General features: G+C 42.2%; 2 protein-coding genes, 1 long non-coding RNA gene and 2 pseudogenes across 7 annotated transcripts; 3 read left to right on the top strand and 2 right to left on the bottom strand.

Moving 5' to 3' along the window:
• Nucleotides 1–71,487: 71,487 nt before the first annotated feature.
• On the bottom strand, nt 71,488–78,618 carry LOC110742560 (annotated as a pseudogene).
• A 37,575-nt stretch (nt 78,619–116,193) lies between these two features.
• Nucleotides 116,194–125,770, top strand: LOC110742559. The gene is made up of 2 exons (XR_002520369.2): nt 116,194–117,590; nt 125,430–125,770. It is a non-coding gene; the product is annotated as an uncharacterized LOC110742559 (long non-coding RNA).
• Nucleotides 125,771–154,065: 28,295 nt separating this feature from the next.
• On the top strand, nt 154,066–1,082,641 carry CACNA2D3 (calcium voltage-gated channel auxiliary subunit alpha2delta 3). Of its 5 annotated transcripts, none has more exons than XM_003894282.2 (38): nt 154,066–154,359; nt 155,032–155,113; nt 350,767–350,883; nt 418,104–418,163; nt 522,739–522,901; nt 582,476–582,607; nt 592,180–592,240; nt 592,334–592,484; nt 604,306–604,380; nt 648,316–648,405; nt 654,232–654,345; nt 771,738–771,816; nt 783,287–783,420; nt 830,227–830,244; nt 851,101–851,172; nt 852,513–852,593; nt 859,755–859,829; nt 884,891–884,974; nt 892,341–892,412; nt 892,672–892,733; nt 894,117–894,184; nt 898,635–898,680; nt 898,843–898,940; nt 901,328–901,421; nt 904,706–904,801; nt 910,306–910,427; nt 914,107–914,187; nt 984,749–984,810; nt 986,114–986,158; nt 999,370–999,432; nt 1,002,454–1,002,524; nt 1,018,635–1,018,710; nt 1,021,639–1,021,691; nt 1,023,200–1,023,255; nt 1,032,027–1,032,138; nt 1,081,549–1,081,661; nt 1,081,880–1,081,962; nt 1,082,226–1,082,641. In XM_003894282.2, exons 1-38 carry the CDS (start codon nt 154,238–154,240, stop codon nt 1,082,316–1,082,318), a joined length of 3,276 nt encoding a protein of 1,091 aa, XP_003894331.1. In that variant the 5' UTR covers nt 154,066–154,237; the 3' UTR covers nt 1,082,319–1,082,641. The 5 variants fall into 5 exon arrangements, 3 of the variants coding, with proteins under 3 accessions (XP_003894331.1, XP_009198806.1, XP_009198808.1); XR_643716.2 differs by having other exon boundaries at nt 154,108–154,359; nt 1,081,884–1,081,962; XR_643717.2 differs by lacking the exon at nt 1,081,549–1,081,661 and having other exon boundaries at nt 154,108–154,359; nt 1,081,680–1,081,962; nt 1,082,226–1,082,315.
• Nucleotides 718,149–722,262, top strand: LOC103882047 (annotated as a pseudogene).
• On the bottom strand, nt 932,408–939,366 carry LRTM1 (leucine rich repeats and transmembrane domains 1; the record flags this gene model as incomplete). The annotated part of the gene is made up of 2 exons (XM_017954447.3): nt 932,408–933,048; nt 938,760–939,366. Coding segments are annotated over 2 exons (1,041 nt in total), but the record flags the coding sequence as incomplete, so codon positions are not given.
• Nucleotides 1,082,642–1,125,742: the final 43,101 nt, after the last annotated feature.

Raw genomic sequence — 1,125,742 nt, 5'->3', positions numbered from 1 at the left:
CGCATGTTCTCACTCACAGGTGGGAACTGAACAATGAGATCACTTGGACTCAGGAAGGGGAACATCACACACCCGGGCCTATCATGGGGAGGGGGGAGGGGGGAGGGATTGCATTGGGAGTTATACCTGATGTAAATGACGAGTTGATGGGTGCAGCAGACCAACATGGCACAAGTATACATATGTAACAAACCTGCATGTTATGCACATGTACCCTACAACTTAAAGTATAATAATAATAAATAAATTAAAAAAAACAAAAACAAACAAACAAAAAAACAAATTTGGAGTTTTAATATTCCATCTCAAATAAAACCCTGCTGCACAGTATAGGTGTGAAGCTCAGGGTTGTTACACAGGGAACTAGCTGGGTTAGGCGAGGATGTCATTGAGCCCATTTTAGGAAGATTAGGCCCCAAGGGCAGGCCGTTTTGAGCCATTCTCACTTTGAAGTCGCCATGGCCCAGATGCTGCTACCTTTAGCTCTGTTCACTCTAGCGGTGCTGAAAACTGCTCCCTACATCTCAGTGTCATTCAGGAAATCAGGAGCCTAAGGGACTGGAGTATACATTGGTAGTCCTTTCCCAGAATCCATTTTCCCTTTTTATTCTGAGGCACATCTGCTTTAAGGACTCCAAATGTCCATCCAGTATCTGTTCTTCCTTTCATCCTTAGTAACACAATCCTGATTTTTATCTGAGTGCTTTGCCTTTGGGACAAAGACTATATTTTTCTAGCTTCCTTTGCAGCTAGGCAAGGCCATGTGACTAAGTTTTGGTTAACGTGATATAAGCTGATGTATTGTGTGACACTCCAGAAGGACAACCTAAAGAAGCTGACTCAGCTGAAAAGTCAACTTCTCTTCACTCTTTCCACTTCATCTTTCTGCCTGGAGTACAGATGTGATGGCTGGAGCTCTAGCAGCTATTTTGGATGGAAAACACCTACTGGTTTACTAGAACAGGAAGCTTAAGGGTCTTTGTTTCCCTTATGACTGAACCATTAAAGCTGTCATACCAGCCTTGGACTTTCTACCTTTGCAGTTGTCTTAAACGAAAGAAAAATAAACTTTTGTTTATTCACTGTTATTTGGGGTTTTCTGACATATGCAGCTAATCCTATCCTAACTGTTATTGTCCCCTTCATGTGCTCTCAGTGGAGCTGAGACTGTGTGGCTGGAACCTGGGACTTAGGCCTGAGTTAATGAGAGCAATGCACTCCACTGGCCATAAGTATATTTCAGGAGTGGGCATATGATCAGTCAGAAGGAATCCTGGACTCACTCATGGGAGGTTGTGAAGCTGGAGCTGTTGGCAGCCATCTGGAGGGGACAGTTTGTCCTGGTGACCTTATGATATGGTTTACTGTGTCCCCACCCAAATTTCATCTTGAATTGTAGCTCCCATAATTCCCATGTGTTGTGGGAGGGACCTGGTGGGAGGCAATTGAATCATGCAGGCAAGTCTTTCCTGTGCTGTTCTCATAATAGTGAATAAGTCTAATGGGATCTGATGGTTTTATAAAGGGGAGTTCCCCTGCACATTCTTTCTTGCCTGCCACCACGTAAGACATGACTTTGCTCCTCATTCACCTTCCGCCATAATTGTGAGGCCTCCTAGCCATGTGGAACCGTGAGTCAATTAAACCTCTTTCCTTTATAAATTACCCAGTCTTGGGTATGTCTTTATTAGCAATGTGAGAACAGACTAATACACCTTACTTGAATCCTGGATTAAGCTTTGCTTGAAATTAGACCTATCACTAGACTTTTCATATAAGTGGGTCAATATAGTCTCTTTTTGTTTAAATCAATTTAAGTTTTTGGTTGCTTGTCTCCAAAAGAGTCAAGTCTGACTCTGGTCTTTCTATTTGGTTTAATTAGTCTTAGTGCTTAATTGGTCTTTCTATTTCCACACTTGCCCTGACTGGTGTTGTCTTGGTAACCCTCAATGCTTTAACAAATGGACCCCAGATTTCTTGGGATCACTTCTGCTCATATTATATTGGCAAGACAGGTTAAAAGGCCACACCTAACTTTGAAGGAGTTTGGGAAATGTAGTCTAACTGCACATGCAGAAGGAAGAGGAGAGCCAGGACCCAGCAGCACCATTAGCCCTCCCTGCCATCCCACCCTCTAATCCCTCCTATCTCCTGCAGCCAGAGTGGCCCTCTTGATACGTGAATTGGCACATGTCATTCCCCTGGATGAGTCTTGTCAGCAGCTTCCTGGGAACTCAGATTCTCCTCCATGGCCCATGACGCCCTGCCCGATATGGCTCCTGCCAGGTCTCTAACCCCATCTCAATCCCAGGTGTGCCCTGGATCCTTTCCCATCAGCCATGTTGGCCTCGGGTTAGCTTCTATGGCTTGCTGGGCCTTTCCGGCCTCAGGACTTTCTCCTGCTGGAATGCCTTTCCCCCAGTTTTTCATAAGCCTGGCTCCTTCTCACCCTCCAGGAATCCTCCTGAATGTGACTTCCTCAGAGAGGCCTTTCTGGAACACCCTACCCAATAAAGGTCTTCCCTTTTATTCTTTTTTTTTTTTTTTTGAGATGGAGTTTTTCTTTTGTTGCCCAGGCTGGAGTGCAATGGTGCAATCTTGACTCACTGCAACCTCTGCCTCCTGAGTTCAAGTGATTCTCCTGCTTCAGCCTCCCGAGTAACTGGGGTTATAGGGGCCCACCAACCACACCTGGCTAATTTTTGTATTTTTAGTAGAGAAGAGGTTTCATCATTTTGGCCAGGCTGGTCTCGAACTCCCAGCCTTAGGTGATTTGCCTGCCTCAGCCTCCCAAAGTGCTGGGATTACAGGCATGAACCACTGTGCCCAACTTCCTTCTTATTCTTTATCATAGGACTAAATTAAGTAATGGTTTATTTGCTTCCTATTTTTAGTCTGCCTTCCACTCTAGAATATAAGGTCCAGGATGGGGTGACTGTGTCTGTCTGTTCCATTCCATTTGCAGAACACCACCTTGCAGAGGCTGGTACACAGCAGGTGCTCAAAGAGTTTTACTGAAAGAGTGGATGGATGGATGCATGGATGGATGCATGGATGGATGGATGGATGGATGGATGGATGGATGAATGGATGGATGAATAGATGGATGGATGGATGGATGGGTAGATGTATGCATGCATGGATGGATGGATGGATGGATGGATGGATGGATGAATAGATGGATGGGTGGGATGGATGAATAGGTGGATGGATGGATGGATGGATGGATGGATGGATGGATAGATGGATGGGTGAATGGATGGGTGGATGGATGGATGAATAGATGGATGGATGAATAGCTGGATGGATGGATGGATGGATAGATGTATGCATGGATGGATGGATAGATGGATGGGTGAATGGATGGGTGGATGGATGAATAGGTGGATGGATGAATGGATGGATGGATGAATAGGTGGATGGATGAATGGATGCATGGATGGATGGATGGATGGATAGATGTATGCATGGATGGATGGATAGATGGATGGGTGAATGGATGGGTGGATGGATGAATAGGTGGATGGATGAATGGATGGATGGATGATGGATGGATGGATGGATGGATGGATGATGGACAGATGGATAGATGTATGCATGAGATGGATGGATGGATGGATGGATGGATGGATGGATGGATGGATGGATAGATGGATGGGTGGCAAGGAGTGGGATAGGTGGAATGGATGGGCAAAATTAGGTGGATGGATAGATGGATGGATGGATGGATAGATGGATGGAATGGATGAATGGAGATGGATGAGTTGGGTGGATGGATGAATAGCTGGATGGATGGATGAATGGATGGATGAATGGATGGATGGATGGATAGATGGATGGATGGGTGGATGGATGGAGTGTCTTTCATGCCAGTCTGTGGATGCTGGAAAGTTAAACTGTACCTTCTATTTCTAATGCTACCTAGCATTAAAGAAGTTTGCCACAGCCTGCTCTAAAATGTCTGCCAGAAGGAAGGGAGGGAATGGAAGTCATTCATATTCCGCCACAGAGTCCCTGAGTTTATTGTACATTAGAGGAGGGCTTTGCTTTTGCTTTATTTCTTATGCTCTGCATACCAGTGGAATGAAGCCCAGGGCACCTGGCAGTGGAAATGTGAGCACCTGCTCCAAAAGGCACTGCATCAAACCAGGCACTAGGAGTTGCTCTCCTCACTCTGCCCAGTTGTCACACATTTGTTTAGCATAGTTGCTGCCTCAGCATCCATTTTTAGGCCTAGTCTAAGTTATTTGAAACCTGATGTATCCTGTCACCTTTGGCCTTGTTACAACTTCTCCTCCCTTTGTGGTTGTTTTCCATATAGTCTGCTCATTCTTCATCTTACTGACCCAAAACTCAACACAGCTCACAGCTGCTCACCACGATCAAACCTAAGGGTCAACACCAGTCGTGTAAATACGTTTCCCCCTTTGTGCATGTTTTCTTTACACTAGCCAATCCACAATCCCCAAGGGAAAACCTAAAGAATATGCTCATGAATCTTAATAAAGTACCACAGGTCCTCTCCCCTCTGCCCCCCATGGTTGAGCGCCATGCCATCTCTGGACTTCTGTCAGCATCCCTAACCTTTCTGGGACCTGTGAGTAATAAATTTCTTCTGTTCATGCATTTTGGTCTCACTTTCTGATGTTATCTCACACGGTAAACACACCCAAACCTAACTCCCTCCCATCTGGGCTCTCTTAGAGAGCAGCTGTCTTGACTCATAGCCACTCCTACCAGGAGGAATCCTACCAGTAGTCTCTTATCTGAACTAGGAGCACAGCTTCCTTGCTTGTGTTTGGCCCCCAGAGCTTACATCTCAGGGGCAACTTGCCTCCAGTCCTGTTCTTTTCTCCTCTGAAATGTTCCAGTGAGATTTAAAATGTCAGAAGTCTGGACACTAAGACCATTGGCATTTTGGCCACTGGGCCTTAAGATGCCAGGAAGGGTCTCACCTGCTCTTGAAAACAGTTTTTGAATTTTAGTTCTACCTGGAAGGTGTAATGGGAGCACTCCCTGTGCTTTTGGAGCTCACTCACAGGCATTGAGGTATTCCTAGCAGCCGAGGGAAGGAGGGAGATGTCAGGCAAGTGCTTTGCCCAAGGTGACTTAATGAGTCAGAGCTGGAGTGGGCATCATGAGGGCAAGCACTGAGCCTGCAGACTGGGTCCTACCCTTCACACACACACACACACACACACACACACACACACACACACGCCTCTTCTAATGGGATATAATAAAATACAGATAAAGAAGCTCCAGAAGGAAAATTCCTCCTGTTAAAAGTTTACTGTGTTCCTCCCACACGGCCATTCTGACTCCTCAGAATGTAATACAATTGCGATCTTCTTTTCACAAAAAAGATTATTCTATTTATGTGTCAAATTTACAAAAGAATTAAATTAGGAATTGATTTAAAAAAGAATCATCACAACGGTTCTTTAAACAGAGAGGTACCTTGGAGGCATTTCAAATGATTCAATTTATAAACACTTAATTTGCACACAAGCTTTCAGATAAATATAATGTGCAGGGAGGAAGGTAGATGGATGTGATTTGTGTGGGTGCAATGTACCTGCTGCTTCTAAACCTTGTATGTATTTCTGTGATTCAATCTATCATATTCTATGTGTTGTGATCATTTGTTTTCATGTCTGTTTTTACCATTACAGTGTGAGTTTCATCCTGGCAGTGAGTAGTATATGTTGATCACCTTTGTCTCTTCAATACCCAGCAGGGTCATTGACAGCAGGATTTGTGTCTTATTTTCTTTCTACCCTTACCACCTACCTTAGGAACTGTCATTCAGGAAAACTAAGAAAATGTTTTTTGAATTGAAATAGGTAAGTATAATTTTTCCTCTTAGAGAGTAGTGTAGATTTTTGTACTTGTAGAAGCCTTTTTATTGGGATAGACCATTAAAACTATTATTTAATGTTCCCAGTCATAGGCCATCTGTAGGAACTCTGGCTTTCTGCTGAGGGGTTCATTTATTGAATGCCTGTCATATGTCAAGCGCTGAGCTATAGCTGGAGATATGGTGAGTGACGCAATCGGATTTCTGTACCTGTGAAGCTTGCAGCGAAGGGGCATGGCAGAGAAATAAGAAATAGACAACAATGGTGGGTAAGAGTGGGGAGGGGGTGCACAGGCAGAGGGGAAATGATGTTTACTGAAGGACAAAGAGGAGTTGGTCATACAGTAGGAATGGCAAAGAGATTCCATGTACAAAGAATAGAAGGCAATGTGGCATAGCTAGAGCACAGAGAGGAAGGCTCTGAGAGGGAAGAGACAAGTGGTGGAGGTTGGCCAGGGCAGGTTGGGAGAGGCCGTGTTGCCTGTATGGAAGAGTGTGAAGTGGATCCTGAGGGAAGGTGAGGGAAAGCATGCATGGTGGCTCTGGCAGCAGTATGGAGGATGTATTGGAGAGACTAACACTTGGAATTTGGATTTTTAATGTCCAAGGAAGCATTTTCTTGTGGAAAAAAACAAAAAGACCAACCAAATGAGAACGAGCAAAGGCTGTTTAATCAGTTTGCTCTAGCAAGGGACTCAATCTCTGTCCTTTGGGTTTTGGCAGAGACTCAAAGGCAGGCAGGGGAGTGGGGAAGTTTTAGAGTGGAAAAAGGGAAGGCTTCAGTTATGCTCTGACTGGAGGCTGTTGGCCTGAGGAAGCTGCAGGTGAGCTAACTGGAAGCGGGCGTCCTATGGTGTTGCTTAGGGGAGCACATTTGGTTTACTGTGATTGGTTCTGAGTTGGAAGCAGAGACAAAAACTAGGAAAGCTGTCAGTTATTCATCAAGTCCTGGCCATTTTGGGTTAATTGTCACAGAAGTTATCGTTTGGCTTATTGACTAGACTAGATACAGCAGCCTGACTTCCTCTAAGTCTGACCTACAGCAGGTTGGCTTCCTGGGCTGGTTATTGTGGATAAGGGGTTGGTTTCCTGGGCAGGCTGCTGCTGCAGGTGTGGACCAGAGTTCTGTGTTTATATAGGATCTGGCCATCGTTTATCTGGATATTCAGGTTCTCATTATCATTAAGGAGAATTATTTATTTATAGTTGCAGATATTTAAATTAGTGTTACAAATAAGAGCAATTACTTTCATTAATGCATATTAAATATCCCTAAAAATTATTCCTAATCATTAAGGTAACCAATTAAATTATCTTAAATATATTGTACTGCATTTATTTATCCACTTATTATATTTGGCTTTTTTCAAATACTCCATGTGCCTGACTGGGAAGATTTACAACCCTAAAAGGCAACAGCTTTCTAAGCATTGAAATATTTCTTGTAACTATAATAAATTAAAAAAAATTTTTTTTTGAGATGGAATCTTGCTCTGTTGCCCAGGCTGGAGTGCAGTGGTGCGATCTTGGCTCACAGCAACCTCCACCTCCTGGGTTCAAGTGTAAATCAAAATTTTAGATGTTTCAAAGCATATTATTTTAAACATTACAAAAACCTTTACCACCCCAATCAAATTTTAGTATATCTTTAACAACTTAAAAAAATCCTAAATCTGAAAATCACATAGATTTACCAATATGCCTTATTAATCACTTAATCGCTGCATTTTTTTTGAGACAGGGTCTCACTAATAAGAATTAGAATAATAATTAGCTCATTTAATCTTCACATGTATTCTATTATTATTATTTTTAGATAGGGTCATATGGTTTGGCTGTGCCCTGACCCAAACCTCATCTTGAATCGTAAGCCCCATAATCCTCCCGTGTTGAGGGAGGAGCCTGGTAGGAGGTGATTGGAACTTGGGGGTGGGAAATCATGCTGTTCTCCTGATAGGGAGTGAGTTCTCATGAGATCTGATGTTTTACAAATGGCAGTTTTCCCTGGGCTTTTCTGTCTCTCCTGCTGCCTTGTGAACAAGGTGTCTGTTTCCCCTTCTGCCACAATTGTAAGTTTTCTGAGGCCTCCTCAGCCATACAGAACTGAGTCAATTAAGCTTCTTTCGTTTATAAATTACCTAATCACAGGTATTTCTTTATAGCAGTGAGAAAATGGACTAATAAACAGGGTCTCATTCCTGTCACCCGGACTGGAGTACAGTGGTGCAATCTCAGCTCACTGCAGCCTCTACTTCCTTGGCTGAAGTGATCTTCTCAGCCTCCTGAGTAGCTGGGACTACAGGCACATGCCACGCCTAGCTAAGTTATTTATTTATTTATTTACTTATTTTGTAAAAAGGAGGTCTCACTATGTTGCCCAGGCTGGTCTTGAACTCCTGGGCTCAAGCGATCCTCCCACCTCGGCCTCCCAAAGTGCTGGGATTATAGGCATGAGCCACCATGCCTGACCTGATGACTGCATTTTAAATAACAGTGGTACACAGATTGTCCTGAAGATTACAAATCCTAGTCCTCTAGTTAGTGGTATTAAATTATAGATCTAAAAAATAAATAAATTATAGGTTTAGTGTATTCATTTTTAAACCTGTTCTTAAAGTCACTTATCCAAGTAAAAGGAGCAGTTTTTGCACCTCAGGCAAGGTTATTGAGTCATAAAATTAGAACCCCAATATTATTACTTTACAGTCAGATATTTGAGACTGTGACCTTGGGTGGGACCTGGTACTACATACTTCCTGGATGATTCTACTCAAGTCCCTGGAGAACTCTGGTCCCTTTTCTCTCTTCCCTTCCCTTCCCTCCCCTCCCCCCTCCCTTCTCTTCTTTTTCCTTCCCTTCTCTTCTCTCTCTCTGTCTCCCTCTCTTTAAAAAAAATAAAGACGGGGTCTTGCTCTGTTGCCTAGGCTGGTCTTGAACTCCTGGACTCAAGTGATCCTCCCGCCTTGGCTTCCCAAAGTGCTGAAATTACAGACATGAGCCACTCTGGACTTGGGTCTTTTTCTAGAGCCAGGTTCTGCCTTCCATTGTCAATGGGTAACCTCCATCTTCATACCTTCCACTGGGGTTTACTGGAGCTCAGTGCATTCCATTTCTTTTGGGAGTCTTTCACCATTAACCATTGTTTCCCTTAACTTGTTTCAGCTCTCACCTGTGTCGTGGCTAATTCCATCACCACTTGATTGGATTACATGAATCTCTTTACCATCTAATTGAATTCTGAATTCCTCACATATTTTGCTGTGCAACCTGTCTAAGGAGTCAGGGTAGGAGGCTGTTATGGTCAAAGGCAGATGTGGTGGTCACCTGGCTGTGGGGGTGGAGATGACCCCAGAGCTTCTTAGGGCAGGGATCAAATAAGATTTAGTGACTGATTAGATGCTGGAGAAGAGGATGTTGAGGGAAGAAGAAAGAGTCAGAGAAGCTGCCCAGATTTCTGCATTAGACAACTGGGTAGAAATATGTTTTACATAAAAATCACTGACCTTTTATTGAAAACTAAGTACTTACATGAGACTGATTTAATTAGCCAAACAAGTGGTAATTTGTAAACAGACAGATGCAGCCTACTAGAGGCAATAGGGTCAAGAGACCAAGGATTGGGAGTCAGGGAACGTTTCCCAGCTTTGCCACTGACTTTCTAGTTGGCCCTTGAGACAAATCCTGTGTGCTGTGTGGGCTTCCCTCTCTTGTAAATAAAAACATCTGCCTAAAGCCTGAGTTCTGTTAACTCTAAAATGCATAAATCTGTCAAATGGGAGGGTTGGATTAAGCAAAGGTGCACAAGCTTCTTTGATAATTTGATGAACACCAAGCACCCTCTCCCTGGGAAAATGCAGGGAATATTTACTTACTCTTTCTCTGGGTTCATTCCTTCCTCCTCTCACCCCCAACACTCATGGATTAGATGGCCTTCAAAGCTCTTTCATGTTCTTCTATGCCCTCTTCAGCATTTAAATCTCCTTACCTCTTCCAAAGAAACAACATAAAAATGATGATGCCTTTGTTAGTTGCTGTGTTCTTTCTTTTCCCTTTGAATTACCCCCCCCCCCCGCTATCTATTTAAAGAGGAGTCCCTCAGGGCAAAGGCTGTCTCTGTCCTTGTTTCAGTGGCTAGAATGCAGTTGGATGCTTAACAACACCCAATTATAATAATATGGATTAGAGTATAATGCCATCTGTAAACCTTGATAAGCTTAGGATAGATAAATAATACTTTAACAATCTGTACAAAACAGTAGATGGACATCATTGAAGGGAGTATAAAAGGGAACTTTTGCTTCTATGGTACAATACAGGATTAATTAAACACCCCCCAGGAGTTTATCTCTGAGAATCCATGTCTTACAGTGAATATATATATATATATATTTTTTCAAGATTTATTCAAAGTTATCAAGATGAATCACTAGATCTTCTGTTATTAAAACCCTTTATTTAGAACAGTAACCTGATCTTCAAGGTTAGCTTTCTCTATACTACCTGGAACCCTGATGGAAAGACTTGGTTTGGTGAGAGATGTTTTCTGGTTGGCTGAGGATTTACCCCTTAAACAAAATCTTTTCTTTTTTCTTTAACCATTTTGGAGAAAGAAATTTCTGAAATGTGCTGTATACTTCACTGCCCTCTGAAACAGATGATCTGGAACATAACATTCCTTTGTGGGCATTGATTATTACATTGTGGTATGTGGTAGTCTTTAACAACTTTTAGTGCTAGGTAATCTTATTCCTATTGAAGTAGATGCAGAATTGTTTGCTTCAACACTACTTAGCCCCAGTCTACAGATTTTGACTTTCGTTGGAGTTATCCAGGCGCATAGTTCAAAGAGACAACCAGGTCTTGTGGGTTTGTTAAAAAAAAAACAAGTCCCAGGCTGCCTTGCATCTATTTCCCTTTCCCTACAGGGAACCACATATATATATATATATATATGGCTGATTAAAAATTGCCTTCCATGTCTTAAATCCCATGGTTGTGTTGCTACTTTTTTACTTTTCTCTTTTAGGCTCTATCTATTGACTTCCCACTATGGAAGATGAGGATTTAACTCTTGCCTTATCCCATCCCTACCATGCATACTCACTTCCAATCCTCCCAAGATAATTTATTATAATAATAATTATTATTATTTGAGACAGAGTCTTGTACTGTTGCCTGGGCTGGAGTGCAGGGATGCAATCTCGGCTCACTGCAGCCTCCACCTCCAGGGTTCAAGCGATTCTCCTGCCTCAGCCTCCTGAGTAGCTGGGACTACAGGTGCCTGCCACCACACCCAGCTAATTTTTGTTTGTTTGTTTGTTTTTGTAGAGATGGGGTTTCAGAATGTTGGCCAGGCTGGTCTCGAACTCCTGACCTCGTAATTCACCCGCCTCAGCCCCTAAAGTGCTGGGATTACAGGCATGAGTCACCGTGCCAGGTCACCCAATTTATCTTTTTAGTTAAATCAACATCCAGCGTTTACATTATTATGACTCTATATACTAGTGAGAGATCAGCCATGTAGAAAACTATAATTACTTTTTTTCCTGCATAATTTTTTGGGTTTTTTTCTCAAGTTAATAATTGTTTTGTTTGTTAGATTATTTTTTCAATTTGCTTTAATGTTCTGTGTATTTATTTCTGATTCAACCAATTGTCTAAATCAGTGCTTCTCAGACTATCTGTGATAAAGAACTCGTTTTTAAAATTGCTACTTTGTTATAGGCAGATACTTTTATAAAATACAGTAAAAACATACCTCTAGAACAAACTGTTCACAGCACCAGTTGGCTGGCCACACTTCGTGTAGCCCTGTTCAAGTCTTCTTTCAATACATCGAAACACACTGGGTGTTCTCTCAGTTTTGTCTTTTTGCGGAAGCCTCTTTGGAGCCTTTTGATGTGACAATATGGATTGGTTGCCTTCAATAAACCAAGTACACGGCTGTTTCATGGGTCAGATTCTCCTTTTTCTTCAACCTTAGACTTCTCTTTGCTTTCCTCTTATTCTGGTTCCTCGATCCTATGCCTTCCTTATTCACGAGTTAGCCCTTCTTTTACATTGTCACATCCTCCAGTGGCTTCCTAGAAAAGTGTGTGTGGAAAATAAATGTTTTGAATGTCAAAAAAGTGAAAATATTTTTATTTTACTCTCTCGTCTGCTTATTTGCCTGAGTATAGAATTCTTGGTTGGAACTAACTTTTCTTCAGAATGTTTGATTGTCTTCTGGCTTCCAGTGTTGCTGTTGAGAAGTCAAAAACCATTCTAGTTCCAGAACTTATTTTTATTTTTGGAATCTTACAAGGTTTTTCCTTTGACGTTGGTATTCTATGTTTCACATCATGTGGATTTCTTTTTCATTCTTTATTTTCGGCACTTTTAATTCTCAGAAATGTTCTTAAATAATTTTCTTCATTCTCAGTCTTTCATTTTCTCTTCCTGAAAGTACTATTGTTTACAAGTTGACCTGCTGGATTGGTCTCTCATGTAAGGGTCCTCTGAGTCAATGGATTTGGTTCTCTGCTTTCCCCCCTGCTGACTTAGAAATCAGCATTTTCCAGGCTGCTAAATCATCTGCCCTTGTAACTACCAAAATTATGCGTGATTGCCTCTTCTCCCATCCTAGTGGATTTATGCCTTTTTATGGTAATTTTAGTGGGGTTTCAGGAGGGAACAAAATTAAATAGATGTCAGTCTGCCATTGTCCCCCAGTACCCCAGACACCCACCAGTGTCTGCTTCCTATTGTTCTCAGATTGCCAACTGTACATTCCCTTCAACCAGGTAACATAATAGTTGAGGGTGTAGCTGTTGGATTCCAGCCCCACTGACGTCCCTTGCCAGCTGTTTGACCTTGGACAAATTACATCACCTCTCAGAAATTCAGTTTGTTCATCTCTCTAACGAGGAGAATAACAATACCTACCCCATGTGATTGTGGTGAGCACTAAAAGATCATATAGTGAATACACCATCACTATTCCGTATGTGGTAGCTATTATTGCCACTCCTGCTAGAGGCTTGACCTTTCCTCCTCTTCTCTATCAAAAATAGTCAATGAACTAGAAAATTGCATTGCCATGCAAGTTAGACTGAAGTAAGACTCCCCAGGAGCTCTCCTAAGGTATAATGGATAAACATTATTGCATAGACTTTATGGCATCTTTAATAGTTTGACTGCCCAGAAACTTAGATTTTAGTTTTAGCTATTCTCCCCAGAATGGTCAAGGTACTCTCTCCAAAATGCTGATCTTGTCAGTGAATCTCCTGAGTCTTCACGATGAAGGCCAAGTCCCTAGCAAAGTGTCAAGGTGTCTTCCTGTATCTCTGGCCTTGTGTGCCACTCACTGTGGCCCACAGGACTTGAGGTCCTACTTATATCCTTCTCTCTCAAGTTTTCCCAGCCCAAAATGTTATATTTTTTTATAGAACTTCAGTGTTCAACGCCTGCCCGAATAGCAATATTTACTTGGCATTGTACTTAAAAGCCTATTTGGGTAGGGACATTATGATCAAGGTGCTGGAAATACTCCAGTCCTCTTCTTCATGCTTACCAGCTGCCTGGTGTATCTAGCATGAGAGCGATCACCACGTAATAATGTCCTAAGCAGACTGATACGATTTGGGTCTGTGTCCCCCTCCCAAATCTCATGTCAAATTGTAATCCCCAATGTTGGTGCATGGGCTTCGTGGGAGGCGATTGGATCATGGGGCCGGATTTCCAGCTTGGTACTGCTCTGGTGATAGTGAGTGAGTTTTCATGACTTCTGGTCATTTAAAAGTGTGTGGCACCTCCCCTTTCTCTCTCTTGGTCCTGTGTCTGCGATGTAAGATGTCTGCTCCCACTTTGTCTTCCACCATGAGTCAAAGCTCCCTGAGGCCTCCCCAGAAGCAGGTGCTGCCATGTATCTTGTATAGCCTGAAGAACCATGAGCCAAATGAACCTCTTTTTAAGATAACTTATCCAGTCTCAAGTATTTCTTTATAGCAATGTAAGCATGAACTAATACACAGACACAGGCAGCAGCTCTGTAACTTGTCTAAGAAGCCCAGCAATAACATTTCAGTCACTTTCGTGGGTGCTCATTGCCCTTCCTAAAATACAAACACTCTGCATGCTGTTTCCAGCCAAATTAAGACAGGGTGAGCTTTACATGTCTAATGAAGGAACAGCTCAAAAGATTAGGAACAAAGCATTTCCGTCACACGAACATGTGCTTCAGACATGTGAGGGCAGGGACTCCCGTTCATTCACCAATAGGTTCTGTCAGCTTCAACTTTTATCCTACTTGCTCCTGAAGGAATCTGGATTAACGTAATGAGGGTGCTCATGAACCAGCTCATTATCATTTTAGAAAACTTCAGGGCCGAATAAAACACCAGACTTTATGTTCAAGCTGTACTACCGACAGACATTTATTTAATGAACTATTTTCTGCTTACAGATGGAGGTGGAAGTTGTATTCACAAGCTCTAAATGTCAGCCTTCATCTTTAGACCTAGTGGAAAGCAGAAAAGACAAAACGTGATGCAATGAACCTTGTTATGGTACCCAAAATATGGGGATCCAGCTTCTGTTAGCATGCCTGCATCCCTGTCTTGGCCCCACTGATGAGGAGCAGGCAAGATAGGGATTCTGAGTATGGAGGAAGTTACTGAAGCAATTAACAATCAGAGTGTCTGATTAGTGCTATAATTTCAAATGTAAACAGCAACAAAAAACCCTCTAGATTTCAGGTGAGAATTGCACTCTTCAAAGATGGTTCCTCTCTGTGGCTTGTGGCTGTAATTAGTGTAGTGAATTGGATATTCTTGGACTAAGTCAATTTTATATCCCAAGTATATTTTTCTTTTCTTTTTCTTTTTCTTCTTCTTCTTCTTCTTTTTTTTTTTTTTGAGATGGAGTTTCGTTCTTGTTTCCCAGGCTAGGGTATGCAATGGCACGTTCTCGGCTCACTGCGACCTCCGCCTCCCAGGTTCAAGTGATTCTCCTGCCTCAGCCGCCCAAGTAGCTGGGATTACAGGCATGTGCCACCATGCCCGGCTAATTTTTTGTATTTTTAGTAGAGACAGGCTTTCTCCATGTTGGTCAGGCTGGTCTTGAACTCCTAACCTCAGGTGATCCGCCCGCCTCAGCCTCCCAAAGTGCTGGGATTACAGGCATGAGCCACCGTGTCTGGCCCCAATTATATTTTTTCACCTCTCAATATGCATTCATGTTTTACCAAAAGAAAGTGAAGACTTGGCTGGGTGCGGTGGCTCACGCCTGTAATCCCAACACTTTGGGAGGCCGAGGCAGGTAGATCACAAAGTCAGGAGACTGAGACCATCCTGGCCAATAATGGTGAAACCCCACATCTACTAAAAATACAAAAATTAGCTGGGCGTGGTGGTGTGTACCTGTAATCCCAGCTACTCAGGAGGCTGAGGCAGGAGAACCGCTTGAACCCGGGAGGCAGAGGTTGCAGTGAGCTGAGATTGCGCCACTGCTCTGTAGCCTGGGAGAAAGAGCGAGACTCTGTCTCAAAAAAAAAAAAAAAAAAAAAACCAAAAAAAAAAAAAAACAGTGAAGACCCATCCATAGCAGCCTTTCTTCCAGGAAGTTCAAAAGACTCTGCCAAAGCAAGATCAAAATTACAAAATTGACATTGAGGAACAAGTGATGGTATTAAGCAGCCTTATCATTATTGAAAGCTATTACATGCATATGAGCCCAAAGCAAAATCGATCAGAAGAGTTAATTGCCCTCATCAAGTCACATTTCTTGAAGTGCCCTCTGGGTGCAAGTTATCACTGCTTTTGGATGCTGCCTGTTCGTCTCTTCAAGGGCAACAGACTCAGAATAGGAAACCGCTCAGGACTTTGGTTGGGACTGAAGGGAGAGAAGGAAAGAGAAGAGGGATCCTTGGATCCATGGATTCCACTTACTCCATTTATGTTGCTCAAGACATCAGTGGCTCCACTGACTCCAACCAGTTTGGACCCACAGATATATTAAAAAATAATTTCTGTATCGAAGGGCTTTTATTCTCATCTGGGAGATGTAGCATGTCCTTGTGTTCCAGGCAAATTGAATTTAATTGTTTAGTGCTTTGAGCCATGTGCAGTCAGGGAGCTTTATTGGATAACCAGTTTATTGATTTATAGTTCCTTGGCTGTAGAAAAGGCACAAGGGAGAGCTAATGATGGTCCGAGTGTGTATCTTCCACTCATCAAGCCCTGGGCAGAGACCGGTGGGCTATGGGTCTCCCTCTCCCAGAGGCCTCTAAAGTCCCCAGACTTGTCCTGACATGGCTTTGCTTTTGCTCATCACCTGGGAATTGGGCCCAAGGAGGCATTATGTTTTACACATCAAAAATACAGGCATCTCCTTCTGTTTCCTAAAACTGAGGGAAGCAGTTACTATTGATCCATTGTCCATTCTGGCCAGGCATGTGCTAGCAGTGATTTTACCCATTTGAACTCAAATCTTCACATCCTCATGGCAGATTTTATTATTTCCATCTTACATATGAGAGGTGAAGTGACTTGCCCACCACTATTTAAATGCTACAGCCAGGGTTTAAACCTAGGTCTGTCTGATTCATTCTCCTTTTGCTCTGAATCAAAAGAGACTGGTGCGTGTGTGTGTGTGTGTGTGTGTGTGCGCGCGTGTGTGTGTGAGAGAGAGAGGTCTGTATTTATATCTGCATGAAATTGGGACCATACTTTATATATGGAGAAAGTCTGGGTTCCATAAAAGTTAAACATAGAATTACCATATGATGCACCAATTTCTCTCCTAGGTATATACCCCAAAGATTTCAAAACAGGGACTCAGATACTTGTACACCAATGTTCATTGCAGCATTATTCACAGTGGCCAAAGGGGGAAACATCCCAAGCGTCTATCAACTGATGAATGGATAAACAAAGTGTGACATATGTATGCAATGGAGTATTATAGCCATAAAAAAGAATGAAGTTCTGATTTATGCTACCACATGGATGAACTTTGCAAACATTATGCTCAGTGAAAGAATCCAGACACAAAAAGACAAATACTGCATGATTTCACTTATGTGAGGTACCTAGAATAGGCAAATTCATAGAGACACAAAATAGAATAGAGGTTACCAGGGGTTGGGGGAGGGGAAATAGGGAAGTTTCTGTCTTGGATGATGAAAAACTTTTGGGAATAGATAGTGGTAATGGTTACACAGTGTTATGAAGGTCAATGCCATTAGATTGTACATTTAAAAATGGTTGAAATGGTGAACTTTGTGTTGTATATATTTTACCACAATTTATTTAAAAGCCTGGCATGATGCAAAGAGTCAAACACACCTGGTTGTAACTCCTACCACCTGTATAAGTTGGGCAAGTAACTTAGCATCTCTTAATCTGTTTTCTCATGTTTAAAATGGAGATGATGATGCCTAGTTCACTCAGTTGCTGTAGGGCACAAATTGTCTAGTCAGTACTGAGCACAAAATGTAAGCACTCACTATATGGTGCTGGTGGTGGAGGTGTTAGTAGTGGTAGTAAATTACTATTCTTGTTAGTTTTGAAAGCCCATACCAGGAAGGTTTAAACACACAGAGAGTGAGTATGACTCCTCACACACATTGATGACTGCTTAAACAATAACTGAGATTTTGCTCTTGTTTTGGAAGAACTTTTTTCAACGGAATGCCAATGAAGAACCAGGTGTTTGAAAAATGTGGCTGTGTTAAGTTAAATGAGCCTTTTTTGGACTCCAGATGGGAGCATAAAGCTGTTTGAAACCCCAACGGTCTTTTCTTGTTGATTTTCACATGACTGAAAAATGATTTGACCACATTACAGAGGAGCTGTGATGCGTTCTTGCTGCCAGTTCATTGCTACTATTTGGGAAAAGAAGAGATATTACAGCAAAAACTCATAAGCCTTGAAAATAGGAGGCTTGTAATAGAAGCCTCCTTAGAGCCTTTAATTATGGCATTGCTGAGGTGACACGCTAATTACAGGGCTCTTGGACAATTCCCTTCAGCTGAGTAGAGTCATCCATTGCTTCGTGTATCAGGAAGTGGAGTTCTATGTTAAAAGAATTGGAAGATATCTACCAAGTTTCAAAAGACCCACAGAAGACATTTAAATACATCTAGTAGCCTGTTTGATTTCTGTGCTCCATAGAGTGGATAATCAACTCTCCCACCCGATGTATATTAAATCTGCTTTCAACACACGTGAATATTTTCTCAAATAAGCTATGCCAAATTCTTATGGGCTTTGGCTGCAGCCCCCTAATAAAGCACAGCTGTAGACCTGGAAACTTGTCCTTTGAACATTTGGAAGCATCTCTGCAGGCTTCTTCCGTTGCTTGAGGCACATCTGGCCACTGAAAAACAATGTGACTTCTTTGTATTTAACCCTCCGGTCTTTAAAGAAACCATTTAGTGGAGCTTAGCTTTAATTTATTTAGTGGTTCCCCCATGAACTGTAAGAGTGAATACACCTCTAAAAGTAAGCCTTACCTCCTCCTGTACCCTGTGTGTCATGGGAAAGTACTGCCTTGAATAGTGGCTAAATTTTCCTTTTCTTAATTTCCTGTGGAACTGGAAGTAAATGGGTTTTCAGGTGTTACTCAGTGTCTCATACATATAATATACATCATACTTGCTGAAAATAATTAGATGCTTTGTATGAGAAAGCAGACTAATCATGGGAGTCCAACCATTCACAGATAATTGTTGTTATATTTTGGCATAGAACTCTTCAGACTTATTTCAACATGTGAATATCAATTTTCTTTTTTTTTGTAAAAATGGGATCATATGGTATATTGTTTTAAAACTTGCCTTTATTGGCCAGGCACGGTGGCTCACACCTGTAATCCCAGTACTTTGGGAGGCCGAGGTGGGTGGATCACAAGGTCAGGAGATCGAGACCATCCTGGCTAACACGGTGAAACCCTGTCGTGGGTGCCCGTAGTCCCAGCTGCTCCGGAGGCTGAGGCAGGAGAATGACATGAACCCAGGAGGTGGAGCTTGCAGTCAGCCGAGATCACACCACTGCACTCCAGCCTGGGCAATGGAGCAAGACTCCGTCTCAAAAACAAAAAACAAAACAGAAAAACTTGCCTTTATCAAATACCAATATACTGTGAACATCATTCCATATAATACGTTAAATGGCTGCTGAGGACTTACCATCTGGATTCCAAATAATTTATAATATTCAACTAGTTTGCTATTGTTTGTTTTTTTAATTTTATTTTATATTTTTATTTATTTATTTTTTTGAGACGAAGTTTTGCTATTGTAACCCAGGCTGGAGTACAACGGAGCAATCTTGGCTCACGGCAACCTCCGCCTCCCAGGTTCAAGCAATTCTCTTGCCTCAGCCTCCTGAGTAGCTGGGATTACAGGCACCTGCCACCACGCCCAGCTACTTTTTGTATTTTTAGTAGAGAGTGGGTTTCACCCTGCTGAAGGCTGGTCTTGAACTCCTGACCTCAGGTAATCCGCCCACCTCAGCCTCCCAAAGTGCTGAATTACAGGCATGAGCCACTGCGCCTGGCTTTCTTTTATTTTTTGAGACAGCATCCCACTCTGTCATCCAGGCTGTAGTGCAGTGGCCCAATCTCAGCTCACTGCAACTCCACCTCCCAGATTGAAGCAATTCTCACGCCTCAGCCTCCTGAGTAGTTGGGATTTTAGGCATGTGCCACCATGCCTGGCTACTTTTTGTGTTTTTAGTAATTTGGGATTGTGTTTCGCCATGTTGGCCAGGCTGGCCTCTACTGTTTAACTTTTAGATTGTTGACCTGATGACTTATCAGCTAGAATTAGGTTCAGCTTTATTCATAGAAAACTCCAAAGAATAGTGGCTTAAACAACATGAATATTTATTTCCCTTGAACATAAGATGGCCCAGAGGTGGGCAGTCTAGGGTTGCTGTGGCAGCCATCAAAGACTCAGGATTCTTCTACCTTTTTGTTCCAGAACCTTTTTCTGGATAGCTTCTGTCTTAGTTTGCTTTGTGTTGTTGTAACAGTATATCTGAGGTTGGGTAGTTTATAAAGAAAAGAGGTTTATTTGACTCGTGATTCTGGTGGCTGGCAGGTTCAAGTCTGGGCAGGTGCATCTGGTGAGGTCCTCAAGCTGCTTCAACTCATGGCAGAAAGTGGAAGAGGAGTGGATGTGTATAAACAGATCACATGGTGAGAAAGGAATCAAGAGAGGGAAACCAAGGAAGCCAGAGTCTTCATAACAACATACTCTCCTGAGAATGAATTTATTCCCATGAGAGTGAGAACTTGCCTACCCCTGAGGGAGGGCATTAATCTACTAATGATGGATCCATTCTCAAGACCCAGACATCTCCCACTATGCTGCACCTCCCAACACTGCCACATTGGGGATCAAATTTTAGTATGAGTTTTGCTGGGGACTAAACAAATCATGGCAGCTTCAATCCCCAGGGTCACTTCTTGGCTCAAAATAGATGGACATCATATCCAAGTTCCAGATAATGCAGAGGAGAAAGTAATAAAGGGTCCAAAGGGTTCCTCCCCAGCCAAATCAGCTGCTTTTAAGTAGCTTCCCTGGAAGTCCCATGCAACACTTCTGCTTACCTATAGTTGGTCAAACTCAGATGCAAAGGAGGTTAAAAGGAGTGTCAAAAGAGTTCTATTGCTAAGGAAAAAAAAAAAAAAAGAAAAAGAATGGCTCTTGTGTAGCAACTAGTGGTTTCTGCCACACCAATCTTTCCCCTTATAATCAATGCTATCATGTATCTCTTCTAGCTAAATCTTTTTACACATTCATGATTATTTCCTTATGATTTATGCTGAGGCAGTAAATTGTGCCAGGTCAAGGGTGAGAACACCTAAAATATTATCTATTTTTTGTTATTGAAAAAGCAACGTATGCTTATTGAAAACAATTCAAACATAGCAGACCTATAAACTTGAAAAATACATTTTGCCACTCTGAAATGTTGTGCCAATTCATGTTATTCAGTAGTGCACAAAGGTGTCAATTATACTATATTCTTACCATTCCCTTTTGCTCTGTTGCCTTATTAACCAGTCTGATAAGTAAAAAAAATTAATTAATTTTTATTTCTTTGAATACTCACTAGTTGTCTGTTGAGGTCCTTTCCCCATTTTTCTATTGGGGTACTTTAAAAACAATTATATATATATATATATATATATTTAATTCTTTTCTTTTGAAAAACCTCACTCTGTCGCCCAGGCTGGAATGCAGTGGCACAGTCTCAGCTCACTGCAACCCCCAACTCCTGGGCTCAGGAGATTTTCCCGCCTCAGCCTCCCAAATAGCTGGGATAACAGACCTCAAGTGATCCATCTGCCTCGGCTTCCCAAAGTGCTGGAATTACAGGTGTGAGCCTCTGTACCTGGCCTATATTTTATATTTACCTGATGACTGCCATATGTTCTAATATTTTTTCAAGCTTACACTTTCCTTTTTACAGTGTTTTTGTCATGCAAAAATTTTAAACTTTATGCACTCAAATCTATCTTTTCCTTTCAAGGCTTCCCCTTTGGTGTAAATGCTAACACTTAAAAGAAAAAAATTTATATTTTTATTTTCTAGATGAAAATTTAAAAGTTCTGTGTTGGCTTTGGAATTAAAGTCTTAGTGCTGAGAGCCAGCTGTAGTGAAACAGGCAGTTTGCTGAAGTAATCTCCCTTTTTGTCTTATAGCACAAAGCTGTGTGCTGATTAGCTGAGGGGATAAAATCAGCATGTTTCAACAATAAAACAGGACAGGTGAGCATCATTTTCTGCAACAGGTTTCTGACAACTGGTATGGAAATGAAGTATTTGTTTTACTCGAATTCTATTTTCTTGTCATTATTATCTTTTTTATTATTTTATTTATTTTTTGTAGAGATGAGATCTTGCTATGTTGACCAGGCTGGTCTCAAATTCCTGGCCTCAAGCAATCCTCCTGCCTTGGCCTCCCAGAGCATTGAAACTACAGGTGTGAGCCACTGCACAAAGCCCGGGATCCTGTTTTCCTTTCATTTACATTATGTCTAACTTTAGGAAGATTTTTCACAAGCTAAACTCCAAAATATTTATTAATTCAAATTGCGCTTCCCTGTCTCTGAGGAGCAATGTGGAATCATGAGACAAACATGAGTCTTGAGGTGAAAAAACCTGAGTTAAACCCTACCAACATGTATCACTTATGGGACTTTAGGTCACCTATATGGCCTGGATGGGCCTCAGTTTGTCTGGTTGATTTGCAGGATTAAAGAAGATAATAATCATGAAAGCACCTAGCACCATAATTAGCTCATGGAGATGGAGGCAACCAGCAGATGTTTCTCCAATCTGCCCAGAAACAAGAGTTTAAGTGCATGGTGTCCAATATTTTCTTTTGTATTAAGAATCCCTTTTCAATGCAAATAATCACTCCCTACTTTTTCTGTTTGGTAGTTACATGTTCAAATATTAGGGTAGTAAATAGGACAGGGCCCCCTTGGCCATCTTTGCTCCTACCCTTCAGCATGGAGGCCAGTGTTACATGTTGTAGAATACTCTCTCTCCACCCTCAAAATAAACTCCAAAACCATTGATAGATTTTGTTTAAACTGAAATTTTTCAGTTAATGTGAGGAGAGGGGGCATGGGGGAGCTTGGCTAATAGGTGCTACTGACACAGCCATATAGCTACAAGTCCTGGAACCAGCAAGCAGCCCCACACTGTTCGATTCCTTCTCTTGCCTTTTAGGAACCTAGAATTTGTTCAGCTGTCTTAGACTGTATAGCATCTTGAGATCCTTGTGGAGGGGAGGGTGAGGAGTTTTCATTTATGCTTATGCTGGACCTGGAGAAAGAAACTAAGGCCTGAAGAAAGAAAGAAAGAAAGGACTTGGGTAAAATAGTGCAGTCAGTGGTCGAGCTGAAACCGGGGTGGCTGCTCCAGGCTCCCCAGCCTGCCCTCCAAGTCCGTCAGAGCTGATGACCCGATATGGTTAGTTGCTCACAAACTTGAGCATTAGAGGTCAAGATGATCATTAGTTGTGGCCTGGAGAAGAGCCATTTTATATCCAAGGGAATAATATGCCAGATGAATAGGAACATTAGCGATTTTCATTTGCTATGTGCTAATTTGTCTTGCAAAAGGTGATCTGACTTCTTTAAGCCTCAAGCTGGCAGATTTCATTGTGTGCTATTTCTGAGGTCTTGGCAGCAGAGCTCACTCTCCATCCCAGATCTCTGAGAACTCCAAAGAATCTGGTGCAGGGTGTTCCTGTGAATTAAGATTTTGACAAGCATCAACAGAATCTGGGTGATGCCGAGTGGAACAGGAACGCGTGGTGAGCGGCTCAGACCCCAACGTGCCCTTCGGCTTTCAAGCAAATGGGCTGTTCAATAGCTGTGGGACTCAGGAAAACCTTTCACAGGGCTCTTACTGAAGAGATGAGCATGGAGGGAGCATGGAAGTGAGACCTGCTAGGAGCAGGTGACTCACCACGTGCTAGCCATGTTCCCTCAGCTGTGGAGGGTATTGCTTATAAACATCAATTATCAATTATCCATCTGGGCCTGGCAGGTTCCATGACTTTACAAGCCACATAACTTTAATAATTTCATCTCTTGGGTTCACTGATCTAGCACTTTTGTTTACTCTCCAGGAAGTTCATATAATACACATTTGTGTGTCAAGTGGGTATAGGTTGTGGCACATGCTGGGAAACAGAGATTTGACCCCAAAATTTATCAACAAATTTAGAATAAACAAAACTTATTTTGGCATTGGCCAAATTTGCTCTGGCTTCTTTATCTCTTTGGAATGCCCAAGGAGTTTAGTTTGTTCAGTTCATCTTGACTCTAAGCCCTCTGCTATGATTGGAATGTTTGTGTCTCCTCAAAATTTGTAACTTGAAACCTAATTCCAATGTGATGGTACTAACAGGTAGGGCCCTTGGGGTGACGAGGTTATGAAAGTAGAGCCCTCATGAATAGGATTAGTGCCCGTCCAAAAGAGGCCGCAGAGATGCCTTGCCCCTTCCACCATGGGAAGACATAGCGAGAAGGCGTCATCTGTAATAAAAACCAAAAAGTGGCCCCCTCACTAAATCTGCTGGTGCCTAGATCTTGGACTTCCCAGTGTCTAGACCTGTGAGAAATAAATTTCTGTTGTTTATAAGCCAACCAGTCTATGATATTTGATATAGCAGCCCAGATGGACTAAGACACTCTGTCCCTAGCCCCTCTAGCTTTGGGATATAGAAAGTAAACAGCTCTTAGAAACAGCCCAGAGTTCAACTTCACGCTGCATTTCAGAGAGGGGTCTCTGAAACACTCTCCCCTCAGTTAACGTTGATGGTTGTTAACTGAGAATTGGAAGTCCCAGGCTGGGCCTGTGGATGGGATTCTGACAGTTCAGGGTGTGTCTGTTGAGTTAGTGGTGACAGTGTCTGGCTTGTGTCTCTCTGCAGGAGGTAATTTACATGAGGAAGTGAGCTTTGCTCCAAGAGGAAGTTGTGCACCCAGGAAGACATGCAGACAGGGGGCAACAGGAAAATACCATGTCGTGTTCTTCAACTGTGAGCCCTCCCAGCAGGTCCTTGGAATTCATCTAAATCCCTTGGAGAGGGCTGCAAGCCCAAGCTGACAGTAGTTTTCATCAGGACTGTGGCCTGTGGCAGTGCAGGCAGTGCCCCAGGGCCTAGGAGACTCAGGGCAGCAGAGGTGGACAGAGGAGTGCCTCAGAGAGCTACACTGATGCAGGGAGACTCCAGGGAACCTAGCCCTGCCTTGCTACCCAGAAGAGTATCTCCCTAGGAATGTATGTAGCCAACACCCCAGGTGTGGCCACAGCATTCCCATGGAAGTTGCCAGGGCTAGGGATGAGTCCCAGTCCTCACTGGACTTTGTAGAGTTGACATCAACTAGGGGTCTGAGTACGAGAGCAGTTTGTGATGCAAGTAAGCCACCCCAGGGTCCCTTAGCAGTGACTGGGTAGGACTTTCAGCGGAACAAGAGCCAGTGAATTTGGGGTCCTATTAATATCACTTGCAGAGTGCCTGGGGGAGCAGGGGTTATTTGGAATTCTCTTCCTTCCTCAACTCAGGGAAGAGCAACCAAAAATATGGGGGACAGTGGCAATGGTAGCAGTCTCTGGCTTTGAGTCTCAGCCACTGTCATCTTTGGAATCCAATACCCTCAAGCTCTGCCCTTCCCTGCCCTTCTTTTCCCTTCCCTCCCCTCCCCTTCCTGGGGCTCTTAAATTCTCTCCGATTGTCATTAAACTTTCCTGCCTGCCCTTCCAGGGCTACTCTGTCTTTCTCACTGCGGTTCCCCTGCCTTCTACACTGTTTGATGTTGCTGTTAAGATTCTACTATCTCCTTTTCCACTGGCACCAACTCCAATTTCTCACCCTGACGTTAGTGCTTCTCTTATCATTGTAGATCTTGGTGCCCAACCCACCCTGCCAAGGTAGGGTGCCCTCTTTCCATCAGAGTTAAACTTTTCTTTGGTTCCTTAAAATATCTTTTGCTCCCTAATCTTCTTTCCACCTTCCCACTTAAACAACTTAAGGACAAGTTACTGCCAAGGAGGGTTGCATGTGAACGGCTTCACAAAGTGTGTCATGAAAAAGTTCTCTTCCCACTGACAATTAAAGAGGGTCCTCTCAAATTCCTCCAGCTATGGGACAATTTCCTACTGCATATCCCTCTGCTTGGTGTTCATTTTTCACATCCACTTAAACATTTCATTTCCTATCTTTAGCATCTCTCTTTCCAGACTGGAATTCCACAAAACAATCTGACACTCCCTTTCAGAAGACTTTCCTTATGAAATATCTGGCAGTTACTTCTGTTTGTTTAAACTTGAAAAAAAAAATCAATGATTTCAAATTGCAAATTCAGTTAAAATTTACTTTGCGATAATGTTGTAGGATAATACTGCCAGAGTTTGGAAGCAGAAAGCAAATGAGGCGGGAAAACAAGATAATCGAGAGGATAGTAGAAAAGGATCTCTGATTAGTGAAGCACAATTGCACGGAATAAATACAATATCGATTCTTGTGTAAAAATCACCTACAGATGAGGGAAAAAAAGATGATGCTTTGTCATCTCTCCTTTCCATTTCTAGTTTTCAGGCTATTTTCAAGTTCTCTTGTATTCATTTGCTTTTGTTTTTAATACATTTCTGATTTAGAAGATTGATAATTCTTTAAATGCCTTTCAATTCCTAGTATTTCCTTTTTAAAAACGTATTCCATCTGAACCCCTGTAGCTCCATGTCAGGTTTATTCTTTGGCCATTCCTCACTTACTACATGATGTTATTGGTATTTGCGTCCATATCTTCACTCCCCTGCTTGGTTGTGAATTTACTGAGAGTAGAGAAGAGACACATACTTACATATGCTTTACCAACAGTGAATTCCCCAGTGGCACGAGTAGGTGGAATTCTTATTTTAAGAATATGATTTTTAAAACAGAGTTTTAAAATAATTTTATAATGAGAATTTTCACACAGACTACATGTTTTGGTGACTCTGAGATGGAGAATACAGGTTCATCTATAGCTTCAATCATTTGTAGAAGGAAAAGATGGATGTTTTATCCGTGAAATGATTTTCTTAGTTCGTTAGATTTGTTTACTGTTCCTGGGGCATATGTAAAATTTAAAGACACACACACACACACACACACACACACACACCCTTGAAAGGAGTACGGGGTCATCCCACTGTGCCCCTGTGGGAGGTGAACAGATGTGTCTCCAGTTCCAGCACTGAGTCAAAGGTTTGCAATTCCCAGAGGGCTGGGGATTATGGCTCTTAGGGGATGAGCTTGGTGGCAGGGGCCTGCTGGTGCTTAGAGGCTGGAACCACCTTGGAGAAGGAAGGTTCAGCTGTGGCCTTCGTTAACCCGCGGGACCTTCCTGATGCACTTCTGGAAATGGGAGCTCAAGGGAATACAGAGATGGTCCCTATTTCCTTTCTGGTTTTTTTTTTTTTTTTTTTTTTGGTATTAGATGAATTTGAATTAGTCTGAGGACTCTTCAAGTTGGTTTTTAGCTTAGCCCTTTTTGACCCAAATAGTCTCTGAACATTTTATTTTGTATGTGACTTTACATAGAGAATTCTTGGTATTTCACTGGCATTTCATGGAAGACCATTGCTGCAGAAGAGATACGTAACTTTCTTGAAGTTGCACATTGCGTTTTGTCAATTCCTTAGACAGGGGGCATAGAGAGCACAGGTCAGCTGCTCAGGGCCTGGAGCCAGACCAGTTTTGGAGTAGGGCCCTGTCACATACTAGCTGTGGGAGAGGCCAGTTTCCCATGAAGCTGATGACAATTAAACTCCAGGGTTTCTCCCTTCATAGGCTCCTTCCAAGGCCGTGGGAGGGACCCTAGCCATGTGACCAATGCAGTCAACCAGTTGAGACTGCTGTCTCTTTCTACTCTGACTTCTTCTTGGTCTCTCTCTGCCTTGTGTAGGGTAGCACTGGAATGCCCAAGGGCATTTTGGGGATCTGGCTAGAGAGCAGTTGAGTGGGGAATATGTGGCTTTAACTGCAATTCGGAAAGTCGTTTTGAAATGTGTCAATCAAACAAGTGAAAACATTACAGCTTCTGATTTGAACATAGGTGAATGGTACATTTTTAATGGTCGTCTTTAAACTTACTAAAGAACTGCAAGAAAATTCATATAAAGACAGAAACATGAAATAGAAATGACAGAGGTGAGCAATAAAATCACTAGACACTGAGGAGGCTTATAACAAACACTTTTCAGATCATATCAAACTCACTCATTCATTAACAGAAAGGTAAATTTTTATTCATTCATTTACAGCAAGAGAAAATAGTGACTAAAAATGATGAAGAAGCTCTTGGAGTTTTAATAATCCAGCTGGTGATGAGGAGTGAATCACATGAACACATTGGGAAAAAAACAAATTTCTTGCTTATTTGACACAGAATGAAAGTAACATGAAATTCATATTAAGTCATTATAATGAGGAGGTCTGTTCACAACAAACAGCTTAATGAATGTTGTCAACTCAGTAATGTTGATTTAAGGTTCATCATTGACAGGCAAACTTGAAATGTCCTGAAATATTGCAGCTCAGCTACGAAGGAAACTTGATAGAGCTTTCCCCAAATTTGACAACAACCCTAAAGATTTATCTACTGTCATCAGTAATGAGTCATGAAGCTGAAAATAATAAAGACAAATTTTGATCAATCACACTACGGGAAAGAAATTCTTATTCTGTTTTCTTTATAGAAAAAGTATGCAGCCAACAAATGTAAGAAAAAGTATGATAGATATATGTCAGGTAGATGATGAAAATCACTGTTATCACTGTCATTTTTCTGGATTTTATGATATTTGTAATACTTTTACAGTTGTAATTTGTTGCAATTTCTTTCCTCACTGTAAATATTCACTTACATACCTACATTTGTACTTGTAGTTTTATATTCTTTTCCTTAAAGCCGGCATCCTGAAATTGTATGTTTTAAGCCCCACAAAACCTGGATCTGCCCTGCAGCTACGTGACCCTGAAGAAGTGATGTGCATGTTCTGAATGTCAGTTTCCTCGTGGCAGACTGGGCTTGGTACAGATTTCTGATTATTAGTTAAGGAGTTTAAATGAGAGAATGAAGAGGAAGTGTTTAGCACAGAAGATGTGGGGAACACTCCCTGTTAGTATCATCCATTCATTAACTCAGTAGGCATGGATTAAGCACCAAAACTTTCAGGCATTGCAGCTTCAGCAAAGAACAAGATGGAGAAAGTCCCTGCCCTTGAGAAGCTTATGTTCTGGTTTATTCTAATTATTATGGTTGTTTAGCACTCTCACTTCAGGCTATCTTTGTGCTCCTACTGCTCCTAAAAGTGCTGCTGGCTCCTTGCCTTTTTCAAATTGAATGAGCAAAATTAATTGGTTTTGAAAATTCTGTGCCACCTTTTGGATGTGTGGTCATCCCTGTAGTGTTGCAAAGCCAGAGCTGGAAACTGATGGCTCAATGTCCACTTGAGTCCTGCAGTAGAGTGAGGTTGGCATTCACAGTTTGTAATTTGGCATTCTGAGCGGTCGGTGGCACAGGTGGAGCAGCTCAGCATGGAGCTCATCACAGGACCTTGAAAGGGGCCTGTCGAGTGGCCCTGGGAACCTCAGAATAGCAGAGACCTTGTGGAACCAGGACACAGAGATTACTCACTTCTCTATGGGGTTACCTATCCTCATAGGTGCTGGGGTAACCCATCAGTTTGGAAATATCATTTTCTGCATGAATAGCTTCTCAAAGCGTAGCTTTCTTAAAGCTGGAGAGGAGTCAGGAAGGGAGAGTGCACACATGATTCTGAGGACCAGTGGGTTGCTTTTCCATTTAGACCCTCTGAGTCCAAGCATCTGCTGAAATTTATTTATAGGTTTACAGAAAGGGTCTTGGTTATGCTATAGCAGAAGCCCAGTGTGCTGGCTTTGGTCCAGTTTTGGAAAGCTGATATATTTGACTCTTTTTGTTTTATTTTAGGAGCGTGCTGTACTGGTAGAATCAAATAAGGAAGGAGTGATTTGTGAGCACAGTGCTATTTTTTAATTTTTAATTTTTTTGAGTGTGGGTAACTTGGTTGGAGGTCTGATAATCGCTTGGTCATTTAGAACAGCTACATTCAGTTATTGAAATCTCAGATCTAGAGAATCTACTTATTATCTTCTTGGGCTGTGAATCTGTTTTTGACACGTAAATAGATTGTAAGTTCTGGAATGACTTGTCCTAAAGAACTCCAGATATAGACTGTGAGCCCCTTTAGGCCAGAGACCTCATCTGCTAAGTCCTAGGAATCAGCACAGTGCCTGGCACTTAGTAGGTGCTCAATAAATATTTATTGAATGAATGAATGAATGAATGAATAAAAGATAAGTGAATGAAGGAAGGAAGGATCATATAAGATTAACAGCATTTCCAAGGTGAAGAAGGAGGCCTCTTCTACTGAAATAAATTCATATGGTATTCATTTAAGGCAAGCTAAAGAAGACTCAGTTAAATAAAGTTTACTTCAAAAATAAATGTTGTGCTTTGAGAATAAACCTTTTCCTGTATTGAGACAGAATAAAGTGATTTGCAACTCTAGATGCATAACTCAAAAAGGAAAACATTTAAATATGTGTCAAGGTAACTAAGCTGTTTGCTAGGAGTCATCATAGACCCATGACTTATCCCACGGGATTTAAGTCAGAGACCCTGGGCTCCAACCCAGCTCTGGCACACACTGGCTGAGTGGTCTGGGCTAAGAAATGGGAGCTCTCTGAGTTTTCTCATCTATATAATGGGAATAACAATAATGACTTCTTCACAGAGTTGTTGGAAAGATTGAATAAGATAATGCTTGGCACAAAGTGAGTGCTCAATACGGATTTCTCCTCCCCACCTTCTTCCCTTCCTTTCCTTCCTGTTCCTCCTCTTTTTCCCTTCTGCTAATTAATCTGGGAATTGGCAATTACTCTTGCTCATTTCCACAGCTGATCTCCAGGAAGCAAATTAGAGTCTGGGAATGACTGGGGAACTTTCTGTAGGCCACTGTTCAGCTCAACCTGGCAGTAACATCTTTGCATGCCTTTGACTGTTCAGAAAAGAAATACATAAAGATTCTTGTCTTGTGATTTTACAAGAGTCTGGTACTTACAATTTTGCTCATTTAATTAATGACTATCCCCCTCCTATACCCACTCTCACCCTAAGTTGAATTTCACCAGCATTTCAAGTCCTCTAGGATTGCTCTGTGCTCCTTTTACTTCTTGGCATGCAAACCACTTTTGTTTTCCTTTTAAGAGATTTTACTGGGCTGGGTGAGAAATTGACGTCGAAGACAGTTTCCTATGGACTTGGGCCTTGAAGGTGACTGATGTTTTAAAAGCTATTAGTGACGTAGAGAAGCCAAGCAGAACTCGCCCTTCTGGAGAGGCCCCCACGACTCTCTAAAGCACTCCTATCTCCTAGCTCCTCCATGAGAATTCAAGGTCGAGCTCATCCGTGGTGGTGGCTCGACTTTGCTCATTTTGTACATTATTTATGTAATATGCGGGTTGTGAGGGAGTGTGGATGTGGATGATTCATAGGCAGGAGCGGTTAGAAACAGATTGCAGAAGCCCAGCTCCTTTTACTTGGGTGTCCCCCACCACCCCCAAGCTGCTTCATCTGCTGCCCCCTGCATGCCCTCCGGCGGCAGCTACTGGGGCTAAATGTGGCCCTCAGGACTCCCCCAGGCAGCAACCCTGTGGAGCAGCAGGGCACATGGGCCCTTTAGAGGCCCTCCACCTGCAACAGATCCTGGGGACACACCCACCTCCCAAGATGTAACTCTCATAAAAAAAACCTAAACTATAAAATAGCATAAGGGATTCTAAAAAAGTTATGATGACTACTTCAAGGCTTATTTTTTGAAATACCAAGTTTTTAAAAAAGTTTCTCATTTTTGTGTTGCTGTTCCTGCTTTTCTAGGATATGCCTGGCACCTGTGTTTAGCCTATTTAATGGGTAGCCCAGTGACCAGCAGGCAGGCTGTTTTCTCATGGCTAAACTGTAGAGGAAGCTTTTCTCAACTTTTTATAAGTGTCATCCCAATCAGGAGACCTGCCTTCAGGTGACACCCAAGACCCTCTGCTGTATTGGGAAGAGCCCTGGCTGTGGAGTTAAACAGGCTTGGTTAGGAGAAGCATTAGTTCTGTGTATCAGTTATCTATTGTGAACATGATACCATGGAATAACACTCGGCAGCACCTCCATGGCATACAAAGCATTCGTTATTCACACTTCAGGGGTGGCTAGGCAGCGCTGTTGATCTTGAGTGAGCTTCCTCACATATCTAGGGGGTGATAGGGTGTCTGGACTCTGGGCTTAACATAGCTCATCCTCCAGCAGGCTAGCCTGAGCATGCTCTCATGTAATGGCAGAACTAAGAGTGAATATAGGTCCAGCCACGTAAGCAATTTTTAAGCCTGTTTGCAGCACATTTGCTAACATCCCAGTGACCAAACCAAGTCACATGGCCAAACTCAGAGTTGGAGAGGATGTACACATTTCATGAGAAAGAGCTTGGAACCATGGAGAGGTGAAGAATTGGGGTCATTTTTGTAATCTATTATACTGTGTGGGCTTGGGAAAGTTAACTGACCCCTTTGAGCTCCACCTTTCCCTCCTCTTGGAAAAGGTCTCCTGATCTCTAGCCATCAAGTGTGTGTGAGGATCAAATAAGAGAATTTGATTAGACGGGTATGATTCATGGTTGTTTAAGCTTACAAAAGTGCTGTGAAACTGGTATTAACCATGTTTCCAGGCTAAGGGAGGTAAATGAATACCCCTTTGATTGGTTTCTTCATTCGAAGATTAGATACTGTATTAGGGTTCTCCAGGGAAACAGAATCAACAGGGTGTATATCTGTCTAGATAAATTTATTTTAAGGAATTGGCTCATGTGATTGGTGGGTCCAAAGTCCCATGGGGGCAGGCCAGCAGGCGACTCAGGAAGAGTTGCAATTCAAGTTCAGAAGCAGAATTCCTGGCTGAATTCCTTCTTGCTTAGTAGAGGTCAATCTTCATTAACTGATTGGATGAGGCCCACTCACATTATGAAGGGCAATCTGCTTTACTCAGAATTGACCTATTTAAATATTAATTTCATCCAACACCCTCACACAAACATCCAGAATAATGTTTGATCAAATATCTGGGCACCGTGGCCCAGCCAAGTTGATGCACAAAATTAATCAACACAAGTACTATGGGCTCAGCTCTATGATTAATTATGAATTCAACAAATATTTATTGAGTGCCTACTTGTACCTGGCACTATGTTTATCCATCAGAGTACAGCAGTTAATGCAGTGTCAACCCTGCCTTCAAAGCACTTACGTTCTAGTAAGAGATAATGAAACAGTTAACAACAAAGCCTGCCAAATGCTGCGAGAGCTGCCACTTGTGGTGTGTACTTCCTGAACGAAGTTTCCTGCGTACATCACCTCACTTAATGCCCACAAACAAACCATTAGGTAGGCATTGTTATCCCTGCTTTGCAAATGAGGTTTGGAGAGATTAAGTGAGCTCTCTGGAGGTCAAATAGCTCACAAGTGGCAGAGCCAAGACTGAGTTCACATCTGCCTAATGCCCAGGCCCAGGCTGTTGGTAGCTCCACTGTCACTCACACCCTTGCTCTGTGGCCTTTCACAGACAGAAGAGCAGAGAAGCCAGAGGATTGTGGGAGCCTGAAGTCAACCTAATGGTGGACCATCAGAAGCTGGGGAGGGCATCTCTGCTGCTCTCTGCAAGAGGCACGTGCCCTTCTGCCCCTGCTGGCTGGTTTGCTTTGCTACTTTGAGCCCCTGGGATGTGGGTGGCAAAGAGACCACCAACATTGTTGTGGAGTCTGAAAGTCCATCTTGGGAAACAACCTCTCAGTATTCTCATCTTTGAAAGGGACAAATGAGTGTGTGTCTGTGTGTAGGTAGCGAGAGGGAGGATTTGAGTCCTTTCCAGGAAAGTCACCTCTTCATTCATTCTGCCCAGAGACATGCTCTGGGTGAGTGTGTGTAAAGACACACATATGTAATGTTTTCAGACTTTATCATACTTCCAAGCACCTCACAGTGGCGGTGCAGATGGAACTGTATGCTAATGGGTGTCAGCGAAGCGTGCTACCCACATAAGGATTGCTCCTAGGTATGTTTAAAGCAAGCTATCCGCTAAGGGGCTTCTCTCCTTAGCAGTTAGCTCTGGGAAGAACACGGCTATGCACACATTCGCCGTTGGCCTGGTGTACGCTGGCCAAAAAGCATGGCCTGGCCCATAGATGAGGAACCTGTGGAGGCGGGGGAGAGGGGGGCGCTTTATGTAAGTGGTTTTTAGACAGATGGAGGATTCATTTTAATTGCATAAAAGGCAGTCTTTCTTGAGTGGAGATGTAGGTCCTTTTGCAAACCTGTGCTAGACAAATCTTTGCTGCTGCTGCTTTTCTAAACACCCCTCTATTTCCATGAGAATTCCTCCTCAGTGTGTTGAGTTCTATCTGGGCCATTTGCTGCTCAACCTTCCCCTCACTCAGGGTAAGTTCATCCCAGTCCTGATGCTGCCATCTGAAGAGTTGGCTTTTTTTTTTTTTTTGAGATGGAGCCTAGCTGTGTCGCCCAGGCTGGAGTGCGGTGGCATGATCTCAGCTCACTGCAACCTCCGCCTCCCAGATTCAAGCAATTCTCCTGTCTCAGCCTTCTGGGAGAAGGCCCAAGTTCTCCCAGAGTAAACACCCTTGAGACTTTCAGGAGCCTGGTGTCCAGCATCTCCCTCTTCAGAGCCCATGCTGCAACCACCATTAGTGGCCCGTAGCTCAGGGACCTGGGTGTGCCAGGAGGCTAGCTTCCTGGATATGCGTTGGGTTGAAGACGCTGAGTGTAACAAGAAAAACATCAGGTTGGATCACTGGTTTCTGTGCAGCTATAATCAAGGTGAAATTACTTATCCTGTTTATTTTATCAGTGACAAGTGAGTAAAACCTGATCTTCTCCAGCAGGAAGCTGGAGCTCCAGTAATGCAAGCTCGTTGCTCTGCAGGATGAGCTTTTCCCAAGAAAGAACAAGAGTTTGCTGCACAGTTCAGGGAGACCCTTTGCCAAGGTTGTTCTGAGCTAGTGGAAGGAAGTTCAGCTCAGGTATTAGTTCTTGTAAGCACCGTGCCAATTTTGTTAATCTCTGTATAGCTGGTGTTCTTTATTGAGAAGCACACAATCGATGTTTGTTAGCTGAATGAATGACTGTATTGAGACCAGCCAGAGTGGAGGCACCCTCGACCAAAAGAATCCTCACCCACTGTAAACCATATAGTACATGAAACCCAGCTCTCATGCAGGTTGCTGAGGACAGCTCTCTCGGGGAACAAGGAGGGATGCAGGATCTTCTCAGCCTTTGTCTCTCCACACTGCAGGCCATAGAGATCTGAAGAGCAGAGATTTCCTTCTCTGGCCTGTCCATCTTCACCCTTTACCATGTATCTCTCTTCCTCGGCACTTTTGTCTTCTCCCATGAGTAGCATGTTCTTTTATCATCTCTGTGCCTTTGCATGTGTCATCACCCCTGCCTGGAACGCCTGCCCACTCATCTGGTGGAGTCTCACTTGGCCTACAGGCAGAGATCTCACGCTTCCAGACAGACAGTCCTGTGTGGAGCCGGACTCTCAGCCTCAGGGGCTAGCCTGCCTGGATTTCCATCTTGAGGCATTTAGGACTTATCATTTGGGACTGTGGCAAGTTGCCCAAGTCACCTAATAATTCCGGACCTTGAGTTTTTCATCTGGCAAACAGGAATGACAAGTAGGACCCAAATCAGAGGACTGTTCTAAGGGCTGAATTAGTGAATATGCACAAAGTACATGAAACGGAGCCTGGAACACAGCCCTTAGGACTCACCAGCCACCTCTACATTGCAATTCCCTTCTCTTCTGCACCCCTGTCAGAGCTGTTTTCACCTTCGTCTCCCTGAACCACTTTGCTCTCATCTCTTTCCAACTCAGCACCTTGGCTGCTCCCCTCCCCGATTCAACAACTGCCAGGGGTTTCCCCATTCTCACACAATTACATTCATGCTTCTTCGCAGAATTCAAGGTTTTCCATTTTGCAGGCCAAATTTGGCAACATATTTTCCCTGCTACTTCCCTAACCACAGCTGATGTTCCTGCCTGAATGCACTCTGTCTGTGCCCTCTCATCTCCTGGCTCTCTCTGGCCCTGGTCATTCCGTGACTCTGTCCTTCCCCAACCTCTGCCTTCTCAGGCTTCTGCCCCTAGGGGAGGGAAGCGCATGCAGCCTGGGTGGGCCTTCCTCCACAGGCAGGCTTCTAATACTCTCAGCTGAGCTCTGAAGGTCAGTCTCTGCACTCACATTCAGAAAGATAGCACAGTCCTGGGATCAGATTCCAAGCTACATTGTACGTTGTAGCAAAATGAAACCCATTAGCTTATAGCAGGTTAATGTTCCATTGCCACCCAAAGTGCCCTGATTTGCTTGCCTCTTTCTGACACTGGTTTTCTTACACTGAATTTGGTTTCTTCAGGGACCAACCTCAGTCATCTTGAGGAATTCTAATTTAGAAAATATGAAGGCAACTGTGAATGCTATAGAGAGGGTCACTGCATCTTATTGTCCCTAAACATGCATAGCTTTTAAAAACCATCAGTTAATGTTTCCTATGTAGCAGAAAATGTGTATCACATAATGTTAGAGGAAAAAAAATCAGAATGCAAAATTGCATTTACGATATGACAATAACTAGGTAGGAAGCATGTGGCTCAGGATAGAATAGCTATAGACTAATGAAAATAGCTTTATTTGTTGGAGAAATGGGATTATAGACAACTTTATTCTTCCTTTTACTATCGTTACGTTAATGTCACTGCTATTATGTAAAATACAAACATCAATTATATTAGTAGTTATCATGTATGGTATCATATTAATAATATGATAAGCACATGCTCATTCTGAGTCACTGATCTCTGCATTATCTCGTTTAATCTTCCAGCATGACTGTGAGGTGGGGACGTTTACCTCTGGTTATGGATGAGAGAGTAGAGTAGTCACCCAAAGTGTCACAGCCACTAGGGGCCTTCCACAACACCAAGATTCCTCCCCTCTAAACCTATACTCAACTATTGCTGCTTGGTTATTAAAATAAAACCAGGCTGGGTGCAGTGGCTCACACCTGTAATCCCAGCACTTTGGGAGGCTGAGGCGGGTGGATCGCCTGAAACCAGGAGTTCGAGACCAGCCTGGACAAATGGGGGAAACCATGTCTCCACTAAAAATACAAAACCTAGCTGCACTTGGTGGCGTGCACCTGTAGTCTGTAGTCCCAGGTACTCGGGAGACTGAAGCAGGAGAATTGCTGGAACCCAGGTGATGGAGGTCACAGTGAGCCGAGATCGCGCCACTGCACTCCAGCCTGGGTGATAAAACAAGACTCTGTCTGAAAAAAAAAATTAAATAAACAAAACAAAACAGCTTTTCATGAACCAACAATCTAAGAGTAAGAAAAAATAGAGACTGCTGAGAAGGAAAAACCTTTAAAATAAAAAATAGCCCATAATATTCACCCCCCAGACAAACCACTGTCAACCCTTTGGACATGTCTTCCAGAATGTTACATGTCTTCTAAGGCATTTTCTCTCACTTGATTCTGCTTTTTTTTTTTTTTTTTTGAGGCAGAGCCTTGTTCTGTCGCCTAGGCTGGAGTGCAGTGGCATGATCTCGGCTCACTGCAACCTCTTTCTCCTGGGTTTGAGTGATTCTCCTGCCTCTGCCTCCTGAAGTAGCTGCATGCCATCATGCCTGGCTCATTTTTGTATTTTTAGTTGAGATGGAGTTTCACCATGTTGGCCAGGCTGGTCTTGAACTCCTGACCTTAAGTGATCCACCCGCCTCATCCTCCCAAAGTACTGGGAAACAGGTGTGAGCCACCACACCTGGCCAACTCCACTTATTCTTAAGCCTTAATCTTGAGTCTAGAGCCTAGAAAAGTCATGGAATTACTGTTGGGTGGAATAGTTTTCTCTTGTCAAACCTGAGATAAGAATGACAGGAATTGGAGTTTTGAATGGAATGCACTGATCCCACCGACAGAATTAGGCAGGCTAAAGGGAAACTTTGTGCCCTAGTGGCTGTTCTAATTCTCACACTTCAATGGCTTTGGAGAGTTGATGTATTCCAAGAACACTTGAAAATCACCTTTAACTAAAAAATTGAGTTTCAAACACCTTATGCGTATCTGGAACAAAAAATAAAGACCGTGTCATCATAAAAGCTCCATAAAATTATAAAACAATTCGGTAGTATTCAAAGACTTATGGTTTTCTTAAATTGACAGTGGTATCAGGAGATAATCCAGACATTCCTAATATTTTCATTTGGTTCAAATATTTAATGAAGTTTATTTAAAAAGAATGTCCTTATTAGTATAGGAGTGACTGCAGTCTTCCTTGGGCATTGAGTTCTGTTATACAGACTTAACTTTATGAAGGGCTTGTGTGATGTGAATGCAACTGAGCCGGTAGTGGTTTATCCTTTATTCATTCAGGTATTCATTTATTTATTAATTCATCCAGTAAATATTTATTGAAAAACAATCATATGAAAATCTTTCTATGTGCGTTTGTTATAAAACCACAGTCAAGGACATTGCCTATTATGTATATCAATGTTCTATGTATAAAGTCCGTGTGAAAAATTTATTTTAGAATTAAGTTCCATAAAAATGCCTTAGCTCACTTGAGTTACAACAAGCCCTCTGCTTTCTGATAATAGCCACTTATTCTTGTGTTTCCCATTTTGCCCTGACTGGCAGGAAACTCAGGGATACACTTTATACTCAATCATAAGCATCATTTTAAACTCATGGTTGGTTTATTTGTCTCTTTCTCCTTTTATGGCCCTGATTTTCTGCTTTACAACCTTAGTTTGTATCTATTCCTCTGACAGCCTGCCTCAATAATTTTTGGAAAAAGGTCATGGGGAGGGTGGCAAAAATTCAAGGCACAGCCCTGGGCATCCTCATCAAACACTTATCAATTGAAACTAGATAGTGGGGGGCCAGGGAGGGTGCACAATATTTTGAATGTACTAAATGCCACACTTTAAAATGGCTAATTTTAAGTAAGGTTAATTTTATTTCAACACACAGTTTTGAAAACAAAGCCTATCAGTGATCAACTGACTTTGATGATGATGACTGATATGGTTTGGCTCTGTCCCCACCCAAATCTCATCTCGAATTGTAGCTCCCATAATTCCTACGTGTTGTGGGAGAGATCCGGTCGGAGACAATTGAATCATGGGTGTGGGCCCCCCATACTGTTCTCATGGTAGTGAATAAGTGTCATGGGATCTGATGGTTTTATAAGGGGAAAGCTCTTTCGCTTGGCTCTTATTCTTTCTTGTCTGCCACCATGTAAGACGTGCCTTTCACATTCCACCATGATTGTGAGGCCTTGCCAGCCACATGGAACTATGAGTCCATTAAACCTCTTTTTCTTTATAAATTACTAATGCAATGAGATAGTAATGACTAGGCTCTAGTAGAAGACAGAGTGCTTTCTGTGATTGCCAATAGGGACCATGGGAAAGTCCTCCAGGAAATCAGCCTCACTGCTATCTAAGAGCAATGATCAACATTGGCAAGGTTTACAAGGCAGTCACACAGCTGGCTTCAAGAACTCCCTTCCCCATCTCCATCCTCTCTTCAGTCATCTTAAAAAAGAAAACAACAAAAGCTTTATTATTTTTAATTACATAGGCAGAAATGTTCATTGTGGAAGAATCAGCAACATGGTAATAATAACAAAACCATAAAAATCACCCATGTTTCTAATAACCAACTCGAATCACTGTTGACATTTTGTGCTTGCCTTCTAGACTTCTGTATTGCTCCATCAAGGTATGCATTCAGTCATCTACTTATCTGTCTTTTCTAAAGTGTGGTCCCCAGGACACTGGTCCCAGGGTTAAGTAAGTTTAGAAATGAGTCACCCTAGCACCTCCTCTGGAGATTCATGGTGTACACTGGCATATTAAAATATTTGAGAAATTTAAGAGACAAGAAGCTCGTTTCACTCTTATTAATCTAGAGTTTTCCCAATGTACTTTAGCATTAAATTCTTATTTTTTATTTTCTTTCCTCTTTTTTTTTTTTTTTGAGATAGGGTTCTTCTCTGTCACCCAGGTTGGAGTGCAGTGGTGTGATCACAGCTGACCACAGCCCTCTAGATCTCCTAGGACTAAGGATTCCTGTATACCTCAGCCTCCCAAGTAGCTGGGACTATAAGTGCATGCCACCATGCCCAGATAATTTTTTTATTCTTTGTAGAGATGGGGTCTTGCTATATTGCCCTGGGTCTTGAACTCCTGGCCCCAAGTGATCCTCCCTCCTTGGCCTCCCAAAGTGTTGGGATTACAGTTGTGAGCCACTGTACCCAGCACCTTATTTTCTATAACTCCAGGAAGTAATGCAATGTTTCATGGAAGCTGACTGAATTTTAAGTCCTAGGTCATATGTACGCTACATAGCCATACTAGATTACTTGAATTACTTCTATTGTGTAAATATCTATGTCAGTTACATTTTTCCTGAAACGTAATGACTGCATAGAATTTTATTGTATTGGTATTCCATGGCTTGTGAAACCAAAACCCTGTTGCTGGGAGTCTGGATTTTTTCCATATTTGGGTCTCGTAATGGGCATTGTTATAGCGGAGGCATTGTCCACCCCCTAAAACATCTCATCATATGAAGCTTGGTTTTCCTCGGGAGTAGCATATGCATAGATTCCCCATGAGTCGTTTTTGTTTATTTGTTTTTGTTTTCCTTTTTTCCCCTCTAATTTAAGGGACCTGTTAGGAACACTATGAAAAGAAGGAAAGGCAATCACTTAGTAAGATTAGAAGGGAAGAAAGGAGGGATGGGCTGGGTGCGGTGGCTCATGCCTGTCATCTGTGGGAACAGAGACCCTTACAGGAGGCCAACCCCCAACTTTAGGTCACAGTGAGCCTTCCACTCATCATAAGGTAAGTTACTCAGAACAGGAAGAAATAACACTTGGAAGCAATAAATATAAATGAATTCAATGAAAAACAGTTTGGCCAATGATACTATCTGGGAGTTAGAGAAATATTTCTGCTTTCCCCTCTGGTAGCTGAGAGAGCAAATAGCCCTAATAGAGACCAGCAAATAACAGCAATAAAAACTAAAGCCAGTATGCAAGACTGAAGAGAGATGTCAGCTCCGAGAAGGGAAAGAGAAAGAACTGGAAGTGGAGCGAAGCAAAGAAATGTAGGTTTAAGCCTATGAGGCACAGGTGGGATTTTTACATTAAGCAAGTGAGAGACTACAGGGAAAAAGCAGATCAGCTTTATTTTTTTTATGACAGAATCAACAGAATCTAATCAAGTTTTGAATGCAATCAGGGTAAGATGAGAAATACCAAGTAGGTCCTCGTAGGTAGTAACTAGAACATAATGGTGTCCGGAAGGGATTACCAGAGTGATGTTCCACATTTCCCTCCAAACCTGGCTGGGGAGGGAGACTCTGAAATTAAGGAAGGGTGATCTGGTGGTTTCAGATTCGTGTCCCCAGAGTTTCGATGCCCTGTTTTGTGATGATTTTTTCTTCTCTGTAGCACTCCCTTGGGACTAGGCTTTTGGCTAAAAAAGGAAAGGAAAGAGAGCTGTCCTTCTGGAGGAAGTAGTGAGGAACATCACAGGCCACTTCTGGGAGGCAAGGGATCAGATTAAGAGGTGCTCTTCTGGGAGGTGATGAGGACTGGGGGCTCTAAAGAGGTTGGGGGTTAAACTCATTTATAATTGCCATGCACACCCTGCCCAAATAATCCAAGCAAAAACAGACTGCTTGCCATGCAAATACAGCTTCAAGTCCCCAAACAGACATGCCGGTACAATCTCTGTAGACTTTAAACAGGTGCCCCTCTTTTTTTTGTTGTTTTTTTGCTTTTTCCTTTAGAGATGGAGTCTTGCTCTGTTGCCCAGGCTAAAGCAAAGGTGATATGACCATAGCTCACTGCAGCCTCAACCTCATGGGCTCAAGTGATCCTCCTACTTCAGCCTCCCAAGTAACTGGGACTACAGGCGTGTACCACCACTCCCAGCTAATTAAAAACAACTTTTTTTTTTAAGTGACAAGGTCTTGCTATATTGCCCAGGCTAGTCTCAAACCCCTGGCCTCAAGAAATCCTTAGGCCTTGGCCTCCCAAAGTGCTGGGATTATAGGCATGAGCCACCTCGCCTGGCCCTGGGCACCCCTCTTAAGCATTCCCATGTAGGGATTCTGGAGCCACAGCTGGGAGGTGATTATGATTTGAGTTCATTGATTGTACAAAGAACATGAGAAGGCGTGCAGTACCACTTATAGACACTGGCGATGTGCCTGATTTGGTGCCAGATCCTGGGGCGACCACGTGGGTTGGAAGACAATTCTTACCCTTGGGGAACCCACTCAGAGTCTAAGTGAGTGACCCAGACACATAGTCAATAATGCAACACAGTCAAATCAGCTGCGAAGGGAGGCTGGGGCCATGAGAGTCATAGGAGGCTGTTATGAACTTTGACTGGGGCGTGGGTCAGGGAAAGGAAGTAGAGATAGCAAGTGATTATGATTTCTACATTGATTTCAACCTGACACTGGTCTCAGGTCACACAGCCCCCTGAGGGAGGTATTGTGACTTCAGGCACATAGTAATCACTCAAGAAACTTTTGTGAATGTTTGGGTGAATGAATAAATGAATGTCTCCAGTGAAGAAACTGGGACGCAGAGAAGAAATAATTTGCTGAGGTCAAGGAACTCAGCAAAGCTAAACTTGAGACCTAAAAGCCTTATTCTCTTTCTATCACACACAGTATTTGCTGGATGGTGGAGTGGGAAGAGCTAGAAACAGACAGCTAAGAGGACAGTGTAATAGAAACCAACCAAGAAGAGAGAATCAGATGTCTGTTTCCTTCTCATACGCGCAAATTCATATTAGCCAGTAAGCACACAGATAATTTCTAATAATATCAGTCTTTAAAAACAAAACCAAAAAACTATGGTGCTCTCTCTTCATTCTCCAGTATCTCAACGGGTAGTTCTGGTGCTACAGTCTAAATTAGCTCCTTAAAAATATTCTCTTTTCAGCCCACCTTGTTTGGACATTTGATTTAGAAACAACTAATGAAGTCCATTTGCCATATGGGTAAGTGAACTTTTTTTAAAGTAGGTGTTTTGCATCCCTGTAACTCTAGGAGCTGTTGTCATAGTAACATTTTCCTCCTCGAGTTGCAGAATGAACAGTCCATGGAACCAATGACAATGTAGGTCACGAGTGAAAAGGGGTCTGGTGGCTTTGCTTCAGTGCCCACTTTGGCATAGCTGGGATTATTAATACTGCCGGCTCCAGAGGGGATCACACTCCTTGGTTAGAATGTTCTGTTCTAGGACTGAGTCCAAAGAGGAGATGTGTGGGCAGGGGAGGGGAGAAAGGGGAAAGCAGAAGGTAAGAAAACAGTGAGGGGAGATTGGCAGGAGCTGTCCTGCATGAAGATTCAGAATGGCCTGTCCCCGCTTGTGGCTCTGCGGAGGTAGGTGTGGAGTGCTGGAGCTCAACATCGTTCCTGCTGCATGATGGGAATTGGCACCCTCTGCAGTCCAGAATCCATTTGGAGTTGATTTGGGAAGGCCCACATCAATTATTAATCTAAAAGTTTTGAGTACTGGAAACCTCACCATTATAAATAGCCTGGAAATGTGTTTTAAAAGTTTCATTCATTCATTCATTCATGTAGCACACATTTACCAGCTCCTCCTCCGCACTAGGTGCTGTGCTGGCCATGGCTGGCTTCATTGGGTGCAACCCATGGGCATGCACATCCCCTATGCTCAGAAGGATCTTGCTCTTGGTTTAATGCTCTGCTGTTGCGATCTTGTACTTGTTCTTGAACCAGGAGCCCCACATTTTCATGTTGCACTGGGTCTTTCACTAAAGGCACAATGTTCAGCAAAGCCAGACCCAGTCCCTGCTTTCCTGAATCTTATGGTGCAATGGGAGAGACAGACAGAAACCCAAGCATGACTCAAATAAATGTAGAATTACAACTGTGATCTGTACCATAAGGAGAAGTAGAGGTACGTACTGCCAGGAGAGAAGATAGGCCATCATTTTACAGCTCTATGGCTTGACATAACTATATTCAGAAGAGTGGAAGTGGAGTGAGATTATAGTAAAAGGGATTTAAGTTATTGTGGGCATTCATTATCAAAAGTTAGTACCATGGGAGACTAAGGCAGGTTTCTGAGAGAGAATGGCAAAATTTCCCGCTCAAGGTTGTAAAGAATGGGATATCCACCTGTCAAGGAAAGTGCTTTGGTGCAAATCTTTCTCTCTCTCCCTTCCTTCCTCCGAGTTTTTCCTTTTAACTTTGGTAACTGCAGACTTACAGAAAAGTTGAAAGAATATTCCCACATACCCTTTATCCAGATTTCTCGGATGTAACATTTTACCATGTTATCCTATGTGTATCTGTGTATCTATCTACCTACCTACCTACCGTTTGGTCTTAATTGCAGACATGATATAATGCCCCTTTACTGCTGCTATGAACTGAACATTTGTGCCCCTCCCCCGCCCATTCCTATGTTGAAATCCTAACCCTGAATGTGATTTAATAAGATGTGGATCTTTATGGGCAAAGATTTCGTGATGAAAATGCCAAAAGCAATTGTGACAAAAGCAAAAATTGACAAATGAGATCTAATTAAAGAGCTTCTGCACAGCAAAAGAAACTATCATCAGAGTGAACAGACAACCTACAGAATGGGAGAAAATTTCTGTAGTCTATCCATCTGACAAAGGTCTAATATCCAGAGCCTCTAAGGAACTTAAATTCACAAGAAAGATTTACAATAAAAGTTGTACAAGAAAATTTACAAGAAAAAAAAAACCCATTAAAAAGCGGGCAAAGGACATGAACACATACTTCTCAGAAGAAGACATTTATGTGGCTAATAAACATCAAAAAAAGCTCAACATCACTGATCATTAGAGATATGCAAATCAAAACCACAATGAAATATTATCTCATGCCAGTCAGAATGGCTATTACTAAAAAGTCAAAAAACAACAGATGCTGGTGAGGTTGTGGAGGAAAAAAACAAAAAAAAAAAACAACAGCAAAAAATGCTTTTACATTGTTAGTTGCAGTGTAAATTAGTTCAACCACTGTGGAAGACAGTGTGGCAATTCCTCAAAGACCTAGAGGGAGAAATACCATTTGATCCAGCAATCTCATTACTGGGTATATACCCAAAGGAATGTAAATCATTCTATTATTAAGATTATGTTCATTGCAGCACTGTTCACAATAGCAAAAACATGGAATCAACCTAAATGCCCATCAGTCATAGATTGGACAAAGAAAATGTGGTACATACACACCATGGAATATTATGCAGTCATAAAAAGGAAGAAGATCATGTCCTTTGCAGGGGCATGGATGGAGCTGGAAGCACTTATCCTCAGCAAACTAATTCAGGAACAGAAAACCAAACACTACATGTTCTTGTTTATAAGTGGGAGCTGAACAATGAGAACACATGGACACATGCGAGGCAAACCACACACACTGGGGCCTTTGGGGGTGGGAGCGGGAGTGGGGAGAGCATCAGGAAGAATAGCTAATGGATGCCTGGCTTAATACCTAGGTGATGGGATGATCTGTGTGGAAAACCACCATGGCACACATTTATCTATGTAACAAACCTGCACATCCTGCACATGTACCCCTTGTATTAGTCTGTTTTCATACTGCTATGAAGAAATACTAAGACTGGGTAATTTATAAAGAAAAAGAGGTTTAATGGACTCACAGTTCCACAGGGCTGGAGAGGCCTCACAATCATGTCAGAAGGCAAAGGAGGAGCAAAGGCATGTCTCACATGGAGGCAGGCAAGAGCATGTGTGCAGGGGAGCTGCCCTTTATAAAACCATCAGATCTTGTGAGACTTATTCACAATCATGAGAACAGCACTGGAAAAACCCGTTCCCACAATTCAATTACCTCCCACTGGGTCCCTCTCACAATACATGGGCATTATGGGAGCCACAATTCAAGGTTAGATTTGGGTGGGGACACAACAAAACCATATTACCCCTGAACTTAAAATAAAAATTGAAGAAAAAAAAAAAGTGTAGCTTTTAGGAGGTAATTAGGTCATGTGGGTGGGGCCCTCATGAATGGAATTAGTGCCCTTGTAAAAAGACATGGGAGAGCTTGCTTCCTCTTTGTTAGCTGTCACGTGAGGATACAAGGAGAAGATGGCCCTCTGTGAACCAGGAAGAGGGCCCTAACCAGACCCAACCATGCTGGCATCCTGACCTTGGACTTTCAGGCTCCAGACTGTGAGAAATAAATTTCTATTGTTTAATCCAGTCTACAATATTTTTGTTATAGCAGCCCAAACTGACTAAGTTATTAAATACTTGAGTCTATTTCCCAAAAACAAGATCATTGTCTTACATAACCATAGTAGAGTCATCAAAATCAGAAAATTAACATTTATGTATTATTGTCTAATCTACAAATCTTTTTCAGATTTTCCCCATTATTTCAATAATTTCTTTATAGCAAAAAGAAAATCTTGTATCACATGTTGCATTCACTTGTTTTGTCTATTTAGTGTCCTTTAATTTGGAACAGTTCTTAGCCTTTCTTTGTTTTCCATGAAGTTGATATTTTTGAAGGATGCAGGCCAATTTTTTTTTTTTTTTAAATCAGATGTATTGAGGTATAATCCACATTCAGTAAAATTCATCCTATTTAGATGTACAGTTGTCTGGCCAGTTATCTTATAGAATGGCCCCACTTTGATTGTCTGCTCTTTCCACATGGTTAGAGTCAGTCTGTGATTCTTTAGTACAAATATACAGGAGGGATGTTGCATTTTTCTCAGTGCATCATAGCAGGAAATACACACTATTTAATTGTCCCCTTACCAATGATATTAACTTTGATCTCTTTGTTTTTTTTCCCACTGTAACATTTCTCTTTTATTCCTTTGTAATTTATATACATCCTATGGGGAGATGTTTGGAGACCGTGTAGCTATTCTTTCAGTCCTCAAGCTTTTCTCCCTCTAGTGTTTTTATCCATTGTGATTCTTGCCCAAAAGTTATAGATCTGGTGATTGCCCAGTGGTGATTTTCTAACTCTGTCTTTCCTTTTACATTCATTGTCTCTCTTTCTGCTGCAAGAAAGACAACTTCTCCTCTAATTAATTAACTAATTAATTGAGTATAGGCTTATTCATTCCTATTTGACTCTATAGGTTATACTATTTTAGTATCATTATTTATTTTGATGTTAAATTGTCTCAGATTTGGCCCCTTTAAACCTACCCCAAATTTGACATGCCCCCATCATTCTGTGAGTGTTTTCTTATCTTCCGGCACATCAAGATGTTCCAAGTTCATCTTGTACTTTCTGTGCCCCAGCCCTGGAGTCAGCCATTTCTCCCAAGGAGGGTGCAATTTTCTGAAGATGCACATGTTGCCTGAAGTCATCTCAATCTTGAGATTCTTTCCAAATTCATGGAGTAGAACCAGAAATTGGAGGCTTCCGATGTAAAATTTTATTCGGGATACTTATTAGGTTCTTTTTTTTCTCCTTCAGTTGAATTTGAAGCAACATATCAAAATAATTTATACAGTAAAATTTATAAAATAAGGGTTTTCAAAGAGGAAAAAAAATGGTGACTAAGTGGAGGAAAACAGACATGCCAGCCACAAAAGTTGCCGGCTTGCCCAGAAAAACTTGGCATTCAGCATTCTGGCAGCCAAATTAAAGGAGGGGCTGTGTGGGGAGAAGATGCTCGACAGATCACCTTCAGGGACTCTGACCTGCTGGCAAAGTCAGGCAAGCAGCAAGGAGATGGGCTCGCATGGCATTGTGGGAATAAAGAGCCTTTCCAGGATGGCCTTCCAACCAGCCACAAGGGCTGAGCTGCAGAGAGGAAGCAGTGGGGCCAGGATTTTTTTCTTGAAAGCACTTTGGGGTGTTTTCTATCTTGTGGACCAGCATTCATCTGGGACCCCACAGTTAGAAGGGAATTGCCAGTGAGTGCCACACAATTATTTCTGCACGCATGCACTCACTGTCTCGCTCAGTGATCTTTGTGGAATACTTTCTAGAAGTGCAGCTACCAGGCCCAGAGGAGGCAAGACCACTAGGATCCAGACTTGGCCACCAGTCCAGCAGCCAAGGAAGCAAGGCTGTGCATGATGTCACACCGGATTAAACACTCAATATACTTTGAGACATGCTATAGGAATTGGGAGACAACTGTGAAGCATCTCTTCTACCCAGAGGAGTGTTTCATGAAAGGGCTACTGTTTTATAAAAACATGGAACTTCACATCACAAAAGGGCATTTAAGGGAATCCCAGCCAGTGGCCCCTGGAGATGCTTGACTTTCTTCTACCACTGGACTTCGTGGTGAAGCAGGGGTCAAGTAAAATATGCAAATGAAGGGAGTGCCATATGTGAATAGGCATTTCATAGTTCCTTCATTTATTTGGTGAGTATTTATCGAGGCCCCATTGTGTACTTGGCTCTGTGGGAGATCTTGGGTGAGCAAAAATGCCCTCAGTTTCTGCCCTTTGAGCACTTGAAATATAATGGCAAAGACAGACATTAGTCAGATTAATTTTAAAAGTGTGTTATAGACCGGGAGTGGTGGCTCATTCCTGTAATCCCAGCACTTTGGGAAGCCAAGGTAGGTGGATCACATGAAGTCAGGAGTTCGAGACCAGCCTGACCGAGATGGTGAAACCCCATCTCTACTAAAAATACAAAATTAGTGGGGCATGGAGGTGCATACCTGTAATCCCAGCTACTTGGGAGACTGAGGCAAGAGAATCGCTTGAACTCGGGAGGCGGAGGTTGCAGTGAGCAAGATCATGCCATTGCACTCCAGCCTGGGCAACAAGAGTAAAACTCTGCCTCCAAAAAACAAAAACAAAAAACAAAAAAAAAAACTATAAAAAAGGTGTGTTATTGGCCAGCTATGGTGGCTGATGCCTGTAACCCCAGCACTTTGGGAGGCCAAGGCAGGGAGACTACCTGGAGGTCAGGAGTTTGAGATCAGCCTGGTCAACATGGCAAAACTCTGTCTCTACTAAAAATACAAAAAATTAGCCGGGCGCGTTGGTGCACACTTGTAATTCCAGCTACTCAGAGGCAGAGGCACGAGAATCGCTTGAACCCAGGAGGCAGAGGTTGTAGTGAGTTGAGATGGCGCCATTTTACTCCAGCCTGGGTGACAGAGCAAAACTCCATCTAAAAAAAATTTTTTTTAAAGTGTGTTATAAGAACTACTCTATATGCTGTCATGAAGATACTCAGCACTTCCAGAGCAGGATGTTAGGGATGGCTGCCTTGGGAAAGTGACAATGAAGCTGAGAACAGAAGGAAAAGTCAGGGTCACTAGACGGGGCAGGATAGACAGAGGGAAAAGGGAGTGCAATGCTTTGGAGGAGTCAGGGTACATCTGAAGAGAGGCCCATGTGGCTAAAGAGCAGAATTCAGGTGGCGCATGAAGAAGCATGACGAGGCTGGAGAGGTGGGAAGGTCCATGGTGAGGGATCCTCCCTCCATGGAGGAGAGGCAGGGAGGTGGGGGAGAGCTGAGCAGATTGGATCACAAAGCAGGGGGTAGAAGTGTGAGCCTAGAGCAATAACTCTAAGAGATAAAGGAGGGGTAGGAGATGAAATTATGAAATGATAGGAATGCTGGTGTATTAGTCCATTCTCACATAAAGAACTACCAGAGACTGGGTAATTTATAATGAAAACAGATTCAATTGGCTCATGGTTCTACGGGCTGTACAGGCTTCCACTTCTGGGGAGGCCTCAGGAAACTTACAATCATGGTGGAAGGCAAAGGGGAAGCAAGCACATCTTCACATGGGCAGCAGAAGACAGAGAGAAGGGAGAAGTGCTACACACTTTTAAACAAATAGCACTAGGGGCATGGTGCTAAACCATTAGAAACTGCCCCCATGATTCAATCACCTCCCACAGGCTCCTCCTCCAACACTGGGGATTATGATTTGACATGAGATTTAGGTGGGGACACACAGCCAAACCATATCAGCTGGTAGCAACAATAAAAAATAGCATCTCCCGTTTGTTGAGTGCCCCATTTGACTGAGATATTACTGATAGAAGACAGGGCAAAGGAGAGACAGGGTGAGGGTTAGGATCTATTCAAACAGCACCAAAAATAACTTAGGGCTTAACAATTCAATTTCTTACTATCTACACTATAGAATTACTTTCATTCATGAGGTGATCCATCCAAAGATGTTCATTGCAGCAATAATTGTAGTCTGAAAATTGGGAACAACATCAATGTCCATCATTATGAGAATGAGTAAATAATCTATGTCACACCCTTTCCATGACACATGAGTGGCAATGGAGGAACAGAATTGTTTCATTGCTCTGTGTGCTGACATGGAAGCTCTCCAAGACATATGGCTGGGCAGAAAACATGAGGCAGGATAATACGTCAGGATGATATCATTGCTGTAAATGGAAAAAAAGCTGTCCTCAAAAAAATACTATCCCTCACCCCTTGTGAGTACATATATAACACTTAAATGCCCAGAGAAATGTGTAGAAGGCTTCAGAGCAAACTGAAAGCAGTGGTTACCTGGTGAGAGGAAAGAGTCCTGGGGTTAAGATGGTGTCAAGGGGGATTCAGCTTTATCTGTAATGTCTTAATGAGATGACGGAAACTTCCAAACGCACAAAAATAGGACACTGTAATAAACCCCCAAGTACTGTCACCCACACATTCCCTCCTCCTGGATTATTTTTAAGCACATCCCAGACATTGTATTCCATTCATAAATATTTCAGTAAGTCTCACTAACAGATAAGGAAACTTTAAGAAAAACATTATCACAATACCATGAAAACAACTAAAAATATTTAAAATTCCTTAGGATTTCAAACACTCAATCAGTGTTCATATTTCTGTGTCTTAAAATTTCATTTTGTTTGTTCAAATTTGGATTCAAATAAGGTCCATGCATTGTAATTGATTGATATGCCTCTTATGTCTTTTGTGCATTTTTGCCTGTGTATCTCTGTTGGGTTGAAGGACTTTGAGTGACTTTGTTGGGTTGAAGGATAAGGGCATGTGTAATTTTGCTAGATGCTATCACATTTCCCTCCACAGGTTCCTCATTCCCATTGGCAGTGGGTGAGAGTGCCCATTTCCCCACAGCTTCACCAACAGACTATGTTGTCAAATTTTTGGATTTTTGCCCATCTGATGGATGAGAAGGGGTATCTCATTTTCATTTCTTTAAATCAAATTTCAAAAGAAAATAGACTCAGGGAGAATTCTGAGTCTGTAGAGGAAAAGAACAATTTGCGTAGAAATAATAATATTGCCAATTACCATTCAGAACATATATTATCAAGGAATGTAGTGTCATATCACCTTTTCACTTTTTTATTTTTTATTTTTTTTTTTGAGACAGGGTCTCTGTCACCCAGGCTGAAGTGAAGTGGTGCAATCACGGTTCACTGAAGCCTCAACCTCCTGGGCTCAGGTGATCCTCCCACCTCAGCCTCCCAAGTATCTGGGACCACAGGCATGCACCACCATGCCTGGCTCATTTTTGTATTTTTTGTAGAGATGAGGTTTCACCATGTTGCCCAGGCTGGTGCTGAACTCCTACGCTGTGAGTATTTCCTAGATCCCTTCCTTCTTTCCTACTTGGAGTCAATTTCTTGAACTCCTGGCAATGCCGATCATCTGTCTTAGTAGTTTGCAGGGCAAAGGGAGGGACATCCAAGGCCTTTCCCTGCAGGAGGGCTTGGGCCAAGGAGTACGGGCTAGATTTTGCCTGAATATATGGCGAAATTCACCTGCATATAGAGCTAGTGCCCTATTTTTATAATATTAGAAAAACATCATTTTCCTTCCTTTCGTTTTCTTTGAGAAAGAGAAGAAAATACGATATAAGAATGGACTTTAGAAAAAAGGAACCAACTCAGAAACACAAACCTGTCAAATCCAGACTTCCAAATGAATGTCCTTCTGTCAAACACCTTTTGATTACTGAGATATTGCTTTGTACCTTTTATTATCCACAAAAAAGATCAGGTTTTAGCCTTACAACATTACTCTAAGGAGTGTGACAACTATCATTCTAGCCATTCCTCAGAGGAGGAAACTGAGTCATGGGCCATCTCAAGAGGCTCTCCAAGGCCCCATGCCTCCCAACGAAGAGGTCCAGACCAAGACTGCAGCTGGTCCAGTCCCTTTAGGGAAGGTTAGTCAGGATCCTCTACAAGATGGACTTGGTCAAACTTGAATATCAGAGGAAAAAAGCCTGTTACTTGCTTTCCTTAGCACCCTGAGAGTAGCACCTCCAATTTTTTCATCTCTGTCTTCTTCGCTCCTCAGCCCTGGTCTGGCTACTCGGGATCTCATAGGGATTAATGCACAGGGCTGGCCCTCAAGGTGCTGAGGAAGGGGGAGAAGGAGTCATGTGACTAAGCTCCCTCCTGTCAACTTGTTCGTGTGCACATGCATGCCCAGGCTGCACAATGCGAACATGTTGGGCCGGGCCTCAGAGAAGGTAGGTGTGAGCTCCGGCATCATCACTGGATAGCTGTGTGGAGTGGGACAGGTCACTTTCTCCCCTGAAGTCTCAGTCATCTCCTCTGAAAAATGGGGCCAATGATCCTGTTATGGGATGCTGTGATGATTACATGGCATGAGCGCAGAAGGGTGTGATGACATGGTCAGTGCAGTGCCTGGCACACAGTAGGTGCCCAGGACACGTGGATTGACCCTGACCCAGTAAACTCCATGGAGTGCTAGGAATTGAAAGTGTCACCGAGCAATCAATGGGCTCACTGCCTGATGTGCATGGAAGCCAATACCATGGCACCAGCTTTTGAGAAAAGAAAAGCTTTATTGTGATTGACTGGCAAGAAGACAGGAGAAAACATTCAAATCTCTCTCCCTGAACTGGGGTTTGGGTCAGGTTTTATAAACACGGGATAATGAGGTGTGATCAGATTGGATCTTGCAACGAGGTGATGCCAGGGTGCATGATCTGATTGGATCCTGCCATGGGGTGATGCCAGAGTTCGATCTGATTGGACCCTGGATCCTGCTGTGCAGTATCCACTTCTTAATTTAGTCCCTGCTCCTCAGTCCAAGCACTTAGGTTCCCCCTGTGGTTGCATGCCTGGTTCACCCGGGCGTGCTCAGATTATGTGACTTTTAACATGGGGGTCCATGGCAACTGAAAAACAGCTCGCTATTTGTTAGATAAAAGTTGAACCAGATTGGTGTGATGCAGTTACAAAGGGACCTTGGAGGTCAGTATTCATTCTTTTCATCATCTGTGGGAGAAGCTGGTGGGGAGGAGGGCCTTGCTCTGATTTGGGGCAGGGCTGGTCCTGGAACCTAGCCTCTGGACACCTGGTTCAGGCCCTCACTGCCACGCCGGGCCAGGCCAGCGCTCAGCCCCACAAACACACCTGGGCTTCTGTACTTGTACGTTCTCAGTTCGCTCCCATTTCCTTTCCACAAGTACCCAGCCCCTTATACATAACCCCTTTTGAAAACCGAACAAGTAACTGCTTCTGTGCCTTTGTCTTTGAAATATGTTTTGAATCGATTGCTTTTCTTTACTAGGTGGGTTTTTGGCGTTTTGTCTACCTCCTACTTCCCATCAATCATAAACGCCTGCAAAAATTCAGCACAGGGCTGTAGAGAGAGGTCAGTTGGTAGCAAATCCTCAATCCCTCCATGTACTTCTTTCCCTACAAGAACTCAACGACAACAACAACCATCCTCTCTCCCTCAATCTAAAAGCCTGGCCTCTTCTCTTTCCAAGGGCTCTGGGAGAAAGAGCTGGAGAATTACTCTGGGCTTTGGCAAGACTTCAGATTTTTTTTTCTTTTTTCCAGTAGAAGCTCAATAATTCTTGAGATCCAAATTTAGAAGCTTGTATGGAGAGCCCTGAGAAATCAGTAGTACGACAGCCAGACTTTCTTTTCTCCCCCTAAGCAATCTAATAAAGCTATTGCACAGTCATTTCCCAAGGTCAATTTTCAGCTTTTAATAGTTTTAATGAGCTGTTTTAAGGGCTCCTCAACTTGTGCCCATCCAAGCTTGCATATGTTGTGTGTTTGGGTACAGAGAAGAAAGGAAAGGAAGAAGAGATGAGGATGAGGAGTAGATGGGAGAGGTGGGATCAGTTCTGCTAACTGGGACACAGGCAAGGGACCAGCCTAAGGGCCAGCTCCACTCCAGAATGCCCCAGGGGTGCTAATGGGAGTGAGGTTCTATCCTTGAGATCAGATCTAAATAACCACAGGACCTGAGAGGCTGTCCTCACTTCTACATCCAAGCAGGACCCATGGGTGCCGCCAAACCTGGGACATCTGTAGGGAGATGAAGAAGAAGGTATGATAGAGAGACATGATAAAGACAGTGGGAGAGATGAGAGAGATGGGCCTTGAGTGTTTAATGAATAAATGAACTTGTTGACGGAGTTGAAGAGAAGGAAGGAGAGAAAAGAAAAAGGAGGCAGCATCACAAGAGATTCTCCAAACACAAATAGGGCCTGTATATTAGATGGCCTTGTGCTAACAATCACCCAAATCATGGTAATGCTGATGACACCCAGTCCTATTTGGCACTCTGTTACTGTGCACCAGGCTCTATGCTAAGCATGTGGTAGGCCTTCACTCCCGTGATTCTCACAACTGCCCAGGAAGGTAGGTTCTAGTATTGTTCCCATGACACAGAAGAGGAAAACAAAGGCTCAGCAAGGAAGAGTCGTCAGTCCAAGGTCACCTAGTTAGTAAGACTGATTTGCATCTAGCAGTCTGACTCCAGAACTCATGACTATAGCCACAACTATTATTTTGTACATCTCCTGAGGGCAACATGAAAACTTCAGAAAAAATCCAGATATCTATGTAAAGAAGAAAATAAAAATACCCACAAGCCTGCCTCATAGTTACAGACTTGAGCATTTTGGTGTGCAGTGCAGAGACCTCAGGCTGTTGAACAACAGTCACTCTTCTTCCTTCCACAGAAATAGAGTTATAGTCAGGCTATGCACATCCAGCTAAGCAGCCTGTCCCAGGCTCCCTGGCAGCTAGGTGTAAACAGGTGATGTGGTTCTCACCCGTGGAACCTGAGAGGAGTCAATATAGATGCTATAGGCCTGGGTTGGGGACAGTGGAGGTGAGTCCTCTGAACTCTCTTTCCCCTCATTGCTGGCTGGAATCTGTATGCACCACCACCCAGTTTCAGCCATGCTTGTGATGGAAGGAAAAACTGCACCGGGAAGAGGCACCCACCTCCAGGGCCACTCACTTACACTGTTATGTGAGAGAGAAAGACAAGTCTTTTTTTCCCCAAAGTATTGGTGCATCCTTTTGTTTCAGTAGCTTTCCCCAACTATTGCAGTATATTTTCTTCTAGTTTTCTTCCTTACGAATATGTGTACAGTCATTTTTCACACATTACCCCCTTAGGTGCAAATGCTCCTTGACTTAATATGGGGTTACAGCCAGATAAGCCCATCATAAGTTGAAAATATCATAAATCAAAAATGCATTTACTACACCTAACATACGGAACATCATAGCTTAGCCTAGCCTATGGTAAATGTGCTCAGAACACTGATGTTAGCCTACAGTTGGGCAAAATCACCTCCCAACACAGCGCACTGCATAGCGCTGGTTGTTGACCCTCGTGGTCACATGGCTGACTGGGAGCTGCCACTTACTGCCACTCTCCTGCATAGAGAGCACTGGACTGCATATTGCTAGCCTGGGAAGAGATCAAAATTCAAAATTCAAAGTATGGTTTCTATTCACTGCATGCCACTTATGAACCATCATAAATTTGAAAAATCCTAAGTTGGAGACCATTTATATTTGTGCTTTCCCTCATATTTCATGACTCTCTTTCAGGATAGGTGAGTCCGGACTCACCATCTAATTCCAGAACAATATCAATTGAAAACGATGATCAAACTACAAACCAGCCATTCCATCCCTCTACTTTGATTTCAGAAGACCTTAGATCTCAGGCACTCAGTGGGAAGAACCCAGTTCCCACAGTACCAGCAGGTATGTCTGAGGAAAGACTGTTGAGTAATGCAGCTGTCTCTCTCTATGTCTAGGCCTGACACCTTGCCCTTGTGTCTTCTTGTGATGGGCAAGGCCCAGCCATCCCAGTTGCTTCATTTTGAGCCTTCTACACATGTCCTGAGGCCCTGTATTTCCATTTAGAGATTTGGACACTGAGGTTTGAGAGGATCTGGTTTTCCAGGCTCCACACCTGGTGAAGGATCTGCACCTGGTCAAAGATGGACCGTGAGGCATGGTGAGGGCCAGAGCTTGTGTTCAATTCCTTCCATTCTAAGACCTCTAAATTTTTAAAAACAGTTTTTATTTTTTCTTATGTTTATAAAAGTAATATTTGTTCCCCATATACGATATCTCAACAAAGTAGTCAGAACAAGCCTTTTAAAACATGTCATGCCAGGCATGGTGGCTCCTCATGTCTGTAATCCCAGCATTTAGGGAGACAGAGGCAGAAGGATTGCTTGAGCCCAGGTGTTTGCGACCAGCCTGGAGAACATAGCAAGACCTCATCTCCACAAAAAAGAAAAAAAAAAAGTCAGAAAAAGACAAAGAAACCAAGTTTTTAAATGGGCAAGGGTTTGAATCGACATTTCTTCAGAGAAGACATGGAAATGGCTAATAAGCATATGAAAAGATGCTTAGCATTATTAGTCATTAGAAAACTGTAAATTTGACCCTCGTAGTCAAATCTGGTTGAGTTCACCATCCATACCACTACTTCCTACCCACTAGGATGACTGTAATAAAAATGCAGGCAATACAAGCATTGCTGTGAAGAAAACAGAACCCTCAGACACCACTAGAGGGAATGTCAAATGGTACAGCCATCGTGGATAACCGTTTGGCAATTTCTCAAAATGAATTGAGAATATACATCTACACAAAATCTTGTATATAACACTTATAGCAGCATGACTCATAGTAGCCCCAAAGTGGAAATAACCCAAATATCCATCAACTGACAAATAGATAAACAAAATGCGGTACGTGCATACGATGGAATACTATTTAACAATAAAAAGGAATGAAGTACTGATACATGCCACAAGATGGATGAGCCTTGAGAACACTCTGCTAAGTGAAAGAAACCAGTCACGAAAGACCATATAGTGTATAATCCAATTTATATAAAATGTCCAGAATAGATAAATCCATAGATGGAAAGCCCATTAGTGGTTGCCCAGGGACTGGGGTGGGGAAGTGGGGAGTGGCTAAGGGGTGAGTGTGCTTTCTGTCGGGAAGGGGGCTAAAACTGTTCTAAAACTAGACTGTGGCGATGGTTGCACACCACTGTTAATATACTAAAGCCCATTGACTTGTACGCTGTATTTTACGTATTTTTTTGAGACAAGGTCTTGCTCTATCACCCAGGCTGGAGTGCTGTGGCCCAGTCTTGGCTCTCCGCAACCTCCACCTCCTGGGCTTAAGTGATCCTTCCACCTCAGCCTCCTGAGTAGCTGGGACCGCAGGCACATGCCACCACACCAGGCTAATTGTTGCATTTTTTGTAGAGACAGGGTTTTGCCATGTTGCCCAGGTTGGTCTCAAACTCCTGACCTCAAGCGATCCTCCTGCCTTGACCTCCCAAAGTGCTGGGATTACAGGTGTGAGCCACTGTGCACGGCTGCGTTGTATACTTTAAATGGGTGAATTGTGTGGTAGGTTAATTATATCTCAATAAAGCTACTTAAAAAATAGAAGTTAAATCCTGTCATTCTTTTGTTCTCAACCCTCCAGTGGCTCCTCAATTTTCTTAGAGTGAGATTCAAATCCTCATGATGCCCTACCAGGCCCCAGGCCATCTGGCCTCCAGTTCCATCCCTGACAATATGCACATCTGCCCTAGCCACAATGGCTTCCCCACTGTGCCATAGGTGCACCAGGCACATTCCCGTTACTGGGCTTTTGCCCTGCCTGCTTCCACTGCTGGAGAAGCTCCTTCCTTAGACACCCTCCTGCCGGCTCCCTTCTGCCTGACAAGTCACCCCCTCATGGGCCTTCCCCTGCCACTCTATTTAGAATTACAATCCTGGCTCCACCAGGCATTCCTGACCACATTGCCCCTGTATTGCTTTACCCATAGCCCTCCTTGCTGCCTGGTATACCATATGATTTACTATTTTATAACATGTATTGTGCAGCTACCTCCAGTAGACATGAATAGACATATCTAGAATGTAACACTATGAGAGCCAGGATTTTCTGTCTTCATCACTGCTATATCACTTTACTCAGAATAGGGCCTGGCATATAGCATATACTCAGTAAATATTTGCTGAAGACACGATTGAGACTCTATGGGGCAAACACTGTTAATTATTCCCAGCTCCTTCCTTCTGTCCTCACCTGCCATGATAGAGACTGAAAAACCTAGGCCCTCATTTTCCCAGTTTACCTTCAGCCACAGCCCTTAGGACAGTTCAGGAAAAGGCTGCCAGGGAGTTTCTGGTACAATGTTTACTTTCCTGATAAAGGAAAGAAGCCTAGGAGGAGAGAGAACCTCTCTCTTAGTGTCTTGTCTCTATCTACCCAGTGCTTCCCACCTTTGAATGCTGATGTCTTTCCAGGACTTTTTTCTTTTCATGTACACACCATTTGATAAAATTAAAATGGGATTGTCCTCTCTATATACTGTTTGATACCTAGTTTTTTCCACTTAATGTGCCATGGACCACTTGACTTATCTGTCCTTCTTAGTCTCCCATGGGGAGTGCTCACTTTGCCAGTCTCTAATCGTTTATTCTGCACTTGTTTCCTGGGCACCTACTGTAATGACAATTGGCAAGACAGATCAAAAACTGTGCTGTAGGCTGGGAATGGTGGCTCACACCTGTAATCCCAGCACTTTGGGAGGCCAAGGCAGGAAGATTGCTTGAGCCCAGGAGTTTGAGATCAGCTTGGGCAACATAGTGAGACCCCATCTCTAAAAAAAAAAAAAAAAAATTAGCTGGTGTGGTGACATGTGCCTATAGTCCCAGCTACTTGGGAGGCTGTGGTAGTAGGATCGGTTGAATTCAGGAGGTCGAGGCTGCAGCAAGCCATGATGGTGCCACTGCACTCTAGCCTGGGCAACAGGGCAAGAAGCTCTCTCAAAAAAACAAAAAACCAAAAAACCAAAAAAATGATGATGTGTCCTAGGCCCCGGGGGGCTGGGACAAGGGATGATGGATGGCTGGATCCGGCATGGAGGGGCTCCATGGATTCTCACTGGGGAAGAGGCAGGAAGGGATTTCAGGAAATGGGCCCAAGTTGCAGAGGTGGCTTGGTGATCATGAGTCTGTGGAGGCAGGCAGAGACCCTTTCTGTTCAAACCCTCACTGTTTTGACTGCAGACACTGGGTCTAGGTCTGCCTCCCCCAGGAGCTGTCTTGCTGGCAACAGTATATACCTCTGAATCTGGGAAGAAAAAGCCGTGGGGTGGTTCCATTCCTGTGCTTTCTGCATAATGTAAATGTAATTAATCATGTCTAGGGTGGTTATAATTTAGCATTTTTTTTTCATTTTTAGCAGTCTAATTAAATTCATTTAAGCTTTATAAGTAGTTATTTTAGAATTTTTCTTTTTACCCCTACTGGTATAGTGCTGAAAACTCACAATAAATATATGTCTCAAGGTGGCTACTGCTGTTTTCAAAATGTATCTTAGAGACTATTCAAGTGAAAAGTATTATTGTGTTACTACAACTTAAATTAGTCATAGAAAAAACTGGAGAAATATTTCTTGTGTCTTTTCAAAAACTTTTCAGTGCTTTAAAGAATTATGATGGGAACTCAGGTTAGCTGGGAAAAAGCTGCTTGACAGGACGGGCAGGTGACTGTGGGAGTCAGTGCCTAGGACATGGCTCTGCCTGGGTTTTCAGCTCCCTGATTTAGAAAAGAAGCCATATACACCCTTCTCTGTCTCTCAGACAGAGGCCTATTTGCTGACATGTTGTGCAGAGCTCATTTTAATGGTGTAGTAATTCAGTTAGAAAACTGGGGTGCTTAACCCTTCTTCAAATGCTCTCCTCACCGAATTTACAAATCCTCTGTTAAAGTCAGAAAAGCATTACGTAAAATATGGATTTTTAAAAACTCTATTAATAATCAAAGAAGTGCAAATTAAGGCAACAACAAGATGCCATTTCTCTCCTACCAAATTGTCTAAGATGTATATCAATGATTAATAGTGTTGTCAGTAGTGCTGGCAGAAGTTTGCATTGGTATAATCTCTATGGAGAATAATTGAACAGTTAGTGAAAAGAATGTCTTTTGGATAACTTTTTCTTTTTTATTAAAGGGCATTTTTTTTCTATGATCTTTGAACCAGAAACCTAGGAGTTACAAACCTAGGAGGAGTGTATCTTAAGGAAGTATGGATTTTTTTGTTGTCGTTGTTTGTTTTGAGATGGAGTCTCACTCTGTCGCCCAGGCTGGAGTGCAGTGGTGTGATCTCGGCTAACTGCAACCCCCACCTCCCAGGCTCAAGCGATTCTCCTGCCTCAGCCTCCTGAGTAGCTGGGATTACAGGCGCACACCACCAAGCCTGGCTATTTTTCGTATTTTTAGTAGAGACTGGATTTCACCGTGTTGGTCAGGATGGTCTCGAACTCCTGACCTCGTGATCTGCCCGACTCGGCCTCCCAAACTGCTGGGATTACAGGCGTGAGCCACCGCATCCGACTGGATCTATCTCTCTCTATATATAGTAACGTGTATTATATGCAGATATATTAAATGTACTCAGCATTCCAGATTATATAATGTGATGTACACACCCACACACCCCAGATAGCACTGGAAAGTTGATCAGAATTGACCCTGTTGTTCATTCAGCTGCTCTGTGAAACATCTCTTGTGGCCAGTCCTCCATCCTTTCAGGTCTCTTGAGTTCTAGGCTGAGAAGAAAAGTGGCCTCCTGTCCAGTTTCGCCTTCTGGAGCCTCAGGAGGAACCAGGACTGCTGGAAAGCTGTGCGGGGGCGGGTCCAGGAAGCCCTGGCAACGGAGATCTTCCCAGACGCGACGGAGCCACCGTTACTTCCCGGGCTGCAGGGACAAAAGTGGCTGGTCTTCTGAGAGCACCAAGCTCAGCAAAGTCACCCGCTGCTCACAGGACCCACGCGTTCATTCCTACTCTTCTTTTGGTCTCACATGAGCCACACTGCCCTTGGAATGGGCGTCAAGTCACAGCTCGGCGCTTTCCGTTAGTCTTTCTCCATCTCTGCCTACTTTTCGGCCATTTTCATCTGAAGTGTGGATCTGAAGCAAATAACCTAGAGAAGAGAATTTTCCTTCATCTGGTCATTATTATTTGTTGAATTTTTAAAAAGAAACTTTTTAATACATTGTTCTTTGCTACGTTGTTCTATATGTAGTAATTCATTTTAATTCCCTCAAAGGAACCACATAGGAAATGCCAGATAAGCCCCTTTAAGAAGAATGATGTGGGGTACAATGTTAGGTTGCCCTTGGCATCAGATAGCCTGGGTTCCGGGCCCAGTGCCCCCACTTAGTAGCTACTATGTGACCTAGAACGAGACTGGGCCAGTCTCCTTCATATACGTCCTTCTAATTTATTCCTGAAATTACCTCATTTGTTTTCTTGTTCACTTTCTGTCTCCCCACCCTAAAAACGTCAGCTTCTCAAGAGTGGGGAGACTCCTTCAGGGCTGTTTGCTGTGTTTATAGAGCACAGACGATTGACTCCCCGACCTTGCCGGGCCTCAGTTTCCTCAAACACAAATAGGCATAATAACGATCCCTACCCATCTCATGTTAAATGGGCTTAATACATGCAGAATGCTCAGAACAGTGTCTGTCATGTGGTAAGTCCTCAAGGAACAATGAATAAGGATTAAATTCTGCATCCTCCCACATGACTGAGAAAAGCCTGGTAGGAAATCAGGTTAATGGAGAGAAAAGACAGAGGGATGAGAGCAGCTCGAAGGAGATGATCATTTCAGCAGACATAGAATCCGAGTTGCCGTGTGAAATGGTGAGAGGTGGTTCCTTGGTCCGGAAGTCCCAATAAAGAGTCACTGGCTGTTGGGGGAGGTGAAGTTGGCTAACCCACCTTCGGCAGTGAACCTGGGCAGCAGGCTGGAAGCTGGCTCTCCCTGCTGGCTGAATCCCGCTTCCGTGGGAGCCAGGAAGGTGGGTGGTTTCCTCTCTCTGACAGTCCACCAATGACTCAGGTCTTCTAGAAACCTAGGCCCATTAACATTTTAGTTCAAATAGAATGAGTAGTTTAGGTAAAGACTATGTGAAGTCATCAGTGTCCAATGAGAGTGGCACTGAAGCCTTCACCAACATTGTGTAGAAGGAATTTTTCCCCCTCAGAGTGCATGTTGGGGCCTGAATAAGGAAGGCCACTGCTTGAGACAAAATTTGACTTTTTCACTTGACTTCTGTGATATAAGCAGTAAAGTCCACTAGGTTAGACCTTGACATTGATGCCCAATGGAGAGAGGAGGGGTAGTTGGCAGCTAGTTTGGCCTTCCTTTGGGGCAAAAGACCTCAGAGAGTTCATCAGCTCCCCATCGGCAGAGCAGGATGCCAAGGCCACGAAGGATGGTGGCTTATCCAAGGTGTTTGGCTGGTGTGGCCAGGTTCTCAGACACCAAGCTAGAGTCGCACCAAGTCCGGCTCCCTGTCTTGTGGTTGAGAGAATGAAAGCAGGAGAAGTAGCCCATCCATGCAGCAAGAGCCCTTGCCCAAGAGGAGCAGCTAGATCTGGGGTGTTCCCTGGGCAAGTACCTCAGTGCCAGGCTTCACCCACTGTGTCCCTGCTGCTGGAAAGGCCAGTTTACCGAAATGCCTGCCTACACTCAATTTTCTCATCATTTAAAAATGTGTTTCTAGTTGTATCTGAGACTAATAAACATTTATTTTGATTTTAGATTCAAGCAGTGTCAAAAATTAACAGCAAGACCCTGAGCATTACACATAATGTTGATGTTAATTCATATTAAGGTCTTCCTTTTTCTTCTGTGAGTAACTGTGCAAGGGCCTGATGACACACAGGGGTGAAAAAAACACTCAAAAACGACTGGGCATGGTGGCTCACGCCTGTCATCCCAGCATTTTGGGAGGCCGAGGCAGGCGGATCACAAGGTCAAGAGATTGAGATCATCCTGGCTAACCTGGTGAAACCCCAGTCTCTACTAAAAATATAAAAATTAGCTGGGAGTTGTGGCATGCGCCTGTAGTCCCAGCTACTCGGAGGCTGAGGCAGGAGAATCTCTTCAACCCGGGAGGCAGAGGTTGCAGTGAGCTGAGATGGTGCCACTCCAGCCTGGTGACAGAGCGAGACTTAGTCTCAAAAAACAAACAAACGAACAAAAAACACTCAAAAATAGGCCTCATCTTCAGGGAGCTTCATGCTAGTTGGGGAAGACAGACATTAAACAAGTAAATGAAAAACAACTTCAAAATATCAAGTGAGTGCCATGAAGGAAATGAAGCTTTCTGACTATCTTTGAGTCAGAAGATACCTAACTCAAGACATCTATCTTTTTTATTATTATTATTTTATTTTATTTTTTATTATTATACTTTAAGTTGTAAGGTACAGGTGCACAATGTGCAGGTTTGTTACATATGTATACATGTGCCATGTTGGTGTGCTGCACTGTTAACTTGTCATTTACATTAGGTATATCTCCTAATGCTATCCCTCCCCTCTCCACCCACCCCATGACAGGCCCCAGTGTGTGATGTTCCCCACCCTGTGTCCAAGTGTTCTCATTGTTCAATTCCCACCTATGAGTGAGAACATGCGATGTTTGGTTTTCTGTCCTTGTGATAGTTTGTTCAGAATGATGGTTTCCAGCTTCATCCATGTCCCTACAAAGAACATGAACTCATCCTTTTTTATGGCTGCATAGTATCCCACAGTGTATATGTGCCACATTTTCTTAATCCAGTCTGTCACTGATGGACATTTGGGTTAGTTCCAAGTCTTTGCTATTGTGAATAGTGCCACAATAAACATACGTGTGCATCTGTCTTTATAGCAGCATGATTTATAATCCTTTGGGTATATGCCCAGTAATGGGATGGCTGGGTCAAATGGATATTTCTAGTTCTAGATCCTTGAGGAATCGCCACACTGTCTTCCACAATGGTTGAACTAGTTTACAGTCCCACCAACAGTGTAAAAGTGTTCCTATTTCTCTACATCCTCTGCAGCACCTGCTGTTTCCTGCGTTTTTAATGATCACCATTCTAACTGGCATGAGATGGTATCTCGTTGTGGTTTTGATTTGCATTTCTCTGATGGCCAGTGATGATGAGCATGTTTTCATGTGTCTGTTGGCTGCATAAATGTCTTCTTTTGAGAAGTGTCTGTTCATATCCTTCGCCCACTTTTTGATGTGGTTGTTTGATTTTTTCTTGTAAATTTGTTTAAGTTCTTTCTAGATTCTGGATATTAGCCCTTTGTCAGATGGGTAGATTGTAAAAATTTTTTCCCGTTCTGTAGGTTGCCTGTTCACTCTGATGGTAGTTTCTTTTGCTGTGCAGAAGCTCTTTAGTTTAATTAGATCCCATTTGTCAATTTTGGCTTTTGTTGCAATCATTGCTTTTGGTGTTTTAGTTATGAAGTCCTTGCCCATGCCTATGGCCTGAATGGTATAGCCTAGGTTTTCTTCTAGGGTTTTTATGGTTTTAGGTCTAACATTTAAGTCTTTGATCCCTCTCGAACTCAATTTTTGTATAAGGTGTAACGAAGGGGTCCAGTTTCAGCTTTCTATATATGGCTAGCCAGTTTTCCCAGAACCAGTTATTAAATAGGGAATCCTTTCCCCATTTCTTGTGTTTGTCAGGTTTGTCAAAGATCAAATGGTTGTAGATGTGTGGTTTTATTTCCAAGGGCTCTATTCTGTTCCATTGGTCTATATCTCTGTTTTGGTACCAGTACCATGCTGTTTTGGTTACTGTAGCCTTGTAGTATAGTTTGAAGTCAGGTAGTGTGATTCCTCCAGCTTTGTTCTTTTGGCTTGGGATTTTCTTGGCAATGCAGGCTGTTTTTTGGTTCCATATGAACTTTAAAGTAGTTTTTCCCAATTATGTGAAGAAAGTCATTGGTAGCTTGATGGGGATGGCATTGAATCTGTAAATTACCTTGGGCAGTATGGCCGTTTTCACAGTATTGATTCTTCCTATCCGTGGGCATGGAATGTTCTTCCATTTGTTTGTGTCCTCTTTTATTTCATTGAACAGTGGTTAGTAGTTCTCCTTGAAGAGGTCTTTCGCATCCCTTATAAGTTGGATTCCTAGGTATTTTATTCTCTTTGAAGCAATTGTGAATGGGAGTTCACTCATGATTTGGCTGTCTGTTTGTCTGGTATTGGTGTATAGGAATGCTTGTGATTTTTGCACACTGATTTTGTATCCTGAGACTTTGCTGAAGTTGCTTATCAGCTTAAGGAGATTTGAGGCTGAGACGATGGGGTTTTCTAAATATTCAATCATGTTATCTGCAAACAGGGACAATTTGACTTCCTCTTTTCCTAATTGAATACCCTTTATTTCTTTCTCCTGTCTGATTGCCCTGGCCAGAACTTCCAACACTATGTTGAATAGGAGTGGTGAGAGAGGGCATCCCTGTCTTGTGCCAGTTTTCAAAGGGAATGCTTCCAGTTTTTGCCCATTCAGTATGGTATTAGCTGTGGGTTTGTCATAAATAGTTCTTATTATTTTGAGATACGTCCCATCAATACCTAGTTTATTGAGAGTTTTTAGCATGAAGGGCTGTTGAATTTTCTGTTGAATGGCGGGTGCCCCTCCCCCAGCCTCACTGCTGCCTTGCAGTTCGATCTCAGACTGCTGTGCTAGCAGTGAGCGGGGCTCTGTGGGCGTGGGACCCCCCAAGCCAGGCACAGGATATAATCTCCTGGTTTGCCGTTTGCTAAGGCTGTTGGAAAAGCACAGTATTAGGGTGGGAGTGTCCCGATTTTCCAGGTAGCGTCTGTCACATCTTCCCTTTGCTAGGAAAGGGAATTCCCAGACCCCTTGTGCTTTCCCAGGTGAATTGATGCCCCACCCTGCTCCATGGGCTGCACCCACTGTCTGACAAGCCCCAGTGAGATGAACCAGGTACTTCAGTTGGAAATGCAGAAATCAGCCATCTTCTGCATCGCTCATGCTGGGAGCTGCAGACTGGAGCTGTTCCTATTTGGCCATCTTGGAACCTCCCCCCTAGGACATCTATCTTTGACCTAGATGGCCCTATAACCTCAGACTATTCACTCAAAAATCAAACTTCTTTCTCCCATTCTGACTTTTCCTTCTGACTTCCAGGTCTTTTAATAATAAGGTTAGCACTGAAAAGTGACTCTTAATGTTTTTAGGGAAAGGGACCCCTTTGAGAACATACTAAAAGTTATGAGTGTTCTTTGCTGAGACACACCCTTTTCTGCCTACAGTTTTAGAGGACTTCATGGTTTCTGATTAAGAGCTCTGATCCTAGGCTGGGCACAGTGGCTTGTGTCTGTAATCCCAGCACTTTGGAAAGCCATGGTAAGAAGATTGCTTGAGGCCAGAAGTTCAAGACCAGCCTGAGCAACATAGTGAGACCCTGTCTCTACAGAAAAATAATTTAAAAATTAGCTGGGCGTGATGGTGTATGTCTGTAGTCCCAGCTACTTGGGAGGCTGAGGTGGGAGCATCTCTTGAGCCTGGGAGTTCAAGACTGCAGTGAGCTATGATTGCACCACTGCACTCCAGCCTAGACAACAGAGTGAGACCCTATCTCTAAGAAACATACACACACACACATACACACAGAGAGAGAGAGAGAGAGAGAGAGAGAGAGAGAGACTCTGATCCTAGAGGAATAAAGAGACATGGAGAAATGAATGTTCCAGCTCAGCTGCAGCTGTGTGTCCTGGAGGTGGAGACCAAATGCTTAGACTGACTTACCCCTACAGCACTTTTTGTATTTCTTTTGACTTTTTATATTTTTGGTTGACCTTAAGAGCAGATGTAATATAATATTAATTCTTCCAGTCATTCAACTTGTTTATTGATCTGAGATACAAAGAAGTAAAGTGACTTGCCCAAAGTCACCAGCTAATTGGTAGAGTCAGAACTATAGCCCAGGTCTCCTTTCCTCTAGATACCTGGAGCAATGCTCAGAGAAGATAAGTTTTGTTGTGGGGTTGGTGGTTCAGTGGAGTGGTGGTGTTGTTGACAGCAGTGGTAATAATGATGGTGTTATTATTGGTAATAGTGATATTGTTGATGTGTGGTTGGTGATGGTGATATGGTTGGTGGTGATGATGTTGTTGGCAGTAGTGGCTATAACGTAGTAATTGTAGTCTTTTGTAGTCATGGTATTAATGGTGGTGATTGTGGCAGTGGTGGGTGTCAGGCCTCTGAGCCCAAGCCAAGCCATCGCATCCCCTGTGACTTGCACGTATAGATATATATATACGCCCAGATGGCCTGAAGTAACTGAAGAATCATAAAAGAAGTGAAAATGCCCTGCCTCGCCTTAACTGATGACATTCCACCACAAAAGAAGTGAAAATGGCCGGTCCTTGCCTTAAGGGATGACATTACCTTGTGAAATTCCTTTTCCTGGCTCATCCCGGCTCAAAAAGCTCCCCGACTGAGCACCTTGTGACTCCCACTCCTGCCCGCCAGAGAACAAACCCCCTTTGACTGTAATTTTCCTTTACCTACCCAAATCCTATAAAACGGCCCCACCCTTATCTCCCTTCGCTGACTCTCTTTTCGGACTCAGCCCGCCTGCACCCAGGTGATTAAAAAGCTTTATTGCTCACACAAAGCCTGTTTGGTGGTCTCTTCACACGGACGTGCATGACAGTGGGGTACTTGGTGGTAGTAGTGGCACAGATAGAATTTTTGGTGGTGGGAGTAGTAGCAATAGAGGGGTTGGTAGTGGTGGTAATAGTGCCAGTGTGGAAGAGTGGTGAATGTTGGAGATGAACTGGAAATGGTAGGTAAGATCAAAATCCAGATTTTGGGAAATGCAAAGCAGTTATTCTGGTTACTTTTCTGGCATTTATTTTTCTTTTCCTTGGTTATTTTTTTTCTCTGTCTTTGTCCCCTACATTTTTGATATCACAGATACCTGCTTTCATCCAGGAGTTCTCTTTCCTTTGGATCTGCTTATTGTGTTTAGAATAAAAATGTATATTATTAGAATGGCAGGCCATACATCTTTGTTTTGCTTTATAAATCATGAGTATATTCTATTGTTATGGAACAAATACCTTTATTCTATAAAAATGCAGCCTTTTCAGAGCAAGGCTCTTAAATCTCCAGGAGTTCTTTTCAACTTATGTGTTGCTGCACATGACCTGACAAGCTGCAGTAATAGGATACCCAGAATGGAGAGACTGATAATAGCTATAATAATGACCCATGGGATGTGTTGACCTCCCTTCACCATTCTGTCCTCAGCATTTTAGCTCCTGTGGGATGAATCTTGCCTTCATCTTCTGCTGGCATTAATACCAGAAAAACTTCAATCCAAATGTGTCAAGTGGTGTATTTTTGGAGACACTGGTAGGGCTGTTATCATTGTCAGGCCAACTGCTAGTATTGTGTTGCGTTTCATCTCTGGCTGCTGTCTTATTCAGTTTTTAACACTTTTAAATTTTATTTATTATTTTTTTTTAGCTGTGTGGGTGAGCACATGGATGGCATACTGATCACATTTCCAGGCCACCATGGGGCAGAAGTAGAGCTAATAGACTGGATGAGAGAAGAGTGAGCCAGAGCAATGCCAACAGTCTGCAAAGCCAGGTCAAGTCAAGCAACCTTGAGCCTAACAGAGAAATACAAAGTCCAGCCCTTGGGTCCAGACAATAAGTTGCACAAGGATGGCAGGTAAGGGCCTCAGACTGAGTCTGGGAGAGAGATTCAGGCGGTGAGGTAAACTACAGCCTTGAGGTGGGAGATGGCTGCCAAGAATGTGAAATTTGGGGTGGTGTTAGAGCTCTGTTGTGGTAGCTTTCACTAGGGGCTTGTGTTGAGTTTTCTTCACCACATTTGGCAAACAGGGATTGAATTGAGGAGAGAGGTCAGAAAGGTGGGGCTGAGGTAGGGTCTTGAAATGTCGCATGAATCTTAGAGTGGGAGGCTAGACATCCGCAGCTCTGGTGAACTGTCATTGGCTAAAACATGATTTATTACAATTTACAGAGAGCTCAACTAGCAGTGGTTAGGTGATAAAAACCTGATTAGCTCATAAAACAAGATGTCTGGAGGTAAGCAGAAGGTTTGTTTATGATGTTTCAGAAGCAAAATTTGGGCAAATGTGCCAATTGGTAGGTTACAAGGAAGCCAATTTTTGGTTCCACTATAGTCAAGATTTCCCGATAACCATAGCTATCCAGAAATGGAGGTGTGAAGCAGAATTAGCACCCACCTGGCAGGGACGTTGTAAAAGGAATTCCTGTACCTGCTGGGGAGTAGGGGAGACAGGGGAGAGAACAGGCTTTTACTGACCTGTGAGTTTCCTTCCAACCAGGAGAGCCCATGATTCTAGTAGTTTTTCCTCTTTGAATGTTCATTAGATAATTATGCTAATTGAGATAAGTTTCTACTATCTCATTATAGTAGTACTTATCTCATTATAAGTGAGGTGTAATTTCAAGTTGAACAGTATTTTTTATCTTTAGCATCATTGTATGAGATGCAGAGTTTCCTGCGGACGTGGGCCTATACTGTATTTTGTTTATAACTGTGATTTTTACAAGGACAGAGTGAGGAGGAACACATTCTTCCCTGAGGCAGGTTATGGGTGACATGCATATGGCCCACTAACTGGTATATTAAGTACCGATTTCAGGGGTCCCATGAATGTTCTTAGGCTTGCCACACTGAGACAGAGTATCAGCTAGGCAGAACCTCCTCTTACACCCATGATGTTTCGTGCCCAGTAGGATAGCAGCAACCCCGTGTGGATCAGGGTATCAGGGAGAGAAGGGTGAATCCAGCTGATTAAAAGAAATTGCTCAGTTTCTCTTCAAATGAGAAATTTCTCATGGGTTCTAGTGTTCATGGCAAATATGATCTCTCTTCTAAAGTCTCTGAAAGCTTATTGGACAAAATTCTTAATTTCCTACTGTCACTTCATAAAAAGAAGGACAGGACTTGGAACAGACACTGGCCATTCCCTTTCCTCTCCTCTTTCTATACTGCTACTGCCTGTGTAGTCACAGCAGTTCAGTTTGTATTAGAAAACCCTATGCCCTACCCACAGTGATTGCAGTGGGACCAGGAGTGTTCATCTGACCCATCAGATTCTTTCCTCAAGGAATTTGGAGTTGGGACATGGAGGAGCTGATCAGTTTCTGCTGGACGTCTGGTCATTCTAAACAGTGTGGGTTGCCACCTTCTACCATGGGCTCAGAGAAACCTAAAGGAGAGGTGCAAAAAGAGACCATGTGGCCAAAGAGAGAGCCAAAGGCCATGTCCACCTGGATCCAGCCACGCTCTCAGTCCCTGGGCCCAGCTTCCTCCAAGACCCCTGAACATTTCCTAACTTTCTATTTTGTGCCATACCTCAGAGTCCACCCTGCAAGGCCATCCCCATTTTGTTTAAGCTGGCTTGCATGGAATTTTGTTTTTTTATAGGAACTTGGTAGAGATTTCATCCTTATAAGGGTCTAACAGGAAGTTAATATGAATTTTTAAAAGAACTTTATCATTTTTTCCACATATAAAATAATAAAAAAGCTCATTGCTACAAAAAAAAAGAGCATAAAATGTGTGTCTTAGAATGTGAAAATTGCCACAATAATCCTCCTTAGAGAAAATAGCTCTCGATAGTTTAGGAGTGAGAGCAAGGAGTGAACACACACAGGCATGAACCAGCCTTTCCTGGGCTGTGACGAGGGGCCACACATTGTTCGAAGCACTCTAGCAGAATTAACTTTTTTTTATCCTTATCATCAGGCCATGGCGTGGAACGAGTACCACACTCCATCTAAGGATAAGGAAACTTAAACACAAAGAGGTTGAAGGGGGAGGCAGGATTTGAATCCAAGCAGTCAGGCTCTAAGCCTGGGCTCTTAACCACCGTGCTATACGAACTCTCATTTTATTAGGCTGGTGCAAAAGTAATTGCAGTTTTTGCCATTGAAAGTAATGGCAAGTAATGCTCTCTTGTTTGTTGCCTATTGCTATGTAACAAATTACCATGAACTTACTGACAAACTCATACACATCTATTATCTTACAGGGGTCAGACACTACTGAGCTGCATCCTTTGCCTCAGGGTATTTCATAGGTCAGTAATCAAGGAATCACCCAAGGCTGGAGACTCATCTGAGACCCCATTGAGGAAGGATTCACTTCGCACAGTTGTTGGTGGGATTTGGTTTCTTGTGGGCTCTTAGACTGGAGACCTCCGTTCCTTATGACTGTCAGCTAGAGGCCGCCCTCCATTTCATATTATGTGGGCAACTTCATAGGGCAGCTCTGCACACAGTAACTTGCTTTCTCCCAGCCAGCTAGGTTCAGAGTGTGCCAGCGAGATGCAAACTTTGTCTGAAGGAACCAATCACACTGTGCTATCCTACCACTTTGCCATGTTCTGTAGGTTAAAAGCAAGTCACTAGGCCAGCCCACAGTCAGCGGAGGAAATTACACACGAATGGGCCAGGGCAATTGAACATCATTCTTGGGATCTGTTCGCCACACCCCTACTCATCCTTTTAAATTTTATGCCTTTTAGAGACAGGGTCTCACTCTGTTGCCCAGGCTGGAGTGCAGTTGCACCATAAGAGCTCACTGCAACCTCAAACTCCTGGGCTCAAACAGTCCTCCTGCACTGACCTCCTAAAGTGCTGGGATTATGGGCATGAACCATTGCATCCAGCTAATCCATTTTATCTTTTGTAGAGACCGGGGTCTTTCTATGTTGCCCAGGCTGGTCTTGAATTCCTGGCCTCAAGAAATGCTCCTGCCTCAGATTCCCAGAGGGCTGGGATTACAGGTGTGAACCATTGCACCAACCCAGCTTTTATGTTTTTGACAGCTCTCTGGTAAGGGGATGGCCACATGGCACCTTGAACTGGAGACAGCCAGGCTCACAGGGCACAGTTGGCCTGACCCACCCACCGTGATGTCAGAGGAGAAGCTGGGCCTGAGGGAGAAAGCATGGGTCTGCTCACTTCCTCTTGCCTACTTCCCTGCTGGAGACGAGAAGCCCAGGAAAGGGACTGAGAGATGGTGTGAGCCCCTGCTATGCCTAGAATAGGCAATGTGAGACCTAGGAGGCCTCGTGCACTTCCCCCACCTCCCTGCGCTCTAAGACACATGGTGCAGGGCATGGCCAGCTCTCCTGGGGAGGCTGAGTCAGGAGTGGAAGGAGATGTGAGGCTTTGCTGCAGGTCTCCTCCTGGAGAGGAGGGAGGCACAGTTCTCCCTGACCCTTACCCTACAGACAGTTTTGCACCTTACTTCTGTCTACATATTTGGACATCATTCTGTGTCAGAGCATAGGGATCCCATTGATTCTGTTTAGTAGCCGCTTACTACTCCACTGCTCGGGTGGTCTGATGGATCCTGATCTCTAAGCACCCTGAGGTCCACCCACTGCTTTTGCAGTGCATCAGTTCTGGTGGGCCCTCAGAATTGCCCCATCGTGCTGGGTCATTGTGGAAGTGTGTGCTCTAAACATAAACCTACTAAAAATAGTCTTTCTGAGTTTGGTGCTTGTGTATCTCTCAGTGAATCTCTGCCAACTGGGGCCACGAGGCTTCCATTAACAAGGATCTCTGAGCAGGTCCTGGGGCCTCCGAAGGAGGTGGAGTCAAGCCTCTGCCACTCCTTCCAGGGCTGAGGAGTGCTCTGCATTTGAAAAGGCAGGTGTGTGACACCCTGGATGACATCCCTGTGTGAGCTCATCTTCCAGGAATGAAAAGGAGGTGTTCTTTCCCTTCAGGCAGGTGAGCCTTTTGCCCCCTACGCTTGCTTCTATTGCACGCTCAGGTGGCTCTTTCACTGTGGACACTACAATTAGTGAAGTCTGTTTCGTGCCTGTCACTCCAGGAACAGGCTTTAGACAGTCTTTCATGCCCCCTTTGCTTCATTCAGGGTTTTCATAAATAATCTTTCTTCTCGCTTACCCTTTCTTTTCACCTACAACATCTGACACCATGTAGAGCGTCGCCTGCATGCAGCTCAGTATCTTGCATGGTCCCCTGTGTAGTTAAAGTGGTTATAGTTTTAGCTAATTTATTAGTAAGTAGTTGTAATTTACTGAGGTGTTGGCGTGCATCAGGCCTTACGCGACGTGCTTTGTTGGAGAAAGCTCCTGGAAGCGTCCCCACAGACTGCTCTTTGAGATATTTTTGTCAGCCCTGTTTTACAGAGGAGGAAACCAAAGCTGAGGAAGTGACACACTCAAGGTCATTGAGCTAGAACGTGGTTGCATCTGAATCTATGCCAGCTTAGGAAACCTCCGTTGTTAAGCCCTCTGCCATGCAGAATTGTTGCCCCACCCCCGCTGTAGGTTCACTGTGGGTCCCAGTAAGAACAAGGTTATTCAGCTTCCCAGGAGGACAAGGAGAAATTGGAGAGCCTCCAGGAAAGGCCCTGGAAAGTGATTAAGAGGATAAGAGTAAGGCTGGTGAGAAAGATTAGAGGAATAAGAGAAATTTAATCTGGAGAAATAAATCCTAGGGGCGATATTAATGGCATTCTACTGATGTCTTCATGAAAATCAATGGAAATATTTTTAAAAACAGGAGCCAGTCTACTAGTCTTATTACACGATAGAAAAGGAATGACTTGACTATAATTTATTTAATTAGTTTAGCAAATACATAGTATATAGCCACCATAGCCAGACTACAGAGTGAACAAGACAGGTAGGGACCCTCCTCTGGCAGAACTTACATTTTGGTGGCAGGAGTGGAAGAAGGAGGGAACAGACGTACACAAGATAAATGAGGAAAGGTTATTCAAATGGGATCATTCCAGTCAGTGATATGTGCTGTGACAACACCAGGGCAGGAAGACGGGCAAGCCAGTAACTGCAGAAGGGCTTCTCCCAGAAGGGAGCCTTTGAATGGAGACCTTAAAGCCATGTGAAGCTCTGGGGGCAGAGGGACCTTGAAGTAGGAACAAGTTTGGCAAATACAAGAAACAGAAAGCAGAAGGATGAGGCTGGGTGTAATCTGGTGGGAGATCAAGCCAGAGCCTCACCTTGAAGGGCCATAGAAAGCCACCGGGCAGAGTAGCTCTCCAGCTCTGGGGGCAGGGAGAATCCACTGATGGGCTGTAGGAGATCAGAGGGAGAGGTGTCTGTGTGACAGATGCTGTGGCAGCATGGATGGGGGTGCCTGGGCCTTTGGATCTGTCTTGTGTCATTAGCACAGTGGGGAAATCGAGGTGGATTAGATGTTGGGGTGGGCAGAGGTAAGAGTAAAAACACTCAAGGATGACCATCAGGTTTTTGAAAAGAAGAATCAATTATTTTGTTGTCATTTTACTAGAGAAGGTTTTAAGAATACCTTCCTTGAGGGTTATTAAGCTAATACTCCCAAGCCGTCAATTTATGTGACATTTGGGTCCCTGCATGTTTTCTTAGGGAGAGGATCCAACCTCTCTTCTGTTTCTTGGAAGGGAAAACCTCCCCCACACCACCTCCCAGCAACAGAAAGGTTGAGTTTGACCTAGACCAAACTCTCCCCACTCCACCTCATTTTGCAAGAGAGGAAATTGAGGCTGTGACAGTAGGTTGCAGAAAGTCACACCACATCTTGTTCTTGGCAGAGTCCTAGGTCTCCTGACTCCCCAGCCAGGGCTGTCTCTGCTGTATGAGCTGTCTCACGGTGCAGGGAGGCAGAGCGTTGAACAGACATTGATTCCATCCCTCCTAGCCTGGATGAAAACAAGGACTCTTTCTATTTAGAGGTCAGTTCTCTGAGTTAGTGGCCTCAGCTCTCAGTGCCTTGTCTGCCTAATAGAAATTTAAGCAGGTCTGTTACTAAGAAAGGTCCCCAGTATTTGAGTGCTTATGAAATGCAAGTAAGATCCAGGTGTGACTGGAACTGAAATGAGGCAGGAGTGAGGTATGTGTGCTGATCTATTTTGGGGTGCAAATCATCAAGGTTTAGGGCCCGTGGGAGGGTGGCGAGCTCCTCCAGGAAGTGTTCCCTTAACTGTTTTCTCAGTAAGCCCTGAATTATAGCCTATCAGACAGGATCCTGAACAGAAATCTCTGTCATCCCCGTAATACCACGACGTACCTTTTAAAAGCAGGAGTCAGTCGTAGAGTAACTAACCCAAAGTGGAATGAATATGTTTCTTTCTCAGTTTTCACTTTCCACACTTCAGGCACACTTTTGTGGTTTGGTCTCTGAAGGCCAGCAAAAGGAAACAGAAGGAAATAAAGGCACGCCTTTTAAAAAGCTGGTATTATGAAGAGGAAACCATAATGTTCCCAAAAGTGTGGATAGACACAATGCAGACCTCCTCTAAGAAACATCCAAACGAAATTTAAGAAACTTTATAATGACCTTTTGTGTAGCCTGGCAAGCAAATGCAAAATATGATGAATGTGTTACGATTATAATGCCCCCTGCCCAGAAGCTTAATTCAATGTGGAGAGAATTCAGACAGTGTCTGTGGCCATGTTCCTTGAGGAATCACTGAATGCCTCAAGACCTGAGGTCAATTTTTGTGATATAGCATACTTTTAGACAAAGCTAAACTGATAGAATTCCCAAGACAGAGAAATGCCTTCTCAACCAAACTTACTTTTCAGATGTACTTTTCTGGGGTTGAAGCAGGTGGTTTGTCTCAAAGAGGCCTCTGTTTAAAGGAACGTTTGATCTTTGGGAAATGCTATCACTGGCAGCCTTGAATCACATTATCAAGTTGGTTGGCTGATTGAGAGCTTGGCAAAGATCAGAGGGAATGAGCCATGCAACAAAGTTAAGTCTTGATGAGTTAAGGAAGGGAAGGACCATCCTGAGTTTGGGGAGCTGTCTAGGGTGGGGGAGCCTCTGCTGTGCACAGCCCTGGGGTGGCTATTGGTGTTGGAAACAAAGCTAGTCTCCTGGTCTGGTCCTACTGAGACTGGTCAAGGCCTTGACTTTGCAAACAGCTTGGTTTCCTTAGAAAGGACCTGGAAACATGGAGTCAGACAGTTTGTTTAATGCTTTAGTCATGGTGTGCACTTTTGGCCTGAGGAGTGAGAGTCAGGGTCTGTTCAAACGGCAAGTTGAGGTCTCCTGCTAGATGGTAGTCTACCAGGCACAGACTCGCAAAGGATCTAGAATTTGGTCACCTCCAAGAATGGAGCCACTTCCTCCTACGAAGAAGTGATTATTCTTGTTTAAGACCTGGAGAGAAGCTAGTATATCTCCATTTTCAGCTTAGCTAGCCAAGTTCTAGCAGGAACCGTGATAATTGAATCAGCAAAGTACATTCTGGGAGTAAAATGTTTACTATACAAAGGTTAATTCACCTCTACAAAGAGATACTTCCTCACCCTCAGAGCTTCTACAGATTTCTGTGGAAGTATTTTTGGGTTTAGTGCCCTGACGATAAAAAAGTTGGGAAAAAGATATTATACTCTTGGGCCCAAGAGTAACTATCAGTCACTCCTGGAAAATGCTAGGAATCACTGGTGTTACCGTAGGAAATAAGAAGAAGAGAGTACGAATTGAATGCTTGTGGAATATTGTGGTTGAGCAGATGAGTAAATTGAGGCTCAGAGAGCTTAACTCTTTGTTCAGTCTAGAAGGAGATAGAACTAGGATTTGAATTCAGGGCTATCTGGCTATAAAACCCACCACATTTCTACTATCTCATTCTTGATAAGAGCAAGATTCTGTAAGTTGGTAGTTGGAAGGCGTTTCTGGCATCTGCAGAGAGGGAATGCCTCTTTATTCCTTTTTGAGACATTTAGTTAAATCCATGTGCTTTACATCAGTGTCTAGTGATCTGGGAAAGGCCCTTTTTTTCTTACTTTTCCATCTGTTCAATTAGAGAGTGGAACCAGATCACCTCTCAGGACGCTGCTGGCCCTGACTCAATGTTTGACCAGAGTAGAGCCAGTGGGCAGTTCTGGCTGTGTATTTGAAATGGATTGTGTTTGCCTTTGTATCAAAGATAAGCCAGGTGGCCACAAATCTGTTTCCTCTTCCTAGGCACGTGGCTAAATTGTATTTCCCAGCCCCCTTGCATCTGTGTGGGCCACGTGACTAAGTTCTCACCAGTGAATGCAAGGGCAGATTGCTGGGTCATTTCAAGGCCAAGGCAGCTGAGAGCAGTTATGCTTCATCCAGTTCACTTTGCCCCTTCGACAACAACCTTGGAGACTATGTGATGTGGGTAGCAGCATGCCCAAGATGGAAGAGGCTTGGTTTCCTGAGTCAGTGCTGGTGGAGAGCTGCCAAGGGAGCTGCCCAACCAGAACATCTCTGCATTTGACTTTGCACGAGTGAAAAATACAACTGATTGTTGAGCCACGCCATGGATATGTGGGATTGCTTGTTATGGCAGCTAATGTTAAGGGCCCTAATACAGGCATCCAGTGTCCATTCCCTCATTCCCTTTTCTGAAAGAAACAGCGTCATTTTCAGTCCATCTGCTCCAGAGGATTTACAGTCGTCTCTCAGTATCCATAGGGGATTTGTTCCAGGACCCCCACAAATGCCAAAATCCGTGGGTGCTCAAGTCCCTGATATAACCTGGTGTAGTATTTGCACATAACCTACGCACATCCTCCCATATACTTTAAATCATTTCTAGATTATTTATAATACCTAACACAATGCCTACACATCACTTCATGTGTGTGGATTCATCCTAGTACTTGTTGCGCGGCAAATTCAAGTTTTGCTTTCCAAACCTTTGTGGAATATATATTTTTTTATACTGTATGAAGTTTATTGATATGTTACTCTTGGTGGCAGACTCCTCCCTGAACGTTTGTTGACCCAAACAGTGTCATTTCCGGATGAGTTTTAAGTTTCTGCTTTGCGAACTTTGTGAGCAGGAGTCACATTTATCTCCCAAGCAATACTATAACTTCCAAAGGGAGCACAGTTGTCACCAGATCCTGAACTTTTTAAAGCTACACTTTCTACTGAGAGAGCAACAGAAGGAAAACAAGGCTCTCTGGCCTGGGGACATCTTGTCCACTTGTAGCAAGACGAGCATTCTGGGGACTTAAGCTATGTTTCTGGAATTTCTTATCTGCAGGAACAGCAATGGGCACTTATGCTGCAGCATAACTCTTCAAGACTTCTGACTTTGGAACAACAGCATGTCCAGGAAGAGGTTTCCATTCCTGTGCTTTCTGAGCATTTGAACCTACTAAGATAAAAGGTGGGGCACTGGTCTTACTATCTTCAATCATCTTGTAAGTTGGAGAAGTGACTTTTGTTGGATGCTGCAGAAACTGTGGATCCTTAGGATTAGATAGACAGAGAGTTGCTTGGGGAAAAGGCCCAGGTGCAGGTGGCAGTGATGGGTGATTTTGTTGATTCTTATCAGTTAGACAATAAGGGGTCCACATGTTAAAATATGGTGGTGGTTGTCCTGCTTCACTTGCTGCCATTGCTAATATCTGAGAAGCAAACTGAGCTGTGTCAGCTGGGACATAGGCAAACTCTGGTGAAACAGCTGTTGGAGATGGTTATGAGGGTGGGGTAGTAGTCTTAGGGGTGGCTGGTTTGGAAGAAGGAACACAAACTGCTTCAGTTTTCTCAGTGCCTAGCTCAGCATAAATTGATGGAAACTGTGTGGTTTTGTCACTATATCCTCTTCCAGTTACATTGTCCTTGTCTTTGTCTGTAGATTTTTCCATGTGTGTGGGTACTTTAGATTCTGTTCCCTCTGACCACTTCATCCAGAGAAGTATTCCCTTCTCTATACCTAATAAGTTCTTTAAAATAAAGTGCTGCAAACTGGGTCATGTTTGATGGGTTGGTTTTGAGAATGGCTCTGCTAATTTCCCTGAGCAGAGTCTTGAGGTTACAGGGTATGGCAAGTCTGGGCTTTGAAGAAATTATTTTGGCATGAAGAAATTATTTTGGCGGGATGTCTGTAACTCAGCTTCTTTCCAGCTGTGCTCTTAAGAACTTCCTTGTTGCCCCCTTGCTGGAATATTTTTTAAACAAATATTTTAGATCTGCGGTTGATTGAATCCATGTATGCAGAACCGCGGATATGGAGGGCTGACTGTGTGAATACTATTAGCCTGGCCAGTCAGAGCATTGCATGTCCCCCACCCTTAGCCACAGAGATTGGCTTAGCAATGGGCGTTAGAGCCAAGCAGAGCCTTTGGGGAAGGTTCTGTTCTACTGGCTTTGAAGCTGTGATGAGAATGCAGCTGCTGAGCACCACCACATGAAGAGAGCCTGCCTGAGAGTGGCCGCAGAAGAGAACAGACAAGAGACAGAAAGTGAGAATGGGAGAATCAGCTGGCACTGTAGAAACCCCTAGGTTCAATCACACTGGAAGCCAGATCTACCTCGGATATTTCGGTCACCAGAGCAAATAAATTCTCTGTTACTTTTGATTAAGTCATTTTGGATATTTCGGTCACCAGAGCAAATAAATTCTCTGTTACTTTTGATTAAGTCATTTTGGGTTGTTTTTTTTCTTTTGTCACTTGTTGCCGAAAGTGTATTAACTTACATAGGCAGTAAAAATGAGGAAGGGTTGAATAAAAACAAAACAAAAATAGCTGCAGGTTCAATGGCATGCTCAGTATCACGAGCTCCTTTTGGAGTCAATTTTCTAGTTTTTACAGGTCATCAATTTTTGTCCACCAAATTTCAGAATGAGTGAACGAATAAAGGCCTGAAGGCCGGTGCCATGAGGAGAGTGAGCTGTGCTTCAGCCAAAGTACAAGAGTAGTTGGTGAAAGGTCTCTGGGGTACAACATCACCTGATCTAGAGTTACATGTTATTTTTCTATATAATATTTGAAAACATGATGTATTAGAATAAATTATTATAACTCTAACTTACATAATGAGTATGTATCACAGTACAGGATGTACAAATAAATACAATACTCATAAAGCACTTGATGGATTTCTTTGACAATCAGCAGTGGTCTAGCTTGAATTCTTCCAGAACACTGAGGCTCAATTATCATTGCAGGAACCATTGTGCTACTATAGGTAGGCTCAGTTTGGAAGCTTTAGTAATTGTAAGAGAAGAAAAGCAATCTTCATAAAGCAGAAAATAGTATGTGCATTTCCATATTGAGTTTTTAGTATTGAGTTTTCCTTGGTACATACAAATTGGCATCCTTCTTTACTGAGCCAAATTCAGAATGAATGATTGAATGAATAAATGAATGAATAACAAAGTAACGTGATTTACAACTGAAAACTGAATTCTAGTTGGTTGAACAATAAGAGAGTAATAGCCCATAAAGTTGAGAAGTCCAGAAGACCAGCAGTCAGATCCAGATAGTGAGATGAGGTCCTCCAAGACCCTCAGATTTTCTTCATGGAGCAGGCTTCACACAGTCCTGGCAGACCAGCTTATCTTTAGCAGCAGCAAGATGGCTGCAGAATTCCAGGCTGTAACATCAATGCAGTACATTCTCCAGGTTTAGAGAGAGGGTCTTCTTGCACTAGTTTTTGCAGAGGATGAGAAATCTTTCCTTGCTGGAAGGATTCAGTGATGCCCCCTCATCCCCTCGTGTGTCACTGGCCGATCCCTAGAGCCAGAGGGTCGGGAGATATTGGTTGGCTAAAGCAGATCAGGGCCTACACATTGTTGGGGGTTTCAACCTCACCTAAATCACATGGTTAGGTAGGGAGGAGGGATGGTTTCCCAAAGGAAATACAGGGAGATTGTTCCCAGGAAGAGGGTGAATCAATGATGGGCAGCAGATAACAGATGTCTTCTACAAACAGGAAGTGTATTTGCTGCAGTAACCTTGAATATATTTCCATAGCACCTCTTTGAAGAGCCATTTGCTTCATTTTGATACATTGAATGGTCTCTAAGGGTCATAGAAAATCTGCAGTAAATGTTACTGAAAGGAAGAAAGGTAAAGAAAGAAAGACTGTTAGTAAAAGTAACCCTAGTTTCACTAGTAGGTTCTCATATTTCAGTGGTTTAACACAACAGAAGTTTAATTCTGTTCTCCTCTCACATGGTGGTCTGTCAGGTTTTTCACACTCTGATTCTGAGACTCGAGTTTCTTCTGTCTTGTGCCTTAGCCAAAGGCCCCATAATATTTCACTTTCCAGGCCATAGATGGGGAAAAAGAGGGGAACATAACTTTTAGGAGGTTTTGGGAGGCCATACATAGAACTGATAAACATCACTTCTGCTTACCTTCTATTGGGCAGAACTCAGTCACAGGGTTACTTGTGACTTAACTGCAAGGGAATCTGGGAAATGCAGTCCAGCTGAGTGTTCAGGATTTAAAAAAAAAAAAAACTATGAGAAAGGAACATAATCAGCCAGGCGCGGTGGCTCCTGCCTGTAATCCCAGCACTTTGGGAGGCTGAGGCGGGCAGATCACCTGATGTTGGAAGTTCAAGACCAGCCTGGCTAACATGGTCAAACCCTGTCTCTGTTAAAAATACAAAATTAGCTGGGCATGGTGGCACACGCTTATAATCCCAGCTACTCAGGAGGCTGAGGCAGGAGAATCACTTGAACCTGGGAGGCTGAAGTTGCAGTGAGCAGGGATTGAGCAACCACACAGAGTGAGACTCTGTCTCAAAAAATAAAATAAAATAAAATAAAATAAAATAAATACGTAAAATGAAATTTAAAAAGAAAAAGAAAGGAACACAATTGAAGAAATTCCATTCCCCTGATGCATTTGCTGGCAAAGAAAATGTTTTTCTAAATCAAAATGTATTACTAAGACAATAGGTGAGAATAGCTGCAGATTACATTGCACAAGTGGGTTAACACTATTTAAAACTTACAAAAAGGTCAGGTACAGTGGCTCATGCCTGTAATTCCAGCACTTTGGGAAGCCAAGGCAGGTGTATCACTTGAGGCCAGGAGTTCGAGTCCAGCCTGGCCAATATGGTGAAACCCCGTCTCTACTAAAAAAACAAAAATTAGCCGGGCGTGGTGGCGCAAACCTATAATCCCAGAGCTGCAGTGAGCTGAGATTACTCCACTGCACTCCATCCTGGGTTCTGTCTCAAAAACAAACAAAATACTTAAAAGAAATCTGTATGGAACTGACAGACATACACAAATGGCAATCTCACATAGTTTGACTTAATAACAATTTGACATAAAATCTAGGAAATGGTGAAGCTGAAAACATATTGGGAACATCTCCTATTGAATTTCTGGGATCTTTATTTTGAAAAAACTTTCTGAGGTCTAATTTACATATGAGAAAAAGCTGGCATTTTAGGTGTATATTTTGATAGGTTTTAGCAATCTTACTCAAGTTTTGATAGGGAAAATGTACAGGGAAGTAGGTCTATACTACCACTATACAAAAGGGATTGTTGAAGGAATGCCTGAAAAAGTCTCTAAAACAATTTCTCTTTCTTTGAGCTAATTAACAGTGAAAAAAGAATTTTGTCGAAGTCAGATTATTGCTTCAGTTTGCTTAACCAGGACAGATGTGACTTCAGCCTATGAATAGAATGAATATACATAACGGGTTTCTGATAAACCACATTTGCAGTGGTCAAGAGTTTGGGCTTTGGCATCATATTGATCTGGGTTGGGTTCTTTCTCTGTCACTTGGGCATTCTGAGGTTCAGTTTTCTCTTCCACAAATTGGGATTGATAGCATGCTAGCACTTGACAGGGTTCATATAAAGATTAAAAGAGATAGTACATGAAAACAGTACAATGACTAGCTCATAGTAAGTGTTCAATACACATTAGCTGCTTTTATTATTATCACCCATTAGAAAAATACCCATTCTTTGAGAAACTCTGGTTTTGTACAGTATATGCCACTGAACGGCTCCTGAAGACATCATGCTCAGCTTGACTTCTTTATCTTTTTTTACTCACCATCCCATTATTTTCTTTTTTTTTTTTTTTTCTTTTTTTTTTTTTTTTTTGAGACGGAGTCTCGCTCTGTCACCCAGGCTGGAGTGCAGTGGCGCGATCTCGGCTCACTGCAAGCTCCGCCTCCCGGGTTCACGCCATTCTCCCGCCTCAGCCTCCGAGTAGCTGGGACTACAGGCGCCCGCCACCACGCCCGGCTAGTTTTTTGTGTTTTTAGTAGAGACGGGGTTTCACCATGTTAGCCAGGATGGTCTCGATCTCCTGACCTCGTGATCCACCCGCCTCGGCCTCCCAAAGTGCTGGGATTACAGGCTTGAGCCACCGCGCCCAGCCATCCCATTATTTTCTATAAGGTATTTTGAATTCCCTGTGGAAGCAAGAACCATAGTAACAAGCTTTCAGCATCATTTTGCTTTTGAGATAATCATTAATGGAATTATTTTGATACTTTTTTTTAAAACAAGACAGCCTTGAGCTGTCACTACAAATGCCTTTTCAAAATCCCCTGATTTATTTTTCTGTTCATCCGAACTCTTGTATCTTCATTTTCATATGTTCTTGATGAATGGATAATGTTGTCTTTAGATGTTCTCAACCATCCTGGGCACATTAAAACCCACCCAATGGCCCTCATCAAGTGGAAAAGAAGAAGGGGAAATCCGAGCAAAAAGATATTGCAGACTCGTCTTCCTGAGACACGTGCACCTGCTAAGGGAGGCGTATTAAGGAAATCTACAAAGTCAGCCTCTGATTATCAAGGTTCTTCCTTAAGGAGAAAGGAAAAAAGCAAAAACAAAATAACACATTTACTTCAAAGAACTCCTGTCTGATTGAGCGAAGGAAAAGTAGCCTCATTGCTTTGATCCTTTCACTGAGCAAAACAACATGAAAAGCGAAAACAAGGCTCAAGATATGCGCTTTTGTTGAGCGCATCATTAGGAGTGTTTATTGGCTGCTGCAAACACACATCCCAGCTCTGGAGCATGCAGTAAGGTTTGCTTAGTGACAGCATGAGAGCAAGCCTCAGTAGCTTCCCCAGGGAAGGCAGGGCCATTGATTCTGAGTCTCACTCCTTTTCCAAGAGAGGGAGGAGGGACCTTAAGTTTCAAACCTCCTTGGCTCCTGGTGAGTTCAGGCTTAAGAAATACTCTTGGATTTTTATTTAAGGCCTTGGTTTGTTTACCCTTGATAAACACTGTCTGATTCTTTTCTTCCCTTTGAAGAGAAAAGCTCTTGAATAAGCTGATGAAAAAGGCTTTCTGCATATGAGCTTCTTCAAAACAATGCTGTAATAAGTGCAAACAAATCAGGATCAGATGAATTACATTTCCTCTTTAAAATACAGAGTTTAATGGATTTAAGGTGATGGGGAAGTGTTTTTGTGACAGTGCTCTTCAAATCCAGAATCCTGGGAGGCAGTCAGTACACTAAGAGTGTGGACTGAATTTGCCTTCCTATATTTCAGGACAGTATTTCTCAATTGGTGTGTGTGGCCTCAGTCCTTCAGAGGTGACCTGTCACATTTTGGGGAATGCATAAACTTAATTTGTTTTACAGTGAGGAAATTCCCAACACAGCACTGAGCAGACAGAATGTGATGCTGAGTGGCACTGTCACCGGCTGCTACAAGGAGGTAAAAGGCATCATTTAATAGTAAGCTGGCACCAAAGAAAGATTTCATAATTTGAGGAATGTGCGAACACTTTGCTTCATGAGCACATAAAAGAGTGCGGCCAGGTAGGAAGCAAGCCCATACGGCAGCTCTGCTGGAAACTCCACGAAGGTGGAAGCCCAGGGTTTCTCGTAGCACTGGGAGTCCATTGCCCCACCTGGGGCTAGACAACAACAAATTGTTGTCCCATAAATGAATGAATGAATGAACCTGTCGCATAGTGGCAAAGGGTGACCAAGGGGCTAGACTCTGTGGATGAAATCTACTGTCAAACTAGACCAGAAAATCAAAGGTTAAGAACCTTTGTTTTGAGCAGGAGAAAACCCTGTCTTTTCAACAGTCTTTTCTTATGTTGTATGTATTTTCTTGCTTTGCCTCCCGTCCTGGCCTGGAAGCTCACTGAGGGCAGAGTGCTCATCTTAACCATTTTTTTTTTTTTTTTTTTTTTGAGACAGAGTCTTGCTCTGTTGCCCAGGCTTGAGTGCAGTGGTGTAATTGTAATCTCAGCTCACTGCAACCTCTGCCTCCCAGGTTGAAGCGATTCTCCTGCCTCAGCCCCCCACGTAGCTGGGATTACAGACGTGTGCCATCACGCCTGACTAATTTTTGTATTTTAGTAGAGACAAGGTTTCACCATGTTGGTCAGGCTGCTCTCGAACTCTTGACCTCAGGTGATCCACCTGCCTCGGCTTCACAAAGTGTTGGGATTACAGGCATGAGACACTGCGCCCAGCTACTTGTATTAACTCTTTTGGTCTTTTTTCTTATTTTAGAGGGCCTTGTGCATGGCATGAGATGCTAAATGATGCTGAAAGAATCCAGACTGTCATCTTCATCACCATCATTATCACCATCATCTTCACCTTTGTCATCATCTTTATCATTTTCCTTCATCATCAACCTTCATTATCTTCATCATCTTTTTCTTCCCCTTTGTTGATTTCGTTTTCCCTCGGGATAGTGTTGTGCTGATTTCTAAGTGCTTTCACGGGCGTGATTCTGCGGCGGTATACACTTGTGCTCTCCGGCTGACCCGGTTAGGATTTTCCTTGTGGTCAGCATCAGCATCAGCCCCTCTTCTTGGGCACCTGCTATTGGTTCTGCTTGTTCTCCTGATTCTCCAGGCACAGCTTGAGGAATGAGCGGCTTTAGGTGCAGTGAGGAAACATAAGCTAGTGTTTATTATAGTAAAAGAGAAATTTGTTAAATCACTAGGCAAAAATCAATAATTCAAACAAAGAAAAAGAGACTAAAAGCAAAGTTGCGTTGCTTTCAGTAATGTAAAATACTCTGCTGTGACCCTTATTTTGGGCAGTGTTCTCAGTGAAGAATGCGCCAATTCTTAAATATCACATGACTTCCTTATTAGTCTTAACAAAATAACAAAGAACTGTGCATATGAGAATGGTTAGAGCAGCCTTTTCATCCTACTGATATCAATACAAATAAAGAGATATTTTGCCGCAACCGGTCCTGGCTTCAAAAAGAGCCATAAATGCCTAGTGGTTTTTTTTTTTTTTTTTTTTAATCATTTCTGACTTTTGGTTTTCAGAGCATTTGATCTCTCTTCCTTCTGTCTCTGGCATCCTCTATCACAAGCATGAAGTGGAGATTCGTGGAGCCCTCAGGCTAGTTCTTTGGTTTTCAGGTAAGTCTTTTAGATAAACTTGAATGAATAAATTCATATAACTTGACAATTTACTCATTGAAAGAGACAGAGCTACTTTGAGACTTGTCTAAAATGAACAATGTTTGGGGCATTTTAAAAGAAAAATCATTCCAGAACCACACCCTGCCACCACCAACGTGTGGACTTCTGCCATTTGAACCACACCCTGCCACCACCAACGTGTGGACTTCTGCCATTTGAATGATAATATTACTGAAACGCATATTGCAGAAAAGTGGATATAAATTTCTAATGTTTGTAGTTCTTATAAAACCATAAAACAGAAAACTGATTTATAGGTTAAAGTCAAACAATAAAACAAATACAATTAAAGTTAACTGCATTAACTTTAGAAAGTTATGGTTTGTGAAAGATACAGTTTTTTGGAAGTAGATCACTGCTTGAAACAAGGTGCTGGCCATCTTGGCTTTTTGTGAACTCCTTTGGTACAAATGCAGTATGTTAGAGTTATGGCCAACTCAGTTCTTCACTCACTAGTCTTTGACAAAGTAGTACCATTGGTACCAACATAAAGTAAACACAAATGCAAACTTCGGCTTTGCCTTGTATAGGTTGGCCATCCAGGTGGTACAGAATATGCTTACATCAAGTTATTTTATCATCAACATGAAAACGTCAAATTAAAAACTCTCCTTAGAGAGCTCACAGGTACCTGTAAACTCATCCCAGTAACATAGTAAATATGGATTTAGAGTGAAACCATTGAACTCAAGCTTATTATGAAAATGTTTTGATTATAACATAGTGACCTTTACATGTTGTAAGGATGATTTTGTACTTTTTTCTAAGGAGTCCATTTAACTTAGTTATAATTTACCAAATGGAATGGGTGTATCAACAGGAATATAAAAGGCTTTGAAGGAATTTAAAATCTCCTTTCCCTTTTTTTCTTCTATACAATCAGTATGGCCTTGGTTACACTGCAGTAACAAATAACCCTTGAATCCTAGTGTCTTAACCTAACAAAAGTGTATTTCTGCACTGCTGGTTGGGACAGGGCCTCTGCTCCTGTGGTCACCTGAGGACTCAAGCTGATGGAAGCCTTGACATGTGCTCCCACCATCTCCCTGGCAAGTGAACAAGGTGTGATGACTCATGGCTTGGCTCTCTAAAGTTCAACCTTCTATACACAAACCATTGGCCACAGACAGTTATATGGCCACCCTAATTTCAAAAGAGAGAAGTACAGTCCCCCCGTGTGCTCACAGAGGCGAGAACTGTAAGTATTTGTGAAGAGCCCTAGTGCCTACCAGCCCTTCCTTAATCCTCCTTCACTTGGTACAATGGCAGGACCCTCAGGGAGAAGTACTGCCTCTGATGTCTCTTTTGGGTTGTCTGCCTGCCTTATCTCTCTAAAAATACTCCTGCCATCTTAGAGAGCAAATGGGTAATACAAAATAAGAAGGTCTATTTATTACTTTTAGAAAACAAAAGGAAGAAGTATGTAGTTGAGCAAAGGTTGAATAAAAATTGCAAATTTTGTGTTTAGAGGTAATTAATAAGAATAATATCATCTTCTTTCCTGGAGTAAAATTCATCTGAAATGGCCCTGACAGCAAAAAGGTTAGCTCTGGAGTTTGAATTCCATAGTGGACATTGGTTAGCAAACAGGGCCCCCAAACCTTTTAGGGGTATTTGGTAATTATTACTCTTTTGGTGACTGTAGTTATTGAGGAAAAAATCCTCCATGAGTATCTTGTATTTTCACTTTCATATTTTAAGTGGCAGTGGGATTAAGGATAATTATGCATGTAGTTTGTATTTAAATAAGGCATGTGAGTGGAAATATCACTGAATTTGCCTCTCAGAAATCCGTCCTCAATCACGATGGTGAAATGTGCATTAAAAGTACCTCATGCTATGATAATTAAATGTTATGTTTTCCAAAGATGCTAGATGACATCTCCTGAGGGTCTCAATGTTTGCAAGTACCTCTATTTTACATGACAGAACTTTAAAAAATGAGCAATAGTAACTTTTATAAATTGAGGATTTAAAATGAAAATTAGACATACCATTCTCTAAAGATATTTTATTCTGCTATATGACCAATGATAAATCTTTAAGTCTCTGGATACAGTACATAAAAACTGGAAATGTTTTTCTTTCACCAATAGGTAGCACCAAATATGCTACTTTTTCGTTTTCATTTGGCCATTAGGTTTTTAAAAAGTCAAAGTGACTTCTTTTGTGATAGGTAGTATACATTTAGATAGAAAACAATTACTGACTTTGATGTCTATTAAAAAAGTAAAGCATGTTCACTGTAGGAAAATCAGGAAGTACCGAAGAACATAAAGAACCAAACCAAATAAAGCAGAGGTTAAAAAATAATGATTGGTAATAATCTTACTACCTAAGAACAATCACTGAACATAGTGTTTTTCTTACTAGTCTTTTTAAAGATGTGTGTGTGCATGTGTGTGTGTGTGTGTGTACAGTTGGGATCATACGTAGGGAATTTCATTTTCTACATTTTTCATTTAACATTAGAATATTTTGGGTGGTGGTGGTAATGAGGAATGTACCAGGCCCTGTTTTATAACCTTTTTCTTAGAATTATGCAACTTTCTCCCAAATTTCAGAACACTGTTCTTCTTGGGATAAAAGCAACAACAACCCTTACCCACAAGGATGTGCCCCATGGGATGCTATTGGAAGCAAGTATCATAAAACCTGACTCAAATTAAACAATAAGGACATTTATTATTCCACGTTATTAGGCATCCAGAGGTAATTCAGGCTTCAGCGGTTGCTTGATATAGTGGCACAATATCTTCAAGGACCAAGGTTCTTCCAGACTGCCTCTCTGCTGTCCACCCAATTGGCTTTGTCCCTGGGATAATGGCGGCAATTAGGTCAATGGGCTTCCTTATGTATGCCTAGAGGGAGACAGAAAGATATCTCCCTCAAGTACAGCATGAAAGTCCTCCTGTCACTTGGGGGTCCCACTGGTCCAGTTTAGGTTACATTCCTGCCTGGGCACCATTAGCAGTTGTCTTGTACAGTGCTTAAACCTGGGATCCAAAAGGACTAGCTTTGATCTATTGGAACCCTCCCTGGAGCTGAGGGTGGCGCCATCTTTTCATGCATCACAAAGCTGTATGGGGAAGGGCTGACCGCCTCCACAAAGTTGGAATTGTTTTGGTGGGAATGAATGTGATGCTGAATGGGTATCCAACATCATCCAGTAAAAGGGCCCCTTACAATGTCTCTCCTGCCTACCCTCTCCACTTCTCCAGTCTCACCTTGCACTGTGGTCCCCCACCTCTTTGGCTCCTGCTTCTACAGGTCATGTTCTCAACCTCAGGGCCTCTTGTCCATGCTGCTCCCTCTTCCTGGGATGCTCTTGCCTCCTCTCCTCTCATTTCCTAGTTAATTCCTACCCATCCTTCAAATGTCAGCTGAGCTCCCCTGTTCCCTGATGAGGTCAAATCCCTTATTCCTCTCCCTTTCTGGAACTTGGTAGTGTTCAGTCTTTACTTAATTGTGTCTTTCTTGACAAAGGTTTCTTTGTTTCCCACTAATTCTAGCCTCCCTTAGGGTGGAGATTACCTCACTGTTTTATTTCCTGTGCCTAACACAGTGCCTGAAATATGTAAGGTGCACAACAAATAATTTGTGAATAATATATGACTGAAATTAATTTTAAGCAAAAGTTAGCCGCCAGCATATAAGGATGAAATGTAATGTTCAAAATCTAAATTTAGTATTTACTCTTGTTTATTTCAAATATTATCCTCTATGGGAACAGGGATGGCATTTCAAAGCTGACTATACTAGGGAGGCCCTGAGAATGTGGAGGCCAGGGGAGAAGAGTATGTGGTAATTGTAAGTTTGCCATACCATGTGGTTAAGTGGTAACTTACCACCCTATTGTGCCAGATCTCATGGGATTGCTTGTGTATAGGGACAAATAATAGCCTGGTGCCCCCTCCTTTTCTTATTTTGTCACCTTAAGAAGGTGAATCCCCTGTTCTCAATGAGAAAAGGGTAATTTTGGATGTGAATTATAATGAGAAATGAGAATATAGTCAAGGTGTGAAGTTTCTCCTGGGTAATATTTTTGTTTCATTTAATGAGAAAACATAGACATTCTGTTAAGAAATCACATAGTTTATACATTTTAAACCTTCCATATTTTGAAGATTTATTGAAGAATATTGTTAAAATGCTAATAACTCATGAGGCTTCACAGAATTGATATTAAACTTCTACCAATAAAGATACTAATACAGGCCAGGGACAGTGGCTCACACCTGTAATCCTAGCATTTTGGGAGGCCGAGGCAGGCAGATCACGTAAGGTCAGAAGTTCGAGACCAGCCTTGCCAATATGGTGAAACCTCATCTCTACTAAAAATACAAAAATTAGCCGGGCGTGGTAGCACGTGCCTGTAATCCCAGCTACTTAGGAGACTGAGGCAGGAGAATCACTTGAACCCAGCAGGCACAGGTTGCAGTGAGCAGATTGCACCACTGCACTCCAGTCTGTGTGACAAGACTCTGTCAAAAAAAAAAAAAAAAAAAAAAAAAGATACTAATACAAATGGTCATGGAGGGGGAATATAGAGAAGATCCATTTTGTACAGAAAAACCATTGGTTAGTATTTTCTTTTTTTTTTTTTCTTTTGGATTTTTTTAAATTTATTATTATTATACTTCAAGTTCTAGGGTACATGTACACAATGTGCAGGTTTGTTACATATGTATACATGTGCCATGTTGGTGTGCTGCACCCGTTAACTTGTCATTTACAATAGGTATATATTTTCTATACCCTTAAGCCTGAGGATGTAGAAAACAGTCTTTGTTTATATTATGTTAATGTCTGCCTACTATCTCATTGTCTGAACATGCAGTGTCTAACCTGAAATTGACATTTCATTCTCCCCACCTCTTGCTACTATGAATAATGCTTAGATGACCATCTCACACATAAATCTCAGCATAAATCTTCATTCCAGGTTATGTCCTCCAGACAGATTTCCAGAAATAGGATTACTGGGATGTCCACTTTTAACGTCCAGCTTCAGAAGCCTTCTGTGCACTCAGTATTTGAAATATGTATTGGCTTACTGCGATTCTGAAATTGGAGATTAGGCAGAGGAGATGAGGTGTCCCGCTCAGAGTATTGCACTGGCTCACCCGCGATAAGGGGCACTCTGCAGGTGTGCCAGGGATGCAGGCATTGTGATCTTCTCAGATATGCAGATTGTTAGAGAGATGGCTGCATTCATTGGCCAGTTTCTTGCTCAGACCCCAGAGTGTGAGAACCCTGAGAGGAACCCAGGTGAAGTCCATGTCAGCAGCTCACCTTTAAATATTAGATTTGGAATGTGATCAATCAGCAAGCCACAAGGGAGGAAGTATAAATAAAACATGTGCCTTGCAAAGAGGGCAAAGCTGCAATTTGCCAAGTGCACTATAATTGCTTCTGGTTAATTATCTCAGTGGTGAGCTGGGAGCACCAAAGGCAAACACTTACATCCACATTGTGGATAAAAATAATGCCACTTCTTGGATGATCCTAATTTCAGCTGTCAAGATGTAGACAATGCGCATCCAGTTCCTTTGGATAGTAAGAGATAGATAATGACTTCAGATAGCTCCAGTTTTTGGATCATCAATTTTTATCATCATTATAATTACTTATAATAATAAAGTAATATAATTCTTAATAATAACCACTAATAATTACAGTAATACTTACTGAATGCAGTCATTGGGCTAAGCACCTCCCATGCATTAGCTCACTGGATGCCCACAATGACTCTAAGAGGTAGTATTACTTTTGTGATTTTCTTTTTCGTTTTTTTGGGGTGTTTTTTTTGAGACGGAGTCTTACTCTGTCCCCCAGGCTGGAGTGCAATGGTGCGATCTTGGCTCACTGCAACCTCCACCTCTTGGGTTCAAGCGATTCTCCTGCCTCAGCCTCCCCAGTAGCTGGGATTACAGGAGTCTGTGCCACCACGCCTGGCTAATTTTTTTATTTTTAGTAGAGATGGGATTTCACCATGTTGGCCAGGCTGGTGTCCTGACCTCAAATGACCCGCCCACTTCGGCCTCCGAAAGTGCTGGGATTACTGCCGTGAGCCACTGTGCCCGGCTGTACTTTCATGATTTTTAGATTTGGGAACTGAAGCTTAGAGAGATTAAGTGACTTGTCCAAGGTCACACAGCTGATATTGATTCCCAGTTGTTATGTTAGGATCCAGAGATTTCTCTTAGCCACTGTAGCAAACACTGCTGGTGCTCCACCTAGATAGCAGATCTAGGAAGGACCCCTTTTACCATTCAGCGTGCCCATCCCCCAACTGCTAGAGGTGTTGCTGTTAATAGCTCACAGCTGAAACCTTTGCTGTTGCCCTTCAGAGATTAGAGCAACTTTACCTGGAAGTGCCTAGGGGTAATTGTCAACCTCTATCCTGGAGCAGCACATAGCTAATAAACAGATGGTGCAGAAGCATAAAACCCTAGCTCCCTTGTTTAAGGTGGCTCAAGTTCTGTGATATAGTGTGGTTCTAGAGCTCCCTGCAGGATCACACTGTGGCCACATGTCACCTAAACTACATCCTTGCTTAATTTCTTTTTCCCTAGCCTACTTTCCCCCTCCCATACCATTTCCCCTGAGATCAGTCCCTTAATAAGTGACAAATCCCCTCTCCTGCTCTACTTCTAGTGAGCCTGACCGAAGATAACCACTATGCCAAGTTAATTCCTGGTATGTTGTCTGATTTGCTGAAGAAATCCTTCCCACCGAAGCAGTGTTGCCTTTGCCTTGCCTCTATGACTTTGGATACATTTTACAGCCTTATATGCCTTCTCTGCAAGATGAGAGAGCTAGATTGGATGGTCCTTAGGCTTCTAGTCCTGGAAGCTGCTGAAGTTTCCACTCTCTAAAATCCATAGTTTTGTGGCTGTGCCAGAAAAGGGACATCTGGCTTGGCAGTGTGCCTGTGGCAGGAAGGCTCCCAGAGAGTGTGAACTTCCTTTTCTCCCCTCTCTCCATCCCTACTACAGGGGACTCCTGCAGGAGCTTGTGTGTATGAGCGTGTGTGACTCAATGGCTGGAATATTCCATTAATTCTGCAGTGTCTTTAGGAGAAAAAGGCATTCCTAAGGTTAGACAGTGAGGGCGGCATCCTCCAGTACAGGAAAGTTACTGCTTGGGGTGGGGTAGGGGTAGGCATTCCGTGTCTAGAACAGGTCGGATGAGTGGAGCTAATGGATCTTCGGATTTATGAAGGGGGAGATCACTGGTGACTTTGACAAGAGTGGATTCAATGGAATTCACTCTGACTGGAATGCGTTAATTAGAGAATAATGGCAGTGAGGTCTCACAGTTGGCAGCAGTCCTGGAGACTTTCTGACCATGGTGACTCTCTGATCGTGGTAGTGGTTGCATGGCTTTGAGGTCAACAGTTATAATGCAAGTTTCCAGATCAGGCAGTGCTTCCTTGTCATAGGAGAGGCAGCAGTCTTTTGGTGGTCCATTTGTGCCGTTCCAGAAAATTTAAGGTAGAGTCATTTTCTTCAAGTCTCTGTAATAAGCCCCTTCTGCTTAAAGTTTTTAGAGTATATTCTATAGTTTACAACTGAACTCTTATGGGCCTACTTCAGATAGTGGAAGTGCAGACACCCTATAAACACAAAACAGTACCCTCAGCATAAGCCTCTGGTTGACTAGGCCGGGTGCGATGGCTCACGCCTGTAATCCCAGCACTTTGGGAGGCCAAGGCGGGCGGATCATGAGGTCAAGAGATTGAGACCATCCTGGCCAACGTAGTGAAACCCTGTCTCTACTAAAAATACAAAAATTAGCTGGGCGTGGTGGTGCATGCCTGTGGTCCCAGCTACTTGGGAAGCTGAGGTAGGAGAATCACTTGAATCTGGGAGATGGAGGTTGCAGTGAGCTGAGATCGCACCACTGCACTCCAGCCTGGCAACAGAGTGAGACTCCATCTAAAAAAAAAAAAAAAAAAGAATATTCCAAGAGCAGCTCTTCTTAAGTACCCACTTTGTACCAGGCATTGTCTCAAGTCCTTACATACAGAGTAGCCATGATCGTCTCCACTGCATAGACAAGGAAATTACAGCACAGAGAAGCTGTTTCTTTTTTAAGAGCTTCCACATACCTGGAAAGCAGCAGAACCAGGTTTTGAACCAGGTCTGTTAGATGGTCAGTCTACCATGCTGCCTCACTGGGTAGGGACTGCTCTATCCAGGACACAAGGTCTGAACAAGTTCCTAAGTACAGAAAAGTGTTCGTGTGTGTGTGTGTGTGTGTGTGTGTGTGCGCGCGCTAAGAAATATTTCTGGGGATAGTTCTCCCTCTTAAAACTTTAGTGAAATTGGAGTAACTTTAGTACATGAAAGGTTAGACATGCTTCTGTTTTGACCATCATAACAAATCACAAAGATTCCTAAATGGTAAGGATTTAAAGGCAAGAGGAGAAGGGCTGTTGGAATCCTAAGCTCCCAATGATACAGATAAAAAGAGAGGGTCATTTTAGCAAAAGAGAGAAAGGCTTGGGAGCTGCCATCAAAGGGGCTAAGCTTGGATATACTGAGGGGTGATGTGATGCATCCTCAGATGAGGATATAAGTCAGAGGCAGAAAAAGAACAAAGGAATCGTGGCTAAGCAAAGAAGTGAGAGATGGAAGGACAGAAGAGCCTCATCCCTAGGAAGGTACACTACACAAGAGGCCACCATCCTAGCACAGAAGCAAGGAGAGTCCAACAGATCTCAGGACCTGCTGTGGCATTAGTGGGAGAGGAGGAGAGAAGCCAGCGGAGAGGCTATAAGGAAAGGTAAGCAAAATAACGAAAGAGAGAGAGATACCATTGGCTCCTCTCAGCCTTTCTTCTGTCAGGCAAACATGTGATTCTGACCCATCTGTTTTGGTGCCACAGCCTTTTGCTCTTCAACTATCCCTGGATCTGATTGTTATCAGCCTAATCCTAACATAGCCTCCAGGCCCTGTGCAGTCCTTGCAGGCAGAACTTCCACATTGCTCAGCTCTGGCTCTTGGGTTTCATTAGCCGCTAATAGCGCATGGACTTGGGCTAGGGATTATTGAGGCTGGACCAGCCTTGCAACCTTGGAAGAGTTACCCAACCTCTCTGAACCTCAGTTTTGCCACTAATAAAATGAGAATGATGATAATACCTGTTGAATAGCTTAAATGAGATAATATGCAAGAAAGGCCCAGAAAAGGGCTTGGCACACAGAAAATTCTCAATTCAGTAAATGCTAACTCTTATTATCATTCTTTGGCACCTTATACTTTCTCTCTTGTACTCTTTTTTTTTTTTTCTGAGATGGAGTCTCGCTCTGTCACCCAGGCTGGAGTGCAGTGGCGCGATCTCGGCTCACTGCAAGCTCCGCCTCCCAGGTTCACGCCATTCTCCTGCCTCAGCCTCCCGTGTAGCTGGGACTACAGGCGCCCGCCACCACGGCCGGCTAATTTTTTGTATTTTTAGTAGAAATGGGGTTTCACAGTGTTAGCCAGGATGGTCTCGATCTCCTGACCTCGTGATCCACCTGTCTCAGCCTCCCAAAGTGCTGGGATTACAGGCGTGAGCCACCGCGCCCAGCCCTCTCTTGTACTCTTACCTGGTGAGAGAGAAAATATTAAGACTTGAAGAACCTGGATTCCTCTTTGGCTCCACCACTTACTTGATGTGTGATTTGGGAAAATCCCTAGACCTCTCGAGGCCTCAGTTTTCTCATCTCTACAACGGTTGAACAGACGAAGTGGTTGAAATTAATGAGGTCTGTCCATGACAGGACTGTGTAATTTATATTCTGTCAGGGATATTCCTGGAAGGTGAGAGTTTACCATTTCCTTCCATTCAGGTTGAAGCAGTCTTCAGGTTGGGCTTTGCAGTGACCTAGTTGAGTTTCATAATTTATTCACTGAGGGCCTCTTTGTGCCACGCATGGGGTCAGAAGCTGAGGGTGAGTGTGCCTGGTGAGTGTGACAAGCCAAACCCCTGTCTCTGAGGGACGACTCATGTCTAGTGAGAAAATAGGAAGAAACACAAAGCCTATTACAACCTTCTGGGGTGCATGCACAAGTTAGAGATCAGAAGATGGACTGATTTGCTGGCTGTGGGGGTCGGATAAGCCTTCATGGAGAAAATGATGGGCGCTCTCTTCCATGTTCATAAAATTAATACATGTTCGGTGGAAGAAATATGCAACATGTTGAAATATTTCAACAAATCACTTGAAATATTTCAAGTGCATAGAAAAAAATCCCACTTTGATGCATGTGTGTTCTTCTCGTCCTACATATGGTATGTGTGAGTACATGCCCAATATTGAAATCTTGGTTCGCACAGTGTGTTGTCACTTGTTTTCGAACTTTAGCAAAGTACCCTGAAAGAGAATAGGAGTCTGTGGAGGCAAGCAGGGAAAGGAGGAGAGATGGAGAGGGCAACATTCCAAGCAGCAGTGACAGCATGAGAAGTAGCAGCTTTAGCTTTCTACTTGAAAGATGGTACATTTCTTTCCTAAACACAGCAGCATAGTGACTGGAAACAGTCACTACTGTTCATATAATGAATATGGAGGTGAAACAGCATATTCGCTTCCATGTGTCTTGAGCTTCAAGGTGTAGTCTGTCTAGCAGCAACTGGCCTGCAATTTACTCAGCAATAAAGAAGGACTTAGTTCTGAAAGCAAATAAACCAGAATCCTTCAATGGCCCCATAGCTCTTCCCAAGGGGGATGAAATGAAGGAGCCTCACTGCAGAAAGGATTTGTGATGCTCCAAGGGCCTGCCATGCACACAGCACGTTCTGAGGAAAGGGGCCCCAAGAGGCTCTCTCTGCTTCCAAGTGTTAGCACTCAGGCTGTGTGCATACCTGGGGACCCACCCTGTGATTCCAGGCATGATCTATCGGACCAGTGACTGTGGCCCGATCTGTGAGCATCTGATGCAGGCTGGTCCTGCGGGAGGCCAGCTTATCCCTGAGGTGTCTTGTTGCACAGCTTTCCAACATGGGTGACCTTTGATGTCGAGGTGCGGAGCTGGGCTATGAGAGCTCAGGTTGTCCCCACAACCATGCCAAGCTGATTGCTGCAATCCTGCACCAGGCCTGATGGCGCCAGAAACCCCAACAAGCCTGTAGCTGATGAGGTTGTGTCTGGGGCACCCTCACTTCCTAGCACATCATTCTGCTAAACTCCCATCACCAGGATCATCCACGTCTGACTCATTTTTTAAATCGTAACAACTCAAATACAATAGCCTTTCCTGACCAGTTAGTGATGAGTCAGACTGGCTTGCACTGGCTCACAGGTACTAATTCTGCGGAGGGTGGTTGTTAAGAACAGCCATTACTATACATTAAATTTTATATATATATATATATATATGCCTGCAATTAAGTAAATTATATTAAAAACAAATGTAGTGAATACTTGAGAGCTTGTTTGGAGGTTCTAGCAGCTTCAGAAAGGACACTGAGTGGTGAGGGAAGAAAGGGACACCCACCTTGCCAGCAAGGTCAGCTGAATCAACCCTGGTGATCGATGAGGTGACACATGTCACAGCCAGATCACCCTCACATCCAAAGGTAGTAAATACTTGAAACTCATCTCCTCTTAGTTATTTTATACATTTTACTCTTCTCTATGCTTTGGCGATTATTTACATCTATTTTATGTATATAATGCTGTGCTAGAAGCCTTAGTGACTTCATGTAGATAGCTCTGAATCAGGCATGGTAGGAGTATTTACATCTCAGAAATCAGCCAATGTTACAAACCAAGGCCTTCCCTTCCCTCTGAAAACTGGTGATTACACATTTACCAGCACACCCCTGCCCTTAGGCACTGGGGGAAGCCGGGCTTCCTGCATGTGCGTTTTGGAGAACAGCATGCCTTGCTCAATTCCACCAGCAAGTCAGCATGGCTAAAGGCTGGAAACTGTTCTGTATTTGTCACCCATTTATTAATATAATTTCCTCACAGCAAAGGTTTCCCAGCCTGTTCCTTGAGAGGCAGATACTCTTGATCCACCACCCACAGGCCTATTATGATCACTGGATTCTCATTTGACTCTGCAATGTAATGAATACAGAGCAGCCAGGATACTCCTTCCTCCCTCTCTTCTGACTTGCCTGTGGCACTGTCTAGGCAGAGTCTAGAGAAGTCTTCAGTGCCCGGGCCACTTGCTGCTAAGTGCAGGTGGCACATGGACCAAACTGGGCTTTGTGGGGAAGCAATTCTACGCTTCTTTTCACCTCACTGAGAAGACAGTGCCTAGGTCCCTTCTCTGTGCTACCAACTGTGAAGTGGAGGGGCAGCAGGATTCCACCTGCTGCCCCCTCTGCCCAGAGGGAGTGGATGGAATTATGCCCCAAGTCCTGGGGGATGTTAAGGAGCTGGCCTATTCCAATCTCCCAGATGCTTACCTGTGCTGCAGAGTGAGTAGAGAGAGCAAAGTGTCCAGCAGCTTTAAAATACAATGCCGGTTGTCATTGCAGACCCTTATATCTCATGAGGAATGGACAAGGGGAGCCTCAGAATGCGCTGCTGGTCCATGGCCCTGAGCTGGGTCAGCTGACCTGGGTCAGGGAAAGAGGCAGACATGGCTTGGACTTAAGAGCTGGGAATGACATGAGATACATGGGGATCTTCCTGATGCAGTGGGAAAGAGTTTGCTTTTATTTCTGAAATAAACCCTCAAGTGACCTTGAGGCTTGAGTGTGCCTTTTGGAAATGATCTGTGATACAAAAGTCCTGGCCCAAATGGGAGGTGCTCCAGTGTGCAGGTGACATCAAGGGCATGGGCTTTGGGGCCTGACGGTGGAGCTGGCATCCCAGCTCTGTCTTTAATGTCTCACCCTGCCTAAATTCCATCATCTTAAACAGGGGCTAATAACAATAACACTTGTCACATAGAGTCGTTTTGAGAATTACATGAAGAATGTAAAAAGTTTAGCACAGGGCCTGGCATCTAGCAAACACTCAATAAATCCTGGAGCTCTGGGACAGGAATGGGAGACAGACATTTCTCTCTAAGCTTTGTTATACTGCTTGACATTTTATTTTATTTATTTTATTATTATTATTTTCAGAATCTCACTTTATAGCTCAGCCTGGAATGCGATGGCACATTCATGACTCACTGCAGCCTTGACCTCTCTGGCACAAGTGATCCTCCCACCTCAGCCTCCTGAGTAGCTGGGACTACAGGCGTGCACCACCATATCCAGGTAATTAAAATATTTTTTTTCTTAGGGACAAGGTCTCTCTATGTTGCCAGGGCTGGTCTTGGACTCCTGGGCTCAAGTGGTCTTCCCAAGTTGGCCTTTGAAAGTGCTGGGATTACAGGCATAGGCCACCACACCCAGCTTGAAATTTGTAGATAAAGTGTCTCTATCACCTATTCTAAAAATTTTTATTTAAAAAGTCAGTACCTTTTTAACTGACAAATAATAATTGTACCTATTCATGGGGTACACAGTGATGTTTTCATACATATAATGTATGGTGATCAGATGAGGGTCATTAGCACATTCATCATCTCAAACATGCATCTTTCTTTGGGTTGGGAACATTTAATATCCTCCTTCTAGCTGTTTGAAACCATTAGTATATAATATTGTTAACCAGTCATCCTATAGTGTATAGAGCACTAGAATTTACCCTCCTATCTACCTGTCATTTTGTATCCTTTAACAAATCTCTCCCCACCCCCACCTCCCTTCCCAGTCTCTAGTATCCTTGGCTCTCCTTTTTACTTCTTTTCTTTTGCGACCTCTGTCTCCCGGGTTCAAGTGATTCTCCTGCCTCAGTCTCCTGAGTAGCTGGAATTACAAGCACCTGCCACCTTGCCCAGCTAATTTTTTTTTTTTTGTATTTTTAGTAGAGACAGGGTTTCGCTATGTTGGCCAGGCTGGTCTCAAACTCCTGAGCTCAAACGATCCACCCACCTCAGTCTTCCAAAGTGCTGGAATTACAGGCATAAGCCACCATGTCTGAGCTTCTACTTTTTACTTCTATGAGATCAAGTTTTTTTGCTTTCATGTATGAGTGAGAACATGCAATGTTTAACTTTCTACCTATTTTTTTAAAGGTGAGAACGATAACAATGTTTCACAGACAGAGTTTTAATGGATTGGGAAAAGGACAAGAAAAGTCCACAAATCTTCCTTCTAAGTATCATGTCTTCTTTTATAAAATTGGATAATAATGGCACCAACATCCTGAGGTGTTTGTGAGGATAAGGGCTCAGCCCCGTGCCGGGCGTATGTGGTCATTGCTCTGAAGTGCCCCTCAATGGTGACAAGCTCACAATCTTGAGGCCCTGCATAGAGCCTGCTATTCTAGCCTTAGATTTGCGTTTCTCAAACCCAGTACTAAGGGGGATTTCTACAGTCCTCAGCAGGGGAACCCCTGCAAGTGGTCCTGATAGGAACCTCTGGACTTGGTGCTGAATCTGAGCCCTTTGGCAGGATGGCCAATGCCTCCAGTGCTCTCAGTTCCTGGAAGGTGGTCAGCAGGCAAGTTCTAGAGCTGCAGAAGGTTCTGACTCTGGTTACCTGCAGTCAAGCATGCAGGACTATAGGAGAACAAAAGGGAGCTCTAGGAGTTCTGTGCAGCAGGAAAGTTTGAAGCACAGATAAAGTGTGGGAGGGCAGGCTTAGACAGGTAAAAGGCTTTCCATTGCAAGTTACAGCAAATCCTTCTCAACCTGCCTGAAGCATAAATGGGCTGTTATTGCCTTACTTATGTTGTTAAGAACAAATAGTTCCTCTTCAAAGGGTTTCAGTTCCTGGTGCTTTGTTCTATTCTAAAATGTAATCATACCCATTCATCTATCAGCCCTCCCTCTCTCTGCTGTGCTCAGACACCCCAAGATGTACCTTACCTGTCCTTCCCATCAAACGTCCACCCTCGCCTCGTTGATGATGTCAACTGTAGCCAATGAGAATTAGCCTAGATTGTGTGGTCTGACCCTAGCCCTCAGGGTAAGGACACAGGAACAGGGCCTGCTTTAGGGATAAAATACACCTGCTCTCCTTTGTTTTGCATAGTCTCCCTTGCCTCTGCCTTGCATACAGGAAGTGCCTTTCTATAGAAGTAAATTGCCTTGCTGAAAAAACTTTTGCCTGAGGGCTGGGTTCACTTTGTGACACTGAAAATTTGTTTCTAACAATTTGGGGGCTCATCCAGGAGTCCCATTCTCCTCTGAGAAAGGGGTCTCTGGTCATCTCCCGGGGAGAGACGTGTCCCACTGCCTCATTGTGGTGGCCTCAGGGGCTAGAGATCAAGACCCCACCCACTGTGCTGAATAAACCCATACTGTCAGCAATGTTGGAAGGAAAGACTTGCCTACAAACACCACAGCGACCAGGTAACTTTGTGCACAGACCAAGGTAAGAAAAGCCATGGGGGCAGCAAAGTATTTCCTTGGTGGTAGGGATATCCTGGTTGAAAGTGTGTGTGAATAATCACAAGCACTACTGCTTGTGGTGCTGCTTGTGTGAATAGTGATAAGCACTACTGCTGTGTGGAGTGAGTGGGTCCTATCTGTGGTTCTATGGTCAACTCATATGGCTTAGAACAGATCCTGCCATGGGGCTTATACTGGCATGCCAATGCTAAAAGGGACCTAATTTCCCATGAGGGAAGTGGCCAGATAGGACAAAGCAAATGGAAAGGAGTGCAAGAAACCTCCAGTAAGGTGGGTTGAGCCTCTAGATAAAAGGGAAGGCTTTAATAAGAGAGGTTGGGCCACACACACACACTCAAGGGAGCATCCGAAACCTCCAAGGTGGGAAACACTCCTAGTACAACAGGGAAAGGTAAGGACGGGGATAGTCAGATCCCCTCTGATAGTGTTTTAGGTCTCATGCTACAATTATTAGAAGGAAAATAAGAGGACCAGACACTAAAAAAAGCAACAGATGATAAAATATTGTTTTATTTGGGCCAAGAAACCCATCCTCAAACCTGAGATCTTCTGGCCAAAATATGGATCAGATGAGGATTGGGTCTGTCATCTTTTAATTCAGCATGTGAGTGACAAAGTCTGGTCTTGCAGAAAGAAATAGACTATGCTCTCTGCTGGAGAAAAAGACCTGTTATCCTTTTTCCCCTAAAAAATGCAGGGGAAGGATCAGATTTCACACTTACCACCACCCCATGAGTCAGCCTAAGTATCCTTCCCTAAAAGGACTCAAAATCTTCCTTTCCCCTCTACCTCTAAGGAATCAGCTCCAACTCTCTTCCTTTTGAGAGAGGTGCCCCAGGGAGGAAGAGAATGTCCATCCCGCATATCCTCTTCTCAGGGAAGAAAGGGGGATGATTTGCAGGGCTGCCATGACAATTTGGGAACGTGAACATCCTTTCAGCCAAAACGTTCCTGCAGCAGGCCAGAAATTCCCAGCTCAAGATCCTCAATGGGATAATAACAACACAGTCCACTGGGAAAACATGATATGAAGCCATTCTATTAAAAAAAAAAAATGTTGTCAGGTGTGTTGGCCTGTAATCCCAGCACTTTGGGAGGCTGAGGCGGGCAGATCACGAGGTCAGGAGATCGAGACCATCCTGGCTAACACAGTGAAACCCCGTGATCCGAGATCACATCACTGCACTCCAGGCTGGGCGACAGAGTGAGACTCCGTCTCAAAAACAAACAAACAAAGAAACAAACAAACAAACAAAAAAAGATGCACCACTGACAATGCCCTTAACCTTACTGCTTTCCTAACTAGGAATCCAAACCCCAAAGATAAAGATCTTAGGGAAATGATAAAGGAATTTGGGAGTCAGTGCCCCACACTCAGAATCTTTCCTGAGCATTTGACGTACAACAGGAAGATGAAGGCCCCCATGAAATTTCTAAAAAGACCAAGGGAACAAACAAGAAAATATGCAGATTTAGATCCAGAAGACTCTCTCTGGCAAGAAATGTTAAAGCTACATTTTGTCACAAACAGCTGGCCAGACATAACAAAGAAGTTGCAAAAACTAGAAAACTGGAAAAACTGGTCCATAGAGAAACTCCTAGAAGCCCAAACATTATATGTGAGGAGAGATGAAAAAAAGCAAAAACGAAAAACAAAACTTACGTTATCCACCTTCCAACAGATGGCATCCAGCCCATAGGCTACTAAACAGAGGCTTCAGGGGGCCAGGAATTATAAAGGGTCTAAACCCCTGTTTAGAGGACCCAAGCCTCCAACTTAGGGACCCAGACCCTCAGCTACCAGGCCCTCTAAAGAGTATAGGGGAGCAAGTTCAAAGAATCCTAGAACTGAGGGAGAGAAAGGACAGGATAGGTGCTTCAAATGTAAAAGAGCAGGCCACTTCAAAAGAAAATGCCCCAGTAGGGGAAGAAAAAAGAAATTGTTCTATCTTTGAAAGCTGCGGAAATAACCTTGCTGATAAAATCGCAAAGCAAGCTGCCATCTCTCAGAAAGCACCTATTTTCCACCTGACTCCCTGTCTCTCTCCTCCAGTTGCAATCCCTATCTTCCCTCCCACTGAAAAAGAAAAGTTAGAGAAACTTAGGGCCTCAGGAAAACTCAAAAGGGAAGTGGGTGTTACCAGACCAAAGGGAAATGCTTTCCAAACCACTTACGAGAGAAATCCTGTCCCAACTACATCAAGGGACTTAATGGGGACCTTAAGCTATGTGTGATGCAGTTCTCAGAGTCTATGGATGTATAAGAATTTATACCTTAGCAAAACAAGTTGTGGACAGCAGCCTAATATGTAAGAAAACTAATAAAGAGGCCCTAATAATTTGTGAGGAGAAACCCAAGATTAAGGCCATTTCAAAGCGTTCAAGTGGCCATACTAAAATACCCCCACTAGATCACCTTGAATACCTAATAGTAATAGTAGACCACCTCACTCATTGAGTTGAAGCCATTCCTCTCCCCAGTGCAACAGCTCATAATGTGGTTAAAGTATTACTAGAGAACATAATACCTTGTTTGGGCTGGTAGAAAACATTGACTCAGACAATGGGACTCATTTTACTATAACTATCATTAAAGGACTTACTCAAGCTTTAGGAATCAAATGGGAGTATCATACCCCCTGGCATCTATCCTCATCAGGAAGAATAGAAAGGATGAATCAGACTTTTAAAAAAATCATCTAACTAAGTTAATTTTTAAAACTCAATTACCCTGGACTAAGTGTCTCCCCAATGCTCTACTCAGAATCTGCCCCTCGAAAAGACGTTGGCCTATCTCCTTATGAAATGTTCTGTGGGTTACCATACTTAAATTCCACTAGTGACATTCCCACTTTTGAGACTGAAGATCAATTCCTTAGGAGCTATATATACTTGGTCTGTCTTCTACCTTATCTTCCCTTAGGACTAAAGGTCTCTTAGCACAAACCCCGCCTCTTGAGTTTCCAGTCCATCACCACCAGCCTGGAGACTACATCCTCATTAAGAGCTAAAAAAAAAGAGAAAGTTGAACCATCCTGTCAGGGACCATATCTAGTGCTCCTAACAACTGAAACTGCAGTCTGAACCACTAAAAAAGGATGGACCCATCATACCCAAGTCAAAAAAGCGCTGCCCCCTCCAGTGTCATGGGCCGTAGTCCCAGGGGAAAATCCTACCAAACTAAAGCTAAGGGAAGTTTAACTCTCTTTCATCTATTCTATTACTCCTTTTTCTTTCCTTGTTCTGTTACTGGCCACCTCATTATTAATGTAACTAGATCAGACTCACCCCAGACCATTACCTTTGATGCTTGTTTAGTTATGCCTTGTGAAGATCTCCAAAGCCAGAGACAGCTTACAGCAGCAGAAAACTATCTCTGCCCCTCCATAGCAGATGCTTGTAAATTGTTTAGGTACCCGTTTTGTCATACTTAAAACTATGTGTTTTGGACCACTCAACGTCAAGACTAGGTCCCCTCAGAAGATTTCCCGCTAACCGTTCTAAAGCCCTATATCCATTTTACCTCTCAATTGTCAGGTGCCCCTCTCAATTGTCAATATAACCAATGTAACCCGGTGCAAATTTCCATCACCATCCCGACTCTCCAAGATTACTCCCCAACCCTAAACTGTTTCTATGATATGAGAGCAAACGTAACAGAAAAAGACCTCTAAGACTCTTTGAGTTGCACCTCATCACATCCTCATCCCTCACATCTCCACCTCTATCCTCTTCTAAACCTGCTGACCAGACCACTGTCTCTTCTCCACCTACTGACAAAACCAAAGTAGCTATTGTAGAGGTTAAAAATTTAAAACAAACACAGGCAATTAAAACAGGATGCCAAGATGCAAATGCCTAGATGGACTCTAAACAAAAGTGACTGTTAGGCTTGTGTGCATAGTAGGCCAGAGGCCCAGGTCATCCCTTTTCACTTGGATGGTCTTTTGACCAACCGGACATGAGCTGTACGGTGGCTGTTTTCCAAGACCCCCCAGCTTGGGGTAATGAATTATGTCGAATTCTATCTCTGCTATTTCCTGAGGTTCAACACCCTGTGGATCAGCCCCTGAGGGCCATCTAGCCTCCATCTCCAGAAGTGAATTTTACTTTGTGTCTCTCATGACAGGGAGAAATTTTGGCATTTCTTGGAGACCTAAAGGGATGCAGTGAGCTTAAGTCTTTCCAAGAACTTACCAATCAGTCTGCCCTTGTTCATCCCCCAGCTGATGTGTGGTGGTATTGTGGTGGACCTCTACTGGACACTCTGCCAAGTCACTGGAGTGGTACTTGTGCTGTAACTCAATTGGCCATCCCTTTCGCCATGGCATTTCATCAACTGAAAAAAGGGAAACCACAACACCATAAAACAAGAGAGGCCCCTCATGGATCCTTCAACTCTCATGTCTATATAGATGCAGTTGGAGTTCCACGGGGGGTACCTGATAGATTCAAAGCCTGAGACCAAATAGCTGCAAGATTCGTATCATTATTTCCATGGGTAACTATTAATAAAAATGTAGATTAGATAAATTACATCTATTATAACCAGCAGCGATTTATTAATTACAGTAGGGATGCTGTTAAAGAAATAGCCGAACAATTCAGGCCTACTAGCCAAATGGCTTAAGAAAACAGAATGGCCCTAGATATGATATTAGCAGAAAAGGGTGAAGTTTGTGTTATGATAGGAACCCAATGCTGCAACTTCATTCCCAACAATACAGCCCCTGATAAAACAATTACAAAAGCTTTATAAAGTCTTACCTCCTTATCGAATGAATTAGCCACAAATTCTGGGATAAGCAACCCTTTCACAGGATGGTTAGAGAAATGGTTTGGTAAATAGAAAGGACTCATGACCTCTATTGTTACTTCTCTCGCAATCGCAATTGTTGTGCTTATTCTTGTTAGATGCTGCATCATGCTCTCTACATTTGTGGCCTAGTCCAAAAACTTATAAAAACAGCTGTTACCAAAACCTTCCCTAGTTCTTTCCAATCCTATACTAATAAATTCTTTCTCCTAGAAGAACAACGAAGCTGAATCATGTTAGATAAGTTTGAAAAAGAAAATGTATAAATTCAAGAGGGGGAAATTGTTATTAAGAACCAACAGTTCCAGCCGGGCGTGGTGGCTCACGCCTGTAATCCCAGCACTTTGGGAGGCCGAGGCGGGCAGATCATGAGGTCAGGAGATCGAGACCATCCTGGTTAACACGGTAAAACCCTGTCTCTACTAAATATATAAAAAAAATTAGCCGGGCGTGGTGGCGGGTGCCTGTTGTCCCAGCTACTCGGGAGGCTGAGGCAGGAGAATGGTGTGAACCTGGGAGGCGGAGCTTGCAGTGAGCTGAGATTGCACCACTGCACTCCAGCCTGGGCGACAGAGTGAGACTCCGTCTCAAAAAAAAAAAAAAGAATCAACAGTTCCTCTTCAAAGGGTTTCAGTTCCTGGTTCTTTGTTCTATTATAAAAGGTAATTATAGCCATTCATCAATCAGCCCTCCCTCTCTCTGCTGTGCCCAAATACCCCAAGATGTACCATACCTGTCCTTCCTGGCAAACACCCACCCTCGCCTCCTTTGACAATGTCAACAGTAGCCGATCAGAATTAGCCTAGATTGTGTGGTCCTACCCCAGCCCACAGGGGGAGGACACAGGGGACACAGGAACAGGGTCTGCATTAGGGACAAAAAACTCCTGCTCTCCTTTGTTTTGTATGCTCCCTCTTGCCTCTGCCTTGCACACAGAAAGCGCCCTTCTATAAAAGTAAATTGCCTTGCTGAAAAAACTTTTGCCTGAGTGCTGGGTTCATTTTGCAACACCAAAAATTTGTTTCTAACACACAGGTAATGAAAAATCCAGACACATGCTGATTTCAGGCTCACTTGAATGCAGGGGCTCAATCACTGTCACCAATTCTCAGTTCTGTTACGTGGGTTAGTTTCCTTCTCAGGGAAGATGACTGATGGCCCACGGCTCCAGGGCTACACCCTGGTAGGTTCAAGCCCAGTGGGAAAGAAGGGCCCATTTCCCTCTCTCTCTTTTTTTTCTTTCTTTTTGAGACAGAATCTCACTTTGTTGCCCTGGCAAGATTGCAGTGGCACTATCTCAGCTCACTGCAGCCTCTGCCTCCAGGGTTCAGGTGATTCTCCTGTATCAGCCTCCCAAGCAGCTGCAATTACAGGTGTGTGCCACCACACCTGGCTAGTTTTTGTATTATTAGTAGAGATGGGGTTTCACCATGTTGGCCAGGCTGATCTCAAACTCCTGACCTCAAGTGATCTGCCCGCTTTGGCCTCCCAAAGTGCCAGGATTACAGACGTGAGCCACCATGCTTGGCCAGCCCACCCACCACATCTCTTTGCCTTGATCAGGTCCCAAGCTCATTCCTGCACCAATCATCCCTCCAAGGAGAATTTGATGCCAGGCTTGCCTGATCAGTGGTTGACTGAACTCCACCCAAAACCATGTGGGCTGCAGTGGGAGAGGGGAGAGTTTCCAGAGGGAAACTGAGGTACTACTAGCAGTAGAAGGATAAACAGGTGAAAACACGGCAGCATCCACTGCACAGGCCAGTCAAGAAAGTCAGGAGTTAACTGTGTGTGGTGCCTGTTGTCTCTCATCAATTCCCAGAGCCTCCTAGGCTTTCCATCTGTTGCTCTTTGATCAGGGCACTTTGGTTTGGCTTTTGGCTTCAGGGTTGGCCCCAGGCATAAGCACTACCTTTGTCCACCCTGCCTAGGCAGCCAGGAATCTCCCCCTTCTCCTGGCATCTCAAGAATAGTGTCCTTGTTATTCTTTGTTATGTGTCAGTGTGGACTTGTGCCCTGTTTCCTCAGGGACACATTGGAGATGGCAGAGCTGCAGCAGGCAGTGGCTGTGCAGTGTTCCTGAAGGCTTTGCCAGGTGTACTAGCTAACCATACAGGCAAGCCTTGGTGCCACTGCTTACCAGCTGGGCAGTGACTTGCCCTCCCTGTACCTTGTTGTGTCTCCTGAATCAAACAGAAATGGCAGCAGCACCCACCTTAGAAGGCATGGGGAACGTTAACTCTGGGGGTTGCCGCAGGACACTCAACAGTGCTTGGAACACTGAACACTTTCCTTACACTCGTGTTTTCTTCTCTACTTTCTCTATAATGTTTCTTGATTGTGGGACCCTGTGCTGCTCCAGGTCTTCCAAGAAACAGATGCTGAGATGGGATTTTATCAGGGAAAACACCAGTGAGAAAACATGGGCAGGGAAGTGGGGTAGGCTGGGAGACACATCAGAGCACAATGCCAGTGAAAGAGAGGGAAGAAAGGTTGGAAGCCCTTAGACCCCGATGCCGTAGGAGAGACTTCAAGTCAATACAGGCCATCACAGGAGGATCGCTTGAGGCCAGCCTGGGCAACACAGGGAGACCGTGCCTTTTAAACAACAACAGCAATAGCAACAGAGGACTCCCAGGGTTTCCTTGGAATGGGCCTGCATTAACAATACCCCTGTTGGACTGAGTTGGCTGGTGCTGCTTGCAGGAGTGAACTCAGTGCAAACGCCAGGATGGGTTTCCTGAGTCCTTTACTCTTTCTGTAGTTGAGGGTCTGTGAGGTGTATCCCATGGCCTCATAGACCCCTCCAGACTTTGAGATCCCACAGGACTTTGGCTCATCCCCTGCTGTAATCCCTGAGCCCAGCCTGCGTGTGACCCACACAAGCATCCCTCAATGTTTGTGGGATGAATGAGCAGACCGGAGTCTGCAGTCCTGATGTGGATGGTTTTGAAGCTGGTTTCCTTACACGGGAGAGTGCTCCAGTGTATTCTTCTCAATCTCCTTTCTTTCTGGAAATTAACGAAATGACTTCTTGTGAGCTCAGCTGACTGGTCTGCACTTTCTCTTTGAGGGGAAACTCCTTTCATGTGTAAACTGCCCCAAGTGCCTTCTCAACTTGGCCCCTGCCACCATCTGAGCCATGTTCTCTACAATCGCTCCCTTGCCAATAACGCCGCCAAAGCTACAACTGAAAATCAAAGAACATTTTTAATGAAAAAGGCCCTTTATATCTCTTTTTTCCTGCAAATCTACTGCAATAATTTTGAGACTGTTAGTGACATTTAAACCCTTCTAGATATCCCTATCCTAGGGGGAGGCTATTCTTGCAACACAGTTTTAAATAGTAAAATCTCTTTACATTTCACCTGTGACCTTTTTTTTCATATAATGTCAACAATATAGAAAACAAATGTTTGAAGTTTCTGAGATAGGTTTTGGTGCTTGGGTAACCACCATTCTCGCCATTATTCACATTCATTATTCAGGCAGTGTCTTTAGAGAACCTTTTTAATAAGGTTAATTTGCATATGCATGTCTCTTTTGTACTTCATGCTATCCAAGCATAGCACACACTAACATTTTAAAAAATATTCTTTCACATTATGAAAATATTAAGAGGAATTTCTTAATTTAAGTAACCTGACAAACTGTTCTTCCTTGGTGAAGCGTGAAATGAGTGACTGGCATTTGAAAAACAAGTTAGCCAAGAACAAAGCAAGCTTTGCTTCTGCAGGGAGAAGTGATAGATGCCTCTTGGCAATCATGTTTGGAACCTGCATCTATGAATCTTTAAGCACCTACTGGGACCAGAATTTTGCCTCCTTTATCTCTAATCCTCATAGCATCCCCGCAACCTAGAGGGTATCACTTCCATTTCATAGACAGGAAAGTGAGTCTCTGTGAGACAGTTAACTTGCCCACTGTTGTAGGGTTAATAGCTGGCAGATCACAGTCCTGCTCTCAGCACTTTCTGAATGCAAAACAAGGTTGTGTCCCCCTTGCTGTTCCACATTCACAGCAGAGGTGATTGTGTGACCTGGGGTGTCCTACCTAGACTGCCATTTGAATAAGAATGGGGGAGGCACACCCAGGCATCTACTTTTAAAATGCCCTCTTCCTTCCAAATGATCTCCGTGTGCAGCTGGGGTTAGTGGAGAATGACTTCCCTGGGAGATGCAAACACACATCCGTGGGCCACACTTGGCTAAAGTTGAGGAGGCTTATTTGAGACAGTTCTACCTTCCCCACACGGACTAGGGTGCAGTTCTGCTGTTTAGGTCGGGGGAGAAACAAAGATGTTTATGCTTAAAGGGAATTGGTTGAGTTTTAGCTCAAGAAACTTAGGCAAGATGTGCTTTCTGTCAGGGAAATGACTGTTCAGGGAAGCTCAATATCCCCGGATTCCCACTCTCTCTCTGGTAACAGCACACTGATTGTGTCTGGGGCAGCCAGCCTTCTCTCCTCCCTCACTATGAGTGCATCAGCTGCTGCAGACTTAGGCACATAACTCAACTCTGGCCAGTCAGGACACAGTATCTCCCGGCTCTGTGATTGGTTCAGGATGCTCACAAAACCCACGCCAAGCAGTCAGGTCCAATTTGCCAATCTGGGGAATGTTACTTGGATTTCAAAAGAGATGCACTCCACTCCTTCTTCTCTCCTTCACTTCCCCTTGCTAGACCTGGGTCTGTGAAAGCCCCGAGCTGTGATGAGCCATCTTAGTTTCACAAGGAAAGAGCCTGAGAATGGAGCCAGCACAGGGAAGTCAAGCAGAGAGAGAGAGAGAGAGAGAGAGAGAGAGAGAGAGAGTGAGAGACTAAGTCCTGCATTGTTTAAGCCCCTGGATCCCGTTGAAGCTTGCTCATAAACTTCATAGTTATGGAAGACAGTAAATCTTCTTTTATGCTTAAGATGGTTAAGGTCGCATTTTGTGTCACTTACATCTGAAAAGAGTTCTAACTGACGCAAGATATCAGACATCACACTCACGTCAATCTACATAAAGGAAACATGCTTCTCTGGTAGTAATTACATTTAGCCAGTCATTCCATAAATATTTATTGAGCTTCTGCTGGTTACCACTCATTCTGCCTCATGCTGTGGGAGATTCTGAGGCAGCCCTCAAGGCACAGATGGCCTGGTGTAAGAGGACTGGAAGTAGAAGACAAAGGTGAAACAAGGTGGAAAGGAAAGGTGCCCAAAAGATGCCAATCATAGGCTAAGGGATTCTGGGGCAGTGCTCACTCTGAGAGAAGGCTTGGGAAAGGCTTGTCTTCTGCTTGTGGGACTGTGTCTTCCTGTCCTCCAAATCCCAGGTGCTCAGCTTAGCACCTGGCACAGGATGAGTGCTCAAAGAATCCTTAAAGGGCAAATGGCTTTGTGGAAGATGTGACACTGAGGAACAGGACAGCTGAACCCCTGAGCTGGGCCTCCAGGCAAAAGTTAAGCAGTCACAGATCCTTGCCCATAATTCTTTCCGCCACACGATCTGTTGGAAGAAGGAAGGCTTCACCGTTTGAATAGAGCAGTAAAGTCAGTTCCAACTAGATGTTCAGGAGTGATCTGATTTCTATCCATTTGGTTAAATGAGAACCTCCTAGGAGCTGTCTTTGTCTTTGAGTTTCTTGATAAGTAGTCCTTTTTGAAGAAACAGAAATATGATTGTTAATTTTTTTCTGATTATAATTTTTCTATGCGTACCCAATTTTCATGGAATGCATTCAAGTATAAAGAAGAAACAAACTCTCATAATCATATTACCAAGAAATAACCACTTCTAAGGAGCTTGCACACACACAACACACACATACATGCATACACAAAAATGAAAGAATTCTGATGTTTAAGTTAATCCACTTTAACATTATGTCATGTCTTTCCATGTCAACAAATAGAGATGTACATTATTGTTTTAATGAGTGCTGAATATACTATTGTAGTGATGAACTAAAATTAATGGAACCAATTTTCTGTTGTTGGGCATTTAGGGTTATTCCAGTTTTATGCTATTATAAAACCACTGCTGTGAACGAACATCCTTACAGCTAAAATTGTCCACATTCTAAATCATTTCCTTCAGATAAATTCCTAGAAGTGCAATTGCTGGGTCAAATGAGATGCACGCTTGTAAAGCTCTGTGGCTCATGTGGCCAGACTGACTTTTGCTATTTACTTTCCCCAATACTGGGTGTTATCTTTTTTTTTTTTCTTTTTGCCATCTGAAGGATGGGGACATATAGACTTGTATAAGAGTGTCCGGTGAGGTGTCATGTTGGTTTCTCCTGTTCCTTTCCCAGAGAGACTCCCTGACAAAGAAACCTTTCTCCTGGACATGGATCAGAGCAGAGTAGCAGGTACCCCCTCTATGAACCTATCCTCTAAGTTTGGAGGGGCTAGGAACATCACTTTGCCAGTCTCATGTTTCAGGACAATTACCTCCTTTTCCCTTTAGTCCCAGGCCAGTGTTCTCTGAGTGCTTAGGATGCTGGGTTCTTGACATAGTGAAGAAACAGAGAGAGAATCAAACTGCAGATCCTGTCAGCTGACTTAGGAAAGGAGTGGGAGCTCCTAAGTCTCTCAGTGATAGTAGGGTCATTTCATCATGCCACAGTCCTAGGTAATCATGGATGATACTGGCAGGGGTGTTGTTAGAAAAAAGCCTAGTTTTATTCTTGCCACAATTACTATTCTTCCCTCTTTCTCCACATTAAAGTTTAATGCTACACTCTCAGCAAGGATGCTTTTCCTTAATTGATGGGCACTTCCTCAACTGAACCATCACAGGGGATGCAGAATGATAACCAAGAGAAGACCTAGTGAGAGGAACAAGCTACCTCAACCTGGAGTGCTGCTCCTGAAAGTCTCTGCGGAAGAATCCAGAACCAGTATCCCTCGTTCATTCAACACCTAATTACCGAGGTCCTTCTCTGAGACAGGCCCTGGGTTAGCTCAGAGATAGTTCGTGAAGACCATTGCTCATGGTCTTTCTTCTAAGGGGATGTTCCTAAAATTCCAGGAGCTCAGTCATATTGAAATTCTGTGGTGGATGAAAAATCACAGGCCTTGCAATCATGGGGACCTGGGCTCCATTATTGTTTGAATGCTGCTAACCCATCATTTCTCTTCTCAGGCTCAATTTCTTCCTCGGTGAAACAGCATGGCAATAGTAACTTTACATAGAACTGCGAGGATTCAGCAGGGTGACCATGAAAAGTGCTTCACATAGAGCTTGATGCGTAGTGAGCACTCAATACATTTTAGCTCTGTGATGATGATAATCTGTAAAATGAAGAGAATAATGCTAATCATATAAAGCTGTTATAAAGATTAAATGAAATAAGGTTTGTTATGTAGCTGGTACCTAGAAAGCGCTCATAAAATGGTAGTTTTAGGGCTATTTCTTTATGTTAGAAGTATCAGCCAGGTGTGGTGGCTCATGCCTGTCATCCCAGTACTTTGTGAGGTCAAAGCAGGAGGATAGCTTGAGCCCAGGAGTTCAAGACCAGCCTGGGCAACATAGTGAGATCCCATCTCTACCAAAAAAAAATTACTTAGGTATGGTGGTGCATACCTGTAGTCCCAGCTACTTGGGAGGCTAGGGTGGGAGGATCACTTGAGCCCAGGAGGTCGAGATTGCAGTGAGCTATGATCGCACCACTGCACTTCAGCCTGGGCGAGAGGCAGGAAGACTCTGAGGTCTAAGGACATGAATTTCTGAACAAATAGTAGTTTTGACTTTTAAAGTCAGGCTCTTCTTCTTCTATTTATTTATTTATTTATTTATTTATTTTTTGAGACAGAGTCTCACTCTGTTGCCCAGACTGGAGTGCAGTGGCACAATCTTGGCTCACTACAAACTCATCTCCTAGGTTCAAGCGATTCTCCTGCCTCAGCCTCCCAAGTAGCTGGGATTACAGACACCCACCACTACGCCTGGCTAATTTTTTTGTATTTTTAGTAGAGACAGGGTTTCACCATGTTGGCCAGGCTGGTCTTGACCAGGCTGGTCTCGAAATCCTGACCTCAAGTGATCTGCCCACCTCAGCCTCCCAAAGTCCTGGGATTATAGGCATGAGCCACAGTGCCCAGCTGACAGGCTCTTCTTGAAGCATCTCTAGTAAATGTGCAACAGGGAAGAAACAATTATTTCTGCTATTTGAGAATATAAAATGTCTATCATTGCTTAGTAAATTATAGGAGAATAGCAGAATTGATCCGGACAACAAGAGAGAGGAAGAAAAGCTCTCGGAAATGGAGAGAAATAGGGCTGGTGACCCAAGGGGCCAAGGAAACTACAACAGTAACTCTTGGTCAGAGGATAGGTAATGAATTTTCAGTAACTATTCGTGTCAAGCTTTAAGTTTGAAGTTTCGACTCCCAGTCCTGAGCTGTAATTACTCTCTGTTCACTCCAGATTTAGTAAAGGTCTTTTATACACAGAACCTTGGATTGGTGGTGCTTGGGAAAGGAAATGGGGGAGGCTTTGCTCATGCTTAAGGAGAAAGGGTTGGAGACGAGCTCTGAGCACAAACTCAGAGCAAAGAGGGAATAGGAGCTTGCATCTTTACCTCTTGGGAACAACTGTGGTACAATGAGGTGAGTCATTTTAGTTGGGTATTGAAGCAGAGGGTGACTGTCCCAGAAGGCTGAGGAGTGCAAATAAACAAATTGAAATAAACCCTCAGGATGATTTGCTTATTAATTAGGTTTCTAGGAAGGTCTCTTCGTATCCAAACTACTTGAAAACAAAACAAAACAAAATACAACATATGCATGAGTGTCTGGAGAGTTAAGAATGCCAATTTTTTTTTTCAGAAGCCAAGACTAGTGCTGATTCTGCCACAGTAGAGATATGAGCTTTGATGACTCAAAATTATATGTACATCAGCCTCAAGCATGGTTTCTAAAATGCTTTTCCAGTCCCAGAGGGACCAATTTGGCACTCAGGGCACGCATTTGCCATGTGCCACCTCAAGCTTTGGCATCATAATCAATGAAGAGGAGCTTAATGATGAATTAGAATACTCTCTTTGGGTAAAAATTACCTGCCATTTAAAGCAGAAAGTCCTCCTCACTTTGTTAGTTGGTTGTGTAAATGCCCACCAGCCCTGTGCAGATTTGATCCACCCTAGAGTGAATGGATTAAGATTTAAGATGCAAGAGTGTCCTTGTTTTTTTTTCCCCCCCTTAGTGATCTGGCTGGATGATTTCTCCCTTCTCTTTGGTATTGCAAGGAATTGTTAAATACAGTATATGGCAAAATGGGAAGAAAGAACAGGGAAGAACATGGAAGGAAGAGAAAAACCTGATTAATCCATGACTTTTAAATAAGGGAAAGGACAGTGGGAGAAACAGGTGCAACATTTAGTTAGAGGGTAGGGCAAGAAATAGAAAGTGGGAGACATTAATAAAGACTTGTGACAATAATGCAGAAATAGCCACTGTCTAATGAGAACTTACCATGTACTAGTGCTAGGCTAGCAAGTATGCCAAGTACAACCAGTAAAAGCAGGCTTGGTCCTTGTTCTTGTGGAGCTTACCCTCTGTGGTCTACACAACTAGACTAGGTTTCTGAGGCAAAGGCCACATTCACTGATAGGCTGGGACCTCTCCAAACTCACCTTGCACCACTCTGTTCTCTGTATTTTCTCATCAGTCATTCTGTAATCTTTTCAGTTCTTCCAACCTGCCAGGCTCTCCTGCTGCCCACATATTCCCACATACTCTTCATTGCCTGAGAGCTCTTTGCCCCTTTGCTATGGTTGAGATAGGGTCTTGCTCTGTCACCCAGGCTGGAGTGCAGTGGCATGATCATGGCTCACTGCAGCTTTGACCTCCCAGGGTTCAGGTGATCCTCCCACCTTAGCCTCCTGAGTAGCTGGGACCACAGGTGTACAGCACCATGCCCAGCTGATTTTGTATTTTTTGTAGAGATGGTGTTTTGCCATGTTGCTCAGGCTGGTCTCGAGCTCCTGGGCTCCAGTGATCCTCCCACCTCAGCCTCCTAAAGTGCTGGAATTATAGGTGTGAGCCACTGTACCCAGCAGTTTGGTTTGAATGGTTGTCCCCTCCAAAACTCATGTTAAAATTTAATCCCCAAGGTGGCAGTATTTTGGGGGTAGGACCTTTAAGAGGTGATTGGTTTATAAGGGCTGGGCCCTCATAAATGAATTAATCCACTCATAATGAATGGATTAATGGGTTAGTGGATTAATGAGTTATCCTGAGAGTAGGACTAGTGGCTTTATAAGAGGAGGAAAAGATACTTCAGCTAGCACAGTTAGCTCCCTCACCATGTGATGCCCTGCACTGCCTCGAGACGCTGCGGAGAGTCTCCGCCAGCAAGAAGACCCTCACCAGATGCAGCCCCTGTACCTAGGACTTCTCAGGCTTTATAACTGTGAGCAATAAATTCCTTTTCTTTATAAGTTACTCAGTTTCAGGCATTCTGTTATAAGCAACATAAACCAGACTAAAACAGTCGTCCTAACTGGCAATCTCCTTTTCAACTCAGCAAAGACCGTCTTCCTTCCGGAAACTTCCCTGACCCCAGACTAGCTTAGAGCCTCCTGTTACATGTCCTCACAGTTCTCTGTAGGGATTAATTAATACCTTGTAACTATTGGCTTCAGGCCTGTCTTCCCCACTACTCTGTGATTTGTGAAGTCACAGACAGTGGTTTGTTCACCAGTGCCTAGCACAGGGCCTGGCATGTGAGAAATGCTTGTTAAACATTGGGGAGGTGAAAGTTCTGTTCCTTACAGCCTAGAAGTTATGGGTCTTAATTTAATTTAATTTTTAACCTTGGATTGTCAGTCCTTTTTTTTTTTTTCTTGCTTCTATGACACCTTGGTATTTCTTTATTAGTACATTTCGTTTTTACACACACCATCAAGGCAAAACAAAGGAGAGAGGTGACTGAAGAAATAAACACATTTTTTTTTCTGACATAATAAGCAGGTCTTGGGAGAATGGAACATTTTCTTCAAGGGGAAGACTGGAGCATTGGTAAAGATGTTGCTGTAAATTCACTTGGACAGAGCGCTCCAGTTTAAACCCTATAGTATTAATCTATGATTATGGCTTTTCTCATTTCTCACATTTGAAAAGGAAATATACATTTTCATTGTGACTTTAGCTTACTATGCCCTATGAAGGCTTTAAACCCAAGGACATTGAAAAGGAGAAAATTCGCACTAGAAAATACAGGCAAGGAAACATGCTTTTATGATGCTAAAAGCAGTGTGATGTCAGGGTGGACAGATGCATTTCTATGGAAAGTTGCACCCCCTTGAGTGCCAGAGAGCACCCAGATTTATTAGTCTGAGGAAAATATACCAGTGCCATAGCGTCTACCACAGAGAGCCAACTAAATGAAGCATGATTCTTACAGCGGCCTTTCGGAAACTGTAAGTGCCTACAAGCGGCCTATAAAGGGTGAATGATTAACACAGCCCCTGAGTGAAAACCACAGACGCTCTGTAGCTGATTTCACTAAATCCAGCAGTGCCTGAAATAGTTGATAACCCAGTGAGAATCTTATGTGGCACAGGAAGAGGTATAAGAACATTTAGAGACCCATAGACCAGGATTCCAGACCTAACTCTACAGCTTACAAAGGAGGGGGCCTTGGGAGAATCACTGGTCCCCATGAGCTTCCCTTCCCTTCCTGTAAAATGGGTTTAATAGTCCATAGGCACAGGATGGCTTTGTAGAACGCTCAGCCCGGGCTCAGTGCCCGCAGCCGGTTTCCGCCTTTGTTCTCTCTGCTACCAGTCGTTGAGGGCCCAGTTTCCAGGCCTGGGCGGCACAGCTGTCAGCCAGACAGTCCAAGTGGGGCCCTCTAGTTGAGGCTAATTATAAAGAAGGTTGGCAGGGTGAGAAAACTGTTTTCTTCCACTTTGGAGGTTTGATTTATTAGAAGCAGAGCCCTGAGGGGATTCGTAGGGCTAATAGGAAGTTCAAATACTGTCTTGGGTACAATGCAGTGATTTCTGCGGGTCAATTTTTCCTCTGACTAAAAGCACTTAAGAGAGCGGTGGGGGCAGAGGTAAAGGAGGCTACAATGAGGAAAACATTGAAAAGAAAGGGAAAAAGAGTTGTGCACCAGGCTGACCAGCTCCAGATTGCTGAGTTCTTAAAAAATAGAAAAGAGCCAGATCCGCAGCCGCTTTGCCCGTGACCTCCTAGCAGGCAGCTCAAAGAGGCGCTTCTTAGCAGCCCAGAGTCAGTGTGTCCGCGTGCGGCTCCCAGTCCTCGGGACGTGGGGCTAGGGTCCTGGGATCGCGGGACGGGCGGCACACCCTACTGGCAGCACGCTGAGGGTGGGTGGCCCCACGCAGCTCCCGCCGCCTCAGGAGCCCCTCCCATCACAGGCCCGCCGCTAATTGACCTGCTGTTTTCTTCATTTCCTGGTTGATAGCTTTTCTTCCCGAGCCATCTGGGACCCCGCGGGAGAGAGTCCCGCCCCTCCCCGAGGCCACCGCCCGGCTCTCTCTGCCATCCTGGCCAGCCAGCAGAGCCTGGCATGTTCAGATGCGTTGGGGAGCGGGCACCGGCCAGGCTGCCGCCCTCCTGAGCTCGCCCGAGGTCGGAGGAGACCTGACGCACCCAGACCCCTGGGCGGCAGCATGGAGCCTTCCTTTGAGCGTCCCCAAGGCTACCCCCACGTCGGGGGCTTCCGCCAGGGGACCTCAGGCAGCTTCAAACTAACTATTCTTGCCTTCTGGAACAGAACGCATTCTTCCCAAGCACAGACAGCGCGCCAGGCTCAGGGTTGCGGAGCTCTCACTCTGTGCTGGCCTTGGAGTGCGGACTTGAAGGCGTCTCGTGGAGTCCTCACCAAATCTCTTAGAGGTGAGGGCATCGCCCCCTGGGGTCACAGTGAAGAGGCCGAGGCTCAGGAGGTCAAGAGTAGCCCCGGTCGCACACCTAGTGTTGTGGGGTGCTTGTCGCTTCCCCAGAGATCATCCCTTGGATTTTTCCCTGGGGACGTTGCTTCCCTTACTCCAAGCCATGCAGTTTGGGTGGGAGGACCTCATTCTGATGGTGGCTGCATGGTGATTGCATGGTGAGCTGAGTTTCTCTAACCTGCCTTACTCAGCCGAGGACTGCTGGAGGTGTTGCATGGTTCTCTCCCTGAGAGGAAGGTGGGACAGCTGTCAGTTGGCTGGTCTTTCAGCATAAGAGTTATTGCCAGCTGCCTTGCCAGGCCAGCTGCCTGGGGTGCTTGACTAGATTGTTCCCTTGTTGGGCCAGTCTGGAAACAACTGAGGAGTCAGCCTGGCTCCCACCTGCCCTGCCCCAGTGTACTCTTGCTCCCACCAGGGCTCACAGGACAAAGGGCTGGCCCTGGAGCACAGAGTGGACTCCTTTGGCATCGTAGGAAGAGGGCTGTGTGGGTGAGTGGAGAGCGCTCAGTGAAATCACGTACCTTCCTGTAGCTTGGTTATCACTTGTAAATAACATATGTGGGCTTCCATCTGCACTCTTGGTCTATACCCATACATTTAGGGGTAGACTTAGTCACCACCATTCCCGTATCTTTCCCTCCCCGCAATGAAATCTAGTAGGCCTATTGTGCTGGTGGTGGGGTACAGTCTTAAGGTAGAAGAGACAAAGAGGTGGCACTTCCACTGCGTATTTATCATACCTATGTCCAGTGGCCTGACTCCGCACCAGCTCCTGGACTCCATAAGCTCCGCGGTACCCAACTGCTTAGACAGTTGACTGGATTAGCATATTGTCAACCTAAATAACAAACAGAGAGACTCTCTAAAAGCCCCTCTATTCCCAAATACCTGTTCTTGAATAAATATAATTTTCTTTTAGAGAGCCTCTCTCTGTTATTTAGGTTGACAGTTCATTTGTTCATTCATTCATTCAACCTAGAGATTTTCAGGCCCTGGGCCAGGCATTGACCTTTTCCAACTCATAACACTAAACTGATTTATCTCAAGTATTCAGAACAAAATTTTATGTTCCATGGGGAATTTTTAAGGATTTAGAAATTCAGATTAGTACTATTGCTACTTTTTAAACTTATAAATTCCCACTCCCTTTGAGGGAAATCACATTAATTAATTTTCATTTTCATGTATCTAGAAAAATCTCTTACTGATTTAAAACAAAAATGTTTCTCTGATTCAGTCAGAATCACAGCTAAGATATTTACTGAAAGAATAAGTAACAACTACATACATGACAACTGAATCAACAAGGAGAGAAATCTCTTTAAATAAGATAATGTAGGTTGATTCACCTAACCACATTATGGTTATTTCATTAACTCTCCAATCGAAATTCCAAAGCCTCATTCTGTTTGCTGAGGTAAATTTGTTTAACATGAAGCCCTGACACCCTTTAAAATAATTACGCTTCTAAATGAAAGTTTAATTTTTAATCATTTGCTTTGCTAAAATAGAAGCAAATGAGAGGGTAATATGACAATTTAAAGGATTTGCAGTAGATCCCCTAGAGCTGGAGGAGACATGATTTTTTTCTGAGTATTGCTGACTAGTGTAGGAATTTTAAGTATGGTAATAGAACTACTTCCTCACAATGTTTGCTTCTTTGATGAAAATGAAACTAGACGGAATTAGAAGCCCACAGAGGTGAGGCAGGTCAATGCTACCTGATCAATCGCCAAACTTAATGGAGACTGTGATCTTCTCTCCACCATAACAGGTCCTCTAGTGGATTTCTGGACTTGAGATTCAGGGCACTGCAATGCAAGTCTCATTATAAAAATGAGCCAATTCTCAGTGAAACAGAGTTAAAACAATTTTCATCTTAGAAGAGGTAGATGCTCTTGTGTATTTGCAAATAATGAAATCTACACAATAGGAGGGACAGCTTAGTTCATCTCCTCTTTTGGCTAAAAGCTGTGATTTTTGGTTTGTTTGCTTTTTAAGTCACTTTCCAGCAGTTAAATATGATATCTGCCCAGTTCAGGTTTAGAATGTGCATTCTTTTCAGAGATATTTTTAATCAGAATTACCAGATGATGAGCGAAAAACAAAGCCCCTTTTAATTGATAACTCTCTAGATAATAGGCTTGATTAAGGAGTTTTTAGTCTCTCTTCATTGGGACACACTCTTGCAAATAACCACTTTTTTCTCTTTCCAGGAATTGTGAATTGCTGCAATTCTCTTTACCTTTTCACATTCCTCATTGCTTCAGGTGGCGGAGGATACAATTTTCAATACCACATGTGCTTATTTACTTAAGATAAAATGAAAACAGCATAGAAGGAAAATGTACTTGTAATTCTCTTTTGTAGGGCTGCTTCAAGAACTGAGCTCTGAGGTTGAGGGCTCATTTTACAGTGGCCTTGACTTGTAATCTATATTTTGTTTGATTAACTGTCCCTGGTCCTTTTAAAACTGGTGAGAGTGCAATGACATTCACAGTAGTCGGAGTCTTTAGGAGTTCACAGATGACTTTTCTGAAGCTTACTACCATTATTATTTATTGCACAAACAACCATAAGGCACTATTAATATAAATCAAAGTGAAAGAGAAAGTTCATCCACAATCTTAATCAAATTGTTTTCATTTTTTAACTTTCCTCCCAAATCTTGTTTATGGACAGAAGAATTTTTTACACAGTTGTAATTGTAGGATAGATAAGATTTTGTATTTTCCTTTTAAATGTAAGGTATCATACACATTTTTCAGTATTACATTATAGTCTTCACAATTAAAATGCTTATTTCATTAAATGGTGAGACTCTAACCATTTTTCATTTATGAACATTTAGATTAAAAACATAGTATACAGGCCGGGCGCAGTGGCTTATGCCTGTAATGGCAGCACTTTGGGAGGCCGAGGCGGGTCGATCACGATATCAGGAGATCGAGACCATCCTGGCTAACACGGTGAAACCCCATCTCTACTAAAAAAAATACAAAAAATTAGCTGGGTGTGGTGGTGGACGCCTGTAGTCCCAGCTACTTGGGAGGCTGAGGCAGGAGAATGGTGTGAACCTGGGAGGTGGAGTTTGCAGTGAGCCAAGATCGCACCACTGCATTCCAGCCTGGGCGACAGAGCAAGACTCTGTCTCAAACAAACAAACAAAACAACAACAACAACAACAACAAAACACGGTATATAAATGTTGCTGCAAAGTGTATTTTTATTGCATAATTCAAAAAATTATTTTGGGTTATCTCCTTGGTATAATGTCCTCAAAGTGAGGTCAAAGGGTATGAATATTTTTATTCTTTTTAGCGTATTACAAAATTGTATTCTTAATGAGTTGTACTCATTTACACTGCAATTTTTGACAACATCAGTTTTATCTGATAGCATGGGGAATTCTCATTTAAATTTTTTTCTTCTTGAACTGCTAGAAAGTGGCTATGTTTTGACTTCATTATATCATTGTCAGTAGACCAATGAATGTTATCTCTTGCTCTCTTGAGAAAGAATGCGATGGCACTTCTTTAGATCCTTAACTCATCGTTTCATAAACTAATGATTAGGATACAACCAAAGGAAATATTATTTAGAAATCTTAGCATGATTTAATTTCTATTTTCTTATCTTGTCACTTTCTTTTATCTGCTTTTAGTTGGGATGTTAGAAGCAGAAGGGGTCCCAGCTGGGATTAAAGGGGGATTCGGTGTTACTGTTCCCCAAATTGTTCACCCAATGCCCTGTCATTCCCTATGTCTTTGCTTATGTACTCCATTTAGCCTGGAAAATCCTTTCCTTTTGTCCCCATTTTAATGACTGTGGTAGGCAGAATTCTAAAACCAAGATTCCAAGCTCTACTCCCTAGAATTCATTGATTGATAAGCTATCACTCCCATGATTATGTTTTGTTATATGGCATAGTTGACTTTAAGATAGGCTTAGGCGGGGCGCAATGACTCACGCCTGTAATCCCAGCAATTTGGGAGGCCGAGGCAGGCGGATCACAAGGTCAAGAGATCGAGACCATCCTTGCCAACATGGTGAAACCCCATCTCTACTAAAAATACAAAAATTAACTGGGCGTGGTGGTGCGCATCTATAGTCCCAGTTACTCAGGAGGCTGAGGCAGGAGAATTGCTTGAACCTGGAGTGCAGTGGCACAATCTCAGCTCACTGCAACCTCCGCCTCCCAGGTTCAAGATAGACCAATAGCAGGCTCTGAAATTGAGGCAACAATTAATAGCCTACTAACCAAAAAAAGTCCAGGACCAGATGATTCACAGCTGAATTCTTACCAGAGGGTGGGATAAGGGAGGAGTTGGTACCCCATTCCCTTCTGGAAACTATTCCAATCAATATATAAATCCTCCCAACTCATTTTATGAGGCCAACATCATCCTGATACCGTGCCTGGCAGAGATACAACAAAAAGAGAATTTTAAAATCACCCTTGATGAACATCGTATGCAAAAATCCTCAATAAAAATACTGGCAAACCGGATTCAGCGCAACACATCAAAAGCTTATCCACCATGATCAAGTGGGCTTCATCCCTGATGCAAGGCTGGTTCAACATTCGCAAATCAACAAACATAATCCAGCATATAAACAGAACCAAAGACAAGAAACTACATGATTATCTCAATAGATGCAGAAAAGGCTTTGACAAAATTCAACAGCCCTTTCATGCTAAAAACGCCAATAAATTCGGGTATTGATGGAACGTAACTTTCAAAATAATAAGAGCTATTTATGACAAAACCCACAGCCAGCCATCATACTGAATGGGCAAAAACTGGAAAATTCCTCAAAACTGGCACGTTGATTGTGATGCCCTTCTCTCACCACTCCTATTCAACATATAGTGTTGGAAGTTCTGGCTAGGGCAATTAGGCAAGAGAAAGAAATCAGGGGTATTCAGTTAGAAAAGAAGAAGTCAAATTGTCCCTGTTTGCAGATGACATGATTGTATATTTAGAAACCCCATTGTCTCAGCCCAAAATCTCCTTAAGCTGATAAGCAACTTCAGCAAAGTCTCACAGATACAAAATTAATGTGCAAAAATCACAAGCATTCTTATACACCAGTAACAGACAAACAGAGAGCCAAAATCATGAATGAACCTCCATTCACAATTGCTTCCAAAGAGAACGCTCACCAGGAATCCAACTTACAAGGGATGTAAAGGACCTCTTCAAGGAGAACTTACAAACCACTGCTCACTGAAATAAAAGAGGACACAAACAAATGGAACATACCATGTCATGATAGGAAGAATCAATATCGCGGAAAATGGCCATACCGCTGTAATGAGTAGGATTCAATGCCATCCCCATCAAGCTACCAATTACTTCTTCACAGAATGGAAAAACTGCTTTAAAGTTCATATGGAACCAAAAAGAGCCCGCGATCTCCAAGACAAACCTGTAAGTCAAAGAACAAAGCTGGAGGCATCACGCTACCTGACTTCAAACTATACTACAAGGCTACAGTAACCAAAACAGCATGGTAATTGTACCAAAACAGAGATATAGACCAATGGAACAGAACAGAGTCCCTGTGAAAATAATACCACATCTACAGCCATCTGATTTTGACAAACCCAGGAAAAAACAAGAATGGGGAAAGGATTCCTATTTAATAAATGGTGCTGGGAAAATCACAGCCATAAGTAGAAAGCTGAAACTGATCCTTTCCTTTACCCTTATAATGAAAATTAATTCAAGATGGATTAGAGACTTAAATGTTAGACCTAATACCATAAAAATCCTAGAGGAAAACCTAGGTAGTACCATTCTGTGACATAGGCATGGGCAAAGACTTGCGTCTAAACACCAAAAGCAACGGGCAGCAAAGCCAAAATTGACAAAATGGGATCTCATTAAACTAAAGAGCTTCTGCACAGCAAAAGAAACTACCATCAGGAGTGAACAGGCAACCTACAGAATGGGAGAAAATTTTGCACCCACTATCTGACAAAGGCTAATTATCCAGAACCTACAAAGAACTCCAAACAAATTTACAAGAAAAACAAACAACCCCATCAAAAAGTGGGCAAAGGATATGAATAAAAATACAAAAATTAACTGGGCTGGTGGTTTTATCTATAGTCCCCCCAGTTAATGCAGGAGGCTGAGGCAGGAGAATTGCTTGAACCTGAGGCTGGAGGCTGCAGTGAGGCCGAGATTGTGCCACTGCACTCCAGCCTGGCGACAGAGCAAGACTCTGTCTCAAAAAAAAAAAAAAAAAAGATAGGCTTATCTGGGTGGGCTTGACCTAATCATATGAGTTCTTTTAAAAGCTGAGAGTTTTCTTTTCTGTTTGCAGAGGGAAAGTCATAGATTTGAAGCCCCTGTAGGAATTTGGCATGCCACTGCTGGCTCGAAGATGGAGGCAGTCACACGCCAAGGACTGTGGGCCTCCTTCAGGAACTGCGAGTAGCCCCACCTGACAGCCAGCAAGAAAACAGTGCCCTCACACCTACAGCTGCAATCAGTCAACAACCTGAATGAGCGTGGAAGCAGATCCTTCCCTGGAGCTTTCAGATAAGAGCTGAGATGGCCAACATTTTGTCTTAGGCCTTGTGAGACCTTATGCAGAGAACCCAGCTGAGAACACCTGGACTTCTGACCCACACAGCTGTGAAGTAAATGAGGATGTTGTCTTAAGCTGCTAAATTGGTGGTAATTTGTTAGAGCAACAACAGAAAACAGATACAATGACATAGAAAGAGCTTTGTCTTACATAATAAACATTAATTTTAGCCAAGTTGCTGGACTTGAGAGAGTTCACATGTAACAGTTGCTGACTGAAGCCCATGGCAGCCTGAATGCTTTGGTTGCCAGGGACTCGTACTCCTGTCCTCTCTGCTTTGGTGGGCTGAGTCGTATGCTCCCAAACCTGCTGGTGCTAATTCTATTGCTTATTATAATTTTCTATTTATATGTATTTTGGTACTATATCAACAGGGGACATAAGACAGTGAACATGAAGATAGCTGATCTTTCTACCAAAAGCTGAACGCTTTGGAAACACTGGATGAACAGTAATCATGAAAATGCCATGGAATTAGGTGGGTGAGGCAATTAAAGAACAGAAAAGAACTGTAAAGGTTTAGAAGGTTTTTGGAGTCACATTACTCTGCTAGCCTCTCAATTCTTCCTTTATGTTAAAGACTTCAAAACTAAACTTTACACAGTGCATGTGGAAGATGGCTTACTCAAGACTGCTGCCAGGACAGCCCCCAAGCAGTGCTGTGCCCGGAGAAAAGGTGCTGGCCCGAAAGCAGAAGAGTGGTAAATGAAGGCACAGGGCTTTGCTTTAAATTAAGATAAGATATTTCAGGTGTTGGTTTTCATCCTATCTGATGATTCCTTGCATTGACTGAATTTTTTTTTACTGACCTAGTGCATCCAGTTCTATCAGATAAGAGAGCTTCTGTTATAATATTAGATATGCGCATGCACACTCATACACACATGCATGCTGAGTGAAGTCTAATCATGAAATATGAACAAATTTTTGTAAAAAGTGCATATTGCTAGAAAAAATTGGGAATATCAATAGTAGTTATATTTGCATAGGGATCTTATGTATATTTTCTATAATACAAATATATCGCTTTTTAAATAAGGCAACAAAAGAAAGTAATCATCATCATCATCATAAAAGAATAATTGCTAGCTATCCTTCAAGGTCAGCGTCCAAAAATTTCCTCCCTGAAGTTTTTCTCAATTCACATGAAGTTTCATAAATCACTTATTTTTTTATGCTCCCATAGGTTCTTATTTGTGCTTAATTAGTTCTGATATTTAGCATGGCCAATTGTGTCTTTCCCTTTCATTTGAGAGCAGGGACCATGACTTATAAATATTCATATTTCATAACACCAAGCACAGTTCCCACCATTTAGGAGGTAATTGTCAAAAGAATGAATAAATTGTGTTCTGGTGTAGTCACAAATATATCAGATAGGTTTTTTTTTTTTTTAAAGACTCTTTCTTCATGTCCTTTGGTAAGCAGTTTAAAAAATCATACTTTGGCCTATGTGATCCAGATCATGTGTTTTTGCTTCTTATGTAATCTGAAAGCAAAGGCCATACACCTAGCCCTCAAGCAGAATCTTTCTGGGCAAAATGAGAACAGCTTTCTGAAAAACAAACTTGGTACCAAGTGTGTAGGCACCACACAGATGTTGGCCAGGCCCTAGAAGAATCTGCATAGCGGAGTTCCCTTGGCACTCCTGTCCTGTTCTGCATCTGCACTACCTGTGAGCAAGCTTCCTCATTGTGTAGGGGAGCATTTGTGAAGTGTTTGCAAGTATTTTTTCATCTCCTGCAAGCAGACTGGGCTATGTCCTGATTTTGTTGGTATGATTGCTGAAAATAGAGTGGTCTATTAAAAAGTAGTGGTCACTGTCTGACGGATTTGCTTCTTGCAACATTAGTGTCATGGTGATGGATTAGGAGACTCTCCAGAGTGGAAAGGCATGTTTCCACAAATAATTTTGTATAAACATAAATTCACTTGCCAACATGACTTATTTCCCTTTTATTTTTTAATGTATTATCCATAATATTTGCCATGCATCTTTTAGCACACATGTGGCCCTCTCTGGAAGGCTCTGATAGGTGATTCTAGCAGGGTCAGAGGAAAATTGGTGTTGTCTTGTGCTCATATTTACAAAGCTTTCCCTCTGTTTCTGAGCTGCTTGCAGGATGGGAGGGGAAGGCAAGAACCATAAGGCAGGACCAAGCAACCTCGCTGGGCTAGGAAAGCCCTGAGAGGAATCTCTTTTTACTAGAAAGGTGGATCTGCTTAGTGATTTGAAAACTCTCTGCCTTCATTTCATCTTTCACTGAAAAATTAAAGGATTGTGGTTTTTTTTTGTTTTTTTCTTGTTTTTTTTTTTTTTTTTTTTTTTGAGACGGAGTCTTGCTCTGTCACCCAGGCTGGAGTGCAGTGGCCAGATCTCGGCTCACTGCAAGCTCCGCCTCCCGGTTTTACGCCATTCTCCTGCCTCAGCCTCCCAAGTAGCTGGGACTACAGGCGCCCGCCACCTCGCCCGGCTAGTTTTTTGTATTTTTTAGTAGAGACGGGGTTTCACCGGGTTAGCCAGGATGGTCTCGATCTCCTGACCTCATGATCCACCCGTCTCGGCCTCCCAAAGTGCTGGGATTACAGGCTTGAGCCACCGCGCCCGGCCAGGATTGTTTTTTATGTTGCCTTTTGACATCTAGAAGAACCAAATCAAGAAATGCACGATTTCTCCCACTAAGGCTGGACTCAACAGCTGACATAGCTGAACTGTGATGTGTTTTCAGGGATTGGGGCTAAAAATCTCTTTCCATTAAGGTCATTCCATTAAGTACTTCAGAAAAATGCATTTAGTTGGAGACAAGGCTTTCCTGCACAAGAGAAGAAATATATTAGGAAGCTTGCCCGATAGGGCAACAAACCCAAGGGACCCAGAGACCTGAGAGACTGGGATACCATTGGGGAAGGACCAAAGCTAGTAAAAAGCATGAGTGACCCAGACATTCTAATAGACAGAAGAGACACACACTCATGGCCCCTTTTCTACATTTCTGATTTCACTTAACTCTGGCTCTATGGATGCCCATCTATCTATTGGTTTTGCTGCCCAGGATTCATTCCCCCTTCTGCTGGTAGCTGCTTTTGATTTTCCTTGGGGAAGGCTTTGTTCATGACTCTTAGATTTAGGTTTGGATGATGTTGACTTCGCCTCTGACCTTAAGAGTGGGAATGTGGCCCGAACCTGCCAACGGAAGCCTCATCCTTTCTAGACCCCACTGACCAGTATAGAAATGGATCAGCAGCTGACCCAGTTGGCAGATGCTCAATTATTGCATGTTGGATGATTTCAGAAATTTTCCTTCTATACATGAAGGACTTTCTTGGTTCCATCTTATAAAAATCTCCCCAGCAACATTCCTTCCATTAGGCTTGATGTTTCTCCCTTTTGTTATTATTTTTCAATGTCAGAGAATTTGCAATGTAGTCAAATTAACATACACACAATATTGTAGCAGCCTGGGGGGGTTAAAGATAGTTAACCAACTGGGAGAATCATTCATTGTCTAGCATAATACTCAGATAAATGTGAAGGTGGGGTGCTTTTGGTTGAGCATTCTAAGATAAATGAATCTTCTAAGAAATGAGACTTGCAAACTGGAGTTCAGTGGATTGCTTCAGCCAGATCTGGTTAGCAGTAAATGTCATTAGCTTAAAATGTTTTCTCTTACCTCTGTTGTCTGTGATAAGATGAGTCTCCTAAAAGGGAAAATGCTGTTCTTTCACATTTTAACTCCTCCTGGGGGTGTTAAAGCCAGCTGAAGTCAGGCTTCCTGCAAGCTACATTAAGCTTGTGTTTCTCCAGGCCAGAAGGGAAATTGTGATGTCTCTTCCAGGTTGAGAGGCTCCAAAGGGAAGGCAGCTTTCTAAAATCAGGGCCCGTCTGTCTGTCTGTCTTCCTTCCTTCCTTCCTTCCTTCCTTCCTCCTTCCTTCCCTCTTCCTCCGTTTCTTTCTTTCTTTCTTTCCTTCCTTCCTTCCTTTCTTTCTCTTTCTTTCTTTTTCTCTCTCCTTCCTTCCCTCCCTCCCTCCCTCTCTTTTTCTTTCTTTCTTTCTTTCTTTCTTTCTTTCTTTCTTTCTTTCTTTCTCTTTCTTTCTTTCTTTCTTTCTTTCCTTTCTTCTTTCTTTCTCTTCCTTTCTTTCTTTTCCTTCTTTTCTTTTCTTTCTTTCTTTCTCTTTCTTTCTCTCTCTCTCTTTCTCTCTTTCTCTCTTTCTTTCTTTTTCTTTCTTTCTTTCTTTCTTTCTTTCTTTCTTTCTTTCTTTCTTTCTTTCTTTCTTTCTTTCTTTCTCTTTCTTTCTTTCTTTCTTTCTTCCTTTCTTCCTTTCTTCCTTTCTTCCTTTCTTCCTTTCTTCCTTCCTTTCTTCCTTTCTTCCTTTCTTTCCTTTCTTTCCTTTCTTTCCTCTTTTCTTTCTTTCAACGGGGTCACCCTCTGTCACCCAGGCTGGAGTGCAGTGGTATAATCATAGCTCGCTGCAGCCTCTAACTCCTGGGTTCAAGTGATTTTCTTGCCTCAGCCTCCAGAGGAGCTGGGAATACAGGCATGAGCCACTGCACCCAGCTCTTAAAATATGCTAGTTTGATGGAATTTTTCTAATATTCCTGCTTGCCCCGCCCCTCCACACTATAGTATTGATGTTCAAGACGAAGATTTGCAAGATTTTGATATTGAAAAATGAGTCTGATTTTCTCTTTTGAGATTATTATTTTTACAATGAGTTCTATGGTGGTGTTGTCAAATCATTCTTTAAATTTTCAGGAAACACTTTATGAAACAGTTAATCAAGTACAAGTCAATAACATTAAAAAACAAAAGAAGAAGAAGAAAGAAAAAAGTAGTGGTGATGATGGAAACTATTTTAGATTTTGAAAAGACTAGATTTTAGAAATGAAATGGTCAGTCAGACTTTATATGGATCCTAGTTCAAACAAATAACTATAAAATACATTTTGGGCAGAAATGGGAGAAATTTGAATATTGTCTAAGAATTAGGTGATATTAAGAAATTGTTGTTAATTTTGTTAGGTGTAAAAATGGTTTTGTGGCTCTAAGATGTCCTTATATTTTCGAAATGCTTGCTAAAGTATTTAGGGATGAAATGTTATAATCTGTATTTTTTTTTTTAAAGACTAAGCAAATATGGCAAAATGTAAGTCTACATGATGGTTATACAGAATTAAATAGACAATCTTCTCTTTGTATGCACATTTGAAGATTTTATAATACAAAGGCTTTTTGAGAAGGACACATAAATTGCCAATGGATTTCTTTACGATATCTGTTTACTTTTTGGTTTTATTATTATTATTATTTTTTAGAGGCAGAGCCTTGCTATGTTGTCCAGGCTGAACTTGAACTCCTGGGCTCAAGCAGTCCTCCTACCTTAGCCGCTGAAGTAACTGGGATTACAGGCATGCACCACCTCCCCAGCTTCTACATCTATTTTAAGGAACCAATATGGGCACCATCTCTGATGAAAACTGTGGAAGAAAACTCCAATTATAAGTTAGGTAGATTTAAATGAGCTTTAAAAAATATTATCAGCTACTAGAATATAAAATGATGCAGCATTTATATGTAAAAAGTTCATGAAGCTTTCTTAATTCATTTATCCCCACCCATGTGGGGATAAAATAATAATAAAAGCATTGCCTGTTGAAGGAATAAAATTTTGTCTCTTAAATTGAACTTCATGAAAATTATTTAAAGTACTTCTAGATATAATAGGTTCACCAGAAATAGTTCTCATTTGCATGAGAGCATTTCCTATAAATGAGCAGAAGGTAATGTGTCCATTGTAAAAAAAAATACAGATAATCCATTAGAAGAAAAAAAGTCCCATAATTCCACCCCGTTATTAATATGTTTGTATAGTTCTATCCAGTACTTTCTTTGAGCATAGGTATGTATCTGTATTTTTTTCCTTCCTTTCTCCCTTCTCCCTTTTTTCACACCACCATTAAATGTGAAAATAAAACCAGAAATAGGAAAAAGTGGCTACACCTAAGAGTGAAATCCACTTGCGATGAAAGCACTCCATTCCCAGAGTAAAGCAGTCTTTGCTTTGGTAATTTATGTTTTCTTTTAACAGTCCTATGACTTTCATTTTTATTTTTTTACTTATGATTGACACAAAATAATTGTACAAATTTATGGGGTACAATGTGATGTTTTGATATATGTATAATTGTGTAATGATGACAGTTTAATTAACATATCTATTGTCTTAAACATGTAGTATTTCTTTGTGATAAGAACATTCAAAAACCTCTCTTCTAGCTATTTTGAAATACACAATACAATGTTTTTAACTCTAGTGATCTTTCTATGCAACAGACCACCAGAACTTATTCCACCTGTGTAACTATAGCTTTGTACCCATTGACCAATCTCTCACCTTCCCCCGCTTCTCCCCATCCTCCCATCCTCTGCTAACCACTATTCTGCTTTCTACTTCTATAAGAACAACTTTTTAGACTCCACATATAAGTGAGACCTTGTGGGACTTATTTTTGTATGCCTAGCTTACTTAGTTTAAAAACATTTTCCAGGTTCATCCATTGCCACAAATGACAGGATTTCACTTTGTTATTATAGCTGAATAGTATTCCATTGTGTGTGTGTGTGTGTGTGTGTGTGTATGTGTGTGTAAACTATAATATGTATATATACGTACTATAGTTTCTTTATCTATTCTTCTGTTGATGGACATTTAAGTAGATTCCATATCTCAGCTACTGTGAATAGTGCTGCAGTGAACAAAGGAGTTCAGATATCTCTTGAACATACTGATTTAATTTCCTTTGGATAAATACCCTGTAGTGGGATTGGTGGATCATATGGTAGTTCTATTTTTAATTTTTTTTTTCTTAGAAACATAGTCTTACTCTGTCACCCAGGCTGGAGTGCAGTGGCTATTCACAGGCACTATCATGGTACACTACAGCTTTGAACTCCTAGGCTCAAGCTATCCTCCTGCCTCAGCTGCCTGAGTAGCTAGAATTACAGGCCCATGCCACTGTGCCCTGCTGTTAGTTTTAATTTTTTGAGGAATCACCATACTGCTTTCTTCCTCATTTGTTGAGAGTTTTTATCATGAAGGGATGTTGAATTTATAGTATTTTAAAGATATTTTTAAGAATTCTTATATGTGAGGGTTATTAGCCCTTTGAGGGCTGAGTTGCAAATATTTTCCCCAGTCTGCCAGTTATTATTTTAAATCTTTCACAACTTTATTATTGTACTTGGTCACATTTATGAAGACTTCATATAATTACAAATAGTTATAATAAGGCAATTATCACAATGCAAAGGAATCTATCAGCATCTCTTGAAAATGATATTATTATTGCTGGGCACAAATATATAGAGATAAATCTAGTAACCATAATTTTTAAAAATCAAGGCATAATTTGCACATAATAAAATGCACAAGTCTAAAGTACTCAGTTTTTAAAATTTTGGCAGTGGTATTCACTTGTGCAAAAACCACCTAAACCAAAATTTGGAATATTTGTATAACCCCAGAAAATGCCGTTTCTAGGCAATTATCCAATGCCTCCCAACTGAGCAAGCATTTTCTAATTTCCCACCATTAGTTTTTGTTTGTTTCTGGACCTCACATATTTTAGAATCATTATAGTATATACTGTTTTGTACCCAGCTTCTTTCATTCAAGCATAATGTTTTTGAGATTCATTCATGTTGTTCGTTGGATTCATTCATGTGTTAACAGTTCATTTTTAGTGCTAAATAGTATTCCATTACATGAATATACCACTATTTGTTTATCCAAAGACTTGTTAATGGACAGTTGGATTGTTTTCATTTAGGGACTAGGAGCATTTATGTATAACTTGTAGGCATGTGTTTTCATTTTTTCTGAGTAAATACCTAGGAATTTCTGGATTATAGGGTAGGTATATAAGAAATTGCTCTAGTGTTCCTCAAGATGGTTGTACTCTTTTACACTCCCATTGGTGATACATAAGAGTTCTAATTGCTCCACATCCTCGCAACACTTGATATTGTCCACCTTTTTAATTTTAACTATTCTAGGGGTGTGTAGTGATAACTCATTGTGAATTTAAATTCATATTTTCCTCTTAAGTAATGATGATGAGCATCATTTCATGCACTTTTGTTTTTTGCCATAGATCTTCACTTGTGAAGTGTTTGTTCAAATCTTTTGTCCATTTGTAAATTGTGTATTTTGTATTTTCTTACTATTGAGTTGTAGGAGTTCTTTATATGTTCTAGATATGTCTTTTATTAAATATTGTTTTAGTTTTCTATTTTTCTTTTCCTTCTTTTTTTTGAGACAGAGTCTTGCTCTGTCGCCCAGGCTGGAGTGCAGTGGCGTGACCTTGGCTTACTGCAAGCTCTGCCTCCCGGATTCACGCCAGCCTCCTGCCTCAGCCTCCTGAGTAGCTGGGACTACAGGTGCACACCGCCACGCCCGGCTAATTTTTTTTGTGCTTTTAGTAGAGATAGGGTTTCGCCGTGTTAGCCAGGATGGTCTCTATCTCCTGACCTTGTGATCTGCCCACCTTGGCCTCCCAAAGTGCTGGGATTACAGGCATGAGCCACCGTGCCCGGCCTATTTTTATTTTCTTACAGTGTTTTTCAAAGAACAGATGCTTTTAATTTTGATGAAGTTCAAATTATCAGTACCTTCTTTTTTGGTTAGTTTTTAATTGTATCTAGTCTGAGAAATCTTTGCCTATACTAGGGTGATGAAGTTATTTCTCTTATGTTTTCTTCTAAAAGTTTTATAGTTTTAGCTTTTAAGCTAATATCTACAATCCATTTCATTTACTTTCTGTGGACAGTGTCATGCAAGGGTTGACGTTCATTTTTTTTTTTTAACACAGATATACAATTGTACAAAAACTATTCTTTCTCCATTGAATTACCTTGGACTCTTTGTTCAAAATCAATTGACCAGGTAAGTATGAGGGTCTGTTTCTGGGATCTCTATTCATTTTATTTACCTTTATGTCTATGCCTAAATCAATACATTGTCTTGATGATTGTAGTTTATAATATGTTTTAGAGTTGAATCATGTAAGTCTTCCAACTTTGTTCTTTTTCAAGATCATTTTGTCTACTTTAGGTTCTTTATATTTCCCTATGCATTTTAGAATCACCTTGTCAACTTACACAAAAATGACTCCTGGGATTTTGCTTGGGCTTAGGGTGAATTAAATTGGGAAAATGGACATCTTAACAATATTGATGATATCTCTCTGTTTATTAGGTCTTATTTAATTTATCTCAAGAATGTTTTGTTGTTTTCAGTATAGAAGTTTTGTATATCTTAGATTTATTTATTCCTACCTGTTTGGTGTCTGTTGCTAATATTATGCTATTTTTAAATTTCACTTTTTAATATGATTTGGATTTGTATCTATGTCCAAAACTCATGTTGAATTGTAATCCCCAGTATTGGAGGAAGGGTTGGGCGGGAGGTGACTGGATCATGGGGGTGGATTTCCCCCTCGCTGTTCTCGTGATAGTGAATGAATTCTCATGAGATCTGGTTATTTAAAAGTGTGTAGCACCTCCCCTTTTGCTGTTCTCTGCCTTCTCTGGCCACGTAAGACATGTCTGCTTCCCTTTTGCCCTCTGCCATGATTGTAAGTTTCTTGAGACCTTCCTAGCTATGCTTCCTGTGTATCCTGCAGAACTGTGGGTCAATTAAATCTCTTTTCTTTATAAATTACCCAGTTTCAGGTAGCTTTTTATAGCAATGTGAGAACAGACTAATACACTTTTGTTTGTTACAAATATATAGAAGTTCAGTTGCTTTTTACATATTGGCTTTGTATCTGTGACCTTGCTAAGTTCACTTATTAGTTCTAGTAGATTTTTAAAAATCTATATTTTTGTAGATTCTACAAGGTTTTCTATGTACACAATCATGTCATCTGCAAATAATAAAAATTGTACTTCTTCTTTTCCAATCTTTTCCTTGCCATATTGAACTGGTTAAGATTTCCAGTCCAAAGTTAAATACAAGTGGGAAGCCTTATTCCCAGTTGTAGGGGGAAATTATTCAATGTTTCACCATTAATATGATGCTATCTGTAGGTGCTTTTGGCAGATGATCTTTATCAAACTGAGGACATTCGCTTCTATTCCTAGTTTTAAGCTATTTTTAAAAATCTTAAATTTGCATTGAAATTTTCAATTTTATTTTGCATATATTAAGAGGAGCACACCCCCCTCCCCGCCCTTATTCTGTTAATGTGGTGAATTGCATTGATTTTTCACAGGATGAAACAATTTATGTTTCTATTATTTTTCAAAAGATAAAACCACTCTTGGTCATCATGTATTACCATTTTTTATATATTGCTGATTCAACTTGCTAATATTTTGTTCAGAGTTTTTGCATTTATGTTCATAAGGGATATTGATCTGAAATTTTTTTCTTGTAATAATCTTGTGAGGTTTTTGTATCAGTTATGCTCATCTCATCAAATGAGGCTGGAATTGTTCCTTCCTCCTGTATTTTCTTAAAGTGTTTGTGTCTATAATTATTTATTTCTTCAATCTTTGATAGAATTTACTGTGAAACTACATGAACCTAGAGGTTTTTATTTGTCTTATTAAAATTTAATTAATTTTATAGATACAGGGTTTTTATATTTTCTTTCTCTTCTTGTTTCTATTTTGTATGAAGTTGTGTTTTTCTTTTCTTTTTTTTTTTTTTAAGATGGAGTCTCACTTTGTTGCCTAGGCTGGAGTGCAGTGGCGCAATCTCCGCTCACTGCAACCTCTGCCTCCCAGGTTCAAGCAATTTTTCTGCCTTAGCCTCTTGAGTAGCTGGGATTACAGGCGCACACCACCACGGCTGGCTAATTTTTGTATTTTTAATAGAGATGGGGTTTCACCATGTTAGTCAGGCTGGTCTCGAACTCTTGACCTCGTGATCTGCCTGCCTCAGCCTCCCAAAGTGCTGAGATTACAGGCATAAGCCACTGTGCCTGGCCGAAGTTGTGTTTTTCAAGGAATTTGTTCATTTAATTTACGTTGTTGGCCGGGCGCGGTGTCTCACGCCTGTAATCCCAGCACTTTGGGAGGCTGAGATGGGCGGATCACAAGGTCAGGAGATCGAGACCATCCTGGCTAAGACGGTGAAACCCCGTCTCTACTAAAAATACAAAAAATTAGCCGGACCTGGTGGTGTGCACCTGTAGTCCCAGCTGCTGGGGAGGCTGAGGCAGGAGAATGGCGTGAACCTGGGAGGCGGAGCTTGCAGTGAGCGCCACTGCAGTCCAGCCTGGGCAACAGAGCGAGACTCTGTCTCAATAAATAAATAAATAAATGAAAATTTACATTGTTGAATTTGGATTTGGTGGCATAAAGTTTTTCATAACATCCACTTACCATTCTTTTTTTTTTTTTTTTTTTGAGACAGAGTCTGGCACTGTCGCCTGGGATGGTGTGCAGTGGCATGATCTCAGTTCACTGCAACCTCTGCCTCCCAGGTTCAAGTGATTCTCCTGCCTCAATCTCCCAAGTAGCTAGAATTACAGGCACCCACCACCACGCTGGGCTAATTTTTTTTTTTTTTTTAGTAGAGACGGGGTTTCACTATGTTGGCCGGGCTGATCTTGAACTCCTGACCTAGTGATCTGCCTGCCTTGGCCTCCCAAAGTGCTGGGATTACAGGTGTGAGCTACTGCATCCGGCCCACTTATCGTTCTTTTAATGTCTATAGGCTTCATAGGGATTTCTCTCAGCTCTCTCAGACCTTCTACCCTAACCTTAGACTTAGGAGAGTAGTTACATTTTCATGATGAATGCCTGGAGTCCTTTAAAGTAGGGGTCTCCAACCCCTAGGCCATGGACTGGTCCTGGTCCATGGCCTGTTAGGAACCAGGCCATACAGCAGGAGGTGAGTGGCAGGCGGGAGAGCATTACGGACTCAGCTCCACCTCCTGTCAGATCAGTGGTGGCATTAGATTCTCATAGGAGTGTGAGGCCTATTGTGAACCGCACATGCGAGGGATCTAGGTTGTGTGCTCCTTATGAGAATCCAGTTAATGCCTGATGATCTGAGGTGGAAAAGATTCATCCCCAAACCACTCCACCACCCACAGGTCTGTGAAAAATTGTCTTTCATGAAACCGGTCCCTGGTGCCAAAAAGATTGGGGGCCGCTGCTTTAAAGGTGTTTCTCAGAGTTATCTGCCCTGACACCAGCCTTTGGCAGACTGCTGCCTTGTAGTTGGGGAAAGTCTCTGCCTTGCAAATAGAGGAAGACCCTGTTTGCAATGGAGGGATGTTTGTCAACAACTTTGCCTTATCCCCAGCCTTTAGTACACCACCACCACGTGCTCAGTGCAGACTGTGGGAGAGACTCAGCAGGTGAGCGGAGACTTGCTTTATTGCTCTATGAATGGGTGTGCTCAGAATTCTAATCTATCATGCCAGTTCTCATGCAGCCATCAAAAGTTCAGATAGTTTCCTTTTATCTCCATCTAAGATGAATGGATTTCTTTTGTACCTGCTTCTCCACCAAAGGTTTTGTAAGTTTCCAACTTGTTCTCTCTCTCTCTCTCTCTTTTATGAAACAGAGTCTTCTCTGTTGCCCAGGCTGGAGTGTAGTGGTATGATCACAGTTCACTGCAGCCTTCACCTCCCAGGCTCAAGCCATCTTCCCATCTCAGCCTTCCAAGTAGCCAGAACCACAAGCATGTGCCACCACACATGGCTAATTTTTATTTTTATTTTTTGTAGAGACATGATCTCCCTATGTGGCCCAGGTTGGCCTTGAACTCCTGGGCTCGAGTGATCCTCCTGTCTCAGCCTCCCAAAAGTGCTGGGGTTACTGATGTGAGCCATCACACCTGCCTGTTCCCATTTTTTATTGTGACAGTGATGGTCTTTTGAAATGATAACTGGAAGTCTGTTATTTGTCATTTGACTTTGCTTAAAATATTTTTCAGTAACCATACTTTATGTGATTTAAACTTCTCTATGTAATTTAACTTTTTTTATGACTTCTAGATTTGAGGTCACAGTTAGATAGGTGTTTCTCATTCCAAGTTTTAAAAGGAATTCTCTCATGTTTTCTTCTAGTATATTTTTGGTGTTTGTATTAGGGAAAGGGAATTGTTTCTTTATATTCAAATCTTATATCCAAATGAAATTTTCCCTGATGTGGGTGTGGTATAAACCAAAATTTAACTTTTCCAGATAGATATCTAATCGTCTCAACACCAAGTACAGTTCTTTTCCATTTTCACTGAGATTCTCCTTTAATCATATATTAAAGGCCTGTATAGTATTTATTGGGTTTATTTCAGGATTTTCTGTGCTGTTTTTGGTTATCGGTTTGTTTTTTGCTCTAATAATCTGTTCATTTTCCAGTATCACAAGGTTTAATTATTGATGCTTTATATTTTAATATTTGTTAGGTGTGCTGTCAAGTCAAATCCATGGCTGTAGTCACCCTAAAAGCAGCAGCAAGGGAATTCCTATGAGGGACTGCCTGAGATGGGGCCAGTTGGGATTTCAAAGAAAGAAGCACTGAATACTAGGATGATCAGTCCAGAGCATTCATTAGGGGAACTTGCATATAGAGGAGTCTGCTGCAGATCCTCGAGTCAGACAGTGAGACAAGGGATGTTCTACCTAGGTGTGTATGCCTTGAGGGGGTCGGGTTATGGGGTTTTATATGAGAGTTTAAGGAATCTGGTTCAGGATGGGGGCTAGTATCTACATGTTTCGAAAAGGGTTATGTTTTCAGTGTTTTTGAGCAACAACCAGAGCAGCTTTATCAGTGCCCGAGAATGTTCCAGGCCCCTGGATGGGTTCAAGCCTGCAGGGAACATGCAGTCGGCCAGGTCACAGAGTGGTCAAGGCACTCTGTTTCCAGATCAGGACACAGAAGGAAAGTGTGTGTGTGCCGCAGGGAGCTGTGTGGGGTTCACTGGGGAACCTATAGTAGGCAGTAGGCCTAGTCTTCCATTGTTACATTTCTTTTTCAGGATTTTCCCAAGTATGTTAGTTGTTTTTTCCATGTGAACTTTAGAGTCGTGTGTTCTAAAGCAAAGTTATTGATCATTTTTATTAAATCATTTTAAATGTAATTTAGAGATCACTGATATTATGTATATATTATCTAAGATAATGATGTATTTCCTTTCATTCAGGGCATCTTTTCTGTCCTCTAATGGTATTTAAAATTTTTCGTACACATTTCTTTTAAGTTTGCCTCTAGGCATTTTGTCTTTCTTGTTACTACTACAGTATATGAGGTATTTTTTTCCCATTATATCTTCTAACTAGTTGTGGTATATATATATATACATGAAAGCTATTAACTTCCACATATTCAGTTCGCACCACAATATCTGTTTAAATTCTCACACTGGTTTTTCAGTTGATTCTTTTTGATTTTCTAGGTGCACAATTAGACAATCTTCAAATAATGATAGTTTTATCTCCTCTTTCCAATTTTGTGACTTTAGTTTTCTTTATTTTTTCCTGCTATCAAATTACATAGACTAGTACCTTAAGTAGGTACATCAAGTAAGCACGTTATTTTATGTGAAATGATGAAGAGCTAGTTGGCATCCTTATATTGCGCTAGTTTTGATCAGAATGCTTCTGGAGTTTCCTCATTAAGCATTTCAAGCTGAGATACATTTATGCTATTACATTAAGGAAGTATTTTTTTGAATCCTATATTACCATGTATTTTTTTGATTCAAGAATAGTTGCTGTCTGGTTAAAGGGAATATGACATACCTTAAGGGACTGATGAGAATCCAAGCTCTCCTTGCTGGGCCACAAATCATAATTGAGAGTTATGCCTTGGGAAGGTAATATAGATTACTTTCCTTATAACTATGATTTTACATTTGTTGAAGCTTATTTAATCTTTAACTGCCCATCCACTTAGCCTCATAAGACCTTTCTTTTTTATAATAATTATTGTTTTAAAATTTAGACATTGTACTGTTTATTTTTATAACATAATAAGTTGCATTGTTTAATTTACAATGGGTTATATTCTGTTAAGATATAATGAGAAAATAGTGGTGGTTAATAAAGAAGATGTGATAGATGTTGTCATTCAGTGTGCCATTTAAGATTAATGTGCATCACCATATGAATTATAGATATGCAATTCCAATGTATAATTTCAGTTGTGTTGTATATTCTGGGTTGTAATCATCACATAACTCAGTGTATCTATATATATTTATAAGTTTATATGCAAAAATATAAACTTGCAAAAGCAAAAACCAAACAATAAAAAAATTTTTAAAAGAATAGTTGCTGAATTTTGACAACTGTCTCTTCAGCATTTATGGAGATAATCTTATTAGTTTTCTTTGTTAATTATTAATATTATTTCAGGATGAATTATATTAAAAGATTTCTTACTATTGAACCATTCTTGAATTTTTGAATCAATCTTACTTTGTCATGATAAATTATTCTTTCAATGTGTTGCTAGATTCTATTTGCTAATATATAATTTGGGGATTTGTAGCAACGTAAGTGAGATGGGTCTATAGTTTTTGTTTTGTCTGTAGGCATATGTGTGCTTCCTTTATAATTTTTTATAATGTTTCTAATCATTAGTTTCTGCCTTTAACTTCACCTAGTCCTTCATTAAGCTTTCCTATAGTGCCCTTTTTCTAAATTTTGGGGTCAAATGTCTATTCATTGGTTGTCTTTTATCATTTTTATTGCTATAAACATTTAAAGATATGAATTTTCCTCTGAGTACTGCCTTAGCTGCATAACTTTTTATTTAGTCCTTAAAATATTTTTATTCCCTAGGAAACTTGCAATTTTTGTTTTGCATTATGATCAGAAAATATTGTCTATAGTGTTCATTTTTGGAGCTTTATTAAAATTTCTTTATAGTCAATTTCTGTGTTACACAAGCATTTGAAAAGAATAAATGTTCTCCATTTTTGGGGCAGAGTATTAAAAATATATCAATCAGATCTATCTCATTAATTGTGTTATTTAGAACTTCCATATTATATTTTTTGGTCCACTGGGTCTAACATGGTGAGTTCGTCTTTCCCAGTAATAGCATTTCTATTTCTCTAGTTTTTATGTCTGTTGTTCTACGGTATTTGATAAATAAATATTTATAAATATTATATCTTCATTGTAAACTCCATCATTTTAGTTTATTATTTTCCTAACCTAAGCTTATCTAGGTTTCAGCCACCATTTTAGTGTCATAAAATGTTTTACTTTGTCTTTTTAAATGCTTTTTGGCAGTAACTTTACCTTGTTTCTTATTTAAAATTACAATTCCTGCTTTCTTTTTGTTTGCATTTTTTTGGCTTTTCTTTGCCCTTTCTTTTTCCTCTGTGAATGATCTTGTTGAAAGTATGCTCTTTGTAACAGAACATAGAATAAGGCTTTACTTTTTGGTATTCAATTTGAAATTCTTTGTAAAAAGGAGAATTAAGTGAGACTCTGTTTCTACAAAATAAAAAATAAAATAATTAGGCATGGTGGTGTGCACCTATGCTACTCAGCTGGGTGCACCCACCTGAGTGCACCCAGCTACTCAGGAGGGTGAGGTGAAAAGATCGCTTGAGCCCTGGGAAGTCAAGGCTGCAGTGAGCTGTGATCTCACCACTGCACTCCAGCCTGGGCGACACAGCGAGACTGTCACAAAACAAAACAAGAAGAATTAAACCCATCAAAAAATTTTAATCTTTTTGGTCTATGTGGTATTTTTTTTGGAATAAATCTTTCAGTATATGGGCTATTTTTGTTTTGTTTTGTTTTTTGCTTTTTTTCCTCTCTGTAATTCTTTCGATGTTTAGGAAGGTATGGATTTTTGTTCTGATAGTTTTAATTTCTATGATACTCTTAATTCTTTATTTCTTTGAGCAGTATCTATTTAACAATATATAATGAGCTATGATAAGATTAAAATTCTCTCTCTCTCCCTCCGTTTTTCCATCCCACACCTAACTTTAGACAACAATGCCATCTTTTTTAGTGTTTAACATTGTGCCGTGAAATAATAAACTTTATAGAATTTAAATGATATCTTTTTTTTTTTTTTTTTTTTTTTGAGACGGAGACTCGCTCTGTCACCCGGGCTGGAGTGCAGTGGCCGGATCTCAGCTCACTGCAAGCTCCGCCTCCCGGGTTTATGCTGCCTCAGCCTCCGGAGTAGCTGGGACTACAGGCGCCCGCCTAATTTTTTCTATTTTTTTTGGAGAGATGGGGTTTCACCGTGTTAGCCAGGATGGTCTCGATCTGCTGACCTCATGATCTGCCCATCTCGGCCTCCCAAAGTGCTGGGATTATAGGCTTGAGCCACTGCGCCCGGCCTAAATGATATCTTTTGACACTTAGCTACTTCAGATGTGACAATCAACAACTTATCTTGCTCCTACCTTCTTTTCCTCTTTTACTTTTCCATATTTTAGATACCTTACCTCTCTGCATTGTCTAAGTAATAGTTACATTCTATTGTGTTCCCATAATCCACATTTGTTTGGTCTTAATTTTATACTGAAATACATTCATCACTCACCTACAGTTCTTTTGCTGTTGTTCTCCAGGCATCTCTTGTTGAGCTAAAATTTGTGTTTTTATAGCCTTTGCAAGAAGATCTCATGTATAGAGCATTATCTGAGATTTTCCTTGTTACCACTATTTGTTTGAAGCCTTTACAGTAGAAAGTTAGTTTGATTGGATATAAAATACTTACGTCACACTTTTTTTTCCCTTAAGAATACTGTAGGAATTACTCCATTATCTTTTGGCCTTCAATGTTGTTATGCAGACTTCTGAAAGCCAGCCTGATCTTCCACTTATAAGCAACTTGGTACTTTTGCTAAGCTATTCAAAGGATTCTTTCTTTATCTTTAAATTCCAATTTCTTTCTCAAGGCTAACCATTCAGGATAAGCTTTCCCTAATACACAGCATGTCATTTCTCTATGTAGAGTCATGTTTTCTTATATTTCCATGAAATTTTCTTGAGTTATATCTTCAAATATTTTCTATATTCTCATTATCTTGGTTTCCTTCTTTGAAGACAACCATGCATATATCAAATGGCTTTGGCCTGTCCTCAATGTCTCATTTTCTAGCTATTATTTTAACTCTTCCGTTATTTCCATTTTATTTTGTTTGCTTTTATAGTTTCTATTCTCTACTTCCCTTAGTTGTTTTTTTTTTTTTTCTGGTAGTTATTCTCCATTTCATCCTTTCCAATTTTATCTTTATTTCTTTGCTGATTTCATCAGTTTTGTGTAATTCTTCCCAGATTCCACCAGCTTCTGTGTCATCCCCTCCTGTGCTGTCATCTTTGAGTTCCTGCATTTCTGTGTTGTGATCTTTCATCAGTGAGGAGGATTGCTTCTTATGCTCTTAAAGTTGGTGAAATCAATGGTTACAATTTTTGTCTGCTCCATAGTAACATTTTTTTTCTGATGAGTGTTCTTTGTTCTTTGGTAAGTGTTGCTATTCTTTTTATTTTATTTATTTTTTATTTTTTTAATTATACTTTAAGTTCTAGGGTACATGTGCATAACATGCAGGTTTGTTACATATGTATACTTGTGCCATGTTGGTGTGCTGCACCCATCAACTCGTCAGCACCCATCAACTCGTCAGCAGCTATTCTTTTCACATTAAAAATATTTACTGTACTGATGCTGGGCCAGTTGTTTCTCTTCTTCCTCCTCTTCCTTTTTCTCCTCTTTTTTTCCTCATCTTCCTCCTCTTTCTTCTTTTCCTCCTTCCTCTTCCTCCCCTTCCCTGTTCTCACTCATTATTGAACTTCTTGATTTCCTAGGTTACTAACTTTGCAGGAGCTTTAAGTATGTGCATATGGATAGGACACAGTACAGGGGAACAAGCTGAGCTAGCCTTCCTTCATAACCCACAGACTTCCTCCTTTTCTGCTGTCATGACAGTCTCTTCAATGATTCTCCCACCTCAGCCTCCTAAGTAGCTGGGACTACAGGCGTACACAACCCCGGCTAATTTTTGTATTTTTTTGGAGACAGGGTTTCACCGTGTTGCCCAGGCTGTTCTCCAACTTCTGGGCTCAAGCAATCCTCCCACCTTGGCCCCCTAAATTGCTGGAACTACAAACATGAGCCAGTACACCTGGCCAAAATTCAGCATTTAAAAAATAGTTGTTATCAGTGAAAACAACTCAATGAAGGGAAGGCTGCAAATGCATGCATTGTAAGGAGGTCAGGAGCCACTGCCTGGGCCATACCACCTGGTTTGGGCCTGCTAATGTGGTCATGTTTCTCAGTTTAAGAGACATGTATCACTTCCTGCTGATGGGACATCCACTCCAGCCCTAAAGAGTGACCTCTTCCCCTGCCTTGCTCTTTAGCTTCCATAGGTCTTCCTTTCCTACCAGGTTATGATTTTAGAAACAGGTGATCACATGCAAACCATCCTTTTGAAACATCTGCATTGTTTGAATGTTTCACATATTAATACCTCCTGACATACCATCTTCCACCCTACATGCTTTTTGTAAAGATTCCTCTGACAGCTTCAAAAACAGCGTTTGATGTGGCATTGTTATAGTGTCTTCCTTTTCCCTGCTTCTCCTCTTCCTTCAACCGGCATCCTCCCACAGGGATGTAACTGAGGATTCTCTTCAAAGAAACAGTTTCCCAGGTTCTCTTTTTCTTGGCAAATCAAGTGCTTTTGTAAAGGGTCTGTGTCTAGGGTAAGCCATAGCCTAGGAAGAATGGGAAGAGGCAGGACCTGAGCAGAAAAGAATTCCAATCTGCTAACCTCCCACTCTTCACCCCTTCATGCAGTTGATGCTTATTGAGCTTCCACAACATTTAAGGCTTTGCTAACCCATTATGGTCATGTGATGAAGAAGGTGGACACATCCCATCCAGTGGGGGAGACAGTGTAAACAAATAACAAATAAATCAGTAGTGATAACTGTAAGGAAGAAAAACGAAGTAAGGTAACAGTTCAGAGGAGTGTGTGTGTGTGTGCTTCTTTTTCACCTGGGGTGTTCAGGAAAGTTTTCCCCACACAGGGGACTTCTGAGCAGGAATCTGAACTCAGTGAGAAACAATGTGGAGGAAGAGCAATCCGGGCAGAGGGCACAACACAAGCAAAGACCCGAGGTGGGAACAAGCTTGGCTTGTTCTGGAAACTCCAAGGAGAAGGAGGCTGGAGCATAGCAGGCAAGTGAGAGAGGGAGGGACAGGGAAGCTGCAGGGGTAGCCAAGGATCTTGGGTGCTCTGGTAAGGAGTCTGCATTTGAATTTGAAACAGAAGCCATTGGAGGATTTTGAGCAGGGAATTCTCAGGATCTGATTTTAGTTTTTGAAAAGATGGCTCTGGTTACTGCGGGAAGAAAGATGTATTTGAAGGGGAAAAAGGAGGAGGGATGACCCAGTAGGAGTCAGTCACACAAGTATAGGGATAAAATGATAAAGGTCTGGGCCAGGCCACAGTGGTAGGGGTATGGAGGGAAGGGTTCCCTGTGGCTTTGGCACGCCCAGGCAGAGTGAGAGCCAGAGCGGTAACTGGGTGCTGAAACGCTTTCTGTGTTTGCAGGATGAAGGCAATAAATAATACCTTTTGAATACTTAGCTGCATTATCCCATTTCATCCTCCTTAGGTTCGTGTGGTGTCAGTTCCTTGTTATCTATCCTTTGCAGTTGAGAAAAGGGTGTTCAGAGAAGTTAGTTAACTTCACCAACATCACACAGGTAGGATGAAGGTAAGCCACAATTTGAACTTAGATTTGTGTGACCCCAGTCCATACTTCTGTAGGCTCTACACCTGTAAGAGAAAGCTTGTGCTTACAAAAAGTCCTCCATGGCTATGGGCATGAGAATCCTCCTAGAAGCTGATTAGAAATGTAGATGTCCCTCTGCCTCATGCCCCAACTTGGACTTCCTGAATCAGGACCTCTCAGGGTTTGAGAAACACTTCTGTAGGGGATCAAGGATTTTAAATGTCCTTCACATTTCACTCTAATGTCCACTCCCTCCACTCTAGCCCACGCCCCACTAGCTAAACTGTTACAAACACTATGAAAAGCTGTATTCTTATTGCTTTGAATAAGTAATATATTCACATAGCTCAAAAAATCAAAATGAGGCCGGGCATGGTGGTTCATGCCTGTAATCCCAGCACTTTGGGAGGCCGAGGCGGGCAGATCACAAGGTCAGGAGTTCGAGGTCAGCCTGACCAACATGGTGAAACCCCCTCTCTACTAAAAATAGAAAAATTAGTCAGGCGTGGTGGCTCGCGCCTATAATCCCAGTTACTCAGGAGGCTGAGGCAGGAGAATCGCTTGAACCCAGGAGGCGGAAGGTTGCAGTGAGCTGAGATCACACCACTGCACTCCAGCCTGGTTGACACAGCAAGACTGCATCTGAAAAAAACAAAACAAAACAAAACAAAAAAAATTACAATGATATACATTGTAAACTGTCACTCTTACTCCTGTCTCTATCTCCTTTGTTCTCTCAATCTCTCAACATGGAATAACTATTAGCAGTTTCTTGTATATCTTCCATTGTTTCTTTAAGCAAATACAAAAATGTCTTCTTATTTTTTCCCCTTCTGACAAAAAAGTAGCATGCCATATACACTGTTATGTACTCTGCTTCTAAAACAATTAATATATCCTAGTGATGTTTTCATCTCTGTATGTAGAAAGCCTCCTCACTTTTCAAAAACAGCTGCATAATATTGTATTGTGTAGATGTATCAGTTTCTTTAACCAATCATATACTGATAGTCAGCTGGGTTGTTTCCAGTCTTCTGCTCTTGAGGATAGTGCAGTGATGAGTAACTGTATATGCATGTCATTCAGTAACTGGTATCACCCAGATCTCACCTTGAATTGTAATAATCTCCATGTGTCAAGGGAGGGACCAGATGGAGGTAATCAGATCATGGGGGCAGTTTCCCCCATGCTGTTCTCATGATAATGAGTCTCACAAGATCTGCTGGTTTTGTAAGTATCTGGCATTTCCCCTGCTTGCACTCATTCTCTCTCCTACCACCCTGTGAAGAAATGACTTCTGCTGTGATTGTAAGTTCCCTGAGGCCTTCCTAGTCATGTGGAACTGTAAGTCAATTAAACCTCTTTTCTTTATAAATTACCCAGTCTTGGGTATTTCTTCATAGCAGTGTGAAAACAGACTAATACAGTAAATTGGTACCAGGAGTGGGGTGCTACTATAAGGATACCCAAAAATGTGAAAGTAACTTTGGAACAGGCAGAGGTTGGAACAGTTCAGAGGGCTCATAAGAAGACAGGAAAATGTAGGAAAGTTTGGAACTGCCTAGAGACTTGTTGAATGGTTTTGACCAAAATTTTGATAATGATATGGACAATGAAGTCTAGGCTGAGGTGGTCTCAGATGGAGATGAGGAACTTGTTTGGAACTGGATTAAAGGTCACCCTTGCTATGCTTTTGCAAAGAGACTGGCAGCATTGTGCCCCCAACCTAGATCTCTATTGAACTTTGAACTTGAGAGACATGATTGAGGGTATCTGGCAGAATAAATTTCTAAGTGACAAAGCATTTAAGAGGAAGCAGAGCATAAAGTTTGGAAAATTTGCAGCCTGACAATGTGATAGAAAAAAAACCCCCAATTTTCTGAGGACAAATTCAAGTCAGCTGCAGAAATTTGTATAAGTAACAAAGAGCTGAATGTTGATAGCCAAGACAATGGGGAAATATCTCCAGGGCATGTCACAGACCTTCACAGCAGCCCCTCTCATCACAGTCCCAGAGGCCAAGGAGGGAAAAATTGTTTTGTGGGCCAGGCCCAGAGACTCCCTGCTCTATGCAATCTCAGGACATAATGCCCTGTGTCCCAGCTGCTTCAGCTCCAGCCATGGCTAAAAAGGGCCAACATACAGCTTAGGGCCGTTGCTTCAGAGGGTTCAAGCCCCAACCCTTGCTGCAGAGGGTTCAAGCAGTTTACATGTGGTGTTCGGTCTGTGGGTCCACAGGAGTCAATAATTGAAATTTGGGAACCTCTGCCTAGATTTCAGAGGATGTATGGAAATACCTGGATGTCCAGGCAGAAGTTTGCTGCAGGGGCAGAGCCCTCATACAGAACCTCTGCTAGGGCAGTGTGGTAGAGAAATGTAGGATGGGAGTCCCCACACAGAGTCCCCACTGGGGCACTGCCTAGTGGAGTTGTCAGAAGAGGGCCACTGTCCTCCAGACTGCAGAATGGTAGATCCACTGACAGCTTGCACTGCGCACCTTGAAAAGCTGCAGACATTCAATGGCAGCCCATGAAAGCAGACAGGAGCAGGGTTATACCCTGCAAAACCACAGGGGTTGAGCTGCTCATGGCTGTGGGATCCCCACCTCTTGCATTAGCAAGATCTGGTTGTAAGATATGGAGTCAAAGGAGATCATTTTGGAACTTTAAAGTTTAATGACTACTCTACTGGATTTCAAACTTGCATGGGGCCTGTTACCCCTTTATTTTGGGCAAGTTCTCTCATTTGGAATTCATGTATTTACTCAATGCCTGTACCCCTACTGTATCTAGGAAGTAACTAACTTGCTTTTGATTTTACAGGTTCATAGGCAGAAGGGACTTACTTTGTCTCAGATGAGACTTTGGACTTGAACTTTTGGGTTCATGCTGGAATGAATTAAGACTTTGGGGGAATGTTGGAAAGCCATGACTGCATTTTGAAATGTGAAGACATGTGATTTTGGAGGGGCCAGGGGCAGAATGATATTGTTTGGCTCTTATGTCCCCACTCAAATCTCACTTTGAATTGTAATAATCCCCACCTGTCAAGGACAGGACCAGGTGGAGGTAATTAGATTATGGGGGTGGTTCCCCCATGCTGTTCTCGTAATAATGAGTGAGTCCCACAAGATCTGGCAATTCACCTGCTTGCACACATTCTCTCTCCTGATGCCCTGTGAAGAGGTACCTTTTGCTATGATTGTAAGTTTCCTGAGGTCTCCCCAGCCATGTGGAACTGTGAGTCAATTAAACCTCTTTTCTTTACAAATTAACCAGTCTTGGGTATTTCTTCATAGTAGTGTGAGAACAGACTAATACAGTAACTGTAAGATAAATTTCCAGAAGAGGAATTGCTGGGTTAAATGTGAAAGCATTTGCCATTTTCCTCCTTTTGAGTGAACCATTTTGCTTCCTCATCAGCAACATCTCAGCCTTTTAGCTGGTATTCCTTTCACAGTAGATATTTACCCAGATAGACCCAACACCCCCTTTACTATCCTGACATGAAATTCTGAGACAATATAACCTAATTAAAGTCAGAGTTTTAAAAAGACAATATGATGCCTTATTTGGTAATAGCAAAGAGAAGTAAAATAAAAGTAATTTATAATAAAATAAGGAGTATTTATGTGAAATGCTTGCACAAGATTTAGCTACAAGATCTAATGACGTTATTAGCTGTTTGTGCTTGTGTGCAGACTAAGTGTGAATGCCACACCCCAAATGCAGACTGATTCAGGTGTGTGTGTTGGTAACTCAGGATCTGTGAGCACAGTTGCTGTTGGAGATTTTCCAAAATGAGAAATGGCAACAACAATAAATCAAACAAACCTCAAGCAACCAAACAACTTCTTGGTAAGGTTCTGAACAAAAGAGAAGACAACCATGCCTCTATTTATAATGTAATTGCATTCCTGGAAAATTTATTAAAGCCATGCAAAAACTCCTCTTATGTACAAAATAGCTTTTAGTGCTAGATTCAGATGGTTATAAATGGGGTTTTTCTCTTACCTGAATGTTCAGTGGGGTACTTGAAAGTCCCTGTATGGGTCTGTTCTGCCCCTATCCACTAAATGCCAGTAGCACCCCAAGTCATTATGACAAACAGAGAAAATCCCAACTAGCCCAGGCATAGTGGCTCACACCTGTAATCCCCGCACTTTGGGAGGCTGAGGTAGGCACATCACTTGAAGTCAGGAGTTCAACAACAGCCTGGCCAACATGGTGAAACCCTATTTCTACTAAAAGTACAAAAATTAGCCAGGCATGGTGGCAGGCCCCTGTAATCCCAGCTACTTGGGAGGCTGAGGCATGAGAGTCACTTGAACCTAAGAGGTGGAGGTTGCAGTGAGCTGAGATTGTGCCACTGCACTTCAGCCTGGGCAACAAAGCAAGACTCTATCTCCAAAAAAAAAAAAAAAAAAAGTCCCAGCTGTTCAAAATGCCCCCAAGGGCAATGCCCTCTTGCGCACCGAGAACCACTGCTCTAGGGGCTCCTCCAGAATCCCTTTCATATGCCAGGATTAAGTGAATGCCTCTAGAACATTCACTTCTGTGTCATCATCTTTCACTTCTGTTCAAACACCTCCAGCAGCTCCTCATTGTTGCAGGACAAAGTGCGACATCCTCGGCTAGGTGGGACGGAGTGCATAGGTCTACCAATGAAAGTTTTATTTCTCTGGATTCCATGCTTCAACTAAGAGTTGGGTGTTGAAATGTAAGCTTTTGGGTGAAAATGGCAAGTAGCACCCAATGCCCTGGTACCGCATATGGCTTACTGGAAGGTGCTCCTAGTTCCTTATTCTCATGTAGCTGCAGGAACTCCCTGGTTCAAAGTGAGGAGATTCTCTTTAAGGGGTGTCTGTCTTTGGACAAGTGGCTAAATCCTTCTGGGCCTCAGTTTTCCTCTCCGTTAAAATAAGACTGCAAGACTAGATCGCTTACAGATCCCTTTCAGCACTGATTTTTGTGATTCTGGAAAGAATATTACAGTGTGTAAGTGGTAAGACCCCAAATCTTTGGACACTTTGAGTTCTGAGTGTATTAGTATTAGATAAATATTTTTTATTTTTGATATACTAGGAAATGGTTAGCAGGATCCATCTTAAACGTAATGTGCATAATGTTCTCCCTAAGATAGCCTGTGTTACAAATGCTCAAAACACTGTCCTCCCGGGACTGGGACTTCCTGTGCCTGGCCTCTCATGCCTACTCTCTAGTTGCCCTGAAACAACGGCGAAATTCACCTGTGTCAGGTTGGCAATGCACAGTGACTTTATTATGAAATGTCTTCATGACCTTGGTGCCCAAGTGGTCTTCAGTATATAGTCCAGCAGTCAAGCGGTTGCTTAAATATGACTAAGCTGTATGATTTTGCCATGCCTCGATGTTCTCATCAGTTAATAGGCATAACAATAGTATGGGTGTCACAGGTACTTTTTCTTCATACACAGTATTTTTTTCCCCTTGTCAAAGTGTATAATTGTACACTTACCATTATGGTTTTTGTAGTAAAGCCTGTCCTCCTTGTAGTGTATAAACTCGGTGAGGGCAGGTCACCTGATTTGTTCACTACTGGCTTCCCAGCATGTCCTACTGTACCTAGCAATAGAAGCTGATTGACAGTTATTGACTGCATGAATGAGTGAAGGCATGAAGGGCTGTCATCATATAGAAAACACGTAGGCAACGGATGGTCTTACTAAGAGCATGCACTCACTCTTAGTTCATTCACTATGCTTTCATTTAGGAAGAACGATCCCGCTTTCTGACAGGAAAACACTTTTTCTCCTAACCCCCAATTTGAGGGTCCAACTCCTGGGACCCCTTGCCTCGGGGGTCAGGCCGCGCTTGGCTCGGTTTGGAAACGGTTGGCATGCTTCCTCAGGTGGAGGGTATGCACAGAAGCGGAGAGTTCATTATAACCGGTTAGTCATCCAGAGCGGCTGTAGACACTGCCGTGGGCGGGGCGCACCTGGCGCTCCTGGAGTGGGGCCTGTTCCCTGCGTCGCCCCCCAATGTGGGAGCGAGACCTGCTAGAGCCCAGGGGAGGTCGAGTCTGCCCGCACTCGGGAAAAGCACCAAGAGCCTCTCGGTAACAGTCCTTCTCCCTTGCTGCCAACTCTGAGATCAAACCCAACATCTGCAGGGGTAACTTTTTCCAGGGAGAACTGGAAAGGAGAGCCGGCCTGGATCCTAGCCGGACACCACCTGGCGGAAGCTGGAGCCCGCCCTTACTCACTTCCCTGCAACCTGAGGGTGCTGAGGCCGAGGGCGGGTGACGGGGCAGAAAGCAAAGCCTCGGCTGCAGAAAGGCATGCAAATAAGAACCCAGGCGTCTGATGCGCTGGGAGCCCCGGCGACGTTAGGAGCGCGCTCCTTGCTAGGGTCACCCGAGTTGCGCTTGGCCCGGCAAGGATGACTCAGCCTCACTCAGGTCGGTCTTTACCGCCAGCCCGCGCGAGGGCTCCACAAAGTTCCCAATCACACCCCAGACCACGCACGGGGGAGAGGGGTTTGGCAAGCTAGGTCCCGGGGTGGGGGCAGCGGCGAGAGAGGCGGGGGAAAGCCTGGTTCTCCGGACGCGCAGGGGTTTCCCCGGCTTCCTTTCTCCTCGCCCCTGCCTCTGCGGGCGGCGAGAAGGCGCCTCCTCCGGCGCTCACTGCCTCCTGCCCAGTGCGGTGGGCGCCGGAGTGGGGAGCAGGCAATCCCCCAGGCTCGGAGAAATCTTTTATCCCGAAATTCAGGGTGTCCCCCGGTCAGGATTAACTCGGCGTCGCGATGGCTTCCTCCCAGCCCTGACATCCCGGTCCCGCCAGTCGCCGCAGCCAGGCAGACTCCCAGGGCAGCAGCTGCTAGTGAGCTCCGGGGCCTGGGTCGGGCACGCAGGGGGGCGGCTGCGCTGCGGCCAGGTGCCGGGAGCCCCACGCTGGTAGCACCGCCCTCCGCACCTTCCTCTGTTCCGCGCCGGGGCCGAAGGAGCCCTAGCCAGAGCCCCAAGCTCCCACCCAGTCCCATCCTCGGCCCGCTCCGCCCCAAGTGCGATCCCGCCTTCCGCCGCGAGCCCGTGCTCCTTCCTCAGATTTCTGCTTTTTCCCCAGGTCCCTCCCCGCAGGAAAATCGCGCGGGCGGGCGGAGGGCGCGCCCCCTCTAGGCTCCGCTTCCCCCGACCCCGCCCGGCCCAGGGGCGGACTGGGCGCGCAACGCCCGCTCGTAGCAGCCGCCCGCAAAGTGCGGAGCGCCGCGCCTTGCCCTTGGCCTCCCTCCCGCGCCCCCAACCCCCACCCCGGCTAGGGTCGCCCCGGCCCGGGGCCAGCCCGAGAGTCGCGCCCGCGGTGGCGGGCTGCGGAGTTGTAAAGAACTCAGCGGCCGCAGTGGCCCGGGCGGGGCAGGGCGCGCTCACCGCGGCCAAGGACACCGGAGTTTGCAAGTCCCCGCCCGCGCGGCGCCTCCCGCCCCGCCGCCCTCCCGCCGCGGCCCGCCGGACTCCCCGGGGCCGCTGAGGCGGGGCCGGGCGGCCGCCGCTGCTAGAGGCGCGTCTCGCTGCCTCCTCCCCCGCCCGCCTCCCTCCCCTCCTCTCCGCCCTCCCTCCTCCTCTCCGCCCTCCCCGCCCCCCCACCCGCTCCTTTTTCTGCTCCCCAAGTGAGCCCGGCGCGCGAGAGGCAGGCGGGGCGGCGCGGCGCGGCGCGGAGCGGAGCAGGCAGCCCCGCGCGCTCGCCCACCGCCCGCTCCGCGCAGCTCCCCGCGGCCGCTCTCGTCGCCGCCGCAGCGGGCGCGTCGGAGGGAGCCCAGCATGGCCGGGCCGGGCTCGCCGCGCCGCGCGTCCCGGGGGGCCTCGGCGCTTCTCGCCGCCGCGCTTCTCTACGCCGCGCTGGGGGACGTGGTGCGCTCGGAGCAGCAGATACCGCTCTCCGTGTAAGTGCCGGCTCCTGCGCCGCCCGGGGAGGGGACCCTTCCGCCTGCGACCCACTGTGCCCAAGTTTGGGCGCCCGCAGGTGCGGCTGGGCAGGACCCGCCGCGGGCGTCGGCCTCGCCGCTCGCACCTGCCTTTCGGGACCCGCGTCGGGCGGCGAGGCCGGGTGGGATGCTCTGGCCCCTGCCCGCAGGTTGGCGAGTGAGATCTGGAGATGCTCACCTCAAGTGACGGCACCAACTTTGGAGCCTGGTTACCGAATCCAACTTCCATGGGCCGCTGAATTTCCCCCCTTTGCTCTCCTGCCGCCCCACTTCTTTTATGGGAGGGGGGATGGGTGGATTTCTTCTGACTGCTATTTGCCAGGTGATGCCCAGTTTAGGGAGTCGAGTCCTCGGGCAATGATTCAAATGAAACTCAGTGGTCTTTTTAGAGAGCCTGGGAGACTTTGTGCATTCTTAACTCCGCGACCCCCCTTGGGCCCCCTCCCGCGCTGCGCTTTGCAGTTTGGTGCTGGCAGTTTCTACCAAGGCGCTTTTTTATCTTTTCTTCTTTTAAAAAATGTTACATCGCCCTGCTCCTTCAGCCATAGCCCCATGTGTGCGTGTGCGTGTGCGTGCGTGTTGACTGTGACACGGGTGTTACATTTCTTCCTGTGCCCCTTCTCCCTGTAGAGTGAAGCTCTGGGCCTCGGCTTTTGGTGGGGAGATAAAATCCATTGCTGCTAAGTACTCCGGTTCCCAGCTTCTGCAAAAGGTAAGGTTTCTGTGGTGGCAGGAAGCGATGATTTTTCCGGCACAGAAAATGGAGGCAGATTTAGTTTTCCAAACAAACGTGAGCCCCGAGCAGCATCAGTTATCAGAGGAGTCTCTGATCCCCGGGTTTCTTGGCATTGTACTGTACAGTGATTTCTTCCTACCAACCGGTTATTTTTAGATGACACTTGATTCTAAACACAAAGAAAAGCAGGATACTCACTCGCACTGTCCTGGCTGGGGCTCGGAAACTGAGTGTTTTTGCATGGCTCTCGTCTCCGTGTCGGTATTGCTGTTTCAGTGCCAGAGCAGATGCTCCTCGGGCCAAAAAATGCTAACTTCATCCAAGGGGCAGACTCAGTGCCTATTTTGTGATGCCTTTCACCTTGCATTGGAGGCGTGGGGTTCAGTGTATCAGAGAAAGACGCTGCACTATTGTTTGTCATCCCTGCAGTTGTACAATCCCATTATTCCCCAATCATCTAGACCCAGGGCTGGGATGCATTACATCATTACAGATAAGGAGAATGAATGTGGTTATCTTTCCACTCAGCTGCACTGCCGGGTAATAACCTATGAGAGTAGTCCACAAACTTAAGAAATGGGTCTGCATCCATGTAATTCTGGAGAGTAATGAGAATGGAGAATTGATTATTAGGTTCTTATCAGAAGCTGCATCAATTTTAATTCAAACAGGCAGCATTTTAAGCATAAGCTTAAAATTACATTGTGAGATATATGGTCCTTCGTTCTCCCCTTCAGAAAAAAAAAAAAAAAAAAAAAAGGGGCCGGGGAGGAGAGATTAGAGGAGTTCAAAGAATTTCAAGTTTGCAGATCAACAGGATTAATCAAAATATTCTCTTGATGATAGAAAATAAAATTGGCCTTTAGGGAATAATTCTCTGAAAATGGGTACAAATAGCTTAAATTGTTAACTTTTAAACATTTTAAAATATGATTTTTGGGCCAATGTACCATATGTGTTATGCATGCTGCCTGGTAACCAAGTACGTATTTTATTTATGGCATTCCCCTTCAGAGAGTAGCATTTTTGGGGACAGCGTATGAAACAGTTTGCCACATGAAATCCAAATATCGTAATAAAGCGTTGGCCCACCATGGAATGACAAAAGTTTTTCTGGTTTAAAAATCACCAATAGCCTTATTCATTGAAACCTTATTCATTGAAAGATTGTTTGCTCAACTCTGTTGTTTGGGAAGGTGTTCTTGAATTATAGGCAGTTGGTAAACAGTTGAGGCTATGAAATGCCCTTCTGGAAGATGAGAATTTACATACCTGTGGCCCATCTCAGCACTTACAGGAATTGCATAGGAATTGCCTCTTTCCCTAGTACCCTTTTAATCTGGACAAGTCTGTCTTCTGTTTTGGCATTTTGCCCACTTGTCAGATGTTTGATGTGATGAATTCTGGACTGTAGCATTGCCTGTATATTTTTCTTATGCTTTTAAAGAAGATAACATTTTGTATAACTTTAAAGAAATATTTCTCATCTGCATGTTGTAGTTGTAGCAATTCTAAAAGAATCCCTTCAGAGCCTGTTAATATTTTTGGTTTGTGCTTTCGTATCTTTTATCTCAAATTTTCTAGGAACACACAAAATATGTTTTTTTCTTTCTCTTTGAAGTTACACACACACACACACACACACACACACACACACACACACACTGCACAAAACTCCATCAACCCTATTATTTGGTACTGTATAACAGCAAATTGGAAAAAGCTGAAATGCTTCTCTTACCTTCTCATCAGCATCCTTTCTGATATTGAATTCACTAGCCTTGCTTTGCTTTTGTCATGTTTGCAGCTTGACAATTGTGTAATTATTTCCAGCTGTTTATGGCTTTGTTATCATTTCTTGCTGCTGCCTGGCATTTTGTAATCTGATGCGAGGGAAAGGTGAGGTGTTGCTTGGCATTGCGTTCCGGGGTGGGTGTCTACCCTAGTCCTTGGTTTGGAATCTGCTCTGGGGGTCCTGAAATACTCACGGCTTTGGGTTACTTGGCAGGGACTTTCCATAAGTGATGGGGGAGCATGGTAGACACCTCGGGGAGCATTTTTCAGCTATCTTTGGGCTGTTTTGGTCCACTATCCCCCGCAAATGTTTCTGTATTTTTAAAATTAGCAAAGAACATTGGTTTAGAGAGTTCAGAGTATGAATGGGAATAGATCTGAGTGCTCAGAGTGTAGGAGACATAACATCGTTTGGAAAAACAAGGGGATAATTGCTTCTCTTTTGCTAATTCTCAAGTTTCTGGCCATTTGCATGAGGAATTACTCCTCAAAGTCAGAACTCGGTGCACGCTGCCATCATATCACTGTGTCCTTAACAATTAAGATGCTTTCAAAATGAGTTAGAAAATTTGGCTGGAAAATACATTAACACTGTATTAAGGGGACTCAAAGATGGCAATACTATGTTGTATAATAGAGTGTAATTGCTCTTTTAAGGCATGGATGTTTAAACTTGATTTTCAGTTAAGTAAGGTGTACTGTATACCACCATATAATTTTATGTATTTTGTGTAGTTTCACTAACTGACACTTCATGTTGTGAATCAATGTATGTTAGTTTTTAGAATGGAAGTTTAGTCATTTTTGCACTAAGGCATACACTTTACAAAATAGTTATTGTGAATATAAGTTAAATAATAATTGGCCATGCATCTATTTTAAGGTGTTCAGAGACTGGGAAAACTGCCATTTTGGTAACATGTTTTTATTAGGTGATCTAAGTTGAGGTAGCAGTATTGTTACTGACTTCATCAATGTAAACACAAACATTTAGCAATGTACCTTGTCATGGCTTCAGAAATAAGAGTATTTTATCAGTTGTTTCTGTATTTAATACCATGGCTTTTGCCACTTTAGTCTATTATAATATATTAGGTATTCAATGCCAGATATCCCCTATATTTTTTTCTTCTGTCTTTACTGAGCACAGGAGTAGCAACCTGTTAGGTCCTTAGAAATAGGATAGTTTTGATTTTATAAAACGCAGTAAGCCATCTTTTAGGAAATTTGTTTTCAGTACAGAGTGGAAGACTGTGGGACTTGTCTATGGGTGCTGGAGTTCATCTTCAGGGGTTTTAGATGGTGTGAGAGAATAGCAGGCCCCTGGAGGACCGTGCTGGTGTGCTGCTGTGTGCCTGCGTGCTGCCTTGCTAAGCTGGCAGATACTGCAGGGGTTTCCATTCACTTCAACTTTTAATTAAGTTTCCGATTTGACATATCCATGCCAGTCGGTATTCAGCTGCCTCTATCTTACTTCATTTTCCCCAAAGAATGGACTTTGTTTGGTTCTTTTGGGGAGGCATAGTTTCATTACCGCTGTATTTTGGGATTCAGTGAGAAGCATTCTAGTAGGTCTGGGAACCTAGGCTGTTAAACTCAGTCTCCACACCTCTAACAATCACAATCAAAGGCATTAAACTGGCTGATTCTCATTTCATCCTCCTCAGGGATAATTGGATAGGAGCTGGGTTTTTCATTCTATTTAGACCTGCATTCAGGGAACCAATGTTCACAGGAATGAAGGGTTCCAGTTACATTTTCCAGAATCATGATGATAAATACACAATGGAAATACAGGTAATGTGTGTCTCTGCCAGTAACGCTGGAAAAGAATTGACATTTACCTTGGACGCCTCTTGGAGCCCTTACCAAACACGCACGTCTTGGAATGCGCAGTTCGTTTTTTGCATTATCAACTATTTATTGAGACGGCGGCTTTAATATATGAAGTTGATATCTCTTTCCACAGGACAGAGTCAGCAAAGTAAAAGGTTGGTGCTTTAAGCCATTTTTATAATTATGACTTTTCATCAATGTGGAAATCAATGGACTTTTAAATAATTGAATAGGTGTATTCACTTATCAGGAATTAGGTAGCAGTGCTGCTCGTGGGAAGCCCAGCACTCTTCAGCTTGCTCTTGTGGGGGAGGCGCTGTTTTGCTAACATTTTTTGTTGAATAAACACAGTTACTTGCCGTCCTGAATGATAAACGCATTCAACCTATGCTGCTGATGCTGTAATTCATAGCGTTACTTCAAATACTGGACTTTTCCTTAGCAGGTTATGTTTAAAAGTCTTGAAATCTCTGAAATGACAGTTTTTAATTGTTCAGGGCAGTTTATTGGTCTCACTAACACAATCACTCAGACAGTAGCAGAGCAGGGCAAACCAATGAGCATTCAGTTTCTGCCTCTTATGCATATATCTCATTGCATTTGTAGAGTTACTTATGGCCACTTGCTAACTGTCTAAGCCTCTTTTGCTCATTTTTTTTTCTTTTTCTTTCCTTGTTTTTTTCTCCTTAAAAGTTCTTTTCTGCCAGATACATTTCTACTTTGCCTTTGCTCCCATTAGGAACTGCTGCGGCCTGTGTTACTCAGGAGATTGACAGATGCTACTCAAAATTAAGGGAAAATGAAAATACAGGCATGGTTTTCTGGTCAGAGGCAAACATCAGCTTTTTATTCCCATGTGGTTATAATTTTGATTGATTAGCATGGTGATCTCATGCTGATTTTAATTAATTAATTGTAACACTAGTGTAATTTTTAGGCAAATACATGAATACCAAACCACCTGATAATTCTGAAATCCATTGGGCCTGAGCCGACAGTTACTGTTTCCAGTTTTTGATGAAGACATAGCCATATGTCAGCATGAGCAAAAGTAAAAGAAATGCGAAACCATCACCCCTGGCACCTGTGGCCCTTCCAGGTGTTTCATTGCCCTAAAGTTTGACGCACATATTCTTGGAGGTGCAGGTTTGGGATTCTAGCCTTCATCAGCCTTGGATTGATCTCCACTTGGTGTTTAGTGTTCCGACTTACACTGATCAGTCCATGGTTTGGTGCGTTGGGCCTACCTAAAGAAGTGTACATTTTCACAAAGGAGTCTATTTCAGGCCTGTCGTGAATCCTGATTTACCATCGTAGATGCTGTGATGCCAACAAATGGGTTTTTTCTTCACCCCAGCACATCTCCCCTGTCAGATGTGAGCAGCAGCTCTTTCAGGGGTCCCTCCATCTTTTTTTAGTCACAGTGCTTGTTGGCACAGTCTTCGGGTTGAGACCACAGCATCTTCTACACAGGGAGTATTAGCAGATTGTGTGTTCGCTGGGACACTGTGATTTGACTTAGAGGTTTGCTGTGACCAAAACTGAGAAAAAAATAAAACAGATGTTATAAAATGCCAACCTATGAATTAGCATATGAGATTTTTTTCCCCTTTAAATGTAATTTTTATACAAGAGACATCACGGCCTAGGTTTCATCTCGAGTGATTGCAGTGAAGCTTTTGTGTATCATTCAATGAACGGAAAAGTTCCTAATGTCAGGCTTCTGGTAAAACTGACAGAATCCTTATCAGCCCTTTTTGGTCCATTAAACAAAATTTTGCTTCTCCTTTAAAGGAAGAAAATGATATGAGAAAGAGGAGGATGCTTGTTTTTTTTTTTGTTTTTTTTTTTTTTTTTTTTTTTTTTGTGATTTTACTAAGTATTTAGTGACCAACAGACTCTGTCTGAGGTGGTTGTTCTGTAATGTAAAGCTGGACTCTAAGGCCCCTCGACAGCCCAGCACTTTGGCCTGTGCTTACAACTCACCCTTGGCAGATTAGGCATTTGTATAACTGACGTGTTTTAGGGGATTTCTGTGTGCATAGCCAGCATGTCTACTTTTCAGAAGGGAATTGTTTTTTACAAATACATATTTGAAAAGAGTCCAGTTCATTTCTAATAAATGGTAAACACTTCAACTTCCATTTGCTTTGAACAGCACTCATTGGGTGCTCATTCCAAGGCTGCTTAAGGCATTAAATTTATAAGGTGTATTAAATTTATATGTTGTATAGCTTTCCAGTTTCCCCAAATCAACATTATGAAAATAAACAACTCAGAAACCAAACTACTAGTGCACATTTCAAGGCCATATTGGAAAGGAAAGCATTATCTTTTCACAAGAAATGGATGGCTGTTCCTTCACTTTGTGCACTTCAGAGTGTTTATCTTGGCACCTGTTATTGGAAAACAGTACCCTCCCAAGGTTAAAAGGGCTGTTATGCATGTAAATGATCTGGACAGGCAAGATGGGCAAGGCTGTAAATGCTGTGGGTTCACAAAACAGACCTTGAGTTTTCCATTTTAGGTGAAACAACTGCCAGTCGATATTCGGGGCCTGCACATGCCATTACCATAATACTTATTAAGTGTGTGTATGTGCGCGTGCCCGTGTGAATAAAAATGGATGCTGTTCATCACAGAACGTGCCAGATAATGCTTGCTGATGGGGAAGACTGTTCTTGTCCTCTTGGGTGTTAGAGAGGCTGACTTGAGAGAATGAACCAGGGCAGTAGGACAGAACTGAGTCACTCAGTCCAACAGGCATGGATTTGTTCAGCGTCTGGGATTTTGTAGGCAGTTGGAATCTGAGGACTTGCTGAGATCAGAACTGGCTACGTAATTTGTGGTCCCCAGTGCAAAATGCAGAATCCCTTGTTAAAAAATTATTTAAGAATTCCAGGATGTGGCAGCAGAGCCTCAGACGAAGTGCGGGGTCCTGGCTAAGCCTCCTGTGCGACAGGCTGTCCTTGTTTTGGCTTTCTCTTTTTCCTGCTGGATAGCTCACCCTCTCAGCTGTATTCATTCTAGGAGGCTTCCTTTGCCCACCTTTGTTCCATCTCCAATGAAATCATTTTCTCATTTTATGAGTAACAGGTCGAGAGCTTGGAGCATTTTCAAAGATTCACATCTTTGGAGATGCTGTGTTGTTAAAGGAAGGGTCATTGGCCTTAAGCGGTGGCATCTCTCTTTTTGTCTTTTCTGTGTGCATTTCCAATGTGGCCCTGGGCAAATTGCTTAATCTAATAGTAAAAACAGGTAGCACTCACGCTGTAGTTTCTGCATTCCAGGTACTGTGATAAGCCCTTTACATATGACATCCCATTAAATTCTCCCAGTAACCTAATGAGGCAGGGACTACCATTCACCCTGTTTTACAGATTGAGAAGCCGAGGCTTGCAGAACTGAAGCAGCCTCTCCAAGGTGACTGAGCTGGGCTTCCAGGGTCTACACATCTGGCCACAGTGCTGTACTTTCTTGTCTTCGTGTGATCCTTTTTGACCTCAGTTCCTATTTGAAAAGAATGTGCATAATACCTGTGTTTTCGATCTCACAGGTGTTTGGAAGGATTAAATGAGAAACATCTGGGATATTAATTCAGAAACAATTAAAGCGTGGGTTAACAGCTGAGACGGCATAGCCTTGGAGTCAGATGGGCTTGGATTTGAGTCCCAGATCTGACATTTCCTCTTCTGCATTGCCTTGTAGTTTAACATTTCTGAACCTATACCCTTAAATGAGAAAGGAGACCAGACCAGTACCTTCTATCGTATAGGCTGTGATGAAGGTTAAATGAAATAAAATATGCGGAGCACTTAGCACCGTGCCTGGCACATTGCCTCCTGCCAGTGAGTTGTTGTTGTCATTCCTAGTTGCAATATACAAATACAAGCTCTTCAGATAATCTTCATTGAGCTTCTGTGGGGCCTGGCTGCATACATACCTGTGGACTTGGTGAATGAGCAAGTGCGTGAATGGGTGCCAGGCATTGGCATGTAGGCAGGTGATCCCCAGCTGACCCCTGATGAGAGTACTTCAGAGCAGGAGGAGGGCTGCAGTGGCGGTGGCCTCTGTCAAGATATGCACCCTTCCCCTCGAGATCAGCTCCCTTCTCCCTGAGCATGGGGGGAGATGTCCAGAGAAAGCCCATCACCCAAGGAATTGGGGTTGCCACGTCTGCTCCACAGCCCAGAGTGAGGTCCTTATGCCAAGGGAGATCCCAGTATACCCAGCCATTTCCCCTGCTGTGGGAGCATGTTCAGAAGCCAGCTGCAGATGACCTCTAATCCCGATGCCCCCTTGGGCAGCATTTCAGTTATTTAGGACGATGTGTGGCACATGGGAAGCCTTGGTTCTCAGGCTATCCTCTCATTCATACTGTCCCACTTCGTTATTAATGAACAAGAGAGACTTGGAATTTTTGTCACTTTGATCCCCTAATTAGTTCATAAAATTAAGGCACATTTAATGTGGCAGGGGCACAATGACAAATGCATTTATTATGTCCCCAGGGAGGTGGATTTTTTTTTTGCTTTCTTTCCCAAATCCTCCTAATCTTGTCCCTTGCACAGCAGAAGTGGGCAGCTGTAAGATTAAAATTTGCTGTTGCTGTAACATTGTGCTATAATTTGTGAAGCAAGGTGAAAGTTGGAAATATAGGGCAGGCGTTTGACTCTTTGTACATGTGCCATCCATAACGCCTTTTCCATTGTATTGTTTGAGGCAGAGGTGGAACAATATTGTAAAAAGAACAATAGATGTGGGAGACAGTAAATTCGCTGGATGCAGGTAATCTTCAGGCACGAGTCATAACATCCAGCTTTACTCTCAGCCTCCTACTGGTTTTCATTATTAGTGAAATGTCTATTAGTGCAACATGACCGCGTCATGTACAAACAGCTCAATGGGCATAGGCTTTTGCCCCACTGACATAATAATAGTCATTTGACTTCTGGAATGGTAATGCCAAGTTTGGATATTCTTTCCTCTTGGCTTTGGCCTGGGCCCCTGTTGGAATGCTATTGTCATCTGCTTTTATAATACAGAATTCACACACCAGCTCAGACAACACACTTCAGACAAATCATTATCTGGCAAGCAATAAAGGGTGTTTGTGTGCGTGCGTATGTGTGTTTTATATACATGGGTTATTTCCCTTTGTTAGTAAATACTGGTAACTAATTAAAAATCCCAGAGTGTGTGGCCAAGTTCGAGTATTTCAGAACATCAGGAGCCACCTGGTCGCCCTGGAGTAAGATGTAATCCTCTCAGGAGAGGGCTCACAGCTCACTAATCTTTTGAAAAAGCCAACAGTACACATTTCCCAGAACGGGAATTTCAGAATTATAGAGCCATAGCTGGATTTTCTACTTGAACAGCGAGGTTTTCAGTTCTTTGCTTGAAACAAATGCTTTATGAATGATAGGTAAAATATATATAGACTTAGAAAGAAAGCAGAGGATTGACTTTTAAAAATCTACTTTTAAGGGAGGTGGCTGGTCTTGGGAAGGCAGAACTGTGTAGAGTTGAGGGTCTGAATCTGAGTGACGACAATCTGGGTTTGAATCGAGATGCTGCTGCTGACTGGTCATATGACCCTGACAGGTCAGTTGCTGAGCCTCAGTGTTCACATCTCTCAAATGGGCACAATGGTACTAACTTCTAGGGTGAGTTAGATGCATGCAGGACGCTTGGCAATAAGTGACTCATGGGAAGTGTATAGAAGAGGTAGACTCTTGTTGTTGTTACTATTCTCGAGGAGTTGCTTCTGCATACCAGCAAGTGTTGGTTGCTCAAGACAGTAGTTTGTCCACTTTGGGGGTTGTTAATGCCAAGCCATCTGGAGGCCTTGTTTTGAGACCTCCATCAAAGCTGCCTGTGACTCAGCTCTACAAGGGATTTTAGGCAGTAATAATAATAATAATAATAACAATGATGCAGGTGTTTTATTTGTGTTTTATGATGTGTGCTTTATGACATATCATTTAATTTCTCATAGCAACCCCTGAGGTTGGATCTGTTATCATCTGCATCGGTTTTAGAGATGCAGAAACGTCTTTAACATGTAAGACAGGGGATGTCACTTTGCCCAAGTCTACATGGCTCCACGAGGCAAAGGCAGACTGAGTCCGCAGCGTGTGAATCCCAGTTCAGGTGCCTGGGTTGTTGTGGGGTCAGAGGAAAGGTATTTGGGGGATTTCTAGGACCAACCATTTATCCTTTGCATTGGCCTTAGTGTGGTATTGGCTCATCAGAGCATTTGGTGGAAACTTCTCCCCTGCCCTTAAAATTGTCCCCGTTGGAATTCGTAGTCTTGTTGCTTGGTCCTTGTCATTTGCTTTCATAATGCAGAACTTAAAAGAGGCAAGAACTGGACCCTTAAAACTGGGCAAAAGGAGGGCTGGTGAGCCCTCTAGCTTTCTATACTTCTCCCTTTTTGTCATAATAATCTGATGCTGCTTATCTTTTAGTTGCCCTTGAGGGTCAGCCCTCCCCTCCTGTGTTCTGACTCCTAAGATGCCTTTCTGAGAATCTGATTGAATTTGGTTAAGTTTTCCTTTGTGTATTCCCCATTATGGTAATTGATGATGGTATAGGAAAGCCAGTGTGGGCTCTGAAACTCTGAGACCAGATGGATCTGGCTTTGAGATCTGGCTGGATTCTTAGTGTTCAGGTCCTCAAGTTCCTTACCTGTAAAATGGGGTCATGGCAGGGAGGATTAGGTACGGAGGCATGTGACGGTCTTAGCACAGAACTGTACACCCAGGAAGTGCCCAGTAAATTTTAGCTCCTCTGTTTTTGTTATTCCTGTTCTTTGTCTGTCTTTCCTAAATGTTTATGGGTGCTTATTTTTTTTTCTCTTGAGGAAGCCACAGTTCTGTTTTTCTGTACAATCGACAGTTAGCTTGAAAGCCACAGCCCTGGACTCACTAGGGTCAATTTTATTTTGCTTGGAATGAGTCTTGCAGGGCCTTCTGTGCCTCTGGCAGGTCTGGGGTTCTGGGTTGTGTGATATCCTGTGAACCCCTTATCTCCTTTGGTGGTGAGTGGGAACGGGTGAGGAGAAGGCTGATAAATTAGACCTTAAATTCCCCCAGGGCATGTTTGCTCTTTCTGACCTGGAGAGGGTCCCCCTGCGGCACTTAGCACAGAGCTGTCTATGGGGTAGTCTTCAGGGGTTGTTTGTATGTGGCCAGCACGAAGGTACGGATAAACAAAGGGAGGAATAGCTGCCCAGCCTTTTCCCTGTCCTTGCACGCTAGTGATGGAAATCAGAGCACTGTAGAGCACAGGCAGATCACCAGGTCCTTCACAGCTCTTTCCCTATTTACTCTCCAACGCCAGGGTTTTATGAGTCCCAGCATCAGGCATGGATGCTGCAAAAAGCGGGGACTGCCTTCCAGCTACAACAATCCAGCCCCAAAGCCCTGCAGGCAGGTCCCTTGCCCACAACCCTTGCAGTGCCAGCAGGGACTGCCAGACAACAGAACAAGCTGGTCCTCGGTTCTTTTAGCTGGCCGACCCCCTCCTTGCCCCTGGGAGCATCCCTGCCCATCTGGGTCACTATGCTGGAGGCATGGTAGAGTCTCCCCCAGAAGCATCCAGTTGGGCTGAGGGGTCCAGGCGCCTCTGCAGTACCAAGCTGAGCAGCTGCTGCGGGAGCACCGCAGTGCTGGGCGGGTGCACGAGGAGCACCAAGCGAGACTGATGGGGCCGCCGCAGCCGCCACCATCAACCTGGGGGAGGCAACTCGGCAAAGGCAATTAGGAAGCTGCTGCAGCTAATTCCATAAAGCGCTCGAGCACCACATTTCCACTGATATTAGGGAGAAATGTGAATTTTAATTTCTGTTCCCTTCGCCTTCACATGGGGTTGAGGCCCTGCAAGCATCAGGATGTGTGCGTGGTGTTTGCTGTGATCTCACCTTCTCAGGGAGGTGCTTCTTTAATTTGTTTGTTTATTTGTCGTTTACATCACCGGGGCTGAATTTCTGAGTCTGTGCTTTGGAGGTTACTGGGAGCTGCATAATCTGCCCACTGCAAAATACCTGCATCATCCACAGAACGTTGCTTGGGTGATCTCACTGCTTCACCCTGCGTGGGGCCTGTCAGGCACCTTCACGCAGGAGGAAATCTTTAAGAGTGGCCATCAAGTGAGTTTGGGTTGTTTTTATTTGCATTTGCATTTGCATCCTGCTACAGGCACAGTGGTCTGCTCTCTTCCCCAGGCCCAGCCCTTGGATGTGCTAAGAACCTGCAGCAATGCACCCCTTGAGATGAGGGGAGACAGCTGCTGGGAAGTGGGAATTATATGGATTTAATGGGGATCAGTTTTGCCAAAAGTCATTTCACTTCAGCCTCTGCCACCTTGAGATATCAGGACCGAATAGAATATTGTGTTGTGAGGCTTTCGGAAGAGTCTTGCCTCCAGCGCCTCCCTGGGATGTGACTCCTTCGTGGAGCTGTGACTTCTGCTAAGCAGAGCATTTTGTGCCCTGAGTGAGCAGGATCTGATGCCCACCTTGCACCTTCCTCCTGAGCCTGACCTACTCATTTAGAAGGGGATGAGAGGACTTCGGAGAGGGGCAGGTCTTGGGAAACGGCCCCTTCCTCTGTGAGTGTGTGTCGGGGCTCAGTGGCCTGCCCCTGGTCTCACAGTGAATCAGAAATGGGCCGGATCTCGAACGCTGAAGTCCTGACTACCAGGCTTGGGTCCAGGCCAGTGTATTGAGGCCACCGATGGAAGAAGGGTTTCACGTCCCACAGTGGGCTTCTTGGAGGACAGGGGAAGGCAGCCCTGAGCCCCATGGCTTGTCTGCTCCCTGTCCCATGCCTTTCAAAGCTACCCAGCTGGTCTCCACTGGAAATCTGTTCTAGTTTATGCAAAAAGGTGTGTTTGTGAACTCTCCTCAGATTCAATTGCATTTGAGCCTGAATTTCACCTAGAGAAAATGTTCCTCCAATGCATCTATTTTTAACAGCCAAAATATTTTGTCCCAGTGTGTCATCAGGGCACATTCCCCTTATTAACATTATCTGTATAAGTGAAGCCGAAAGGAGACAGAACAATTAGTCAAGCGTTTACTGAACACTAATAACCTCTCTGGAAACCTGAAGCCTCCAACCTTCTTCTTTTCCTCAGTTGAGGTTCAGATCATCAAATGCTTTCTTTTGGGTAGAATATCATGGTTTTAGGGGAATCTGTAGCAATCTTAACAGACTTCCAAGCATACATTTGCTTTTGTCTAAATGTTGGACATCCTTTTCTTTCTTCCTTCTCTCACTTCTTTCCTTCCTGCTTCAACAAACATCCATTGAATACTCAATGAGGTGTGCAGAGCTATGTTGGGCACCCAAATCCCTTTGCCGCTGCGTCCACCTTTCCCATCCTCACCCTGAGTGCTTCAGTGACAGCACACTGCTTGAGTTCCCTGCACACATCCGGCTGTGTCACGCCTCTGTGCCCATGCCCGTGCCGTTGTCCTGTTACACTGCCAACACTGCTGTCCTTGTCTGGCTTCTAAGCCTCAATTCTACAGGACGTCAGGCTGTAGAAATGTTACCTGGGGAGCTTGTTAAGATGCAGTATTTCAGGAGCCTGCTCCAAGAGACCCTGGCCCAGTAAGCTTGGCCCGGAGCCCCAGAACCTGCACGTGAACAGACATCTCAAGTGACTCTCATTTGGTGGTCCGTGGACAACGCTTTGAGAGACATTGTCTACATGTTGTCTCTGGGAAGGCTTCTGGCTTTCCCTAAAGAGACTCAGTCATTCCCTCCCTTCCATTCTGGCCTATGCACATCTTGATTGCTGGCCTGTGCACCTCTTCCCTCTGTGATTTCGTACAAATCCGTGTGCTTGGAGGCTGTGTTATCCTGGGCCAGAGGCTGGAGCTGCTCTTCCCCTGAGCCAGGTCTGAAGCATAGGCTGGCACAGGGTATAGCCTTCCTCAATGTGGGTGGCATGAATGGAGATTTTCCCTGCCATAGTAGTGAGGGCTTTGGAGCAAGCCATACATTTTATCTTTAAAGTCCAAAGGTACCCAGATACACGTCTGCTTGTTGAAGCAGTTTATTTAGAAATCACTGAGCACAGTTGAGTGGCCATTCTCCAATTTGTGAGATGGAGAGAAATTTGTTGACCTGTCACCGATGGCTTTTCTTCTTACCAAATAGGTTACCGGGACCTGTGGTTACTAGCCCTTTAACAGAAAATTGTTTAGTGAACATCAGTTTGAAAGACGCCATCTGCTTCCTATAAAAGACTGCTCCTAATCTCCCTGGTGCAAGAATTGCTCCCTCTGGGGCCTTTTGGGCACAAAACTGTGTTTTTTTTCTAAGTCAGTGCCTTTCAAACTTCTTAAACTGTGGCCCGCGGTAAAGAATACATGTTACATTGCAACCCGTTACAACCTCACATGTGAAACATGTTTCATGAAACATCACTTAGCCTTATTCTTTGCAGTGCAGACTGGTATTTTGTACTTTATTCTATTATATTCTATTCAACGCAAGTCGACTAGACTGGACTCTGTTGTACTCTATTCTACACTATTCTACTCTACTCTGTTTTCTATTCTGTTTATTTTAGAAGGCTGACTCTGACCTATAAATTGATTTCGCAACATAATAAATGTGTTAGAAAAACCCATGCTCTAAATGTTACCAGGGTAAATTATAAGTCAGTTCAGTGATTGTGGGAGGTGCAGCATTGATCTTTGAGACCCGAGCTATGTTGTCCCCAGTAATAATGATCAGTGGTGATAGCTAATGCTTATCAGCCAGTCACAGTGCTATGCTGTCTGTATAAATTTCATTTCACCTCTGCAACAATCCCATGGGACAGGTGCTCTGATGGCATCATTTTCCAGAGGAAGATACGAGTTCACGGAGGTGATGTGACTTGCCCAAGGCAACACAACTAGTAAGTGGTGGCATTGATTTGTGAATCCAGGGCTGTCTGAACATGAAGCCTGGACTCTCAACTGCATTTGCATTTGCCTCTTCCTTTGCCAGCAGCCACTTTAATTGGTTCCAAGTGTTAGCACTGGGCTGTGCAATGTGGAAGGCCAGAAAGAGGAAATTTGGAGATGGCATGCTGGGGAGCAATGGGGAGGAAATGTGAGACAAAGCGGGGAGAGTGGAAGAGGGCAGTCTGTGAAGCCTGGGGTGAGCGGTGGTCCTCAGAGCATCTGGTATTTTGTCTCTAGCACCTAGAGAACCTGCAGTGTTTTTGCATCTCTGTTATAGTGGCTGCCTCCTCCCTAAAGCACCCACTGCATCTGGTGTTTGTCACTGTACTTGCTGGACAAATATTTGTTTTCACATCTCCTTCTCTGACCAGGGGTCATCGTTTTGAGGCCAGAAATGATGGCTTGTACTTCTTGGGATGCCAGGACCTGGCCCAAGGAGATGTCACCAGGGTTTGGTGACTGAGTGAGTGTATGAGGACATCCTTTAAGTTAATCCTCATAACTAGCCCATGAGTCATATTCCATCTTCATTCTGCATTTGGGGAAATTGAGCCCAAGATCATGAAGTTAGTGATGGGAGAGCCAGGTGAAGGATCACCATCCCAGGTGAAAAGGTGACTATTATATTTGCATGTGTTTGTTTTTTGTTTTCTGAAGATTAATTTTGTCTTCTTCCACCTCCTCCTGAGGATTTCTCCTCTTACCATCTGGATCTGGTTTTCTGTATTTGATCCCTTTTCTTTTTGTTGTTTGGGCAGGATGTGGCTGGATCAGAGAGTCACTGGGCTGGAGAGGGCAGGAGTCTGGCCTGGCGTCTGGCCGTCCAGGTTCTAGCTCTGGCCTGACTCTGCTGAGCTGGGGGATCTGGGGCAGCTCGTTGCCTCTCCCTGGGCTTGCCTGCAGTAGAGCTCAAAGGTCAGCACAGTTCCAGAGGACAGCAGATCCAACCTCATTTCCCAGTGTGTTCCACCATGAGATGGGTGGCACTTGGTTCTGGCTTTCTTCTTTTCACTTTGTCCCAGTGTGCCCCCATCCCACCCACACCTGTTGCCCTGCAGCTGTCTGCATCAGGTGTCTCTGTGAGTAGAGGGAGGCATGCACGGGCTGCTGTCCCCACCTTGGGGTGCTGTCCAGCAGGCGCAGCAGACTCACACCTGCCCACGCTGTGCAGACAAGGCAGACTTAGCTGAATGGCCAAGAGAAGACTAAAGTCACATTCATGTCAGAGCAGGGAGACATGACATAGCATTTTGGCAAATTCTTCTCTGCATTTTTGCTGACATTATCTCCCAGGAGCCCTTGTACCATAGCCTCATTCTTAGAGTTGTGTATGGGTATGGAGTCATCCTTGAATGTAAAAGGCAAAAATAAAAGGGACTAAAATGTTTGACATATGATGAAGTTCTACGGTATTTTAGACAGTGAGTAAATTGGTATTTATGTAACCTGGTATATTCATTTCCCCTGATCCACCCTCCCTTGAATGTTGACTTAATAACATGCCTGACTAAATGACGTTAATTGCTTTAAACTGCCAAATTAAAAAAAAAGCCAGCATTCATTCAACAAGTGTGGTGTGTTCACAGCCCAGACTGGAGGCAGGGAGGAGAACTGAGTTCTTTCTGGGGAGGGAAGGCTGAGATGTAACCTGAGAGGCTTAGGAGAGGGGAAATGCACATTTCAGGAACACTGGCTGCTTAGGCCAGACATAAGCAATGGAGCTGAGGGGTGAGGTTCCTGAGACTGAAGCTGGTCGTGGGTTGGAATCCTGGCTTCACCAGTGGCTTTAAAGCAATTTCTTAGCTTCTCTACTTCCCATTTTCCTCTTCCTTAAATGATTCCTATTTCATTGGATTGTCACGAGGATTAAATTGGATCATGAATATAGACTTTATCTCGGTGTCTGGCTACCGTAGGAATTCAATGAATGGCAGCAACTATTATTTTAATTCTTGGCATCAAAGGTGAGACATCTCCTTGGGCCGGGTCCTGGCATGCCATCATTCCTGGCCTCAAAAAGTGACCCCTGGTCAGAGAAGGAGATGTGAAAACAAGTATTTGTCCCGCAGGTACAAAAACAAATACCAGATGCAGTGGGTGCTCTAAGGAGGAGGCAGCCACTATATCAGAGATGCAAAAACACTGTAGGTTCTCCAGTGCTCAGCAAAATACCAGGTGTTCTGAAGACCACTGCTCTCCCTGGGCTTCACAGACTGCCCTCTTCCACTCACCCCACTTTCTCTCACATTTGCTCTCCATTGCTGCCCAGCATGCCACTCCCAAATTTCCTCTATCTGGGCACATTGCATTGCCCAGTGCTAACACTTGGTACCAATTAAAGTGACTGCTAGCAAAGGAAGAGGCAAATGCAAGTGCAGTTGAGAGTCCAGGTTTCATGTTCAGACAGCCCTGGATTCACAAATCAGTGCCACCACTTATTAGCTGTGTGGCCTTAGGCAAGTCACGTCACCTCCCTGAGTTGCACACCCACCCTCTGATGTCAGTGGTACTGCCTCATCCAGAGAATGTTGGTTCCCTAGAGGAAGACCTGTGTTTGGTTGGTCCTGGGCTCTCAGTTGCTACTGCCTTCGGAGTTTTGGCTCCTGTAATAGTCTCTGTCAGAAAATATTTGTGGAATAAATGAATGAGTGAGTGTGAAGAATGAATGAACACTTTACCAGCTGAGAAAACTGAGGCTCAAGAGAGGTCACTGAGATCAAAAGAGACAAAACAAAGGTCTGCCTGGTCCTCAGCTAGTGGGGGCTCATTGGCGCCTCTCTGTGGTGCTATCTAAATTTCCAAGAGAAACACTGTCTGTGATCTGCAGGTGAAACCTGTGTGTGTGTGCGCACGCGCGCGCACGTGCATGCCTGAGAAGATGTGTCATATTAGATGTAGACTCATGGTTGTTGAGATGATCAGTTCTCATTCTTGGGTGAAATGGCATACTGGTAACCCTTCTCTCTTTGGGGGAAAATGTTCCCTAAAAGCTCTTATGTGCTGAATTAACCAGAGTCCCTCTAGGATGTCGAAACAGCCCATACCCAAGGCTCCATTCAGAGTGCTTTTTCTGGGACTTAGTAAGGGAAAGTGTTCTCCATTGAGCTCCCTGTGTGTGTATCATCTTTGCTTTGTTTATTGCAATAGTGACTTTAGCCTCCCAGCCAACCTGTCCAAAACCTTCTTTTTCCGAAGGCTATGAAACTTTGCTGCTCATCTGCTTTCTCAGGTCCTGTTTTGTGGGCAAGAATGCTGGGTTAAGAGAGGAAGAGAAGGAGAGGCAGAGGGGCTGAAGTGTGAAGAAGAGCACTTTGTGTTCTTTTTTAAAAAGTCCTTGAACTCAGTCCTTGAATAGTGCAGTATAAATTTGAGAGATGATGGCTGTTAATACTTTGCTTCTTGTGTAGCAGCTTTTAATCCAGGATGTCAAAATACATCAATAACACATTCTTTTTCCATTTCTCCACTTCATTTGTAGGGAGGAACTGGAGAGCATCTCCAGAGAGAATGTTACTGCCTTGGTCCCCGGCAGAAGCACGAGAAAACAACCTGCATTTGATAATTTTATCCATTCATTCATTGGTTTATTCAGCAGACATTTTTGCATCTTGCTACTCTGTCCAGGTATCATGCCAGCTCTTGGATTACAAGGACAAGCAAAATAAGATGGCACCCTTGTGGAGATTACAATCTCATGTGGGAATCAGACATATCTCAAAGAATTAGACTAATGCATGCAAGTCTCCTTGCAGTTCCATGAAGGAATGCTGATAGCTCATGACCTGAAGACCTGCTCTGGTCTGGGTTCAGAGGAGGCTTGCCAAGAGCATGATCCTCTACTGAGACCAGAGGGATGAGGAATTACTGTGACAGAAAGGTGGAAGAGGGGTCCCTGGACCCTTTGTGGTCCTGTGACCCTTTCCTGTCCTGGCCCAGCCTCACTCTCACTGCTCCTCCTTGTGTGAGTTCAGGGACTTATCCTGTACTTTCTTCTTGGCCCTTCGTTCTCTTGTTTCTACTGCCCCAGACTCCCTCCCTTGCCCCTATAGCAGCTTGTTAAATTCTCAGTCTTGCTAGCCTGATTCTTTATTTCAGCAAAGAACTTTTCAGTTCCTGCTATGCCATGGGCTCAGTGCTGGGCTCTCAGTTGCTACTACCTTCAGGAAGCCTTTTCCAACCTCTTCCTCTTTGTACCTCACTTTATTGATTGTAGATGACCTTGATTTTCTAGTTACTGTTGTACTATCCTTGGGCCCTTTCCTCAGCTCCACAAGTGTTTCAAGGCCCTTTTCTCATCTTTATTTTCCTTGTGGCTCCTTAGGGCAAAACCTGATGATGGTGATGATGATGATGATGATGATAATGATGATGATACACTACTACTTGTTGAACATTTAAAGTAAGCCCAGATGGCATTCAGAATACCTAAGACATATTACCTCACTAAATCCTCACAACCCTGTGAGCACGCTACTCTATTACCATCCATATTTAACTGATGAAGAAGCTGAGGCATGGAGTATGTTAATTAGCTTTCCCAAAGCTACTTGGCTAGGAAGCGATAGAGCCACGATTCCACACTGGGCATTTTGACCCCAGTGTCTGTGTCTGTAACCACTATACTATACTTCCTTTCTCTCATGGCCTGCATCTGTGGAGTTGTATCTGTGAAAATGATTGTGCTAGTTAGGAACAGATATAAGCCATCCCTCTCCCTGAGTGTGCACAAGTACAACAACCGTGAGTGATAAGGAGTAACTAGCTAACACTGGTCCTCCAAGTACAGTGAAAAGCAGGTTGTGACTAGGTTTCTTTGCTCCAGAATTTGTTCCCATCACAGGAAGTAGGTAGCAAGGCTGAGGCACACACCAATTATACCAGCAACAACTGCTTGGTTCTGGCCAAATTCTTTTGTCCTAGTTGCTTTTCTTTCCAGGATTGAATAAGCTCCCAGGCCAGTTGTCATGTAAGTGACTTCCCCTCAACACAAATGCTGAGTTCATTATTGCAGGTGGGGATTCTTTGTGTGATGGCACGGGCTTCAGAAGTGCTAGAGACAAGAATTTCTTTGTGTTCATGTATAAATGCTGGATGACCGCTGGGAAGAAATAATAACTATGATCAACTTGAAGGTTTTAAAATTATAAAGCATTGCCTATTCACTATGGAAAATTTTGGAAATAATGGATAAATAAAAAAGCAAGTAACAACAAACTGCTATTCCATTATTCTGGCCTTGTCATTGTTAATTTTTATTATTTTTATTTTTATATTTTTGAGACGGAATCTTGCTCTGTCGCCCAGGCTGGAGTGCACTGGCGCAATCTCGGCTCACTGCAAGCTCTGCCTTCCGGGTTCACACCATTTTCCTGCCTTAGCCTTCCAAGTAGCTGGGACTACAGGCGCCCGCCATCACGCCTAGCTAATTTTTTGTATTTTTAGTAGAGATAGGGTTTCACCGTGTTAGCCAGGATAATCTCGATCTCCTGACCTTGTGATCCACCCGCTTTGGCCTCCCAAAGTGCTGGGATTACAGGCATGAGCCACACAGTGCCTGGCCGATTGTTAATATTTTGATACATTTCTGTGAGTCTTTTTTCCTTTGCTTATGTATGTGTGTATTTGCATATATGTATATGTACTTTGCATAAATGGGATCATGTTGTATCAGCTATATTATAATGGCAAGATATTTTAAAGCAGATTCAGGCAGTACTGTAGGGATCACATAAAATACTTCTTTTTCATGTGATAGAAAAAATTCATCCTCTTCTTTGAAAAATTGGAATGTACCAGATGATACAAAAAGAAAAAACTTTCCAAATCTGAAGATGCAAGAATATTCACATTAAAATTTTGCAGCATTTCTTTTAGGCTGCTGAAAACTGAAATCAGATTGTCAACATAAAGTTATTTTGCATTTTCCCTCAACTTTATCTTATGAGCATATCCCCTATCACTATTTTCCAAAATGGTTTGTGTTCTGGCTGCAAAACATTTCCCCCTGGGCATGTTGTGTGGCTGTGTCCCCTTGCCCCAGTGTGGAGCATGAAGGCTGTTGCCCAGGTTTCCCCCGGTGTAAACAGCGCTCTGATGAACATCTTTTCTGTCTCTGTCAGTTTGATTCCTGATTATGCCCCTCAGAGCATCCTCATAAGGGGGTTCACTGTGCCAAAGGTGTGAACTTCATCAGCGCTCTCCATTCTTGCTGCCCTTTGTGTGTGTGCATTGCATGTGCATATGTGAAATTCTCCTCTTTGTTTCTCCCATAGTATCCAGTTCTGTGCCTGGCACAGGCTTGCCTGGGAGACCAGACAGATTTGGTTGGATCAAATGGCCTTTAACTCTTCCTTATATATACAAGATAATCAACATAAGGTGCAAAGCCAGGCTCTGGGGCCATACCTGGGATCAAATGCTGGCTTTGCTGCTTACTAGCTGTGTGGATTTGAGCAAAGTACTCAACTTATTTGAGTTTTAGTTTGCTAAGGGAGAAATAATATGCACTTATGGAGTTAGGATTAAGTGAAATAATATATGTCAAGTGCTTAGCAGATAATTGAACACACAGGGCTCAATAATGCCAAATGTTTTTTTTTTTATTCTTACTGTTTATTCCAACCTTCAGGCTTTAGGACTATAGGAATCCTATTCATTTAAAAAAACTACTGCTGTTTTTAACAAACAGAATTTTAAAATATTCTAGAGATTAGTTGTGTGTTTAACTGCTCGCTGTGGTTTAGAGAGAGGTGTTAGGGTGTCAGGCTTCACTTTAAATATCGCTTTATAGGATCCCTGAAAGACTTTTAGATTTTAGATTGGCTCCTACCCTAGAAGACTGGCATGAAAAAGATAGACCAAGATCTCAGTGTTGGCTGGGACAGAGCAAGCTGTCTCCTTAAGCTCCGAAATGCAGTTGTTTTAGCAGTCTCATAAATTAAGGGTAACAGTAATAATAGGAATTAACAACAGCTAATTCAAATGCGGTAAGTTGCCAATTATGTAACGATGTCTAAACCCTGGCGTACATGGAGATATTTGAAGAGGCGAGGTTGCACTGCGCAGTGTTAGGGGACCAGAGTGTTTTGATATCGGAAGCACCCTGGATGCGTGTGTGTGGATGTTGGGAGCCTGGTTGCCAAACCGCAAGCTGTTTGCTGCTAGCTTGAAAAATGGAGAGCTCTAGACACTGTAAAGAATTGTAGTTTTTTTCTTTTAGGGAAGTGTCCCTCTCAGCCATTTAATATCACTAAGATGTCTAAGAAAGAAGAAGGATTTCAGGTACTTTCTGAATGGCAAGCTTGTTGTACATAGCAGAGCCTAGCCCTGCATGGCATATCCCCACATCCTGGGGGCTCCAGGATCTAGGTTTCTCCAGGCTGAGTCTGCCCTGTGCCCGTCTCTGGCACTGGTCATCCTCAGTACCCAGTGCAGGGCGCAGCTTCCAGAGACTGCATGAAGTCGACAAGTGAAGTAGACCAACAGGCAACTTTTTGATAGGGAGACCCCTGTCTGCTTTCAATTATGGAAGAGTCTCCACTTTTATCTTTTTCAGTATTGCTTCATCATTCCCTCTCTTCTCTCCTGGATGGATGTTGGGGCTTTTCATTTTAGCCTCCATGTCTCTTAACATCGCTTTCATATTTTCTCTTTATCTTTCTGCACTGCATTTTGAGGGGTTTCATCAATTTGCCTTTTTTCACCTAATTTTTCTTCAGGTGGGCGTAATCTCACTATTTTTACTTGTTTCTATATTTTTTAAAACCTCTATTATATTTTTCACTTCTATAATTTCTATTATGGTTGTCATTGTGTTATTTAAATAGGCCTTTTTTCTTGGTTCTCTGTTCAGGGTGGGACAGCCCTCTTCCCTGCTATCCTCATTCCTGCAGCCTTGACTTCTGCCCTTGACCTGGTGTTGAACCCTAGCCCTAGGCTTTGTATCCAGTACTGCTACTCCTGGGACTTTCTGAAAGGCGCTGGTCCCTGGGTGTAACTGTGTTATGAATTTGTTGGCTAACTTCCTTCCAGTCTGTGACCTCCACTACACTCTAGGTGACCTTGGCCTCTAGTTCCCAAGCACAGGGCCTGATGCTGAGACTGGCTTGGTACATCCAGGGATAGTGGGGACAAAGGCAGGCCTTCTGGGAACAATGCTGTTCTCTTTGCCACTGCCAGGAGAGCAGGATGCTTAGTTGCAGCTGATCAGCTGGGTCTGCCCAGCCCTGCCCATACAAGCTCACTGGCAGGGGAGCAGTGTTTGTGTCCAGTCTCTCCCTCTTCCTCTGTAGAGGTTGGTGCATGTTTCCATTCCATGGGCTGATATAGAAATGTGGGGAAGAGGAGGGTGGCCTACTGTGTCTCTTTGGTGAGTGAGCTCCACAAAGTTCCCCACACATCCAGCTGGGCCCATGGAAGCTACAAGGGAGTGTGGTCTTTCTGAGCCGCATGTGCACAGAATGTCTTAGGGGTAGACCCTGAGGCAGTCTGCGGGGTGTCAGTGTTAGGGCCCCTCTATCCCCACCGGCTCCTGGGCCCTGTTTCCCGCCTGCTATTGCCACACTTTGTCACAGGGTGGCAGCAAGAGGCAGACGCGGAGGCTGCACAGGGCTCTGTCACAACTGTGGCCACTGCCAGGCTGCATGCCCGGCCCTCCTGGAGCTGTGGACAGATGTCCCGGCCAAGGCTGCGGCTGAAGGCCTTTTCTTACCTGCATGAATGGTTCAGCAAAGAGGGAAAATTTCCCCTTCCAGTGAATGAGGCTGATAGTATCCCTTGGTTTCCAGTTAGCCTTTTCTGCATCAGAAACCATACCTTTTTCAGAGGAACAGTGCACGCCTACCAAAAAAGATGAAAAGTAAATGTCAGAATGAGAGCTGGGGGTGAGGGGACAGCTGGGAATTCCCTCTGCACTGCCTGCTGGCTGTCACTTGGGCATGTGGATTTGCTCTTCTGGGCCTTAGTGTCCCCATCTGTAAAATGAGGAGACCAGTCACATCCAAGTCGTGAGGCTGACGTGCGAAGTAAAGACCTTGAGTGTCTAAGGCCATCAGCTTGGCACAGAGGAAGTGGTGGCTTTTCTGACTTTAAAAACCAGTATTTGGCATATATGGAATTAGCAGACGAAAGGAATCAGAGGAGCCCTTGCTTGGAGAATTTCCCACTAATCTCTGGTAAAGGAGGGACCAAAACAGACCGCTTTCTTCTTCTCTCCTTTCCTTCCTTCATTCCTTCTTTGCTGTTGTCAGTGGTATCCCATGGTAGAAATGATGACAGACTTTGGCTCTAAATGACCTGGGTCAGAGTCTGACTCTTCCATACTCTGTGTGACATTGGGCAAGTTATGTAACCTCTCTATGCCTCTGTTTCCTCCTCTGTAAAATGGGGATGCTTGTGAGATTTTGGTGAGGATTACAGTGTTAGTGTAGATAAAACCTGGAACATGGTAAGCACTGTAGTACTATTTGCTTTTATTGTCCTGCTTGACTCTCTGTTTGAGAGCCAAGGTGGGCTTTTCCAAAGGCTTCAGAAATAGTTATGATGGGAAGGTTTTTTTTTTTTTCTTTTTGAGACAGAGTCTCACTCTATTGCCCAGCTGGAGTGCAGTGGTGCCATCTCGGCTCACCACAACCTCCGCCTCCTGGGTTCAAGTGATTCTCCTGTCTCAGCCCCCTGAGTAGCTGGGACTACAGGCGTGCGCCACCACACCCAGCTAATTTTTGTATTTTCAGTAGAGCAGGGTTTCAGCATGCTGGCCAGGCTGGTTTTGAACTCCTGACCTCGTGATCCACCCGCCTCGGCCTCCCAAAGTGCTGGGATTACAGGCGTGAGCCACTGTGACTAGCTGATGGAAAGGTTTTTATGCCACTGGCTTCCATGATGGCCCAAACATGCTCCTTGAGATGCCCACAGGCTCTTAGCTCCAGATGTCTCCTTCATTCTTGCTACCCTTCCATATGCTACACACAGTGCTGGGATGCAGAGACCCAGCTGCGGTCCCTCCCTTGAAGGGCTCACAATGTGGAGGGATAGACGCAGAATCAGACTTCAGAATGGTCAGAAACGCCTCCCAGTACAGGCTGCAGACCTAGGAAGAGGAGCCACTTGGTTAAATTTTGGGAGGCATCAGGGTGCAGGAGACCTCAAAAAGGAGGTGACTATGGAATCAGAACTTGGCGCTGGAATGGGCTTGCCAAGTGAAGAACGTGTTCCCCACTGGAAGGCAGCTTGGACAATAGCATGTGGCGGGGGGTGGGGGTTTGCAGGCTCACAGAGTCAGTGTGGCCTGAGCCCTCATACAGGTGCAGTGAAAAAGGAGATGGAGTTGGCCAGCAGGGCAGGAACCAGTGGACCACAGGTGGCTGTGTTTCCATGTCAGATAAGAAGCTTTCACCATGGACTGGGTGGAGGATAAAGGTAGGATCTGACCAGTTTTGTGCCTTAAGAAGACAACTCAGGCCGGGCGCACTGGCTCATACCTGTATTCCCAGCATTTTGGGAGGCCGAGGCAGGTAGATCACTTGAGGTCAGGAGTTTGAGACCAGCCTGACCAACATGGTGAAACCCTGTCTCTACTAAAAATACAAAAATTAGCTGGGTGTGGTGATGGGCACCTGTAATCCCAGCTACTCAGGAGACTGAGGCAGGAAGATCACTTGAACCTGGGAGGCAGAGGTTGCAATGAGTCAAGATCACGCCATTGTACTCCACCCTGGCTGACAGAGCAAGACTCCATCTTAAATTAAAAAAAAAAAAAAAAAAAAAAAGACAGCTCAAGCACCAACCAGTACAGATCACAGAGAGAAGTGAGGGATCCTTAGGGGAGCCAGACAGTCCAGTGGTGAAGGTTTTATACCAGAACAGTGAGAACTGGCAGAATGGGCACTGGGGAGATGTTCTGGAGGTAGAATTCATACTTGTCCCTGATATTTGTGGCCTCAGGGAGGGAGCAAAATCGAGATGTCATCAACCTGTGGCCCAACCCCTTTCTTGGCCATCCTCCTGGCCCTAATCACTATAGCAAGGGGTCCCATGTACACACACACATACACACACACACACACACACACACACACATGTGCGTACGTGTGGAGCCCTCAGCCTGCATATATCTATGCTACCACCACAAGCCACCTCTTGGCTACCTTGGTCCTAAGGTTGCACACATAGGCAGTGTTGTCTGCTCTCAGGAGGACCACCTGGGAAAGGGGCCTGCACAAGTCCTAGAAGCAAGCTCAAGGCAAACATTTGGTTAGGGACTTTCAGGATCCCTGAAAGTACTCGGAGTGAGGTATAGATGGGGAAGAGTGTGGGTTTCGGGTTGGCATGTCCCCTTGGCCCACAGATTCCTCCTCTCTTTGAGAGGATGTGGCTGGAGGAAGGAGACAGGAAGACCCTCTGATGCCTGGAGCACAGGGCAGGGCCTTCAGTGGCTGGGTGGTCTCATCAGCCAAACAAGGAACACATGCTGAGGAGTAGCTTGTAGGGCGAGGACAGCAAGCTTGGTCCCCAACGTGATGTGTTTTGGGTACCCACAGCTGTGTACCTCCAGGTTCTCTGGGATTTAAAGAAGTTTGGTTAGCGGGAAGATGGACAGTGTCTGGCTCTTGAATGAGTGCTGCACTGTGTACCATTTTAGTAGCAGAGAGGGCTCTCCTGAAGGATCTCTCTCTCTCTCTCTGTCTCCCTCTCCCTTCCTCCCTCCCCTCCCGCTCTGTTTATCTCTATCTCTTTGTCTCTCTTTCTGTCTCATATGAAAACATATGCAAGCACACACAAGGACTGGTAACAGATTTGACCTTCTCTGGGAAAGTTCAGTTTTGGGGATTTGCTTCCCTCCATAGAAGAAAAAAAAAAAACCCAAAACTTCTGGTGGTCTCTAGGGAGACAAAACAAAATAAAAAAGATGAAAAGCCCCTAGAACTCCAGTTTTAGGATGCAGTTTGCCTGCTGGGAACTGAATTTGTCATTTTCTAGTTTTTCCTTTTCAGTTTCTACTTTAGATGTTAAAGGTCTAAGTAAACTTCAGGAAATACTTTGGGGATTTTGAAGGAGAAATATATGAAAATGAAAGGCACAATGGAATCTTTTCATTCCAGGGGCAGGAGTATGGAAATGAATGAAACCCAAGTGGCTCTCCTCAGCCCCCTTCCCTCTCCTGAGAAGGGCAGGGGCTCCACAGGCCTGGACACCTCATTCCTGTCTTGATTCTTCACCAGTGTACCTATGCAGTCTAAGCTTGGGGACATACTGGTATCTCTGGGAGCCATTATGAGGGCTCACCAAATAACTTGGGATATGGTAAATCCTCAATAAATGGTAATGTCATTATTATTTCTATTATTATAATTACTATAATTTAATTCCTTTAAATGGTAGAGCCATGGTCAAATTACCCTGGGAGAGGCATAAGTCATACATGAAAACAAAAAGACTGCAGAGGAATAAACAAAATGATAATTACAATTGAGCCAGGAGGATTGGGATGTATTCTAAGAGGAGGTAACTCTTGGTGTAGCTGTAGAATTGGTGTTAATACATGGTGGATGGATGGATGAGTGGGTGGATGAGATGGATGAATGAAGGGACAGAGAGATGAGTGAATGGGTGAATGGATGGATGGGTGAGATGGATGGGTGGGTGGATAGAGTAGAGGAATGAATGGATGTAGGGATGGATTAATGGATGGATGGGTGAGTGAATAGATGAATGAATGGATGTAGGGGTGGATAATGGATGGATGGGTGACTGGATGGGTGGGTGGATAAATAGATGAATGAATGGATGTAGGGATGGATTAATGGATGGGAAGATGGATGGGTGGATGGATAGATAGATGAATGGATGAATGTAGAGATGGATTAATGGATGGATAGTTGGGTGAATGAATGGAATGGATAGGCGGATGAGTAGATGGATGAGTAGGTAGAGGGATTGATGGTTGGGGGAGGGAGGAAGAAAGGGATGGGTGAATGAATTTCCAAATGGAGATACTTCAAATAACTGTGTTTTTCTGCTCTCAGGAGCCTTGGAAAATTATTGGCTGTTCTCCTGGGCAGTTGTTCTACCTCCTCACCTAAGTCCGTATATCTACTTGCTTTACCAGTGCTGGGTCAGCGAGCAAGGTCACCAGGGTACCTGGGGGCAGTGTGACCCCCATTAAGAGGGATGTTTTGTTGGAACAGTGCTGAGAGAATGATGTGTCCATGGACCCAGGAACATACTTGCCCCAGTACTTGGCATACTTATTCTTCTGTGATCCGTACTGTGCTGCCTGCTCCTTAAGCCCTTCCTGTGTAGTCATACACAAAGCTACCTTCAGCCACCTTTTCTGGACTCTATCTCCATCCCTCTGCCTTTATCTCTCCCTGCCCCCAGGGAGAAACCCTGTTTTCTCAGCTATCCTCTTTCCTGCCTCTTCATTGTTGCCCATACTGTTCCCTGCTAAATCCTTGCAGAGCTGTTACTATTTCAAGCACCTTTGCAGGTCCTGGTCAAATGCCACCTCTTCTATGAAGCCTTTGCTAAGCTCCTTGAAGGGGTTAGGAATAGAAACATGTTTATGCTACTGTGATCCTGGTGTACACCATTCCCACAGGCTCTCCAGAATGTTGATCCAAGATTGACTTGTGTTTGGTTATCTGTGCCCTTTGGTCTCTCTTGGGACACTGAGCTCCTTCCTAGAGGTCAGGGACTCTCTGCTTCAGCTCTGTCTCCCATGTAGCCTGGCATCAACATGTAGTGGTTAATATCCCAGAACATTCTCATCTCAGAAGCGGGGACATTGTGCTGTGGCTGAGTTTATACTACATGCCACACCTGTGGATTTCGATCGTTGGGTGTGTGCCTGTTTCTTTAAAAGCTGCATTTCTATTGGCAGATCTTCTTATTTGATAGGGCTTTAAAATGATGCTCACTTAAAAAAAAATCCATGAGTGACTTTGTCTTCTCTTCAAAATCTTTGATTCAATGCATGTGAGCCCGTCTTGCACAGTCAAGCAAATAGTAGGTGCCTCAGATATTTCTAAAGGAATAAATGGATTTTTCTCAGAAGCCGTTCATTTGTCCAGCTCATGGTCCAGGGAGCAGTGGGCTGGGAGATGGACGCACTGAGTGATAAGTGAATCAATCGAGGCCCCAGAGAAGGAGAGGCAAAGGCAAAATGAAACCACAGAATGCAATTGTCCTATCTTCCCTTCTTAATTTTTAATAGTGTTTATGGGACAGTAACACATGGGGAAATATTTTAGAGACATTTATACATATTTTAAAGTATGACTTATGATTGATCTTTTTAATACCAGAAGAATTTGTATTTAAGTGTGAGAAAAAAACTTTGTGGCTGTGTGACTCAGGGCTTATTCTTTGTGAGAAGATTTCCAGGGCAGCCCCTCTTCTTTTTGAACTTCTGAAAAGCAAGAGAGGTCCCCTGGGAAGGAGCTTTCTCTAAGTTGGATGCATACAGGTGACACTGTGATGTGGGCAGGAATCCAGGGCTTGGGAGAGCTTTATCACACTCGCTTCCTCATTGTATTGTGTAAATGACGAGCCACAGGCCCACTGAGACCCCAGTCTCTTTTTGGAGAAGAATGCAGACAGATTCTTCTATATTGAGGACCCATGGTGCAGAACATGCAGGGGCACAGGGTATCAGGTTATAGAGACGGTTGGTAGCTCTGTGACCTTGGGCGGGTTAAGTCACTGTTCTGGGCCTGAGTGTCCACGTTTGCAAAACACCTGACAGTGATCTCCTGGGGAAAGGTAAGATCATATGTGAAAGCTCTGACCACAGCAATTGTTAGAGGAAAAAGTCAATGTCAGCAGTCTGCCTGAATCCTTTACTTGAAGACAGTGAAAGGAGACAGTTAGGAAAGGAGAAATGCACTTATATTTATTTTGCAGCAAAAATAAATAAATAACTGAGAAATGGGTGACCCCTGGGCTTGTGGGCTTGTGGAATAACTCAAACCTTATTTATTCGAATAGTCAACATTTGTTGAGTATCTGCCATGTGTTAGGTACCGTGCTTATGTTATTGTTTATGAATGTTGAAGAAGACAAATACGGCCTCAAGGAATTGAGTTTGGGAGGAGGACTGGATGGATAGATGCTAAAGAAATAATACAACAAATGTATGGCTGATGAAGAGAAACCTTAAAGGAGCTGTGGCCCATCTCATGAACTTTTAAACATGACTCACAAGAAGTATATTTGCGTAGAAAATTGGTGTGTGTGTGTGCATGTGTGTAGCAATGGTTTTTCCTTGTATGGGCATTGCACTGGTATTTTTATTTTACTATTTTTTAAATGGAAGTTCTAACCCACTTTATTATTTTTTAAATGGAAGTTCTATTGCCTACTATTGGGTTGCCACTTGCAGTCTAAAAGCTTCTGAAGAACAATTCTTTTTTTTTTTTTTTTGAGACAGGTTCTTACTCTGTCACCTGGGCTGGAGTGCAGTGGCGAGATCTTGGTTCACTGCAAGCTCCGCCTCCTGGGTTCACGCCATTCTTCTGCCACAGCCTCCTGGGTAGCTTGGACTACAGGTGCCTGCCACTACGCCTGGCTAATTTTTTGTATTTTTAGCAGAGACGGGGTTTCACCGTGTTAGCCAGGATGGTCTCGATCTCCTGACCTCGTGATCTGCCCGCCTCGGCCTCCCAAAGTGTTGGGATTACAGGCATGAGCCACCGCGCCTAGCCCTGAAGAACAATTCTTAACCTTTCCTGCCGCAGTTCCGTTGGTGCACTTCTGATAAAGTGAAATGCAATATAAAATCCTTCAGAGCTTCCATTTTGGGTAGCATTCACTCCCTGAAGAATTAGAGTCTGAATAAGGTGGTAGACTATAATCAATAATTGAATTCTAGACCTAGTCCTCGCTTTTTAGCTGCAAAATATAGGCATTTGTATTGGCACGATTGCTAGGATTTATATGCATATTTTTAACTCCCAATAATAAGTGGACAAAATGACTCTCTCTAGCTAATTTTAATGCTCTTTTACATCCAGATACTTATTTTCTTTCTTTCAAACTCAAACACCTTTTACTAAGGTCCTACTATGTGTCAAGTCTTTTTAAAAAAGAGAAAAAACATAGCCAATGCTTGTCTAGTATTTGTTATGTTCAAGGTACTAATCTCAGCACTTAAATGTAATAACTCGTTAAATACTCACAATAACCTGATTAGGGAGGTTCTCTTATTATTTCCATTTTACAAATGAGAACCAAGGTTCATGGAGGTTAATTAATGGGCCCAAGGTCAAGTGATGGAGTTACATTTGAATCTAGAGGTCTCGGGCTTAGGAACCTGTGTTTTTAAATTGTGGGCTTTGCTAGCACATAGGTTAAAACAGTCTTTTCCATGCCGCAAATGCCCCTTACTCTTTTCCCCCCCTCGAATGATTATTGTTTCCCCAATTATAGCCATAATATGCCTGTTTAATTTTTTCTTTTGTAGGTAGCTTGTCCCAAGGACAGGCATCAGTGTCTGAGCACCTCTGCTTTGATCCATCCTCTGGGCGGATTTACCCAGTCTGCCCTTGTAGAGTCTGGCCAAGTGAGGTTTTGTCCAACCAGATTGTGAGATAACATGGTGTGATGTTGTACAGCCACCTTTAAAAAATCCGTGATCTTGTTGCAGATGTACAATTCTGTTCCGTCAAACAAACAAAAAACCTGCCAGCTGCAATTGCCTCTTTCTCCTTCTGTGAAGTCAGTGTCATGTTTCCTACGTTTCAGTCATTCGGTTTTACCTTCATGGTTTTACCTGATACTTATTATTTTTCTATAAATTGACTTACTTAAAAAAAAAAACTTCAATAAAATTATTTAAATGAAAACCTTGAATCAGTACTATAAATAAATGACATAACCATTATCACCTTCCATGGTAGAAGTAATTGCTATGAAAACAAAATGAGAACATTAAATCCTAGCTGGTTTTGTTTGCCTGCTGATAGCCATTAGCTCGAGGTCTGTCCTCTCTCTGTAAAATGGAATGTTGGAGAGGTGGTTATAGTGGTCTGGGTTTAGTGGTCCATGGTTTAGTGGTCAGTATGCTAGGCTATGCTGCAGTAATAAGTACGACATTGAAATCTTGTGACTTACCCCAGCAAAGCTTTACCTATGGGTCACACAAAGCCTGCCGGGCTCAGAGTACTCTCCAGGGTCGTGTGCATCCTGAATCTCCACTTAAGGCTGCAGGCTATATTCATTCTGGCTCCATCACCACATCATACAGCTTGTCTGGTGGCTGCAGAAAGGGAGGAGAGGGTGAGAATGCACCATCTTTACCTGCCTCGGCTCAGAAGGGACCACCTAACTTCTGCTCACGTCTATATGGCGTAGGTCTAATGTGAAGGGACAACGCTGGGAAATAAAGAACACGTGAGTATTTTGTTAAAGGTAACCTTAAATACTACATCGAGATTTTGTTTTATTTTGTTTTTTTTTTTTTTTTTTTTTGTATTTTTCTCAACATAAGCAAAAGCATTGAAAACAAGTTATAAAGAGGAAAACTCTCTCATGGTGTAGATGTATGTTATTTAGTGTTGGGCCTGAGAACTATTTGCCATCAGCTCTCATGTTCAATCTGCAGGAATCTGTGCTTTAGCAGGTGCCAGCACCAAACCTGTGACCATGGGGCCATTGAGGACGGTCATTCAGGAGCAGGGCAACTTCCTGGAACAAAACTTCAACCTGAACAAATTTTGTTTGTTTTGGAAAGGGATTCCTCCCAGAACTTTGATTTACCATGGTTTAAAGATGCATAGAATGTCACTTTTATTGTTTTCATGTGATCTTGGCCTTGCCAACTGAGGTTTTACCAAACACGTTATTCTCTTTAGGAACATGCTAATTTTGTTTTTTGAGGCTATAGCCTGGTTTATGTGCACATGTTAGATCTCCCCAGCTAGAAGAAAGCTTCATGAGTATAGGAAACCCTTCAGCCTTCAAATTGCCCAGGGGTTCAATCACCAGCAGTAGATCCTGAATTGGTGATCTGGGTGCAAATAGTTTATTTACAAGGCGAACCCACGAAACACCAGCAGGGAAGTGGGGAAGTGAGACAGGGACAAGAAGGACATCCATAAAGCATATGCTATCAAGCCAGTTATTGTTGTGGACAACTGGAATTGTCATTTTCTAGGGAACTCTGGGAGCCCCTGTAGCATATACACCATGGAATTATCCCACCTACGGAGAAGGGAGCTGGGGCCTTCATACACTAATGCCACCAGTCACTGGATGAGAGCTGCTCCTGGGAGGATGTTCCTCAGAACTTCCTGCCCAGCTGGAAGGTAAGCGGATATGGAGTGGAGCACCAGTTGCATCTGCTACACCCGTAGTGCCTGTAGGTCAGTTTTTTTGACTCCCTGGGAGCCAGACTCCATGATCGCCCTCATTCTCTCCTGGTCTTCATGTTCTTGTATTGTCCTCTCCCACTCTGAATCAGGGCTGGTCCTTCCTGGCAGAAATGATGATGTGTGACTTCTCAGTCTTTGTCTTTGCCTTCGTGGAGCCAGCCACCATGTCATGAGAGGCTCATGTGGTTAGAAGCTGAGGCCCTAGCCAACTGTCAGCACTAACTGCTAGCCACATGAGGGAGCCACTTTGGAAGTAGATCCTCCAACCTCATTTAGCCTTTAGTTGATGGTGCGCCTAGCTGAGGCAACCACATGAGATACCCAATGCAAGAACTGCTCAGCTGAGCCCTTCCCCAATTCCTGACCCACAGAAACCATGTGAGATGAGAAATGATCATTATTTTTTTAAGCTACTAGTTTTTGGAGTGACTTGTTGTACAGTAATAGATAGTACATTAACTGTATTAGTCTGCCAGAACTGCTATAACAAAATGCCATAGACTGGGTGGCTTAATAAGCAAATAGAAATTTATTCTGTCACAGTTCTGGAGGCTGGAAGTCCAAGGTCAAGGTGCCCTCAGGATTGGTTTCTGGTGAGGGCTCACTTTCTGGCCTGCAGACAGCCACCACCTTTTTGTGTCCTCACATGGTCTTTCCTATGTTTGCAGGTAGAAAGAGAACTCTCTGGTGTCTCTTCTTGTTCTTATAAGACACCAGTACCAGTAGACAGCTTAGGGCCCCAACTTTATGACTCCATTTAAACTTAATAACCTTCTCAAAGGCCCCACCTCCATTACCACTGGGGGTTAGGGCTTCAGTGTATGAATTTTGGAGTGTGTATAGGGGGACACAATATATCCCATAATGCTCACCGAAGTCTTGCATGTTTTGGAAGTCAACAGAGGTCTCCAGCCCCTGTGCTTGGGTGACTTCCTCTTTAAGTGAGGGGTAACAAGTCAAACAAAAATGTGACTTTGGTGGGAACATAAAGAAGAAACGGGCCGGGCGCAGTGGCTCATGCCTGTAATCACAGCACTTTGGGAGGACTAAGTGGGCAGATCCTTGAGGTCGGGAGTTCGAGACCAGCCTGACCAACATGGAGAATCTCCATCTCTACTAAAAAAATACAAAATTAGCAGAGCATGGTGGTGCATGCCTGTAATCCTCGCTACTTGGGAGGCTGAGGCAGGAGGATCGTTTGAACCCGGGAGGTGGAGGTTGGGTGAGCCAAGATGGCGCCATTGCACTCCAGCCTGGGCAACAAGAGCAAAAACTCCATCTAAAAAAAAACGAAACAAAACAAACCAAAACAAAAGAAGAAACAGAGATAAATTATCTGTGCAAAGACTCTTTTAGTGAGCAGCTTCCTTGTGATGATTACATGCAGAAGTTCTTTGGGGGAGGTAGGAGAAGCAAGAAACAAGATACAATTTTAAAAGGAGCTGCACTGTTTCAGAAGGAAATTGCCACCTAAGGTGGGAGGCATTGCAGCTTCCTGGTGCTGGAAGCACTGAAGATTGCCCTGTCTCCTGTGTTGCCTGTAATCTCTGGCCTTAGTTCCTTCAGTCTGGCTACTTAGAGCTTTGTGTTTCTTTAGCAGGGGTGGGAGGCATTAGGAGCCCCTGGCCCTGTATTGCTGTGGCATTTTATTTGTCCTCTCTAGGGGGTGTATTTTCGAGCAGCAACTATGAGGTCACCCTGGGTGCAGCCAGATCCCCATACCTGCTAATTTAGCTCCTTTGTGAGCTATTTTATTTCAGATGCCTTCTGTGGAAATTTTGTTCCAGACTGACTTGAAAATGTTTTCAGTATCGATTCTCTCTTTGAACAATATAACCAGGGTTTGCCACTTGTTGGGGAAAAAGGAGCTCATCTTGAGCTTTAAGAACGATATGAGGTGAGCTTCCTGTGTCCAGCCCACCCCGGTCAGAACAGTATGAGGTGAGCTTCCTGTGTCCAGCCCACCCCGGTCAGAACAGTATGAGGTGAGCTTCCTGTGTCCAGCCCACAGTCAGAACAATTAGAATTGGGCTTCCTGTCCGTACAGTCAAGACAGGTATGAGGTGGGCTTCTGTATCCAGCCCACCCGGTCAAGGACAGTGAGATTGAGCTTCCTGTGTCCAGCCCACCTGGTCAGATTATGCTAATAATGTCTTCTCTCCAGGATAAAACCGGCTTTTCCCGTTGAAATCTGAATCATAAATAGTAACAAAGAATACCGTAGATACTGAACTGGCCTCTCAGGACTAGATGGACACCCTTAGTTTTTCATGGCTAATAACTGTTTTTTTCCATGGTCATGTTCCCACGTGGACTTCACCCACAGTGCTTGTTTCTGTATTGTTTGAGGTAGTGGGGAGGAGCACTTCCTCTTGGGAAAATGATTTTCAGTTGTTCACTTAGCAAGCACTTTTGATCCTGTTTTGCTTGAAACTTTGTATGCCCATCTGCATACATGCAAAAGAAATAGGCTCTCTGGGTCCTTCTTCTGTGATGATCATAAGTTTACAAATATTTCATTTGTCCTACCTCTGTGCCCATGAAATTGACCTCCCTGCCCTGCTGAAATTAAGTATTGTCGTATGACTTACTTTGGCCAGTGGAATATGAGTGGGGGTGATCTGTTTTATCTCCTGGAAGAAGCCTCTAAGAGTCACGTGTCTGTTCACACTGCCCAGCAATTGTTTTGTTTCAAATGCTAGAAGCTTTACCTCCCCTCCAGTTTCAATCATCCTTTTGAATCCAACCCTCTTTAAATTATTATTGTTTGCCTGTATCATTTATTTTCTGTTGGGATTTTGATTGATTCAGTCATCATAAAAACAGAACATGATCATTCAAGATAATTTAGAAAGTGGGGATGTAGAAATAAGTTTAAGAAAAAAAAATCCATAGTTTTATACCCAAACATCACTGATACTGACATGTGGTCATTTTTTTTTCCTTCTTGACTTTTCCTTGCTCAATACATTGTGCTTTAATTTGGTTGCAATCATTTGGTATGTACAATTTTAGGTGCTTTCTCATGAACATTATATTTTACATGGTGTTATTACACATAAGGGTCCGTTTTAATAACTGTATAATAAATGATGCAGTTTAAGGAAAAGAATTCTAAACTTTAATATCATAAAAATTATATTCTGCATAGCTGAAATATATCCTGTGGTATAGGAGGGGGTAAATAAAGAAAAACAAATTCAATGAACCTTTCTCCAGTGCCTCCCGTGTGCCAGGCTTGTGTTGGGTGCAAGATACAGAAGCAATTATGACAGAACCACCAAGGTCCCTTGGGCTTAACACTGGTAAATGTTGATTTTGTATCTAATCCTCTTGGATTTGGTTGGATTTGTTAGCCACACAATTTTTTAAAAATCTAATTTGACCAATGAAATTTTCCTCTTTTGAAAACTAATACACAAAAGATTGCTCTTTTCCCTGGAGAGGATTCAAGCTTTTGCAATTTGGGGGAGATAAACTTTATTACAAAAGAAGGCAAAATTATGAATAGGAAAGAAATCACAACACATTATTTAATCTAAAAGATAAAAGTATCATTTATATAGCAAACATACTACAAACATCCAGAAAATAGCATACAATTATTATTATTTTATAAATTGTTTTAATTAACTGCCTGGCAAGCTCTATAATCTTGTTTATTTCTTCTAGTTTTTGGCTGAATGCTTGTTGATCTACTCTTCATATGATGATGATTTTGTAATATCGTTTTCTATGGAGAGAATAGGAAGATGATTCATTCTCTTCTGGCAGTGGTTTTCCACATGGTTTGCACAGGAGAATATTTTGGGAACTTTTAAGAATCCTAATGTTCAGATGCTCCCTAGGCCCATTAAATCAGAATTGCTGGGGCTGGGTGCAGTGGCTCATGCCTGTAATCCCAGCACTTTGGGAGGCCGAGGTGGGTGGATCACCTGAGGTCAGGAGTTCGAGACCAGCCATGGTCAACATGGTCAACATGGCAAAACCCCGTCACTACTAAAAATATAAAAAATTAGCCAAACGTGGTGGCGGGCGCCTGTAATTCCAGCTACTCGGGGGGCTGAGGCAGAAGAATTGCTTGATCCCAGGAGGCAGAGGCTGCAGTGAGCCAAGATCGTGCCACTGTACTCCAGCCTGGGCAACAGAGGGTAACTCTGTCTCAAAAAAAAAAAAAAAAAAGGAATTGCTGAGACCCTAACATCAGTCAGAACCCCAGCTCTAGAATGGGTGATGGAAGTTTGATTTTTATTATTGGTGGTTTAGAAAAGTTTCTTTTAGCTTCACTACTTGTTACTGGCTTGTCAAATCTGGGAAAACCTCTCTCCAATTTCTTTCAGAAGTAAGCTGTGAGACTTTACATTGTTTCAAGTTTTCTGTGCAGTAACTAATCTTAAATGTTCTTTGAATGGAAGACACTCATTAACCAATTTGTAATGTGTTCTCATTTTCTTGGTATTTTATGAGTTTTATGTTATTTTTCATTGAGATCAGTATTTTGTGTCAAAGGAGTAAGAAATTAAATTTCCTGAAGAAATGGGATTGGATGAGACCATTTTGCTGAAAGAAGAACGTGAACAAAGGCGAAGTCCAGCAGGCGAGTCCAGTGTGGGGAGGCAGCCAGGTGCCAGGTTTGCAGCTGCGGGAATGCCATCGAAAGGGGAGAACTGTGTGCAGGTGGGAAAGGGCCGTGTGCTGGCAAGTGTTTAGTAAGGGAGCAGTATGTTCATGAAAGACAGTGTCATGCCATGTTGAGATTATTCCCTTCACACACGTAAGAGCTGTGTGAATCCCACCTCTGCCAATATTACTAACCAGCAATGACCATACGGGGAGGTAAATCGTACAGATAGCCCTCTGCACCCAAACCCAACCCATCTCCACTGAGCTTCTCCTTTGCAAGATCCTTACACTGCTATGGCCACACTAGTGCCACCTGCTCAAAAGAGAAGCATGACGGGCAAGTTGGGGTAAAGGAGACAGCAGTCTTAGCCAGTTGAGATTAAAATATCTTACTTTTGTTAATTTTACAAAAACATAGGCCTGTGAACACATGTTAGGTCCCCTTGGAGGGGCACCTACCAGGGAGGATCCCTGAACTGTGAGTGTTTTTAGTGTCACAGTTAACCCACCTTTGCTTCTGCGTATGAATTAGTAACTGAATGACATAGTGTGCTGGCAAAGCTCAGGCTTAAGTGACAACAAGAGAGTTGCTGATGACAAAGTTCTAGCCCAAGAACCTTAAAAAGCAGTACAAACTTGTGTGCCCTTCTCAGCATGCTCATTGTATTTGAAATGACTGTTGCTTTTTTAGGTAGCAGCTTCACAACCTGTTCAATATCATGATATGAAAAGCATCACTCTTAGGTTGCCATCCTCTTTCCGTTGTATACCTTGACAAGAGAGCCCTTTAGGAAATACAGCAAAAGCTGAACAGAAGCCGGCCTAGTTACGGGTTCTGAGTCTCCTCATTTTCTGACACAAAACAGCAATGATTGCTCCTTGGGGAATGACCACTGTGTGCATTTATGCCTTCCCAGCCATATGTGCCAAGGTTTAGCAGCTCATAATCTGGTTTCACATTCCTGGTCTTTGCCATTTCTGAGATGTATGGAGCCCCATGAATCCTAGAGGGGCTTGGGTCATGGGCAGTGCTCTTCCCCACGACTTGTTTGAGACAAGGCAAGAGATGGAATTTAGCCTCAGCCTGAAGGCAAGGACACTGGGCCGGAGCCTGTCCTTCACTCAAGGATATTTGAGTGCCTGCTCTGTGCCAGGTTTGGGTTGTGTGTTGGGGATAGATATGTTTCAGTCACTCTTGCTGAGTAACAACATGCCCCCAAACTTCATTGTGAAGAACAACCATTTTGTTGTGCTCATGGATTCTGGGGTCAGGAATTTGGACACAGGAGGGGTGGCCTGTGTCTGCTGGGACCTCATCTGGGATGATGAAGGCTGAGGATGACTTGATGGCTGGGGATTGGAATCATCTAGAGACAGCTCTGCTCACATGCGTATACTGGAACCTCAGCTGGGCTGTTGGCTGGAACCCTACGTGGGGCCTTTCCATATAGTCTCTGTCTAGTATGGTTTGGGGTTCCTCATAATGTGATGGGTGGGATCCAAGAGTAAGCATCCCTAGAGAACAAGGAAGAAGAGCTCGCTTCAAAAATCACTTGGCATCACTTCTGCCGTCCTGGTTGAGTCTGTAGAATTCCACCTAAATTCAAGGTAGGGAAGTGGTATGAGTTTAAAACTAACATGTAGAATGGGAAATATTGCGTCCATTTAGGAAAAAAATGGAATCTCAAAGCATCCCATATTCTGTCCTTATGGAACTAATAACCTAGTAGGGAAGACAGTCCTGCCCCAGATCACTCAACAGGTATCTATTGAGCACCTGTAATGTGCCAGATTCTGTCCTAAGGATTCAGAGATACATAAGACAGATGGAATCCCTGACGATGGAGCTTGCCTGCTGGTACAGAAATGGATGAGGAGTAATGAAATTAATATATAATGTAATTTCAGGTAGTAAGTGGTATGAAGAACAATAAATAGGGTAAGGGGATAGAGAATGGTAGGAGGTGCTGCCTCAGATAGCGCAGTTAGAGAAGCCTCACTGATTGGTTACATTCTAGGCAAAGGGAAAAGCAAGTGCAAGGTCCAGAAACAGAAATATTCTTGGCATATTTGAGAAATGGTCAGAAGACCAGTGTGGCTGGAGCAGAGCCAGTGAGGAGGAGTGATTGAAAATGAGGTTGGAGAAGCATCAAGGGGTCAGATGATGTAGGGCTGTGCAGGTTGTGGTGATGACTTTGGATTTGACACTAAGTGCTTATAAGAGCCAGCTTTTGCTGAGTTATACTGCAGTAATGACCAAATCTCAGTGTCCGACAACAGCTAATTGTGATAAGTACTGTGAAGGAAAATCTCAAGGGAAACCTTAAGGAATGGCTACCTACAGTCCACCTTTTAACCAAGACCCACATGGTTGCATGACCTTCATGAGTTGGCCATGGCTCTTTTCCACGTCCCTTTCGTCCCAGGACTCTGGCTGAAGGCCATGCCATTCTCTGGGAGACCGCTGTCCTTGTAGCAGAAGGAAAGGGTGATGGTGGAATCCATAATGGCTTCTAAAGTTGCGGTTTTGAAGTGCGTGTTTTACTTCCTGCTCGCATTTCATTGGTGAAAATAAGTCCGCTGCCTGATAGCAGCGGAGTGGGGGCGATTAATTCTCTCACAGGGAGGGGTAGAAATCAGTTAGGTGCAAGCAACAGCCTCTACCTGTGAGCCAGTGGAGGCTTTTGAGTGGGTAATGACATAACCTAGTTTGCATTTGCAGAATATCCCATGCAGAAAACAAATGTCACACTGCAGCTGAAAGGACAGTGAGGAGGGAGAGGGCCATGGTGCCTTGGTCCCCAGAGTGATGGCATGCAGAGGCGTCAATGCATCTACCTCCAGCACCCCAGGCATGATGTCAGGTGCTGCAGGAGGTGCACCCCTTCTCACACAGACCACATGGTCTTGTCAGGCACAAGACCTAGGGAACGACTCATTTCAGTACAGTGTGGTTGGTTCCTAGAGAGGGAGAGGGATCAGCCCAGGGGCCAAGCAGCCCACAGAGGGTACCTAACGCAGTCAGGAAGGTCAGGGAAGGAGATGGCCAGCCCTTTGGTGGAGATTGAACATCAAGTAGCAGGTAGCCAGGTGAAGAGGAGATGCTGGGGAGACAGGGGGAGGCCACTCCTGGCTGAGTGACCTGTACCTGCAAAGACTCTCAGGGGAGAACTGCTTTCTGTCACTGTTTCTGTGCGTGGGGGAAATCAGAGGGTAGGCCCAGCTGTCCCCTGACTTTCCTGTGGGGCCTGGCTGCATGTACCCCCTCTCCCCAAACCCTCCAGGAGTTCTCAGTCTCTCCCTGGATCTTGATTCCACTGGCATGAAATCTGTGAGTCTCACCTTGAGAATCCTCCCTCTGCTGCTGCAGGGTGGGACCAACAGTTCCCTGCAGTGGCAAGGGAGCTGTTCACACACTGAGTGAGCGGTCACAGCTGCCCTGAGCTCCACATTCTCCTCCTCAGGGGACTCCCTTGGAATTACCTTTGTCGTTTTATTTTCTCAACCCCTGTGTTTCCTCTGATCTTACTTATCTCTGGTCTTTTTGTCCAGACAGCTCTTAAGCCTTGGGAGGAAGCTTTTCCTCTGATCCCTTTTTAGGCCATTATCAAGTTCAGGGTGGGAGGGTACAGTCACTGTTTTTCCAGGCCTTGCTGCATCCCTTAAAGGCCTTTGGAGGGGACGCTTTGTGACCAGCGGGGATGGGGGAAGGATGGCTTGGTGCATCTGTCCTCACCCACTACCCTCTGCCCGCTCCTGCCTGCTCTTCCTCTGTGTGGCATATACAGTACTGCCCCCCTGAGCAGGACACTCCTCAGTGAGAGCCCCAGGCCTGACACTTCCAGGCTGTGTGGCCTTGATCAAGTTAGTTTCCCTTTTGTGATTTAGATTCCTCTCAGGCTCCTTGTGCAAACTCAACGGAAGAAAGTCTGCAAAGCTCTTAACCCAGGGCCTGGGCCATGCTAGGGGATCAGTAAGCAGTTTCTGCCACCTCTGTTACTGCTGCTTTCGCCTTTCCTTGTGAAAAAGAGAGAAGGAGCCAGAAAACTTGGGTTTTAGCCCCAGCTCTGCCTTAAGTAGCTAAGTAAACGTGGGCAGGATGCTTGACTTCTCTGAATCTCATTTTTTTTTTCTGTCAAACAAGATGAATGAACGGGATTGTTCTTTTTTTAATGGAGACTTGAATGGTGTGTAGGGGGACAGTTCTTTGTGTGGGACTGTGCACACTAAATGCCAGTTATCCCCCACCCATTGTTACAACCCAAAGGACCCTCCACCAAGTATTTCTCCATGTCCCTATGGGTTGGTGGTGGAACTGTCCCTGACTGAGGACCACTGAACTAGCTTACCCTAAACTTCACTCCTGCTGTGATGTCCTGTGTGGGGGGAAGAGTGAGGACGCAGTGGAGCAGGTAGACAGGGATGAGTTCAACAGGGCCCTCTGCTCCTGTGATGTTGGGACAGCTTCACTTCCTCTGAATTAGAAGCTTCTTGACCTCCACATATTGAGGAAGGAAGGGGTTTCTAACAAATGAAGAAACAGGCTGGGCACAGGCTTATGCCTGTAGTCCCCCTTTGGAAAACCCAGTTGGGAGGATTGCTTGAGGCCAGGAGCTTAAGACCAGCCAGGCAACATAGTAAGACCCCATCTCTAAAACAAAAAAAAAGAAAAAAAGATTAGCCAGGTGTGGTGGTGCACACCTGGGGTCCCAGCTACTCTGGAGGCTGAGGTGGGAGGATTGCTTGAGCCTAGGAGTTTGAGGCTGCAGTGAGCCATGAGCATGCTACTGCACTCCAGCTTGGGAAACAGAGTGAGACTTTGTCTCTAAAAACAACAACAGCAACAGCAAATGAAGAAACAAAGCTGATCTTGTGCTCCGGATCCCTCTTTGTCCCCTAGTCACATCTTATCGTTAATATATGATACCATGGGATGGTGTAGAGGCGACCATATGGTCACCAGAAATACACATTTGACCTCCAGTGATGTAACCTGAAGTGTGCCATCCAGAGAAAGGAGTCTCAAAGGGAGGTGCCTTAGGCATGCCAATAAGAGAGGAGCCCAGACATGGGGAGAGTACAGCTGTGTGCCTGAAATACTTGTTGCCCTGTGTGCCAGGAACCCATGAGGTAGGTGGGGGCTTTGTTGAGATGGTTGGGCTTCGCTGCGAATATCCATGTAGAGCTGGCTGTGTTTCCTTTCATACTGTTTCAGTATTTCAAAGAGGAAATCCAAGGTTGGAGATGCAACTCTTGGGGACTTTTCTTTTCCAGTGGATGCTCTGTGGTCCTGAAGACCACTGGCAACCTAAGTCCATCATGTTCCTTTCCCATTTATTCTCCCGAGGCTGACAGCTCTAAATTATAATGCTCCTTGCTGAATACCATTAATCTTAAGCAAGCAACTTACTGCAAGTTATTAGCTGCTCACCTTGAAATCCTTTGAATAAAGAAGAAAATTACCCTCCTGTCCAGAGCCCCTTGTTAATTGAATATGTGGTAGAAGAATACAGAGAGTGTCATTAACTTCAAGATATAAGGGTTTGTTGCCCCCTTTTTATTTTTATTTTATCCTTGGATGTTCATTTAATGAAATAAATTTGGTAATGTGGGGAAGATAATGTGGGGGAAGATTTTCTTTTCTTCCCCAGTAACTTTAATCACAGTCATCTTAGGTAAAAAGGTGTTAGTGATGCTATTGCCTGTGTGGTGCTTAATTTATAGGAGATGCATTTTGAAGAGTTTGTTGCACTTACCAGATAATTTTGTGAACCTTTTGGAACACTTTAAATGAGTTTTTATGAGACTTCCATAACAATATTCGGCGTATCTCTTTGATGTGGAGAGATGAAGATTGCAGACTTCATGGTCTGAAAAATTATGACATCTTTATTTACATTGGACTGATGACAGATTTCAGGTCATTTTTCCTATCAAAGATATCCTGATGAAAGTTAATATTTTGGGGAAGATTTTATGAGTTATAATATTACCTGGATTACAGTTTTCTTGAATTACATAAAAAAGTCCCTTGAGATTGTTTTAGGGAAAAGGATTCCACTTGTCTTCAGGTCTTGGGGGAAGCATCTTACTCCCTTTGTGGAATAAGAATTTCTATATACAGAGTGTCCTGCTGATTCCTCTGCTTGCACTTAATTCCCTCAATCTTGCATTCTTACTGAGTTACTGAGTTATTCTGTCGAGTTATTGAGACAGCTGTGTTCCCCACTAGGTCATAAGCTCTCCTGGGGTGTTTAGATATTCCCCAACCAGGTATACAGTTGACCCACAGTAAATTGTTGTCAGTCAAGCTGTGTTCAATGGAAATATGTATGATTTTGCTAGCCCTGCAAAGGCACTGATTGGACCTGATACCCTCCGACTCTGATTAATGCCTCCCCAGCCTTCTGCTTCTCTCTCCAAGACATAGCATCTTCCAGCAGGTTCCTTACACCCCTCTACCATTTGTCATTGCCATACACTGCAGAACCTGGGAATTTGTAATGACTAAGCTCAGGCTTCGGAGATAATGTGTTCAACTTCACCAGCTCCCGTGCAGTCTTGCTGAGGTCAAGGAGAACCACATTTGGATTTTTGGGTCTTTGATTTAGTGCAAAGCCAACTTTTAGAATCAGAGAGTAGGAGAGGAGGGGTTGGGGTCTAGAGGTCATCTTGTTTATCACCTTCATTACTTGGGGTACAGAGGAATGGATACCCAATGTAGTTAAGATGGACAGAGCTGCCTGGTGGGAAGGTGAGGTCCCTGTCACTGGAGAGGCTCCGGCAGAAGTGGAATGGAAGTCAATTTTGTGGTGACTGTTGTAGGAGGCTTTAAGTCTTGGGACAAGGCAGACTTAAGGGAGCATTAGAGCAGAAGACCTTAAAGGGCTCCCTATAGATTCTTATTTTGTCTAATTCAAGGGTGAGTGCAGTGTTTACAGATTCTTCTTAGCTTTTCCTTTTTTCTCCATAAATGACAGTCCCTTCCTTGTCATTTTTTCCCCATAGGTTCCGCTTCTTCAGTCCACTGTCTTCTCATTTTTGCCCTAAGCACTTTCCTTCACTCCTTTCTGCTCTATTTTTGTCTACATTTTTCTTTCTTTCCTTTCCTATATTTGACTTGTTAGTGAGCCCTTCAGTAGAGCCAGCACAGGGCTGTTCTATTTGACTCCTTGTGATTGAAGGAAGAGATCTTGAGAAGAGGAACAGTAAAGTGACTGGTGGAAATGAGGTCAGTGGGAGCCTCTGCACAGAATCTGGGACACTAGGTTCTCCAGAAATGCTTATGGAATGAATGAGTTTGTAACTTCCATTCGCTTGGGCTAACATGATTTCATATTTGCATAATGGTGAGTAGGTTGTGTTTGGTAATTCCTGCAAAAATATCATTGGAATTTTCTACCTGATTGGAGTGCTTATCTTTTAAAATGCAAAGATAAGTGAACAGCCCCACAGTGATGTTGAATAAGTTAGGGTGATTTTGGGGTGGGGGTTGTTCGCAATTTTAAATGGGGAGCCCAGATTTGGAATTCACTTCCCATGATGCTGTGGGTACTGAGGAGCCACCTTAGGAGACCTGGATTAATTCTATTTATAGTCCAAATGAGATTCCCAGAGTGTTTGCCAAGGTCAGCCGACTTCTCAGCATTCCTGCCAGTGTTAGTGTGGCTGGCCTAGGAGCATGGGACCAGGCCACACCATTAGGGCAGGCTTGTTGACTCTCTGAAGTTTGTTTATGCAAATGAATTCACGATTGATGCAAATGGGAGAGATGGAAGGCCTCTTTAGGTGGTCCGGACCAGCATTCCACGGAGTCCAAAGGCTCAGCCGAACCAATTTGCAGGGTCTCATCTGTTTCAACACTCAGTGCCGGGAAAGCTGATCTGTAGTTGCCGCATCCCAAAGGTTCTGCTCTGAACTTTCACTGTCCTACGTGGAAGAACTTCTGTGCACGGGCCTGAAATTCCCTTGCTGCACCATTTTATCTTTCTCGGTTTTATTCTGCATTACATGGTGCTCAAAACGGTGAGATTGAAATGGATGTTTGAGGACACTGAGAATATGAAATGTGCCGTCAAAACTGGCAGGGGAATGTTGCTTATCCTGCGTCTGCCTGTGAGCTGTGTTAGTTGTGACACGAGAGACCCCAAGGGTCACTGGTTTTAAAAGTACAAAACTGAAAAACTACAGAAGAAAACAAACAAACAAGCAGCTTTTCAAATTTCTTCAAAAGTATCAAGACTGAAATAGGTTCAGTGTCTGGTCTTGAACCCGCAAAGAAAGTAACAGCCTGTGTGAGTCGGGTCCGTGCCTACCACAGGGCTGTGGCCTGTGCCCACAGACCCACTCAGCTCATGTAAAGGGATTTTTTTTGGATATAGTCCTTTTTTTTTGGGCTCCAGAGATTTGAAAATAAAGCTTCATGGTCCATGGAAAGGGATTGGGAACCGAGTTACATTTTGCTCGATGGGCCATAGACTGTTCGTTTTGTTTCTGTTTCATGCATTTATTTTACAATTTATTACTGCAGTTCAACTGCACACAGACAATTGCCCTCATGGAGCTCATAGTCTAGTAGGAAAAACAGAAAGTAAATAAATAAATAAATAAATAAATATTAAATGGTGACTCATGCAATAAAGACAACAGAGAACAGTGATAGAGAGTAGTGTGCATGCGTGCAAACATGCGTGTGTGTGCTTGTACATGTATGTGTGTGTGCATGTGTGTGTATGCAAGTATGCGTGTGTGTGTGCAAGTGGGCGTGCGTGTGTGTGTGCAAGTGGGCGCACGTGTGTGTGTGTGTAGGTGGTGATGATGGATCAGGGAAACACTTCCTATATAAGGTGGAGAAGAAAGGCGTCTCTCTGAAGAGGACACATTTCAGCCAAAATCTGAATGATAATGATTTTTCCAGGTCAAGAGTGAGGGGGAAATGGTTGAGCGTGGTGGCTCACGCCTGTAATCTCCGCACTTTGGGAGGCCGAGGTGGGCAGATCACCTGAGGTCCCCATCCTACTAAAAATACAAAAATTAGCCAGGTGTGGTGGTGGGTGTCTGTAATCCCAACTACTTGGGAGGCTGAGGCAGGAGAATCACTTGAATCTGGAAGGCACGGAGGTTGCAGTGAGCCGAGATTGTGCAGTTGCACTCCAGAGGGTGAGCCTCTGTCTCAAAAAAAAAAAAAAAAAAGGTGAAGAGGAAAGGATTGCCTAGGAATAGGCCATTCTAGTGATAGGTACCCAGGCGGCTCTGCCAAGAGACCCAGAGAAGACCAGGATAATTCGCCCTTGGGGCCAGTTGACCTTCAGAGAGAGGCTTCCACATCAGACCCAATAGGAGCAGAAGTTTGTGGATTCCCAGTACAAAATAAATTACTGAGTAAATGTCAACATATAATTAACAATCAGTGTATATAATAAACATATTCTTGATTCAGACGAGTCTTAATGGCCACATTTAGGGCCACTCGGAAGCACGGTTTGGAATGCCAAAATATTGCTGCTGTGGACCTCCTCTGTGTCGAACATTTTGCCCTTACGAGGGCCAAGAGATCTCCCTTCCTCCCTTACTGCCTCCCTCCCTCCCTCCCTCCCTTCCTCCCTCCCTCCCTCCCTCCCTTCCTCCCTCCCTTCCTCCCTTCTTCCTTCCTTCTTCCTTTCAGTTCAGCAATATCATCCAAGGGCAGATCAGTGAGTAAACCCTTCTTCTATTGGAATCAGTTTTGTTCAGTAAAAGCTTTTTATATGAAGTCTGGCAAGTGTGCATTTTAAAGCTTCTATTCTGTTTAAGAAACCAAATTTTCATCAAACTTGAACTCAGCTGGAAAGATGAGTAGATTTTATTATTTTGCCATGTCAATAGATTCCAGTCATTCACTAGGCTTTGTCAGATGTTTTAAACTAAAAAAAAAAGACAGATGGAGTAATTTTTGTGAACCTTACACTGAATCATCAGAGGCCTTATGTACTGATGGAGAGAGCCTAGACAGGGGCCTGACCGTCTAACTGGGGGAGGAGAAAGCATGTGGACCAAATGTTCCTGAAGGACCTTACACATCTGGAACTTTGAAGATTCCCTATTTTAGGTACTTTCACGGAAGTTTCATGGGCCTTCTATTTACATTTTAAAGATGATGACTTTTTTTTTTTTTTTTTTAAAGGAATAGCTAGATGATCAGGAAAGTTGCTTACTGAGGCTTTGTCATGAGACATCAGTTACTTTGCTGTGCCAAAGTGATCTTGATGGGTTACTGTGAGAGGAGCCCAAGGAAGAGCTTTGATGATTCTTAAACCGAATACGCGAGTGCTGTCAGGTACATTCTGGCAGGCCCTGCAGTCTTTGTGGTTGCAGTTTTCTTGGGTGGCAGGGCTGACCTCTGGTGGTGGTATGATTCACTCTGGAATGCATTCAGAGCCATTGGAGGTCATGCTGCCCTAAGTAAATCACTGTCACCGAGGAAGGGCAGTTTGTTTACGAACACCCAGATTCCAAATATGAAATGTTTTATCTCAAACACTATTAGAAAAAATTATAATCTAAAATGATGATTAATTAAAACAACTCAGATGTCTCTTGACACTGAGAAGCACAGATGATTAGGTAAGGTGGGACTCACAAAAAACTTAAAGGCTTAAACCGTTCAAGCTACCAGCCAGAGTGTGAGCCGCAGAGTTCTGGCTCAGTTCAGAATGTTTAGCTAGCCAGAGGTCTGCTTCTCCAGGACCATGGTCTGTGGCTCAAATGGCATGCCACTTCCATGGGATATCTTCCCACTGAACTTTGGATTATTCGAGGCTGAATTCCTTGATCCCTGTCTCTCCCCATGTCTGTCTGCCTGCTCCTTCTGGCCATTTTCCTCTATCTTCTGTCCTTCTGTCTGTCTGCCTCTCCAACATTCATTCCTGTCTCTGGATATCCTTCTTTCCTCACCTGGAGCCTACGAAGGTCTCACTCTCTCCTTCCTTTTCTTCCAATCTCTGGCCATCTCCTCTAAATGGCCAAAGAGAAAGCTCTCATTTCCATGGATGGCCTGACCATGGAGCTGTCGAGCATTTTCCTTGCCAGCGCTGCTTTGCACAGCCGAGCAGTCCTTTGTAATGTTTGCCCTGCAGGTCTGCCCTGCCAGTGCCTCCTTCAGGCATTCACCACTCCATTCTCCCCTTCCAAACCCAACAATGCTGTTTACTCTCCATGGGCTGCCAATGTAAATCCACATTGAAAGGTGTTCATTTGATTTGGCAGAAAATGTGTTATTCATATTAGGCCTGTGCACTTGTTTTCGGTTGAGCCTTTGACATGTAGTCTTTGGCAAGCCCTGGTTGCTACACACAGCACTGCTGCAAGCTGCTTGGATGTGACAGTATTTTGGGCTTTTCCCCCCTCTGGAAATGTAGACTCTCCCTAAATCTAAAGACTCCCTCTCCCTTTGTTGTACGTTAAAAGGTGGTCTCACTTCCTGAATGGCCCACTACTTGTAGGTGGGGATGATATAAACCCAGCTGAGCAAGTGCAGGCCTAGAACCCAACACTAAGTACGTGGAGAAGGTGACTACTAATTCTATATAACATATTTTGTAGAGTAAAACCTTAGTTCTAGAATAAAAGTATGTGAATTAGATTGAAACATGAAACTCTTGATATTTGGTCATTTTTGACTTAACAAAACTGACCCTTTCATATGATTCAACCTACTAGTATTGAATGACTAGAATGCAGGGCGGACATTGTTTATAATAACTCTTTGCTTTCTGTTTTATTGATTCATTTGTTCAAAGTACATCTGTTGATCATATTTTCTATGCTGAACATTTTAGTAGGTATTGGGATTACAAAGATAAATCAAGTTTCTTTCCTTCTCTCTAGCCAGGAAGACCAACACTCAACCAAATCCAAAACATGTCAGGTGCTTCAAGAAGGGCCTCTCTGAGAGTGCTGAGGGCAGGATGGGGTGACCAGCTATCCTGGTTTGCCCAGAACTGTCCCAGTTTTAACACTGAAAGTCCTGGGCACTAAAAGAACTGGGACCAGTTCACACTAAGGGATGGGGGCATTTATGGCTTTTTGTAAAAATAACAGCTCTGTGACCTGAAATGAAGCCCATTCCTCCTCCTTGGGAGAGGCAAGAAGTACATCAGCAATATAAAAGCTCTGTGAAGTCTCAGAGTGGAGAAAACTGTTTAATTTGTTTAACCAGAATTTCTCTGACTTATTTGATCTTGGAACTTTTTTTGTGCTTAACATCTTGTGAACATCTTTGGGTCCTCCCCTCTTTGTCCTTTGGGGAAAAATTACATCACTCTCTATCCTAAAGTGCACATTATTACCTTGTATTATTAGCCTTATCCATGACTTGGGCAACAATTAGTATTAAAATAGCCCATCACAAGAAATTTAATAATAATGCAATTTTAAAAGGTCAGAAGGTTGCTAATGTGCTGTGGAGGGTTATGAGTTCCCACAAGGCTGCTTTTTTTCTGGCTGACACACACAGAACCAGGCTGGTTGCTCACTCTTTCTGCAAGTGCATTTTTTGCACCAAAGGCAGAAGCAAGTTGTTATGGAAACGGAAACAGTCACCCCATCTGAGAACAGCACCTTGCTAATAATTAGAGAACATGGCTGAGCAAACTTCAGTGGTAATGGTTAATCTTTGCAAAGCACAGGTACATCTAAAAGACTGAACAGGTGTTGTTTGACCTTTGCACTTTCCAGCCCCAGAAAATTTTAATTTAGAAATTGCTGAAGAAGGTCAGGCTTTGAGTCTTTACTTACTTTACAAAAGGAAGTCATCCTTTAATATAATGGTAATTGCCTAATTTAAAATTTTAAAGATGTCTCCTAAGCTTATAGCATGTCAGCGTGGTTTGTCAACCCCTGTGAGCTTGTTAAAATGCAGATTCCTGGGCCTCTCTTTGGACCCACTGGGGGATGGTTTTGGAATTTGATTGCTTAACAAACTGTCCAAATGCGTTTGATGCTAGCTAATTGGGGCTGGTCCTTGCTCTAGGTTAGGTATCGGTAAACATTTTCTGTAAAGAGATGGGTGATAAATAGTTTAGGCTTTGCAACTCTGTATCTTTGTAGCACAACAGCAGCCAGAGACAGTACATAAAGGCAGGGACATTCCTGTGTTCCAGTACAACTTCATGTGCAAAAACAGGCAATTGTAGGAAACTATGGCCCAATGGAGGAATTTGGCCATAGTTTGCTGATCCCTGCTGTAGGATGTGCTAAGTGCTGCCGAGTTGTTGGGACTTCCATTTTCACAAGTATTTGTGTTAAAAGCCAGCCACCCACACAGACTCCCCCTTCAGTCCTACCCAATGACAAGCAAAAAGAGAAGATGCCTTTGCTGGGTGAGGGGAGGCAGTTTCGAACGATTGTGTGGCAAACCATTCTGATAACCACAGTTGCTGAGATGAGTTTTAAGTGGGTTGGGATCTTCTTGCCACCTTTCTTAGTTGTGGATGAGGTGATTTCCTGGTTTGGGGTTATTACAAAAGTAGAATGATGAACTTGAATTATCTTTTTTTTTTTTTTTTTTTTTGAGACGGAGTCTTGCTCTGTCGCCCAGGCTGGAGTGCAGTGGCGCGATCTCCGCTCACTGCAAGCTCCGCCTCCCAGGCTCATGCCATTCTCCTGTCTCAGCCTCCCAAGTAGCTGGGACTACAGGCGCCCGCCACCATGCCCGGCTAATTTTTTGTATTTTTAGTAGAGATTGGGTTTCACCATGTTAGCCAGGATGGTCTTGATCTCCTGACCTCATGCCTTGGCCTCCCAAAGTGCTGGGATTAGAGGCGTGAGCCACCGCGCCCAGCCTGAACTTGAACTATTTTGAAGACAAATCTCAGGTTTTTCTGAAAGGAGGAGATGGACATTTGGTAGTGGCAGTGTTGGTGGAGGCATTGATTTTCGAGGTATTGTTCCCTTGGTTTCTGCCTCATTTGCTGCTATGGGACTTTTGGTTGAGCTTCTGCTGTGTCTGGGGCTGGGGGTGTTGAGGTGAGGCACGCCCAGCTCCATCCGCACAGTTGGATTTGTATCTATCCTCTGACTTCCCAGGACATTGGAAGTCTTCTTTGAGAGTTCAGACAATTCAGTGACTTAAGTTTTCCTTGCCATTTTCAAGTGCCAACGTAGCACTGACTGTGTCATACACATTGTAGCTGGTTTTTCATTGCTTTTAAAATGCTTTTGAAGTGAAAGAGGGCCCCGTTGTGTAAGTGTTCATAGTTAGCATTAGCAAATGGACTTGGAGGGGCCACGGGGGATGTTTCCTCTGGCCCTCTGAAGATTTGCTGAGAAATCAACTCTCAAGAGGCAGATTAAGGGCCGGCGCAGTGGCTCACGCCTGTAATCCCAGCACTTTGGGAGACTGAGACAGGCGGATCATGAGGTCAGGAGGTTGAGACCATCCTGGCTAACACGGTGAAACTCTGTCTCTACTAAAAATAAAAAAAAAAATAAAAATAAAATTAGCGGGACGTAGTGGCGGGCACCTGTAGTCCCAGCTACTTGGGAGGCTGAGGCAGAATGGTGTGAACCCAGGAGGCGGAGCTTGCAGTGAGCCGAGATCGTGCCACTGCACTCCAGCCTGGGTGACAGAGTGAGACTCCGTCAAAAAAAAAAAAAAAAAAAAAAAAAGAAAAAGAGGCAGATTAATTGGAGAAAGTGCATACACATTTATTTCATTATTGTTTTTTGTTATACAGGAGCCCTCAGAATGAAGACCCAGCCCCCAGTGGGGCGCAGAAGCTGATATACCATCTTGAGGTTACAGAAAAGATAGAGGCTTGGCAAAACAGGTCATTGGAGGCGAAGAAGAGGAAATTTGTTGTGCAGTAAATGATTACTAGGGAGAAGTCAGTGGGCTTGAAAAGCGCACAATGTCTGGGACAAAGTCTTTTGGGCCCAAAGAGTGGACTGTTGTTTGATATAGAAGTCTGTCCAGGTATGTTGGCAGACTGTAGTTTTCCTTCCTGAGATATGGGTTCAGTTAATGAAAACTCAAGGAAGGAACTGGAGGGAGTTGTTTTCTTCTTTGGTATATCCAGACTTTAGGCCGATAAGGAACCTCAGAGAATGCTGTGCATTGCCTATATTTGGGGGTCCTTTTCAGTTCAGCTTGCACAAAGCACGGTATTTTGGGGTGTCCGTTTCTGAACCCCAACACACTTTTTCGTGTTCTATGGTGTTACAATGGCCGTGGAGTTCATTTGTCCTAAGTGTGAACATCCAACCAGATTATTGGCTTTTCTTCTTGCCTTGCTCCAGGATTCTGTTTTTCCAAATGGTTTGCTTAGTTTCAGATTTCCCTTTTATGTGTTTAAGGAACAAACGGTTCTCCTGGACCACAGCCATGAATGCCCTGACTCATTCTGCCTTCCATGTGTTTCTTTTCACATCCTTGAAGCTTCTTTTTGTGTGGCAGCAATTCCTTGCTGTTATCTTATTTTCTGATTTCTTTTGAAGGGATAATGATGGTGGCCAATTTGTGCATTTTATAATGTTTTAATTCACGTGTGCTCCTACTAAAGCTGATGCTGGAAACAAATGGTATGCACACCTGAGTTGTTCTGATTTAGCCTTAAAATCTGTTTCCCGCACGAGTCTGTATATTGTGGTGTCATTAGCTTGTGTAGCTTTTTGATGTCATTGTCATCTCACTGTTAGCAATACAAAAACATTTTCTTTTGGCATATTTATATCCAGTTTTAAAACTACCCGGTATTTATTCATTACCAGGTAATTTATAGTCTTCCTTTGTTGATTTTTTTTTTAAACCTTGGCTTTTAGCAGTACATGAACTTTGCCTAACCTGCCGCCAAAAAGTGTTGCTTTCTCCTTTGGTTGAGGTTGGGGGAGTGCTCTGGAGGTGTTGGTGGTGATTATTTCAGGCAGTCCAGTGTGGGATTAGGGAGCTGGAGTCAAAAGTTAGAAGGGCCGGGGTTTCCAGTATAGCCCCAGACATCCTGGCTGGGTGGCCCAGAATCTCAGGCTCCTTCTCTGCAACTTGCAGATGATAGTAGGTTACTGGGAGGCAGCTGTATCAAATGCGTGTGAAATGTTGAGCTTATGCCTTCCAAAGAGTGAGTCCCCCATAAATGGTAGCTGTTAACATGATGCCAAGGAAAAGGTGGGTAAATCCATTGTATCTGCTCCACAGCATGAGTCTCTCCCTACTAACTCCACCTCTCCCAGCTCCTTAAGCATAAATACCATCTATCTAACTATGCCAGTTTTCATGAGCTCAAGCTATTTTTGACCTAAAATGCTGTGACTCGTTACAATTTCAGCCTTCAAATTCAGGGTTTTTTATCTGTGGCTCATTATTTTGGGTCTTGGACCGACGTTATTTTACAAGAAAAATTTGGCAGGACGTCTTCGGTTTCCTCAGTTTCACTCCTAGTAACAGAAGTGGTAGGTGGAACAGTCACATTTCAGGACTAGGTTGCTCCCCATCCAGGAGGGGTTTTATCCTCTCAAAAAGCCAACTCCTCGGGCTTTTTTAATGGAGTAGTTCACTTTGGAAGACTGTTGGCTTTGGTGAAGTATCCTGCCCCCACACTTGTATCCTGCTGTTATGAAGCTTCCTTACGAGTTTCATTTTTAGGAAACGTCTTCTTTAGTGAAAACCATCATATATGGTGATGATGCTGTTTCAAAAGTTGATCAAGGGCCTGAAACAAATGCTGTGTGATGGGTGCGGAGTGCTCTACTTCACGCTCTTCTGATTGCTGCTGAGGCGACGTTTTCTTAATTTCACTGGTTTCTGTGTGGTTGGATTCCTACTTCTTTGTCCCCTATATTTATCTTTAACCTCAAGTGAATGTTGCTGCCTTTGTTGTTCATGAGCAATGTACACTCTTGAATTCCAGCTCTGTGAAATCGGTACAAAATGAGGTAAGGATAATTTTTTAAAAAGGATTACCTTGTTCAAAAATATTACCTTATTTCCACGGATCTGTCATCTGTTTCCATGGAAATAGAATTAGGAGATGACTTCTGACGATCATTTTCAAGGCTGGCTCCTGATCCCCACTCCAGTTTCCATAGAGATGGAAGCAAAACTAGCAGAAGACAAGGTAAAAAGGAGTCTGTAAAGTAGTAAGCTGGAGAGCTGCCCTGCAGAGAGGAGCTGTCCAGACCCTTCTCTGGAGGTTACTGTATGGTCCGTTTGGTCATGAACCCTCAGTGATGCTAATTCTTGCTGAAAGCTCAGGGGTTAGTACTCAGAAAATAGCCTTTGCCTTAAGATGAGAAGCTCTGCTGTTCTCCACTCTTTTTTTTTGTCTTTTAGAGTTGGCTTTAGATACGGCTTTACCCCTCCTGGGTACCTGCCCTGGCCTCCTTTCTGGAGTTGTCTCCAAGGCAGTTGAGACAATCAGGTATTGATTGCCTAGTGATTTTGGTAACTCTGGTCTCCCAAGGTGGACAGGAAGATGGAAGCCAGCTTTTGCCTACCCAGAGAGTCAGTCTCCCCGAGTCTCCACACTGGCAGAAGCCTTTGGATTTTCTGTCTGCTTTAGTAAGCAGATACACGAAGACAAAGGCAAAGTTGAGTGGCATCATCACCAACTGAACTGTGCTTTGCTGTTTCTGAGGGCTGTCTTGGTTGTTTGCCTGGAAATTACGAAATTGGCTTTATGCTTTTACTTAAATCCAGCCAGTCTACATCTTTAACAGAACAGTTGGTCAGATGCTGGCTAATTGATACCATTAACAGAAATAATCTGTCAAAATAAAAACTGATGTCCTTTGAAGAAAGCAGTTTTAAAATAAATAATGATGGAATGGGATGGATGAATGGGATTTTCCTCCTTTGGATCCAGGGCTTTTGGTTCTGGGCTACAGAAGGGCAGAGTCTGGGACACAAACAGATGAGGCCGCCTAGTGAGGAGTTGGTTTTCGGATCTGTGGAAAGCCTCTGTTTGGAAGGCACTATAGGTGACAGCCTTGAAGCTTCATTTGCATAGCAAACACGTTTCTTTAAATTTAGCATCTATATTGATTTGAGTTGGTGGCTGACAGTACCCAGCACTGCCTCTGCCCACACCGTCAACCTTTTTGGGAGGAGAGGGTTTAGTAGTGGCTTGAAGCCCTACCTTAAGAGACTGTACATAGCTCATCCTGAGAAGGTCCTGTGACCCTTATCAGAGGCCCGGTACCTTTTTGATTTTGAAAGAGGAAAAATGGGAAAGAGAAACAGCCATGACTTTGCTGAAGATTAAACTATTTGACTCAAAGTAGTAATGTGACCACTTGCATTGTCTGTCAATACCTCAGAAGTTGCCTGTGGGTTACTGACATGCAGAAAGATCTGGAAGGCTGGGCCTTTGGGCAGTCTTGCTCTCTTCTGGCTCTCCCAGAAGAAGCTGCTTCTGCAGGAACTCTGTTGCTACTCTTGGGAAACCTTTCTCCCGTGACCCAGCTAGATTCTTGGGTCTCTTGGTGTTTGGCTGAGATGTTCTAAGGCAGCTGTCTATATCCTCATGCCTCCTGCCCAGTGGTAGAGGAAACACATAATTGGGGGAATTTTGCTGGGATTCCCTGCAAGGGACTGAATGTTTATGTTCCTTCAAAATTCATATGTTGAAGCTTAATTCATATTTATATGTTGCAACCAAATTTGTATTCATATGTTAAAGCCTAATCCTCAATGTGATGGTAGTTGGAGATGAAGCCTTTGGGAGCTAATTAGGTCAGGAAGGTGGAGACTTCCTGGTGGGATTAGTGCCCTTATAAGAAGAGAGGTCTGTGAGGACACAATGAGACGGTGGCTGTCTACAAACCCGGAAGTGAGCCCTCACCAGGAACAGAACTGACCAGCGACTTGATCTTGGACTTTGAGCCTCCAGAACTGAGAAGTATATGTCTGTTTTTAAGCCACCTAGTCTATGGTATTTTGTGATGGCAGCAGAAACTGACTAAGACATCTCCGAAAATTCTTCAGCAGGGTCTGTGGGTTGAACCCCTTTGTGTCCAGGGCTATCAGTGTCTATGCCTTGGAATTTCTTAGCCTTCACTTCTGAGAAGGTTTCTTTTTTTCTTCTTTTTTTTAGTTTTGCATTTTATGTCTTAGCTACTGTTCTTTTTTTGGTTTTCTTTTGTCTTTTGCCTTTTTTGTTAAATCTTATTTGGAAAGAAAAGGAAAATATTCGAGAAATGTGAGTGTAATATGATGAATGACCTTAGCTTGATGTAGTGACTCTACATTTCTGAAACCCTTGCCCAACAGTGCCAGGAGGTGAGTGGAGTACGTGAGGCTCTCAGTTGACCAGGTGGGAACCATGCTCAGGCCCATCTGCTGTGCACTTGCTGTGTGCCATGTGTGACACCAAGTGCATGACCTTGCTTTGTCCTTACAACAACCTGAGGAGGGAGACAGAGTGGGCACACAACAAAGATCTGTTGACTGAATAAATGAGTGCTACCATCTGCATTTCACAGATAGGAATCTGAGGCTCATGACTGATGTCAGCCCAGCTCTATGAACCCCAAATCCCATACCCAACATCACTGAGATACATGAACCTACTGCTGAAGCTAAAGTCCCACCTGGACTTGGAGGCCCAGGCCACAGAGCTGGGATTAGTCACTTCTCCCAACTGCCAGCCACTGCCCCCAACCCCAATCATTGTTAGTAGCTATATGTGTAGTTTCTGTCTTGTCTTCCTTGGAGGCCCAGGTCATATGTTGCCTCTTCTTCTGAATCTTCTAAGAACCATACCTCTCTTCTGCCCTAACAGGCCTGGCTGTTGTCCTGCTGATGTCCTGGGATGTACTTGGTCAGTGACCCTAGAGTTGGGCATATTGCGTGCACTAAGCCTGTACTTGCCTGCTCAACCTTCCACCCTGGGCAGCTTTTGAGGGTAAGGGCTATGTCTTGCTCTCTACATCCAGTGGGTGCTCAGTAAACATTTGCAGAAGGAGGCTACCTGATAAATGTTAATTTTCAGTAGATGTCTTTGAGCTGGTCGACCATCTGGTTGGCCTTGTCATGATGAATAACAAAGGCTTCTTAGGGTTCCTGCCCCCCACCATATATAACAGGAGGCTTCTCTCTTCTCTGTGACTGGTGGATGGTTCTAGCCTGAGTGGAAACAGCTGACACTGAGAGTATTCACCCTTCACTTATTGTGAAAAAGGGTTTGGTTGCAGGGTCATTAATCAAGCTGTCAGGTAGAACATGAAGGTCTTATTTATTATATAAGGAGGTACTTTATAAAGAAATTGAGCTATGGTGATGAATAGATATTGGACACTAATTATGTTGCTGCTATTAATCAAGATATTCATATTTAGCAGTAACAACAACCGTGAGGGGTTGTAAAAGTAAATAAACTTTCCCAAGGGTGAATTGTACTATTCAGTGATTAACCTCTCATTATGAACATTGGCTACTTACAAATTAGACTTGTAGAAAAGTTAGTAATAACCCTGCATTCAGACAATAGTTATGGGTAGGCATAATATAAGGAGACATTACTAATTATTTTCAATTAATTCCAAATATATTCTTGGGTTTAAAATGTATGTGACTATTAAAATCTGTCCTAATGTAGACCTCCATTAGAAAATTTAAAGATTTTTTTAAGAACTCAGAGAGTTATGTGACTTGCTTCATTTTCACAGCTGACAGGGGCAGCCAGGATTTGAGCCCATCACCTATACTTACAATTTTTTTTGAGGTGCTTTAACATAAATTATTTCATTTACTTTTTAAACAATTCTTGTGAGCTGGCCAGATTGCACATGCTTCTTATTGAAGAAATAATGGGTCACTGTTTGACATAGGCTTTGGAGTTGATTCCCTGTTTTGGTCCAGTTTTCTTGTGATAGGACCCCCTCATGGCATGATTGTAAGGGAGAAATGAAACCATGGGTGTCCTGGGAGAGCCTGACACATAATAAGCTGTCAGAACACATGAGCTGTTTTTAAAATTATATTCATAATGGTTTGAAGCAAATACCTAAATTTGGAAACTGGTTTTGATACTTTTAATAATCCAGTGGGCTTGAAATGTCGATAAATACACCCTTCTGGAAATGTATTTACAGGCAACAATATTTATCAAAGTTAGGTTTTAGATTGCCCTGGAGCTGAAGTTACAGAGTAATTTTAATGCAAAGACTTGTGTTGTCTATGCTAGGACTCATGAAAAATGACAGTGTTTTGGGTAAGCCACTTAGCAGTGCAACCTTGTCCAGCACTCAGTGAGAACTCATCAGCATTCAGGAATCCTGTCAGAATGGAAAAATCCTTTGGCTTTAAATGAGATTTTGCTTGATTGGTATTTTTATTTTGGAAATCCAATTTGAGCTTTTTGTCTCACTTGATAATGAGTTTTTTGATAAATATCGTCACCCTTTATTGTAAGCATAAAGAAGAGATAACAAATGGCTTTCTGCAGTGTGATACTGTAATAAATAAAATCAGATGCCGGGAGTCCACTTGTCACTGGCATAAATAAATGCTTTCTTCCTTATTGGGCAGACGGGAACAGGATATTGATTCTAAGTTTGTAAAACTTTGATTTCCATTCCTTCGAAATATCCAACGAATGGCTTTATTTTCACATCTACTATTTCTTCTGTAGTTTGAAACAAATGTTACTACGTTATTTGATTTAGAGTGACTACATTAGATAACTCTACCAGTTAATTTGGTTGGGTTTTACTTTGCTATGGCTGAGTGCTCTACACTTGCTGTGGTTAGTGGTTGGGAAAGTGGGCCCTGGGCGATCACTTCCTCTCTGTGGGTTTCCACTGGGATGGCAGAAACTGCTTATCATGCCACAGGCTGGAAAATAAATCCTAGAAGCGCCATATAGCTCAAGTGACAATTTGAAAATAACAATCAGAGCCATGAATAGAAGCCGATGCACAAATTCAGTTAACAAGCAGAGGAACTAATCTATCAGGCATTGGGTGGAAAGTCTATTTCTGAGTTTATTTCACAGCGCATTATGACAACATTTCTTTAAATCACAACTCGTCCCCATGTAAAAGATATAATCTACATATTCCTGTGGAAAATAATCAGAGACAAGGCTTTACTGTATTTGTCATCTCTGAAGTTGACCACGTTCTCCCCCCACCAAATATTTTTCATGCTGTGAAATGTAATTTACTTGACCCCAACAAAATTGGAATAAAACCCATCACAATTACCAGTGGGTAAGAAAGTGGAATTCAGTTTGGGAGAATCGGGGCATAAAGAAAATCTTCTTTTTGAATTTTTTTATTTTTTGCTATTCAGAAAATATATTGAAAGAAATGCAGAGAGACTTTGAAATTCCATAGTAGTTTGCACCTAATTTTGGTTGATAGGGTTTTAGCATTTGGAGTGGTAGGCAGCTGTAGGGTTTGTGGTGGCCTGCCCCCTTGCAGGCTGAGTGGGAACTGGGGCCTGTGAAGAAGAGGTGACCTGTTTAGTGTCACATAGCTGATTGGTGGCAGGGTAAGATCTGCATCCTGGCCCATATACTTGGGTGCTTTTTGCCAGTGTGCCTTTTTCCTCTGTAAAACTTTTGCTTTCAGGAAGCCCATAGATTAAAAAAAAAAAATCTGTGTATTGTGTTCTCTCAATTTCTAGGTTCACATTTGCCTGGGTTTAAGAAGAGCCTGGCCGGGTACGGTGGCTCAAGCTTGTAATCCCAGCACTTTGGGAGGCTGAGGCGGGCAGATCACCTGAGGTCAGTAGTTCGAGACCAGTCTGGCCAACATGGTGAAACCCTGTCTCTATTAAAAATACAAAAATTAGCTGAACATAGTGGCGCATGCCTGTAATCCCAGCTACTTGGGAGGCCAAGGCAGGAGAATCACTTGAACCTGGGAGGCAGAGTTTGCAGTGAGCCGAGATTGTGCCACTGCACTCCTGCCTCAGCAACAAAAGCGAAACTCTTGTCAAAAAAAAAAAAAAAAAAAAAAGAAGAGCCTTACTTTCTTTCATTTGAAGGAAAGTGGAATTGCCTCGACTGTGGAATCAAAAAGCAGGAATCACCTGCTTTTTCCAGGGCACACATTCCTGTGCATTTGTGATGGTCTTTTTGAATGAGACACAGCTGTCCCAGGTCAAGCTTGAAGGCAGGGTAATTGTCATGAGCACAAGAACATGTTGTTTTCTATCTCTTTGAGTGCAGGAAATAAGTACTCTTACAGAGCTGGGAAAACAGAGTGATCAGAGATTCAGGTTGATTGGGGAAAGCTGGAGCCCTGCGGATTCAGTCTGAACATTTGGCGCACACTTGACAAACCCTTCAGGGTGTGCACTGCCTCTGGTCATTGCTGCAGCCCCAGACTACAGGTAGGCAATGTTTATATAATTGAGTGAATAGTAACCACTTCCTATGTTTGTTCACTTACTCTGTGCTGAGGACTTAAGCCCTCCCCCGTCCTCCCATCACCAATTTTAGAGGCATAGAAATGAAGTGTTAGAGAGCCTGGGTCACTTGCCCAAGATCATGAGCTTAGAGTCCTGAAGTCTGGGTCTGAACCCAGGCTGTGCTTAGCATTGGCTATAGGAGAAAAGGACATTTGTCTCACCCACCCCCAGAGCATACATAGGCCTTGGTGCCGTCCCCACCTAATCTTTCCCTTGCCTTCATGGCTGGCTGACACGTGAAATGGGCCGTCCCATGGGGAAGTACTTTATGGTTTATGTGAGTTATTATCATACTTGATGGCATTGAATCCATTTGGGGACATGAGCTTCTTGAGTTCTCATCTCTTGTTGGTTTGCATTTCTTTGTTTTTTCTTTGATTCAGAGTAGTGAATGTGGGTGAAATGGAGGGAGTTTTCCTCTGGAACTGAAATTCTGGAGTTTTCTGGAGCGAACAGTGGAATGTTGCAATGTTTATCTCGGTCAGCAACATTCTGAGGTGAGAACCCCAACCATTTCTAGTATTAGCGAGAGTAATGGCTTCTCAGTGATCAGGGACGTAGGCTAGGTAAGGAAGCCCTTATGGGAGGATTCATTTGGCGTTGTGTGACTACCCCAAAGGTCTGAGCCAAAGGTCCTGTGCCTTAGAAGTGGGAGGGGTTTGTGTATGTTTCCTGTAAGTTCTGTTCATAAATGCTGAATTTCTTCTGTTGACAGGACAGTAATGACCCCATTGGTTAGAAGGTAAAGTAATGGAAAAACCTGTTTCAATACCATAAGTTGTGACTGTTGTACTTTTCAGATTGCAGTTCTTCTAAATGGCTTATAGAAGTTTCCAAGCTCTGCTTTGCCCTGACACATAAGCTCTTTAGGGTACAAAAAGAAGTACTTACATCAGAATAGAACTTTTTTTTTTCTGGCAGAAGAGGAGGTTTTGGAGCACAAAAAGTTTTTGGAGCAAAGAATTTTGAGAAATTCTACTTTAATTTTTTCCCAAGTATTTGCATATTAAGGGCTCTTAGAAGTCCTTAAAAAGAAGCCTGCTTAATTTTACCGTGGCATCTCCCAAACTTATTTAATATCTAAAATTTTAATTTGTCTGCAGCACACTTCTAGAATGGGGCTTTAGATTTTTAGAGGTCAGTAACATGATATCTAAAGGTTAAATTATGTTTATTCATGAACATATTATTCTATAGATTCAACAGTAAATCCTGTAGACCAAGGGATCAACACACTTTTTCATTAAAGGGCCAGGTAGTAAATATTTTGGGTTCTGTGGGTCACAAAGTCTCTGTTGCAAATACCTAACTCTGCTGTTGTTGTGTGAAAGCAGCCATAGACAATACTAAATGATGGACATGGCTGTGTTCTAATAAAACTTTATTTACAAAAACAAGCAGCAGTTGGATATGGCTTGCAGGTCATAGTTTGCCAGTCCTGTGTTAGATCTGATGACTTGGTCTGCTGATCACACTGCTGCATATTCCATGCTGTTCCTCTGGATGTAATGCACACCTCCTCTTTGATTCAATAACCCTTACTCAGCCTCCTTAAGTTGCCTCAAGCATCCCTCCCTCAGAGGTCTTCTTGCATTCCAGGACAGAATGTGGTTTGCTCTCCTGTCCTCCCCCAGGTCTCTATTGTATCCCCTGTTCCGACCCTAAGCAACTGTGCTTCCATCAGTCCTTTCCTTACTAGTGCTGGCACCAGCTTTGAGCTCTTGGAGGGCAGAGACCTTATTACTAGTCTGTATCTCCAACCCTGATGATGGGCATGAGGGTGAGGATGGTGTACCCAGCAAGTCGCAGATATTCACTGTGAGCTTGGCGAATGAATATGATGTTGCAATAACTTGACACAGTGTTGTGTTTTGTTTGGATGAAATTTTAGAGTTAGTAGCAAGTATAGCAGGAGGAAGTGTTCTTTTCAAATAGTAATTTCAAGTATCCCCAAAGACACAGATCGGTTGGGGGTGAATCTAGGGATGAATTCCACATCCTCCCAAGATATATGCATCTTGGGTGAAGAAAGGAAGAAATGAGGATACTGTGCACTGTGGTAAATTATGCATGTAAAACAGAAAAGCTGGGTGAAAATGATAATTTAGGGGGCATTGGGGAAGTATTTGAAAGATCTGAAGGCGTATTTTTCTCCTTTCTTTATGTATTAGAGATTAAATGATGTAGACCTTTTTCTCTTTTCACCCAGGCCTTTAAAATATTTTTTTCTGGTAATTTCTCTTCATACTACATGACTGCTCTAATTACATGTCTAGTTTTAAGATAATAGAACTGCATTTTTAATGTGCTCTCTGCTGTATCTGGATTTATGATATCTCTCCTTCCTTATGTCTTCTGAAAAAAAAATTAACTGAGTTAATATTAAAATAAAGTAGGTGAATTAGAAGGGAATGAGCCTTTAAAATCTCAGATCCAACCCAGATGCTCACCAACGGCAGTACTCTCCATCTCTGAAGCCAGGACAGCCTTGCTCTTGCCTTCCTCCCTGATGGGAAGCCCTGCCAAGCTCTAGGTGTGGCCATGACCCTGAGTTGGCCTAGTGAGGAGGGAAAGGAAAGCCTGGCCTGATGTTCCCAGAGGTCTCAATGCCATTCATCTACAAGAGACACTGTGACCACTTTTTCTGAGTCTGCTGCTGGGAATCGGATAATCTCTCAGCATTTTGGGCTCCTGCTGCTGCTGTCCCTGGGAGTGCTGCAGGACGTGGTGACTTTTAGAGTCTTGCGGGGAGAGCAGGTCCTATGTTGATGCCATTGCTGATGAATTGGAATGACCTTGGAAGAGTCACCTGACATCTTGGCCTTCAGCCTTCAGATGACTCTTTCTGTGTCTGGAGGGATTGATAGGCCTCCTGGGCTCTCTTAGATGTTAGCAAATAAAACTTCATATACTCAGTTGAATACCACCATGTCTGTCTCTTGCTTTGATCTTATAGCAACTGGGTAGACAGAAACTACAGAGATTTTAAAGGCTTGACAATTGAAATAATTGAACACCACACTTGTGTTCTTAATTTTGTTAAAATACAGGCCCTTTCTTCAAGGAGAGTACATCTGAATAAAGGAAGTAGACACACAAACCTAAAACTGCAGGGCTGGAGGGTAACGGGATCTATGAATCACTGTGGAGTGTGGAGGAAGGCATCACTAATTGTCTGTCTTGAATGGGGACTGGCAGTCAGGAAGGGCTTCCCGGGTGAGGTAATGATTGACTAGGGCAGCAGTCTCCAACCTTTTTGGCACCAGGGACCAGTGTTGTGGAGGACAAATTTTCCATGGATAGAAGGAGTGCAGGGATGGTTTCAGGATGAAACTGTTCCATCTCAGATCATCAGGCATTAGTTAGATTCTCATAAGGAGCTTGCAACCTGGATCCCTCACACGCACAGTTCACAATAGGGCTCATGCTCCTGTGAGAATCTAATGCTGCCGCTGATGTGACAGAGGTGGAGCTCAGGTGGTAATGCTCGCTTGCCCTTGCTCTGTGGCCTGGTTCTTAACAGGCCACAGACCAGTACTGGTCCATGGTCTGGGGGTTGGATGTTTAAGGATGACCCGATGTTTATCATACAGGGATGGAGGGTGCCAGGAACTCTGATCAAAGGGAGTTGAACTCCCAAATAACTGTCAGGTCCCCAGACAGAGCATCAGGGGATCAACATGGGTATGTACTCCCCCAATCAGCTGCTCAAAACACTCCAATCTAGCTGTGGAACATACGTATACAGAACTCATTGTATAGACTGTTAAGCATAGGTCATGGTTGTGCTTTTTCCATCTTTTCTATTGTAACTCACTGTCAATTTAGAAACTTAAAAAAATAATAATAAAAAATAAAAACAACCGAGTAGCAGGAGAGGCTGTGCAGGAATTACCCTGTAAGGAGAGCACAGCCGAGGAGAGCTGTAATGATTCAGCACCAAGGACAGCGACACGCAACCTGTCCAGCGTCAGGACCTGGTAAATCCTTCCTTGGTGGTTCATGGGTGCTGAATGTGGTAAGAATGGCGTTGTCGGCAGAGTCTGTGTTCATGATGTCCTTAGGACTACACCCATGCCACGCTTGACCAGCCTAGGCTACGATGCCTCTTGACTAGTGGCCAAGTGCCTCAGAGTCCATGTATTCCTGTGATAGACCACTTGGAGTTGGAATCCAACCGTAGGGTTGCTCCTGCTGCTGGAGCAAATGGGAGGCCATATTTGCTGGGTTTCCTGACAGAGAGTTGCCTCATGGCTGTAGTTTACTCTCAGCTCTTTTAGGAGAGATTTTCATGCATTTTTCAAGTCAAAGATAATGAACACAGGACCCCTTCTCTAATAGATCCACAAACCCCAAACTTCCAAATGGATATACATATTTTGCTTATCATTAGAATGGCATTAGTGGTGATACCAGCTGCCAAATTCTGTGGAATATAGAGCGTCACTCATTTAGTACTTGGCAGACCCCTCTGATACCATTTGTGGTGTTTGTCCCCAGCATCTCAGGATAATGAATTCGGCCTTTGACTGACTTTGACAAGTTCATGGAATTTTCCCCACCTCACTCCTGCAATGCATCCAGCCTGAGTCAAAAGTGAAGCCATGGGATCTAAGCCTCAGGCACAACTCTGCATATTTTATTACAAGCATCAGCTAAAGTAACCCCTGCTTGAGGGAAATGAGGGCTAGAATTTATTGAAGCAATTCTTGGACTTTGTGGTTATAAATCCCAATCTTTTCATTTCTACTTGGCCAGGGTATTGACCAGCAAGCTTTTATGTAAGAACTCAGTTCCTAGCGGGACCCAGTGTGGGGAGCCGTATTTGCTTGGATAGTCACAGCTGAAAGGATTTAAGAAGAGGCTTCCTATGAAACCAGCCCGCTGATACTGTGTGTGGCATCTCCGATTGTGAAAGGGCTTGGGTGCTCCATCCATTAATTAAGGTGCATAACTCTCCTCCATGGTAGATAGTCTTAAGACCATTTAGGGACAGGACCAAAGTCAAACACAAAGGCGGAAAGTGGTCTTGTGGCTCTCCAGACAAGTTTATTCCTTGCTATACCGTCCTTCCTTGTCCTTTGAGATCTAGAGCCCAGGAGATAGGATGGTGGGGTCATCACCGTGTGGTGCTAGATGAATATGCTGCGTGAGGTGGGACAGACTGGCAGGCTGGGCTTCTCGGGATATAGGATTGGCAAATTGCTGGGATGAGGGATGCTTGTTGCCTAGCTTCCAGAGAAAGTTGTCTGGAGTTCTGATAGTTTGGAGAGGTCTGCTGGGAGTTCCTTCCCACTGGATTGGGCACCATTCACCAGAGGCCTGGTCTCAGCAGTCAAATCCCACACACAGGCCTGTCTTCCCCATCAGCTATCATTCAAACTTGTTGTGCCTTCACCTTAGATTGTTTACAAAATGAATTTTTTTCTTATGTCATTAAAGGTAGTGAGTGCACATAATTTTCTACTTTAAAAATTTTAAGCATCACAACCCATCCTCATAAATGCTGTTTGCCCAGTTGTCTTAGTCTATTTGGGCTGCTGTAACAAAATGCCACAGACTGAGTAGCTTATAAAGAACAGAAATTTATTTGTCCCAGTTCTGAAAGTCCAAGATCAAGGGAGGACCTGTTTCCTAGTTCATTGATGGAGCTTTCTAGTTGTGTCCTCACACTGTGAAAGGAATGAGCTGGCTCTTCGGGGCCTCTTTTATGAGGGCACTGATTTTATTCCTATGGGTGGAGCCCTCATGATCTAATCATCCTCTAAAGGCCCTGCTTCTCAATACCATCACCTTGGGAGTAAGGAATTTGACATGAATTTTGGGGGCACACAGACATTTAGGCCATGCTACAGTATTCCTTACTGGAAGCAGGGTTATTAGAATGTGTCAATGGCAGGTGAGGTGAGGTACCCAGAAAGGGTGAATGTTTCTTAAACCTGCTTTCCTCTATAGAGGGGAGAGATAATGGAAGAACACAAGTTTAGGACCTACTGATGGTGGCTAAAAGGTTGTGCTCTAGGTGAGTGGTGTCTCACCCTGCCACCAGCACACACACCACTTTCCACCTTCCCCAAATTGAGAGTTTTAAAACCTTACATCATTGTACCTTTGATTTTTAGCCCCAGCTGAAATCTGTAGGCATGCCACTATCAGAGTTTCTGTCTATAGAGACCTTTGAACATGAGTCTTAAAGTACTCCTGCTGTTGTGCCTTCCCATCTCTTTCACAGTGACGCCATTGGTAGTGAGCCATTTTGCTTCCAGAGAAAGTAAATATCTTTTTTCAATCTCTCTTTATAAGATTATAAGTAAAATACTCTAGATACATTTTACAACCATTAGTTGCAACTGCAGAAGTGTTGAGATCTACTGGACAGAACACAGGGTTGGGGTCTGTAGAGCTGAATTCTAATTCTGACTCTGCTCCCTAGTGACCATATGATCTTGGACCAAACCTCTTTGGGCCTCTGTTTTCTCATCTGTAAAATGGGGATATCTGTCAGGAAACAAAAAAAGAAAGGACCCCCCCCACCCCCAAGAACTGTCATAAAAATCAAGTGGGATAATACCGGGACCTGCCGTCATATATGGTGTTGAGTTGCTGCTTGATCAATGTAGGCGGAAGCAAAAAAAAAAAAAAAAAAAAAAAAAAGTGCCGTTCTTGAGTTGGATTTGTTTTAATCAGTCATGCACGATGAACCCACTCAAAGTTTTGAAGAACTCGTATGAGGCCAAAACACATTCCTGCTCTAGGGAAATGGAGATTAACCCTGAAGCTTAGATGCAGCAGCCTTTTCCATTTACTAAAAGAGAAGCAGAACTGGAGTGGCCTCAACAAGCAGGGACAATGTTCTGGGACAAGCATGTAATCTTCAGTGACTTTTTGTGATGGCAGATCACATCAGAATAATGATTTTAAAATGAGTATGTTTCTGCCTTTTGGCCATATTTAATGTTCTAATGCCTTTTCTTTTAAAACATCATCAACAGCATCATCATCATCATCATCATCATCATCATCATCATCATCATATCTAATTCAGTGTTTTCAGTTTCATACCCATGCTGAGCAGTCCAAACCCCTAAATGGATTTGTAATCTAGTACCCAGGGAGTGCCTTGGAATGCCATGGGCTGTTTTTTGTCTGTGTTTTCAAGTTGAACCAACCGAGTACATGGAAATCAGTGATACGGTCTCTTCTCATGTGTGTGCCTGGTGCTGGGAGTGGCACATTCAGCCTCCCTCATGGACAGTTTGGCTTTGAAGAGCTGAGCTTGGTGTTAGGCAGGGCTGGGTTTGGGTGTCAGGGCTGTGCAATTGGGGTGAGTTCTGTAGCTTCTTCTGGCCCTTCTTTGCTAATATTTGGGAATAATGACAGATAATGAGCCCTACCTCCACAGGGCTGCTGTGAAGAGAGAATGTACACAGAACCCAGATCTGGTAGTCAATGAAGGGCCCCGAAAGTGTTAACTGTTGCTGTTGTTGATTGTATTGCATAACAACACCAAATCCACCATGTCTCCCCTGAACCGGGAAGTGGGTGGGGGGTTCTGAGGATGCCTTGGCATTGAGGTGGTTTGTTTGGAGGGGGTTTGGGTTTATTTGGGACCTGCCAGCTGCCTTCTAGCACATTCATGGTCTCCCTGCAAGTTTTCTTTAGAATGTCTTGTGCCATCAATAATGAGGAAACCTGGGATGCAGTGCTTTTTTTTTTTTTTTTCTTTTTAATTCCCTGTCAGTCAGCAGTGCCAACTGAATCAAGAGTGGGTGGCCCTTCATCCTCCCACTTCCAGAAAGTTCTTTTAATGACTGCTTGGGGGTGGAGGAGAAGACTTTTATTTTTAGCACAAGTGATGTGTTTTGACAAGAATATATCACTGTGGAGAGTTTATGCTAAAGGGGAAGTGCTTGCAGTTACAAATGGAGCTTGCCTTTCTTTCTGCAAACAGGGCATTGATACTTGAGTTTCACCATGCAACATGCAGGTGACAACATATAATTGAGGCAGGAGTGGTGTGACATGCACAGTATTCTGTGGTATAAACGTGGAAACCATAGAAGTAGCCAAACAGACTCTTGGGTTATTGAAAACTCAGACACCTAAGGGAGAAGGTAGTTGTCCACAGAGAGTATATGCTGTAGAGCACTGGAGGTTCAGGGTCTTGGTTGGAGCAGGGAATGAGCACAAGAACCATGAAGCAGTCTTAACTCCCTACATGCTTTTCCCATATGTGGTGTGTGTATGTGTGTGTGTGTTTGTATTCATGCCATGCTGGCTGTAGATTGTTCTCTGGGCACAATCGATGCTGCTCTCCAGGTGATTCAGCCCAGCAAACGAACCAGGGGTTACTAATGGCACTGCAGGTGGTGCAAGGGAAAGCGACTTCAAATGCAGCAGGTGTCATGGAGCTAGCAGAGCTGCTCATTCCTCAGGGACAATCAGATCATGTAGGAGACCCATGACAGGGAAGAAGAATTTAAGAATTACGACGGCAGTGAAATAATGTTAACTGCAGCCCTATTCGACTGCACAGGCTATCCTTCAAATGTCTTTTCCCCCATGCCTGGGATGAGGAGGCTGTTCATGATTATAGTTTTTCAGCATGTAACCTTGGCCAGACACTCTGCTAAATGATTCACTTAATCCTCACAAGAACCCTTGGAGAAGGGAACTTTTGTTATTGAACCCCTTTTACAGGTGAAGGCACGAGGCTCTCATGGTGAAGTGACACTCCCCGGTTATGTGGTGAGTTGGAACCTGGTTTCAGCCCAGGTGGTGGGACTTTATGTCCCTATTCCTTACAGTCCATGATTATGGCTGTGGGACGATTGAGGCTGCTTCAGGTGACCCAGCGGCAGAGTCATGCTGTGACCAATTATTCAGTGAGCAAAAGCAGGCAGAAGGGCTTTTTGCTCATTTTCTTGCAAATTGCATGTTGTAGCCAGTTCTTTTCCCAGGGTTCAGTTTTTCTGGAATTAGTTAGGGCTTCTCCTCTGTCTCTGACAGTGGCATTGGATACTATGATAATAGTAAATATTGGAATCCTAATTTCCAGGTGCTTGCTAAAATATTTTCAAATATTATCTCCTTTAATCTTCATAACTGCCCTATTAAGCAGGCACTATGATTATTCCTAGTTAAAGGGGTTACTTGCCTGAGGTCTTGGGACCAGTGGGTGGCTGTCTAACCTGGGCAGCCTATCCCTAGAGCACTCACCGATGACCACTAGGCTGTGCCAGTCTCAGGAGGGATGAGCTTGAATGAGCTTGTTGCAGGAAGAATATTCTCCTTCGAGGCTAAATTACGACGTGTTGTTGAGAGTGTCAGCTCCACGGCCTGAGAGACCTAGGTTCTAATTCATTTCCTTAACTTATGGACCTTGTGGCAGTGGGCAAGTCATTGCTTCTCTGTGCCTCAATTTTCTCACCTGCAAAATGGGGAGAACGCTATCTACCCCGCTGGGATGTTGAGAGCTCAGGGTCTGGCCCATAGTTGGATCTCAAACATGGAAGCTGTCAGAAAAACAAATAATGCATGTTCTCAGTCATATATGGAAGCTAAAAAAAATTGACCTCGTGGAGGTAGAGAGTAGAATGGTAGATACTAGGGGCAGGAAGGGTGTGTGAGTGGTGGTGGGGGATAAAGAGAGGTTAGTTAATGGGTACAAACATACAGTTAAAAGGAATATGTTCTAATGTTAGGAGAGTAGGGTGACTATAGTTAACAACAATGTGTTGTATATTTCAGAATAGCTAGAAGATAGGGCTTGAAATGTTCCCAACACATAGAAATAATAAATATGCAAGATGATGGATACCCCTAATACCCTGACCTGATCCTTACACATTCTATGCATGGAACAAAATATCACATTTATCCCATAAAATGTGTAAATATGATGTATCAATTAAAAATAGTAAAAAAAGAGTCATAATTGAGAAGCAGGGACATGATGATGGGACCATTTCCTTATGGCCAAAGTCAGAAACCAGCCCCAGATCTCCCTCCTGCCTGTCTCCCACCTCCTTGTCTTTCCAAAATTCTCTCTGGAATCTTCCTCCTGGCTCTTCCTTCCTCTCCTCTTGATTGCCATGTGGATGGGGCCTGTCTTAGTCTGGCTCTGCTGCTATAACAAAATGCCTGAGTCTGGGTAATTTATAAAGAACAGAAATTTATTTTCTCATAGTTCTGGAGGCTGGGAAGTCCAAGATTAAGGCACTGGCAGATTTGGTTTCTCGTGAAGATGCATTCCTCATAGATGGCACTGACTGGGTGTCCTCACATGGTGGAAATGTGGAAGAAAGTGAACCCACTCCCTCAAGCCCTTTTATAAGGGCTCTCATCCCATCCTATGAGGGCAAAACCCTCATGATTTAATCACCTCCTAAAGTGTCCACCTCTTAATACTATCACAATGGCCATTACATTCCAATACATGGATTTAGGGGGACACATTTAGATCATAGTAGAACCCTCAACACTTATGTCTTCTGTGAAAGGGCCTCCTGCCTGGCTTTTCTCTCACTGGTTGTACCTACTCTGATCTTTCTCATATGGCCACCCATCCAACTTGGTCACTCCCATGCTAAGTCTTACATGATACCCTGTCAATTACAGCCAGCCCTTGAACCTCGGAGGACATCCAAATTGTTTGAGGGAAGTTTCCTAATATGCACATTCTGGAGTCCCACCTCCCAGAGGTCCAAATCATTTGGTCTTGGTTAGGCCCAGGAATCAGCTATCTGGCCGTTGTCCCAGGGCATTCTGATGTGTGTGATCTGGAGCAAAACTCTTGACTCCTGAGAATCAAGTCAAGTTCCTTAACATGCCTCCCCACCCTGGCTTATTTCTGTGTCTGTGCCTTTGCTAGACCACCAGCTCTGTCCTAAGCTCACTCCCACCTATCTCTGCTTTCCTTTACACCTGGCTTCTCTGCGTTAAGCTTTAGCTCAGAGAGAGCCTGACACAGAGATGCAATGATAGACACAAACATCATATTATCTAATATTTACTGAAGGTATAGGTGTGGTGGTCAAAACTTTTACAAGTATTAAGGCACTACCTTCTCATAGCCCTGTGAAGTTGATACAGTTATAGTCCCCACTTTTGTAACTGTGGAAAGTGGGGTACAAGGAGGTTGAGTAAGTTGCCCAAGGTCCTATGGGGCTAGTGAGCTGAAGAAGCTGCTCAGGTAGTCCACGTCTAGGGAGAGGTGGGGATGCTGGTGGTGGCAACCTTTCTTTGGACTTTTGTGGTGCAGCCTTGGGTTTTCACAGGTTTGGTGCACACTGTTGGTGTTTAGTGTCCAGACTTAGGGATGCCAAGCATCCTTCAGTGTGTACAGCAGCCCTGCTTGTGGAGAATTGTCCTACACCCCTCATGAGTAGCAGAGATCCTGCTGGACATTTACGCAAGTGAAAACCCTGTTCATAATTATTTGAACCCAGAACCTAATCTAAACACACATTTTAGAATTTCATATTTTTAATAAACACTGAATTTTCCAAGAGCACAGCTGCCATTGATCATTGAGCTAGTGTGTTGGAGGAGTCACATCACCGAGGACAATGTTGGTGGCCATCAAGATAGGCTTGTGTGATTTGCATTTGTAGCTATTGAATTTTCCTGATGCTCTGTAGAGGTAGGAGCATCTGACTGTTTCGCCATGGCTTTCAGTATTGTTATGTCTAAGCATTTGTCTACTGAAATACCTATTACTTTATTATAAACCATTTGCCTTTGATTCTCTTTTATATAAAGGTTGGACATACTATTGATTAAAAAAATATTATATGTTGATATTATCTTTCATTTCAGGATAGTAAAGAAGATGTCACAAAGTGATTGGTTAAAAAGGCAGTCTTCATCAGATGAAGAACCACTCTGTACAAAATAAGGCCTCTTAAGGGGCAGGAGGGCAGTGAGTTCTGGGAAAGACACCTGATGGATGGATCTTCACAGGGGAGCTGTTAAGTTAAAACTTGAGTCTGGAATGCCTTTGCTAGACCCCAGCTTGCCTCCTGCCCGCATGTCACAGCCCTCCCATTTCTCTTTGAGATGTTAATTTGTTGCTATGAAAATTATCTTGTCACTGACAAACGGAATCTGGAAGAATCAGCTCTTCTTATAAAGTGGTTCCTATGGTATCTGCAGGGCTTTGTCAGTTTGCAAGTTATGAATATTTATGTTTCAGAAAAAAATCCTCATTTAAATTGCGTTTTCTGTAATTTCCCACTTAATTTCACACAGAAAATAATGATATTTCCAGCCTTTGCCTAGGTGAATGTCTTTGGAGATGGCAGTTTTTGCACATGGGCTCAAGGGGCATTGGAATTTGCTGAATTCCAAACGCAGATGTGGTTCTGCTGCCCTGCAATTGCTTCTATGTAAAATACTGCATGCGTCCAATACATTATCGATGGAAGATAAATGCCAGACATGATTATGGTAAATTAGACCTTTTGCATTATTTATGAGATCCGATGTAAAACGTGTTTTACTTTCCCCCACTAATGTTTATATAAAAGCTATAATAGGACTTTTACTAAACAATTTTAAAATTTATTACACAAAGGGACAAAGTTTTTCTTAAATTTTATCTTCAAAATTTAAAAAGAGATGGCATCTCCCTTTGTTGCCCAGGCTGGTTTTGAGCTCCTGAGCCCAAGTAATGCAATGCTCCTGCCTCATCCTCCAGAGCAGGAAAGGGCCAAGTTTTAAAAGACTGTTCTAGTCTCAGTTGTCCCTATCTCCTTTCATCAGCTCTTCAAGCGGAAAAGCGGAACTACGGAAAATGTCATGGGACACGTATTGGGTGGGCCTGAGAAGGGCCTTGGAGAAGTCGAGGCTTGGCGGGTGGCAGGAAATGTCTTCCTCGTGATCTCAAGTCTGCTGCCATAATATTTAAGCATCTGAAGGAAGATGTTGATGACCTGCTTCAAGTCCTCCTCTCCTTTCAGTTCTCAGGAAACTGTACTGCCTGACTTCAGTGTGGGTCCACCTCTGGCATCTTTATAGTAGCAAAACTTATCTGAAGTGTGTTTTGATTTTTGTTTTTGGTACCATCTTCTTTCTCTGGTTTGTTACTGATCTCTTGAGGGAAGCTGGGAGGATGTACTTGCAGGTAAAATTCCTTCCCTGAGCTGTGTGTGTTGGTTTCTCACAGCCAGTCATCATAATATCTCACACTTGTTTAGGAACTTGGCACCTTTTGGGAACTACTTCTGTGTGTGAGTGCCTTTGATCTGCAGGCAGCTGGGAGCTGCTGTCCTGTGAGCTGTTACAGGCTGTGAGGGGAACTGAGTGGAACAGTCGCCGATCCTTTCCATATTCTTCTCTCCATTTTTTGGTTTTCTGCACATCCTTTGAAGGCTACGTCTGAAATTCCTCCTTCCCCATTTCCTATCTCCAACCTGAAGTTAAAAGTTTCTAGCCTTTGGGTGTTAGAGACCACTTGGGGGCTGCTTTCTCTGTGAGGTGAAGCATCTCTGCTGGGGCTTTGATTAGGAAGGTGATGTTGTATGTGTCTTTGGATGTGATGAAAGTAAAAACAGCATGCGTGAAGTTCCAAGGAAAGTGAGAGTCAGAGGCCAGATTGCTGCCTCGTTCTTATCAGACTTTGCTTTTTTTACCTTAAAAGAGCCAAAAGGCTGGTTCTGTTCCGTTCTTGTGTATAACAAGGATGGGAGCAAACCACTGTCTGTGTGTGTCTTGTCTTTGTAATACCTAAAAGGGCCCCCATCCTCTAATAGGCTCCTTGTGGCTCTGCCAATCTGAGGACAAGGCCTGACGCAGTGAACCCACCATTGCCTGCAAGGCCTGACTCCTGTGTGCCAACTTGAGCTTTCTAAGGGCAGTTTCATGGATCTTGAACCTTCTTCCTAGGAGCCACCTAGGGACAACAGCCTGATGTGAGGCCAGAGTTTCTGGCTTCTTGTGGCCCCGAATATTTCCGTAAACCGGCTGGAATCTTTTGGCCAGGCTACCTCAACAGAGTATTGATGGGCCAGCCGCTCTGTGGGGCTCTGTTAATTTATGCCATTTGCCCACTTTTTATGCTTCAGTTCCTGTATGTTTGGACAATGAAATTAAATTGGTCAATTTTTAGCACATTAAACGGCTTTGTTCTCCTGCTTTGGCACTGAGCCTCATGTGGAATTGTTTAAAAGGAAGACACTCAGCTTGGGAGCACTGTGGGATTCAAGGTTTCCTATCTGTGGATTCTAGGCCATGCCACTGCCCCTCAGGGCCCAGGGGGGTACTGCCTCTCTGGGTTTGCCTGGTTGCGTCCTTGCAGCCCCAGGCTTTAGCTGGACCTCCCTGCAGCTAGACGCTGAGTGCACAGGTCTGGTTGGCACAGGTCATTCTCAGAAACCTTTGTTCTTCCACGGATTTTTCTGGACTGAGTGATGGCTGTGGCCGGGAGTTCCTCGATATCTTGCTCCTTACATTTGTTGTGAAAAAGAAGGCTGCTGGCCTGAGGACATTTATTCCATTTGTTTTCTTCCTGTCCCTGTCTCTTTTCTTTTCTCATAATTTCTTCCTTGTAAACCCCTTATTTCTGGCCTTCACTTCTTGTTTTCCTTCTTCACCTTCTCCTTGACTCTCCTTCTCCCAAGGCTAATGATTGTATGCCCTATTTCAGTATAATTTTTGTTTCAACCATTTTTATTATATCTTCAAACATATACAAAATATAGACCAATAAAACACCCAAATTCAATAGTTACTAACTCTTTGGCAAATCTGGTTCCATCTGTATCCCTACTGCCCTCCTACCCTGTCCCTGTATAGTTTTGAAGCAGTTGTAAGGCATCTTGTCATCTTATCTTTCAATACTTCAGTCTACCTCTCTAAAAGAGGACTCTTTCTTGTTTTCTCTTTTTAAAATTTTTATTTATTTATTTTTGAGACAGGGTCTTACTGTCACCCAGACTGGAGTGCAGTGGCATGGTCTTGGATCACTGCAACCCCCACCAGGCTCAAGTGATCCCTAGCCTCCTGAGTAGCCGAGACCACAGGCGTGTGCTTCCCGCCCCCTTAGCCTCCCCCTACTAATTTTTAAAAATTTTTTTTGTAGAGACAGGATTTTGTCCTGTTCCCCAGGCTGGCCTAGAATTCCTGTTTTCTTCTTTTTTAGATGAGAGAATCTTAAGGGAGAACATCCTAGAGCCTTTGTTCTTCAGAGGCCCTTAATGGTCATTGAAAGAACATTTATCCAAGTGCAGCACATGAGGTAATAGCATGCAATAGTTAAAAATAGTATTTTGTATTTGTTTCCCTGAATACACTCGATTTTATGGCAAATTGTGTTGCTATTCCATATATGATATAAAGGTAAAGATAGGTAAAGAAAGGGAATCAATTTTAAAATAAAAATATTTGATAAATACAATATTTGCCAGGGTCAGAAAACTGTGATCTCAGGGTCAAATCCAGCCCACTGCCTCTGTTTTAGTAAATAAAGTTTTATTGGAACACAGCCTGTCATTTGTGTGTGAACTGTGTATGACTGCTTTTGTGCTATCCTGGCAGAGTTGAGCAGTGGGATGGAGATTGGCCTACAAAGTGGAAACTATTTACTGTCTGGCCCTTTACAGGAAAAGGTTTACCTATGGCATAGGAGGTCTGTGGACAGAGCAGGTATCATGACCTTGGCACATCAGTGGCTGAAGTCTGGAAAATTCCAGTCAGACCCAGCCTCTTGCTTTGTAGCTGATGTAGCTGAGATAGCTGAGATCCAGGCAAAGGAGGAGGTTGCCCCTGGTTACACAGCCCGTGGGTGGCTGGGTCCATCCTGAAGTCCCTAGTGCCATGCCCCAGGCTCTGTGCTAACATCTCTGAGTGTTGCAGATTGGGTTTAGATTTCATGCTGGGTAGCTGTTCCAGAGCAGAAACAATTTGTGGTTTTCAGTAATTTCTCACAAAATGCTCTGTATTAAGTTTCTGTTGCCCCAGCCCCTTAAATTATTACACCAACTAGGAGAAAAGTAATTTCAAAGAAAAGGAGGATATTTGTGAAGTGGAATAATTTACCATCAAATAAAATACACTGAGCGCTTCCTAACATGGAATGCTGAGCTGATTTTTCTCTGTGGTATCAATTCTATCTCCAGCTTTAGTAGTGGATATCCAGCTGGGAGGAAAGCATCTAGGTAAAATAAAATGCAAACGATCTCTAGCATATATTTGTGATTTTCTCATTTCAGTATCCATTCCTGCCGTAATTGCCAGAGTAGAAACAAAGCTGCAGGGAGAACTGTTCTAGGGTATTTCGTTTCATAGCATTTGATTACTTAGGATTGAATAGCTTTGAGATTATATTGACCCTGTAGACTTGTCTCCTGTTTCCCTATTTTCTAAACATTTTAGACAAGTGCTTGGGGAAAATAGGAACTTTTTTGTTGTTGAGATTTTAAGACGAAAATGTTTCTTTATTTATGGTTCAAAATTGTTATTATTATATTTTGTGGGAGAAGCAACTTGCTAAAATGATTCCGTGGCTTACTTAGAACTACATTGTCCAATGCAATAGCCACAGAGCCACACATAATGCTACTGAGCCTCCAAAGTGTGTGTGGCTGCTCTGAAATGAGACGCTCTGTAAATGTTAAATGAACCCTGGGTTTTGGTGACATAGTACAGCAAAATGAATGTGAAATCTTTCATAATTTTGGAATATTGATTATATGTTAAAATGATCACATTGGATTAAACCACATGTATCATTGGAATTATTTGCACCTGTTTCCTTTTACCTTTTAAAGCAGCTACCAGAAAATTTAAAATTGCACATTATAGTTAGCATTTATATATACTTTGAAAAGTGCTGAATATTGAGATGAGATAATTAAAGAAATTTTAAACGATTAGAGCCATGATGGGAAAGCTTGGCTTATTTGAATAAGAATATTGCTCTAATGTTGGAAGTTACGGTAACAAAAGAAACATAGCATTAACTCAAGAACTGTTGACTGATGGAAAGAACATTTCGTGTAGACTCCAACCCTTACGGGTCGTATTCAGTAAATGTTTACACCTTGAGGTGTCCTCAAATCACTTACAGGGAATTGTAAGATTATTTAGTAAATAGTCTACAACTGACTGTTTGGTAGAAGATTTGAGTTTGAGCCTCATTTTATATTATACCCCAAATAAATTCTAGATAGATTAAGAAAATAAATGTAAGGAATGAAATTATTGAAAGACTGTATCATCATCTAGCCAAATGTGTATTTGATTTTCAATTTACAAGCAACAGAAGAAATTATAAAAGAAAACATTGAATTGACAACAGAGAAATCAAGTTTTATTCTTGAAAAGAAATTTGATAAAATAAGTTGGACAAAGGTATAAAAGCAGAGAACTCGTCCCAGCGATTCCTGACCCTTGACCATATACAGTTCAGAAAATGACATTTAATGTACATCAGAACTCTGTGAATTCAAATGAACTTATTCCTGCCAGTTTTCTGTTCATTAATGGGGTTGCCAGATTAAACACATTAAACTATGGGGCACTCAGTTACATTTGAATTTCAGATAAACAACAAATCATTTTGGATATAAACATGTGTCATGCAATATTTGGGACATACTCTTACTAGAAAATACTATTGTGTATATGAAATTCACATGTAATTGGGCTCCTGTGTTTTATCTGGCACCCTTAGCCTGGGAATCCACCCTACAATGTGCAGAATGGGAAGGGAAGCGTGGGAGTTGAGTAGTCATGTGACTGTACTTGGTGCAGAAGGGACCTGGGACCAGCTGCCCTGAAAAATAGGCTTTCAACCAATTGTCCCCTTTGACCCTGCAACTCACTACTGGCTTCTGAAATGTGGGGCACCTCTGTGTCCTAAGCCTGTTCAGGATTCTGTGAGGTCATCTGGCTCTCTCATGCTGCAGGCAATTAGACTGGAAGAATCCAGCCCCAAGTCCCAGTTACCATGTCTTCTTCATGCCATCTTCTAAAATGCATGCATCTCGTTTGTTGCAGTTGCTTCCCCATTCCTTATACTGTGAGTTGATATACCCACTTTCTTCCTTCACTGTTTTCTAAAATGTCATTTTAGGGAGAGGAGAAAAGTGCTTGTGGTCTATTTACTATGATTAATAGAAAGGCAGCCTTAATCAGGACACATATTTTAATTATCCAGTTAATGCATGGATTCATTTTGGTTGAAAGAGAAACAATATATACAAAGTGAGAGTTCTGTTGATTCCTCAGTTGCTGGCAAAAAAACTCAGGAAACTGGGGATAATAGACATAGGTAAGAAGACTATATATGTCCCAGGAGAGTCCCAGTTTATGTCTGATGTCCTGAAAGTTATTAATAGTTATTAATTGTAATTATCAGTAGTGTCCCTCCTCTCCCCACTACTTGACTCTCCAAAGAGTCCATGTTTGGACAGGAAATTCTGCTGTCAGCGAGGCTTAGGGGAGCATGGATATTAAGTGCAGAAAGTGAACTCGCTGGGTCAGGGTTGGGAGGATTTTTCTTTGGAGAAAGCGACTGCGTCTGGGGATCATGGCTGCTGACACACATGTAGAGCTTCTAGTCAACTTTGGCTGCTGTGATGGCCAATGCTGCATGTCGACCATGTGGTACCCAGATAAGCGTGTGTCTTTATTTTATTTATGTTATATTTATGTTTATTTCTGCATGTGTCTTTGACAGGGTTTTTGGATGAGATTAGCATTTGAATCAGTGAACTCAGTAAAGTAGGTGGCTCTCCCCAATGTAGGTGGGCACCATCCAATCCTTTGTATGCCTGAACAGAACAAAATGAAATGGGAAAGATCCCCTTGTCCCCCTCACAGGGCGTTTGATGGGGGTGTGGCTCGCTTCTTCAGTGCCCCGCTGCTCAAACCACTAGGGGAGCATACAGACAGGCAGGCTGTAGGGTTCCGACCTCACGTTAGTATCTAGGGGTGAATGTTTACAGCCGAAGCCCCGGTGGGCATGTGTTACAGGGTGCTCCTTTAGTTTACCATCTATAGGCAGCTTGTGTTAGCTCAGTTAGACCCCCTACCTTGTCACAAGGACAAAGGGCTTTCTTTATCCCGGGTTCTTGCCTTGGTGTACTGGAAGAGTCTGATCATACATGGACTTGGAGAATGAGAGCAAAGTTTTATTGAGTGAATGTAGCTCTCCACTGATGGGGCAGCCAGAAGGGAGATGGTTTTCCCCTGGAGTTGGGCCACTGGGTGGGTCCAGTTCTCCTTCAACTGCCCCGGCCAACTCCGCCTCATCCCACTGGTCAATGGCCTGCCGGTGTGCTGGCATCTGTCGGTGTGCTGTTCTGCCGACTTACTTCCTTGATGTCCTCTCGCTGTCTAGCTGCTTGCGTCGTCTTCTGCTGATGTGCCTCTCGATGTCTGGCCGCCTGCGTGTCTGCTTGCTAGGGTCTCAGATTTTTGTAGGCCCATGATGGGGGTATGGCGGGCCAGGGTCGTCTTAGAAAATGCAATATTTGAACGTGAAAGCCGGAGTGCCTATCCTCACCTAGGTCCGTGGGGGTAGCCAGGGACCCGCCCTTCTCTCCTCTGCACTTGCCTGTACGCTCCCGTATCAAAAAGGCAGAATAAGGAGGAACTCACCCCTTTTTTCTTGCCTCACTGTTTGAGCGGAGACATCTCATATCATTTTCTTTGGCCTGTGGATTGGGATTTCTACCATAGGGCCCTCTGGTTCTCAGGCCTCCAGACTTGGTCTGAATTACCCCACCAGGTTTTCTGGGACTCTGCTTTATAGATGGCAGATTGTGGGACTTCTCAGCCTCCATTATCACATGAGCCAATCCCTCATAGTAAATCTCTCTCTCTCTCTATATATATATACAAACACACACACACACATATATACACACACATATACACATACACACACGTTCACATATGTATGGAAATATTATATGTGGTGTGTATATACCATATATATCACCATATGTATATGGCTCTGTTTCTGTTTTCTGGGGAACCTTGGCTAATGTAGGTGCCCAGTCCTATGTGCACAAACATCAAGGATAGCCAGACCTTGAGGAAAGCCACCAATGTGAAAGAGAGAGGTCAGAACAACCAGAAATAAGGAATTCCAGAGAAATGGAGACATGGGGCTGGGCACGGTGGCTCACGCCTATAATCCCAGAACTTTGGGAGGCCACGGTGGGCGGATCACGAGGTCAGGAGTTCGAGACCAGCCTGGCCAATATGGTGAAATCCTGTCTCTACTAAAAATACAAAAAATTAGCTGGGTGTGATGGCACACGCCTGTAATCCCAGATACTTGGGAGGCTGAGGCAGGAGAATCACTTGAACCCAGGAGGTGGAGGTTGCAGTGAGCCGAGATTGCACCATTGCACTCCAGCCTGGGTGACAGACCAAGACGCTGTCTTGGAAAAAAAAAAAAAAAAAAAGAAGAAAGAAAAAATAAAACAAAAGAAATGGAGACTTGGAAAAGAAAAAATTGGAAAAACCAGCTCCTCAAAGATGAAAGAATGTATTGCAGGTAAAAAACAAGAACAGAAAGCTATTAAAAAAAAAAAAACCATAGAGAATAAGAAAAAGGACTTGGAAATGAAAAGTGACCGCTATATTATAAAAAATCCAATAGATGGTCTGGAGATAAAGTTAAGAACATTCCCCATAAGTAGAATAAAATAACGAAGACATGGAATTAGGTAAAAGATGAATAGGAAGCCAGGAGATTGATCTAGGTGGCATGACACCTGAGTAACCACGGCTACATGAGGACAACAATAGAGGGGGGAAAGTTATCACAGATAGAAAAAACAGCCTTCCAGAACTGATGGAATGTCAAGATGGGGAGGACTTACCTAGTGTAATGGGGGATGGGATTGTGTGGGTAGCTCCTATATTTAGTAGTGAGATTCAGAACACCAGGGATAGGAAGACAATCTTGAAACTTGCAGATAAAGAATCAGGAACTGGATTGGCATTAAAGGTTTTTACAGTATGCTGGAGCTAAGAGAAAATCTAGGAGGGTATTGTCCAATCTAGACTTCTGCATCCTGAGACTCTCAGTCAAGAGCAGGGGAAGAGTAATGAGCCAACTGGAGCGTGGGATCCTTCTCCTTTTTCTTTTTATTGAGTGAAGGACATTGGATCTAGGACACAGATAATCCACTGTATGCCCTGGGAAGTCCCCAGAAAGAGAGCTGGGCAGTAGACCCTATTCTGGGTAGAACAGGAGGAAGGAAGTGAAGTCTCCAGGAAAAAGGAAATGTAGCTGGTAGATCGTCTGATATATTTGGGCAGTGATATTTCTAGGTTTTAAATAGATTTGTTACAGAAGAATTAGTGATAAGAACATAATTTAGCAAGTGAAAAAATATAAATATAGATACAAATTTTTTTTTTGAGATGGAGTCTTGTTCTGTCACCCAGGCTGGAGTGCAGTGGCGTGATCTTGGCTCACTGCAGCCTCTGCCTCCCAGGTTCAAGCAATTCTCCTGCCTCAGCTTCCCAAGTGCCTGGCATTACAGGTGTGTACCACCACGCCGGCTACTTTTTTGTATCTTTAGTAGAGATGGGGTTTCGCCATGTTGGCCAGGTTGGTCTCGAACTCCTGACCTCAGGTGATCCACCCGCCTTGGCCTCCCAAAATGCTGGGATTACAGGTGTGAGCCACTGCACCCAGATGCAAGTGAAAATATAAAGCAACTCATAACACTAGGAAAAACAAAGTTGTACAAGAAAGGAAATGTAACTATGGCATACTCCCCGGCTTAGCAATGAAACTGTGTTTCTGGCCAGTGTTTACATCATTGGATGTTTTGAAAATTATGATAACTCTGTTGGGGAGATGGCGGGAGAGGAAGTAGGACGTTGTTGTGAGAGCTAAACCTTCATTTACCACAACAGGCATTACTTGATAATGCCTATAATTGATGATATGCCATATTAATATTTATGATATTTAGCAACTTGGAGGCAAACACCAAGGTAAGGAGCTGAAAGAGTTGAAAGTAGTCCCTCTGGGGCTGGAATGGAGTGATGCTGAGTCGGGGGAGGAGGGCACAGAAAGGGAGGTAAGAAAGGGCTGGGGTGGAGGATGTCAACGTAGTTATGTTAGGGTTGCCAGGTAAGATGTAGGATGACCAGTTAAGTTTGAACTTCAGATAAACAGTGAATATTTTTAAAATTTAAGTATGCTCATTTGATATTTGAGATGTACTTACATTAAAAATATATCTGGTGTTTATTTGAAGTTTAAATGTAACTGGGCACCCTGTATTAGTTGCTTAATCAATTTGGCAAGCCTGTGTTATATGTATGTATTACCTTGGTGAAAATAAATAGAATATATAATTATTTATACATAGAAAAGGCTCGAAGATGATGTATCTTAGTTGTGGGCACTTCTGGGGTATTTCATTGGGAAAGAGGAGTGGTCTCAAATTCTCTTTTCACATTTCTGGAAATGTTCTGCGCCAAGCATATATTAATGTAAAAGTAAAGAAAGAGTCCTAGAAATTCTGAACAATGATAGTGCTGGCTGGGGGTGCTGAGGCCATGAGACATTGAGAAATGGTGGCTCTCTCTGTATGCTGGGGGGTGAGGTCAAACAGGTTTAACCCAGGGGAAAATTTTGAGCTAAGCTCAGATTACTGTAAGGTTAGAAGATAAAACTCTATTGAGATGGTGTTTAAAAGAGTACTAGAGACTCTGTGTCCTGGGAGGAAGGTCTGATTACTCCTGGCTTTTCCAAATTATAATGGTTCTCTCCCTACACGCATTCTCCTGAGACATATTGATCAGCCTTAAAAACTCAAGCAGTGAAACCCTGCCATGACCCAGCCTTCAGAGGGTGAGGCTAATGCTAAGTTATGTAGCAGCCTTGTTGCACTAAGCTATACCAGTAAGCTTAGTTTAGTATACCAGTAAGTTATACTAGTAGGCTTACTTTTATGTCAGTAAGCTATACCAGTAAGCTTGGGGTTTTTATTTCCTTCCTACATTTCCTTTTCCTTTTTCCTTTATTTAGGGGTTTGGCTACTTCTGATAAAAGAAGATTCATATAATAGCTGAATTAGTCTGGGTAACTAACTCTGATTGTTGAAACAAGTAACCCCTAAATTTCAGGAACTTAACATAATACAAATTTATTTCTTGCTCATGACCATCTGATACAGTTCTCTTCCAAGGAGCGACTTGGGGACCTGGGCCCCTCTCATCTGTAGGCTCCATTCTTCCCTAGGGACTTCCTATAGTCCCTGACAGGGTATACTCTGCCAGTCAGCCATGAACAGTGACTAGACACTGGGTAGGTGACAATGTGGTAGGAGCCAGGCCTGCTTCTGCTGCCACTCACTGGCCAGAATCCCTTCATTTGGCTTTAACTTCACTGCAAAGGAGGTTGGGAAATGTAGTCTTCTTGGGTGCTCAGATAGAATGGGCCATCTAGGCAGTGTCTGCCACAAGAGCTAATATGTGCTGAGTGCTCATTGTATGCATGGCAACAAACTGGTTTACATGTACAGTCTCATTAATGCTGGGAGACGCATGCTAGGGTCTTCATCTTCCTCATCAGAAAAGTGAAGCTCAGAGATATTGCCACTTGCCAAGGTCACACAGCTAGCAAGTGGCAGAGCTGGGCTTGCCCGTGACCTGGAACCACTGTGTGCTCTGTGTGATTTGACACCTCTGTAACCTGGGTGGATACATTATGCTTTTAAGAGCATTTAAGACCAAGTTGAAAATCTCTCTTGGACCTATTGGTAGATTTTTTTTTTCATCTTGTATCTGAGGTTTGGAGCGATACATTTCCCTCCCTTGCACAAATCTGCTGCTAACCTTCCTGGATGAATGGATGTTGGTGTAAGATTCCTGGTAGCAGTCTTCCAAGCCAGCAGAGAGGAGAAACGTGCGTTTGTCTGAGTTACCTCAGGAATGTCAGGGACTGGGCTCTCTGCACATTCTACCATATGGGGTACGGGCCATGGAGCGTGGTCACTAGGGAGTGAGGGGGGTGCTTATGGCAGGAGGGGAAAGTGATGAATCTCTTTTCTCTGTCACTTCATCATGGGAGCCGTAAGATAGGGCCACTTGTCAGCAAGCATTTCCACAAGATTACTTTGGATTAGCTTTCTCGATGCATCTGTTCTCATGATACTTATCCATTATCCGGAAAAGTGATCTACAGCCCAGCTGGCTGAGTGACTGCCTCGGTGTGAATCCTACTTCCTATATCCCCTGCCACTCGAGTCCAGTGATTCATGGCCCCTTTGGAAGTTTGAACAGCTCAGTGTTGTTGATTTGATTTTGTGATACGTTTCTTACTTTCTTCTAAAATGGGTGAGTAGTGAGTGTGTTCTGGTGCTCTGTTTGTTGTTTGATCTTGTTTATGGAACTGCCTTTTTTTTTTTTTTTTTTTTTCTTTTTGAGATGGAGTTTTGCTCTTGTTTCTCAGACTGGAGTGCAGTGGTATGATCTCAGCTCACTGCAACCTTTGTCTTCTGGGTTCAAGTGATTCTCCTGCCTCAGCCTCCTGAGTAGCTGGGATTATAGGGTCCTGCCACCATGCCTGGCTAATTTTTTTGTATTTTTAGTAGAGATGAGGTTTCCCCATATTGGTAAGGCTGGTGTTGAACTCCTGACCTCAAGTGATCCGCCTACCTCGGCCTCCCAAAGTGCCAAGATTACAGGTGTGAGCCACCACACCCAGCCAGAGCTGCGTTTCAAGATGTGGGTTTGCTTCAGGTACCTCCCTGGTAGAGCTAATTTCCAGTAGCCCTGGGCTAGAGGGCACTTATGGTATGGAATTGTCGGTCTCTGAGTGGCTTCTGCCTTGGCCCTGGAGAGCCTGCAATTCTGACAAGAGACTAGGGAGGCACTTCTCCCACTCCCCACCCCATTTTCACCAGGTAGTGGGTGTCCAGGCCTAGTCCCTATGTAGCCTTGCTGGTGCCAGCCCCTTATCACTCTCAGGTGTCTCTCTTCTTGATGGAGTATAGCCATGCTGCTTTTGTTTTGGACAGGCACATCCAGTTCTTGTCTATATGGGTCTGCTTTCCTTGTTTTAGAGCATCACTGTGTAGGTGGTCATTAAAAAACTTTTTTTTTCAATTATCACAATATATTTGGTGTTGAGAATGTGGTGAGTAGGTATATTAGTCAGTTTTCATGCTGCGATAAAGACATACCTGAGACTGGGTAATTTATAAAGAAAAAGAGGTTTAATGGACTCACAGTTCCTTGTGCCTGGGGAGAACTCACAAACATGGTGGAAGGCGAAAGGCACATCTTACATGGTGGCAGACAAGAAAGAATGAGAACCAGATGAAAAGGGTTTCCCCTTATAAAACCATCAGATCGTGTGAGACTTACTCACTACCGTGACAACAGTATGGGGGGAGCCACCCCCATGATTCAGTTATCTCCCACAGGGTCCCTCCCACAACATGGGGGAATTATGGGAGCTACAGTTTAAAATGAGATTTGGGTGGGGACCCAGCCAAACCATCTCAGAAGGGAAGTCTCAGAATGTGATCAGTTCGCTGGAACCAAGGACTCACATGATTTTTACAAGATTTCAAGATATGCGTTGAAATAATTGAAGACCCCAGAGGATGAAACAAAACAAGATTGGGAGGTCATTTGTGTCCTTAGAAGAGTTTTTCAATAAAGTCAGTTGTCCAGCCAGCCTCACCCTCCTGGCGCTTTGTGTCTGATAATCTTGCTGCAGACTCACACTCTAACTGGGGCTGGGTCTCATAGATGTGAGAAAACTTTCCACAGAACTTTTAGCTAATGAAAATAGAGGTCAAAAGTAATTATCCCTGTACTGATTCTGTACGGAGTGAGGCTGAAAGGAGTTCACGCATTCACGCATTAAATTACATTTTCAGTGTTCTGTTCCAAACGTATGCTCCTTTACAACTTTATTTAAAGAAAAGCATAATGTGAAAGGCTTTTAACTCTGATGGAAGACAGACAGGAGCGGTAGTCAGTAATGGTGGAATCTCTCATCTCATTGTCTGCTCCAAGAACAAAGATTTTTCAAAACCTGGACTCAAGCAGTTCCCTTGGATTACATTAATGGAACATAACCTTAATAGCCTCCTCCAGAGGGTGTTCTAAAGTATACGTTGGCTCTCTCGAAACGTCTTTGATCTTAAACTTTTTATTATTTTGCTGTGTAAATTTTCTGTGCTCTTTTTGCCACCACCATGTCATCAGATATCTAAGCAGTTTGTTTAGAAATCAGAATTCCTTTAGAGACGAGTGTTGCATGTGTATCTCTTTTAGTTTATGGGGATTTTAGAGAATGGATTTGGGGTAGATTTTACACATATTTATAGGGCATCTACTATATACTGTTCCAGGGCTTCAGGATCTCTCAGAGAACAGAAAAGAAGATCCATACCTTGGCGGGGCTTATATTCAGTGAGGGGAAGGCAAGAAGCATGATAAGTAAGAAAACACAGCGTTTGTTAGAAGGTGATAAGTGATAGGGAAAAAGGTAGAGCAGTAAGGAGGACGTGGGGTGGTGGCGAGAGGGGTGTATGAGCCCAGAGGTGGCACCTGTGGCCCAGCCTGTGAGCTGCGACTTTCTATCATGTCAAACTAGGATGATGAGAAATTACATCTAAGGTTTGGGAACAATGAGGTGGCCTTCTTTAAAAAAAAAAAAAAAAAAACTGTCCAGTAAGTTTAACCAAACAGTTCTTAGTTAATAAGATTGCCTAGTGTACGTCCTTGTAGGAAATTAGCAAATCTACTTTAAAAATCTATACACTGTGCAAAGTTGTGTGTGTGTGTGTGTGTGTGTGTGTGTGTGTGTATGCATGTCTGTAAGATAGTTCATACTGGTGTAAGAAAAAATATGTTTAAAAATCTGGGATTATGTGTGAACTTGGTAAGGCCACCAGACTTCTGCAGACTTAGTTTCCTCATGTGTCAGACAAGGATTGGGTGCTGGAAGAGTAGATGAGGTAATGGACTTGGAAAGACAGTGAAATGCGGGTCATCACGTCCTGGAGGGAAGTGTCCTGGGATTGGCAATAATTCTCACAAGCCCTTGGGAGAGTTTAGTAAGTGTGTGGAGATTTGGTCTCCTCAGCCTTCTGTTGTTCATTGCTCCCCTGAAGGGTCTGCCATCCAGGTTTACTCTTGTGCCTCCCTGACCTGTGCTGAGACTGAGTCAGGCAGAGAGAGGTGGTGAGTTCTGGTAGTCCTTGGTAATGTGTAAAACACTCCAGGCTGCATCCTGAGAAGGGGGACTGGGTATGCATGTTTTAATGGAGGGATATGTTAACTGGACTGGATATATAATGACAGGGTGTACATGAATATTATTTAACTTTTAAAAGAGGTAGTATATATATGTTTTAAGCATCAAACAGTTAGGAAAAGGAACATAGAAAGCTCATCTCTCACCTCTTTTCCCTTTGTGCAAGTCTCGTTCTCTATCCAGATAGGTAATAATTGATATTAGTTTATTTATCCTTCTGGATATATGTATATGCAAAGACAAGCCACTACTAATATATATTCTTATTTCCCCCCAGCACACTATACATGTTGCTACAAGCTTTGCTTTTTTTCCATTTAAGAATACATTTGGAAGTCTTCCAGTATCAAAGCAAACACTTCCTTGGTTCTTTTTATAGCTGCACAGTAGGACATTGTGTGAATGGTTGTTATAATTTTAACCAGGTCCCTTTGAGAGTCCTGTCTTGTGCTGTAATCCACAGTGCTGCCATGAATACCCTGCACATACATCATTTCACCTGTGGGCACTTTTATTTTAGGATAGATTCCTGGAAGTGGAAATGTAGGGATAAAGGCTGTGTGTGTTGGTAATTTTGATAGATCCTGCTAAACTGACTCTTAGAGGGGTTGCACCAGTTCATACCCCTACTTTGGAACCTTACCCCTGAATGACACCATTACCTGCTCCTTAACTACGTGTATTTTTTAATGCAGAACTTAGACTCATATTTTTTATAAACTGAATACTTTCTTCCTACTATTCTTAATTACTGTCCTTAGTTGACAAGGACTCAATACTTTCATTTTATTGTTCTCTGTTGTTGGCTACTTTACCAGTGTACATAGACATCTATGAATTAATGCTTTGTGAAAGGGAAACTGTTATTTAAAGATATGTAAGAGTCATATTATAAAAATATAGTATAAAATGTAACTTTCACTTTCCTTAGTTTTTTATATTTTAGGTTTTTAGGTATTAGAATTGTTTAAAAAATAGAGAGCAAGGTGCACAATGAAGCAAAGGCACAATTGAAACAAGATGAGTTTATTTAGCTAGTAAGACTGCAGGAAGGTACAGAAATCTCAACTTTACCCACCTCTCTCTTGCCAAGAAACCCTGAGACACCTTGAGGAACTTAAGGCTCACGAAATGGAAGAAAAATCTTGACCAATAACTAGACTAGTTTAGAATTGTGAACCCAAAAGTATCTGAGACAGGTCTGAGTCAATTTAGAACATTTATTTTGCCAAGGATAGGGACACACCTGTGACACAGCCTCAGGAGGTCCTGATGACATATGCCCAAGGTGGTCGGGGTACAGCTTGCTTCTACACTTTTTAGGGAGACATAATACATCAGTCAATACCTGTAAGATGTACATTGGTTCTATCTGGAAGAGCAAGGCAACTCGAAGTGGTGGGACAACTTGAAGTGGTGTGGGGAGGGAGCTTCCAGGTTATAGGTAGATTTAAACATTTTCTGATTGGCAGTTGGTTTAAAGAGTTGTTATTATCTAAAGGCCTGGAATCAACAGAAAGGATTGTCTGGGTTATAATGATAAGAAATTGTGGAGACCAAAGTTTTACCATGCAGATGAAGCCTCCAAGTAGGCTTCAGAGAGAATATGTTGTAAATGTTTCTTATCAGACTTAAAGTCTCTGTTGATGTTAATGCTGGTTGGCTTTTCCTGAATTCCAACAGGTAGGAGGGTATAATGAGGTGTGTCCGACCCCCACTTCCCATCAGGGCCTGAATTAGTTTTTCAGGTTAACTTTGGAATACCCTTGGCTGAGAGGGGAGGGATCCATTTAGATGGTTGGAGGTGGGGACACCTTAGAATTTTATTTTTGATTTACAGATTAGGAATGTCTGTCCTGTACTCAGAGCTGATAGAGGGAAAGGAGGGTTCAACTTCTGCCTTCAGGCTTCAGTTTCCTCAAGTGTGAACTGGGGATGCTGACAAGACTTGCCCCACAGGACATTTTAGAGGATTAATGAGATGATGCTGGCATGTGGTGGGTACATTCCTGGCCTCTGGAGGCCCTTCAGGGCTCCTAATTGCCCTTCTCTGTATGTGAGCTCATATATTTCCATGGTTCCTCACAAGTAGCCTTTAATCTGTGCACATCAGGTGGGCTCCTGAGCTGATGAGCCAAGGTCAGAATCTCCACTGTCAATTGTTTGTTGTGACCAATAAACCAGATGACCCCCCTTCAGTGACTGGGAAGGGGCCTGGAGCTAACGAACGCTTCCACAAATGGCTCTTGATCACTGAAACTGGGTCAAATTTCTTTTCTTTTGGAAAATGCCCAGGTAATTTGCTTCCTGAAAACCTAGTTTATTTTTTTTAACCTTTTTTGAAAGGCGTGTTAATGGGATAGTTTAAATAGAAATAAGAAAACCTCTTTTCTCCAGGCCTTCTCTGGTTGTTTTAATTAGTATATTTCTATAATGTTAATGTGGCTATTCACCAGTATGACTTTGAGCCATTAAAGGCCACCCCTCCTGCCTCAACCCCCAGGGAACATCGATAATACAGGAACAATTGCTCCCTGAATATTCTTCTTGGTTGCAGTTCATCATCCTTTACTGGATGTTTCCATCAGTGATAACAGTTCCTTCTTTTTTTTTTTTTTTTTTCCTGTGGTCCTCACCCAAGGAGCATGCATTTCCTTGCATTGCTCAAGGGATGGTGGCTGAATTAAGGAATTCCTTGTGGCCTGCCACCTTCAGGTTGGTGAATGCAGGGATGAGATGTGGAGCCACTGGTCTCATTTGACATCACAGGGTACAGAGTAAAATAGCATATTGTGCAATTGTCAGGTTTTCTTCTAAGAATGGGAAAAGATAAATATGGGGATTCATAATGCAGAACGACGGGGATGGAAGTAAAAATGAATCAAATGAGGGAGATTATTTATGTTCACTTAGATTGTTGGGGAGAAAGCTTATGGCATTGATACCTCTGGCCTGGAGTCCCTCTTGAACACCTTGCTGATAGAGCCCATTCAGTAGGAAAATACGGGGAGGAGAGAGGCCCAGGAGTCAGTTGAGTGGCTGGTCCACCACTGGGTTAACCCTACCATAGTGGGAATGCCCTGAACCTTGGCATTTTAAGTGGAAATATGGGGATGAAGGCACTTGCTGAGATCCCTTAGATGCTGGAGGTCAGGTCTTGTTGGCATGGGGCCTTCAGAGCATCTCCTGAGGACTCATAAAGACCAGAGACCCCTCTGACAGGAACAAAGCTGGCAAATTCTCATATTCCAGACGACTCTCACTGAATTAATCAGTTTATTAGATCTACCACTGACCATGCCTCAATATCCAGCATTTACATTTTGTCAGTTACAAGTGTTTCCACATACCACGTTCTTAATATTTTCAAGACCTTTCTTTTGATTGGTAAATACACAGAGGAGCTCTAAAATTGATCTTTGCATCACAACCTTTGAGGGAGACAAGCAGAGGCCCCTTCTCCCTGGCCCCTAAGGGACAAGATCTAGAGCCAAAGGGCAGGACCTGGTTAGTACACAGTGGGCTGTCCCACTCAAAAAAGTGGGCTGTCCACCTTTAAAGGTAGGTTGAAGAAGTGAATAGATTTTGTCTCCTGTGGCCCCCATCACTGGTGATTCAGTGCTTTTTGCTGCAGGTCACGTGAGGAACTGACAGCGAGGTGTGGTTGGTGCTCCTGTTGTTTTAAACAGCTCAGTTAGGTGCTGAGGCATCCTGCCAGGGTGTGGAGAGGATGCCCCAGCACAGCCAGGAAGAGGCAGCTTTGAAATATCACTGTCCCATGCCAGTGTCTAGAAGTGACAACGTCAGACCAAAATGGCAACACTGATGTTTTTGTCTCGTCACACCAAAATACTGGTAGTAAGGGCAGAGTGAGAAGTGCTCACCATGGTTCTTCCCATTTGGAGCTCAGAGGTTGAGAGCAGCAAGGGCTGAGATACAACACCCAGGCCCTTTGCCCTTTGGCTGGAGTCTTTCCAGTAAGCCTAATAGGGGAAGACAGTCTTGAATAAAGCAGAATACCCCGGAGTAGGGGTCCTCGGATGTGACAGCTTCCAGGCATCAGTCAGCTGAGATGTGGCTGTGACCTACCTCATCCTGTCCTCTCCCAGGCCCTATTGTCCACACTCTCCAAGTTGATGTCAGCTTCTCAGGAGAGTAGCCATGGGAGCCTAGGGCCTCTTAGGTTGAGGAGACAGAGAAAAGTTCTGTCCCCATTTTATCTTCATTCAAATATCCTACCCCCCGGCTTTATTAAGGTATAATTGACAAAATTGTGTATATTTATGGTACACAATGTGATGTTTTGATTAATCTGTATATACATTATGAAATGATTAAAGCAAGCTCATTAACATCTCCATCACCTCACGTACTTCTCATTTTTTTTGTGGTGAAAACATTTAAGATCTACTGTTATAGCGTTTTTAAAGCATACAATACAGTATTATTAACTATAGTAGCTATTCTGTGCAATAGATTTCCAGAATTTGTTCGTCTTAACTGAAACTTTGAATCTTTTGACTGTGTACCAGTCCCCTCATTACCTATTAAAGTTATTATGCACATGTGGGTTTGGCCTTTTGATTTTAGAAGCCAAGATCTGGCTTGTCTTTGTTGGCTGGGTTTGCCATGCATTGCCCAGGAAATGTCCTCTTTTCCAAGTGAACGGAGCTGGTGAGGCTGGGAGGTGGGGCCATGCATCCTTTACTTTTTCATCTGTCACTCAGCCTCAGTACTTAGAACAGGCTTTCACATGGAATTTCCAAAGTCACCGGCTCACAAAATCACCCTAGTACTCCGGGTGTGAAATTTATTTCCTCTGTTCTCAGTTGCTGGAAGAGAAGTAAGGATAATGCAGGGAGGCATTCATGCCTGGAAACATATCCCATTCAAAGGCTAAGCTCTTTATTCTGAGCTTTTTTTTTTGTGACTTCAGATATCCTTTCTCTTATAGAACGATCATGATTGTGGAAGGTATGCGTGTGTATGTGTATATGTGTGTCCTCTTTAATGTTCTTACTTTGTTAAATAAAAACCCAACAGTCCTGTGTTGCTCCCCCAAATTAGGTGATCACTGCTCTTGAATGGCTGAGCCCTTTGAGAGCTGTGTGTTCTGTTCCTATGTATCCTCTGACACTCAGCCTGCAATTGTAGTTGAATGTGTGTGGGGGGTGGGGAGCGACCAGGCAGAAGCACAGCTTGAGAAGCCTGACACCCACTCTTTGCAGAGGGTATTTTACAACTAAGGAAGCACAGGCTTTGAGAGATGGAATCTTTGTATTCTGAACTACCAAGTTTTTTGGTATTAGTCTTGCAATAATATACTTCACGTTTCAGTGATGTTTAAAAGTGCATGTTTTGATGATCTTTAAGTATTCCAGGTATATGTGTGCTTTCTATAATAATAAACAAAAGCCAATACTTGCATACTGGTTGAAATCTGGTGCTTTTTAAAGTTTGCATGGACGGGTTGTCATCCAGTTGCCATCCAGCTGTCCACCAGGTGTGTTAGGGATGGGCTGTGAGCACCAAAGTGCGAGGCCTGTGGTGGAACTGATAGAGCAATATTCACATTTTAAACTAATTAGATGAGGAAAAAGCATTTCAAAGAAGGCGTGATGGCTTCTTGCCCTCCAGCTGGAAGGTGGCACAGCATAATTGGAGTTAGAAAGCTTTTTACTGTCAGTGATTTAACTGAGCACACTTGAAGGACACCCAGGAGTAATGCATTAACTGTTTTGTTTTTGTCAAAAATAAGCCCAGGTGGAAGACAGGCCTCCTCAGCCAGAACATAAACCATCCTAGTAAGGAGAAATCAGGAAAGAAACCGTCTAACTCTTATTTTTTAGAGCACCTGCTTGTGTGTGCTTTGAGGATGCTGTGGGGCCAAGTTCAGCCAGGGCCCCTTGTTTTGTGGAGCTTCTGTTTGGTGAAGGGAGAGAAAGAAGAACTAAGTAGAACTCAAAGAGTAATTCCAGGTGGTGACAAGTGCAAGGAGAAGGTAAACTGAGGCAGTGAGTGCTGTTAGATGGTGCGGGGCGGTGAGAGGCAGCCCCCTGACTGAGGAAGGCCCACGGGAACTGAGAGACAGGAGCAGCCCAGGTGAGCAGTGAGCAAGGCACAGTGTGCAGTGAGCAAGGGAGGGGACTGCAGATAGGGCCTGGGAGGGAGGCAGGAGTGCATGTCTGGTGTGATGGCGAAGCAGCCAGAGGTGTGTTCAGCAGAGCAGTGACCTTATGGGGACAGGCAGGGTGTCTGGGCCCAGGGGGGCTGGCTTGGGAGCCTCTCCTGCCTCCTCCTTCCTGCAGCCTCAGCCAGGGGCAGTGTCCCTTCCACTGGGTTCTGTCTGAGCTGCCTCCCACCTTGCCCTGGGCTAGGGAGATGATGGACACTGTAGTAGGCTGGACATGACCACCTGGAGATACCACGTCCTAATCCCTGGGATTTGTAAAGGTTATCTTATTTAGAAAAAGTGTCTTTGCAGGTGTTATTAAATATCGTGAGATGAGGAGATGACCCTGGATTATTTAGATGGGCCCTAAATGCTCTCACAAGTATCCTTGTAAAAGAGAGGCAGAGGGAGATGCAGACACACGGAGAAGAAAGGGATGTGAAGACAGAGGCCGAGATCGGAGTGAAGTGACTCCAGCCGAGGAGCGGCAGGGATGCCAGCAGCCACCAGAAGCTGGAAGGGGCGAGGAATGGATGCTCCTTTGGAGGGAGCCTTTGGAAGGAATGTGGCCCTGCTGACATGTTGATCTAAGATGCATGGCCCTCAGAATGGGGAGATAAGAAGTTTCTGTTGTTTTATGTCAACAGTTTGTGGTAATTTGTTACAGCAGCCCTAGGAAATTAATATACGCCCAAGACAGAGAGAGAGAGAGAGAGAGAGAGAGGTGTTAGAGAGGGAGAGAGGTGTGTTAGAGAGAAAGAGATGTGTTAGAGAGAGAGGTCTGTTAGAGAGAGAAGTGTGTTGGGGGGTGTTTTAGAGAGAGGGATGTTAGAGAGCTGTGTTCGGGGGAGAGAGAGAGGTGTGGTAGAGAGAGAGGTGCATTAGAGAGAGAGGTACGTTAGAAAGAGAGGTTTGACTCCCCAAACTCCTGGAAAGCCCAAGGGTGATGGAGACCACCCTCCCACTTTGTGGGAGATCTCCCCTCTTTATGCTCCAACCAAGCCTGGCTTACAGCGGGGATCTCCCACTGTCACATCTGAGGGACTAGACTGGCCACCTCTTGTGGGTGAGGGTGGTGCAGGTCCAATTTGACCCTAGGGTGAGGTGAAGCGTTCTGTTTTGTAACTTCTGTCTTACAGTTTTTATTTCTCCTAGATGTTAGCCTATTAACCCCCACCCCCAACACATTTGTATGACTTGGAACAGGATTTTAGTCAGTGTGTTAGTTTCTTTTTGCTGCTGTAACAAATACCACAAACCTAGTGGCTTGAAGCAACATAAATTTATTATTTAGTAGTTCTAAAGGTGAGAAGTCCAAAATTGATTTTATATAAGGACTAAAATCAAAATGTCAGCAGATCTCTATTCCTTCTGGAAGCTCTAGGGAAAAATATATTCCTTGCTTTTTCTAGCTTCTAGAGGCTGTCCTTGGCTTGTGGCCTCTTCCAACAGTGGCATTACACCAGCCTCTGCTTCTCTCTCCTTCACTGTCATCTCCCTCTCTCTTATAAGGACCTTGTGACTACATTGAGCCTACCCAGATAATCCAGGATAATCTCCCTATCCTGGGATCCTTAATCCCATTTGCAAAGTCTGTTTTTTCATGTAATATTACTTACATATTCACCAGTTCTGGGGGTTAGGACATGGACATCTTTGGGGGTATATGGTTCTCTCCACAGTTAGTGACCCATGTTTTCCTGTAGATCTCATGCCCTGCATATGAAAACCTCTTATGGCAGCCCTGTCTCCCTCTTACCCACTTCAGTGGGTGCTGGAGCTGCCTCGTACCAGCTCTCAAGAGCTGAGTGTGCTTATCTTTTCCCAATTTTGCATGCAGTGAAGTGACTTCATGTCAGTAGCTTGAAGGTGGCCAGAGGGAAACTCTTTACACCTCGGAAATCAGCAAATGCTATGGTTCAGGGCTTCCTACCCCTCCCCCAGCTCTTTAACCTGGAAGAGCTGGACGCCATTGACTTGCACCTATTCATTTGGGCTGGGATTCCTGCCTTTTGGGATATCTGCTCTGTTTTTCTAGGGACTGCCATCTCATGTTTGGAGAGATGAATGTGGGTGTCTTAGAAGCATTATGGATGCCTCCTTTTGGAGACCTTTATTGACATCTGCCTGAATTCTGTAGGTTTGGATAGTGAACCATGTACCCCTTGGGTTTCCCTTCCTTCAAAGGAAGCTGGGGGATTTTTGCTCATTTCTACTTGGCATTACAATCTTTTTTTATTTTTCTTGTACAAGGGAAGCGTTACTTATGTACTGGCTTTCAGCAAATGACCTCCCTGCATAAGCATTTGGGGCTTATTTCCTGTAATATTTCAATGTTAGGAGACCTTCCGTATCCCTCTCCGTGTTTTGACGTGGATAGATGCGTGTTGGTGCATTTGTGTGGTGGATGTAGTCCTGTTGAAAGCTTGGTGGTTGTGCTCACTCATCATCTCCAGAGCCTGGTAGAATAGGGTATATCTTGAAACATGCTAACAAGGTGGTGGCAATTAATTAAGAATTCTTCTTAATTAAAAAAAAAAACCACTATCTTTCCTTACTAACCGAGAGATACTTGTAGAATAAATCTTCAATGAAAACCTCAAGCCTGTTTTTGCACTTGGCATTTTATTGTGCCAACTGTGCCTTTTGAATCTCTAAAATTGTGTTTGCTCTTCTGTTTCTTAATGGAATTTCAAGCAACGTTTTGATTGAGAACTTCCATACAAAGGACTATTTAAAATATGAAAAAATCGCAGTTTTTCCTTTTATGTCAATAATTGGTTAATTGTTTCTTGGTGCGTGCTAAGAAGGTGTCTTCCAACTTCATTTCAGTAGGGCCGCTCTCATAGGACCAGTATTTTTCTCGCATGGATGCAAGCGTGTTTGAGACATAATTGCTCTTATCAGTTAGGTTTTCAGTCGAGTCTTATTAATTGTGTGATTATTATCTAACATTCCCTGTATAGAGAAAGTTTGTTAAAATAAGTTTTTAAAAAATGAAAATTGACCAACATATGACTGAATTTACAAAAGCTCAGATGCTAATGTAGCACTAAAAGAATGACAGATGATCAGCCTAGAAAATGAAGCCACACTCCAATGTGACAGCTGGGTCCAAAAGGGCTCTTTAGTTGGAGGACTAGCAGGGCTCAGCATGTGGACTTCTGCCTTAGTGCTTTTCCCACCATCCCAGCAGCCTCTTCCAGGCTGGGCGGCCTGGAGCCTCAGCAGCCACACACATGCTGCTTCCTCTGCATGAGGCCCTTCCTCTAGCTGCAGGTCTCAGCCCCCGTCGTCCCTGTCCCAGGAAACCTTCCCTGGCCACTCAACCACTTGTCTCCTCCTGTAGCTCTGGTTACAACCATGACACGTTTGGGCTGTCACCTATTCTTCCCTGTCTTTTCTCCAGAGCCGGGGCTGAGGGTGTCCTGCTCAGCTGTGCTGTTGAACCCAGCACAGTGCTTAGCCCAGAGTAGGTTCTTAGGGATCATTCATAGAGTGCGTGACTGAGTGACTTCCTGCCTTTCCTGCTGCTGACCCTAGGCTCATCTAAAATGCTGAGGTATTGTGCTGAATTTGCCTATGAGGCCTTGGGTGGGAATGGAGGGAGTGAGAAAGTGGGTGGCTGGCTGGACGTGAGGAAGAGTTTGCTGTTCAACCAGCAGACATTTATCCTGTCTCCTCCATGCCAGGCACAGGCAAAGCGCTTTGAGTGCATTTCCGCATTTCATTTTCACAACCACCCCAACAGGTAACCTTTAATTTATGCTGTAGATATTAGCATCTCCCTGTGGCAGGCGTTTTGTTGAGTGCTGGAGATACAGTAATTAAAATCCATGAGTCCTTGACTTCACGCAGCACATGCTCTAAAACGTTCAAATGTTAGAGGTGAGAAGGTGGGATTGTGAGAATGGTACCACCATGACTAAGAATTCCAATTATTTAGTTTCCACTTCAGATTACCAGCATATTTTATGATTATAGTTTATTCTACTTTGGATGTTTAAAGTTGGTTAATTCAGCCTCTTTCACAATTATTTTCACTAGGTACTGTCATAATTTTGAATATCTAACTTGGTAGCTTGCCTTTAACGAGAACCATTTGCGCTTGTTCCAAATGTGAACATTACATCTCTGAGAGAGTTAATCCAAATTGAAATCTGCTGAAATGCATTAATTATTAAATTAACATATTATAGATTAGGTCATTGTTTTGGGGAAGTTTTGCTAGCGAGATTTTTGTAATTTTTAAATTCCCATGCCAATACCCAAATTCACAGATGCTAAAGTCTTTCATACAAATTGGTGTTATATTTGTATATAACGTATGTACCTTGTCCCATATACTTTTTTTTTCTTTTTTATTTTTATTATACTTTATGTTCTAGGGTACATGTGCACAACGTGCAGGTTTGTTACATATGTATATATGTGCCATGTTGGTGTGCTGTACCCATTAACTCGTCATTGACATTAGGTGTATCTCCTAATGCTATCCCTCCCCCCTCCACCCACCCCACAACAGGCCCCGGTGTGTGATGTTCCCCTTCCTGTGTCCAAGTGATCTCATTGTTCAGTTCCCACCTATGAGTGAGAACGTGCGGTGTTTGGTTTTCTGTTCTTGCAATAGTTTGCTGAGAATGATGGTTTCCAGCTGCATCCATGTCCCTACAAAGGACACGAACTCATCCTTTTTTATGGCTGCATGGCATTTCATGGTGTATATATGCCACATTTTGTTAATCCAGTCTGTCACTGATGGACATTTGGGTTGGTTCCAAATCTTTGATATTGTGAATAGTGCTGCAATAAACATACGTGTGCATGTGTCTTTATAGCAGCATGATTTATAATCCTTTGGGAATATACCCAGTAATGGGATGGCTGGGTCAAATGGTACTTCTAATTCTAGATCCTTGAGGAATCGCCACACTGTTTTCCACAATGGTTGAACTAGTTTACAGTCCCACCAATAGTGTAAAAGCATTCCTATTTCTCCACATCCTCTCCAGCACCTGTTGTTTCCTGACTTTTTAACGATTGCCATTCTAACTGGTGTGAGATGGTATCTCATTGTGGTTTTGATTTGCATTTCTGTGATGGCTAGTGATGATGAGCATTTTTTCATGTGTCTGTTGGCTGCATAAATGTCTTCTTTTGAGAAATGTCTGTTCATATCCTTTGCCCACTTTTTGATGGGGTTGTTTGTTTTTTTCTTGTAAATTTGTTTGAGTTCTTTGTAGGTTCTAGATATTAGCCGTTTGTCAGATGAGTAGATTGCAAAAATTTTCTCCCATTCTGTAGGTTACCTGTTCACTCTGATGGTAGTTCCTTTTGCTGTGCAGAAGCTCTTTAGTTGAATTAGATCCCATTTGTCAATTTTGGCTTTTGTTGCCATTGCTTTTGGTGTTTTAGACATGAAGTCCTTGCCCATGCCTATGTCCTGAATGGTATTACCTAGGTTTTCTTCTAGGGTTTTTATGGTTTTAGGTCTAATATTTAAGTCTCTAATCCATCTTGAATTAATTTTTGTATAAAATAAGGAAGAGATCCAGTTTCAGTTTTCTACTTATGGCTAGCAAGTTTTCCCAGCACTAGCCAGTTTTCCCAGCACCATTTATTACATAGGGAATCCTTTCCCCATTTCTCGTTTTTGTCAGGTTTGTCAAAGATCAGATGGTTGTAGATGTGTGGTATTATTTCTGAGGGCTCTGTTCTGTTCCATTGGTCTAGATCTCTGTTTTGGTACCAGTACCATGCTGTTTTGGTTACTGTAGCCTTGTAGTATAGTTTGAAGTCAGGTAGCGTGATGCCTCCAGCTTTATTCTTTTGACTTAGGATTGTCTTGGCAATGCGGGCTCTTTTTTGGTTCCGTATGAACTTTAAAGTAGTTTTTTCGAATTCTGTGAAGAAAGTCATTGGTAGCTTAATGGGGATGGCATTGAATCTATAAATTACCTTGGGCACTATGGCCATTTTCACAATATTGATTCTTCCTATCCATGAGCATGGAATGTTCTTCCATTTGTTTGTGTTCTCTTTTATTTCATTGAACAGTGGTTAGTAGTTCTCCTTGAACAGGTCCTTCACATCCCTTGTAAGTTGCATTCCTAGGTATTTTACTCTCTTTGAAGCATTTGTGAATAGGAGTTCATTCATGATTTGGCACTGTGTTTGTCTGTTATTGGTGTATAAGAATGCTTGTGATTTTTGCACATTGATTTTGTATCCTGAGACTTTGCTGAGGTTGTTTATGAGCTTGAGGAGATTTTGGGCTGAGACGATGGGGTTTTCTAAATAGACAGTCATGTCATCTGCAAACAGGGACAATTTGACGACTTCTTTTCCTAATTCAATACCCTTTATTTCTTTCTCTTGCCTGATTGCACTGGCCAGAACTTCCAACACTATGTTGACTAGGAGTGGTGAGAGAGGGCATCCCTGTCTTGTGCCAGTTTTTAAGGGGAATGCTTCCAATTTTTGCCCATTCAGTATGATAATTGTCTGTGGGTTTGTCATAAATAGCTCTTATTATTTTGAGATGTGTTCCATCAATATTGAATTTATTGAGAGTTTTTAGCATGAAGGGCTGTTGAATTTTGTCAAAGGCCTTTTCTGCATATATTGAGTTAATCATGTGGTTTTTGTCTTTGGTTCTGTTTATATGCTGCATTACGTTTATTGATTTGCGTATGTTGAACCAGCCTTGCATCCCAGGGATGAAGCCCACTTGATCATTGTGGATAAGATTTTTGATGTGCTGCTGGATTCGGTTTGCCAGTATTTTATTGAGGATTTTTACATCGATGTTCATCAGGGATATTCGTCTGAAATTCTCTTTTTTTGTTGTGTCTCTGCCAGACTTTGGTATCAGCGTAATGTTGGCCTCATAAAATCACCATATACTTTTAAAGTCATTTCTAGATTACTTATAATAACTAATGGAATGTAAATACTGTGCAAATAGTTGATACATTATATTTTTTAGCTTGTTTTTAAAATTATTATACTATTACTTTTTATTTTTTTTTTTGAAAAAAATACAGTTTTTTTGAGATGAGGCATTCTTCTGTCATCCAGGCTGGAGTGCAGTGGTGCAATCATAGTTCACTGCAGCCTTGAACTCCTAAGCTCAAGTTATCCTCTTGCCTCAGCCTCCCAAAGTGTTGGGATAACAGGCGTTAACCACTGTACCTGGCCCTCAATATTTTTTATCAGTAGTTGGTTGAACTCACGGATGCCAAGCTTGCAGATACAGAGGGCTGATTGTATTATACTTACTTATTATTTAGTTAAAAATTTGTATTTGTGAGAGTTTTTCAGATAAGCAGAACCAATATAAGGAATGGGCTTGTGCAGTTATGGACGCTGAGAAGTTCCAAGATCTGCAGTAAGGAAGCTGGGGATCCAGGATAGCTGATGGTGTAGTTCCAGTCTGAGTCTGAAGGCCCCAGAACTAGGAGAGCTGGTGATGTATTTCTTTCTGAATACTGGTAGGCTTGAGACCCAGGAAGAGTTGATGTTTCAGTTCAAGTGTGAAGGCAGGAATAAGCCAGTGTCCTGAAGGCAGGAATAAACCAGTGTCCCAGCTCAAGGCCGTCAGGCAGGAGGAGTTTTCTCTTATTCAGCCTTTTTGTTCTATTGAGGCCTTCAACTGATTGGATGAGGCCTATGTACATTAGGGAGGGCAATCTTCTTTACTGAGTCTACTGAGTCAAATGTTAATTTCATCTAGAAACCCTCACAGACACACTGATAATGATGTTTGATCAAATATCTGGGTACCCTGTGTCCCAGTCAAGTTGACATATAAAACTAACTATCACAAAATTATTTCTAATCCCACTGCAATGTCTTTATTGACCTTAGGGTCGTTTATAACACTCAGTTTCTAAACATTTGGGGAATTTTCTGGTTGCTACCTTAATATCACTCTGATCAAAATTTATTCTGGTTTCAATCCTTTGAACTTTGTGAAATTATGATATAAATGAATAGCTTAGTGACAACTTTTCTGAGTCCCTATGTTTATGTTTTTTATTTTAAGCAGTACATGGTTAAGTGTTGATTTTTAAGAAATCGATAATATTTTTAACTTTTAGAGAATTTAATGTACTTATATTTAATGGAATTACTGATATGTTTGAGTTTAAATGTCATATTATTGTTTTTCATATGTCCCATATGTTCTATGTTGCTTTTTCCTCTCCATTCTTGCTTTGTTTTGAATTAATTAAGCATTACATTTTTCAGATTTGTTTACCTTTACCACCTTGTTAATTAAATCTTCTTATTTTATTCTTTTGATGCTTACCCTAGATATTACAGAGTGCATATTTAACTAGTTTAAGGTACTTTTACCACTGTATTCATATGTTGTTCAACAATGGGCATATGTTCTGAGAATTGTGTCGTTAGGTGATTTTGTCATTGTGCAAACATTATAGAGTGTACTAAACCTAGACGGTAGAACCTGCTGCACAGTAGGCTATAGTCTATTGCTCCTTGGCGACAAACTTGTATAGCACGTTGCTGTATTGAATATTGTAGGCAGTTGTAACACAATGATAAGTATTTGAATATCTGAACATATCTAAATGTAGAAAAGGTACTATAAAATATGGCATAAAAGGCAAAGATGGTACATATGTATAGGAAAATTATAAATGGAGCTTGCAGGGCTGGAACAAGGCAGTGGGGTGAGGAGTGAGTGAATGTGAATGCCTAGGACATTACTGCATACTACTGTAGACTTTATAAATACCGTACATTTTATACAAAATTATTTTTCGCCCAGGTGCGATAATCCTAGCACTGTAATCCCAGCACTTTGGGAGGCCAAGGCGGGTCAGGAGTTCGAGACCAGCCTGACCAACATGGTGAAACCTCGTCTCTACTAAAAATACAAAAATTTGCCAGGCATAATGACATGTGCTGTAATTCCAGCTACTCAGGAGGCTAAGGCAGGAGAATTGCTTGAACCTGGGAGGCGGAGGTTGCAGTGAGCCAAAGTCAAACCACTGCACTCCAGCCTGGGTGACACAGCGATACTCTGTCTCAAAAAAAAAAAAATCTTTCTACCTTTAATAATAAATTAGCCTTAGCTTACTGTAACCTCTTAAAAGCTTAAATGTTTAAAGCTTTTTGACTCTTGTAATAACAGCTTAAAACACAAACCTATTGTACAGCTGTAAAAAATATTTTCCTTTTTATATCCTTACTGTATATGCTTTTTTCTATTAATTTTTTTTTTTACTTAAAACATTTTTTGGTTTAAAAACTAACATAAACACACACATTGGCCTAAGTCAACATGGAGTCAGGATCATCAAGATCACTGTCTTTCACCTCCACACCTTATCCCACTGGAAGGCCTTCACGGGCAGTAACACCTGGACGGCTGTCCTCTCCTGTGGTGATGATGCCTTCTTGTGGATACCTCCTGAAGGACGTGCCTGAAGATGTTTTCCATTTAACTTGTTTTTGTTTTAAACTAAGTAGAAGAAGTACACTCTAAAATAACATTAAAATTGTATTGTAAATACATAAACCACTAACATCATTATTTATTACCATTATCAAGTATTATGTACTGTACGTAGCTGTATGTGCTGTACTTCTATGTGATTGGCAGTGCAATAGCTTTGTTTACACCAGCTTGACCACAGACAGGTGAGAAATGAATTGCACTACAATGTTACAACACCTGGGACGTCACTAACTGATAGGAATATTCCAGCTCCATTATAATCTTATGAGACCACCATTGTATATACCATCTCTTGTTGACTAAAACGTTGTTATGCAGGGCATGACTGTATATGAATATGTCAAGAACCTTGGAACACTTTCACTTCTTTTGCCTCTCTCTTGTCTTTTGTGTTGTTGTCATGTATGTCAGGTCTCTCTTGTTTTAAATTCCTATTAGATATTAAACTTTAAGATATAATTGTTCTTATTTCATACAAAGTGTGTTTAGATTCACCTACACATATACCTTTTTGATTGCTCTTTATTCTTTCTTATGTTTCAGATTTTCATAAGGGATAATTTTCTGCAAATTTCTATGGTGGTACTTATGTCAGTTAAAAAAAAATCTGCCCTGCTTAGATTCCCGAAGCTTCCTGAATTTGTGACTGAATGTCTTTTATCACCTTTTGAAATTTCTTAACCACTGTGGTTTTAAAAAGTGCTTCCTACCGGTTCTCTTTCTCGTTTTCCCTCGTGGGACTCCATGAAGTTAAACCTTTTCACAACATCCTCTGTATCTGTTTTGCGGTTTTCTATATGTTTTCCGTATGTTATTTTTATTGTGTGTTAATCTGAATATTTCCTGTTGACTTATCTTTTAGTGCACTGACATTCTTTAACATTGTATCTGATTTACTGTTAAACACATCTGTTGTGTTTGAAACCTCTTAATTTCTCCGTTCCAGAATATATTTGGTTTTTCTTACAGACAACAATTATTTGGTGAAATTTACAATCTTATTTTTTTGAACCTATTAATTATAGTTATTTTAAAGTCTGTGTCTGATGACCTCAAACCTGTATCACTGGGGTTCTGTTTCTATTATGCTTTTTTTTTTTTTTTCCTCTTGGCCCTGTGTATTGATATGCTCAGCAATTTCAGACTGAATGGTGGACATTGTACTTGTAGAGGCCAGGGTCTCTGCACTGATATTTCTCCAGAGATTATTTTCTTTAACTTCCGGAAAGCACTTGGAGTAGGAGCAGTGAGTTCACCTTCACCGGACTGGGGACTGAACTGACAGGAGCCTGGGTGTCAGTCTTTGTATGGCTGGTCTGTTTCTGATTTGCCCTTACCGGTAGGGTGTAATTCTTCAGTAGTCCAGACTGAAAGCCTGGAGCATTTACCAGCATTTCTCAGTGTTATTGGCACTGAACTCCATTGTTTTTCTCCCCGGCATCGTGAGACTGATGATAGGTCTGTTTCAGTTTTCTGCCTCTTGATAGCTACTCTCAGTTAAGCTGTGCTGCCTCTCTAACCATGATACTTGTCCCCGGTAAGTATCAAATCCCAGGAAGAGGGAAATGGCTCAGACTGTGAGGTTATCCTCTCTGCAATTTCCCGTCTCCTGCCTGCTGATGCTTTTTTTTTTTGAGACAGTTGCCCTGTTACCCAGGCTGGAATGCAGTGGCGTTATCACAACTCTGCAACCTCCCTGGTTCAAGCAGTTCTCCCACCACAGCCTCCGGAGTAGCTGGGACCATTGGCATGTGCCACCGTGTCCAGCTAATTTTTTATTTTTTGTTGAGACAAGGGTCTTGATATGTTGCTGAAGCTGGTCTCAAACTCCTGGCCTCAAACAGTCCTGCCACTTCTGCCACCCAAAGTGTTGGGATTACAGGCGTGAGCCACCGTGCCTGGCCTGCAGTTCTCTTCTTTTTAGGATATTTGCCCCTTGATTCCTGGCTGCCTTGGTAGCTCTGAACTCCAATTCCCATCTTCCAACCCTGCTAGTCCTGTAACACTGCTGAAAGCTCTGTTCAGCTTCTCAGCCTTCAGCCACGTGGCTTTTGATTTATCCAGTGCCTCAAAGAGGAGAACAGTGTAGAATGTTGGGTTCACCTCAGGAAATTTCTGTTTTTTTTTTTTTTTTTTTCCAGAAATTTGGCCTCTCAACTCCTGGCTGCCTTGATAGGTCTACAGTTCCTCCAAATACATATTATCTGTACTTGATCTAGCATTTCTAATTATTCTCAGTAGGAGTGTTTGTCTGCTGCAATCTAGTCCATCATTGCAGTAAGCAAAATTCAGGGATAGCTTTTACTTTTAGTAGGAAGCAGCTACGTTTTGTAGAGAGAGCTCTGAGCTCAAGTTAAACAGAATGAATCTCTTTTGTCCTGGCAGACCTGCAGGGTCATTGTGAAGATGGCAGAACATGATGATGTGTAAAATCTGCCAGCAACATGAATAGAACAGTACAAATGTTACGGAACTCACAGTTGAAAATTAACCAAGGTCTTGGGGTTAACAGTATGTTGCTGTGTAGGGGCTGTGTTTTCACATTCGGGATCCGGGTGTTTGGAACCGGGAGAAATGTCCGGCACCGGGATTTTGCTACGTGCTAGGCCCCTTTTTGTGTGCTTCCTGGGGATAAGCTATTAGGCCACATTTAGTAGCCTCCTAAAGTTCACTAGTTTACCCAGCTCACAGTGTTTCATTTGTCCATGAAGTTGTTCACTTAGGGACAGAAGGAAAAATGACAAATTTTTAGTCTTTTAAAAGATTAAAATTTTGTTTTTTGGTGTTCCTCGGGAGAGTGAAGAATGGAGAAATTTTGCAAGGGGACAAGACAGAGCCAAGCATTTCCGCTATTATCCATGGCTTTTTTTGGGGCGGGGGGTGCAGAGTCTTGCTGTGTCACCTAGGCTGGAGTGCAGTGGTGTTATCTTGGCTCACTGCAACCTCCGCTTCCTGGGTTCAAGCAGTTCTTATTAACGCAGCCTCCTGAGTAGCTGGGATTACAGGTGTGCACCACCACACCTGGCTAAGTTTTGTATTTTAATGGAGACAGGGTTTCACCATATTGGCCAGGATAGTCTCGATCTCCTGACCTCATGATCTACCCTCCTCGGCCTCCCAAAGTGCTGGGATTATAGGTGTGAGCCACCACACCCAGCCTGTCCACGTCTCTTTTGGTCACCTCCCTGCTCCCTTTCACCAAGCTTGACAGAAGCTGTTCTTCTGAGCTACCCAAGCTCATCTAAAGCGGAACTGACTTGCATTAGAAAGCAAGTGGAACTCCTTTCTTGGTTGAGTACTTTGTCCTACCATGTTCTTTGCATGGTCTCGGTCCAGCAGAGTTCTGTGGATCCTCTTCTATTTCAGTTTAACGTTTATGTGTTTAAGGGATGTTGTGTGACCCTTTCCAAGACCAAATTTCTGCCTTGTAGCTTAGACACTAGGGACAGTAGAATAGTGGACTTTCAGAACTGCCAGAGACTTGGTCCATTCTCCTGATTTTATAGATTAGAAAACAGGCCTGTTCAAAGGTTCAGTTTGGCTGCCTTCACAGGATGGTATAGCAGAAACCTGGAATCAGATCCTGAATGTGCCACTTAACTGTGTGCAATCTTATAGAGACGTCTAGCCTCCGAGTGAGTTTTGATTGTATGGCCTGTACAAGAATAATGAGAAGGATGAGAATGATACCTGCCTGTCAATGAGAATTACACAGAATGCATATGAATCACCTAGGCTGGGCACCACTAACTGGTGCTAAAAAGATTAAACAAATGTTTATTGACTTGCCAGACTGGGGTGGGAACATGGGCCCTGTCTTTGAGGAGGTGGCCACAGTCTAGCAGTCATCTCTTTAGCAAGTTCTTGGGGATTCTAGTCTTTTATTTCACACATGAAATTCAGACCTTGAAGTCAGAACCCTGAGAACAAGGACTTGTGACCGATTTTATCTGCAGCTTTATTCTTTCTCCCATTATTGCTCTCAGCAGGCCCCTCCTGATCTCCACCAAGGTGTGCACTATGGAAACTGGATAATAGCCTCAGTCTGAATTGGGAGATGACAGAATCACTGTTTCACAGAGGAGCGTTACCGCCTATATTGTCAAGCATGGAGTCTGGGTTTTCAATTTGGGCTTCAGACGTGCCAGAGCAACACAGTGCCCTGCCGCTCTTCTCTGCACGAGCAGCTCACATTTGTTTTCATGGAAGACCCTGAGATCTTTCCCGAGGCCAGTTGTACCAGCGCATTTGTGTGTCTTAGATACCTCCAGGGCGCTGTGTGTCTCCTGTGGAGTCAGAGCTTCCTTTATGCTGTGTGGAAGATTCAGGAATGAATGCAGATGTTTCCTAAACCAACAACACTGCTGGCATCCAGTCTGGGAAGGCTTGACTTTCTTTCTTTCTTGTTTGGGTGCTTTGTTCTACAATGGTGATTCTATTTTCCCTGATCTTTATAAGGCCTCTAGGGCTCCTGGTTTCTATGAACTTGAATGTATTTCAGCTAATTAAATTTTTTATTTTTTATTTTTAGTAGAGACAGGGTCTTGCCATGTTGCCTAGGCTGGCCTCAAGTGATCCTCTCACCTAGGCCTCCCAAAGCACTGGGATTATAGGCATGAATCACCACACCCAGCCGAAAGTTTCTGATAAGTTAAGAAACCTGTATGGAATTTGCTATTTGGTCCCCCTTTTTTTCTTCTCTTACTCTGTTTTGCTCACACGGCAGTTCCCCAGTTATAAAAATGCCAGTTTCCCCCTAGAGTATCTGTTGTCCTGGCAAGCTTTTTATGTAATGCACCTAATTTACTGTTCTGGGGCCTGTTTTGTTATATCTTGTTCAGACCACTCATTTCAGTAGAAAGGGAAATTTTAGTATTTGGACACCTGCAGGTTACAGAGGTCTTCCTTCCCTTCTTATCTTCTTGTAACTTCTTGTCATCTGTGTTTTTGCCACCGCAACATACGATGCTTCTAAATCACCCAGGGCAGGAGAAGGATCAGCCGTGGGAAAATGTTATGCAAGTAGGAAGCGTTGCCAAAGGTAATTTTAAGTTTAAGCAAAAAAGGAAAAAAAGTAAAACAAAAAGAAAAAAATAGACTTACGCACAGTGCTATTAAGTCATTTAATTGTTTTTTTTTTTTTCCCTTCTGTGTTTTAAGTATTTTAAAGCCATTAGCATTCCTAGTTTCTGGTTCTAAAAGCAGACATGAATTTAAAAGGCAGCATGGTTTTATTACAGGGCAATTACGCCAGATTTCGTTTTTTTCTTTGTTCTTGCCGGCAGAGTATTTCCTAGCTTCTTATTTAAGCTTCCTAAAGATGAAGATTTGAAGTTTGTGTAATTCTTCTTCTCAACTTACCTTACCCGTATCCGAGAAGATGTTTCGCAAACCTCATAAGAATTATGTAAGGTAATACATGTTTGAATTGGTAAATTGTGAGGGTCATTAATTTCTGAAAAGGCATAATAATTTCTGTAGATAATTTCGAAGAGAATATGATCTATGAATAAAAGGCTCATCTCAGCACGTGCATAGTTTCTGAGCCAGAGTTAGACACAGGGGATTCTAAAGGCAAACTCTGTTGGACTCTGTGGGAGACAGGTTGCAAATGTTGAGCTTCATTAAGCATGTTATACTTACAGCTCAAGAAATGCAGTAATTTGTGTGAGAGATTATTCAGGCCACATGTCACCTCCACAGTCTTATAAAATTCCTTTTATTTTGCTAAGGAATCTAGATTTGACATTTTTATTTCAACAATATTTTATGTAGGTAGATGTAGATAAATCTCTTTACAAAAGGAGGAATTACAAATGCTAATTTATTAAATTGAGCTGTAAACATTTTCTCTGCTGCTCAATAGGACAAAATACATAAAGATTAATTAAATTATCAAAAATTTCCAAGCTTCTTTTTAATTGTGTAAATGGGGTCTATTGCCAAAAGATATCCAGCCCTGGTAAACATGATAGTTGATGATGGGGACACACAGTGACTCGGATGGACTCCATTTCCAGGTTGTGCCTGAGTGTGTTGGCCGCAGGCTGTGGTTTACAAAAAATATCCTCTCTGCTAACATGTGAGCCAGGGTGTGTGGTTGTCAGCAGTTTGCTGCCATGTCTTTAGGGTGCTCCAGGGAGAGGATGAGGGCGGTGCTTTGGGGCTGGGGATAGGATCTCTAGGAAGTGGGTGGCTCAAATGTTATTACTGCCACATGTCTGAGTGTTTCTGTTTGGTGAAATCCAGGGGAGCACCTTGGCTGGGTAGAAGTTCTTAAGCAGGAGTTACAAAGCCTGCCTTCTGGTCCTCACTCTGCCAGCTAATTGCATGGAAGCACAGATCCACCGTATCTGCAAGACGGGGCAGTGTTACTTATTTCTCTCTTTCAGGGTAAATGTGAGGTGCTCTTTGAAGTGATGATTGTTAGAGTTCCTTGAAAAACCTAAAGCAATGTATTAGTTAATATGTCGGTAAATTCATCAGATACTCTGAGCATCTGCCAAAGAAACAGGCCCTGTCCTGGGCCAGCCTTATGAGCATTAGGCTCACACACGTACATAACCATGTTTAGTCATGCCATAAGAATGCTTTGAGGTGCTGCTAGAATGCCACCTTGGAGCTGAAAGGGATTTTTGCCCAGTTTGTTCACCCATATATTTCTAGTGTGTAATAAACTATTATTAGGTAATTTTATAAAAATTTGTTGAATGAATGAATGAATGGTTTTCACAAGTATTACAATAAATAACACATGGTCTTGTCAAGGCCAAGGTTACTGATTTCATGTTTGTCATATTCCACTCTGTGGAGGGAGACAGCTGCTTACTGTCCAGCAGCTGCATGGTGAATGGAAGGGGTGGTCCTGCGGCAGGGTGGGAGGGGAGTTCACAGGAACCCAGGCAGCAGGGCCAAGGCTATTGCACTGGCCCTTGGCGCAGCTGCCATTGCTTGTTCCCACATGGTATGGCTAAGCTCAGCCCCCGACTCTGGAGTCCTTTGTCTCGTTATTTAAGCACAGGCATGTTTCACAGGAATGACCTCCTCTGTGGCCTTGGGGGCAGCCCCAGCTGTGTAAACACATGTGTATGTGTGCATATACTTTATATATATGATACACAGGTGTGCTGTGTGTGTGTCTGTCTAACATGAAGAGCTCAGCTGCAGATTTTCCCATGCTGGATCAGTCACTATTGCTGGCTTTATGCTCTCGGAATAGTTAATGAATCCCTTGAAGCTTGGAGGTTTTCAGCTACAGGGAGGTGATGATAGTACCTGGTTTATAGGGTTATTGTGAGCATTAAATGGGTTGTGCTCACAACGGTTCAGAGTGGGTTGGGTGGTAGTATTTGTAAGAGTGTGAGTGTCAGTTGTCACTGCTCTTATGTCAATACCACTTATTGTAGGATTACTATACTGGGCCCTGGGCTAAGAACCTCATGTGCATAATACTAATTTTAATAACACAACTATGAAGTGAGTTTTTAAACTCAAAAGGAAACATGTGACTCGCATGAGGGTTTTTGTTGCCTTGTTTTGGTTGAAAGAGCGTCCTGAGCCACACCCCTACTTTGAACACATTCCCCAACTCCACCATGCTTCCAGGGTCTGCTCCTTTTTTACCAGTTTAGGTTTTTCCCTGTGTGGCTCTTTGTAAGTCTTTTCCTAATATTGGATAGCCCATTCCTTGAATTGCAGCTGTAGAACACATGAACATTTTGATTTATGGTGGCACAGGAATCTATAACAAAGTTACAGACTTTAAATTATGTAATTAGAGTAGAAAGCCATATTGTAAACTATGCCCTTATTGTTTGCAAAATCTCACGCCCATCAATTGCCTTGGAGTTTGATTGATCTCCACTGGGTGCTGGCTGTCTGCAAAATGTTGTACTGGCATGATTAGTTTAACCCATCTCTACTCCCAAGGAGTTGTCAGTCTACTGTGGAGACAGCTAGCCAGACGAATAGTTATACACAATAAGGTGAATGCTCTGACAGTATCCGAAAGACAAATATGGTGGGCTAAGGAGAGGAAGAGTGGTTGGATGTGTTCAGGAAGGTCCCTCTGAGAGGGAGGCATTTGAGTAGAAACTGGGTGTTCTTTCTTCATTCACTCCACTTTTCTTCTTAGCACTTAATACCATCTGATACTTTTATCTTCCACTCCCTTCCATCCCCAGAATATCAATTCTGTGCAAACAGGGGCTTAGTCTGTTATCATTTACTCTCATATCACCAGGGCCTGGGTCAGGCTGGCATGATGTGGAATGAATGAATGATAGATGGAGCCATTAACTGGGAGCCACAGAACAGTCACCCACAGACTGTGGGCTGCATAGAAAGGGTTACCAGTTAAGCAAGGGTGAGCACCACACAGAGGTCACAGAGAGCCAGTGAATGCCACAGGGACAGTTCATCCGAACGCATAGAGCCTCCAGGCACCATAAGTGGATGCGTTCCGAGCACATATTTTTAAAGGCTGCCTTGCCTTCTTGGCTTCTATGTCCTTCCACACCATTGGAAACACATCCAAGGACATAGCACTGGTGAAGTGGCACAGTGACTCTTTGTGCCTCACTTTCTGAAGGAGTATGGGAACATTCATTCTTTGGGACTAAACTCTTATAGCATTAGGGAAATGAGCAATCTGAACTACTTGGCATTCTAATCCAAGGAGGAGTTGCCTGCAAGCAAGAAATCTGAATCCCTTCACAGGTCAAAGAGAAGTTGGGGATCCTTAAGCATGGAAGCTTTAAAGTTTCTATTTGGTCATCATACAGTTTGTTTTCAATTGTCTTGTAGGGCTGCATTAGGAATGATTTTATCTAGAAGACAAAGGATACTGACTGTTGGTCAACAGTAAAACCAAATAAGTTTTCATGAACATTAAAAAAATATAACCTGGAAGACAGCCTGGGCATTCATCCTGGATATAGGAATGGACAAAGATTTCATGACAAAGACAGCAATAGCAAAAATTGAGAAGTAGGATCTAATTAAACTTAAGAACTTCTGCACAGCAAAATAAACTATCAAAAGAGTAAACAGACAACCTGCAGAATAGAAGAAAATATTTACAAGCTTTGCATCTGACAGACGTCTAATATCCAGCATCTCTAAGGATCTTAAATTTACAAGAAAAAAACAACCCCATTAACAAGGTGTGAACAGACACTTCTCAAAAGAAGACATACATGCAACCAACAAACATGAAAAATAGCTCAGTATCGCTGCTCATTAGAGAAATGCAAATCAAAACCACAGATACCACCTTACACCAGTCAGAAGAGCTATTATTAAAAAGCCAAAAAACAAAAAACAAACAAAAAGAAACAGATGCTGGCGAGGTTTTGGAGAAAAGGAAACACTTATAGACTGTTGATGGGAGTGTAAATTAGTTCAACTCTTGTGGAAAGTAGTATGGCAATTCCCCAAAGAGCTAAAAACAGAACAGCCATTCGACCCAGCAGTCCCATTTACTGAGTATCCAGAGGAATATAAATTATTCTGCCATAAAGACACATGCATGCAAATGTTCATTGCAGCGCTATTCATAATAGCAAAGACATGGAATTAACCTGCATGCCCATCAATGACAGATTGGATAAAAAAAATGTGGTACATATACACCATGGAATACTAGGCAGCCACATAAAAGAATGAGATCATGTCCTTTGCAGGAACATGAGTGGAGCAGGAGGTTATTAGTCTTAGCAAACTAACACAGGAACAGAAAACCAAATACCACATGTTCTCACTTGTAAGTTGGAGCTGAATGATGAGAACCTACTTACACAAAGAAGAGAACAACAGACCCTGGAACCTACTTGAGTGGGGAGGGTGACAGGAGGAAGAGGAGCAGCAAAGATAACTATTGGGCACTGGACTTCATACCTGGGTGATGAAATAATATGTACAACAAACCCCCATGACATATGTTTGCCTGTGTAACAAACCTTCACTTGTACCCCTAAACCTAAAAGTTAAAAAAATTCTGGTCTTCCAGATCTTGGTTTCTAATACCATTTTCCAATAAAAGGAACGAGGACTACTGGGAGAAATGGCTGATTCTAGGATGATGGCAGGGAATTTATGAGTCTGGGACATTCATAGTGTCCTAAAGTAAAAATGTGCTCAGCAAACCAGGCAAACACAATGATTAGTGTGTACTAGAGGGACAGAGGAGTCGACTGAGAAGGATCCTGTATTAGTCCATTTTCACATTGCTATAAAGAGATACCTGAGACTGGATACTTTATAAAAAAAGATTTTATTGGCTCACAGTTCCACACGTTGTGCAGGAAGAATGATGCTGCATCTGTTCAGCCTCTGGGGAGGCCTCAGGAAACTTACAATCACAGCAGAAGGCAAAGGGGGAGCCAGCACTTCACGTGGTGGGAGCAGGAGCAAAAGAGAGAGATGGGGGAGGTGCCATGCACTTTTAAACAAGCAGACCTTGTGAGCACTCACTCACTATCACAAGAACAGCACCAAGGGGATGGTACTAAACCATTCATTAGAAATCCTCACGCCTGTAATCCCAGCACTTTGGGAGGCCGAGGCGAGCAGATCACAAGGTCAGGAGATCGAGACCATTCTGGCTAACACAGTGAAACCCCATCTCTACTAAAAATGCAAAAAATTAGCCGGGCGTGGTGGCGGGCGCCTGTGGTCCCAGCTACTTGGGAGGCTGAGGCAGGAGAATGGCGTGAATCCAGGAGGCGGAGCTTACAGTGAGCTGAGATCGCGCCACTGCAGCCCAGCCTGGGTGACTGAGCGAGACTCTGTCTCAAAAAAACAGAAAGAAATCCACCCCTGTGATCCAATACCCTCCCCTCAGGCCCCATCTCCAATACTGGGGATTAGAATTCAACATGAGATTTGGTGGGTACAGAGATACAAACCATGTCAGCTCCCAGTGGTCAAAGCTGGAACAGTTTGAGCAACAAAATTAAGTGGTATTAGATTGTAACCCAAATTATAAAATAAATACTCATGATATGTATAAATAGGGGGACAGCAGACAAGGAATTGCAAATAATTTAAGTAGATGCCCTGGCCTCGAGGAGGTGGAGTATAACTCCCACTCCTCAAGTGTTGGCTGTGCACAGTGACTTTCTTCCAAAGAGTGCAGCATGGAAAGGAAGGGGGAAAAGAGTGACTTGACAGTGGAGAAACATGACAACCACCACCTCAGCCAGGTGATCAGAGTTAACATTTATAGTGAGAAGTCATGTTTATAGCATGCACCCTTGATAAGATGTGATAAGAGTGACACTTTACCTCTGTGGTCTTCCTCCCCAAAAGCCGTAACCTCAGTCTCATGAGAAAACCATCAGACCGTTCCCATTTGAGAAATACTCCACAAAATACCTGACCAGTACTTCTCAAAACAGTACTGCTCAAAGCAAGCAAAGTCTCATAGAAACTGTCACAGACAACAGGAGGCTAAGGAGACATGACAATTAAGTGTAATGTGATATCCTATATGTGATCCTGGAACAGAAAAATGACGTTAGGAAAAAATGAAGGCTATCTGAATACAGCATGAGCTTTAATTAATAGTCATGTATTAATATTGATTCATTAGTTTTGTGACAAATGTACCAATAAATGTAAGTGGATAATCACAGAGGAAACTGGGTATGGGATATATGGAACCACCCTGTACAGTCCTAGCAATTATTCTGTAAATCTAAAACTATTCTAAGATAAAAAAAGTTTATTGAAAAATACATACTGAACTAAACTCTGGAATTATCGTCACTTTTGACTTAACAGCAGGACTCCAAGTCAACATGCCAATATGTGTTCTATGGATGAAGATTGAGGCATGGGTTAAAAAATCTTAGCTCAACATATAACAACTCTGTGCATAGATGTTGTCAAAGATGTAGAAGATTCTTGCCGGGATCATCGGGTGACTCTTCAAATAATGCAAAGCTCATTTGAAATACCACTGTTCCAAGGGGGCCAAACCAAACAGGCCACACAACATAGTGGTCAAGCCGTGCTGCCCTGGGTTCATTCCAGCCCTGCGCCGTAACTGCCAAGAGATTTTTGTACAAGTAGTTTACACCCTGAACTTCAGTTTCCTCATTGATAACATGAATATCGTAGTAGATCATGCCATTGGCAGTGTCAAGGTTAAAATGAGGGTGATAGTGTCTGTAGAGCACTCAGCACAGTAGTTGGTACTCATTAGCTGTTCCCTAAAGGGCAGCGTTGTTGTCGCCCGAAACGTCTTTTTTTTTTTTTTTTAACATGCAAAACACATTCCATTAAGACAAGTCTAATGACTCTGCTTAATGGCAGTAGATGATGCCAGTGGCTACCTTGGTTTAATTTCAAGGGTAGGAGGACATTCTTCCCCTACAAAGTGTCTGTTATTAACACCTCTTGCAGTTCCCCCTTGAAGAATTAACTGTGCTAAATAATTTGTGTTAAATATGACCATGTCTCTTTCAAGTTGCTCATGTCCCTAGAAGGAATAGCACATCCAGTGTGAAGCGGCTTATACGGTTTGCCGTGCAGGGGAGCCTTGAAACAGGTATGGCAGAGGCTTGGAGAGGAAGAAAGGGGCTCAGAGGAGAGGGTCAAACTTAGTTTACTTCCCAGACCCGCCTAGATCTACCTGAGGATGGCCCTGTTGCTCTTTATCTAAGAAAAATTAGTATTGTATATTTCCTGCTAAGCTAAGTATCCACGCAGTTTGGATTTATCTGTATTGTACAGATGAAATACAGGTCCAAAGCAGTTTTATAGATTTACATGGTAAAAATGAATCTTGACCCAAGCAGCTGGATCCCTGGGACTTGGCTTTTATGAAGAGGAATGTTAGCTGACCCACCAAGACTTCGTTTAATGTGCTCAACTTTTTAATTGCCTTTTTTCTGCATCTCAGGAATTATTACATCAATTTCATTTACCCAGATTGAAAATCCAGGTGCTTGTGTTGTCAGCATGTGCTGCACCTCTGCATGCTGACTCAGGCTCAATTTCCCCTTGGCTGCAGTTTTCATCTTTTTGCTTTTCTGTTGCAGGATTTCTTCAAAGTTATGTGAGTTCTACAAGTTCCATGGGTAGAGAAGTTTGGGGGAAAAAATGGTTCTGTGGGTAAATAAGTTTAGGAAATGTGAAACCAAGTTAAGCAGGCTTCTTTACTGCAGGATTTTTCAGAGCCTTGGTTTTGCTGACGTGCTTTGAGTCTCTGGGAGTGGTGTGGTATGGCTCATCTCCCAATTCCATGAAACCTGTTTTCTTGCAGCAGCCCTTGATGAAGAGGAATTAGTGTTCTGAGGTGCATACTTGAAAAACACTGCTCCATACATTTTTCCAATTTCTTCACATTCATCAGACTTGCCTTTCTATGTCCCCACATTGTCTGCAGCATAATTTACATGTTATTAAATTTTTTCTCCATATCATTTTTCCTTACTGCCTCAGCATATGTTTGTAACTTTTTTAATAGCATGGCTGCGCCTCTGTGGAACCTTGGGTTTTATTTTAGTCACATAATCTCCTATATTGGCATTGAGTTATTAGTGAGTTGTCAATCACCTGTGCATATTAAGGAGGCAGAAGCAAATTGTGGCTGAACCCCGAGGTAGAGCAAATCACCTCAATGATTATGCAAAAACACATCCAATTTGGCTCCTATAATTGCTTTCTATGGCAGTCCCACTATGTGGGCTTATTTTAATAGAAAAACTTGAGAGATTAATGCACTTGCTAAGGTATTTTCCTTCTGTCATCACAGAGCTTCTTATGACTGGGGATAAAGCAGTAAATCTGAAGTTATCTCGTTTTTAGGTTGTCAGTTTTTATATGTGACAGTACCTGGCAGAGAAGTGGATACAATTAAGCAAATATACCCTGTTTTTCCTGAGAAAAGGACAAATGACACAAAAGGTCATTTCAAATTTAAGTCTAAATAATGTAAAAGAGAGGCTTTGCAAGAGCTGCTATGAAGACCCCTAAGCAGAAGGCAGTTATCTCCCTAATGCAGTTTAAAGTGCCCGTGATGGGGCCAACTGAGACATGGTACAGTGATTCACATCCTCTCTCTTTCCTCCTGTGGGTCAAGGAAATTAATTTGCTCCTGCCTCCAAAAGTGCTGTTGACCAAAACCATAAGCCATAGCACTAATAAACTCATTTGAGGTCTTCAGATTGTTTTGAATATTTTATTTGTTAGCAACATATAAACCAACAGATGTGTTTATTGTTGTAAAATGTAACCATACTCTGGAAGTGATGTCCATAAATGTATCGTTCTTCCTAATGATTGTCAAAATATTATTATTTCATATGTAAAAAGAAGTGGGTGTCTGGCCCTGTGGCTAGAATATAGGACATAAGGCAGTATTGTGTCAACTAAGTCCCAGCTCTGGGGTAGGACTTGGCTTGAAGTATTGCCAGGGCCTTTCAAAGGCTCTTGAAGAACAGGAAAAATTAGGCATTGAATTTTTGAGTTGCTTTGCTTTCAACTCTATAAACAAGAATGCAGTTATTGTATTGGTTAAATGTGGAAATAAATCAGTAAATATTTATAAGGTTAACCACTATCCCAAAGGGAGGGTATAGAGCGATGAGCCTAATCTTTTTAGCCTTTAGAAATTTTATAATTCAGGTGGAGAGACAAGATGTAAATTCATGGACAAAGTTTAATGTCAATTTGAGAATCAGGGAATGCTGAAGCAGCTCAAGATTTTCAGTAACTGTATTTGAAAAGCTCTGTTGTATCTGTTGTGACCCTTGTTGCCACGTGAGGTATCCAAGCCAAAAGTGTTGGGTCAGAAGAAGGGAGATCATTGTGTGCTGAGGGGGTTCAGGAGGAACAAATGTGGTTCTACTGGGTGCCATGGTTCAGAATCATCACTTCACTTCCTAAAAAGCAGACAATCTGAGTTTGGCTCAAAAATATACTAGCATGGGAGATAATAAGAGTGTAGTGGGTAAATATCATGGCTTCACACAAGTCAATCTTATGTGGGATTTTGGGCAAGTTATTTATCTTAGTTTCTAATCTTCTCTTTACTCATCATTAAAATAGTTACGGTTAAAAAATAAAATGACTACAATAACTATCAACCTAGTTTCTATGAGAATAAAATCAGATAATAATTTTAAAATAAAATCACTTTACACTAGGCTAGACACTTGGTAAAGTCTTGCTAAGTATCAGCCGCTGTAATAATCACTGCAAATGACACCTGTGGAATCTTATTTCAGGCCAGGAATAAAGTTTGCATAGGGAATAGAAGAATATAGTTACATAACTTAATTTCTAATGTGAAATATCATTTTGGCATTTATGACAACAGCATCTGGGGTGGTCCAAAGTGTTAAAGGGGCCCTCTACGTAAGAGGGAGTTAGGAATGGTTAACCCATCAAGACAGGAGAAAAGAATTAATTGGTGATGGTCATATTAGGTGTATTTTTGTTGTTGTTGTTGTTGTTGTTGTTGAAGTGAAAACATCCCAGATAGGAGCCACCAAAGGGGCTGGCAGATCCCACTGGTTGGTTTTTGGAGGTCAGAATCCCAGCATTTGGGTTGAAAGATCAGGGATGAAAAGCAAGTCTGTTTCCTTCCAACCTACCCAAGAGAACAGTAATTACTAGATATAATAATGCTTGTCAAAGGCGGTTACTGAAAACCCTCTGCTGCTTCAGCATAATCAGAGAGACAGAAGTTGCAGGATGATTTTCCTTGTGAGAGGCACCTACTTGGAATGCTAACTAGGCAAAGTAAAAGGGATGTGGATCAGCATCCAACATCGCCTGCATTTTCCCCTAGTAAGTGAGGATGAGAGGAAGGAGGAGGAGGAAGAATTTATTTGACTTGTCTGTTTATGGTTCATGATGTGATTCCCCAAATTGATTTCAGGCTCTTCTTAATTCTTGTCGTCCGCTGGTTTTGTAAAGAGATGCTTGGAGGGACCACAGCAAAGTGAAGGCTGGCTTTTCCCAAGAGGGAAAGTTAATATTTCAAGAAATTTTGGAGATGTTGTCATGCAGGTACTTGGAAATATCTTGGTTAAAAAAATATTTACCAAGGCAAAACATACCTTAGGACCCAGTGCCAGTGGGATCAAAGTAAAATATGTTATCATCCAATTCACTGAAAAAACTATCTAAAAATAAAGTTTGGAGTTTTGTTTTGTTTTGTTTTGTTGTTTTGAGACAGGGTCCCCCTCTGCCTCCCAGTGTGGAGTGCAGTGGTGTGATCTCGGCTCACTGCCATTTCCACCTCCCAGGTTTAAGTGATTCTCCTGTCAGCCTCCTGAGTAACTGGGATTACATGCCTGGCTAATTTTTGTATTTTTAGTAGAGACGGGTTTCACCATGTTGGCCAGGCTGGACTTGAACTCCTGACCTCAAGTGATCCACTCACCTCAGCCTCTGAAAATGCTGGGATTACAGGCGTGAGCCACTGCGCCTGGCTAGAGTCTTCATACTTTTGTCTACTTTTGCTTTCTTTTGGGTGCCCTCAAAATAGAACTTGAATCCAGTGGCAAATTGGCCCAATAGCCAAGAGCCCTCTTGGGGTCAGTCTGTATCTTTGCTTTTATTTGCTGCCAAACATTCAGTTTCTAAGAGAAATATAAACACTTATCTAGAAAAATCTCAGTGCTGGCCGGGCACAGTGGCTCAAGCCTGTAATCCCAGCACTTCGGGAGGCTGAAGTGGGCGTATCACGAGGTCAGGAGATTGAGACCATCCTGGCTAACACGGTGAAACCCCGTCTCTACTAAAAATACAAAAAAAAATTAGCTGGGCGTTGTGGCGTGCGCCTGTAGTCCCAGCTGCTGGGAAGGCTAAGGCAGGAGAATGGCGGGAACCCGGAGCCGAGATTGCACCACTACAGTCCAGCCTGGGTGACAGAGTAAGACTCTGTCTCAAAAAAAAAAAAAAAAAAAAAAGGGAAAATCTCAGTACTGGCCTGCACATGACTGGGCTCCCTGTCTGTTGGGCGCTGTTGTAAGCACTTCCTGAGCAGAGCTGTATATAATCCTCATAGCCTACAGAGCGGTAGGTTCTATTAGTATCATGAGTACCTCTGTTAAAGAAGAGAAAAGCTAGCACAGTGAGCTGGGCGGAGCTGGGATTCATACCCAGGCCATCTGGCTGCCTCCGGAGTCCACAGTCTAAGAAAGCGTATTAATCAGCAAAGGGACTCTCTGGTAACTTTGAGATGAAGACACAGCCTTCGGAGCAGAATCTCTGCAAACCGGGTCTTCTGGAGACCAATTCGGGTATGCCCAACTCAAATTGCACACAAGAGACTATTGACTGGTATGTGGCCTGCATGCTGGCTCACGTGGCTGTAGTCACATGGAGGTGGGAAGTGGAGGGGTGGATGCCAGACTGGCAATATCAGGGAAGCTCCTGTGGCATAGGTTGCCAGTGGAGGATAGGGATTAAGAGCTTGGCCTCTAGGGCCATAGTCACCAGTCACCCAGCTTCCAGTGCTGAGTGTGTTGGTGGTGGTAACTGGTACATAGTTCCAACACAGTTGCTTTCTGTGTGATCTTGGGTAAGTTACTTCAACTTCCTAAGCCTCAGTTTTTCCATCTAAAATATGATGATGATAAGATCTGTGACATAGGGCTGCTGTGAGGATTCAGTGAGAGTTTGTATAGTAGTCCCTCTTTATCCAAAGGGAATACTTTGTTCCAGGACCCCCAGTGGATTCCTGAAAACTGGATAGTACCAAAACCTATATACACTGTGTTTTCCTGTACATACATACATACTCGTGATAAAGTTGAATTTATAAATTAGGCACAATAAGAGACTGACAATAACTAATAATAAAATAGAACATGCTGGGCACCGTGGCTCACACCTGTAATCCCAGCACATTGGGAGGCTAAGAAAGGTAGATCACCTGAGGTCAGGAGTTCCAGACCAGCTTGGCCTACATGGTGAAATCCCAGCTCTATTAAAAATACAAAAAAAAAAAAAAAAAAAGACAGGCGTGGTGCTGTGCGTCTGTAATCCCAGCTACTCGGGAGGCTGAGGCAGGATAATCACTTGAACCTGGGAGGTGGAGGTTGTGGCAAGCTGAGATCACACCACTGCACTCCAGCCTGGGGGACAGAGTGAGACTCAGTCTAAGATAAGATAAGATAAAAGTCAGCACCACTACTCTCGCACTTTGGGGCCATTATGAAGTAAAATAAGGGTTACTTGAACTCAGGCACGGCGACATCTCAATAGTCAATCTGCTTGCCCAGGCAGCTACTGAGTGACAAATGGGCAGGTAGCATATACGGTGTGACTACACCGGACAAAGGGACAATTCAGGTCCTGGGTGGGATTTCCTCATGCAACTCAGAATAGTGCACAATTTAAAATGTATGAATTGTTTATTTTGGAATTTCCCGTGTAATATTTTTGGTCTGAGGTTGACTGCAGGTTGAAACCACAGAAAGCAAAACCATGGATAAGGGGGACTACTAAGAAGATATTAGCACAAGGCTTGGAACATGGTCAGTTGGATGGTGGAGGTGGTTGCTTTTGTTTTGCTGTTGCTGCTCAGGCAAGCAGGGAATTTTGAAGATGACTGACAGTAAAGTACCTTTAACTACTTGTGAAAATATGGAAGAGTTCTGTAGAAATTACTCTTCTCAATAGCAGAGATACAGGAGGAGTTTTGGGTCCGGGTGAATTGCACAGTCAGCCTCAATAGTTAGCCTCAATCTCAATTTCAGATCATAAACCATGTGTCCCTTGATTCCAGATCTCCTCCAAGATTATACCCTCTGTTCTCCCTCCCTAGCTCCCATGTGCCTTTTGCTTCATCCTGTGTTCTTGTGGAGTCCTGGAAACCCAAGGCTGGAAACTACCCAGAAAGACAAGGGGTGTTATGGGAGACCCGCGATTGCGTGGGCTGTCAAATGTTTGCCAAACGGCAGCGGATGCCAGAAGAATCGGCCAAAAATGGAATGGGTGCCCTTGATTATATTTAGTGTGTAGTCTTCTGTAAATTCACATGTTTCCAAATTATTTTCAGCACTCTTTTGTTTTGTTTCGTTTTTGGTCCTTAGCTATTCATGACTTTCCTGATCTCCAAGCCCAGTTAGTGACCCACCTCCACAGCTTGGAAACCATGTGGGTTCAGCTATTGTTCATGTGTCTTTAACTTTGCAGCACACATGAGAATATTCCCTTTGTTACACTCATTCTTAAGGCCCGTGAAGCATTTGATAGTTCTTACTAAAACAGATTAGTAGTTAAGAATCAAAAGAGGAAAATCAAACAAACGAACAAAAACAAAACAAAACAAAATAACCCCTCCCTGCTATACATACAGCGCCTCGGAGGAGGCTGGCCAATTACCTGGCTCCAGGCTCCAGACTTAAAACAACTGAGCAAAAAAGCACCCGTGCTCTGACCCAGCCCTGCCAATTGCTAGCAGTGTGACTTCAGACACGCCACGGATCCCTCTGAGCCTCATTCCCCTTAGCTGGGAGTGGGTAGTGACACCAGCCTGCTTTCCTCACTGGATGAATATGGAGATGGAAATTAGAATGCACCTGCAGGCCCTTTCTGAATTGCAGAATGCTAGTCTGTAGGGGATACAGATACACGGGGAGTTTCCTGGCAGATACAGGATTCCTGCTCCCCCGTCCTCTGCTGGAAACAGACCTGACCACTTGATGATAGCACCTTCTCCCTCAGAGCCTAGTAATGCCCCCTAGTCCTTCTCAACATAGAGCGACGTTGGGAGGAATTGGAGAAGTCCCAGTATCCAAGTACCACAGCAGTGAGGCCTTAGAGCGCCCAGCCTTGACAGTCTCCTCCCACTTTCTTTTGGTAGAAGTGGCCCCATGGCTATAGATGAGCAAAACTAGTCTGGGGTGGTGTGAGGAAGTGCCCCGAATCTGTGGCCTGGGAAGAGCAGCTGAGGAACTGCAAGCAGCTGGGGTTGGAGGTGATCTTGAAAAAGGACCTTTCCCCCTAGACTTTAATAGCAATTAGTTGAATGAGACTGCATATGTGCAAACTGTCATCTATGAAACACAGTAATATTTGTTGTTATTAAATCAAAATGTCAAATGCCTTATTAGCTTTAAAAATGACATCATTCATGCTGCAGACTCGCTGGCTGAGGAGTTCCCTGTGGCAGGAGCCAGGGTTCCCACTGTGGCCCCTTGGCGTTGGATAATGCCTGGCTCATAGGTATGGGCTCAGGGTTTGTTGACTGATTGGCTGAAGGAAAACAAAAAAGGAAGTGTGCATTGAATATGCCAGTGATTTTCAAAAGTAAGTGTCCACATCCAATATCCAGTCTTGTGTGTATGAGATCACGTGTAGAGGTGTTTACCAAACATTTTAGTATTTAAATCAGCCAGCAATTTGCAAGACTTTAGCTTCATTGTAAGCAATAATATATTTGGAACCTGTGTTTACAGTACTATCTATACATAGGTTTAAGCCTCATATAAATATTTAACAATACAATTAAAAGGTCATGCTTGTCCATGTAACTTCTAAAATCCTCTTGTTCATACCCTCTGGGATCTACTGAAGTTCTAGTAATTATATACTTTTGCCTTTTATGTGGAGGCCAGAACAAGAACTCAAGAAAAATTTAGATGACATTTGAGCAGCTTAAAATGTGTTGGGTGGGTTATAGCTAGGGTACTCTTTTGTTCTGATTTACCCAGGACAGTGCCAGTTTATACCTGTTGTCATAATTATTAATGTCACTCCCTTCCAATCTCAACGGTGTCTTTGGACAATATATTATATGGTCATTGTCATGGCCCACAAGTACATGGTCATAGCTTACAAGTATTAATAGCTGGATTGGAATAGCACATAGTCTTTTAATCTTTTTAAATTTTTTTAAAAATTTAATGTTAAGTTCTAGGATGTCTTTTTATTTTTATTTTTTAACATTGTATGCAATTGTGTATGTGTATGGGGGTGTGTATGGGTGTGTGTGTGTGTGTGTGTGAGAGAGAGAGAGAGAGAGAGAGATTGAGAGAGAGCGAGAGAGAATGAGAATTATTCCCTGGGGGACTCCCTGCTTGGACCCATCAAAAAGTGGCTTTTCCTGGACAGAGAAAACAGTCCTGGCTCTCACGGTGGCTCATGTTCAAGGGTTGAGGCTTTTGACCTGAGGCCAGGCCTGCTCTCCCACCATCCATCCAGAGTTTGGTGTTCTGGACTGCCTTCCACTTCACAGACTTGGCACTGGCACTGAAAGCACCTTGTGCTAGAGCATGGGTTCCATCAGTCAACTTTGGACCCTTGACATAGTACAGTTGTTGCTTGGTATAATGCGGGGTTCAAGAAACACAGCGTCTGTTCAGAAGGCCTGCCTTTGGGAAGGTCACACAATCTCTCCCAGTCTCTCACCAGTGTCATCATGAATGAATACTGATTATGGAAAATAGGCTCATCTAAACATTAAAAATTGTCACCAGTGCCCCCACCCCTTGTCTCATCTTCAAATGAAAATGCAATGCAAGAATGATTATTTTTAAAAGAATGTATTGTCAAGATTAATTTGGAGTTTGCTTCTCTATCATCATTATCATCTGGTATTCCCTGGAGTTCCAAGCAGTCTGCCCACTTAGGCCTCCCTAAGTGCTGGGGTTACAGGCGTGAGCCCCTGCCTATCTACATTATGAGAGCATGTAGCTATTACATACTATACTCTCCCTTATAATCCTCATTTAGTCTTAATGTTACAAACATCTATATATTTGTTGATCACCACCAGACATAACCTCTGTTGTTCAGCAATTTTGGTTGTTTTGAAGCTTACTCTCTAGTATATTTCTCAGAAATGGCTTGAAGGAACAATATTCCCTGAGTTCTTATATGTTGCCTGTGTCCTTTATTCTTGAAATTAATTAAAAAGTCCATGGCTCATATTTTCTTTCCTTGAGGATCTTAGATAGATTCCTCTATTTTCTTTTTGCTTACATTATTTTTTAAAGTCTGATTATAATATTTTTTCCCTTATAAGTCACATGTTCTTTTTGCCTAGATGCTCAAACAATTTTTCCTTCTCTTTAAGGTTTAGTAATAAAAGTGGACATGTGGGCCGGGTGTTCACGCCTGTAATCCCAGCACTTTGGGAGGCCGAGGAGGGTGGATCACCTGAGGTCAGGGGTCGAGACCAGCCTGGCCGTCTTGGTGAAACTCCATCTCTACTAAAAATATAAAAATTAGCCGGGCATGGTGGCGGGTGCCTGTAATCCCAGCCACTTGAGAGGCTGAGGCAGGATAATTGCTTGAACCTGGGAGGTGGAGGTTGTAGTGAGCTGAGATTGCGCCATTGCACTCCAGCCTGGGCAACAAGAAACAAACTCTGTCTCAAAAAAAAAAAAAAAAGAAGAAAAAAGAAAGAGAGCCAGGATATCTCAGAAAGCAACTCTCATAAATTTTTTAACACTACATGAGAACAACAGAAGAGGGAGCTCTGAAGTGAGAAAAGCTGCTGTGAACCAGCCTTGTTCCTAAATGTTTAGGAAAATTAATTTCACATAACAACAAAGTGTATAAAGGAATGGAGGTGTGAAACACCACACAAAGACAAAGTAAGTTGGAAGGAAGAATGAGCAGACTAACCTCTCTACATCAGCACAACAAAGAGACATACCCACAGAACAGATTAAAACCATACCCTGCTCCGGGTGTGGTGGTTCACGCCTGTAGTTCCAGCACTTTGGGAGGCCCAGGTGGGTGGATCACCTGAGGTCAGGAGTTCAAGATCAGCGTGGCCAACATGGTGAAACCTGGTCTTTACTAAAAATATAAAAATTAGCTGGACATGGTGGCGCATGCCTGTAATCCCAGTTACTTGGGAGGCTGAGGCAGGATAATTGCTTGAACCCTGGAGGCGGAGGTTGCAGTGAGCCAAGATCATACCATTGCACTCCTGCCTGGGCAACAGAGCAAGACTCCATCTCATACAAATAAAAAATAAAAATAAAACCATATCCCACTATTGTCAAAATGAACTAAAACGTTAAGAAAGTGATACAAGATATGAGAGAACAATATAAATCAAAACAGAAGAATCTCAGAAATGAGGTGACAGAAGTGAGGAAAGCATTGGAAATAAAATATTTTTAGATATAAAGATTAAACTAGAAGGAACACAAGAGCAAATAAACACAACAGATAATGCCTTAAAATAAATAGAAGGTAAACATTAGGAACATTGTAAATATAAAAAATAGACAAAGAATTCAAGAGAAAGGGACATGCTATTGAAGACAGGCAGAGGAGAGCTTGACATATGACTACGCATATGTCAGGTACTAGGCACCCCTGAAAAAGAAAACTAAAGCAGGAAACCACAAGTAGTACTTGATCTGCAGTTCAAGAGAAATCGCCTGGAATGGAAAGGAGTTGAAATTCCACATTGGGATGTCACATCTGAGAATAGTGACCCACAATGCCCAGCACCCAAGTTGTACTCCAGCCTTGTTTCATTTGATCACTGTTTATATCTGCCGTGCCTAGTACCATGCGTGGTGCATGGTGGATGCTCAAACTACTGACCAAATATATTAATATTTGGCAAACAAAAGATTCTTGAAAACACCTAAGAAATGTAACAGTCTTTCCTTATGTAACAATAGTTAATTTTCCTTAACTGTGGCTGTTACCCTGGATAAGAATGGGAATGTTATTTCAAGCTGTTACGGACTCAGCTGTGTCCTCCCACCTCCAAAATGTGTAGGTTGAAGCTGTAATTCCCAATGGGGGAATTAGACTTATATGGTGGTAGGGTCTTTTAGAAGGTAATTAAGGTAAAGTTATGGGTTTGGTGGCTCACACCACTCATTCCTGTAATCCCAGCACTTTGGGAGGCTGAGGCGGGGTGGATCTCTTGAGGTCAGCAGTTCAAGACCAGCCTAATGAAACCCAATCTCTACTAAAAATACAAAAATTAGCCAGGCGTGGTGGCGTGCTCCTGTAATCCCAGCAACTCGGGAGGCTGAGGCAGGAGAATCCCTTGAACCTGGGAGGCAGAGGTTGCAACGAGTTGAGATCGTGCCACTGCACTCCAGCCCGGGTGACGGGCGAAACTCCATCTCAAAAAAAAAAAAAAAAAAAAAAAAAAAAACTAGTGAGGCCCTAATCCTAATCCAATAGGACCAATGTCCTTATAAGAAGGGGAAGAAATACCAGAAATCCACAGGTGCAGGGAAAAGACCATGTGAGGACACAGCAACAAGGCAGCAAGCCAAGGAGAGAGGCCATCAGAAACCAACTCTGCTGGCATCTTGATGTTGGACTTCTCAGTCTCCAGAACTGTGGGAAAATGTATTTCTGTTGTTTAAGCCCCCCAGTCTGTGGTACCTTGTTATGGCAGACCTAACTGACTAATACAGATTTTAAGGTTTGGGTCACTCTAGCAGATAAAGAACTATGACTAGTTGAGGTGCTTGCTGAAGGCAAGGGGAATACAGAATGGGTAGTGGAAGAAGGTAGTTGTTACTAACTGTGACCACGTGATCAGTTACAGAAATGAGGACTGTAATTGTCATGAATATTTTCATATTTGGTTATGAATATGTATGTGTGCAAGGCAAATATCTTTGGTTTCCTCCCTCTGTTATCCTCTTGTCATGTAATGTAAGATGTATTAAGTTTATATCATAGTATTTAAGTTACGGGATATCAAGGAGAAGAATAAACAGCATGCAAAGACTTTGCATCCCTTTCTGGTGTTGTTTTTGGTTCTACACAGGTTAGTTTTTATCATACTAGGAAGAACTATGACCTTGTTGTTGTTTCCGTTTGGAGATTAAGCATGGTTTACAGAGATGCGTGTGGGTGCCAGGTTGACAAGGACTTGTGATGGTTAACTTTATATGCCAAATTACAGGACGTTCTTGGATGAGATTAATATTTAAATTGGTGAACACTGAGTAAACAGATCACCCCCTATAATGTGGTGGGTCTTGTCTAATCCATTAAAGGCCTGAGTAGAATAAAAAATCTGGCATCCCAGAGTGAGAAGGACTTCTCCAGCAGACTGTCTTTGAACTTTGTCCACATCAGTGGCTCTCCTGGGTCTCCAGGCTGCCAGGCCACATTTAGACTTGCCAGTCTCAGTAGTCGTGAGAGCCAGTTCCTTAGAATAAATCTCTCTGTTTACGTATACACACACACACACACACACACACACACACACACAGCCCTCATCCTATTGGTTCTGGTTTAACCCTAATACACAATATTCAACATTCTATACCAAAATTCTATTTTTTTTTTTTTTTTTGGTGTGAGTGGGACTATTTCCTTTTTTGCCTTTTAGTAATATCAAAGTGGTTCATTATGACCCTCAATAACTATAGACAACTCTTTAGTTACCTTTTTGTTTGAAAACAATTATGCCATGATGAAACTTTTGCTATCATGGTCTCCCCTGTGCTTTCAGTGGGTGGTAGAGCAGCCAAGAGTCCTCTGAAAATGTAGTGGGCAAATTCATTTGGTAGGGTTCTCCAGAGAACACTGTTTTTCTTTGAATCATTATGTGCTTTTGGGATACACTATTCGTGTGAAGTCTGATAGACTTGATGGAAAGTAGCTGTGATCAACTAGCCCAGTTAGTGTCATTGCCACAGTTTTCTCTCCTCCTTGATTTCAGGGCTGGTTGACTTTGTTCTAATGTATATGCTGGGATTTCCAGGCAAAATCCTGATTTTGTGGTCAGTGGTGAACATGTGGTTGATAAGTGACAAACACAGAACAATAAATCTGGCAATGTATTATCTACTGGACAATTGATGAGAGAGTAGATTTTAAGTGTTTTCACCACAAAAAAGTGATGATTATGTGAGGTAATGTCTGTTAATTATATAGTCTAATTATATATATCTTTATCAAAACACCATGTTATACCCCATAAATGTATACAATTTTTTACTTAAAAATTAAATACTTTTTTTTTTTAAGGAGCAAGGACTTGCTTTGTCACCCAGACTGGAGTGGAGTGACATGATTATAGCTCACTGTAGCCTCAAACTCCTGGGCTCAAGCAATCCTCTCACCTCACCCTCCCGTGTAGCTGGGACTACAGGTGCATGCCAGCATACTCGGCTAATTTTTGAATTTTTTTGTAGAGATAGAGTCTAGACTTGTTGCCCTGGCTGGTCTCAAACTTCTGGGCTCAAGCAGTCTTCCCTCCATGGTTGCCCAAAGTGCTGGGCTTACCTAAAGTAAATAATTTTAAAAAAGAACAATAAATTCATTGTATTTACAAAGGTGATAAGCCTGCAACTCCTAGGGGGCTTACAATCTAGGAGAGGAAAGACAAGAAGCAAATGAACAAGAAAATATCAGACAGTGGTAAGAGCTGGGCAGAGAAAGAGGCAATATGCCAGACAGCAGCTGGGTAGTGACTTGGTTTGAGTGTTCAGCGAAGGTGGCATTTAATCTGAAGGCCAATGACAGGAAGGAGTAAAGATCTGAGTAAAGAGCATTCTTGGTAGGAGAAGCAGATGGTGCAAAGGCCTCGCAGTAGCACTAGCCTACAGGCTATGAGCACTGATAATCTCAGCCATAGACTCTCAGGGGAGAGTGGTCAGGGGTTATGCAAGTGACTTAGGCAGGGTCAGATCAAGTAGGGAGGTCAGGAGGAAGTTCAGCTTGGTTTAGTGCCTGCTTGACACTGATCTTGCTCCAGTGTTTTGAAAAGAGGGATGGGGTGAGATGGGGTGAGAGAGGGAAGCAGGAGAGCAGTGAAGCGTCTTCTGCAAGAGTCTTCCGCAAGAGTAGACTAAGGCCATGTTGCTGGAGGTGGGAGAAACAGAGTCAGTCTCTATCATAGTTGCAGGGTACCTCCAACTCTTTTATTAAAGTCTATATATTTGTATTTTAAAGTTAACAGATATAAGTATATCTGTATAACTGTTTTAATTTGAAGCTGTAGATGATTTTGTTTTGAAGAAGATGACAAACCCAGGATTCCTTTTGGAAACATTATTACTGTCATCTGCCACTGTTTTTTGAGGATCTGCAGACTGTGGCATTGTAGTGAGTGAGAATGAGTGGGAATCTGAAATGTCAACCTATTTTGGTCAAAAGGGCTCTAGGAGCCTTCTCCTCTATACCAGTTCCATCTCGTCTAGCTCTTACGGTAATTTCACAAATGGTGTAACTTCATTGCCTTCCTAAACAGTGTTTACTTCTGGCCCTTGACATCTGTATCTTCTCACTTGAATCTAAATAAATATTGTTACCCTGAAACAAGAGTAAGAACTGACATAGAGCAGCATTAGTAATAACTGACCTGGTTCCCAGGGGCTAGTTAGATAAATATCAAAATGATACTGTCATAAAACGATTTCACTTAAAAGACAGAGTGATAGTGTGAAACTTGAAGACCTGCTGGGTTATAGCGAGGTCCTGGTGTTTTACTGTTCCAGCTTGCCTGTTGAAATCTGCTTGGTTCTAGTATTTATATGTTTATGTAATTTTTTATTCATGCAGTCATCTTTTTTTAGAAATTCTCCTTAATTGAGCTCCCAAGATACCACTATGTTAAGTATCTGGATCCCAGTGGTTCCAATTTCTCTTTTTGCAGAGCTCCTTTTTTTTTTTTTTTTTTTTTTTGGTGCAATACTCTCTCTGTCTCTCCCATTCCGTTTGTAGTGGTTTGCTGAAACACAGGTAGATCCTTGAAGGAAAAATCTTTGTTTTCTTGCAGGATGGACTGGTGATGAGATTGTCAGAAGTCTAGTCCTAGATTTAGGTTGGGCTTTTTGTACTGGATTTCACGCCAGAAATTATTTATAGTAATTTAGTCATACTATTAATATACATGGACTTACTAGTAGAAAACAGCAGCCCTACTCATTACAGAAATGTCATGGGAGCATGGGATCAGTTGTGTCTCATTTCTGTGGCCAAGGAAAGTAGGCTGGTGTCTTAGCTCACGTCCAGTAGGTTTTATTTTTACTCATTCTTTCCTTTGTTTTAGAAGTGTTTAGAGACTTCTGTAAAGACTTTAACTGGTCAGTGATTATGTCACTAGGACTCAGTTGCAGTCCCTTAAAATTAGACTTGTGCACACTCTGTGTGAGGACTTCGGTTGTCTCTCTCCTTTCTCTGGTCTCTGCAGGCTGCCTGCCCTGGTGCATGGAAGTGCCTTTGTGTGCTCTCTGCTCTGTTCTCCCCAGGGACCAGCCATATGCTATACCTCCCCTGCCGTCTCCCTGTGTCCCCCCAGGTTGTTTGTGGTTGGGCATCGGGTGAAAGCCCGCAGCATGCTTCCTGTGCTCCTACCATCCTAGAACCTGCGATTGACCAAGGGCACCGTGAGGGGGTGTTGAGGTTGGGAAGTACAGAGGTAGCAGAAAGAGAAGTGCAGCAGGAGGATTAAGCCCCCAGGAAACATAAGCCATCTTTGCTTTCATCAGTCTTGGTCTTCATCTTAAATCATTTCCTGGCTTTAGCAACCTGCCCATACTTTCAGAGACTTTGCTGGTCTTTTTTTATTTTTTTATTTTTTTATTTATTATTATTATTATACTTTAAGTTCTAGGGTACATGTGCATAACGTGCAGGTTTGTTACATATGTATACTTGTGCCATGTTGGTGTACTGCACCCATCAACTCGTCAGCACCCATCAACTCGTCATTTACATCAGGTATAACTCCCAGTGCAATCCCTCCCCCCTCCCCCCTCCCCATGATAGGCCCCGGTGTGTGATGTTCCCCTTCCTGTGTCCAAGTGATCTCATTGTTCAGTTCCCACCTATGAGTGAGAACATGCGGTGTTTGGTTTTCTGTTCTTATGATAGTTTGCTAAGAATGATGGTTTCCAGCTGCATCCATGTCCCTACAAAGGACACAAACTCATCCTTTTTTATGGCTGCATAGTATTCCATGGTGTATATGTGCCACATTTTCTTAATCCAGTCTGTCACTGATGGACATTTGGGTTGATTCCAAGTCTTTGCTATTGTGAATAGTGCTGCAATAAACATACGTGTGCATGTGTCTTTATAGCAGCATGATTTATAATCCTTTGGGAATATACCCAGTAATGGGATGGCTGGGTCATATGGTACATCTAGTTCTAGATCCTTGAGGAATCGCCATACTGTTTTCCATAATGGTTGAACTAGTTTACAATCGCACCAACAGTGTAAAAGTGTTCCTATTTCTCCACATCCTCTCCAGCACCTGTTGTTTCCTGACTTTTTAACGATTGCCATTCTAACTGGTGTGAGATGGTATCTCATTGTGGTTTTGATTTGCATTTCTCTGATGGCCAGTGATGATGAGCATTTTTTCATGTGTCTGTTGGCTGTATGAATGTCTTCTTTTGAGAAGTGTCTGTCCATATCCTTTGCCCACTTTTTGATGGGGTTGTTTGTTTTTTTCTTGTAAATTTGTTTGAGTTCTTTGTAGGTTCTGGATATTAACCCTTTGTCAGATGAGAAGATTGCAAAAATTTTCTCCCATTCTGTAGGTTGCCTGTTCACTCTGATGGTAGTTTCTTTTGACTTTGCTGGTCTTTTAAGGTCAGTGTTTGATTTAGTATTCTTACTGAATCATTCTGTGGCCATTTTGTTTACATGTGGCTCTGAAATTGGCCCTTTAGTATTAAAGATTCAAAACTGCCCTGAGTTTAACCAACTCTTTCTTTTGCTCAGATCATCTTCATTTTAAAATACTATAAGGACACTGTATTTTTAATTAATGAGTCTTGTGGTGTTAATTCTTTCTGAGAGCAAGAGAGTATGGGTGGGTCTCTATTAGTGTGTTCTCACCTTGCTATAAAGAAATACCTGAGACTGGGTCATTTATTAAAAAAAGAGGTTTAATCGGCTTTTGCATCTGTAGGTTTTACAGGAAGCATAGCGGATTCTGCTTGGCTTCTGGGGAGGCCTCAGGAAATTTACAGTCATAGCGGAAGGCAAAAGGGGAGCGGGCAGGTCACATGGCTGGAGCAGCAGCAAGAAAGAGAGTGAAGGGGGAGGTGCCACACACTTTCAAATGACCAGAGCTCATAAGAACTCACTATTGCGAGAACACCACCAAAGGAATGGTACTAAACCATTCATGAGAAATCCACCCCCGTGATCCAATCACCTTCCACCGGGGCCCACCTCCAACATTGGGGATGAAAACTGGACGTGAGATTTCGGTGGGACACAGATCCAAGCTATATCAATGTCTATTCCTGTTATATATGTTTTGATTTGGAGGAAGTGTTTGTGAGTTTGTGTATACATGTGTGTCTTTTGGAAGACTTCATGGGTAGTGAAATTAGAATAATCTACCCTCTAATCCAAGGACTATGTCATTCCCTGTTTTTTTTTTTTTTTTTTTTGGAGACAGAGTCTCACTCTATTGCCCAGGCTGGAGTGCAGTGGTGCCATCTTGGCTCACTGCAACCTCTGCCGCCTCGGTTCAAGTGATTCTCCTGCCTCAGCCGCCTGAGTAGCTGAGATTATAGGGGCCCACCACCATGCCTGGCTAATGTTTGTATTTTCAGTAGAGACGGGGTTTCGTTGGCCAGGCTGGTTTTGAACTCCTGACCTCGTGATCCATCTGTGTTGGCCTCCCAAAGTGCTGGGATTACAGGCGTGAGCCACTGCGCCCGACTGATTTCCTGTGTTTCTTACAGTGAGCAGCTGGTTTAGGTGTTGGATGGGCTCAAAAATATGTATTTTTTCCATTTCCCTAGAGAATGTTGATGCTCATAGAGACCACTTGAGAAGCACTGCTTTGGGGAGGGATGTTCTCCCATCAGATGGCAGCTTTGGGTTTGCCAGTGGTGTGTTTGATCTCTGGAGGATCATCTTCCGTTTCCAGATAGGGTACTGAAGACAGAGTGGTTCATTATCTCACAATCCAGCGCTTCCTCCCTACCCGTCCATTTCCCTTTCAAGGGGGCTGGCCTAGGGACCAGTGAGAACTCAGTCAATTAGCTTCTGATAAATTGTTGTTTCTTTTTAGAACAATACATTATATTAACTCTGTAGGAGTGCAATGAGGTATCCACCAAATGCAATCTTCCGGTAGCTTCTTTGTGGTTATGTTTGTGTGCCTGTCTGTATTGATGGGTGAAGCTAGGGACATGGACAAATTACCGAACCTTTCTGAGCTTCAGTTTCCAAGTATGAAGATGAAGATAATAATGCCTAATACATAGGGTTCTTCCAAGGATTAAATGCTAAATGCTAAGAATAACACTTAGCATGTCGTAAGTGCTATATGAGAGCTAGTTGTTATGAGTATTATTGTTGTTTTTATTATTGTTATCAACCTATTTGAATCAAAGTAAAACTCTTCCTTACCAGAAATTCATAGGAATCAACAAGGAAGATATGGGAAAATGCTGTTCACAGCAGCGTGTACACACTAAGGGAGTCGGTGCAATTTCTGGGATGAGCGCAGTCCTTATCTGCAATGTGGAGGCTTTATCAGTGGAATCTACTGTGAAGAGCATTAATAGGACATCTTCCTGTCCTCCAGCCCCAGCTCAAAGGTGCTGTCAAATGCAGATAAAAGCACTGGAGTAACCTCAGTTGACTATTGTCTACCTCCTTAATCTCACCATCAGTGAAATTAATATTTGGTTGCTGAGGGGAGAGACAAACATCTGTAACATTTCCCGTGTGGATTGGCTGTTTGGTTTCTATTGCACACGTTTTTCTCTCAGGTTAAAAACTGTTGAAACCCGATTTCCCTCTTTTAAAAATGGAATCATGTTTGATTTTACGGCAATGTTTATAGAGCTAAGGAGAGTTAAGAGTAATTCTGGCGTTAAAACTGTCTAAGCCTTTAAATAAATATATTGTTGTTATCTTGAAACTTTCTAAACTGAACTTGGAATTCACTCAGGCATCTTATAGAGCTTTGATACATCACAGGGGGACAGTAATGATCCTGTAAATTCCTAACAACATGGGACCACTCTTGCAGCTTGCAAAGAACAGAATGAAATGCGGCATAAAGATTTGCACTGGCAAATGTCCACACAAGTATTAATCTACTTGCTACTTGAAGTAAGGTCCCAGTTACAGAAGATTTATTTTGAAAGAATTTTGTGTATCATCATCCTCTCTCCTCTGAATGATTGCATTCACCTCCTAACTGGTTCATCTTTCACAATTCCTGGGCTACCTTTCCTAAAACTGTTCCCATCAGCTCAGTCCTTTGCTTACAAGTCCAGCATGAGACTCCCATTGCTGATAACAAAAGTTCAATCTCTGGGCCTTTGTATTCCAGGTCCTTCCCTGTCTGCTTCCCACCCAACTTTATTGTTCTCCCCATATTCCCTGCTTCAGGCCTTTGCTTATGTTATTTACTCTACCTAAGAGCCTCTTCTTCACCTCTGCTGCCACGTACTCTGGGAATCTCTCAAATCATCTCAAATGTCTTCCAGTAAAGTCTTTTCTAAACACCTTACTTCCAGAATTAATTATTTTACCCCCTTGTATAGAAATGGATACATGAGGTTAATGAAGTTAAGTAACTTATCCAAGGTCACAATCCAGTAAGTGTCAGAGTTGGGGTGGGCAATGAGACACATAATGAAAAAAAAATGCAAAAGCATAGTTGGAAAAAGGATGTCATTGTTAAATTTAGGGACAAAAAATTGGCTTTGTGAGAAATGAACCACTGGACTATAACCTGAGAAAAGGTTTTATACACAGGATCTTGGAAAGGGAAGGTCCTTGAACCTGAAATTGGTGACACTTTTTCTGGGGGACCTGAAATCTTGTCACTAGGAAGGTGTGTGGTGTGGTCAAAAGTGCTATGTGAAGTCTTGTTGTGCCTGGAAGAGGAAGTCCTCAGGATTGAATGCCTCCCCCTTCTCTGACTGCTGATTAATATGCCTAGCGTTCCATTATTGGAACGCTAAGCATGCAGGAATTATTTCCATCCTACTGCTCAAGGTCATCACCAAGATCTGATTTTCAGAATTCAAAAAATTGCAACCTCAGGCATAAATGGGCTAGGGCCATGTGATGAGGAATATGGGCGGCTTTTGTGATCTCATGATGTGTAGGGGCTGTCCTGGATATGGCAGACCCTAATTATAAATCAGTAGGCATTTGAGTGAGGTAAAAAGAAAGCAAGTTTATTTGGGTCGTGTACTATTGTAGGTCTCCCCAAGTTTATGCTGCTTCGCAGAGAGTCCAGATTTTTCTGTACACACTAGAATATGATGAACGACACGCACCCGAGAAGTTCACATTAATGGCATTGTGTTCTCTGTTACTGACACCATCAGCACTGAAATAAAGAATGTTCTTCTGTTGTCAAGACCATTGTAAGGAGCTAGGCTCCGTCTCAAAAAAAAAAAAAAAAACCAAGAAAACCAAAAACGACCACTGTAATTTACAGAACAGCCTCTACAAAATAAGCTGTCTTCTTTCCAGTGCACTTTCTTATCCAGAGGGTCTATGGAAAAAAATAAGGAGCCTCTCTGATTAACAGGACACAATAAAAGTATGGAGGGTAGTTTTCCACATTATTTTTCCCACTTTTTGGGTCAGTGTTGGCACTTTATAAATCTGCGTTTGGCCCTTCTTTCATCCACTTGGGCTGACTTTCAGGGTACAGTAAGCAGGGTCTAGTTATGACCAGTGAAGCAGAAATGCAGATTCAATGAGTAATTATTAAGAACTTTCCAGAATATTAGCTGTTTCACTTGCTGCAGTGACTAGTGATGGAATAGTCCATTAGACATTTCTGTTCCTAGCAACTCCTGAGAATTGATTCCAATCTGAAGCAGCCAACCGCTTTGATCAATACCATAATTACTCTTATTGATGGATTGTTTTACAATGGTAGCCATCAGAGCAGTCCGTCAGCTCAGAAGGCACCAGAACTGTCCCCTGCAAGCTGTAATGTACGGCAAATATCTGATTCAAATCAACTTACTATTGAGGCCAGGATGACAAGCGTGAAATTAATTGTTCCACTTCATGTAAGACCTGCATTCTTCTTTTGAGAGAGTAATTGGTTGCTGCATGTAGCGTGAGAGCTGGGGGAGCTTTGCCTCTCTGCAATGTTTATGGACTTATTTTTTCCCCCACCAGCTATTTTTTTTCCCTACGCTTTTAGGTGTCAGCAGTGTTGCACAGCTGCTGTTCCTGCCATTGTTGTTTTTTTGTACGTCTTGTCATGTCAGAGAGGATGGTTTTCTTCTAGAAAGGTTGATTGCAGACAGAGTAAATTTTTTTCATCTGAAAAGCTTATTTGTGAAAGAGGGAGTTTGCTGGCCAACATTAAAGCAAGAAAACCTTAAGAGTGTTTCAATGAGTATAAAAAAATAACTGGGCAAAGGGCAGTGGGCCCCCTGTTCTTCCATGGTTGCAATAGGCTAAGTTAGAAGGTGTGATCGTCTTGCTGAGCATCTTCCGAATACAGTTGCCTTCAGAAGCTTGTTGATGGAGAAATAATGAGGGAAATCCAGGTAGGAAGTCAAGAGGGACAATCGAAGAAATTAGAAAATGGGGATAGTCCAATAGTTCCTGGTCATTGACCATTACGTTGGATAAAATCAAGATCCCAATAGAACTTGAGAGAAGTGTTTTAAGGTATTTTTATAAGTAAATACAAGTTCATAGCTGGTGCTGGAAGATAAAAGGGCTGTGGAAACAGAGGAGCATCAAAGCATAGTAACCATCATGGCCTCAGGGCTTTCTGAAACCCTGGGTTAGATGGCTATCCTAGTGGAGGCGGGGCTTTCCAGCACACCAGTACTTCTAGGAATGCTAATACTTTTTGTTTTAATATTTATTTATTATAGCATTTCGAAGCTGGGCCCTGTGAGAATTGATAATGGAAAAAGGGATTCTGTGGACAGTAAATTCCATATCCAGCCAGTATTTATTGAGTGCTTGCTGTGTGTAAGCACTGTTTAGGTCCTGGGGGTGACCCAAGTAAATGAGACTCTGAACCCTGAAGTTTACCTTCTCATGAAAAGCTTGAGAAGACAAACAATAACTGTATACTCAAATCTGTAAGGCAGTGTCAGATAGCGTTAGGGATGGTGGATGGCAGAGGATGGCAACCTTGTCTGATGTTGGAGAATGAAGTTCAAGTAAGGGTAAGGAAGGTAGATTTGACTTCAACCCAGCTCATAAGCCTGAAGCCATCTTTACCATTAAACTTAGGTTGTCTTTGAGATGTTCTATCAGCAGAGCTCTCCTTTACACTTTGGAAGGAAGAGATTTGATGCTATCAGCCTTCAGTGCAGGAAAAAGATCCAGCATAAAATACCTCGCTGAGAATGGTGGGGATGGTTTTAGAGGTAAGTGATTCTATTTCTACTTGGTCATGTAAGTGTTTGAAAGTATTGATTGAACACTTTCATAACACCTGAAGGGATCAGAAGTGATTAATAATAAATAACCTATGATAGCAAAACTCAGAGAATTTTAAAGCCCCAGACAGTGCTGACTAGGGAGGAAGATTCTGTATTACTCAGTTGCACGTGATTAGATACAGCACATAACCTTGTTAACTCATGTCTCTGCCATGCTGGACTGAGGTAGCTGAAGTATTAACCTGATCATCATAATTTCCTATCTCCCATTTTCCGGTTTCTTTGGGGGAAACTTTTTCTCCTTCCATTTGATGCTGGAGTCCCATAAGCTTCAGCCACAATATGGGCAGGGGCTCAAGCTTGGCCCACCAATGTCTGACGTTACCCTGGAGATAGAGTTGGCTAAAAAATGGGCTTGTGACTCAGGCTAGGCCAATCAGAGCCTTCCCTGACTTCCCTCCAGGAGCTAGTAGGAAAGATGTTATTTCCACCAGGTTGGCTAAGCTGATAGGATGAGAGTCTGGCATGGTGACATGGACCTAACTGGCTTCTGGGATGGCTGCTGATGAAAGGAAGTCAAGCAGAGCTGAGAGTTTTGATAAAGAGAAAAACAAACACAGCAGGTGCAGCTCTGATCCACAGTTGTGAGTTCTTAATTCTTTAGGTTTGCTTGTTTAAACAAGTATACAGATTTAATAGGAAAAAAAAAAAACCCTCAAAAAAAGAAAATTTGAGATGTACTTCCACTTAATTAAGCCACACTGGTGAGATTTCATTTCTGCTGGATGGAGAGCCAGATAGAAATGCTTTTACCATGCAGTGGGATTGAAAAGAACTCTTCCAGAAGGGTACAGCTGAGCCAAAAACCAAGCCGCTTGTTCCTAGGACTCATGAGGCTCATACCATCATTTCTGGAAGCACACTTATCATGACTGGAAGATCCCCTTAAGTAACTTTTATGATGACAGCATTGTAAATATATATCATAAAGACTTTCCGTGTAGGAAACATACAAAATTAAACGTCCATTTAGTTGAAACAGAAGCCTGCCAATACATTTATGTGGCTGCAAAATAGGGATTTCTGAGAAGAGTGACAAAATTTGCAGCTGCTGAAGCAAAGCCCTGCATTCTAGCCGTTGGCTTTTGCAATGCTCAGGAATTTTCAGGCGTGTTTATGGACCAGCTGCTCTACTAAGATTCCATAATGTATGGGCAGAGGAAACTTGAATAAATATGTTTCCTCCTCCTCCTCCTCCTTGAGAATTCAGAATCTTTAGCCCTAACTTCTAAGAATTAAACCAAACAATGTTTGATGTTTATAGACGTGGAGTCAGCTATTTACTTAGCCACTTGAACCATTTGTCAAATGGAACAAGATGTGACAAATTTGTCTACTTTCTAAACAGAAACTGTATATATTTTATTGTGCAGAGATGTCATGCTTTGGAGCCTCTTCTACTGATCTCTTTTTTCTCTAGGAACTAAACCCCTAGAATTGACTGGCTCAAATTCTTACCTTGGTTTTCAAGGCCCCAAGGATGTGTCTCTGTCTTAATCTGTTTTCTGTTGCTATAAACAGAATACATGAGACTGGGTAATTTATAAAGAAAATAAACTTATTTTTTACAGTTTTGGAGGCTGGGAAGTCCAAGGTCAAAGGGCTGCACCTGGCAAGGGCCTTCTGACTGTGTCCTAACATGGCAGAAGGCAGCATGCGGCAAGACAGAGTGAGCACATCAGTTCAGGTCTCTCTTCCTTTTCTTGTAAAGCCACCAGTCGTATCATGAAGGTCCCGTCTTGATGACCTTATCTAATCCTAATTACTTCTCAAAAGTTTCACCTCCAAATACTAGCAACATATGAACTTGTAGATTACATTTCCAACACGTGAGCTTCGGGGGACACATTTAAATCATAGCAGTCTCCTTCCCCTCATGTCTCCTACTGTTCTCCCTAGTGCTCAGCAAGGCTGCGGCCATGCTGGTGTTTTTTTTTTTTTCACCCTTAAACATGCCAACCCCTTTCTGCTCAGGAGCTTGAATCTCACAATCCCTCTGCCTTGAGTGCTCCTTCCCTACTTCTTTGCACACCTGGCTCATCACTCCGGTTTCAGCTCAGATATCATCTCCATTAGAGGAGCTTGCCGCAACCAGGTAATCTAAAGTCTTCTGCCCGGTAACTGTATCATGTGACTCTGCCTTATTTCCTCCAGATCAGCTTGTCTGAACTCTGAATTCATTTCCTGTTTGTACCCTCTTTCTTCCCACTAGAATATAAACATCATAAGAATGAGGGAATAGTCTGTGTTATTTCCTGCTGTATCTTTGACACCTATGTCCTGGCGCGTAGTAGATGCTCAGTTTTATTTCTATTAAGAATAAATGTCTAAAGAGCCTACGCATTCCTCAGAGCCATGGCACCATTTAAGTAAGTTAAGCAATTTATTTTAGCGTCTCTCTTCATCTTCTCTATTATACAGGGTAAGTGGAATGGAATATTCACATGGATGCTTTGATTCTTATTTCATCCTTACAAAACCTTTGGGAACTGAGGATACTCAAGCCCATCTTCTCTCCACATCTGGTGTCCAGTTTTATTTTCTGGCACCCAGATTCCTTCTTGTCACCTGTTACCATGGGGAGGAACTAAATTTGTAATTATGTATTGACTATCTTCTTCCTCTACCAGACACTTAGTCTTGGTCCTAGGACGGCTTTTATTAACTGCTGAATGCTTCCAGCCTGGCAGAGTGCTTGGCATGCAGTGGGTGCTCAAGGTGTTGGGGATAATCCTGAGGGCGGAACCCCTTATTGTGCCTGGTCTGGGCATGGGATTTTGGAGCCACAGAATCTCGCTATCTGAACAAATATATGCTTCCCCATGGCTGGAAGAACACTAAAATTCTTCATTCACGTGTGCCATTGAAGGGACAGAAGGAGACATAAAGTCTTTCACACCCTTAGCACTGGCAGCTCAAGTTCAGAAAGATCTCTGGTCTTGTGTGTTCAGGGATACAAAGTCATTCTACCTCTTATTACCCTTGGTGTATCGAGGGGAAAGTTAGGATTATGATCCAAAACATACAGTTGTACTTTGAAGGACAATATGCTAGAGTGTTTGAAATCAGGTCAGTCCTGGAAAACGTGGGATGCGTGGTCCCCATACCTCCCCCACTGGAATTGCACAGATTCCCCCATGGTGCCTGACTATGTCCCATCCTAATAAGCCAGTGAAGGCAGGAGGCTCTTTGCAGCCCCACGTGTGTCTCCTGGGGGCTGTGAATGCAGTTGGGGATAGGGGGTTTGGGGGAGGGAGCAGGAGTTTTGATTTTTTGCTGCTGCTCTCTAAGGCATTCTTCCATATTTCACTTTAGCACATTCCCAGAACCCATGACAGGCTGCATAATTGCTGGACCGACATAAATCTATAGCAAGGATGGGTAGATTTTTGCTGATGTGTTTGCTTTGGCGGCAGGGCTTGGTAGACCATGTCTGCATATCGTATCACAAACTCAGGCTGTGGTGGGACAGGGCAAGGAAAGCTATTTATTGTGTCTCCAAGGTCGTGATGTGAGATGGAGGAGTCGTAAAAGAAACACCATTGAGGCAGAGAGAGTTCCCAAAGTGGGGAAAGTGGAAAGATGAAAGAAAACATTTCCTCCCATGATGGACCCACAAGAGGAAAGCTCAAGGTCGAAGGCAGGCATTTATTCCTCTGCATCACAAATATCTTTAATTTAAACATGCTGGTTAAAACTCGGACTTTGGGAGTTTTTCCCTATCGTTTCAAAGTTATGTAATTAAATATGCTCAGTGTTTCAAAAGAGATACAGAAAAATGAAAGACCTTACCAAATTGCTTAAAGAATTTTGATTTTTTTTTTAAAATCCGTTCATTCAATCTGCAGACATTTGCTGAGCGTTCGTCGTGTGATTAGCACTATGATTGGAGCTGGGGGACACCGGGGTAGTGAAAAGGCAGATGGTTCCTGGCCAAGCGGAACCTGTGGTCCAGCCAAGGAGAAGCCATTACTCAAGTAATTATGGTTTTCTCCTTCCAGCAGCCGCACGGCAAGCCACCTCCCAGTGCTGGCAGTGGAGACGATGTCTCTTTTTTCATTTCCTTTTTGTTTTTATTTTCGGTATACCTTTTACAAGTTTGCTTTAAATTTTTAATAATTATTGAAGTAAATAATTCAGGAATCTGCTTGCTGATAATTAGAACTTTACAGATCAGGATTCGGCTCTTGTTGATTCCCCTCACCCCAGGTAATCTCTGTGATGGATTTATAGTGTGACTTTGCAGAGAAATTTTGTTATACTTCTACGTGTATGTGTGTGTGTACCCATAGACAGCTTCTACCACTGTTCTAATACAAATGAAGCACATGCTATGCATCTATTATTGTGCAACTTGCTTATTTTATTGCCTAGTACCTTTTTATATTAGTTTTTGTTGATACCTATTAAGGTAGTTGGTTAACTTTTAATTACTGAAAGTTGTGCTTATTCACAGTCCTATTTGGAAGCTTTTATGGTGGCTACTGTGTAGAGACTTGGAATAGTAAAAATTAATAGATAGAAATAGTGTACATGTATTAAGTGCTTACTGTTTACCAGACAGTATTCTCTCACATGGATTGTATCATTTAATTATGAAAGCATCTCAGTGGAGCAAAGGCTATTTTTATTATGATTTTACAGAAGAGGGAGTCTGAGGCATGAAAAGATAAAGTAACTTGCCCAGGGTCACACAGTGAGGAAGTGATGCCAAGATTTGCAGTGAGGTGGTGCAGTGCCAGAGCCCAAGATCTGTTGGTTCTCTTAACACCTACGATTTCTGGGATTTTAGATGGTAAATTCAATATATGAAGCAGTGTGTGACACGATGGTATGTGATTCACTGAGGGGCCACCGCGGCTGGTTTGTGGGTTTCTCGGTTTACTGATACAGCAAACACGTGTTGCGTACCTTTGGTGTGATGGAGTCTCTGCTAGTCCTCAGCAACACAGCAGTGACATGGAACACACAGCCTTGCCTCATGAAACTCACAGTGAATGATGATAATGCTGAATACCATCTACATAAGGCACACATGATGTCTGTACCTGGCAGGGCTGGAATCTCGTCCCCTGTGGCCTTATATAGTCTTTGGCCTATGTTTTGTTTCCTTTTTTTTTTCCTTGCATTTTAAGTGGCATTTGTTAAACTGCATTATTAATAGGGGTCCGTTGGCATAGTTGGAGGAAAATACGCCATCTCGTAGTGACAATGTTGCCTTCTATGTTATGTCTAAACAGGCAGAAGGAAGAGACCCAGCAGCATGTCTTGAATGCCAGTGTTTTATCCCCACTTGCTGCCCAGCCACAATATGGCAAATTTGCTATTCATCCAGCCCAATCAAAATTAGCATAATCGGCTCTGGTGCCCACCCAGATGTGGTGGGTGGTGTCCTTGGCTGATTACAAAGATTGCAGCCCAGCATTTTGGGTAACTGCTCTTACTTCCTGTCCTTGTATCACTTCTGTGGGCTGATTTTTCTGCTCTTGTGTTGAAAAACGAAGTCATGGAAAGGTTCTCTTATATTTAATGTGTCTTGTGTAATGATGAAAGTGAAGCACAGTGTCTGTGATTTTTTTCTTTCAAAATCAGGAGACTGGTTAAGGACAGAAGGAAGTGTAAGTCACTCGGCTTTGAACTCTAAGCTGCATTCGTTTTGCTGAAGGCTCAGATCAAGGGAGCGTGCTCATCTCTTCTTCTTCTTTGGACCTAGAATAATCTTCCAGCTTAGCACTGGAAGAGGTTTAATGTCTCATTCGTTTCTTTTTCTTTAATTTTTTTCTTGGCTATTAACAGTAAAATAGAAAGGGAGACATCGATGATGTTGGCCAGACTTTTTATCCACTATTTCGGTTTGTAATAGACTCAGTGCAGCTGGTGGCTTTATATTAGCTGCTGCGAGAGGTACAGGGTTCTTATTTATGTATTATTTATTTTGGAAACACTTAGGTAAATTACATTACAGCCTTTTACTTTTTAGTCAGTTGAACCAAACACTACCAAGTTTTCTTTCATTGCCAGAAAAACCACATTTTAAGAGATGCATTTGGTTTTTCTGTTCTTGTGATAGTTTGCTGAGAATGATGGTTTCCAGCTTCATTCATGTCCCTGCAAAGGACATGCACTCATCCTTTTCTACGGCTGCATAGCATTCCATGGTGTGTATGTGCCACATTTTCTTTATCCATTCTATCATTGATGGACATTTGGATTGGTTACAAGTCTTTGCTATTGTGAATAGTGCTGCAATAAACATATGTATGCATGTGTCTTTATAGTAGAATGATTTATAATCCTTTGGGTATATACCCAGTAATGGGATTGCTGGGTCAAATGATATTTCTGGTTCTAGATCCTTGAGGAATTGCCACAATGTCTTCTACAGTGTTGAACTAATTTACACTCCCACCAACAGTGTGAAAGCATTCCTGTTTCTCCACATCCTCTCCAGCATCTGTTGTTTCCTGGCTTTTTAATGATCACTATTCTAACACAGGAACAGAAAACCAAACATTGCATGTTCTCACTCATAAGTGGAAGTTGAACAATGAGAACACATGGACACAGGGAGGGGAACATCACACACCGGGGCCTGTTGGGGTTGGGGTATAGGGGAGGGAGAGCATTAGGGAAATACCTAATGTAGATGACGGGTTGGTGGGTGCAGCAAACCACCTTGGCATGTGTATACCTATGTAACAAACCTGCACATTCTGCACATGTACCCCAGAACTCTCTCTCTCTCTCTCTATATATATATATATATATAGAGAGAGAGAGAGAGAGAGAGAGAGATGCATTGTCCTTTTAAATAACACTTTTACATTTTGGTATGCATATGAAGGCAAACAAACAAACAAAAGGAAACAAAGTATATCTTTTTCTTTCGAGTTAGAACCCACTACTTGAAGGAGTTTTAAATTTCAGACGGACTTAAAGCCTTTTGAGGTTCAAGTTTAGTGTGCCACAAGCAGAACAGGCAGTTTCCTAGTTCAAAGAGGGAGGAACATTTTAAGACTTATAAAATGCTCAAAAGCCTACTTGGGTATCAAATAGCTTTCAAAGAAAGCATTTGATGGATGAAGGACACAAGGATTAGAAAAATATGGGCCAATTTTTTCTTTATATAATCACATTTAAAAGCAGTGGAAACAGTTCTTAGGTCTAGGGACTTAAATCAGTGACTTGGAAGTTTTTGGTTGTTGCTAAACCCAGAAAATGCCTGGTTTGGCCTGAAGAAGTGAGAAGTCCTTTACCAATCTCTACTGTGCATGAAACTAACATGAGGGATGTTGGAACATGAGATCTTAGTGATGCTTCTTAGAATTGGAATTGGGTAGTGTGCTACCTGCCGTCCATAATAAATTTACAGATATTTTTCTAGTTGTTATCTCAGATAACTGAAATGGAAAATAAGGTTAAGAGAAATATGATGGGGCATCAAGGAATCATTTAAGAACTCTGATTTTCTGAGTTCATGTGTTTTGGATTTTGGAGTTTTGGGTTGCCTGAAGTGAACTCTGCCCTGTGGAAAGAGAAAGGTGTTGGGTTATGGTTGTGGAGAACACAGGGCCCTCTTGTTGCACGGGTATCTTAGGAACACAGGCCCCGACCTGGCTTACATTAGGGTGTCCATGTTTACACCAAGGTCTTTCACGTATTCATATTTGCTGATGAGTGAGTGGGTGACTAAATGAATGAATGATTTCAGTAGCAGCCTAGTTCATGCAGAAGGAGAGAATTCAAGGCTGGAGGGAGTGATCTCAGCAGGTGGTGTATGCCCTTTCTTACTTTAGATTCCAATTTGGGAAGGGCCCTGCTGGCAGAAGGGCAAGGTGCTGACACTGGGTGTCAGCATCTGCCAGGTCTCTGCCAGCTCTTGGTTGCTAGAGACTGGCTCACTCCACCATCACTCAGGTGGCCCTTGGCACCCAGTCGGCAGAAGCTCGGGCACATGTCAGTGGTTTACAGGAGCAGGCAAAGCAGGCCCTCTTAGGGAGAGCATGGAGAGGACAGTGGCTTTTTTTTTTTTTTAAACAACACTTCCCTGTCTTTTGTTGACTTTACCTTGGTGTGCCCTGAGCGTGGAGCTCGGCAGTTTGTATACATTTTACTGTGAAACGGGGGGAGGGTATAACTAGCATAACCAGGATGGTATTTTAGTCACTGGGGCTAAAGGATGAGGCAGTGAGAAGAAATATGAGTTTTATTAAAAAGCAAATATTGCAGATGGTGTTTAGACATTTCCAAGTGTTACAGTGGGACTCAAATAATAGAAGTTTGAGAAACACTACTTTTGTGTACTCATTTGTACTCAGTGTGTTTCTACCTTTTACAATTGACAGATTGTGTCTTGCAATGTGATATTTGAGGTATGGAAAACGTACTCAGCCTCCTTAAGTAACCCTTTATAAATGCTCTTTAGTGAAAGTGACTTGCTGAAGTTGCAAAGGAGGCTGTGACAAACCAGAACCTCCTGTTCTGGGTAACTCGTTACAATTTAAATACATGGGTTTAGACAGATAATAAGTTCTCCATTGGAGGTGCAGGCTAGATTCTCTCTTCCAGTCACTGAGATGGGTGCTCATCAAGTTTCAGAAACGTGGTTACTGTGTAGTAGATACCCAGTACTTCATCTTTTTCTTTTAAGAGAGTGAAAAGTATCCTTTCTGAACCAGACGGAAGTTAGTCATTGTTTTTCAGAACCTCAGAGTTGGATGTAAGTCTAAATTCGTTTGATGCTTTTCATACTGCAGGCTGATGTTAAGGTAAGAGAACACCCAATCCCTGGCTGTTTTAAGCTTTTCTTGTGCTATATATGACTGAAAACTTAGAAGATATTTCCTAAGTGAAATATAGAAGATGAGGTACCTGTGATGTTTTGGTGGCTGTGGGACAGGATATTCTAAGTGATTTTTCCAGAGCCCACTGCTGAGTTATTTTTTCCATCCTAAACACTTAACGATTTTTCAGGGATTTGCAATTCATCCATATAACGATTTCTGGGCTTAAGCTAATGGCACTAAAACATTTCAGCCCGGGAGCAAGTGATGTTTTGGGGGTGTTTTTTTGTAATGTTTAAAATATGAATCTCTTTGGTTGCTCTGAGTTAGAATTGATGAAAAAATAAAGAAGGAAAAGCAAAGAAGTTAATGGTCTGAAACCTATGGTTGGTATGTGGTTCATATTCAGAATCAGAACAGCGTGCTGGTTTTGGCAATTGGGAATATTAATATTCTGAGCTGTGGCGTGGAAATTTGAAAAAGAGGTTTAAAGAAGCAGCTCATATGACACATTTTTAATGGGAAAGAAGCCGCTGCCCACGTGAAAGAACTGCTTGTCTGTTCTGGGTCATACAGCCTTCGTGTGATGGCCATTCAGGAGTCATTCCAGCTCTGCCGACAGCATGTCCACTGGCCGCCATTGTGCGCTGTTACCACCCGCTGGCCACTGCCCTGAGGTGTGGACCCAATCTCATTTTGCCCTCACTGAGGCTCTGTGAATTAGGGGCAATTATTCTTCACCATTTTATTTATTTTTTATTTATTGAGACAGAGTTTCACTCTTGTCGCTCAGGCTGGAGTGCAGTGGCGCAATGTTGGCTCACTGCAACCTCCGCCTCCTGGGTTCAAGCTATTCTCCTGCCTCAGCCTCCTGTGTAGCTGGGATTATAGGCGCCCACCACCACACCTGGCTAATTTCTGTATTTTTAGTAGATATGGGGTTTCATCATGTTGGCCAGGGTGGTCTTGAACTCCTGACCTCAGGTGTTCTACCCGCTTGGCCTCCCAAAGTGCTGGGATTACAGGTGTGAGCCACTGTGCCCAGCTGCCACTATTGTAGATATGAGAAAACTGAGGCCTGGAGAAGGAAAGGGACTTGTTCAAGGTCACCCAGCTAGTAAGTGGCAGAGGCGGAACTTGAACCCAGCCCTCCCCTTGTCTTCTAACCATTATGTCATAGGAAATAGGAAGCAGAGCACTTGGGAACAGTCACCTTGAAGGCAGACTAAGTTTGGTTCTGAAACTTAGTGGTGTGAGAATCTTCTGGAAGTTTGCGGCTTCAGAAGGGAAAGCAGTGGATGGAGAATCCCATGGAATGGGATTAGGTTGCTCTCCTTGTTGTTTTTGGGCCAGGAGGACCTGACCTGGAGAGAAGAGTTCCTGTTGCTTGGTTTGGTTCTTTGCCTTTGGGATCCACTGACCCCATGCTCTGCTCAGCAAGGAAAACAGAGCGGTGACCGGAGCAGCCAAACCACAATTTGAGTTTGAATGATCGGTACAGGCACAGGTGAAAGAGGCCCCACCTGGATTTGAATTCCACTAGTGGAACCTTTTCTATTTCAGGGCTGCCATCCCATCTTGGAATTCTGTGGATGTCAGAGGGGAGGAAATGTTGCTGGATCTCCATGTGTGTGGGCCCCTCTTTTATGATTTAGCATTTCTCCATCTCTTGCAGCCTTTTCCTAATTTATTTTGTTCTGGTGTGAGTTTTCTCTTTCTTCCATCCCTTTGTTGCATGCCTGTCTTCTGTGTTTTAATGAGGAGTAAAATAAAGAAAAGAGCACCTACTATGTGCTGCATACTAGGAGCTGGGGATGCAAAGCTAAACATTGTGGACCCCACCTTTGGGACTGCACATTCCGAAAGTGAGGCAGATGTGCCCACACGTGATTGGTGTGCTGTGATGGCAAGAGTACCAGCCACCATCATTGTGTAAGGCATGTAAAGAAAATCGTGCAAGGAGTAGAGGAGCCTGGGCACCTAGGCTGGAGATGCAGACAGTGACTAGGGAAGGTGTGGGGAAGGAGGTGCTGTCTGGTCCAGGTGTCCAGAGATGAATGGGAGTTATCTTGGCAAAAAGGAGATGGATGAGTTTTTTAAAGCAGCTTTATGGAACAGTGTTAGGGATGGAAATCACTTGTTATTTGTTGTTTGTTTCATGAATTTGATTGATCAAAGACACTTAAAAATACATAAAATACCTAAAGTGTCTGACACTTGAGGAAAAACCTTAATACATGGTCTCTGTTGTGTTGTCATTATTTAGCAGTAATTATAATAACATTTAGCAGATTTTGGCCCTGGGCAGCAGACAAATAAAAGCTTTCCTTGACTTGTTGTACCGGAAGCTGAAGCAGCTAGTCTGGGTTTGAGCATGGGCAAAGCCATACACGAACACCATCTCATTCAGATCTTGTGATGCTTGAGCGTGAAAGCATTTCTTAAATTCTTCTCATGTTCAGCATTTTCCTCAATTGTTAAATTGTTAAAGCAGCCTTTAGCAAACATCTATATGTTGAATTTGTAAATATAAAAGAGAAAAAGTTTCTTTTCTCTGTTTTAACAGACAACACTGTTTCATAATTTCATTTTGGAGATTATTTAGCTTTGGCTATTGTTTTAGTCTTACAAGCCTCGCCTTATATAAATATAGAACAGAAATACTATATAGCGAGTGTTGCAGGAATTAATTGACCTGGTTTACCCATTTGCTTGACACTGCTCTTGAATGTACCCCACAAGTTGGCTTCCACCATTGCCACCATTCAACAAGATGTTGACAGTCTTCATTCTTGAACCATAGCTTTGTCAGCCATCCATAGGAGACCCATTTCAGCTGCTGATGGTATTTCTACTCCTGCATAACAATTTAGGAGAAATCGAGTGGCTTTAAACATCTGCCATTTATTATCTTACAGTTCCACAGATTGGAAACCTGGGTGGGCTCTGCTGAATTCTATGATCATCATTAGCACAAGGCTGAAATCAAGGTGTCATCTAGGTTAGCTCTTATCTGCATGCTCTGGGAAGAATACTCTTCCATGTTCATTCAAGTTGTTGGCTGATCTCAGTTCCTTGCAGCTGTAGGACTGAGGTTTCTATTTCTTTGTTGGCACTCAGTCCAGGGCATCTTGCAGCTCCTTCACGCTGCCCTCGTTCCTTTTGACACAGCCCCCATCCATCTTCAAAACAGTGCATTGAGTCCCTCTCAAGCTTCAGCTTTCTCTGATTTCCCTTTTTGTCACCCGTTGGAGAAAGCTCTCTGTTTTTCAGAGATTTGTTTTATGTATTATTTTTATATAAAATCAGGAACAGTAAGTTTCCAAGAGATGTTGGAAAGAGGCAGGAGGGCTGCATCTCATTTACATTTTTAGAAGGAATTATTTCTAAGTGACAGCTGGTGGTAACAGAATGACAGTGAACTGGAATTGAGAGATGAAGGTTCAAGCCCTGATTTTGGGACCATGTGTCTGGAGAGCAGTGGGCACATTTTCTGGGCCTTGATTTCACCACCTATAGAATGAGACAGCTGGACTCTTAGGGTCATACTGTTTTTCTTTTCTTTTCTTTCTTTTTTTTTTCTCTTGTTCATGTGCTCTCACTCTGCCTTCCCCTCAGAGACCTTGCTCATCAACCGTCCTCTGTTCCCTGCTGAGCCTGGATGCGGTCCTAGAATCCTTTTGACATGGCCCTCCGGGAAGTCACCACCAACCCACTGGAGTTGGCACAGGAGATGAAACCTGTGTGTCATCCCAAGGCTCGAAGGGCCTGTTTCATCCTAAATGCTGTGATTCTCGAAATGAGAAATTATCATCTTCTTTGGCCAAAAAGACATCTATAGAAGAGCCAGTTGGCCTTTCCTTTGCTTGTCATACAGACATCTGGGGAGTGGGTTCAGTTTTCAAGCCACAAATTGAGGTGTGCAGAAAAAGTCACTTTCTTCTAATCGAACTTAATTTCTAGTTTGAGCCCTTGTTCTGCCAAGTTGTTGAAGTGAAATCCATGGATTTGTGGTGCTCTCTCTGGCTCTCCCTGGAGTTGTATGCAGTTCCGAGGACGCACGTAGAGCCAAGGCATGGTGGTGGAGGGCCCCTGGTGCTCTGCTGTCACCTGTCAGTGATGGCGTCTATGGAGACACTCTTGCTCCCAGTCACCTTTGATTTTGTCTAGGAGAAACTGGGCTGTGCTAAGTAACAAATTCACCCCAAAAGCTCTGTAGCAAATATAAAAGTTACTTTGTTGCTTAGGCAAAGTCCCCAGTGGCTGGGGCAATTCTCCTGGGAGTTGTTTATAGAGATAGTGATCAGGGAGCTCGCTGTTTTCATCTTGTTTCAGTGTGAGGCTTCTAGACACCCAGACAGGGAAGAGAGGACTGGAAGTTTCTTGAGTGGCTCTTAGGTGCTGCGTCTGGATGAGACACTTACCTTCCCACATCCGTGGACTACAGCTGGACATGGGCCCCCCACCCCCTGGCCACAAGGAAGCCGGTGTGTTGGGAGTGACACATTAGGTGGGCATTACCAGTCACTTCCACAGTTGATTCATTTTGAGCCACTTTGTTTTCTTCTACATTTCACCTCACCTACCTCAAGGCTGGAGCAGGTTTGCTAGCTCTGTGTGCTTCATTCCAACTGCCTGCAGCCAATGAGAGAAGCTTTCCATTCTTCCTGGACCTTCTGGGCTTGGGAAAGCTGTGGGGCCATCTATGGCTCTTTAGGCCACCTATTCCACATGCATGTCTTTAGCATCAAATGTGCTGGTTGTGGGAGGACCATGGGACCTTACTGGCTTCCTACCCTGCTTGGAGAACAGAAGGTACAGGTGATCCCTGTTTTCAGGTTCGTTAAACCTATCATGGGGTTCTCCTGTTGCCCTCCCAGGGATGGGTGATGAGGATGCAGGGCTCCTTCCCACAGATGCTTGTCTCAGACACAGCTGGGTCTGGCTCCTTGGCTTCCCCCGAGAACTCTTCCCGAGCCATGTGCTTATGACATTGCTTCACTTTTGTGATATTGCTTCATTTTTGCAACATTGCTTCACTTCTGTCATATTTTATTCATCAGAAAGAAGGCGCCAGGTCTAACCCACACTCCTGAAAAGGGGATTGCACAGAGGCACAAAGACCTCTGGTGTTTCCAGTCTGGGTAGACTGTCTCTCACCACTGGGGCACTGGTGGGCACCTGTGAGCTGATGAGTGGGACCGAATGGCTCTGGCCACCTTGGACCCTATTCTTCCGAGGCTTTGTCTCTCCGCGAGCCCTGCGCTTGACATTAGAAGCCATGCCTTGGACCCCCTTGTTCTGAGTCCTGTCATGGGCTGTGAGGACAGGTTGTCACTGTTCCTGGTGAGCAGATTGTCACTCGGCTCCAGCTGCACGTCCAGCTCTTCCCCTGTTTTCCTCATGGTAAATGCATCACTGGAGAAGGGAAGGCGGATTTATGCAGTTCCACGTGCCCGGTGCAAGGATATCGTTTGGTGAGGAAACTTGTTGGGAAATGTGTGAAAGCCCTGAATTTGTTCTTTCCTCTCATCCAGCTGTGCTTACTGGCTGGAGAGAAGGGTTTGGATTCGTCTCCTTACTCTTGGCTGCTGGGCCCTTCTTCCTTTGTCGGCTGTTCAGAAGTGGGAAAATATATATATTTTTCTCCCTCTCCTTCGCTTTCTCTTTGTCTCTGTCTGTCTCTCATGCACACACCCTCCATCCTCTGATCCCATTCTAGCTTCTCTGCTTTATTTCCCACTGATTGCTTTAATGCACCAATCACAGATAAACTAAATCATTTTCTGTTCCTTGCATTCTGGCTCTTGGGTGGTCCTAGTTAACCAGCTTTCATAGGGCGACATTTCGCCTTTGGTGTGATTCACATTAAAGGTGAGACTTAGACACTGTCTGAAGTGCAGGCAGTTTACTCTGGCAGCACTCTCACAACACGGACAGCAGGAACAGGCTGGTGGCCAAACCCAGGGGCCAGATGACCACCCGACTGGGAGGGTCTCCATCTGGCGACCATTCTCGGAGTTTGAGGGATTCTTCCTCCTTTCTTACACCTGTACTCAGTCCAGGTCAGTTCCCAGGTATTTCTTTCATGGTGGGGCTTTAAGCTACTCTGGTAAGGGTGAGCGTTGTTTTAAGGTTTCTGAAAGTTGCATCTGTGCTAGATGGCCTTATTTCTAGGGCAACTAGGATTTTGGGGTCCAGTTGTCATAGAGACCCAGTAATCCCTGGGGGAGGGCTGGAAATCCCAGGTCAGGTTGCGTCATACTGCTAAGTGTGTAGGTCCTGTGAGATGTTTGAGTGGGTGTATGACTGTCATTAATCTTATAGCCATGGTATCTCTCATAGTATACTATAGTGTCTTTGTGTTAGTCTACTGGAAATGACCTTCTCTTATGACTCTAACATTTACCCCATTCTTTAAAAAAAAGTCTGCTATAAAGCAATATTTACAAACGGAAAACCTGCAAAATATACAAATATATATTTATCCATTTGTAGAATGATTTCTATGCATATAGATATGTATAAGGAATACGGAAATGTATAAAGTAGAAAGCAAAACCCCATAACTTTATTACCTGGCTGTAATCATTCTGATTCATTCTCATAGCTTATTTTTCTTTCTTTCATTTTCTTTTCTTTCTTGCAACTCTCTGATATGATGAGAGATCCTTGAGACCCACTTCAAGTGAAAGTCTCCTCAGACACCTTTTAATATAATTATTCCTAGCCAAAAGAGATGGTGTCTTTCTCAGTACCCCTAGAATGTTAGTGCTCCTGCTCATCACTGTGCGTTTGGGGTCACTGTATTAGTTATCTATTGTATTGCAAATTACCCCCAAAATTATCTGTTGTTGTATTGCAAAAGTTACTATTGCAAAATAGTGGCGTAAAACAGCAGCCATTTACTATCACACAGTTTCTCTGGGTCAGGAGTCTGTATCCAGCTTTACTAGGTCCTCTGTCCAGGATCTCTCACAGGCTGCACTCAAGGTGTCAGCAGACTGCAGTCTCACCTGAAGGCTTGGCTAGGAGGGGAACTGCATGCAGGCTCACGCATGGGCTGAGGGCTTCCAGGCCTTACTGGCTCCCTCAGACCTTTGCCACATGGTCCTCTCTGTTGAGCAACTCACTGCATGGCAGCTGGCTTCCAGCAGAGTGACCAGGGGAGACAGCAAGAGAACCTTTTTGTAATCTGATCTTGGAGGTGACATTGCTTCACTTCTGTCGTATTTTATTCATTCGGAAGAAGTCAGCAGGTCTAACCCACACTCATGGGAAGGGGGTTGCACAAAAGCATAAAGACCAGGAGGCAGGGATCACCGGGGTCCATCCAAGAAGTTGCCTGCCACAGACAATCCTGCTTATGAGCCTGCAGTGGACTGCATGCCATCTTGGGCAGAGCCCTGCCTTGTCTTTACATGTCTAATGAGATCGTGTATCTTGTGCCTGATGGGCACTCAGAAACCCACTTTGCTGTTCCCTCTTTGTCTCCCATAGCATGCACCCTCCACTTGGCAGCCTCTGCCCCCGCCCACCTCTGTGCCTTTGCTGGATAAGTCATTTCACGCCTTCAGGTCTCAGGGTGTGCACCCCTCCCCTAGGCAGGGAGTACTTCTTGACTTCTTTTATGCCATCAACCACTTTGACAGTCTAAAACTTAGATTTCTTTCTTAGAAAAAAAATTCAAGTTCAAAAAAAAATTCAAAAAAAATTTAAAAGGCATAGAATTATAAGGAAACTCGATTATAATGAAATACAATTATCAAAATATAAAAAACCCAGATTTGTGGTATAATAATATACGTGCTTCTTTAGTAACACCTTAAATAGCAAGATATGCAGCAGTCTTAATTTCAAAATAGTGATGAGGATGAATGCTGTTTTGAGATACTGACAGGCACTAAAAAGTGATAGGAAAGTATCTGATTTCTTTTATTTTGAGATGAAGTCTCACTCTGTCACCCAGGCTGGAGTACAGTGGCATGATCTCGGCTCACTGCAACCTCCGCCTCCCGTGTTCAAGCAGTTCTTCTGCCTCAGCCTCCCAAGTAGCTGGGATTATAGGCGCCTGGCTAATTTTTATGTTTTTAATAGAGATGAGGTTTCACCATGTTGGCCAGACTGGTCTTGAAATCCTGACCTCAGGTGATCTGCCTGCCTCGGCCTCCCAAAGTGCTGGGACTATAGGTGTGAGCCACTGCGCCCAACTGGAAAGTATCTGATTTCTACTGGGGATAAAGTTGCAGGTTCTTTTAATACTAATTTTATTTAAAGTTGCAGGTTCTTTTAATACTGATTTTGTTTTTAAAAACTCAAAGTTCAAGGAAATACAACAATTCAGTGAAAGGTTATTAAAAATCAAGGTTGGGTTCTTTCTCTGACATCCTGAACCCCTGATTGAATGCCCCTGCCTGCAGGGATGGGTTGGCTGCCCACTGTACCCCTGAGCCCTCTACTCTCCCCAAATGAATGTGCCCTGGGCCCTCTCCCACCGCCCCCTTGTTGAGGAGTGAACCGTCAGCAGGGTTCACACTGGAAAGATGAAGATGGGATGAGAGAGAAGAAAGAGCAGTTTGATAAGAAAATGAAGAAAGAGGCCAGATGCAGTGGCTCATGCCTGTAATCCCAGCCCTTTGAGAGGCTGAGACAGGCAGATCAGTGGAGACCAGGAGTTCAACACCAGCCTGGCCACCATGGCGAAACCCTGTCTCTACTAAAAAAACCCACAAAAACTAGCTGGGCATCGTGGCACATGCCTGTAATCTCAGCTACTTGGGAGACTCAGGCAAGAGAATCGCTTGAACTTGGGAGGTGGGGGTTACAGTGAGCCAAGATCATACCACTGCACTCCAGCCTGGGCGAGAGAGCAAGACTCCATCTCAAAAAAAAAAAAAAAAAGGAAAAAAAAGAAAGAAAATGAAGAAAGAGAGAGCCATTAGAGAGAGTCCATGCTGATTGTGCAAGAGAAGTTTGGTATTTTGAGGCAGAAAAAGGAGGAATTGGGGAGGGGATGAGAGGAAGAAGCAGAGTGGCAGGGCTGGTGTGGGAGAGAGGATGGTAAAGAAGTTTTCCTGTGTGCGTTTCTTCCGGTTTAAGGTAAAGATCCAACTTGTTTATTTTCTGGCTACTCAACTGTTGTCTAAACCCATCTCTAGTCTAGAGCTACACCCTGAGGCAGCTTTCCTTGATCTAATTGCCCACCGATGACCAATGACGGATGACTGATGACTGTACACTGTGGTTGTTTATGTAGATGGGGGTTGATGAGCTATGGCCCACCGCAGGCATGCTGCTTCTTGTTGTACATCTCCAGTTTTCAAATTCAGGGCCTATCCTCCTTCAGATGCTTTATTACTGGGCCCTGGTCCATGGCATGGAGGTGGCACATAATGACACAGACCCAGTGTACCATCCTATCCTTCAGGCCTGGGCCAGAGAGGCCCCCACACGCTGCCCTGCAGGACTGGGCTGCTGCCATTCGCATGAACGTCTGCCCTTTCCTCCCTTTTTAAAATCCTCGCAGTGCCTATGTCCTGAATGATATTGCCTAGGTTTTCTTCTAGGGTTTTTGTGGTTTTAGGTCTTATGTTTAAGTCTTTAATCCATATTGAGTTAATTTTTGTATATGGTATAAGGAAGGGGTCCAGTTTCAATTTTCTGCATATGGCTAACCAGTTTTCCCAATACCATTTATTAAATAGGGAATCCTTTCCCGGTTGCTTGTTTTTGTCAGGTTTATAAAAGATTAGATGGTTGTAGATGTGTGGTGTTATTTCTGAGGCCTCTGTTCTGTTCCATTGGTCTATATATCTGTTTTGGTACCAGTACCATGCTGTTTTGGTTTCTGTAGCCTTGTAGTATAGTTTGAAGTCAGGAAGTGTGATGCCTCCAGCTTTGTTCTTTTTGCTTAGGATTGCCTTGGCTCTACAGGCTTTTTTTGGTTCCATATGAAATTTAAAGTAGTTTTTTTCTAATTCTGTGAAGAAAGTCAATGGTAACTTGATGGGGATAGCATTGAATGTATAAATTACTTTGAGCAGTGTGGCCATTTTCACAATATTGATTCTTCCTATCCATGAGCATGGAATGTTTTTCCATTTGTTTGTGTCCCTTCTTATTTTCTTGAGCAGTGGTTTGTAGTTCTCCTTGAAGAGGTCCTTCACATCCCTTGTAAGTTGTATTCCTAGGTATTTTATTCTCTTTGTAGCAATTGTGAATGGGAGTTCACTCATGATTTGGCTGTCTATTATTGGTGTATAGGAATGCTTAAAACACCAAAAGCAATGGCAATAAAAGCCAAAATTGACAAAGGATCTAATTAAACTAAAGGAGCTGTTGCACAGCAAGAGAAACTGCCATCAGAGTGAACAGGCAACATACAGAACGGGAGAAAAATTTTGCATTCTATCCATCTGACAAAGGGTAATATGTAGAATCTACAAGGAAGTTAAACAAATTTACAAGAAAAAAAAACCATCAAGTGGACAAAGGATATGAACAGACATTTCTCAAAAGAAGACATTTATGCAGCGCTAACAAACATATGAAAAAAAGCTCATCATCACTGTTCATTAGAGAAATGCAAGTCAAAACCACAATGTGATACCATCTCACACCAGTTAGAATGGTGATCATTAAAAAGTGAGGAAACAACAGGTGCTGGAGAGGATGTGGAGAAATAGGAATGCTTTTACACTGCTGGTGGGAGTGTAAATTAGTTCAACCATTGTGGAAGACAGTGTGGTGATTCCTCAAGGATCTAGAACCAGAAATACCATTTGACCCAGCCATCCCATTACTGGGTATGTACCCAAAGGATTATAAATCATGCTGCTATAAAGACATGTGCACACGTATGTTTATTGCAGCATAATTTACAATAGCAAAGACTTGGAACCAACCCAAATGTTCATCAGTAATAGACTGGATAAAAAAAAATGTGGCACATATATACCGTGGAATACTATGCAGCCATAAAAAAGGATGAGTTCATGTCCTTTGCAGGGACATGGAGGAAGCTAGAAACCACCATTCTCAGCAAACTAACGCAGGAACTGAAAACCAAACACCGCATGTTCTTACTCATAAGTGAGAGTTGAACAATGAGAACACATGGATATAGGGAGGGGAACATCACACACTGGGGCCTGTTGGGGGGTAGGAGGCAAGGGGAGGGAGAGCATTAGGAGAAATACCTAATGTAGATGATGGGTTGATGGGTGCAGCAAACCACCATGGCACGTGTATACCTATGTAACAAACCTGCATGTTCTGCACATGTATTCCAGAACTTAAAGTGTATACACACACACATACACACACACATATATGTACATACACCACACACACAAAAATGCCAGTATTGATAGCCCAGCTACAGAACTGACAAGAATCAAATTAGCATTCTTTAATGTACACGGATCCTGCGACGATACCTAATCACTGCTATAAATGGACTTGTTTCCTCAATTCCCCAAAGCTTTGCTGCGCCTTTGTGAGGCTCCAGTGATGGAGAGATTGGCTGTGTCACTTTGATGACTCATTTAATTCCCAGTTGCATGAGTGGAATACACAAGTCCAAGCAGGGGTGAGGTGCGGATTCTGACTAACGGATGGAAAGAATCGAAACATTGTGAGTGAATTCAGTGACACCTTTCTGCCACTCATGGCTGCAGGCAGGTGGGCAGGAGTGACCTTCACTGTGTGTGTGGGAGTGAGGACCAAATGGGATGGCCCCACTAGAATGGATGCCCAAGGAGAGCTGAGTAATTTCCCTAGGGACTGAGGATTTATTAACTACTGGAATCCTGGCAAGCTCCCTGTCTGTCTCTCTCTGGTACTATGCTCTTCCCAGAGATGACCTTGGTTACGCTGAGACTGCACTTAGCTTGCACTTTGAAAATGGAGCTTTCACTGAAATGCCTTGTCTGCCTGTGGCACAGGAAGATTGGATTTTCAAGAACTTTCCATCTCTGTCTCCCTGTCTGTTACTGGAGAGCAGTATATAGTGCCAGCAGCCCTGGACCTACAGACATGAGTGTCTGAGCAGAGCTCTGGGTCAGTCCTGATAATTGAAACCAGTTTGAGTTCTAGCATCTTGTGCACAGAGCTCTCTCTGTCCTCAAAACGAGAATGGAGGGCCTTGTCTTGAGGGTTCGGGCTTTGAGTAGCCGCCTCAACCCCATGTGGTTGGTAGACTGTGATCGGTATAGGACATGAGGTGTTGGTTTCATTGTTGGTTTTGGTGTAGCCTGCATCATTTTTACATGAAGTAAAGGTTCCCTAAACTGCATTTTATACCCTGAGTTTTCAGCGGTAGAGGCAAGCCTAGGCTGGTTCCACCTGTGGGGAATTCCAGCAGTGATTTCTTTGATACAACTAGGCATAAGTGAAACCAACAAGGATGACTTGTTCATTCATTTAATACGTATTTATTAAGCACCTATGAGTCTTAGACCCAAGCTCTTTGCTGGTGGGGAGTAGGCAGAAACCCAAAAAAGTTCCTGTGTTCATTAAAGTTCTAATATAGTGTAGAGGGGACAGAAGTATGAAGGGCTAAACACTGTACTAAAAGAGGGAGAGTAAAGGAGTGTAGTCAGGGCAGGCCTCAGGAAGGAGGTGACACAAAAGCCTAGACTTGATTCTCCGCCACGGTTTGGAGCATGCCTGCCACGCAGCCTCATACAGTTTCCCCCTCGAGTTTAGCAATAACTACCCTCCCAGACCCTGTTCTGTCTTGTGCACTTTGATCTCTTGCCTTTGAGCCTTTGCATTGCTGTTCCCTCAGCATCGTTCATTCCCTCTTGCCATCACCTTTCTTAGCTAACGATTCCTCCTCCTTTTTGGGTCTCAGTTTAGGCATCCCTTCCTCTGGGAAATGCCTTTAATGCTCAAGTCTAGGATGGAGCCCACTCCTGGAAACTGCCCACACACTCTATACTTCCCTTGCTGTGCTGTTGAGCACGCTACTTTCTTGCTTTCTTCCTCTATGAGGCTGTGAACTCCCAGAGACCGAGGACTGTGGCTATTTTGTTCATTCCTCTGTCTCCAGCATCCACCCTAGAGGCTGGCACACTGGTTTGTGTTTATTGAATGGTTTCATGTGCAAATCAGTGCTGGCGGAGGCCCTGGCTCCTAAATAACCTGGAGTGGGGAGGAGGAGGGTAGCGCCATAGGGAAGTGTGGGAAGCGGACAGTGTCCACAGGTGATTCACTCATCTCCATTAGGCATAAGGCCATGTTGAGCAAAACAGTATCAGGAACAGGGCTCCTGCCCTCCCTTGCCACTTGGAAGCCATGATTTATGACACAGGAAGTCATCACTCTATTTTTATGTAGATTCTTGCTCATTTTATGACTCACTGTCTCTTCTACTGTGTATCCACATTGCCAAAAAACACAAGGCTACCTGCCTGTGTCAGAGCAGGTGGGAGCTGGGCATAGAGGCCTGGTAAACCCTCCTGGTGGCATAGCGGATCATGAGGGGAGGAGGTGATGGGCTCTGAGGGGTGCAGGCAGACTCCAGAGCACACTCAAACATGGCAGCTCTGTAATGAGGTGATCCTTCATTCCTTAAACCGCTGAGCGAGAACTGTGCGAACAGATGTGTGCCCACCATGGTCACGTGGAACACCTCGGAGAGCCACAGAACGGCCAGTTGGTGCGGTTATGTTTTATTGATGTCTTCCTGCCTCTGCACATTCTTGCTGCGAATAAATAAATTATATTTTATTGTATAGAATTAAAGCTGAAAATGATACAGCTTAAACTCTGTATTCATGCAGAATGTTAGGAGGTGAGCTGGATCTGAATCAGTGGCATTTCCTAGCAGTTACGAATGGATGTTCAGTCTCTGTGGGTTTGATGTGACCAGTTGACAGGAGGTTCTACTGCATTGTACTGACAGGAGTTAACACTGCTCAGCAAATAGCACAGAGTGGAGGCTTCCTTATGTGTGTTAAAGCAAACTGTTCATTGCTCCCTCTCTCCCAACGTTTATAATATTAAAAAGGGAGTTTATTGCTTAAGTGGTCTCAGCAAATCAAAGCATGACCAACCAGAGCAGTGATGACCACAAAGTATATACTGACATAGAAGGCTTTTCATCACATAATTTGTAAAAGGCACTTCTTCATAAAATGGTAAACATATGACAGAATTCCAATTTATTAAAATATATGTTCAACGTTGAGAAAAAAATATTAAGCTGGGGGTTTTGCGGGGTAGGTGGGAATGGAGAGTTGGTGGAATTGTCACTGAATTTTCTATTTCAAATATCTGTAACGTTTTTCAATGAATATTAAGTTTTGTAATAAATTAACATAGGTATATAGATGCTTTGGAATTGAATAAATATAAGCTTATGATGCCACTTTATAAGACTAAGTTGACATGCTAACAGGCCCTTGGATAGTAGCCATTAGCTAAACAACAAACCATTAGATGTGAAGAAAGATGTGTCAAGGTAGGGACACCAGAGTACTATGTGGATCATTCTGGCTCTCCAGCACCCTCATGAGTGGTTACATGTGCTTGTGGAGTTGAGGAATGGAAACTTAGAAGTCTTCATGTTACTATCATGTACATTTCTAGACATCTAGCCTGATCTAGGAAAAGAAGAGACTGTACTGAGTGATGTTACTGTCCTTGTGATTCTGAAGTCACCAGTCTATGTGCTGGGCTCTGGGTATGCAGTGAGCTTCATGAATTTACAGTGTGGTAAGACGACATTAAAGCAGATAAATATATTAAGTGTTTTACAAGTTGTGGTAAGTATTATGAGAAAGAGCACAGGTTTCAATGTGAGAGAATAAAATATGTCACTTTGTCTAGGAATTAGCCCTCTAAGAAGAACATAAACTTTTAGTTTTGGCTTTTTTTTTTTTTTTTGGTCATCAAATACAGTCATTATTATTTGAATCACAAACCCTATCATAGTAGTTAGCATTGTTTGTGCTTGTGAATAATAAAAGTCTGTTATCAATAGGAAGAAATACATGAGAAATAGGTCTTTATTCTTGAAGGTACATTTCATTTTTGATGAAGCAGTTTCGTGCTTTACATGATCCTAAAAGAATTTTTACTTTAAAAACAAGAAAGAGAGATTAATTTGAGTTTTGAGCTAGCAGGACTTTGAAATGTGATTATAATTATAGGCTACAAATTGCAGAATTTTAGTGAGAAGTAATGTTGTCCAAAGAGAATTGATAGGGAAGGTGGTGTCAGTGAAGCAGAAAAGATGCCAGTCCTATTGTACCAAGTTCTACTTTCTGATCCTGGCAGGGACGCCAGCTGTGGACTGCCCTGGGGTAAAATCCCTCCCCTCTCTAGGGTCAGAACTCTTTTTCTAAATAGGAAGAAAGAGACTTTAAGGGTCCTCCCTCCATGGATATCTCATGATGCTGTGAAATGTTTTTGGTCACAGAATATAATGTGAAGTTGCATTTCTGTGCTCTTTTATCAAAATATTAAACATCAGAACAAGATATTTAATGGGCAAATGTTTTGCACTTAGATACCTAACAGTAAAAGCAGATAAAATTCTTCAGAAGTATTAACAACAAGAGGAGGAAATTGTTTTAGAGGCTTACTCTGTGTTTCTGGCTTTCATTGTAGAGTGATATTCTGGGGATGTGATGTAATCGGTGAGGTCAGAAAGCAAGTGCAATGTGTGTGTATGTGTGTAATTGCACAAGTTGGGATATATCACTGGTGAATCACATTCCCTTTGTCCACTCGAAACCTGATAATGACAGTGTTGTTCATGGCCTTCTGACACCAAAGGTGTTTCTCTGTGTAGACAGAGGAAGAGGCTGCTGATTTTTTAAAAACTACTACTCTGTCCCAGCACTTTGGAAGGCCAAGGAAGGTGAATCACTTGAGGTCAGGAGTTCGAGACCATCCTGGTCAACATGGTGAAACCCCATCTCTACTAAAAATACAAAAATTAGCCGAGTGTGTAGCATGTGCCTGTAGTCCCAGTTACTCAGGAGGCTGAGACAGGAGAATTGTTTGAACCCGGGAGGAGGTTGCATTGAGCCGAGAATACACCACTGCACTCCAGCCTGGGTGACACAGTGAGACTCCATCTCAAAAAACAAAAAACAAAAAATAAAAACAAAACAAAACTACTACTCTGATATATGTACTTACATATTAAAACATTTTTCCCTCTTAAATGGTTAAAATATTTAAAATGGTACAATTAAGTTTTGTACTGATGTTAATCTTTTAGTTTTGTAGCTTAGTTTTAATTGTATATTTGTTATATTGTTAGTTTTGTATTTGTTACATTGACAAATACACCACAGTAACATACAATGTTAACTTTAGGAGAAGTTGGGTGAAGGGTATATGGGAACTCTATTCCCTTTGCAGCTTTTCTGTCAATCTGGAATTATTTCAAAATATATCTACTGAAGGAAAAATTTTATTAAAATGTCTTAATTTTAAGGATGATATCTAATGTACTCTGAGCAGTAAACATCTCTGTCTTGATGAACAGTGTGAGAATAAATGGTAAAAAATGAATTTTGTTGAAAGAGAGCTCCTTCGGTACCAGTACTTCTTAATAACAATAGTCATCAGATTACCTGCTGCAATAATTTTCTTAAAATCGGGGTCAGAGTAGGATATTCATTGCAGCATTGTTTACAGGAATAAAAGATATTCTAAAATAAGGGATTGGCTACATAAATGACACCCCTTCAGTGTCCTGGAATGCTGTAAAGCAATAACAATGATGGTGTCCAATATATTTGACATCCATAGTGCTTTCGATATGTGGAAACGTATGTCATAAAGGAGTATATAAATATGTAGCTACATACACAGGATGGATGGAAAACATCGTGGCAGGTTGCATACCAGAATACAAATTGTTGCTTGTAACTAGCTTGTGGGTTATGAGTGATCCTTATTTATGTTTTGCTTATGTCGGTTTCCTACTTTACCTATCATGAACAGGTATTACTTATTTAATAAAGAAAAAAATAAAAATTAGCATCCCCACCATCACCACACACATTTAAAAAGCAGTTACAGAAATCATTAATATCCTTTTTCTCAGATAGGCAATTAATATGGTATGTCCATATGTAAATATTGTCTAAATTTTTTCCCTTAAAAGTAACCCTTAAGGTTAGTTTTTCTTGAAATGCATCATCTTTTTACCTGCTCCTTTGATTTTCATTCATATTGCTGAAAGTGCAAATCACAGTTCTTCAGAACCTGTTGTCATTTTTGCTGTTGATGTTTTGTGGTACTGAGTTATCTGAGTCTGTAATCTTTTAAAAGAAAAGGTAAATGTTAATTACTATGGATTAGGAAAAAGTGTGCCTCTTTCCAGCAACACAGAACAGAGCCTGGCGGGAGCAGTTGGTTTTCTGAAACTTTTATTCATAATGTATGCTATCTATTTGATAAGGTTTAGTGATAGGCTTCTGACGTTGCCTAGAACCCAAACTGTGATCTTGGAGCAGGGGATGTCTGGTGGAGATAGTTACTCTGGGAATGAGAATGCTGAACAGATTCAAAGTGAAGTCTAGGGAAGGAACATTTACATTGATTCGCTCATTCATTCATTTATTCAACTATTGAGTAAATTTCTGTTAGGTGCTGGACACTGCTAAACATTGTGAAATGTAACACTTACAATCCAGTAAAGGAGATAGCATGCAGATATTTAATGGTAAGTAATTATTGACCAAAAAAATAAAGTTTAAAAACAGCATTAGTTTGATGGAAAGCCCAGAAACAAACCCTCACAAATCCAGTCAATTGATTTCCAGCAAGTGTGCCAAGACCTTTCGGTGGGGGAAAGAAAAATCTTTGTGACAAATGGTGTAGGGACAAATGCATAGCCACAGGCGAAAGAATGAAGTTGGACCCCTACCTCATACCATGCACAGAAATGAGTCAGAAAACTTAAATGTTAGACCAAAGGCCTAAATTTAAGGGCTAAAACTATAAAGCTCTTAGAAGAAAACATAGATGTCATATTTCATGACCTTGGATTTGGCAGTGGATTCTTAGATATGATGGCAAAAGTATGAGGAATGAAATAAAAAATACATTGGACTTTATCAAAATTAAATTCTTTTGTGCTTTCAAGAACACTATCAAGAAAGTGAAAGGTAACCTAGAGAAAGGGAGAAAATCTTTTTAAATTATGTCTGATAAAAGACTTGTTTCTAGAATATACAAAAAACTCTTACAGCTCAATGATAAAAAGACAACACAATTTAAACATGAACAAAGGTTCTAAATAAACATATATCTTCAAAGAAGATATACAATTGGCCAATAAGTGCATGAAAAAGTTCCTGAAATAATTTGCCTCAGGGACAGGTCAATTAAAGCCACAATGAGATAATAACACTTCACATCCGCTAGGATGACTGTAACCAAAAAGTCAGATACTAAGTGTTGGCAAGGATGTGGAGGAATCAGAACCCTCGTATGTTGTTGGTGTGAATGTAAAATGGTACAGCTGCTGTGGGAAACAGTTCAGTAGTTCTACAAAAAGTTAAATATAGAGTTACCGTCTGACCCAGCAATTTCATTCCTAGGTATGCACCCCAAAAGAACAGAAAGAGGAGACTCAAATAGAGACTGGCACAACAATGTTCCTAGCACGATTATTCACAATAGCCAAAGGTGGAAACAGCCCAAATGTCCATCCACAGACAAGGGAAGAAACAAAATGTGATATATGTATACAATGGAATTTTCAACCTTAAAAAGGAATGAATTTTTGATACATGCTATAACATGGATAAGCCTTGAAAACATAATGCAAAGTGAAATAAATCAGACACAAAAGGACAAACATTGTGTGATTCTACTTATATGAAGTACCTGGAATAGGCAAATTCATAGAGACAGAAAGTAGAATAGAGGTTACCAGGAACTGAGTGGAGGGGAGAATGGGGTATTATTTTTTTACTTTATTTTTTATTTCAGTAGGTTTTTGGGGAGCAGGTGATGGTTGGTTACATGAATAATTTCTTTTCTTTTTTTCTTTTCTTTCTTTCTTTTTTTTTTTTTTGAGACGGAGCCTCGCTGTGTCTCCCAGACTGGAGTGCAGTGGCGTGATCTCGGTTCACTGCAAGCTCCACCTCCCGGGTTCATGCCATTCTCCTGCCTCAGCCTCCCATGTAGCTGGGGCTACAGGTGCCTGCCACCACACCTGGCTAATTTTTTGTATTTTTAGTAGAGATAGGGTTTCACCGTGTTAGCCAAGATGGTCTCGATCTCCTGACCTCGTGATCCGCCCACCTCGGCCTCCCAAAGTGCTGGGATTACAGGCGTGAGCCACCATGCCCAGCCAAATAATTTCTTTAGTGGTAATTTCTGAGAATTTGATGCACCCATCACCTGAACAGTATACACTGTACCCGATGTGTAGTCTTTTATCCCTCACCTACCTTACACCCGTTCCCCGGAGTCCCCATAGTCCATTATATCATTCTTACGCCTTTGTGTCCTCATAACTTAGCTCCCATTTATGAGTGAGAACATACCAAGTTTGGTTTTCTATTCCTGAGTTACTTCACTTAGAATAATGGTCTCCAGTTCCATCCAGGTTGCTGCGAATGCCGTTACTTCATTCCTTTTCATGGCTGAGTAGTAGTCCATTATATATATCACATCCATGCAGTGGAATACTATTCAGTAATAAAAAGGAACAAGCTAGAGGCATACACAACACCACAGATGAATCGTGAATGCATCATACCAAGTGAAAGAAGCCAGGCTCAAAGGGCCACGTTTATTTTTATTTATACGACATTCTGGAAGAGGCAGAGCTGTTAGGACAGAGAAAAGATCTGTGGTTGCCAGAGGTTGGGGTTGGGGAATGATTGATTGCAAAGGGGCTCCTTGAGGGAATTTTCTGGAGTGATGAAATGGTTCTGCATCTTGATTGTGGTGGTGGTTACACAACTCTGCATTTATCAAAACACATAAAATTGCACACCCCAAAGACTGCATGCCTAAAACATTTAAATGCATGCTTAGGGGTAGAGGAAGGCCCCCAGAAAGGAGGGGGAGAAGGAGAAATTTTTATTTTAAAAATTAGATGTTTTGAAAACTTGTTTGCATTATGATAAAGCTGATCCCGTAATTTGGAAGCAGTATGAAATGGCAGAATAAAGAAACTGGGTTTTTGTACTTTCTAACAAGGGAAACCCTGATATTCGCCAGTGCTTTGGGAAATGATGAGTAAGAAAAACCAAGTAACAGCTGCCCCACAGTGACCATCTCTGCCACCCTGAGCTGTCATTTTAGACACTGTCTTTTTGGGGGCCCATTTGCACCTAGTCTTGTCCAAGGATCAAGGAAAGTATTTCTGCCGCTTTCCAAAGAAGCCTCGCGTAACAAATGGGTATGCAACAAGGCATTTTGAGGGAACAGGTTCAGTTTAGGCCCGCTGGTGACGAGAAGACGTCTGTGCTGTCCCCATGAGCTGTCCTCCTGCCCACCAGCTCTCTGCTTGTCCTCTCCTTTGAGTGGTTGCTCATTCTTCCCTTTCATTTGCTGCTGGAGCCACTGTGGGAGGAAAAAGAATAGACAAGGAAAAATGCCAGGAGAAACCTTGCCTTTGTGCATGAAGCTGGTGGTGTGGGGAGTGCGGGGACTTGTTCCCATGCTTTGCATGAAGTCTGTGATCAAACCTAAAAACAACACACATGTGAGGTTCCAGGCTTTGGTCATTTTATAGATTTTCTGTCACCCTAGCGTTCTCTCCCTCACCTCACCTTGACAGGCATTTCCCGTGCAGGGTGGTGCTAGCTTAGGGAAAAAACAAATAAATCCACGCAGTAGATAGAGCTGGAGATTACCTGGACTCCTGCTGTGGAGCATGGTGATCATTGGCTCTTGCCCAGTGGCTGGTGGCCTTTGTGGCTTCTCTTGCTTTAGAGAAGTCAGGGGTTTGAAATGTGGGGAGAGACTGCATGTGGCTTTGTCTCCTACTTTGAGTGAAGCTACACCAGATCATTGCCTTGCTTCCACCTCTTTTTTCCTGTTTGTCTACCTATTCATTCTCCTCCACCTATTCACTCGGCAAGTCTTTTGAAGAAATAAATCCATTTTGTACCAGTCAAAGGCTGCATGGATGATGAAGGGGAATGAGGAACAGAATGAGACACATCTTCAGTACAGACACACAGAGAAGAGGAGATTAGAAAACCCTGGAAGTGTGGCGAGAGCTATGCTGAGAAGAGTTGGGGATGCCAAAAGTGCATGGAGGTGGTGAGGTGCGGTCTTCGAGGCTGGGGGTTCAAGAGGGTAGACCTGACTTGTAGGAGACAGGTAGGAGATGAGGGACTGTGGAGCATGGAGAGCTCTCCAGATGCCATGAACTCTGTGGGGCCTCTGTAAACCAAAGGTATCTGAAACAGGTCTCAGTCAATTTAGAAAGTTTATTTTGCCAAGGTTAAGGACGTGCCCATGACACAGCCTCAGAAGGTCCTGACGACGTGTGCCCAAGGTAGTCGGGGGCACAGCTTGATTTTATACATTTTAGGGAGACATGAAAGATCAGTCAAATATATGTAAGATGTACCTTGGTTCATTCTGGAAAGGCGGGACAATTCGAAGTGGGGAGGAGGCTTCCAGGTCATAGGTAGGTAAGAGACAAACGGTTGCATTCTTTTGAGTTTCTGATTAGCCTTTCACTGAATGCACAATTTACAGGAATAGTCACTTGTGTTTTAGGTAGTCTAGCTTAGTGGAATAGTAAGCAAAGGAAGCAATCAGATATGCATTTGCCTCATGGGAGCAGAGGGATGACTTTGAGTTGTGCCTGTCCTTTGTCCACAAAGAATTTCCTTGTGAGAAAACTGTGAGGGATCTGTAGCTTTCTATAAATTTTTGTAGTTATCTTATTTCGGAATAGAATGGGAGACAGGTGTGCCCAATGCAGCTCGCAGCTTCACTTTTCCCTTTGGCTTAGTGATTCCGGGGTCCTAAGATTTATTTTCCTTTCATACCTCCCTTCCCAAGTTCAACGAATGACTGGGCTTTGACAAAAGGGGAGGGAGTCCAGGGTGCCTGGAGCATGGGGAGAGGTTGGCAGGGTTCAGTTGGAGGATGTCCCTCGGGCTGTGTCCGCCTTTGGCCAGCCTTGGAAGGGGATGAACTTTTGGGTGCACGCCCCAGTGGCTTTATGGAGTGAAAACTGGACATGGCAAGGCTGGGATGACATTTGGAAGACGCCTGGGCACTGGGGTAAGAGATAGATGTGAATTGAATTTGGCAGTCGGAATGGTCAGAGGTCAGTAGATTTCAGTGAAATCCAGTGGGAGAACCAACCAGGCCTTTTCCAGAGGATGATTTTTGCTTTCTTCCTCTCCCTTCTCCTCCTTTTCTCTCTCCCAGCCACCCTGATGTGTTGGTTATGTAGGAAGGTACAATTGGACTTGTTGCTTTCTCATTTCTCACCCTTGGCTCCCATCACATAGACCTCGGTCTGTTGGAGAGGTAAACTTACTAACCTAAGATGAATGAGTTTGGCCACAAGGAGTTCTGCATTTCCCAGGATAACATTTGTCTTTATTTTAAATCGTCAAAACAGCATTTAAGCGAGAACAGGGATCCGTGCTCGCTTTTATTCACTGTGTTTTCCAATTGCTCACATTATCCTCTAATAACGGGATGTGTACACGATATGATATAGAGGCCACTGGGCTGCAGAGTAGTCATTAGCTTTCCCTCAAAAATAAAAAGAGAGGCTGCCATTTGAATAATGATCCCTGGCTGTTTTCTTTGTACACGGGCCATTTCCTTAATTAGGTTTCAAGCTTCATCTCTCTTGTTTTTAGCTAAAAAGCCAACTGAGAGAAGGAGACAAATTGTATTGTGGGAAAAAAGAGAGAAATGTGTTCATGCGAAGTAAGGGGCAAATGAATAAAACGGGAGATTAGTGGACACCCTGATGTTCAAGCTGAGTTTGGCAGAGCTGGGCTTATGTCTGATTGCGCTCAGCATCTTTGGAGGTCAGGGGGACCTTTCTGTATACCTCAGGGAATACCTCCTCCACTTCCTACCTAGCGCTTTTCATCCAGGTCTCAGAATTTGTCTCTAGGGTCACCTTTCCCTTCACTTTACCTTGAAATGACCTTGGCAGCATATCTTTTAAACATGCACTCTTAGGAGTCAGACAGCCTGGATTTAAATCTTTCCCTTCTGCAAGCCAGCTCTGTGACCTTGGGCAAAGCCTGCCATTCCCTGTAGCCCCAGGTTGTCCTTTGGTGAAATGGAGCCGATAATAGTAGCTACTTCACAGGGTTGTTGTGGGACTAAACTACTTCATTTTTACGGGACGGGCTTGGGACAGTTCATGGGTTAGGGTGAATGCTCACTTAAGCTTAGGGCTGCTGTAGCTGCTGTGGCTGTTATCCTTCTTATTATGATTAGCCCCTGAAGGAGAGTCCTGGTGGGGAGTGTAGGACAGATGCAGGATTGTTACTTCATAACCCAACCCGCAGTTAGGAAAAGCAAGTCAGCATGCAGGGGCCATAAATTACAGAGAACATTGACAACCTCGTCTATATTTCCCCAGAATGCCATGTTTTCTCACCTGTTTTTAACTTCTGAGCTCCATGAGATCCTGGAGATGGTTCCTATTTTGAGTCTGCTGAATATAGTGGCAAATAGCTTTGAATTTAGACTGAGACCTTGGTTCATAACCTGTTCCACCTTCTCAAATCAGGGTGCTTTGTGTTTTAATGTTGGTTCCCCCCCCACCAAAAAAAAAAAAAAAAGGCTGAAGAAATGGTAACACCACTAAGCAGCTTTCCTGACCTCCCTAGGCAGGAATTCTTCTTCCTCACTCTCTCAGTGAGTGTCCCCTTACCCCCATTTCCAGCTGCCTGGTGCATGGGGGATATGGAGATGAGACCCACAAGTCTTTCCTTTTAAACTCAAATTGTGGTCCATGGACCACTAGCATTAGTATCACACAGAAGTTGTTAGAAATGCCAAATCCCCAACACCACCCCAGATCTGGATCAGAATCCAAATTTTAACAAAGCCCCTCAGGAGATTCATATGCATATTAAAACTTGCCAAACTCTAGGATATCTCACTCCCGTTGGGAAGATGAACCAGTGTAAGCCAAAGAGTATATACCAGTGAGGTAGACCAAAGTGTCGCCTCGGGCAGTGACCCTTGATCTGGGTATTGATGGATGAGTGGGAGTTGACTAGGAAGAGGGGAGAGTGAGGGCAAATAGAAAGATGGACTTCTACACGAAAGAGTTGGAGGTACAAAGCCAGTGGTGGCAAAATAATGTGACCTGCTTTTACTTTTCTCAGCTTAGTATTTATGGCTTCCAGGATCCTTTCCAGCACTCACACAGGACATGTGCCGCGTTATGAGAAATAATTTTGAACAATGCAGAAGTGCTTTGTTTCCAAAATTCTTATATGTGAACTGCAGATTCATAAAACTGACAGACAATAGTTATTAGTACTTTGCAATGAGTTTGCTCAACTTTCAGATTAATTCCTTAGGATTAAGAAGGAAAGAGTAGGCCAGGTGCAGTGGCTCATGCCTATAATCCCAGCATTTTGGGAGGCTGAGGTGGGTGGATCATTTGAGCCCAGAAGTTCAAGACCAGCCTGGGTAACATGGCAAAACCTTGTCTCTACAAAAAAAGTACAAAAATTAGCCAGGCGTGGTGGTGCATGCCTGTAGTTCCAGCTACAGCTACCCAGGAGGCTGAGGTGGGGGGATCACCCAAGCCCAGGAAGGTTGAGGCTGCAGTGAGCCATGATCATGCCACTGCACTCTGGCCTAGAAGGAAAGTGGAGGCCAGGTGCAGTGGTTCAAACCCGCTACTCAGGAGACTAGGTGGGAGGATTGCTTGAATCCAGAAGGTCGAGGCTGCAGTGAGCTGATTGCACCGCTGCACTCTAGCCTGAGCGACAGAGCAAGACTCTGTTTCTTTAAAAAAAGGGAAAAAAAAGAGGAAAGAGTATGGATGGCCTTTGAAATCTTCCATCTGAGTCTGAATCCACAGTCTGCCATTTGCAAGAAGAAACGTGGGCCAGTTCGTCGCCTCTGCAATCTCTAAGTTTTCATTTGTGAGATGTACCTTTTGATACCTCACTGGCTTGTTGTGAGAACTTGCTTGGTTTGTAGTGGGAGTCATGAAATTCATGCATCTTGAACTTCAGATGTGTGGTTCCAGTATTTTTAAAAAACCAGTGGTTTGTAGCCTAATTGAAACACAGCAGAGGCAGGGAGGAGGGTACAGGGCCCCACACCATGCTCCTGGTCCAGGACTGTGTACCGTGGCACTACAGGGCCCCACACCACACTCCTGGTCCAGGACTGTGTACCGTGGCACTGGGACTCCTCAGAGAGTGCCAGTCCCGCTCCCCTGGCCTAGCCTCTCTCTCTTCTCTTGGCAAGGAGAGTGTTTGCCCAAGTCAACGTGCTTCTTCAGCTGGCCTGTACATCACATTTTCAAAGTTAATTTTCACTTTTGGTGTTTGGTTGATGTTCCAGGTTTTTCCTTTTGCTTTCCTTTTTTTCTGGTTAACCTTTTGTAGCCCATCACGGTGTTTTATGAAAGATGAATGGATTAAAGGAAGCGTAATGATAACAAGGAAATGGAACAGCTAGAAAAGCATTCAATTAACGAGAGAGCCCACGGAACACAAAATGAATGCAAGAAAAGGCAGATAAATTCTGGGCTCCTTTATTAAGTAGAATTCACCTTGAATTCAGAAAAGGGAACTTTTTCAGTAAAGGATTAGTGACAAGATTTGAAAAGCATCCCCCAGGGAAAAAGGATTAACAAAAGGAGACATTATAGAATGAAATAGAAGTGAATTAACAAATCGATTTTCTGTAAGGGTTAGGGGACACAAGATTTATTTGGAAGATAAATATTTGGTAACTGAAACCTCTAAGCGTTTTGTTGCTGGTTTTTACCCAGTGAATCTGTGCCTGTGTAGTGAAAATCTTATGGCTGATTAACGTGGAATGGTGTAGACCCCATAACAATGCTGTCAGACCTCCTTCTCTCTCAGCATTTGCTGCTCAGATGAATTTTTCCCCTTCTTTAGTAATTCAAAGGACTTTCTCTCTAATCAAAGAGGTTAGTTTAAAAGTTAAATGAGAATTTGGAACCAGAAGATAAAATCATTATTTTTAAACAGGGGAAGTTCTTTCTTTTAATAAGGCCTTATATTAGATATTTCTTTGTTTAACTTTTTAGCTTCCTGCGCTTCACCTGAGTTCCATGAAAGCATTTTTGTTGTTCACAGAGGAGTGTTTTGGGACTTGTCTTGTTGGTTGACAGCAGCACATGGCAGTTTACCTGGTGGAGGTTTCATAGGATGTGATGCCCTGTCACCAGGTGATGGACTTGATGTAGGAAGTGCCACCAGCAGTCTCTGCCACGTGGCCTCTTCTCCCAAATGGCCCCTTGCCATTCCAGAGGGTGTTGGGTTTCATTGTTTGACTCATTAATTTACAAAGGATTATTGATTTTCTAATGCACTATAGCTTCTTCACCTTCAGGATGTAGGCTGTGCTGCTGAACGGAGAGGGGTGGAGCTTGTTAGCCCGTGACTTAATTCTAATCCGGTCCACTATTCGTCTTCATTCATGCCTTTTTCTCCCTGTTTCCTTCTGTTAATATGGGAAGTGGATATCTGATTATATGTTTGACTTTTGACTATGCTGCTTTCAGAGCATAAGTATGACCAATAATGTCATTGTCACCAATTCTGATTTTGGATGATCCATTGGGTCAGTGGGGTCTTTTTATTTTATTTTATTTATTTATTTTTGAGAAGAAGTCTTGCTCTGTTGCCTAGGCTGGAGTGCAGTGGTGTGATCTCTGCTCACTGCAAGCTCCGCCTCCTGGGTTCACGCCATTCTCCTGCTTCAGCCTCCTGAGTACCTGGGACTACAGGCGCCTGCCACCACGCCCGGCTAATTTTTTGTATTTTTAGTAGAGACGGGGTTTCACCGTACTAGCCAGGATGGTCTCTATCTCCTGATCTCGTGATTCCCCCGCCTTGGCCTCCCAAAGTGCTGGGGTTATAGGCGTGAGCCACCGCTCCCGGCCCATCAGTGGGGTCTTTTTAAAGTAACTTAACCATGCTGGGTGTGGTGGCTAACATCTGTAATCCCAGCACTTTGGGAGACTGAGGTAAGAGGAGCACTTGAGGCCAGTCATTCGAGACCAGGCTGGGCAGCAAAGCGAGACCCCATTTCTACCAAAAATTTGTTTTAAAAAATTAACTGGGCATGGTGGTATACATCCATAGTCCCAGCTCCTCAGGAAGTTGAGACCAGACGATCATTTGAGCCCAGGAGTTTGAGGTTGCAGTGAGCTGTTATTGTGCCACTACACTCTAGCCTTAGTGACAGAGTGAGAACTCTGTCCCTTAAAAAAAAAAAAGAAAGAAAAAGAAAAAAGAAACGGTAAGTTAAGCCTGAGTGACATAGTGAGATCTTCTCTCTATCAAAAGAAAAAAAAAAAATTAACCAGGCATGGTGGTGCAGACCTGTAGTCCCAGCTACTGAGGAGGCTGAGGTAGGAGGCTCACTTGAGCCCAGGAGTTCGATGTTACGGTGAGTTATGACTGAGCCACTGCATTTCAGCTTGGTCAATAGAGCGAGATCCTGTCTCAAAACAAATGAAAAAACAACAAAAAACAAACAAACAACAACAACAACAACAACAACAAAAACAAGCCAGGGATGGCGGCTCACACCTGTAGTCCCAGCACTTTGGGAGGCCAAGGCAGGCGGATCACTTGAGCTGAGGAGTTTGAGATGACAGTGACCTATGATCATGACACTGACCTCCAGCCCGGGTGACAAAGTGAGACCCTGTCTCAAAAAAGTAAGTACAATAAATTACAATGATTTCATTCAGGGATAGGGAAAAGAAAAAGGAAACATATTTAACACACATGTAGGTAATAATTTTCATAGGAAATCATTTAATATTATGAAAGTTGCAATTAGTAGTTGGATTTTCCAAAGAAAATGTAGTTATCCTACCTATTGAAATAGTCCATGATTTCCTGTACTGGTTCTAGTTTTCCTTGTTCCCAGATTGTATCCTATCCCATGAAACATAGCAGGCACATGTGCACACATGGACACACACACACACACAACACACACTTGTCCCAGATTTCTTTGCGAGGGAGGAGGAAGAGAGTAGATGATTCCCTTGAAACGGTGTTGCTTTTAAATTAACCAGTGTTTGGAAAAGTGACACCTGTGACTCAGGCAGATACATGTCTCCCACCTGACCGTTGTTTAAGATACCTTATGTAGGTCTGATGTACATTATAGAATATATAATTTAAGAGAGGGAAAATAAAGTACTTCTCTAAAATTGAACTACAAAAGCCTGTCAGACAATTATACAGGAAACTTTAAACAGTTCTTGCCTCACTTGGTCACTTTTCTGATTCCTGATCTAGCATCTGCAAGTTAGCATTGGTGTGTAACAGCACCAAGCTGAGATGTACTGAAAACCCTGAGTATTGTTTTCAGTTTTGCACCAAAGCTAGGTACTTTAGTGACACATTCTCCTCTCACTGGTAAAATCTTGCAGTCAAGGCTTCTTGCTTTACAATTTCTCCACCAGAATAATTCCAGCATCTCTCAGGTACAGTAAAATTGATGTGTGGCCTCTAGGATTGTTAAGTCTCTGTGTGATTGCTAAGGATTGAAGATTTGGAAGTGGTTGGTGTTGCTCAGGGGTCTGTATTTAAAATACCCTTTGTTTGTGGAGGGGACTTTCTATCTTATCTTTCAGGTATTTGGAAGGTAGTGTTTTTCAGGTGAATGAGTTACTGAGCTTCCATGGAAAAATTCAGCAAGGTCCCAAGTATAAGATGGAAAGAGCGCTTGGTGGATCTTCTTCTAATTCTTGATCTGGAGTTTGGTTTTCCAGACTGTTTGCTGAAAGCATCACTGCAGCTGAGCATGCATTCCTTCTCCACGTACTCTCACCTCCTAATTGCCTGTGGATAATTGTAAACAGTGAAAATGAGACTGCCTTTCCCAAAGTCTGATTAGCAATGAGGAAACCATGCCCACGTCCCAGTGAGCTTCAAGATGGGTTGACGTTTATTGCCCATCCCTGTGACCTCACCCTCTCCTGTCTGTCCACTCCTCCTTCATCTGTTTCTCTCTTCTTCCTCCTCCATCCAGTTGTACATGGAGGCATCTGCTTGGGGCTTTGGTCCTGGGACCTGTGATCTCTCCTCCCTGCTCTCATCTCCTCTTTCCGCCTGTTGCCCTCTGTTATTGAGGGTGATCTTATTCCTTTTCATGCTACTTTTACTCCAGGATCCTCCGAGTGTAAGGTGTGGGCACATGACATTTTCCATGCCTGGGAGTCTCTTGTCTCTGGTCTTTCCCTCTCCTATGACCTCATCCTTTCAGTCGTGGTAACAGCAGTTCCTCAGAGAGGCCTTTGCTCTCCATCTAACTTGATTTTTGTTAGAATCACAGGACTTGATGTTATTTGTCATGGTGTATAATGACATGTGTATTCTGTGCTTTTATTTAGTTGACATCTCCCCAGTAGATTCTAAGCTCTGGGTGGATGGACAGCACATTGTTTTTCTTCTCTGGAGTAGTCCTACCACTCAGCATAGTATCTGGCACATAGTAGGTACTTAGGAATTATTTATTGAGTAAGACGTCAGTGGTTGACTTGATTCTATAGTCTTTTCTGACAACGTCAGGGCATTGTTGAAAGTGAAAATTTTCTTCTAATTGTATTTAATTTCGTGATGGAAATTGTTTTGCTGGTTTGTTTACTAAGAAGAAATTAATTCAGAAGAGTTTCTTGTTCAACTGGATGAGTGCGTATATCAGATCTCTTACTGGAGCCATCTTCAAAAGCCTATTTTTTCCAGCAGAGTGTGTTTGCACATATGCACTGTGCTATGAAATCTACGACTGGAGTCTGTGAGTTTGGTGGCCTTTCCGAAGTTTCAAAGCATGTTACCTCACCGAGGGTGTTAGCTCTGCGAGCCTCAGTTTTCTCATCTCTCAGGAGTTGTGCCTGTCTCAGGAGCCGTTGTGAGAAGGCTATGAGGCGTGAAAACACTTAGGGGAGACCTGGCTCACAGGACATGCCCAGCTGTTATTAGCTGCTATCATGATCGATTAGAAGATGGATTTGGTGTGCATCTGCTGTCAGCCTCGTCAGTGACTTTTTTTCTTTTCTTTTCTTTTTTTTTCTATTGCTCAGTCAGTGCTGCTCAGCGGGAGGGATCGCCTTGTGGGGCTGCAAGAACCTCTCCATGGAAGAGCCCAGGGGCCACTGTTTGACATGCCTGGGACAGAATTTCAGCTTCCGGAGGGACACTGGGCTTGAGTCATCAGGGCTTGTGTTATATGCATTCAGTATAAAATGATTCTCCAGCCCAGATTTTCTCAACCTCTGGACTCTTGACGTGTTTGGCCAGATAATCCTTTGTGGCGGGGCCTGCTCTGTGCTTTGCAGATATTTAGCAGCATCTCTGACCTCTGTCCACTGGATTCAGTAGCAAGTCCCTTTCTTCTCCTGAGTTGTGAAAACCAAAAATGTCTGCAGACAGTGCCAAGAGTCCCTGCAGGACAGAATGGTCCTGGTTGAAGGCTGTTGCTTTAAATGAACTTCCCCTCTTCCTGGAGAAGCCCATTGCTTTATTGTCTTCACTCCACCCACCCCATGGGTCTCAGCGTGTTTGTATGAGGGCCCTGGGTTGTCGGAGCCTTGCACGTTGCCGTTTGTATTTTGGTGGGCTGAAGGATGAGCTGTTTTGTGCTTAAACTTCCTAGGGAAATAATTTGAAAATAGATCCCTCAGACATGTATAGGATGACCTCACTTTGATTGTAAAGAAACAATTACACTTATATCTTACGTTTAAAAAAAGATCTGTAAAGATATAAATTGAGGAGTAAACTGTGGTATTTGGGAGAACGAGGATTAACATTTTTTCCCCTTCTATTTGATTACATCTACCATCTGATTGTTTTCCCTACAGTGAGTACATTTTGCTTTAGTAAGAAGAAAAAAGTCTCATTTTACCTCCCAATGTCTTAGGGGAGTTATCAGGGAGGTCAGGACATGGGCTATCGAATGAGCCTGCCTGGATTTGAATCACATCCTTACTTTTCTATTTTTCTCCATCTTAGGCTTTATGTTTCCCAATTTAAAAGCAATGTCACATAACAAATTTAGAAAACTGGAAAAAGTCATCCAAAATTCTGCCACCATACACAGGCGCGATTGGAATTTTGTTGTGGTTCCTCCAAGCATCTTTTGCTGTTTTGTTTTTTTTTTTTTGAACATGGCTTTAATTATAAACACAACACACTTGTATAATTTGCATCTTTACTTAGCATTATTTCATGAGCAGATTTCTGTGACAGTACATAGTTGCATAGACATTGATTAAAATATTTATTTTGACATGGTAATATAGCAGCTGTGGACAAAGGCCAGGCTTGTTTGATGGGTTGTTTAATTCATGTCTTGAACATAAACGTGAGTCAGTTATACTCCTCTTTGCACATTACGAGACAAGACACTTATTATATTTTTATAACAGTGATTACTAAATTTCTTTGAACTTGACACTTTATATATTTTTAATCACACAAATAATACATGAACCTATGTTCTTTGTGAAGAATTTTAATAACCTAGTGGTACATAGGGAAAAAAATTATAGTTCCCATTAATTCTACTCTGTGACCTGTGGCCTGAAATAAAATTGCTTCCAGCTTAGTGTTTACCTTTCCTCAGTCCATTTGAGAAATCATCATTTATTGACACAACACCCAGAGAAACTCATACACTATAATTTATGCTTAGAGAACAGAACTGTCTAGTGGCATTGTTTCAGGAAATGTCCAAAATTTTATGTATATGTTTAACGTGCAGAAACTTTAAATCCCATGATGAATGTATGCTAATAATCAGACAGTACACACGACTTAGTGACATAGACCAGCATTCGTCCATAGGCGTTACCTGTCCCGACACTGTGTAGGAGGCAGTGGCAGATCACTGTTCACACACTGAAGGACTTTTTCCAGCACCTCTTGGAAGTGCACAGAGGTGCTTAACCTGTATCTATGGCCTTGGGAGAATTCAGGGGACTATAAATATAGATGAGAAAAAAATGACATCTTTTACTTTCACTAACCTCTAACCAAAATTTATGACTTTCTTAACTTACAAATGTAGATGACAAACCACAGCAGCGCCTGTGACTTTGTCACCAGCAGAAATCACAGATCTTTTCCTGTGATGTCATGGTTGATGTGGATATCTCCTTGCTGTTGCTCATCCTGGACACTGGACACCTGTGTTTCTGCATCACAAATGCACGTTTTAAACACTTTTGAAAACTGAGTTTTAATATAATGAGTTTCTTTCCTATATGTCTTCTTTTTCGCATTAAGAAAAGTCATTCTGAGGAAGGGCCCATGGGCTTCACTGGATACCAGAGTAGCCTGAGGCCTACCCCACCCCCCACCCAAAGCTCCAAAAATCCCCATTAAAGGCACATTGCAGCATAATAATCAGGAAGATGTGGATGAATTGATCAATTTTCTTATATTTTCCTAAATAGATGTTAGGAGAAAAAAATATTGGTAGCAAAGTGATTTTATGTGTGTGTATATGAGAGAGAGAGAGAGAGAGAGAGAGAGAGAGAAGTATTAGTTAAATTTCTTAGTATTCTAGGATTCTTCAAACCACCATAGAAATGTCCTTATCTTGAGAATAACGTGTGGACTTCCATTAACTTCCTCAACTCCAGGTTTCCATTTCCATGACTACCAACCTAAAATGTATGAGGGATCAAGTGCTTTTGGTCACACTTGGGGTCTGTAGGGAAAAGCAGCTTTGAGTTCCAAGCCCTTGCGTGGCTAAGGAACTGTGAGTGGAGAGAAGGACCTTGGCTCTGCTTCAGCTGGCTAGCATCTTGGTGAGCCAGGTGGGCATCTGTTCCTTATTGGCTCTGGCTGGCCACTGCCCTCTCAGGGCCTCAGGCTCATCCTCACACCTCACGAGGGAGATCGTGGTGGTGCCTGATTGGAGGCTGAGTGCGTGGTGCCTGGAAGCAGCCTGGTCGCTGCCCAGCACATCAGCAGTTTCTGGGAGATGCGAGGCTGTGTTACTGTGTAAGTTAATTTCTTCAGGAGAAGGAGGATATTTAGAGACATTTTGTATCTAAGCCCCAGCATGTTCAAAGAACTGGACTCAGTGGGAGATTTCATATAAAAACACAGATTTCTGGCTTCTCGTCACAAACGGAAGATCGGGTAGCCGTGGCGTGCCCCCCGCTCCGCCGACACAAAGATTAAAGAAACCAAGAAGTGGCTGACTTCTTAGGGTGCGACGGAAGCTCTGCCGTTTGATGCCAACTCTAGACTGGCTCAGTTCCCTCACCTGTTATGACCTGTCTGGCCTCTGAAGGTGTTTAAGTTAGTGGTGTCTGAAATGGATTATTTCTGGGTTCTTTTGTATTTGAACACCCTGATTTTAAAGATGTTGGGAGAAAGTGCTGGTGCGGGGCTTGGTGAAATATGTCAGAAAAATCATTTGATTCTGAAGTTGGTGACACTGAAATTTTTAGAGGGTTATGATGGTGTTTTTGCATCTCAGTATAGGGATGGCTCTGATGTATAATAATACCCTCATTTTTAGTACTGTTTATGGTGATTCAAATTGGAAGGTCACCTGCTGCAATCTCCTGGAGGACCCGTGGGCTGCTGTGGGCAAATGGGAGGCAACGAGGTGTTTCCATAAAGGATGCTGATGCTGCAGGTCATTTTTCTTAGCCTCTGATATCGGCAGTAGGGAATTCTATGTCAGAATCTCCCCATATTTTCACAGAGGAAGCTTTGCAACGTGGGAAGGAAGACTCAGCCATCACCTCTTCCCCAGTGAAAAGCTAGGGTCCAGCTGTGCCGTAAACCAGCAACTCTGTATTCAGTTTGGAGGTGATAGAGTTAAAGATTCATTCAGATGCAGGTTCCTGACTCTCATTCTGACTTTTGGCTCTGTAACTACAAAAACCACTTGAGCAGCTGCAAATAGTATTAGCTTTAAGCTTGTTACGGATCTTGGAGACTCATTCATTGATGGCCTTCGATTTCCAGGACATCTTGGATATAGAATTTAAAAGACTTTAGTTAAGCCAATTAACTTTTGTGGCGCCTGGGCAACTAATATTGTGTGCTAGAGAAGGTCATTGGTGTTATTCAAATAGCAGTTTTATTTGAGCTGGGATTAAGGAAGTCAGACAAAAGGTCTAAGAATTGTTTATAATGTATTCCTTTCTGTGTTGCAGTATCTTGGCCTTTAACATCTGATTCTGACCATAATTACGCATACAAGTGCTTGGGTTATGTTATTCTTTCTGTAGATTGTGACTTGATTGCCCCAGCTCTCAAGTATCCATCTTGCATATTGTTCCCAGCCAAGTTTTAATCTGAAGTTTCATCTGGCTGTGGTTTATCAAGCTTTTAAACCAAGGTGTGGTGGTTAAGAGCATGAACTCTGAGGCTGCGCTGCCTGGGTTTAAATCCTGGCTCCCCTGGTGATTTAAGCTGCTGTTTCCATAGTGTTGACTTGGAGCCATGGGTTCTATTCCTCAGGCCCCCCTTCGTCTGATTGGACTGTGTGTCTAATTACTGCCAGTGGACCATGAGCAGAGCTGATAAGGGTCACGTCCAGGCTAAGGAGTCAAGAAGCAGGCACACCTTCTCCACTCCCTCTCCCACTATCTGCTGGCTGAATGCGGAAGACTCCAAGGCCTGAGAGGAGAACAGAGCTGTTGGATGGGAGGATCCTGGGTCCCTGAGTCACTATGTGGAAGGCTACCTGATGAAAAGAACTTCCTCATGGATGGTTACATGAGCAAGAAATAAACCTTTATTGTGTGAAGCCACTGAGATTTGGGGGTTATTCTTATTATAATGGCTAGTATCCCCTTAACTAATAAACTCCTTGCTAGTGGTATAACTTTGGATAAGTTGCTTGATCTCTCTATACCTTAGTTCCCTAACCTATAAAGTGGGGGAAATAGTGTCTCCCCGACCCAAAGTGAATGCTCAGTAAATGCTGGCTGCTCTTACTAATAATACATTATTGTAATTGTGGTCATTCCTTCTGATTTTCTGGGAGCAGGAAAGGTGAATTATTTTCAGTTGGAACATCAGAAAAATGTGTTTGAAAAAAGTAGGCTGCAGAAAGCAATCCATATCAAGTAGTGTAGGCTTTGTACAGTAACATTTTATTATTTGCATTTGGGCTGTAGTTAAATTTGTTTGTGTTCATAAAAGGCACTCATAAATGCATACAAAGAGATATTTCTTGTCTAGCATACATGGACTTGTAATTATTGTTTTGGCTTGTGGGGTTGTGAGGATGTATGTATAGCATAAACATTCTCATTTCAGAGCCTCAGATGCCCATGCAGGGATCTAGAGAATACTCAGGAATTGGAGTTTTTAAAATAAGCATTGAGACTGTTGGATTTTGTTTAATAGACAGATTAATTCCCCAGTTTTAAAGCATTATGTGATGCCTCCATACGAGGGCAAGGATGGTTGTATCAATAGCTGGTATAGTAACTTGCCTCTGACTTAATTTCCTTTATCTAAAACAGGAATGTAATGCAGTATTCACACTCAGTTTTATACCATACAGCTGCAGTTTATCAGAGGCATTTGTCCAGTTGACTGTGTTGAACAGGAAAAGCTTATGACACCTATCAAGATTTTTTGCGTATAGACAGTAAAACAGGAGAGGAGAGATAGCCATCTTTTAATTCAGAACCTGACAATCTGGAAGTAGTGGAAATCTGTCAGAGACCCCCCATGGCAGAACCAGCTGCTCTGGGGGACAGCCTCCCTGGAGCTCTGGGATTTAGTCAGGCACTCTAAAGAGCTAGTTGGGAGCGTGGGCTCTGGGGTCACTGGGGCTGGGACCCCCGATCATTCTACTGACAGTGCTCTCCTGAGCGGGTGCCAGAAGGCACCATGGAAAGTCATTTAGACCGCACCATTCCTCTCGTCTAGCTGGAAGTTCTTAAAAGCACGCTGAGGAAACCGTTGCCTTCAGTGTTGGTTCATTTCCATGCTTCTCACCTCACCAAGGAGGCGCTGCTTACAGATCGCGTTCTGAATTCCTCAAGCTGGATCCATTTGCCACGTTGAGCCCTGCAGAAGTAGGGGCTGAGCCGCTCCCTGCGTCCTCTCTGCTTCCTCTCTGCTTGCTCTTCGGGTTGCAGTTCAGTGCCCTGTCCTCTTCTCTCTCTTCATCATTTCTAAAACAGTCTTTTGTTCAGATTCAAATTGTCTCTTGTTCCTGTGGCTTTGACAGAAAAAATTGCATTCCTCAAGGATTGTTCTCAAACTTCACTAGATCTGGAAGAGTGCAGCATTAACAATGGGCGTTTTTGACCTTGGGGACACTTGATTGGAATACCTGTGTGAAACAGAATTATTCATACAATGGGGCACTTTCCATTTCAACTAGAAAAGTGTTCTTCGGTGGCTGAGAGTTCCATGAAGTCAGTTTTGTTTTTGTGATGGTTAAGAAGAAGTGGTCCTAACTTCAGTTTAAAGGATTTGGATGTGTATTTACTTGAAAACATAATTGCTTTGGAGTATTGTGTTTTGAAGTGACACCTTTGTATGCAATAATTGGGTTGAGAGGAATACTAAGTACATTTATGTCATAATGAGAAAACGACACTGTCTATAAGGAGAGACTGCAAAATTATACATTAGTTTTTATTGCAACACCTTTAGTAACATATCTAAAAATTGTCTTCCCTCTGCCCCCTCAATGCACACATACATATATGGACTTCTAGCAACCAATTTCTGCCAGAATAGAGTCCTCACCAAATAATTATTATTGAAGAGCCCTTGGAACCTTGTGAATGTATTAGAAAAATGCCATCGCCCAGAGCAACATAGGGAGCTAGTTGGTCTGTTAGGTTATAAATGTTGGTTGCATGTTTCTTCTTATTGTTGAGGCAAAAGAATGACCTTTTCCAGAAATTTTAGAACAGATATTGATTCCAGAAATTTTAGAACAGATATTGAGATTTATTACCTTCTTCCATCGCCATCATCATTTGTGAGTATTTTACTCTGTGTTCAGCACTCTGCTGCGTACTTTACACACTTCACATCATTTGATCAGCTCCAGAGCAGTGTGAGGGAGGTCTGGTCTCATCCACCTTGCTGTCAAGGAAAGGACCCTGGTGGAGGCTGATCATCTTGTTACGTGGCTAGTACATGGTAACATTAGGACTTGAACATGGAACATCTGGATAGAGAGTCCCTGGTCCTAGGCACCATGACAAACTTTAAGCTGGTGTTAGGACTGCTTGCCCCTAGCAAGTGCACCTTGGTGATTCTACTGTGATTTGAACCCCGGCCAGTAATTCTAAGCCAAGCGGGATGCTGCTACCAGTCTCCAAGTCAGTAGCACAGCAGCAATACTGACACAAATTCTTTCCACTGGACCCATTGTGGTCAGCTATCTTCACTAGGAGTAAGTTGAGGGAGACAAAGTAGGAACTACATCACTCTATCCCCACTGGAGGGACATAGGATGAGCTTACAGCTTACATGTAACCTAAAGAGACTGTTCCCTGTTTCTCTTCTCCCCTCCGCACCTCTCCTTGCTGCCCCTTTCTATCAAGCCTTGGTCCCAGATGTCCTACCTCATAATGACTTATGACCATCTCATTACATTACTAGGGTCCTTCATAGACTACGTCTTCCAGGAAGCAGGGAATCATATATGCTGCATAGGCATCCCCTTTTCTGGGAACTTTGACTAATCCATCATTTTACAACCCTTCCTGTGATCCTCTTTCTCCCTGGTGACTGTGATGGCCGGTCCTTCCTGTCCCTGGCCAGAGCACCCTTGCACATCTGGCAGAAGTAACATACCTGCACTGCAGACCAGAGGAGGCACACAGACCAGCTGTGCAGGATATGAGGATGCAAGTTTACATAGAAATGATCCATGCAGCTCTGCGTCAACTTATTTTTAAATAAAATGAACCAAAATAAGCCTCCTTTTACCCCAAGGGAACCACATGTGTTTGTCAACACATTCCCCCCATCTCCCTACAGCCTGGCACATGGTAAATGATTTGTAAATATTTGTTGAATGAAAGAAAATAGCAACATTTTCAGTTTAAGTTTCTTTTTTGTATTGGCATAATCCCATCTTAAATGATTGGGTTGATGAATTTATCTCTTGCACTGTGGCTATTTCAGAGCTTGAAGGAATAAAAAGACAAAAAAAAAAAAAAAAAACAAAACCCAAAAACAAACAAAAAACCTTAGGGTGGGAACGTGAGGCTTCTTTCACTCTTACATAACAAAGCGACTTAAAGGGCTTGGACTATCTCTGGGTTGCTATCCCAGTGTCAGGGTTATTGGGGGATCTGGATTCGAGGATTTTAAGGGAAGTGCCAGAGGCTTGGGAGAGGGACAGAGAAGCAGCCCATTGGTTTCAGGTCGCAGACTTCCAGGCAAATGCTCTACATTTTCACTTGGGGATGGGCAGGTCCTTGCTGTGTCATCTCCCACCAGGGCCTTCTGTTAATCCTCATGCAGTGATTTAATTATGCCGACTCTAGAGGTGTAATTTCAGTTTTTGATGAGAAAATTTAGCCAAGAGACCGTGTTAACATGCACCCACTCTTTGGCTAATGCTGCTTCCTGCATTTGTCCTCTGCAGAGGGTATTTTTTTCCTGGTGCCAAGTGCACCCAGAGCCCCTCTTCCATGTTTGGCTTTTATCCTAATTAATTCTGATTGGCCAGAAGTCTCCTGACTGGAGCTCCCTTTCTGGGGGCTGTTCTAGGCGACTCACTTTTAGATACACAGTTCTCACATAGGAAAAAAAAGACCCAAATGTATGAACAACATTAAGTGTTCTGACAGTGAAGTAGTGCTTTTCTCTTCGTGGTGTTTGTGTGAAATGATCTGGCAAAATAGATGCTGCAGAAATAATGCATTTCTGTGTCTCCCTTCTCAAATGATAAATGTTCTTGGCTCACCACAGGATTTCTTGCCAAATGCTGATTCTGCTAACAGAAGGGATAGAAGCTTCAGAGGCTCTTTTGTGACAGAGAGAATACAAAGTTTCTCAGGCTTGCCTTTCTTCCACGTCACAAATGTGACACAGAATGTGTTTTGCCTAGACCCTGGGCCTGGCTAAATCCACAGGCTGCCTTGCTGGGGCATCTCTGGCTACTGCACCAAGCCAGGGTTAGGCCCAGCGAAGACACCAACATCATCCACCACCCTGTCGGCATTTGTCTGTTACATCGAGAGCTTCAGTTTAGGAATATGAAAACACAATGCTTGCTAGAATCCTCTGTAGCCAGAAATGTCAAGAGGGAAAAATAAGGCAGCACTAGGCTTGGGGGTAGTTCATTATGTGCAGGCACTGTGCTGGGGGCTTTGACCGACGTCATCCTGGTAAGACTGCAGGGCAGCCCTGGATGACGGACATCATCATCTCTCGAGTTCTGGATGAGGAACCTGAGGCTCAGGAGGTTAATGGCTTCCTTAAAGTGACCCAGCCAGCTGGCACAGAGTTGCTGTTGTCTGGCCCCCAGAGCCCTTCATGTCTCTCGAGGAGCCCTGCCTCTCATTCCTCTGCCTCTTGTGGCCTCTCCCCATTGCCGTCTTTCGAGTCCTGGCCACTGCAGCCTCTGACTTCTTTGTCTCCATCCAGTTTTGCCCCCTTTCTGTCTATTCTGCACACTGAGGTTATTCAAAAGCACATACCTGATCACTGATGTGATGTGTTCTACCCTCAACCCCAATGGTGGCTCCAGTTGTTGCCTGTCCCCACAGCCCCACCCACCTCCCCACATCAGGATGGGGTCCAAACTCTTACTCCTAGCGCACCACCCTTGATGACCTGGCCTCTGCCCACTTCACTGGCCTCATCTCTTACCAAAGTCATCCGCCGTGGCCATCGATGCCCCAGTGCGGTGGGACAGTGAGCACTTCCTTGAGCCCCGGGAATCTCTCCTCTGGACTTTCCTCCTTGCTGCTCCCTCTTCCTGGCGTCCTCATCCCCTGTTGCACTTCCCACCCCACCCCCAGCCTTGTCGTCCTCAAAGAGTTCTACAAGATGGGAGTCACTGCCCTGACTACCCTCACCAGACTTTCCTTGATGCTGCATCTTCCTTGCCTGTTTCCTCCTCAGAATATCCTAGCCATTAGCAAAGAAAGCAAAGCTTTCTTTAAATTTTTTTTTTTTTAAAATTTTCACATGTTTTTGGAGAACAGGTAGTGTTTGGTTACATGAGTATGTTCTTTAGTGGTGATTTGTGAGATTTTGGTGCATCCATCACCCAAGCAGTATACACTGAATCCAATTTGCAGTCTTTTATCCCTCACCTCCTCCCCACCCTTACTCCTTTTCTCCCTGAATCCCAAAAGTCCATTGTTTCATTCTTATGTCTTTGCATCCTCATAGTTTAGCTCCCACTTACGAGTGAGAACATATGATGTTTGATTTTCCATTCCTGAGTTACTGCACTTAGAAAAATGGTCTCCAATTCCTTCCAGATTGATGTGAATGCCATTAATTTATTCCTGTTTAAGGCTGAATAGTATTCCATCGTATATCTGTACCACAGTTTCTTTATCCACTCATTGATTGACGGGTATTTGGGTTGGTTCCACATTTTTGCAATCATGAATTGTGCCACTATAAACGTGTGTGCAAGTATCTTTTTCATAATGACTTCTTTTCCTCTGCATAGATACCCAGTAGTGGAATTGCTGGATCAAATGGTAGTTCTACTTTTAGATCCTTAGGGAATCTCCACACTGTTTTCTATAGCAGTTGTACTAGTTTACGTTCTCACCAGTAGTGTAGAAGTGTTCCCTTTTTACCACATCTACACCAATATCTTTTTTTTTTTTAATTTTTTTGATTATGGCCATTCTTGTAGGAGTAAGGTGGTATTGCATTGTGGTTTTGATTTGCATTTTTCTGATCATTAGTGATGTTGAGCACTTTTTCATGTTTCTTGGCTATTTGTATATCTTCTTTTGAGAATTTAGACCGCAGGCTTTCTTAAACATCACTTTACTCGTTATTATGTGCTTGGTGTCTAGCACCCTGCCTGGCATGCCAGAGACACCAAGTGTAGTTTGCAGAACAAATAAATGGAGTGCTGGAGACAGGATGCAAGGCCAGCCTGGCTCAAACCTTTCACGTGGTGCCATAGTCATTGCTTCCATTTTTGTTTTCCTCTCCGCCTTCCTTTTGTGTTTACAGGGACCTGTAATACTTTCTTAACTCCTTTTCCCAGTTGAAGGATGACTGCTTTTACATGAAACAAAAGTAGTTTATAGTGGCATCCTTGAAGCTATAGAAAATAAAAAGCCCCATTGCCTGCACAGCTGTGTGGAGAGGCAAACCCCAGGAGGAGAAGGGAGAATTTTCGGTATTTTTCCTCCAGGTCTTTCTTGGTACCTTAGGGAGCAGAAGCCAGTTGGTAGCCTGTATGTGGCCATGGAGTAATTTCTAATTGAGGTTCCAGGGCCGCCTTCAGAATGGGCTTGCTTTTCCCTCTCCAGGTATTTTTGTTGTTGACAGCTGTGTCTGCTCCTTGGGGGAAGGCTCCAAGCTCACCCCACAGAGGCCCTGTGGAGGAACCATCAACTCTCGTGACTTCAAATGTGCCCTGGTGGCCTGGAGCAGCTGTTAAACCGCTGTGGCCCCGATTAACTGCCGATGTCTCCAGATTTTGGTATTTGCCTCTCTTGCCAAGTTCAAGTGACTGTTGGCTACAAAATCAACAAAACAAGTGCTTTTATGGTAGCAAAATGGGTCCTCTTAAACAAGTTTGCAAATTTTTAGACCCTCAGTCACCTACTCCTCCACTCCCCTTCCCCACAAGGTCAAAAGATGGGCAGTTAGAAGAAAGACCCTGCTAGGTTTAAACCCTCCAACGAGTTGACCTTCAATGCTGGGTGACCCTCTCTGTGCCTCAGCTCTCCACCTGCAACATGGGGGGTTGTGACGATTAGACAAATTAATAGGTGAAAAGCTTCTGGCGCCCTCCTGGGCCTGTGATACACATAGGACTCATTTTACTGACTTTCTTAGACTCTGGTAATGAAGACATGTCACTTAACTACAAATAGTCTAATTGGGACCACATTCCCTTAAAGGAATCTGTTTATTAGGTGCCCGTCTTCTGTTCTAAATGTAACTACAACTTATATATATATTTGAATGTAAAATAGTTATTGAAAAATTAGAAAATACAGGTAAGCAAAAGAAGAAAAGAAATCATTTGTGATTATACAGCTGGCTGTGAACACTTGGTGTATGTCCTCTTAGCTGTGTGTGTGTGTGTGTGTGTGTGCGCGCGCGCGCGCGCATGTGTGTGTGAGATTAGTGATTTAAAACAAAAAGTAAGCAGTTACTGTCATATATTGTGACACTGTTTCCTGTATTCTTTGACACAGTTTGGGATGGCTATATAGAATTCTGTTTTACTGGAGTAGCTCCCGTCCAGTTACTGGAGGTCAAATTGCTTGGTTTTCTACTGTAGGTACCTTTTCAATGATTTTGATATATATCAACATTTTAAGTTACTAAGGGCTTTTGATTGATTAATGACTATCACTGGGTCTCTGTTCTTCAAAATCTTTTGTTTCCAGCAAAGTGAAAATTTCCTGGAAAGCGTAAGGCATTATATTATTCTGACCTGATTCCAGCGGGCATTAACATGTCTTGGAAGGTCAGAGTGCTTTTTGCTTATGAGATAACTTCCCCAGGATGATAAGAAAGTAGTATATTCTTGGCTCATTTGCAGGGAACACCTGTTGGTATGTGGCCTGAAGGGTGGGTACTCAGACTAGAAGAGGAATGGAACCATGAAACTGCTCAGCTTATCCCACATCTGGAATCCACAGCTTGGCAAAGAGCTTTGTGCTCAGATTAGTTAGTGATGTTACAGGCACCAGTAGTCCTGGGAGACTGACAACCTGCCATAAAGCCAGGGGCTTCTGTTCACAGAGCAGACTCAGAGGAAGTGGGATTTAAGAAGATCTCATTTTAAACTTGGTGGAAAGTCAGAGTTAAATAAATCGATTCCCTTCTAGAAGCCTATTGGGAGAGAAACACATGCAAGTAACAGATATGGGCCAGAATGTTGGGGCCTGGTTTAAAACCAAAAACTTCAGATAAAGATGAATTTTGAAATCCATTTTATTTTTCTTTATCTTAAGTCTCTAGATTACCTTAATTACAGAATTTAGACATTCATTTCACTGACTATAAATGTTAGACTGCATTAGTTTCATTTGTTTTACTCAGTCTTGAACTTTGCATTTTTGGTGGTAAATCAGCCTTGGGTATAAGCTGGATTTCAATGTTGGTTTTTGGAGCACATCTGGCAGGCAGCAAAGATCTCCTGGGAATTTTAGCTCCAAAGATATTGGCTTCCATTTGAACTTAGGATAGTCTCAGTGATTGTCATTGAAGTTTTATTCACATACCAGAGCACGCTGTTAGCTTGAGCCAGGGTTGGGCTGGCCAGAGCCCTACCTCCCAGGTCAATCCAATCAACCTCCCAAGGTAGGGATAGGTAAAGTCACTCTTTGCCTTACTGTGTTTGGTGTTGCTCTAATAGAATACCATAGATTGAGTAATTTACAAGAAAAGAGATCTATTTCTTCCAGTTCTGGAGGCTAGGAAGTCCAAGGTCAGGGGGCCTGAATCTGGCAAGGGCCTTCTTGCTTCATCATCCTGTGGCTGGTGGTAGAAGGGCAAGGGGAGTGAGAGAGCAAGAGGGGGCTAAACTTGCTTTTTTTTTTTTTTTTATTGGGAGAACCCACCCCTGATGGTTAATATGGGTTCTTTTCTATTCCCTAAGCATCTCAGCTGGTTTGAGAAATAAAGGGAAAGAGTACAAGAGAGAGAAATTTAAAGCTGGGTGTCTGGGGGAGGCATCACATGTCGGCAGGTTCCATGGTGCTCCCTGAGCCATAAAACCAGCAAGTTTTTATTAGCGATTTTCAAAAGGGGAGGGAGTGCACAAATAGGACGTGGGTCACAGAGATCACAAACTTCACAAGGTAATAGAGTATCACAAAGCAAGTGGAGGCAGGGTGAGGTCACAGGACCGCAGGATGGGGCGAAATTAAAATTGCTAATGAAGTTTCAGGCACGCATTGTCATTGATAACATCTTATCAGGAGACAGGATTTGAGAGCAGACAACCTGTCTGACCAAAATTTATTAGGCGGAAATTTCCTTGTCCTAATAAGCCTGGGAGCCCTACGGGAGACTGGGCCTTATTTCATCCCTTTGGCTTCGACTGTAAAAGGCGGCCACCTCTAGGGGGCATCTATAGACCTACCCTCAGGGCACATTCTCTTTCTCAGGGATGTTCCTTGCTGAGAAAAATAATTCAGCAATATTTCTCCTATTTGCTTTTGAAAGAAGAGAAATATGGCTCTGTTTCGTCCGGCTCACTGGCAGTCAGACTCCAAGTCTTAGCTCCCTTGTTCCCTGAAGATTGCTGTTATCCTGTTCTTTTTTCAAGGTGCCCACATTTCATATCGTTCAAACACACATGCTCTACAAACAATTTGTAGAGGGTCCTGAGGCAACATTCATCCTCCTCAGTTTACAAAGATGATGAGATTAAGAGATTAAAGACAGGCATAGGAAGTCACAAGGGTATTGATTGGGGAAGTGATAAGTGTCCATGAAATCTTCACAATTTATGTTCAGAGATTGCAGTAAAGACAGGCGTAAGAAATTATAAAAGTATTAATTTGGGGAACTAATAAATGTCCATGAAATCTTCACAATTTATGTTCTTCTGCTGCGGCTTCAGCCGGTCCCTCTCTTCGGGGTCCTTGACTTACCACAACATTTTTTTTTTTTGAGATGGATTTTCACTCTTGTTGCCCAGGCTGGAGTGCAGTGGTGCAACCTCAGCTCACCGCAACCTCCGCCTTCCAGGTTCAAGTGATTCTCCTGCCTCAGCCTCCCCAGTAGCTGGAATTACAGGTGCCCACCACCACACATTACTAATTTTTTGTATTTTTAGTAGAGACAGAGTTTCACCATGTTGGCCAGGCTGGTCTCGAACTCCTGACCTCAGATAATCCACCCATTTTGGCCTCCCAAAGTTCTGGGATTACAGGCATGAGCCACTGCACCCGGCCCCAGACTCGCTTTTATAACAAACGCAGTTTCTCCATAACGTACCTACTCCTGCGATAACAACATTAATCCATTCATGAGGGCAGAGCCTTCATAACCTCATCACCTCTTAGGCCCCATTTCCCAGTACTGCTGTATTGGGGATTAAGTTTCTAACACATGAACTTTGGGGGACACATTCAAACCATAGCAGCCTTATAGAACCATAGGAAAATGCAGCTGTGTCCTTCCTTGCATCTCCCTTGCATTGTAAAATTGCAATTACTGGGCAATAGGCTTCATCCAGAGAAGTCTTTTGTGTCTGCTGTGGGCCGTGGGAGCAACCACAAGGACCTGTCCTTGCTTCCAGGGCCACACAGTCTATGATGCCAGGAGAGAAGAGCACAGATGGTTTTGGGGGCTGGGGTGGAGCATGAAGCCTTTGTGTGTTGGAGAACAGGACAGCTTTGGTGGGGAGAGAGGAAAGTCTAGATTAAAGGAGTAAATGGTTTTTCAAGTGATGTGCAAGAGAAACTCGTAAGATTTCTATGGATGTTTTCAGAGAGTGGGGGGAAACCTGGAACTACAGTTGTAGGACCATGTAAAGCGGTTCAAAACATCTAATAAGCAGTGTAGCAGATGTCAATCTTGGTCTAGACTCACATGGCCCAGAAATACAACTTCTTAATTTTTCCAGGATCAACTTAATGCTGAGAAACTCCAAGCTCTTGGGTCTAATATTCAGGTCAGAGGCTCTGGTGCCCATTTTGAGGATCTCTTCCCACTTGCCCTCTGCCAGTGAATAGGGGGGTGCTGGGGAGTCCATGTCTAGGTTCTTACCTGCCTGTAAGGGTAAGAGGAGTATCTTTGTTTTTTTTTTTTTTTACTGAGACAAGGCCTTACTGTGTCACCCAGGCTGGAGTACAGTGGGATAATCATAGCTTACTGAAGCCTCAACTTCCCAGGCTCAAACAATCCTTCCACTTCAGCTCACCAAGTAGTGGGACTGTAGGCATGTGCCACCATACCTAGCTAATTAAAAAAAAAACAAAAATATCTGTACAGACTGGGTCTCACTAGGTTGCCCAGGATGAGAGAGGGGTATCTTGCTGCTCCTAGAACACATGGCCAGATGCCTCCAGCCTCATCTCCAGGCTCTAAGGATTTTGTTTTAGTTTAAGGATCTGAGGAATTCTCTCTTTATATTCGTTGCTTTCCTTAGAGTTCCTCCCTTTGTCCTCAAACAGTAATCTCATTTCAGGATACCCAGTATTACTGCCTCAAAAGACTTGGACATTTGAGCAAGGAAGGGAAGTGTTTTGTGACACACACACACACACACCCACACCCACACCTATCCTTGAGTCAAGGAGAAACTGAGCCTTCCTGTTTACATTTTGAAGGTATAGGATGGGAGGAATGAATGGAGAGAAAATATAAATTTATATCTCAAAAATTATTCTGCCATTAAAATGTAACACATTTTCGTTTTCACAACTAACTCTTAAGGTCCCTAAAGCCGAGATAAGATGTGGAGCCCCTTAATTTCCCTGGGTAAGAGCTTGGGGTGAGAAATTAGTAAACTGATTCAGAGTTTCCCCACAAATAAGAGTAAATATATCTTCCCCAGCATCTTTAATTCTCCAGCTCTTTGATAACCAAGTAAATGTCATGCATTCATGTTGACATTAAAAGTGTTATAAACTTCATTTGGAAGGTTCCTATTAATAAACAATATTTGCTTCCACTAGGAGCAAAATTAAATATTTAGTTAAACCAATTTTTGGGTCTCAGGACCCCTTTACACTCTTATAGAGTCCTGAGGACCCCCTGAGAGCTTCTGTTTATGTGGATTACTTATATCTATTGATGTTTACCATATTAGAAATTAAAACCAAGAAATTCAAAAAGTGATTAATACAAGGATAAAAAAACTCATTACATGCTAACGTATATATTATTATATATTTTATGGAAAATAACAATACTTTCCAGAATAAAAAAATTAGAGGAGTGGCTGTTTTTCGTTTTGCAAATCTCTTTAATATTTGACTTAAGAGGAAATAAGTGTATTCCCTTATCTGCTTCTGTGTTCAATCTCTTGTGATTGGTTGCTGAAGAAAATCTGGCTTCACGTAGACATGCTGTTGGAAAAATGAGGTCTTCTTGGACCCTGAAAGGGTCTGAGGGACCCACAGGGATCACTTTGAGAACTGCACATTTAAACAGATAAACTACCAGGGTATGTGATGGGTTTTAAATGAAAAATTGTCTTTATTGAGAATTTGAGTCAACCATGGGTGAAATCACAGGTGTGTTTTACGTCACGTGTCTTGAACGTTGCCCTCTCTTCTTACAGAAATACAAAGAGTATGAGAAAGACGTTGCCATAGAAGAAATTGATGGCCTCCAACTGGTAAAGAAGCTGGCAAAGAACATGGAAGAGATGTTTCACAAGAAGTCTGAGGCAGTCAGGGTAAGTGCCTCTGGTTTGTGCCCTGTATCGCCTGAAGACACAAAGGCAGCTTCAGGGGGTGGCATTGATGAACCAATCTCTCAAAGATAAAAGTTGACTCACTCATCTATTACGTAAATACTTTTATTTTTACAGTCTGGTTAGCCAGAAAAAGCAGTCACTAGGGGCAAAAACTGCCCTTTTCATAGAGAGTTCCTGTGCCAGTTTTATTCTGACAAATTTATGCCTTTAGCCAAGTTGCCACTAATTGTACAGCCGTACAGCATGGGCCTATAACTGTATGATGCATGCACTAATGACCAAAAACCATTCAGAGGTACACTAGGGTTCAACTAAGCTCTAGTCTGAGCGTTTTCTTGTGTCACTGTGTTTAGTGATTTTCTCAAATGGTTGCATAACATTTCAATCTATGAGTGTGTCATAATTGGTATAACTGTTCCTATATATTTGGATGTTTGAGTTATTTGAAAGTTTTTATTGGCCGGGCGCGGTGGCTCACGTGTGTAATCCCAGCACTTTGGGAGGCCGAGGCAGGCAGATCATCTGAAGTCAGGAGTTCATGACCAGCCTGGCCAACATAGTGAAACCCAGTCTCTACCAAAAATATAAAAATTAGCCAGGTGTGTTGGTGGGTGCCTGTAATCCCAGCTACTTGGGAGGCTGAGGCAGGAGAATTGCTTGAACCCAGGAGGCGGAGGTTGCAGTGAGCCAAGATCACGCCACTGCACTCCAGCCTGGGTGACAGCGTGAGACTCTGGCTCAAAAAAAAAAAAAAAGTTTTTATTTAAGGGATGTGGTCTTGCTATGTTGCACAGGCTGTTCTCAAACTCCTGGACTCTAGTGATCCTCCCACCTCAGTCTCCTGAGTAGCTGGGGCTACAGGTATGTACCACCAGCTCTGGCTTGCTTGCACGTTTTGACGTAAATAATGCTGCAGTGAATCTTCTTGTATATTCACAATGGACCAACCAACCGAGCACCTACTACGTGTGAACTGTTCCTTTAAGGACTATATATGTACTCACTTATATTATCCTTGTAACACCTCCATGATGGGTATTACTGTTATCCCCATTTTACAAAAGAGGAGTCTGAGAGGAAGACGTTGAGTAGCTTCTCCGAGGTCACGTGAGGAGTGAGAGAGAGCTCCAGCCATAATAACCCCAGAGTTCACATTCTTTTCTGCCTCCTTGCCTTCAGTATCCTGGAGTGTATGTGTATTCCTTAATGTGAATTCCAGAACACAGAAGACTGTTCAGAGGCTCAGAAGCAATCTTCAAGGTTCTTTATGCATATGAAAGCATTTCTGTCCAGATAAGGTTGTGCCAATTCACAGCTGCTCCAGCGGGAGTGGTGTGCAAGTGCTTATTTTCTGAAATCCTTGAAAAAAAAAAAAAATACTGGTAACAGCATTGTCAATTTGAGAGGGGGACATATTGTTTTAGCTTGCATTTCTTTGTGAATCATAGAATTTTAGAGGAGAAAAAGGCATAAATATCTTTAGGTTCTGCTTCCACAATTGACAAAGTAGCCCTGGTGTCTGGAATTAGGGGAGCATTGGGAGGGGCGGGGGGAGGGGGCCATGCAGCATACTGCCATGACACAGAGGTCCGGCCAGCACCAGAACCTAGACCTTACCTCCTTGAGGCAGTGGGCCCACGTGGTCAGTGAGACATGGGCTCTGGAAGTAGTGGAACTGTCCCGAATCTCAGTTCTGCCCCAAGGTGGGAGACCAGTGAGCAAAGCTGAGTAACCCCTGTGAATCTCTTTTTCCTCATTTATCAGCCTGGCGGCATTAGGAGAAGTCAATGATGTAATAAATACATGCTTACGTTTATTGAGTTCAGATGCACCAGCCCCTGTGCTAATCACTTTATGTGTATCATCTCATTCTTGCATCAACACTAGGAGTGAGACACTGTTGTTATCGTTGTCTTAGAAATGACCAAACAGGCTTGACAGGATGAAGTCATTTGCCCAGGTCACTTGGGCAAGGCTCAGCAGAGTTAATTTTTACACCTAGGTGGTGGGGTTGCAGCACCTCTGTATTCATGTAAGGTGTTTATTTAGCTCAGTGTCTGGCAAACAGCAAATGTTCTGTAAATGTTTGCTGTTACAGCTGGTTAAAGGGCCTTCCAACCTGTGAACATCTGATAGGAGGTAGTCTTGGAGCTTCAGGAAGCACCTGGATGATGACAGGAGGGAACATGAACTGGGTTTAGCGTCTTCGTATTGCCTAATTTTAAAACCTTTTTGTGTTAAATTAGTGAAGTTAAAAAAAAAAAAAAAGACGATTTGATATGGTGGGTGTAGTTCCTTTGAGAAGAAAAAATAAGTTGCTCTGTTTAAATTGAAATGTTCCCAGAATAAAGGCAGCCAGATTCCTTGCAATGCGTATTCTGTGTATTTTAAAATAAATACACAGGCCTTCTGTAATCACGCTTGATGCTCAAGCCTGTAACATCTTGGTTAATTGGTCCAGTGTTACGTGGATTTCCCCATGCCCGTCTTTAAAGAGAGTTTGTACGTCACATAGGGGTTTAGTCTGGGGACAGTAGAGATGGGCCTGGTCCTCACTGTGAGCCATGTGGCTCTCTTGTTAACAGTCAAGACCCATATGCCATTTGGAATGAGATATCCCTTTGGAGGCCAGGGGAGCAGTGAGTGTGACTTTTTTCATATTTTAATGATACCTTGATTCTCCATTAGGAAAAGTTGCTGTTTGCCTGTGAGATTTGTGAACATTTGAAGAGCAAAGACCTCAGGTCCAAATTTGCCCATGGGTTTGCAGGGGAGTCATTATTTGTAGCCTTGCACTGGAATGCACCACTGTGAAACAAGGTGAGGTCCTTTCCCATGCCACCCACCTGACAGTGACTCCACCCCCCTCTTTTCTTTTTTCTTTTTCTTTTCAATTTCTTTTTTTTTGAGACAGAGTCTTGCTCTGTCACCCAGGCTGGAGTGCAGTGGTGCGATCTCAGCTTACTGCAAGCTCTGCCTCCCGGATTCATGCCATTCTCCTGCCTCAGCCTCCCAAGTCACTGGGACTACAGGCACCACCACCACGCCTGGCTAATTTTTTGTATTTTTGGTTTCACTGTGTTAACCAGGATGGTCTCTATCTCCTGACCTTGTGATCCGCCCGCCTCAGCCTCCCAAAGTGCTGGGATTACAGGCGTGAACCACCGTGCTGGGCCCCCACCCCCCTCTTTTCTAATCGCTCAGGAACAGAACAGATTTTGGGTTTGGCCCTATCACTCTGATGCTCCACACCTAGGAATCTTCCATTTCCAAGCCCCCCTCCCACTTCCCAAGCAGTTGGAGTTGGGTCCCAGGTTCAGGTGCCCCACCTTGTATTTCCTAGTGTGAATCAGTGGTGACTTGAGGGACGTGTGTAAGAGAAACCTGGTTCACAAACAACCCTGATTTATTAACATTTCCATTGATGTATATAAAATATTTATGAGTCTGGCAGTAGCAATTTAGGAAACTGCAATAAGAACACCTGTAGTCTGTGAAAGTAGGTTCAGTTAGTACTGGGGGGGAAGAAATGGAGTACTACAATAACCCCATCCTTTGATGTAGCCTGTCATCTCCTGCCTGTTAAACAATGTTGATCTCTTTCTCTGTCTCTTCTGGCTTGATTTCATCATTTTCCTCCATCACTTTTCCCAGTGATTAGTTGAATCAGAGTGATTTTATCATCCTCATCTCCTATTTGAATTACTCTCCACTATGCAATTATCCTATCACAGAAAGTCCTATTTTCTCCCCGTCAGATGTCTGAAGTAAATGTGAAACCTAAAGTGGCCTGCCCATTACATAACCCCTGTCATCTCATTGGTAATGGACTATATGTAACTTTTTTTCAGGCTAGCAAATTATAAATAACCTTAGCTTCAGTAATTTCCATTAACATAATGGTGCCATCATTGTGGTAGCATTTCTTAACTAATATTTTCTAGCTCTTTTTAATGCCATTGGTGGTTTAAGTAATTTTTTCACACCCACGCAGGTTATTTGATATGGCCATGCTCCTGCTTGCTTTTGTGTATAGCAGTTGTGTCCTAGGCACCATCTCTCACCTTCATTGTTCAGACATATTTATGCTACCAAGCCCTCAATTAATATTGCTAAGCAATTTGTCAAGTTTTAAGTCCCTATGGATGGACAAGAAATGGAGTCCATTTGCTTTTAGTTCATCAGCATTTCAAGGGAGAGATCTCACATGTTGGACGTGGAGGGAAGGGTATGGACCAGTCCTCTGCCAACTGTGGATTCCCATCAGCCCATTCCTAAGTGACACCTGGAAATGCTTGTCTGTGTCACAAGTCAGAGCTCATCTTTGATATTGATGGAAGGCAAAGGGGAGACACCACTCCCCTTTCTCCTGAGTTGCTGTTGTTGAGAAATGGACCCTGATTTGAGGGGAGGGAGAAGGCAGAAGGGTTATATTGCATGACCTTGGTTATATGGACAGGCTGCCCCCAGCCTTTCCTTTGTCTTTAAAATCCGGCCCTTCATGGGGAGTATCACAAACTGGAAGCATCATTTGGGGCTCCAGGGAACTCTGAGCAGGCACAGCCAAATGGGAAGAGAATCTGTAGGAAGTAACTGCGTAGCCACGGATATCTCTGATTGTAAGGATATACTTTGAGGACCAATTCCATCACAGCCAGGGGGATGTCATGATCCTGTAATTTTGGTGCGGTTTGTATCACTGAGATGAGCAGCACAAGAGAAAAGCAAGTAAACCAGGAAATAAGAAAAAGGACTTTGGTGAATTTATAATTTTATACTAGTATTCTCCAGGATGGTTTTCTAAAGGTGAATTCCTCTGAGTGGATTTTGCCTTTGGTTGCACCGAACAGCTCTGGGGTGGGCACTGCCTTCATCACACTGATTTGAGCTGGACTTAGGACATCCTCCTGTTTTCCCAGGTGTTCCTGGTTTCAGGGCCAGACGCTGATTCAGAGGACCTTAGATGTCAGGCTATGCAGACTTCAGACCTCCACAAACTTCAACAGGTTTCAGAGAGGGAAGGGGCACTGGGGGGATTATAGGATAGTATCTGTTGTGGTAGCATTTCAAGCAAAACGTTACAATTAATTAGACGTGTCTAAAAGAATGAACTCTTCTGGGGAATGTGAAGAGATATAAAACACAAGTTGTAGCTAGACCCACTCCATGATGAGCCAATTGTTTTCAAACCTTGGGTAAGATATTTAATAAATTTTGAAAGCACCCAGAAACTCACACCTATAAATAAACTTAATCTTGTTTCACTTATTTTTTTGATTTACATTGATAAAATGATAAATCAGGCCCTCGAAAAGAGTGTTTTGCTTAAAAATAAATACCTTTGCTTGTTGGGAAGAGCTAAAGGAGACTAGATTTTATATTAAATTTTCCCCCTTTCCTATAGTTACCTGCTGTTCATTGTGGAACTGATTCCCATTATAGCTGTACTGTGGAAAGTAATTGCTGTTGTACAGTAATTCAATTTCAGTGCATTCACGCATCAGTTCACCGATAGGGGTTTATCTGGAGAAACCTGGGACTTGAAAGCTTTTTATCGAGAAATTCCACATGCAGCAAGACATTTTTCCTAGGAAACGAATATCAGTATTTGCATTTAATAAACATTTACCTTCTCAGAAAAATGGATTTTTCTCTCTGCTGAAGAGATTTACGCCAATCTTCCAAAAAGCTAGAGGGTACTATTAAAGCAACTTTCTTGAGATGTTTTTTGACTGGCGCCTGTCTACGTACGTATGACTATAACATACATCAGTTTTATGGAAATATATACAGTGAGGCATGAAAACCAGGATGCACCCAAGTAAAGCGTACTCCATCCCCAAAATATAAGCTGTATAAGGAATTAATATCTATAGGGACTATATGAATACTTCTGGTTTAAAAACTCATCTGATCTATAGACATTGTGAAAATTGTGTTTGAGGCATACTTTCAAAAGGATTACATTGGAAATGAAATAATTGATTCTGTTTATCCATTTCAAAGTTAAGGAAAGGTTCTTAAGACAGAACTGATTCTTTTCTTTACATGTTAAGTCAAAAACAAGTTGTGGAGGTTTTAGGAACTGAATATAGCCTAACAGTGCCAGGATCACTTTAAGTTCTCAGGCAGTGGAGGTATATATGGCTGTATAGATCTAAAATATTTTTGTTTTCTGTCTTGTTTTCATTTCTGATCTCATCTCAGAATTTCAAGGCTTGTACTTTGAAAGAGCAGTACATTTGTTTCAGAAAAAAATAATGTTTTCTATTTTGAGTCACAGATAGAGGGAGGAGACTATTAATTTTTTATGTTGATGTATCTTGTGGTCTATTTGTTCCCTTTTTTTGGTAAACTGGGTTGCTTGCAAAATCATACGTATATATGTAAGGAAATTTAGAGCAGAAACCTCAAACCAGAAGAATCTTAAAAAAGAGCAACAGTCTGCATTCACCGGTTTTGATGAGGTCAGCGAACCATCTTTGGTTAATGGCTGAGAACAAAACCACATGGAACTGCGTGGTCTTCGTGGGTTTCACCCCAAAGGGGCCTGGGGTTTCCGCTAACATGTTTCAGTTTGAGCCAACCTGAGCCTCACAGCTAGGCCCAGAAGACTGCTCTCCCTCCCACGTTGAGAGGAAGCAACTTGTCCACCCCCTTGGGGGTATACGCTTACCAGTATATAAGCGTATATAAGGGAAGGAAGGGGAACTGCTGGACAACTTGTATGTGCAGTTTCATGTCTTCTCTTCTCAAGCTCTCAGTTTTCCATCAGCCTCACATTTTCAAAGTTGGCTTGACTTGGTGGACCGTATCGTGACTTTCCTGCTTATTCTGGGGGTGTTGGCCTGTAGAAAGCATTCTCCTTTGCGGGTAGAACCGTTGCATCAAACCCTCCTCAACTTCATGGTAATTTATTTCTTTCCCAAATAATTGGACTAAACGCTTTCCATTTGTAGAGCTTTATGGAAGTCTTAGTTTTGTGTTTTCTATGTCTACCATAGAAGCACCCATGTGTTTTTTAATACTTTTTGTTCTTTCTTGTTATAAAAGTAATACATATTCATCATAAAAGAAAAAAGAGTGTGCAGAAAATGAAAAGGGGGAAAGAAAAGATCACAGCATGAAGAAGTAAGTATCAGATGGTACTTAATGTCTCTCAATACCTTTGTTTTTCAGCATCTTAGTCTCTGTCCCTACAGGTTTTTTTTTCTATTTGTGCATGAGTATATAGATATATGTGGGTATATATAAACTTTTAAAATACCGGATTATTCTTTCTTGTAACAAGCTTTTTAAAAAATTACATGTTGGGAACATGTCAATGAATATAGATTTCTATTATTTTTCACAACTGCTTTCTGGATGTTCCAATCAAACAGTTCTCTCTTAGTGAACATTGATGGCATCTGTAGTGCTTCACTGTTATAAGCAATAATTTGATAAACTCTCTTGCAAAGAAACTTTTGTCCATTTATTTGATGCATTTATTAGGATGTATTCCTAGAAGTGAAATTAAGACTTTGGGTGTATCTTGCCAGATTGTCCTACAGACAGTGCTATGCCTGCCTATGTTCCCACCTGTGCGGTTGGAGGGGAACTAGTTCCACATTGTCCTCCCTAGTATTTGACTATTATTAGTCTTTTGGCCAACTATTGTATCTCAAGTTTTTTTTTGTTGTTGTTTGTTTGTTTGTTTTGAGATGCAGTTTCACTCTTGTTGCCCAGGCTAGAGTGCAGTGGCCCAATCTTGGCTCACTGCAACCTCCGCCTACCGGGTTCAAGCAACTCTCCTGCCTCAGCCTCCTGAGTAGCTGGGATTACGGGCAACTGCCACCACCCCTGGCTAATTTTTGTATTTTTAGTACAGATGGGATTTCACCATGTTTGCCGGGCCGCTCTCGAACTCCTGACCTCAGGTGATCTGCCCACCTCAGCCTCCCAAAGTGCTGGGATTACAGGCATGAGCCACCATGCCTGGCCTCAAGTTGTTTTTTCTTTAATTACTCACTGTTTGACACAGTGGGTCCCTCTGGCTCCTCATCTGCCCTGCACCAGGGTTTGAGGAAATTACACCATGTCACACAGAACATGGGCTTGCCAAAACAGAGAGATGGCCCAGGTGCTGATCGCCATCCTCCCACAGAGAGGAATGTGGGTGGAGGCACTCTGCTGGACGTGCTCGGAGGGGCCCTTCCTTTCCCCTCCCTTTCTGGACTGTATGATAGGAACAGTCCTGGGGAGGAGGGATAGGCTAACTAGCACTACGCTGCCTGGCTTTGGGGTGCCAGCTGTTTGGAGGAATCGGCTAGGAGCATTGGTGGTTCAGTACCCGGGGACTGTGGTGCGCAGGGTGTTTCAGTTACTGAGGGAGAAAGTCAGGAGTTGCAAGAGAATTGGAGCTTGGTGCAGCCCCTCTCACTGGGAAAGGGCCCTGTTCCCAGCTGGCTCATTGTCTGAGCACCCAGATTGAGCACCAGGGTCACTTTGATTGACTTTTCTGAAAGGTACTATGTAGTTAAGTTGACCATCTTTTTACATGTGTATTAGCCATTTCTTCTTCATTTCTATTTTTTATTTTCGTACACTGCCTGGTAATACCCTTTCCCCTTGTTTAACTGTACTATTTCTTTTCTTGTCCCAACTTGCCTTTACTCTGGCCCCAGTGCCTACTACAGTGCTTCATACTATAGTTATGTGCTCAGTAAATGTTTGTGGATTGACTCACAGGCCTTTGTCCTGGGGTCAGGATACCTTAAAGTGAGAGTGATATGGGTGGTATGGGCTACACCGCTTCCCTTTGGCCAGAGAACTCCTGAGTGATAAAGGTGAAAAGCCAAGTATTCGAGCCCAACTGCAAAGCAATTGTGGGATTCATGGACTTTCCAGAATCCTCCACTGTTGGCTTCAAGCGAATGAACCTGGCACAGCATGTGGCACCAAGATGTTGGTCCCAGTTCTGATTTTTCAGAGTGTTATGTTGTTGGTGTTCTACACCAGGCCAGGTAGAAAACAATGCCACTTAATTTATACTCAGACCAGGCAAAAGCAATCTTAAAAGGTTTGTGGGTGGGAGGAAATTACGGTGGGTGAATTACTGATGCGTCACCATCAATAGATCCAAATGATAGAAGAAAGCCATAATAATAATAATAATGATAATAGAAGACCACTGTCTGTAATTTTATAAATTACCAGCAACAAATTAAAGGGTTTCAGAAATATTTTGAATGCATATTTAGTCTGTTTAACTAGGGATGTGTTGGTGGGATTGGTTGTACTTTTTTGGTCTTTACTCAGTTTCCCATATGGAGGTGAGGAGCAGCTGGTCCTGCAAACAGAGTGAGATTATTTACATTTTCTAAATTAGGTTATGAGGGGAAAATGAAAAGATAGTTGGGAATTCATTGGCGTTTCATTGACACTGCATTTAGTGGAGAGATGACAGCGCTTGCGAGTAATCAGAATCTTTGTTAAAAATCAGCTGGGGTATCATTTATTGCACATCCCAGGCTTACTGGCAGCCTGAATAGATGAACATGCAATGCTTTGTACTATCAGGGGTAAATGTGGATTTTTTGTTCTTGTGTGCTTTTTAATTGATTTGTGTGTGTGTGTGTGTGTGTGTGTGTGTGTGTGTGTGTGTGTGTGTGTATGGTGTCACTTGGGAAGGAAAATCAGATCCTTGGGAATATACTTAGAGAGCCTCCCCTCACTGCACCCAGTGACTCTGGAGCATTTCGTGAGGCTGTAAGGCTGTTTGATGGGATTTATAGAGAGGAACTTCTCTAGGATCTCTGCAAAGCCCATGATGGATGTCGAAAGCAGACTCCTCATCCAGGTCACAGTTGGGAGTTGCTCATAGACAGCCGCACTCCAGCCAACCTCAAGCAGGTGTCTCTGCAGACACTCAAAGACTGCTAACCCTAGCCCAGGTTGCGACCCTGATTTGACTAATGCAGGAATTGCCTTAGTGAAAACTCCAGGCTGGGCAAAGATTCTGGCTCTTAGCACTTTTACCTAGCCATGAATAGATGGATACCAGCTGCATAGAGATGATGGCAGCAGCTCCAGTCTGACTGGAGCACAGTCAGACTCATAGGGGAGTGGAGCCCTCCAGGCAGCCTCTTGGCCAGCCAGTGGGTGGCCTCTGTTAGGATGCCTTTTGAGCCAGGCAGCCTGTCTGCAAGAGGACTTCCCTTCAGAGGGCTCAGTGGATCCATTCCCTTGGTGTGCTGGGAGTCTGTCATTGCAGTCACTGTGGCCATGGTCTGGGGACAGTGCATCAGGCTTGCTGTGGTCCACATGGGGGAATTAGGGTTGGCCTCTGAGACCAGATGTGGTAGAGATGATTTTATTCTAGGGAAGTATGTTGGGTACACATGTGTTTGTAATGGAGGGGGTGGGCAGGAGTGTGGGGGTTGGAGGTTGACATGTGAGCATTCATTCTCATGGGAATTTCGTCATTGGAGATGGGGAAATAAAAAAGAATTAATCACATCAGAATTGTAAACCTGTGTCCCCCAGGTCAATCCTGGTTGTAGATACCTTTTACTTGGTCTGTGTGGGCTTTAACGGGGAAAAATGAAATCACGTATAAACATATGTAGTGATATTAAAATATCCAGATTTAAAGCTTGGAAAATGGAGACGTGTAGCCATCCTGGGCCCCCATGTCCATAGAACAGCAATCAGCATCAGCATGAATGTCTCTGTTGGTTGATTTCCATGCAGCTCCCTAGTCGTTTATTTGCTACTCCGGCCCTGAGGAACATTGAGTTTGCAACCCCTGCATTCGTCAGATTAGGGTTAGCAGAGTCTTTGTGTATGTGAAGTAGGCAGCATACTTATAGCTTTCATAATTCCCCCACAGAAAGCCAGCTGGAGTCGTTGCCATTGTTTTCATCATTGATATCATCTCTGTTGTCATCATGATCATCACATTACTGAGTGCTTCTTGCTTGCCAAACCACTTTGCTATGCTTTGCATATATTATCTCATTTAAGTGATACTTGTGAAATTGGATTTTAAAAATTCTTGGCTGGGTGCAGGGGAAAGACCATTTAAAGGATTTAAGGTAAGAGTATGCATTATAAGGGGATGTGGAATCTTTCTTTTTTAAAGTTCCTGAACTATCAAATGAGACTGAGATTTTCTTCACCTTTAACATTTGAGGATGTTTAGCTCTTGTTCAGCCCTCACCTATAAAAAGTTCTATTTGTTTTGTTGTATGTTTTCTCCCAATCTCAAAAAGGTTTGATTCATGTAAATAATTCCCAGTCTGGTCCCATTCATAGAATCGACAAACAAAAATCAGAGCTATCCCCTCCCTCCCTCAATCCGCCCTGGTCGCCAGCATACACTTTCCTGTAGCATGGACTGAGACAGTATTGGTCACGTGGAGAAGGGGATGAAAAATGCTCAAAGTGGCTACATTTGAATATGTGGCACTTATCTCTTTGCGCAGGCACCTTATAGAAAAAATAATTCATTAAACTTCGTTCTAGAAAAAAGAGCATTAAGCCTTCATCAACAACCACACAAAGAGCTCACCATGGCAGGAATGGGACAATAAAGGAGTTATTTTAGCAGAATTAACAGGAAGAAATTAGCCCCATGTATCCTTCCTTTTTATCACAGTGTGGTGCATTTACATATTTTGAAATTTCACATTTGCATAGTCAATGATTTTAAATTAGATTCTCACATCTCCTCTCTGATGTTTGTCATGTGTACAACTTGTCTTAATAACTGAGTTGTTAGCATTTAAAAAGCAGTTATCTTATTATTGGCACAACCTTGAAACATGGCATCCAGCTACCCTTGCAATTTTTAAGCAGCTTTACTGAGATATAATTCACATATGTAGAGGACACGTGAGCATGCATGTGTATTTACTTATATGCCACTTTGAAACACATCCAATGTGTAAATCAAGTTCAGGTTCTCTGATTTATCTGGTAACCACAGCTGGGAATTGGATGGGGGAGTTATGCTTTGAACTAATGCCTGTCGGGAGTGGGATGAAGTGCTTATTTCTTTGAGAATTCCTGTCATTTCAAAGAGGAGAAATAAAAGCTTGAGAGTAGGGGTGCAATTTATGTGTCTTCTCTTCCTGTCCTGAGCTACCTTCATTCGTCCAAGGCCAGTGTGTGGGTGGGGAAGCATGCTCCCCTCACCTGCCCTGTCTTTCCTTGACCACCTGTCTGCTTTGTGGGCTGTAAGTTGTATCAGCCTGGGGTCTCCGGGTTGGCTACTGTTAAGATCTAGATTTACAGCTGGCTCCCTCCCCACATGAAGTTTATATGCTATTAAGGGAGACAGGAAGGCTTTGAAATCGGGAGTCCTGGCCATGCCACCCAGAGAACCCAGGGAGTGAAGCCAAACCAGGTCCTGAGAGGTGGAAGAAGCAGAAGGAACAGCACGTGTGAAGCTGGAGAGGAAGTAGAATGTGGGACCGGTTGAAGGCATTGAGAGGAGGATGGAGTGGAGAGAGGGTTTGGAGAGGAGAGAGCAAGACAAGGGGTTCCCCCCGACTATGCTGTGAGGGCCCTGTGGTGTGGTGGGATAGAGGCGATCAATTTCATGTGTTTATTTGAATGTCTTCCTCACCACTTCCCAGGCCAGTGGTTGGTCCATTTAACTCTGCTCCCCAAGTTTCCCCGAGCAGTTCACATACCTGACTTGGTGGGTGCTGGGCGTTCACTGGAAGAGTTCGGGTGTCATTTTAAGAATACAGGAAGCTGTGGCAGGGTTTGCATTTCTGTGTCTACACTGCTCATTGGCCGCCTCCCTTTCCCTTTGTGTCTGGGGAAAAGCTGCCATGTTCCCCACTTTTCTCTGGGTATTGATTTATATGCACCTGCCCACCCTTAGAAAGTATGTCGCCTTCTCAGTGATCATAGGCTGCGGTGCCCTGTGATGGCTCCTTTGTTGCCTGTTCCTCTCTTCCAGCCAAATGCGCTCTGGAGACTGGAGAGCACAAATCTTTTGTACAGCCCACTGAGAGTGAAGCCCCTGGGCAGCACTCAGGAGGAGGGTGCTGGGAAGTGCAGCCACCTCTATTGTGCTGGGAGAAAGCTGGAGAAGCCTGTGTTTAATGGAAGCAAAGAGCCTGCTTTTTAATTTTCAGCTACATTTAGCAGATGGACCAGTTCAGGATTGTCCTGTTTAGGGAATCTCCCCTGACATTTGGACACTTCGTGGGTGGAGGGGACCTCCTAGGAGCCAGCCCAAGGGGGACAGTCACCTGTTAATTCTCCGAGCTTGTGTTCCATTGGGTCTCACCTCTCTGAAGGTAGTTATAAGGAGACAGTGCATAATTTTGCTTACTTTCAGCAATGGTGGTGACCTCCAAGCACGCTCCCTTAGCCTGCTTCATTGGCCCCAGCAATTTAAGAAGGCCAGCCATGGGAATTACTTCCTCTTGTAGAAGTGGAAGTGCAGGGACTTTGGCCATGCCGTTTGTTTTATATGTAGACTTTTTAAAAATTATTTTTATTTTTTTTAAGACAGAGTCTCACTCTGCTACCCAGGCTGGAGTGCAGTGGTGTGATCTCGGTTCACTGCAACCTCCAACTCCTAGGTTCAAGTGATTCTCATGCCTCAGCCTCCCAAGTAGCTGTAATTACAGGTGCTTGCCACCATGCCCAGCTAATTTTTGTGTTTCCAGTAGAAACGGGGTTTCACCATGTTGGCCAGGCTAGTCTTGACTCCTGACCTCAAGTGATCCGCCCACCTTGGCCACTCAAAGTGCTGGGATTACAGGCTATTTTGTGTGCAGACTTTGATGCCCTTAGATGTTCAGTCATCTCTTGGGAAACAGGTTCACTTTGGAAGGGAGTGAACTGGGCTTTGGAGCTAGTAAGACCGGAGGTTAGCCATTATCCACTGACGGTGAGACCTGAAGCTCCTTGAGTCTCGGTTTTCTTGTCTGTGAAATGGACGTGTTCTCATGTTGCAGGGATTGTGACTCTCTGGATACGGCAGGAATGGATTTGAGGCTGGCTGCCTCAGACTAGCCCTGAGCCCAGGTCACACGATCCCTCCTTGAGATGGAAGCAGTCATACAAGTGACCTCAAAACTAACGTGAGGATCAAATGAGCACACATGGGCCTGGCTTGAGCCCACACGTTACATGGCAAACACTTTGTAAATGGTCATTTATTTTTATTTGTGTATGTAAATAGTACCTTTTACAACCAGCATAGTAGAAATAGGCTCTGGTTCGGGCACCAAACTCACTCAGCTCAGATCCTGTCCCAGTCATTTAATAGCTGAATAATCTTGCCCAATTTACGTAAACTCCCTAAGCTTTAGGAACCTTAACTCTAAGATTAAAGGGTTAGAATACCTACTTAATGGAGTTATTTTGAGGGTCAAATGAGAATATTGATGTAAAGTGTTTTAGCCCAGTGCCTGGCAAATAGTTCTACTTCCTAAAGACTAGTTACTATTATTGTGGTCTCATTATTAATATAATCATACAGAAAGTATGGATATGATAGAACACTTAATAGGAATATTTGAAGAGGTTTTAAAAATTCAGCTCTGGCAAATACTACTATTACAGGACAGGGGTCCCGATCCAGACCCCAAGAGAGGGTTCTTGGATCTCGCTCAGGAAAGAATTCAGGGTTAGTCCATAAAGTAAAGTGAAAGCAAGTTTATTAAGAACGTAAAGGAATAAAAGAATGGCTACTCCATAGTCAGAGCAGCCCCAAGTACTGCTGGTTGCTCATTTTTTGGTTATTTCTTGATGATATGCTAAACAAGAGGTGGATTATTCATTCTTCCCCTTTTTAGAGCATATAGGGTAACTTCCTGACATTGCCATGGCATTTGTAAACTGTCATGCTGCTGGTGGGATTGTAGCAGTGAAGACGACCAGAGGTCACTCTCATGGCCATTTTGGCTTTCATGGGTTTTGGCCAGCTTCTTTATTGCACCCTGTTTTATCAGCAAGGTCTTTATGACCTGTATCTTGTGCCAACCTCCTGTCTCATCCTGTGACTTAGAATGCCTGACTGTCTGGAAATGCAGCCCAGTAGGTCTCAGCCTTGTTTTACCCAGCCCCTATTTAAGATGGAGTTGTGGCCAGGCATGGTGGCTCACACCTGTAATCCCAGCACTTTGGGAGGCCGAGGCAGGTGGATCGTGAGGTCAGGAGATCTAGACCATCCTGACCAACATGGTGAAACCCTGTCTCTACTAAAATACAAAAAATTAACCAGCTGCGGTGGTGCAGGCTTGTAGTCTCAGCTACTCAGGAGGCTGAGGCAGGGGAATCGCTTGAACCTAGGAGACTGAGTTTGCAGTGAGCCGAGATCGTGCCCCTGCACTACAGCCTGGCGACAGGGCAAGACTCTGTCTCAAAAAAAGAAAAAAATGCTTCTGACACTACTATCTCAGGGAGGTAACCTAGAAGAAACTCTGCCTCCTTGGAATCGCAGGAGACTTGTCTGCAGGGCAGCCCCAGTGGGTTATGGAGAGCTCCCATCTGTGTAGTCTTCTTGGGCATGGATGCCCTCCTGCTCTGCACAGGCTGACTTCCTCATCTGGGCTGACATTGGCTGGGCAGGGTCCCTGAGATGGATGAGGAGAGGAAAGTGAGGGTGGAACAGGCCCTGGATTGCAGTGTCTTCCTTGGGTACAGAGGAGGGGCTCCAAGGCTCTGCTTGGTCCTCTCACTGCCCTTGCTTGTTTGAGAGAAGGAAAAGCTGCAGGTTAAATGAATGTTTAGAGAGGAAAACTAGATTGGTAGCCTGAGCTCATTGGCCCCAGCCTGTCAGTGGAATGCAGGATGGTGTCCAGTGTGAGTGAGCTTCAGGCCGGTCCTTAATGGAGTGATGTCCCTGTGGGAGCCCAGGGGTCACACACTCATAGCTGTCTGACAATTTTAACAGTTACGTGTAATTTACATTAGAACAAATATAACTTCCCTTTAAAGCAAATGCATTTATGATATAAGCTGATTCAAAGAAACATAGTAAGTAAAGGTGAGGTGAGGAGGCCAGTTGCAGCCTGGTTTTGGAAGGCAGCTAGAGACTCCCTAGAATCCATCCTTAGGGAAAGGGACAGTTCAGATGTGCTGGATGTGGTTACAAAAGCAGTGATCACATGGCAACCCACACTGATCTTGAGCGAAACAATGCATAAGAAATAGCATAAGATTTATAGTACAGTAGCATCTGTATAAATTAAAAGCATATGAAACAGCTATATCCATTTTCTACAAACACATGCGCTGTTAAGGAGTCCATTGAATCCATTAGAGTGGGTGCAAGTGGGGGAGGGGAATAAGAGTAGAGGTCAGGGCTGAAGGAGAAAATATAAATCAAGATGGGGCCTTGCATGGACCAGTGATGATGATGTGCTAAGAGTATGAATAGCTCAAGTTTTTGTATACACACAGACATGGAACAAGACATAGATAGACAGACAGAAATCCACACACACGGTGGTAGGCAGATATGGCAAATGGTGATGGTGTTATGCTGATGTTTGAGGTTGGAACAGTAGTGTACAGGTGGAAAGATAACATTTACAGTGAACTTTTCTTAACTGCTTTCCTTGTACCTGGCTCCCCACCTTGTGCCTAAGACACATCTTTGCATTCCATTTTCTCAACAACCTGGTGAGGTAGATGGTATTATTACCTCCTTTTGACAGATGAGGAAACTGAGCAGGTCCAGCATCACAGAGGGAAAGCTTGGCAGAGCAGATGCAGGTCCAGTCTGTCCAGCTCCAGAGTCTAGATCCATCAGTGACATGGCTGCACAGCCTTCTTTGTCTTAGAATTCCTTTAAAATGGATGTACTTTTAACACCCTTTTTAATACTTGCATTGCTTAAGTTCTGCTGTCTCTACATTAGTGGAAAACTGAGTTGTCCTACAGTAGTTGTAGGCCCCGTTGAGAAGACTAGACTGGTCGTTTTCCAGTGGAGGGGGATTTATTGATGCCACCCCTTTGCCACTCCTGATACTTGATTTTGTGCCTCTAAAGTTCCACGTCTTTTCGCTTCGTTTCTTTCTTTGTGTCTTTCGCTGCATTACCCCTATGTCGTTCCCTCCTCCTCCCCATTAATGAGCCAGCTGGTCAAATAGCCTCATTTCAAACAGCATCTTCACCCTCCCTTTTTACAATAGGTGGTTATATAACATTGGCATTCCATGTATGTATCTTCAAAGTGATTTATCGGAAAGATGCACAACTCCACAGGAGGGGGCTGAGTTACCTGGAATGCTTTATAGTTTATTTCATTGTCCACAGGGGTAGATCAAGTCATGGACGCCCCCTTTTTGGTTATTAAGACACAGGCTAGCACTTGCCTCCAAAACATTTGAGTGCCTTAAGTGAGCGCCTCACTTGTCTGGCTCAATGGCTGTTGGCAGGGCTGTGTGAGTGCTCCCCGAGGACAGACAACACCAGTAAATCTTAATCACTATGGAGCACTATAGAAGAAGTAAACAGTTCTGAAACTGTGCTATAAATTGTCATCCAGTGATGATTCTGTTTTATTATGGAGGTTAAATTACAGCAATCACTGGCGCACAAAGGCGCTGCAGTAAGAAAACATTTGGGAACAATGTTTTTCTCCTATGGCTTGGGTGATGGGTGCACAGGAATAAAATACCATAACTTGTTTACCATGGGCCACAAAGGAAAATATGAACTGTAACCCACTGCCACATGTGTGCTCTTTTTCTTTTTTGAACCAAGCAGGTTGTGAGCATGTTGCTGTTGCCACAGGAAAAGGTGATAGATACACTTGACTTGAAAACAACTTTTAGCTATGTTTTTCTTCTTTTTATAGCTTCTCTTCATCTCCCCTCCCTGTGTATGTCTGTGTGTCTATTTGGGTTAGGATGGGCTAGGAGAAGATGAGCCAGAGAATGACACCTGTCTTGAGCAATCAGTCGCTTACAGATATTGTCTTTCTGGCATTCCCCAGCGTGCCGTCCAAAGGGCTTGTTGCTTATGGGCCACTTGATTCATTGGTGAAGAAAATGGGCTGTGGGACCTCCTGGATCCAGGTTCCAGTCCTGACTCTGCCTCTTGATCTCTGTGTGACTTAGGGAAGGTCATTTCTCTCTCTGAGCCTCCAGATTGTCTGCTGTAAGATGAGAGCATCGACTGCCCTGGCTCATGGGGCTTGAGGAAGGAATGGCCTGTAAAACATGTGTCCCAATTCTGAACACACACCAAAGCTCATTAATTCTTTTCTCTGGTTATCATTGTGCAGCCACAACAGCTATTAGCAGCATCACCACAGATATTCCAGCATCCCATTAGCCAGGTTATTTTCTCTAACCCTGGGATTATTTTGCAGTCTATGGAATGTATACATCAAAGCAACCGGTATTAATTCTGGAAATTTGGTTTGTTATTGCAGAGAGCTTATCATCCTCCATGATATCTGACTTTATTTACAATGAAATCAAAATTCATTGGCAAGGCCATTGAATGGTCCTAGCCACACCTGCCTCTCCCAGCCCCTCTTCTGCTGAGTTCCCCCGGGGACCTCCCTCAAGCTCCATGAACGTGCCAGCCTATTCTCTCTTCTAGAGTGCCCTTGCATGCACTGTTCTCTCTGAGTGGAATTTTCTTCACCAAAATCTGGTTCCTCCTTGGTATTCAGGGTTCCCCTTGGATTCTTCTCTTTGGGGCAAATTTCATTCCTTGGCCCTCTTGCCTAAGGTAGAACCCCTTTCACCCTACCCCAAATACCCCCTTCACTCCCCTAACACCTCTTGCAACGGCCACTGTTCCCCTATCATTTTCTCTCATGTTGTCTTGTTTATATCTTTTCATCATAGAACTTATCTAAAATTACCTTTTAAGATATCTGGCTCTCATTTCCTCTCCCACTAGAACTTTAGCCCAGTGAGGAGAAGGACCGTGTGTGTTTAGTCCACCCAGGATAGTACCTCCTGTAGTGCAGACACCCAGGAAGTTCATGGAATGAGTGAACGATCAGTTTTTCTGATGTGCCAGAGACCTGATCAGAATATTTTACCTACAACAGCATTGGAAACTCGAGTAACTTAAATAAGTTTTCTTTAATTAATAGCCTTTTAAAATATTAGGCAACAGCACTATTCTTTGTGAGTGAGTTACAGGATGCACTCTAGTGGGTAGAATTAAAACTGCTAATGGTACCGCTCACCTCCTGTTAATTACAGGGTGGAAAGTCATAGGAGGTTTAATCATCAGACCCTAATTTTCTTGTGACTTTAAAGAGTAAATATTTATTGAATAACTAATTATGAATTTTACATACATTGATTTAAAGATGCTGGAGAGTTATTTCTTGGAGAAAAGATTTCTCCAAAGGTGATGAGTCATAGTGGTTATCTCACTTTTCAGGATGACAAAGGACAAAGAAAAGCGACAGTACTCAAAGAGAAATTATTTTAGAAAACGTAGGTTATGGGCAAGTTTATTCTATTGTTTTTGAAAGAAATACTTAGAAAAATATTGCTTCTACCAATGCCATTTTTCAGGTTTGTGCTGATAATGTTTCCTACCCACAACATTTTATTATGAAAATATCCAAACATGCAACACAAGTGAAACAATTTTGCCACACAAACACCCATATACCCACCATTCATTTCTGCCATTGATATTAAGTGTCCTCATTTTCTCACTTATCTGTCCATCTCTCTATCCTTCTAGCCATCCATTAATATATCTTATTTCTGGTGCATTTCAAAGTAAGTTGCAGACTTGTTATAGTATTTTTAACAATCCATTTGTCCGTGAAAAGGAAACATATTTTGTAAAGGTCAGGCTGATATAAAAGCCTAATATATTTGAAAAGAAATAAATACAAAATAAAACAGAAAAAGTACCTTCTTCCAGTAGTTCAAAAGAATGGGAAGCAGAAAGGTCCATGGTGCTGTCCTGCCAAGTGGTGTTCCATGGTATGGATGTACTGCAGTGTATTTATCCATTCACCAGCTAATGGACATTTAATGTAATGTGACTGGTGAAGTGGAGCTTGTTCCAAATGAAGTGAGCTTTTGGATTTCTGTGTTTCTCTGGTAATAGATCCTGTCCTTTATATACAGCATTCACTGTTCACTGTTTTCCGTGGAGATCTGTCCCTTCCTGATCCCCAGTCCACAAAACTTGGATGGGCAGATCCAGGTGTGGGCATGAGGCTGAGGCTTGTCTAATCAGAGGGTCCCCATACTCCTCACCACAGGGGTATGGGGCCAGAGCCGCTCTGGTCTCGTCACTGACCTGATCTTGTCTCTTTTCATTTTCTCGTTTACTCACTGCTCCCCACTTCCCTGCTCTGAAGCTTTGCACCTGCCGTCCCCTCACCTAGACTGCTCTTCCTCCAGATGGCCGTGTGGCTTGCCCTGGACTTCGTTCTAGTCTCTGTTCAAATGTCAGTTCTCAAAGACACTTTCCATGGTCACCTTCGCTAAGATAACTCTCTGACCCTTTTCGTCACATGAGCTAATACTTCTATGTTGCTTAAGCACTTTGAGTTCCATTAAAGAAGTCCGGGTGAAAATGCTGCATTTGTTCAAACTGCCTTCAGTGTTTGTTCTCTTTATTTTCCAAGTTTCTCAACCCTTAGACTCTACCAGTGGCTGATCAGTCATCCTGATAGTAGAGCCTCCCAGGGTAGATCCTCTGAGCCAGTTCCTAGGTTCCAAGCTTTAGTGCCCATCTACTCCCAACTAGGTAACTTGGTGGAGATTTACTGAGAAGCTGTGCCCAGAGACTGTGTGACCTGGAGGTTTGGCATAGAGACAAACTCAAAATTGTAGCACTCCAGCGTTTCCTCTGACCTGAAGGGGTCAGGAAGGTTGGTTCACCCTGGCATCTGGTATACATAGGATGGCATTACACAGAGAATTTAAAGCCTGGGAGCGTGAGTTTGGCATTATTACTGCTCCTAGCATCCCCTTCTTTCGGAGCTCAAAACCCTGAGAGGTTGTCAAGTGTTAGTAGCATCTCCAGCAATTGATAGCTACTAGGTATTTAGAACCTTCCCCACTTCATCCGTCTGCTGACTCTTACAGTAGATCCAAATCTTTGTATTATCTTAGCTCCTGCTATGATACTTCCATAGTGTATGTAACTAACTGCACTCCTTCAAGCTAGAGTGAGGTTTTTTTGTATTTTTGCATTCTAAGTACTGCCTGGGTCAATAATGATAGTGCCTGGGTCAATAATGATAGTACTTGTTGAATTAGTAGAATAATATAACGTTTATTAAGTGTTTCCAATAACCAGGCATGGTTCAGATTTTGTTACATGTACAAGTTTATTTAATCTTCACAACATTAAGGGGTAGATGTTACTGTCTCTCCATCTCGTAGGTGAGGAAACTGATTCACAGAGTTATTAAGTTATTTGCCAAAGATTACACAGCTGGCAAGTGGGTGAGCTTGGACTTGAGCCCATCAGTATCTATTTAATATTTATTTTAATCATATGTAAAAGTACTATAGCAGTAGTATAATGTTACTGTCTCACCTAAACATATATTAGAATGTTTATAATAGAACACCATAGGCCACTTATCGACTGGACATTTATTGGACCATGCTTGCATGTAAATATAGGCATTAGAGGGATTTAAAGATGAGTAAGGCAGCTTCAGGATCAGAGAAACCCCTACTATTGAGTTAGTAATAGAAATCGACACAAAAAGCAGTCCTACGAGGCAGTGGATCTGAGTATGATTCTAAAGGCATAAGATTCCGTTGAAGTGGTGGAGATTGATGCTGGTGTGTGTGCATGGAGAGGGCAGGTGCAGGCTGGTTGGTAATGTCAGGAAGGATACAGTGGGGTGGGTAGGAGTAGGGGAGATCACCTCAGGTACAGAGTGATTGCTGACTTAGGAGCGGAACATCTTCCTGTGTGAAGCTGATGCTTCAGAGCTTGGAGTCTTGTGTTCCCCTCCAAACCAGTAGATTAGGTGACAAATCATTGATAAGAATGGCACTGCACAAATTACCGACTGGTTTAAACTTTGAAAACACCTCCTGAGTTTCAGGAGATAAAACTGACATCAATAACAAGAGTGTCTAAGGTGGTCAACAGCAACTGGTTTGAAGGTGATGAGATGTGTGATTTACCACTTGCAGAGGTGGCGAGATGCTTCCCGAAGCCTGATCTGGGCTGTAGCCACCCAGCCATAGCTCTCGGGCTGTGCGGGACTTGGCAGGCAGCCTTCTCTGAGCAGGAAGCACCAGCCTCAGAGGAGCATGGGGCCCGGGGAGGCCTGCCCTGGGTAGTTGCACAGAGTTTGCACGTTTGTGCCAAGACCCCTCATTTGCATCACAGGCCAGTGTGTGGGCAGACACCCTCACACACTGAAAACAGTTTACTGTCCTTGCTGCCCAAAGTGACTTTTCTTGAACAGTGAGCAGTTGAAACAGATTTATTGCATTAAGCAAGTTTTTAAACGTTTTTTTCCCTCTTGGGAAAATGTGTTTAACCTAGAGAAGTGCTTCTGGGCCTTCAGTGTGTTTAAGGCTTCCCCCGGAGGAGATTATTAAATGTAGATTCCTGGGCCCTACCCTAGAGAGTTGATTCAGTAAACTTAGAGGAAGGCTGGAGAGTTGGAATTTTTTTTAAAATTTATTTTGTTAAGAGACAGGGTCTAGATCTGACACCCAGGCTAGAGTATAGTGGCACCATTATAGCTCACTGCAGGCTTGACCTCCTGGTTTCAAGGGATCCTCTCACCACAGCCTCCCAAGTAGTTGGGACTACAGGCATGTACCCCCACGCCCAGCTAATTTTTTGTATTTTTTGTAGAGATGGGATTTCACCATGTGGCCCAGGCTGGTCTCGAACTCCTGAGCTCAAGCCACTCTCCTGTCTTAGCCTCCTACAGTGCTGGGACTACAGGCATGCACCATCACACCAAGCTAATTTCTTCATTTTTTTTTGTCTTACTATGTTGTGCAGCCTGGTCTTGAACTTCTGGGTTCAAGAGATCCTCTTGCCTCATCCTCTCAAAGTGCTAGGATTACAGGTATGAGCCACCATGCCCCATGGAGAATTGGAATTTTAAATCCCCCATCCCCTATAGCCCAAGAGGTCATGGGATCTCATTTAGAGAGGCCTCGAGCCAGAGTAGTGATTTCTTTTTTTTTTTTTTGAGACGGAATATTGCTCTGTTGCCCGGGCTGGAGTGCAGTGGCCGGATCTCAGCTCACTGCAAGCTCCGCCTCCCGGGTTCACGCCATTCTCCTGCCTCAGCCTCCCGAGTAGCTGGGACTACAGGCGCCCGCCGCCTCGCCCGGCTAGTTTTTTGTATTTTTTAGTAGAGACGGGGTTTCACCGTGTTAGCCAGGATGGTCTCGATCTCCTGACCTCGTGATCCGCCCGTCTCGGCCTCCCAAAGTGCTGGGATTACAGGCTTGAGCCACCGCGCCCGGCCCAGAGTAGTGATTTCTAAAGAAGGACATAGGATACATCTCTGCACTGCAGGGAGTAAATATTGAAATATCTCTTTTAAAATGCCTATTTTTGTTTAAGTTTAGAGTATACATGATAGAGCAGTAGTGTATTATGATAATGTCCATAATCATGATATTTATACAGTATAATATTGTACATAAATATATCTTATTTGTAGGCATATGCTGACTTTTTTTGCTGATAGAAATATGCATTTTTAAAAATTCAGAGACAGTTTAAAGGAAGTTTTTACGAGTTATTTTGCTGCAAATTATCTCACCATGTCACAGATAATTAGAGGAAGTAGTGATAGAGTATTACAGTCTGCTTATTATTAGGGACTAACAAGCATCATTATTAAAGGGCACTGCTGAGTTAGGTTCCCACAGCCTCTCTCTCACCTCTCCCATAGGCTCCCTCCTCTGTTCCAGGGCACCCTGCAGTTACAGCGAGGAGTGCTTCATCACCTGGTGTCTGGACTTCTGACTTGATTAGGAGTTCTTTGAAGGCAGAGCAGTATGTCTTTGTGCCGTTGGTGTCTCTGCTCCCACCTCAGTGCCTGGTTTCCCAGATGTTTGGTGATTGAATGAGGGAGGGAGGGAGAAAGGGAGACCTATCCATTGCTTTCTAACATTGTCCTTGGCATGCTGGAAACCATAAAGTAAAGCAAATTGTGTTCTGGCAATGAGAAATCATTTATCCCCATACAATTCTTTTCTGCCTCATATGCCATCTAAGCAGAAGGTTTATATTCCTCAGGCAACTTTTCTCTGGATGGAGACAGACTCAGAGGACCTGGCTTGAGTTCCAGTTTGGCTGCTTATTAGCTCTGTGACGTCTGTGTAGAAATTGATTCTCCTCTTGGGTGGGGGAAAGGGAGTGTCTCAGTTTCCCCACCAGTACAGTAAATGAGTTGGAGTGACCCAACTGTCAGAGGTGTGTGAACCAGAGCAACTCCATCTTAGGAGCTCTGTAAAATAAGGCTGAAACCTAAGGGCTGTCTTCCTAGACAGTTAAGGCATTCTCAGTCACAGGATGAGATAGGAGGTCAGCACAAAATACAGGTCATAAAGACCTCGCTGATAAAACAGGTTACAGTAAAGGAACTGGCCAAAACCCACCAAAACCAAAATGGCTACAAGAGTGACCTCTGGTCATCCTCACTGCTGCTTTCCTACCAGCGCCATGACAGTTTACAAATGCCGTGGCAACATCAGGAAGTTATCCTATATGGTCTAAAAAGGGGGGACATGAATAATCCACCCCTTGTTTAGCATGTAATCAAGATATAACCATAAAAATGCGCAACCGGCAGCCCTCGGGGCTGCTCTGTCTATGGAGTAGCCATTCTTTTATTCCTTTACTTTCTTAATAAACTTGTTTTCACTTTGCACTGCAGACTCACCCTGAATTTTTTCTTGAGTGAGATCCAAGAAGCCTCTCCTGGGGTGTGGATCAGGACCCCTTTCCTGTAACACAACCTCCAGCTGTGTCTGTTTTTCCTTCATCATTTTGCCTTATCTGAGTAGTACCTGTAGAAATGTTTAACAGAATGTTTTTCTTTACGTTTTCTTCTTTTATTCAATTTATTTTTTAAAGCAGGCTTTAAAACACTACTGTTGAAGGGAAACCAGCTGGTCATAGAAGAAGATACCTAAGAGGGAGAGTAAATCCAAAGAGCCTTGCTCAATTTTGACTCTTTGCCATGGCCTGCAAGGCTTTCATCGGAGACCTGTGGTGAGAGGGCAGAGGAGCTGGGATCGGAGTTCCTGAGAGGCTGAGACATTGTTTTTCCTTGTCTCAATTAAGAGGCATCAAGGAGAACAGGAAAAGGAAGACCTTTTTTCTCTGTGAGGCTCAGTGTCACTTAATGGGGTGTCTAGCGACTACCGCTTGTCACTCCCCAAAGCACCTCTAAGCCTAACATCATCTCCACTGGCCTCTGCCTTTGCCATGGAAGATTCTAAGTCTTTGCAGTCTTGGACAGGACATGATTAGTTCCAGGTCTCTCTTGATGCTTTTTCTTTCTTTCTTTCTTTTTTTTTTTTAAATTGCGTGTGTAGAATCGGAATCAAAGTTTTGAGGGAAATCAGGTGTCGTTTTCTGTTAAATACAGGGAGCTGGAAATATCCCACTTGTGTCATGACATCTGTCCTCCCATGCCAGGATTTATAGGATGCTGCCCCTGAACCTCGGGACTGACTGGACCTTGCGTGGGGGCTGGGGGTAAGGGAGGAGGGTTGAAAAAAAGTTCCCATCCTCAAGCAGGAGGAAGCCATATCCTGGCTCAAGGTATTTGATGTCCCTGCCTTGAAGTTGGGGTGTTGTTAGTTCACACCTGATTCTTGGTGATTCATTTGTAAGTGTCACTTCTTGAGATGACCGTAAAACATGGCATGGAGGTGACGAGATGGATGATAGGATACAGAAGTCTCCGCCAGAGCAACCTGGCCCGCCGCTGTCATCCAGTGTCTGGTCCAACTCAGCACCAGGGAGCACAGCTGTCTGAAGAGATCCTTTTGGGCTGTTGGAATAGCCAGCATCCACGAGAATGACATGGAATTGATTACTCCTTTCGAAATGCCTTTGCCATAGTTACCTGTCTCCTCTTCATGATATGTAGATGTTAATTGTATTTGGGATCTCTGTGAATTTGTTTGACATGGCATAATTGTTACCTGTTATTCTTCTCATGTGGTCTTAAAAATTAATATTGTTTCTTGGGGAAACAGTTTTAGGTTTACAGAAAAATTAAGCAGAAAGTACAGAGAATCCCCATTTACTTCTTTCCTGACCCCTCCCATTTCTCGCATTATTAATATCTTACATTAACCTGGTACATTTGTTGCAATCAAACAAATACTGATACAATACTATTAACCAAAGTTTATAATTTCCTTTAGGGCTCATTCTTTGTGTTGTTTAGTTCTAAGGGTTTTAACAAATGTGTAATGTCCTGTATCTGTCAATTACAGTATCATACAGAATAGTTTGACTGCCCTAAAAATCTGCTGTGCTCTTGGCAACCTTTGATCCTTTTACTGTCTCTATAGTTTTGCTTTATCCCTATAATTTTAAATAATTGGGATAAAATGTATACAACAAAGTTTACCATTTTAACCATATTCAGTTTTTGAGTATACAATTTTAAGCATACGGTTTCAAATGCACATGTATTTTTAATGGATTTAGATTTGGGCAAGTGGCTAACTGTGAAGGTTACAAACGTGATGAAGAAAATGACAAAGCCAGACATATTGTTCATGGCGGGGCCAATTGCAGTGTTGATGGAGTCTTGACCACAGGCAGCACTGTGCTGCATATTTTATATGCAAGGGCCCTGTTGGCACCTTATGCCTGCTGGACAGGCAGATGTTGTTATTACCCCCTTCACCCCTCACACATAGGAAGGAGCTGCAGGGCGGGAGTGGCTGAGGCCATCAATGAGAAAGCTTTGATTAAACCCCCATCTGCCCAACCCAAAATTTCTGTCTCTTCACCTGTGCACTTTCCTGCTGGCATGGAGACTTGAAGAAGTGTTTTAAATGCCCTTTGGGGGTGTAGGGGAGCTGTAATATGAATTCCCTTTCATTTTGGAGACCAGCTGAAGTGGGGATCTTTACTCTGCCTTATTAATAAGTTCTTTAGATGGCAACTTAAGATGATGCCTCAGCTTTCTGCTGCTCATGTTTCTATCAGATTTGATGGATGCCTTGTAATGAACACCCTAAATGCAGAATCTACTTATTTCTATATGAAACATCAGATGTCTGTGGGATACAGAGAAAAGAATGAGATTGTGCTGTGTCAGGACCAAAATAACTTATGTTGGTTGACTTAAAAAAAAAAAAGAAAAAACCACCATGGGCTCCTTCTTCATAGAAGGCTCCTTTAGAGTCCAATTGCCAGGTGACCCCGTGGATCTGGTGAGATGATTCCAGGCTCCTGTCAGTCCTATCCCCAACAGAAATGGTGCTTCCTTGCCTGGGACCCACCGTGCATGTACAAATGACCTCAGTTTCCTTCCATTTGCTGACCTATTTGTGGTCCCTAGAAGGCAGGACCCTCCCATGGGGCTTGGTACACCATAGGCTGTTCATAAATGTTTATTTAATAAATGCAATTGTATAGGGCTATCTGATTTCAAAGCAGGCCCATATACAGAAAGCCACATCATACATTTATTTGACTCCTATGTATTTATGTGAATACAAAGAAGTTAATGTTTCTTAAAAAAATTCTAAGATTATTCTGCTCTTGGGTTCATTGGAGTGATGAGTTGATTGCATCATAGGTTTAATCCAGAACACCCAAGGTGTCAGAGAGGAAATAAATGTCCACTTCTTGACGGTAATCCAGTTTTCTAACCACAGACCTCTTTGCTGCCTTTTGAATGGATTCAACATAGTCAATTATCATTCCTTTTGGAATTTGGCCCTTGTTGCTCTCAGCCTGAGTAAGTATTGATACGTTTTGGTGGAGTTCTTTTTGATTTCACTGGCTGGTATTGTAGCTGAAAGAGCTGTGATCCATGATTTATTGAAGCATTTTAACTGCAAGATAAAATATTTTTTAATTGACAGAATCTCCATACTCAAGTCAAAGTGGGTAATTTTCTTATAATGTTATTGCTGATGTTCTGGTGTCTACAATATTGTGTTTCAAGTTAGAAAATGCATGATACTGTGAACTCAGCGGAGACAGCTATTTCTTTTTAAATGGAAATTCGAAGCACACTAGCAGGACTCTCTCATTCACAGAAGAAACACTGCTGTTTCTTTGGCCGTAACTCACGTTTTTCTTATTCTGGGGATTATTGCAAATGGCACTAAAATTATTTGCTCATCTTTCTTTTCTGTCAAGAAGAGAGACGCTGTGTCAGAAACACACATAATTGCGACTGCTGCTTTTTTATTTTTATTTTTTGAGACGGAGTCTTGCTCTGTCACCCAGGCTGGAGTGCTATGGCACGATCTCCACTCACTGCAGCCTCCGCCTCCCAGTTCAAGTGAGTCTCGTGCCTCAGTCTACCCAGTAGCTTGGATTACAGGTACATACCACCGTGCCTGATTTTTGTATTTTTAGTAGAGACGGGGTTTCATTATGTTGGTCAGGCTGGTCTTGAACTCCTGATCTTAAGTGATTCTCCCACCTTGGCCTCCCAAAGTGCTGGGATGATGGGCGTGAGCCACTGCGCCTGGTTGACTGTTATTTTTTTGATTATTAGTATCCTGCAGTAGGAAGTGAGAGACTCTTGGCTGTGTCCCAGGGAGGGAGAGAGAAAATGGGTCTGGGGTGGTGGAAAACTAAAGAAAGGTATTTTGGGGACGGGGTGCTGAGTTTCTGAGCTGTTCTTGCAATTGCAGCTCTCAACTCCATAGTCACACTGTGGGATTCAAGAACAGGGACTTAAGAGGGTGGCATGAAGCAGAGCAAGAGGTGCCCACACACCCCGAGCCTGCTGAGACTGGGGATTGCATGCATCCTGGCCTGGCCTCCTGCAACCATTCGTTCTGAACGTTGCGCTTTCTCATTAGGAATCTCTCATTATGAGACATTCCTGAGAGGCGGCTCTTTTTAGGAATTCCGAAGCAAAGACTTCATCGAGCCCATCAGCAATACCAGCCCCATCTGTCACACCTCCTCACCACAGCCCTTAATGGCTCCCCTGACTCTGAGCCAAGCTGTTTGCTCCTTATCTTTTTGGAGCATTGCTGTGTTTATCTTTATTTCACTATGCTCCTTTAATTTTTGTCTGTCTAACTTTTCATTATTTGCTTCCTTATCTATACAATCTCCCACAAGCTTCTTTTTTCTTTTTAATTAGGTTTAAGCCTCATTGTACACAAAGCTTCCTGAAAAATCACTACCCCCTCCGCCAGGCATCCATCACGTCTTCCCATGAGAGCAGGCCCATCTTGGCTTTCTTGGGATATATCTGATCATGACTTCTTCAAGTTCTTAACTCAGTGTTTAACCTCAGTCCTCTTTCCTGTACCTGAGCATCAGGAATCTGGGTTCTTGTTCTCATTGTTCAGAGTGGTTGCTCACCTTCTATGTGTCTGGGTATGCTGGCTGCCATGACGTAAATTCTCTTAAACACATTCCTTGGACAGAGAGCCCATTGGTTCAGACACTGGTCATGCATTTGTCTTGTGTTTTGGCTACTGGTGCCTCTTTTGACATTTTATGTCCAAAGTAGGTAAATTCAATTATGCCTTCAACTCTGGCTGCTGATCATGGAAGACATCACTTACCTCCCAGTGGGCAGTGTTTCCTTCCCTCTTCCAGTTCAAATTCTGTTCTTTCAGAACTTGTATTGTGAGGGCATTTGAATGGGGAGTGTCTCCTCCTCTTTTTTTTTTTTTTTAATTAAAAGCTGTTAAAATAACTGTATTTTCTTGCTGAGAACTCCAAATGGGTTTCTAGTTACACAGTGTTACTTTAGTTCTTATGTGTTTATTTAAATGGATATTTCAGATAAGTATAATATATTTTCTAATGGAAATTAATCACTTTTTCATTTTTTTAAAATATGAAGCATCTATTGCATTTTAGGTTCTATGCCAGGTCCCAAGATAGAGAGGTGAAGAAGACAGATAATGGCCTTTCTCTCTCTGGGCTTAAAGTCTGAGTGTCAGTGGGAGTGGAGAGGTACTACTGACTACTTTAGGATTAGCTTTCAGAGGCTTTACTGACAAAAGCGTAGGCTATTTTAGGTTCTTCTAAGCTAACTGCAAAACAGTTTACACTTTCACATTTTGTACATGCTTTATTGGAGCGTAGTTAGAAACATCTAGAAGTTTCAAGATGATGGGCTCAACTGTTCTATTATCAACACCAGGCACATTGTATCCTCTTGCTCACAACCCAGGCAAATGCTCCACAAGAGTGAGCTTTCCAGATACTCGAAGCATCAACCTTGTAAAATATTGTGAATTTTGTGGGACATATGTCTTCAATGTGTTCTCTACCTGTCTGCTTACCTGAATGGTATTATAACTTATCATTTCTTTTGTGGCTCTGTCTCATGGCTTTTAACACTCATTGTGACACAGTCACTTGGTAAGGGCATACAGAGGCTGTTTGCTTCTGGGTCAGATGTTTCCAGGCTGCTTGGATTTTGGGATCTTGAGTCTGATTTTTTTTTTTTTTTTTTTTTGAGATGGAGTCTCACTGTGCTGCCCAGGCTGGAGGCGCGATCTCAGCTCACTGCAACCTCCACCTCCTGGGCTCAAGCAATTCTCCTGCCTCAGCTTCTCAAGTAGCTGGGATTACAGGTACCCACCACCATGCCCGGTTAATTTTTGTATTTTTAGTAGAGTGGTGGTTACCCCATGTTGGCCAGGCTGGTCTCGAACTCCTGACCTCAAGTGATCCGCCTGCCTCGACCTCCCAAAGTGCTGGGATTACAGGTGTGAGCCTCTGTGCCCAGCCTTGAGTCTGATTGTTACACATTTTTCTGTCTCTTTTTTCCTTGTCAGCCATTGGTGGCTTCCTGCTGCTGCTTGCTGCCATTTTAAATTTTGCTGCATCTAAATATGTTGTGACTTGGGAAGTCATATAAACAAGATTGTTGGAATGGTGTTCAAACTAATAGTCAAAGTGTTTGTGTTCTCTGCTCAAAGCCCTTCATATAACTCTTGTTGTCAGCTTTGTCTCCATGTTTGAAGGTTCTGAGTAACTAAGGGTAGTTGTGTTGTAATAACTTTAAAGCATGCTTCACTCAGTTCAGCAGTTTATATGGTTCCACTTTGTGTTTATAAGGTGAGAAGCTCCCTTTCTACAAGCCAGTTGGTAACCTCCTCTTTAGACTCACTGCACTACCAAGCGCATTACTCTTTGCTAAGACAGTTCTTGGAACCCCTGCACTGGCCTCTCTGCCTGCCACCCCATATAATAGCAGGGCTGTGCCCTGTTGCCAGGTAACTTTTATAAAGCACATCCTACTTTTATCAGTCCTTGCTCAGCTGTCTCTCGGCCTCCTGGTGCCTTATGCAATAAAATGCATATGCCTAATCATAGCATTCAAAGATCTCTGCAGAATAGTCCGAAGCTACTCATCAGATTCATTTAAACCCAAGTTGGATACTTCCTCTGCAGAATCTGATTTCTCCTTTGTAGCACTTCTCTCAGAGTCTGCAGCAAATTCTCCCTCCTGGTCTTCATGACTCTTGGCGCTTTGCTTTTGACGACCTGTACTGCATGGATACATGGATACATTTGCTTGTGTTATTTCCCCAGGTGATGATAGGCCAGGGCATTCTTATTTGTTCTTATAATCCACTTGGACTTGGTGCAATGGAAAGTCAGACAGCAAAGGGGTCAGAGCATAGCAGGTGTACCTGATTTCTAGTCCTGAGTCTGCCTCTCTGTCCATCACTGTGCAAGCTAACTTTATTCCTGGGGGCCTCTACTGAGTTGTTTATAAAATAAAGGTGGTAGTAGCACCTGCTTCATAGGATTTGTGTGAGGACAAGAGTCCTAGGGTACTGGTACAATTAAAGACAGTGGTGTGGTGTTGATGGTTGTGTATTATTAGTCCTCCTTGGAGTAGTAGTATTATTACCCCTGCAAGATATTCAATAAATGCTTGCTAAAGTGAACTGAACCTTAACAGTTTGCTCTGTGCCGATCACAGACATCAACCTGGGAAAAGTCAGTTGTAACTCAAGAGGTCACAACAAGTAAATCCGTGTGTGAAAAAGTCACAGACGTAACAACGGCAGCTCTTGAGGTTTGGAAAGGCCCTTCCCAGTCGGATCAGGCACTTCTGGTCCCCCAGGGAGCAGTGGAGCCCACGCTGGATGGCACAAAGCCCCGGCAGTTTGGGGTGCTTCCACAAATTGCAGCATGCTCCCAAATGTCACCTTCAACTATGAGTAGACAGGCAGTGGTGCTTACTTTATTCAAGGAAAATATATACCAATGTTAGTGACAATTAACTTCCAGAAGTTTTGGGATACAGTCGTGGTCATAAATCTTGGTAAGTTCTGACCAATAAATTTGGTGGTTTTCTTAAACAATTTTTTTAAAATTTTAATTCTTGTGGGTACGTAGTAGGTGTAAATATTTATGAAGCACACGAGATGTTGTCATACAGGCATGCAGTGTGAAATAGGACATCATGAAGAATGGGGTATCCATCCCTGCAAACATTTATCCTTTGAGCTGCAGACAATTCATTTATACTCTTTAAGTTGTTTTAAAATGTATAATCATTATTGACCATAGTCAGCCTGATGTGCTGTCAAATAATAGATCTTACCCATTCTCTCTGTTTTCTTTTTTTGTACCCATTAACCATCCCGGCTTCCCCCACTAGCCAATTTGGTGGTTTTCTTGTCACCTTATGTAAGTCGTGCAGTCTTACTGGTAGAGCTATTCCCTCAAAGTCAGAAATAGCAGGATAGTTAGGGAAGCAGAATTTCTTCGTAGCTCTGAAAGAAATGCAGAGATGGAAACGTGAAATCCTTGGGACTGGTTGATGTCTTCTTATGGTTTGTAACCAGCAGCTGAGTGCAGAATCTCTGAGCCGGATTAACATGGGTTTGAATCTCACCTTAGCCCCCAACCAGCAGTGTAACCCTGGTTCAGCAGGTTTTGGTATAAGAAGGTCCAGGAATAGGACCTTTTTTTTAATAAAAGTATTTTTTATACTTTTTATCGCTGTATTTTCCAGGTGGTTTTGATTATCATTGGAGTTTGGGAACCACATCTCTAAAGCAAGGCGTTCTGCTGAGTTATCTAGCAGTTCCCACCCACCCCCTACTCTTTCCCAGTCATGCAGTAGCACAGAGGGATGTTTGAAAATGCCAGCCTCAGCCCTGCATCCTGAAATGACCTTGTGGAAACATTCCCTTGTCTCCTGGTGGGCTTTAGGGAAGGCAGTAGAGTAGGGAGATGAAATGCCAGAGAAATTGGCCAAACCACCTCCCTGCAGACTTGGGCTTCTTGCCACCTGGTCCTGGTCTGAAAGTTAGGCCAGTCAGCCTTGCTCCAGGAGAGGTGCAGAAGCCTCAGGAAAGGCCCCTCAGGGTGATGCTTGGTCCTGTACTGAGGAGAACTATTCTTCCATCTAGAAGTTCTTCCTGGCAGGACAGCTTTTTATCATGTTTGCCCAAGATTCCCATTACTCTTAATTGCCTTCTGCGTATAGCTTTGGCCATTATTTTCTTTCCCCTTTAGTGTTTACTCTGTCAAATATTTAAGGGCAGTTATCATGTCTCTTTAGCCAAGCTATACACATTCAAGGTCCTTTCAACTTCGCACATAAATCTCAGCCTTCCAGCCCCTCAACACCTACCCATACGTGCTGTGCAGTGTTTGCTTTGGATCAGATCTTGGAAGTGGAGGAATTTTTCTCCTTAGAGTTATTGGCATCAGTGTGCACTTTATGAGTCTGCTGCAAACACCCTCACACAGGGAATTAAGGAGACACGATCCAGTTTGCTATTGTTTTAAGGACAGCCCAGGACCTTTTTGCCCTTCTGATGATATCTCTTTAAATTGAATTTGAGATATGGGCAAAAGTCAACAAGGACTAGTGTTTCAGTTACTTTAAAGCTTATAAAGTATGAGGGATTTTTTAAGGCCTAAAACCAAAAAAGGAAAAAAAATGCAAATATAATTTAAAAAATGACCAACAGTGCTGTGGTGAGCTGCAAGTCAAATGAGGTTCTGGTGGTTTTCATCCAAGGGCCCCTCCTGAGTGTCTCTGGGTCTCTTTCTTGTGCAGTCAGTTTTCTGTCAGTGCTCTCACTTCTAAGCAAAGCCAATTAAATGAATGCAAAATTAGCCAAAAGCAAAAAAAAAAAAAACAGGCAAAATGATTTAAGTATTCAATTTAATTCCTCTTGTCATTCTACCTTGAGGCTGAAGTGTGGAATCTAAGACCATGTCTGATGGACCCCTTGGGCTACTTGGTTCTCATGTGTCTCTCCCTGGGCTTGAGTGGGATTCTAGCATTTACTGATACATATATTTTGTACAGCATAGTCTCTAAATGTAAGCCAATGACTGTAGCTTTTGCTGAACAACAATAATAAAAACAAAAACCTTTTGCAACACCAGAGAGGAAAATGACTGTGTTGGATGTATTGAAGGATGGCTTATGCATTTTCATTCCTTCAACAAAATATTTATTGTGGATTTTCTCTGTCCTGTTTATATATCTTGGCACTTGAGATACCATTGTAAACAAACTTTATAGTTACGGCATGTGTGTGTATGGAAAATGGTAAGTATGCTTCAGAGAATGGAAATGATATAAGAGAGTGATTGGGGTAGCCTCTTCAGAGTGGGAGATCAGGGGCCGTCTGTCTGCAGATGTGACAGTTTGACAGTGGGATCTGAATGGCCTGAAGGACGAGGCTGAGGAGATGGACAGGGCTGGATTATGTACAGCTTTGAGGCTAAGGTTGGGAATGTAGATTGTACTTGAAGTGCAACTGGAGGCCACTGAAGTGTTTCCAGCAGGAGGAGATGTGATCTGATTTCCGATCTGGGCACTCCGGCTGCTGTGTAGAGACCAGTCTGCAGGAGCTAGGGTGGAAATAAAGGCCAGCGAAGGGGCTCTGGCACTCATCAGTGAAGTGATCTGAAAATGGGGTTGCATCAGTAGAGATGGAGAGAGGTATGGTCAGGATATATTTGAAGTTAGAGTCATCAGGATTTGTTCATAGGTTGGCCATGGGGAAGCATGTGTGGGAAAGAGAGAAACAAATGATGCTCCTAAACATTGCTCTACAGCCTTCAGTTCTGCTCTGGCCATGTTACGTTCGAGATGTCTATTACACATGTACCTGGAGATGTAAAAGATGCCATTGGATCTGTGAGGCCTAAGCCCGGGGCAGGAGTCAAGGCAGGACATGGAGGCCTTGGAGGATTGACGTAGGGATGATATATTAAGTCATGTGTCTAGGAAGAGGCTCCAAACAGGAAGAGAGAAGAAGAGCCCATTTGGACTGCATGCCCAGTTCACAGCATCAACTCGAGTTAGTCTGGAGACTCCAAAGTGCAAGTGCATGTGTAGCCGAGCTCTTCACTGCTGATTTCACTGATTGCTCTGAAGGCTGGTTATGGGGCCAGTGACCACGGAACTGCTAAGTCCTTGGTCAGTAGGGTATTTGGAGGTCCCCAGGACTGTCTGGACCAACCACATCCTGGATTGATTTTCTTGCGAATTGCAGACTTCCTGGCTGACGTAATCTGTGATGACAATCCCGCAATGTTCTGATTGGTGGGGGGCGGGGAGAGTGGGGGCGGCTCCCACAGTGAAATTTGGACAGCTTTTGACGGAGCCAGGGTCAACAATGTAGGTTAGTTCTCATTCACCAAAGAGAGAACTTACGGAAGAAAACTGAGTTGAACTTATAGGGTGGTGTTTCAAAATTATCCTTTTTGGCCCTCTCTGTGTGGGCTGCTATTGTCCATCTGAAACACATCGTTGTTGTGTTATATATGAATTAAAAACTGTTTTTCAGCGTTGCTTTTTCTCTTTGCTGAGAACTTCCAGAGTTCTGTGCCAACAGGAGGCCTCAGGTCACTGCAAAGACACTGCTGACTCAGTTTTTTGTACCTAATGAATCTTTATTGGCACCGAGGTCTAACCTTGACACAGTGTGGTGAGTTATGCCTTGGCAGCCACTGTTAGGCACTGCATTCCTGTCCCTGTGAAACTCTTTATAAATAATAGGGGCTGGCTCACAGATGCTGCCAGCACACAGAGCCTTCGAGTAGTCTTAAAAAATGGGAAGTAGATGGGATGGTGGCCTTAAAATATAGGGAGTGTTCGGCGTTAAGTGTTGATGAATATCACTCTAAAAATACTGAACAATTTTTGTCAGTGCGGTTTATTGAAAATGGGCCATATGAGTCTATAAAGTCTGTAACAGTGGTATTAATTTTAAAAACTTGCATTCCTCCGTCATCAGTGTTTTTTAAAAAGCACTTTCAGGACTGATAAACATTCTTGATTCAGACTCTCTACCAGCACTTCCTCGTTTTAGCTTCTATGTCACTCTTCTCCCTGGGTTTTCTGGCAGGGAAAATTCTTCCTGGTACTTTGCAAAAATACAGTTGTATGAAGCTTACTTAGGGCCTTTGTTTTGCCATTTTGGAGACATATGTAGGATCCCCTCCTTGTGGGCTGCCATGACTGGGGGCTCACCATGAAAGGTGACCACACATGGCTCCTCCCTTAGCTTTGGTTCCTCTTAGGGTGATGTGATCGTGGTTGTTGACACCCTAGTCTGTGCCACACTGTGAGCTCTGCAAGTGCATCTTGTTCGCCACTCCGTTCTCCGTGGCACCTTGTTGCCCAAAGCATAGGAGGGACTTAATGCGTATCTGTTAAATGAATGAGACATGGTCAGTGAGTACAGTTAGCTCTGTAAAAACTTAGAATAAACAAGTCATTATTATGTGGACTCGAGCATATTGAATATCAAATCTTGCCTTTTGAAACACAAGTGCATTCCCAAAAAGCTATCATAAATTGATGTGATCACATTCACATCTTTTATTGAAATATAAAGTGCTCAACACCAGTTGCTGGTGAGGATGTGAAGCAATAAGAGCTCTTGTTCATTGCTGGCAGAAATGCAAAACGGTAACAGCCACTTTGGAAGACGACTTGGCAGTTTCTTATAGGACTACACATATTCTTACCATATGATCCAGCAATTGAGCTCTTTTGTATTTACCCAAATGAGTTGAAAACGTATGTCCAAAACCTGCAAGCAAATGTTTATAGCAGACTTATTCACAATTGCCAAAACTTGGAAGCAACCAAAATATGATTTAATAGGTGAATGGATAGGCAAACTGTGGTACTCCAGACAATGGAATATTATTCAGCGATAAAAAGAAATGGCCTATCAAACTATGAGAAGACATGGAGGAAATTTGAATACATACTGCTAAGTAAAAGAAGCCAGTGTGAAAAGGCTACATGCTGCATGATTCCAACTATATGCCATTCTGGAGAAAGAAAACTGTGGAGACAGAAAAAAGATCAATGGTTTCCAGGGGTAGGGGAGAAGCAGAGAGGAATAGATAGAGCACAGGGAAGTTTTAGGGCCATGAAACTACTTTGAATGGTACTGTAATGTTGGACACATGTCAAAACCCATAGAAAGTACAACACCAAGAGATAGCCCTAATGTAAACTATGGGCTTTAATGAATAATGATGGCTCATCAGTTGTAACATATGTGCTACATTAATGCAAGATGTGAAGAACAGGGGAAATTGTGTGTGTGAGGTGCAGGTGGGTGAGACGAGGTGGTATATGGGAGTTCTGTTTTCTTCTCAATTTTTCTGTAAATTTAAAATCTCTCCAAAATATAAAATTAATTAAAAAGTGCTTTAGAAACAGCCTGTTTTGTTTTAACCACTAGGTTTATTTAAAAAGTATTATTTGTCTCTTAATTGAGAATTCATCCAGTTGTTGCTTTGTGAAGAAGAATATACAATTTTGTTTAAGGAAAGGACACCTCCTCCCTCTGACTGCAAGGAGGTCCGGTTGTGACATTTTGGCATTAACATTCAGCATTCAAGTGAATCAAATCACTGGGTTCAAATGAACCACTCGATGTCTGCATGCCCAGGTTTCATCATCTGTAAAATTAGGATGATAATGCCTGAGGATACTTAAAATCAGAGTCCTGTGGAGGGAGAACTGGGACGCCTCAAGGCCCTTGAGCAATCTGCCAGGCTGAGAGACGTCCTAGTGGGAGCTGCCTGGGCGAGGCATCTCCCTGCTGGCCATGGTTTCTTATCTGAAAAATGATCATGTTGTTTTCTCCAGCCCTGGAGCTTTGTAATTCCTATTCTGGTACTTAGCTTGGGAAATTGTCTATGAATCAAAAACACAGCAACTTGAGTATCAACCAGATGCAAACTAGAAGGCCAGTATTCAGTTATTAAAAGTCAAAACGTAGAGGGAAAAGTCCAGGAAGCAAATAGGATAATTAATTTTAATGGTTTATACTTGATATTTGTTGGCTGTGTTCTAGGACAATTTTTTTTTCCTTCCACCCTCCTTTGCTTCCTCCCATAAACACTTCCCACGTCTTCCACTCAACCACCCTTTTATGTTGCAGGATATGTGAAAGGATATTATTATTATTATTATTATTTTTGAGACGGAGTCTCGCTCTGTCGCCCAGGCTGGGGTGCAATGGCCGGATCTCAGCTCACTGCAAGCTCCGCCTCCTGGGTTTAGGCCATTCTCCTGCCTCAGCCTCCCGAGTAGCTGGGACTACAGGCACCCACCACCTCGCCCAGCTAGTTTTTTGGATTTTTTAGTAGAGACGGGGTTTCACCATGTTAGTCAGGATGGTCTCGATCTCCTAACCTCGTGATCCACCCGTCTCGGCCTCCCAAAGTGCTGGGATTACAGACTTCAGCCACCACGCCCGGCCGAAAGGATATTATTTACTGGATCTCCAGTAAATAATATAAGGTGCGGGGAGAGATGACGTAGTATATTTAGTATTTCATAACTATGCATTATGGGAGAAATGGCCTTTTATTAAACAAATGTATTACACTAGCTTAGAGAAACAAATAGAACATGGCTTCAGGGTCTATCCTCAAAATAGGTCTGTGCAAGCTCCCAAGTTCAAATGGGAAGTAACACTTCCCCTAGGATCATGTTGCTCACCTTCAAGTAGGAATAAATTAAACTCTAGAAGATAATTGAATTATTATTTCAAATATTCCCTGAAAACAAAGGTCTGGGAGATAAACTTTTGGGAGAGCCTGCTTAAATGTTGAACTGGCCCCTGCAGTATGAATTTGTCAGGCATGGGTGGAGGTCAGAGTGTGTGTTTTGGCAGAGATAGAAAAGTCCCTGGCATGTTGACAATGTGATGACCAGGTCAAGTGAGTGAGCTGGCAGGTCCTAGACTGACACTAGGAACCCCACATAGCTTAGGCCTGGATGACAAAGGGTAATTTACATCATGCAAGAAACCAATGTATCATATGGGAGTTCTCCAAGATATTTCCTCTGGAACACAAGTTCCAGGCGATACTCAGTGGAAATCAAGGGTTCCATGGTCAAACATATTTGAGAAGTGATTCTTGCTCCTTCATTATAGTTGTGTGACATCGATTAGTGTATAATTCTCAGATGTCTTGCAGTGAAGGAATCTGCTTAACTTTGTTGAAGCTGAAGCTGGCACTTCCCAAGCACTTAGTATTAGAAGATAGTATATATACCTTTCGTTTCACTTAAATCACCCATGATTTTCCAGACTAGCGAATTTCCCTGAAGAGATTTTGGGGCACTTCTCCACGCCATGGGGCCATCTAAGGTTTGGCAAAGGGGGTCATGCTCAGACCTCTGTTGTAGAGTTTCTGTTGGCAGGTGGAGGATATAGTAGGTGAATGACATGTATCAGGATGCCATTATAAGAACAAAAGGCAATGGCAACAAATTATGAGGATGCCAGGTGTGTTTTCAGCATCCTAGGCCAGGAGTTAGCAAACTATGGCCCATGGGCCAAATGTGGTTGGTCCCCCACCTATTTTTGTAAATAATGTTTATTGGCATGCAGCCATACCTTTTCTTTTATGTATCATCTTTGCACTGAAACTGCAGAGTTGGCCGGCAAAGCCAAAAATATTTACCATTTGGCTTTTTATAGAAATATTTGCTGACCCCTGCTCCAGGTAGTTGGTTGGATTGATTTCAGTCAGGCCAGAGTAAGAGAATTTTCTGTGTTATTCAGTTCTAGTTTCTTCAGACAGATGAATGAAAAACTATGTATGCCAACAAAATCGCAAATACTAAATTCTAGGAATCAGTTCTGACTTGAATTTTTAATAAAAGTGACAGAGACTGGGATTGTCAATCTGCCTTTTCAGCTCTAAACATTGCAGAGAACTGAAGACCTGTTTTCATTCCTGGTAGGCTCTGTTATCCCTCTTGTGGCAGGACTCAGGCTGCAGGGGTATCGAGAGGCCACCTTGTCCTGAGTTTTGGTCACTTAAGCTATCAGTCTTTACCTTTGGCCTGACCCTGGGCTATGTCACGACCCAGTAGGAATCTGGCTGCGGTTCTTGGCTTCTCTGTGCTCAGTTTCCTCTAGACATGTTGATACTGGCAGATGGTGCCTGCCCTGTCCCTTGGAGAGTAACTTTCTACACATATTTCTTGGGGCACATGTATTTATATACCATTCATAATGTAAAGTCTTGTGATGATAAAATATGTGGTTGCCCTGAAAAGTAGAGAGGGGCCGTTCAACTCCATCACTCCCAGAAGACAGATTTATATGGTCCAATCAAGATCTTGGCTGCCTAACACCCGGAATGTGTTTTATTTGGTTTTTCTATGTCTCATCCATATGGCTTTAAAAAATTCGAAAATGTAGCGTTTCAATGGTGTTAGAGTGTTTGAGTCTATAAAGTAAAAATTTCAAAAAAGAAGACCTTAAGAATGGTTAATATTTGTTACTGCACTTGTGGTAGCAAGTGTAAAAAAATTCCATATTTTCAGATAGCTGCACACAAAACATAAAAATGTAATATTTCTTAGCTGTGAAACATGCCAGTGAAAATGTTTACCATCTAATCATGAGTTGACTGTTGTTTTTATGGAAGGTTAAGTACCAAGGGAAGAATTCCACAGCATACCAAATAGGTGGTCATAAATGAAGTGGGCAGGTTGGTGTGGAACCTGTCAAGTGGGTTGAAGATACTGCATACCTGACTAAGGAGCTCTGGGTATCATGCCCAGGTCAAACAAAGCAGGGTAGCCTGGTGGACTGTGTGTCCTAACATCCCCAGCATGATCTGTCTGGTTTTTGATACTCATTGCAAAGGAAGTATCTAAGAATGATGAATTTTAGGCCCAGTTCAGCCTCTCAGATTTTGCTTATGAGCATATTCACTTTATTTTTTTTTTTGTTTGAGGCTCAGAAAATACCATTTACTTTGTGATTTCATGATGGGCAGAGACCTGCATTACAATCAGCGACATCCATGATGTTTGCAAAATTTGATTTTTTTAAACAGTATGAGGCACCTGTTGTAGCTAAAGAAAGCTTTGCATTTAAAAATGAGGCAGCTGTAGATGATGTTTAAAGACTAGGCTTGTGGTTGACTGTGAACTGACAGGTTTGGTGACCTTGGGTGGGGTCTAAGCCTCAGGTTTTTTGTCTGATATAATGAGAATGATAGTAGCTGCCTTACCAGCCTTCTAGGCTTGTGAAAGTTATCCAAAGAGAGAGACAGGAGAGGATCTAAGAGATGCAAGCTAGTGTTTGAAGTGACAGACAGCTCCCTCTCTGCAGGAAGACTCATGAAGTCTGGTGGAATTTTATGCGTGTGTGTGTGTGTGTGTGTGTGTGTGTGTGTGTTTGTACATGCATACATTTTACTCAGCATGCAGATAGGCCTGTGTGGGTTATGAAAACTAACCACCAACATGAGCGTAACAGCTCCTGGGAGCTGAGTGATTACGATATGCTCAGCACTTCCCATAACTGATTTCTCATCTTTGCAGCAACACCACAGTTAGTAGGCATGGCACCCACCATAACAAATCACCACGCGTGTAGCAGCATAAGTCAATGCTGGTTTATCATCATCATCTCTAGTTCAGAGGTCCAGGCACAGCAGAGCTGGTTTTCCTGCTCTGTGTCTCACAAAGCAGAAGTCACAGTGTCGGCGAGGACAAAGATGTTGTCTGAGGCTCAGGGTCTTCTTCCAAGCTCCTTCAGGTTGTTGGCAGAATTCATTCCGTTGAGGTGATAGGACTGGGGTCCCCATTTTCTTACTGGCTATTGGCCAGGGTTTTGTCTCAGCCCTCAGAGGCTGTCTTCAAGTCCTAGTCATGAGGCTCTCTCACCGTATGGCAGGGAATCAATGGCTCCCATTTCTGCTTATATAACATCTTATATCACCTAATTGAGGGAGTGGCTATCCCATCATATTCACGGGCCCTGCCCACACTCCTTGGGAGGGGTGGCACATATTGACCAGGGGCATGGGGATCTTGGCAGACCGTGTAAGAGAATTCTGCCTACCATACATCCTCGTTCTGCTTATGGGGGAAAATTTGGAGAGGTTATATTCCTAGCCTAGAGTCACAAAGCCAGTGCCGACAAAGCAGGGATTTGATTACTACTAGCCTTCCAGGCACGGTGCACCCCCATTTTATAGTATTGAAAGCATTGAGTGGAGACAGCTGAACAGCGGTGTGTGTCAAGCCTTGAGTCAACTGCAGCAGAGACCAGAACTTCTCAAAGTGTAGGCCATGTACAAGTGTCAGTTCAGGAACTGTTGATATCACAATGAGATAGGAACAGAAATTGAGTATAAGTGTTAAATATTTATAACAATATGACAATGTGCAGCTGGGTGCAGTGGCTCATGCCTGTAATCGCAACATTTTGGGAGGCCGAGGCAGGTGGATCACAGGGTCAGGAGATCGAGACCATCCTGGCCAACATGGTGAAACCTCATATCTACTAACATACAAAAAATTAGCCGGGCATGGTGGCGGGCACCTGTAGTCCCAGCTACTTGGGAGGCTGAGGCAGGGGAATTGCTTGAACCTGGGAGGCGGAGCTTGCAGTGAGCCAAGATCATGCCACTGCCCTCCAGCCCGGGCGACAGAGCGAGACTCCATCTAAAAAAAAAAAAATGACAATGTGCGACATCAATCACTTTTGCATTTTATGGAAGTATTGGACTACAGAGCGTTGGAAAACACACATACACGATGGGACAAAACAGAACAGAAAAAAACAAAAGCTGGCCCTTAACCACTTACAGTGCAAGCTGTCCTGGTGTCAAGAAGTTTTTCAATGCCACCGTCATCGTATGGGGCGCCAGTTCCTTGCACTCTAGAGTGAGTATATGATCCACCTGGGGAATATTAGAATATTGTCACAGTGGCCTCCTGGGTTAAAATAATAGCTGAGGTCTTTAATAACTTTTTCTGGTCAGTTGATCTTGCACATTTTTTTCTTGTTAGGCCAAGCTTGAGAACATCCAACCTAATTTTCCCAGGACTTTGAGCACCCTCTGAATCTGAATATTCAGAAAGCCCCAATGAGCATGACTGTGTCATTGTTTATTGAGTTTATGAAGAAGCTGTCTTACTGGCCTGCCAAGCAGTCACATTTGCTTGGCAAAGTTGTCTCAAGGTTGTTTGGGTGGCAGGTCACCAAAACCCACAGGAAGCAGCATTATGACAATGAGGATTTGATGGTGAAGTAACAGAGGTGTGTGATGGAGCCTGATGAAGTGAGGTTGGGTCCAGGGAGTGACCAGGATCTGAGGAAGTGGCCCTGCCCACTGGGTTCCTTCTCTTAGCACACTGGCTTTCTCTGGGCCTCTGCATACCACCATCACCGATGGCTGCCACTGTCTCCTGTTACCGATGGCTGCCCTTACTTCAGATATCCCACAGAGACTGATAGACATCTCTAACCTCCAATTCCAGTTAGGAAAGAGTATCTGAAGAGACCGGCTCGGTTAGATGTCCACTTTTGAGAACATGATTGGTTAGGACATTATGGAGCCTGAGCCCCTGCAGGTGGGTTTTTAGCCAGCTCTCATAGAGGGGTTGATATGTGCTGGGCAGACCCCAGAATGTCCATTAAACCAACCGATGTGCAGAGGACACATTAATATTCTCTCCATGTAGGGTGTGTTGATGAGCTTCATAAGAAAAATAATTAGTAAAGACCTTTTTGACACTTTTGTAGCTCAAACATTGTCTGAAACATGGCGCTGTTTTCGTTAAGACCAAATATCAAAACAACAGGGACATATAATTTTATCTCTTTGCAAAATCTCTCCCTTCAGAATAGAAAGACCTTGAGCAGTATCTAATTATTCTTGTACCTCTTAATTTGATAGTTTGAAAAATGTTTTGTAGGCTTTAAGAACATTTATGGAAATTTCCTGTCCCTGCCACATATCAAGTTGTTTAAATGATGGACGGCAATTTTATATCGAGCTATGATAATAGTATCTCATTTACTGCTGCTTAAGTGATTTCCTTTCCTCTTAACACATGTAGGTCAAGTTACTCCTTCAGCCTAAAAAAACTGTGAACAAAAAAGGATGGCAAATGGAAGAAAGCCAATTATACAACAATTTTAGACTTTTGAAGTAAGACCATTGCATTTCCCATATTGATTACTTTTCACTTGATTATACTGACTCTCTTCAGCTGTTTATTACAATATAGACCATAACTCACAGACTACACTTGTTCCAAACTAAATATAAGTACAAAGAAGCGGAAAGAGGAAGGAGGTGAATGAAAAGTAGCATTTTTGACATCAATGAATAACCATCAAGTAAATAATCATATTTAGCTTTTCGAAGCATTATATTTGACTAATAACATTTTGAACTCCTCTTGTCAGAGAAACTCAGATTTCTTAGTATGTACCATCTCATGCATTCTCTTTATTTTCCGTGGTAGATTGAAGACAAATTTTATGCTATTTCTGTCAGATAGGAGATAAATGGGGAAATGAAATGGTTGGCAGCAATCGCTGAGTTTTGTCATCTGAAATTGGATAGTAAAACTTGTGTTTCCTCAAACCTGGCTCAATTCACCAGTTCACTTTGTTGAACCATTGACATGACTCACAAATTAGACCTTTTGCTTCAAATGAAGTGGGGACCACTTCAAACATCCTGCAGTCCTGTCATCTTTGCTGAATCTTTAGTCAACAGACATTTCAGTGACTTCCGGGCTCAAGACGCTCCACTCTGTGGCCTAGACAAACAAGTTCTGGACTTCAGATGGCTTCTATTCCAGCAGATAAGATGTGTCTATAAACCTCTCAAACTCAAGGTAGAAAATGTGTCGTGACATGAGGAATACACAGGTAAAGAAGTCATGAGGAGGAAGCCATTAATTCAACAAATGTGTTGAATGTGTGATGGAGATGGGGAACCACTGGCTTTTTCCTTTCCTCCTTCCCATTCTTCCCTCCCTCTTTCTCTTCTACATTCCTCCTATTTTCACTGAGTAATGACTGTATGCCAGGGGTTGGAGAAACCCAGGTGGATAATACAGTTTATCCAGCCAGGCACAGTGGCTCATGCCTGTAATCTCAACACTTTGGGAGGCCAGGGCGGGCGGATCACCTGAGATTGGGAGTTTAAGACCAGCCTGACCAACATGGAGAAACCCTGTTTCTACTAAAAATACAAAATTAGCTGGGCGTGGTCACACATGCCTGTAATCCCAGCTACTCGGGAGGCTGAGGCAGGAGAATCGCTTGAACTGGGAGGCGGAGATTGCAATGAGCCAAGATCACGCCACTGCACTCCAGCCTGATGACAGAGCGAGACTCCGTCTCAAAAATAAGATAAGATAAGATAAAATACAGCTTATCCTCCCAGAGTTCAGCACAATAAGAGAGGGATATACCATGGAAAGATAGGAAGATGCATTCATTGTTGAGCAGACACTGATGGAGCACCAGTATGCATGCAGTACTCACCTAAGCCCAAGGTATCCAGGGATAGAAGGAGGGAAGGGTCTGCTTTGCAGCTGATGTTTGCAATATAATACAGATGAAGCATCTCTCTGAGCTCAATACAGATTTGTCAAATGTTGCAATGCAAGAGGTCCAGAACCCCAGAGTAAAGAGGCATTTTTCTGCTTTGGAGTATTCAGCAAAGTTTTCATGGGGCAGGGGATATTTGATTAGGGTGTTGAAGGAGGAGTAGGAGCTGGCCAGGCAGGGATGAAATGAGTCTAGTCAGAGACACCACATGTGGAAAAGACATACGTGCTTATTGTGGGTTTGAATAACATGCAGTGTTCAATGATGATGGCATGGGACTGACTTTTCCCACTACTCTACACTTCATCTAGAAAACCTCTTGAAATGAAAGAGAAGTTAGGCTTTCTTTTTGAGAATTAATGTCCCTAGGGCTAGAAAATAGTTTGCTCTGAAACTTGGAAAGCAAACGTAAAATACATTTTTTTCTCTGATCAGAAAATGTTTAAACCCATTAGGATGCAAAGATTAGGAGCTTAAATTGGATTCGCAGGAGATGTGCCAGCTCCACATACGTACTAGATTATTTTTTTTGAAATGATGTAGGCACTTTGCCCGTAAACTAGAGTAGGGTTTCTTTATACAACTGAAAAACCAGGAGAGAAATCTTTGAGAAGAGCCTATGCATTTCAGTTTGGAAATCACTGGCTTAAATATTCAGTAGACCTGGTTCCTGGACTTTGAAATCAGTTTTTCTTTACTTTTCTCTTTTTCCTTCTTTGCCCAGATGCTTCTTGATGAGAAAAAGGCAACTGTTTGCTTAACTCCATGTATATTTGCGTTATCCCAAATGGTTCTGCAATAATGGTTAAAATTTTTAGAAATGGCTACAACTTTCATAAAGAGAAAAGCAACCTTGAATGGGAAAGGTGTTCCACATTCAAAGCAGAGAGCAAAGAAAACAAGGGAGACAAAGCAAACACATTTTGCACATAAATGTTGTGGCGGGAATCCAGGCACCTGCCAGGTGGAAGTTGTTAGGAGTGATAAAGTGATTATTGACTTCAAATCTGTCCATCGTTGCCTGCTCACATTTGATAAACTGCCAACTCTAATTCTTTTAGTACTGACTTACCTTTTCTAATAATTTTCCACTCCCAACAGCTTTCCAATCATGTTTCTTAGAGTTTTTTTTTTTTAAACTACAGGATTAACCAATATTTCTGTGTGCTAAATTTTGTTCACTGGACTCACTTGATCCTCCACTAAGGAAGAGTTTTCTTTTCAGTTAAATTACAAAAAGGCAGACCACTCCTGTGAATGGCAGCTCTGCCCCTAGCCCCCTTAGGGGTATGGGGATCCTCTGGCCATCGTCACTTAAATGTCCCTGTCTTGTTTCAGGTGCCCTCCACCTTATGGGATGAGGGAAGAAAGCCAGCATTTAGAGAAAGGGAAACTGAAGGGTCTAGGTCTGACCACCCATTATTTAATCACAAGAAGTGGTTGTCAGATGTCCCTAGTTCAAAGGGAGTGCAGGGCTCATGAGGAATGAAACCCATCAGAGTGGTAAAAACGCCATGGGGGAGTTAAGGCAAGAGGGAAGCATAGGCTTACAGGGTCTTGAAAGAGCCCTGACCACAAACTCTGCCCCTTAATTGAGTGCCCAGTAGAGCTCATCCCAGATTTTTGGTAGTCCTTGCCTTCTCACATGAACTTATTTTAAACTGGGACAGGACCTTGCTGCACCATCATGTTTTCCCAGAGTTTTTTGCGTTATATTCCTTCCTCCTGCCCCTTTGGATTTTTTAACACTCCTTTGCTCTTTCCTGGCCCCTGACCTTGTGAAACGTTACCTGCCATCTGCATGGCCTAGAGCCTTGCCCACCTTGACCTCTTGTATTTTGTGTATCTGTCCTGTGATTCACCGTCACTGTCTGCCTGTGGCTTATAATATTAGTTATCGCAAAGGGAAATGTGCTGTTGGTGGCTTTCGTTGAGTAGCTGCACCTTAGCAGCTGTGACTTATTAGCATAGATTAGGCGGTTTGTCTTAATGAAGTATTGGTAAATGAGGGTAATTGTATAAGGAACAAGATATTATGGGAATGTATAGCTGCAAGTTGGTATTCTGGATTTGACCTATTTTTTAAAAACAGTTATTATTTTAATGCTTATTTAAATCTACATCTGAGTTACCTGTAACATTCATCATACCAAGTATGCCTGTAATCCCAGCACTTTGGAAGGCCGAGGTGGGAGGATCGCTTGAGCCCAGGAGTTCAAGACCAGCCTAGGCAATATAGGGACTTGTCTCTACAAAAACAAGCAAACAAACAAAACTCAAAAACAAATAGTAGTTATTTGATTACCTATTTGTCTCCTTTACTATTTTGTGCAGTCTTCAAAGGGAGATCTTACTAGTCTTTGCTTAATAAATAATATTTGAACTTAACTACCATGTGAGAGAAAGAAAGACAGAGAAGGGGAGAGGGGAAAAGGGGGAGAGAGAGAAAGGAGGAGGAGGAGAGAGAGAGAGAGAGAGAGCGAGAGAGAGAGAGAGAGCAAGAGTCTGAGCACAGAACAGAGACACAGAGGGAGGGAGAGAAAACCCAGGTAAGTCACTGATCTTTTCTGCTTCATGCAAACTTGAATTTCTATTATATAACTGGCATATATAGTGTAATCAGTTTAATAATCAGCATATCTCCTGCCCCAAGGTAATATTTGGAAGTAGGGTTCTCTTATAGCTATCCTTCTTGCTATGTTAATCACCTTGCTTACAATCCCCCCAAATAGTGAAAACTTAATTCATATAATTGAAGTAATCACAATAAGTATGCATATATTAGTGTCTCAGGGATCTGACAGGTCACTGTAAGAGTTGTTGAGTTTCGTTTGTTTCAGGCTTGAGACCTTATGAAGGAGCATTGTCTTCTTAAAAAAAAAACCTGTAAAATAATTTAATGACACAAACCTATAAAAAACAAAATAAAACAAAACAGTGGTATAGAAGAGAACTAAGTTCATTCTTCTGGTGGGTGGGATTTGCCTTGACAGTGATAGGGAGCTGTGGCTGTGCAGGCAAGCCACCTGCATGTGCTCAGTGGTGTGGACACTGCTGTAAGTGACCGCTGGCGGGCCTGAGGAACTGGATAAGTCAGGGCCTTGACTTCTTCATAATCTCTTTCCCATTGTCCAGCTGCTGTCCCCACTGGACCCCAGCCTCTGACCACCCTGGGTCACCTTTCCTCTGACACCTCTTTTATTTAGGATGAATCTCAGCCCTTAGACTGATGGTCCAGGCTGGTCCCAGCTCTCCTCTCCACCCTTATCTCATTCTCTGCCCAGACAGGTATGCCCTCCATTCCCCGAGGGCATGTTAGCCTTTCCCACCTAGGACATCTGCCTTCTTTCCTCCGAACCTGCATCTGAAAGTTCATTCAGATTCTGTCTCTTCTGTGGTCTTCCTGGCCTCAGTAGTGGAAAGTCATCACTTTCTTGTTCAACCCTTATACCCCTAATAACTCGGACCTCTTATTTGAAGTCTGGCAAATAGCATTAGGCATAGTTATTATATTCATTATTATTAGATGTGACAACAAATTCCTATAGTACGGACTGTGATAAGTAATTTATAGCTCCCTTCTCTGTGTGGCCATGTTTCTTCCGCATAGTAGATGCTTAATAAATATTTTCTGACTAATTAGCTTCATGCCCCTTAAGATTAGATGTTCTTAATTAAACATATCTTCATGTAGCGTATGAGCAATGGAAAATGGTTTTTGGAATGAGGTGGGCTATAAACAGTAATAAATTATTATAAGCCTTTCAAAATGTTGCAAATCTATGATCTTTTTCTCCATTTGGTATTTACTTACCCTAGCAGTGAGAACTCTTTTAATTAGCAGTATTCACATTTTAGCTTTGGATTGACCTAGAATTCTGCTAGATGCCATCAGACTTACAATTCTTAGATGCCAGTAGTTGAATATTCACAATGTAACACACTTCTAAGGATTTAAAAATTATGTTTAACTTACTTTTATCTCAATAATATTTATTTGGCGTTTCTTGTTCACAGTTATTGCAAATGACAGTAATTCAGCTAGTTAATCTGAAATGGGTCGTTGTGCTAAAGACACATAAAAGATGCTAATTAAGAATCCAATCCATATATAAGGAATGCTTAAAGGAGATTTCAGTCTCTCCACAGATTTACCTAATCTTCTAGTGAGCAGATGAGAACTTTTCTTCTGTTCGTGTTGACTGGCTGTCACAGTGGCACATTCTGTGGAGGTGGATTGTACCCACTAAGTTATTGGTGGCCAAGGACTCATTGTACCCATTAAGGAACACCAAACAACATTCTACTCTAATATACTAAAGACACTTTTTTGGTAACAGTTTTATTGAAATATTCACATACCATACAATTTTCCCATTTAGAGTATATAATTCAGTGGGGTTTTTTTTTTTTTTTTTTTTTGGTGTATTCACAGTTGTACAACCATTACCACAATCAGTTCTAGAATATTTTCCTCACCCCTGACAAAAAAAAAAAAAAAAAAAGAAAACCAATAAATACACTTTAACATTTATCCTTCAATCTCAGCATTCCTCCCAGCCCTAGGCATCCACAAATCTTTCTGTTTCTATGGATTTGCCTTTTTTGGACATTTCATGTAAATTAAATAATACAATACATGGTCTTTTATGTTCTTTGATTTCTTTCACTGAGCCTATGGTTTTCAGGAGTCACCTGCACTGTAGCACATCTCAGTACTCCACTCCTTTTCATTGCTGAATGATAGTCCATTGTATGGATACATTCCATTTTGTTGATCCCTTCATCAGTTCTTGGACATTTGGGTTTTTTCCACCTTTTGGCCATAATGATTGATGCTACTTTGAACATTAGTGTATATATTTTTGTGTGGACATAGGTTCTCATTTTCCTAGGAGTTGAATTGCTGGGTCATATACTAACTCTTGTATTTAACCTTTTGAATAAGTTTCCAAAGTGACCATACCATTTTACATTATTAGGAACACTTTACTATGAGAAAATAGGATAATATTGTACATAAGTGGGTTTCTACATTTGAAAACTACTATATTAAGTCACATTTCTGAATGTCTTCCATTGATTTTTTTTTCTAACAACTTTATTGAGGTATGTAGTTTATATATAATACAATTTGCTTATTTTAAGTATACAATTCATTGATTTTAGTAAATTTACCAAATTATATATGATTTTAGTAAATTTACCAAGTTGTTCCACACTGTGGTCATGGATGCACATCACATTGCATGCGTTTTCCTCTCTCCAATTTTCATCACTCCAGTGAGATCTCTCCTCCTTTTGACATTTATTTGATCTATTCATACTCATTTAAATTTGTGATTTTTTAGCCCCAGTAGAAGCTGAGCCAAAGGACTCAGAAAACTTTGTGGTCATCAAACACAAAATCAAGAAACTTCTATCACTTTATTTTTTGTTCAAGTATTGGGAGGTTCACACTCTGATATCTTCAATTTTGAAATCAAGAAAGCTCCAAGAAATTGAAAGGTTTTTAATAACATGTTTGGTGGAAAAACCTGGCCTGAACTGACATGTGGATATGTGTAATATTTATTTATTATATTTAATATGAATAATTATTTGTCTACTATAGAAATGTTAATATTTGATTATAGGGTGCTGGCCCCAACCTCTCTGGGGATGAGTTGTAACAAATGCGTGTCATTTTACCTTTCTAAAATCCAAATAATCCTGACCTAGAGTAGCATGCCTGGCCCTAAGGGTTTCAGAGATGGGCTTGTGGGCGTGGGTTTGGTTTTCTTAGCCAGCACCTCAGAGCGAACAAGCCATCAGCTCCTTTGGACTGTTAAGGGGAAACTTAAAAACTTAAAAGCCGCTAAAGTTCAAATCTATTTTATGAATTAACTCCAGCTATGTGGAATTGCTGATATTCAACTGTTTTAACTCACAAAGTGGCATTTTTGTTGGGTTTACCATTTCTCTGTGTGTCTTTTTCACAGTGAAAGAAGAGGGTGGGTGGCAGAGAGGGGAGCATGGAGTATTGTGCTGGAACCAAGACTCCACTCTGGTCATGTCAGAGCCTTGGAGAGTTGCCAGAGTCCCCACTGCAGGATGTAGGGTGAGGAGGGGAAAATACAAGCAAAACACGATGGGCCTCCAGAGCCATGCACGGGGTGCAGATGAGCATTGTATAGACACCAGAGAATTTCAGTTTCTACTGTCAGCTTACTTCTGTGTAAAATGGGTTTAGTCCTTCTTCATTAGCTCTGTCTTTTCTTTAAAAAAAAAAATCCTCAAATGTTTTATCACTCACATGTTTTCATACATCTGCTTATTTCTTTGTGATTTTGAAATAAAGTTATAATTAGGGTTGACAAAGGAGAAAGAATTGAAGCTCAGAGAGTCAAGTGTATGAATAACGTTCCATAAAAATTCAAACCCTGTGTGTAATTTCAGTTCATTACCTGGGCATTAAAAATGGGAGAGCCAGCTTATCCTTTAAGCTAGCTTCTCATCCTTGGAAATTTAAAATGCTAAGTTTGGTTCCAGAGGGTGAAAATGTCATTCCTTGAATTCAAGAGGAATGTATGAGATTTAGAATGGAAAAATAACAAAAGTGAGTTTCAGGCACATACATTTCATTCATAACACAGGCCCTTGTTTGACTCAGCCCCCTGGGGCTCAGAAGTTCATGTGCGCCCTATCATGCCAGTGTTGATTCCCTTGTTGCCCCATGTTTCAAGTTGGAACAGTCATCTTTTGAAAGTGTTGGGCAAAGTTTAGAGTCTTGGCCTCAGGATTTTATTTCTGCACTGGGGGAGGAAGGCTTCTTCTGAGGACCCTGAAGCTACCAGTGTCGTATTAATAGAAACCAGGGACTTGCGTAAAATGTTCAGGGACCTAAGTCAGGGGAATAGTCTTATTTTTCATTATTTGTTCTTGATTTCATTTGGAATAAGCTTCACATGTAAGTGCATGTGGTTGACTTTCCCTTGGAGAAGTAAAAGCCTGCTTGGTCCTGTTACACAGGGTCCTTCAGAAATCAGGTGACTCAGGTCATTTGGATTTTATTTTCAAGGCCCCTGGTATGTTATGAATGAACAAATGACAAAACAGTTGAAAACTGTGGTTTTTTTTTTTATACTTTAAGTTCTATGCACAACGTGCAGGTTTGTTACATACGTACACATGTGCCATGTTGGTATGCTGCACTCATTAACTCTTCATTTACATTAGGTATATCTCCTAATGCTATCCCTCCCCCCACCACACCCCACAACAGGCCCCAGTGTGTGATGTTCCCCATCCTGTGTCCGAGTGATCTCATTGTTCAATTCCCACCTATGAGTGAGAACATGCGGTGTTTGGTTTTCTGTTCTTGCAATAGTTTGCTGAGAATGATCGTTTCCAGCTTCATCCATGCCCCTACAAAGGACATGAACTCATCCTTTTTTATGGCTGCATAGTATTTCATGGTGTGTATGTGCCACATTTTCTTAATCCAGTCTATCATTGATGGACATTTGGGTTGGTTCCAAGTATTTGCTATTGTGAAGAGTGCCACAATAAACATATGTGTGCATGTGTCTTTATAGCAGCATGATTTATAATCCTTTGGGTATATACCCTGTAATGGGATGGCTGGGTCAAGTGGTATTTCTAGTTCTCAATCCTTGAGGAATCCCCACACTGTCTTCCACAATGGTTGAACTAGTTTACAGTCCCACCAACAGTGTAAAAGTGTTCCTATTTCTCCACATCCTCTCCAGCACCTGTTGTTTCCTGACTTTTTAGTGATCACTATTCTTACTGGTGTGAGATGATATCTCATTGTGGTTTTGATTTGCATTTCTCTGATGACCAGTGATGATGAGCTTTTTTTCATGTGTCTGTTGGCTGCATAAATGTCTTCTTTTGAGAAATGTCTGTTCATATCCTTTGCCCACTTTTTGATGGGGTTGTTTGTTTTTTTCTTGTAAATTTGTATAAGTTCGTTGTAGATTCTGGATATTAGCCCTTTGTCAGATGGGTAGATTGCAAAAATTTTCTCCCATTCTGTTGGTTTCCTGTTCACTCTGATGGTAGTTTCTTTTGCTGTGCAGAAGCTCTTTAGTTTAATTAGATCCCATTTGTCAATTTTGGCTTTTGTTGAAAACTGTGGTATGTTTTAAATATATACATTTCACAAATTTCTGCTTTTTAACAAAGCATGCCTATATTATATATGTAATTGGTCTCTTCCTAAGCAAATTAAAGATACAGTAGAAAGAAATTATAATGCACTGTAGGCTGTGTGGTCCAGGAAAGGGATGCAACTTTAAACAACTTTTCCTTCCAGTGCCGTGGTATCTTTATGACTATATCTGTAATGCCTTCAGGAAATAATGTGAAAAGTCTAAGTTTAAGGTCCTTTGAATTGGAGGCTTGGGCTCAAAGGCTTTCGGATCCCTAGGAAGGATCCTGGAGTTGCCCTGAGCTGGGTCTTCTGGAAGCTTCCCAGGGCAGTTCTTATTACTACCTTCACTGCTATGAGCATGTTTTCATCTTAAAGCCTTCCTTCACCTTGCATTTTCTTCCTGCTATGGCCCAAATCGGTTTCTCAATGTAAGAATCTGGATATTTTGTCCCAAACTTCCATCCGTCCCACTGTCACTGCTCTCTGCACTTTGGCCCCCGCCCCGTGCTCTGAAGTGGTTCTTACACAGGTACCCTGTGGATCACTCAGTCATGTTTGATTAGAAAACAAAAACCCTTTAGGTTTTACTTTTTAAGGAATATCTTTAGGCATTTCAAGTAGGCAGGGGTTTAATAAAGGGAATTAAAGGCTTATTTGATAGAAAAACTGAGGGATGAGGGTCAGGGACCTGCTGTATGAGTTGACAGATCTAGGAAGTGCTGCGGTCGCAGGAAGCCACCACCAACGATCTCTGGTGTCTGCAGCACGAGTGGGTAATTCGTGGGAGCGTGTCTGAATGACTGACCAAAGATGCCTGCCATCTGCAGATGCCCACGTACATGCCCATCACTTCCGCTGGAGAATATTGGTTTCTTCTCTTTCAGTTTGCAGCCCTCTCAAGAATCTGACCTGGAGCCCTGCTGGCAAGGGAGTCAAGAGCATGTGGTGGTAGGCCTCCAGCGCTACCGTAGAAGGCACAGCTTAGATGGTACTAAGAGTCGGCAGGCACTCTCCAACACACACCCTCAGTCACAAGATTGAATGGACTTCACTTTTAAAAACATTCGATGCTTGTATTGCCTGGTCTTACTATGAGATTTTATCATACCTGCTAGCCCTTCTTTCATTTAGTGTTCCTCCTGAGCTCAGCTCCTTCTCTGACTGTTGCTAGACACCCCCGGGAGGCAGTACCAGGTAGTGAGTAAGGACAGCAAACTATAGGTTGGTGCAAAAGTAATGACCTTTGCACCCACCTAATAGTTCCGTCACTCTGCCTTTTCCCTTATTCTCTATATCCTACTGGCCTCCAAGTCCTGTAGATTCCTCTTCCTAAATAACTTTCAGATGCTTTGTCTTCAATCTTTCTCCTTATTGTCTTGGATCACCTTTTGCTCATTTGAGAACATCTAGATAACATCAATAATCAATAATATTTTACTGCTTAAAACTCTCCAGCCTCCTTTCTCACTAGCTCCCCAGCCCCGACACAGGCTCCCCTCCACATAACCTTCATACACCGAGCCACTCGTAATTACCTGAACATGTCATGCCCTCTTTTGCCTTCTTTTGCCACTGCACTTGCAGTTCCCTCATCCTGGAAGGCCCTTCCTTTGTTTCCTGGGCTGGCTCTTGTCTTTCAGGTTTCAGTGTAGATGAGAAGCCTTCTTGTACCATCCGTGAGGAGCCTCCTTGTGCCCCGTAAGCCTGGTCTAATTTCTCCCTTGGTGTTCTGTAGAATTCCTTGCTTCCTCCTGTTAGAACCTTTATCATGTTGTGTTGCAGTTGCCTGCTCGTTTCTTTCCCACCCTGGACTCTAATGTGCTTGAGGGCAACAGCTGTGTCTTATAAACCTTATATTCCCAGACAAACACAGTGCCTGGCACCCAGTAGGGTGAGTAATAGATACTTTTTTAATTTGTCCAACTGCATTTTGAGCACTAGCCATATGCTCAATGCTGCTTCGAGCACAAAGTGTGTCAATGTTTTGTTAGGGGATGGGGGTGACATCCTTGAGGAGGAGTCATTTGAGCTGCAGAGTGACCAATGAGGGGCAGCCAAACATACAAGGATCTAGGACAAGAGTATCCTTGGTCAAGAGAACAGCAGGATGACAGAGACAAGTTGATAGTGGTCTGGGGCCAGAAAGATGGCTGGGAGTTAGGATCTGAGGGTACTGGGCCAAATCAAAGGACCTTATGGGTCATAGTCATAATTAGTGGGAAGTCACTGGTGGGTTTCAAACAGGGAGCACTGCCATCAGAATTGTTTTTAAAAGGCTTTTTCTGGCAACCATGTGGAGAATGGGATCCAGGGCACTGAGTGCAAACTGGACACTTGTTAGGATGCTGAGGGTTTCCAGGGAAGAGATGGCTGTGGCTTTACTAGGAATATAACAGGGGAGAGGATGACAAAAGTAGTGAAGCATGGGGTGTATTTTGGAGGGAGAGCCCACAGGAATTGCTCATGGATTAAGGTATTTGTGGAATAAATGGCGTTAAAGCAAGTGGTCTCTCTGCCTCCGTCTCTGTTTCAGGTTTATCCTCTTCTAAGTTTTTTCAGCACTGCTACCAGATTACTTTTGAAGATGAATTAAAGTTCAGGTTTGATCACGTGGGTCCTATGCCCCATGAGACTTCCCGCTGCATGCAGGCCACACACAGTACTCCTTAGCCTAGCTCAACACCCTTGCTTATCTGAGCCCCACTTGCCTGCCCTTTTGCACTCTCCCCCCTTCCCATTCCACACCTGCAGCTCTGCAGACAGGAGAGACTAGGCAGAGGAGGCTCCCACCCTGGAGCCTTTGCTGCTCCTTCACCGTCACCTCTCTCGGTCACCTGGCTGACTTCCACTCATCCTTTAACCCCAGCTCACTGTTGCATCATTTATGAGCATTCCTGCACTGGTGCTCTATGCCCTTGGTTTTCACAGCGCTATAACCTCTCTTCCCTTTGGTTTCCCTTTGGTGTAAAGTTAGGATGGCATCTGTGCTTTGTTTTATAGAGCGGTTGTGAGGATTCACAGGATTCGATGACTAAAGCATGTAGGACAGCTTGACACATAGTCCAGGGAGTGTGAAGCTCAATACTTGCTCTTATCATCTTGTGTGGTCCTGCTAGCCCACGCCACGTTATCTAATTATTTGCCTCCCCTCCCAACTAAACTGTGTGAGAATGCCATTATCTTCATAGCGTCATCCCCCTAGCGTAATACTTCCCACATAATTAATCATCATCAGCAGCAGCAATAAGAGATAACATTAGTGGACATTTACTCTGTGCCAAGAACGTTGACTCAGAGAGGTATTATAAAGTTGCTGGAGGCAGGATTTGAATTCAGGTTGTCAGACCTTGGGGCTGTTGCCTGGACCAACACAATATGTTCCTTCCCAAACCGAAGTTGCCTGGTAAGCATTTGGATGGATAGTTGGAAGGAAAGAACAACAAGGGAATTGGAACAGATTTTTCTCTGCTTCAAATTTATATAAAAATCCATCTTGAGAAGGTAAAGTCTGAATGGACATGGAAATTGTTAGTGTTATTTCGTTTTCAAGGAGAAAGAAAAATTTTCTTCCCTGGCCATAGTTGGGGCCTGGGGTCCAGGAGCTGCCTGCCACACTCACCATCCTGTCCAGTGTCTCACAGGTGCCATCTGTCAAAGGAGCTTGCTTTGGCAAACAGTTTAATTTCTGTGTTTGTGCCATTCTGAGGACATCAGTCAAACCCTTCCATAAAGGCCTTTGCCTCATTCCATTTTCAGCCTCACTGATCACAGATTTTACCTCTGGAGCTGAAAAAGAGAGTGGTGAATTCTGAAAACCTGCCCTTAAGGAGCAGATGCATAGCCTTGTGTTTTCGAACACAAGATTTGGAGTCCTTTTCTTGGCAGCAGAATTAACTTTCACATAACCTCCATGTAACTGTGAACTTGGGGAGCTGTTCCAAGTTCTCTGCATATGAGAGCCAACCGTGGGAGGCAGTGACTCTGTGAAGTTTCCTTGTTTCAATCAAGCTGTTTTATGCTGGAAAATCTTGTCTCTTCCTCTACCCTGTCTTAATAATATTTTACACTTGTGTGGAATCCTTTTGGAAATTTTTGTATATATGTTCTTAGCAGATTCACACACTGAGGTACAGACTAAAGGTTATATTATTTGTGTCCATCAGATTAGAAAACCCAGGACTCAGTTAAGACTTACCCAGAGTCGGTGAGTAGGAAGACCTGGATTCAAATTCTTGTCCTTGATTTCTGAGACCTGTTCTGACTCTACTGTAACAAAATGTACCCCAAACTTAAACTTCTTGAGGCCTAAGACTCAGTTATGTAGTTATTGGGGTTCCGTTCTTGGTGATGTTCTTGTTACCTAATAAGTTCTCAACAAGTACTTGCTGAATTAAACAGAAGTGATAGAAAAGTGATACAACCAGGAATGGGAACTCTCTGTAGGACAGACTTCCTTACTAGCACCAACACCTTGTCATGTTGGGTGTGACTTATCTGGGGCAGATGTCCCTGTCTTCCTTGGCTAGTTGGGCAGTACCTTCAATACTCTGCCATTGTGAGTTCTAGTCAACACCTTCTGAGTAAGCCCCGGAAAGGTATAATTAAGGGCTGAAACAGAATTTTATTCACCGCAATCAGAGGCCTCGGTGATAGGAAAGTTTCTTTCATTTTGGAGAACAAATGTTCATCCTTCAGGTCAGCGGTCCCCAACCTTTTTGGCATCAGGGATTGGTTTCATGAAAGACAGTTTTTCCATGGGGGAGTGAGGGATGGCTTTGGGATGAAGCTGTTCCACCTCAGATAATCAGGCATTAGTTAGATTCTCTTAAGGAGCGGAGCGTGCAGCCTGGATCCCTTGCATGCGCCGTTCACAATAGGGTTCGTGCTCCTATGAGAGTCTAATGCTGCTGATCTGACAGGAGGCTTAGCTCAGGCAGTGATGCTCGCAGACCCTCCACTCACCTCCTGCTGTGCGGCCCAGTTCCTAACAGGCCACCGACCAGTACTGGTCCGTGCTGGGTTTGTGGGCTCATGCCTCAGATGACATAATGTCATAGTCCCCGTTCATTGTGGACTATCCCCTTGAGAAGTTAAAGATAGTTCCATTGTCCACAAAGGAAATAGTGCAGTTACCTCAGAGCTGAAGGGTCCTGAGGGGACTTTTTAAGTTTCATGGTTAAATAGCCTTCATTTTGATAATCAACTCTAAAACATTCCCAGGAGAGCTAAGTAAGCAGAAGAACGTTATTTAAAACACTGGGTCATTTGGAAAAATTACTTGGGCTGAAATCAAAGGTTGTCCCTTCTTCCTACCTCTCCCTGAGCTGCCTTGGCCCTCGGGCAGCCCTTTGAATAAAATTTGGCTGTTTCCATCTTCAGCAGCTCTGCAAATGTTGCACTTTGGCAAATGCAGGCTTAGATGTAGAATGTGATGGCTTTGGTTTGGAAATTGGCCATCCACACTGATAACGGGTATTAATTTAATCAGCCTCAAATTGATAACAGGTATCTCTTGTGGAAACAAAGATAATTTGTTATTGATTGTGATCGTGTCTTCTGATGTAAACTCCAGGCTTATTTTGTCTTGTAAGGCCAGTGTAGCCTTATACAATCTGAAGGAGACAGGAAAGGGGAGGAGTGAAGGAAGGGAAGAAAGCTCCCCACATACACACACGATGTGTTTTCTCTATTGTTCTGGTACCTGCTTTCTCTAGAAACTTTATAGATTCGCTTTTATAATCCACTTTGAAATGTTTGCCATTTTTAAAGCAGAAGCAATTTTTGCAGCTTTCAGGCAGAAGGTCATTTTATACAAAATGTTCATTCATGTGCAACAAAGCTTATTTCTTCTACAGGAACAAAGAAATAATGAAGCCTCCTTAAAAGCTGTGTTTCTCCAAAGAAATGATCATCTTGATAGTTGGTGATTTATATGTGCCATTTCTATTGGAATCGAAAATAAAAACATTTGTATCAATAGGATTACTGAATATTATTAAGGTTTCAGCTATGACTCTAACTGCAGTTGCAGCATTGCAGGGTGGCAGGGAAAGGTGTGTTGGCTTTCTTCTTGTCTAACTGTGTCCATTTCTGCAGGTTTTTCATTTTGCCTTGGTTTATTACCTGATGATGGTCATCCAGTCATTGATGTAGCCTCTGTGTAGGTCCCGGAGCACTAGCTGTTTCCAGAATATTTCTCTTAATTGCTGTTTCCAGAACATTTTCATACCTCCAAAACTTTGTGTGAAATGTTCCTATTGGCTTGAATGTTCTTTCAGCACTTCTCTTTCTCCTGTATCCTTCCTGTTCTCCTTCAGAGCTCAGCTTAAATGTCATGTCTTCTGGGAAGCTTCCTTGGCTTCCTGACAGCATTCTTTGTCACTTGTCCCTTCTCATTGAAATAGCTATTTTCCTTGTGTGTCCCTCAACATTCTGTAAACCATCTTACGTTTTTTTCATGGATCACTGTTGGTACCCATCCGACACTTCAGGAAATATTCATCCAATTGCTCTAGCTACAAAGCAGCAAAGATTAATCTGCATTGTTACAGAGTGATAAAAAAAGCTCTATCCCAAGGACAGAGGGAAAGGAATCTCAACACCAGAAGGAATGAAAATGTAAATCTGAACAACTTAATTTCTCCAACGTAACAGTTCTTAAATGGATGATTTCTGACCCTTGGTACAAGACAAGAGTTTGAAATAAGTCTGGGAAACAAATCAATCTCATTTTGCCAGGGTTCCTGGAAACATCTTTTGATGTGCTAAGTGCCCTTAATGAGGGTAGAGATTTTTCATTTTAATCCGTGATTGATTGAGTTTGAAATCTGTGACTGTGGAGAGGACTTAGATCTCCTCTGTCTTCACTTCTGTAGACTGTCAGCACGTCAAGTTCAAGCCCTGCTGTGTAACACGCTGCTGGGATAGCATTAGTCCCAGGTACACACTGATGGACAAATGGTGTAACTCTTTCTCCATCAAACTCTTGCCCTTAAAGCAAAAGCCACTGAATCTAGGGTAACAGTTTAACCATGCCGCTCTGGGTATGGTTGTGATAGTAATTACTACTATTTCTTGACTGCTGTGGCCATTTTTCTACACATTGAACTCTTGTTGATTCAAAGGAAGAGTCATGTGATCTCTAACTCTGGTATTAATGACAATTCAATAACTAACTACAAGATAACCCTTTGTGTAGCCCAAATCCATGTTCATGATTATAGATTGGAGTTCCCCCCATTTGAGCTTAAACCTTAATTGAGAAAGAATTATGTATTCATTCCAGAAAAAAGGCAGTAAAAAGCCTGGTATGAGTATTCAGTGTGTTGTTGCAAAACATTAAATGAAAACCACTAGATGTATTAAGTGCTCTGAAATCTTTATTAAATTCCAACAGCCCATTATAACAGCATTTTATAACCCAAAGCTTTTTAGCTTTAACATAAGAAATAAAAATAACTTTTTACATTGCGATTCCATATGGTTTTTATATTTCTGTTTTGTTTTGAGGATTTTCATTCATAATTGTCCCTTCCCCCCATTTTAGGGATTTTTATTTGAAATTTTCTTTATTTGTACACAACTTGTTCATTGTGATGAAATCAGGAGTCCAGCAGTTAAGTTACTTTGGTAGTATAGTACCATTTTCCATTACCTTCCCACCTCTCACTGCGTATTTCTTTCTCTCCTTTCTCCACTTGTTAAGCCAAAATGGCCAGGAACAAAAACATAAAATACATGAGGACAAAAGAATCATTTTTTTCTTCTGATCCAGTTTTTACTTAGACATAGTGTCCGGTTTTCCCCTTCTGGCCCATGATGGAAAGTTTGACCTCTACCATGTCTTTAACGCTAGTCCTGATTTAAGTGTTGTGGGGAGGAAAGGGGACACTGTGCATTCTGTAATGTTGTGTGGATATATATAGGGTCATTGTAACAAGAAATAAGATGTGATTTTAAATGAAATGCTTTAATATCCCTGCTATTCCCCTTGGCAGCTTCGCCTTCACCAAAGCTATAAATACTATCCGTGGTCTATGGCTTCTAGCATTGTCTATTTATAAAGATGGCTCTTGTTTGTATTTATTTCACTAAAAGGCATGAGTTATATAGAAATATAAAAAGCCAGTGAAATGTGCATCAACTCATGAATTACGACCTTTTACCTTATAGGTGCTTTGTTCCAAGTCCAGGATGTATATTCCAGTGTAGTGTTATCATTTTTATTGAGTAAGGAAAAGCTTTGGCATTAAACAAGGGACAAAAGATTTGTGGACAATACTGCCGTTTTCTCTTACCTCAAAGCTCAGTTCCGAAGGCTGGAGTCTTCAAAGCCATTTTTGTTTCCAGTGTTCACGTTTAATTAAAAACCACATTCACAATTGTATAATCCCATCTGTGGACCTAAAAAAGGAATTCATATAAAAGAAAATTAACATTATTATTAAAAGTATACTGCCTTTATAACAGGTATAATAGAGTAACAGTTTTCCCCAGGCTCACTGGTAGTTTCTTATATAATAACTAAAATATTAGCAAATTTAATGGATTTTTCTTACCTGCAAATTTGTTTTAAAAACATATTTCATTGGATTTAGATGATTATAATGACATTTGCTAAGGAAAGAGATGTCAATAATAGGCTGTTACTTTCTATTAGCAAGCATCAGAAATTGAAGTTTTATGGTCTTGACTTTGTTAGATGATGAATCAATGTATTTTAATTTTATTAACTGGAGAAACTTGGCCAGGCACAGTGACTCACGGGTGTAATCCCAGCACTTTGGGAGGCCCAGGTGGGCAGATCACCTGAGGTCAGGAGTTCGAGACCAGCCTAGCCAACATGGTGAAATGCCATCTCTGCTAAAAAATACAAAAATTAGCTGGGGGTGATGGCGCGTGCCTGTAATCCCAGCTACTCAGGAGGCTGAGGCAGGAGAATGGTGTGAACCTGGGAGGCGTGAGCTGAGATCACGCCATTGCACTCCAGCCTGGGCAACAGAGTGAGACTCCGAGACTCCGTCTCAAAACCAAAACAAAACAAAACAAAACAAAACAAACAACAGTAGAAACTTCTGTCCCCATGAATCTGTTTTCGTTTTTTTTTTTTTTTTCTGAGATAGGGTCTCGTTCTGTTGCCCAGGCTGGAGTGCAGTAGTGTAGTCTTGGCTCACTGCAGCCTCTGCCTCCTGGGCTCAAGTGATGCTCCCACCTGAGTTTCACCGCTAGCTGGGACTACAGGTGGGTGCCACCATGCCTGGCTAATTTTTGTATTTTTTGTAGAGATGGGGATTTGCCATGTTGCCCTGGCTGATTTTGAAGTCCTGGGCTCATGCGATCCGCCTGCCTCAGCCTCCCAAAGTGCTGGGATTACACCACACCCAGCCTGTCTTAGGTAAATCTATGGAAGATGGTTTCCTACTTAAATAACATTTCTTTTAATTTGTTTAGCTTTGTGAGAGTGCTTTCAGAGGAAAGATTACTGTCCTTTGTTCTTTCCACAAGATACATAGTTCTTGATGTGCCATTTTTCCTGACTGTCTTACACAACAGCTGAGCCTGTTTGGGGAGGGCATCCCCTGAGTTCACCCAGAAAATGTAGGCCTGTCTCCCGTTGGCATCAGAGGGCAGGTTGGGACAACCTGGTGGGTGCTGTGTACAGGGCGTATCCATTCGAAGAGTGCTTTTCTGGGATACCCATTTGCTTCGTAAGAAACAACCATTACGTGTAGCTGCTGGTTGATTATCATTTCTTGAATCATGTTTCCTAAAGCTTTCTAGTGAGAATGATGGAAAAAATATCTTCATGGATCAAGAAAGAAATATGTGGGGTAAATTAAGTTTTAAAAAAGGCATGCAGTGCTTGCTTCAGCAGCACATATACTAAAATGAGAGCAATCCAGAGGAGATTAGCAAGGATGACATGCAAATTCGTGAAGAGTTCCCTATTAGGAAAAAAAAAATAAAAAGGCATGCGGCAAATTTAACTTGAACATGAACATAAAAACTTGCTAGCCGGTCAAATTCTCATGTATTTACTTCACTCAGCACAGAATGCAGTGTTCTGGTTGCTCTTAGTAGTTACTTCAATATTATCAGATGCTTTCCAGTGTTACCATCTTATATTGTTACCTACTTTGTATTGCAGTGTTCATTGTTGAAATATACTTTGTTTTGTTATATAGGAATAGGTTACATAGTTTGCATGACTGTGCAGTATACATATACATACATGTACACACATATGTAAATACAATATATATGAAATACATTTCATGCATACTGTTTTGTGATGATTTCAGCTTGCCTATTATTTTCATCCTGTTCTCTTTTTTGTTGGTCCTACACGACTTTATTATTATTTTTACCTTTCCAATTCTTTACTTTTTTCAGTATTATTTGTCTTGATAATTGTGTAGTTTTACTTTATCTTTTGATCATTTAAACATTTTATCAACTTTTTTTCTCTAGATTCTCAGTGTGTAGACACCATTAAAAATCTACTTTTGTGTGTTGAAATAAATAAATGCTCAAAATGCATGACTTGTTTTGATAATGTAAGTATTCAGACATGCATAATATTTATACACATTCTGTAAAGCTCAATATATAACTGATTTCATGATACATGCATAGAAATTCCAAATCTATTACAAAGATTGAGAGAATATGCTCTCAGAAACACATAGTTTTCCTTCATTTTATCTATCACTGCCTGTCACTCATCTGTCAGGATCCACAATATTTTTGCAGATTGTGCCATGTGATCCCAGAAGGCTGACAAGCTTCATTGACTAGGGTGATTCTAGGAAGACGGTGACCCAATGAACGCGTGGGGCCCACTTACCTGATCTTTGTAGATTGTTCCTCTTCTTACTTTTCTGTTTCTCATCCCTTCCATCTTATGTCTTTTTTTCTGTAAAGAATTTTATGTCTTAAAGTGACAGTATTTTAGGTAGGAATACATAAGTTTTGTTTTTTGTTTTTGAGACAGAGTCTCACTCTGTCGCCCAGGCTGGAGTGCAGTGGTGTGATCTCGGCTCACTGCAGCCTCTGCCTCCTGGGTTCAAGTGATTCTCCTGCCTCAGCCTTCTGAGTAGCTGAGACTACAGGCATGTGCCACCACGCCTGGCTAATTTTTATGTGTTTTGTAGAGATGGGTTTTTGCCATGTCGTCCAGGCTTGTCTCTAATTCCTGACCTCAGGTGATCTGCCCACCTGTGCCTCCCAAGGTGCTGGGATTACCGGTACGAACCCCACCATGCCTGGCACATAGATTTTACAAAGTTAAATAAGAGTTGAGAAACCTTGGAGGTTTAATCAAGCGTCAGGAGTGAGGTGAGGAATGGGATGAATGTTATTTTTATTTTATTTATTTATTATTTATTTTTTATTATTATTTATTTTGAGAACCAGTGGTTCTCAAACTTTAGTGACATCAGAACTACCTGCAGGGCTTGTTAGACCAGATTGCTGGTCCCCACCTCCAGAACTTTTGCTTCGGTTCTGAATCAGAAAAACCCAGAAAAAAAATGGGATGGGCATTTCTACAAGTTCCCAGGTGAAACTGATCCTGCCAATGTGGGACAGCACTTTGAGAAGCACTGCTCTGGGGTCACCACTTTTTGTATTTTCAGGTGAGGAAACTGAGTCTCAGAGGAAGGGTCCTGCTCCAGATTTCACACCTGTAGTGAGTTAGCATCCAGAAGAGAATGAGGACCAGGTCTCCTGGCTCTAGCTTCTGGTGTTCTCTGGGGATTGTTCTTTGACCAGTAAAGGAAAAGCCCTTCCTGACCTTCTGATCAACTGAAGATAGTGTGGGAAATCACATTTCCACCCTTCCCAAATTCCTGTCTGTGGGCAGCGCTGTCTCTCGCTCGCCTGTCTCTTCCTTTGTGTGTCCTGTGGAGAAAGTGGGCTTTGGTGCTCTATACTGCTGCTTAAAGTTACCTGAATATATTTCAGCCTCTTCACTTCCGTATCCAATTTAATAATTATTCATGGGACATTTGTCTGTCAATTTGTGACCATTTAGAGATTAATATTAATGCCATCGTTTTTCACACGTGGCCTATTAAACTCAGGCCTACATTATGTCAAGAGAAAGCAAGTTAGAGACAGCATAGGATACAAGAGTGACCATGGGAAGATAGAAATGGTCAAATTTTTGCTTGGATCTAAGATTTTCCTTTTACTTTGTTGTAATTTCAGTGAAATATTATTTCACCACATGAGTTTTGTGCAATATCCACTAGCCTGTATTTTCAAGGTGGGAAATATCTTCTTGTTGGCAAATTCAAATTAAAGTAAAAATGATTTTGATTGTTGAGTAATTATCTAAATGAAGGCATCATGAAATGGGTTTCATAAGACTATTAATGTGTTGAACTTCGCTGGCTGAGAAGAATAACAAGAATTGTGTTCTTGTGGGTGCTGAGTATTCGTTTAATTTAAGTGATTGCTTTTTTGAGTTGCAGATTGTCACAGTGGCATTGATGGACCATAAAATGCACATAACTGTCACCTGATAATTACATATTAGAACTGGGTACAGAAAGAATTGACCTTGAACGTTTGAGGGAATTAAAATAAGTACTCTTTTCCAAATGTTGGGGAAGAAAGCTAGCCCACTTAAAGTTAGACTCAATTCAAGGCAATAAATCTTGACTAAGGGCCTTCTGTACCTAAGAATGCACTATTCTAGGTGGGTTTTGGATCTGCATTGGGCCTTAAGGGCCAGTATCTGAATTGTTATGTAAATGGATGCAGAATACGTGTGCATTTATAAATGTGTACATAACAATAAATATTTATTGGAAGAATTATTGATTGAATGATGAAGGCAGAAACCGAATGTTGACACTGATGTGATTATTTTCAGTTTCATGGGAGCAAAGGCATCAGGTCACAATGTATGAACCATGATATAATCTGTCACTTTTGGTCAATGGAGAGATGGGGTTCAGGCCACAATTCTGATCCTTAATGCTGTCTTCTGTTTTTTGTTTTTTTTTTTTGTTTTTTTGTTTTTTTTTTTTTAGCGTCTGGTGGAGGCTGCAGAAGAAGCACACCTGAAACATGAATTTGATGCAGACTTACAGGTAACTGATTATAGTTTGAGTTCAATTGTTTTGTGTGTTTCATGCGAAAGGAGAAGTACCAGGTATACCAGGGACACTGATTTTTCAGTGATTGGGAGGGAAAGGCTTTTGTGAGGATGGTGTAGAGTTCAGTAAATGTGCCTATCTTTGACAGGATTCTTAAGCAATTGTCAACCACTTTCTAACAATGACAATTATAATGGGTGATGCCAAACACTCACATGTGTGTGATCAGATTTCAATAAACTGTTCCCCAATTTAGGGGGAGTTAACTTGGTCAACTGACAATAATCACCAGATCTCTCAATGGTAAATTGATAAGATAGCAGAATATATCCAAACCCCACTTGGCTGGCTGCATTTTGGAATGCAAGTGACTGAAAGCAATACTGTGATGGATCTATCCTTGAATTGATTGGTAATAAAATTTAGAAATTAAATCATTCACTGATGTGAGATTCAAACATCCATCTCATTAATTTCTTGCAGTAGATCTTGCACCTGATCATGACATAACTATGTCTGATTGAGAAGGATTTTGATGTTGATGTGTATAGAAAACATAGTAAAGGGCAACAAGTGAATTAAATAATACTTGGAGGTTCCAGCTGGGTGTGGTGGCTCACGCTTGTAATCCCACCACTTTGGGAGGCTGAGGCAGGTGGATTGCTTGAGGCCAGGAGTTTGAGACCAGCCTGGCCAACATGGTGAAATGCCATCTCTACTAAAAATACAAAAATTAGCTGGGCATGGTGGTGGACGCCTGTAATCCCAGCTACTTGGGAGACTGAGGCAGGAGAATTGCTTGAACCTGGGCAGCAGACGTTGCAGTGAGCTGAGATGGAGCCACTGCACTCCAACCTGGGTGACAGAGTGAGAGTCTGTCTCCAATAAATAAAGAAACAAATAAATAAGTAAGTAAGTAAAACTTGGAGATTCCTTTGGGTCTCCCTGAATGAACTTTTATCTAAATTGGCACTTTGAGTTTTGTGACCTTTCCTCACCACTAGGAAAACAGAAGGAGCAAATCTTAAAGTTTGAACTTTGCTAGACGTATTTCTTTTAATGGCATGTGGTCACAGTTAGGAAATAGTGTTTACTTTCCTATGTTTCCATTTATATGGGAAATATAAAGGCAGACATAAATCATTAAGCACAAAAGAGATGGCAATACCAAAGCCGGCCGCCGGCTGCATGTCTCTCTTGAAGATGTGTCCTTATCATCACCCTCATCTGTGTCTTTTGCTTTGTGAATAAAACAATGCATATTCGAGTGAGGTGATCAAGGGAAAGTTTAATTAAGGAAATATTTTCAAAGGTGTAGTCGGGGTTAAGTGAAACCAACATACAATGGTGTTCAAATAAACCAACAGGCAGTGGTGGCATACCCCAGAGCTAGCCGTACTTCTGGCCTGACGAGAGGAAAACTGGGGTTTCCAGAACTCAGGGAAGATGGCTACATGGAAAAATGATTTGATAGAGGAGTATGGCCACCCATGGTGAGCTGGAAAGGGTGAAATTTGGGATAATGATACCCCAGTACTCTCTTGCTTTCTTATTTCTTGCCAGTACTCACTGTTGGCTGAATCCAGCTGTTGGTATGGTTGATGTAGTTCAGTTCAGAGATTGAGCTGGGTGAGGAAGGTTGAAGATGGTTCTGGAGGGGCAAACAAAAAACATCAAGTCCATCATCCACAGTCTTTTTAGGCATAATACCCAGCATTTGAAACAAATAGAGCCAGAGGTATAGCTAAGCATAAGAGGGAAATGAGGAGAAGCTCTGGGGATGGTTGGAACCATTGGGAGAGGAGTGGGCAGCTGGCCCAGCTCTTTGAGCAGAGCTGCTGAGAAGGGACAGAAGATAGTGAGAAGAACCTTGAATATAGCAAGAAGTACCTCACCTTCCTAAAGCCATACTCACTTCTCACACGATTGCTCCACAAAGATCTAGGGGCCATTTACTGGCCACATTTGTCTTCATTGAGCCTGATTTTCAGAGAGTTTAGACTTGTAGAGTGGGCCAGAAGGGATTTAATGGCAGCATCAGAAAGCACTTTGGCAGGTATGAAGATTATAAGGACCTCTTGAGTGCATTGCCCCGAGAAACTGTCTCACTTTTCTCAGAAGTTCCTGAAGGCTTTTCAGGAATATTCTGATTTTAAGTGACAGAAACTCAACTCATATCAACTTAGCGTGTAATAATGAATAAAATAAGAATCCATGAGTCTACCTGATAATAAATAAACAGATAGATAGATTAAAAACTAGACAAATGGGCCAGGCTGGTGGCTTCCACCTGTAATCCCAGCACTTTGGTAGGCCAAGGCGGGCAGATCAGGACTTTGAGACCAGCCTGGCCAACATGGTGAAACCCTGTCTCTGCTAAAAATACAAAAATTAGCCAGGCATGGTGGCAGGTGCCTGTAATCCCAGCTACTCAGGAGGCTGAGACAGGAGAATTGCTTGAAGCCGGGAGGTGGATGTTGGAGTGAGCCGAGATCACGCCAGTGCACTCCAGCCTGGGCTACAGAGAGCGAAACTCCATCTTAAGAAAAAAATAGACAAATGAGGAGGAACGTCTTAGAAGGCAACTAATGCATATAGAAGAAATGATTGAGTTAGAAAATTATGGTAATTAACTGAGGCAAGAATCTTAAGTGGATGCTAAAACTAGTTGGCAAAATTTTGGTGAAGAACAGGACACTTCGGTCTCAAACTATTTGCCCACAAGTTACTCATCAATTACAAAGGGAAAAATAGCAATTTTATTGTGGAGAAACCTGATAGACACCACCTTAAATAAGTAATCGAAATTAATGTCACCAATAATGAGACAAAGTGACATCAAGTGCCTCCAGATGTGATGACCCAGAAAAATATAACACACTTATGTACAATTCTTGCCCCAAATGTATAGCCTGACTGTAATCATGATGAAACATCAGACAAATCTAGATGGAGGAACATTCTACAAAGTAACTGGCTGGACTCATCTTCAAAAATGCCAAGATCAAGAAGGAGAAAGAAATGTTGAGGATTTGCTCCTAATTCAAAGAGGACACATAACTACTACATGTAATGTGTGATCCTGAACTAGAAAACAAAGTTTTAACATGGAGGGTTCATTAGAAAACAATGATGTATTAATGTTGGATTGTTGGATTTTCATCCCTGTACTGTGATTATGTTAAGGAATGTCCTCATTCTTTGATTTTTTTTCTGGCTTCATTGGTTCAACAGGAAGGAGTGAGGGTGTAGGAGAGAGTGAGAAACATTCGAAGTGATGACTGTTTTGTAAAATCTGTTATTTATGGCTCATGTGGTCAGTTTCACTGAGAGATAAGGGTTGGTGGGATGGGCCATGGGAAGGGATGATGTGGTTGACTTTTGGGGATTACTTATCCTTCAGTCGATGAAAAATGTTTTGTAGTTTTAGTTCAGCTAACACAGAGACATTCTTTTTTTGTCCATCTGAAGCTATTGTTATTTTCCAAGAGTGTTCTGATTTCCTGTTACGGCAGTTTTACAGTAAAATTCTGGTGTAGCACAAGTGATTCCCTCTGTCAAAGGGGGTGCTGTGATTGTGAAGGCAGCATTGGCATCTCTCTTGAAAAAATGAGGCACCAAGAAAATAAGTCTCTAGTTTTTGTTCTCTTGGGAACAAGGAAAGGGAGCTAAAGTTTTCCTCCCCAGTCACCTGTTCTGTACATGTACAACAAAAGCATCCGAGGGTACCATTGTGGTCTGAACAGAAGAGTAGATGTTGAAATCCTCTGTTGATATGACAGTGCCATTCACACTGGTGCTCCGACCTCAGTGAACTCTTCTATGGGTCAAAGTAAACCACATGCACTTTGGTGGAGACCTGTGAAAGACAGACCTTTGATAAAGTAGATGTGCATGGAAGAATTTGTCTTGGCTTAGATGAAGGTTTTGAAGCTACTGAAGCTTCTCTGCTATTAAGTGCACATCTGTTAACAGCGTGGGTGTCAGCCCCGTTGCCATTACTGAGGTAGCAGGTCTGTGTACTGGCTCTGAATTTATTACTATCATGGTCCATTAGAGCTGATCAATTGTTAATCAGGGTTCTGCTGACCTCTCAGTAACCCCTGGCAGATGATTGTTTTTATCAAAAAAATCTCAGACTGCCATCTGCTCACTGTGAAATAACGCTGAGAAGGAACCTACCCTGTTAGCTCAGGAGGAGTACGAGCTGGAAGTCTGTTTTCATACAGGAAGAAAAAAAGAGATTTTGCAAAATTTCCTAACCTGTGTAGTTTTAACTCACATTTTTCTTAGCTTCCTTCTTCCCAAAACAGAAAAGAGATGAGGGATCTGCCCCTTCTCTCACTTTAGACTAGAGACGTTGCATCATTGCAACATTCATGTGCTTCAAAGTGAAGAATTTGCTTTTCATTGGTAAAATAATCAGAAGTTACAAAAAGTTATACCTCCTTTATTATCACGATTTTATTTTCCATTTAAATTTCCCCTTGCAGTCTCTTCAGAGGTTTAACTTTTCCCCCATGACCTTATGGCTTTGACATCTACAGCCCCGTCTGTAAAGTCCTTAATACGGCATTAGATTGTTAGTTCTTAACAAAAACTGTATTGGGGCAGAGGCAAAATGTAGCTTCTGAAGGATAGGATGTGTGAACAAATCAAAATGCAGACTCCTCCATAGAAAACAGATGTGCTTGGCCTTCATTGGCGGGGTAGCTTGCTTGCTTGCTTTTTTTTTTTTTTTTTGAGACAGAGTCTTAATCTGTCACCCAGACTGGACTGGAGTGCAGTGGTGCGATCTCAGCTCACTACAACCTCCACCTCCCAGCTTCAGGTGATTCTCGTGCCTCAGCCTCCTGAGTAGCTGGAATTACAGGTGTGCACCATGACACCCAGCTACTTCTTGTATTTTTTGTGGATACAGGGTTTCACCATGTTGGCCAGGCTGGTCTCGAACTCCTGGGCTCAAGTGACCTGCCTGCCTTGGCCTCACAAAGTGCTGGGATTACAGGTATGAGCCACCGTGCCCAGCCTGGCAGGCTAACTTTCTTGTGGACACTGGTGCCAGTTCTGCTGTCTGGTCCCTCTTTCTGGTGGCCTGTGGGTTCTAGATTGGCCTTCTGTTGGTGTAGTTCTTTATTCTCTGATATCTTCATTGGGTCAATTTTCAGTCATAATTGATAACAGAGGCCTTGTTATAACAGCATCTCTCTCCTTTTTTACTTTATGCTGTGAATTAACATAGGCTTTTATTGAAAGATTGGTAGTTCCAATGAGAACAGAGTTTAAAAAAATACCTTTTGTCTCAGTTATTACATGTGATTATTTTGGTCTCACCCTTATTATTTTGATGGCAACACCCAATTCCAGGTGGAGGAGCAGGAGACCCTAGCTTTGAATACCCAGCCATTGATGAATTTCCAGAAAATTAAGTCTATATATGTTCTAGTATAATTCAGAATGCCTTCCCCCTCGTACATACTCTTTCTGTTTGAGTTTTTCCACTGGCAGTAAAGAAGAAAAAAAAAGTCCTTTTGACAGTTTACTAAAAACCTGCTTATCTTTGAACCACAAACATATTTTCTTTGAAAGCTGTCTCAAATAAGTGCCAATTGCACAGAGCGGGTGCACAGAGAGAAAAAAATATATGGTTTTGAATTGTGTATCCTGCAGAAGCTTTTTCTATTACAAAGTTTTCTATAATAGTTTCTCTTTGTTGTTTTGTAAGTAATAGGGAAAAAGAAAAGTGTGGTGACATTCAGGGGGATAACAAGTATGGGAAGGGAAAGGAGCTGGCAGCATGCTTCCTCCTGGTCCTCACCAAGCTGGAAGAGCCTACCTTGCAAATGTAGTGGCCTGATTTCAAAGTTGGGGTGGGGGCTTTGGAGTTGAGGTGGTATAAAGACTGCTTGTGGGAAACCTCTGAGATAAGATGACTTCTGATACTTCCTAGAGCAGCTTACTCTACCTCCTTACCTGTTAAAATGGGAGCTTTGTGTTGAAGGAAACCCAGGAAAGGAGAGAAAGGGCAGCTCAGGAGCCCCAGCACTCAATGTAGAACTTCTTTCACCATCCACTAGGAAAAGAAAGCCTTTCTAGGAAAAAGGATTAGCAAGGACAATGAGAGAGTGATGTCAACAAGATGACTGGCTAGAAGCGCTTAATGCTTGTCCTCCGCTGCCCTGCAAAGACAGCCACAACAATGAATAAACTGCTCAATTTTGATGAAAATAACTAAACAGGGCTGAAGTGCATCAAAGGAGTAACAGGCACCCTTTAGACCACAGAAACCTGGATGGACACATAGAGAAGGGAAGTGCCTCGCTTCTGCTACCCCATCCCCAAGGTAGGATCAGTTCAAAACCAAGGAGTTGCTTCTCTCTGTGGGAAAAAAGTGAGCAAGAAGACTCCCGGAAGCACACATCATCGATGTGGACACTTGTAGTGCTCTCTACTGGGGACTCCTGCCGAGAGGCTCAGGTCAGCTGAGGGAGCTGGTTGGTGTCCACCCGGCTGCACTTTCTCCAGAGAAGCAACTGACACTGTGTCCTGTGCCCTGTGACCCATATGGGTACTGCACTGCACCATCTTTGAACCTGAACCACTGCTGGAGTGTGTCTGGCTCTGGTGTAGTTAGCCACAGCACCCTTTCATCCCTGAGGCTTTGTTGCCACCGAACCACCATTACCTGCTGGCTCACCATCCCTAAGCTGAGCTGCTGCTACACCCTACCCCAGGGGCCAAGCTGGTGTGGAGCTGCTCTACCTGCCCCTCCCAGTCACTATTGTGTTTCGCCCCTCAGAGCCTAAGCTGAAGCAGCACCCTGCATCCTGGGGAATCGGTGCCTTGTCTGCCCAGAGCAGTAAGGCTCTCTGTGCCTGAGCTAAAGAGGTACATCAGCTTCTGGGGAAATGGAGCCTTAGCCAGACTGAGCAGCTGCACATCCCTGGGCTGAACTGACATGGTATCCCACATCCCAGGGAAACAGGGTGTTGGTTGAGCTGGGACACCTTGCCCTGCTGGTTGAAGAACTGTAATACCCTGCTTCCCTAGAACTGGACTAGCCTTGCAGGGTATGAGACACCCCTCTTCTTGGGAAGTGTAGTCATCACTGTGCTGTTCCCTGCCTTCCAGGATGCAAGCAGCAGCAAGGCTTTGCCATTTTGGGTACCTTGTTGCTGCTGCATGTGTCCATACAGGGTCTGGGATGCTTCTGTCTCTCACCATATGGCGGTCTAGAGTTACCACTATGAGGTAGGCACCTCATTCACTGGGGCCTGAATTGCCACTGTGGCTGTTGGCACTGGTTCCCAAATTGCAGCTTTACCTTGCTCTCTGGGCTCAAATCGTCAAAGCACCCCTTCTTCCTCAGGGAAAGGCCAGTTCTGTGTTCTGTCCCCCGGGGTCAGAGTCACAACTACAACCCAGCTCCCGGGGCCTGCCTCAGCTGCTTGGTTGTGCCTCAGAATCACAGATCCTGGTGTGTAGGCAATCTGCCTCCAACCCTGCCTTGGAGAATGAACCTTCATCTCAGAACCCAGGTGCCAGAACAAGCTCATGAAACCCTGAACCCAGGACTCCTGCTCCATGGATATTCTGAGAACCTGTACCCTGGAACTCAGTACTGCTGCAGCTGCTTGAGGGCTATGTCAGACCTGACATCAAGAGAGATCTCATCTAAGACTCACTGTTGTATGGAAGGAAAGAACAGAAGGACATCAAAAGCCCTTGTCACCAAGGACCCTGACAACCTTTGCTACCACCACCACTGCCCCAAACTCCTACATCCTAGTCTACTCGGACACCCACAGTCATTGCTGACATTGATCACAGCTGAAGAAGATTCACAGAGGATTTACGACTGCTTCTACTAGGAACTTAGAGTCACCATGCCCTACCCAATTGGCACAGTAAGACCCATCTGCAAGTGAAAATCTTTCCCTGTAAAAGCCACTCTGTAAAGTTTGGAAGAGGTGATTGTTTCACCAGATGTGCAGACATCAATGCAAGGACACAAGAAACATGAAAAAGCAAGGAAACAGGACATTGCCCAATTAACACAATAATTCTCTAGTAACTTACTCCAAGAAAAGAAAATTTATGAATTTTCTAAAAAGGAATTCAAAATAATGATTGTGAGGAAACTCTGTGAGATTTGAGATAAGATAGATAGGCAATTCAGTGAAATCAGAAAAAAATTCATGATCTGAATGATAACCTCAACAGAGATAAATATCATTAAAAAGAACCAAATAAAGGTGAAAGATTTATTCGATCTGAAGAGAAACATGGATGTAGCTGGAAACCATCATTCTCAGTAAACTATCGCAAGAACAGAAAACCAAACACCACATGTTCTCACTCATAGGTGGGAATTAAACAATGAGATCACTTGGACACAGTAAGGGGAACATCACACACCGGGGCCTATTGTGGGGAGCGGGGAGGGGGGAAGGATAGCATTAGGAGATATACCTAATGTAAATGACGAGTTAATGGGTACAGCACACCAACATGGCACATGTATACATATGTAACAAACCTGCATGTTGTGCACATGTACCCTAGAACTTAAGGTATAATAATAAAAAAAATAAATAAAATAGAAGAATGTTACTTAGCATTGTTATTAATAAAGTATTATTCTCTTCTTAATAATTTTCTTATAGACAAACCACACCAATAGAACTAAAGAAGATACGTTCTTTCACCCACATACTTGTTCATTCAATGTACATTTGTTCCAAATAATCTTTAAAAAAAAAGTTCTCACACATCTTTGGATATGTAAAAAGTAGGGAAAGTAATTGAAAAAAAAAAAAAAGAACCAAATAAAAATCTTGGAGTTGAAGAATTCAGTGAATGAAATAAAAACTATAATAGAAAACTTCAATGGCAGACTAGATCAAGCAGAAGAAAATCTCTGAACTTGATGATAGGTCTTTTTAAATTACCTAGTCAGAGGGAAAAAAAAGAAAAATAAACGAAGGAGTGAAGTCTGCAGAACTTATGAAATGCCATCAAGTGAACAAAGATTCATATTAGGAGAGTTGCAGAAGGATAAGGGACAAAGGTAGGAAGAGAAAGCTTATGAAATAATGAAATAATTGCAGAAAACTTCCAGATTCTTGGAAGAGATTTGGACATCCAGATCTGTGAAACTCAAAAGTCCCCAAACAGATTCAACCCAAAGTCATTCTCTCTGAGGTACATTATAATTAAACTATCAAAAGTCAATGACAAAGAGAGAATTTAAAAAGAACAAGAGAAAAGTGTCAAGTTACATATAAGGGAAATCATCATTAGAATGTCAGTGAATTTCTTAAGAGAAACGTTACAAGCCAGGAGAGAATGGGATGAAAATTTTAAACTGCCGAAAGGAAAAAGAACATCAGCCAAGAATACTATACCCATTAAAGCTGTCCTTCAGGAATAAAGGAGAAACAAAAGTCTTTTCTAGGCCAGCAAAAGTTGAGAGAATTTATCACCACTAAACCTACCTAACAAGAAATACTTAAGAGAGTTCTTTGAGTAGAAACAAAAGGTTGTGAATTACTAATATAACAACATATGAAAGTACAAAATTCAGTGGTAAAGGTCAAGTCCATAATACTTCATTATTGATATGATACTCTGTAAATCATGTATATCTTTAAGGGTCAAAAGTCGAAACAGTCAAAAATAATGATAGCTACCATTAATTAAGAAATACTTAATATAAAAAGATGTAAATTGTTACATCAAAAATATAAATTGTTGGGAGAGGGCAAAAGTCAAGAGTTTTTATATGAGAATGAAGTTAAGTTGTTATCAGCATAAAATATCCTATTATAGCTGTATGATGTTTTGCATAAACCTTATGGTAACTACAAAGCAAAACCTATAGCATGTATACCAATGATAAAGAGAAAAGAATAAAAATTTAGCACTACAGAAACTTACCAGATTACAAAGATAGAAAACAAGAGAGGGAGAAGGGAACAAAGGATTTATGAAACAACCAGAATACAATTAATAAAATGGCAATAATAATTCCTTACCTGTCAATAATTATAATGAATATAAATGGATTAAACTATCCAATCAAAAGACATAGACTGGTTAAATTGATTAAAAAAATAAGGTCTAACTATATGCTACCCACAAGAGACCCATTTTAGCCTTAAGGACACACATAGGCTGAAAGTAAAGGAATGGAAGAAGATATTCCATGCAAATGGTAACCAAAAAAAGAGCAGGGGTGGCTATACTTATACTGATAAAATAGATTTTAAGTATGAAACTGTCACAAAAGACAAACAAGGTCACTAATGATAAAGGGCTCAATTAATCAAGAGGACATAACATCTGTAAATATATATGCACCCAATCTGAGAGCACCTAAGACAAATATTAATTGACATTAAGGGAGAAATAGATAGCAATACACTAATAGTAAGGAACTTTAGTATCCCACTTTCACAGATCAAACAGATGAAAATTAATAAGGAAATACTGTAATTGAACTGCACTTGAGAAAAAAATGGACCTAACAAATATATACAGAACTTTCCATCCAATAACAGCAGAATATACATTCTTCTCCAGTGCACATGGAACATTCTCCAGGACAGACCATATGGTAAGCCACAAAATAAGTCTTAACAAACTTAAGAAGATTGGAATCATGTCAAATATTGTTTATGACCACAATTATATGACACTACGAATCAACAACAGGAATATTTTTGGAAAAGTCAATAATATGTGGAAATTAAACAACATGCTCCTGAACAACCCAGTGGGTCAAAGAAGAAATCGAAAGGGAAATTTAACAATATCTTGGCCAGGCACAGTGGCTCACACCTATAATCCCAGCACTTTGGGAGATGGAGGTGGACAGATCACTTGAGGAGTTGGCAACCAGCGTGGGCAATAAGTGAGACTATATCTGCAGAAAATAAAACATATTAGCTGAGCTTGGTGGCGCGCGCCTGTAGTTCCAGCTAATCAGAAGGCTGAGGTGGAAGGGTGGCTTAAGCCTGGGAGGCAGAGGTTTCAGTGAGCCAAGATTGTGCCACTGGACTCCAGCCTGGGTGATAGAGCCAGACCCTATCTCAAACACACACACACACACACACATGCAGACACACACACACACACACAATAAAATAAAATAAATAAATAAAAATATCTTGAGATGAAAGATAGTGAAGACATAACATACCAAAACCTATGATGCAACAAAAGTGGTTCTGGGAGGGAAGTTCAGTCAAGTGAAGACATAACATACCAAAACCTATGATGCAACAAAAGTGGTTCTGGGAGGGAAGTTCATATGATAATAAGAAAGATTTCAAATAAGTAGCCTTCCACCTCAGATAAGTAGCCCAACATTACACCTCAAGGAACTAGAAAAAGAAGAACAAGTTAAACCCAAAGTTAACAGAAGGAAGGAAATAATAAAAATCAGAACAGAAATAAATCAAATGGGGATAGAAAAACCATAGAAAAAATTAACTGAGTTTTTTTTTTTTGAAAACATAAACAAAATTAACAAACTCTTAGACTAAGAAAAAAAGAGAAGACTCAAATATATGAAATCAGAACTGAAAGTGGAGACATTATAACAGAAACCTCAGAAATAAAAAGCTTCATAAGGAGCTATTGTGAACAATTATATGCCAAGAAATTTGATAACCTAGAGGAAATGGATAAATTCTTTGTAAAACCAAGGTTTTGCCAAGGTTGAATCAGGAAGAAATAGAAAGTCCGCACAGAGCAATAACAAAGAGATTGAAGTAGTATTTAAAAACCTCCTAAAAAAAAAAGCCCAGGACCAGATGGCTTTACGGCTGAATTAAACTACATTTTCAAAGAAGAATTACTACCAAAACTTCTTAAACTCATCCAAAAAATAGAGCTGGAGGGAATACTTCCTAACATGTTTTCTGAAGCCAGCATCACCTTGGTACCTAAACCAAAGACACCACAGTAAAGAAAACTACAGGTCAGTATCAGTATCTCTGATGAATATTGATGTAAAAATCATCAATAATATTTTAGCAACTCAAATTCAGCAACAAATCAAGAAGATTATGATCACAATGAAGTGAGCTATATCCCTGGCCATGCAAGACTAGTTTAGCATATGCAAATTAACCAATGTGATACTTGCATTAACATACAAAACCACACGATCATATAAACTGATGCAGAAAAAGCTTTCAGCAAAGTTCAACATCCTTTCTTGATGAAAACTCTTAACGGTTTAGGTATAGATGGAAGGTTTCTCAGCATAATAAAGTTCAGTTATGAAAAACCCACAGCTAGCATCATAATCAATGAGGAGAAACTGAAAGCTTTTCTTTTAAGATCTGCTGTAGGGTAAGAATGCCCACACTTGCCATTTCTATTCAACGTAGTACTGGAAGTATTAGCAAGAGCAATCAGACAAAAAAGAAATAAAAAGCATTCAAGTTGGAACAAAATAAGTAAAATTTTCACTAATTATGGACGACATGATCCTTTATGTAGAAAACCCCAAAGACTCCACCAAAAAGCTGTTAGATCTCAATAAAGTCACAAGATGTAAAATAAAGATACAAAAATCTCTTGTATTTCTATACACAAATAACAACCTAGATGAAAAATTCAAGAAAAAATTTCATTTCTAATAGCATCAAAAATAAAACCAGATGAAATACTTAAGAATAAATTTTACCAAGGAAGTAGAAGACATACACTGAAAACTATAAAACATTGATGAAAGAAATTGAAGAGTACACTGAAAACTATAAAATGTTAATGAAAGAAATTGAAGAGGACACAAATAGATATTTCATGCTCATGAATTGTAAGAATTAATATTGTTAAAATGTCTATACTACCTAAGTCAATATGTATAGATCCAATGCAATCCCTATCAAAATCCCAATGGCAATCTTCACAGAAATGTAAAAAAAAAAAAAAAAACAACCTAAAATTTATGTGGAACCACATTAAACCCTGAATAGCCAAAGTACTACTCAGTAAAAAAACAAAACAAAACAAAAAACAAACAAACAAAAAAACAGTTGGAGGCATCACATTTCCTGATTTAAAATTATATTATGAAGCTATAATAATCAAAACAACATGGTCCTGGAAAAAAGCAGACACATAGACTTGTGGAATAGGATAGAGAGCCCAGAAATAAATCCAAACATAGGTGGTCAACTAGTTTTTGAGAAGGGCAGCAAAAATACACAATGGGGAAAAGAATAGTCTCTTTAATAAATGGTGCTGGGAAAACTGGATTTCCATGTGCAAAAGAATGAAATTGGACCCTTATATACAAAAATCAACTCAAAATGGATAAAAGACCTAAATGTAAAACCTGAAACCATAAAAGTCCTAGAAGAAAATATAGGGGGTAAACTCCTTGACAGTGACCTTGACAGTGATTTCTTGGATGTCACACCAAAAGCTCAGTCTACAAAAGCAAAAATAAATAAATGGGACTACATCAAACTAAAAAGCTTCTGCACAGCAATGGAAACAATTAACAAACATATTGGGAAAAATATTCACAAATCATGCATCTGCTAAGGGTTAATATCCAAAATTTATGAAGAACTCATACAACTCAATAGCAAAAAAACATGTAACCCAATTAGCAATGTGCAAGGGACATTAGTATACATTTCTCCAAAGATGACATAAAAATGGCCCACAAGTACACAGAAAGGGGCTCAGCATCACTAATCATCAGAGAAATACACATTAAAACTACTGCGCAATATCACTTCACACCTGTTAGGATAACTGTTGTCAAAAAGACAAAAAGATAAGTGTTGGTGAGGGTGTGGAGAAAAGGAAACTCCCGTACGCTGTTGGTGGGAATATAGATTGGTGTAGCCGTTATGAAAAACAGTATGGAGGTTAGTAAACAAATTGAAAATAGAACTACTGTATAATCCAGAAATTGCTCTTCTGGATATATACTCAAAGGAAATGAAATCACCACCTCATTAAGATACCTGCAGTCACATGTTCATTGTACCATTTTTCGCAATAGCCAAGATAGAGAAACAACATAGGTGCCTGTCAGTGGACTAATGGATAAAGACACTGTGTGCATATATATATGTATATAGTGTGTATGTGTGTGTATATATATGTACACTATATGTATTTCAGATTGAAGAATACTCCATTGTGTATATACACACACACATTGTACAATGTGTGTACACATATATGCAATGGAATATTATTCAACCTTAAAAAAGGAGGAGGTCTTAACATTTGCTACAACATGGATAAATAGGGAGGAATTATGCTAAGTGAAATAAGCCAGACACAGAAAGAAAAATATTTCATGATCTCATTTATGTGTGGAATATAAAAAAACAAAAAAAGGTTAGATATATATAGAGAATAAAACATTCATTACCATGTTCACGATGGGAGAAAGGAAATGGGAGTTGTAGGTCAAAGAATACAAAGTAGCAAATATGTAGGATGTGCAAGTTGATCTAATGTGCAACATGAGAACTATAGTTAATAATAGTGTATTGTATTCAGGACTTTCACTAAGTGAGTAGACAGATTATAGCTACTTTTGTCACTGGGAAGGGGGATAGGTAACTATGTGAGCTGATGGATATATTAATGTGTTCCACTATAGTAACCATTTTACTGTGTGTATGTGTGTGTGTGTGTGTGTGTGTGTATGTATATATAAAATACTTTAAATATACACAATAACATTTATGTTTTTAAAAAGAAAGGACAATGGAACAGCGAACTGCAGAGCAGAACTATCACCTACCTATACAGCATTTTTCTGCTGGAAAGTAGGGCTTTTGCCTTGGGGAAAACTGTATATTGTAAACAAGAGCAATGGAAGGGTTTAGCAGAACTACTTCCTGAGTGGAGGAAATGACTCTTCTCACTGGGGGTTTTCCTGAGTTCTTACCGAGCTCCAATCTGTCAGTCTCCACTTTGAGCAAGGTGTTGAGCTCCTAGCTGCGGGGCGATGGGAAAATGCAAGGAAAATCCAGGCCCAGAACTGGAATTGGTGTTTTTCACAGAGATAGGGAATTGGCTTTTGTGCAGTACACAAAATAGGGGTCACATCTGTAGGAGAAATAAATGAAAAGAGAAGGAACTTTCACATTTTTATGTTAAAATAACCACCCCCACAATCATCTAACTGATGAAAGCATGCCTATTGCTTTTGTTTTTTAATGCGTATCAGCTTGGCAGGTGGTCACAGTGTCTTCTTCATCTTAAGATCTTAGATTAGATGTTTCTTAGACTTGCCACATGTCATTTATTCGTAAGACTAATGTATGAATAGTTTCCAAGGAATCTTTAAGCGTGATGATTTAAAAATCAAAGCTACTTCTCAGTTGTTACACACACACATCTGATCCAAACACACACTATCATTTCATTTGAGTAGGCGTTATAACTTGTTAATAAGGCCAGTGTTATGACTTTGAGCTTTGTGTTAACCAGTTATTTGGTGGTCACATGTTATGCTCATGACCTTGACTATTGGTCAAATGAGAGTGGAAGAAGGGGCAGTGGGTGGAACCTCAGCTTGATCCAATAGGGAGAGCCTTGGCCTGGAGGTTAAGAAATTTAGGATCTAGTAGTTTCAATCCCAGCTGGACCATTTACATGCTCAAGGATCTGCTGCTGTGGCTTCTTTTCTCATCCGTAAAAGGATGCACTTATAATATCTAGGTGATTTCTTAAGATCTCATCCATCCCTCACATACTACAATTCATTCAGCCAATAGTTATTAATGGCCTCCTGTGTATCAGGCACTGTACTATGAATATAGCCCTGAGCTGGACAGAGAGATGCTGTCTTTCTTTTCCTAGAACTTACCGTCTAATGAGAGAGACAGATATTAAAGACATGATGATGTAAGTAATCATTTAAATAATTTAAATCAAATTTCAATTGTGATAAGTGACATGAAAGAGAAGTACAGGGTATTTTCACAGTGCATGACAAGGAGACCTCACCTGGTTTGGGAGTTCAGGGTACCTTGGAGAAAATCCCCAAAGGGCAAGTCTGGATTGAGTGGAACTTCTGAGAGCTCCACTCAATATCTCCAAGCACAGAGAACACATAATATCTTAATTTTCCACAAATGCAAAATTAAAATTGCCTAACAGACCAGGCAAAACCAAAATGGAGTCAGCCATGCTAAATGCCACATAATCAAACGGAAACTTTAAGGAATCAGACAGATACCCTGAAAGACTAGTTTTTTCCCTGAAAACAGAACATTCCAGTCTACCTGAGTTAGCAAAAATAGGAAGACCCCTCTGCTTTAACTTTTACCGAAAATGTAACCTGTAGTAACCTGATGTTAACCAGTTGCCTTTTTTTTCTATTGTTCTGTCTCCTTTTTCTCATCTTACAAAATTTATTGTTCTTCCATTGCCCAGTGAGAGCTCTCATGCTATTTTGTAGAGTGGAGACTAGCCTGATCCATGAATTATTAATAAATGCCAAGTCAATCTATAACCAAATTTGTTGTAATTTTGTCTTTTGACAACTCTAATTACACTTTATTTTTGCTTCTTTAATGATGCTTATTGCTTCCTATCTTGTTAATTTTATTCACCTAAGTGTCCGTTTGTTGCTTAATTTAACATTTATTCAGAACTAAGTCCAGTTATAGGTTATGGGACTCCCACAAACTGAGAGGGGACCCTGCCTCTCCAGGAAAGTTCTGTCTATTAGATAGGCATGTAAGCAAATGGCTGTAATATAACATGAACAGGAGCTAACCAATTAAAAGCATCATGTGAGCTACATGAGGGTAGGACTGATTGTTCCGCAACCTTTATTCATTTATGTATTCTTTCAATAAATACAGATATGCTTCATTTTATTGTGCTTCGCTCTATTGCCCATCACAGATGCTGTGTTTTTACAAGTTAAAGCTTTATGGCAACCCTGAGTTGAACAAGTTTACTGGTGCCATTTTTTCGAACAGCACATGCTCTCATCATGTCTTTGTGCCACACTTTGGTAATTCTCACAATATTTCCAACTTTTTCGCTATTGCTATATGTGTTATGGTGGCCTGTGACCAGTGATCTTTGGATGTTCCTATTGTAATTATTTTGGGGCATCATGAACCACACCCATATAAGATGGCAAACTTAATTGATAAATATTGCATGTGTTGGACTGTCCCACCAACCAGTCATTCCCTCATCTCTCTCCCTCTCTTCAGACCTATTTCCTGAGACACAAGAACATTGAAATTAGGCCAATTAATTAGGCCTACAGTGGCCTCTAAGTGTTCAAGTGAAAGGGAGAGTCACATGTCTCTCACTTTTAATCAAAAGCTAGAAGTGATCAAGCTTAGTGAATGATTAAGCTTAGGAGGAAGACCCGTTGAAAGCAGAGATGAGCCAAAAGCTAGGCCTCTTGCACCAAGCAGTTAGCTAAGTTGTGAATGCAAAGGAAAAGTCTTGAAGGAAATTACAAGTGCTCCTGCAGTGAACACAGCCTTATTGCTGATATGGAGAAATTTTAGTGGTCTACATAGATCAGACCTGTCACAATACTTCCTTAAGCCAAAGCCTAATTTGGAGCAAGGCCATTACTCTTTTCAGTTCTGTGAAGGCTGAGAGAAGTGAGAAAGCTACTGAAGAAAAGCTTGAAGCTAGCAGAGTTGGTTCATGAGGTTTAAGGAAGGAAGCCATCTCTATAACATAAAAGTGCAAGGTGAAGCAGCAAGTGCTGATGTAGAAAGTATAGCAAGTTATTCAGAAGGTTTAAGATCTAAGATAATTGATGAAGGTGGCTATAGAAAACATGTAAGGCTGGTGCAACAGCCTTATATTTGAAGAAGATACTATCTAGGACTCTCCTAGTTAAAGAGGATAAGTCGGCTGGGCGTGGTGGCTCATACCTGTAATCCTAGCACTTTGGGAGGCCAAGGCAGATAGATCAAAAGGTCAGGAGTTTGAGACCAGCCTGGCCAACATGGTGAAACCCTATCTCTATAAAAATACAAAAAAAAAAAAAAAAAAAGCCAGACGTGGTGGCTTGCACCTGTAATCCCAGTTACTCAGGAGGCTGAGGCAGGAGAATTGCTTGAAACTGGGAGGCAGAGGTTGCGGTGAGCCGAGATCGCACCACTGTACTCCAGCCTGGGCAACAGAGCAAGACTCTGTCTCAGGAAAAAGAAAAAAAAAAGAGAGAGGAGAAGTCAGTGCCTGGCTTCAGAGCTTCAAAGGTCGGGCTGACTCTCTTATTAGGGGCTAATGCAACTGGTGACCTTAAGTTGAAGCCAATGCTTACTTACCATTCTTAAGTTCTTAAGAACCCTAGGGCCCTTAAGAACTATGCTAAATCTACTCTACCTGTGCTCTGTAAATGGAACAACAAAGCCTGGATGACTGCACATCTGTTTGCCGCATGGTTTACCGAATATTTTAAGCCTACTGTTGAGACACACTGCTCAGAAAAAGGATTCCTTTCAAAATGTTGCATCTCATTAACAATGCACACCTAAGTGCTTTGTTGGAGATGTACAAGGAGATTAATGTTGTTTTCATGCCTGGTAACGCAACATCCATTCTGCAGTCCATGGATCAGGGAATAATTTCAACTTTCAAGTCTTATTATTTAAGAAATGCAGTTAGTAAGGCTGTAGCCACCATAAATAGTGATCCCTCTGGTCTGGGCAAAGTAAATTGAAAACCTTTTGGAAAGGATTCACCACTCTAGATGCCACTAAGAATACTTCTGATTCATGAAAGGGAGTAAAAATATCAGCATTAACAAGAATTTGTCAGAGTTCTAAGCCTCATGGATGTCTTTGAGGGGTTCAAGACTTTGGTGAAGGAAGTTACAGTAGATGTGGTAGAAATAGCAAGAGGACTAGGATTAGAAATGGAACCTGAACATGTGATTGATTTGCTGCAATCTCATGATAAAACTTTAATGAATGAGAAGTTGATCCTTATGGATGAACAAAGTGGCTTATTGAGGTGGAAACTACTCCCAGTGAAGATGCTGTAAACATTGTTGAAATGACAAGGAGGAATTTAGAATGTTTCACAAAGGTTCTAAAGGATAAGGCAGCAGCAGTGTTTAAAAGGATTGACTCCAGTTTTCAAAGTTCTACTGTGGGTAAAGTGCTATCAAACAACATTGCATGCTCCTGAGAAATCTTTTGTGAAAGGAGGAGTGAATTGATGAAGCAAACTTCATTGTTGTCTTATTTGAAGATATTGCCACAGTCACTCCAACCTTTAGCAACCATCACCCTGATCAGTCATCAACCATCAACATGGAGGCAAGACCCTCCACCAGCAGAAAGATTATAATTCACTAAAGACTCAGATGATCTTTAGCATTTTGTATCAATAAAGTATTTTAAAATTAAGGTATGCACATTTTTTAGACATAATGCTATTGCACACTGAATAGACTATGGTATAGTATAAACATAACTTTTATGTGTACTGAGAAACAAAAAAATTCATATGATTTGCTTTATTGCAATATTTGCTTTATCGTGGTATTTTGGAACTACACCTGCAATATCTCTGAGGTATGCCCATATTCACTGAATACCTGTTACAATCCAGACATTGTGCTAAACAAAGGCAATAGAAAGATCCAAGTGAAACAAAAAACAGAAAAGAGCCAGGATATCACCTGTTTGATGTACAGTTACACAAACTGCTGCTTAGCTACAGTTGTGATGAGTGTTGCTTTTTATTTTATTTTGTAAAATTTGCATACAGTACAATGTGTAGGTCTGAAAACTTGAAGTTTGACTTGATAAGGAGAGTTCCTTTCTGCCCTCTTTGCTTTCAGCTTCCTTCTGTCCTCCACAGTAAACCATTCTTGTGATTTCTCACATCATAAATTAGTTTGATATATTCTTGAACTTTATAAAAAATATAATAGTATAGTACATAGTCGTTTGTGTCTGGTTTCTTTTATTGATCATGATGTCTGAAATTCATCCACAGTGTTGGATGAATTCCTCCTTCTTTTCTGATGTAAACATTGGGTGCTGTACATTTCCTTCTAAACAGTGCTTTCACTGTATTCTCCTTTCTCTCATTTTAATATATCCTGTTTTCATTGTCTTTCAGTTCAAAATATTTTCTAATTTTCTTTGTTAATGCTCCTTTTTAACCTGTGGTATTAAAGTCTTCAAATATGATTCTGGATTCATTTATTTGTTTAGTTCTAATGGATTTTCATTCATGTATTTTGAAACTCTTTTTATTAGGTGTTACACATTTAGGATTGCTTTGTCTTCTGGTTAATGCTATAATTTTATCTTTTAGATTTTATCTTTTATCATTAAGAAATATTCTTATTAGTGTGGATATTCCTGGTTTTGCAGCACTAGCTTTTATATGCTGTATCTTTTTTCGGTACCTTTACTTATAACCTGTCTGCAATTCTGGTCTTGTTCTTTTTTTTTTCTTTGTTTTTTTTTCAAGTCTGAGAACCTCTGCCTTTTAGTTGGATGGTTTAGTCATTTACACTTTATGTAATTATTGATATAATTGGATTTGCCTTCTTATTTACTTTCTCTCTGTTTTTTTTTTGTTGTTGTTGTTCATTTCTTTTCCTGTCTTCTTTTGAGTTAATTGAATGTGCTTTAGCACATCATTTATTTTCGCTATTGGCTTTAAATCTACCTTAATTTTTGGTATTATGTATCTTTTATATATGTTATAAATCTCATAATGTAACATTATTTTTGTTTTGCTTTTGATTTTGCTTTAAATGGCTGTCTTCTAAAGAAATTAATGTAAAGACATAGTAATATATTTACCTACATATTTACCATTTCTGACACTCTTCATTCCTTCATATTGAGTTGAGTTTCCATTTGTTATTTCTCTTCAGCTTAAAGAACCCCTTTCAGCAATTTTTAATTTTTGCTTTGCAAGTCTGGTAGCAATACCACTCAGCTTTTGTTTAGCTAAAAATATCTTCATTTTACCCTTATTTTGGAAGGATAATTTTGCTGGAGATAGAATTGTGAGTTGACAGCTAAGTTTTTTTTTTCTTTTAGCATTTTAAGGATGTAATTCCATTCTCTTCTGATCTTTAGGGTTTTTGATGATGTATCCACCAACATTTGTATCTTTGTTCTCCTGTATTCAGTGAATCATTTTTTTCTTCTGCTTTCAAGCATTTCCTCATTATGTTTGATTTTCAGTGTACTACACAGTGTGATAAGGATGTTTCTAGATGCATATATCTATCTATCTATCTATCTATCTATCTATCTATCTATCTATCTATATAGGTGCTTGTTCTGCTTGGAGTTTGCTGACATTTTAAAATATTCTAACTATATTTGGAAATTTTAAAATAATTATTTCTTCAAAATTTTACTTGCCCTTTTCTCTTTATATTTTCTTCTGGAACTTAAATGACATATATGTTAGATTGCTTAATATCCTCACTGTGGCTCTTTTTATTTGTTTCCAATCTATAATTTATCTATAAGTTTATTAACTTTTTCTTCTTTAGTCTCCAATCTTCCATTAAAATTATTAAATTATTTAGTGACTGTTTTATTTCATATATTGTATTTTTAGTTCCTGGATTTTCATTAAATCTTTTTTTTTTTTTTTTTTTTTTTTTTTTTTTTTTTTTTTTTTTTTTTTAGTTTCCATTTCTTTGCTGAAATTCTCCATCTATACACTGATTTTTTTAAGTCTTTGAACATACTGACAATAACTGTTTTAAATTCCTTCTCTGGTAATTTCACCATCTGGTTCCTTTCTGTTTCTTTTGACTGCTTTTTTCTTTTTAAGTCACTTTTTTTTTTTTTTTTGCCTCTTCACTTGTCTAGTAATTTCTTGTAGTATACTAGACGTTGTGTTACATGTTTTACTGATTTGTATACATTTAGTTATAAGTTTCATCCATGTAATGTAAGTTTAAATCAATTAAATTTATACTAGGAAATAGTTTAAATCAATTAAATTTATACTAGGAAACAATTATTAAAGAGATGAAAAGGAGAGAATGATATACTACATAGCAGGGCAGCCTCCAGTGGTTTGATCTTGTACATTCTAACATTATATCAGCAGTGAGAACAGCATTGACTTATTCATTCCAAAAGAACTACACAAGGTCATCTTCTAGCTAAATGAGAGAGAAAAATGCATTTCTGTTACAGAATCTCAAAATGTAAACATTGTTTCTCAAAACCTTGTAACTTTGACAACTTAATTGTATTAGTGCCATCCCCTGTTCTAAATCTGTATTAAGGTATTGATATTAACAAGTTTAAAGACAAAAAGTGCAACTTTACAGCAATGATAATTGATAAGGTTTTGTTTGAACTGTCATTTTATTTTACAATTTAGAGGGAGAAAATACCATTATTTGCTTCTTCCAAAGTTGTCTTTTATTTGCCTGTGCAAAGTTTCCACATGAGTGACCTTCTTTTTTTCTTTGCTGCTTATGTGTTTAGAAACTCTGGTCTTTTTATTTCTAATTGCATGAATAATGAACAACTTGGAAAAACTCCTATATGTTTTCCCCATTGCCCTAATTTTTCTTGTTCCAACATTTTTTTTTCTGTTGTGACTATAGGTCTTAATTTGTGGGTAATGGTGGCTACAGAAGTCTGAATTGTTCGTTTAGAAAGTGAATTCTTTCCTACCAAAGTCTTTGGCTCTTTTATGATTCTTTTAACTTTTTTTTTTTTCCAAACTGGGCTTTCTCAAAGCCTGGGGATATTTATTTTAAATAAATAGTTGTTTCAAACACATTTGTTTTAAATAATTCATTTTAAAAACAATATGTCAACAATTTCAATTTTATTAAATATTTCAACGAACAATTACTTCTAAAGTTTCGTTTTATTGTTTTTACATGCGCAACGTGATTGTGGTGTTTCAGACGTCAGATATTTTGTAAAGGGGGCATCTGGGGACACCAGAGCGTTCTTGGCATATCCAAAATTTTGGTAGATAAACCCTTCATGGTTCTGTTAATTATAATATTCAGAGTCCCACAGTACATTTCCATAAAACTTAGTGTTTCTTTCATTAAGATGGCTGACTGCAGAAATCATTGGCAGACCCCAGAAATTACCTCAGCATGTTTCTCCAGAAAATTCTGTGGCAGTAAGGGGAATGCCCTTAGATTGTTGATTATTCACTAAGAATCTTGTGATCCAGGGATTTTCCAACTACTATTTAATTTTTAAATTAAACCTTGAATCTGATGGCAATCCAGAAAGTAAACAACTCACCGTAAATTTTCCACTCTTATTTATGTCTGTTAATTTACCTGATAGGAATTAGAATTAATTATTTTCTACTTTCAGGTTATTTTGTGATGTAGATTTTTATAATATACATATCTCCAAGCATATGCCTGTGGCATGGTAATCCTAATTTCTTCCAATTAAAAATTATTTTATGACTAACAACTTTAGGATATTTCTCTTTGTTGGTTAATAATACTAACAGATTATAGTAACAATGATAAGAGTAATAGACACCATTATTGATAATGTATTAAGTACAGGCAGTGGTATAAGTCCTTCACAGACATTATTTCATTTATTCTTCTCCATATAATCCTATGGGGTAGGTACTATTTTACATATGGAGAAACTAAAGATTGAGAGGCCAAGTGATGGACCCAAGGTAAGACAACAGTGGATGGACGAATCACACCCAAGTCTTGCTGGCTTCAAAGACCAGTAAGCCATATTGCCTCTCAGGACCATAGATTGTAACACTGACCTTACTTTTCACCGGACAAAATCTTGTGAAGAAATAAATTGAAGATGAAATTTAGGGATTATTTGAAAGGTATGTCAAATAATTCAAAAATAAATTTTCTAGAATGGTAAATTCTGACCCAGAAACACATGAAACAAACAAACAAACAAACAAACAAACCCTCTAAACTAGATATAATAATTTAGTAAAAATGATTAAGCATTGCTTTATTATTATTACAAATGTATACTTAAGGGAAACAATTTCTCATTTGGCAATTGGATCTATTCTCCACATAGCACGTGTGATCTTTTAAAACACAAATATGGTCAAGCACTTAGTTGTTGACACTTGCATGTTGCTTACACTTAGAATAAAATATTAACTCCCAGGTCACTTGCAAAGCTCTGCACACTTGCCCAAGATTATGCAGTGGATTGGCAGCTACCTCCAATGTTTTCTTGTGGTGTCTGCTCTGCTCCTGTCTCATTCCCTACCATTTCTGGAGCCCCCGATAGGATTTTTTTTTGTTCCTTTTCTGTCTCCTCCAGCAAAATATAAGCTCTGTGAGAGTAGGCACCTGACTTCTAGTAGCATGTCCACAAATGTTTGTTAGAATCTGTTACATCCATAATGGTGACACAGTTAAAAGCCATCCATAATGGTGACACAGTTAAAAGCCACAGGTGATTGGTTATCATCAGAGTTGTGAATTGTTAGTAATTCATGAAATTGTCATCTGTTTATTTCAATTAGAAAAAAAACCTGATTCTTTCTTTAAAAAAATACTTATAGCTTAATCATGAGATTCAATTATTGCTGTGAAATTCAAACACATTTTCATATACTGACAGGAGATCATTAGTAAAACAGTTGGCTTTTGTTGTTACTGATAATAAATTAATGAGTTTGCTGGTTTTCTTCATCTAGATGATATTTTTCTGCCACTTTATATGCAATTATAAATATATAACTATACCAATTAATTATGAACAAGGTAATTGATTATATTTAATGGCTATTAAATTAATATTTACCAGGTTATTTTATTAAACAGATCTATGCTTATAAAGAAAACATTTTTTAAATTGGAAACAAAAATTGCAAGGGAAATATACTCATACAACTCAAGTTTCCACTGTCAGGCAGGTGTCCACCCATCTCCACAGTCCCATACTCAGAGCTATAGACATAGTATGTCTTTGGCAGGCCGTCTCTTTAAAAATACAGGTAGGAATTCAGAGGGAGGCATAATCGGCTTCTAAGGATGAGTACTTCATAGCAAAAATTGTGTATGTGTTGAGGTCGTGCCTGAATATTTGTGTCAACCAGAAGGTATACTTCTAACATTATCCTCTTGGAATACCTTTAAAAGCCTTGAGAGTCGGTCTTTCATGGAAAATCCTAGATCTGACATTTCACTTGTTTACAGCAAAATAAAGCAACAACAGCACAAACAATTGGGAACACAAAGCAACACAAAACGGACTTTCCTATGCTGGTAGTTATTAATGGAGGGTAAAATAATAATTTTCTTTTTTGGAGTATTTTCTTTAGTAGCCAGAGATTCTGAAGTTTTACTAATCAACTCTGTGAACTTGGGCAAGTCATATGTTCTTTCAGACTATGAACTGGGACTGGTTTATTTTCTTTCCTGATCTAGAATTATCAAGTCTTTAAGATTCTGATCTTTTACATGGAAAGGATAGCAACTGTTTTTCTGTAGGTTGTGTGCTCATTCTCTTAGGAAATCTAGCAACTTCTACAGATATAACATTATCCTAAGGGAAATAATGTCTGAGAATAAGATTATCTATTCTCTCCCCACCCCCTCAAATAAACATAAACTTTCTACTTTAAAATCGAAACAGGTAAATTCCAAGGAAAGGTTGATTGGATCATTCACACACAGATCCTGCAAATAATTTTATTATTTTAGATGACAGGGGTTCGTGTTTGGTGTGTGTGGTGTGTGTGTGTGTGTGTGTGTGTGTGTGTGTGTGTGTCAAGGTTTTACTCCTGTCACCCAGGCTGGAGTGCAGTGGTGTGATCATGGCTCACTACAGCCCGGACCTCCCAGGCTCAGGCAATCCTCCCATCTCAGCCTCCTGAATAGCTGGGACTATAGGCACATGCCACCACACCCAGGTAATTTTTATATTTGTAATAGGAGACATGGTTTTGCCCTGTTGCCCAGGCTGATCTTGAGATTCTCAGCTCAAGTGATCCATCCACCTCGGCCTCCCAAAGTTCTGAAATTACAGGCATGAGCCACTGCACCCAGCCGAGGGTTCTTTTGATTAATATAAAAGTATATTTTTTTTGGTAATTTTAAGAACTTAACTTTCAAACTGCAATGTCTGTTTTACTCCAGATGTTAGTTTGCTGTCTAGTTGAAGATATTAATATTCAGAGCCAGATTAAACCTTTGCTTTGACTTACTTGGAAGTAATTCTGTCCTGCATATCAATGTATTCATAATCTCTCCTTCTTCCTCAAAAGTTTCAGTTTCACCATGAAATGTTTTTGTGTGTGTATTTTAAAGCCGTTTGTCTTCTTGTTCTGTTTGAGATTGGCTGAAATGTAGAGGTCACTCTGATTAAGAGGAGGAAGCCTGGGCCAGAGGAAAGGGAGGAATTATAGCTTAAAGGCAGTATTTTTTGAAATCCAGGTCAAGAAGAATGATGAGCCACAACACAGCTCTTGTCTGGTCAGAATGCCTCTTCGATTACAAGGAAATGAAAGAGGATTCCTTATGTCTGCCTCTGCTGTTTGCTGATTAATGTTCTGGATGAGGTAGATATTCACTGTTGAGAAAATGTCTTCTGAAGACAGAAAGACACAGATTTGAAACCTGGCTTTTTTTCTCACTAGTGGTGAGACTGGGCATATTTCTTATATGCCCTGTTTGTATAGCTAGGAAGAGGATACCCTCCCTACAAGGTGTCAGGCCCCCACAGGCCAGTTGATCTACATGAAGTATTAATATTTAGTACACTCTTTGGTAGAGAAGATGATCCCGATTTGGGTAACCTTTATCATTATTGTGGTCATTATTTTGACCCATACCCTTGAAATACAAAGATGTTGATTATAATTGCATATTTAACCTCTACCTCCTTTGTGGACTGTGGCCTCCAGGGACCACATCTGCTTTCAGCCCTGTCAGCAGAGCTTAAGTACACAGCTGGCGCTCAATAACTATTTGAAGGACTGAATGGTGCAACGAAAAAGTGAAGGATCATCTCAAGAGTTAGATACGCAGTAGGATGAGAGTTAAAATACCATCTGCCAAAGAGAAAAAGTGACAATACTGCCAGCAGAATTGGGAGTCACTTCTGCAGTAGGAAGGCTGTTCGGTCTTGGAACTTGAGCCATGTCAAGCCTCTTTGGACCCTTTTGGCCCACAGGATAGGGTATCCTGTGTCCACAGAGGGGCTGTGCTCAAACCCTTGGTCACACCTATACCCTCCTGGTTGTGGGTGGCAGATAGAAGCCCCCATCTTACTAGTCAGAGAGAACAAAAGACCTGGAACAGTTTCCCTGTACGGTCAGCCAGTTTTGGAGCACTAGGCTAGCTGACTGCTCAGTTTCATTTTCTTGTTGTTTTACACAAGTACCTTTATATATGAGTAGAGAAACACAAACAAGAGACTGCTGCTAGGACACCTTTTATACAGTTCTTCCAATTTCATTAATGGCCTTGAAGGATATCCCTCTTATAATTGCCACAAGTATCCTGCTTTTATTATTAAATACCAGTTATTATATTCTATACTTCTTTTTGACTCTGTGTGCCAGTTTTTTCTGGGACCTTCTGAATTAAAAGTGACATTTAACTGTAGGGCAGATAGTCTGGGAACATGCTGTCCCACCGAAGTTTCCAGGAGCACCTCCATGCTCTTAGACATATCTTAGCAATTACAGATGTCTGGAATCTGGGGCTTTATTCATTCAGCTCTTATTTTTTATTTTTTTGAGATGGAGTCTTGCTCTTTTGCCCAGGCTGGAGTGCAGTGGCACAATCTCGGCTCACTGCAGTCTCTCCCTCCTGGGTTTAAGCAATTCTCCTGTCTCAGCCTTCCGAGTAGCTGGGACTACAGGTGCATGCCACCATGCCTGGCTAATTTTTGTATTTTTAGTAGAGACGGGGTTTCACCATATTGGTCAAGCTGGTCTCAAACGCCTGACCTCAGGTGATCCACCCGCCAAGGCCTCCCAAAGTGCTGGGATTACAGGCATGAGCTACTGCATCTGGCCTAATCAGCTTTTTTCTCTTCTCTCTTCTCTTCTCTTCTTTTTTGTTTTCTTTTCTTTTTTTGAGATGGAGTCTTTCTCTGTCGCCTAGGCTGGAGTGCAGTGGTGCAGTCTCAGCTCACAGCACCCTCCGCCTCCTGAGTTCAAGTGATTCTCCTGCCTCAGCCTCCCAAGTAGCTGGGACTAGAGGCACATGCCACTACACCCAGCTAATTTTTGTATTTTTAGTAGAGATGGGGTTTCCCCATGTTGGCCAGGATGGTCTTGATCTCTTGACCTCGTGATCCACCCATCTTGGCCTTCCAAAGTGCTGGGAGTACAAGTGTGAGCCACCACACCCGGCCCCTATTCAGCTTTTAAAGACAACATTACTGTCAGATTAAAATCAGCAAAATTCTCTTTGGTTTACTGTCGTCTATATTGGACTTCATATGCCCCAACTTCAGCTGCAGGTTTTGACCTTGAATCTCAGTGACATCCCTGCCAGGTCCACTTCCAGTCTCAGGTTATCATTTGAGAGGAGTTACAGAATCTTGGCTCAGAATCACAAGGTGTGCCTTACACTTTAGACTGTTAGGCAGCATTCAGGGGTTATGACGATCAAATTTAATCCTCAGACCAATCTCAGGGGAGGAGACATACTATTATTGCTCTTACTTCATAAGTGACCAAACTGACACCCAGAGAAGTTAAATAAATTACCAAAGTCACAGGGGAGGAAGTGCTGGACCTGGGATGCAAAATTAGCTGAGTTTGTTGTTGTTTTTTCTTGTGACCAGTGGGTAAACATTAGGCTTTCTGGAAAGCAGCTTTTGTTGATGAATATTTGCCACATTTTTCTTTGATCTGGTAGTGATGGGAAGTTATAATAAATTTGGAAAACAGACTATCAAAGGTACGGGTTGAATTGAGTCAGGTAGGCGGCATTTCTGTTTTCTTGCTCTATGGGGTTACAGCATGGTGTCCCGTAGTATTCAATGCTATTGCTCCTGTGTTTCCTGGTCACCCTCTAAATGTGCATGATGCTCTTTCCTGGAAGTTTTGCTCTGAGATGAAGCAAGAGGCACCTGTGGTCAGATGCTGGGGCAGTGAATGTGTTTGTCGTGTGTGAGAACATATCTATAATTGGCAGCATTTCTATACCAAGGGCCTTGTGTGCTTCTTACTGTAGAAGACAAATCTTTCCTTGGGTGAATATCTTTGTTTGTTTATTGTTTTCTTGGATGTACTTGCAAAAGAAAGGTTCTAGAATATTTTCCCTGAGGAGGAAAGATTCTAGAATATTTTTCCTGAGACTTGGACAGTTGGAGGTGCCTTGATACAGTCAATCAGACACACTGTGTTCTTGTGTTTGCTTTTGCTTCCTCTGCCCTTTTTTCTATTATCTTTCATCTTAATAGACTAAAGAGGGGGAAAAGGCAGAGCAGGTGACACCTGCTCCTGGGCCAGGAGGGCCTCAGGGGTCCCTTGGGAGTGTCTGCGGATGGGATTCTGTATATCCTTCCAGCGTGGCAGCAACCAGCTCTGGATTTGAAAAGTTGACCTGGACTCCACAGAGGGGTGGGGCAGCGGTTGTTGGCATGTTTGCTTTTTCTGGGAGAGGTAACTGTTTCCTGCTGCACGGTTATCCTGTTGAGGGTTGGGAAGCAGGGCACGTTGACGATAAGAATTTAATGAATACATATGAGAAGAGGAGATTCAAGCCACTGAGCAGTGTATTGCCCTAGGCGACTGCACATTTCAGGATGGTGAGATATTTAAGGGAGTATATTTCAGATCATCATGGAAGAAAAGATGTGCAAGAAGTGTTGGGATAAGAGCCCTTGTCCTTCCCTGTGTTTCTAACAGCAGGTGGGCGGTCCACCACACCGAGAGCCTTATGAATCACCTCTCAGTTTTGTCCATTGTCCTTGTTTTTATAATTCATTTGTAGCTTTAAAAAATATGATTAGGTCTGCCCTTGTGCTCATTATTCCACGTGGCAGAGAGGACGTGTTTTAATTTATTCTTTGCGTCTAATTGTAGTGTCTGCATGTCAGGGTTCACTGGTTAGAGAGAGAACGAGCCCTGCTTTTGTAAAGCAGTTAATTGAACCTGGTAATGATGATTGCCTGCAGTCCCCTGGGGTGGTTCTGGTCCCTGGGCTTTACCCCTCATGGTGGTTTCCAGCAGCTAATGTGCTGTGACTCTGAAGATTTTTCTAAAGGTAACAGCAATAGCAAATTGGAGTTTGTGTACTACAGACCCTAATTGCAGTAATGTTAGTAACCTTTTCTGAGTTTGTATGCATCTTTGGTGCTAGGGACATTTGAAGAGCATGTTTCCAATTTTGAAATGTTTAAGAAAATGTTTGGAATACTGGAAACAGACAAAGGACCAGTATGAAGGATATAGAAAGAACCCCTTCCATATCAATAACAATGTCAAAATAAAAACTCATCAATATCAATCTGCTGCAAAGAAACAGTAGAAAAATAGGTAACAGATACGAAGAGTGAGTTGACAGGAGTGGAATTATATGGACAAAGAAAAGATGCTCAATGTCACTAGTAATCAGGGAAAAGTAAATTAAGGCAGCACCATTTTATCAATCAGTTGACAAAATAATGAAGATGATGATGATGATGATGATGATGATGATATCAAATGTTGGTAAGGGCCTGGGGAAATGGGGTTCTTGCTGGTACAGCCACACTGCAGATCTGTTTTGCAGAAGCTTTTAAAACTAAAAATGCACAGACCCTACGCACCAGCAACTCCACGCCTTGCAATCTGCCTGCAGAAACACTAACACATGTGCACCAGAATGCAGTGTTGTTTGATTTAGCAAAAATTGACTAACTGCCTAAATGTTTGCCTGTGTGGGAAAAGCTAAAGCAACTGCGGCCTATCCATGGAATGGGACAGCAGGCAGAAACGTTATTCCTTCTAGAATGAAGCAATTCTACAGGTAATGGCTGGGATAATGCCCAGAGAATATTGTTAACTTTAACAGGCAGAGGCAGGATTCAGAATTATTTGTACAATATGATATAATGCAAATTAGAAGGGAAACTGATCTTATATATTTTGCATGAATAGCTGTATACGTCTATCATGAGAGAGGAAAAAGTCTGTTGATGATATCTGGGAAGGGCCTGGAGTTAGCAGTGGGGCCAAAGGGGATATGTGCCTTATCTGGATGCTTAGATTTGTGTAAGGAAATTATTTGGGGGTAATCAAAATTGAATTTAAAACATTTTTAAGATAAAAAGAAGAAATGAATTAGAGGGTAAACATTCATTGGTGTCTACAACTTGTTTACAATAGTTTGCAACCTGGCATTTTTTTATTTAGGCCTCAGGATCCTGCCTGGGGTTTTGGGGAAAGTCAACTGAGACCTGTGTGCCTCCCTGTCCTTTGCACCCTCAGCCCCTAGTACCATGCCTGGCACAGAGCTGGTACTGATTCACTATGCTCTGAATTTGTATTGAGCTTGGAGAGCAATGCTTGTGTGGAGTGCTTTGTTGACTGTGGGCTGCAGGCATGTGTCAGTGATCAGTTATCATCATCTGCCTTATAGTCAGAAGAGTGCCCCTGGCTTCTGATTCTGGAGAGTGGACTCTGTACATAGGCTCTGGTTTTAAACAAGGCTCCCTTGTTTTCCTGAGTAAAAAGTGCCTTAGCCTGTGTCACAGTGGGGATTCCATCCTTTCTAGCTTGATGCTTTTCTCTCTGACCTGCCTGGAGCGTTAGGAACTAGGCCCACTTCATGGGCCTGTGACATGCCTGGGAGCACAGGCCCCATATTCAGGAGGGTGCCATACTGGGTTTAATGCTCTTCTGTTGCCATCTTGAAATTCTTTTTTTTTTTTTTGAGACAGGGTCTCACTCTGTCACTCAGGCTGGAGTGCAGTGGCATGGTCACGGCTCACTGCAGCCTCAAATCCCTGTGCTCAAGGGAGCCTTGTAGCTCAGCCTTCCCAATAGCTGGTACTATAGCTGCACACCACCATGACAAGCTAATGTTTTCTGGGTTTTTGTTTGTTTGTTGGGGTGTGTGTGTGTGTGTGCGTGTGTCTGTGTGTGTGTTTGTAGAGACAGGGTCTCACTTTGTTGCTCAGGCAGGTTTAATAATTTTTGAACAAGGGGCCCTGTAATTTCATTTTGTACTCGGCCTATAGATTATGTAACCAGTCTTGGTTAGAGTGAGCTATGGGACCTCCCCACAGCCAGGCTGCGAAAGGAGGCAGGAGCTCCTGGGGTGCAGGTGCAGCTGTGAGGAGAAGCTCCTAGCTCCTGGCTCTATGAAAAGCAAAACGTGCTAATGTTGATTGAGGTAGGAAAGAAGCTCTTTATGACAGCATGGACTTTCATGTTTTTCAAAGGAGGCCACGGAATCTGTTGGTGTTTTTGCCCTGAGGACAAGAACCACTTCCTCCTTTTGTGCCTGGATGTACATTAGCCGATCACATTTCCTGATGGGCCTGAGCCTCTCTGAAGGAAAGCTTTACTACGTGACTTCTGGAGATGACGAGGCTTTTATCCTCTAATGAATGACTGTTTTGCATTCCAGTCAGCTTCTGAGCTGTAGATGGAGCCAGGACCTGGGGTGGGCTCTGCACTCTGGGGACGGAGCAAGTGACCAGGAGGCAGCACTTGGTCTACTGTGGTCCACTGCACGTAGATTTCTCTGCACTGCCTCTGCTTATCCTTGCCATTCTCTCCCTGCATCCCTGCATCCTCCCATCCCCACATCATATATCTCCCATATCTGCGTCTCTCACATCCTCTTCATCTCTGCATCCCCACATTCCTGCATTCTCCACATTCCAGCATCGTATGCATACCTGCCTCCCCAGATCTTTCTGATGCCCGCGTTTCTGCATCCCTGTGTCTCCGCATCCCGTCTGCTTTGCTCACAGAGCTGGACCTGGGGGTACAGAAAAAGAGAAGAAGGACCCCCGACCTGTTCTGTCTCCTCCTTGAAGCAGCTTCAGCTAATGAAGGAACATGGATTTAGAAGTCAGAAAGGACTGGGTGTGGTGGCTCATGCCTGTAATCCCAGCACTTTGGGAGGCTGAGGTGGGCATATCACCTGAGGTCAGGAGTTCGACACTAGCCTGGCCAACATGGTGAACCCCACCTCTACTAAAAATACAAAAAAAATAGCCAGGCGTGGTGGCAGGCACCTGTAATCCCAGCTACTCAGGAGACTTAGGCAGGAGAACCGCTTGAACCAGGAGGTGGCAGTTGCAGTGAGCCAAGATAGCACCATTGCACTCCAGCCTGGGTGACAAGAGTGAGACTCCATCTCAAAAAGAAAAAAAAAGTCAGAAAGATTTAATGTTAAAGACCAGGTGGCCATTTAATAGCCACACAAATTCTTAGGCAAGTTACTAACTCCTCTGATACACAGGTTAAGGATAAAATGAGAAAGGAATCTAAAGGCTTAAAGTTGTTTAAGCATCTTCCTACTCTGCTGTTCATCTCCTTTTCTGGAATTTTCCACGGTATCCCCATTGTCCCCTCTCCAACCCTCATCTCTACCCCACCTGAACACCTGAGGATGCCAGAAATGGCCAAGGCAGAGTGGGTTCGGATTTTCTTCTGAAATGTAGATAAATCAATGAACTCACCTTTCTCTCGTGATCACTTTTCGGGGAGCTCAGGTCTTGCTTGTGTCAGTGAACCAGCACTGAGTTCCAGACTCCTCTGAAGCACCGGGCCCTGGCTCAGGCCCTAAGACTAGAGAAGGGATGAGTCCCCTGCCCCGGAGCATCCCACTGCTCTGCCTTCTGACCAACAGAGTAAAGCTTTTGGAGGTCTGGCTCAATGAGTGATCTTGTTGCCCTTCCACAGACCTAGAGGGGATGTACACAGATGGGCTCTTTGGTAGCCCAGATTTCATCAGGGCAGTTAAAATCTGCATACTCATAGCCTCAGAGACATTAGCCACCTGTATGGTGCATTGGAAGTTGGTTGGTTTAGATAAGAGTTGAGTTGTTCCTCCTGGTCAGACAGTTCAATTTCATAACTATAACTCAGGCGTGTGTCCTGGAGAATTTTTCAGATAGGTGTCATCTCTGGCTTGTATAGTGGTCAAGAGAAGAGGGGCGGGGCCCTCCTGTATCATAGATTCGCTGGTTGGAGAGAGCTGGTAGACACATTATTATTTTATTCTGAAGGTACAGGATATTTGCAAAGTTTACTTCAGGCACCAAACGCTAATTTGAAATATATACATATGTTTAAGAATGCCATAAAATAGCAATAATTTTTATAGCTCTAAATTATGTTGTTGTTCTTTAGCCTTCCATCTTTGTTATAAACTGCACTTTAGAGATGTGTCATAATATTTGCCTTTCCACTCCTTTTAATGGGTGGGGATATTTTGGAATCAATTACACAGTGCTTTTGTTTCTCACATTAAATTTACCACCAGTTATTCCCTTAAATATTTTGAATACTGAAAATAATTTCTTAGGTGACATTAATTATGATGCACCTCCCTACTGAGCTATTCTTCCCTGGCAATATTAATGATAGTGTTTCAGCATTCCTGACTGGCTCTGTCATTAATCCATCATAAATACCAGCCCGAATTAGTGTGCACAAGTGAACTCAGTTGAGCAGTGAAATGTGTGTGCCACAAATAGAGGATAGATGCTGTGTCTGTCCCCTGAGGAACAACTGAACTTGTCAGCTGTCAAATCTGAATTCTTAATAGTTTTGTGTAAAAATGCATTCTTTGATTTTTTTTTCATTTTACAAAGTAATTTGTAACCACAGTTGGTGGTGATGTCTGTTTATAAAGTCTTATCCTTTGATTTCTTTCCATTCTGTTAAATCAGAAAATCCTTTCTAGATTCAAAGGTAATATGCTGTTGATGTGTCTGCTTGTACTGTTTCTCCCTTTGTGTCTTCCTTGACCCTTGCTTCTTTTTCTTTTCTCTCTCCTTCTCTCTTCCTTTCCTTCTTCCTCCTTCCCTCCCTCTCTGTTTTCTACCCACAGTTCTTTCTTTGTGTTCTGCCTACCCTTTCTGTGTTTTGGACTGCATTACCAGAAGGCAAGAACGAGACTGTTTACTTGAGTATATGTTTACTTGAGCATGAGCTGGGATGCTCTCTGCCTGGTCATTTGGTGTTGTAGAGTGCCAGAAAGCCCTGCACGTGTAGGTTATCTATACTTATCTGTTGATGGATAACATTTTTCATAAAACACAATTTTCGAAATGTGTTAACAGAGAGCAGAATTTAAATTAGCAAACATCTCGGACACACAGGCTTCTTCTCCTTGGGTCTCCCATCCAGAAAATGGCCGTTCATTTGGTTAAGATGTGCCGGGAGGGCCTCCTATATGCTTGACATCATGCTTGGGGTGCATTCCCAGTTAGGGATCCAGGATTATTTATTTTCAAATTAAGATACTTTTAAAAATGAAAGAGGAGCTATTGATGATTATTCTTGGACAAGAGTTAGAAGCCAGAACTACCCTAGGCAAATGGTAGGATCGCCAGATACAATATAGGACACACAGTTAAATCTTAAATGTAAATTTAACTGTGCCTCCTGTATTTTTATTTGCTGAATCTGGCAACCTTATTTGCAGTCATAAACACATGAGCCATGCTCCCTGCCAGTGCGGAGTGTATAGTCTAGTAAGCATAACCCCCTCAGGCTCTATGCTGATTATCTAACATGTCACAACAGGATTCACAGGTTAATAACATCCCCAACGTCAGACAGGTAGGACATGGTATGGGGAACAAGGGTTCAGGACCTGGACCAGAAATCCAGCTGCCTACAAAGCCCTTGTTCTCTCTGTGATACCCTCCTCCCTGACCAGCACTGTGGTAGCAAGGAGCATCTTTTGCAGGCTTTTAAGAGATTCTGCAGGGAAGTTAAGAGCCCTCAACATGATTTCTCCACTGCTAGATTTTCCAGGCAGCAGGAGGCCACCAGCTGTTTTCACTGTATCAAACCCAAAACATGTCAGGCAGAAAAAATGTCAAGTCATTTTGAAAAATGTCTGAAGCATAATGTGCTTGACAGGGGTGAAATAGCATTGGCCATAGTCACGTAATTACTACCTCAGTGTTTGTTTACCATGCAGCCCTTTCTTCTTCCACTCGAATTAAATCAATCTGAGCAACAATGTGTCTTTATAAAACCCAGGTCTCAGCGGCACACAACAGTTAGACTTTCTCAGGTTCTTCTTAAGCGTGAAACTTGCCAGGTTGACTAAGCAACTTAACAGTTTCTTCCATGTTCATATCTTTAGACTAAACTCAGACAGACTTACTGAATTAAAGCAAATGAAGGTCACCTATTTTTTTTCTGCAAACAATAAATGTTAAGATAGGATGAGGCACTGAGGTCCGAGATCTGATTTGAATTTAAGCTACAGCCAGACACCATAACATGACCATCCACTAGATGTCGCTGATGATTCGCACCAGTGCAGCTGTGAGTCCACTTATGGATGTTAAAAAAGTCTTTAAAAATGTTGGACCAGAGTTAAAAAATCTGGAACTTCGATATATTTCTTCTTCTTTTTTTCACCTTTTACTTTTAAATATATTCTTTGTGCCCATCCAAATGAGCCTTATTTCTGCTATCAACGATCTCTTTCTACCTTTCAAAATTTAGCACAAAACAAATTAAAGAGGGTAACAAAAGTCTGCCTTATTTAAACCCTCTCACTCTTTGTGTCTGTTGCCTTTCTTCCGATATTTTTGTGACACGCCTCAGATGTCATTTCCTTGATGCGTTTGGTTACTCTGTATTAACATAATTTATCTAGTTACTGTAGAGTTCCTATATCCAATGAAGTTGATTTTCCTTTTTACAGATTTATACTTGATTTATTGTGAGGAAGGAAAAATCTGTCTTACTGTTGGGACTTTGCCCTTGACACTAGGAGAGATCAGATGCCTGTTGTAGCCCAAGGAAGGTGAATCTTTGGTCAGCCATCATGGCTTAAAGACCCAAGCTGGTGCGACGTACCTGGAGGAAGATGTGATGGTTTGGGTTGGGGGTTATAAAGCCAGCACTCTCTGGTATATGGAATAAATTCTCAGTTGGGCAACAACAAAAGCAGAAAGACTGGCAGCTGCTATAGATTTCCACTCTTAATGAGCTACATTTTTTCCCCTAGAGCATGGCTAATATGGGATAGGATCCTCAAATTTAAAAAAGGAATGTTAAAAGGGAGCAAGATTAGCTTTAATCAACTAAAAAAAAAATCATAAAACTAATTTGCAGAAAAACTTGAGACCCATGGAAAGTTCTCTTGTAAATATTATAATGGCAAGCAGTTTTTCCCTTTCCTTTCCATTTCTTTTCTCCTCGTTTCCTTCTTTTCTTTCTTTTATTCCCTCCTAATTTTCAAATGGCAAACCTCCTGATTTGGCGAGGAGGGACTGGGTAGGTGAATGTCTCTGTATTTGATTGTGAATTTGGGCTAGATCCTGTTTTCACAGGAGAATGCTGGTATTTGTAGCACCCTCTTTAAGAGTGGTCTTAAGCTTCTCAGCTGTGGCTGAGGTTTCAGTGAGAGTTGAAAAGACTGGTAGATTTCCTAGGGGTTATATCATGATGGTGCTCTACAGACAACTGGATTGTGAATGGCACTTCGCCAGACTCTACTCAAGTCCCATGCCTACCCTTGGTACCCAGCAATATGAAGCCCCTAAAATGTGAAGTACTTGTCTTTTGCCACAGATTTTTCTCAGATGTTGGAATAGCATTCACTTGAGATAATTTCTGTTTTATTTTTATTTTTGAGGTAATTTTTAAATAGTCTTCTATGGATTTCATTATACTGCAGAAAATTTAACATCCATGAAATAAGAATAACGTAATCGTAAGAGGTTAGATTTCCCAGTCATTGGGGGAAAAAAGGCTCCAATTCCCTGATTATAATCTGACAATCTGTTTAGAACAACAGGGAATGAATGCCCTATAAATGTGTACTTGACTATATTGGAGGTGGAAATTGGAGAAAATGCCGCATCAAAACACAAAACACTTTCTGAGTTCCACCATAGTATGAATTAATTATATTTAATACGAATTATGTCCTTGCTGCGCAACAACTTTCTATGTAAATTGTGGGAAAAATGTGAAAACATTTCCAAGCCCCAAGCAAGTTTTACAATAAGCTGATATATGCAGATTTGTTATTATTTGCTAGGTGTCTCTTTCAATACAAATTATTCTGTGCAGATTTATTAAAATGTTGTATTGCTATTTTTTACTTTCAAAAATGTTCCTGATATGTTCCCTCCCATGCAATCAAAGTGTTAAAAATATTGAGGTTGGGTCAGTAATACAGCTTTCATTGAGTTGTTGGGCTTGTTCAGAATTTTCTGTGCGGATATTATGAAGATTGCCAGTGGATTATTTGGCTTTTGTAATTTATAACTCTTTGTCTCCAGAACTGACATTTGGAATTGATACCATCAAGTAACCAGTTTCATATCTTTGATTAAAGTTTCCAACTCAACGTATGCAGAAGTTGGCTTAATCCCAGATGTGATTTGGTTGCTTGATGGGTTTTGAGTATTCTGGATCCTTTGGATATGTCTAGGGTCTGCCCTGCACTAAGCTCCAAACCATGTGTATCCATGAGTCTCCTCCAGACCTGCAATGACTTTGACTTTTAGACTATAGTTAGTGCCTTAAATATATGAAGATTTTGTCATTAGAGGGTTTCTCTACATTTATTTGATTATTATTGTGGAAATTTGCTTGATAACGAATTCTTTAGTGCAGTAACTGATAACAGTTGACCCTTAAACAACATAGGGGGTTAGGGGCACTGACTCCTGCACAGTAAATAATTTGAGTATAATTTTTGACTCCCCAAAAACTTTACTACTACTAGTCTCCTGTTGACTAGAAGCCTTACCAATAAACAGTCGATTAACACATATTTTGTGTGTTATACATAGTATATACTATATTCTTAGAATAGATTAGCTAGAGAAAAGATAATGTACTAAGAAAAATCATAAGGGGCCGGGCACGGTGGCTCACGCCTGTAATCTCAGCACTTTGGGAGGCCAAGGTGGGTAGATCACAAGGTCAGGAGATCGAGACCATCCTGACTAACACGGTGAAATCCCGTCTCTACTAAAAACACAAAAATTAGCCAGGCGTGATGGCAGGCACCTGTAATCCCAGTTACTCGGGAGGCTGAGGCAGGAGAATCGCTTGAACCTGGGTGGCAGAGGTTGCAGTGAGCCGAGATTGTGCCACTGCACTACGGCCTGGGCAACAGAGTGAGACTCTGGCTCAAAAAAAGAAAAAAAAAACAATCATAAGGAAGATAAAATATATTTGCTATTAAATGAAAGTGGATCATCATAAAGGTTTTCATTTTCATTGTCCTCACATTTAGTAGGCTGATCAGGAGGAAGAAGGCGGCTTGATCTTGCTGTCTTGGGGATGGCAGATGTGGAAGAAAATCCACGTATAAGTGGACCTGCTCAGTTCAAACCCATGTTGTTTAAGGGTCAACTGTATATATGTATATTTATAAAAATTTATGGTTGTGAAAATGTGGCTTTATTTTTATTTATTTATTTTAGACAGTCTCGCTGTGTTGCCCAGGCTGGAGTGCAGTGGCGTGATCTTGGCTCACTGCAACCTCCGTCTCCTGGGGGGATTCTTGTGCCTTAGCCTCCAGAGTAGCTGGGCTTATAAGCAGTGCCATCATGCCTGGCTAATTGTTGTATTTTTAGTAGAGATGGGGTTTCAGCTATGTTGGCCAGGCTAGGTCTTGAACTCCTGTCCTCAAGTGAACCACCGGCCTCAGCCTCCCAAAGTGCTGGGATTACAGGCATGAGCCACCGCACCCGGCCAACTTTATAGCTATATTAAAATATAAATTTCTAGCTTTATCAAAATATGAACTTATAAAATACATTGATAAAATTGGTTGTTTAAACCTAATGTCCATTCACAGAGGCTCCTTAGATAAATTTCAGCCATAAAAACTGTAAGGGTCTATCTGTGGTTGTAATGGTGGAAAAAATATACATGCTATGTTTTCAGGCAACATGAAAACAATCAAAACTGCAAAATGCTTTGTATTTTTGTGGTCTCATTTTCATTAATGTGTGTGTTCATAGATATATGTCTAAAAGCCTATAAATCACCAGAATAGTAGGATTATAGCTATTTCAACATTTTTGATCCTTCTGAACCTTCTATTTTTTATATTATTTTTATTATCAGAAAATAAATAAACTCTTTTCTCTCTGGGATAAACAAAGGTCTTGTTATTACTATTATTTCAGATCTCTCAACTCACTGTGTGTTTTCAGATGCTGTTATCAATATATAAGTAGAGCAAAAAATGATTTTATAATGAGGTGAATTCTAGAATACAGTGTTTTTCTCCAAAATATTATAATTCATTTTAAAGAAAGAGGAAACGAAAAACATGCTCTTTCCCTAATTATCTGTGATTTTTTTTCCCTTGAAAGCAAAAGTACTGACATCGCATTCTAAGTGTTCAGTGCCAGCAGACCCATTTGATGTGTTTCTCCCCACTCAGGCTTGGTTAGGATTCTGTTAAAGGTTTTATTGAAACACTACAAACACATTAAGAATGGGAGGCTTTCAGCATATGCATATTGCTGCTGCTCTGTATATATATATATATATTTTTTTCTTTTCTAAATCCCTGCAGGCATTAATTTTAAGAAAGCCTACTGGATTCAATTTATTTTAATTAAAATATAAAATGAATATGGAGTAAAGGTTGACACTTTGGACAGTTTCCCTAACATGCTGTCTGCATTGTATCTTCTGAGTTCCAATCTCCATGTGTTTAAGTGAAGACCCAGGATGACTGGGTCTTGCTTTGATGTCATAGCCTTTTTCACCATGCCTTTTGGACTTCGGTAAAAAAAAATTAAGTGGTGAAATTCTTTTTTTAAAAAGTTCAAAAGTTTTAAATTTGGGTAGGCTAATAATTTTAATCAGAATATTATGGAGATGATATGATTCCAAGCAAAAAATGAACACACATCTACTTGCCAAATGAATAATAAAATGACTCTCTGTTGAGCTCAACATTCCAACACTGGAGGTTGGAAGAGGAAGGAGCACAGGTAGCTCATTTGGGACCATGACTGTTGCTTATTGCAGTTATGACTAGCAGGGGATTTATGTACTTGTCCAATGTCTAGGTCTGTTTCCAGGATAGATTCTATCAGGATGGAGACAGCATCTGTTGTCTTCTTAGTTGATGTAACTACAGGGACAAGCCAGTATCTGCAGCTAAATAGACATTTGATAAATAAATAAATATTGAATACATGAATGTATTCTGGAAATAGAGCTTTCATCTTCAGATATGTCTGTCAAGAATTAGCTTTCCTTTGATCAAATATTCTTTTGGCTTTTGTAAAATTGAAATTTGAATTGTACAGAGTAACACTTGAATCCATCCTCCTTGAAAACCGTTAGAACATGACTGATATTTCTAGTTCCAGCGAAGGAGGAGTATCTCCATTACCCCTTGCTTCTCCCTCTTGTAACTAAAAACATTGAGACATAACATAACAAATGAGCATGGGAAGACTTTGAAAGATGGGAGAAGACCGATGGCCTGCGGACCTTTGCACATGAGGGAACAGCATGGCCGTGGGTCCTCTGAGTTTCCTTGTTACTTCTTACACATTATGAACAGAGTGCTCCAGAAGCCTGCCACCTGGGCCTCTAATGGGTGCAGACTGCAAGAAAAGCCTGTTCCTCCTAGACAAAGGACCAGGAAAAGTGTAGCCTAATAGCATAAAATATTTTCGGTGATATTCACCCAATAGCAGCCAAGTATCAATGGAAGTACTAATTCACCAACCCCGTGAAATGATCTTCGCATGCTCCTAACTAGCAGAAGCAAGCAGCATTGCTTCCATTCCCCCACCTGGTGGTGTCAGCGGAATTGAGCAAGGAGCTAATCTGTTCCCTGCCTGATGGAAGCAGACAGTGCTCAGGTTCTCCCACTGGGTGGTATCTGCATGGCTGAGCAGGAACCCAGTCTTTCATTTCCTGCTTGGTGGAAGTAGGCAGCGCTCCTGTTCCCCTGTCAGAGTACTGTCAGTGGAGGCCACTAGTGAAACGAGCCTCCACCCCTGCCTGGCATCAGCAAGACTGAACAAGGCAATGCAAGTTGGGGGTAGTCAGCTTTCTATTTTCTTCCACTCTAGTGGTCAGCTGAGCTTACATTCCCACCCAGCATCAACAAGACTGAATATGGCAATGAAAGTTTGGGCTATCAACTTTCTTTCTCCTACTCCAGTGAGGAGCTGGACCTCCACACACACCCAGCAGCAGTGAGACTAAATGGGATGTTGTAAAGCAGAGGTAGTTATCATTTTGATTTTGGCCCACTTCCAGTCCTCCACCAGTGTTAGTGGGGACCCATCTGGCATCAGTGAGACTAATCAAGGTTGTCTTGTTCAGGGCTCTTGGGTGGTCCTAGTTAACCAGCCTCCCCAAGGACGACATTTCTTCCTTGGTTGATTTGCATCAGAGGTGAGTCTTAGGTGCTGCCGTCTGATGCGCAGGCAGCTTATTCTCACAGTGCTCTGACAACATGCTCAGCAGTAGCAGGCTGGTGGCCTGGGCCAGACAGAGTCAGGGGTCAGGCCCGCCCAACCAGGAGGGTCTCCATCTGGAGACCATTCTCAGAGTTTAGTGGATTCCTCCCCCTTTCTTGTATTTGTATTCAGTCCAGGTCAGTTACCAGGTGTTTCTTTCATAAAGAAAGTTTAAGCTATTCTAGTAAGGGTAAGCCTCGTTTTAAGGTTTATGAAAGTTGCATCTGTGCTAGGTGGCCTTATCTTTAGGGTAACCAGGACTTATAAGTCCAGTTGTCCCAGAGACCCACTAATCCCTGGCTAGGTTGGAAATCCCCAGGCCAGGTTTCATCATATTCTAATGGACATGTAGTGTAAGCCCAGCAGGATGTTTGATTAGGCCTATGGCTGTCATTAATCCTATAACCACACTGTGCCTTTTATAGTATACTACAAAGTTGATGGGAGGTAGGGCTACTCAGTCTCCCTAGCCCCCATGTGAGTGGGACCCACTGGGTTTCCGCTCTACCTGGCATCAATGAAGTGGAACAAGGTAGTGGGAAACAAACAGTCAGCACTCCACTCCCTTGCCCTTTGGGGTCGGTAACTCACAATGGTCTTAGTTCTGCAGGGAGAGAAGGAACTTCCATATGTATTCTGCACCAACAAAGACTGTGTCATCTCCCCAGTCCTGCATACCTCTGGTGTCAGTGGAGTCCCATGGGGAGCTGAGCTTTTACCTGAACTCAGCTCTAATGGAGAGTTGAGCTTATACCCCTGCAACTCAGAGAATGTGAATTGTAGCCCCACGTTCACTGGGAAGATGTTAGCAGGGCTGAGGGGAGAGCTGAACTTCTACCCCATTTAAATGGAATAAGACAGTGTGACCCAGTGCTGCACTTTTGCTAAGGTAGTGTTGACAGGCCCCAGTGGGAAGCTAACATACACTCCCACCCAGCCCTTCTGCTACACCTTGGCAGGGGGAATGCCTGCAAAATGAAGAGATCAAATAGAATTCGAGTCCCATAATGTAATATCCAAAATGTCCAGGATATAATAAAAATCACTCACCATGCCAGGAATCCAGAGAAATCATAACTTTAATAAGAAAAGACAATCCACATGAATCAGTAATGAATCAGATGTTGGAATTATCTAACAAGAATTTTAAAGAAGCTATTATATAAACACTTCAAGAAGCAATTACAAATTCTCTGCAAACAAATGAAAATTAGAAAATCTTAGCCAAAAATAAAAGTAATTTTAAAGAGAACCAAGTAGAAATTATAGAAATGAAAAAATACAATCACCAAAATTAACAAAAAACCTCACAGGATAGACTCATTAGTAGAGTGGAAATGACGGAGGATAGAATCAGTGAAATTGAGAACAGATCAACAGAAATTATCCTAGAATTTACTCAGTTTGAAAAACAGAGAGACCTAAGGGATCTTTGGAATAATAACAAAAGAACTAGATTCACATCATCTGAGATCCAGAAGGAGAGAAGAGAATGCGACCAAAAAGTATGCAAAAACATAATGGCTAAACAGACATACGAAAAAAACTCATCATCACTGGTCATTAGAAAAATGCAAATCAAAACCACAATGAGATACCATCTTACGCCAGCTAGAATGGCAATTATTAAAAAGTCAGGAAACAACAGATGCTGGTGAGGCTATGGAGAAATAGGAACGTTTTTACACTGTTGGTGTGAGTGTAAATTAGTTCAACCATTGTGGAAGACAGTATGGTGATTCCTCAAGGATCTAGAACCAGAAATACCATTTGACTGAGGAATCCCATTACTGGGTATATACCCAAAGGATTGTAAATCATTCTACTATAAAAACACATGCACACATATGTTTATTGCAGCACTATTTACAATAGCAAAGACTTGGAACCAACCCAGATGCTCATCAATGATAGACTGATTAAAGAAAATGTGGCACATATACACCATGGAATCCTATGCAACCATAAAAAAGAATGAGTCCATGTCCTTTGCAGGGACATGGTTGAAGCTGGAAGCCATCATTCTCAGCAAACTATCACAAGAACAGAAAACCAAACACTGCATGTTCTCACTCATAAGTGGGAGTTTAACAATGAGATCACATAGACAGAGGGAGGGGAACATCACACCCTGGGGCTTGTCAGGGGTGGGGAGCAAGGGGAGGGAGAGCATTAGGACAAATATGTAAGGCATATGAGGCTTAAAACCTAGATGATGGTTTTATTGATAGGTGCAGCAAACCACCATGACACATGTATACCTATGAAAGGTATACATATCAGAAGAAACAAGACAATTATACTTAAAAAGTGGAGAGATTTAAGGGACCTAAATGCAAGTAAGGCTTCTGCACTTCATTAGAAGTGGTAGAACATCTGTAACAGTAGGCTCCAATGAATTATGCATACATATTGTCATACCTAGAGCAACCACTATTTCAAATTGGTAATTCTCTTTTTTGGCATTTTTCAAATCATGGTAATACACTTGTATTCCTTCCAAAATGGGTAGTATTGGCTTGTGAGGATTTTACCTAAATGGTTACATACTCTACGTGGCATTCTGCAATTTGCTTTTTTATTCAATAGTTTTTTCAATGAGCCCTCGTAACGACTGTGTTTGCTACGAATGCACCACTTTATTTTTCTGTCCCTTTATTGAGAGACCCTTTCAAGACATTTTCCCATACTTAAGCCATTACAGGCAGTGCACAGTGGGCATGCTTGTTGAAGGCTCCTTGATTCCATGTGTGTGTTTTTGTTTTTGAATTTTTCTAATTAAAGTAAAACCCCCTGGGTATTTTCCCCTGTGTTGTTTCCTTGGCTCATTCTGGCCCATCTGTTAAGTCAGATTCTTACAGCTCCCGTTTAGCAGGAATAGCTTTTCTGGAAATGTGAGCTCTAAGAGATTCAGATGCATTCCTGCATCATGGTAGGCCTTCAGCCAAGGGGTCCCGATATTGCCAGTCATTCCTCCTAGACTTCAAGGGTGTTAGAGAAATCTTTTCATAATGTCCAAGGAGCCCTGATTACCTACTGATCCATGTCCTTGAGGATGCCTGGGGCCACAAGGAAATTCGCTTTTTTACTCTCTTCCTTTCTTTACTCTCTGTATTCATTGCAGCATGGTTGAACATGAACTCTTGCACTTCTCTGGTCAACCATGATGGTTAGGAAACCAAGTGGATGGTGACCAGAAGTGCCAACACTGCAGTCAGGTAACAAGGAAGACAGACACTCATTGACTGAGAGTGTTTGCAGTTGGTGCACCGTCACGTGGCTGGGGGTGGGCAGGCAGTATGGATGCTTAGCAGTTCATTAATGAGGTAGGGGGATGATGCATAGATAGAGATATTTACACAGTGTATATATGAGTTCTGTAGAGGCTTGTTTTAATGCAAATATTAGAAACAACTAGAGTCATAAACAATGAGTAATGATTGAATGGCTCACTACAGTTTCTCTGAAGATGAAGGCTTGTTAACTCCATGAGAAGGGTTATAGAAGTGGGGAAGAGTCACTCCTTTATTATTACTATAATACTCTTTGCATGAGGAAAATTGGTTTGTTTCTTTTTTTTTTTTTTTTTTTTTTTTTTGAGCCAGAGTCTGGCTCTGTCGCTCAGGCTGGAGTGCAGTGGCGGGATCTCGTCTGCAAGCTCCGCCTCCTGGGTTTACGCCATTCTCCAACCTCAGCCTCCGGAGTAGCTGGGACTACAGGCGCCCGCCACCTCACCTGGCTAGTTTTTTTGTATTTTTTAGTAGAGATGAGGTTTCACCGGGTTAGCCAGGATGGTCTCGATCTCCTGACCTCGTGATCCGCCCGTCTTGGCCTCCCAAAGTGCTGGGATTACAGGCTTGAGCCACCGCGCCCGGCCAAAATTGGTTGGTTTCTAAGTGAATCTTTCTTATAGCTCCCTTGTGGGCTACTTCCTACGTATGAAATAATTCATTTTAAAATGATATGTAAAGTATGTAAAATAATTGTAATAGAATTACATAGTGAAATAATTTAGAAGCTGATGTGTAAGGGGTTTTAGTTACTAATTTGTATTTCATGATATGCGTTAGGATGGGTGATTTACCTTTACCGACCCAAATAAGGACCACGAAGACTTTTACAAATAATTGTCAGTTCCAGAAACCTTTCTGCAAAAGTATTGCTTTGGGAAATCAAGATGACCTCTTATGGCAGATTTCAGAGCAACTCCCTGGGAGATGGAAAAGCTCTTTGAGAAATCAAAGTGTAATTAATGCACATTTCTTTGTTTAAAGGAATGACTGAATTGAATTATTATTAAAAGCACATAAGGTGGCCTGTCTTTTGTAGCAAGGGCATTTAGGTGACTAAATTATGATAAAGGGAGTATTGTATTTGTCAGCTATTATCACTCTAAATTTGCATAAAAGTAATCATAATAGTGAGAGACATTAAGTGCATTAATTATCCATTAAAAGGGTAATTTAGCAATCATTAAGAGAGGCACTGATAGATTGGTGATTATCTTTACAAATGATGTACTTGATCTAAGCTGTATATAACACCAAAAAGATTAATCTGCCATTTTTACTTTGGTAGAATATGCATTTTGTGTTAGTTTTCTGGAGGCTTCTGGTAAGAATTGAAGATTGGAATGAATGAGCAAGCATCCATTTTGTCCCTCCTGTAACTTTGCAGAAGATATGTGGGAGTACAAGTGCCCAATCAGTGGACCAGGTGTGGATTGATCCCCTTGGCTGGATGGGTCCACATTTCCACTTGCCATGTTGAGAAGTCTTGCCATTGTCTGAAGATCAGCAGCTATAAAAGCAGCCTCACTGCCCTCCTTAGTGTCCCTATCCCACTGATCCTATGGCAGTTGGGGGTGCCCACCTCCCATCTTCAGGATATCACAGCTAGCAGCCTAGAGCCACGTTTGTCCAGCTTGTCTCATGTCTTCTTTTGAAATGTTTTTGTCTCCTTTGAGGTTACTGTGCTTACAAATTAAGGAAACCCACTCAAGCTAGCCTACATAGAGGAGGGTGTGTATGTGTGTGTGTGTGTGTGTATGTGTGTATGTGTGTAGATAGAGAGTTAGCTCATGGATCTCAAGGGCAGCAGAATAATCAGGCCTCCTGAGGACTTTGGGCAGGGAAGAGGAGAGTTCTTAGCAACCAAGGCAGTCTCTCTCACCCACGAGCACCTGTGGCTTTCCTTTCAGCCTCTTTGCAGACCTGGTTTCTCTGCCGTGCCAGGAATGTGACCCCCACCCCCTGAATTTCTGTGCCTTTTTGAGGCCAGTGCTGGCAGCCCGTGGGCTGGAGGGTTTGAGTCCCACTCCCAGATTTTTAGGAGAGAGAAACAGTGGCTGACTGTGTTTTCGTCGTGCTACCACCCCTGGTTCAAGCAGCCATGGCCGGGGACAGGCTTGTGTTATAAAACGTGCCTTGGGGGAGGCAGTCACAGAGGAGGCCTGCCGGTGACCTCTGGGAAATACCCTCTCCTCCTGATGGGAGACTGAGTCCTTCCCACACATTAGGAAAGGAGGAACCAGCCCTCACTGTTTTCCTTCCATCCCGTCTACCCTCTCTCCTCTTCCCTGCCCCACAACTGTCTGAAGTGCTTCTCCAATGGAACATTTATATTGTGTCACCATCACATTTAATAAGCTGCGGTTGTTCTGATACTCTGATACCCACAAATCCTAATGTCCTGCTTGCATTCGGATGTTTCTCTGACCTTGCCTGGCCAACCTCACATTCAGTCCCCTCTGGACCATCACAGCACCCAGCAGGGCTGGCTTGTTGTGCCCTCACCCTTTCCTTACCCACACACTTACCCATTCCTTGACTGGGATGCCCTGATCTCTCTCCTATCTCGTAAAGGAGATCCAGCCAAGCCCAGCGGACCTGGGGTTAGCCCCGTAATGTAGGAATGGTTATACCTACCTTAAAGGATTAGTATAAACGCCACCAAGCTCTGACCTTCCTCCTGTGGGCTGACAGCTGTGTTAGGAAGGATATAAGCAGTGCTAGTTGTTTTTCTTTAAGGCTCAGATGAAACTCACCCACCCGAGGAAGCCCACCCTAACCATGTTCTTCTTTTCTATCTTCAAACTGCTTTTATTACCAAACAGCTATTCTGTAAGATGTACTGGTTGTCCTGAGCTCCCTTTCTGAATTGCAAACTTTTCAAGGGTAGGAATGGTGTCTTCTATTTCTTTTAACTCACTGCACTCCACACTCATTTCTTCATCATTAGACAAATGTGATCTAGTTCAATTCAAAAAACATTTCTAAGTGCCTTTTATGTGCCAGATATCGTTCATTGAAAAGATTATCCATTACCCAACAAGGGCCCATGGGCTGAATGAATAACGAAGAATGATATATTTGATTGGCATGGAAATGGCACAGAAACTGTTACTTTCAAGTCTCTACTTATGCATGGTTTTATACTGGCTCTTGAACAAAGAAAACCACAAAGACCTGTTCCCTTTGCTCAAATATGCTTAAATAATTTCAAACTTTTTTTTAGAGATGGGGGTCTTACGACTATGTTGCCCAGGCTGCTCTGGAACTCCTGGGATCAAGCAATCCTCCTGCCTCTGCCTCCTGAGTAGTAAGGACTATAGATGTGCACCACCATGTCTAACTCATATGCTTAAATTATTGATATGGACTTAAGTGGTGGCCACACCTAGTGATCTCTGTAGGATAATTCACAGTACCCATTCCAACCCCCTTCTCCCTTGCCTCCTTCCCCTTGATCTCTCAGCCTCCCTTGCATCTCTGAATGCTCACTTGGCCTAGTTCTGGCCAATGAGACGTTGGCAGAAGCTTCTAGAGAATGCTTCTTCCATCACATAAAAGCATACATTTCATAAAGAGGGCTCTTTACTCCTTCTCCCTTCTTTTGGACTGGAGCACAGACGCTGTGCTTGCATATGTAGCAGCCATCTGCTACTATGAAGATGAAAGCCACAGACTAAAGATGCTGGACTAGGAAGATGGAAGCTGGTACCTCAATGATGTTCTTCAACAGCTCCGCCTTCCCTTAACTGCCCACTTCTGAACATCATTATCCATGAGAAAAACAACAGTCTTACTTGTTTAAGGCATGGTGGGGTGGCTTTTGTGCTCCTTGCAGCTGAATGCGCCGTCAATGGACTGACGTTCACATAGCAGCATCAGATCTTTAGCTGAAGAGTGATAAGAATTCATGATGTGTGGTTCATGTAGCTTAATTCAGTTGCTCCCTAAGTTAGCCTTTACTCATTCGTTAATCCAATCAACCATCCATGTGTCCATTCAATATGTGTGAACAGGCCAAGGGTCCTCCCTATGTACAGCACTCAGCAAGGTCTTCTGAGCAACAGAGGGGTCCTGTCGTACCTGTCGCCAGCCTCTTCACGAGTTGCTATTGAGATGAGGGTCAGAGACAACATGCGGACAAAACTCAAGATTTTGATCGCTTATGAAACCCATTCCACCATTTGTAGCCTCTTCGGAATTTATGCCCCACATCTCTCTGGGTCTGCCTTGTCTGTAGAAATGGCTGTTAATACCTACCTATAAGAGAGGGCTAAATGGAACATGTAGAGGTGTGATATACAGCAAACTCCTGGCTCACAGTAGGTGCTGAGTAAAGTTAATGGAGAAAGTAGCAAAGGGAAAGTCTTGCAGAACAACACCCTGAATAAACTTCTCTTATTTTATTGGTGAAAGAGACAACATATAGTCGGGGAATAAGAAGCAGCCTCTGGGGAATTCAGGCTGGACCTGGAATTCTTCCATACAGTCAGCCATTTGCCTTTTCCTGTGGTTGTTTAGTTTTGTCATATGAAGTGTATGCATGTCTGTGTGTGGTGGGGTGGTGGGTGGGTGGGCACAGTAATGAGGCAAAATTCCCTTTAGGCGGCGTCTTAGATTGTGGTACATTTGTTGTAAAACTCATGATTGGCAGGCTGCAGTTTCTGTATTTGGATCCCCACATAAGTTGCTCCTTGCCCATAGCTGTTGATTCTTTTGGGTTTCTTCACTAGGAAGAATTAGGGAGATGGGAGGGGGACAGGACCTCCTGGATTGGGGATGCTTTCTTCCTCTCACCTGACATGTCCGCCGAGTATTTTCCTGGAGGAGCAGAGACAGATCCTTGGCCGACCAGCCTGGCTTCGTGCTCTGCTTCCCATCTGCAGACATGCCGGCGGGGATTTGGCATTCGTTCCTCACCGGGTCGGCTACATTGTGTTCAGCCTTCACATTCGTCTCTTGCCATGTCTTGTCTTGAATGCAGATAGAAAAACTTGGGAAGGAAAACAACGTTCACAGTTTCTTCCTTTGATTTGAGTCATTGGTCATAGATCAAAGTGACCACAAAGTCATCTTTGCTTTATAGAGTGCTATTGCAAAACATGCTGCTGTTTTGTTTTGTTGGGAAGAGCAGGGGGAGGATTTGGCTTTTATTTACTCTGATTCTCTTTGCTTCTGGACTTCCTCATTGTGTTGCTCAACATTTGCAGCGAACTTGAAAGCACCAGGGGATGGCCGCCATATCCCGGCAAGGCAAGGAAGGAGTGGAGACCCAGGCCACATTTAGTTTATCAAAGGCAAAGGGTATGACACTGCATTTCCCCCTTATCTATTTCCTTCTTCCTTTGAGCACTTGTCACTAAATTTCCTTGGTTGAAAATATTAACCAAGGTGCCCAGCTTTCTCCTAGCCAGAGAGGCCCTGTGATCCAAACCCGGCCTGTTAGACTCTCCCAGGACTTTAATTTGAGGAAAATGTCCCAGACACCTTTTTTCTAGCATCTTCCTTACCACATTAATGAACAATTCCTGCTTACTTGGAAATTCAGGGTGGCCCTAGTCCCTTATTTCTCAAGTCTTGGTTCTCCAGCTTTGTTGATTCTGTGAGGTCCCCTGTGTGTTTTTAAAACATTCCCTCTTAGTTTAAGTTGCCATAATTAGTGTCTTTTGCTTGCAACCAAAGAACCCTGGTGATGCAGTGGGCCTTTTCATAAACCAGTCTGTTTTTGGTTTCTTGTACTTTTCTCTCATTTCGCCCATCGATGACTACCTCCTGATGTGATAAAGAAATCAAGGAGACCACATAACATGCGTTAGGGCCATATCATGCCTAACCTCTCCTCTCTAGAGGCACACTCAGAGCTGCCAGCAGCATGTAGTTCTCACTTTTCTCAGTTTTAAGTTAATGGTTGGTCTGAATTTTGAGGCCCTCAGAGCTGTCTACTTCCGAATAACAAGACTGTAGGAGCTTATGAGTCTTTACTCAGAACTTGGCTCATCACTCAGTACTACTTTTAGAATTTCCTTATTAGAAAACCAAATTCCTTTTACTATTGCTTTAGAGATAAACATCCTCTTTCTTGGAGAAGGCTCTACCTTTCCAAGTGCAGCTAAAATTCTACACCCTCCATGAGGCCATCTTCTCCTCATTTCTACCCTCTCCTAACCCCCTTAAATAGAGTGAACCTCTGCCTGCCATGAGGGAGTCTCAGTCTGAACTAAATGTACCAGAGAATGCAAACTCCAAAGCCCGCCTGTAATGGACAGGTAGCAGATGCAGGTCAAGTCAACCAGGTGTCCAATGACAAATGGTAGTGACTATGAGCCTCGACTCAGGGATATAGGCAGGGGATGGGGCTGAGACAACCCCCCTCCAAGGTGGGCCACCATGGCTCTGCTTTAGCCATTGCCGTCCTGTGGAAAGCTAGGTCCACTGTTGCCACAGCTGGAAACCCAGATTTGGAAACAAACCATCTCATTTCTTTAAAAAATGTTGACAGTGAATTGAAAGTTAAAACACCATGCATGCAAACTTCACTACTCAGGCCAAGCAAACCATTCCTGCAACCTGAGTTCAGCCTGGAGTCTCAAGAATTCTTGACCTTGAATACTCTTGGGAAACCAGTTCTGAGCTGTATTAATTCATAGATAAAAGCAACTTGTAAGAGAGCATTCATAGAATAAATAAATATGTTTATGTACATATGTATATACATGTTCATACACTTATTCTATGTATACTCTTTATTTCTGTGTATACATATCTACACACACACACGCACACACTCATATGATGTGAAGAAGGAGAAAATGGAGCATTCATATCTTTATTGCTAGTGATTATATCTAGGAGGGGAGGAGGTAGGGAGTGTTGGGGACTTCCAGTTTTTGCATCACATTTCTATAATGTGTGAGCTTTTAGTTATAGACATACCTTATTTTGGTAGTCAGGAAAAACAGGATCCATCCAACAAAAACAGAAAGGAGGGGATGGGCCAGCAGTTCTGTGCTTATGTGGTTACTTCCAGCCACTCCCTTGTTCTAGGAGGGTAGATGTTTATAAGAACTCTCATGAACTTGTCTCAGAGCTCCCTGAAAGAGGAACTGCTTTATTCCTGTGGTCTCTCCAGTGATTGTCCTAAAAGATGCCCTAGCATATAGGTGACTGTTGGAGTGTGGGCTGAGTGGCCTGAAAGAATGGATGAAGCAGGTGTACGTAGCTTTGGCAATGAGGAATCCAGGAGCAGGTTGGACTGCCCGTGGGTTGCATCCACACATGTTCATAGAAGAGGAGAACTTGTGTTCGGGAAGATGTCTTTTCGTGTTTTGCTGGAAGATGTCTTTCCTAACCTGTACTTTTACAAGAGGCTTCAATTTCAACAACCTTCATGTCTCCTGACTGATATGCTGTCTTCCTTTAACATCCATATGTGATCAGAATCAGTGCCTTTATGTGTTCAGGTTCTCAGTTTTCAAATGTTGGCCAATTTGGTCAAGAACTTTCATGGGGGAAAATCCACAGAGCACAGAGAGGGAGGACCTCTCTCTGCACAGATGGGTCTACTGAAGCCTCCCAAGGGATTTGCTTAGCTAAGGACCCACAGGTGGTGAGGGGCAGAGGGAAGAAAAGAAGTGAGGTATCTGGCACTACGCTGCTGCCTTTTCTTTAAAAACTTTCAGAAAAGAACAACGAATAATATAACAAACATCAAGATTACCACCCAGAATTAATGGGTATTCACCTTTTATCATTTTTGCTTTTTTTGTATCCTTTTGTTCCCTTAAGGAGTACTGTCTCTTTTTGACCAAATCATATTTGGTGTATAGTGCTAATGATGGGATTCCTAAATGACATCTAAGGAAGCCTCATGACCATGGTGTCTAATCCCTCTCAGAATCTAGCCTGAGGATGGCGTTTTCATCTCCCTACAGCGCTGGCAGTGCATGATATCTGACGTATCTGCCCCAGCATGCCCTTCCCTGGCCTCCCCCTGCTCCCCACTGAATTCTCCGCACCTCTGACTCTCCTGGAATTTCTGAGGCAGTTGGTAAATGGGCACCAGGTGAGTGTCTGTGAACTCTCCAACTCTCTGACAAGGCCTTTTCCATATTGCATGTCTTCAAGGTGGGATCCCGGAGGAGGGTACCCTAGAAGGAGCATTTTTTAAGTGAAGCATTGACATCTTGTTAGCTACATCATAGGCACTTTTTTCAGCCAAGGAAACTGTCCGTGTTTTCAAATGTTGTGGACCAGGCATTATGAGCTCAGCTTCCTTTGATCAGTGTTACACAACTTTTCTGAGTGCTAATCTGTTTCAATTCAAAATAGATGAAAACTGCTACATGCATGGCAGCTGCAGGTTTTTGCTTTTCTTAAAAATTATCTATTTTAAGTAAAGAAAATCTGAGAAATTATATTGTGATGGATGAAAGTATTAACGATGAATTTGTTGCCAAGAAGATTAAAATTGGGAATGTACGAAAAGAAAAAAGAAGAAAAATCCTGGAAAAGCAAGTTGTCTGAGGCAAACATCAGGAGTTTCAAGGCTATTTCAGGACTGGTTCAAGTCTAAGAACCTCAAATGTCTGTGAGAGGAAGTTTCCAGAAACTAAACTATTTCCAGTGTTTTGTTTTTGTGTCAGTCAAACGTAGTATACACAGGGCTTGGAGGCCAGACCACAGAAGTGGTCTCATGTGGTGTGGCAGGGCCTCTGTGGCCTCAGAGCCAGGCAGAGCTTTTGTTTATTTAGATTTTTGTTGGCCTCGAGTGATGGCAGGAGGACAGTCATCTGTTGCTCCTGCTGACATTCAGGCAGGGACCACTGGTTCTGTTAGGCCACAGTTACACGTCAAAGCAAATACAGGCCAGAGAGCCTGACTTTCCTGTTCTTTTGAAAGTGATGCTTTGGCAGTGGGGGAAGAAAGCTACAAGGATTAGTCTTGTCTTGACATGTATTGCTGTGAGCCAACCTTTGGGCTTTTTTAGATGACATTTCTGGCCATTCCAGGATGGTAATTTTAATCTTGTCCTTGGAGTCTTGGTAATGGATTTATGTTCTTCAATAATACTTTTTGGAGAGAGTTCCAGAAAGAACTAACAATAGAAAAACCCTTATTTAGTGATAATATCAGTGGGAAGTGACAGAAAACTCCACACGAAGTAGCACAACCACAAGGGAATTTACAAAAAGGTTCAAGGAGACATCTGGCTTCAGTTAAGGATGAATCCAGGGGCTCAGATGACACCAGAATGCTGCTTTTCTGCATCCATAGTTCACTCCCATCTTCCTGGGCTGGTCCATTCTCAAGCAGGCTGAGGTGTTGCAGTGCCAGCCTCACATCCTTCCAGATCCAAGCCCGGTGGGAAAGAAGAATCTGCCTCCCTGGCAGCTTCACACAAGGGTCTCCAAACTGAGGCTCATTGCCTCTGAATGGCCTGAAAAAGTATCTAAGACATATGTGAAGCTCAGAGCTAATGGGAGTGAGTAGGTGAGTACTGGCTGCTGAGGCCTGTATCAAGAGCAGGAGGGGGAGCCATCTCCTCTAGTCCTGTGTTTTAGACCCTGTTTGATCCAGGAATCCAAACAACGTCATCAGGACCTGAGCACTCTCTCTCTGTCTCTGTTTCTTCCTCCCCTGGGTTTCAGATAAGTTATGTTCCCATCAGTTCCCCAAATGAAGGTAGGAGAGATCTGGTTTCACCCAAAACACTGGAGGATAAAACAGAGGTAGGGTGAGGGATGCCAGAAAACCCAAATCTGTAAGTGTCCCTTACAAAAAAGTGTCAATGTACTAACAAGTGGAAAAACGAGTAAGTAGAGCTTCATGTTTTCACCAGTGTCCTCTGTCTCCCCCTCTGTGGGCACCAATACCCCATAATTAAACCACTCCAGGCCTCTATTGTGCTTGTGAACCCAGTGGACCCAGCTGTCTCTGTTGTCCAGAACTCTGGTCTTTGTGACAGGTGCTCCACTTATGCATTATTTTATCATTACAGCGTCTCATTTTCACAACTGCAAGGCACATTGCGGAAGAACATTTGGCAGGAGAGCCATACATCGTTTGTGCAGAGATAGGGTCATATGTTATTTTGTGTCTCTTCATGTCTTGGATTGACTCAAGATGAATCCAAAAATGGAACCATATAAGACTTTGTCTTGAATTTATTTATTTTAGAATGGTCAATGTCGTTCAATCAACCCTCCATGAAAGACAAGAAATCCAAACTCCTTTTTGATGTCATCATTGAACTGTAGTTTTAAATCTTCAGTTCTATAGGCTAGGTTGCAATAATATGGAGTAAAGAAGCTGGATCCAAGAATCAACATGTGTTCTGCCACTAATCACACTCCATTAATACCTCTTATAGAGTGAATGGACAAACCACCAGAGAGAGAGAGAGAGAGCTCTGGCTTCATTTGATACAAACAGCATAAAAGGAAGAGAACTGCTCTTGTTGACTAATATTGAAGAATTGGCTAAATACAGGAATTTATCTCTATGTGTAGCTGAATATTTAGGGTTAAGACAAGTTTACTCCATTTAAGAATATGGTGTGTTCACTTCATGTTTTCAATGAAAAATATTTGCTAATTTGGTGTTTTAAGTTTTGTTTCAAATGCGGTTTTCTTTACGTTAATTAAAATATAACCTCATTTGCAAATTTTAAGTCATTCTGTGATATGGGTTGGATCTGTGGTCCCACCCAAATCTCATATTCAATCATAATCCCCAATGTTGGAAATGGGGCGTGGTGGGAGGTGATTGGATCCTGGGGGAGGTTTTTCATGGTTTAACACCATCCCCCTTGGTGCTATCGTTGAGATAGTTCTCATGGGATCTGGTTGTTTACAAGTATGCGTCACCTCCACCTACCTTCTTGTTCCTGCTGTGCCATGTAAGATGCCTCACTCCCCTTTTGCCTTCCACCATGATTGTAAGTTTCCCAAGGCCTCTCCAGAAGCAGAAGCTGGAAGGATAAAAAAAAAGTCCACTATGCTTCCTGTACAGCCTGTAGAGAAGCAAGGACCATTTAAATCTCTTTTCTTATAACTTACCCAGTGTCAGGTATTTATAGCAATGTGAGAATAGACTAATACCCTTTGTTTCTAAATAAATATATGTCCACAAGCTCTACTATTTGTCCTCTCTTTTGGGCATTTTTTATATAAATGTAATAATTGGAAACACCAGTTGTTTTTGGAAGAAATAATTATAATATTTAACCAATGTAATCCTTTTCTCACCCTTTGTAAGCTAAGTCAATCTACAAATCAGGTTCATGGTTCACAGTTTGCCACTGATTGGCTCTGGGGAACTAGGTGAGTCTCTGCCTATTATTAGCTTCCTAGGGTCTTCATAACAAAGTGCCACAGACTCAGTGGCTTAAAAACAACAGGGATTTATTATTTCATGGTTCTAAAGGATAGAATTCACATTCACAGATACCTAGGGTTAAGACTTCCACATATCTTTTTGAGGGGACACAATTTAGCCTACAACATATTGCCTTTTGGCCTCCCAAAATTCATTTCCTTCCTATGTGCAAAGCACATTCAATCCCAACATCTCTTCAAATCTTAACCCATTCTAGCATTGACTCTTAAGTCCAAAGTCTCTGCTCTAGTTTGAATGTCTGTCCCCTATGAATCTCATATTGAAATTTGATCCCCAATGTTGGACGTGGGGCCTAATGGGAGGTGTTGGGGCCATAGGAGAGGATCCCTTATGAATAGATTAATGCCCTCCCTGGTTCAGGGGAGGGGATGAGTTCTCATTATTAGTTCTGGTGAGTACTGGTTGTTAAAAAGCACCTGGCACCTCCCCAACCCTCTCTCTCTTGCTTCTTCTCTCAGCATGTGGTCGCTGCACACGCTGGCTCCCCTTCACCTTCCACCATAGTAGAAGGAGCCTGAGGAACCTCTTCTTTATAAATTACCCAGCCTCGGGTATTCCTTTATAGCAACAGTAAGTAGACTAAGACAATCTCATGTAATTATAATCAACTCAAAAGGTCCCACATCTCATCTTCTAAGTCGTTTATTCACGTGTTAGGGAGACTCAGTGTGGTGCATCCTGGGACAAAATTCCTCTCCATTTGTGGATCTGAGAAACAAGTTATCTGCTTTTGAAATACAATGGTGGAACTGGCATAGGATAGACATTCCTACTCCAAATGGGAGGAATTGGAAGGAATAAAAGAGTCATGGATACCAAGTATGTTCACAACCCAGTAGAACAAGCTCTACTAGGTTTTAAGGCCTGAGAATAATTCTCTGTGGTCAAGGCTCCACCTTTTGGGTACCAGGCGCCAACCTCAACCTCTTGGCTCTGCCTTCTCTGGCTTCTGAATCTGTGCCCCTGACTTCAGAGTCATTCTTCCTTCATTTTATCCTGTCTCTGTCCCTTTCAGTCTGGGCTGACAGCATTTCTGCTGATATAATAATCTCTTCTTTTTTTTTTTTTTTTGGAGATGGAGTCTTGCTCTGTCGCCAGGCTGGAGTGCAGTGGCGCGATCTCGGCTCACTGCAACCTCCACCTCCTGGGTTCAAGAGATTTTCCTGCCTGAGCTTCCCAGGTAGCTGGGACTACAGGCACGTACCACCACACTCAGCTAATTTTTGTATTTTTAAAACCTTGTCAGTCTTCTACAAATGTCGAGTGGATTCATACCATTAGACAGAAAGATTCTTCACAGATTTTTCCTGGATAATCCCATCTCTATTCCTGGCTTCTCTTTAGGTGATTGATTGGGTCCACGAGTCACATGCCTAATCTCTCCAGAGGAAGTGTGTACAGTCACACTCTTGGTATTCTCTCCAGAGTATGCTGTCGCATTTTTTGCTAACTGGATAGGCTGAAAGTTTTCAAAATCACCAAGTGTGGATTTCTTTTTGATTAGCAATGCCATCCTCCATTTATCACTTCCCTCTCACATGTCACTATAAGCAACAAGGAAAAACTAGGCCATACCTTTGGCACTTGGCTTTCAAATCTCCTTCAAGTTCATCACTTGTAAGTTCTACTTTCTACCCAGTGGTAGAACATAACTCAGCCAAGTTTTCTACCAGTTTGATACCAAGGCCAATTTTATGCCACTCTGTATCTCAATAAATACATACACACAAGCTCTAGGATTACCTCCAGTGCCCTTTCCTTGTGCATCCTCCAGTGTCTAACAACCTTTCCTCCAGTGTCCAATAACATGTTCATAATTTCCTTTTAAGGCTTCATTAGAAGTACCTTTAAACTTCCTTTTTCTAGCAGCATTCTGTTCATGAAAATATATTGTATTAGTCTGTTCTCATGCTGCCAATAAAGACATACCCGAGACTGGTAATTTATAAAGGAAAGAGGTTTAATGGAATCACAGTTCAGCATGACTGGAGAGGCCTCACAATCATGGTGGAAGGCAAAGGAGAAACAAAGGCACATCTTATATGGCGGCGGGCAAGAGAGCTTGTGCAGGGGAACTCCCGTTTATAAAACCATCAGATCTCATGAGACTTATTCACTGCCATAGGAACAGTGTGGGGGAAATTGCCCCCATGGTTGAATTATCTCCACCTGGCTCTGCCCTTGACACATGGGGATTATTACAAGTCAAGGTGAGATTTGGGTGGGGACACAGCCAAACCATATCATATGTGTCTTCTTTAAGATGATAGTAGCTCTTTCTACAGTTTTCTTTCTGCTCACACTGGAATTTTCTTTAATGTCTGTATTTCTCCCAGCAGTCTCTTTAAAGCAACCTAGGCTTTTTCTGTCTTGCATCTCAAAATTATTCCATTACTCAATCCAAAGCCACTACCACATGTTTAGGTACTTGTCACAGCAGCACTTCACTTCCTAGTACCAAAATCTGTATTAATTTTCCAGGGCTTCTGTAACAAAGGACCACAAAGTTGTGGCTTAAAATAACAGGAATTTATTTCATGGTTCTGGAGGCTAGATGTCTGAAATTGAGATGTCAGCAGGGTGATGCTCCCTCTGAAGTTCTTGGGAAAAATTATCCCTTGCCTCTTCTGGCTTCTGGTGGTTGCTGGCTGTCCTTGGCATGCCTTGGCTTCCTGCTGCATTACTCTCATTTCTACCTCCCTCTCCATGTGGTCATCTTCCCTCTGTTTTTGTCTGTGTCTCTGTGTCTTCTTCTTTTTTCTTTCTTTTTCTCTCTTTTTCTTTCCCTCTCTCTTTTTCCTTCTCTCTTTCTCCTTTCTTTCTGACAGGGTCTCTCTCTGTCACCGAGGCTGGAGTGCAGTGGCATGATCATGGCTGTCTGTAGCCTCAACCTCCTGGGCTTAAGCAGTCTTCCTACCTCAGCTTCCCAAGTTGCCGGGAGCATAAGTATGCACCACCACACCCAGCTAATTTTTTGTATTTTTTCTACAGATGGAGCCTTTCTATGTTGTCCATGCTGGCCTTGAATTTCTGGGCTCAAGTTAATCTGCCTGCCCTCTTTAACCTCGCCAAGTGCTGGGATTATAGGCATGAACCCCTGCCCCCAACCTCCTTTTCTTGTAAGGACAGCAGTTATATTGGATTTAGGGCTCACCATAATCCACTATTACCTTTAATTGACTTTTTGCATCTGCAAAGACCCAGTTTCCAAATAAGATCACAATCACAGGTACCTGCGGTTAGGACTTCAACATATCTTTTGAGGGGACTTAATTCAACCTAAACCACCATCCCTCTGAGGACTTTCCATGTCCACATTCATGCAAACAGTTATCTTTTTGATTGTGATTGACAGAAACACAACTCAAACTAGCTTAGGCAAAACGAGCCTGTTTGGCTCTCATAACTGAAATATTCATGGGTAGTTCAGATTTCAGGCATGACCCAGTCCAAGGATTCAAATAATGTCTTGCTCTTGCTCTCTCTTACTCTCTCAATTCCTTCTTCCTCTGTCTTGACTTTACTCTTATGTTAGTTGTGTCCATGTGGTTGTCCCCACTAGTTTCTCAACTGCTTATATGCCAGAGGAAAGGACCTGTGTTTTGATAATATTTGCACAAAAGTCCTGGGCCCTCCTGTTATTAGCTCCAGCTATGCAAAGTACCTGTCCCCTCTTGTTGGGGAGATCAATTTTATTGTGTGGTTTGTGCATAAGTCACATGTTCTCTACTCGATCCAGAGGTGCAGTCAGTGATACCCAAACCACATGAGCTGAAATCATGGAAATTAGGGTATAGTTAGTGAAAGAAGGGGGAGAGCCTGCTGGGCAGGCTAGCACAGATGTCCTTCTAAATTCTTAGGTTAGAAGGGTTGAACTAGCAGGTCTGTAATATGGGTTCTAACAGTGCTGTGAATCTGCAGGCACCCTCCACTGATTCTTGGCCAAGTAATTGTATATAGTAGCCTTAACTGATCAGTGAAACACTATTTCATAAGATGTTTCTTTTTAAATTTATTTTTTGAGGACTCAACTTTAGTAAAGTATACTTTGCATGAATAAAATTCATACACTTTAAATGTACAATTTGATGAGTTTTGACAGATGCATTCCTTTATTTAGCCAACACCAAAATCGTTACAAAGGACATTTCCCTCCCTCACCCACAGAAGTTCTCTTGTACCCCTGTGTAGTCAGTCTTCTCACCCCACTGCCTCACTCCTGGCAACCACTGATTGGCTTTTATTATAGCTTTGCATATGGTATTTCAAAAATTATCATTTATAATTGACACATAATAATTGTACATATTTAGGGGGCACCATGTGATATTTCAATACATGTGTACAATGTGCAATGATTAAATCTGGATAATCAGCACATCCATCACCTCAAACATGTGTCATTTGTTCATGTTGGAAACATTCAAAATCCTCTCTTCCAGCTATTCAAAAATACACAATAAATTGTTAATTATAGACACCTTACAGTGCTATGGAACATTGGAACTTATTCCTCCTATATGGTTGTATGTTTGTATCCATTAACCAACCTTTGGCTATCCACCTCCCTCTTTCCCCACCTCTAGTAACCATTATTCTACCCTTTGCTTATATGAGATCAACTTTTTTAGCTTCTACATATGGATGAGCATACACAGCATTTGTCTTTCTGTGCCTGGCTTATTTCATTTAACATAATGTCCTTCAAGCTCATCCATGTTTCAGCAAGTGACAGAATTTCGTTCTTTTTTAAGGCTGACTTGTATATAAATGTGTATACATTCCACATTTTCTCTATTCATTCATCTGTTGGTGAACACGGGTTGCTTCCCTATCTTGGCTATTGTGAATAGTGCTGCCATAAACATGGGAGTGCAGATATCTCTTCAACATACTGACTTCCTTTCCTTTGGATATATACCCAGCAGGGGGATTGCTGGATCATATGGTAGCTCTATTTTGAGTTTTTTTGAGGAGCCTCCGTATTGTTTTCCATAATGGCTGTACTAATTTATATTCCCACCAACAGTGTATGAGAGTTCCCCTTTCTCTGCCTCCTCATTTGTTATTTTTTGTCTTTTTGATGATAACCATCCTGAAGTGAGATGATATTATGGTTTGGATTTGTATTTTCCTGTTGATTAGTGACGTTGAGCATTTTTTTTAACACACTGACCATTTGTATGTCTTCTTTTGAGAGATGTCCACTCAGATCATTTGCCCATTTTTAATGAGATTATTTGTGTTTCTAATGTCTGAGTTTTTTGTATATTCTGAATGTTCATCCATTTTTAGATGAGTAGTTTGCAGATATTATTTTTTCCATTCTGGAGGTTGTCTCTTCACTCTATTGATTGTTTCCTTTGCTGTGCAGAAGTATTTTAGTTTGATATAATTCCATTTGTCTATTTTTGCTTCTGTTGTCTGTGCTTTTAAGGTCTTTGCCATAAAATCTTTGCCAGATCAATGTCCTGAAGCATTTCTCCTGTTTTCTTCTACTTATTTCATAGTTTCATGTTTAAGATTTAAGTCTTTAATTCATTTTGAGTTGATTTTTTCTATGTGGTGAGAGATATGGGCTTAGTTTCATTCTTCTACAAATGTATATCCAGTATTTCCAGCACCATTTATTAAAGAGACTGTCCTTTCCCTAGTGAATGTTTTTGGCACCTTTGTGGGAAATCAGTTGGCTTCATATAGTTGGATTTATTTCTGGGATCTCTGTTCTAATCCATTGGTCTATGTGTCTGTTTTTATGCCAGTACTGTGCTATATTTTGAAGTCAGAGAGTGTGATGCCTCCAGCTTTGTTCTTTTTGCTCAGGATTGCTTTGGATATTCAGACTCTCATATGGTTCTATCCAAATTGTAGGATTTTTTTTTCTGTTTCTGTGAAGAATGTCGTTAGTATTTTGATAGAGATTGCATTGAATATGTAGATTGTTTTGGGTAATATGGTCATTTCAACCAAGTAATTCTTCAGCATATTCACGAGCCTAGGATGTCTTTCCATTTTTGTGTGTGTGTCTTCTTGATTTCTTTCATCAGTGTTCATAGCCTTCCTTGTGGAGATCTTTTGTTTCCTTGGTTAAATTTATTCTTAAATATCTTATTTATTTTTGGTACCTATTGTAAATAGGATTGCTTTCTTGATTTTTTAGTTAGTTTGTTGTTGGTGTGTAGAAATACTACTGATTTTTGTATTAATATATTGATTTTGTATCCTGCAACTTTACCAAAATTGTTTGTCAGTTCTAAGAGTTTTGGTGGAGTCTTTAGGTGGTTTTTCTATATATAAGATCATCTGCAAACAGATTCTTTTGAAAAGTTTTGCATTTGTATTCATTAGGGATATTGGCCTATGGTTTTCTTTTTGTTGTTGTTGTGTCCTTGTCTGGTATTGGTAACAGGGGCTTATAGAGTGAGTTTGGAAGTGTTCCCTCCTCTTCATTTCTTGGAAATAATTTGAGAAGAATTGGTGTTAGTTTTTCTTTAAAAGTTGAGCAGTGAAGCCACTCGGTCCCAGGCTTTTCTTTATTGGGAGGTTTTTAACTACAGCTTTAACCTCTTTGTTTGTTATTGGTCTGTTTGAGTTTTCTACTTCTTCTTGGCTCAATCTTGATAGGTTGTATGTGTCCAGGAATTTACCCATTTCCTCTAGTTTTTTTCCAGTTTTTTGGCCTGTAGTTGCTTATAGTGGTCTGTAATGATTGTTTGTATTTCTGTAGTATCAGCCATAATTCTTTTTTTTGTTTCTCATTTTGCTTACTTGGGTCTTTTTAAAAAAATTAGTCTACCTATTGGTTTATTAGTTTTGTTTATCTTTTTGAAAAGCCAACTTTTCATTTCGTTGATTTTTTGTTCTGTTGGTCTCAATTTTATTTATTTCTTTCCTTGTCCTAATTTGGGGTTTGGTTTGTTTTTCTAGTTCATTGAGGTGTATAATTAGGTTGTTTATTTGAAATCTTTCTAGTTTTTTTGATGTATGCATTTATTGTTATAAACTTCCCTCTTAATACTGCCTTTGCTGTATCTTATAGGTTTTGGTATATCGTGTTTCTGTTTTCATTTGTTTCAATAAATTTTTAAATTTCCTTCTTAATTTCTTTGTTGACCCATTTGTTGTTCAAGAGCATGTTGTTTAATTTACATGCATTTGTATAGTTCTGAAAGTTCTTCTTGTTACTGATTTCTAGTTTTACTACATTGTCATTAGAAAATATACTTGATATGATTTTGATTTTTAAAAATTTGTTGAGACTTGTTTTATGATCTAACATATGGTCAGCCCTGGAGAGTGTCATATGTGCTGATGGAAATAATGTGTCTTCTGCAGCTGTTGGGTGAAATGTTCTGTAAATGTCTATAGGTGTACTTGGTCTATAGCACAGCTTATATTGGGTGGTTCTTTATTGATTTTCTATATAGATCTGTCCAGTGCTGAGAGTGGAGTTTTGAAGTCCCCAAATTTTATTGTATTAGAATCTATATATCCTTTGAGATCTAATAATATTTGCTTTACACATAAATATATATGCACACAACCATATATACATGTGCTCTGGTGTTGGATACATACATATTTACAGTTTTTATATCTTCTCACTTAGTGATCCCTTTGTCATTATATAATGACTTTCTTGTCTCTTCTTACAGCCTTTGACTTAAAGGTCTTTTTAAAAATATATAAGTATAGTTACTCCTGCTCACTTTTAGTTTCTATTTGTATGGATATCATTTTTTCTATTCCTTTAAATCTGTGGGTCTTTACATGCAAAGTAAATTTCCTGTGGGCAGCATATAGTTGGGTTGTATTTTGTATCCATTCTGCCAGCCTGTATCTTTTAATTGGGAAATTTAATTCATTTACATTCAAAGTTATTATTTGTAGGTGAGAACTTACTCCTGTCATTTTGTTAATTGGTTTTTGATAAGTTTTTTATATCCTTAGTTCCTTTCTTTCTCTCATTGCTTATCATTGCAGTTTGGTAGTTTTCTGTAGTGATAATGTTTGATTCTTTTCTCTTTCTTCTATGTGTATTTGCTCCACCAGTGAATTTTGTACTTTCATGTGTTTTCATTATGATAGTTATTGACATTTCACTTCCATGTGTAGCACTCCTGTAAACATTGTTTTGTAAGATTGGTCTAGTGATGATGAATTTCCTCAGGTTTTGGTTGTCTGAGAAAACTTTATCTTTCATTTCTGAAATATAGCTTTTGGGTATAGTATTCTTCGCTAGCAGTTTTTTTTTTCCTTTTACTACTTTGAATATATCATCCAATTCTTTCCTGGCCTGTAAGGTTTCTGCTGAGAAATCTACTGTTAGTCTAATAAGGGTTCCTTTATATGTGATTTGATGTTATTCTCTTGCTGTGTTTAGAATTCTCTCTTTGTCTGTGACTTTTGACAAATTGACTATAGTGTGCCTCAGAGAGGACCTTCTTAGTTGAATCTGTTGGAGGTTTTTGAGCTTCCTGGATCTGGATGTTTATCTCTCTCCCAAGATTTGGGATGTTTTAAACTGTTATTTCCTTAAATATATTTTCTATGCCTTTTCCCATCTCTTCTCCTTTTTGAACTTCCCTAATGTGAACATTTGTTCACTTTATGGTATCCCATAAGTCCTGTAGGCTTTCTTCATTCTTTAATTTTTTTTTCTTTTCTTCTTCTCCTTTTTTATGGTCTGCCTGGGTTATTTCAAAAGATCTGTCTACACATTCAGATGTTGTTTTTCCACTTCATCTAGTCTGTCATTAAATTCAATTGCAATTTTTGTTTCATTCATTGAGTTCTTCATTTCCAAGATTTTTTAAATGAAATCTAAGTCACGGTTGAATGCTTCCTTCAGATCGTGAATTGTTTTCCTGATTGTATAGAATTCCCTGTTTGATTATTTTATATCTCACTGAGTTTCCTTAAGATCATTATTTTTGAATTAGAGAAACTTAACAAGCAAACACATTCACATTACTTTATTACAGTAATCACTATAATTGTTCTTTTTATTAGTTATTGTTAATCTCTTAGTGTGCCTAATATATAAATTAAACCTTATTATATGTATGTATGTGTAGGAAAAACATAGTGTATACAGGGTTCAGTACCCTTGTGGTTTCAGGCATCCGCTGGGAGTCTTGGAACGTATCTCTGTGGATAAGAGTGGTCTACTGTACTCTTAGTTTATGTTCTGGGAGGTAAACTGCTCAGTTATGACCACATCCAAGTGCATACACTCCATTTTGGAACCCTCTAACACAATGCAAAAGTAATTGCCATTGAAAGAAATGGCCAAAACTGCAATTACTTTTGCATCAACCTAGAGATGTACTACTTTTCTATTGTTACATAACTCGTCAAGTAGTTTCAGGCAACACTGATTCATTGTTTCACAATTCTGTAAGTCAGAAGTCTGGGTGGGCTTGGCTGATTTTTCTGCTCTGGATCTCACAAGGCTGAAGGTAAGGTGCTGGCTGGGCTCTTAATCTGGAGATCTGGAAAGATTCACTTCCTAGTTCACTGAGGCTGTTGAAAGAATTCAGCTTCATATGGTTATGGGACTGAGGTCCCCCTTGCCTTGCTGGTTGTCCTTGTCCCTTGCTTGTCCCCTCCACCTTCAAAACCATCAATCGTGTGTTGAGTCCTTCTTGTGTTTTGAATCTCTCTGACTTTCTTTTCTGCCGACAGCCAGGGAAAACTCTGCTTTTGAATTGGGTTCACATCTCCGCATTTTAAGGTCAACTGACTCAAGACTTTAATTTCATCTGCAAAATACCCCTAGATTAGTGTTTAAATAATCAAGGGATAGGAATCTTGGATGGGGTCATTTTCAAGAATTCTGACTACCACAGTGGGTGTTGTATAACTTTTTTTTTTTTTTTGGTGTTGAATCAAGGAGAGAATTGGAAAAAAGATACTGAAAGAAGTCTCAAATTAATTGAGTTTTACACTGTTAAATTCAGGATTCTTTCTATATGATATCACTGTTATGCTGGTTATACCACCCATTGTTGTAAAGAAACCCACAAGCTAACAGAGAAAAGGAAAACAAAACAGTAATTATGCTGATGTTGTTGCCTTTTTTATTTTTGGAAGGAAGGAAAATTTGCTGATCTGAGCCAAGATTTTCCCCTCGATGACTGGCGCTGCTCAGTAACATTACAAGTGTTATTCATATATCGTGTTTATTTCTTTCGGGGGCCTGGGCAACAAAGTTTTCTTACTTTTTAAAAAAGAAAAATGGACTTAAACATGTGGAAAAGTTTAAAAGAAGAAGCTTAGTATAACTGATACAAAAGAGTTGTAAAAAGCGACCAATCTCATTATAATGTTGTGATTTCTAGGCTGCGTTGATTTTTGTTAGTTGCCTAACACTGTATAATTATAAGTATAGCTAGAAAAGTGGGTGTCCTTCAAAAGTTTGGTACAGTTGGTTGGGATTTTGTAGGCAATCCAGTGTTGAAAGGTTTGCTTCATCATTTTGTGGTGTTATCTTTGGGTTGAAAAACAAAGATCATTTAAAAAGAAAAGTTCAGACGGTCCTGCTGAGTTCTGCTGTACTGTGGCTTGTAGCCTACTTGCTGTAAGTACCATTCAGTTCTCAGTAGTAATAATCAACTTTAAGTTACTTTTAAACTTAAAAGTAAATTTTTTTTGGTATGTTGTCTTTGAGTGAGAAGACCAGGATGGGATTTTTTCCATATCAAATAAACAACAATAGGGGTCCTGGCTGGCAAAAGGATATATATCATTGCCTCAGTTGATCTATCTCCAGGAAAATAAGTTCAAAGCAAAGCATCAAATTGTCTGAATGTGGGTCTAACCAACTGGGACTGGCAAGAGGCACCAACTCTGTGGGCTACCCTTGACAGCCCACATGGGCTCCCTTCTGTGCTGTGAACTGTAAAGTGTGACCAGGGAACTGGGAAGAGTCTTGAAAATACATTAGTGCTGCCTGAACCCACTTAGGCTTGTGGAAGTGGAAAGGACACAGTAAAGGAGAAAGAGAAGCTCAGGGATTGCCAGGTAACAGATAGGGAATCAGCAATGATGGGTCTCAAGTCTTAGCTTGAATGAGACTTGGGCAAGCCATTGTGAGACTTGGGGCAAGTTGCCTCATCTCTGTGAGTCTGGTGTCCTCATCTGCAAAATAGAGATAATATCCTGTCATTTACAGCAACATGGGTGAATCCAGAGGACATTATATTAAGTGAAATAAGCCAGGCACATAAGGAAAAATACTGCATGATTTCAGTCATATGTGGAATGTAAAAAGTTGTTCTCATAGAAGTAGAGAGGAAAATAGTGGTTACCAGAGGATGGGGAGGGTACAGGGGAAGGAGGAGTGGGAAGAGATTGGTTGATAGGTACAAACTACAGTTAGGAAGAATAAATGCTTATGTTCTATTGCATAGTAGGATGATTAGAATTGAGAATAATGTATTCTATATTTCAAAGTAGCTAGAAGAGAGGTTTTGAAAGTTCTTATCACAAAGAAATGATGAATGTTTGAGGTGATGGATATGCTAATTATGCTGATTTGATCATTACACAATGTATGCATGTATCAAAACATCACATTCTATTGTGTAAATATGTACAATTATTATGTGTCAATTGTACATTTAAAAAAAATGAGACAAAAAATGGAGATTTTGATAATAGAAGTACTGCCTAGGCCTTTGGATGTTTCTATGAAGTGATACATAAAAAGCATGTAGCAGGTTCTCTTGGAGGTGGCTGGCAAGATGGCCGAATAGGAACAACTCCAGTCTGCAGCCCCCAACGAGATCAACACAGAAGGCTGGTGATTTCTGCTTTTCCAACTGAGGTACCAGCTCATCTCATTGGGACTGGTTGGACAGTGGGTGCAGCCCATCGAGGGTGAGCTGAAGCAGGGTAGGGCGTCACCTTACCCGGAAGTGCAAGAGGTTGGGGAACTCCCTCCGCTAGCCAAGGCAAGCCGTGAGGAACTGTGCTGTGAGGAACGGTGCATTCCAGCCAGATACTATGCTTTTCCCACAGTCTTTACAACCTGCATACCAGGAGATTCCCTTGGGTGCCTAGGCCACCAGGGCCCTGGGTTTCAAGCACAAAATGGGGCGGCTGTTTGGGCAGACACCAGGCTAGCTGCAGGAGTTTTTTTTCATACCCAGTAGCACCTGGAATGCCAGCAAGACAGAACCGTTTATTCCCCTGGAAAGGGGCTGAAGTCAGGAAGCCAAGTGGTCTAGCTCAGCAGATTCCACCCCCATGGAGTCCAGCAGGCTAAGATCCACTGGCTTGAAATTCTTGCTGCCAGCCCAGCAGTCTGAAGTCTACCTGGGATGCTCAAGCTTGGTGGGGGGAGGGGTGTCTGCTATTACTGAGTAGGCGGTTTTCCGCTCACAGTATAAACAAAGCTGCTGGGAAGTTCGAACTGAGTGGAGCCCACTGCAGCTCGGCAAAGCCAGACTGCCTCTCTAGATGCCTCGTCTCTGGGCAGGGCATCTCTGAAAGAAAGGCAGCAGCCCCAGTCAGGGGCTTATAGATCAAACTCCCGTCTCCCTGGGAAAGAACACCTTAGGGAATGGGTTGGCTGTGGGTGTAGCTTCAGCAGACGTTCCCGCCTGCTGGCTCTGAAGAGAACAGCAGATCTCCCAGCACAGTGCTCAAGCTCTGCTAAGGGACAGACTGCCTCCTCAAGTGGGTCCCTGAACCCTGTGACCCCTGACTGGGAGACACCTCCCAGCAGGGGTCAACAGCCACCTCATACAGGAGAGCTCTGGCTGGCATCTGGTGGGTGCCCCTCTGGGACAAAGCTTCCAGAGGAAGGAATAGGCAGCAATCTTTGCTGTTCTGCAGCCTCTGCTGGTGATACCCAGGCAAACAGGGTCTGGAGTAGACCTCCAGCAAACTCCAGCAGACCTGCAGCAGAGGGACCTGACCGTTAGAAGGAAAACTAACAAACAGAAAGGAATAGCATTAACATCAACAAAAAGGATGTCCACACAAAAACACCATCCGAATGTCACCAACCTCAAAGACCAAAGGTTGATAAATCCACAAAGATGAAGAAAAACTAGCACAAAAAGGCTGAAAATTCCCAAAACCAGAATGCCTCTTCTTCTCCAAAGGATCACAACTCCTTGCCAGCAAGGGAACAAAACTGGATGGAGAATGAGTTTGACGAAATTGACAGAAGTGGGTTTCAGAAGGTGGGTAATAACAAACTCCTCTGAGCTAAAGGAGCATGTTCTAACCCAATATAAGGAAGCTAAGACCCTTGACAAAAAGTTAGAGGAACTGCTAACTACAGTAACTAGTTTAGAGAAGAACATAAATGACCTGATGGAGCTGAAAAACACAGCACGAGAAGTTCGTGAAGCATACACGTGTATCAATAGCCAAGTTGATCAAGTGGAAGAAAGGATATCAGAGATTGAAGATCAACTTAATGAAATAAAGCATGAAGACAAGATTAGAGAAAAAAGAATGAAAAAGAAGGGACAAAACCTCCAAGAAAAATGGGACTATGTGAAAAGACCAAACCTACATTTGACTGATGTACCTGAAAGTGATGCAGAGAATGGAGCCCAGTTGGAAAACACTCTTCAGGATATTATCCAGGAGAATTTTCCTAACCTAGCAAGACAGGCCAATACTCAAATTTAGGAAATACAGAGAACATCACAAAGATACTTCTCGAGAAGAGCAACCCCAAGGCACACAATTGTCAAATTCACCAAGGTTGAAATGAAGGAAAAAATGTTAAGGGCAGCCAGAGAGAAAGGTCGGGTTACCCACAAAGGGAAGCCCATCAGACTAACAGCAGATCTGTCTGCAGAAACCCTAAAAGCCAGAATAGAGTAGGAGCCAATATTCAACATTCTTAAAGAAAAGAATTTTCAACAGAGAATTTCATATCCAGCCAAACTAAGCTTCATAAGTGAAGGAGAAATAAAATCCTTTACAGACAAGCAAATGGTGAGAGATTCTGTCACCACCAGGCCTGCCTTCCAAGAGCTCCTGAAGGAAGCACTAAATATGGAAAGGAAAAACTGGTACCAACCACTGGAAAGACACACTAAGTTGTAAAGAATATCAACACTATGAAGAAACTGCATCAATTAATGGGCAAAATAACCAGCTAGAATCATAATGACAGGATCAAATTCACACATAACAATAATAACCTTAAATGTAAATGGGCTAAATGCCCCAATTAAAAGATACAGACTGGTAAATTGGATAAAGAGTCAAGATCCATCAGTGTGCTGTATTCAAAGGCACACATAGGCTCAAAATAAAGGGATGGAGGAATATTTACCAAGCAAATGGAAAGCAAAAAAAAAAAAAAAAAAGTTGCAATCCTAGTCTCTGATAAAACAGACTTTAAACCAGCAAAGATTAAAAAAGACAAATAAGGGCATTACATAATGGTAAAGGGATCAATGCAACAGGAAGAGCTAACTATCCTAAATATATGTGCACCCAATCTAGGAGCATCTAGATTCATAAAGCAAGTTCTTAGAGACCTACAAAGAGACTTAGACTGCCACACAATAATAATGGGAGACTTTAACATGCCACTGTCAATATTAGACAGATCAATGCGGCAGAAAATTAACAAGGATATTCAGGACTTGAACTCAGCTCTGGAACAAGCAGTCCTAATAGACATCTACAGAAATCTCCACCCCAAATAAACAGAATATACATTCTTCTCAGCACCACTTCACCCTTATTCTAAAATTGACTACATAATTGGAAGTAAAACACTCCTCAGCAAATGCAAAAGAACAGAAATCATAACAGTTTCTCAGACCACAGTGCAATCAAATTAGAATTCAGGATTAAGAAGCTCACTCAAAACCACACAACTACATGGAAACTGAACAACCTGCTCCTGAATGACTACTGGGTAAATAACGAAATTAAGGCAGAAATAAATAAGTTGTTTGAAACCAATGAGAACAAAGACACAACATACTAGAATCTCTTGGACACATTTAAAGCAGTGTGTAGAGGGAAAGTTATAGCACTAAATGCCCACAGGAGAAAGCAGGAAAGATCTAAACTCAACACCCTAACATCACAATTAAAAGAACTAGAGAAGCAAGAGCAAACACATTCAAAAGCTGGCAGAAGACAAGAAATAAGTAAGATTGGAGCAGAACTGAAGGAGATAGAAACAGGAAAACCCTTCAAAAAATTAATGAATCCAGGAGCTGTTTTTTTTTTTTTTTTTTTTTTTGCGAAGATTAACAAAATAGCTAGACCACTAGCCAGACTAATAAATAAGAAAAAAGAAGAATCGAGTAGACACAATAAAAAATGATAAAGGGGATATCACCACTGATCCCACAGAAATACAAACTACCATCAGATAATACTAGAAACATCTCTATACAAATAAACTAGAGAATCTAGAAGAAATGGATAAATTCCTGGACACATTCACCTTCCCAAGACTAAACCAGAAAGAAGTTGAATCCCTGAATAGACCAGTATTCTGAAATAGAGTTTCAGAATACTGAAGTTCTGAAATTGAGGCAGTAATTAATAGTCCACCAACCAAAAAAAGTCCAGGATCAGATGAATTCACAGCCGAATTCTACCAGAGGTACAAAGAGGAGCTGGTACCATTCCTTCTGAAAGTATTCCAAACAATAGAAAAAGAGGGACTTCTCCCTAACTCATTCTATGAGGCCAGCATCATCCTGATACCAAAACCTGGCAGAGACACAAGAAAAAAAAGAAAATTTCAGGCCAATATCCCTGATGATCATCAATGAAAAAATCCTCAATAAAATACTGGCAAACCAAATCCAGCAGCACATCAAAAAGCTTATCCAACACGATCAAGTCAGCTTCATCCCTGGAATGCAAGGCTGGTTCAACATACACAAATCAATAAATGTAATCCATCACATAAACAGAACCAATGACAAAAACCACGTGATTATCTCAATAGATGCAGAAAAGACCTCCGATAAAATTCAACACCCCTTCATGCTAAAAACTTTCAATAAACTAGGTATTGATGGAATGTATCTCAAAATAATAAGAGCTATTTATGATAAACCTACAGCCAATATCATACTGAATGGGCAAAAGCTGGAAGCATTCCCTTTGAAAACCAGCACAAGACAAGGATGCCCTCTCTCACCACTCCTATTCAACATACTATTGGAAGTTCTGGCTAGGGCAATCAGGCAAGAGAAAGAAATAAAGGGTATTCAAATAGGAAGAGAGTAAGTCAAATTGTCTCTGTTTGCAGATGACATGAGTGTATATTTAGAAAACCCCACCGTCTCAGCCCAAAATCTCCTTAAGCTGATAAGCAACTTCAGCAAAGTCTCAGGATACAAAATGAATGTGCAAAAATCACAACCATTCCTGTACACCAATAATAGATAAACAGAGAGCCAAATAATGAGTGAATTCCCATTCACAATTGCTACAAAGAGAATAAAACACCTACGTATACAACTTACAAGGGATATGAAGGACCTCTTCAAGGAGAACTACAAACCGCTGCTGAAGGAAATCAAAGAGGACACAAACAAATAGAAAAACATTTCATGCTCATGGATAGGAAGAATCAATATTGTGAAAATGGCCATACTGCCCAAAGTAATTTATAGATTCAATGCCATCCCCATCAAGCTACCATTGACTTTCTTCACAGAATTAGAAAAAACTACTTTAAATTTTGTGTGGAACCAAAAAGAGCCTGTATAGCCAAGTCAATCCTAAGCCAAAAGAAAACTGCAGGCCTCACGCTACCTTAACTTTACTACAAGGCTACAGTAACCAAAACAGCATGGGACTGGTACCAAAACAGAGATATAGACCAATGGAACAGAACTGAGGCCTCAGAAATAATGCCACACATCTATAACCATCTGATCTTTGACAAACCTGACAAAAATAAGCAATGGGGAAAGGATTCCCTATTTTGGTGTTGGGGAAACTGGCTAGCCATATGCAGAAAACTGAAACTGGACCCCTTCCTTACACCTTATACAAAAGTTAACTCAAGATGGATTGAGGACTTAAACATAAGACCTACAACCACAAAAACCCTAGAAGAAATCCTAGGCAATACCATTCAGGACATAGGCATGGGCAAAGACTTCATGACTAAAACACCAGAAGCAATGGCAACAAAAGCCAAAATTGATAGATGGGATCTAATTAAACTGAAGAGTTTCTGCACAGAAAAAGAAAGTATCTTCGGAGTGAACAGGCAACCTACAGTATGGGAGAAAATTTTTTGCAGTGTATCCATCTGACAAACGACCAATATCCAGAATCTACAAAGAACTTAAACAAATTTACCAGAAAAAAAAAAATTCAAAAAGTGAGTCAAGGAAATGAACAGATACTTCTCAAAAGAAGACATTTATGCAGTCAAGAAACATGTGAAAAAATGCTCATCGTCACTGGTCATTAGAGAAACGCAAATCAAAACCACAATGAGATACCATCTCACCGCAGTTAGAATGGCGATTATTAAAAAGTTAGGAAACAACAGATGCTGGAGAGGATGTGGAGAAATAGGAAAGCTTTTACACTGTTGGTGGGAGTGTAAAATAGTTCAACCATTGTGGAAGACAGTGTGGTGATTCCTCAAGGATCTAGAACCAGAAATACCGTTTGGCCCAGCCATCCCATTACTGGGTATATACCCAAAGGATTATAAATCATTCTCCTATACAGACATATGCACACGTATGTTTATTACAGCACTATTCCACAATAGCAAAGACTTGGAGCCAACCCAAATGCCCATCAATGATGGACTGGATAAAGAGAATGTGGCACATATACACCATGGAATACTATGCAGTCATAAAAAAGGATGAGTTCATGTCCTTTGCAGGGACATGGATGAAGCTGGAAACCATCAGTCTCAGCAAACTAAAACAGGAACCGAAAGCCAAATACCACATGTTTTCACTCATAAGTGGGAGTTGAACAATGAGAACACCTGTGCACAGCTGGGGGAACATCACACACCAGGGCCTGTTGGTGGGGGGGTGCCTAGGGGAGCGATTTCATTAGGAGAAATACCTAGTGTAGATGATGGGTTGATGGGTGCAGCAAACCACTGTGGCACGTGTATACCTATGTAACAAACCTGCATGTTCTGCACATGTATTCCAGAACTTAAAGTATAATAATAACTTTAAAAAGCATGTAGTAGACCACTTGGCATGCAAGTACTTAGCAAATGTTGGCTATAATTGAAGAAGGAGCTTCATTAAAAAAGGAAGAAGGAAAGATTAAGAGAGAAATAAGAGAAAGAAGGGGAAGAGGGAAAATGAGACCATCAGGAGCAAACAGAAGAAGGAGGCGGGGTCTAGGTCACCAGGATTCAGTGCGCTTGGAAAAATAAATCAAGTTTGAATCGAACTTTTTCATTGTTCAAGTGAAGTTGAGTTATCGGATATACACTCTCTGTTGCATACTTCCCTCTGTGATGCTGAGTTTTTATATCATTTGGTTGCAGCTTTGGATATTGGGCAAAAGTAGCTTCCAGAATGCCTCTGTAATCCAGTGGTGATATTAGTGAGGCCTAGGAAATCATTTTGTAGCCACTAGTCTTTTTATTTGTAAATTTATTCTACACTGAAGGTGTTAGCATCAAACTTTTCACCCTGACTGAGCACAGACTCTTGGGAGAACTGAAATCTAAGTAAGAGATTATCTTGCACAGTGGGGCAAATCAGGGATGAATGAAGCAACTTAGGCAACAGAAATTATCCTGGTGGAGCCTGAAACCTGAGACTAAAGGCTGAGAGTGTGCTTCTGTCTCACCACTGAGCTTTGCTGGTGAATTCTCTACCACCATAGCTGTCCCTTGTGTGAGCTGCAAAGGAAAGAACATTCTCTGTGTGCAACAAAGAGTCCTGATTTAATCCGGGGCAGAAAATCTCCTAGCTTTGCCAGTGATCTGCTTGTTGGAGAATAAAATAATTGAATTATCTCCCTGGGCAAAATTGCAAATGGCATGGAAAATCTCAATTGCAGCAAGAGGAAAAACAAGAATAAGGGACTGTTTTGCTTTGTTCTGTGTTGAGTTTTTGGTACTGAATTCCATTTATTTAGAACAAATGAAGAAATCTTCTTTTAAGAAAGTTAGTCAACATAATTGGGAGGTCCCATCAGTTTCTTTGTGCTCTTCATGGGATCATGGGAGAGCTGCTGAAGTTCCCTTCCCCCAAGATCAACTATTAGTCTCTGCCTATAACACTGTCTACAATCAACCTTGCCCTAAGAGTCAAACCAAAGTTTTTAGTTAGGGCTTTATTGTTTACAATTAAACTGTTTGCCAAGTTATGCTTCCCTCTCCCAGCTTTATTGAGACATAATTGACAAATAAAAATTGTATATATTTAAGGTATACAAAGTGATGTTTTGATATACATTACAAATAATGTACCCATCTTCTCACATGGTTACTCTGTGTGTGTGTGTGTGTGTGTGTGTGTGTGTGTGTGTGTGTGACAGAGAGAGGAAAACACTGAAGAGCTCAACACATTTCAAGTATTCAGTGCGTTATTATTAACTATTATCTCCATGCTGTAAATTAGTTCTGCAGAACTTATTAATCATAACTGGAAGTGTGTATCCTTTGACCAACATCTCCCCCTTTTCTCCACTCTCAGTCCCTGGCAACCATCATTCTGTGTTCCCGCAAGTTTGATTTTTTTTTTTTTTTAGATTTCACATATAAGTGAGATCATGCAGTATTTGTCTTTCTGTGCCTGGCTTGTGAAACTTAGCATAATGTCCTCCTGGTCCATCCATGTTATCTCAAATGGTAGCGTTTCCTTCTTTTTAAAGGCTGAATAATGTTCATATATATGAATATTATTATATTAATTGTATTATTATATAATATTCCTGTGTATGTGTATATATATCACATTTTCTTTATCCATTCACCTGCCAGTGCACACTTAGGTTATTTCCATATCTTGGCTACTGTGAATAATGCTGCAGTGATCATGGGTGTGCAGCTATCTCTTTGAGACAGTGATTTATTTCCTTTTGATATACACCCAGAAGTGAGATTGTGGGATCATATGGTAGTTCCAGTTCTGTGTTTTTGAGGAACCACCACACTGTTTTCCATAATGGCTGTACTAACTTACATTCCCACCAACAGTATACAAGGGTCCCTTTTCTTCCCCTCCTCACCAACACTTGTTACCTTTTGACTTTTTGATACTAATCATTCTAACAAGTATGAGATGTTATCTCTTTGTGGTTTTGATTTGCATTTCCCTGGTGATTAGTGATGTTGATCACCTTTCCATATACCTGATGGCCATTTATATGTCTTCTATGGACACATGTCTGTTCAGGTCGTTTGCCCATTTTTTAACTAGGTTATTTGTTTTGCTATTGAGTTGATATGAGTTTCTTGTATATCTTGGGTGTTAACTCCTTATTGAATATATGATTTACAAATAATTTTGTGTGGATTTGAGGGCAGTTTCACAAATTTCTGAGACATCAATAACTTTATTTTCTGTTAAAGATCCAAGTCCCTAGTGTGATAGACCGTGGACCCCTGTTTCATAGCTGGTTGTAAAGAAGCAGTAGATACCATGGTAGTTGCATGGCTGGATACCCTCATCAGTGGGTAGAGAGAGGAGGCTTGGGCTTTCTAGGGAAGGTCAGCAGAGACTAGCCTAAGGCATGACTCATACTAGTCACTGTGGAGATACTTGTTGACCAGTAAATACTATCAAGATAACTTGGGCTTGTAGGAATGATACCAATAGATAATTCTCATGGGGTATTAGCTCATTTGTAAAGTGATGAGATGGGTATCTGGCATAGAGTACCTACAACCTAAGAGGAAAGAACTATCCTTATTTTTTTCAGATGGGGTAAATGAGGCACGTAATAAATTAGCAGCTTGGCCAAGGTCGTTGTGGGAAAACTTAGTAAGTGGCCAAGCAGTGATTGGAAGCCATGCAATGTGAATCTAGGGCCTGGATATTTGTCCTCCAGAGCAGACTGCCTCCCATTAAGTGTATTTAAAACTTAACAGTCATCGCTTCCTCCACCCTAGCCTGCTTCTCTTCTTGTGTTTCTCCTCTCTAAGAACAGCCCGAGCCCCACTCACTGACACAAACCAGAAACTTGGGGAGTGTCTTTGATTTGCCATCTCCCTGGGTCTCCATATTAATCATTCCCCGAGTTTTGTCCATTGTTACATCCCCATTGTCTCTCTCATCCATCCATTTCTCTCCACCTCCAAGTCCACTATCTTGATTTAAGTCATCATCATCTCCTCCATGAATCTCTGCCTCCCTCTCCTGGCTTGTCCGGCTTGTCCTCTGACTCCAGGTGTCTCGTCTTCCAACCTGATGTTCACATGGAGATCAGATTTCTCCTAGAGAAATTTTTAGACTTCACACCTGACCCTCACTGAGGTTAAAACTCCTGGTGGATCCTCCATCCATGGCTGGAGCAGTTTTTCCCATGGTATACCCTCTTGTATTTGATCATTTCATGGGTGGTAGAGAGGAGTTTGGGCAGGATATTCACTTGGGATATTGAACTAACAGTTACTGTCTTTCAATTAAACCCTCTGACAACCTCAGGAGGAAAGTCTTAATTCACTGTTAATATATCTTCAACATTTTTCTCATTTTTGCTTATCTCCATTTTTAACCAAGACAGAGCAGGCAGCTATAGTTAGCTAAAATTTAATGTCACTGATTATTTTTATTCTAGTTTTATGATTTCTTTTTACTTTACGGCGCATAATACGAGTTTTCCATTTTCTGGGAATGCTACAAAGTTATCTTTTAAAAGGAGTATATTTAAGTTTAAAAATAACAGCATAATAAAAATTTTAAATTAATGAATAGAGCAAGTGATATAATACGGTAACCCTCTTTGTATCTGCAGTCTCCGTTATCTGAGGTCAACCATGGTCTGAAAATATTACATGGCAAATTCCAGAAATAATTCATAAGTTTAAAACTGCGGCCAGGTGCGGTGGCTCACGCATGTAATTCCAGCACTTTGGGAGGCCAAGGCAGGCAGATCACGAGGTCAGGAGATTGAGACCATCCTGGCTAACACAGTGAAACCCTGTCTCTACTAAAAATACAAAAAATTAGCCGGGCGTGGTGGCGGGCACCTGTAGTCCCAGCTACTCGGGAGGCTGAGGCAGGAGAATGGTGTGAACCCGGGAGGCAGAGCTTGCAGTGAGCCAAGATCGTACCACTGTACTCCAGCTTGGGTGACAGAGCGAGACTCCGTCTCAAGGAAAAAAAAATATATCTATCTATGTATATATATCTATATCTATATATATTTCATGTCATTCTAGGCAGTGTGATGAATCTCACATTGTCCAATGTGAATCTTCACTTTGTCAGGTGTACCCACGCTGTCTACACTACTCACCCATTAGTCAGTAGGCAGCTCAGTTATCAGATGTGCTGTTGTGGTATGGCAGTGCTTATGTTCAAATAACTTATTTTACTTAATAATGCTTTACTAATAATTACTTAATTATTACTTATTGTTGTTAATCTTTTACATTGCCTAATTTAAAAATTAAACTTTATCATTGGTATGTGTATATTAAAAACCCATCATATGATGGGTGATATGGTTTGGCTATATCCCCACCCAAATCTCATCTTGAATTGTAGTTACCGTAATCCCCATGTGTTTTGGGAGGGACCCAATGGGAGGCAACTGAATCATGGAATGATTAACTCCATGCTGTTCTCATGATAGTGAGTTCTCATGAGATCTGATGGTTTTATAAGAAGCTTTTACCCCTTTGCTCAGCACTTCTCCTTCCTGCAGCCATGTGAAGAAGGACATGTTTGCTTCCCCTTCCACCATGAGTGTAAGTTTCCTGAGGCCTCTCCACCCAAGCTGAACTGCGAGTCAATTAAACCTCTTTCCTTTATAAATTACCCGGTCTCAAGTATGTCTTATTTTGCAGCATGAGAATGAACTAATACAATACAACTAATACTAATGGTAATAAAATAGGGTTTAGTACTGTCTGTGATTTCAGGCATTTGCTGGGAATCTTGCAACATATCCCCTGAGGATAATGGAAGACTACCTCACAGCAAAAATTGATCATAGCAGAAGAAATACTGAAGTTTTGGAAACTCTAATTATAGGCCTTTCTGGAACCTGCTTCCTGCTTGTGTTGCCAACCTTAACTCTTCCATATTTCCCTTATTTTAAATTGCTACTGAAAACGATGAAGTCCTGAGCTTGGCAGTGGCTCCCACCTTTTTCTCCCTCCCTTCTTGGAGACATAAGAAACCAGTAAGAGAGAAGGCTAAACATTAGTCTGTGTGTCCTGCAGCCATAGAAATATCGTGACAGACACAATTTTGCTATACAGTTTCATGGAAAGAAGTTATTTAAGCAGTTATCACATACGTGGCCAAACACTTGAAAGCAAATGATTAAATGATGTATTTAAATGTCTTATAGTAATGCATGCTCAGTGGGCAGCTATTAGTCAAATTTTTATAGGTATTCATTTAATCAAAATCATACCATCTTTTGAATCTGGGAAATCCCGCTCAACTTAGCAGCCTGTTTTATCCTTTTGGAGTTGATTCTGTAAAAATCCAGGAGAATTTCTTCTCCTCTCAATCTTTAGCTAAAATATGAGAATTGTGGGAAATTGCTTATCCCCAAAGTCCATGTACCTGCACAGGCTTACACAAGTCGAGTCTGTAATAGGACTTAAAACTCTCCTGTTGCAGCACTTTGGGAATCCGAGGCAGGAGGATCACTTGAGCCCAGGAGTTTGAGACCAGCCTGGGCAACATAGTGAGACCCTGTCTCTCTGAAAACAAAAAGAAAAAGAAAAAGAAACAAAGAGAGAGAGAGAGAGAGAGAGAGAGAAAGAAAGAAGAGAGAGAGAGAGAGAAAGAAAGAAAGACAGACAGAAAGAAAACTTTCTCCTGAATGCTAAAGATATGCTACAGGTGTTCCTCCTCAAATAACGGCACTGAAATCACTGACCCTCAGGATGTATTTCTTTGATTTTTCATCGTGCCTTTTCCTGGGGTCTGGAGGGAACATACCATTGCTGAGATGGTTCCTTGGTACAGAGCCATATGGAGCTGCAGCCCCTCACCATACACCCCACAGTCACAAGTTCTCTACTTCTTAGATCACTTCATTGTGTTTTCTTACTGCCTTGGGTCATCACCAACGTGATTTTTAGTTTCAGTTACTGAAATGACGGTCTTGTAATGAGAAAAATCATAAAAGCAGGGGTCACAAACAATTTAAAGAATATAAAATATGTATGAAGTTTTTAATTGAAACACGGGCCTTTCCACAATGTAATGATAGTGGCTGGCCAACTTGGGCTGCCTCCTGATTTTTAGAGATATTTCTATTTCATCTCCATTTGGGGTTCTTTTGGTGTAACACATGGGTTTGTATTTCCATTTACCACTGTACTGGATGGTGTTAAATTCCTGGAAAGCCTGGGAACAGACTCCAGAATCTGAAATGTCTAAAAGCTGAGACGGAACCCCTGGGGTCATCTGGTGGAAATTCCTTTTTGACAGGTGGGGAAACAGAGGTCTAGAAAGTTGAAGATTCACTCAGAAAAAGAAAACAATCCATAGAAGAATGTCCAAGCCTTCTCACTAATAGGCCTGAGGTTATTCCTCTCTATGATGACCACAGGAGTCCCTGGGTCCTGGGACACTTTATAATTCTATATGTCTTTGTCTCTGTTGGGGAGAACCAGCAAGGTTTGGAGATTCCTGCTTCCTGAGGGCCCTGAATTCCATGGAGATGGACTGACTACACTTCTGCTAGTGCTTCTAGGAAGGGGAATGTAGAGGTCAAATATGAAACAGTGGCCTGTGGCTAGGCTGCCTCTAGGTAATGAAACAGGAAGAACGTTTGATGAGAAGCCACACATGTATTTTGTCTTCCAAAGCTTTGGGACACTCACCAGCTTCCCTCAAACCTTCACTCCCCTCTGATGTTTCATTTGCACAGTCAAAGTGGAGTTGTGTTTCCAGTGTGTTCCTGGGATGCCCTCAGGATTTCTTGGAAACCTCAAGCAAATGGTTAATTTGTGTGATCTCCATTTCTAGTCTCTGGAAAACCTGTGGCGAATATTCCACAATGGCCCTGGAATTTGGGGTGACTTCTCAGTGACCTGGCTTCCGTGGCTTCTCTGGCAAAGATCAAAGACTTCAAAACAGTTGGAGTGTGTGAAATGATTGGTAACTGTGCTCAGTTCTTCCATAGCTATTTGTTCTTGCAAGCCCAGGCTTTACATCTTTTTCCAAAAAGTGTACACGGCCTTCATTTCTCCAGAGCGGTTGAAAAGCTAATAGACATTCTCATTTTATTCCACCCCTGACTACAGGCAACTCTATTGCTAGATGAGTTTGTCTGAATTCCATTTGCTTAGGCCTTATGAAGTGAATAAATTTGAATTAATGTGGAGCTTTCTGAGGAGGGGGAAGATATGCTTTGAGAGGTTAAGCAATGTCTGTGTTAGTTTATATAAATGAATCTTTATGGGTGCAAATGTACTCACACCACGTTACCATATTGGCTTTATTAGTTTATACAAAAATTTCATTAAGTGATGTGAAAATATACATATGGGGATTTCTACAATGATTTTTCCTTTTGAACAGCCAGATATTTATGTTCCTTTGGGTTTCATTGGCACACAAATATATTTTCCTTCTTAAATGTAACACTTGGAAGAAATATGCATCAAGAAGTATGTATATAACAACTCAAATTCCCAACAAATTACATTTGCTGTATTTGGTAACTCTCTAACAGTGTTTCTTCCATAGTAATTAGAGAAGAATTGAGATGTCATAACTGAAACTGATACTGCAGATGTAGTTGTTTCTTGGGAGTGGATGAGGGGCAGTGAGAAGCATTTAGCTTTTCTGTAAGTTGAAATTTTTGTTATTGTATTTTTATCTGTAAATGATTAGGAATGGAACTGTGGTGAGTAAACTCATGAATGTTAATATGACTATAGCTTCCGCTTCCATAACACTTAGTTATTCTATCCTTTATTACACTCTTACAGACTTTGATAGTTCAACAATTGGAGCTTTTAAACTAATGGAAGGCTTTCAACCAAGTAGAATGCCTTCATTACTAGCAAGCAGGGAGATCTGAATGTGAATTGAGGTGGTTTAAACCAATTTAAGGAAACATTTTTATAAAAGACTAATACCCATAATTTATGTTTATTTTCAGTTTTCTTTGATTTGAATACATTAGGGCAGGGATTTATATTATTTGTCTTCTTTTCACATGCCTCACCCAGTGCCCAACTGCATTAGTCACGATAGCTCTGATAACAAACAAACCAGAAACCTCAGGGGATTCACACATAGAAGTTTATTTCTTGCTTATGTAAATGCCACTGGGTCTGGGAGCTCTCCAGGCAGTTCCTTTCCAATGAGTGACTCAGGGACCTAGGCACCTTTCATCCTATAGTCATGTCATTTAGAAAATGTAGCTTCTGGAATTACTACAAGGGGAAGAGAGAATGTGGGAGACTCATAGCCCCCTCTCATGTACTTTAGATGGGAAGTGACACACATCACTTCTGCTCACAACCCATTGGCCAAACCAGTCACGTGCCCAACACCAATTACAAGGGATGCTGGGAAATGTAGCAGAGTGCATGGGACACTCTGTGAGCATTACTGTTCCCACCACCTTAACATGTCATAGGGGCCTAGCAAATGCTAATTGGGAGAATGAATGAATGAATGAATGATGAATCCTTTTAAATGGCTTGGCATTGAGAGCATGCTATTGCTATTTTAAATTACTTGAAAAAGGATTGAAAATTGCTGGAGGAATATTAACCTTGAGGGCTTTTTGCATAAGTTTGCACTTTTTGTATGCATTTGCTGTAAGAGCTTGTTGCGTAAGTCTAAATGCCACACAATGATTTTTTTTTTTTGAGGTCCTGATGCACAGAGCCTAAAAAATTTTTGTTTTTGATCCTAAAGGCTTATAAAGCAAATAGCATCTTGCAGTTGATTAGGTGGAAGTGTTTCTTAACCTTCACAGGGTGCATGGTGGGAACGGACCTTGTTAAGGTTACATAGAAGGTTAACCTCCATTGACAAGACAAAATTGAAGTTGTTTTCTCTTGCCACAGAGCAGTTCCCCGATCCGTATTGTCAGCACAGATGAGTTTATTCATTTTTTCCAGAGCATTATCTCAAATGAAGTGTCAAGGCACTAAATGGATTTACCTTCTTGTATTATTTTTTATTTTGATGTTTAATTTTTTATCCTATTTATTTATTGTCATATGAAGTTAAAACAACAACCACAAAAATAAATAGGGAAGTCTGAGAGAGAAAAATATCACAGTCTCACCATCTTTCACCTTGTTTCTTAGTAGTTGTTGAAAAACCCCTAAGGAATGTCATTGCATTGTAATTTCTAATTTTTGTTTCCTTGACTTATGACATCTCATTTTTGTAACTTATTATAATTCAGATAATAGGTCAACTCATTCAAACATATTCAGAACACCTACTAAATACAAGACAATGTATGCTATAGGTATATTGTAATAAATGACTGCTTTTCTATAAGATATTGTTAAGTTGAAGTTCTGGAAAGTAGCCCAGAGCAACCCACCTAGAGTAAGCACTGAAATTGTTCACATCAGATTTCAAGCATAGATTCTGTCACCTACTAGCTGTAGGACCTTCAGATGGTTATGTAATCACGTTGTGCTGCAGTTTCCTTATGGGGTGAGATGGGTAGGAGGGTTTGAGTAAGACCTCAAGAGACCCTAAGCAAAGAAACACTATGGTACTCCCAGAATATCACCCTTAATGTAACTTTAAATAACATGGCCATTTAAAAAAAAATGACACAGGGACTACATAACACATTTTTTTTCTGATTTTGGAAAACTCTGAATATGTCTAGAACAAATTTTCTTTCTGTTCCATTCTTCTTCCTATTCTCCATGACCCCCTCCCTGCAAACTGCATCAGGTATAGCCTGTTGGAAATCCAGCACTGTACATTAGGCACACCAGTAGTAAGTTTACTTGTTGAGTTATCACTTTTTTTTCCCTTTAATCAGAGAGGCAGCTCTGTGTTGAAGATGCTAGGTAGTGACTGGAAAAGATATTAGGAAAATGTGTTACCTTGGTCACCAGGGATGGGCATCATGACCTTTTGTGATATGCATGCTGTGACCTTGGTAGTCTCTTGCCCTAATTAACATCCTGTGAGAAATGTGAGAGTACATCACCGGGGCAACTGGACCACTGTGATATTAAGTGTGAGAACATTCTAAATGGCAATAATAATCATGATAATGAGGCTACATATTCTATGTCTATCTTTTAATTGCTCCTTAACTCTTCTAAGTGGAAATGGTGAAGTTATTATGATGTGGAAACTAGGAAGTGATTTATCTCTTACTTAAATTGGACTTTGTGCAGAAACCCTTTTTAGTCTGTTGTGAATTATAAAAGTGTGAGAGTTCCTTTAAAGAAGAACCATTTAGGTAGATAATTTGTTTTTGTTGTTGTTGTTGTTTTTTTTTTTTTTGAGATGGAGTCTCACTCTGTCGCCTGGGCTAGAGTGCAGTGGTACGATGTCAGCTCACTGTAATCTCCGCCTTCTGAGTTCAAGCAGTTCTCCTGCCTCAGCCTCTCCAATAGCTGGGATTATAGGCGCCTGCCACTACACCCAGCTAATTTTTGTAATTTTAGTAGAGATGGGCTTTCACCATGTTGGCCGGGCTTGTCTCGAACTCCTGACCTCATGATTTGCCCGCCTCGGCCTCCCAAAGTACTGGGATTACAGGCATGAGCCACCATGCCCAGCCCACTTAGATAATTGATTTTAAATACAATTTACTGCTACTAATAGGCAACACCAAAAATATGGATTTGGCTTAGAGTCAGGGGTTATCATTATGCATGAAGTATAATGCTCTAAAACACAAGTACCCAGGTTGAGCCCTGTTCTTTCACATTTTGCCACTCAGTTTTGGATTCAGATTCATAGGAGAATTTTTTAACTTGAACCAAGGAAGTCTAGTTATCGGACACTAAAGGAACTCACTATAGGATGGTTGGTCTTGTAAGCTGGCTTTCTGGTTTGGACCTGCAAGCCACATGTTCAGATTCAACTTATGGTTCTTGAGTGTGAGCCATGTAGCAATTAATGTCATTTACACTGATGATATTATATATGATATGTTAACTCAGAAAGTCCTTATGAAAACCCTCTATAGCATGGTAAAATAGACACTTTTATTTATTTATGTATTTATTTTTTTGAGACAGGGTCGCCCTGTCTCCCAGGCTGGACTGCAGTGGTGCGATCTCGGCTCACTGCAACCTCTGTCTCCTGGGTTCAAGCGATTCTTCTGCCTCAGCCTCCTGAGTAGCTGGGACTACAGATGTGCACCACCACGCTCAGCCAAGTTTTATATTTTTAGTAGAAACGGGGTTTCACCATGTTGGCCAGGCTGGTCTTGAACTCCTGACCTCAATTGATCTACCTGCCTCGGCCTCCCAAAGTTCTGGGATTACAGGTGTGAGTGCCCGGCCAATATACACCTTTTAAAGTCTTTGACAGACTAACAGTGACCCCCCAACAGCCCCTTCATTCATGAGGGTGGGCCCCAATAACTATGTATGACTTGACTCCATTGCTTCCTGTCCTGTCCGTGCCACCTGCATTCCTTTCCTAAGATTTGGGAATTGCACAAAAAATTTCAGCCTATTCTGGGCTACTCTCTGAGCAGAAAGACATAGACAGGGAGAAGCTGTGAGTGAGTAGTTCTCTTTTGTTCTATAAACGAATGGGCTAAGTAAGCCAGTCTATAAAGAGAAGACTAGTGCAAACATCTGGAGAGAAGTAGAAAGAAGAGGTGAGAGAACTTTGCTGAGGAGTTGGATGGCTTTTTTGATTCTGGTTCCAGGCCCTTCCTGACAGCTGGTTGCATGTAGTCCTTTGAATTCTATCAAGCACTTCCATATCTTTAAGATAAATTCCATCACTTCCAAAGAAATGTCTTAACTAAAATGAGTAGATGTTGTTGATGCTTTTTCTTATGGGAGGAAAACTGAGATTCAGGGAAGCCAACGTAATTGCAAGTGTTCACTGCAGTGGTGCTGAACACTTTGTCAGGACTCCAGCAACCCAAGTTCAATTAGAATAAAAAACAAAAAGAGAATTGATTGACTCACTTATCTAGGCGTTCTAAGATGTGACTGCCTTTCAGTATGACTTGTCAAGGATTTCACCAGAATCATTTGATCAAACTTCAGTCTTCCTTGCCAGCTCATGACTCTGTTTCTGTTAGGCCTTGTTCTCAGAAGAATGATCTCTATGTGGGGCAAGATGGCCACTGGCAGCCCAAAGCAGCAGCAGCACCACATCTTGTGACCCTTGACACAGGGTGCAGGGACCTCAGTCTCCCAGCATCCCCAGCATTCCCTGGAAAAGGACTGTAACGGGCCAGCCTGGGTCATGTGCTCTTGAGTGGAGTGTGGCTGACAGGGCCGTCTTGATTGATAGTCCCTCCTGTAGTGGAGAATGGGGATTCTGGTTCTGAAACAAGGGAGAAGAGATGCTGAGCAGGCCAGAGCAACCTATTCACAGCATTTGCCTATTTTTCTACCTGATTAAAGAGAGAAATGCTGCTTAGATGAGTGACGCACTTCCACGTGCTGTTTTTCTCCTTAGGTATTAGTCACCTCCTTTTCCTCCTACTCTAGAAAATAAGTCTTGATACAGATGACTGGGGATGAACTTATTATTCACATAACCTTATACCCACTATGATTCAAAAGGACAGTCCTGCACTTTGAGAGGCCAAAGTGGGAGAGCCCAGGAGTTTGAGACCAGCCTAGGCGACATAGCAAGACCCCATCTTTACAAAAAATGAACAAAATTAGCTGGGAATGGTGGCATGCACCTGTAGTCCTAGCTACTTTGGAGGCTGAGTTGGGAGGATCGCTTGAGCCCAGGAGGTTGAGGCTGCGGTGGACTGAAATTGTGCCACTGCACTCCTGCTTGGGTGACAGAACGAGACCCTGTATCAAAGAGGGAAAAAAAAAGACAGTCCTTTGCAAATGTACTTCTGTCATTAGTAGCAACAAGCATGGCACATCTTACTGTTGCTGGGGACAAGTCCTGGAGTGGAGACCTCTGCTCTTGGATCCATATTATTAGGATAAGTATGTTGACACAGTTTTTGACACAAGCCTACTTATTCAGATCACATTTGAGGGTCTCCCAACAGCCAGGCCCTAGAGTTCCAACTATGAACAAGATAAAAAAATTTCTCTTCATAGGGAGCTCAAGTTTCTAATGGAGGAGATGGACAGAAAGCTTAGGAACAATTTTTAGCACTTTAGGTATTGAATGCCATAAAGAAAAAAAAATGGGGTCATGGGCCTGTTGTTCAGTGTGGTAGCCACAAGCCATGGGTGGCTATTTAAAGTAAAAGTAATTAAAATGAAATAAAAGTAAAAAATCAGTTCTTCAGTCTGGTGACCTTTCACATGCTCAGGGACCACACGTGGCTGGTGGCTGTTGTATCAGACAGTGCAGGTGCAGAACATGCCCATCATCATACAAAGTACTGTCGGATGGGGCTGGGCTTGGCAGTGCAGGAAAGGTACAGGAGGGTGTGTTTAGGAAAGGTCTTCCTGTGGAGCCAGCATTTGTGCGAAGACCTGAAGCCACTTGTACCAAGGTCTTGGGGAAATAGGCTTCCAGGCAGGATGAACAGTAAAGGCAAACACTCTGAAATGATAATGAGCTTTGTCTATTTGAAGATCCAGAGACGGCCTGTGCATCTGAATGAGTAGGAGAGGCAGGAAAGAGCTAGATCAAGCATGACCTTGGTTATTCCATACCAATGGGATGGGTTGCTTAAGCAAGGTAGTTTTATTTCATTTTAAAAGGATCATTCTGGCTGCTACGGGGCAGAGGGAAGCAAGGGTAGAAGGAGCACATAGGAGGACTTCAGAAACCAACTGATGAATGAAAGAACTGATGAAAGGCCCTGCCAGGCTGGGATGTCCATTAGTCTGATGTCTTCTTATGAGGGCTTTTTGGGTCATGATGGAACCCTCAGGGGGTTCCTAGCTACCTTATGAAACCCCCGCCGCATCATGGCATTAGACTGACCAGCAGCCTGACTAGCCTCACAAGAGCCCAGGCCCTTGGACTCTACACAGTTCCCCTAACAGTTTGTCCTGACTCTCTAGGTCATAGCTTGGCTTATTAATGGCTGCCCTTAGCCCCTGTGAGCTCCTGCTATGTCCTCAGGCCACTGTAGGACATTGCTAAGCTGAGACTCTCCCTTCTCTCTTTCTTCACATTCCTTCAACAGTCTCTACTGAGTATCTGTTCTGTACTGTGTATTGTATTAGATACTGAGATTACAGTGGCACAGGAAGAAACGGCTATGATTCCTGCAAACATGTATCTCACACTGTAGAGTAGAGGCCCTATCAAATGAGTAATCACTCAGATAAGTGTGTGATGACCCCTAGGATAAGTACTATATGGGACAGGCTCGTGAGGCTCCAAGATCCCGAGTCAAGGAGTTCAGAGGCAGCTGCCGTGGGCACATGATAACTGAGCTGAATCCAAAGAGGAACCAGGATTGTGTGAGCAGAAGGTGGAGCAGGTGTCCTGGGCAGGGAGACCAGCATGGACAGAGACCACATGCATAGAGAATTATGGTGCATTGGAGCTACCAGCAGAGACCAGGGAGGCTGAATGGAGGGGACAGAGGGGAGGTGATGCTGGTGTGGCTGGCCAGGAGGGTAGAGGCCAGAGTGGGCAGGGCCTCGTCTGCCATGCTAAGGATCTTGTCTTGTGTCCTAAGAGCAGTGAAAAGTCCCTGAAGGATTGCATGCAGGGAGATGGCCCACTCAGGTTGGTATTTCTGGAAGCTCACTCTGCCATAAGGAGATGATATTGAGGGGCTCAAAGTGGGTGCGGAGGGATCAGATGTGGGAGATGACTGTGTCTTCACCCTGCCTTTCAGCATTTCCCTCTGTCCTCTGCCTGTCAGCCAGCTCCACTGCAATAGTGACTGCTGCCATTTGTTGGAACCCTTGTAGGTAGGACCACATGAACTTGCTGGTATTCAACACTTTTTAACCCACAGAAGGGTAGTTTTATACAGTTCAATCTAATATTGTGTGCCAGGCACCGAACTGAGTGCTTTTGACTCTTTCTCCATTTATTCCTCTAGGAAACTTGACTATAATATGGGTGGTTATAAACCCATTTGATGGATGCGGAGCTGAGAGGCTGTAGATAAGGAGCAGAGCTGGGGTTGGAACTCAGTGTACTGGTGTTAAACACTTCACTCCGTGGCCTTTAGAGTGAAATGCCCAGTGGCTGGCTAGGCCTGCAGAAAGCTGCACTGGAAGGCCTTCGTAAGTGGCTTGTTAAGTAGGCCATTAATACTTGCATTTGAATTTTCTCAGGCTGGAGATTCCAGATGGCTGGGAGAGGGATATTCATTATCTATTTTTTTTTAAAGGAATTATGACACTTGAGGGATTATAAATGAGTTAATGCAGTGTTAATACTTAGAAATATTCTGGAACAGATCATTAAAAAAATCAATTTTCATGTATGAGGAGAAAATGAGATTATTGAGTAGTAACCAGACGACACTAAACCTTTGGAGAGGGGCATGACTTAGTAGTAATGTATGTCACTTCCCCAGAGGACACATGCACTGGGAGCTGGGTGTTTGCTTGGCTCATGTAGAACTAGTATTCCTACTAATTTTTATTTTTTTATCTAAGTTGTAAAAAGTTGGCTATCATCCCAGAGCCAGGAAGAAGAAAACAATAAGGAAAAAAGGAGAAAACCAAAACACATTAGGAACCTGCTGCAGGCACTGTGTGCTGACTTTTGTACATTGTATCCCATTCGATCACAGAAAGACCTAAGGAGGTCCCACTTCACAGAAAGAGAAACAGTCCAAGACTCGGAAGTAAGCACGGTTCCATCCCTGCGCAATAGGTTCCCATGCCCAGGTTCTCCGGGCCACACCAGGCGGGTTCCCACTTCATGAATGGAATGCAGGATTGAATCCAGGCAGAGGAAGGTGTCAACAGAATCAGGAAGTCCACCTAATTCTTCCCCTGGCTTGATCTAACTTGCCAGGGAGAGAGTGAGAAGGCTCTTCCTAGCTGGAGGTAAAACACAAAAATGTTTCCCTAAATGGTACAGACAAAGACAGCTATGTCTGTTCACTCATCCTCACGCCTTTCACTGAGGACCTCCGAGCACTGTGCCTGGTGCCAGGACTGTGGAGGTGAGAAAGGCTCCTCCACAGATGCTGGGAAGGACAGATGCTCCAGGAAACCAGGGATGCATAGGTGGCTGCCTGTCCTTAGGGAGCTCACCAGTGGAGTGAATACCATGAAGGAAAGGTCCAAAGAATCCACCAATTTCCCTCATGGGGAGAAGAGTTCAGAGGAAGTGGGGTTGCTGGGAAGGGGGAAGGCATCAGGGAGAGTGGGAGACCCTTGAGCCCTGCAGGTGTGATGGACCCCATCACTATGGATTCCTGGTACTGAGTTCTTACTTCTTTTCCCTCTGCTGGATTCTGTGATAGGAGCTGGGCATACAGCTGTGAAGGAGTTCACAGTTACTCCACTTTACAGATGAGGAGACTGAGGCATGTATAAGGAATATATACATATCTCATTATCCTATCTATATTCTATTTTCTCTCTCTCTCTCTCTCTCTCTCCCCAATATTGGTTCTGTTTCTTTGGAGAACCTTGACTAATAGTCACTTATTGAGTGGGCACTGGCTTTGCTGATGATCATGTATTCTAGATCTATCTGCCAGGCTGGATTTTAGGAGTAGGACTTGTTCTTCGGTTCAGTGGCGCATCACTGTGAGAGAAGCTCAGGTGCACCTCTTAGGGAGTTTGCAGCCAGTTGGCTCTACAGCATGCATACAGGAAACAATGCGAGAAGCTGCAGGAAGAATTTAATTTCCATGTCAAAATGTGTGGAGCAGACTGCTTGCCTAGGAAACAAGCCCTTTGCAGTGGCACCTTGCATTTTTGTTATGCAACTTACCCTGCAGGAAAGGGAAGGAGAAGCTACCCTTGAAAACACGGTGTCTCAGCCTGGGCTGCACATTGAACTCACTTGGGGAGACTGAAAGAATCCTGCTGCTTGGACCCCCGTCCAGGGATTCAGAGTTCGTTGTTCTGAAATTTGGCCAGAGTTGAGAAGCACTGTCTTAGGACACCGACTTCTGAGATTAGGTGCTCTCACCTGGAAAGAGGGAACCGGAGCAGGGTTCAGAAAATGAGGGCTTGCAGGCCATATCCTGGTAGCTGCCTGTTTTTATAAATAAAGTTTTATTGGAACACAGCTACACCCATTTTTAAAATGTATTACATTTGGCTGTTTTTACTAAAACAGCAAAATTGAATGTTGCAACAGAGACTGTCTGGCCTGTAAAACCTAAAATATTTACTATCTGGGTGGTTCTTTGCAGAAAAAGTTTGCCAGCCTCTAAACTGGAGAGTAATGTGTTTCGGAGGATGTAGGTGGTGTAGGAGAGGCTGGGCCACCAGTGAGAAGGTAACACCCTTTCCTCTGGTTGAGATACAGACTCAGAAACTTTCTCAACACACACAGGCAGTCACTGCCAGCCCACCAGGGAGGACACTCAAACGGAGCCTTTTTGCTGTCTAGGAGTTCTTCCTGTAGAATCTGAAGCTTTGCTCTACATGGTGACAGGAGCCTAGATGAACTGGTGATTAGGTCAGAGCAGCTGGATTCTACAGGGGCAGAGGGCTGGAGCAGTGGATTCCTTTCTCCGGTGGCACCTCTATCAGAACTGAAAATTACCACTTTCTGTGACAGTGGCCTTAAAGGAGAGAAACTCTGTAGGAAAGAGGGATGCCCAGGTGGCCCTTAGGGAAGCTGCAGAACTGTCAAGGTATCACAAAGGCAGGAACCTTGTTCTCTTCTTCTATAGTGATGGCACAGACTACCAATTCTGGACATTTCTGGAGTTACCTTTACCCTACTACTCTGGACTGACTCCTCTGTCCAAATTTGTGACAGAGGTCGTGCAACGATAGGACCATGGCCTCCTACAGCTTTCCCTTACCCCAGGCTATAGGAGCCATTACTTACAGCGTGAGCTTCCTCACCTCTGAGCAGCTTTCCTGGGCCTCACCCGGCCTGAAGAGTTGATTGTGGAGGCAGTTCTGTGGAGTGCAGGTCTTGTGAGAGGCCTGTGGATCAAATGGATTTTGACACTTTCATTTGGTCAGTCCACCAACAACTGATTACCAGTTGTCACCGCACCAGGGACTGGGAATACAGCAGTGAGCAAACACAGACATGGTTCCTGAAGTTGTAAAACTTGTGTCATGGGGCAGTTGTGTATGGATAAAGGAATCACACAAGTACCGGTAAAGTGAGCCTCATGTTGCTGAAATGGATAGCTACATGCTACATTTTGGGAGTGCTCCATGTGACCCCAAACCCCAAATATTCGAAGTGTACATCATACATTCTCAGAAAGAGTTAAAGACTCTGATAAGTCCTTCAATGAATAAACCTCTTTGCCTTTCCTTAAACTCAGCTCTCCCTGTGTTTGCCAAACTTTGTTCATTGAAAAAGAAAAAAACCTGTTTCCTTGTGAGTATGCTGTAGAACGACTTCCTGTTGTACAGCTCATTCTCTGGGCTTGCTGCACCTGGGGCTGCATGGAGGGGGCCCAGAGAGAATGAAATGCCCAGAGAGAATATGTTACTTTAATTTCCATTTACATTTAATGTCATTTTTGTAGTTTCTTTTAATAAGACAATGGCAGGTGGTACCTATGAGTTATAAATAAATATGTATGTGGGAGATAATTACTCAAAACTGTTTGTTTGTTTGTTTGTTTGTTTTTTTGGAGACGGAGTCTGGCTCTGTCACCCAGGCTGGAGTGCAGTGGCACTATCTTGGCTCACTGCAACCTCCGCTTCCCGGGTTCAAGCAAATCTCCTGCCTCAACCTCCGGAGTAGGCAGGGACTACAGGTGCATGCTGCCATGCCCGGCTAATTTTTGTATTTTAGTAGAGACAGGGTTTCACCATGTTGCCCAGGCTGGTCTTGAACTCCAGAGCTCAGGCAATCCACCCCTCTCGACCTCCCAAAGTGTTAGGATTTCAGGCGTGAGCCACCGTGCATGGCCTCAAGAACCTTTTAGCGAAAGGAATGCTTGATCAAAAATGTTTGGAATCCCTGGTCCAGAAAACAATGTCCAGGTGCTTATTCTAGTATTGAGGACCTTCTCTGCCCTGGCCTCCACCTATTTTTGTCTCTGAACTCCCCATTACCACCCTCTCATTCAGACAATCAGAGATACGTCCTATTCCCTTCCCTAGTTACCAGCTCCTGTGCCTTAACTTCTCTTGTCTCCCTTCTTATCTTGGCATGTCCCAGTCCTCCAATTTTCAAGGCCCAGCCTCGTGCATGTTTGCTGAAAATCCCTTCCAGTCAGAGAAGGTTTTAATAATTTCTGTCCCTTGAATATCTCACAGCATCCCGCTGCCTGGATCGACCAACTACAGCCTGAAGGCCAAATCATTTTTGCAACTTTGTAATTTTCTGGTAAATGACTGGAGCACAGCCAGGCCTGTTTGCTTATGTATTATCTATGGCAGCTGTCATGCCACAACAGTACAGGTGAAGAGCTGCAACAAAGACTCTGAAGCCCAAAATATTTACTGTCTGACCCTTGACAGAAAAAGTTTGCAGCCCCTGCCCTATTTGAATTACTTTTGAATACTTACTCATTGAACCACCTTCTGAGCCTGGGCCTGGGCCAGTATCTGGTGAACAGCATACCCAGTACTTTGTCTCTAGTATTTTATATGTCACATTTTGTGCCCCTGGATTAGTTCTGTTGTGCCCCCATCACACTTAGTAGGTCATCAGACACACCCACAAAGAATTAAATTTACTCCGATGCCATGGAGAGCAAGGATTCAGAAATACTGAGGTGACTTGGACTAAACACGTCTTTTCCTGCATTGATCATATGGACAAAACCACTGAGCCTCATAATTAGAGCAATGCATTCCAAGAACTGAGAAATGATTCTTCTTGTTTGTACTGAATCAGCCTTTTCAAAATCAATACAGAACAGACAAATGGGTTTGGGGAGGAGAAGCAGAACACACAATCGTCCCTGGTAAATGATGAGCGCCATTGAGCAAAATCATGCTTAGGCTTTCATCCCTATTTCATTTGCATTCTGGGCAGCGCAGATTATTCAATTAAATGGCAGTTTTGAGGCTGCTTTCAGAGAGCCTGTGCGTGAATCATTATTGCATTGTTCTTTGTCAAGCAGGCTGAGGCTTCATTTTGCTATTTTAAATAACTTCCAGTTCTATGAAATGATGGAGTGAAGGCTTGAGTTTGGAAAAGGTAGATAATCTGTGAAGCGCCTGGGTCTATGGAAGTTTAAGACTTCCTTTAACAGGGTGCTGGATTAGTTCATTTTCACACTGCTATAAAGAATACCTGAGGCTGGGTAATTTATAAAGGAAAGAGGTTTAATTGACTCACAGTTCCGCATGGCTGGGGAGGCCTCAGGAAACTTACAATCATGGCAGAAGGGGAAGCAGGCCCATCTTACATGGTGGCAGGCGAGAGGGAGAGGGAGACAGAGAGCAAGCATGAAGGGGCACACTTATCAAACATCCAGATCTCATGAGAATTCACTCACTGTCATGAGAACAGCAGGGAAAACTGCCCCCATGATCCAATCGCCTCCCACCAGGTCCCTCCCTCGACACCTGTGAATTACAATTTGGATTACAATTCAAGATGAGATTTGGGTGGGGACATAGAGCCAAACCGTATCAGGTGCTGTGGGAAGAAGTGCTGCTGATATGTTTCCTAGAAAGCAGACTACTTAAAAGAAGGGGTCCTTCCCATTGGCATCGAGCGGTTCATGGGCTGGTTAAGGTATTTCTGCACAGTAAGGAGTGCCATTGATTGGTCTTTCAGCAGAAAAGTTTGATTTCTTTTGTTTCTGGGTGACATCTTGCAGTGAATTTTGCTTTAAAAAATGGTTAGGGATGGAATTTATTAACTTGTGTTCTGTTTCTACAAACTTTTTGAATTAATCAAAAAGAATTGAAAGGTCTTTTTTGACTTTAATTTTTTTTATTGAGGCATGAATTTCTATATGGAAAAATGCACAATTCTTTAGCATGCAATTCAATGAGTACTGACAAATGAATACACCTGAGGAACCCATGCATCACTGAGATTGGGAAATTTGGCCAGGTGCAGTGGCTCACACCTGTAATCCCAGCACTTTGGGAGGCCGAGGAGGGCAGATCACTTGAGGCCAAGAATTCAAAATCAGCCTAGCCAACATGGTGAAACCCCATCTCTCCTAAAAATACAAAAATTAGCAGGGCATGGTGGTGCACACTTGTAATCCCAGCCACTTGGGAGGGTAAGGCAGGAGAATCACTTGAACCCAGGAGGCAGAGGATTCAGTGAGCCAAGATCAGGCCACTGCATTCCAGCCTGGGTGACAGAGTGACACTCCATCTCAAAACAAACAGACAAACAAACAACCAGATAGGGAAATTTCCAGGACGACAGGAAGCTCTCTTGTGTACCTCTCTAGTTGACTCTCACTCTCCCTCCCAGAAGCAACTCCTGAGTGCCATCACTATTGAATGATAATTTTGCCTGTATTAGAACTTCATATGTATGGAATCATGCATATGTATTCTTTTGTCTCTGGTTTATTTTACTCAGAGTGTTTGTGAGATTCATTTATCTTTTGAATGTATCAGTAAGTGGTTGTTAAGTAGTAATCCATTACATGAATATATCACAGATTTGTTAATTCTTTTACCTGTTAATGGATATTTGGGTTATTTCTAGTTTGGGGCTATTATGAATGGGGTTTCCATGAATATTCCCACAAATATTTTTGTGGGCATATGTTCTCATTTCCCTTAGGTAAATACCTAGGAGTGGAATTGCTGGGTCGTATGGTAGATATATGTTTAACTTTATAAGAAGCTGCAAAATGTTTTTCCAAAGTGTTCATACCATTTTATATTTCCACAAGCAATATATGAGATTTTTGGTTGCTCCAGATCCTTGGCAATGTTTAATATTACCAGAATTTTTAATGTTAGCACTTCTAGTGGGTATAAAATGGCATCTGATTGGAATTTTATTTTGTACTTCCCTGATGACTAATGACATTGAACACATGTTGGTCTGCAAATTGACCATTCACATACTTTCCTTTGTAAAGTGTCTGTTCAAATCTTTTGCCCATATTGTGATTAATATTTTCAGTTGAATTACAGGAGTTTTTTACATATTTTGGGCACTGGTCATTTTTCAGGTGTATATATTATGAATACTTTTTCCTGAACAGTGGCTTTCATTTTTGTTTTATTACTGGTGAATTTGATGACCAGAAGTTTTGAGTTTTCATAAATTCCAAATTATCTATTTTTAAAATGGTAAGTACCTTCTATGTAGCCTAAGAAATCAGTGCCTTCCTGGAGGCCATAAAAGTATACTTTCCTTTTGTTCTAGAAATATTACAGATTTAGTTTTTACATTTAAGTCGATCATCCATCTCAAATTCATATGTGTATGATGTGAGTTAGAGAATGTAGTTTTTAGTCATTTGTTTCAGCACAGTTTGTTGAAAATACTGTCCCCACTGAATTACCTAAGCACATTCATTGGATATCAATTGACTGTATATGTGCAGCTTTATTTCTGGACTCTCCTTTGTTTCAGTGATCTGTTTGTCTATTCTAATGCTAATACCATACTACTTTGATTAATTTGATTTAGAGGAAGGCCTAAAATCAGAAAATGTGAGTCCTTGGGCTTTTTTCTTCTTTTTAAAAATTCTTTTGAAAATCTAGGTTTGTTTTATTTATATGTAAAATTTAAAATCAGCTTTTCAATTTCTATTAAAAAGTCTTATATATATTTTGATTGGGATTTCATTGAATTTAAAGATCACTTTGGGAAGAACTTGCATCATAAAATAGAATTCTCCAATTTTTGAGCAAGCTATCTCTCTCCATTTATATAAGTCTTCTCTAAGTTCAAACAGAAATATTTTGTGGTTTTTAGTACTTTGTAGTATACAGGCATTGCGCATAGTTTAATATACACCTATTGTAGTTTAACTTATACCTATGTTATTCTATGCTATCATAAATGCTATTATTTTCAACTTCAACTTCCAACTGTTTTATGTTAGTATGTTGAAATAAAATGGATTTTGTGTATTTATTTTGTATACTGTGAACTTGTTAACTCACTTTTAAGTTATATTATGTGAATTCCTTAGGATTTTCTATATAGACAAAATCTATATGGAAAAGTAAAGATAGGTTTTTTTCCATTTTCAATACCTATGGCTTTTATTTATTTATTTGTCTTACAGTATTTGCCAGACCACCATTACAGTATTGAATAGAAGTAGTAAGACAACCTTGCCTTGCTCTGGATCTTAGGGAGAAAACATTCAGTGCCTCATTATCAGTATAATGTCAGATACAGGTTTTTTTGTAAATGCTTTTCATTAGGTTGAAGATATTTTTCCTTATTTCAAATTTCCTGAGGGTTTTTATGATTAACAAAAATTGAATTCTATCACATGCTTTTTCCTTATCTATTTGATGATATGATTTTTCTTCTTTGTTCTGTTGATGTGGTGAACTATGTTGATTAATCAAATATTAAACCAACCTGGAATTCCTGGGATTAATACCATGTGGTCATGATGTATTATCCTTTTATTTATAGGTGGATTTGATTTAAAATTTTGTTAAGATTTTTGTATCTAGGCTTATGAGGGATATTGGTGTATAGTTTTTTGCTTTTTGTTTTAATGTTCTTCTTTGGTTTGGTGTCAAGTTTAGGCTACCCTCATTAAATTAGATGGGAAGTATTCTCTCCTCTAATTTTCCAAAAGAGTCTATATAAAGATTGTTTTTATTTTTTTCTCATATATTTGATAGAATCCATCAGTTAAGGCATGTGAACCTAGCTAGAGTTATTTGTTTGTTTTATCATGGCTATTAATAGTGAAATATTTCTAGGACCAGTTATATTTTGTATTTCTTCTTCTGTCTGTTTTAATAATTTCTGTTTCCCAAGGAGTTTGACACTTAACCTACGATATTGAACTTATTGGCATAAAGTTGTTTGTAATATTCCTTTATCCTTTCATTGTCTGCAAGATCTAGAGTAATGTTTCCTCTTTCATCCCAGATACTGGTATTTTCTGCTTTCTTACTTTTCTTCTTAATCAGTCTAACTAGACTTTCATAATTTTGTTAATTATTTTAAAGAACCAAATTTTGGCATTATTTATTTTTTCCTGTTATTTGTTTTGTTTTAAATTTCTGTACTTACCTCTATTATTTTATTCCTTCTTTTAACATTGAGTTTCATTTATTCGTCTTTTTAATACCTTGTTAAGGTAGAATCTTAAGGTAGACTATCTTGAAATTTTTTTCTTTTTATATTATAAGCTTTTAAATGTGTAACTTTTTCTCTAAGCTCTGCTTTAGCTGCATCTCACAAATATTGTATGTTGTTTTCATTATGATTAATTTCAAAACATTTTCCAATTTCCCATGTCATTTTTTTCCTTGACATATGTATTATTAATAAGCATTCTGTTTAATATCGACATCTTTAGACCATTTCCAGGTATCATCTTTTAATAAAATCTAGATATCAGTGATATTTTTCATATCAATATCATACATTGATTTCTAAATTTAGCCCATTATTATCAGAGAACATAATATGTGGATTTCAGTCATTTTAAAGTTATTGAGACTTATTTGATGGCCCAATATATGATCTAGAAAAGAATGTGTGCTCTGCAGTTGTTAGGTATGGAATTCTATAATTGTTAACTAGGTTAAGTTTGAAAGTAGTATTGCTACAGGACCAACCCCCAGTAAAATCCTGAGTGCTGAGTCTCTGTTAGATACCACTTCCAATGTTTTATTACAACTCATTACTAGAAGAATTAAGTATAATCTGTGTGATTGCACTGGGGCAGAACTCTTGGAAGCTTGCACCTGAATTCCTTAGGACTTTGCTGTACCCCTTCCCTTTGTTAATTTTTATTTGGATCGTTGTACTATAATAATCTTTAAAAAGAACAAACTTTTGGTTTCATTGATTCTACTGATTTTCTGTTTTTAATTTCATTGGTTTCTGCTTTGCAAAATAAAAAATATACATTTTTCTGCTTTCTTTAGATTTGATATGCTCTTCTTTTTCTAGTTTCCTAAAGTAGAAGCTTAGATGATCGCTTCTAGATCTTCTTTTTTCTTCTGATACATGTGTTCAGTGCTATAAATTTACCTGTGAGCTTTGCTTTTGCTACATCCCACACCTTTTGATAGGCTGTATTTTCATTTTAATTTTTAGAAAAATATCTTGAGAATTCTTTTGAAAGTATGTTGTCTAATCTCCAAATATTGTGGTATTTTTTTTCAGCTATCTTTTTTTTGTTATTGATTTCTAGTTTAATTTCATTGTAGTCTGAGAGCAGACATTGTATGATTTCCATTAAGTTTGTGAAGATGTGTTTTAGGGCCCCTAATGTGGTCTATCTTGAATGTTCCAAGCAAGCATCTTTACATGCTTAAGAAGAATGTGTATTCTGCTCTTGCTGGATGAAGTATTCTGTAAATGTAAATTAGATCCAATTGATGGTGTTGTTCATTTCAACTATATTCTTACCAATGTTTTGTCTCCTGAGTCTGTCAATTACTGATACAGGGGCATATAAATCTTTAACTATGATAGCTAGTTCATCTGTTTCTCCTTGCAGTTATATCAGTCTTTGTTTCATGTATTTTAACACTCTGCTGTTAGATGCATACTACATTAAGGATTGCTTTGTCTTCTTAGAGAATTGACCTCTTTATCATTAAGTAATGCCTGCCCATCTTATTCCTTGATGATTTTCCCTGCTCTGAAGTCTTTTTTGTCTGAAATTAAACCAACTACCCTCACTTTCTTTTGATTAATGTTAGCATGGTATATCTTTCTTCATCTCTTTACTTTTAATATGTCTGTGTCTTTATGTTTAAAGTGGGCTTCTTATGGAAAAAATATAGTTAGATCTTGTATTTTAATCTACTCTGACAGCCTCTGTCTTTTGATTGACGTATTTATACCATGCACATTCAAGGTGATTATTGATGTAGTTGGATTTATATGTACCATATTTGTAACAGTTTTCTATTCACTACCCCAGGTCGCTAGCTCATGCGCTGTCCCTGCCTCCCTCCCTCCCTCCCTCCCTGCCTTCCTTCCTTCCTTCCTTCCCTCTCTTACTTTTCTTTCTTCTACTCTTTTTCTGCCTTCTCTAGTTTTAATTGAACATATTATGTGACTTAATTTTCTCTCCTCTCTTAGCATGTAAATTATGCTTCCTTTTACAGTTATTTTAGTAGTTGCCTTAAAGTTTGCAGTATGCATTTACAACTTATTTAAGTTCACTTCAAATAACTGTACACTACTTCATGTGTAGTGCGGGTATCTTATAACTGAGTGTCTTGGCCCATTTGTGCTGCTACAACAGAATACCTGAGACTTTATAAATTCTTCTTAATTTATAAAGAAAAGAAATTTATTTTCTCACAGTTCTGGAGGCTGGAAAGCCCAAAATCAAGGTGCTGGCGTGTTTGGTGTCTGGTGTGGGCTGCTCTGCTTCCAATATGGTGCACTCATACTGTATCCTCTTGAAGGGAAGAGTGTTGTTTCCTCACCTGGTAGAAGACAGAATGGCAAAAGGGACAGACCTTCTGTCTCAATCCCTTTTATAAGGACATCTAATCCTATTCATGAGGGAGGAGCCCTCATGGCCTATTCGTCTCTTAATGACCACACCACTTACTATGGTCACATTGGAACACCTGAATTTTGGAGGGAACACATTCAAATCATAGTACAGAGTATTCCTCCCTCCAGTTTCTTATAACACTGCTATTACTCATTTCACTTGTCCATAGACAGTAATGTATTGAACAAGCTGTTATATGTTAGATTAGTTAAGAATAGCAAAATATCTACCTTCATTTATTCCTGCTCTAACACTTTTTTTTTTTTTTAATAAGACACGTCTCACTCTGTCACCCAGGCTAGAGGGCATTGGCACAACAATCATGACTCAGGCTCTAGTGATCTTCCTGGTTCAGCCTGCTAAGTAGCTGGGACTACAGGCGGGTGCCACCACGCCCGACTAATTTGCCCGACTAATTTTTTTTTTTGTTGAGACAGAGTTTTACCATGTTGCCCAGGCTGTTCTCGAACTCCTGGGCTCAAGCAATCCTCCTGCCTTGGTTTCCCAAAGTTCTGGGATTACAAGTGTGAGCCAGTGTGCCTGGCCAAACACTTCCTTTCTTATTGCAGATGACAATTTCTAAACTATATCATTTTGTTTCCTTCTTAAGAACCTTTAATAATTCTTGCAAGGCAAGTCTACTGGCAACAGATTCCTTCATTTTTGTTTGCCTGAGAAGGTCTTTATTTCTCCTTTACTTGTGAAGGGTAATTTCATGGGATACAGAATTCTAGGTCGATGGTTCTTTCTTTGAACACTTTTTAAGTGTTTCACTCCATTCTCTTCTTGCCTGCATGGCTTCTGAAGAGAAGGCTGATGTAATCATTATCCCTGTTCCCCTACAGGTAAGACTATCCCACCCTCTGTCTGGTTTCTTTCAAGATTTTCTCTTTTTCTTTGATTTTATACAGTTGGAATATGATATGTGTAGATGTAAATCTTTGTAATATTAATTGCGTTCAGTATTCTCTGAACTTCCTTGATCTGTAGCTTGATTTTTGTCATTAATTTTGGAAAATACTCAGCCATTATTATTTCAAATATTTCAGTTTCTATTCTTCTCAGTCTGGTATCCCATTACACATATGTTACACCTTTTGTGATTGTCTCACAATTCTTGGATATTCTGTTCCCTTTGTATTTTCTCTTCTTTTTGCGTTTCTTTTTGGGGAGTTTCTTTTGACACATCTTCATCCTCTGTGATTATTTCCTTCATTGTGTCCAGTCTACTAATGAATCAGCAAAGGTATTCTTCATTTCTGTTATAACGTTTTTGATTTCTAGCGTTTCACATTGATTCTTTCATAGAATATCCACCTCCCTGCTTATATTACCCATCTGTTCTTGCATGTTATCCACTTTTTCCATTAGCCTCTGGAGCATATTAATTGTAGTTATTTTAAGGTTCTGCTCTGTTAATTCCACCCACACCTGCCATCGGCCATCTCATGCAGTAGATTTAAGCACAGACTCAAGATAGATTACCTGTATTTGAATTCTGGCTCTCCTTATCAGCTGTGTAATTTTTTTGCAGGATGCATAAATTCTCTATTCCTAAGCGTCCTCATTTGTGAAGTAGGTATACTCATAAAATCCACCTCATAACATTGTTAGGTGAATCAAATGAATTAACACATGAAAAGCACTTAGAGTAATTTCTGACACAAAGTAAGCCTTCTGTATATGTGAGATGATGATCATATAGCCTTTTGTAAATCATGCCAGCACACTCCCATTTGAGGGCTTTCTCCTTGCTGTTCTTTCTTGGATGCTTCCCTGATGCTCACACCACTGGATTTCTCCCCTCGTTTAATCTCTATGTGAGTGTTGCCGTTGCGGCGAGACCTTCCCAAATGCCATGTATAAACACACAGTCCTTCTGAAGCTGCTAATCCCCTTACCCTGCTGTATTATTTTTCCAAAGCAAGCGTGATGATCTGACATATATTTACCTGTTATTTTTTTTGTTGTTGATTTTCAGCCTCCTTCAACTTGATATAGGCTGCATAAAGTCAGGGTCTCTCTTCAAAATTTAAAGAATTAAAACGTTTTTAGGGCAGTTTTCTCTATATGCACATAAGGAAGTACTGTGTTGCCCCTTGACATTTATGTTTTCTAGGAATATTTAGTGACATTGGAAAATATTTATATAATGCTATCTCACCTATGCAAAAGCAGCCGTGGACAGTACATAAGACATAAAAAGATTATGTGAGCAGGTCAGGGTCCACAGTGTAGGGGATGGCACATGGCCTGTGCCCAGGTCTAAGTGAGTTCACAGCCCTCTTCCCTAAGCCACATGTAATGTTTGTTGACTTTGTCTTTCAGTATGAATACTTCAATGCTGTGCTGATAAATGAAAGGGACAAAGACGGGAATTTTTTGGAGCTGGGAAAGGAATTCATCTTAGCCCCAAATGACCATTTTAATAATTTGCCTGTGAACATCAGTCTAAGTGACGTCCAAGTACCAACGAACATGTACAACAAAGGTAAGACTCCCAGCCGCTGCTCCTTTTAGAAGGTGAAGAGTCAGGGGGTTGAGAAGCAGGGGCTGACTGGTTTGGGATATAGTTTTGTTTTGTTTCGTTTTTTTTGAAAAGCACAGTTATAAGCTGAGTGTGTCAGGTATCAACTGGAGAGGTGAAGCATGTACCTGTTCTGCCTGGAACTTCTGGGCTTGCTGTTTCTCTGGCTGGTTGTTTACATCAGGCTCTCTAACATGTAGTCCAGGGGTTGGCAGTTTCTATAAAGGACCAGATAGTAAATATCTTAGGCTTTACCAGCCATAGAGTCTGTGTTGCAACTACTCAGCTCTGCTGTTCAGGCACAAAAGCAGCCAAATGTAAATCGTGGGCATGACTGTGTTCCAGTAAAATTTATCTACAAAAATAGATGGCTGGATGTAACCTGCAGGCTGTAGTCTGCTGACCCCTGATGTGGTGCCTTTGTTTTCTTCTTCCAATTTGTGGAATGGCATTTAAGGACTGGAGAGCTCCTAGGGGTGCAATGCAAACAGCTGCGGTCTTTTCTCAGAGTATAAAGCAACATGGACCTTAAGAGAATTCCTTATTTCCAGGCTTGTGTGCCTCAAATCCAGTCTTCACATAAACTCTAGAGTTTATTTTTCCCGAAGTTCCCGTCTGCTGATTCCAGTTGGGATTATAGTGGCCAAGGACAGGGCTCTGACATCGGATGGACTCTGGTCAGACAGTGTGTTCTACTTTCTGACTGTGACCTTGGGCATATCACCCCATCTTTTTAGGTCTGAATTTTCTCATCTTACGATGTGAATAATAATCATATCTACCTCATGGGGGTGGTTGTGAGGGCTGAATGGGATGACGTTTATAAAGGGTTTAAGTTGTTTTCAGCATCTTTATCCTATTGTTATTGAGTAGTAGTTTGCTCTGCTTGGTCATACCTAAAAACCTTCTAAACAAAGAACTATCCTCCTAGAAAAATAAGCCAGAAAGTCATGGGATCTTCAAAGTAAAAAATGTGCCACATTGTTTCCCATCAAGATTTCAAAGATACCAGGGGCCAGTTTCTGTCACAGCATCCAGTTTCCAGATCATACACAAGAGCTCAGTAGTCAAGAGCAAGGACTATGGGTTTAAGTCCTGTTCTTCCTCTTGTAGGCTGTGTGATCTTAAGCAAGCAACTTTGCCTTTCTGAACCTCAGTTTCCCTATTTGTGAAATAGGGATAATGATACAGCCTCCCTCAGAGGGTTAGTGAGAGGATATGAAATGATGTATGTATAGCCCTTAATACAGCAGTACCATACAGAAAGTGCACAGTGCATTTTAGCTGTCGTTGTTTTTATTGGAAAATAACATGAATACCAATTGCACTTCTGAAATGTTCTAAGTCACTATTTAAGGAGCTGGTCAGTGATTAAAGAGATTCCAACTAACTGTCTCTGAAACGTTTTTCCTATGTGTGTTCTTTGTGGTTGGATACCTAATGTCTCCTTTCCCTGGTTTACCTGTTATCCATCCTCATGAGTCAGTGGAGGCAGTACCCCATTCATTAACTGTTCTGATAGTTACTGGGGATACTGAGGTGAATCAGATGCAACCCCTCCCTCAAGGGGTTCACAGTTCATTTGGGGAACAGACAAATAATGAGATAATTAGAACACAGTGTATCACATATTGGCCATAGTGTGGACAGCTAGGGGGCAGTGGGAGTGCCAAGGATGGGACCTGTCTACTTGTTCACATGGGCAGGACCACAGTTCATCTTTTTTTCTTTTTTCCTCTTAGAGAAAGTGATGCCAATCTAAATAAATCCCAGAGGGCTCTGGACTGGGCCATATCCTCTACCCTACTCTTTACTTTGGACTCTTCCTTAGAAACAAATGGAACCAAGACGTAGAGGGCTGAGCTCAGCTTCATTCAGTGGAGTTTAGTTCTCCAGAATGATCCTGTCAGCAGATGAAATCCTAAATGAAACTGTCCCTTTTTGTGCAATGTGGCCAGAAGAAAGCCATCTTCTTGGCATTAAATATATTCCCAATTGAAGATGAAAAATTAACACGATTTTACAGAGCAATTTCAGACATAAAACAATTCAGAATGATCTTTTAGAATATGACAGCTGCTTCAAGGTTGCTTGAGCCATTAACACCATTATAGAGATTGAATTGCACCTCTAGCTTTCAAGGCTTAATTGTGCCTTTAATGGTAGTAACACGTAAGGGACCTGCACCACCACTGATCACACAGGCTATAGAATCATGCTTATAATGATCCCTAGACAGAATCTTCAGAGATAGTCAGATTTCTTGAGCCATGGGAGATAGATAATGATATTCAAAGTCATCCTCAGCAGCCCTCCTGGAATCTGCCCATCACCTCTGCCTAGTCCATTGTCACCCAGCCAGGCTGCAGGGCATGGACCAGGCCAGGTGTTCTCTCTTGTCTCAGCCAGGCAGTGAATCACTGCCCAAGGGCAGAGGAGAGGCAGGGATTTCAGGCAAATTCCTGTCTCCACTCTACCTAATTCAAACCACCTCCTAACAGCCTTTTCTTTCTTTTCAAGCTGCAGAAATATATTTTATGTTTAGAAGGCCCTCCAGCTCAGATCTAGTTATTGATGACATGTACTCAAAACAAATGCTCAGAGATTGGTCACTGGCTGTGCTGTTTTTAGGTTAGAAATCTTACCCCCAACAAAGAAAACCAATACGAGGTCATTCTCTCCTTGCTGCTTGGACTTCTGTGGGCATATACAAAGTGGTTTGATACTTGCCTAGAAGCTTCTGTGATCTATGTTCTGGGGTATCATTTTTAGTCCTAGATGAAGCTAGCTGGTAAACTCTGTTTTCTACACTCTGCTTTCTGCCTCCGTGGACGGGCCTGGCAACTAGGCAGCTCAGCCAGGTTCGTGCTTTCCTCTTTGGCTGAGGTGCCTTTCTCTTGAGCACTGAAAGAGACTGCAGCTTCGAAGTTGGTGATGTGGGCAAGCTGTGCCCATGGGAACTCAAAGAGGCATATTCATAGAGTCTTTAGAAATGCATCTCAGGGCCCTCAGGGTGCCTGATGCAGCAGCTTTTTTTATGAAACTGCTTCAGCAGATGTTTGCTGAGTGGCTGCTCTGGCATCCCCAGCCTGTGAGTCTTACTATTTCAGAGACTTTGAAGATGAATGGCTGATACCTTTAGAGCCGTAAATGACTGTATATCCTCTATGAGTAAAGCAAGAGGCAGGATGCTTTTGTGAGAACTGCTGATGATCTGGCAGAGAATTCAGATAAAGCTGAACTCTTTTAAGGACTTTCTCGACCAAAGTGCTGTAAATTTTATATATATATACACGCACACATTATATACACACACACACACACACACACACACACACGTACAAGTACATATACACATACACCTCATATGTATGTGCATGTTTCTCTATATGGGCAGGTCTATGCATGTGTGTTTGTAAATATGTGAATATGTGTGAAAGAAAATGCTGTGCTCTCAACCTATTCCTTCATTTCCACTTTCCACCTCTGTCCACCCAGGTGGGACCCCGCTTTTGTTCACTGAACACACCTTCTTCTTTCTTCCATTGTATTTTATTTCACTGTTTTTATTCCTATTATCCCTGTCCCTCCTTTCCTGCTTGTCCTAATGCCCATTCTTAGAAACCAGCTCAAATATAACCTCCTTAATTCCTTTTGTCCTGTGTGATGGAAGTGACTTTTGTTTATTCCTCTGCTCTAGCATGGCACTGTTCTGTGAACGCAGAACATGCAGTCTTTCCTTCTCTACTTCAGGTTCTCTGAGGGCAGAGGACCCTGCAAATGCAGCCTTGGGCCCCCTTTATCCCTGCCCTTACTCTTTACAGATGAGTTTTTCCCAGATGTTTGTTGGCGTGGAGACCGCTGGCGCCTGTGCCTCCTGAGCTAGGAGACGTCATCCAGGACTGGGGTGTTTTCATGGTTCTTATAAGCAACAGAAACAGAACCTGGCTGGTGTAAATAGCAAAGAAACTTTTTGAGAGGAGACTGGGTGGCCCACAGACTCTTCAGGAAAGCTAGAGAATAAGGCCTGGAAACGTCTGGGAATGGAGGGAGACTGGAGCTAGAGTCACACCCAGATCCAACCTGACAAGCACCCACTGCCCCCAGGGTTGCCCCACTCTCACATCTGTGACTGCATACAATACCTGTGCCTCATTTGCCTCATGCATAAGCTGGAGATGACAATCATAGTGAGTTGCCTCGGGGGTTGTGCTGAGGATTAAACACTTAGAGGGGTGCATGGCACATGGTGTCCATCCAGGACTCAAGTGCTGTGATCTGAATGTTTGTGTCCTTCCAAAATTTGTATGTTAAAACCTAATCACCCAGGTAATGGCGTTAGAAAGGGGGCCATTAGCAGGTGAGTAGGTACTGTAACTCCAAGACTGAGGGAACTTGTTGTCCAAGTGGGCTGTGGAGCGGGGCAAGTTGGGCAGATCCCAGCTGAAGTGGCAGCAGCAGTGGGAACAACTGCTCCTTTGTGGAAGTCAGAAAGGCAGTTATGGAGTCTGGGAGGGCTGGCCAGGTGGTGAGAGGCTGAGAGGCTGTGAAAGCCATCAGGTGGTCATGAACATGACAGTGACAGGTAAAATATGGCTGACAGCTTTGCCAGGAAGAGAGCCACTGAAGAATACTGTTTCCCAGTCACACTGAAGAAGAGGGAGAGGGAGGAGGCATCCAGGGCCTGGTTTGGAGAAAATCCAGAGAAGAATGGCACACGGGCCAAGACTGGATGGCTAACGTGAGAGTCCTTGGGCCTGGGGCCCTAGAGAGCAAGCTCCAGTGAGCATATCAGCCCCATGAAGGTGGGAACACCAGCATGATACCCAGCACGTGGTAGATGCTCCATAAATGCTTGTTGCAAGGTAAGGTAATGAATATAGATTACAATTGAAACACTCTTTTCACTTTATTCTTGCACAGAGGAAGAAAAGACATAGGAAGTAACCCAATCTCAATTCCTCTTCTTCCCCCAGTAACGGAGGACATCCGGGAGAAGTAGGCTGAAGTGGCAGAGGTGAAGAGTAGATGTGAATTACAGGACACAGGCTAGACCACTCCTTCATCCTTTAGACTACCCCAGCAGGGCACCCAGTCAGGCTGGGAAAACTGGGCTGCACAGCTACACTGTGCTCAGGGTCCAGCCCCTGAAAATATAAAGAGCTCCAGGAAAGGGAAGACCTGTAACCACCACTGCAGAGCATGAGAAATCAATCTGTCTGTTACAATCCAGTAGGTTCTTCTAAAAAGCCCAAGAAAAGAGCAAAAGTCTGATGAGATGGGATTGGGTCCCCTGCTTAGGAGCAGAGTATACAGGCTGCTGGAGGGATGGGCAGGGTTGCTGAATTTGGATTTGTCAGATGTCTCAACCTATTTTTCAAATGTTGAGCTTGATAAAACACAAAATGCATTTTGCCAAGCACTTTTCCCCTTAATTACATGTGTATATTTTAAGGGAAATTTAATCCATATGTTTCTGATTCGTTTACACGGAAATCATTAAAATGTTGTTTTCCAAGAGCTATTTGATGTGCAAGAAGGCTCACAAACCTTATAAAAAGCTGTTTAAAATTTTTTCCTTTCCCTTTGTTTCTTTTCCCTTCACGTGTGTGTGTGTGTGTGTGTGTGTGTGTGTGTGTGTTTGAGAGAGAGGGAGAGAGAGAGCACACGCATATAAGTGAACAAGACTGACTGACCCCAGGATGTCAGAAACAAATTCCAACTCGAAATGGATTTTCTTCTTGGGATTCTGAACTGAAGCATTTGGATTAGGCTCCAATCGTGCTTCCTCGTTGTCTCCCAGCCCTAATGGAATGTGATGGTAATGTGGCCATAACTTGGTATTGGGAGTCAAGATCAGAGGAATTACGCCAGAGCACATTGCTCCGGACCTGGAGAAATAACACTCAAGAACCTCCTCCTGCATGGTTTGTTGGTACCTACAGTCCTCAGCAAGGCCCCGGAAACTTTCCCAAGATGTAGTTTGGATTCCAGGAACCCCTGTTACAGCATATGATCATAATGGGACTAAGGCATTTGGTAAGAAACATACAGGATAGTGCCACTGAAGTAACTCCACCGCTGTCATCCCAAACTACTCATAGTTTTTCTCTTCTAGTTTGGAAATTATATTTTTATATTGCAAAATAACTATCCCTCACTTAAAATTCACAAGTTAAGTGGCTGAGTTCAAATTCTATTGGCAATGCCTCCATACTTCTGCATGTGAATGTGGCACACATGCACATAAACATAGGTCTGCAGAGATGTATATGTGTGTATGCATAGTTTTGTGTCTGTATTTTCTCAGAAGTTGTGTTAGTAGAAGGAAGGTGTGATGTGGCCCTTTGTGGCCCCTCAGTCCTACACTTAGGCTTATGTTTAGCCTGGAAGTTGCGCTTGATGAATGAGTAGGTGGATGGATGGATGGATAAATGGATGGATGGATGAATAGATGGATGGATACATGAATAGGTAGATGGATGGATGGATGGATGGATGGATGAATGGATGGATGAGTGGATGAGGGGTGGATGGGTGAGTAGATGGATGGATGGATGGATGGTTAGATGAGTGGATTACTTACCAATAACCATGCTCTGTAGTGAGGACTTTCAGTGCATTATCTCGTTGACAGTGACCCCATGTGTTATAGGCAGCAGTGGAGACCACCATTCTCCAAGGCAATTCTTCCACAGCCTCTATTCTAGAGTCAGGTCCAGGGAAGTTACCTGGGGCAAAGCTCAAAGGCATCACTTTAGGTACAGGTGATTCTTTCCCAAAATCCAAGTGAGAAAAGAGTTGATGCTTCCTGCCTAAGGCTCTCTGAAACACTGTTCCTGTCTCCTGGTCCCCTTTTCACCTGGGCCACTGTCCTGTGCCATCCCTATCATCTCTGTTCTTGTCTACCATGGAGCTCTTTCAAGATCTATCAAGGAGTCTTTGGAGAGTGACAGGCCTGCACTTGCATCCAATGCTATGAGTATCAACGTGGTGGACTAGAAAGAGCATTTCACACTTGGGGCCTCTGTTTCTTCGTCTGTAAGATGTAAATTGTCATTTTGAGCATTAAAGAAAGTGAAGGTGCGGCATCCACCAGAACACCTGGCACACGGAGGCATTTGATACATATTGATTCCTCACACAGACTCAGCTCCCAGCAAACCAGATGGATTACCCTCACTGCCCTGCCAAAAACATGCAGGGGATGCTCATCCCCAAGCCCAGACCCCTTCCCTTCAGCCCTGTTTGTAGAATGAAGTGCAAACACGCTTGCAAACCAGCTCTGGTTTACTGCTCTCTTGTCCTGGCTACCCTGTTCCCCCTCTTCCTGGTCATGCTAGACCCCAAGACTCCAGACTCTCTGAAGACCTTTGCTTAGGCTCTGACCTCCTGCTGAGGGTACTGTCCTTTCTCCATTCTGGAAAGATCTGTGCTTTCCCGAGAGCCCAGCTCCACAGCTACTGTGCCTTTCCCTCTGGCCCTAGACCTCCTCTCCAGAACCGTCCTCTGCCCCTTCATTTATGCCCCAATGTGAGGGTGTTGCCTCTCCTTCTGTTAGATTATTCATCACATTGTTCAGCAGTTTCTTTTTCACTGCACTCTCCTGCCTTGAACTTGGGGGCAGGGGCTGTGTTTTTTTCATTCCCTTGGGACCATAGCAGAGAACCTGGAATAGAAAAGTGCTTCCAAGGATGTCGTTGAATTGAGCTGAATCCTCTTACTACAGGCCATCACAAATGGTTGTTTTAGCTGCATGTTGGTTCTGTCAGCTCTTCTTGTATTTAAATTTTGATTCTTGTTTGTTTCTGAAGACAGTAATTTTAGATGTATACCTGATGAAGTAATTACTTTCAGGATCTTCTAATGTGTTTGTATTTTTAATCTCTTTTTTCAAAGAAATGGGAATCCAGATGGAGTCTTGCAGTTGGATAGGAGCTGCACCTAGGCTAGAGAAATTCTGAAAGGTGGTGCCAGGAGCAGTAAAGGACAATGGGAGAGCAGGAATGATTACTAATAGTGTTTTATTTCACCCTGGTGCCCCGACATTTGTGAAAGGTCACAGTAGTTGTAGGGAGCTGGAGTTTGTAGGTGATTTATTTTTTAAAAAATGGCTTAGAGAGGTTTCAAGGTCATTTCTATGATAACTTTACGATCAAGCACTTGCTTTCTGTGTTTTGTCTGGGAAGGAGAAGGGTGGAGCCACCTTCAGCACCTTGAAAATTGCAGCAGCAAGTGTTGCAGCCTGTGGTGGCAGTCAAGTGTGTTCCAGTGGGTGAAAGAGATTAAGAGCCACTGTCCCTGGGCTGACTCAGTTAGTTATATATGCCACAGGTCCTCCTGTTTGAGAAAGGGATTGCCTTGCTGAGGGAAATGCAGGCTAGACTTCCAGGATTTAAGAAGCACAGTAGAGACCAGTAAATGGTCTCAGGTGGCTCCCAGGCCTCCTCAGGAATGCTAGCCAGGTGCCCTGGCCAGCCATTGGGCTTGCTCGGGGTGTGTGGTATGAGTGTGAATATAATATATCCTTGCTGTCTCCATGCTGACCTTACTCCCACAAAAGGCTCAGACCATGCTTCTTGCTTATCTGTGCAAAGATAATGATAGCACCTATCTCGTGGGGGCTTTGTGAAGATAAAATGAAACAATGGCTGTTAAGCATTTCAGACTACTATGTAACAAAAGTTTACTGAGAGCCTCAATTGTTAGTATTGTTATAAGAATGATGATAGTGACACTGGGTCCCTCACAGTGGCATGGCTTATGCCTGGGAATATCTCTGATCCTGAGCCAGGTAGCCTTCCTTTTTCTCCTGCACCTTGGAAACCCTTTTATTCACGGCAGTTGTACATCAAGAAATTCAGTGAAGAGAGGACAATGTGGAGGTAGAGTTACGGGGTCAGAGGCGGACAAGCACCCTGGCGGGTGGCTCAGTCTTTGATACCTGTACCTGCTCTCCACCCACCTGCTCATCATGCACAGATGTGGTGAACCTCTGTGTGTCCATGTCCTACTTCTTGGGTGACTTTGCTCCCAGGAAGCTTGGTGTCTGTGTCAATGAAAGGCTGTAGGGCTTTGTATTAGTCCATTTTCACACTGCTGATAAAGACATACCTGAGACTGGGAAGAAAAAGAGATTTAATGGACTTATAGTTCCCCATGGCTAGGGAGGCCTCACAATCATGGCGGAAGGCAAGGAGGAGCAAGTCACATCTTACATGGATGGCAGCAGGCAAAGAGAGAGCTTGTGCAGGGAAACTCCTCCTTATAAAACTGTCAGATCTCATGAGAGTTATTCACTATCACGAGTACAGCATGGGAAAAACCTGCCCCATGATTCACTTACCTCCCTCGAGGTCCCTCCCACAACATGTGGGAATTCAAGATGAGATTTGGGTGGGGACGCAGCTAAACCATATCAAACTTCAAGTAATGCTGTGCTTTCCTTTTGTTGGGGACTCTTAGAAGGACCTGGGGGCCCTCAGCTGTTTCGAAGCAATAGCTTCCAGGGACATAAAGACAATCTTTTCATTTTTTACACTCTTTTATTCTTCCCAAATCCAAGCTGACGGAAACTTCTGTCCAGAACACACTATCTACTCATTGACCTTAGAGACACTCACCTGTGTGTTAGTCAACTGATGCCTCCATCAGTTTCTTTTCCTTCAGGTAACATTTTTATGGTGCTTACTATGTTCTAGGCACAATATGATCTCATACAATGCAATCCTACCCACAACTCATTGAAGCAGGAACCATTATTAATTCTCACTTTAGAGGTGAGAAAACTGAGGCTTAGGGACTTGCTCAGAATCACTTGGCTAGCAAAGTGGGCAATCAGCATGCAAACCCAATGCTTTGGCTTTAGAACCACCCAGGCTCCACACTGCCTTTCTATACTGTGCATCTCCACCATCCTGATGGCTGAGTTTTCAGCTAGCTATGTCATGCCTGTTTTTTGTTTTGTTTTGTTTTTTGTTTGTTTGTTTTGAGATACAGTCTTGCTCTGTCACCTATGCTGGAGTGCAGTGGTGCAATCTCAGGTCATTGCAACCTCTGCCTCCCAGGTTCAAGCTATTCTACTGCCTCAGCCTCCAAAGTAGCTGGGTTTACAGGTGCGTATCACCACGCCCAGCTAAATTTTGTATTTTTAGTAGAGACACCATGTTGGCCAGGCTGGTCTCGAACTCCTGACCTCAAGTGATCCACCCGCCTTGGACTCCCAAAGTGCTGAGATTACAGGCGTGAGCCACCACACCCGGCCATCATGCCTGTTTATATGCACACTTTATATGTGCGGCAAGTGGAAGGCCCTGTTTTTGTCAAATTGTGCTATTTTCATCTAAGCATATGAAAATCCATCATAAATGAAAACTAGTCTTATTTTACATAAACACTTCCAATTTCTTCCCTTTATGAAAATAATGTTGCAGCAAAGAGTCGTTTTAAAAATGGGAGGCAAATTCTGCATCAGAATGCCAATGGATACCAACTGCTCACACATAGGGGATATTTCTGTTGGGAATGAGACAGTTCCACATTTAATCCTGCAAACTTGCCATACCAAAATATGTCTAAGAGAAGTGAGTAAGGAGGTGATGATGATTCAGAATGCAAAAAGGCTCTTCTCCTTGCCAGAAAGTTCACTGCAGCATGTTTAGGAGAAGTGAGTTCCTCCACTGTAGCAACTGGAATGGCGTTTGCAAAGCTGGGTTCTGTGGGACCCTGCCACCTTCTATTGATTTAATAAATATTGGTGGAGCACCTCTAGCATGCCAGACGCTGCATGGGTGTGAGCAGGTGTGGTGAGAGATGAGCAGACTCTGCCCATGCTCTGTTGGAGGTTATTGGTCAGTGGGAAGGCTGGCAGGAAGTCAGCACACAGCTGGGCATATGATGTACCCGGAGAAAATGCTGTGGAGGAAAGGGTTGTGGTACAGTAAGAGTGTATCCCACAGCAGCTCAGCCTGGGCTGAACTGGGAAGGTGGAGGTGGCCATGGGCAGAGGACATTTGGCTCTGCTGCCATCTGAAGGATGGGTAGGAAATAATTTAGCTAGGAGCTGGGGTGGGGTGAGAGGTGGAGAATATTGCAATGGGAGAGAACACACCACACAAGCTATTGGTAAGTAGTCCTTCACAAAATGTTTTGGGATGAAATAAGGGAGGGTGATGCCTTGAAGAATCTACCACTCGTGGCATTCCACTATGTGCCTGAGATGTTCAAGGAATATGAATTTCCACTGTAGAAAAAGCCGTTCATTTGGATGCATCAGCTTTTCGCTCTTATTTGATTATGGCATCCTTTTTATCATGGAACGTCTCAGAAGGTATGGGTGTTTCCTGGGACCAAGAGATTCTGCTGAGCTGGAACTCCCTGTACTCAAGAGAAAGGTACCAAAGGTGCCCAGAAAGTGACAAAGATGCAGAAGAAAATGCATAGTAAAATCCGTGTGAGTGTGTGTGTGTGTGTGTGTGTGAGAGAGAGAGAGAGAGAGAGGATATAAGTGGTTGTATATGCAGAAGATTTCTGGAGAGATGTTCAGGAAATTAATAGTGCTGACTTTCCACTTTCTACCCTTCTGTTCAGTTTGAATATTTTATGAGGAACATGTGCTGCTTTTTTAGTAGTTGAAAATGAAAGAGCTAAAGAAGTTGAGTTACAGAGCTACCCATCTGCAGGTTAATTGTTCAGAGGACACAGCTATCTGATAAAAGGAAATACACCTGCGTGTATATTGTTACTGGTTTCCCAGGTGCTAGCTTTATCTGCTTTGTGGTGAAAATGGCCAACAGTGGTTTTGTTAGAGGTAGGAGAACGCCCAAGTAAGTTGTTTCTGGCAGTCAGTGCAGATGCTACCTTTGCAGGAGATTGTGTTAAGTATCATACTGTGTCCTTATGGTGGCAGTAGTTATTTTAAGATGAATGATGTTGGCCTGGGAAAAGAGAAATAGTTTCCCTCTAAAATGATTCTGTGATACTCTAATCATCCGCTGATGGGTGCCACAGACATGGGAATGCCCTGCCTCAAATATGAAGAACATTTTGCACTTGGGAAAAAGATATGTCAGTGCTTCCAAGGGTCACACTGGAAACTGGGATTAGAAGTGAGATTTTCTTGTCTCAGGAAGTGACTGTGTAGTCCCATTTGTTCTCTCACTGACATAACAGAGAACTTTCAAGAGGACTTTGTGAAGCGCCTGTCCCTGGACCTCAGTGGACCCTTGAGACAGGAGAGAGGGGCTTGATGGAGACCCAGGGCTAAGTTGCTAAGAAGAGCGCAGCAGCCAGTTTCCTCTGCTTAGTCCCATTGTTGAAGGCCACATCCTGGAGCCTGACTTGCATCAGGGACATGCATCATTGGGGGTCTCGGCCAGGGGTTCTTTGTAGGCCATCTTCACTACCTGATGAATGCCTGGCAACAGCACAGGTGGACTTTGGGGGTAAGGCACCCTCTCTTAGGGATGTTCTCTGCGCAGGACCACCAGTTCCTTAAGATGACATTTGAAAGTTCACACCTCAGATAGGTGGGTTTCTAGTATAAATGACTTGATGGCCTTTCTTATTTCTGAAGACATCACAGGCTGCCCTGTGTGGCAGTGCCATTTCATCATCTCCAAAGTGCCACCGTCTGAACTCTCCCTTCATTCTTAAGTGACAGAGGTATTTCTGTACATTTCTGATGTTTTTCTTTTTTCCACCCTCACTTCATGGTGGTAGTTGAGTAGTTTCTACTTCAACAACTGCTGTCGTGCTGTTTCATGCCCACACATGTAGATATTTGCATGTCTCCGCAGGCATAGAGATGCAACACGCTGTCACTTTACCGTCTGGCAGGTGGACTAATCCACATCTTAGAGATCAGTAAAATGGCCTAGAGAGATTGAGGGTGCATAACTCTCAGACTAGAGGTAAAAGTCTCTGGGTTCCAAGTCTGGTTGCCCATTAGTGCTTTGAAGCAGAGCCACAGCGGTTGAATCCATGTGGCCACATCTTCACCCGTGTCTACTTTATTCAAGTCCCAGGCTGGATGTGGGGAAATTGGATCAAACCTGAGTTTCAGAGACTTTTCTGGGGTAGGGTAGGTTTTCATGTTCTCTACTCACTGCTATCAAAGGCAGAATGAGAGGAGGGGAATTAGCAGAACAAAGTGCCCCTGAAACCCAGATGAAGAGATGCTGAAGGGCTGTCTGTTGGGGCTCCAGGCTCAGGACCAGTCGGGGCACCTGTGATAGACCGGCACTAGCGAGATAGTGGAAGGTTCCCCCTGCAGGAGTGGGAGCCCCAGAAAAGGCGGAATTGGGTGGTGGTGATTTGCTTTTTCACAAACCACTTTACAGGAGTCCCTTCTAAGGATCACACGGAATTGGGTGGTGGTGATTTGCTTTTCCACAAACCACCTTACAGATGAGAAGACTGAGGCTCAACAAGGTTAGTTACTTCTCCAAGTGTGAATTTGGATCCAGGTCTGCCTGTCTGTTGTCCTAGCTGCTTTGCTTAATGAGCAAGAAGAGACTCCCCTTGAGCAGTTGCTTGGCAGAAGCCCAGCCCCGAGGCTGTTCCTCACTGATGAAGAGGAAAGGTTTTCTTGGATCCGCCTGGTCAAAGCCAGATTAGAGTGTAGCCATGGCTAGTTCTTAATGACAGTTCCTGCAGCCCCGGCTGACCTCAGCCAGGAAGCATTGGTGTGGGTATGCTAGTGGTTCAGATATTGAAACAATGTGTGTGATTGGTAAATGACATAGCTCCAAGACCCTCTCCCCAGTGCCTCTTGTCCACCCCAGCCCCTCCCCACAACCGAGGAGTCAGCATCGCAGATCACAGGCTGTGCCCACCTGCCGCACAGGCATAAACGCTGAGTATCACCCACGTGTACAGCTGTTGCATTCCTTCAGCTACAACATAATGTGGCTTACTGACAGTAAGCTCAGCAGTAGGTAAATGTGCGTCTTCTCTTCATGCCCTGCAGGGGTTCTGCCTCTTCTCTGAGGGGACTCCTGAGCCTCACAGGGCATCCAGGCCTCAGCTCATGTCTCCTGATGCCCCCATGGCTGCCTTGCCTTGGGCTCACCTTCCTGTTGCTCCAGCCCTGCCTCCCTGCTTGGTCTGCGTGCCCTTGGAAGCTGGCTGACCAGGCTTCCGGGGCTGTCTCATAGCCAGTGGACCAGGACCCCACTGGGATGAGGAATGAGCCTAAAGTTGCCCTGGGCATCGTAGCACAAGAGGTCAGCCATCTGCTTCAGCTTCGCAGCCCTCAGAACCCCTGGTGCTTGGGGGAGTCATTCTGGGGCTGGGCTTTCCTGATGTCTTTCTAACAAAGCACGGTGGGCTCCCATAAGTATCGTGAATGGAGTATTTTCAGGGACTGACCACATCTGCAGAGGCTTCTTTATATTAAAACAGGTTTGGGGATGGGGGTGGAATTTTCGCCTGCTAAATGCAGAGCCGGGACTCACACTGTGTGTCAGGGTGGTTACGTGTGAGGGTTTGGGTCCCATCCCCGCTCCTCCCTTTCCTGGCTGTCAGACTGGAGAAGTTAGCCAACTCCTGTAAGAGTTCTGTAAGGCCTGAGAGCCCTATAGCATGATGGGGAGGAGTTACCTGAGAGAAAGAATGATGAGGAATGGTAGAGAGAGGGTGGGGGAAGTGAGGGATGAGGAAGCGGGGGAGAGAGAGAGAGGGAGAGCAAGAGCGAGCACCTGGGGTTCCCCCATGTCTGAGAAGTGCCCTCTGAGAAGCACCGAGATGAGGTCACACAGTGTCCTGGAGTCTTCCTCATGCACCTGGTACCCATGTGACCTGGGCCACTCATCTGGGACCAGCTATAGGCTCCTCTCGGCCTCAGCCACCTGACTCGTTTTTGTGCCTGATATTCTTGATAACCTGATTCCAGAAATGCTCTCTGCTTATCCTGACACATTTTATTCTAGAGTTTTGGGTTTCTTTTCCTCTGTAGCTCATTCTAAGGAGTTCGACGAAGGAGATACTACCAGAAGTTGTTTCAACTGTCAAGATATGAAATATCTTTTGACATTTTTCAACCATTTTCCCCCTCCCAGGTGTCACTCAAGTTAATAAAACAGGAAAGAAGACTTGGGATTTGGTGGTCATTTGCTTTACTTATACAGGAAAAGCCATCTTCAGCCTATAAATGTGGATTCTGTATAGAATATTTGAAAATGACATTTAGTGGCTAATGTGAGGAGTTAACAAATGTATGTCCCTTGAGAAAGTGAGGGGAAAAAAGGGACTCAAGGAATGAGGGTGGAAACCTAAGAACCTCACAGGGTGTGGGGGCCCGAGTGCCACCTGCACACGGAAGGCGTGGTGATGAACATGCTCTGTGCATGTCTGCCTGCAGGGAGGGGCCTCTAGGTGCCAACTGTCATGCCACCTGCACACGGAAGGCGTGGTGATGAACATGCTCTGTACATGTCTGCCTGCAGGGAGGGGCCTCTAGGTGCCAACTGTCATCAGTTGACAGATGGGTGCCATTTGAGGAGACATGAAATGCCTACACATGTGAAGTCTGCTGAGTGTTGTGAAAGCCAGCCATTCAACACCTGTGGAGTTCAGCACTGAGAAAGGGGCTCCTCAGGGACCTGTTTCTAAGATGAGAGGTCAGTGTCCTGGTGTTAACAGTAATGACTCTTAGCAAGGCAGGGGCTGTAAGAAAGCGGGGTTTACAGAGATATGAGTAGGCCCGAACTGCCTTCCAGCCCAAATGCAGTCTGGGGGCCACTCTGATCCCATTCACCCTCCACCATCTCACAGTGCTCTGGATGACACCAGCGTTTGAGAGGCAGGGATGACTCTTTTCATATAATCAAAATCTATAGACTAACAGCCTCACTCCAGAGTGAATTGGAGATGAAGAAGTCAGACCTTTCAACAGTGTGGTAGGGAGTATTTTCTGAGCCTTGCCTCCTTTTCAGGCAACACAGCGGCAATGATAATATCTTTTCCTATTCTAAGCAGTGCCTTTCCCTAATAAATAGCTTAGTCGTAGGAGATATGTAATATACTTTCAAGTTGTGCCAGAAAGAGCCTTATCTCCCATTTCCAGGCCTGTGGCATATATTTCTGTATAATGGATGGCCAACTTAGGAGGAATCATTTCATACTCTGTGTGTGAAGGGATGTGGTTTATACTAGCTCAGCTGACAGAAATCTAAGTCAGATGTCCGGTTGACAAAGGATGGAGACCAAGATCTGATTTTAAATGGGCAGCAAGTATTAACTTGGTTGGTTGAAAAGTACAACATTATGCTGGCCCTGAATGGCTACGTTAAGGCCACTGGGGCCAGAGCAGTGCCAGCCAAGAAGTGAAGCGAAGAGTTTGAACACACCTATTATGTCAAGTGTCTGCATTAAGAATAAAACCTCTTAAGATGGCAGATTGCATATTGTGGAAACTAAAGTGGCCAGTGGAGACAAAGCTGGTCTTACAAAAGTACAAGTTACGCCTAGTGGTTCCAGTATCCTTCTGTATAGATACTTCGGACTGAAGTTCATTACATGTGCAAAGACTGATATTTAGTGAGTGTCCTAGTGCAGTTCTTCCTGGCCTTTCTCACATTATAACACTCCGGGGAACCAAGATGAGGCAACTCTGTCAGAAGTACTGGACCAGCACCATCTCCTTTCCTGAGAGCCAAAGGAAGAGTGTCTTGGCCCCGCAGTGGGAGGCTGGCTTTAGTGTTTAATCTGAGAAGCAGATGAAGCTGGGTCATCACGCAACTAATTTCTGGATGATACTCAATGTATTTGTCCCAAACAAAACAGCAGTTCTCAAAACCTAGAACTGACTCAGTCCACGGACAGCATCAGGAAGGAGTAACCTTTTGTGCTGTAGAGAGACAACCTGGGGAGCCTCTGGACACCGGAGATTGAAGCAGAAGCTCTCATCTCAGTCACTTACTGATCAAAATCACTCAGAGAACTGCTGTAATTTTTCCTAACCCCTTTATTGAGATACAATTCACATAGCATACAATTTGCCTGTTTCAAGTGTACAATTCAGTGGTTTTAGAGTATTCACAGACACTTGCAGCCATCAATCACCACTAAATTTTAGAGCATTTTCATCACCACACAAAGAAACCCTGTACTCTTTGGCTATCGTTCCCTTGTCCCAACATTCACCCACCCCTAAGCAACAACTGATCTTTCTGTCCCTATAGCTTTACCTTTTCTGGATATTTTAGATAAAAGTAATCATATTATATGTGAGCTTTCATGACTGGCTTATTTCACTTAGCACAATGTGTTCAAGATTTTTCCATTTGTATCATATATCAGTATTCATTTCTTTTTATGGCAGAATAATATTCCATTGTACATAAATACTATGTTTGGTTTATCCATTCATCTGTTGATGGACACTTGGGTTGCTTCTGACTTTTTGCCTATTACGAATAATGCTGCTAAGAACACTCACATTTTTGTGTGGATACGTGTTTTCATTTCTCTTGGGTGTATACCTAGAAATGGAATTGCTGGATCAAATTGTAACTCTGCGTTTTACTGTTTGAAAAACTATCAAAGTGGCTGCATCGTTTTTGACTCTCACCAGTAATGTATGTAGGTTCTGATTTCTTATCTGACTTTTTGTTGGAAGGGTGAGAAGTGGTTTTGATTTGTATTTCTGTGATGATTAATGATTTCAAGCTTCTTTTTATGTGCTTATTGGCCATTTGAATATTTGGAGAAATGTCTCTTTAGATCCTTTGTTCATCTTTAATGGGGTTGTCTTTTCATTATGGTGTTGTAAGAGTTTTTTATATATTCCAGATACAAGTCCCTTATCAAGATATATGATTTGCAAATATTTTCTCCCATTCTGTGGGTTGTCTTTTTACTTTCTGGATGATGCTCTTTGAAGAACAAAAGGTTTTAATTTTGATGAAGTCCCATTTACCTATTTTTAAATTTTGTTACTCATACTTTTGGTGTCATATCTAAGAATCTATTGCCAAAGCTAAGGTCATGAAAATGTATTCCTGTGTTTTCTTGTAAGAGTTGTATAGTTTTAGCTCTTACATTTAGGCTTGTGCTCTATTTGAGTTTTTTGTATAATGTGAGGTAAGAGTCCAACTTCATTCTTTTGCATGTGTTGTCTCCAGTTGTCTCCGCATGGTTTGTTAAAAAGACTGTTCTTTCCCCCACTGAAGCGAGTCACAATTCCCTTGCAGAAAATCAGTTTACCATGGATACACAGCCTTATTTCTGGACTCTCATATCTATTTATTTGATCTATTTTTATGCTAGTCCTGATTGTTATTATTTTGTAGTAAAATTTGACATCAGCAAGTATGAGTCCTCCAATTTTGTTCCTATTTTTCTTTTTTTTTTTGAGACGGAGTCTCACTCTGTTCCACAGGCTGGAGTGCAGTGGCGTGATCTCGGCTCACTGCAAGCTCCGCCTCCCGGGATCATGCCATTCTCCTGCCTCAGCCTCCTGAGTAGCTGGGACTACAGGCACCCGCCACCGCGCCCGGCTAATTTTTTTTGTATTTTTAGTAGAGACGAGGTTTCACCGTGCTCTCGATCTCCTGACCTTGTGATCCGCCCGCCTCGGCCTCCCAAAGTGCTGGGATTATAGGCGTGAGCCACCGTGCCTGGCCTGTTCCTATTTTTCAAGAGTGTTTTGACTATTCCAGGTCCCTTGCAATTCTACATGTATTTTAGAATCAGTTTGTCAATTTCTACAAAGAGGTCACCTGGGATTCTGATAGAGATTGAATTGAATCTGTAGCTTTTTTTTTTGGAGAGTATTGCCATTTTAACAATGTTAAGGTTTTAAATCCATGAACATGAGATATATATTTTTTTCATTTTACTTGGATCTTTAATTTTTCTCCAGTTTTGTAGTTTTCAAACTCTTTGTTAAATTTATTAAATTATTTCAAAATGTTTATTCTTTTTAATGATGTTATAAATGAAATTGTTTTCTTAATTTCATTGTTGGGTTGTTTATGGCAAGTGTATAGAAATACAGTTGATTTTTATGTATTTGTATTCTGCAATCTTGCTGACTTGTTTATTAGTTGTAATAGTTTTCTAGTGGGTTTCTTGGAATTTCTATGTACAAACTTATGTAATTTGTGAATAGAGATAATTTTACTTCTTTCTTTCAAATCCAAATGCCATTGCCTTAATCTATTTTATGTTGCTATAACAGAATACCACAGAGTGAGTAATTTATATTGAACAGAAATTTATTTGGCTCATAGTTTCAGAGACTGGGAAGTCCAAGATGATGTCATTGGCATGCAACAAGGGACTTTGTGCTGCATCATCTCATGGCAGGAGGCTAAAGGGCAAGGGAGGGTGAAAGTGAGAAAGGGAGGGAGCTAAGCTTATTTCTGTTTTCAGGAACTCACTCCTGTAGCAAACCACTATTTTGATAATGGCATTAATCCATTCATGAGGGCAGAGCCCTCATGACCTAGTCCACTCTTACAGGTCTCATGTCTCAACACTGTTGTATTGGGGACTAAGTTTCCAACACATGAACTTTGGGGGACACATTCAAACCAAAGCACCATTTATTTATTTATTTGTTTGTTTATTTATTTATTTACTTACTTACTGACCTACCTATTGTTCTGGCTAGAACTACCAGTATAGTGACAGTTTTGTTCTTTGACACTTTGAATATGTTATTTCATTGTTTTGATGGCCTTTGTTGTTTCTAGTAAAAGTTTTAAGAGCAGGTACTTCTTTTCTTCTTCCTGCTCTTAGAGAAAGCATTTAATATTTCACCATTAAGTGGGATGTTATTGTTATTATTATTACTATTTTGGAGATATCCTTTATAAAGTTGAGGAAGTCACCTTCTATTCCTAGTTTATTGAGGGTTTTTTAAAATCATGAAAGGGTTTGGATTTTGTCAAATGCTTTTGCTGCATCTGCTTAGATGATCATGTGGCTTTTGTTTTTTATTCTATTGATTTGGTGTATTACATTAATTGATTTCCAGATGTTAAAACAACCTTGCATTCTAGGGATAAATCTTATTTGGTTATGGTGTATAATTCTTCTTAAGTGTTGCTGGATTTGGTTTGTTGGTATGAGATTTTTACAGTCGTATTTATACAAGATAGCTCTATAGTTTTCTTGTGATGTCTTTGACGTTTTGGTATCAGAGTATTATTGGGCTTATAGAAGGTATTGGGAATTGTTCTCCTTTTTTATAATTTTGGAAAAGTTTGTGAAGAATTGGTATTTCTTAAATGTTTGATAGAATTTGCCAGTGGCCCTGGCTTTTCTTTTTGGATAGCTTTTTAAAGTTAATAATTCAATCTCTTTACTCTTTGTTTTCAGATTATCTATTTCTTTTTGGGTCGGTTGTCGTGGTTTGTGTCTTTGTAGGAATTGGTCCATTTCATCTAAGTTATTTATTTTATTGGCATACAGTTGTTTATAGCATTCCTTTATAATCCTTTTTTATTTCTGTAAAGTTGTTAGTAATGTGCCCTCTTTCATTTCAGATTCTGGTAATTTGAATTTTTCTTTCTTTTTGTTGTTTAATCTAGCTAAAGTTTTGTCAATTTTCTTATCTTCTTAGTGAATCATGTTTTGGTTTCATTGATTTTCTCAAATATTTTTTTCTATTCTCAATTTTACTAATTTTCATTCTAGTCTTTATTATTTCTTTCCTTCTTGCTTTAGCTTTACTTTGTTGTTCTTTTTCCAGTGTATTAGGGTGGAAGCTTAGACTATTGCTTTGAGCTTTTTCTTCTTTCTTAATAGAGGCATTTGCAGCTATAAATTTTTCTCTAAGCACTGCTGTAACTGCACTACATAAGTTTTGCTCTCTTGTATGTTTGTTTTCATTTATCTCAAAATATTTTGTTATTTCTCATTTGATTTCTTCTTTGATGCACTGGTTATTTAGGAGTGTGTTGCTTACTTTCACGTAGTTGTGAATTCCCCAAATTTCTTCCTATTACTGATTTCTAATTGTATTGCATTGTGGTCAGAACATACAGTTTTGATTATTTCCACCCTTTAAAATTTATTGAGGTTTGTTTTATTGCTTATCCTATGGTCTGTCCTAGAGAATGTCCCACATGCATGTGAGACGAATGTGTAATGTAATGTTGGGTGGAGTGTCTGTTGGGTCTAGGTGGTTTATAGTGTTTTGGAGTCTTTTATTTCCATATTAATCTTCTGCCTAGTTGTTCTACTCTGTATTCAAAGTGAGATATTGAAGTCCTCACCAGTCATTGTTTTATTGCCTATTTCTTTTTTCATCTCTGTCAGTTTTTGCTGCATGAAATTTGGTGCTCTATGTGTAGATGTGTATACATATATAATTGTTATACCTCCCAATAGATTTACTCTTTTATCATTATAAAATGTTTCTCTTTATCTCCAGTAACTTTTTTTTTTTGTTTTAAAATCTGTTTGTCTCATATTATTGTAACCATTCCAGCTTTCTTGTTAATAGAACAAGAAATGTTGCTGTTTCCATAATACACTTCTTTTCATTTTGCTTTTAGCCTGTTTGTATCTTTGAATCTAAAGTGTTTCTCCTATAGATAACATATAATTGGTGCATTTTGTAAAAATCTAGTCTGAAAAATCTCTGCCTCTTGGATTATTTAATTCATTCACATTTATTATTAAGTATGATGTTAGCATAGCATATATTCATATAGCTATAGCACATATGTGATATAGTCTATAGTATATTAAAGAAATATGTAGTATATCATATATATATATAATGGCATATATGTTTTAGTTCATAAGGTATATATTTATAGCTTCATTATATTAACCTTATTTAAAAACATATTTCTGAATATTTTTACTTATTCCTGTGGATTTCAGTTACCATCTGGATTTCTTAGCCGCATGTGTCTCTGCACCCAACCACTTCCTTCATGCTGTTTTTGGCAAATATATTACATCTCTGTATGTTATAGACCCAACCATACATTGCATAATATCGCCTTATACAGTTGTTATTTAATCAATTAAGAAAGGCGAAGACATGTGCATTCATTTTGTTTTTCATGGTTACATATTCACCTTTTTGGTGATCTTGATTTTTGTCTTGTGACTTTGAATTACTATCTTGGGTTATTTGCTCTCAGCATGCAAAACTTCTTTTAGTATTTCTTGTAAGCCAGGTCTGCTAGCACTAAATTCTCTCAGTTTTTCTTTTTGTGTTAATATCTTTATTCTATATTCATTTTTTTAAATAGCTATGCTGGATATAGGATTTTTGGTTGACAGTTTTGTTTTTTGACACTTTGAATATGTTATTTCATTGTTTTGATGACCTTTATTGTTTCTACTAAGAATTCAGCTTTTAATGTTATGCAGTTTCACTTGTAATATTCTTGTGATGCGTCATTGTTTTCTTGTCTGCTTTCAATATTTTTTCCTTGTCTTTGGACTTCAGCTTTTTTTTCTATGATGTGTCTTTTTGTGTATCTATTTGCATTTATATGAATTGGAGTTCATTGAGCTTCCTGGATGTACAGGTTATTATTTTTCAATAATTTTAGAAAGTTTATATTCATTCAATATCCTTCAATATCTTTTTCTGTTTCTTCTCTTTGTTCTCTGCTTCTTGTATTCCCATCACCCTATGTTGGTGAATGTAAGAGTGTCTCACATCTGAGGCTCTGTTCATTTTTTCCGTTTTTTTAAATTGCATGATCTCTGTTAATCTATCTTCAAGTGTGTTAATTCTTCCTCCAGTTCAAATATGCTGTTGCGTCCCTCTAAAGAATTTTTTATTTCAATTATTATGTTTTTAAGCCCAGAATTTCCGTTTGGTTCTTTTTATAATTTCTATCTTTTTATTTAATTCTCTATTTGATGTGATGTCATAATATCCATCTTTACCTCTTTAATTATGGTTTTCTTTAATTCTTTGAACATATTTATAATAGCTACTTTGAAGCCTTTGTCTATTAAACAAAGAATAATTTCTGGTCACTCTCACAGGCAGTTTCTGTTGCCTGCTTGTTTTTTTCTTTGTGTATGTGTCATGTTTTCCTATTTTTTGCATGTCTTAGAATTTTTATTAGAAACTGGACATTTTAGATAATATATTTTAGCAACCCTGGGTACTGGTTTCATCCTCTGGGGTTCGTTATTGTTATTTGTTTTCAGTGACTGGCTGGATTATTTTAGTGAAGTTTATTCCCTTCTCTGCCCACCTTCCCAGTATGAAGCCCCGGATGCTGCTTTTGCTTTTCAGAGGGTAATGCCTTGAGTGGAGCACAGTCAACATGAGCTTGGTCTTTTTCCCTGGCCACACTAACCCTTAGGTACCCACAATTGTTTGTTTTTGTTTTTTTGAGATGGAGTCTTGCTCTGTTGCCCAGGCTGGAGTTCAGTAGCACGATCTTGGCTCACTGCAAACTCCACCTACTGGGTTCAAGCAATTCTCCTGCATCAACCTCCCAAGTAGCTGGAATTACAAGTACCATCACCATGCCTAGCTAATTTTTGTATTTTTAGTAGAGACAGGGTTTCGCCATGTTGGTTAGGCTGGTCTTGAACTCCTAAATCAGCCTCCTAAAGAGCTGGGATTACAGGCGTGAGTCACCGCCCGGGACCAGGCACCCCCAATTGTTGACTGTTCTTTCTTTTTTTTTAAACAATGCCCTGGGGTATAAATTGCTCCACAGTCTGCTTTAATCAAATCCTTGCTCTTCTGAAGGGATATTTCTCAAGGCCAGTATTTGAGATATGTCCTCCTCCCAGCTGTCTCTTCCTCTAGATCTCTCCAGCAAACTTACCAGCCTACAGTTTAGATTATATCTCCAATGAATCTATCTGTCCCTTCCCAATTGTTTTCCACTACAACCTCCACTGTTTTCCAGAGTGTCCTTAGGCTTGAACTTATCCACACTCAGTTGCAGCTGAAGTCAGTTCATTTGGGAAGAAATTTCGAACTATCTGTTTTATGGCCTGCTTTCTCCCAGGCTCCCGTGGGCACAATCTCTGAGCCACAGTTTTGGAGCTGGGGGTGGGGAGGATGGCATGATTCTCTCTTAGTGACATGTATGTTTAGAAGTTGAGTACTTAGCTCAGTGAAGGGGAGTAGTACCTCAAGTCTTCTCAACTTGCCTCTCCTAGTGTGGAGCGTTCGCCCTTCAAGTTTGGGCAAGAGCAATCAGGGTCCCAGTCTTCTCAGAAAGTCATGCCCAAAATAAAGCCTTTGAGTTCAGGCGTTAGGGATGAAGAGAGCCCCCACCTCTCAGCTGTACTTGCCCAGAACTTAGCCTCAGCAACAGGCAGCTGGTGGCAGGATGAGAAATGCCGATGCCCTGTCCCTCCTGGGGTGAATGCCCTCCAGCTGTGAACTTTGGGGAGAGAGAGCCCTGTGTTCTTGGCTGTATCAGCCTAGAGTGGAGTTTGTGTCTTGCCAAACTTGGATGAGAGAGGGAGGGAGCAGGTCTTTGTTCCAACACCGTAGTGTCTTGCTGTTCTGACTGAGTTTTAGTAGGTTTTCTTGAATAAATGTTTCTTCATTTGCTATATGCCCTTAGGACCAATTTCAGATACTATAAATTGTTGTGTTTTTTAAATAACTTTCACCAGTTTCACTATGGAACAGGTCTGTGGAGCTCCTCACATTGTTGTGCCAGAAATGTTTAAGTTCTCAAGAAGCTTCTTAAACATGCACTTGCCCTTCCCCACTGTGGAGAGTCAGAAAATTTAAGATGTGGATAAGGCTTGGAAAAACCTAGGAGATGTTGGTGTGCAGCCAGGGTTACGGTTACTACTGTAACATGAGTGAAAGCATAGGCTTTGTATATGAGTCACAGCCCTGATACTTAACAGTTTGCAATATTGGGCACAGAATCAATTACAGATAAAAAGACAAAAAAAATGGGTATGAGAATAGTTTCTACTCCAGAAGGTTGTTGTGAGGATTAAGTGAGCTAACACTTAAAGAAGAAAATATTAAATATTACAATATATAACAATGTGTCACATAATGCTAATAAAATGATGATGATTATGTAGATGTAGTCTTTATATATTGGGTTATTCTTCAATTCTAACCACAACTCGGATGTTCTGGTGTCCTTTAGTATCACATAAAAGCCCAGAGGAAATGCCCCTCTTGTATCTGTATTTATCCTGCCCCATATTTTCCTTTATGATTGAAACACCAAACCTTACTTATTTCTTTTGATTTGTCCCAGAATGAACCTTACTTATTTCTTTTTTGGAAGGGTCAGTGGGGCTGGGCGAACACACATTTTTTTATGCCAAATATGTGTGAACCTTTCCTCTAATTATTCCTCTCCAGGAATTTGTGAGATTATCAAGCAGGTATCAGCTTGTGGGCTAACATTTCTGTCCTTGTGTAATTGCCCCTTAAACATGCAAATTCAGATGGAGCAACCCGTAGCTCGGAGCCCTAATGAAGAAAGATGTGACTTACTAAAAGGCTTTTACGCCATTGTAGCTCAAAGTCATATTAATGGATATTAGTGTGGGGACTTAAATGGCATGATCCCATGTGGCCATGCTGGTGGGAGGGAGTCTTGCTTGTGTCGGGGAGAGCAAGCCTAGAATCACCAACCTGATTAGAAAAGGAAAAACATCTTTAACCCCCCACTGATTCATACCTTTTGTGGTTTCATTATACCAGGGCAGCAAAAGTTCCAGAAGGAAAGTTCAGTGAGCCAGCACAGTGATGGAACTCAGTCCTCTGAAATGACAGCACTGGGGTGCCCCCACCATGATGTGTCACCTGCCCAGCTACCTCTAGTGTTTTCTTATTTATAGATGTCCCTCCACACTTTTTTTTTTGTATAACAGTGGGCTCGTGTGGTATGCATGCCCTTTTCTTAACAGTAGGTGTTCGTATTCGTGGCCTTCAACTTGTCATTCTCTCTGTGCCCTGCCAAATAGAGGCAAGGGTGCCAGTCTTGGGTGCAGGCAGGTTCCAGGTGGGGTTCTGTACCTGTCACCCACAACCTGTATGCCTTGGACAAGTCATTCGGGGTCCCTGAGCTATGGGGGCCAGGACCAGGAGGCACTGTGCTACAGCCATTACAAATCTGGCTTTGAAGCCCCCAAAGACCTGGATTCGACCCCTGAGCAGGCTGCCATCAGCTGAGTGGACGTGGAAGATTCATCCCACCTGTCTGGCCTTCGGTTTCCTTACCTGTGAAGTGGGGATGACGTTCCTCGCATGTTGCTGTGAGCATTCAGGTTGTTCTGGAGAGGCTCCTCCCTGGCAGAGGTTTACAGGTGGACTGCTCTGAGGCTGGCCCAGTATAGAGTACAACTGGTCTTTGAATTTGGTAAATGTTGGGCTTAAAGAAAAACAAATGGCCGTATTCTTGTCATTAATTATCTTTCTTTATAATTCTTATTATTTTTATTGTTTTTTATCCATTTTGGGATGTTCAGTGATATAATTTTTTTATTGCTTTACTTTGGATATTTTAGATTTTGCAAGTGGCTGTCAGGAATTTTAGGAGTGTGTATTTGGGCAGGTGTATTTAGGGTAGGGGTGGGCAAGCAGACAGCTTCTGTGGCTGTAGGAATCTGTGTTGGAAATGGAGGGAGCTTGCTGCCAGGCTCCGTTTGCAGTCCATTGTAGACCCAGTCTTTCAGTATTGGGTGAGGTCCTAGATTCTAAGCAGCTTGCAGGGAAAAGCTGACAGTGCCCAGGGCAACGTCGTGGGGGATGTGAACATCTTAGGCCAGTGGTCCCTCCTGGAAGCCTTCACTTCTTGGGATTCCTTAGCACAGTTCAGTTTCTTTGTTGCTTCCTTCAGTGACACTGATGAGACTATGGGTGCCATCCATGCTACCTCCAGTGCCCTGTTCTTGCATGCACTGTACCATATGTTGTCACTGCTGGGACAGCTCTGCCCGCACTGCTGGTGGAGCTCTCCTGGCCCGGCACTTGGTGGGTGCTCCATAGTTGCTGGTTGAAAGATGCAAGTAGATTTGATGAGCCCCTTGGAGCCGGAGAAGCTGACACTATGTACCTGTGATTAAGTTGAGAGGGAATGGGAAAGGACTGTGTTTTTCCCGCTCTGAAGGGCACTGAGCACATTTGTGTATAGAGCTAATCAGAAGCAAACCTGGGGAAATTTTTCCTTCACTTCCTCACAAGACCAGCCCAGACTTGGCACCACATATCTTCAAAGTAAGATAGGAAAATTGGACTCAACTAATGTAACATTACTATTTTTGAAGGACTCATTATACACCAGGCACTGGGCTAAGTGCTTTAAATATATTATCTCCTTCAGTTCTCACAGCAGCCCTCTGAAGATCAGCTCTGTTTCATCCCGCCTCATTTTATAAATGAAGAAGGGAACTCAGAGACGTTGTGTAACTGGCTGAGGGTCACACAGCTCATTTGTATGCTCAACCATATGCAATATTGCCTGAATGTGAAATCCTTTGTAGGAAATGAATATCTGGGAGATTGTGCTTTGTTGGCAGAGCTGAGAAAAGCTGTGTCCTGTTGAGGTCTCTCCCTGAGTCATACACACCGGCACCACTGAGACTGGCCCAGACGTCTCTCAGGGCTCAGGTGGGCTGAGCAGACCAGGGAATACTTTCCTCCCATGCTATGGTTTTGAGGAGATGAATCTTCTTTTGGTTTAAACAACACAGAGTTCAGGACACCCGGAATAAGCCCTTTAAGAGCCTGCAGAAACTTGGGCTGGCAACTGCCATGGCTTTTAAGATGTGATGGTTTGCTCTGTCTTGTGTGTGGTCAAGGATGGATTATCCGAAGCTGTGGGAACAGCTGACATGCTCTAGCAATTTGTTGGAATCTTGTTTCTGCATTCCCTGCTTACAGAAGAGGATTTTTACATACCTACTGATTGTAGATTATCATGTCTGCACACCTGTTGGGGATAAACTTGGGCTGGGACTTCCAGTGCTTCAGAATTGCGAGTAGTCCTGGCCCAGCTGCCTCTTGGAGGAAGTTGATAGGGAAGTATGACGGAAGGATATTCATAGCTCCCTTTAAGTGGCAAATTGAAAAAACCCACTTAATCAAAAAAATGGCTGAGGTTCATCATGTTTCAATCTCGTTTTGAGCTGCCTCTATACCCTCAGAAGATTTTTTCCCCTTCTGCAAGCAGAACTTTTGATTTCTGTCTGCATTTATCAGCTTGCAGTGAATAAGCTTGTCTCTGAGCCTGGCAATGAGAGCCTGGCTATGGAAATGTCATTCTGGTGAGGGCTGCATCTCTTGCTGTGTGGCAGAGTCCAGGAGAAGCAAAGTTAATTATGTTTCTGTGACGTCCCAAGTTCGGAACCTCAGAAGTCATCATTCCAAGTCAGAGGGATTGCCTAGTTCCTGAGAAACTTGAATTGCTTGGGTGGAACCCTGACCAAGAGGACTTTGAGGCAGAGGAGATAATTTTAGAAATTTTCAACATTGGCAGAAATAAGAAAGGGATTTTTGTCTGTTCATTTGCCATGTTGTCACTGCACCAGTCAGGTCAGTCTTCCTGTTCTAAACATAAAATTCCCGCTGGGGATGGTCAGAGTGCCTGGAGCAAGCAGAGCCTTTGTGCCTGGAGCAAGTTGCCTTTCTCATTTCACCCTTGGCCTGGCAGTCGGTGTCTTCACTCTCCATGTGCCCACCCTGCCTCTCTGGCCTCATTTTCTATCACTTGCCATCAAGTCTCCACAGTAGAGGGCGGCTTTCTGCCTGACCCCGTGGATGCCCTGCCCATTTGCTTTTTTTATTTGTATCAATGTAGGGGGTAAAAGTGTGGGGAAAAGAGAGATCAGATTGTTACTGTGTCTATGTAGAAAAAGGAAGACATAAGAAACTCCATTTTGATCTGAACAAAGAAAAATTGTTCTGCTTTGAGATGCTGTTAATCTGTAACTTTAGCCCCAATCCTGTGCTCACAGAAGCGTGTGCTGCATTGAATGAAGGTGTAAGGGATTTAGGACTGTGCAGGATGTGCCTTGTTAACAATATGTTAACAAGTACAGTTTTGCCGCGTAGATACATGGAGTAGTGAAGTCTGGGCTTGTAGTATAACCATCAGCTGAATAGTGTACATTATACCCAATAAGGAATTTCCATCCCTCCCCACACTCCAATGTTTCCAGTGTCTATTATTTCATTCTCTATGTCCATGTGTATGCATCATGTAGCTATCATTTGTAAATGAGGACATGCACTATTTCACTTTCTGTTTCTGAGTTATTCCACTGAAGGTAATCGCCTCTAGTTCCATCCGTGTTGCTGCAAAAGACATGATTTCATTCTTTTTATGGCTGAGTAATATTCCATGGCATACATACCACATTTTCTTTATCCTGTCATCCATTGATGGACACTTAGGTTGATTCCATATCTTTGCTATTACAAATAGTGCTGCCATAAACATTTGGATGCACGTATCTTTTTGGTATACTGACTTCTTTTGCTTTGGGTGTATACCCAGCAGTGGGATTGTTGGATTGAATGATAGCTCTATTTTCAGGTCTTTGAGAAATTTCCCTACTGTTTTCCATAGAGGTTGTACTAGTTTACATTCCCACCAGGAGTGGAATAAGCCCTTTTCTCTGCATCTTCACCATCATCTTTTATTTATTTATTTATTTTTACTTCTTTTTTTTTTTTTTTTTTTTTTTTTTGAGAGCTCTGCCTCCCGGGTTCACGCCATTCTCCTGCCTCAGCCTACGGAGTAGCTGGGACTACAGGCGCCCGCCACTACGCCCAGCTAATCCTGACCTCCTTTTTTTGATGTTTTGATAATGGCCATTCTTACTAGTGTAAGATGGTGTCACGTTGTGGCTTTAATTTGCATTTCTCTGATGATGAGTGGCCATGCCCATTTCCTCCTCGGGGTTTCAGCAGACTTGCCCTCCTCCCTGCCTGACATCCCATCTGTCCTTTCTCCTGTCTGTCTAAACCCTGTCTGCTTTCAAAGCCACCTAGCCTCATTCCTGAAAGCTTCTGAAATCCTGTCAACCTTAGAGCTCTTACACAAATTGGTGGTGGAATGATGCAGTCTGTGCTTTACTGACTTTCTTGCATTGTTCTGAGTGTGCTGGTTCCTAGCTAGGTTGTACCATGGGCTAACATATTTTCTTTTTTTGAGACAGAGTCTCATTCTGTCCCTCAGACTGGAGTGCAGTGGCACGATCCAGGCTCACTGCAACCTCCATCTCCCAGGTTCAAGCGATTCTCCTGCGTCAGCCTTCCGAGTAGCTGGGATTACAGGCGCATGCTACCACACCTGGCTAATTTTTGTATTTTTAATAGAGATGGGGTTTTGCCATGTTGGCCAGGCTACTCTCGAACTCCTGACCTCAGGTGATCTGCCTGACTCAGCTTCCCAAACTGCTGGGATTACGGGTGTGAGCCACAGCACCCGACCATCTGATGTGTTTTCTGTCAAGCATCGTGCTCACTCAAAAGAGGCACTGCATAAATACAACAGGATGTACCAGGCTTGGTGCTCTGAGGTCTTTAGGGAGGAAGGGTCATGGTGTGTACAGTTTGTCTTCCAGTGGTTTGAAATGGAAAATTGTGTGTGTGTGTGTTTGTTAATAGGGAGGGTGTGTAAATGTTGAAGCAAGTGGGATAAAGTGTTGAAAATAGGACAATCTAGGAGAAAAATACAGAAGTATTCTTTGTGCTGTTTTTATTCTTGAAGATTTTCTGTGCATTTGTGAATGTTTCCAAATAAAAATGTATTTATTAACCACTGTGGTCATCCTGGAGCCCTCTCTTGCACAGACCCACATCCTGTCCCACCAGAAGTCTGTCAGCTCCCTCTGCAGGACAGCTTCCATTGCCACCCTCCTTGCACGCTCTCCTGGTGACCACTGTCTTCTCTCACCTGGCTGGCTCTGATTGCCTCTTGAGTGACAGTTCTTCTTGCTTGCATCTCTGTTTCTGGACAGTCTTTTCTCCACATCTCAAAATAGCCAGGGTAGTCTTTTTTGGTTGCAGAATTATGGGTAGTTTTTAATTCTTCTTTTGTTAAAAATGTTAAAATTGGTAAATAATAATTGTGTATAGTTCAAGGTGGTCTTTTTAAAACATGCATCAGATTGCATCACGTCTCCACTCACAACTGTGACCTTCTGATAGAAGAGCTTCCCTGCCCTCCTGCCTTCTCAGAGCTCATTTCCTCCCATGCTGACTCTGTGCTGTTCTTCAACATGTGAAGCTCATCACCACATGGGGATCTTCCCATGCAATGCTCCATCTGCCTGGAAGCCTTTCCTGCTATAATGGTATATGGCCTCTCTCTCTTCATTCATCCACTCCATTTGTTGAGATGCTACCTCCTCAGAAATGCTATCTCTGACCAACTTCTTAAAAGAAAAAAAAAAAAAAAAAAAGATTCTGGCTGGGCACGGTGGCTCACGCTTATAATCTCAACACTGTGGGAGGCCAAGGCTAGAGGATCGCTTGAGCCCAGGACTTAAAGAGCAGCCTGGGCAACATGACAAAACATTGTCTGTACCAAAAATAGAAAAATTAGCTAGGTATGGTGGTAGACCCCTGTAGTCCCAGCTACTCAAGAGGCTGTGGTGGGAGAATCGCTTGAGCTAGGGAAGTTGAGGCTGCATGAGCTGAGATTGCACCACCGCGCTCCAGCCTGGGTGACAGAGCCAGACCCTGTATCAAAAATTAATAATATAAATAAAATAAATGATTCTTCTCTTCTCTATCATTCTCAATTCTTCTCTGACTTTATTTTTTTGTGGTAGAAATGACCCATTTGCCACTACTGACATTGTTTTATGCTTGCCATCATTCCAGCAGAATGCAAGCTCCACAGGGGAAGGGCTTTGATTTGTTCTCTGCTGTATTTTTATAGCCTGGAACAGTGGCTCGCATATTGTGGCCCCAGAACAACAGCATCAGTCTCATCTGGGAACTTGTTAGAAATGAGAATTTCTGGGTCCTACCCCAGATCTACTGAATCAACTACTCTGAAGAGAGTGCCCAGCAATCTCTTTTTTTTTACAAGTCCTCCAGTAGATTCTGATGCATTTTAAAATTTGGGACTCACCGCTTTAAAATAGTGCCTCAAATAAAGTAAGTTCTAGGAAATATTTAAATGAATAAGCAAATATTCAGTGTCCTTTTGTGTCACATTGTCTACTTTTTTGTTGTTTTCTTGATTCATAAACTTATTTTATTCTATAAAAGCATAAGTTTTTCATTATAACAATGTTCATGTGTCAGTTTTAGACTTTGTGAGGATTCAAGGTTAAAATATGACTTCTATTTTTATTCTCTCTGTGCCTACCATCTCCTTTGTTTTATGTGGATGTTAAGCTGTTATATCCTTGATTTACATTTCTAATAATGGCTGTAATTGAGAAAACAGAATATTGAGAACTCTAAATTATTAATAATTATAGAGGTATCACTTCATGCTGTTGAATATTTATTAAGAGAATATATGATAGCAGACTGTGTCCTGAGCTGGCAAACTGGCCCAAGCTGGAGTTCATATCAGGACACATTGTCCAGCTAAAAGTAGAAGCTGCAAGACGGACAGGTCACCTGTCAGGAGGCTGAATAATGTCTGATGTGACTAGAGCCTGTGCTGGTCAATTTGTCAGTGTCAGCTCTGAACTCATTCTTGTCTGGAAAACAGATGAAGTGGCCACCAGGTAGAATGACCCAAAATAAAAGAGGCTAAAAGGTTATTTGTTGGAAAATTAGAAGTTTCAACTTACAGAGGATCTCTTGGAGATTTCACTGCTAAGAGCTGTTTAGACGTGACTGTTTGTGGTTGTGCTGCATATATTCTATCTAAAAATGTGGGCTTTCCACTTGAATCACCCTAAAGCAGCAAAAAGTTATTAAAAACATCCAGTGTTCAGCCTTGACCTCTAATCCTATGATAGAGAGCTAGTGAAAAACTGCTAGGATGATATTGGCATGCCTCATACACGAAACAGGTCATTATATGTAGGGGGTAGGGGTGGTAAAATAGACTGGCATTTATCAATGTGAAGGTGGTCGTCCTGGGTCATTGGATTATAGGTTGCCCTTTTCCTTCTCTCTTCCTGCACTTTCTGGATTTTATGCTGTGAACATTTTTGTGGATGTGTTTGGAATATTCATGGTTAGGTTGGAACACTTTCCATTTGTTTATGAATTGAGATTTGCAGAGAGGGAGCAGGACAATCTCAAGGACGATGGGGACCCACCCCACAAGGGATTGTCCATGCTTCTCTGATGGGAACTCCTCCAGAAACCAGCCAGGCCAGCAGCCCAGTAATGGGCAAATGTGGCCTCCACAGGGTGGCCGCATGTCCCCATGTCACTCTTACTTCCATGGCTCACTTTTCTGCTGCTCTGTGAGCCAGCTCTGGGTAGGTGGCCAGTGAACAGACTGGCCCTGGGCCATAACCAGCAGGCCCCAAAAGCAGAGAATGCCATGTGCTGGGGGAGCGATCCTAGCCAAGAATGGGGTGAGATGAGGACCCTAGGCATTTCTGAAAAGGATCTTTCCTCTGTCTCTTTCCCTCATTCTCTTCTCTCACTCTGATAGAATAGCTGAAGCCTATTCTCTTGTTATTATTAGAGCAGCTGCCACGCATCAGGTGTTCATGGGTGCCCAGCGCTGTGTCACCTTTGGAGAAGTCCCTTCCCCTCTCCCACTCGTGAAATGTGGCCGTCCCCACCTCACCTCGGTAGGGGAGATGCAGTGCCAGGCGCCAGGCAGACTGTTGCACATGAATAAATGCTCGATAAATGGCTGTCACTCCTGTCAATAACAGTGACTCTGTCTCAGTCCCATCAGGTAAGTATTGTTATCCTCATTTTACAGATAAGGAAACTGAGGCAGAGAGGGAGAGGGAGATGGAAGAAGGGAGGGACAGACAGGAACAGAGACACACAGAGGAGAGGATGCAGGCATGTTGATCATCTCACGAAGAGCTCCTCTTTGGCCATGTGTGCGATTAGGGTTAACTTGTCCTGGAACTTGCACACTGACTCTGAGGGCAGAGGCACATTGTGTGGTGGTGAAGCAAGTGGGCTCTGGACTAGAGGGCATGGTGAAATTCTTGCCCTCACCTCTTCATGCTGTAGGACCTTGGAGGACATGTTTCAAACACACATACCCCATCCTTGCTTGCCTCTCTGTGAAATAGGGGTGTAATAGCACTCCCTCATTGGAATCACTTATTTAACAAACATTCAGTGAACACTTACTATGGGCCATGCCCTTGCAGGGAAACAGCCCCACCATGGTTGTATTCAAACAGAATCATGGCAGCAATTATGTTTTGAGTGCCTACTGGAGCCAGGCCCTATGCTGAGCACCATTTCTACTAAGTTACCCTGATGCTCAGGTCACAGTGGGAAGAAGACATGGGATGCACCATTTTACAGGGACTTGGGGGGTTCCTACCTGCTCATGGCCACTGGGGCATCGTCAAGCAGGGATTTGAACCTGGCTGTTTGCTTGCCTTGAGGTCCTCACTCCCTGCGGTTAGGCAGCACCTACACAAACTATGTGAGACAATGCTTAGGAGGAATACTAGCGGCTCACTCCGGACCTGAGCTGGGCACCATGTCTGTGGGAGAGCTACACCTTTGCCTTTGTTTCTGGCCCAGACTAGTACCTGGCTGAGACATCCCTGTTGGTTGCTGTCATCCTCCATGCAGACATCTGAGTGGGCTCTTGGCCCCTCTCTGTGACCCACACTGGGACCCTGGCTGTGTGCTCTTCATTCACTAAGATTTTTCACCCAGGAGTGCTCCACCCTGCAGAGTCACGTGAGTGTCCACCTGGGGAGTAGAACTCAGGAGGTGATCTGGGCTCTGGTATCAAACCTGCTGAGAACCAGCTTCGGACAAGTCACATCACCTCCTCAGGCCTTTTAGATTATTCAAGGATCTGCCAACCCTGCCACTGTCCACCCCATGGGCTGCTCCCTAGCACCCTGAGGTTGCTTGACTGAGAGCAATTTTGGCAAGTTAAATGATGTGGATGTTAATCAAATGTCATCATACTATCAGCTGATGAATCCCACACCAGCCTGCTATGAATGCCTTCCCAGGACACTGGACAGCTCTGTTGTGTTGTGTTCTGTTGTGTTGTGTTGTGTTGTATTCTGTTTCTCAGTCTCTCTTTCCTCCCTCTCCTCCAGTGTCCCTTGGGGGAGTCCTCATCCATTCATGAAGGAAGCTGTGTTAGGCATGGCCTCATGGCTAAGAGAAGAGAGAGAGCACCCGGGCCCCTTCACAGCCTCGTCCCCTGGCCTTGTGGGCTGTAATGCTCCTCTGACAACGCAAGGGGGATTTGAGGATTCAGGGAAGCAGGGAGAGAGGATGCCAAGCTTCTGGGCATTCACGGGGGCTACTTCAAGGGAAGGCCAGCTTTCTCCTAGCAGACTTAGCCCGTGTTCTGAGGGATTCACTGTCCTCCCATGCTGCCTTGTCTTCATTGCCTTTGGCCCTGGTGCAAAGGTGCAGAGAATTCTGGGGGTGCTCCATTGGGTTCTGTACAAGGTGCATCCATGTGCATGAGAGATCCCAGGCCCACCTCTCTTAAGGGAGCGGGACCAGAAGAGTCCATACTGTATGTATGAATTTGTCTTAGTTTTGAACTTTGGAAATGTGGCCCCAATAATTTACTTATTCTCTCTTTACATTGGTTTTTGTCAATAAAATGTGGTCAAGAGGACTTATCTCGTGACTCTGCTGCTAACTGTGTGACCTTGGACATGTTACCTGGTGGCTTATGTTCAGTTTCCCCATCTGTAAAATGACAATTACATTAGTACTCACCCTAGAGTTGTTTTGATTAAATGTTAACATCCATAGCTGTCTTAGGATAGCCCCTTGACACATCCTGAATGCTCAGTCGTGTTGGCCGTGTTCATGTTCCACTAGCTTCTAGTGGTGTCACCTTGGGCAAATTACTTAAGCCTTCTATGGCCTCAGTTTCCTCACTTGTAAGTGTGCATAATAGGACCTTTATCATAGAGACTTAAGTGAGCCACAGCATGAAAGTGCTTAGCTGGGCAAATGGAAAGTGTTGCATACATGACCAGTGTTATTTTTTAGGGAGATTTGTTATTGAAAGTGCCCCTATTTTTCCTTCTCCTGTGTTATTTCTTAATTCAAATGCAGCCTAGTGAATAGTTAATGGTGCCTTGCCTAGAACCATCAGTATTCTGTTGCATTTTGAAGGGGTGTGTGTGTGTGTGTGCGCGTGCGCGTGCGCGCGCATGTATGCTAAATGTTTACTTTTGCTTTGGGACATTTGTATGGTGTGTACCCTATTTCCATGTGAAAGGCTGCATCTCTTTGCTTTCCTCTACTTTAGCCTTCCTGACCAAAGTCATGTCAATCTCAGTTGACCAGGTCCTTGTGGACACACACATGCCAGTGCTCACAGAAGTTAAGGGTGAAAATATGTTCTAAATAGTCATCTCTGTTTTCAAAACGTTATGTTTTCAAAGTTGGGAAGCTCAAAGGCTGGGGCAGGCAGCTCACAAATGGTGAGTGTGAGGGGCTCCTCCGCTTGATTAAAGAAATTTCTGAAGAAATGTGTTTAACTGGGAGACTGGTGAGATGTGTCAGAAAGTATTCTCCGAGCTAGTCAGTTTGTGGCCGGGTATTTTTGGACCAGTTTTGCAAAGCTGCTGATGAGCAGGCCCTGCTCCTGGGGTGGAAGAGAGGAATCGCCGTCCGTTCTCCCTAAAAGGAGAAAAATAGGTGAGCCTGGAAAGTCTATAGGTAGGAGCGAAATAATCACCAGCTCAGTTTGCAGCTGTCTTGGAAGAGACAAGCTGTTGTTTCTCCCCAAGTGAATTTCTGCAAAGAGCAAATCCTACCAAGTGAGCCTCATCTCCTCTAATCAAGTGGTGGCCGGGCTATTGAATGTGATGATGGTCCTCAGCGTCCCTATCACTTGGCCTGTGAGGCAGAGCTGGAGTCTTGGCAGTTCATGGAAATTATGATCTCCTACAAGAACTTCCAATTCAGCGGCATCCTCAAACCCAGATGCCTCCCTGGATAACACAGTTTCTCCCCTGGCTAACAGACTGATGACTGATAAATGTTCACCTCAAGTAAGAAACAATAGTGAACTGCGAGGCTGCTGCTAAGCTTTTCTTAAATAATTGACGTACCAAATATAAAGTTAAATATAATTTGCCATTGTCTTCCCCAAGATACCATGGGCATTTTGAATTTGATATTATTTTTCAGAAATAATCATTTTCATCTGCTAATGTTGTGTCATGTTAAGGTAACATGAGAAATCATCAAACAGGACTCATAAGCCAGTCACTGTTCCATAGTATGCATTGGTCGGGCGTATGTATAATGGTCAGGTAAGTATGTAGTGGTTGGGTTCTGGTAGGGCTCTTTTCCTAGTTTACAGATGGCTGTTTTCTTCCTGTGTCCTCAGACGGCGGTAAACAAGCAGACAGGAAGCAAGCTCTCTTATGTCTCTTTTTTTAAAGGCACTAATTTCATCATGAGTGTTCTACTCTTATGATTTAATTACCACCCAAAGACCCCATCTCCTAGTACTATCACATTGGGGATTGGGGATTATTGTACGTATCCCCACAATCTATGAATCCTGTGGGGACATAAACATTCATTCCATAGCATAGTGAGCTTATATGAAAAAAGTGCCTTTGCAGAAGTAACTAGTTAAGGATCTTGAGATGAAGTCATACTGGATTTAGATTGGGTCCCAAATGTAATAACAGGTGTCCTTTTAAGAAAAGGGAGGCCGGGCATGGTGACTCACGCCTGTAATCCCAGCACTTTGGGAGGCCGAGGCGCGCAGATCACGAGGTCAGGAGATTGAGACCCTCCTGGCTAACACAGTGAAACCCCATCTCTACTAAAAATACAAAAAAAATTAGCCGGGCGTGGTGGTGGGCGCCTGTAGTCCCAGCTACTCAGGAGGCTGAAGCAGGAGAATGGTGTGAACCTGGGAGCTGGAGCTTGCAGTGAGCCGAGATCGCACCATTGCACTCCAGCCTGGGCAACAGATTGAGACTGTGTCTCAAAAAAAAAAAAGGGAAAGACACACAGAGGCACATAGAGAAGATGGTCATATAAAGATGGAGGCAGAAATGGGAGTCATGCATTTACAAACCAAGCAACCAGGGCTGCCAGCAACCATGAGAAACTAGGAGAGGGTATTAGGACAGTTTCTCCTTGACAGCCTCCAAAAGGAACCAGCTCTGCAAACAGCTTGACTCCAGGCTTCTGGCCTCCAGAACTGAGGAGTAAGTTTGTGTTGTTCTAAGCCACCCTGATGGTGGTAGCTTTGTTATGGCAGCCCTTAGACACTGATTCAGACATGCTACAAAATAACTAGCCAGGGCTCTTCTGAGTCTTGTTAGGCAGTTTCTCAAGTTATCATCACACGGTACTGCCGGAATCACACGGTACTGCCGGAGGAAGTGGTAAGCATCAAGAAAGATCATGAAGGATGAAGAAAGACTGAGGATCTGTCCTGAATTAGAGACTAGAGAGGCAGGCAATGTGTAGTCCTGGATTGAACGTAGGCCCAGACTAAGGACATTGATGAAATTTAAATAAGATCTGTAGATTTAGGTGATGGTTTCATAGCAGTGGCAATGTTGTGGTTTTGATTCCTGGCTGTGGTTAAGTAAGAGGTTAACATTTAGGAAAGGGTGTGTGTGGGTTTTGGTTTTTTGGTTTGTTTGTTTTGTTTTGTTTTATAATTTTTGCAACTTTTTTGATGTTGAAATGTGTATTAGTCAGGGTTCTCTAGAGGGACAGAACTAATAGGATGTAGGTGTATGTGAACGAGAGGTTTTTTTGGTGGTGGTGGTGGTGGTTGTTTTTTGAGACAGAGTCTCTCTCTGTCTCCAGGCTGGAGTGCAGTGGCACAATCTCGGCTCACTGCAACCTCCAACTCCCTGGTTCAAGCGATTCTCCTGCCTCAGCCCCCCGAGTAGCTGGGATTACAGGCATGCACCACCACACCCAGCTAATTTTTGTATTTTTAGTAGACATGGGGTTTTACCATATTGACCAGGATTGTGTCAATCTCCTGACCTTGTGATCCGCCCACCTTGGCCTCCCAAAGTGCTGGGATTACAGGTGTGAGCCACCGCGCCTGGCCTGAAAGGGAGTTTATTGAGGAGAATTAACTCACACAATCACAAGGTAAAGTCCCACAACAGACCATCTGCAAGTTGAGGAGCAAGGAAGCCAGTGGTGGATCAGTCCGAGTCCCAAAACCTCAAAAGTAGGGAAGCCAACAAGCGCAGTCTTCAGTCTGTAGCCAAAGGCCGGAGAGCCCCTGGAAAACCATTGGTGTAAGCCCAATAATCCAAAAACTGAAAACCATGGAGTCTGAGGTTGGAGGGCAGGAAGCATCCAGCACAGGAGAAAAATGAAGGCCGGCGGACTCAGCAAGTCCACTTTTCCACCTTCTCCTGCCTGGTTTATTTTAGTCGCACTGGCAGCTGATTAGATGGTGCCACCCAGATGGAGGGTGGGTCTGCCTCTCCCAGCCCACTAACTCAAAATGTTCATCTTCTTCTTTGCCAGCACCCTCACAGTCACACCCAGGAACAAGACTTTGCATCCTTCAGTTCAATCAAGTTGACACTGAATGTTAACTATCACAAAATTATTTCCTAATGAAAATTTAAAACAGTATTTCTATTTGTTTATAGGAAAAAGACAAGAGAGAATGAGGTTTTGGGGAATTATCTTGGTTATATTCATTGGAATTACCTTGAGAAGCTAACACCTCGTGTGTCCACTTTTATAGTGAAGACACAGGCTTCACCTGTCCGTTCCAGCCCTTTTCTCTTTACATTTGTGAGGAAGTTACATTTATTCTGATTAATACAGTTCCCTTCAAATACTCTGGGTACTAAAAATCTCAGTCAGGAAAACAGACCCTTCTACTTCTCCCTACTTGAAATGGAATGCCGTACTGCTGCGACAGATCAGAGAGATAGGCACATGGCTTGGGAAATTGATAAATGGAACAAAAAGGTCAGAGGGTGGTGTTAGGTTGTAATAATCCCATCTTAGTACAAACAAAATGTCTTTCCATCAATAGAGGAGGAAGTAAGCTGTTTTACATCAGGACTTTAACAGTGGTTCTCAATTGCATAGGGTGACTTTAATTTTCTTTCTGATCATTTGATTTTTTTAACAGTGGATATTTTTGTTAACCAATTAAGAATTTATCTTTTAAGGGAAAGAATGAAACTATTTTTAAAGGGTGATTTCTACTTCCTGCCCCTCCAAAAAGAGCTCTATGTCTGGTTTAAGATAAAAAGCACTACGTGAAGACTTACTGCAGAATTCTTTTATTATTCCATTCTCCTGCCATTTCGGGGCTGAGGCTTGGCCTCTGTCCCTGTTCTTGGAGGTGGCCAGTGTGACAGCACAGCTTGTGTTTTGGTGGTCCTGTCAGGCTAGAGGACCCCACTGAGGAATAGTCCTTGGCTCAGGACCTCAGTATTTTTAAAAATACTCTTTGCATTTTCTTTATCAAAAGGTCTGTCTTGTCTTTCTCTTTGGCACAATTAAACAGATTTTAGAATTTGCAGTTGTGGGTCCTTAACATATTCACCCCAAGATGCCTTTGTGCATCTGTTATATATTTCCATATTGTTTTTGCTAATAGTTTTGGAGAGATTTAAAACATTTGAACCTTTTTTTTTTCTTGCTTTAAAGACAATGTCTGGAGAAAGTTAAGGACCTAGAAAGTTATTAATTTTTTTTGTTCCCCTCATTGTACTGTGTAGTTAGCTGCTTTCAAAACAAAAGGTCTTGTTTTTCTTTGTCCTTCTTTTCTTTATAAATAGGCTTTGGGTTATTCAAGAGGATTGAATTGACCCTCTGGTATGAATTTTTACTGATCCCATATGCTAATTAACTATGTCTTATCTATAATTCAATTGAAAGAGATAATATCTCCATATATAAATGGTAAGTACATAATACATTTTGGAGAGCAAATATTGAATAACTTAATATTGAATTAAATATCTGTTTTAAGTGACATGTTTGCTCTTAAATAATTCTACCTTTTATGGTGGGCTATTATTTTGAAACAGGCTTTATTATTCTATCTTTACATCTTTTGTTATTGTTGTTCATTCCTCCAATCTTCTGATCTCACAGTGACCAAACTAGCCTTTTTGGTTTTTTATGTTTTTAAAGGTACAGATTCTTATTCTGTTACCAAGACTGGCATTGATTCTTATTCTGTTACCAAGAGTGACATGATCATAGCTCACTGCAACCTCCAACTCTTGAGCTCAAGGGATCCTCCCGCTTTAGCCTCCCAAGTAGCTAGGAGTATAGGTGTGCACCACTGTGCCTAGCCAAGTTTCTAAATTTTTGTAGAGGTGGGGGTCTCACTATATTGCCCAGACTGGTCTCAAACTCCTGGCTTCAAGCAATCCTCTCATCTCAGCCTCTCAAAGCATTGGGATTACAGGCATGAGCCACTATGCCTGGCCTCAAGCTAGCTTTTTAAATTTTTACTTTGAAACCCTTGACCTGGCATCATGGATGGTCCTTGCTTTGAGACATTCCATGAGTAACAGAGTTTTCAGTTATTAAAAAAATTATTATATTTTAATTATGTAAATGCTATTGAAATAGCAACTTTAAATTGGCATGCCCATTAATTCATATACAAAATAAAACCAAGCTATTTAAAAATAATCATCAAATAGATCAAATGGTAAAACTGTGGAGGATTAAACACAAAAGGTGAATTGGATATTTGCTGCATAGATAGCATGTCTTGTTTCTAGTTACCTGCTGTAATAAAATTAGTCATCAAATGTGTTTGGACTCTGAAATGTTACCAAGGTTTGGTGTGCTGTGTACTTATGGCCGTTTAAAATATGTTCCAACTAACAAACTGATAAAATAGAACATCATGATATACAAGTTTTGGCGCCTGTATTGCTAGAAGATCTTTCTGAATTAGTTTATTTTTTCAAATTTGAAAATAATAAAGTTTGAACTACTCAAAATTTTAAAAAATATTTCCAACTCTTGACTTTAAAGCATGTTCTTTTTAAAACAATTTCAGCTAAAATGTCTAAGTAGTTCTGTCCTTGAAGGTTCTTGAAGCTCAACTTCCATTTCTGAAGGCCTATCCTTGTCATATATCATTTTTGTAGCAGCTGGCTTATTCCACTCTTGGTGTACTTCCTGTTAAATATGTATGGCTTGCTGGGTTTTATTTTAGCAGCAGTAACATTTTCCTCTTTTTCATTGTTATTTGTAGCATGTAATCTGCTGGACTTGCAACATTATTTCCCACGAAGTACTTCTTTCTTTGTTTTTGTTTCTTTGCATCCCAAGAGATCTGTGTCTTGCATTAAACTTTCCTTGCTGGTGACTGATACAGTTCCTTTTATCTGCCATGTAGTTTTAGAATGCTAACAAATTTCTTGTACACCAATATGGTATGGAAGTGCTTCACGTGGGGAATGATCCTGACCAATTTAAATCCCTTAACTGAATTAGTGGCTTGGTTAAGTCCTAGGTCCCTTGGGTTGTATGACCTCTGAGATGACTCTTTGGGTGTTTGTGACATGGAAACTTGAAAGAGTTGTTTATGTTTGTTGACCTTATCTTATTCTTCCCTGCGGTCTTTATTCTGGCACCCTGAATTTCTTTCAGGAACCCATCTTTCAGGGCTGCTGGGCTTGCATTCAGATCCAAGGCTCAATAGGTTTAAGCAGGTCGGCATGCCCCATCACCCTCCTGTGCTGACTAGTTCAGGGATGGGCATACAGTGGTCACAGTCCATGCAGTCAGAAGACATCTGAAGATCCCCTATTCTGCCTCGATAGAGTTAGGAAAAGATGTGATGAGTGTAAGTGCTGTGGCAATTTTGTGGTCCTATAAGGGGAAAGGCTGGAGATGCTGGACAACAGGGGTGGGGTGAAGGGCCTGGATGTGTGAAAGGAAGAACCTGAGCGTGGAGGCAGCCCTGCAGGATGCAGAAAAGAAATAAAGACAGAAACCAGGTCTCCGGTGAAGCCATGGGCAATCTCTGGATCATTTTCCCCACAAAGCCATTTTTACCCTTCATTTTTGTAGTTCCTTGGGCTAATATTTTTAAAGGTATTTCGAGTAGGGTGTGTTTGGTTGCTGACATTGGGAAGACCCCTAACTTGAAGAAGTAGAGAGCACTGACATAATTACAGTAGAAACGCCTAAGTAGCCTCCACCTAAGCAACTTAGTAGATTAATTAATGTTCTTCCTTTCTTCTCCCATTGATAAAACACTTTGGAGGGCTGGTGTCTAGAATGTCTAGACACCATTGCAGACAATCCATGCCGAATGCCTGCAGCTGGTAAACCTCCCCCAAGACTCAAAAGGTCATGATCGTGCATGTGAAGGCTGGCTAATTATTAAAAGAAGGTGTTTAATGTTTTTTGAAAATGACTCCTTGCTATAATCTTTTTTGGTTAACCAACCAAGATCAACACATGCACACACACACACACACACACACACACAGAGTCAACCAGTTCCATTCTTTATGGAGTGGAGTGGATTATAAATGGAATGCCCATTCATCTTGGTTTGCTCAGGATAAGCCTAGTTTGTACTCTTTGTTTCTATGTGTTAATTAAAAGACTCCCACTTATTCTCAAAAGTGGTCCAGTTTGGATGATCAAACAGTCATCCTGGTTGTAAGTAGCTTAATAGAATTAAATTCGTACTCTTTGATTATTTTTAATGAGCCATTTATATGACAAGAGGAGGGGATCTTCAAGCACTTGTCCTTGCCACTCAGAAGTTAGGAGTTAGTATACAGGAGCTACACAGGTCCATAAACTGAGTCGTTTGGTCTCATTTAATTTGGCTCCACTGCTGTTGTTCAACAAGCCAAAGAAATAGTTGATAAAAGAATTTATAGGGTGAATGAGGTCCAGCACAAAGATGGCTGGAGTTTCCTTGTTAATAGTTCTTGGCTAACATTACTGGAAGTTGGCATAATTCCTAGCGTGTACCATACCCTTTGGAAGCAGTTTAAACTTCCAGTGGTATAGTTCAGGGAGGTTTACAACCTGTAGATCTTCGCATGAAATTGGGCATGTACTTACAATGTTCTAGCCTTGAGAACCCGGGTCCCTGGCACCATGGCCATCAAAACCACCTCGGCACAAAATCGGCTTCCTCCCTGGAACTCCGGGAGGGGCCGGATCTCGTGTGAGGTTTGCTCGCGTATGATATCGCCCACTTCTTGGAACATCTTTCTGAACTTTCTCAGGCCCATTTCTGACTCCTGCTTACACTCTCCCGTGGGTAGAGAGCTAGAAATGCCCTTTGTTACGTGGCCACATCTACAGTTTTATGTTTTGGGGGCTGAGTGGATTCAGCAATTTGTCAATTGCAGAGCAGGAAGACATAAAGGATGTATTTATACTTTAAAGAAGAACCTCCCCCAACCCTTTTTTTTTTTTTTTTTCCAGAGAGACAGAGTCTTGCCTTTCTGCCCAGACTGAAGTGTAGTGGCACAAGCATGGCTCACTGCAACCTCAAACCCCTGGGCTCAAGCAGTCCTCCCACCTCAGCCTCCATAGTAGCTAGGACTGCAGGGATCCATCACTGCACCCAGCTAGTTTTCTAAAAAATAGTAATAAATGTAGAGATGGGGCCGGGCGCAGTGGCTCAAGCCTGTAATCCCAGCACTTTGGGAGGCCGAGGTGGGTGGATCACGAGGTCAGGAGATCGAGACCATCCTGGCTAACACGGTGAAACACCGTCTCTACTAAAAGTACAAAAAACTAGCTGGGCGTGGTGGCGGGCGCCTGTGGTCCCAGCTACTCAGAGGCTGAGGCGGGAGAATGGCGTGAACCCGGGAGGCGGAGCTTGCAGTGAGCTGAGATCGCGCCATTGCACTCCAGCCTGGGTGACAGAGCGAGACTCCGTCTCAAAAAATAAAAAATAAAAATAAATGTAGAGATGGAGTCTTGGCTATATTACGCAGGCTGGTCTCAAACTCCTGACCTCAAATGATTCTCCTGCCTTGACCTTCCAAAGCACTTGGATTACAGGCATAAGCCACTGCACCCAGCCTAAAACCTCATTTTCTTCATACAAGCAATGTGTTCATATGCCACCTGCCCCCCCACACATTATTCTGGACACTGTTAAGGCCTTGGTGTGGAGTGACTGGGGAGGGGAACTGGGAGGAGCTGAGAAGCTTTGCTGCTCTGAACCATGGGAACTGTATTTCCCCAGTCCCAGCAGGTCATGGACTACACTCAGGACATCGCCAGTCCTGCCCAACACCTGAGTGATTAAGCTTTTCTCTAAGTGACTTACTCTTTATTTTCATCTAAATAAATGTAGCCACATTAGGAGCAAGGGATGTTGAGTATTACAAGTTAGATGTATTGGTGAAAATTTCTCCAACATCAAGAAATGCATAACTACTAAAATCTTTAAAAGGTCCTGTGTTCTACCGGAAATCACTGACACAGGAGGGAGGAGCCTTTTTCCACCCCTGGTTCAAGCAAGAGATCAAGATTTCTTTATTCTACTACCCCATGGCTATTTGAAGCTCAGACCTCTAGCAGCAGCTCCTTTCCTAGGCATTTAAAAGCAAATTAAGGGACAGATGCCTCTACTACCAGACCTGGCCATTCTGATCCCCAAACCCAGTATGTTCAATAGACACCACCTTCTTCCTCACCCCACCTCTTCCAGTTATAAAAACCAAGGCTCCCCAGCATTTCAAAGGATGACAGGGGATCCTGATCCAGGGAAAAGACTGTGTCTACACCATGTCACCATGACTATCTCCATTCCTACTACCACTACCACCATGGTGCCTGTTAAACCAGTGACAGCAGACCTGTGGGCAGGACTTGAAAGTGCAGCACGGCACAAAGGCATTCCTTTACCCTCCTCAAGGCCCACCTCAAATTCCTGCTGTGTTGGACCTGGCCCTGCAGTGATCTGTCTTCTCTTCTTCCTCACTCAGAGCTGACTTCTCCTCCTAATTCATCTGGTGTTCCTCACCCCAAGCCAGGTTTTCAGGCTGGTGACACTGTGACAGATGTTAAAAGCAGCACATAATGCAAATTCCAGCTATACCTCAGTAAAGCTGTTTAACAAACAGAGAAAATTCCTTTTCCCTGCCCCCTTGGCTCCCCATCCAGACCTTCCTCAGAAGCGGGCTCACGGTTGCATATTGTCTCTCCAATATAAATCTCATATTAGAGGCAGGAGAGTCAGCGCTTGGCCTTTTGCTGTTAAAAACAAACAACAAACCTGAACTTGCCCCTGTTCCCTTTTTCAAATGTCCATAATTCCCTTATCTCCCTGGGTGCGGTGTCTGGGCCCACAGCAGCTCTGACTATGTAGTGACATGTGATGCTGCTCCCCGTTCCTTTCCCACAGCCCTCTGCTGCCCACGTGCCCCCAGCTGCAGCCCCAGCCTTTCTTTGTCCAGTCTGCGGCTTCTATGTCTTCGCTCCAGCAATATCCCTGACAGCTCCTTAATTGCTACACGCATTTGTACCATTCCCTGGCAATTATATTTCAGACCCTGTCAGGGTATCTGCTAGCCTCGGGGCTGTGTTTATATTAAATATCAATAAAAAGCTGATAGCATCAGCCTAGATGGCAGGCTCACAAAATCATATTTTACTGGGAGCCAGGCCTGTCTGGAAGATGGAAGGAAGGAATGTTTAAATTTCTTTCTCTCTTCTGAAAGGTTAAAATGAGAAGAGACTTTCCCCAGTGACTATCAGGAATGGGTTCTTGCTAAATGATGACAGCTGTGTACTCTCTAACTGGATGTTGTCCTTTATTGTAAATGACTTGTCATCTGTCAGTTCTATCCAGAATTGTTTCTTTTGTCCCCCCACCCCCACAGAGCATAGGACAAGACTTCAATTCCCATAGTTCTGGGTGATGGAATGGCTAAGAGTTTATTTGGCTTTACTTTATGAGGAGGGTTTAGGACAGAGGCCAAGGGTTAAGTGACTCTGAGCCCACCCCGTCTTGCATCCCCCGTCCCCTGCATCCCCTCTGCTGAGGGAGCCATGAGAGCGGAACCCATGTTCCTCACTGGCTGTGTGGTGTTCGCTTGCTGAGCCTCGGTTCCCTCATCCTCCAGAAATAGTCTGGGCCTTCCCTGGAGCGGTGAGCGTGATGGAGCGTGAGGGGGCAGAGCAGCTGGCACCGTGTGGCGCAGTGGCTCCTGCCAAGAAAGCCCCCCCTGGAGGTTTCACACCCCTAAATGTGGGTGGTCAAGAATACCACTTCCCTGTGGTTTCCACTCTTTCACACTGCTGATGATATAGTTCTGTCTATTGGAGACAGACGGGAAGAATGGCTTGAAGGGATTGCATTTTGAGGACAGTTTCAACAGGGAAATCATAGTCCAGTCCGCAAATCTATGACAAGACAGCTTTTTGGGGACACGTTTCCCTGTTGCAGTCAACAGAATTTCCCATTTGTGTGTGATCTAAGGGGCATGCCCCTCCCCTTGGCTCATTTCCCATGGTGTAGTGATTCTGCAGCATGGTTGTCCTGGCTTCCTTCTGTGTGGGATTCCCCACATGGATGCTGGGACAGTGCAGAAGAGAGCTTCAACAGCTGGCACAGCACCTGCCTTCAGTGCAAAACCTGGACCAACACGTGTTTACTAAGCACATCCTCTCTGTGTCCCACTGGCTTCTCTCCCTCTACCACCCTCATAGAGGCGCCCTCATGTACCCCATGGATGACTGCAGGAACCTCTAAACCCTCCCCTCCACCCTTCCAGCCTGCACCACCCCCTCCCTGCTCCACCGCTTGGTTGCTCTCTAAATGGCAAAGGAGGCCTCTACTGCTCTTGAGATTGAAGACAGACTGTAGACCCAGGTCTACAAAGCCCTACTTGGTTCCCCCTGTCCCCATTTCCCACCCCAGCTTCCTTTTTAGTTCCTGCATTCCAGGCACTTAGACTTCCTTTGGCTCTGCCAGGACCACTCTACAACCCGCCCACCCCATGCCTGTGCATTCTACAGATTCCATTTTGCAGATTCCATCTTCCCCTACCGGGCTGTGCACTCCACTAGGTCAAAGGCCATGTCTGGTTTTGCCTACTGCTTTGTCTCCAAATCCTAGCAGGTGCCTGGCACACAGTAGGCATTCAGTAAATATTTTCTGAATGAATGAATAAATAAATGCATACTATATCCAGTATGCGTGCTAAATGCTTTGGGGGATATTAGAAAATATTACATGATTTAATACCCTTTGGGTGGGTTGTTTAATAGTTGTAACAGTTACCATAAAGGGAACAATCAGACAGTGTGAAAGAGAAAGCCTCAGCGAGCTTGACCAGTGCAGATGTGGGTGTATGTTGGGAGCTGGAGGGAAAGTGGATTTGTTTTCAAAAGGGGTCCTGGGCCAGATCAGAATGGTGTGAATCCTCAGGCAGTGGGATTAATCTCCCTGTGATGAGTTTTCAAAAACTACTGATGCTTCTGGAGCAGGGTGGGTGCTCTGGCCGTGGTGTTCAGTACAGATTTTCAAGCAAAATGCTTGAGTTCCAAAGAGCTGCTGTGACAGTTTTGCAGCACTGGCATTGTTCTAGTATTTGCTGGTGGGAAAAGGGGGATTCTGTGCTCACCCCATTTCTGAACCTTTCCAAAATGAGCTTTATTTCCTTTCCAGCCAGAGCCAAACCTCAGGAAGGAGTGGGTTCCTCAGCATTTTGTTAGAATGAAAAGGTGACGTAGTGATGGGGAAGTATCATGTATCAAAGGAGGTGTTTTAAATTAGTGAATATTAGCTTAACTACAGTCAATCAAATGCCATTTTAGAAATGGAAGCCTCTTGGAATGTGCTTAGGTTCACTCTACAGTATTTTAGCCAAGATTTTCTGCCTTATAAATGCCCCCTCTACCAGCAGACCTCAAGTCCAAATGCTGGTAGTGATGCAGTAGTCTCACTGGCCTGCTTTGCAGCAGAGAACCTGGGGTGGATGCATCCAGGAACTCTTGGAGGGGGACTCCAGATTGGTACCCAGTACTACTCTATCTTCATCCATCCTGTCCTCTTTAATGTATGCATATATCCCAAGTATTAAGTACTAAGATGCCCTGTCAGGGCCCCAAGAAAGCCTGAGGGAGCCCCCTCTTCTAGGGGTCACCTACTTATTTGATGATGGCTAGGGGAAGGCAGCCTCCTCTCCCTGCCCTTGCTTTCCCCCACCCTTGTGTACTGTCTGGTAGCCAGTAAATAAAATTCAAGTCTTCTGTTATCTAGGAGTTTTTACAGGAATTTAGCTCACTTTCACCTTGAACAAGGTAATGTACTACAGCAGTGCACTTCAAAGCTTTGGGGATAGATTTCCTCATCTGTAAAATGTGGCTAGGAAAAGTAGTTCTTGACTGCCTGGACCATACATAGTGTGTGGCACATTGTAAGTGCCCCCTAAGTGGTCATCTCTGCCACTATCATTATCAGCATCATCATGATTTCTGTGATACAATTTTCTTCTTAATATTTCTAAAAGAGACTTGTGAATGGTTTATTCCAGGAGAATGAGGAAGAAGAAATGCAAGTTTCTCCACAAAATTTAAAATATATGAAGGGAGAAAGACTATTTAAAGTTGATATATTTATGGCAAAACAAAATTCTAATCATTCACACAAACTCTCACCGGGGAATGAAGCCTGACGTGTAGCATACCTGAGGCAACAGGCTGAGGGAGACTAGAGCATTCTCTGGCATTTGCCAAGCCGTTTGCTTCCCAGCTCCATCCGGAGTGGTTCAGCACTGGGCCATGAATCCTCCTTGTCCCTCTGGTCCCAGGGCTGCCAGAAATTGGCTCCAGCTTTGTGAAGAGCAACCTGCATTTCATGTCTAGCATATCACTAAGTTTAGAGGAAGGATAAATGTTTGGCAAATAAAACTATTTTATAATTCAGCACATATTAAGGACTATTTTCCAATAGATATAAAGTGCTTGATAATTAGCATCAAAACTGTTCATTATTTAATCTATGATCTACTTAGAATGAATGGGAGAGATGTCATTTACTTGCTGAAATGGGAGACATGAAAACTATCCAACCATTCTCATCTTGAATTTGGTCCAACACACCACACAGAAGAAAACTCCTGCATGGGCTTAATCCCCAGACTCCCCTGCCTGCTATAATTTCATAGCTGGGAGGTGCACAGCTTTGAAGGCATTTAGGAAAGACAGAGATGCTTCCTCCAGCCTTGTTCAAGGCAGGCATCTGCACAAGGGCCACACTTTAAAAATCCTGTTGATTCTGAGCTGAGTCCCTTCCCTTCCATCAGTGGTTTTGGGTAAATATAGTTTGTCTCTAATTCTGTGTTAGCTTATAATTGTTCGTCCTCACTCAGATTCCCTAGAAGTTGACCCATATTTTCTGGTAGAAAATGGCAAGTTTAAATTAATACAGTTCTGCTAATAAATGGCATTGGGGGAAAAATCAAGTGTATATCAGATGACTGAGGTCTGGAGAGGAAACTCAAGCACTAAGACATCCATGAAGTTTCTGATTGCCTGTCCTGGGAAGAGGAAGTAGGCCATACTTGCTACAGATTTTGGAAAATAAATTTGATTTTGGAGCCATGAATGAGGGCATGATGGACCTTGGCATGAATGGAACACAGATTATGTCTGCTACAAAATGCATTCTTGGCAGGAAACTAGCATATCTGCTAAAATCCTTGCCACGGCCTCCCCACCTCTCCAGCCTTATCCAGTACCTTTCCCCAAAACACCAGATTCTTCCTGACTCAGGGTTTTTTATCTTGCTTATTCACTCTGTGTACAAAGCTCTTGCTAGCCTAGGCATTTGGGAGCTGGTGCCATCTCAGCATTCAGGTCATCTATATGACCTCTGGGAGGTCATCTTTGACCACCCAATTTGGGTAACCCGCTGCCCCACTTTCCACAGCCAGTGACTCTCTGGCTTATCCCATTTTATTTTCATTACACCTATTTCTACTTGAAATTCTCATTTATTTGCCATTGTTTCTCTCCTCCTCAGACTGAAATGTCAACTTCATTGTCTGGTATACTGTTGAATGTCTGATATAGTAGGTACTCAATCAATATTTGTTGAGTAAACAAATGAATGAAAACGTCATCACAGTACCTTGCCCTGATAATTTAAGGAAGAGAGAAAGAGACTTGCCTAAAGTCTGTCCTGGATACTCTCAGGACAGCTGAACTGCTGCGGGTGGGGAGTTGGGGGCTTCCACTGTTCTGGGACTAGTGATGGGCGCTGGTGGTGTATGCAGTCCTCCCACCACATAGCAAGTTCTGTGCCTTGTCTTAGACGCCTTTGAGGAAGAGCCACTCTCATCTGGCTTCTACAGATGAAGGCACTGGGGCTGAGGAACATTAAGTCACAAGCCCAAGGCCATTAGCTAACCAGTGATAAGTGAGATCTCAGACCTGGGACGCAAGCTCCAAGGCCCGAGTCCTGACTGCCATGCTGCTGTTGAGGTGCTGCCCAGCAACCCTGATGTGGAGAACATGGTGAAAGTTGGGAGCTCCTCTTGAGACCTTATTTATTTCTTTATTTATTTTCTTTTCTCTCTCTCTCTCTTTTTTTTTTTTTTTTTTTTTCGAGACAAGGTCTCACTCTGTCACTCAGTCTGGAGCCCAGTAGTGCAATCTTGGTTCATTGCAGCCTTGACCTCCCAGTTTCAAGCGATCCTTTCACCTCGGCTTCTTGAGTAGCTGGGATTACAGGCGCCACCACCATGCCTGTCTACTGTTTTGTATTTTCTGTAGAGATGCAGTTTTGCCATGTTGGCCAGACTGGTCTCAAACTTCTGAGCTCAAGTTATCCCTCCGCCTTGACCTCCCAAAGTGTTGAGATTATAGGTGTGAGCCAGCGGGCCCAGCCAAGACCTTATTTATTTATTTCCTAATGAATGGAGTAAATAACAACCAGTATTTATGAAGCATTTTGTATGTGCCAGTTGCTGTGCCAAGTGCTTTACATCCATTAATTTGCTTGGATCCATGCGGGCTGACCATCTCAGGCACTGCTCAGGATGGAACGTATAACTAAAATACAGTAATAAGAGGGAGCACCTTATTCAAAGATGCAAAACCAATCTGGAAAGGTATGCGAGAGTGTGTAGGTGTGTGCAGAGAGAACGTTAGCCACGTGCCACACAAGAAGACCCTATGTAGCACCGTGCACACCACAGGTCAGAGCAGTTATCTGGGTGAAAATGAAAAAAGAAAACTACAAAAGGAGTTTGCTGTTAGGTTATATGATGCATTACAAACACAAATCAGGGTTGTGGGAGGTGCTCTTCAAATACAAATTATAAATTTATCTCAAAGGTGGTGTGGAACTCTTACTCCCCAAACATCTGCTAGTAGTCTGTTTTAGTAAAAGCTGAACATCTGATAGATTCTTGACTGGCACTGGGGGTAATTTCATGTCTCAGAAGGTAGAGGAAACAGAACTGCTATTCCTGGATTATATATTGACCAACATGAATAATAAGTTAATGTGGATTGGATAGGAATGTTCGAGAAAATGACCATGTTATCCTGGAATTCACTTTCTTGAGCAGAGTTCTGGGCATTGATACATATAGTAGACATTCAGGAAAGTGATTTTAATCCAACTTAGGGCATTACAGGTAGGACCCATTGACAGAGGTCAGGAAGAATGGTTCGCTTAGGAAAATATAATATGGACATGAAAATCTGAATTGTTCCCACAAGAAGAAAAGGGTGAAGGCCTTGAAATATCCTTCGCTGGGTAGAAGCCCTGCTTTTATTAAACTCAGATTTTTAAAAGAATACATACAAACCATATTGTGTAGGATAATTCAGAAAGTACTGGGTTGAACAGTGGTCCCCAAAAGATACGTTCACGTTCTGATCTCCAGTACCTGCAAATGTGGTTTTATTTGAAAATAGGGTCTTTGCAGACATAATTAATTTAAGGATCTTGAGATGAGACCATCCTGAATTTAGGGTGGTGCCTAAACCCAATGACCAGTCCTTCTGAGACAAAGTAGAGAGAGAGATTTGACATAGACACACAGAGGGGAAGGCCATGTGAAGATGGAGGTAAAGCGGAAATAATGAGGCTACAAGCCAAGGAGTATCAAGGATGGCAGGTGAGCACCTGAGATCAGGAGAGGGGCATGGAACAGACTCTCTTAGAACCTCCAGAAGGAAGCAACCCTGCTGGCAGCTTGGTTTTTAACTTCTTCTATCCCGAATTGTGAGAGAATCAATCTCTGTTGTCTTTAAGCCATCCAGTTGGCAGTATTTTGCTGCAGCTGCCACAGAAAGCTAATTCAGTACCTTAAACCTCTAAAAAGATGAAAGGTGGAGGTACAAGTTGAGGCTCAGATAAAAGTGATGCCTGAAGAACCCTAAGTGAAGCAAAGGGGTCTTTTAAACAGAATTTGAAACAAAACACAAACAAGGAAAATGGTTCGTCTGCTACTCCACAGGTTGCTGTCATTTTCACAAGTGACCATAAGAAAACAAATCAGCTCAGCCACCATCGAGGGAACATGAGGCTGAGCTCTGGTCCACACCCCAGCATGACACTTGCCTGCTCCCCATGGGACGGTGGAAGGACCAGGGGACCTGGGTATATGTGGGGCATAGGTAGCGTTGACTGTCCCGTGGGTTACTTCATTTCCACTCTCTGTCAGTGATGTTGGGAAAATCATATTTAACTTGTCTATATATTTTTTTTAAACTTAAATACTCAGATGAAGGCTCCGTCTATTTTTTCTGTTTTTTCTTTCCCTATCTTTTAAATGACTGTCACAATAGACAGCTATTTAAGATTTCCCCTTCTCTTAACATTGCTTGCTAAGCAAGCTTGTGAAATCGATATACTGTGATTATGTTACAAGCCAAGATAAGTGTTATTTCAAATATTTGATCAAATGGGTGTGTACAACACAGCCCCCATTTTAGGTAGATTATATTTTTTAGTGGTTCTATTTCCAGTTATTCACCATGCCCTTGGAAAAATCGAAGCCCCCTCTTCTTGCAGAGGCATAATTTTAGAGCAAGATTTGGTGTCCAAATGAAGTGAATGAAACATCCTTAGTTTGCTTTGTATTTCTGAAGATGCTCACAGTTCCTCAGGGGGCAATCTTAGATTTCTAGGACCACCTGGAGGTCTGGGCACCAAAGAAACTACACTTAAGAAAAAAGAATTGTCAAAACTGGGCAAATCCCAATTGCCACACTTAAGAAAAAATAATTGTCTAACTGGAAACTGTTTGACTCCTTAACATGTTGAGACAGTGAGCTAAGGAAATGGAATTTTCGCTTCTTTTTGTGGAAGGTTTTTATGACACCGACATAATTGAGGCCATTGATGGAGGCAAGAACCATGGATTTTTCAGTGTCATTATTGTATTTGCATCTTTGTGGATTAATTTAAGTGGGTTTTGCCGCTAGGGGTGAGTCACAGTAATTGTTATCAAGCTTAGACAGGAAAAAGAAAGAGCTCCATTTTCCAGGATTGTGAGGATAAAGTCCTCCTAAGATTACTTTGTGGTAAAAGACTGATTGGGTCATTTTCACACCCCCAGGCTATGATGGGGTTTATTACAGTTTACCAGAGTTACAGCATTTGCCCTTGAGATGGAATTCAGAACCCCAGTTACCTCAGTGATCTGAATGAATAAGGCAGGGCAGAGGTGCCACAACAAGCCAGGACATCGTGTCTGCCCACTGGCCCTGGTGCCATTTTGTGGACTCTAGAGCTGTGCAGATGGATGTCCTGGGGCTGCCGCTGGAAAGGGGTAGGCAGCTGTGGAGGAGGGGAGGTGCGCTGGGGCCATTCCTGAGTGTCCTCGTAAGTGGACCTGACTTATATGACCATTTCTAGCATCATGTTGCTTATTGTTTCCTCTGCAACTTGACGACTGGAGTAACCTCATCCATCCTCACCCTTCCTGTCTGTATGGTATTGATGAATCTCTGGAATGAGGATGTCACAGTGGGATTGCATGACTAGGCGTCCAGCAGGGAACTCTGGTGAGGGTACAGGGCTCTAGGCCAAGGGAACAGCCCCATTGATGGCTGCGTGAGTGCCTCTGGCCATTAGCTGTTTTCTGTTGATTTGTTTAACTTTCTAAACAGGTCTCTAGGGTGGGTATTTTTTTTTCTTTCCGTCTTTTATTTTAGGTTCAGGAGGTACATGTGCAGGTTTGTTATATGGGTAAATTGCATGTCACAGGGAGTTAGCGTACAGATTATCACCCAGGTAATAAGCATAGTACTCAATTGGTAATTTTTTGATCCTCACCCTCGTCCCACCCTCCACCCTCAAGTAGGCCCCAGTGTCTGTTGTTCCCTTCTTTGTGTCCATGTGTACTCAATGTTTATCTCCCACTTATAAGTGAGAACATAGGCTGTTTAGTTTCCTGTTCCTGCATTAATTCACTCAGGATAATGACCTCTGGCTCCATCCATGTCACTGCAAAGTATACAATCTCATTCTTTTTTGGGACCATGTATTATTCCATGGTGCATATGTATAGGGTGGGTATTATTTTGCCATTTTACAAATAAGGAAACCTCAGATCAGAGGCTTTGGCCCTTAGTAGCTGGATGTTTTTAGGAAAGTACCTTGTTTCCTGGTGCTGTAGTTTCCACTGCTAGAGAGTGGAGGAGAATAAGGGATCCAACCTGCCTTGGAGGGCTGGGCTGCTGAGGGGGGATAGGAGATAAAGTAAGCACCATGCCTATACCCCAGGAAGGACTCAGTGAAAGTTTCTCCTCCTCCTCCTCCTCTTCCTCATCATTAATAACTCATGTAATCATTCTCAAACTTTTCATCCTGACACTTGACAACTATTTCTCCTCTAAGAATGGAATGTTGCTTAATGTGGCATCATTTTGAAACAGGGTCTTCAGAGGTTAAAAAAGAAAAAGTGAACCATCACAGAGCATCCTCAGTGACCCATATGGCTTCAGCCAGTGTACAGAAAATACTTGTTTATTCTCCTTCTTTGTCTTCACTCTTATTTTTTTTCCAACTTTTATTTTATTTTATTTTTTTGAGACGGAGTCTTGCTCTGTTGCCCAGGCTGTAGTGCAGTGGTGCAGTCTTGGCTCACTGCAACCTCTGCCTCCCAGATTCAAGCTGTTTTCCTGTCTCAGCCTCCCGAATAGCTGGGACTACAGACGCCTGCCGCCACACCTGGCTAGTTTTTCTATTTTTAGTAGAGATAGGCTTTCACCATGTTGGCCAGGCTGGCCTTGAACTCCTGACCTGAAATGATCCACCTGCCTCAGCCTCCCAAAGTGCTGGCATTACAGGTGTGAGCCACCACGCCTGACTTCAACTTTTAAGTTCAGGGGTACATGTGCAGGTTTGTTATATAGACACACTTGTGTCATGGGAGTTTGTTGTACAGATTATTTCATCACGTAGGTATTAAGCCTAGTACATATTATTTTTTTTTCCTAATCCCCTCCCTCCTCCAAACCTTCACCCTCTGAAAGGCCCAGCGTGTGTTGTTCCCCTTTCTGTGTCCATGTGTTCTCATCATTTAGCTCCCACTTATAAGTGAAAACATGCAGTATTTGGTTTTCTGTTCCTGTGTTAGTTTGCTAAGGATAATGGCTTGCAGTTCCATCCATGTCCCTGCAAAGGACATGATCTCGTTGTTCTTTATGGCTGCATAGTATTCCATGGTATATATGTACCACATTTTCTTTATCCAGTCTATCATTGATGGACATTTAGGTTGATTCCATGTCTTTACTATTGTGAATAGTGCAGCACTGAGCATATGCATGGGTGTATCTTTATAATAGACTGATTTATACTCCTTTGAGTGTATGCCCAGTAATGGGATTGCTGAGTGTAATGGTATTTCCGTCTTTAGGTCTTTGAGGAGTTGCTACACTGTCTTCCACAATGGTTGAACTAATTTACACCCCCACCAACAGTATACAAGTGTTCCTTTTTCTACACAACCTCACCAGCATCTGTTACTTTTTGAGTTTTTAATAACAGCCATTCTGACTGGTATGAGATGGTATCTCACTGTGGTTTTGATTTGCATTTCTCTAATGATCAGTGATGTTGAGCTTTTTAAAATATGATTGTTGGCTGCATGTATGCCATCTTTTGAGAAATGTCTGTTCATGTCCTTTGTCCACTTTTTAATGGGGTTGTTTTTCTTGCAAATTTGTTTAAGTTCCTTATAGATGCTAGATATTAGACCTTTGCCAGATGCATAATTTGCAAAAATTTTCTCCTATTCTGTAGGTTGTCTATTTACTCTGTTGATAGTTTCTTTTGCTATGTGGAAGCTCTCTGGTTTAATTAGATCCCATTTGTCAATTTTTGCTTTTGTTGCAATTGCTTTTGGTGTCTTCATCATGAAATATTTGCCTGTGCCTATGTCCTGAATGGTATTGTTTAGGTTGTATTCCAGTGTTTTTATAGTTTTGGGTTTTACATTTATGTCTTTAAACCATCTTGTGTTAATTTTTGTATACAGTATAAGGAAGAGGTCCAGTTTTAATATCCTGCATGTGGCTAGCCAGATATTCTAGCATCATTTATTGAATAGGGAATTCTTTCCCCATTGCTTGTTTTTGTCAGGTTTGTCAAAGATAAGATAGTTGTAGGCATGCAGTCTTATTTCTTTGCTCTCTATTTGGTACCGTTGGTCTATGTGTCTGTTCTCATACCAGTACCATGCTGTTTTGGTTACTGTAGCCCTGTAATATAGTTTGAAGACAGGTACTGTGATGCCTCCAGCTTTGTTCATTTTGCTTAGGGTTGCCTTGGCTATTCAGGCTCTTTTTTAGTTCCATGTGAATTTTAAAATAGTTTTTTCTGGTTCTGTGAAGAATCTCAACAGTAGTTTATTAGGAATAGCATTGAATCTATGAATTGCTTTGGGCAATATGACCATTTTAACAATATTGATTCTTCTTATCCATGAGCATGCAACATCTTCCATTTGTTTCTGTCATCTCTGATTGCTTGGAGCAGTGGTTTGAAGTTCTCTTTATAGAGATCTTTCACCTCCCTAGTTAGCTATATTTCTAGGTACTTTTTTCTTTTTGTGGCAATTGTGAATGGGAATTCATTCATGATTTGGCTTTCAGCTTCACTGTTGTTGGTGTATAGGAATACTAGTGATATTTTGCACATTGATTTTGTATCCTGAGACTTTGCTGAAGTTGTTTATGAGCTTAAGAAGCTTTTGGGCTGGGACTATGGGGTTTTCTAGGTATAGGATCATGTCTTCTGTAAACAGGGATAATTTGACTTCCTTTATTCCTATTCGAATGCCCTTTATTCCTTTCTCTTGCCTGATTGCCCTGGCCAGGACTTCCAATATTGTGTTGAATAGGAATTCACGGTTATTTTTTAAAATCTCTGAACTGAAGGCAAGGAGTTATCTTTGGGCTACTGTAGGTGAGGAAAAGAGATTTGCTCATGGGATTCCATGGCAAAAGAGTAAATGATTGCCTGGTATCTGGAGAACAATCTTTGTGTTGTCCTTCTGTATTAGCCTGTTCCCATGCTGGTAATAAAGACGTACCTAAGACTTGATAATTTATAAAGGAAAGAGGTTTAATTGACTCACAGTTCCACATGGTTGGGGAGGCCTCACAATCATGGCAGAAGGCAAAGGAGGAGCAAAGGCACATCTTACATGGCAACAGGCAAGAGAGCATATGTAGGGGAGTACCTCTTTATAAAATTCCTTCAAAAAAAGTCTCAGATCTTGTGAGACTTATTCACTATCATGAGAACAGCACAAGAAAGACCTGCCTCACCCTAATGATTCAATTATCTCCCACCAGGAATTATGGGAGCTACAATTTAAGATGAGATTTGGGTGGGGACATAGCCAAATCATATCACCATCCATCCATCCTTCCCTCTATTCCTCTACAAGAGTTTTGGAGCTTCTGCCATGTGCTGGTCAAAGGGTACAGCAAAAGACCACAAGAGGTAGTCTGTGCTTTCACAGAGCTCACATTCTGCTGAATAGCAGAATTAGAGAGATTTAGTTATGTAATTTCAATTTATTTATTTTTTTAAAAAAAGCAAACTTCTAAGTCAGGGCAAAGAGAAATAGAATAGGGCTATGTTGGTGGCTGAGGTGATTACAGTGAGAGAAAATACAGTTTTCCTATTTTTAATACCGAGTTCTGGCTCAGTAGGGGGAAAAGCAGGAAAATAATACTAATAAGGTCTCTCTCTGCTTTCTTAAAGAGGATTATGTGATTTTCTCTATGGGATATGTGACACTGAAAGGTACAAATAAAAGGAAGTGTCTTTTAAGTAAGGAATCATAGTTAGAGGCTCCTGGGAGACTAGGAGAGCTCAGGCAGGAGGGGAATCCCCAGCATCTGGAATCCCCAGGAGCTAAATGTTTTTGAGGCTATAACTTTCTTCATAGCCTCCTGCAAGATGGAGTACCTCGTGCCAATATCTGCCAAGCGGTGTGGGAAATAAAAGGAATTTTATTTCACTTTGTTTTCTAACACACCCCTCTCTTTCTCTTTCTTTTTTACAGACCCTGCAATTGTCAATGGGGTTTATTGGTCTGAATCCCTAAACAAAGTTTTTGTAGATAACTTTGACCGTGACCCGTCTCTCATATGGCAGTACTTCGGAAGTGCAAAGGGCTTTTTTAGGCAGTATCCGGGTGAGTATCCCTGCATTGACAATTATGACTCAGATTAATGATAACTGGTAATGAGATATTTTTCTTTAGGGTTTGAGGTTAAAACTTTTCTGCCTTCTCTTAGAAGAAAATGAAAGATGAAGTGCAAACCTGTTGTCAGGGTGCAGGACGGGAGTGGCAAGGTGGCATCCACATGGGCATGCACACACATAGGACGTGATCACAGAACTCTCTGGGTCTGTACCTTTCTCAGTAGAATAATTCACAGAGCTGTCACCACATGTGAAGAACTGTGGTGTGAAATGTACCTTATTTAATACTTCTGAACAAGAGTTTGGCCTTATTACTAATACCTGCTATTACTGCTGTAATTATTATTATTGGGGGAAAAGAGCAATTCATACTTGGGCAATTGAATTCTCACTAACAGGCATAAGAAATAGAGAATTTGAACGGGATTTGTCCACCCCAGAGCCGACTCCCCTTGCAGGAAGATGTTGAAATGGCCCACGCATCGCTGATGGCAACAACCCTCCGCAGAGGGCGCCCGCAGCAGCCCCAGCACCCCAGGCACCCCCAGTGGTGCGTATCTCAGAGGCTGTCCCTCATGCCTTTGGAACAGGTGTTCCTTCTGGAGCCTTCTCAGGCCTCTGCTTTGTGATAGGATTTTAATTCTGGCTTGGTTTGAATTCTAATTAAAAAGGGAAGTTTTAATTTTGCTTACAAGTTGTGAAAACAGGACTCGGGGCTGCAATTGTGCCAACATCACAGCTGCAGAAATTAACAAGCTCAACCTAAAAGAAGGGGGAAAAAAACCACCCTGCATAATCTTGGAGCAATTAAGTGAAGCCTTTTATGTTTTCATTAAGTAAGACTAGGCACCTGATGGCTTCCCACTTTGAGGCACAGAGACTGCCGGCCTCCGCCTTGTGGAGTTGTTTGCCCCGTGCACAGCATCTGTCCCCCGAGAATTGCCTGCTGGGTCTCTGCTTCACCGGATTACAGAACATTTCCCAAGAGTCATGTTCAGCATAGCACGTGTGCTTCCTCCCAGAGCTCACAGAAATGTAAACAATAAGCATCCTATTAAAGATAACGCCATAATAAACAGTGGGCGATTAAAGTTCCAGTGCCACCAAATTGCAATCTGCCTTGATACACTCAACAGAGAGCAAATCTGATGCAGATATTGCTGAAATCAGAGCCTGGCAGAGAGGTTGCTCTGCTTGGGAAGCCCCTGGATGTCCACCCCTCTCACTATGTGGCATTGTGAAGAGGGCAAGACAGATAAGTAGAAACCACAAATCACCTGTTGTCTCCGTCAACAGGGAGTCCTTAATCTGTGGTCACTAGGACGTTTGAAAATAAAGGGAATCCTCATAAAAGGTTTGTGTAATAGGGGAGATTAATTTACATACAAGGTTTTTATCAGTCAGAACAATTGGTTCAGCCATGCTTACTGTTCTTTTAGGACATTTTGGGCAGGATGTGGCTCTGTAAAATGCCTGCATAATTTCTATGTTAGTGAAGACATGGGCCGCAGTCTACCAAGGTGTTTCAATGCCTTGATAAATGTCATGTGGCCACTCAACTCTGTGCTTGGTTCTAAACACAGAGCATGCCTCTTGCCTCCTGGACATATGACTCAGAGAGTGATCATGAGCATTTTGCCAGGATGTTTTTCTTTTCAGGATGCTTCTTTCCATTGTTAGAGTGGTGTGAGTCAGTGGTAAGTGTGCCTGTTCTTAAGCAGAGGGAGTCTTTCTTCAGTCTTACTGAGTTCTGGCTTTGTACCAGACCCTGTATGAGGCCCTGAGGATAAAATCATGAACTAGACAGAAGATGTCTCTGCCCTCATCCAGCTCCCTCTTGTGGGGACATGCGTTTGTCGTGGATTTTGGTTGCAAGTGACAGAAACACAATTCCAACTACCTCCAGCAAGAAGCACACTTACTGGCTCATGTAATTTGAAATCTAGGGAGTGTGCCATTTGGGCGACAGCTGGATTTCAGTACTCAGCAATGAGAGACTGGAGCAAAGTCATTTGGAATTTGAATCCTTCCTTTCAGCTCTCATTTCTGTCTTCTTCCATTCTAACCTTGTCTCACTGGCAGGTGATCTCCTCATAATGGGGAACAGGCCTGGCAGGATTTCTCAGTGGGTGTTCCAGGGGAGCAGAGGGCATATGCCCCAGAAGCTTGGATGAAAGTCCAAGAATTAGCCTGCTCTGAGTCGCATGCCCACCCACCACTGATGCCTGAAGACCGGTGGGTAAGGTCAGCCATCTAAAACCCTGGGGACTAGTCAGGATTATTGTGGCTTTGCCTAGACTGGAGTCCCCAAAGAAGGGGGCATCAGTGACCACCACAGGGAGGTAGACAGGCAAACAGATCATCATGGTACAGTGTGTTTCATGCTAAGCTAAGGGAAATAGAAGAGGCTGGGTGATCACTGAGAAGGATCACCAACTCCAACTCCTGGGATGAGAGGAAAGTCCTGAGAAGGAGAATTTTGATAAGCGTTAGCCTGAAGGCCTTGGTGTGGTGATGATGTCCATTTCTGCATAGCTTCACACATAGGCCTTCACCAATTCAATGTGTGTCCTAAGGGCATGTGGTAACTCTCTTGTGTCTCTCAAAAGGACTTTATGAGGTGGTGGAAATGTTCTATATCCTATCTAATATCACTAATGTCACTGGCCACACAGGGGTAGTGAGCACTTGAAGTGTGCCTAGTGAGGCTGAGGAACTGAAATTTAAATGTTATTTAAAAATAAAATAATTAAATAGCCACACATGGTTGGTAGTCACCATGTTGAATAACATAATGCTGTAGGAAGAGACTTTTGAGTCTGATACCCAGTTTCCAAGGGACCAGCCTTAACTCTCAAGGCTTATATTTCGAAAAGGTCTTACTGAACAGAACTTCGTTAGGCTCTATAGTTCTTCTTTATAAAATGGGAACTCTACCCTGAAATCTTGAACCATCAGGCTTTCAATCCCTATCTCCTCTACTAGAATATTTGCCCCTAAGAGGACAGAGTCATTTGTTTTGTCCATTACTCTGTCACCAGCAGCAAGAATAACACATAGTGGGTGCTCAATATGTGTTTGTTGAATGAATGAATCACCTGTTAGATCAAACTCCACCAGATCTGTTGTCTCCCATCACACCAGTGGCAGCTGCCCTGTCTTTTCAGACAGAATAGAGCTATTGCCTCTTTGGGGAGCTGGTCCCCAGCTGCAGTCTGGTAGAGACTTGATGACTCAGCAAGGAACTGGCATAAATGCGGTACAGAGCCATAGTCCCTTTATGTTCTCATTGATCCCTCTCCTCCAAGTCTTCCTAGTACCTGCCCTTTCCACCCCACTACCACCATGTCCTGGACACTGGACATGCCCATCTGTTGGCTATTTCTTCCTGAAGCTTTATGACCATCTCATCCAGTGAGTAGTGTTCTCCAGGCTCCCCATCTCCCAGGAGGCAGAGAATCAAAGGGCTGTACAGTCATCCCTTTTCCTGTGAGCCTTGACCAGTTCATCTTTTTCAGCCCTCTGTGGGACCCGTTTTCTACCTGGTTATTGGCTGAGGCCACCAGTAACTGATCTGTTCTTCCTGTTCTGGCCAGTTCTTGGCTTTATTTAAAATGATATGGCTGGCTGACAGTACCTACCCATGTACTCTTACCTACATAAAGAAAACTGTGTCTATACATCACAGACAGGTCACTGTCTAATCAAACACAGGACATCAATTAGGTTCATGCACGATTATAAGAAGCCCCAGTCCCTTCCCCAACATCAGACTGTCACCTTTCTATAGCCATACACAGGGCAGTTTATTCCTGTAGAAGGCTTGGTAATTACAAAGGGCAGTGATTGTCTTATCTTCGCACCATGATTTGGCTGCCATAGGAAGGTGAAAGCTGGTTCGTAGCTACAGCCACGATGAGGGAGCTGGACAGCTAAGTAAAGAGCTCTCCTTAAGTTTGGACTCATCCATGCTGTTTGCCAGTATCAAGTTTAGGTTCTGTGCACAGCATTACTTTTTGTTTCTTCCCTTGGATGCCTTCCTCACCAGGCTCAGGTTTAGCAATGGGGAGAGTGTGATTGATATTAGGGTTCTCTTCCTTGGCTAGCTCAACAGGACTGCCCCAATAAAGATGATCATAGAGTACCATAATTTACAATTTTCATAGTAATTGTCTTGCTACTTCCTCATTTTTATGGTGCGTAATCTCTCAAGAGACATGGCATCTGGTTGAATAAAGGAGCTCTTTTTAGAGAAATGCATAGGCAGCTTCTCAGAAGACATTTTAAAGCCAAATTTGACTGCAGCTTGACTCACATTAGAAGCCAGCATGTATTTTTGACCAGATATTTTAGATCTAAAGTTAACTGGAAGGTATGTGTTTCAACTTTAAATTATGGGCCAAGTACTAAATATTTTTTTGAGGAAGGAATTGGGCAGAACTTAGGGATAAACCAATATCTTCCACCTCTTGATTTTCCTTCTTTCCACATCTTTCTGGACTTTTTGCTTTCAAATAGGGAAGACAAATGCCATGTTTCAGTAAGATAGGCAGTATCTGTTCAGGTGGAGATAGTTTTTTTGTTTGTTTGTTTGTTTTTGTTTTTTTGTTTTTTCGAGAAGGAGTCTTACTCTGTCACCCAGGCTGGAGTGCAGTGGCACAATCTTGGCTCACTGCAACCTCTGCTGCCCAAGTTCAAGCAATTCTCCTGCCTCAGCCTGCCAAGCAGCTGGGATTACAGGCGCCTGCCAGCACACCTGGCTAATTTTTGTGGTTTTAGTAGAGATGTGACTTCACCATCTTGGCCAGGCTAGTCTTGAACTCCTCACCTCGTGATCCACCCACCTCAGCCTCCCAGAGTGCTGGGATTACAGGTGTAATCCCAGCTGGAGATGGTTTGAATGTCGTTGGCAGTGCCACTGATGTTTTATGGAAAACACTGTGCTTTAAAGACAAGGGAAGCAATGGATGAAGATGCCTTTTCTTGAAGTGGAGAGAAAAGGAGAACATGGAGCAGAAATAAAATGACAGGGCAAAAAGATATTCAGATTTTTATTGTGCTATTTGTTGTAGTCCTTAATAGTTCCATTACACAGTCTCAAACCTCACTGCCACACAGAATTACGTTGGGAACATGCGGCTTGACCTTCAGTCTTGTATTAGTCTCTGTTCTCTTGGCCCTACTGTTTATTTTCACAAGCTAAAAGAGAACAGGAAGTCATAGGTTGTCTTAAATGAAATGAATTTTCCTCCAGTGTTAGTTTGTAATGCCTGTGGGAGAGAAACCGTGGGATATAGCAGTGTTGCACAATGATTCAAATTCACTCAAATTTGAGCGTTTGAATCTGTAGCAGAGATTTTGACATTATTTTCAGTTTCACATAGGGATTTGTGTACATGCTGAGGACCTTGTCCTCTGAAAGCTGAGGAAGACTGGCTGGCAATCACTGATGCTGACGATGAAGCTGAGAAAGCCCTTCTGGAGCAGGCGGAGTGGCAGTCTCCTCTGCCCCCGAACTGCAGCATTCCTCTTGTCTCGGGTTTCACACCCCATCCTACCTGAGCGGGATTCCAGAAGGCATACTGGCACTTCGCGAAATGATGTGGCTCGTGGGGGTGCTTCTTGCTTAAGTGATAATTCCTTGGATCTCACAGATTTAAGATGAGCCAACTGTTATTCCTCTGAGTTTAGAAGTTACCTGACTATTTTCAAAATATCTGTGTGGACCAACAATGACATACTAAAAAGGTGATACATCCTAGGGGAGACAGTGCCACCTGGGGCAGGGTTTTCTCAAGTTCATTTTTTAAAACATTTTCCTGTGAGATTTTTGGAGGAGGAAGGACTCCATAGTTAAATCATCTTGGTAAATGCTACCACTGGGGTCTCTGTCATAGACATTCAAGATGCACTTGAGCAGGTTAAAGGCCCTTAGCTGTTCCTTACATCATGTAGAAACCAGTTTTGCTTTGATTCACTGAACGCTTGTTAGCATCCTGTAGAACTCCTCACAAAACACACTATGGAAATGCTTTTGCAAGGAAGAGAACGATGGCTTGAGAATTGGGAGAGCCCATGTTAGTCCTAACAGGACATCTCAGGAAAATCTGAAGATTTTGGCCCAAATGTCGGATTTGGGCAAAATGACACCCTGCTCCCCTGCCACAGACTCATTCAGCCCTAACTCTGAGTCAAAGTATGATGTTCATTGTTACCTGCAGGGCAGCTATGCCTGGAACTGCCTTGAGGTACTGTCTTCATCTCTGCCCAATGCGTATCTCATATCCTGAGCACAAAGGGCGCAGAACTTACCGTTCCTGCTGCCACCCAGGCTCCTTGCCTCTGGCGGGGACATCTCCTACACATGGCCAAACCAACCTTCCTTCAATTCCTTGAACAGGACATGTCTTCTCAGCCTCAGGGCCTTTGCACACATTGTTCTCTCTGCCTGGGATGTTCTTCTCTACCTTGTCACCTGCTTTTGTTTAACCCCTGCTTTTGTTTAACAAATCCTACCCATATATAGTGGGTTCAATAGTGTCCTCTCAAAATTCATGTCCACCAGGAGCCTGAGAATGTGACCTTACTTGGCTATAGGGCCTTTGCAGATGTAAGTAGGTAAGTTGAGATGAGGTTCTTATACTGGTTTAGGGTGACCCTAAATCTAATAGGATGGATGCCCTTACATAAGAAAGAGAGGATACACAGACACAGAGGGAAGGCAGCCATGGGAAGATGGAGGCAGAGGTTGGAGTGACACAGCTCTAAATTGACAAACACCAGGCATTACCGGGAGCTACCAGAAGCTAGGAAGAGGCTAGCAAAGAGTGTCCCTTAGAACTTTTAGATGGAGCTTGGCTCTGCTGACACCTTGAGTTTGAACTTCTAGCCTCCAAAACTATGAGAGAATACCTTTCTATTCTGCCACTTACTTTGTAGTTCATTTGGTCCTCCATACCCGTGGATTCTGCATCTATGGATTCAATCAACCGTGAATGGAAAATATTCAAGAAAAAAATTACAACAATAAAAAATAATACAAATAAAAGCAATACAGTATAACAACTGTTGATGTGTGTTAGGTGTTGTAAGAAATCTAGAGATGATTTAAAGTATATGGGAAGATGCACATAGGTTATATGCAAATATTATACCACTTTGTATCAGGGACATGAGCATCCACAGACCGAGGGTGGGGGTTCTGGAGCAAATGCCCCATGGCCACCAAGGGACAAAGGTAATTTGTTACAGCAGCCCAAGCACAGCAGTGCATCATCATTCTCACGCTCAGCTTGAAGATGTCTTTGTGACGTTAGGGATTAGGGTCGCCTTTATCTACTAACATGCATCAGGTATTTCTCCTCTATGACATCTCCAATACCTGCGACTTCTCATCCAGTGTCTGCTTCCTTACTAGCTATGAGGCTTCCTGAGGGCAGGCAGGAGCCAAGTCCCTCTTTCTCCATCACTGCTGTATGTCCACTGACTGGCAGAGGGCTTGCCAGTTGGATGAAAATTGTGATTAGTAGACAAGATGCTCTGAGGTTGTCCCGTCCGATCCACTTTCATACTGGAATTGTATTCTTTGTTGGTTTTCCCAGCAGACTAATTTCATGTCAGCTTTTCAAAAAGCACCGAGTGGCTGAGCGTGGTGGCTTGCGCCTGTAATTTTAGCACTTTGAGAGGCTGAGGTGAGCCCAAAAGTTTGAGATCAGCCTGGGCAACATGGTGAAACCCCATCTCTACTAAAAATTTAAAAAAATTAAAAATAGCCAAGTGTGGTGATGGGTGCCTGTAATCGCAGCTACTCAGGAGGCTAAGGCAGGAGAGTCACTTGAACTGGTGAGGCTGAGGATGCAGTGAGCCAAGATCACACCACTGCCCTCCAGCCAACAGAGTGAAACTCCATCCTGGGGGCAGGGGGAAGCACCAAGCTTCAGCGTGCCTGGAATGAGAAACAAGCCCATATGCAAGGAAATGGTTTCGGCCTAAGTGTTGGGGCAGTCAAAGATAATAAAATACTTTCTGCTCCCCGTGGAGCACACAGTGATAGGGCTGTAATCTGGGGAAGGATGCCAGAGCCGGAAAATGTTGGTGGACGATCAGAGTATCGGCAGGGATGACCGTGGTCTCAGGTCACTCTCCGCAGTTCAGTTCAAGAAACGTCCACTGAACACCTCCCATGGGTCAACACATTTAAAAAACAAAAAATAAAAATTTCTCTTTATATCACATTCAAACCAGTTATTTGTGGAATTATAAATTGGAGCATTGCCTAGCCTCACCAGGCATATAACTTCACTGTTTATCAAGACTGTGCCATCCTAATGGTACCTGGCTTTATACAAAGCAGTGTGTCAGATTTTTTTTTTAATTAATTGCATTCATGTCCCTTAGTGTACAACATCATGTTAGTTGCATTTTATCTTTATTACCTAATGACCTCCAATTTGGCAGTAGCTTCTTACACTTCTGTTTTCTGATTTCTTATGGGGAGTGTTTTTAAATTAGACACATGTGCAATGGGAAATGTAGGTACAAGAAGGACAGAACCCAATATCTCTTTGGATTACAGACTACTGTCTCAAGGTTATCTGTGTGATAATTTGGGGATGTTATCTTCAGCAGATGCCTATTATTAGCCCAGTGTGGTCCTTTAGAAAGCTGGCCATTGTTAATCGGAAAAAAGAATCTTAATGCCACCAGCTGAGTCAGGATTCTCTCCTGTGAAAATGATATCTCTGTTTTTATTTTCCTATCTCCAAAGTCTCTGTTGCAAATCCTCCATCCCTGAGCAGAACTGGTGGTTGAAAACAGTGATTTTCTGTCTTATTTTTAAGCAGCCAATGCCTTTCTTTTCAAATGATATTTTATTCTTAAAAGCTAAGTGGGATATATCCTGACTAGGCTGCAAACCACAAGACTAAGGATGTTGGATCTGATTTTACACATGGGGAAAACTCCCCAGGCTTCAGGAGCTGAAATTCAAACTTTATTATGCAGCATAATGAGAGCCATTTTATTTCATTTCATTGTGGAAAGCCAGGCCAAAATTTCTGATTTTAAAAACAGGAGTGAGGATGCAACAGACCTGTGTATATCCTTAGTTGGAAACATTGTATCTATGCTTTCAACCCCCCTGCTATAGACATTACATCACCTGGTCCAGGGATGGGGCCAGACTCTGCCCAGAGATCTATGGATGATCCCCCCAGGTCCAACAACTTTCTGGACAGTAAGAAATGACCTTCGCTACCTTGATCCCTAGCCAAGGGAAGGAGCTGGAGTCGCATACTCTCTGGATGGACAGCACAGTCCTAAAAACATCTCCACTCTCTGCAGGCCTTTGGAGCAGCTGAGCTAGCGCTGTGTTTGCTATAGGGTTATGATCCGAAAGCTCCTGCCTGGATTTGGCGATGGAGCATGTGATGAGCCCCGGAGTTGGTCTTTGCATGTGATTTTTCACCCTGTCCATTCAATCAGCAAAGTAGAGCAGCCTTGAAATGCTATGAATAAATATTTGAAGTTTCTGGGTTTCTCATAACCCCATTTTTCTTCTAGGGATTAAATGGGAACCAGATGAGAATGGAGTCATTGCCTTTGACTGCAGGAACCGAAAATGGTAGGCAGTGGTCAGACCTCTTCGTTATTTCTCAAAGAGATACCTTGAAGAGAAGTCAGGATTCATTTTTACTTAATTTTTCCCTTGACCTAGGTACATCCAGGCAGCAACTTCTCCGAAAGACGTGGTCATTTTAGTTGACGTCAGTGGCAGCATGAAAGGACTCCGCCTGACTATCGCGAAGCAAACAGTCTCATCCATTTTGGATACACTTGGGGATGATGACTTCTTCAACATAATTGCTGTGAGTGCAGCTGTTTTGTGCCTTCTTTGCACTTGGGTTCATTTGATCTTTTGGCAGTGACTGGTTAACATTGCTCTGACTGTTAGATCCAGAGCACCTAGATGCCAGAATGTGAGACCTGTTTAGTCTCATGAAAGTTCACAGAGTCATGGACAGTGGAAGGGCTTTTGGAAATGCAGTTGAACACGTTGCCTGTCTTAACCTACCACATAGCCACACCATCTGAGAGAATGGCACACCAGATGTATTCCTGGGGAGCTGACATTTTCAGATTCTTGGAAAATAGACTTAGCAAGATTTTCACCAAACCACTAGAATTTCTCACATGGAAATTAACTTCCAGCTAGGTTAGCCTGATATTGATGATGATAATAATTAATAATAATAACAATGGCAATGAAGCAACTAAAATATGGAGAGTGGTTTATGGCTCATAGAACACTTTATTTCAACTTCTGGAAAAAAAGGCAGCATTTATTAAATGCCTGCTTTTAATAAATGCCTTACTCTTCGTATTTTTATTATCTTGGTTTTTCACAGCAACTCTAGGAGGCAGGGGGTGGTTTGGGCACATTCTCAAATGAAGGTGCTGAGATTAGAAGAGTGTCAGTAACTTGTCGAGGTCACAAAGCTGACAAGTGGCAGATGAGGGAACCAAGCCTGAGACAGGGCAGTCGTGTAGCCTGGAAATGACCACTTATTCAGGTCTCTATCTTGTCAATGAAAAGAGTCAAACTCTGCAAAATATTTGAAGAGATTTATTCTGAGCCAAATATGAGTGACCATGGCCTGTTGACACAGCCCTCAGGAGGTCCTAACATGCGCCCAAGGTGGTTGGGCACCTGTTCAGCTTGGTTCACCAGTGCAGCTTGGTTTTCTACATTTTAGGGAGACATGAGCCTTCAGTCGAACATTGGTTTGGTCCAGAAAGGCAGGACAACTCAAAGCAGGGGCTTCCAGCTTATAGGCAGATTTTAAAATTTTCTGGTTGACAATTGGTTGAGTTTCTGTAAAGAGCTGAGGTGAATAGAAAGGAATGTCTGGGTTAAGATAAAGGTTAGTGGATGCCCAAGTTCTTATTTGCAGAGGAAGCCGTCATGTCCTAGGCTTCGGAGAGAATAGGTTGTAAAATGTTTCTTATTGGACTTAAAGTCCGTATTGATGTTCATGCCAGAGAGGTGTAAGGAGGCATGTTCGCCCCCTGTTTCCCATCACGGCCTGAAACAGTCTCTCAGATTAAATTTTAAAAGAGCCCCTGTCTCCTATGTAGAGGAGGAAGTCCATTCACATGGGTGGGTGGTGGTCTTAGAATTTTATTTTTAGTTTACATTCTCCAGTTCTTTTTCTTCTTCCCACTGATTATTTGGTATGATTTTCATCATGCCCCTTACGTTCCTCCTGCTCTCTTTCCAAAGGCTCATCACAGTGAGCCTGATTTCTGAGTCCTTGAGCACTTAGCCAAGTGCGTGTGTGTGGCGGACACTTGTTCTTTTGCATGAAAATAACACACATCGCATCTATTTGGGAGGTGGAGTAGTTGCTATGGGCAGTGGAGGCAGCATGGTGACGGGGGCGGAGCCAGGGTTTTGGAGTTGGGCTGTTTTGAATCGCATTCACACACATATGCTGTGTGTCTTGGGGCTAATTACTTTAGTCTGGACATCAGCCCTCTCAACTGTGAAGTGGGTGTACTCACCTTGCCCACAGGGTTGCTGCTGGGATCATCTGAGTTGATGCACCAGAGTCAAGCTGGTGCACAGGGCTCCTCAGCCAGTGGTGGGATACAAAAGAAGAGGGTGCTCTGAGAATGCTTACTGTGGTCTGCATGGCTCCCCTAAACCCCTGAGGAGAGTATATTGTCAATGGAGGCTTATGACTGGGCTGCCTTCTGCATGGGCATGACACCCACTTGTGTTCTCCAGGCAGAGGGCCTGGGCCTCTAAGTGACATGAAGATGGCCGAGGGGATTGCCTGAACTAGTAACCTGTCTATACAGGCCTCTTCTGATCAGACTCTCAGAACAAAAGTTTCTGATTTTAAGAAATCCTAAAGACGAAAGGGAAAAGAAAGAGAACACTAAATACCTTGGGAGCAGGGGTTAGTCCTGTTCATTCATGCGTGTATCCCCAGCACCTAGGCAGTACTTGGCAAATAGCAGGAGTTTAAATATTTGTTGAATGAATAATCACCACAACTGCCTCCCATAGAGTGCTCACTGTGTACAAGTCAGTTGCTAAGTGTCCTGTGTGGATTATCTCATTGAACCCTCACCCCAGCCCTGTGCCATGTAGCATGGAGACAGAGGCATGAAGCCGCATTGAGTTACACAGCCAGAAAAGGTGGCATGGTAAAGACTCAGACATGGTCCGGCTTCACCTTGCACTGTTTTCTGAGCAGAAGTGAAGAGGATGTAGTTGATCCACTCAGCCATCTTATCATGAAATTATGTGGCCTTGAGGCATAGTTCTTTGGAAGACAACTTTCAGATAGTTAGAACTTTGGGTTTGCTGCCAAGTTACTATAGTTGCCAGCCTAGTGGTGAGAATGCAAATGTGGCTTGATCCCCACACATCCTGAAGCATTTACAGATAAGAAGCAGCTAATTTGAGACTATCTTTCTTATTAATCTTTAATTACTCATTACAGAAGAATCAGAAATTCACATAATAAGAAGAGCTAACTAATTACATCCTGCATTCTTTATCAGTCAGGATTTATTGTTCTGTTAACAAAACCAATCGATTGAAATAATCTATGTAAGTTCATTAAGATATACAAACAGTGTCAACTCAATAAAGAAGAGAGGGTGATTAAGATAATTAAAAGTAGACATGCCAGTTATTATAGAACAGTTAAGAAAAAAAATTTTTGCCCCAAATTGTCCCTTTATATAAAGAAACCCATTAAAGATCCCATTAACCCTCACTGTACATCTGTTTGTTAATTTTCAACATAAATAATCAGCTTCAACACTATTTACATAATTATTTCAACAACTAGAAAGGCACTCTGAACTTCTTTATTTGAAGCCTTTATAGTAAAATCATGCACTTTGTTCCTCTAATGGATAAGAGAATGTATCAGATATGTTAGTGAGTTTATATTAGAAGGCCAAGGTCATAAAAGAACCATTAATTAACAGTAATATTTATAGATTCGTTGCTTTTTAATGCAGGCAACATATGTAATAATTTTAAACAATTCAGTAATGTTCTCATTTCTCTTTCATTTGGCACATATCCTAAATGTTTCTGTGTATATGAGCACACTGTCTTTTCACAAAAATAGATTCATATTTTAAAGAATATTTAGCAACGCTTATTTCAATCAAATGTATTTGAATAACAGAGCATTCCATCACATTTTTTACTCAGAAGTGCTACAGTGAGGGCAGCGCATGCAATGCACTGAATGGAATGCATATATTTTTGCAAGGTCGGGTGTGCTTCTATTGAATAAAACCTAGAAGTGAAATTCCTGCACCAAAGGGTATGCATACAGGCACCTACCAGAATGTCTACCAAGCAGGGCATAATGTTTACACACTTACCAACAGTTCGAGGCTTCTAATTAATAGGAGATTCATAGCTGGCAAATTTTCATTTGCATTCCCTTGAATTGTCTCTCCCAATCCTAAGTGTGTTCTGCGAATTTTGCCTTGTTGAATTCTTTTTCTTTTTCTTCCTCCATCACCTCCTCCTGTTTCTGCCCTGACATAATTGCTGTAGTAGTATGGTGGAGGTTTTCCCTCAGTCTGTTTAAAATGGTCACTTGTCTCCTGTGTAAAGGGCGACCTGACTGCAGGTTCTTAAAGTGCAGGGGGATGAGGTATTTGAAACGCCATCCAGAATGCCCTGCAAATCTGTGTGAGTGTATTGTTATCGTCGGCTGGATTCCATTTACGAAAGAGGACATTATCATTTCACCCTCCATTACATCGTCAGCCTTCCTTTGCTTGCCAGGTAGACGTTTGTGGAGATAGCTCAGTGTTTTAGAGGAAAAGTAAAGAATACAATATTTTCAGTGCTGGAAGCCCTCGTGTACTGTAGGTTTTTGTTTGTGCAAATCTAATTCATCATTGCCACTTGATTTTTCAGTGCCATAACGGAGGACGGAGGAAAGAGATTTAAATAGTGGGAAAGACTTCCCTTTGGCCACTTAAGTTCGTCTTTTGGTTTTGCATGTTTTATTAAGTTCATTGTGAACTGCATGTTTAATATTATACTGAAAAGTTTCTGATCTTGATCTATCCAGAGTATAAACGTAAAAAGATAATGTTAAAACTTGTTTTAGCTTTCATGGGCAAGGTATTGCAAGATCTATCTAAAATGGACAAACTAACTGATTGAATTATGAAAGAATAGTTGAAATATGAGAGTAATTTTGTGCAGTTGAAGTTAAAATTTTAAGGTCAAACCTCTGGTGCGTGAAGAGAGATGTCTCTGACAAGAGAAAGGGCATATTTTTCTGATTCACTTTGAAGTCTAACTTCAAGCCATGCATTAAATTAGCAATATTATCATAAAAATGAGGGTGCTAATTCTGTCCGATGTTGAAATTTGAAAAATGACTTTACAGAAGCTCAAGCCATGCCTTAAATGAGCACAGTATTAACTGGGCAGATTTTGTTAAATCAATTTAAATGCCTCCTGTAGCCCATATTTGTGCAGACTTGAATTAAGAAGAGCATCATTTGTTAGTTCAAGCAAGAACTTTCTGATGCCCTGGTTTTAATTTGCAGATTTTCTTTAGAACGGTTTCTCCAATGCTTTGTCTGCTGTGGATTTGCTTTTTAAAGTAATCGATTCCGTATTAAAAGTATGAGGATAGTATTTTCTTTCAGTGCTCATTTGTTCTGTACTACTAATTGTGTCCAGTTGTGTTTCAAATTACATAAGATGCTTTTGTAATGCAAAAGATCCCTAGGATGGCTTGTGTTGGTGAAAATGTTGTGTTTTCATCTGCTTTATTACATAATCCCTACACGTTTTCATTCAAAGGTTATTTAATCAAAAGTGCACCAGTAAAACTATAAAAATATTTAATGGAGTCCCAGCAATTCTGCATCAGTTTCTTGCATTACATGAGCATGGCAGCATTTAATTCTATGGGTTTTTTTTTTTGGCCAAACTTTGGATTTTTAAAAACATAGCCACTTACTTCCTTTACTTTTTGTTTATTTACCTGTTTTTTGAAAGGGATAGAGATTCTCATCTTATTTTTTGTTTCTGTGCCAATTTTTTTTTTTTTTTTTTTTTTTTTTCTGGCTTTGTTCCTAGTCCTTTCCATCAGGCATTCTTACTTTTCTTAGTAAAAGAGTATGTTCATTCCATCTGAACATAAGGTCTCTTTTTCCTTTTGTTTGTGTGTTTTTGAGATGGGGGTCTCATTCAGGTATCACCCAGGCTGGAGTGCAGTGGTGTGATCACAGCTCACTGCAGCCTCCACCTTCCAGGGTCAAGCAATCCTCCTGACTCAGCATCCCAAAGATCTCGGACCACAGGCACATGCCACCACGTCCAAAAGGCAGAATCTCAGCAATTTCGCCTTTTTGTTTCTTTGTTCTATTGATTCATTCAACAAATAGTACTGAGTGCTTTGCATTAAGCATTGGGGCTGACTTCAGACAAGGTGTCTGCTCTCAGAGATTTAGGTTTTCTGTATGTGATCCTTGTGTGGGGGCTACTGGGAAGCAGGTCTCACAACCCAGTGTGGCCAGTGCAGTCTTGGAGAGGGAGTAGTTGGGGGACTGGGTGTCTAGAGCTGGGGTATATGCTGCCTGGGGCTCTGTGGTGGCTTATCAGAAGAAGTAGTGACTGAGTGGACACTTGAAGTTAAGTAGGCTAGCCAGACATAGGCAAACGTGGTGGAACAGAGCAGGGAGAAAAGGAGGAAGGAGTCAGTAACTGAGAAAGTGCCATTTGCGGGTGTAAGACCCCATCCCAGCCCCCAAGAAGGAGCTCTTGGTGTGTCTGGATCACATGGGAGTGCAGGTGAATGTGGAGGTGAGTGGATCTGGTGAGTGATGGTGAAATGAATGAGACTGGATGGAGAGAGGCAAGCCAGATCGAACCAGTCTGGTGGTTCAGCCAGGTGGAGGAATTGGGACAACCCATGGAGGCAGTGGAGAGACACAAAAATGAGTCTCAGCTTCAGGGCAGGGTATTGAGATGCTCCCTAAAGCCACTCCCTGCTTAGGGAGGTTCTTTCCTCATCTTCTCTAGGTGACTGATAACCTTCTGTTAGACCTGAAAGCGAAATTGGTTTCATCTGTCAAGTTCAGTTTCTGACATTAGGTGGATTCCTCATTATTATCCAGAGCCCAAAGTCAGTTGTCCTTGGCTCTTTGGCTTTTGGGCCGTGATTCACCTGAGCCAATGTATGCTGGAATTCTACACTAATTTGGAAGCTCCTATGAACCTTGGTGAGAGAGTCTAGCCCATTTGCATTGCTTTTAAATCCTTTTGCAAAATGTTCTGGCTCTTCATTTAATGAAAGTTGCCTTTCCTATTTTAGATCATCATTAAGATTCTCATTGATCACTTTGCTGTGTCTGTAAAAGGGGAGATGTAGGGAATGCGCACAGACACTGGGCAAAAGGAAAGAAGAGGCATGTAATGTGTCCCTTGCCTTCAGAGTGGAGAGTTTGGAGGTTGAATGGAGACAGAGGGACAGTTTCCTTAGCAAGAGTTGTGGGATGTAGTCTAATACCTGAGGAAGATTGTGGGTTTGTCTCAAGCCTGTTGTTATTTTTGGAGGGACTGTTGCAGCATCACAGATAAGCACTATTTATCATAAAAAGGAAAGCCAAGGCCAGGTGCAGTGGCTCATGCCTGTAATCCTAGTACTTTGGGAGGCTGAGACAGGAGGATTGCTTGAGCCCAGGAGTTCGAGACCAGCCTGGGCAACATAGGGAGACCTTCTCTCTGCAAATAATAATAAAAAAAACTAGCTGGATGTGGTGGCATGTGCCCGTGGTCCGAGCTATTTGGGAGGCTGAGTCAGGAGGATTGCTTGACCCTGGGAGGTGGAGGCTGCAGTGAGCTGTGATCACACCACTGCAGTCCAGCCTGGGTGATACCTGAATGAGACCCCCATCTCAAAAACAAACAAACAAAAACAAAAGGAAAAACAGACCTTATGTTCTGATGGAATGAACATACTCTTTTACTAAGAAAAGTAAGAAAAAAAATGGTTGTCACTTTACAATGATCATCATGAGCAAACTTAGCCAGTGTTTTATGTCCCCAGCACACAGTAGGTGCTTAGGGTAAATTCAGTGAGCAAATAAAGACGTGAAGAGTTCTGTGGCAGATGCCTTCCTACATGGGAATTTGCCAGTAAGCTGGCTGCACCATCTTGGCTCCCTGTCTGCCAAAGACCCCAGTCCCTGGGAGGATTCAGAGGGTGGCTTAGAGTGGGACAATGTGTGGCCAGACATCATGGGCTTGTTTTGGGTATGTAGACAGTGACATGTGCCTGATGACATGGCATCTTATCCCCAACAAATGCAGATCCCTGCTCTCCAGAGAAGGCCAAGGACACATGCCCCTGTTCCAAAGAAGGGGTCACTTTGCATCACTGACATCACCTTCTTCCTTCATAGCAAGCTCCAGCTCTGGGTGCAGGGTGTTATCTGTTGGCCTTTCCCTCTATGTAGCACACATCACACTCACACATATATTCTCTTTCTTTTTTGTGCATTTGTGCCTATGCGCCTAGATGCCTTTCTCATTCTTATGTGCCAGGTTCTGTGTTGACTGTTATTTCATCCTCACAGTGAGCTCATGAGAGAGGTGCAGTTAGAATACCTGTTTCCCCAACACAAAAGCTGGGACCAAGGTCACTCAGCAAGCATGTGGCAGAGTCAGGATTTGAACCCAGGCCTGCCTGCCTCAGTTGCTTTAGCTCTACTGTTCTACCCTTGTGAGAATCAGAAAAGGAAAGCCAACCAGGAAGGAAGCAGGGAGAAGAAGGCCTACAGCGCCCGAGTCCCTGTGTGCTACGTGGCAGCTTCTAAGCTCTTTAAAGGGTGAAAGCCGTGTGTCCATTTCCTCACCATGTGGTTGGTGGGCTGGACTGGACCCATTTCCAGGGCAGCCTGGGCCCACTCCTCTCTCCCTAAGAGACTCTTCCCATTTCCCAGAAATTTGCAAGAAGGACTAACCACTTGGGCAGGAAGGGCAAAGGTTAAGTACTTCTTTAGGGTTCAATCCTGGTAGTGCAGGGGAGTAAAAACAAATTGTAGAAGGAAATTGCATCTAACTGGTGATGATGTACATAGTATCGTTTTCTTCCTTAGACTATTGATATCAGATTATTTCATTAGGGATCAAGGAGAGCTATTTATAAGGCTGTTGTGTCTCAGGGCAAGAGGTGACCAAATCTTGAGTTGTAAATATATATGGCCCTTCCACATCATCATTTCACAAAATAGAAATCTAGAGAACATACATAAAAATGCAGAAGCTGAAGGATTTCCAAATAAAGGACTGCGAGGAGTCTGGAAGCAGTTCCGTGTACAGGGCATCCTTGGGGTCCCCCTTGGGAGGAGCTGTTTGGTAGTGAGAGGAGCATGCACAGCTAGCAGGCCTCCTTGGTACAGCTGCCTGGTGTGCAGTTCCCTTACACACATGGCTGAGCCCGGGTCCCTCTGGTGATACAGACCAGATTGCTCGGCATAGCTTTATCCTGATGCAGTCAAGGGAAATTAGTCAACTGCAAGCTTGGATGATGCCACTAACAAGCTGGCTGGGATTCAGAAGAGTGGATTCCTCCACTGAGGCCATAGCACACACAGTCATGGCAAGCATGGTTTTGATTACTGCACATGTACCTCCCTGATGAGGTCAAGAACTCCTTGGTCTTCTTGACTTTTAAATCCCTTCTGGAGCCCCCACAAGTATAGACTTTTATATTAGCAAGGCAGTTTCAGGTCTGTTGCCTCACTCAGTTTCTGCAGGGGCCCCCAGAGGGAGACTAGAAGGTGAATTAGTATCTTCTTATGCATAAGATTCTGGGATCAGAGTGGCTTAGCAACTTCCCCAAGGCCACACAGTGAGTACATGGTAGAGACAGGACTTGGACCCAAGTGACCTGACTCCCAGCTCAAACTGTACAACCCCAGGAATCAACTTTGAGAGTGTGTATTAGGTAGCATGTCAATGAAGTGATTCAGTTTACCTGCAAAATGGAAGAATGAGAGGAAGTAAAACCACGGTGGGAACCTCAGGAAAGTTTTGGGCTCTAGGTTACAGAACAGGTGAGGAAAGGTTGGTTCAGCATACAAACATCTGATAATGGCATGTAAGAAACCTGGAGGAGGGTGGCTGCAGCTTTTGCACAGTAGCTCAATGTTGTCTTCGGGGGCCCACACTGGCTCCATCTTCCTGCTCTGTCTTCCTTGGGCTTTGCATTCCATTCTTTGTCTTGTAACCTCATAGTTGCAAAATGGCTGCAGCACCTCCACAATAGCATCCCAAGCAGGAAGAAAAGAGTGGGTATAGATGAGTTTTCCCTTAATGGCAGGAAAACATTTCATTGAATCTGCCCATCAAACTTTTCCTTATGTCATGATCATTTGCCCCTAACTGCAAGGCAGGCTATGAGAGGTTGTGTCCAACAGAGGGGAACTGGATGTCTGTGGCTGGCTAAGACCCTTTGTGGTTCAGGCCTTAGAAATCAGTGTACTGTCACCCTAAACCAAATGAGTCAGCAAGGGAAGTGAAGGAGAAGGGAATGGCTGTTTTCTCAGCAACTTCCAGGGTCAGTCCAACAGAGATTGAGAGCTTTGGAGGAGTTTTCCTTCATATTGAACTGTGCAGTTGCTTCTTGGATCCTGAGATGATGTTCTGTTTGTTGACTAAAAGTCATACTTCCATTTCTTAATGGCTAATGTCATAAATATATTTTTTTCTCCATGCCTCGTTAGAGGATATTTAAGCCCTCAAACCATTGGGATATTTTTTCAAACGCTTTTTATATGACTAAAAGCAAAGATGAAAGGGCACAAGGCTGACTGATGGGGAGATCTGGAGGTTTGGGGGCCAGGGAGGATGAGTTGGGGGCATTGAGGTCCTGTTGTCAGTGGCTGTGAGGTCAGACTGCCTGGATTTGAATCTGGACTCCACCACCCTCATTTACTCTCTGGTGTCTTTGGGCAAGTCGATCATTTTTGCCGTGCCTCAGTTTCCCCATCTGTAAAGGGAGAGTGATTGGAGGTGCTTGCCAAATGATGCTAAGATAACCTGCAGATGAAGTTTACCTGCTGCCTGGATGCAGTAAGTGCTCAATAACAGTTAATTGCCAAGGTCAGTATGATCACCACTCCTGCTTGCTTAGTGAGGCTCTCTCCATGGGAAACCTGATGCATCCCAGTTGTTCTTGAGCAGCTTTAGGTCTAGCCCCTCTTTGACCTGTCCCTGCAGTGTATCCAGAGGGATTTCTCAAGCTCATCTCTTTATTTCACTCACTCCCTTGCTCATAGCCCTGCATGGTCCTCGCTGACTTTAGTTTTAAAGCGCAAACTCCCTAGGCCAACTTTGCACAAGAGTTAGCTGGGTCTGGGAGAGATGGTTCTGTTCTCTTCCCTCAGGAGCTCCGGGCCTCTCTGACTGCTAAAGTAGATATACCATGACACTGTCATCAATCAAATGGTCCTCAAGCACCTACTGTGGGTCCAGCCCTGTGCTTGTTGCAGAAAATACACTGAAGGACCAGGCATGGGCCCTAATGGTGTCATTCCACTTTGTGGTGGGGAATCTGGCCAACAGATAATTAGAATTTACAGGGATTATATAGAAGAGGGACCTAACCCGGTGCCTATCCTGCACCAGAGGCTGCTTCCCAGAGGAGGTGGGAATAATCTGACCTAGGAGGTGAACAGGAGTCAGCCAGAGAGAAGAGGTGCCAGAGTGAGAGCTCAAAGCAAGGGTCCCAGCATTGGAGGGCCTGAAGGAAAAGAGGAGACATGTCAGAGGACAGCAGGGAATAATGGCTGGCCAGGACAAGTTTTAGGGGAAGGCTGATGAGTAAAGATGCTAGAGTGTCAGCAGGACCAAGGGTCCAGAGCCTTGTAAAGCCCTGGGAACATTCATCTGCACAGCAATGGGAGCTGTAAATGGGATTGACAGGAGGCAACATGATCAGATGTGTAAGGACCAGCCTCCCTGCAGGGCAGAGAAGCAGGCTTGCTGAGAGAAATTAAGATGAGACTACTCACATTTTTGCTACCTGGTTGTGAGTTTTGGGCAAAAAAAAAAGGTGGGGAGGTCCTATTCTGGATATTCTGGGATTGAAGTGATGGGAGTGCTGGTGTTGACAATGTATGGGAAATTGTGCATGGACAGTGCCCTGATCAGCACCCACATACCCTTGCAGAGTGACCAGGGAACATCAAGGCTTATTCTGTCCCCACTCATGTGTAAGCCACACATGTGTCCCTTGGTTCCATGAACCCAAAGACAGTAGCTGGAGCTGTACCCACGCAACTCTGGGATGCTCTTCAGCTCCCACCAGGACCATGGGCTGTTAACCATGCTCAGGGAACTGCCAGTGTTTGGAGGCAACCCTAAAGAATGGTCAGTTAAAAGGGTGCACCCTGAACCCTGCCATCTACCAGCATGTGCTCTAGAAGTTTCTCCTTCAGTCTGTAGCACATAATCATAGTTGTCTAGAGGGACACCCATGGGAGAGTTCACCTTCTGTGAATAAATGGAGCCTGTGATTGTGCTGCTTTTTGGGTGCGTATCTCCTTAAATTATTAAGAAGTACCCTTCAATTCCTTAATTAAGTGTTCCTTCTTGATTCTTTTCCTTTGCAGTATAATGAGGAGCTTCACTATGTGGAACCTTGCCTGAATGGAACTTTGGTGCAAGCCGACAGGACAAACAAAGAGGTAGGGGCAGCTGCGGGGAGCATTCCAGTCATGGTACACCCCTGTCTCCCTCATAGTGATTGTTTTACAATAAATCTGTCTTATTGAATGCACTGCCTTTTCATTGAGGCCCTTGGAGCCCCCATGTGTAGAATATTTATGAAGAGGCACAAAGAAAATCATGGCACTAAAATAATTACATTGAATTCAGAGGCTTACTAGTTCTGAAACAATTGCATCCACTTTTTGTCCTTGTACTCTAATAAACACAATGCTATGGTGTGCTTGATGCTTACTTTGACACTCTTAAAAGAATATGGCTCTTGCTGAGATTTCAAAGAAAATTGAACCCACTTGTTATTTCCCTTGTCCTTCTCACAGTTGATTAAATGGTCATTGGTATAACTGTTGGGGTAACTTGCCTGCTATTAAAGGTAAGCCTTACAAGGATAGGAATGCCGTCTGCTCCCTACTGTATCCTCAATGTGCCGAGCATTGCCTGTTCCATCAATATTGTGGAACAAAAGGAAGATATGTTAAAGGAGAATCTTACACAGTGGGATAGAGGTTTTCCCCTCCAGTTTTGGAGTATCCTAGGAAAATTTCTAAAGTAGACTTCTGTAAAATAAATCCTGTTTCCCTTTAGCTACCTTTAAATTTGTCGGTACAGCTACCGCAACCACCACTATACCACCACTGCAGGGCCAGTTGAAAATTTCACTTGAAGGTATAGCTGTGGCTGCAGCCATGTCACAGCTTCTGGGACTCACAGCTGCCATTGCCATGTTGATTTTCTGTACCTGACACACAGAGCTGCTCTTCCCCTGGACAGCAGACCTGCATGAGGTAGCTGGGGGCAATGGCCAGGGTAGGCTTTTGTGAGGCACATTCTGTGTGCTGGAGAAAATCCCCTCGCTCGTACTGTATTGATGCTATCTTAGATGCAAGTAGTAGAAGCACTTAACTTGGGTATCTTTGAGGAAGTGAACAACAGAGGATTGGGAGAAATTCATTCCAGTTGGAACACAAAGTATAAAGTAAAAAATATATTAGAGTTAATAGCTGGGCTTCAGTTTGAGGGGAAAGAAGCACCATGATAAGCTTCATATTTAGGAGGGAGGAACCAAGTACACTGAAGTTCAAAGAACAAGTATAACCTGACAATGCTCATTCATGGTATTGTCTAGGCTAAGGTAAGAAAAGTGACTTAAGTCTATAGCCACATTTTTCTAGAGAATTTCCCGTTGTTTGGCCATTGTGTAGGTGAAGTTCTCATCCCTATTCCAATATTGTAATATTGTAATATCCTCCAGAGCCTCAAATAGGTGTTCAATCCTGGTGCTTGCAATGTTAAACAGAACAGACACTTAAATGATCAAAGCCTTCCTTCAGATTGCTTCCCAGAGGAACAAAGGACAGTATGATCTTTGGAAATAGGAAGTTTTATGAATGAAAAAAAATCATTAGAGGAAATGGGCTAATTTTAAATTGTCCTTGAATGTATGGATATTGAAGACTGGAATACTTTTGAATTTAAAAACTAATCTGGACTTCTTATTCTGCCAATATGGAGTAACCATATTCCAATGAGGTCCTCACCTTTATAACTAAGAAGCCCTAGACATAACACAACAAACAAGTATAGGTTGAGTATTCCTTATCTAAAATGGTTGGGACTAGAAGTGTTTCTGATTTTTCAGATTTTGGAATATTTGCATTATGCTTACTGGTTGAGCATCCCTAATCTGAAAATCTGAAATCCAAAATGCTCCAATGAGCATTTCCTTTGGGTATGACCTTTGAGCATTATATTGGTGCTCAAAAAGTTTCAGATTTTGGAGAATTTCATATTTTGGATCTTGGATTTTTGGATTAAAGATGCTTAATCTGTATAAGAAGACTTGAAAAGGAGAAAATGAAATGTCTAGGGGCTTTGGGTCTTAAAGACAAAAGGGAAGTTCCTTGATTTTCCTGTTTGACTCCCATGTATCCTGAATAGAGCGTTCCAGAATCTTCTCACCTGGACCAACAATAGGCACAGATTTAAAAAAAAAAAAAAAAAAAAAAGTCCCAGAAAATCTTGTTCCTTCTAGCCAAAGGACCACAGAAAATCTTTGTGACAACACTTTTTCTACTCCAGCTGAACATCAATGGAACAACCAATCCTACATGATTTCAGTGGGGCCAAATTAGAAGTTGATCTTTTGCCCCACGCATACCCTCTTGGTCCTTCTCTCACCTAGAATGACTGCTAAGAGAAAAGATGAAATCGGATCCAGAGTCTCATAATATAAAATCCATAATGCCCAGAATGCAATTAAAATGCCAAGAACTGGGAAAATCACAACATGAATGAGAAAAAACAATCAACAGAAGCCAGTATTTACCTGAATTGGATGTTGGAATTACAAAATTGTTTTAACAAGCAATTAGGAATTCTCTTGCAACAAATGAAACAGTAGAAAATCTCTCAAAGAAATAGAAGTTATAAAATAGAGCCAAATGGAAATTATTGAACTGAGAAATACAACCACCAAATAAAAGCTCAGTGATCAGCTCAATAGAGTGAAGATGACAGCAGATAAAATCAGTGAATTTCAGGACAGATCAATAGAAATTACCCAATTTGAACAACAGAGAGAAAATAGACTGGAAAAAAATGAACAGTCTCAGGGACTTGAGGGACAGTAACAATAGATGTAACATTAATTACATTGAAGTCATAGGAGAGGAGAGAGAGAATGGTACTGAAGAGGTATTTAAAGATGTATTGTCTGGAAACTCCCCCAAACTGGGTGAAAGGCATAAGCATACATATTCAAGAAGTTATGCAAACTCCAAATAGAATAAACCTATGTAAATCCATGCCAAGACACATCAAAAATATAGACAAGAAAAAAATATTGAAATAGCCAGAGAGAAAGGACACATTGCTTATATGGAACACGAATTTGAATTACATAGATTTCTCATATGAAATCATGAAGACAAGAGGTAAGTAGCATAGCATTTTTCAAATACTGAAAGAAAAGAACTGCCAACCCAGGATTCTATATCCAGTGAAAATATTTGTCAGGAATGAAGGAGAAATAAAGGCATTCTCAATGAAAGGAAAACTGTAAAACTGTTGCTTGTAAAACCTACCCTTAAATAATGTCTCAAGGGAATTCTCTAAACAGAAAAGAAATAAAAGAAAGCTTGGAAATTCAGAAAGGAGAGAAGAACATTGGAATGAGTAAGAAAATTACAATTAGAGTATCCTAATTGTCAGGCAATTCTTAAATTATGTTTGATAGTTGAAGCAAAACTGTAATACCATCTCATGTGATACCCAATGTTTATGGATGCAATACTTAAGACAATTATATTTTAAAAGTGTGAAGGATAGAGGGACCTAAATAGAAGGTTTCTATACTTAAGTGGAAATGGTAAATACTGATATGAGTAGACAGTAATAAATTACATATTTATATCTTAATACCTAGAGCAACCACTAAGAAAACAATACAGAGAGTTATTCTTAAGTAACTCATATGAAGGTAAGAAATGAGAAACAGAGGAATTAGAAAGAGGATGAATAGGAAAAAAATAAATTGGCAGACTCAAGTTTTAATATATCATTAATCACCTTATGTATTAGTCTGTTCCCACTCTGCTAATAAAGACATAGTTGAGACTGGTTAATTTATAAAGAAAAAGAGGTTTAATGGACCCAAGTTCCACATAGCTGGGGAGGCCTCACAATCATGGCAGAAAGCAAAGAAAGAATAAAGGCACGTCTTACATGGCGGCAGGCAAGAGAGCATGTGCAGAGGAACTGCCCTTTATAAAACCATCAGATCTCATGAGATTTGTTCAGTATCATGAGAACAGCATGGGAAAAACCCACCTTCATGATTCAATTAACTCCCACTGGGTCCCTCCAATGACATGTGGGGATTATGGGAGCTCAAATTCAGGATGAGATTTGGGTGAGACACAACCAAAACATATCACCTGAAATTTAAGTGTTCTGAAGACCACCAATGTAAAGGCAGAGATTGTTTGAGCAGATTAAAAAAAAACTCAAACCAAACATGATCCAACCATATGACCATATGACGACTATAAGAAACTCACTTGAGGCCGGGCACAGTGACTCATGCCTGTAATCTCAGCACTTTGGGAGGCCAAGGTGGGTGAATCACGAGGTCAGGAGATCGAGACCATCCTGGCAGTCATGGTGAAATCCTGTCTCTACTAAAAATACAAAAAATTAGCTGGACGTGGTGGCACATGCCTGTAGTCCCAGCTACTTGGGAGGCTGAGGCAGGAGAATCGCTTGTACCTGGGAGGGGGAGGTTGCAGTGAGCTGAGACTGCACCACTGCACTCCAGCCTGGGCAATAGAGCGAGATCCATCTCAAAAAAAAAAAAAAAAGGAAAGAAAAGAAACTTACTTGAAATACAATGACAGATATGTTGAAAGTAAAAAAATGGGAAAAATATGTACAATGCTAACATTAATTTTAAAGTAGGAGTGATTATATTAATATCATATAAAGTCTTCTTCAGGGCAAAGAAAATTACTAGAGACAAAGAAAGGGATATTTCGTAATGATAAAAGGATCACTCCCATAGAAGAACATTATAATCCTAAGTGTGTTTGGACCAAAATACAATTTCAAAATACACAAAGCAGAAACTGTTAGAGCTGAGGATAGAAATAGATTTACAATTATAGTTGGGACTTGTACATTCCACAGTTACCAATTGATAGGCTACTGTACAAAAAGTCAGCAAGGATATAGAAGAACTGAACAGCACCATCAACCAGTGAGATTGAAATGACATTTATAGAGCACTCTATCTAGATAACAGGAGAATACACGTTCTTCTCAAGGACCCATGGAACGTTAAGCAAGATAAAACATATCCTGAGTCATAATAGAAACCTTAAAATTAAATCTTTAAAATTGTAGAATATAATTTTTGATGAAAATGGAATACAACAGGAAATTCATAACAGAAAGCAGAAAAATCCCCAAACACTTAGAAATTAAACAGTATACTACTAAAAAAATACTTGGGTCAAAGAAGAAGTCTTAAAAGAAATTTTTAAAAAATATAAATCTGAATGAAAACAAAGACTACATATCAAAAGAGGTGGAACAAAGCTATAGCAGTGTTGGGGAGAAATTTGTAGCACTATATACTTACATATTTAAGTTCTCTAATATTTGGAGTTTCTACCTCAAGGAATTAGAAAAAATCATGCAAAATAAAACTAAAGCAAGCAGAAGGGAGAAAATAATAAAGAGCCAAAGTCAACTAAATTGAAATAGGAAAACAGTAGAGAAAAATCAGTGACACCAAAAGCTGGTTCTTTAAAAATAAATCAGTAAAACTGATAAACCTCTACCAAGACTGATAAAAATAAAAAGAGAGGGGCAGGCGCAGTGGCTCAAGCCTGTAATCCCAGCACTTTTTGAGGCCGAGGCAGGCGGATCACCTGAGGTCAGGAGTTAGAGACCATCCTGGCCAACATTGTGAAACCCCGTCTCTACTGAAAATGCAGAAATTAACTGGGTGTGGTGGCGCACCTATAGTCCCAGCTACTCAGGAGGTTGAGGCAGGAGAATCGCTTGAACCCGGGAGGCAGAGGTTATAGTAAGCTGAGATGGGGCCACTGCGTTCCAGCCTGGCGACAGAGCAAGACTCTGTCTCAAAAAACAAATTTAAAAAATAAAAATAAAAAAAAGAGGCCGGGCGCGGTGGCTCAAGCCTGTAATCCCAGCACTTTGGGAGGCCAAGACGGGCAGATCACGAGGTCAGGAGATCGAGACCATCCTGGCTAACCCGGTGAAACCCCGTCTCTACTAAAAAATACAAAAAAAACACTAGCCGGGTGAGGTGGCGGGCGCCTGTAGTCCCAGCTACTCGGGAGGCTGAGGCAGGAGAATGGCGTGAACCCAGGAGGCGGAGCTTGCAGTGAGCCGAGATCTGGCCACTGCACTCCAGCCTGGGGGACAGAGCCAGACTCCGTCTCAAAAAAAAAAAAAGAGAAGACAAATCACCAATATCAAGAATGAAACAAGATATGCCAGTACTGAACCTGCAGTCATTAAAAGGAAAATAAAATACTATTATAAACAGCTTTACACTCGTGAATTAACGGCTTAGAAAAAAATCGATCAAATTCTCAAAGCCACAAACTACCAAAATTCAACCAAGATGAAGTAGATAGCTGGAATAATCCTACAACTATTAAAGAAATTGAACTGATAATTTAAAAGCCCCCTCTCCCCATAAAAAATCATTTTCGGGTCTGGATGCTTTCACTGGAGAATTCTACCAAACATTTAAAGAAGAATTCATATCAATTTTACACAATCTCTTCCAGAAAAATAGAAGCTCATTTTATGAGGCTAGCATTTCCCTGACAAACCAAAGATAGTGCAGAAAAAGAACAATATTTCTCAGGAACTTACATGCAAGAATCCTCAACAAAATTTTAGCACTTCAAACCCAATGATGTATACAAACAATAAAATGCTACCTCCAGGATTATTTTAGATATGCAAAGCCAATGTAACATCCATCTCGAATCAATCAATGTAATCTGCTATGTCAGGCTGAAAATGACAACTCATATGATCATATTAATTGACTTAGAAAAAGCATTTGATTAAAAAACCCATTTATAATTTTAAAAATGCAAAACTTCTCAGTGCACTGGGAATGGGAAGTAACTTCTCCAAATTGATAGAGACCATCTACAGAAACCTACAGGTAACATCAAACTTAACAGTGAAAGTTTGAAAGCTTTTCCTCTTAAAATCAGGAACCGGTAAGGATGTCCACACTGACATTCAACAAAGTATAAGTTTTAGGCCGGGAAAAGAAGTAAAAGGCATATGGGTTACAAAGGAATAAATAAAACTTCCTATTTTCAGATAACATGATTGTGTATGTAGAAAATCTCAAAGAATCTACACACACACAAAAATATTATTTTATTTGTAAGACACGGGGTCTTGCTGTGTTGCTCAGGTTGGTCTTGAGCTCCTGGGCTCAAGTGATCCTACTGTCTCCACCTCCCAAAGTGCTGGGATTACAGGTGTGAGCCACCACACTTGGCCTCTTTATATTTCTTACAGTTACATGTGGATCTAAGATTACTTCAAAATAAAAAGTATAATTAAAAAAAATCTGAAGTAGGTGAGGAATTCTTGAAGAGAACCTTTACAAATTAATGTGAACAGTTGTATAATGTGTGTTAGGTTGCTTTATTTATATAAAAAAGTACTGATTGTGGTTTACTTTCTAATGGCAGGAAGTTTTGATATTCTTACCTTATGGGTCTTTTTATTTGGAGAAAAGCTCAGATGACAAAGCATTTATTTTTTCATTAGTATCTGGGGATATGTTTAAATAATGCTGAGCTTCATTGCTTGAAACTTTAAACCAGTTTCCATTTTTACCATAAATTTAGTGTTAGGTCATATTCATTAGGACTTACTTAATTGCATGTGGCAGAGAGTACCTAATTCATGAAAAGCAAAATGGAAATTTACATCAGCTTCCCTAGCACCAAATTCCTGGGGTGGAAAAGTCTGCACCCAAAACCTTACAAACTGGATGTCAGGAGTCATCCCCTCTCCCCGGCTATCTCCTCTAGGTGTCTTCTGTGAACTCTGATTGGTTCTGCTAAATCAGGTGCCCATTCTGGAGCCATGATTGAATCTCAAGGGGTGGGGCAGCCTAGTCAGCAGCCCAATTCAGGTGCCTGTACCCATGGCTGAGAGGCAGGCCTTTGCTGGGCAGACTTGACTGGTTTTCCAGAAGGAAAATATTCTGGGCAACCATGACAGTGCCTATGAGATAGATGTTCCATGGAAGTATGAATGAATGAATGAATTTGAGTAGAGAAGCCACCTGGGAGCGGATTGTGGTTGAAAAAAGGTTTTTTTTTCACATCACTAGAACATCCACAAAACATTTGAAACAAAAGCATCAAACTCATTACATTGTAATATAATCAGGGCCATCAGAATGAGATTGTGGGTGAAATTATCTGAGTCCAGGGTTGGCAGTTCTCACTGTCTCATTCTGTCTAAACACCCTGCGTGGAGCTTTGAGGCCATTTTCTCACATTCTTTGTGTAATGGGGATGGAGAATTATGACCTTCTGTATAAACACAGATAGAACTGGCAGTGTGATCGTCGATGCCAGTCTTCTGTCCAGAGTTAAATGAGTCTGACTAGAATGTGCCAAATCCTTTGGGGTGTTTCATTCTTTAATCAAAACATTCATGTGCATCCTGACAAGTTCTTATGACAGCCAAATACCCAAGATTCTTTCCTGCCCATACCTTTCATATCTTAGGATTGTTTCCCTGGTGGCCACTGCAGTGTTACTTCAAGTTAATGAAAGGGCGTGAAGGGGCTTCTAGAAGGTGACAGCTGGGATTATGATGTTGTGCACTGACAGCCAATTCAGGTTTCACAATACTCAGGTGACCCCCTGAGAAGTCAGAAGTAGATTATTTAAATTATAACAGCCTTTGATAAACTCCATTTAAAAATTTTGAGGGCATAGTGAGAGAATCTCGGTGAGTCTTAAAACAGAGGAAAAGGTTAGGGTAAAAGTGCTGGCCTTGATCAAACTGAGTTGTCCTGGAACATAGATTTCCTGAGATTTTGCTTGAAATAGCCCACAGCACACCATCCCTGAAAAGGGGGTCTTAAAATTCTGCTAGGTTTTTGGTTTTGTGTTTTAAAACTATTGTTTACTGTCTGGAGAGAGTTTTGCTTTGCTGTTTTATGTACCAAATAACTGACTTTTTTTTTTTTTTTTCCTTTAAGGAAAAAGAAACCATGACAAATTGGGTGAGCCTGGAGTTCAAATATAGAATTTGAATGAGTAAACTCTCATCCTAATCTACTTCAGACCTTCTGAACCATTCATTAGACCTTAAAATGAACCTCCTGTGGTCTCTCTTGGGGGATCGCAGGGGAAGGGAGGGAGGAAAGAGAGTGATAGGGTTTTTCTCTGATTTTATAATGAAGATGTCCTGAAATCCACTGAATTTCATGGCTCTGTTTAAGATTCATTTGTGAATATTTGTTGCAAAATCAGCCCATCTTAGAAACCCGTGTAACTCTCATCTTCTTTGGCAGTTTTGATCTTTTCTTATGGGATCAGAAGTCACTAAAACTCCATAATCTAACAAAAGTATGTGCCAGAGTTGCTGGATTTTCCCCTGTACTTTTCTTTTAGCCTGAGATTTGTCGATGGAGGCACCCTGAATTCTAAAACTTCCTACCTCCTCTGGCCTTATAGGTATAGAATATACAGTTTGTGAGTGATACTGGGGTGAGGGGTATGTTATGAATCATAAGCAGAAAGTAGCCCTTCTGTACGTGGGCAAATGTTGCCTGCCAAAACACCTAGGGAGATGAAGTTTGCAGAGAGAACAAATACCTGCTTTTATTCAATTCAAAACTAATAAAAGATAGTAAGAAATACCTCATGACATTTAAAAAGACATTAAAAATAACTTACATAGAGAAAAGTTGAGAACAACCTACATGTAAAGAAATTCTAGATTCAGTATAATTTAACATAATATGACTCTAAATTATAAGAATAAAGTAGGTTTATATATATCACCACAAAAGAGTGACAATCATATATGGTTAGATCAAGAAACAAATATAAATTTCAGAATAGTATGGTTCACGGCTTCTATTTTGTTTGCTTAAAGACAGAAAAAAGGAGAGGAGAGGAGGGAAGGACAGTGGAGGGGAGGGGAGGAGAGGAGAGGAGAAGAAAGAAGGGAGGGAAGAATAAAGGAACAGAGGGAGGGAAGGAAGATGAAGGATTCAGGAGGTACACTTGATATATTTTGAACTGTTAGAATGTCTTTACAATGAACCCCAAATCCTTTCACAATCATAAATAAAATATTTTAAATAAGTAGTTTCTTAATATTGAAATTAACAAAAATATTTAAAAGAAATGATTTTTGTGGGTCCGTAAATACCAGTTGTTTCCTCGTGATTGTGAGGATATAACTTCTGCTGATTTCCAGGTAGGTTTTCCCCTTTGCACATGAGCTGATTTGTGCTTACCCCTTGATAAGCACAAGTAAGAGATACAGCTACATTTTAAATCCATATCACCTTACTGATTTAAATAAATTATAATGTAGCTATCTCACAGTGATTCAGATGATGCATAATGAAAAGTAATTCCCAATTCCTGTGTAGTAGCTTTGTAGATTTAAGGCTACACAAATGATCTAGGGACTGTTTCTATGTAAGATGTAGTGCAGAAACTATGCTCAATTCTTTTTTATCTTGTACTATATACTTGTATCAATTTGATGAAATTCATTTGTTTGAAAATAGCCGAGATACTACTGGGGAACTAACAAGATTAGCCAATGTATGCCAATAAATTGTTTGGATTAAAACCATTAATATGATACAAACATTTTTCATTAATTTCCACTTCATTATAGTGTGCTAATTGTGAATTCCTTGTATGAGCCTAGATGTTAGCAAAATTTTTTGTTAAGGGCCTGATAGTAAATATTCTAGGTTTCATGGGCCATATGATTTCTGCTGTAACTACTCAGCTTTACAATTGTAGCATGAAGGCAGCCATGGGTAATACGTAAATCAGTGGGCATGGTTATGTTCCAGTAAAACTTTATTTAAAAAAATAGGTGGCAGGCAAAATATGGCCCATGAGTCTTAGTTTGCCAATCCCTGGTCTAGACTGTGGACAAGACTAGGAGAAGTCTGTTATTAAATAAATAACATACATTAACATCAGGTTAAAATCTTTCTGAAAGGTGAACATGGGAATTGGTAGTTGACAGCATGACTAGATTGGGTAATATTCCTTTACTCTTCTCATTTCAACTCTTTTGGCAAATGAGGATTTGGGCTGGATCTTTCCTTAGACTGTCTTTCTACCTTGAATAAACTTACCAATTAACCAATTTCTGATTTCTCTGTTCATCAGTATTTAATTGGAGGGCAAGAAGACTTGGATATATGTTGTAAATAGAGGTAGAGATAAGAAATAATATCAGTAGTAAATATAGCATTTTGCAATTTAGAAAATACTTCCTATTGGATTCTCATGATTATTACCAGTGTCATTTCCAATCTTTACACCTGAGGTCCTGGGGCCAGATGTATTTGTTGGCTGAGTTGACAGGCAATTGGATAGATGGAGAAGCTGAGAGAGTTTAAGAGACACATGCAGGTATACACAATCAGTAAGTGCCCAACCACATCATGAATACTCACTCATCTGAAGATGTCAAATACTATCCTATCATCTTCACTATCTGAGCAGGTAGAGTTACCTTTGTGGCATGGTTCAACCCCACATCATTCTTCTAACGTCTTGTCCTATAGAGTAAATTCTAATTCAGATTTGTGTTTTGGAAGAGTATCAATGAATATGATGTGTTGGGACATTTATGTGATAATGTATCCTTATGGAGCTGTGATGCCCATCTTAGTAGAAAGGGCACAACTGCTTATTTGTATGAAGTGTGAAGTGAAGACTAATACAATCGTGAGTTCATCCTTTATTTCTACCCATCTGGGAATCTCTCGAGGTTGTTTTATCTTGGAATTCTCTGTGGCTGTACATAGACAGGTCTGCTGAAAGCTCTGTGTGTGTGTGTGTGTGTGTGTGTGTGTGTGTGTGTGTGGTTGTGGATATGGATGGGTGTCCATACTCCTTGGTTCTGCCACTTAGCCAAGGAGACTAATGAAGTGAAAAGCTGGCTTACTGTGGCCTGGCAGTGACCTGGTGGTTGTGCCCCAGCTGTTTCTCCCCAGTTCCTACCAAGGAGATGCTATGGAGACTGAGACTGCTGCTTGTAAACCTTGTCCTCTGGGCCCCCTGCTTTCAGTGCCCATGCCTTTCTTTGCCTGTGACAACCGCTTGGGTCCTAGCAGCACCCATGCCTCACCTGAGCATCCTGTTGACCACATAGCCTGCCCCCTTCCTGAGGCTTCTTCTCTGGTACCCTGTCTTGATATCATTTTTTTGGAGCTTTGGGGTAGCATTAGTGAAACAGAGGTAGATATAAGAAATAATATCAATAATAAACATAGCACTAAAACTGATTTGGTTGATTTGAAACTGATCAAATCCTGAGACTCAGGGGAGTAGTATGTTCCCAGATACACTTATACCTTGTCATACATGTTCACACCTCACATACCCAGAACTCACTCATCCATTCACTACTTGGACTACTACAGAGGAGCAAAGCCATTTACTCTATATAAGGCTCCTTGAATGCTCACTCAGAGCCCATTTACTCTTGGCACACAATTTTAACCAATTTGGCTATTAACTATGAAGGGAAAGCAATTAGGTGAGGAGGGAGGGGGAAGAAGTATCCAGAGACAGCTTTCTCTTTCAGCACTCCTCATCCGAGGAATGGTGCCACCCTGGATCCAGATCCCAAAACCTACACCTACAAGCCATTTTAGGTCCCTTCTTCAGTCTCCAAGTCCATTGATTCTCCCTCCCCAGTAATCTCCAGTCTCCTCCACATCTCTAGTCTAGCTGGACCTCCACAGTTACTGTCATCATTGTCTTCTCTCAGCATCTCAGCTCTAGCCTTGGTGCAGAGTTCCATCCTGCTGGTCCTGACCTCCAGTGCATGTGCTTCCACATGAAGCAGATAGGCCTGGGGAAGCACAGCTGCTTAGAGGACTTCCCTGCTTGCATTTCTTCATCACATTCCCCTTGTTGTTAGCACAATGGCAAACTCCCTATTAGTACCTAGAAGGGGATACATCCCTGTTTGCCTAGGGGTGAGTCTCCATATGTGTGGGCTCTCAAGGACTAGTTAGTAAAAAACACTGCCTTTCACTCTCAGAAGCATCCCAGCTTGGATGGTTGGATCATTGGGCCCCCTCGTCAAGCCCTGCATGATATGCCTTTTGCATGTGCGTTCTCATCTCTTGCTAGTATGACCTCTTCCCACCCCTGGTCTCCACCAGCTTTCTCTTCCTCTTTCCTGATCCAGCCAAATAAAAATTCCTCTATTCTTGACTTCGTCTTGCATCCTCTTAAAACCAGGCCATTGCATGTGTTCTTTTCGCCTGTCTGGAACACGCTGTTTCTCTCCTTCCTGTTCTCCCACACTCCTACTTTGCCTAGTTCACTCTCATTTTCTGATCTCAGATAAAATAACATTCCCTTTAGAAATCTTCCGTTCCTGCCTAACAAGGGGCTCAGTGGCCCCTGTGGTCTACCCATGAGGCCACATGTGACCTGGTTTCTCACTGCCCTCCCCACCGGCCAGCATCTCATGGACAACATTGTGGTCACCACTGTCTCCATGGCACACAGCATAGGGCCAGGCTCTCTCTCTATAGAATTGAATGAGGGAAGAAAGAAGCACATCCCAGCCAATCAGTCTCCTGGCCAACCTCATCCCCTACTCCAAAGTTTTCCCTTTCCACCTGAGGTGAAATCTAACCTTCTTTCATTCGGGTGAGGCCTTCTTTCATTAGGATTAGGCCTTTTTTTTATTAGGGGTGAGGACTTCCTTCATTAGGATGAGGCCTTTCTGCCTCTCTCTCTACTAGCCAGTCCATGATCTTTTCCTACTCTGGGCACCCCACACCCTTTCCCACCTCCTTAGGGCCTCAGCACCTTGTGAGGTCGCAGCTGCAAGGTTATCTTCCCTGTCTCCCCTTCTCCATATCACCTTGCCCTGATTCTTGGGAGCCCTTAGAAGAGGCATTTCTTTCTTTCTTTTTTTCCCACTTGCTCCTTGACCTCTCTCTCCCATCTTCACCCCAACCTGAAAGTCTCAGTGGGCACTTGTACTCTGTGTTTTCTCTGCTGCATCTGTTAAAAGGGTGTCTAGCCCATTGAATGGGCTTAAGTATTACTGACCACATAGGTAAGTGAATGAATAAGGAGATATTAGATTTCTTTTCCTGCTATAGTTTAAAATGGTCTTGAGGGTAAAAGGAAGAGTGATGGGTGGGAAAACTGACAGCTGAAAGAGTAGGAGCTGATAGTCTGGTGTTTGGGGAAAAGGAGAAAAATAAAACTATTGATAAAACAACCAAGAAAACTCAGAACCCTAGATCCCGAGTTGTCTAGGGTTTTGCTGTGTTATAGCAACACAGATATATCCCATTGCAGTTACTGTTCAGCATGACAATTTTTAGTCTTTGGGGTGAATTTAAATTCTCATCAGTAGTCTCTGTTTTGGTGGGAGAAGGTAATTTTAGAAATGGAAATGACTGATGGTTAAGATTTAGGTAACTACAGCTTTGAGTCCTAGCCATGGTGACCAGCTGTGGGCACCGGTTGTGTCACATCACACCCCTGTGAGCTGCCCTTTCCCATCTCTAGAGCGAGGATCAATACCACCTGGGGGCCAGGTGCGGTGGCTCGCGCCTGTAATCGCAGCACTTTGAGATGCTGAAGTGGGCGGATCACTGGAGGTCAGGAGTTTGAGACCAGCCTGGTCAACATGGTGAAACCCTATCCCTACTAAAAAAAAAAATACAAAACAACAACAACAACAACGACAACAACAAACGATGGACTTGGTGATGCGTGTCTCTAATTTCAGCTACTTAGGTGGCTGAGGCAGGAGAGTTGCTTGAACCTGGAAGGCGGAGGTTGCAGTGAGCCAAGATCGTGCCACCACACTCCAGCCTGGGCAACAGAGTGAGACTCCATCTCACACACACACACACACACACACACACACACAAAAACAAAAAACAAAAAAAAAAAACAGAAAAAAATCTACCTTGGCTTCAGATACATGTCCCAGTGGACTCTGTTATTAAAGGGGATAACAGCTTTTAGAACATTTTGCCCAGTGCCCAGCATATTAACAAATGTAATTATTTGCTTAAGTAATAATGATGATGAATGCTTTATTGAGAGGTGTTTATATCCCAGATGGTTCGCATACAGAAAGACAGAGGATATAAAGGATACAGTGCAGTATCAGAACAAGCCTTTCCCAGGACATCTCTCCCGGGAAGATGAGTCCTTCTGTAGGGAGCTCTCATGTGCATACCTTACTACCAAGTCCTCTACCTTTCAACATGTTTAATGGAAACACCCAAACCATCAAGTTAGAATGTCCTGTTCATGATTTCACAAATATTTAGCTAATGATAATGGGGATTTTAGAATATGGCACAGAAATAGGTCCACACTTTGATTCACGCTCATGTCCTTGGCCATTAGTCAACATAGTCTCTGGGTAAAATGTGATGAAATTACCCAGAGTACCTGGACCACTCTGCAGACCACTCCTGAGACATGTTAGCAAAACACCGTTTGTGAAGGTCTGGGTTTTCGTGGCCAGCATCTAATGTCCAAAGAATTCTGGTTTTATACTAAAATTGATGTTATTTTTATGGCAGGTGACAATGATAGGAAGATATGAAAGAAAATGCAACTAGCAAGAGGTCCCACCATGCATTTTAAAATCGCGCCCTACTGAGTTGCTTGCAGGTGCGGCCCCCTTGGCTGTTCTGTTTATAACTGACTGGAACATTGCGAATGTGATCAGGATAACAGGAATACAGTCATGCCATCCCCTTATGCTCAGGTTGCGACTCCTGACTTTCCAAAGCCTCATCTTATCTTGCCTTTCATTTGTTCATCACATACTCTGAGGGAGAGGAAATCAAACCCTTGGATCTTATATTTTATATTAGATGAAATGAATCCAGAAAGACTTGCTCCGAATAAAAAGCTACTTAGAGAAACCATATTAAATTGCTATTTTTGTAGATCAAAAAATGGTCAAATGTCAGCAATTTCATGTGAATACAGCCTGACAACTCCGTGTTTCTATTAGGTGTTACTATGGTCAGGCCCTTTAATTGGACAGTGACCTCAGGTGTAACACATTAACCCACATGCTCCCCAATTTGTATTGTGAATTCTATTAATAGGGAGCTGAGCATGAGCATACATAAGTTTCTGTTTTTTCTTGCCTGTGCTTCACGTAAATAAATAAAATAAGTAATTAATAAGGGGAGGGGGAAAAAAACAACTCTGGTAGGCAAAACAATGGGCTTTCACATGCAGATTACCCCATCAGTGTGGGAAAACAGCCTTGTTTCCTGCCCTTGAACTTTAATTATTTCTGCGGATTAAACCGTTGCTTTTGCCAAACCTGGTTAAAATGAGCTTTGAGAAATCACTGAAGCTTTTAGTGCCGCGTGGCTTCACTCTGCTCGTTCCTTAGGTGTGGGTCTCCGTGCCAGGACATCTGAGCCTGCCAGGCACACGGGCAGACCCTTGGGGTAGAAGGTGGGTGGCTGCCAGGGTCTCTGCCTCAGCTGTGATCACTGAGCCTGGGGAGGACCATCCAGATGCCAGGCCCTGTGTTCTGCTGGCCAAGGACGCTGGCGGCATAAGTCTGCTGGCACAACTTGTGCACGGCCCCAGAGTTTTCATTTTTTTGCCTGAAACACTTTTGGACTGGAGGTTGGGGCTGAAGGCATTTCCCGGGAAGGAGCTGTTGTCTTGCCCGAACGTTGCCAGTTCTGTGGTTTCAAGCAGTGTTCGACTCACCTTCGTGGGGTCGGGGGAGGTGAAATGGCTTGGGTAGAAGGTCTGAAAAATAGTGGAAGACACCTCTGGCAGCTTTCCTCCCACCAGCCTAAACCCTCTGAGTTTCCCTCACTCTGGGTCATGTTGCTAATTCAGGAGCAGTCTCTTCTCCATTAAATTCATCCACTGCACAAAGCAGAAGGTATTTCTGCTTGTGTAACTGCCTCTTTCTTATCCTTAGAGGGAGAAGATGATCCTCCATCAGTAACACTTAAAAGATTAGCCTTGAGTCTAGCAGCTTTCGTGGGTATTTGCTACAAACTCTTGCTGGGTCAAGCTGGATTGACTTCATTGAACAGCCAGCTGGGTCTTGCAGGAGAACATGCGGCACAGATCAGTATGCCCCGGTTGGAGCTGAGTTCTCATTAGCATTCCACTCGGGGGTCAGAAACCGAGTTACTGGCTTCTCCTCAAGGACCACTTTGGGGATCTGCAGATTGCTGAGTAACCAAGATGATAATGTGGTGTGCTGTGAGGCACTGAGGGAGCTGACTTATATAGAGAGCCTCCTGCTGTACTTGTTTTTGGCTTTTCTTCCTCCCCAGTTGTGATGAGCCTGCTGCGCTCTGGCTTCATTATGTGAGCGTCTAATGAGCCGGGAGTGGAAACTGGGAGGGAGCAAACATTTCACCAGTGCAGCCCGGACCTAGCTTCTGGAGCCATCCCTGTCATTACACTCCCTGAACCTGCACTTGAGCTTGTTGCCCAGACATTTCTTCACTTTCGATTCACTTTCATGGATATCAAATGTTTTGTTTTGGGTTTTCTCGTGACGTCCGGATCATGTGCCCAAAGTCTTGCAGTCGGAATCGTGTGATCCAGAGTGGCTAACCAAGACCACACTCTTGCCACATTTCCATTGTTAAGACACATTATGCTGGAGGAGACTTGGTCGACATTTGACCGTGTATTTTGACTTATTTACTTTCTGAAATCCCGTTCTGGTTATCAAGGTGGTGGATGACCAAAACTTGGCTGGGCCTAAGAATCTTAAAGACAACATTGTTTTGTTTTGGTTTTCTTTGTAGAGATAGTATCTCACTGTGTCATTCAGGCTGGAGTGCTGTGTCATGATCATAGCTCACTACAGACTCAAAGTCCTGGTCTCAAGGGATCCTCCTGACTCAGTCAGTCTCCTGAGTAGTTAGGACTACAGGTGTTTGCCACCACTCCAGGGTAATTTTTGGATTTTTTATAGAAATGGGGTCTTGCTATATTGCCCAAGCTGGTCTCTAACTCCTGGGCTCAAGTGATCCTCGTGCCTCAGCCTCCCTAAGTGCTGGGATTACAGGCATGAGCCACCATGCCCTGGACACGATTTTTAAAAGTATAATTCCTGGGCCCACCCAAAGCCTACTGGATCAGAACCTCTCAGCCTGGAGGCCTAGGATGTTTTTTAACAAGCTTCCAAAGGAATCAGTCTGTTGCAGTCTGTCCACCAACGTACTATTAGACACTATTGGGATCTAGCACAACCCCAAGTCTTATACCCCAGTCACCTGTAAGAAATTCTAGCAATTCTGCTTGAATTTGTTTGAATGTCATTACATGAAACTTCATGAGCATGTGCTTCTGGAGTCTGATTTAAATGTTTGACTCGTTTTTGGAGTTAAAATATTAAATAATTTCATGGTATGATATACCTTCTAAACATGTTTAGATGTCAAACATGATGTTTGACACTGGCTAATTTTAATAGCTAGCACGTCAAACTAATAGTTGTGAAAGACTGTGTGCCCAGTTACCAGTTAAAGAAAAACAATACCATTTTCTTAGTTAAGCCTTTAAGGACACTGGGAAATAAAACCAGGCACTGATAAACAATGGTAGGCATTTATGTAGAGAAAAAAGTGTCCACAAATGCACACAGTCCTCCACCACAGTGCCTGATTCCTGTCCCTGTGTCTGCACCAAGCCATAGTTGCCATCAGGACTGGCTACATAATTTTCAAGATCCAGTACAAAATAAAAATGCAGGGCTTCTTGTCCAAAAATTATTATGAACTTCAAGATGGCCAACAGCAAGGCCAGGCATGATGGCTCATGCCTGTAATCCTAGCATTTTGGGAGGCCGAGGCAGGCGGATCACCTGAGGTCAGGAGTTAGAGACCAGCCTGGCCAACATGGCAAAACCCCATCTCTACAAACAATACGAAAATTAGCTGGGCATGGTGGCGAGCACCTGTAGTCCCAGCTACTCAGGAGGCTGAGGCAGGAGAATCACTTGTACCTGGGAGGTGGAGGTTGCAGTGAGCCGAGATCACACCACTGCAGTCCAGCCTGGGCAACAGAGCGAGATTCTGTCTCAAAAAAAAAAAAAAAAGAAAAGATAGCAACAGCAGAGCATTAAACCAAGGGCAGAGGCTTCTGAGCACAGAGCATGTGTGATTGTACAGGTCACACACCCATGAAGCTAACCCTGGATTTGGACTCAAGTTTCTTAGCTCTGACAATAAATATGTTCTCTTTTCTACCTGTTTGTGGGATGTCTTCAAAAGAGTACTGACATAATAAAAGAGTCCTGAATTATGATAGAGGTTTTTGAAGTAAGGAGACTGAATTTTAGGGCAGCCTGTCTTTACTGTTTTTTAAACCAGCATTCAATTTATTTCCACTTCATGTGCAATGATGTGAAAGTTTTATCTGACCGCTGGAAGAGGCAACTTCTTTACTCACACTCCTCACGCTTCAGAAAGGACCTGGAATGGGACCCTTTCAGACACACCCACTTCATAATCTTCAATTCCAAACTTAGGTTGAAGCAGTGCAGTGTCTGCTGTTATTTAGACATTCTCGTTGTCTAAAACTGGAGGGATTTTTGAGTGGTCCCTGTCTATTCGGTGTCACTATCAACAAATGTGTGGAAAGAAGAAATAACTGGAGATGCAGGCGAGCTTCAATCAGCCATGCCTTAATTGGTGAGTCAGTTGCATTGGAGCGCAGGCAGAATCAATTAGGAAGCTGGGCTCAGAGGGCACTGGCCCTGCGGCCTGCCCGGCAGGGAGAGCCAGTGTGAGGCTCCACAGAAGAGGAGGAAGCGGTGTGCCCCACCTTCTCCTCCTAAATAAGCCTCCAGGACTGCTGAGTTGCCCAAAAGTGCTCAACTGTTTTCAGTTCTTGTATTTTCCAAGAGTTCCTACTACCTACCAGGCTCTCTCAAACACATCTGTCCAACCCCTTCCTTTCTTTCAAGGACTACCCCTCTAGAGTATCCTTAGAGGTCTCTCTGGCTCCCAGAAGACAAGTCCTGACTCAACTTCCTTCCTCTGTGACTGTGTCTCAGCATTAGTCTAGCTTTCTTGAAGGCAGGAACTATCTTTTCATCCATGTCTTCACTGTTCCTGACCTGGGGCAGGCTGTTCATTGTATGGTCCAAACTGGCAAGTTGGATGGTGGCTTCAAGGCTAAGATTTCAAAATGTGGAACACTTTCACAAACACAGACATGCTGGGAAGAGGAGCACATCCACAGCAATGATGCTTTGTCTGTGGAATGATGTTTCCTCATGTTTCAAAAGCCCACCAATTTCTTACAACACAAAACAATCGAGAATGTGGACAAGCAAAAGCAAGAGAATTATAAGTTGCATGTAGTTTGTTGTCACAAAGAACAAACTCTGGTATTTTTGTGTTTATCTTCAAGGCCATCATTTTATCAGATATGCATGCTTTAAAAAAAGAAAAGTTAAATTTTAATTTATCTAAATGTCTTTTTAAAATAAGAGTAAATTGGGATCGCCCTTACAGACCCTGAAATATCCTACTGTATTTTAGTTGGCTACATAGCATTCCAACCTCCTTATTATTGAAAATATAGCTTACTTCCAGGGTTTTTTGTTTTTTGTTTTTTGCTATTATAAACAATGCTATGATGAGCATCAGTATATTAATATTTGGATTTGTTTAATTCCTTAGGATATGGGCCTGAAATTGAGTCAAATGGTATTTAACTTTTGCCCACATGTAAAACCTTTTATGTGTATTGATTTACCCATTCATTCAACAAATATTTGAGTGTTTGTCTGCCTTAGGCTAAGCACCATTAGGACTTTAGGAGTATAATGGTGAGCAAGAGTGATAAAGTCCCTTCTCCCACGGAGATATTAAGTTCAGGTGGAAGAAGACAGATAATAATCAAAGTATTGTTAGACCCAGACTTTAGACCCCAGTGATGCCAACACTCACACTGACATCCCTCATCTCAGCCCTGCCTACTCAGGGGTTCTTTGGGATGTTAATCAAGAGTGTAAGTTACTTGTATCCAAAACCAAACTCTTGGCCTTACCTCCCCAAATCACACCTTCTCCTAGTCTTCCTCATCTCAGCAAATGGCAGTCCTCCCTTCCAGGACTCAGACCCCAAATCCTAGCATCACCCTTGTCTCTTCTTCCTGGAACCCACATCCCAATAGCCAGCAAGTCCTGTCACCTATGCCTTCAAGAGAGCCAGCATCTGGCCACGCTTTACCCACTCCACCACTCTCACCCTGGGCTGAGCCACCATCCTCTGTTTCCTGAATCTTGGCAGTAACCTCCTAACTGATTGCCCTACCTCTACCTTCCTCAGCCCCCACTTGCTCCCCAGCATCCAGCCTATTCTCCACGCAGGAGACAGAGTGCTGTGTGCCTTGTTAAGGTAAACATCAGATCACGTCCCTTGTGTAGTCAACATCTCATGAAGGCCGTACTGCTGTAGTAGTTTGCAAGGGCTGCTGTGATGAAGTACCACAAAGTGGGTGGCTTAAAACAGGAGAAATGTATTGTCTCACAGTTGTGGAGGCTGACAGTCTGAAAATCAAAATGTCAGCACAGCCAAGCTTCCCCTGAAACCTGTAGAGGAATCTTTTTTGGCCTGCTTCTAGTTTTGGTGGTTTGCCTGAAATCTTTGGTGTTCTCTGGCTTGCATATGCTTCATTCCTGTCCTCTGGCTTCACGTGGCATTCTATGTGTCTGTCTTCACCTGGTCATCTTTTCTAAAGACACCAGTCATACTGCATTAGGGGTCCAGCCTACTCCAGTATGACTTCATCTTAATGCAGCTGATTGCATCTGCAACAACCCTTCCAGTCCTCCTAGGACTGAGGATTAGGACTTCAGTGTATCTTTTGTGGGGGACACAATTCAACCCAAGCACTGGTTGAAACCCACATGCCTATGATGGTTCTAAGAAGTTTCAAGCTCCTCACCATGCATGAGGTGGCCCTTATCCTATTGTGGACTCACCTTCTAACCCCATCCATTCCCAGTCTTTATTGTTTACCACCATTTCAGACATGCTATGACTTTTCCAGCCGAGGACTTGCTCTGCTGTGCCTCGAATGCTACCTCTCTTCTTAGTGGGACCACTGTGACCACCCAACCACAGCAGCACGTGCTCCCTGCTTCACTCTTTCTCACCCAACCCACCATACAGAACACTTGCTTCTTATTGTTAAGCTATTTTACCTTAAACATTTTAAAATTTATTTGGTGTCTCTCCCCACTATTGCCCCCACCCACTAGTATGTAAGTTCTATGTGGCCAGAGACTTTCTGTCATTTTCCAGTATGTAGATCCCAGAAAAGTGTGTGCCAGTCCTTCCATGAACATTATTGTGAATCCTAGTGCGTGTCAGAATTAGAGAAGTGAGTTTGTACTGAATTGCAGACAGGAACTGATTGACAGCTGTGTGGCATGTATAAATAATAATCTATAGGAGAAATCATTTCATATGAATTTGATGATATTTGCTCCAGCTCATTCGAGTGACTTTTCTTCCGTAATGCCTTCAGATTATGATGCAGAGTCCTTTACTAGCAGAATAAATTGAACTTTAATTCTGAGATGAGTACTGAGTCTGATCCATTTCTGTAGCTTAGATGAACTATTCTTCCTTTTTCTTTATTTGAAGGCAGAACGTAGCAATGAATCAGGGGAAGGGGGCTTATCAAATTGCATTAGAATCAGGTACTATTTTCACTTGACCATGTAATATAACTTTATATATATATATCATCTGTTAATTGCGTAATAACAACCAATGCATTCCTCCTGTGGGCTTCTTGTTTTATACTTTCAGGGGATGGAGAGCAGCCTTTCTAGGGTTGAAGGAGTTATTTTCAATACTATAAGAAGGTGGGAATAGTCGACAGAGGAAGTCTCTTTCGGCACAAGGACCCCAAAGCGCACAAAGCGAGTTGAATTCACAGAGGCTCCCGCTGGCTCCATTCCAGCCTGCATTTGTGATGCTGCAGCCCTGTAAATGTAGCCCTGTGCACACACACTGGAGCACTGTATCCCTGGATCATGGACAAGAAGAAGACATGGCCTGAAGGCTCCACTTCTTTTCACCCCCGCTCTAATCTCTCTTTGCTCAACTCTGATATAAAAGTCTAAATTAATATAATCATAGTATCCACAACCTTTTAAGCAAAATGCACCTCTCTCCCAGTCCTGTGCTGCAGATATTCGCTTCGTGCTTGCCTGCATATTCCTCTGAGTCTCTTCAGATGCTCTTCACTACTTCATAGGAGTTTTTGGGAAACATATTTTTAGTTTGCCTCAGAAGTGGAGTTGAAAATCTTTTCCATGTAGTCCTTGGAGCCAGAGAAGCAGTAAGTGGACAAAAACCCAATTTTAAGGTTTCCATTTAAATAGTATTTTGCCACTAAGAATGAACAACATTGGGGGAGCCCCTGGGCAGAGGAATTGGCACTGTGCAAGGGAAGGACATACTTTCTCTATCTCCAGAGGGCATGTTCATGTCCCCCTAGATCTGTTTCTCCCCACCTCCTGTCCCAGAGGCCATGCAGCACTGTAGTTTCTGACTGTGGAATGGCCCTCCATGTGGCTGGGTGTTTTGTTTTGTTTTGTTTTGTTTTTTGAGGCAGAGTCTCACTCTCTGTCGCCCAGGCTGGAGTGCAGTGGTGCCATCTTGGCTCACTGCAACCTCCACCTCCTGGGTTCAAGCAATTCTCCTGCCGATGAGGCTGGACTCCCTGCGTCATTGCCATCCCCTCATGTATCCCCCAGCAACACTCTCCAAGTGATGATAAATTCCTGTAGTGCTGCTACACAGAACGGCCAAAGTAAAGTAATACTGACAGTACCAAATGCGGGCTAGGACACAGAGCAATTGGGTCTCTCATAGGTTGTTGGTGGGAAAGTAAAATAGTGCAGCCATTCTGGAAAACGGTTTGGCAATTTTCTCATAAATTTAAACATATGGAAACTGTGTGACCTTACCTATAACCCAGCAATCCCATTCCTGGATATTTACTAAAAGGAATGAAAAATTATGTCTACACAAAGACTTGCACATAAATGTTCCCAGCAGTTTTCATTGTAACCACCCAAACTGGAAACAACCCAAGTTTCCTTCAGCAGGGGAATGAATTAACAGAGTATGGTACATCCATACAGTGGAACAAAACGGAAGAACTACTAATTTTTAAAAAAGCCAGTCTCAAGAAGTTACATACTGTAGGACTCCATTTATATGACATTCTCAAAATAAAATTATAGTGATAGAAAAATGATCAGTGGTTTCCTGGGACTAGGAGTGGAGGGAGTATAGGGCGATAAAGGGTTATTGCAAGGGAGTTTCTGTATGGTGATAGAACAGTTCTGAATCCTGATTGTAGTGGTTGTGACACAAGTCTATTATTGTGATAAAATTTCATAAAATTGTACACACAACAAAAAAATGAATGTGAAAACTGGTGAAATCCAAATGAAGTCTGTAATTAGGTTAACAGTATTATACCACTGTCAATTTCCTGGCTTTGATTATTGTACTACAATAAAGATGTTATCATTGGGGGAAGCTGGGTAAAGGGTACAGAACTTTCTGATACTAGCTTTGCAACTTTTATGTCGGTCTATAATTATTTTTTAAAAGGCTTTAGAAATTCCCCTAATAGCAGCTAATAATTCCTGAATATTTGCTAGTTTCCAGCCCTTTGCTCAGTCTGGCCCTTTGCTTATCTCATTTGATCTTCCCAACAGCTTTGTCTGGTTCATTCTGTTTTGCCCATTTTATGGAGGAAGAGATTTTACGAAAATCACACACACAATAAAGAGTAGTATGGCTAGGTTTTGCATGCACTTGGCCTGGCTCCAGAATTTGTGTGTTTAACCACTGTAAGGTTTTTCCTCCCTTATCAAGCTTTGAGATACAAAGACTAGTGTAGATCATGCTGTGTGTAGACCACTTTGCTTGAAATCTCAGTGGCAGTGCTGAATGATGTGGCTTTCATTGTTGATGCTTGCCATGATGAACGTGACTCTTGCAGATTTAAAAGTGTCATGGCCCGGCCGGGCACGGTGGCTCAAACCTGTAATCCCAGCACTTTGGGAGGCCGAGACGGGCGGATCACGAGGTCAGGAGATCGAGACCATCCTGGCTAACACGGTGAAACCCCATCTCTACTAAAAAATACAAAAAGACTAGCCAGGCAAGGTGGCGGGTGCCTGTAGTCCCAGCTACTCAGGAGGCTGAGGCAGGAGAATCGCGTAAACCCGGGAGGCAAAGCTTGCAGTGAGCCGAGATCGTGCCACTGCACTCCAGCCTGGGCGACAGAGCGAGACTCCGTCTCGAAAAAAAAGAAAAAAAAGGCCGGGCGCGGTGGCTCAAGCCTGTAATCCCAGCACTTTGGGAGGCCGAGGCGGGTGGATCACGAGGTCAGGAGATCAAGACCATCCTGGCTAACATGGTGAAACCCCGTCTCTACTAAAAATACAAAAAACTAGCCGGGCGTGGTGGCGGGCATCTGTAGTCCCAGCTACTTGGGAGGCTGAGGCGGGAGAATGGCGTGAACCCGGGAGGCGGAGCTTGCAGTGAGCCGAGATCACGCCACTGCACTCCAGCCTGGGCGACAGAGCGAGACTCCGTCTCAAAAAAAAAAAAAAAAAAAGTGTCATGGCCAAATTTCTTTGCACAATAAAGTAATAAGACTGTGTTTAAAAGAATGCACAATCTGTTGAAGAAATGTATAACTAGGGACCTTCTTGCCATAGAAGAGGCTTGCAGGGGATAGAGGCTAAGTAGTGTGGGGAGGTGAATGGAACCCATGACGCTGAGGCCATTGAGTTGTGATCTGGAGTCAATACTTGCTAGAGACCTTGAGGAACTTAACTTGGATTTTTTTTAACTACAACCCAAGGACCTATGCCCCCTGACTGAGCAATTGAGGGGGTGTTATGGACTGAATCATGTCACCCCAACAATTGTAGGTTTAAGCCCTAATCTTTAATGTGGATTTGGAGATGGGGTCTTTAAAAGGACAGTTGAGGTTAAATGAGGTCGTAAGTGTGTGGCTGTGAGCCAATATGGTAGCTGTTCTTATTAGAAAAAGAGGCATCAGAGATACACATGCACAGAGAAAAGGTCACTAAAAGACCCAGCGATAAGGTGGCCATCTGTATACCAAGGAAGGAGGCCTCAGGAGAAACCAAAACTACCGACACCTTTACCTTAGACTTCTAACCTCTAAAACTGTGAGAAAATATAGATCTGTTGTTTAAGCCACTCAGTCGATGATATTTTGTTATGGCAGCCCTGGCAAACTAATACAGAAGGAAACTGAGATAGAATATAATTGTGTTGGAAAAATCTCAGGTCCTGCTTGCCCATCAAGTGACAAGGATGACTATGGAAACCTGGCATCCAACCATGTTTCTTAGAAAGAGCAAGTTCATAGCATGCTTCTCTTTCTTTATTGGCAAAGCAGGTGTTTCTCAAAAATGTGCTTGAGGAAACAGTAGTTCTATGATGTGATCTTAACATGTTTGCTAATAGGGAACAGAGTACAGGGGGTTTTGTGGTCAAAGAAAGCTTAAAATGACAAATGAAACAAATTTTAAATATGCTTCTTCACTGCAGGACTTCTCAGAGCTTTTAAAATGTTCATGTATATTATGACTGTCTCCAAGAGTTAAATAATTTCTTTTATGGCATTTGCAAAGCTTTTTCTAGGAACACCATTTAATCAAGTAAGTTTTGTAGGTGGTGATTTGGGAAATGTTGTTGTGTACGTTTTCTTGGACTGCCATAACAAAGTACAACAAACTTGGTGGCTTAAAACAACCAAAGTATATTGTCTTACAGTTCTGGAGGCTAGAAGTTTGAAACCAAGGTGTGGGCAGGTCATGCTTCCTCGGAAGCCTGCAAGGGAGATTCCTTCCTTGCCTCTTCTAGCCTCTGTTGGTGGCCATCAATCCTTGGCCTTCTCTAGATGCATGGCTACAGTCTCTGTCTCTGTCTTCATATGGTCATATTCTCCCTGTGTGTGGCTGTGTCTCTTATAAAAACGCCAGTCATACTAGATAAGGGGCCCATCCCAGTGATGTCATATTAATTAATTATGTTAGCAATGGCCCTGTCCTAAATAAGATCACATTCTAAGGTACTGGGGGTTTGGACTTCAACATGTCTTTTGTAGAACACAATTTAACCCAAAACACCTGCCAAGTACTTTGCAATGATTGGGATACATGCCTTAAAATTTTACTTGATTATCTTTCATTTTTGCTTCTTTCAGGATAAGCGGCTCCTTTTAATTTTACAATCCTTAAAGCAGAGGATTTTAATTTGCAGTGTAGCAGTAGAATCACAATGCTTTAAAAAAAAATCCCATTTCAGTGCCCTACCCACTTCAAGACTCTGATCTGGTGGGAGCTGGGTGATGGGTGTTAATGCAGGTTTGTTTGAAAACTGAAGCATCTGACAGACTAGCTCTGACTATATCTGGCTTCTGTATTTCAGAATTTTCCAGGACGCATGTTTTGGATCTTTTTTACTTTCCTTTTTTTTTTTCTGAGACAGAGTTTCACTCTTGTCACCCAGACTGGAGTGATCTCGACTCACTGCAACCTCCGCCTCCCAAGTTCAAGTGATTCTCCTGCCTCAGCCTCCCAAGTAGCTGGGATTACAGATATGTGCCACCATGCCTGACTAATTTTGTATTGTTAGTAGAGAAGGGATTTCACCATGTTGGCCAGGCTGGTCTCGAACTCCTGACCTCAGGTGATCCACCCGCCTCAGCCTTCCAAAATGCTGAGATTACAGGAGTGAGCCACCACACCTGGCCTGGATTTTTTTTTTTTTTTCAAACACCTCTTCTCTAATCCCTGACTTTTTTTCACCAAATGTAGCATCGCCCTCTTTGCAAGTTTGTGGGCAGCATTCATGTCTCAGTCTTATCCCAGAATCCAGGAGAGAATGTGTCTGTGAGTGCTGTATCTGGGGGTTTGTCTTAATTGAGGGACTCAGCCAAGCCTCGTGCAGAAATAACCTTTGAGAGTTTGTGTCAAAGTCAGAGCTCCACCTGAGCAAAGTGTGAATACAGCCTCGCTGGATTGAAATACATGTTACACCTGACTGTACTCTGTGCATGTGGTTCTGTGTGTGGGGATGCGTAGGGCTTAGGTATGTTTTTGAGTCACATGTTTCTAATTGTCAACCCTTTCTCAGACTGTATTTGTGCTTCAGGAGGTTATTCGAATGATCTTTGCTGAGCAGCTTTCAAATAACTGTCTCTCAATTTCTGCATGTCAATTTATGTCCCACTTCCAAAGACTCAGACTGTGAATGACTTCTCTCCACAGATAGGGTCACCTTAGCCAGGTGCTCTTTTTTCTTTGTCTGCAAGATCCTTGGTGTGTCACTTATAATCATTCAGCAGTGGAATCATTTTTCTTCTAAAATGCCGACTGGAAGGACCATTTTGTTAATTTAGTGTGCCTGCTTTTGTGCTCAAATGAGGAGTTTCCATAAAATGAGAACTATGGAGTGATGAGGCCTGGGGTCCAGGACTATCCAGGCTCTTTGCTGACTTGGTCTGAGAAAGTGGGTAGAGTGCAGAGAAGAATCTTTTCAAACTTGGATAAGAATTGCCATCTTTAATATGTGACACCACCTTGAAAATTCAGATTTTGGCAGGATGTGGAGAGAGAAGAGTGAAAAAAAATTCAGTGCCTATTCCAGAATCGCATATTGGAGTTATGTGGCATTTTCTGTTTTAAATAAATGAATTCAGCATACATACTGTTAAAGGGATGGTTGTTTTATCTTTTGAAAAAGATCATGCATCATATTAACTTGTTCCTGGTGCTGTACACATTCGCACAAGGACTATATTAAAAGGAAGAGATTTAAAGAAAGAATGTCAGTGCCCCCATAGTCTATCCCAGGAGTTGAGATTCACACCAGTTCTGTTCATTCTGCTAGTTGGCTGTCCCGGGGTTGGCTTCCTTCCCCTTCCTCTGCTCCCCTTGGGAAGAGGAAGGGGAAGGAAATGAGGAAGAGAGGGAAGTGAGAGCTTACAGCTGAAAATCAGCAGAGCTGATAAGGTTTGTTCCATAGAGCACGCCCTGTTGGAGGAGAATTTCTTTTCCCTAAATGGCCTGGTGTTTCCTGGTCAGACATCTTTGATCTGGGCTGGCTTCAGGGCCTTCTCCTGATTGACTGAGGAAACCCTCTCATGGATTCTCCCTGCTGTTGCTCTGACATTAATCATTTCTTTCTAGACTCATAATCATAGTCTACCTGGAATCAGAAGCAGCCCAAGGACTGAGCAACAGAGAAGAAGGCCAAGTTGGTTTTATGGAAGTAAAGTCAGGGAGGCCCGTGGAAGGCCTGAACCCCAAGGGAAGGACCTTCTCTAGCTCCCGCATTTATTATCTTTGTGAGGAGTATTATCCAGATCTCAGATGATTAGCATATTTTGCTGGTTTCTCTGTGATAGGAATAACGATTTCTTTCTAAAGTTCCTTTAAATTCAATTAGAGGTGAGTAGAGATATGTTAATTTTACTCATGAAATCTACCGCCTACCAGGCCGAAAAGTAGATAAGGTCCAGGGCGCTGGGAAGAAGCCCTGATAACTGAGAAAGAACCAGCTCTGGGAAGGGATAAGACCAGCTGATGAATCTGAGGATGCCTACCTGCTAATCACCCCTTTTAAAACTTAGTTTTTCAGCCAGCTGAAATGACCTACCAGTCCATAGTGGCAGACAAGACTGGACCGCCTTATTACCCCCACAGTCCTGCATTGCTGGGATAAGCAGTCTGTGCAGAGGAGGGGCCCCTGTATTTGCTGGGGCTTAGGGATACAGGGAAGGGTTTTGGTGAACTGCTGTGAAAATGGACCACCCCCATGACTAGACATGACAAGCAGCCTGGCCACATTCACAGGTGGATACAAACAATAAATGTCTGGGGACTATCTCCACTCAGTGGATCAGAGTCACAGTGGATGTTTAGTTGACCTGTGACTTACAGCTACAGACGTCTTACAGTGGACGCTCTGTTTATTAATTTGCATTTTTACCTGCTAGGTAGACTGTACATTTGCAAAGAGGTGTTTTGCTTCAGAAAAATGACTTGGATATTTTAACAAGCTATATCTTTAATCTTCCAACAATGAATTCCAAAAAGAAAAAAGTTTCTTGTATTGGTGTATCATAAAAGTCTTTGTTGCAGAGATTTCTCTGCTGTTTTGTTTCCCTTGGTAGTGACTGAATCTTAATTTTCTGTAATGGGAGCACTCATTTCATGTCCTGAGGATGAAAATCCATGTTTCCATTTCTTGTGAATTACAGCTGTTTGGTTTGATAGCCTGTGAATGGCTCTGGGCCTCTCTTGCCTTGTTCTTTGAGGTCCATGTTTCTGTTTACTCATGGTCCACTGCTGCTAATCTAAGGGTCCCTGAGAAGGCTTTCTATCCCATATTATGAACCTACAGCCTGTCATTCCATCTTACCTCTGAGTCTTAAGGCCTCTTGATCCTTAAACAACCACTCCAGCCAATAACTTAGTGAACACATTAAATGCCTGGAAGTTCCTGCTGAGTCTGGCTCCTTGCTGCATTTCCAGACTCATGGTGTGCCGTGTTCCTTTTTCCTTTCTTTGCTCTGGATTCCATGACTTTGTTACAATTATTTGTATATGCTCTGTTTCCTCCTACCCAAGAGCCTTGGTACCTACAAACACTATTTCTCCACCTACAAATCTCATTCTCTAGCAGCCCTGCCTTTACTTCCAGGCCCTTCTTTAGTGCCTCTGTTTTATACTACCAAATATACTACCAAATCACTATGAGCCTCTCCCTGATGGTACTTGCTACTCCTTCATGTAGCTGTGTGCTTGTTGATTGAGATCTCTCTCCACTGGCCTGTGAACTCTGCAGGAAGAGACCGGGTCTCCTCTTGTTCAGTTGATCAAGCACAGCATGTTGTACTTGGTGGCTTCTTAATAACCATTTGATGACTCAGTGAATGTTGCAAGGATATTGGGATAAAATGTGTACCATGAGGAAAGGGAAGGAGAGTCTTTGGTAGCAAAGATGTGGGGCTAACATAGGCAGACTTCACTTCACTTAGACCAGAGGATGTTGTACCTAATGGGTGTCCTTGGAGCCCCTTCCATTGCTGAGGACAGAATTTGAATTCTCACTATAGTACTGGCCCAGGGCAGAGCCTGTCTCACTCAAGCATGAAACTCCTGCCTATTTCATCAAATTGTTCTAATGCCAATCTATCCCTCACCATGTTTCCTGTTCTTGGAGTAAATTCCAGACCAGGGTCTAGCAAGTGCTTCCCCACTGTGTTTACTTGTCACTTTGCCTGTCAGATTTTTGGAGTAAGATTTGCACCACATTTTGTGCAAGCTTCTTACATGGCCATATTATCACTTTTCTTCTTTTCCCTTTTACTTGGCCCTCTTCAGTTATTTTTTCTGTTCCTCCTCATTCCCCACGTGTATGCTCAAGGAAAATAGAGAGGTAATAGAGTGTAAATGGTTAAGAATGGTGAATTTCTTGGTTCCTTAGAGAAATGGCCGATTCTAGGTTAGGGGCAGAAGATGAACAAGATGAGCCTGTAACCTCTTGCTTATTGTGGTAGCAGGAAGCTATCAACTACTGTATGGGGACTTGGTATCGAGCCTGAAGAGAAGTGGCTCCCACTGGCCAAAGATGAGGTAAATTAAACATCCCTCCACCCCTCCCCAAAAAAACACACAAAAATCATCAACATTTAGAAACATACGTGTTACAACCCATGCTGATACTAAAATGATGAAGCAGAAAAGTCATTGATGATACTAAAAAAAAAAAAAAAGAGTGTGGGAGATTCTCATTGATCGCCTTTGGAACAATCTTTATTTTGAAAACCAATAAAGAAATGAAGGGCAGCTAACGTTTATCCAATTTTCTTCTACAAGTGGTTCTTCAGCTGACTTAATAGTGCAAAAGAGGAAGCACTTCTTTGCAGAAATTGATTATCTAATAAATGAAGAGAGATAATGAAATTAAAATATCACTATGGTGCAGCTTCTGATGAGTTAATGAATCTGGGCATTGGACATTGATGACTACCACCATTGCAAGGAGACTACTACTCATTTGTTGGAGGGAAGTAAAAACATCACGAATGAATACCAAATACCAAATAAATAAATAATATCAAATAAATAATTAAATATGTAGTCAAATCTGAATCCAATCAAACTGCTCAATCTCACTGTCAATTTACTAAAATAGAGGGACAGAAGAACATGTTAAATGACACCTCAGGAATACAATCAGTAAAATCTGGATTCTGGAATGCTCTTCATGAACAACAAGTTATTTCAACAAAACTTGTGAGAAAAATAATGGAGCGGGAACTCTAGAATAAGAGACTTAAGAGATATCTCAACCAATCACAATGAGTAGATCTTATGTGAATCCTCATTCAAACTGGGTAACTCTGACATAAAGTGAAACATGTATTGTGGTTTGTTTTTAAAATGTTTACAGATGAAATAATATGATATCTGGGATGTGCTTTGCAATAATCTAGATGAGTATATTAGTTATCTGCTCTAGTGGAACAAATTACCCCTAAAATTAATAGCTAAAACAGCAGTCCCCAACCCACAGGCTGGTCTCTGGTTTGTTAGGAACCAGGCTGCACAGCAGGAGAGAAGTAGTGGGCGAGTGAGCAAGCATTACCACCTGAGTTCTGCCTCAGATCAGCCAGCAGCAGCATTGGATTCTCCCCAGGAGTGCAAACCTTATTGTGAACTATGCATACAAGGGATCTAGGTTGTGCACCCCTTATGAGAATCTAAGTAATGCCTGATGATCTGAGGTGGAACAGTTTCACCCCCTGCTACCATCCCCCTGCTACCTCCCCACACCCCGTCCTTGGACAAATTGTCTTGCATGAAATCAGTCTCTGGTGCCAAAAAGATTGGGGACCATAGGCTTACAACAACAAACATTTATTATCTCATATAGTTCCTGGACTCAAGAACCCAGGAGTAGCCTGGCTGGGTTGTTCTGGCTCAGAGTCTCTAGTGAAGTTGCATTCGGGATGTAGGCTGGGGGCTGGTCTGCCGAGGGTTGGCTAGGATGGAAGATCTATGTCTAAGCTAAATCATATGGCTCTTGGAAAGAGACTTCAGTTCCCTGACAGCTGTTGGTTGGAAGCTTCAGTTTCTTACTCCATGGCACCTCCCCAGGGCTGCTTCCAGCAAAGCAGTTGGCTTCCTCCAGAGGGAAGTATCCAAGAGAGATCAGACAAGCAACTGTGATAGAAGCTGTAGTGTTACTTACAACCTAATCTTGCAGGTGGCATACCATCATTTCTATGATATTCTCTTAGTTGCAGAGACCAACCCTAGTGTAATGTAAGAGGGCCCAACACAAGGGTCTGCGTATCAGTGGGTGAGAATCTTTGGAGGCCATTTTGGAGGTTGGTTGCCAAAAGGGACATTGATGTAGATGGTGCCAGGGTATTGATAAAACAAGATTGACTGTAAATTGATAATTAAAATTTTATAATATAAAAAGTTTCTGGTAAAAAAACCACAACTTTTTAGAGACCAAATGCTTGGATGTAAGCCCCAGCTCTACCATTTATTAGCTGCAAGACCTAGTCAAGTGATGTGAATTCATTCTCTCATTCTTAAAAGGAGGGTAATAAGAGTATTTACCTTCTGTCTGGGGATTGTTGTGAGGATTGAACTGATGAGTGCTCAGAGCGAAGGCTGGTGTGTAGAGGAGACCCGGAGAATATTAGTTGAAGGTAGTAGTCTCTTCCCTTCTCTCTTGGGCACTGTCTTTCTGCTGGGCCTGAAAACATGCCTGGACCTGGACCACCTATTTTCTAGAAATGCTTTTTTCTAACTTTTAAGAAGTGTATTGTGATTTTCCCTGGGAAAAGCTACCATTTATTTTTTATCTGATCTTCTCACTACATGTATGTCTGCCCCCACATGCTGCTAGAGGAAATGAGTGCAGTGTGAGTGTGCATGTGGAAGTGCACGTGCTTGGGGACACCTTTGCTCCCCTGGCCTGTATCTGCATGTTTTTCTAGAATATGGACCTTGCTACTGTCACTAAAAGGCTGTACCTCTTCTGAGAAGCTGCTTATAAGTCAACTATTCTTAGCTGTCCAGCACCCTTCTCTCCCCTCCTTTCCATGAAATCCCTCTGTCCTTAGAAAACCCATTTGGCGAAGTCAGGTAGGACTTTCCCCATTTCTTCTCACCACAACCTCAAGTTCAGACGTGGCCATGTGATCTAGACCTGAATAAGTCAGAGGTCCCATTCTCTGGCCACCTGATTGGCTCAGGCCCAGACACACAACCTAAGTTGGCCTGATCAGAGTATTTCTGGGGACTTTTCTGATAGCAATATTGCTGAAACTGCTCTTGGGCAAAGTTGCCAGATTTTGCAAAACAAACAGGGCACTCAATTTTAAATTTCAGATAAACAAAGAATATATTTTTATTATATTCATTGTTATGTATCCAAAATTCAAAGTTAATTGGGCATCCTATATTTATCTGGCAACCCTAGCTCTTGCCAGTGGGCAGGCTGAGTTAGGAGGATGTGAGACCACTGATGTAGGCAGCTGTGTGCTCAAGAGCTTGCTGCGGGGGAGGCGGGGGGTGAAACCAAGTAGAGCCAGGAGATATAATAGAGAAGAGAGACTGAGCCCTGAGGCCCTCACTGGCTCCCCGTCCCTTCCTTCACTGACGCAGCTGCACTTCCAGTCTTCTTGTTCTAGGAGCCAATTACTTTCCTTTTTCTGTATGTAGAGTTAGGGTTTTTTAATAGACTAAAAATAGAGTGCCATAAGGCATTACAAGCCCAAGTGCCCTACTAATAAGATTTAGTGTTTACTGAGTGCCTACTATATGCTGATCTCTGTATGAAGCACTCTGTCTACATTATCTCATTAAGTCCTCATAGTCACTGCTCATGGTATAAATGAAGAAATTTTTGGCTCAATTGTTTGTCTTCCATGAGGTTGTTATAATTATCTTACTACACATATGCACTATAATGTGAGTACAAAGATGTTTACTGTAGTAATGTTGAAAACATAAAATACTGAAAATTTAAGTTTTCACTAGTAGGGGACTGGTCAAATTAATGTTGATACATACATACATACGTACATACATATATATGTATATGCACACACACACACACACACACACACACAGTGCCTTACAGGGTATTTGTTTACTCAGAGACTTGAATAAGAGTGGAAGAAATTCAGACAATTAAGTTTAATACCCATATGTAATTAAGCTTGGCAAAATACAGAGATCATTGAAACAAACACATTTTAATTGAATATAAGTTTTATAAACTCTACAAATCTTCCAAGTACTCATACAGAAAATGTCCAAATTTAATTGTCCCTGGGGTCACATTTCTTTGCTGAGCTGTCCCAGAAATGAATGTAGCAACCACTGAGTGGGCAGTATGACTCCTAACCTGTGTCTCAGCACACACTGCTCCCCCATCCTGGGCCGTAGCTTTGCATTGAGTGCAAAGAATTGTAGGTGTGACTGTAAGGTGATGGTTTGATGCAGATGAGTGCACTGGCACCCACAGCACTGGTCTGCATCACATTCCCCCTGGGTGCTGGCTATCAATACACACCTCTTCTGAGCTGAAGCATTCTCAGAGCTGGCACTGTGTTTGTAATGAACTGAAACTGACTTCTGTCTATCCTGGCACACCGCAGCCACTGAAAACATTCTTCCTCCAAGAAACACATTTGAATCAAGTCAAGATTTTCATGAAGTTCATAAAGGATAAATGAAGACCTTTGGAAATGTCAGAGAGACATGAAGGGTGAGGCCTACTGTGTACACACACTGCCATGCCATGCAGAGACACAACACAGGCCTCCTGTCCATGCAGCACTGGGCTTCAGCTTTTCCCAGGCTTTCAGGGGTTCACAAAGCCTAGTTACCTAAGATGCACTGACAAGTCCGTGTGACCTCACAAGAAGGAAGATGAGCTCTTGTAATATGGCTCCTCTTGGAGCTGGCCTTGCTCACGGGCATGGTAATCATCATGTCCCTCCTTCTCAGCAGTTACTTGGAAATGTGCTGTGCTTTGGTGGAGGGACCGTTCCACTTTAGGTATTTCCCAGTTGTAGAGAATTGACAATTCTGAGCTCATCACCATCATCTGCGTGAAATAATTAGTGCTTTTGCCATTGAAATGAGGATGTAGCTAATCTGACTACCTGGATGAAATAACGTTCATTGTTCACACAGGAGATCTATCTTTTCTCTAATTTGGCACTGGCATTGAACAGCTGCTACCTTCAGACACATCAATTTGTTACACACACATGAAGGAGAAATGGGGAATGGCTCAGATGCCGTTCTATCAGTGTCTGTACTGTCTCCCCCAAATTGCAAACAACTGGGTCTGCCTCCTTCCTACCAGCTTTCTTCGGCCATTCTGTTTTCTTCTTTGAGAAATACCATGTCACTTCTTCCCATGGGAATCAAATGACAGTCTGATTTACTGGAACCCAGGCTTGGTGGTAGCCATGTCATAAGATATGTGCCTTATCTATAAAATAGATTGGCTCTGCACCACCCTAACATCCCTGAGAGATTTGCCCCAAAGAGGCTCTAAAAGTCAGCCAAGGGAGTTCTCAGACTAAACAGGAATATGGGAGACTCATCCCAGGTTGAGGTTAGGGTTGGGTGTGCGTGTGTTGTCAGGAGGAATTAGATCAAGAGGAGGTGTCCAGATTTATATCAGATAATCTTGTGGGGTAATATCCAAATCAGCGGGGAGGACAGGTGTGGGCACACTTTGAGCCTCTCATAAAATGGGCTTCTGCACTTTGGGCTTGGAACACAGTAGTAGTGGGACCACAGAACCCTGTGAGCCTTATCTGGAAGTCTCACTGAGGAGTTCGGCATCAGAATAGGGTAGACACGGCTGTTGGGATCCTGCTCATCATTTAGGCTGATAGGAGCCACATCTCTGTTTTAGGAGAAAGCAGGCAATCCTGTATCTGTTTACTGATAGAACTGAAAATGAAAGAGGCTCTACAGAATACTCTTACCTTTAGTGCCTTAATTTTAATTTTACAGTGAGCTTGAGCTACCTGACAGCCACAGTGCAAAGTGATCTATTAAAGTGAAGTCCATTTGAGACACCTGCACTGTAGCAGCACACCAGAATTCTGTGCTGCATGCGAACAGGGCAGCAAGGAGCCACAGACACCATCTTTCAGGTGTCTCCTCACAGGCATGCTCCGTTGCTTCATGGGATTTCACTTACAAATCACAGATTCAAAAATACAATTATAAAGAACTTCAGGACAATAGTAGCAAAGCATTAAATCAAACACTGAGTCCTTCTGAAAACAGGACTCTGGGCCACTGCATATGTCACATCCCCTCAAAACCAGCCCTGCACAGGATCTTAGCTTTGCACACGAACCGAAAGTCTCTGCACCCACCTGCATGCTGTACTTTATCAGGGACATAGAAAGCTGGGCCCTGGGCGCTGGGAAGGGGCCCTATTGCATAGAAATTCAGATATGGGACTCAGCACTTTGAAACCCACTCTGCTCTCTTGAGCTTTCTAGTGTCCTTGGCCTACATGTAAAATAAGAATGTAATAGTACCTTTCTTTTAGGGGTGTTAGGAGGATCAAGCAAAGTAATGTACAAAAAGCATGAGGTGCCTAGCATACAGTGGTCACTCTGCCAGTATTGGCTGCCCTTGGAGGACTTGGTGAGGCGATTTCTGAAGCCTTCTCATGGGGGAGTTGCTGCAGCAACCTTTGTCCACTCCTAATGGGTACGAAATTCATGTCTGCAGTATTTGAATGACCCTGATGGGTGTCATTGATAGATGGCCATTAGCCTTCCTTCCAAATAGCGGCTGTACTCCCAGCCAGGACCACCAGCTCTCAAGGGCTTGTTTTGTCCACTGATGTCCATTTGACACCTTGCTCTTGATTGGAAGGACTCAAATGTGTTTATTATAATTACATAGACAGGAAAGAACATGATTGCTATGATCACAGAGAGTCATCAGTATGATTCAACTAAACTGAATGCTGGTGAAGGAGAGGCTTATTTTCCCGGGATCCTCCGCTGGCCTGAACGTTGTGGCTGTTTGTCAGAGATAAGCGGATGTGGCTGTGCTGCTGGCATTCGGGCACAGGGAGTGGTGGCGTCGGCGTGGGCTCATCTCCCCAGGCGTTAAGCTGCACTAATTGCTTTGGAAGCAAGGGTTTTTCCTGGGCAGCAGCATATGCTGCATGCGTCGCCTGAAGCAAAGATAAAGAGCCACCCTCCTCCTCCTTTATTGAGGTTTAATAATAAAATGGGACTGTCACCATTTCCAATAAACAGTTTATTTTAATTGAGAAAAACAATGAGAACTGGCCACCTTTTGGTACACAGCTGTTGAGCGTCTCCCTGACTTGGGTGATCTGGAGCCTTCTGTTCTGTAGCTGTGCCCTTGAGATACTCGGGTCCTGGGGTCAGTGAAGTCAGCTACATGTCTCTATCCATTTAAGCAAACCTGGCCCTTAAAAGGCAAAATAAGTCCTTTTCTAAGGTCTATTAGATTATAAAGTTGCAACCCAAGAAGTGGCCATAGAAAATGCTGGAGATGTAGTCTGTTTTAATTTTCACATGTTGAAGACAGTCCTTTCTTTTAGTGAATACGAAATGAAAGTCTCACTTTTTTTTCCTGTCACCAAAATTCTTTCAGATGACTTTTTTTTCAGGTCCCCCAGGGAGAAGTCAACCCAGTATCCCCAAGTATCAGAGGGAAATGAAGGCACAGATAAGGCAGTGTCTTACTCAGGCTTGTAGAGAGGGCGAATGTCAGAGCAGGAATTGGAAGGAAGTCCTGCCTGCTGTTCAGAGGCACTGATGCTCTCACTACCCCACCCACTACTTGGGTGCTTTGCCATCCCCATTTCACAGCAGGCAAAATTGAAGCCAGAGAACTAAAGCCACTTGTGTTGGGGGTTCAGTTGGTAAATGGTATAACCAGCACTGGAACTCAGTCTCCTGACCCCCAGTTCAGTTTTTTGTTTGTTTGTTTGTTTGTTTTGAGATGGACTCTCACTCTGTCACCCAGGCTGGAATGCAGTGGTTCAATCTTGGCTCACTGCAAGCTCGACCTCATGGGTTCATGCCATTCTCCTGCCTCAGCCTCCCAAGTGGCCGGGACTACAGGCGTCCGCCACCACGCCTGGCTAATTTTTTTTTTTTGTATTTTTAGTAGAGATGGGGTTTCACTGTATTAGCCAGGATGGTTGCGATCTTTTAACCTCATGATCTGCCTGCCTCGGCCTCCCAAAGTGCTGGGATTATAGGCGTGAGCCACCGCGCCGGCCAGTTTTTTTTTTTTTTTTTAAACCTGAGTTCATAGGGCGTGTATACCAATTGCCTCCACACAATAGCAATGATATGATGGCAGTAAACATAACAATTTCTGGATCTTACAATGACCACAACTGGGAGTAGAGAAAAAGAAATCTGTAGTGATGAAGATGATGCAGGGCAGTCAGTCAGGCCCCTTCCTTCACTTCCGGACACGACCCTTGGGGTGCACATGGTTGGGGTTGATCATCAGCAAAATCACAAATTCCTCCGTGCCATGGGTCGTCAAAGCACCGGCTGTTAAAGCCTTGAGCACTGAGAGCCTGCTGTGTATAAAGTGCTGTGTACAGTCTAGCACAGGTGCGGTAAACGGATCGCACCGTATAATGGCTGTGATTAAGAAGGGGAAGAGGGGCATAGAGGAGAAGAGGAAGATCATTTTAGTGCAGGGGAAGCTTTCATGAGGTATGGTTTCGGCAGCCAGGGTCATTGGTTTAGTTGTGGTAATCATAAGGGATCTTTCAATTAAGTGGCCCACATCAGCTAAAACTGGTTAAGCAGAGGAGCAAAAGTATTGGTTCACTTACCTAAAAGGCCAGACATGCCTGGATCTAGGGGCTCAAGCCTTGTTGTCGCCATCCTGTCCTGGCTTCTCCATGTGGGCTTTGCTCTCGGCGGCTGTTACCTTCATTCAGGTGAGTACCTCCTGTGCCGTGGCAGGATGACTGCTGGCAGCCCTAGGCTTCCTCTCAGCAATCCACATGGAAAGAGAGAGTCCTTCCTCCCACATGCCAGCAGAAGTCCAGGAATTGGCTCACTGCCCGTGCACAACTGTGGCCCTTGGGGTGGAATTCATAGACTGGAAAGGTCTGATAAATCGTCCCACTTCTTGATTTGGGAGGGTGGGAGGGAGAGAGACATTAGCTTCTCTCAAATCATGTGAATTATGGGTTGGTGGAAGAGAAGGAAAATCAGAAGAAGGGGAATTGATGCTGGGCAGGCAAAACTCGCACATGTCCCTGGGTCCAGGCCTTAGACCTTCCTCTGACTCACCATTAGTCCATGGCTTGAGGGAAGGAAGGTCCATTTTAACCCCTGTCTCTGGGTCAGTGCAGTCCAGTCGCACTTTCTGCAGTGATGGCCATGTTCATTAATTGGCAGTGTCCAGTGCAGTAGCCACCAGCCAAATGTGGCTAATGAGCACTTGAAATGAGGTTAGCACTACTGGGGACTGTATTTTTAATGTTAGGTAATTTTATTGATAATTAAATTTAAATGTAAGTTCTACGTGTGGCTCAAGGCTACCTAAGTGGACAGAGCAGCTCTTAATGGAGGACACATCATGGGAGATAGTTCCCTGGGAGACAAGAGCTGGTTTTGTGTAGGAGAGTTGGGCAGAGGGCTAAATGCAGCTCCGAAGACGAGGTTGGTGATCTGGGTCAGGGTGTGGAGGAGGAGAAGAGGGAGTTTGGACATGAGAGAGAGAGGAGAGAGAAAGGAATACAGAGAGTCCTTTATCGGTGGCATCATTTGGGAGTCCTTAACTTGAGAAAATAGTTTTTCCATCTAATATATGTACCAGGAAGAATCAAATTCACAACTGATGTTGTTATAAAAGCTAATTAAGGGGAACTCCATAACATGTTGTTACATTTGATCTAAATGTCCAACTGTAAAAAATCAACCATTGCCTGAAGTGCCACTTAAGCTACACATAGATGAAAAGAAAAATTAAATATTGTGCAGGTTATTTTAAAAAATGCTGTGTAGGCTGGGCCTGGTGGCTCACACCTATAATCCCAGCACTTTGGGAGGCCGAGACGGGCAGATTACAAGGTCAGGAGATTGAGACCATCCTGGCCAACATGGTGAAACCCCGTCTCTACTAAAAATACAAAAAATTAGCCGGGCATGGTGGTGGGCGCCTGTAGTCCCAGCTACTCTGGAGGCTGAGGCAGGAAGATGGTGTGAACCCGTGAGGCGGAGTTTGCAGTGAGTCAAGGTCACGCCACTGCACTCCAGCCTGGGTGACAGAGTGAGACTATTCTGTCTAAAAAAAAAAAAAAAAGAAAAAAGAAAAAATGCTGTGTTAACTTGCATGACTGAGTACAATTAAAGGCATTTGGCGGAAATGACATCAGGCAAATAGAATAAACTTGTAAAGGCAGAGTCTGGCCACAGCTTTGTGAATCTAGGGCCAGTTAATGACCAGCCCCTCAGTGAGCTGTGTGATAGGTGTTTCATCATGCTCCATATCCCTAGGTGGGTGCAGGAGGGTGTGGGGACCACCGCGAGTTGACACTTTCAGAGCCTGAGTCCTCACGGTGGTCACAATCCTGATTTCCACGGGGGGATGGTTGTTGATGAAGGCAGACTCCCCTCCTGCCCAACTGCAGCTGGGATGCCTGGCTTCCTTAGACTCGGTTAATTGCCTAGATTTGTTCACCAAGCATTCCTGGAGGACCTGCCATGCACTTGGCATCCTGATGGGCCTTGAGAACTGGGCAGGAAGAAAAGAGAAGCACAAAGCTTGGCTCCTGGCCCTGAGGTTTGCCTAGTTCCCTGGCCCTCAGCATTCCCCTCCTCCATCACTCAAGCCATTTGATCATCCCCTGAAGACTTAGCTCCCACCCAGGAGCAGAGATTAAAGTGAGCATTCTGGAGCCAGACTGCCCAGGTACATGTCAAGCCCATGGCAAGTGCCTGGCATACAAGATGCTCAAAAAAAAAAAAAAAAAAAAAAAACCCACAACTTTTATTTTGCTCATTTAGAGAAACAACAGGTATACAGCAGAAAGAAGAAGGGCATTAGAGTAGGTGAAGCTGACCTGGATTGAAACCTGGGCCAGGCAACTAGGTGGTGTGTGTATTTGGACACAGTTCTCAGCCTCAGTCTCTCTATCTGTAAAGTGGCATGATGGAACCTCACATGATTGTCATGAAGACTCAGTTGCACTGTATTTTTTTAAGGGCCTAACACCAGGCAGGCTTCAATAATGGTGGCTGCTCTGATGGGCCAGAGGGCAAGCAAGGTTGCTATGAAAGTGGAGCGGGCCAGGGAAGAGGGTCTTGTGGGTTGTATATGTGCCCGAGGTGAGCCACCAGTTTCAAATTCAGCCTCAATTCATGTTAGGCCCAGGTGTCATTCAAACCTTTTTACCATGAAGAACCCACCCAACCTTTGGAGTTCACATTGGCACCATCTTGCTGGCAGATCTTCTGTCCATCTCAATGACTGGGGGCTCCTACTGCTTCTAAGGGGACCCAGGGAGAGACAGAACAGCATCTTAGAACAATCAGCATGCCCTAAGATTTGTGTCTATGATCCATTTTGATTCCATGATCATTTTGGGGGTCCTAAGGCAGTGTGGCCCGTTAGACACATCATGAATGGGTTTCACCATCTGAGTGCTGATGGCATGCTTGGGGCATTGTTGGGTCTTAGGGCGTGGTAAGAGAAAGAAAGCCCTCCTTAGCAAGTAAATCATAGGTCGATATTTTCCATGAGCTCGTTCTTCCTGCTCCTCTCCCTCCTGGTGACTCCTCCAGCCAGTTTCCCCAGCGGATAAAAGTGGGGATGCCTTTGGGGAGAGAATAATCCATTTCAATAGAAAAAGCAAGGGGTTCAGAATGCAGTGACTGGAAAGCAAAGCCAGGCCGTGGTGCCACCGTGGGTGTGGGCTTTGGGTATGAGCTTTTGGGTCACTCATACATGCATGTATTCCTGGACATGCATTGTGTGCACTGACCTGTTCCTGGGCATGAGCCTGAATTCGCTCTTGCACCTTTGTCGGGAAACAGAAATGTGTGGGGTTTCGCATTTACTTTCTTTTGTCCCCTTTAATCTCCAGCTGATGCTGAGCTTCTGCAGAGCCAGAAGGGTCTTAGGGCCTACTCTGGAAGAACCTCACTCCCGTTCTCCTTATTCCTTGGAGCTCTTCTGGATTTCTAGCCTGTGTCTCTCTTGTTATAATCGTAGTTTTCATGTTTTCATCCAGTCTTTATCACTGCTCCTTAGAGCTATCTACTGAGAACTTTCTGTGTGTATCATACTATGGTAGACATGAAGACAGAGTGATGCTGTATCTTAAGAAATGTCACAGTCTTGGGTGGCGACAGAGTTTAATTATGCAGTGCTCAGTGAAAGGTGGATCTGAGTACCTGATGGCAGCATGGAGTCACAAAGGAAGCATTCTAGGCTAGTCGCAGAGGCTAGTGGTCTGAGAAGAGGGTTATGGCCATATGAGATTTGAAAAGTGGATGGGAGAGAGTGTGGCAGGAGAGCCAGAGAATGGATTGAGAGTGGGTTCCCAGTGGAGGGGTGCATATGCAGAATCCTAAATGTGATCAGGAGTGGGAGAGTAGGGGTAGGAGAGGAAAAGAGTCACCAACAATGAAACTGGAGAGGAAAGTGGCAGTTTTAGATGAATTAAATACTTTTCACCAGAGTTCAACTGATTTTCTTCCTAAACTGTAACTGAAGCTAAACCATGAATATTGAAGGTGAATTTTACATTGAGTAAGTTCTTATGTTTTGAATGTAGAAGGAAAAAGTAAATTATGACTGGTTGGATCTGAGAATCATTGGTCTTGCCATGGCATACATCTAATTCATTCAAGGTTGGTGTTTCACTTAGCAGGACAGACACTAATGGATTTTCTGCTTTGTTGTTTCAGCACTTCAGGGAGCATCTGGACAAACTTTTTGCCAAAGGAATTGGAATGTTGGATATAGCTCTGAATGAGGCCTTCAACATTCTGAGTGATGTAAGTTCCTCTTTGATTTGCCTTTCCCATCCCCTGGAGAATAGATGGATGTTGTTTTAAAAAATTGTGGGCCAGGCTGGGCGTTGTGGCTCAGGCCTGTAATCCCAACACTTTGGGAGGCTGAGGTGGGTGGATCACGAGGTCAGGAGATCGAGACCATCCTGGTTAACACAGTGAAACCCCGTCTCTTCTAAAAATACAAAAAATTAGCTGGGCATGGTAGCAGGTGCCTGTAGTCCCAGCTACTCAGGAGGCTGAGGCAGGAGAATGGTGTGAACTCAGGAGGCGGAGCTTGCAGTGAGCCAAGATTGTGCCACTGCACTCCAGCCTGGGCTACAGAGGGAGACACCTTCTCAAAAAAAAAAATAAATAAAATATATATATATAATAAAATGTGGGCCAGCTGTGGCTGACACTGAGCAGATCTGCAGGCATGGGATGGGAGAGTGAGATTGGCTGGCCATTTAAGTCACCTAGGGAACCAGGTGCCAGCCAGTGAGGTCAAACCAGAGCAGAGTGGGGAAGAGAGAGTGCTAGGGTATGAAACCATGGAAGCAGCAGGAGCCAAATTGAGTAGCGTCGTAGAGACACTAATGAGGGCTTTGACTCTGTGTGGAGTGGAAAGCCACTGGGGGGTCTAGGCAAAGAATGACATAATCTTGAACTCAATAGCATTTTTCAGGCTGCTGTATTTAGAAGCAACTATAGGAGGGCAAGGACATTAAGTTATCTGGGTAAAGAAAATGGTGACTTGGACTAGGGAGATAGCAATGAAGATGTTAAGAAGCAGAAAAATAAAAACCACTCAAGGTATTTTAAATAGTAGGAGTTTAATTCAGGCAATTGATGGCCTAAGGGGGGATGGAAAAGCTGAGAAACCAGAGAATGAAGCAATCCACAGATTAGCATCAGCAGGAGGCATCTCCTCTCTAGGGCAGGGGGTACAACAGGCAGGAGGGGTGACATCAGAGCCGAGTCACTGTGGCCATTCAAATAGGAACAGAACTGGGGAGGAGGCTACCCAAGAAGAACTGTGACCATAGAGGGAAGGATCTGACCTGTGGAAGCTGGAACTATGGAGGAGACACAGTTATAGCCAGAAAATGCCTATCCCCTGAGAGTGTACAGAAATTGCTTAGAAATACCTTGATTCCTTCCTTGCTTCCTTTCCCCTTTGTATGATCCTTGTCAAAACTGTTGGGGAGCTTGAGAGCTGTGGTTTGCAGGAAGAAGGCATGGGATAGTCTGAGAACAAACAGGCACTACATGGAGCAACATCACCTTGAGGTGTCAAGCAGGAGCTGGGAGACCAGCAGAGGCTCCCAAGGCCTTGCTGCTGTTGGTCTCCAGGCGGCTCTGTAGGTCAGGCTGTTGTCATTTTGCAGGTGAGCAGGCAGAGGCCCAGGAAGGTGAGTCATTCACTCCACAGTGCACAACTTGTATTGTGGGTTAGTTACGCCTGACTCCAAAACTTGAGTTTTCACTGCTCAGCTATACTGGCCTCTCAAGAAAGGCTAGGCCCTAATTTCTAGACTCTGTTTTACCAATAATACCTGTTGCCATGAAGATGACTATTTAGATCTCAGTCCTGAGCCAGTGTCATGACTGCAGGGAAGAAGAGAAAAGTAAGGAGAGAAGGTGCCAAGTCAACTTCCTTAGTACAAATTCAAAGCCCCTGTCACCTCATGAGCTCCAAGGGGCTGTTGGCTACAAGATGTAAACACTTAGGTAAGAGTCCGTGTTTTGGACAGTACCTCTCTGTTGACAGCAAAGTAATAGTTTTAGTGACACAGCCGGCCAGGACAGAGGACTAGGCTGCACTTTAAATTCTGGTTTGAAACCTGGGCAGGTGCCTTCTTAGGGCTTGGGTCTCTGCATCTCAGCAGGCTCTTTTCAGGTAGTGATATTGAAAAGACTTGTCACAATTTGACAAATCACTTTCATTTTATCTCAAAAACCTAGTGGTCAGAGCCGGGGGAGACTTCTCTGACCTGTGGAGTCCCTTGTTTGGAAGGCTGCCCTGCAGTGAATTTCCGTTTCCCTGTTCTCTGGCCTAAGTGGTGAAAGAGAAAGGGTTAGGAGATGGTTGTATGGTTAAGTCTGTGGTCCCTGGAGTAAAGCAGGCTGGGCTGAGAAGCCTGACTCAGCCAGAGTTTGCTGTGTAGCAAAAGTGTGATTCAGTCTCACCCTTATTTTCTTCATCCGTATAATGGGGATAGAAATTGCCCTGCACTGGCCATGTAAATTGCAAGGCCCCATGCAAAATGAAAATGCAGGATTTCTTGTTGAAAGTGATTGAGAATTTTAACGTAATGGCAGCAAAACGTTGAACGACGTGTGGAGCTTTCTCAGTGTGATCTTGTGCAGCTGTGCATGTCACACACCCATGAGGCGGGCCTGGTGGTCCCTTTCTCCTGGGGTTGAGAATCAGCCTGATGAGGCAGGACCTGGATCCCGTTCAGCAGTGCTGAGCTGGGTGAGAAGTGCCCGCTGTGACCACTGAGACCCCAGGTCTCTAGACACAGCTCCCACTACAAATGCTTTGGTTCTCCTTGCCCAAGTCCTCAGGAGTATCTGCTGCCCTTCATCTTCCTCTGTTTTCTGTTCCTTGCCCTGGTACCCTTTCTCTGTCTATCCCTTCCATCTATCACCCTTGTTCTCAGACCCCTCTAAGACACTATTTCCCATAGCATGCCCAGTTTAATGCTGCCCTGCCAAGGTACTCCCACATGGGGGTTGTGGTCAAGGTGGGGAGATGCCATCCTTCTCTTGCAGACTCACAAGCTACTTGTGCATATCAAAGGCCTTGAGAAGTCCTGCAGTGAACAAACTTTTAAAAATGTGTTTACCCACACTTACTAACCCAGGAACACTTTATATCATATCATCATCTCCGTATTGGCATCTTCTAGAAGTTACAGCTCACCAGCTATATTTTGGGGCATAATATCATTATATACTCCAAGAAGGTGTATTCACACTTTCACAGGGACTACTAAGACTGAGAGAAATCACCAACACCTAGTGGACTTTTTTTACCCTGAATCTTTGTGAAGGAAGCATTTTTGAACAGGAAAACCCTCCATACCCTTGTAAAAACACCTCTGGAGTCTGGTCAGTCAGATAACCAGATAAGCTGAATGTAGATCTTGGAAAGCAAAAAGCAGAATAAATGTTTTTTAAAAAACACAATAGGCCAGGCGCGATGGCTCACACCTGTAATCGCAGCACTTTGGGAGGTCGAGGTGGGTGGATCACCAGAGGTCAGGGGTTCGAGACCAGCCTGGCCAACATGATGAAATCCCGTCTTTACTAAAAATACAAAAGAATGAGTCAGGCGTGGTGGCAGGCGCCTGTAATCCCAGCTATTCGGGAGACTGAGGCAGGAGAATCGCTTGAACCTGGGAGGCAGAGGTTGCAGTGAGCCGGGATCATGCCACTGCATTCCAGCCTGGGTGACAGAGTGAGACTCCATCAAAAAAAAAAACAAAAAAAAACACAACGATAAATGTTACAAAATGTCACTGCTTGAGATTGGTTGGTGGTTAGCACTATATTTGTTTGAGTGCACATTTATCTCATAGGGCAAAACATTTCATATCATTTCTTGCCAGTGGGCTTTTAAATAGCTAAACTCTTTGACAAACACAGAGGTGGTTAATCTCCCATGAAAATGAAGCTTTATCTATTAATATTTTCTACTTCATCAATATGACCTTTAAGTGATATTATTATCTTCCCGTGTATTAGGCCTGCCTTTGCAAGTCAATATGAAATAAAAAGTTACTTCTCTAACACACATGCACACGCACACACACGCGCACGTGCTTAAAATTGTGATTGTGGCTGGAGCTTAGAATGGTTCAGAGGTTACTATAATTAAATGGAGTTAATTCTGTCTTACAGTTACCTGCATTTCAGTTTCGGTATTTGCTTAGATGACTTAAAGGCTTGCAGTTGTTGATACAAATGGCTTTGAAAGGAGCATTCAAATAAACTTCTAAGCCCCTTCGAGCTATTGATCTCTGCTGCATTCATTAGATTCTGTCAGAACACAGAGCCAGTTTGCTACAGTAGTTAGCATCTACCTTGTCATGTGACAACTGCAATTATCGTTTTTGGCGATGAATGTGATCTTTGCAGTGATTACCTTTTAAAATTTTTTCTTAGCCAATTAAATAAAATTCGGTGACATTTCAAAGACTGTTAATCACAACCAAATGCTCTAAATGTCAGGATGCATTGAAAATTTCACTGCTAACTGATGAATCACTGAGCTAATTGTAGTTCATCATCAGGCCCTTGTCATTGTTATTATTATGGAAAACACTTTCATCAGTCTCGCTATTCAATAAAAAAAAAGTTTTAGACAAATATGAAGAGAAAAGATATTACTCATCAAAGCATTTGAATTTAATTGCATTCTTCAAAATTCACCAACTACAGATTGCAGCAGAGAATACCAGGGACTCAACCAGAGAGGAAAGTAATGTTTTTAAATAAACAGCTCCTGGCAGCTCTTTATTCGAGTCCGCATTATTCAGATAGCTTCTTTTCTCCTCTCTTTCTTTCCATGTGTTTGGGAAAATTTTTCCAGGATATTTTCAAATGAGTTCATGAACAATGATGGCCCTAGAGCATTCTGGGGTTTTTCTCCCCCTCTGAAGCTTCTGTGACCTGAAGCATAGATTACTTTTATGCCTTGGCTTGTTGCTGGATTTATTTAATGGTGCGAAGGCTGTGTTTAATGCAGTCTTCCCAGGACATCTCCAGAACAACCTGTTGATGAGACCAGGCTACAAGGCTGTTTTTTCTTCTGCAGTAAGGAAAATGACCATGTCCTGGGGTACAGTCTCAAGGGTTCCTGAGAACATATGCCTAAGTTGTCGTCATGTTACAGCTTGGTTTTATACATTTAAGGGAGACAGAAGTTACAGGCAAAGACATAATACATGTAAAGTATACATTGGTTCAGCCTGGAAAGGCAAGACATTTCAAAGGGGTAGGGGGCACTTACAGGTCATAGGTGGATTCAGAGATTTCTGACTGGCAGTTGGTTGAAAGAATTAAGCTTTGCATAAAGAGTTGAAGTCAGCAGGAAGAAATCCTTGAGTTAAGAGGGGTGTGGAAGCCAGCGTTTTGTTATGTAGATGAAGCCTCTAAGTGAGAATAGATGGCAAATATCTCTTTTCAGACCTTAAAAGGTGTTAAACTCTTAGTTAAATCTCTCCTGGATTAGGAAAAGACCTAGAAAGAGAAGGAGATTCTCTAGAGAATGCAAATATCCCCCCCAGGAGAAGACTTTATAGGGCCATTTCCAAATAAGTTAAATAAATATATTTTGGAGTAAAATACCTTGATTTCCTTCAGGGCCTGCTATCTGCCTTTTAATGCTATGCCAGAGTCAGATTGCTACAAAGGGTCTGTTTTGTCAGTCTTATGATTGTGATTTTAACATTAGTGCTGATCAGTTCTCCCAAAACTCCAAAGAGAGAGGGTATAGCCAGGCATGTCTGACCCATCCCCCACTTCCTGGCATGGACTGAAGTGCTTGTTCAGATTTCTTTGGGATTCCCTTGGCCAACAGTAAGGTCTGTTCGGTTGGTTGGAGGGCTTAGAATTTTATTTTTGGCTTGAAGATCCAATTTGTCAGAGCAAATACGGTGATCTGTGTGGAAAGACTTTTTGTGTAGGTTGTTTTGGTGGTGGACAGTGTGCTCTTATTTTAAAAGGCTTCTTTAGCCCAAGGCCTCATGTCTCTGATTTTTCACTGATACACAGAATTATCTGATGTGTATACCATTTTGAACTTATTTCTTTCCCTAGTTCAACCACACGGGACAAGGAAGTATCTGCAGTCAGGCCATCATGCTCATAACTGATGGGGCGGTGGACACCTACGATACAATCTTTGCAAAATACAATTGGCCAGATCGAAAGGTAAGTTGATGCTGATCCTGTCTGTGCAGTGGACTCCATTGAGAATCTTTACTGTAATCTCCAGCTTGTCCATGAATATTTGCCCCATGTAGACTTAATCTCATAATGATCTATGTGTCTTAATTTAATTTAATTTAATAATTGTCTTAATTTAATACTTAATTTAGGAGAGCTAAATAATTAAACATGAGGCCAAAGTACATAAGAAAGCAGCAGTCTTTTTTTGCAAATATGCACACACTCTCCGGGGAGGTTCTCTGGTCCTCAGGTATGGGGCCAGGGAAGTCACGCTGGCGCTCTCGGGTGATGTTCTCCGGTCCACAAGTAGGAGGGGCCGAAGAAGTCACACCGGCTCCTGCCGGCAGCGGACTTTTATGCATTGGTACTGGAAGGGGGAGGGCAGTGTGCGGGATAAGGGTGTGATAGGGGCGTCTCCATAGGCGTGGCCGGGTAAGTTTCGATCTCTTCGGATTGATGTCACCTGGCGCATGCTCGGTTGATCTGCATCTTCCCGGGCGTGGGCTGCATTTTCCCGCGCACGGGAAAGTTGGTGAGGAAGAACCCGGAAGCAACATGGATTGTGCCTTCTTGTTCACCTTCCTCCATCTTGTCCTTTCTCCCTCACCCAAACACTATGGTTTCTCAGCCTTGTGTTTTTTGGTTGACCAAAACTGAATACTGGCTTTTCTTGTCTTCAAAAATGAAACTTTTGGAGGAGAGAAGAAACTTATAAAGACATATGGGACTTATTCCGTGAAAAGATGCATTGTGAAGTGTGCTTCATCCATATTGGGCTGTGCTTTTTTTTATTTTTATTTTCCCTCGAGGCAGAGCTGCATGTTGAGCCCCACATGCAGAATTGAATGGTGAAATCGGCCATGGTAGCCCTACAGGCCTCTCCTTTACATAATGTGTTTGTATAGTTCCTCCCACGGCCCCCATTACCACCCAGAAACTTCTCTCTATCCCCCACTGCTGTTCGCCACCATTGTCAGAACTTGTCTGGAGAGTTCCACGACATTCTCACACATATACATTCTCTTCTTTATGAACTTCCATGTGAGGGTGCAGGTAATAAACTCACATAAAAACCCAATATGATTCAGCATTGTGTTAAAGTCAGATGATGAGCAATGTCTGAGCAGTCATCTTTCTCCATTATTTTGAATGTTAGCTATTCAGTAGAGAATTGTACCATGCTGTAATTGACAATCTTCAAGACTGTAAAATCGGGAAATGAATTCAGGAGAGAGAAAAATGATCTCAAGGCTAGAATGTGATTCCTATAAAACAGTAGTTCTCAAACTTGAGTGAGCTTCAGGATCACCCAGAGGACTTGTTCCTCTACAACTGCTGATGCAGTAGATCTGAGTGAGGCTGAGAGTTTGCATTTCTAACTAGTTCCTGAGTGCTGCCGAGGCTACTGGTGGGGAACCACACTTGTGGAACTACTGCCACAAGAAATAGCCCAAAGAGTAGGGTTTGGATACTCAGCAGGCTTTGCCATATTGCTGCCCTCTATTGACTTTTACAAGGACCCATTTCCTCAGCTAAATTCAGTGCACAGGTGTGTGTTTCTTGGTTCATATTCTGTCTTAAAAACTGTCAATTACCAATCAGTATTAAAAGTCAAGATATTTGTATTAGTCCATTTTCACACTGCTATAAAGAACTGCCTGAGAGTGGGTAATTTATAAAGAAAAGAGGTTTAATTGACTCACAGTTGTACATGGCTGGAGAGGCCTCAGGAAACTTACAATCATGGCAGAAGGGGAAGCAGGCACATCTTACATGGTGGCAGGTGAGAGAGTGAGTGAAAGGGGAAGAGCCTCTTATAAAACCATCGAATCTCATGAGAATTCACTCACTATCATGAGAACTGCTCCCATGATCTCATCACCTCCCACCAGGTAACTCACTCAACATCTGGGGATTACAATTCAAGATGAGATTTGGGTGGGGACACAGAGCCAAACCATGTCATTATTCTATAACATTTTAAAGTTGTAGTTTCTCTCATAAGGGGTTACACCTGCCACTTTGGGGCCAACATTCCTATGTGACAGGGCTGCTGATGGAGCTGAGCAGCAGCTGTCCCCATTAGGCAGCAAATGCATGTGTCCTTTGAACGTGACCCTCATCACCACTCTTCATTTCCTGTCAGCCCACTTCACTCATATGGTTTCCCTCCCACAGGTGTGGAGTTCCTGACCACTGCTCTAGGGGAACAGGTACTTGCTGTTCCCCAGCCTCTGGGGATTTGTTCCCTTCTTTTAGGTTTGCCCTGAGCCTTCCCTCTTCTCCTCCAGCCAGAGGCCATTTGTCCTTGCCTGAGCCCTAAACTCAAAACTCCCTAGGAACTGTCTTAAGGAAGTATAGCTTTGTGTCCAATACGATAATTGTTTCTGGACCTGTCTTTCATCTTCATTCTTTGGTGAGTCCAAGAGAACAGGTTCTCTACTTCTGAGCAATCCTACTGCCTTTCACTATATCCCATCCTGCCAAGAAGTGTGGCGTAGAGGGCCTAGGGTACCTGCCTGAGCCCTTCCCCCTAGTGTTTATGTCCTGTGTAATCTGTTCACCTTCTGTGTGGGCAGGACCTGTGGCTTGTTTTTAAATCTACAGGATCTGTGGCTTTTAACCGATGGAATCTCATATAGGTGAAGGGTTTTGTTTCAAGTCAGCTGATTTTTTAGTTAATCAGAAGGGATATTATCTTGGGTGTGCTTTCTTTCTTTCTTTTCTCTCTGTCTCTCTCTCCCACCCCCGCCCCCCTTCCTCTCTCTCTCTCTCTCTCTCTCTCAATCTTTTAAGTTCTGGGGTATATGTTCAGATTGTGCAGGTTTTTTATATAGGTAAACATGTGCCATGGTGGTTTACTGTACAGATCATACTATTACCCAGGCATTAAGCCCAGCATCCATTAGCAATTCTTCCTGATGCTCTCCCACCCCACAAAGGTGCCTAGTATGTGTTGTTTGCCTCCATGTGTCTATGTGTTCTCATCATTCAGGTCCCACTTATAAGTGGGAACATGCGGTGTTTGGTTTTCTGTTCCTGCATTAGTTTGCTGAGGATAATGGCTTCCAGCTCTAACCATGTCCCTCCAAAAGATGTGATCTTATTCCTTTTTATGGCTGCTCAGTGGTATATGTACCACATTTTCTTTATCCAGTCTATCACTGATGGGCATTTAGGTCAATTCCATGACTTTGCTATTGTAAATAGTGCTGCAGTGAACATACCCATGCTTGTATCTTTATAATAGAATGATTTATATTCCTTTGGGCATATACCCAGTAATGGGATTGCTGGGTCAAATGGTATTTCTGCCTCTAGGTCTTTGAGGAATCACCACACTGTCTTCCACAATGGTTGAACTAATTTACACTCCTGGGTGGGACTTATTTAATTGAGAGTCCTGGAAAGAGGAACTGGACCCTGCACGAGGGCAAAGAGACTCTCCCTGATAGTGTGATACTATAGGCAGCCTTTAATGTGAGACTGGCCTCCAGCTGACAGCCAAAAAAAGCCTGGACCCTCAGTCTTGTAGCGAAAAGAAATGAATTCTGCCAATAATCTAGGTGAGCTTGGAGGCAAATTCTTCCCCAATCAAGCCTGCAGATGAAAATACAGCCCAGTTAGTACCTTGATTGCAGACTTCTAGGATCATGAGCAGAGGACCCAGCTTGTTTGTGCCCCAACTCCTGACCCACAGAAACTGTGAGATAATAATAACTGTGCTGTTTTAAGCCACTACATTTGTGGTCATTTGTTATGTAGCAGTAGAAAACTAATACAAAAAGCAAGGAAAAGGGAGAAAGGGAAGGAAATAACTTACATAGCAATGCTATAAAGCATCCCCAAATCTAGTGGCTTAAAATAACAATAATTTATTATTTCTTGTGATTCTGTGGGTTAACTAGGTGGTGGTTCTATTTCACGTGGTGTCAGATGGGGTACCTGGTGGAGCTAGGAGCTTGACTGTCTGCCTCAGTTCTCCTCTCCATGGGCTTTCTCTCCGTGTGGTGTCTTATTCTCCAGGGCAACCCTGTGTGTCCACTGTCCTCAGTACAGTAGCCTGGATTACCTTACAGTGTAGCAGCTGGGTTCCAAGAAAGGGAAAGCAGAAGGAAGTTGGTGAACAGACCAGGGGAGCATTTGTGAGTGTCATTTGTAAAAGCTGCTTACCATCCAACAGGGCCTTCCTCCAAGCAACTGCTTAATAAAGCATTTTAGAGTGAGTTGGAAGAAGGAATGCATTATTGGTGATTTAACTGTGAGCCTATGAAGGCAGCATCATGATTGCTTATGCAATGTGTCCCTTGCCAGTATTTCATTTCTGAGAACAGAAATGAGGAGTTATTTATTCATTTATTGGATGCCATTTACTTTTGCCTAATATCCATTGGTTATGACTTAACAGCAGCTCTTACACACTTGGAATAAAATATGAACTCCAATATGAGAGGAACTCGTTCCAGGACCTGCTCAAGAAATAAAGCTGCATTCACTTAAATTAGAAAAATGGCTATGCCCACCATCTATGTAGTTGCTCTTCCAAGTGAACTAAAAAAAGGAAAAATCATGGAATTATTTATCATTACCTCCCCCTGATGCACAAGACAGAGCGGCAATAGCCGGATAAGTAAGAAAATAATTAGCCAGGTTATTTAAAGGAGAGGTTGGCAAACTGTGGTCCATGTGCCAAATCTGGCCCATTGCCTGCTTTTGCAGCTTATGAGTTATGAATGATTTTCACATTTTTAAATGTTCAAAGAAACAATATTTCATGACATGAAAACATTATATAGAATTCAAATTTCAGCGTCCATAAGTAAGGTATTATTTTGACATAGTCACACCCATTTGTTTACTATTTTCTATGGCTGATGGCAGAATTGAGTAGTTGTGACAAAGACCAGATGGCCCGTGAAGCCTAAAAAATTTACTATCAAGTCCTTTAAGAATATGTTTTCCCACCCCTGATTTAAAGGAGCCTTTGAAAAATTTAGACCAACCAGCGTATTGCTGAAAGTCATTGAGATACCCTCAGAATTTCATGACTCTGCTGAATTCAACAGAAGATGGTAATGACGGTTTCTCCCTATTTTTCCACTGCTTTTTCTACTTGAATACACGATTATGTTAGTCCATTCTGCATTAGCATAAAGGAACACCCGTGGTTGTTGTAATTTGTAAAGAAAAGTGGTGTATAGGGCACATGGTTCTGCTGGATGTACAAGAAGTATGGTGCCAGCACCTCCTCTGCTTCTGGTGAGGGCCTCATGCTGTTTCCACTAATGGCAGAAGGTGAAGGAGGAGCAGGTATGTCACGTGGTGAGAAAGGAGGAGGCAAGAGAGAGAAAAGGGGTGGGGCCAGGCTGTTTTTAACAATCGGCTCTCGCATGAACTATTAGAATGAGAACTCAATCATTACCATGGGGCAGCACCAAGCCAATCATGGAGGATCCACCCCTATGACCCAAACGCCTCCCACCAGGTCCCACATCCAGCATTGGTGGTCAAATTCCAACATGAGATTTGTAGGGGGCAAACATGCAAACTGTATCAGTTACACTAGCCAGATAATAAATGATGGAGGGCTGGGAGACTTGATGCCAAATACTCCTTTTCATGCTGTAGCTTCTCTTACCAAAATGTTTACCAGCTCTTTCTCCTTTTCTGTAATGAGTAGTTCTCTTTTCTTTCACTCTCTCCTTGCTTCTCTATCAATGCTACCATCAAGACTGGGATATCTTACATGGTGATGGGGTTGATTAGAGGTAGAGTAGGCTGCAAGGCTGCTCAGCCTTGGCCTGGAACGTTGGAATGTAGGGTCTTTATAAATGCTAGACTTGACTGCCCCTTGAACCCGGTTTTGGTGGTGACACGGACACAGGACAGAATTTCACAGCTTTCAGGTCACTGTGGTAACAGTGAACAAACACCCTGGAAAGAATTAGGCTTCCTCTGCAGAGGCTTGGGAAATCAGAGTCTCCCTATCTCAGTCAGCTTGGGTTGCTATGACAAAATATCAATGACTGGGTGGCTTATAAACAACAGGAATTTATTGCTCACAGTCCTGGAGGCTGGAAGTCTGAGATCAGGTTGCCAGCATGGTCAAGTTCTTTTTGAGGCCCCTCTTTTGGGTTGCAGACTGCTGCCTTCTTGTGGTACCCTCACATGGCATTGAGTCGAATGAGGAAGCAAGCTCTCTTGTGAGTCTTATAAGGACATTAATCCCATTCATGAGGGCTCCACCCTTATGACCTCATCTAATTCTAATTACTTCCCCAAAGCCCCAACTCCTAATACCATGATCATGCAGCCTAGGATTTCAACATACAAATCTTTGGGAGACACATTCAGTCCATAACACTGTCTGTTACTGTGGGGGCAGAGTTGAGCTATCCATAAATTAATAACCCTTATTTTACCTTGTGTTACACTTTAGAGAGTGAGGATTTGATCTGTAACTGTCAAATAACAGAGCACATGCTAACTTGTTTCTACTGTAGGTAAAATAATGACATACTGCCTAGGTGTGCAGGTGGATGGTGACCCATCCACACCTGTTAGATTTCACTGCATGAACTGACCCTCACCTGCTTCTGATTTGAGCCACAGAAGCAGTACTAGAATGTTCTACTTCCTCTTCATTTGCCTAAACCTGAATTTTCCTCAATAATTTTTTTTTTTTTTTAAATAGAGTCTTGCTCTGTTGCCCAAGCTGGAGTGTAGTGGCAGCATGTTCTTGACTCACTGCAACCTCCACCTCCTGGGTTCAGGTGATTCTCCTGCCTCAGCCTCCCCAGTAGCTGGGATTACAGGCATGTGCCACCACACCCAGCTAATTTTTATATTTTTTAGTAGAGATGGGGTTTCACCATATTGGCCAGGCTGGTCTTGAACTCCTGACCTCAAGTGATCCACCTGCCTCGGCCTCCCAAAGTGCTGTAATTATAGGCGTGAGCCATCACGGCAGGCCTACTTTTTATATTTTTAATAGAGATGGGGTTTCACCATGTTGGCCAGGCTGGTTTCGAACTCCTGGTCTCAAGTGTTTCACCTGCCTAGCCTCCCCAGGTGCTGGGATTAGAGGCCTGAGCCACTGTGCCTGGCCCTCAATGAGAGAATGTTTTAAGCCAATTTCTTATACCCCACTTTATAAAACAATACTAATGATAGCTAATTCCTACTGATTGCTGAGTGTCAGAGACTGTTCTAAATGCTCCATATGTATCTAATTCTCACAGAAACCTCATGAGAGGTATACTATCGTTATCGCCTTTCACAGTTGAGGAAACTGAGGCATGAAGAGGCTACATTCAGAATTTCCTTACTTGCATTTGGTGGACCTGAAATGACCACTCCAGCACTCAAATTCTGAGCCTAGACCCTTAAGCAGGATGCAGACATCTTGAGAGCTAAACAAGGTAAAATGACCATAGGTCAGAGGAAGAGCTGTCCACATGCTATACATTGTCATCGGGACAGTAAGTCCATTTCTTTGGCCTTCCGCCCCCAAGTACAGGAGGGTCTGCAGAATGTCAGGAACTCGGTGATCTCAGAACCCACTGGGGCTACAGTCAGACAGCAAATTGTGGGGCCTCAGGATGAGGCTCTCTAGATGTGATTAAATGATTTTCCTCTTCTAAAAGGACAGGAGAACGTCAAAGGTGAATGCGATTTCAGTGCTGTGTACTGTGCGTTTTATTTCCAGTTATCTCGAGAAAAAAATAAAAAGGCAAGGATGGTAGCTTTGAGGCCATGTGAGAGGCTCAGGGCTGCTGGAGGATCCTGGTGACCTGGTGGGGACTGCAAGGAGGGCAGAAGCAGCTCTTGGTTTGAGGATAAAGGGATGCCCTTGATCATGGAATGGCTTGGGGGACCTGGCTTGGAGCACTTTTGGAACCTTGTTGGAAGTGACTGTCCTTTGGGCTGTTGTCACATGCATCTCCGAGGAGGAGCTGACTTGGGGGTTTTGTGCCCCAGGCCTCCCCCGCGGTATAACTTGGAGGATAAAGCCTCAATCCAGCCTTACCCTAGTGGCCTCTGGGGGTGCTGGAAGGCTTAGCGCTGCCTTGGCGCCTCTGAGGTTGTTTTCTAAAGTTCAGGAATCCCCTCTCTCCTGATCCTTCCATGGGGCATGTGCCATTCTGAGGGCCAGAGTTCCTGAGCTGATTCAGGGGTTATTCTTTTAAGAACCCAGCCTTTCAATCATCTTAAGCAATTTGGGAGGAAGGCTTTGTTCTTTCTTCCCCATTAAACTGCATTGTTCTCTTTTCTGACTTTCAAATCATTTTACATAGCATTTTCTTTGCTGGCAGAGGGAAAAAAGGGAAGGAGGTAGCCGTCTTAGGGTAATGCATTCATGCAACAAGTATTTATTGAGGGCCTTCTGTGTCTTGCAGTCCATTGTAATGAAGCCCAGAAGTAGGGGGCTAAGACACCTCCCATGAAATCACATAGGACAAATAACAGATCACAGGTAACCAGCAAGTGAAAAGATCAAATCATTTAATCATAAGTCTTCTGAACAAGACAAACAAGAACCTGAGACAGAGAATGGATAATAGCAGGTCTCCTAGACAGGGTGGTCAAGACAAGCCTCTTGGAGGAGAGCATGTGTGAGGGAGAGGAGCTGGATGGGGAAGGTATTCGTGGCAGAGGGAACAGTAAGGTGGATGTGTATGAGGAGCAGGAGGAAGTGCAAATGGCTGGAGCCCAGTGGACATGGGAACAGGGTGATAGGGAGGCTGGCAGCACAGGCAGCAGCCAACTTCTCTGGGCTTCAGTGGGCACAATGAGATGTTGGGGTGTGATCCAAGGGGGCAGTGAGGAGCCATGGGAGGGTTTTTTTTTTTTTTTTTGAGACCAAGTTTCACTGTGTCATCCTGGCTGGAGTGTAGTCACATAATCATGGCTCACTGCAACCTCCGCCTCCCAGAGTCAAGCGATTCTCCTGTCTCAGCCTCCCAAATAGCTTGGGTTATAGGCGGACACCACCACACCCAGCTAATTTTTGTATTTTTAGTAGAGACAGGGTTTCATCATGTTGGTCAGGCTGGTCTTGAACTCCTGACCTCAAGTGATCCGCCTGCCTTGGCCTCCCAAAGTGCTGGGATTACAGGTGTGAGCCACCATGCCTGACATATGGGAGGCTTTTGAATGGAGAGGAGTGAACTGACTGTTTTCAGAAGTGCTCTCTGGCAACTGTATAGGGAGTTGGCATAGGAGACATGGACTTGGGCTGCATGTACTGATGGTATTAACTCTCCTCATCCCAATTGATTAAAAAGGGTGGGGAGTGTAGGTGGTAGACCCTTTCACTTCTGTGAATGCTCCAAGATGCTCCTATTTCTCACTGCTATTTCATTCCAGGGGTCTCTTGGGTACTGACATTTCTCTCTTCTCTTTTTCCCTCCTTTCCTCTTCCTCTTTATTTCTCCTTCCCTGGCTGAAGTCACATTTGGTCCAAAAGTTTTGAGTGAGTTTGTGTCATTGCTGTGTTTTTTCAAGGGTGATAAATCCTAAAGCTGTCTCAAGAAAATAGGAACACTCATTTCTCATGGTCAGTCAACGGCATGACAGGAAAAGGCATTTTCAGTCGCTGTGGTGAGAGCTCATGCAGGTCCTCCCTGCAGCTGAAGGGGGAGTTGAAATGGTTCGTTGTCTCCGGTTTATTTTTAGTTACTTCTGCTGATATTAGACATCTTGTGACTCCAGCAAGAAGAACATGACAAGTTAGGAATGAAGCCACTGATGCACGGCTGCTGCCAGCCATTGAAAAATCGCTTCATGTTAGGGGCCCAAGACAGACACGTGGTACTTCCCCTGTCGTGGAAAATGCGGTTTCTCTTCCTGGGCTTGGCATTGGGGCCTTGGGCTCCATCCAGGTGCTGCTGACCTCAGAAAGAAGGTGGGAGGATAGTGTGCATTCTCTTCAGGTGACACCCACCATCCTCTAGTAAATGGCTATCTAGGTAGCCACTCTTAAGGGAAGCCTCCTCCTCTCCTGGTGTTGGGGAAGAGTCAGACACTCTGTTGCTTTAGCTCACTTTGTAATGCTTAGCCCCACCCAATGGGGAGCACTTCCAGTAGCATTCTTATTTTGCACATGAGGGAGCTCAGAGGATTTAAGTCCCTTGCCACTGAGCTCACAGCAATGAAACTGGAAGTCTCCAGTTTCATATCCATATCCAGCTGTCTCCATATCCACTACTCTCAAATTGTAGCACGTTGGAATCACCGAGGGGTTGGCAGTGGGGGGACTTGCCAGAAGTGATTCGTGGGCTCCATTTTCTGCAGACAGGACCCCAGAATCTGTGTTCATAGGTGGCTCATAGACCATATTTTGGTTATGAGGGAGTTAGGGTGCCTTCTGGGGCTTGGCAAAGAGTGTTTGTCCAAGTCGGAGCATGTCTAGAAATGCCATTCAGTGTGATTATATTCCCAGTGAATTGGGCAGGGTCCAATTAGGGACAGGCACCTACCAGTTATTTGAACACAGAGAATTTAATGTTAAAAATTGCAAGTCAAGTTTTGATGAGATGAAAGGACAAAAGAGAACTCTAGGTTATCTTGGAAGTAGCAATTGCAGGCAACAGCCACCACCTCAATAGTTGGTATGGGAGGAGGGGCAGAGGAAAGAAAGAGGTTATTAAAATTTAGAAGCTTGGAGGAGAAGCTCTATCAGGCTGGGACCCAGACCTCTCAGAAGGGCATGCCGGCTGGCAAGTGCTAAGGTCTCTGAGCTCAGAGGAGGGTCCTGTGAGGGTGAGAATCAGACTTTTTAGGAGGGAGTTCTGGGGTCCCTGAAGGAGATGCAATGAGACTGATTCTGTGAGTGTCGGGAGAGCTACCAACTAGATTAATTTACTGTTACTGGAATGAGCTGTCCATGCTGGAGTGAAGAAACCCTGCTAGGATGAAGGCGTTCGGAATAAGAATCCAATGGGAAGCAAACAGAAAGGTCCATCTCCTTCCTCCGTGGATGCAACATCCTCCTATTGACCTTATTGGCCAGACCAGGCAGATCCTAGCCAGGAACAGCTGACGAAGCAAAAACGTGGTTTGCAGAGCCCCAGTGCCAGCCCCAAACCGGAGGGCCAGCCTCACAGAGCCCAGTCCAACGTGTGCTTGGTCCTGGGCATGTTAGCTTACTGGCTGGAATATCCAGTAATGACTGGACGCTTGCTGCATGAATTCTGTATTATTTGCAATCTACTGATATGTCACGTTCTTATTTCCTAGGTTTTTATTTCTCTCGGACTATTGAGTAGGGCTCTTGCGGGTATGGGCGGGAGGTCTGTGCTGCCTAATGGAAAAAGGGTAGTGTCTGGATGCTGACAATTTCTCCATCTGTAAAATGGGGCTAATTATACACACCTGGCAGTATTGTTAAAAATTAAACAAAATGATGTGCTCCCTAGCTCAGTGCTGGGCACACAGCAGGCACAGTCCACGATGGCTATATCATCATCATCGTTACCATAATTTTCAACCGCTCGCATTGTTAAAATCTGTCTGCTGTAGTTAAAACATAGTTGTACTGCATGGATTTGGATGTGGGAAATAGAAGGTGCTCTTTTATCCCTGAATATGGATTAGTCTTATGCGGTGTTTTGGTTGACTTAGAAGAAGATTAAAGTATTCTACTGCATTTACAAAACATACCCAGGTTTTTCTTTTTCACCTGTTTCATGAATAAATATATGTGCAGTATCCATTTTACCTGAACTCCTGGTATCTATCAAAATATACTGAGAAATATTTGACCATTTGGTATCATTAATTAATGATAAGTAATAACTAATGTTCATCAATTCAAATGAGTTTCAAGAAACAAGAGCCTGTCTATATTAGTGAAATATAAAAAGGAGGTTTGAAAAGTAGTGTCACTTTTATATTATTTGTCCATTTTCTGGAGTAGTGGTCAAGGCTCACACTAGCTGGGTGGGTATCTAGGCTTTACTGTTTCTGATCTGAGTGACTTCAGGCAAGTGATTTCCTCTCCTTGTGCTGTAGTTCCCTCATCTAGAAAATAGGGGACAAGAACCATGTCCCCATCTTGCAGGGTTGTTTTTGGCCAGATTAGTAGTGCCCAGTGTCTACTGAGTCCTTGTGGGGAGGCAAGTGCACGGTGAACTTTAGCAATGGAGAAGATTATGACCCGGGAGACGCTGACCAGGATCAGCAAGTGCCTCTGAGTAGGCATCCTCAGGCAGCCTGTGCTGCTGTGAACACAGAGAGGATACAGACTTGGCATGGTAGATTTGGGAATGTGTACGATCTGATGAGTGGGTTTCAAAGCACTTAATTCTCCTAAGTGACCTTGCGTTATTTTCTTATCTCATTCACTGCCTTGGCAAAACTCTCCCAGTAAGTGGTTGAATGGGAAGCCTCGCTGCAGCCTGTTTGTGAGACACCATAGACTGTGAACTGGCTGGGACCCCAGTGAATGGTGGTCCCCTCCAACAGAGGCTCCTTGTCTGTGGCAATCAGAAACTGCCCAGTGGCATCCCAGGAGAGCTAGCCTGGCTGAGCCCCATCCTGGCTGAGCCCCATCCTGCCTGTCCATGAACTCATTAGGTGAGCTCTGCCTACTTTCCTGCCATTTCCTTTGTAGGATAGGCCAAGGAGGGGAGCTGAGCAGCGCTGAGAAGAGGTCAGGGCAACCTCTCCCAGATAGGAAGAGCGCCCAGTGTGCAGAAAATTAGGGGCCCACAGGCCTGGCAGCCAGCTGTGCTTCCCCACTCCCTGATACGTGCACATAAGGTGCAATCAAATTGCATGACTTCTCAATTCTCAGATGGATTTGTTTCACCAGAAGGAGGCAGGCACCCTGGCCTGTTCTCCACAGAGCAGTGGAGAAACCTTTCCCCAATTAGAAATAGTACACAAAAATTGCACATAATTATACAGTTGGTGCATGTGGATGTATGTATATGCTATGTTATGATCACAGCCCAGGTGATAAACATATTTATCACCTCCAAAAATTTCCTTATGTCCCTTCTTTTTTGTTTTGTTTTTGTGATTAGAACACTTAACAGGAGATCTAATCTCTTACCAATTTTTTGGGTGCATAGTACCATATTGTTAACTATAGGCACAATGTTATACAGCAGATCACAGGAACTTTCTCATCTTGTGTAACTGTAACTTTATACACATTCAACAACAGCTCCCCAATCTCTCTCCCCACCAGCCCCTAGTAGCCACCATTTTGTTACCTACTTGTATACCTCTGACTATTTTAGATGCCACGTAGATGAGAAATTCCACAGTATTTGTCCTGTGACTAACTTATTTCACTTCGCATAATGTCTTCCAGGTCCATCCATGTTGTAAATGGTAGGATTTCCTTCTTTCCAAGGCTGGATAAGATTCCATTGTAAGTATATAAGGTCAGGCACAGTGACTCACATCTGTAATTCCAGCACTTTGGGAGGCCAAGGCAGGTGGATCATTTGAGGTTAGGAGTTCGAGACCAGCCTGGCCAACATGGTGAAACCCCATCTCTACTAAAAATATAAAAATTAGCCTGGCATGGTGCCGCATGCCTGTAATCCCAGCCACTCAGGAGGCTCAGGCGGGAGACTGGGAGGTGGAAGTTGCAGTGAGCTGAGATTGCCCCGCTGCACTCCAGCCTGAGCAACAGAGTGAGTGAGACACCATCTCAAAAAAGAAAAAAAAATTCTGTTGTGTGTATACACTAGATTTTCTTTATCCGTTCATTTGCCAATGGACGTTGCATTGTTTCCATATCTGGGCTGTTGTGAATGGTGCTGTGGTGAACATAGATGTACAGATACCTCTTCGAGACAGTGATTTTATTTTGTTTGGACATATACTAAGAAGTGGGATTGCTGGATTATATGGCAATTTTATTTTTTAATTTTTTGAGGAATCTCCATACTGTTTTTCATAATGGCTGTACCAACTTACATTTCACCAACAGTGCACAAATGTTCCTTTTTCTCACCAACGCTTGTTATATTTTGTCTTTTTGGTAGTAGCCATCCTAACAAGTGTCAGATGGTATCTCATTGTGGTTTTGATTTGCATTTCCCTGACGACGAACAATGTTGAGCATCTTTCCATTTACCTGTAGACCATTTATATATCTTCTCTGGAGAATGCCTATTCAGGTTCTTTGCCCATTTTTAAAATCAGGTTATTTGTTTGCTATTGAGTTTTAGGAATCTCTTATGTTAATGGAAATTAACCCCGTATCAGATAAATGGTTTATAAATGATTTCTTGGAGATGATACCAGAAGCATAAGCAACAAAAGCAAAAAATAGATAAATGGAACTACACCAAACTAAGAAGCTTCTGCGCAGCAATGGATACAATCAACAGAGTAAAGAGGAAACCTATGGGATGGGAAAAAGATGCTTTGAAAACTGGAGGCTTCTGATACCAAAGATTCCCCCAAACCTCCAGTGACTCCCTGCTCAGTGCGGAGTTGAAGCCAAAGTCTCAGTGGGAGTCAGCAAGGCCTGGTGTGATGGGTCCCTGTTCCCTGCCTTCCTCTCAACTGCTGCCACCTCATGCCCTCTGCGCAGCCCACTGTTCTCAGGCGTGCAAGATACACAACTACTTTGGGGTCTTTGTGCTTCCTGTTCCCTCTGTCTGGGGCACTTTGCCCCCAGATTGCCACACTGACTTACTCTAACTTCCTTCATGTCTTTCGCTTAGGTACCACTTTTTCAATGGGATCTACCCTACTAGATTTAAAGTTGTCCTCTGTCCCCTGATCTCCAGCTATCTTAGTCACTGCTTTTCTTTTACTGATAGTCAAAGAAAATGCTTTTCATCTTGTAAAAAATTAGACGAATAACACAAGGAAGTAAATTTTTGTTATGTCATCTGCTAGAAGTGGAACACTTTGTGAGCTGGGCACTATGTTTGTTTTCTCCAAAGTGCCCAGAGCGGTGCCTGGCACACAGTGTATGTTCAGAGAGCCTTTGGCAGGAGGGCGTGAATGCCTGCTGAGCACTTTCCCGTGTTTCCCACGAGCATCACTTCTTGATCCTCCCAGCACTTTTATGATGTAGATATTTATAGTATGTCCCGTTTGTAGGTGAGGAAACCGAGTTGAGAGCAGGTTAAGTAACTTGACTCCAAAGCCCATACCTTTCACCTGATCCCCAGTCCCTCCTCCTGGTCCAAGACTGAGAGTAGACAGAGATCATAGAAGTCTGCCTACGGCTTCCCTGTTGAGCTTCCTTGGGAATACAGAGAGCATCCAGGGACCTGGGGAGCGTTGCCAAGAAGCGTGTCCTGAATTTTGAATGGTGCTGGATGCACTTTCAGGAAAACTGCCACGGGGACAGAGAGGGTGACCTTGGACAGGAAAGGCTTCCAGGTGGTAGAATTTCCTAGCATCTTGAACATCTTCATAGTACGTAAAGCAGTGGTGATAATTGCTGTCATTATCTCTGCAGTGTTTGTCTTCTCTAGTAAACAACAAGATCAGTTCCTGTTTTGTTCTCCCCCAGAGCTTAGTGCCTGGCACAATGCTAGATGCCTAGGTGGTGCTTAGTAAACATTTGTGGAAGGAGATCAGAACAAGCAGATTTAGGTCAAAGCATGGTGTCTCTATCCTCCCTGCAAATCCCCAACTGCCTTGTGTATTTAATGGCATAGGCCAACAAAATAATGACTTACCCTTTGAATTCGATCCTGACAACCCAAAGGGAATGATTCCCAACTCAAAACCTGACCTAGTACTGATTACTTTTTCCATGTCATTGGGTCCTCATCACAGAAGAGCCTTTTGCTTTCTCTTTTTTTGAGACGGAGTCTTGCTCTGTTGCCCAGGCTGGAGTGCGGTGGTGCAATCTCGGCTCACTACAAGCTCCGCCTCCCGGGTTCACACCATTCTCCTGCCTCAGCCTCCCAAGTAGCTAGAACTACAGGCGCCCGCCACAATGCCCGGCTAATTTTTTGTATTTTTAGTAGAGATGGGGTTTCACCGTGTTAGCCAGGATGGTCTTGATCTCCTGACCTTGTGATCCACCCACCTTGGCCTCCCGAAGTACTGGGATTACAGGTGTGAGCCACCGTGCCCGGCTGCTTTCTAAGCTAACTTTATTGGTGGAGAAATCACATTTACACCTCATAAATGAAGCTCCTTGTTCCAGTAGATTTTGGGAAATCCTGTATTCTCCATAGGCTGGCCCTTACATTCTCTCTTCAAACATCTGGAGATAAAACCTGAGGCTCCCAATGCCAAATGGTTTTGGCCATCAACTGATTATCTGCCCTATTTACCTTACCTTAATCAGTTCCATAAAAATATGAAGGGAGGAGATTTATAGGGCTTAATGAACATGGTCCATGACTGCAGCCCAGAGCGCCAGGCCCTGGCTCCTCTCAGACCCTTCCCTCAGCCCAGAGCCTCCCACAAGAGCCTTTGTGCTCCCTCCCTCCCAAGACCTCCATGTGAAAGTCGAGCTCGGTTCATTGTTCGCTTTTTCCTAATGTGAAAATAGATTTTGTTCTATTCTGCTCACTCCTCGGGGATTCCTATCTAGAAAAGAAAACAGCTGAGGTTGGTGACTAATGGGCCTCTTTGGGGGAGGCTTGTATGACCTGCATGTTAACTGTCCAGAGTGAATCCTGCTGCCTGCCGCCTGCCGAGCCTTACTGGGAAGCAAAGAGGCCCGTGTGGAAATCCGTGCTGGAATGTGAACTGAAAGTGAGATGTCGAGGGAGGATTAGCCAAATGGCCGGGAAGCCTTCTGAGGCCCTGCCAGACCCCTGAAACAGATTTCCAAGGTGTGCTTGGATCTGGAGAGGGTTAACCCGGCTGGGGGACAAGTGTCTAGAGCCTTCTAGGTCAAAGCCTGAATTTTTAGCCCTTTCAACCCTTGTTTCTATGAATCTGACCCTCAAAGCCCATGAAAACTGTAGGGTTTTTAAGATTTGGATCACTTTAATTTTGCTTTCACATGATGTGTTTCTGTGCCTCGATGGGACAGAAACAAAAATCTGATGGTTTTAGAATTCAAAGAAGACTGTTCCGGTTCATAACTCCAAATGGGAGGATGTCTGTGTGAGCCAAGGACATACTTATTGAAATGTGTTTTGTCTCCACAGAGTAATTACCTTAACCCTCCTAAAGTATTGACCCTTTCCCTTCCTCTTGACTTAGGAAAGGGGCTATGTGCACTTTTCATTAGACAAAACTTACAGGTACATTAAAAAAATCCAGAGAGAGTCCTCTTGGGGTTTGACAGCTGGCTCGCTAACATCAGAGAAAAGGGGTGTAGTGCAGATGCTGGGGTGTGGATCTCTGTTTCCACCTCTTGTAAGCAGAACACTTAAAGATTCCCAGTTTCCTGTTGCTGCAGTAGATTCACCAGAGGTGGTAAAAGGCTGACTTAGCAGTCTCTCCAGGCTCTCAAGAAAATCCCAGAGGAACGGCCCTATGGTTCACTCAGACATCTCACAGGTGTGTGTGTGTATAAAAAATATAACTCCACATCTTCACTTCTTTTCCTGCTATAGGCTTTCATAGTATCTGCTGTTAATATTTTCCTTAATGACACCATCATTTATAGTTAAAATTAGATATTAATTTTGGGGTTTCTCTGATTATCAACTCTATGCATCGTAAATTACATAAGGGCAGATATCATGTTCCTCTGGGTCACCAGGGGATGCCCAATGCTCAGTTTGTTAGCACATAATAGCTGCCTGATATGAAGTTGCTTCTGTGTGTGTGTTTGTGTGTGTGTGTGTGTGTGTGTGTGTTTTTTATAGATGAATTGGCGGGGATGCTGGGAGCCTGTATGCTACTGCAGACTGAACACAAAGCATGTGCTTGCAGCGTTGAAATAACTCAAACTTTCATGGATGGAGCCTGACACTCCCTGGACTGGCCTACCTGTGATCCCTGGAAGGCTAGCCTTGTTGACCAACACAAGGGAGAGTCTAAAGTGACTAATCTATTAGGACTAGCCACAGTCCTAATAGATGGCATTCAGTCCAGCAAGGTTTAGGCACCAAGTGCCTGACTTTGAGGACTGTGAAGGGTTTAGGAAGACCTCTTGGACAGGAACAGCCAAGAATTCCCTTAAGGTACTATTGGTGGCCCCATCCATACCTCGTTCTCCAAAGGCCCTCACCTCCTCCACATCTGAGCCCCTTCCTGCTCCCTCAGTCTCAGGCCAGCAAGTGTGTCTGCTGGGCTTGCCTCATGGTCTCAAGGATCTTGCCGCACTTACTTCTCTCCTGGACTCCAGGTCTGTTTAGGTCCACCTGGCTGGTGCTGTTGGTGGGAAGTGTAAGTGTACTTAGAAGAGACAGGAAAGGGAAATACCTTCTCAATGTTAATGTGGAAGAGGACATTCAGTAGGAATAACCAGGAGCTGGAGAGTCTTACATTTGAAGGTCAGAGAAGCTGAGTTTGATGACCAACTTAGGCTTGTACTGTGTGATCTCAAACAAGCCACTCAATTTCTCTGGGCTTCTAATTTGTAAAACAGCCTTGCTGATAGTGGCTCCTTGTCAGTTTTGTGGCAGGAACCAAATGAGCAATAGCATGTGGCAGTCAGTACCTTTTGGTCCAGGAACCAGTGAGGGAAATGGGATAATATTCTTGAGGAGAGAGAATAAGGTGAATGAGTCAGGACACCCCCAAAAAGACCTTGATGGGATGTGAGGCCTCAGAATGTGAAAGTGCTTCAGAGGAACCCTCCAGAGCTCTCTGGAAGGATCCCTCTCTGTCGTTGCTGCGGCTGATGTTTTCAATGACTTAGTTGTAGAGTTTACATCCAGAACTGACTAGCCTCTCTCTAGTTGTGTGGGAAGCTCTGTGGATGTTGGTGTCTTTGAGCCAGAGAGGGGGTTTGGCTTGTTCTAGAGGCAGTGTGGCACCTGCTGTTGTCTTCAGCCCTGTCTGGACCCCAGAGGCAGTTTGAGCCACGGTGTCCACCCCTCATGCCCTCATGGCCCTGGGCCTCTCAGTTATCTATGTAGTGACTTGGCCTTCCAGGCACCAAGACTTTGATCCACCTGAGTCAGGAGGTTTGTGTGAAACCCTTCCTGGTTTTCTTTTTTAAAACACAAATGGGATCTGGAATTGATCCCAGATAAGACATCTGCCTCTTCATTTCACTTCAGAGGGGCAGGATGACAAGAAAGGCGATGAAGACAACTAAATGCATTTATGATTTATGCCCCCTGTGATAAATCAATGAATGATTTCTCCCCAAAATGTGGTCACTGCCTGACTAACTCATACCAGCTGACACATCTGTGAGATGCACCAGCATATGGGGGCTGAGCCCCTTCTTTGCCATGTGCACACCAGTCCTGGAACCCAGCACCCTGAGGACTGGGGCTTGGATGTGTGAGAGAGGGGGTCGTCTGCATGCAGTGTGGAAGATGGCCACTTCACTGCCACCTTCTCCTGCCTGTGTTTTCCCTTCTTGCGTCCTGATGGTGCAGTCATGTTCAGCCTGTCCTTGGTTCATCTCCAGCATTCCTTTCTGTGCTCGCCTTCATGTGTGGTGAGTTAGATTTTTCCATTCCCTAAAGGTGATTTGAGCAGGCCCAGTTCTCACCAGAGTCCCTCAAAGCAAGTGGGGAGAGTGGAAAATCACATTAACTCTTTCATTAACTCCAGCTGTGCTGAGCCAAATTGGAGATGGCAAAGAGGTTGCATTCCCAAGGGCCAGCTTCAGGCCTTCTGGGGTAGCTTTCTGGATTGCTATCTTAGATAGACTTTTTAGGGCCAGTCTGGCCAGTAAAGGGACTAGTGAATATAATCTGCCTTGCACAGCAAGGACAGTGGTGGCCCTGTGCCATGGGTAAGGCCAGTAGTGGCCCTTGGACAATGGGTTTACCATCCATTTCCGTTTCCCCGAGGTCTCTTTGTATCCTGGATGCTTGACCTTGCATTTCTGAACTCAGAAAGCCATATCTACATGTTCCAAAATACTCTGTCATTTGAAATTTTCAGAAATCTGTTGAACCCTATTTTGGCTGCTTGGCAGCTACACAGCAGCTGGATTGCTTACTCCTCACCACCACTTCCTCCTTTTCAGCATCATCTGAAGCTAATTTATCCAGGAGTAACTTGGTTTTTGTGGGGAAATGTCACATTTTATTTTATAAGTTAACTGCAAATGAAACCGCCTGGTTGTACTCTCATTTTCCTCTTAGTGAAAAATGTCTTTGTTCCACCATATTTTTGCCTTTCTTTTCACAAACTCGAGAAAGTCTTTGGCAGGTGCCAAAGCCATTTCATGGGCCTAAGACTGGGTGGTGAGACCCCCTGTAGATGGGAAAGGGCTGAGTAGGGGGACTCAGAGGCTGGTGCTTTCTCTAGGAAGCAAGCAAGGTTGCAGGAGCTCATCAAGGAGGGAGCATGGGGTAAACCTGTGGCTGGAGGTGGAGGTGCTGGCGGTGTGTTGGTACATATGGGGCTTTAGCTGGAACCCCTGATTCTGGGACCAGATTGCTGTGCTCCATGCAAGCTATGTAGAGAGGGAAAAATGAGCCAGCTAGTAAAGGTTCATTTGATGTTTCTGCTGTTCCTTCGTATTACCATTGTTCCAGCCAGAAATAATATACCTGCAGCTGTGTTTCTGTAGGACAATGGGGACATCTAATAATATATCGGGCTGACCTAAGCTGCCTTTTCTCCAGCAGTGTCCCAAGGGGAAGATATATACTCCACCTTTATGTTATCCAGGAGTACTAATCAGAAACCATTGCTGTGGAAACTACGTGTCGTGTTTGGTTCCCTTCTAGCAGGGAATCGTAAATTAAAAGGGAGCTTGATAGATTCCGCCTAATGCCAAAATGAAATCCTCACATACTTTGCTGGATATTACACAATTAGTTGACTTCTCAAAGGAGTTCTAATTATGCCTGTGGAATAAGCTCAAGATAATGAAATGCATTCGTCTTTCTGGCAAAGCCGTCTGTCGCATAGCATGGAGTGCCGAGTCAGTTCTCCAGGGTTTGCCTTCTCGCTCAACGAACGAAGCTTTATTTACAGCCACAGAACTTGGAAATGAAATACAAAGTTATTTTATAGTGTACTTATTGTTTATTTCCATTAGGAAAAACAGTTTTCCTCAGCTCCATATGCTGTTAAATGACCACATGTACAGTAACTGCACTAATCCCGAAACATAAAGATTTCTGCTCCTGAATGCATTAGACGGCTCATAATACCACAAAACCGGCCAGAGATAGGAAGAGACTACTGACAGGGGCCAAAAGGAAAGAGTTCTTTGACCCCAAATTTTATGAACTGTAACATTAATACTCAGTAAGAGTATTACTGGGTGGGTGGGTACATGAATGGATGGGGGAGAGGATGGGTTTTTTTTTTTTTTGAGACAGGGTTTGCTCTGCCACCCAGGCTGGAGTGCAGTGGATCACTGCACAATCACGGCTCATTGCAACCTCAAACTCCCAGGTTCAAGCGATACTCCTACCTCGGCCTCCTAAGTAGCTGAGACTACAGGGATGTGCCGCCATGCCCAGCTGATTTTTTTGTAGGGATGGACCATCTCACCATGTTGCCCAGGCTGAGAATGAGTATTTGAATGGATGGATGAATAATCAGGGAGGGGTATAGATGGAACAGAACTAACTCAGAAAAATCTACCTTTGGATATATTATCCAGTATTTGATTGCTAGAGAAAATGATGAGGAAAAAGAGGGTTTGCCCCCTAATAATTCCTTATTTATAAAAGGAAAACTCAAGAATCTTTTAATTTCTCAACCAACAACTTTAAAAGGTAACAACAAAGAGATGTAGGAGAAGTTGACTTGGAGGAAAATAGAAGAAATGTCTTCAAAGATAGTCATATTCTAACAGCTTAAAATATAAGATAAAGTATAAAATAAAAATATATTCTTTATAAATAAGTCATTGGTGACCTAACACACTTAGAACAAAGCTCTGCCTAAATTTCTCTTAGCAGTAGATTGTTCCCTAACATATTAGCGAATGGAACCCAAGCCAAGAAGGAACCATTCAGAATGGCGTTCATGGAGTTTTACTTCCTCAGTTTTTATATTTAGAAATGAAGATGCTCTGTGTGCAGAGATCTGTCCAACCCCATTGCTGACATAGCGATAAAGAAAAGTCAGGGATGCCTATTAATTTCCCCCCTCTAATGTAAGGACTCATTAATCTCCTCTGATGGCTGCAGGTACCAAAGACATTTTTTACTGTGAGGTCACTTCCTCTCCAAATTTTCCTTTAAAATATATATAGAAAGAAAGACCTTAAAAGATGTTAAACCACGTTTTTCTAAGACAAAAGATCACTCTTATTTTGTGGCATGTGATTCAGGGTGACTGGGGGATTACCTGGTAGTATGAGGGGAACTTGGATCTGTATTGTCCCTTGCATGGTTGGAAATACTTTGTGCTATCAAATTCCTCTGTCTGGCTTGTCACCTGGGGCAGCAGAATCCTTTCAAGACTCTTCCCAGGTGGATGGCTGCTGAATTCTAGTGGAACATTTGAGGGCAATTCTCTGGCTCTAGGGTTGGATTTTCCTCCTATCAAAAGAGCCATTCATGAACTCTGTTGACCAAAAAGTTAATTCCTTCATATTTTTTAGCAGAAGCAGCTCACTCTAGCTTAAATTTCCAAAGATCAGGTCTTCTCATGTTAGTTACTCATCTGTATTCTGGCTGGCACAGCATAACTGGTGCATTAACACTGTTTGAAAACCCTGCTGATTGGATCATTTATAAGACATTCACGTAAAAAGGACCCCACCTTGAACTATCTTTTTTCATATGTAATGTTGGAACCCTAGGACCTCAGGATTTGAAGAAAACATATAAGAGTGAACTATATGAATTGGTTTTCAAGACTGACTTATGACACCTGCAGGTCAGTTTTGTGCATGTTGGATCCATAATCTGTAACCACCTTCCAAGGCAGAGGCTGGAAGGAAGTGGCAAGAAGAAGGTCAGATGCCATTTGTAGTGGATACATCTGCTTGCCATGGTTAGATAAACAGAATTTGATTTTATTCCTGTTCCATCAGAGACAGCATCCCTGCCATCACTCAAGCCAGGGTATTGAACCTTGAAAACTGATACATTGCCTATCATCACACAGATCGCTTTCTGCTGAGTTAAAGAAAAGACACAGTCTAGTTTGTTGGAAAATGGTGATGAATATTTGGACCACATGTTAAAAGAGTTAAAATAAGGTCAGGTGCCGTGGCTCACGCCTGTAATCCTAACATTTTGGGAAGCTGAGCTAAGGAAATCGCTTGAGCCTAGGACTTCAAGATCAACCTGGGTAACATAGGGAGACCCAGTCCCTACAGATAATTTTTTTTAAAAGCCAGACATGGTGATGCATGCCTGTTCTCCCAGCTACTTGAGAGGCTGAGGCAGGAGGATCATGTGAGCCTGGGAGGTCAAGGCTGCAGTGAGCCATAATTACGCCACTGCACTCCTGCCTGGGCAACAGAATGAGACCCTGTCTCAAAAAAAAAAAAAAAGAAAAAGTCAAAATAGACATTTTTATATTTGAATTTTATGTCAACATTCAATGGCAAAGAAGCAGATTTGACAAAAAGAATTTTCTTATTCAAAAATTCAGAAGGCTATTTATTATAACTTTGCTGTGTTTAAGGAAAACTATTTTAAGAGCAAATATCAGTAGGCCTTGGGATACAAGACTAAAATAAAAAAGCAAATCCTCTGAGCATGGGAGAGAATGCCTTAAATATTAGTAAGAAGTTAGGCCTAATTTTAAAAATTGGGTTAATCAGACATACAGTGCTTTGAGTTTTTCTCTTTTCTCCATACTGAGTCATTAGAGTATGTCTGAGAGGCAAAAGACCTGAGCCTTCATTCTCCATATGTACAATAACATTTAATCAAGTGCAAGCAGCCCTGCAGAGTTCAGGAGTGCTGCTGGAGCTAGGATGATGGATCTAATACTCTAGGGACCAAAAACAATGAAGCTGACATGTGGGTTCACCTCCGCCATTGTTCAAAGAGGCATCCGTGGCCTTTAGCTGTGTTTAATTACAGTGGCAAAATCTCAGTCACTGTTTACACAGGCTTATTGCTCAGGTGTGGAAATGCACTCTAGGCTCACTTTTGGCATTTGCTTTGTATCAGGGAGTTCTTAGTCTCTTGAATTAAAAATATATTCATTCCATACCTTCTGGTGTTACAAATGTAAATATCTTCACCAAACCTACAGGGATTGCCGTAGTGGTAGATGGGTTTGTTACTTCAGCCACTTCACACAGGGGACAAGGACCCTGTGGGAACCAGTCAGTTCTGTGGTTTCTGCAAATGTTCCTTCAAGATGGCAGTGGTCATGCAGCCTGCAAGGCCCTACAGTGTCCAGGCATCTAGTCTCTGTCAGGGCTGACCTCAAATGTGGGCTTTTCCTGCTCCAAGGCACAAGTGCCTTCTGTGAGATGGCATTTTTCGATGCTGCTCCGCCCCCAACAAAGTTCCTGTTACTCAACTGGACGCATACACCTTCCACATTTCAATAGCCTAGGTCATGTTCCTTTTTCATGTTTTCACATGGGATTGTATTCCTTTCCTTCTTGGCATTTACCTCTGATTCTTACATTCTCATTAGAGATGTCTGATTGTTTGGCTCCTTCCTGAAACTGTGAGCTCCACAGCCGAAGAGTCAGGGCTGGCTTCATGAGCATGCTACTGTGCAGTTACACAGGGTTCCACATTCAGAAGGGCCCCAGGCTTGGCTTCATGCTCTGCTATTTTCATCTTGAAATCCTTATTACTTTTCACAATTTCATTTTGCAAACCACATAGTCAGTCCTGGGTTGGGGCCATGTCCACTTCTGTTGGATCTCCAGCACATGGTGTGTGCTCATGGAGCATTGTGTAGAGGAGTGTTTTGGTGACAAAAGACGATCTCTTTTCATGAGGGCATGAAGCATAAAATCTCTAATACCTAATATCAAGTCAGGATGTTACATGTTTTCCTGGTGGTTCACGACTGGCAAATGCAGCCAAAATTGAATTAAAGAGACTTGCATATTATGATCTAAGAAAAAGAATTGGTTGCAAACTATAGGAAGTATAAAAGTGGACTGGTCTGTTGTTAATTTTTTGTTCTGTATTTAGAACCTAAAGGATGATGTTTAGAGAGCAAAAATGTTAATCGTCTTATAAAGAGTGCTAGACACTAATGAGCTGGGGCAAATACTGCATTAGACAAAGTATCCCTCAAATGACAAAGGAAGTTGGGACAATGACTGGGGCTCTTTTTTTTTCTTTTTAATTTTTAATTTTATTTTTAAATTTTAATCTATTTATTTATTTTGAGACCAGGTTATGAGACTGGCTAATTTTTGCATTTTTGGTAGAGATGGGATTTCACCATGTTCCCAGGCTGGTCTTGAACTCCTGGGGTCAAGCTATCTACCCTCCTCAGCCTCCCAAAGTGCTGGGATGACAGGCATGAGCCACCATGCCCATCCTAATGACTGGGGCTCTTCTGAAATACAAAATGTGTTTTCCATTGTATTAATTCAGGACCAAGGAAACACTGAAACAACAAAATGTCCAGTTTGATTTCCCATCATTTAGCTGGGGAAACCTTGCTCTCCCCCACAGGAAGCTTGGCCAAAAAGTCTGCTGTAGAGTTCATGGAGGAATTGCAAGGCTTCGCAGTTCTATGCAGCGTGCCCATACGTTTTCTGTCACTTGTCTGATTTGGACATACATTTTCCCATTCTCCCCTGCCCGCCCAAAAGGTGACTGCCGCAGATTGTGAAGTTGGCAGGATTTTCCAGGCTGTGTCGGCACAAGCTGTTAATAAATTAGGTGCACAGAAGTGTGTTGGCAAGGCGTTTCCTCCTGGAGTTCATAGGCCTTCCAGAACATTTATGTCTCATTACAGTCCGTACAGCAGTTTATGCCCTAATAAATCAGAGAAGCTTTGCAGAGATGGGCTGAACCATAATGAATCTTTCTGTTGGCATTTTCCCTTTACAGGCGCAAATAATGGAGCAAAACCGCCCCATCTGGCCACTCTGTAAGAGAGAACTCACAGGGGGAAGCTGTTTTCTCAAGCATGACAAAAGGTCATCCCAGGTAGCAGGAGTGAGGGGAGGCAGCTAGGGCTGAGTGACAAGGCGGAATGAAGCCATTTATGAGCCTTTATCACTGTGATTATAGGCATTAGCTGGACTGTCAGGGTCCTGTTCTTTCTTCCTGTGATAGGTCTTGGTCTTTGCTGATTTTTCACATTTAATTTTCAGACCTGTTTGTTGTCTTGCAAATAGCGCAAGCAGACACACACCCTCAGCATGGGGTGTGGACCTGCTCACTTTGATTTCTGTTTTATTACCTTGATAAGACGCATTCCTGGCTCACTGGGAACGGCTCCTGAGCAGAGTGAGGGGAATCTGCCCATGAACCCCAGACCAGTTTCTCTCTCCCTGCCTTCCTTCATGCACGTGAAGGCATATGAGAGGAAAGCAAAGTTAATATGGAAATTATTAATAATAATCTGGTGGTGGACAGAAATGTATTTTTTGAGCTAGGAAATCAGCTTGTCTAGTGGAGGTTTACCAGTTGTAAACAAACAAACAAAAAATATAAATCATTTTAAAAACCACACCTAGAAAGAAGCAAAAATTTGTTTTTGGTGCTTCACGCATTTTCACAAGAAGGCCCATCCTCCATTTTGGAAGTTAACATATATTAATCGTTTCCTTTGTATCTAGTAGCTGGGGTCTCATTTCACTGGAGAAAAATTTAAATCTCATAAGTCAAAGAAACTATCTGATTGATTCCCTCATTTCCAATCTAGCTGGTCTGCACTCCTGCCCTTTGCAGGGCTGAAGGGGAGCTTCAGAGACACTTGGGCTGCTTGGTTGTGCTCACAGAGAGGCTCTTGGGAGCCCGTGAGAGTGAAATATATCCAGCCAGATCTATTTCTATTCTGTAAAGGCTTGGCTGGTGCCTCTTCACTAATCACTTTGCTGTTGGGAAGGCAGAGGAGAAAGCAAGTGAGGGAGTACATGATTTATCAAAAGTGACAAGGAGAACAGAGCTCCTCTATCAGCCCTCAGCTGCCTTCCTATTTATGTAACACCTTTCCTTCCAGTGTTTCGCCCAGCAGATGGCCAGGTGAAGTTCGTGGTCTCTGCAGGGAAATACAGCTGCTCCAGGGCAGGAATGGGGGATCTTTTCAGCTCTCTCCCAGCAGAATTACGCAATAGTCCATGGAGGGAGGGGACAAAGTCATTCCCTAGATGAAGCAGCCCTGGAAATGTAGACTCAAAGCCAAGTGCTGCTTGCAAATTGGGAGGTTGCCAAGACCTAGCACCCTAAGACTCAGGGGTTAAAGTAGAATCCTGGAGGAGTTAAGTAATTGACCACAAGTGGGTCTGCCCGCATCTGCCCCTGCTGTAATGGGAAAGTCAGTGAGACTTGATGGGGTCACAAAAGCACAGCAATGTGTTGACTGAGATGATTGTGCTCTGCCAAGGGAAAGAGTCTGCCCTTCAAAGGGATTCTCCAGGTGTACTCTGAAAGTTCCCCATTGTCCTACTTTATCAAGATCCAAGAACCAAAGGAGGTACTTGCCCCGCTTGAGATTTTTGCTCCGGGGTTGAGCATGTGAGTATCAGGAGACCTCATTTGGTACAGGATGTTGAACACACACAGCTGCTTTTTTAAGGTTTCCATTTGAAACTGGTTGAGCCATAACAGGTAATTAGCAGCTTTGCTGTTGGATCAAGCGGTGCTTTTATTGGTTGGAGTTTCTTAATCAGGCTGGCTGCTTTGCAGTTTTTGGGAAGAGAATTTAGAGGGAAAGCAGGAATGCTGTATGTCTCAGAGGATGAGGCCAAGCTGAGAAAACAACCAGAGGGTCTGAGTTCAGTGCCCCAGACCCTCAGTGCCATATTCTAATCCTACCCTGCAAGTAAGTTCTAACCTCACGTTGTCCTTTTTCTTTCTCTGACATCATGGGTAGACGTCAGAAATGGTTCTTGTATCCATACTTCTCTAAAGAGTGCTGATGAGGACTCTGGCCTCATTTTAGGGGTCGTTTCCAGAATGAAAACTAAAGATGAAATGGATTTGTTGGGAATAGTTTGTGCCATTGTGGACCTGAACACGTTGGTTGTTTAACTCAGCATCACATCTATGGATTAGTCAGGACTGAGGAAATGTCCTGGGAGCAACTTGTTTGGCTTTGCCAAGATGTCAGCTAAGCCACTTTCAAATTAGGTGACCTTGTGCAAGATGCATAAGGGATCTGTGCTTCAGCTTTCCCGTGTGTGAGTTAGGAATGGTTGCGTTCACTCTCTTTTAGAGTGGTTGCAAGGATTAAAGCAGATAGTGCCTGCAAGCCCATAGCATGGTGGCTGGCACGAGTAAATCCTCAGTAGATGACTGCTGTGATACCAGTGACAATGATTATGATGATGATAACGACAACGACATTGTTACTTTGGAAACCCAGAGTCCAAGCACGTGGAAGCTAGTTCAGGAATGACAAGTAAATCTAATCTCACATGCCAACTTCTGTTGATGGGGCGACTGTGTTGTACGAGATTCTGAGACTACACATGGGCTCAGGGAGAGAGTGCTAAAGTCCTTTAGGGATATTTGTCTTTGGAGATGGAATCAAGGGTGATGCCACACATACTTCTGTCTTCAACAGCTGTGTAATCTGGGATAAATTCACCTCTCTTAGAGTCTAGTTTTAAAAATCCATATAATGGGAAATTTGGACCACATCAGTTTTCTTGGAAGTATTCAGCCAAATGTTAAAAGGTGTTGGGGATGGGTGTAGAAAAGATTATTTGAGTAGGAAATGCTGTAACAGAACAAGTTAAGGCAGGTTTCTTCATTACAGGACTTCTCAGTACCTTTAGTGTGCTGGAAAATTCCAAGAGAATATGTCATTCTTCCCAAAGTTACCTGATCAGGAAAACATTTGTTTTGCAAAGCACAAGTCATGAGGCTAGTGTTGCACAGAATGGATTTGGAGAAAGATGATTTTCAGGATCTGTTTTTCTCTCCAAATTAGTGAAATCTGTAAGTCTCAAAAACTTAGAGTTAATGACTGCACTGCCTCACCATGAACTTTTCACATGTTATCAAAAATGAAACTCCTTCTTTCAGGGCACACTTAAATTACAATCTTTTATTATTTGAAACAGCTTTGAAAAATATCAAAGGTAGTATCTGGTAGGACACTAATCCTCAACATTTATAAACCATCCTGAATCTCAGTTTCAAGTGCAAGTTATTCTGATGAGTTTGGCACACCCTTTGGCTAAAAAGCTTCTTTCTCAATGTTTGACCTTCCTCTGTGGACTAGGGTGCAGTGAAGACCTGTGAGGTGAAAGGCCCTTCACTCTCCTCCTCTCCACCCTGGAATCCAGCTGCCCCTTCACCTGCCAGCCTGCCTAAGAGGCAGAGGAAAGCCTTGTGTGTCTCTAGACTTAAACCGCCAGCAGCTGTGTCTTCCATGGCTGATGAAGCAGAGCAAGGGAGGCAGCCAGGATAGCCTAGGAAATCTCCAGGTTTGTGTTGATTTCTCATTTGTCATTAATAGTAATAGATAACATTTTACTTTGCATGGCATTTGTCAGCTGTCATCCCTGAAGGCTGTTGAAACTATTTGAGAGCAGTAATAACACTCTAGAATAACTTTGGGTAATTGTTCTCTTTTAGCCAGCAAAAGCTTTGAAGATGCTTGGAACACAAATACGGTCCCCAGGGTTCCTTTATTCTGCTGATGATACAGAGCAATATTTTTTCAAAGGGGCCCCACAGAACTTGAGCCTCATTCATTCATTCATTCATTCATGAAGGAGTTAAAAGAGGGGAGAATGTAGGAAGTTAGAGTGAGAAGGGAAAGGAGGATGGAAGTTTGAGGAGAGAAACAGGTATAATTGTTGTGTTAGTAGAGCTGGGAAGATAATTGAGCAGGGAAAAGTAGAAGGATGACCAGCAGTGGGGAGGAACCCCTGGAGATTTTTAATTATAAATTTTAAGTGGGATTGGCCAACAGGGTTGTGTGTTTTTCTCTAGCCATATTTAGCTGCTTGGGTACAGGTACAAAGGAAGTAGAAAGTTGGGTTTAAAGGGTTGGGGTTCAAGTTGGATGGAAGGAGAGTTAATAGAATGGAGCGTAGATTCAAAAGGAGTGATCCTTGGAATCTGAGGTGGGTAAAAAGGAAGTGAGGATAAGAGAGAGGTGGTAGACAGTGGAGGATCAACTATTTTGAGGTCCCAGTGTATGGGAAGTGAGCTGATGGTCTGATAGCTGAGTTCAGAAAATTAAGATTTTGCAGGAAATGCAATATTGACAGTGACAATGCCTCGGCTATAACCATGGGAGTAGGCAGTGGAAGTGGTGTAGAGGACACCATTATTGAGAGAGGTGATGTTAAGGAACTCAGAGGCTAGGATTTTATTATCACTAACAATGAAAACAGGAAGAGAATAGAAAGAGTCAGTGAGCCCACTGCTGAAGTATTCATGAGTGATTAGGAGGTCAGGAGACAGCAGCAACAAAAGGGCCATGGTTAGTTTAGCCTGACAAAAAGTACACCACAGGATCTGGCCTTTTTCACAGGAGGAAAGGGACATTTTTGGATTTGGCAATAAGTAGCAGAGAAGATACTCCCTTGAATTTACAGGCTGCATGGTATGCAGGGTTTGGGAGATAGGGCCATCACTTGATAGGAATGGAGGAAGCAGAGTTTTCTAAGGACAGACAGACATGGACAGCCAGATGGATCATGAAGGGGAAGATGAAGTTGAGGGTAGAGGTGGAAGATAAGGTGGATTTTGCTGATACTGAACCAGGAATGACAGAGGACACACACAAGGAGTTTGGGACAACAGAGGAAGGGCTGGACAGAGGCAGTCATGTGGGGATAAGGATCTGGGTTTTGAGGGCTGACCTGAAGGGCCTGACCTTTTCTGTTGACAGAGGAAAAAAATGGTGAAAGCCTCTCCTGGCCTCTAGGGAAGGGTGGTCAGTCAGTCTTCTTCATCTTCTCTTCCTGAAGTTCATGGCTTAGGCAGTGGGCAGGGATGAGTCTAGGACTCATTTCTGCTCACTACAATGCTGAGGCAGAGGGAGGAACCCCAGAGGATGAAGGCCATTGTGCTGCTGCACATTCCTGGGGTGCCACTCACATTGCAGTCTGTGTAAATGCACCCCCATAGTTGTGCTTGAGGTAAACTATGAGTAAAAAGTCTCAACAGTCAAAGAAGTTTGGGAGTGCACCAGTGCACCCCTCTGAAGAATGACCAAAGTAGAGGCTCTGAGAGACCTACAGCAGGCAGGCCTGTTCAGCTTTGTTTGCCTCAGCATTTCCCAGACCTGGCCTCTCCATTCCTGAACACCATCGCTTCCAAGATGGTGTCCTGCACACCACTTCCACTGCCTACTGCCATGGTTATATCCTTGCCCTGGGATCATTTTCTGTCTTCCCCAGAATCCCTTTGATATTCTGCAGAGGTAGCCTTCTTTGGAACATGCTTGTGTAAGTGCTGGATTTTCATTTCAGTGCCATCATGAGCTGACCACCCCTTACTTCCCTGAGCCTCCAGTTCCTCATCTTTGGTAGCATCAACCACCCATGGTTGTTGTGGGAATCATGCATTAACACAGGTGAAAGACCTAACACGATGCTTGGCTTATAGCAGGTCCTCAACAAACCTTAACCCCTTTCCTCCCCTTTCCCAGCAGTTCCTTGTGTATCCAGACATTGAAACTTAAATGGCAAACTCCATGTTAAAGGAGCCATGCCCTTTACATATAACAGAGCTGACTTAAGGAATGGGTTTATTGCCAGCTGTTTACACCTGGTGGGACATGTCTTGTGTCTCTCCCAGCACTTAGCATGGTGCCTTGGTCTCGGTAAGACCTCTGTAGGCTCTGACTAGGTACCCAGGGACTGCTGGGTTGCTCAGACCCTCCTGTTACAGGACATTTATTGTGGGGTTGTATGCAGGGGTGTGTGCTGGGCCGCTACCTGCTGGGCTGTGTACAGGGCAGAAGGGTTCAGATAAATGAGCCAGTGAGATGGCATCTGGAAAAATGCCCTTCTGCTGCATCTTGGTATCCAGATCATTGGAACTGCCCTTCCCATGGGCTGGCAGGAATCCCAATGAGCAGAGACTCAATCCGCTTTCCCTAAGGAGCGCTCCTGAAGTTCTGTCAGTCGGGGAAAGTCGGAGGTGCACTGTCAGCTGCCTGCCAACGAGAGGGGAGAGTGGCTTCATTAAACCTAAAAATAAACTTCAATTTAAATTGTTCTTGTAGGCAGAAGAAAGATAGATTGGCCTGGGCTAAGAATTTTGAGGTCATCTCCCTCACATTTAACTTTGACCCCCCAAAACAACTGGGGTAAAAGAATTTTTTGGCACCAAGTAGGGAGTCAGATGTCCATGCTGCATTAGTTCTGGTTCAGCACATTCAGGGAGTTGGTAATTAGTTACAGCCTTTTAAAAGTCTCTCTTTAAACTCAAATGATGTGTGGCGTTTGAGATTCAGAAAGGAGTTGATATGTACGTGCCCTTGAGCACAGTCTCCCAGTGTTTAATAAATAGATATCCCTGGAACAGAACTTACCTGATTGACTTTACAAGCTTGTTTTCTTTTTTTATGTCCCCAAATATGTAACTTTACGTGCTAAACTTAAAACTGTTGTAACAGTACTTGGCACCATGAGCCTTATACCCATTTACTAGAAGGTAACCTCAGCTGGCTTATTTTATGCAAGAGAGTCTGGTTTGGTAGTTCTACAGGAAGAGGGAAAATAAAAAGGAAAGGCAGACCTGAGCATATGTGATATATTCTAAGTTTTCTCTTTTTTTCACTTAAATGGCAAGATTTAGTCGATACTTGAACTAAGGCAAAAATAAGCTATCATCACCTGAACTTACAAATGGTACTTTTCAGTAAAAGGAACAGGTCTTTATTTCAAGACAAACGGATTGAAGTTCTCTTCAAATAAGCATTGTGATTTAACATTCCTTTGAAAGCAATGTATTGATTATGGACATATAGAGCGAGTAGATGAAAATTCGATTAATGCTTGAAACAATTATATTTGAAAAGTTTTTTTTTTTTTTTTTTTTTGCGGCCAGTGTACTTACTCTTCTAGTCTATATAACCAGGAATATGTTATAAATGTTTTATTATTATGAAATATTACTATCTTTGCCCAAGTTGATTCATTATTTGGGTGGGAACAGAGTCAAGTCTCTGAACCAAAGAGAATATTGGAATCTTATTGTAGTGACCATAGGATTAAAGTTTGATTGATTAAGCTGTGGGAGGAGGAGAGAGAGTAATTTTAATCTTAAAAATAGATACTCATCAGAGACAAAGAAAGGGCAATAGACTACACTATTTAGGAGGGAAAGTTGAGTTACATTTGGAGTTTTGAGGGATACATGTGTGATGAGAAAGAGAAATGAAGCAAGAGGTGAAAAATTCACAGAACAAAAATGTCGATTTTTTTTTAAAAAAGGCACAAGGAAATGATGGAGAGAGTAGTAGATGGGTCTTGTTTTTGGAGATTTCTTTCAAATAGAATGATCTGAGTCTAAGGGGACTGGAAAAAGTTCCAGGAGCTTACATCCCTGGGAAGGGAGGGAATTTCTAGGCAGTAGGTTTGCCCTCTATTTTAGACAGCCCTTTCTATAATAATTTAGCTTGATATTTCCAAGAGAGAAGTAATGGTGTGGTTATGGAGAAGTTAAAGTGCCTTCTGCTTTAAGAGTTGGTGATTGTATGATTTCAGGTCTGCTGTTTACATAGAAGAAGCTGACAAGAAGGGGGACTGCAAATTGAAGACGAGAGAGCTTAATAGGAAAGATAGGGCATAGAGGAAATCCTGAAAATCTAACCACACCTGAGGGAAAAGAGCACAATAAGTAGATGATTGGCCGGGTGTGGTAGCTCATGCCTGTAATCCCAGCATTTTGGGAGGCCAAGAAGAGCAGATCACAAGGTCAGGAGTTTGAGGCCAGCCTGGCCAATATGGTGACACCCCATCTCTACTAAAAATGCAAAAATTAGCCGGGAATGGTGGCACACACCTGTAGTCCCAGCTAGTTGGGAGTCTGAGGCAGAAGAATCGCTTGAACCCGGGAGGCAGAGGTTGCAGTCAGCTGACAGTGAGCCGAGATCACGCAATTGCACTCCAGCCTGGGTGACAGAGCAAGACTTGATCTCCAAAATAAATAAATAAATAAATAAATAAAAGTAGATGATCAAGTTAATTAACTGCATAAACATTTCTTTGTTTGGTAAAATTTGCTTTTTTTCTCAGGTTTAAAAGTTAAATGACAATGGATTAAAGACAGAAACACTGGCGTTATGATTAGGCAAGTGTAGCAGTGGTAGCTCAATGAATGGTCTGAATTGGAATCCTAAGGAATTTTGTTTTCTACAACACAAGATTTCAAAATTCAGGAATAGATTTCTTCTTTGTGCAGAGTGATCTTTCCAAAAAACTAGCTCCTGGATTCATTGATTTTTTGAAAGGTTTTTTGTTTCTCTATCTCCTTCAGTTCTGCTTTGATCTTAGTTATTTCTTGCCTTCTGCTAGCTTTTGAATGTGTTCCCTCTTGCTTCTCTAGTTCTTTTAATTGTGATGTTAGGGTGTCAATTTTAGATCTTTCCTGCTTTCTCTTGTGGGCATTTAGTGCTATAAATTTTCTTCTACACGTTGCTTTAAATGTGTCCCAGAGATTCTGGTATGTTGTATCTTTGTTCTCATTTGTTTCAAAGAACATCTTTATTTCTGCCTTCATTTTGTTATGTTCCCAGTAGTCATTCAGGAGCAGGTTGTTCAGTTTCCATGTAGTTGAATGGTTTTGAGTGAGTTTCTTAATCCTGAGTTCTAGTTTGATTGCACTGTGGTCTGAGAGACAGTTTGTTATAATTTCTGTTCTTGTACATTTGCTGAGGAGTGCTTTATTTCCAACTATGTGGTCAATTTTGGAATAAGTGTGATGTGGTGCTAAGAAGAATGTATATTCTGTTGATTTGGGGTAGATGTTTCTGTAGATATCTATTAGGTCCACTTGGTGCAGAGCTGAGTTCAATTCCTGGATATGCTTATTAACTTTCTGTCTTGATCTGTCTAATGTTGATAGTGGGGTGTTAAAGTCTCCCATTATTATTGTGTGGGGGTCTAAGTCTCTTTGTAAGTCTCTAAGGACTTGCTTTATGAATCTGGGTGCCTCTGTATTGGGTGCATATATATTTAGGACAGTTAACTCTTCTTGTTGAATTGATCCCTTTACCATTATGTAATGCCCTTCTTTGTCTCTTTTGATCTTTGTTGATTTAAAGTCTGTTTTATCAGAGATTAGGATTGCAACCCCTGCTTTTTTTTGTTTTCCATTTGCTTGGTAGATCTTCCTCCATCCCTTTATTTTGAGCCTGTGTGTGTCTCTGCATGTGAGATGGGTCTCCTGAATACAGCAGACTGATGGGTCTTGACTCTTTACCCAATTTGCCAGTCTGTGTCTTTTAATTGGAGCATTTAGCCCATTTATATTTAAGGTTAATATTGTTATGTGTCAATTTGATCCTGTCATTATAATGTTAGCTGGTTATTTTGCTAGTCTTCCTAGCATTGATGGTCTTTACAATTTGGCATGTTTTTGCAGTGGCTGGTACTGGTTGTTCATGTCCATATTTAGTGCTTCCTTCAGGAGCTCTTGTAAGGCAGGCCCGATAGTGACAAAATCTCTCAGCATTTGTTTGTCTGTAAAGGATTTTATTTATCCTTCACTTATGAAGCTTAGTTTGGCTGGATATGAAATTCTGGGTTGAAAGCAGAATGTTGAATATTGGGCCCCACTCTCCTCTGGCTTGTAGAGTTTCTGCCAAGATATCTGTTGTTAGTCAGATGGGCTTCCCTTTGTGGGTAACCTGACCTTTCTCTCTGGCTGCCCTTAACATTTTTTTCTTCATTTCAGCTTAGATGAATCTGACAATTATGTGTCTTGGAGTTGCTCTTCTCGAGGATTGTCTTTGTGGTGTTCTCTGTATTTCCTGAATTTGAATGTTGGCCTGCCTTGGTAGGTTGGGGAAGTTCTCCTGGATGATATCGTGAAGAGTGTTTTCCAACTTGGTTCCATTCTCCCCGTCACTTTCAGGTACACCAGTCAGACATAGATTTGGTCTTTTCACATAGTCCCATATTTCTTGGAGGCATTGTTCATTTCTTTTTACTCTTTTTTCTCTAAACTTCTCTTCTCACTTCATTTCATTCATTTGATCTTCAATCACTGATACCCTTTCTTCCACTTGATCAAATCAGCTATTAAAGCTTGTGCATGCATCATGTAGTTCTCGTGCCATGGTTTTCAGCTCCATCAGGTCATTTAAGGTCTTCTCTACACTGTTTATTCTAGTTAGCCATTCGTCTAATCTTTTTTCAAGGTTTTTAGCTTCTTTGCGATGGGTTCGAACATCCTCCTTTAGCTCGGAGAAGCTTGTTATTACAGATCATCTGAAGCTGCCTTCTCTCAACTGGTCAAAGTCATTTTCCATCCAGCTTTGTTCCGTTGGTGGCGAGGAGCTGCGTTCCTTTGGAGGAGAAGAGGCGCTCTGATTTTTAGAGTTTTCAGCTTTTCTGCTCTGGTTTCTCCCCACCTTTGTGGTTTTATCTACCTTTGGTCTTTGATGATGGTGATGTACAGATGGGGTTTTGGTGTGGATGTCCTTTCTGTTTGTTGATTTTCCTTCTAACAGTCAGGACGCTCAGCTGCAGGTCTGTTGGAATTTGCTAACAAGGAATGATTTGGTTAGCAAAGAACAGAGAGTCCAGAAGATGGAGAACATGGTTCAAGAATTACTTGTCAGCCAGGCAGCCCCTCTCTTGCCCTTTAAGATCCAAACTCCTCACTGTCTGAGTTCCCTTCCTCTGCGGTCCCATTGGTCCCTTTCCTTAGCCTCCTTAGGGCTCCCTTAGGCTCCATGCTGGAAGGGGAGGGGCCGTGTGACTTTTGAATGCCCTGGGTGTAACAACTGCAAAATAATTAGCTCTTTAGGGCTGCGAAGACTAGCCTGCTCTAGGCATATTCTTGTGTATTGCATATTCAAAGAGGCTCTCTCTCTTCCCAAGTCTACTCAAAGCATCCTTTTCTTATCTCACCTCAGATAGATGCCAGAGAGGCTGAGAGAATAGGAAAAAGTTCAGGGCCTACTGAAGCAGAGACTGAGCACTCCGTATCCTCTCTGTGTGCATCGATCCCAGGGAGAGCTGGGGCAGCAAGGGGTCCGCACATGGTCAAGCTGCTTGCAGTTTTCCAGATTGTGGTAGGCCTCCATTCTTTGTGCAATGTCATATACCCTCTGCCTGAGATGACCCCTTATCTCTGTGTCACACTCTTACTCATCCTTCACAGCCCTGCTCAGAAGTGCCTTTGTTTCTGGCAGTTGTTGATATAGGAAATAGATTCAGGTCCATGCAGACTATTCTTTGAAAACATGCTTCCCAGTGGGTTCAAGGTCAGCATAATGTCAGACCTGATCAGTGTTGAGTAGGTGAATCATTTCTTTCAAAGGCAAAATCATTTCTTATTTTTAAATAAAATGGCAGAGCTACTGTGAATATTTTCCATCGTGAATAAAATTACCTTTTTGGCAATTGCCAAATTTGCAAATTAATTCAAAGTTTGACACTTTTAAAATGCTGAAGCAAATCGTTTTATTGCTTGAACCAGTGTGACAGATCTGAGTGAACATTTTTGTTGCTGTTAATTTAAATTCTAAAACCTGTGCTTTATGAAAACCAGTAACAGCGGAAAGAGATACTTTTAGTTCTTCTTCTTTCCCATATGAGCAAAATATAATTCCCTCACACAAACAACTTTTGTAAAGGAGGATTGTAGGGCATGGTTGGGGGAGGTTGGAATTGTAAAATAGCCTCCAAATTCATTGAGAAGCTAAAAAGAGAAATGGTTTACTAGGGAAAAATAATCACCAGCTATGTCCCTGGATCAAATGTGTAGATACTTCCAAAGAAGGTACATTCACCTAATTGTGGAAAAGGAGAAGCTGATAATCTCGCTCAGCTCAACAGCACTTCCTTTTTATTCTAAGGTTTTGTTCTCTTGGCTACCCAGATGTTTTTCATTTTTCCGGGTGTGTTTATATGTTTGCAAGTTTCTGAGGCTGTGCTGATGAATGGCGTTTTTATTGAATTTTTATGTAGCTTTCAGATAGTAAAAATGTGCTTAAGCTTCTTCAACATGCCCCCCTACCCCCAGCCTGGGTCTTGCCTGAGGAGAGACTTATTCTACTGTCTGGGTATCCTCAGGGTTTCCCTGGCCTGTGCCTCCATATGCTACTATAATTAAGATATTTGCAAAGGGGAAAAATTGTGAATGTAGTGGGAGGATCGTGAGCTGCTGGACTCAGTGTTGTTGGTCTTCTCCTTGATGTAAGAATTGACGCAGGAGAGGCTGTCCTCCCTGAGTACTCCCATTGTGCCATCCTATACAGAGACACTGTTTACTTTCTGATTGCATTCAAGACCTTTGGATGCTTGGGAGGTTTTTCGGGGTTATAGCTATATTGCTACATTTTGAAAATGGAGTTATAATCAATAATGGGTAGAAGTGAAAGAGCTCTTCCTCTGAGCCCCTGTTATTCTCCAGGGGTAGATGAGCACTCGCTCTGTGTGCCAAGTGTGAGGCTGGTCCCGGGGCTGACAACACAGGGGAGAGGTAGACACTTTTCTTGAGTCATGGAATGTTGAAGTGTGAGAACTCTTTTGTTAAGAGAGAGAACATGGCTTTTTCATTGATTATGTAGTGGCTTTTTCCCCTAAAATCTGATAACTATACGTAGTTCCCATTTTTTAAATTTTCCTCTGTGTTATTATCTAAGGAGAGAGAGAGAGAGAGAGAGAGAGAGAGAGAGAGAGAGGAGAGAGAGGAGAGAGAAAGTAGACAACACCCTGACTTGTGACCATATCTCTCAAGTCCGCTATACCATGTCATCACGTGTGTGGATAGAAAGAATAGTGAGACCAGGCACGGTGGCTCACACCTGTAATCTCAGCACTTTGGGAGACTGAGGTAGGCAGATCATTTGAGGTCAGGAGTTCGAGACCAGCCTGACCAACATGGTGAAACCCCATCTCTACTAAAATTACAAAAAAAAAAAAATTGGCCAAGCCTGGAGGTGCATGCCTGTAGTCCCAGCTACTTGGGAGGCTGAGGCAAGAGAATCGCTCAAACCCAGGAGGCAGAGGTTGCAGTGGGCCGAGATCGCATTCACTGCACTCCAGCCTGCGCGACAGAGTGAGACTCCGTCTCAAAAAAAGAAAAAGAAAGAAAGAATAGTGAAAATATTAAACAGAGGTGGACATGATGACATATAGGGTAAGATAGAAGGTCGGATCTGTGGAGAAAAGTATTTTAACATTTAAATGCCTATATGATGCAAGTTTTTTTTTTTTTTTCCTTTTTGAGACAGAGTCTCGCTCTGTCACCCAGGCTGGTGTGATGCAATGTCGGCCCACTGCAACCTCTGCCTCTTGGGGTCAAGTGATTCTCATGCCTTTGCTTCCCAAGGAGCTGAGATTACAGGCATGCACCACCACACCCGGCTAACTTTCTTATTTTTAGTAAATATGGGGTTTCGCCAAGTTGGCCAGGCCAGTTTCAAACTTTTGGTCTCAAGTGATCTGCCTGCCTCCACATCTTAAAGTGGTGGGATTACAGGCATGAGTCACCATGCCCAGTCCCTGATGCAGGCTTTTAATTGGTGGACAACTTAGGCTCAGAGAAAATAAGTGACCTGCCCAAAAACAAATATGAGGGGGACTTGGAATTTGAATCATGTGTGCATGATTGCAAAGTGTGATGTTTATACTGCGTTCTGGCTGCCTCCTTTTGTGTCTCATTTATACCAAACAGAACACCACACACACACCACAAAACCCTAGTAATGTCATGATAACAAATAAAAGTATTTAAATATAAATATGAGGAGGAAACAGAGGCATAATTATATGCAGACTTAAAGTTCTTCTTTATGTTGTATATCATTAGAACATTGAGAGTGAAATCAATAAGGAATAGAATTAGCCCGGGTTTGGTGGTTCATGCCTGTTATCCCAGCCCTTTGGGAGGCTGAGGCTGGTGGATTATTTGAGGCCAGGAGTTTGAGACTAGCCTGGCCAACATGAAAAAACCCTGTCTCTACTAAAAATATAAAAATTAGCTAGGTATGGTGGTGCAGGCCTGTAATCCCAGCTACTTGGGAGGCTGAGGCACAAGAATTGCTTGAGCTGCAGTGAGCTGAGATGGTGCCACTGCACTCCAGCCTGGGTGACAGAGTCAAGCTCTGACTCAAAAAAAGAAAAAAAACATTAATAAGGAATAGAATGAAAGAATTACAAGTTCAAAAAGTGAATATAATGAATGCCTTCAGAATGGTCTTTAAATATACCCTATTTTATAAATACATCTGGAAAGCTACAGATAAATACATCTGGAAAGGAAGATTAAAATCTAATCTTCCCACAAGGTCATCAGTGTGATTCCCAAGCAGTAGGCTTGGGCTGAGCACTGCTTGGAGAGATCGAGTGGAGACTTGGTGTGTTCTTACCATTCCACCCCCCACTACCTTCTCTGAAGCCGAGTCAGTCTTGATGACATTTCTGAAGCTGAGCTATTAATTTTAACTTCTGAGTTGATTAAGTTTTATGACAAAACAGCACAATGAAAATAGGAAAAGCAAAAACTGAATCTTGCTTATCTTGCAAAAGCAACTAGATAAAGGTTCTCATAAACAAACCAATATAGATTGTATCCTCTTCCCCTTCATTCACACCCCCTCTACAAAGTTTCTCACTGACAGGAATAAAAAGGAATGAGACAGAACTAGGAATTCACTTCTGAAACAGAACACTCAGCATCATAGTAGTAATGAACTTCATAAATGCCACCATTCTTCTGCAGCCTCAAGTTACTAGGAGAGAACTTGCCTGAGATGGCAGCTCCCTACAGATAGAGGTCTGAGTTCTCTCTTTTCCTGGGTAGGAGGTCTTGGAGCTAGCTTCTCTGTGTGGACTGCCTTGCTATGTCTGGAAATAAAAACACAAAAACAGATATATAGACAAAAGCTTTCAATGTGGGCTTGGTCAGCAGTAGGAAGTAGTGATTGCAAGCATGGATTTGGAGTTCAATGCACCAGCATTTGATTCCAGGCCTCGCTACTTGTTAGCCCTGTGACAGTGGACAAGCTCTCCAGGAGCAGTTTCTTTGACTGTAAAATGGAAATTACCAATACTTATGTCAAAGGTGGCGAGCATTGAAATGATGCACACAACAAACACAGCATGGTACTTGGGGCAGGGAAAGTGACCCCTTGGTATTCACTGTCACGCTTCCCCTTCTTCCAGTCTTAGGAGCACTATTGCCACCAATACTATGTTTCTCAGGGATGCCTTAAAAGGTATCACAAACTAGATGGCCTAAAACGATAGACATTTATTCTCTCACAGTTTTGGAAGCTAGAAGTCTGAAATCAAGGTGTTGGCAGGGCCATGGTCTCTCTGAAAACTCTAGAGAAGAGTTTGTTCCATGCCTTGCTCCTAGCTTCTAGTGGTTGCTAGTAACCCTTGGTGTTCCTTGGATTGTGGCAGCATAACTCCAATCCTTGCCCTTTTTCACATGTCCATCTTCCTCTGTGTGTCTGTGCCCAAATTTCCACCTTTTTTTTTTTTTTTGAGACAGAGTTTCACTCATGTAGCCCAAGCTGGAATGCACTGGCGCCATCTCGGCTCACTGCAACCTCTGTCCCCCAGGTTCAAGCGATTCTCCTGCCTCAGCCTCCCAAGCGGCTGGGATTACAGGCATACACCACCATGCCGGGCTAATTTTTGTATTTTTAGTAGAGAGGGGGTTTCACCATGTTGGCCAGGCTGGTCTTGAACTCCTGGCCTCATGTGATCCACCTGCCTTCGCCTCCCAAAGTGCTGGGATTACAGTTGTAAGCCACCATGCGTGGCCAAAATTTCCATCTTTTTTATGAGGATACCAGTCATTGGATCAGCGACCACCTAACCCAGTACATCCTCATCTTAACTCGACTATATCTGCAAAGACCCTGTTTCCAAGTCCACATTTACAGGTACTGGGGATTAGGACCTCAACATATCTTTCTGGTAGACACAATTCAGCCAACAGCAAACACCACCTTTCTTTTAGGCTGGAGGGAGTCTTGGCTTATTCTGGATCAAGCGCATCATCTGAAGTTACCTGTTTAGCCAGCTGCTGTGTCTTCTCCTCTCCACCACTGAGTAGACACTGCAGACAGTGCTAACGTTTGCTTATTGATTACTTCATTGGGCTTGTTCTGTCTTATTTTCCCTAAGTGCATTTCCCTTGGTGCAGTTTGAATAGATAGTGTAGGTATCTGTTCAAATGGCAAGAGACACTCTTACCTTTCACATTTCTTGTGAAACCCAGGAGACAGCATACAAAATTAAAAACCATTATTAAATATTTGTCATGTCCAAAAAATATCCCATGTTAGGAAGTTCTCAGGTGATCACAGAAATTGTGAGAGCAGCCCAGTGGGTCCAGCAGGTTCAGGGTTAGCTGGCTGGTGTGATTCTCAGTCAGATAAAAGGAGGGTCTACAAAGTCGCCTCCCTCTTCAGTCTCGTTTACTTAATGCATGCATCCCGCTGCTTGGAGTGCAGGAAACTGTAGAAACATCTGTTTACCTTCAAATTCAGCAAGACATGAAAACCCTGACTTTGATTAAATGTCACCTTACAGTCTATCAACTCCTGCATGTGCGTCTTGGCAGCTGGGACAAATATGGAAAATGACGAGGCTCCAGAGAACAAAAGCCTGTGGGGCATGTTTCTGAGGGTGGTTCAGCAGCTGAAAAGTGCAGAGGGATGGACTTCCTGAGGCCAGAAGGACATGGACTAGCTCTGAAAATGAGAACGAATGAAATCGACAACAACAAAAAGAAAAACCCTTCAATTGAATGAATGAATCAGAGGTCCTCAAAGTTTTTCTGCAAAGTGCCAGAGAGTGTTTTAGGCTTTACCGGTCATTGCAGTCTGTGTTGCAGCTACTGTCTGCTACTGTTGCATTAAAGCAGTCATAGACAACATGTAAATGAATGGGCATAGCAGTTTTCCAATAAAACTTTATTTGCAAAAACTGGCAGTGGGCCAGATTTGGCTTGTGGGCTATAGTTTGCCAACCCCTGGAGAGAATCAGTCAATCTGATTACTTTCCTTCTGAATGCCTTTTTCTAGAAGCTGTATATTACAATGATTAAGAAACAGATCCTGGGGAAAAACACCCCTCTTCAAATCCTGCTGTTGCTCTTGACTAGCAATGTAATCTTAACCTCTGTTGTCTCATCTGGGAAAATAATACCCCTATAATGTGCTCAGCATGGTGGCTGACATCGTCCCTACCTAGTGACTGTTCATGGCTAGCTCTTAGTACAGACAACTGCAGAAAGACTTCTTGTTCGTAGAGACCACCCCTGGTCATTTTGTGTTTTGGGAGTTGTTTTCTTTGACTGTCACCTGATTCGTTCCTCCACCTCATCAGGTGAAAACCATCACTCTTTCATCTGTGCTTTCCTACTATAACCATTAACTTATATACACATGTGCCTCCTTGTAGACTGTGGGGTGCTCGTGGGCAAGGACTACCCTTATGCTTCTGTACCTTATTCCTGCACCTGCCCTGAAAGGGGATCAGTAGGTGCTTGCTGCATTGTATGGCTTTTACAGAAATACTTTTACCATTGCAATTTGAATTGTCTCAATTCTCATAGCAGGACTGTGTTAATTCAAATAATGAAACAGAGCAATCTCCCTATCTAGCTAGACCACAGTTTGCTAAAATACAACCTATGGGTCAAGTCTGGCCTGCTGCCTATTGATATAAATAAAATTTTATTGGAACACAGCCATGCCCATTCATTTACATATTGTCTGTGGCTGCTTTTTCACTATGTGGCTGAGTTGAATAGTTGCAACAGAGACCAAATGGTGCACAAAGCCTATATATGTTTACATATATGTTACACATATATATTTACATATATACATAATATATGTTAGCTGACCCCTGAGCTAACAACCTCTTCAATAGTACTCTGAGTAGCACTTGTCATTAAAGTGCAGATGGTTCAGATTTTTGCAGGAAGGATATAAATTTTTTAGTCTATCTCAAGATTCATAGTCAAAGGTTAAAGTAATGTTAAGATTGAATCTACAAAACAACAGGAGGTAGGAGATAGAAACCAGGTGTGAGTTTGAATGTCTTCCCAATTTACATTGTATTAGGTTTTCGATACTCTATAATTTAGGCTTAGTACATAGCTATGTTTCCCAAACTGTGGGCCAAGGTGCCCTGTGGTATGCAGCACAATCACCAGGCTCTGCAGAATATTTTACATTTCCAATGAAAGTACAGCATAGCAACACTATTTGACATCTCATGAATTAGCAATTTCAGTGGATTATGCTTTCTCCTTTTAGTGATGTTATAGCTTTGTGAAGATGGGTTTTTGGCAATTGCTGTGATTAAAAAAAAAGTATTATATAAAATTAATGTGGAATAGGAAATGAGGGTTGGTGTCCAGTCTGATTTCAAGGCTCGAGAATTTGTGCCTGATCTATCAGGTGTAAGTATGGTTGTTTAAGGGTGATATAAAATATTGTTACTTTTTCAAATGCCTATTGAGTTGTCAGGGCATAACCACTTAATAAAAAGGGCTATTAGATATTTCTTTTGACCCAGAGTCATTGTAAATCAAGAAAAATTTGGAAGCTTTGATATATGGTCTTTATAGGTGGCATACCTGAGTGCTAAGAAGAAGCACTCAAAGTATTCTGTTATTCAAATCGGATTTTTCTTTCTTTCTTTCTTTCTTTTTTTTTTTTTTTTTTGAGACTGAGCCTCACCCTGACACCCAGGCTGAAGCAGAGTGGCGCCATCTTGGTTCACTGCAGCCTCTGCCTCCCAGGTTCAAGCGATTCTTCTGCCTCAGCCTCCTGAGTATCTGGGACTACAGGCATGCGCCGCCACGCCTGGCTAATTTTTTTTTTTTTTTTTTGCACCTTTAATAGAGATGGGGTTTCACCATGTTGGCCAGGCTGGTCTAGAACTCCTGACCTTGTGATCTGCCTGCCTCGGCCTCCCAACGTGCCAGGATCACAGGCGTGAGCCACCATGCCCAGGCGAATTTTTACTTTTCTTGGGACACATTTTTCTAAGTATTTTTTAAGGAGATAAAACTTCTAGTAGATAGAAGGGGAAACAGGAAATTGATATTCTAAAAGGTAGGTGGTTGATAAGCCCAAGAGTTTTGGCATAGACTAAACCAAAAGGAATCACTTGGGTTCAGCTATTTCAGTAAAGGATAATTGAACACTTATTGCATGTTGGCGACACAACACTGAACAGAGAGGGATGTGTTTGCAAGAATCATGGAAAGAATCATTTTGACAGAGCAACTTGGTTTTCTGAACCCTTGTGAGTCCCGTATCTGGCTGAATTTGATTTTCAAAGGAGGTGTTGAGTGCAGAGCTTTGCAAGCTCTTCCTAATAAGTCACATTGGTGTTAGATATACCCTGTCACTAGAATGACTTTATTACTAAGAATGATTCTTCTGAATACAGACTTCAGACAGGTACTCTTTGTCTCAGAGACACCTTAGCCAACAGGTTTTTTTTTTTTTTTTTTTAACTCATGAGTAGAACTCTGTGAATCTACTTGTCTTTGCATCATTATTAACCAGAATGTTCTTACTTAGTGATACTATTTCCTTCTCCTGGTTTTATTATCTTTCATGTTGTATAAGCAACATAATATGTTTTATTATTTAAAAGAATCACACTGGCCTTTAAAAACAGAAGAAAAGAATTAGCAGGTGAGTAGCAAACATGACTCTTTGTCCCCAAGAGCACGGAGCTCTTATTTCTTACTTTGTATTAATTGTTCAGATATTCATTATAAATGTCCTGTGTCTCCCAAATTACCTATTGATATTAGCTCAAATAGAAACCATTTGTATCCATAAGGAGTCCCTAATTTATTTCCTTTTTTTCCTTGTCTCCATACTCATTTTTTGTTACCTTTTTCACTTTCTCCTTTTCTTGTGTCTTTTTTCCTATGAATGTTATGGAAGGACAGGAAGGAAGGATGAAGGGAGGGAAGGAATGAATGAACAAATGAAGGAGGGAAGGAAAGGAGGAGAAAGGTAGATTATTCAGTGAGGTTTCTATTTGCATCCTTTCTTCTGCTTGGTTGAGTATACTTTACTTCGCCAAACCTCAGTGTTTAGGTCTGCATTTATAATGACAGTAAAAAGGGCTCTGAGGACAGTCGTAAAGAGTGAATGAGATCATATACATAAAGCACGTGATGTGGTTCCTGACACAGAGAAAGAGCTCAAAAGCCATAGCTGCAATTTTTAATGCTAATAATTGTAAGGCTGGGTGCGGTGGCTCACACCCGTAATCCCAGCACTTTGGGAGGCCGAGGTGGGAGGATCTCAAGGTCAGGGATTCAATACCAGCCTGACCCAACGTGGTGAAACCCCATCTCTACTAAAAATACAAAGATTAGCCAGGCGTGGTGGTGTGCACCTGTAATCACAGCTACTCAGGAGGCTGAGGCAGGAGAATCGCTTGAACCCAGGAAGAGGAGTTTGCAGTGAGCTGAGATTGCGCCATTGCGCTACAGCCTAGGCAACAGAGTGAGACTCCATCTCAAAAAAAAAAAAAAAAAAAGAGTGAATGAGGTCATATACATAAAGCATGTGACGTGGTTCCTGATACAGAGAAAAGAGCTCAAAAGCCATAGCTGCAATTATTCATGCTAATAATTGTAGTGATAGTCGCTGAAACCAGCAGTTCATTTTCAGCCTTTCTTCTGCTTCACTTAGCAGCAGCATTTAACACAATCGATCTCTCCCTCTCCTTGATTTACTTGACTGCCAGGATACTGAGGCCTCTTGGCTTCGCTCTTCTCATGAGCCTCCTCTTCTAAGCCTTCTTTTAGTTCCCTCTCCGTTCTTCCACCCCACATGCTCCAGGCACAGTGCTTGTTGCTACTTTCTCCTCTATCCACATTTATTCCCGGGGATGGTGTGATCTGATCCAGGCCCACTTCTTTCAATTCCGTCTACATGTTGACAACCCCCAAATGTGTATCTCCAGGACAGACCTCTTTCCTGAAGCTCAGGATTGCACATCAAATTGCTTTCCTGCATCTCTGCCTGGATGTCTAATGGTCATCTCAGACTTCTCATGTCCAAAGTTCAGCTCCTCATCTACCTCCCCAGATGGTTCTTCCCTCAGCCACCCGCAGTGTGTTTGAGAGTAACACCCTCCTTCTCGCTGCACAGATCGGCAGCTTGAAGTCATCCTTGAAGCCTCTTTCTCTCTTAACCCTCAGCGAGTGAATTAGTCAATCCTCGTGGCTCTACCTCCAGATATACTGACTCTGACACACACACACACCCCCTACCCACTGGTCCGGTCACATGAACACTACACTAGCCTCCTAACTGGTCTGCCTGCCTCCTTGATACCCCTTCCGCTATCATCTGTTTTCAACACAACAGCCAGAGTGATTGGTTTAAAATGCATGTTAGCCCCTGTTTCTCCTCTACTCAGTCCTCTGGTGGCTTCCATTTTCTCTGAGTAGAAGCTAGTTCCTTAGAAAGAACCCATGTCTCTTTCCCTTCATTCATGTGTCTCCAGCCTCCTTACTGCTCCTGAGACAAGCCAGGCACTCTCCTGCCTCTACAACTTTGCACTGGTTGTATCATCTGCTTGTGATATTTTCCCCCAGATATCTGCACATCCAACTATCTCATCTCCTTTAAGTCTGCCCACTTGTCACTTTCTCTGTAACATCTACCATGATGACCCACCGTGCCCAGCCAGTAATATTAATTTCTATTGATCCTGTCATCAGATTTATTTTTCTTTCCCCTCCACTAACTCTAGTGTTCTCCATTGACTCTGGTTCTAAAACTCCAAATACTTCTCAATTTGATTAATTTTTTTCTCCCATAGTAATTTTACTTACTACTTTCTTACATACTTTATAGTTTACTTATTTATAGTGTTCATTATTCCTCTCCAATAGACTGTTTGCACACAGGGATGGGGATCTTTGTAGCTTATTCACTGATTAAGTCCTGACTACTCATAACAGGGCCCAGCGCAAAGTAAATGTTCAATAAATATCTGCTGAATGAATCATTATCATCATCATCATTACTTTTATCATCTCATTTGTGTGAACTGCTTATTTTTGCCTATATATTCCATGGAGTATGTTATCTGGCTAGTGGCATTAGTATTGAATAGCTATGGTTTTTAGACGATTAACTAGACTAAGTATCCTTTTAATCTGGTGGCCTGTGATTTGATAACCTTACACTCATGCTAGGAGGATTTAGGCTAATCTTCCAGGAAAGTTACCTCTGAGGGGTAGTGCAGCAAAGCCCCACTCAATTGAGGGCTGTCCTTCCCCCTTATCCTATGATTTATTATTCTATTATTCTATTTTATGGTGATGTGTGGCCTACAAATGGCAAGGAAGTATGAAGTTTTTTGGTTGGGCTTTTCTCTGGTTTTGTGTGTGTGTGTGTGTGTGTGTGTGTGTGTGTGTGTGTGTGTGTGTGTGTGTGTGTTTGAAGATGCCTTTAGAAGATGTTAGCTGTCTACTCTAATGGGGTTGGGCTTTGTCAGTTCTTAGGAGAAGAGAACTGGTTCCCAACCCGCCAAAGCCTTCTACCACCCATGATGGCTTACCCCTGTGTGAGAGAAAACGAAGCTGCACTGCAGAGTTTTATGTGCCTTTGAAACACTGAGGCCATGGAAATAGCCTTTCTCTTGGCTAACAGTGTGGGCCTACACTGCAATGACTCTTCTGCTCCCCTCCCCAAAATATTCTGGTCAAATTTCAGCAGCAGCCAGGCCCTTTGCTACCAGGAGACTTCCCAATGGCTCGAGGACTCCATACAAACAGCTGATATGTGTAATCAACAAAGGAACATATTGTGGTGACTCACTTGCTTAATTTCCAGCTGCACATCCAGGCGATATTCAGTCAATGAGGAGAGAAAGAGAGGGGCAGTGATGGAAGACTGACCGTATTTAAATCACTTGCCTAGAGGAGGTTATCAGAATGCCAAAAAAAAAAAAGGTGCCTAAAGTCTATTGCCAGCAGACAGCTTAGAAAGAAAAGTAATTACAATAATCTCTAATTCAAAATCCTTAGTTTATTAACATGAAAATGAGCAACTGCTGAATTCCTTCAGACCCCAGTGGCTTGGAGGGGAGCCAGCTCTGGGGCCTTTGTGAGTGAGAATGTGTTGCTGTCTTTTCCTGTAGGACATAGTTTTTAATTTATCTACTGTGTTTTTAGTAAGATGTTCACATGTGCAGTATTTCATTTATTTGTCTTTCAGCTTCAGAAGCTTAAAGAGAATGCAGTGGATGCCTCCACTAATTGTTCTTTCTCTTTTAATTTTGACTCTGTGAATAGCCCTCAAGTTATCACAATGCCATTTATTACAAACCGCTGATAACTAGTTAAAGTAATTAGTAATATTAATTTCTTTCTTTCTTCCTTTTTTTTTTTTTTTTTTTGAAACAGAGTCTCGCTGTGTTGCCCAGGCTAGAGTACAGTGGCATGACATCAGCCCACTGCAACCTCACCCCTGGGTTCAAGCGATTCTCCCACCTCAGCCTCCCAAGTAGCTGGGACTACAGGCATGCGCCACCGTGCCCAGCTAATTTTTGTATTCTTAGTAGTGACAGGGTTTCACCATGTTGGCCAGGCTGGTCTCAAACTCCTGATCTCAAGTGATCCACCCACTCTGGCCTCCCAAAGTGCTGGGATTACAGGCGTGTGTGAGCTACCACACCCAGCCAGTAATATTAATTTCTGTTGACCCATCAGACTTGTTTTTCTCTTCCCTCCACTAAGAATTCCTTTTAAGTCATGCCCCTTCAGGTCAGGAGAGCATTTCAGCAGAAGGCCACCCCACATCCCCTCTCCTTAGTCCACCACATTTCTGGACACTGTGCCTGCAGAGGGAGCAGGGGGCCCTGAACTTGTGTGACAGACTCAGGGCCTGGGTGCCCAGCTCTGGGCTCACATGCTCCCTGCTTGATTGCTTGCTTTTCTTTTCTATTCTTTCTTTTACTTTCTTTCTTTTGTGTTCAGAGTCTGGTGACTCTCAAGACACTAGCTACAACTGAGCTTCCATTTAAGTCTGGATCCTACCCAAATTTCTTAGAAATTCTCAAGCCTCGGTTCTCTGGACACAACCCATCAGCAAGCAAAATGGATCCGTGCCCAGTTACCTGTATTAGCTCACCAAAAGGCAGGATGGGCTGTAGACCAGTTACAGGTTTCCTTCATTCTGTGGGTAGATGTGTACGTCTCTAGCAGCCTTTTTGGAAAGAATGCTTGTATTCTACAGATGTCTCTGCCTTGGCAGTTCTGTTCAACTCAAAAGTAGTAATCTATCATCCTCTGCTGAGAATTTAACCGGCAAGTGCCTGACAAAAAAAAAAAAAAGAAAAAAAAAAGCCATTTAGTTTCTGCTTCCACACGTGAAATGGCTAACTCTTTTGAAGTGAGGCTTAGGGATTGAAGAGCTGGATATCAGATACCTGGATTTCACAGACCAGTAAAATGTAAAAAACAAAAACAAAAAACAAACAAAAAAAACCCCCAAAGTTGTATAGTAACACAAAGCTGCAGGTTTTAATTTTGCTTGGTCAAGATGTTAAGAAAACCAAAACAGAACAACTATTATTTATTATCTCATCATCTCATAGAAAAATGGGCATCTTAACACTAAAATGTGGGAAGGTCATTATAGGAATAAAAAATAATCCTTTGAATGAAATACAGTCATGCTCTGCATAACGATGTTCCAATCAATATGAACCACATCTACAACAGTGTTTCCATAAGATTATAATGGAGCTAAAATATTCCTGCCACTAGTGAGGCTGCAGCCATCCTGACATGTTAGTGCAACAGATTACTCATGTGTTTGTGGTGATGCTGGTGTAAACAAGGCTGGCACCTATAGTCATATAAAAGTATAGCACACACAATTATGTACAGTACAAAATACTTGATGATAAACAACTATGTTACTGGTTTATTTACTGTACTTTTAATGTTATTTTAGAGTGTAGTCCTTCTAATTATTGAAAATAAAATTTAGCTGTAAAACAGCCTCAGGCAGGTCCTTCAGGAGGTGTCCAGAAGAAGGCATTGCTATTGTAGGAGATGACAGCTCCTGCCTGTTATTGCCTCTGAAGACCTTCCAGTGGGACAAGAGGTGGAGGTAGAAGATGGGGATATTGATAATCCTGACCCTGTATAGGTCTAGGCTAATGTATGTGTTTGTGTCTTCGTTTTTAACAAAAAAGTTTAAAAAGTAAAAAAATAATAAAAATTTTAAAAATAGAAAAAAGCTAATAAAGATATAAAGAAAGAATTTTTGTACAGCTGTACGATGTGTTTGTATTTTAAGTCATGTTACCACAGAAGAATAAAAAAGTTAAAAAATTAAAATTTTATAAAATAAAAGTCATAGGTTAGATATTTATTATTGAAGAAATACATTTAAAAAAATAAATTTCATGTGTAGCCTAAGTGTATAGTACTTATAAAGTGTACAGGAATGTCCTAGGCCTTCCCATTCACTCACCACTCACTCACTGACTCACCTAGGGCAACTGCTAGTCCTGCAAGCTCCATTCATGGTTAGTGCCCTGTATAGGAGTTCCATTTTTAATCTTTTATAGCATACTTTCTGATATCTTTTCTATGTTTAGATACGTTTTGATACATAAATACCATTGTGTTACAGTTGCCTACAGTATTCAGTAGTCACATGTTGTACAGGTTTGTACCCTAGGAGCCCTGGGCTGTCCCATATAGCCTAGGTGTGTAGTAGGCTATGCTATGTACACATGCTAGGTGTGTGTAAATACATTCTATGGTGTCACACAACAACGAAATCTTGTAATAACACATTTTTTAGAATATAGTATCCTTGTTGTTCAGTGACATATAAATGTACATGTAACTTTATGTAAAATACTGTACACACTGATTTTCCTCATTTTGCCTTGGACTGGTGAAGGCATGCTCTCCTAGATGGTCTACCCTGCCTATTGGCATTTGGTGGCCTCTGGAACAGTTAACAGGACTATTCAGTCCTCCCACTGCTCAAATCCTGTGATAAGACAGCTAGTGGATGCTTTGCATTCAGCATACTCAAAATACTAAAACTTGAATTCTCAAGTAGCTCTTTTGAAAAAGGGCCTGAGGTATTGCTAGCTGTATTTGGGTTCCTTCCCTGTAAGAGGATCCACATGCTTACCCCTCCTCTGTTTTCATTCCCTTTTCTTCTTTTGTGTCTTCTGATACCTTTGTTGTATTCTTTTTGTTTTCAGAAATAATAGAAAAATATAAGGCGAAAAATAAAAGTTTTCCTATGAATGTATTTCATAAGGAATACATAGTTAAAATCACAATGTATTAATTTCTAGCCTTTTTTCTATAAATGCTTTTCACAAAGTGAGAATCATTCTACATAACTTTGTGTGTCTTGATCCTTTTTCCCGGTCTATCATGTCATTATCACTTTGTCATATCATAACATTTTTTGTTTTTTGAGACGGAGTTTTGCTCTTGTCGCCCAGGCTGGAGTGCAATGGCACGATCTCGGCTCACTGCAACCTCTGCCTCCTGGGTTCAAGTGATTCTCCTGCCTCAGCCTCCTGAGTAGCTGGGATTACAGGTGCCCACCATGCCCAGCTAATTTTTACATTTTTAGTAGAGATAGAGTTTTATCATGTTGGCCAGGCTGGTCTTGAACTCCTGACCTCAGGCAATCCACCTGCTACAGCCTTCCAAAGTACTGGTATCACAGGCATGAGCCACCACACCTGGTTTAAAATATTTTATAAAAACTTGATTTCAGTGACTGAACAGCATTCAAGTTCAGTTTTTTTTTTTTTTTATTTCTCGTTACCTTTTTTTTTTTTTTTTCCAAACCATCATCTTTGTGCATATCACAAGTTGTTTCTAGGATGCATACATACAAATGCATGAGTGGTTCCAAAGTTGAGTATTTTAAAGCTATGGATACCTGTTTGTGAATGGCCCTCAAGGAGAGTTCTATTAATACACATCCCCACCAGCAATGTACCAGTGCTATCTTCCCCTTGCCTGCTAGTTGTTGCTAGAGATGAACTTTTAAAAAACTTTAGCCAACATGATAACAGAATAAGTGGAACCTCTTCTTAATTTGCAGTTCTTTCATTACCAATAAGATTTTACAGTCATTTATATTTTCTTCTCTGTGAATGACTCAAGCCTTTTGCCTCCATTTGTTTTAAATTGAATAATACATCCTTCTCCTTATTGATTTGCAAGAAGTCTTTTTATAGATGGATATTAACTTTGGTCATTGTTCACAAATAATTTTCTCTGTTATTTGCCTTCTGATTTTTATGGTGGTTTTGCCATGTCAAAGTTTAAAAATGTTGTGAAGTCAGATGATCAGATATTCTTTTTTATGGCTTTTGCATTGACTACTGTTCCTGAAAAGGCCTTGGTTTTCTTGTTTTCCCTTCTTTCTACATCTTATTCTCATCTGTCTCTTCACTTCTCTCCCCGACTGTGGTCCTAGAGACTGGGAGAGAGGTGGGAGGCATGACCAGGTTCAAGGAGTGGGCTGTGTTCCTGTCTGGCTTCTAGTAACTCCACCATGATATTCAGATAAAAATCTTCTTAGTAGCTTCCATTACAGTTGCCAACGGTTGTAACTTCACAAATAATTGCTGGTGTTATTTGGACCAGCGGCTCCCTAGGTTAGCAGATTGGAGAGGGCTTCCTTCAGCCTTCACATTTCATCTCAAGATGGTGGGCTGGAAGGTTCCCCCATTCCAGCAGCTGTGATATTCTGCATGGCAGGGGAGGAGGAGTCTGCTTCCTACTACACTGACATTAGGAAATTATTTTCAAATGCCTATGAGGCCCGATGCTATTTACAATGCATGGAAATGAGTTTGACTTCCTTCATCAACTGATTTTGTATTTCACTTTGTTTGCTTTTCCTTGTCATAGGATGTTTCCTTAGGAGAGGGTTTTATTTCTCTTGTTCAGGATGTGGTTATCATCAGGGAGGTGTGTGGTCAGGGAATGTGGTGGTAGTGAGTACACGGAGGAAAGAATGGCACAGTTCCACTGTCCCCCACTCACCTTTCTTCTTGCTCGTGGTTGGTGGCTGTGTGTGCACCTACCATCACCACATCACTTAGCAAACCCAGTTGTCCTGTAGTTCCACTTCATGGAAGACCCTATTCTCTGCTGCAGCACTGAACCCTCCAGAAGACATTTTAAAGAATGCTAAAATGGGGGTAAGCTCATAAATTAGCCAGCAGTATTATGTTAAAAATCATCCTTGCTTACTTCCCATTGTCTCTCTCCTGCTTCTTACAAGTCCAAAAGTATGCACAGAGTTTTTTGTTTGGGGAACCCAGTAGTGAGAAGCAGTGTTTTTGATCTTGTTGTTTGTTTACAAGATTTGGGGGTCCCTAGCTTTAGCACTCTGGAGCTCTCTTTAAAAAATCAGATTCTTGGTCACACGCTGTGACTCATGCCTGTAATCCCAGCACTTTGGGAGGCCGAGGCAGGCGGATCACTTGAGCTCGGGAGTTCAAGACCAGCCCAGGCAACATGGCAAAACCCTGTCTCTACCAAAAATACAAAATATTAGCCAGGCATGGTGATGCATGCTTGTGGTCCCAGCTACTCAGGAGGCTAAGGTAGGAGGATCACTTGAGCCCAGGCGGCAGAGGTTGCAGTGAGCTGAGATTGCACCACTGTACTCCAGCCTGGATGACAGAGACCCCATCCCAAAAAAGTAAAAACAAGCAAACAAAAACATCAGATTCCTGGCTCTGTTTCTGAAGTTTCTAACTCTGGGTCTGGGGTCAGACCCAGGTATCTGCATGTCAGCAAGCACCCAAGGTGACTTTTGTCCACAGTAAAGTTTGAGGACCACTGCCTTAGGGAACCCCCTTCATTTGGCTGAACAAACTTTAGAGCATCAGCTTTTCTAAACCTACAGTTTCCAAGGACAAGCAGAAATCCCTATCTGACCATTTTGATGGAATCCTCAGTCCCAAGAATACATGTTCACTGCCCTTTCTCCAGTTCTTTTCCTCTTTCCTGTTTCTTCCTTCCCCCTGGCTGCAAGGTGCCCCGCACTCCTCTGGTCTGGAAGGAATGGAGCCATGTGCACACTTAACTGATTTTTCATGCATTCCAGAGAGAGGGAGTTGAAACAAGAGTGCTATAGGCAAGATACTTCTAGTCCTTTTCTAACTACCTTCTATGCATTCAAATCACCCATTTTAATGGATGCTAAAGCTACTGCTGGGAAGAGGGTAGGAGATGTGAGGAGGAAGAAGCTTGACTAAATATCTTGAAGAGGGAGCAGTTAATTTAGTTTTCCCTTAGCCAGACTTATTTTTTTTTTTCTTCCAGTCTCATTTTGCCAGTGGGCATGGTATCTTCACTGTTGGCCTGTCATTCATTCTTGTTTTTAAAATTATGCACAATATGTTATCTTAGCAACACTTTGCACAAACAGAAAATAAGGTTTATTGCCCATTTTTTTTAGCTCTCTATTGTCATTTTTGCTGCTCTCTCTCCTTACTTTCATTTAAAACGATGAACTGCAAACAATCCAAATAATATTTTCAAGCTATTTTCAGATCCTAGTGACAACTGACTACTTATGGGTGCTTCCCAGGAAACTGCCTGTCAGTGTAGAATTAAAGAACAACAATAGCAGATTTGTAACCAAGGGGTAGTCTCAGGAATGTGAATAGCAAATTGGGGGTGTAGGTTTGGACATCAGGGACTGGGGGATGGTTAACTTATTGACACACAGGGATGATGTTGTTTGTTTAGAAAGGGAGTCACAGTTCAGCTTTCCTTTGAACTTTTTCAAAAGAACTGGCTTCCAGACAAAGGGAAATGGAATACAGCTAGAGTTGTCTGTTTTCATAAACTTTGAACTTGCTTTGTTGCCAGTCCTGTTTTTAAAACTTGCCTTAGAAAAACATAAGGCACATTTAATATTCTGCTCTGAATGATCTTGATACTCATTTTGATATGTTTTTTGTCCCCATTGATTTTGAAAACGCTGAACACCACAAATATTTGACATTCGGAAGGGCAAGCAAGGGATTAAAACTCAATCTCTGCCTCCTGCTTGACGTCATCTTTGAAGAGATGAGAACATTCAAGTAAGCGGAATTCTTACAGTAGGAATAAAACAGGATTAGAACATTTGGAAAAGGAGATGCGATGTGACTGAGGGAAATGTGAACAACATAGAAATAACAAACACATTTGCCTAACACTTTTCATCTCTTATGATGCATTTTATAAATTGGTGCCTGGGCAATGGCCTGCCTATGTATTTATCTCCCACCCTGTGTGTTCTCCCCAAATATAACCATTTATAGACATACAAGGACGTATGGGAGAGCGAGCTAAAGCTTGTACAAATCACTAGCAACCACGTGAATGCAGGCGGCCCTGCAAGGATTTTCGAATGGAATTATTGAAATCATAGAAGGCATTTAGGTAAGAAGGGTGTAATTACCGTTCTTATTTAGTGATTACTGGTGCTGACAGTGTGCTTCATTGAAAACATAGAGGAAGACCCTGAACCTGCTCAGAAGTCTTAAGACGAAAATAAGACCAAGGCATCAAGGCATGACAGAACCCAAGTCATAGGGAGCTGGTGGCATCTGGTTTCCAGTTTCAAAAACTGTTCCTTTGGCCCCATGCCAGCCTCTCTCTGATAGGATGCTTGGGAGACATAGCAGGCAAGAGAGGATCAGGAGGAGGAAGAAGCCTGCACGGGATGCTGGAGGAGCAAGGGGGAAGGGGCTGGAGGGCAGAGGGAGGCTCGTCTCTCCAGTCCCAGGCATCCGCTAAGCTCCTTCTCTAATGAGGCAGAAGAGTGTCCCACACTTGTCATGATTAAGCAAAGTCTTTCCCTCCTTTGGGAAACAGCCTGCTTCCCTTGCTAGTCACTAACAAGTTGCTCAGAAGCCAGTGTTTCCTTCTGGCCCCTTCTCCTCTCCCCTGTGACAATGTATATCTCACTCTTAGTTTTGCGTCCTGCTGCCTTGTGTTTATGTCTTACCTTCTCCGTGAGACTAGCAGCATTTTAATATAAGGGCACACCCCATTTATTGTTATATTTCTCAGCAGTGGTTCTTCTGAATTGGGACTTTATCAGACTGAATTTTGGTTCCAGCTCTGCTGTATTCCTTTGGGTGAGTGATTTAACCACTCTATGCCTCAGTTTGTAGTCTACATAAAATAAAGATAGTAACGTTGACTTCATCCTGGCTGCTGTGAGAATAAATGGAAAACACTTAATATGTGCTAAATAATATTAGTTTGGTTTTTCCTCTATCACTTCGGGCCTCACCACACAGTAAGAGTGCTTACTGGACCGTTTATATTCTTACTAAATGAATAACCCAAACTATGCCAACCCAAACAACCATATTAACCATGAGATTAAATCTTTTGTTTGTGTGGGTGCTGATGTGCTTTTAACCTGTGTGTGACACAGATACACACAAGGTTGTCCCTTCTGGGTTTCCTTAGGGAGCATAATCCACTTCTAGCATTTATTATCTACTTGCACTACCTAGTCATAGCCCCTGGCTAAGAAGAAGCTAACAGATTTGCCTAGCTATTACAACGTGTAACTGATAGATCCAGAATTTGAATTCAGGATAGTCTATAATAACTCCCAGCTCATTTTCACCTTCACGACTCATGGAACATCTCAAGTGTTTGCTGGGTGAGTGCTAAGTAATCATTCTCATCCAAATGTGGCTTTTCTCACTGATACTGATTTCTTTGTTTATTTATGCTCCCCTGTCTATTTTCCTCGTATTCCAGAGCTGACTGAGCTGCCCAACATGGTGGCCATCAGCCACTTTTGGCCGCTTAAAATTCACATTTAATTTAATTAAAATTAAACAAAATTAAAAATTCAGTTCCTTGGTTGCCAAATTTCAAGTGTTTTAATAGTCCCATTAGCTGGTGACAACCATATCAGCACAAATGTATAATATTTTCATCATTGAAGAAAGTTCTGTTGGACATTGTTTCTCCAGAGGATGTCTCAAATAAGTAACAGTCAAGACGTCAAGTTTTTATTTTTATTTTTAACATGTATCGTTATACCTTTAGAATTTTATAATTTATGATACTTGAATAAATAACCAGTTGGTAGAAGAATGTTAAATAGTTATACTATAGAAATATTAAGCTTTTATTTAGTTGAGTTTATCCTATGCATTGGGCTCTGTGCAAAGTGCTTTCCAGGAGCTGCCTCATGTAATTGTCATGGCAGCCCTGTGAGACAGGAGCTATCACTAGTCCCTTTGTATAGGGCTGGAAAATTACTTGCCCAAGTCTCAGAACTGTTCAGGAAAAAAACGAAGACCTAACACCAATTCCTTAGACTCCAGAGCTATAGCCTTAGCCATTGCACTGCCTCCCCCTGAGAGTCCCAGCATATTCTCAAAAAGTAAGAGCCATCAGTAATTATTCTAAAAGCAGAGGCTGCAGAATTCTCTGTTCTAAATTTAAATGGAACTGGGCCATAGTGGATGAAAGAAATCAGGTTCTTTTCATGAGTGCTTGTCAAGTGCCTCTGATTCCTACAAGAAACCAATTTGGCCACTGATCTGAAGTTTCTTTATAGGCTTTACAAGTCATCTCTAATCCTATAAGTTGTCTTTATTTCTACCAAGTAAGATGTGTGCACCCCACCAAAAAAGATCATCTAATGTTTGAAAGTGAATCAGAAGCAAATTATATGAGAAACTGGTTTGTGTCATTAAAGCTCTGAAAACTAGTGATCTTAATGAAAGTAAAATCAACCCTACCATGTACAGGAAGCCTAATAGTTGTTTGTAAGGAATTTCAAGGAGTCTACTGAGATTTCCCCCCAGCATCCTCTCTATACCTAATATACCTAGCTCCTGTTCACAAGATATGCTTGAAAGATGTAAATATGTGTTATAAATGTTTATTCCCTACAAAAGGTCATTTAAAAGTTTTAGGTTGTAGGAATACAACTACCTAGGGAGGTAAAATATCTCTACAACATGAATTACAAAACCCTACTGAAAGAAATCAGAGACAACAACAAACAAATGGGAAAACATTTTATGCTCATGAATAGGAAGAATCGATATTGTTAAAATGGCCATACCACCCAAAGCAATTTATAGATTCAGTGCCATCCCTATCAAACTACTAATGTCATTTTTCACAGAACTAGAGAAAACTATTGTAAAATTTACATGGAACCAAAAATGAGTCTGAATGGCCAAAGTAATCTTAAGCCAAAAGAATAAAGCCCGAGACATCACACTACATCACACTGTAGTATAGACTTCAAACTAAACTACAAAGGCTACAGTAACCAAAACAGCATGGTATTGATACAAAAGCAGACACATAGACCAATGGAACAGGTCAGAGAACCTAGAAATAAACCCACACACCCACAACCATCTGATCTTCAACCAAGTTGACAATAACAAGCAATGGGGAAAGGACTCCCTGTTCAATAAATGGTGCTGGGATAATTGGCTATTTGTATGCAAAAGATTGAAACTGGGCCCCTTCTTTTCACCATATACAAAAATCAACTCAAGATGAATTAAAGACTTAAAAGTAAAACCTCAAATTGTAAAAACCCTAGAAGAAAACCTGAGAAATAACCATTCTGGACATAGGCCTTGGCAAAGAATTCATGATGAAAACTCTCAAAAGCAATTGCAACAAGAACATTGACAAGTGGGACCTAACTAAACTGAAGAGCTTCTGCACAGCAAAAGAAACTATCAACAAATTAAACAGACAGAATGGGAGAAAGTATTTGCAAACTGTGCATCTGACAAAGTCTAATATCCAGGGTATCTATAAGGAACTTAAGGAACTTAAACCACCCCATTAAAAAATGAGCAAAGAACATGAACAGACGCTTCTCAACCAAACACCGCATGTTCTCACTCATAGGTGGGAACTGAACAATGAGATCACTTGAACTCAGGAAGGGGAACATCACACACCGGGGCCTATCATGGGGAGGGGGGAGGGGGGAGGGATTGCACTGGGAGTTATACCTGATGTAAATGACGAGTTGATGGGTGCAGCACACCAACATGGCACAAGTATACATATGTAACAAACCTGCACGTTATGCACATGTACCCTACAACTTAAAGTATAATAATAAATTAATTAAAAAAAAAAAAGACATACATGTGGCCAACAAGCATATGAAAAAATGCTCAACATTACTAATTATTACAGAAATGTAAATCAAAACCACAATGAGATACCATCTCACCAGTCGGAATGGCTATCATTAAAAAGTTAAAAAGTAAATGTTAGAGAGGTTGCAGAGGAAAAGGGAATGCTTATACACTGCTGGTGTGAATGTAAATTAGTTTAGCTACTGTGGAAAGCAGTTGGAGATTTCTCAGAGAACTTAGAACAGAACTGCTATTCAACACAGCAATCAAAGTACCAAAAGAATATAAATCATTCTGCCAAAAAGACACATGCTTGCGTGTGTACTCCTTTCGACAAGAGCAAAGACATGTAATCAACCTAGATGCCTGTAAATGGTGGATTGGATAAAGAAAATGTGATACATACACATCATGGAATACTACATAGTCCTAAAAAGAATGAAATCACATCCTTTGCAGCAACATGGATGCAGCTGGAAGCCATTATCCTAAGCAAATTAACATAGGAACAGAAAACCAAATACTGCATGTTTTAATTTATAAGTGGGAGCTCAACATTGAGTACACAGGGACACAAAGAGGGGAACAATAGATACCAGGGCTTACATGAGGGTGGAGGGTGGGAGGAGGATGAGGATCAAAAAACTACCCACCCGGTATTGCACTCACTACTGGGGTGATGAAATCATTCGTACACCAAACTCCAGTGACATGAAATTTACTCATGTAACAAACCTGTACAGGTACCCCCTGAACTTAAATTAAAAGTTGGAAGAAAAAAAAAACAGGATTAAAAAAAATAAAACAAAAGTTTTAGGTTGGACAAGGTGCCACAGAGTTTATTTATATTAACCTACATGTGATTCATTTTATCCATTTGGAGCTAGAATTTACCTATAAGAATTTTACAGGCCTAATCCTACTGAAACAAGCTAAATGTAAAAGTAGTTTCTAGATTCTTGGGTGGTATTACATTTTTTTAAGGATAACTAGTGTCCCTACAATTGGAATGGTGGCCACCTTTTGTTATTCAGATGTTTAGTTTTGGACGAAAGTATTCCTGAAAGCATCTTGCTCAGCGCTGGCCAGATAGTGAAGGTTCAATAAACATTGGCTATCCTCCTACCAGGTTTTGAGTGGAATGACTAAAATCCCCCCACAATTATCCCATCTTTGCAAGGTCTCCTTTTCCTTTCAATGTTTAGGAAGAAGGTGCCACATGAAAAGCTGTCGAGTTTAAACCTTGTTCATACCTTCACACTGATGTTTTATCATGAGTTTCCCCCAAGCGCCAGGTTGCAAAATGTCGGCAAACTCGCAGTAGAGCCCAAAGGAAAGCAATGGTTAGATAATGAAACAAGGTCTTTGGGATGTAAGCAGAGATATTAACAGAGAGCCACATTTGTTTGCAGCACTTTTAACTACTCAAAGAATCTAGAAGTGACTTAATTTGTAGTTCAGACCCCTACCTCTACCCCCAGGTAATCACAGAGGTGATGAAAAATACTACATGCTCTCTTTCTTTTCCTAAGCTCTCTTTAATCTTGATCTTTGAAAAGCAAGTGGTTTTTCTTGTGCAAACAGCTTCATAGAAATGTCAAATCTGGCACCCACAGTCTATGCTGAAGGGGAAGACTTGGTACAAAAGGCTCAGTGCTCAGGGCCCAGGCTTTGAAATGACTCCAGCTGTATTGCCAATGCAAATGCAGGAGGGGAAAAATTACTGGAACAAATTGAAAGGTTATTCAGACTGGAATTTAGAATCTCAATAAAAAAGGCTTTTATAAGCCAAAGCCCTTGGAGTAACCGGATCATTTAAAAATACATCTTTTCTGCATTAAATGTAGTGTGACAGCCGCATTAGAAATGCTGCAGTTTAAGTATGTTCCTTAAACATTTTTAACTGACTTGTAAGGACAGCTAAAACCTTCTATTGGGGGGATGCTGGATCCCCAGTTCATACATAGTTTCCATTTCTTTATTTTTCCCTGTTTTTTAAATACCTGGCTAATAGGTTTTTGCCTTTTCCCTGTGTTGATGGCTGCAGGCTCAGGGATCTCTGTGAGCTGCATGTCTTGATAAAAATTTGTTGAGCTAGTCATTTTGTTTTTTGACTTGCCAGAGAACAGTATTCCTGATCACTCAGACGTTTGTGATTAGAACAGCACAGCTGTATGGGAGTGGAATCCCTTTAACAAGAGGTGTTTAGGCCAAGAGACACAAATGTTAATATACCCCATCTAACATGAGGCAGTGACTCAGATGTGGGACTCCTTCCTGTTGTTCAAAGTCTGTTATTTCATGATCTTTTGAAAGATATGATCCAAGCCCATATTGTTGGTGTGCATGGCAGTTTTCTACCCCTACCTCCCTCCTACCCAACACTCTTACTTCCCTGACCCAAATAGGAGATTTTCCACCCCCACCCCCATTTCTACAGGGAAACAACCCTGTAGAGAGTGGAGAGTGCATTGAAATCAAAGTAATGGACTTTCTTGTGGGGCTTTCTGCATTCTCTGAGCTCCGCTGGGTACAGAGCTACTGTGGACCATGGAGTGTAGCTGGCCCAGCCCCTGCACTGGCATCTGCATGGGTCTTCCTGCCTGATTATTTCCAAAAATGGCTCAGTCTCCAAAAGATTAAGTTCATTGTTTTTAATTTGTGAAATATTTCAAATGTACTGAATATCCACTATCTGGATTTAGCAAATATTCACATTTTGCCATATCAATTTCAACTCTTTGGCCTTATTTTAAATCCTCACTTCCTTTCTCCTTCTCTAGGGGTCACGTTATTTCCTTTCCCAGCAAAGTCAGCTCTTGGTGCTGCCAAATTATATTGTTTGTGTCGGTGTCTTAGGAGTTATATCACTGAACTTGAATTATAAGGTAACTTATCTCAAGCCCATTCTAGATTCCTCACTTGTTGAGAAGAAAAACTTGGCCTTTGTAAAGAGATTGTCCCCAGCCTCAGTAACATGCCAGTGCTGCAATTGGTTCTCATAGGTTTTATGTTGTTGTTGTTATTTGCTCCTTTGTTTTGAGTGAAGGGATGACTTCACAGTAGAAAAATCCAAGGACTCAAGGGTTACAGATAACACATTGACAGCCTTTCTTCTTATTGAGGTTCAATACTTTTAATGAGTATTTTAGCACAGGATTGTAGAGTAATTTAATTCAACAGTTTGGACCTCCCAATGTTCCTATAACTAAAAGCTTTGAATTAACCCTGTTTGATATCTGATATAATTATAACATAATAGGACATCTTCCTGGTTAGAAGAGTATAAGTTGCTTCAAATAATGTACTGATCCTAACTTAATGAATTTTGATTTGCTATGCGGATATGTCTGAAGCCTTTTGTCTTATTCATACTAGAAACCAGACTTCGTCTGAGACAAGCACTTCAGTGACACTGACTGTCATGGGTCATAAAGTGATGATGGAGATGCTGTGCATGGCCCGTCTTCTCCTCGTATAGTTGTCATAAAATAATAGAGTGATCTGTCTGGCTTCTGTGCTCTTTTGAGGCAGCATCACTAGCCCATATGGTTTAAGAACCATCTTGTTCACACATCATAAGGCCAAATCACCTAGAGCCGCCTCATTCCCACATAGAAGTCCAGTTCTTCCACGGATCCAGCATTCCTTTGACTAGAAGCATTTTCATGAAGACCTAGCAATGCACTATTTTGATGTATCCAAGTTCCAAGTAAAATCATCTTTTAACATAAGGAGATACCTTCTTGCATTTTCTTCAGCTAAGATGGAGTTTGGGGATAGCCATGCATCGTGTTCTGCTCTGGGGATTGACATTTCTTTTTTTTTTTGTTTTTTGTTTTTATTTTGTTTTGTTTTGTTTTGTTTGAGTTTTGAATTTTATTGTGGCTAACACATTAGATGCATTATTAAGGTTTGACAATATGGTGACTGCCTATAAAGACTTTTGCAACCAGTGCCTGTAACCTTCATTCCAAATGAACATTCTTGTGATGGCTCCAATGTTATAGACAAGTATTAACAGCCAAAAAGAAAAAAGGAAATCTCCTTATGGTATGAAAGGCCTCTCAGCTGCAGCTGCCCTGACACCCAGACGAGCCCTCCCAGCTGCAGAGGGTGATTTCAGTCCATGTCAACACTCCTGCTTGTCTTTACAGCAGAATGAATTCTCTTTTGTCTCAGCCTTTCCCGATTCATGTTTTCTATCCTGATTCTCTGAAGTTTAACATCTTCTTTTGTTGGCTCCTTGGGTGTCTCGCTGGCCTCAGCGATCACGCCGGGCGCTGCACAAGCAGAAAGATGGCACTGAGTTCAAGAGCATCTACAGCCTGGACAAGCTCTACCCCGAATCTCAGGGCTCGGACACTGCTTGGAGGGTCCCGGATGGTGCAAAGCAAGCCGACAGTGACATCCCTCTAGATCGCTTGACAATATCTTATTGTCGGAGTAGTGGTCCTGGGGGGCAGAATGTGAACAAAGTGAATTCCAAGGTGGAAGTCAGGTTCCATTTGGCAACTGCCGACTGGATCGCAGAGCCTGTGCGGCAGAAGATAGCCATCATGCATAAAAACAAGATCAACAGGTTAGGAGAGTTGATCCTCACCTCTGAGAGCAGCCGCTATCAGTTCCGGAATCTGGCAGACTGCCTGCAGACATTTCAATAGAAGGTTAGCCTAGGGGCTTTATCCCAACATTTTCTTCCCAAAGTAGTGGCAGTTCTTAATAGTATTGTTCACATAACATTAACAATGCATGAAGCCACCATGCCAATGCTTGCCTAGGGTTATGCCTCAGTCACCCCTTTCTCTTTCATTCAGGAACATCCTTTAGAATGCAAGTAGATGTATTAGTAGAATGATTAGCATCTGTCTTTATTTGTTAAAAATGGTATCTATCCTCAGACTTTGGTGCTTGGACTTTCATGAGTGACATGTTACCATTGAGACTAGCTGTCCTTGAATAACAACACCTCAGTAGACTGTAACTTTTACTGAAGTGCTATGAGTTTGGTTGTCTTCAAAAATGATCTTGTAACTGATTGTCAAGGCCATTGTGAGAATCGATGCTCTCCAGCTTTAGGCTCTCACTCTCAGGGTGAGGAGCAGTGGGAGGCTGCCTGATCACATTTAAAGCTCACAGAGGGAAACCCTTTTGCACTGACTGTGCCAGAATCCCATGCTCTGTGGCCAATATAATGGATTTCATTTGGGGCCCTGCATAGGCCAACTGTCATGATATGGTTGGGAAAGTTTCCATCAGCTACTGTGAGATCTATCACTCTGTTCCCTACCTCTGTTTTTGGCTTCTCCATTCCTGGTCACATTTTATGAAGCAGCCAACCATCCAGATTGGGATTTCATGCTCTGCTGCACTGCTGCCCAAGTTATTTTTCTTACAAAGGCCTCCTTTACAAAGTCCTTAATCTAAGTAATGCATAGAAGGTGTATTAATGGGTAGCAAGTGAAAGAAGGCAAGAGCCAGCTACTTCCTGAAAATTATTGTCATTAGAGCATTTCCATGAAGGCTGAACAATTCATTAGGGTGAGTCCAGGCAAAAGCCCCATCCCCCAAAACATATGTAATGAATTCAGATCTAATTGGCCATGGTCCAGTCTAGTTCTAAGGGACATTCTTGGCATTTTGGAGGTCAGAAGAGAGGTTTGATTTGAAGTTTGTTATGTATGTTTCCCACATGTTATATTTAAGTATGTTCATTATGTTCATTGGATGTTCCCATTGGCTTATTAGTTCTGGACAAAAGTTAGATAAATTATTCAACCCTGGCTCATCCTGCCATCAATCCAATGCCTCAATGCAAAAGACATTCACACCCTTGTCCCAATACATGAAAGGGATTCACAGGGCAACCTAGGATTTGAGTGGGAAGGACACCTTGAATGTGAGTGATGGTTTCAGATTGACATTGGTTTTGTTGGCTGGAAAGAGATCCTGATTCTTTCATCTGTGGAATTTTCTTTGTAGTCCCAGTATCAGAGTGTGGCTAATGTCTCCAAAGCTTTACGTGGAAGCCGTATGATGATAAAGGCTTTGAGTAAGTTGGGCTGCCCATAAGCTTTTGCTGACTGTTGAATTTCCATGGTCTGCCCATCCAAGAATTTCACTATGTGGGGTAGCTTGAGGGAGAGGGAGATTTCTGGGGCAGTGGTTGCCTGAGTTTTTATTTGCTTGTTTCACTTCAGCAGAGGAGTGAGAAAAGTAAGTGGCACATTGAGTTTGTGTATAGAAGGAGCTGTTTATCTGACGGAAAGGCCCTTCCAAATCCTGTTTTCATTCCGTTTTGCCTGTTGGAGTTGAAGTTAGACCCCCTTTATAATAATCAAGACTGGGTTATGTGACTTTAAGTCCACCTATATCCACAGAGGCTAGAGATAGGCATTGTTTAAAGCTTTCAAGTGCTGAACAATGAATGCAGGTTATGGTTTGGCAAGGTAATTGTTTATTTGAAACCAAAGTCAGAGATATGGGAGACATAATTAAAGAACTCAGGGGCCTTATATTCCTGGCCTTGAGTCAATCAAAGAACATCGAAACCATCCAGTGAAACTTTTCTGGATTTCTAACTGAAGAATCCATTATAATTCACTGGTTTTTAATCTCTGAGAATGAGAAGTAGCTGAGTGGTATCACATGATATATACAAAGGTGTTATCGAATTTGATGGCAGACCAAAACTGTTTTGCCTGCATGTTCTAATAAAACATGGAAGTTTCAAGTCAGTGAAATAAATTTTAAGGTTTAGATTACGAGCTGTCTGGCCCACTCTGTAGAGCTACCAAAGACAAAGTGACAGAAAAATAACCCTAATAAACACTTCTTCGAAAGGATGGAGTTGAACAGGATCCTTTTGGTTGCAGACCTTGTGATTACTGCCAAATTGTTTGTTTATAATAGGTATGTGTTGATTGAGCAGAGATAAAGCTGGAATCTTAGCATTGAATACCCCCAGCCTTGGCCCAAGTATGCAGGAGGTAGAGAGTTGGGGCTATTTGGAAAAGAGACAGATAATTAAATCTTTTAGAGAAGAATGCTTTTGAATGCATATTTGTAAGTTAAGCCATAATTTAAATGCCCAAATCCTAGGCGGCTCCAGAATTTCCTCCAACACCTGAATTCATGGTGGAGGGGTGAGACCCTGACAAGCCTTGACAGACTTTTAGGCATTCCTGTATTTTTCACCAGACCAGTTTGATTTTGACTTAAATCTTGGTTCTTACGTTTCTCTCTTTTTCTGTAACCCTATTGATTGATAAGACAATTTTTTTTTCTTTTGGTTTTCCACTAATTCTGGTATGATAAGGTGAGGCCAATTTTAAATAACTGTTCTTTACATCTGCTCATCAACCATAAAACCTAATTCTATACCCATCTTCATTTTTTTTTCAAGATGGAGTCTTGCCCTGTTGCTTAGACTGGAGTACAATGGCTCAATCTCAGCTCACTGGAACCTCTGCTTCCCGGGTTCAAGCAATTCTCCTGCCTCAGCCTCCCAAGTAACTGGGACTACAGGTGCATGCCACCATGCCTGATTAATTTTTTTTTTTTTTTTTGTATTTTTAGTAGAGATGGAGTTTCACCATATTGGCCAGGCTGGTCTCGAACTCCTGACCTCAAGTGCTCCACCCACCTCAGTGTCCCAAAGTGCTAGGATTACATGTGTGAGCCACTGCGCCCAGCCTTCATTTTTAAACTCTAGTTGCAGACTGCTTAATGTCTTCTCTCTCTCTCTCTCTCTTCTTTTTTTCTTTTTTTGAAGAGAGAGACTCCCTCTGTTGCCCAGACTGGAGGGGAGTGGCATGATCTCGATTCACTAAAGGCTTAGCCTCCTGGGTTCAAGTGATCCTCCCACTCAGCCTCCCGAGTAGTTGGGACTGCAGGTGCGCACCACTATGCTGAGCTAATTTTTTAATTTTTTTGTAGAGACAGAGTCTCACTGTGTTACCTAGACTTGTCTTGAACTCCTGACTTCAAGTGATCCTCCTGCCTTGGAAGTCTTATCTTTTAAAATCCATCACTAACCAGGCATGGTGGCTCACACCTGTAATGACAGCATTTTGGGAGGCCAAACTGGGATGGTTGCTTGTGACCAGTAGTTCAAGACCAGCATGGGCAACATAATGAGACCCTGTCCCTACAAAAAAAATTTAAAAATTAGCTGGAAATGAGGGCATGTGCCTATAGGTCCAGCTACTCAGGAGGCTGAGGTGGGAGGATTGCTTGAGCGTAGGAGTTTGAGTCTGCAGTGAACTATGGATTGCCACTGCACTCTATCCTGGGTGAAAGAGCAATACCCTGTCTCTAAAATGAAAATAAAATAAAATCAATTGCTTACTACCTGGTAGAGGTACTATTTTCCAAACCAACAACAAAAAAAATATCTTTTGTTTTCACACACACTCATAGGGAGAGAGGTGGGTGTCAAAAATCAGAGAATGGACTCATTCATTTGCTAAATATTCATTTGTTCAGGCATCGAGCAAGTATTTGTGGAGCACCTATTGTGTACCAGGCATTGAATTAGCACCTATGAATAGCACAGGTGAACAGTGGTTCCTGAGGAGTCAGGAAATAAACCCTAAATAAAATATTTAATGGCAAATTGTGGTAAGTATGATGAAGGGAAAATCAGTGTCTTGAAGAGAGATTTGTATTAATGAGGCTAGGCTGATTTGTGTTGCTATAACAATAATAATGAACATGAAATCTAAATGACTTAACAAAAATGAAGATTTATTTCTTCTCACATTCCAATATGATGCAGATTGGGTAGTTCTATTGGGATTTGAGGGTCCAGTGTCCTTCTGTCATTGGTGCCACCAACTTTAACGTGTGGTCTTGACACTTAATGGCAAGAGGGAGAGAAAGATTGAGGCAAATTGCACAGGCAGGTTTTTAGCCAGCTGGGAAGTGGGTATATCATTTCTGTGCATATTCCATTGTCCAGAATTTAGCCACATGGACCCACCAACATGACTACCAGGAAAACTGGGAAACACAGTCCTCCTGAGTACATAAGAAGAGAAAATGGGATTGGTGAACATCTTGATTTTAATGGAAGATTTCATTTAGACCAGAGGCTCCAAGAGGCTCTCCCTGTAGAAATGATGTTTAACTGGTAATTAGAATATTAGTTGTTAGCCGCATTGAGTGTAATGGGAGTACATTACATTTTAAGTATGTTTAGAGACCTTACAATCATTACTATAGATTTGCTACCAGTTGGGAGGATATAATTAGAATATTTAATTAAATCTCCTTACCTACAATTGAAAATGTTAAAAAGTCAGAGGCCCAGCTGAAGAGGCAATTTAATTACAATCTGGGTAAACGGAGCAACCAGCGTAACTGTCATTCATCCATGGCTATGTAGCATATTTTGATAGACAGTAATTGAACTCTTGCCATCAAATAACAAACAGGGGAGAGACTGTTTGATTCGTGGGCAAAGGCCAAACTGTGGACTCACAGAGGGCTGAACTCTTATCCTAATTGTGCCATAAAATAACGTGATTTTTTTCAAGCCAGCTTACGTCTCTGAGCCATCTTTCTCTCGCATAAAGAACAAGAGTAATAGCCACTGTTCACTGGATACCATGTACATAAGACTGTGCCTCAGCACTCCACATTGCCTTACTAAATGACATACAGGGAACAGCACCCTCAGAAAAGATCTATTGTACCGGTTAGGATGAGCCAACTTCAAACATCTGTCACCTGGAGACAGAGCAGCTCTGGAGCTGGCTAATTCAGCAGCTCAGAGTAATTTTTATAGCGATACTCTCTGCCATTCTCAACATGTAAACAATGACACCATCATAGTCTCAGGTGATGGCAGCAGTTTGAGGAGACACCAGCAGACTTTTCTCTATCTCTTTTTATCTTATAAAAGAGGGAGTTCTTCCCTATCCCCACACAGGCACCTCTGTAGATCCTATCGGCCAGAAATGGGTCACATGCTTATGCCGGAACCAATCAATGGCAAAACAGATGGGATTGCCATGATTAACATAGACCAATCGTGATTCCACACTGGGACTTGGGAGGAAGCCTCCTCTCTGAACATAGAAGAGTGGATATCTGGACAAAGTTGGGACGCAAACAAGGAGAAATAGGGATGATGTTAGGCAGACAGTTGGCAGTACCTGCCCTTCCTCATCTGCTGCTATCAGACCACCTAAGCTCTCTGACGTGCTTGCCACTTGGAGTAGCTCCCTCATAGCTTTCTGCAGACAAATATAAAATGCCGAAAGCTAGATAAAGGTTGTCTTCCTCCCGTCCCTCCCTTCCCTTTAAATGCTATGTGGTGAATATTAAACTTACCAAATACAGCCTCTGTTTTAATGCAAGAAATAATGGAGACAATTTTGAGTAGGAGGAGGAGCTGCCTTGGGGAGAAGGCCTACTATTATAAGACGGCTCTAGACAGCCTGGTTAAAATTCTGACTCTACAACTTACTTGTTAGGTGACCTCAGGCAAGAGTGTAAAGCTCTCAATGCTAGTTTCTTCATCTGTAAAAATGGAGATTATCATCTTGATAAAGCCTACCTGTATTCATTTCCTGTTTATGTTGTAACAAATTACCACAAATGTAGTGGCTTAAACAACTCCTTTTACTATCTGACAGTTCTTTGAGTCAGAGATCAGATGAGGGTCTCACTGGGTTAAAGTGAAGGTGTCAGCTGGACTGTATTCCTTTCTGGAGATGCAAGGAGAGTGATATGGTTTGGCTGTGTCCCCACCCATCTTGAGTTGTAACTCCCACAATTCCCATGTGTTGTGGGAGGGACCTGGTAGGAAGTAATTGAATCCTGGTGTCAAGCCTTTCCTGTGCAATTCTCGTGATAGTGAATAAGTCTCGAGATCTGATGGTTTTATAAGGGGGCGTTTCCCTGCACAAGCTCTATTCTCTTGTCTGCCACCATGTGAGATGTGCTTTTCACCTTCCACCATGATTGTCAGGCCTCCCCAGCCACTTGGAACTGTGAGTTGATTAAACCTCTTTATTTTGTAAATTGCCCAGTCTTGGGTATGTCTTTATCAGAAGCATGTAAACGGACTAATACAAAGAGAATGTGTTTTCTTGCCTTTTCCATTTTCCAGAGGCTGTCTGCATTTCTTGTCCCATGGCCCCTTCCATCTGCAAAGCCCAGCCACAGCCGGCTTAGTCTGCCTTGCACGGCAGCACAAACTCTGAAACTCTCTTCCGCTTTAAACAGCCCTGTGGTTGCATTGGCCCCATGGGATAACTGGCCCTATGTTAACATCATCTGATTAGCAATCTTAATTCCATCTGCAACCTTAATTCTCCTTTGTCATGTAACATCACATAATCACAAACTTCTGGACATCATGGGGACAGGAGTGGGGGAACACAGCATTCTGCCCACCATACTACCCATAGGAATGCTGTGATGATTAGGTGAGATAACTTCTGTCATGGCTTAGAACAGTGTCAGTCACATAAGCAAATGTTCAGTAATTGTCCTTCATGACCCCATTATGTCTTATCATTTCATGAGTTTGTTTTATAGGGGAACAGGCTATTGGGGGTTCTGTCTTGAGGAAGCATCTGATGCTACTTTGCTCACTGCTAGAAGTGATGATTGAAGGACAGAGGTCTTAGTGAGAGCCAACTCCTTCTTGCTTTCTAAAGCCAAAGCTCAAGGTCTGAGCTCTCTTTGGAAGTATGTGATTCTCCACAGAAAACATGTGGTTTGGGCAAAGCCAATTTTATGAGTAACAAGAATGAAACAAACTGGGCAAGATCCAAGCAGATAACATTATCCTCATAGAAAAGTGGCCAATAGAAAGAGGTTAAGAGCCACCCTTTCCTGGATCATATTGTATAGCCTGTGTAAGAGAAGGAGTGTAGTTAAGATAATGGACGGTGGAGTTGAAATTCGTCTTTTCTTCTCCTTATCTGGATGACCTCAAGCCTTAGCTTCCCCATTTATAAAATGGGGATAAAAATAGTTTCTACCTCAAGAAGAGATGAGGTCTGGATAAGTTCACGCAACCTAAGTGCTTGGCACAAGGAGGGCCTAGCAGAAAGTGCTAGGTCAGAGATAACTCTGGGATGTTTCGTACACAGTAAGGGTCTCATTGCAAATAATTAAAGTTGAGAGAGCCGCTGTCCTGCCTGGCTGGGGCTAAGGAGTCTGTAGCCTTAGAGTATTATGTTCAAAATCCTACTCATACAGTTAAATCTTAGACTGAATGTTTATTCCATTAAACTTTCCCTCCAGATTGCATCATATGTAATTACAAGATGAAAATATTGTGTGGAGAATGTAGCCATTGTTCAAGTTTCACATAAGTGATGATGGTTTTTGAATCTTCTTGGTGGGGAGGAGGTTAGATTTGTTGGTTGAGGTGGATTGTGACAAGTGGGCAGAGGGACAGACAGCAGAAAGCTGGGATTTCTTGGTCGGAAAGAAATATGTTGCAGGTCCTGGACTCTGCAGGAGTTATATCTTGTCTTGGGCTGTTTTCATCCCACAGCGGGAATAACTAAAGATAAAGACAAAGATGATGAAAGACAAGATGATATTTTAATGTCACTGGGCCTGGAAACAAGGGCGCTATTGTTTGCAGACAGCCTTTATTCATCTGTGAGAGATTAGCAATGGCATTAATTTATTCAAGATTACAGTTCAGAAGCAAAGTCATCAAAACTGAAGCTCTTTCATTTATGGAGCACGTTGTACCTCTGGGATGGAAGGGGAGTGCTCTGGGGCCAGGGCATCCTTCAGTGTGAGTTATCTTCATAGGATGTTTTACTCAGAGAACAAGCCTTAGGATTCAGCTTTTTCAGTCCCATAGCCACTCTCAGGATTCCTTCATGGACTTGATATACCCCAAGACTCTTCAGATTCCCAGTGGTGAGAGCAATGGCCGTGCTTGGAAAGTGGAAATTGGTAAGGTCAGTGGGTTTCACTTAGAGCTACTGTGATTCAGCCCAACTCTTCCAGCTTGTTTCATATGTTTACACTCTTGACAAAAATTTTACAGTCATAGACTCTTTCCTCACTAGACCACCTCTTTGCCTCTGGATCATCTACACTCACGGCCACAAGGATGATGATAGCACTGTGTTAGAAGGAAATGAAATCGATAGCAAAGAGATAACTGCATTCCCATGTTTATTGATGCCTTATTCACAATAACCAAAGTATAGAAACCATCTAAGTATCCATCAACCTGTGGATGAGTGGATACAGAAATTGAGTTTTAGTGATATAGGAAAATCCAAACTCAGTTTCTCTTATAATACTTTTACAACACAGAACACTTCTGTGATCCTGGATGTCTGAGTTTTTTCTCCACGCACCAAGCAATCAATTGTCTAGCAGGTTCTCCGGTAAATACCAGCTGGGTGTCCTCTAAATCAATTCATTTCTGACACTATCTACCAGAGACAGGTTGAGGACTCTGTCCCTCAAGACTGCCCCTACTTCAGAGGACAGTTGCAAGTAGTAGATTGTCACCTATACTTCTGATCGACCAGCTGTGAATTAGGGGGTTCCCATAACCTCATCCTTGAGATCTGTTAACTTTCTAGAGTGGGTCACAGAACTCAGGGAAACACTTCACTTATAATAAATGTACACATTTATTATAAAGGATATTACAAAGGATACAGTTCAACAGCCAGATGGTAGAGATGCACAGGGCGAGGTATGGGAGAAGGGGCACCACGGAGCTCCCATGCCCTCTCTGGATGCACCACACTCTAAGAACCTCCCATGTTCAACTGTCTGAAACCTCTCAGAACTCAGTCTTTTTGAGACTGAGTTTTTTATGGAAGATTCATTATGTCCACTTGTTCATCAACTCAACATTCAGCTCCCTTCCCCTCCCCAGAATATGGGGGGACAGGGGGAGGTAGAGAGGAGACCTGAAAGTTCTAGTCCTCTAATCATATGGTTGGTTCCCTTGGCAATGAGCCTCCATCCTGAGGCTGTCTAAGGACCCTCAGCCACAAGTCATCTCATTTGCATACAAAAAACACTCCTGTCACTGGAGATCCAAGTATTTTATGAGCTCTGTGTCAGGAAACAGGGAGGAAGACCAAATACATATTTTACGGTATCACAGTAGCAGATGTGTAATGGAATATTATTCCGCCATAAAAAAGAGGGAAACCCTGCCGTTGTGACAACATGGATAAACCCAGAGAACATTATGCTAAACCAAACACAGGAAGACAAATATGTTTAATCTCACATACGAACAAGTGGTTGCCAGGGGCTGGCAAGTAGGGGAATTGAAGTCATGTTGATCAGAGTACAAACTTGCAGTTAGAAGATTAATAAGTTCTGGGTGTCTGATATACAGCAGGGATGGTGATAGATGTGTTAATTAATTTGATTGTAATAATCATTACAACATGTATATTTATATCAAATCATCACATTGCATATCTTGAATATATTCAATCTTTGTCAATTAAATATTTTAAAATAAAAACACAAACTTTATTTTGAAATAATTTTAGACTAACAAGAAATGTAAAAATAATACTATGTTCCCATATACCCTTCCCCAATTTGCCCGCTACTGATAACAGTCTTGTATAAGTGCAAACCAAAAATTATGTTAACCGATCTCATACCATTTGGAGGTTTATTTTGCTAAGGTTGAGAATCCACCCAGGAAAAAGAGACACAGGCCACAGTAGTATGTGTGGCCCATACTTTTTCTGAAGAGGATTTTGAGGGCCTCAGTATTTAAAGGGGAAAAGTGGGCAGGAGGGGAAAGTTTAAAAAAAAGAGGGAAGATGTGTTCACAATCTCGTGAATCCATATGTTGCATGTGAAAAGGAGGGGGTAGACATTACAGTCAATTATGTATTCCTCTTACACTCAGTAAATCTGCACTTTACATAAGGGAAAGTAAACAGAGTACAGGAAGCTGTCAAATATATACATTCATCTCTGGGTGGGTAGGGGAGGATTTCTGGTCTCCTCCTGTCCTCTACCTGTGAGCTGTTAATTTACGTTGTTAGGGCGGCGCCTGTTGAGACATGAGAACTTCTATCTGTAGCTATCAGTTTAGGAACAAAAATAAAGGAGTTTTTGGGTTTTGTTTTTCCATGTCTCAGCTTTCAAGCTAAACTTTACCCTTTGGGCATAGGAATTGGGGTCCCAAGATTTTATTTTTCTTTCACATAGCATAATAAATTAATGTTTTAAAGACTTTGTGTGGAGCATTTCAAAAATGCATGTGATAAGGGACGCAAAACTTAAGTGTGTGGCACTTTTTTTTTTTTAAACAAATTCCCTCTCCCATGTTAAATCATAGCATCAAAACAGAACCTGCCAGGACCTTCAAGCTTCCTTCATCATGCCTCCTTCTAGTCATTCTGTCCCCTACAGTAACTACTTTTCTGACTTCTATCTCCATGGGTTACTTTTACCTGTTATTGCACCTGAACCTTATGTTACATACTCTCTGGTGTCTGGTTTCTTTCACTCAGTGACATGTCTTTGAGATATTGTGTGAGCCAAGGGTTTGTTTTTATCATTGTTGTGTAGTACTCTGCTATGGGCATATCATTACTTATCTCATCTACTGTAGATGGACCTGTAGACTCTTTCCAGTTTTGGCTGTTTCAGATTATACTGCTGTGAAAATTCTTCCACATCTTCTATTGCACACTTGTGTATACATTTCTGTTAGGGAATATCCAGGAGTCAAATTACCACCTCAAAAGGTATACATGTGTTCTGCATAAGAAAATTCTGCCAAACACCTTTCCAAAGTAGTGGTGACAAAGGGCATTTTAGTTTCTCTTTGCCAACATTTGTAGTCCTAAATGTTCTTAATCTTCACCATTCTGATGTGTGTGTGTGTGTTTGTGTGTGCTTGCGTTGTGTGTGGTGTGTGTGTGCGTGTGCATGTGTGTGTGGTGTGTGTATGCATGTGTGCGTGTGTGTGTGATGTGTGTGTGCGTGTGTGTGTTCTGCCTGTGGGTGTTTTAGTATTTATCATGTTAATTGCCATCCCTGTAATCACTAATTTTGATCAGTTTTTCATATGTATATTAGAAATGTATATGAAATACAGATATTTATTTATATATTGGCTATGCCTATGTCTTTTTTGTGAAGTGTTCAAGATTTTTGACAATTTAAAAAAGCTCACGATCTGCTTTTTTTACTTATTGATTTGTAATCATTCTTTATGTATTCCAGATACCACTCCTTTATCGGATATTTAGACTGAAAATATCTTCTCCCACCCTGTGGTTTGCTCTTTCTTTTAATGCTATCTTTTGATGAACAGAAGTTTTTTAAAATGTTGGTAAATTTCAGCGTATTGATCTTTTCCTTTATGGACAGTGGTCTTTTATATACAATTTAAGACATATTTTCCTGCCCCACCCAATGGTGGATGATAGTCCACAATATTATATTTTAGAAGCTTAATTATTAAGCTTAAATTATTAAACTTTATTATTAAAATCCATCTGGAATTAAGTATGGCTTATTTTTCTCTACATAGTCAGTTGATGCAGCACAATTTATGAAAGAAACTTTTTCTCATTGGATTATAGTAGTACTTTTAAAAAATTAGGTGTTTTTCTTAGATACTCTGTTGTTATGCTATTGGTCTATTTATGTTTGTACTCTATTTTAATTACTTGAGTTTTATGTAAGTCCTAATATTTGGTAGTATAAGTCTTCCAATATCATTTTAATTCTTCAAAATTGTCTTTGCTCTTCTTGGTTCTTTGCATTTCCATACGAATTTTAGAGTCAATTTGTTGATTTCTACAAAATAATCTGCTGAGACTTCAATTGCGATTGAGTTGAATATAAAAATCAACTGAAGAAGAATTGACATATCTTTATACTGTTGAGTCTTCCATTAACAGTCTATCCCTTCGCTTATTTTCTTTCTGTAATATTTTGCAGTTTTGGTATTAGATGTCTTACACATTTTTCCTAAGATTTTTTACCAGGTATTTGAAAGGCTTTGCTGCAATTATGTAAGACAGAGTTTTTTAATTTTTTGTTTTCTAATATATGAAAGCCATCAATTTTATATTGATCTTTTGTACAATGATTTTGCCAAGTTTACTTACTAAAAAGGGTTAATGATGACTATATCTTTTTTGATTTTCTGTGTATATAATCATACTGTGTTTGAATAGTGGCTGCTATATTTCTACTTTTCCAATCCATATACCTTTTATTTCTTTTTCTTACCATGTTACACTGGATTTCTTTCTTTCTTTCTTTCTTTTTTAATCTTGTTATACCACCAGTACAATGTTGAAAGAATAAGGATAAGCACATATTCTTACCTCTTTCATGATCTCAGGATGAATGCTTTTACTATTTTTACCATTAAGTCTTATGCTGCTTTTGATTTTCATACATATTCTTTTTAAGGTTAAAGAAGTGTTATTCTGTTCCTAGTGTGGTAAAAATGGATGTGAATGGATGTTGAATTTTATTGAGTGCTTCAGGACCTATTAAAATTATATAATTTTTTCTTCTTTTTTTAATGTCATGGATTACATTGTTTGATTTTCAAATGATAAAGTAACTTTGCATTCATGGTATAAATCCAACTTTGTCATAATATATTAAACTTTTATATTTCACTGCATTTGACTTTCTGCAATTTTAAGATCTTTGTGTCTATGTCAAGACAGATATTGGTCTGAAAATTCCCTTTTTTGTAATGCTGTTTTCAGCTTTTTTTATTAGGGTATGCTGGCCTCAAAATGAGTTGGGCAGAGTTTCTTCTTTTTATATTCTCTGGAAGGATTTGTGTAAGATTGTTATTTCTTCCTTAATTGTATGGAAGAATTCAATAGTGAAGCCACAAGGGACTGTAGTTTACTTTGAGGGAAGATTTTTCATTATAGATTCAATCACTTTAATAGATGTAAGGCTATTCTGACTTTAACATTTCATCTTGATTCAGTTTTAGTAAGTTGTGCTTTTTGAGGAATGTGTCCATTTCCTATAATTTTTCATGTTTATTGGCCTAAAGTTGTTTATAAAGTCCCCTCATTTCCTTTTTCACATGTAAAAGATCTGTAGGGTTCTTCTTTTGTCCATTTCCAATATGATTAATTTGTGTTTTCATTCATTTTTTTCTAATCCATCTTGCCTAGGAATGTATCAATTTTATGGATTTTCAAGAAGTAACTTTTTGGCATTGTACATCTGTTTTCTGTGTCGTCAATTTCTATTCTTATTTTTTTATTTCCTTTCTTCCACTGTCTTTGGGTTAAATTTGACCCTTTTTTAGCTTGCTAAAATGGAACCTTAGATCATTGGTTTTCAGCTTTCCTTTTTTATTATATGCATTTAGAGATACCAACTTCCCTGTCGTTGTTTTAGTAATAGTTCACTTTTAGATATCATATTTTTATTATCATTGAACTCCAACTATTTTCTAATTTTTATTGTGAACTTTATTTAAAGTGTACTATTTAATTCTGAAACAATTGAAATTTCACATTTTCTAGTTAAAATATTATGATTTTTAGTTTATTCCACTGAAATGTTGAATACCTTCTATATTGTGTCCATCCTTTCAAATACATTTAGACTTGCTTTACAGATGATCATACGGTGTGTTTTGGTTAATGATCCTTGAGCACTTGTAAAAAAGATGCATTCAGCACTTGATGAATGCAGTGTTCCATATATGTCAATGTGATCAAACTGACTAATTGTAATATTCAGATCTAGTCTCTACTGATTGCTCTGTTTGCTTATTCTATCAGTTGGAATTCCCCACTATGATATTGTATTTCTCTCTGTCTCATTTTAGCTCTGCTTAACATTTCAGCTTTTTGGTTTTATATGTTGTTGTGTGTGTTATTATCATTATACAGATTTAAGGTTGTCATATTTTTCTGTCAAATCAGCTCTTTTATTATTACATCTATTAAAACATAGTATCATTTATAATTACATTGTGCTTTACATGGTTTGAAAGTAAAAAGAAAAGACAAGATATACTAAAAAATAGTGGCTGTTCAATGTAATTATGTATAATTTAATCTTACCTATCATCTTGCTATTTTTCTTATCTGTTTCTAGTTGATTAATCTAAAAAAGGCAAAATATTTCTGTTATTCAGTTTTGTCATCTATTAGCTTGTTAGTAAACATTATTTTATTATTTACTTTAGTGATTACCCTAGAGATTATGACATTTATCCTCAATTTGTTAGAGTCTATATTATATTAGCACTTTTCCCACTTTCCAGATAATAATGCACATACCTTAGAACAGTTTACCTCGATTTAAGCTCACCTGTTCTTGGTGCCATAGCAATCCTCCAAGCCACGATTATTGTCATTTTAAATAGAGAATATTTAATGAGAGTGACTCATATAGATTTTCCCCCCTTTTCTGTGTTGTTAATTTCCGCCTGCATTACCGTGCTCCCTCCTGGGATCATTGTTCTTCTGCCTGAATTATTTCTTTAAATTCTGCTGATAAATGTGTCTGAAAATATTTTAATTTTGCTCTCATTTTAAAGAATGTTTTTAATGGGGTACAGAATTCTGAGGCTTACATTTTTTCAGCTCTTTAAAGATATGTTCTGTTGACTGGGCGTGGTGGCTCATGCCTGTAATCCCAGCACTTTGGGAGGCCAAGGCGGGTGGATCACCTGAGGTCAGGAGTTCGAGACCAGCCTGGCCAACATGGTGAAACCCTGTCTCTACTAAAAATACAAAAATTAGCTGGGCATGGTGGTGGGCGCCTGTAATCCCAGCTACTCGGGAGGCTGAGACCAGAGAATGACTTGAACCCGGGAGGTGGAGGGTGCAGCGAGCTGAGATCACACCACTGCACTCCAGCCTGGGCAACAAAGAGCAAAACTCCATCTCAAAAAAAAAAAAAAAAAAAAAAAAAAGATGGGCTTCCCTCTGTGGGTAACTCGACCTTTCTCTCTGGCTGCCCTTAACATTTTTTCCTTCATTTCAACCTTGGTGAATCTGACGTTTATGTGTCTTGGGGTTGCTCTTCTCGAGGAGTATCTTTGTGGTGTTCTCTGTATTTCCTGAATTTGAATGTTGGCCTGTCTTGCTAGGTTGGGGAAGTTCTCCTGGATAATATCCTTAAGAGTGTTTTCTAACTTGGTTCCATTCTCCTCATCACTTTCAGGTACATCAATCAAACGTAGATTTGGTCTTTTCACATAGTCCCATATTTCTTGGAGGCTTTGTTTGTTCCTTTTTATTCTTTTTTCTCTAATCTTGTCTTCTTGCTTTATTTCATTAAGTTGATTTTCAATCACTGATATCCTTTCTTCCGCTTGATCAATTCAGCTATTCAAACTTTGTGTATGCTTCACAAAGTTCTCGTGCTGTGTTTTTCACCTCCATCAGGTCATTTATGTTCTTCTCTACACTGGTTATTCTAGTTAGCAATTCTTCTAACCTTTTTTCAAGGTTCTTAGCTTCTTTGCATTGGGTTAGAACTGGCTCCTTTAGCTTGGAGGAGTTTGTTGTTACCCACCTTCTGAAGCCTACTTCTGTCAACTTGTCAAACTCATTCTCTGTTCAGTTTTGTTCCCTTGCTGGTGAGGAGTTGCGATCCTTTGGAGGAGAAGAGGTATTCTGGTTTTTGGAAATTTCAGCCTTTTTGTGCTGGTTTCTTCCCATCTTTGTGGATTTATCTACCTTTGGTCTTTGATGTTGGTGACCTTTGAATGGGGTCTTTGAGTGGACATGCTATTCCTTTCTGTTTGTTAGTTTTCCTTCTGACAGGCCCCTCAGCTGCTGGTCTGTTGTAGTTTGCTGGAGATCCACTCCTGATCCCGTTTGCCTGGGTATCACCAGCAGAGGCTGCAGAACAGCAAAGATTGCTGCCTGATCTTTCCTCTGGAAGCTTTGTCCCAGAGGGACACCTGCCAGATGCCAGCCAGAGCTCTCCTGTGTGAGGCATCTGTCGGCCCCTACTGAGGGGTGTCTCCCAGTCAGGATACATGGGGGTCAGGGACTGACTTGAGGAGACAGTCTGACCCTTAGCAGAGCTCAAACGCTGTACTGGGAGGTCCACTGCTGTCTTCAGAGCCATCAGGCAGGGACGTTTAAGTCTGCTGAAGCCACACCCACAGCCGCCCCTTCCGCCAGGTGCTCTGTCCCAGGGAGATGGGGGTTTTATCTGTAAGTCCCTGACTGGGGCTGCTGCCTTTTTTTCAGAGATGCCCTGCCCAGAGAAGGGAAATCTGGCAGTCTGGCCGTAGCAGCCTTGCTATGTGGCAGTGGGCTCCACCCAGTTCAAACTTCCCAGCGGCCTTGTTTACACTGTGAGTGTAAAACCGCCTACTCAAGCCTCAGCAATGGCAGACGCCCCTCCTCCCAGCAAGCTACAGCATCCCAGGTGGATCTCAGACTGCTGCTGTGCTGGCAGTGAGAATTTCAAACCAGTGGATCTTTGTTTGCTGGGTTCCATGGGGGTGGGACCCGCTAAGCCAGTTCACTTGGCTCCCTGGCTTCAGCACCCCTTTCCAGGGGAGTGAATGGTTCTGTCTTGCTGGCATTCCAGGCACCACTGGGGTATGGGAAAAACTTCTGCAGCTAGTTTGGTGTCTGCCCAAATGGCCACCCAGTTTTATGCTTGAAACCCAGGGCCCTGGTGGAGTAGGCACCAGAGGGAATCTCCTGGTTTGCAGGTTGCAAAAATAGTGGGACAAGTGCAGTATCTGTGCCAGAGTTCCTCAGGCTCAGTCCCTCACAGCTTCCCTTGGGTTGGGGAGAAAATTCCCTGGCCCCTTTCACTTCCAGGGTGATGTGACACCCCACCCTGCTTCAGCTCACCCTCCGTGGGCTGCACCCACTGTCCATCCATTCCCAATGAGATGAACCAGGTACCTCAGTTGGAAATGCAGAAATCACCCACCTTCTGTGTGGATCTCGCTGGGAACTGCAGACTGGAGCTGTTCCTATTCAGCCATCTTGCACTATGAAGAAACTGCATCAACTAACAGGCAAAACAACCAGCTAGCATCATGATGACAGGATTAAATTCACATGTAACAATATTAACCTTAAATGTAAGTGGACTAAATGCCCCAATTAAAAGACACAGACTAGCAAATTGGATAAAGAGTCAAGACCTATCATTGTGCTATATTCAGGAGACCCATCTCATGTGCAGACACACATAGGCTCAAAATAAAGGGATGGAAGAATATTTATCAAGAAAATGGAAAGCAAAAAACGGCAAAAGTTGCAATCCTGATCTCTGATAAAACAGACTTTAAACCAACAAAGATAAAAAGAGACAAAGAAGGGCATTACATAATGGTAAAGGGATCAGTGCAGCAAGAAGAGCTAACTATCCTAAATATATATACACCCAATACAGGAGCACCCAGATTCATAAAACAAGTTCTTAGAGACCTACAAAGAGACTTAGACTTCCACACAATATTAGTGGGAGACTTTAACACCCCACTGTCAGTATTAGACAGATCCGCGAGACAGAAAATTAACAAGGATATTCAGGACTTGAACTCAGCTCTGGACCAAGAGGACCTAACGGATATCTACAGAACTCTCCATCCCAAATAAACAGAATATACATTCTTTTCAGCACCTCGTCGCACTTACTCTAAAATGGACCACGTAATTGGAAGTAAAACACTCCTCAGCAAGTGCAAAAGAATGGAAATCATAACAAACAGTCTCTCAGACCACGGTACAATCAAACTAGAACTCAGGATTAAGAAACTCACTCAAAACCACACAACTACATGGAAACTGAACAACCTGCTCCTAAATGACTACTGGGTAAATAAGGAAATGAAGGCAGAAACAAAGATGTTCTTTGAAACCAATGAGAATGAAGACACAATGTACCAGAATCTCTGGGACACATTTAAAGCAGTGTGTAGAGGAAATTGATAGCACTAAATGCCCACAAGAGAAAGCAGGAAAGATCTAAAATTGACACCCTAATATCAAAATTAAAAGAACTAGAGAAGCAACAGCAAACAAATTTAAAATCTAGCAGAAGACAAGAAATAATTAAGATCAGAGCAAAACTGAAGGAGATAGAGACATGAAAAACACTTCAAAAAATTAATGAATCCAGGAAGGTTTTTAGAAAAGATCAACAAAATAGACTGCTAGCCAGACTAATAAAGAAGAAAAGAGAGAAGAATCAAATAGATGCAATAAAAAATGATATAGGGGATATCATCACTGAACCCACAGAAATACAAACTACCATCAGAGAATACTATAAACATCTCTACACAAATAAACTAGAAAATCTAGAAGAAATAGATAAATTCCTGGACACATACACCCTCCCAAATCTAAAACAGGAAGAAGTCAAATCCCTGAATAAACCAATAACAAGTTCTGAAATTGAAGTGGTAATTAATAGCCTACCAACCAAAACAAGTCCAGGACCAGACGGATTTACAGCGAATTCTACCAGAGGTACAAAGAGGAGCTAGTACCATTCCTTCTGAAACTATTCCAAACAATAGAAAAAGAGGGAATCCTCCCTAACTCTTTTTATGAGGCCAGCATCATTCTGATACCAAAACCTAGCAGAGACACAACAAAAAAAGAAAATTTTAGGTCAATATCCCTCATTAACATTGATGCAAAAATCTTCAATAAAATACTGGCAAATCAAATCCAGCAGCACATCAAAAAGCTTATCCGCCACGATCAAATCAGCTTCATACCTGGGATGCAAGGTTGGTTCAACATATGCAAATCAATAAACGTGATCCATCACAAAATAGAACCAATCACAAAAACCACATGATTATCTCAATAGATGCAGAAAAGGCCTTAGTCAAAATTCAACACCCCTTAATGCCAAAAGCTCTTAATAAACTGGGTATCGATGGAATGTATCTCAAAATAATAAGAGCTATTTATGATAAACCCACATCCAATATCATACTGAATGGGCAAAAACTGGAAGCATTCCTTTTGACAACCAGCACAAGAAAAGGGTGCCCTCTCTCACCATTCCTATTCAGCCTAGTATTGGAAGTTCTAGCTAGGGCAATCAGGCAAGAGAAAGAAATAAAGGGTATTCATATAGGAAGGGAGGAAGTCAAATTGTCTCTGTTTGCAGATGACATGATTGTATATTTAGAAAACCACATCGTCTCAGTCCAGAATCTCCTTAGGCTGATAAGCAACTTCAGCAAAGCCTCAGGATACAAAAATCAGTGTGCAGAAATCACAAGCATTCCTATACACCAATAATAAACAGAGAGCCAAATCATGAGTGAACTCCCATTCACAATTGCTACTAACAGAATAAAATACTCAGGAATACAACTTACAAGGGATGTGAAGGACCTTTTGAAGGAGAACTACAAACCACTGCTCAAGGAAATCAGAGAGGACACAAACAAATGGAAAAACATTCCATGCTCAAGGATAGGAAGAATCAATATGGTGAAAAATGGCCGTACTGCCCAAAGTAATTTATATATTCAATGCTGTCCCCATCAAGCTACCACTGACTTTCTTCACAGAATTGGAAAAAACTACTTTAAATTTCATAGGCAACCATAAAAGAGCCTGCATAGCCAAGACAATCCTGGGCAAGAAGAACAAAGCTGGAGGCATCACACTACCTGACTTCAAACTATACTACAAGACTACAGTAACCAAAACAGCATGGTACTGGTACCAAAAGAGACGTATAGACCAATGGAACAGAACAGAGGCCTCAGAAATAACACCACACATCTACAACCATCTGATCATTGAGAAACCTGACACAAACAAGTAATGGGGAAAATATTACACATTTAATAAATGTTGCTGGTAAAACTGGCTAGCCATATGCAGAAAACTGAAACTGGACCCCTCCCTTACACCTTATACAAAAATCAACTGAAGATGGATCAAAGACTTGAATGTAAAATCTAGGACCATAAAAATCCTGTAAGGAAATATGGGCAATACCATTCAGGACATAGGCATGGGCAAAGACTTCATGTCTAAAATACCAAAAGCAATGGCAACAAAAGCCAAAATTGAGAAATGGGATCGAATTAAACTAAAGAGCTTCTGCAAAGCAAAAGAAACTATCATCAGAGTGAACAGGCAACCTAAAGAATGGGAGAAAATTTTTGCAATCTATCCATCTGACAAAGGGCTAATATCCAGAATCTACAAAGAACTTAAACAAATTTATAAGAGAAAAACAACCCCATCAAAAAGTGGGCAAGGGATATGAACAGACAGTTCTCAAAAGAAGACATTTATGCAGCCAACAGACATATGAAAAAATGCTCATCATCACTGGTCATTAGAGAAATGCAAATCAAAACCACAATGAGATAGCATCTCATGGCAGTTAGAATGGAGATCATTAAAAAGTTGGGAAACCACAGATGTGGCAGAGGCTGTGGAGAAATAGGAACGCTCTTACACTGTTGGTGGGAGTGTAAATTAGTTCAACCATTATGGAAGACAGTGTGGCGGTTCCTCAAGGATCTAGAACTAGAAATGCCATTTGACCCAGCAATCCCATTACTGGGTATATACCCAAAGGATTATAAATCATTCTATAAAGACACATGCACACGTATGTTTATTGTAGCACTATTCACAATAGCAAAGACTTGGAACCAACCCAAATGTCTATCAATAATAGACTGGATAAAGAAAATGTGGCACATATACACCATGGAATACTATGCAGCCATAAAAAAGAATGAGTTCATGTCCTTTGCAGGGACATGGATGAAGCTAGGAACCATCATTTTCAGCAAACTATCACAAGAACAGAAAACCAAACACTGTATGTTCTCACTCAATGAGGTGAACAATGAGAACACATGGACATTGGGAGGGGAACATCACACATGGGGCCTGTCAGTGGGTGCGGGGGCAGGGAAGGGATAACATTAGGAGAAATACCTAATGTAGGTGACAGGTGGATGGGTGCAGCAAACTACCATGGCACATGTATACCTATGTAACAAAACTGCATGTTCTGCACATGTACCCCAGAACTTAAAGTATATTTAAAAAAAGTTATGTTCTGTCATTTTAGGCCTTTCTTATTTCTTTTGAGATGTTCAACTGGTAGTCTTATTGCTTTTTAGTATGTTTTTTTCTTTAGCTGACTTTAAGATTTTTATATACTGTTTAGAATTTGTATTATGATTTGTGTAAGAATGTTTTCTTTTGCATTTATTTTACTTGGAGTGTGTATATCTTCTTGAATCTGTGGCTGGAAGTTTGTCATCAGTTTCGTAAAATTTTTGTCTCACTTCCTCCAAATATTTCCCTTGCCCCATTCCTTTTTAAAATTCTTTAAGAATTCCAATTACATATCAGATCTTTTGACCAGATTCCATATTTATTTTTTGCTTCTTCTTTGTTTTCTATTTTTTTCTCTATACAGTTCAAGCTGGATATTTCTAATGACTTCTCCAGTTCATTAATCTTCTCTTCTGTAGTGTCCAATCTTCTGTTTAATAGATATGATGAATTCTTAATTTTAGTCAATATTTTCAATTCTAGGAATTTCATGCAATTCTTATTTATGCTTTATCTTTTCATCTGTTTTCTTCAATATTTTGATCATGGTTATTTTAGAGTCTATGCCTCATTTCTGTAATATCTGGATTACCTGTAAGTCTATTATGTCTTTGCTTTTTTTTTTTTTCTCTTGACTTTCAGTTATCTGGTTCTGTTTCTTGGCATGCCCAACAATTCTCGATTGCTTGCCTGATAGTGCATATGAAAAATTGTTGGCTTTGGGTGTTCTTTTCTTCCTCTTAGAAAGAATAAATCCTGTGGCGGGCAAATAGAATACAGGCAAAGTATCTTGATCTAATTACAACTTGTTTATTTATAATTTGTTCTGACTCTGCAGGCTTAGCCATTTCAGAGGTTTCAGCTGAAAGCTTGTAGTTTCTACATGTGCTCTCTCCTCCTTGGTGAGGGCTTAACTTTAAAATTTGATTTCCCACCATTTTATGATGGTCAGGTTCTCTGCCTAACATTGCAGTCTTTTAGCAGCTGCTTTCTACTTGGTTTTATTAAGTCTTACCTAACACATACATAACTTAGTCATTATCAAATACATTAAGGAAAAATTGTCTGCAGAACACGGACTTACTTCCCTAGAGTTTCCTTTTCTTCCGGATTTTTTCTCTCATGTTACGGCTTTTTCTGTAGCCTGAACCCATTTTTTTTGTCTTCATCTTCTAGCGAGGCTGCCACTAATTCTAGATTGTTGTGTTCTGTTTGGCTTTCATGACCTGCCTCGGCCTCCCAAAGTGCTGGGATTATAGGTGTGAGCCACTGCATCCAGCCTCATATTCTTCCCTATGAATTGGCAAATGCTATGAGAGGGGAATGGGAGTGAATATAGATAGGTCTTTACTCCTTGTAATTATTTTCACTGTAGGATCTGGTGGCACCTTCAAGCCCTCATTGCCCTTTTTCTTTTTTGTAGTTTGTCCAATGTTAATAGATGTTCTCAGTATTAGGATTCATCTGACAGTACATAGTCCGTCATAGCTAGAAGCAGAATTTCTCCAATTAATACTTTTAAATTTATTTGTAAGAGTTGCTTCATTCCGGAAGCTGGGCTCGGTTGGTTCTCACTGATTGTGCACAGTCATTGGGTGGTGGCAGACATCTGGACGCAGCTTTGTTGGTGAAATAGCACAGAAATGCCAGCTTTCCTCCATTCGAGTGTTATCAATAAGAGTATTGCTTTTGTCTCCGTTCAGTTGTAAAGTGGTTCTTCCCGGGGTATGAAGTTCTCTGAATGCTAATTATTAATGGTATTCTATGTTTTAAAAATCAGTGTTTATGGGCCGGGCATGGTGGCTCACGCCTGTAATCCCAGCACTTTGGGAGGCCGTGGCGGGTGGATCACGAGGTCAGGAGATCGAGACCATCCTGGCTAACACATTGAAACGCCATCTCTACTAAAAATACAAAAAATAAGCTGGGCGTGGTGGCAGGTGCCTGTAGTCCTAGCTACTCAGGAGGCTGAGGCAGGAGAATGGCATGAACCCGGGAGGCAGAGGTTGGAGTGAGCCGAGATCACACCACTGCACTCCAGCCTGGACAACAGAGCGAGACTCCGTCTCAAAAAAGAAAAAAAAAAAAAATAGTGTTTATGGAGGCCTTTTTATTTTCATTTAATTTTATTATTCTTTTACCAAATATGTGATGGAAGTTTAGAAAGCCATAGTCCCACTTAAAAAATTTACACTGCACATTATTAGCATACTAAAGCCATAGACCTGCGTCTTTGACACTTACATGTTCAACTTTGCTGTCCAGGTACTGAGAGCATAGTAATGAACAAGACACAAAATATCCCCTTGGGCTACTGAAATTGCCCAGAGAATCAATCCTGGTGGCACCCATATCCGTGCACAGAAGACACGTTTGTGAAACCCTGAGTTAAATTCGTCTCTATAGACAACCACTGGGCCTTACTTCTGCTTCCAGTAGTCACTGGCTCTGTTGGAAAGGCTAGCTAGAGCATGCAGATATGGAAGCCTGACTAATGGAAATGGTCACTTTGGAGTGTTTTGCCTCCTCTGGGGGAACAAGTTAGATTGAAACAGAATTTTTTTTTCTTTTTTTTTTTTCTTGAGATGGAGTCTCGCTCTGTCGCCCAGGCTGGAGTGTAGTGGTGTGATCTTGGCTCACTGCAACCTCCTCCTCCTGGGCTCAAGCAATTCTCCTGTCTCCACCTACCAAGTAGCTGGAATTACAGGCACACATCACCACGCCCAGCTAATTTTTGTATTTTTAATAGAGATGGGATTTCATGATGTTGGTCTGGCTGGTCTCGAACTCCTGACCTCAGGTGATCCACCCGCCTTGGCCTCCCAAAGTGCTGGGATTACAGGAGAGAGCCACTGTGCCAGGCTGAAACAGAATTATTTAACATAGCACAGTGAGTGTGACCCTTGACCATATATTGCACACCTTTCGACAAGTGTTGCTGCATTACCGAAACAAAATTAATTTAAATTCTCTTTAAATACATCTTTTGGGTTGATTTTCTAATTTGAAACTGTCAAGAGATCAAGTAACAATGTCATCATAATGAGAAAGATGGGGAACTGTGCTTTAAAGACTGTCAGCCCATTTGATCTACGACACAGAACTAGGTTGGTAATTACCCTAAAAAAGTCAACTTGCCAAAAAAAGAAGAGTCTGAAGAGTCAGTGATTGCATATAAATCTGTCTTATGATTTTATGTAGTTACAGATCAAAATGATTGTTATATGGGCATAGACACACACCTGTATGTACATACTTTCTTCACATTCTCAGACTCACATTTCTTCTAAATAATTAGGAAAGATATTATGCAAAGTCATACTGCCTTCTGAAACGGACACTTAGAATCTTCGACATTTTATACGAAGCACATGAGTATTCATGTTATTGGCATGGATAATTGACCCTTGACTCGATCTTTCTCATTCAGTAGGTTCTTCTGACCCTCATACCTTGAGTTGTTTTTAAAGACTCTACGTACCCCAAAAGTTGTTGATGACTACTTATGTACATTAAAGCATCAAAAGCAAAATAAAATGTAAGCATGCTTTTCCAGGTCACAGTTATTTACATCATTGGCTCTCTCTTCAAGGTCACGCTGTGTGCTGATTTTGCATTTGGTCCAGAACATGTCCAGGGCTCATCTTGGCCCTGGAAGAGTCAGAAGTGTCATGATGAAAGTAATGGTGAAGGATTTGAGAGAATTCTGTCTTTACTGGGGCAGGGTAACCCCCATCTTAAGGAAATACCTACAAATTCCACCCTTCCAAAATTTCGGTTCTTAGCGGCACCCGGGATTCTGTAACTGTGTGTTAAAATGTCTGAGTTCTCCGATTTTAAATGAGGCAGTACTGTTCAAAGGCAGGTAATGTCTTCTGTGGAGACAGGTATTTAGATAAACACTTCAGAACAAGCAGAAATGTATAGGGCAATGGCGTGGATCAAAAGCATCACCGTGTAATTGAAACTGACTTTGTATTGGGTTCCTTTAGTGCCAAGGCCCTTTTTTTTTCTTTCTGAGAGCAACATTTTCCCTCTTATCTTCATTTATGCCTGTGCTTCCTTAATCATCTTCAAATGTTTGTGGGTTGATGTTCACATGTCCTCATTCTGTTTTTTAAATCTCATTTGTTGCCGTTTTTCTCTTACAGGGAGAGGAAGTATTCTGTTTAGGCTACGTGTTTAAGGGTGAAAAGTGTTTATAGAATCTTCATCTGTTTCCCTTGAGCCTGATATATTTGATGACATCACTCTGTAATTTTACATGATTTGGACAGTGTGAAGCACACAGGGCAGAATGTTCAGAACGGCAAAGAGAACATGTTTTTGTAATTAGCCAGAGAACCCAGGCTACAACTTGCGATCCTTGTTGAAAACGTGCACGTACACTTACAGATCCAATGAGAGAAGGCTGTCCTTGCTAATGTGTTCTTTGGTGGCCCAAGACTGACTTTAAGGGCTGTTTGGTTTGAATGCTTGTGTGTGGACAAGACACGGGTCTGGGGTGAGAGTTCAGCTTTTGAACTCTGGGTTAAGAATTTAATGGGACTAGGTCATTGATAATGGAGATTTTGGAGACATTTAAATAAAATCTCCTTGTGTTTGGAATTTGGGGATAGCAATGGAAAGTCATATTAATTTTGTGTTAATGAGTGTTCAGTGAATAAATATATGCGTAAGCCGTTTCCCCTCTGCCTCGTCGTTCTTTATTGATTTCCCAATATTCTCTCATTCTCTCAGTCTGAAGTGATTATTCAGAGCCTCCTTAGGAAGTCCCACTGAATGGCTGAGCACTTCTATTTGAGATACCATTCACCGACTGCTGACGTTTGGGGCATCATTTCCTAAGGCTTCCACATCGTGGTCATCAAAGTTTTATGTGGACCCTTGAAAAAGTCAGAAGGTCAGAGCACAGAAGAAAGAATCCTAATGAAGATTTATGAAATGTCAAAATTTAACAAATCTAAAATCTAGTTTAATTTCAGCAAGAATGACAGCTTTGACTGGCTTGTACTTAGACATCGGCGGAAGTAAAACTGATCAGAACTTCTAAAGTGGGAACTCACTGGGGACCATCCCCACAGGTTCTCCCACGGTGATGCTTAGGCATCCGTCCTAGCGGGAAGAAGTCATTTGGTAGAAACCTTGTAGAAACCTTATGTTTCGCCTAGGTGGGACACTTGCACCTTGAGGGCCTTGGACGAATAAAAGGGTTAACCCCAGTGTTGAACACTACTTAACTATCTGTGGACTTTTGTTCTGTGTTCATGGATTGAGTAATCTTAATGTAAACAGGCACCTCAGCAGCTGTGTCCCCTTAAGCGGATTTTATTTAGCAGCTGAGTTACCCACGTCACTTGGCAGTCATAGATTTTCAATTTTTCCTTGTGCCAAGAGGGCAGCTGGAATGATTCGAGTACTCATTAATTTGGGAGAAATATGAGCTGTATAAGGCAGACAACACGAGTCTTCTGTATGGTGTTGTACCAGGATAAGCAGATCAGGGTAGAAGCAATTTGCCCTATCCCAAAGGGGCCCTAGGATTTTAATAAACTGGTTATGAAAATTCTGTTTCTTTGCAATTTGAAGCAGCTAATTAGAGCCTGTAATTTCTCTCCTATAACGAGAGTGGATGAAGGTTAACGGTAGGCCTCCTGGGCGCTTTCACATTCATTTACAGAGAGAAATCAGGTAACAGTTGTAGCTAATTAGAGCAGGGTATTAAATATTTAGTCCATCTTGATTTAACTTAGAGAACACATGCATGTTGCTGGGGTATGGAAAATGATAAAGGGAAGTTAAATTTAATTTTTAATCAAAGATAAACTTAAAGGCAGTATAATAATTTTAGCACTGACTACCCTAACCTGACAGCCAGAGCGGCAGTTGCCTCCAGCGATCTGAACTGTCAAGATAAAGGAAGATGATGTCGATTTAATTTCATCAGTGAACACGTTGCCCAAGTTCAAACAGCTGGGATTTATGCCATCTGCACAAAGTACAAAGAACTCGATTTTTATTGTAGCAGTGACATAAAAAAAAAAGTGCGCCTTCTTGATGTTTCAGAATTTGGAGTTTGAGTTTGGATGCTATGAGTGCATATCATTTGGATAATAGTTTGGGGGAACTGTCCTAAGGAAGATATCGCATTCATAGGCATTTTTAAAAGAGAGGATTTGTGTCTGGCGAAACTGTTCCCTGGAAGGAAATTGTTCCCCAAGAGGCTGGGCAGGCTTAGCAACGGGGTAGCATTGTGTTGAGTAAAGTCTGACTTTGCCACAGACTGATACCTAAACTGTTGCATGCTGAGGACAGTAAGTCATTCTTCTCTTGTCATACCCAACTCAAATGATCTTCCTAAAGCCGGACTCAGTTAAGTCAGGACATGCATATCAGAAAGAAATCCACCCCATGTCTGCTTCTCCCTCAGGGCCTCACACAAGGGTAGAACATCTTCACAATGAAGTCAGTTCACAGGAAAGCTCTCAGGACTACTGCAACTTCCCTGGAAGCAGACGTTTAGGAGGCCAGCATAATACAAAAAGGGCAAAGATGTGGGGAAAAGATGAAAAGGCTAATAAAAATAGAAAGACTCTAAAAAGTAACTCTAAGGTGTACATCCCTCTAACTTCCCTGATTTATCTTGGTCTGTGACACCCCATCACTACTCTGGCTGTTTCATTTGGGGATGCTCAAAGTATCTTTGCAGATCTGCAGGAAATAAATGGCAACTCACAAAGACCATCTGATTTTGCTACATTGTCTTCCAGTTGCCAGTTATTACAAAATGGTTTCTGAGGGCAGTAATCCTTTGGAAATGCCTGTTATTGGGGAATAATAACTGGTTGTCAGAGCATTAACCGTCCTCAGCTTCACTCTGGGCTATTATATAACAAAAGAATGAACTGGTGGTGAGTCTGCCAGGTGTATTAAATTATATCATGCATTATAGAAGTTCTGTGATGGGGATTAGCATCCAGAAAAGACTATCAGAAATTGCCAAACTCATTATCTGCTGAAGCAGGAGACTGGCCTCAGGCCTGGGGATGCAAGGTTTGAGTGTAACCATTAAGGCATTACCTTCAGTCCTTCTCTGCCCTAGCATGGAGACAGACAGGAAGCACACCAGCATTTCTTCTCTGTTCTTCAGCCACTGAAGAAAATCAAAATATGCTGTGTTACCCAGAGTAACAGCAAAGCTGTATTGACAATGAATTTACACATTTCCTCAACTTCTTAATGGCAGAACTGCCTCTTAGGCAGTCTTCTATAGTCACAGAATGTAGTGGATCCTCCTAGCACTTTCAGGATCTAGATTTTGTTCCCTGGTACCCTTAGGACAATAGAGATGGATGGTGAGCCTTCAGAAACCATCACCTCTGGGAAACTCTGTCCCCACATCTCATACACCCACAATCACTCCTATTTACATATCACATTGAGCTCAGGACACATTTTGGGTCAGAAGTTTTCCAAAGGGGCAAAGCATGAAATGAAATGAAGGTTGAAGTCCCTTGGAAATAAGCTTTCCACTGCAAATACACAGATAAATGAGGACTTGCCAGTTCTCAGCAGCTCTGGATGACCATTCACATTGCTGTTGGTCTAATCCATTGTTGAGATAAACTGCAGGATGGTAGTACTTCTAATTAATTTTCAGTAGAACATCTTTATGCCTGTGAGACCCTTTTAATAGCACATTACCTCTATAATCTATGCTTCTACTCTTAAGCATCTATACTTAAGACATGCATGATGTATTTGCTACCTAGATATCATCTATATGAAGTTGGGGATTGGGTCACCATTATATTCCTAGTACCTTACTCAGAGCCACATAGGCGATCCTCTGTAAATGTTTATTAAGTGGAATTGAGTGGAATTTTTTTCTTAAAAATACTTTTCTTATAGAAAACAGCATTACCTGTTAATTCTAGAAAATTTGATATAGTGGCACCAAGATGGCCAAATAGGAACAGCTCCAGCCTCCAGCTCCCAGCATGAGTGGCACAGAAGACGGGTGATTTCTGCAGTTCCAACTGAGGTATCAGGTTCATCTCACTGGGGTGTGTCAGACAGTGGGTACAGGACAGTGGGTGCAGCCCAACAAGTGAGAGCTGAAGCAGGGCGAGGCACCGCCTCACCCAGGAAGCACAAAGGGGAAGGGAATTCCCTTTCCTAGCCAAGAGAAACTGTGACACGCAACACCTGGAAAATCGGGTCACTCTCACCCTAATACTGCGCTATACCAAGGGTCATAGCAAATGGCACACGAGGAGATTATATCCTGCGCCTGGCTTGGGGGAATCCCACGCCCATGGAGCCTCCCTCATTGCTAGCACAGCAGTCTGAGATCTGACTGCAAGGTGGCAGCGAGGCTAGGGGAGGAGTGCCTGCCATTGCTGAGGCTTAAGTAGGTAAACAGAGCAGCTGGGAATCTCGGACTGGGTGGAGCTCAAGGAAGCTGGCCTGCCTCTGTAGACTCTACCTCTGGGGACAGGGCATAGCCAAACAAAAGGCAGCAGAAACCTCTGCAGATGTAAATGTCCCTGTCTGACAGCTCTGAAGAGAGTAGTGGTTCTCCCAGCATGGAGTTTGAGATCTGAGAAGGGAGAGACTCTCTGCTCAAGTGGGTCCCTGACCTCTGAGTAGCCTAACTCAGAGACATCCCCCACTAGGGGCAGACTGACACCTCACATGGCTGGGTACACCTCTGAGATGAAGCTTCCAGAGGAACGATCAGACAGCAACATTTGCTGTTCAGCAATATTCACTCTTCTGCAGCCTCCTCTGCTGATACCGAGGCAAACAGGGTCTGGAGTGGACCTCGAGCAAACTCCAACAGACCTACAGCTGAGAATCCTGACTGTTAGAAGGAAAACTAACAAACAGAAAGGACATCCATACCAAAACCCCATCTGTATGTCACCATCATCAAAGACCAAAGGTAGATAAAACCACAAAGATGGGGAAAAAGCAGTGCAGAAAAGCTGGAAATTCTAAAAATCAGAGTGCCTCTCCCCCTCCAAAGGAATGCAGCTCCTTGACAGCAATGGAACAAAGCTGGACGGAGAATGGCTTTGACAAGTTGAGAGAAGAAGGCTTCAAACAATCAAACTTCTCAGAGCTAAAGGAGGAATTACGAACCTAGCGCAGAGAAACTAAAAACCTTGAAACAAGATTTCACGAATGACTAACTAGAATAACCAATGTAGAGAAGTCCTTGAATGACCTGATGGAGCTGAAAACCATGACACGAGAACTTCATGACAGATGCACAAGCTTCAGTAACTGACTCAATCAACTGGAAGAAAGGGTATCAGTGATTGAAGATCAAATGAATGAAATGAAATGAGAAGAGAAGTTTAGAGAAAAAAGAATAAAAAGAAATGAACAAAGCCTCCAAGAAATATGGGACTATGTGAAAAGACCAAATCTACATCTGATTGGTGTACCAGAAAGTGATGGGGAGAATGGAACCAAGTTGGAAAACACTCTGCAGGATATCATCCAGGAGAACTTCCCCAACCTACCAAGGCAGGCCAACATTCAAATTCAGGAAATACAGAGAACAGCACAAAGATACTCCTTGAGAAGAGCAACTTTAAGACACACAATTGTCAGATTCACCAAAATTGAAGTGAAGGAAGAAATGTTAAGGGCAGCCAGAGAGAAAGGTCAGGTTACCTACAAAGGGAAGCCCATCAGACTAACAGCGGATCTCTCGGCAGAAACTCTACAAGCCAGAAGAGAGTGGGGGCCAATATTCAACATTCTGTTTTCAACCCAGAATTTCATATCCAGCCAAACTAAGCTTCATACGTGAAGGGTAAATAATATCCTTTACAGATAAACAACTGCTGAGAGGTTTTGTCACTACCAGGCCTGCCTTACAAGAGCTCCTGAAGGAAGCACTAAATATGGAAAGGATCAACCAGTACCAGCCACTGCAAAAACATGCCAAATTGTAAAGACCATCAATGCTGGGAAGAAACTGCATCAGCTAATGAGCAAAATAACCAGCTAACATAATAATGACAGCATCAAGTTCACACATAACAATATTAACCTTAAATGTAAATGGACTAAATGCTCCAATTAAAAGACACAGACTGGCAAATTGGATAGAGTTAAGACCCATCAGTTTGCTGTATTCAGGAGACCCATCTCACATGCAGAGACACACATAGGCTCAAAATAAAGGGATGGAGGAAGATGTACCAAGCAAACGGAAAACAAAAAAAGGCAGGGATTGCAATCCTAGTCTCTGATAAAACAGACTTTAAACCATCAAAGATCAAAAGAGACAAAGAAGGCCATTACATAATGGTAAAGGGATCAATTCAACAAGAAGAGCTAACTATCCTAAATATATATGCACCCAATACAGGGGCACCCAGATTCATAAAGCAAGTCCTTAGCAACTTACAAAGAGACTTAGACTCCCACACAATAATAATGGGAGGCTTTAACACCCACTGTTAATATTAGACAGATCCACGAGACAGAAAGTTGACAAGGATATCCAGGAATTGAACTCAACTCTACACCAAGTGGACCTAATAGACATCTACAGAACTCTCCACCCCAAATCAACAGAATATACATTCTTCTTAGCACCACATCGCACTTATTCCAAAATTGACCACATAGTTGGAAGTAGAGCACTCCTCAGCAAATGTAAAAGAACAGAAATTATAACAGACTGTCTGTCAGACCACAGTGCAATCAAACTAGAACTCAGGATTAAGAAACTGACTCAAAACCACTCAACTACATGGAAACTGAACAACCTGCTCTTGAATGACTACTGGGTACGTAATGAAATGAACCAGAAATAAAGATGTTCTCTGAAACAAATGAGAACAAAGATACAACATACCAGAATCTCTGGGACACATTTAAAGCAGTGTGTAGAGGGAAATTTATAGCACTAAATGCCCACAAGAGAAAGCAGGAAAGATCTAAAATTGACACCCTAACATCACAATGAAAAGAACTAGAGAAGCAAGAGCAAACACATTCAAAAGCTAGCAGAGGGCAAGAAATAACTAAAATCAGAGCAGAACTGAAGGAGATAGAGACACAAAAACCCCTTCAAAAAAATCAGTGAATCCTGGAGCTGGTTTTTTGAAAAGATCAACAAAATTGATAGACTGCTAGCAAGACTAATAAAGAAGAAAATAGAAAAGAATCAAATAGATGCAATAAAAAATGATAAAGGGGATATCACCACCGACCCCATCAGAGAATACTATAAACACCTCTACGCAAATAAACTAGAAAACCTAGAAGAAATGGATTATTTCCTAGACACATACACCCTCCCAAGACTAAACCAGGAAGAAGCTGAATCCCTGAATAGACCAATAACAGGTTCTGAAATTGAGGCAATAATTAATAGCCTATTAACCAAAAAAAGTCCAGGACCAGATGGATTCACAGCCGAATTCTACCAGAGGTACAAAGAGGAGCTGGTACCATTCCTTCTGAAATTACTCCAATCAACAGACAAAGAGAAGATCCTCCCTAACTCATTTTATGAGGCCAACATCATCCTGATACCAAAGCCTGGCAGAGAAACAACAACAAAAAAAGAATTTTAGACCAATATCCCTGATGAACATTGATGCAAAAATCCTCAATAAAATACTGGCAAACCGAATCCAGCAGCACATCAAAAAGCTTATCTACCATGATCAGTGGGCTTCATCCCTGGGATGCAAGGCTGGTTCAACATACGCAAATCAATAAACGTAATCCAGCATATAAACAGAACCAAAGACAAAAACCACATGATTATCTCAATAGATTCAGAAAAGGCCTTTGACAAAATTCAACAGCCCTTCATGCTAAAAACTCTCAATAAATTTGGTATCGATGGAACATATCTCAAAATAATAAGAGCTATTTATGACAAACCCACAGCCAATCTCATACTGAATGAGCAAAAACTGGAAGCATTCCCCTTGAAAACTGGCACAAGACAGGGATACCCTCTCTCACCACTCCTATTCAACATAGTGTTGGAAGTTCTGACCAGGGCAATCAGGCAGGAGAAAGAAATAAAGGGTATTCAATTAGGAAAAGAGGAAGTCAAATTGTCCCTGTTTGCAGATGACGTGATTGTATATTTAGAAAACCCCATCATCTCAGCCCCAAATCTCCTTAAGCTGATAAGCAACATCAGCAAAGTCTCAGGATACAAAATCAATGTGCAAAAATCACTAGCATTCTTATACACCAATAACAGACAAACAGAGGGCCAAATCATGAGTGAACTCCCATTCACAATTGCTTCAAAGAGAATAAAATACCTAGGAATCCAACTTACAAGGGATATGAAGGACCTCTTCAAGGAGAAATACAAACCACTGCTCAATGAAATAAAAGAGGACACGAACAAATGGAAGAACATTCCATGCTCATGGATAGGAAGAATCAATATCGTGAAAATGGCCATACTGCCCAAGTTAATTTATAGATTCAATGCCATCCCCATTAAGCTACCAATGACTTTCTTCACAAAATTGGAGAAAACTACTTTAAAGTTTATATGGAATCAAAAAAGACCCCGCATTCCCAAGACAGTCCTAAGCCAAAAGAACAAAGCTGGAGGCATCATGCTACCTGACTTCAAACTATACTACAAGGCTACAGTAACCAAAACAGCTTGGTACTAGTACCAAAACAGAGATATAGACCAATGGAACAGAACAGAGCCCTCAGAAATAATACCACACATCTACAACCATCTGATCTTTGACAAACCTGACAAAAACGACAAATGGGGAAAGGATTCCCGACGTAATAAATGGTGCTGGGAAAACTGGCTAGCCATAAGTAGAAAGCTGAAACTGGATCCCTTCCTTACTCCTTATACAAAAATTAATTCAAGATGGATTAGAGACTTAAATGTTAGACCTAAAATCATAAAAACCCTAGAAGGAAACCTAGGCAATACCATTCAGGACATAGGCATGGGCAAGGACTTCATGTCTAAAACACCAAAAGCAATGGCAACAAAAGCCAAAATTGACAAATTGGATCTAATTAAAGAGCTTCTGCACAGCAAAAGAAACTACCATCAGAGTGAACAGGCAACCTACAGAATGGGAGAAAATTTTTGCAATCTACTCATCTGACAAAGGGCTAATATCCAGAATCTCCAAAGAACTCAAACAAATTTACAAGAAAAAAAAAACCCATCAAAGAGTGGGCAAAGGATATGAACAGACACTTCTCAAAAGAAGACATTTATGCAGCCAACAGACACATGAAAAAATGCTCATCAGCACTGGCCATCAGAGAAATGCAAATTAAAACCACAATGAGATACCATCTCATACCAGTTAGAATGGCGATCATTAAAAAGTCAGGAAACAACAGGTGCTGGAGGAGATGTGGAGAAATAGGTACACTTTTACACTGTTGGTGGGACTGTAAACTAGTTCAACCATTATGGAAGACAATGTTCCAATTCCTCAAGGATCTAGAACTAGAAATACCATTTAACCCAGCCATCCCATTACTGGGTATATACACAAAGGATTATAAATCATGCTGCTATAAAGACACATGCACATGTATGTTTATTGCAGCACTATTCACAATAGCAAAGACTTGGAACCAACCCAAATGTTCATCAATGACAGACTGGATTAAGAAAATGTGGCACATGTACACCAGGGAATACTATGCAGCCATAAAAAAGGATGATTCGTGTCGTTTGTAGGGACATGGATGCAACTGGAAACCATCACTCTCAGCAAACTATCGAAAGAACAGAAAACCAAACACCACATGTTCTTACTCACAGGTGGGAATTGAACCGTGAGATCACTTGGACACAGAAAGGGGAACACCACACACCAGGGCCTGTTGTGGGGTGGGTGGAGGGTGGAGGGATAGCATTAGGAGATATACCTAATGTAAATGATGAGTTAATGGGTGCAGCACACCAACATGGCACATGTATACATATGTAACCTGCACGTTGTGCACATGTACCCTAGAATTTAAAGTATAATAATTTTTTAAAAAATGTGGCACATATACACTATGGAATACTATGCAGTTATAAAAAAGATGCGTTCCTGTCCTTTGTAGGGACATAGATGCAACTAGAAACCATCATTCTCAGCAAACTGTCGCAAGAACAGAAAACCAAACACCACATGTTCTCACTCATAGTTGGGAATTGAACAATGAGATCACTTGGACACAGGAAGGGGATCATCACACACCGGGGCCTGTTGTGGGGTGGGTGCAGGGGGGAGGGATAGCATTAGGAGATATACCTAATGTAAATGATGAGTTAATGGGTACAGCACACCAACATGGCACATGTACACATATGTAACAAACCTGCATGTTGTGCATATGTACCCTAAAACATAAAGTGTAAAAAAAAAATTCTAGAAAATTTGTAAAAAAAATAAAAAAGTAGATACTGGGAATGAAACAGGGATCACTTGTTATCCACCCTCTAGAGATTATGGCACTAGACACTTTTTGCATATATCTTTCCATTATTTTTCCATGCATGTATATATATATTTGTATATATGTGTGTGTGTGTGTGTATACACATACACGTAAATGGGATCAGACTGTATATGGGGCATTTTGGAACCTCTTTTGTTCATTTAGTGATGTCTTTCCAAGTCATTAGCAATCAACTTTACCATTATTTGTGATGACTTCGTGAAAGTTCATGATTAAATGTACTATAATTTAATCCCCTTCTGTGATATATTTAGGTTGTTGTAATTTTTCTCTAATGTGAACAGTACTGCAACATATATTCTTTCTGCTAAATCTTCATTTCTTTATATGATTGTTTCCTTGTGTTGATTTCCTAGAAGTAGAATTGCTGTGTCAAGGGTTATGCACATTTAAAATATTTAATAGATGTGGCCAAGTTATTTTCAGAAAACTTATGCCAATTTACATTCCCACCAGCAGAAAGGATATTTCCCAATACCCTTGTTGTTAACACATCATTTTCAATTTGATAGGCAAAAACAAACAAAAATACTTTAAACCTTGTGTTTGTATTTGTGCTTAAAAGTGAGCTTGGACATCTTGTTCTCTGTCTTTTGTTTGTTTTTGTTGCCATGGGTAGTGCTTCTGGGATCTGCTGGTTCATGCACTTTGCCCTGTTATTGTGTTCTCATGTCATAATGTAGCAATTAAGAAAATGAGCTTTGGGGTCCCACATGCCTTGAAAAGGTCCAGTAGCTATCATTTGCCTGCTGTGTGACCTGGGACAGATTCTCACCCTTTGCAATCCTTGGTTTGTTCAACTGTTAAATAAGAATGATGACAGTGACCACCTCAGTGCAGTCGTACCATGTGTGGTACCAGGTTTGGGGCTGATGTTCAACATGCTAGGTTTTAGTACTTCAGCCCTCATTTAATCCCTCTATTTCTTTTAGCATGTTCTTACTCTTTATACCATGATGGATTATCCCCACTTAGCTTAATTGTATGCAATAACCTTATTCATTTTTGGGGTTTTTGCTATGGATTGGCAGTTGGGAAAACAACAGTGAACAAAACTAATGTATCTCCATCATGAAGCTTATATCCGTGTGTGTGTGTGTGTGTGTAGGGAACAGAATATAACAAGAGGACAGACAAAATAACTGTAAATTACACCATGTGCTATGCAGAAAAGCAACAGAGGCTAAGACAGAGACTAAAAAGGGGAACTTATGATAGATAAGGAGAGGGGAAAAGGTCTTTTGGAGATGGAAAGTTCAATGATAAGACCTAAAAAAATAGGAAGGAGATAGTTGTGTTAAAATATCCTAGTGCAGAGCAGGCAGGTGGGCAATATGTGCAAAGGCCCTGTGGCAGGAGAGAACTTTAGGTGTCAGAGGAATTTTTTACAAGTCTAGTCTGGGAAGAAGAGGGAGGGTAGTTGGGAATTTGGCAACTGGGGCTGAGTAGGGGGGCAAATGGAGGTGAGATTACGAAACAGGGAAGGGGCCAGCACATTTTGCATTTTATTTTAAATACGGGAAGGTCTCTGTAGAGCTGTGAGCAAAGGGGGAATCTCTATCCTTTTTTTTTGAGATGGAGTCTCACTCTATTGCCCAGGCTGGAGTGCAGTGGTGCAGTCTCGGCTCACTGCAGCCTCCGCCTCCTGGGTTCAACCGATTCTCTTGCCTCAGCCTCCTGAGTAACTGGGATTATAGGCATGCACCACCACTCTCAGCTAATTGTTTGTATTTTTAGTAGAGGTGGGATTTCGCCATGTTGGCCAGACTGGTCTTGAACTCCTAACCTCAGGTGATCCACCCATCTCAGCCTCCCAAAATGCTGGAATTACAGGCGTGAGCCACCAATCCCAGCCAGAGGAACTCTATCTTATTCCTGTTATAACAAGCTCTCTCTGGGGCTGGATAGCAGTGGAAGAGCTCAGGTAAGAGTTCCACCTGGTTCTCCAAGTGAGAGGCATTGGTGGCTTGGACTAAGAAATTAGTAGAGGAAATAGAAGTCACAGAATTGTATTTTAGCAAGAAGGTTCCAAATAAGTTATTTCTGCACTCCATGTTGTTCACTAGGACCATTTTTAACACCTGCTGTCATTAGATATTGCCCAGTGCTCTGAAAGAGTGAGTTTCCAGGTGGCAGATAATCTGGCTCCTCTCTTCAGTGTAGTAGGGTACTGGTGACATGTCCTCAAATTTACTCTTCCAGGAAAAGCTCTAGTCTCCCAAAAAGCCTTGTTTAAAATGAAAGATTGCAGAATTTCCTGCAGTCCACAAGAGCCATTGGCTTTGACCAGTCTCTAGACTCCCAACGGAAGGAAACATATTTTGAAAAAGTCAACTGAGTTCCAGCACATGGTATCTTTCTCCTCTCTTGATCTGCATGAAAAATGCTGACCCGAGAAAAACAACAAACAAGCAAATAAACAAAACTATGAGGGTGAGGAAACAAGATAGAGGCCAGCTCTCAAGACCGTTTACTTTATTCTCTCTTAAAATACATTGTTCCTCTTGGTTTGCATTTCCCTGATTTGTTTGCTCCCTTGCAGAGCACCCTTTGCCATCATCCCTGTACATTTCCATGTAAGTTCTGCCTATGGTTTTATAGCTTCTCTACTGACAAGAAGTTCTTTGAAGACAAGAATGATCTAGGATCCCATGTGATCCCACCTTCTTCAGCCCTTATCTGTCACAATGCCTTTTTCTCCCATTATTGTATGACCAGTACTACTTAACTTTCCTTGCTTTTCTCTTACATGTAAGACTTGGGCTGGCACAGTGCCTCACATGTGCAATCCCAACACTTTGGGCGGCCAAGGCGGGAGGCTCTCTTGAGCCCAGGAGTTTAAGACCAGCCTAGGCAATATGGCAAGACCTTATCACTACAAAACATACAAAAATTGGCCATGTGTGAAGCTGACACACGCCTATAGTCCCAGCTTCTTGGGAGGTTGAGATGGGAGGATTGCTTTGGGCTGCAGCGAGCCGAGATCTTGCCACTGCAGTCCACCCTGAGTGACAGACCATCTCAATAGGAAAAAAAAAGACTTGGCAGAGATGGAAGAAAAGAATATGGAGGCACTTGGGGAGGCCGAGGCGAGTGGATCACCTGAGGTCAGGATTTCGAGACCAGCCTGGCCAACATGGCAAAACTCCATCTCTATTAAACATATAAAAATTAACTGGGCATGGTGGTGTGGGCCTGTAATCACAGCTGCTTGGGAGGCCGAGGCAGGAGAATTGCTTGAACCTGGGAGGCAGAGGTTGCAGTGAGCCAGGATCGCACCACTACACTCCAGCCTGGGTGACAGAGTAAGAGTCCTTCTCAAAAAACAAGCCAACAAAAAACATGGAGAGGGCCTGCAAGGTTATTTCTAGGAGCAAACAGTTGGAGAAGTCATTGGGATTCTTTTGGCCTCAAATATTCATCTTACCAGTGCACTATGATTAGAAAAGGAATAGGATGACTTTGCATTTACATGATCCTCCTTATCAACTGGAGCTGGGGCCATAGAGTCCAAGATTGCATGTGTCCTGTGCAGGGAAACCAAGCTCTTTGTGGGGAGAGTGCAGTAGTGACCCAGTTCTGGAATGACAGAACTATTTACATATAGTTTTATATATGTATAAAGAAATATGTATATTTTCTTCATATTCCTTTGTCTTCCCCATTCTATAAAAAGTATTTCAAGAGCTTACAACTTCCACAAGGGCAGAGACCATATGGATTTTTTCCTCCCCATTGTGCCTCCAGCATGGAGCAGGATGTTTAGTATCTAGCAGGTATTTCCAGTTAATACTTAATGGATGAAAGGCTAGGTGGGAGGGTGGGTGGATGGGAAACATAAAACAGAAAAGGTAACACAAGTCAGTTGTCAGTAGCAAGGAGAAAAGGACACCAAAGACAGGGGAGCCACAGCATACCTGGTCTCCGATGGGGTATTTGAGCCCTCTGCTTGAGCCAGTTTGCATATGCAAAGAGGGAACCAGGACAGCTGTACAAATCACGGTCTGAGAGATTAAGATGTAATGATTGCTTCAGATAAAATACAACTCATACTGACTGAAGGTAAGAAATAAACTTTCCCTGGGGCTTCTCAAAAAGAAGATAATGGTTGCCCCAAATTCTCAGGAACATTGACTTGCTTTGCCACCCCATTCACCTGAGGCTACTGCTCACTGAAGTCCTACTGGCAGCTTCCTACAGTAGGGTCTTCAGCCGGGAGGCATGCTTCCATAGTGGGAGTTGAGGATCTTGGGTTAGTAGAACCCCTGGAAGGGCAAGAGGTTGGTATACAGAGAGTGAGTTTGTACAGATCACCAAAAACGCATGAGTCATTCTGATATGTCCTTACCCCCTCCACAGGGAGCTATGTCCCTACCTGTCTGCCTTTTGGAGAATCACAGGCAAAACAGAGTGAGCACTGTCCTCAGCAATATCCTTGCAGTTGTCTGACGAGTCCTTGACTTTTCTTACTGACAGAAGTCCCAGAAGGCAGTAGGTGAGGTGACAGGGAAACTGCTATTTTGGACTAATTCCTAGTGACAGGGAGGATGGGTTGGGAAAATATAAATGACAAGAATCTTGGGAAAAGGCAACTGTGCTAGCTTAGAATTCACAACAGCTGTTGGTTTTAATGAGTCTGAGAATGATTTGGGCAGAATCCAAAACTCCTGACTCCTCGACCTGTAACCTGCTGCTGTGCTGCTTCTCCAGGGTGGCACGAGAGGGGACACTGTGCAGATGCATGTGGCTTCTTACTGTGGGGCTTTGGCCCCAAATCCCAATGAGAACATCACGAGGACTCCAGCTGCGCCCAAGACCAAGTGGGTCTTGGTCGTGTACCCTGATGTGGGCCCTCGGGATCTCATGATCCAGACGCAGGGGGAGGCAAAGGGAGACAAACTCAGAGTAGGGGTGGATGGCGGGAAGGGAGAGCAATAAAGGAAGAGATTTCTCTACGGCCTAGAGAGACATATCCAGGTCATGTCATCAGGCTTCATACTCTCAGACCTTTCTCTGTTTCTCTGTTCTATTTTTCTCTCTTTAGGGTCTAGGCAAAGAGCACGTTTGGAGATCTCCTCTTAGAAGACCCCTCTTCCTTTGCAGAATTAATCCTCCTCTGCCCCTGAAGTCCCAAACATTTTACTCTATTTGATCCATTCACAACAGCCATTTAACAACATCATTCTGGTTCTAGGATGTTGACCAATTTACAAGTGAGGAAAATGAGACTTACAAAGATCAAGTAACTTGCTGGGCAAGGTGGCTCACGCCTATAATCCCAGCACCCTGGAAAGCTGAGGTGGGTGGATAGCTTGAGCTCAAGAGTTCAAGACCAGCCTGGGCAACATGGTGAAACCCCATCCAAAGAAAAAAAAAATAAGAAAAATTAAAAAATAAGACTGTTCTTTCACCAGGCTCTGCAATGCCCTCTTTGTTGCAAATCAGGGATCCATGTATGTGTTGGTCTGCTTTGGTGTTTTCTTTGCTGGTCCATTGGATGATTTTTGTATTTGTACACTAAAGCCACACTGCCTTAATTACCATACTTTATAATAAACCTTGATAGACAGTGAGGTAATTATCCTGCCTTGTTCCTATTTTTTTAAGGAGAGTTTTTGGATATTCTCATTCCTTTGTGTTTTCATATCAATTTATTTTATTTTTTATTTTTTTTTTTTGGAGACAAGGTCTCTGTCTGTCACCCAGACTGGAGTGCAATAGTGGATCTCGGCTCAGTGCAACCTTGACTGCTGCCCCCGACAACTCAGTCTCCCAAGTAGCTAGGACTACAGGCGCGCACCACCACACCTGGCTAATTTTTGTATTTTTTGTAGAGATGAGGTCTTGCCATGTTGCCCAGGCTGGTCTTGAACTTGTGGGCTCAAGCAGTCTGTCTGCCTTGACTTTAAACAGCACTGGGGCCAGGTGCGGTGGCTCATGCCTGTAATCCCAGCACCTTGGGAAGTCGAGGTGAGTTGATCACTTGAGCCCGGGAATTCAAGACCAGCCTGGCCAACATGGCAAAACCCCATCTCTACTCAAAATACAAAAATTAGCCAATGTGATGGTGCATGCCTGTAGTCCCAGCTACTTGGGAGGCTGAGTCATGAGAATTGCTTGAACCTGGGAGGCAGAGGTTGCAGTGAGCTGAGATCAAGCCACTGTGCTCCAGTCTGGGCGGCAGAGTAAGACTGTGTCTCAAAAAATAATAAATACATAAATAATCAAGTAACTTACCCCAAGGCCTCACAGCTCATTTGAGGGAAGACTCAGATTCTGAATATGGGGGTATCCAATTCTTAGCCCTGTTTGGTAACCACTGCTTTCTGCCAACTTGTCCACCCACTCAGCTCTGGCTTCCATGAAATGATGCCATCTGTCCACTGTTACAAAGTGTAGGGAAAAGGAGAGATTTCCACTGAAAGCTGCTTGGAATAGCAACCATCGCATGGCTATTTTAAGATGTGATCTTTTCCCCACTAGGGAATCCCTGAAGGAGGCAGTTATTTAAAATACAGTTGGCTTCAATCTTTGCATGGCTTCCATCTAGAATCAAGAGGCAGGCACCTAAGAAGAAATATTATAATACTGATCATCCATCCATGGGAAGCCTTGCATAAGACACCATTTTTCTGGTCCCTGACTATGAGGCTGTAATAACAAAGACCAGAGCTTTTTCATACCTCCATTTCCTCATATGTTATCACTGAGCTTCAGGAGAAAAAGAAATCATGGGAATTGAGCATAGAGAAAGTAAAATCTCAACTGATTGATAACAGATCAGTCTGGAAAAATAGAAAAGTATCGAAAATGGAGTCGCAATGAAGGAATGAGCTCTATGCTGATAAATTCAACTATGTCCCATGCTGACTTCATTTAATTTCCCAAATTTGTGAAAAGAAGGATGGAAAAGGTGGGTAACTAATATTCGTTGAGAATACTGCATGCCAGGTACTGAATTGGGCACAGGTGCCTCCTTCTGCTCTCACATCTATGTTCCGGTTTGGAAGTAGAAATAAACATAACTAATACATCATTAATGTAACTTAAGAATATACTGAGTATCATGAAGGAAACTAAAGGGGTGATGAGGATGAGGGTAGCTGGGGTGAAAGAGAGTTAGCCATGCAAACAGGAGGTGAGGGGCACTCCAGGCAGTGGGAGAGGTGGATTGAAAGACTGGAAAGCCAGAAGGAGTTGGTCATGTTTCTGGACCTTCCAGGGCATCTTAGCTGTGGTGTTAGGAGTTTAGAATGTATTCCAAGTACAATGGGAAGGCACTGGAGGACTTTAAGCTAGAGAGTGACACAGCCCCATGATGTTTTATGAATATAACCATCACCATCCCAATTTGTGGAACAATTTATTCCCCTTTGACATAAGTCAATTTTCGGATCTGTTTTTGGTTAATTTAATGGATTTACACATGTTAGTTGCCTTTTTGTTCATGGTATTGAATCTGTCATCCTTCTTGAAAGATGGGGCATACCTATGAACAAATGGCTGTCACCACTTGATCTCTCAGGGTTTCGAAGGGCAAGGGTAGCAGAATGGGGCTTCTGAGCCATATAAATCCTAGGCCATGTAGTGTCCAGCAGCCTGAAGCTTGGAGACAGAAACTTTCAGGATCCCTAGTATCAGTAGACAGGGATTTTATGGTATTGGCCAATCAACAAGTGTTTGAGTGCTGGCCCTGTGCCAAGCACTGTGCTGGATTCTACAGACTCAGTTCTGTCTGTCTGTTCCTTCTATCCCTGCTCCTTTACATGTGGCCATGCAAAGGCTTCATGATGTGATGTGCATCATAAAAACCCAAGGTCCACAGTGATGCCTATTCTGTCCCAGGGCTCCTGATTTCTCCACAATGTCCCTCCATGTAGAGGACTCACTTCTGATATGACTTTTCTGGATCTGAATGTGAATAGCTGATATCTGGTCGGCACAAAACTGTCACAGAATGGGCATGTAAATGACCAAATGAACTTCTTTCTCAATTTAGTGGGCATATCCACTAAGAGGGCCCATCTTGATCACCCAAAGAAACCATTTTGATTTTGAGGAATTTATAGTGCAAAATACGAGAGATTTATAAGACAGGGGTTCTTAACCTGAGAGCCAGATGTTCCTAGACAATCCAGATCTGGGTTTTGGTGGAGGAAATGCCCCAGCCCTCATGAATTTTATCTGAAATTGTGAGTATATAGCCTTTGGATTTTGCGGGGAGGGAGTAAGGGGTAGGAAAAGGTTTATAGCCCCTGCCAAGTTCTCAGTGGATCCTTTGACTCTCCAAGGGTTATAAAAGTTGTAATTGTTATTATAGCTCTAGTGCTCCTGATTATGTGAGAAACTGTCAACTCCGTTATCCTTGGTATTGACAAACATCAGTGATAGTTTGTCAAAACCCACCCCTGTGAAAAATCCCATTCTTCGCCCACAGGAGTCAGCTTCCTCTTCAACCAAACTTCTGGGCAGGATGAGGGAAGTATCTATGGATGGAAGACTTGGCTTTCCTTGGCTCCCTTTGTTTAGTTTCACTGCAGCAAGTTATCTGAAATGCGAGTGGGATGCAACTCTAACTGAGTGGAATTTGATACTTCTGACCTGTCCTTGCATCCATTGTCTCATTTGCTGTTGATCACCAATGTGAGGTGGGTGGGTGGAGGATCCCCACGTTGGGGGAGGTGCAAGTACAGCTCAGTAGGTTTAAATACTTCACTCAAGATCACCAAGCCAGTAATTGCAGCATTGGACCCACCTGGAACAAATAATACTTGGTTGTTTTAAGAATACCTGGAATTTGTTTTAGTCAGGTATAACAAGGTACACAGATACAGAAATGATTGTCATGAAGGAAGAAGTATATTGTATCCATAGTTTCCTAGAAGCAGAAGGCATGCCATACCATGAAGGCCCACACAGGGAAGTGCCAAGGCAAGATGAGTGGGCAGAGAGAGAGATCTAGAGGGCAGAAGCCTTTATTGTGTTTTCCATGGGAAGAAAGAGGCAAAGCAGGCCAACCAGGCTTAGCATTGGGTAGTCAATTGTCTCAGTGGGCACTGGGGTAGAGGGACTGCCCCTAGTTGTCTGCTACCTGGTCCTGGGGTGATTAGGGCAGGTGGTATGACCTCGACTGTGAGAGCCTGATGGAGGTAGGTGATTGGAGGTGTGGGCTGTGGATTGGTTGGTTTGTGTATCAGAAATGCACTTGCAGGCCAGTTGCTTACTATCTCCAAGAATTAGCTAACCCTAGGAGGGGCAGTCCCTCCAAGGTTATAAGGCCTCAGACATCAGAGCAATAATAGTACAGAAAATCCAAAGACATGGTTAATATACTGGCTCTGTCCCCTGAATGAATTCAGTGAAGCTGGATAGTCTAATAAATTGCATCACACACCTTTGAGGATGTTTGCAGCCTGACTTCTTACTGCTCCATTGAGCCGTGTGTAATCTCTTGTGTTCCGTTGTACCAACTCCAGGTCATAGTCTCTGGGTGGCCAAGAAACACCTGTCTCCTTCACCTTGACAAAACACATGACCATAAAACTAGACTTTTATCCCTTTGGCCAGAAGATTACAAATAACAATATTTTTTTCTGAATTGGAATTTTTTTCCCCACACATGAGGTATCAGGCACTCATGCTTGGGAAAAAGGAGATTGTATAGACTCTTAGAGCATCCCCAAGGTGACAGTCCATTTTTCATAATGATCTATGATATTCGTTTGTTGAAATTTTATTACTTTTGTAATTTAATTCAATTTATCCCGTTTTATTGCTTGTTCAGGGTAGCGTTACCAGGGTTGCCTTTCTCTTCCTTCTGGATAACGATGTTTCTTTTTTTATTATGAGCATGATGGCTTCTAGATTAAAGCAGCCTGCTCAATATAACTGTTTCCTTTGGAGTCAGCCTTCTCTGAGCCCATCTCTACTCTTGTAGAATTTTCATGAAGATAAATATTGGCAATGATTTATGAAGCATTTATGTGAGTAATCAGGTTCCAACCCTTATCTTCTTCTTAAAGATTAAAGATTTTATTCAGAAATGCTTCTCTGTACCAGAAATCACAGAAATGAGCAAATAACTATGAAAGTTCATTAGTAATATCTTTTGTGAAGATATAGATTAAGAACATATTCATTAGCTGCAAATTGACTTTAAAACATAAAGGAGACCCCTTTCTAAAGCGAAGTCATTCATCATTTTGAGAAATCCTGGAAGTATTTTAGGGAATAACTGAGTTGGGCAGTGAGTCCAAAAGGACATGAGCAGGTGAGAGGACAGGAAGATGACAGGAAGGCAGAGAAGACAGGAAGACATGCCTAATACGGAGGCTGCCACTTAGCTAAATTAAAATTTAGAACCCATGAATGTGGGAATCCATAGGTAATGAACAGATTTGATAGCAAATGACATTGACATAAATAATTCATATAAATTGCTTGCTTTTAAAGGTAGAAGGAATGGATTTGTAGTTAAATGTTTTTTAAAATAAAAGATTACCTTCTTTTTTCTATAAAAGTATAGCCTGTTTTTTGAGGCTCATAAGTGCTCGGTCTCCAAACCTTCCTTTCCTCTGCCTCTGGGAGCAAGAGTGGAATTATTGTAATTCCAAAGATTGTGAAGACCCAGCTCAGCAGTTACAGACAACAGGCTACAAATCTACCCTTTCTTGGGGAAGGAGGAAAGTGTAGTTAGCTAATCCTGCTTGCCAAGTCCGGCTGATATCTCATGATCCTGCCTTCTTCGGTTGACACAAGCTTTTTAAAAAATGTCATTTTGATCCAGCTTCTCTATTTTTTTAACCACCCACTGGATTGTAAACTCCTTCAAGTTTTGCCTCAATCCTTAGTAAACTGTAGGAACAGCTTTCCTGGAAATGGCTCCAGTGATTTCTTAATGTTTGGTCTCACTTAGACCTCATCTGCTTGGTGGCATTTTTTTAAAGTGTTGGCCTTAGCCCACCTGTGTCAGATCCACCATGGGCATTTTAAAAAATGTATATCCCTGGGCCTACTTCATTCTGAACCTCAGGAGGGTGGGTGCTAGGACTCCACCTTCGACATGTGATTCAAGGCGCCTGGTGATACTGATGCCTTGTGAAGTTTGAGGACTCTCACTGCCCTGGCCAGAGCCACTGTCATCTCTCACCTGGAACATTGCATTGGCCTCCTACTTACTACCTCTGTTTCTACCCTTACTCTCTCTGGCTATGGATGGGACATGGGCATTCAGAATTATAAGATTATCATAAGATAATGGAATGGGCAGTCAGGTTGAGTTCATGTTCATGAACCTGTTCATGGCCTATGCTCTACCCTGCAGCCAGAATGATCCTTTTACATTATGTGTCAGCTCATGTCAGACTTCCACTCAGTCCCTCCTGAAAAAAAAGAAAAAGTGACTCGCAAGGGTCTCCAAGTTAATTTCCTGCAACCTCTGCTAGGTGACTATATTCCATTAACACAAGCCCCTTCAATATCCCTGGAGCTTCCCTGTCACAGCGACCTTGTACCTTTTGTTCCCTTCACCTGGAATGCTCTTTCCCATTAGCTATGTGGCTTATTCCTTCTCCCCCACTCCATTTTGTCTAGATCTCTGATCAAATATCATCTTATCAGGAAGACCTTCCTGTCTTCCTTTTCTAAAAATGCAGCCCCCATCACTCTCCATCACCTTACTTTGCATTATTTTCTTTATCAGCATTTAATCCAACAAATACATAAACATTCTATATGAATTTACCATTTGTTATGTTTCCCTCCCAAGAAAATGTGAAGTCTCTGAGGGCAGAGTTAGTTTTGTTTATCCATGGTAGTTTATCCAGGACCAAGAATGGTCCCTGGCACATGGTAGGCACTCATGAGTTACACGTGATAGATGACAAACTGCTACTCTTGGACTCTCTCAGAAGCACAAGGCTTTCTTCATTATTGAAGGGAGATCTGCAGGCAGCAGCAGCCTATTTTCTGTGTGTGCAATTGCCCCATATAACTCTCCTGGTAGCCACTTCCCTCCCCTAATTTTAATGGCTGCAGAAAGGAGAAAATTTGATTCATTATCTTTACAAAGTCACTATATCTTCCGCAAAGGTTAAGAAGAAGGGTACCCCTCTCAGTTTCTGATGGGGATTGCATCTATGTGAGTAAAAAGCATAATTGCTTTTTTGAAAAATCTGGATGAGTTTTTTGTTTGTTCCATTGGGGAAATTTTATATTAAGTAGATTAAAGTAAGTGACTTTGAACTTTGAAAGTCTACATCTTAACGTTTTATTAAGCTTAATTGGGTTCGTAGAACATTTAAAGACCATCCAAACTTAAGTGGGAGATCAAAATGAGCGAATAGGCTGATGCAGACTTCTTTTTACCCCTGCCTTTGAGCTGCATTAATGAAAGTGGTGCGCTCCATGCCTGCAGATGATGAGCATGAAAGCCTGGCTTTCCAGGGAGATCTGGTGTAGGCCAGAACTATGCCACAGCACCTTCCCATGATTGTCTGTGCTGTGTACCTGGCCTTCAGGACCACCCCAGATCTGGGTCTGCTTCACACTCACTGCATCAGAAAAGTAGCTGGGCTCAGGGCAGACCACTGAAAGTTTGTTATGTGGTGCTTCCTAGGGAAGAAACTCCAGTTGTTGGAAATAAGATCCATTAGGATATAGAATCTGTTAACGATGGAAATTGGGAGGGATTTGACTTGTTCACAGAGGTTTTGCACTCAGTTAAATGAGCAGTAGCATAAGGCAGCACTAACTGGAATATGCAAGGCCAGGACGTAATTTCCACATGTCATCTCTTTTTTGTGTTTGATTTTCACTGCAACGTTTATTCTTCCTGTGTCCTAACAGAATTGTTCAGGAAATAGCAATGTCATTACTTTCTTTTCACTTAAAATGATCTTTAATTATTAAAGCAATGCTAGTTTATTTGTAAAATGGTATAAAATTTATGAAATAAAAAGTGTGAGGCTGCTTTTAGAAAAAAATAGAATTTTGTGCTACACAAAATGCACAACTTGCTTTTCACTTTTACCAGTGCATCATGGATGAGGACATAGCTGCTGGATAGCCCACTACACGAATGTACCATGAACTTTTAGCCAGTCAGCTATCAAGAAAGACTTAGAATTTAACAGTTTTTGACCTTTACAAGTAATGAAGGTGAACATCCATGTACTCTTAATTGTGTATTTTTGAAAATGTCTGAATCTGAATTCTAGGGCTTCCAGAAAATATGTACTTTTCTACAACTTCTGTCATTTTTGTTGTCTCTTAGTCCCTGTAAGCATTTTATTTGTTGTTCCAGCTATGAGATAAATGCTTAGGGGTGGAATTACTATGTAAAAAAAACCCACAAATATAAAATGCTATTATTAAATTTCTCTCCAAAATATTTCCTACTTTAAACTACTTTAAAGTAAAATCTCTTTTCTTCTGTGGTCAGTTGAAAGGCATTATTATGAGAGATGTAGGGTGTGAACCCAGCATCCTTTGATTATGTTTATTTTGTAGGCAGGCATGCAACAAGTCATTTTCATGCCATTTCTGCTCAGATAAGGAGGTCAGTGTACTGGGAGCCAAGGACTACAAATCAATGGAAATATTGAACATTGTTCTGATTTTCTTTCATAAGCAATAAAACAACATATAAACCAACAAAACAAATATAATACCCATAAACCCCTCAGCACATTACCTGACCCAGGGGATGGTGCTGATTGTAGTAGCCACCGTGGTGGTGGTGGTCGTGGTAGGACTGTGCTGGTGAGGTAGGGGACGTGGTGATGGTTTTCATTATTGTGGTTATTGTTAGCACAATTATTCTTAAGCAGCCATGTCTGATCTGAAGTTTGGCACGATCCTACTGGTTTTCCAAATAGGATGCCGTCTTTTAAATGAGGAGTTATAGAAGTTTTGCTAGTGATTCACAGTATTGTTCTGGAGTTTTAACTATGTCTCCAAGAGAACTCAGTTTATATGAAGGTTCTTCATCTAGACAGCAGAGGAGGCTGATACTTACACACCTTTGCTCAAAAATATGGGTTGTTCTGTATTGGGTCTTTGTTTATAAAGATAGACTCGTTGCTTCATTTCCACAGAGGCATCTCTTACGCTTTCTTGCTTGCCAAGGAGCCAGTGGGGATACAAGTTTTTATTGGTCTAGTGTTTCCCCTTTAAAGAGCTTAAATTTGAAATTAAAGACAAAGATTTATGAGAAAGCATGGGTCTGGTCTCAAGAGACTTGATTCCAGTTCATCCTGGATTCTGTGTGTGCTGGCTCTGGGCCTTGGAGCTGGTTGGGATCTTCTGTATTGACCAAACCAGCATCTCCCAAAGGTTGAAAACAGATACCAGTGCTATCCTGAGGTCTTAGAAGTCCTCTCTCATGAGATGAAACTTTGATGAAATTAAGCAAAACACTGTACTTAACTAGGCCTCAGTTTCTCCTCTCAATCAGAGATTCTCAGTTAAGTGCTGACAGTAGACAGGCATAGAAAGTGAACAGAGGGTGCAGCTATATGAAGCAGGGTCAATGGTAATCACTTTTGGCAATATGAGGCTGGATCTTTGCTTTTTTTTTTTTTTTTTTTTTGAGACGGGGCCTCACTCTATCACCAGTCTGGAGTGCAGTGGTGCAAACTCGGCTCACTGCAACCTCTGCCTCCGGGTTCAAGCAATTCTCCTGCCTCAGCCTCCTGCGTAGCTGGGACCACAGATGCATGCCACCATGCACAGCTAATTTTTTTGTATTTTTAGTAGAGATGGGGTTTCACCTTGTTGGCTAGATGGTCTCAATCTCCTGACCTCATGATCTGCCCACCTCGGCCTCCCAAAGTACTGGGATTACAGGTGTGAGCCACTGTGCCCAACTGGATCTTTGCTTTCTGTTCCCCTCAAGAGAAGCCAGAATCTCCCAATTTAAAAAAACAAAACAAAACAACCATATCCTCACTCCCAAATGTGACTCTGATGGGAGTGGTGTGGAGAAGAGCCAGAGGACTAGAGAGAGGTCTGTTTGCCTGCCCATCCACCCGGAAAGCCCCCTTGCAGGAGCTATGATAAATAAAGTCATGGCCTTACCAAGCACAGAAGAGCACAGACTGACATTCCCTAATAATAACGTGCATTTACATATCTCTTTAAGTTGGGAAGAAACCATTACTTCACAACTAGCCTTCAAGTTATAATGCCCAGATTTGAGGATATGCATAATTAAAACAGAATATTCATTTTTACAATCCACTGTAAGCATTTATATCTTTTTATGTCTCCATGTATTGAGTATCAATGTTCCAAGTGCAGTGCTCCATCAGGGCCCAGCCAGGTAAAGGAGACATCCCTTCCTTCCCTCGTCAAGTAGATACCCTAGCAAGCAAATTGACTTCACAGACCAGCTACACAAAATACTAGCTAACCACAATTGTAGCAAAGGCTGGGGAGGAGCAGTAGGAGCACTTGACCCACCAGACTAGAGGAGCTGGAAGGACATCACCTGGTAAAGCCTTTGATACCACCTGATGAGTGTCATTCATCTAATGCCATGTCTTCATTGACCTCAGTCACAAAGAGGTGGCCACAGGCTGCATATGGCCCATCAGAAGGATTTTGTTTGGACTGTGTAGTGTTGACCCACATACCATTTTAAATTGAATTAAAGGATTTTAACCTTTTCATTCCTTATATTTTTTCCATTTAACCTTAAATACCATCTGGCAGGTAGGTCATGCTTTGTTTCAAAGAGTTCTGACCTCATAAGAGAGGGTTGAGAAACCAATAGAAAATAAGAAAGCCAGGTTTTTACATATGTTCTTTGCTCTTCAGGAACCAAAAGCTTAGGAAGACTAGAAAGATTCCCCATAGGTCTCCTGGCCACAGGCTGTGTCTCTCATCTCAGTTAATTATCTTCTAATATCATGCCAGACACCACAGATGGTAAGAAAGTGTCTGCAGCCTGTCCTCACCATTGGAGGGAAATGTTGAGGGTCTTTCAGGGGCGTTTTTATTCCCAAGAAGAGCACACTCTGCATTTCCTGTGTGAATGGGGAAAATGGTTAGGGATTTGGTCCAGACTTAGATGATACTTGTCCATATGTGTGAAGCAAGCCCAGGCCCATGAGGCTGCCAGTCTCCCATTCCCAGTTATTCTTCTCTGTCATGACTTGCACACCGAAAAACAGCCACCACCAGTGCCATATGGTTTAAAAGATCAAAGACCCCTGTTTTGAATACATTTTTAGCTGACTATACTTCAGATGTCTTAAATATGTTCCTGCAGATGGGAAGCATGGAGCATTAAAGAGGTAAGCCACATGTGTGTGAGCCATGCATGTGATCTGCGCAGGATGGCAAAAAGTGAATGCCACTCAGCCATGCATTTGTCTTCCTTTCAGGTTCGCATCTTCACATACCTCATTGGACGAGAGGCTGCATTTGCAGACAATCTAAAGTGGATGGCCTGTGCCAACAAAGGTGGGTCTTCCCAACGTGCTTGGCTCTGAATAACTTCCACCTACTTTTGCAGAATTAGGAATATTCATGAGAAAGTAGAGAGTTCTAATAATTCTAAGGTAAAGTCTGGGTGTATCTAAGTGATTACTGATAGACTTGAAATGGTTTCTTCCAAATTATGGGGTTTTTTTGTTTTTTATTTTTTTGTGGACAGAGTCTTGCTCTGTTGCCCAGGCTGGAGTGCAGTAACACGATCTCAGCTCACTTCAGACTCTGCCCCCCGAGTTCAAGTGTTTCTTGTGCCTCAGCCTCCCAAGTAGCTGGGATTACAGGTGTGCCCCACAATGCCCAGTTAATTTTTGTATTTTTAGTAGAGACGGGGTTTTGCCATGTTAGCCAAGCTGGTCTCAAACTCTGGAGCTCTAGTGATCTGCCCGCCAAAGTGGCCTCATTACAGGCATGAACCACTACGCCCAGCGCCAAATTTTGAGGACATAGTCAAGTGGAGTGGTTAAGTCTTTCCATTCTTCTGATTAGTAGCTGAGTAGCCTTGGGCGAATTACTATGGCAGAGACATTTACTGTGCATCAAATATCCATATGCTCTCTCATCATTCGCAGCCTTCTTGCATATAGGTGGGGACTTCAAGACTGGTTCTGGCCAATAGGGCGTGAGTGAAATCAACCTGAGTCATTTCTGGGCTAAAGCATTTGAGAGCTAGTGTGGTGGTGTTGGTACTCTCTTCTGTTCTAGTGAACTCTGAAGGTACATGGTCCAGACAGAACAGTCATGAGATACAGCAGCCTTCATTAGCCTGGGTCCCTGAGTGAACACATGGAGCAGATGACTTTCACTGTCCCTTGCCTCTGCCAACCCACACTGGATTATAAATAGTGTTCATAACAAATAAACTTTTGTGTTGAGCCACTGAGATTTTTAGTTTGATATGTTCTTATAGCATAACTTTACCTATATTACTAATTAAGTTGGTCAACTTTAACTTGCCTCAATGTTCAAATACTCAAAATGGTAACGGTAATAATAATTCTTCCTTTAATTTTTTTAACTAACAAAATTATTTATATTTACAGCATACAACATGATGTTTTGAAGTATAAGTACATTGTGTAATGACTACATCAAGCTAATTAACATATGTATTGCCTTACATCTTTATAATTTATTTGTGATGAGAATACCTAAAATCTATTCTCTTAGCAATTTTCAAGTGTATAACACATCGTTATTAACTATGGTCACTATGTTATACTATATATCTCTTGAACGCATTCCTTCTGTCTAACTGAAAGTTTGTATCCAGTTCTTCCTTTGATTCTTATTAATGAAATGGTGCATATTAAGTGCCTCGTTCAATACTAGGACATAAGAGGTGCTCAGTAATCATTAGCTTTTTTATATTCATAAGGTTAATTGATTACCAATCCCCTGTTGCATGTCAGAAACAAATAGTTTGGGGACAGCACTGGAAAGTCAGTAATAGGGCTGCCCAGTCTGTGAAGGCCTTCTTTTCATTTTATACGCAGCCAAGAAGGCAAAGCATAGCAAGTTAATAGGTGGGAGAGTCCAGACTCCTTGTATCCAAATTGAGCAATCACTCTCCACCAACTATGGGCAAGTTACCAAACCTATCTGGGTAGGTCTGAGTCATGTCATCTACAGAGCAGAGGTGGTGACAATACCTTCCCCTCAAGCATGTTGTGGGCATGACATGATGCCATATAAATAAAGTTGGTAGCTTGGTCTCTGGTATGTAAGTGCCCTGAGTTATTCTCTCATGTTATGTTGATCTCTGGGTCCTGTTTGCCTCCCTTCTGAGGCTACAAGCTCCACGAGAGCAGCCTTTGACTCTGATTTCATCTTGAGTGCTCTGACAGAGCCCAACCTCGTACCACAGTGTGTGCTCCTTTGATGTCTGAAAAAATAGGTGAGTCGACTCTAAATCCTAATAAAGGAAGGTAGGTCCTGTTGCACAGTAGATTGGGACTGATAGATTTCAGCAGTCTGCTTTCAATGGGTCTCCCAAGCCATCCTTCATAAAAGCTCCAGTGTTTGGACTTTAGTGGAGAAAAGAGGACTGAGTGAAGGCTTTGTGGGTCTTCGCTCCAGTTTTCATGACCTAAGACAAAGTTGTTTTAGGTGCAAGCCACCAAAGTTGTTCCCTGAAATTTAAAAAGGCGTTTAGGAGAGAGAGGGGAGTGACTCAGAACCCTGGTGGGAAGGGAAGCTTGGGTCTCACAAGGGAGAAGGAAGACATGTTTTTGTTTTTCTATTCCTTCTCAGTTTCTTCTGACATGTCCATGGCATTCTTACTTCTCTGTAGGTAGACCTTCCCTACTATGGCATGCATATAGCCAGGAATGGCCACCCCGTACCATGCATGCCCATCCATCCACACAACAATACTGTGGGCAAGGCACAATATAAGAAAGCAGAATGTATATCTTTTCCATTCGAGGCTGACTAGCAAATCTAAAGTCTAATTTCATGTCCTCCCTCACCCTCTCCCCACCGTGAAGAGATTATGGTACCCAGCTTGGGCCAGTTCTTTCTCCCTGCTGAATTGGGTGTGGGCAGAGGAAGCCCATGGAGAAATAAGTGCTCTGGGGGACTCAGCACTGTGGATGGGAGTGTGGGAAAGTTCTCTAAGAATAGGTGAACAGGCAGGCTCTTAAACCTCCACCCATCTTTCCCTTTGCTTGGCATTTTCTTTAATTATCTGCTTTTATTTGAACAGTCTTTTAAGCAAGGCTCAATTTCCTCATCTGAAAAAGGAAGGGCTGCATGGAAGTTTTTAACATATCCTTGAAGCTCTAAAATAACACATTCTACAATTGTTTTCATTCATTGTCTGGCTTGCTTCACTAAAAGGTGTCAATAATTCTACTTGTCTCAGAGTTATACATTTGGCCTCCTTTCAGGGAGAGCTATAGGAAGAATACAGGCAGAGGAGATGGAGGCCGAGTAGATCCCAGTGTTCCTCTGAGTGAAGAGGCCTTTCTTGAAATTAGTTTTGGAACTTTGTTGACATTTAAAAACCTTGAGTTAGCTATACTTTTCCCATTTTTTCCTTTATTCTGTGGTCTTGAAAAAAGTTTCTTTCCATTTTTAAATTAAAAAAAAAAAAATTTCCTGTTATTTCTTGCCACATCAGATTGCAATTCTTCCATCAGCTAGTATGCATTTAGTCATGGGTTATTGTTTTTACCACTGTCTGTGTCCAGCTGATGAAAATTACTCAAATTGAAGTCTTGTCTTAATCAACTAATATTACACCATAATTTAGTTTTAGTCATTGTTTATAAGAATCTTCGAGGCATCCTTTTGAAGACAGTTTAGTCAACTCGGAGTATTTTAGGGCCCGGCTATAGAATATTGCCTTTAGGATTTATAAGTTATGAGTACAGCAATGCAGAAAATCCAAGGAGGTAATAGTAGCTGCTTGGCTGGACAGGCTGTGGATTCCATGATAATTCTCCTTCCCTTCCTGTCCACATCCAGTTATTTCCCTTGCTACCAGAGTTAGCCCCTCTCGATAGTTTCACCTTCCTCATTCTGCTTCTATGTAAAGAGCCTTGGGAATGTCACTGTTTGCCGCTCTTCAAAGTAGCAATGCCATCAAAATGTGATATTCCAGTCATCTGTGCCCATATAAACATTGGCTTCACGTTGCGTCAGTTAAGGGGTTTTGGACCACGTAACATCGGTGAGCAAGTATTCTTCTATGGTCATTAATTAAATCATTGTTTATAGTCTCAGATTGTTATAGTATGGAGGCAGCATAACATTTTTCATCTCAAGTGTCATGAGGTCCAGAGGGCCCCCTTACATATTTTCACCCTGACTCGGCCAAGTTCTGCAGTGAAATGAAGCATTAGCATTCAGGGACCAGAGCAGACCCAAGGAGAGTCCAAGGAGGCAGAACTAACCCACCGGGCCTGACCACAGAATGACCCTGGGAGGGAGCAAGAATCATGAGGGCTCTCACATTGTTACTGAGTTAGTGGTCAAGGCTATCTGTGCAGGACTTCTTCCTTGGGAGTCTGGTAGCCATGGAGACAGTTCTTAGCCAGCAGATCTCAGACACTTCCCTCTGGAAATGAATGTCTGGGGACATTCGTACCCCTCTTGCAATAGTTCTCTGCCTCCTCCAGTCTACCAGCAAAATCCAGGGAGGCCTAGAGCTTGTGAGTTTATTTCATTTTATGCATAAGTAGGTCCTGTCTTGAGGGAACCAACCCTAATGAGACAAAGCAGCAAGCCATTTTAAATACATTAAAACAATCATTGCCACTGTAGAATGGCTGGTGGAATTTAAAGTTCTGTGTTCACACTATTTCAAAAACAAGTGAACTGGAACACAGAAAAGAGGGCCGACTACTGACTAGCTATTTCACAAAGCCATGGTGACCTTCTCTAACATTCAGTATGCCAAGATTTTAAATAAGCACTGGTTGATTCTCCTTCAAAAATCACAGTTAATGGAGTGTTTTCCAGCTGTGCAAATAAAGAAGGGCCTCCATGTTTGGGTTCTCAACCGATCAGTCATCGTCAGGTCCAATGGAAATGCCACATGTGTTGTCGTCTGCTTAGCTTACCCCTTTTCTGTGGGCTAAAGGTCATTCTCTCCTTACTTGAAAGAGAACTGGTGGCTTGACACTTCCTGGAAGGTCCAGCTCCCAATCTTTTTTCAATAAAAAGATTCTTAACCTCATTGTATCTTTCCACATGTAGTGTCCCCCAAAAGATAGCTTCACATTTATGAGGCCGGAATGGTCATAGGCGGGGGCAGGAGAAAAGTGGCAATTAAAACATTTTGCTATTTCAAGACAGGTGAAGGAAGGTACAAACAGCAGGTATTTAAAAACCTTTTCATAGTTCATTGCACACATTCCTTAGAATCAGAGATTTTGAGTGGCGATGAAGATGGTGATGCTTGCTGTTATTGTAAAACAGCAACTAAGGATGGCGGGCTGCTCACTAAGTGCCAGGCATAGAAAAGAATACATCTGTGCATTACCTCTTTTGATCCTTCCAAAGGCTCTTGAGGTACTGTTATCATCATTTTTGTCTACAGAGAAGGAAACTAAGGCTGAGCGAGACTAGCATCTTGTTCCAGATTACCAGCCAGCAGGCGGTAGAGCTAGGATTCAGGCCCAGGTGATCCAAAGCCCCAGCCTGAACTTTTCACCAGATGTGAGGCTGCTTCTCTTTGGAGAGGAGAAAGCTGTGATTCATAGAGAACTCTTACATATCTCTCTTCATTTGAGGTAATCTAGGAAAAGAAAACTAGAGGGTGAGAAAGGACTTCAATGTGCCATAATTAACAAAGGCCAGAGCTGGGATTTATGCCCCGCCTGTATGTGCTGGAAATCGCACTGCTTCAGCTTGCACAGTGGTATGGTTCAGGTCCTGATGTTTCAGAGTTGGGGACGTTAAGGCTGTAGATAAGATGAGACCAGGAGAAACCACGGCAAAGTGTGATGGGTGCAGCCACAGAGCTATAGGAAAGAGACAGCATTCCTATTTCCCCAGAGTGTACCTTTAGATTATTTTCTTCTTTCTCTTTTATTTTTAACTTGGAGTTAGAAATTAAAATGTAGTCATAGTCACAAAGGAAAAGATATGTCCCTTGCTCTGAGGCTCAAGCTGATTTTGAGAGCTCTGCTCAGGAGTGCAGTTCTCCCACCAAGGCCATTGGGCTCCTTGCCCTTGATGTCCATTCTCTCCAACATCATGAATATGGGCTCTTCTGCTCTCAGCACTCAACAGGCCTCTTGCTTGTTTTTTGTGAAGTCAAAGAAGACAGGGAGGTAGGAAGCTGTTTATAAATTATACATTTTTCTATAGAAGTAAGTGGTTTTTTTCAGTAGTGTGTGATCTTGACAGGGAGGAGGAGGAAGATGAAACAGAACACAGTATTGGGAGCGTCTTCCAAGAACACCATTGCTCATAGGGAATGCAAACCAGGGAAGCCAGAGCATCACCTTCACTGCCCTCCTAAATCTTATTCTTACCTTGGCACCCTCTGAAGACTGAAATTTTGGTACTGGCTCTCAGGTTTTCAGCCTGCCTTGCTTAAGGTGGAAAGAGTCTTTAGAAAGACTCAAAGACTCAAAGGACTCAAAGGAAGCTACACCCATCACTCCAAAGATGGAAGGAGGACCTCACTATATGAGGTAGACAGCTAGGATCTGCCCTTCAAGGACAGAGTCCTGGTACCCTCAGATCTGGTCATTGCAAAGTGGAGTATTTAGTGATTCACCACAGGAGCTTCTCGTGCTCAGGCAGCTTTGAGGCAAAAGACTCTAAAAATCCCCAAGGAAGGGTGGTAATATCTCAGAAACACAAAGCACTGCACTGCATATGGTTTATCACATGCAGTATTTGTAACCCAGAGTTCACAGAAGGAGCTCTGCAAGGGAATAAGGTAAATAAATTGATGTTGTAGAGAAAAATGAGCAGACCATTTGTAATAGGTGGCTAATTTCAGCATTAATTGCTCCTTGGTAATTACCGAATGATTGCTGATTCTGTTTTTTACATGATATATGAAGTTCGAAAAAGCACATTAAAAAAGAGAATAAACATTCAAGACCTAGAATTTAACAGGAAAAAAACAGAGGGAAAGGGAAGGGAAAGTGGCCAGCTGAGAGAATACAGAGGGAAAACAAGGGAAGTGTCTATAGTTACAGCCAGATTCCAGCCCTTAGTGATTTCCTATTATCAATCATTTGTTAACTAAAACTTATACTAAGACATTTAAAAAAAAAAAGACTCAGAAAGATTTTAAATGTTAATGGGTTGGAATCAAATATGCATAAGCTTTGCAGCATACATTGTTATTGTTAATATTATTTTTAAAATTTTATCTTTTCTTACCTTTTTATACATCTGCATCCCTAGTCTACATAGTGAAATATAAGTTGGAACTATAGACTGGGCTTTGAGTAGAACTTTGTTATCGCTCACTGCCGAAACCTCAGAGGACAGTCATATATTGCCCCATCCCCATCCTCAAAGTTCCCCAGCTATAATACACAAATAGCCCATTAGAGTTACCCTCCTGGGGCAGGAGCTTGGAGCATCGCTCCTGTCCCTTCCCAACAGCGAAAGACGCAGTGTCTTCAGTGGTTCAGAGCAAAGGCTTTGGAATCAAATGAACCTGGATTCGAATTCATCCAGGACAGATTACTGACTCTGAGTTTGTGTTTCTTCCCCTACGTGGTGAGCATATGCATCGGGCCATCGTGAGGCCCACATGCAGAAAGGCAAGGTGGATCCCAGTAAGACCTCAGTGAATGTTCCCGCCTTACTAATGGCTCCTGCATACCTGCCCTCCCTGTTCTGGGAATACTGCTCTCAACAAGGTGGGGATTTTTGAATCATTTCATGGAGCTGATATTCCAGTTAGAGAGAACACAATAAGCAAGTGAGAATCCAATGATGGATGACTCCTCTGAAGGAACTGATGCAGGGTGAAGGGAGAGGAAGTGACTTCAGACAGGAATGTCAGGGAGGGCCTCTCTGAGCTGATGCCTGAGTGACAAAAAGGAACCAAACATGGAAAATGGAATAAAGGGTGTCCCAGGCGGAGGGCAGCAAGTGCACAGGCCCTGAGCGGGGGAACATGGTTGGCATGTGAGAGGCGGGGAAAGAAGGCCAGCAAGCCTGAACAGTGAGCAAGAGGGAGACAGCAGGGATGAGGTCACCCAGGTAGGTGAAGCCAATTCAGGGAGGGTCTTGGAGGTCAGGGTAAGACATCTGGATTTTATTTTAACTCTAAATAGAAGCTATTGTAGGATTTCAACCAGGAAGATGATGATCTGCTGCGACCTTTTATACAATCTCTGATGGCTATGAGGAGGTTAGACAAGGAGGAGAGGGATTTGTGGGGAGACTCTTGTGGACTCTGGGTGAGAGATTATGGCATCTTGGAGTAGTGAAGCAGTGGAGATTGGGAAGTGAGTTTAGATCTATCTTAGAGATAGGATCAGAAGAACATGCTGGTGGATTACATATGGGGTGGGGTGAGGAAAGGATGGATATCGAGGATAATTATGTTTTGGCCTCTCTGGGCAGTGGTGCCATTTTCTGAGATGGGAATGACCAACTGGGAGAGGAATGGATTTGGGAAGGGAAGTCAGGAGTTGGCTTTGGATGAGTTCCGCCTGAGAATTCTGCTAGTTATCCCTGTAGAGGTGTCGGGTATACAGTTGACCATGGGTCTGTCACTCTGGAGACAGAAGTCAGCTTTCTGTAATTTTTCAGAACCTTGGCTGTGATAAGCAAGACCAAGTGGGGATGATTTCTCAGCCCTGTCCTTTTCCAAATGTATGGTTGTTTTTCCCCAACTCCTTCTCTATGCTAAGGACCTGTCCCTCCTACCCTCCTCCTTAAATTCATCTTTCTTCCCTTGGCACTGTTTTGGAAAACCCAAGTCAGGGAGCTTTACTGCTGGCTTTGAGGATTAGATGTGAATACAGACAACCAAGAAGAACTCCTACAAGATGCTGTCTGGGCCCAGGAGCACAGGCGCCTAAACAGAATTATTTGACACTGCAAAGTGCTCATCCCTGTATCCTAAAGGTCCAGAGCTATTGAGCTGTGTCCCCCTCCTTCAACATGGTAGCACCCCTCTTAGCTTGTCCTCTGTGTCAAGACCCTTTATGTAGAGCCCAAGATTTGCCTACTAAAGAAAAAGTGAAATATTTTCTTTCTTGTCGAACGCTGAGTGCAGCCTCCATGCTTGGAGAGATGATAACTATGGGTGTGGTGTGTTCCCTGTCCTCTGGCAAACCTTTTTAAAACCTGTCCTTTCCAACCATGCCTCTAAGAGGAACCACGTAGGAGCATTGCTAGAGCAGCATCCTAAATGGGTCTCCCTAACTATGGTGCCTGATGGCTGAGAGAGGTGAACATAGGCCCTGCTCCCAGGTCTCAAACTAGGACAGAAACTCACAGCCTATTCCTTTGGGGCCCTGTTTCCCCTGGGATGGGAAAGGCTGTGGCCCAGGCCAGGAGGGTGGGGCAGGCAGGAGTGACAATGCATGCTAATTAGCACTCTGCAGAGCTGTCATCAGGAACCCAGAAGCCACATGGTCCCAACCTGGTTTGGGGTCGGCACACCAAATTCAAACCAGCTGGCCTTTGTTTAGAAATCCTCTGGGTGCGTCCCGACCCTTTCTGGACAACAGAAAGGCTGGTATTTCCTTATCCTGAGCCCTGTTTTAGTCACTAAGAGATTCTATAAACTCTGGAGCTAGTGCTGAGATGGAGCTGGCCTCAGAGGCACACATACTCTCTTTAATTTGTTTGGTGAGTAGAAGCTGGTATGAGCCTAAGATCCTTATTTACAGGCACGGGGAGGAAACAAGAATCTGTGTCCATCCCCTGCTTGAAATCCTTCCTGTCTACAGGATAAAGTCTAAACTCTTTCCCAAGTTCTGTGTGACAGTCTTCCTGCCCATTTCTGTCATCTTATGTCATCCTGTCTCTACACTCTCTCTACCAACTCCACCAACTCCTTAACTCCAGCCATTCTGAGCTAGTTTTAGTTCCTAGAAGGGGCCTGATTCTCTCTGATTCTGGGTCCTTATTTATACTCCTTGTTTTGCTGGACACTATCTTTAATCCCTCTTCCTTTGGCTAACTGGTCCTCATCCTTCAGGTTCCAGCTACACTGACCCTTGCTCAGGGTAACCACATTTGATTGGCTGTACCTGTTGTATGTTTTAGCTTAATGTTGAATGTACCATTTTGTAATTGTTTACTCAGAACTGCCAGACCCCAGGGGGGCAGGGGTCTTGCTCACCTTGTTAATCGCTGCTTCTTCAATGCTAAACACCAAGAAAACCTTCAATCAATGTGTGAATGAAGGGCTCGCTCCAAGGGATCCAGGCCTGTGTTCAATTCACCCTTTCCCTTTTAACATCTCCTAACCCATAGCAAAGCAGATGTGACCCCGAACTCTTCATCAGTGCAGGAACATAGTAGTGCCCTGGAACTCAAGATCAAAGTGGCGTCCCCAATCATAAGACAACAGCATGTTGAGAATGTTTCTGTTGCTTAGAAGTCATGTCTACCCGGCCAGGCGCAGTGGCTCACGCCTGTAATCCCAGCATTTTGGGAGGCCGAGGCGGGCAGATCACGAGGTCAGGAGACTGAGACCATCGTAGCTAACACGGTGAAACCCCGTCTCTACTAAAAATACAAAACATTAGCTGAGCGTGGTGACGGGCGCCTGTAGTCCCAGCTACTCGGGAGGCGGAGGCAAAAGAATGGCGTGAACCCGGGAGGCAGAGCTTGCAGTGAACCGAGATCGTGCCACTGCACTCCAGCCTGGGTGAGAGAGCAAGACTCCATCTCAAAAGCCAAAAAAAAAAAAAAAAAAGAAAAGAAATCACGTCTACCCAACATATATAAAAGGCAGCGCTGGGGACCACATCATGATATGAGCTGAAATTTCAGCCTCAAACATACAAAGGGCAAAATTCAGTAGAAGTAAAAGGGACAAATTAAGAGACTTACCAACCTAGACTCATCATCTGTATTTGCTACTTGATGCCTCAGAGAGCATAGGCAAAAAACATATCTCCATCTGTATCAGTCATCTTATCTTTAAAATGGGCACAGTCATCTGCACTTCAACGTGTTGTCACAAAGAAAAGGGACAACATTGATCAAGTGTTTAGCAAATTTCACGGCACTTAGCACTCAAAAATTAATCATAACTATTGTTATATTTATAAAAATTAAATAGCCTTTAATTTTTGTGGTTCATAGTTTTTCCCTTGGAAATAGACTCACAAAAGTGAAAAAATAAGGTTACAAAATGTCATGTAGAAAGGACTCTCATTTCTGCCAGGGAATACACACACACACACACACACACACAGTGTGTGTAAACATATACTCTGTGTGTGTGTATACATATATGTATATATGAGGGAGGGTGGTGTGCATATAAAGTCTGGGAGGATATTCTCCAAAGAATTAACAGGAACTTCCTCTGGGAGATGAGTTTGTGGTTGATTTTAATTTTATTACGTTTGCTTGACTGTATTTTCTAACATGACCTTACTACTCATAAAGTAGGTGATGGGGGAGAGGAATTAACATTGAAAAGAAAAATGGGGGAGAGGAGCTAACATTGAAAAGAAAAAAGAAAGATACTAGAGACCGTCCTAGCTAACATGGTGAAACCCTGTCTCTACTAAAAATACAAAACATTAGCCAGGCGTGGTGACGGACGCCTGTAGTCCCAGCTACTCGGGAGGCTGAGACAGAAGAATGGCGTGAACCCGGGAGGCAGAGCTTGTATCAGTCATCTTATCTTTAAAATGGGCACAGTCATCTGCACTTAAACGTGTTGTCACAAAGAAAAGGGACAAGAAAGCGTGGCATATGCATACTCCCAGTTGCAGGTCTTTCGGTCTGTTACTAAATTTGGCCCTCCCTTGGGTTTTGGCAGGATTTTTTACTCAAATCTCCACCTTGGCTGATGTGCAGGAGAATGTCATGGAATACCTTCACGTGCTCAGCCGGCCCAAAGTCATCGACCAGGAGCATGATGTGGTGTGGACTGAAGCTTACATCGACAGCACTGTGAGTCCACGGGGCCCTGGAAAAGAGGCTGAGCTTTACCCCCATCCCTAAATTGTGTTAATTCTAGAACATAGCAACTGTATCACTCGTATTTTTTGGGTTCAGTGGCACTTTTCTTGATTGTATGTATAGTGTTGATCACCTTGACAAGCAAAGTTGGTGAATAATCATAATGTACTAGAAAGTATGACATATACTTCAGAAAGGTAGCTGGTCTGTGCAAAAGAAATCACGTTTTGCTTGTGTCTTTTCTAGTTACTTCTATGCTGCTTTTTCACATGTGTTCAAATTCTGTAAGTGTAGCAATGATTACAAGCATTCTTAGATTCTGTCCTCACCATATGTGAGCGCTAGTCCTGGCAATGAATCTTTGTGTCTCAATTGGGAATGTAACCAAAGCTCAGCTCTAATAATGAATTGGGGCCACCATGGAGGCTGCAGTTGCATTTTCTTCCCATGCATAAGTGAGAATATGCTTGAATGGTGGTTCAGTAGGCACTTGATTGTTGTTTGAACTCTGGCCATGGGCCGAATTCTAAAGCCGAATTCTAAGCATCAGATTCTGATGCCGAATTAGCTGAAAACGAGGAGCTTTGCCAGTCATCAAGTAATGGCTCAATGGCCGGGTTTCTTATGTAATCTCAGGGTGATTTTTCATAGTGATAATGAGTCTGATGGGAGTGGTGTTTTTCATTTATTGATTGTAAATGTTCTTACAGGGCCTCTCTCCAGTCATTTTTGTTGGGATTAACATCACATTAATCACTGTAACCCAGACACAGCTGTCCTCCAGAGTGATCTCGATGGCTGTCATGGGTCAGCTTTTTTCTCCCTGGGCTCTCTCATTCCTGCTGCACTTCTGGCAGCTGCAGGCAAACTCAGGGCAGGAAAAGCATGTGGGAACTCATTTCAGGGGACACCATGACACAGGCCAGGCCACAGCAGCCTGCCCCGTCTCAGTCTTAAAGTATGCAATGCAGCCCTGGAAATACGAATGTATCTCCTTGTCAAAAAGGGAGACTCCTTCCGCAGGAAAAGTCATCTTGAATAAAGATGGATGTTGATCTGAAAAGCCTTCTCCGATGCCGGGGAGACTGTGAGCTTTTATCAGCTTGAGTCTGTCCCCAGTTTGGTTTTAAATCATGGAAACAAAATAAGCTGCCCCATTTATGTTGGCACCGTATTAACAATAGCAACCATGGTGATAACTTCATCTCTTCTTATATGTTGTTGGGTAAGGCAGGAAAAATAGGAGTAAGGAGGAGGAGGAGTGTGGCTAGCTAGTATTAAAGTAACCAGATCACTCAGTGGTTTTGTGTACTACAAACCCCAAAGAGCCAGTTTGATCAGTCATTTTGTTTGTTTCATCAATTTAAAAAATATATAAGACACATTTTCTATAATTAAAACGTGGTAGTAGCACCTGGATAGACAGATCAGTAGAGTAGAAGGTCCAACAAAATCAACTACATATGGGGATATAGTATATAATAGAGGTGACGTCTCAGATCAGTGGGGCTAAGATGGGCTTTGTAACAGATGCTTTTGGGAAAATCAGAGCCATTTAGAGAAAAGTAGAATTAGTTCAGTCTTCACATCATACCCAAGGAAGAAATCCAAGTGGATCAGACGTCTAAATTGTAAAACATGAAACCATTACAAGCACTAGAAGAAAACCTGGGTAAATTTCTTTGTGACCTGCATTCTGGGAAGACTTTCTAATAATGACTGCAAAATCTACAGGCAATAAGGAGAAAGATAAATAAGTTTGACTACTTAAAATAAGAATAACAACAAAAAAATTTTGTAAGCCAAAAACACATCATAAGCAAAGCCAAAAGACAAATGATAAAATAGGAGAAAATATTTGTGACATATAGCACACATGAAGAATTAATAATCTCTAATATATAAATAACTTTTTTAAATTGAAGAGAACCCCCCAAAATTGCTATAGGACCAAAATGAGCAAAAAAACTGACAATTCACAAAAAAGAATAAAAAATGGATTTTAAACATAAGAAAAGATATACAACTTCATAATAAGAAAAATGCAAATTAAACTATAATGAGATACCATTTCTCACCCATCAGAGTGGCAAAAACTAAAAGCTTAACCATGCACTCTGTTGGTGAGGCTATGGGAAAAGGGACAGTCTTATTCACTGATTGTGGGAATGCCAAATGGGGCAATCTCTATGGAGGTTAATTTGCATTTACCCTTTGACCCAGCAAACTTCTAAGAATTCAACCCTGTAGATGAACCTCTAACAGCACAAAAATATATATGCACAAATTTGTTCATTGCAGAATAGCTTGTAATTTCAAAATATTGGAAGTTACTTCAATGCCCAAACATAAGAGATTGAATAGACTATGGTACCTACACCTAATGGAGTCAATATTAAAAACAAGAATGAGAATGACCTTTATTAGTTGATAGAGAGTGGTTTACAGAATATACTTCTAAGTAAAATGAGCAAAATCACATATAGCATACTACTTTTTGCAAGAATTATATATAGCATACTACCTTTTATATAAGAAATGCAAAAAGTAGATGTGTAATTACTTATTTTACAAAAAAAAAAAAAAAAGCAAAAACAAGAAACAGAATAAACCACAAACCAACAGAACTGGTTACCAACAGAACTATCATTCCCTTCCCAAGCCATCTCCTCTGCACCACCTCCCACATCTTGTTAGCGTCCATTGGCAGACCTTTGTCCTACATCTTGTTAGGATGTGGGAGGTGGTGCAGGGCTTGGGGAGAAAATGACACATCTCTGAGTATACCTTTTTGTACAGTTTTGACTTTTGAAAGCATATTAATGTTCTATGTATTCAAAAATTAAACAAGACTGGGGGAAAATTAAAAGTGAATTCAAACAGAAGAAAATGAATCCAATAATATTGCAAGTGAATAGCAAAATTTCTCAGAAAGGGGGGGAAAAAAGCTTTAGAATATAGTAAATTTTGAACACAATACTTTCACTATCTACCCCTCGATCTAGGGAGGAAAAAAGAACTGCAAATAAATTCTAAACTCCATTTGGTGTCATTTGTGGTAATATGGTTACAGCAATTCTGAATCTATTTTGTGAGGATGGTGGGATTGGGCAAATGTGTAAATGCTGAAGACAGGGGATCTGCCTATGGGATTAGACTTGATTGAAAAATCCCAACTCTGTCCTTCGAAAGGACCTACAAGCAGTGGCACCCAAGTAGCAATGAGCCCATCCAGTACCCAGATTCTGGCTTCTTAAAAAACAGTCCCCACTAAGAGGAGCCAGGGACCCTTAGAGTAATTGCTTATTCTAGGGCTGCAGCAGAGAAGGTACCAAATAGTAATAATGATGATGACTATAATAATAATAAGCCTGGCATATTTTGTGCCAGAAACTAAGGAAGTGCTCAAAACAATAATGTGGTCATGTCAAAAGGACACAGGATCAGCATGAAGAGGCTCTCATTGGTCAAATCTGGGACAATTTGAGCATCAAAATAAGGAATGACAATAATGGCTTGTAACTTGTTGAATAAAACAGAAATCCACAAGTCCTTATGGATAATAAATAACTAAACAAATCCCAAACAGATGAACCAGATAGGTAAGTAAGTGGGTGAGAAGGGTCCAGTGTACAATGGAGTGCTGACTGGTAAATGAGGAGGGAGTGATGGAGTTGGAAAATCACTATTTTGCAACCATTTTGGTAAAGACCAGTTAGGGCAAAGGTCTGTCAGTGGATGCTAAATCTAGGGGGAAAGTTTGATGATAAGCAGTGTATTTTTATGATCTCAAAATGCTTCCCTAGACTTTTCATTAGTCATGAGGGGGAAAAAGTAGCACCTGAACACTGGGATACCATGTACACTGTCTTAGTATACTGTATATTGGATGAATCTCAGCAACATCTTGAGTGGGCCCTCAAAATTAGCATCACCAATGGAGAAGCAGATGGACATTGTGTGCCTGCAGAGAAAGACACATCACACTCGTGTATTGTTTTGACCAGGGACACATAACCTGACGCTTACGGCAGATATAAGCTCATGAAGCAGATACAGCTTTGCATTAATATGATGTCTTGCTTTAGGTAATGTTCATCACTTAAATCGGTTGTTACATTAGATTTGCTAATTACATACAGATATAGGAAGTTAGAGGGAGAACCCATTGCTACTCAAGCTTTTGCACTAAAGAACTTTTGTGACCACAGAGCCAAAGTAGATGGTCTGAGGCAGATCTGGGTATGTAGTTATAGAGGAAAGTCTCTGAAGTCTTTTGCTTTATCTTAAACATTTGCATAAAATTTACATTCTGTGCCATAGTCATTCTTATTTACTTTAAAATAAAATAATATTTCAAGTGGCCCATTATTAAGTAAACTTTGTATGCCAAGATGACAAAGCTCATTTATTCTACTTCTTAAAGAACTCTTTGAGGTTCATAAAACTAAACCCACAGAATCAGGTTATCCCTAAAATGATAGCCAACATTGTTGCTCTGCTTCCCAAGGTTCTGTTGCTGTATCTTTGCAAATTGCCCTGATAAATAGATCTCCTGGTAGAATGTTCTAAGGGTTCCTTCTCTTCGTGGTGTTGAGCAACCTGTCAGGCCAGGAGGGACACTGGGGAGTCTGTCTTCCTCTTTCTTAGGTCTGCTGGGTGAAGAGAAGGCAGCTGCTGCTTCAACAGGTACCTCTTACCAGGAAGCAGCAGTTTCTTCCAGCTCTTCATCTGGACCTGGATTCTGCCAGGACACAAACAAACAACAACCACCAAAAAAAACCCCATCATTTATATGGGATCAAAATATGATTCATATGGTGAACTCGTCTGCAGAGTCTAAATTCTGAGATGCTCACCAACTTTGGAACCACCCAGAAGATCAAAGGGGAGATGAGCAATTTTGAATTCATGACTGTCCTGACACATCCAGGACAGTTCCAAGCCAGCATTACCCTAAGGTGACCCAGCTTGCAGTAATGAAAGAGACTAGACTCCAGGAGCACTTGGCATTAGGGCTGGTGATTGACTCCATTTTAGTAACCTGATGTTTTGTTGGTATTGGTAGCTCTGGAATTTTTTTTAATTATTATTTAAGCATAGTTATCATCTACCTTAGTTTATTTACTAAGGGCACTGAATTTAGATTAGAACAACATCCCAGGTTTGAGTTGCATACCTTCTCCATATTCGCTCTGTGACTTTCAGCCAGTTACTTAGCCTCTTTAAGTCTAGTTTTCCTCATTTCTAAGATAAGAATACGACCTGCCTTCCAGGGTTCACTCTAAGGATTAAATGTCTATGCATGGTGTGAATGCAGTAAATACTATTTATTGTCATTTCCCAATTTTAGGAAACCTAGTGTGAGTGTATTTCCCGGGCTGAGGGAAGTTTTAAAAAATACTGGATTCTCCTTTCTTTGAGCTGGGTCTCACATAGTAACTACAACATGATTGATACCATATTCATAATAGAACTTGGTAGTTAAGTCTGATGAGTATCTTGGAAAACGTTGTTTGTTTAAAGATACTCTTTAATTCTTTGGAATTCATTTGGCTGTAATTATGTGCTGTGAGCCAGGCACTAATGTCTGGGGGTTGGTGCCTGGGTCAGTGTCCCCAGAAAACATTGGTATTGTGCTGCACTAGCCAGGCAAAACCTTTCACCCCTAACACCCTTACTGAGGAGAGCCCTTGCTGAATTACACAAGGAAAGGGAAATATGGTAGCAGCCCTCTTCACCCTTTGCCCATTTGCCCCAAAAATACTTGCTGCTGACAGTTGTGGCTGCAGCGGGTAACCTGAGATAACTTTGCCACGAAGTATCTCACTTTTATTATCATTTTTCTATAAATATTCTATAAGGAGAATGATGTCTTTTGTTTCCCAAAACATTCTGTTTTTAGTAGTGGTATTTACATATGATGGCTAAAAATGTCAAATCCTAGAGAATATTGCATTTCTACACATGATGTTAACATCATTCTCAAACAGTTGTTGGCCGAAGATTCATTTGATGAATCTGATTTTTCCAGAATAAGCGATTCTGATGATTCAGACAATTCTGAGGTTAGTTCTGTTTTAGAAATAATTCGAAGAACAGTTTTTATATTTTATTTTCACATTGAAAATCAGTCAGATTTGCCTCAACCTCAAAAACCGTGTTTATGCAAAATTAAATTAGTGCTGGCAGCGAGCTACACTTTTTTTTTTTTCTAAACGGAAAAAGGGTTAACTGGCCACAGCTTAAACTGGCTCAGTGTCAGTTAAGCACCCTTGGCAATGCAACCATTTGTGCGTGTCGCCCATAGCACCCTGGACACATGATCTGGAAGGCCATTCTGGTGCACGAAGCGTATGTCTGTTCCCCATGCCTGAGTTGCAAAAGCTTACTTGAAGTCAGTTGTCTTCATTCCCAAACCTATTGATGCCAGTGGTAATTTTATCATAATTGTATAAATGAATTAAATATTAGTTAAACCAACACATTTTAAGTATGAAAAGAAAGTCATTGCTTCTATGAATCTGTAAATGAATGCCTTGGAAAGACTCTAAAGAAAGTTGCTAAAAAATTACCACTGTGTTGAATATGGGCAAAGCAACCATAAAAAACCAAGGAGGAAAAAAAACATCTTCCCTGCATTCAGAGAAAATTGATACTTAATTTTTCTTTCTTTCTTTCTATAGGGTAATTTTCCTTGATTTGTTTGTGTCATCCTTGGTTGATGTGGTGGATCTCAGGGCCGGGTTAGTGTCTGCTTTTTGTCTTATTGTCTCTTAGTGGCCTCGGGCAGCTGTGTACTCCAAGAAGGAGAACAGATCTTTCCAGACACAGAGAGGGGCCGCTAACTGGTGTGTGAGCAGCTGTGATTTCCAGCTAGAAACAACCAACGCACTCCCGTTATGTGGGTCAGCATCGCCTGTATGGCTCTGCTAGTTCTCTACTGCCCTTTAACAAATCAGCACAGACTCAGTGGCTTTAAACAACACAAGTGTATCATCTCCAGGTTGCCATGGATCAAAAGTCTCAGCGCAAGTTAGGTGGATCCTCAGCTCAGGCACTCACAAGGCTGCAAGGAAGTGCTGGCTGCACTGCAGGTCTCATCTGCAACTCAGGGGCCTCCCCCAAGCTCATTCAGCTTGTTGGCAGAATTCAGTTCTGTGCCCTTATAGGACTGAGTTCCCATTTTCTTGCTTGCTGTCAGCTGGGGACCACTCCCAGCTCCCAGAGGCCACCCAAAGCTCCTTGCCACGTGGCCCCTGTAGGCTGTCACACAATGCTGTTTGTTTTCCTCCACCCCAGCAAAAACACATCTCTCCGATGCTTCACCTTCCCTTAAAAGCTTCTTCCATTAAGTCAGGCTGACTCAGGATCATTTCTTTTTAAATTAACTCCAAGTCAATTGATTAGTAATCTAATTATATCAGGGATATCCCATCAGCTTACACTCAAGGAAAGGGAATTTGATGGGGCATGTACTTGGGGCAGAAATCTTGGGGGCTCTTTTTGAATCTTGCCTACCCCAATAGCCTGTGTCCATGCGCTCTGGTCTGAGAGGGAAAGATAATGCTGGAAGGATATGCAACCATATCTCCTGCAAACTGTCAAGAGAAGGTTTTAGGATAGCTATGTCCATTCTTCATCATAACATTTCTACTTAGCACTGATGTTTCCCAGAGGAGCCTGGTTCTCTTTGTTATATTGCAGTCTGAAAGGAGCTATGATTCCTTTAGGAATCAGAAGACCTGTGACCCTGCTGATATATATTATTTCTACTAAATACTAAGGAAGTAGGTAAGTATTTGTTGATTATCTAGTACGTTTGGGCACTTGTACCCAAAAGATGGCTTAATGTGGTCTGACTCTTCTTTCTCTGTAATTATCTGGGTAGTTAAGAAAAGGAATTCCTCTTTGCTTGACTCATCAGTTTTTGTGGCTGAAAACCCAGCAACAATAAATATAATTATAAAACTGATTTAATGCTTAAATAAATAGCTTAAAAATGACCCATGAGTATGGTGCTTTCCCTATTATACATTGATTCATAGTTTAGGTTCTGGACAAGTTCAAGATAAAAGTTTAACTGTGAACAGAAGCTGAGTTTGGGTTCTTGCACATGAGAGCCAGCCATTGTATTTAACATTGTCTATTTCTAGAATCAGAAACTGACAAAACTTCCTTTCAGGGCCCATTCTCCCTGCTTGTTGCTACCAGTCTGATTAAATATTCTGTTTCCTGCTTGGCTGTTCTGTTCAATTTGTTTTCCTGGTGAAACCCAAATAAATGACTTAATGTTAACAACATTAATTATGTTTAATCTAATAAGATCTCATGTATTAATTGACAAAACAGCAAACACCAGAATTCTGAAATTCATAGGCCTCTCATCTGAATACAAGTCATGCATAGTCATTATCTCTTAGGTGCAGAGCAAAAAGTCATTAACAATGGAATTTGCTCCATTTTAAAAGCAAATGACTTGTGCTTTGGAGTTGGGTCTTAATCAGCTTGGGAATGCTCTTCAACTTGCTGTGCAGGGTAGAACCAGTATCAAATCAAGGAAGCATCAGCATTCCTGATCAGCCCCTCCAGGGGAGTTTACACAGACCACAGTGACACGCAGAAGGGAAGCAAAGAAATGTTTTAGAAACAGTGGGAATGTGACCATTTAAAATAATGAGAATTCATTATCAAGCCTTCTTGCCCCTCCCATTTGCTGGTAATGCAATTCAGTAGGCAATTTGTAGGAACTTTTCAAACCAATTTAGTTGCATTTGCAAATTGGACCTGTATCCCTCCTCCTCACCCCCCACTAAGTTCAACTTGGAGAAAACACTTTGCATTTGATAAATAGCACATTTGTTTCAGTTTCCCATCTAGGAATGGCACCTAGGCCATTTAGGAGTCGTTTGGGTGATTACTTTAAGCTCTTACTCTTACTCTTACTGCCTAGAAGCAATTAAACAGGGTCAAAGCCATACTAAGGATGTTGTTGGGCTTGGAAATGGAATTTACAGTATTTTTCCAAGACACTGCTGCATATCAAAGAAGTTCAAATCGTCAAAACAAAGAGACACATGTAAAGAGAAACATAAACCATCCTGCTGGGTTGTGGAACAGAGAATGCCATCTGCATTACATGGCAAGGAGGAAACTGATTATGTTGGGACCTCTATTTCATAGCAGATGGGTTCATTAAATTTAATAGCCTCCAGAGCCTTTAGAAACCGTGTTAAAAACATGTGGAGCATGCTGTGACACTTCACTTCTGGCCCCACAGTCATTATAACTCTGGCACAGACTATAAATATTACGGTACTTTATTTCCATTGAAACAGATTACTATTATGAGTATTTTTTCCAGGAGATGTTAAAAATATGAGTGTATTCCTGATTTTTGGTACCACTTATATCCATCCAAATATTTTCCTCTTCCATTTGATTCTAGAGTTTTCTATTAAACAAATTTTTTTTCTGAGCTCAACCTTGTTTTTTATTTTGAGTTGGTATTATAAAACTATGAATTGATGATATAAAAATATTAACTTCAGAAAAGATGTCGTAACACTCCATATGTATGACTGTCAACTAGTAGAAAAGCTTAGGGCTAAAAATGAAAATGATTTCTAGATTTCAGGTGTTTATTGTTGTTTCTACTTTTATGGATTAATGATTTGCATCTGTCTGTAATGAAAGAACAGCCGATATCCTCTGCCATATACAAATGGATAAGAGCATCTAGCCTGAATAATCATACAGCATGATAGATTATTCAGCACTCTTTGTTTACAAGTCACAGCTTCCAGTGCAAAGTGGCAGTGGTCAAAAAGGCAATTTGATGATTCTTGGAACCAGGATGTCTATGCAGTTCTGTCTTGAGGCGTGACTAGATTCAGGGGTTGTATTGGTTTCATCTCACATTGCTATTAATATAAATAACTACCCGAGACTGAGACTGGATAATTTATAAAGAAAAGAGGTTTAATTGACTCAGGTTCCAGAAAGCATAGCTTGTATAGAAAGCATGGCTGAGGAGGCCTCAGGAAACTTACAGTCATGGGGGAAGGCAAAGGGAAAGCAGACACGTCCTACATGGCTGGAGCAGAGGAAGAGAGAGAGTGGGGAGGTGCTACACACTTTTAAACAACCAGATCTCGTGAGCACTCACTCACTGTCAGGAGAACAGCAAGGGGGGATGTCAGTCACCTCCCAGCAGGCCCCTTCTCCAACATTGGGGGTTACAATTTGACACAAGATTTGGGCGGGTACATAGACCCAAACCGTATTATTTTGACTTGCTCTTTGACTCTTTTTTTTTTTTTTGGTGGAGTCTCACTGTCGCCCAGGCTGGAGTATAATGGCACAATCTTGGCTCACTGCAACCTCTGCCTCCTGGGTTCAAGTGATTCTCCTGCCTCAGCCTCCTGAGTAGCTGGAATTGCAGGCGCCTGCCACCACACCTGGCTAACTTTTTGTATTTTTGGTAGAGACAGGGTTTCACCATATTGGCCAGGCTGGTCTCGAACTCCTGACCTTGTGATCTGCCTGCCTCAGCCTCCCAAAGTGCTGGGATTACAGGTGTGAGCCACTGCTCCCGGCCACTGTTCCTTGACTCTTATTGGCTTAATTCCAGACAGGATTGCTCTACATGGTGCCAAAAATGGCTCTACTGTTTTTGGTATCTAACATAATGTTAACTTTCATTACGTTTATAACCCTTAATTTGTTTGCCTTTCAGCATTTATATTGAGCTTATGATAGATAGGCCTGTTTGAGTCACAGCCAAACATTGAGAGATAAGACGGACCTTTGACTTAATGGCCTGAATCTCCGCCTGAAAAGACGGAGGAGAAATCAGTCCAAAAGGAAACTGATCCTGGGAAGACTGAGAATTACCAGAGTCCTGCACAGAACTTGTTGGTAGAATCTGAAACCAATCCATGTCTAAGATCATGTACCATATCAGCAGGGTATTAATTATGATACCATATTGTTAAGCTACAGAGCCCTTTAGTTAAATGTCTTTGTGGACCCTTTCATATAAAGCACATAGAAGCAGAGGTCCTCTGGTAGGCATTGGGAAATGCAGACAGGAAGCCCAGTTGCTTGGCCATATCCCAGGGAGGCTCTGAAGCATTGTTTTCATCTTTCCTGGCACTGCAGAGCCTAGGTAGTATTCTAAGTAATCAGGTGTCAACCTCTGAGAATAGTAGTATAGGATTCTCTGCTTGTGGATTCTCTGTTGTACCCTTAAGTTTACAACAGAGTGCTGGGTTGAGTCCAGTTAGGAAAGATGGCTGTGGGAATTGGGAGGTTGTGTCTGTATTCAAAGATCAAATTGAGGAAGTTATTATAGTAATATGACTATATTATCATATTTTGGCCTTATTGTTCTTCATCACTTCTGATGATCAAACACTGGCTCATTGTACTTCTGTCACCTCTTAGAAAGCATTGGCTCTAGGCAAGAGAACCCACTCAAGCTGGGAGAAATTTACTGGATGGCTCAGGGGCAGCCCCAGGAGGGACAAGGACCATCAAGAGCAAGAAGCCACCAAGAACAAATGACTACTCTTTCTGTTCTTTCTTCCTTCTTCCTTTGTGCTTTCTTCATGTCCCTCCTACCTGCCGCCCCTAAATCATGGGTGAAACACGGTCTCCTGGTCTCCTCCAAGTCCTGACTTTACATAATGCCCCAGTTTAAATCCAATAGGGATGAAATCAGTGTGTGTGTGTATCTGTATCTGAGTTTACATTTCTTAGCGAATTATATACACAACTCACTCTAGCCCTTGATTCCATTGAGGTCAGATGTCCATCATTTATACAATCAGTTATGGCCCAGAAGGCCAAGGGATAGAAACAGATCAGCCAGGGCTATGGATAACATTTTCTAAGAAGGAGGTCTGGAGGCTGGCTGCAGTGGCTTATACCTGTAATTCCAGCACTTAGAGAGGCTTAGGCAGGAGAATTGCTTGAGCCTAGGAGTTGGAGATGAGCCTGGGCAACATAGTGAGACACCCCATCGCTATAAAAAATAAATTGAAGAAATCAATCAAGCACAGTGGAATGTGCCTGTGGTCCCAGCTACTCGGAAGGCTGAGGTGGGAGGATCACTTGAGCCCCAGAGATCAAGGCTGCAGTGAGCCATGACTGCACCGCTGCACTCTAGCGTGGGCAACAGAGTGAGACCCTGTCTCCAATTTAAAAACAAAACAAAACAGCAACCAAACAAAAACAAAACAGCAAAACAAAACAAAATAGTAACAACAACAAAAGAGGCCTGGATAGGAGGAAATGCCTAGAGTCTGAAGGAGTTGGCGTTTCTAGACCTCTGTCTTTCTGTCTTGAGGTTTCTGTAAGTTACAGCCTAGCTGGGCTCTGATCCTAACTCCCAGGAGTTGGTCTTCTTTCCTGTTCTCTGCGCCCCAGGCTCACATCCTCCTTTCAGCCCCAGTGGACCCAAGTGTCCCCGCAGCCTCCCCCTGGCCCCACATCCTGGAGGATGCTGCCCTTCCTCCATACACTATCCCTGCTGTGTGGGTGGTGGGAAGCCCCCTCCCTTGTGCCTTCTGAGAGCTGAGGAAGATATTTTGGCCAACACAACCAAATTTGTACTGCTTTTCCTCCACTTCGTGGCCCAGATATTTGGGTAACTTAAGTTCTCAGAGCTGATTCTCATGCTTTGACATAGTTTAGACTAAAATGAACACATTCCTCTTATTACCAGCATGAAGAACAATTAAAATAATCCCAGAGAATCAGCCTGTGGTTTGATATCAGCTGCCAGTTTCTCTTCTGTTACTGTACACAGGATTTTCTCCATGCGGAAGGTTTCATTCTTTCACCTTTACTCCATAAGAATCAGTGTGCCAAATATAAATGTATTGTCTGTGAGGCCGTGGCACAAAGACACCATAGGTAAGAACATTTCACCTGACTTGGCCTCTTAGCCTGCTTCTATTTAAAAGTAGAAGAGAATCACTCTTGCCTCCCTGCTTTCATGACCTTTCACACCCACTTGTGAGTGAGGTGGCCATTGAGGGCTCCTCCTAACCTTACTCTGTTGGTGACACATGCTCTTATTAGATGTACAGAGCAGACATGACTCAATCTGTCTCTCGGTGCAAGGTCCTTAGGGGAAATTTCTCTCTTGTTCTGAACAAAGAAAGGAAAAGCAAAGCCAGTAGTTTATTCAGGCAAAAGGAACATGGTTTTAAATCAATTTTCATTTTGTTTAATCTAAAAATCTGGAACATCAACATCTTTTCTGGTTGATAGAAACAACTATTAAACACTCTTGTCATTGATTTCTCTTCTGAAGTGATCAAATTAAAGGCAGCCCAAGATGAAGCAAGGCTGGAGTACTCATCCTACAGTCTGTTTCTCTGTCACTTAGCCAACTGTGCAAGGAGCAGTTGTTTCCATGGAAAGATCCTTCCTTTGAGGAACATGGGGTTCAATGGACCCTCATGGTATTCCAATAGCAGGGACCAGTGGGAAACACTGTCCACACACCTTATAAGGGCAGGGACATCTTGAGACCACATTAGATGACTTTTTCTGTCTGCCTCTGGAAAATATTTGAAGACCCAATTTGAAAAGGTTTAATAAATAATTGAGTTATTTTAATTGTCAACTAATAAGTTAGAGAATCTAAAGGCTCACTGCTGGCTTAAGTAGGATCACCACTGGCTTAAAACCCTCCAGGGGAGCCTAAATTCAAAGCATTTGAAGCCCTTGATGACCTGACTCCAGTGAACGTCTCAGTCTTCTCTTTCAACATGGTGGAAGACAAACGGGAAACAGGCACATCCTACATGGCTGGAGCAGGAGCAAGAGAGAGAGTGGGGAGGTGCTACACATTTTTAAACAACCAGATCTCGTGAGCACTCACTCACCGTCAGGAGAACAGCAAGAGGGGATGTCTGCACCCATGATCCAGTCACCTTCCAGTAGGCCCCTTCTCCAACATTGGAGGTTACAACTTGAATGGGGCCTTTCCCCATTCCGTGCCCCCAGCCAGCCTTACCCTACTCACACATTTATAGTCTCTAGAACCAACCCTGTATTCTCTCACACCTAGACCACTGCACCTGCTGTTCTCTCTGCAGGAAGTGGTCTCTTCCTCCCACACCATTCAGAAGCCTCTGGGCTTATCCTTTGGTCTCAGTTTCATCATCTCCTCTGACCTCCTTGGATGAACCTCCAGTCTAGAGTGGGGCATTGATGGCATGTTTCCAAAGCATGTAGCACCATCCTAGAACTTCTTGTACTATTATATTAAGAAGTCCAAATTAACTTTTTCCCACTGAACTTTAAATTCCTTGAGGAGAGAGATGGTGTCTGGTTCACTGTCGCATCCTCGGTATATGATGAGACACTTAGTAGGTATATGTATAGAATCAGGTGTATAAATCTCATAGACTCAGAGATCCAAAGGTTGGAGGGCATGTGAAAATATCTACATTTGATAGCTGTTAGATAAGAATGGCATCATCTCCAACATTTCACTCAGCATGTAGCATCCTTGGCATCATCTCCAACATTTCACTCAGCATGTAGCATCCTTGCTCAAGGCCATCTTCATTAGGCATATGATGATTGGATGCATCTTCACCATGGGACTGGGCTTCTCTCTCACGTACCCAGCACCACCAATCCGACAAAGATTTTGCCACATTCATCAAAAAGGTCTGAATTCATGTGTTCATGGTTTGAGGAGCTAGGATAATGGTCTTCTGACATATCAGCTCTGTCATTATTAAGATAAAATTGATGTTACTTTTGTCCACTGTTATATCAGAAGGGCTTTTTTTTCTTTTTTAGACAGAGTCTCCTTCTGTTGCCCAGGCTGGAGTTCAGTGGCACAATCTCAGCTCACTGCAACCTCCACCTCCCAGGTTCAAGTGATTCTCCTGCCTCAGCCTCCCAAGTAGTTGGGACTGCAAGGCATGTGCCACTACACCCAGCTAATTTTTGTATTTTTAGTAAAGATGAGCTTTCACCATGTTCAACAGGCTGGTCTTGAGCTCCTCACCTTAGGTGATCCACCCACCTTGTCCTCCCAAAGTGCTGGGATTACAGGTGTTAGCCACCACGCCTGGCCCAGAATGGAATTTTTGAACAAGATTTTGGCAAGATCGGAATCAAATCTGGCTGTCGAGTATATAATGGGCATTCAAGAAATCCTTGAAAATAATCCCTTACAGTTGTGCTTTTAATGTGCTTTTTTCTGTATTTCCCCCAAGTTCTTACCATGGTCAATAATGCCTCACCATTTCTGGCCATTCTCCCTCACTCTCAGAACATCAGCTGTGCTGGTCACTTTTTAGTTGCCTGAACAACCCAAACTTTCTTCCTCTCCTGGGCTTTTGAACATTCTTCTCCTTCTGAACTGGAAAGACTGCCCTGCTGCTCTGATCCTCTACTGGGGAAGAGGCTTTTTCCCATGTTTCTTGTCTCAGCTAAAATGTGTCCATTGCCTTTCCATCTCAGGTCCCCTATAGGTTTTCTTCATAGAAATTATAATCTTCTAGAATTATCTTAATTAGGTGCTTTGAATTTTCCTTCTCTTTAAAAATTCTTGTTTTGTCTATCTCATGAACAGTAACATAAGGACCAGGGCAGTCTATGGTGTGTCTCTATAACCTGATACTGTGCCTAGCACAGAGTAAGTACCCAGGATGAATTCAGAGAGGCTAAGTGGCTTGTTCTCAGTCCTACCACCAGTCTTCACTGTGCACTACAGTTTGTTTGTTTCTGCCTGTCTACACTATACTTTTCCTAAAATGGTACAATGAGACCCCAATAATTACAGAAGAAACAATATAAAGAATATTGCTACAACATGGATGGTGGTACTAAGAGAGAGTCTAAAATATTGTCTCCAAAATGCATGTGTCATATTTATCTTTCCTTTTGAAAACCTAGCTGAATGATCAAGTTTAGGTCTGAAGCAACTGGTTTTTATGGATGCCACCTTCATCTAAGCAGCAGTTACTGATTTTGAAGGAAGAACAGGGACATTTGGGGGAAGAACAAGATTTCTGCAGTGCTCCTTTTCTGTGCATGTTGCTAAATGCAATATGTTGGGGAGAGGGTTGATTGCTTAAGGCATATTGTTTACACTGTATTACTTGGGTCTGATGGAAAAGTTCCTAACAGTGGTTTTCTTGCTAAAAATATGGTTTATGGGGAAGTGTGGAATGTGATTTTTTGGTGGGACATCATCATGATTTAGGTGGACTCCAGAGAAACTTGATATTGGGAGAGGCCAGGAAAAATATGCAGGTCCATGAAGCTTCTTTAGCATTAGCCCTCAGTTCTTCATCATATTGTCAATGCTCTCTGCTTTTAATTACAATCCTTATTCAAGCCAAGCTAATTGCTCTGGGCCAGACTGGAAAGGAAAATTCCCAGAAAGCCTGATATCTTGATAGAATGGTAGTGAGTTTCCTGAAGAAGATGCTAAGCAATCCTTAATGAATTAGCATTTCAACTTTTGTAACAGTATACTAAAGGAATGGGGGGTTGGAATCATAGATTTTTGACAGCTGTTTGCCATCATAGCACTTGACAATCTGCTTCTTATTTAGTTTTCTGGTATGTAAAAGCATGAAATTCTCAAGAAGTATTGATCACTGTATGACAATACATATATAACAAAACTGTATTGTATTGAAAAAACTTTCTTTTTAAAATGATTTTACTATTTGGTTACTAAAATGTGTAGGTCTTTTTATTTAGAAAATGTGGTTTTGTTAAACATAAGTTATTTAAAGGTTAAAATAATCTTAATTTTAACTATTAATGTTATTAAGAACAGATTTGCAAGCAAGTACAACTGAATGCAAACAGGAACAAACTTGGAAAAGAAGATTAGTGACTGGGAATGCAGAGACACAGCAAGGGCTGTGCCTTGGCCACAGTACATACATTCACAGAGGCCCTTTGCTATATTAGCAGAGCCAGACATTTTTGTAAGGTCTGGTGATTTCCCCAGACTTCATGGAATCTAGATTAAGTCTACCAATTTCCCATTTCTCTGGAGATGATAATCCAACATAGCACTGAATTAGGAACACTCAGAATGTATGGGCTTGATGGTTCTCTTATTAAGCTGGATTGCCCTTCTCTGTCTGTAGGTGGTCAGCAAACAGGAGAGTCTACTCTTTGGCCATCAGTGTTCTAGGGACACTTGCAGAACCAGATGTAAAGTTACCTAGTTCAGTGGATACAAGACATCCACTGAGCTAAAGATTAGTCCCTATGCTGGCCAATAGGATAAGTTTTTATTTCTAGGAAATACAGCTTAAGTCCTTGCAGTGAACAATCCAAGCCAACTAGATAATTTGTACACGTTAAAATATTTTTAGTAGTTATTGGCATCCTCCAACCTTTAGCAGTGAGGCTGTAACAAGTCTTAGGCCAATTCTGCCATCTGTGCAGATATTTATTACCAAGTATGCACAAAAGCCAACTGTTTTAAAGCTCAGGGAGGTTCCAGCTCTTTATCCTTTAGGTGTTCTGATGGCCCCTTGCATCAAAGCAAATGCATTCTTTGCAAGAATCAGCTAACATTCTATTTGGAGTCAGGTAACTGAGAGGCCTGAGTCAGTGGCTAAAGGCAAGACTGTTTAAAAATCTGGCCAGGGGCACTATTTCTAAAGATAGAGCTCCCAAAGTACTTATTTGGGTGCTTGCAGAGAAAGGCAAGGTTCCTGCAGCATATTGAACCAATCCACAGAGTGGACATGTCCAATTTTACCAGTAAGAGTTCACTTCTAATATCCGTTGTGGTAATTGAGAAAATTTTTGGTGTTGGTCGGAGATCAATAGTTATAACACATGTAGCCATTTGGTTAAATACTAGCTGGAAGGTATATTCCTAATGAGGTCAATTGACCATTTTTGATATGTAGATTAAAATTAGCACTGATATTTTTATCAAAACATCTACACTGAAGTATTCTACAGTAAATTGCATAGCATATAACAATGCTGTATTGTTGACTGTTAAGGTTTCTTTTGTGAAATGGAAAGAATAGTGGTGGTGATCTCATAGAGTTGTGAAGATTTAAAAACATAATATTGTTTAGCACTATGCCTCGCCCATGTTAAGTGCTCAATAAGTGCTAATCATTATTATGTAGAAATTCAGGATAACATGATTACTTACTATTTCATACAGAGTTTTTGTGGAGTGAATTCTTCCTTCCTTCCTTTTATTTTAGACTTGCCAAGTTCTGACACTCTCCAAAAGAGAAGGAGAAAGACTGGGCCATGCATATGTTTCCCTTCCCAGCAGAAGGGCATTCAGAGTCGCCTTCACTCTTTGCAGTCAAGACCCCTGCTGTAGGTCATGTGTCTATCTTGTCCTGCCTACAAGCATCATGCCATGCTTAAGAAAAAGAAATAATTCTACTGAAGCCATCACCTCTCCTTGTCTCAGAAGACTTTATGACTGTATCACTTAGAAATGACTAGAGTAAGAACCAAGAAGCTTGAGAGGAAAGGCTGAGCTGTGCAAACTGATGATGCACTTCAGAAGCATCCTTCCCAATGGTGGAGCAGGGCAGGTGCCATCTGAGTAGCACACCAAGAATAACTGGGGTACTAAGAGCTGCCATTATGGGGCAGGTAAAACACACACCAAACCCTGTGCTAAGAGCTTTTTCATGGGGCAGGTGGACCCTATTATCTCCATTTACTTGATGAGGAAGCTGAGGTTTAGAGAAATTGAAGATTTTGCCTAAGGAAATGGGATAATTCGTGAAACAAATGGAATTCAGCCCTGGGTCTTGTGCCCGGGTGTGAGACTGTATTCTCAGATTCCATGTTACATGCAAGAAGGTCTCCTGCATATGTGTGTGTCCTCTGAGGCTGCTTTAAGGAACTGCCAAAGTCTTTAGAATGCCTAATGGGAGATTAGAAATGTTGTTCCAGTTTCCAAAAGTTTGAGTTATATTACCTCTACTGAATTAAAAAAAAACCCATGGTACCCACTTTGAGATATGAAAACACTGGAGCCGGCCGGGCGCAGTGGCTCACACCAGTAATACCAGCACTTTGGGAGGCCAAGGCAGGTGGATCACTTGAGGTTAGGAGTTCAAAACCAGCCTGGCCAACATGAGGAAACCCCGTCTCTGCTAAAAATACAAAAATTAGCCAGGCATGGTGCCGTGTGCCTGTAATCCCAGCTACTCGGGAGGCTGAGGCAGGAGAATCACTTGAACCCAGGAGGTGGAGGTTGCTGTGAGCCAAGATCGCACCACTGCATTCCAGCCTGGGCGACAAATAAATAGACAAATAAAATAAATAAAATAAAAATAAATAATGAAAACACTGGAACCTAACTTGTCCTGAATTATGTTTCCCATAGCCTTGGCAACCCAAGATAGGAAATTTTAAATTTTGCAAGACGTATCTCTTACATGGAGAGTTCTCTGTGCTATATTAAATGACAGAAGGAAAACTCAGCTCATCACACTTGTAAAAGAAACCACAGCATTCCTAGGTTTAAATGTTGAGTCATAACAATTCTATTTGATGGGCTTTTAAATATCTTGGAATTTGCATTTTGAATGTGTTATACATCACAAAAGGATTTTGATGGTGTTATCACAGCAAATACTGTAATCACATCCTATAATTTATATAACGCCAACTGCTGTCAGTATGTCAAAAATCACGAAATGCTATTCCTGTTGCACACAACTTCTCTCCTGAAGGAAACTGAGGGTCCTGAATCAAATTCCTGAATCAAAATTCCATTTTTAATGACTTTGTATGGTAAGTCTGTCCACTGTGAAGGGTAGTCCGGCAAGTCAAGCAGTGGGTGAATACGTAGATCAAAGCTTCATATACTCAGTTGAACAAGCCAAGGTGTCCGGAAGGCAGGCCAGGGCAGAGAGACCTCTGAACGGAAGCAAGTTTAGCAGCCTGGGAACCCCTGCATCACAGAATGCAGCAGTGATCTGCGGCTCATGCTGGAGGCCTTCCAGGAAGCAGGCCAATTAACCTCGGGGCTAAGAGTTGTATCTTTTAGGAACCTTGCCTCTGGTCTGAGCTTCTGTACCCAGACTACTCTAGATGGGGGCCGGAAGGAGAAGCCATGACATTGTCAGACTTTTTTTTTTTTTTTAATAACTGAACTCTGTTTTGCTCCCCCAAATAGTCACTTTGTCTTATTAAAGAAGAGATGATCAAATGTAACCACATTCCTCCATGCACAATTATTTGCAAATGTTCACCTCCAAATCAGTCTTATATTCAAACATAGTACCAAACTTCTGCAGGAAAGGAATTGGGACCATCAAGATGTGAAAGGCATAGGGAGTCCAGTGCAGAGTTGCAATGAAAGAGGGGAAGCACCGAAATGTTCCGTAGAAGAAGATGGGACAAATGAAAAGAGCAAGTTTGCCTCCTGAGAGAAGAGGAAGCAGCAGACTTCGTGAGCATGCAGGGGACCTGACCCCAGATGGGCAGAGTGACAGGATCTTTTCAAGAGCAAGGATAGCTCCTGTTTAATTTCATGCTATTTGCTCTGCCACAGTGTAAACCTCTGCATCTTACTAAAAGGCCACCACATTTTCACAAAGGCCTCCAAGAGTGGTTTTTGGAGGATCTCATGGGAAGTTTTAGTTTTGTACCTCTCTACATTCTTGGGAAGGGGGCCAGGGAGTGTGCATTAGGATGGTGAGGTAGTTTAAAACAGAACAAATCTAGCAGGAGCTCAGAACCAGAGTAGCTGCACACGTGTAAACACCATCCTTCCCCTAGGACCCCAGTAGCCACCAACAGAGCCATGGAGCTTCTTCCTACATGAGATTGGTTGGGGTAAGTTACTGTTAGTCCCATTGTTAGAATATCTTGGCTGAAAGATATGTTTCTGCCACATGTTCAATAGGTTATAAAATGCAGTAATTTTAAAAAGGGTCAGAAGATGTCCGTTTTGATTTTTTTTTCTCCCCTACTATGTTACGTAACATCTGCTCCTTAGCTTCTCCAGTTGAAGAATGGGAAGATTGGTCTGCATTAGGAGATCTCAAAAATCTGACATCCAGCCATGTGTGAATTTCAAGCAGTCTGTGATCCCTCCCATCACAACTTGTACATGCGCATGTCTTATTATTTCTTTTCTTTTTTTTTTTGGTAGAGGAGGCTGTCATTCTCCAAAATGTTAAGAACTATGGGAACAGATCTCTTAGGCTTAGTCTAGCTCTATGGGCCTCTCTTGTTTTCTTTTGTTGTAAATTGCTTCTCTTTGTCTACCTAAATGACAAGCAAAATACATGAATTATTTGCTGTAGGGAAATTCAGAAGCCAACAAGCCTGAATGCAAATCCTGCATGACATGTCTTATTGTACAGAAATGTCAGTGACTTAGGAGAGAGACAAATCCACTGAAGACAGGCTTGGTTGGTACCAAAGGATAGTGGCCCAGAGCCTTGTTATATCTTGTTCCTGGTAAATGAGGCAAACACTATGTCACCTGTGTCTCACTTTGAGACACAAGTCCTGTTGATTCCACTCTCAGTATACATCTCAAATATTTTCCCTTCTTACCATTAGCAATGTGCCATCTACCCTGTCTCCTGCCTGGAACATCCCTGAAGACTTCTAAGTGGTCTTTTGGGTTCACTCTTACACTTCCAGCTTTCTTCCTGCGATTATTTTAGTTCCTGGGAGGTGAGTACCCAGCCACCCTCTGCCATCATGGTCCTCTCATTTCCTGGCTAACACTCACCTCATCTTTATGTTTCAAATTACAAATCCCTTCCCTAAGTCCTCAAATAGAAAGGGACCACCTATTACTGTCTCATAGAACCACTTCTTGTTCTTATTAGCACTTAGCACAGCTTCTTATTATTACATATTGCTTGGAGTATTTTTAAGTTATGCATGGTAACTCTAGAGTAAGGGTCACTAAAATAAAGTCTGTGTCACTAACTGACATTTTTTTTTGTTTACCACTCTGTTCCCAGTACCTAACACAGTAACATACAAATGGTAATATGGATGAATGAATGGTAAAATAGTGTCCACTTGGGAGAACATGATTTTATTCTTGTTATAGTTGAATCTATTTACCTAATGCTTCTGCAGTCCTTTAAGCCTCTTTTTGAGTACTCCCTCTTCTGCAGTCCCTCCCTACACTGCCATGGGTCAGTTATTATATTATACAGTATGGTTATCTTTATTTACTACTGTGTCTCTTCACTTTGTAAGCATCCCAGGACTGAGTCATGTCCATAGTCTTCCTTGGCCCAGGCTTTATAGATGTTTAGTAGGTAAATACATAGCAAAGAACTATATTATTAGTCCTGATAAGTTTAAATCTTTAAAAAAATGTGAATGTAATGCATTTATCACTCAGCTATAACTTAGTTGATAAACAGCATGTAATTTCACACTCATCTGATTTATCCATGGTTAAAAAAAACACACAACTGATTTTACATATGGAATGTTGAAACTGGGAGCACATACAGTCACACCTCAGAGAGCCTGCATCTTATTTATCTTTGCATGTGGCCCACATACCCAATACTCCTATCAGTGTTTGTCGTGTGAGTGAATGAGTGCATGAATATATGACTTCAACTCGCTATCGCTTTTGATATTAGATTTTCAAATTTCCCAACATGGTGATATGGAAGTCATTGTTATTTGAAATAACTCTGTGTTTGTTACTCATTAATTTTAGTTAGCAACAAAATGAAAGATGAAAACGACCAAATTTTACGATTCCCACATGTTTCAGAGCTTTTCTGTTCTTGTGGGTGTTTCCTGAACACATATATTTGAGGGAATATTTAGTACTCATAACACATTTAAAGACAATTGCCTTGAGTTTCAGAGCAATTGAATTCTGAAATAGCTCATTTGCGTTAGTGATGGGTGACCAGCTATGCAGATAACAATACAGTCTGATTCTGTTGGTGTAAACCACCTTATCAGTCAAAATTAATTGCTTCATAAAATCATTTAAGCCTCCTCATGTATTAACTTAGATCACCATTAGGATTTTTAAAAAAATCTAAATCATGATGTATCTTTCATTTTTCTTAAGAATCTGGACCAGAAGCACGATTGATTTCTTCACATGAAACTGGAAGGTCACTGTTCTAGGGGAGAAAGAAAACTTTTCATCTACCCTCTTAGATTCAGTGACCAAAGCTGATTAATTAAACAACAAAAACATTATTAGGAGAAAGGTTTATTTCATATGCACGTGGGGGGCCACACAGAAAAGAAGTGGAAACTTTAAAAATTCGTTAGGCCTTTGAGTTTATATACTATTTTAGCAAAGGGTAATAAATTATGGAGAAGTGACAAGACAAAGGAAAGGGGGTTTAGGGTTCTAGGGGTGGCACGTTGTGGGAAGGTAAACAGATAGGTTAAACAAATGGATGATAAGGATTATTTGGTAAAGTTTGCTATGCAGACTAAAGTTAGTGCTGTTTCCAGTGATAAGAGTGATTGCCTCTTCCTGGTACAGGAGAGGGGAAGGCAGACACCTTCACAAAAAGACATTTGTGTCCAAATTCTAGGCAGAAAAGGGAAAGGACACAGAATTCCTCCTGCGTCTGCTGTTTTTCAATTGCCTTCAGCTGAAAATAATCTTTATGACAAACGGGCATATTTTGGGGTGGCATATTCTGATCCCTGTCACTGTTCATAGTCTTCCACTTATTAGCAACTTCCTACTCCTTGCTGTTGGCTTCTGATGGCCCCCATTTTATACTGCTCTGTCCCCAGTACTGGTACTGCATTTATATAAATTTCCTTATTAATGATCATCCTGCTGTATGCTGTGACTTCATATTTTCTTTTATCTTTTAACTGAGTAATCTCATCTGTCAGTCATGATATTACTGTGGGTCATAAGGGTTTGAAAACCTTTTACCTTTTTTGTACCTGTGTTGGACATGGTAATCTTAAGGAAGGCTGCTCCTCAATATAGCCATGTTTGACTGATTTCCCTAACTGGTTTTGTCTAATATTCCTTGCCTGATTGTTCAAGAAGTCTCACCACCAGTCCGTGACTAAGTGTGGGGGAAGATCTGTCAGGGCACCCAGACACCTTAGTGCCCGAAGTCTCTAGACGTCTTCTTTGCAGTAATTACCTTCCTCTTAATATCCATTCAAGGAGCCAGTCGGAGGTGTCTCAAAAAATCACTTTTGAAACTCCCCAAATGAGGAGGAGTGGAAAGCCTGGGGATACTGAGGAACTGACCTTTGTCCCTTTCAAGTCGGTGCTATCAGTGACCACACGCCAGAATTTCTAAGGCTCCTTGACAACTCAATGGACATTGATGAAAGAAGTTTGAAGACTGAGTCTCCAGCCTTTGCTCTGCCGTGTGCCCTTATATAAATCACTTCTTTTTTCTGGGTCCAAGTTTCTCTACTTCATTGGGTCAGGTGCTATATAATTTATATTGTATAACAAAGTTAAAGTGGTGATACTGTGAATATTTAAAACATTCATGTGAAGATAATCATTGCAGTCATGACTCAGTGGGTTGAATTTGCCTACTCTAAGTATTCTTAGATATTCGCTTCTGAAATGTTTCTCCAGAAATTCTCAGTACCTGTTATGTAGGAGACATTTAATAAGTTCTGTTGAGTGAAAAAAAACCTTACCTTTCCCTGGGTTCATGCATTGTTGTTTGAGCAACCAAAAATAACGGAAAAAAATTGCAGCTACATTTACTGAATGCTCACGGTTGGCCAGGCACAGTTTAAAGAGATTAACACATAACTATATGTCAAGAATATTTCTAAATGAAGGTAACATTAATAATTTATTTAAATATAAACATAGCATTAAGTGTAAATATATAACAGTCTTATGAGATAGGTATTATTGTTATCCCTATTTTCAGATGATAAAACTGAGGCATTGAATAATTGAATTACTTTCCCAAATATCTATTCCAAGATACTTGTTTAAAAAAAAACCCTGTCTTTTCTGAGTGGACTGCAAATGTTTAAAAATAAAACCGGTAAGTTATTGGAGGATGAAGACGTTTGCCCTTTACCTGAATAATCCCTGGCTTGTCCTTTGCTGCAACTTTGAGTAGCATGATGTTGGAATTCCTTTATGGTAACCAAGTGGAGATTCCTGACACTGTAAAGGTATGATCATGGGCTTGGTGCCGAATAAAGTTTAAGAGCACAGCCAAGGCCCAAATTCTTCTCAGATCTGTGTGCACTGCCATATTCAGAAAGTAAATGGGAAAATCCGTGAAGCTACTTCCAAAATCGAACTGTTTTGCCAAGCTTGCTTTCTCTGCTCTTAATTGTGAACCCAGGGTTATTTGGATGGAAAGTTCGTCTATGTCTCTGTTTCATTTACTCATTACTCATTAAACTGCTATTTAATTCTAGGTATATGAGTTGTCCGAGCTTTCTCTAAAACTCCTCTAAACCAAAAATGGATTGTGGCAGTGTTCAGTGATGCCAGTTTGGCTCACATCTAAAGTGAGCCCGAGCTTAAAGTGAGCTGGGGCTTGAGGGGTCTCCAGGTTAGGATGAGCAAGTTAAGGTGACACAGCCTGTTTCAGGGGCCAGAGCCCGTTCCTCTGTTTTAAGATTCACCCTCTGTGTTCTCCCAAAGAATTGCAATATGGAGCGATTGGATAAAGAGTCAAATAAACCTCTTGTATAATGAGGAATGATTTCACTTTCCTCCCTAGTTAGGTATTTGTGTCACCTATGGAGTGATTCCTGGATTACAGTTTCCTATCTGGAGTGTACTAGAGTAGTTAGGAACACAGGCCCTGGAGCCAGAGAACCTGGTTTCAAATGCTTGCTTTGCCACTTAGCAGCTGTGCCGTCTGAGACTGCTTGCATAACCCTTCTGTGCCTTTTATCACATACAAAAGGGAGATAATGATAGATACTGCGTGGCTTGCTTGTTGTCAGGGTAACTGGTGTAGTGTCCTTTCCTGGGGACCTGCCTTCTCCCCTCTCATCTGCATGTGCTGTGGCAGCCAAAGTAGGGTTGCCTGCTGTTATTGCAAGGCAACAGTCTAACATGTGCATGTTGTTTAGCATCCATGTGAAAAAGAAAAGGTTCCCATGAGCCCAGCTGGTGAAGTAAGTGTGCAGAGAAGTCTGGGGTAAGGGTGTATGTGACCTGTATATAGCATGCAGGTGTCATCTAAAGGTATTTGTTTCACAAACTTTAAAATCAGCTAGGGCCAAATGAAACCCTTTAGGTGCACCTGCTAGGTGCTGGGAATTTCTGATGCCTGATTATGCCATTCACACCTTTTCCTGTACTCCAGAACTTCAACAGCTAGAATAGGAGTAGAACACATCTAAATCTCTCTATACCTAGAGCTCACCTTCCAAGTTCATTGTCACTTGCACCTCTGGAGCCTGATCATGCTTGAGCCTGAGCCCCTGGTGACTCACTGAGCTGGCACCGCCACTGTGTGCCCTCCTACAGTCCACCATCCAGAAGGGGCTTTTCTTTCTTGGCCATGCTCAGGGGTGTCACTATTGCTAGGCAGTGTCAGTCAAGGTGAAAGGGATTGTGGAGTCTCAGGTTGAGTTTGGCCTGAAAAGCACCGTCTCCACGGTCAGAAATTCTCACTTCGTGGTATCTCCTGCTGTGCACTATTAACCAGCCCATTTGCCTATTGGTACTTGATTTCCCTGTTTGATTTTGGCACCTTCTTTGTATTTTTATTTAACTTTCTGTTATGGGTGGTCTATGGATGTTTCTCCAAGAAGAGTTTCTTTCTCTGAGCTCTGCTCACTCAGCAGAATGCCTCCACATGACAGATGCCTAGGAAACATGTCCTAATCAATTGATTCTGTCTTAGGTCCATCACCAGGAATTTGCTAACGTCCATGTGCATATGACATTATATGAAGACTGATACAGAGCTGGGTTATACCCATTTGTTATTCTTTCTCAGTGCTCAGTAGGAATATAAAGGGTTGCCAGAGGGTATGAGAACCACCTTAGACCATGAGAAGCAAGGGCAGACGTATTCAGAGCAGAAGCAAGGACAGAAATATGGAGGCAAAATAACGAGGAAGAGAAATGCAAGCTAAGTTCATATGTGATTAGACACTTTCCATTTTTAGCCTCATGGCTTACATTTGCATAATTCTTTTAAAAAGAAAAATTAATTATTTATGACTCTAGCTTTTAACCAAACTGTGCATTTAAAGTAATCACTCTGGGTAATTTAAATAAAATCTTTTCTGTAAACAGTTTATGCTCATTAGAATGAGAAAACTGTTGGTTTATTCAATTAAAAGGATATTATTGCCAGTTTGGATTCTCTCTCTTTTTTTCCACTTCATAATAGAGGGCAGTCACATTGAGACAGATGGGACTTAATTAAGTTGTCTCAAAAGTAACCAGATTTTGCTTTAAAAAAAAATTTACAGAGGACAGATTCCAAAAGACTTTTCAAAAACCAAATCACCATTTTAGAGCTCTGAAGTTTTTACCCTTTACTCTGATGGACAGTCAGTACAAAAATAAGTTTGTTTCCTGGCAAGCATGTAGGACTTTTCACATGAGCCCAGCAGCAATCAGAGAAGATGGTTCTAAGCAAAGCTCTCCCCTACTGTGATCTCTAAAGAATGCAAAAACAATGAACCTGCTTGGTGCTTCTGTAGGTTACACCATTCACTATGGTAAAGAGGCTTTTCCAAAGAAGCCATCTGTATTTTCAGGATATTATTATCTTTTGCTTACTGGTTAGTTCCCTGAATATCCATGGTTTGTGACAGCTCCTGGGGAGTGTGACACCTGAGTGTTTTCCCAGAGCATGGCAGGTGTATAGCTCTGCACTGAAGGGTGAGCAGGCAACTGATGCCTGAGGTCTATGGTTGGCCCTCCTTTGCTGTAACATCAACAGTGTTATAGTAATTCTGATTGAATTGGGATCAGAGGGCCCTCTCACTCAGTCCCTTTGGTTCACATGTGGCACGCAGAATTGTGGGACTCCTTAGAGCAGAGTTCATGAACCACTGGAATAGATAATTTATAATATGTTGACATAGTGAATCAGGCTTCTTTAGCTGTGACAGAATTCCAGGTTGGCCAGACTTGTATGATTAAGGAGAATCAGTGGAATCATAAAACTGAAATGTCAAACTATAGCACTATCTTCAGGTAGGGCTAGCTCTAGGTGCCCAAATGCTGTTCAGGAATCTGCCTCTTGCCATCTCTTGGCTCTGTCTTCCTCTTGTGTGGTTTTATTTTCAGATGAGGCTTTTTCCCCTGTGTGCAGTCCAGATCGTCATCAGCAGCTCCAGATTTTTATCCTACTAGTGTAGCCCTCTGCCCTCAGAAGAAAGAAATCTCTTTCCTCATGGTTCCAGCTAAAGCCCTGGTGCCCACACTCAGGGCTTCTACCACCTGCTCATCTCTAACTGAACCAGTCATGTGGTCAGCAAGGTGGAGAGTTCTAATTGGCCAGGCAGGAGTCACGTGTCTACCCTTGGATTTAAGGGAAGGTGGAGTCAGCTCCTTCCAACTGCAAAATCTGAGAGTACGGGCTGAGTTTTACCTCAAAGGCAAATCAGAGTGCTGTTGCCAAAAGGAGGGACAGGTTCTGTGCAGGCAAAAAACTGCTGTTTTCTACAGACTCCTTTTAGATAGAACAGCCTATGAGTCTAAGCAAATCCTGTTACTTTTCTTCTGCATCCATGGAGATTTTGTTTTAAGTCCAGTGATGGAAGACCTATACCTCTGAAGAAAAGAAACTGATGTTTGTGTAAAGGGGAAAAGGTCTGGGGAGTGAGGGAGAGTAGAGGAGAAGATGACAGAAAATAGAAAATGCCAACCCATCTCAACCATCCAAAGTTCAGTCATCTTTCTAGGAAGGAAATGAATAAATTATATTTTTTCCTGTCATCTTAAATACTTGTTGGTTTACCACCCGATATCTCCTGTGATAAGTGAAGTGAGAGCCAAGACTGTAACAGGTTTTATCCCTCTACTTCCTGTGCTCCATGCAACAGTTTGGCAAGCGTTCTTTAAGCTCTTATTTCAACCAACTTCTGTATAAATGCCCAGAATTCATGGCTGTTTGAGCTACTTAAGCTTTTCAAATGTAGGCAATGGGGATATATCTGTGCAAAAGGTTTAATGTTAGATGGTTTGGCCTGTGTGGCCCAGGCATGCCAAATCTTGATCTCAAATGTCTTTCAGAGAGAGACAGAGTAACAGGGCCAGGTTAGAGCAGCAACCACTCTTGTTGATGATGGGGCAAAAGCCTCTTATAGCCTTCAGCTAGAATGCCAAAGGAGGAGGCCATCCCCCCCACAACTTGCTTTGTCTAGGTCAGTGTAGTGCAGTGGCTTTGTAGAGAAAGCTGGGTTGTATTTGTTTGTCAGGTTTTACTAATATTGATGTAATAAAATGAGTTGAGATGTATTTCCTTCTTTATTTTCTAAAAAAATGTTTTTGTAAGATTACTATATTTCTTCTTGAATGTTGGTTAGAATTCATTAATGAAATTATTTGAGCCTGGAGCTTTCTTTGTGGGGAAGTTCCTCTTTCCAAACTCATTTTCTTTTGTAGATATAGGGCTATTTAGATTTTTTTTATTTCTTAATATCAGTTGTTCTCATTTGTGTTACAAGGAATTTGTTCATTTCATGTGAGTTACTGATTTATTGGCATAAAGATGTTCATAATATTCTCAGATTTCTTTTAATGTCTTCAAGATCTATGGTGATAACTCCTCTTTCCCTAATATATAAGAGCAAATTTTATATATAATGATCACACATATATACATGCATGTATCTATGTATTTTTTTTAATTCTTTTTCTACGTTATTTTGAATTGAATGTTTTAACTTCCATTTTATCTCCACTTCTGACCTAGTAGCTACACCTCTTAGTTGTTTCTTTTGAGTGGTTGTTCTGTTGTTAGTTATTTGTTACCTTTAACTTCTCAGAGTCTACCTTACTTATAGTGAAAGAAACTTACAAGAGTATACCTGCAATGCCCCCCTTTCATACTACATGCTATTATTAAGATACTTTTTACTTCCACATATGTTATAAACCCTACAGTACATTGTTTTTATTTTGCTTGAAATAGTTAATAAAGTGAGGAAGGAATCTTATATTTATCCACATGTTTTTCATTTCTGGTGCTATTTATTCTTTTGGATATACTCAAACTTCCAATTGGAATAATTTTTCTTCAGTCTGAAGAATTTCCTTTAATTTTTCCTATAGTTCAGCTCTGCTGGCATGAGTTCTCTCAGATTTTTTTTTTTTTTTTTTTTGGTATGAAAGCATTTCTATTTTGCCTTCTTTTAGAGTGTTACTTTCACTCGATGCAGAATTCTAGTTTACAGTTGTTTTCTTACAGTGCTTCAAAGTGGCTGCTCTAGGATCATTTGGCTTGCATTGTTTTTGATGGGAAGTCACTGATAATTCTTTCTCTTCATCCCCTAAACCTAGGTGCCTTTATTTTATTAGCTGCTTAAGATTTTGTTGTTATGATATGTTTTCAGCAATATTACACAGTGCCTTGGTATTGTTTTCTTTTTGTTTGTTTTTCTTGAGATTCATTAACCTTCTTGGATTGGTGGGTTTATAATTTTTATCAAATTAAAGATATTTAGTCATTATTTCTTCAGATATTTTATTTGTTCTTCCACTGCTCCAAAACCATTCTGGACTGTCAATTGCACATGTATTCATCTGCTTGATATTATCCTACTAGTTACTGAAGTTATTTTTCAACTTTTCTCTGTGTGCTTCATTTCTTATTGTTTCTATTGCTGTGTCTTCAGCCTGATTACTTCTTCTGCCTTGTCTAATCTTTTGTTATACCCATGCAATGACTTTTTAAAAATTTTAAGTATTGTATTTTTAAACTTTAGGAGTTCCATTTGGTTTTCGGTTTTATTGGTTTCTGATTTGGCTTTTAATTTTTATTTATCCCTTTATTGTGTTCATGTTTTCTTTTAAATCTTTTATTATATTTTAGCCGCTAATTTAAAGACTGTGTTTGTGAATTTTATCATTTCTCTGTATATGTTACCTATTGATTGTTTTACCACTTATGAGTCACATTTTCCTGTTTCTATACATAGTAATTTTTGAGTGGATGATGAGCATAATGACATTGTGATGGTGGGCATTATGTTTATGAGTGTCTGGATTTTGTCTATTTTAAAGGAATGTTGAGTTTTGTTGTGGCAGTCAGTTAACTTACCTATATGTCACCTTGGCCCTTACAAAGCTTGTTTCTAAGCTTTGATTAGGTGGGTATGGCATATCTTTCACTCTAAGGCAACCATTTTGTTACTCAATTATTTAGAATCCAATTGGCATTTGGATTTCTCTAGTTTTTAAATGTGAACTTCAGAAGCAAATCTGCCTCTTTGAGCTTTGGGCCCAAGAGCCACTGGTAAGACCTGACTTTCTATACTAAGAGAAAAAACTCCCATTGGATTGCAAACAGCCACTAGGAAATACTGATATTTGATAAGAGTTACTCTATTTCATGATTTAATTGTAAATTAATCAACAGCATGAAAAATTCCACTGAAAATACACACAGATTTCAAAATTCTAGGAACATGTGTTTGGCAGACTGTGCTTGAAGATTGCCAAACCCCAGACTTGGGGGCTGGGGACCAAAATGTAGTTTGAGAGAATCAGCAATCCCAGCATATTAATAGACCTCCCTTTCACACAGGACCAAAATAAGCCTGTGGTATGGTTGTCAGTGTGTCAACAGGCTTGAGTGGAGAGCAAAGCTCTCTGTAGTCTACAAGCAGACCACTTCATTTTTATTTTTACCTTGTATTCCCTTCATTATCCATTAACAGATTACTTTAAGTTTTTAGGGCAAGACCAGCCAGACTATTTGACTTGATGATACTATCAGATCAAAAAACAGGCTTTGGAGTCAGTCACAGTGTCCTCATCTGCAGAGTAAAAATGACTGTACTTGAACCCTAGAGTTCTCAGGGGCCTTTCTATGAGGATGCATAGATCCCTTAGCACCTGGCCTGCCGTGGAGTAAGCACTCGACATAAGTGAGTTCTCATTAGCCATTGGATCCAGTCTTGACTTTCAGAAGTGCTTATGTGCACAAAGAGAACTAATATCAGGCAACACATGGCTTTGCTAGTTCTTTCTCTGACCCAGTGAACATAAAATATATTTACTGATGGGCCAAGGTAAAAACAATATGTAAGAGAATAAAATGTTCATAGATTTTCCCAGAAAAGAACTAGAATCACAGCATTCTTCACAGACTAGAATCATAGAGCCAAGAGTACCCTGAAGGATTCCCTAATCAGGAGCATCTCACAGAGGACTCTCTGTCTCCCACAGCTCACACCTCTACTCTGGACTGGCCGTTTACTGTGTTCATGTCTGTGAGACACAGACTTCATGGATAAAAGAGCTACATAGTCACTTACTTTTATTTAATAGCGTATTACGTTTTTCATAGGAGTAAGGAAATGGAAGGACAAAATTTAACCTTTGAGTTTACGTAGAGATAGGGATAGACGTAATCATCATTGCTGCCACAAAGCTCCATGAAGGCATCATTTCATCAGCTGTATAAGCTGTTTTCAAGAGCAACAGGGAACCCATTCTTCTGGAAACGCTTCTCCAGAGCTGTCTTCTGAATTATGTCCCTAAGCCAGATAGTTAGAGCAACCAGTTTTTTAACATGGGATTCTTTAAGATCATCTTTCAAGTGACCCTAGAAGAGGAACTGTTGTCATCAGACCACTTGTGCTTTGCTAAATGATGCTCTCTGTCTTGAAGGCAGCCATTGGTAAATTTACACTGGAACAAGCTAAAGTGACATTGTGTCTTTTGTTTCTAGGGTAAGTTCTAGATCAACAAGAGACATAGGGCTGTCTTTCTTCCCCTGGCTGATAATAAACTGAGACAGTGTTTCCCAGGAATGTATTTCTCTTTGTTCAGGAATGTTCTAACAGTAACCATGCAGCCAAGGAGATAGAAGAATACAATGATGAACCTGGCATTTGCCCTTGCTGTGGCCACCTCCTATTGTACAATTTCAGTAGGTGGTAGAAGCCCATGTCACTGTGATTAACTATCTTTAGGGAAGCTTCTCTACACAAAGCCACTATTTTGAGAGGTTTACAATTCAGCCATAAAATCTGAGGACAGCATTTAAAGTTGTGGAAGATAAGACAGTGTCATATGGTATCATATGGCTTTTTTGGTCCCCCCACCACCCCCATTTTTGAGCCATTTCACTTTTGCAAGTTCTTTTTGAATTTTTTTAACTTGAGACATAGCAAAACACAAAACATGATAAAAATATTTAAAGCACCTTACTGATTGTGTGACTTCTTGAGTTTGTAATTTCCTCTAAAGATGAGTTCCAGAGCTTTCGCACACCTTTTTGTCATTCTCTCAGTGACTCCCTTAATAAAAAAGACTCATAAACTTTTTGATAGCTATGTGATGTTCATATTAGAGCTCTTATATCTAAAAAGCTGTTTGCAAACTAAAACATTGCTATGCAAATGTAAAGCTCTATTATTGTTAAGTAAAAATAAGTAAGCCAAATAAGGAAGCAAATATAGACTCTAGGGAGTTGCTTGAGAAATCTAGAAGATCTGCTTTGTAATAATATATTTTATCCTAGAAGATCCCATCCCTTTGATAGGTGCCCCTCTCCAACTGTGAAAAATCCCATGAAAACTGTGACACTTAAAATATTACTCATTTCAGCTACTGTTTTATAAAGTTATCAAATATTATCTGTCCTAACAAATGCATAGCTTTGCTGCTTTTTGAGCATTAAACTTCTCAAACTTTGTAATTCTTCATTATGGCTACCAAAAATGTTAAAGCTATTTTATCCAATGTCTTTACACAGTGTTATTTTCTGTGAAAAGAATGTACCAGGCTGGGCATGGTGGCTCACGCCTGTAATCCCAGCACTTTGGGAGGCCGAGGCAGGTGGATCATGAGGTCAGGAGATTGAGACCACCCTGGCCAATATGGCGAAACCTCATCTCTAAAAATACAAAAAATACAAGAAAAAAAAAATTAGCCAGGCGTGGTGGTGTGCAAAACCACCACGTGGTGGTGAGTAGTCCCAGCTACTCAGGAGGCTGAAGCAGGAGAATTGCTTGAACCTGAGAGGCAGAGGTTGCAGTGAGCCGAGATCACGCCACTGCACTCCAGCCTGGGCAACAGAGTGAGACTCCATCTCAAAGAAAAAAAAGAAAAGAATGGATCAGAGTTTAGTAAGAAGAATACCACCTCTTCCACTACAGCATGTGTTTCTGTAATGTGAATTAGCTCCCACATAATTGGTAAATAGAGAATGATGTTACAAGACAGAATTGCATTGGGTCATATGACATTTTTCCTATGCTGCTAGAGTTTTGCACCACTAAGGAAACAACAGGTGAAAGCAGAGTACACCAATCCAGTAGCGAGCAGCAGCCTGCAGAGAGGTACGTTTCAGCACACAGAGTTTTTCACTTAAATCTCTTCCTCTGGGCTCCAGCTGGTCCCATGTTCTGTCTTGGATGTGTTCCCTGTTTGTTTCACCCCAAACCTGAGCCTTTTGCCCTTGCTCCATTATTCAGCTGCCTCGGTGCTTCCTTAAAGCTCCTGCCTTCAGGTTATTGACTCCTTCTTTAAAAAATGATAAAGTAATTTAATGTTTTAATCAAAACCTTAACATGTCATTTTAATTGTGCTAATAGTTTATGAAAGTTGTGCTTGTTTTTGTTTGATGTTCTAGTTACCAAGTTTCTAAGAGTTTGAGCTGTCTGTCCTAATCCTATTTTTCCCTTAAGTTCTGTTATTTTTAGTGTGCAGTTTTACAGAAGGTGAGGTTTCTCACTAATACATATCATATCATAGCAGAAATTCCTGGAGTTGTACTTATTTCATGCTCATTGTTGTTTTTATATTATAGACCAGGTCTGTGGCTAAAAAATATGGCACCAGCATTTTGCCTCCAGCTTTGTGAGTGTGTAGACTGCATATTTACTTGATTCTGCCACCTTTGATATTTTTTGCTGTGACAAAAACTGTTTATATACTCTTCCCACTGCAGACATGGAGGATGACTGAAGATTTTGTTCACTTTACAATGAACAAAGTGTATGTGTTGGGGGAAGTTCTTTCTGTTTGTCATTCTTGGGGGCCCAGTATTTCTAGTTAAGTTGCTACACAGATTTCTTTGTGGTTCAGCAGTTTGTCAGATCTCTGCAAGTTCTCTCTTGAAGACATCTGTTGAGTGAAGTAATGGCTTCACTGCAGACTCTTGAGTTTTTAGTAATTTTCTTCTGAGGGATTTTCATGCCGCCTTTTATAGGGAATATGAAGACCCTTTCATCTTTTTGGAGAGTTTCAAGTTCTTTGGCTCCCATCTCCCCTCGTGAGGTTTTCCTTGGAGGACCATTCTGGCCATTATTGACTCTCTGGGTTCTCCATGTCTATAACCTGCCAAACAGGCTCTCTGCCTCACACAGCAAGACCTATGTCTGTCCCAGGTGGCTGCAGAGCCAGGTGACGGGAGGCTGAAAGGAAATATCAGTACCTTCCTCTACTGCGCCCCCATTGGTACTTCTCTTCCTCTGTCCCTTTCCTCCCCTAACTTTCTCGGCATAGTGTTTCCTTATATGGACCTACATTGGCTCCAAGCTCACAATCTCAGAGGAATTACATGACATGCATAAATTATGAAACATTTTTGCAAATTAAGTTTTAATTAAAACCAGCAGCTTAGAGCATCCAACTGGAAGCAGTCACAATGTTGAAAAGTGACACTGGTAGGGTGGGAGTTCAGGAGAAGGTCTGAGTGGCTTTGCATCCTGTTTGGATATTTCCAAAATGAATGCTGCAGAAAAAGGCTTCCTTCCGTATCAGACCCTCCTTAATCTACACTGCTGCCTTCGACGAATGAATCCCTTTATGTCTTTAGACCCTGGACTGCCATGGGGACCAATATAATTTTCAAGCAGGAAATACAAATGCATCCTCATTGTAGTTTTACCTGGACTTTGCCAAATTTCCATTTGGTTCTACCAGTCTGCATTATCACAGAGAACTGGCAGAACCTCCAGCTCCCCCACATTGCCAAAACTCCAATTCAGATCACTTTTCAGCCGGATGATCACCCAAAATAAGGCTGAAGAATGACAATTTTAATTAGAACCTTATTTTTCAGATACAATGCAGAGTGCAAGCCTGATGAGAAATGACTTCTTATTGTGAGAATTTTCAGAACATTATAATGAGCAAAATGTCTGGGGCCTTCCCTCCACTGATACTCCTTAGCTATATGTAACGTGAGACTTGTTCTGGTCTGCCCATTAATAATCCACATTTTTCAGCATCTCAAAGAATGTCTGCCATCAAGTGAGTAATTTATGCAGGCTTGCCTTTCATCTAGGCAGGGCTGTACTGCTAGAGCAAAAACTCCAGATCTTTTCATTCAAAATTAAGTTTGAAAATCTGACCTTCAGTGACCAGTCCACATTGCTGCTAACTGATCTGGTGTAGTGGACGATGTGGTGCTCTCTGTAGACCTGCAGCAGAGCTAGCCACTTGGCCATTCAGGAATTTTGAAGTTTAATATTCTGTATGCCTTTTAACTCTTTCAGACCCTGGGAAAGGCTTATCCAGATAATCTGTATTTTAAAATTACTGGAATATCTTTTTTTTTTTTTTTCTTAGAGTCTCACTCCGTCACCCAGGCTGGAGTGCAGTGGTGTGATCTCAGCTCACTGCAACCTCTGCCTCCCAGGCTCAAGAGATTCTAATGCCTCAACCTCCTGAGTAGCTGGGACTAGAGGCGCCCAGCAGCATGTGTGGCTAATTTTTGTATTTTTTATTAGAGACAGGGTTTCACCATGTTGGCCAGGCTGGTGTCAAACTTCAGACCTCAAGTGGTCTGCCCATGTTGGCCTCCCAAAGTGCTGAGGTTACAGGCGTGAGCCACCGTGCCCGGCCTGGAATATCTTTAAAAATGATAATACATAGTGTTGGCTTGGGGGGTGGTACAATGAACATCAGAAAGAGAGAACCTTGGTCAGAGTGTAACTTGGGACAGCTTTTCTTGAGAGTATTTGGACTGAAATGTGCAATACCCTTTGGCCAATAATGCACCTTCCTGAAAAGTTGAGAGGGTGCTTAACAGTTTGACTGCGAGGATGTCCATTACCGTGCCATTCATGTTAGTGACAGCCTAGATCTCTAATAATAAGGAATTCAGTAAGTAACTTATTACATATGCAAATAATTTAAATATCATGAAGCCATTTAGCATGAAATTAATTGAGATCAGTGGTGGATATTAGCATCATAGGGAGCTTTAAGTGTCTTTTTTTGGCCTATCTTTTATATCTAATTTTCTACAAAAAAATGGCATTGTGTGATTTTTAAAAAGAAACACGTAGGGAAGTATATGTGTTGCCAAGAAGGGTCTTTCTGTTCATCTTTTCCTTGCTTTTAAACATACCGTTGGAAAAGAAAAAAAAAAAAAATTGAAGTCCCATCCATACCCCAAACTAGAGATTGAGAAATCACTTAAATTATATATGTCCTGGTAAGATAATACCCAAATTCATAAAAGCAACAAAATTTGGAATACGTAGATACTATTTTACCCCTAAGTTTTTCCAACAAAATTGGAAGGACTTACTGATATGCAGCAAAAATTAGAATGAGGATATGAATAATTTTAAAGTAGTAAAGTCAGCTATGTTTGTTTGCTTTTGTTGACCCTGTTTTTATCTTATCTTCCCCCCTGCAGGGTTATCTCTCTACCTCTGTTCCTACTCTTTCATCCTCTTCCTGCTTCGACATCACCATACTGGCAAGGGGTTAGCTGAAGCCGTGCAACTAGGGGAGGTCACTCAATTAGGGATTATGGAGTAAGGAACAGGGTGCCCACATTTAAAGAGCTAGAGAAGGAATATGGAGTGAAGGAAGTAGCACACTGGCACTCATGGGAAAGCCGGGATAGGGAGGGGAGAAGATTCCAAGGAGAAGGGTATTCAGAGAGATACCTTTTGTCTCCTTGACCTATCCAATATTATTATAAAGACCAGAATAGCTTCTAGACTTTGGAGAAATATGATCCCCTATGTGTTTGTAAGGAAATTTCATGCATAGCATTGGAAATCTTTTGAGGAAATTACTCCTGAGTATTTTTGAAGCTGAGCAAACAGTTATGGAAATATTTTGTTGAATCCCTTTATTTGTACAAGTAAAATCTCATTGTGATCTGCCATGGTGTGTACCTAAGAGATGGCCAACTGTAAGTTTCTATGAAAATAATAAGAAAAATTCAGTTCACTCAAGATGCTCGAATAGCTTGTACTGAGCTGGAAGCCATTAGAAGCTAGGTCCCGTGGATGTGGGGTTAGAAGACACCATGGGTGCTGAGCTCTGCTGCCTCACTGCCATGCCCTCCCTGCTCTTGGCTTCACTCTCAGGCCTATTTGATTATCTGTCCCCAGTAGTTTAGTTCTAGGTCTTTCCTCCCAGATTCTAGTCAAGAGGAAAGCTAACAGGGGAAAATGGGAGAGGGGTGTAATTGAAAAGTCTTGATTAGGTCACACGTCTGCCCTGAGCCAATTGCTGTGGCCAAGGGAAGGTGATGAGTTGACGGCTTGGTTCTAGGTAATGTCCACATCATGGGGCTTGGCCTCTTACCTAGGGCAAGGGATGCTCTGAAGGAAAGGGGTTAGATAATGAACGTAAAGAGACAAGTGTTCTAGATTTCTCATCTGTAAAATTGTAGTAATAACACTATTTTAGAGATAGGAGTCACACTTTGCCTAATGTACCTTGCTCAGACCCTATCATTTCTTCACTAACCAACTGTGATGTAGCAATGGCTCAATGAGAGAGGTTCAGATACCAGGTCTGTAGGGTCACCTGTGGACCATGAGGTTGGTGATTAGTGTAACCTCTCATATGCTATCAGATTGGAGCCAGCCCTAAATACTCTGGAGGTTACGAAGTCAAGGGATAAAAACAGCACCTGTTATGGGCCAGCTGTTTTTGTAAAGACTCGATATGCATTAGCTCGTTTAATCCTCACATTAATCTCATGAAATAATGTTATTACTACTATTTCACAGATGAGACCTCTAGAGTTCAGAGATACTATATTGTTGTCCAGGTTCTTATGGCTACTGAGTGGTAGAGGTAGTATTTGAAAGCTGGTCTACCAAGCTCCAAGGCACTGTTTCCTTTATTGCTTCTTCCTTTCTTCCTTATTTCTTCTCCTTCCTTTCCTTCTGCTCTCCTTTCTCTCTTTCTCTCCTTCTTTCTCTCTCTCCTTCTCCCTTCCTTCCTTCCTTCCTTTCATCCTTTCTCTCTCTTTCTTTCTTTTTTCTTTCTCTTTCTTTCTGTCCCTCTTTCTTTCTTCTTCTTTCTTTCTCTCTCTCTTTCTTTCCCTCCCTCCCTTCCTTCCTTTCTTTCTTTTTCCTTCCTTCCTTCCTTTTTTTCTTTCTTTCTTTCTTTCTTTCTTTCTTTCTTTCTTTCTTTCTCTTTCTTTCTTTCTTTTCTTTCTTTCTCTCTCTCTCTCTTTCTCCCCTTCTCCCCCTCCCTCCCTTCCTTCTTTCTTCCTCTCTTCCTCCCTTCCTTCCCTTCCCTCCTTCTTCTCTCCCCTCTTCCTTTTTTCTTTTTCTCTCCCCCCCGATCTTTTTTTTCTTTCTTTCCCATTTCCCTCTTTCCCTCCTTCCTTCTTTTCAACAAATATACACTTAATTCTTACCTAGGGCCAGACATAGGTCTAGTTCCTAGGAATACAACAATGAATGAGATAGATACAGTCCCTCGGTAGATCTTATATGGAGAGGTCATCAAAAAACCTGAACAAGTAAACAGGAAGATTACAGAGGGCAACAAATGCTAAGACAGGAATAAACAAGATGATATTATAGAAAGACACTTGGGGTAGAGATAATAACACCTGCCAGGAGAGGTGCCATCAGAGCTGAGATCTGAGAGATGGGAAGGGAATCAGTGAGGCACGTAAGTGAGGTAGTCAGAGAATTGACATGGAGTTGTGGGGACAGAGCATTAAGCAATCTGAGGAAAGAGCCCCACAAAGGCTTTAAGGCAAGTAAGACTTGAAGGACAGGCTGCCAAGTACCAGGCTTATACTTTCAGATTATTCTGGGTGCCCTGTAAAGGAAGGATTATATTGGAAGGCAGGAGTGAACCTGGAGAGACCAGATGAGCAGCAGTGGTGGCTTGGTGTGGGGTGGCAGAAGTGGATGGACGTGAGACAGAACCTGCACTGCCAATTCTTAGCTCATCAGAGACCCCTTGGCATAGGTTGTAGAGTTTGAGCCATTTAACAGAACTTTCTTTGCTCTATAATAGAGCAGGGATCTTTATCCACATTGCTTAATGAAGAAGAATGGAAGATTATACATGCAAGCATCCACAAGGAAAAAAATGAACACACAGAACCTTAGCAGCAAGCAGGGATTGATCATTCATTCATGAGGCCCGAGGCAAAGGGCCAGTTTTACAAATGGAATAAACATATGTAGGCCAGGCTTTTTTTGTTTTACACAGTTGGCAGGAAAATACTTTGTTTCCTATTTGGTCTTTACATATTTCATAGTGAAATGTGTTGTTTTGATCAATAGATCTTTAATTGGAGTTTTATATTTGAAAAAGAGTCCACTCAAGTTTGGAACGTCGTTGAGCTACAGCACTAGATGTCCCCTCGATCACCCCCATGGCTCTGTGTGACACTCTGAGGTGGAAATGAAGTGAATTAGGAGAGTTAAAACAAAAACATGTCCCTCTGCTCGATGGGTATTTTTGTTTTTGAAATAAGTTTATTGGGGCCTCAGAGCTCTTCCTCAGATCTCCTTGTGCCTCACCTGTTGTTCCTCACAGGTTGCCTGCGCTGGCCCCACCTCATCATGTGGGCTGTCCTTGGTGGGATGTCCATGACTGAGTTCCGGGCTCTCGCTCTCCTGTGCCTGCACTCACCCCTTCGGTAACCTCATCTACATGCAAACAGTAACCAAGCTCAGGCCTCCTCCCGGGACACGAGCTTCATATTTCCAGCTGCCTACCCTACACCTCTGCCTGCAAGCCTAAGAGACATCTTGAACTTTTCTTAACTTTAGACAAAACTGGATTCTTGGTGTTTTTCCTCAACGACGCTTCTCCCATACTCATCTTCTCAGTATGCCTCTCGCATAGTCATCTTCTCAGTAAATGGCAGCTCCATTTTTGTATTTATCGAGGCCAAACCTTGGTCGCATCTTTGATGTCTCTCCTATCATCATCCAGGCTATCATCTTGATTCTCAACTCTACCTAGGGTCAGACTATTGCCTGCTGCTGCCTCCACACCACCAGTGTGCACTAATCCTGTTCTCCCTCAGTTTTTTTGTTTGTTTTGTTTTGTTTTGTTTTTGAGATGGCATCTCACTCTGTCACCCAGGCTGGAGTGCAGTGGCGTGATCTTGGCTCACTGCAACCTCTGCCTCCCATGTGCACGTGATTCTCCTTCAGCCTCCCAAGTAGCTGGGATTACAGGCACACTCCACCATGCCCAGCTAATTTTTTTGTATTTTTAGTAGAGACAGGGTTTCGCCATGTTGGCCAGGCTGGTCTCGAACTCCTGACCTCAGGTGATCTGCTCACCTCGGTCTCCCAAAGTGCTGGGACCACTGGCGTGAGCCACCGCACCCGGCCTCCGTCAGTTCTTATCTAGACCATTCAATAGCCTCCTCACCGGTCTTCCTTCTCAAATTCTGTCTTTGTTGCTCTCTGGCTTTGTGACCTTGTAGTTTGAACATCTGCAGAATTAGAGTAATAATAGAACTTACCTAATAAGATTACTGTGAGTTTTCAATAAGTTAATATAGGTAAAGCACTTCGAATGGTGGATAGCATGTCACAGCTTTCATAATCACCTGTCATTACTGCTGTCCTCAATGTCCTAGTGCATTACTGTCAGCCTTAAGATAACCTCATAGGCCAGAATGACTGCTAGAGCTCTAGCCATCACAGCCACCTTCTTGGCAGCAGGATGGAGGCAGTCCTTTTAAAGACACCATCTGGAAAAGCCACATCCATGCATATCTCATTGGCCATGACCGAACCCAATTAACCGCCCCTATCTTTAATAAAGTCATTTAGCTGAGCTTGGCTAAAATTGGGGTTTCTGGTACCAAAAAAGAAAAGCAGCATGGCAATAACTTTGCTACCAATTGCAGGTATGTGGTACTATGAAGGCCTGCGAAAAGAGCATATGACAAGAAAAGGTAAACAAGTCGTCTTTGAGACACAGACAACTGACCAGAGAAATAGGTGTTTGCCAGGCAAGTGGAGAGGAGTCTTAGGAAGAGTTCCAGGATGAGAGGACAGAACAAATGTATGTGACTGGAGAGGGCATGGACAATCTTCATGCTGTACCATTCACCTGATACACCACATGTTGAAAACCATGGTGGCTGGGTTCTCTGTCCTCCATCCAGACTCTTCCATAAGGAATGGTGCCAGGATTTCTCATCCCTGCTTTCTTTTATGGGTTGCCCAGATGGAATGGCCCATGAGGTCCCCAAGTCCTTTGGGGGTGTGGGTTTGTGCTGCTACTGTGTGGTCATGTGAGAAGTAGCACTGGTTGGAGCAGATGTGGGTCCACACAGAGCCGTGTCCTTAACTTTCAACAGGAACATTTCCTGACTAGGTGACCTTGGTTAGATACTTAACCATTCTAAATATTGTCTGTTTCCTCACCTATAAACTGAGAAGATACAAATATCTAATCCCGAGATTCACTACAAAAAGCAAAAGAGCTAAAACTGATCAAGCATTTAACCAGGTACCTGGTTTAAGGAAAAAGTCCAATCAACAGTGAGTATTTCTGTTACTGCTGTCACCTTTATCTTCATCATTTCCTCTCCTTCATTCCCTTCTGAATACACACGCTCCATGTTTGAATGTGAAGTTTCACCTGAAATGTATCCTGCACCCAGCTTTTCCTTAGGAGTGTGTAAACCCACACAGCACACCACAACTTTTTTCTTTATCCTTCTTTTGGAAAAATGACTTGAGGATGTATTCAGTTATACAGAGAATCTTACAATCTGCGTTGTGGGCCAGGAAGGAACCCAATGCTGCCTGTCCAGACCCCTCATGGAGTAAATGAGGAAATAGACCCAGCAAGGCAAAGCCTGGTTGGCAATGCCTGTGACAAGGTGGCTTTGAAGAAGAAAACATCTCCCCTGTGTGTTGAGGAAGAGATGTCACCTCATCTGGGGCCTCATGATGATGAGAAGTGCCCAGGCTGGTTTTATGCATATCCAGGAGTCACTGAGACAATCACTCAGAGACAGACACCTATACCAGGCATGTGGGAATGTAAGTTTCACATCTATTCCTCTAGCAGACATATTTTTCTCTTGAAGGCCATCAGCTTGGGTGATTAACATGGTGGTGGTGGGGTGTTGATTCAAAGATTCAAGGCAGTTACCCTGATTATCTTTCCTTGGCATCAACTCTGGGCTTATCCTAGTAATAAGGTAGCTTATTTAACAAGGAAAGTACCAGTTACAGGTTAGAGGACTTCACATTACGTATGGGGAAGATGCCTTCTCTGCCCTCTTGGAGTTTGTGACCTAGCAGGACAGAAAGGCATTACATGAAAAAATTGCATAGTCATTGGAGTTGTGCTCAGAACTATAGAGAAAAAGCACAGGAAATGTTTTGCCATTTCTTATTTATAACAAATGCTGCTATCTGGTTATAATATTCTTTATTTATTTATTTATTTATTTATTATTTTTTGAGACAGGATCTCACTCTGTTGCCCAGGCTGGAGTGCAGTAGCACTATCAGGGCTCACTGCAGCCTCAACATCCTGGGCTCAGGTGATTCCCCCCACCTCAGCCTTCTGAGTAGCTGGGACTACAGGCATGTGCCACCATTCCTGGCTAATTTTTTTGTATTTTTTGTAGAGATGGAGTTTTACTATGTTGCCTAGGCTGGTCTCAAACTCCTGGACTCAAGCAATCTGCCCACCTTGACTTCCCAAAGTACTGAGATTACAGGCATAAGCCAGCGCACCTGGCTAGTGATAAAATTCTTTCCAGTGAAACTCAGGCATGACTTCAGGATCCTTCTCAACATAGCCTTTCGTCTAGCCATTCCTAATTAGTCAGAGCTGCTTCTTGAGGCAAAACCGACGCCTATCCAAGACCTGGCCATTCCTCAGCCCTCTTTCCATCATCCACGTTACAGACAAGCACACTGGCCAGAGGCTGGAAGGCCTGTGCCTCAAGACTTGAGCCAGAGGCCAAAGCGGACCAGGTATCTGGCTGGTCTGGCCCCCAGGGCAGGGGCCTGCACGCAAGTCATGAATGCTGGGTGGTGATGTGTTGGGGAGCCAGCTCTCAGCAGCAGCATCTGTGGCCACAGAGGATCTGATGTAAATGTGTACTATTCTGCACTGAGACTCCTTCAGAGAGGTCCAGCCAGCTGAGGGCATCACAAGCTGTAATTTACATTATTTCAAAGCTCCAGTAGGAAAGTTACTCTTTGTTCTCCTATGTTATTGCTTGAGGAAAATATATGTTTTGCGGAGAGGTTGAGGGCAGTCTTAAACTGAGGACATCACCACAAAGACCTGGTCTGTCATTTTCCTTCCCAGGATTTCTTCCCATGTGCTTAAATGGATGAGTCAAAAAGAGGTGTTTCCTGCTCAACAAAGATAAAATTGAGAGAGAGAGAGAGAGAGAGAGAGAAAGGGCAGCTCTCCTGTCAAAGAGGCCTGCAAAGTCCAGCAGTTTGTGCAGAGCTTCACTTTGGTATTTATTTTGCACTCCATCAAACATTTGTCATACTCATGGCCCCTTGCTTTCACAGGACATAGCTGTGATTCAGCACAAACACTTTCCTAAGAAAATATACATTTTTCCTTCCACGATGTTCATGTATCCAAGGTTTCTTTTCTGTTGTGTGAAAAGATGTTTAATATTTGAGAAACTTTTTAAAAAGTGATTCCTCATTTTGAACTCGGTTTCTCACCTCGTGGTCCATTTTTTTCTGAACTCTTGAAAAGCACTGGAGGAGCTCATGAGCTTCCTTTTTGAATAATTCAGCCTTAACTAGGAGGAATGAATCAGGAAAACATCCTCGTATTTCTGTCTTCTTAAATTGGGAGACCTGTCTAAGATAAAAGTGTTGGAAATTGAGTGTTGGAGAAGTTGGAATCTGCCTTTCATAGACATTCTCAATACCATTTTGGAGACATCTCTGGGATCCAAAACATCTTGTTTGTTTGGTTCTGCTCTTTGTGGGCTCCATCCATAGGGGCAGGGGTTTAGGACAAGTTTAAGAGAGCCCTGTTCTTCTTGTGTCAGAAGAGAAAGCATTCTTCCCAGAGTAAAAAGAATGGGGAAGTCTGATGATTCAAGTGGAGACCTGAAGATGTCTGATTTAGTTGCTTTGTATTTTCTAGCACTTCTGATGCCATAAACTCTAGAGAGACAGAGAGCAAATTTACTGTCACAATTCCCAAGTGTTTGAGGTCTTTATTTATGTGTGAATTGAGTTGAATTTGTCTGTTCTAAAGTCAGGCAGCACAGTCCTGTGATTCTTTATCTATGGGACATTGTATACTTACTTAACCTTTAAGTTCCATTTTAGTTTTCCTCTGTAAAGTAGGGATACCTAGCATTAGGTTGCTGTGATTTAATGGGATAATACAAGGACGTAACAAAGTGCCTGGTGACAAGTTCATACTTGATAAATGTTAGTCCCTATGATGAAAAATAAATCTTGGTAATGATGTCATTCTTAGATTGAGTATTTAATACATGGATAATGTTAATTCCATTCCAGATTAGAAAAATGCTTTTCAAAAACACTGCATGCTATAATGGCAGTCATAATACTGTGGCGTTAAACCGTAGCCTAATAACTCTCAACACAGAAATATAGACAAATACATCTCGTAAATGTTCATCTTTTTCCACATACCTATTAATTTCAGTTCCTTGCCTGTGCCACTGGGAAAGCTGTTATGTCTTATTTTATGGACTGACTGACTGTCTTTTCCTTGTTCTTAGAACATCAGCTTTACTTTAAATGCACAAATACTTGTGCATACTCCCTTAACCACCAATAAAGGGAACAGTTAATGTGCTACAAAGCAAGAAAAATTGACTTTAAAAACAAGCATTTTTCTAACAGTCTTACCTTTATGTGCAGCAGGGTTTCTCAACTTTGGCACTATGGATATATGGGCTGGGCAATTTCTTTTTGTTGGGGACTGTCCTGTGCATTGTAAGATGTTCCACAGTATCCCTTGGCCTCTACCCTCTAGAAGCCAACAGCTCTCACTCCCTTCCCTTTCACCCCCTAGTTGTGACCACCCCAAATGTCTCCAGATAGCCCTCGTCCAGTTGAAAACTGCTGGTTAAAGGAAGAAGGAACTGGGTCATGGAATTGTGCCCTTTGGATCACTGGACAGAAGAGCCTCGGTTCCAGCTTTATAGGAACTTATCAGCTGCTTTGGATGTGGTGATTCCCAAAACACATGCTGGAAAGCTCGTAGATTAACTGTTGATACCACAAATTCAGAAAGCAGGTCAAATAATCAGCACTGTAGTTTTGTTGTGAAAAATAACTTGCTTTACCTCTATTTCACTCATCTCCCCATTTTGGTTTCTCTATTTGCAAATGGCAACAAAATGAAGTTTTACGATTAATCTTAATTACTTATATAATGATCAACTTTTTTCTTTTTTGTTTTGTTTTGTTTTCCCCCTTCAGCTCCCTCAGGCACAAAAGGTAAATTCTCTTCTGTCACATTCCAGTCACCCCCAGAACTCACAAGTCATGCATGCCTCCATGGTGTTGTACATTTGGCACTGTTAATGACCAGTGAAATGGTTTTCTTCCACAGCTTCAGAAACCTGAAGTTGGGCAGGAACAGAGAGGCCAGCAGACTCAGTTGTCCACTGCTCCTTTGCTGAGTTACTTCCTCCAAAGGACCCTATGATGGCCAGTGATTGGGAGATGAATCCATGCCCAACTGTTTCTCTAAGAATTATCAAATAATAGGTCAATAATAAGTTTGGTGCATTCCTTCCAACATAGCATTCCAGGCCTTCTCTGAGATAATTTTTAGGGACACAAATAATGTGAGTAATTTGTAAGGCATGGTAACCAAGTTTAAATTCGGGGCTCCTAAGCCAAATCTCTGAAAACTCTTCTTGGATTTTATTAATTGTAAAAATCAGCAGCTCCTTTGCTGGCCTCATCATCCCAGAGACCATTAGAGCAGATTTCTTGCCAATGGCCAGACCCTTTCACTGGTCTTCATTGTCTGAGATGATCTAGTTCCACCATCTAGAATGTTCTCTGTCCAGAAAGACTCCATGTGGTTGCAGGGATGGCTTTGCTGTGTCACCCTCGTAGCATGTCATCGTATCCTAAGGACATTTATGGCATAAAATATGTCACTCAGTGCCTGCTGCATTGTTCTTGTGTGTTTCACAAACATAAGCAAGACTTCTGGAAGACACAGCAAGTTCTGGGGGCCAGATGTTGTGTTTCAAGAGTTAAGGTAGGGCGTCACCCTGAAATTTAAACAGCATCTCCTAAGCTCTCCAGTTTAGAGCAAAGATGATTTGGTTCCTTCTCATTGAGAGAGAGCACAACTGCTCTACTAAAGACAGTCTGTTCAGACCATATGGACAACCAGAGGCCTAGAAATCATTACACAATTACTCAAATATATTTGAGGTATTTAAACAAGGCAAGACATGCTAGTGTGTGACTTGGCTTGTGGTAATGTTTGATTACACTTCAATGCCATCACAAAAGGACTGAACACTTCATTAAAAGTTAAAGTATTCAAGGCTCACAACAGCTTCCAGGGTAAATAAATGGTCAGAATTCCAGATTGTTTGGAAGGCTCAATGTCTTTGATAGGACATGCTTTCTTAATTACCTACATTTGAATTTTTTTGATAGAAAGACTTCACAAATTCTGTGCCTAAAAATGGACCAGCTTCCACTTATTGACATTTATTCATCAAATTTCCACCGATGCATATACAAAGTATTCCTGTTATAGAAAAACTTCATGAATTGGAGGTGCCATCAGCCATAGAATTTTATTTTATTTTATTTTATTTTTTGAGACAGAGTCTCTCTGTGTCACCCAGGCTGGAGTGCAATGGTGCGATCTCAGCTCACTGCAACCTCCACCTCCCAGGTTCAAGCAATTCTCCTTCCTCAGCCTTCCAAATAGCTGGGACTACAGACATGCACCACCGCACGTGGCTTATTTTTGTATTTTTAGTAGAGACAGGGTTTCGCCATGTTGGCCAGGCTGATCTTGAACTCCTGACCTCAGGTGATCTGCCCGCTTCAGCCTCAAAATGCTGGGATTACAGGCATGAGCCACCGTGCCCAGCCAGCCGTAGAATTTTAAAACGAAGTTCAAAACAAAGCAACACAGAATATAGAAGAACAAGTGTTGCTGGGCTATGTAATTCTTCAATAGCAGTCACTTCATTGCATTAGCTTCTTCTGTCATCATGTATTGACTCGCATCATATGCCCTGCAAAATGGAACATTTTATTGTGGTCATATAAAGTCCAGAGTCAAGGAAGATGCCTCAGCTGGCTTCTAATTTTTTTTCCCTGTCTCTGAATGATGTCAGACATCCCAAGGGACTTGTTGTGTAGCCCTATGTGAAAAGGAATAGCTTTGCCTTCTTTTCCTATCATGGCTAGAAATTGTCTTTTTTTTGTTAAAATAGAGAAAGGCACTTACCTTACAAAATATTAAGAGATCTATGCAACATGGTTTCCGAATCCTTTGGGGGTAGTTTCTGGGAAGTTCAGCTCTTTGAAGAAAAAGTTTGAAAATAAACCTCAGGTATCTAGGCTGGAGGGTAAGAGGAGTTGAGGGAGAGGTGCACCACAGGTTGAAGGCATCCTCCCGAAGCCTGCAAGTCTTCACCTGGTGATGTACTAGCATCCCTGCCCCCAACTCTCCTTCCCACTCCTTCCCCAGTATTACCTCAGTGACACTTGCAGAGGCCTTTGCTAGAAGAATGAGGTTCTTGCAAATGTCAACTGTCCTTAGATTTACTGTCTTGCTGCTTGACCAGCAAAGGAACGTGGTGGTTCCATTTTAGCCTTCATCCACTTGTTACCATGGGTGAGTTACTTAACCTCTCTAAGCCTACATGTTTTTATTTATTTAAGGAGAATGATAAACTAATTTTCCACTTTTGTTTTGAAAGTTACTTCTCTTACCTGTTCCTCGCACAGAGCCTAGCATATGCTAGACCCTCAAAATGTAGAGTTCTCATTACCACTTGGCTTAACTTGACCCCTGGTGCTTCAGAGCACATCAAGAGAACAGTCATATGTGAGGGGTGGTCTGGGACCTCTGCCCAGTGTTTTGTGATTCTGACTCAAGCCTAATGAATAACTGGGAGAGGGCAAAAGAGCCCAACAGGTATGGGTGCTACCCCCATTTCATTAGAAACTCTGTGGTTGGGCCAGGCACGGTGGCACACGCCTGTAATCCTAGCACTTTGGGAGGCTGAGGCAGGTGGATCACAAGGTCAGGAGATCGAGACCATCCTGGCCAACATGGTGAAACCCCATCTCTACTAAAAATACAAAAATTAGCTGGGCATGGTGGCACACACCTATAGTTCCAGCTACTCGAGAGGCTGAGGCAGGAGAATTGCTTGAACCTGGGAGGCGGAGGTTGCAGTGAGCCAAGATCACACCATTGCACTCCAGCCTGGTGACAGGGTGAGACTCCACCTCAAAACAACAACAACAAAACTCTGTGCTTGAACTGACTGCACCTTCTTCATGTAGTCAGAAAGAAATGGAGATTGGTCTTGAAACCCCAACAAAGCAAAAACATGTAGGGAGAATTGTTTTGAGAGGTTTCTTCCTAATGCCTTTGACGTTACCCATAGATTTCACCCATCTGTGGCCATGATTCTAATGAGCTCTTTCCAAACCCCTGAGTTTGTTGTTCCAGGGGTGAAAGAGAGGCACCCCCAGCCGCTACAGCTTTGGCCTACTTTTCACATGAGGTCATGAGCGCATACATTGGACCATATGGTGTCTGCATTTGTGCTGTGTTTTTGTTGGAATCTGACTTTGTATCATCTGCAACTATTTTCTCTATAAATATTTTAAATAGTTATGTCTCTGTAAACATACTTATTTTAATCTCTTGGCTGATCTGCAACTAAAAATGTCCCATTTGGATGTCCCTCTTATGTGTGGCAGCCATTAAATGACTGTTGTCTGTAAGTTATGGTTTTCATGATTCTAATATTTTGAGGGTCTTCCAAAACTTCTCTTCTAGTGCTTTATGACAATGTTTTAGAACAACAATTTGAAAAAATATATATTATTTTTTCTATGATTCTTAAGCATCTCCAAGATAATTCCTAGACTCTATAAATTTCAAGCCTTGATATAAAATTGGAGTGGCACTAACTGGTGATGAACCTGATAAATATTAAATATTTTTCCCAAATATGGAGGCAGTGTCCTGAAGTTTTGGCTTAAAAAAAATGTAGCAATACAGATGCAGCACTTTCAAGGCATCACAAATTCATTCTTCTGGGTAGAAATTGGACCAGTTTCTCTGGTGGATTGATTGTCCCTGAATTCAGCACTGAAGAGAGGTCTATGTGTAAAAAGGTCTGCCTTTTTAAAATTCTTCTTTACTTCTACAAAAATGTCCAAGAGATCTGATTTTATGATGATAACATAGCGGAATTACCCAAAGCCGTTTACAAATGTATGTTCAATGGTAATACTGTTGAACAAAGTCGTTCATTTTTCTAGCTGCATTTTTCTTCACATAGGTTCTGTCTGTAGGAGCTAAACATCAGTTATTCGCTGCAGGATTAATTTAATCAATATAGGTTTAATCAACGTAGAGTGGGCCTTGAATGTTTAAAGTCAAAAATACTCCTCGGGGAATTCCAAATGTGGCTATTTATGTGGATGAACATGTCCAGACCCTGGTACCCTTTCCCTTCATTTTCTGCTGCATCCACACAATTTAGGAATTTACCAAAGACCATTTCTTAAAGGTTTCCTAGGTGCTCTATGTCTTTCCTGACACCATATTAGTTAATATCAGCCTGAGAATTTTGAGTAGGCATAAGCATTTTTCACAAAACCATAGTTAAAGCAAACCACATCTCTAATCCTGTTTGGAACAGCAATTGATGCATTCAGGGCTGCGCAGTATGGCAAAATGATCCCTATTTAACAGCCCGACGGCGTGTTTTGTTTCCTGTTAGGAATAGCTTAACTTGCCTCCTTGAACAAACACAGCAGGGTTCAAGATCTGTTGTTCTATGCCTGCTGTGATATTCTGTGCTGCTTAACTTGTATGAGGACTCAGGAGTGCATAAATTAGCTTCTTAAATGGAGGTCGATTTTTGGTCTTTCTTTCAGGATGGAACTGTTTTATTAATTTCTCCCCCTGAGTGCAAATGGCATCCTGAATCTATTTGCATTTTCTTTGTTTCCTTGTTTATATTATATTTTGAAGGAATAAATGGAAGCATTCATTTTTCTAGAGTCTTTTCTTTCTTTCTTTCTTTCTTTCTTTCTTTCTTTCTTTCTTTCTTTCTTTCTTTCTTCTTTTCTCTCTGTCTCTCTCTCTCTCTTTCTCATTCCTTAGGTACAAATTTATACAAGTAGAATTTGGCGTAGCTCTTATCTCAGGGTAATCAGATTTCAGCAATTGCGAGGCATCATTTATCATTCTTTGCCTCATTTGACTTCTATACTCTGAACAGTTGAATTAACTGTCACTGAAAATAGAAAATTGAAAGTTTGCAAAGCTGCTGTTTTTGTAGAACTGCAGGTCTAGTGATTTTAGTGTTTCATTATAACCATCTAAATTGATGCAAATGAAGTACAAAACTGAGAACTGATAATGTTTACACTTGGTTCTGGTTTATGATTCATTTGCTTTTACCTGTACTTTGCTTTGCATGTAAACTATTATGTCTTGTTTTGAAAACCCTGTTTTTCTCCTTATCATTTACCATTTTATAGTATCATGTAAGGTACTTTTTATATGCATTCCCAAGCTGGGGCTGTTAAGATTGATATACTTACAGTCTGAAAAATGATAGCAGCACAATGGGCTACAGTTTAAATTACTGGATCTATTTTGTGAATAAAGCCACGGCGCTAGAAACCAGAGAGCAAGTCTAGTCACTTCAGCTTTTCCCATGGTCAGTGTGAGAGGCTCTGTGGAAATCTGAGTGATGGCATGTTGCTCAACACTAACAATGGTTATATAACTGAGTATTTTGTTTTCTGCCGTGGTTCTGTATGAGTGTGTCTGTGGCAACCCAGACAGGCTGCTCTGCTGCTGAGGAAGGAGGTGAACTTTGCAAGTGTACCCATGTGAGTCTTGGCTGACCCCTTTTCCATGGCCCTGTCCAACTTTGCACTTGAGACCATAAATAAATGAATGCAAGACCCTCAGATTCAAAACACTTGGCTTCCTAATGGCAGGATAGCCAGCAGGGCAGCACATAGGCACTCCAGCCGAAGCTACGTGTGGGTTCCTGGGGGGCCATGGAGCTCCGTTTGGAAGCAAGATGCTATTTGCATTTCTTTCTTTCTTTCTTTCTTTTTTCTTTTTTTTTTTTTTTTTTTTTTTTTTTTGAGACAGAGATTTGATCTTATTGCCCGTGCTGGAATGCAATTGCGTGATCTCGGCTCGCTGCAACCTCTGCCTCCCGGGTTCAAGTGATTCTCTTGCCTCTGCCTCCCGAGTAGCTGGGATTATAGGCACCTGTCGCCATGCCCAGCTAGTTTTTATATTTTTAGTAGAGACAGAGTTTCATCATGTTGGCCAGGCTGATCTCCTAACCTCAGGTGATCCACCCGCCTCAGTCTCCCAAAGTGCTGGGATTTCAGGTATCAGCCACCGTGCCTGGCCTGCTATTTGCATTTCTTATTGAAAAGAAATAATCTGTTCATGTCAAACAACCTCATAGTGTGTGTCTACTTGTGTGTGAAGGGAAAAATCAGGGTTTACTCCATTTTCAAATTTATTTGAACATTTGTAGTGTTTATGTACTATTTTTGTGCTTTATATACTATTTTTCCTGATTATTCAGGGAAAAAAACAAAGTAAAAACAAAAGATTCCATTTTATTATTAACTTTTTTAAAAGTTTTTTTAGCTTTTACACTTTTATGCATGAAAATTGATAAAAGCCTTCAATAAAACATTACCACTACATACCAATAACTTGCACACTTTCAGCCTTTGACTCAATAACCTTCTTTTGCAGAATCTAGCCTAAATTGGTCAGTGACTTGCAATTTTATTTGTAATGAGGAAAAGAAGAGCTAAAATACCTGAAATGAGAAAGTGGTTGAAAAAGTCACTGAACTTCCCAAAAGATAGAATATTAAGAAGCCATAAACAAAATCATAGTTCAAAAGGATATTTAATAATGTGAGAAAATATATTATTTTAAAATCAGAGTGTAAAATTTTATGTACATTATGCTCCTGTTGTGTGTGTGCGTGTGTGTGTACAAACAGATGTACAAAATTCTATTGGAAAGAAATGCATAGCCATGTTTAATAGTGGCTATTTCCTAGTGGTAGGATAACAAATATTTATTTTGTTTTCTTAATACATTTTTGCATATTTCAAATTCTATATGATGAGCATATATTATTTTTATAAGTAAATGATTATATTTGTAGTCATGAACTAATTGTATTACTCATAAATACACTAAATGAAATAAACTACCAAGAGTTAACCTAACAATTGTCTGCTAAGCCCAGCTCTCCCAAGAAATAAACAAATGAAAAAGTGGGAAACCCAAACTCTGTTGTAAAAATACACATACATAACATGCATTGATTCTTGGTACACACAGCTATAATCAGAAGGACAAAGGTTTATAAACAGTAGGTTGTCTTACGTGGGACAAGTCTAAAAGTACCTTTGTTTATCAATAATCCTTATTTTCTACCAAAGGTGATCTACCAATCTTTCTACCAATCTTTAATCAAAGGCTCAGTCCATGTCAGATGCTTAGAGCGACATTGATCTGAGCATGGAAAATCCACAAAAAAATGGCAGGTGTGTGGTTAAACCATGGAGGTCACCCACCCTACCTGAGCCTCAATTGGTAGGTGTTGCCTATCCTCCTCACACCTCTGGTTGGGGGAAGGGCTACCTTGGTTTAAAAATGGAAAAAATGAAGCAGGGTGAAAATGACATCTGCCCAATTTGCTCTTTGGGGACTGTTGTACCAGGTTGTGTGACCTCTGGTATTGCACTCATCATTGCAGAAGGGATGCATTCCACTCCTACAGGTGAGGCAAAGGAGCCCATTGCTCTTAAGACTAACTTGAGTCAGCTGGACATGGAATGGAGGCCCCACCTGCCAGCTCTCATTGGTAACCTTGGACCAGGGTACCATCGTCCTGAGCCTTGGTTTTTCTTGTTTTACTGGGGTACAGACACGTCCCTTACGGGATTTTCCTGAGAGTACAGGAACAGCACCTGCTCAGGGCCCATCCATCCACACCCCGTGCTCAGTGAGAGGTAGTGTTGGCCATGGTAGGGACAGTAATATTATTAATAATGCTAGCAGCATTATACCTTGTTTAATACAGACACATTTGATAAAGTAAAAGCAGAAATGGTTTCTTTAAAAAATAGGCAAAAAGAACTTGGTGTTAGGTTGAAAACCAAAAATTGATTTTATAGTTCCTTACATCTCAATGCTTTCTAGTTTCAGACTTAATTTTTAGTGTCTTAGAAATCCAGTGTCTTCTTTCAAAAATTCTCATTTATTTAAATATGTGAGTGTTTTCTATTTATTTAAATCAAGCACAGTTATAAAGTATGACTCTCTTAAGGTGCTAAAACAATACAAACTGTACTCACAACATTGCTACAATGAAACTGCCTTTTCTTTTGAATATTAAGGAAACATCTGAATAAAAACAATAAAATATTAAAAGTTGTTTTCATCTCAGTTGTTCTTACATCCCCAAAGATATAAAAATACCCTTCTTCCTTCTACATAGAAAGGAAGGCAGAGGATTGAGGAAAGTTATTTCATAAAGCCCTTTGAATTGGGATACCATGATATTAATGTCAACATCACCAATATTTAGCCTGGGTGGTCTTGAAGAGGACATCACAGGACACTCAGTGTTCTGTTTCCTTGCTTCTAGATACAATTCTGTAGGTCATTTTTATTGACACAAAGTTGATCTTGAACTCAATGAGTTGGATTTTCATTTTGGGGTCTCTTCCGTATTTCTTGGTAGATTTAGAACACCTGTATCCATCACTTGACACACGGGGTGTTTCCTGAAATCAACAATGCATGAATCTACACTTTACGGCCAAGGCATTGGAAGAGGCCAGCTAAAGAACAAGTTAAAGGACAGCTGCCAGTATCTTAATGAGATAAAGAATTAAGCAACCCAGGAAATAAACATATTTTATTTTCTGATTGCATTAGAGAAAGATGACACAAGAACACCATTTTAACACTGAGGTAAATCAGATTCAATACAATTTAGTTACTAATTTGAAAACCAAATCTGTGTAAAATATAATAAATCAAATCTGTATCAAATCAATGTCAAATCATCATCAGTGATTTTAATCTGACTTTATTAGTTCTCATAGGAAGGGATTTCCTGTGTGGAAGATATACTAGATTAATACGATGAGTTACTCAAGAGAAAACACGCATACCATGCATGCGTATGCATAGCTTTTCTTTACTTTTTGGCAACATTTTTTTTTTTTTTTTTTTTTTGAGACAGAGTCTCGCTCTGTCGCCCAGGCTGGAGTGCAGTGGCCGGATCTCAGCTCACTGCAAGCTCCGCCTCCCGGGTTTACGCCATTCTCCTGCCTCAGCCTACCGAGCAGCTGGGACTTGACAAATCTAATTTTCTGACAAAATTTGTCTACCTGTATTGTTTGTGCACATTAAAACTAAAAAAATTAATTATTTTAATGAAGAAACTGCCTTTCAGTTTTTCTTAGTAAATTGAGCCACATATTTAATGGTCTGGTCATGTTCGACTGCCTGATGCTTTTTCCAGTCATGTTATTCACTGGTCACATCCCCAATTAGTGGATATATATCCATTACAAACCCAAATGTAGCCCACTTCCATGAGAACTGAAGGAATGGCTCCGGACGCACTGCCAGACATCTCATGCCAAAGGATTCAACTGAAATGACCCTCTGGGGTAAACTGGAGCAGTTGTGCAATCCTGTACATCAGTGCTACCAAGAAGTTAAAAAACAAAAAGTTAGATGTTTATCCCTTCAAATTAACTAGAAGGATTTTGGAAAACCCAACCAAGTTTCATGAGGTAGAAAATGTCAAGCAAAGACTAATGCCATGGTATGGATTTTCTTTTTCCAGAAATGACTCACGAAATTGAACCACTTGCTGAATCATGAGCCCTGTGTGCTTGGATGGGACCCATCCATATTTGCCCAGGCCTGGAACACATTAGATGATTTACAGGCTGGGTACTTCTGAAGCATCTGTCCCTCCTTCCCAGACTCCCTTCCTCTATAACAACTTCCTTCCCAATGTGCATCCTTCCTAATCTCCTTTAATATTTATGATCATAATATTATAATTAACCACCCCCCACCCCCACCAACTGCTTTCATATTATTTAACTGTTAAAACCAAGATATTTCGATCATGGGATAAAGGAAACATGTCTTCCTATTTTGTTTATGCAGTTCAGGAGACAGATGAAGTTCAAATCTTTGGATTTCGAAGAAGCATAAGAGTTTCTCTGGCCTAGTCTGGAATGGTCTTTATGAGATTAATTGCACTTGTCAGATGTCCCAGGCACGGTGCTAGGCACTTTATGTCTATAATGCACTTAATGCTTCTAAGAACTCTAAGGACTTTTCCTATTTAAAGGACGATTTGCTTGATTGCAACCTCCTTTACTACACTTTAATCTCCTGAGGACCAAACATGACATTTGTCTTTGCACCCCGAAACAGGAGACTGAGGGTGGAGTGGTTACTACATGGGCTCTGGCATCAGGTAGACCAAGACTCAGATCTCTATTCTGCTGTTTTCTGTACCTGGAGCAAGGTACTTTGCCTTTTTAACTCCTTCACTTGTAAAATGTGCATAGGCACTTGGAAGGTCTTTGTCAGGGTTCAGTTTAAGGCTAGAAGATGCAGAACATTCACAGCAATGTTTGGTAACAAGTGACAAATGATATTTGGCAATGGATATGGAAAGGTAGGCATGTGGATGGATAGACAGAAGGAACGATGGAAGGATAGAGCAATAAAAATGACTCAGCAAGTTTGAGTAACCTTCTCCAGCATGTTAATGCAGGTCTGTTTGCTTCCGTTTGCTTGTTACTTTTTGTCTTCTCCGTGCTGCTAAGCACATTGCAGTGTTCAACTAAGCTGGTTTTTTTTTTTTTTTTTTTTTTTTAAGTCCTTTTCCTTTATCGATGTAACATCAGCTGGACGTTGTGCACCAGCTTCTCGGCACTTCCTTACAGTCTCAGTCCAACCACACTGATATAGGCAGAATACACGAAGATATTCAGTGAAGGAGCCATGAGCAAGGAGAGGCTGTACGATGTGAAAGAGGGAGCACTAACCCCAGAGTCTTGCCTGAATTCCGATACTAATTTTCTGTGCCTTCTTTCCTCCCTGGGCCTCATTTATGAAATAAATTAAAGCATAGTGTTGGAATAAATTCATGTAAGGACCATTTGCTTAGCATGTCTTGTGTACCATGCTCTGTGCTAAATGCTGTGGATGAAAAGAGGAATCTTTCCCAGCTTCTGCCCTTGGAGTTCACAGGCTCTACACAATTCCCAGTACTTCTTCCAGCCACAGTGTTCAGTGACTTTGCTTCATTAATAGTTTGCACAAATTTTGGTCCTAGATGGTATCTTTGGTTGTAGAATAAATATGATTATCTTTGTAGTGAAGTTTGAGAACATCTGGTTCTCATTTCCACTTAGTTAGGGAAGGTTTTATGGAGGAAGCAGCATTTCAGGGGGTCTTTAAACAAGGAGAAGGTTTTGTCCTAGGGCCCCAAAGCTCTGACAGTTGCCTGTGTTTTCAGGCATCTATTTGGAGGTGTCTAAACCACGTTGGTGAAAATATGAACATTTGGCCACTATGGGGGGTCAATTATGTGTCATGACTCATCATAAATATTGACCAAAATCCAATGCCTCATGATAATTTTCATTGTCATTTGTCCTGGGCATTCTTGAAATAAGCAGGTTATACCCAAATAAACCAACAAAGCAGTTTCCAAGACAGCTTTCAGATATGTTAATCAGTGATATTCTCATGACTATGGCTTTATTTATATATGTTCCTGGTCAAAGGCAGTATCCTCCCTCTATCTAGATGTTTACTCATAAAACATATTCCTTGCTTAATGACATATCCTAGAATCACTGGAACAAAAGGACAGAATATCAAAATGTTCCTGAATAATAACAATTTTATGAGAAGAGGACTGTTTTTAGATTCTCATATAGATGTTCCAAGATTGTCCAGCATTATATTCACAAAGTTGTCTTCAGTTTGTTAAGAAGAGAAAGAGAACAAACAAATTCAACAATTTAGCTCATACAAGATGCAGTTAAAGTTCAAAGAAGGAAATCTGTTTACTTTTGTATTTAGACAAGTTAAAATGCAGTGAAATCTCATAGAAGAATACAGAATCTCCAAATCTCAAATGCAAGTAATAACGATTCAGTAAGAAGAGGGAAAATGTTTTGGCTAAAAGCAAAATATCTTTTATGTAGCATTCTCAAGGATTTAGTGACACATTTTACCAAGACAATCAAGTGAAAAGCAAGAGGACATGTTACTTGAAAGGTTTACTAACTTCTTATTCTTGTTTCTTATTCTTATTGTAAAGTCTCTCAATTAAACCTCTCACAATCAGCAAACCTCAAGATTATCACTCACAGTAGTGGAAATCTAAAGAATATGAGAGTAAAATCCACAGCCAGAGTCAGATGATGTTAACATTAGCCAAGTAGGCAGTATCAATATTGTGGTCCCTTTCCAGGCATGAGATGCAATAGGATTTCCTTGCCCCACATTTCAGTGGATTTTCGCCTGTGTTATTCCTCCAACAGGTGTCTGTATCTCTACTGGGGGTGTGTCTCCAGAGAAAACATCCTCCTGAACATGCCCAGTACAATCTTACTAGATTCTTTCCCTGACATGTCTGCCCAGTGTTGAGGATAAGAGATGTTGTGATGATGGAAAGGGGTGGGAGATTTGGGGGTGGTGGAGGTAGGTGACCATTGAAAGGTTAGGTACAGAAGACTTTTTTGGCTGGTGGAGGAGGGAAGGGTGCAGAGGTTTTGTTTGGGGAAGGTATCTAAATTGCCACATAGTCTGCTTACATTCCCTTTTCCCGATGTACGTTTCCCTGCTCTTCGCCCTGGTGCCCTCACAAACTAATCATGCGGAGAGTTGTTCTGATGGCTTTCTGTTGTCTTCCTCTCTCCTTGCCATGGAGTGTGCAAACTGCAGGACATAGGTGACATTTCTTCCCACCTTCACCCCATTAACCCTATTATGTGCTACCCAGAAAATGGCCCTTAAGAATTCCCAAGTCATTGATAAACTTAAGCTCATGGGGAGAGGCAAAGGTGCCAAGGAGTTGGTGTCCCTTTTGTTCAAGCTGCATTTGAGAAACTGGGTGTGAAAGAACCTCTCCTTTGCTGTGCTTGCCTGTCACAGTCTCAGATTCTGCATATCTTTTCTTCTTCTTCTTCTTCGTTTTTTTTTTTTGGAGACAGAGTTTCGCTCTGTCACCCAGGTTGGAGTGCAGTGGCGTGATATTGGCTCACTGCAACCTCTGCCTCCCAGGTTCAAGCAATTCCTCTGCCTCCCGGGTTCAAGCAATTCTCTGCCTCAGAATCCTGGGTAGCTGGGATTACAGGCGCCCACCACCACGCCTGTCTAATTTTTTGTATTCTTAGTAGAGACAGGGTTTCACTGTCTTGGCCAGGCTGATCTTGAACTCCTGACCTCATGATCCACCTGCCTCAGCCTCCCAAAGTGTTGGGATTACAGGCGTGAGCCACTGCGCCCGGCCCAGATTCTGGGTATCTTAAGGAATCAGTGGTTCTCTTTTCATAATGTCTCATCTGGTTTATAGATGTGCACAGCTGTGTTTTTTCACCTCTTAGAACTACTACTTTTCGGCCGGGCGCGGTGGCTCAAGCCTGTAATCCCAGCACTTTGGGAGGCCGAGATGGGCGGATCACGAGGTCAGGAGATCGAGACCATCCTGGCTAACACGGTGAAACCCCGTCTCTACTAAAAATACAAAAAACTAGCCGGGCGAGGTGGCAGGCGCCTGTAGTCCCAGCTACTCGGGAGGCTGAGGCAGGAGAATGGCGTGAACCCGGGAGGCGGAGCTTGCAGTGAGCTGAGATCCGGCCACTGTACTCCAGCCTGGGCGGCAGAGCAAGACTCCGTCTCAAAAAAAAAAAAAAAAAAAAAAAGAACTACTACTTTTCTGTCAAGGCAAATGTTATTATCAGACCTAATTATTGATAACAGCCAGCCTTTGCCTCAGTTGGGTAGGTAACTAAATGGCATCAGCTGGCATTTAAATACCTTTTTTTTAGTTTCTGAGATGGAGTCTCACTCTGTTGTCCAGGCGTTGCACAATGGCGTGATCTCGGCTTGCTGCAACGGTCACCTCCTAGGCTGAAGCAGTTCTGCCTCAGCCTCCCAGAGTAGCTGGAATTACAGGAGTGCCCCACCACCATGCCCAGCTAATTTTTGTATTTTCAGTGGAGACGGGTTTTCCCCACATTGGCCAAGTTGGTCTCAAACTGCCAGCCTCAGGTGATCCGCCCGCCTTGGCCTCCCAAAGTGCTGGGATTACAGGCGTGAGTTACCGCGCCTGGCCCCTAAGATAGGTTTTTGTTGGTAAGGTCCATACTCTGGAAACGGCTTTTTGTCGTCCAGGACCTCATGCCTGCAATTTACCCTGACGGCCACTAGATGGTAGCAGTGTCTTTTCATAGAGTGCAGGTTGAGGTTCCTCACAGGTGCTGAAAGGAAGGCGGCAGAAACACAGCTGCGTACTCACAAGTTATACACACACATAGAAAATATTTATGTATTATAGTATTATACATTTATATTATTTACTAACATAATCAATATGTTGATCAATGTTAATAAAGCAAAACACTAATGTAAGAGGAGCAAAATATAGAAGAAATATGATATTTGATGAGAGTTAGTGGATTAGCTTTTGTTCTTGACTTGGACCCAGTCCTGTATCTGAGCCGAGTTCACCATTTGTGCACAACCTTCCCTTTAAGCCCAAGCCTCCAGGGCTGAGCAGATCTGGCAGGAGGCTCCACTGAAAACCACCTGGCAGTCCTCAAATGGGCTGCCAAGAGTGCTGTCCTTGGCTTGCTCAGATGCCTTCCAGGTCCAGCTTGCCTCCTTTCTCTGCAGCTTGGCATTCACCCACAGAGGCTTCCAGCTGCAGGAGAAATAGAGGCTTCTGCAACCAGCCCTGGCAAGCTTTCTCTGAATAGAGAGATGAAGAAGGCAACCCAAACAGCTGTCCTTCAAAGGTGGAGGCTGCCCAGGCAGCAAGCACATAGCCACAACTGCTACCCACCATGGGGATCCACTGGGGAAGCAGCCAAACTTCTACTCATTGTGAAGGCTTGACATAAAATTGTAGTGACAGTAGTCTTTTGTACCATCATAAAGAGTGATCATTACCATCAGTATTCGGGTACTTTGCAGGTACTTAAATTTCTTCCCTTGTGGGAAAGACACGCAACCACCCATCCTGGGAATGTTGGTACCCTTTTCCCTTTGACCTTTTTGGCCTTAGAAATTTCTCCTTTGTGTGGATTGTACATGGCACTTGGGACCACCTCAGTGGGTGTCTAGAGCTGCCTAGGTCATTTATGGCCCAGATTGGCACTTCTAAGAGTCACAAATCCATTTCATGCTCATTGGAGCTAAAAGAAAAAACTTACTGGCTCAAGCAATGCAATAATGGAAAAGGGCATTGGTGGAATTGATCTTGGGAATGAAGGCATTCAGGGATTGGTACCCTCCCGCCCTTTCCCTCTTTTTTTTCCTCCCTCCCTCTTTCTCTCTCTTTTCTCCATCATACACAGAGCATGTGCACGCGCACGCGTGCACACACACACACACACACACATTCATCTCTCCTCCTCTCTGTGGGTTTGTTTTTTTCAGTCTCATCGCCTCTCTGTGTGGCAAGAGGACATGGCTGCCAAGCTGACGTTCTTATAGCCATTCACAAGGGAGAGTAGGGAGTCTTTCCCATTTGCTGCAGGTCGGAAAAAGAAAAAAATCTCAGGTAGCCTAGCCTGAACTGCATGCCTAATTAATAAACTTACCAGTGCAGCTCAGGCAGAGTGTGTGTGTGCACACTTGTGTGCATGAAGTGCTCTGGTTAACACAGCTTGGGTTGGCTGTCCATCCCCACACTCAGGATGGAAGAGTTTGACTGCTAAGAAACCTTGTGGTTGGAGGGGATGAAGACGACTTTCCTAAAGGAACCAGGTGACACCTACAGAAGAAGGAAAAGAAAGGTGCCAGGCAGTTTACAAGATGTCTACCCCTGCATTGTTCCATTTACCAATATCCTTAAGTATACAGCAGTGGAATGAAATCGCTCCGTGGCAGACTACTTTCTCCTGCTTTTGTTAGACTGGCTTTCAGGAAGCATTCTGCATCTGTCATATAAACCCTGACAGATATTGATAAACACCAGGCATTTTCGCTTTAGTTCATGCTAGACCTGGAAAAGAGAGCCTCTCTGCTTGCCGAATGAGAGCCAGCATGCCATCCCCAGCCAGTTCTTCCTCTGCCATGTTAGCTTTTCTTTCTCCCCTGGCGGACTCTAGGCTCCTTGGGGATAAGACTCATGCCTTATTTCTAGTTGTCTTTCCAGCACATGGCATGGAACCTGGCACACAGCTGATGCTCAAGGAGTGTTTATTAAGGAAATCAATGAGTAAGTGACTAGGCCAGCAGCAAAATGGATGGATTCACAAGTCTTGTGTTGTTATGCTCTCTGGGGTCATGTCCTAGGGCTGGCCATGTTGCCAACTGATGCCATCAGTGGGAAACTAATCAAGCATTAAGGAGTAGGCCTGGCATGACCGCGTGGACCTTGCACATGAGTTCGAATGCATATTCATATGAGCCTACATGCATGATTAACTTGGGAAGCTGACAGGAAGCAGTCAATCTGTTGAGCAAGTTTGGGTTTTATAAACCAGATGTTCAGTATTATTATTCATCATTTCCTTTGATACCCGAACGGTCCCCTTATGTAGCATGGGAAATGAAGGATATGGAATAATATACACTTATTATACAACAGAGCACCACAGCCACAGATTTCGGAGGCCTGCTCAAAGCCTGGGCAAGTGTAAGTGCACAGCAGTTCATTTTGAGATTCCCGTTTGGACTTGAGTTAATGGGATTTTGCCCAGATGGACCATGGTGACCCCCATCTCCTGCTCCTATCCCTTGGAAAATGAATGTTGACTCTACATCTGCATTTTTCTTGGAAGCCAGATGTATGAATCATAAGCAGTGCTCTTGCCTCAGTAGCAGCTACAGGTTGAGGGGCCACAGAAAAGCAGGGACCCCCTAGTGTGTTGGGAGACAGAGGGTTTCTGGCCCTGGTTGGCTGCATAACTTCTGCTTGGTGGTCTGGGAAAAAGAAAAAAACTTGCCATTGACTGCTATTTCCTATGGCAAGAGTATAGAATGCCTTTCAATCATAAAGTGCTTACAGTATAAATGAACTTGCAAATTGATGTGTTTCTCCAGGAAATGTTTAAGATTCACAGAGTCCAGACCTGTGGGGACTGGGAATGATGGAGCTGGTGGGTGCAGAAGAGAGTCTTAATTTTCTGCAAATGGTATTTCCGTGTTCCTGCCAGCCCTTGTTGCCATGATGATGAACTGGTATATATAGGAAAGCCTACGGGTGAGGGTTCTGGCCAAGCCAATTCAAATTGGGGCCAGAACTACCCCTAGGAGAGGTCCATGAGATCATTGGCCCATATGTGAACTGTTGCCAGACTGAACTCACTGCATTTCCTTTGTTTACCTGGGGCTGGTTACAAATGAATGGTTTCAGTACCAATGCAATATTATGGGTTTCTTATTTAAAGTAATGATGCAGTAATTACATTTGGAATTAGCTCCTGAGTGAAGTTGATACTATATTCTGGATTAATATTTTGAAGTTAGTTTCTCATAATCTTGTCTTTGTGCCAGGACAATTACTAGTGATTTATAACTGATTTTTACTGGTTGGAGGAAAAAGGCTTCATTTCTCATTATTGTCAATGATATGTTTTGATTTCATCCATGATACATGTTGGCACTGCTTGAAATTTGATTTGAGTTGCAAAGTGGCAGTTGTCCAGGGTTATGGATCAGCTCAAATCAGTTTTCTTTATAGCATTAACAATTAATCAAGGAGTCAGAATATGGGAAGACTTCTAATTCTAAGAGAACTATTTACCGTGGGCTGGTTCTGCCTTTGAAAATGTCCTTGCAGGTTTCCAATGGTGGCCATAGTATGCTTTGAGTATTTTAAGCAAGATGTTAGAACCATGTTCCCCAAAACTGTTATAGACTGTATATACTGGTTGACTTGGTTCATGGCAACACTAACAGTCAGCATCACCTCATAGTTAATATTTTTTGGTTGTTATATTGATGAATTAAATTTTGTTTACATATTCTTACACCCAAATTAGGATGCCCAAAATAATCACTTACATGATTAGCATGTATATTATTAGTCATGGTTCTCTAGAGATATCCTATAGAGCTAGAGATAGGCTATACAGATAAGGTGGGGAAGAATTTAGTGTAAGGAATTGGGTAACACAATTGTGGGGCTGGCAAGTCTGAAATCTGTCAGGCAGGCAGGCTGGCATGCTGGAAATTCCAACAAGAGTTTATGTTGCACTCTTGAGTTTGAAGGCAGTCTACAGGGAGAATTCCTTCTTTTGAGGGGGGCCTTGTCTTTTATTTTAAGGCCATCAATGGATTGGATGAGACCCACCCACATTATGGAGGATAATCTTCTTTACTCAAAGTCTACTGATTAAAATGTTAGTCACATCTAAAAAAACACCTTCCTAGCAACATCTAGACTGATAGTTGCTCAAACCACTGAGCACGATGGCCTTGCCAAGCTGACACATAAAATTAACCATGTCACCATGAGTTCCCAGTCCTAGATAGACCAGGAGAGTCTTGCTTCGTTTTACTTGTCATGGAGGAATATAGGCCTATCTTGATATCAATGTAAAACTAATAAAACCATGGCCCCCTCCACCCCTGTTGGGATATTTTTTCCAACACCTGCCAGCTTCTCTTAGCTGTCATGATTATTGATGGAAATGAAGTGGAAAGGATTGCCCTATACTAATGCTTCTTGCATTTTAATATACATATGAATCATTAAAATAATTATTCACATTCAGACTGTTTGGTATGGGGCCTGAGACTATTTCTAACAAGCATTTAGGTGCTACAGGTGCTGCCGTCCTGGGTACTGCATTGTAAGTAGTGACATCCCATAGCTCTAAGAATCTATTAGAAGAACAAGGCAAAAGAAAGACTAAGTTTAATGACCTTTACTCAAGTGACCAGCCAGTCAATGGGGGCTTCAGATGCTTAGATTTTAGGATCTTCTCTTTATAATGCCTCTTCCCAAGGAGATTGAGGGAGTGACACCTGATTATTCTGTGGAACTAAAGCTATGGAAGAGAAGTGTCCAAACATCAGAAAACACACTAGGTTGAAGATAGTGGATTCTGGTTCACAGATTGCTTCACTTGGGGGCTTGAACAGCCTGTGAAGCCAGAAGGACTTGCCTGGTCAATTTTGGTGCCTGTCAGCGGTGCCTCCAGCCTTAATCTCATTTTGGACTCCACTACTTACTAGCTGTGTGACCTTGAAGGCAGGGAAGAGAAGCTGGCATCCTTTGAGCACTTCCATATGCCAGGTACCATGCTGGGCAGTTTTCTATTTTGTCTTCATGGCAACAGTGCTGGGGAATAGTGGGCATTATTTCATATGAGCACGTGGAGACTTCACTAGTGCCGTTAGGAAAGATTCAGAGCTGAGATTCAGAACCAGATTTGTCTTGGGCCAAAGCCTACCATGTTCCGAGACTCTGTTTCCCTATTTGTTTGGGACAGAGTAGGGGTTCCTGCCTGTCTCCCAACACTGTGTGAAAAGCAGGTGCAATGGTGTGTCTCCATGTGTCTGTAACCCAATTCAGAGGTTTAAAGACACAGATCACATGCTGTATTTCAAGGGCCACTCTTTTTATTTGTTTATTTATTTATTTATTTATTTTTATTTATTTATTTATTTTTTTGAGATGGAGTCTTGCTCTGTTGCCCAGGCTGGAGTGCAGTGGTGCTATCTCGGCTCACCATAAGCTCCGCCTCCCAGGTTCACGCCATTCTCCTGCCTCAGCCTCCTGAGTAGCTGGGACTACAGGCGCCCGCCACCACACCTGGCTCATTTTTTGTGTTTTTAGTAGAGACGGGGTTTCACCGTGTTAGCCAGGATGGTCTCCATCTCCTGACCTTGTGATCCGCCTGCCTCGGCCTCCCAAAGTGATGGGATTACAGGCATGAGCCACCACGCCTGTCCTCAAGGGCCATTCTTATAAGAGAAATGATTATTTGCAATAAAAGACTGCCACTTTCTTATGTACTTTGGCCTCATGTTTAATTACTTACTCTCCTAAATTAAGTTACATTAAATTAAATCAAAACAGTTAGTGCCAAATTAATTTAAATTAAAACAGTTTCCCTGGCCCCCCACACCTGAGGACCAGAGAACCTCGTCCGAGAGTGTATGCATATTTGCAATAAAAGACTGCCACTTTCTTATGTAAAAAAAAAAAAGAGAAATGATGACCTTCTTCATCATGATTTTAGAAGTCAGATGATAAAGTTATTATTTAATTTTGTTTTTGTTTTATTTGTTTTCCATCTGGGACTGGCATTCAGAGACCCAGAGAGGTAAAAGGACATTGACTGGCTGCCTTGGGGGAAATAAATGCTTCCAGATTCTGTCGTTTTTAGCAGGGGCAACTCACCAGACCTTTTATGCACATGCTTTCTGATCCTCAATATTTAGATTAAGGAGAAGCACTCTTATGAAACGTAAATGTCTGGGAGGTAAAATAGTAAAATAAACCTGTGCCAATAAAATAAAAAGAACCAGGAAGATCCAAGCAAGGCTCTGTTTGAACCAAAGTGGCTGAAAGCAGAGAACAGATCTGCTGGAGTGACTAACGACAGCTGATTTGTTTCCCCAGCAGGGGGCTGGGACTGTCCTCTGCAAATCCAGGAGATATGTTGTGCTCACTGCTCCACTGAAGGCTTGGGTAGGCACTGGTCCATCTCAGCAGCCCCTGGTCTGGAAAGGACATGATTGTCAAGGGGGCGGCCTCCAGAACTGTGGTTTCCAGACCATTCCCTGGTAACTGGCTTTTCTCTTCCATCCAGCTGACTGATGATCAGGGCCCCGTCCTGATGACCACTGTAGCCATGCCTGTGTTTAGTAAGCAGAACGAAACCGTGAGTACAGTGGCTGAGCTTCCTGCTTGATGCTAGGAGGGTGGTTTTCTCAGACCCCCTCTGACTCCAGCTCTGGTGACTTTTGATTTTTAAGCATAGGATGTATGTAATTTTTCCTTATTGTTTGATCTTGCTGTTAGAATCACCAAATCAAAAACAGATGAGAGGAACCCAGGTTGGCGTCATTTTGGAGTTCGCAGCACCTTTCCAAAGTTTAAGTGTTAGAGGACCAGAGGAGAAAAAGCCCCAGAGACCATCCTTGATTGTGGTGCACTGACCACTCTCATTTATAGTTACCAGCCTTTTATTAGTTTCCTAGGGCTGTTGGGAACGAAGTGCCACAAACTGGGTGGCTTAAAAAATAGAAATTTCTCCTCTCACAATTCTAGAAGCTGGAAATCTGAAATCAAGATATCGGCAGGGCCATGCTCCCTCCGAAGGTTCTAGGGGAGAATTTCTCCTTGCCTCTTTCAGCTTCTCCGGGCCCCAGGCATTCCTTGGCTTGTGGCAGTGTCACTCCAATCTCTGCCTCTGTTTTCATGTGGCCTGTTCCTCTTATGTGTTTCTCTGTGTCCTTCCCTCTTGGAAGGAAATCCGTCATGGGATTTAGGGTCCACCCTAAATCCAGGATGATTTCATCTCAAGATCCTTAATGATTACATATGCAAAGATGCTATTTCCAAATAGCATTATATTCTCAGGTTCTGGGTGGACATGAATTTGGGGGGACACTGTTCAACCCACCACAAAACCTTAAAAAAGACAATGGCCTTTCTGACATTGGAAGGTTTTAGCAAATCACAATGGTTACATGCCTTGGAAAATGGGGCTCTGGAGGCCTATTCCTTCACCCTGGTCCTCAGTTGGTAAAAGTGCTAGGGTTATTATATATTTCTCTGGCTATTTAGTCTCTCTCTCCTGGGCACCAGATGGCAGTGTAAATGGAGAAAGCAGTTAACATACTGTCTTTCCTGTAAAAAGCTTTCATAAGAGAAACTGATGAATGTTTAGAGCCCTTAGCTGCTGAAACTCTTGTGTTTCTTCAAATCAGTGTTTAATTTTCAAGACAGGAGAGGGAAGCTATTATAGTGTCTTGGTAGGAGTATGCATTGGGGACTGTGGTAGTTAACGGTTGGCCTGAGAAGCTCTCATTTTACCCAGTAACATTTTAGGTAGAGGGTGGGGGATAGAAGAGACCATTCTTGGAGATGTGGGTTAATCCTCGGTCTCTATCAGTTTGGGGAAGGCACCAGGCAGACGGTATGTGACTTCTCATGAGATTCTGTTTCTTTTGCCAAGTTAACTTACTGTTATTATAATTCAATGTTTATTTTCGACAGAGATCGAAGGGCATTCTCCTGGGAGTGGTTGGCACAGATGTCCCAGTGAAAGAACTTCTGAAGACCATCCCCAAATACAAGGTAATGAATGACCTAGTCACTCACTGAAATCAAAGCAACAGAGACACCCAGAGCCTTGTTTTCACAAAATTTAGGTTTCAAACTCTACTTTGGAGCGATGTTTTTGCTCACCACTATTACAACCTGTTAGCTTGTCTTTGTACCATCTGCATGGTTATTTAAAAGGTTTTTTTTTTTTAAATTTACAATGACTTGCTGTTTTTCTTATTTATCTCCTCTAACCTCAGTTTAAAGAATCAATGTTATATCGTAAGTTTTGACGTGATCATTGAATTTTTCTGATACACACACGATACTGACATGACTGGTTTGCCTTTTAAAAAGATAGTCCAGAGAGTTCTTAGACCCCGTCCAGAAAACTCTCCTATTTCCTGGTGGGCACTCTTTGGAAAAACAAATCAAAAAGTGGGAGGGGGATGCCCTTGAGGCACAACCCAGGCACACAGCACTGCCCAAGAGTGCTCTGAATGTAGGCGTGAGCATGTGCATGCCAGAGGCATCAGAGAGCAGCCTCCACCAGATCTGGTTGATTCCTGCACAGGGGCAAACACCACATTCACCCTCTCATCCCCCAGCACCAAGCAGACTGGCTAGCTGGTCTCCATTTCTGGCCCACTCAGATTAACGAGGGTTCTCTTTGTCTCCATCTAAAGGGAGCCCAGGAATCAGGAATTATTGGCTGCCAAGGGCTTCTTTCTTAGCACCACCCTCCCTGATATACTGGGGCCTGATTCACCACAGCTGTCTAGGGGGACCTAGGCTTTCCTGGGCCTCGGGTGGAGGCAGGCAGTGGTTAGAGCTTGACTCTGCAAGTGTCTGGCTCCATCATTGATGAGTTGGGTATGGACAAGTCCCTCCTATCCCTCGTTCCCCATCTGTCGATGGTGACCACCAGCTTCATCCACCAGGGCTTTTGTAATTGGAGTTAAGTTCCCAGAGGCATGAAAGGACATTTCATTGATCCAAACCCATAATAAATGTTGGAAACTGTAGTTCCTGAGAAATTGAAAGTCAAGGATGGAGATAAGGGCAGACTTTGAGGCCCCTAAAGATAGTGGACTTTACTTTTGATGAAATCGCGAGACCTAGGTGTCCAGAACTGCTGGCTCAGTTTCAGAAAAGGCATCCCACCTGTAGAGAACATTTCCAAACAATTCTTGAGCCTCTTATTTCACATGAGGAGATTTAGAAACCTAAGCACTGGGCCACTACTTGATACGTGTCCAATAAATCAAGAAAGAAGGAACATAACAAGGAACCAGTAACAATTATCCTTTGTGTCAGTTTCTCCAGGCTTCCTCTAGCAGGCAATGTGCAGAGCTCTTTATGGCATTATCTCGCTTACTAATTAGACATTACAGTCACCCCCATTTTATAGTTAAAGAAACTGAGGCACGGAAAACTTAAATATCTTGCCAAATCTCACATCTTGCAAGCAGGAGAACCATGACTTCCCCCCCCCCCCTTTTTTTTTTTTTTTTTTTTGAGACGGAGTCTTGCTCTGTGGCCCAGGCTGGAGTGCAGTGGCACCATCTCAGCTCACTGCAACCTCCGCCTCCTGGGTTCAAGCGATTCTTCTGCCTCAGTTTCCTGAGTAGCTGGGATTACAGGTGCACACCACCATGCCTGGCTAATTTTTGTCCCTTTAGTAGAGATGGGGTTTCACCATGTTGGTCAGGCTGGTCTTGAACTCCTGACTTTGTGATCCACCCGCCTCAGCCTCCCAAAGTGCTGGGATTACAGGCGTGAGCCACCGCGCCTGGCCAAGAACTATGATTTTAACCTCTGTAACCATAGCGCTACCAAGAACAATAAGAGCAATGACAATTGTAATAATAATAATTAAAATAAAATAATAATAATAACTAAAATACACTGAAACATTTATTAAACTTCTTACTATGTGGTTGGTGTCATCCAAAGTGCCTTATATGCATTATTCCTATTGAATTCTTACTACATTCCCATGAAGTGGGGACCCTTTGACCTCATTTTTACTTAAGGTTGCTTGAAATAACTTTCTCAACATCATTCTGCTAGTAACAGATGAAGGAAACAAAGCATGGGAATAGAGGAAGAAGATCAGCTATGGAAAATTAACCAGCAGTGCTTGAAATGCAGGCATGTGTGTTTTGTGCTTTTCCAAGGGTCAAGCTGGGAACCAGAGATGTAGATGTGGCGTAAGTTAACCTAGGGCACCCTTCCCTCTGGTTCCCATACAGAGCCTTGTGAAAGGGGTGTGTGTCAGCCAGGGACAGCCATGGCCAAATGGGCCTCTCTCATCCAGGAGAGGAGAGCTCCAGGGAGCAGAGTTCAGGTCGCACCTTGCCCTCCTGATTAACACCTTGTAAAGATGAGTCAGCTCTTGGCTCTTGGGGTTTTCCCAGAAGATAGAATTCTTTCTTTCTCCCTTAGCTTCATAGATTTTCCCACAAGCAATCAGACTTCCTGTAATTTTTATTAAGAATTCCAGACACCCCAGCAATAATTTCCAGACACCACGACCTCTGTTAACATAACGAGCCATTTTATAATTGGGTTCACTTCATTAGCCCAGTCTCTCCAGTTGGAAGGGAAGTGCCTCCTTTCCCCAGGCTGTTGGACCATGCGGCTCCTGGCCTCCAGGAGAACATGCCTCTGGTCCAGGGCCCCTTTGGCAAGCCCAAGTACTGGAAGACCTTGTGTCCGATCTGTTCTCCATTACTCCATGGGGCTGTACATTAGAATGGATGGGAAGACTGGTTCTATTTTCGATGAAACCAAAGTTAGCGATTTCATCAGTGTATTGATTTGTGGCCAAAAACTAATGCTGGATGTTGTCATATAAGCTTTTAATTATTTGAGAGACTCATCCACAGAATGTGTTGTATTCTGAGATGTGGTCAGAGCTGCCCTTCCTACGTCTGTTAGGATATAGCTATATGCCATCAACCAACACACAAAACATTCCGATGTTGTTTTCTCAGAATGCTTACCTGGGGAGGATTTTAACCAGTTTCTGAATATCAGGAAGACTTTCTCAGGCACAGGCTTAAGAAGAACTGGCTGTGCATCTGCTGGAGCAAATCAGCTTCTCCTTTCCAGCTCATTTTTAATATTTAGTTGGAATTTTCAAGATGAGCTTGGTAATATTTGAGTAAAACGGTAAATGTCTTAAAGACACAAACTAACTGAATGCCTCCCGTGTGCCTGACTTTGTGCTAGGGACTGTAGAAGTCAAAGGTAAGTGAGGTGGCCCCTTTCCCACAAAGAGCTCATTCTGTTGGAGGAAGTACTACCTCCAGTTATTTCTCTTTTCTTTTCTTTTCTTTCTTTCTTTTCTTTTCTTTTCTTTTCTTTTCTTTTTTTTTTTTTTTTTTTTTTACAGGGCCTGGCTCTATTACCCAGGCTGGAGTACCTGTGGCGCGATCTGGGCTCACTGCAACCTCTGCCTTCCAGGTTCAAGCGATTCTCCTGCCTCAGCCTCCAGAGTATCTGGGATTACAGGCACCCACCATCATGCCTGGCTAATTTTTATATTTTGTATTTTTAGTAGAGACGGGGTTTCACCATGTTGGCCAGGCTGTTCTCGAACCCCTAACCTCGAGTGATCCACCCGCCTCAGCCTCCCAAAGTGCTGAGATTACAGGCGTGAGCCACCACGCCTGACCACCTCCAGTTCTTTCTAGAACAAATCAGAGTACGGAAAGAACTATGTAGGGTTGAGAGGCAGAAAAGTGAGGGTACCTTTTTTTTTTCTTTGAGCCTCATTCTGTTCCCCAGGCTGGAGTTCAATGGTGCAATCTCAGCTCACTGCAACCTCCGCCTCCTGGGTTCAAGCAATTCTCCTACCTCAGCCTCCCAAGTAGCTGGGATTACAGGTGCCCACCACCATGCCTGGCTAATTTTTCTATTTTTAGTAGAGACGAAGTTTCACCATGTTGGTCAGGGTGGTCTCGAACTCCTGACCTCAGGTGATCCACCTGCCTTGCCCTCTCAAACTGCTGGGATTACAGGCATGAGCCACTGTGCTTGGCCAAGTATAGCATTTTTAGGTGCTAGGGTAAATATAGTGATGATGGTATGGAAAGGACAAAGCAAAGTGCAGGTCAGGAGAGCCTTTTTACAAGAGATGAGCTGAGGATGAGCTTATAGCATGGGTGAGGATTAGCCACAGGGAGAGAGAAGGAAGGGTTCCTTGGGTAGCTGACCCTGTGCGAGTAAAGGTCTGGCTAGGAGAGAAAATTGCAGGGGGATTGTTGTTGCCGTATGCTTTGAGTGACAGTGAGTGAAGGGAGGCAGGGTTGGGTACTCAGGCAAGGGCCAGATCCCAGGGAGACCTGATGGACAAGCCTGTGGATCTGTCTTACACATGGAAGAGGTTGTTAGTGGCTGTTACAAAGGAAAGCAACATGGTCAGAGTTACCTTTGACTTGGATCAACCTGGAGGATGGTTTTGTTGGGGTCAAACTCTGAGGCAGGAAGAGCAGTGAGGACCATTGTGGAAATTTATTGAATTAATATAATAGTGGGACAGTTGGGTAGCAGGATGGAATTGGAGCAAACCTGGAGAAAACCATTAGTAGGATTTCATACTACTGATGCTGTAGTTTCTAACTGGGGAGTCTGTGTGGATGGTGGTGCCGCCTACTGAGAGAGAGAGGAGGAAGAGCAGCTTTACAGAACTCCGCTGTGACTGGATGAGTCTGAGGTGTCAGAGGGATGGCCAAAAAGAGATGACCACTACTCTGTTGGATACTTGGTTTGCCACTGAAGGGAGAGACCGAGGCCAGAGCGTGGATCTGGGGAACAACAGTACAGATGTGGTCACTGCAGCTTATTGAGAGAGAGAAGAGCTAAGGCAGACAGTGGGTCCTGGGGACAGAATCTTAGGGAAAATGAGTACTTGAGGAATGGGTGAAGGACAAAGATCCGGTGAAGAGGAGGAGGCCCAGGAGTGTGGGACCTGGAAACTGAGGGAATAGTGTCGAGGAAGAGGAAGCAATGGGCTAAGAAAAGTAGGAAGATTTGAGGGAGAAAATCCTGTAGGGTTTGGCAATGAAGAGGCCCCTGGCAATCATAGAGAAAGGGATATCCATGGCATATTTGGTGGTGGAGGGAGGGAAAAAGCAGAGTGCAGTGGGTTGAGGCATGAAGGGGCAATGAGGAAACAGAGATGGCAGTTGGTTAATGAATGCAGGACATTGGCATGGGAAGATGAGCTCAGCTTCTGCATTCTGGGGAAGGAAGCACAGAATTTAGCTAAGCTATGTAGAATCTGCACTAAATGCACTTTCTTTTATTGTTTCCCTACTTCCACCTTTTTCTCTTTCTTCTTTCCCTACTCATCTTCTCTCCGTCCCAACCACCCCGCCATATATTTTTAACCACATGATAGGACCTTTGCCCTCATGGAACTTACATTCTGGTAGGGGAGGCAGGCATGAAATAATCAAGTCTTGATTACTTATACTCAACCCCACAAATAATAGATTATTATAATTTTGATGAGTACTATAAAAGAAGAGTACAGGCATTAAGAAGAATCCTGACTTCTTTTGAGTATTGCTTCTCACAAGCAAAACAAGAATCAAAGTAATGTATATTAGAAGGTGCTGAATACATGAGCTGACTATAAAATATTATTTGTTTTGTTTGAGTTTGAATTCCCAATCAAATACCATTTTTGTCTTGAATGGAAAAAGCCAAACTCTCAGAGGTTTTTTTTTTTTTTTTTTGACCCCTCCAGTCCATCTTAAACTGAAACATAATAATGGTAATTAATGCAGTGTTGACTGTCTGACATTTTTCCAAGAGACAAGATGAAAGAGATGATATACATCTCAAAGGATAGGAAATCTCTGGTTTATCTTTCACAGCATAATGAAATATACTTTTATCATTAGAGTCAAGTAGAATCTTATTAAGACTTGCTGTGCAAGGTAACTCCAGGAGAAGATGTCTGTTGCCCTTGACTACCACGTGCATATTTGCTTTATGTAATGCAACGGAAACTTTTAATTGCCAGTGTTAAATTCTCTGAAGTTAATTTCACATCACCTTGACGTTAAGCTAACAAGCAGACAGGGTCATTCCTGGTTTGTAAACTCTGTTGTCTGGATCATTTAATAGTATCATATTCAAGAATGTGAGTGGCAGAGAATTTAAAGAAAATTAACAGTGGGGCTCAGAACTGTGAAATAACTCCTCAGAAAAAAAAATAGAGAATTTCTTTTTTCTTCTCCCCTTTCACTGCTCTGGCAAAACTGGGTTACATTTTCTTTCTTCAGAGAGACAGATCAGTATGGGTTTTATGCCAGAGGCCGTTTTAATACATGAATGATTTGTAGGTAAATTTATTGTAGCCAATGGGTGCAGTCAACTGTGTAATAGAAATATTGTCAAAAAGCCGGGATTATTATTTAAATAAGTGCAGTGTTAAATTTGATTACATACTTTTTAAAGCTAATAAAACATTTCATTGCTCACAAACTATTTCCCATAGTCCCATTTAGTCAGAAAACATAAATTAAGTGAGGCTCTGCATAGAAAATTACCCAGGCTTTGTGTTGATGGAAGCATGCATGGAAAAGCTAGGCAACCACACAATTTGAAGACGAAAGGGTATGAAAAGGGTTGCCAGGCTCCTGTGTAGGCTGGGGCATGGGGACACTTTGTATTTGAATCATGATGGAAAATGACAGCCTAGGGGAGCACCAATTTGAGATGGCCCCTGTGGGCATGGAATTATAGAAAGTCTAGAAGTGAGGCAGCGTGGGGACCCCGCTTTCTTTATTACAGGCAGAGAGAAGACACCTCCATTGATAAGGTTCTGTGCACTTGGACATAGGGTCTTTCCAGAAACATTAGCCACTTTCTTGTTAAAAAAAAAAAAAGTAATTGTTTTTGTTTTAAATAAATCAAAATAAAGCCCTTGGATGCCAATGTGGGGATGTGACATTTTAAATTGTGCTATTTGTTGAGCTTATCCTGTGACAGGTCTTCATTTCCACCAAATGTCAAGGATCAGTGCCTTGCATTCATTTTAATGAAATATTGTGCTGATAAGGGTTATGAATGCCAAGTTTAAGCTGTAAATTACTAAATGCCGGGCTGCTTTATGCTTTGTGAATTCACCAGGGAGCAAGCTAATGAAGGTTTCTTTCTTGCTTCCTCTTACAGTTAGGGATTCACGGTTATGCCTTTGCAATCACAAATAATGGATATATCCTGACGCATCCAGAACTCAGGCTGCTGGTAAGAGAAATTATGTACTTCTGCATTTCTGCTTTTATGATTTTGAAAGATTTCCTTCAATTCAACGAGGATGACACTTTGCTGCAGTTTTCACTTTTCAAAAACTGTTCAATTCATAGCATTGTAAAGATCGTTATAGAGTTTATAAACTGGTATTTTGACACATAATATATAAATAACATTGGATAAATATATTTACCATGATGCTTTTGTATATAAAGCCATATATGTCTATATGCATTTATTTATTTAGCTATCTCACATCTGCCAACATATGGAAAAAATGTTTAACTCTAGACAGCATGAAACCTATCATAATGAGTCCCTTTATGTAATAAATGGACACTCATACTCCAGCTCTAGACCCACTTACTGCAAGTCTAATTTGACACAATAAATTAGACCCAAGATCCCTGGAAATTTATTACGATGGGATTTGCCCCCAAATTACATTGCTTAAGCCCAGTGCTTCGTGGATAGAAGCTATTCAACAGCTTTTTTGTTAAATCAAAGCAGCTGAGATGTTTCTCTATTTCCTGCCTATGTCATATCCAGTAGCATTGCTTGGTAAACTGATGTGTAAACCACTTTCTTTCTCTCAGTATCATTTGTACTGTCTCTGAAGTGAGTAGGGTTAGGCCAAATCCAAAACAGCCCATGGTAGCATCAACCCACATCCCTGGGCAAGGCTGCCCTTGGAGCATTGGCCATGAGTGTGCCACATGTTTGCCACCCCTGAACTAATTGCAGTGTGTTGAAAAAAGGACATTCCTTTGGGTTTGTGTGTGCTTATCAAATTTTTTAAAAAGATACAGAATTATAAAGACTAATGCAGTGAACACTGTTTTTTAAAGTTAAGAAAGTGTAGATCGTTTTCTTTAGCAATCAGCAAACACACACGCACCTGTATGCACACACACAAATGCATACATACCCATCCACCCCACCTGTCTTTTCCCATTCATCAGAATGAGAAAGTAGCGGCATTGCCTGCTATGCAAATGTTTGTTGGCAAAGCATTGTGGGGACGAGTTCACTTCTCACTTGCATCATTGTTTAGAAACAGTTCATGTGAGAGCTCCATCATCATCCAACTTTACTGTAATCGCCCTGGTATTAATGGAGTCATGACCACATCATGTGGATGCCATATGCATGCTTTAAGATGGGCCTTATGGTAATATTCAATTTCAACAATCTTTTTATCCAAAGAGGACTGAATTAACTAGTTGGCTAATTCCAAATGTAACTCAGAATTATCGAAAAGTCTGATTGAAAAAGTGGCTGTCTTTTTAAAGACATTTAAGTCCAAAGACATATTGAAGTTTAAAACTCTGCACATTACCCATCTCCAGGTTGCCCAGTTGGCATCATTTGTTGGGAGTAGGAAAAGTTACAAGTTTGTGTGACTGAGTTTGGGCTCCTAATGTGTATTTATTCCAAACTGGAAAGGAACAGAATCAATGAAACAATCAAACGCAAATCTTCTACCAGTAAATGGATTAATTTCCTGTTTATCATTTCCTATCATTTAAAGGAAAAATGAAATGGAATCAGATGTCAGAAGTCACCAAGGTAGCATCCTTCTCTCTGTGGCAATGGACATGATTAGCTGCCCGCCACACAGTCAACTCACAGTGTGAACTGGTCCCCACAGTGCTTTGCCAACAAACATTTGCCTAGCAGTCTTTTATATCTCCTGGCCCTGCAGCAAATGGTGTGTTTGTAAATAGTCCATCTGATGCACTCTCCAGAGCTGTGGCCACTGAAAGGGCAGCTGAAAGGCTCTTGGAAAAGCAGACCAACCCCGTCAATGCTGTTCACTTCCTAAGAGTATAGATACTTGTAAACACATGCCATTGCTGTTCTTCTGTTGACACATCAAAAGTGGTAGTGGTTGCTAGGGTGAAAAGTGGTGGTGGTTGCTAGGATTTCGGCCACGCCATACATGGGGTGGCCCAAACAAATGCCCCATATTCTATTTATGAGAACCCAAACTATATGAACCACGTTGCAGTTGATCTGTGACAAAAACATAAGGAATGATCAGACCAGTTGGTCATCTGTCCCATTCATCTGTCTCTCACCCTGAGGCTATCAGATACTTAGAAGAAGTTTAGGGTGATACCAGCCATTAAGCATTACATGAATTAACCCATCTGAATGTGGTCAATAAGTGTATGTTGACTCTGACTTGAGTTCTGCATTTTCCTTCTGAGCAGAAGACGCAGCAAAGTGGGAGGGACTCAATTCCGGCATCACACTGTGAAACTCAACTCCTAGTCCCGCTACATCCACACTATGTGACTTCGGGCAAGTCACACAGGCTCTCTGAGCTGCACTTTTCTTTTGTAATCATGCCATAACCATAGTGCATAGATCATAGCTTGTTGTCAGAGTAAATGAGATAATGCAAGCAAAGGACCTGGTGCAGAAAAGCAGGCCCCAGGATATCTCAGAGGCAGTAGTGGTTATTTGGACATCTTGTTTGTGTTTATTTTCTATTGTTCTGTCGTCAGCTTCTGTAAAGGTTGGAAGAACATGGTGGTAATGGATGCTTAAAGAGGTAACCTAAAGAATACTTTTTGATTATTCAGGTTATTCAGGTTTTTGTGATAGACATTGGGAAGGGATCATGTACATACACTCTCAGTTTTCTTTTTGGTTCTATGGCAAGCTTGGCCAACTGTGGTCTAGAAGACAAGCAGACAACTTGTACTAGAGGTTCTATGTGAGTTCTACCGTGTGAAGAAAACAAGGTTGTTTGTTTATTTTAAAGGTAACAATAAGAATAATACTAGCAGCCACAGTAGCTAAAGAATGATAGCTAAGAGTCAGCCGGCATGAATATCTGTGGCTCTGGCGTGCACAAGTTCTTCGTTCATCTCTGTTTTGTTCACTTATCCCTGCTTTCCCCCTTCTCTTTCCTTAACCACCAGCCCCCTCGAGTAGGGACTCAATAGATGAATAAGTGAAGGGATCCTCTAAAACCAGTTTCATTTTTACTTACTTTAGGTTCTTCTGGAGGGTGTAAATGACTTGTGAACTTACCCTGGAAATCCAGTGTCTTCATGGGGCGTAAATCCACCCTGGCCAGAGCTCTCAGGCATGGCTAGGAACAGCCAGCTGCTAGCAGCCTCTCTAACTAGCTCAGGCAGGGAACCTGCATTCAAACTCCATTTGTCTCCTCCCAAGCCCAGCCATCTAATCGAATCCTTATTACAAATGGACGATCCCCTTAGTTCTGGCCAAGGCCACCAGATTAGCACGGTGGGTGTGAGTGTGGGGTTGTAGCCAGCATGGGAAGGACACAACGAGCTGACTTAAAATAACTCCTATTCCCTCTCCATCTGCCATGGAGTTTGTTTCGGGCCCTCCAGCCAGAGGAAAGAGGTGGGTTTCTCTGAAGCACGATACCAATATTTTTCTAATTTGTCCTATAAAATCTTTCCCCTGAATTTAATGTTTGGCTTGATTTTATCCAGTATTTTCTTTAATCTTGTGTGATTTGGGTGTGAATCATGAAGTGTCTCCAAGAACAGCTCAGACATAGGGGCCTTACTCAGCAGACTCACTTTGGTTTAACTGGCAAAGCTGCTGAAGCAATGCTTCTCTGCAGTCTCTGGGCTGTCCTTAGTCCTCCTCCAAGGGTTTCTCAGCCTCTCTGTCCTCGCCACCAGTTTGTGAATTCCTGATAGATTAACTGATGTTGGTTCAGCAAGCGTTGCCCTTGTGCCTGGTGTGGCTCAGTCCTGTGTTAGACTGAAGACTGATAAAGTAACCTTCAAAGGGTCCAGGGGGCTGCAGCATGAATGGGGACAGACACCTGTTCTCAAGGTGGGGAATGGAACAACAGCGCAGCAAGAGTGATTAAATGCTTTTGATCCTGAGAAATGCTTTTTGAGTTGTGATGACGCCCCTGGAATGTTTGTTTGTTTGATCGTTACCACTCGTTAAACATTCAGGTATGGTTAAGACTAGATTTTGTTTTCTTGCTTTTTATAATTCCTTTGTATTTGAGAGCTTTATGAGTTTTTCTTAGAATGTGGAGCCCTGAATAGATCTCCTTTTCTTTTGCCCAACGGCAGATTGGGTTGAGATTTTGGTCATCCATCTGTCCCTACCTTTTAGAATAAAGGGACAACTAAATTGATTTCCTTCCCCCAGGGAGGAGGTCTGGAATGTGGACCTGATCAGACCGACAGGAGAACACAAAGGAGGTTCCCTTTCAGCAGCCGCAGCAATGGCAGGGTTCCACCGAGGAGCCTCGGGCAGGCAGGATTTAGGACTCATTTCCATGAAGCCTGCATTGAAATTGGCCAAAAGCTGTTTGTTCTGTGTCTGCAAACCCAGGAGATGGGGAAGGATGCTGTAGAGTTTTCATTCTGGAAGAAAATCTGTCAGTCACATGGGTCACATATGTGGGAGTGGATGAGATGGAAGTAAAAATGATGGAGAGAAATTCACGTTCATTCCTTCAGAATATACTGGATGTTCACTATGTTGTAGACTTGAGCAAGCTGCTCAGAGAGGTCACAGTGTGCCCTGCCTCAAATAACTCAAATAGGATGGATAAGATATGTGTATCAGTAACTGTGGACAGTAGAGAAGATGCGCTTTTGATTTGTTTGTTGTTGGTGGTATTAGTATATTTTTCTAACATTCACTGATTCCTTTTTATAGGACAGGAACAATTCTAAGTGTTTCACATGTGTTAATGCTTTTGATCATTGACTAATTGAATAGCAAGTCTAGGATACTATGTGCCTTGGAAAGGCCTAGAGGCTTAAGGGAAGGATGAAGGGAGGGGACGTCCAGGTGGGAGATCCATCTAGCAGAAGCCTGGAGTTGAAGTGAGGACAACTGTGAGTACTGGGCTGAGCAGCTGGGCTTCTCTAAGACAAAGGTAGATATCCCTGTGTTACAGACGGGAAGCTGAGACACTGAGTCATAAGGTGACGTCTCCCAAATCACACAGCTAGAAAGTACCAGAACCCGGACCCTTAACCCCAGTCAGTTTAGATGTACTAAGTTCACTCTGCTGTGTGGGTTCTTCAGGAAATGGGAGGCAGAGTGGTTGGAGGGTGGGAATGACTGGGATGCCTGGTCTCTGCAGCCATATGGACCAATACCAAGATAATCATGGGGCGATGACTGTCAGAATCTGTCTAGACTTAACACTGTCCAGTAGGAATATAATGTGAGCCACAGACAGGAGCTGCCTATATAATTTCAAATTTTCTAGGTGCCACATCTAAAAGAATACAAAAGAAACAAGTGAAATTAAATTTAAGAATATATTTTATTTATCCTAGCATATCTACAATTTCAATGTTTCAATATATAATCAATATAGACATTATTAATGTGATATTTTACATTCTTTTCATGCTAATCTTTGACATCTGATGTGTATCCTACATGGCACATCTCAATTCAGACAAATCACATTGCAGATCCTCAAGACCCACCTGTGGCTGTGGACCCCATAAGGGACAGCACAGGTCTACAGTGTGACCAGACATTTTGGACCCTTCTAGATAAAATGGATTATAGGACCTCCTCTTTCCTTAAAGTGGGTTAGAGCAGGCTCTATTGCCACCACCAGCCTTCACTGTGCCATCCTGGAAGTCTGGGCCAACTTCCAGAGTCAGTGGCCAGTTAGCCTCCTCTGCTGTGGCCACCACCCCTCCCTCCCAGGCTGTGGCCTCTCCAGCATCCAGGAGTGGCAATGGGAAGTTGCCCAGAATTCAAGGGGCCTTGACTTGATTGCCAGGGCAGATGAGCTCCATAGTTTGGCCTGGAAACTCTGGCTATTCTGGCCGTGTAGGTTCACCCCTAAGCCATCTAGACTTCCGCAGACAAACTGTCATGGAAGCCAGTGGGTGGAAAGCAGTAGCCACACTGGGTGAACCTGAGCACTTAGGTCATCTAAATCAGAATGTGTTGACGCGAAAGCCATTTCTGTTATTCTGGAAAACTCAGATGAACTCTTGAACAAGTTTAAATTTTACAGATAACTGTGTCATCTTCCTAACCCAAGAGTCCTCGCACCCCCTCTGGAATTTGATATTGCTGTTTCCACCACCAGCTCTCCACAGCCTGGGTTCCAGCATGGCAGTAGCTTTTCCCTGTGTCACTCTGGACTGTCCTTGCCCCATTCCAAACATGGATTCTGCTTCTTTGTTCTTGTGGATGCCTGGGCAGTTCACATTTGCTAATGCGCATTGGTTATAGATGGGCCGTCATGGAAGGTTATTAAATCCATGGATTGATACATGGACATGCTAATCAGTGTAAATGTTCTCACACTTTAGTCCTCTTGTATGGAACTAACTGGACATCCCCCATGGACACATGTGAATATGTGTTAAATGCTAACTAGACAGTGCATATCAAGTATCAGTTTAAATAAGAGTTTAAAAAGGTAGGAGCACTTCTAGAATCCTTATCTGAGTCCAACTGACTTAGTTCAAGCAGTGGGCCATGGGAAGAGATTCTGTATAATTCCAAAGAATTTAGATGTGAAATTCAAATGGAATTTTTCTTAACTATGCAATTCTACAACTGAGGAAATAGCGGGTCCTTTCGTCCATTCCTCAGAAACCCCAAGCTAGCTCCTTCCTGCTCCAAATTCTTGTGCCCAGCTCTTCTTTACCTGAAATCTTGTTCCAGGTACACCTGTTACTGGCATTTTCTCATTGTCTGCTTCTTAGCTCGATGTCACCTCAGAGAACCATCCCTACACCCACCCAGAGGAGCCATGCTCCTCCTCCATCACTCTCCATCACGTCCTCTACCTTAGTTTTCTTGAATCACTTACCACTCTTCGAAAACGTCTATTGTTTAACTTCTCCCCTGTGGTCCTTTGTGAATAGCTGGGACTTTGCTACTACACAAAGGGGGTAGTCAGTAAATATTTGGTGAATGATCTGCAGGATGTTTGACTGATGCTGCTGATCAGATGTCTGAGTACCAGTTTCTTACAATAAATGAGAAGAGCAGGTGACACGTGTTCATTCACCAAACATTTGTTGAGTCCTTGCTACATGGAGTGCAGAAAGAGAACTGTGGTTAGTTAAGCTCCCTTTTTTTTCCACCCCTCCCTATCCCCTCCTGCTTTTCTGCAAGCATTCATCAGAAGTCCTTGAGTCCAGCACTGTGCTAGCTAACGGAGACAGAAGCAGGTTGAAGGAGTCTCTGCCCACAAGCTCATCACACAAAGCAAGGGTTCCCCAGTGGTAAGAGGGACCAAGAAGAACTATGGGCTCACAGACCAAGTGTCTGCTTTTCCTTAGAGGAAGGGTGCCCTGAGATGCAGGAGGGCTTCCCAGAGGAGATGGGGGAGGACTGTACTCAGCAGATACCCTAGACTCTCCCCAGGATCACTGACCTCAGGCTAGACCAGGCATAACTTTCTCTCTCTCATCTCAGGACCACGCATTCTGCCGGCCACAGCCTATGGGGGTGGGGGGATGGGGAGTTGGGCCTAGCATTATTCACAGAACTTTCGGTGGTCCCCAAATGCAGGGATCTGTTGCCAGCCTCCTGGAGCCCCGCTCTCAGGCTGCTGCTGAACTGAAAGAGACTGCCCAGTAGGTGGCGCGCAGGCACCGCCGAGTACCCGGTCCCCACGCACAGCCAGCCCCTGCCAGCGCACGTTCTCAGAACGGAGCCCGGGCGACTGCAACCTAGGCCTGGTCTGAGTCCATTTCGTTTAGTTTCAAAGAAAGAATTAACAGAGGCTTAGTAAGTGTATCTGCTCAGAGGAGGGCGTTCTCTGAGAAAAAATAAACAAGACTGTGTGACCCCACGTAGCGAGCCTGTTCTTTTGGAAATACATCATTTGGTTTAAAAAAAAAGAAAGAAAAAGAAAGCAGAGCCTGTGTGCTTTCTTCCTGATGGAATTGGTGAGGGCACCGTCCGCACTGCCTGGTCTGAACACAATTGGACGCGTTGCAGCGTTGAGGGGAAGGCTTACACCTGGTGACCCTGGGAGTGAAGAAGTCAGCGGGTACCTGGGTTTCTGTGAGGTGGGAGCTACGCCCTTTCTGCAAACCTCGAGAAGTCAAACCCACAACTCTAGTGACTAGGTGTGTGCTTGGACACTCAAGGATTGATGGGATTTGGAATCAATCCCACAGGTTTTTTTTTTTTTTTTTTTTTTTTTTTTTTTCCGGACAGTGTGCTTATGAATCCCCTCTGGGTGCCAGGCACCACAGCACCCAGGCGACCAGGAATCACGACACTGCCCTCACCACGGGTCTCAGGCCAGGCCCTGTGCCGAGAGCCCTGGATGCCTTGCCTGGGTCAGTTCTCATTGCCTCATGCATGGAGTGTTCACCACAGAGGGATTGACTGTACGTGAAGATGCTCTATATATGATTTTAAAAATTAAATTAATAAATACATATTTGGAGGGCAAAAAAGATGTTCCCTGATGCTCAGGCCAAGGAATGTGTCAATCAGAACGTAAATTCGGGTCAGTCTTCAGAAGAAAAACCAAGAAGACAGCTGTAGATAATTACCCGCCTCTGGGCGCCCATAGATCTTCTGGGTCCCTCTTGCCAGCAAGGAACTCCTGCTTTGTAGGACAATGTAATGTCTTCATAAAATTAAACTTATTCAACTGAAAGAATGTCCCTGAATGCTGAAGCTGTGTCCTCAGGTTCTTTGACAAAATGCCAGGTTGGGCTACAGAGCCTCCATCAACCTCTCCAGACAACATCCCCCTGGCCCCAGGACACCCACCTGTATGGAACCCAGCAGTGGCCCCCCTGCTCCAGGCTGTGACTCTGGAGTCTGCCGAGTCGGGGACACTCACAGGAAATGGAGAGAGGGGAGGGGAGTCAGGCTGTATGGTCACTCCTGTGTCCTCCGGAAGTAGCTGCATCCCGTCTAAAGCCACATAAGCCTCCTTCTCTCTGGGCTCCGGCACCTGCTTCTCCCTCTGGCCCTTCATGCAGACAGGTGGGAGTGCCCCACTGTTTCTAACTTCAGGGTGCTGCACCATTTCCTGTTGTTCCCCACACCCTGCCCAGGCCTTTCCGAGAGCCTCTTTACTAAACCCTCCTTAATTCGCCAGCTCATGTATACCACGTGCTTCCTGCTGTGGCCCTGAGTGATACGAAGGTGAGAATACATGGAAGGTTTGTCTTTTATAGTCATTACTCTGCCAGGAAAGAAAGAAAGAAAGAAGAAAGGAAATAGGGAAGAATGCAAAGAAAAGGAAAGGAGGGAGAGAGGAAGGAAGAAAGAGATGGAGGGAAGGAAAAAGAAAAAAGGAAGAATGAGAGACCCTCTGTGAGTTCCTTTGTTGATTCATTCATTCGTTATTTATCTACCATTGTAGTGGGAGTGGAGAATTTCCATATTCCCTTCCAATAAACCCCGCTTCTGCGCAAGTGATTAACGATTGTTACCTGTTGCTGACAACCAGAGCAGCCTGACTGATCCAACCATGAATCCCAAAGTCTGGGAACCACTGCTGGGTGTGGCTCTGACCCCTGCTCTCAAGTAGCTCACAGTCTGACACCACCTCCCGCGGCCCTGTCACCCCTACTTTGTAAAACTTTAGTCCTCTCAGCCTCCCCTTCACCCTCAGAGGGGTCTGTCCCCATTCCTCAAGTCTTTTTGCATGGACCTTTGAGTCTGGGCTCCCCACTACATTGCAGAAATATCTTAACACGTCTGCTCCTCTGCGCTGCAAGGAGCATGAAGACACTGATGAAGCCGTGTTTTGTTCAGATTTGTATATCCAGGGCCTGGCGAGGTACTTGGCAAAGGAGGTGGAATGACAAATAAATGACGAGAGAAAACCCGTGTATAGGAAATTGAGCACACAATGAAACAATATATTATCAAGCACCACGGTTGAAAGTACTGACAAGAAGGAGAATTTATGAAAGGACCTGGTGTCTTGCTGTGCACTGGGTAGGTAGGGAAGGCTGCAGGGAGCTGGCTTGCAGCCTGTAACTTTGAGGCCACAGTCCAGCACACCTGGGAGCAGCAGAAGGCCTTTCAGATAACCTGGATGAGTTACTTGCTCATTTGCCTATGACTGGAACCCTTCCTCCCTTCCTTTGTCCTTTATCTTCCCCTCCCTCCCCCGCTCCTGTCTTTCCCTCACATGGCATTTGTCTATTGAACACCTGGCATTTGACAGACACCCTATTAGATGCCAAAGATCTAGTGATAAAATAAAGCAGATAGAATTGTCCCTTTATTTGGTGTTTTCATTCTCATAGAGAAGATAAGGGTTTTTAACGTTCATAAATAAACTGATAAATATAAAATACTACATAATTCGGATAAGCTCACCAAAAGAAACAAAGATCTGAGAAAACAAAAAGTAGGGAGAGGTACCTGCCTTATTTAGATGGTCAGGGAGACCCTTTCTTAAGGATGATGGTTTTTTGGTTTGTTTGTTTTTTGTTTTTGAGACAGTTCCGCTTTGTTGCCCAGGCTGGAGTGCAGTGGCACAATCTCGGCTCACTGCATTCTCTGCCTCCCAGGTTCAAGCAATTCCGGTGCCTCAGCCTCCTGAGTAGCTCGGATTACAGGCGCCTGCCCCCATGCCTGGATGACTTTTTGTATTTTAGTAGAAACAGGGTTTCATCATGTTGTCCAGGCTGGTCTCGAACTCCTGAGCTCAGGCAAGCCACCTGTCTCGACCTCCCAAAGTGCTAGGATTACAGGTGTGAGCCACCGCGCCTGGCCAGGATGATGTGTTAAGCTGAGTCCTGGGGGATGAGAAAAACTGTGGAGACTGGTTCAGGCGGAAGAAACCGTATGTGCAAAAACCCTGAGGCATGGGGATGGCGAATATGCTGGGTTCTGGAATCTGTTCATAGATTTAGGCCAGATTTTCAAAGAAGGGTAGATGACCCAGGTTTTGTTGACAAATTCCTATTTGAGGCTGCATGTCGTGAAGTAGTTGCTGGTACTGCCCCATTTCCTCTACTCTGCCCTGACCATTCCTGTACGTGTAGCATGGCTCATACCTGCCAGCACCTAGGTGAGGGCTTTCTCTGGCTTCTGCAGTCCTCTCTTCCCAGGCATGCAGCAGACCAGACGTGACAAGGAATTAGCATCCCTCAGTCAGACTGCCCCGCTCAGGTGGGGTGTCTCTGAGGTGTGTGTTTTACACTGGCTCCCAGAGTGCCCTGATGGGATTATGCCACATTGCCCACAGTGGTAACATGCTTGCACCAGGTTGGCTGCCCTCCCACCTCTGAATCACTTTGCCATGTCCCTGCAGGTATTTCCTGGAAATCCCTGTCAAATAAAAACTTTGCCCTTGAATCCTGTTCTCAGGGACTTCTTCTGAGAGAATTCAAGCCAAGACACCAGCAGTTGATATGTCTCTGCAAAACTTGATTTGCTGTAGACTAGAGCTTCAAAAGTAGTTTTGAGTGCACTCACATAGGCTTTTATATTAACACCATGGCATTGAGCATGCTTCCCATTCTATTTCAGGCCCCTGAGCATGTATTCCTAACACACCAGCCTGCTTGGAGAATCCACATTTGCTTGTAGAAGTACCAAAGAGCCTTGGCTTTATGCTATTAATAACTGAGAGTAGGCACTTTAAGGAAATTTGATTTAGAGATAGGATTCTCGGCTGCTTTATTATTTGAAGAAAGGATTTGATGAGGAAAAGGCTTTTCTTTTCACTGGACACACTCTGACCTTTGTTCTACTAGATTAATTTCATATCTAGAATGCCCCATCTTGGATGATGAATTAGCAATAAAAACCTCATCAAAATGTAATTACAGGCGAAGTGTTGAATAACGATCTCTTAAAAATTCCTATAGATTTGTCTGCACCTCCTTCCCCTTGTGGGGGAAATGAGCCTCAGCTGCTAGCTACTAGCCTCAGCTCAGGAATGCAGACCCTAGCCCTATTGCTAGGCTGGGATGTGAGTCCTGGCTTCTGACATTGCCCAGTGTCATCTAATTGATCAATTGCTTTTCTCCATGTGATGCACATCTTTATATAATTTAAAGGACCATCTCACCGGGGGTGGGAATACACAGGAAGTGGGAGCTCAAGGCAGAATGAAACACTCTCCTCCTCCATCTGTGGCAGCCTGCTGGGGGGAGAGAGTTATTAATTAAAATGTTAACTGCCCAGACAATAGCAGGCAGACAGCTTGGAGAAAGCCTGAGAAGCAGGCATTGCATTAGAACTTTCATAACTGCAAATTCCAGGAAAGTTTGTTCCTCCTTAAAATAGGAAACAGAGCCATCTGCCTCTAAGAGGAGACTTGACTGGGCTGCTTAAGTGATGTTAGGGCTTTCCCAAAGAGCCCGACTTGTTTGTTTCCAGGGAGATGGACTTGACTGAGAGATAACCTAGGCTTACCCTCACTCTGTTGCGGGCCCTGTAAAACCCTACAGCTGGATCTGACAGCAGAATATCCAAATGATCCCAACTGGGTAAATGCCCGCATTCATTTGAATAACTGAAGAATTCAATCATTTGAATGCCAATGATTATTCCTCTGGGAGTTTACATTTTAGAAAGACCTTCCATCTGAATCCCCATGAGAGCATTAAATTGCTATCTAATTAGCAGTCCCAAATTATATATATTTAAAAGATAATTAAAGGTTTGAAGGCTGTTGGAATAACTGGTTATACATTTAAATGAATCACTAGAAATTTGTTAGTAATGTGTGGAGTTTTCTTTTATTTCTTGCTCCCCTCTTTGAAGTTCAGTAGACCCAGCCTCACAGGGTTAAGTCTGGTAGCAGTAAGATAAAGGCAGATGTTTTTAATTACTTCAGCTCAAACCTCCAAATAATTATAAGCAGCTGTCATTTTTACATAATCCTAAATGATAAGACCCAAAGAATGCAAATAAAAATGTTGAGACCATGGGCTTTTTGGCACAATAATTTAATCCCTGTCACACCACTGCACTGACCATTGTACTTCTTTGAGGAATGTGCTCTAACAATTGTACGCTTAGGTGAACTTTCATCATCTTATGATAGGCACATCTATTTCCAAACACATCTCCCAGGTGCCATTTTTACATTCTCTGTGGAGGTTGCTAGGCAAAGGGAAACGCTAATACATTTGGAAGTTTGAGGCAAGGAAGGAGCTTTGCTAAGCCAAGCAAGGTTTTTGTTGAAAGTTCTTCTCAGCCTCACTTGTCCCTTTCTCCTAGAGATGGAGTCTACCCCATGTGTGCCCCAGTGGCCCCCTCCCTCCATTATGTAGCATGATAGAATTGTCCCTGGGAGCATTTCTTTGGCCTGTTGCTGGGGTTTTTATTGGCTCAGCCACTTCTGTGTACCAGCTAACCAAGGACAGAAATCCCAAATGACAGACTGACCTACCAGCTCCAACCCGGTAGGCTCTACATTCAGGTCTTAAATTCCATGCTTTTGATGCCTGTCTCTTCCTGGAAGGGCAAGGGCCTCTTGAGGAGCAAGGCAAGGGGACATTTAGTGCAGCCACAATGGCTTCTCTCCTTTGGAAACAATGACTATAATACCAAAGTCCATAAGATCAAGGCAGGCAATTCACCCCAGGCAGAGCTGAAGCCCCAGTCTGCAAGAGACAAATTTAGAACATCAGCTGGAAAGTAGATGCACACGCACACACACACACACACACACATTCCAAATTAGATCGGCAGCCTGAGGATCCCTCTGCTAAGGAATGCTCAGGCTGGATTTAAATTGGGACTGGGACCTGGCTTGGCAAAAATGTGGCCCAGCAGAAACGATGGCCCAATGAGCTAAGCTGGATTCCTTGGGAATGGGGAATGGAAACAGATGAAAGAGGAGAGACGTCAGACCAAGGGTTTTTCTGGAATATTTAGAAGCTGACAGACATCACAGAGTATCGTTACCTCTCCACAGTGAAGAAATGAAGAGATTTTAGAAATGTATCCTGAATATTACAACCAGTTAAAATATTCTGATTCTTCCAAATGCCTGCTTCTCCCAAGGGGCCTCTCCTGGAGTTTCTACGTTTCTAGCTGCACTCCAGGAGGAGGATCTAGTAGTAACTGGGAGGGGCTGGGACTTTTATCTGACTCCCAGGATTGCTGCAGGTTTTTCATGAATATGGGGTTGGACTCCCATGTTAATGAAGCCCATGTTTATCCAGGCTCAAATACAAATATAAATATTATGATTGTATATATTTAAAGGGAAGATTCATTTGAGCGTTAATGATTTGAAATTCACCTTTGCTCAGTATGGAATTCTAGGTACCTGGTTAATGGTGTCTATAGGTCACCTTGCTGTCATCCCCTTCCTGCGTCCTCAGGATACATCTCAAGTAGGCACTGGGCAGTGATTTCAGCTCCAGACTGGGAGGCTCACTAGTCCCTGGTTCTCTATGGAGCAGTGCTGTCTCTGAGGTCAGATTCTGGGGCTGAAATTCATCCAAGTTACTTAACCTTCCTGACCTCAGTTTCCTCCACTGAAAAAGGAGAACAAAAGAAATAGTGCCTACTGCATGAGACTGTGATGAGGACTGAATGAGTTAATGTTTACAAAATGTCTAGAACAGGCCAAAAACATAGGTCATTGTTACGCATGTGTTTATTAAATGAATACATAGACTAATTTGTTCATTTACTCAGTCCACTCGTTCATCACATGTTCATGGGAACCTGTTCTTTGCCAGGCATTGTCCTAGGCATGTGGTCCAATGATGGACATGAAATAGTCTTTTTACCAAAGATGCTTGGGACCTAGTGGGGAAACAGGCAAGCAAGCTAATAATTTGCAGTACAGCCTGACCTGGTTAGGTCAGGCAGACTTCCAGGAGGAGGTGAAATCCTGAGGGGTTGGCAGAAATTGACCACCACCCTAAACTGGAGTGAAGAGAATTCAGAGAACATGGGGTGGCATGTGCAGAGGCCTGAAGGCAAGAATGATGATGACATTTTTAGCAGCCAGCTCAGTCCAGCTGGGGAGTACAGTGAGAGGCAGGGAGTGGCAAGAAAGGCCAGAACAGCAAGCAGAGGCCAAGTGACAGGGACTTGTGGAATTCTGGGCTGTTGGGTGCCATCATCTAGGGCAAGAGGAGCTAGGAGGATTCCAGCCCAAGCAGTGATATGATCTGATTTGGGTTGTGAAAGAATCCCTCTGGTTGGACCCTGGAGAATGGATTGGAAGGGTTAGAGTACAGGCAGGGAGACCACTTAGGGGATGCTTGCTTGTATCAAGGGCAGAGCTATCACAGTGGCTGACACTAAGCTGATGGCAAGATTGATATGATCCAATTCCAAGAGACATTTAGAAGATAGAAGCAATGGACATGGTAGCTTAATGGACCCTGCTTGCTTTGCCTGGCTTACTGCCACTTTCTCTGATTATACTCGCCCATTCCAGCTCCTGCCTGTGTTTCCATGGTCACAGGCAAATATAAGACCCAGAGAACTCAGCCTTGCAGGGGACATTTGGCTGTCCTCTGAGTTATGAATCACATCGGAGCTCCCTTGGGTTTATTCAGACCAGCATGCATCCAGAAACATTTTTAAAAAGACATATCACTGTAATTGAGAATCACACACACACACAAAATCAAAACTGAGTATTTTGCTGGATCACCTGTCCAGTGGAGAGGATGGACCGATGATGGATGAGAACCAGCTCAGTTTGGTAGTCAGAACACAGCTGGGGCTTAGAGCATATGTGTACAAAGTGGCCACATGCATATTTATACTGTAAAGCACAGTATCCTTAGAGGGGGTGCAAAACAAGGGCCACCCCAGTTGAGAAAAGAGAGAGACTCAGCCAGAAGGATCTGGGAGATTTCTTTCATGGAAAAGGTGTACACAAAGATAGAGCCATTCATGTCTTTTCTTCTTTCATAAGTATCTTCAACAATTTTTAGTAGGGAAAACAAAACAAAATAAAGCTATTAAACCAAGCATCTCCCTAAATAAAATTACACACACACTCCTGATGAAGGCTCAGCATTCTGTTGTTGGTTGTTGGTTGATGCTATTACAGGCATAATCAGGTAATGGCAGTTGACTTGGAAGAAAGAATTTCTTTCCCTCTTGCCTGCATCCCTTTATTAACTTCACTTGCAAATTCATTGCCAGCTTCCTGCCCTGCTTGTCGTTTAGCTTAAAAACCTGAAGTTGAAGGCTCTCTCTGTTCCTCAGCCATCTCTGAGATGGTGAGACTAGAGTTCACTCCCCCCAGGGACTGAGTTAAGGAGAGGCATTGGAAATGGGGTGACAGGGTATGAGTCAATGGGCCCGAACTACTGACCACAGGAGGAAAACCAACAACAGAGAGAACTCCCTCTTCCGCCATGGTTAGCTGCGGCATCGTTCAAAAGCTAACATTTTGTAGTGTTGATGGATACTACTTTGAGATTTTACTTGAGCGAATAAGGAAAGTCAATGTTTTTGCAGTTTCAAAACTAGAATCAGTTAGTTGTCCCTAGTTGTCCCTCATATTCAAAACAGTCTGATGGCTCCACATACCCAAGAGTCTTTTGATACGGTCAACTGCTCAAAGGAATAATGTCAAAAGAAGTTCTGCACATTTTTTAAAAAGTTACCTGCCAAATGTCACAGACATACTTTCGAATTATAGAGGTCCTCTTTTTTACCCTGGATATTCTAATGACACAGCGGTATCTGAAAACTTTTATGAACTTGGCTTTGGAAGAAGGCATAGATCCATGTTCGGGAACTCAATGCAGCCCTCTCTGAAATTTATTTCGAGGCTGTCTTGCATCTGACTTTTGTCGAGGAGACTTTAGAGAGGCTTTTGTTTGCCTCTAAGTGCTCAAACTCGTCAGAGCAGAGGCCCCCGGGTGCCCACATGGGTCTGTATTTTGCATGCCCGTCTGTGTGTGTTCCTTCTGTGTGTGTTCCTTCTTCTTTGCCCGGGAGGAGTCTTTTCTCAGCGTCACTCCCTTACCTACAGCAGAGGTCTGGAGTTGCCACTCTCCCTCCCTGCTTTCAGAGTGCCCTGTTCTGTGTCCCACTGCTGGCACAAAAGTTTCCTCCCAGCTCAACTACTCAGCACTATTTTGATTTTTCTATCTAGCTTGCTATTGCAAGACCAACTGGCTTTTTGAGAATGGGAGCTTAAATCCAGCCTGTGTGGTGAGCATGTTTGACCCACAAAAACAGTGGTGGGCTCAGCTGCCTCCTCCCCACACACAGTGCTGTGTGTGACTCATGGCTACCCAGAGGACACTGATTAAGATAAAGGTCATTCCGGTTTTCAAAGCAGCCTGTTAATTGTTGTTGTTTTTTTTTTGTTTTGTTTGTTTGTTTGTTTTTTAAATACCAAAGCTGTTTTAGTTTTACAGTGATCAAAAGGATTTTGTAATCATACTAAGAGAGCACATACAACTTTTCATCTTTGAGACGCTTAAAAACATTAATTAATAAGAGCACAGTACCTTTTAGAAAAAGGAAAGGGCTTGTTGTCTTGACATGCCCAGTTGCCTCCTTCCCACCTTCCTGCTGGTTTTTGACACACCCTCATGACCCTTTTTCCCTGCAGTGTATCTGAGCTTCTCATCTTTCCGTGACATGTAAGATCGCATCTCCGAACAGAGAGGCTCACTGGCATTTTTCTCTTGGCATAATGTCTATGTCATCCCATTGGGCATCTTGTCTAGAGAAGTCTGGGCTATCGTGGAGTCACACATCCAAGGAGACAGCACCATTTTGGTGGAAATCTGAGCTGAAATGATATCCTCCTGTACCACAAGGGTTCCCTGAGGCCCTGAGATCGATATTGGTGAAATTAAGTAAGATATTGTAAGTTGGGCATCAGCATATTGCTGCTTAACTCACTGCAGCCACTCAGTTTATTGTAGGTGTTTTCTCTCTCTCTCTTTTTTTTTTTTTTTTTGTTTCCAAGGCAGTCTCTGTCGCCCAGGCTGGAGTGCAGTGGCGCGATCTCAGCTCAGTGCAACCTCCACCTCCCAGGTTCAAGTGATTTTTATGCCTCAGCCTCCAGAGTAGCTAGGAATACGGCACACGCCACTGCGCTCAGCTAATTTTTGTGTTTTTTGGTAGAGATGGGGTTTTGCCATGTTGGCCAGGCTGGTCTCGAACTCCAGACCCGCCTCAGCATCCCAAAGTGCTGGGATTACAGGCGTGAGCCACTGTGCCTGGCCTCGGCCTAGGTGTTCTTAATATGACACTGATTCTCCTATCCCTGGCCAACAAGCTCAGTTTCAGCGCAGGACAAATGAGTCAGCTGGTAACAGAGACAAGACTGGCTAGTGGGATTTCACTGCCAGTGTGATTCTGTGACTGTTAATGGATCTTCTGGGTCCAGTCCCATCAGCAGTCGCCATCTGAACCAAGGACCTGCATTAGCCAGGAGAAAAGCACCTCAGGGGAGGCAGCACCGAGGGCCGGTGACCACCAGACCGCAGGCTCAGAAACAAGGTTAGGCCAGCTGCACCATGATGCCGCTGCCTGTCAGCCACATCACCACGTGACCTGCCCTTCCTGGGTGCTGCGTTTTCCCATCTCTGAAGCAGTTATCCCTCACCTGGAGTTGGGAGAATGAAACGAGACACGTGCTGCTGTTAGCACAGAGCCTGGCACCAGAAACATTCACCCTTATGATGAATGATGGGAAATGCAGGGGGAAACTGCCCAGCGGGGGAATAATCGCTTTTTTATTCTTTTCTAAAGGCAGTCACTTGGAAAGCAGAACAGATTAGTTGCTACATTTTATAAATTCCTTGTTAGGGAAACAATGAACTTTGAAAAGTAAAAACAGTAACTGATTCAAAGTACTTTTACCCTTTGGGAAAGGGCAGAATGGCAGGTGCCGCCCCGGTATGGTGTTAGTAAGGGCAATAAACACTTTGTATACTTTTCCTTGTTTTCCAAATTTTCACCAATGAGCAGTTATTACTTGGATAAGAGGGGGAAAGTAAGGAAACAACAAACGCTCAAAGTACTTAGATTGTGACTTCATGCCCCCCACTTCCCGCTACTGATCCCCAAGGGAGTAGGGGCTGACAGAGGCCACTGGGGCTGCCTTTCCCCAGGGCCACCTCCTCTCAGTCTATTGCAGCCAGAGGCCTTGGTGTGCAGTTGGCAACATGGAATCAAAAGGGAGGAGGCCCTTGCTCTGCCACAGGCCCCCCTGGCCTTCGCCTTGACCTTGAGACAAATCAGCACCAAGTCAGGTCGAACAGCCTCCTTAAAGGAATAGGGCTATTTATAAACAAGATACTGTTATGAACCCCTTTACCTGTGAAGGAACTTCCTACCTGGGGGTGAGCTGCATCGGGGCAGGGGCTGCCGCATCTCATCAATCAGTATCAGCTGTTGTTAGTACTGATCGAGTGGGCGTGTTTTCAGGCCATATTTGTTGAGACACAGGATATGCTGGGCTCCTTGCTAAACCATGTTTATACCCTAAACCATGTTTATACCCATTTGCTTCTTAGTGCAGCCCTGTAAGCTGAGTGCCCTTACCGCCATCTTACAGATGAGGAAAATGAGGCACAGAGACGTGCACACCCAGCCCCAGACCACACAGCATGTAGAACTGATTAGAATCCGAGTCTGACTCCAGGGCCCTGGTTTTAAGCACCCTTCTAAATGGGTTCCGTTGATGAAGCCTGATTCACTGGTAGTGAACTGGGATCAACAACATGAGGGTGGGAGCTCATTCTCCCTGGGTGCCTTTTCCATGCCCTCCAAGGCTTGCCCAGGCCTGTCACAAAGCCTGAGAAATATTAGGTGTCCAACAGTATTTTGGAATGTGTAGGTGAACAAATGAGTGAATGAGAGAAAGAATGGATGAGTGAGTGAAGGAATGGAGTGCCCTGTGGCCATTGGTCCTTATCTCTTGCATACAGAGGAGTAAGGCGTACCTACATCCCTTCACCTGAAATGGTCCCTTGAGCCTGAGGTAGAAGAGAAGACACAGGGCTTTAGAGGACGTGGTAAAGGTCTTCACCAGCTGAGGACTGTGGCTGCCTGGGAGAGAAACATCTGCCCCAGATAATGGCTGGCTGTCAGCCCTCGGCCATACCCCATGTCTAGATGGCATTAGCTTTGGGCAAAGTTTCTTCCTCTGCAGTTGGGGATCTCCCCTTCCTTCTATCCCCTTCCTTCCTGTTGGCAGCGTGGAGTGGCACATACAGTTTATCAATTACTAGCACACACAGCATTTGTTCCACAGAGGCTGCATGGATGTGTACAGCTGATTTCCTCTGGCCTTTCCCAGAAGAACACAGAAAGAGCAAAGGGGTTTTGTTTTATTTAAATCAACATGGCCATCGCCTTGGCCCAGCCCATTGTGCCTCCAAAGTCAGTCTGTAGGTAACGCAAAAGGGTGCTGATATCCAGACCATTAAATACGGCCAGGAAGGCTCTGGGCTGCAGGCAAGTCCTGGTTCCAGCTTGCTCCGCGGATGGGTGCCCTCTTGTCCCATCCTGCTAGGCCAAGGGCTTGTTTGTGTGTTCCCCACATCTGGCCTTTATTTGAAACTCCACCTCAAAGTATTCCATAGCACAGAATATCTTTCCTTATTAAATTCTCCCCCACAGATTTTTTTCATAAAACAGGCACCAAAGACTACAAACCTACCTGTGGCTCTCAAAGTATCTGTTTATAAACCTTTGGAAACCGTTTGCAATTTGTTAATCACATTTTCAAAGGAAGTTACAGATTATAGATACACTAACAAATGCCATACACAATGCTTAGGCCCCGGTAACCAACTCCTCACGCAGAAGAAGAGGGAGTTGTGGAGCCGAGGGACCTGGGATTTGTCCCCTTTTAAAACTGCATGGGAGAGGGGAGACTGGGCCTGGGAGTTGGACATTTGAGAATTTAGTTCTTTTTCTGTCACTCATGGGGGTGAGGGGTGAGGGTGAGTAGCCAAGGAGAGATCAACTGTGCTCAAACACAGTCGTGTATCTTGGAGAGTAGTGAGGCATTTTATAAATCACATGTTCCTCGATAATCATGAAAGCACCAATGTTTGTGAATACTTCACATAACATGTACTTTAAAAGCAGTTTATTTGAAAAGAAAAAAATAAAGGCACTAAATATATATAAGTTGGAATTCTGTTGACTACTCAATGCTTAAGATCTAAGCCAGCTTTAAAAAAAAAAAAAAAAAAAAAAAAGCCTTTAAAAGGGAAGGGGGATAATGTGGAGATAAAGTATTGATATACACAACATCCAAGAATTTCAGGTACAGCCTGATCCAGGTGCATATACCACATTTTCAGGACTCTCTTCATATCCTTTCTCTGCTTTCCCTGCACTGGCTTCATGCCCGGTAAGACTGTCTCCAAGTAGTGGCAGAGATGACCATGAGCTATTCGAAGTTCCCATCCTGGTACCTTAGCAACACCTCTTTTTCTGGATAAATCCAGGAATGCATCCCAAATTGAATCTCATTTGAATTTGTGTGGGTTACATACCCACCTCTGAACCAGTGACATCCTGGAGTGATGTGGACCTCCCTCGCTGATCAGGCCACATGACTGTACCTTCACTAGAATTATGCTTAATGGGAGTGGTGCCCAAGGAGTTCCCTACAGGAAAACCGAGGTGATTAACCTGGAAAACGTGGGGAATGGGTGGTGGCAGGACAAAGCATAGGAACCTTCCTGATGGAGCGCCACTCTCTGGCCTTTTAATGTACTTTCTTAGTAAGGGAAAAGAGGTAGGTGGATTTAGGCTTAGTACGTTAGAGTTGTCTCATAGCTCTTGGCCTGTTATATCTATGCAACAGCCCACTGACTTTTCCTTCTCTCACTCAAATTAATCACTCTGCTGCATGACTGTTTATATTCTAAAGGAGCTTATTCTTTAATAAAGACCCAAATGAAAAGTGTTTCAGACCCATTTTCCATACCTGGCTAAGCAGACATTGTAGAAGGGCATTCTTAAACAGTGTTCCAGAGGAAGTATCCCTACCCCCTATCTGTAGCTTGCCATGAAATTAGATTATAGAGACTTGCTGGAATATGGTGTCTCATGGGCTAGTATGATGGGAAATCTTTTATTCCATCACTCTCTAATCATCCCAAATATCTTGAATACCTTTTTGGTGCAATGTCCTGTATTTATTGAGAGATTATAAAAAATGAGTAAAGACATTTGGGGAGGATCAGAAGTCAATAATTATCTGCTGATTCCACCTTTGCCAAATACCATCTAAAATGACTTGGGTTCTTTAGCACAAGTATGAATTTTTCTGCCAGGAGAGTCTTCAGTTCAAACTTGTAAGCTACACACCAGTTAGAGACATATGAATGTGATTGTCTGACACCATCATAGTCAACAAACAGCTTCTCTCTGCCTATGGTTTGCAGAATGGTGGCCAGTAAAATTATTGAACGATCTTCTTCATTTCAGGAAAATGAGATATTAGCCAATTTTAATATCAATGAGCGTGTCATTCCACGAAATGCATGACTCTCAGGAATCTTGCTAGCTGAATATTAAAAGATTTTACTGTGTCTGGGAATGTGCTTGCCATTTTACATACAATATCTCATTTAATACTCTCAACCTTTCTTTGCCATTGAGGTACTATTGTTTTTACCCATTTGCAACTGAGGAAAGAAGCTTGGAGTAGCTGGATATGAGTGGTGTGACATGGCAGAGCCACTGTGACCTTCTCCTCTGAAAAAGACGCATGGACCTTTTTTTTGAGGACGAAGGAGCATTTGTTGCTCTGGAGCTTGTAGTCTTTTTTCAAAGCTCTTTAACAGTGGTTGAAATAACATGAGGCTTAGACATGAAAATTTAAACAGGGGCTGGTGGTGGGTGGAGTGTCCGCTACCATACTAGCTATGCGATCTTATTTAAGTTGTTACTTAATTTATTTAACATGTGAGAGCCTGTTTTCCCAAATGCATTATGGGCAATAAGTTGACCTTCAAGAAGCAGAATTAAGAAGGATAAACTACAAGTAAGTCCTTGGGAAAGAATGAAGCACTGTTTAATTGACTTTGTATCGTTAGTGCCTTGCACTTAGTAGGTGTCCAATAAATGTGCATTGAATAAATGAATAAAGAAGCACTTTGAAGTGACCAAAGAAAGAACTTCCTCTGAATAGACAGTTTAGATCCAGCATCAGGCTACCCGAGAAATTACGAAAGTTCTGCCTGTGAAGTTCAGGATCTGGGCTGTGTGAGTTTCTGGGGTGCCTAATAGTTTCAGTAATGGTTCTTAGGCAACAGAGGTCCAGAATGACTGTCTGACTCTAAGTCCTCAGGGGGACACGACCATCCCTCCCTGCACTCCTCCACACTGAGGGGCAAGGCACCACTGCTGACAACTCCGGTTGATCTCGTTCCTGTTCTTTCTGTTCAGCCCAAGACTGCATCTCACAAGGACCAGGGCTTCCATGCACACAGGAACTTTCCTTAACAAGATCCAACTGCTAATCTGCTATTGTTTACAGCGGCTTCTGAGGGAACCACTTTCCTTCCCCTTCATCTGGAGTGGATCTGATGTCATAAAACTGGCCGTGAATGTCTGTTAATTGAAAACCTATGAGTAGGGGGTGGGCTCACCATTGATCAGGGTGGTAAGAGCCCACTGGCCATAGGAGGCTAGGCACCATCCTAGATAATGGTGAGGAGGGGGAGTCTCCAGAGAGGTCGCAGAGTTCCTGAAATGCAGTTGACAGGTAAGAAAAGAGTGCATGCATAGACACTTGGCCCTGTTTGGCACCACAGTGGTGCAAGATCGACCCCGTCTGGCCCTCCCCTCATCGCACTGGGGGTCAGTTTACGCTTGTCTGGTTCAACATATAGGTGGCAGTTTTCTCCTTCATGCCCAGTGTGGCCTCAGCACCTGTCTCCACAGTAGCCAATCAGTGTCCAAAGTGGCAACCTATGGTTTTGGGGTCTTAAAATACTTAGACTGACCCTGTATCTCACTTAGAACCTTCCAGTTAAATCAAAGGATGACCAATCTGGAGAGAAAAGTGAAAAAGAAAGCAGTATGCATGCATATATATTTTTCCAGTGTGCCATTAACCATATCTGATGAACGTGTAAAGGGGTTGCTAATCCTTAGCCTGCAGCAGAGGGCAGACTTTCCTACATTATAAACACCCACAACCAGCATGAAAGGCCTCAAGACACAAGAACGTCCAGACACAAGAACGTCCGGTCGATAAAATGGTAGGCTTGCAGGGTGACTAACACCAGTGATTTAGGGGAGAAAACTAAAACCACTTCCCCAGTTATTCATGCGCTCATCAGCTTTTCCGGAGAAATGCCCTAACAGCCATTAAATCTGGCTGTGATTCCCAATACCCTCGTCTACGCCAGGTAAAAGAGCCGTGCTTAGTTCAGTACTGCTGTGGCCAGTGTGACAACAAATAGATGGTTCCGTGTGTCTGCAAAATGCCACCAGCATGCTGAGCCCAGCCCCAGCTGTGGAGATCAGTGCTTTTGCTTCCTAGCTAAGGAGTGTGGGTAGGTTTGAGACAAAAGGTAGAGGAGGGAGAATTATAAAGTATAGGGGGATATGACTAGATTTTTGGTAAATGTAAGTAAGAAGCCCTTTCTCATATCATGGATTGAGTTTTAGCAGCTTTGGAATACACACACACACACACACACACACACACACACCCCATTCAATGAGAAGACAAATCCAACTGCTAACTAGTCTGCTATCATTTATAGAATTTACATTGTTTACATGTATACTATATACGTGTACACACACACACACACACACACACACACCATTCAAGGAGGGGACAGATTTTCCTTTGCATCTCCTTTCCTTCTTTCCACACCCTCTGCACTTTGTTTAGGAATCCAAGAAGTCTACAGGGTAAATTCGTATCAAGCAAAGAGTTAACTTTTCTACTCTCCCAACTTGGAGCAAATGTTTAGAGGCAGCTGACCTTGACTTTCCTGTCATTAAAAGTCCCTAGGACTGTCACCCTGCTGGGCTTCTCACCCACATCGGTCCCCTCCGAAGCCCTGTCCGTGAAACAGGACTTGGGAAGATAAAGATTGCCCTGGCTGAAGACTTCACGGACTTTCGTTTTTCTTTTCTTTTCTTGTTTTTCTTCCCCTTGCTAGTATGAAGAAGGAAAAAAGCGAAGGAAACCTAACTATAGTAGCGTTGACCTCTCTGAGGTGGAGTGGGAAGACCGAGATGACGTGGTAAGTGATTTGTTTTCAGGCCTCGTGGAGAAGGAGCTGCATTGTTCCCACTTCTGTACCTGGGGCGATCCCAGGAGTTGGCCAAGAGGCCCACTGAAGGGACACCTGGCCACCAGAGGGACGTGGAGATGTGGAGACAATGGGCCTTTGTACCATGTGTGTTTTATAACTCTCCGGCCGGTCAGTCGGACCAGTTGCAGACAGGCCCGCCACCCCAGCTGCTTGTGCAGTCTACTAAAACCATCCCCTGGCGGACGCCGGTCCCCTCTGCAGCTGATGACTCCAGCCTCCTTCCCAGCGCAGTGGATGGCCCCTGACATCTTCAGTGGAATCTGGCTGGGCAATAGCAGGCTCTGCCCGGTGCAGTCAGTGCCCGCAGGCCAAGCAGGCAGGTTCCTGTGCAGCAAGAATGCACCTGTCAGGACCTCATGGGCACAGCCCTTGTATTCAGAATGCAGCCCAGGGCTCTGCAGGCTCACTTTCCTCCTGCTTGGTAGGCTGCCCATTTCCTGTACCTTCCCAGCCTTTCATTCTGCTCCGGCCTTGCTGCAATTGCACCCCATGCTTTTTCCCACATAGATTCAGCCTATGGTGCTCTATCAAAAGCTCTCCTTATGCCCATGACTTAACCCTGTCAAGTCTTCTTGGTACTTCCTCAATAAATCAGATTTGTTAGACACGGCTGCCTTTGTGTGAATCCAGGTGGACTCTCCTTAATTAAATCATAACTTCCCAGGTGTTTCCATCTGGGTCCCTACTCTTCACTTTTTCTTAGGGTGTCTCTGTACCGAGACCACGTTTCTCTGCCCTACCCACCCCCAGATTCGTCTGGGGTCCTTTCTTAAGTTCCACTGTTGAGTTAGCATTGTTTCCATCTCTCACTGCATCCTGCTCTCCAAAGGGATGTTGAGGAGAACCATTTGAAATCCCAGACTGGGTTCTCATGCCTTCCAGAACATGAGGCCAGCATCACGGTGCTTCTACTGCAGCTTTCCTTCTTTCCACACCCTCTGCACTTTGTCACCAGCTCAACTAGCATAAATCTCTCATTTCCATCCTTGCCTGTAAAATGCGAGAGCCATACCTGTTTTAGAAATGTAACCTCTTTTCTTCTTCATCTGCACTAAGTCTACTACTTAAACCCAAGTTTAGACAAAATAACTTTGCCATTTGATAAAAGCTCCTTCCTCCTCCATACCCTTTTCCCCGCAAGCCAATGGCCTGACATAGTGTCAGCTCAATAGCATGGTCAAGTTTTCAATCTTCTTGCTCCTTAAACACTGTCACAAGGATCCGGTCAGTTCAGGATTGTCCTGCACCTAATGTGCCCACCCTGGCTTTGCGCAGTTGTGAGGAGTGCCACTCAGGTGTTAGACTCCTGCCAGGTTCAAATCCCACCTTTGCTGCTTGCCAGATGTTTGGCTTGGGTGGGTGATCATGCCTCTCTAGACCTCAGTTTTATTTTGTGTTCTTTGTTTTATTTTTCCCCAAGAAAATGAGTGTGATGACAGTTGTCCCGACCTCATAGAGCTGTTCTGAGGATTAAATGGATTAATAGATTGAAAAACAGAAAAGTACTTGCACCGTTCTGGGGACACAGTGAGCATTCTACAAGTGGTATCCATTATTAGTATTATTCTGACCTCATCAGTCCTCAGGGGACCCTGTCATGAATGAATGTCCTGTGGATTTACAGTTGCTATGAATCTTTGGAGGGGACTTTCCATTTTTGCCCTTCCTCTTCCGTCTTCACTTTAGCTGTTGATTTATTTTTGTTTGTTTGCTTGTTTGTGACCTCACTGAATTGTCTCCCTTTTTGCGTGCTACTTGAAGAGATGTATGACTCCGCTTACTCCAATCATTGCCTGTGCCCCAGCTAATTTTCAGTGAGCGAATGTCTCCTTTAGTAATCACAGTTTGGGAACACCTTGTATCTCCTCATCCTACTTTCCTTTCTTGTTGGAGCCACAGGCATCGGATTCGCAGTCTCACATGCGTGTTCTTCACTTCCACCTGACACCCAGGACTGCGTTCTCTCCGTCCAACTTCAGAGTTCCTGTATTTCAAGCGAGTCCGGTGCTTTTGTTCCACACAGATTGGTCTCTGGTTATCTCTTTGGTTTGAGTCTCTTTCGCCTTGGAGTATGGTGCATTTCTTCTCTATCAACATATTTGACTTGGGAAAACCCAAACCACCATTTCTCTCCTGGGGATTTGCACGTCACTAATTGGAGAATTCTGCAATCTACAGAAAGCATCATTGTGAAGTCTGCACAAAATCTCACATGTCCATGTGCTGGGCATTGGGGTTTGCACCTCAGTAGCAGAGGACAGGGTTTAGATCGAAATCTAGGAAAGACCATGTAAGCACAGCCCACTGAGGAAGAAGCAGTGGAGTCCGCCCGGATGCAGAGAACTTATTGGAAGGTGAGTTCTACTTCTCTAGGAAGTAGGCTCCTGAATTTAATAACCACAGTTATAACCTGCATACTTCCAAAATTGAAGTAAGTTCATATATACTGTTAAAATGCATATAAAATAGACTGGCTAAAATTAAAAGAAAAAAAGACAACAATTTAAAATTATTTAGAGGAGTATGAGCAGGACTTCTGTCCCACTCTTCAGGATGAGTTAGGCATCAGGTCAGGAATACAGTAAATAGAGCAGATCTTTGGGGTACTCATGTGCCAGCAGAGGATTTTGAGACATGCATAGCCCAGTCTGAATCGCCAGTGTAGATCCCCTCTGGGAAGGGAAACTTATCTTAAAAATAGCGTGTATCCTTTGGTTGTAAATTTTCAGAGATGGCACAAGGAATTAAGGATGATTTTTTTGTTTTGTTCCTATTAACTTTCAGTCATTCCCAAGCTTTCCACATTGAATGTGATTATATCTACTAATAGAAAAAACTCATATAAATAATAACTGCCATATATTAGCTCTTCCTATACACCAGTACCATTCTAAGTGATATACATGAGTGGACTTATTTATTTCTCACAGTAAACCTATGAAATGGGTGTTTTTGTTTTCTCCATTCTACAGGTAGAGAAGCTGAGGTAGAGAATGGATGTAATGGCCTAAGGACATAGAGTGTGGATTCTAACTCAGGCAGCCTGGCCCACAGAGCCGTGCTCTTGACACTTGGATATTGCATAGAGAGAGCCCTTAATTCCTTGAGTCCAGGAGTCCTTGAAGACTCTATTTCAGTGATGCATAGTATATGGGTTATCTTCCTTTCGGGGTGCAGAAAAGATGGGAAGTGCCTTGCACGTAGTAGCTGCTAAACAGATGTTTGTCTGCATGGTATTGTTGTGAATACTGCCCCATAGATTCTACTTTGAATCTAACTACAATGCCTTCCGTTGTGGTATAAGCCTTTTTTCCCCTACTACCCTCTAGGCAACTACATTGCTTCATACCCGTGATGACTCTGATGGAAAATTTCTCCGGAGTCTTTTTTGCCTGAAGCCCTATAAGGCAAAAAAGCCTTTTTCCTGGGGCATATTTCTGAGACCTTCTGAGAATCATTTATTTGATTCTTTTTTATACCCTTCCCAGAGTGTCTCTCCAGCTCATGCTTGAGCTCTGGACACCCAGACTAATCACAACACTCCCTCACCTGCTCCAAACCCAGGCTGACCCATAGGGGAGGAGGAAGAGAGAGAGAATGTTGTACAGGTTCTCCATGCCCAAGTCTGTTTTCCTACGCTGGTTCAATGCTTGCTTGGGAATGACAGACCTGTTTATCCACTGTGTCTCCCTTCCTCTCTAATCCGCCAGCTTGTCCGTGGTTGCATGTCTTTAGGGGCTTAGAAATGCAGGCTGCCTGTGCACCAGAAAAGGTGAGACTCATGTTCTAATGTGGACAATGAGCCACCATTAGGAGCACGAGCTATCATTCCATAATCATACATACAACTTAAGGTGGCCAGTGAACCTCTGGGGAAAGCTGCTTTAATGAGCTGTAACATGGCCGGTCAGAGTAGCAAGCTAACAATGAAACAGGAAACATGGCTTCCAGCTGTAATGAGGTTGGCAGGAAAGTGGGTGTTTTGAGTGGTTATCCAAGCAGCTGCAGCTTCAGCACTGCAGAAGAGAGACAGATTCACCAGGGGCTCTGGAGAAGCACATCTGAACTGGACAGTGCAGGGCCCAGGGGAAAGGGTGGTTCTCAGAGAGTGGAGAGGCTATCACTGTCGCCAGATGAGTATTTTCAGCCTGAGGAGATTTTACCTCTTATTTTATTGAGTACACTGTGGTACAAGCTGCTTTAATGTCCACTGCATTATCACACTTGCAGATGCTTGATATCTGATATGGAAAAATCAAGGTATGCCACTGATGTTTTAATTTGCCTTTCTCTATGTGTTAAGTTGAACAGCTGCACATGGGGTTTTTAATGACTACATAATATGCGAACATATGGGCACATCAAAACTTGTTTGGAAATTTTCCTCTGCCAGGCCGTTTGCATTTTTCCAGTTGTTCATTGTCGTAAATCCAGGCAGTGGCAAGTTCAAAGCAGCGAACATCACACCTTCCCTTCCCTAGGTGGGGACAGATTGCATTGCTCTTCCCCATCACTTTGGCCTGTGTTTAGGACTCCTCTGCCATCTTACAACCTAGGGGTGCCAGTGACTGTGATTCTGGGCAAGTTGCTCCTTTTCTCAAGCCACAGCCTCCTAAGATAAAAAAGTGACATTTCTAGAATGCTCCGCCTCACAATGCTGTATTCTCACAGGACAGTCTATTAAATCATCAAACTCCCTTTCCTCCTCTGGCAAGGAGGAGAAAACCACCTTCCCGTCAACCCTAGATCATAGTACTTAGAGCTTGTAGAAGAGTCTGCCAGGAAGTTAGGACCTCAGACTATGACATGGTCAATTTTTAAAACATTTTATTTGGTTTTTTAAAAGCTCAGAAATACTATATGATTTTTATATTAATGCTATAAAATATTTAATTTTGTCCAAGTGCTTTCTCTTCTGACTTGGGAAGCAGAGGTTAAGAGCATGGGCTGAAGAGGCAGAGGCCTCGTTACCCTGGGCAAACTTCTTATCTGTGTCTATTTCTCCACCTGTAAAATGGGGATAATAACAGCGCCTCAGCAGATAAGTTTGAGGGTTTTAAAATCTGTGCCTGACACACAGTAAGAGCTCAGTAAGAGCTCAGTAAGTAGTATCTCTCAGTAGTATCTGAATTTCATAGGAATCTGATGACCTCCGTTTTTATAGCACCTGACAGGATCCCTCGGGTCTGGGAGTCCTCACTCATGAACACTTTAGACAGAATGAATGAACGGGAAGAAAGTGAGTCACAGAGAGGTCACGGGACAGCTGGCTTGTGTCAGTGGCAAAACTTGAACATTGATATCGTGATTTACCTCTTTACCTGGGGCTGTCTCCGTTTTGGTCTATGCAAACCTACAGGCAGTTAAGAGCAGCAATTTTCAACGTGGGGAATTGGAAGAGAGGTCACAAAATCCATTTAGTGGTTCATGAGCAACATAGCAGCGAAGTCTACTAAAATAGGAGATGAGAGGGGCATCATCAGAGTAAGAGGTATTTCTTACATGGTTCAAAGTCAAAAAGTTTACCTTGGAAATGTAAACATTGAGCTTGGGCATCTGCGTCAAGCAAACTCAAGTCCGAATCCCGATGCCTTAAGCTACTGAAAGGTGTCTGACACTAAGTGAAAATGAGGAAGATGGTAATGAGGATAACGATGATAAAGATGCTGTTGACTATGGTGTTGGTGATGATGGAGGATAGCTAACACGTATTGAGTGCTTAGGAGGCACCAGGCACTCTTCGAAATATTGACTCATCAGTCTTCACTACAACTTAATGAGATGGGTGCTGGCATTAGTTCCATTTTTCAGAAGAGAAAACTGAGTCACAGAGATGGTAAGTGATCGAGATAGCCAAGATCGTAAAGCTCTGGCTCCAGAGTCCATTTCTTACCTACAGTGCCATCCTACCTCACAAGTAGGTTCAATAAGTATAACCTGTTTTCGTTATGATTTCAGAAAAGAGCAAGACTAAAGGAGGCACCAGTGACCCTGGCCTTGGACACTCCCAGACCCCCATGCTGATTGTTCTGTGCTACTGGGAGTTGGGGGCGGGGTGCCATGGAGACACAGAGAGGCTTACCTCATCTCTAGTTTGCCTGGAGAGTGTGAGAGGAGAAGGTCCCAAATGGCTTTAGGCAGGCACCAGAAAGAGGAAAAATGAAAACCATGTTAAAGATAAATCGAGCCGTTCTTTAAAAGTTAGAAAGTAGACTTAATTAGGACCAGCTCTCCATGTCCAAAACCACAAAAGTTAAAATGGGAAAATATTTCCAGAAATGCCCATTATGTGTTGTTAAAAAAAATCTAGAGTAAAATATATGTTTTATTTTATACATGCCTCCAGCTAAAAATTATGCGTTTACTCACTCACACTGAAGATGAGATTGCAAACCCAAATCTACACAGCCTCGAATCAAATTTAGGTTGCTTGCTAGTGTTGCAGTTTTCTATCGGCCAGATCTTACTCAAGCTCCTCAAAGGAGAAAAGGGGCAAAGATGAAAAAGACAAGAGAGGGGTGGAGAGAGAACCTTTCTTGACAGGCTGTGGCATGTCAGCGTTTGCTCCTATTCCATTAACTGGCCTTCTCTGTCGTCTTGCCTTGGTGCCCATGACGGCACATCTTTCATCACCGTGTCTGCTGTCCTCCTCTGAACTCATGGAAGGGCCACATGTAATTAGATGAGGTCAGCCGGGGGTGGGGGAGGAGAGCCAGGCTCACTGCTCCTAAACAGGACCTCCAAAAATCAGATACAGGGTCGCTCCTGTTCACTGCCTCATCAGCAAGGTCATTAATTGACCCAGATTTCTCAGGGAGCATTTAAAGATGATTCATCTTAGGAAAGGCTAACCCCTGTCTTCCAAAGTCTTGGCCTTTTTTTTTTTTTTTTTAACTACTGTGTAGGAAAACGTCTTTAACTCGATTATGTTTCGAAAAGTGATTTCTCCATGACAAATCAGTACCCTTTTTGAAAACGTACCTCGTCCCCAGAGACATTCTTGCTCTGCATTTTAGCAGGTCTCCAGGAGTTCACTCTCTGACTCCCGGGATTCGTCAGTATTGTCGAGGCTCTTTTGTTATTGTCCTGAAGTTTACACGAGCTCCCCAAATTGAAGATGAAGGTCACTTATTTATTGTTGTTCGCCTGTCTCCCATTGTACACGAGCAGCTGGGTGTTTTTTCTTCAGTCTGTTTTCGAGGTATAAGGCTCCACGGCACACTGAGGATACAAGGTGTCCAGATTACATGATAAACCAGGGAAGAACTAACACACTTTTCTTTTGTCATTTTAGTTGAGAAATGCTATGGTGAATCGAAAGACGGGGAAGTTTTCCATGGAGGTGAAGAAGACAGTGGACAAAGGGGTACATTTTTCTCAAACATTTTTGCCGCTTAATTTAAAACAAACCACTGTGAAAAATTAGCTTTGAAAGCTATATCTGGAATAAATATCTTTCGCTGAGATCATTTTTCTCTTGTCTTTACTTATCTCAAACAAGATTCATGTAGTACTGTTAACCTGATCATAGTGTGTCCATTTGTTTTTATTTATTTCTGAAGACGTCACTTAGCAGACTAACCATGTTTTCTTTTCTCTACGACTTTTTTTTTTTTTCAATCTAGAAACGGGTTTTGGTGATGACAAATGACTACTATTATACAGACATCAAGGGTACTCCTTTCAGGTAGAGCTGACCATAATACATGGACATTCCATCAGACCCATCAGTTGTGTTTGTACAAAACCTGCTGACACTCTCAGAGCTCATCATCTGAAGATAACCAAACACCCTGCCAAAAGGCTGGAAAGAGTGAGGAAGGGGCTTTTCCCAGGCTGCTTTTGTTTTCCAGAAGGGGGGGAGATGGTTCAGGCTCACCTAGGAGAACTCACTCAATCTGCCGTGGCTTTGCATCTCATTGTCAAGCAACTATGCTTTGGGGGTTCCCGCTAAGGGTGAAGACAAGTGCAGAGGTTTACCAGGGTCCTTAACCATTGAACTTGCTGCTTTGTGAGTTCCATTTCACCTTTTATTTCCATGACCAAAAAAAAACAATCCTTCAAACCTGGAGGTGGCATATCCATCCCTACATGTTGTGCCTCTGTTTCCATTTCTCTGAACTGTCCTTGTGTGCTTGTCTACTTTTGAATCCTGTTGTTTCTCTTTGTAACAGTCCTGAAAAATGGCTTTGCCTCATTGCCTGCTTTCAGATGTGTATGTAGCATTCTAAAATTCCCACTACTATTAACTTAGTGTTGTAATTCGTTTTGTAAAAATTTATTTCAGTAGGCCTGCTTCATGTTCCTGAACTGGTGTCTCAGAGCTAAGGAGAGAAGGAGTTTACTGACTATAGAATAATCTGAAAAATAAATTCTAGCATTGTTGTCCTAAACTGCCAAGGATCATGGGTGGATTCCATGTGGAACCAGGAGCAAACAAGGAACACATGAGCTGCTAAGTGGGTTTGCCAAGTAGTCTTTCTAAAGTAAGAGACTGTGTTTTAAAAACACAGTCTCTTGCTTTAGACAAAAACAGAATGGATCTTAAATCAAACCAGTGAGTGTGAAAAACCTATTAGACCAGGGAGAGGATTGGGCAAAGAAGCCTGCAACACCAATGCGGTTACACTCATGTGGTAGAGGAAGTTTTTGTTTTTGCCCTTGAGAAGGGGTCAATTTCCTGAGTCCCAAACTCTAGAGGATGGAGAGACCCATCTCTGGCTGAATGCAGGGCAAGGGTGTATAAAGAGTAGGCCGCATAGTCCTTGGGAGGGCATCTGAGAGAAGGGCTTGCTGGAAGGGCGAGCAGTTTGCCACAACTCTGAAAACACAAAGAGTAGCCAATTGCTGCTGGCATTTCCAATCAGAAATGACTTTGAAGCAGCTGATTGAACCTAAGAAAAACCAACACCAGTGATAATCAGTGGGGTTTTGAAAGTAAACAGTTGGAAAAATTGTTTACAGATTATAAAATGGAAATGTGAAAAATGAAAAATTAAAAAATGTTAGCCCACAAGTCTATTCGAGTTAATGCCAGGGATTTCAAGATCTGCTTTGTCTCTCTGCACAGTTTAGGTGTGGCGCTCTCCAGAGGTCATGGGAAATATTTCTTCCGAGGGAATGTAACCATCGAAGAAGGTAAGATGCTGCCTGGCTCGTCTTATCCTTTGGTGTGGGAAGAAAGCTCGGGAGCCAGCTATTGAGTTAGCTGAAGAACTTGTTCATCTGTCCACACCTCTGACCAGTCCCTTGGACATCCCACTCAAACAAATGCCTACTTGATATTCTTAATACCTTTCTTCTTCCCTGTTGTGCCTAGAATTCAGAATGGCAGGAATTCTAATTCAGGGTTGTGATTTAATTTACTTATATTCTGCTTTCATCCACGATGCTATTGACTGTGAGTTACTCATAATTAACAGCTTTGTGGATGAAAGCAGAATATAAGTAAATAGGAATCATCCCTCAACTATATTCTTCTCATACATAAAAATTGGTACTTGGGAGAAATACAAATTTATGAAATAACTCATGCCCAGGGGAAACCATGAAAACAGAGATATGAGAGCCTTAGTCTCTCCTACACAGTTGAGCCACATATTTCACTTGTGTTTCATGGCAGCCCTGGCTGCGATGGGAAATGTGACCATTTAAATGATTTACATAGGTCAGAGGGAGTAAGTAGCACCTTGAAGTTCCCAGACCCTCTTGTCTTCATAAAGCACAGAGGCACAGTAAACTCTCAGCAAACAGGAGCAGTTGTGATAGCTCTTTAAATTTTAAAATTGCTGTCACACGTGCTGTCCTTGTCTTCTCCCAACTACCCGGTAGTTCAGAGAGGTTACCTGTCCCAGCATTAGGAGCTCACGGGGTGGTAGACATCGTTTCTGAAGGGCCCCACTCCCTGAGTTGCCTTGAGTGACTCACTTGCACGTCATTAGGTTTTGCATATCCACAGAGAAGGAGTTGGCCCAGAGCAGTAGTCTTTCTGGATATCCATAGGGAAGACAGTCAGGAATAGGAAGGTCAATTATAAGCCAAGTTTTAATTGGTCAGAACTGATTATACACGCATGTGGTGAGCTTCCGGAAGCTGGGCCATCCACAGCACTCTCAGGTGATGCCACAGGGCATGAAGAAGGAGGTGAATGTTCCCTGAGACGCCAAACTCCTAGATAGCCTCTGGTTTACTGCCGATGGTCCCTGCCCATGTTGTTTCAGGGATGTTGGTTTGTGCTTCCCAAGTAATTGTGAGATTGTATGGGGGTGGAAAGGAGATTAGAGGGGCTCACTGTGAGCTGGGCAGAACGCAGAATGTGCCCACCAAAGAGCTAACCGTGTGGTCTCTCTTCCCAGAGACACACCAGAGAACACAGGCAACTCTGACTTGGGCAAGACACTCTCCAGGATGTGTTCTCAGGATCATGTTTTCACTTCTAGAATTTTCTGGCTCTATGGGCCATGTTGGCTCTGTGGACATCACTGCCCATTAAGCCAGAAAATTCATGTCTAAGCCATGTGAGGTCAAACTGAAGAAACAACTCATGATCAGAACAATAGAAGGAGAGGTTATTAAGGGATTAATTGCCTCTCATGGGTCTGTTCCCTTGGTCAATCTTCAATACATGGGCCTGTCCCTCCCTTCCTCTCTCTCTGTCTCTCTCTCTTACACACACATACACATACACACACACACACACACGCGCGCGCGCGCGCATGCATGGAGACACAGATACACACAGTTGTTTTGCATTGTCTTTTGGATTCTTTTTCAGTCACTATCTTCTTCCTGTATGTTCCACAGCTGTGAGGCTAAACGGTCACATAGAATTTCAGAGCTAACTGTAACCACTATGCAAGAAATTAGCTCAAATCCTCAGCAAGGGGGAGAGTAGCTGCTTATTCACACAAATGAGGTCATATCTTCCTCTCTCTGTTGGTCCTCTGTAAATAAAAAGACTGACAATCCTGCCAGCTTTGCTGAGTAATAGAACTTAAGAAAGTTGCTTCCCCTTGGGCCAACTAGTAGAGGGTCTCATCATCTCCAGGAGCCATGGTGTGATTATTGTTCTGTTCTTGGAGAGGGAAGGAGTTCCTTGGGGTTGGCAACCACACTTCTATAGGATCTTCAATAAGGAATAACTCCCTACAGAATGTAGGAATTTTCCACATGCTTTGCCAATGCCAGAGATTACAAAGATGGCAAATAGGTAGATTTTGGTCAAAAATATAAAAAGTCATTACCGAGATTGAAGGTATGGGCTATAGTTCTACCTGCTGAAATTGTTTCTTTTATGAATCTTTTAATCTTTTTCAACACTTCGTATCTTTTGTTGTTGTTGTTGTTGTTGAGATGGAGTCTTGCTCTCTCGCTCAGACTGGAGTGCAATGGTGTGATCTTGGCTCACTGCAACCTCCGCCACCTCCCAGGTTCAAGTGATTCTCCTGCCTCAGCCCCCTGAGTAGCTGGGATTACAGGCGCGTGCCACCACTCCTGGCTAATTTTTGTATTTTCAGTAGAGACAGGATTTCACCATGTTGGTTAGGCTGGTCTCGAACTCCTGACCTCGTGATTCGCCCTCGGCCTCCCAAAGTGCTGGGGTTACAGACGTAAGCCACTGTGCCTGGCCACTTTGTATCTTTTATATGTATTGCACATGGTAATTGTTCAACAAATTAGAGCTTAGGTCATTATTGTCAGCAGTTCAAATCATCAGTAGATGTGATTTTTATCAGAAGGACCAACATCAGAGGTGAAAGAATAAGAGAACAATTAAATTTCCTTGGTGCCCTAGGAACCCAGAGAAGAAGCAGTCAAAAAGATCTTCCTGATAGATCTCATCTCTTCTGAGTTTCATTTATAGGTCCTGTGAAATACAGCCAGAGAGGATTTTGTGAATGATGTTGGGAGGATGGAAACTGCAGCTAGAAAAACAGACTTGACACCCTTAACCCAGTTTTCTGGGAAGGTACAGTCCCTTCTCAGGGACTTTGCACTTGTTATTCCTTCTGCCATGAGCACCCTCCCTGTCACCTACATGACTCTTCCTTGCCTCATTCAGGTCACTTTCTCAGTGAAGCCTTTCCTGACCTCCATAGTTACAATGGTCTCTTTCTCTCTCTCTCTCTCTCTCTCTCTCTCTCTCTCTTCCCGGCCCCCCACCCCCCTTATCTCTTGGTCCTCCCTGTTCTTGTTCCATGTTCCCTTTTCCTTTTTAGCCCTCGCCACCATCTGATATGCACTCAAGTTAAATTTTAATATAATTTACTATCTCTTTTCTGCCAGTAGAAATTAAAAACAATGAAGGCAGTGATTTTTGTCTTGCTTTATTCACTGCTATATTCTCAGGGCCTAGAATCATACCTGGCGTATAGCAGATGCTCAGTAAAATTATAGAAAAAAGAAAGGAATGGGAGGAGGGCAAAAGGAAGGAAGGAAAGTTGGTTGGTTGGGAAAGGAAAAAAAGAAGAAAGGCTGCACAGATGGATGGATTGCACTAGGGACTAATCCCTATCCCATTTAACTGTTTTCTGGCACTTGTGAGTGATGCAGTATTACTTGTATCTCATGGTAGATATAACTCAAAGAGCTGACATGGCATCCCCAAGGTCATTCAGCCTATAGGTGTTGGAGCCTGGATATGGCCACTTGGATTATATGCAATGGTGTTCATTCTAATGTATTCTCTATTTTCTGTAAAATCAAGCAGAATTGTGTGATAGGTCTAGTATTTTGCTACTTCTTTTACAGATTTGTATTTGAGAAGGAAACTGGAGTCCTGAGTGTAGTAAGATGCTATCTGTCATTTAAGAAACTAACTTCCCAAAACAGGCTATAAGCATCATGGGAGTTCCTGAGGTCATCATTCAGAAGTGTATGTCTGCTGATAACCCATTAAGATCAAGCCACTTAAAAGTGCAAAGAAACAGTAATCCTTGCAGAGATAGGATGGTCTGGAACCTTCTCTAAAAACTCCCAGATTCCCTGCAAGCACCAGCTCCCCTAGTTTTCTTCCCAAAGGATGACCATTTTCACTTAGGATCCTGTAACAACTAGCAGTCTTTGCCGCTCAAAAACACTTGAGTATTGACGACTTCATATTGTTCAACCTATAGTTTCACCCTCACAGCCACACATCAATTAGGGACTATTATTCCTGCTTTTCACATGAAGAAACTGACATTCAGAGAAGTAAAGTAACTTGTTGACATCACACAGGAGGTCAGTGGCCTAGCCCAGTTCCCAACTGAGACTAAATGGAGCACCAGATTGAGTGTTTCTAAAAGTCCTGTTAAGCGTCTCCCTCCAGACTCATTTGTGTATCCTCTGTCTTCAAGGGGTTAAGGTTTTCCTGGGATGAACAGCCAGGGAAGGTAGCTGTGCTGGCTGAGTGAGGTGGAGATGGGGAGAGAGTCCTGCCTGGAAGGGAACTCGTTTATTTTGCTCAGAGTCCCTGCTCCAAGGCAGGTCCCTTAGGGTTGATGTCTACCCTTAACCCACCCCACAGCCCTACCCTAGAATATCTGAAGCACACAGGAGGATCGGGGAAGTGGTGCTTACTCATGAACCCCTTCTCCTTGACCCCTAGGCCTGCATGACTTAGAACATCCCGATGTGTCCTTGGCAGATGAATGGTAAGAATTAAACCATCCCTCCTTGACTATGGCATCCTTCATTGCCCTCTTTGATTCTGCATGGTTTGTGCTCCCTTGCCCAGTTTTCCTGGTTCCAAGGCAAAGGAAGCAGATGCTGTAAATATTGACATGCTCTTCTTTTGGGCCATGTCATGTTCTTAGGTCCTACTGCAACACTGACCTACACCCTGAGCACCGCCATCTGTCTCAGTTGGAAGCGATTAAGCTCTACCTCAAAGGCAAAGAACCTCTGCTCCAGTGTGAGTATGCCTTCAAAAGTGTGTCGTGTTTTCAGGGGTAATGGTGGGGAATGAACTCAAAACTATTTTTTGGCCTCAGTTTTTAAGGGAAGCTTTGCTTTGGCAGAGATTATCAGTCACATGAAATCCAATCAAATATCTCTTCCTGTAGGAACAGGAGAAAGAATGTGGATTTTGGAAAATTGCACAGAATCCCCAATCCTGGTTTAACTATTTGCACTGGGCTTTGTCCCCTTCTGAACCATTTAGTCAAGCAACTGAATAGGATGGAAATGTTAGAACTGGAAGGGACTGTAAATATTTCCTCATCTCCCTTATTTTGCAAATGAGAAACCAAGGCTGGAGGTAGGTTGTGTTTCATTCAAGGCTGTATCTAGGTCTCCTGGTTCTCCCAAGAATGGGGTCACGACAGGGTCACATAGCCTCTCAGTGTGGTACATGCTGAGTGTCCTACCTACCAAGCATCCCCTTCTAGGGGAGCTCAGTGAGTAAGAAATCTCTCAGCTGGTGCAAAAGAGACAGGAAGAGCAGCAGCAGCCCGGGATGCCCCTCAAAAGCAGGAGCAGACCCTATACTCTCACAGGATAACTCTAGTAGCTACAGTTTGGGCAGGGTGAGAGCCACCAAAACTGATCATGATATCTGCCCCCACCTCTAAACAAGCATTATGTATTCAATGACATGAAAAGTGCTTTACATACGTAATCCTATGAGAGGTTTAAGGAGATTATCCAACTACTAAACGACATCTCCATAGAATGGATTTACTTTTCGGGATATGCGCTGGTGGCGAAAGGATCAGATGGATATCCTACAAGCCCAATATGTCATTGTCTTTGACTTTTTAAGGACATATTTAAAAAACAAAAGTATAGAGACAATATAAATAATACATTTGTAGTCACCATCCAACTTTACGCAGTCTTAATATTTTACCATACTTACTCCAGGTGCTTTTTAAGGAATGAGACATTACAGATAAGGTTGAAGTCCCTGGGTCCTTGCTCAGCCTCATTTCCCTCCCAAAGAGAATGACCTTCTGTATTTGTTCATTAGTCTCAATAATTTAATGCTATTCCTACATATGTAGGTATCTATAAACAATATGTAGCATCAATTTTATTTTAAAATATATATTAAACCTTATATGTATGGTATATTATATGAATTACTATATATAATACATACAATATGTGCATAAATATATATGTACTACAACTTATATTTTCACCCATTATATTTTTGAAATTTGTGTTGATCATTTAGCTTTAATGCATTTATTTGCATTACTATATGGAATTCCACTACATAACTTAATATATTCATTGTCTTACTGATGATAAGTTGTTTCTAGCTTTTGCTTTTCAGCAAAGCTCTTTTTTTTTTTGCTCCTAGTCAAGGTGAGGACTGGCCTGTCTCATGTGATAATTAGTTGTCCTCCTCTGCAGAGTGATTTGAGAGTTCTAGGATGCCTCTCCTAGACTTATCATATGCTCCCATTCCTTGGCCTCTTCCACAGAGCTCTACCAAGAGTCCCTTTGGATGGGAACAGACATTCTCCTTTAAAATGAAACGATTCTTGGCCGGGCGCATTGGCTCATGCCTATAATCCCACTTTGGGAGGCCGATTCAGGCAGATCATTTGAGGTCAGGATTTGAGACTAATCTGGCCAACATGGTAAAACCCCATCTCTACTACAAATACAAAAATTAGCCAGGTGGTAGTGGCCTGTGCCTGTAATCCCAGCTACTTGGGAGGCTGAGGTAGGAGACTGGCTTGAGCCTGGGAGGCGGAGGTTGTGGTGAGCCGACATCGTACTACTCCACTCCAGTCTGGGCGACAGAGTGAGAACCTGTCTCAAAAAAATAAGCAAATAAATAAAAATAAAATGAAACAGTTCTTAAATAGAAGGAATCACAAAATAAGAATCCCAGTGGTTATTAAGCTATGGTATCTCTTTCCCATGTGACAACAGGCTGAGAATTTCAGGGTGCTCAATAATTTCAGTTTTAGGAGAGGACAGAGATGGGATGATGACAGCCAAGTGTTCAAGGAGTACTGGCCTGTGGCCTCCAAATCTGGGACTCAGCCTGCTGGTCCATGGCAGGAAGCACACAATGGGGTGAGAAAGCAGGAAACGGAAGTGTGAGACACCCAAGCCTCTCAGTTGACTACCTTCTTGCCCAAATGCTTTGGAGGCTCCTGTGTTGCAGGCATACCGGGTGTCAGAACTGTTTCGTATTTTCAACTGGTGGAAACTTAACTCATAAAGCAACACGCCTCATGAGAAAGTAGCCTGCAGACACTGCACAATGAGCCCATGAGTGCCTCTCATGCCCCTCTTCCAGCCCTGCCAAAGCATCCTCTTGTCTGTCCCTCCCAACAGGTGATAAAGAATTGATCCAAGAAGTCCTTTTTGATGCCGTGGTGAGTGCCCCCATTGAAGCATATTGGACCAGCCTGGCCCTCAACAAATCTGAGTAAGTGGTTGCACGTGTCCTCCTTTCATGGCCATTTCCTCACCAACACTCCGAAATATGGTTATGGTTTAAAGAACTAAACTGTTTTAGGAGCCTGGTGTTAAAGTTCTTTAATTTTCCCCCAAGCTCCAAACCACAAGAGCTAGAGCAGATTAGCGGCTCGGGCTTGGATGGCAAGCTCCTGGCTTTGACATATAATTTGTTTGAGTTTTAACGTTACATGAAATTTGGTACGCTGAGGTAGGGTGACACTTCCGAGAGAGAGGGAGGCAGAAGGGAACTTCGTTTCCTGCCTCGCCACAGCTCTCTCTACTTTGCAGTTCTTGAGGGAGCTTGGGATCTGGGCCAGGTTAGGTTGTGAGTGGGACGGAGAAGTGAGAGCTTGATTTCATAGGGTGTCAGATATAACCCTGTGGTTTTATTTCTGAAGTGGAGGGTGGAGGGGCTGCGGGCAAGGCCGTGGTAGTTGATATCAAAGACTAGGATGAGAACTGCTTTAGTAGCTTATTATTATCTCTTCACTATTCTTAATTTAAGTAGAGTATTAAAGATTAAAAAGAAAAGGAAGAACCATTCCTTTTCTCTTATATCTTCTTTTCTCTTATATCTTCATGTGTTCATGATTCATTTCTCTCCACTTTCTTGTTCTTCCTTTGTTCGTTCCCTCCTTTTATCTTCCCTTCCATCCTGTTTCTCTTCATTTTTCGATTCAGTATTTCATTCCCTCATTGTATCTTCCCTTCCATCCTGACATTCATTCTGTTTTCATTTTCATTCATTCACTCATCAAGTCTTGACTGTGTATCTGTTATGTGCCAGACTCTGACCGAGGTGTTGGAGAAATGGAGAGAAACCACACAGATAGAGCTCTTAACATCATGGCACCTGTGGTATATAGTGTGCTGTATTATTAAGAATCATAACTGCTTTGAAGGAAAAGTAAAGACACATAAAGTGTAACAGATCTAAAGTGGAGGAGGAAGATGGGAACTAGTTCAAGGTTCAGGCAGCATTCTAGGAACAGCACATACAAAGGCCCTGAGATGAGAAAGTATTTGACACATTGGCAGAATTTAAAGAAGGTGGACACAGCTGACATATAGAGGATAGACTGGAAGATGTCAGAGGATGAGGCTGCAGAGGGGCCGCATGGCTCAGGACCTTGAGAGTCAGGTTAAGGATTCTGGATTTTATACTCAGAGCATTGGAAGATCACTGAAGGATATTAAGAAGGGGAAGGAAATGATCAGATTTGCATTTTACAAAAAGATCTCTCTATTGCTGTGTGGAGAACAGAGGGTAATGGGGTGAGAACAATAGTAAAGGTTCCTACAGTTTTCCCAGGGATTTGTGACTTGGACCAGGGCAGTGGGCACAGAGAGAAGAGGTCCACTTGTGGCTTGCTTCAGAGGTAAGGTCCCTAGGACTTGATGATGGGTTTGTCATGTGAGGGCAGGGAGGTTGAGCCATCAAAGATCATTCCCAGGTTTATATCATGAGCTATTGGACAGATGGTGCTATTTGCTAACACAAGAGACACTGGGGGAGGATCAGGTTTAGGGCTGGGCATGGCCAGTCTCTCTTCTAGACATCATGAGCTTAAAATGGCTGAAAGTGTCCCAAATGGAGATGTCAGGTATGCTGTTTAATATGCAAAACTGGAGCCCCAGAGAGACTGCCATTTTCATTATTAGGGGTGTCTTTGGACTGCTTGCCTTCATGGCATAGATCTTATTTCCTGGGAAGCTGGCAAATAATTGAGCCCATCCTGGGGTTTCTTTCTCTAGTGAACCTTGAAGTGTTTCTTTTCAGCTCTCATGAAACTCAAAATCTTGAGCAAAGGTTGCTGATTCATTCCTAACACATACTAAAGATTTCCAAAATGGTAACTTGCTTTGTAGTCCACATCTGTAACTGATTGGACAGCCTGGCTTTCCAATTTGGTGTAGGCTACAAGCAGAAATGCATAGTGTTGGTTTTTATTCAGCCCTTAAATACTTAAAGGTAGCATCCACCACTTTGACTTTCATCAAAGATCAAGTAACCGAATGACCTTACTTTGAAGATAATGTGGAGAATGCTTTGGATCAAATTGCTAGTAGCATTTAGGACAGAGAAACAGGCTCAAGAATTGGTGTTCTCTTCATACATTTATTTTAGGATAAAATTATGTGTTTGTGGGCCGGGCGCAGTGGCTCACGCCTATAATCCCAGTACTTTGGGAGGCCAAGGTGGGCAGATCATGAGGTCAGGAGATCGAGACCATCCTGGCTAACACGGTGAAACCCCGTCTGTAGTAAAAATACAAAAAATTCGCCTGGTGTGGTGGCGGGTGCCTGTAGTCCCAGCTACTCGGGAGGCTGAGGCAGGAGAATGGCATGAACCCAGGAGGCGGAGGTTGCAGTGAGCTGAGATCGTGCCATTGTACTCCAGCCTGGGTGACAGAGCCAGACTTTGTCTCAAGAAAAAAAAAAAAAAAAAAAGAAAATTATGTGTTTGTGGAGAAAGGCCATTTGCTTTTTGCACAGGAGAAATATGCCTTGCAAATCTCCTAAAGAACACACTCAAGCATATAAAATTTGCCTTGGAAGTTGAAACAAAATGATATTTAGTGAATTTTTATATTAGTTTTCCTTACCAAGGCCCTTCTTAGAGTTCCTATGTGTAGCCTCCTACAGGGCTATTGGAAGAAGCCATTTCTTTACACATCTCTTTGGGGTTGGTGGTGAGAACAAGGCCTGTGATCTGGTAGAAGTGATAAGCGGGTGCCCCCACAACTGTGTGGATGTCAAAACCAGTTCCAACCACGTGGAATTCCAGGCTGTGGAATGCTGCAAACTTGGTACCGTGGCTCAGTTGCTTTAATGACAGATTCCACAAATGATCTCAAGACCAAGAATAAACTTGGTAGCATTAATGCAAAAAGCTAGTCCTAAGCCCTAATCCTTCCCATTCTTAGCCTGATCTCTTTGAACTTGCACCCAGAACCTTGAAATAAAGATGTGTGTATGGTTGGAAGTAGATTTTTTCCACATGCTGCTTTTGTTGGCAGGAAGTTCTTCATTTTTCTTGCCAATATTACTGTGAAAACTTTTGTTAGGGATACAAGTTGGCAATCTGTGCTTTTGTGTGTGTGTGTGTGTGTGTGTGTGTTTCTATAACTTCTTTTAAAGTTCAAGTTTCAAAACTACTATTTGGTAAAACATTCTGTGAGTCTTAAAATGCAATGCATTATCTGCTTACTGCCTAGAGGCCTTCCTCTGATGTCCGCTGTTCTGTTTCAGGAATTCTGACAAGGGCGTGGAGGTTGCCTTCCTCGGCACTCGCACGGGCCTCTCCAGAATCAACCTGTTTGTCGGAGCTGAGCAACTCACCAATCAGTGAGTAGGAGGGATCCTCTACAGGGGCCCAGGGAGCTCCTGAAATGGAACATTCAAAGGGAAGCTTATTTCATTTCTGGATTCCACTACTGGTAGAAACATCATTTAGGCCACTCCAGGCCTATTGAGATTTTTCTTCTCTGTTCTACCGTGGGGGCCCCAGCATGTGCTTTCACCTGCCTGTTAGCCCTTCCACCACCCTTTGTTCCTCACGCTTGTTGTTGGCTTCTGTCCACTGTCCTGGAGTCCTCTCCCGCCCTGATGAGTCATTTCAGAACTCTGGGAGGTGGTATGGCTGCTAGGGGAGCCGCCAGAGGGAGGAAACACTCATCTTGTAACAAATGGCTTCAGGGTATTCAGCTGTTCTGCAGCTATGCTGAGGAATTCCTCCTGCCTGTACAAAAATCAGTGTTCCAAGTCCTGTTTGTTTGTTTATATTTTACTAATAAACCTCTGTGCCTCTGTGCTTAGCCTGAGGGGCTGCAGAGCTCCACACCCAGGAGTGGGCCCTCTGGGGACACTGGGGTTTGACAGTGTCTCCTTGGACTTCCAAAGAGACCTGGATGGATGGTGGGCAGAGAGTTTCCGGGTCTAGTACCCAGATGCTCAGCCCATGTATCTTCAGAGAGCCACAGGCCCTTAACGCATCAAACTGGTGTTTCACCAGTGCTAGTAGGTAGACGGTGAAGTCTTTCCTGAGTCTGTTAATAAGTTTTTTCAATTTATTTTCTCTGAAACAAGAGAGATTGTTAAGACATGGACAAATGGGTCCCAAGATTCAGAAAGTTTGAGAGTGGTTTGCAAGTGTACGTGTGAGTGCAGAGGTTACCACAGAACATTATACCCCCAACCTTCAGGGTACCTGGAGGTGAATAACCAAGCCAGAGGGTAGCTGCCAATTTGAGAGGGGTTGGCTCATCAGGGGTCCAAGGAGGCGGTGATTCCTTGGAACTTGACAGTGCTGTTTGCATCTGCTAAATGAGGCCCTGACACCCACCATATAACCTTACAAAACCAAGTCTGGTAAATGACGGATCAATCGATGTTTAGATATTTTGAGAGACTGGCTTTGAATTCTGTTCCAGGACTTTGACCTTCTTGATACTCACATTTGTCATCTATGAAGTTTGATTATAGTTGCAACTTGATTTTTAAAGCCTTTTTTAAGCATTTTACCACCCCCGCTCCAATTGCTTTTCCAGAGGGCAAGTTCCTGGCAAGGGCTAGAGGTGCTGAGATACACGTTACCTTCTCCTGTTAGGATCCAGATAGGCAAGAGGAGACAAGGGAATTCTTTTTCTAATACTCAATGAGAAAGTCTGCTGCTGGTATTGAGACTGAAACAAGCAAAGCTGCAAAACAGTAACAATAAAACATGACACCTTGCTGGTCTGATAACTGTGTTATTGTGACAGATTTAAAAGACAAAGGACCATGCTGGGAGGTATACCTGGCTTATCTCACTTGGGTGTCTTCATTCTGTCCACCTGAAAAGTGAGAGCAATGATCTCTTTTGGTTACTGTGAAGATCCAAAAAAATTATGGATGGGCTGGGCACAGTGGCTCATGCCTGTAATCCCAGAACTTTGGGAGGCCGAGACAGGCAGATCACTTGAGGTCAGGAGTTCAAGACCAGCCTGGCCAACATGGTAAAACCCTGTCTTTACTAAAAATACAAAAATTAGCCGGGCATGGTGGTGCACACCTGTCATCCCAGCTACTCGGGAGGCTGAAGTAGGAGAATCACTTGAACCCAGGAGGTGGAGGTTGTAGTGAGCTGAGATTGCACCACTGCACTCCAGCCTGGGCAACAGAGTGAGACTCTGTCTCAAAAATAATTTTTTTTTTATGGATGAAAAATTTCTTTGGGAAGCTAAAAATTCCTACAACTATGTGTTCTATTCTCTGTGGCATTACGTGACCCACAGAGTGGGTACTCATTAACAGTTTGGATGGATGAAATCTTCTGTCTTCAAGAAACTCCTGTCCTTGCTTCATATAGAGGCATCTTGAATCTATTGTCTTAAGATCTTACCTGCCTATCCCTTCCCATCAAATGGTATTTGTCAAGATTCAGCTATTTGGATACACTCTCTAAGTCAGGCTGAGAAAGTTTTTAGCATTTCTGACATTTGGTTTAGTTTTTGCTTTTGACTAGGGCATGAAAGGCAGAGCTTAAAGTATTGGGCAGAGAACTTGATAATATAAAGTTGCTACCCTGCAATTATCTCGTACTATCATCAGTCTCCTACACTGAGATTTCATCCTATACCCCTGCCACCTGCATTTGGAAGTTGGTCAATCATACTGAAACGTGGCTGTCACCCCCAAGAGTTATAATACATTCTGTGCCTTCAGTACAACCTCTCACATCACCATGCATATAGCATCCAGTGATGTTTGCCTTCATAGCATACAACCCTGAGTTTAGAGGGTGACCACTTTACCCCTGCCCTTTCAACCACTGAGAACAAAAGAAGCTCTGGCTTTAAGAATCCCATTTATTTGTTAGAGCCTGTATTCAGTGTCCATAACACTCTTTCACATATGGTGTTATGTAATTCTGATAGAACCCTGGTAAAGTGCAGCATTTTTATTGTTCCCATTTTGTAGATGAGTAAATGGGGGTCAGAGACTCAATTATTCACTCAAAGTCACCCAGTTCTTCCCAGAACCTAGACCAGCCTGACACACCACTGCAGTAGCTCCCAGTATCCAGGAGGAGACTTTCACCTTACCCAGAAGGATCTTTCTTCCTGAAGAACATTTTTGGGATTCTGTAAAATCAGGTCGCTCCTTCCCGTTTCCTCCAGAATCGCTGCCCAGTAGTTGGCAGAGGCTTCCAGGGTTTCCCGGCAACTCAGTCCTTTCACATTGACACCAGGGCTAATGGGGATCAAGTACTGCAGGCTCCTGCTGGCTGGCCTGGGTGCCAGCACTATCCCGGGCAGCAGGGCTCTGGCCACCCAGATGTTCAGCATTCCAGATCTATTGCCAGCCACCCACAAAGCCTGAATGTCACCATCTGAGGACCACTTCACACCTTCTAACCAAGCTACCATCTCATCTACTATGACTCTTGAAAAAGGCCCCCTGTGGCACCTTTAACCTGTGCTGCATAGACAGGGCACCTCTTAGCTGTAATGACCACTGAACAGACCTGCTGGGAGTGCGAACACCTTCTGATCAGCCGTGGCTGCACCTGTGTGTGGAAAGCAGCAATGTATCCTGCCATGGGCCAGGCAACAGAGGCTCTTCCTCACACCGTCCAAGTCAAGTTTATGAAGAATTTCATGTCTAGCGAAAGAAATGAAAAGGCTAAAATTTCAGTATTCCTGACGTCTGATGACTTTTAGATCAGGAAACATTATCACTGAATACAGCAGCCTAAGGAAGAGCTTGTCTACCAAGATGAGCCTGGAAGTCCTGACGTCCAGCATTCTAGGTAGCACAGGGGATCTCCGCACTTTCTTAATCTTGCATATGACTCCAAAGTTGGCCTTGGCCTTCTGAATGAGAGAAGAGTGCTTTTTTAAAAATTTTCTTTTAAACATTTTTAATTTCTGGAGAATCATCTTGTCAATAAGAGTCAAGACCAAATGCAAGCAGCTATGCTATGTCAGACCATTTTTGACCTACAATTACCAGTTCTAGGAGCACAAAATTTTATAGCAGTATTAACAAAGTAGAGCACTCATAAAGATGGCCATACAGACAAAGGAATTTAAAAGAATTGAGAAATTTTATTTTTGAAGATATAGGAAATTGTGTTTAATACTGGAGGAGCTCTTATCTGGATATGAGATTAAATTTATCTTGTGATCATTAAGCATATACCAAGCGCCTGCTGAGAGCCAGGCCCTGATAATATTGGGAAAAGGAAGGTCCCAGACCTTAGAAAGGAGTAAGGACATGCTAATACAAGTTATAGGGAGGTAGATTCCAGAGCTATCTAAGAACCTGGAGGGTGACCTCCAATGGCATGGGCCTCTTCTCTAAAAGTAGGCACTCCGTCTTTGGTGGAGGTGAAGGGAACACTGGTTAGACACACCCTGCAACTACAGAATGCTTTCCTGAACTGGGTGCCAAGTTCAGGAAACCAACCAGTTACAGCTTAGCATGAAAATTTCCCTCCATGGTCCTTTGCAATCCAAATCTACGCTGCAAACTGCTGGGTTGAAAGTGGTGCCATTTCTGCTTCAACTGATGGCCTGTTCCCTACCTAAACATTATCCCCTGATTGGTCTCCCTTCCGGAAAAATGTCTGCAGCAGACTGTGACCTAACCAGGCAGTCATTCCCCCACCGCCTGGGTTGCACTGTATCAGCTAAGATAAGGCACTTCAGGTCCTGGAGAGCACATGTGAATCTCTAGAGGGATGTCAGATCAATAATCATGCCTTGGGACTTGAGTATGCTTAAGGCTCTGTGAAGAGTGCACACATGTGAACAAATCTCCTGTCCTCAGAAATCTTAGGAGGTCTAGGGAGGGGATGTGATGATTGTGCAGGCCAAAAAATAAATAAAAGGCTATATGAAAGTTACTAAGAGTGTGGGGGCCCAGGGTGTGGCAACAGCTTGCATATGTCTCTGTGGATTCATGGGGTAGATGGTAGATGAGGCGCACTTTGAAAATGAGTGTGATTTTGAGAGGAAAAGATGGAAAGAAGAATGCACCTAGCCTTTCCGATAGACAAGCTCTCTGTGCAGAAGGCAGGGAGTCAGTAGAGGGCAGGGATGCACACAGGGAGGGGCATGAGCAGGCCTGTTTGTCCAGAGAGGAGGCAGGTGAGGGAAGGAGGGTGTAAAGATCTCAGTGTGGGCTCACATTTACTTCCTTTGCACTTTTTCTGAGAAGCATGGTTTACCTTCTTTACACTTGCTCTAAGAAGAATGAGATCTACTTAAGAAGTTGATTCTCGGCTGGGCGCGGTGGCTCAAGCCTGTAATCCCAGCACTTTGGGAGGCAGAGGTGGGCGGATCACGAGGTCAGGAGATGGAGACCATCCTGGCTAACACGGTGAAACCCCGTCTCTACTAAAAAATACAAAAAAGTTAGCCAGGCGAGGTGGTGGTCACCTGTAGTCCCAGCTACTCGGGAGGCTGAGGCAGGAGAATGGCGTGAACCCGGGAGGCGGAGCTTGCAGTGAGCCGAGATCATGCCACTGTACTCCAGCCTGGGCGACAGAGTAAGACTCCGTCTCAAAAAAAAAAAAAAAAAAAAAAAAAAAAAGTTGATTCTTCCAAGGGTATTAGTATATATGTTTCGGTTTTAAAGCCAGACAAAGCTTTACCCACTCAGAATCTGACTCCCAGAGCTCTGCAAGATATTTTTGAGTAATGTGGGTGCCCAGTGTTAAGTCAGGCCCCCTGCATACTGAGAAAGGCAAGTTGGGGTTCTAAAAGTGAACACTGGTTTTACGTGATGAAGGCTGTCGGGGTGCTCCAGGCCCACCTTTACTCTGCTGAGTGATGCACGTTCTTCTGATTCTTTTCCACTTCAAGGGACTTCCTGAAAGCAGGCGACAAGGAGAACATTTTTAACGCAGACCATTTCCCTCTCTGGTACCGAAGAGCCGCTGAGCAGATTCCAGGGAGCTTCGTCTACTCGATCCCGTTCAGCACTGGTGGGTGCCCTTGTTGGAGGCGGGCTCTGTCTGTCTAGTCCAGTGGGTCTGGGCATTGTGTGCAGGGTGTTGAGGAGCTGCCTGAATGCTGAAAGGAACCAAGTTCAACCCTCAGAGCCAGTGCTGAATATTGGGTCAGCCCTGAACCAGTGACCTGTTCCATAAGCCTAATAGCCTCAAAGAAAAGGAAGGTTTTTCCTTTACCAAATTACGTAAATGTATTTCAGAAAGGAGGGCTGATGTTTTGCACCCTATGGGATTTTAATACAAACTTGTCAGTCAATTTTTTTAAATGTTGTCATGGCCCCACTTAGAGAAAATTCGAGCATCCCTTGCCAGAACCTTCAGTGAGTCACATCCCTGTAGAGGTCCACTGTTCCCCATTTGTTTTTTGTTTTTGTTTTTGTTTTTGTTTTTATTTTTTATTATTATACTTTAAGTTCTAGGGTACATGTGCATAACATGCAGGTTTGTTACATATGTATACTTGTGCCATGTTGGTGTGCTGCACCCATCAACTCGTCATTTACATCAGGTATAACTCCCAATGCAATCCCTCCCCCCTCCCCCCTCCCCATGATAGGCCCCGGTGTGTGATGTTCCCCTTCCCGAGTCCAAGTGATCTCATTGTTCAGTTCCCACCTATGAGTGAGAACATGCGGTGTTTGGTTTTCTGTTCTTGTGATAGTTTGCTAAGAATGATGGTTTCTAGCTGCATCCATGTCCCTACAAAGGACACAAACTCATCCTTTTTTATGGCTGCATAGTGTTCCATGGTGTATATGTGCCACATTTTCTTAATCCAATCTGTCACTGATGGACATTTGGGTTGATTCCAAGTCTTTGCTATTGTGAATAGTGCCGCAATAAACATACGTGTGCATGTGTCTTTATAGCAGCATGATTTATAATCCTTTGGGTATATACCCAGTCATGGGATGGCTGGGTCATATGGTACATCTAGTTCTAGATCTTTGAGGAATCGCCATACTGTTTTCCATAATGGTTGAACTAGTTTACAATCCCACCAACAGTGTAAAAGTGTTCCTATTTCTCCACATCCTCTCCAGCACCTGTTTCCTGACTTTTTAATGATGGCCATTCTAACTGGTGTGAGATGGTATCTCATTGTGGTTTTGATTTGCATTTCTCTGATGGCCAGTGATGATGAGCATTTTTTCATGTGTCTGTTGGCTGTATGAATGTCTTCACTGTTCCCCATTTGAACTGAATTGATTTAAATTGATATGCCGGACTAAGGACTGACTTTGTATAACCATGTGCTCTCTTGACAGGAGCCTGCAGTCACCAATGAGAGGCATGTAGCTGATTGGTTTTTCAGTCCTAAGAGTTTATGATATAATAGTATAAAAAATTAAAGTTACCTGCCTCCAAAAAGAACTGAATGCTATCTTATTTCAACCAGTTTTAGAAGCAAAGCATACTGGAAATGCTTAAGTTTTCCTCATTTTTTTTTTTTCCTTGCCTCATGCATCTGGTATTTTGGGTGCTCACTCTATACTGCTTATTGCAGAAACTTGAGAGATGAATGAAACCTAGTTCTGTAAACTTGGGTTGCTCTGGAAAGTTCAGTCTGTAGTTATATTTTACATATATCAGTACCTTTCATATTAATCTTTTACAAATACTCCTAACTCAATCCTAAGGGAAGTTCTCCAGTGTTTGTGCCCAATCCCCCTCCCTAAGGCTTGGTGCTTTCTCATTTCCATGACTGAAAATGTTTTCAGAAAGGGTGCTTTTGAAATTTGTAGAAAACAAAGAGTGCTCATATAATTGGTTGAGTGGACTCATTAGGAAGACAGTCCCTCATCAATGGGCATATTTAAGGAGAGACTGAATATTATTGATTAGGTTCTTTGCTGGTTGGGATTTCAGACTACATTTATCTCTTAGATTCTTTTCAGGTCTAAGATTCTTTCGGTCTGTGTTCCTTTGCTAACAGACCTGTATGTATGCCTGCCTGTAGTTATGTGTGCTTTCTGAAATATAAATTTCCAGGTGTCTGAAGCTCTTTCTTTTTCTTTCTTTCTTTGTTTCTTTCTTTTTTTTCCTCACTCCCTCTTTCTTTCTTTCTGTCTGTCTCTCTGTCTTTCTGTCTTTTTTTGAGACAGAGTCTTGCTCTGTCACCCAGGTTGGCGTGCAGTGGCATGCTCTTGGCTCACTGCAACCTCTGCCTTCTGGGTTCAAGCAATTCTCCTGCTTCAGGCTCCTGAGTAGCTGGAATTACAGGCACCCATTACCATATACAACTAATTTTTGTATTTTTAGTAGAGATGGTTTTTCACCATGTTGGCCACACTGGTCTCTAACTGCTGACCTAAAGTGAGCCACCCTCCTGGGATTCCCAAAGTGCTAGGACCATACCTGGCCTAAAGCTCTTTCTTTATGCTTGTCTGCACCATACTTTATTGCTGAAAATATCAAGAGACAGTGAACTTTTTCATTCTGCTGCAGACCTATGAATAATAACATTGTCTTCTATCAAGCAATCTCTTAAGACTTCCTTTTTACAGTCCTCTAAAGAAAAAAATAGAACTTAGCTTGCTGTTCTTCTGATTCTGGAATCATCGAGTTAACTAAAGCTGTTGTTGGATTGGTTTTGGGTAACTGGGATTTTCACCAAACTTTCAATGTAATGGTATAATGAAGTGAGTTTTACCTTGTTCATGACAAAGTTACAGATGACGTAACATCTTAGGACATTTCATAATCCCCTTAGAGTCAGGGAAAATCTTAAAAATCACCAACTACAAGTCTCTGTGGTTGAGCTCTCTCCAATTTTGTCTACTATGTATTGAATACCTGTGCAAACTAGAAAAGAAACTGGTTTTTATTGCTGCTTAAACTTGGGCCAGGAGAAAATTTCTCATTGCTTTGGTCATAAGTGTATTCAAATTCAGGTTTGACTTTTCCCTGCTTCTCAATTCAATTGGATTTCATCCAACTCACATTCATTGAGCACCTTTTAGCAGGTGGGCATTGGACTAAATTATTAACTCCAGGCATTCAGAATTTGTGCTCAGTATCTTTTAATTCATGGATATTGGAACCATTGCTGGTAATTGAAAATCTCTTAATACTAATGCCATATTGTTGCCAGAGTAATAATAGTTTGGAGTGAAGATTATGCCCTAGCTCTATCACTGTTTAGAATAATTTTGCCCAGAAAAACTGGGCTCGAAATTCGAAATTACAGTTTTATAGATCAGTAAAGATTTAACCAATGAATCAGAGCTAAAGTCACCAACTCGTAAAATAATTTCAAAGCCCTCATACATCTCTTCATGGCTATATTTAGACAGGCAGTGTAAATATGACCACTGACACAAGTAAACACTGCAATTTGAAACCACAGATTACCAAAAAATGTGGTCCCTCGATGGTGGTCAATGGTTTTGATGTGAAGAGGCTGGATGTTCCCCAGTGCACTGGTGGTCATAACTCCGCTCGCTGGTTCCTTCAGCTGGGAGGACTCGCAGCACTGCACTCATGGCCTGGCAGCGTAGGCAGGACATCCACACCCCAGAAGACTCTGGGGCCTGGGACCGAGCCCCGGAACAATTTGCAGAATTGGTGACTGTGGACCGATATGATTACTCTCTTAACGTGTACACTGTAATTATCTTCATTTTTGTTGTGGTGTTTTTTCTTTTTACAGGACCAGTCAATAAAAGCAATGTGGTGACCGCGAGTACATCCATCCAGCTCCTGGATGAACGGAAATCTCCTGTGGTGGCAGGTAAATAATGGATTCAATCCATGAAGACAAAGTAAGCATGGTGTCCATTCATCTGGCCAGTGGGCTGCTTCTACGTAGCACGCTTATCCTCCAAAAAAGGTTTTCAAAGGAGAAAACAATTTTAAATTACTTCCTTCTCAGCTTGGTGTCATCTCCTTCAAACCAAGACTCTGACAGCTGGTGGTGGTTGATGTGAAAACAGAAAACTTTCCCAGGGTTTCTATCCTTAAACTGAGCCAGTAAGAAATTGTCAGTACGTGCCGAGGAGAATTTCTCGATGGTAGGTAGCATGTTCATTCAAAGTAAACTCCAGATCTCCAGCTTCTGTGTCATTAGGATGACAGTGGGCATACAAGGAAATTGCAGGTTTGTTTTAGGCAAACACAAACTGAAATGTGCCCTTCTCCAGAGAGACCGAGATTTTCATCCCCCTAATCCCCCTAGGGAATTAGAGTTAGCTGTATCTGCAGGTGCTGGGTTTGGGACCAGGGGAAAGCCAAAATATTACATGACTGAGAGTCTCAAATTGTCAAAGAAGTCCTGTTTCTGGCTTTTTCCATTTCTCTCACTTTTTAGGAGTGTCAGCAGTTGTCTGTGGATGGCCAGGGGCTTTCATTGGTGGCATTTGGCCTAAAGGGCTGGCAACTACCAAAAAGCCCTCTTTGAAGACAAATGCTGATACAAAAACAAGGCCTGAGGGTGTATCTGGCACATGGTTTATTCTGATCACTTTGGAGCCGTTGGTTGATGGGTGGATGATATGCTCCAAGCACCGTCCTGGTATTGTCTGGGTTTACTAAAGAGAGCGATTTTTGTTTTCCAGCAGTCTCCCTCAATAAGTTGTACTTTAGGATGACTTTGAACATCTACTTCTGTGTCTTCACATACTGAATATTTGTGGGAAGGAGTGCAAATGGAGCAGATGGAGGAGACCTGTTTGAAGTGGTTGTTCTTTGGCGAGGAAATACTACTTCCCCAACCCCCCACTTTATTTCTGACTTGGCCTATGTATAATTGTATTAGTAGGGTTGAAAGATCTGGGGATAGTTGCCCTGGTTATTCCTGAGTTACTGGGTATGGCAAGGATGACAGCCTTATGTATCTGACCTGTGGCTTGTCTTGAACTAAACAGACCTATTCTTAATCAGCCAGGAGATACGGGCTCTGAGGATTCACAGTTGCCGTCTTCAGATTTTGTCACTTAATGTCTCATGTTCCTTGAGGAAAGTGGGAGACAGGATCATTTAACTCAACAAGATTTATTTATGCTTAAAGGAGGTCAGACTTGCTTACCTCCAGGCTGGTCCAGCGAGCTAATTCTGAAGGCATGTTATCTCCCGGGAGCTGAGGCCACATGCAGCAGCTGTCAAAGACATGGTCTGGCTAGAATATCTGGTCGTCTGTTTGCAATTTCTTTTTAAAGCCCTTTCTTTGGGTTTCTAGTTTAGTCATCATGAAGGATGAGCCCTAAGGTCACTGTGCCTGTACCAGCCACCTCTGTCCAAGTTTACAAACTATGCTCACATGTTTCCAAATGCCTTACATTTCATAAATGCCTATTTGGCTGAGTATGGGTGAAACGTGGTCTGAGCCTGAACACCGTGTATCCAGTCTAGAGAAGAAAGCGCACTTTCCAAATGCTATGCCAGTCTATTGTCGAGTTTCATCGCCGGCCGTAGACCACAGGCAGGTCACGAGACACAGTTTGGTCCACCCTGAGTGGGTGGAGAAGGCACCCTCCTATTTACTGCTTATCTGTGTATGCCACATGGTCCCCATTTTCAGAAGACAATTACAGAGCAAGGCCAAGAAGCAAGGTCATTTAAAGAACTGTATTTAGTCCTTACCTTTTAGAATTGGTGATTATTAAGCTTTTTCAAACTTTGTCTGATAGACATAAGATAAAACAGAATTGCTTGGTTTTGATGTTGAAGCCTGCTGTGGATGCATTCCCACGAAGGCAGTGACCTCAAGAAGACCTCTCTGTCTCCAAAAACAGAGTGGCCTCTTCAGCACCCCCGCCCCAAGTTTTCCTGACCCTGACTCAACCATCATGTCACAAAGTTACCAAAGTTAGGTTTGGTAACTTTCCTCTGTGTATTTTCCTCAAATTAAGTAGACACTGTTTACCACTCTAAAATTAAAAAGGCCATTTTAATTGGGGAAGAAGCCTTGTTTTGGCAGATGAAGATGAATATGTGAGCAAGCTTTTCTCCCATCAATGTGTCCCAACAGCAGATGGGAGACAGCCGACTTGCAGGAATGTTAGGTTTCAATGAAATCCTTGTGTTAAAGTGGAACTCCTCTGAAAGAAGAGGTGTACAACTATGCAAATAATTATCGAGGACTCCTTGGAAAGGCCAGCCTCACTCCCAGGCCTGACCTGGTCATCTCATGTTCATTGGCTGTGTATGTCTGGGGTAGAAAGAGGTTTTTTTGTTTTGTTTTCTTGTTTTTTTTGTTTCATTCTCTTCTTTCTTTTTCTGTGTTTTCTTTTTTAAACAAAAACATTTAGATACTCATCTGTCAATGACACCTTTGAAGAAAGGCCAGTCAGACTGGGCAAGATTCCATTTGTACGCCAGCCTTGGTGCATAAACGGGCCCCATCCATCTTCCCGGCCTATGACATTGCTTACAGTCCTTCTCTTGAGAAGCCTGCCAACTCTCCAGCTGCCACCAGAGCGCTGCATTTTCTTAATTGCTTTCCCACTGCACAGGAAGAAGTGGTGGGACTCTCCCTTTGGCCTACCAAGTCTCGTCCTAGCCCTGGAACCTTCTGTTGTGTCAGGTCCCTCATCCATTATATTATTGTGACTGGAAATGCAGATCTTGGACTGTAAGGTCCACACAGTTTATCACTCACTCTACAACTTGCAAAATGTGCGGTCTTGGGTCTCTAAAAGTCTATCTAAAATAGGCTTGGGATTATTACCTCCCCTGCCTTCCCCTGTGTCAATTCAGGGATAAAATGAGGAAACAAACAAGAAAATTATTGGATAAGAAAGAAGAATAAAAATGCTAGAATTTAGGCTAACCCGTTTTTATCTGAAAGTTGGTGGCATATTCATTCATTCGATGAATAAATATTTCCTGAGCCCCTGCTTTTGCCAGGCACTCTAGCTATAAAGAAATAATAACCAGTGTCTTAGTCCATTTTGTTTTGTTATATACCACAGAATGAGTAATTTTTTTAATTTAATTTTTAAGTTCACGGGTACATGCACAGGTTTGTTACATAGGCAAACTGTGTTATGGGGGCTTGTTGTACAGATTATTTTATTGCACAGCTGTTAAGCCTAGTACCCATTAGTTATTTTTCCCGATCCACTCCCTCCTCCCACCCTCCACCCTCCATTTGGCCCTAGTGTGTGTTGTTCCCCTCTCTGTGTACGTGTGTTCTCATCATTTAGCTCCCACTTATGGGTGAGAACATGCAGCAGTTGGTTTTCTGTTCCTGCATTAGTTTGCTAAGGATAATGGCCTGCAGTTCTATCCAAGTTGCCGCAAAGGACATGATCTCATTCTTTTTTATGGCTGTGTAGTATTCCATGGTATATATGTACCACATTTTCTTTACCCACTCTATCATTGATGGGCATTTAGGCTGATTCCATGTCTTTGCTGTTGTGAATAGTGCTGCAGTGAACATACACATGGAGGTGTCTTTATGATAGAAAGATTTACATTCCTTCGGGTATATACCCAGTAATGGGATTGCTGAGTGGGATGGTAGTTCTGTTTCCAGCTCTTTAAGGAATCGCAACACTGTTTTCTACAATGGCTGAACTAATTTACACTCCCACCAACAGTGTATAAGCATTCCTTTTTCTCTACAACTTCACCAGCATCTGTTATTTTTTGACTTTTTAGTAATAACCATTCTGAGTGGTGTGAGATGGTATCTCATTGTGGTTTTGATTTGCATTTCTCTAATGATCAGTGATACTGAGCTTTTTTTCATATGCTTGTGAGCCACGTGTATCTTCTGAGAAGTGTCTATTCATGTCCTTTGCCCACTTTTTAATGGGGCTATTTGTTTTTTTCTTGTAAGTTTGTTTAAGTTCCTTATAGATACTGGACATTAGACATTTGTCAGATGCTTAGTTTGCAAAAATTTTCTCCCACAGAATGGGTAATTTATACAGAAAAGAAATTTATTTCTTATAGCTTTGGAGGCTGCGAACCCCAAGATCCAGGTGTCCACATCTGACAAGAGCCTTTGTGCTGTGTCATCTTATGGCAGAGGGTGGAAGGTAGAAAGCGAAGACAGCACACACAACAGAGGAGAAAGGACAAAACCTATTTTGCCTTAACTTATTGTTGACTTGAGTTTTATAAACTACGCTGCTCGTGGTAGTGATTCTTTACTTTGTTCTCCCTAGAGAGACCCAGCCCACTAGTCCAACAGTCATAGGCACTGCATCTACCATATCAGGGTAGAAATGACCTGGTAAGAAGAAATGCAGGGAGGCAGAATTGAAGCAAGAAGGAAGGTGTGGCCCTGCAGGAGACTTCTTCCCCTTCCCAAATTGTTTGTCTGACTTCCCTGTTTATCTTCTAGACCCTCTCTCTGACAAACACAAAATACCCAATCCCAATATTTGTTAACGATTTCAGACTTCTAGAGATGTTTAAAATATTGAATAATGAAATCTGAGTTATGTGCACTTGCTTTAAAGTGCACCTTTTAACATACCAAAATCTAAAATTGCTCCTAAAAATGTTTCATTTTGATTTCTTAGATAGTTTTGAACTCTTTAAGGGCAAAGACCCAATTATCTTTTTATTCCAAGTGCCAAGTACAAGGGCTAATATATGGTCCATGTGGGAGAGATATTGGATAAATAAATGATTCAAGGAAGACGGGCTTCATTTTCACCTCCCATATGTAGGTACCTATTTATTGACGGGACAGTGGAAACATAGTACTTGGCTAAAACTCTAAGACAGATAACTACTCAGTAGCTAAAACTCCAGTCCATACTATAGTAATATTATATTGATCAATATGAATATTTTAAGGAATAGAAAATTGTTTTGTGTCCCATCCCAAAAGCAAACTTGTTGGACCAGTAATCTCTGCATCAGTAGATGTCTTTTCTGAGGTCCAGGCATCTAAGGTGATGCTTAGAATAGCTAATCTGATTACATCAGCAGAAGAAAAGGAGTATAGACACCATAGACACTGGTTTCTTACAGAAACTGCTCTTTTTAAACAGCCATATACTTTTTTAAATTTATAAAATTCAATGAATTTTAGTAAGTTTGGGAGTTGATTTGCAAGAAACACAGAACACTAGATCTGTTATTGGGGAAATTTGAAAATGTGGGCTATGTGGTCTCATTTGCATAATTCAGGGCAGTGTAATGAAGGGGAAGATCCCATTTAACCAGCTAATTAGGAAAGGGATTGATTAACATCAGTGATCATTAACTGTTGCCAAGTATGTGGTATTTAATCTGAATGCAGTATTTACTATGGACCCTTCATTAGAGTTAGGTGAATAATGCTGGCAAAGTGTTCTAGGCAAAAATTTAACTTGTCAACATTCCTTTGGTGGGATCTCACATATTTGGTATGTAGGAGTTAACTAGTATGTCAGAAAGTGTGTATCAAGTCGGCCTGGATAAACCTCTAGTTTTAAATATCTGAGCAAGGGAACTATTTTATTTTGGCAAAAATGAAAACTTACTGATTAAACCAGTAGTTTCCAACCAGGGGCGGTTTTGCCCCCAGAGGACATTTGGCACCATCAAAACCCATTTCTGATTGGCATCACCGGTTAGGAGGGTGCTCCTGGCATCTAGTGGGTAGAGGTCAGGAATGGTGCTAAACATCTTGCAAAGCACAGGACAGCCTCCACAACAAAGAATTATCCTGTTCACGTGTCAGTAGTGCTGAGATTGAGAACTGTTGGGTTAAACTGACAGGTAAACTTCAACTCAGTGCTTTCGAATTCAGTGTTTTCCCTTGTAGACTAACAGTCTTGATTCATTTCTTTATTTTTAATTAACTCATTCAATAAATATATATATTGCACCTACAATGTTCCTAGCACTGAGGATACAGCTGTGAACAAGTACCCCAGAAGGCACTGTGGAGGGCATTGGGGGATTGTCAATTGATGACAAGGGCACTGTTGGCATCAATGTCCAGAGACTGGGATGACAGCTTCCCAATGAAGGATTGTTCCACACAAATGCTGCAGCACCCTCTGAAGAATGCTGAGCATGGCCAGGTTGCTGCCAGTGGAGAGCTTCCATTTGTGTGGCAGATGCAGACAAGTATTGCAGGAATGAGGAGAGAAGAAGGGAAGAAATGAATCATGAGGTGCGGACGGGAGGGAGGGATGGAAGGATACATAGGAAGAGCATTCTAGGCAGTGGGAACTAACGCCTCCAGTAACCTAGAATGAGATTCCTCATCCATGTGTCCATGTTCCACGTGGGTGCTATGAGACCTGAATGAGTTTCTCGGGTTTTGGGGGTAGTTACCAGGATCTACAACCAGAGCTGATGAGTAGGTGGGTAGCTGACCCAGAGAAAAGTGGGAAACCCAAGGCACATCTTTGCTCTGAATGTCAGCTATGAGGTAGGACTTTTTATGTGTGTGTTTGACATTTTTATTAAGCTAACAAATGAATACTATGCAGGGACAGAAGCAGGTCTAAGCCAGTAGGGCTGACAACAGCAAACTTTATAGTTAGTGAGGTTAGTGAGGTAGCTATAGGTCACGCTTTTTTTAAAGTCTGCAGCAGAGTTTGAGAGTGAGAGCTGGACATTAGAGCAGCTGCTCTGCATACCACAGAGTAGCCAGTGACAAGGGCATGTTGAGGATTATTGCCCCAGGAATAAAAATAGCCCAGGGTTTTGAGAAACTGGATCCTCTGTGCTCACTCTCCAGGACACTTGCACCCATGAGTTACTGTCCCTTTCTAAACTCCTCAAAAGCCCCAGCGTGCCCTCCACTCAAAAATGAGCTGCAGAATTTTGGGGCGACACATCCTCATACCTGCTTGTGTGTTCTAAATCGGCAAGTTAACCCACTTCTTTTAGAGGTCCTGGTGGGATGTGAACATTAAAGACAGTGTGAGCTGAGTATTTATGAGTGAACACAGGCCATCCCCTTCCCCAGGCCTCGCCCCTGTGCCTTCCTTTTCACATGTGTAAGTGGAGGTTGTTTGGTGCTGAGGTTGGATTTCTAACAACCTCATTTTTTAAAGGTGGACATGTATTTTACCATGAGAGAAAAGGAAAGGAATTAACCAATATTGGAATATGTCTCATACCCAGATTCAGTCTTGCTTTTGGGGAAGCCTCTGATTCCCGTTGAGAGAAATAAATAAGTTTTTATGTTTATAAAATTTTTTGTAAACGCTTACATATGGATGGGCAATAATCATTAGCTGCTAAATTATTGTCGCTCTCTTCATTAGGAATTACCATATGTTACGCCCATTACTGCTCACTAGTCAGTGCTGTTTCCTGTTTTATGTTATTTTTTCTGAAAACTTGCATATTGGAAGATTATATTAATAGTATCTTGACATGTTCTGTATTAAAACTTTGAAACTCACACTTTCACATACCTGTGCCTCAGAGCTGAGGTTCACAAACTACAGCTCTAGGAAACCACTCATGTACTTTCTCTATGGATTTGTCTATTTTTGGACATTCCAGATAAATGGAATCATATAATATGTGCCCTTTTGTGACCAGCTTCCTTCACTTAATGTTTTTATGATCCATCCATGTTGTAGCCTTTATCAGTACTTCATTTTTAAATTGCCATATAATATTCCCTTGTATGAATAGACAACATTTAGCATATCCATTCATAAGTTGATGGATGCTTTTTTAGCTGTTAGTAATGTTGATACAAGCATCCATGTACATGTTTTTTTGCAGACCTATGTTTTTATATTCTCTTGGGTACACACCTAAAAGTAGAATTATTGGGTCATATGGTAACTCTACGTTTGGTATTTTGAAGAACTGCAAAACTGTTTTCCAAAGCACTTGCACCGTTTTACAACACCACCAGCAACGTATGAACATTCCAATTTTTCTGCATCCTTTCTAATACTTACCATCTGTCCTTTTTTATGTTAGCCATCCTAGTGGGTGTGAAGTGATTTCCATCTCCCTAATGACCGAGCATCTTTTCATGTGATTACTTGCCATGTGTATATTTTCTTTAGAGAAAGGTCTATTCAGATCCTTTGCCCATATTTAAATTAAATTAGGTTGTCTTCATATTGTTGAGCTGTAAGAGTTGTTCATATATTCTGGGTATAAATACCTTGTCAGGCTGGGTGTGGTGGCTCACGCCTGTAATCCCAGTGCTTTGGGAGGCTGAGTCAGGTGGATTGCTTGAACCTAGGAGTTCGAGACCAGCCTGGGCAACATGGTGAAACACCACCTCTACAAAAAAATACAAAAATTAGCTGGGCAGCCTGGCAGGCACCTATAGTCCAGTTACTCAGGAAGCTAAAGTGGGAGGATAGCTTGAGCCAGGAAGGTCGAGGCTGCAGTGAGCTGAGATCATGCCATTGTACTTCAGCCCTGGGTGGCAGACTGACACCCTATCTCAAAACAAAAAAGAAAAAGCAGAAAATCTTGTGAGCTCTCCAGTGCCTGTTTTTGTAGGCAAAGTGGTATTGAAATGCAGCCATGCCCATATTGTCTGTGAATACCTTCTTGCTAAAATGGCAGAGCTGAGTAGATGGAGGGGTAGAGACCATGGAAACTACAAAGCCAAAAATGTCCTCTACCTGCTCCTTTACAGAAAAAGCCTGCCAAACCCAACTTCACATGAAAATATGTCACACTGTCTATTTAAAAGAACAACAAAAAAGGCTGATTTGTTCACTCACCTTTTTCAACATGTTTCTATACAAATGAAGTAGATATTTAAATCAGAGGTTATGTAAGTGGATGCTGAAGACAGAGCTTCATGTATCAGAGGTTGTCCATTGGTTGTGCCTAATGTTTTTGTCTATGTGGTTATACAGAAATTCCAATCAAAGATCCTAAGCTTTCTAAAAATATATGTTTTCATTATAAGTCAAGACAGTGATTTAGTTAATCTTCACTCTAGCTTATAAATCTCTGAACAGTGCAATCAGCATAATGCTTGGTGGAACATTGAAAATGCCCTCACATGCTTTGGTGGAAAACAGTTTATGGGATTCTTTTTTTTTCCCAACATGGCTCATGAGAGATTTGGGGATTTATTTAACCGCCTTTATCCAAGCAAATCTCCTAGTGACCTTGTTGGGATTTTGATCTCAGTTAAGACTAGAATATATATGACTCATGCTAAGTAAAGGGCCCACAGAGGATAGACAAGCTGCCATGAATTTCCCTCGCCTGGGAAGAAAGGGACGGGCATGAGCAGAATCTGCAGCAGAAGAGTCCAAGCTTGTCCAACTTGTGGCCCGCGGGCTGTGCAGCTTCAAATGTAGCTCAGCACAAATTCATAAACTTTCTTAAAACATTATGAGTTTTTATTTGTGTGTGTGTGTGTGTGTGTGTGTGTGTTAGCTCATCAGCTATCATTAGTGTTAGTGTATTTTATGTGCGGCACAGGTGGGGAACCCTGGGGCCCTCCAACATTTACAAGTCAGGGAGATGAGTGAATCAGCAAATGAGACCTAGGAGGGTTGGACAGTGAGGTCAGCTGAGAACCAAGTCAAGGGAGACTTCAAGGAGAAAGTGATCAACGTGTTGAAGAAGACAATTCTTCTTCTTCCAATGTGGCCCACGGAAGCCAAAAGATTGGACACCCCTGGCTAAACCCTTTGACTTGACTGAAAGTCCAGTACATGGACTTTCTTGCTTGAGGAAAATGCTTTGATCAGTCTCTGGTGGGAAAGGGACAGTGCTGATCAAAGGCTTTTTATTCCCAATGTCTCCCAAAGTTTGCACTTACCAAGAACTCCTGGGTTCTCTTCTGGGTGAGAAGATCTGCATGAAGTTAGGATAAATGTCTGAATGTCATTCTCACCTTGAGGCCAAAATACACAGTTATACATGACACAGCTCAGGCAGATGGTAGTAGGTAATTGTCTTTCAAAATAAAATTTCAGAATGAAAACATAGTGTATGGTCATAGTATATGCTTTACTATTCTTCCACCAACTTTCAGATTTTATGTGATGTAGTCAGGTTTTTAAGTGAAAAGTATTTTGTTACATTATTTTATTTGTGTGATGCATTACTCATTCTTTTATGCTATATGCTCCTCTCCCTTGCTGTTTCCCATTTTCTCTAGAACCCACTCTGCAAGGAAATATTCCTCATGAAGATCACCAGTAATTTCAATAACTTCCATTGTTCTTTTGTCTTAGCCTATTAGCAGTGCTTCACCATGTTGATCACTTTCTCCTTGAAGTCTTCCTTTACTTGGTTCTTAGCTGACCTCACTGTCCAACCCTCCTAGGTCTCGTTTGCTGATTCACTCATCTCCCTGACTAGTAAATGCTGGAGGGCCCCAGGGTTCTCCACCTGTGCTCGCATTTACTGTCAAGGCTTTGAACACTATTCATAAACTGGTGATTCCCAAGCTAGACTTCTCTTACTTTGACCACACTTGCTTATTCAGTGTCTTTACTCTTTCACTAATAGGTCTATCAAATTCAATAGATTCCAGGCTGAAGTCCTGATTGCATTCACACCCTCCCCCTCTACCTTTTCTCCATAGCCCTGATAATTTAAAATCCAACTCAATAATTCTCATTATCTAATTAGTCCAAAAACTTTGGAGTCATTCATTTCTTTTTTTAAAAATGCATGTCATCATGGATAATATTGAATGTACTCAAAAGTAGACAGAAAAAAAATATAATGAAATTCCACATATCTCGTGCCCAATCCCAGTAGCCATCAACCCTTGGCCACTGTGTCCTTCAATTTGCTAATCCACAACCACCCCTCCCATATTATTTTAAATCAAATCTTAGTCATTACATTGTTTCATTCATAAATATGTCAGCCTACGTCTTTAAACGATAAGGACTTCTTTGTATTTTAATATAGCAATACAATTACTGTACCTAAAAATAATAATTCCTAAATCTGTTACCTAGTCAGAATGTAAATTCTAGTAAAGTTGTCTCAAAAATGCTATTTATTTTTTACAATTTGTTTGAATCAGGATCTTCTTCCTCTTCTTCTTTTTCTCTTCTTCCTCTTCTTCTTCCCCCTCCATCTCACCTCCCCATCTCCTCCTCCTCCGCCGCCGTCATCGTCTTTTTTTTTTTTTTTAAGAGATGGGGTCACGCGTTGTTCCCCAGACTGGTCTTGAACTCCTGGGCTCGAGTGATCCCCCTGCCTCAGCCTCTTGAGCAGCTGGAACTACATGCATGCGCCCCTGTGCCTGGCTTTGAATCAGGATCTAGAAGTCATTCTTGACTCTTTCCTTTTCCTCCTACCTACAACCAATCTGCCTATAAATCCTGTTATTTCTTTCAGTTATGTACAGAGTCTGACCACTTTTCAGCACTTCCACTGCTCCCTCAGTGGGCCGCTCCACTTTCATCTCTGCCATGGATTGTTGTAGATGCAGCAGTTTCTACCGCTTCCCCTGTCTTCTCCCAACCTTCGCCCCTTCATTTTATTCTTCATAGGAGCCACAGAAATCATGTTAAACATAAGTAATATCACATCATTCTTCTATCCAAAACTCTCTGTCGACTTCCTAATTTACTCAGAATTAAAAGCCAAAATTTTCACAGAAGTCCAGGTATTAGTTATCTTATGCCAAAGCTTAATGCCTTAAAGCTATAGACCTTGTAGCTACCAACATTTACTATTATACAGCATCTGTGAGTCAGGACTCTGGGTGCAGCTTAGCTGAGTCCTCTGGCTCGGGATCTTCCATGAGGCTAAAATGAAAGTGTTGGTGAGGGTTGCAGACTCATCTGAAGGCTCAAGAGAGGAAATGCTTTCACCGTCACTCACTCATGAGATCATTAGCAGGATTCAGTTAGCTCCTTGTGGCTTGTTGGGCAGAGAGACTCTGTTCCTCACTCATTGTTGGTCAGAGACCTCTCTTACCTCCTTGCCACATAGGCTTCACCATAGGGTAGCTCATAGTGAGCTAGTTCACTTCGAACAGGACAAGCAAGAGAAAGCGAGCAAGATAGAAGCCAGAGTTTTTTGTAACTTAATGTTGGAATGGATATCTTATAACTTTTCCCATATTCTGTTTGTTTGAAGCAAGTCACTAGGTCCAGCCCACAGTCGAGGAGAGGGCATGAGTACCAGGAGGCAGGAATCATTGAGAGTTATCCTAAAAGCACCTGCCACAACCTGTAAGTCCTACATGATTTGACCCCTATTACTCTCTAACCTCAGCTCCTTCTACTTCCCCTTTACCCATTCAACCACAGCCACACTGCCTCCTTGTTCTTCAGTCACACCAACCTTGCTGCTACCTCAGGGCCTTTGCACCTGCCATGCCTTTTCCATGGGACATTTTTCCTCCAGATACCTTCACCACTGGATCCATCATTTCCTTCAGGTCTCTGCTCAAGTATTTTCTCAGCAGGGACCTTCCTGATCACCACCTGTAAAATAAAAACTCTTCCTCCTCCATATCCCCAGTGTTTTCTCCTCCTCACATCTGCTTGTTCACCACCTGATATGATTTGTATTTCTTTATCTTCTCCCTCTGCTAGATGTTAAGTTTCATGGGACAGATATTTTATATTTCTTGTTCACTCCTTTATCCTTAATACTTGGAAAAGGAGAACATCTTACTATATGCTACATTGTAGACAGTCTTCATCTTTAATGAATGAAGACAGTGGGGTCTCAATGGGAGGTATTGTAGAAGTTAAATGTCCTCAGATACACTACATACAAGAAAGGGTGATTTCTCTCTGATTTTTTTTTAAACTCAGTGTCTCAGTGGAAGGCATATCAGCATAGATGGGCAGTGCAGACTATTGATCTCGTCCTTGACACCCCACTCATCTGTTTCAAGGTCACACCTCTGCTCTGTTTGTTTTGCATTTTTTTTTTTTTTGAGACAGGATCTCACTCAGTCACTCAGACTGGAGTGCAGTGACTGGAGTGAATCACCGCAGCCTTAATCTCTGGAACTCAAGCAATCCTCCCTCCTCAGGCTCCCATGTAGCTGGGATCATAGGCATGCGCCACCACATCTGATTGATTTTTGCATTTTTTGTAGAAACAGGGTTTTACCATGTTGCCAAGGCTGCACCTCTGCTTTAGATAGTAGATATTCCTCCTGGAGACTTAGCTATCCTTGAGCAGTATTCCTAATTTCTGGGGCCCTCATAACTTTTCTCGTCTTCTGTGGATTAATTTGTATTTCAATGGGAAATACTTAATGGCTAGCATCTTAATCTAGACTCTGAATTTCTCATTTTTCTCAAATACTTTCAAGAGAGTGTGACTGAGTTTCTTCCCCTCTCATTCGGAGACCGTCTTTTCCAGCCCAGCAGAGCCATAGATGATGAAAGGGTTCTTATTTCCCCATTTTGCCTTGGCTCCTTCAGCTGTCCTTCTGGTTTTGGTGGGACCAGAGCTCTGGCAGTGTCCTACTGGTTGGTGGTTGGGTTTCTTTTCCCTGCCATGCTTTAAGGTAAGTGTTGGCAGTGCCAGGAAAGGATCCTAACTCTGAATTCTTCGAACCTGTCAGGTCCTTAGAAGTGCTTGGGTGTTGGCCTTGGGAAGACTTGCATCCAGATTCCCACTCCACCATTTACTAGTGGTGTGACGTTGAGCAAATGACCTAAGCGGTCTGTGTCTTCGTATGTAATGTGGCAGTACAATACCTACATGTTTTGGTTACTGTAAGACTTAGAGAAAATTAAGTATTATGCTTGGAAAATACCAGGCATGAAATTGAGTGCTCAGTAAATGCTGATAATGGTGCCGTAATTGTCCTTATCCAAATACTTAGTGTAATAATGTCATAGTTTTGATATTGTGGTTCACCACAAAATGAACAAAGAATGGTGAGGATCAGGTTGTGTTATCTATGCTAACCCCATCTCCTGCAACTGCATTTATAAGCTTGCAATTAATTCTGTGCATGACTTTTGTAATGTTGCTTTCCTTTCCATGCTTCCATTTCCTCTGTAAAATAAGGACATGGAACTATATCAGAGTAGCAAATAGGTTTAATCTCTTATGTCAACTCCAGTTGATCAGTAGTGGGTACCTGGAAAGCAGATTAAAAAAAAAAAAAAATCTGTGGCTTTGTCTGGGCTCAGCAGATAACTTTGTCATGATCTATTAGCAGTGTGTGCAATGGATAGAAAGGCTGGTGGCAACTATTCTGAAATTCTCCAGACCTGGACTAAATGCTCTCTAAGACCCTTCTCAGATCCCCAGTCCTCTGATTCGTTATCAAGGTCTTCTTGATGGGCCTTTGTAGTTGGCTGACATCCTATCCTGTCCACCCAAATGAATATTCAGTGTCATTGGAGTAAAACATAGATACGAGTAGTTCAGTTAAGAATCTGAAAGGGATTATATGTCAGTAAAAATAAATACAAATTTTAAAAAAAGAATCTGAAATGGAAGTGGTTGATTAGGCAGCTGCTTCTCTGAATGGGGTAGGGGTTTCTTTGAGACTGCATTGCAATTTGAGTCTAAAAAATAAAGCATTTTAATCGAAAGAGCAAACAGGATGGTTCCCTAAAGTCATGCATGCAAATCATAGCCCAGCGATGCCATGTGGAATTGGAATATCATTTTGTGTAGGTTTCTGTCAATAGCATTTAGCAATGGATACACGGATGGGTTTTCCCAAACTGGAAACAGTAATTTCCTGACCTGTAATACAAAGCTATAGGTTTCTAACAGTTGTTGGATAATTATGTGAATGTATGCTACAGATAGATGATTTTAGAAATTGATTTAACCACTTCCTTTGATATTTAGGATCTAAGATAAAGGTATCTTGTTTCAGGGGTACTTGGTTAACTCAAGTAAGGAGATTCAATTTGCACGAACCTTCAGGAAGAAATCTGTGTGTGCATCACTTTTTAGTCTTGCTTCTTTGTAAGGAAAAATGAAACCCTTAGTAATCCACTGGCATTTTATAATCTTAAGCAAAAGATTCTACCTGTAGGGTCAGGGTTGTTTGCCTTATTTGTAAAAGCTTTTCAGATATAGAGTTGATTCTAGGTCTTCTTTCTCCAAAATCTCTATGTCAGAGTACATTTTTCCTGCCCCCTTTTATTATGCCTCACTACAGACAGTGACAATATCTGTTTGTGAGTTTATGATCCCTGGCAAGGCAAAAATCACCCATCTGGAGTCATACTGTTCTACTAAATATGATGAAAGAACTATATTTTTAGTTTTCTCAGAAACAATCAACACTAAACGTGATTTTTGTCCATAGTGTGCCCTCAGCCAGGCTCTATGACAGAAGGACATTTTTATAAGGGAATCTATGAATATGACAGCAGCAATAAACAGCTGAAAATAATCTATGAGGCGTTTGCAAATTACCCCTCATGAGCTGTAGTGGTTGTGAAAGATAATTTGTGGTTCTCACAGAATACCCTGCAAATTGGGTCTTTCATCTGCAATGTTTTTCACAGTTAAAACATTTCATTTCTCATATTAACAAATGATAACTCTGCATTTGTTAATCTAAACAATTTGATTTATATTTTTTTCTGTGCTGAGAAGCTGTTGACATTTCAGGGTAAGTAATTATTTTCATTGCCAACTGCTGTTCGTGGTGACTGTAGGCAAAAGATAGAAATCTGAATATAAGTATGCATCATTTTAATCATTTTCCTTAAAGACTGCCCATAAAGCAGGAAGTCTGTTTGCCCGAGTTATCATCTGTACTTAGAAATCTAAAAGGATATGAGTGTTGACAAGCAAGGATTCTAGTCACGTTCAGGGTTTTCTGTGGTGGATCAGAAACTCCCTCATGTAATCTCTGTGGGTAGGGGGACTGGGTTGACCTCCACTGTCACCAAACCTCTGGCAGGGCCCAGTGCACCTGCAGATTGAAATCACTGCAGTAAAAGGAAGCATGCGTTATTGGCCTCAGTAGCTCTCAGCTAATGTAGTATCTGTTCGAGTGGCTCATGGGTGTCAGGATTACACAAGAATGCCTTGCACCATGCCTGGTACACGGTACACAGCGTGAGCTCTGGAAACATCTGGTGAAACTGGGACGACGTATAAAAACATATAAAATTCCTTTCTCACACTGCCTTCTTGGCCAACCATCCTCAGTCCAGAGCCATAGAAAGAAAGGTTTTTTTCACTTGGAAAGTAGTCACTACGTCCATAAAGAAGGATGTTGAGCCATGTCCACTGAGTGATCCTTGGAGAGGAGGTGCCAGGGCCTGGGACAGAGCTGATGGATTGGCAGGCTTTCCTTGGGGTCTTTCTTTGATCTACAATCTAAGGTATTTCAGTTTCTTTTGATATTCAGAAAAAAAAATTACCATCAAAATTTAAACTTCATCCCCTAGAAAAATCATCTGACAAAATTGCTGCTCCAGAAAGGTGGTCCATCTTTAGCCTTGGATGTGTGGGGCCCACACTAGCTATGAAGCACCATGGCAGGTGTAGATTGTCTCTGTGGTTATTAGAGGTGCGTCAGTGTGACTCTGGTTATTAGAGGTGCGTCAGTGTGAGACCTGCACAGTAGGATGTGGTAGGTTCACCCGTTTCCCTGCATCTGTCCGATATGATAGATGTGATAGATACATGTGAACCTTCCATTCACATTTCAGTGAGAGAATGGGCTACTGATTTAGGATCCAAACCAATCATTACGTGGCCTTACGGAGTGAATGTAGAGCCAGTACCCTGAATGGCAAATGTGTTTTATCCTTTGAACCAACTCCAGTTGATTAGTTCTGGTTGCCTACAGTGCTGTCTTGAGAAGGCATCTGTGATGCTGAGCTAGGAGGAGTGCTGGGATTGATTAGCAATGTCTGTCATGGCCTCTGGAGGAAAAACTGGCCCTATATTTGCCATTCTCTGCTTTTAACATGTCCATAACTCCTCTGTCCTCTCTTCTTGTGTAAAATGATTTTAATACTAACAGGTGACTGTGAGCATCATGAGAGAGAACAGGTAGATTCCACTTTAAGAAAACCTAGCATGAAAAAATGCAAATTTACAAAATGGATAAATCTGGAGCCAATTATTTCTATTACAGAAAGATTCCATGAAAGGTTCCTTTAAATAGCCAGCTCCCCTACTGCATTAAAATGATGATTCAATTTACAAAAATTCACTTTGCATGCAACTCTTCAAGACCATGTCTGTGGAGTAAAGACAGCCACACCTGATTTTTTAAAACCATGGCCTAAATAACACTGAAGATAGCTGCCGCCACCTATCTTGAGTCTCTTGGTAATTCACACTCTCTGCAGTCTTCCTTCTTACTCCTATCCCAGCGTGGGGAGTAGACAATCTGGGTGGTGGACAACAGCTGCTGGCTTCCACCCTGACACGGCTGCATTTCATTAGTGGGTAAACTGATTGCTCTGAGTATGTTTATATGTGGGTGTGGTTGTACAACTCTGTGCACTCTGTGTGCTATGTATGCAGATACAGATACACAAAAGTCATTATCTCGCTCTCAGCCCAACCTAAATTCATTCCTGCTGTAAGAGTTCTAAATGGAAGGTTCCAATCCCTTGGTGGATATGGCCTTTTGGTAATATCTGCCCCAAATTCTGGCTCCCCATCCTCTTTGTGTTTGTTTATATGTTATTTACCCTTGCATTAGAAAAATTCCCGAGACTCGGGGCCTGAGTCCTATTATCCGGACATGGAATCTTCCTCTTCCTCTGAGGCCTACAAAGCCCCAAACGATTTTCTGATTTAGAAAATGAAATAGACTTTGACTCTTGGGGCAGGCTATGAAATTCCCAACCAACAGACGCTCCCATTAAATACATAACATATACAACATCTGAAAGTATCACTGATCCAGCATGAACTTGAATTATAGAGGCATTCGGTGCTCCTCGGGTAAGATCACCAGCCTCTTCCCAGGCACTCAGAATCGGGCAGTTTTCCAGTGGACCATAAAGCTCCAGGAATGCTGACTGGCATGTGTGTTTGAATTTCGGTTGCTCTGTAAAAGGAACTTAATCCACAGAAGAGTACCTGGAAGAGATGGCATCTTCCCTTTCTCTGTGTGTTTTACCCCCACATAGAATCATCATCATAACTTCTCAGGCCCAGAGCACAAGTATCATCTCTATTTTGCCTATGGTATTTTTTAAATCACAACATAAATTCCTCCCCAGAAATATTTTTTACAGACACATCTTTTTTTTTTTTTTTTTTTTTCTTTTGGCAAAAGCAAAATGAGACTAACAGTAAACACATCAGCCCTACTCAGACACTATCTTCTGGCCTGCAATGACCAATCCTATTTGAGACAAAAGCTCTCAGGCTGGTGAGCTGTCAAGTCGCTCTTTTTCTTCCACCTTCCCAGGATCATTGGTTTGCGCCAAGGGTCCCCCATGGTACTGGGCTGTGATTGCCGCATAGGTGCAGCCATAGATGGCAGCTGCCAACATCATGAGACACACAATCCCACACACAACCCCAGTGATGATGACGGTGGCAATAGCATGACGCAGGTTGGCAGGCCTTGGCTTGGGTTTGAGCTCGCACTCCAAGAGGTCTCGCTCCCCCAAGTTGTGGTTCTCAGAAGGCCTCAGGACCACACCGTGGGTAGAGCCAGGCCACTGAAGCTGCGAGGACTCTGGATCAGGAGCAGCAAGAGGGCAGGGCTGGTACAGCTCATGAGGAATCCTAAGGAGGTCCTTTCCCTTCCAAGTGTCTGGTGATCCACAGATGACACCGTCTGTTATTCCCCCTTTAAAAGACAAAAGCAAAGGACAATAACAGAGCCTTGATACAACAGAGTTCCAAAATCCTCTGCCTGCAAAAACTTAGGCAGATGGAATTTATGAAGTACCATTTTTTTTTTAATCCTGGAGTCAAAGAATGTAACAACCATATTTTATGATTTTAAGATTCCTAAATTGGCTAAATACTAAAAATGCCACACACTAAATTGGCAATTACTTATGACCAAGAATTCATTAGAAGCCCAGTAACCTTCATGTTCTACAAATGCTCAGAGAAAACAATGCAAAAGCGGACAAGAAGGCACGCTGGGGGCCAATGGTGAGCACGGCTGCCCACTGCATTCCTGCCACTCACAGCCCCAGTGAGCCCCACAGACAAGAAATCTTTCGTGTACCAGATTCCTATTGGAAATCTAAGGAAAAAATAAAACAAATGTGCGTTGTTGTGCTGTTATGTGTTTATTACAAAGATCCTGTGTGTCTCAGCACTGTTCAGTGATGCCAAATGGAGAGATGGAGTGGTCTTGGAGTGATCTGTGGATTTGACAATACTGGAAATTTAGTTCCTGGAATTAGGTATCATGAATGTGTCTCCTCAGGCCTCAGAACATTTACGGCTTTGAGTACTGAACTTTCTAATGGGTTATTAAACCCAGTTTCCCTTCCCTGCAAGGTGATGGATATCCTCAGGTGTGTAGACTGCTGTTGGTCAGGGGGAATTTGGGTGGTCAGTCATTCTTTCCTAGAAAGAGCACTGAGGTAGCAGACTGAAGTCTAGTCTAGTGTGACCACTGATTTTCTCTTTGGCTTTGGGAAAATGCACTTTGCTGACTAAATTTTCTGCCATGAAAGCATCCTATTTGTATCCAACTTGATGGTTTACAAAGCACTGTTAGATAAGTCCTAATACTCCACTCTTGTAGGTAACTCTTGTCCGGACTCACAGAATTCGTGAGTGGATGAAACAACACCCAAACCAAATTCTCCATGCTCCATCCAAGTTTTTTCCACTGCACTCACTGCCCCGCCACTTCCTCCTCTCAGGAGCGTTGTGAGGTCAGAGGAGTGGGCAGGATGGCCCTCGGCACTGTCTTCTAGGAAGCCTTTGAGTGGACAGAACTGCCCCATGACCTGTGCCTTGGCCCTTTCAGGCTGCCATAAGCACCTCCCCTAGGCCAGCTGAAAAGATTGGCACTGCTGTTAGCAAAGTTAGATTGGAGGAGATTCTTAGTACACACAGTAAGTGAAATATGAAATTATACCAGAAAGACATATGCAGAGGGCATCACTTCAACATTATTAGCACCCTCCACTGCGTGGCACTTCAGAGTTCTAGGAATGCTTTCACATTTATTCTCTCTAAGCCTACAAGATAAGTCCTAAGTGGCCCTGTAAGTACATAGGGCCTATCTTGCAGTGCAAGGATTATCAGGTGGCCCCAACACACCAGGGTAAGCGGCAGTGGCAAAATTCAACCCATGTCCTTTTTGCTGCCACTGCTTAAAACTGAATCACCTACCACCAGAGTCTCTTGGATTCCTCCTGGCTTTTCTAGCAATCCTCTGAGGAAACAGTCCCCACCCTAAAGCAGAAAGATAAAAAGGGAATTTCTTCCTTTTTTGAGCCACTGATTTTCATGAGGCCAGAGGTTCAGAGCAGCCGCTCCAGATGAGTCCAAAGTGCCATTGAGATTAAGGATTCTTACCTCATGGACCATTTCATTCCTCTGCACCTGACCATAAGAGCCTCTCCCAGGAAGTTGGTTGCAAGACAAAAAGGTCAGAGAGACAGAAATGAAGTGATGGGGCACTGAGAAGTAGTCATGATATTTAATCCAGCCGGAGAGCATGGAGACTTCTACAAGGGGAAGCAAAGCCACCTGCCAGGGGGATGGACAGGTTCATCAGCTGACTTCCACCTTGACTAGGGTGGTTTACCCGATCACCCCAGACTTAAGAACTGTTTCTCTCCAGTTCCAGACTTTCTGCTGTTCAGTATTAGGATGGGAGCCACAGCCTCTGGACCCAGAGCCAAGGAAATACCCAGACTAGAGCCTGGGACATAGCTGGAAGGCAGGGGCTATGGCTGCCAAATGCTCTATGGTCTCCTGTGCAGGTGATCCTCAGCCAGGATGCAACTCCCACTTTCCACCATTTCATGGGCCGTGACCCCCTAGCCAAATCTGCTGATTACGGCCAGAGGGTCCCACATCCTTCTAGATTTATGTAACTGACAATGCAGGAAGCTCCAGCTTGCTAAGTGCTCATTGTTCTCTATCTGATCACTAGTAGCTCTTCACCTCTGTCTTGGGAGAAACTAGATTCAAATCTTGAGTCTGAACATTACTTAGCTGTGCAGCCCTGGAAAATTTCCTTGACCACATTGTGCCTCTGCTTGCTCATCTGGAGAGTGGGAGACGAGGATAATTAAAACTCACTTCCCAAGATTGCTCTGAGGACTCAGTTGGATAAAATATGTCAAGTATTTAGCATAATACCTAGCTCAGAGTAAATGTTTAATGAAGTGAAGATGACTTGTTTACTGGTAAATAGAGAGGAATAGTAATCATACAATCTGTGCGCGTATTTCTGTGGAGGAGATATTATTATGTATTCACCAAAGCACATCTTTTTGCTCTTAGGCCAGCAGAAAGACTAAATTTTCCCACTTTTTGTGGTCCATTTGGGGCCATATGATTGAATTCTGGACAATGGAACCAATTAATGCCACTTCCAGGCCATAAAACCCCAGTGTAATCCGCCATGCATTTTGTTGCCACTTGGGGATGACCTTAGAGGCCACGTGATAAAGTTGGTGGCATCACAAGCTGGAGGGGGCTTATGTCCCTAAATGGCTGCATGAAATGCAGACCCTGCCCCCATTTCCCTTCAACTATGACATGAATGAGCAACAGATTTTATTGCACATATAACTAAAATCTGGGCTAGTCTGTTATGTCAATTAGCCTGCCCTGTCTAGTACCTGTAGTGTTTGCATTTGTTTATATATCTTTTTTATAAAGAAGATCTTGACTAATATCTGTTCCCTTATTTTGCCTGCATTCAATATATCTATAATCCGACTGCCTCCCATGTTTGGCACGTATTTGGATTTTTCCTAGTTATGTTGGGACATCCAGGTCTTATTACCCCAAATCAAGTTTTGCCTCTCTCCGAAGAAAAAAAAGCTGTGATCTGTGCTCATGCAGCTCTGTTGTGAGGGAGTGTTGAACTGCATCACAGAATCTGAGGACCGGAATGGGCCGTAGGAACTCCCTGGCTTAAAACTGTCAGTTTCCCTCTGGTGACACTGAGTGCTAGTGAAGTGTCCTGATTTTCCCAAAGACCACCAGCAAGTTTGTGGCAGAGTAGGGCAGAATGCATCCCATCCCAGGTTGCTTCCAGTGCCCTAGTCCTGGGAACTTTTTTTTTTTTTTTAATCAAGAAATGTTCTTTGATGAAAACTGTCTTTCTGTATTGGACTGGCCTGTGCTTACGATTTAATCCAGAATACAATAGTTCAAGCCACTTTACCTGTAGATGTAAACAATTTATTTGCAACCTCTTATAAGAAAGAGGTTGCCATAGTACGTGGCTGCTGTTGCTGGTTGGCTTGAATGCCGAGTGGTTATTGATTATGTAGTTTGCTGTTACATTGTTGAGAAGGATTTATTCAATATCGTAAGTTTGAACCCATGTTGTATTCACCCTAACCTCATTCCTGCTGAGAACCACTGCAACCATGCAGACACTGTTGATTCCCTAATTCATGTCTGTAGCTCCAACATCTTTCTGAGCTTCAGGCTTAAATATACAACCTCCAACTCAACCATTCCCCATGGATCTGTACAGGACATCTCAAACTTGACATGCCCCAAGCTGAAGTCCTAATTGACCACCTCCCCAACACACTCACTCACTCCCCCCAGTCTCCTCTTTGCCCCTTGTCAGCTGAAGGCATCACCATTTACCTGGTTATCACTGCAGGACAAATCAAAATAGACGTTCCCATAATTATGGTCTTCTCTTAATCACCCACTCCAACCCATTAGCAATGTCTGTCAGTTCAGTATTCCAAGTATCTCCCAGCATTGATCAGGTCTCGCCACCCTGGTTTGGGCCACCATCATCTTCGCTGGCTGACTGAAATCACCTTCTCCCTCATCTCCCTGGTTCTTCTTCTGCAGCCTTTGGTCAGTTCTCCCAAGAGTCTACAGAGTGACCTTCTACATTGTAATCAGATCATATTGTTCCCTTGACTAAAACTCTTCAAGAGCTTTCCATCTCACTTAAAGTCCAGGCATCTTGGACTTCTCTGCACACTTCTGCATGATCTGGCCCCCAAGTACTGGTGTTGTCTTGTCTGTGTCCACTCACTCCCTTCCTCTGCACTAGCCACTGTCTTGTCTCTCTCTTTGTCCTGCAGCCAAGCCAAGCTTTCCCCCTCATCAAGCCCTTTGTGCTCACTATTCCTTCCCCCAATTATCTCATGGCTCATTCCTCCGCAGTCTTTGGGCTCTGCTCAGCCATGTCACCTCCTTGGAGACATCTTCCCATCCATCCTATCAAAAATGAGACCCCCATTCTATCACTCTCCCCTTCCCCTGCCTCATTGTTTCTTAGCACTAATTACTATTCTAAACATGTATCTTTATTTATCATCTTATTTAACATCTGTTTCTACTACCAGAATGAAATCTCTATGATGATTAGGCACTGCCATCTTCTCAGTGCCTGAAATACAAAAGGCACTCAAATATAGGAATGATTGAATCATGCTGAGAGCTAGGAGGAGAGAAGCACTGTGAAGTGGAGGAAAGAATGTTGGGTCAAGACCCAAAGGCCATGCATTCTGTTCTCACCTGGGCTTCTGCTCTGTGATCTTGGGCAGGTCACTGAACCTCTCTGGGACTCTGTTGCCTATTGACAACAAGGGTTGGCAAACTTTTCTGTAAAGAGCCAGATAGACAACACAGCCCCTGTCACAACTACTCTGCTTTTATAGTGCAAAGCAACCGCTCACTCAGTATATAATGAATGGGCATGGCTGTGTTCCAATAAAACTTTATTTACAGAAACAGGAGATGGACTGTGGCCCTGGGGCTGTAGTTTGCTAACCCTGGGTGGTTTCCAGAGCCCCTCATCTTTAATAGTCTGAGATCTCTTGCTTTGCTTTTGTCATCGTGTTAAAGAAATTGTGAGTAACTTTAGAGAGAGGCTCTGTTGCACCCAATTTCAGTGACAGTGGTGCTTGCTAAAGCAGAAAGGATAATTTTAGAGAATTACAGTTGTCAAATGGGTAGAAGCAGACAAAGAGAGAAAAATATCCCAGAGAGAGATAACCATACCCATAATTGGAACACACTTGAAAATAAGAGTGTAGTGCTATTTGGGGTTGAGCAGTTATTCAGGTGGTGATTGAATGTCCTCCTTCTTAACAGCATACTCCCAGATAAGTAACTTCATGTCGTATTAATTAAACAAGTGAAAGTTATCTCCATGTAACATATTTGTAGATTAATTTAGATCCTGAATTTAAACACCTTCTAATGACTCACTTGACTCTTTTGCCATACCGGGAAATGGCACCGATGTATAAAAGCCCAAATCCACCCCTTACACACTCCTCCACATTCTTTCTAATGCAGAGAACAGATGAGATATATCCTAGGCTGGTAACACACAGATGGGGGGGGTTCCAAATAGACATGACTCACCTTTATAGATAAATTTCTCCAACCAGAGTTTAAGGCCAAGCAAGTGACAATTGCATTTCCAGAGGTTGTCCTTGAGAAATAAAAGCCTCACACTGGGCATGGATTCCAGGAGCGCTCGATCAAGCTGCTGAAGCTGGTTTTGTTGAACCGCAAGTATAGTTAGGTTCTCCCAAGTCTCTCCCAGGGATGTGGGAAGGTGGCTTATGTTGTTTGATGACAAATCAAGCTCCCTCAGCTGAGGGAGGGAATGGAAAAGTCTGCTTTCCAGGGAAAGGAGTGAATTCTGGGTTAAGTTTAAAACCTGCAAGTGCTGAAGCCCATGGAAAGCTCCAGGGGCCAGATCTGAAAGGGAATTGTTGGACAAGTTTAAGGCCGTGAGCCATGGCACTGACCTAAATGCAAAAGCAGGAAGATGGTGTATCTGATTATCTTGTAAATGCAGTGTTCGAGTCTGAGGAGGTAAATGGGAAGGAATTTCAGCCAGACCCTGCTGGCTGCAGTCTACAAAATTTGTAGATGAGTGACATCGGCACTTGTCTGGGCAGCCATATACCACCTGGAGCAGGACAATCACACTGGAAAACAGGAGCAGTTCACCTACAACAAACAGAAAGAAATTGGGATAGGAACCAGTTTGTGAGGTGTGGTATCAGCACTTTTTCCCCTTTGAATTTACAGGTAATGTGCTTTCCAGCCAGGTAAGACCTTCTACAATCTGGAAGAGAGATTCTGTCACTCACCATCTTTAGTAGAGCCAGGCTGGACAGAGTACATCCCCAGTGTCAGTAACTAGTGCAATCTTTGTGCCAACTATTGTTGGAAGCCTTGAGAAAAGTATTCTCTCAGTGTCTTCTGATTCAGAAGATGGAAGACTTAGTGATATCAAATAGAAGAGTGAAAAAAATATTTGGGGGATATATGCCCTTTGTAGGCCACAGCAGAATTATGTGGGGCCAGATGTGTAAACGAGTGATAGAGGATTTCAGATATCCACATTTCTGTAACGTATGCAGCAGAACAGTGCTGTCTAATACAACGTTCTGTGATGATAGAAGTGTCCTGCATCTGCTGTCCAGTATGGGAGCCAATAGCCGTGTGTCGCTATCGAGCTCTTGAGATGGCACTACTGCAACCAAGGGACTGAATTTTTATTTGCATTTCATTTTAACTATTTTAAACAAAAATAGCCACATGTGGCTAATGGTTACTGTATTGGATAAGGCAGCTCTAAAACACTGCTACATATTGATATCCATTTTTGCCGTTGTAATTCCATGAACAAGGATAGTGTCTGCTGCTTTTTTATTCAAGATTATAAAAATATAGAAAAGCATTAAGAATAATATAATGAATACCCCTTTTCTATAACAGTTCTGCAAGTCATTCATGGGTTATCATACTTCCTTGATTCTTTTTCCTTTTAACTCAAAAGAGCAATGCATGACTTACACAGTTGAACTTACTTTGATTCATGCCTAATTTCTATTTTCCAGCATAAGCCCCTTTCCTCACACCATTACTGATGTATCTCTCCAGACAGTTTAAAAACAATCGTTAGTAATGACAAAAATAGCAAATAACCATATAGCATACAACTACCATTCTAAGTGCTTTATAAATATGTATATTAATTAATCCTTATAACCTTGTAAATATGGTTCCATTATTACCCCCTTTTGAAAGATGAGGAAGCTAGGCACAGAAAAGCTGAATCACTTGCCCAAGTTCACATGGAGAATAAGTATTATAGCAGAGCTGTGATAAGGACCAGGGCTGTCTTCCTCCCTCCAGAGTCTGTCAGAGTTCTTATCTGCTGTGCTCTGCTGCCTGTCAAATACACGCACACACACACACACGCACACACACACTGTTTTGCATAACACTTTTAAAAAATCCAAATAAATGTAATCATCAACATGTCTCAGTCTGCAATTTGCTCTGTTCACTCAAAACTGATCTATCCACATTGATACGTGGAAAGCTAATTCATTCATTTCAACTGCTGTAGCATATTCCATGGTGAGACGATGCCACATTTAGTATTAATATTTACCCCCACTCTTATGAGGGGTAGTTGAGCTGTTGCAGTTTTTTTCTTCATTCTAAATGATGCTGTAAAATAGCATCCTTGTTCAGACTGCCTTGGCTGTGCAGGAACTGGGAGAGGGTCTCTGGAATCCAAAGAAGTCTTCTTACAGGGCTCAGAGAGGAGGTTAAGTTCACATTTTCTTAGATACTGCTCTGTCATTCACCAAAGTAGCTATAACACTCCCTTCTGGTTTTTTTTCTGAGACTTGAATTTCAAAATATGGGAAACATCTGTCAAGGGCATTTTATTATAAAGCAGTAGAGGAATTCGTTAGGCCACACAATAATATTCAAAACTCAAAATAGTTATCTACTCATAGTTGAAGCTCTTGAAAGGGGCTTTGTTTGCTCGCTTGCTTGCTTGCTTTGGGCCTCAACTAGGGAAACACAGTGTGGCTGTCATGCACTTGAGCCTTTTCCCCTTTCTTCCTTAAATTCTCTAGTGAGGCTAACAGTGCTCTAGGGCAATAGGGAAGATGTTTAGAGAGGCTTCTGAAAGAGATTCTTCTCAGTTTAATTTAGTTCAAGGGATGCAGAACATCACAGTCCCCTTCCCCTTTCCAGAATATCAAAGAGCAAAACCACTGTTTTCCTTTCTATAATTTTGCAAATAATCTAAATGACTCCTTTCAAAGCCAAAACGTCTTCCCCTCAGTAATGAACGGACACCCCTCACTTTTAGCTGCGGGGCTCAGGTATTAATTAGTTGCAGGAAATTAATTATTAAACCAGAGAATATGTTTGCCGCAGAATCCACTAATCTATTAATGAAAGGCTTGCCTCTCTGAGATTGTAGCCAATTTGTTCATTCTTTCTTTGGTTCCACTCTTCCCCTCAAAGGAATAATATATGAACTCCAACTCCAAGCACCATGTTTTCTATGAAATGGCCCGTGACATGCCAACTGCATATTCATGTCATGGCTGCATCCATTTCTTTCCACCCTCTTCCTCTGCACCCAACATGCACAAACATAAATCCTCCCATGCAGAGACATTTTCCATATCTGTCCAGTCTTTTAAGACAGACGACTTGAAAATAGATTTCCCATAGATACCTTTGTGAGGGGATCCCGTCTTTCTCCCAGACAAGAACTTTTCCAATGGGAATGGATCAGGGCTCACCTTTCATGACTGAGTCTTCTCGGGCGTCCTTGCTGACCTCGTAGACCCCTTAATTAATGTGCAGAGCAACACACGAAGGGCATGGCAGACTGGGAGCCCAGCTTTACATTCAGTCTTTCTGAACCCTGCCCTTGCCTTCCTTCAATGCAGAAAACAGTTGTTGCTTTCAAAAGCCCACTTATTTAAGCAGCCCTTCCCCTTGTCTCCATCTGGCTGGGATCAGTTTCCATAAGAGGATCTTGGGATCATGCCCCTCTTCTTTCTTAAAATGTTGGCCTCCCCAGGATCATCCCTGCCTTTCCCATTCAGATGATGAGCTGCATAAAGAATGTTTGTCAAACCTTGGTGAACAGCTGTAGCATTCAAACATGACCCCAATGGCTCGGCCTTTTTGATTATTTAATCTGCTTGAAGTACAGGGCACCAAAATAAAACTGCCTTCTTAATCCGGCCGTGGCTTCTGAATTCTGTTGACTTATTAACCATGCTGGGTCACCCCTCATTGGGTTGGGGGATGCCGGACGGGACCCTCGACCTGGGGGTCAAGCAGCAGAGCCCGCAGAGTGTGTAATATGAGGACAAATTGGCCTGCTGGAGGCTGACACGGTTTGCACAGTGCACTTCTTTGGTCATCGAAGGCTTATTCAGCCAACATCTGTGGGGATTAGCTGTGTTGACAGGGTCTTGATGCCCTGAAATTCATAGCCATGGTTTCCTTTAGTGGACATCACAACCTTCCTTCTGGTGCCGCAAATACTTCTCAGCTGCTGCCTTGCTTGTTCGCTGCCCCCACACCCCGCCCATTCCCCAGCCCCCCAGTCGAATTGACCTTTTGGTTAGTGTGACTTTAGAAATACTTCTTAATCTTTCTTCGTTTCCCTGATGCTGAGGTCCTGGCCCTGCCCTCATTTTTCGCATATAAAACCATAAAGCCGCCCCTGTGAGCATCAGGCGTCGGTCAACTGTGACTGTTCTCTAATTGAAGCTGCAGGGAACTTTCCCACCAGGGACTGGAACCGTTTCTTTGAATGTGCAAATCCCCTGCCATTTGCTGAGGTGGGGTTTCAATGCCTGAAGCTGCTCTTCTAGATAAAACAAAATGTTCTAACTGTGTGTCACTGTGTGTACGCTTTTATGGAGGCAGCATGAAGTGCAATCCCGGGCTCCAGGAAGTATAATTGAGCCATTGGGTTTGGGCTCTGGAATCAGGTGGGTCCAGAGTCAGTATTTGGCTCCACCATCACCAGCTCTCTGTCTCCAGGCAAGTGACTTGCCCACCCAGAGCCCCATCTCTGACATGGGGACAACAATAGCCCTCACTTTACCAGGCCGTGCCCAGGATTAAATACGGCAGTACCCATCATGGCCCAGAGTGTCTTCCTAGGTGTTCACAATTTCCCATGAGAAAGGCTTCCAGGACTTGCATGCTGCTAGCATCTGAGGACAACCTGGACTGGTCAGCAGGAGGGATGTCCTGAGGGAGGTCCTGACAGAGGGCCATGGAACCTGGACCCTCGTGCCACTCTGCAGGTACAGAGGGAAGAGGCCCGTTGTGAATGGAAGTTGAAAAAAATCAAATTTTGATGATTTTCAACAGCCTGTACTTTGTGGACTCTTTCGTCATTTGGCCAAGCCCCTTCTCACCCCATAGAACCCAGTATATTCATCCTGCCTCTTCCAGAAAGCCCACATTACCCAACCTGCCATCTTTTGTCCTTCTCTCCAGCATGTTTTTGAACATCACAGATACAAAGGGGAAATGTCAGGTATAGGTGACAAAGCAAGTCAGGTGATGAAGAGCCACTTAAATCTTAAGAACTCAATGACTTCTTCCCTCCTTCTTTCCAGTCCCTCCTTCCTATCTCTTTCAAGTGCACAGCATTTAATGATAATAATTTCCATTATTAATGGAAACACATAACCATTAATGGCCCCCATTAGCATTCAATCATTAATTCATCATAACACAACAAACACTTGTGAACTTAACGCTCCCTCTAAGAACTAGAAAGTTAATAATAACTCATATCTACCTGTGTGCCTCTCTCTTTCCCTGGGATCAGAAACATTTTTTTGTGAAGGTCAGATAGTAAATATTTTAGACCTTAAGGGCCATCAGTCTCCATTGCAATTATTGGACTCTGCTGTTATAGTTTGGAAACAGCCAAAGACAATACATAAATCAATGGGTGTGCCTGCATTCCAATAAAACTATTTACAAAAACAGGTAGAGGCATAGATCGGCCCACAGGCTGTGATCTGCAAACTCTGGTTATCCCATCCTCTAGCCACTGCTCTCACTAGTCCACCACCCCACCTGTCACCCACCCCCAACTCCCACCACCCAGGCAAACTTATCCACTCTCCTGTGGCCTCATCTATCAAATGAGGGGATCGGGTAAGATGATCTTTAAGGCCTTCTTATGTTCAGAACCTTGTCATTCTGGTCAAAAAGTATAAATGGGATTGAAAGGCACTGTACTTACCAACTTTAAGTGGGCTTGGACAGGGAATTTAAATACCTCTTTAGGTTATAGTGGAGATATTTAGCTGTGTCTATAAGGCCCAACTGGGATCCAGATATCTTAGACTTGGGGGCCTGAAAAAGATGAATCTATTGACAGCATAAGTGGATGTTGGAGGTCAAGACCCTGGCAGAGAACCAAAGGCAGTCAAGGACACTTCTGATTAAAAGCTAAACGAAGAAGCACATTTTCATGCTGTTTATTCTCTAAAGTTGTGTGGTCCCGGGAAAATCCCAGGCTCTCTGAGCATCAGCATCCTATCTGTAGAATGTAGATAATACCTACCTCACCGGAGGCAGGGAGGATCAAGTGATGCTTAAGTGCCTAGCACATATCTGGTAGAGCAAGAGATCCAAAGTGGCATCTTGGCCAGGCATGATGGCTCACGCCTGTAATCCCAATACTTTGGGAGGCTGAGGCGGGCGGATAAATTGAGGACAGGAGTTTGAGACCAGCCTGGCCAACAAGGTGAAACCCCATCTCTACTAAAATACAAAAATTAGCTGGACATTATGGTGGCCTTCTGTAATCTCAGCTACTCAGGAGGCTGAGGCAGGAGAATCGCTTGAACCCGGGAGGCAGAGGTTGCAGTGAGCCAAGATCATGCCACTGCACTCCAGCCTGGATGACAGAGTGAGACTCCTTCTCAAAACAAAACAAAAAACAAAGTGGCATCTCCTATTAGCAGCATGGATTTATAGACCTCAAAGAGTCTGAGCTGGCTGCTCCCACCTAAAACACAAATGTCCAGGAAACTCATAGAGAAGCCCCGGAGTTGATGGGTTCCTGGCAACATCTGCTTACTGCCCAGGGGTTTTTTTTGGTTCTGGTTTACTCATGCTGACCCCAATTGGGGGTTAAAAGATGGACAATGCACACATGGCCTGCACTGCCCCCCGGACACTTGGATGTGGAGGCTGATTGATTTATTCCATCTGACCTCAGCCAAGAGAACAAAGGGAGGGTGTGTGATATGCATGCTAATACTGGGCAGCGCCTTCTGTCTCTCCCTCCCTCCCTCCCTCCCATGGTGAGCAAATCCAAGAGATGGCAAGACAGCCATGCTTGCAAAAAGAGGAACCAAGGAGAGATGCTGAATGTCAGCTCAGGCCAGAGCCACTCCCTAAAGAGGAGAACTGTACTATGAGGGGCTCCTGGCCCCAAAACCTACCAGAACCCCAGTTTCCCACATGGGAGCTAGCTGCAGATGCACCCTTAGAGTAAAACTGTGTTTATAATCACACTGAGATTTCAAGAATTTCCAAGCTTCTGAGACATATTCTTTTGCCCTTTTTAAGCCAGATTGTTTTCTAATATGTTAGTCTATTTACCATTTAATTTCCCTGAAATGAAAAATCAATGATTATTAACCCTGAAATAAAATTGACAGTGTCTTGAAATCCAGCATGTAATAGCTCTTTCTCCCAGGCAACCTTATACAGGTAAGAATAAAGGCCAGGCTTAGTGGTTCACGCTTGCAATCCTAGCACTTTGGGAGGCTAAGGTGGGTGGATTACTTGAGTCCAGGAGTTCAAAGCCAACCCGAGTAACATGGTGAAACTCCATCTCTACCAAAAATACAAAAAATTAGCCAGGCGTAGTGGTGAGCACCTATAGTCTGAGCTACTTGGGAGGCTGAGGTAGGGGGATCACCTGAGTCCAGGAGGTGAAAACTGCAGTGAGCCGAGATCACACCAGTACACTCTAGCCTGGGCAACAGAGTGAGACCCTGTCTCAAAAAATAATAATAATAAACAAATAAAAAGAACAATTAGAACTAAATATACCCATCTGGGAGAATATTCATAATAAAATGTGAGGCAAAATAAAGCAATTTGAATAGGAAGCCTATTGTATAATCCCATTTATATTCAAAAAAGTGTTAGAGATGGAGGAATTAACCCTATAAATATGCATTTGTTTGTCTGAAAATGGAATAAGTGGGAAAGGTCACTCACCAAACTGATAATGCTGATTCCTTGGAGGGGAGACTAAAGCAAAGAGGGAAAATAAACATTTTCTGCCTATACTTCTGTATATTCAACTCGCTACAACAAAAATTATGTCTAAGAAGCAAGTAAAGGCACATTTCCTTTACTGGAATATTTGAGATGTCTTATCTTCCAGTGACTAGCTGAATTATCTGTATAAATATAGCATGCTTAGAGTTTGCCTCCTCTCTCATCAAAAGGATTAGCCCCAGAAGTAACATCTGTCTTTCTCTGCCAAGGGTCTCAATGTGTGATGAGCCCTTATAACAAATATGAGCATTTCTCCCAGTTATAAGGTCTGCCTTGGTAAAGCCATGGCCAAGTGCTCCTCCATCCCTGTCAACAGGCTCCCCATCCAAACCATGTGGTATGGTGATCTAATGCCAGGGAAGGCAGCCAGGCCTAGTGACAGCTGCAGCCAGGAATAGTGGGGAGGAGGCCCTTGGCACCACAAATCCATGCAGAAATTTCATTTGGTTAGGAAGAAAGTTTGACATTGGAGGCACATAGATAATAGTGAAAATAGTGTCCTAGGAATTGTGGATGACCAAATGGCACCCAGGTACACAGTTTATACAGAGCTATTTTAAAGTTTTATTATTGTCTTCTGTCCCTCCCATCCTCCCTACCTCCCTCCCTCCCTCCCTCCCTCCCTTCTTCCTGGACCTCTGCCTTTGGATTTACTATCCTATAAGACATATACAAATAAGAAACGTAGAAAACTAGGAATATATTTTAAAATGACAATCCTATCAATCACGCATTTAGTGCTTACAATGGGGCACATATTGCTAATAATTTGTATTAAAATTATGCTATTTTAACAAATAACACCGAAATCTCAGTGGTTTAACAGAATAGCTCATTTATTTCTCTTATCACAGTCTAGTTCAAGTTGACAGGGACCTGGGCTCCATGCTGTCATTCAGGAACCCAGGCTTCTTCCATCTTGTGGCTGTGACCTCTTCTTGGCTCTCAGAGCCCTCTCCATTAGTTGGAAAAGGTACTTACCACTTCTGCTCACATTCTATTAGCCAGAATTAAATCACATGACCATCTCTAAGAGCAAGAGATGCTGGGAAATGTTGTCTAGTAGTGTGTCTTGGAAGAAGAGGAGGCATAGCTGTTGAAGATCATAGTAGTTTCTGCCTGCACACTTTATTGCATTATCTCACTTTAAAGTAACAAACAACTCACTAGACATTAAATTTCAAATGACTTCTTTGTTTCCCATACTTTCTTCAAAACCCATGTAATAGGTTTATTAAGTAAATGGTGAATGAATGAATGAAGATGTTACTATTACTTTTTTTTTTTTTTTGAGACCAAGTCTCACTCTGTCATCCAGGCTGAATTGCAGTGGCCTGGTCTCGGCTTACTGCAACCTCCACCTCCCAAGTTCAAGCGATTCTCCTGCCTCAGCCTCTGGAGTAGCTGGGATTATAGGCACACACCACCATGCCCAGCTAATTATTTTGTATTTTTGGTAGAGACGGGGTTTCGCCATGTTCGTCAGGCTGGTCTCTAACTCCTGACCTCGGGTGGTCCACCTGCCTCGACCTCCCAAAGTGCTGGGATAACAGGTGTGAGCCACCATGCCCATCCAGGATGTTACTATTACTTTTAATATAAATTACAAAACAGGGACAGAGAAGGTAAAAACTTGCCCAAAGTTTCCCACGTATTTGTTGCAAACACATGGATTGTGAGTACCAACGTTTGGTACAATATTAAGGGAACCTATAGTTGTATTTGTTTTAAGCCCTAAGGTCATTTTTTATACAACCCATTGTTTTGACATTAAGATGTCAAATTTAATTATCTGGAAGCTCTGATTCAGGAGGTGAGGACACAGTTCCCTCTTGCGCCGTTCAGTGGAGAACCAAGGCTGCCATATGTTTTCTGTAGTACGAAAGTGGGGAGGATATGTTCATCTCCTTGTTTTTTCTTGCCCTTTGGATAAGGTAAGAATTCAGGTTCAGAGGCCGGGCGCGGTGGCTCAAGCCTGTAATCCCAGCACTTTGGGAGGCCGAGACTGGTGGATCACAAGGTCAGGAGATCGAGACCATCCTGGCTAACATGGTGAAACCCCGTCTCTACTAAAAAATACAAAAAACTAGCCGGGCGACGTGGCGGGCACCTGTAATCCCAGCTACTCGGAGGCTGAGGCAGGAGAATGGTGTAAACCCGGGAGGCGGAACTTGCAGTGAGCTGAGATCTGGCCACTGCACTCCAGCCTGGGTGACAGAGCGAGACTCCGTCTCAAAAAAAAAAAAAAGAATTCAGGTTCAAGGAATGCCTAGGGATATTCCGTTTACTGCATATGAATATCAGTGGATTTTGAACTCCCTTTAGCAGGCCTTGAGTTGCCTGATAAAATTAGTGGAGTAGTGGGTTTGAAATGTATGCCTCCAGCCTCCCTAAAGCTAAGAAAGACAGTGGCCAAAATGTTTCTTTTCAGCATTCACATGTCCACAGAGCCTAAGACTTAGCCAGGTTCTGTGTGGACTAGAAAAGGCATAACATACTGGTTCCTGGTCTTCATAGAGCTTACCAGTCTGTTTTGTTTTGTTTTTTGTTTTTGTTTGAGACAGAGTGTCGCTCTGTTGCCCAGGCTGGAGTGCAGTGGTGCTATCTTAGCTCACTGCAAATTGCAACTCACAACCAATGATGTGAGTTCCATCCTTGGTACTCACAATCCATGTGTTTGCAACAAATACGTGGGAAACTTTGGGCAAGTTTTTACCTTCTCTGTCCCTGTTTTGTAATTTATGTTAAAAGTAATAGTATCATCTTGGATGGGCACGGTGGCTCACGCCTGTTGAAGCAATTCTCGTGCCTCAGCCTCCCAAGTAGCTGGGATTACAGGCAAGCACCACCATGCCCAGCTGATTTCTGTATTTATTTTTTAGTAGAGACAGGGGTTTCACAATGTTGGCCAGGCTGGTCTCAAACTCCTGACCTCAAGTGATCCACCCGCGTGATCCACCCGTCTTGGCCTCCCAAAGTGCTGGGACTACAGGCATGAGCCACAGCACCCAAGTCTAGAGGGTGCTATTTAGTAGTTTTCTTATCACCTTGAACCTGTTTTCCATGAGAAGACTGCATGTGATTTTGTTTGAACAAGGTAGGATGTCCCTGTCGCTGTCTAACTCTTAGGGAACCAGTGCAACTATCTAAGTCTACCTCTGGGGTAGACTTGCATTTTGGGGGTTAATCCTCCCTACACTGTCAGGGTTAGAGACTTCCCATTCCAATATCTTCCCAATGTCAACCTTCCAGCATTCAGTTTTCCTGCACTCAGGACATGTGTGAAGATAAAGATGCATTTCAGATAAGTATGATTAAAGGTAATTAGTGAGCTCATGCGGCTGGTGGAATAAACACAGGCAGATGCTGGTTGACATAAAGTTAATGAAAGAAACAAATGGATCAAGAAACATGGCAGCTTAGGAAGCCTGGCCAAAGCCTCACACTGACACGTTGTTTTACTTAGAGCTTTCGATTGGCTACTTTTGTCTGTGCCCCAAGAATATAAATTGGAATCAAATTCATGTTCATGTTTGATTGTTTGCTCATGTTAACACATAAAATGAGTGTTTTTTGCAGTTCTTGTTGTTGGATTTTTCTTTGCTTTTGTAATTTTACTATAACATGATAGTTCAGTTTCTGTAATAGATTCCAATGCACGTTTCATATTTTTAAATTATAACTTACTGTATGTATATCACGAAGCAATAACAAGTCTGTGTTATGCTTTTTTCTCTTTAAGGTTTGTTATATATGAGTTCTTTGATATATAACTTGAAAATACTCTGGAAAACAGTTTGTCTTAAGCAGGACTTAGATTGTAGCCCACATTACACATCCTGAACTTCAGGAATCCCCTTTGTGAGTCCAATCATTTCATTTTAGAACAGTGTTCCTGCTAAACACATAGAATCTGAAATGAAACCATCTAGGCTCAAATGCTGCTTCCAACATTTACTGGCTGTGTGACCTTGAATGAGTTACTTAACCTCTCTAGTCTTCAACTTTGTCATCTGTGCAAAGGAACCTAGCTTGCAGATTTACAGAAGGGTTAAACAGTTGTTTTATCACGAGAATCATAGCAAAAAAAAAAAAATGCTTTTGCACATAGTAATATACTTTAGCTAGTATCTTCTATTATTGTGTCTATAGGTATCAACTAGGTACTTAGATTGTATCTTCTTGAACTAATCTGCTTGGCACAAAAACAGGCAAGTTAAGTGCAAAGGAGTATTCTGCCCATGGACAGAGCTCCCCATCTTTTCATATTATAAAGCCTTTGTATGTGTGCCTAGAATCAAGTGCAGTCTCAGTGAATTTGTGCTCTACGTATCTCTGCTTGTCATCAAAACCGCTCCACAAGGGAAAGTTGGTTGTTAGTATCATGCAACTACCCCTTTCATGTGGGATGTTTGTTAGCAAAATAAAGGCCCTGCCTTGACTTTGCTGCAGCCTCCATTCAGGTTTATAATGGGCAACTTCCCCTTCTGGTGCAATAGTGATGTTCTCATCTTTTCTTTTTATTTCAAAAGTCCCATTTTGGGCTACCTACTGCATGCTCGTGCTGTAATTGTTTAAAGCTTCCCTGTGGACCTTGTCTCCAGTCAGCCTGTCGCTGGTAGGAGGCCCTCTTTCCCATCCTTGCGTAATTAGAGAAAGCATGTAGTCATCTCCCCAGGGCTGCTTAGCTTTCATCATGAAGCATGACTATCAGAGTTTTGAGGCTGATAGGAGTGGAAACATTGTGTTCAACAAGCAAGCTCCTTCACGTGTTTTCAGCATTTCCTTTGTGATTCTAATGAGGGCTGAGGAGAAAATAAACTTCGTGTAAGGCTCTCACTGCTATGGCTGATGTTTATAAGTTCCTATCCATGGCCTCTAGTTGCTCCCACCGTGAAGGCATCTGGAAAGACAGCTGAGTGCCGCTGTGTGTGAGGAGGTGCTAAGGTGGTTAGGTGTGCTGAGTGTGAGCAGTGCCCGTGTTCACCTCTTAGAGACTGGTGTTTCTCTATTTTTGGTGCTTTCCACTTCTCCTGAAGGTGAAAACACCCTTACTTAAAAATAAGGTGTGCTCAAGGGACTGTCATTCTGGACCCCTTTGTGTGTATTCTTTCTTTATGAAAGAAGTAGCTACTGAGTGTTCCCTACCTGCAAAGCTCTGTGTTTGGGAGTGTCACGGGCATCAAAATAAGACACAGCTCAATGAATGGACCTACAGTCCAAATGGCCACTACCGTGTAGAAAGGGGACAGAAACTCATTATACCGCTATGCAAATACAGTCATCCCTCAGTATGAGATGGGGATTGGTTCCAGCACCCCCACATATACCAAAATCTGTGCTTGCACCAGTCCTGCCTGCAACTGGCCCTGTGAAACCCGCTTGTAGGAAATGTCAACCTTCCAAGTATCCAGGTTTCACATTCTGTAAATTATGTATTTTCCAATCTGTGTATTAGTGGACCTGTGCAGTTCAGACTCGTGTTGTGCAAGGGTCAGCTGTATATGAAAAAGTACAGCCATTAAAAGTGCAAGGAAAAAAAAAAGTGCAAGGTATATGGTTCCGTAAGAGAATGCAGTCTGGCAATTCAGCCTGAGAGGTTAGGGCAGGCATCCCCAATGGATGTTATAACCAGGCTGAAATCTGAAGTACGACCCAGAATTTACCCCAGAGAGGGGAAGAGACGAGGGCCATTCCAGGTAAAGGCATGGCATGTGTTATGCTGAGAGGCCAGTGAGATGGCACAGCACCTTAGGGGCTAGCAGAAAGTGGGCATGGTCACAGCACAGAGGGTGAGGGAGGAGCTTGGGCAAGCAGGTGCTGGAGAAGGGGTGAGAGGCTGGTTGCTGTCCCCCACCTCATCTCTCAGTCACTTTATTATTAGTATTGAAAAGCCTTGTCTCACAACACATACACTTTCGCAAGACTGCCACTGTCTGCTGTTCAGGTCACAGTTAGAGCCCTGAAGTGCACCTCGCGATGTGCTTTGGGAGGCATTGTCGTTCAGAGGTAATATTCTTTGGCAGCTCCACCATCCGACCATAACCAGAGAAATGCCTCTTGCTGTTTTCTGTATGCTTCTCGGAGGATGTAGAGAGGATGTTGATTTCACAGGCATTATGAAATCCCCGTACACGTTTCTCAGATCCTGAGCTTTGATGTAGAGTTTGCAGCTGTGGGCAAATCCTTTCTGTATGTGTCTAAGGGGCAGCAGAATGGAAGAGTTGCATTCTCATCACATCAGCGCCTGTGTCCAGTGCAGTCAAGGAAGAACCAGCCCTGCTGGGGCTCCGATGCTGCCTGGATGGGACATAACATTTCCTCCTGTGAGTTTGTGTATATGTTAGTGCAGATGCAAACCCTCCAGCAGACCAGAAGTGGCAAATGAGTGTTTATGTCCTGCAGCTACCTGCTTTGGGGTCTCATGGCAGCAGCTCAGCTGCCCATGGGGACCTCCATGGCCTCAGAATCCTTTCTAGTCCAGTGCTTGAAGCAGACAGGATTAGATAGCCAACTGGTGGCACCATGCTAACATAATCCTAGTTGGTGTTCCTGTAGTATAGATCCTTGCCATTTGCAAGTTTGACTAGCCCAAATGCCCCTAAAGTATATAATACAAAGCCAAGTGTCATTTTGCTGAGGGGAGAATTTGAATCATGCCCTGGGAAGCTATTGACCAAGCCCCCTTACTTACCCCCACCCCCAAATTCTACCTCTTGATGTAGACTCAGTGTCTTCTCCTTGTCCTGTGACCATGGTAATTTTTCTACAATGATAAAAATAAGTTTTTATTTTTTTAAATGTCTTTCAAGTGAAACACAAAATTTGAGAGCATGTTGAAAAAGTTGTTATGGTCTGCATTTGCACAGGAAACCCATGGCTTGTGCTAGAAATATGATTCTAGAAAAGTCGGGGTTGAGTTTGGGCACATGGACGATCCCCATTAGTGTGCCATGGGCAGTGGCTATGCTGTCCCACCGAAACTGTCCCAGGAGAGTATGTGCATTGGCCTGCAGAAATGAAGTGCTTAGTCCAAAGGAAGTTGACCTGAAAAGGGTAGCACACATTCGACAGCAAACTGAGACCAAGAGGAGACTGTGATTCTACCTCTCCATTTGGGATAATGAGGCACTGTTATTTAGCAGCTTATTATTTGGTTAGTTTTTCCTCTGTCTAGAAATCCAATTTGTTGGACACAGTGCATCCTCAAATTCCAGAGGGTCTCAGACACAGGGTGCTTTACCTGGAAATGATCATGTTATTTCTCCACCATTGCAAGGTAGGAACTATTATCTTCTACATCTTACTAAAGAGAAAATTGAAATTGATGAGACTGACTCACTTGCCTGAGACCCAATTTCTAAGGGGCAGAGCTGGAACTTGAACCCTCATCTGCCTGACTTCAAAGCCTTTGAACTACTCTGCGTTTTTATCTCATCTTATTCTTCCCAGTCCCTTCCCCTGGCATGTGGAGAAAAGCAAAAGAAGGGCCAAGACATTCACCCTTGTAGGTTTCTGCTGCCCATTTCTTCAGGGGGGCAGGGCCACAGGGAAGAGGGGAGCCTGCTGTCTGTCTGCTGTGGCCAGGGACTGGGCAAAGTGTGCTGGGGCCAGAGATAGGGAAAGCAAGGCATGTTGTGCAGAGAGCTAGCAATAATCTAGTCCATCCCCCAGAACGGAACTATCAGTCAGATCTGGGACACATTTGTCATGGCTGTTTCCCTATTCAGAAGCCGCCCCTGCAGGCCCACCCTCTCTTCATTGCTGGGCAGGAGGGAGAGAACTCCCTTTGATCTATGGACCAGTAGCAGGAGAAGCATGGCATTTCGTGGGCCTGCTCCTGTCCCTCGGCCCACACGATTGTTTGGACAACCACATGAACAAAAGCCGCTGGGCCATGCTTGCTTTAGAGAATCCAGAGTCTGAAGATAGAGCATGCCCTGGAAGAAAGTGGAAGTGGAAGGACCACTCCCTTTCCATGCTGGAATTCTAGGTCATAATGCAGAGGATAGGATGCCTCTAGGACTCCCATCTGAGCAGATGAGCATCTCAAAAAGAGGGGCGGAAGATGGAGAAAGTGGAGCTGACCTTACAGCCTTCCCACTGGACAGCTCAAACTTCTGTAGTCAGGAAAGAACCACACACTGACCACATTGGTGTCCGGTCTCAGACCACAGCCCCACACTCCCAGTAAGAAGCGTTTGCCTGGAGACAGATTAGCTTACTTTTGAGATATGTGCACAGTTTTAAAAGTAAGATGGGTAGCTCTTGGGAGACTGCAACTGTTTTCTACTTATGCTCCTTGAGAAAGGAAGGTTTTCGAGTCAAGTAATTCTGAATAGGGAGCAACTGTCTTCTAAAAATATATTTAACTTCCCTGTAGTATAGTATACTTTGATGTATTAAAATACAGCTCATCCCACTCAAGTTACTGCCTCGGTGCCTAATGCTGTAAAATTAAACTGTTCCTCACTGATATTTTATTAAGCTCCACCAACAGTTCAGACACAGACATTTCACAGAGCTTCGGGCCATATGTTTTATTTGCTGTCAGGGTGAACTCTGACACCAGTCCGTAAAGCCCCCTCCCCATGTCTTTCTATAATGCAGCATTTTCAAAAACCTTGCTACAGGCTACTCCCAAATTGTCACTATTGGAAGTAAACATCTCTAGTTTTCTGGGTGCGAATGCCTAAAAGGACCAAAAACAAGCCAAAAAAAAAAAGGCTCTTGTATGAAAAGCCTTTGTACTCTGGACATTCCCTTTGCATTTATTGTGTGCTTGATATTATTCGGTTTATTTTTGCAGGGGAAGGGGGCTTTTTTTGGTGGAATTTTCCTGAAACCCATGTGCAAAAAAGGGTATGTGTTTATGGACAATGAGTTCACCTTCCTAGCAGGGAGCCAAAGGTATCTGTACGTTTGCATCTTGAAAAATAAATAGATATAGCCATAAATGCCGATCCTCTTAACAAGACTAACTTTGTCATTTAATAAGGGAGATTATTTCATAGATTTAAAACCAGTTAACACATTTAAACTTGATAAGACAAGGCAATCCTGGTATGTTTCCTGTTCTCCAGTGATTAAAGCAAATCGAACACTGGACTAGGGAAGGTTTTCCATGGTACAAGTAATGCCGTGAATGTTTCTCCTGGTAATGCAATTAGGAAATATTGGCCCCAGTTAGTGTAACTTAAACAAAACATGTTGTCCTCGTCAAACTTGTTCAAGTTGTTAAACAGGCAAAGCCTTGTCCAAAAAGTAAAAAAACAGGGGCATATAGTGTTTCCATGGAAACTCTGTTAAAATACTGATTTGTGGATATGATCATAATCAACCCCATAATCTAATATGACTGAATTAAATGAAAAAGAATCTCAGTTATGAAGTAAGCCCCCTGTGTGAGAGTATTCTTACACATGCAGAAAACATATGGATCCTGACGGACACTATTTTCAAACTACTTATTGGCCCAGGGATGGGGCTTTAAGACTCCAGTTTCGTCTGTCGTTTTCTTCCCCCTCCATTCATTGTTCATCGTTTTTATAATGCCACGATTATGTGGGTGAGCAGTAAATAAAATCTTAACGACATTTGGGTTTTTCAATATCTATCATTGCTCCCCTCACAATGCCCCATATTGTTTTCATTGTCTTTTGTGACAAGACAACCCATAATATTTAATGGTTTGTGGGATGTTACAAGTTTAAGTTTTATTAAAGTAATAATTTCTTCCTGCTAATGGGATCTTGGTAGAATTCTAACTGCGAGGGTTCGCATGAGACATGAAGCCAAAGGCTAGGGTGAGTCCCTTGGGTCTGGGGAGAGGTTTCAGGGACGTTCATTGGGCTTCTCCCTGCCACACAGTTGTGCAGGTCTGTTTGCACCTGTCTCAGCTGTAGTGAAAATGGAAACTGTTCGCCATGGGGTAAACTTCAGCCTGGTAAAATGGCAAAGACAGCTGCCTTTCAGTAAACCTACTTGATTTATTTGAAAATCATTCCATCCAGAGATCATCACAAGTGGTATTCTTGGGATCAGTTTCCTTCTTGCAAAAATGTGTCCTCAGTCACGCAGGAACTTCAAATAGGATTTACCAAGCAAGTATTGGCTAGAGCCTGGCAATCCTTTGTACCTTAGCCATGGCATCCCAGAGCATCTGCAGAATGACTTCTGCAACAGGGAAGTGATACAACCATGTATCTCTGCACAGGTGTGTCAGTGCTTTTCATACCAGCCCATAGTCCCTTGAAGGTCCCAGCATGGCTAAGACTCACCTTCTGGACAGGCAGAGTCAGTCAAAGCTCAAAGATTCAGACTCTGGCCCAAGAAATAGGGGCTGACCTCTCCCCTGAGTTCTGCCATCCCCTCCCACAGTGGCAGCAGCCTCCACAAGTGCATGCACACCCTCTGATGTGGGCACAGGGAGGAATAAGCAAAGAGGGAAATAGTTTTAGGCCTGAATCTTGGTGCTGGGACCTTGAATCTGATGATTATATGCTCCTCTTAATGCATCTCTATTTCTAAGTAACTCGGTTTTATAGCGAACTAATATATGAATGCAGTTTCTAAAATTTAAGTCGTGCTGAAGATGTTTCAAAAAGAAAAAAAAAAAAAAAACCAGAAGCCAGGCATAGTGGTTCATGCCTATAATCCCAGCAACTTGGGAGACTAAGCCAGGAGGATCATTTGAGAACAGGAGTTTGAGACCAGCCTGGGCAACATAGCGAGGCTCCATCTCTTAAAAAATAAAAAATTAGGCCATGCGCAGTGGCTCATGCCTGTAATCCCAGCACTTTGGGAGGCCGAGGCAGGCAGATCATGAGGTCAGAAGATTGAGACCATCCTCACTAACACGGTGAAACCCCGTCTCCACTAAAAATACAAAAAATTAGCCAGACTTGGTGGCACACACCTGTAGTCCCAACTACTCGGGAGGCTGAGGCAGGAGAATCGCTTGAACCCGGGAGGCGGAGGTTGCAGTGAGCTGAGATTGTGCCACTGCACTGCAGCCTGGGTGACAGAGTGACACTCCATCTCAAAAATAATAATAAAATAAAAATTCAAAATTAACCAGGTGTGGTAGCAGGTGCCTGTAGTCTCAGCTACTAGGGAGACTGAGGCAAGAGGATCACTTGAACCCAGGAGTTCGAGGCTACAGTGGACTGTGATCATGCCACTTGACTCCAGCCTGGGCAATAGCAACATGCTATCTCTCTAAAAAAAGTACATGAGAATAATAACAGTGTTTTTTAAAAATGAAAAAAATCCTGCCCTGATCCATCATTCCCAACCCCTAGTCTCACTTCCTAGAGGCCACCACTTCCAACTCTCTTAGTGTCTCTATTTCTCACTGGCAAGTTAAGATTGCTATTTTTTAGTTACTTTTAGACATTGTGTATTTACTTCCTTTAAAAATAGTGCTTTGGACTTTTTACACCGGCTCATCCTGCCCTCTCCCTATTCCACCAACATGGTTGTATGCCCATTTCATTGTTTGTGATTAATTAGTCAGTGAATATATTAGTAGGACCATCTATGTACATTCTCTGTTGGGTTAATAGCATGGTATGTGTTTTCTTTTTTATGATATTTTTCCCTGGATTAGAAAATCCCCTTGTCTTCTTATGCTTAGTTTTTCTTTCTACCCATCTCAAATTTTTCCCCCATGTATTTCATCAGATATCTCAAATATGTATTATTACTATTTTCTAAATGTTTGGTGTTTCTGCCTATTTCCTCTTGCTTTGGTGAGAACTCCCTCTCTGTGTCATCCTATTTCAGTCCAGACTGATAGCTCTCTAGGTCTGCTGGGCATGCAGGCACCTAATACTTCTCTTCCCTCTTTTTCTCTATAATCTCCCCCTTCCTCCTAAACCCTCATGCCTTCCTTTTTTAACTTAATTTCTCATTTAGGTGATGAACATTTTCCAGTAGTTTACTAAGAAAGGGTAGTGAAATTTCCTCTCACCTTGTAACTCTGAAAAGGTCTTGATTCCATGCCTTCATTTCCTAACCATTTGACTGGACATAGAATTCCTGGCTGAAAATCATTTTGAATTTTGAAGGCATTGCTCCGTTTTCTTTTGACTTCCTGTGTTGTTTAGGAAGTCTGATATCATACCATTTCCACATCCTTTGGTAGGAACAGATTTGCCCAACCTCCACCCTAGAAGCTTTCTGCATGTTCATTATGCCAAGAGGCTGTGAGTTCACTTCATTCATTGTGCTGAGGAGCTACGAACTCTTTTTAGAAGTGCATATCCTTCAGTTCTAGGAAATTTTATTAGATTACTTTTTAGGTCTTTTTGTTTTATTATCTGCCAGGTTTTCTTTTCCCTGTATCTTTCTACTTTTAAATTCATTTGTATATGTTGACTTTTATTTTAAATTTCCCGGAATATTTATTTATTTATTTATTTGAGACAGAGTCTCGCTCTGTCGCTCAGGCTGGAGTGCAGTGTCGCGATCTCGGCTCACTGCAAGCTCTGCCTCCTGGATTCACGCCATTCTCCTGCCTCAGCCTCCCGAGTAGCTGGGACTACAGGTGCCCGCCACCCTGCTTGGCTAATTTTTTTGTATTTTTAGTAGAGACGGGGTTTCACCATGTTAGCCCGGATGGTCTTGATCTCCTGACCTCGTGACCCACCTGCCTCGGCCTCCCAAAGTGCTGGGATTACAGGCCTGAGCCACTGCACCCGGCCTCCCAGAGTTATTTTTTTACAGCAGCCTTTTCTTGTTTCAAAGACACAATAACTTCTTTTATCTCTGAGTATATTGACTGTAGCTAGAGCTGGGTGTGTGTGTGTGTGTGTGTGTGTGTGTGTGTGTGTTTGCTGTCTCTGCTGTAACACTAACTCATTTGTCTGTTAGTTTTTCTTTCTTTTTTTCCAAGGTTAAGGCTCTCCCCAAATATCTGTAGCCTAGTTCACATTTAAGAGTGAGGCACTAAAATACAGATTGAAAGTTTCTCCACAAATAGACTTTATTGTTGGGTGAATCAATGAAAACTCAGCCAAACTAGAGAATGGAGAAGATGACAGTAATTCTAGGGCTTGTTTAGGGGATATAAGCTTGTTTGTCAGCATCTGAGAGCTGGTCAGGGAAAGGAAGGTTAGGAATTCCCATCAATTAGCATGCAGGTATTCATTTTCCCAGTTCAGCCCCTCCTCCCTACCTCATCTGAACATTAGCACTTTTTCAGGAATATATAAATTGGTATCTGTGGCATGTGCAGCAGGATACATGGTGTTGATACCTGCTGGTATTGTGCCCTCCAGTCTGCCTGTGGCAGTGATTAGAATTGCCAGGGGATCTGGCTCTCCGAGCCTTACTGTGTAGTATCTTGGCCTTGAAAGTGGCCAAGTAGGGCCAGTTGTCCCTATCATCAAATGCCATATCGTTTTTGACCTCTGTCTCCTGTATCCAGCCCAGGCATGTATCTCTTTTTCCCTAGGTGCCTATGAATGTCTCCAGAGCAAGAACAATGTCTTTTGGGTGCCTACCCATAGGAAATACAGACTTTGAGGAGGCCTGGACTTCTTTCCATGCCCTCCCACTTATTAGCACCATAACCTGGGGCAAGTTATGTAAGTTCTTCAAACTTTAGTGTCACTGCCTCTTAGCCCACCCAGTGGAATCTCAGGCTTATCCAGTGTAGTCACTCCCCATCCCCACCAAGTGCAGGTTTGACATTGGTTCCCTATCACTACCCCATTAGGTGTCTATGGGCACCCTTGCTTTTCTCAAGATTATAGGTGTCCTGGGACATTGTATGTTGGGAGTCAGGGACCAGGCAGGGTTTGCAGCATGCAGAGAAGTTACTTCTGCCAGGTAGTCAGTGGGCAATGCAGCAAAGCTGGGGTAATGCCAGGTGTAGGTAGGGTGGTAGATGGCAGGGGCCATCCTCGTTGGAATGAAGGAGGAGGCCTGACCTCTGCCCCAGCTCCCGCTCTTCACAAGAGTTCTTTGCCACACTTATTTGCCCAGCTCCTTCCAAACAGCAGGAAAACGAGTACCCTGTCTCATTATCGCATTTCCTTGGTTCTAAGATGCCATCAATAGAAGTGGAAGCTTCTAAAGGAATAAAAAGCAGTATGCATTGATGTGCCTGTACTGAAAGCCTCTCAGTTCTGTGGAATTCCACATCAGTAGCTTAGCCTCTCATGTTCTTTCCCTGCCCCTCACTTTGCTTGTTAATGCTTACCTCCCACCCCTAGCTTCAGGCTGCAGATTAAAAACCTTTTCTCCCCCGATCCCCAGGACTTGGCTGAGTGTCCCCTCTTATACTCCTGTACCATCCTGTACGTGTCTTCAGACCACCACAGTGGTTATTGGTTGCATAATATCTGTGTGCCTTCAGAGATTTTAGCCAGGAAACACCTGAGCGGTCGTCGCATCCTTCACTGTGTCCCCAGCACAGAGATCCTCAGTCAGTATTTGTTGGATGAAGAGAATATAGAAAGGGGAAGAAAATGAAAGGAGAGGGGATGTGAGGGCCATTACCAGCAGGAAAGAAGAGAAAGCCTCTTAGGAACAGCCCTTCCAGTAGATAAGAAAAACTAAAAGTTTGACTTAATGAAGAACAAGAGTAGGTTTGCTTTCACCACGGCCTTGTTCCAAAATGCCAAATAATGACAGGAGAGCCATCCTTTCATGGGAGCTGGCTGCAAACCTGGGGGGAGCTAGCATTTTGCCCAGCCTCGGAGAAGTATGTTGCTTTGCTCTCTTCTCCACTGGATGAAAAGAATCCAATCCTTTCTTAAACACCCGAAATCATGGAAGAAATGAAAGGTAAGACATACAACTTTCGAAGCAGATGTGGTTTATTAAAAAAAAAAAAAAAAAAAAAATCATGGGACCATTTAGTCCCTAACTGAGAGTACTCTTAAGGCATGGAGCTGTAGTGTGAATGATCTTTATCCGTGATTGTAACACTGCGTCGATAAAAAATAGTTAAGTATTGTGAAAAATTAATCTGCCTGTAACCATAGTGCATTTAAGATGATTAGAATTACCTGGAGAGCCTTAGGCAAGTAATCAGGTCATCATTAATCTTTTCTGGAACCCCATAGTGAAAGTGATGTTCCATTCTAGGAAAATACCATAATACCAAAACTAACAATTATTGAGCTCTTACTGTGTCCCAGACACTCTGCTTGATCTAATATTCATCATCATAATCTTAAAGACTGAGCAGAGACAGGTTAAGTAACTTGCCTAAATCCCTTCCACAGCAGGTAAGTGGGATCACTGGATTCTAACTCTGAGCCCACCTTTACTCTATGCTGCCTGTTAACTTTTTCAGTAGACTGAGAAACAGAAGGAAAGGGTGGAATAATCTTCCAAGCAGTGCTAATGCAAACCTAAGAGACAGAAAACAAAGTGTATAAGAGGCTGTAGTTAGGACTTGCTGAGCAGGGAGAAAGAAAAAGAATACCAGGATTCCAGGTGCTCTCAGCTGGCATCTGCTAGTGCAGGATACGACTTCTCAGGAGGCACTGAAGCATTCTCCTGTGTACCTGCAGGAGAACCTATACTGTTTAGTCTGTGGGTTAACAGCATATATCCACAACATTTTGAGTGCTAGATGTCCCCGCAATGGCCTGGTGCCCTGGGAATAGGCCTGACTATAGTATGGAGATAGTGGAGACTTAGTAGCATGCAAAGGAAATTTTTGCTCTGGCTATACCCCATGAAAATAAGAGGTCCTGACTCTATCAGTCAGGACTTGGTCTTGGGAACAGAAGTTACCCTATGTATTCCAAATATGAAGGGCTTGGATACTAGCCCTTAAGGGAACTAGAAGTTTTGCTCTGGCTGTATCCCATGAAAATAAGAGGTCCTGACTCTTATCAGTCAGGACTCGGTCTTGGGAACAGAAGTTACCCTATGTATTCCAAATATTAAGGGCTTGGATGCTAGCCCTGTGGGAACTAGAAGCTTTTATAATCATTGCAATGTGGGGGGATGTGGGTCAGGAAGCATCCATGTGAATGGTTCTCTAGCACTCACTTGGGAGCTGCTTCAAACCTCACATCTGCCAACAAATTTGCCTGCAACTGCCTCCAGAGCAACATGGCCTCTGTCTCTTTGCTGCCTTCTCAATCTAGCACTAGCTCCTTATTGTCAAATGCTCATCTAGAACCACACATGGGGGAGTTTCCAGGAAATGCAATCTTGGCCTCTCTCCTTCAATACAGGGCAGACCTTCTAAGGAGGAGGTGGTGATGTACAATTGAATATCACCCATCAAGTGCTCTCGGCCTTCATATGACCTCAAATTACAATGACATTCTATTTCTCCTTTCACCCCCAGCCCACTTCCACCTGGTTGTCTTGACTAGAGGTGGTGATGTCCAGTTGAATATCACCCATCAAGTGCTTTTGGCCTTCCTATGACCTCAAATTACAATGACATTCTATTTCTACTTCTCCTTTCACCCCCAGCCCACTTCCACCTGGTTATCTTGACTAGGGAATGAGATAGGAAACTTTTTGCCTGGGAAAGTATGTGTGGTGTGAGCCCAAGGTCTATTCCAGGTGACTTCTTAAGAGCCCATCCAGATGAGTAATTCTCTCACTATATCACCTCACACCCGACCTCAGTAAAAACTGGAAGATTCTTGTTAATTGTCATTAGAAAGAAATTAAAATACTCCCAAGAGGTTAGCAACTAGGCCCTTCTTGGACATATATGTGTTTGCCTTCTTCATTGTCCAGAACTTGATTACTAAGAGCAGTTCAAGGGCCTATGTACATTCAACTAGTATGGGCAAAGGTAGCATCTTCCTGCAATGGTTTCACCATGAGCATCTCTGCATGATCAGCTAACTTGGTACAACTGGATGATGGTTATGGTTGCGAGGCACACTATGCTGGAAGGATGATGAGGCTCCTTGGAAGGAATACTAGGCTTCATGAGAGACACTTGACATGAAGTAGGGAAGGGCACCATTCATGCCACAGAATTGCCTTTCATGCCCATGCTGTTGTCAGCTATTGTATTTGACTGTCTGCATGGAGGTGCTTATGTGATGGATCTCTATACATGAAGATAATTTGCACATCTCCTACCAACCTAGACTACAGTTGCATCTGTCGGGAGCTGTTTAATGCAGGCAACAATCAAATTAGCTTTAGCAAAATCAGTAAATTAAAGGAAGTTGATTATTTGATTAGTTGGGATGGTTGGAAATTCATTGTCTCGTAAGTAAAAACTCCATAGTTATAACTGGCTTTAGGTACAGTTGAATCAGGGGTTCAGCTGAAATCACCAAGTTTCTCAGTCTCTTGTTTTACTTTTCTTTGTGTCAACCCTGTTCTCAAGCAGACCTTCCTCATCCAGTGCCCCCAGTATTCATCTGAGCAGATTGACAAACTCAATGGAAATAAACCCCCTCTTTCCTAAAAGTTTCAGTTCAATGTCCTGGGACTTGTTCTCCTTGGTATAGTTTAGGTCATTGCCTATCACTTTGGCACAGGAGCATAGGATGCATCCCTATGCCTAGTGTGTGGAGGGATAAGCTTACACAAACCACATAGACTGGAATTGGAGTCATAACAGCTCCACAAAGGGAATGGTGTGTGTGTGGATAAGGAGGGAGGGTTTCTGCTGCTGGAAAAAGGGGACATGCATGCTCAACTGGCAAAAGTAACAGCTGTCCATTATTCCAGCTCAGCTGGAGTTCAAATTAGTTTGAGCCATCTATGAATCATGTCAGGCAAGTTGCAAGCCTCTTTGGACCGCTCATTATTGGTTTATGAAATAAGCAGGTTGGGTTCAATGGCCCACTCCACCATTCCAGCTCTGAGCTTGTGTACATCTACCCATTGATGCCATACCCAAGGGGCAGCACTGGAATCAGGGTACATTATCAACATTCTCAAGCGCATTGGTCACTTATTTCAGGCCTCATTGTGTTGCAAACAGTAGCCTGAAAAACCTCCCAATATTGCTGGTCACAGTCTCAGAAAAATTCAGAACTGATTTTGCAGGGGCACGCTCCACAGAAGTGACTGTGGTCTCTGCCACAGATAGATGCATCCTTAGGCTCCTGGATGGAAGCTTTTTTTAGCCTGTGATTCTTTCTGGAAACTGGGCCCCTGCCAAGCTCATCTGGCATGCTGTGCTCTGGGTAGAAGTAATTATTTTTATGAGGCATTATTCATGTCTGGTCTACCTGAGGGCCACCCCAAATAATGTTTCTCTAGCTATTAAAGGCTTCATCAGGCATGCAGAGTCTCTAGTAGTTTCCTTTAGGGGAAAAGAAAAAGATTCCTCTTGAAGTCTACCACCTCCAATGGCAATTTGCTGCGCATTTCAGGGCCACGCTAAGTGGTTGGCACCTGAAAAAAGGGCAAAGTCTTTTTCTTTTAAGTGCAGCTGGAAAATGGGAGTCAAGTGAAAGTAGGGAACTGGGAGGACTATTTCCATACAGCTGAGGTCGCTTTCTTGTTTTGTTCTGAACTGGCAAACTTCAACATGCTCAAGCAATGTTTTGTCAAATTTCTTAAATGCTGAATGTGGCACTGGCCCAAATGAATGTAGATGTTATTTTAGTGCTGGGAGAGATTTATTTTAATGTACAGATGCAGCCACTACAAAGGCCCCTTTTAATCTACTGAGGGCTCTGTTCCCTGCTTTTTTACTCTTTGCAACCCCCTCCTCATTTTAGGGGACCTGTGTATGCTGTGAAATTGCAGTGTTCCTTCCTTCCCTCTTCATCTTGCAAGGCAGCGAGATAATGCTGACAATAATTATAATTAAGTTGCTTTGTGCAAGAAGAAGCAGTTTGCAATGCTTCATCCTGTTTCCCAGCCTACCAGCAATTCAAAGACAATGCTGCTTGATCAAAGAAAATATGCCAACAGGAGAGTGGACCTGCACAGCTCCAGGCTGTGGCAGGGCAGCCTCAAGAGAAGCTTTACCTTATCTGGGATCTGGGTTCTCTACTCACGAAAGGAGCCCATTCTTTTACTGCTCGGCTGTGAGATGGGAAATCCATCAGTTGAGCTGAGCCTCAGATACCAATATCTTGCACCTTGATTGGGGCCAAAATAAACGGGAAGGGACGCACAGAGGAAGCATGGTGACATGTGAGGTTTGCCTGAGCCAAGTCTGTGCTTTCAAGGCAAGAGCAGGGGAGGAGAGCCACAGACAAGATGGGGTGAGAGGGAGAAAAAAGAGGATATTCACTGCGCTCAGTGGCAGAGGGGAAGCTGAAGCCAGGACAGTCCTCAGTCCTCTCACACCCAAGGCTCCTTTTTAATAATCATTTGTAATATCCCCTTTACTATCTCCAAATGAAATTCATAGAAAATGTAACTTGTTTTCCTATATGCTGCCAAAAAAATCTACAGAATGTTCCAACTATAATATCAAGAACTAGTTGAGAGTTGTTTATAATAGGAAAATATATATTGTAATACATAAATTTTGGGGCACAACTACAAGATAATACAGAATAAAGTAGCTAGATGCTTGTGCTGCACTTTGGTACAAGATCTGTCAATGCAGTGGCCACTGTGTAGATATTTCACCCACAAATCCTGCCCCCTTAGTTGGGGGATACCTCTGAAATAGCCAAGCGGCAGACAAGATAAAGGAGACCCATCTCTCTCTTTCACAGCACTATAGTAATGTTTCTAGAAAATTCCATGTGCAAGACATACTTTGTGTTTGCATATAAAACAGAGTTTGGCTCAAGACCAGATATGGATTATGCTTCCCAAGCAATCGATACCATTAGGGACACGGAACTGTCCTTTGGTGCGGGGCCCAGGGGCAGGGGAGGTGGGCGGTAGTTGCTGTCCTGTGAATTGTAGGACTTCAGTTACTGTGAACTTCGAAGCATCTCTACAGACTTCCAGAACAGACCCCTAGGGGGTGACGCAGCCCCACTGAGAACCACGGGAGAGCCTGGGAGCCACAGGGCGGCTGACTCTGAGTCAGGCGTGCAGGGCTCCAGTCCCAGCTCCAAGACGTCCTAGCAATTGCACAGCCCTGGTTAAGTTACTAACCACCCTGTACCTTTTCTTTAATGGAGAAAACATCTTCTCCTTTGCAGGATAGCTGAAGAGTTAAGATAACACAGGGTGGGTACCTGGCCCAGAGTGGGCCCTCAGTAATTCTATTTTCTGTCTTCTTAGGATCAGCTGTGGTTATTATTTTAATTTAATTTCAGTTTTTTGGAGACAGAGTCTCACTCCATTACCCAGGCTGGAGTGCAGTGACACAATCTCGGCTCACTGCAACCTCCCCACCCAGGTTCAAGTGATTCTCCTGCCTCAGCCTCCCAAGTAGCTGGGACTACAGGTGCCTGCCACCATACCCGGCTAATTTTTGTCTTTTTAGTAGAGATGGCATTTCACCATGTTGGCCAGCTGGTCACAAACTCATGGCCTCAAGTGATCTGCCTGCCTCAGCCTCACAAAGTGCTGGGATTACATATGTGAGCCACTGGGCCTGGCTGGCCAGCTGTGTTTATAAACTGCCTCCTGCACCCCTGTAGGTCCTATACTATTTCTTCCCTCTATAACCACCTTCTTAGAGACCAAGGATGTTGGCTTTGCACTCTGCAGCATCCCTGTGGGCATGGGTTTCCTAGAAATTAAGCCTCCCAGGGCTCTGAACTCTTTGGGGCCCTGCCTAGTTTCCCAGGAGCCTCCCCAGTTGTCTTATTTCTTCAGAGTGAGACCACAAACACGAAGGGTCTGGAAGCTCTAGAAGATGTGGTGAGCATCTTAGGAGCTCTTTTTGGGCTCTCAGAAACAGATCAGTTCACAGATGTAGGAAAGAAAAAATAAAACATGAGGCAAAAACTTGCCAGAAAACACGTGGACTTAACAATCTCATATTAAGCAGATGAAATGTCCATCTTTTCTACAGGGCAGGGTCATTCATTTTTGAAGTAATTTTAGGTGAGTCCCTTTGGCTCATTCATTATAGTGATTTATTTTCTGCTTCTATTCTGAAGTCAGAAAGATTTGGGTTCAAATTCTGGTGCCCGCATAGTTCCCCCCAGCTTCCAGATGGGAAACCTCTATCATCTGTTTTCCAGCCCAGCCACTCCAAAACCTCCATGCGCTCAACTGTAGAACAGAGGGACAATGACAGTATCTGTCTATGAGGATTCCACGTGCTCTTTGGATGTTTTACAAACTCAGCAGCGTTGAGAATGTTCTGGGTGGTTGAGATGACACTAGGTCTGGCTTACCTGTCTTCCAGCAATAAAGGAGGAAACTTTTCACAGGGATTTGAAGCCTAATGTTTTTGAAGGTGACATGGAGTCTGTAAGGCTTAGAAGGAACCTGAGAACCAGGCCGGTTGATGAAATGGATCTGGGACCTCTGGTGGAGGGATCTTAGCTCTTTAGTGGATGGACTGTTGAACAGGGGTCATTCTCCAGTCTTGGAAAAACTGTATGGAGACTCAGCTACAGGGGAGGAAACCAGGATATGGATTAATGCATGTATTTAATGTACATACCCGTTGCTGTGTGTATATTTATTGAATATTTACTATGTGCCTGGCACTGTGCTAGGCTCATGACATACATTAGCTCAGTTAAGGCACAAACCTATAAGATGTGCATCACTCCTGTTCCCATTGTGCAGATGAGAAAACTGACTCTGAAGGCATGCTGCATGTACATGAAACAGGCAGGACTCCGACCTAAGTTTGTTTGAAATTTTCCAATCTGGGAAGGAAGCAGACACAGATAGTAACTAAGAAGCTGCTAAAGTGGTGGGGCCTGGTTATGTTACCGGGGGGTCCTCGCTCACAGAGCTCCCAAGATGGTGGCGAGCCACTTCCAAGGTGGTGGCAAGCCTTGTGTTCTCTGATCTGGGGTTCTTGGCCTCACAGATTCCAAGGAATGGAATCTGGGGCCATGCGGTGAGTGTTACAGCTCTGCTAGAAGCTGTGCGTCATGGAAGAGAACCATGGAACCCAGCGACTAGTGTTCAGCTCGATTAGGACGAACCCAGGCACTTAGCCATGCAGGAACAATGGCGAGCCTCTAGCCCGATCAGGAGTGGCAATGGGCGCCTCACTGGGTCAGGAGCACAGCGGACACCCTGCTGGTTCTAGAGAGATGAAAGGCAGCGGCAGGTCTGCGACGGAGGCAAACAGTAGTGATGGACTGCAAGCGAAAGCTCAGCTTGAGCCGTAACAAACATGGACCAGAAGAGTGCAGTTGCAAGATTTAATAGAGTGAAATAGAGTGAAAACAGAGCTCCCATACCAAGGGAGGGGACCCAAAGGGGGTTGCCATTGCCGGTTCGAATGCCTGGGTTTGTATCCCGATCCTTGTCCCTCTCACTGTGCTCTCAGGCAATAGATGATTGGCTATTTCTTTACCTCCTGTTTTTGCCTAATTAGCATTTTAGTGAACTCTCTGATTGGTCAGGTGTGAGCTAAGTTGCAAGCCCCGTGTTTAAAGGTGGATGCGGTCACCTTCTCAGCTAGGCTTAGGGATTCTTAGTTGGCCTAGGAAATCCAGCTAGTCCTGTCTCTCAGTAACACTATGGCTTATTACCTATAGAGGTGAGACTTGTGAAATTCCCCACCCTCAGTACAGAGAGCACTGGGCCAAGATCATGGGACACAACTGAAGCCCTTAAGTGTGGTGGTCAGATGGCCTATGCTGTGCATAGAGAAAAAGTACCAGTCATTCCAACGGGGCCTCAGAAGTCCTCATTCTCTCAAAGCCACTTCTTGCAATACTTGGACGTCCACAATCCTTTCTATTTTAAAGGCTTTTGTCCATGCTAAAAGTCCACTTACCCAGGAGCTGGGAAGAAGGTGAGGATTAAGCCGTTGTGCTGGTTGTTTCCCCCCGACCATGAACACTTGGGGCAGCCTCGGGCTTCTGCCCTTACCGGCTTGACAGGCTGTGGGAATCACTGGGAGTGGGTGAGGGGGGTGTACTGGAACTTAGTGCCCACAACCCTAGGTTCTCTTCCAGGATCCGCCCCAAGCAGACCTGAGGAAAGGCCTGGGACTTGGAGTCTGAGCAGCCTCTTGAGGTCATCCCCTTTTGCTAAGTGCTCCATTGTTTATGTTCTTGTGTCATGAACAAGCAGAGGCCACAGATTTCAGCCCACAGATTTCAGGAGTGCCATCAATGCGGTTTTATTTGAATTCAACCTAATTTCCATCAGAAGTCTTCATTATCCTAGTAGGCAAGAACTTTCCATGAATTCAGTGTCTCTCTGCCTATTCCCAGGGTTTACCTGAGGCTGAAGAGAGAGGGGATTATTTAAGCATGTCATCATGCAGGCATTTCCTGAGTCACCCAGTCCCATCTGGTCTTCTATCATCAGTCCAGGCACAGGTCAGTGCTATGGCCTCCTCATTCCAAGGGAAGGTCACCTTGGAGTCAGTCGGCAGCTCCCTGGGCCTCACTCTGAAGAGCCTGTGGGAGCAGGGAACCCTTCCCCACTGAGCTGTCTGTCTGTGGCCTCTGGGAGGCTGTCTCCTTTCTGGCAGTAGCAGGGCTTAGAGTAGGGATGCTCTCGGATTCTTCCCAGCAGTAGGAGAGAAAGGACTGTGTGGAGCAGAATACTCCTGTCTGCTCTGGGAGTTTCCAGAGTTAGACCCAAGGTAGGAAGGCAGATGCCTGCCCAGACATCATGGTGCACATATTTCTCTTGGGGTCTACCAGCTCCTCGGCTTCCCTTTGATTCTCTTCCCTTTCCAGTCCAAATCATCTTTCCTGGGCAGCTTATTCAGGGGGCTGGAGGTAGGGTGTGGAGAAGACAGGATACAGATAGGACAAACTGGCCCAGGCATTTCCCCTGTTTTTCTTCCTACCCTGAGATTCCCCAGGCCTCAGCTTTTGAGAGTCAAAAATCCAGAATCTGCTTCTTTGTTCTCTGGATTCCTGTGTGTCCTCCCTTCCCTGAGGCCTTAAGCATGGAATGCTTTAGCTGAGGGAATGGAGAAAAGCCAGGGGGTGCCAGGAATCTCTGGGAAGAAGTACAACTGGATTTCAGACTTATTTCTCGGAGAGCATGAGAAGCGCCGATTAACCTCCTTGTGTCTGGACCATGGTGCATTTGCTCATTCATTTACTCATCTAGCTTTTATTGAATGCTTTCTGGGCACCAGCTATGCTTAGGGAATATGAGAGGTGAAGAGAAAACTTCCCCTTTACCTTCTGAAGTTTTGCTGAAAATCAACTGACAAAAGACAGATTAGTAGGAGAAAAGACATACAAAATATATTCGAACGTATGTAACGTGGGGAATCGCAGGAGAATGATTACCCAATAACCCAGTGTGGTACAGAAGCTTACATATTGAATATACATTTTTCATGGGGACAGGGGAGAAGGGGACCCACACTGGAGGAGACGGGTGGACATTAGGGAAGGTGAGGGGCAGAGCTGCACAGGAACAAAGGTTGTCTTATTATGCAGATAATGTCCCCCAGGTAACCTCTTGGAGCTGCTCTCAGAAGAATAGCTGAAAAGTCTGTCTGGGCTGGTGATGACTCCCACTCTCTTCTCTGGTCATTGTTCTTTCCTGGTTATTTGATGAGATTTCTAGGGCAGGAGTTTCAGACAATTACATTTCTTTTGGAGGAAAAAAAAAAAAAAAAGCTCTCTTGGTCAGATGAGGATATTCCAAAGAGAGTCCCTCCCTGCACTTAGGATAAGAGGGGGAACAAGACTAAGCTAGAGGAACCTTGATTCTGAGGCAGCTTCTAAGGTCTTTCAGCATGTCAAAGCTCCAGTCTTTGGGATATCATTCTTTGAGTCCCAACAGAATGTTGGTGGAATGGAGAAATGTGCAAATTGAGGGACACTGAGATCAGACAGCCTGGCTCTCCCCTGAGGCCTCTGTCTACTGAGGGGGCTCTTTTGGGTGTTGGCCCTGCTGAGAAGGAGTTGGACTTGGCCTGCCAAATCAGACAGGAAAGTGCCAGCGCCACCTTGCAGCCCACCTTCAGGAGACCTGACCAGCTCAACCCGCTCACGAAACCAGGTGAGAGTTAAGGAGCAGTCGCATAACAACAGAAGATGGCTTTTCCAGCCTCACCATCTGCCTGATGAAGGGACAAAATTGGTATTCTTCACTCCAGGGCTGACTCCCACATATTCTAAGGTCCTGAGATTCCAGGAAATTAGAGGGAAAAAGTGTTTGATTACTCCGGAGTGCCGTCTGCCCCTCCTTAATGTTTCCCTGTCTCCTCCCTCCCCTCCCTACTCATAATCACCTCATGTGCAGCTCTTCTGAGAGGATCTGCATTGGGCCAGGTCTGCTACAGCTGGTCATATCTGCCACCCAGGTGTTTGACTTTGAAGTGGGTATCTCCCTGGCCAGAGGGAACCAGGCCCAGTGGTTTGCCTTGCCAGGCTGTGTTACTGCGTGAGCAGACTCATAAGTGCATGGTCTTCCCTTGGCTGTTCCTGGTGTAGCCATCCTTTCCATGTTCAATGAGTTGGAGATTCCAGGAAAAGAAAGTGATGGTCTTATTGACCCACCACCAAGGGGACAATTTTGCTGTGGCAGGCTACCCCCAGAATAATCACCAGTTTTTGTTTTAACCTTCCTGTCTTTGTCTTTTAAAGGCCAGGAAGTTCAGCTTCCTAACTTGCATGGGCCACATGGTCTTAACGTTCTCAGCCTCTTCAAACTCATTACCAACCTAGAATTTTGTGCACAGCCAAAAATGCTTTCTCCACCCTCCTTCTTCAACTGGTCTTAGGCTATCATAAATTCCTGCTCATCCTACAGAACCTGTCTCTTTAGTGGAGAGTTCTTTAACTCTACCTCCAGTTTAGGTAATTAGTTCTCAGAGTAATCTTAAGGTAATAGCCTAATCACGTAAGCAAATCAGTCATCATTACCTAGGGGAAGACAGAACCAATTTGAATATTTAGATGCATTAATTGGTGCAAATATTCTAGAGTGTTTAGGTAGTAAATGACTTACCCTGATACCTCCAGTTTGCATTTTATCTGACAGAAAAGAACACCGGGAGCACACTACATCTTACAGTTATGGAAACCTCTTTGCCTTTGCTGTATAGGTTGAAAACGGGGTGAAAGTAACTTCTTAGTAGGAGACTTGAGGCCCATAACTTTCTTCTATGACCCTTGCTCTTCTCCAATATCAAGTTTGCAGGGTGTTATTAGGATTAGCAATAAAGTTTTTTAAGCTTCTAGCAGATACCTGGCACATACTAGAGGGCTTCATAAATGGGATTAATTATTATTATTACTACTGCTATTATTACTATGTGATATTCCTATGAATCAAGTTATAAAATAATTTTCTTTTTTTTTTTTTTTTTTTTTTTAGAGACAGGGTTTCTATCCCCCAGGCTGGAATTCAGTGGCACAATCATAGCTCAATGCAGCCTCAAACCCCTGGGCTCAGGTGTTCTTCCTACGGAACTTAGACTGCAGGTGTACGCCATGCACCCAGCTAATTTTAAAAATTTTTTTGCAGAGATGTGGTCTCACTCTGTTGCTCAGGCTGGTCTTGAACTCCTAACTTCAAACAATCCTCCCATCTCAGCCTCCTAAAGTGCTGGGATTACAGGTGTGAACGACCACACCCAACCATAAAATGATTTTCATCATGGAATAAGTCTTAGGTAATTTGGAGACGTATCTGGTGAGCAGAGAAGTATGCTTCATTAAATAATTTATTTGGAAGCAAAATCATGTTCAAATTTATCAAACTAATATGACAGAGCCTTGAGGTCTGGTGTGTGTGTCAGGAAGGGCTGGTGGGGAAGTGCTGTATCTGGCCAGATTCAGATGCAACTCATGGGTCTTTGGCAAACTCAGGGGTTCCAGGCTTCACCCAGTCAGGAGGGGTTAGAAACAAGATCATACTTCTCCATCCCTGGCACCCATTGCTCCATGCAAGTCCATCTGTCATCTCTCACCTGGTAAGATGAGCACTCTTGACCCCTATGCAGTCCCCCAGACACAAACCATGCATCCCAGCAACTTCCCCTGTAGATTTTCCCAAAGCACAAATCTGTTTGTGTCTCACATCCTTCCCTCCCCTGCTGAGAACCTTTTCATTGCTCTCTCTTGCTCTTGGGACAGAGTCCAAGCCACATGGATGGCAGAGGTAGATCTCTGGAGAGAGCAAACTCCCTGAGAATAATTGATATCTCCATCCACATCGCATTCAACCACCCCGTGTGTTTCACAAGTGCCTGCCTGCGCTGGGAGCTTCTCCAGGTACAGGGAATACAGCAGTAAACAAAGAGCCTCAACCTCTAGTTGGATGGGGATGAAACACAATAAATAAATAATATGAAATGTCACTTAATGTCAAATATTGATAAACGCCATGAAGAAGCAGGTTTAACTGCTGACAAGAAAACCAGCAGAATATTCCATGTATCGGATGGGTGTGGTGGCTCCAGCCTATAACCCCAGCTGCTCAGGAGGCTGAGGCAGGAGGACTGCCTGAGCCCAGGAGTTGGAGGCTGCAGTGAGCGGTGATTGTGCCGCTGCATTCCAGCCTGGGTGACAGAGCAAGACCCTACCTCTATTTTTTTAAAGAATATTTTTAGCTCAAAGTCAGTTCATTCCCTACAGCAGTAAGGGAGAATACAACCTTGATAGTCATAGAAGTGTCTCAGAAAGGGGGAGCCAGGTGGATATTTACAGCATTTTAGAGTCTGACTGGGCAGGTCTTCCAATGTGGGGATCTGGTTGGGATTGGGACCTCTCCCGAGTAAAGCAATAGTTACTATCTTTCTGGGCAAGGATTTTCTAGAACTAATAGCAAAGTCATGAAAGTCATGTTGATGGAGGTGGCTTTGGTCCCCAGTCCTAATAGTTAAGCTGCAGGATGCAAACTGTCTCAATTCTCTTAGGGCTAAGTATGCAACAGAGATCAGCCCAGGTCATTGCCTGGGGATGTTCTGTATGAGCCCCAGCCTGGAGCTGCCAATTTAGTAAACCAAAAATATTTTATCTGCCTGGCATGGTGGCTCACACTTGTAATCTCAGCACTTTGGGAGGCCAAGGTGAGAGGATTGCTTGAACCGAGGAGTTAGAGACCTGCCTAGGTAACAACATGGCAAAACCCTGTCTCTACAAAAAACACAAAAATTAATGGCGCATGGTGGACATGCCTGTAGTCCTAGCTACTCAGGAGACTATGGTGGGATAATCGCCTGAGCCTGGGAGGTCGAGGCTGCAGTGAGCCATGATCACGCCACTGCACGCCAGCCTGGGCAACAGAGCAAGATCTTGCATCAACAAAAAAAACCCTTTATCTGGCAATCCTATTAGAGTGCTGTCAGTTTTTCAAGTGAACTGTCTATATATTGAGTCTTGTGTTTCACAAGGTACTAGTTGGGCCAAGCTGAGCTCTGCAGTTCCCTGGAGACTGTGACACAGGGTGGTGTTCAGTTCACCACAGTTCCCTCTCAGCTCTGGAGGGAATTTGAGTTTGGGAGCTCCACAGGGCACTCAGGTCCCTCGAGGGAGCTGGGTGTGCTTGGACAAGTTCTTCCCCATCTCCGTGCCCTGTAACATGAACCTGACAATCAGAGGGTGTGCAGGCATCCCTCCGGCTCTGTGGACTGCCCACGTGGAGATTTTAGTGCTATTTTATATTAAATACAGTCATAAACATCCAACTCAGAGATGTTTGGCAACTGTATGTGGCTGTTCTATTATTGGTTTGGAAATGTTTAGAAACTTGACCCCCAATTTTGTTATGGTCTCTTTGGTAACTGTTATTAGGTGGTGACCTAATAAGAAATTATTAACTAGGGAGCTATAACTTGGAAGCTTATAATTTTTTAAAGGACATTGATTTGTACAGCCCTGATTAAAATACAATGAAGCTTGAGGCTTAAATGTTTTGTTCTGAAAGGTTGAAAGGGTGGGAATTGACTCTAAAAATGTATTGGCTTGAAAATTTTATTGAAATAATATTATTTGAAGAGCTTTGTGAGCTTAAAATGATCTGACAAAAACTATTTGATGCTAGCTCCGGCAGCCTGGGAAAGCTGAGGGAATATAGGTTTCTTCAGATGAAGTCTGGAAAAATGCTTCCAGATTACCTCAGGGGTGAAAAGAAAATTATTATTCCATTCCACAACCCTGCTAATTCTTTTCAACATCAATCCAGTCAAGTAATTAGAACCCAAATGGAGGAAACATTTATAATTGTCATTTACTCTACTTACCAAAGGTGGCTGTTTTGAGAAGCTCTGACAGGACAGAAAAAAAAAAGTGATTATGAAAGAAATGTATGGCCAAATGGATCCGGCCTTCCTACACACATTCCCAGAAGCCAGTCATAGGCAGCAGGTAGGGATGGTTACAGATTAAAATAGGCTTCCTCAGCAAAGAAAATCTTCTGCTATAGCCTTGTCCATGGAGTGATAATGTGAGCTATTTCTCCTCCCTCTCTGTCACCACAGACATATATCATGGAGCTCTTTGTTATTTAAAAGCATGTATAAGAAAGATTACCAACCCCCCATACTACAGGGAATACTTCAGAAGTGAAACATGCAATCTTTTAGGGGTTACATTTAAAATACCTCCTCCCCTTTTATCATTATATTTCTTCACTTAGACTAGGCTAAAATATGAGATGTTTCTGCTGCTGTGAGAATTTTTTTTTTCTAATTTCTGAAATAATACCATAGCTTGGAGATTAATGTTCAGGCTTTACCAAGATTATAACAAATGCATATTGCTTTGATCTAAATATTTCTCCAAAGGTTGTTGCTGATCATTCTCCCTTGCCTATAATATTCTAAGAAAGCTTTTGAATTTGCCAGCCTGATCCCGAGGGGGACAAGAGTGCAGCTGCCTTCCTTTCCTTCCCCCTCATCTTCCTGAGGATACTCTGTTCTCAGTTTTGCCCAAATTAGTCCCAGGATTTCAGTTGTCTTTTTTGTCCAACATTCCATCATGCAATTCATTAACATCTTCACATGAAATATTTAACAGATGAGTTATGTCCTAATTCACATTGCAGTTTTAAATTGTTATTCATGTGGTAAGTCATTTATCTTGGACACCAGCAGACCTCTGGAGTGGGCTCACATTTGATGTAAAGAAGGTTGGAGTTATTTTCCTTGATGCTCCAGAACAGTGGCCTTATTCCAAACCCTGGGTTAATAGTGAAATATTCCCAAAAAATGACATTCAGATTCATTGTTAGTTCTACTCGCAATTAACTGTTTTGAAAACAAACAGAAGAAAACATTTAAACAAACGTGGCTTGGGTAATGGCTATTACAGTTGACCGTTAATTAAGACAAGTTGGAATCCAAACGTGCCAGGCCTTGTTACTATCACTGCTAGCAATCTTTGCCATGGTGCACAAAGAAATAAAAATTCAGAGACTGTGAAAGTGGGGGTGAGACTGGGTAAGAGGTATTAACCAAGCTGTGTAAAAATACCCAGTGCCCTGATTAAGAAATATGACCACCTAGAAGGTTGATGATCTGGATGAGCATTTATTTGTATAATTTTGGTTTTGGGAAAAGTCACTTGACTCCTAAGAGATGAAATACATGGGAAATCCTTAGCAGGTATTTTATTTATTATTAACTTATTGTAGTTGTATTTCCTCTAATGAAGCTACAATTTTCTACTATATTCCTACCCATGGAATCTGTTGGAAGAAAATATCCTGTTTGTAGAACAAGGCAATGCAAGGCAGCTCTTGAATCTGTTTCTCTGCCTGGACATCACAATGAAATAATTGTCCACATTTGCAATTGTCCAGCAGTAGCCAGGTCATTGAGAAGTTTTGTGGGCAGGTGGTCTGACTGATGTGCACAGGAAGCTGATGGCACCAGTATCATGGACAGCAGTCTTCTTGAGTTGTGTACCCTGACCTTTCTAACCTTGTCCTGAGTATGCATGAATGATCACAATTCCAGAAGGGTGAGTGACAGGGCATCTTCTTCTGTTTTCATTTGCTTTTAACAGAGTGGTAGAAACAGGGTAACTTGTAAAGAAAAGGAATTCACTTCTTAAAGCCTCTTCTCAGAGGCTGAGAAGTCCAAGTTCAAGGGGCCCCCTGTGGTGAGGGCCTTGCTGGTGGGGGCTCTGCAGAGTCCCAGAGAGGCACAGGGCATCGCATGGTGAGGGGACTGAGTGTGCTCACTCAGGTCTCTCTCCCTCTTCCTGTAAAGCCACCAGTCCCACTCTCATAATAACTCATTAATCCATTAACCCATTAATCTATTAATAGATTAATCCTTTCATGAGGGCAGAGTCCTCAGGACCCAATCACCTCTTAAAGGTGCCACCTCTTAATACTGCTGCATTAGGGGTCAAATTTCAACATGAGTTTCAGAGAGGACCAACATTCAAACCATAGCACAGGTTTTGAATGGTGGAGCACACCTTTCCTTAATCCTGAAGGAAAAAGATTCATTCTCTAAGAGCCTGCTTGGCTGATAGCATGACTTTGTAATGCATTTACTCACTGATATAACACTCTAAGGAACATTCCTAGTAGTGGACAGTTTGCCTTCATCATAGGTGAATTTTCTGCTCACTCTCAACATAATTGGCATGAAAGATATATTAGCCATGAAACACAAGAATAAAGAATAAAAGCTCTAGGAGCAAATCACAACATGAATGATGACAACGCTATCAACTAGTTAGAGTGTTTTAATGTCCATGATTTTATTTACTCTCATTGATTTTTGTCCCACAAAAATTCTGTTCAGAAGCTAGAGCCGGTACAACTCTATTGGTGGAGACAGAGAAGTAAAGTGACATACCCAAGGGGACACAGCAGTGGCCTCAAAAATGGGATTTGCAATCAATTCTCCCAGCAAAACAATTCCTGATTGGAGTTCACTGATGGTGGCAGGATTGTTTTTCTGCCTTTTGGATGAGCTCTCTGTATGTATGTGAATATATTGTATGGACTGGAGGGCTGGACAAATGGAAATAGGGGTGTTTGGGTGAGCTTGTGTGCCAGGTATAGTGAGCACTATTTTACAAACCGGATCTGTGCCCCTCCAGTATGTTGCAAGTTGAGGCCAACCCCAGGGAAAATTATTTCTAAATGAATACAATATGAAAAAAGTTGTTTTATTTCTAATTTTATATGTAACATTGTTATTTCGTGAGTTTCAGATTACACTTGAATGCATGTCTATTAACATGATATGAGATGCATGCATGATTTCATCTTGAATGCATTAAACATAATAGCACTGCAAATGTAATTTGTAGTCTCAAGTTTTATAAAGCAAAATAAATAAATCTTGAGGGTGGTGGTTGCATTGATTTCTTTAGGGTTCATTCAAACTCATTACCAACTTCCCCTTGCAAGTCCAGGTTGTCTCATGCTGGCAGTCCTGTTTGCTCTAAACCCCCTATACCTAAGTCATCTCATTTCTTCTACCTCTGGGGAGTGGTAGTATGGACAGGTTTGTGGAGAACTGTACCTTCCATCCTTAAGGAGTGCTAGGGTCCAGTTCTTTTCTATGGTTCCTTCTAGGATCACTGGTCATCTTCCAATAGAAGTCTCTGCAATGATGGAAATGTTCTAGATCTGCATGGTCCAGTACCGTAGCCTCTAGCCCCCTGTTGCTGTTGAGCACTTGACATCTAACTAGTGTAACTAAGGAACTGAATTATGACTATTATTTAATTTTAGTTAATTTTTATTTAAATACCCACATGTAACTAACGGCCACCAATTTGGACAGCACAGGATCAGAGCATTCTAGCCTGTCCCTAGATTCAAATATGCTGATCACTGGCATTCTGCAAATCAAATGGTCTATGTGTTTTGGAGCTTGGATGATGCCCTGCGTTCATTTCTGTCAGCTCTGGGGATGCTGAAGTGTGAATCTCTCTTCGATGATTTGACTGCTCTCCCCAGGCCTCTACCCCTGGCGGTTGTGTCTCTCACATCTTTTTCTCAATACACCTATCACCCAGCATATACTGGGTTTCTGATAAACATTGGAGAAAGGACTGGAAGAACGGAGGGTAAAAGTAGATAGGAAGGAAGTTAAACAGTTGGGAAAAGAGGAAGTCTGGAAGGAAGATACTTTATTGAAGTTTCGATATCTGTGGTCAAGCCTTCTTAGAGTATTGAGAGGAGTTATGAGAACAGTCACATGGATAGTTCAAAAGAGATGTCAGTGCTTCAGATGCCTGAATATTTCATATGAAAAGATTCTGGGCTCTTGGAGATGACAATTCTTATAACAATAATTTTGCTGTTTTGTTGATTTCCAAAGACCTTCCCAGCATCTTGGGGTCACTGTCCTAGGAGGCTTACCCCATACTGGCACACTGGGAAGGATCCTATGGGATAATATTTTCTGGATTGGTTGTGTTCCTGGGTGGTGCGTAAGATATCAACAGATGCAGTTGTGTAAAGGGACTTTGTCTCTGTCTATGTGATGAAGATTCCCAGCAGGGAGGGAGCCCTGGGGCATCTGTAATCAAATTGAAGGAGCACTGTGACCTCCAGGGAAATATGTTGATGATTTTCTGGACTGTCTAAAACATTACAAACCCCGGGAATGGTGATTTTATTTTCTGTAACTCTCCTTGGGACTTGAGTTTCACAAAAGCATTTGCTGTCTTTGTTTTCCTTATTAAATTAGCAAGGATGACTTAAATCAATATACTGTTACGGCTTGAAATGTTGCTGAAAGAACAAAATAGATGGGCTTGACAAATGTCTCAGGTTCCATTTAGGTTATGTGGGAGCTGAAGGCAGAGAGTGGGATTCACTGAAGTAGTCGTGTTTTCTCTGATAAAGGTCAAAAAAGAAAAATGTGGACCAAAACAAAGGAAAATAGTGAAAGAAAGCTACACTTCTGTTTGTGGCAGGTGATACTTGTTTTTCTAAATACAGCTGGCCATAGGATTCCCTTAAGTATTTTTGTTGATTTGCTTGTTTGTTGGGGGAGAGGGGTATTCTTATTTTTTTGTTGCCTTGTTTTTTGCACTTTAAATCATTTTCACGCTTAAGAAATAATTAGCTCAGGCCGGGCGCGGTGGCTCAAGCCTGTAATCCCAGCACTTTGGGAGGCCGAGACCGGCGGATCACGAGGTCAGGAGATCGAGACCATCCTGGCTAACACGGTGAAACCCCGTCTCTATTAAGAAATACAAAAAACTAGCCGGGCGAGGTGGCGGGCGCCTGTAGTCCCAGCTACTCGGGAGGCTGAGGCCAGAGAATGGTGTGAACCCGGGAGGCGGAGCTTGCAGTGAGCTGAGATCCGGCCACTGCACTCCAGCCTGGGCGACAGTGCGAGACTCCATCTCAAAAAAAAAAAAAAAAGAAATAATTAGCTCAATCCCATTACTCTCGATCCCTTACACTCATTCTCCCGTTTCCCATTTTACAGACCCTTTCCCTAGCACTTCCTCTGCAAGCTTTCAGAGTGGACTTTCTAAAAATATAAACCTGGTCCTGCCACTTTGATACTAAAGACCTTCAATGGCACCAACAGCAGATGTCAGAATACTTTTTCTGTAAAGGACCAATAGTAAATAACTGAGGTTTTGTGGGCCATGCAGTCTCAGTTAAAACTACTCAGCTCTGCCATTGGAGTCATAGACAGTATGCAAACCAATTAGTGTGACTGTGCTGCAAGAAAACTTTATTTACAAAGAGGGGCTGGATTTGCCCATTGGACCAATCTCTGGCCTACAAGATACTCTTGAAGCTTTGGCCTGACATTCAAGACCTTTTGCCATTTGACCTCAGCCTGAGCAACTGGGTCCCCGTTCCCATTCTTCTCAAGCCTCCAAACAAATGATGGTCTTTAAAAAGGTTCTCTCCCTTTCCCTCCCTTCCTGTTTCCTCCATTTGGATTGCCATCTTCCCACTGTTCTGTGAGTGGGCTCTCCATGCCTCACCTTACACAAAGCTCTCACCAGTGCCCCCAGGCCAAGTCAGCCCCATTCTTTGCATGCTCCAGTTCTTTATGCCTCTAGTGTAGCTTTTACAATGGATCTACTCCTCAACTGGATGTGGAGGGAGCTTAGTACCCAGTGTAGAGCTTAGTACCCACTGAACAAATGGTCGTGAAGTTGATCCATCAATGAAATTGTGAGTCTCTTAATCATAGGAGAGTATGTTAACTTATGGGTAAAAGAAAACACTGCAAACCCCAGATATGCCACAGGAAGCCAGGGGCCAGTGTTACTGGAAAGAGGATGAGGTCAGCCAGCAGGAGCACAGCTAGGTCAAAACTAGCAGAACAGTTGCACCCAGGACTATCCAGGAGCCCTTGGGCAACAACTTCATGGCACAGGAAGGGGTGTGAGTGAGGAGGGAGGGAAGCAGTGTCTAGTTCAGGGCATCAGGACCAGGATGAGGATGCAGCCCGCTGGAGAGGGATCAGAGAGAAGCAGCCTGCATGATTAATGGGATGGAGGGACTGACTCATGAGGAAAGATGGAAGCGCCCCAAGGAGCTGGGGTAGAGGACCGACAGGGGCAGATGAGAGCAGGCTGCAAGTATGTGAGATGGATAAACACCCAGAGGGGAGCAGCTGGCTTCATCAGGGAGGTGAAGATGAGGGCTCAACCAGAGAACGGGGGTGGGTGTCTCCGAAAGGGCATTGGGAGACTCATGGAAGCTCAGGAGATGACAGGTGGGCCCGGGACAGCTCTGGACTGTTGGAGGGAGAAGCACCATGGAAAGGCTACCCTGGAGTGACTCTTCCGTGCAGTCCTGATGCTCTACCCTGTAAGGCCTTGCAGCTTACCCTTGGCTCTGAGACGTGGCCTTAGCCTTACTCTCTGCCTGACAGCCTGGCGGGGGCTGGCCTGGGAGCACTGTGGGAGGGGAGCTGAAAAGAAGCACACAGAGGAGGACACATGAACTCATTTCCCACCCTCCTCTTAGATACCAGTTATTGGTTGTCACAACAATTTCGAGGCCTCTCCTCTGAAGTCAGTTTTCAGCCAGCCCCTGCCTGTTTTTGGTGAAACCGGAGATACTTGTTCCAAGCCCAGCACTCACCCCCGCCTGCCAGTGCATCTGATCAGAATGCAGCCCGGACCCTGTTTCGCATCCTGCACCCTGGCCTGTCAGGCATTTGGAAGATGAGATTTATTTGAAATGCAGTCAACTGCCATCAGACTGAAGATCAGCTTCCTTCAGGCATTCTCTGAAACGTCCTCCAATGCCGGGAAGAACAGCTTGTGTTGTGTAGTCTGGCCAAGCGGCCTACATCACAGTAGATCCCCAACAGCTGATTTACTAAAGCCATCCTCCACCTTGGCTGTGCGTGAGAATCATCTGGGACACTTATAAAACGTACCCAAGCTAGCCACATGGCTCACACCTGTAATCCCAGCACTTTGGGAGTTTGAGGCAGGCAGGTCACTTGAGTCCAGGAGTTAGAGATCAGCCTGGCCAACATGGTGAAACTTCATCTCTACAAAAAATACAAAAATTAGCCAGGTGTGGTGGTGCACACCTGTAATTCCAGCTACTCGGGAGGCTGAGTCATGAGAATCACTTGAATCCAGGAAGCAGAGGTTCATCTTATTTTTCTCCATGAAAACGGAGAAAAATTTTCTCAGCGGTGAGCTGAGATCACATCACTGCACTCTAGCCTGGACAACAGAGTGGGACTCTGTCTCAAACAAACAAACAATTCACACAGCTGTTACTCTTCTATATTTCTCTCTAACTGCTGACTATAATACCACTTGAAAATTTTTTTAAAAAGCAAGCATATACTAATGGGTCATCTGTGTAGTCAGCATCTTGCTGGGGGCAGGGGTCCAGCAGGGAGCAAGAACAGGTCCTCATTCTTGGGGAAGTTGTGGTCCAGAGAATGAAGGACACTAACGGCAGAGCAGAATGATCCTGGGGCACCGACATGGTGCATTTCAGAGGCTTTTCACATTCTGCACGTTGCAGCCATGCACTGCTCTAGTCTTTATCCTAGAGTCTGAAATTCCAAGTCCAAACACAGATGGCAAATCTTTCCCAAGGTACACACCCAGTTAACCTTTACTCTCAGGGCTTGCTTCAACAATTTCTTTAGGAAGTAGAAATGCCCTTGATAGTTATCAGGGTAACAACAGCCCAAGACCTTTATGAATCTCCAAGTTCCTGAAGCCAGCACAACAATGATTACCCAAATGGGAGGTCCAATATAGTGGCACGCAAAATTTTAAGAGTATTTAAGTGATTTTTTTCCTTACAATTGTGTATTTCTTTTGATGGGTGTTCCAGTGTTATTTAGGTTGAATTACTGTAGATCTTTAAGCAAAAGGAAGAAATGTGGAAGAATAGATAAGAGTATTGGTAGTATGCAGATATGGCAAAAATTGGGAGGTTGTGTGCAGCGGACTAAAGTTTGCAAAACTGCGCTGGGGTAAATGACGTGCTCCAGGGAATTCAGTATTTCCTGTAGTCTCATTCTGCCGAACGCCTCTCAAGTTTTCCCACCATCTGAGGAGCATTTTGCCCTTTTACCATTTTACCTCCTGAGATGGTTTAAAGTCTTTCAAGTGGTTTGGGCTTCATGAAGAAAAATAAGATGAACTTCCTCATGTTATAGTTTTGAGGTTCCACTAAACTTCATTTCCCTAAGTTCCAAGTCACATTCTTAACCTCTTCTCTTTTTGGCTGTTTCTGTCACTAGAACTAGCATTCGGGGTTGCTTTAGGAAGCTTTTCACAGACAAAAAAAAATTACATAATTTTACCAGAGTTCCATGGGAGAGAAGAACCTTGAGATGTGGACTCTAGGAGGCCAGTTAAACTAAGTCACGTTATAGTAAAGTGACTCACTTCTGAATACCAGCCTCATGACAAGTGCTTTTCAAATGTTACGTCTCAAAAATACATGCAGAGTACACATTTTAGACATGCAAGTTCAAACAGTAATAGCTGATACAGGAACTGACGCAATAGTGATCTTTTGAATTTTTTTTCTTTCCTCTTCTCAGTTTGTGTTGGGGTGGGGATGGGGCAGGGGTGCAAGTATATGAATTTTAGAAACGCCAAAGTAACATGTCTCCATAGAGCTATCTACACTGTGCTGTTTGTTTTATGTCGAGAGTTCTATGAGTGCAGGTAAACTTGAGAATTCTTTACCTGAGAGATAAAATGTTTTAGTTGTATGCTTCACTGTACATTTGATTTTATATGCTTTTATCAGCTTCTTGCCATGATGGATAATTTTCAACGATAATCTTAAATAATTGTGTAAAGGGATCACTAATGCCTTGTTTTATTTATAACTTGTCCCAGCTGTAGGCATTCAGATGAAACTTGAATTTTTCCAAAGGAAGTTCTGGACTGCCAGCAGACAGGTAAGTTATAATCGGCATCTTGAAGCATTAGCAACACTGTTATTATACAGGTGTTCACATTTGGGTACCTGGAGCCTACAAGTGCCAGATTTCCGATGAATGTTTGTAAAATGAACTGTCGGCTGCTCAGATTACCTTTCATTTCACTGCAAAGTAAAGGGCTGTCAGCATGTTAGACACCACATGCTGAGCAGAGCAGGGAATTTGCTCCTAGGAACAGTTTTAATTGTGGGATCAAGATAGTGACCTTCCAAAGGAGTTTTTCTTTTAAGTATTGGGGGCTTTTGTGTGATTTTCATACTGACTTTCCCCTAATCGCATGGTCATGCCTGGTTACTTGTGAATCTCATTATCAAAATTGTGAAACCCTTTACATAACTAGTTTCTCCAAAACATATATCTGACTTCTTTGTTCACAGGGTCTACCTTGGAGAACCTGGGAACATTTTTTTCTTTTTGCTGTGCTCTCTGTGCTAAGTCATCTCGGTGGTATTTGTTGTAATTTGGTAGAAAGGGCCACTGATAAGTTGCTTCCATCTGCCCAAGAATAAATGTTAGAATCGTTTATCATCCCTTAAATTAAAATACTTTAGGAAACTATAAACTAAGCAGACAGACAGGGGTTTTGTAAAGTCATTGAGAATTAATGAATTTTAAATTAAATAATTATATAATTATATTTGTAGTTACCAAAAGATTTGAGATCTTAAAAAGATGTCATTACTATTTAATGACAACATAAAGTAGATAAAAAAGAGCCAACTCCCCCCTCAATTTTTTTTTTTTTTTTTTGAGACAGTCTTGCTCTGTTGCCCAGGCTGGAGTGCACTGGTGCGATCTCAGCTCACTGCACCCTCCACCTCCCTGGTTCAAGTGATTCTCCTGCCTCAGCCTCCTGATAGCTGGGATTACAGGCGCCTGCCACCACACTAGGGTAGTTTTTGTATGTTTTAGGAGAGACGGGGTTTCACCATGTTGGCCAGGCTGGTCTCAAACCCCTGACCTCAAGTGATCCGCCCTCCTTAACCTCCCAAAGTGCAGGGATTACAGGTGTGAACGCCTGCCCCCCCACCAACTGTTTCATCCATCTTTTATTTTACGTTACTCTTTGGAATTGATATTGATTCCAGAGATGGTAGACAAGACACATCATGGAGCATTCCTTTTCAATGAAATTGGGTGTTTGAATTCTAGCCCATGACTTGGATAGCTTGTCCTTAAGTAGCTCAGTGGCAGCCACAGCAGACACTGGGATGCCCAAGGAACATAGTAACACATTTCCCTCTGCTTTTTGCCTTCACAGTGTGCCTCCCTGGATGGCAAATGCTCCATCAGCTGCGATGATGAGGTAAGACGGCCTCCTGGTCCTGTTTCTACTCCTGTGGAGAGAAGGTGACAGATGGTGCTTTATGACCGAGGGAATGCCCTTATAAACAGGGCCAGGTTGACACATTGCACTGGGCCAATCTAAAACAAAATAGTCATTTGCTTTATTTGCTTTGTTTCTTTTTTGTTGTCATTCCCCACCTCCCAGCAGCTTATGACAGCTGGAAATGTGCTTTAAATGTCTCATGGACGGCACTATTGGAATTTTGACATTTTGTGGGAAATAATACAAACTCCTACTGTTTGAAGCTCACATTACAATTCTCAAACCTTTTTCTACATGCCTTAATCTCTTTCCATCCTTGTAACAACCCGTGAAATAGGTAGGACTTGTTGACCCATCTTGCAGATAAGAAAAACTGAGGATCAGAGAAATTAAGTGACTCAGCTAATTTCATGTAATAAGCAAACAAAAAATCTAGGAGTTAAAAACTTTGAAACTCAGAATTTTTCTTTGTAGCATACTGCTTCTCTCCTACAACTCTTTTCTCCTCTTTTCTTTTCTCTCTTTCTTTCTCCTCTCCTGTCCTCTCTGTCTCTCTGTCTGTCTCCTCTTCTCCTCTCCTCTCCTCTCCTCCACACCCCTCTCCTCCCCTCCCCTTCCCTTCACTCCCCTCCCCTCCTCTCCCCTCCCTTTCTCTTCCCTTCCTTCTTCTCCCCTCCCTTCTTCTCCCCTCCCCTCTTCTCTCCTCTCTTCTTTCTCTCTCTGTCTTTTGGGAGGAGGGATTTTAAATCCTACACATGCACAATGGAAGAAGAAACTGTGCCACTACCCAAAGTGCTTCCATCTGCCTTGTGTTTTTGTACCATACCATCCCATACCCTCTGCCCCATGGAGCAGGCAGAAGCATGGTGGTCTTTTCACTTTCACTTCTCCTGAGGTAGCCTTTCTCTCTCTGCATCAGCGAAACAGCAGTCGATATGTAAACCAGACCTTATAAATAGTCACATATTTATATTCCTTCTGGTTATCACGAGGACTTAAGAAATCCTAACCAAACAATTTCAACCCAGAAAACGTAGATTAGGAAGTAGATTTCAAAAAAGTGGACAAAGGAAAAACAAGTAAGGAAATATAAAAGGAAGTCCAGGATGAAGTTAAAACAAAATGCGAGGTCCCAGAAGATCTGGCTGCTGGTTAGAAAATCATAATTGTTGTATGAGTCACAGTATCAAAAAAAAAAAAAAAAAAGCCAGTCAGCAAAGTTTTCTGCAGAAGCCCAAGTTTTTGTGATCATCAGATCAAAACTAATTTCCCCTTAGGAAAGAACACCCTGTGAAGTTGTATGGTCCACACCCTTTTCAGCAAGTTCAGGGATAATTTTCGTAGGATAGTCAAGTGGGCCTCAAGCCTCTCCCATGTCTTTGAGACATTTATTGTCTTACTGGAATGCTCAGCTCAAGAACAACACAACTCAATAGTAATAGTGATTGATCAGTGTCTTGAGGCCCTATGTTAAGCTCTTCACTTGCACAGTGGGTATAATTATGAATTCCAATTTTACAGTAAGAGGAGTGAGGATGGTTAGTTGGTTAGTTAGCTGATTGTACAGATGGTTGGATGAGTGGTTGATGGCTAGGGCAGTAGCTTGGATGGTTGGTTGGCTCATTGGTTGGTTGGTTAGGTAGTTGGTTGATTGATTGGATAGATAGTTGGATAGTTGGTTAAACAATTTTATAACTAAAGCCAGAGACAGTAATCTTCCCAGAACCCACACTGCCTCAGTGCATCCTCATATAAAAACAAGTAGAAATGGATTTCCACTTAGAGTTGGAAGTATCTAATATATGTTCATTATTCACTGACTGCTTTCACAGATGGTCTAACATGGTGGTTAAAGGCAAAACTATTTACACTGACTAGCTTCGAGTTGTGAGTCTGACAGTAATAAAATAAGTGACCTTGGGCAAGTTTCCAAATCTTTCCATGCCTCAGTTTTCTCAACTATACAATGGGAATAGGAATATCCACCTCACAGAGTAATGGTGAAGAATGAAGAGATAAGATACGAACAATGCATGCTATGGGTCCTGGAAATGATAAGCATTCAATGAATGTTGGTTATAAATTAAAAAAAAAAAACACTCTGAAGATGTTTTCTTCCAGGATGTTGTGGTTTCAGGTTGCTGGATTTGAAACCTCAGACAGCAATGGTGTATACACTTTGGGCAAGTGACAATTTCCCCTGAGCATAGTGAGCACGGGCTGTGACCTCTTGCTCACTACTAACGATATTCTTTTTAGCTACTGTTGGGATAAACCCCAATTCAAATGTCATTTAAAGGTCCACATGCTTTGAAAATTAAGCCTTGAAGTTGCCCTGATTTCTGAACTTGATCTGATGCTCAAATGTCCTGAGTTTGTACTTTGAAGCTGTCATCCATTGTCCTGTTTGACTGTTAAAGTTTGGCTCCAGGCAACCAATTGATACTGTTTTAAATAGAAAAGTTAGCCCTGCCTTCTCACCAAGGCCCCTTTCCATGGTTTCAGCAGGCTCTTGCCATGTGTTATTCTCTTTTTTGTAACTTTTAATTAGGCATATGAGACCATATTCCTCCTCTCCCCCAACTGCCCTCAAATGATCAGGTCCCCATTAAAAACAGCTGTGGGGGCTCATTAAGTTCAGTGCTTCTGGCTTCTCCATTGCACTTATGACCTGCCCAACTCCCTCAGGCTTATCAGACAGGCTTAGCCTTAGATCCACTCCAGCCCCTTTGTCTCCCCCATCAATGTGCTCTCTGGGCCTTGGCAGGAGTGCCCTGGCTGGTAGGTGGAGCCAGTGTGCCAGATGCTCTGCCATCTTGTAGAGGTGCATCTTTGGTTGGTCCATTCAGAACCTGAGCCATGTGACTTGGAGGGCCTGGCTATGGGGCCGACTTTTAAGGAGCTCCATTTCACCCAGGGTGAATGTTAACTTCCGAGCCATTGAGGCAACAGTTTACACACTCACTCCTTCCTTCAAGACATCTTTACCAAGCCCTTCTTAGGCACCTGGTGCCTGGCTGAGCACTGGGCAGGCAACTGGAAGCAAAGTCAGAGCTTACTGGTTAGCAGGAGAGATAAACTTGTATGATCATCAACTGTGATAAGTCCTGCAGAGTAAACCGACATGCGGTAGTCAGAGAAGGCTTCTCTGAGGGGGTAACATTTAAGTCAACTAAAGAAGGAGATGACATTGAAGACAATTCCTGAAGCCTGAGAAGAGCTTTGCAAGCAGAGAACACCACTGTAGAGGCACCAAAGTGGCAAAGGGTCATTGTGGTCAAGGAAAACACAGTTAGCATTCAGGACAGAAGGGAGGAACAAGGGCCATGTTCACCTCTGATCTCAGTCTGACCTGTAGGTGCTAGTGTTTCCTCACTGCATTCAGTCTCTTCTTCCACTCACCTGTGCAACACTTCTCATCGCCTGATGAGAGTACCAGGAGTTGGCAAAGACGGTGGAAGGTGAGAAGGTGTCTCCTACTGAGGCATTGGAAGAGGTGTGAGGGCAGTGAGAGGATCGAAAACTTCATGATCAAAATCAGCTCTACCCTTTCTTGTTCCAAAGGAATAGAGGCTAATAACCCCTATTAAAAAATCTCTAAGACTTTTTGAGGCCTTGTAGGCATTTCCTCTGGCATCAGAAAGACCGGCTTGAATTATGTGACAGGAGGACGAGAAGGGCTGCCTCCAGGCAGCCAGGCGCCTGCCTGCATGTTGGACTGCTGGTCGCCTGCCTGCATGTTGGACCTCCCAGCTGAGCCAGAGGGTGGGTTTCAGGATCATTTGAATAGCGACGGAGGACAGGGGGGCACAGGTGGCCCCTACCAAGCATATCTTTCCCAAGTAATCCCTCTGCAATACATTTTTTCAAAAGACAGTGTTTTTGATATGATCGTTAGTTAATGAAAAGATAGAGCAAATGATGTGAAGTAAGTGTCAAGCATATTCCACAATGGAAATATTAGGGATTGGATCCTGAGACCTGGAGAAAAGTAGCAAGGAGCGGCACCTTCCTGTGCCTGAGGTAGAGAGATTCAGGCCCCACTCTCAGATGCAAGAACCTAGTGTGTGTGTGTGTTTCTCTCACCCTCTCTCGCCACAAATGAAGACAACAGGCAGGACAATACCAGGTTTCTAAGTGAGTTGTTTCACCAATCAAAACAAACAAAAGGCATCCTTCCAAACAAAAGGCAAAAATCAACAAAGATCAGCCGGTGGCCAGGACCTCCTGCTATAAACTATGTAACAACTTGCCTTTCTGAAAAACTGTGAAGTTGTAGCATTAGGATACTTGTAAAAATGAGACGTCGTAGGTGACCAATAAACATTTGCTGAGCAGATGGAAGCCTGTGTTCTTGGAGGACTTACTATGCACTAGGTACTATGCTTTATACTCCACATGCACCCTCCCATTTAATCTTCTCAGCAACATTATGAAATAGTTGCTGCTATCTCCATCTTTCAGATCAGAAAACAGATTCCGAGTGTTAGAAAGACTTTGTTCGAGGTCACACCGATAGCAAATGTCATAGTCTCTGATTCTCAAACTGCTGTCTTAGCCGTTAGGCTAGTACCCCTTCCAGGTACACAAGGTTAGTACTGCCATTTGTCACTCCCAGGCACCCTACCCTTCCAATCTGTGACTGCCCAGTTGCCATGGCCTGGGTTTAGGCTTTAACTTCAGGTATCTATCTGATCCACCTCTGTGACTAAGAATCAGACTTCTCTGAGTAATATTGAGCCATCCGAATAGTTGCAGGAAGATGCCTTTTTTAAAACATCAGCTTCCCTCTGTGCTCTCCACCCCACCCTTTAGTGCTGCATTTTTAAAACAACCTCATCCCCACATGTTTTGCCAAAGGTATTTGTGGAGTAGGTGCTTACACGTGTCTGTTTGAGCTCCTAATTTCTCCAAGCTCTTCAACTTCTTAGTGCACCCTTGGGGCAGGGTGACAGAGAGACATCTTCTAAGATGTTGGGCTTAATTTGGGAGAAAAGGGTAGCACAGTGAGGGAAAGCTGAGAAAATAGTTCCCCTGTTTCCTTTTATTGGACAGGCCATATGGAGAAGGCAGTTGAATATTATTTATTGTAAAGTGACATGGAAAAAACAATTGATCAGACTGGATTCTAGCTAATTCTGTCCTGATTTATCCATAAACACAGCACTCTGACTCCCTAACTCCAATGGGCTTACTCCACTCCACTCTACTTCTCAATAATAATTTAATCCAAGTGGTCATTGACAGGGAGGTCTGTTTAGAAAGTCATCTTGTCACTCAATTTGCTGTTTAATGTTTACAGTTAGACAAAGTAACAGCAGTGTCTATAAAGAAAATGTGGCTCACACCTGTAATCCCAGCACTTTGGGAGGTCAAGGCAGGTGGATCACTTGAGGTCAGGAGTTTGAGAGCAGCCTGGCCAACATGGTGAAATCCCATCTTTACTAAAAATACAAAAATTAGCCGGGCATTGGGGTGTACACGTGTAGTCTCAGCTACTGAGGAGGCTGAGGCAGGAGAATCACTTGAACTTGGGAGGCAGAGGTTGCAGTGAGCTGAGATCACGCCATTGCCCTCCAGCCTGGGTGACAGAGCGAGACTCGATCTCAAAAAAAAAAATGCAGTGGCACCTTTCAGATTCAGTGACCAAGGTCTACATCGATGACACAGCACCCTGCCTTGGACTTGTAATTTTCCTCAGTGATTTGTAAATCCCAATGTCGACAGTACCTGTTTCTTACTTGATATGGTGTACAAGTCTTTTTATACTCAGTGTGACCTTGAAATTCCAAGTTAACTATAAACAAGTATGGTAAGGCATCTTCTCTGCTGCCAAATTTCTGTCCTGGAATCTTAATATAAGAGGGAAAAGTTGACTTAAATAGTGTTAAATAGAAGCATGGTACAAGAAATAAATACCAACTGGTACTCAGTGTAGAAGAAATAAATGCTGTTCCCCAGCCCATGCACAGGAAATGTGGCTACTTTGCTGGGGAATTTGTGAGGCCCAGTCCAGGCACAGTGGCTCACGCCTGTAATCCCAGCACTTTTGGAGGCCAAGGCAGGAGGATCACTTGAGGCCAAGAGTTCAAGACCAGCCTGGGCAACATGGTGAAACCCTGTCTCTATTTTAAAAATACACAAAAAATAGCTGGGTGTGGCAGCATATGCCTGTAATCCCAGCTATTCAGGAGGCTGAGGCAGGAGAATCACCAGGAGGCAGAGGTTGCAGTGAGCTAAGATCACGCCATTGCACTCCAGCCTGGGCAACAGAGTGAGACTCGGTCTCAAAAAAAAAAAAAGAAAAGAAAAAATAAGTGGCCCCCTTTGGTGGAAATGGAAGCTTGGGCATGTTGTCCTTCAGGAGCCCTGGCCAGTTCTCCACCTTGTTCCTCTTCTCATCATTGTCTGCCACGATGTAGAGCAATCTTACCAAAATGAGTGGTTCGTTAAGTGTATTTTCAGACTCTAGCCTAAAATGGACTTATTTTTTTCTTCCATAGATTATTCCATAGCAAGTTGCAGATATGGATAGAAAAATCCCTCTAAGCTATGTCTTGGTTCAGATATTAGCTTAAGAATTGCTATGCCCAGGGAGTCTAGGAACCTATAATTGGGGTTGATACTACTTGACCAAACTGACCCAGACGTCAGTCACTTTTATTGTTTTTACTTGCTTTCACCCACAATAATAACACCCCAGACACTTGGTACATTGATCTTTCTGCCATTTGTTGTGGTTTCCTTTGGTAGCAGGTATCAGCCAAAATCTGTCTTAGATATCCATAGAGTTTAGATATAGATATAGATATAGATACACACACACACATTATATAAAGGGATTGGTTTTTTCAAACAAGGAAAGCCTTCCTTGAGCAGGCAGCATCCCTAGACCCTAACTGTGTCCTACTGTCTTTTAGAAAGTAAGGGTGGGGATCAGCCAGTAGAAGGAGTGTGGGCTTTGGAGTCCCATAGCAATGGACTCAAGTCTCACTTGTGTATGTGTGACCTTGGAGAAGACAACACCTCTGGCTCTCAGTTTTCTCTTCTTTCCAAGAGAAAAATCCCCTGCTTGACACTGTGAAGTAAGGTTTGCATGAGTTGATGTCCTCCTGTAACTGCCATCCTCCTATTCTTCTTCTTACATTCTTATTGTTACTATTATTAGTGACAGTCATGTTTTATGAAAAACCTCTTTGTGTGATAGTTTTCATCTGGTATTCTCCCAAGGTGGCCACTCCCCTATTTTTGCAGCTTGGTTTTCCAAGTTCTGAGTTAAAACAGTGTTTGCCCCTGCTCCAGAGCTCTCAGCTCTGTTGCTTCCACACCAGAAGTAGGAGTGGGAGGGAGCAGGGTAGACGCCTGAGAAGTGAGTCTTCTGATCTCCATTCTACTGCTGCTGGCTGTTATGAGGAGCATTATAAAGAGGGCCTCATTTTAAGAAGAAAGGTCAGATTTCTTTACAGGTGACATTGTTTACTTACCACAGGTCAGGAACCCTGTACAGGGACTGTGTAGACAAGATATAAGGCTAGTTTTTTTCAAGTGGCTTTTCTTGGCTCTCTAAGTCAAGTTTGATTCCTTGGTAAACACACCATTCCAGTCAAAGCCTTGGTAAAATAACCAGTTTCTCCAATTGTATTCTATTAGAAAAGAAAACAGATTCTTACTGCACTTATGCAAATAACTATATTGCCATAAGTTAAGATACTCTCAAATAGTTTCCAAATTCTGGTGAAACCAGGTAGAGAGAAACAAATATACTCTAAATTTTTTTTGCAGAAGTATAGTTTACTCAATTGTTAAAAGCTGTAAATAACTCAAAAGAAAATTTCCTTGGCCCTGGAAAACAAAAAGGATCAGCAATGTTTTAAGCAAAAAAGTGAAAGAAAAAATATTACTTCAGTTTTTGATTAGTTCAGTTCATGCAGTTGACTCCTGTACTGCTTGAACAGAACTCCTGTTCTGTCATGAACATTTCAGCTCTCTGTGAGAGTCCTGAAAGTTTCTTCCTCTAATGTCACAATCTCCAACGTTATCAGAAACCTGCATTCAATAGCACCTGTCAGAGTTCTATAGTTGATTATAAACCATCTTTTGAAGAAGATTAAAACAAGACAATTGTCTGTGGATGATAAAAAAGTCTTAGGACAGCCACTGTTAAAGTCACAGTTGATAAGGAAATTTGGTTACTTCTGTGGCATCCAAATTTTACATAACAATTATAACTATTAACAACATACCCTAAGCTATGTTAGAATTATAGGAGCTTCTTATAATTTTGGAACACATACCAATAACACAACTATACAAATATATCCCAACACTCTTTCACATTTGATAATGCTTCCTGTTATGATTTTTATACCAAAAAAGCCAAGTTTTACCTTTGCATTAGTGTACTATTAATGTTAAATCCAATTCTTAATAAAACCTTATAGACAAATGTATTCAATCTTAATCAGTTTGACCATAAGGTAAGATTTTCATAAACCTTGTATAACCCTTTACTTTTTTTTGTGAAAGAGCAGTTTAGTGTTCTGAGAAAAACCTGTTGTGCTTTTATTCCAATGTTTAATTTACAGAAAAACTGAATAATACCTCTTTAACTTTAGTCAATGTCCACACACAGAATTTCTTTTACAATTAATTTTTTACAAACCTTCCACAAGTCATTCAAACTTTTAGCTTTATCCTGACTTAAAACAGTCCTTTATCCCTTTAATCTAGACAGAAAAATCCACATTCCTATGACTTCTTATAATCTTTTTACCAAAGTATATTCTACTTTTCTTATACACCTTGCATGTAGAACTGTTTCCTTGATAGTCTCAAATACACGTTACAGTGTTAACTCTTAGCAACTTTTACTTTTGGTAAAAACCTTGGTAAGCAAGGGATTTTAATTATGTACTAGGTGCCGAGCCTAGGACACCAGACGGTCTGACTGTTTCCAGCATAGCTGGAGGGCATGACTTTCCACATGTCCCCAGGACTTATCTAGAATCTCATGCTCCAAAATAGGTAAGCTGAACAATTTTCAAAAGTCAAAGAATCAGTTTATTACCTTAAAATATCTAGCAAAGCTAGTATCTGACTTGCATAATTTAGACTAGATGTTTATATTTTTGAAAATATTGGCCGGGCGCGGTGGCTCAAGCCTGTAATCCCAGCACTTTGGGAGGCCGAGACGGGCGGATCACGAGGTCAGGAGATCGAGACCATCCTGGCTAACACAGTGAAACCCCATCTCTACTAAAAATTACAAAAAAACTAGCCGGGCGAGGTGGCGGGCGCCTGTAGTCCCAGCTACTCGGGAGGCTGAGGCAGGAGAATGGCGTAAACCCGGGAGGCGGAGCTTGCAGTGAGCTGAGATCCGGCCACTGCACTCCAGCCTGGGTGACAGAGCAAGACTCCGTCTCAAAAAAAAAAAAAAAAAAAAAAAAAAAAAGAAAATATTTTTATTTTATCAACAATCTTTAAAGCTGTCTTTGTTTCCCAAAGATTACTAAAGTCACCTGAACTAAAAGACATTACACTTTTTACTTTTTGGACAATACTTGATTTAAGCACCTATTATTTGTCAGCCAATGAATCAAAGCTCTTTTATATTACACATACAGCACATGTAAATACACAGGCAGGCAGAAGATACAGGACTCATTTCCCAAAGCAGGAACTGAACCCTGAACCCATGCTGCCACTGTGAAAAGAGAAGCACAGTCACATGATTATGAAGTCACGTTTCCAAGGACATGCAAGACAATAGGGAAATGTCATCCAGTTTTGTTTTTTGTTTTTTGTTTTTTCAGGGATGTCCAGCAAAGTTTTTAACTGACCAGTTTGCTGTGCCCTCTTAAACAGCAGGCTTATAGGAGTCCTAGGCTCGCACTCTATCCTAGAGTACCCCTCTTTCCCTCTTTTATGACAAAACAATATAGGAAGATACACACAGCACACCAGATTCACCACAGTTTAAGACTAGCCTCACAAATCCTTTTTCCCACTAATCAAAACTTTACAGAGGATTTTTACCTAACAGAGGATAAATCCTTTACAGAGGATTTGTACCTAAACAGTGATTTTTTACCATTCATTCAACTTGTTGGGAGAAGGAGAGAGAGAGAAAGTGGGCTGGGGAGAGAGAGAAAAAGAGGCTAGAAGTCTGACTGGTAAGAAATTTTTACCATTTTATTGGCATCCCAGGATTCTGGGTTCCCTTTCCCTGAGTGGCCCTAGTGACCGGGCTGGCTGGACCACAGCCCTGGGAGCCAAGCTGCAACACAAAGGAAAATGATTTTCCATTCTGGCTAGAGCAAAATACATATGACAAAACACAGACATTAGCCCTTCTGCTTAGCACCCAGTATCAAACTGGCAAGGCTCATACTTGCCCCCCATTGGATGCCATCATTTTTAATACAGCCTCTGACCAAGAGTTTCAACTTGTTGACTCTGGGCAAGATGATGGCCCTGGGTAACAGAAAAGATAAGAAAGGGAAAGCACAGAGAGCAAAGCATTGCCTGTGGCAGGGTGGGGAAAGTGAAGAGCTCAGGGAGGCCAGAGAAAGACCCGCCTATTGCATCGAAACTGAAAAGTTCAGGTGACCACTTGTCAGTAGTGAAGGGATCTTTTCTGGCAGTCCCATTAGCTCTCAAGTTTCCCTTTTTGGGGGGAGGAAAAATCTCCCCACATCCTGTGGTCCTGTACATGCCTAATCCTGTCACCCATAGCCCTTAGCAACAAGTGCAAGACAGATTAATCCAAAGAGAATAGTAGTTAACATTCCATAGTGCCAAACCCATTCTTAGCTGAGCGAGACTTTACTGAGAGGGGCCTCTAACGCCTAAATCCTAGGAATGACTCTAACCTTCCTAAGTTGAGCCTTGAACCCAAGTTTGATGAAGTGTCCTTGCCTTTCATTAATAGGAGCCTTTAACCCACCCTGCCATGGGAGAGACTCTAACTCCCCTAAGTTGGGCCTCTAACCCAGTCCCATCCTTTATCCAGTTAGATGCACCCCACTTACCCAAAGCCAATCAGTTGGTACATGCAGATGATTTTCCTTTGGGTCAGGGATCTCTTCAGTATCATCCCTTTGAGATTCACCAGAAAGATGTTACTGGAAAGGGCTCCTGATCCAGACCCCAAGAGAGGGTTCTTGGATCTCATGTAAGAAAGAATTCAGGGCAAGTGTATAGAGTAAAGTGAAAACAAGTTTATTAGGAAAGTAAAGGGACCAAGAATGGCTACACCATAGGCAGAGCATCCCTAAGGGCTGCTGGTTGCCCATTTTCATGGTGTTTTAAAATTATAGGGTAAACAATGGGTGGATTATTCATGCCTCCCTTTTTTAGACCAATAGGGTAACTTCTTGACATTGCCATGACATTTATACACTGTCGTGGCGCTTGTGGGAGTATAGCAGTGAAGATGACCAGAGGTCACACTCATCGCCATTTTGGTTTTGGTGGGTTTTAGCCAGCTTCTTTACTGCAACCTGTTGTATCAGCAAGGTCTTTATGACCTGTATCTTATGCCAACATGCTATCTCATCCTGTGACTTAGAATGCCTTAACTTTCTGGGAATGCAGCCCAACAGGTCTCAGCCTCATTTTCTGCAGCCCCTAAAGATGGAATTGCTCTGGTTCAAATGCTTCTTTCTGACAATGACATTCAGATCAGCAAGGATACAGAGTTGTCTGTTATGACCCCATGTAGACTAGGTTAAAACTCATTGTAGTACTAGTATAACCTAAGGCACTGCTGTCCAAAAGAACTTTCCACCATGATGGAAATGTCCACAAGTGTAGTCACTAACCAGAAGTAGCTGTGGAACCCTTGAAATGTGACTTGTGACTAAGGAACTGAATTTTTAGTTGCATTAATTTTAATTCAGTTGAAATTAAATTTAAATTTACGTAAGGCTGGTGGCTACCATATTGGAAACACAGCTCTATGGGATTGCTTCCATAATGCTATCTCCTGACAATGGAGAAGGTTTATCAAGACTCCCTCCAGGACCAAGGTAGTGTCCCTGAGGCCAAGAGCTTCTTCAAATAGCAAGGCTGTGAACAGGTTACTCAAGTAATTCAGCTGATCCCTTTGTATAACCGTGAGAAACTCTGCCGTTCACCAGAGCAGCCAACTCTTTTATAAAAGGTGCTAGCAGGGCTTTTAATTTTCTGTTGATTTTGCACAGTCACTGTCTAGTAATAAAGGACAGACGTTTCTGACCAACTCACTGCTGCCCTTTTGTGCCTAACCAAAACCACCCCTGTGGATAGGCAAATGTCCCAGAAAACATCAGCCCCGTGGTGGCCTGGAGCTGGGCGGAATTTAGCTCAGAGTAAAGATATGTTACAAATTAAATGTTGCAGTTGGTATGTAAAGCTGCAATAAATAGAAACTGAGTTACATCAAGGACGGAATTAAACCTTAAGTTTAAACTCCACAGCACTGTAATTAAAACTTAGCCTGTAGCAAATCATTCACTTGAGATTAAAGTAGTGTGGGGGAAGCAGAGGTTTGGCCTTACCTTGCTTTCTACAATTTATAAGTCTGAGCTACCAAAAGCTAACAGCCCTGCCCCCAAATCCAGCTCCCAATTAAAAACACAGTTTGAAAACCTTTAGGAGGCCTGAGGGGCCCCTTTAACAGAAGTCTGCCCCTTCCCCCCTGCCTCAGTCTATGAACAAATTAAAAAATATTACCTGGTCCCCTGATGGTCCTCTGAGCTGACACGGTGTTTTCATTAATACATCATTAGAGTAATGACATTGTGCTGGCGTTTTGCTTTCAAAACAGCCTGCACTTCAACCGCCAATACAGGCTCAGGGGCTTCTGAGCACTTTGTTCCTGGGAAATATTATTCAGGTCATATAAAGAAAAAAAAAAGGAAGACAAACTGTAATTCATCATTTTTTAATGCATATGCTTTTTATCCGAATCTGGATCATTCAAGACTTGTTCAGTGTTTTATTTTTGTTTGTTTGTTTTGCAAAGTAAACACCAGGGTTATCTTAACCATGGCCTTAACGCCTACAGCCAGCAGGCTTTTGCAATTGCCTAAAAACAATTGCCTTCCAAAAAAATAAGTTTATCTCAGGTTGGAAGTGTGTCATTCTGTTTAAAAGCAGTGTGATGGCCCGAAGTTGAAGCTGTTTTTTTTTTTTTAATGTTCTAGACTGTGAACTGTTACCTCATAGACAATAATGGATTTATTTTGGTGTCTGAAGACTACACACAGGTGAGTGAAAATTTTCTACCAACTCAAAGTAAGGAGCTCAGAATGTGCTTGGGTCAGGGGGAACAAATTATGGTGTTAAAACTTTGAGACAATGATCTTTATTTAGGAGGTAATAGCAGGAGATTATAAAACCTTATTTCCATCCCTCTAAGAATGCCACAGTCTGCTTCTCAGCAGGCCCCAAAGAGTTTTTACCTCCCAGTGGGGGGCAAAGGGGGGGGTGACAGTGCCAGGGTCTGTTCTCTCACTCATAAAATGTTCAGTTTATAGAACTCTTAGCCAAAGAGTTGTCTGTGCCACATAAAGAACTTTTGCCTCGAGGGTGGGGTGCCTTAAATGGTTTGGGCAACTGTAAGGTTTTTTTCCTTCCAATATTTCATCTTCGTATGTGTGCACACACATACACGTATGTTTCTACATAATTTTTGTTTATGGCTTTCTTTCTGGTTTTTGCTTTTTAAGAATCAGTTATCTGAGTTCAAGGATTAACAAGTTGGGCTCTCAACACCAAGGGACAAGGATCCAGAGATGGAAGAGGAATATTGTTCATTTGACTGCACCATGTGCAGTGTAGGGGTGGGAGGGAGAGAGATGAAAAGAAACCAAGCTATGGGCTTGAGCACAGAAATCTCCAATCTACCTGGAAATCAAAATAAGAGTTACAGTCAATGGTACTGTAATAGAAAAACAGGTTTTTCCATTCAAATTTTCTGCATTAAAACTTTTCCTGCAATTAGAAATTGCATTAACGTATAAAAAAAGGTAGACTACAAACAAGTTCAACAATGCATATAATAAAGTAACACCATCAGAGGAAAAAGGTGGTTTCTAATGTTAGCTCTCTTCCTTAACTAGTTTTGGGATCATCAGCAAGTTCCTTAACTTGTCTAGACCTCTAGATAGACTCTGTACAATGAGGATGGTTGACTATGTAAGATTGCTTCTAACTCAAATATTTGAGTATACTAATACATTATAATGAAGTCTCTTTTAAATCATTTAAAATTCTTTAGTAGTCAGCAGTATGATAGGTTCACTGCTTAATCAATTAGTTAATTGTCCTAAGTGTGGCTTCTTAGGGTCTGAAATGAATGGTTTGGTGATTTATAAACGGGCTCCAGGAAACTTGAGGAATTGTGCTTTCATTTCCTGTCTTATTTTACGAGAATGTTGTAGAATTTTTCAATGCACCTTGGTTGCACTATTGAGACTCAAAATGCCCATTCCCGGTCTCCTCTGATGCTGAACATCACTAGACGTGGGACAGTCGATGGACATTAGATAGGATGAATGGGCCCATGAAACAAGGCCAGTCCCTGAGACAGCAGGAAAGTCCTTTGACCCATAGTTATATGCCCTTTTGGCTGGGAGGAGGAACATAGGCTTTCAAGAATCTATGGAACAAGAACGCAAATTAGTTGCCTGGAGGGAGGAACTCTAGTCTTCTGCTCTACTCATGTAGGGCTGAGATAGGAATGATCCCGGGGCTCAGGAAGGATGCAGTGGATGTCTTCTAGGGGTGAGTCCTGGACCAGTCAACAAATGAAGGAAACAGTGACTCTGTTTCAGCCATGAGCAGCCATGGCCACTACAGATTCTCTGCTCTTTCTCTCCATGGAATAAGCCTGCAATAGACCCAGTGAGCTGCCAGCCTGCCAGCCTGCTCAGCCTGGGCTTGTTTGATGTTGTCTGACTTCCTGTGCCCCAATTAGGATAATTCTTCTTCATCTAACAACCAGTTTCATTGAAACTGGCATATTACACGCACGAAATACAAATGTCCTTCTTGCTCCTAGCAGTAGTACACGCCCACAGAGTTTGCAAAAGTATCCAAGTTTCCCTGTAGTGAAAAAGGAAGTGCTCAATATTCAGTCAGAGAAATGTTGTTTCCTTCTTCCTTCTTTTCTCCCCCTTTACATTTTGCCAAAGTTTATATGTATGTCTTGCTGCCTGAAAACGTCCAGGAGTGTGGTTGAGGTCATTCAGTTAGTTGCAATGGAATTGGCGTTTAGTTAATACAAAGCCTAAGGAATTTATGTCATTTGGATCCTTATTGCAGTGCCCTCCACCCACCCACCCACTCACAAGCTACAAATCTTCAGAGCACACAGAGTAGAGATGGGACTTCTCTGCTGGTCAACACTGGCTCATTTCAGCGTGTTGGCAGAAGGCTGTTGCTGCAGGCTCTGTTCCATGCACTGCATACGCCCTCCCCCATGGGACACCTTGCATTATAGTGGCTCCAGAAGTTCAGAGGGCATGTATGAGGATGTTAATTCTTCATTCCACCATTCTAAGTTTGCAAATCTTGGCCAGCACCAAGAAGTAGACTTACAAAAACATCAGCCTGGTGGTGGGGAATGACTGCAAAGCTTCGAATGACCTTAAGACAGCCTCAGGTATGGGGTTAGGCCATTAGAAGTCTGATTGGCCATGCTGTCTCCTCAAGGGGCTGGATAGTCTTACTCTTGGTCAACATGTCAACTGCCTATGACAAAATGAAAGTGATCCTCAAAAAGTGATTCTGAGAAAGGACGGATTCTCAACTGCAGGAAATTTATAGGGCTGATGAAGTGGACTGCTGTATTTCCCTAAACAGGTCATCCAGGAATTATAAACAATTCTTTTTATTAGTGCCTAGGAAGCCCTCTCATAGCCTGTTTCTGCCTATATGAAGTAGTATTTTAATCACAAGGGATTATGTACAGATTACTACCTACTCCATCCAAGGGAGTGGGGGGTGTGTGTGTGCACATGTGTGTGCATGCATGTTTTAATTTCAGCATTCCGCATGGGTTATGCAGCCCCCTCCCACGTACCATGGAAGCGTTCACATCTGCTCACTCGTTTGCTGTGTAATCCCCTAACTTCTCATGACTGTTAAAACCTTTTCCACTGTCCTGAAAACCTGCCTTTTGCTTCTGTCAGTTCCAGGACACAGACTGTGTCCCTTTTCATTTCTTCTCTCCTGTTTGGGCACATTATTTATCTACACCTCCTCATATGTCTTCTTCCCCATAGACTGGAGACTTTTTTGGTGAGATCGAGGGAGCTGTGATGAACAAATTGCTAACAATGGGCTCCTTTAAAAGGTAAGGGTTTTATGGTCCACTGCATTCCCCCCAAAAGTTTTCCTAAATAAAATCAAACAAACCAAGGTCAAATAAAGCAAGCCCAGACTTGACCCCGTAGCTGGTTTTTACTTGTGTTCATGCTCCAGAAGATCTCGCTGAAATTCGATGCCTCTTGCACGAGTGTTAGAGTCTTAGAAACTCAGCTCACAATGAGTTTCCTGTTCACCCAGCAGAGCATTTATTGGAGGCCAGTATTGAAGTAGGAGGCTGCACTGTGATGTGATTGTGTCAGTCTGAAGCAAGTCACTGCAAAGAAGTAGGAAAGGTTTTCACCTGGCCAGAAGGGTGGAGTGTATTTTGTCTCCCATTGATGAACCTGGGAAGCTTCCTAGAAACCTGGAACTTGGGGATGAAAGGTGGTATTTAGAGACTTCTTGATGTTGTTTTAGAAAATCAAGTGAAAATTCTCAAAACCTGCTCTTGATGGAGGTAAGTTTAAGTCTGCTTCTGGAAGAAAACCTAGATGGTGCCAAATTCCATAGGTGGCAGAGACTGACTCCTCATCCAGGTGTAAGAACTCTCGCTGATCCTGAATAAAGCTTGTGTAGAACAGCTTCCTTATGGCCCCATGTCCCTCATGGGCAGGCCAGCCATGCTTTTGGGAACACCTAAACTTCTGGGAAAAGCCATCATCCCATGAGATCAGGTGTTAGAATGTCTCCCTGGGGGTTTGTGCTGTCTCCCTTCCCTTGGCCTACCAGGAAGAATGTTAGCCTTTGAAGTGGTGCTTTAATGGGCATATTTGATGCTATTAAATATATAATGGCAGGAAATCCAAGGATGGCCCTCCAGCTTCCCTGAGAGATCCATTGCACATCGGTGGCCAGTGGGTAGGCAGGCCCCTGGTTTATTACTCCCCTGCAGCTGAATGGCTAGGAAGTGTTAGCTCAGGAAATCAGATGTTTAAGCTAGTCAACAAGACCAACTGAGCACTTTGCTGAAAGCAGGGAATTCAAAAATGATGACCCAGTTTTTGAAATTCCATAGCTTGTTTGTGCCAGAAGGGAGGGAAAAAAAAGAAATGATATAAAAAACTGGCCTAGCGCCAGCACTTCTGCAATCTTGACACGCTTGCTTTCAGGCCTGCCTGTAGCAGATCGTCCTCTCCTGCTCCCTTCCCTTTAAAAAAAAATTCAAGTACAGTTTTCCTCTTTGCCAGGAGTCATTGTACACATGCTTGAAAACTCTGCCTGGATCTGGGCTGGAGTGGCTGTGGAGTTTTCCACCACTTCTTCAAGCTTCCTACAGCAGCTCCTGGCCTGCCATCCAGGGCACCACTGACTTTTCCTATCTTTATGTGGATGTGTGCATTTGTATCATGTTAACTTGTTTTCAACTTGGTGGGAGAGGAGACAAAAGATGAAGAATAATCGCACACGTGTTTCTCATTTGAAAGCACATTTTTCAACTTCTTTAACAAACCTATTTTTTCCTCTGCCTCTTGGGTACTCCTTTCAAACTGTTCGGTGGGAGAAAGAGAAAGGCTGTAATGGAATTTTGAACCTCTAGTCTTCTCCTTCGTGTGGGTGAAGTACAGTTGGCATGCATCTAGAACTTCCTTTTATAATAAGAATAGCCAACATATTTGAGAAAAAGGAAGGGCTTGGAACTCAGTTATTACAGCAACTGCTGTCATCCAGGAGCTAGCTCACAAACCTCCTGGGCTTCTTTGAAGGGCCTCCTCACCGGGGCCAGCAGAGCATTGAGAGTTTGAGTTTTGGAGTCAGACACACTGGGGTCAAATCTAGGCTCTGACATTACCAGCTGCTTGATTTAGTCAGATTGCCTCTCCAAACAATGGTTTCTCTACATGGAAAATGAAGATGACAATAATTACTTCTAAGAGTTGCTGTCAGAGCTAGTGATATCATAATAAGCATAAAGTTCTTAGCGCAGAACTTGGCATGTATGAAGAGCTCAGTTAGTTGTGAACTGCAGCCGTGATTTTTGTTGTAGAACCTTGCTCTGTCTTGAATTTGCTTTCCACTTGGCACCAGATACTGCTTCATCTACATTTCTCTCCCTATAGGCTTCCTGTGACACTGTATGATGGGTCTCTAGTGTCGGAGGACCATAGTCCCTTGACTAATCTGACCACTCACTTCGTGACCCATTGCCCTGTCCCAGCATGCAGTGCTTGCTCAGGGCATAAGGTTGACAGTCCTGTCATTCAGAGAAGATCTATATTTCAGAAACAGTGAAAGGATATAGTTGGCTGTAACTGACAGCACTCTGGGTCAGAAGTCACGTACCATATTGAATTGAGCCCACCCCCAAACATGGGTTACATGAGACTGCGTTGCTTTGGTGCTGTGGTTAGCCCAGATGAAACTTGAGATCAGTTTACTGTGCTGACCCCTCATCTCAGCATCTTGGACAGTACTGAGCTGGCCCTCAGTTTCTTTATCTTAGGCTTATACCCAGTCCTAAAGAAACAAATTTCAGGCCGGGTGCAGTGACTCACGCCTGTAATCCCCCAGGACTTTGGGAGGCAGAGGTGGGTGGATCACTTGAGGTCAGGAGTTCAAGACCAGCCTGGCCAACAAGGTGAAACACTGTCTCTACCAAAAATACAAAAATTAGCTGGGCGTGGTGATGCGTGCCCATAATTGTAGCTAATTGGGAGGCTGTTTTTGTTTTTGTTTTTGTTTTGTTTTTTTTGAGACAGTCTCGTTCGCTCTGTTGCCCAGGCTGGAGTGCAGTGGCGTAATCTCGGCTCACTGCAACCACCACCTTCTGGGTTCAAGCGATTCTCCTGCCTCAGCCTCCCGAGTAGCTGGGACTACAGGCGTGCGCCACCATGCCCAGCTAATTTTTGTATTTTTAGTAGAGATGGGGTTTCACCATGTTAGCTAGACTGGTCTCGAACTCCTGACCTCAGGTGATCCCCCCAACTTGGCCTCCCAAAGTGCTGGGATTACAGCACTTTGCTTGCTGTAATCCCATGAGTCACCACGCCCAGCCTCTTGCAACTATTAAGAGAAAATCTAGTCTCAAAATCCTTTCATTAGAATTTGTTTACCCCCGGTAATGCAAATTCAATGTTGTCATGTATCCAGGGAAAAGGGGGAAAGTACAGCCTGCCATAGGAGTCTTCTTCTTTCAAGGTTCCTGACGGGGCCTTTGTTACACTCTGGACTTGAGATAAGAAGACTTCAGGTTGAGCACAAGATTCTCCACTCTGTGTTCATGGACAGTGTCTCCAGCCTTTCTGAGCCTGTTTCTTCATTACCAAAATAGGGACCTCAATGGATTTTCTGAGAATTAACTAAAATACAATATGTTAAAATACTTTTCAAATTGCAAAGCCATTGCAAACAGGAGATAAGAATATCTTTTGAGTAGAGTTCCATATGTCTGCGTTATTCTTATTTTCCAATTTTCTCCTGTTTTGTTTTGTTTGTTTGTCTTATTTTATCATGAATAATCCCCAAAGGATAGTTACTACATAGCAGTTACCTTTACAGCACAGCGTTGGGGTGGATTCGTGGACCTGAACTCTCTTGTGCATTAGCATCCCCTGGGAACCTTTAAAAACACTCCTAAGTTCAAGCTGCAGCCCAGGAAATTATATATTAAGTTGATTTGGGGATGGTGCCCAGGCACTTGTGCTCTTTAAAAGCTTCTCTGTGATTCTCATGTATAGTCAGCATCAAGACACCAGGTTAAAAGCATGGCACCAGTCTAGCTACTATGCTCTTAGGAGTCACCTGATCTCTGCAACAAAATAGGATGAAAATAATTATTCAAATACCTACAAGTGAGGGATAAATGGAATGATATGTGAGTAACTGAAGTGTCCCCAGCTTGAAGGTACATACGTGCCTACAGCCCACCCTCGTGAGCGTGGGCACTCAGCCTCCTTCCTGGGTGTCTCCCATTGTGACCACAGGGGAGATGCCTGCAGGGCACAGTCAGCTGGCACAAATGGATCATATCACAAAGTGAGAGCTCCTGGGGGTCCTCTCTGATCCATGACTTCCACCTTTCTCTGTTTCCTCTGTTCTTTCTCCTCTTTCTAGACTTCTAAGCAATGTCTGAATCCATCTCTTCCTAGAGGGAAGAGCCCCCAGCCCATCTTTTGGAGGTCGATTTCTTGGATTATCTTCTTGTTCCTGCATCCTCCCCTTAGGGTGTGATGGGAGGGACCCCCACCTTCAGTGCCTTGATGGTGCTTGTATTAGTCCATTCCCCCACAGCTATAAAGAAATACCTGAACAATAAGAAAAAGAAAGAAAGAAAAAAGCAATACCTGTGACTGGGTAATTTACAAAGAAAAGAGGTTTAATTGGCTCACAGTTCCACAGGCTGTACAGGAAGCATGGCTGGGGAGGCCTCAGGAAACTTAGAACCATCACGGATGGTGAAGGAGAAGCAGGCATGTCTTTACATGGCTGAAGCAGGAGGAAGAGGGAGGAGGGGATGTGCTACACACTTTTAAACAACGAGATCTCGTGAGCACTCACTCACTCACTCACTATCACAAGAGCAGCACCAAGGGGAGAAATCTGCCCCCATGATCCAATCACTTCCAGTCTGCCCCCATGATCCAATCTTGGCCCCACCTCCAGCATTGTGGGTTAGAGTTCAACATGAGATTTGGGTGAGGACACAGATCCAAACCATATTAGCACTTTACTCTCCTAGAGGCCCCAGGGTGGGACTGGAACTACTGATGCTAGGGCAAAACACTAAGCGTATAGACAGCAAGGATAACACTCTGGGTTAATCTCAGGTAGGGCACCCTGCTCCAGCAAAATATCTAGTAGATTGCTAGTAAGGCATGAAAAAACAAAGGCTCTTCCACCGTTGTCCAATTCCTCTCCTCCCTTTCCCCTGTAAGTAATGTAATACATCTTGCCTGAGTTCCACATAGCTGGGCACCAACCTGGATATGAAATGCCATTTGTTAGACAAGAGGCACAAATATGACTTTTAGGACATTTGAGCCAGGGAGACTGAAGGGAAAGTTGGAATGAGTTCAATATGGAGCCCAAGGAAAGAGCAAGAGCCTTCAAAAAGCAGGTAAAGAAAGAAATCTTCACTGAAGGATGAAAATGTGGCTGTTATCAAATATCCAGAACTTGAGGGTTTACCCTGGGTTTTTTGCTTTTACCAACATCCTTGTGATTTCTGGAAAGACCAAAGGCTCTTCCCTTGTTCTTTGTCTATCTGATTATGCTCAAGGTCAGAAAGACCAGTGGAGCATACCTGGCCCTTGGCTTGCTGGAAAATGGACTGCTCTTGAATAACTTGTTTTTGTTTTTGTTTTTGCTTTTGAGCCACTAATAGTACCTACCTTTCATGGCCATTGTCTTATCTGTCTCTCCCTTTTTTTTTTTTTTTTTTTGGTTGCAACTGCTAGTGTGTGTGTGTGTGTGTGTGTTGTTTTGCATGGTTTTTCTTGTATGTTTTTCTGCTGTGCTTGGTGCAACACACTTCAGCTTTTACCCCTCCAAGGCCATTCATATTTTCCCTAAGGGATCTGGCAAATGTCCTTGTCACTGCACCCCACAAATGTTCATTAACATGGCTGGCTTGTATGGAATTCCCTGTGGCAGCTTCTTCTGCTATTTAAATCACCTTTCTAAAAGGAGACACATCCAGGTAGACTCCAAGACTCATATCATTTCTTATCATTTCTACTCCTGTCTCTGTGTAGTGGGACTTGGGAGCTTTTTCCTGTCTTTGGTAATCACATTACACTTCGGCGAGTGCCCTGGCCTTGGAGTGTAGAGAGTGTTAAAGGAGAATTCTGTTATGTTTGGATGGCTGCTCGCCTTTAAGGCCAACTGCCCCACTGATGTCTAATACTCAACAACTCATGTAATGAGTGTAATGGCTTCTTGGCTTCCTGCTGACCTGACCATGTCCTCAGAATTATGCTTTGTCAGAGGTGGCATTGAAAGGAACAAGGAGACAGATTGGCTTGGACAAGTATATTTCTGGGCCAAACTTTCTGGAATGCAGAAACATGGAGCTTCCAATGAACCACTCTTTAAAATCCAAAAGCTGCTGCTCAAGCATCCCCAGTTACAGCAATAACATTAACTGCCCTCATCTTCACCATGCAGTCCGTCTCATTTGTTGGATGTTAACTATAGGCAAGGCATTATTCCAAGCAGTTAACATGCATTACCTTAATTAATCCCCATCACAATTCCATGAAGTAACTACTATTATTATTTCCATTCGACAAACAAGGGACTAGAAGTGGAGGCTCCCAGCAACTTGTCAAGCTCTCTCACAGGCATGAGTGAGAAGACAGAATTTGAACTCATGTCTCTCAGATTCCAGAGCATGTGCTCATGATCGCCATTCATGTCTTCTCCATAGTTGGAGCAGACTAGCATATCTTCTGCAGAGATTTTTCTTTTTACATTCATATTTGCTCTGCCTTAAGAGATAGTAAAAGAAAGTCTTTCTTCCTTTCTTTCTTTCTTTCTTTTTCTTTCTTTCTTTCTTTCTTTCTTTCTCTCTCTCTCTCTCTCTTTCTTTCTTTCTTTCTTTCTTTCTTTCTTTCTTTCTTTCTTTCTTTCTTTCTTTCTTTCTTTCTTTCTTCTCCTTCCTTCCTTCCTTCCTTCCTTCCTTCCTTCCTTCCTTCCTTCCTTCCTTCCTTCTTCCTTCCCTTCCTTCCTTTTTCTCCTTGAGGCCGGTTTTGGCTCTTGCTTGTCACCAGGCTGGGAGTGCAATGATGATGTGATCTTGGCTTACTGCAACCTCCACCTCCTGGGTTCAAGCAATTTTCCATGCTCCCTCCCGAATGGCTGGGTTGCAGGCCTCCACCACCATGCCCAGCTAATTTCTGTATTTTATTGGGGTTTCGACCACAATGGTCAAAGCTGAGTCTCAAACTCCTGACCTCAGGTGATCCAACTGCCTCAGCCTCCCAAAGTGCTGGAATTACAGGTGTGAGCCATTGCGCCTGGCCAAAGAAAGTCTTTTAATCAAACTTGGAGTCCAATGTATTAGTTAGGAATTGGTCCAGCCACAAATAACAGGAAAATCCAAATTAACAGGGACTTAAAGAACATAGGAGGTTGTTTTCATCTCTTATGGTAAGGAAGTCTGAAAATACTAATTTGGGACCCTCATGTTACAGACTCAGGACCACAACTTTTTCTTCTACCTTTCTCCAAGATGGCTTTTAAGCTCAAGGTTACCTCATTGTTCAGTGTAGCTGCTGAGCCCCAGCCATCACATCTGCAATTCAGGCTTGCAAAAGAAGAGTTCAGGGAGTTCCAAAAGGTCCAGAAGGCCAAGTTTCAAATTACTTAATTAACATTTATTTAAATAAATGCTTTAAATAAGATTTTTAATGTGTTAAGCAGCCTCCCGTATAATATTTGTGCTTAATCACTTGGCCTCACCTCACTCCAAAGAAACCTGGGTAATGTGCGTATTGAAAAGTTAGAGTTCTGCTCACCAGAAGAGGAGAATAGTTATTGTGAAACTACTGATAGTCTCTACCACATCCAGCAGACCCGAATTTGCTTCAAACCATACGAGTCCTCTGGCTTCCTCTGATAACCCCTTTGGAAATCTTTGAGTGATGGGGCTGTATTCATAACTCTTAGTCTCCCCCACCCCAAACCCACATGCCCAATGCAGTCCTGAACACAAATTGTCATAGCCACCCTCCAACCACCTGTCCATGTGCCTGCCTGACCCCAGAAAATAGAAGTAGGAACACTCCATAACACCTGTTGGGTTTTACTAATAATAATCATGACAGCAGCAATACCAATACTCAGCGGTACTGACATTTATTAAGCCTCAATGACATGCCCCACACTGCCAAGTGCAGTACAGGCATCATTATAGTGTAGTTGCTATGAAATGTAGACCTGGCTTCACCAATGTGGCAGAGCCCAAGGACGCTCCCCCAGAATCAGCTCTCTTGCTTCAAATGGGTTTTGCATTAACTCATTCCCAAAGCAGAATTCAGCTTTTTCCTTCTAAGAAGGCAAAAGAAATTTAATATTTTCAATATCGAATTAATTGCGATTCCATTTTCCCCATCAGTTTAATAAGTGAAGCTAATTTCCATGGGAGGGGCTGCGTGAATGGGCAAACCAGCTGGCAGCTATGTGCATTTCCTGGGCACCCATGAATTTGATTCCTTGCCCCAGGAGCAAAGCAAATGTGGTTGGTAGAGCAACATCCGCTCTGACTGGGGACAGGGACTGTCTTGATGCTGGAAGGTTGTTAGTCTCCCCAGAGCCCCCTTCTTTCAGAGGACCCTCTCTTCTTGGCTCTGGGGCACTTACACTTGTTTATCAAATCTGTGCTGCTCTCCAGGACAATGGGAAACTCTGTTCATCCTTAAGGTTTGCAGGTGGCACCTCCTATTTGGTGAGTCAAGGAAGTACCCCTGAATATGTCCAGACTGGTACTAAGCCCTGGGAAGATGTGTCTTCCCATTTGGGTTTTAAAGTGGAACCAACCCAAATGTCCATCAATGACAGACTGGATAAAGAAAATGTGGCACACGGAATACTATGCAGCCATATAAAAGGATGAGTTCATGTCCTTTGCAGGGACATGGATAAAGCTGGAAACCATCATTCTCAGCAAACTAACACAAGAACAGAAAACCAAACTCCGCATGTTCTCACTCATAATTGAGAGTTGAACAATGAGAATACATGGATACAGGGAGGGGAACATCACACACCAGGGCCTGTCAGGGTGTGGGGAACTAGGGGAGGGATAGCATTAGGAGAAATACCTAATGTAGATGATGGGTTGATGGGTGCAGCAAACCACCATGGCACATATATACCTAGGTAACAAACCTGCGCATTTTGCACATGTATCCCAGAACTTAAAGTATAGTAAAACAAAAAATTAAATAAATAAAGTCCAGTTCCTGCCTGCAAGCTACTTACAGTTAAGGTGAGAGAGGAAGACACAACACAAGAAAATGCCAGTGAGATATATCACATTCTAAAATTCATGGCTGGCAAACCTGTTTGCACATTAGAATTCCTTGGGGAGCTTAAAAAATAACTTATACCAGATCCCCAACCCAGACTAATGAAATATTGCAGATAGGTGAGATGCTCAGGTATCATCATGTATAAAAAATTACTTTGGCCCAGCTCAGTGATGGATGCCTGTAAGCCCAGCACTTTGGGAGGCCGAGGTGGGGGAAGTGCTTGAACTCAGGAGTTCGAGAGCAGCTTGGGCAACCACCTCCGGCACATGAGACCTCATCTCTTTAAAAAAAAAAAAAAAAATTAGCTAGGTGTGGTGACATGCACCTATAGTCGTAGGTATCCAGGAGGCTGAGGCAGGAAGATCGCTTGAACTGAGGAGTTGAAGGCTACAGGGAGCTATGATCATGCCACTGCACTGAAGCCTGGGTGACAGAACAATACCCCATCTCAAAAGAGAAAAGAAAAGAAAATGTATTTGAAGTTCACCAGGTGATTCTAAAAGGCAGCCAAAGTTGAGAATCACTGTTTTAAACAAATGCCAATGTGTATGCCTTAGGAATTGAGAGCGAGTTTACGTCCCATTTTCCAGATTCTTCTGATGAGGCCTCATCCCCACGAGATCCCTAAGGAGCAGGATATCTGCCGAGTAGCTGGGACTATAGGCATGTGCCACCACGCCAGGCTAATTTGTATTTTTAATAGAGATGGGGTTTCACCATGTTGGCCAGGCTGGTCTTGAACTCCTGACCTCAAGTGATCGGCCCACCTTGGCTTCCCAAAGTTCTGGGATTACAGGCATGAGCCACCACACTTGGCCTTTAATCAATTAATTCTTATGGTTACTGTTCTTATTACCTGGGTAAAATGCTGATGGGATTAGTATCTCAGTATCTACAACTTTGTTTCTCTTTATCAACTTCCATTGATGAAAGGTATTGATTTGGTGCCAACCAGATCCTCTGCTTAATCTACCAAATGAGTGACGCTTTCTTGTTGCTCCCCAGTCAGTGTTCAGCAGTGAACCCTGAGAGGTCCTAATAGCCTGTGTGAGGTTTATTCTTGGCTAATGATGGGTGTTCATTAGTTAAGCTGTTTAACTAATTTCCAGTTGGAGGGCTCAAAGGCAGTAGGACCGGGGTTTTGTAAATTCACTGCCTCTGCTGTGTTAGAGACACTGCACTGATCTTAAAGAACAGTGCCATCTCTGCAAGTAGTTGCTGTGGGATGAGATGGTGACTGATACGAGCAGGAGAGAAGGGAGAGCACATTTTGGATCTTCTGTTAGCACGCCTATCAACAGGTTGAGCTTTCTACTTTCCTGGCTTTCTGAGATGTAAGAATGAGTAAGGGCTTCCCATGGCGACAGTCTCTTTGTTAAGAATTTCCTGTGTTCCTGCCCCATGCCTTTTCAATTGCAAGTTGAAAGCTGCCCCCAGAGGACACATTTTATAGCACAAAAAAAGAAGACATATTTTTACATGCTACCTTAGTGAGTCATTTTGCTTCTCAGACTTTTCAATTCGGAATTGCTTAATTATGTCCCATGATGGATCTCTATGTCAAATGCCTCCCTTGTCCTGTTTTTAGGGCTGTATTTGCAGACATTAAGCTGTTTCAAGATTGTTTTTAGGCCAGTTGTTTAGCCAAAGTGAGCTAATTTGATGAATCATTACAGGAAAATTACCTGGCCTCATGGTACATAGTAGGTGTTTAATAAATGTTGAGCCCCACAGTTGCTAACCAGCCTAAATTAGCTGAGCTTATGCTGTTAAAATGCAGCCTGCTAATTCTTAGAGCAAATATTTTTCTTGGTCAGGATTTTTGTCTAGTTGGAAAAGAACAGGATCAGCAAAATGGCTTTAAACATGTCTTAATGTCAAGAGTTTGTCATCCAAGGCTCTACCCAGCATGGGTTCGGGGCTACCAGGCTTTGTTTGCGTTGCTTTGAGCTGCTTCTTCAGAGGCCGTATCTGCCTTCTGTGAAAGTTTAAAGTTTCAAAGTTCCACCCATCCGTGTGGGCACACAGTGATGCTAATGATAAGGTCGGTTGGAGTGGCCTGGTGGTGATGTCATGGGGATTAAGGCATGTTATCTGTAATAAGAATACACCCCCACTGCTGAGTGCAACTGCACACAGCACCAGCCTTGGGCTGGGCATGATTCTCAGAGCTGATTTTAGAGTCAAATGAAAGCAGGCAATTATCATGTTCTTTAACTATAATCAGCCGAGCAGGATACAGGTAGCCGCAAAATGGAGTTATTTAAAACAGTAACAAAATCACTTCAAAAAGGGTAATAATCTGGAAGTCTCTTTCTGCAACATCTAGTTAAAGCTGTCCAAGTGTGGAGAAGACGGGGAAGGCTTATTTTGTAACCTCCTCAATGGCAATAGTATCGGGAAACCCTCCTTTTGAAATAGAGGAGTGGGGGACAAGGGGAGGGAGAGCCTTAGGACAAATACCTAATGCACATGGGGCTTAAAACCTAGATGATGGGTTGATAGGTGCAGCAAACCACCATGGCACATGTATTCCTATGTAACAAACCTGCACGTTCTGCACATGTATCCTATAACTTAAAGTAATATTTAAAAATAAATCAATAAATAAAAGACAGGAACCTTGGCCTGGGGGCTGCCCCGGAGCAATTTAGTTTAGCCCCAACATGTAAACTAGAGCCTTTGAAAATGATCCAAGGAGAATCCTGAGTTTCCTGCCATCTGTCAGAGTAGTTACCATGGTAAGAGGTATTCACAAGCACAGCCAACTGGTCCAGTCTGGCCTGGTGACTCCTCATTAACCCTTCAGCTTGGGTTGAAAGTTGATTCTGGACATTGGTTATGAGACCTTATCTTGGGCAGCGTTTCTTGTGACATTCCAATAAGACCCTGGGCTGGGGAACAGGTCTGAAGTCTAAGCATTTCTTAGAATCTACCAGATCCTGCTTCTGAGCAGAGAGCAAAAGGAGGTGGATTCAGCTTGGCCCCCTACTACATCTGGCTCTGTCACCAGTGATCTATGTGAATTTGTGAATATTTATGTAGGCTGGCTAAGACTTGGTTTTCCCCTCTGTAAAATGGAGATGATTATAATCTATCTTGTAGGGATGTATATAGAGGAGTACCTGGCTTTTGGTTGCTAAACAGAGTTCAGTAGACATCAGCTGTTGTTATCATTGCCCTCTGCTAAGAAACCCATGGACAGAAGTTCCTGCATCATCTCTTGGTAACACCACACAGCTTCTGATGGTGTCCTTGTATTGCAGTAGCAAGCATGGATTTTGCTCTGCATTGTCTGTGCCAGTGAGCTAAGAACACCAGGAGCCTTGTTCATCTTTCAGCCAGCTGGGTAATGCCTGTGTCAATTCCCATTGCATTAAACACCAGCCCATTAATTAGTAGTGGCAATGAAAAGATACCAATAATTATAACAGCAGCTATAGCCATGCTTCCTGTTGAATACTTCCTGTCTAGCAGGCACTGTGCTGAATGTAACACATAGATAACTTTATTTAACCCTGTGACCACCCTATAAGGTAGCCATTATTCTCACCATTTCACAGATAGGAAAATGAGGCACCAAGAGGGTTAAAAAGACATTGTTATAAGTGGATGAGTTAGGATTTGAGCTCAGGTATTACTGACTTCAAAGATGGCATTTTCACCGTGTCACACTGCCTTCCCTTGAGCCTTTGGGAACAGCACAGCTTTAAGAGCCCAAACGCTAACAAAGAATAAAATCAGTCTTCTGTTGTAAGAATCTTAACAAAGTTGGCACACTTAGAGCATTTTTCAGTGTACTTCTACACAGCTGGTTATTTAGATCTGAGAACGTCTCTGTAACTGTTTAATAAGTCAGGAAACGAAGCCTTTGAAGAGTATCAGCAAGCTGCTCAACAATGCACCCTGGAGACCGAGCACGGTGGCTCATGCCTGTAATCCCAGCATTCTGGGAGGCCGAGGCAGGCGGATCACAAGGTCAGGAGTTCGAGACCAACCTGGCCAACATAGTGAAACCCCATGTCTACTAAAACAACAAAATTAGCTGGGTGTGGTGGCATGCGCCTGTCGTCCCAACTACTCCGGAGGCTGAGGTGGGAGAATCGCTTGAACCTGGGAGGCAGAGGTTGCAGTGAGCCGAAACCACGCCAATGCACTCCAGCCTGGGTGACAGAGAGTGAGACTTCATCTCAGAAAAAAAAAAAAAAAAAAGAGAGAGAGAATGCACCCTGAATATACAGCAGGACCAACTTTTGAAACCATGGCCATTCTGCATCCATGGCTATGAGACTCCAAGTACATGCACGTTCCTCTCAACCCCATGCTGCCTCTCACCTGGCTCTGGCACATGTTTTAGCTGTAGAGACAGCGTTGGGCAGTGGGAAAAGGATAAGTCAATACCAATTCTTGCCAAATGCTAGAAAGTCCTTGCAGAGGTACCTGTAGAAATCTCCTGAGTGAGGATGGAGATCGTGGCATGGCAGGCCAGTCAGGGAACAATTAGAGTTGTCCATTGTGGTCTGCAGTTGAGTCTGTGACCTATCCCGGTGTCTGGGTTAGTGCTAGGACTCTGTCAATGGTGAGAGCATTTCTGCGAGAAGTTTATGCGGGGACATCCCCAAGCCTAATGTTTGCCTGATTTATGGTCTTCGTTTCTGTTTATATAAACAAAGCTTCAAAGCTTCTTGCTTGCATCTGTGTAAGGAAAAAGCCAGAGGACAGTGAAGAAATACTCTTCTGAAGAAAAGACCTTGAGGACTGGCTACATGACCACTGGTATCCCCTTGGGCTTTGCTGCCCAAGGAGTGCTGTGTGCTGCTGCTGGTTAGGAGCTGGCTTTCATCTTTCATTTGGTCAAATGTGGCTGGTTTTCTGCTTGGTACCCACAAACGACTGTGTTTAATCCATTTATCAGTAATATCCGTAACTTACTGTCCAGATAAGGAGGCCTCCAGATCACATTTTGCAGTTGGCCTCTTTGTTCTCAGTTGTGTTGTCATCTGTGTAACATTCGTGCAATCAAGCAATCATTTATGCATTCACCCTTTTAAAACTGAATGCCAGGCCGGGCGCGGTGGCTTAAGCCTGTAATCCCAGCACTTTGGGAGGCCGAGACGGGTGGATCACGAGGTCAGGAGATCGAGACCATCCTGGCTAACATGGTGAAACCCCGTCTCTACTAAAAAATACGAAAAACTAGCCAGGCGAGGTGGCGGGCACCTGTAGTCCCAGCTACTCGGGAGGCTGAGGCAGGAGAATGGCGGGAACCCAGGAGGCGGAGCTTGCAGTGAGCTGAGATCCGGCCACAGCACTCCAGCCTGGGCGACAGAGCGAGACTCCATCTCAAAAAAATAAAATAAAATAAAATAAAATAAAAAAACAACTGAATGCCTTCTGTATGTTGGGTGCTGTACTAGGTGCCAGAGGTAGGTGTGAAACAGAGCCAACACCAATCCTGCTGCATGGAGCTTTTACATCTAGAGGTCTTTCCAACACAGCAGTAAGTGCACTCAACATTAACCATTGTACTATTCTAGGAAGGAATTCCTGTGGGGAGAATTTCATCCAGTCATGTAGAAGCACATGTATTAAAGTGTTTAAAATCTCATCTGGCAGTTGTTATGTAACTCAGGCTGGACTTTACGTGTCTCTCCTTCGGGGTGCTAGGCGTGGTGGGAGGGGATGCCGAAGAGAAGGGTGGGAATGCCAGACTCCTTTGGCTATACCTTTCAAGCATGGGATAAGGTGTTCATGCCATCTAAATACTGGAACATGTATAGGGGCAAAGAGGGAGAGGGCAGGTGAATAGGAAAAAAAGGCACACAAAATGTATTTTAATATGGACAACACGGAGAATCATAGTAGAATGGTTACCCAGTAACCCAATGGGGTACAGATGCTTAAATGCCCATCTTCATAGAGGGAGGGGAGAGGGGGAAATAGGGCTACTTGAGGGATAATAAATGACTTTGAGGGGGAAACGAGTGGGCCTACTGCTCAGACAATGTTTAGTAAATAATTTCAATGGAAGTTGAATGGGATGGAGAGCTGACAATGGTTGGGGAGAAGCTGGTCTGGGCTCTAGGTGTGGTGTTTAATTTTCAGTCTCTTTCTCTGTGATATGAGTTGTAATCTTCTCTTCTCTGGTGAATGAAATGTCAGGAAAGGTAATTGTATTCCTCTTTGGCAGATCTGGCTTTTAGGTAGAAAAGGGAACTTCAGAGAACAGCTTCATCCTGTGGTTTGGGAGAGACAGGATTAAGAGACTGTGGGGTAAGGGAGACAGGGAGCAAGGTCGGAGAAACCTTGAGACTGCTTCATGTCGAAGCACCATATTTTAGGGTAATGGTTTCTGAGTCCCAACACATGCTACCAGAAATTGCCATTCACTTTTCCTTTGTAGAATTGTTGGTGGGGGAATTAAAGTACATTGAATAATGTTAAAGTAAAACATTTTTGCAACTGTGTAAAGGTCATAATGGGGATGAAAGCTTTACTTTTATCACCAATGTAGGAAAAAAAATGTCCACTTTGTTTCATAAGCTATGCTGTTTTCAAAATAAGATACATTCACTCTTATGGTGGTGACAATAAGGAGTTGGGATTACAATTAGTAAGCCACTGGTTTCCCACACATTGTCAATGTGCAGGGCTTATCCTGGTCCAAACCTGCTTCCTGGTGCTTGAGAAACACAGAATCCTGCCATGTTTTATCCCAAAGTGGCTCTTCTTGGTTCTCCTGTCCCTTGGAGACATGGCCCAAGTAAATTCCATCCGGGTCTTAGAATCCAGTTCAGAACAGCACATTCCCTGTGGAATATCTTGCTCAATGCAGACCGTCCTTCTTCAGACCAAATGACTGTTACATCAAGTTAGATGGGTCCTCATCCCCTTCTACCCTTCCCGACACCTTTGTTCCCTTTGTTCTTCAGATTCCAAGTAATAACATGACTGTGCCTCCAGCACTGGCCTTTGCTGGGCTCCTTGTTCATCATCCACGTTAGAGCTGCGTGGTGTTTGTCACTGTTGCCCTTGATGATAGTGACTGCTCACCTTGTAGTACATAGCATCAGTTGGTTCCCATGTTTTCTCATTTAGCGAAGCTCCCTTCCATTTTTCTCCTGTAGAATTACCCTTTATGACTACCAAGCCATGTGTAGAGCCAACAAGGAAAGCAGCGATGGCGCCCATGGCCTCCTGGATGTAAGTACTATGCTGTCACCCAGAAAACAGCTGCATATTTCTGTCTTTCTCCCTGTCTGTTATCTTCCTCTTTGGAGTAATCAAGTTTATCTTTTTGCAAAATCAGGAACATTTTGACTTTACTCATTTAAAAAAACACTTCAGGCCAGCCGCGGTAGCTAACGCCTGCTATTCCAGCACTTTGGGAGGCTGAGGTGGCTGAATCACTTGGGGTCAGGAGTTTGAGACCACCTTTGCCAACATGGTGAAACCCCATCTCTACTAAAAATACAAAAATTAGCCAGGCATGGTGGCGTGTGCTTATAATCCCAGTTACTCAGGAGGCTGAGGCAGGAGAACTGCTTGAACCCGGAAGGCAGAGGTTGCAGTGAGCCAAGATCATGCCACTGCACTCCAGCCTGGGCAACAGAGCGAGCCTGCCTCTCAAAAAAAAAAAAAAAAAAAAAAAAATTAAAATTAAAAAATGTCACTGCTGTTTCAACTCAAATCCAGTGATTATATGAGTGAAAAATGGGTCTAAAGCCTTTGATGGATTAATGCAGCAACCCCCTTGTGATGGATAGAAAAAGGGAGAAGTTTTGTTAATTCTCCCATTTGTATGTAAAATAACTTGGTTTTGTTCAACAAAACTTTTCCTTTTAGTTTGTAATGGAGTTGTGAGCTTGTGTCCTAATTCCCATTTTGATCACAGATACTCCCTCTCCCCTAATCATGCCACCGGGTTTCAGCATCCTTTTCCCTGGAGCTGATTCCTTGGTGATGTCACAGATGAGGATCAATCAGCATAGCTATTGTGCCATTAGAAACTGGCTTTCAGATGGCCAGAAATTAACTGTTATCACTTACTCCCAAATTAAAAATGTAATTTACAATGCATAGACAATGTAAATTTGGCCAGCAATACCTAAAACCACAGAAAAAAAAAAAAAGATCTAGTGTACCTCTGGATAGTCTGTCATATGTGTTTAAATATAACCCTTACAATGCTATTGTTTTGTAAATACCAAAAATTAAGCTAAAATTTTGTTTGAAACACAACGTTTAAAAGCTATTTTGGCTTTAAAATATATATACTTTCTAATTTGCAGATGTAAGATGTTACAAGGGGATTATTTAAAAACCAAATAATTAACACGGTTCTCCTACACTGAGGAAGCAAGAAATGATTCAGAGCTGGCACATTTGTGAGAGGCAACTAAAGGGATGAATATTTTGAAAAATACAGCTTTTTAGTGAGACTCACTATGTCTTTCTAAACCCAACTCCCCTAACCTTAGCATGAATAGTTCCAGACATTAAACGTTCCTAAGGTATGTTTTCATCATTAGATTTAAAAGCTTAGTGGCTTTATGCTTTTAAATGATAATGTGCATTTAAATTTTTTAATCCCATATTTGCATAATCCCTTTGTTTACTCATATATTGAGCCAATGCCTGGCACGGAATGCCTTCCCCTGGCCTCAGAGCGAGCTGCCCCTGCTACTGCCCTCTTTCCCCCTCAACCTCCAAAGCTTCCTTAATCCTTTTATTTACTCTCTCCTCCCCCTGACCCACATTACCCATCCCAGCAGGTACAAAGACACAACATTGTCCCATAGTCTGACCACGCCGGTCTTTTTGAAAGCAAGATGATTATTTTTCAAGCCATAAAATGTAATAGCAGAACCGCAGGACTGCAAAGTGTGGTTTCAGGAAACTGTTAAAAGTTCACATCCTTATCTGACCCTAATCCTGGCGGCCCAGAACCCTGTGATTCAAGGAATGATGTGGAAGCACTCAGTCGAATCAGAGCAAGAGATACACCAAGTCTGAAATCTGGGTGGGCTTGGAAGAGCCTCAGCATTGTTGTTGTTGTTGTTCTGCACATTTACTTTCTGGCCGGACTGGGAAAGTTTTGAGAATGATTGGGGGCATCTAAATTTGTTCTTGTTTCATTTAAAACTGGATAATTCCTCCATTCTCACTTCTAGTTCTTATAATCAAAATGCTCAGAAGGTGGGATTAAGCAGCTCTAGCTGCAGAGCCAGGATTTGGCATGCATTTCACTTCTCTGATATCTAAAGGCAACCACAGAAGGTTCTGAGATTCTTCTGGACCTGACATCTGGAGCCCAGAGCCCAGGATTTGCTAGTGTCATTGCCTGTCTCTCAAGTCCACGCCCCAGTCACATAACTGGCATAGCTAGGTACAAAGAACCAACTGAGGGGGAGACTTGGTATTTTCCAGAATTCAGGAAATTGAATTATCCACATAGGAAATATCACAGAGTAAACAATCCAACTGCTTTTTTTAATTAAAATATTCTGAAATAAAGATTAGGCTTTCAATGCCTTCTTTTATAGAGTGAAGGGGATTTTCAGCAAGGATAAAATCACATGTTTATATGGTTATCATTTTTTTCAAGTCCAAATATGTAAGTGTGAAAAAAGGCAGCTTAAATCCTACATAATTCATGGACGGCATTAAAATCAGGTGTACGCAATTTTTGCTTATTTTAATGAATGACATACAGTGATGGAGAACAGGGAATCACCTTTCCAAGAGGCTGCCCTGCAAATTACCATTTGAAATTAGTTATATGATTCCAGCCCCCTCAGCATTAAGCTTCAAAATATTAGCTCCTAGAGGGTAAAGGTTTAAGCATCGGGTGCTGAACTTCCTTTTTCCTCCTACTGATAACCCTTGTATTAGATCAGGTTTATTTTACTTGTAAATCACATCTCACTGGAGTGGAGTTCAAAGTTTTAAAATGTTGGTTTTAGGATACAGTATCCAACAATTTTCTTCCCTTAGCTAGAACGCCACTGTTTTTTAACATGATATCAATCTCTCTAGAAGAATAACATTGTCCTTATGTAAAGCCCTAAATTAAGCTACAAATTTTGTGTGCAATACATTGTTTTTAATGTACTGAATTCTTCTCTTCAGCCTTATAATGCCTTCCTCTCTGCAGTAAAATGGATCATGACAGAACTTGTCTTGTAAGTAAAATCTGCCTTTTTGAAAAGGATTAATATTTTCCTTTTTGTATCATAAAGTGAACTTAGAGATTGTGAGTCATGCTTTCAATAACCGTTAGATTCCTAGTGCTCTCACTTCATTGAACAGCTCAAAATATTGAACACAGAGACCAAAAATGATCTTTTATTAAGTGATTCATGATCACTCCTTTGGCTATTATGTCATACTTTAGCAGATTAACAGTTTGCAGTATACAACTAAATTTACTTATTGTGGTTACTGTTCAATTTCACATGGATGTCTGGCTGTTTTGACTGCAGCCTGGGTGGGCTGTGGTCAGAAGAGCACACTGCTGTGACTGTCCACCAGGCTACTTTGGCTGCCTTGGCCTGTGCAGGAATGGGAGATGTGTGAGATTGTCCGCTAGGGCTGGGGCCTTCCTCAGGTGTGATTTCATTGTTTTTCCTGTCAAACTATGGTCTTATTTGGAGGTGCTCGTTGCATCTATGACTTAAGTAACACTTGAAATGGCACAAAGATGAAAGTCTTGACTTTCAGACTAGATATTAGACACATTACAGAAACACTGTGTCACACAAAAGAGAAGAATTTCATAGATGAACATGTAAACAAGATTGTTTAAGTTGTGCCAAACTCTCTCATTGTTATTTCCCCTGCTTAGACTCCACTTCTGTGGGTTTGAGGCAAATTTCATGCCATTTGATGGATAGTCACTGTCCTCTTAATTTAAGGTAACCTCTATTAATTTAATACAGTTTGTGAATTCAAATGGGAAGTAAATTCTCCATATACACATGAGGCAGAGAAAGAACCTTAACAATAATAGTGGGATTTAGATTGAGAGAGAGCTGCTAGGAATAGTAGCCATAAGCCTGAAAAACAAATGACCGAATTTTGATCTCTCCTCATCTATTTGGAGGATAATTTGTATTGTTTTTGTATTCTTTACCAGCCATTGAGAAATGTTGATTTTTATAAGGTTGCAGTGAGACATAATTTCATAGAGAGAAGTCTGTTCCACCTCCCTCTATACACACACACACGGAGGGGGCTTAAACAAGTTCAAGTAGCAGTATTCATTTTGAAAGCACCTTTCATTACTATAGATCATAGTCTTGGCAGAGGAGAATATTCTATCTGTATTTCTGAACTAAGGGAGGAGAAGCTCATTAGAAATTGGCTTTTTACTGTGGAATCAAATTAGATGATACTAAGATTGAATAACTGGTGAACAATAACGAGGAAAGTATTCAGCCTATACAGCAGGTTATTCCTCATCTAGGAATCTTTGAGTCCAGGTGAACCTGGCTTTGGGGATAAAATAGCCTTTCACAAGAAAGATAAACCCCAGTGAATATTCAGTGATAACTCAGCCAACTGTGTTGATATCTGCAAATTGTGATGTTCTCAAATGAGGTAAGCGATGCTGAAGAATACAGAAAATCACTGTTCTGTGATATGGGCATGGATGACGAAGTAACACTGGGCTTTTCCACGATCTGTTTAGGTTCCTGGTGGAGTTTAACCTCTGCAGTTGGTGGCACTCCGATATGACAGCTAAAGGTGAGCGGCAACTGGTTTCTGTTTCCCAGCTTGGAGGGATGAGCGCTGGGTTCACCAGCTACTTTTCATCAGGGATGTGCTGGCTCAGAAAATTCCCCAGGACAAAGTGATGATTTTTCAGCTCTGTCAGCAAAAAGACACCCTTTGTGCTAAGTGCTGTGCTATCTAGTCTGACACAGAATTCCACAGGCTTCATTCAGCCCATGTTGAATGTACATCTTGACCTGTTTCCTTGACTAAGGCTTTGAGGTCATACATTGCACAGGTAAATTCTTCAGAAAGCTCATGGGCAATGCTGAAATAGAAGAGAGACAGACACACTGCCTGTGTCTCAGGCTAAATGAATGATTAGCCATTCTATTTTTATTTTCACAGTTACCCTCATAGAACATAAATCTGATGACATTCCTCTCCCTCCTCAAATACCTTTGATGATTTGAGGAGGGTGTAATTAGTAGAGACTCCTGGAGGCATGGGTTGTGGAGTTAGATCAGAATAGGTTTCAGTCCCAGCTCAAGGTTGACCTTGGGCATGTCAGCTGATCTGTCTCCAAGGCTCAGTTTCCCTTTGCTAAGCACAGTGGGGAAAATAATATTTATCTTAGGAAGTGAGTCTGTGTGTCTGTGTGTCTGTGTGCATGTGTGTTTAATGCTATGAGAAATCATGTTACGTGCTGACCACAGTGACTGAAACATAAGTCCTCAAAAAATAGTAGCAATACCGCATGTTCTCACGTATAAGTAAGGTAAACATTGAGTAAACATGGACACAAAGAAGGGAAAACAGACACTGGGGCCTAATTGAGGTGGAGGGTGGGAGGAGGGTGAGGATGGAAAAACGACCCATTGGGTACTACGCTGACTACCAGGATGCTGAAATAATCTGTACACCAAACCCTCAAGACATGCAGTTGACCCATGTAAAAAACCTGCACATGTACCCTCCACACCTACAATAAAAGTTGGAAGGAAAATCAATAAATAAAAGAAAGTGTCTGTAATTATAACAGTGGTGACACTATGACCATGACAGTGATGATGATTGCCTACAAATCCAGTGATCCTTAATGAACGCTGGCTCCAGCAGTCTGCCCCAGCCCTGCCCACTCATGTGCTGTTTCTCAGATACACTCTGTTCTTTCTTGCCTTCATGCATTCATGTTCATTTTCCCACCTGGGAGGCCAGGGACTAGTAGGCTATTACCATTCTTATTATTTCTAACTATCTGTCTTTTAAAAAAGAGATTGATTAGTCACATATCAGCATTTCCCCAGATGCTGGATCTATTTTAATCTAACATTCCCTTTCCTTTCCCTTAAGATCCCAGTCTGTGAGGATTCCTTCAACTCCCTCAGGCAGAATGAACTTTTTCTTCTTGCTCCTGCCCCAGTCAGCTCATGCGTTATCCTATGTCTTCTTTAACATTATTGCCTCACTGTGTGTGTTTTGCGCTAACCTAGCATTTCTTGATGGTAGGAGCTATGTTTTAAATATTGTTCTCTCTTAACATCTAACTGGTGCTGAGCACACAGTAGGTGCTTTATCTTTGCTGATTCAATATCCTAACAAATCTTTCTGGTGCTAAGCATGACCATTAGGGTCACCATAGTCATGGCTTTGTAACTTACAAATAGGCTCATTTTGCTGGAATCCAAGAACTCTCTGATTTCTGCTTAGAACATGAGATGGAGCAGAATCTGCTGAGTGAGTCCTGCCCCTGCTGATGCCCGCATAGTTCACTCTCTGATAACTGGGAGCCTAATCCATGCCTGTCCAGGCTTGGCTCTGCCCTGGGACACTGACAGCCCAGTGGAGCAGGGCCCCTGTGCTCTGCTTGCATCCACACACACGCACATTGGTCTGGTGACCCCCAGGGCTTGGACTCAGTTCTTGCTCCTCCCTGCTGGGTTGGGTACTGAGTGACAGTGACTGCCCCAAATCCCACTTGTATAAATTAGCCTGAGGACATAAACCTGGATGGGAACAAAGGTTTCTATGATAGGATGATCATCACCAGGGAATTTATAATTGCAAATACTGGTAACATTTAAATGTCTAACAATAAAGGCCGTTTTAAAATAAATTGCAACCCATCCACAGAAAGACAATTTATTCTGTTTCTGAAAACTTTTTGATGAAATTAAGAAATGCTCATGAAATTATAACAAAACAAGACAAAGCCCAAGATACAAAACTGTATATACACAAAAACACATAAAATGGTGGGAGGAAGGAGATAGGGAGCTAATTAGGGTCAGCAGTTGGTATGGGAAATAGGGAGTCAATAAACAAACACCAACGTATGAGTTAGGCGAAGAGGACTGTCTTGTCCCCGAAAGGAAATTTTACCTGTAGTGTCAACTTGCTTTTGTTGAAATTGCACATGATTTGAAAAAAGAAAGATGAGGAGGGACCTACTAAATGGGCACTTGGCTATCTTTTACCATTTGCTTTTCTTATTTGACTCACTTTTCCACAGTTTTACTAATAGGAGTGAAGAGAGATAAATGATATTTTTTTAAAATAAGAAAATCAATAGAGGCCAAGAAAATGGGTTGCAAGTTGGTTAAATGGCTGCTGTCTCTGTGGCACCAGTGACCTGGAGACAAATCCCCTCTCCCTCTGAATCAAACTGTGAGCTCTCAGAGGCCGTAGCAGCTTTTGAACTTAGTGGTTAGGAACCCTGGGTAGCCTTTCTCTGCTTCTTGCTTGCTGTGAGGTTCTGAGCAAGTCACTTGGTCTCTCTCGGCTTTGGTTCCATTTGTCAGCAGAGGAAACAATAGACATAATGTGGCTCTGAGAAGTGGATTAAGCAATGCATGCCAAGCCCTTGTGCAAGTACGCCATGCATGGTGGGTGGGCGCTCATGCTTTGGGTGGTGGCGGTGGTTTTTTTAACTGAGATGTCTGGTTATTTCTTAGGAGTTTGCACAGGGCTGAGGGCAGCAAGCTTGTTATTTTCAGTGGTTTACTTTTTGGCATTCTTCTTCATACCTAGTGAGGACGTTCCCTTCTCTTCGTGTCTGCGTTCACTCCCACTTCCCTCATCCTCACCTTGACCTGTTTCCCTTTTCCGTGACCTGCCACCACAGACATCTAGCCATACTGTTATTTTGGTCCTATGGATTCTAGAGTTTTTACTGAATGCCATTCACTATGATCTTTGCCTAGAACAGTGGTTTTCAAATGGGGGCAGTTTTGCCTGCCAGGGGAATGACTGGAGACATGTTTGCTGTCACAGCATGGGAGGGAGGGTTCTTACTAGAATCTGGTAGCTAGAGGCCAGGGATGCAGCTAAATATCCTGCAACACACAAGACAGCCCCCATAACAAAGAAATATCCCACTCAAAATATCAATAGTGCCACTGTTGAGAAACCCTGGCCCCGACTGAGGGGTGCAGAGTAGGGGACAGTGACTGAGGGAGCAGGGTGTGATCTCTGCACCCGCGATGTTGAGAGATACTTGTGAAGGCTCCCATTCTGCAATTTCGCCACCCCCACCCCAGCTGGACCAAAAGTGGTCCAGTTTTCAGCTGAAAGGAATAATGTGGTGCTTTAGTTCTCTATTTTCTGTCTTAAGGAGCTTTGTAGAAAGGACCCTGAATAGATCATTTCAGCATGTCCTCTGACTCCACTGCCAGACTGTGAGAGCTCCTTTCCACAGACTACAGAGAGACCTTGTCACCTAATTGCATCGTTGATGCATGGTGTGCTGCTACATAAGTGCTTTGCCATTTCCAGAGAGCTGGCACATAGATTATCTTCAGATCCGTTCAACATACCTGAGAGGTGGGGACTGCTAGAATTTCCTGCCAAGCCTCTCTGAAGCACCTAAGTCAGACAGCTAAGAGGCAATGGACTCAGACCTAAGCCAAGACCTCCCTCAGCTAATGATGACAGCGAGAGCCGCAGCTACTGCACTGGAATTGTCTCATTCCAGCCGACAGCCCTCTGCTGGGCATCATATGACTTTTTCCATTTTATGGATGAAGAAATGAAAAGAAGCAAAGGTGAACTCATTCATCCACAGGATTGCTGTCATTGGGATATCTTATTAAATGTAAATATAAATCCCAGACCCGGCATAAGGAGGGAAATGTTTCAGGCACCATATGCTATTGGCTTGCAAGGTTTCTTCATTCTAAATTTACCATTCCCTCACTAGATAAAGACCCTGAGCTGAGACATACATCTTTGTTTTAGTTAAAAATGGAATCCATAATTACACTGTTTATCTGCTCCATTTCCTTAATGAAGGGGACTGTGGAAGCCCATTTCTGCTTGATTATCACAAAGGTATCATTTTGGTGAAGTTGCACAAAGAGAACAGAGCTTGCTGGCACCCGGTTGTGAACAGGGGTGCATTCACAGAAACAAAAGAAGAGGAAGGCTTTTCAAATGGCAAATCTATTCATTGCCAATTGTCTGCACATAATTACTGTGAACCCAAGTCAGTTATTCTCATCAGGGACATTTGTTGCTAAGGGAAAAGTAAAGAAATTCACTTGTGCGGATGCTCCCTTGGGTGCTTCATTGTGAGTGGGTGATAGGTCATGGTGACATCGGCGTAACTGGGACAGGAGGCACAGCAGTGTGGGCTCCAGGATGTGAGGGCCAGGCTCACATCTGGACCCCATCACTCACTGCAGTGTGACCTTGGGCGAGTGTCTTCATTTCTGAGCTTTCGTTTTTTCATCTGCAAAATGGGACAGTAGCAAGGACTTGCTTATTCTGTGGTGATGAGGATTTTGCCCATGCTAAGGGCCTGGCACAGGGTTTGGCATGTAGTAAGTGCATAGTTAAGATTGATGGTGAAGGTGGTGGTGGTTTGCTGTGTGAGTTAATGATGATTGTGATGAGTCATTCTCTGTGGGACCCACGGCAGGCAGTGTCTGCTTCTGGAACCTCATTTTTCCCTTCTGGAAAAAGAAGGAGTCAGCCAAACTGAGCTCAGTGATCCTTGACTACCTACAGCTTTGTAAGATGTGAGTTCTGAGTGCCTGAGACTTAAAACAGTATCCAATAGGGTTAGGCACAGTGGCTCACACCTGTAATCCCAGCACTTTGGGAGGCCAAGATGGGCGGATCACTAAGGCCAGGAGTTCGAGACCAGCCTGGCCAACATGGTGAAACCCCTGTCTCTACTAAAAATATAAAAAAACTAGCCAAGCATGGTGGTGCATGCCTGTAATCCCAGCTACTTGGGAGGCTAAGGCAGGACAATCATTTGAACCCGGGAGGTGGAGGTTACAGTGAGCCGAGATCACACCACTGTACTCCAGACTGGGGACAGAGTGAGACTCTGTCTCCAACAACAACAACAAAAATAGTATCCAGTAGATTGCAAGCAGCCTCGGTTATTGGTTTGAAACTCCATAGATAAATAATAGTGACTGCACATATATGTGGTGTTTTCCATAGCACTCTAGACAAAGTAAGTTCTAGCCATGTTATTTAAATTAAATGTGACCATGGCTTTATAGGATAATTCACGTTTCCCAAAAGCACATCAAGCAACTTCCAGCCAATAGTCGTGCTGCAAATAGACCCAACGGTTTATCACTATATCAGCATGGAGTGCCCTACGATTGTCAAAGGAAAAAGAATTTCATCCCCAGAAAGGATCAGAGCCAAATGAGTCTCACCATTGAGAGTACTGGGCCCATTCCATCGTAACTGGGCCCAGACAATTAGAATTAGAGATGGTGCAATTATCAGGCTTATTCAAATCACGTGTGCTGCCTATCCCAGCCTGACCCAAAGACCTTTCTTATTTTTTTTCATTGGCCGAACTTCACAGAGCAGTTAAACATACACATGCTGGAGCCAGACAGCCCAAGGTCAAATTTTGGTTCTGCCACATACTCAGTGGATGAATTTGGGCAATTTACCCTCGTTCTTTTTCCTCCATTCGCCATCTGCAAAACAGATAACAACTGTTCATACCTCATAGTTTATTTTTTAATTTTGTCATATTTTACTATTAAATAAATTAATACATATTAAGCAGGACAGCATCTGGAATGCAGCAATTTCTCCATAAATTTAGCTGTTATGCCATCATTAGGTTTTTATATTCTGTCTGCATGCTTGTGCCGCTTCCACTTATAACCTACGCTATTGTATACTTAAATCTTTATTTCATTTCAAGGGACTCACTTTTTTAAATTCAAATAATTTAACTATGAAAAGAAAGTTTTATAAACTGAAAACCAGAATGATTTGCCACACAGAGAAATCAGTTGTGAAAATAAGAACCATGAAAATAAAAAGTGTTACCAAATTTTAGCCAGATCCTATGAGCTTTGTGTTTGGCCTCTTCAGCTTAAAGGGAGAGGAGAGCAAATGAAAGGAAGGAGTGTAAAAGATAGAAAGGTGGTAGAAACTCCCTACTGTCAAACAAAGATGTCCTCCTTACAAAACAGAGGCACTGAAAAAGATTTGAGAAGAGACTGATGTTCCCACCACGTGGCTCTTCTGTGTTGTTACTGTTGGGCCTGGAGCACCTAAAATTCACCTTACCCTCCACCTGAAAGGCAAGAAAGAAGTGTGTCATAAGGGACAGAGATTCTCACATTTTTTGGCCCATCGTATTCTATTTTATGTTTGAAAACATTATTCAGGAGAGTCATTCTTGTATTCAGCAGGCATTTAATGTTCCGTCCAATGAGCTAGCATCTTGGGGACAAAGGGACGGTGTTTGGAACCTGGCCTTTCTGGAGAATGACTACCAGCACTGTACAATCAGTGGAGTCAGGAGTCAGAGAGGCAGCCATTTGCTTGCCTTTTCTACCAAAAAGTGATGGTTCAAAAAGCCTGACTCCATGAAATAGCACAAGTACAGCATGAGTCACGATGGTGGTAAAAACATACACTTAAGCAGGACTCACAGCGTGACAGCTACTGTCCATGTAATTCATTTGATTCTCAAACAACCACACAAGCTTGGTACTGCTATTCCCATTTAGCTGATGAGGACACTAAGGTGTAAAACGGTTAAAAGCTCACCTGCTGTCGCACAGCAGTGGCAGGATTCATTGCCTGGAATTGGTGCTTTTAGCTACTACAGAACTAGCCAGCCTCTGGCCTGTGGGTGGTAACACTTGCTAATGAGTAGCATTTCATGAAGGCTGTGTGTATGCATGTAGGTGGGCAAAAGTGCGTGCATGCTTCACTGTGCTAAGAGCTGTACATGCTTTTGTTCATTTATTCCTCAGAACGATCCTGTGAGGTTACTATAGACATTTCCCCTTAATGTCAGCGATCAGTTACTGAAAATTCTATATTCTGAGTGAAAGAGCTGATGAAGAGTCTACTTCCTTTTGTTTTAAATAATAAAGATTAAATGCATTGTGCTCCAACCCCAAACCCTCAACCAATTTCCTCAATATAGTTAAACCTCAGTGAAAAGCCTACATATAAGAAACCATCATGTTAGGATACTACAAATGCTTAGAATCGCTTCCTGATCACCCCACAAGTGTTTCGTTGTTACCCCACAGTTGTTTTTTGTGCAGTAGCACTGACGGCTCACTTAGTGCCAGCAGCATCCCACATGGAGAGTGGACAAAACATCTCCCTGTAGTTCTGCCCACCAACCAGTTATATTTGGAATGTAACATGAGACTTTGTTCACACACAGTTTTGTTAAAATCCTATTGAATTTTGGAATTGTAAATGTAAATACAATTTTTTTTTCCTACAAAAACAATAACTGAAGGCTTTGTACAAACTGTGGTATTGGAAATCTATAAGCATTCTCTTGGGGGAAATGCTAACAAGTAGACCTCCTGTGAAGAGTACCTGTACTACTAGCATCCCCATTTTACAGATGAGAACGGTGAGGATTCACTAGAAGTAGCAGAGCAGGGATTCGTACTCCAAACTTCTCTTACTTCAGAGCCTTCACGCTTAACCACTATGCTGTAGTGTCTATCATTATTGTCATCGTTATAATGTCACAATGGCTTCATTAGAATGATACTGTTATCTTTGTTATTGTTGCTATTATTATTATTATCATTATTTGACATTTACTGAACACTCATTATGTTTCAGGTACTGTACTAAGTAGTCAACATACATTGTTTTATTTACTTCTCACATCAACTTCTGATAGAACTTGATTATCCTCAATTTACAAATAAGAAAATTGAGACCTAGTGAGGTTTTGGATCTTGCCCACTGGACAATCAACTGCCAAGCCTCTACTGAGCACCTACTATGTGCTCATCCACGTACCAGGGTTATTTAGTGCTTTAAAATTGACATGGCATATTATTGGACAAAGAGCTTCATAATAGTAGGATTTGGTTCATGGCTGTGCTTCAAAGACATTACGTATTTTACTATTTCATATTTCAATTTTCTTTCTATAATAAAACCATGCAATTGTATCATGACCTTTGTCTCACCCTAAATAATATGGTATAACTTATACATTTATTCAGATATACATATGTGTTGTTGCTAAGTTTGAGTAAGTCTGAGGTCAGAGACCCGGTGACTGATGTTGTCCCAGAAATTTGAATTCTTGTGATGCATAAATGATAGCTGATCAAGCCAACACAACTGCTGGAGGAATTATAGCTTATAGAGTTGCTTGGCAGATGAAATCACTTGACTAATTAGAAAATAATGCATTATGCTGTGCTAGAAAAATCACAGAGCAGCAGAAGCGGAACTGTGTTCTGGGTTGCTGTGGGCTGCCAGTCACAATATTGAGCCTGTGCCTTGCATTCTTTACCTTTTTTTTCCCCCTATCCCTACAGCCCAGAAATTGAAACAGACCCTGGAGCCTTGTGATACTGAATATCCGGCATTTGTCTCTGAGCGCACCATCAAGGAGACTACAGGGAATATTGCTTGTGAAGACTGCTCCAAGTAAGCCATTCCCCCACCCTCTAACCCCCTACACCTTTCTGCTCGGCACAGAACTTTCCCAGATAGGTCTGTGTGACTTGCAGGCACAGTTACACCAATAGAAAACATGGCTGCCCTCTTGTGTAAGGAAGTATTTCTGTCAGCTTAGAAGAAACACCACTTGGCTTTATAAGATATTCTAAACACTGGGAAGCATTCAGAATGCATGAAAATACATCCTGCAGTATAGGAGATGTGTAGGTCAGTTTGTTCATGTTTTGAGAAAGTTCTTATTGGTGCTTTCTCAATTGACAGTTGGCAATTTGAACTGTGTGTTTGAGAATGTCCTTATGTATCTTTACTGAAGGCAGAAGCCTTCAGGATTTACCCAAACCTGATAAATTGGAAATGTTTCTTGGTGATTGAGTATGCATTTCCCTGATTGCTAATGAGATTGAGCCTCTTTTAATGGTTTTATTGGTTATTTGGGGTTTCTGACCTCTTTATTCCAATTGGGCAGTTCCCGAATGGGTGGTTAGATCTATTCTTATTGATGTGGGTGTTCTTTCTCTTTTGGATACTATTTCTTTACAATCGTATGCATTGTATGTGGGTCTTCCTATTCTGTGGTTTGACTCTTTACAGATGCCTTTTTTATTTATTTATTTTTTTAAGAGACAGGGTCTTACTCTGTTGCCTGGGCTGGTCTCAAACTCCTGGGCTCAAGAAATCCTCCTGTCTCAGCCTCCCAAGTAGCTGGGACTACAGGCACACAATGCACCGAAATTTTCTTTCTTTCTTTTTTGTTTAAGTAAGTCTAGTCATGGGCTGAGTTCCCACCTATATGCAGATCTGTTTCCAGATCTTATGGTTTGTTAATACCTATATATAATACCATATCTTTTAAATTATTATAGCTTTATAATATGACTTGGTATTTAGGAGAACAAGCTCCTTTCCTTATTCTTCTTGTAAGTTTTCTTAATTATTCTTGGCTCTTTACTCTTACATACTTATTTTGGAACTAGCTTGTTAATTTCCACGAATTTTTTTTTTTTTTTTTTTTTTGAGACGGAGTCTCGCCCAGTCGCCCAGGCTGGGAGTACAGTGGCGCAATCTCAGCTCACTGCAAGCTTCGCCTCCTGGGTTCTCGCCATTCTCCAGCCTCAGCCTCCTGAGTAGCTGGGATTACAGGCACCCGCCACCACGCCCGGTTAATTTTTTTTGTATTTTTAGTAGAGACGGGGTTTCACCTTTTTAGCCAGGATGGTCTCCATCTCCTGACCTCATGATCCACCCGTCTCAGTCTCCCAAAGTCCTGGGATTACAGACGTGAGGCACCGCGCCTGGCCCATTTCCATGAATTTTGATAGGGTTTTGATTAAAATTTCTGTAAGTGGTAGGTCAATTTAAAGATAATTGCTATTTTTTATAATAATTGGACTTCCCATTAATAAACTAAGTATGTCTCTTTAGTCACATGCCTTTTCTATGCCTTTTAATACAATTTTATAACTTTATATATTTATACCTACATACCCATAGTTTTTCTTCTATCATAAATAGTATATATTTAAAACTACTTTTCTAATTTGTAAGTACTAGTATATGAACGTATCACTGATTTCTGTATATTGAATATTGTATCCAACACGCTGCTAAATGCTCTTTGAGATTGACTTGTTTGTGTATGGATGCTCTTGGACTTTTTGCATAGACCATAATATCATTTGTGAAACGTTTACTTTCTACTCTCCATACTTAATTATTGTTTTCTGTTTTATTGCACTATACTTCTGACACATCGTTAAATAGAAGCAATGAGATTAGGCAACCATGTCTCATTCCTGATTTAAAGGAAGTGCCTCCAATAATTACATGTTAAGTATGTTTGCTAAAGGACTTTTTTATTGTCATAAAATATAAAGAATATAAAATTTACCATTGAACCATTTTAAAGTGTATAATTCAGGAGCGTTAAGTATATTCACAATGTTGTGCAACCATCACTATTAATTCTATAATTGCTGTAGATTTTTAGTAGTAACAATTTATGAGGCTAAAGAAAACTTTTGTAAGAGTTTTTGTTGCCATTGTTATTGTTGAAATCTAAATGGATGTTGAATTTCATAAGAAAGTTCTACATCCATTACAAAAAAATGTTCCTTAATTTGTTAACATGTTAAGTTATATTACTATTTTTAAAATTTTAAATCATGAAATATATATATATATACATATAAAATACTTCTAAGTTTTCTTGGTTATTCTTGACTCTACTCTTGCATACTAATTTTGGAATTAGCTATTAATTTCTATGAATTCTGACAGGGTTTTGATATGTATAATGTATGTATTATATATACATATCATATGTATGTATTGTTTGTATATTTCATGATATCTATAATCATGTATATGTCATGGTTTTATTTTCATGAAATAAATATATAATGCATATGTGTATGTATTATACATAATATATATAGTATATATTACATATGTATAGTATGTATATATTACATACTTTGTATGTAGTATATATTATTTATTAATAGTATATAGAATGTGTAATGTGAAAATATACTTGCTTTTTCAGGATGGACCTTCATTGTCATAAACAGGCCAGGCGCGGTGGCTCACGCCTGTAATCTCAGCACTTTGGGAGGCCAAGGCGGGTGTATCACCTGAGGTCGGGAGTTGGAGACCAGCCTGGCCAACATGGTGAAACCCCGCCTCTACTAAAAAATACAAAAATTAGCCAGGCATGGTGGCAGGCACCTGTAATCCTAGCTACTTGGGAGGTTGAGGCAAGAGAATTGCTTGAACTCGGGAGGTGAAGGTTGCAGCAAGCTGTTATCTTGGCACTGCACTCCAGCCTGGCAACAGAGCTAGACTCCGTCTCAGGAAAAAAAAAAAAAGTAATAATATTTTACACATATTGCTGAATTCAATTTACTTACACCGTGAACTTTTTGTTTTTATGCTCAAAAAGGAGAGTGGTAATACTTTTTCTCCTTGCACTGTCATTTGGCTTTCCTATTAAGGTCATTTTATTGCCACAAAATTACTTACAGTTTCCCTCTTTCTGTAATATCCGTAGCATTTTATAAAAGATGGAATCCAGTATCTGTTTCTTGAAGATTTGGTAAAACTTATAAAACTATTAGTGACTGGTGGGATTTGTATATGTGTGTTTTTTCGTGTGTGTATAAATTTACAACTATGAAATTAGTTTCTTTTGTGGTTAGAGATTTCTGGATTTTCTTTTTCCTTTTGAAATGGTTTTGGTGATTATATTTCTTAGAAAACTGCCTATTTCACCTCATTTTTCAAGGTTATTGCAGGCATTGTTGATAGTGTTTTCTTTTGATTAAAAATGTTACTATATTTGTGATTTTGCCCCCTTTTAAAGCTTGTAATTGATCCTCCCTCTTGCTCCCTTTCCTCTTGCCTCCTTCCCTCTCTCTCTCCCTTTTCATACTGCCAGAGATATGTTTGTTTTATCTTTCTTCTATGATTCTTGAGTTTACATTGTTTTTTATTTTCTAATATTTTGTATTTGATGCTTAGGTTTTCAGGTTCATTTTATATGTATATAGATATACCTATAAGCATATATATGTCTAGGTATACATTTCTCTCTGCATTCCAGTGCATCTCTAAATTTAATATATATAAGGCCTTCATTCGTATTCATCTCTAACGAGTTTCTAGTTTTTACCATTTTTTGATCTGTCAATGCTTAAATCATGTTTTAAAATGTCCAAATATATGGGATTTGAGGCCATCCTTTTTATTATTGAAGTCTAATTAAATGGCCTTGTGGTCTGTATAACACATCTATTTTAGTGTTTGTGGAAACTTGCTTTGTATTTCCAGTCCTTGTCCACATGTTTTTGAAAGCAAGTTATATTATCTAATAGCTGGGCACAGGGATCAATGTGTGTCCTTTGGACAAAGTATACAAATTGTGTTTCAAACCTACCTTTATTTTCAGTCTATTTTAGATGTCAGTTAATCTGTCACCAGGCTTATGGACGTTTTTGTGCTATTCAATTCATTTTGCTTTCTATATTTTGAAGTTATGTTACCATGGACATCCCTGTTCATGATTATTATAGCTGCCTAAGAAATCATTCCTGTTGTCACTATGTAATAACCCTCTTTATACATGAAAGTGCTTTATGTCTTAATGTCTATTTGTTTTGTTAATAGCAGAGGTACATTAGCTCTATTTTGGTAATATTTGCTGGCCATATTTTCCCCTTTCCCTCCATTTTCAACCCTTTTTCGTTATTTTGCACTAGGATTTTGTTTTATAAACAGAATGTAGCTGGATTCGAAGTTTTTATTATTTCTGTTATCTGATAGTTTAATCTTTAAAAATTTATGGTGCTTACCAATAAGTTTGGAATATTTCTACCATCATTTTATATGCTCTGTATTCCTCATGTTTTTTCTTTGTTCCTTTCTTCTTTCTTTCCTTCCTTCCTTCTTTTCCTTCTTTCCTTCCCTCCCTCCCTCCCTCCCTTCTTCCTTCCTTCCTCTCTCTCTTTCTCTCTCTCTCTTCTTCCTTTCTTTCCCTTCAGTTGGATTGATTGGGTTTTCTCCTCTTTTTTTGGTATTCTATGTAAAGTACACACTATTCCTTTAGTAGTTACTCTTTGCCTTTTTAACATGTTTCAATTGGTGAGGCTCTCCTCCCTTCTCCAGAGCAAACAAAAGCTTAGATTTTGTTAAGTTGAATTACCTCCCATCTCTTTCATATAATATTTTCTAACCTTCTAGTTCTACTGTTTTTAACCCATGAAATAATTATTACTGTTGTTGCTGCCTATAGTAAATAACATGTTTACCTGCATTTTTATATGTTTACAGTCACTTTGATTTTTTTTAAAAAAACCAAACATTGCTTTTTGTTTTACAGTGCTTTAGAAGTTTTTCCAAGAATGATCTGAGAGTGATAAATTATCTCATTCTTTGTCTAAAATCCCTAATTTAGTATGTACTCAACAGTGATGATTTATCTCCATAGCATCAAAATTAAAATATTTTGAAGATATTCCATTGTCTTCTCACTTTTATCCTTGTTCCTTTGTAGGTAGTATGAACTCTCCCCCTTCTCTGATGGCTTTTACAGTGTTCAGCCTCTCTCGAATGTTCTGAGGTTTCACTGATGTGATTCCAGATATAAATTCATTTCTATTTTTTATGTGCTTTATTCTGGATAATTTCTTTAAACTTATATTCCAGTTCACTAATTTCCTTTTGATCCTGTCTGGTCTGCTGCTGAAACAATCTATTGAGCTTTTTATTTCTAGATGTTTCGTTTGCTTCTCTTAAAACTATATGTTTCTTTTATACAGTCTTAGTCTTAGGTTCTCTGTACCAAATTATAAAAAACCTTTTAAGATTGTTCTAATAGTTTAAATTTTAGGAGTATCAATCCTCATTTTTCTTCTTTCTGCATTTTTCCATGTTAGATTATTGGCTCATGTATTTGTCATTTTTAACTGTGAATTGATTTTTACTATTAAATATAATTTATCTGGGAACAGAATAGAATTTGAGTTTTTCTTCACTATATATTTGCATTTTGGCTTCTATAATGTATCCTATTAGTAACGACAGCCTGGGAATAATTGTTATGTAAGTTTTTTGTATTTAGGAATTTGTGTACCATATAATTAGAGTACATATTTTTCCTAAGCAGCATGTAGTTTAGACTTGAAGTTTGATTTCTCATGGGCAATATTGGTTTTCCTATTCAGAGCCTCAAGAGAGTGCCAGATTATCCATTTTTTTCACTTAGCAGTAAATTTACCAGTTAGCTTTTAGTGTCTTCTCTCTTAAGATCTTTTGTATTTAAACATGTTTGTTTTGTTGTACTATTTCATCTAGTGTGTCTGAGTGTTTAGAGCAAGATGGCTTCCACATTTGCCCAGTCTACCATGTTATAGTTTATTCTTCTGACTGGGGACATTCTAGATCCACCACAAGAAAGTACTGAAGTGTATGGTTTGGTGCAGGAGCCTTGGAAGCAATGGGTTCAGAATGTGAGTTTTGACTTCACTGATGATTAACTCTGTGACCTTGGACGAAAACCTTAACTCCTTGAAGTTCTGCTTATTCCTGGGTGATTTGGGGGGATTAGAATAGTAAGCATATCATGGCTTGTTATAGGAGTGAAAGTGAGAAAATGTATGTTGTGAATTTAGCATAATGCCTGAAATCAGATTAAGTACTCAGTAAACAATCACATGTAACATGTGTGTAAGGCTATGGTCTGAATGTTGGTGACCCCCAAAATCTACATATTGGAACCTAATCCCCAATGTGATAGTATTAAGAAGTGAGGCCTTTAGGAGATGATTAGATCATGAGGTCTCTGCCCTTATGAATGGTATTAGTGCCCTTCTAAAATAAGTTTGAGGGGGTCTGTTTGACCTTCCATCATGTAAAGACACAGCTAAAAAGGTGTTATCATTGAGTCAGAAAACAAGGCCTCACTAAACACTAAGTCTGCTGGTGTCTTGATCTTGGGATTCCCAGCCTCCAAAACCATGAGCAATAAATTTCTGTTGTTTATAAATTACCTACTCTGAGGTATTTTGTTATAGCAGCCTGAATAGGTGGAAACACATAACACCAAATATATAAAAAAGTTTTTAACACCTGTAAACCATTCTGCTAAAATGTGAATATTTCTTTCCACTGTCTAATCTTATTTCACTACCGTAGAATTCTCTGTATAAAAAGGTATAACATGTATGTCTCAGATATGATCACAGGCCATGTGTGATGGAAGGGTTGTTGACAATTCATGACTGTATGGTTTTGTGAGATAGACGCCGCTGGTTTTATAATGATTGAGAACCTTTTTGACCAAATGGATACTATACCCTCAGTCATCATAACTACAAACTCTGTGAGGTGGCCAGTATCCCTTAGTGAATCATGAGCACAATCATATTTAGTAGAGCAAGTTAGGGTTCTTATTTCTATTCTAAGTGAGAAAACCAATAGAACTAAGATAGGACATTGCTAGAGCCAGCAGTATTTTTCCTTATTAGAAATCATAATTAGAAAATAAAGAAATAAATGCAGCTGGATTAAAGAAAGTGACCAAAGATTTCAAACTAAAGAAATGACTACCTTTCATTCAGTAGGAATAGGAGGTCATTGCATTCCTGCTGTGATCTAGAAACTGTGCTGGTGCTTTGGGGAATGCCAAGATGGATAAGATACAAAAGTGAAGGCTGGGTGCAGTGGCTCACGTCTGCAATCCCATCACTGTGTGAGGCTGAGGCGAGCGTATCACTTGAGGTCAGGAGTTCGAGACCAGCCTGGCCAATATGGTGAAACTCTGTCTCTACTAACAGTACAAAAATTAGCCAGGCAGGGTGGTGCACGCCTGTAATCCTGACTACTCGGGAGCTGAGGCACAAGAATTGCTTGAACACAGGAGGCAGAGGTTGCAGTGAGCTCATATTGCACCATTGCACTCCAGTCTGGGTGACAGAATGAGACTCTATCTCAAAAAAGAAAAAAAAAGAAAAAAAAAAAACAAAGTTGAAGTTGAAGAGATTTATATCAGTCATGGCTAGTTTGTTTCAACTCTCTAATGACACGCTGAGTTGAAGACTCACAGGAGATTGGGTAGTAAATGGAGTAAGGCCTTACACAGTGTGCTAGCAGCAGTGAAAAAACACTGTAGGCATTGGAGGATTTTCCTTTCCAAGCTTTATTTCAAGACCACCACCTGGCAGCTCAGTCACATACTGCAGAAGCATAACAATAAAGCCCCAGGAGTCTGGGTGGGGAGAGAAATGAGGACTTGGGGTTTTTCTTTTTTTCCTTTTTTTTTTAAGTAAACATTTGATTGAAGCATAACACCTACAGAAAAGTGTCCGAACTGTAAGTTTGCAGCTTGATTAATTTGCATAAAGTGAGTATTCCTGTATAACCAGCACCCTGGTTAGGAAGTGAAATAACATTACAAGCTCCTCAGAAGCACCGACCCCCACACCTGCCCTCCTGTAAGGGTAACCTCACTGACCACAGGATAACCACTCTCTTGATTTCTAACATCATGGATTGGTTTTGCCTGTTTTTTATATTGCTAATTTGTGAGATGGCAATTTGGTAGATAAGATATGAGGGCTGATTTATTAATGATCTTGAAGGAGGTCTCTAAGGAATTCACTCAGAAAACAAAATAGGGTCATAGGAAGAAAATGTAAAGATAGCTCAGGACTTCAGTAAACGTTTCTTGATCATCTGGTTGCATCCCAGACACTGGGCTGCACTTTGAGGAGGCAGTGGTGAATGAGACACACAAAATTCTTGCCCTCACGGAGGTTGCAGATGAGTAACCAGGCAATGCCAATACTCCATGGTTAGTGCCATGATTAGAGAGTAAATGTTACATGGGGTCACAGAAGGAAGGCTTAGGTGGTCAAGAAAAGCTTCCTGGAAGAAATAGCACCTAACACAATGCCACCAGGGTGAGGAGGAGTTGAGTACGCAAACCCAGGCAGAGAGGGGAGCATTGTGGAGATGAGAGAACTTGTGGTTTGGTCAACACATTGTTAGACGTTCCAGGAAGCTGAATAGAGAATTGTGGGTGAGGACAGATGACAGAGGGGACAAGGGCTGATCAAGGCCTAAGACTTGTTGCCCTTTTGATCCTGTCGAAGAGAACTAGCCCTTTGAAGGACTTTAAATGCTAACTACCCTGACACCAGTATGGAACCACCGAAAGGTTTCAAGGAAAAGAGTAAAAATGATCAGATTCCAGATGGTGGGAAAAATGACATGGTGGCCTCTTGAAACAGAAACTCCTCATTCAGACAGCCATTTGCTACCCCTTTGTCCCTTCCCTCTCACCGCTAAGCATGCACACGCGCACACACACACGCGCAGACTGGTCCTAACAAAGCAAACAACTCACTTGTTTCTCTTCCTCCTCCTCTTCTTTTTAGAGATTAGAAATTGACAGATCACTGGGGTAGCTAGTTGAATGAGAAATCAATTCAAGACTACTTTTTTTCCTAATCCAAAAATCTTTGTGAAGCTTTATTATAAAATTATGATTTAATGTTTATACAATATAAAAAAGGAGCCATAACCAGTTTTGTTGAGTGCTTTTGAAAAGTGGAACCTTTTATTCTTGTCTTTTGCATATTCTTTTCTCTTTATCCCTCCTTGCTCCATTTTATGAAATACAGTTTATTAGAAGATATAGTTGAGTATTTATCAAAGTATTTAGGAAGCTATTGTTTGGCATTTTCTTTGAGCTTCGTATTCTCAGAATGCAGTCTATTAAGGAGGAACATAATGTTATTTGATTTTTGTTGTCTTCCTCTTCTTGATGACCCATAGATGTACAATAGCCAGCATGATTGATGGTATCCAGAAAGCTGAATCTGTACCTCTGCTTTATATCTAATTTGCAAAGAAATTTATCAACCTTTCCCTGGAAGGAATGAAATTTTTCAGGTCTAGTTCTCTAAGACAATTACTAATTTTTGACCAACTTTGTAGGTAACTTCAGGTCAGGGGCAATGACATTCAAAAATAACACAATTCTGTAGCGTTTGGCCAGGAGTGCGCTGGAAATTGAGTTTGGTGAAAATTATAGTATTTCAGAAATTACGCAGTAAGATCTTTTTCATAGGAAAACATCTCGCCTTCCGCAATGGAACATACAGAACCGTGTCCATTACAAACTAGTCTCAAGGCAGCGATTACTTTCCTCCACAAGCAATGGCAAACCATAGAGCAACAATCCCAAAGAACTGAGCACTTCCCACGGGAACAGGCCTCAGCTGCAGTTTGCTTTTGGACTGTCATTAACAATCTGCCCATCTCTTAGAAGAGATCCACTGATCCTGGTATCTAAACATTGTGCTAGAACTAAGTAAATCACGTCAGGTGGTTCTACCCATATAGCAGAAGTCTTTTCGGTCTTCAGAAATCTTTGAAGAGCAAAGTTGAGCTGCGTCCTACTCCATTTCTGTGTCCTGTTTCCAGAATCATTAGATGGTTTCGTATGGAAAATACATCAAGAGGTGACTCAGTTGCTCTAAATAGAAACCTTCAAATTGGCAACTCCACAAGTGGACATTTATGTGTCTATAGCATAGACAGATCTATTATAACATAGAGGGACAGTATGTAGTGTTTTTAAAGGGATTTTCAAAAATATAGGGTTTATTAAGAATGCAGGAGCCTAAAAGAAAATAAGAATTTACATAAGAATGTCATTAGGGTTGGTGGTTTGGCCGCTCTAACCAATAATTTTTGTCATCCAATACCCCACTGATTATTAAATTAATCTGTTATTCAAACAGCAATCGAAAACAACTCAGCCCATATTTTCTGGGCATTTGTGACTGTCAACAAGTTGGACAAAATTGGAATCTAGAAAGGATGTGATGTTTTACTATTTTCCAGTATGTTTCTTTCCTTCTTGATTACCCAGCCCCCTTTGCCAAGAAAGAGATTCACAAAGATTTGCTTAGAATCAATTGCAAAATAAATAGTTAGAACCGGTTAAGAAAAATAATTAACCAAAAAGAAAACTTTACACACATGTAACATTTTCATTTCAACATTTCAATGTTGGCAAAATATTAATTTCTAAGGTAAATTAGATATTTGTTTTTGTTTTTTAGTGTGTGCTTTTTTTGTTAGTATCACTCATCACTTCTCATAAAAATTATATTGCCATCGGTTTCGCTTTGAGATCTGTACACAAGCTTTGCTCATCTTCCTGGAAACCCCAAAAGCTGTGGCTACAGTTTTCTTCTCTCATCGCTTCTCCCCACGCACCTTTCATTTATCCGCTAAGCTGAAAGAAAGTAATTGGTCTCGAAGCTGTGTTGACATGTTTCGTGGGCTACAGTTCAGAAAACCATAGTTCAGGGATTCCATTTTCCAACGAATGACTCCAATTTCCTGTTGAGGTCTCAAGCTGGGTGGGCGATTTACCACAAGTCTTTAGACTGTTCTCAGTGAGTGCCCTGCAGGTGTTTCTACCAAGTGAGGCTTCTGGAAATGACCTGTATAATGGATCCATTGCACAATAGGGACACAGCGTTTTCCTTGAGTAAAGGCTAAGAAGGTGGCCTCTGGGACTGAACTATGGTCTGGGCTACCACACTTACTAGTGCAAAGATCTTAACACATTATTTAAATGCCCTGACCCTCAGTTTGCTCATCTCCAAGAGGGGTATAAGCATAGTCCATGCCTCTTAGGATCTATGTGTGGGTTTAAAAGAAGTTGTATTACTTTCATACTTAGCACAGTCCACAAACCCATCTGTGTTGATAGGGATGCAGGAAAACCACGGGACTCCTTACTCGAGATTTCTCAGCCTTGAAGGTAAAACTAATAGTTTCAGTCAGGAAAAGTAGATGGTGAGGTTTTTTTGCTCTGATGAGACTGTCCTAGATAAAACAGCTCTTGGATTTTTGCCACTTCCTGGGTCTACTTGAGCTCTTGGTTGACAAGAAATTTGGAATTCTGGATCTGGGAATACACATACTCAACAGTGACCAGATCCTTCATTACACAAATTAGATACAGACTTTGCCAGTGGGAGTACATTAGTGTCATGAATAATATAATTTGTAGGCGTTAAAATGTAAGTTTTTTAAGCACTTAACTTGCAAGCATATGCTAATTTGTTGAAATATTTTTGTATCTCCTGCTCTATAGATTCTTGCCAAACTACCATACTCCCATCTTATTTAAAACATGTGAATCAATATGATTCATTTTCCCATGAAAACTTTCCACTCTACAGTGAGAGTAGCGCCAATGGTCATATTCTTCCCTTTGGAGGTTGAGGGCTCTGCATCTTATTTTTCCCAAGTTTCCCTTGTGTCTTTGCTTCTTTATATCTTGCCACGTTGGGTGGTAATGCACAAAACTGTGAATTACCCAAGTCAAAATAGTTCCTATGTCAATTCTACACAGTCACGCCCAAGCAGCAGTAGAGGAAAACCAGCCGCATCCTCCCTGTATTTTCTTGCCTCCTTTTCTGTATCTCAGAAACATGGTAGAAGTAACTTCTGCATCCTAAAAACAATCTCTTTCCAGCATTAAAAATGTAAAACATGACTATCACATTCAAAAGTTTTTCAATGATTTGTCATATAATGTTGAGGCTGTGCTAATCACTCTTTAATACAAGTCTGCCTTCTTTTTATATTATGGGTATGGGGCCAGGTTTGAATAATTCAATGCTAGCTCTTACCATGAATATCCCCATGAGTGCTATATGTTTATGGTTGCTAAAATCGTCTTGGCTTTAAATTTTAAAAAGGGGAGGAAGAGGTAAATGCTTATCCTGGGCACTTTATTTTGAATTGTTGAAATAGTGCCATAAGATGAAAGTGGGGTCCAAAGGTACTATAATAATTGGGATTAAAACCTCTGGTCAGTTTTTCTACCTATCCTTCCAAATCTCAGTTCAATGAAGCATTTTACTGGGGACAGGGTTTCCCTGATTTTTTTCCTCAGATGCTCAGAGGAAAACGTGCCCTATTTCCAGACTCAAGAATGATTACAACTTTGAGGATCCAGATAGAATGGATGTTGTTGTGTAGGTGTTGCTATCTCTACTTGCTCTTTGATAAGCAGTGTTTGGAGGGTTTTAGTACAGGAAATGTTATAAATTACTGTTTTCCCTCCTGAGTCCATGATATAAAATGAGAGGGGCGCATGTCTATAATGACTAGGCAGGTTTCTACCTGACATGAATTAGTCTCACAAACAATTTCTCATTTGTACATTTCTTAATGTGTGGGGAAGAGGGGTGGGAGCACATGGAAGCTTGACTGGGCTCACAACACAGTGAGGCTTTCCTCTTCCATGCCGGAGGGTAGGAGACCAGCAGAGCCAAGGAATATTTTTAGAATGTTTATTTGCATGGGGAATAGAGGCGTGCAGAGCTGTATCCACACTATTGATGTTTGCAAGTTGCATTTCTGCGGTGCATTGTCTCCATCCTGGTGGTTGTTTGTGCTGTGACTCCCTCCATCCCTACCTCAAAGAGCAGTCTGTGTTCCCCCCTTGCTCTGCCCAGTACTGCACCTGAAGTGGCTTAGCAAGTTGCCAAAACCCTATAGATGTGTGTTTATTAACTCTCCAGCTTGCCCTCCATTTGTTTAGCTTGGAAAGAGTTTATATATTCCTATGGGTATTAAAAACCCATCTGAGGTATTAAAGGAGCTCAAAGGATCAAAGCAGAAATGCTGTCTGAAATGCAGCATGTTGAATATAGATACGAAGTTTCTAGACACAAACCACTTTTTCAAGGGACATCCTGTATACTCAAAAAGAAAATTCATTTTTTAATGATCAACTCTTCTTTGGGACTTGAATTTTTTCTTTCTCTTTAGTGACCGCCCACCTTTTGGAGCATCTCTCATGATTTTGACAAGAAGACCATTTGGCACCCCAGGGTGGAGACAGTCATTAATTTCAGTATGTTGTTCATGCCTTGGAAGATGTAGCCCAAGAAGCTTAACTGGCTAATGATGAAGCTTCTTAGTGCATCTGAAAGAAAATGGGTGGAGAGGGTACAAGATGAGGATCAGAATCACCTATGATCCAGAATAATTAGAGGTGTAGATGATCAAAGTCAGTAGGATGTGGGAGAAATTATCAGGATAAAATCATTATATCAGATGCATCTGAAAACATTGCTGTACTGACTTTTAGAAAACAAATTATATATTTCATGGGTGATTCCATTTCTATGGAAGTAGGTTGCCCCTGCAATCTTGGATTATTTCAGTAGATCTAAGCCTATATGAGAATTCATGTGTGATTACTGTTTATCGAATGCCTACTTTTCACAAAGAGTTTTGTGTTCATTTCCACATTTATTGTTTTTTCCATTTTTTCCACTTCATCTGCCTTTCACCAAGGAGGAACTTGAGGCTCAGAGGAGTGAACTCTCCTGGCCAATATAACAGAGCCAATACATGCTGGAGTTGAATTAAGTCTGGATCTGCCTGACTGAAAGCTGACAGAGAATTCCTGTTGGCATCCACATGAATGCCCCTCTGTCGTGATACTAGTCATCTGTGTAGCCACATCTCAGATTGAGTTCATCTCAAAATCAGGGTTTGCTTTGGAAACTGAAAATTCTCTGATCCACTTGATCTAAGGGAAGAAATCTACAAGCATCCAGTTTGACAGGAGCCACACACTTCTCAATGCCAGTTTCATGCAAATCTCCATTAGGTGTACCCAGGGTTCTCTCACAACACTTTCCACATTACTATTTAATCATCTCTTTCTTAGTCTTCCTCCCCCATCAAACCAAATGAGGTACGTTGAAATAGTAGCAAAAAATACTGGCTTTGGCATCATGAAGACCTGGGTTTCAGATCTCAGTGCCATCAGTTCCTAATTGGGCAACCTTTGTCAGCAAATCATTTCCCCTGTTAGTTGCCATCTGCGCCTCTGTAAAATGAAGATGTTAATAGCACCTACAGGGGATTGGCTTGATGTAAATCTTACAAGGTATTATAGAAAAACCGGTGCCTGGCATTTAGTTGGCGCTCAATAGCTGGGAGGTCTTATATTTAATTCATTGTAGACAGGAACATGTCATGTTAATTCCTGTATTCCTAGCACTTAACATAGGACCTTGTGTATAAAGTAGTGCTCGGAAAGCTGTTGATTGAGACGAGGTTTCCCAAGAGAATAACCTTGTAAAGTGTGATGGGGGGGTAAGCAGGGGAGGTAGGGCAGGGGTTGTGTGTAATTCTAGTAGCTGAGACACCTGTTATTTTGTGTGATATTTAAAAACAAGTATCTGTTTTGAAAACAACTAGAAGCTCAGATTCCCAAGAGCTGAAAGACAACTTTGTGATTTTCCTTAGGAAAAGAGAAGGTGGTCCAGAGAAGGGAGGGGGCTTGCCTGAGGTCCTACAGGGAGGAAGCCCAGTAGATAGTCCTGATGCTTACAAATCTTTCTTCACATCATTGCATCTCCATAGCTGATAATTTTGAAATAACTGTTAACTAACAAAATATGTAAATAAATATTTGTATGAAGTAGGATAAACATGATAAGTAACTAATATAGTACATAGGATATGCAATAAGAATTAAGTCTTTGCCACCCATAACCCCCTGAGTTCTCTCCTCTAGAGGAGCAACCATTGTTTCCAAGACCTAGTGTATGCCTCTCCTTGCATAGATGGCTTATGCACATACAGGCTCTTAGGTATATTAAATGTTTTGCAACTAATTTTTTATAGGAATGATAACGTTGTGTATATATTGTACCTTACCTTTTATTTCACTCGATTTTTCTGAAACTATCATGTCATTTATATGTGTGTGTATATATATGTCCTTGAAGTACCTGAAATGTGTATATATACCCTTAAAATGTATATAATATATTTTATATATTTAATATTACATAAAAAGTATATATATAAAGGTTGTATGAGGTTCCATTTTGGGGGATGTTTTCATTTAATCCAGCTTGGACTTTATGTTGTTCCAAAGCATTGGCCACTTAACTCTAAGCAGAAGGGAATATCTTTGTATAAGATGCAATTTATCTATACACTAAATTACTAGAAGAATTGCTGAGTCAAAGGGTATGCATGTTTATAATTTTGATAGATCCTTGGGGAAAAAAATGCACTCTGGAGATGTGAAACCAAATTGTTCTTCTACCGATTTATGAGAATATTAGTTATACTCATACCAACGTGGTGTGTTATGAAATGTTTTGCTTTTTTCCAGTCTGATAGATGAAAGATGGAATGTCATTGTTGTTTTCACTTTTCTTTTTATGACCAGATTTGAACACATGTCATATGTTTTAAGATTATTTATATTTCCATTTCTGTGTACTCTCTGATTATGTCCTTACCTCTCTTTGTCCCTTAAGTTGTTAAGTCTTATGTTGTTAGTCGTTTCTTTTAAGGTGCTAGACCTTTCCATTGGGTTTATATAGTAAGAAAATTAACCATTTTTCCTATATATTGCATTAAAAACATAGCTCATCATAATTATTTTCCAAATACAAAAGTAGTACTGGCTTATGGTAGTGTTAGAGAATTATCTGTAGTCTCATCATTCAGCAGTAAAACTACTGATAAAATTTTGGTGTACTTGCTTCCATGCATGTTTTCTGGGATTTTTTTCAGAAATAAAACAATATTGTAAATACTATTTTATAACAAGCCTTTCTAAACTTGAAATATCATAAGCATATTTCATTGCCTGTAAATATTTCTGCAACATAATTTCTTTAAAAAATAACCACACAGTATGTGGATTTACTAGTTTCTTTAACCAACACCACTTAGGCTCTTAATATTTGGCAGTATAAGCAATGCCATCATAGATGAATGTCTTTACTCTGAAAACTCTGTATATTTATGTAGTGACTCCTTCAAGTATCAATTGCGAGAAGTAAAATAGTTTGGAACCATTCTTTATTAAGATAAATCTCCATCAGAGTTAGTTACAAAGTACAGACATGAATGTCATTTTTTTTTTATTTCTTTCTCTGTTGCCTATTTGGGGACATAAGATATAACTTTTATAAAGAACAGGTATTAGGTGGAGATTATTTTCCAGAACCCTTCTCCAGGAAGATGTAGTGCCAACCGAGAATGGCGCCTAAGAGGCCTCAGCTTTTGTTTCTCATATTAAGGTGCCAGGAGAAGCCTGTTTGTAATTTAAATTGTAAGAAAAACAGAAAATACAGTAGTGATAGACATGTTTATACATTTAATGCTTTTGTTAGTAATTATTTACAAACCTCCTGATACTATAAAAGAAAAGGTATTGACTTTTCTAGCAGGGTGCCGAGTTAATTATTTCAACTTAATAATGAGCAACATTGAAATGACATTACACAGGCCCGTGGAGGGAGTTGCAGAAAAACGAGCTTCAGAAATACGTTGTGAATGTGTGAGCATGGCTATAAGTACAACTAATCAGGAAAATTAAAGCAACATGAAAAATTGTTGAGATTAATGGACGCTGATTAAAACAGGATAAAGTGCTCAGGATGTATAAAGTCACACAGTTCTCTGAGCAGGTCCATGTGTTCCAGAATGCGTATTTCAGTTCATAGTAAATCTCTCAAATGAATTATGCTAATACTATTGATTCTAACCATTTCCTGACTGGCCTGTTTATCTCTTTTTATGTCATTTCTCCATTATAAAGGATATGGGCTTCAAATGCATGCTTATCAAGCTCCGAAAATTGAATTGGTATTTAAGAAAGGAGGCAAAACAAATAATAGGCAATCTTGTTTGCTGTGTTTGGAAACTGAGCAGGGTAGGAAATAAAAAGAGTTGAATGGTCAGGGTATTTAGGTTAATTCTAAAAATGCTTTCAGGCTGTGGTTCTATATGTTATGTGAAGTGGTGAATTCAGCCAGACTGTCTAGTAATTCATGAATGAGGATGGATATTAAAATGTGGTAGCCCCAGTGATGTAGATGATTCAAGAGAAAGGTCTTGAATACACGTTAACTTGAATTCTCCATGCCCTTTGCTGTGTAGATACAACATCAGTTCCGCCGGGTGTTGCCTGTACAGTGGTCTGATATTGTATTAACAAGTAAAGTTCGACAGGGTAAAGGTAATGACTGTGCCAAGGGCACCTGTACCTGTGGGTGATTTCATTAAACCACTTGGCATAGACTATTAACCATAAAATGAAAACACCCTTGACCAGGTGCGGTGGCTCAAGCCTGTAATCCCAGCACTTTGGGAGGCCAGGGTGGGTAGATCACTTGAGGTCAGGAGTTTGAGACCAGCCTGGCCAACATGGTGAAACTCTCTCTCTACTAAAAATACTAAAATTAGCTGGGCATGATGGCACGCACCTGTAATCCCAGCTACTTGGGAGGCTGAGGCAGGAGAATCACTTGAACCTGGGAGACGGAGGTTGCAGTGAGTTGAGACTGCACCAAGCCACACACACAAAACCCTTGTGTTTTATTTTTATTTTTATTTTATTTATTTTTTATTTTTATTTTTATTTTTATTTTTCGGAGACGGAATCTTACTCTGTTGCCCAGGCTGAAGTGCAGTGGCACAATCTTGGCTCACTGCAACCTCCACCCCCTGGGTTCACACCATTCTCCTGCCTCAGCCTCCCGAGTAGCTGGGACTACAGGCACCTGCCACCACGGCCGGCTAATTTTTTTTTTTGTATTTTTGGTAGAGACAGGGTCTCATCGTGTTAGCCAGGATGGTCTCAATCTCCTGACCTCGTGATCTGCCCACCTCGGCCTCCCAAAGTCCTGGGATTACAGACGTGAGCCACCGCGCCCAGCCTATTTTTTATTTTTTTGATACGGAGTCTCACTCTTTCACCCAGGCTGGAGTCTAGTGGCACGATCTCGGCTCACTGCAACCTCTGCCTCCTGGGTTCAAGCAATTCTCCTGCTTCAGCCTCCCGAGTAGGTGGGATTACAGGTGTGTGCCACCAAGCCCAGCTAATTTTTGTATTTTTAGTAGAGACAGGGTTTCACCATATTGGCCAGGCTGGTCTCAAACTCCTGACCTTGTGATTCACCCACCTTGGCCTCCCAAAGTGCTGGGATTACAGATGTGAGCCACTGCGCCCGGCCATGTTTTATTTTTAAGACAGTCACTATGAGCAAAGGAATTTGACTTTTCACTTTAGAAAATGACACTTTTTTTATTTTTTTCTTTCAGAATATTTAGCAGTAGTTCCTAAACACATGACTAGGCTCCCCAGAATCATCTGGTGGCCAGGAGGAGAGTCTGGGAATCTGCACTTTGGCCAGGTTTCCCAGGTAATTCTGATGCATGGCCAGGCTGGGAAACCTCTGCAGGATCTCCTCGTGTATAACACAACAGGACATGACAGTAATTTCCTGGATTTCATTACCTAAAGCTAGACTCTCTCTCTTTTGCATAAACTAGGAAAAAGTGAACAAATAAGACAAAAGAAGAAGAAACTAAGGGTAAAGTTATACTAAAAGTTTCATTTTCTCCCCACCCTCTCCAGAGATCTAAAAGTTGTTTGAAGTGATGCACCACCATGTCGTGTTCTGGGCCACAGTTAGGAGATGTGGTTAAAACACAACTGGCTGAAAGAAAGATGGCAAACCTTCAGCTTAAAGTTGAATGTATGGAAAATGAGTGGCAGTTAAAACGGGATGAGGAATCATAATTGAGCTGGGAATCAGTGCTTCAGGAAAATCTCAACCAACTCCCTCAGACATCAGTGGCACTTTTGAGAGGAGGAATTTCAGAACTTTTGTCCTAGGGTCTTGGAGAAAGCAGTTAATACCTCCCTGCAAGACGGTGGGCCCAAGATAAACCAAAGCCAGGATGCACAAGTCTGCCATTGCCATCAATTTAGAGAGAGTAGAGAGTAAACAGTAATGGATTTCTCCAGATCACTACCTCTGTGATTTTTAAAGGATGAGACAAATTAATGGTTTAGGTATCATGATGTACATCTTCCCTCTCATTTTAGTGTATGTTTTATTTCTTTTTATAAATTGCCCTCTGTGATGTCACTTCTCCCCTCTGAAGCAATAAGTTCGTTTGCTTTCCCTGGCATTAACCATATTTTTAAAAGCAAAAAAGTGTAAGGTACAACCCTGCTGCTTTTAGATGAAAGTAAATATATTTTATTAAATGTATTCATTTATGCAGGTTTCTGCTCCCTGTGAACACATGTGAAGACAAACACTGCAGTGAGCACCAGGGATTCAAAATCAGATAAATCGGGGTCTTGCCCTTGAGTCTGCAATCTAGTTGTGTAACCTTCCTGAGAAATCACTGTATTTTCCTAACAACTTATTTTGCCTTAAATTTAGGACTCTCTGTCTCTTTCACTAACATCCATGATAAAGCAATTGCTTCTAAAAGTTGTGCTGTTTTATCCAAATAGACATGAAATCCTCAAGCAACCAAAGTCTGTAATAGTTGGAAAATTTGGTTGTGGTACCTAGAACAAGCAGATCGAAATCCATGCTAAGGCCCATGCATGTGTCTATTTTCATTTAAACCTTTTATTTTCTCCTCCTTAGATTATTAAGGTGAACATAGCAGTTAGCATATTTCATCCTGCAATTTTCACGCAGGAGACCCATTTTGCCAATGGGTTTTCTATGGAATAATAGCATCACCAAATGCCTGAAGTAGTTAGGGCCATGGAGCCAAACACATTTGAAATGTGTTGTATATCAATGTACGAACATGCATTCACAGGCATCAAATGCTGTAGATGCACCTTTGAAGTTGCATCTACAGCTTTGAACAGAAGTGCTATATATACATATAAAAGCATGAAATGTGGTATATGCACTTACAGATACATAACACTGTTATTCCTTATTCTTCTTAGAAAGTTACAATTCATGTTAGGCTATTAAAGACTCTGAGAAGACCTGCAGTGAAGAAACATGTTGAACTCTTTTTAACCAGGAATTCACCAAACATGTAATCAATATAAAACACGGAATAGTTCCATAAAACCCACCTTGAGAGGCACTCAGGCTAATAATATAGAATGGATGAGATAAAAGTCAATCATGGCTCTTGAGATAGTCATAAGATAGTAAATGCCTTGGAAATAATGCTAAGATAAGTGAAGTAGCCAGGATGCTGTATGTATATACTGAAGATATAAATATTAACCTATTGGTGTGATTATTAAGCTAGGAGGTTGGAGGGATGGACTAGACTAGAGCTGTGTGCCAAAAAGAAGGGCGTCATCAGCCGTGGAACTGGGATTGTGAAGCAGAGATGCTGCCCTGCAACTTTGGTTACAAGAACCAGAAAGGAAGTACATGTTGGCTACCCTGAAAGATCATTCTAGCATCTTCACAAAACACATTTCTTGAAATAGAAAAACCTAAAAGAGGCAGAAGCACTCATTTCTCTACCTGTAGAAACCAATGAACAGCGAGTCCCATGCCCGGACTATGATGTTCATCTTCAGAAAATGCCCCCAGCCTGCAGCACTATGCTATTGTCTTATCCCAAATGATGATTCAGAAATTGACTACAGGGAAAAGATGCAGAAGAGTGAGAATTCAGAAAAAACAAATTGATGCACAGATCTCTTTTTGACCTTTTAATGGTCGTTGGAAAAGATTAATTGTGAAAAGTTTTCTGTGGTAGTGTGGCAGACATACAAAATTAGGAAGAACAGTGAAATGAACCTGTGTACCCATATGCAGCTTCAACAATTGTCAGTGTTTTATCTTGAAGATATAATTTATTTGATAACTTTTTCGTCTTTGGCCTGTGGAAGCCACTTCAACTTGGTCCTTGTGACCTTTTGACAGTACCTCATTAGTCCTTGATATTAGTCTTTATCATTTCCTTGGGTTCTCCATAACAAGATATTACAGGCTTGTTTTGCACATTTTCTGCCTCAGATCTGGAATCAGCCATTTTAAAGGGAGCCTTGGTTTTGTTTATTGGGAAATATTACTTAGAGACCACAATCTGGGCCTAAGTATTCATTACTAATGGCTTTGCCAAAATCTTTTAAGTCTTTTTAGGAGTCAAAGCTGGGAAATATATTTTTGTTTAGAAAGAGACAATCAATCAAGTGCTCCTGCTAATAGTTCTACTCCAGATCAAAATTGCGTGATTTTTAATTAGCTTCTTTGATTCACACTTGTACCTTGTTTAAGTCTACTCTGGCTGCTATTTTTAAAAATGTACCGTAGGCTGGATGGATTAAATAGTAGACATTTATTTCCCACATTTTTGGAGGCTGGGAGGTCCTAGATCAGGGTGCCAGCACGGTCAGGTTCTGGTAAGGGCTCTCTTCTTTAGTTAGTGGATGGCCTTGCTGTATCCTCACATGGTAGAGGGAACAGGTTCATCCCTGGTCTCTTCTTAGGAGAATGTGAGTTCCACCATGAGGGCTCTACCCTTATGACCTCGTCTAAAGCTAATTACCTCCCAAAGGCCCTGTGTCTAAAGCCCATCACATTGCTGGTAAGAGTTTCAACATACGACTGAGTGGAATACAATTCAACCCATAGTATATCTCTTTTTTCTCTTACACTAAAAATCTCAGTTCCTAACCATATTAGCATAATAATTATTTAAGCTACAACATACAAAAATAATTTTCAAATGTCAATATCAATATTGTTGCTAACAGTAGCAAAAATACTCAGTGTTGTTTAAGAATTATTTGTGGTCTTTTTTATTTTTAGACTCAATCGCACGATGGAAATAGTTTGAAAAAAAAAACAAAACTGTGTTTTAAAGTAATTTAAAGCTGAGTACAGTGGCACACACCCATAGTCCCAGCTACTCAGGAGGTCAGCTAAGGTGGGAGGAAGACTTGAGCCCAGGAGTTTGAGGCTGCACTGAGCTATGATCATGCCACTGTGCTCCAACCTGGGCAGCATAGTGAGACCTCATCTCTAATAATAAAAAAACCACTTGAAATACTTTTGCTTTGTGGGGTTACTCCAACAATTTCTTATACAAGAGGGTTCTTTCTTATTATTTTGGATTTGAGGAGTGCTTTTTCAGTTATTTAAAATGTGTATGCACATGGTGTCAATGCCACAACCACACAACCACAGAATGAGGTAATTTAGAGCAGCATCACTTCCATTTCCCAATCCTTCATCCTATGTTCTCTCTCTCCTAATAGGTAATCATTTGTGTTAGTTGGTTTAGCTTTTTATTTAGCTGTTGTTAAAATATAAGAAAAATGGACATGTATCCATTTTTTTCATTTCTTTCACAAAATGAAGCATATCATACATACTCTTCAGCACAAAGATGCCTTTCTTCATATTATATTATATGCCACTGATCTTTCCTCATAGGGTTTGCAAATGAGATTTCCCTCATTCTATTTAACAGCTGCATAGTACTTCATTGTATAGATATACAGTTGCTTCCTCAGTCTCCTACTCATTGACTTTCAGGTTATTTCCAGCCTTGTCTTATTACACATGATCTTGCAATGAACAGCCTAAAGCTTATATGATTTAACATTTTGGGATAGACTCGTAGACATGGGATTGCTGGGTGAAAGGGTAAACACATACATACTTTTTCTGAATATTGCCAAATTCTCCTCCATGGAAGTTGTATCATTTTGCATTTCTTCTGGTAATGTATGCAATACCTGTTACTCTTTAGACTTGCCAGTGGGAGCATTATCAAACCCTTGGATTTTTTTTCCAATCTACAGTAGATTAAAAAAATGCTAAGTTATTGTAGTTCCAGTTTTCATTTATCTTATTAGAAATGAGAGTGCAGTTGTTTGTACATGTATTAGAAATAATTCTTTATAATGAAATGTGTTGCAAATGATTTTCTAAAGCTTTTCTTTGCTTTTTTCAAAAAATCATTCTTTGGTGTTTAAAAACTATGTGTTTATTATTCATTTTCTATTTCATTGCCTATTGTTTTGATCTTATTCTATTTTCTTTGGGTTTATTTGCTTTTTTCTGGTTTCTTAAGGTAAAAGCTTTGATCATTATTTTTAGATCATTTTTATTCTCTAATAAACATTTAAATCTATACATTTCCCTCTAGGAATGGTGATATTCCACGTGTTTTGATATGGTGCCTTTTACTGTCTTGTGGTTTAGATATTTTCTAATCTGCTTTGTGATTTCTTTTGACATGTGTTATTTAGAAGTGTACTGCTTAATTTTCTAATTATTTTTGAAGAATTTCTATATACTTTAATATATTTTATTCGTACTTCAACTCTATTGTGGTTGGAAATCACATTCTGCATGATGTCAGTATTTTAATGATTTTTAGATTAATTTTATAGTCAAGAATATTGCTATTTTGGTAAATATTCCATGTGCATTTTAAAAGAATATATATTCACTAGTTGTTAGTTGTAATAGTCTATAAATGTCAATTAGGTCAAGACATTGTGTTGTTGAAATCTTCTATATTCTAATTTATTTATGGCCTAAATGTTTGATAAAGTACCAAGAGAGATTTGTTAAAATCTCCAACTACAATTGTGGATCTTCGTATCTCTCCCTTTAGTCTGTAAATTTTTGTTTCATTATTTTGAAAATCTGTTATTAGGTGCATACACACCTAGAATTTTTATGTCTTCTTGATTATCTTATTTTCTATCTTATTTTCACTGTTAGAATATGGCCATCTTTATCTCTGGTGACATCCTTTGTCTTTGTCTGATCTTAATTTAGCCAAACCAACTTTCTTCTGCTTAGAATTTGCATGTTACATCTTTTGCCATCTTTTTACCTTCCACTTATCTGTGTCTTTATATTTAAGTTTGCCTCTTTGAAACAGCATACGTTTTGGTCTTTCTTTTTAGTTGTTATTGATTATGGTATATTTTACTGTATTTTTATTTACATTTTTAATTTACTTGTGATAAAATTGGCTCCTTTTGATATAGACTTCTGAGTTTTGACAAATACTTACAGTTGTATATTTGCCACCACAATCAAGATATAGCAATTCTATCATCTGGGAAAATTCTCCTTAGGTGCATTTGAGGGCAGTCTATTCCCAGTCAGTCCATTCCCCCAACCACAGCTCATTGGAAACCATGATGTTTTTGTGACCCTACAATTTGGCCTTTTCCAGAATGTCATATAAGTAGAATCATACAGAATATAACCTTTAAAATCTGACTTCTTATATCAGCATAATGCATTTGAGATTTATTCATATTATTGCTGGTATTCGCTGTATAGATGTATCATATTTTGTTTATCCATTATCCAGTAGAAGGACATTTGGACCCTTTGGAGTTTTTGGTGATTATGAATAAAACCACTATAAACATTCACATATAGGTGTTTGTATGAACATAGGTTGTCATTTCACCTGAATGAACCTGGGAGTGGGGTTGTTGGATTGTGTGGGAAATGTGTGTTTAATTGTAGAAGAAACTAACCTCCAAACTGTTTTACATAGTATCTGTACGATTTTGCCTTCTCTTCAGTGCTGTAGGGGAGTTCCAGGTGCTCCTTATCCTTGCCAGCTCTTGGTATTATCATTTCCTTCCTTCTTTCCTTCCTTCCTTCCTGCCTGCCTGCCTGCCTGCCTGCCTCCCTCCCTCTCTCCCTCCGTCCCTCTGTCCCTCCCTCCCTCTATCCCTCCCTCCCTCCTTTCCTTCCTTCCTCCCTCCCTCCCTCCCTTCCTTCTTTCCTCCCTCCCTCCTTCCCTCCCTCTCTCTCTCTCTTTCCTTCATTCTTTGTTGCCATTCTTAAGGGTACCATAGTGGCATCTCATTGTGGTTTTGCACTTCCATGATGAATAATGATTTTAAGATTCTTTTCATGTAATTTCTTGTGATCTACATCTTATTCAATAAAATATCTGTTCAAATGTTTTGCTCATTTTAAAAAAATAGGTAGTTTGTTTTCTTTTTATTGAGTTTTTTACTGTTGCAAATTTTTTGTATATTCTAGATACAAATCCTTTGTAAAAACATGGCCTGCAGCTTGTCTTTTCATTCTCTTAATAGTATCTTGCACAGAGCAGAAAGTATTTTATTTCATTGAAATCCCATTGATTGACTTTTTAATGGATTGTGCTTTTGTTTCATATCTAAGAAATCTTTGCCTCACCCAAGGTCACAAAAGTTTTTCTTCTATGCTTTCTTCTGTAAATTTTATACTCGTCAGCTTTATATTTAAGTCTGTGATTCATTTGGAATTAATTTTTATACATGGTGTGAGGTACAGATTAAGATTTTTATTTATTTAGCATTATGGATATCCGATTATTCCATTATCATTTGTTGAAAAGACTGTCATTTCTCCACTGAATTGCCTTTGAACCTTAGTTGAAATTCCAGTGACTATGTATGTATACATCTGATTGAACACATTTTAATTTATCTATGTGTCTATCTTTTCTCTAATATAAAACTGTCTTGATTATTATAGCATTATATTAAGTCTTGAAATCAAGTAAGAAGAATCCTTTCTTTTTCAAAATGCCTTTGGCTATTCTAGTACATTTGCCTTTCCATGTAAATTTTAGAATAAGCTTGTCTAGAAATATTTTGAGAAGTCTGCTGGGATTTTGTTTGAAACTGGGTTGATTATATAGCTTAGCTGGGGAGACCTGACATCTTAACACAACCAAGTCTTCCAATCCATAATCATGGCATAACCGTCCATTTATTTCGGTCTTCTTTGTTTTTTTCATCAGTATTGTATAGTTTTCAATATAACAATTTTTCCAGTTTTTAAAAAAGTGATACTTATTTCTTGTACCCTTAGTGCTATTATAAATGATACTTTTTCATTTCAATTACGAACTGTTCATTGCTAGTATTTAGAAACATGGTTGATTTTTCTATATTTATCTTGTTTCTGAACTTTTCTAAACTAATGTATTAACACTTGCTTTTTTATAGCTTCTTAGACTATTCTATGTAGACAAATTATATTGTATGTGCATTGAGATGGTTATATTTCTTCCTTTCCCATCTGTATGCCTTTTATTTCTTTTCTTTTCTTTTCTTTTTTTTTTTTTTCTGTCTTCTTGCACTGACTGGAACCTCCAGGGTGTGATGGTGAATAGGAGGAGAGTGCCAGCAGACACCCTGGCCATGTTCCCAATTTTAGAGGGAGAAAGCTGTTAAAATTTTATCATTAAGTCTAATGTTAGCTGTTTGTTTATTTCGACATCCTTTATCAAGTTAGGGGAGTTCCTTCTGTTCCTAATTTCTTGAGATTTATTTCTCTTTTATCATGAAAGGTTGCTAAAGTTTGTCAAATATTTTTTCTCATCATTTGAAATAATCATATGGACTTCTTTAGTCTTTAGATAATTTTTGAATCTTGAACTTGTCTTGGATTCTTGGGGTAAACCATACTTGGTCATGATATATTGTTCTATTTTATATTATTATATTCAAATTGCTAATATTATATTGTGGCTTTTTTGCTCTATGTTAATAAAGTCTATTGATGTATAGTGTTTTGTGCTTTTTGTTTTTGAGACAGAGTTTCATTCTTGTTGCCCAGGCTGGCATGCAGTGGAAGGATCTCGGCTCACTGCAGCCTCCACCTCCCGGGTTCAAGTGATTCTCTTGCTTCAGCCTCCCAAGTAGCTGGGATTACAGGCACCTGCCACCATGCCTGGCTAACTTTTTGTATTTTTAGTAGAGATGGAGTTTCACCATGTTGGCCAGGCTGGTCTTGAACTCCTGGCCTCAGGTGATCCACCCACCTTGGCCTCCCAAAGTGCTGGGATTACAGGCGTCAGCCACCGCGCCCAGCCTATAGTGTTCTTTTTATAATGCTGTCATCTGGTTTTGATGTCAGGATGATGCTAGCCTTATAAAAACACTTGTGAAGTGTTCTCTCCTCTTTTATGTTCTAGAAGATTTTGTGTCAAATCTGTACTATTTCTTCCTTAAATGTTTAGTAGAATTCCCCAGTGAAGACATCTGAACTTAGAGATTTCATTGTAGAAAAAGTTTTAACTATGAATTCAATATCTTTATTTATGATCATTGAAGTTAGCTATTTTTTCTTGAGTGAGCTTTGGTAGTTTGTGTCTTTCAAGGAATGTCTTTAGTTAATCTAAGTTATTGAATTTATGAGCATAGAGTTGATTGTTTTGTATTTCCTTATTGCTCTTTTAGTGTCTGTAGAATCTGTAGTAATGTCCTTTCTTTCTTAATATTAGTTTTAGTTTATGTCTTTTCTCTTTTTACTTTGTAATAGATAAAACAGTCTAAAGGTTTATTAGTTTTATTGATCATTTAAAAGAACCAGCTGTTAGATTGATTTCTCTATTGTTTTCTATTCTTAATTTTAGTATTCTCTTCTTCATTGTTTTCTTTGTCCTCCTTGCTTTGAATGTTACTCTTCTTTTTTCTAGTTTCTTATAGTAGAAACTCAGAATATTTGAGGCCTTTATTCTTTCTAATATAAACATTTAATATTAGAAATTTTCTCTGAAGTACTTCTTTAACTGTATCCTAAAACTTTTGATATGTTTTATGTTACACTTTTCATTAAATTCAAAATATTTTCTCATTTTCCTTGTGGCTTCCTCTTTGACCTTGAGGTTATTTAAAGCTGTATAGTTCATTTCAAAATATTTGAGAGTTTTCCAGAAACTTTTCTGTTATTGATTTGGAGTTCAATTTTATTATGGTTTGGGAGCATTCTTTGTATAATTTTAATTTTTTTAATTGTAAAAATTTGCTTTGTGATCCAAAGCATGATCTAACTGTGAATATTCCATACGAACATATATATATGTTCTATATGTATGTGTGTGTGTATATATACATACACATATATGTATATACGTGTGTGTGTATATGTATATGGTGTTATTGTTAAAGTTTTCTATAAATGTTAATTAGGTAAAGTTGGTTTCTATATTCTTACAGATTTTCTACCTATTCTACTTTTTCTATTCATTACCAAGAGAGGAGTGTTGAAGTCTCCAACTGTAATTGTAGATGTGTTTATTTCTCTTTCAATGTGTATTCATTTTTGGTCTCATTTATTTGAGGTTTGGTCATTAGATACATACACATTTAGGATTGTTATGCCTTTTTAGTGAATTGACTCCTCTGTCATTTTGTGATATCGCTTTTTACACTTGTAATATTCCTTGTTCTGAAGTACACTTTGTCTAATATTAATAGGCTACTGCAAGTTCCTTGTGACTAACTTTTCATGGAATCTTTCCCCATCTTTTAGCTTTAGTCTTTTTAATATGCTTATAGTTAATGTATGTTCTTATAGATAGAACATAATTGGGTTTCATTTTTTTATCCAGTATATCAATCTACCTTTCAATTGGTACATTTGGGCCATTTATTTTTAAACAACTTGCCATATATTTAATGTAGAATATACTGACCATATTTAAAATGTACATTTAGAAAATTTTTAACCAATGTCTATATCCATGAAACTATCACCACAAACAAGATGAGTATATCCATTATCTCTAAAAATTTTTTTCTTCCTCTTTGTAATCCCTCCCACTGGTTTCTCTCCACCTAATTCTATCCCAAGTTATTACTGATTTTCTTTTTGTCACTATTGATGAGCTTGTATTTTCTATAATTTTATGTAAATGGAATCATACAGTATGTATTCTTTTTTGGTCCAGCTTCTTAAATACCATTTAATTATTTTGAGACTCATTGTGTATTATAGTTAACAGTTTATTCCTTACTCTGATAGGATTTTGATTAATATTGCCTTTTCTATATAAAATATAGAAATCAATGTAGAGAGAACTGACATCTTAACAACACTAGGACTTCTAGCCTAAGCTCATACTCAAGCTTCCTTCAAATTCTAACAGCAATGGTTCACGGTTTTTGATAGTATATAGTTCCTGCACATCTATTGTCAGATTTATCTCTAAATCTGTAATATTTTTTGCTATTTAAGTAGTATTACTTCATTTTCCAACTGCTTTTTGCTACCAAAAAAACCAATTTGCTTATCTATATTGAATTTTATATCCTGCAACCTTTCTAAGCTTCCTTATCATTTCTAGTAGTTTTTGGTAGGTTTGATTACATTTCCTACAAATGTGAACATACAGTCATCAAATAAAGATAATTTCTGCCTTTCTTTAAAATCTGGATGAATTTTATTTCCTTTCTTGCCTTACTGCACAGGCTGTAACTTAAAGTACAATGTTAAGGAGAAATGGTAAAATCAGACACGCTTTTCTGTTTCTGACCTTAAGGTAAAAGTATTTGGTCTTCCATATAGGCCATTTATTTTTAATGCAGTCACTGATATTATTGGCTTGAAATCTAGCACTTTTCTAGTTGATTTCTTCTTGTTCGTCCTCTTTTTTTCCTGCCTTCTTTTATATTGACTATTTTATGATTCCATTTTTTTTCCCTGCTATTGGCTTATTATTTATATACTTTTAAGCTTTTTTTTGTATTGGTTGTACTAAGGTTTACAATATACATCTTTAATTGCTCATTGTCTGTCTTCAAATAATATTAAACTGCCTCAGTTGTAGTGTACTTACCTTAGGATAATATAATCCCAATTTCTGTCTGTCATTTTAGCCCAGTCAGTATTTCTTCAATCTATTTTTTGACTCATTTTCTCTTTACTCAACTCTGGGATTCTAAATACTTTGTTAGACTGCTTGGTACTACTTTACTGCTTACTGAGCTTCTGTTCATTTGTGTTTTAACCTTGTTTTTCTCTTTGTTCTCCAATTTGAATGATTTCTATTGACTTGACTTCAAGTGTACTGATCCTATCTTCTGTTATATTCAGTCTGCCTTGAATACCATTCAGTGAATTTTGGATTTAAAATATTTTATTATGTTTTAAGATTTGCATTTGGTTTCTTTATATAGTTTCCATGTTTCTGCTGGAATTCACCCATTTCATACCTCAATATATCCACTTTTTAAAGTTTAATTAACATATAAATATATTAATATATTATAAAATATAATATATTACCATTATCTACTAGCTCTAATACCTGGGCCAGATGTTGGTCTATCTTTAGATTGATTTTTTCTGTTGACTATTTTGTCACATTTTACTATGTGACACAATTACTGTACAATTTTCTTCACATGTATAGTCAGTTTTGTACTTTGGATATTGTGGATGGTACACTGTAGATGTCCTGGATTCTGTTATATTCCTCTAGAGAATGTTGAGTTTTATTGTAGCATGCATTTAAATTACCAGTGTATCTCCTTGCTCTTTTGGTGGCCTGTTTTTAGGCTTCAGAAGGTGATTTTGTTTCATTTTTGCCTCTAGCTTTGGAATATGGAATTTAGTTCTTAAAACTTTTCTCCTTTATCATGTACAGAATTTATCTGTACTAGTTAGTAATGATATACAGGTGTTACATTTCTGAATTTTTGAATTTTAACTTTTAAATAACTCTTTTTTATTTAAGAAACATGCTGATTAAAGAGAGTTGGTGTCAAATCCAAAGAATCATTGCTCAAACCAATACTGCATAATTTTTCCCCTGGGTTTTCTGCTAGTAGTTTTATAGTTTCTGGTCTTACACGTAAGTCTTTAATCTACTTTGGGTTGATTTTTGTACATGATGTGAGATAAAGTCCAGTTTCATTCTTTTGCAAGTAGATATCCAGTTATCCCACACCATGTATTGAACAGACTATCCTTTTCTTGGTGTGTATTCCAGTAAAAATCAATTGGCCATGTATGTGTAGGTTCATTTCTGGGCTCTTTATTCTGTTCCATTAATAGATGTGTTTATTTCTTTGCCAGAATCATGCTGTTTTAATTACTATAGCTTTGTAGTATAGTTTGAAATTATGTAGTGTGGTGTCTCCAGCTTCATTGATTTTTACTTATGATGGCCTTGGCTATTAGGGACTTGTGATTTCATATGGATTTTGGAATTTTTTTCTATTTCTATGGAAAATGAAATTGGAATTGTGATAGAGATTGCATTTAATCTGTGGATCACTTTGGGTTGGATGGACGTCTTAGCAATATTGATTTTTACAATCTACAAATACAGGATATTTTCAATTTTTTGTGGCTTTAGTTTCTTTCATCAATGTTTAATAGTTTTAAGTGTACAGGTCTTTGACCTCCTTGGTTAAATTTACTCCTAAGCCTTTTTTGTAGCTATTGTAAATGGGATTGTCCTCCTGATTTCTTTTTTGCATAGTTCATTGTTAGTGTACAGAAATGCTAAAAACTACACATTGTTCTGGGCAATGGTTTTTTGGGTTTGACCCCAAAAGCATAGGCAGCAAAAGCAAAAATAGACAAATACGATTATATCAAACTGAAAAGCTTCTTCACAGCAAAGGAAACAAATTAACAGTGTGAATAGACAATCTACAGATTGAGAGAAAATATTTGTAAGCCATATACCAGAAAAAGGGTCAGTATCTAAAATATTATAAGGAATTCAAACAACTCAACAGCAAGAAAACAAAACAATACAAAAAAACCCAGTTAAAAAGTGGACAAGGGACCTGAATCAACACTTTTCAAATGAAGACATAGAAATAGCCAATAGATCTATGAAAAACATGTTCAGTATCAGTAATCATCGGGGATATACAAATTAAAACAACAATGAGATATTATTTCACACCTGCCAGACTAGCTCTTATTAAAAGGATGAAAGATAACAAGTATTGACAAGGATGTGGAGAAAAGCAAACCTTTGTACACTATTGATGGGAATGTAAATTAGTATAGCGAAAACTGTATATGGAGTTTCCTTAAAAACTGAAAATAGAATTACTGTAAGATGTAGCCATCCTACTTCTGGATATTTACCCAAAAGATTTGAAATCAATTTTTTAAAGAGATGTCTGCACTCCCATCTTTACTGCAGCACTTTCATAATAGCTAAGTTATATAATCAACCTAAGTGTTCATCAATAGATGAATGAGTAAGGAAATTGCAGAATAAATGCCCAATGGAATACTATTTGGCATTAAAAAAGAAGAAAATTCTGTCATTTACAACATCCTGGATGCAATGGGAGAACATTATACTATATGAAATAAACCAGACACAGGAAGACAAATACTGCATGTTCCCACTTACATGTGGAATCTGAAACAACTGAACTCATAGAAATAGAGTAGCATGGTAGGAACAGAGGCTGAGGTAGAGGGAGGAATGGGAAGATGATGTTTGAAGGGAACAAAATCTCACACAGGAAGAATAAGGATTTTTTCTGGAGTTCTGTTGCATAGCATGGTGAGTATAGTTAATAATAGTGTATTGTACATTTCAAAATTGCTAAGAGAATAAATCTCAAATGCTCTCACTGTGAAACATGGTATTTGAGGTGATGGATTTTGATATGATTTGGCTGTGTCCCTGCCCAAATCTCATCTTGAATTGTAGCTCCCATAATTTCCATGTGTCATGGGAGGGACCTGGTAGGAGGTAATTGAATCATGGGGGTGGGTCTTTCCTGTGCCACTCTCATGATAGTGAATAGCCGCTATGTAAGACGTCCCTTTGCTCCTCCTTTGTCTTCTGCCATGATTGTGAGGCCTCCCCAGCCACATTGAACTGTGAGTCAATTAAACCTTTTTCTTTTATAAATTACCCAGTTTCAGGTATATCTTTATTAGCAGCATGAGAATAATACAGATATGTAAATAATCTTAATCATTCCACATTTTATTCATAAATTATAACATCACTTCATGTCCCATGAATCTATACCATTATAAATTGTCAGTTTACAATAAAATAATTTTTTAAATTATAAGGTCAAGATTCCCCCCACCCCGCCAAAAAACAGGGTTAGCAATGGAGAGAGCTTGTGGAAGAAGATAATGGCAATAAGTAACTGAAGTCTGTTAACAACCTGGAGAAATGTGAGGCTTTTTTTGTAAGGAGGAAGCAGTGATGTGAAAGCCAAATATTTTAGTGTTATATTGGGAAGGGATCTTAGAAATCACTTTTGAGGTAGGAAAACTAAGAAGAGGGAAGGAACAAAACACTTCTCATGGTGATTTGCCTATTAATTTCACAATGGGAGTTCAATTCAAGTCCATTAGCTTCTGAACCAGTCGGCTTTCTGGGAGATTATCTCCCACCTCCATTTTTTTCTTCCCCTTTATTCCATACTGATATTCTCTGTGTGGATCAAGTATACGCTGAATGAGAGAATAGTTCTCATTTTTCTTGTGAGATTTTTTTTCCTATTTAGAATACAAAATGCTTTGTTCATGTCATGCAAAATGAACAAAATCCTTTGTTCATGTAATGCAAGATGTCCAACCTTTTATAAAGTAATTCTCAATGATCAAAATTTTGACAAATCACACACAAAAAAAAAATCCTTAGAAACACTAATTTAAAAGTCTAAAACATTGCCTTTCATCCAGTGTTTCTGGAATACATCTGTCTCTCTTCAAACTTTTCCCTGGCTATAGGTCTCTACCACGGTACTTACACTATTCAAAGTGAATAATCATGCTATATTGTGATAAGGGACAGTTGAATAAGGATGGGAATTTTTGGCAGCATTGACTTCAGAAGTTAGAACCCAAAGTATAGCAGACTACATGATTTGTTTAGTTATTTCCCTGGGATATTAATTCAAAGCTACAAGATGTATTATTCAGAAACCTTAGATAGAGTCAAAGTAGGAAGGCATGAATTCAGCTTTTATTTTAATCAGCAAAAGTGTATCAAGCTCCAGTCATAGACCAGGCAGTGATACAGCTGATGTTATAGAGAGATTCAAAGAGGATTCGTTCTGGGGAGAACTCACCCCAAGGATATACGGTAAAAATGAGTACATAGAAGAAGACAGCAAGGCCACTAAGGAGGGATTTCATTGTTCTTTCAATTAATGATCCTGGAAAAGTGTCACTCTGGTTTTAGTTTTTCTGGTGGTCAGCAACTGAGACTATACATGGTTCTTGGTTCTTATTAAAATGTGATTCCTACTCATTGCAGAACATTGAAAAATAGAGAATTGTGTAAAAAAATAAAGGAAAAATCACATGCCAGCTCATTACTCAAAATTAAGAGGTGGAAAAGTTGCATGCTCAGGCTCTGAGGCCAAATGGCCAGGGTTGGAATCCCAGCTCCACATCTTATTAGCTCCGTAACTTTGAGCTGTTGCCTCATCTGTAAAATCAGGATAAGTAGAAGGATTTAAATGATGTGGTATTTCCCCCTGCTCTTTTTTTATATGCAAAACTGGCTTCATATTTAGTTCCGTTGTTTTCTTACCATTAACATAGTACACTGAACCATTACATTTGTTAAGGTAATGCAAGATGTCCAACCTTTTATAAAGTAATTCTCAATGATCACAATTTGACTTTGCCAGATCACTTAAAGGGAGATGTTTAACTTCCCAGTGAATTCTTTATACTTTTAAAGTGTACGCTTTTATTCAGGCTTCCTGATGATTCATTCTGAGGCTATTCTATTTTGCTAAATGAACCCTACAATTCACATGGAGATTGTGAAAGACAGTATAAAGATATAAAATAGAAGATTCGAACTGAGAGTTCTAGGTAATGTTAAATTATCCCTTCGATGTAGGGACAGATTCTCTTTTCTCTGTTTACCAGAGAATCATTACATTACTATTGCCCAAACACATTTCCACATGAGATGTTGTTGTATTGAAACAGGAGAGTTCTCTGACCCCCCTCGCAGGAAGTGCAGCAGGGGTGTGGCTTGTCTGTTCCGGCTGCAGCTGCTGCTCAAACCCCTTATGGGACAGGGAGCATTCTGACAAGCAGATGCAGGAGCTGAGGTAAGTGCTTTTAGGCTCCAGCCCCACAGTGGCATCTAAGGTTGTGTGCCTGTGACTCTGAAAGCCCCAGTGGGCATGCTATAGTGCTCTTTTAGCTCTGCTGTCCACAGACGGCTTAAGTATTAACCAGCTTAGTGCCCTCTTGGTACCCAGATTCTTGTCCAGCATCCAGGAAGAATCAGGTCACATACAGACTTGAAGGATGGTGGATATGAGGATTTTATTTGGTGATAGAAGTGGTGCTTAGTGGGATGGATGGGGAGCTGGAAAGGGGATGGAGTGGGAAGATGATCTTCCCCTGGAATTCAGGTGTCCCACACCCAATCTCCTCTCCAGCTGTCCTCAGCCATAATCCTCTCAACATTCAGATGCTCCTTTTCTTCTCTCCTCTGCCAGGCTGGTCTTCTGTTTATCTGCTTGTCTGCTTGTGGAGCCTGGGGCTTGGGGTTTATATGGGTACAGAATAGGGGGGGCATGGTGGATCAAAAGGCAACATTTGGGTGCAAAAACAGAAATAACTGTTCCCATTTAGAGCTGCCAGTTTCCAAGCTTGAGGGTGGGGCCTTTGCCAGGGACCTGCCATTTCCTTCCCAGTATTTCCTTGCCTCCTGTCCATATCCGCATGATGGGTGAGATGGCAGGCTCTATTGTCTGATAGCTGGAATCCAGATCATACCTATTACCTGTGCTATCTTAAAGCAAAATGAGGTCTAATTATTGAAGTTCCTTGCAGAGTTGTGAAATGAGTCCATTTTAGGTAAAGACCATCACACAGTGCCTATATAGGGTAAGTGCTCAGTAAGTGGTAGATGATGTCGGTGGTGATGGTGATGGTGATGAGGGTCATGATGATGGTGGTGATTAGTTATATAGACTGTAAGGGATGAAACAAAGGTTAGCATCAAGCAGGCCTAGCTTTGTAGAGTTTCAATACTTTGAGATTTGATGTTTCTTTAGGATTTGGTAAAGTTGTTTAACTTCTCAATGCTTGAATGTCTTCATCTATAAAATGGAGAAAGTGATATTTCTTTGAGTTGGTGTGAAGATTAAAGGGGAACTGCTTAGAAAAGCATTTGGCATTAAGTAAACACTCCATAAATGTTAGCTATTATTGTCATTATTTATAAGAAAAGACATTGTTTCAGTGAAAATAGTTAACAAACTCCTTACTCTTCTTAAGCGGATTAGAAGAAAAATGGTTCATGTCATAATTAAGAAGATTTACTGAAGACCCTAGTACAAAGAAAAAAAAAACTTTGAAAAGCTAAAATGATAGCCAAGTTTTAAAAATATCCTTTGTTGTGAGCTCTTTTGAGATTCCCTTCCTCTGGGATACGAAAAGAAAACTGGGCCCCTCTCCTTTCATTCCATGGGGCTTTCTCCCCCATATTTCAAACACAAAATACGATTCCTTGCCATCTGTCTTGGGCTGACAATGCCAAAGAACCTCCTGCCCAGGTTGTTTTCAAGATGTGGATAGACACCATAAATCTCAATAAATCCTCGGTGGGCTGAGGATGAGTGGAAGTCATTATCATGGCTCTTACTGATGCGTTCTGTCTACAATAGAATAAATACCACCATGGGACACCACCCTTCAGGCAAAGCATCTTTCTGGCTTTTTGTGTGCCTTCCCCATCAGCAAGTCACAAATGGAATGCCATAATGTGTCTATTGTATACATTTTTGAATAAATAAGTATAACAGAGAGAATATGCTGGTCCAATTTAATCTTAGCACTTAACTATGAAAACACAGCACATTTCCCACACTCATGAAATGGAGCAGAAGAGGCCTATACCAGCTTGGTTCTTGGCAGGCCATCCAGGGTAAACCTGGTGTGAGCCATGCTTATGGCTTCTAGGGCAGCTCCCTAAAGCCTAGATTTTCCAACTGCAGGGTGATTAGGCAACGTAGTGGCGATGATACGGAATTTAAGAGCTTACCACTTAATATCCTTTTGTTAATGAATGACAGAGGCTCAACTCAAACAAGCTTAAACAATACAGGGAAAAGTTGAGATGTAAGCTTCAGGTAGGGCGTACTTAAGTTTCCCAAAGGTTAAGACCAAGATCCAGGTTTTCTGTATGCATTTCCCAGCAGGCACTTCCATTCATGAGCACAGGAAAGCTGCCAGTGGCTCCTGAGGCTGAAAATGTCTTTGTGTTCATGTGTTTGGAGTACAGATAAGAACTCTACATTTCAGACTGATTGAAATAACTTAGGTTCAGTACCCATCTCTGAACCCATTGCTTTCTCTAGAAGAAGGAATTAATTGTACCAATCCACTTAGGTCTAGCCAGCATGCCTGGACAGGGCTGGCTCCTCAGAAGCACCTGGGCTGCCTGAGGGAAGGGTGCAGTCCTTCCCAGAAGGAAGGTATTTCTACCAAAAGAAGGGAGATTGGATATCAAAGAGAAACTTCTATAGAAGGTCAGACAAGGCTCTTTGTTTTCTGAAAGTGGTTGTGGACCTTGAAGAATGGTGAGAATAAACAAAAATTCTGGGCTGCTTAAACCTTGTACTATATTCTGTGAAACTCATTTGCCAAAGAGCTTGTGCTACTTTGAATTATATTTTTATCTTTCATTTTTTTGTTTGTTTGTTTTTTGAGACAGTGTCTTGCTCTGTTGCCCAGGCTGGAGTGCAGTGGCATGATCATAGCTCACTGCAGCCTCAAACTCCTGGGCTCAAGTGATCCTCCTGCCTTAGCCTTCTGAGTAGCTGGGACTACAGGCAGACATCATCGTACCTGTCTTTTTTTTTTTTTTTTTTTTTTTTTTTTTTGACACAGAGCCTCACTATGGGTTTCCCAGGCTGGTCTCAAACTCCTGGGGTTAAGCAACCCTCCTTCCTTGGCCTCTCAAAGTGCTGGGATTACAAGCATGAGCCACCACACCTGGCTATATCTTTTACTCATTTTCCGTTGTTATTCAATGACGTGTAGAAAGCAAAAATAAAGGAGGTCTCTGCCTTGCTCTCAGAAGTCTAGTAGGAAACAAAATTACCTAAATTAAAAAACAAAATATTAATAACTGTCTGCCTGGTTACCTAGAGAAAGATGGAGGGAAGGAAGATACTAGCTGGCCTACTCACTATACTGTATTGATTAAATCAATTTCTACTGCCACCAACCTGTAGAATTGGAGGCATCTTTCCTTCTGACTTTTGATTTGAGCGCCTATTGGGAAACTATTTGTTTTCTTATTTGTTTCATTTATGGCTTCTTAATGTGTGTGACCTCTGTCTCCCAACTGACATTTACAGAAGCCTCTCGTTGGATCTCACTTTTAAGTGCCCTAGAAGGTAACTCTTCCATTTGTTTTCCTGGGTTACCAAAAGAGAATTTTCTATACACTCCAAAGCTTACAGTTTTGAGACTATCCTTTATGTAGCCTAGAGTGCTGGTGTCTGTCCTAGTCATTTCCAGTGTAGCAGTACAAGGATGGCAAAATCGCTGTGAGCATTTAATTCCACACGCATACAGAAGGCTGTGGATTTTATGTGGGTGATACAGGTACCTACACCATGTCATGGGAGAATGGAGGAGGACATACTTCCCTTTGAGAATGAGGGCTTCACGGAGAAAGTGACATTTAATAAAACTTTTAGAACTGAATTGGGGTTCTCCAGAGGTGTGGGAGGAGGTGGCTTCAACAATCAGAGGCTTTGCTGGTCCCTGAACCAGCGGCATCAGCATTGCCTAGTAGAAGGTGAGAAAGGCAGAATCATGGGCCCTACCCTAGACCCACTGAACAGAAACTGGTATTTCAGCAAGATTCTCAGGTCATCCATAAGCATTCTCAGCTTGAGAAGCACAATTCTAGACCAGTCAGTCTCAGCCTTGAAGGACGTTGGAATCACTCCAGAAGCTTAAAGAAAAAAAAATACATATATATATGTGTGTGTGTGTGTGTGTGTGTGTATATATATATATATATATATATATATATATATATATACACATACACGCATGCCTTGGTCCTTCTTGCAGGGATTCCAATATAATTTATTTTAGGTGTGGCCATCAGTAGAAAAAAAATGCAAAATGAAACAAAACAAAATGCTCTTCAGGTGATTCCAGCGAGCAACCAAGGTAAGAATTAGAGCTCCGTCTGGGTCTCAGCACTGTGAGAGAAGCAGCATGGTGCACTCAGGGGCTCGTGGGTAGGTCAGCAGCATGGATGTTGGACAGGAAGGTGGCTTTGGGGGTGAGATGGTTGAACACATCAGGCTGGAGAGAGAGCCAGGTAGAACATAAAGGGCTTGTTTGCTTCACTCAATGCAGACCATCGGGTAGATGACAGGGGCTGTAGAAAGGTATAAAAAGAGAGATAGGGTGTCAGCCTTGCACTTGAGAAGGACCACTTCAAGAATGGGTCATGGCAGGGAGACCGGTTGGAAGATAAACCTAACATTTTGTGGATTAGCAGAGTTGGCTTCGTAATTGGCCAGGCCAATTGCAAATAAAAGTGTGGGCTGCTTGTTTAGAAAGCAAGAAAAATGTGTTCTTAAAGGTATGAAAGGTTACAACTTTTCCTTCTTTCTGTGGTCTCTCTTGACTGCTCATGATATTTTTTAATTTGCCATTTTAATATTGTGCTCCTTCAGACACAGGGCTGCTCATTGGCCAAGTGTTTAAGGAGTCCTGCCCAGTTACCTGACAGGGTGTACGGCTCAGCGGCCGCAGAGCTTCTCCCTCCCACTAGCCACAGGACGGAGGTGCCGTGTCCTGGCTGGAGGAGGGGACTGAATCTCCCTTTGCCAGGGGCTCGCTGTCCTTACTCATGCGGGACAGCCAGTCCCCAAGAGATTTCAATCTTTGCATCAGATACCAAATATACTTGGGTACCTAGATCAGGGTGGGCAGGAGGTTTGCCCCTGCTAAGTCACCCACTGAACATGCTGTGGCACTGCCAGTCACTCCCAAGCCTTGACCCTCTGCATGCCTGGCCCAGGCCCAGCCAGGTGCAGGTGAGGTGAGGGGCAGGGCTCTAGTTGCTGGGCTGAGTGCAGGAGAGGAATAGGTAGCTGGGAACACCCTGGGGAGATGGAGGAGAGTGTAACTGTATATGAGCAAAGGCTCAACCACCCCCTCCTCACAGCCCTCCTCTCTCTAATCCTATGCATGCCCCATTGGCCTCTGGACTTCACTTATATAATACAAATTCAGAGATAAAATTGAGAATTTTAAGAGAGCCATGCCTGCAGAACACTCAACTCCAAGTGACCAGCCCTTCTGATAGTAGGCCCCTCTGCAACTACAGTAGTTGCACCCATAAAGCTGGTCCTGTAGGATGGAGATGGAAGGATGGATTTGAGAGACATTAAGGACATAGTCAAACCAGGGCATGGCAATGTTCAGGGAGGAACATGTTGAGAGTTCATTGGAGATCTCTGGCTGTATGACTGCATAGAGGGTGACACCATTAAGATATATAGGGAAACAGGAGAAATGATTATGGGAATGGGGACAGGGGCAAGCTTTAGGGACCGGAGAGCACTTCCTTTGTTCCAACAGAGAATCATCTGTCTTTTCTCTGATTTAATTGCATAGGCTGGCACTTTTAGAACAAGAATAAATAACAGAGGAAAGTGAGCCTCCTTGCCTTCTTCTGACTCTAATTAGCCTGCTCTGAGTGTTCTATCCTAAGCATGATGCTAAATTTGATTCACAAATGGGTGCTTTCTTCTGTTCTTTTAAGAATTTTTTTCAGGGATGGATTTTGTGTCCAGTGTCTTTTAGGCACCTATTGAACAGATCCCACAGCACTGGCTGTTTTCCAAGGCTGTATAGGGTGTCTTACATTAATAGATTTTCCGGAATGTGAACTGGATGTCAAGTGGGGATTTTTTGTAGTCCCAGATTTAGGGGAGGACAAGGTGACACTATGTGCCACAAGTTCTAGAGTTGGCTGGCACTAATTTAGAGTTGGAAATCCTCCCCCAACCCCCTGCTCCCACTCCAAGCTTATTTGGGTTAGAACATGGGCCTGCCTTTTGTCTACCATGTGAATACTGATCAGGGCATATCCAACAAGAATTTCAGTATTCATGGAAAGAGGTATTTCCCTCCACCAGGTACTTTTACCCTTAGGCATGGGTTATGATCCTGTGGTCCCAGCTCCTCAGGAGACAGAGTGGGAAGGATTGCTCGAGCCCGGGAATTCAAGGCTGCAGTGAGCTATGATCACACCACTACACTCCAGCCTAGACGACAGAGCAAGACCATGTTGAAAGAAAGAAGAGAGAAAGAGAGAGAGAGGAAGAGGGAGGGAGGGGGAGAGAGAGAGGGAGAGGGAGAAGGAAGGGAAGGGAAGGGAAGGAAAGAGAAGAAAGAGAAAAAAAAGAACTGTTTCATGTTTCTATTTTTATTAAGCTGGGACCACTCAATAATCTTGTTCATTTGCATTTCTAGGCCAATCCTCACTGCAGCATGCTATATTGCTTTTTCAGTGTCCTGCTGAAGTTTAGTTACTACATTTCATTTAAGATCATTGCATCGATAATCAAAAGGAGAAATTATTTGTGTATTTCTCTTCCTGTCCACCTCCCTCCTACTGTCTCATAATATGACTATCAAGTTATGCTAGAACACATACAAAATAATTAAGTTTTCCTTTGAATTTAAACAGTCACCAAATATTTGCTCTCAACTTATGGGCCCGGGCCCATGTAGGGAAATGTGGTGCTTGCTGGGGCAGGGCCGCTGGGGGATAGGGCCAGTTTCCACCTCCAAAGAGAATAGGATCCTGATGGAGAGCCACAGTCACGTGCCCCATCCAGCTGGGGAATAGAACACTATGAACAGGGCAGTGCCAAATTCATTAGCTCCCTGGGACCGACTCATTGGCTTTCATTTTATCTTTGGATAAAATCTGGAGAATCTATATAAAGGGTAAAAATCTATAAAGGGTGAAATACATCAGTCTAGGGTCAAAACGTTTTAAGATTCTATCCTGACCAAATATTTTTCAAGCCACAGTTTTGTGCCCATTTAATGAAAGGCAAGCCAAACAAGCTCTCCACATGTGCAATCCTGTGGTCCTCGGGGGATCTTATCCCTGCGTTCCTCCCCATCCTGCCTGCTTGTTCGGAGGGAGTACGAGGGAGGCATGGTGATCACTTTCATCATTTGGTCAGGAAAGCCCCTCTAGGAAGATAGTGTGCGGCAAATACTCTGTCTTGTCGGGGGAGGCTGTCTTGAAATCGCATCATCTTTTTCCCTCCAGTTCTTTCTCCGTCTGTAGTGAATGGGAAAGGGAGGACTGGATTATTTCAGTTCTGGCAATGGATACATCAAAATTGCTTCCCTCTCCCAACTCCCTTTCCCTCGAGGACCTAATTTATTTCACGCATTTTGACCTATCCCTGCTTAGAAACAACCGCTGTGATTCTCTGCTGAGGCATTTCCCTCCTCGCCTTTTTTGGCCCCCAGGCAAACCCACCAGGCCACAGCCCCTCTGACTATGATGTCAGCCTGGCTGCTGGGCCCAGCTGGATGGAGGTGTGTTTTATGAAGTTCAACCCTGCACCCTGGGCCATAAATACACATTGTACACATAAATGTACAGCTAACATTGCCCAGGCCCCTCCGAAGCACCATGTTAATAAGCAGACAGTAAGTCTTTAAAATATGGAAAAGTAGTTAATCTTTCCGCTGGCAAATCTTTTGTAGGAGGTGGCTTTTCTCCTCTCAGTGTAGCTGCTTGCAGGGCTTTTCAACTCCTAGGATTTGGGAAAGAAAGAAGGAAAGTTGGTTGTGGGGCTTTAAAAACAATATCTTGCATTTGCTGTCATTAAGCATCTGCAGTGAGGGATCACTCTGGGTCTGTCCTCAAGAAGTTTGAGCTCTAATCATTCCAGCACGAGACAGAGTCTGCTGCCTGTGGCAGAAGAACCGCACTAGCCTGGGCTCTGGAGGGCTGCAGCTTTGGGCTTGAACCTCTGCTCTGCCCCAGTTACTCTAGGTACTTAGTTTTTTGTTTCCCCATCTGTAAAATGGGCATAATTTTGTCTTATTCATATAGCTGTGGTAAGAGTTTACTTATCCTCGTTGAGTTTCAGTTTTCTCTTTTGTAAAATGGGCTTGACCCTCACAGTTCACTTTATAATTGTTTTAAGAAGACATTAATACATTCTCCTGGTAGAGAACTTCAGGGTACAAATGGAGTTCAAGTCTCCCTTGACAGTTACTCCCTGTCACGGTCCTTTCTTCAGAGGTAACCACTGTTGCTGGTGTGGTGTGTAACCTTCCTGACCTTTATTTATACATCCATGCATTAGTTAGATAGATAGGTAGGTAGGTAGATAGATAGATAGATAGATAGATAGATAGATAGATAGATAGACAGACAGACACACGTATAAAGAATTTATAGAAATGTGTCTTTTTTTTTGTACTCACTTTATGTATAAATGCCAAGTACTTACCAGGCAAGTAATCCTAGAGGTTACAAAACAAAAAGGCTTACCAAAAAATTAAGATGCTCAAATCCCTTGGCTGAGTGAATTCATTTAAAGCATATGGCTAGAAGCAAGGGGAAAGAGGGCAGAAGGCCTCCCTTCCTGTATCCTGTGTTATGCACTGTCCCTCTGTTCTCCTCTTCTCTCTCCCATCTTCCCTTCCTTTCCCTTCCCTTGTCTCCACCCTCTCCTGCTCTCTTTCCCACTGATGGTGTAGCGAGGAGGACCACACTTGAGAGTTCTCAGTCTGGAACAGGGCCTCAGCAGGCAGAAGGTGCTTGCAGCCAACACACACTTGCCTTATTGGAGAGGTGCAAGGGCAAGTGTGTAGCTTGCCTGTAACCTCCTGAGGCAAGTGATCACCATGCCTCCCTCATACTCCCTCCGAACAAGCAGGCAGGATGGGGAGGAACGCAGGGATAAGATCCCCCGATAAGAGCCACGACATTTATCTGTGTGTCTCAGGCAGAGAATGGATGTTGCCAGTGAGTTAATTTAAGGATGACCCAGGAGAGAGCTATCAACCTAGAGATGACAAGGTCTGTGCCTTAAGAATTGAGTGCATTTAATTTTACGTGGTCCTTCCCTTCCTTCTTCTCTATAGGAAGACACTTCATATGTTCTTCCTTTACTATTTCTGTTCAACTTGCATACGCTCTACTTGTTGAGTCCATTTACTCTAATCTAACATGAGTCATGGGTTACCTATGTGCTATCTATACCTAATACATCTTATAAGTTTTATCCGTCTCATTTATTTTTCTTGTTTCTCTGTAGCAGAATTGAATGTTCTTAAATAAATAGTCCTAAATATTCTTAAATACTCGTACTTTATGTATAGTTTTACATTATTTTCCCACTCACCATCTTGGGTCTCCTTTCATGACAGTAAACAAAGATCCTCTTTACCCTGTCACCTGGTGCCAAGAAGACCACCGAGTGGACATATTCTTGCTTATTCAATCATTGCCCCAGTGTTGGACATTTAGGTGGGGATTTTTGTTTGTTTGTTTTTGATTTTTTGTTTGTTTGTGTTTGCTTTTTTTCCATTTCAGTGAACATTGCTACCAAGAGCATCTTTGTACATGACTTCTTGGGTTCTGAACAAGAGTTTATTTTAATGAGAAGTAAAACTACAGAGAAAATAGGGTATAAAAGATTTCCACTATAATAATAACAAATTGTCCTCATAGTAGCTATAAAAGTTCACTTTCCCACCCATGGTATAGAACAGTGTTCATTTCTTCAGACTTTCTCCATTATTTGATATTATCATAGATTTTAATTTTTACCTATGTCCTAATCAAATCATTACTTTCACTTACACTTCTCTAATTCTTAGTGAGATTGAACCCCCTTTTACCTATTTGTTACTCATATGTGTTTCCTCTTCTATGAATTGTCTCACCAATTTCGATATTGAGTATGGCAAGCAGCTGCCCTTCCCTTTTTTATAAAATCCAATTTTTTATAATTGTCCAGACTATTCTCTATATTTACTCTTCTGAAAGAATCTTAGAATCACGTTCTCAAATTCGATAAAAAAACCTATTGACATTTTTATTGAAATTGCTTTGAATTAAAAAGTTAATTAAGAGAGAAATGACATATTTAAAGTATGAGTGTTCCTTTCCACCACCATTGTACTTCCCTCCAATTTTTAGCTTGTGTTTTTATGTTCCTCAGTAAATTTGCATCATTTTCTTCATAAAGGCGTATGTTTTACTCGATTTATTCTTGGGCATTTTATAGTGATTATTGATACTATCAATGGTTCTTTATTTCACAAATATTTTTCATTGGTTATTGCCAGTGTCAGGCTGTGGTTTTATATGCTGATTATGTAACTAGCCAGCTTGCTGAGTTCTTTTATTAGTTCTAATAGTTGGTCAGTGGGTTCATGTGGGTTTTCTATGAACACAGCAATATCTGTTCTTTGGGTGATTGGGTCGAATTCACCTGGGGGTAGATTCTCAATGAGCATTTCAGTTTTGTTCATGGCAATTGGTCTGCTCATGATTTTTATAGCTTGGCCAAATGTAGATAATTTATGCTTTATCCCCAAAGGCGTGTTTCCTCTAAGTTCTCAGATTGTTTACAATGCTATACAGAATAGTCACCAAAAAATGTTTAAAATGCTCCCGTATCTTTCAGGTTATAATGATACTTTGTGACTTAATTTCTTGATCAGGAGTGCCAAAGTTGATTTATGTCAGTAAGCTTTTAAACCAGAGTTTGATTCTGTTGGTTATCTTCACAGTTTAATTTTTATTTTATTCTTCTGCCTTTATCATTTCAAGTTCTGTCATTGATTCAACAAATATTTACTGAGAAGTTGCTCTGTCCCAGGCACAACTCTAGGTGCTAGAGGTAACTAATAACCTCAGGCAGTTAGATGCAGCCTTGTTACTTTGGAAACTACAGTCTTTTATGAGGGGCAGACAGTAAACAAGAAAGGAGAAAGATACAGAAGGAAAGTTTTGAGGTCATTGGTGTCCTTGGCAAGAACTGATTCAGTTGGAGTGGTGAGGACTACAACCTTGTTGGAATACAATTTGTGAAGGAGGGAGAGGTATGAAGAGAGAGAGTTGGGAGGAGAGAGAGGATTATAGATCATTATTTTTAGGACTTACGGTATAAGGAAAGATAGAGAAACGGGGTGGTCACAGGAGGGAGGGTTAAGAGACAGTTTTGTTTTTCCTGAGCTGGGAGATGTGACAGCATGTTTGCCAGCCTCCAGGAAGGGCTAGTAGATGAGGGAAACTATTTGTGCAACCGTCACTTATCTCTTCTTTTCCACCAGTCACATCCTTGAAGAAGCCTGAGAGATAGGCTTTGCAGAGGGACATTAATACTCAATCCAGTGGACAAGAAGGAAGACAATGTATAGGGCACAAGTGCAGGTTTATCTTCTTATTTTTCCAGCTTCTTGATTTGAAAACTTAGTCAAATATTTGCAACCTTTATTTTTTCTGATGAAAGTGTCTAAGATTATACCACACAAATTTGAATCTGGGCTATTATCAAATCTCAAGGATTGATGAAAGGTATTTTTTAACTTTTAATTTTCACTGTTTATATCATTTTGGTATTAATTTCTAATTGTACTCTACCATAAAAGAAGAATGTATAATCAATACTATAGGTTCTTTGGAATGTGTTGTATTTCCCTGTGTTTGAAAATAATTTATATTCTGTGTTGTTTATATCTGAAGAGTTTTGGGTCCATATTTTTAATAGATCATGCTTTCAGAAATCCCTTTTGTTATTTCTTTCGGTTTGTATACTACTATCATTATGTGAATAAATAATCATGTTTTATCTTGTTAGTGGATTATAATTCTTTTCGGTATGAACTGTTTTATTTATTACATTGTAATGATTTTTTACTCTGAATATTTGTATATTACTACTAAACCTGAACTTGTTTCTTTTTTGTTAGCATATTTTTTATATATTTTCCCCTCCTCCTATGTCATTCTGTTTTAGGAGTGTTTGTGGCAAACAGCATAATGTTTGTAAACCCAATTTAAGAGTCTTTGCTTTTAATATGTGAATCTAACAACCTCACAGTTATTGTGATTGGTAATAATTTTAGGTTTATACTGGCAGTCATGTGTGTGTAGGGGGGGTGTTTAATTTCTCATGCTATCCAGATTTATCAGGTTTTAAATACTTTTAAATATTTTTTCAATGATTATTCCTAATTTGAAAATATAATTTTCTATAAATGTCTACGGAGATTTAGAATCTATTTTTCTCTGGACATGACATACCTTTGACTCTCTTTTTTCCTCAAAACTTTAAATATATTACTCTGTTTCTTCATCTTCAGTACTCCCACTGAGAAACTGGTTTTATTCTCATTCTAAGTAATTTGTTTCTAGGGAAGCTTTTAGGATTGGTCTGTATCTTTGAGGACAGGAAGTTTTTTACTCATGTTTCAGTGGGCCCATTCATTGAAAAGAATTGGATTTGTTTTTTCAGTGCAAAAAATATTTTCTCCCTTTGGATCTTTTATGTCGTATTTTCATCTCTTCTCCTTTATTGTTCACCTGGCAGACACACTTGGCTTAATCTTCTAGTCAGCCATTTGTTCTTCTGAGTGTTTTGTGATCTTGGTTTTGTGGTTTTCTTTGAGACTCTATTAACCTGCCACCTCCAAGGTAGAAATTATGGGCTCTCTGAAGAGAGATATCTCAGGTAGAATATATTTATGTTGATGGGCAAAATCCATTCAGAAGAGGCCAATTGCTGGAGTAACATTCTTGCATAGGCGAGAGTCTAGTGTTAAAGAGGGAAGATAAAGCAGATATAGATATAGATAGATACAAATATAGATGGAATTAATTAGCAAAACAGTCAGCAAGATTGAATATTTCTCTGAAGCCAGATGTAGTTCTAGACAAGAGTGGGAAGGGCAGAGAGTAGGTGTCCCAGTGTGGAGAGTGGTTAAGGCGTTGAGGAAACATCTTTGCACAGTGGCAAGCCCTGTTCCCTACTACAGATGAAGAAAATGAACATAACTGTGTGATATTAGATGGGCATTGGGCATTTATAGAAAAGAAGTCAATTGTGTTGCAGTCTCAGAGGCATTCATGGATCATTCAACATAGGAGGTGACAACAGGTTTAAAAAGGAGGAGTTCCTTTCCCTTCTTTATAACGTCCCATAAAGCAGAAGAACTTTTCTTCATTGCATGATTTTAGTTCACCATGGTGATATACTCAAAAGAATGGAACAAATTTATTGCAAGAAAGGCAAATGAAGATAAAACCTTTGGAGAGACTGACAATTTTGTTAATGTCCATTTGTTAAGTTAAAAATCTATTAAACTGAATTTAATGAAATATTATGAAAAGTTATGTGATAGGGGTTATAAGCATGGAGTTAAAATTATTTAGCTAATCTGTTGGTTCTGGAAGAATATGAGATTTTGATCCCTCATTTGTTCCTCCAAAAAAGTCAGTATTGTTTTGTGTTAAAGGATTATTTTATAGTGTCTTTGTCACTTCACCACATTGGGCAGTGTGAGAAGGAGGCACTGCCAAGCTTGCTTAAGTTGGACTAACTATACTGATGGATCAGAAGGTCAGAGCAGCTATACAGCCTTGGTTCTTACAGAACTTGTGCTCTGGGAAGTGTGGGACCTCATAAATGACTAGCATTAATCTCATTCAAAACACTGTTCCTGTATACTGGGCAGACATTGTGCAAAGCAGTATAAGGAAGGCTCTAAGAAGTTCACTACCTCCTTTGCCATTGGTATGACATAGTTTCACTCTATCCTTGGGGGAAGGAGGAGAGAAAATGCCACTTAGAGGAACATCAAATGTAACTTGGGGTAATGTTTAGGCTCTGGGAGAAGGAAATTAGTCTTTGAAAGTCTCACCTCTTAAACTTTGGGAACAGGTGATTCAACCAACTGTGACTCTTGTGTTTTGTACATACAGCATTTCAGTCTTTCCAAGGTGAGTTGTATGAGCTGCATGTCATTATAGCTATTGTTTTCCTAGTGAAGCTAGGTATTTATAAGTGAAGAGCCTCATGGAGAAAGGTAACATTAGTAGTAAAACAGTCTCCAAAATTTGCTTTACAAAATATGGTAGTTGCTACCACCCAGGAGAGAAGTCTTCCTCATGACTCTTTAATTGACGGATAGTAAATGAGTGTCTCACTACCTCTTGTTCCAACAGGTCCTTTGTCATCCAGCAAATCCCAAGCAGCAACCTGTTCATGGTGGTGGTGGACAGCAGCTGCCTCTGTGAATCTGTGGCCCCCATCACCATGGCGCCCATTGAAATCAGGTATATCCTTTTGTGTGCAGGTCCAGTCACTACCACGGAAACCAGTAAGGGGATCAAGAGTAAGGAAACCTGGGGGAGAAATATTAGAGAAGGAAAATTACATCCTTTCCACTGTTGGAGAGAGAGAGTAGTTAAGAGAGTTGTCATTACCAAGTTTTGACCTCTGAAATGCAGAGTAGAAAAAAGCAATCCTTGGAAACATGCCTTAACTACAGTCAACATAATGAATCCCTTAAGTGTGAACGTCTAAAGGCCCAGAAGATCAGAAGGCGCCCGGAATCTTGTCATGGCTTCCATCCTGAGGTAAGTCTGAGAACTGTTCCTGTTTCCTTTTCCCATCAGAATCACCATGAAAGTCTCACACTGGTCAAAGAACTACAGCTGAAAAGTTTACTCATGAGAAAATAATCCTTTTCAGTAAACTGAATCCGCACATCATCTAGGTCCCAGAAGACTTTGTTCTTACATTAGAGATGGGAGAGAGGTCTGGGGAATCCACATGGTTGGAAAGTTGAAGGTGTCCTGGAGTCCATTTGCGTCTAACCAACCCCTGCCTTTCCCTGTAGGAGAATGCAAGGGAGTGTGGGAGTGCGCCAAGTCTCCGGGCCCAGACAGTCCTTCTTCTGCTCCCTCTGCTTTTGATGCTCTTCTCAAGGTGACACTGACTGAGATGTTCTCTTGGCATGCTAAATCATGGATAAACTGTGAACCAAAATATGGTGCAACATACGAGACATGAATATAGTCCAACCATCAGCATCTCCTCATGATTTTAAACTGTGCGTGATATAAACTCTTAAGATATGTTGACAAAAAGTTATCTTTTTACTTTGCCAGTCATGCAAATGTGAGTTTGCCACATGATAATCACCCTTCATCAGAAATGGGACTGCAAGTGATAGGCAGTGTCCCTTCTGCTTGAAACCTATTGAAACCAATTTAAAACTGTGTACTTTTTAAATAAAGTATATGAAAATCATAATCTCCATGTTTGGATTTGATCATCACTTTATTGCTAAGAATACCAACTGAAAACAATGCATGGGAAAAAGGTCCCCATTCTAGAAACCAGGAAATGATGGCTGTTGGCAGAGCCTTTGTTCTAAAGCAGATTCTAGGCACATATTTAACAATTGTTTAGATGCTTCACTCTCAGTTATAAAAATATTTATAGAAGTAAATCAAAATATCATCTACATGGGAAGAGTTTATTACATAGAACCCTGAATTTTGTTGAACTAAACTTCAATGAAAATCATAATTTGGATGCGAACACAAGCTTTCATCATATTCAAGTGGTGAATTATTTGGGAATAGAAATAAGTCATAAATCCTAGGAATTTGGTCTGAGGAGACTTGAAGGAGGAAAAGAACAATGATTATAAATTTGGCTTCTGGCTTTCCCCATAAACAAGATATGAAATTAGATCTCAAGTATTATAAGAGATGAAACTACCCAGACATGTAAGCATTTCTAAACACTGGCTCTTGACCCAAAGAAAACAGATTTCATTGGATCATTGTTACTAAATAAAGTGGAATAATGTCCATGCCTAGGCAGAGTAGAGAATGCCTTACTTTATAGGACAGACATCTAAAAGTTATCCAGAGAATCCTACTTAAACTCTTTTAAAAAGGGGCACATTATCCTCTTGATAGTTTAGAAAAACTGATGTCACTGTACTGCTTTATACTAAAAGGATTCCACAACATTGTTGTAACTTTTAAAATTACTATGCCTCCAGTGCTGTTTGTTCTCAACGTAACAATACTGTAACAGGCAAACTTGCCAAACTTTCAACAGCCATGGGGCTATAGAATTGTGACAGTTGATATTATTCACTCTGTGCACTTGGTAAATGAATAAATTCATTTGTTGCTCATACAAATATAAAGATATATTACATTTATACTGATATATTGATATCAGATAAGGAGCCACAATTTATTAAACTGGAATGATAAGACTCTAAACCCATAAAGTCACAAGTATAAAGACGTTCTATTTATGCCTGAGGTGATGGCCAGAGGAAAATTGCGCTTAATACTAAGAAAGATGAATTTATCACAGATCTAGGTGATTTATAGAAAAATTTAGGTGATTTTTAAAAAGAGCAAGTTAGGGGATTTATAAGAGAGAGAAATCATATTCTAATTAAATTTTAACAAAAATAACATCACATAGCCTATGATTCCCCATTACAGTTCTTAAAAACTGGCAACAATAAGTCAAGCATATTATGATATAATGCTCATAATTTAATGCAAATGATGCAAAATACGTGTAATATAATTGCGTATAATTCCACTCCCAGTCTCATTTTAAACGATGGAGTAACATCATTTTTGTTAAACTGTTTATGGCATAAATATAGCATCCTTGAGTCACACTGTGCCTCATGCCCTTATCAGGGATTACATTCGTGTAACTGACCCACCAGGCACCTCTGTTTGCTGTTCTCACAAGAGCTCCAAGCAACTGGACATTCTATTTATCTACTTGGAACTTGAATAATTTTCTCCAACTTAATGTGTCCTAAGCACAACTCATGATCTCCCTCCATGAAACTTTTTTCTTCCCACTGACTCAACTCCAACCACAAACCTTGGGGCCACCCTATTTGCGCTTTCCCCCACAGCCCGCCTTGCATCAAGTCTCATGAGCTCCGCCCTTCAAACACCAAACCTGACCACCACTTTTCCCAGCCCTGCACTGCTGCCATCCTCTTCCCAGTCACTACCCCCTGTCCCGGGTCTCTGAAGACCTATGTCCTCATTGGTATCCTCTCTTCCACTGTCAGCGACCACCCAGTCCCACTCCACGGTTGGTTCTCCACACAACAACCAGAGTAGTTTTTCAGAAACAAATATCTGATCCTCGCCTTGCCCAGTGCAATTAGAAAAGCATACACAAAAACATACATCCCTTACTGTAGTCCACAGCAGGGGTTCTCCAAGTCTTCTGTGTGTTTGAATGACTCAGGGACCTTTCAAAAATCTCTGGGGCAGGCTGGGCACGGTGGCTCATGCCTGTAATCCCAGCACTTTGGGAGGCTGAGGTGGGCAGATCACCTGAGGTCAGGAGTTGGAGACTAGCCTGGCCAATATGGTGAAACCCTGTCTCTACTAAAAATACAAAAATTAGCCGGGCATGGTGGCGGGCGCCTGTAGTCCCAGCTACTCGGGAGGCTGAGGTGGGAGAATCGCTTGAACCTGGGAGGAGGAGGTTGCAGTGAGCCGAGATCGTGCCACTGCACTCCAGCCTGGGTGACAGAGCAAGACTCCATCTCAAACAAACAAACAAAAACTCTGGGGCAGAACCCAGGCATTTCAGTTTTTGTTAAAACTCCCCAGGTGATGTTAATATGAAGCCAGGTTTGCATCCACTGAGCTATGGGGCCTACAGGGCCTTGGCTCTGGACTCTTCCTCCCTTTCCCACACCATCCTGTGCCGCTGTGTCCCAGACCCGCTGTGCTCCACGGCTCTGCCTCCAAGCCTTTGAAAATGCCAGGCATGGTCCCCACTCAGGGCTTTTGTTCTTCCTGTGCCCTCTGCCTGGAGGGCTCTAGACCGTGGTCTTTATGCAGCTGCTCCTTCCCAACATCCAGGATCCCTTCAAAAATTCCTTCCTCAGAGACCCCTGGTACAGCTGCTCTTCTCCCCCGCTCTTCTGGTTTTACTTTTCCTTTATATCAGTATCTGGAATCATTTTATTTTCAGTTTCAACTACTGTATTCCAGCTCCACAAGGTCAGGGACTCCTCTGTCATTCGTGACTTCATCTCCAACTCCCAGAACAGTGCCTGGCCTATAATACAACTAAAACCACGAATAACAATGGCAAAGCTAGCACCTACTGTTTACTGTGATCTGACTCTCTGCCTGGTGCCATTTGAAGTGACTTCCTTGTTTAACTCATGGGATTTTCACAGCACACTTAGGAAGTAGATGTGATTCTGATCCTCATTATACCGATGGAGAAACGGAGGCACAATGGGTAAAGTAATGCTCCCAAAGGTCACATGGCTGGAAAGGAGCAGAGTTGGGATTAGAAACCAGGCAATTTTGCTTCTGAGTCAGGGCACTCAGCCAATCAAGTACTTTGAATGGATGAATGAATTGCCAACAACTTTGTACTATGACATATCCGCGTCTCCTACCCACTGGTCTTATTGCCGTCTCTCCAAACTGCTTGGCCTCAACCCCCGCTCTCTAATACGAGCCTGCCAACTCACCTCCCTGAGTGCGGCTGCTATTCCTGTCCTCCCACTTCCAGGCCACTGTCTGCTGCCCAGCAGCCCTCCCCTGTCTTCATTTCTCCACATATCTCACTTAGAACACACAAGCCACAATGGCACTTTTGTGGCTACCTGAGCTGCTGAGCGCATGTGGGCTGCCTAGCATACCTGGGCAGACCAGTAAGCACCCTGAGACATATTCTTTCCTGAGTCGACTTCTGTCCCACTGTCCCCTACAAATATTTCATAGTTTCTTCCCTCTCTTTAGGCTATTCTAGAGTATGTTGTCTTGCTAAAATTTGCAGTAGGAGATTTCTGTATGCAATATTAATATGACTGATACCAAACATATCCACAGGTAACTTATCAGAGAACTTTTTATTAAAATGTACAGTTTACCACTAATTAATGTGATATAGTGTAATAGAGCATTATATAGCACTGTTACTAAAGTTATAGGCTGTGACATTCAATACAGTTTCTAACAGATTCAGAAGGCATCTATAGCTAATCATAGTGTAGCAACATTCTTCCTAAAATATAGAAATATTTCATATATGTATGTATATACATGTGTAATTATAAAATTCGTTGTATGTATATACTAGGTAAAATTCATAAAATTATAGTAGAACAATTGCAATATTTATTGAGGGTAGAATACTAAAATGCAGCATAGACAAGACAATGCAATGATACCTCCATGTGTCCTAAAATTAAAGACTGGCCAGCTCCATGTGCCGTCCTTTTATGAGCAGTATCGAAAGGAACACAGAATTAGAATAAGGTAGCACACTAAAATAGGATTGTAATGGTGTTGGTAAAAACTATTTAATGTGTGAAGTAGTTTAGGATGAGGAAATGTACATTATTATTTAAATTATGAACAGTACAGCTCTGTAGAGGATAATAATATAACTCTTGTTATAGGAGACTGTACAGTTTAGTAAAATATTAAAATTATAGGCAGAAAGAGCACAGCTTTATTATTATCAATATTGGAGGTCATAATAATTTAACAGACCCCTGAGGGCCATTTGCAGTGTCTGCAATTAGGAAGCTTTGCAAAGATGTCTCTAATTGGCACATATCTGCTGGAGAGTCAGCTGGGGGCGTTTCTACTAATATGACTTCGTCACACACATGCAGCTTCTAGTGACGAAAATTCCTGCTGGGGACTTTGCAGGCATCGTTTCCCTTAATCCAGTGGTTACAGACCTAGACAACATTGCCCCGTGGGGGTCATTTGGCAATGGCAGAAGACACATTGTAGGGGAAGGGGCAGTGCTACTGGCATCTAGTGGACAGAGGCCAGGGATGCTGCTAACATCCTACAAAGCCCAGGACAGCCCCCGACAACAAAGAATTGTTCGGCCAAATATTTCAACAGTGCCAATGTTGAGGAACCCTATTCTAATCCTTAAGGATTATTAGGGATTTTGTCTTTACAAATTAATAGAGGCCATTAACCTTCAGGATCCCCACTGACATCTAAATTGTGGAGGTTGACTGTATCAATGTTGGGAATCTCTTCCATAGTGTAAGAGAGTAAACTACAGATTGAATAAAATAGCAATCTAGCTACATTATATCTTAAACTATTCAGATGGCAGCCTCCTTCTTGTTATCCAGGCCTCAGCAGTTTTCCACCGAACACCCAGGAATGCTCTCTCACTGCCTACTGTTTCATTCACACCACAGTACTCACTTGGATCTGTCATTTTCTCATTTACTGCCAGCGTCCCCTCCTCATACCTTATGTGGCAGGGACTCATCTGTGTTGACTGTTGTATCCTCAATGCTTGGAGTAACTTCCCAACTTCAGTGACACCCAGAAAGCATTCACTGAATGAATGAATAAACCATCCACATGATATTATTTATCAAAACCTTCTGTTTACAAGGTACTATGCAGAGCCCTTTACAACATTTCATGTAAATCTTGGGACCACTAAATCTTGGATGCACTCAGTCTCAACAAGCAAGTTACCCAAAGATACTAGGGCCGGTGAGAAACAGGGCCTTACTGCACACTTTTACCCTTAACCATAACAATATGCAGCTGGGTACAATAGTCCCATCTTATATCAGACACCAGTTCCCTCTTCTAGGTAGTAAGTCAAGATACCAATACTTTCTAGTTTAGGATATTATACTATGCACTAATGCTAATATACCGCTAATGGTCCCAGAGCATGTGTTCTATTCACTTAGCCATCTGTCAGCTTTCCCCACATCACTTTCTTTTCATGTGATGTGCTATCATCAAGACTCAGGAATAATTCAGCAGCATTTGGACATTGTAAAGGCATATAAAATAGTAGATTATATCAATACTTGTGTTGCCTATGATTAGAAACAGCATATTGTAATATGACACGATGGCTTCATTTTTACTACATTCAAAATACAATTCTTTCCACTCATATGCACATTACAGGCAATGTAGGGTTGTTTAAACCAGGGATCAGCAAACATTTTTCTTAAAAAGCCAGAGTAACTGGTTTCGACTTAGTGGGCCTTTTTGTCTCTGATGCAACTATTTAACTCTGCCATTACAGCTCCAAAGCAGCTATGTTCTAATAAAACTATACTTAAGGACACTGAAATTCAAATTTCATATATTTTTATATGCCAAAACTATTATTCTTTTGAGATTTTTGGTTTTTTTTTTTTTTTGCAAGTATTCAAAAATGTAAACACCACTGTTACTCTGTGAGCTATAGAAAAGAGGCAGCAGGACAGATTTGATATGTGAGGCCTAATCTGTCAATCTCCTGATTTAGAATATCGCTGCTGCCAATTTTTGAAGCTCTCATAATATGATGAGTTAGGAACATCCTTGCAACATTACAGATGTGTACACTAGAATAGTGTCAGTACTATGGATATTGGAAGTACTATACTACATATGTGACTATAATTTTTACTTTAACATCACAAAAAGTAGCATTATTTCAAATGCTGGAAGTACCCTAGTATAATCTAATGACTTATAGTCATATAAATTTTAATATAAACAGCATAATTCACTATAGTGTGCTAGTGTTACTGCTACTTGAGTTGTAGGGCAAAAGGTATAGGTTGACATAATGCAGTTCAGTACAATATCTTATTTCTGTTCCCACAATTATATATAATAAAGTGAAGCATAAAATCACATTGCTTCTGCCAGCATTGGCCACCTCAAAGCACTTACTTTCTTTAGACTATGCTGTAACGTGTGGTCCTAAACCATAGTATTGTGTGTAATATTACTGCTATATCCTATTATAGTAGGTTGTCAAAATCTTGTTAATAAAAATTCTACCACAAGATCCTATACTAAACAACCCATGTTTTAATTATACTAGCTCCAAATGGTCAGCGATAAACTAGTAAAGAGAGAAATATTTGAGTGGCATCTTTTAAATAAGATACTGTCACCCATGGCGTAATGTGCCCCTACTAGCCAGAGCATCAAGAAGAGTCCTAAATTATAGTCATATTGTCCTTATATTGAGAAACGATTCAATATTGTCCTTGAGCATGCTATTTAGTTATGCCGCCACACAATCTTCAAGCTCTAGCAGTCACTGCGGGACAGAGATGAGGGCATTTGTTGAGTTCTGACTGTGGAAAGCACTTCACAATCATTATGTGACGTAATTCCTCACAGTCAAAGCTGGCTCAAGCCATGAGAAGGCATGCATTGCAGATGATAGGTCTAAGGTTCAGAGAGGTTACACTCCTTGGCCAAGTCACAGAGGCGGTGATGGACAAAGCCAGAATGTGAAGCCCGTCTACTGATCCCAGAACATGTGTTCTATTCACTTAGCCACCTGTCAGCTTTCTCCACATCACTTTCTTTTCATGCCACGTGCTATCATCAAGACTCAGGAAACGCGGCCAGGGGCGGTGGCTCAAGCCTGTAATCCCAGCACTTTGGGAGGCCGAGATGGGCAGATCATGAGGTCAGGAGATCAAGACCATCCTGGCTAACATGGTGAAACCCCGTCTCTACTAAAAAATACAAAAAAACTAGCCGGGCCTGGTGGCGGGCGCCTGTAGTCCCAGCTACTCAGGAGGCTGAGGCAGGAGAATGGCGTAAACCCGGGAGGTGGAGCTTGCAGTGAGCTGAGATCCGTCCACTGCACTCCAGCCTGGGCGACAGAGCGAGACTCCGTCTCAAAAAAAGAAAAAAAAAAAAAAGACTCAGGAAACAGCAATTCCATTCATCCATATTCAAGTGTACTGTCTATAATACTGGTCCAGATTAAGAATTCCAAATCCAAAAATCCAAACTCCAAAATCTGAAAAATTTTGAGTGGTGTCATGATGCTCAAAGGAAATCCTCATTGGAGCATTTCAGGTCTCAGATTTTTGGAATAGGGATGCTGAACTGGTAAGTATAATGTACATATTCCAAAACTTTTTTTTTTAAATGTGAAATCTGAAGCACTTCTGGTCCTAAGTATTTCTGACAGGGAATACTCAACCTGTACCATCATTACTACTGTATTATTCCATATACTGTTTTAACAGAAAGATCAGCAATATTGCCAATCCACAACATAGCGCCACAATGCCACTCTATCATCTATTTCTGCAGCAATAGCATTATTATATTCCATATACATTTTTAAACAATAACACCACCCTCCCTTGTACAGAATCCTACCTTACTTCTAGTTATGAGAACAATACAGCTGCTATGCTAATGCCACCTGTAGTTTTAGTAGCAACAACAAAAGTGCAATTATGGAGCCCACTGGTCTATACGCAGTGTATATTGGATCTGAGAAACCACCTTTGTGACTGCAGTTTTACAGGGAAATAAAGAAGCATCACTACTCTTCAAAAGTAGGACTTTGGACCGAGAGTTCTCCATTTTTACATGCAAATGGCCAGACACACAGGAATCTCTCAGGTTCTATGCCATCTCTGATAGTGGAAGTAATCCTTTTGCTATACCATTCTATATGATGGTCCTATGATGTTAGCATTTGTGATGATATTACCTGTAAGCCACGTCATACTTACTTTCAAAATGGAAGCAGTTCTGCCAATATAATAACCAGTGTGTCGTATCTATAATTTCAGCAAAAATACTAACACAACCATGCTAATTCTTACATAGCAAGTATTTTCTGAAGAGAGATACTACTCAAGTATGTACTGAATTGGTACTATTCCAATATATACTGAAATGATAATGCATTTTAGTTTAGTTTCTGATTGAATACACATAAGAGTCCCAATATTTATAATTTATAGACTTATACCAGTATTATATGCTCTGCTGTCTGTATTTGTCATCAAACATGTTATTATTTTTTACCATAATATAGTACAAAAAATATAATGCATATAGACAAGTGCAATAATACATGAATAGTTTGCTGTGCAGAGCGATCTACATTGTTTGCATTATTAGCAGGAATATTATTATGCTCCACTATAATATGCTTTCTCTAATACCAAGGTAAAGAGTGATGTGAACAACATTTTATTTTTATCATTTTAGACACAACAGTGATGCCATAATGAATTGAGATCTCCAAAATGGATGGCAACAGTTACATTAATGGAGCTAGCTATATTGTAATTATTCATCATCTGCTTGCTGCTAGACAATATGTACTAAAATATAACGTGCACCTTTCCTTAACTTGTAGCAATAACAACAATGGATCTGCTAATAATTTTGGTGTTATTTTAGTTCGTGTTAGTATTATTTTTAGTTTTAGTGTTGTTATACTACAATATGTCATGTTCGACATACTACTCTAACACTGCCAAAAAGAATATAATGAATATTATATAATGCAAAGTCTTGTTTGAGTCACAGCTTCACGACTTACTCCTTGAGTGATTTTGTCAAAACATCTGGTAGAGTTAACCCTCAGTTTTCTCATCTGTATGATGGGGTTAATAACAGAACTCATCTCACAGTTGTTCTGAGGTTTAAATGGAACAATATATCTAAATCGGGTAGCAGTTCTAGTTGCACAAGATACCAGGATGTGGTATACAGTAAATTCAATAATTTTTAGCTAGTACTCTTGTAATCATTTTTACTATTATTTTAATACCTCATACTCATTCTGGTAATAATACTACTACCAAATTACTTAGAAACAATATCACTATACACAGACACACACACACATATATCTCCAATTACAGGTATTTGGACCAATTTTTTAAAAACAAAGTTACTATATCACCTTATGGTATACTGAACTCCCCTCCTCTCTTCTGCTTTAAAACTACTAAGATTGCTGTAAAGTTGGAAAACCAGTGGCTTATAACAAGTGTTCTTAACCTTTTTGGGGTCAAGAACCCCTTTGAGAATCTAAAGAAAGCTACAGCTCCCTGGAGACATGAGACACATCATACTTTGCACTTAACATTTCAGGGATTTCAAGAACATTTGAAGAACTTTCTAAGAATATACATTTCTCTTTTTTTGTATAAATATAGGGGATATGAGTACAGTTTTGTTACATGGTTATATTGCACAGTGATGAAGTCTGGGCTGTTCCATTTCTTTTTTTTTTTTTTTTTTTTTTTTGGACAGAGTTTCACTCTTGTTGTCCAGGCTGGAGTGTAATGGCACAATTTCAGCTCACTGCAATCTTCCCATCCCAGGTTCAAGCGATTCCCCTGCCTCAGCCTCCCGAGTAGCTGAGTTTACAGGTGTGTGCCACCATGCCTGGCTTTTATATTTTTAGTAGAGACAGGGTTTCACCATGTTGGCCAGGTTGGTCTCAAACTCCTGACTTCAGGTGATTCACCTGCCTCGGCCTCCCAAAGTGCTGGAATGACAGATATGAGCCACCACGCACAGCCTGGGCTGTTCCATTTCTAAGCCTCACCCTCGATCTACTGAATGAAACCTGTCCCTGGGCTTGCTAACAGTCTCAGTGCAGTAAGAGTTTAGTAGGTAGGAGGTGGAGGGGTGATTATAATTAGAGTTGAAAAGGCAGTGGGAGGTGCGGAGGAAATACACTTCACTTACAAAGTTCTCGGTTAATTCATGACACAATCGATACTGGACAAAACATTTTGTCTCTTTTCATTTTATAAACTGTTGAATTCTTTAAAGCAATTATTTTTTCTTATAAGTACTCCCAATTTGACATATAATTTCAAATTTCCCACATTTTCTTAATTTATTTAATGATGGATGATAGGTAAAAATAATGTATATATGCAAATGAATTAGGTAAAGTAATATTTCTGATAATAAAGGCATGCATGCTTCCCAGATGGGTAGGTGTTTTCTCAAGACCACACAATACCAGTCGCTACTATTGACCACTAAACTGGGGCTCTACATCTGTGATCGCACAAGTTCTCACAGTGAACTTGTGACACAGACGTTGCTCCATTTCACAGATTCAAAACAAACGAAATCAAAAACAAAATTGAAGCTAAGGGGTTAAGTAACTGGAAAAGGTTACACAGCTGGTGAGTCTGGAGCCAAGATACCTCCTCAGGTCACCTGTGCTCTTTGTGGCATAAAGTACATGCTTAAAGTTATATCATGATGATCCTCAGCTGCAGGGAGCTATGACAGAAAGCTCTTATTTCAGCAACCAAAAAACATGCCAGGAAAGTGAGAGAGAGTGCGAGGGAGACAGTGAGAGAGAAGAAGGCTGGTGCATAATGTTAAAAATATGCAAGGTTGAATTCAAAGCAAAAGCAGCAAAATGGGCACAACTTATTAGCAAAGGAAGCTATCAAAATGTCTAAAGCATAAATATAGGGAATAAAGCAGGTTATAAAGATCACAGCATGGGGAGACCTTAATTCACCTCTCTCAAAACATGACAGGTCAGTAAGGGTGATGGGGATTAATTAACTCAATTAATAATACAGACCCAGTTAAGACATACTAAAGGTGATAATCTGCAAGTGCTCTCTTCCAGTGCCAACATGACATTTACACAACATAACCACATCCTTCCTTTCCTTATTTGGTCATCCATCTTGTGAGGGTGCGGAGTACCTGGGACGGGCACTGAGGGGAGCCCTGGATTACTCTGCTGGGGCTGCTACAACAAAATGCTATAAACTGGGTGGCTTAAACAGTAGATGAGTTTCTCACCCTTCTGGAGGCAAGAAGCTCCAGGTTTAGGTCCAACAGTGTCCGTTTCTGATGAGGGCTCTCTTCCTGGTTTGCAGATGGCTGCCTTCTCACAGTGTCCTCACATGGTGGAGAGAGCAAGCCACATCTAGTGTCTCTTGCTCCTGTATAAGGCCACTTTCAGCTCAGTTCTATCAGATCAGGGCTCAAAACTTAAGACCTCACTTCACTTTAATCACTTCCTTGAATGACCAATCTCCAATACACATGGGGGTTAGGGCTTCAACATATAAATTGAAGGAGGGGCTACATTCGGTTCATAACACCCTTCATTAGCAAGAGCCATTCTTTGAGAATTCTCTTCTCTCTACACACTCAGAAACCTTCCCAAACCCCGTTCAGGAAGATCAGTCCCCTCAGTCAATATGTCTGTCCCCTAGAGTGATCATGCATGTGCATCAGTGAATTGGACTTTTATCAGAGTTACTTTGATATTCATGTACTAACAATTCAATGGTAGTCAAAATAACAGTAATAATGATAATAATGAGGAGTGGAAGGAGGTTGAAGAAACAATACTATTAAGCACAGAGCTTAATATGTGCTAAACACAGTGCTAAGTACTTAACACACATAATCATCACAAGTCTTTGAGACAGACGCTACAATTCTCTCCATTTCACAAAGGGTGCCAAGGCACACAGAGGATAAGCAAGTTGTTGGAAGTCAAAAGGCTGAACCTATTCCAGCGGCTCTTGCTCTGAACAACTGCATCTCGTACCATACTTACACTGCCACTATTCCTTCCTGCTGAGCCAGACTAATTCCCATTTTGGACAAGAAGTACATAAATAAATGATGCCTCAATCCAACTAGCTCCTTACAAATTTGTCAATTAAAATAGTGTTGCAGCCTTCAAAGGCCAAATGATGTTCCAGCCCGCTAGGATATGTGCATTCCATAGTTTTCTTCTTCAGAGAGTACATAATTCTTGAGGAGCCCTCTGCCCACTTACGAAGTTTACTAACTGGATCCTGAGTGGGGAACTGACTTCTTCAACTCAAGGCTGGGCTGAGTGTGTCAGGTGGCGATCTAGGAAGCTTCCATGACCTTAAAAAGAATGCCACATCTTTCCTGCTGTACAGTGAAACAGAGTCTGGTCTGGGCTACATCGATCTTTCCACCTGTCTTAGCTGTAGAGGGGAAAGGAGATTCCTTGCTGTAGTTACTTGGGCAGCATAATTTGGGTAGATTTCTAAGTGGTTGCAATGTCTTTTCGTTTGCCAGGGTGGTGATGTAAAAAGGTCAAGCCAGTGATCCCCTCACACCTGGTTTGGCCAGCACAGGTGCTAATAGCCTAAGGAAGTGACACCCCAACTATGCCTCTCAACCCTCCTTTGCACTTAGCCACTTGTGGACTGGGATCCCGCGGCACTGCCTTTTCCACTGCTCATCCTTACAATATTAAAATCATGCACAAACTCCCTTCCGCCCTTAATCATACCCAGCTGACTAAGCCTCAACTTCTGGTTAAAGGCAGATTTTTGTTTACTCTCTGCCTCCTCCAAGCAGCTAAACATGGTTGGAGCAAAACACACAACTAGCTCACTAGTCACATTTGAATTCATGATGGCACATCTGTTTCAAATGGGCACTACCCACGACCTGATGCTCTCACTCCACTTACACTGTATGTCACTTTCTTGATCTCTAAAACACCTACGTCATACCTTCCCTCTCCACCTCTTCAGCTCATTACCCCATCTCTTCAGTGCAAGCACTTGTAGCTTGACCAGCATCACACAGGGGTGCCGCCATCTTCCCACAAAACATACTGACCTGCCTCATCTGTACTTCCTCTCTCAGTTCCCTCCTCTGATGCCCTCAGGCAGTGTCCCTGTGCTGTCAAAAGCAGTCTTTCGGGGGCGCGGAGCAAGATGGCCGAATAGGAACAGCTCCAGTCTCCAACTCCCAGCGCGAGCGACACAGAAGACTGGTGATTTCTGCATTTTCAACTGAGGTACTGGGTTCATCTCACTGGGGAGTGCCGGAGGATCGGTGCTGGTCAGCTGCTGCAGCCCGACCAGCAAGAGCTGAAGCAGGGCGAGGCATTGCCTCACCTGGGAAGCGCAAGGGGGAAGGGAATCCCTTTTCCTAGCCAGGGGAACTGAGACACACAACACCTGGAAAATTGGGTAACTCCCACCCCAATACTGCGCTTTAAGCAAACAGGCACACCAGGAGATCATATCCCACACCTGGCCAGGAGGGTCCCACACCCACGGAGCCTCCCTCATTGCTAGCACAGCAGTCTGTGATCTACCGGCAAGGCAGCAGCGAGGCTGGGGGAGGGGCGCTCACCATTGCTGAGGCTTAAGTAGTTAAACAAAGCTGCTGGGAAGCTCGAACTGGGTGGAGCTCACAGCAGCTCAAGGAAACCTGCCTGTCTCTGTAGACTCCACCTCTGGGGACAGGGCACAGTAAACAATAACAAACCCAGCAGAAACCTCTGCAGACACAAACGACTCTGTCTGACAGCTTTGAAGAGAGCAGTGGATCTCCCAACACGGAGGTTCAGATCCGAGAAGGGACAGACTGCCTGCTCAAGTGGGTCCCTGACCCCTGAGTAGCCTAACTGGGAGACATCCCCCACTAGGGGCAGTCTGACACCCCACACCTCACAGGGTGGAGTACACCCCTGAGAGGAAGCTTCCAAAGCAAGAATCAGACAGGTACACTCACTGTTCAGAAATATTCTATCTTCTGCAGCCTCTGCTGCTGATACCCAGGCAAACAGGGTCTGGAGTGGACCTCAAGCAATCTCCAACAGACCTACAGCTGAGGGTCCTGACTGTTAGAAGGAAAACTATCAAACAGGAAGGACACCTACACCAAAACCCCATCAGTACGTCACCATCATCAAAGACCAGAGGCAGATAAAACCACAAAGATGGGGAAAAAGCAGGGCAGAAAAGCTGGAAATTCAAAAAATAAGAGCCCATCTCCCCCAGCAAAGGAGCGCAGCTCATTGCCAGCAACGGATCAAAGCTGGACGGAGAATGACTTTGACGAGATGAGAGAAGAAGGCTTCAGTCCATCAAATTTCTCAGAGCTAAAGGAGGAATTATGTACCCAGTGCAAAGAAACTAAAAATCTTGAAAAAAAAGTGGAAGAATTGATGGCTAGAGTAATTAATGCAGAGAAGGTCATAAACGAAATGAAAGAGATGAAAACCATGACACGAGAAATACGTGACAAATGCACAAGCTTCAGTAACCGACTCGATCAACTGGAAGAAAGAGTATCAGCGATTGAGGATCAAATGAATGAAATGAAGCGAGAAGAGAAACCAAAAGAAAAAAGAAGAAAAAGAAATGAACAAAGCCTGCAAGAAGTATGGGATTATGTAAAAAGACCAAATCTACGTCTGATTGGGGTGCCTGAAAGTGAGGGGGAAAATGGAACCAAGTTGGAAAACACTCTTCAGGATATCATCCAGGAGAACTTCCCCAACCTAGTAGGGCAGGCCAACATTCAAATCCAGGAAATACAGAGAACGCCACAAAGATACTCCTCAAGAAGAGCAACTCCAAGACACATAATTGCCAGATTCACCAAAGTTGAAATGAAGGAAAAAATCTTAAGGGCAGCCAGAGAGAAAGGTCGGGTTACCCACAAAGGGAAGCCCATCAGACTAACAGCAGATCTCTCGGCAGAAACTCTACAAGCCAGAAGAGAGTGGGGGCCAATATTCAACATTCTTAAAGAAAAGAATTTTAAACCCAGAATTTCATATCCAGCCAAACTAAGTTTCATAAGTGAAGGAGAAATAAAATCCTTTACAGATAAGCAAATGCTTAGAGATTTTGTCACCACTAGGCCTGCCTTACAAGAGACCCTGAAGGAAGCACTAAACATGGAAAGGAACAACCGGTACCAGCCATTGCAAAAACATGCCAAAATGTAAAGACCATCGAGGCTAGGAAGAAACTGCATCAACTAATGAGCAAAATAACCAGTTAATATCATAATGGCAGGACCAAGTTCACACATAACAATCTTAACCTTAAATGTAAAGGGACTAAATGCTCCAATTAAAAGACACAGACTGGCAAACTGGATAAAGAGTCAAAACCCATCAGTCTGCTGTATTCAGGAGACCCATCTCACACGCAGAGACATACATAGGCTCAAAATAAAGGGATGGAGGAAGATTTACCAAGCAAATGGAGAACCAAAAAAAGCGGGGGTTGCAATACTAGTCTCTGATAAAACAGACTTTAAACCATCAAAGATCAAAAGAGACAAAGAAGGCCATTACATAATGGTAAAGGGATCAATTCAACAGGAAGAGCTAACTATCCTAAATATATATGCACCCAATACAGGAGCACCCAGATTCATAAAGCAAGTCCTTAGAGACTTATAAAGAGACTTAGACTCCCATACAGTAATAATGGGAGACTTCAACACTCCACTATCAACATTAGACAGATCAACGAGACAGAAAGTTAACAAGGATATCCAGGAATTGAACTCATCTCTGCAGCAAGTAGACCTAATAGACATCTATAGAACTCTCCACCCCAAATCAACAGAATATACATTCTTCTCAGCACCACATCGTACTTACTCCAAAATTGACCACGTAATTGGAAGTAAAGCACTCCTCAGCAAATGTACAAGAACAGAAATTATAACAAACTGTCTCTCAGACCACAGTGCAATCAAACTAGAACTCAGGACTAAGAAACTCAATCAAAACCGCTCAACTACATGGAAACTGAACAACCTGCTCCTGAATGACTACTGGGTACATAACGAAATGAAGGCAGAAATAAAGATGTTCTTTGAAACCAATGAGAACAAAGATACAACATACAAGAATCTCTGGGACACATTTAAAGCAGTGTGTAGAGGGAAATTTATAGCACTAAATGCCCACAAGAGAAAGCAGGAAAGATCTAAAATTGACACTCTAACATTGCAATTAAAAGAACTAGAGAAGCAAGAGCAAACACATTCGAAAGCTAGCAGAAGGCAAGAAATAACTAAGATCAGAGCAGAACTGAAGGAGATAGAGACACAAAAAACCCTCCAAAAAATCAATGAATCCAGGAGTTGGTTTTTTGAAAGGATCAACAAAATTGACAGACCGCTAGCAAGACTAATAAAGAAGAAAAGAGAGAAGAATCAAATCGACGCAATTAAAAATGATAAAGGGGATATCACCACCGACCCCACAGAAATACAAACTACCATCAGAGAATACTATAAACACCTCTATGCAAATAAACTGGAAAATCTAGAAGAAATGGATAATTTCCTGGACACTTACACTCTTCCAAGACTAAACCAGGAAGAAGTTGAATCCCTGAATAGACCAATAGCAGGCTCTGAAATTCAGGCAATAATTAATAGTCTACCAACCAAAAAAAGTCCAGGACCAGATGGATTCACAGCTGAATTCTACCAGAGGTACAAGGAGGAGTTGGTACCATTCCTTCTGAAACTATTCCAATCAATAGAAAAAGAGGGAATCCTCCCTAACTCATTTTATGAGGCCAACATCATCCTGATACCAAAGCCTGGCAGAGACACAACAAAAAAAGAGAATTTTAGACCAATATCCCTGATGAACATCGATGCAAAAATCCTCAATAAAATACTGACAAACCGGATTCAGCAACACATCAAAAAGCTTATCCACCATGATCAAGTGGGCTTCATCCCTGGGATGCAAGGCTGGTTCAACATTCGCAAATCAATAAACATAATCCAGCATATAAACAGAACCAAAGACAAGAACCACATGATTATCTCAATAGATGCAGAAAAGGCTTTTGACAAAATTCAACAGCCCTTCATGCTAAAAACGCTCAATAAATTCGGTATTGATGGAACGTACCTCAAAATAATAAGGGCTATTTATGACAAACCCACAGCCAATATCATACTGAATGGGCAAAAACTGGAAAAATTCCCTTTGAAAACTGGCACAAGACAGGGATGCCGTCTCTCACCACTCCTATTCAACATAGTGTTGGAAGTTCTGGCTAGGGCAATTAGGCAAGAGAAAGAAATCAAGGGTATTCAGTTAGGAAAAGAAGAAGTCAAATTGTCCCTCTTTGCAGATGACATGATTGTATATTTAGAAAACCCCATTGTCTCAGCCCAAAATCTCCTTAAGCTGATAAGCAACTTCAGCAAAGTCTCAGGATACAAAATTAATGTGCAAAAATCACAAGCATTCTTATACACCAGTAACAGACAAACAGAGAGCCAAATCAGGAATGAACTTCCATTCACAATTGCTTCAAAGAGAATAAAATACCTAGGAATCCAACTGACAAGGGATGTAAAGGACCTCTTCAAGGAGAACTACAAACCACTGCTCAGTGAAATAAGAGGACACAAACAAATGGAAGAACATACCATGCTCATGGATAGGAAGAATCAATATCGTGAAAATGGCCATACTGCCCAAGGTAATTTATAGATTCAATGCCATCCCCATCAAGCTACCAATGAGTTTCTTCACAGAATTGGAAAAAACTGCTTTAAAGTTCATATGGAACCAAAAAAGAGCCCGCATCTCCAAGACAATCCTAAGTCAAAAGAACAAAGCTGGAGGCATCACGCTACCTGACTTCAAACTATACTACAAGGCTACAGTAACCAAAACAGCATGGTACTGGTACCAAAACAGAGATATAGACCAATAGAACAGAACAGAGTCCTCAGAAATAATACCACACATCTACAGCCATCTGATCTTTGACAAACCTGAGAGAAACAAGAAATGGGGAAAGGATTCCCTATTTAATAAATGGTCCTGGGAAAATTGGCTAGCCATAAGTAGAAAGCTGAAACTGGATCCTTTCCTTACTCCTTATACGAAAATTAATTCAAGATGGATTAGAGACTTAAATGTTAGACCTAATACCATAAAAATCCTAGAGGAAAACCTAGGTAGTACCATTCAGGACATAGGCATGGGCAAAGACTTCATGTCTAAAACACCAAAAGCAACGGCAGCAAAAGCCAAAATTGACAAATGGGATCTCATTAAACTAAAGAGCTTCTGCACAGCAAAAGAAACTACCATCAGAGTGAACAGGCAACCTACAGAATGGGAGAAAATTTTTGCAATCTACTCATCTGACAAAGGGCTAATATCCAGAACCTACAAAGAACTCAAACAAATTTACGAGAAAAAAACAAACAACCCCATCAAAAAGTGGGCAAAGGATATGAACAGACATTTCTCAAAAGAAGACATTCATACAGCCAACAGACACATGAAAAAATGCTCATCATCACTGGCCATCAGAGAAATGCAAATCAAAACCACAATGAGATACCATCTCACACCAGTTAGAATGGCCATCATTAAAAAGTCAGGAAACAACAGGTGCTGGAGAAGATGTGGAGAAATAGGAACACTTTTACACTGTTGGTGGGATTGTAAACTAGTTCAACCATTATGGAAAACAGTATGGCGATTCCTCAAGGATCTAGAACTAGAAGTACCATATGACCCAGCCATCCCATTACTGGGTATATACCCAAAGGATTATAAATTATGCTGCTATAAAGACACATGCACACGTATGTTTATTGCAGCACTATTCACAATAGCAAAGACTTGGAATCAACCCAAATGTCCATCAGTGACAGATTGGATTAAGAAAATGTGGCACATATACACCATGGAATACTATGCAGCCATAAAAAAGGATGAGTTTGTGTCCTTTGTAGGGACATGGATGCAGCTGGAAACCATCATTCTTAGCAAACTATCACAAGAACAGAAAACCAAACACCGCATGTTGTCACTTATAGGTGGGAACTGAACAATGAGATCACTTGGACTCAGGAAGGGGAACATCACACACCGGGGCCTATCATGGGGAGGGGGGAGGGGGGAGGGATTGCATTGGGAGCTATACCTGATGTAAATGACGAGTTGATGGGTGCAGTACACCAACATGGCACAAGTATACATATGTAACAAACCTGCACGTTATGCACATGTACCCTACAACTTAAAGTATAATAATAATAATTAATAAATAAATAAATAAATAAATAAATAAATAAAAAGCAGTCTTTCTTCATGTGCCCCCTCCTGCCCCCTCTCACCTCCTCAAGGACTTTGCTCCCAAGTTTATAGAGTTGATACCTCCCTCTCTTGCATCAGTAGTCCTTTCCCCTCTATGGGATCATTGCCGAGCACACAGGCAATCCTTCATGCTTTTATTTTAAAAGACCCTCTCCCTCGAGTCTCGTCCTCTGAACATCACTCACTTTTTTCCTCCTGTCCTGCACAGTAAAACTCCTTCAGTTACTCTCCAGTGCTCCCAGATTATGCTTTCTAGTGACATTCTTTCCTCAACAGACACCAGGGTGGATTCCTTCCCCACCACAAGAGGGCTCTTCTTGAGGCCACCAGGAGCCTTCGTGAGGCCAAGTCAGATGTCTGCCCTCCCACTCTCATCTTACTGATTATCCCAACCATGAGTTCTTGAAACCCATTCTCTTAGCTCTCCTGCACCCCTGGCTCCCTCAGTTTCCTATTACCTCATGGGTGCTCCTTCTCCCTCCTAGCTGGTGATTCCTCCTCTCCCCACCTTCTTCCATCTTGGCATGCCCTAGCACTTGGTCCTGAGACCCCTTCTCTCTCCACTGCCCTCCCTCCCTAAGTCACCTACGTGCTGATGACTCCCAAGTTCACCACTGCAGCCAAACTCCTCCACTGAGCTCCAGACTCATAGATCCTGCTGTTACTTTACTTCCCCACACGCATATACTACAGGTGTCTCAATCCTTTTTTTTTTTTTTTTTTAGATGGAGTCTTGCTTTGTTGCCCAGGCTGGAGTGCAGTGGTGTGATCTTGGCTCACTGAAACATCTGCCTCCCGCGTTCAAGCAATTCTCCTGCCTCAGCCTCCCGAGTAGCTGGGATTACAGATGCACATCACCATGCCCAGCTAATTTTTGTATTTTTAGTAGAGATGGGGTTTCACCATTTTGGCCAGGCTGGTCTTGAACTCCTGACCTCGTGATCTGCCCACCTCAGCCCCCCAAAGCGCTGGGATTACAGGTGTGAACCACTGCACCCGGCCAGAGGTGTCTCAAGCTTAACACACTCCTGTTTTCTGTATTTTCTCCTCCTATCCAGCTTCTCCCTATTTTCTCATCTCAGTAAACAGCTTCACCAGCCCCAGCACCATCACCTCGTAGAATAAGCCAAATGATTATGAATCAGCTTTGACTCCTCTCTTCCTCACCCCACGTCCAAACTCCCGGAAAGTCCTACTGACTATACCTCCAGAACACATTCAGAATTGTTCTGCTACATTCTAGCTCCACCACTAGCCTTAGTAGAAGCCATGAGATTCCCCGCAATCCCAGCAGCCTAATCAAGGCTCTCTGGGCTGCTCTCACTGCCCCACTCTTGTCTCTGAAGTCATCTTCCTCATGAATAACAGATGTGCTGTGTCACTTGGCTCATCTTCCAGCTTACTTTGAAAAGAGGAAAAAAACATAAGATGGATCAATGGGTGAGTCAAAAGATAGCTGGGTATATGATAAAGAAAATTCAGTCAAATGTTAGCTGTGAATTTAGGTGATAAATATATGACAGTTCAATTGTAAAATTCTTTCAATTCTTGTGTATATTTGAAAATTTTTCATAATAAAATTCTGAATAAACTTTAAAACAAATCTTCCCATTGTACTTAAGAAAAAAAAAAATCCAAGCTGTTTCCCTGGCCTTTGAAAATCAGTAGGCTCTTCTCCTGCCTTCCTGTCCAACCCCCCAGCAGCCACCGCCCTTCATCTGCAGAGGGCTTCGTTCCAGCCTTCAACACGCCAGCCTTGCTCCTGCCCCAGGTCCTTGGCACTGGCTGTTCTTCTGCCTGGAACGCTCTTCCCCAGGGCCTCCTCCTAGATGGCACCTTTTGTTGTTCAGGTCTCAACTGATATGTCATCTTGTAAAGAAGCACTTTCTTGGCCACCGAAGCTCAGTATCTCCCCGGTTTCTTCCTATCACATGACTCTATTTTATTTTCATTGGAGCACTTACCATTCCCTGCCTTTTCCTGTCTTCATCATCTTTCTTTAACAATGAAAATATAAGTTCTATTAAAAAACAAAAAACACAGTTTGGTCTTTAATTACTCTTGTGCTCCAGTGCTCACTACATGACTGTGAATAAGTAATTGTCACAACAGCTGCCACTATGAAGCAAGTATAAACATCCTCGTTTTACACAAGGAACTTAACCTCAAACAAGGAGACTTAAACCCCAGTCTCCTTGTTTGTAAAGCAAGGATGTCAGTACCTACATCATTATTGAGAAATTCCAGGGCTTGCATTCGAAATAGTTTATTTGGTCATTTCCATTTGTTACACATTTATCATATTCTGGGCACCATGCCAAGATTTAATTTAGCCTCAAAAGGTCCCTGTGAGGTTGATATTGTTCCCATTTTACTGAAGAGAAAGTTAAGGCATGTGGAGATAAATTCAGGGGCCCAAGGTCCCAGAGCCACTCAGCAGCAGAGCAGTGTTCATATCCTGCTGTCCATCTTGGTAACCTCTACACTCAGCTGCTCACTGTGATTTGCTACCAAGCTCACCAAGCATGTAAGTGTGGACGCCAAGGCATACACACCATTTCCTTCTTCCCTGGTTTTATCTACACCATCCCAGGGTCCTCCATTGATTGCCTTTGCCTGGCCTGTTCATTCCTTTCATGGAAATACTGTTTTTTTTTTTTTTTTTAGACAAGGTCTTGCCCTGCCACCCAGGCTGGAGTGCCGTGGTGTGATCTCAGCTCACTGCAGCCTTGACCTGCCAGGCTTAAGTGATCCTCCCACCTCAGCCTCCCAAGTAGCTGGGACGACAGGCACATACCGTATACCAGGCCAGGCTAATTTTGTATTTTTTGTAGAGACAGCATTTTGCCATGTTGCTCAGATTGATTTCAAACTCCTCGGCTCGAGTGATCCTCCCGCCTCAGTCTCCTAAAGTGCTGGGATTACAGGCGTGAGCCATTGCATCTTGACTCTTGCTTTAACCTGTCTATACAACACACGCCATTGGGGCTCAGCAAAAGGAAACATCCAAAACACCTTCTGCAAAGTCATCAATGTTTTGTGTGAAACGAAGACTGTTTCCTAAGAGCGTTCAGGATCCAGTAAATCTGAACGTTTAGAAGGACAGCCCTGGATTAACGTGAAGGAAAAGAAAATCTGCCCAGGCCTGGAAGGAATAATGGTGACAGAAGTAAGAAGAATAACAGGAAGTGATGTTTGTTATGTGCTTCTAATGTATCCAGGATGTCACTAAACAGTCTGACTGTGCCCAGTGGCCAATGTAATGGCCCGGCAGGGTGTGAAAAGTTGGCCTCATTTCAAAACCCAGCACCTTACTCACCTTCAACACCAACTTTGCAGCAGGAACTCAGAGCCCTGCCCTTCCAGCCTGTGTCTTCTCTCCAGTGCAGTGAATGCAGCACTGATGTTGCCTGACTATGCTAGAGAGGAAGTCTCTTGAGGTGAGGGGAAGACCCTTGCTTCCATATTCCTGTGACTCACACAGTGGCTGGGACAGAAAGATCTTCAGGCAACCACCCACTCAAATCCATCCCTCCCCTGCCCACCTCCCGTGTCCAGCCCCTCCCTTACCATCCCGCCACCTCCTCACTGGAGGGACAGCCTCCAGTGCCATACCCCGCCCTCAGAGGTAGGAATAAATCGTTAAGTTAGATAGATGGGAATTTGAGCCCTGGCTTTGTGATTCATAAACTGTGTAGCTTTGGCTCAATTCCTTAACCTACCTGAAATACTGCTGTCTTCTCACCTATAAACAGGGTTAACAGAAGACCTCACTACAGGATGATTGTGAAGAGTAAAGGACAGAAAGTAGGTCAAGTGTAAAACTGGTGTCTGACATACAGGAAGCACTCGCTAACACAACCCATTATTTGCAGCTGAGGTATGGATGCTATGCAATAGAAATACATTTTACTCACAGACATCTTAGATTATCTCGTGTTCCTGTTAAAAACCTCAAAGGGCTCCCTGTGTCTAACAAATAAAGCTCAAAGTCCCCTGGGCGTGGTGGCTTACTCCTGTAATCCTAGCACTTTGGGAGGCCGAAGCAGACGGATCACTTGAGGCCAGGAGTTTGAGACCAGCCTGGGGAACATAGCAAGACCTCCGTCTCTACCAAAAATACAAAAAATTAGCCAGGTGTGGTGATGCATGCCTGTAGTCCCAGCTACTCGGGAGGCTGAGGCAGGAGAATTGCTTGAACCCGGGGCACAGAGGTTGCCGTGAGCCAAGATCGCCTTACTGCACTCCAGCCTGGGCAAAAGAGTGAGACTCTGTTTCAAAAAAAAAAAAAGGCCTCAAGACCTTAGCTGGTAGCCATGTTCTGACTCATCTTACCCTCCCAGAACTCCTGCAGAACCAGCTCTCGTGCATACCCTCTGTGTCGCCCACAGACTCCAGTTTGAGCAGCGAGGTTCTTGTCTGAACCTCACATTGCTCCTTTCCAAATCAGCAATAAAAATTCCCAACCACATGGTAGGCATCTTAAGTGGATGCAGACCATTGCCCCATGGACATGTATGAAAACCGTTCTGGTGAAAGCCTGTGGCAGGAGGCCTGACAAACGCCATGGAACTCTCCTAATGAATTGCAGTTTGGAACTAGGACTGCTTTTTGGTTTTAGAAAGAATGAAATTATTCCAAGGTCTGATGATGGAAAACCGTCTGGTGTCGGGAGGTGATAGGTGCTGTAGAATAACAAGAATATGAAAGGACAAGGTTTTGGAAGAAAACTTCTAAACCCACCAGAATTAAAGTGCAGCCTTTGTTTGTAAACTCTTAAGATTATGGGTTTAGAATTAATTTGAGTTGAATCCTTTCCAGTTACCAGTAACCTAATGCTTGGGCCCATTATGCAATCATGACTCAGTATGTCCTTCAGAATGCCACTTTCAAACACGGTAGGAATTAAAAGACAGACTTTGTAAATATTTGAAATTGCCAGTTTAAGATTAATTTGATTCATTTGTTTGCTGGTTGGGTGTAACTTATGAGAGTTGGAGTTTTTCTGTAATCATATATATCACTCATGAGTCTTTTAAAGAATTCATTTGGAAAAATATAGAGAGGAACTTGGTGAATCCACTACTGAAAATATTATTAGTAAGTAATAATAGAGAAAGGGGGATAAAAAGACAGAATAAAATATGCTCCTGTTGTGTCAGGTAAACTTCCCAGCCTTTTTTTTTTTTTTTTTTTTTGAGATGGAGCCTCGTTCTGTCGCCCAGGCTAGAGTACAGTGGCATAATCTCGGCTCACTGCAGCCTCCGCCTCCTGGGTTCAAGTGATTCTTCTGCCTCAACCTCCCGAGTAGCCAGGACTACAGTCGCGCACCACCACGCCTGGCTAATTTTTGTATTTTTAGTAGAGACAGTGTTCCACCATACTACCTAGGCTGGTCTCAAACTCCTGACCTCAGGTGATCCACCCACCTCGGCCTCCCAAAATGCTGGGATTATAGGCATGAGCCGCCACGCCTGGCCTAAAGTTTTCAGTCTAAACACCATAATTTATAGATGTAGACTGCTATATTTAGTTATACTATTGTACCTAATTTTTGAAAATAGCTTTATTAAGATACAATTCACATACCACACAATTCACTCATTTAAAGTGTACAGTTCAATAGTTGTTGTATGTTCCCAAAAAGAAACCCCATATCCATTAGCAGTCACTCCCATTTCCCTCCTCCTCTCCACCCCCAATCCCCAGCCCTGGACAGCCACTAATCAACTTCTTGCCTCTATAGATTTGCCTGTTCTGAAATGTCTGGTATCTTTCACTTAGCATAATGTTTCCCAGGTTCATTCATGTTGAAGCATGTAACAGTACTTCCTTCCTTTTTTTATTGCTGAATAATATTCTATTGTGTGCCTCAACCACATTTATCCATTTATCCATCAGTTCATGGAAATTTGAGTTGCTGCTTTTTGACTATTATGAACAATGCTGCTATGAACATTTGTGTACAAGTTTTTGTGCAGGCATGCTTTCATTTCTCTTGGACAGATACTTAGGAATAGAATTGCAAGATCACATGGCAACACCATATTTAACATTTTGAGAAACTGCCAAACTGTTTTTCAAAGTGGCTGCACCATTTTACATTCCCACTAGCGTTGTGTGAGTATTTCAATTTCTTCACATCCTTGCTGTTACTTGTTATTATCGATATCATTTTTATTATAGCTATCCTAGGAGGCATCAAGTGGCATTTTATTGTGGTTTTGATTTGCATTTCCCTAATGGCTAATGATGTTGAGCACCTTTTCATGTGCTCATTGGCCATTATATATTTTCTTTGGAGTAAGATCTGTTCAGACTCATTGCCCACTTAAAAAAAAAGGGCTATTTTTCTTTTTATTGTTGAGTTGTAGCAGTTCTTTATATATCCTAGATATAAGTCCCTTCTCAGATTTAAAATTTACAAATATTTTCTCCCATTCTGTGGATTTACTTAATTTTTTAAAAATATTAAACTCTGTTGCTTCCTTCTTAGGATTTCTAACAACTCTCTGGCTTAAATAACCCTTTAACTTTTCTCTGTGGATGTTTTCAAGAACTTCAAACCTCTGGTGTCCATAACTGAACTTCTTATCCTCCTTTCTATTTCTAGATCTACTTCCTTGTAAATCTTATCTATTCAGCCAATTGGCCAACCAAGACAGACACTAATTCCTCCTAATTCTTCTTTCTTTTCATCTCTCCCCTTCAAATAGCCTCCCACCCCCAACCCCCCCAGATTCTGTCAAACACCAAGTAGTGTTGTTTAATTTCTGCCTGCAGTCAGGTCTTTGAAATTGTGCGTTCTGCTACATCTACTGTGAAAGTAGGTCATGTTTTCAGCATCGTTCTTCCGAACTTTTTCAACAGCCTCATTCACAACCTTGTCTCCATTTGGGCCCCTTCTAAATGCAAATACAAAGACGATACTTCCGTGGCACACTATAGACTAACAGTTACAAGCACGGGGTCTGAAGCCATACTTCCTTACTTTGAGTCTTGGCTCTACTATTTAACTTCTCTGTATCTCAATTTCCCATCTGTAAAATGAGAAATGATAATATAGGGTTGTGCGAGGATTAAATGAATTATTATATGAAAATGCTATGAACAGTGCCTTGTGTGAAATAAACATGTAAATGTGAGCTAATATTATTATAATAATTAGTTATTTTTTTAAAACTATGAATTAAATATTTTCCAAAGTTTTCTTTTTTTTTTTTTTTTTTCTAACCTACAGAATAAAGTTGGAATGTTTTGCTTGGTACATAAGGCACTGTGAAACTTCCATGATTTGCAGTATGAGCTGAGAAGAAGTTACCATGACTAACAAAATCCTTAGGGCAGTTTTATATCTTCCCATTTCAAAACGTAACACTGAGTTTAGAATTGTTAGGTCTAACTGCTTTCCAGGTACTGTTGTACTACTACCACTAGTGAACATGTGCTAATGGGTAGAGTAGCAAGCATTTTCCATGTACTGCCACCTTAATTCTTGATTCTCTGAATTGCTGTGCCCAGCTTCAGAGTTGAGAGAAATGAGACGGTAAGCCTATTGTCCAAGATCATACAATGAGGAAGAGGAGAACCCTGGAAATGGTCCCCAATTCTCTTGCTGTCCAAGTCCTAAGCTCTTGGCCCTGCCTTGGGAAATTTCTGAAGAGGTATCCACAGACAGACGTTCTCAAAAGCAGTGTGGGAAAGAATTTCCAGTGCTTGTTTCATGTTTATAATTCCTGAACAGAAGAATACATCTTCCATCTGGGAAGTCTTTACACTATTATCCAGACATCTGAAAATTCCTGGGACTATTAAATTGTAAATGTAGCTTCTGAAAGTTCTTGCTTAACAGAAATATAATTCTTCTTGGGGGTAAGTGTCTTCCTTTGCTGGCTAGACTACAGTCGATTAACTCATTTGGCTGAAGTCAATGGGTCTTAGACCCAACTTTCTTCATTTCCCAGACAGCTTCTTACATATGCTGAGGGACTAGGGGAGGGTATGAGCAGTCAGAAGAGCCATCTTTCTCTTTGAGACATAACTAGGTATTCAGGAATTGATGAGTAACTCAGGGCCACCATCTTCACATGCCGAGGCAGCACATTCTTAACTGTGAGCACAGGAGGTCTTCATTATCGGAAGATATTTGGTACTGGAAAACTGCGAATTAACATGAGTCCATCAAAACTTAGGACTACATTTTCAAAATAAATGGTAAAAGACAGTTACTTGGGACTTTAACTTGAAAAACAAAGCTGGCAATTATGAAAACAAGTTTATTTATTTAACAAAGTACAGGGCTAGATTATAATTCTACTGTCTTAGAAAATACACAAGAATTGAGTGTTTTTTTCCCCATTTTCGGACAAAATTTTATAAGAGGAAAATTCAATTTGCCTTGAACTTTTGTGATATTGTCATAAAGTCTCTGGCTCTCCATCAGTCTCTTTCTCTCTCTCTGTCTCCCTCTCTCTCTCTTTTCCAAAATTATTCAAAGATTTCATAAATTTTCCTGAGGGCTTCTCTTAATCTTAACCTTTGGTATTCAAATCATTCTCCTTTAAAGCCCCAATTATATCCTCAAATCTGGTTGATTTTCTCTTTTGGTTTAACCCTAATTCTCTTTGGTGCATGGCTTTGGTTATAGCTAACTTGATTCTTCAACTCTGAGGGACTCCAAGAACTACAGCGTCAAAGTTGGCAATTCAATTTTCGAATTTGCCTTGTATTTACATTGTGTTGTCTGATACTTACATTATACAATCACCACCATGAGACAAACCAACAAAGATGTTGACCGGATGGGTTGAGACAGGAAACGGTGTTGAATGGAGAGGGCTGTGTGAGAGGGCACCATTTTAATGATTAGTATTTTAAATGTGCTATGCCTTTGCTTTCTTATGCAAACTCATACTTTTGGCACTTCTGATGTGACTCTCCCTTTAATGGCATATGGCTTTCCAAATCCCAGGCACAAAGATCCATTCTGAACTCGGGTTACCTTGAAGGCCTTCATATTATGTAGAGTTTGCTGAAATCCAAGCTTGTTTCCATGACCAACAAGGCCCAGCTGGGTTTCACAGCCCCTCTATTCTGCATCTTTATCTTCATCACATGCTTTGCCCCTTGCTCACTCTGCTGCAGCCACACTGGTCTTTATTCCTTGCTAAGCCCTTTCTGGCCTCTAGACTTCCACCCTGTTTGTTCCTTCTCTCTCACTGAAACTTCTGCCTCCCAGGTTCAAGTGATTCTCCTGCCTCAGCCTCCTGAGTAGCTGGGACTGCAGGTGTGCACCACCGCACCCAGCTAATTTTTGTATTTTTAGTAGAGTTGGAGTTTCACCCTGTTGGCCAGGATGGTTTCCATCTCCTGACCTCATGATCCACCCCCTTGGCCTCGCAAAGTGCTGGGATTACAGGCCTGAGCCACCGCATCTGGCCTGTTCCTTCTATCTTGAACACCTTTCCCATCATCAACTGTCATCCTTCAGGTGCAGTTCACTGTCAACTTCTTGGAAGACTTCTGCTGACCGCTGCACTTCAAAAGGCAATATTCCCCTCAGTCACTCTTTTGCACACTCTTCTGCTTATCTCCTTAACAGCATTTAATAAAATAAATAGAGATCTTGTTTACTTTTTTATTTCTGTCTCTGAGTCCAGGGTATGTTTCAGAGAAGCAAGAACTTTGTTGAATCCTCCTTCAAACACGCAAAGCCCATCTTAAACTTTGCTAAGTGGAAAGATGCAATTTACAATTTGCAAAGAGCTATATGGGAAGAGCTTAGGAGCAGAGCACCCAGACTCCCTGATTTGAAGAATTTAATCAAATCTTTCCCTTGGGTCCATTGGGAGAATCTTTGCTTCTTCCTCCTATATACATACCAACTGAGATATTTTAGACTATGGGGAGAGCTTCACAGAAAGATTTCAAATATTAGAGATTAAATACAAAGGAAGTTATTAATTTATGTACATTCCTTTGACCTAAGAATTTTTCCCTTATCAAATTAATTATCTTATTTTGCCACTGAAGGGGAAGAGGGATAGGAGAAGTGGTATGGGACTCATGGGTCATGATTTTTGTCAACTTCTGCTCCAAGGTCTGTAAGGTTTACTTCAAGGGCAATTTTTCCTAAAGGCTAATGAACATTGGGAATATCATGAGAAAAGTAATTCATGAGCCATACTGGGTGATCCAAATCAAGTTCTGGTTGGTGCCAAAGGGAGATAGTCTCTAAGTCCTTGGAACAAAGGAATGGTAAAACTAAACAAGATACAGAAAGATCAGAAATCCGTATTTTCCATTGCTAAGACCTCAGAAACCTATAAAAACAGTTGTTTTATGGGAACACTTAGCAAAGCACTGCCCAAGTCCATTTTAAAGTCCCAAAATCCTTTGACATATGGCAATCATTATGTGTGCTCAGCTGTCTATCTTGCACAACTCTTTCTTCTTCCCTCCCTCAAGGAAAGCATTTCTGAGGCCCTACATTTACCATATTTTACAAGAAGCACTTAGCAGCAGCGAGGCTCAAAAGCAGTCTCAAGAAGACTAGCCCCAGCTAAGGATGCTGGGAGCACCAAAACATTTTTCTCAAGATGGAAGCCTTGAGGCAAAGCTGTTTCAGATTAGAAGGGGTATACATTCCTTGTTGGGGCTTTACTTTAGAAGAAGGTTTAATGACTCAGATGTCCTAGGCAGCAAAGTGGAACACATTGTCTTGCTTGACCCTTTCCAAAAGCATGAGGATATGTGGGCCTCATTGGCCTGTTGGGTTGTGTTGGAGTTTCCTGATGATCAGGTGATGGAAGCGACAGAAAAACAAGTCCAGGTGAACTGTTCAACATGTCTTTGTGGTTCCCTTTGCTTCAAAGATGTGCCCTATTCTTCAGCACCAGCATACTCGAAAGAAGGTATTCCTGAGTTCCTGGAAGAACAGGTGGATGCTTTCCCCCATAGACATCTTCCTCTGGTCTTCCTATGGGAACAGATGGCAGAACATATCCATGCTGCGTTCTTGGAAAAACCTCCCCAATGCGGCTTTGATGTGGTTCTTCTCAGGAAAACCATCCAAAATGTCCCAAGGAAATAAAAATAGTTGAATCCAACTGTGTAAGGCCATGCGGCCCAGACTCGGCTCTGCAATAAACTCTTTGAGAGTAGTAATATACACCTGTGTTTATCTTTTTGCCCAGCATTTATTCACCCTTCTTCTAATAAAACGCTATTCTAATTTCTCACTCCTCACTCAGAAACCACTTCTTTCTCATCATCAGCTGAGTAGTTTATGGGGAATTGACCCACTCCAAGCTCCAAGAAGTGATGTCGTCTGAATGTTTGTTTCCGCCTAAAATGTTGAAATCTAATTCCCAATGTGATGGTTTTAGGAAGTGCAGCCTTTGGTGGCTGATTAGGTGAACAGATTAGTACTCTTATAAAAGAGGCCCCAGAGAGCTGCCTTCCCTTCTACCATGTGAGGAACCAGAGAGAAGGTGCCACCTGTGAATCAGAGATCGGGGATTCACCAGACACCGATTTTGACAGCACCTTGATCTTAGACTTACCAGTGTCTAAAACTGTAAGAAATAAACTTCTGTTGTTTAAAACCTACCCAGTTTAGTGTATTTTGTTATAGCAGCCTGAGCAGACTGAGACAAGTGCAAGCCTTGATTGGCTTAAGCCATCAATCTCCCCAACTTATAGTAGCAATAATGATAGATTTAAGGAGAAGCCTGTGACTTAAGAAGCCAGATGAATGCAATTATTTAAGGCCGTGCAGCCCAGACTCACCTGATGAGTGAGAGAATTACTTCCAGGATGTGCAGTAGTTATGCAGCAACAATGTCTATTCCTATGAAGTTCATGGTTTAAGGACATGAAGTCAGAAGTTTTTGCTGCTACATATGGACTCCCTGTAACGGCTAGGAGGGTGACTGTGGCTAATGACACTATAAAGGAAATCACATCCTGGGAATGACATGCTTTGGCCACCTGGATTAAGCCTTGCCTGAAGCTATACTTTGAACTTTTCCATTACCTGAGCCAATAAATCTTTTTATTGTTTAATCCAATTTAAGTTAGTTTTCTGTTGATTATAGCCTAAAGAAATCTAGCTGATAGACCTATATAAAGCTAACTGCTGGGTGCAGTGACAAGCACGCTGGCTTAAGACTCCAGAGACCCGAGTGCAAGGTCTCACCCTTCCCTTAAACGGCAGCATTAGTTAGGTAAGTCCCTTCTCTCCTCTGAACCCAGTACCTGCAAATGAAGTAGCTGGAGTAGAACAGGATTTCCCAAACTCTAGTCAGGCAGACCAGGCTGGTCAATGAAAACACGTCTACCAGTCCTCAGTTTTGAAAGAAACATAAGGAATGGCTGTAAGTTTTCATAAAGTTAAATGTGTTTTATTTAAAGGACTACCCTTTATTATGAGACTATAAAAGTATAAGGATAATGTTTATTTTATTTGTATTTTATGCTCTTAATTGATTAAAGTAGAAATCATAAACTTTCTATAGTTCTTTCCGATTTAAGTCATCCAATTGTTTCTCCTTCATGAAATCTCAAAATCTGGAGATCCCTAGGCCAGATAATATTCTAAGGAAACCTCTAAATATTTTTTTAGATTCAATAACTTTTCTATTTTATAGGGATATGTATTCAACACATGTAAATAATTTAACAGAATTCAACGCAATTTAAAAAGTAATTATAAAATACTTAAAGTTAACCATAGTTATCTGGATACTGAAGATACAAATGTCAAAGAACCATTCCCTGTGGAAGGATTTTTCTTTTTTTTTTTTTAACTTAAGGAAGGAAGGGGTGGGTTGTATTGTGCTTATTTTCTTTTTCATTTAGGTGTAGATACTGTAAATGTTGTCAAAAGTTCTTCCTTTGTAATTCTTTAAAATCCACAATTATCAAAAGACTGAGAATCTAATTCTCATTTTTATACAGTTGTCCCAAGACAATAGTTGACTATTTTTCTTCTCAGAGGAAATCCTCTCCACAGCTACAAAATCATTATCTACTTCTCTAGGGGCTTTATTCCACATTCCTGGAGTGAGTTTTAGAAAGCTGGTTTAGAAAGTTATAAATCTTTTTCTGTTTCCCTGAGATAATTGTCTGAATGTTAAGATTTACTAATATGTTTCTCAGCCTTTATCCCCAGCTCACAATTCTCATCACATCATGACTTCATAGGCAACTCCTTTTAAATTTTAGCTTACTTTGGAGGTAAGGGAAACTCCAATCTAGGGGATAAGATAAAAATCATGGAAAGATGGCAAGCAGGTACTCCTGAAGTGACAATTTTTTTTTTTTTTTTTTTTTTGAGACGGAGTCTTGCTCTGTCACCAGGCTGGAGTGCAGTGGCGGGATCTCCGCTCACTGCAACCTCCGTCTCCCGGGTTCAAGAGATTCTCCTGCCTCAGCCTCCAGCTGGGATTACAGGCATGTGCCAACATGCCAAGCTAATTTTTGTATTTTTAGTAGAGACGGGGTTTCACCATGCTGGCCAGAATGGTCTTGATCTCTTGACCTTATAATCTGCCCGTCTCAGCCTCCCAAAATGCTGGGATTACAAGCATGAGCCACCACACCCAGCCTCCTGAAGCGACGATTCTGCCATCAAAAGACAAATCCCACCAGCCTATAAAGAAGGGAAAAGGACATTAAAACTCTAATTGATTTGAATTTAAGATTCAACTTGATTCTGGATCTGAGGACATGAGAGCTATATTTTCAATGTTTTTTCTTAATTTATCTTTTTGAAATTTGGAAGCAATCACAAGTTACAGAGTTACAAATAAGGTACAAAGAGTTTTTTCTCTGAACCATTTGTGAGTAAGCTGTCTGCCTGATGTCCTGTTGCCATGCAGTGGCTTTCCTAGTATTAAGGATGCCCTCTTACATAACCACAACAAAACCATTGAAAGCAGGAAACTAACAAGGATATCTCACTACCATCTAATCCTCAGATCCCATTCACGTTTCACCAATAGTCCCAATAATGCCAATTATGACAAACTGATCCATTTCAGATTCACATATTAGATTTAGTTGTCACATTTCTTTAGTCTGGAAAAGTTGCTCAATCTTTCCTTGACTTTCATTGTCAATCTTTCCTTGACAATATTTGAGAGCTGTGCAAAGAGTGTGTGCTGTGAAGCTCTGCCTGTCTGGCTTTGCATTTCCTGGCTGTGTGTCCCTAGGTGAGCTACTTCACTTCTCTGGGCTTTAGGTTCCTCACCACCAAAGTGGGAATGGCAGTGCCCATAAGAGGGTTATTGTAAAGATTACAAATGGGCATCAGCATACCATGGCACCTAGTTAGAAGATCATAAATCTCCCCTCCAACATGGGAACTGGCATGGTGAGATCAGCACTGAGATTTTCAAAGTTTTCCGACGTCATGAGTTTTACTGTTACTTTAGGCACATTTGGTTTTCTGAATGTGGTGCAACCAGAGGGCCCATGGCTGACCATCCCTTTCGTGTTTGCATTTGAGAGCCAAGAGCAGGCCCCATCAATGAAAGAAAAGCATTCTGCATGCCACGCCACATGAAAAACAGCTTCAAAATGAGTTATAAAGGAAAATGTGTTCCTGGACGGCATGGGAAGAACATTTCATGGTTAAGCTAGACACGTCTGTTTGATGTTCAAGGGTCTTAACAACTAGATGAAGAAGAGATGGTAACACAAGAAAACAGAAAAGAATGGAACATAGCAAAGAAAGGAAACTCCAAAGTTGGCCTGTCACTCCTGGATGAAAGGCTAAGTCATCTGCTAACATGCAGCCTGTGGTTAGCTGGATGTCAACGCTGCAGACATGGAGGATGACCTCACTGGAAACCAGAATGACAACCCTCCTTGGCCTTGGGAATATGTGCACTAGACAAATGATCTTGATTCAGCTAAGCTAACTTACAGATTATATAAGCCCAATCAGTTCCTCATTTTTCATGCTAATAGATGCAGAGTCAGCCTGGGAAGGGGGAGTGAATGAGGGTGGCTGCTGGCCAAGTCCCCTTCAGAAGATCCCACTAGCCAACAGAGTCTCCTTGAAAAGATTTTCTTGTCCCAGAGAGCAGCCAACTTTTGTGAACTTGAGCAATAGTCATCATAACAAAACTCTAGGTTATCAAAGCAGGCATGTGGTCCTAGAGCTTGCTGCCGTGGAAGGTGACTTCTGACTCCACACAACAAGAAGGATTTGGGTTTGCAATGGACTCAGAGACACTTCTTGAAGGCTCCCCGACTCAGATCTGAGCACCTCTGTCACTCACCCATGGCTACTCTTCCAGCCTCTGACACCTGAGACCTGACTCCATGTGAAGCTAGCAAAACAGCAAAATTTGGCATTACAGTCCTGATACAAGCTTTTTACAGTTCACAAAGTGTTTCCATATTCATGATTTCATCAGTCTCAACTCTGTGAGGTAGGATGACCATGTATTGCTGTCTCTCTGTCCCCTCAGAGACTAAGAAATTGAGGCTCAGAGAGGCTAAGTGATGAGCCCCAGAACACATAGATAGGTAATGGGAGAGCTATGATTTGAATCCGGGTCTATCACCAGAGTCCACGCCCTCTCTATTATGCCACAAGCATCATACCTCAATTAGTGAGGTTTATGCTGTCATTTTTTTTAAAAAAAGAATTGAATCACTACCATCACCTAAGATCTCAGATGTGGCTGAAAAACAAAATTATGAAAGTCATCCTAATGTGGTAGTCAAACGTGAGGTCCCTGGAGCAAGCCAGTATGGAATTTGGAGGCCATCAGTTGCCACATATGCTTGGCTCACCAAAAACAGCCTCAGCATGACTGTTGCTTAGAAACCTAAAAGGAGGACGATGGGATGAGAGTAAAGTGGAAATCTAATGGGAGTTACCAGCAGGGTTGTACTCTTGTCCCCACATCCCTTTGTTGCTGGAGTGACCCACCCTTCATTGAGGTAAATCCTCCAATATGTTGGCAAGACCCCCAGGCTATACATTCAAACACATTCATTATCATATGGGAAAGATGCATGTTTGTTTAAAAAGTCAGGTTCTTTTACTTCTATGACTCTTACAACTTCCTAAAGGCCCTCAGGCTCTTTGCTGAGCTGAAGAACCAAATTAGGCTTAATATGATCTAATGTGAAGGTCTGAATTATGTCTTGAATATACTTTCAGGGAGATGAAAGGACCAATATGCTTATAAAGTTCTATTACTCTTTAAAAAAAAGACTTTTAAAATTTTGGAAGTACCTCCTGGCTAGGGAAAGGATTAGATGCCCGGCTTTTAGTTCATTACTTCTGATATAAACACCCGGTATGCCCAGTGTTCGGCATCAGCTGACTGTCTTTACACAAACTGAACATATGCAGGGCCTTGGGCCTTTGTCTCTGAAGTCAGTTTAATGACTAGGGCAAAGTGAGATGTTTTGTCTGATTAAAGGCTCTGCTCTTCAAAGTCATACCTTCTTCCATTTGGGAAATGACAATGTTTATGGTTCCCGTTCCCAGTTGGTGGATGGACAGAGTGGGTAATGAGCAAATCTCTCTCTGTGCCTGAAAATACCAGTCCTGGTTAAAAAGAAAAAAAGAAGAGGTCCACTGGCCCGTATGCTGGGCAAATCGCCCCTGACTCTTCCATATGATGGAAGCCCAATGACATGTAAGTCCTTATTGCCTTATTGGGTGCTATCTATCAGGCACAGGCGCCAGTTGTATGAGTCAAAATAAATGCAAAGGCATGCTGCTTGTATTTTAAAAATATTTCTAATTTTAAAAAGTAACATCTTTATTGCGGAAATTTGAAAACTACAGAAAAACAAAACCAAGAAAAATCACCCATGATCTTGGAATCCAGGGATCAACCTATTATCGTCTTGTTATATATGTTTGTATTATTCTCCAAGTGTTTATTACAAGCATTTAAAAAAATGTGACCTTGTAGACTTCGTGGCTTTAATTTTTTTCACTTGTCTATATATTGGGAATATTTTTCTAAATCAATAAATATAGATCTGTATCATCATTTTTGGTAATTCTATCATGTGGATATATTATTTATTTTAATTTAATTAACCAATGTACAATTATTGGACATGTAAGTTGTTTTCAATTTTATAGTATTACAAAGGGCTAATTCAAAAAAATTCCTGTACAGGAATCTTTTCTGAGTATTTCCTCCGGAAAATTTGTAAAGGGAATACACATTTCTGATTTGACATTTACTGTTCAGTCAGCAGTCACTCACACTTGGTATCAGGAATATATCTGGGTTCTTTTTTTTTGCATTCTGATACACACAATATACAATTTTCACGTTTTTTTTTCAATTTTAGAAGCGAAATGATATTGTTTTTCTAACTGGCTTATCTGAGTCCACATGAAGATAAACATGCTTTAACTGTGTGGATTAGCCATCAATAGTCTCCTTATTGAAAATTTCTTATTCAAGTTTTTGTTTATTTTCTATTGGGAAAATAAGTTGTTGCATGGAAAATTATAGTATTCACCCATCACATACATTTGTCATTGTCATTTGTTTCTGCTTGTAGTGATTTTTTATGTTCCAAGTTTATATAAATGTATCTTTATAATTCTACATTTCTTCATGGTTTCTGTGTTTGCTCCTATGCTGAGAAAGGTTTTCTCGATCCCAGAGGCAGAGGGTAGCTTTAATTGCTTCCAATTTTTAAAATGTCTCCTTTTTTACACTTTATACTAATCAGTTGGATCTTATTTTTGTCATTTATATTTTTAAAGAATAAAAAAGGCAAGATGTCTTATAATTTATAAAACTATTGATCAAGAAAGGTAAGATAGTGTTCAACTCTCTCTTTTTCTGGCAGCAAAAAGACAAACTATCATGATACAAATGCAAAAGAGACCAGACTGAAAATGTCTTCTGTATTGTACTAAGATGTTGTGCCCTTAATGAATTAACTGTTAATTCATTGTCTTGCTAAATATCACTTCAGCAATGGGGATTGACACAATTTGATCCATCAGCAAGAAAGGGTGTCCCTGTGAACATGAAGAGCGAAGAGTTACAGTGTTCAGACACCTTTCATACCTCTGAGCAGTCTTCTTGAGACATGAACAGGTCAGAGAGAAAGCTGTGCATTTGTGGAATAGGCTGACCTGTGTTGGACATGTGATGAAGTAAACTCAGCGAGGACATCCTGAGACAAAAGGACTTGAGCAGAACTTGGAAGATTGGGTGGATGTCATTGGGTGGAACGAAGGGAAAAGGAAATCAGGCAGGAAACCAGAGTGAGCGAAGATGCAGAGAAGAGGGCCTGACAATGACAAAGTCCGTGATCCTGAAGGGAGTTTACTGTTTGTTTTGTTTTGTTTTTTTGTTTTGCTTTGTTTTTGAGACAAAGTCTTGCTCTGTCACCCTGGCTGCAATGCAGTAGCATGATCTCTGCTCACTGCAACCTCCATCTCTTGGGTTCAAGCAATTCTCTTGCCTCAGACTCCCAAGTAGCTGGGATTACAGGTGTGCATCACCAGGCCTGGCTAATTTTTGTATTTTTAGTAGAGACAGGGCTTCGCTATGTTGGCCAGGCTGGTCTTGAACTCTTGACCTCAGGTGATCTGTCTGCCTTGGCCTCCCAAAGTGCTAGGATTATAGGTGTGAGCCACTGTGCCTGGCCTGCAGGGAGTTTACATTTTACTCAATGTTTAGACAGGTTTTACTACTTGTTTCTGAACTTCAATTTTCTGTAAAATGGGGAAACTATATGAAGAGTTTCCCTTTAAAAATTTCAGCTAGTATTACTTAATCAAAAATGAAAAGGGTGTTCATTGAGTTAACTAATAGAACAGGCCAGGTATAGTCTTCCGGTGTGGCTTAATCAGGGAATTTAAATGATATCAGCAAGACCTCGTGCTATACATCTTCAGGTTCTGTGTCATCTCTGCTGGTTTCATGTTCTGGCTCCATGTGATGGCAAAGTAAACAAATAGCAGCTCCCTACCTACATCTTTTTGGGTTTAACTCCAGGAACTACTCTGATTATATTGGATCATATGCCCATCTGCAAGTCAATCCCTGTGGACTGTGGTCAGGGTGATAGAACATCCTGATTCGCCAGGCCTGGGTCATGAGTTCCATTCCTAGAGCCATGATGGAGGCCAACCCAAAACACATAACCTGAGTGTCAAGGAATAGTGTTTCTCCAAAGGAAATGTGGGCTACTGCTCCCTAGAGAAGAAAGGGAATCTATGCTGATCAGGCTAAAACAGCACTCCTTTAGATCAGGAAGCTTAATTTTTTTGATTCTGTACTTAACCCTCTACAGTGATGTATTAGGTATCATCTATCCCCACATTACAGATGACAAAATGAAGGTTCAGAAATATTACATTTCCCCAAGTTCTCCCAGTTGATAAAAACCATGGCCACAGGTCACACTTGTTCTTTCAACTCCAAAGCAAAACCTCAGTGAAAACATAGCCAAGGCTGCTTTCTATACCAGTCTTCTTTAGGATCAAGCCTGGGTCAGGCAGCTGCTGTGTCAATGTCTGACTGGCTGACTGGGACACACTGTGGTCATCTTCACTCTGACCCCCTCTGACTATCCTGAGGACAGACTGAGTGAGCAGTCAGCTCTGTGTCTACTGGGGCTCTGTAGGGATTAATGACTCTGAGAAACTGACCTGACAGGTGTAAAAGGGACATTTCTAAATGTACTGCCTTCTGCTGCTGGCAATCTATTCAGGAGTCAAAATGAAGGAAGATGACAAATTAGCCATTTTTGCTCCTGTGTCACAAAGGTAATAAATCCAGTTTATCTCTCAGTTGGTGTTGCCTGCTAGAGACAAGACTAAGTATTTCAACAGCTTGTGTAATGGTTGTTAGGCCAGTAACAGTTCAAAACTCTTGTTTTCCAAAAAGATCCAATTCACATTTGAACCTAATATGGCTGGTGGGACCTTAGTGTTAACAAATACACAACCCATAATTACTTTCATGGCAGCGGGGTACAGTGGCCAAGGGCACTGATTTTACAATCAGATAGACTGCAGAGCTATCACTCACCAGCTCTGTGATCTCCCTGGGCCTCCAATTCATCATCTGTAAAATGGACATAGGTAGAAGTACCTTCCTCACTTAGTTGGCTGTACATCCATTTCTATTTTATGCTTTGTTGATACTTACTATACCCAGCATGTGTCATGCACTGATCTAGGAGAAGGGGTACAGAGTACGCCACATGGTCCAGCTTCTGCCTCCTTATACCTTGAAACTTTTTAAGAATGCTATTAATGCATCAAGATCATACTGAACATGCATATTAATCAATGAATCACCCATATACATCTAAAATTTCTAACAGTGATAAGTGTTGTAAAGAAGAGAAAAAAGGTAATATGACAGTGGATAACTGGGAAATGTGACCCAGTGATAAGATGACTAGGAATTAATCAGGCAAAGAGGTAGATTGATTGTATCTTTCCCATCCCTTTGTATCTATCTTATCCTTGTCCTTTATAATGTGCCTGCAGCCTTCTCATCAAGCAGTAGAGCCTAGTTCTCCATTTCATGAATCTGGGCTAATCTTGTAACTTACTCTGACTCTAATTCCCAGGCAAAGAGACAGGACTATGGAACCAATATCCAGGAGAAATAATAGACAATAAAAACAAATCCAGAGAGCATTAGATAATAGGATTCTTAGACATGGGCTTTTATTCAAAAAGATAATATCAAAAATTTTAGCAGGCAACAGGAAATTATAAAATAGAATCAAATGGAAACTCTAAAACTCAACTATAAAGTAACTGAAATGAACAGTTAAACTGCATTTTAGACACAACTGAAAAGTGAAGTGGAAGATCTCAGCGAGATAACTACAATGATGCCTGGAGAGATAGAAGAATGGAATGCAAATTCCACCAGAGAACAGAAAGACAGAATGTTTACTAGTGCATTCTGTGAGGCTAAAATAGTCTTAATATCAACACCCAACAAGAGCATTATTGGAAAGAAAATTATAAGCCAGTCTTTCTCATGAACATAGATGCAGAAATCTTAAGTAAACCAAATCTACTGATTTATGGGAAGGATAACACATCACAGCCAACTTGGGTTTGTTCTAGGGATTTATGGGTGTTTTAACATTTGAAAATCAGGCCAGGCACGGTGACTCACGTATATAATCCCAGCACTTTAGGAGGCTGAAGCTGGCAGACCACTTGAGCCCAGGAGTTCAAGACCAGCCTGGCCAACATGGCGAAACCCCATCTCTACAGAAAGTATGAAAATTAGCTGGCTGTGGTGACACACACCTGTAGTCCCAGCTACTCAGGGGGCTGAGGCAGGAGAATTGCTTGAACCTGGGAGGCAGAGGTTGCAGTGAGATGAGATTGCACCTCTGCACTCCAGCCAGGGTGACAGAGCTTAAAAAAAAATTAATCAATGTAAGTCATTGTATTAACAGTATAAAAGGGGAAAAAATAAGCACCTCAATATATATTTCTAAAGTGCTTAATAAATTTCAGCACCCATTCATGATTAACAACTCTTAGTAATCTAGGAATAGAATGTAACTACTGTCATCTAATCAAAGTATCTACATGAAACATATAAGATGTATTATCATCAATGGCAAAATGTTAAAAGCTTTCCTTCTGTGATGGGAAAAGAGACAGGAAGACCCATTAGTACCACTTAATTCTACATTGTCCTAAGTGTCATGGTCAGTACAAAGAGGAAAGGTAAATAAATGCAATTTAAATGAGTAAAAGGAAATAAAAGGCGATTTTATTATTATTTACAGGTAAAATAGATATACATGTATAGAATCCAAAAGAATCTACAGACAAACTATTAGAATGAATTTATCAAGATTCCTAGATGCAAGGATAATATGAAAGGAATTTCTTGCTTTTCTATCAACAATTGACAGTTACCCAACATAATTTAAAACTTTGCCATTTATAATAGAATTTAAAGCCTCAAATACCTAGAGGGTAAAAAAAATTCAAACAAATCATGTGTAAGACATCCATACAGAAAATCATAAAACATTGGGAGTTAAATTAAAGGAGATCTAAATAACTTGAGGACCACACAAACATGTGTAGTCTTCATAGATCAGAAAACTTAATATTTACAGAGATTGATCCAGTGATCCTTATAGTCAATGCAATCCTAATCAAAATCCCATCCACTTTTGTGAAAATTGACAAACTGATTCTAAAATTTATATGGAAATGCAAAGGGCAAAGATAAGCCAAGACAATTCTGATGAAAAAAGTGGGAAGATTTGCTCTACAAAAGTTAAATGTACGGTCCACAAGACAGGGTGGCAATGGCACTAGGACAGCCAAATTGGCCAACAGCAGAAAAGAGAGTGTAGAAACAGAGCCCTACATGTGTGGACACTTGACTCATGACATAGTGGCACTGCAAATCAGTGCAGAGAGCCAGTTTCAATCATTTGTGCTGGGTCAACTTTGTTTTCTACATATAAAGTTATACGTTGTCCAATAAGTTGTGCTGCGTCAGTTTGCTTTCCTTATTTAAAAAAAAAAAAGAAGTTAAACACAATAAAACATCATACACAAAAATCAATATTAGGTGGGTTGTAAAGCAAAAAGTAAAACAGTAAACAACACAAGATAGCTTCTAAAATACAGTATATACAGACATTCTATATATAGAATGTCTTCATGACCTTGGAGTAGGGAAAAGTTATTTAAACAGGACACAAAAGGCATTAATCACAAAGATGAAAAGTGATAAAATGTACTCCATCAAAAGCCACCCTTAAAAGAATGAAAATGTAACAAAATACAAGGTATTAACAACACATAATTGACAATGTATGTTTTGACATACATAAAGAAATCTTAAAAAAGAATAAGATTACCTGATAGAAAAATAGCCAAAAACCTCTACCTCATCAAAGAGAATATCAAGGTGGTCAATAAACACACAGAGATGTGCTCAACCTTCTTTGTAAACAGGAAAATATTAATTAAAATCACAATAAGTTTCCATGACACAATCCATCACAACGGCTAAAATTCAGAATTCATATAGTAGGAAGTGTTAGAATGGATGATAACCAATGGGAACTCTCAGGTGCTGTCTGTGGGAGTATAAATTAATACAACAATCTTGAAAAACCATTTGGCATTGATTACTGGACTTTATCATACACTTACTATATGACCCACTAATTCCATCCCTCAGCATATACTCAATAAAAGTGTGAGTGTGTACCCGAGGCACGTGCAGGAATGCTCACAGAAGTATTTCATGTATGCTCAGAGATAGAAACAACCCAAAAAAGTCTATCAACATTAAGATGCATAAACAAACTGTGGTGTATTTCTAAAATGAAATACTGGCTTAGAACAAAGACAAGCAATTAACTATATCAGTTAAAATGAATCAACATGAATGAATATCTGAAGCACAATGATGAGTGAAAGAAGCTTGACCCAAGAGAATATATACTGTGTGGGTGAGCTTATTTAAAGGGGGAACAACAGGAAAAATTATATCATTTAGCAATGCATGTTTAACTGATAAAACCATAAAGGGAGAAAAGGAAAGGATTTCCATAAAGGCCAAGATAGACGTTTCCCCTGGGACAGGAAGAAGGAAGTAGGCATGAGGTGGGCCT

This window comes from Papio anubis, chromosome 2 (assembly GCF_008728515.1).
Source record: "Papio anubis isolate 15944 chromosome 2, Panubis1.0, whole genome shotgun sequence".
NCBI lineage: Eukaryota > Metazoa > Chordata > Mammalia > Primates > Cercopithecidae > Papio > Papio anubis.
The sequence above is the reverse complement of the archived record's forward strand: the minus strand, read 5'-3'. Positions and strand labels throughout refer to the sequence as shown.

Coding starts and splice junctions, on each gene's coding strand:
- CACNA2D3 (XM_003894282.2), top strand. CDS start 154,238: ATGGCCGGGCCGGGCTCGCCGCGCCGCGCGTCCCGGGGGGCCTCGGCG. Junction 852,594..859,754: donor AGACCATCCCCAAATACAAG/GTAATGAATGAC, acceptor TTCCTCTTACAG/TTAGGGATTCACGGTTATGC. Junction 859,830..884,890: donor ATCCAGAACTCAGGCTGCTG/GTAAGAGAAATT, acceptor TCCCCTTGCTAG/TATGAAGAAGGAAAAAAGCG.